At 41.8% G+C, this 1,153,433-nt stretch overlaps 3 protein-coding genes across 5 annotated transcripts; 2 read left to right on the forward strand and 1 right to left on the reverse strand.

Moving 5' to 3' along the window:
* Positions 1-9,999: 9,999 nt before the first annotated feature.
* CHRAC1 (chromatin accessibility complex subunit 1) lies at positions 10,000-14,660 on the reverse strand. Its single transcript, XM_077809755.1, has 3 exons — positions 14,479-14,660; positions 12,263-12,389; positions 10,000-11,083 (listed from the first exon to the last, which is right to left on the reverse strand). Exons 1-3 carry the CDS (start codon positions 14,620-14,622, stop codon positions 10,944-10,946), a joined length of 411 nt encoding a protein of 136 aa, XP_077665881.1. The 5' UTR covers positions 14,623-14,660; the 3' UTR covers positions 10,000-10,943.
* Positions 14,661-52,920: 38,260 nt separating this feature from the next.
* On the forward strand, positions 52,921-869,258 carry TRAPPC9 (trafficking protein particle complex subunit 9). Of its 3 annotated transcripts, none has more exons than XM_077809757.1 (23): positions 52,921-52,957; positions 58,915-59,515; positions 77,136-77,281; positions 79,484-79,612; positions 82,611-82,637; positions 91,905-92,026; positions 93,873-93,998; positions 95,991-96,207; positions 104,916-105,059; positions 130,058-130,184; positions 137,002-137,147; positions 160,343-160,428; positions 192,822-192,948; positions 194,648-194,780; positions 199,066-199,229; positions 216,807-216,959; positions 236,333-236,457; positions 356,323-356,465; positions 376,084-376,194; positions 488,485-488,638; positions 507,660-507,750; positions 861,461-861,684; positions 867,901-869,258. In XM_077809757.1, exons 2-23 carry the CDS (start codon positions 58,932-58,934, stop codon positions 868,078-868,080), a joined length of 3,459 nt encoding a protein of 1,152 aa, XP_077665883.1. In that variant the 5' UTR covers positions 52,921-52,957; positions 58,915-58,931; the 3' UTR covers positions 868,081-869,258. The 3 variants fall into 3 exon arrangements, with proteins under 3 accessions (XP_077665883.1, XP_077665882.1, XP_077665884.1); XM_077809756.1 differs by having other exon boundaries at positions 52,928-53,086; XM_077809758.1 differs by lacking the exons at positions 861,461-861,684; positions 867,901-869,258 and adding an exon at positions 559,646-559,761 and having other exon boundaries at positions 52,928-53,086.
* Positions 869,259-950,686: 81,428 nt separating this feature from the next.
* KCNK9 (potassium two pore domain channel subfamily K member 9) lies at positions 950,687-1,069,974 on the forward strand. Its single transcript, XM_077808825.1, has 2 exons — positions 950,687-950,969; positions 1,069,133-1,069,974. Exons 1-2 carry the CDS (start codon positions 950,687-950,689, stop codon positions 1,069,972-1,069,974), a joined length of 1,125 nt encoding a protein of 374 aa, XP_077664951.1.
* Positions 1,069,975-1,153,433: the final 83,459 nt, after the last annotated feature.

Below are 1,153,433 nucleotides of genomic sequence, written 5' to 3' on the forward strand. Positions count from 1 at the left end.
GAAAAGAAAACGAAGGAAATATTTGCAAGGTTAGCTTAGTAGGGTGGACAGAGAGGCCTGAAAGGAGAGTGTACTTTAAGCTTAAGAGCCCATGGATTCAGTGGAACACACTATGCCAATCCTGTTGAGTCTAAGACTATGCAGCATGTCTGTCTCTCCTCTCTTTCTTCCCGCCTACAGATAGTTCACTCAGGAGCCAAGCTGCCGTTGTGTCATCCTGTATAACTGGGTGCTTGTCGCCTCTTAGAGGCGGTCAGAAGTCTCTGAAAGGGAGCTAGTGCTGCAAAGAGCACCATTAGCTTTGGCAGGGATATGCACCTGAAAAGCCACGCTATTTTTATTGTTTAACAGTGGCTGCTTCCTGGCTTTATCACACCTGAGGCACATTTTGCTCACAGAGCAAAATCTGCGGCACGTAATCATATTCTCAAGTCCAATGTGTCAGAGGCAAGCAGGTTGTAGATATTCATGCAGATGTTTGGGGGGGAGGCAGAGGGCAGAAAAAATAGACTTTCTCTCTTTTGTTGTTTTAGTCCTAGGGTGTATTGGCTACTATTCATTATCAGGGTTAGAGAATGAAACTAACATTAGTCCTATAAGAAATATTCTGCCTGTGTGGTTCATTTAATGGTTGAATGTTCCTAAATCATGCTGGGGTCAGATTAAGAAAATTCATTGTAACTGTCATGTTTTATTGTTTGAGCACTATAATAGACCCTGAATCTGAAGCGTGATTTAATTCAAAGAGTAAAGCTGACCTGGTCATGCACTGAGTGCTGGTGCTTTAAATCTTTTCATAAGAATGAAAATGAAGGTTGCTTATTTTTAACTGAGATTCTTCAGGATGGAGTCTACATATTCACACTCTGGGGATATGCACTGACTTGTGCTGCTGAACGGTGCAGTCTTCTGCTAGTAGTGCCTATTAAAGCATTCACATGCCCTTTCCCACCCCTCTTCTCAACATTTGAGTGTGAGGGTGGGTCTATAAATGGGAGTATCGCAACAGTTGCTGCTCTGGTTTCTTCTGCACTAATGCAGAGCCACGAGTAGTTAGGTTTCAGAGTAGCAGCCGTGGTAGTCTGTAGCTGCAAAAAGAAAAGGAGGACTTGTGGCACCTTAGAGACTAACCAATTTATTTGAGCATAAGCTTTCGTGAGCTACAGCTCACTTCATGGGATGCATACAGAGTAGTTAGGGCTCTGCAGAAAAGGGGAAGGAAGGCAGGGAGTGTGAATATACAGAGTCCATCTCAAATTACTTTGATTACAAGCAGATAACCTTTGTTTCTTCTTCCAGCGTCATCTGCATATTTCCACTCTTTGGACAGTTTAGTCGTCTACATGAAAAAAATAGAGGGCAGGTAATGAGTCCTAATTAAATAAGGACTGCAGAACCCACTCTACCAAACTGGGCATCTAATTTAGCTGTGATAGCTAATACATAGTGCTTAGTAAACATATATATTGAGCTCTATGTGGCTGTGTTACACATTTCAATAAGGGGAACATGCTTTAAACATGCTGTAGAAGCAGCCATCACGCTAATGAGTGTAAGGTATTTTTATAACTTTCTATAGTATGATCCATCAAGATAACATTTGTGTGGTTCTATTTAAATAGAAAGATATAGTCTGTATGCTAAAAGAATATTGTAATTTTGACTCTGCCTTATTTGCATGTGGTCTGAGAAAAAACACTGGTTGCATAATGGATTGAGTGACATGGAAATCATATATTACTTTTGGTATAAATTTTGAGAGGCCAAAGAACTACTTTATCTTGATTAAAAATTTGAATGGATAGGCAGCCATTAAGTCATGAAATTCACTAATCCTCCTGGCTGACATTGCTATAATAAACACAGTTTTAATTAACAGATGGAATAAGGAACAACATGATAAAGGGTTGAAGAATGGAGACCTAAGTTGTGATAATACAAAGTTTGAATTCTATGAGGGAAGAGGCTGTCTCACAGGGGGATAACGATTTAGTAAATCTTTCAGAAATCGCTTAACAATATCATGTAAGACTATAGATTTACCATCTATCGGTATTGTGAAAAGTCACAATTGCAGCTAAATGTATCTTTAGTGAGTGTGACATACCGGGGCACAATCCAGACTGGGGGGGGGGGGCTGTCACCCCTGCCCTGTAACCCAGGGTGCCTTAGAATGCCTTGTTGTAGTAGCTCCCTGCTAGGAAAATCACAAACAGCCTTCCACTATGCAAGCCACACCCTGAGTGTCTGTGTGTAATTGTAACCTGCCAGCTACACCCTGGCTCTCACCAATCTCGGTTATTCTGCAGGGTGACCCCTATGTAGTGGGGGATTTTTGCCTTGAATGTTCTGAATAGAGGTTTGCAGAAAAACCTCAGAAGGGGTTTCAAATTTGTAAAATTATATTTTTTAATTATGTATAAAAAGTGGTGATAGTATCAGGACACTTTAGTGTGCATAAAATAGTAATTAGTTTTAAAATTGAGACTTAAATAAGTAAAAATTAATAATAGTTTAAATTTTAAAAATCCAATATGGTGGACCCAAATGGTGGCTATAGGGGAGGATCACCTAGACCTTTCTGGGAACTCATAGAACCCAAGATGGGGGGGGGCGGGGTGGAGGAGAGGCAGTCACATGTAGGTGCACAAGAGTTAGCCAATCAGCTGCCAGCTGATTGGCTGAGAGAATGTCACCCCATTGAAAGAGAAACCAATCAGAGACTGAGAACATGACACCCCCCCCCCCAACTGAAAGGCGACCAATCAGAGATGAGTAGAGTAGGCTGAAAAGTGTATAGAAAGGTGACAGCCAGCAGGTTGAACTCCTTGTGGTTCAAGATCTTCAAGAAGAACAGAAGCTGTAAGACTCCCACCTGGAAAGAAGAGGGTTCCTAGGCAGCTTTGGGTGGAGTCTTGTGAGGCTTTGGGTGGAGGTTGCTTTGGGGGTTCTGAAGAGCCACTGTCTACAAGAGGCAACAAGACTCAGCAAGCAAGACTAGCTATGTTTGGGGTGGAGGCTTGTGAGGCTTTGGCAGGGGGTTACTTCGGGGTTCCAGAAAGACACTGCCTGCAAGAAGCCTCAACCTGCATCAGCAAGAGAACCCTGAGGTTGCCCTGGAGGCGGTTGCTGTAGCAACCAAGGACCAAGGACCTCAGCTGCCCGCCAGAACCAGCTTTGGCGTTGTGTACCAGCTGAGAGGAACAGCAGTGAGACCGAGCAGAAGGACACTGAGGGTTCAAGAAATACTGAAGGAAAAATAAAGTGTGGAACTCTCCACCTATTATTAAGGAATGTATGGGTGTGTCTGTCAAGAAAGCCAGCTGCAAATATTAATGTAAACAGTTACTGTTAGGTATTAAATGATCAATAAGTGTTAGTGTTACATGTTAAATGTTACTGTTAGTATTCTGTGAATGATTACATTGTTGTACATTATAAAGTCTGTGTCTTTTTTTGCTGTGCTGTTTTATTTTAAACTGTAACTCCATTATATCTTATCATACTTGACTTCTTTTCTTCTTGCGTTTCTGTAACTACTTAATTCCTTTAATAAATGATTATTTCTGTTTTCGAAGAAATGCTGCTTGTGTGTGTCAATGTTATACCAATAAAAACAAAAACCAGCAGGATCTTATTAAAGGGAAAAAGGCAAAATACCACATTTATTGTGAATACAGAAAGAATCATAGTAAGCAGTTAGTTATAGCTACACCATTCCATTCAATCTCATATTTATTCACACATTAATTCATACACACACACACACACAGGTTCTGCAAGGTTGTTATCATAGTTACCAGCCTTAGGGTTGCTCATGCCAAGCCACTGGCCAGGTGGCCTGGACATGAGGCGGGAGCAGGGCCTTGTCAGATGCTCATCTGATGCTCCTGGAAGTTGGTTTGCAGAATCAGACCCCAAAGTTCTCACTTTCTAGAGTCCATTTTTATAGGAATTTCTTCCTATGCCAGTCTATGGGAATTGCTTCATCATGCTGTTGCTGAATCAATCAGCAGATGGCACATTCCTGATGGCTCCGTGCTGCTAGATGTTATCTTGTTCTTTGGTTCCTTGAGGCTGTTGGGTGGATTCCAGTCTGCCCTCTGGGGGTCCTCTGGTTATTTCCACTTGACGCCTTCTTCAGCCGAAGAAGGATTCTTAGGCTGGCACCTCCCTGATCATTCAGTTATTATCCACACCAAGCATCCAAGCATATACATCCTCTATCTCTATTTTAATCACAATTGTTAACAAAGCAAGATGAATACAACAAAAGGGCGGGGAGTCTCTGGGTGCTGTTGCTGTTGTTACAGAGTATTGTTTTGAGTCTCTCTCTGTGTGAGTAGTTGTTATTACAAAGAATTGCTTTGAGAACATACTCTGTCTTAGAATGTACTAACGCAATTAGGAGCTTGCAAGTTTAACACATAGAGGGCGAGAAACAGTACCAAAAACCAAGAGACCTCTTAATTAGTAATACCCTGGAATTTAAACTATGGGGAATCAAACTCATTTGTGATTTTAATACAGAACTTCTTTAATATGATCCAACATCAATCCTTGAGTGTAGGGTGGTATCTGTGTCCTTTCAGGGGTCAGCAAGACTAGCTTACTCTAGGGAGCCCTCTGCAGCTCAGAGACAAGAACCCTGGGAAAACCCTTCAGGGCCGACTACAACCTTGTTTACCCTTTGTCAGACAAATATGTAGGTAATTTAAATGGCATCTAAAATCTTAGGGTAACACCAACACACCCCTAATTCTGGAACTCCCCCCAGAAATGTATGTCCGGTACTGCCTAGCCCTCTCCTGCACATTACAAGAATATTAAAGGAATCATATGACAGATTATTCTCAAGACGCTTCAATTTAAACATATTGGATTAGATAAAACAGTAAATCAAGTTTATTAACTGCAAAGAGAGAGATTTTCAGAGAGTATAAGTAATGAGGCATAAAAGTCAGAAATAGTTACCAGAAAAATAAAGATAAAACATGTCATTGTATTATTTAGGGTGGTCTACAATACAAACTTAGTTTGATGGAAGCCGCCTTATGACTACACTACTGGGTCCCTTCCAAACTTGCCTGTAACATCGACTTAATTACTCCACCTCTGTGAGAGGCGTTGCACTTAATTTGAAGGTGATGGGTGGACAGCGAGGCAGTGTAGACGCAGCATTGTGTAAGTCGACTGAATTGGCCTCCAGGAGGTGTCCCACAATGCTCCGCTGCGACTGCGCTGGAGATGGTTTTCAACTCTGCCGCACAGCAGCGAGATATACAGGAAACAGCCCTTTCCCTCTTAAAGTCCTGGGAACTTTTGACTTTTCATTTCCTGCTTGAGCAGCACAGACAGTTTGCCAGACCAGCTGATCACAGCGCCTCAATGCCCCAAACGGGCTCCAGGCTGGAATACACAGGAAGTGGTGGAGCGTCTTGGTCTGTGGGGAGAAGAGTCTGCACTGGCACAGCTCTCATCCAGCCGAAGAAACGTAGACATCTACGAAAAGATCATTAGGGCATGGGGGACAAGGGCTACCCCAGGGACACACAGCAGTGCCACATGAAACTTCGGCAAGCATACCAGAAGACAAGGGAGGCGAACACTTGCTCTGGTTCTGCAGCACAGCTATGCTGCTTCTACAATCCAACTGCATGCGATTCTAACTGGTAACCCAACCACTACCACTAAACACAGCAGGGATCCCTCACAGGAGTCCGAGTCCCAGGCCACCTCAGGCAACAGTGAGGAGGACATTGACCTCAATATCTGCAAGCCTAAGATGACTGCTACCAGCAGCGTTACGAGAAGGGGGTGGTGGGTTTCCTGTGTTCTCTCATGGTTGCAACCCATGAGCCGCTTCAGACAAAAGCCACAATTTGGGAGGCTTCATGGTCCCTGGTCTCAAAGCAATGGCCATGTTGCTAGGCGGGAGGGGGCATTGGTCACCTGACCACCTATGCTCCCGACACAGGTTTCCCACAAGTTGCAGCACATTGCCTTTGCCTCCAGCACACCCTCCACACTGGTGGAGAGGCTTTTGCAGATTAGAAAGCAGAAAATCAGAACATGCGATGACATGTTCAGTGAGATAATGAATGCCTCTGTGACAGCAGATACAGCGCTCAGAGCCTGGAGTTCATACGTTGAAAAATTGGACATGGAGAGCATCTGAGGAGCATGAATGTGCCATGCAGGATGAGATGCTGCAGATTATGAAGGACCTGAGGTGTCTGGTTGCGCTTCAAGAAAAACAGCTTGATCTTAGACGCCCTCTGCAGCCCCTGCACAATGGCCTGCAAACATCAAACTGTTCCCAAAGGCTCCAGGAGGCAGCGGGTGGGAGTGCATTATCCCAGCCACTCAACACCCAGGGAGGGTAGTAAGAACAAAAGGCAGCCATTCAAAAATCTTTTGATGGACAATCTTTCCACGCTTTCACAAACAGCCTGACCTGGTTTCTCCCCTCCCAATTTTATCACACCATTTGCCCAAAGTTAAATTATTTCCTATTCTTTCAATTTCTTTATGTTTGGGCAATAAAAGTCAATGTTTCAAGAATGAAATACTCTTTATTTATTCCAAGCATGGACATCTGGTTGGGGGGGGCTGGGGGGGGGAAGGAGCAGCAGCACAGGGAAACTGATGCAACGGCAGGGATGGTATCTGAGGCACAACGCAGATAAGCAGTTGTCATAAATATAAAGGGAAGGGTAATCACCTTTAAAATCCCTCCTGGCCAGAGGAAAAACCCTCTCACCTGTAAAGGGTTCAGAAGCTAAAGGTAACCTCGCTGGCACCTGACCAAAATGACCAATGAGGCGACAAGCTACTTTCAAAAGCTGGGAGGAAGAAGGAGAAAAACAAAGGGTCTGTTTGTGTGGTGCTTTTGCCGGGGACAGAACAGGAATGGCGTCTTAGAACTTAGTAAGTAATCTAGCTAGGTATGTGTTAGATTATGATTTCTTTAAATGGCTGAGAAAATAGCTTTGCTGAATAGAATGAATATTCCTGTCTGTGTGTCTTTTTGTAACTTAAGGTTTTGCCTAGAGGGATTCTCTATGTTTTGAATCTAATTACCCTGTAAGGTATTCACCATCCTGATTTTACAGAGGTGATTCTTTTTTACTTCTATTAAAAGTCTTCTTCTAAGAAAACTGAATGCTTTTTCATTGTTCTTAAGATCCAAGGGTTTGGGTCTGTGGTCACCTATGCAAATTGGTGAGGATTTTTACTAAACCTTCCCCAGGAAGTGGGATGCAAGGGTTGGGAGGATTTTGGGGGGAAAGATGTTTCCAAATGACGCTTTTCTAATAAAAATAAACCCAGATAAATGTTTGGTGGTGGCAGTGGAAGGCCAAGGCCAAAGGGTAAAATAGTTTGTACCTTGGGGAAGTTTTAACCTAAGCTGGTAAAAGTAAGCTTAGGAGGTTTTCATGCAGGTCCCCACATCTGTACCCTAGAGTTCAGAGTGGGGAAGGAACCTTGACAGCAGTGCATATTAGTGTGGCTCATTACTGAAACGGGTTTTCAAAGACTCCCAGAGATGCAGAGCTCCTCATTGGGCTCTTCTTATTGCCCTGGTATCTGGCTGCACAAAACTAACTGCCAACCTATTCACCTCTGCAACTCAACCCTGCAGAAACTTCTCTCCCTGTGCCTCACAGATATTATGGAGCACACAGCGATAACAGTGGGGATGTTGCTTTCATTGAGGTCTAACCAAATAAGCAAACTGCACCAGCAACCATCCTAAGGCACATTCCACCACCATGTTGCACTTGCTCAGCCTATTGTTGAACCGAGCCTTACTGCTGTCCAGGTGGCTGGTGTATGGATTCATGAGCCATTGGAGCAAGGGGTAGGCTGGGTCTCACAGAATCACTATTTGCATTTCAACATCATCAATGGTTATTTTGCAACCTGGAAAGAAAGTCCCCGCTTGCAGCTTTCTGAACAGACCTGTGTTCCTAAAGATGCGTGTGTCATGCACCTTTCCTGACTGTCTCACGTTGATGTCAGTGAAACACCCCATGTGATCCACCAGTGCTTGCAACATCATTGAAAAGTATACCTCAACATTTATGTATTCTTTGGCAAGGTGGTCTGGTGCCAAGATAGGATTATGCATACCATCTATCATCCCACTGCAGTTAGGGAAACCCATTGTGGCATTGTTTCCATCTACTATGTCCTGCACATTGCCCAAGGTCACTACCCTTCTAAGCAGGAATTGATTAATGGTGCTGCACACTTGGCTCACAACTGCTGCCACGGTGGCTTTATCAACTCCAAATTGATTCCCCAGACCAGTAGCAGTCTGGCAATGCAAGCTTCCACAGAGCGATCGCCACTTGCTTCTCCCCTGTCGGAGCAGGTCTCATTTTAGTGTTGCTGCACTTCAGGGCTGGGGGAAGCTCTGCACAAAGTTTCTGGAAAGTGGCCTTTCACATGCAAAAGTTCTGCAGCCACTGCTTGTCATCCCATACAATGCAATCCCAGCAGTCAGTGCTGTTTCCCAGGACCGGAAATGGCGCTACACCATGTTCAGCGGCTGCACAACTGCCAGCAGCAATTGTTTCATTCTATGGCTTGCAGCAGGGCTGCTTGAATGATATTGCAACGATCCACCGGTGGCCCCTGTTTTGGGTCTGGAAATACTACAGGCTAAGGCATGAGGGGTTTGTAATGTTCACAACAAGCATGCAGTTGAGGGGGGTCCATGTTTCTTGGGCTATGGTGTACACGCTGCTAAGCCAGGCTTTGCCTTTGATATCTGGGGAACGATGCAGGGAGGAAACTGCATTATGGGAGATCAAAGCTATCTTCCCATTCCCCCCAACAAGGTTCTGGTCCTACAAGGCATCGCAAGCCTGTCCCAAAAACCCCTCGGGGTTAATTCCATTGTGGGATAGCTACCCACAGTGCACTGCTCTATGCATCATGCAAGTGCTTCTAGTGAGGATGCACTCCACCAACACAATGAGTGGGGTGTAGATACTTTGGACCAACTTAATTACTGAGGCATCCAGCTGTCAACTTAACTATGAAGTGTAGATATGCCCTTACTGTATTTGTACTATTGATCTGTTACAAAACATACTTTCTTTATCGTAAGACCTGGTGTTAATTACTTTTTGGAGATGAGTAAAGAAAGTTTTCATGGCTGTTGTATTGCTACATTTTAATTATATTTCCAGTAAAAGGAGAAAATCACAGATTAAACTAAAGCATCACTGTGGAAAGTAGAAAGGGGCACCTGGGGCAAGAATGTTGGGGACCTAAATATCTGACCTGAAAAACTGATGACAGTTAACAGAAAGGTGCTGAATTAAGCAGCATTCATCCACCCATTCTTCTACATGCTCTTTTGAGTTTTTTTAAAAACAGGTTGGAACTAACCCTCTGCTTGCACATTTTCCTTCATTCCTCTGAACTGAGGCTAGGCAGGCCTCTAACATGTGCTGGCTCCCCCTCCCTCAGTCTCCTCCATCTCTCTCCTCTGTTACCCTTTCATCTCTGCAGGTGGAGCCGTCACCAATCAGGATTCTCCATTTGTTGCCTATGGGGGGGTCATGAGTGGCCTAACACCCTAATCTCTTTTCCTGAATAGAGATCTAAATCAATCTGATCTATTACTTGTGCAGTAGCTTGTGTAAACTGAAGAGACATCACTCACACTGCTCTCAGAGCAGTTGTGAAGTAGCCTTCCAGTCTCTCAGATATATGTTACAGCTAATGTTCATGCAGAGACATTGTGACTAACACAGGCTCAATTTCCCCTGAACATACTAAAGTCAGCCCCCAGGGCAAATTGGGATTAGGGATCTGTCACATTTCTAGTGGGTGGCAGATCACCGCTCATCCCCTATTTACTAGATAGGATGATCCACACTTATAAATATATAGTGGGCACATCTGACCCAACAATACAGTAACCCTGTACAAAGCATAAGTTAAAAGCCTTTATAAAAAGAATACTGTCAAGGGTCTGCATTAATTTCCACATTTTTAAAAATTTATTGTAAAAAACATTTTTTAAAAAATACACAGGACATTTTCCATTTTTATAGTAGTAAAAATATGCCAGCTCTACCACTCAAATGGTAAAAGAACTGTTCATTTTCTTGCCATAGAGCAATCTATATTTAATAAACTTCAAACAACAAGTGTCGGTAGGTAGAGTACTATAGACAAACTACAAACGTAGAATCCTCTGGGTGAAAAAAAAATCTAGATATACATATTTACATCATGAGCTAACGCTTCTACTTCTTAACACCAATGCAGCTGCAGAGCACCACCAGGGATTGCAAAAGGTCTATCCCTGTATCCAGATTCCTTGCAGACTTGGTTATTTAGACTGTATTACAACAGTAGCCACATTATAGTTTGTGGGGTTGGTCCATGGGTATCGCTCCAACAGAATGCTAGAAAACAGGCGGAGATTCTGTCTCAGGTGCTTGGTTCATTGGCTGCCACAGAGTAAGAACTGTATATAAAGTATGCACCACAGCCCTACTGGTTAAGCAGAAGCATTAGCTACAAGAGGAGTCCCATCTAGCCAGATGGAGCCAGGGCCTTTGGAATTGATGCTGAAAGTTGCCTACAAGCCTGCTTCTATTTGGATAATGATTGTCTGAAGATATTATTTTAAAATATTTTGAGCCGATTCTGTCTCAAGATCTGCATGTATAGTTCCCCTGGCTTTCCATTTCCAAGGGCAGAATTCCTTCCTTCAAGCAGGCTAATATCCAGTTGTTTCAATTTAAAGTAAACAAGACAGCAATTCTCAAACAGATGGGAATACAGCAGCTGGATTCCCAAGTTACAACCCCTTTCCCCCTCCCTGCAAAAAACTCAGTGTGGGTTAGCTTGGAAAAAATCAGGGGGCCAATTCAATACATTATACTGCAGGAAAGACTAGCTATTTGACACCCTTAAGATTCAGCATCTTCCTCCTCACTCTCTTCCTCTTGGTCGTCATCGTCATCATCATCTTCCTCCACCTCTCCATCCCTCTTCTCTCTTTCAAGCATTTTCAGGTATTTGCTAGCAAGGATCTTCTTTGGTAAGATATCTGAAAGGCACAATTCCTTCTTTTGTAATAATTTTTGACAGTTACAAAAGAGATTTAGAATAATTTGTTACTGTACCATCAAGATCATAGCAACTAACAGCCTCACAGTCTATGGGCTGCAATTTTTTAGGCTATGGAATAGTCAGGTTATTCTAATCTAACTGGTATCCGTGGAATAGGAATGTAGCCATTGTGATATTAGAGAGATTGTCAGATTAAGGGTATTAGTAATCCATGAGGGAATTTAAGTGATTATGCCGATATAATAATTTCTTAAGTCTTACTCACTTATGCTGCTTTGCTTTTTACTTGCACTGATCAAGTACATCTTAAGTGTATTACTTAATTATATCTACTCTATTTATACTCCTTAGAAGCTATTTCCCTCTACTCAGTGTAGGCTGCCTGTTCAGGGTAATGCTATCACGATGAGCCCAAGAACAGTAAGGAAATATTGCTAAAAAGGTGCCACAAGTGGGGCTGATGCGCTAGTAAAATCATATTAACAAGGAGATCTCACTCCTTAGACCAAAGAATTTATTTGAAGAGGGGCAAGCATTATTCTAAATGCCCGATCAATGTACAGGATTTAAAACAACAGGGATTGTGGCATAAACCAATGTCTGAAAGGACATTTGTAAATTTAAAATTAATCAATATAGAGTTCTGGGCACATATGATGTTTCATAAAATCCTTCTTCTGCTTCCCCAAACACTATAAAGATTTAAGGGAGTGTTGTCTATTGGGTAAAGCAGAAGATGGAAGTCACTTACCTCCCTGATTTTATTCCTAGCTCTTAAAAACTGACTTTAAAGTCACTTTAATCAATCTGAACCTGAGCTTTCCCATTTTTAAATTAGGGACACTATCCACCACCCAGGGATACTATTAAAAGGTGTTGGAAAGAAGTAGCTTGAAGTTATTGGAATGTCAAGTATGACTTACAATAATTGGAGGTGCAATTATTTTGTCCCATGACTTTGTGTACTTTGCATCAATGAAAAAAAGCAGCTCATTCATTCACACAGAATGCTTGTCAATTATTTGGACCATGAGTAAATTAAATGCAACAGAGGTTAACAGCCAAAAAGAGAATTTAATAATAGTGACTGCTACAGTAAGAGCTGCATCTTACTTTCCAGTTGCCCGTATCGATTTGCCACAACTGCTATACCTACCAGCAAGGAACTGAAACGTTTCAGATTCCTCCGCTGTATGGGATAAGTCACTGTAGGTTAGGGCTCTCTTCTCTTTCCCACGGCCATGTTTGTAGGAGTAAGTGGCTAAATACTGGACAAAGAGCTCCTATAAAAAACAACCGACAAAAAGAAATCTGTCAAATTAATTCCTGTGTGTACAGCCGACTGCAATGCTTCTTCAAGCCCTTGTTTAGGGCCCAGTCCTGCCATTAATTGCATGCAGCCACTGCCCTGCACCTACACAGAGTTCCACCAATTTCGATATGGCTCTGTGAGAGCAGATGTGTACCTCTGTGAGTAGCCAACTGCAAAACTGGGGTCTTAGACTAACCCTTAATTTGTGCCACTCTATCAAGTTAATCACTGCAGCAGGCTTTACGGGAACAGAAGACAGCAAGAAATTATTTCTGCAGGTATGTGATTAAATACTGCAAAAATAGCTTGCTGCTTTCTGCTACTTATAATGATAAATTTCGGAGTAGCAGCCATGTTAGTCTGTATTCGCAAAAAGAAAAGGAGTACTTGTGGCACCTTAAAGACTAACCAATTTATTTGAGCATAAGCTTTCGTGAGCTACAGCTCACTTCACTGGATGCATACTGTGGAAAGTGTAGAAGATCTTTTTATACACACAAAGCATGAAAAAATACCTCCCCCGAGCCCACTCTCCTGCTGGTAATGGCTTATCTAAAGTGACCACTCTCCTTACAATGTGTATGATAATCAAGTTGGGCCATTTCCAGCACAAATCCAGGTTTCACCCCCCCCACACAAACCCACTCTCCTGCTGGTAATAGCCGTCACCTTTAGCCCCCAACTAAAACCCCTCCAACACATTATTAAGGATCTACAACCTATCCTGAAAGATGACCCAACACTCTCACAAATCTTGGGAGACAGGCCAGTCCTTGCCTACAGACAGCCCCCCAACCTGAAGCAAATACTCACCAGCAACCACATACCACACAACAGAACCACTAACCCAGGAACCTATCCTTGCAACAAAGCCCGTTGCCAACTGTGCCCACATATCTATTCAGGGGACACCATCACAGGGCCTAATAACATCAGCCACGCTATCAGAGGCTCGTTCACCTGCACATCCACCAATGTGATATATGCCGTCATGTGTCAGCAATGCCCCTCTGCCATTTACATTGGTCAAACTGGACAGTCTCTACGTAAAAGAATAAATGGACACAAATCAGATGTCAAGAATTATAACATTCATAAGCCAGTCGGAGAACACTTCAATCTCTCTGGTCACGCGATTACAGACATGAAAGTTGCGATATTACAACAGAAAAACTCCAAATCCAGACTCCAGCGAGAGACTGCTGAATTGGAATTCATTTGCAAATTGGATACAATTAACTTAGGCTTGAATAGAGACTGGGAGTGGCTAAGTCATTATGCAAGGTAACCTATTTCCCCTTGTTTTCCAGCCCCCCCACCCCTCCAGACGTTCTTGTTAAACCCTGGATTTGTGCTGGAAATGGCCCACCTTGATTATCATACACATTGTAAGGAGAGTGGTCACTTTAGACAAGCTATTACCAGCAGGAGAGGGGGGGGGAGGAAGAGGTATTTTTTCATGCTTTGTGTGTATAAAAAGATCTTCTACACTTTCCACAGTATGCATCCGATGAAGTGAGCTGTAGCTCACGAAAGCTTATGCTCAAATAAATTAGTTAGTCTCTAAGGTGCCACAAGTCCTCCTTTTCTTTCTGCGTGTTTAATGGAAGCAGGCCAGGGGATGGCAGAGGCCCCCCTACAGGCGGATTTTTGCCACGTGACAGGCTGCAACATACCAAAAAAAAAAAAAAAAAACACAAAACCCTGAAGAGTCAGGCCAATTCACCTTTCTTTGGAGAACCGGTGTGAACTACTTCCTTTACGCCCTCCTCCTGCCCCCACCCTCCAGGGGCTGGCAAGCGGGCGAGGGCAGCTGCTTCCAAAGCCTTGTCTAAAGCAGGGTAGCCCCCCCCCGCGCGTGGCTCGTGCCCCGGGGGCAGGGAGGGACACAGAGCACGAATCGCGCCCGGACTCGGGCCCAGCCCATCGGCTCAGGCCCTTGGCGTCCCGGCAACAGCCGCAGCCCCACGGTGCGGGGAGCCGCTCGGCCCTGGGCTGCTTCCCCACCCCCCCCGCACCAGGCGCCGGGGCAGGGACGGCGGCAGGCCCGGGCCGGGTACCGTGGCCTTGGCGGTGAGGAACAGCGCGTCCTGGTTGATGCTGGAGACCTCCGGCGAGCTCTTCATGATCACCCGGATCCGGGAGAGGGGCAGCGACACCAGACGGTTCTCGCCGCCGCCACCGCTCAGCCGCGCCGCCGCCATTTTCCTACCCCGCCAGCCGCCGCTCCAAGCCCTGGCATCAAACCCGTCGTTAAAAGGCGCCCGGCCGGGGAGCAGAGCCCTTTGGGAGTGGTAGTTTTGTGCCGCAAGGCAGCTCGGGCACGCTGGGAGGAGGGCAGGCGGAGGACTACAACTCCCATGATGCACCTCTCCTCAGCTCGCCTCGCCCACCCTGCTCTCCTTGCGGCCGGGTGACAGAGGGCGGGCTACGACTCCCGTCATGCATCTGCCCACCTCCTTCGCCCGGCGCCTGGGGGAGGCTCCGCCCGGCTGTGTTGACTCTGAGGCAGTAGCGTGCCCACAGCGTGCTTTGAATGCGCTCTAGTGGCAGGTTTCAGAGCAGCAGCCCTGTTCGTCTGTGTTCGCAAAAAGAAAAGGAGGACTTGTGGCGCCTTAGAGACTCACCAATTTAGTGGGGCGTAAGCTTTCGTGAGCTACAGCTCGCTTCCTCGGATGCGTTCCGTGGTAGTCCTAATTGCAGAGCAGATTAGAGCAGGACCTTTGTGCTTTCAGAGTGAATGTACAACAGGACGGATTGTGAGGAAGAAAACTCAAGAGCTCCGTCTTTCATTATTATATATTGCCTGTGTGCATATAATGTTTGTCTTATCTGTCTACCTACCTAGACAATCAGGTGAAATCCTGGTCCCATGCAAATCCGTGTGTGCTAAATGAGAGCCACAATTTTCCCTATAGTATTTGAGCACCTGTAAGTGCGCACATTGTTATAGGCTGGCTTGCATTACAGCTCAGAATCACATTAGCTAAACTAATGTAACATTAGTTACATGTAATGATGGATACTTTGCATTTCTGTAGCGCCTTCAGTCAGAAGTTCTCAAAGTATTCTACAAACAACAGGCTTTAGCACCCATGTGATGTAGGTAAGACACTGAAGGTGAGCCCTTAACTAACCTATCACTGCTCATATCTAGGGTGAAACATGGATCTTTCAACAGTATATAATAATGTTAAAATTATATAATACATAGGTTAAGGAAAGAGTGTCTGTACATCTGGGTGAAGTGCTTCGACTATCCAAAAGTACAAAATCTGGTTTAAAAGTCAGAAGATACTTTTAGTACATAATCTGCAATAACCCAAATTTAGGTGAATACATTTAATGGTACAGTTTAGATATGAGATTCTGAATACTCAGGTACATCACTCATGAAAAGTTATACAGACAGTTGGTTGTAGTGAGCAAATATAGGAATAAATGTAGATTGTCCCTCAGCAATTGAGCATTTAGGATAGGTTGTCCCTTAGATGATATAATCCACCAGAGAAGTATTTCTGTTACTTTCTGATTTTGTTTCTCATTGGCACTCCAGCTCATCTCTCCTGGTATTGCCGATGTTCAGTGATGTGTTCTAGATAGATGTCCCTCAACCACCTGATGGCGTCTGACACCATGAAGTGTTGCATCAGCCAAGCGTAGCATTCACCGATTCCGCATTCTCAACACTCGCTCCTTATCGGGGTCCCAGGCTCCCAGGGCTCCGACGATCAGAGTGTGAGTTAGAACCTGGTAACCCCTAGCTCTCAAGGTGTCGGCCTGAGGGGTGTATTTCTCCACCTTTCAACCTCGGGCTTTGTGGAAAGCCGGGGTCCTATTCTCAAAGGGCACTGTGACAACTAACATGATGATCTTTTGGTCCTCATTGATGATGATGATGTCCGGTCACAGTTGGCTGTCCGTTCTGGGGATGGCAGAGTTCATGGTCACCTTTCTCACAGGTGGCAGTATGGCTCTGACTAGTCAGTCTTGGATGGTGTTGTGGCACAGCTGCTAGGCTCTGGAATGGGGCTTGTAGCTACAAAGGACATGGGGTAGTGTCTCATTAGCATAGCCAAGCTTCCTGCATTGCTTGTCCCAATTCCCGTGGCGGACAGCTCCGTTCAGCGGGACACAGTTGATGAACCTAGGACTGGAATGGAAGACAGACATATCCAATTGAAAATGCAGTTAGAAGTTTACTGGTAAACTAGGGATAATCTCTTGCAAAAGTGTCGCGGAATTGAACCCAAATAATTATCTAATCTGAAAGAAGGCATCTGCAGCACTACCCTACACCCTAACGCCGTGGGGGGGCACTGCTTAAGTCCTGCCTCACTAGTATCATCTACAGTAGCATTATATTTGGAGGTCTCCTATGCAATTAGTAACCATGTGCAAACTAAAGCTCATGGGTTACAAATTCCATTTAGATTGTAACCTTTTTAGGACAGGGATTTGTTTTTTTACTTGGTATAAAATATTATGTTTGCTGTAAAACATCATTCATCATGGTCCTATATGTTAGTATTTAACCCTGTGTCTAACTATTCTTTGATCTTACCTTGTAATGACCTCTTGTGGTAGTAGTTAGTATTACTATCTCAGTGAAATAATTTATACTGTCAATCAACTGGAGCTAAGATCAAGTGTAGTACTTAGTATGTGAATCACTGGTTTTTCTGGGTGAAATCAGAACTACTCAACTATCATTAACCCTCCTGCTCAATGGAAGGTGTACTAGGCTGGATTTGGTTAATACTCCTGGCATGTGGCAGGGGTATTAATTTTTTTGCAGCTCTCACCCATGTTTGGTGAGTGGTGACTGAAGCCAGGAAATAAGGGTTAGTCTCTTAGCAGCATTCATGTGTCACACTTTATCATAGAATCATAGACTTTAAAGTCAGAAGGGACCATTATGATCGTCTAGTCTGACCTCCTGCACAATGCAGGCCACAGAATCCCACCCACCCACTCCTGTAACAAACCCATAACCTATGTCTGAGTTGTTGAAGTCCTCAAATCGTGGTTGAAAGACTTCAAGGTGCAGAGAATCCTCCAGCAAGTGACCCGTGCCCCATGCTGCAGAGGAAGGTGAAAAACCCCCAGGGCCTCTGCCAATCTGCCATGGAGGAAAATTCCTTCCCGACCTCAAACGTGGTGATCAGCTGAACCCTGAGCATGTGGGCAAGACTCACCAGCCAGACACCCAGGAAAGAATTCTCTATAGTAACTCAGATCCCACCCCATCTAACATCCCATCACAGACCATTGGGCATATGTACCGCTAATAGTCAAAGATCAATTCATTGCCAAAATTAAGCTATCCCATCATACCATCCGCTCCATAAACTTATCAAGCTTATTCTTGAAGTCAGATATGTCCTTTGCCCCCCCACTGCTCCCCTTGGAAGGCTGTTCCAGAACTTCACTCCTCTGATGGTTAGAAACCTTCATCTAATTTCAAGTCTAAACTTCCTGGTGGCCAATTTATAACCATTTGTTCTTGTGTCCGCATTGGTACTGAGCTTAAATAATTCCTCTCCCTCCATGGTATTTATCTCTCTGATGTATTTATAGAGAACAATCATATCTCCCCTCAACCTTCTTTTGGTTAGGTTATACAAGCCAAGCTCTTTGTGTCTCCTTTCATAAGACAGGTTTTCCATTCCTCGGATCATCCTAGTAGCCCTTCTCTGTACCTGTTCCAGTTTGAATTCATCCTTCTTAAACATGGGAGACCAGAACTGTACACAATATTCCAGATCAGGTTTCACCAGTGCCTTGTATACCAGTACTAGCACCTCCTTATCTCTACTGGAAATACCTCACCTGATGCATCCCAAGACCACATTAGCTTTTTTCACGGCCATATCACATTTGGCAGCTCACAGTCATCCTGTGATCAACCAATACTCCGAGGTCTTTCTCCTCCCCTGTTACTTCCAAGTGATGTGTCCCCAGCTTATAACCAAAATTCTTGTTATTAATCCCTAAATGTATGACCTTGCACTTTTCACTATTAAATTTCATCCTATTACTATTACGCCAGTTTACAAGGTCATCCAGATCTTCCTGTATGATATCCCGGTCCTTCTCTGTATTGGCAATACCTCCCAGCTTTGTGTCATCCGCAAACTTTATTAGCACATTCCCACTTTTTGTGCCAAGGTCAGTAATAAAAAGATTAAATAAGATTGGTCCCAAAACTGATCCCTGAGAAACTCCACTAGTAACCTCCTTCCAGCCTGACAGTTCACCTTTCAGTGTGACCCATTGTAGTCTCCCCTTTAACCAGTTCCTTATCCACCTTTCAATTTCCATGTTGATCCCCATCTTTTCCAATTTAGCTAATAATTCTCCATGTGGAACCATATCAAATGCCTTACTGAAATCGACATAAATTAGATCAACTGCGTTTCCTCTGTCTAAAAAATCTGTTACCTTCTCAAAGAAGGAGATCAGGTTGGTTTGGCATGATCTACCCTTTGTAAAATCATGTTGTATTTTGTCCCAATTACCATTGACCTCAATGTCCTTAACCACTTTCTCCTTCAAAATTTTTTCCAAGACCTTGCATACTACAGATGTCACAGTAACAGGCTTGTAGTTTCCCAGATCACTTTTTTTTCCTTTCTTAAAAATAGGAACTATGTTAGCAATTCTCCAGTCATATGGTACGACCCCTGAGTTTACAGATTCATTACAAATTCTTGCTAATGGGCTTGCAATTTCATGTGCCAGTTCCTGTAATATTCTTGGATGAAGAGTATCTGGGCCCCCCAATTTAGTCCCATTAAACTGTTCGAGTTTGTCTTCTACCTCAGATATGGTAATATCTACAAAAAGAAAAGGAGTACTTGGACTCCTTTTCTTTTTGCGAATACAGACTAACACGGCTGTTACTCTGAAACCTGGTAATATCTACCTCCATATCCTCATTCCCATTTGTCATCCTACCATTATCCCTAAGCTCCTCATTAGCCTCATTAAAGACTGAGGCAAAGTATTTATTTAGATATTGGGTCATGCATAGATTATTCTTAACCTCCACTCCATCCTCAGTATTTAGCGGTCCCACTTCTTCTTTCTTTGTTTTCTTCTTATTTATATGGCTATAGAACCTTTTACTATTGGTTTTAATTCCCTTTGCAAGGTCCAACTCGACATGGCTTTTGGCCTTTCTCACTTTATCCCTACATGTTCTGACCTCAATAAGGTAGCTTTCCTTGCTGATCCCTCCCATCTTCCACTTCTTGTAGGCTTTCTGCTTTTTCTTAATCAGCTCTCTGAGATGCTTGCTCATCCAGCTTGGTCTACAACTCCTGCCTATGATTTTTCCCCCTTTCTTTCTTATACACCTCTACCCCAATATAACAGAAATTCGGATATAATGCGGTAAAGCAACAATGGTTTTCTATCTCGTCTACAACATTGGTTCTTAAATTGGGGGTCGCAATCTGGTTATGTGGGGGGTCGCGAGCCCCGAGCCCAGTGCGCGGCTGCAAGTTGCAAGCCCCAACCCCTGCGCCGGGCTGTGAGCCCCGACCGTGACGCATGACTGCGAGCCCCGACCCTGTTTGGAGCTGTGAGACTATGAGGCCCGACCCCAGCGCGCGGCTGTGAGTCCAGACCCCGATCCCTGTGCCGGGCTGTGAGCCCCGACCCCGATCCCTGTGCCGGGCTGTGAGCCCCGACCCCGACAGGGATGCGTGGTTGCAAGCCCTGACCCCGGTGCGTGGCTGTGAGCCCCGACTCCAGTGCGCAGCTGCGAGCCCTGAACCCTGCGCCTGGGTGTGAGCCCCAAACCTGACAGGGACGCGTGGCTGCAAGCCGTGACCCCGGTGCCGGGCTGTGAGCCCCGACCTCTGTGCCGGGCTGCGAGCCCCAACCCCGGGCTGTGAGCCCCGACCCTGACAGGGACGCGTAGCTGCAAGCCCTGACCCCGGTGCCAGGCTGTGAGCCCCGACCCTGGGCTGTGAGCCCTGACTCCAACAGGGACACGTGGCTGCAAGCCCTGACCCCGGTGCCCGGCTGTGAGTCCCGACCCCAGTGCTGGGCTGTGAGCCCCAACCCCTGCGCCAGGCTATGAGCCCCCACCCCGGCGCACAGCTGCAAGCCCCAACCCCGGGCTGTGAGCCCCGACCCCGACAAGGACCCATGGCTGCAAGCCCTGACCCCAGTGCGCAGCTGTGAGCCCCGACCCCAGTGCCGGGCTGTGAGCCCCAACCCCTGCGTCGGGCCGTGAACCCCAACCCTGTCGCGTGGCTGCGAGCCCCGACCCCGGGCTGTGACCCCCAACCCCGATAAGGACGTGTGGCTGCAAGCCCTGACCCCAGTGCATGGCTGTGAGCCCCAACCCCAATGACGGTCTGTGAGCCCCAACGCCCTAACCCAGCCTGTGAGCCCCAACCCCGACAGGGATGCATGGCTGCAAGCCCTGACCCCGGTGCGCAGCTGTGAGCTCCGGCCCCAGTGCTGGGCTGTGAGCCCCGACCCCGACAGGGACGCGTGGCTGCGAGCCATGACCCAGGTGTGCAGCTGCGAGCCCTGACCCCAGTGCTGGCTGTGAGCCTCGACCCCTGCCCTAGGCTGTGAGCCCCGACCCTGACAGGGACGCTTGGCTGCAAGCCCCGACCCTGGCGTGCAGCTGCGAGCCCCGACCCTGGGCTTGATGGGAAGGACAACTTCAGATGCGCCCTTTCTAAAACAACACCAAGAATAAAACTTCTTGTGTCAAATACTGTATTAATAACGGAAATGCTCAAGGCCAAAGCAAGTTTGATATAACGCGGTTTCACCTATAACGCAGTAAGATTTTTTGGCTCCCGACGACCCTGTTGTATCGGGGTAGAGGTGTATGTTATAAGAAGAAAAGGAGTACTTGTTGCACCTTAGAGACTAACCAATTTATTTGAGCATGAGCTTTCGTGAGCTACAGCTCACTTCATCAGATGCATACCGTGGAAACTGCAGCAGACTTTATATATACACAGAGAATATGAAACAATACCTCCTCCCACCCCACTGTCCTGCTGGTAATAGCTTATCTAAAGTAATCTTCAGGTTAGGCCATTTCCAGCACAAATCCAAAGAAGAAAATTTAATCTTTGAAATCCCCCAGTGTAGGAGGTAACTTGACAGGGAACTGGAGGAAACAGTCGCAGAATTTTCAGTATTTTCTGGAAGCAATTTGTATGGCAGAGAACTTAGGTGAAATCCTGCACTACAATGTATTCCAGAAGGAGACTGATGGTGACTGCAAACTGCAGCTAGACAAAGCCATTCAAAAATTTCAAGAATACATTTTTTGCTCATTAAACAAGCTGCCAGTTGAAACAACTGTTATGTTACAGACCTATATCTTAAAGCTAAATCTTGTGCATTTAAACAGCTAATAGATGGACTAATTAGAGGTTGAATTATTTGTGGTGTAACTGATAATTAGAACAAGTAAGGTTCTTACCAGAAAGTGACTTGACGCTATAAAAAACCATGGATATTTCCAGGGCAAGTGAACACTATGCTTCCTAAATTGCTTGTTAACAAGCAGTGAAAGAACTGAAGAGCATCTAATTAAAGATCCAGGCAAGGCATAAACAAATGGCAGAGACTAAATTTATTTGCAAGGGAATGCAAAGGTGTCATAAAAGTAATAAAACAGCACAAGAGGTACAGTGTCTTGGAAGTAATAAAACAGCTATTTTGTAATGGCATTCTCTAAACACAAACAAGATTCACAAAAGCAAAATCCATTCATGAATGTTCAGTTGGAGGACTACACAAGTTCATGATGAGAAACAGGGTTCTTGTTTCAGAGTGTGAATTATAAGGAGCCCAAGTGGCACAGCTCCACTTGTTTATAAAGACAGATACTTTTCAGTAGAGTTTGGGGTAGTGGAACAGGAAGTCCTACGTCTGCTTGAGTTGAATAGCAGTCTACAAATACAGATAATCAAAAAGGTGTATTCCTTATCTATTGGACAGGAGAGAAAAGCTATTCATATAGGATTTGATGAGTAGTTAATGGATTGGGATACATAAAGAATGTAAGACATTACTGTGACACATTGTACCCCCATAACACCCTGTATCCCATATTCAGCACTTTTATTCAATTATGTTGTATTTTGTGTAAAGTATGCCTTGAGGTATCATTTGAAAACTCATAATCTGCCGAACATCGTTGTACTGTTATAATGTGTGTACCAACATTGTACATGGAATTATAAGATTTTACTGTATGATTGTTACTGAAATGTATTGTAATTCTGGGTACACCCCCTAGCCAATTTCTCAGAGACAAAGGCACACTGGCTCACCAGCAAGGTGTTGGAGCCATTACCTTTTAATCGGACGTTCAATGGAAGGGGGGAAGGTATAAACAAAAGAATTTACAATTAATTTGAAGGACTGACTGCAGAACACATATGCCATGGACCTGCCTAACCCCATGACCAATGTTCCCTCTAATTTTTTAAATGCATGTGTGGAATTAATTTTGTTATGTGCACCAATATGGAGATGATGTGTGGTGGGGCCGGGGGGTTCGGAGTGTGGGAAGGGGCTCCAGGCTGGGGCAGAGGGTTGGGGTTTAGGCCCTACCACTTGAATTCAAGTGGTTTGCTTGTGAAATGCTGAGTCGGCATACCTTGTTTTTGTAGAGCGGGATGTTTTTCAAAAGCAGTCAGCATTGGCTTAACTCTGCTCCCACTGAAGTTATCCCATTGACTCCAGTGAAGGAGGGGTAAGCAAACAACAAGTGCTTCTGGAAATCCCATCAAGAAACTTTAGTCCTTACTTCCTCAAATGCAGTTTTATTAACACAAATGGGAGTAGTTATAATTTTAAAAGAACTTTGTCGTATCTTCCACACTGAAGCTGATTATTTAAAAAATAATAACCCACACAACAACACTGGTGTTTGCCTTTTACGTCTTTAAAGATATCTTTATAGAAGTTTATAATATTTGCTGTTATTTTAAACTAGCTAATCCTCCCAAATTTTTCTTCTTACCAGCAGAGAGCAACAAAAATGATCAGGGGGCTGGGGCACATGACTTATGAGGAGAGGCTGGGGTTATTTAGTCTGCAGAAGAGAAGAGTAAGGGGGATTTGATAGCAGCCTTCAACTACCTGAAGGGGGGTTCGAAAGAGGAAGGAGCTCGGCTGTTCTCAGTGGTGGCAGATGACAGAACAAGAAGCAATGGTCTCAAGTTTCAGTGGGGGAGGTCTAGGTTGGCTATTAGGAAACACTACTTCACTAGGAGGGTGGTGAAGCAATAGAATGGGTTACCTAGGAAGGTGGTGGAATCTCCATCCTTAGAGGTTTTTAAGACCCAGCTTGACAAAGCCCTGGCTGGGATGATTTAATTGAGGATTGGTCCTGCTTTGAGCAGGGGGTTGGACTAGATGACCTCTTGAGGTCTCTTACAACCTCAATCATTTATGATTCTATCTGAAAGCACAGCTGTGTGCTATCACCTGCTCTTCCTAATGAAGCTACATTTTATCAACAGTTCTCTGTTAACAGCTTGCTTGATTGGGCATTGGTATTTTTGATGTCAGGATGTGCTCAGGGACAGAGCATTGCTGGCGTAAAACCAGCAGAGGGAGCTAAATTACTTTTCAGGGTAGCGTAAACATGGCAATAGGATTTTACTACAGATAGTAAAAAATGTTCACGCTTCAAAACCCGCAAAGCCTTTTTCCCTTGAAATTTTGACAAACAAGAATAAAATTGTACAGAAATTCTCAGTTTCTTCCCCCACCTCATGTTTTTTACTGGCTTGTGTTTATACCAGGCTTGCATGCATTCGGTCCGTGTTGGGATATGGAATTTTGCTTAATTATTTAATAGAAATCTTTAAGACAGAGTGCATTCCCAACCAATTTTAAGGTAGCACAGATTTTTGTGCTCATACTATTTGATTATATTGTTTGTTATAGTTGAAAACTTTGCATCTGTCATTTAAATTACACCTACGCTCTGTGCTGGTAAAAAATGGCAATAGTAGTTACAATTAAACTGCAGCTAGTGGTACAAAACCATATAAACCTTACTGTGTACACTCTTTTGCACTCCCAGTTCTTTTCTAGTCAATAGCAGAGATGTCTGCCTTTATAATTAGTGATCTTAAATAGGTTCTAATTTTTTAACCATTGGTAACCCCAGCACCCTTTCCCAGGAGTGTGATAGTCTTAAGAGCCAAGTTTTACCCTGACTTACCTCCTATGAAACTAGTTGAAGTAAACGCATTGCAGCCTGGAACTGCTGTGGCAGGGAAAGGTGCCTCTCCTCACCACAGCAGCTCTGGGGCTGGGGCTGCGAGAGAGGTGCCCTTCCCTACCACAGCCCTGCATGCCCCAACTTGCTCCCCAACCACCACCTACCTTTAGGGCTGCGCACCTGTATGGCTCTTGGTAGCCTGCTGTGCGACCATGCATCTTAGAGGGAACTTAGACTATGATCCAGCAAGGACTTTTCCAGCACAGGGGCTTGGAGTATAAGAAGGGAGAATACACAACACAAATTACCACTCTTCACCTTACATCTCTCTGCTCATAACATCAGTGAATACCTGAAGCACTGAACTAAGGGAAGTGGTCCCAGAGTGAAAGGAAATCCAGCCTGTGAAATAAGAACTCTGAATTGCCTTCAGCAGCTGGTGGGGTGAGAAAACTGCGTGCTTCAAATCTTACTTAGCTTGGTAAAGTTTAGGAATTAGATTGTGTGTTTATCTTTTATTTCTTTTGTAACCAATTCTGATCTTTATGTCTTACCACTTGTAAATTGTTATCCAAAATTGGGCCAGCTGGTAAGCTTAGGGAGGACTAATGACGCACCAGAGTTTGGCAGAAAGCAGCACTTTTATTATATTGATAGCTAAGCTCAAAAGAAGTGGGGGGAGGTCACACTCACACTCGCATACTCACGCTCCCAGGACAGGCACAGCACTGGAGATATTAGGATCCTTCAAGGTAAGCGTCCCACAGCACAGTGATGGACGGTTCGATTAAGGTAAGTCTTCCCGAGGCACGATGGAGTGCAACGCGGCAAACCACTGGCCAGGCGGTCTGGGCGAAGGGCTTTCAGGGGAGTTACAAACTTGTGAGTGCATTTCCGAGCACATGGCCCCTTCCCCTTTTAAGGACCTGCTCCTCATGGCCTGTGACTAGAGATGACTTGGCCGCATCTGGTTGGTCACACTCCACCTCGGGCAGTGTCCATGCAATGTCCATGCATTGGGTGTGTGAGTGCTGCCTAATTAGAGTCCCAGACACCTTGTCTGCTTGGGAGCTCTTCTGATCTTCCAGCTGTTCAACCAGCCCATTCATCCCACAAGCATTCCAGGAGGGGGGGAAGGGGGAAAGCCACTTCAGAGGTATTCAAAGAGGAGAGGAGAGGGAGAGGAGACAAAAGGCGGGGGGGGGGGGGAAGTGTAACAGACCTTTTGAGCATACAGGTTATACATAGCATAGTCATACAGAGCATACAGATCACTGCTGCTCCTACAACATAAATCACTTCAACTCTATTTATTTCTAGTTAATAAACTTGTTTTACTGTTTTATCTAAACCAGTGTGTTTGATTGAAGTGTTTGGGAAATCTGTACTCATGTCAACAGGGCTGATGAATATCCATTACTCTTTGTTGGTGTGACAAACTAATTTATGATCTTCTCTAGTCCAGTGGGCTACTGAATGGTACAAGACACACATTTCTGGGTGGCAAGGCTGGGACTGAGTGGTATGCGGGTGTCACTCTGTTCCTATTCATGGATGACTGGGTGTAGCATTCATGTACTCAGGTGGGAGTGACTTTACATGCTGGTGGCTCTGAGTAATCAACACCTTCAGAGGTCTGTTGTTCACTACCAAAGCAGTGTAAGAGGCACCCTGGGCTGGAGAGTTAAGGGGACATGGCAGTTCAACAATCCAGCTTGCATCCTGGGGCATATCACAATTACATTTAAAAGCAGAAGCAGAACTTGACAGGCTGGTAAAATTAGGTGTTACTGAACAAATACACACAAAAAATGACTGATTTAATAGTGTGGTCACCTTAATAAAACCAAATAAGTTAAGGGTGTGTATAGCTCCAAAAGCTTTAAATAAGTCTATAAAATACAAGTGATACCTCATTAGAACAGCAGGTGAGGTCAGGATTTAAAAATTCAAGCGTTCTTGGATGGAAGCCAAGGGTTTTGGCAGAAGGTGAAAAACTCTACACTTTCAAACAGTCTGAATTGATGTAAATTAAAGCAATTTAAATCACAGATTTTAATCATGATTTAAATCAGTAAGCAGGAAGCCTTGATTTAAATTGTGATGCTGATAACCAAATGCCAGCTCTGCACAAGTTTGTAGGCATTAGCTAAGAACCGACAAACTCAAAGCTGGAAACTAAGGCAGCTCACCTGTTAGTTAGTTTTGTTAAAAATAGGTATTAGTCTTATCAGAGTGTATTTAGTTTTTATCAGCTTGTACATTGCTGCATTAATCTTATTTGTAATGTCTGTATTCCATGCTATAAATAGGGCCCTACCAAATTCATGGTCCATTATGGTCAATTTCACTGCCATAGGATTTGAAAATTCATAAAGTTCACATTTTCAGATGTTTAAATCTGAAATTTCACGCTGTTATAACTGTGGGGGTCCCAAACCAAAAGGGGATTGTGGGGTGGCTGGAGTTGAAACCTGTTGTAGGGGGGGTCATGGGATTACCACCCTCACTTCTGTGCTGCCTTCAGAGCTAGACTCTGAAGGCAGCAACCGCAGGGCTTCCTGCAGCCGCAGGAGGTTCCTGGAGGTGGAGGTGGGTCTGATCTTCCCCGTGCTGCTGGGAATGCCCCAGCCAGGCACTTCTAGCTGCTAGTCCTGACCGGCTCGGGAGGGACAAGACTTGCTCTTCCTCTGCACGGCTGCTCTTGGGTACCTCTGCCAGCTTCACAAGGCTCTGCATCCCTACCCCCCACTCACTTCTTGCCCCCATCACTCCGCAGCTGCAGGGGGAGGGGTCACTGTACAGGGTGTGCCCCCCTTCCAGATGCAATTATTAGCTTGTTTCAATAAAATAAATAAATGTCATGTGAACTTGAGAGGATTTATTGATTGACACTTTACAGCAGCAAGTAACACTTAGGGCTCAACTCCCTGATTGGAGATACCGGCAACTGAGAGTTTTGTAGGGTAAGTGATCTCAATTGGAATGTCAGCATGGAGCATCCAGCAACCATATATTTCTTCATTCCCTGTCTCTGTGCTGAAAACACCTGTCCCTGTTTAGACACTGCTCTCTCTGCATCCATGGAGTTCATTGGCATTGTCAGACAACGCTGAGCTAGCCTTGCAAGATGCAGGATTCTGCCTTCCACTGAGTTCCAAAACTGTCGCACAGGAAAACTACAATCTGCTTCTTTCGCAATATTTTGGTAAGCAGGTATCTTCAGCCTACAATTCTTATCAAAGCCAGGAATTGCATTAAGCGAGGTTAAATCCACCATCAACAGACATTTGTGTAGGGTCAAAAACATGCACTGCTTTTAGGAACATTGCTGCAAGTTTTTGAAACGTTTGAGCCGTTTTTGCTACATTGCTTGACTCTTCCCCATAGAAGTAGTATTGTCTGAGCTTCTTTGCCACGCAAGAAAACACCTGCTGAGCATTGGCATTTAACTCAGCATTGTCAGAATGATTTTTGACTGTCCTTCCATCCAGAACAGTACATCCATTACTTTGTTGTACACTTGGTGGATTGTGACATGTTGAGATTCAAACCAAGTGATTAAGTCCTTGAGTCCTGTGGCATTCTTGGTAACAAACTGAACTTCCTCATTCATCTGAGCATGGTTTAGAAGAGTTGACAGTTCTGTTAAAACCTGCATTTTCAGTGTCACTGTCTGCTCTTCTGAGACAAACTCAGAGTAGTACTTCAGCTGGGCTGCATGGTATTGTAGAGCCCCAAACCATGCTCTGGGGAAAGTGCAATTTTTTGTTTCCCAATTTAATCATTTTAGTAGTGTTTGCAATGTGCTGCCTGTTTCGAAGTTTGCGGCTAGGGCAGTGTTTAAAGATCTTTTTAATGTAGCTGACCAGTTTATCAACTTTACCAAACTCACATCTCCACAGTTCACTGACAAGAGAAATTATATGTGCATTACATGTAATATGGACAGCATTTGGCATTAGACCTTAAAGAACCAATTTGAAATATTTTGTCATGTAAGTTGCATTGTCACTAAAGAAAGCAGATACTTTGTCAAAGTTCGCACTGTATTTTGAAACAGTTTTAATTATCCCTTGAGAAACTGTACTGTAGTTAACAGCATCCAAATAAATGCAGTCAGCGAGCATTGTTGTTAGCTTTCCTGTCTGTACATCTTCGGCCTTGCCAGAAATAAAATCAAACAGAACATGCAGTACCTAGTTGTCTTGCTCATCTGTGGACTCATCCAAACTAATTGCAAAAGACTCATATGAGTTAATTTCAGGGTGGATTTGATTTAAATCAATTTGATTTAAATCATGATTTAAATCACTAATCGGGAAGACTTGATTTAATCATGGATTTCTACATAAAAGTGCATTCTTGTTGGTTGTTATAACCTTAATATATATTCTTCACAGCTCAGAGATAGATGTAGGTTTCATTTTTAGAAGGTACACACTATATATTTTTAAGCGATTTATTTTGAAAACTTTTCAGATTAGTTTTACAGCTCTATCAGAAAGTGAATGATTGTTTGGTTATTTCATTTGCCAAAGGTAATTGAACTAGATATTTATGAAGTCATTGGGAGGTGAACTATCTCCAATTCAACAGGTTAATATTTGGAGGATTTTCTTGCCATGCTGTATTAGGAGGAGAACATCACCAGACAGACATTTAAATTGTTTTATTTAACTAAAAGAACATTATGTATTCTGGATTTTTTTATTCAACAGCAAACATATAATATTTTAACAAAACAAACATATGAATTTTTGAATTTAGTTAAACATTCAAATTTTTTAAAACCAGGTTTGTTTTTGTTAAAATTGTTTTTAACTAAAATAGTTAAATTAAATATTTTTAAAAAAACCCCAAAATTAAATCTACTATGTCAACCAAGTCAACATGAGAAACTTAAAATACTGGCTTCTGAAACTAACTCAGTCATCTTCACCTTCATTTTCCTGATTGTTCATAATCTGGAAAAGAAAAACAAACTTTCCTGCTTTTTCAGGTCCCAAACGATTTCTCAATTTGGAATAAATTAGTCCAACGGAAGAAAATATTCTTTCTTCAGCAGCAGAAGAGGCTACTGCTGTTAAAAGTGAGATTATCACTTCAACAGTCTCTGAATCCAAATGCTTAAGTGACTTCCACCAGTTCACTGGTGTGACTTTCTTTAAAACATCCTCAGCAAACATACATTTCTTGAATGGTTCACCCTTAGCTCTGAAGTTTATTAATTATGGAAGGATGATTGCTGGATGTCCATGTCATAGCGAGCTCCTCCTCTTCAGCAGTTAAGGTTTGACCTCAGGGAGGGATAGCTCAGTGGTTTGAGCATTGGCCTGCTAAACCCATGGTTGTGAGCTCAATCATTGAGGGGACTATTTAGGCATCTGGGGCAAAAATTGGGGATTAGTCCTGTATTGAGCAGGGGCTTGGACTAGATGATCTCCTGAGGTCCCTTCCAAGCCTGATATTCTATGACCCTGGTACCAAGTATTTAGAAAATGAGCTGGAGATAGTGCTTGTCCCATTTGTTTTTTTAATGCTTGTAATTTAACTCTGTCATTGCATATTTCTCTTTTTAAGATCTCACTCAGTTCCTTCCAAATTTCAACAGCATCAGCAATAAAACAGCTATTTCCCTGCATTTTATTCAAGGCTACAGAAGTAGGCTTCAGGGTACTCAGCATGTGTTCAACATTTCTCTTAAGCCCAATGTTGAGAACTTTGGCTGTGAGAGTGCCATCTATTTTTTCATGATTTTGTTCACAAACTGTCATCAGATTAGGCCAGTTCTTGATATAGTGCTCAAAACAGTCCACTACTGAGTTCCATTGCATGTTTTGTGGGAGAGTTAGCTTGGTTCCTCCCACTTTTTTCAGAGCAGCTTCTGCAAAGTGGTTGTTACGGAAGTATTTTGTAATTTCAACAACATTAGCCTTTATTTCTGGAACACTGAAGTCTTTGGCTCGGAGGTGCATCAAATGAGCACTGCAATCGTATGTTGTTAGCTTGGGACTCTCTTCACTCTCTTCTAAATTTCTTCTCATCTCATGGATACATTTGCAGCATTGTCTGTGATCAAGCTGTGCACTAGACATTAGAATTTTTTTTCACAGTTTGTTAAAGCTTTCACTGCTACTTCTTGCAAGTATTCTGCTGTGTGTGCATTTCCTCATGTATCAAAGGAAGACATTCCCTTCTTCTATTGTCACACAAGCACATACAACAGGACCATTGTGGACATTGCTCCCCCATCAAGACTCAGGTTAACAATTTCACCCTCTAGCCCTTTTGCACAATGCTCAATTTCTCTTTCATACACTTTATCCAGCAATTTGCCTGCGACATCTGCTCTGTTGGGTGGACTGTATCCTGGTCTTAATGACTAAACCATGTTAATGAAGTGTGGGCTCTCAATCTTACGGAAAGGAGAGTTTGTTTCATAAACAAACTGGGAAATTTTTTCATCAGTTACCTTTTTTGTAATCTGCTGGTTCTTATCACAAATTTATCTATGGTTGTTTCTGGATGATAGAGATTTTTTTTCTTTTTGCTACAGGTGATATATTGTGACTATGTGACATACATGATGTGACTAAAACACTATCATTGGCAGATAATTCTGAAACTATTGAAAATGATGGTGATCTTGAAGGTGGATAGTCTTCGGAATCCTGTATGTTGAGGATGGATTCTCCTAAACAAAATAAGTCAATGCAGTTATTTAATTATTATTACCATACAGCTCATTTAGTATTACTGATTGCCTTCACAGACACTCAGTACTACTTTAAAGGTGAAATTGTAAAAGGAAGATCTGCCTATTTCAGCTGTTTATTTTTTATCACAACTGCATCTAAAATGATAGTACCATAGAGTAACAACTATATTTTTTGCTCAAACATGAGAATTCAAGACTAGTCCAGAAGGAAGACAGGCAGTCCTTAAGAAAGAAGTATGAAATAAAAAAGTTTACCAACCTGAAGATCCTGCATGTTCAGACATGTTCCTTTAACCATTTTCAACACAGCTTCCTCCTGAGAAGAACACTTCTCATGATGTTGTTTCATTCAGGCAACCAGGCCTTGCATTTCTTTGTTGCACTGTTTGCATTTTGCATGCATGCCTGTCTTACCCACAGGTTGAGGAACTTCATTAAAATATTCCCAAACTGGGTCTCTTTTACACCCTGCTGCCATGATAGATTTTCCCTTCTAGTGAGAGAATGGTATGGTAGATCTCAAATCAATGAATGCTACACTCAGAAAGACCTCAAGACTTCTGGAATATGCTGCTCAAACCGTTTCACTTTTGTTTCTACTGCCTGTCCCTTCCTTCTCACATTTATCTCCAGACTTCTCCTCCTTGTCCAGATCTATTCCACCACCAACAATCTTCTGAACTTTTTGAAACTTTGCACTTTTAGAGAGAGGTAAGGGATTCACTCTGTGTACACAAATTGCAGAGGGACAGTAGGGTTGAGGCTGTTATTTCTCACCTCTCTATATTATTTATTTATTTTAAAACATTTTTGCTGTTAACAAGCATATCATCTCTGGAGACACAAATCCACAGTTTGAGAACTCCAAAACTAAGCATTTCTGATGGTATCTTCTAGACTGAGCACTGAGTCTCATTGTGTAGATAGAAAGATTAACCTAAATAAACTATACAGAAGCCCCTGGAACCCCATAAGATTGGGTCCCTAATCCATGAACTATTGGAACTCATTTACAAAACTTTTCTTAAACATTACATGACTATATTGTCTCAGACTGTAAAATTAGAATTTATAATCCGTATTCCATGATGAGATATCTTTGCACTATAATGTATCTTAATTAAAACTATCTTTAGATAGGTTTTTTCCTCAAAAAGCATGTAATCAAAAACATCCGATTTAAATAAAAAAATCAATTTTTTAAATTTTTTTTGAAAAAATCATTGATTTTTATCCACCCTGGTTAATTTGAGATTTCATCACCTCAAAATGTGTAGCAAAAACCTTTGGAAGGTAGTCTTGTCGTAGCTTATTCGGACTTGGTAAGCAACCGACATTTTGCACATTCCATTGCACAGCTCATCGAGCTTTGCGTGATCAAGTTTTTCCAACGGCATATTAGCATTTGCAAATGCATCCACAATTCCATTCTAGCTGAATGACGGGTCTCAAGAGCTCTCTGTCGTCTTCTTAAAAAGAGAAGACATTGTTTTTTGCTTTTTTAACTTTTCATTTACCAACAGTGCACTATCTGCAGCCGTCTTTCTGCTTTGATGGGTTTCCAAGTCTAAGTGGCACTGAACCATTGTCCGACGTGTGTGAGCCAATGAAACATTGCAGTTTGTACAAAATGCTTTGTCACCATCAGCATGTAAAGTTTGGCTTCCAAATTCTTTCACATGATCCACTGCTGTAACCATTTTTGAGGTTTTTAATTTACTTTGGACACTCATTTTACAATAATTGTATGTGTCTTCTGGTAGGCAGTCAATTGAGATCACAGCACAACAAAACCTCCCCAATGTCCATATCTACCAAGTGCTCTGAGTGTGATTTGCCACGTAAAGTGTCAATCAAAAATTTTTGTCAAGTGTGTCACCTTTCTTTTCATTTTTAATTTAAATAAATTAATAATTGCATGTGGGAGGGTGAGGAGCAGTTCCCTGTACAATGTCCCCTCCCCAGGCAGCTGCAAAGGGAAGGGGACAGGAAGTGAGTGGGGAAGAAGGGTTGCACTGCTATTTGCAGCCGGGAAAGAACTCCAAGCAAGAGTAGCCCTGCAGCGAAAGAGCAATTCCTGTCCTGCCCCAGGCCCGCCTGGATTAGCAGGTAGGATCCCCCTGTTGGGGTGCTCCCAGCGACACAGGAAAAATCAGACACAACTCCATAAGTCTTCTCCAGCTGCAGGAACCTCTGGGCATCCTGCAGCAGGGGGAGGCACCCAGGGGTGGGTCTGGTCTCCCCCACCCCCCCGAGCAGCTGTGCAGGAGATGGAGAAGTCCTGTCCCGCCCCAGCCCAGCTGGAGCAAGGAGCCTCCTTGACTGGGGCACTCCTAGGAACAAGGGGACATTGGATTTCACGGGGAAGGGCTTATTTCACGGTCCGGGTTGCATTTTTCACGGCTGTGAAATTGGTAGGGCCCTAGCTATAAGGAATTATATAAGCTTTGCTTGAAAACTTTGAAACCGTTTGCTCTGAACTTGTGAACCCAGGCACAGGAATTGTTCCCCCACCATTGCCCATTAAGGAGGCCTCTCAAGATTAAACAGGCTATTAAGGAGCATCCTATGTATCCAGGAGGCGTGGCCTCCCTCACAGGCACGGAGGGAATGCCACAAGCCACCTGGTGGGCAGAGCCAAGAGGACCATGCCCCATATGCCGGAAGCAGAGGGGCAGGACAGGAAGAAGAAATATAAAAGGCTGACCCAGGACCTCTGTTGGGAGGAGCTGCTGAGGGAGACAGACGCGTCTTCCCTGCTGCTGGAGCAGGACACTGAGGAGAACTGTGGCTGCCCCGAGAGCCTGTACAAGCTTCTAGAGAGCCCTGCCACTCCCGACACTGAGGAGCTGTTACTCTTACCCTTGGAGGTATATCCTGGGGAGACTGAGGATGACCCCTGCACGCAGGTACACCCTACGCTAAAAGTAGGAAGCCAGTGTTTTCCCTAGGAACTGAAATTTGGGGGCTGTTGGAATATTCGGGGGGGGGGTGAGGGCCAATGAGGGTTGAGACCGTGAGGGCGAAGGTGAGCTGTATGGCACCATAGTAAAAACTGAAAAATGTTTCACGACCATTTCACTTAATCATGAGTTAAAATCACCACAAACATTAAAATTGGCTACTCAAGCCTACTATGAAGCACTACATCTACATCCTTCTTGATTTCTTGTTGTAATTTTGCCCTCTTTGGTGCTTTCTTATGTTTCCGTTACTTCCAGTCCTTCATGATATGCTCATGATCAGGCAGAAGATGACTTCTTTCAGAACACAAAATTCTATTCAATGAGGAAAAAGAATGCTCAACTGTAGCTGTTGTGATTGGGAGTATCAAGATATGAATTCCTACTTCTTTCATCCCAAGAAACATAGCACAAAGATTGGGTCGAACTACTAGTAATGATAAAGAAGTTGAAGTTAAATCTTAATTTGTTTGTCATATGATATTCCACTCTGTGTTCAAAATTTTCTATTCTGTCCTCATCACATAGCAGCCCCATTGCTGGTAGTGCCTCAATCCCCTCAACTGTACGTGTTTTATAAGACAGGCATCTGTAAAAGCTATGAAGAGGTTGAGTAGAATCCAGAAATCACTATTGTAGATTTGTAAGAATCGAGTCTGTGTACTTTTCAGCGGTCTTAACAAACACTTCTTGTCCTCTTCACTTAAGGAGTCAATATAAGTACCTTCATTAGTCAGCTTCTGGACTGAAGTCTTTGCTTCTTCCAGTACGTTTTCAATGGATATCTCTGATTGATCCAAGGGTAGCTTCTATTGCTCGACAAAGATCTACTACTGTTGTAGCAGATGCCTGGATGACATTGTTTAATGACCCAAGTGATTTCAACAGTAGACTTACAAGAGAGAGAATGGTGATAGTCTTCTCTGAACTCAGTAATAAAAGTAGTCCACCAGCCTCACTACTTAGATCTTTCCTATCTTAGTGGATACTTTCCAAAGCCAGTAATAATGATTGCAGTAATTTTAAGACAACAGCCAAGAATCGCTCATGGAGAAGGCCAGCAGGTTTTCCCTGGTTGGACTAATTTGAACTTCAATCCCAATATATCTTCTATTTGTTTCCAAGACGTTCAGTCCTTTTGGACTTTTGCTGAAAAAAAAATATGAAAAAGCCATTACATTTATGGCTTTTAAATGTCTTTTGAAGGTTCTGCAGCTTACACTAACGCTAGCTTGAGTAGATGGCCTCTGCAGTGTGTATAGGAGAGATTAGGGTTACACTTTTCTCTGAGCAAAGCTTGTACTCCATTATGTCTTCCAGAGAAGTTTGTAGCTTCATCAAATATACAAGCAGCCATCTATTTGGGGTTCAATTTACAAGCATTTAACTCTTCTAAGATGTCACAGATGCAGCTGATGTGTCTTCTATAACCTGAACATCTAGAATGCATCTACTGGCCTACCATGGACATCAAGATAACATATGAAATGACTTAATACTTGATGCCTGTTTGCATTGGTGCATTCATCAGCCATGTATGCACATTTTTTGAATATGGTGAGAGAGTTCTTCATTTTTTCAACTGCTGAGTCTTTCACTGTTGCAACCCATGCTTCTAGAGAGTCAGCTGAATTTTTTCAGAAAGATAGCAAGCATTTGCCAGTCTTGTTCGAAACCAGTGCCCAACTTCAGGATTAACAAATGACAATGCATTTAACATTGGCCTCCAGTTTGTAGTGTGTGGTATCTCTTGTTTAAATAGAAAGTATGATGCAACAGCCGTGTGGATTCACATAAACTGAGTTGTGTCTCCAGCATTCTTAACAGCCTCATTAAGTACTTCTAAAATTGGCTTTGACAGTGACTGGCTTATAAGGCTTTCTGCATGTTGTGCAGTCCAGAGGAGTTTTGCAGCCTTTTCATATAGGTTGTCAGTACTGGCTTAATTAATAAAATGTTCCCAGACCATTTAAAACTCAGAGCAATGGAGCTGACGCAATATAATACATAGAGTACTTATAAAAACATACAGACACACAAGTGAATTTTTCCCAGACTGAGAATATAGAGGCAGTTTTGCTTAACTGCATGTTGCCAAGTTTTGTACATGTGCCAAGCTGGTGCTAAGTGTGTTCTGCAAAGCAGATTGTATACAGAACCTTTATACTTCAGCATCTTTATTAACAAGCTTCTTGGTAACCTTGGCCCTGATCCTGCAAGGTGCTTAGCACCTCCTGCTAGATAGTTAGTGTCCTTGGTTCCCATTGAAACCAATGGTCTAACAATGTTCTGCAGGATCAGTCCTATTATCAGCAGTATGATTCATAAGAGTTGTAGTAAACTGTAGAAAATAAGCTGTGTTTACATGAAAACCTATGTGAAATTTGTTTAATAGGCAACTGAATGGTTGTATAAGGTTTTCTTTAGGTTATCAAAACTTATTGTAGTTTATAGACATCTCATTTTAGCAGAGGATGTGGAACTTGATTACTTTTGTGATCTAAAACACAGTAATATTTTAACCTGTGAATGCAGTTTATGAACTATGGGTAAAGCCCCTGCCCCCACACACATTCTGAATGTATAAGAAATGGATTGAGTGGTAGATCCCCCCTCAAACTGGGAAGGGCTGTGTGGTGGCAGCATAACTTTTCATTGGCTGCAATTCCAGCCAATGAGATGGACTATTGTAGCTTATGTAACCCTTCTGCCAGTCAGAGATGGCAACAACAAGGGCCAGGTTCAGTATCTAGGGGTTCCTTTTCAACAATACAACACAAAACTGGCTTGAGCCCACACCCAGTGACCTGGGACAATTACACACCACTCCCTGGGTGCCTCTAAGAGGCAATGCTTCCCTTCTCGCAAGCACAGAGTCTCAGAGGAGTCAAAAATTTTTGATAAAAGGAGGGAAGTAACTTGTGGCATTAATTTTGGGGAAACACTGCAAACAGGGTTTATAAACATAAACCATGAGCAAAAGACCCACCCCCCAAGTAAGTTGGGCAGTGTCCTTTTCCCCTCAGGTTCTTAAGTACAGCAATCCAAAGTCCCTTTAATGTGCATGTCCCTTCTCTGTGCCCCACTCACAGTTGCTGTCTTTGGACAGTACAGACCCAGAATTCAGAGATGCATCTGTAGAGTTCACTTCCCACCCTGGGTAAGGAAGCACCTTACTCACTCCACTGCTGAGGCAGTCATTTGCTGCCCCTCTTTGTGGGGCTCTGCTCTGATCCTCTCCATCAGCCACCCTGCTGGCCGCTCACCAAGATGTCTTCAGGGCCCACCATTTAACACAGTTCTCAGTGTATTTCAGCTTTTAGTGGGAGAGCCTCGCTATGGGTGCACACTGGGCAGTCTCTTGCATCAGAGATGCTGTCCCAAAGCAGGTCTAATACTTAAACCTAGATATCAGTGATTTCAGCAGCATGTAACAAGGCTCTCAATTGAATCTAAATTAGCTGTTATTACACAGTGGTGAAAGGAAGGGTCAAATGATGTCTGATACCCTCAAGCAGAACGCACACCACCAGGTCCTGGGTTTTTGGAACCCATGTTCCCTGCCTAGCAAGTGCTTGTGACGTTATTGACATGAACTTTGACCGTATAGCCCATTGTTGCAACCAAGGTTCTATAGTGGCACCAAATCTTGTACAAAGGAGGTCACGTAAGGTGTCCATGAAAAGGTTATCATTTGCTGGTTATGATTATGCTATCTGTATGCATGTATCATTTTTGTGTTTAAAGTTATAAGTATTGGCTCTATACGGTCTGTATTTCAAACTTGTGCTATGCTTAAGAACATAAGACCATAAGAATGACCATACTGGGTCAGACCAAAGGTCCATCCAGCCCAGTATCTTGTCTACCAACAGTGGCCAATGCCAGGTTCCCCAGAGGGAGTGAACCTAATAGGTAATGATCTAGTGATCTCTCTCCTTCCATTCATCTGCACCCTCTGACAAACAGAGGCTAGGGACACCATTCCTTACCCATCCTGGCTAATAGCCATTGATGGACTTAACCTCCATGAATTTATCCAGTTCTCTTTTAAACCCTGTTATAGTCCTAGCCTTCACAACCTCCTCAGGCAAGGAGTTCCACAGGTTGACTGTGCGCTGAGTGAAGAAGAACTTCCTTTTATTTGTTTTAAACCCATTAATTTCATTTGGTGGCCCCTAGTTCTTATATTATGGGAACAAGTAAATAACTTTTCCTTATTCACTTTCTCCACACCACTCATGATGGTATATACCTCTCATCATATCCCCCCTGAGTCTCCTCTTTTCCAAGATGAAAAGTCCTAGTCTCTTTAATCTCTCCTCATATGGGACCCATTCCAAACCTCTAATCATTTTAGTTGCCCTTTTCTGAACCTTTTCTAATGCCAGTAGATCTTTTTTGAGATGAGAAGACCACATCTGTATGCAGTATTCAAGATGTGGGCGTCCCATGGATTTATATAAGGGCAATAAGATATTCTCCGTCTTATTCTCTATCCCTTTTTTAATGATTCCTAACATCCCATTTGCTTTTTTGATTGCCGCTGCACACTGCGTGGACGTCTTCAGAGAACTATCCACGATGACGCCAAGATGTTTCTCCTGATTAGTTGTAGCTAAATTAGCCCCCATCATATTGTATGTGTAGTTGGGGTTATTTTTTCCAATGCGAATTACTTTACATGTATCCACATTAAATTTCATTTGCCATTTTGTTGCCCAATGACTTAGTTTTGTGAGATCTTTTCGAAGTTCTTCACAGTCTGCTTTGGTCTTAACTATCTTGAGCAATTTAGTATCATCTGTAAACTTTGCCACCTCACTGTTTACCCCTTTCTCCAGATCATTTATGAATAAGTTGAATAGGATTGGTCTTAGGACTGACCCTTGGGGAACACCACTAGTTACCCCTCTCCATTCTGAAAATTTACCATTTATTCCTACCCTTTGTTCCTTGTCTTTTAACCAGTTTTCAGTCCATGAAAGGATCTTCCCTCTTATCCCACCACCAGGGGCGGTGAGTTATATCTCCACGTGGTGCCTTAGCACCAGCAATATTCAGAGCCCAGGGGCCCAGCTCCACCAATATTTGGGGCCGGGTGTCCCCCCTGACCCCACCTGCCCCCGTGCCTCCCCTGAGTGTCCCCCAGCCCCATCTTGCTGCCCCTGGCCCCTGCCGCGTGCCTCCCCAGGCCCTGGAGCAGAGTGTCCCTGCCTCTGCATCTTCCGTGCAGCTCCATGCTGCCTCCTTGCAGCAACTTCTGCCGCAGGGTCCTAGTGACCCATATCTCGATGGCCAGGGCAGACTGACTTTGAGTCCGCCCTTCCACCTCAGACTCTTCCCTTTTCCGACGGGACCCTCCACCAGCACAGGGCCCCCCCCCACCCACAGTCACAGCTCCTGCCCCATTCTGGGCAAGAAGGCAGCCCCATCCCTCACCCCCAGTGAGGCTACAGTCAGGGGCAATAGCAGGGGAGGAGGTGCACGCAGCACCCCCCGGCACCCACCACAGGGGAGATGAGGGAGATTCCTGGACCTGAGAGGGGGCCTAGGAGCACATGCAGTGACAGTGGTGGGGGTGAGTGTGCTGCTGGAGGGGGGTGGAAAGGGGGGCTCCTCCCCCAGAGCTAGTTGCTGCCAGCAGGGAAAGGGCTGGGGGGAGTCCTCCTCTCTGACCTCTGTCCCGGAGCAACCTGCCTGCACCCCAAACTCATCCCCAGCCCTGCCCCACCCCTCAGCCCACACCCCCAGCCAGAGCCCTCACCCCTCCTGCACCCCAACCCTCTGCCCTAGCCCTGAGCCTCTCCAACACCACAAACTCCTCATCTCCAGCCCCAGACAGAGCCCTCATCCCCCGCACCCTAACCCTCTGCTACAGCCCTGAGCCTCTCTAACTCCTGAAGCCCTCCAGCCCCAGACAGAGCCCTCACCCCCCACACTCCTATTCTCACCCTGAGCCCCTCCCACACCCCAAACCCCTTATTCCCAGCCTCAGACAGAGCCCTCACCCCCTACACCCCTACTCTTGCCCTCAGTCCCTCCCATACCCCAAACCCCTCATCTGCAGCCACACCCCACCGCCCTCACCCCTGCACCCCCTCCCTCTGCACCCCCTCCCATCCTCAAACTCCCTCCCAGAACCTGCACCCCCTCCCTCCGCACCCTTTTCCATTCCCAAACTCCCTCCCAGAGCCTGCACCCTGCACCCCAATCCCCTGCCCCAGCCTAGGGCCTGCACCCCAGACATCCTCCCGCACCCAAACTCCCTCCCAGAGCCTTGGGTAGGTGGGGGGGCAGAGTTTGGGGGGGCAGAGTTTGGGCACCACCAAAATTTCTACAAACCTGCCACCCCTGTCTATGACAACTTAATTTACGTAAGAGGCCTTTGGTGAGGGACCTTGTCAAAGGCTTTCTGGAAATCTAAGTACACTATGTCCACTGGATCCCCCTTGTCCACAAGTTTGTTGACCTCCTCAAAGAACTCTAATAGATTAGTAAGGCATGATCTCCCTTTACAGAAACCATGTTGACTTTTGCACAACAATTTATGTTCTTCTATGTGTCTGACAATTTTATTCTTTACTGTTGTTTCAACTAATTTGCCTGGTACTCATGTTAGACTTACCGGTCTGTAATTGCCAGGATCACCTCTAGAGCCCTTCTTAAATATTGGTGTTACATTCGCTATCTTCCAGTCGTTGGGTACACTAGGTGATTTAAAGGACAAGTTACAAACCATAGTTAATACTTCTGCAATTTCACATTTGAGTTCTTTCAGAACTCTTGGGTGAATGCCATCTGGTCCCGGTGACTTGTTACTGTTAAATTTCTAAATTAATTCCAAAACCTCCTCTAGTGATACTTCAATCTGTGACAATTCCTCAGATTTGTCACCTACAAAAGACAGCTCAGGTTTGGAAATCTCCCTAACATCCTCAGTCGTGAAGACCGAAGCAAATAATTCATTTAGTTTCTCTATGATGACTTTATCGTCTTTAAGTGCTCCTTTTGTATCTCGATCGACCAGGGGCCCCACTGGTTGTTTAGCAGGCTTTCTGCTTCTGATTACTTAAAAAAATTTGTTATCACCTTTTGAGTTTTTGGCTAGCTGTTCTTCAAACTCCTTTTTGGCTTTTCTTATTACATTTTTACATTTAATTTGACAGTGTTTATGCTCCTTTCTATTTACTTCACTAGGATTTGACTTCCACTTTTTAAAAGATGCCTTTTAAAAAGGTGCTTCTGGGTGACACCCCATACAATTTGGCTTCGGCACTGCCTAGCCTGCTTGATGGCCCATTAAGGACCATCGGCTATACAACCTACCCATTGAGAGAAGGCAGATACACCTTGTGACTCAGCAACGCATGCAGGGACATGCCTATGGACAGAATTCTAAGGTTTTTCCATGCAATGTGCCGGGTAGCTTGTTTTTGGAACAAAGGAAGCACAGGCCACACGGCAAGAGGATATAAAAGGCCCTGGAAACCCCTCCATTTTGTCTTCAGTCCTGCTTCTTACCTCTGGAGGAACTTTGCTACAAACTGAAGCTCTGAAAAAAGGACTGAATGACCCAGCCAAGCTGTGGATGTACTCCAGAGACTTGATTTGAGCCTGCAGTTTATTCCATCACTGCTACAAGCCTGAACCAAGAACTTTGCCATTACTGTGTGTAATTGATTCCATTTAACCAATTCTAGCTCTCATCTATATTTATTTCTTTTTATGAATAAACCTTTAGATTTTAGATTCTAAAGGATTGGCAACAGCGTGATTTGTGGGTAAGATCTGACTTGAAATATTGATCTGGGTTTGGAGCTCGGTCCTTTAGGATCAGGAGAACCTTTTTTCTTTTACTGGGGTATCGGTTTTCATAACCAGTCATCTCCATAAGGAGTAGTGCTGGTGGTGATACTGAGAAACTGGAGTATTAAAGGGCATTGCTTATGTGACTTATAGTTAGCCAGTGTGGTAAAACCAAAGTCTTCTCTGCTTGTCTGTTTTGGTGTGCCTTAGACATGGAGGAACCCCAGCCTTACACTACAACTACCCTACTCTAAGCAATTTGTCATGAATTGATACTCTCAGTTGTGTCCCACCAGAGGCAGCATCGTTACAGTGCTATTTAGTTGAGAGCGAGTTCCTCCATAGGGCTCTGCCAAGTACAGTTCTGCTGCCCTTGATTCACACGAGGATAAGAACGCTTTATTACTCTTGTGCCAATAACAAGGAGACTGGGGATCCAACACCAGCCAAAAGTGATCATTTGGGCAAGCAATTCCATCATGCTGAGCCTATAGGCAGGGTGGGTGTGCCCATGCAAATGAATCAGCTCCTGAAGTCCTCTTCTACAGCTCATCACTAGATGTCAGTGTAGAGCTCATTCAGACTGCTTACTCTTATATGAGGTTTCTAGGACACCAAATATTAATGTGGATTTGCTAGCCCTCTGTTTGGTTCCTGCCAAGCAACCATATCTGCTCCAGCCTGTTCAGTGCAGTGTTGTTGTTGCTGTATTGGCTCACCTTGTCTCTCTAATAACCAGCCTGTTAAGGTCTGACACAAAGTCCCTTTCCAGAATGCAGAGCGTACAGAAACCCCTTTGCGCTCCTAGCCACTTTGAGGGCTTAAATGGTGCAGAGTGCCCTGTAATGCATAGTTCTCTGCATTTACCTCCTATAACTTTAAAGAGCTAGGTAAATTTTTTTATCCTAAGTTATGGAAAATAAAAAACAAAAAATGTCTTGGATAAATAGGAGATGAAAAATTATGTTAATCATAAAATAGAGAACAGGATATTTAACAGAAGATTGCTGAGTGTACTTTAATATTCTGTTTTCCTGATGTTTTAGAAATCGAGCCCGGGTTATGTTGGTGAAGCTGCTTAAATTATGGATTTTGGTAATCACTTTTCACTGCCAATGTTTTTGTAACTTTCTTTCACATATTTTGTTGTATTACTCAGCTTATTGAATACATAATACAACTTGCAGAGATTCTTGAATATTTACCCACAGAGTACATGTATCAATGTGGTTTGTTGGATAGTTTAAAACAAAGCAAATCAGAGGTAACCTGCTGTTTGTGTGTTGATTACATATATCAATTTATTAATTTTTATTATCCCTAAAGACTAAATCCCTAAATATTTTTGTAAATTCAGCATTTCTGAAGATTAAGTACTTTTGTCTCAAATTAACTTTAAATTTTCAAGGATACATACAACATTTTGAATTTGTCCATAATCCCACCTACCGCTCCACGCCTGGGGGTCTGCTGCCAGCCCGACTAGATCCATTATATGTAAGAAGAGTCTGGATGAGCTCTACCCTGACATTTAGTGGTGAGCTGTGGAAAAATACTTCAGAAGCTGATCTCATTTGCATGGAAACACCCACCCTGTCTAGGTGCCCAGCATGATGGGATTGCTTACCCAAATGATCACTTGTGGCTGGTGTTGGATCCTGAGTCTCCTTGTTATTGGGGCAGGAGTAATAAAGGGTTGTTATACTTGTTGTGTGAACCGAGGGCAGCAGAACTGTACCTGGAATACCTCAATGGACGGACTCACCCTCAACTAAAACAGCACTCATTAGGCAGGGAATATGGGTTCCAAAGCCCAGTGTGTTGAGAGGGTGAGGACAGGTGCTTGTAATGGATGATGTGGTCCTTGTTTAAGGGCCTAAACACCATTTGAGTCTTTCTCTCTCCATGATATAATAAAAAAGCTAATTTAGACTCAATTGAGAGTCTTGTTACATGCTCGAGAGCTAAAATCACTGACATCTAGATCTAAGTATTAGACCTACTTTAGGACAGTGTCTCTATTGCAAAAGACTGCCCAATATGTGCCAGCAGTGAGGCTCCCCCACTAACAGGTGAAATCACTGAGAGCTGTGTTAAGTGTGTGGGGGTGAGTGGCCAGATGGGCAGCTGGCAGAGAGGTGTGGCAAGTGGCCAGCAGGTTGTCTGGTGGAGAGGCGTGGCAAGCAGCCAGCAGGGAGGCTGGTGGAGAGGCATGGCCAGCAGGGCAGCTGGTGGAGAGATGCAGAAAGTGGCCAGCAGAGAAGCTGGTGGAGAGGGCCAGAGCCTAGCCCCGCAGAGGCATGGCAACTGGCCATTGGGGTGATGAGCGAGTCCCCGAGCAGTGTAGCATGTAAGGTACCTCCTTACACCCCCTACCCGCCTCCCACGCAGGGTAGGAGGTGAACTCTGTGGTTGAACCTCTGAACTCTGGGGCTGCATTGGCCAAGGACAGCAACTGTGACTGGGGTACGGAGAAGGGATGGGCACGTTAAAGGGACTTTTGGGCTGCTGGACTTAAGACCCTGAGGGGAAAAGGACACTGCCCAACTTACTTGGGGGTGGGTCTTTTGCTCATGGTTTGTGTTTATGAACCCTAGTTGTGGTGTTTTCCCAAATTAATGCTGAGTTAATTCCCTCCTTTTATTAAAAATTTTTGCTCCGCTCAGACTCTGTGCTTGCAAGAGGGGAAGTATTGCCTCTTAGAGGCACCCAGGGGGTGGTGTGTAATTGTCCCAGGTCACTGGTTGGGGGCTCGAGCTGGTTTTGTGTTGTAGTGTTGAAAAGGAACCCCTAGATACTGAACCCGGCCCTTGTTGCTGCTGTCTCCACCTGGCAGAAGGGTTACATATATATTGTCAGTTCAGATATATTACTTATTGGTGAAGTTTATGGGACCCTATCTTGCAGCGTTTTTAGAGAAACTAAGAAGCACAAATGACCAGAGTCTTCATCTTGTAATGGAAGGAAACTGATCTTGTGATCTCTGGTTAATCTTCTTTTGGAAGGTGAAAATACTCCAAAGGTCCTACTGATATGGCCTTGTTTTCCTGACCCAAATACAGCAAGGAGTTAATACTATGGATGTGAAGAAGAATTACTGCAATTATACATCTAACCCTGTGCTCCCTTCCCCAGCTGTGGTCCCAGCCTCTGCTCCCCTACCCCTGTCCATGTCCCCCCCTCCCAGACACACGGCCCTACTCTCAGCCTGAGCCCAGGGGGATGGACAGGGGTAAAGGGGCTGGCTTTCAGCACCTCCACTATTGAAAATGTTCCCGTGCCACTGGTTCACAATGAATCTACAGCACATATATATTACCTTTGTCAAGTGTCTTTATTAACAACAAAAATAGACAGTCTTATGTATAAAACCCACTTTTTTGTTTAACTTTTTACATAATATCCCTGAGCTGTCCAAAAACATAAAAAGTCCAATTAGAATTTCAACTCTACTGCTGATTTTTGTTAAGAAAAATTAACATGTTTACATGCTCTGGTATCAGTCTTGTGCACAGCTGATTAATACTAAGCCCAGCATTGGAAAACACACGTTCTGCAGGCACAGATGTTTCTGGAATGCAAAGGTAACTCTGCCGGTTTTCCAAGCCTTGGAAAACGCTATGCATTGACCTTCCACCACTCAAATGGACTGCATTCCAATGAAGGACGAGGCTCCCTGAAGTAATTTTCCAGTTCATTTTCTACTGCATTCTCCTCATTCTCCTTTTTGGTGTAATCTTCACCTAAAAGCATCACTACAGTATCGCACTCTTCTCAGTTTAATGGATTTTTTTTGGCGCTGGCTCTATCTGCTCATCCGGTTCAGTATTGCTTGGTTCAGCCCTAGTACGTGGAGGTTCTTCTATTTCTAACATGGACGCAAGTTGCAGAAGGTTTGATTTAGTGGCGATCTGGACAACAGGCAAAAGAAACCGCATGTGTTTATGGCATGGATCTAACAAGGAGGCAATAAGTGCAGGTTTGGCAGTTATGGCAGGATCGTTGGGTTTCATGCAATGCTCCAGAGAGCAATGAACAGCAGGCTTGAAATCAGCAACTTTTCCATTTTTGACAGGAGCTTCGCTTTTGAGGTGAGTTTGGAGAAGATGGTTGCAAATTGGATAAATATTTGAAATTGACACTGACTGTTCAGCAGACATGGCAGTTGTATGCATTTTAAAGTGGAAAGTAGTGGTAAGATATCCTCTATTAATTGCCAATGCTCATATTGCAGCTGAAGTGTTCGGGCATGAGATTGTTTTGTTACAGAGCTATCTGAAAGCACTGCTGTCATAGCCCACCTTTCTTCACTGAGTTTTTTGAACATGTCATATACTGAATTCCAGCGAGTTTTACATGACTGGATCACACAGTGTTGCTTAACCTAACGCTGTGTTTGTTTTCTTTTGAGTGCTTTTGCAGCCACAGTGCTGTAGTGGAAGTGTGCAACTAGTCTACTTGCGGCTGCAACAGCACGATCCACACTATTTGAAGAAAACCCATAATTTATGGCTAGCTGAAAAGTATGGGCAAAACAATTGACAGATTTTCAGGTAACATACCTTCATGTGTTGGCAAGCTCAATGTTGCTTGCATTATCGTGTATGCACACCAAGATACGGTCTGCCAGACCCCATCTTTCCACTGTAGCTTAATTTTTCAGCAAGGTTTTCCACGGTATGTCATTCTGCCATACTTTCAGTTTGTACAACTGCGGATAGAAGTTCCCAATTTTCAATATAATGGCAAGTGACAGTCATGAAGCTTTCTGTAGTTAATGCTATCCAGCATTCAGTGGTGAAAGCTACTTTAACGGTGTTTTCCAATTTTTCCCAAACAGACTTCACACAGTCTTCATAGCACTTCTCTAGTTGAGAGGTTATTTTCTGTCTCACAGGCACGCAGTATTAAGGTTCTACAAAACTCTTCAACTCATGTTGAAGAGCATCTTCGCAAGCAGGCTGGCTAACCTATTGAGGAGGGCTTTAAACTAGGTTCACCGGAGGAAAGGAGACCAAAGCCCTGAGGTAAGTGGGGAAGTGGGATACTGGGAGGAAGCACGAGCAGGAGCGCGTGAGAGGGGACGGCTCCTGCCTCATACTGAGAAAGAGGGGCGATTAGCGGGTTATCTCAAGTGCCTATACACAAATGCACGAAGCCTGGGAAACAAGCAGGGAGAACTGGAAGTCCTGGCAAAGTCAAGGAATTATGATGTGATTGGAATAACAGAGACTTGGTGGGATAACTCACATGACTGGAGTACTGTCATGGATGGATATAAGCTGTTCAGCAAGGACAGGCAGGGCAGAAAAGGTGGGGGAGTTGCACTGTATATAAGAGAGCAATATGACTGCTCAGAGCTCAAGTATGAAACTGCAGAAAAACCTGAGAGTCTCTGGATTAAGTTTAGAAGTGTGAGCAACAAAGGTGATGTCGTGGTGGGAGTCTGCTATAGACCACCGGACCGGGGGATGAGGTGGACGAGGCTTTCTTCCGGCAACTCGCAGAAGTTACTAGATCGCAGGCCCTGGTTCTCATGGGAGACTTCAATCACCCTGGTATCTGCTGGGAGAGCAATACAGCGGTGCACAGACAATCCAGGAAGTTTTTGGAAAATGTAGGGGACAATTTCCTGGTGCAAGTGCTGGAGGAACCAGCTAGGGGCAGAGCTCTTCTTGACCTGCTGCTCACAAACCGGGAAGAATTAGTAGGGGAAGCAAAAGTGGATGGGAACCTGGGAGGCAGTGACCATGAGATGGTCGAGTTCAGGATCCTGACACAAGGAAGAAAGGAAAGCAGCAGAATACGGACCCTGGACTTCAGAAAAGCAGACTTTGACTCCCTCAGGGAACTGATGGGCAAGATCCCCTGGGAGAATAACATGATGGGGAAAGGAGTCCAGGAGAGCTGGCTGTATTTTAAAGAATCCTTATTGAGGTTACAGGGACAAACCATCCTGCTGTGTAGAAAGAATAGTAAATATGGCAGGCGACCAGCTTGGCTTTTGTCTCTGCTTGGCCACAAAGCAGAGAAAAAACAAGCTGCTTTCAGTTTCAGCTGCTTTCTGGACTTCCTTTCCAAAGGAAAAAAAAATTTCCTTTTTAAAATCTGTATTTCTAGTTCAAAAAATCTCAACTGGATCTCAAAATGATTTCAGGTTAATCCCACCACTATGCCACCATGTCAAGGTTCCTCCCCCACTCTGAACTCTAGGGTACAGATGTGGGGACCTGCATGAAAAACCTCCTAAGCTTATCTTTCGAAGTTTTCTAAGAAGGCCTCAGTATCATCACCTGCCTTGTAGGTGGGGAACTTTCTGGGATGGGAAGTGGTACCTGGAGAAGGATTGCTAGGGTTTGTTGGTATATTCTGCTGGGCCTTTATCCTCTCCACCTCCTCCACATGCTTCCTCTCTTTTTCCTTCTCCTCCTCCACATGCTTCCTCTCTTTTTCCTTCTCCTCCTCCACATGCTTCCTTGCCTCCATTTCCCTCTTGTGGGCAGCCTCCTATACCTCCTTCTCCAGCCGCATGAGTTCTATCTGTCTTTCATGTTCCCTTTGTTTTTCCTCATCCTGAAATTTGGCTAATTCCAGCTGTAGTCGAGCTGCAGAGTTGGTCATTCTAACCTCTCTCTTTTTAACTAACTTTACACCCGAGGTTTAGAAATAAACAAACAAAACTTGGCTGTAAAATTTTGCTGTGCTGGAATAGAATATCTATTCTCTGATAGTGATTGTCAGCCTACAGAAAAAGACAATTCCCTTGTCTCTGCTCTGGGCCCAAATTAAAGCAAAAAACCTCCAACTACTTGGAAACCTGCTTACCCAGCCCAAAGAAAAAACAAATGGGTAGAACACACACCCCCTATTTACTTTTAGGAAGAAAAGAAAAAAAACCTCTGGGTTGGAAGACTGTGAATTTCCCTGCAGGAGTTAAGTACCCTGCCTCCAGGCAAAGAAAATCTGCAATTCACAAAGGTGTACCATATTAATTCTCTAAAGCCCTTTTATTCCAGAGAATTAAAGGTTTGTCAGTTTACAGCCCACGGAGGAGACGACGCTGAGTGGCCCGAAGGTGTCTACTACGAAGGGAAATGTGCTGGTGGTGTGGAAGAGGTGAACCTCTTCATGACCCTTGGGCGTATGCAGCGACAGCAGATCCAGGAGCTGTGCACTAGCTACGCACCAATGTTCTCAGCCACCCCAGGACTGACTGAACGGGCATACCACTCCATTGACACAGGTAATGCTCACCCAATTAGGGTCCAACCTTACCGGGTGTCTCCTCAAGCTAAAACGGCTATAGAACGGGAGATCCAGGATATGTTACAGATGGGTGTAATTCGCCCCTCTGAAAGTGCATGGGCATCTCCAGTGGTTCTAGTTCCCAAACCAGATGGGGAAATACGTTTTTGCATGGACTACCGTAAGCTAAATGCTCTAACTCGCCCAGACAACTATCCAATGCCATGCACAGATGAACTATTAGAGAAACTGGGACGGGCCCAGTTCATCTCTACCTTGGACTTAACCAAGGGGTACTGGCAGGTACCGCTAGATGAATCTGCCAAGGAAAGGTCAGCCTTCACCACACATCTCGGGCTGTATGAATTTAATGTACTCCCTTTCGGGCTGCGAAATGCACCCGCCACTTTCCAAAGACTTGTAGATGGTCTCCTAGCTGGATTAGGAGAATATGCAGTCGCCTACCTTGACGATGTGGCCATATTTTCGGATTCCTGGGCAGACCACCTGGAACATCTACACAAAGTCCTTGAGCGCATAAGGGAGGCAGGACTAACTGTTAAGGCTAAGAAGTGTCAAATAGGCCTAAACAGAGTGACTTACCTTGGACACCAGGTGGGTCAAGGAACTATCAGCCCCCTACAGGCCAAAGTGGATGCTATCCAAAAGTGGCCTGTCCCAAAGTCAAAGAAACAGGTTTAATCCTTCTTAGGCTTGGCCGGTTATTACAGATGATTTGTACCGCACTACAGCCAAATCGCTGCCTCACTGACAGACCTAACCAAAAAGAAACAGCCAAATGCTGTTCAGTGGACCGAAAAGTGTCAGAAGGCCTTTAACAAGCTTAAAGCGACACTCATGTCTGACCCTGTACTAAGGGCCCCAGACTTTGACAAACCGTTCCTAGTAACCACAGATGCGTCTGAGCATGGTGTGGGAGCAGTTTTAATGCAGAAAGGACCTGATCAAGAATTCCACCCTGTAGTGTTTCTCAGCAAAAAACTGTCTGAGAGGGAAAGCAACTGGTCAGTCACTGAAAAAGAATGTTACGCCATTGTCTATGCTCTGGAAAAGCTACGCCCATATGTTTGGGGACGGCGTTTCCACCTGCAAACCGACCATGCTGCACTGAAGTGGCTTCACACCGTCAAGGAAACTAACAAAAAACTTCTTCGGTGGAGTTTAGCTCTCCAAGATTTTGATTTCGACATCCAACACATCTCAGGAGCTTCTAACAAAGTGGCTGATGCACTCTCCCGTGAAAGTTTCCCAGAATCAACTGGTTAAAATCGTCCTTGAGATGTGGAAAATATTGTTAGTCTTTATGTACTTGGTAGTATATTTAGAGATGCATGTGTCTTATTAACTCTGTTTTCCTAGAGCTCCAGGAAGAAATCCCAGCCAGTGTTTCACCCTAGCTGAGATTTGGGGGGCGTGTCATAAATATAAAGGGAAGGGTAAACCCCTTTGAAATCCCTCCTGGCCAGGGGAAAGCTCCTCTCACCTGTAAAGGGTTAAGAAGCTAAAGGTAACCTCGCTGGCACCTGACCAAAATGACCAATGAGGAGACAAGATACTTTCAAAAGCTGGGAGGAGGGAGAGAAACAAAGGGTCTGTGTGTCTGTCTATATGCTGGTCTTTGTCGGGGATAGACCAGGAATGGAGTCTTAGAACTTTTAGTAAGTAATCTACCTAGGTATGTGTTAGATTATGATTTCTTTAAATGGCTGAGAAAAGAATTGTGCTGAATAGAATAACTATTTCTGTCTGTGTATCTTTTTTGTAACTTAAGGTTTTGCCTAGAGGGGTTCTCTATGTTTTTGAATCTAATTACCCTGTAAGATATCTACCATCCTGATTTTACAGGGGGGATTTCTTTATTTCTATTTACTTCTATTTTTATTAAAAGCCTTCTTGTAAAAAAACTGAATGCTTTTTCATTGTTCTCAGATCCAAGGGTTTGGGTCTGTGGTCACCTATGCAAATTGGTGAGGCTTTTTATCCAACATTTCCCAGGAAAGGGGGGGGGTGCAAGTGTTGGGAGGATTGTTCATTGTTCTTAAGATCCAAGGGTCTGGGTCTGTAGTCACCTAGGCAAATTGGTGAGGCTTTTTACCAAACCTTGTCCAGGAAGTGGGGTGCAGGGTTTTGGGAAGTATTTTGGGGGGAAAGACGCGTCCAAACAGCTCTTCCCCAGTAACCAGTATTAGTTTGGTGGTGGTAGCGGCCAGTCCAAGGACAACGGGTGGAATATTTTGTACCTTGGGGAAGTTTTGACCTAAGCTGGTAAAGATAAGCTTAGGAGGTTTTTCATGCAGGTCCCCACATCTGTACCCTAGAGTTCAGAGTGGGGGAGGAACCTTGACAAGGAGGGTGGTGAAACACTGGAATGCGTTACCTAGGGAGGTGGTGGAATCTCCTTCTTTAGAAGTTTTTTAAGGTCAGGGTTGACAAAGCCCTGGCTGGGATGATTTAATTGGGGATCAGTCCTGCTTTGAGCAGGGGGTTGGACTAGATGACCTCCTGAGGGCCCTTCCAACCCTGATATTCTATGACTCTATGTATGAAAATCTGTACCCTCAACGACACTTACAGGCAGCATATCTGTCGTGATCATGGCTTAGTTTTTCCTCACGTTGTGTGTTGCATTTTCTTGACCTGCCAGAAACAAACGCGGTTAGCATTGTTTGATTTTTGCCTTCTTTTTCACATGAAACAGAGCGATGTTTCGTCATCAAATGGTCCAGCATTGCTCTGGTGCTGTTTGCATACCTCAGCTCTGTATGACACACTGTACATTTAATGGTGTCTTCTGCTATTTTTGTTAAGTAATTCCAGGCATAACTCCTTTTTGATCGCTCCGTCTTCACTAGACAGAACAGTAGTCACCAAAAATCGTGATAACTTACTTGACGCTACCACAGTGTGATGGGGGGGGGGGGCGGGCAGGGGACCGGACACAGACAGGGGTAAGGACGCGGGCCGGGGCCAGGAGCACAGTCGCAGAGCTTTTCCAGTGGCCCCAAGCGAGCTCTCAGCCTCCCCCCTGCCCTGGCTGAGAGCAGCGAGCATGGGCACGGTCTTGTCCCGAAGACAAGGGGCTGGAGACTCGTTTCCCCATGGTAACGCCCTCGAAAGCTCTCTGAAGCAGGGACTTTGCTTTGTGTCTGTACAACACCAGGCACGGGGGGGGGGGGGGTGTCCGGGTCTGTTTACGGGGGCTCAGGACACAAACGACAGCCACCCCTGGAACAACGCCTCAGCCTCAGCCGCTGGCTCCAGCCAAACCACCAGGTAACCCAGCAGCCTCGGCGTCCCCCCGCCCGCCTCTCTCAGCCCCTAGGAGGGCTCTCACACCTCCTCCCCTCCCCCCGCCTTGCCGGTAGCCTCGTTCTCAGGAGCAACGGCAAGGGGAAGACCGCAAAAGAGTCGGGGCCGGCAGGCGCATGCGCCGTTTTGCCGCTCTCCTGGGCCGGGCGAGGCTCTGGGCTGCCGTTGGCGTCAGTTCCGCTCCTCCCCCATTTCTGTGAGCCGGGCTGGAGGAGGAGGCGGAGTCGGTTCCTGCTGGGGCTGTGAGTGTCCGCGACCCGCGTCGTGTTACCCGCCCCCTCCCTCTCGCCTAAGAAGCAGCCGCCCTCTCCCTTCCCATCCCGGGCGGGGGGATTTGAATTGACGCCCGGTCCCGCGGCGGAGCCTGCGCTGTGAGTGTGGACGGGACTGGTCGAGGGTGTGTGCGCCCGGGTGGGCTTCTGCTGGGGGTCCCAAGCGGTAGCTGCCCTCCGTTCATACCTAGGGAGTCCTGTCCCCCGAGATGCCCCCCAGCTGGGGCCTCCACCCTTTTCCTTGGGCTCCCCCTCCTCGGCGCCCTGTCCCCCGGGATTCCCCCTAACCGGGTCCCTGCCCTTTTCCTTGGGCCCCCTTTCCTTGGTGCACAGTCCCCTGGATCCCCCCCCAACTGGGTTCTTTGCCCTTTTTCTGTTGCCCCCCCTTCCTTGGTGCCCTGTCCCATGCTCCCTTCTGCCCTTTCCCTGGTGCTCTCCCTTTCTCAGCACCCTGTCCCCCGCCAGCTGTGATCCCTGCCCTTTCCCTGGTGCCCCCCACCCTTGGTGCCCTGTTCCCTGGGGTCGCTCCTAACCAGAACCCCTGCCCTTTCTTGGGTGCCCTCCTTCTCTCAACTTAAGCAGCCTGCCTTTTCCCTGGTGCCCTCCTCCCCAGGTGCCTGGGCCCTGCCATTTCCTGCACTATACCCCTCTTCCCATTGCTCCTTCTTGCCCTGCCCTCAGTTGCTTCCTGTTGGACTTCCATCATCCCCCTCTCCTCCCACCATAGTTTCCCTGGACAGCAGTGGTTCTGGTCCCCTGGGGTTTATCTGCTAGAGCGTTGTACAGTGGGAACAGCCTTTTCAGACAGCTGTAGTCCCTCCTGAATCTGAGCCACTGTGAAAAAGTGAAATTGGCTGGTCTATTTTGTTGCCCAAGCTGAAGGCAAATGTGGCAAGTAAAGAGCATAAACGGTGAAAACTAAACTACAGATGTAAACATTTCCCTGCCTGAATAACTCAAGGAAACCCCGCCCAGCTTGGCAGTTGTTTCAAACTTAGTTTGAGTACTGGTTTGTAGAATAAATAAACAAATCATCTTTTCCTACACCACTTGTACTTTTGAGCTGCATGTCGGTATCGGTTATTAGCTTGCCCTGGCCCCCCTTCTAAAAATTCACAGGTGGATGACAACTTCTGCTTGGTTTGAATTTAAAGCTCAGCAAGAATGGGGGGTGTCAGTGTTAGTTCAGCTGAGAGAGAAGTTGAAGTGTTTATGTAAAAAGGAAAAAGTAATAAGCTGTCTTGCCCACCTAACAAAATGTATAAACTATCATAAAGGTCAAATGGCTCCTGCGTCTAAATCACTGCTGTTCTGCACCTTGTGGAACCATTTATCACTGTGCAAAGTAGGTGTAAAATTCTGTCTTTCTGATTTGGAAATGTTTTACACCCACTTTGCACAGTGATAAATGGTTCCACAAGAAGAAAAGGAGTACTTGTAGCACCTTAGAGACTAACCAATTTATTTGAGCATAAGCTTTCGTGAGCCAGAGCTCACTTCATCGGATGCATACTGTGGAAACTGCAGAAGACATTATATACACAGAGACCATGAAACAATACCTACTCCCACCCCACTCTCCTGCTGGTAATAGCCCATCCAAAATGACCACTCTCTTTACAATGTGTATGATAATCAAGGTGGGCCATTTCCAGCACAAATCCAGGTTTTCTCACCCCCCCCCTTTTTTTTTCTCACCCCCCACCTTGATTATCATACACATTGTAAAGAGAGTGGTCACTTTGGATGGGCTATTACCAGCAGGAGAGTGAGTTTGTGTGTGAGGTCTCCCAACGCTCCTGGTAATCCACCTCTATGAGGGGATTAGCTCCGAGCACTGGGAGTGTGGCTCCCAGCGCTCAGAGCCTGTCTACGCTAGTGCTTTAAAGTGCTCAGGCTTGCTGCACTCGGGGGTGGTTTTTCACACCCCTGAGCCAGCAAGTTAGAGAACTATAAAATGTAAGTGTAGACAAGCCCTTAGTTGTCAAGCAAGGAATACTATACCAGGGTCTTTGGCATGGTCTACACTAGGAAATTAGATTTATATAACTATGTCTCTCAGGGGTATGAAAAAGCCACACCCCTGAACGATGAGGTTAAATCAACCTAACCACCACTGTAGACGGTGCTAGGTCCGTGGGAAAATTTTTCCGTCAACCTAATTACTGCCTCTCGGGAAGGTGGATTATCTACATGGATGGTAGAAGCCCTCCCCGTCGACTCACTGAAGTGCTACAGTGGCAGAGGTGTAGTGTTTTAAGTGCAGACAAGCCCTTAAAACTCTGCTCTGAATGGGGTATACTGTGATAAGGGACAGTATTAGTGCTGTCCAGTAACAGTTAACATAAACTGACCTCATAATGATATTTAACAGGGAGCCAGTATAACTTTCTCAAAATAGAATCACAGGGTTGGAAGGGACCTCAGGAGGTCATCTAGTCTAACCCCCTGCTCAAAGCAGGACCAATCCCCCATAGTTGCCTTAGATCCCTAAATGGCCCCCTCAGGGATTGAACTCACAACCCTGGGTTTAGCAGGCCAGTACTCAAACCACTGAGCTTTCCCTCCCCTCTAATAATTTGCTTGAGTACATAAACTTAACATTTGGGTGTTTTATTAGGTAATAATACAAAGATTTTTTTTTTTTCTCGAGTGTATGTTGTGGTTGCAGCCCCAGGTCCTACCTGGATTTGGAATAAGAAAGAATAGCCATATTAGGTCAGACCAATGGTCCATCTAGCCCAGTATGTTGTCTTCAACAGTCAACAGTACTGGAACTTCATGGAGAGTGTACAGAACAGGGCAAATTTGGAGAGCTCCATCCCTATCTTTCCCTGCTGGCTTCTGGCAGTTAGAAGTTTAGGGTTGCTGTGAGCATCTGGTTGTATTTCTGACCACCTTGGCTAATAGCCATTGATGGACCTATCCTCCATGAACTTACCTAGTTCTTTTCTGAACCCAGTTAAACTTCTGGCCATCACATCACCCCATGGCAATGAGTTCCACAGGTTAATTGTGCATAGTATGAAAAAGTACTTCCTTTTGTTTGAATTAAATCTGCTGCCTATTAATTTAATGGGGGTGACCCCTGCTTTTTGTATTATAGGAAAGGGTAAATGACACTTCTCTATTCACTTTTTCAACACCATTCATGATTTTTATAGACCTTTAGGTCATATCATATATAATGATTGAAAATAATTGCTGTGGGCGCTACTTCATTCTCTGACATAATTTGTGAGCATGAGTCTCCCCTCCACTTGCCCCCTTTCCAAGTTTTTAGGGCATGAACTTGTGAGGTGCTTCAGATCATCATCCCCTCTTGTGGGTGCTTAGTATTTGTCAGGAGATGCTGAGCACCTTTCATGATCAAGAATTGAGTTTAGTAGTGACCAAGTTAAATTCCCTTCCCCCCTGCAAAACAAAGAAACAAACCCAGAGTGTTGCAGAATAAAGTTAGAAGGCAGTAATTTTCCACTTTTTCACCCGAATGAATTTTTAGGATAACATAACTGTAGTCTCTAAAGGCATAGCTCTCTAAACAATGTTATTGTTTATAAGATCTGTTGACTGGAAATTTTGTAATCTGTATGATAAATTTCAGGATTAGGCTTCAAAGTGAGAGTGGCAGAGTGTCTCTGAGTCAGTGTGAAGCGATGGAAATGGCTACAAATATGGTTGAGAGCTCTTTTGGTTTAGAATATCACCAGGTTCAATCATCATTGGGATTCGTGGGCTTTTATTGTCCAATTTTTAAGTTCTCAGTCATTTTGAGAACTTGTGCACTGTACAGCTGCAGTGAGGTATGCATAGATTCTAGGCCAAGTGTCATAGACAATTGTAATATCAGACCTAACTCCATCAATCATCACCCTTACTGTACAGCAAACTTTCATGCAACGACCTCATTGGTTGTCTGAGGGAGACTGCACATATGGTGGATTACTTGGCCTAACTGCTACCCTTGTGTCACAGCATGGGCTTTCAGTAGTTGAATAAAATATCAAAGCTAAAACGTAATGTTTGAGTTCTAGAATAGTCTTTGTCATGTACTTGGGTTCTCCTGCACACTGTTACAGTAGTGCACAACTTTTTAATTGTTCTATACATACATGATCGGTGCCTCTTTTTGCTTTTCTTTGGCACTTGTAAGCTCTTTAGGCCAGGCCTGTGTCTTTGTATGTGTTTCAATAGTACTTAGCCCAAGGGAGCTCTAATCCTGGTGGGGGAAAGTAATATGAATATAAAATCAGTATTTCTCTTTAATTATTGCAGTGTTTCAACATGTCTTAAGGATACAGTTACACAAATTAGATATTAACAACGTTATGTAGGATTTGCTTTGTAAATAAATTTAAGGGGCATTTTAGCCCTCATAGCTCCGAAAAGGAAGGTCTTTTATTTAAACTTTATGAATTCTTGAATGGTTATTTTCTTCCTTCTCTGGTTTTCATCACCTTCTATCTTGCCTCTTAATTTCTACATTGCCTTGCTTTATTTGTGAGCTCTCCAAGTCTCGTTTTTTATATTACGTTTTTTAAAACAGTGTAATGGCTGCACCAGCATGTCAAAGATTACCCCTTTTGTGTGTTCAGTTTATCTTTGGCAATAGACAGCATAAGTTTGCTGCAGAATTAGTAGAAAGAGGAAAGTAAAGCAGAGTATGGTCCCTCCTATAGTGGTGGTTTGATTTGTAGTGATGTGGAGATAAAACAGCAGTATCTGGAATGACTTTGAGAGAGTTTGTAACATACATATGTGATCTGGAAGTGTTCAGCATTAAAGTTTGTATTGGAGTCAGCCAGCACTCAGATAACAGAAAATGTGTGTGGCATAAAATAGGGACAGAAAGAAATAAAATTATGTCAGATGTCGAGTATTATTAGGGTTAGAGTTTGCATTATTAAACTATTTTGCAGGGATTAGTATCTTTACCATTTCAAATTACGTTGGAATGAAACTTGTAAAGGAGGTGCTCAGTCAGGATACCAACTTTTTTTTATTGCCCTAGGTTAATTTATCTTGCTTTTACCTACATTGAAATGTCTAAACTCTAATTATATCTTGTATAATAAACGGTAAGATTTTTTCTTTGGAAAGAAGGTTGACAGTACTGGATATGATTCTTTTTCAAACCCCTGGAGCCATTTGTAATACATGACAGATCCTTTACCCTTTTTTCCTTTACCTTTGTCCCTTTCTCTACAGTTCTTTCATTTATTTCCTTAGAAATATAAAACACTAATGGCAGGATGGGGGAATGCAAAACGTGTTTAGGTAGCACCATTCTTTTGCAGCAGATACAGTATTTTAGGAAAATCTGCTTTTAGAAATATTTCTGTATGTATTTTTGTCATTCTTGAAGTTGAGTTAAAAATTTGTTTAATATTGTCCATAGCTGACCTCTACTAACTTCTTTCCAGTCTTTGCTCCCTCAAACGACTAGCACGGTAGCTTATGGAATGGAAAACGGTTTTGAATAATGCATGTAATTGTTGCCAGTGGCAGTACTTCCATAGATAACACTTATTAATTTAGGCCCAGAGCCTGCAATCATTAATGCAAATGCCTTGTTTTATGTGAGTAATCTCTGTGTAGTCAATGGAACTACTCATATGCTTAATGTCAAGCATGTGCATAAGAGTTTGCAAGATTAGGCTCTAAATTAAACATAACCCATTAAGGGATAACAAACCAGGCAAGTGAGGTATAGGAAGGACAAGGATAGCAATGATAGGTTGTACTTTAACCTCGTCTTATTTATGGATTTTTATTTCTGAATGGGGGTTTTAGCTCTGCTTTCGGTGACAAAGGGTTTTAGGGTTGAGACCGCAGGGTGCAGACTCGTTAGGTGTCTGCACCCTGACTTTTTTTTCCAAGTGCCATCCACTCCTCTGACAATAATTAATATTTTTTCTTTTTATTAGACTATAATTGATGCATAATGAGCGTTCCTGACTACATGCAGTGTGCTGAGGACCATCAAACTCTCCTGGTTGTGGTCCAGCCAGTTGGGATTGTCCCTGAAGAAAACTTTTTTAGGATCTACAAACGAATTTCAACCGTGAGTCAGATTAATGTTCGTGACTCCCAGCGTGTGCTATATATCCGCTATAGACATCACTACCCTCCGGAAAACAATGAATGGGGGGATTTTCAGACACATCGGAAGGTTGTGGGGCTCATAATCATAACAGACTGTTCCTCTGCAAAGGATTGGCCCCAAACTTTTGAAAAATTCCACCTTCAGAAGGAAATATATGGTTCTACACTCTATGATTCCCGATTGTTTGTCTTTGGGCTTCAAGGAGAGGTTGCAGAGCAGCCCCGCACAGATGTGGCATTTTACCCTAGTTACGATGAGTGTGAAACTGTGGAGAAGAGAATAGAAGATTTTATTGAATCTCTCTTCATTGTACTGGAATCCAAACGTCTAGACAGGGCCACTGATAAATCTGGTGACAAGATCCCACTTCTGTGTGTCCCTTTTGAAAAAAAGGACTTTGTAGGTCTGGATACTGATAGTAGGTAAGTAGCTTATTTACAACCTAACAGGGCTTGAAAAATTGACCTGATGCTAACTCAAGGACTAAGCCTATTCGTCCGCGTAAAGAAATGCCTGTGGCACCAGTAACACCGCTTCCTCAAGGCTGTATCTTCTGTAATGTAAGGGAACTTACTTTATTTACTAGTGGACTATATTTAATTTTCTTACCTTGTTAATTAACTTTCTATTCATATTTTAAAATTTAATTTGTAGGGCTCGTCAAATAGTTTATTAAAAAAGTAATTGAATAGGTTTGACAGATTCTACCTCTAGTTATTTTTGCTGAATGGAATTTGACTAGCTATAGAACTGGATGAATATTATAAATTAATGTATTAAATTGATCAATAAACTGGAGTAAAATTAATTTTACATATTTTGCTGTGTACTATCTTACTAACCCTATTTACTACATTCCTTGCTTTTGTCTTATATCTTCCTGTCCTTACTGTCTTCCCTCCACTTCTTTTGCATTCCTATAATAAAACTATGGTCTATCTTTGTGAATTGTCTTCAGTATTCGTTTCCTCCTTCTCTTTCCCTCCTCTCATTTCTTTCTCTTTCTTACTTTGTGTTCTGTTCCCTATTCTCATATTTTCTCACTATTCCTTTCTTCTTCCACCCCAACCCTGAAACCTTTCTCTATACTTTACGTTTTGAACATCCCATCAATATTTCCCAGCCATCTCTATCCATGCCTTCCAGCCATAGGGTTTGAAAGTTTTACCAGACACCTGTTAGCTAGAGAAATAAACCAGCTAGCTAGAGACAGGTGTGAAAGAGCTTGGGTGTTTCACTGCGCAGGGGCAAAACCCAAATGAGATGCTAACCCCCACTCCTTCCAGCTGCTGGGGAAGGAGAGAGTGCTGAAACTCTTAACAGGGTACTTTAACTGTTTAGGGACTCTGTCGGTTACATCAACATTGTGCAGTTAGGGGTCTGATTAAATTTGTAGGCCACCACTAAATCTACTCTGGTGTACATGCTACAGGTTGCTACCTAGGGTGTGTGTGTCTCTGCTGCTTAGTTACTCTGCATCTCCCTCAACTTTCTGGCTGGTCCTAGAAGGGTTTAACTGTCTCATACTGAATGTGATTTGTCATGGTCAATATTGTCATGTAACTCAATTCTTCATACTGTGTACAGGTAGTAAAATTCTGTAAAGTAGACAAACCCGGGTAGGCGATGCATTACTCAGCTGTAGACTGTTGATCTAGCCAGTGGTTCCCAAACTGGGGTTTGTAAAATGTTAGTGAGTTCTCGGGGGGAGGGGAGAGAATTCCCTAATGGCAGACAGAGCTGCCCCTAGGGACCCCGTGCAGAATGTGGCCAGCAGCACGGAGCCCCTGGACTTCCAAGAGCTAAGCAGATCAAAGCAAGCATATCTATCACACTGAGAAGATTTAAACTTCAAGACTCCTTATAAGAAATGGAAAGGGAGGTGGATTTTTTTTGTTGTTTTTTAAAATTTAAATCAGCAGCTAGTATTGTTCTTCATAATAATTTTAAAAACAAGTTTAAGCTTTGTTGTAATGTGTGTTCTTTGCCTGGACTGCTCAAGACCTGAATGCTTGTGTAGGAGAAATTCTTTGCGTTGGCTTCTTAAATACCTTCATGCTGTTTCACATCTGATACTCCTCGATGAAACACAAGCTACGAAAGTGAGCTCTTGGAAGAGTGTTGCTGTTTTCATAATGTAATAACAATACTGTAATGATAAATAATAGTGTGTAATAAGCCTGTCATAAAAACTAATTTTATATTTCTAAGTTCACTGCTTTTATAATTTATACTCGGGTAAAGGAGAAAATACCTGGAAATATTCATTTTTAGGAGGAGGTTCGTGAGACTTGACATTTTAGTGAGAGGGGTTCACAGGTTGTTAAAGTTTGGGAACCACTGGTCTAGGCTGAACATAGTGACAAGGTCAGGGCAATAGAATTCCTATTTTTGAATAAAATAAAACTTCTTTAGGAGTATTGTCTAAACTTTCAACAGTATCTGTGGTGTTAATCACTTTAGAATAAAGTGACATGAGATGAAAACACCAAGGAGTCTGGTGGTACCTCGAAGACTAGCAGATTTATTTGGTCATAAGCTTTCGTGGGTAAAAAAGCTTATGCCCAAATAAATCTGTTAGTCTTTAAGGTGCCATCGGACTCCTTGGTGTTTTTGTGGATACAGACTAACACTACCCCGCTGATACTTGACGTTAAATGAGCCCCTTTACACTGTGTGTAATGTAACAGAATACTTGTTTCCAAAAGTTAAAGGTGTTATGCCAAAATGGTTATTTACTAGAGGTGATTATAGTGCAGTCCCAGGGCCAAATGTGACCCATGAAATTCTAAAACGGTAGGGAACTCAAACAGCAATCAGTGCACGTTCCTTTCATCATAGGAAAGTGTAGATCCAAGCAGACATGCATTGTTGCATTTAGTTTTCATTTGTTACATATGCTTAAAACCGAAATAGTTGTTCTTGGCAAGTTGCCAATGGGACCTTCCATCCCAGCTCTGGTGTAGTACATGCTTTGGACACATTGGCTTACAGTTTTAGTGGTATCTTAGGTGCTCATATCGCCATGCTGAACCTGATGTAATACAGTAACTCTGCACTTAAAAGTCGTCCTGGTTAACATTGTTTCATTTATTAGGTTTCTGATTTATTAGAGAACGTACTCGTTTAAAGTCACGCAGTTTTCCATTATAAGGTTGTTTGGCTCGCTCTGCCGGGCGTACCAGTCGGGGAGCTCGGTCGGGGCGTGGGGGGCATTCCAGCCGGGGAGTGGGCAAGCCCCCGACCCGGCTCCCCAGCAGGAGCCCCGGGTGGGTGGAATGGGGCAAGACCCCACTCCCGCTCCCCAGTTGGAACACCGGGCGCAGTGGGGCAATTCCCCCCCACCCCCAAACCCCGCTGTCCGGCAGGAACACTGGGTGGGCGGAGCGGGGCAAGCTGCCGCTCCCCCACCCCACTACGCCCCTGCCTCAACCAAGCTTCTCAGTCATCATTAGTGAGTACAGTATTAAATTGTTTACAATTATTTAAAAATTATACTGTATATGTATATTATGTCTTTTGTGTGGCGAAAAAGATTTCCCTGGAATCTAATCCCCCCATTTACATTAATTCTTTTGGGGAAATTGGATTCGCTTAACATTGTTTTGCTTAAAGTAGCATTTTTCAGGAACGTAACTACAACGTTAAGCGAGGAGTTACTGTAGAGAGTAGCTTTTAAATTGGTTCAAGCAATGGGTGCCTTTTAACTACAGTGTTTCTGCAGTTAGCATCACCATGTCGTTAAGAAGACAGTAAGTATTCCAACTTCTATCATAAATCTTCAATTTAAAAATTATACCAGAAAGACTTGATAAACCATAATTTCCAAATTTTTTTTGTTCAGCGTTATTTTGTGCTGGCGTTTTTGATTCTGTTGTAAAACATCTGGATTATATTTAAATTGCACATGAAAGGTGTTTAAAAGCTTCCATTCAAATTAGCATTTTGGGTAATATTTTAGCAAAATAAGATATACTGAATAGCTGGAACCTGTGGTCACTTTCTTAGCAAAATTTTTCAGTTTCTTAGTAGAGCTGAGAAAGTTATAGTCCCAGAAAAGTTCAGTTATACCCCTTCGCATTGGAACCCTCCCACGCCCAGCCTCATTAATTCTTGTTTATATTTAAGTAAGATAAAGGCATTTTGTGTCTTTTTATTCTTTCACTGCTTGTGAAAGTGAAAGACTGACAGCCCTGGCTTGATCCAGAAATGACGTAATAAGTATACCTTTTGTGGGCTTCTTTGCACAGATCTTCCAGAGCACTTTGAACCTACCTTGTAATATTGCAGCTCTTGTAGGCTACTGTACAGAAACTCCGGACTATCACCTATGTATGAACTGGACTGAAACCATAACATTAATTTACACTTTTGAGTCAGAGTATTTGAACATAAATCTTCAAAGGTGAAATGCTAGTCCAGTTTCTTCTCACTATTTAGCTCACAATAAAACGTGTCTATAATGTAGCATGTTATGTTGTATAGTGCCTATAATTCACTAGCCAAATGGGAATCATTGTTTAAAGCTGTACATTGCAACTTTATCTTTTTTTTTTTAAACTATAGGGAAAGATTTTTTTTCTTTTCTCATTTTTGAGGGTATGCACGTGTGATGGTAGAGATTATGAGTTTAAATGATGAAAGACCAGACTAACTTTATTTGGATGGTGGAACAAACCATGAGACACTCTTCAGTACTTCCAGCTACTACAAACTGATGAAAGGTGGAAGGCATAGATGGCCTCTTTACAGTGGTTGGGGTTTCTCTTCCCCCAAGTTAGAACTCCTTTTCTCCACTCTCATCTCTTTCTGTGGAGACAATGAGGTGTTCTAGCTTCATATAGTTTATATACTGTTAACTGCTGCTAGGGCCTGAATATTGCCCTGGCTTGATGCAAATGACTGCATTAGAATATCACCAAATATTGCACAGAGGGATTTGATACCTCAGTGCACCTCTGATCGTTTGGTTACAGATTGTTGTTTAATCTGTGGGAAGTATATCTTTCCCTGCAACTCTCAAATTTGCAATTACAGTTGATAAGCCCTCACAGACGCCAACTTATCTGAAGGCTAGAGATATACCCCATATCAAATGAGCCGGGTTAGTATGTCCATGTAGAAAATATCTCAACTGAAATTAGTGAGTTACACATCACCAGGATGAAACACGCCAGGGTAATTTTTGGTCATACCATAATACCTATGTACGTTCAACTGAGAGAATATTTTAAACCCCTCAATTCAATTAGAAAAGGAGTACTTGTGGCACCTTAGAGACTAACCAATTTATTTGAGCATGAGCTTTCGTGAGCTACAGCTCACTTCATCGGATGCATACTGTGGAAACTGCAGAAGACATTATATACACAGAGACCATGAAACAATACCTCCTCCCACCCCACTCTCCTGCTGGTAATAGCTTATCTAAAGTGATCATCAAGTTGGGCCATTTCCAGCACAAATCCAGGTTTTCTCACCCTCCGCCCTCCCCCCCCAACTCACTCTCCTGCTGGTAATAGCCCATCCAAAGTGACCACTCTCTTTAAAATGTGTATGATAATCAATTAATATCCTTTCAGGCTAGCGCACTTCCCGTCAAAGACTGTGCGTTATAAGCTTGGACCACATTAACCTGCTGACTAGAAATAGATGGCTAGGATCAGTGCAGTCATGTTTCACTCACATTCATTATCAAGAAGTAATATTCGCTACTGAGGTGGATGATTATTGTAACCGAACTGGCTGCCTAAATGCAGCTCTTACAAACTAGGGCAAGAGTCATTTCATGCTTTGTAGTCCAGAGACACTAGATGCTGTTGAGAGGAAGGCAGAGTTGAGATCTGTTTCTTCTAGCAGCTTACTTGTGTACCTGGTAGATGATACTGTTTCCCAGGTTCTATACTGAGAGTGGTGATATCAAGGGAACATTACAAGTAGGCTTGGCAGAATTGGATTTTTTTTTTAAAAATAATTTCAGTGGATAAAATATGTTCTAAAATAAAGGGCTAAAAACTATCAATTTAAAATCTTCATAGTTGGGAAATTGTGGGGGAGTCAAATTATTTGACAGACATTGAGATTCAGAAAATTAGCTTTATAGTTGTTAAAATACAAATTGTCAACATCATGTCAAAATATACAAAGTAAATATCCTTAAGTCATACTCTGATATTTCTCAAGCAGCCTTTTTCTTAGTTTGCCTATTTATAAATTTAGATGATCATTGATGGAAATATTTTTTCATAGGTTTGTGTGTATGGTAAAATCGATGTTTAGTGACATTTACTGATAAAAATCTAATCCTTCTAAGCCTAATTACAGTATTTGTGTTGGAGAATTAGCTTAAATGGTAAAATGCTTGCTTAGCAGATGAGAAGTAGGAAGCGGTGTGTAGTACTCTGATTGTTTTCAAGTCCTTGTATGAGACCATTTCTGTTGAAGTCATTCCCTCCTTGACCATTTCAGCCACCGCTGTTTGATAACTTTTTCTAGGTTTCCCTGGTTTTCAATTTAAAAAAAACAAACAAACTAGTGTTTCTAGTCTGTTGGGCCCAGATTATTTTAATGTTTGTTATTCACATCAACTCAGTGCGGGCACTATTACATTGTTGACTTTGAACTAATAAGACATCTACTTAACATGGGTCTTGCTCTCTCATCACCCAATATCCTATATAGATGTATTGCTTTTCTAATGTTAACATATAGTAGGTGGGATTTGTTCACTGCTCTTTGTCAAACTGTGTGAAATCTGAGTACATGTATATGTGCCTATTTAATTTTTTTCTGTTCTTGTATATTTCTAATTTTTGTTTTGTTCCTTTCTTTCTTTTTCTTTTTTTTCCTCTCATACTGCCCTGTGAGTTTGTTGTTGGGTCTGAAAAGGTAGGCTGTGATAGATTATATTTAAAATTAGTTAGCTTTCATGTGCTGCCTTTCCATTCTGTCTTCATTACATAGTTGAGTGTTGCTTTTGTATGTTTTTCCAGTACAACTAAGAATTACCGCTGGACCGTTATTATCATGAGTTCACTTCTTTTAGCATATGGCAATTCTATTTGATGGCAGTGCTGGAATTTTTTTTTGTAGAATACACACAATTTGCTGAGATGGCTGCTGACCTCTGGAAACTGCTTTATTTTGTAAACTTCAAAGCCATGAAGCTACTGCCTGTGTTTGTTTTCAAAATTCAAAAGTTCTGTCAGTGATGAAAATTAAATGCTGTAGCTGGATTTTTAAAGGCTCAATAATGTTATGAACAGTGATATTTGTTGTTATGCATGCTAACCGGAATTGGGAATTGATTGAATTTGGTGGGAATTTTTTTTTTTGGCAGCATTTTGCATGAAAACTTTGCCAATTCATTTTGCATGGTTTTTGAATCTTCAGGTTTGTTTTCTGATGTTCTGAATAATCAGAAACTCCTCCAAACTTTTGCTAAATGGTTTGTGGTGAAATTTACTTCTAGTTTGAAATTTAATGATTCAACACTTTTGCCCATTCTGAATTTTGCACATAATTATGGCAGTCATCTTGGGCAATTTTAGCTGGAGAAATAGTGAAATAGGGGAGGAACAGAGCAATGCGTATAAAGTCAAATGCATGGCTGCAATATATATGCACCAGATGTACATGAGATCAGGTGGGGATGGAAGTGGCCAGGACTCTGCCTTCTGGTTTTATCACCAGAAGTGGCACAGAAGTATGTATTGTGTCCTGCACATGCAAGTTGATGAGGTGCTTGACGTTAAACCAGAAATGTGGACACCCAGAATAAGGTAAGCAAGTTTGATGAAGGCACTACAGTGGCTGTTAGTGTTAACTGTTTTAGTGTGTAGCAGACAAGCATTCTGTTTTCCACTGGCACTCCACAGTGCTCCCAAAACAATACTGATTCTTACTTCTTAAGAGGATTTTGTTTCTTAAAAACATAAGAGCTACTGCATAAAGATGGAACTATATTTGAAAGCACATTGTAAGCCAGCCTTGCAGTAGTCAACCACATGTAACTCTAGTGCGTGGGGAACCTTCAAAGATTCAGGTTTGGAATGGTTATGTGAAGCTGTGGGGTATCGCATAAGACCATGTAGTCCTGTAAGTGACAACACCCTTTATGATTTGGGATAGGATTAGTGGACTTGCTACCAGTGGCCAGTATTTTTGGTGGATGGGGTGCTTTTCCTCTGGTGTTTTCAGCAGTCACTGTCCATCAAAAATCTTGGATTGCATTATGGGGGAAAAGGAGGAGCAAGCAAGTACAGTGGCTCTCTACTCGTGCCACTCCCTCTGAGAGAACGTAGAAAATGACTTCTGACCCCTGTCGCTATGTGGGAATTGGCTTAGACCACAGGGAACCAGAACACTGGTGACTCATGATTAACCAACCAATGCATCTCTTCTTCCCCCCACCCCGAAAGAAAAAAAAGAAAAGGTATAACCTCCTTATTATATTGTAAGATTTTGCACTAATTTCTTCATTTCAGGCCACATAGCATCACTAGCTGGGACAAATAATTTATTTCATGATTTATTTACACTGGAGGAAATCACCAAAAAAGTGATTTTTATTTTTTAGCAATAAATATAGTATTATACATTTGATTACAGACTAGCATTTTTTCAGTCTAGTTTTGAATTAATGTTTTTACTGACCCTTTTTGTAGCTGGGTGACTTTAAAAATAAAACCAAACAAAAACCTCAAGCATCTGGTGAATTAAGTTTTATCTGTGTGTTGAGGGTGGATTTTGTTTACATGAATGTTCACCTTTTCACTTGGCAGAGACATTTGTGTAGTATTCAAGCACAAGTTGGAAAAACTGCACGTTGTTGTAACCACTATAAAAATTGTTCACTTGGATAACTTAGTTCTTCATAAACAACAATGAATTATAGTTATTTAAAAATGGGTGTTTTTAATGGAGATGTCAGTTATTTTATATGAGCAGCATTTATTGATACCTGGGCTTTGCTGCAGGAAATGAATGTATTTACGTGTTGAATATATAAAACCACATGTCCCCAATGTAAATAATTTCCTAACGCAGTATATCTTGGGGAGGGAGTGTGAACCAGTTGATAAGGCGCTGCACTGGGACTCTGCAGACCTGGTTCTACTCCTGCTGCTGTCAATGACTGGCTGGGTGACTTTGGGCAACTAACGTCACCTCTCTGCTTCAATTTCTCACTCTGTAAATTGGGGGTAATGATACTTCTTTTGTAAAGAACTTTGAGATATATTCATGAGAAGTGATATTTAAGAGCTAAATATCAATCTGGAAAATATTAGTTATTGTGACTGTCTTCTGATCTTTGGGGTCTAGTACATTTATTTAAAATACATTTTTTGGCAGCATTTATTATTTTAAAGGCAGAACTAATATAGCTGTACACTGAGTGAATCACTTGCTCTTTATTTAATTTCATGTATAATCTTTGAAATCAAAGAACAAATGAGCAAATGGTAATGTCCAATGGAGCAAAATTTTATTATTTTTTTGCATCAGACTTATAAAACAAGTGAAAATGAGTCTGCTTAGCATAGTCCAGACAGCAGTAACTAGAAGCAACTTACTTTACGTTTTCTTTTTTCATAAAACTATGCATTGCAATTAGCTGCATTTTTTATTTCTACTTTGTGTCTTAAAATTCATACATCTTTATTTTTAAACCATTCCTGCTAAAGTATTGATTACTAGCACTTTGCTTTAAACTGAGAATTTGCATCTTTTGTGAAGTGTAGCTTTAATATAATTCTCTGTTAAAAGATATTTTGTCTATCCTTCAAATTCAGTAAAAGTTTGGATTCCTGGCTGTAACACCAACATTTGAAAAGCAACTATTGTCGAATTATTGGTCATGACAGCTTGATATATTGGTTAATATGGGAGAGAAGTACTCGGATGAAAATGAATTAAAAAGTAAACTTTCTAATTAAGAGAAACTACAGATCATAATTTGAAAGAAAAAGTAATGCCAAGTGTCCTTCATTCTAAGGAATGTGTTATTGAGGTAGAGATAGGTTGGAGATATTACAAACAAAACTAAAATAGCAATGATTAGATAGTCTTACGTTTTTATTCCAAAAATATGGGTACTAGCAAAATTCTTCTAATCTCTCCTCTCCTCTGCTCTCAGTCCCAATTATAATTTGTTTATATCACAGCAGACAATACTAAATATTAGAATGAGACATATTTTCACAGAATCTGAAAAATTCTGAACCTGTGCTGAAATCTGGTTAAAACTTGACATAGTCTTGCACCTCATAGTGAGAGGCAGCCTTAGCTTTCACTCAAAAATTTCTTCCTGTTTCCTTTTGTTTCAGCCATCTTTATAAAGTATACATTTAATGGAAATTTAAAAAGGGTAATGCAAGTGCTGCAGTTTCCTTGACAGCTGTGGGACAAAATGGGTAAGGTCCTTGGATTCAGTCCCACTACTTGTCCCTCTTATCACCCCAGTCATGGATCCGATGTGATGTGTATGAGGGGCTTTTAAGAAGATTGGACAGTGGGGAGAGGTCATTTCCAGTCTTTCTGGATGGGCAGTAGCAATAGAAGGCATATTTTCTTATCTCACTGTGTGATGTCCTCTGCTGCTACTTCTGCGACAGTAATATTAGCTTTGGTTGGTTACCTGTCTGGTTCTCCCATAGACATCTCTGCCACTTTCTTCCATATTACCCCTTAAAGTCCATTTCTTCCCAGATACTTGCTAAAAATGGCAAAATTCTGATGGTTAGGTTAAGGGGCTGTCCTTTATGTGCAATTGTCAAGGTTCCTTCCCCACTCTGAACTCTAGGGTACTGATATGGGGACCTGCATGAAAGACCCCCTAAGCTTATTCTTACCAGCTTTAGGTTTAACACTGCCACCACCAAAGTGTTACACAAAGAACAGGGGAAATGCCCACTTGGAAATGTCTCTCCTTCCCCCCTCCCCCCCAAATATCCGTCCAAGCACTACACCCCCTTTCCTGGGGAAGGCTTGATAAAATTCCTCACCAATTTGCATAGGTGAACACAGACCCAAACCCTTGGATCTTAAGAACAATGAAAAGCAATCGGGTTCTAGAAAGAAGAATTTTAATTAAAGAAAAAGTAAAAGAATCACCTCTGTAAAATCAGGATGGTAAATACCTTACAGGGTAATCAGATTCAAAACACGGAGAATCCCTCTAGGCAAAACCTTAAGTTACAAAAAGATACAAAAACAGGAATATACATTCCATTCAGCACAACTTATTTTATCAGCCATTTAAACGAAACAGAATCTAACGCATATCTAACTAGATGGCTTACTGACTTTTTACAGGAGTTCTGACCTGCATTCCTGCTCTGGTCCCGGCAAAAGCATCACACAGACAGAGAACCCTTTGTCCCGTGTCCGCCCCCCTACCCCCAGCGAGGTTATCTTAGCTTAGGTGCTAGCGAGGTTATCTTAGCTTCTTAACCCTTTACAGGTGAAAGGGTTTTTCTTCTGACCAGGAGGACTTTAAAGGTGTTTACCCTTTATATTTATGACAGCAATGTATATATATTTTTTTAAAGTATAGCAATATACATATTTTGATCCCCTCTCCCCCAACACTCAAGTTTTCCTTAGGGCAAAAAAAAAAAGTTATTTCCATTTGTTTATCATTGTCCTAGCCACTTAGCTTGCATATCTTGTCCCACTACCCCTTCTCATTTATTTATCACTTTAGATTGCATGCTCATTGTGGCAAGAAGACTGTTTGTGTAGTGCCTAGCGAAGTGGCACCCTGTACCTGATTAGGGGTTTCTGGGCGCTACTGCACTAGAAAAAATGATTACATTTCACTGTTTTAGCTGCTGCACCCAGCTACTGTTGCAGGGTTTGAGGCCTCTACCTACAGAAAAGGTCAGCATTAGAAAAATGTAATGTGAATACATTTTACTTTAATAAAATAATAAAAAAAAAAGTCAGTTCATGGGTTTAGATGTTAAGTTCTGTTTTTTAAAATGTTGTCATGAATTGAATTTAGTCACAACAAATGCAATTGCTGCTGTTAGAGGCATCAATCTCTGCTATTATCATGTTTCCACAGAATTTTACTTTGAGTGTTCCCATTTTTTCGTAAGGAGGTGTACCAGTTCATATGAAGTGCTCTGTAAATTTTCCTGAGGTCCCTATTACACTCTTTCAAATTCTTTAGGGCAGTGGTTCTCAAACTTTTTTTTTTTCCTGCGGACCACTTGAAAATTGCTGAGGGTCTTGGTGGACAACTTAATGATCTTTCCAAATGTTGTTTGTACTGTTAGGTAACTATTGTATAGCACTTTGCATAAAAGCGCTATATAAAAAAACCTTAATTTATTTTTCTACAAATAAAAGTGCACAACTCATATTTTTAATATCCGTAGTCTTACCTTTCTAATGTGATTGATGTGTCCTCTTGCTGGGGCTGGGGAGGAGTGAAGGGGGTCTCCCCTGCAGCTGCAGACCTGGAGCTGGGGAAGGTTGCCTTTTTCTCTGGCTGCCGCAGCCCTGCACATCCCAAATTTCCCCCCCCCAACTCCTCTTCTCACCCCACTGCCTCCTGTTGCCTCTTATCTCAAGGCCACTACCTCACCTTACATGTGAATCTCCTCCAGAGTCAAGGCACCTAATTAGTGAAGCCACACCTGTGTGGCTCCACTGATTAGGTGGGTGGCCCTTCATTCTCTCATGTGCGGCTGTCCAAGCATGCACCTTAGAGGGAACTATCCCCAGAGCACCTGAATGGAGCTTGTGGACCACAGTTTGAGAATCTCTGCTTTAGGGTTAGTCCATATATACTCTGTAAATCTTAGCTGAAATTTATAGGATTCCTTCTAACTTAAATTGGATTCTGAAATGAAAACTTTGTTACTGTTTAATTTTTAGATGGTAAGGTTGGATTATTTATATGAAAGGAGATCAGTTTGAATAGTTTCACTTAACTGAACTTGAGGTTGATGGTTATTTCTTTTAGTTGTTAAGTAAAAGAGTGGTCTTCAGGGAAGAGAAGGCCAGACGTACAAATCAGATGTCTTTTGGGAAACATTTATATGGATCATCAAAGATTTCATAGTGCTGTATAAACATTAATTATTTCAACATGCCTATATGGTAGGTAAATGGTGTTATCCCTGTTTAATAGTTCAAAATACTCAGCCTCTCTACCTCAGTAACTTGCCCAAATTCTCACAGCATGTCAGTGGCAGATCTGGTATTATTATTCAGGAGTTCCATTTTTGTACTCATCCGTGCTGCCTCTCAGTGATCCAGAAAGTAGTGAATCTAACTAGAGAATAAGCAACCCTGGATTTACTACTTACTCATTGATAGGAAGGGACTGAGAATATGAATAGTGGTTAAAAGATGCTTGAATTAAAAATAATAAAGAATAACAGCCTTGGATTTTAAGAAAACAAATGTATGCATATTAAGAAAGTTAATGGAGGAGGTGGCAATATAGAATAGGAAAATATATTAAATCCATCAGTGTGGAAGAAAATTGGAGCACTATGAAGGATATGACAAAGATTAACGGGTCTGAAAAATGGAAAGTATCAGGAACAGCTGATGAGCTTTCAAGAAAGGCTGTTCACAGATCAGAAAGTGTAAAATAAATCTCTGCTGGCACTGAACATGGAGAAGTGGGAGGCATCCAAAAAAAAGCTGCTCTGCAGGGTAGATAAAAATCAATGACTTTTTTAAATTAAAAAAAAATCAATTTTTTTAATAAAATGCTTTTTGAGGAAAAACTTATTTAAGATGTATCTTAATTAAAACTATTATAGCTCAAAGATATTTCATTGTGGATTATTAATTCTAATTCTACAGTATGAGAATAGATTTATCTAATGTTTAAGAAAAGTTTTGTAAATGAGTCCCAACAGTTCATGGATTAGGGATCAAATTTTATGGGGTTCCAGGGGCTTCTGTATAGATTATGTAGGTTAATCTTTCTATCCACCCAACGGAACTCAGTGCTCAGTCTAGAAGATACCATCAGAGATGCTTAGCTTTGCAGTTCTCAGACTGTGGATTATCTCCCCAGAGATAACATGCTTGTTAACAGCAAAAATGTTTTTAAATAAATATATAGAGGTGAGAAATAACAGACTTCAACCCTGTTTTCCCTCTGCAAATTTGTGTACACAAAGTCAATCCCTTACCTCTCTAAAAATGCAAAGTTTTAAAAAGTTCAGTGAATAGAAGATTGTTGAGGGCGAAATAGATCTGGACAAAGAGAAGAAGTCTGGAAATGTGAGGAGGGAGGGACAGGCAATAGAAACAAAAGTGAAACTGTTTGAGCAGCATATTCCAGAAGTCTTGAAGTCTTTCCGAGTGTAACCTTCACTGATTTGAGATCTACCATACCATTCTCTCACTAGAAGGGAAAACCTATCATGGCAGCAGGCCGTAAAAGAGTCCCAGTTTGTGAATAAGAACCAGTCAAGAAATATGTTTGCTGATGTTCTAAACAAAGTCACATGAATGAACTGGTGGAAGTCACTTAAGCACTTGGATTCAGAGACTGTTGAAGTGATGATCTCACTTTTAACAGCAGTAGCTTCTTCTGCCAGTGTAGAAAGTTATTTTCTTCCTTTGGACTAATTCATTCCAAACTGAGAAATCGTTTAGGACCTGAAAAAGCAGGAAAGCTTGTTTTTCTTTTCCTGATTATGAACAAACAGGAAAATGAAGGTGAAGACAACTGAGTTTAGCTGCAGAAGCCAATATTTTAAGTTTCTCATGTTGACCTGGCTGACATAGTCGATTGAATTTGTGTTTTTTTAAAAAAAAGTTAACTATTTTAGTTAAAAACAGTTTTAACAAAAACCTGATTTTAAAAAACTTGAACGTTTAACTAAATTCAAAAATTCATATGCTTGTTTTGTTAAAATATGTGTTTGCTGCTGAAGAAAAAAATCCAGAATATATAACGTTGTTTTAGTTAAATAAAACAATTTAAATGTCTGTCTGGTGGTGATCTCCTCCTAATACAGCATGGGATATAGCTATAAAACTCGTCTGAAAAGTTTTCAAAATAAGTCACTTAAAAATGTACAGTGTATACCTTCTAAAAATGAAACCTCCACCTATCTGAGTTGTGAAGAAGATGTATTTAAGATTATAACAGCCAACAAGAATGCACTTTTATGTAGAAATCCATGATTAAATCAAGTCTTCCTGACTAGTGATTTTAAATTATGATTTAAATCTATTTGATTTAAACCAAATCCACCTTGCTGCTCAGTAAGACATGGTCATGGAAGAAGAGTAAAGGACTTAAATAACTTGAAGAAATTTAACCTTGGAGAGAAGATACTAGAAACACTGAGAATTGTGTCTGAATAATATATTCATATTGGAAGAATCTCTAATGTTAGAGCACTAGGATTTGTGTGTACTTACAAATTTAATGTAGATGAGTGACAGTTTTATTCAATCTTTCAAATGAAAAAAAGCTTAATTATTGGTGGTGCAAATATTTTCAGTCTATAGAATACCTAGGTGTGTGCTTGAAGGCAGAGCAGAATGTGTGGAGATTTGCTGAGGGGCTCTGAGGGTATGTCTACGCAGCAACTAGACACCTGTGGCTGGTCAGTGCCAATCAACTCAGGCTCACGGTTCTTGGGCTCTAAGGCTGTTTGTTTGAAGTGTAGACTTCAGGGCTTGGGCTGGAGCCCAAGCTCTGGGAAACCTCACACCTCGTAGGGTCCTAGAGCCTGGGCTCCAGCCCAAGCCTGCAAGTCTACACTGCAGTAAAACGGTCCCGCAGCCCAAGCCTTGTGAGTCAGAGTCTGCTGGCACAGGCTGGCCACAGGTTTTTATTGCAGTGTAGACGTACCTTGAGAGGAGAAGTCTCTTCTTGGAAAGTGAATGATTTGTCTCCTGTCTTGAAGCATGAGGAGTCTCATGGGGGAAGTATATATTTGTTACTTTGCATCTGTTCCATTCACCAACTTCTTTCTGAGAAGTTCTGGTTAAGGAAGGCTAGCATCAATACCAAGAATCCATTATCCAGATTAGTTACTTTTCTTGTAGCTGACTGTATTGAAGCATATATTTAGTTTAAAATTTTCAGCAAGGTGCCTTGTTCCTTGTAGCTTCCTTATTTGTGGCGGTTGGGGAGAGAGATGGGACTGAATGCCTTGTGTTGTTCGAAAGCTATTTTTCTAGCTGATCTTTTACTTAGTGGTATAGGTGGTCTTTGAAGAAAATCCCATTCAGCTCTTGGCTGAAATGATGGTGGCAGTATCGGTCCTGGAGGCTGAAAGTGTGAGTGAAAGTGGGAAGAAGCTTAGATCTGCAACAAATCCATAGATAATCCGTCCCCTCACAGAAAAAAATAAGTTGTGTGCTATTTTAACAGGCTATTAGTTCTACAGAGCAAATATTTAATTACTAGAACATGAAAAGAATGATCTGTCTATTTCTATCAGCATTTTTCTCTTTCGTAATTTACAAGTAAAATTATTCTCTCTGAAAGGAAGGCTTTCTATATACAGTAGTGCTATATATTCAGAATATATGTTGTCTATATATCTCAATATTTCTTGAGGATGTTTGGTCTTTATTTTTCATTTTGCCCAGTACACTGGTTATAGTTGATGTTGGGCTGTTTGCTCAGTGTTAGAGGGTGGATTGCCATTGTGATGGGTTCGGTCACAGAGACCCCCTTGGGACTGTCACCTGTTGTGCTGAGACTACCTCTGAGCCCGTTTTCTCTGCCAATTTGGGCCTCCAGACTCCTGCCTTGTTGAGCAAGATATGCCAGTCTGCTCCAACATAGACCCAGGGTCTGAACCACGCCCCCAAAAGCTGCAGACTTAACTTAAAACAGCTTGGCAAGTGCTCCTGTCTCTAGCACCCAGATACCCAGCTCCCAATGGGATCCAAACCCCCAAATAACTCTGTTTTACTCTGTATAAAGCGTATACAGGGTAAACTCATAAATTGTCCGCCTTCTATAAAACTGATAGAGAGGTATGCACAGCTGTTTGCTTCCCCAAGTATTAATTACTTACTCTGGGTTAATTAATAAGCAAAAGTGATTTTATTAAGTATAAAAAGTAGTATTTAAGTGGTTCCAAGTAATAATGGACAGAACAAAGTAAGTTTATCAAGCAAAATAAAAAGAAACACGCAAGTCTAAGCCTAATAAAGTAGGAAACGGAATACAGGTAAATCTCACCCTCAAGATGTCCCAATAAGCTTCTTTCACAGACTAGACTCCTTCTTAATCTGGGCCCAATCCTTTTCAGACCAACATTGTGGTTTATGGCTGTGTCCAGCAATCACTCACACCCCCTTAGTTATAATTCTTTGTCCCAGTTTCTTTCGCATCTCTTTGGGGTGGAGAGGCCATCTCTTGAGCCAGCTGAAGACAAAATGGAGAGGCTTCCAGGGCATTTTATAGTCTCTTGTGGGCAGAAACCTCTTCGTTCTTCTGTGCAAAGTCACAGCACCTAGATGGAGTTTGTAGCCACCTGGGCAATTCACATGTCCATGAATGATTCAGCTTTTTGCAGGCAGATGCCATTGTTTACATAGTAGTTTGAACGTTCACAGGAAAGCGCAGATGTGGATTGGCATCTCCCAAAGTCCATTGTCAGTTAAGTGTTTCTTGATAGGATTATTCTCAGTAAGTGCCCATTCTCAAGAAGCTGACCAAATGCGTCACTGAGGGTACTTAGAATCAAACACATTGAGATACAAGTACATAGCCAATATTCATAACTTCAAATACAAAAATGATAAACATACAGACAGCATAATCATAACCAGCAAATTACTATAGTCACCTTACTTTCTTTAGACACCTTACTTGACCTCCTTTGTACAAGATTTGGTGCTACTATAGGACCTTGGTTGCAACAGTAATTTACACGATCACAGTTCATGTCAATAACATCACAGCCATGTTTAATGTCTCAGTGATACGTAAATAGAGATGGAAGAATAAAAACAAGTAACTCAGTGCCTTCTCAGCTCATGGGATGGAGGTATTGTGTGAGTAACTATACACTATCTTTTATATTGCAGACATTATAAGAAACGTTGTCAAGGTCGGATGCGGAAACATGTTGGTGATCTGTGTCTACAAGCTGGGATGTTACAAGATTCCTTGGTACATTATCATATGGCTGTGGAATTTCTGCGGTCTGTAAATGACTTTTTGTGGCTTGGAGGTAGGCTTAATTGATGCTGATAAAACTCAAATGCTTTAAGATTCTGGTATGAAGCAAATGATGGTAGCTTTTTGTAGCCTTCCTGCTGCAATATAAAAAGGCAGCAATTAAATGCTCTTAAAAGACACTTAAAAAATCCAATAAAATGTGACTTGAAAATCAAGCCAAAATAATTAGGATGTGACTAAGAATGCAAGGAAAATACTGTTTGTTATAGAAAGTGAGAATTTAGCATATTTGAAATATAAAATATGTGCTTCTGTAGCATAACTAAATTATGCATGACTTGTTTAATAGCTGTTTTTAAAAAGGTGATCTTAGTCCTCAGGTAAATAGGTGTGGGGAAAAATGTTTCAAATCGTGCCTGTATGAGGCATAGTAAAGACTGGATGAAAAAATGTATGCCCCTGTGGCTCCAAATCCACATATATTTAACTTACATTGACCATACCTTCACCATACTTTCACCTCATGCAAATCAGTTTTGGCCCCTAGGCTTCACCTCTTTGAAGGCCTTTTTTTTTGTTGTGGTGCTGTTGCCTTTTCTCCTAGGTGCACAAGTGGTCATTGGACTCTTAGCTGCTGATTCTCATTCCTCTGTAGAATCACAGAAGTGTAGGGACCTCAATCCATCATCTAGTCCAGTTCCCTGCTCTCAAGGCAGGACTATGTAGTAACAAGACCATTCCTGACAGGTGTTTGTCTAACCTGTTCTTAAAAACCTCCAATGATGGAGATTCCATAACCTCCCTAGGCAATTTGTTCCCGTGTTTAACTACCCTGACAGTTAAGAAGTTTTTCCTAATGTCCAACCTCCATTGCTGCAATTTAAGCCCATTGTTTCTTGTCTTATCCTCAAAGATTAACCAGAACAATTTTTCACCCTCCTCCTTGTAACAACCTTTTATGTACTTGAAAACTTTTATCATGTACCCCCTCAGTCTTCTCTTCTCCAGACTAAACAAATCCAGTTTTTTTCAATCTTCCCTCCTAGGTCATGCTTTCTGGACCTTTACATCATCCATGTAGAGAAATCACTAGCAGCTCCTGCTGCTCTGCTCTTTGCTTCTCCTTCAGCTCCTCTAAGATACGTATACACTTTGAGCTGGAGGTGTAAATTCTGGTGCAATGCGACGTATCCACGCTAGATCTGATCAAGCGGTTGAGCTAAAAATAGCGTAGCTGCAACGGTACAAGTGGCAAAAGGGGCTAGCTACTTCAAGTATTTAGCTATCCAAGATTCTAAGTATGTACTTAGGGTGGCTATCTGTTCACACTGCCATACCTACAATCTATTTTTAGTGCACTAGCTTGATTGGAGCTAGCATGCGGTATATATCCTTAAGCTGGAATTTGCACCTCCAGCTAAGTGTAGACATACCCCCACAGACACGTCTTTTGGGTTATTTTACTTCATGGCTCCCCTCTTGCAAAAGATCTGTCAGCTTCAGCCACTCTACTTCCTGTCTTTTTCCTTCGTCTTTTGAGAAAGGAACAATGGTACTTAGAATGTTCTGTTCTGGCACGGGAAGGAGCCAGGCAACATTTTTACTCCTGAAGTAAAATGGGTGCAGTGGTATATGTGCAGCCGTACACCTGTTACACTTGGTGCGTATCATTGACCATGGCAAGGAGGAGCAGGGCTGGCCACCCCACTGCCCAGACAGGTGTGGCCCCTTCTTTATGACAGAGGTTGCTGAAAGCATCATGATGGAGAGATCCATGGGGTCAAAATTGAGAGAGTTGCGTTGTAGCCCCTGTGCATTGACTTTCAGCACTACTGTGGTCCCTCCATCGTGATGAGGGGCTGGAGAGCCAAGCCTGGCTGAACACACTAAGCAGTGGGATTGATAGCACTGATCCCCCTTGCCGCTGCTGTGGGGCTGGCTTCTGTACCAGGGCTCCCCTCTGGGGCCCTGCCTGGCTTTGGTCCATTTCCAGCCGACCATGTTCCTTCTCAGGGATGGGGAATGAGATTGCACCTGGGCTGGACACGCTTGAAGGCAGAGGGACGGAGTGTGGTGTGACCTCGGTAGGCGCAGCGGGGATGGTTTTGCAGGGATTGACAATGGGAAAAATTTCTGTGGGTGCCCCTGGCAGAGTGAGGTTTTTGAGGCTCTGTTTATAGGATTATAAATTATAATACTTCATGTCATGTAATGAATTGATTCTGTTAATTAAATATTTATCTTTAATCTCCAGCTGCTCTTGAAGGTTTATGCTCCGCATCAGTTATCTATCACTACCCTGGTGGCACAGGAGGGAAAGCTGGGGCTCGTAGGGCACAAGGTACTTCTCTTCCTGCTGAGGCAGGCAACAGACACAGACCAGGTAAACGGGGCTTCTGTTCTGACTTTTTTTCCCAGATGTTTAGTAATGGCAACCTGTAATCTATAGTCTTTTACCCCATGTGTAATAAGAATTTCACACAAGAGTAAAACTGGTATTAAACTGAACTACATTTTTTTTGTTAGAAGATTTATTTTTTATTATAAAAATCCTATGGTTTTGTAATGATATTAAGAAATGAGCTTACTCAGAGATAGAGAGAGAATTTGTTCAAAATTTCTCTGGTTGTGTGTTAAGACCAGGATTCTACTTAAGATTTGGAAAAAATCATTCAGCATGGAAAAACACAGGCAATTTTCAGAAATTATATAAATGGTGCGAGAGGGATATATGTGTTGATAAGGATAAGAAGGGTATGTTCTGTATCCAAAGGCTTTTGGTGTTCTTTATTCAAAGACTTGTTTGGAAGACCCTATCACTTTGTTTAAAACCTTGCATATATACTCTGCCAATAATGCATGTTACTTGTATGAATTATAATATCAATTTTAAACAAAGCCCATTTAGTAGGTCTTTTATTAAAATGTTGGTTGTAAAATTAAACACCAGTCAGGAAACTGACAACTTGCCATTGTAAGACTTTTGTATGTTATTTGTAAATATTTTAATTGTATAGCTTTTTATGAAATGGCTTACCTTCCTTGGAGAGAGTGCCTGCTTGCTGTTTAGAGTTAAAAAAATAAAACAAAACAAAATCCCCATTCCCTTGTTAACATAAGAACGGCCATACTGGGTCAGACTGGGTCCATCAAGCCTAGTATCCTGTCCTCTGATAGTGGCTAATGGCAGGTGCCCCAAAGGGAATGAACAGACAGGTTTATCATCAAGTGATCCTTGCTCAGTCACCCAATCCGAGCTTCTGGCAAACAGAGGCTAGGGACACCATTCCTGCCCATCCTGTCTAATAGCTGATCATAAATTTGTTTTTAAATTGTGATCAGAACTAATTCCATCTTGTAAAAATAGCTTTACTTAATCGACATATCAAAAACTAGCAAACCTTTATTTTGCAGTTTCAAAGAATGAATTACAAATTATATGTATTGACATTTCAACTTTACAGTAAAAGAGCATGTTTCAAAAAATTACACCAGGTATTCGTCATTTAAGTAAATAAAGTTTTGTCCAGCTGGTCCCATAACCTGTTAAAATGAGTCTTACAAGTTGGACAAGATGATATCTCACTCACAAAGCACACAGTTGTGGCTCTCTTCGCTTCTCAACAAAGACTTAATAATAGATGTTGCAGTGAGGTCTCGTTACTAAAACTTATTTTTACAAAAGTATATTATCATAATTAAGTGATAGTTGTCAGAATAACTGAACAAAATACATTTTGTGATGTATTACTACTTCATTTGTTGTTTTGTAATTTAATAATTTGCAGTGTCTTCCAGTCACTTCTGCAAGTTGTATATTTAATACACTGTTAAATATAAAACTTCTTAAATTTCTTGTTTAAAAGCTTTTCAATAAGCTACTCTCTGCATCAAGTAAAAAACTTTTATTCATAGAGACAACTAGTATTTTAATTCAGTCTGTTCTCTTCACTCCATACCTTTCAGGAACACACATCTTAATCTAGAGCGGTTATTTTACAGTCCACAAGATATCGTTCACTAGCTCCAGTTATTATTGCTGTCATTTTGGGGCCTAAATAGTTGGATTCTAATTTTTGTCGGAACAGGTACTACATCCTGATCCCAAACCATCTCTCCAAAAATATATATAAAGGTCTGATTACAACACAAACTTTGTACCCATTTTTGTATCTATCTCCTGTAAGGTTTTCTGACCGTTGTTTCCTCTTTAAAACATACTGTTTGTGCAACTCCTTTCTGTCTGAAGTTTCTTACTTTTTCAGTTGCATTTCTGTTTGATTTCTTGCATTTTTAAAGGTGACTAGTAAAATAGCCTTATAGAATTAGAGATAGAAAATTAATTCCAGTTTTCTCGTAGCTTTTAAATCTCTAGTTTACCTGTCTGGTCTAGAGGCTGAGAATCAGTTTAAGGAAGTACAAGCTATTGGATAAAGAACACCAATAATTTGGGGCTATTAAGCCCTCATTTGACATTTCAATTACCTTCTCCAAGGTCGAGAGCAACAGGATGCTGTATCTATTTAAAAAAAAAATTATAGTCTATTCTCTCAAATGCTATCTCCTTTTACCATATATTTGACATAAATGGTTTGAGTTGTTTTGTGTAAGGCCTACCCAACATCTCATATTAGAATCTCATGGAGTACTTGAGAGGTAGGGAGCGTTTCTTTCTGCTACCCAACCTTGACTGAAGTCTACCACCAACATGCATTCACAGTTTCTGAAGAGCCATGCTCTGTGATGGTAGAGTCCATTAAAAAATCTCAGAAAAATGGGATGATCTTTTTAAAGAAAGTAAGAAGACATGAAAAAAGTATAAGGGTCCTAATGGTAGTAATTGTGTGTTAAATACTCTACAATTATTTAAAAGTGTGCTCCTAGAAGAGCATTACATCTGATAATTTAATAGCCCAATTAGGAAAATATCATGCTGGCAGAGTAAAACAGGATTATTTATATTCAAGCACTTACAGGGAGACTGTTTTATGGAAGCTTGCTAACCAAAAAAAAAAAAAAAAAGGTGGGGGGACTAAAAATTAAGATCTACTAGGAGATGACTCTAAAACATCAAGAAAAATTCAAGAAAAATATTAATTGCTTTTGGTTTGGTCTTAAAACTAATAACTGTTTTCTGAAATTTTTTTTAAAAAGAACATTTAATATAGGTACAGGATATGGTAAATATGTTGTAATGAAACGACAATTGATGTGCTATGACTTCATTCAAGTTTTAAACAGGAATGTCTGCTGGATTTTAATAATTTTCCTGTAATTCTGCTCATGACTGATGATAGTTGTAAAATATATTGCAATAGCGTACTTTATGTTGGCTATATTTTTAAGGCTGAAAAAAATCATTTTTTTTTCTCTCCTCCTAGGGGCACAAGAAGTTCTCATTGACCCAGGTACTTTGTCTTTTTGCTTGTTTTCTGACAGTAAGCTTTTTTTTTGGTTTGTTATTACTTGTTTTGCATCTGTGTGGATGGTTACAGCTAAATTTTCAAAATTGTTTGACTTTGTGCCTCAGTTTTTGGTATCAGTTTGATAAAGCGTGGGCCTGATTTGACTCTTAGTTTTGTGGATGCTCAGGACTTCTGAAAATCAGGCCCAAGATATATCAAGTCACTTATCCAAAACTTGATAGGCATTTTTAAAAATATGAACCTGTGACTTTGTCATGATCATATGGATTTTGGAGAACACTGTCTAAATAACATCAGAATGGCTAGAAATCTGGCCTAACTTTCTCTTTCCATGTACTTACAAGAACTCCTTGATTTTTTTTTTTTTTTTTTTTTTTTCCCCAGTTACATTTTTAGTAATGCTGTGAGGTAGCGGTTTAGTGCCGTTTTCTAGAGCAGTAATGTTGACTTTACTCTGTTCTCAAGACAGTGTCTTCCTAGCATTCTTAGTCCTGTGGGTTTTTTTCTGTTTCAATAATTACTTTGCTCAAATTCTGAAGCAGCATTCGGTTTACCACCAAAAGGCTGTTGATGACAAAAGAGGATTTACAAATTGTAGCTTGTTTGTTAAACCAAAATTATGTGATTTGGGATTCATTTATTTGGTCTATTCACAAGGTGTCACTTGAGACATCTGAGTATCAGACAATAAAAACCAAATAGAATGCATCAAGACATAAATACAGTGCTCACCTGGACACTATCAAGGCATCTGGCACTATGACAAACCCAATAGCTGTGGTGCAAGCCACCCAACCCATTTCAGTGGGATCTATTCCCATTTAGCAATTGTCAAGGTTCCTCCCCCACTCTGAACTCTAGGGTACAGATGTGGGGGCCTGCATGAAAAACCTCCTAAGCTTATCTTTACCAGCTTAGGTCAAAAACTTCCCCAAGGTACAAAATATTCCACCCTTTGTCCTTGGATTGGCCGCTACCACCACCAAACTAATACTGGTTACTGGGGAAGAGCTGTTTGGACGCGTCTTTCCCCCCAAAATACTTCCCAAAACCTTGCACCCCACTTCCTGGACAAGGTTTGGTAAAAAGCCTCACCAATTTGCCTAGGTGACTACAGACCCAGACCCTTGGATCTTAAGAACAATGAACAATCCTCCCAACACTTGCACCCCCCCCTTTCCTGGGAAATGTTGGATAAAAAGCCTCACCAATTTGCATAGGTGACCACAGACCCAAACCCTTGGATCTGAGAACAATGAAAAAGCATTCAGTTTTCTTACAAGAAGACTTTTAATAAAAATAGAAGTAAATAGAAATAAAGAAACCCCCCCCGTAACATCAGGATGGTAGATATCTTACAGGGTAATTAGATTCAAAAACATAGAGAGCCCCTCTAGGCAAAACCTTAAGTTACAAAAAAGATACATACACAGAAATAGTTATTCTATTCAGCACAGTTCTTTTCTCAGCCATTTAAAGAAATCATAATCTAACATGTACCTAGCTAGATTACTTACTAAAAGTTCGAAGACTCCATTCCTGGTCTATCCCCGACAAAGACAGAATATAGACAGACCCACAGACCCTTTGTTTCTCTCCCTCCTCCCAGCTTTTGAAAGTATCTTGTCTCCTCATTGGTCATTTTGGTCAGGTGCCAGCGAGGTTACCTTTAGCTTTTTAACCCTTTACAGGTGAGAGGAGCTTTCCCCTGGCCAGGAGGGATTTCAAAGGGGTTTACCCTTTCCTTTATATTTATGACAGCAATATGAATAGAAGAAGAAAAAATGAACAGGTACAAGAGTGGGTATGCGGTAAACATGGTTCAGAATAGGCCAGCTGAAGAAATGAGACTTGCAGCACAACCTAAAGGCAGCTTGTTACATAAGCACTAATGAAAAATACTTCTACCCTGGTGCTCTGTAGCAGGAGTGGTTGAGCACTTTGCAACAAAAAGTTCACTTTCTTCTTTTAAATATATTTAATTATAATTTCATAATTTTCCTTGCCCCCAGTTAATGTAATATGAAACATCTTACCAATGTATTTCAGTTTTTCATACGCAAATACATTTTTTCTGGGAACAATTGTTTTAAAACGAAGATATCCAAAATAAGCTGAAAAAGGGCTGTTTTATATAGAAATGACAGTTGGAATGTTCCTTTGTTTTAAAACTAGTACAGATTATAAAGACTGTCTGTTACTTTCTTTAAAAATAAACACATGATACAGTGAAACTGCCAAATGGGTCACCTTAAATTGAAAGGACCATTTCAAATAGTTTGTCACTGTTTAAAGTTTTATTTTTAAGTGAAAATCACTCTTCTCTATTTTCTCGACAGCTGTTCATAGCTCAGTTGCTTAGAATTAAATGAAAAATTGTCCAGTAGTTTTCATATGAACAGTATCTTATTTGTTCCCATATGAGGTTAATGCTGCTCTGTAGATGTCTAAACAGTATTCACTTTTTGGTTTAGGGATTCTTCAGTAGCTTTTATTACTAAATAAGCTTTCTCACAAAGGGAATTGATGTAAGAATGTAAGATCCCAATTTTCTCCTTCAATTCTGCAGTTGGAGGGGAGCCTGTGCCCATGGATTAAGCTTGGAGGCATAAAAGGGGAGAGTGCCACCACTGCTTTTTTTCCTCATGGCTTGTTGAAGCCGGGTTGTTTGCAGTAACTTAAGCTGTAGAACTTCTTATGGAGGATTCTACATGTTCAATTCCACCTCTGTTACTCTGTTTTGTGAAAGTGTAAATTTGACTGGAATGAAGGAAAGCAGTGTGTGATCTCTTTTGAGAGAAGAACATAAGAATGGCTATACTGGATCAGAACAAAGGTCCATCTAGCCCCGTATCTTGTCTTCCAACAGTGGCCAATGCCAGGTGCTTCAGAGGGAATGAACAGAACAGGTAATCGAGTGATCCATCCCCTGTTGCCCATTCCCAGTTTCTGGCAAAAAGAGGCTAGGGACACCATCCCTGCCCATACTGGCTAATAGCCTTTGATAGACCTGTCCTCCATGAATTATCTCGTTCTTTTTTGAACTCTGTTAGACTTGGGCTTCACAACATCTTCTGGCAAAGAGATCCACAGGTTGACTGTGCATTGTGTGAAGAAATACTTCCTTTTCTTTTGTTTTAAACTTGCTTCCTGTTAATTTCATTTGATGACCCCTAGTTCATGTGTTACGAGAAGGAGTAAATAACACTTCCTTATTTACTTTCTCCACACCAGTCATAATTTTATAGACCTCTATCATATCCCCCCCCTTAGTAGTCTCTTTTCCAAGCTGAAAAGTCCAAGTCTTATTAATCTCTCCTCATATGGAAGCTGTTTCATACGCCTAATTATTTTTGTTGCCCTTTTCTGTATTTAAACCGAATAAAGGCAGGTAGAATCTCATTCTTGAAATGAATGACTTTGCCAGATGACTTAGGTAAAGTGGGTGCATTGTCAGGAACGTAAGATATGCTGCAATGGATCAGACCAATTGTTGGTCTCGTATCCTGTCACTTCTAGTGATCAATGCTTTATTTATGATTTAGGGGAAAGCAAAAATTCTCTATAATGCATCTAAATAGTTATATGTAGTGTTTACCCTTGTAGAACAAGATTTTATTATTCTTTCTTTATATACATATATAAAAATAGAGACAGAGAGAGGCAAGATAAAATTTAATATTACTTAAAACTCTAGTCCTTTAAAAATGTATCTAATTTTAGATTACTGGAAGAAAATGTGAAATTTTTCTTACAGTTCTGAATTTATTTCTTAATTTTGAAGTAGGACATATAATCCCATCAAGATTGCCTTCTGTGTCTCAGGTTTTTTTTGAAAGTGAGCTCCTGAATCTCCTTCAGTTCATCAACTTGAAGAAATTTCAGAGATCCTAGAGATTGTCAGCCATTCTGTTATAAACACTACTGTATTCTGGCAGTATTTTGTGTTGGTTCATTCTTTATATTACTAATCCTTTTCTGTTTTGATATCTCTATTGGCTTTAAGACTTTATTATCTTCATAACTTCATTCATAACCATCTGCGGCTGCATTTAGTAAAAGGGCTTTATTTTTTATTTCAGGTAATTTGGAATCTGTATTTCCCTATTTTCTTATCAAAGCAGTCTTTTATTCAGAACATTATTCTCAGCTCATTCGTAACAGCACAAATTAAACCATTGAATACAAATTGTAGAATCACAGTTATAACACAAGGAGAGAAGAATCTGACCGAAAAGCTGAAGAGGGAGCAGAGCTTTTAAAAAAGTATTATTTTTGTGCTCCCCATGTGGTTTCTTTTAAATTTTGTGTCAGTTCAGGCTAGCCTGACAGTGACTTGAAATCTACTGCTCACTTTTTTTTCCTCAGTTACTACCATAAAAGTCTGGATAAAGACTGTTTTAGCTTTAACAGCTCTATTTTTACAATATTGATTTTCCCCAAGTATATAGAATCATAGAAATATAGGAACCTTAATAGGTCATCTAGTCCAGTCCCCTGGATTGATGCAGGACTAAGTATTATCTTCTAGACCATCCCTGACAGCTGTTTGTCTAACCAGTTCTTAAAAACCTCCAGTGACAGAGATTCTACAGGTAATTTGTTCCTCTGGTTAACTACCCGACAGTTAAGTTTTTCCTACTATCTAACCTAAATCTCCCTTGCTGAAATTTAAGCCCACTGCTTCTTGTCCTAGCCTCAGAAGTTAAGAAAAACAATTTTTCTTTCTCCTTCTTGTAACAACCTTTTACAAACTTGATAACTGTTATGTCCCCTCTGTCTTCTCTTTTCCCGACTAAACAAACCCAAATTTTTCAATCTTTCCTCATAGACCGTGTTTTCTAGACCGTTAATCATTTTTGTTGGTCTCCTCTGGACTTTCTCCAATTTGTCCTGAAGTGTGGTGCCCAGAACTGTACTCCAGTTGAGACCTTATCAGTGCAGAGTAGAGTGGAAGAATTACTTCTTGTGTCTTGCTTACAACACTCCTGCTAATACATCCCAGAATATTTGCTTTTTTGCAACAGTACTGTATTGTTGAATCATATTTAGTTTGTGATCCACTATAACCCTCAGATCCTTTTCTGCAGTACTCCTTCCTAGGCAGTCATTTCTCATTTTGTATTTGTTTGATTGACAGTTGATTATTCCTTCCTAGGTTGTAATACTTTTGCATTTGTACTTATTGAATTTCATCCTTTAAAGCACTTGCAACCTCTCACAGCTTGGTACTGTCTGAAAACTTTATAAGTATACTCTGTATATCCTTATCCAAATCATTCATGAAGGTATTGAACAGAAACAGACCCAGGACAGATCCTTGTGGGACCCCATTCGATATGCACTTCCAGCTTGATTTTTGAGCCATTAATGACTACTCTCGCAATATGGTTTTCCAGCCGACTGTGCACCCACCTTATAATAGGTTCGTCTAGGCTATACTTCTCTAGTTGGTGTATCAAAAGCCTTACTTAAGTTGAGATATGACAGCTACTGCTCCTTATCTCTACTGGAAATAACTTGCCTAATGCATCCCAAGACTGCATTAGCTTTTTTCACGGCCACATCACATTGGCGGCTTGTAGTCATCCTGTGATCAGCCAATACTCCAAGGTCCTTCTCCTCCTGATACCTGATATCACCACTGTCTGATACTAAGATTCAAAAATTTAAGACCTCTACTGACTGGAGGACTAAACCAGTTAGTCAGAGGTAGATATGGTGGGCCTCCACCAGTGATGTCCCTGGTGAGAAGCCCATTGCCCCACCTCTGATTGTTGGCAAGGGATAGGGTGCTAGGAATTCTATTAATGGTGCCCTTGGGTTTTATTTTTTTGGAAGGGAGGAAGGAGTCTTTTCTCACACTCCAGGACCTTGAGACTATTCTCCATGTTGTTAGTGCTGCAGAGTGTTGCTGGTGCTGCAGAATTGTTAGTGTTATTCTTGAAGCCTCCAGTGTTAGCTGCACTGTCAGAGGGGGCAGCATGTTGATTCAGCAAACCTCAGTATTATTTGTAAAGCAAGTCTACAGGCTCATTTGGTGGTAAAGATGCTTGGCCAAATTTACTGTCAGCAAAGCACAGTACTAGTGCCCTGTCCAATTGGTCACAGGGACACTAACAGAGGTTTTCCTATGACAGGGTAAAGGCTCAGTCGGCATAACAGGATGCTGTCCCCTCGGCTGATACAAAGGTGCCCCCTTTATACATTGATACAAACAAGTTAAGTGTTAACTAACAAAATCAGGCATGTACCGCCTTTATACCTTGTACCTTTTAGTTAGAACAAAACATCCTCATCCATTATCCTGTCATCACATTCTTATCTTATGAGGGGTCAATGTTTTCCTGTACAATCTCTTGGGAATTTGTTTACACGGTTGCTTGAGAACTGTAGGCGTTTCTGTACCATTCTCTCTGGTAAGGAACGTGCTTACTTAGTTAGCCAATACCTGGTGTGTTACTATACTGCCTAGGCCTACTCTGGTTCATACTCTTGGTTATGTCTAGGGCTCCAGCAAGACTGACTTACACTCTACTCCTCCATCTTCTTGAGATTTGCAAAAATGGGGAGGGGAAGAAAAAGGTTTATCTTCTCATCTCTCTCCCAGCATCTGTTCTGGGGAGGATCTGCTGTTTGAATAACTTTGGTATCTATTTTCTGGTACTTTCCTCAGTAGTGTTATGAAACCGACATGGTCCAAGGCTGCCTTGCTTTTTTTGTCCACCGGTATCTGAAGTGTTTTTAGTGAAAATGACCAGTCATCTTAATTTTACTCTGCTGCTGTGTGGGAAAACTTTTAGCAGCAGAGAAATATTGGAATTGTCTGCCTACAGATTCAGAAAGATGAAACTGTATCACTTATCTTTCAAATGTGAGTGAAATTTAATCTTTGCAACAGTAAGATAATTCTGCTAAAATTGATAGTTTAGGTCTTCTCCGCTCACTAGGGAAAAAGTCTTTCTCTCAACTAATGAGTGGATTTTTCGAACACTGATCATCTATATCAAAATAGTTCTCTCATGAAATATCCCTTCAGTATAATTTTGCACAATATTTTGATATTTTATTGGTAGAATAAGTTGGAGTATAGGCCTGTGAATATTAATATCTTATCAAAATGAATCATACTCTGAAAACTTGATGTACAATTTTAACTAATTCATCAGTTCTCACATGTTTATCTATGATTGTGCACTGGTTACTAATGGGGGATGCAAAGTAATCATTAGTCCTGTCATTATTTGTAATGGATGGTTTTTCTGTCACCTCAAACTTTTGATTTCCATCTTTGGTCAAGTATGCAATAATATCCAGAGTGAAACATACATAGATCCAGTATTGACTCTTAATGGTGAAGGAGTTGTTACATGGAGGCCAGTAATTCATAAATGAAACATACATGGTGTGTAGAATGTGTAGCAATAAAATTATTATTTTACCTGGAAATGAAATACCATCGTTATATTAGATCTTCAGAATTCTGAACAACTTATTAAAAACTTAACACAATTTGTTTGATGTTCAGGATGGTTTCACATTGAGACTGTATACTGGATTTTGTGTGAGGGTCTGTTCCCCATTCCAGCTTGTTAACAGTTTCTTCTGGTTTTAGGCTGTTACATAAACACAGTAATTGGAATATTTGACTTGAAAAATACTCGAATGTTTTTATATTATGCCAATAAACATCATTGGAACCAAAATTTAGTCCACTGCTAAATTTTAAGAGCGCTTACGCCTGGATCACTATTGATTATTCAATGTTTATATTGTATGTATGATATATCTTGCAAATTTATATAAATAAGTTATAATTCTGTTTTCTAAACTGACAATTGTGAAGACATCCTGTTAAAAAGGACTTTACAGAAATTGTTGTTTCAGCTTTTAGATTTTCAAAATAGTAAATCTGTACCGCTTCTTATCACTGACTTCTGTATAAAATGATGTTTCTAATTGACTTGGAGCTGTAAAACATTTATAAAACTCTCCAGAGCTATATGTTCCTATTTAATAAATACATATAGTATCATATATACTAGTATCATGTTGCATGAAAAAAACAAAATGTTGTAAATACGTGCTAAATGGATTTGTACAGTAAAATTCTGTTGTATTTAAAGATATAACTTAATTTAAAATTGCTCAATATTCCAGTTATTATAATGATAGTTTCATTATTAAGGTCCATAGTTTACTCTAAATAATAGGAAGAGCTTCTTTGAATTCTTAGCAAGGGCAATGGTTATTGTTTGTTAGTATTATTTGTATTGCGGGAGCCTCCAAAGGACCCAGTCAGGTTTTGGGCCCTATTGTGCTAGACTCTTAAACCCATGGGATATATGGTCCCTTTCCTTCAAGAGCTTGCAGCTTAAAAAGACAAAACACAAATGGACAAGGATAAACATACAAGCAAAGGAATTAGGGTGGTATGGGCACAATATCTCATTGCTTAAATTTCCCCTTCTTTGACACAAACCCTTTATTTTAATTTTTGGGAAAGAGATGAAGCGAAGGGGAATAACAGGTGTTAGTGATTAAACAGGCTTGGAGGGAGGCCAGAGAGTTGGAGGGGGCTGGTTGCAATATGTGCTTGGTTAGGGAGCCCTCAGGATGTGAGCTTGCTTCCTGTATCCTTGGTATGACAGGCTCAGATTTGATGTCCTTTAGGAGGTGCTGCAAGGCTTATTTGTTTTCCTGTGGTTTTCTGAGGTTGGGTATATGAAAGAGAGAAGTTCATTTTAAAGGATTTCCAAGTGTTTTGATAGTGATTCCATCTGGTAGATTTTATGAAATTTGTTATGTAAAATTGTTTTGTACTAAACTTTTAAAAATATAAAATTTTAAAATAAAACATAAACCATACAAATGGAAAGCTTCTCAAAGTTAAATTGTATCATTTTGAATGGGCTATGGTTATTTAATTCTTGAAGTAACCCCCCCCACCTTTTTAACAAAGTCTGAACATCCAGGTAGGTATAGGAGACCATAAATTCATATATTGAATGTTCTTTCATAACCAGATAGCTATATCTCCTGTTTGCATTTTTTATGAGTGAATTAATTTTTTAGTTCATTTTAGTAAGGCATAATATTCTCCAGTCATTTGTCACTCAGCCAGGATATGACTTCTTTATTTATTCATTATGTACACTTCACTGAAACCTATTTTGTATTTTAGCATATTAGATATGTTTAGTTTTAACTAGAAGCTTCCTGATCATTCCTTACTCTGTTCTACTGTAGGTGCCCTCACTTCAAATGGTATAAATGCAGATACCAGTGCTGAAATAGGACGTGCCAAGAACTGTCTTGGCCCTGAAGACATCATAGATAAATATAAAGAGGCCATTTCTTACTACAGCAAGGTAATCTTATGTGCATTATGAAAAATTACCATACATGCATCAATTCCAGTGTACTGTCAATGCATTTTTAGTTGGTATTAAAGATCACCTGCCTTAAAGTACATATAAATGTTGGCACATTCTTTTAATTTGTGTAAGGGTACAATAATGTTGTAAGAAACATGAGTAACTTACAACAGTACAGCACACAGATGGAATACAGAGTCTGCTTTCTGATAGAGGATCTGGCCATTTCAGAATTCTGGTTAAGCCTTCACACTATAAGGGACCAACCTCAAACTATGGGCATGGCTACACTAGAAACTTCAAAGCGCTGCTGTGGGAGTGCTTTGAAGTGCAAGTGTGATCACGCGCGAATGCTGGGAGAGAGCTGGTAATCTGCCTCCACGAGGGGATTAGCTCAGAGCGCTGGGAGCCTCAGACTTGCTGCGCTCAAAGGGGTGATCTTTCACACCTCTGAGCCAGCAAGTTAGAGCGCTATAAAATATAAGTGTAGACAAGCCCTATGGTGTTCTGTTGAGTTGTACTATGTACTGTACCACTTGTGCCTTTAGACTGTAAGGTCTGTAGATTACGTTCATACACCCCTCTAAAAATAAATACTAATTAAAGTGCTTTTATTAATGCTAGTTATTTTGGGGAAATTTTCTGTTAATTGGTGGGCACAGTTACACTTTTGAATATTCATGCATATAGTTCTATCACTGACCTTGTCAAGGTTCCTTCCCCACTCTGAACTCTAGGGTACGGATGTGGGGATCTGCATGAAAAACCCCATAAGCTTATTTTTACCAGCTTAGGTTAAAACTTCCCCAAGGTACAAACTATTTTACCTTTTGTCCCTGGACCTTATTGCTGCCACCACCAAGCGTCTAACAAATATAACAGGGAAAGAGCCCACTTGGAAATGTCTTTCCCCCCAAAATCCCCCCAAGCCCTACACCCTCTTTCTTGGGGAAGGCTTGATTAAAAAATCCTCACCAATTTGCATAGGTGAACACAGACCCAAATCTTTGGATCTTAAGAACAATGAAAAAGCAATCAGGTTCTTAGAAGAAGAATTTTAATTAAAGAAAAAGTAAAAGAATTATCTCTGTAAAATCAGGATGGTAAATACTTACAGGATAATCAGATTCAAAACACAGAGAATCCCTCTAGGCAAAACCTTAAGTTACAAAAAGATACAAAAACAGGAATATACATTCCATTCAGCACAGCTTATTTTATCAGCCATTTTAAACAAACAGAATCTAATGCATATCTAACTAGATGGCGTACTGACTTTTTTTACAGGAGTTCTGACCTACATTCCTGCTCTGGTCCCGGCAAAAACAACACAGACACTGAGAGAACCCTTTGTCTCCTCCTCCTCCTCCCCCCGTTTTGAAAGTATCTTGTCTCCTCATTGGTCATTTTGGTCAGGTGCCAGCGAGGTTGTCTTAGCTTCTTAACCCTTTACAGGTGAAAGGGTTTTTCCTCTGACCAGGAGGGATTTAAAGGTGTTTACCCTTCCTTTTATATTTATGACAGACATGTTACTGTGTAAGCTGACTGGTGCAATATCTGAGAGGTATCTTGAGTTTATTGAAGGGGTTGCAAGTAATGGTACCTTTCCTGGAATCAAATATTTAGAACATTAGTCTCAGGAGCGTGTGAAGGAGGAGGCGGGGAAGACCTGAAGAAATAGGAAAGGCAAATATTCTTTTGATTGATCATTAAATGGAGACTAAAAGGAAATTTTAAATCCATCAGCCATACTGGACTCTCTTTCCAGATTTCTGTGTCTAGGCTGCGTCCTCAGAGAATATCCTCTGCACTTCAGTTATTTTTGTTTCCTCTTTTAAAGTATAAAAATGCTGGTGTGATTGAGCTGGAAGCCTGTGTGAAGGCAGTGAGAGTCCTGGCAATACAGAAAAGAAGCATGGAAGCTTCAGAGTTTCTTCAGAATGCAGTTTATATCAACCTTCGTCAGGTGAGTGTATAAACTGTTGTGTGTGGTGTGTTTTTTTAATTTTATTAAACTGAGAATGAAAAAATCATTAAGGGGTGAAAAATCCTTGAATTTAGTAACCTTGTTTTGCTATTCTGTCATAAAACTAATGCTTTATGCCTCTTTAGTGCCTTACATCCCATGATTTCAAAACATGTTAGAAACACTAACTCCTCCATCTAAAATGTGGATGCTTGGTGTATGAGATTGAAGACTATTAGTGATACTCTTCAAGTGAAGAATAAATGTGTCTTAGAAATGCCCAGGTGACAAAGGTCTTATTGGAAAGCTATGCTAGAGAAAATTGGCCACATTATCATTCGTATCATACCTATTATTCCTCAGCTGTGTCTGTTATATGAGGTATGGACATTATATGTACAATACAGTATATTTTACTATTTAAAAAAAAATAAAACCACTGAAAACCAGACGTAAGGCCCAGCATAAAAATATATCACATTACATGAATAAGTCTTTCATATGGTGAGGGTCTTACAGTGATCCTCAATTGGACAAATTGTCCGCTCAGACAATGTGATCCTTGAAAGAGAAATTATTCTATGAATATATCCTGGAACTTGTGGAATACTTCACGCTTGGCACTTCCAGCCTGCAGTTATGTGTAGAAAACACATCCTTAACAGGTTGGTACAATGGCAATGATCACTTCATTCAACTGTCGCTTGCAGAAGGGATGCAGAGTCCTTCCCTGCAGGACAGCTGACTAGGTGAATCTCTATTACTGTACTAGTGGAGGGAGTATGTTCAGAGGTCAAAGCACGGAGTCATTTTTGCTTGTCAAGTGGGCAGAGGCCAATTTGTTGTCAGAATGCTCCACATTCTGAGTCCTGTCAACTACTAAACAAGTGGCTGAATAGAAAAAGTTCTTCTGGAGATGATTTCCAGATTGTGTGCCCTGAAGACAAAGGACTGTCTTCCTCTGTGTTTAGAAAATGTATAACAAAGAACTAAAAGTATGTACTGGACTAAAGGTTTCTATTAGTGCAGAGCTCTTTAATCTAGCGAGGAAGGCATAAAAAGATCCAGTGACTGAAAGTTGAAACTAGAAATGTAGACTAAAATAAGGCAATTTTTTTAAACAGTGAGGTTTAAACAGAAGTTTGCACCACTTGCCATGGTAAGTTCTATCTCCATCACTTGAAGTCTTTTTAGATAAAGATGGATGTCTTACTAAAAGATATGCTCTAGTTCAACGAGAAGTTGTGGCATAAATCACTAGGTGAAATTCTTTGGCTTTGTGTTATATAAATCTTTTGCATTTTTTCACAAAGCTAGGAGCATCAATCTTGATTTCCTAGCCAAATTCTAATTTGGGCAACTACATTCTCTCTAGCTAAAATTCCCCTTTTATTTCAACCAGATCAGGGTATTTTTCATTGTCATTAACTTCTTAGAGTTCCTTTGAAATGACAAAACGCTACATAAAAATTTCACTTATAGTCTATTACTCCTGAAGTGCAACTTAAAATGTCATCTTTTAATATAAGTACTACGTCAGAGCTAGGTATTATTTTCATCCATCGGTCTCAAAGCTTTACAAAGGAGATGAGTATCATTATCTCCATTTTACAGATGGGGAAACTGAGGCATAGAGGGACAAATGACTTGCAGAGCCAGGAATAAAGCCCATGTCTCCTGAGTCCCAGTCCAGTGGTCTAAACTATAGGTCACATAAAGTGCAGCTAATATAAAAACTAGAAAATGCAAGTCCGTAAAGTCTCAGTACAAAATTCAGAAAACAGGCATTAGAGCAGATGTAGAAACCTGCTAACGGGGCCAGGACCAGAGATTATTTGCTTGTTTGCTTATAATATGCACGATTGTTGGGGTCTATAATGCTGGCTCCTTCATTGTCTTTGATATATTTTCTAGGTATTTTTGTGTTACATTTTTAACATTTTAGCATAGTAAAAAGTTCTTTGCTCTTTTTTCTCCTTTTTTACATTTCAGCTTTCTGAAGAAGAAAAAATCCAGCGTTACAGCATTCTCTCTGAATTGTATGAACGCATTGGATTTCACCGAAAGTCTGCGTTCTTCAAGCGTGTAGCAGCAATGCAATGTGTGGCACCTAGCATATCAGAGCCGGGTTGGCGGGCCTGCTACAAACTGCTTTTGGAGACACTTCCTGGTTACAGTCTGTCTCTGGATCCAAAGGACTTCAGCAAAGGTAAGTTTCTGTGGCTCAGACTGCTGTTTTTTGCATTACTGTAACTAAGTTGCATTGAAAACAACTCCTGCACCCACTTCAATCTGATGCCAGAAATTCTAGAAAGAAACATCTTTATCTTTGCTAAGACTGCTGCTGTTTGTTCAATAAATATGAAATTCTGATCATATCTAGGAATGTCAGTAGCCTGTCAAACTATTCCTAAATCTCTTAAATAAAATGTATTAGAAATGAGGAATTAACTGAAGAAATCTTGGAGTCACTTGCAATATTATTTGCAAACTCATGGATGACAGGAGAGGTCCTGGAAGACTGGAGAAGGGCTAATGTAATCTTTAAAAAGAGGAAAAAGGAGGAGCCAGGGAACTATAGACCAGTCAGCCTGTTCTTGATACCTGGGAAGCTACTAGAACAATGTATAAAATGTTCAGTTTGCAAATACCTGGAGGACGAAGGAGTGATCACTAGCAATCAGCATGGATTTACTGAGAACAAATGCCAAACCAGCTTGATTTCCTTCTTTAACAAGGTAACTGGTTTAGTGTATGGGTGAATGTAGTGGACATAATAATATACCAGGATTTTAGCAAGACTTTCGACAGTCCCACATGACATTCTCATAAGTAAGTTAGAGAAATGTGGGCTCGGTAGAACTACCATAAGTGGATACATAAACAAAGAGTAACTATTAATGGAATGATATTAGATGGGAAGGAGGTCTCCAGTGGGGTTCCACAGGGGTTTGTTCTGGTTTCTGTTATTTAACACCTTTTATTAATGACCTGAATGTAGAAATAGAGAGCATACTGATCAAATTTGCAGATGACACAAAGCTAGGGAGGGTTTCAAACACTGTAGGATAAAGCTAAAATTCAAAGTGATCTTGATAAATTAGAGCACTTAGCTACGTACAAGAAAATGAAAGTCAACAAAGAGAAATGTCAGGTGCTACGCTTTGGGAAGAAAAACAAAATGCACAAATACAGAACTGGGGAAAACTAGTTTGGCAAATAGCACTGCTGAGAAGGATCTGTGAACCGTGGTGGGTCTCAGCCTCAACATGAGTCAACAATGAGATACTGTTGCAAGATGAGATTTTATGATGAGATTACTGGTTCTGTGGATGAAGGGAAAGCAGTGGATGTATTGTTTCTTGACTTTAGCAAAGCTTTTGACATGGTCTCCCACAGTATTCTTGTCAGCAAGTTAAGGAAGTATGGGCTGGATGAATGCACTATAAGGTGGGTAGAAAGCTGGCTAGATTGTCGGGCTCAACGGGTAGTGATCAATGGCTCCACGTCTAGTTGGCAGCCGGTATCAAGTGGAGTGCCCCAAGGGTCGGTCCTGGGGCCGGTTTTGTTCAATATCTTCATAAATGATCTGGAGGATGGTGTGGATTGCACTCTCAGCAAATTTGCGGATGATACTAAACTGGGAGGAGTGGTAGATACGCTGGAGGGGAGGGATAGGATACAGAAGGACCTAGACAAATTGGAGGATTGGGCCAAAAGAAATCTGATGAGGTTCAATAAGGATAAGTGCAGGGTCCTGCACTTAGGATGGAAGAATCCAATGCACTGCTACAGACTAGGGACCGAATGGCTAGGCAGCAGTTCTGCGGAAAAGGACCTAGGGGTGACAGTGGACGAGAAGCTGGATATGAGTCAACAGTGTGCCCTTGTTGCCAAGAAGGCCAATGGCATTTTGGGATGTATAAGTAGGGGCATAGTGAGCAGATCGAGGGACGTGATCGTTCCCCTCTATTCGACATTGGTGAGGCCTCATCTGGAGTACTGTGTCCAGTTTTGGGCCCCACACTACAAGAAGGATGTGGATAAATTGGAGAGAGTCCAGCAAAGGGCAACAAAAATGATTAGGGGTCTAGAACACATGACTTATGAGGAGAGGCTGAGGGAGCTGGGATTGTTTAGTCTGCAAAAGAGAAGAATGAGGGGGGATTTGATAGCTGCTTTCAACTACCTGAAAGGGGGTTCCAAAGAGGATGGCTCTAGACTGTTCTCAATGGTAGCAGATGACAGAAAGAGGAGTAATGGTCTCAAGTTGCAGTGGGGGAGGTTTAGATTGGATATTAGGAAAAACTTTTTCACTAAGAGGGTGGTGAAACACTGGAATGCGTTACCTAGGGAGGTGGTAGAATCTCCTTCCTTAGAGGTTTTTAAGGTCAGGCTTGACAAAGCCCTGGCTGGGATGATTTAACTGGGAATTGGTCCTGCTTTGAGCAGGGGGTTGGACTAGATGACCTTCAGGGGTCCCTTCCAACCCTGATATTCTATGATTCTATGATTCTAAGAAAAGCAAATGCAGTTTTGGGTTGCATTAACAGAGGCATAGCGCACAAGACATGGGAGAAGATAATACTGCTCTATTCTGTGCTGGTTAGGCCTCAGCTAGGGTCCTGTGTCTAATTTTGTTCACTCATATATAGAAAGGATGTAGAGAAACTAGAAAGGCTCCAGAGGAGAATGACAAAGATGATCAAAGGCTGAAGAACTGGGTATGTTTAGTTTGGAAAAGAAGCAATTGAGTGGGACATGATAGTAGTCTTCAAATACTTGAAAGGCTGCCATCAAAAAGATGGAGAAAAATTGTTCTGTCTTGCCACAGAGGACAGAACAAGAGACAATGCTTTCAAACTACATCATAACAGATTTAGATTAAATCTCAGATTATTTTATTTCTGAAATGTCTAAAAAAACCAAGTAAATATATTGACGAATGTATGATCTACATTTAGATCAGTAACACAAAAAGCGAGGGACGTACTTCTTATTTTATGAGTGCTTTTAATTACGGTTGTTTCTATCCTGGAAATGAACAATTGTGAATATTTCATGTGATGTTGATTCATTTAAATAAAGAATCATAGAACTGGAAGGGATCTCGAGAGGTCATCTGGTCCTGTCACCTGCACTCGTGGCAGGATTAAGTATTATCTAGACCATTCCTGACAGGTGTTTGTCTAACCTGCTCTTAAAAATCTCCAATGAGGGAGATTCCACAACCTCCCTAAGCAATTTATTCTAGTGTTTAACAACCCTGACTGTTAAGAATTTTTTCCTAGTGTCCAACCTAAACCGCCCTTGCTGCAATTTAAGCCCATTGCTTCTTGTCCTAGCCTCAGAAGTTAAGAAAAACAATTTTTCTTCCTCCTTCTTGTAACCACCTCTTACAAACTTGATAACTGTTAGTCCACTCTGTCTTCTCTTTTCCCGACTAAACAAACCCAATTTTTTCAGTTTTCCTTTATAGGTCATGTTTTCTAGACTCTTTAAGCATTTTTGTCACTCTTCTCTGGACTCTCTCCAATTTGTCCACATCATTCCTGAAATGTCGTCCCCAAAACTGAACACAATACTCTAGTCGAGGCCTAATCAGCACGGAATAGAGCAGAAGAATTACTTCTCATGTCTTGCTTACAACACTCCTGCTAATACGTCCCAGAAGGATGTTTGCACTTTTTTTGCAACAGCGTTATACTGTCAACTCATATTTAGCTTGTGGTCCACTATGACCCCCAGATTCCTTTCCTCAGTACTCCTTCCTGGGCAATCATTTCCCATTTCGTATGTGTGCAACTGATTGTTCCTTCCTAAGTGAAGTACTTTGCATTTGTCCTTATTGAATTTCATCCTATTTACTTCAGACCATTTCTCCAGTTTGTTCAGATAATTTTGAATTTTAATCCTGTCCTCCAAAGTAATTGCAACCCCTTCCAGCTTGGTATTATCTGCAAACTTTATAAGTGTACTCTCTATGCATTATCTAAACCATTGATGAAGATATTGAACAGAACTAGACCCAGAACTGATCTCTGCGGGACCCCACTCATTATGCCCTTCCAGCTTGTCCGTGAACCATTGATAACTACTCTCTGGGAAGGGTTTTTCAACCAGTTTTGCAACCACCTTATAGTAGTTCCTTCTAGGTTGCAGTTCCCTAGTCTGTTTATGAGAAGGTCATGCGAGACATATCAAAAGCTTTACTAAAGTCAAGATATAGCACATCTGTTGCTTTCCCCCCAATCCACAAGGCTTGTTACCCTGTCAAAGAAAGTTATCAGTTTGGTTTTGACACAATTTGTTGTTGACAAATCTATGCTGATTGTTACTTATCACCTTATTATTCTTACAGGTGTAAGTTTTACATTAGCCTCGTCCATTTAGCACAATATCCTGTCTTCCGACAGTGGCCAATGCCAGTTGATTCAGAGAGAAATGAACAGAACAGGCAATCATCAAGTGATCCATCCTCTGTCCACTGCCAGCTTCTGGCAAGCAGAGGTTAGGAATGCTCAGAGCATGGTGTTGCATCCCTGCCCATGCTGGCCAATGGCTGTTGATGGACCTATCCTCCATTAACTTACCAAGTTCTTTTTTTGAACGTTGTTTATAGTTTTGGCCTTCACAACAGCCGCTGGCAAAGAGGTCCACAGATTGACTGTGCATTGGGTGAAGTACTTCCTTTTTTTTTTTTTTTTTTTTAAACCTGCTGTCTATTAATTTCATTGGGTGACCCCTAGTACTTGTGTTATGTGAAAGAGTAAATAACATTTCCTCATTCACTTTCTCCACACCAATCAAGATTTTCTAGGCCTCTATCATATCCCTTGGGCCTAGATCCTTCTGTTCAGTGATGTATAGGTCTGACTGGTTTCTGATGAGGATGTTAGTTGCCTTAAAGCATCAAGGTGCTTCATATGCTCTGTATTTACTCTGAGGACAAGAAAAGAGAGGTAGAACAAATGTCAGGCATTTAGCAGGCAATTGAAGCAATAGACACATCTAAGTGGATGTCAATGGCCGTTGTGATGTAGCCATGACTCACAGCACATGCTTTGGGATTACCCAGGGAAGTCCAGAACACCCTGGAGGGCTTGCCCTTTGATGAAGCCCACTGTGTCCGTAAAAGACAGATGAATCCTAACTTATTTGTGAAGGATTTCAGGGCCAACCTTGGCTCCTTCCCCAAAAAGGAAGTATTGCAGCCAGCCTTCCAAATATAGACTGGGAACTCAACAGTTTATTAAAAGTGGTCTGTATGTGGCCTTCGTAAGAAGAGTACAGAAGTCTCGTTTCCCTGCACCTCCCACATCTACATCAAGAAGATATTTTTGACAGGCGTTTGAGAGCTACAACTATTTAATGATACAACTACCTGATCTGCATGTATCCTTTGGGGGGTCATTTAGTACACTATTTCCACAACTGGAGTGCCGACATAATGGGCAAGTGGGTATTAGATATGGTCCAATCCAGCTAAGTGATTGAGTTTCCCTCCTCCAAAACCCTCATTCCTGTCCCTCTTCAAGGGTCATTCTCTTGAGGGGATCCTCCAGCAAGGAGTAGTAGAGCAGTGGGTATTTCCTCAACACCAAGGAAAAGGCTGTTACTCTATGTGCTTCCTAGTCCTGCAGAAGAAGGGAGGGTGGAGACCTATCCTCAATCTCTGCAATCTCAACCGCTTCATTCGCAGACTGAAATTTCGCATGGTCACTCTAGTATCAATAATCCCATCCCTGGAAAAAGACATTTGGTTTACAGCTGTTGATATGAAGGACACGTACTTTCACTTGGATATTCACCACGCCCACAGACATTTTCTCAGATTCATAGTGTTTCCTGACCATTTCCAATACAGGGTGCTCCCATTCAGCTTTGTCACTGCCCCCAAGGTCTTTACCAGGGTCTTTCTGATAATAGCAGCTCATTGCAGATGCAATGGTTTCACCATCTTCCTCATCTCAATGATTTGGCTTCTCATTGCCAGGATGTGTCAAGAATCCTATGAGTTGACCTGAATAATGCTTCAACTACTTTCTTCCCTAAATGTCAATATGGAACTTGGGAAAGTTTATTCTCACTCTGATGCAAACTGTAGACTTCTTAATGACCACCCTAGATTCAGTCACAGAGAGAGCTTATCTACCAAGGAATAGGCTTCTGATTTGTGAGCTACCTGATCGATCAGGTTATGCACAACTCCCAAACTCCAGTCAGAACTTGTCTTTTTCCCTCCCTGAGGCACATGGCTTCATGTGCTTACGTTACCCTGTGTGCCAGACTCCACCTACGTTGCCTTTATGCATGATGCCAATGTATTCACCAACCAAACACAGCATGAATACCTTCCAGAGTAACGTTTTCTCTAATGCGGTGGAAAGATCCCCATCGGGTATACGTGGGCATCCCCTTCCCACACTCCTTGCCAGACAAGATGATCATTACAGACTCCTCTTTTATGCTGTGGAATCCACATGGACAGCCATGTGGCTCAGGGCACTTTGACTCCCTTAGAGGCCAGGTTTCACAAACTTTTTGGAACTTCAGGCAGAAGCTTGCTTGGTTTTTCTGCAATTTATTCAATCCAGCCATGTCCTTGTAATATCAAACAATATGACAGCCTTCTTTTACATTAACTATCAAACAAGGAGGCCGGAGATCCATCCTCTGTGTGTAGAAGCGATTGCCATTAGGAGTTCGTGCATCAAGAATCGAACCACCTGGTCAGCAGGTCACTTTCAGGCAGTGTTGGTAGCACCCTCAGCAGGCATTTCACCATTGATCATGAGTGGAAATTGTGCAATTCAGTAATGAATAACATCTTTGGTCAATGGGGAATTCCCCAATTGGAACCTATTTACCTCCAAAATGAACAAGAAATGCTACATATACTGTTCCACAAGAGCTCTACGACTATACTCTCAGGGCGATATTCTCCTTCTCCCCTGGAGAGAGCAGCAGAGCTGTGCCTTTCTTTCCTTACTTCTTCTATTTCAGGTCTTTTGGAAAATTTGTTAGGACAAGGCATGTCATTCTTATTGCCCTCAGTTGGCCCAGACAGTTTTGGTTCCTGAATCTCTTACAAATGTCAGCTTGTTCTCCAATAAGCATCCAGTCCTTTCCTGATTTTTTGAAGGGCAGGATCAACCATCCAAACCCTGAAGCACTTCATCTCATGTTTTGGTATTTGATGGGTATCAACACTGGAACATTCCTGCTCTGAAGCTTTATAAACCATCTTTAATAGCAGAAAAATAATACTATTCAGCCGAGTGGAAGCATTTTTCCATTTGTGCACAGCAGCAGCACATCTCCTGAGTCAGCAGATATTCCCTTCATTTTGGACAGTCATCTTTCTCTCAGAATTTCTGGGCTTTCCCTCAGTTCTATATAAGTCTACCTGGCAGCAATCATGTGATATCCACCATCAGATGGTTATTCAATTTTCACTCATGCATTGACTAATGGATATTTGAAGGACCTTATCAGAATCTTCCCACTAGTAAGGAAACCTGCTCCTCACTGGGACGTAAAACTTGTACTTTCGTCACTCATTAAGCCTCCCTTTGAACCATAGCTATATGTTCCATGTCTCATTTTTCACTTAAAGTTGCATTTCTTGTGGGCCATCACCTCAGCCAGGAGAGTAGGTGAGCTGGTACCCATGATGACAGATCTGGAATACTCTGTATTCCATAAGGACATATGTTATGACTACATCTGAACTTCACCCCAAAAGTAGTTTTGGAGTTTCATTAAACCAACCAATCCACTTGTGGTTTTTTTCCAAAACTGCATACATCTAGGAGGAGGGGAGACTTCATTCTCTCAATGTTGTCACATTCCTACCTTCAACCTGCAAAGGAGAAAATCAGTAAATTTTTTTGCTATGGCAGAATGAGTGCGAGGTCAAGTTATATCTTCCAAGAGGATCTCTAAATGGACCTCAGGTTGTATCCTGCTCCACTACAAGTTGTTGAATCTTCCTCTCTTTCATTGGATGAGGTCTCATTTTACAAGAGCACAAGAAACTTCAGTGGCATCACTTCTGGAAGTGCCTTTACTTGACATTTGCAGGGCAAGTACCTGAAGTTCCAGCCACGTGTTTGCGAGATGGTATGTTCTAGTGCAGAACTCCTCCGCTGACACATCCTTTGGGACAGTGATCCTCCAAATGGCTCTGCTGTCTGCATCCTTGCACCTTCCTTCTACTTGAGTACTGCTCATCATTCACCCATAGTGGAATACACATAGGGACCAGCACTTGCAGAAGAAGAGGAAGTTACTTAGGTTGTGGTAACTGGAGAGTCTTTGAGATATGTGGTCACTATCTGTATTCCACTATGCATTCTCCTTCCCCTCTGCTTTGAATCTTTATTAGATTTGTGGCAGAGAAGGAACTGGAGAGGCATTTAGTCTGCCCTTTATGCCCTCAGTTGGAAACACAAGGGAGGGCAAGGGTGCGTGTGCAGACAGACGGAAACTACTTGCAAGAATTCTCCAACTCTAGTCACATGAGCGGATGTGCACACCAACAGTGCGATACAGATAGGGACTACACATCTTGAAGAAAGTCCAGTTATTACAAGACAAGTAACTTCCTCTTCCATTACACAATACATTTATCTTTGCAATTTGGAAGAGGGTATGAAATGAAATTTTAATTTTTTAAATATTTGACATGTAAGTTTGTTCTGGTACAAACTAAAAAACAAAACCACACTCCTCCATTATACCTAGCACTTTTTTAAAGTTAAAATCTGGGGTGTTTTTTAATCTTCAGCTTTTATATAAACACCAATAAATTGCTTATTTAGGGTCCGTAGAAGAACCAAATTTAATAATATTTTAAAGCTACTTTTAGGTTTTATTAAAAATGTAACAAGTGATTTCCTGTTTATTTTATAGGAACTCATAAAGGATGGGCTGCAGTGCAAATGCGTTTGCTTCATGAGTTAGTGTATGCTTCAAGAAGAATGGGAAACCCTGCTCTTTCTGTCCGACACTTGTCCTTCCTTCTCCAAACCATGCTGGATTTTCTCTCTGATCAAGGTAGGATTTTTTAAAAGGTAAATTACATTTTTCTGTATGATAGTGAAGATGTGATGTGATATTAATGCTTTGAAATGTATTTAACAAGTTCTAGAGGGGATTGAGTGAAAACTTTGTCCCAGGAGCACAGAAGAAAGGTGAGATGCAATGGATGTGTTAATTAGGCCGTAACTTTATATGCTTAACATATCTGGGAATACTCAGCAATAAATTGAACATTACAGGTCACCATTTCTTCCTGAATTGTTTTCACCTATTTGGGAGGGCTGCTGAGAGCCCTTCCCACCCTGGTCCCAGTCCATTATTGAGACCCTGCTCCCCTCTCCTTGTATTAGGGTTCAGGGATGGGCTAAAAAATGGGTGTGATCACCACATTATACCTGGTGACAGGAGATTCAATCCCCTTTTCCCAGCTTCCTTATGGGATGCCTTCAGCTAAATCCATTTCCAACTCCTGTTAATCAGAGAACTGTCTCCCTTCTTTAACAATTACTGTACTGGACACAGAGAGGCATCAGCAATTAGTTTTGCTTCATCCCCTCAACCTCCATTTGAGTTCCTGGATAGTTAATAGTTCCCTTCCTAATGTCAGCTAAAAATATCTGCTCTCTGGTTGAAGAGGTGTATCCCATTGTCCCTGGATAACTCTGGTACCAGGTTTTATTTTATTTTATTCTTTTATTTTTATTTTGCTGTGTAATCCACCAAATTCACCAATCCTCTGAATTTCAGATGTTTCACACATCTTCTGGCCTTGTCAACCCAGGGAGGCCTGGCATCAACCCAGCATTCCCTCTACTGCAGCATTTCAGTCACTCCCAGGAAAAGGTCCTAGATCTCATTTAAATCTCTCTGTGCCCTGATGATTTAATAAACCCAATAACAAAATCTAAATAGTTTTTACCCAGGTGTACTATAATACTTTCTCATGGCTTTTTTTCTGGCTGCTAGAGTATAAAAAGGGCATTAGCTGGTCCCAGAACATGCACCTTTTGCTACGCCAACTCAGATTCACCTAGTCCCTGAGACCCAGCTGTGAATCTCTGGGAAACTGGTTGCTTGGATGTTTTGGCTCAATGCCAGTAGGCTCAAACGTTGACTATGACTAAGGCTACATTTATGTCACGGAGGTCATGGAAGTCATGGAATCCGTGACTTTCAGAGACCTCTGTGACATTCTCTGCTTCAGCTCCAGGGACTGCGGGACTCTGGAGCTGGCAGCCAGCGGGGCCCTGGCAGGGTTCCAGGTACGGGTGACAGTCTCCTGAGGGGGCCCTCCTCAGGGTTCCAGTGACGGGCGACAGCCTCATGGGGAGGGGGACCTCTCAGGTGAGTGGCTCGGGGTGTCCCATTTTCTCTTTGAGAAATATGGTCACCCTGCAGTTCCCAGCTGCCGTTGGTGGAGGGGGGGCCCTGCTGCAGCTTCCAGCTACCAAGGTGGTGGGGGAAACCATGAAGCTGCAGCAGCAAAAGTCAGACAAGTCACTGCTTCCGTGAATTTTTGTTTATTGCCTGTGACATGTCCATGACTTTTACTAAAAATACCCATGACAAAATCTTAGCCTTAACTGTGACCTGTTAACTTGCTCCCTGTAGAGCACCCCTCTGTTCAAAGTGACTCAGGGATGCCTCACTGCTGATATCCAGCAATGAGCTTCCAAGGGGAACTGGCCACCCTACCTGTTGGCCAGATGCACAATATTTTGCTGGCATGGCCAGTCACCAACTCCTGTGACCTGTTCACGTGATCCTGAAGGAAGGGATAAACATGAAGAGTTTAGCACATACCCCTCATAGAATATCAGGGTTGGAAGAGACCTCAGGAGGTCATCTAGTCCAATCCCCTGCTCAAAGCAGGACCAATCCCCAACTAAATCATCCCAGCCCTAAACTATCCTTCCCAACAGGGGCTTCCTTTTATGTAATTGGATGCCACCACTGATAAGAATAACTGTCGGGCTTCTATTCTGAGCTGTTCTGTGGATGTAACTAATGCAATCTTGAATTAATGGGATGCCATATCACCAGGGGAATCCAAACAATACATGCTCTTGGACATTGCCATGAACTGAAGTTTCCTTTCATGAGGTAACTCCCTTCCCTGTGAAGAAAGTGGCACCTACACTAAGCAAGTCTGTCCTACTTTGACTGGGCAAATCCCAGCCTCCCCCATGCTTTTGTAGTGTTATGACTCACCTTGATGTCCCTTAGGTGATTTTTGAGACTCTGAGAGTCCGTGTCAGATAAGTTAGATCTCTCTTGCAGATCCCTGAATTCCAAAGCCCTATCTAAATCCTTTCTTGCTGAACCCTTATTAGCCCTAACAGAGAACTAAATTCTTCCACATCCCCAATATATAGAATGTTCAAAGTGCTAGTTGCTTTGCATTAAGACAGAATTGTAAATTAAGAACCAACCTTCCAGAGATCTAGAAGCACCTGAATGGCCACTGCACTGGCACTAACTCTCAAATTCTGCCGATCCCATATTCTGAGTGACTTGAAGTGGCTGTTATCAACAAGGACCGCTGCCTGAATTGCCTCTCTCATGCCTGACTTAAATTCTTGCAAGTAGTCACTTCCACTAGGAGGGGAAAGACCTCTCATAGGGTTTACGTTCCATCCCTTTCCTGATCCAGTAAGCACCCCTTAACAATGTTCAGCTGGACTCTGGTATCTCATGTCCCCCTTCAAGACAATACTGTTGCACTGACTAAGGAATTGTCCAACCCAATGAAAAACCTTCATGTCTTAATTTTCCATCAGTGTATATATGGTCTGGTTTTGATTAGGGAGGCAGCTGACTGCCAAGTGTAAAATACCCATTCCAAGGCCACTGCCTGGGGTGTGAAATTGAAGGTGTCCATGCTTTGTAGTTCATGAAAAGTAATCTTCCTGGATGCCCTGGTCCTCCTAGCCCATTTCTGCAATCCTACCAGTTTATTAATAGTGAATAGAGATACCTGCCTGTATCTAACTAAGGGCTACACTCGCAACTCTCTAGTAGAGAAATTGTAGGTAGCCCTCCGGTCCTGCTTACTTGTTGGAAGCACTTATACTAGCTGCCACACTGGATTGCCCCACAATCACACCTTCTTGCTCTGCAGTGGGAAGAGAGCCAGCCACCCTGCCCCTACAGGAATCACTTTGCTGATTAGTGATTGATGAGAGGGTTCCTTCTGGTTGGCTGGTGTGTAAATATAATTCCCCTCCATTCACCGGTGTCCATGGTGACTCAGTGCACCCACTTGGTCTGTCCTCCCTCTCTTCTCTTCCTCATATCTCAAATGCAGTAGGGCCCCTTAAAGGAGCCCCATTCCCTTTATTTCGGGACAGCCAGGCAAAGACGCACCATATTCAGTTACGGTGAGCACATTTGAGGGGGAAAAACAAGAACAAGTTATTTTGTTTTCCTCTAAAATAAAATAAAATTTTTAAAAAGAAATTAAGGAATACAGGTGAAGAACAATAGTTGATTGCAAACTGTCATTAACTCTTAACATATTAGAAGGATAAAATTTTGCACAAGCAAAAGATAACTGAAATTAATGTAATCAAATTGATGTACCATTTCTTAGCTTCTGTTTTGTAGTCTACGCTTCATAGTGTAACATTGTAATGTGTAACATTACAATGAAATATCTTAAAACATTTTCCATCTGCAAATAGGATCGACTGCCTTATGCTGCAGTGTTTTCTTTCTCTGTACAAATTATGCATACATACAAACATAAAGGGATTGATATATGAGGGAGGATTAAAAAGTAAATTTGTGTGTTGATCAAACCATTACTAAGGATTTTTATAGCTGTATGCAAGTCTTAATAGAGGGAGAATGTCTTTTAGATGACATGACTGAAACTGAGTAATAGATGCAGTTAAGAAAACATATATTCCTAGACTGAATATATTGGGAACATCTGTTGACAAGCAGAATCTAATAGTTTGTTGAATAGCCTTCTAAGGCAATGGGGCAATGATGCCATCATTAAGTTTGACACATCAAACCTTAAGCAGCTGCACATAATAGATCACAACTCAACAAGGTTTAACTAAGAACTTATACTTGCTGGAAGTATTGGAGGTTGGATGCACTTCTCTGAATTTCCTTCCTTTTTTCTTTTGGTATTTCAAATTACATTTCAGTGGAGTTTGTTTGCTGGGTTGGTCCCAGGATATTAGAGATGCCAGATGGGTGAGGAAGTATCTTTTTTATTGAATCAACTTTTGTTGATGAAAGAGACAAACTTTCAAGCTACCTAGAGCTGCTCTTTTTAGGTTTTGTCTCTTTCATCAACAAAAGTTGGTCCAGTAAAAGATTCTACCTCACCCACTTTCTCTCTGATTGGTACCTTTGTCATTAAACAGTGGTTAAAACACCAGTGATTGCCAGTGTGTTGTCAGCACATTTGATGTCAGTTGTAGAATTAATCTGATTTAACATTGGTAGGATTTTTTGGAGTGGAAAAAGGAAAATATAAACAAGGCCCAATAGGAAAACAAAAGGGGGCAACTACTGTTACTCTCCTTTTGCTAGGTATATGTTTTTTTAAAAATAACACACTTTTTTTCAAAGACAAGTTCTTGGCTCCCCATAAATTAAAACGTTTTTTTCTTATTGCTATTGTTGCTTCTCTGTTTGAGATGTAGGAGAACTAGGGGAATTGAACGAAATAATTTGACATCAAGAATTGTTTTAAGAATGACTCTTTGGCAGCTCTCCAGCAAAGAGAGCAGCTGCTTTGTTCCAAATGGAGTCACTCTGTTTAGTGGTTCGAAAAAGTCATATAGAAAGGATAGCAAATAAAGACAATATTTATGTGCCCAACGGACAAATGAATTCTCTTGAACTCTTAGGTAACGCTTGATATGCTGTTTCAATGATAAATTTATTTAAACAAAGTAAAGAAATATAGCCTAGTCCACTTACATATGCAATTAAAAAAACAAATAACATCTGTAAATCTTTTTTTTTCATGTCACCTTTCATCCTTTGACAAGTAATTGGATATGGACTGAACAGAGCAGTTAACTCCCAGCATGTCTACCAACAGTGATTTCTCTTTGGTTCATTTTGTCTTATAGCAAATTACTTTATATCTGAAGTACCAAACAGAAAGAGGAAAAAATGAACATAAAAAGGGGAGCTGGGAAACATTAAAATCCATAAAAAAGTTCATAATAAAAATATTTTGGGAACATTTTGATATTTTTAAAACAAAAGGGATTGTCTCATCTATGTATTGCTTCATGATACTATTTTAGTGCCAGATTTTTAATAGAATTTAGGCGTATAACTCCTGTTGATTTCAATGGGAAGTAGGTGGTTAAATACCTTTAAAATTTGGCTCTCAGACATGAATCAATTCATCCTTACAACATCTCTGTTTTAAGAACAAAAGAAAGCACATAAACTATCATTCCAGTTTTACAGATGGGGAACAAAGGCACCAACAGATGAAGTGACCTGTCCAATATCCAACAGGAAGTTTGTGGCAGAGCTATGAACTGAACACAGATAACCACAGTCACATTTCTGTGCTTTAGCTACAAGACCAACATTCCTTTCTAGGGATAGATGTCAAGGGGAAACAAGTTCCATATCCTGGGACCTGCTACAGCAAATACATGATTGTCTGCCAACCTAATTTGCAGTGGTGGAATCCCTACAGGCTTGTTTAATATTTAATGTGTGGTTCTATCAATTTAAAAAGCATCTCTGCTATTCACCATAAATTTAGCATATATTCGTGATTGGTTATAGCTAATGAATACTACTGCAAAGTGATATGTTCTGCAGTAACTGTTTAATTTAAACAAAATTAAAAGTTCCTCTGGCATAGCAAATTACTTAGCTTTTTTTTTAGTTCTTTCTGTCAAAGAACCAGAAAAATGTTTTCTGCGGTGTTGGTATATGCATTTTAATAATGAAGTAGCTGGCTAGGTCTGAGAAGAATGAGAGAATCAGGAATATGAATGTGTAGTGCATAGTGTTCTCCTAGGAAAACCTTTTACTGTAAAGATGGATTAAGATGCTGCTTTGCATAGTTGATGCACGAAACTAAACTGCAAAATGGTAAGCTCTTGATTCTTTTCATTTATTTGAAACAAAGCTGGAGCAGTTGATTATATCAGAGTACCAAACTAAGGCACTAATATTCAGCTTTTTATAATTTGAATGTACAGCATTATACCACTTATTAGTGCATTTGTTACTTTAGGAGCTGCTTATTGTTTCCTTTATGCTATAAGCTGTTTTCAGAACTTCTACCTGGTGTTTTTTGTCACTCATAACTTTCTAAAAAATTCACTTCTTAGGGTGAAATTTTCAGGGCCTGGTGACTGACTAAAGGTTAATTGTTTTGGAAAGTTTGAACCAAAATGATATAGCTGTTTTTGAGCATATGAATAAGAACTTTCTGCGTGCTAGAATTCTTGAAATATTTTTTTTCTTACAGTAGACAAAGCTGGGGATAGAAATTTGGAGGTTGGTAATGCTCACTGAAAAATGCTTTTGGATGTTCTGATTTAAATTGATTTCGATTTGGAAGAGTTAGGAGACTTTGAAAATAAGACTGCACAGTACATTTTTAATAATTGCACTTTTAGAACAATTTTGCAAGGAAGGTAATCTGTTGCACATAGTCGCTTCTTATTTAGCTGTACAGTGAACAAGGAATTATTCAGGAACATCTGCTACTGAATAGCAACCATGTGTGAGCGCGCTCACATTCCAGAATAAGAGTGCCTTGTTCCTGTTTCGTTTAACACGTTTTCATGGGTTAAGCAAAACAGAAATAATCAGGAACAACTGTTGCTGAATAACTCCATGTGTAGACAAGTCCTTAATTACGGAGCCATACTATGACTCTGAGGCCCATTGGTGCCAACAGGTAATGGGATCGTTGTTCTCTACAAGCAGCCCCTGTCTTAGATCTGACAAACTCACTACACCTAATACACCACTTTCTTGATGTTTATCCAGGAACGGTAGCATGTGAGGTCTACTGAAAACTTGTAACTTACCACTACTCATAATAATTGTCAGATGTGTGTATGGGTAATATTTATGGAATAATGTAACTATATAGAAAAGTATGCCTTATGGTTTTGGACTAAAAGTTTGTCACCAAGGAATCATATGCCTTGGTGATGGCCTATTGAAGTGGGAGTGATTTAATGCAAAGTTAAATTGTCTACCTTAGCTCCACCCCAGAACAGTCCATGGAAAACTGTCAAAGATAACTTCAACCAATTGAAATCGCTTTGAGGTAAAAAGGAAGATTGTGACACACATGCGGTCGCCCTGTCTGCAAATAAAGACAAAAGACTGATTCAGTATATTACAGAGTGGAGAAAGACACTCTACATCCATTCACTGAGGAGACATCTTATTGAGTTGGGGTGTTTCATGAAAGTTTAGATCCTGGTTCCTGTCAAGCCATACAGTTCTGCAACAGACTGAACTTTGAGGGAAAAACCTACTTTATTTGACAGGAAAAGTAACTATTAGTGTAGGGCAGGGGTGGACAAACTACGGCTTGTAGGCCACATCCAGCCCACCAGCCGTTTTAATCCGGCCCTTGAGCTTCTGCTTGGCAGCGGGGTATGGGGCTTGCTCTGCTCCAACCAGGGAGCAGGATCATGGGCCACTCTGCCCGGCTCCCAGAAGCAGCGGCATGTTCCCCCCCGCCCCCGCTCCTGTGAACAGGGGCAGCAGGGGTCTCCACTCCACACGCTGCCCCCACAGCTCCCATTGGCCATGCGTAGGAGCTGGAGGGGGGACATGCCGGTGCTTCTGGGAGCTGCTTGAGGTAAGCGTCTCCCTGAGCCTGCACCCCTGAGCCATCCCCCCCGCCCCCGAATCCCTTGGTCCCAGCCTGGAGCACTCTTCTGCACCCAAACCCCTCATCTTCAGCCCCACCCCAGAGCCTGCACCCCCAGTTGAAGCCCGCACCTCCCCGTACCCCTGCCAAGGCCCAGAGCCCCCTCCTGCACCCCAACCCCAATTTCATGAGCATTCATGGCCCGCCATACAATTTTTATACCCCGATGTGGTCCTCGGGCTAAAAAGTTTGACCACCCCTGGTATAGTGCCTAGTTTATGTGGAGTTGTTTTGTGTTGTAACTATTTGTTTCCATCACTCTTATTTCTATTGGAATCTCCTAGTCTTTCTTAAATAAATTTTTTTTAATAAGTGCTGTTCATTGTACAAGAGTGGTGATAAAGTAAAAGTGGCAAACTGGAGTACACTGCTCCTTTGGAAGCAGAGGATCTGGGATATTTGTGAATAGCCAGTGTGGACATCACAGGAGAACCCTTAAAGGGGAATCTGGGACTGGGGTGCACCTCTTCTTAAACTGCAAGATAAGGACAAGGCTGGCATAGCCTAGAGGAGCATGTCTGAGTGGATGAAAGTCTGGTGGTGTTAGGGAGCTAACACCCAGCTGCCACAGGCAAGACACGCTCTTTTGTTGGAGGTGAGGGGGTAACTTAGTGACCCTCAGTTCTGGGTACCACAAGAACTGTGTCACATGCCTTACTTAGGTCTGGTCTACACTACATGGTGAGTTCGACACAAACAGTTTATATCAACCTAGCTGTGGACACTTCCCTTAAATTTGGCTCCTGCTGACATAAGTGCCTCTCTGTGCTGAAACACCACCTCCCCACTGGTGTAGAGTTACGGTTGATAAAATTAGGTGAACACAGTGTCAGTGTAGACACTGCATTGCTTATGTTGACTGGTACTGGCCTTCAGGAGCTGTCCCACACTGCTCCACGTTCACAGTACAATCAATACAAGCACTTCTGACAAGGATGTGCACTGCTGACACAAGGAAACCAGTGCACGTGCGCACACAAGCGAGTTAATACCTGCAGTGGCTGTATGCTCAGTGAGGTAGGTTGAGATTTTGTAGAGTAGACTTGACCTTGTTTTTTCCTTTAGTAATAAATATGCATAGTTGTATGAATCGTGTTTGTTTTTCATCATGGTGTCTCCTTAGGCATGGTAAGAACCTAATGTGACTTAAAATAGTGTCACATCCCTAGATTTGCTTGGGCAGACTATTAAGATTTGATCTATAAATTTTTGTTTTTCTAGATTATAGGTTTTTAGTAATTTTGGGGATAAAATTACTTGGCACTTTATACCTTAAAAACACCCTTTTGTTCCCCACAGGCTGGAGAAGGAAGAGTCATGGTTTGGCCAACTCTCATATTCATTAAGTGTTGGGATTGACCTGTGGAAATGCCCACTCTTGAAAGAGGAGCCCCAGCTGCAGCAATTCTGCAGTGATGGGAAGGGAAAATAATCCTTTCAGGTTTTCCTTAGTTACACAGAGCGGGGAAAGAAAAGAAGCACGGTTCTGTATAAAAGCAGCATTAATTTTTTTAATTTTCACTTTAAAAAAAGTTGCTAGCTGTTCTTTAATCACTGCCCCATGGTGAATAAAATGAAAGGGTGTTTAAATACAGCAGGCTAATGCTTGTGAACGGTGGTGTTAGTAAAATATTTACGGTTTCTATACAGGGTCTTGGTCTAATGTGGGTAGGGAGAATGATTGAGGATTTCTTCTTCAAATACAAATTTTAAATTGCTCGGTCTTGGATTGTTTTGAATTTACTTAATGTTTTTGATTCCAAGGCTTCAGTCTTGTTGTGGACACACTTTTTTTGCTTGGTTGGATTTATTTTAACAGATAATATTGAATTGGCTGGGCTGCATAATGAATTCATGTACAACTTAGTATTGTAATTCTGCACAGTAGAAATAACTTTGCGGCTCTGACATAAAAAAGTTAAGGGGCTTATTTGTGGGGAAAAAATGAGCTAGTTGGATTTCTCTGCTAATCTCTGTAGGGAGGATTGGGGGGAGGGATAGCTCAGTGTTTTGAGCATTGGCCTGCTAAACCCAGGGTTGTGAGTTCAATCCTTGGGGGGTGGGAGGGCATTTAGGGATCTGGGGCAAAAATTGGGGATTGGCCCTACTTTGAGCAGGGGGTTGGACTAGATAACCTCCTGAGGTCCTTTTGAATCCTGGTATTCTATGATTTAAACCTAAAATACTAGGGAGTGAGGATTAAGTGCATAAGTACTCCAGTGTGCTATTCTTGGGTTTATGGTGTTTTAAACTAAGTTGTTCAAGTAACTAATGTGTTAATGCTGTTTGGGGGAAAAAAGCTGTGAATGAAAACTTCAGGGACTTGGTAAAATTTCATTAAAATGCACTTTAAATATGGTAAAACTTGTTTTAAAAGAGCAGCACCATGTTTTTGAAAAGTGAACAAGCCATGTTTGCTTTTGTAACAGAGTACATAGGCATTAGTTTTGTGAAAAATTTAATTCAAATTCTTTAAAATTGAAAAATTTACAATTTGGCTTGTAAATTAATATTTAAATTTTAAAAGTTGGAGTGCTTGTTAGAGAGCAATCCAAATATAAAGAGAGTGTGTATTGTAAGTGGTATTTTTCATAATGAGGTAACGGGTGACCTTATTACTTACAAGTGGGAGAGTAAAGGGTACTCCCTATAGAGTACAAATAAAATTCAAATTCTCAACGAGTTGTCTCAGTTCAGGGCAACTGTACCTGTATTTCCCCGCTTCGTGGTCCAGAAAGGGTACCCACCTTAGGCGCTCTGTTCCTCAGCAGTCACCTCTTTTGCATAGAAAAGCATATCTCTCTCCTTCCTGATCAGAGGTTTTCTAGGCTGCCTGATTCCCTCCTTACATTTTGAGAACCCCAACAGTCTCACTGCAAAGGCAGGCCTGCCATGCTTTCTCTCCAGAGGCTATAAACTGCATAATTGTGCACAGTTATAAGGTACCACCCAGCTTTTCCTAAGCAAGCACATTTATTGTTTAGGTGAAAGCATTACAGATGTTGCCTTGTCATCTTCCATTTTTTTCTCCCATTACAACTCCCCTTACCACTACCTATGTGTAAATCTCATGTAAAAAGTATGTACTTACGTTAGATTGTTCTTTAGAACAAATACTGTCCAGATTCTGACATTTCTGTTAGAGCTACATTACAAATGCTACCTTCTATCTACTGTCCTTTGCTTGAACAGTGGAATCCCTAGCTTTTTTCATGTATTGATAATTTACTATATTGAAGATATCTTTTAAAGGAAGACAGAGTTGCCTTTCCGTATTGGTCAAATAATCCTAAAAGCATGGTTCTAGATTGAGAAATATATATTATCTGTGTTTGCAGGATTATTGTTTTATAAATTATTTGTTCTCATACTTCCATGAGTAGGAAAAGAAAATAATAGTGTGTATATTTGAGCAATTGGGTGCTTGATGTAAGATATATTAAGCAGTAGTTTTTACCTTCACTCATAAAGCTTCATTTTAACAGTATTGTCAAAGAAATCTGTCCCCCACTCTTCTTCTTTTTTTATTTTATTAGGAGAAAGGGTCTTTATTGTGGCAAACTTTAAGTATGACCTATTTCTGATTCCAAACAGTATTAAACTTACCACTTTTTATTCCTTATACTTAACAAATTTTATTTCAATTTTTTTTCTTTTTTTTTTTCCTGAGGACAAACATTTTGGAATACGTTGGTTTAGGAGATGATAATTAACAGAGCAATTTAGGCCTTGTGTACACTGAGTTTTGCTGGTATAGCTATGCTGGCAAAATCCTCCAAGTGTAGACTTAGCTTTTTCTGGCAAAAATGTGCTTTTGCTGGTATAGGTTATACTGATTTGGTGGGCAAAATAGGATATACTAGCAAAAGTACTTTTATGCCAGTATAACTGGAGTTAGTACACGAGAACTTTTGCTGACATAAATATCTCAAAAATCACAACGCAAACCAACATTGCTGTGTTGGCAAAAACTTGTAGTGTAGACTTGGCCTTAGTTATGTCAAACTCCAGAATAAAAAGCAAGAAATGTTCTTTTTATTGAAAGCCATCATTAATAAAATTGAGTTTATATTTTGAATCTATTGAAAGCCTAATTACTTCATGCAGGATTATCTAACTATAAGTTTTTAAGACCAGGGCATCATAATATCTATCAAAGTATAATTTGAGCCTTTTGGAAGCAGTTATATTGAATATTTGGAAGCAGAAACTTGATATCCAAATACTTGCTGCTTCTACTAAATAGTAGAAGAAAGTGGTGAGTCTAGGTAATCCTGCCTTAGTGCAGGGGAATGGATTAGTTGTTCTCTGTGTCCTTTCCAGCCCTGTATTTCTGTGATTCCAAGTCCTGCAGACAGAGCAGTGCACTGTGATAAAAGAAAAACCTGATTTTTAGTACTGTCATTGTTTTTTTCATGATTAAAATAAGTGTCCGGATATTAAATATTAGTGGGTTGGTAGTGACAACTGTGTTAAGGTTATCTAATGCTTCCCATTATAACACCTTTATTTTTAATATTTTGCAATAGGATATAATGAACCCAACTGGGTTAAGAGCTTAGTTGTGCCAGACACTGTACAACCATATAAGGTGACACAATATCTGCCCTGAAGAGCTTACAATCTTAAAAGACCATTAGAGAACTCTGTTTGCTAGTAATTTTTTTTTAAATAACTTTCTAGAGGAGCAAAAGTACACTGTGAGCCACATAGGAGCTTGCTGGAAATTCAAGTGTGGTTGTAAACCCCTAAATTAATTCAGGGAATTTTAATGCTAAACTATTGTGATTCTATGGGTTATCGTTGTTGGTACCTAAGAGAGTGCTACTGCATAGGTGGTTTAATTGTGAGCTTTCTTTAGTTGTAGTATTACATGAAAGAAGATTCTGCTACTGAAAACATACTGCAGAAAATTTAGGCCTTTGTTTTAATATAGCTCAGTATTGGAAAATATTGTCTAGTTACAATGTGTAATTTGAGCTAATGACAGAAGGTTAAAGTTATATTAGGGCAGTCAGGAGAACACATTTAGCAGTGTGAATATATCTATTGCTTTGTTATCCACTGATTTTGTAGTTCTGGCAAAATTAGTTTACAAACAGATGCTATATATACCATGCTCATCACTGTACTGTTTGAATGCCTTCCAGTAGTGCATTAAGCAACATGACTACACATGTTCTCTCATCCTCTCCCTAGATGGAGAAGCATGTGTAGTGGAGTGTCTTGTTTGGCAGTGTTATGTTTTTGGTTGTGCGCCTTTAAAAAAAACAGAGTGGCCATAGTGGGTCAGACCAATGGTCCATCTAGCCCAGTATCCTATTTTCTGACAGTGGCTGGTGCCAGATGCTTCAGAGGAAATTAACAGAACAGTGTACTGTCAAGGTTCCTTCCCCACTCTGAACTCTAGGGTACAGATGTGGGGACCTGCATGAAAAACCCCCTAAGCTTATTTTTACCAGCTTGGGTTAAAACTTCCCCAAGGTACAAACTATTTTACCTTTTGCCCTTGGACTTTATTGCTGCCACCACCAAGTGTCTAACAAATATATAACAGGGAAAGAGCCCGCTTCGAAACATCTTTCCCCCCCAAATCGTCCCAAACCCTACACCCCCTTTCCTGGGGAAGGCTTGATAAAAAATCCTCATCAATTTCCATAGGTGAACACAGACCCAAACCCTTGGATCTTATGAACAATGAAAAAGCAATCGGGTTCTTAAAAGAAGAATTTTAATTGAAGAAAAAGTAAAAGAATCACCTCTGTAAAATCAGGATGGTAAATACCTTACAGGGTAATTAGATTCAAAACACAGAGAAGATACTGGGGCAAGTCAATGTAAGCCACGTCAACTCCAACTATATTAGTCACGTAGTTAGAGTAGTGTAATTTAGGTTGACTTACCCTGGTAGTGAAGCCAAGCCCTAAGCTAGGAAAGCCTAGGAAACAAGAGACTGCGTGGAGTGGGAACTGATAAGACTTTTTGTTTTGGGAATTTTGAAATCTGTTTTTGACAAACTCTGATGCTAGCCTAGTGAAGAGTGAATTAAAAGGGTTTGGGGCTGATAAGGGGACTGGAAACTGAGTGAGTTCTTAAAGGGGAACTGTAGGCGGGTTATGGCCACAGTACTATGTACCCACTCTATTGTCAAACTTTTCAACTATTCCATTATTCTTCCAATTTCAATATCAATAGTATTTTTATAAGGCTCCTGTCATAAATATAAAGGGAAGGGTAAACCCCTTTAAAATCCCTCCTGGCCAGAGAAAAAAATCCTCTCACCTGTAAAGGGTTAAGAAGCTAAAGGTAACCTCACTGGCACCTGACCAAAATGACCAATGAGGAAACAAGATAATTTCAAAAGCTGGGAGGAGGGAGAGAAACAAAGGGTCTGGTCTGTCTGTCTGTCTATATGCTGTTTTGCTGGGGATAGACCAGGAATGGAGTCTTAGAACTTTTAGTAAGTAACCTAGCTAGGTATGCGTTAGATTATGATTTCTTTAAATGGCTGAGAAAAGAATTGTGCTGAATAGAATAACTATTTCTGTCTGTGTATCTTTTTATAACTTAAGGTTTTGCCTAGAGGGGTTCTCTATGTTTTGAATCTAATTACCCTGTAAGGTATCTACCATCCTGATGTTACAGGGGGGATTTCTTTACTTCTATTTACTTCTATTTTTATTAAAAGTCTTCTTGTAAGAAAACTGAATGCTTTTTCATTGTTCTCAGATCCAAGGGTTTGGGTCTGTGGTCACCTATGCAAATTGGTGAGGCTTTTTATCCAACATTCCCCAGGAAAGGGGGGGTGCAAGTGTTGGGAGGATTGTTCATTGTTCTTAAGATCCAAGGGTCTGGGTCTGTAGTCACCTAGGCAAACTGGTGAGGCTTTTTACAAAACCTTGTCCAGGAAGTGGGGTGCAGGGTTTTGGGAAGTATTTTGGGGAGAAAGATGTTTCCAAACAGCTCTTCCCCAGTAACCAGTATTAGTTTGGTGGTGGTGGCGGCCAATCCAAGGACAACGGGTGGAATATTTTGTACCTTGGGGAAGTTTTGACCTAAGCTGGTAAAGATAAGCTTAGGAGGTTTTTCATGCAGGTCCCCACATCTGTACCCTAGCGTTCAGAGTGGGGAAGGAACCGTGACAGCTTCTCACGTCCTTATTGTTGAACTTTTTTTCCTGTTGATGATTTTTAAAATATTCATCATGAATATTCTTTATTTTTTATTTTTATCATTATTAACATAGTAAACTTTTTTGTAAACCTATATTTGTTACCTTCTAAAGACCCATTTGTGTTTGATCAGTCTTTCCATTATCTGTGTATTTAGTTTGTTCTAAATCTGAAAATGGTTACCACACAGCATACAGTCTACTTGATCTCGATATAAGGCTGTTTGTCATTTTTTCTACTGAAAGAATTCCCTTTTTCTCTCTGCTATTAATGTTGAGAGCTGTTCTTTTCCAGAAACAAACTATTAATCACCTGACAGTTTTGAGTCCATTTAATCTCATCCCTGTCTTCATATTGTTGAACTTATTTTTTTTATATTGTTCATGATCATCTGTTTTTTGAAGTGAATCTTATTATTCTTAACCCATTTGGTTAGCATAGATTAATTCTTCTATTTTGTTTCTGCCTTAGAATTTTCAGGGAAAAACTGAATCTGACTGTATTATTTGGTATGTCTTCCTTTGTCATATTTGTTTACAGTAGAGGTTTTTTAAACGTCTGTTCTTTGAACAGTCCCTCTTGAAGCCACATTTACCAATTTTTCCTTCCATTCCTCCTTTTCAGCAAGATTGTTACATCTACCTGTGTGAGAAGCTTCAGGGGGCTAAAGACACCAAGCTGAGCTCTCTTAACCTCTTCACATTTCCTCCTCCGAGCTCTACTAACCCTTTTTAAGTTAGCCCCCCTCTTCCAGGCAAGTCTAGTCAGACCTTCTGTCTGAGCCTCCGACTCCCTGTTCCCTGTGACTGCCCTTTCACAATTCCCAGAGCTCCGCTTTCCAATTGTCATCTTGAGCAATCACCCCAGAAGCTCCACCCTTCTCTATGACATCACTCCTGGTGATATCACCAGTCTCAGCATTTTCTTCAGAGCGTATTTTGTGGGAAGAAAATCAAAAAGAAGATACACTGCTGGGTGCACCGAGACATAGAGGCTTAGACTCCTGCGCAGAAGTGCTACCCAGACTACTCATTCAGAACTTCGGGGTGTTTAAAATTGAAGGTTTGTCAGTTGCCTCTTGTGAGGAGAGGAAACAGGATCACAGAGGTAGTTGGAGAGCTAGATTGTGATCATAATGGGAAGCACTGCTGGTCTGTTATAAATTTGGCCATCCCTATTGGAGTAAGAAGTAGGTTATTGAACACATTTATTATCTTATGGTTTTTTTTCAGGTTAAAAGATTAATGTTTTGTCAAACCCAGACATTGCAGGCGTAGTCAGTCAATGGGTCTTGAAGACAAATCCAGGCCCCTCAAAAAAGAGGTTTTTTTTTTAAAAAAAAAAGCAGCTCAGGTAGCTTGATATTGACAGGCAAACGTCCTGAGAGGGATAAAAAGGCTCTACTAATGACCCAGAGACATTGGTGTTTGAGTAAGGTATGTGCCCAAAAAAGGGTAGCTCATGACACTGTCTCTATAGGGAGACCTGGGATAGGTCCAGCTGCTACTTCTGTGGGGCTGACTCTCACGGCACGTCTACACTGGCAAAGTTACAGCACCGGCAGTTACAGCAGAATGGAAATGGCTGTTGTGTGTTCACACTGACAGCTGCCTGTGCAATAGCGTGTTCACACTTGGGGCACTTGTAGCTCTGTTTGGAGTGGTGCACTCTGGGCAGCTATCCCACAGAGCACCACTCTCTTTTGCCACTAAGACTTGTGGGAAGGTAGGGGGTGGGGGTTGCGGGACATCCTGGGTCCTGTCCCAATGCCCCGTGATGTATTGTTTTGCATCCCAGAAATCCCTGTGCTTCCATCCGCATTTGATGCCATCTTTCGACAGTTTGTGTACTGCGTGCCTTGCCTCTTTCGGGCAGCAGGAATGGATCCTGAACTGCTTGCTCTGACCAACACGTCACGAGTGGCAGTAGAGTTATTCCTTAAACCACAAAGGCAAGAGAAGTGCGATGTTGACCTCACCACACGTAGTAGCTACGACACAAGATTGCTTGTGGCATTCATGGAGATGCTGACCAGAGTGGAATACCGCTTTTGGGCTCAGGAAACAAGCACTGAGTGGTCGGATCTGGCTGGTGAAGCTTGCCCATATGCTCAGGGTTCAGCTGATCGCCATATTGGGGTCGAGAAGGAATTTTCCTCTAGGGCAGATTGGAAGAGGCCCTGGAGGTTTTTCACCTTCCTCTATAGCATGGGGCCCGGGTCACTTGCTGGAGGATTCTCTGCTCCTTGAAGTCTTTAAACCACAATTTGAGGACTTCAGTAGCTCAGACATAGGTGAGAAGTTTATCGCAGGAATGGGTGGATGAGATTCTGTGGCCTGCATTGTGCAGGAGGTCAGACTAGATGATCATAATCGTCCCTTCTGACCTTTAATATCTATGAATCTATCCTGATGCATGTCTGGGATGATGAGCAGTGGCTGCAGAACATTTACATGAGGAAAACCACATTCATGGGACTGTGTGATGAGCTCACCCCAGCCCTGCGGTGCAAGGACACGAGAATGAGAGCTGCCCTGTTGCTGGAGAAGCACGTGGTGATTGCACTGTGGAAGCTGGCTACTCCAGACTGCTACTGACCAGTCGCTAACCAGTTCGGAGTGGGAAAGTTGACCGTTGGAGTCACGTTGATGGAAGTGTGCAGGACCATTTATCGCATCCTGCTCCGAAAGACCGTGATTCTGGGCAATGTGTGTGACATTGTGGATGGCTTCCTTAACTGTGGAGGGATGATAAATGGCACGCACATTCCAATTCTGGCACCAGACCACCGAGCTACCGACTACATTAATCGCAAGGGGTATTTCTCAGTGGGTTCTCCAGGCACTTGTGGATCACTGTAGGCATTTCAGACATTAACACAGGCTGGTCTGGAAAGGTGCATGACTCACACATTTTTCAGAGCACTGGGCTGTTCAAGAAGCTGCAAGCAGGGACTTTCTTCCTGGACCAGAAGATCACCGTGGGGGAAGTCGAAATGCCCATGGTGATCCTCTGAGACCCTGCCTACCCCTTAATGCTGTGGCTTATGAAGCCATACACGGGGCAACTTGACAGCAGCAAGAAGCAGTTCAACAGGGGGTAGGGATAGCTCAGTGGTTTGAGCATTGGCTGCTAAACCCAGGGTTGTGAGTTCAATCCTTGAGGGGACCATTTAGGGATCAGGACAAAAATTGGGGATTGGTCCTGCTTTGAGCAGAGGGTTGGACTAGATGACCTCCTGAGGTCCCTTCCAACCCTGATTTCTATGATTCTAAAAGGCTGAGCAAGTGCAGAACGGCTGTTGAGTGTGCATTTGGCTATTTAAAGGCCTGCTGGCGATGCCTGTATGGGAAGCTGGACTTTGCCAATGACAGTATTCCTATGCTTATAGCCGTGTGCTGTATGTGCCATAATATTTGTGAAGGGAAGGGTGAAAGCTTCACTTAGGACTGGACCACAGAGGCTCAGCGCCTGGAGGCTGAGTTTGAACAGCCAGAGACCAGGGCTATTAGAGGGGCACAGCACGGGGCCATAAGGATCAGGGATGCCTTGAGGTAACAATTTGAAGCTGAAAGCCACTAATATTTGTTGCTATGCTCGGGATTGCAGTGCTTGTAATGCTAGGAGGTGATTGGTGCACATGATGCAAGAAGGGGGCTTAACGTTATTGGATGTTGCTTTGCAGTGCTTTTTGCTTTCACTTAATAGAATAAAGATTGCTTTCAAACCAACACAATTCCTTTAGTAAAACACAACAGTCGGAGGAGAGAGTCAAACGAAAACATTCATCAGCAGGGTGGGGGATGGAGGAAAGGAAGGTCTCCAGAGGAGGGGTCCCAGGACAGCTACAGATTTGTATATGTCCAGGGATCATACCCAACCTTCACCTTTGGAGTACAGTGCAGTGGGTGCTGTACTTCAGCAGGTCCAAACTGCAGAGGGATGGGTGTTGAGTGCAGTGGGTAGTGGGAGTCCACAGTGCTGGACTGTGAGGAGGGAGGAGTGGAATGCAATGCTGTGGGTAGAGAGGGGAGCCAGGAGGTTGATAAATGTGTTGGCGGTGTGTGTGTGGGGGTGCATGGGAAAGAGTTTTGCGACAGCAGCTGCAGGGGAGGGCAGGCACAGAGCTGCTTGGTTTGAAGAGCTAGTATCACCTGGAGCATGTCCACTTGGCACTCCATAACATTCAAGAGCTGCTCTGTGGCTTCTTTCTGGTGTGTCGTGTTCTCCTTTCAGTCCCTCTTCTCGCTGTCCTGCCACTCCTTCAGTTCCTGTTTCTTGGTGGCAGAGTGCATCATAGCCTCATGGAGAAAGTCCTCCTTAGTTCTTCTTGGCCGCTTTCTAATTCTGCAGTTTCTCCACCAATAACAAAGAGGGAGGCTGGGCTCCCAAAGTCATCTCTGTGAAGTTTTAAATGCAACATTGTACAGAAGCAGTATTTGTTTGCAACACAGACAACACTGGTTCAGTGCTTTAAAACACAGCCAGTATTCATACACCTGGCACTAACTGGCTGACCCCAGGCAAGCACACATGAGCCACAAGACCCACAAAATGGTGAGTAGCTGCAGGGGCAGGGTAAATCAGTCTTCCCAGACCCTGCTGTACACTGGGCACATGGTTCTTGGGGAGAGCCAGCACTGTAGGAGCGGCTTGATAATCATTCCTGTCCCCATACTTTCCACAGGATGTGATCATTATGGAAGATATCTCGCTGCTGAGGGTGAGCAGGAAGTCAAGGGAGGGTCGTCTTCAAGACTGCTGCTTCTGCCCTGGCCCCATGCGGCTCGCCTGTGTGCAGCAATGGTGCCCCCTGTGATGGCAAAGTGGCGTGGGAAAGTTACCGTTAATGGGGCAAGAAAAAAAGCAGCTCTGTCAAGGAACCTATGGCAGCAGATTGCCCAGTATCTCCACGAGAGTTTCCTGGAGCTCTCTGAGGGAGAGTCCCGTGAAGTGAGGGAGTCTATCAAGAGCCTGTTCCGCTGCTCAGACTAAGCATGCCGTGGGAGAGAAGCCTGCTTTCTGCAACCCTCCTGCCCCCAGCAACTTGCTTCAGCAATTCCCAAAATCAGATCTACTTATCAGGGGCCTCTTCTCCTGTTTGCGCTTTGCCAAGATCCGACTGCTGTGACTGGCTAGGTTCCTCTGGGGTAGAAAAGAGCTCCTGACTGCATGCATCTCTGGCCTCCAAGTCATCCTCTGTCTCTGGTTCCCACTCCCCCTCTTCATCCGAGATTTCCTACTCCTGGCTTGGAGTTGACTCCTGGCACGTGAGCCAACGAAGTATCCAGAGGGGGTCTTTGCAGTGGAGGTGGGGTCGCCACCAAGTATTGTGTCCAGCTCTTTGTGGGCACAGCACCGGAGTGGCTGTTTGCCTCCCGTGTCTTGTGGTAGGCATTCCGTAGCTCCTTCATTTTTACCCTACACTGCAATGTGTCCTGGTCATGGCCGCTTTCTATAATGCATTGTGAAATCTGTCCTTAGGTGGTATAATTCCTATGGCTGGAGCGCAGCTGGGACTGCACAGCCTGCTCTCCCCAAACGCTGATGAGGTCCAGCAGCTTGGCATTGCTCCAAGTGGGCGATCGCCTGGTGAATGGAGCAGGCACGGCCACCTGGAAAGATGCGCCGAGACCACTGCACGCATCACTGAGCAAACAGGAAGGGGACTTTCAAATTTGCAAAGGAATGTACAGGGTGGGGATGATGATTGGTCACCTGAGGGCAGGGCAGTAGAGTTCAAACCAATGACCAGAGAGGTGAGAACAGGCATTTTGGGACACCACCTGGAGGCCAATTACGGTGCTGTAATCGTCCTGGTGTCGACACTGGCACTGGACCGCAGCGCTGTCGCCCCGGCACAGAAAGCTCTACACTCTCATGGCGGTGTTTTTACAACGCTACAACTGCATGGTTTCTGCACACTAAGTGGCTTGGCAGTGTGTATACCTCGGGAATTACAGCGCAGAAAGCTGCTTTACTGTGCAGAAACTTGCCAGGGTAGACAAGGCCTCAGAGTATCCTGATTGGCACTTCTTTTCTTCCTTTTCTCCCCGCATGAGTTCCATTGCCCTTTTCGCAAAGGGAAAGGGTAAGTCAGACATCATGGGACTTGTTTTTTGGCTCTCCTTTTGCAGTCTCTGATCCAATCCCATCATGCCTTGGAGGTCAAAAGGCTTCCTGCTGCCACTTATTCCTTTTTTTTTTTAAAACTTCTCAGAACCTCTGACTGAGATAGGAACCCAGGAGGTTACATAAGCAACACAAAAGCAGTTGTTTCCCAGTATAATCAATGATCTGAATGATTCTTCAGCATTACAGATGGTTTTATATAGTCACTGTGTTCTTTTGTAGAACAAAGAGGCCAGCTAAATGTTTGTTTGCCAGAGTATTGTTAGGGTTGCTAGGCATCCAGTTTTTGACCGGAATGCCCGGTCAAAAAGGGACCCTAGCGGTGCTGGCCATTATACTAAATTGAAAATGCACCGTTAAGTGAAGGGGTTGACTGCCCACACTTATCTGAGTTCCCTTTCTCTTCGTCAGGCTCATCCATGCTTGCTTGATGGGACTGGCTAGACTGCCGCGGAGTCTCAAACAGATCCTGATTCACATCAGAGGTGGAGTCCTCTGCTGTGTCTTCTCCTCCTCCTCCTTGCTGTTCATGGCAGGGTCTCTGTCTCAGGCTCCTCTATTCCGGACAGGAGTGCATCTAGTGCATGGAGCCGAAGCGGTTGTTTGGGCAGTTGCACGCAACAAGAGTGAGCTACTAGTTGTACTGATTTCAGGATAGGGGAGTGTTATAAACTTTTCAAGACAGAATGGTCCTTGTATAGTGTCAAGCCCAGTGGGGTCTTTCCTACCTGATTTATATCTCCGAGGGGTTACTGCAGCTCAAAGAATATTTTGACTAGTCAGTAATTTGGGGTTTGATTAGAGCTCCTCACTTTCTAAATGGATTTGGGGGAAAGGCATAGCAAGGTGAAGATGTATGCAAAACTCATTTCAAGTTGTATAAATAGGACTAATTCTAATTTTTTTTTTTTTAGGTGCTAGGCTTCAAAACAATGAAAAACAATTTTGTTTTGCTGTGGACTAAAACTTAATGAGCAGTTAATTTTCTTTGCGAAACTTAGGAGAACATTTTATGTAGAACTGATCTCAATATATTGTGTAATTCTTTTCTTATAAATTACTTGAGATATGTTAAGGAAATGAATATGTTTATGTAAAATATTATGTGTAGTTTGCGCCATATCTGATGATGGGTTCCTGTTTGCTTGACATCACAAAAAATTTCTGTGGAATTTAATAGTGGATGATTTAGCTATAGAAGAATCAGGAGGGACAAATACGTGGTTAAGTGTAAAAGGTCCTGTTTTATGCACATAATAGAAAGTAAATACAGTAACTCCTCACTTAAAGTCGTCCCGGTTAACGTTGTTTCATTGTTACGTTGCAGATCAATTAGGGGTGCTCGTTCAAAGTTATGCAATGCTCCCTTATGTCATTTGGCAGCCTCCTGCTTTGTCCACTGGTTGCAGGAAGAGCAGCTTGTTGCAGCTAGCTGGTGGGGGCTTGGAACCAGGGTGGTCCTGCAGCCCCCCTATCAGTTCCCCGCTCCCCCAAGTTCCCTGTGCAACAGCCACCCAGCAGGCTATCAATTGCCAGCAATTCAGCTGTCCCTCCCCCCACTGCCATGTGCTGCTCCTGCCCTCTGCCTTGGAGCTGCTCCCCGAGCCTCCTGCTTGATGTGCAGGGGGGAGGGGGAGGAAGAGGGGGGCTAATGTCAGGGTGTCCCCCTGCTCCTGCACCCCGCTTACCCTATCTTCCATAGAGCAGGGGACACACATGAGAGGGCTCAGAATGGTGGGAGCTTCCTGGCAGCAGCTGCGGTCTCAGCTTGCTGATCTACTTAACAAGGCAGTGTACTTAAGAGTGGGGTCAGTGTACTTAAAGGGGTAACATGCATCACACTCTCGCGCACACACACGGTGTGTGTCTCTCTTTGCCATGCTGTCTCCCTTCCCTCCATTAGTGCTTCCTTGTAGAGTGTGAGGCTACATTAACAATGAGTTAACCCTTGAGAGCTCGGCCAATTGCTAGTTCATAATTTAGCAATAAAGCATTCCCTGGGAAATATCCCACCCTCTGACTTCATCACCTCAACCAAGCTTCACAATCATCCTTGCGTACCAGTATTAAACTGTTTGTTTATAACTTATACACTGTGTGTGTGTGTGTTGGTTGAAGAAAATTTCCCTGGAACCTAAGCCCCCCATTTACATTAATTCTTATGGGGAAATTGGATTTGCTTAACATCGTTTCACTTAGTCGCATTTTTCAGGAACGTAACTACAATGTTAAGTGAGGTGTTACTGTATAGAAACTGTTTCTGCAGTAAATAGAAGATATTTTTTCAGAATTCTGTGTGATGCGTCTGACTATCTTTATACAGAGTTTGAAAACTAAGCAAAGTCTGACACCCTTTCCTTCTCTGCCCTTTCCTCTTTCTATTCATATTCCCAGATACATTTAGGAAAAAAGTTCATTTTCTTATGTGTTAAGTGATTGGTACATTATCTTCAGTGTTCATAGTTCAGCATCTAGGTAATTTGTATTCCTTTTTTTGCCTTCCAACCTCTGAATGCATTCATGAGAGGGCAGCATTTTTTCTACCATTTTTCTTTTCCCTTCCTTTTACCTCTGTCTCTCCCTCTTCTGTTTTAGAAACAAAATGATAATGCAGGATCCAAATTACTAATAGAACACGTGTGGAGTTTGATAAAAAAAATAATAATAAAAAAAAACGCCAGTACATTATACAATAAAATAGTGGAAAATCATATCCCTTTCCTACCATGTTCACTAATACCTGATTTCAAGCCTCTTTCTATGTTTTTAATGCAAGAGCTGCTACATAGGGAATACAGCTTTCTGTACTGTTTCAGTGTTGTTGATGGCATCTGCTGTTACAGGAGAAACACAGAATCCTGCATTTAGATAATTAATCGTGAGCCAAATGGTTGTTTGCAAACACTCAAAAATTTGTTTTGAAATGGCTGTAATTACATAAGTGTCAAAATAACTGAACAGGTATAGTTAGCTACCTTTCAAAGTGTTTGTGACCCATCATTCTTATAATATGCTTTATATAAAAATAAGTAATCCAAATTGTATAACTTAGGTTTGTTTCAATTAAAATTGACTTGATATTCAAGTTACCTGCTTTCATGCCTTTTTAATTAAACAACAGAAGCAAAACTTGTCCTCATTGTCTGTTTTCAAATTAGGACCATATGTAATTTTTAAAATAAATTTTTTCTATAGTTTTAACACAAAATACCATTGAAATCAATTATTTTTTCTTTTTCTATGTGGATATTGTAATTGACTGATTATCTATAGTGATAGTTGACTCTGAGTATCATTATGTGAGCAAATTAGATAAACTGTTCTTGAGTCCTTTGTGTGTATATAGAATCAGTAGGTAAGTTGTAATAATTGTTCTGGCTATTTTGAAAAAGGAGAACCTACAGAGAAAACTACATGTAAATTGAAGTTTGAAAAACTATTAAATATGTGCAGCAAAAAGTCTGTAATTTCTCTAATAAGCAATTAATTAGTCTACTGATCATTTTTATGAAGCATTACTACTGGTACGATTTTTACTTTGTAAACTTTTGTTTAAGTAGGACTTAGTCAGAATGCAGTTGCTGTTGTGTGTTAACATGACACATTTTAGCCTATGCAGTGGGCCCAATGTATATGCATGGGCTTTAAAAGAGCAAAGGAAATTAAATAAAAATGATGGCATTACAGTACGGTCATGCGTCTGACATAAATACCAAAGCAAGTAAAATATAAGTTAAGGCAACTTCATTGTTAACTGAACCTGTTTTCCCTTGGTGTTGCAACTCAGTTGAGATCTTATTCTCTTTTAGAAAAGAAAGATGTAACACAAAGCTTAGAAAACTACACATCAAAATGTCCTGGCACGATGGAGTTCATCACACTTCCAGAAGGTTTGAGGTTACCCCCTGTGCCATTCACTAAGCTGCCTATTGTAAGGTAAGACTATATAAAATGTTGCATTGCAAATGTCTGTATTTAACATTTAAAACTTGTCTTGTAGTATTGAAAATTAGACTAGATAGGCATCAGATCTTATCAACCTGCATAATTGGTTGTCCAGAATGACATTGAAACGTGTTAAATTTGGATTTCTGAGATAAAATTACAGAAGCAAAAACTCTGTTCCTTTAGAATGGTTGAGCCAAATGAGACTCTTTGAGTGGAGCAGAATTTTCTCTTGTCTTTAAATTATATCAGAATCTTCTGAAAATCAAAGTTAAAAGTAACCATTGACCCAAGAAAAGTTATGTATTTTAAGATGGGATTTTCAGAGGTTTAAGGGAGTTAGACACCTAACTCCTATTGACTTACAGTAGGTTGCCTAACTCCGTTAAGCCTCCTGAGATGTCTTAGCCTACATTATTTACATATGTGTTACGTAACTCCAAAGTCCTTTCATTAAGTAATTTGCCATCTAATTTGACATATGAAGGTACTGGAGTGGGAGCAAATGTCATCGGAGAGCAATAATGGAAAAGAAGGCAAAGGAAGATCTTTTTTGGAAAAAACAAAGAACTTTAGCAGGGAAGGCAAATGCCCACCAGAAAAATATAGTAGATACCACTGTGAACAATGCTCAAAGTAGACTCCAGTTCAGCGTGGAGTGTCACTGTGAATTTCAATATGCAGGACTTTTGGTACCAAGAAAAGAGAGTAGTAATGTTTGTGGAGTGAAAATTAATGAGATGGAGAATAAAAACAAACAGACTTTGTAATCTAGATAGTTGGTTTATACAACCCAGGGGTCAGCAACCTTTCTGAAGTGGTATGCTGAGTCTTCATTTATTCAATCTAATTTAAGGTTTCGCGTACCAGTAATACATTTTACTGTTTTTAGAAGGTCTCTTTCTATAAGTCTTTAATATATAACTAAACTATTGTTGTATGTAAAGTAAATAAGGTTTTTAAAATGTTTAAGAAGCTTCATTTAAAATTAAATTAAAATGCAGAGCCCCCCCGGACTGGTGGCCAGGACCCGGGCAGCGTGAGTGCCATTGAAAATCAGCTCGCGCGCCGCCTTGGGCACGCGTGCCATAGGTTGCCTACCCCTGATGTAACCATTTCACTACTGTTACCATCATCTTTCGATCCTATTATTTGTTACTTACTAATTGAAGATAAGATTCAACAAATAAGTCTTCTAGGGCAAGGGACCATGTTCAACTGTGTTTGTAAAGCATCTAGTGCAGTTGGTCCCCATTCTGGTTGTAGCCTTCTAGCTCTACCATAATGTAAATATCTAGTTTTCCAGCATAATGTGAAAAATAATTACTTACTTTGAATAAATTGTTCGTCAGCATAAACTTGATAGCCTGGTGTTCTAGAATGTAACTATTTCTTTCTTTCTTAAGATGGCTTCAGAAATCCCTGTTTATAAAACATATCACTTTTATGAAATCATAATCCTTTAATTAACTAAGCTTCAAGTATACCACTTTTAAGAATGTAAATTAACCTAGGAAATATATTTGCAAAACCCTTTCTAATACTTGAAATAAGTGATTAACTAAATTAACTTATTTATCAATGAGCCCCAAGGGGAACTTATTCATTTAGGTAAAACACACAGTTATTTTGAGCAAGGGTTGTTGGTATAGGAAAAAACACAGCAAGCCTTTTTCCTCATTAAATTGCCTCTGCAGATCTCCATTCTCAGAAGGGCGTACTGTGGCTCACAAGTAATGGAAACACTGAATTATAACCATTATGAAGGACCCAAACTTGGACTGGAGATCTGAATGTTCTAAGCATCAGTAAATTAACACTTTCATTTAGCTGTCCCCAGTTCTTCTCTTCTTGCCTGTCAAAATGGTCATGGAATCACAGTCCTTAGTTGTTATCCTGTTTCTTCGCAAATTATAGTTGTGGAGTAAGGAATTCAGGATAACATTTAGATTTTTTTACTATTGATTAGCATTTGGTTAGCTTTAGAACAAAATTAGCAATCTTGACGAACATTTAGATTTTTAAAGAAGTGCACCTTGCAGTAGCTTATTGACCAACATGTACAGTGCTTGAAGAGCCTGTGGTGACAGGCTTTTGCTTCAGAGTTGCTTGCTTTGTGTTAAATTTATTGCCTGGACTAGGAGGGAATGTGAAACTTATCCACATAGGGGAAGCTTTAGTTACTTGACCTCTTAAAGAAGCACCAGTGAATTTAGTTCCGAAATGTCAAATCCTAAATGGAAGGCCCAGATCTTTGCTTTTATCTTATCCTTTAAAGACATTGTCAAAGTTGATGAGTCTTATTTGGTGTACCAAGAGTCCACTGTTCCTCTCCTTTCTATACTGGGGATTGAGTCAAAGCATTTAAACCCAGGGATTATGGGAAACAATGATCTAAGCAGGGAAAGAGGACAAGGTCTTTCTCCCCTCAGTAACTACTCCTACAGACTGGTTCTTCAAGTGATTGCACATGTCCATTCTACGGTAGGGGTAGTGTGTGCCTTGTGTACAACAGTCAGAAATTTCTCCCGTAACAGTACACTTTCAAGGTACAGTGAGCACTCTCTGCTGCCTTGTGCTACTACATGGAGGTAGAAAGGGTGGAACCGCCGCCGGTCCCTCTCAGCTCCTTCCTACTTCCATTGTCAGTTGTTGGAGCTGCTATTCTGTGCAAGTCTTACCCTCTTTAGTGTATGTAGTACCTGTTGTGTTGGTTTTTAGTCTAGTTTATTGTATTTGTACATAGTTTAGATATAAGAGTATGTTCAGATTAATATTTTGTAGAGTGGGGTCACCGGTTCCCGTTTGGGTACCAGTACAGGTATTGGATCCATGCCCCATTCTCTTGGCTTCAAGTCGTGTCACTCATGTAACAAGTCTCTGTCAGTCAGTGACCCACACCCCAGCCACCTTAGGTGTCTGGGGGAGGCGCATGTGAGTGACAAATGTCTCATTTGTTGGGGTATTCAAGCCCTGATCAAAGAAGGACAGGCCAGCCAAATTCAAGTGTCTGCTTATGGAGTCTGCACTTGGCCTGCCCTTGGCGCCTTCCTTCTCCTAGCTGGCACCGAGCATGTTCTGAATCTGTTAGGAGTGCTCCCCTAATCTGACTGGGTCAAGAAGCAAATTGTCATTGCTGGTACTCAAGAAGAGACCACGTAAGTCTTCTAACGATTTGATACTGGGGTCTTTGAAATCTGAGGTGAAAGCACTGATTGAAGGCCAGGACATTGAGGTGCACTCGAAGAGGCATTCCCAGGTGCAGTCCTTAAGCCAGGAAGGATTGCTGACTTCAGAGTGCAGGAATGTGTCTGTTTAGACTGATCCCTGAAGTGCTGATGCAGCTTTCAGTACTGCAGAACTGTTACCAAATTTGCCCGTTACTTTGGGGAATGCTCATTTATTAGGGTTACTCTTCGGGGTGGCATGTTTCTGTAATTCTATCAATGTACTTCTTGTGTCACGTGTGTTTTCATCTGGAGCTCTACTTCTCCCTTATGCAAGTCCCCTCCCAATGGAACTATACTGCAGGACCTAGATTCCCCAGGGCTGGGTTCCTCCAGCCCCAGAATCAGATGAACACACACACGCACACTAACAGAGCAAGTCTGAGTGGATCGGGTGACTCAACACTCTGAAGCTGACCCCCTTATATGTCCCTGTACTTAATGGGCTGGGTCAAGCAGCACTTTCAAGCTGCCACCCTTATATGCCCCTGGGCTCAATAGGCTGGGCCAAGCAGTACTTTCAGCTGCCACCCCTATATGCCACAGGTTCAGCACGTCCCTGTTCCCACTTTCATATTACAATTGTACTGGTAGTAACCCACTTGATGAGCAAACCCCACAGTATTTTTGGGCGCTACAGGGATCTTTAGCTTAGGTAAAAGAAGCGTTGCTGCAGAGTAAATGGGGAAGCTAAAAACACAAGAGTGAAGTTCAGAGAGGGAGAGAGAAGCAACCAGCTTAACCATAAAAGTTATTTATTGAATAATACTAATAACTACACAAGGAGGGCTAAACAAACATAAGTTACATTATTAAAGGTTAATACCTGAGGTAGAAAGGAAAACAGAGAGGGGGGAGGGATCTCACCCACTCCCTGTGGCTTGAACTGTCGGGGTTCCCAGGTGATGATGGTAGCTCAGGGTCTTGAGTGCTGGAGACGGGCAGAGCCCCCAGCACGATCAGTCAGGAGATGGAGTCCCAGTGGAACTGAGGCAGAGTTTGGGTCCATGCATCAGAACACTTGGGCATAGGTAGGGGTTTTTGTAGAGAAACAACAATGGTTCAAGGGAGAACACTAGATTTGTTTATGGGTAAACTGATGACTCAAGGGTTTTCTCTAGGCAATCGGAGATGATCACTCTTGGCTATGGGTGGTGTTTTCTTCCAGGGAGCTTACAGTGCAATTAGGCTGCTTCAGTATTTTGGATATCAATCAAGAATTCATTACTAGAATTGGTCTAATAACTGTTGAGCTGGGTGTGTGCAGGCCTAGGTTCATTAACATCTGGGGCAGAGATCCCCCCCCTCCCCCCTGGAGCTGGGGCTGGGAGCGGGACCACAGCTCTGGAAGGGGGAGGGGATATGAGGACAGAGATAAGGGGACTGAGGTTGGGGCCACAGCTGGGGATGGGGGTGGGGCCGGGAGCGGAGCTTCAGCCAGGGGCTGGAGTCAGCAGCTGGGGCCCTGGGCACCCCACAGTTGAGGAACTTCTGTTTTAGGGTAGCTCTTCCTATTAATGAGGCTATTCTGGAGCCAGTCAAGGCTTTATGGCAGGCCCTGATTTCCATGCTTCCCACTGCAAAAAGGGTGGAAGCATTCAAACATTTTCATAACCATCCTCCTCTGGGCTCCATGGTAGTCTCTGCTGCTAATGAAAGAGAGACAGGGACACCAGGGATCTACACCAAAAGGGAAAAAAGCAAAGCCACAACTTGTCCTGAAGGTGGCTTTGCATGCCAGGTGGTGTTTGAGATTTAGCCTGAACCAGTGGAGGTGGTGGTGGTATCTGAATCCATGTCTCTGGCCTGGTAGGATGAAGGTGGTCCAGGGGTTCCAGGGGATGGTGAGAGATGGTGGGCATGATGATAATGCTCGCTACAGTAGTTGTTGGCAGACATGCTGCTTCTGCCAATTTTTCCTCAAAGTATTTTCTTTTAAAGAACTCCAAAAGAGTGTGTTGGGAGAAAGTCTGTCGTCTCATTATTTTGTCCGCCAATAGGCCTAGTTCCTGACCCACAATTTTGATCGACTGATTTGATTCCATGCTTTTCATGTTTACCAAGCATGATCTTAATGCAGTCCTTAAGTTATATCAGGAGGCCTTTTTGTCTGAACTAATTCAATCTTTCTGTGTTGCTTTTTAGAGACTAGGTGGGTGAGGTAATGTTTTTTTTATTGGTCTCTCTTCTATTGGTGAAAGAGACAAGCTTTCAAGTTAGAGAGCTTTTCTTCAGTTCTGGAAAAGCTATTCACTGGGCTGGTCAACACTGGGAATTTACATGGGCATATCTGTGTCTCTTGGGGAGTGAAAAATCCACACCCCCGAGAGATGTAGCTATGCTGACCTGACCCCCGGTGTGGACAATGCTAGGTTGATAGAGGGATTCTTCTGTTGACCCAGCTACCTCTTCTCAGGGAGGTGGATTACCTACGCCAATGGGAGAATCTCAGTGTCTACACTGAAGCACTACGGTGGTGCATGAGTAGACATACCAGAATGTAACAACTAAATACAAGATGCAACAGATTGTTTAGAGTAAGTAGTTAACACACATTCTAAGAGACGATTCAAGGTGAACTGGCCCATTAACACCTCTCCAGCAATAGGATAAAAAAGGGCATTAGTGGGTTACAGATTGTTGTAATAAACCATAAAGCCAGTGTCTCCTTCAATTCCATAATTGTTAGTGTCTAGGAAAATTATGAATTTAAGCTCCCAAGCTTGTTTTTAAAGTTATTGTGCAGGTTTCCTTTGAGGATGAGGACTGAGAGGTCAGATAGTGAACACTGTTGGGTCCATTGGTGATATGGTGTGTTTGTTTTTGATCTTTTTTCCTGTGAGACTTAATCTGAGAGTATAGTGATAGTCTTGTTTCACCCACGTAGTTATTTGGGCATTTAGTGCACTGGATGAGGTATACCACATGTTGTAATAGGCATGTGTATGACGCGTGGGCCTTGAAAGGTGTGTTTGGGGAGGGGGGTATTGATCATCTTTTCCCATCAACATTTGTTATAGGTTATTGTGACATCTTATGAACTTTCACTCACCTTTTACTGTTGAGCACATAATCAGGGTAAATTTGTAGTCCCTAGTTGTCACAATAGCAGTTCTATCCAAGTTCTAGGTGGGCCCAAAAACTGTGTGCTAACTGCAAGCAAAGCTGCTCGTTGTTCAGTGCTTATTGCTGAAAACTTTAGACTCCCCCTTCAGAGGCTTGGCTTGTGGCGCTTAGAGTCCATCATCAGTGCTTAGCTATCTAAATTTCATGCATTTTAAATCACTGGACTTACTAATCTTTGTCTGGTTCACTTTCTTAAAGAAATGATGATCCTCTACATCTTTTCTTTGATACCTTTTCCTCATTATACTTTTCTAATTTTATACTTGTTTGCAATTTTGCCTCTGAAATGCTATTTGGTTTTCTTTCAGACCCTTGGTTTACTTTATTTCTTTTTTCCCCCCATTATAGACACCATATTCATTATAAAAATGTAAGGAGTAATCAGTATTTGCAAACAATTTCCTTAAAGTAAAAATAACCAGTTTAAAAATGCTGTTTAAATTTTTATTTAACAGATCTGTGAAACTCTTGAATCTCCCCATCAGTCTTCGGCCACAGAAAATGAAAAGTTTGTTGGGTCAGAACATGTCAACCAAAAGTCCCTTCATATACTCTCCAATTATTCCACACAATCGTGGAGAAGAGCGAAGTAAGAAAATAGGTAAGAATATGGTCCAAGCTTTCTTGTAACTGCTGCTTCATGCCTTGACTCCATATACAGATCAGGAATTTAAGGAATTACTCAAAAAAGCACAATACTTTGGGATAAAGTTTTCAGTGGAGAAGAAATGTTAACTGATTTCAACTTATTTTCTTATCCGTAGGTGATTTTTCAAGCAAATCAATAAGCACTCAACCTAATAATCTTGTTAGGGGAAATGAATTAGATAAAAAAGCTGTTTTTAGATCTTGAATTATGTCACAAATACTCTTATGTAGTGTAGTTGTAGCTGTGTCAGTCCCAGGATATTAGAGAGACAGGTGGGTGAGGTAATATCTTTTATTGGACCAGCTTCTGTTGGTGAGAGAGACAAGCTTTTGAGTTTATACAGAGAATGTCAGGTCTCTTCTACATATTTGGAGTTGTATGTAGTGGTCAGAGGGTATAGGTGGTGAGACCTCTGGGGATGTGTGACATTACTCAGGATACAATTTGGACTGATGGACAGGTTTGTCCCCTCAATTCTACAACCTGGGGTGCCTTTTACACTGTGTTGCTATGAGAGCAACCACTCCTTGTCTGCTCACCCACAGCCTCCTGCATGTAAATCACTCCCAGCTATATAGTATGAGTGCTATAGCCAGGCACTTTGAATTACACTGCAGGGCAACATCTGCAAATTCCAAATCCCGGACTTTCTACCAGAAACGTGTGTGACTTGTACTGCCCAGCACCCTTCTAAACAATGCAAACTCATATCAAGTATGTATCTCATTAATAGAAAATGATATGCACAAATCCTGTTATCTCAAATGGAGTTTCCCAAATGCTTCAGTCCAAATACATTGGTTTTGCTAAAACAATAAGATTTACTAACTACAAAAAGATAGATTTGGAGTGATTACAAGTAATGAGGCATAAGTCAGAATTGGAAATAAGAAAAAAAAAAAAGGAGAGAAATAAAAGATAAAACACAGCTAATACCTAACTTAACAAGCTAAGTGAATTCAAAGTAAAGGTCTCTCTCACCACAAGTTCCAACAGTCTTACTGACTGAATCCTTCAGTCAGGATCTCCCCCCAGTCCAATGTTGCTTCCTTTCTTGTTCGAGTGTTGATGATGTTGGCAGAGAGAAAGGGAAAGATGATTTGAGGCATTTACTCTCTGCTCTTACAGCCATTTCTCTTGCACAAGAACCATCTCCAGCTGATGTTCAGGCTGTGTGGACAAGAATCTTAAGCTACTTGTTTGTCAAAATATAGGCTTTTTTTGCCCACACGCTGTCCTGCCGAAGAGTGGCCACTTAATCAGATGATGGTCCATTTAATCTCGTCGTGAAGGGAAATCAGTGGATGTATTGTATCTTGACTTTAGCAAAGCTTTTGACACTTTCTCCCACAGTATTCTTGTCAGCAAGTTAAAGAAGTATGGGCTGGATGAATGCACTATAAGGTGGGTAGAAAGTTGGCTAGATTGTCGGGCTCAACGGGTAGTGATCAATGGCTCCATGTCTAGTTGGCAGCCGGTGTCAAGTGGAGTGCCCCAGGGGTCGGTCCTGGGGCCAGTTTTGTTCAATATCTTCATAAATGATCTGGAGGATGGTGTGGATTGCACTCTCAGCAAATTTGCGGATGATACTAAACTGGGAGGAGTGGTAGATACGCTGGAGGGCAGGGATAGGATACAGAGGGACCTAGACAAATTGGAGGATTGGGCCAAAAGAAATCTGATGAGGTTCAAGAAGGATAAGTGCAGGGTCCTGCACTTAGGATGGAAGAACCCAATACACAGCTACAGACTAGGGACCGAATGGCTAGGCAGCAGTTCTGCGGAAAAGGACCTAGGGGTGACAGTGGACGAGAAGCTGGCTATGAGTCAACAGTGTGCCCTTGTTGCCAAAAAGGCCAATGGCATTTTGGGATGTATAAGTAGGGGCATAGCGAGCAGATTGAGGGACGTGATCGTCCCCCTCTATTCGACATTGGTGAGGCCTCATCTGGAGTACTGTGTCCAGTTTTGGGCCCCACACTACAAGAAGGATGTGGATAAATTGGAGAGAGTCCAGCGAAGGGCAACAAAAATGATTAGGGGTCTGGAACACATGACTTATGAGGAGAGGCTGAGGGAACTGGGATTGTTTAGTCTGCAGAAGAGAAGAATGAGGGGGGATTTGATAGCTGCTTTCAGCTACCTGAGAGGTAGTTCCAGAGAGGATGGTTCTAGACTATTCTCAGTGGTGGAAGAGGACAGGACAAGGAGTAATGGTCTCAAGTTGCAGTGGGGGAGGTTTAGGTTGGATATTAGGAAAAACTTTTTCACTAGGAGGGTGGTGAAACACTGGAATGAGTTGCCTAGGGAGGTGGTGGAATCTCCTTCCCTTGAGGATTTTAAGGTCAGGCTTGACGGAGCCCTGGCTGGGATGATTTAATTGGGGATGGGTCCTGCTTTTGAGCAGGGGGTTGGACTAGATGACCTCCTGAGGTCCCTTCCAACCCTGATATTCTATGATTCTATGATCTGAGGCGTTGGCTAGCCTTTTGTCTCTGGGAAATTGGTTTGCGACTGATTTCCAGAACATGTTGGGACATGTTCCAGAAATATCTCATAGTAGAGTCCCAAAATTTTACATACAATGTTGTCACACATATTTTACCAGGAGAATGATGATCAGCAAATCACGAGTTTTCAAATGAAATTGCACAAGGCATACTTTGTACAAATTTACCATAATCCTCTAAAAGGGGTGAACACAGATGTACAGATTGTCATAGGATGTTTTGTTTCTTGCATTTGCTTAGGGAGTAGGTGTAGCTGTTGTTTTTGCTTCCTTTTTTTTTCATGTTGTGGAGTTTCCTTTTCCGATGGCAAAATTCGACATCTTCCATCGTTGTATATAGTGTTGTTGAAGCTCTGTTGGTCCCAAATATTAGCAACATAAGGTGGGTGAGGTAATACCTTTTATTGGATCAACTTCTGTTGGTGAGAGAGACAAGTTTTTGAGTTTACACAGAGTGGTTCTTCATTTAAGCTGTGTAAGCTTGAAAGCGTGACCCTCTCACCAACAGAAGTTGGTCCAAAAAAAATTACCTCATCCGCCTTGTGTCTCTAATATCCTGGGACCAACATGGCTACAACACTGCATACTCCTATGTTTCAAAGAATATCTATTGTAAAGAACCAGTTAAGACTGAGAGTTCAGAGTACACATGCTGAATGGCTGCTGGATTTTAGGGCTCCCACCATTGCTGCTACCTATGAAGCTGCAATAGTTAACTTTAGCAACACAATCGTAGTGTGGAGACAGCCTCTAATGACCCAAAAGAAGTCCTCTGCGGAGGATCAGAATGGATATTCCTAATTTTTTTAAGGTAAAAAAGAAACGTAAAATAATTTATGACGACAAACTTTCAGACCACCTTTATATTCAAATGAGAGAACAAGCCCAATTAAAAACAAAACCAAACATATACTTTGCAGGTCTTATTAAGAGGAATGTGAAAAAGCCCAACATGTAAACTTGTTTCCTTCCTTTGATATGCTTGCTATTCTAAAAGGTGTGAATAAAACCACTTTTAAATAGTGTTACTAATATACCTTAATTTCTTTTGCTAGTTTTTTTTGGTTTAGGATACAGCCTCTGCAAGAGTTTGGGAACTGTCAACTAATAGTATAGATTGTCACTAAAGATGTAGTTTTTTAAACCAGATTGTACTTTGCCTTGTTTGTCTCTTCTTCCCAGTGACGTCAGATTTCCAATTACATTTTAGCAAATTAAAATGTTTATCTCATAATTCTGAAAAAGATGCTATACTTCATGTACAGAGGGGTCATTTTAACTCATAAGAGAGCAGATTCTGTCAGTACCTTGACTGCATTTGCGTGCAAACTAAGTTTCTCTTATAAAACCACCTGAGGCTCAGGGCTCAGGAAATGGGAAAAAATGAATGTGAATGGAAATAATGTTTGGCAGCACTGTTGTTTCGTAAGCCTGGCAGTACGTCTAATAGGAGAGAGAGAGAGCTTGTAAAATTTCTAAGAGCAAAGGTAAGGAAGTTATCCATGTGACAGGTTTGACTGTTAATTTTTATTTATTTATTTATTTATTTATTTTAACAGTTAGCTGCCTTTAAATCAGATCCTCTGCTTTTAAGATGGTATTACTAAGGAAAATAGTTTCTTCTAAAATTAGAAAATGCAGAGTCCTAATTTAAAATAGCGTTATGGATTGAGTTGAATCTCATTGAATTTGATGGGTCTAAATATAAATGGAATGAGATAGCGGAAACAGTAGGAGCAGCACCCAAAACACGAGCACATGGTAAGGCCAGAGTAGAAGCTGAACCATGTGGCACAAGGTGTTTCTCTGGGGATTAATATATAGCAAATACAAAGGCTAGTACATTGATGGGTAGGGGGTGTGAGAGAGAGAATCAGGAAAAAGACCAGAGACGGTGAGAGAGAAGTGGCAGGAAGCAAAAGGCAAATGTTTAGTTTACACTACACAGTTTTGTTGGCATAGGTGTGTCTGTTTGGCATGTGGAAAAAAAAACAACACCCTCTACCTGACTGCAAAACCTGGTGTAGATGCAACTGTGCTGACAAAAGAGTGCTTGTTGGCTTAGCTAATGTTGTTCCTGGAAGTGGATAGCTGGGCTGGCAGGAGACTACCTGTTGGATTGTGCTGCATCTCCACTTAGGGTCTCTACTGGCACTGCTATACTGGCAAAGGCTCTGTAGTGTAGACAAGCCTAAGGCCATAAAAGTACTCGTGGTATGACCCGGAGAAACGAGTGTGCCTTTCGTTAACTGCCTAGAAAAGGGACTTGATACTATGATCAAAGATATCGTCTCCTGCTGTCAAATTGCTGCCGTGTTCAGGGAAATAGGACATTATGTTCATTCTTTGTAAGTAAACAGGGTTGCATAAGAGAAATATCTGACACTCAATTTCTGCTCTTAACCAAAACAATCCACAGGACTGCAAATTTGAGTAACTGCTTAGGTAAGTAAGAAAGAGGTAACAACAAATTTGCATGGGCTGCAGCGAGTCTGTCATTTAGAAACTTGGGCAACCATATTTGACAGAAATATATATAAATTCCTTTAAAATGTTCTTGTTTTATGTTGGAGTGACTTCTACAGAAAATCAACAGAATGATACAAGATTAAACAAATGGTGGCTAGTTTACAGAAACTTGCTTTCAGTTTAGAAATGTGTTGTGGAAAATTTTATCATATCTTTTTGTATAAAAAGAAGTTGGAGTCAGACCTAAAATAATGCATACAGAATTTACGCTAGAAGGAGGAATTTAGATGGTATTAATATAAACTTCATAGAATATCATAGAGTATCTATCAGGGTTGGAAGGGACCTAAGGAGGTCATCTAGTCCAACCCCCGGCTCAAAGCAGGACCAATCTCCAACTAAATCATCCCAGCCAGGGCTTTGTCAAGCCTGACCTTAAAATCCTCAAGGGAAGGAGATTGCACCACCTCCCTAGGTAATGCATTCCAGTGCTTTACCACCCTCCTAGTGAAAATGTTTTTCCTAATATCCAATCTGAACCTCCTGCACTGCAACTTGACACCATTACTCCTCGCTCTGTCATTTGCTGCCACTGAACAGTCTAGATCCATCCTCTTTGGAACCGCCTTTCAGGTAGTTGAAAGCAGCTATCAAATCCCCCCTCATTCTTCTCTTCTGCAGACTAAACAATCCCAGTTCCCTCAGCCTCTCCTCGTAAGTCATGTGTTCCAGTCCCCTCATCATTTTTGTTGCCCTCCGCTGGACTCTTTTTCCACATCTTTCTTGTAGTGTGGGGCCCAAAACTGGACACAGTACTCTTGATGAGCCCTCATCAATGTCGAATAGAGGGGAACGATCACGTCCCTCAATCTGCTGGCAATGCCCCAATTTATACATCCCAAAATGCCATTGGCCTTCTTGGCAACAAAGGCACACTGTTGACTCATATCCAGCTTCTCGTCCATTGTAACCCCTAGGTCCTTTTCTGCAGAACAGCTGCCTAGCCATTCGGTCCCTAGTCTGTAGCGGAGCATGGGATTCTTCCGTCCTAAGTGCAGGACTCTGCACTTGTCCTTCTTGAACCTCATCATATTTATTTTGGCCCAATCCTCTAATTTGTCTGGGTCCCTCTATATCCTATCCCTCCCCTCCAGCATATCTACCACTTCTCCCAGTTTAGTGTCATCTGCGTATTGACCACTCCTCCCAGTTTAGTGCGAACCAGCTGAGAGCTGAACAGCAGAGAGGCTAACAGAGGGAGTTTGCCTGGGATCTGTCTGAGAGGAGGTATGCTAAGTGCTGCTGCTGCTACATATATGCCTTCTTCAAGAGACATGTGAATAACGTTTGTACATGCATCTCTTGAAGCAAAATTATAAAAGCCTCTTTCTTTTAATTGAAAAATTTACTATAGGGAACAGACCTGAATTAGCTTAATGGGGCACTCCAAACAAGGTACTCTTCACTGTTTGTAATGCACCTAGCATGTTGTGGATGCTATCAGAAGTAAATTTCAGTAATGATGATTATATTCGATAGGTTGTAATAAAAATGATTGTGTGATATTTGGACACGAAGATCTGATAAACAGCAGTGACGTAGGCAAGGGTGATGACAGAAATGTTATGTACTGTAGCAATCAGGGGATCAGTTGCAGAGAAACCATGACATTTCTGTAAATGTTCAAAGACACTTCTGATATTGGAGTGATAAAGGTATGAAGTGAACTCTGGGAGTGGTAGAAAATAGTAAGCTATTTTAGAAATGGGTGAGAGAATGAGGGAAGTAGGGAGGAGGCACATCAACATATGGTTCAAGGAGTAGGAGGCAGAAGTCTTCAACAAAAGAAGGCCAAGTCTTCTGACATAGCCTGAAGATGAAAATGCACTTGCATTATAATCTGTTTTTATGCACATACTTTTTTTTGTACGTACTATTCATTTGGCAGAGACTTTCCAATTTGTCAGCTCTGGGAGGAATTTTCAAAAGTGTCTAATTTAGGAGAACAAATCCCATAGACTTTTAATGAGATATTTACTTTTAACTCTCCCTAGGCACTTCTGAAAATCCCTTAAATGTTATGGGCCTTATTGTTAAAGATCCTGAGTACTTGCAGCACTTGTTGTAGCCCCCATTAGAGTCATTTTCAGAACCTCTGACAGTCACTCCCTAGTTTTTTAATGATCAGACTGTGACTTACTGAAATATTTCTGATGCTTAATTTTTGCTCTTGGATAACTCATTCTTATTCTGAGTCATGGCATAGAATAATGGAACAAGTTCTGCATGTGCACTGTACAGGAACACTATGGTGAAGTCAACAGGAGTTTTTGTCATGGAAGGATTGCAGGGTAAAGCAAGTACTGCTGACCCCCAATAAGGTTTAAACCCCAATTTGGTTTAGAAATAATGAAAATCTGAGTTGGAAAATCATATGCTACAAGTGCCCATTGTACTTTGGAAGATGAAATATTGCTACAGATGCAGCTGATCCTAACCCCTCTCCACAGTGCATTTTTGTTGACCATTTGTTAGCTCTTCTCGAATGAACTGGGGTTCAGCATAATTCCTGCTAGAAAAGTACTGACCTAGTGTCCTGTATCAGTGTAGGCAGGTACTTACGAGGCAGAGAGTATAATTTATAATTCTGGTCAAAATCTGTGTTCCAGAATGGAAGTAGAATTTCATCACAGGCAGTAAACTCTTATTTATTGGCCTATCAACTGTTAGTTTGAAAAGAAGTAACTTAAAAAACAGAAGTACAGTTGTTTTTTAATAGTCTTCCCGTTTGTAGAAGAAAGAAATAACAGTTTGCATTTTGTAAAATTTACACATTGCTATACCTGAATTAAATTCAAGAAAGAGATTCTGATTCCTGAAAGGGAATAAGGTGTGGTTCACATCATCATGTTCTAAATGATTATTTGTATCGCATCCAAAGTATGTTGATTCAGAGATGATGAGCTATTAGACCTCTTCGGGCTGGTCTATACAGGCCCGCTAAATTGGTGCTGCTGCAATTGCTTCATCGATTTAGTGGGTCTGCTGAAGACAAGATAAACTGATGGGAGAGCACTCTTCTGTCGACTTCAGTACTCTGCCTCCCCAAGAGCTGGTAGCTTAGTCGGCGGGAGAGCGTATCCTGCCAACATAGTGCAGTGTAGACATTGCGTTAGGTCGATGTAAGTTACCTCAGGGGAATGTTTTTTTTTTCTCACCCCTGAGCGACATAACCTACAATGACTTAAGTGGCAGTGTAGACCAGGCCTTAGAAACACTTGTTATCAAGTGTACTAGGTATTTTAAAATCAAATACTTACAGTGGTTAGGCACTTTGTGCTGTTTATCATTTTAAACAGGATTGTTCCACTGTTAAAATCTATTTCTCCTCCCTTGGCTGATGTATTGTATCTAACTTGCATCTTGTTTTATACTAAGATTGTAAACTCTTTGAGGCAGGTGCTTATAGTGCCTGGAACAATAGGGTCTTGTTGCCTGAATGGGACCTCTAGGTGCTAATACAGTATAAATAACAATCCCAAAATAAATTCTGTACCTTGAAGATATAATTATAGGCAGAGCTAGCATCCCTTCATTGAGATGTGCAATATATAAAATCGTATAGACAAACGCCCAACAGGGTCAAATGGTGACTCAAAACAGATGTGGATGGAATCTACTTATAACCTTGTCCCAACCTTGGGGTTGGAAAAAGGAGGAGATGATGATTTAAAAACTGTTGTTCATTCGAACAATAGATTTTTCTTCATTCCATGCCATAATTCACACAGAATCATAGAATCGTAGAAATGTAGAGCTGGAAGGGACCTTAGGAAGTCCTCTAGTCCAGCCGTGTGCACTGAGCCAGGATCAAGTAACCCAGACAATCCCTGATAGTATTAGTCCAACCTGTTCTTAAAAAATATCCAATGATGGGGATTCCATAACCTCCCATTGGAAGCGTATTCCAATGCTTAACTACTCCTTATAGTTAAAAAATTTTTCCTAATGTCTAACATAAATCTCCCTTGCTGCACATTAAGCTTTCAGTTGATATGGAGAAAAAATGGATCACAATCCTGTTTATAATCGCCCTTAATGTATTTGGAGACTGTTATCAGGTCCCCTCTTAGTTGTCTTTTCTCAGGACTAAACATGCCCCGTTTTTAAACCTTTCCTCATTGGTCAGGTTTTCTAAATTTTGTATAATTTTTGTTGCTCTCCTTTTGGACTTTCTCCAGTTTGTCCACACATTTTCTAAAGTGTGACACCCAGAATTGGACACAGTCCTCTGGTTGAGACAGCACCAGTGACTAGTAGAGTGGGACGATTAACTCTCATATTTTACATTTGGCTCTCCTGTTAGTATACCCCAGAATATTAGCCTTTTTTGCAACTGCTTCACATTGTTCACTTATTTAATTTGTGATCCACTATATTAAGTTCCAGATCCTTTTCAGTGCTATTACCATCTAGCCAGTTATTTCCCATTTTGTAGTTGTGCATTTGATTTTTCCTTCCCAAGTGAAGTAGTTTGCACTTGTCTTTTATTGAATTTCATCTTTTTGAATTCAGACCAATTCTCCCATTTCAGGTCCATTTGAATTCTAAACCTGGCTTTCAAAGTTCTTGCAATCCCTCCCAGCTTGGTGGCATCTGCAGATTTTATATGCATACTGTCCATGCCATTATCCAAGTTATTAATGAAAATATTGAATAGTGGCTGACCCCTTGAGGACCCCATTAGATATGCCCTCCCAGTTAGACAGCAAATCATTGATAACTACTCTTGCAGTTGGTCTTTCAACCAATTGTGCATCCTCTTTGCAGTAAATTCATCTAGACTACATTTCCCTAGTTTTCTTATGAGAATATCATGTGGGACTGTGTCAAAAGCCTTATTAAATCAAGAGATATCATGTCTACTGCTTTCCCCACAATCTACTAGACCAGTGATTCCGTTCAGCAAAGGGATTAGGTTGCTTTGGCATGGTGTGTTCTTGACAAATCCATGCTGGCTTTTCCTTAACTGTTATTCTCTAGATGCCCACAAATTGACTCTTTAATTATTTGTTCCAGTATATTTCCAGGTGTTGAAATTAGGCATACTGGGTCTACAATTCCGCAACTTACCATTGTTCTCTTTTTTAAGATAAGTGCTGTGTTTGCCCTCTACAGTCCTCTGGGATTTCTTCTGTCTTTCATGAGTTCTCAAAGATAATTGCTAATGGTTCCAATATTGCTTCAGCTAGTTCCTTAAGTACTGTAGGATGAATTTTGTCAGGCCCTGCTAACTAGAATACATCTAACTTATCTAAATTTTCTTTAACCTGTACTTTCCCTATTTTGGCTTGCATTCCTTCTTCCTTGTTAATATTGTGTTGTGTATCTGGTCACATTACTCCTGAGGGAAATTCTGCACATCTGCGGACGTGCAGAATTCATCTGTCTCACATAATTCTGTATTTTCCCTCATAAAAAAAAAACATTTTGCCTAAAAAGTGTTGCAGTTCTGCCTTTTGCCCACCAGAGGCTGCTGTGGTGCCAGAACATCCAGCTGTGTTCATGTTGGGTGTTCTAGTGCCACAGCGGTTTTTGGTGGGCAAAAGGCAGAACTGTAGCACTTTTTAGGCAAAAGGTATTTTTATGTGGGAAAATACAAAATTCTGTGTCCAGTGCTGCAGAATTCTTCCCCCAGGAGTAGAGTTCATCATAGCACCCTGCCCACAGAGCCAGGTTAGGACAGAGTGGGGCACACAGGGCTACTGGGGTCACAGCCTGGGGTTCAGAATGGCTAGTGGCGGGGACAGACTGGAGCATGGGCTCAGGACCTAATGGGGTGACAGCACTGAGCCTGGGGAAGGGGAGGAGGTCCTGTAGAGACCCATGGGGATGAGGGGTCCAGGGACGGGGCAGACGTGTCTGACTGAGTGGGAGAGGCTTGGGGTCAGCCAGGGTCTGCATGGGGGAGGCTTCTCAACACCCTAATAATCCCATCCCCGCCCCAAAGAAAAATCTTCCACCCACACCCAACGCTCTCCAGGTTCACTCCTAGACTCCTCCTTCCGTCTCCCTCAGCTCCTCCATTACCCCGACTCCCCCAAGCCTTTGCACTGCTTCTGACAGGTACAGGAAATACAGTTCTCTATTGTAATTTAAATGAATTACACAAAGTTCTGTATTAATGTGCCTAGTAAGGAATCTATTTGTTAAAAAATAATTACAAGAATCTTTTTTTTTTTTGTTCTTTGTTTTTTTTGGTCTGTATTGTTAGACATACTTGCTGACAAATATTTTGAAATAAATTACCAAAATAATTTTAACTGGCATGATTATACTGTTGTTTTGACAAATAAAATATGCAGCACTTTGCAGAATTTTCAAATATTGTGTGCAGCATTTTTAATTTTTTGGTGCAGAATTCCCCCAGGAATAGTCACCACTAACCTTTTTGTGAAAAGTGTAGCAAAATAGGCATTAAACACCTCCACTTTCTTGATCTCATTAGTTATCAGCTCTCCTTCCCCACTAATTAGACGACCTATACTTTTTCATCTTTCTCTTGCTCCTCATGTATTTAAAGAACCTGTTCTTATTCCCTTTTATGTCCCTTGCTAGGTGTAACTCATTTTGTCCCCTAGCCTTTCTGATTTTGTCCCTACATGCTTGTGCTATTTTTTTGTACTCTTCTGTAGCATTTTTTCCATGTTTCTACTTTTTGAAGGATTCCTTTTTTATTTTTAATTTATTAAAGAGCTCCTGATGGAGCCATGTTGGCCTTTCACTATTCTTATCTTTCTTTCCCATTGGGATAGTTTGGTGTAGTACTCTTAATACTGTCTTTTTGAAAAACTGTCAATTCTCCTGAACTCCCCTTTTCCCTTCGATTTTCTTCTCATGGTACTTTACCTACCGGTACTTTTTCGAGTGCTTGCTCATGTCCATTCCCGTGCAGGTGTGTGTGTGTGCGACGTATGTGCTCAGTTGCTAGAAGGTCTTCCCCTCAGTGGTATCCATTGGGTCAGATTCGGTGCCCCCTGGAGTTGCCCTCAAGGTGCTGTATATAGGAGCCTGCCGACCCGTCGCCTCCTCAGTTCCTTCTTTCCACGAGTGACAATCGCTAATTGCTAATAGTTCCAATATTGCTTCAGCTAGTTCCAAGCAACTCTCCCCAGTGGACTTTTTTGTATTCACCTGTAAATAGTTGAAAGCTTTTGTTAGAGTTACAGTAAGTGGATAACTAGTAGTAGAGAGTAGGACCCCGCTTAACGGCGTTCTTCCCGCCCCTGTGCTGGGCCATGCCTCTGTCTCTGGGGTTTAAACTGTGCGCGGCTTGCCGTAAGCCTATGCCCATCAGTGATCCCTATGCAGCTTTCCTCAGGTATTTGGGTGAATCTCACCTGGGTGATGGTTGCAGTATTTGTAAAGGCTTCAAGCCCTAGACCCAAAAAGAAATGGACCAGAGATTTAAGTTTCTCCTAATGGAGGCGGCCCTTTGGAGCTGGGTCATCTCTACTCGGCACCAAGCACTTCGGCCTCTGCGCTGGCTTCTGTGAGGGACAGGCAGGCAGTTCAGGCAGCATGGGACCTGCTGTTCCTCCTTGTTCTGCCATCACTGACCAGACGTGAACTGGCACTGCAGACGAGGGTGGCTACGGGCACCAGGTTCCATCTAAAGAAAAGCTGATCATGATGCAGCAGCCCTAGTCATCTCTGTCCTGGCACCGCTCACCGGTACCATCCGGCACTGCCCCCCATGGTCCCTGGGGAGTGAATCCTCAGTTTTTTGTAATCAGAGCCGGAATCCTATACCTCCAGTAGGAGCAGCAAATGTCTGTGCAATGGCCCATCTGGACTCCGTGGGTTTTTCATCAGGACCAAGGTCCCCAATCACACAGGCCATACTCCATGGCGTCTGAGATTATGGCCCTGCTGCTGTCCCCATCCCTGGTAGTACAGGGAAAGAACCAAGGTACTGAGCCCGGTAGCGTGGCACAAGAGCCAGCACCTTGGGACCTTTTGGGAGCTGACCAACAGGAGCAAGGCCTGGTACCGGTTCTGGGATCCTCTTCCTCCTCACTGGAGGTGGCGGGTACCTTGATTGCACCCATACAGGATGATCACTGGGCACACCAGGACCTATTGAGGTGGGTGACACAGAACCTGGGAATCTAGGCAGAGGAAGTTTTTGAAATATCCCATGCCCTGGTGGACATTTTGGCACTGTTGGGGCTCCTCCCGGGTAGCCCTGCCCCTGAACAGTGCCATCATAGAATCTGTCAGTGCACTGTGGCAGACCCCGGCCTCCCTGCAGCCTATGGCAAAGAGGGTGGAATGCAAATATTTTGTTCCCCCAAGGAGGCTTGAGTGCCTTTATACCCTTCCTTCCCTGGGTCGCTGTTGGTCTCCGCAGAGACCGAGCGTGAGAGGCAGGGGCAATAGGGACCCAGTCCTAAGCCTCCAGCTTCGTATTGCTAACCAGCAGGTGCTCTTCAGCAGATACAGCTTTAACTCCCAGGGTGTATTGATGAAGTTTAAGGAGTTGCTGCCCCAGGACTCCAAGGCCAAGTTCTCCGTTTTGGCTGAGGGAGGCAGGGTGGTAGCAAATGTGTCCCTGCAAGCAGCTCTGGATGTGGCCACACGGTCAGCTGCACAGACCATAGTTTTGGCTGTGGGGATGAGAAGGTCCTCTTGGCTAGGCTTCGAGCCTGCCTTGTGAGTGCAGCAAATGATCCAGGACCTACCGTTTGAGGGCATGTCCTTGTTTTCCAAGCAATTGGACGCAAAGTTACATAGTTCGAAGGACTCCAGGGCCACGCTAAAGTCTCAGAGGCCGGTCCAGATCTGAGGTGGAGGCACACATTCAACTAACACTATCAACCTTTCAGGGCCTAGGCCTGTTGTTGAACACTCGGGTCTGCATACCCCCATCCCATTGAGAAAACACTTCAACCTGCAGCCATTGCCTCGCTTCTACCAGTCACAGCCAAGGCAGGACTATGATAGAAAGCAGGGTAGGGGCTATGAGAGGTGGCCCCCAGCCCTTGTTGGCCCACACATCAGGGTTGTCCACGCAAAGGTCAGGTGCCAAGCAGGCTTTTTGAAGGCATCCATGAAGATGGCGTACCGTCAGGATCTTTCCTCCCCTATCTTTGTGGACTGACTATCTCACTTTTTTTCAGACGAGAGTCCATATTACTTCAGACCGCTGGGTATTTCGCACGATAAGACTGGGATACACTTGAATTCAGTTCCTACTCTCCTTTCCACCCTCCCTCCCCGTCCCTCTTCAGGGACCCTTCCCACGAGCAACTTCTAATTCAAGAAGTGCAAATGTTTCTGCAGCTGGGAGTGGTAGAGGAGGTTTGTCTGGAGTTAAGGGGCTGTCATAAATATAAAGGGAAGGGTAAACCCCTTTAAAATCCCTCCTGGCCAGAGGAAAACGCCTCTCACCCATAAAGGGTTAAGAAGCTAAAGGTAACCTTGCTGGCACCTGACCAAAATGACCAATGAGGAGACAAGATACTTTCAAAAGCTGGGAGGAGGGAGAGAAACAAAAGGTCTGTGTCTGTTGGTATGCTGCTTTGCTGTGGATAGAACAGGAATGGAGTCTTAGCTCTTTTAGTAAGTAATCTAGCTAGGTATGCGTTAGATTATGATTTCTTTAAATGGCTGAGAAAAGAATTGAGCTGAATAGAATGACAATTTCTGTCTGTGTCTTTTTTGTAACTTAAGGTTTTGCCTAGAGGGATTCTCTATGTTTTGAATCTAATTACCCTGTAAGGTATCTACCATCCTGATTTTACAGGGGTGATTCCTTTACTTCTATTTACTTCTATTTCTATTAAAAGTCTTCTTGTAAGAAAACTGAATGCTTTTTCATTGTTCTCAGCTCCAAGGGTTTGGGTCTGCGGTCACCTATGCAAATTGGTGAGGATTTTTACCAAACCTTTCCCAGGAAGTTGGGTGCAAGGGTTGGGAGGATTTTTGGGGGGGAAAGACGTGTCCAAACTACGTTTCCCAGTAAACCCAGTTAGTTTGGTGGTGACAGTGGTTATTCCAAGGACAAAGGATAAAATTAATTTGTACCTTGGGGAAGTTTTAACCTAAGCTGGTAAAAGTAAGCTTAGGAGGTTTTCATGCAGGTCCCCACATCTGTACCCTAGAGTTCAGAGTGGGGGAGGAACCTTGATAGGAGCAAAGGGCAAGGAGTTTTACTCCAGGTATTTCTTAATTCTCAAGGCCAGGGGAGGTCTCAGATTCATCCTAGACCTGCAAAACTTCAACAAATTCATAAGGAAGCTGAAGTTCCGCACGGTCACTTGGATCTAGGTGACTGGTATGCTGCTCTTGGCTTGAAAGAAGAGTACTTTCACGTCTCGATTCTTCAAGACCACAGGAGATTCCTCCGGTTCATGGTGGGACAAATACACTCTCCGTTCACAGTGCTGCCCTTTGGTCTATCAGCAGCCCCTCAGGTCTTTATGAAGTGCATGACAGTGGTCGCGGCATTCCTGAGAAAGCAAAGGGTGCAGGTGTATCCATCCCTACCTCGATGCCTGGCTGGTCAGAGGCCAGTCCAGGTCTGAGGTGGAGGCACACGTTCAACAACACTATCAACCTTTCAGAGGCTAGGCCTTTTGTTGAACACTCAGAAGTCAAACCTCGCCCAAAGAACAGAATTCATAGGAATGGTCCTTGACTCCATCCAAACCAAAGCCTTCCTTCCGGAAGCCAGATTCCAATCGCTGGGAGCAATCATACAGAACCTCAGAAAGGAACTTAGCACCATGGTAAGCATCTCTCTGAAGCATCTGGGGCAGATGGCTTCCTGCATTTATGTGGTAAAGTACATGAGGTTGCGACTCAGAGCACTCCAAGTCTGGCTAGCATCAGCATACCATCGTGTCCAAGACGGCTTGGCTGTGGTGGTCACACTTCCCCATCATGTGATGGCCTCCCTCCTGTTGGACCTGGGGTCACTCTGTGCAGGTGTTCCATTCACCAAACCCCAACCATGGATGTCTCTGGTCACTGACACCTCCCAACTGGGCTGTGGAGCTCATCTAGGAGTTCTCAGGGGGTCCTCTGGTCTCAGGAGGAGCTCTCACTTCATCAATTGTGAGAGAGCTTGGAGTAGTACATCTCGCGAGGTCAGGCTGCAATGCCTGACAAGAAGGCAAGTGCATGTCACTGCTTACAGACAACATGACGGCGATGTTCTATATAAACAGACAGGGTGGAGCATGCTCACCTCACCTATACCAGGAAGCCCTCCACCTCTGGGAATTCTGCTTAACCTGCTTGATTCATCTTGAGGAGCCCTTCCTTTCAGGGGCTCAGAATGCGCTAGCGGATCATCTCAGCAGATTCTTCACCAACCACACATGGTCCATTCGCCTGGACGTTGTGATGGATGTTTTTCAGAGGTGCTGGACTCCCAAGGTACTCCTGTTTGAACAAAATACAAGAGGTAGTGCCCACAGTTCTGTTCCTTTCAGAATCTCAGTCTGGGCTCGATCTTGAATGTGTTCCTTATCCCCTGGAAGGACCATCTTTTCTACGCATTTCCATGTATTCCACTCATACACAGGGCTCTACTGAAGGTCAAAAGAGATGAGGCGTGCTTGATCATGATAGCGCTGGCCTGGCCGCACGAGCATTGTTTTATCACCCTCCTGAATCTCTCCTTAGAAACACCAATCACCCTGTCTCTGTTTCCAGATCTAATCTCTCAGGATCACAGGCATCTGCAGCATCCAAACATCGAGTCCCTCCATCTCACAGCCTGGAAGCTCCATGGCTGAACCCCTTGGAGCTGGCATGCTCGGACTTGGTTCAGCAGGTCCTGTTACAGAGCAGAAAACTGTCCTGCAGGGCTGTGTATCTGGCAAAATGGAAGAGATTCTCAATCTGGCGAGGCCAGAAAAGGGATCTTGCCCTCTCAGGCAGGCAACAGTTCCATGTATTCTGGACTACTTGCTACACACCTAAAACAGCAAGGGTTGTCAGTATCTTCAATTAGAGTGCACCTGGTGACTATCTCGGCCTTTCACCTGAGGGTGAATGGCAGGTCAGTCTTCACTAATGAGCTCTGTAGCCGTTTTCTTAAGGGACTGGATAGGCTATACCCACAGGTGAAGCAGCGTATCCAGTCTTGGGACCTTAACTTGGCACTATTGAGACGCGTGGGGGCCCCCTTTGAGCCTTTGGCAACATGCTCCTTACTCTACTTGTCCTGGAATGTGGCTTCCTGGTGGCCATCACCTCAGCCAGCAGGGTCTCGGAAATCAGGGCCCTTACTTTGGAACCATCATACATGGTTTTCTTCAAGGACAAAGTCCAGCTACATCCTCACCCGGCCTTCCTTCCTAAGGTGGTGTTGCCGTTTCACAATAACCAGGACATTTTCCTCTTGTGTTTTTCCCCAAAGCCACATGCTAATGGTCAGGAGCAGAGACTTCACTTGCTAGATGTCAGGTGAGTGATCCAGTCTAAGGGGATATTGAGGCTGGTTGTGACCTTTGAAAGCTCAAACCACCTTCAGTATATGCACTGTAAAGTATACCCGCTTTTCAAATTGCTTCTACATTATTGGTCTTAATTCTTTTTAATTCAAAGCATACGAGGAACAAAGCCATTAGTAAAGTCAGGTTTTCTAACTAACTTGGGGAGGGGATGGGTCACTGATGGTCATTTTTCAATTGAGAAATATGCTTGAAAAGGCACCATACATACATTTAAAGAGTGCTGGGAGGATGACCACCCTCTGTTGTGCCTTGTGGGCTCCACCACTGCTTCTTATCATGTCTTAAGTATCTTGTAAGAAACTCAAGATATTCAAGGTACTTCTTTCAAGCAATGACAAAAGCCAGTACTTTGAAGAAATATATTTAATTTACCTAACTATAGGTCGAAAAAATAATCAACAATTTATTCTCTCTGGATAGTTCTTGTGATATTCTAAACAACTGGTAGCTTATTGAAGTTGTTACAAATAATCCTGGTTCATTATCTTGTATTACTTTGCAGATGGGTCCTAGTGTATAATTGAATAAATCATCATTACAGCGAAGGAAGTCAAATATTAGTGAAAACCCAAAGGGAAATGGAGCCCTTGAGAAGAGTATTAAGAAACTGCTTACAGCTCTTTAGCTCTCATAAGCTGATAAGCTTTTTTGGAATTGATTATATTTTAAATATTACATTGGATTATTATAGTCCTATTAAATAGCTTTAGTATCATGGTTATGAGAAATAAAACCAAAGATATTTGTGACCCAGTTAAAGTGATCAGTGTTATAAAATACTGACTTAGCATCTACAGAAGTAAGAGTGTACAATATATCCCCAGTAGGAACCACCTAATAACGTTTCATAGTTTTATTTGACTAGTATACCATTCATACTGGCTGTTAGTAAGTGGCAGGGGCTAGATGAATCCCACAACTTCTCCCTGCAAAGCTAGTATTTTTGAGAATATGTGGCTTCAGCTACCGCAGGGGTCCCCAACGTAGTGCCTGCTGGGGCATTTTTGTGCGCCCGCAGGATGCCGCACCGCCGAAATGCCCCCGAGAAGCGTTGCCGTTTCAGCAGCGACGCTTCTTCCCGCTGCCGCTTTTCGGCGGTGATGTGTCAGGCGCCCACCACAGTCTTTTGGGAATAACAATATGCTATTCCCACAAGAAAGTTTGGGGACCACTACCCCTTCTCCTTCCAATGGGCTAAATATCTCCTGAAAGTTTTGTCATGTGGAGTGGCCCTTTAAAAAGGCTCCAGGAAGGATGATTTTGTCAGCTGGGCCTGCCAGGATCACTAAGAGGTAGGAAACGGAGGTTGCCAAGACCCCTCTGTTCCTAATCTTCCATGGAGCCAGGAATTTGGGGTGTCACGTGGCTCCACCACCCCATCTGCTTCTAGCAGCACCAGCGGGTTTCCCTTTACCATCTCAGGAATCCTAAGGATGTCTGCAATTTTGGACCTCAGTGCACTGTTGTGGAGCTTGGCAATTGACTCTTCCGTGGGGGATGAGTGAGAAAATGGGAAAATGAATAGAGGGTTAGGTATGGGCAAGCCCTGGCAGTACCATTACAGTCCTGAACTAGTTTCAGAGTAGCAGCCATGTTAGTCTGTATTTGCAAAAGAAAAGAAAAGGAGTACTTGTGGCACCTTAGAGACTAGTGACCTTAGAGCACGTACACCATAAGTGTTCATTGATGTTTCTGTCCTGTTGCAGCTCACACTTGCAAGGACCCACCCCTGCACTGAGCAGCAGGGAAGGACTCTCTTGTTTGAGAGAGCAATAAGGACAGTTTATATTTTTCTATCGTAAAAAAGAAAAAAAGAAAACCTAATAATGCTGCACAGGGAAGTGTTTGGATATATGTTGTATATAGAAGGGAGAGATAAATATAAAAATAATTGGAAGTGAGCCAGGGATTTGTTTTTTCAGGGAAGGATGAAGGTTGGAAAGGAGGTGAATGTTAAGGCAGCACAGGAGTTTAAGGTATTTTAAAAACTTTCAGAGTTGGTTTAGAACCATTAAACTATACATATGATTGACCTAATGTTTTCAAATTAAGGGATGTGGAGCACTTCACAAGTACTTTATGGCAAGTTGACTAGTCGTACGATGTTGACTTTCCTCCTTCCTAGTTGCTAAATTTCATTTATACAATTAAAATATATGAAATCCTTTTCTAATATCCTGAGTAGAAATGGTCTGTGCAATTGTGAATGAATGAAGATATGGTCTATGAAAGAATTTCTCTATTGTAATGTCTACACTATTGTCATAAAAATAAAGGGAAGGGTAAACCCCTTTGAAATCCCTCCTGGCCAGGGGAAAGCTCCTCTCACCTGTAAAGGGTTAAGAAGCTAAAGGTAACCTCGCTGGCACCTGACCAAAATGACCAATGAGGAGACAAGATACTTTCAAAAGCTGGGAGGAGGGAGAGAAACAAAGGGTCTGTGTGAGTCTGTATGCTGGTCTTGGCCAGGGATAGACCAGGAATGGAGTCTTAGAACTTTTAGTAAGTAATCTAGCTACGTATGTGTTAGATTATGATTTCTTTAAATGGCTGAGAAAAGAATTGTGCTGAATAGAATAACTATTTCTGTCTGTGTATCTTTTTTGTAACTTAAGGTTTTGCCTAGAGGGGTTCTCTATGTTTTTTAATCTAATTACCCTGTAAGATATCTACCATCCTGATTTTACAGGGGGGATTTCTTTATTTCTATTTACTTCTATTTTCTATTAAAAGTCTTCTTGTAAAAAACTGAATGCTTTTTCATTGTTCTCAGATCCAAGGGTTTGGGTCTGTGGTCACCTATGCAAATTGGTGAGGCTTTTTATCCAACATTTCCCAGGAAAGGGGGGTGCAAGTGTTGGGAGGATTGTTCATTGTTCTTAAGATCCAAGGGTCTGGGTCTGTAGTCACCTAGGCAAATTGGTGAGGCTTTTTACCAAACCTTGTCCAGGAAGTGGGGTGCAGGGTTTTGGGAAGTATTTTGGGGGGAAGGACGCGTCCAAACAGCTCTTCCCCAGTAACCAGTATTAGTTTGGTGGTGGTAGCGGCTAGTCCAAGGACAACGGGGGGAATATTTTGTACCTTGGGGAAGTTTTGACCTAAGCTAGTAAAGATAAGCTTAGGAGGTTTTTCATGCAGGTCCCCACATCTGTACCCTAGAGTTCAGAGTGGGGGAGGAACCTTGACAACTATGAAAAAATTTGAAAATGCTAGATTCTATCACCTCACTTCTTTGTTAATGTTAGTTATCCTCTCTCCCCCATTTCCTCTGATTTTCTGTTACTTGTTTAGCCTTGTCTTAAATTAGACTGTGAGCAATTTGGGGCATGGACTACCTCTACTATGTTTGTACAGCATCAAGCTCAGTAAGGCTATGATCTAGTTGGGATCTCTGGGTCCTGCCACAATTCAAATAATAAATAGTGGTACTAAACAGAAAAATTGAAATTTCTTTGAGTTAATAAATTTGTACAATTGTTATTATCTTTTCCTTTCCGGATCCCAAGTCCACAGCTGTTTCCTCATATACTTTTTGCTAATAATAAGACCAAATAGATAACTGATCTGCATAGTATAGCTTACAGTAGGTTTCTTGTTTTCAGTAAGTTGTTTGTTAGTCTCTAAGGTGCCACAAGTACTCCTCGTTCTTTTTGTTTTCAGTAGTTACTTACAGAATTGAAATCCATCATTTGAGTGTCTTTGCTTTGAGAGAGACTTGGAATAATCAAATATTGACATCTCGGCATGTTGTTGTGCTGGTAACTCACCCTTCCAGATTCTGTGAGGGTTGTAGTGTATTTATTCATTTGATTTATAAATAGTGTAAAAATTACTGTTTGGCTGTAAGGAATTCATCTTTAGTCTACGCTCTGTGTATGAGTAATGGCCTCTTGATGTAATTGGAAAGTGTCTACTTCATTTTGGGCACTAACAAAAAATCACAAGTTACGGTGTATAAATAATATTCTTCATTTAATCAGCAATTTGTCTGATAGTTTTCATTTGCAGGTTTCAAGCTTTTTAAGAGGTTATATTTGTCTCACAGTGCATGTCCTTAATTCCTGCTAGCATTAATTGGAGTTAAACATTTTCATTAAAAACCTATCCCTTAAGCCTTCTGTAATATTGCTAAGAAAATGTAATCAGACAGTAGTAAATGGTTGTGAATGTGTAATTTTAGTACAGCCAATTTCAGCATGTGAATTAGTTTCATATTAAACAACAAGTCTTGATTTATGCAGTCCACTTACTAATATTATCTTGACAAGGGGGTGCTAACAAGGTATGTTAAAATATGGAGAAAGCCAGAGCACTGAAATACTTTAAAAGCTGCAACCAGAATCTCTGCATTCCAACTACTACTATAGTGAGACCTCTGTGATTAAGCATCTCCCAATTACTAGTAATGGTATTCCTTGATCTTTCCCCTTAATCCTCATGCTTGTTTATACTTCTAAAATTGAATTTAGTTTGTAATGTTGGTATGTCTCCACTTATGTCTCTGTACTTGGTATGGTACATACTTAGTTCTGAGACTTTCTTGCCACCCTCAATAAAGCTCCCAAGTTACCTACTCTTTCCTGAAGAGAATTAAAAGGGAGTGCATGAGGTTCTCAACTAATGGTTAATCAGGTCTCCTGTTAGTGATTGATTTATCAGTGTCACTGTTCCTCTTATCTTTTTAAATAAATGAAGCTGCCAAATCATACTCAGCTCATATACATGAAAACTTGTGTTCCTATTACTGCCACTCTTTTTCCTCATTCTTTCCCTGTGTTGGGTTCACTCCTTACCATACTGTTGCATTCTGGTACTTGATTCCATGAGGTGCTGAGCACTCTGGCCCAGATCCAGAAAAGCACCTCAGCATGTAAGTAGCCACCACAGAAGTCAATGGGACCTCTCAAGTGTTTAAAGCTAAGCATGTGTTTAAGTGCGTTTTTGGATTGTTACCAGAGTACTTGGTACCTCATAGGATTAAGCTTTTTGGGACAAGAACTGCCATTTATTTTATTTGTACCGTCTCCCAGCTTAAGGTAACCAATCCACCTCTAGCCTTTGCACTTCCAGTCCCCTAACACAATGGTTTTCAACCAGGAGTATATGTACCTCTGGGGGTACGTAGAGGTCTTCCAGGGGGTACATCAACTCATCTAGATATTTGCCTAGTTTTACAACACGCTACATAAAAAGCACTAGCAAAGTCAGTGCAAACTAAAATTTCATATAGACGATGACATGTTTATACTGCTCTATATACTATATGTTGAAATGTAAGTACAATATTTATATTCCAGTTGATTTATTTTAGAATTATATAGTAAAAATGGGAAAAGAAGCAATTTTTCAGTAACAGTGTGCTGTGACGCTTCTGTATTTTTGTCTAATTTTGTAAGCAAGTAGTTCTTAAGTGAGGTGAAACGTGGGGGTACGTAAGACACATCAGACTCCTGAAAGGGGTACAGTATGGAAAGGTGCTCACTTCAGCAGGAAACTGGGTTGTGGAGGTTATCTGGGAATTTGCATTTGACCGTAGGGATAGCTCTGAGTACTAGCATCTCTGTAGCAATATGTCAGCAGCAGTTAGGAGTGCTGTTATGGTACACTTCTGGTTTTAAATGTGTAATTATTTTTTACAGACTTCCAGTGGGTCCAAGGAGATGTATGTGAAGTTCAGCTGATGGTGTACAATCCTATGCCTTTTGAACTCAGAGTAGAAAACATGGTATGTATTTTTCCAAATTGTTCTTTTATCATTATTTTGTGACACAATATTTTTTCAATTCTGCACCGTTCAATTTTCCAGTATTGTTTTTATGTAAAGCAAACTGTTAAAGCTGTATTCAACCGATAAAGATAAATTCTCAGTCATATAACATCATTGCGTCATTTAGCCCTTCTCACCTTCTGTACTAGACAACTGATACTAGAAATAAGGCATACATTTTTAACAGTGAGTAATTAACCATTGGAACAATTTACTAAGAGTCATGGTGGATTCTCATTCACTGACAATTTTTAAATCAAGATTTTGTTTTTTTAAAGATGTGCTCTAGGTATTATTTTGGGGAAGTTCTTTGGCTTGTGCCGTACAGCAGGTTGGACTACATGATCACAATGGCCTTGGAATCTATGAATTATTGCGACAGTGAAATGAAATTCTTTGCCATTCAGAGTGCATGGATGCTTTACAATTACTGATGTACAGATCCCTGAACACTGAGGACTGGCATATAATGGCTGCATGGTTATTTAAATATCTTATGGTTATTCTTGTTTGCTGGGCAATAACCATATCCTTGACTGAATAACCAGACCCTGAACCCATAGGCTAAGCATCTTCTTAGCCCAGGGAATGATTGTGTCAGAATTATCAGGGTACATCTTCAGGTTGCTATGCTGCTGTGTACTGAACCTCTTTTCATCTCTGTCCTGGTTTCAGACTGGCCTAAGAATTCCCCATCCATCAGGTTGCCTCAACTTTTGACATCCTCCCTAGCTTGATAAAAGATTAACCCCCGCCACACACATCTAAAGCACAAAGATTGAGAGTGGGAGGAACATATGGGAAGAAGCCATAGATGGTGAAGAGGAGGAGGGACTACAGTAACTCCTCACTTAACGTCCTAGTTATGTTCTTGAAAAATGCAGTGTTACTCCAATCCAGTTTCCCTATAAGAATTAATGTAAATAGAGGGGTTTAGGTTCCAGGGAGATTTTTTTTCTCCAGACAAAAGAAGTTATATACATATATAGTATACGTTTTAAATTTTAAACAAACGAATACTGTACTGACCAATGATGATTATGAAGCTTGGTTGAGGCAGTGGCGGAGCGGGGTCGGGGTGCAGGAGCTTGTCCCGTTCTGCCCGCTTGCCCGGCACTCTCGGGCAGGAGCACTGGGCAGGGGGAGCCAAACAGCGTTATAAGGGAACATTGCAGGACTTTAAAGGAGTATGTTCTCTAATAGATCAGCGACCTATTAACGAGACCATGTTAACTGGGACGATGTTAAGTGGGGAGTTACTGTATTTAAAAAATTCATCTGAGATCTCAAGGACTCCACTTGACAAACTGATATTACCTACTGATCAATTTTATACTTCTATAATCCTACAACTTAAGTCTGTTTAACATACGATTATATATGACATGACATATGTTAGTTAATCGTAATCACAAAATAAACGAGCAATAAACTAAAATCTTTGGCTACACATCATAAAAATTCATTATTTGTTGAAGTCCTTTTGGGTTTCATTTTTATTGTCATCCCTGAGGAAAGCAGACATTCAAATCATATAAGTTCATGACTTCAGTTATTTTTAATTCCCTAGTCAGTGTTCTAAAAAAATATATATAGTGCTTCATTGAGGGATGCTGTTGTGAATTTCTGTGGTCTTATCAGTACAAAATAAATTTTTGATTCATTTGCTCAAATGTGCTCTGGTATTGTACGTGCATTTTTGTGAACAAAAAGTTTGCATATTATGACAAGAATCAAATATAAATTCCTTGGTCTTGCCATTTGATCAACTAAAAGTTTATGGTTTAATATAAATTTTATGCTTTTCGGCTTAATAATGTATATTGATTTTTTTGGTGGTCATCTACAGTTCACCTGACTCCTTACCATCCATTTTAGTCTGATTTGACACCTGATTCTCCTTCTCATAACAGTCACATTCTCTCACCTTCATCCTGGCCAACTGCAGTATTGATGTGCTGTCTGTTGCTTAGCCTCCCTCCTTCTTTGACCTTAAACTCTCAATCAACACATCGACTTATCAAAAGGGCCACTCATTCAACCTTGTTTTCACTAAATGCTACTTGTTCTATGACTTTTCATTTGCCTTTCCCTCTTTGTGACAATCACTTTATCTCCTTCAGTACTGCCCACCTGTTTCCCTTCCATTATTCTTCAATCCATCAGTGTGCATGATTTCTCCTCTTCTCCTTTCCCACACTCTCTCCTCTGCCGTCTTCACATATTCTTTTGAATCCTTCTGTTCCTCATTTCCCAACAGCCTAGAACTTGGGATCCTACCGGGCTTTGTCTTTTGCCTGCTCTTTTTGCTCCTACACCCTTTCCCTTATCCCTGCCACCTTTAATCTGATAATACATAAATGTACCTCCACTCCTGATCTGATTCCATCCATCCAATCTTGCATCTTTGTCTGTTTCTCTAACATATCCTCGAGGATGTTTTTGCTTTCAGCTTAATATGTCTGAAAGTCTAGAAGCTAGATAAATTCAGACTAGAAATAAGGCATGGGTTTTTAACAGGGAGGGTAATTAAACATTAGGACTACATACCTAGGAATATAGTGGATTCTCAATCACTTAAGTTTGCATATATTTGTAAAAGAGATGCTATAGCTCAAACGGAAGCTATATGGGCTTGAAACAGAAATTAACTGGTAAGGTTCTATGGCTTGTGTTATTCAGGAGGTCAGACCAGGTGGTCATAATGGTTCTTCTGGCTTAAGAAATCTATGAAATTTGAACTGCTTAGAACTCCCAAGACCTCTTTGCTTCCCACCTTTTCTGTTCCTGCTGACAGCAATGCTATCTTCTGTCACTCAGCCACACAATCTGGGCCCCTCTCCTCTTTCCCCACACTTCCAGGTCATGTCTAAATCTTGTTCTGTATCACCTCTAAGTTCTGGTCTTTTCCTTGTCTCCACATTGTGCAAATTCTAATTTAGTGAGAGGTTTTGTCAATAGGAAGGTGAATTGCGATACTTGTCACTAGAATGCAGAGGTGGATTAGGTAAAACAAGTTTGTATTGTGAGCCAGAAGGCAGGGGAAATCATAGGCTTGATCAGAGAAGGTGATGTCAGAACACTTATCGGGTACCTAGGGCCAGCCATAGCAAGACAAGTTCTTACAAAAGATAGTACGGACAAACATACACAAACTGAAACAGGAACAAACTAAAAAAAGCAAACCAGCCTTCATGATATCCACTCAGATTATGTTGAAGAGTAAAAATTGTTTCATTAACCTGGGTACTGGGGCCAATTTAGGAATGAATGTCAGTGTCCTGGATGCACAATTGAAATTCTAGGTGTATACTTTGCTTAGTCTCAAGAAACTCAGATTCTGTCAAAACTTGTCCAGCGATGATAAGCATCCTAGTTCCTACCCCTGCTGCAGTTGCCAAACCCTCCTCTGCCTCAATGTTGCAAAATGCTACCACAGGCCTTTGTAAATCTTATTTGGCACAGCGTTCTGCAAAATCTGGTGTTTTAAAAGATGTTTCTGTTGTTGAACTCTGTTGAGGCCTAATATTAGAATAGTTTGGAGAAACACTCGGGAAGCTAAGTTTCCGAAGAGTGTAGCATCTTTATTGTTTTCTTTGATATTTATTGGTTTCAGAGTAACAGCCGTGTTAGTCTGTATTCGCAAAAAGAAAAGGAGTACTTGTGGCACCTTAGAGACTAACCAATTTATTTGAGCATAAGCTTTCGTGAGCTACAGCTCACTTCATTGGATGCATACTGTGGAAACTGCAGAAGACATTTATATGCACAGAGACCATGAAACAATACCTCCTCCCACCCCACTCTCCTGCTGGTAATAGCTTATCTAAAGTGATCACTCTTATTACAATGTGTATGATAATCAAGTTGGGCCATTTCCAGCACAAATCCAGGTTTTCTCACTCTCCCCCCCCGCCCCTTTTTCCAAAAACCACACACACAAACTCACTCTCCTGCTGGTAATAGTTCATCCAAAGTGACCACTCTCCCTACAATGTGCATGATAATCAAGGTGGGCCATTTCCAGCACAAATCCAAGTTTAACCAGAACGTGGGGGGTGGGGGGTGTGTGTTGGAAAAAACAAGGGGAAATAGGCTACCTTGCATAATGACTTAGCCACTCCCAGTCTCTATTTAAGCCTAAATTAATAGTATCCAATTTGCAAATGAATTCCAATTCAGCAGTTTCTCGCTGGAGTCTGGATTTGAAGTTTTTTAAACTTGGATTTGTGCTGGAAATGGCCCACCTTGATTATCATGCACATTGTAGGGAGAGTGGTCGCTTTGGATGGGCTATTACCAGCAGGAGAGTGAGTTTGTGTGTGGGGGGCGGAGGGTGAGAGAACCTGGATTTGTGCTGGAAATGGCCCACCTTGATTTTCATACACATTGTAAGGAGAGTGGTCACTTTGGATAAGCTATTACCAGCAGGAGAGTGGGGTGGAAGAAGGTATTGTTTCATGGTCTCTGTGTATATAATGTCTTCTGCAGTTTCCACAGTATGCATCCGATGAAGTGAGCTGTAGCTCACGAAAGCTTATGCTCAAATAAATTGGTTAGTCTCTAAGGTGCCACAAGTACGCCTTTTCTTTTTGATATTTATTAGTTTTCACATTGAAGACAAATGCATGTTTATATGAGAGGCTCGGAAAATTCTGGAATCTTACTGGATAAATGTAATTTTCTTCTCTTCATGGTGATAGTTACAAGATTAATGGATTGAAAATACTCTTGTTTACTTGAGCTGATCAGTCAGACATACAGAACTTGTCCTGGAAAGTGCTTAGTTCTAAGAAGACTAACAAATACAAAGAAACATTTGATATAAACTATTTTTAATGATTGAATGTTGGAAAACAGTACATGTATGGCTAGAAAATAGTTTGAGAAATATATATTAATATAATTTAAGTAACTTTAAAAATGGCTAATTCAGACCATTCAGCAGCATACATTTTAGAATCAGTCCTCATATTTCACTCTCTTGTAACTGGCATAGAATGTGGTTTATTTATTTAATGGACAAGAATTTAATGGTTATGAATCTACTGTAAATTTGGAAATCACATTTCCATCCAAAAGCTTTTTATGCACTATTGTTAAAAATAACCTCTACAGTTATTGTGGCTTTTCTTTTTGTCGACTTTGTGTTAACAGCACGTTGTGGTCAGTTTCACAGTTTGATGATGATCGGTTGCATCTATTTCACACACTGCTCTTGGGGGAGTACACATCTATGCATTTTTTTCCCCCAGCCTCTGTGAGAGGGTTTTTAACAGTAACAGCTACATTGATGAGGTGTAGTAGGCCAATATGTACAAAAAGAACAAAGGGAAAAGATAGGTGTAGGTCTTACTATGTTTGGTGCTTTCAAAATTTTGACTGCTCAAAATAGCCTTTATAAACTCAGCAGGGGATCAAAAACCCTTAGTGTGGTTTCTTTTTTTTTAAATAAAGAAGAGCGCTCAGGAAAAATTCAGGGTATATTACTGAAAGTGTGTTGAATCAGCAAACAATTTTTTATCAACTAAAAACATCGTTTCCAGTGTCCCTCTAAAGGAAGAGATGTAGAATGAGGAGACATACAGGGTATTTGCAAACAAGACAGTCTAGTTTGCCCTGTATTACTTTTTTAAAAAAATAACACATCTACATCAGGGTAGGCAAACTTTTTGGCCCACACGTCTGGGTATGGAAATTGTATAGAGGGCCATGAATGCTCACAACATTGGGGGTTGAGGTGTGGGCTCCGGCTGGGGGTGTGGGCTCTGGAGTGTGGCCAGAAGTAAGGAGTTCAGGGTGCGGGCTGGGGCTGCGGGCTGGGGCAGGGGGTGGGATGAGGCCTCTGGCTGAAGGGGTGGGGGTGGGGGTGCAGGAGGGTGCTCCGGTCTGGGACTGGGGAGTTTGGAGGGTGGGAGGGAGCAGGGGGTTGGGGCATGGGAGGGGAGCAGGGCTGCAGGCTTTGGCGGCGCTTACGTCACGCAGCTCCCAGAAGCAGCAGCATGTCCCCTCTCTGGCTTCTACATGTAGGGGCAGCCAGTGGGCTCTGCACACTGCCCTGTCCGCAGGCTCCGCCACTGTAGCTCCCATTGGCTCTGGTTCCCGGCCAATGGGAGCTGTGGGGGCAGCGCTTGGGAAGGGGGCAGCATGCGGAGCCCACTGGCTGCCCCTGTGTGTAGGAGCTGGATGAGGGAAATGCTGCTGCTTCTTCCGGGAGCTGCATGGAGTGGGGCAAGCCCCTGACTCCACTCCCCAGCTGGAGCACCGGAGCAGGACAAGTCCCGGACTCCACTTCCCTGCTGGAGCTTGAGGACCGGATTAAAACGTTCGGAGGGCCGGATGCCGGATGGCTCCATATCTAGTTGGCAGCCGGTATCTAGCAGAGTGCCCCAAGGGTCAGTCCTGGGGCCGGTTTTGTTCAATATCTTCATAAATGATCTGGAGGATGGTGTGGATTGCACCCTCAGCAAATTTGCGGATGACACTAAACTGGGAGGAGTGGTAGATATGCTGGAGGGTAGGGATAGGATACAGAGGGACCTAGACAAATTGGAGGATTGGGCCAAAAGAAATCTGATGAGATTCAAGAAGGACAAGTGCAGAGTCCTGCACTTAGGACGGAAGAATCCAATGCACCGCTACAGACTAGGGACCGAATGGCTAGGCAGCAGTTCTGCAGAGAAGGACCTAGGGGTGACAGTGGACGAGAAGCTGGCTATGAGTCAACAGTGTGCCCTTGTTGCCAAGATGGCGAATGGCATTTTGGGCTATATAAGTAGGGGAATTGCCAGCAGATTGAGGGACGTGATCGTTTCCCTCTATTTGACATTGGTGAGGCCTCATCTGGAGTACTGTGTCCAGTTTTGGGCCCCACACTACAAGAAGGATGTGGAAAAATTGGAAAGAGTCCAGCGGAGGGCAACAAAAATGATGAGGGGACTGGAACACATGAGTTATGAGGAGAGGCTGAGGGAATTGGGATTGTTTAGTCTGTGGAAGAGACGAATGAGGGGGGATTTGATAGCCGCTTTTAACTACCTGAAAGGTGGATCCAAAGAGGATGGATCTAGACTATTCTCGGTGATAGCAGATGACAGGACAAGGAATAATGGTCTCAAGTTGCAGTGGGGGAGGTTTAGGTTGGATATTAGGAAAAACTTTTTCACTAGGAGGGTGGTGAAACACTGGAATGCGTTACCTAGAGAGGTGGTGGAATCCCCTTCCTTAGAAGTTTTTAAGGTCAGGCTTGACAAAGCCCTGGCTGGGATGATTTGGTTGGGATTGGTCCTGCTCTGGGCAGGGGCTTGGACTAGATGGCCTCCAGAGGTCCCTTCCAACTCAGTTATTCTATGATTCTGTGCGGCCCCCGGGCCATAGTTTGCCCACCCCTGATCTACATAATGCTTCTCGTATAAAAACAAACAAAAATCACATCCCAACCTGTTCTGTTTCTTGCCAAAACCTTTTTTTTGGGAAGAGTTAGGCTGTGGAAAAAAGTGGACGCATACGTTATTTGCTATCAGTATTACAATCAAATGGTACTTAATATAGTGGTAATACCTTATCTAGAGCAGGCCTGGAATACATGAGTTATTTATGGAAGGGCGTAAAGTTTTCTGAGTACTTAGACATTATAAGAATGAGAACTTATTCAGTATTATTCAGTTCAGTATTATTACTGCTGTAAAAAGCACAGCACAAGATTTTCCAAGGGGAAAAACATCTCCCAACTACCGCTTCCCTTCCCCCCACAGTATCATTTACTTGTAAAACATTTACAGTGTTTTCAAGTAAATGATATTGACCCTGATTCAGGCTTCTTTATTTGTCAATGTTAATCTAAAGATTTCTAAGCACTAGAGGGCAATGTTGGACAAATATTGAGTTCTACTAATGGCAAGTAGCAAAATATCAAACTTGTCATTTATACATGCTAGATATGTCGTATTGTGATGCTTATCTGTGTTGATTTAGATTTAACGTTAAGCATCTTGGCTTCAGCCTTAGTGTTGGAACTCTTATGCACAGTAAGGTTTATTTTAGTTGTTTTCTTTGACTGAGAAATCTTTTACCCTTTTCCTATGGTCTTTGTACTTAAACACTCCAAAGTTGCACCAATTAATGACACGTAATGGTGGCAGTGCCTGATGTATGATGATACACTTGAAGCTGCTTATCTGTTACACTGTGACAGTCTCTTCCTCATGCTTATTTTGCTTCTCCCTTCGTAACTAATGGTAATTCTGTGGAAAGGTTATTAGATTCAGATAATGTTTAAGAATTAAGAGTCTTAGAATGAGGCTGCACAACCACTGCATTATAACAGAAATATGTTGCAACGATTGCTAGTTTGATTTTTATCAACACAGTGTAATTTTGGATACCATGTGACAAATTGAGATAGAGACAACGTGGGTGAGGTAATATCTTTTATTGGACCGACTTCTGTTGGTGAAAGAGACATGCTTTAGAACTTACAGAGTTCTTCAGGTCATTTTGAGATAAGCTTTCTATAAAAACAAAAAAAACCCCTAAAACTAAGCTCTTTCCTGTACTGCTCTATAGTTAAACAGTCTGTTGTTCCTCTTACGGCAAATAATTTAGTATTCCCATTTAATTTTAGCAATTTTTCACCTGTCACATTTTATTTAGGTTGTTGCCGGCACCCAGTGCCGAAAGGCAAAACAACAGCAGGGGTTTGTTACCCGGTGTGCTTCACTCAATAATCACAATGGGGTGGAGAAGCAGAAAAGTTTATTTGCAGCTGCAAACAAGGTACAGGGAGAATAGAATCTCAAATCCTGCACACCAGAGCAGGTCATTACACACACTTTTATATTCCTTAATGCTACTGCACTATACATCAGCCAATTAAAACTTTGCACAAATACTCTGCCTTCCTTATATGGGTTACAACAATGTTTATTTCCTGCAACCTCTAACAAGCATTCCTAGCAACTTAAATAACCAGCACATTCTGTCTGGCCTTGTAGTTGTTTCTCTCCTATTATCTTTAACTTGGAGTCAGCAAACCTTACACTATAAGGCATTATCTGCGGCTGCAACATTGTTTTAAGAGCAAAAGAGCTTACTCAAACCAGCCAGGCCTGAATTCTATTAAGGGGGGTTAAGAAGAAGCCCTTAGGCCTTCAGCAGGAAGACCTCCTCGACTCTTATGGCCTCCCATCTCCTCGACTTAACTAGTGGCCATGCCCTGGGGTCTCCAACAAGGTGGTTATTAGGGCTGTCAAGCGATTAAAAAAATTAATCATGTCATTAATCACGTGATAAAAAAATTAATCATGCTGTTAATAATAGAATACCATTTATTTAAATATTTTTGGATGTTTTCTACATTTTCAAATATATTGATTTAGTTTACAACACAGAATACAGAGTGTACAGTGCTCACTTTATATTTTTGATTACAAGTATTTGCACTGTAAAAAAAAATACTATTTTCCAATTCACCTAATACCGTACTGTAGTGCAATCTCTTTACCATGAAAGTTGAACTTACAAATGTAGAATTATGTCCAAAAAGTGCCTGCATTCAAAAACAAAACAATGTAAAACTTTAGAGCCTACAAGTCCACTCTGTCCTCCTACTTGTTCAGCCGTCACTCAGACAGAAAAGTTTGTTTACGTTTGTAGAAGATAATGCTGCCTGCTTCTTGTTTACAATGTCACCTGAAAGTGAGAACAGGCGTTGGCATGGCACTGTTGTAGCCGGCGTCGCAAGATATTTACATGCCAGATGTGCTAAAGATTCATATTTCCCTTAATGCTTCAACCACCATTCCAGAGGACATGCGTCCATGCTGCTGATGGGTTCTGCTCAATAACGATCCAAAGCAGTGTGGACCGACGCATGTTCATTTTCATCGTCAGAGTCAGATGCCACCAGCAGAAGGTTGATTTTTCTTCTTTGGTGGTTCGGGTTCTGTAGTTCCCGCATCTGAGTGTCGCTCTTTTAAGACTTCTGAAAGCATGCTCCACACCTCATCCTTCTCAGATTTTGGAATGCACTTCAGATTCTTAAATCTTCAGTCGAGTGCTGTATCTATCTTTAGAAATTTCACATTGGTGTCGTCTTTGCATTTTGTCAAATTTGCAGTGAAAGGGTTTTAAAAACGAACAGCATGTGCTGGGTCATCACCCAAGACTGCTATAACATGAAATATATGGCAGAATGTGGGTAAAACAGAGCAGGAGACGTACAATTCTCCCCCAAGGAGTTCAGTCACAAATTTAATTCATGCATTATTTTTTTAACGAGCGTCATCATCATGGAAATACGTCCTCTGGAATGATGGCCAAAGCATGAAGAGGCATATGAATCTTTAGTGCATCTGGCACGTAAATGCCTTGCAACGTCAGCTACAGCAGTGCCGTGTGAACACCTGTTCTCACTTTCAGGTGACATTGTAATTAAGAAGTGGGCAACATTATCTCCCGTAAATGTAAACAAACTTGTTTCCCTTAGTGATTGGCTGAACAAGAAGTAGGATTGAGTGGAGTTGTAGCTCTAAAGTTTTACATTGTTTTGTTTTTGAGTGCAGTTATATAACAAAAAACCCCTACATTTGTAAATTGCACTTTCATGATAGAGGTTGGACTACAGTACTTGTTTGTATGAGGTTAATTGAAAAATACTATTTCTTTTTTATCGTTTTTACAGTATAAATATTTGTAATAAAAATAACATAAAGTGAGCACTTTACACTATGTATTCTGTGTTATAATTGAAATCGATATATTTGAAAATGTAGAAAAACATCCAAAAATATTTAATAAATTTCAATTGGTATTCTGTTTAACAGTGGGATTAATTGCAATCAATTTTTTTGAGTTAATCACGTGAGTTAACTGTTATTTATCGAGAGCTCTAGTGGTTATATTTTAGAGGTCATAATAACTTTAATTTTAAACTTGGCTCTTCTTTTTAGTGTTTTACAAAGGTGGTAAAACTGGGAGCAGGATTCAAAGGCTTTGTAAACGTAGGGGCTGTGAAAGTGTCAGGAATATAAAATGAGATGCACGCATGCAGAGTTATGCACCACAATTTGTTCTTATAGTTAGCATTTAAAGACTGTAAGGATGACCATGAGATAGATGCCTCAAAGAGACTGAAAATAAGTTAGCCTTTTGTTTTTAGGAGAATCTTCTGGAATTCCCCCCTTACTTGCTCCCTCATGGTGGCTCAGTGTCACAATTAACCTGTTTTCTGATGGATAGCTGCTATCCGAACACAGCTCATTACAGCCCATGCTGACCATTGGCCAGAAAAGATTAAGTAAATGATACAAGTTACGGCTTCTGCTATGCTCTCAACTAGTGGTTCCAAAACTTTTACTAATGCAACAAACCAACTGTATTTTGTCTTTTTTGAGGATCCACCATTATATATATGCTTCGTATGTGTGCATGCATACACATTATTATTATTTGAATCATAGAATATTAGGGTTGGAAGAGACCTCAGGAGGTCATCTAGTCCAATCCCCTGCTCAATGCAGGACCAACACCAACTAAATCATCCCAGCCAGGGCCTTGTCAAGCTGGGCCTTAAAAACTTCTAAGGATGGAGATTCCACCACCTCCCTAGGTAACCCATTCCAGTGCTTCACCATCCTCCTAGTGAAATAGTGTTTCTTAATATCCAACCTAGACCTCCCCCACTGAAACTTGAGACCATTGCTTCTTTTTCTGTTGTCTGCCATCACTGAGAACAGCCTAGCTCCCTCCTCTTTGGAACCTTTCAGGCATCGAAGGCTGCTGTCCTCTCACTCTTCTCTTCTGCAGACTAAATAACCCCAGTTCCCTCAGCCTCTCCTCATAAGTCATGTGCCCCAGCCCCCTAATCATTTTCATTGCCCTCCGCTGGACTCTCTTCAATTTGTCCACATCCCTTCTGTAGTGGGGGGACCAAAACTGAACACAATACTCCAGGTGTGGCCTCACCAGTGCCGAATAGAGGGGAATAATCACTTCCCTCGATCTGCTGGCAATGCTCCCACTAATACAGCCCAATATGCCATTGGTCGTCTTGGCAACCAGGGCACACTGCTGACTTATATCCAGTTGCTCATACATTGTAATCCCCAGGTCCTTTTCTGCAGAACTGACGCTTAGCCAGTCGGTCCCCAGCCTGTTGCGGTGCATGGGATTCTTCCTTCCTAAGTGCAGGACTCTGCACTTGTCCTTGTTGAACCTCATCAGATTTCTTTTGGCCCAATGCTCCAATTCGTCTAGGTCACCCTGGACCTGGACCCTAGCCCTACCCTCCATTGTATCTACCTCTACCTCCCTCCAGCTTAGTGTCATCTGCAAACTTGCTTAACTCCAGCACCTTCTTAGCCCTCCAGCCCTCTGTTCCTTCCTCCCCACCCTTAGTTTGAAACTGGGCGATGTGGTCATTTTATATATACATTTATAAACCATTATTCCGTTATCACATCATTCGGGGCGGATGCAAGTTTTGTTAGGGGCGGTCCTGCAGTCCTTGTCTAGTAGACTCCGAGCCCCGCCTCATGTGGTGGGCACTGCTTGTGAATCACCTAAGTGGAACAGACTGCTACATCCCCTCAAAGAAGGAAGTTATTTGCTGTAACTGTGGTTCTTTGACGTGTGAATATATTCCACGATCCATCCTCCATCCCCTCTGCACTGGAGTGTAATCTCTGGGTTTTCAGTGCGAAGTAACTGAGGGAGGCCAGGGTGATGCTGCCGCATATAGCCCGGGGAGGGGCTATGGCCACGAGGCATGAGCACTGCCCTTCTGTGGGTACTGGTAGGCAAAATTCTCTGGCTCTGGTGTGTGCCTAAGTGACATACATGTCTGCATCACCTCTCGAAGAGGCATAGTTACAGTAAATAACAGTTTTTCATTTATCAGATATACTTAAAACAGGACTTCTACATCAGGGAAAACTTGAAAGAAAAGAAATGCTTATGTAAAAGACTGTTTGTGTTTCCTTTGCTGATTTTGTAGAGTTTTTGGTTAAAAAAATTATTTCTCATAATCCAGCTTTTCTTTCTAGCTGAGACTGTAATGAAATTATTCTGTCTTTTATAAGACCAGTTTTTTCTCATGGAAATCGTGATGTCACACATTCATAATTATGGTTTCCCTGCAGGGTCATGTAGTAGAAGCAGATGGTTTCTGAAGGGGACTAGCATTGTTCTATACACACTATCCACTCTATGCATCTGGGTTATGAAGTGGGTTATACCCCATGAAAACTTATACCTAAATAAATTTGTTAGTCTCTAAGGTGCCACAAGGACTCCTCGTTGTTTTTACTATCTGTAAAGTGAGTTAAAGTAGCAAAAAGGTTGTTCTAAATGAAATTTGAGTTTTAATTTCCCTAAAGCATTTAGAGTTGTTTAAGGAAATAATAAGACTGCTTTATTCTCTTTGGAACAAAATGATCTATTTGTATGGATTTTATGTACTGCGGTACTTACCCAGAGAGGACCATTTCCTGTGAATTCCCCTCCCCAAGAACTTCCAACCATGTGTATTATAATTGAATCATACTATGAAATTATATAAGTAAGGGTATTAATGAAAATATCACTCACCAGTGGACATGGGGAGAAAATAAAATGTTTCAAAACTCAGTGGAAAACAAATCTTAAAACAAACATTTTTGAAAGGATTATAGAGTCCCAAATTTAAGGATTGAGGCTTTTGGAACCAATATTGTGAGTAAATTTACTTAATCTGAATGATTTGCTGACAATATTCAGCTAAGTAGTAAAGAGGAGTGGATTGCCCCTTCAAGCACGACCCTTCCAGAACATGTCTATGGCAAAAATGTAGATGAGTAGATGTAATAAGGTTTTTTCAATGGCTGCACTTGGAGCTGCTGTGGAAGGATGTTAGAAGACTGATAGGAAGGAACTGCTTTTCCTAGCTTTGGAAGCTTTGCAGGAGGAATATTGGAGAATCTTGACCTGATGTCAGATCACTGGGACTAATTTGCACAAGATGACAACCAAGACATCTGCTAAACTGGATAAAATTGGGGGATGGGGAAGATAAATTGACTTTATTACAAAATGTATAGCAGTTGAAGAACAGATGGCTGTGGTCCAAATTAGGTTGAGCCAAGTTTTATGTTTTGCCTGAGGAGATTTTGGGCAGATAGAATAATTGGGCTGTGGAAAGTAAGGTCTGAAAAATAAAGCTCCTAAATTTAATGGCAGAACTAGAGCTGTATGGAGAGCTTTCCACCATCCAAACCCCGGAGAACACATGGAGATCTGTCAGAGCTTTATTGACCAGATAGCAATCAATAAGATAATCAGAGAAGAGTTTCCACGGAATACCAGGGGAATTGCAAAGCACCAGATGCTGAAGTGCGAAACAGAGCTGCTGTGGCTGAGTGCTGCTACATCACAAGACATGGAGCCACAGAGATTCATTTAGCAGCTGAGACACATTCTGCTATGCTGGAGTTGGCTTCTCGGACTAAGTCTGTATAGTATCTGGGAATGAGCCTGGGTTCATAGATTTATGGTAGTGGGGCTTGTTGTAGCGTGCTAAAAACAGCTGTTCAGATATTGTGGCTCAGGCTGGAGCTCATGTTCGAGCACAACCCCTGCCTAGCTTGAGAACCTGAGCTGCACGTCTACACAGCTATTTTTAGTGGATTACTATGAGCCCCACCACCACAAGCCTGTGGACCAGGACTGGGTTACTTGCTCTCAGATGCAGTGTAGATATTCCCTGGAGGAACTGAACCACCCAGCACCCAAAGGAGCTCTGAAAGTGTCTGTTAAAGTGGAGAGTGAGAACCGCAAGTGCTGTGAAAAGTTAATCTTTTGTTAACTGAGAAAATTCACCAGGTATTGAAGACCCACAGGCTTAGTATCACTCAGTGGAAGTTCATTCAGGTTTTCAGATAAGTCTGAATAATTTTTAAAATTTTTCAAAGTTAGGGAATGTCACTAGACTGGGGTAGTGCATGTTACATTTCAGCTAGAGTGATTTTTTTACAGAAGAATTACAACATCCTTTAAAAGCAAAACATAGAAGAAATAAATGGTGAGAGATCTTTAACTTGCTACAGCATTAGCAGATTCCATAATAACAGAAGTTGCATTGACTAAAAATTATTAGTCTGTTTTATTTCACCAGACTACGCTATTTAAACAATTTGACTATGATATTTGCCACTCTACATTTAAATTACACTTTAGGTCGTGACAGACTTTTCCATTATTTGTCACTATGCAAATTTTATTTTATTTTTTATGTGGTCCTTTGCTTTTGAGGCTTGTCTTCATGCATAAGTGATTTATATTTGGAAATTTACTACAACAGATAATCATTGCAAGCATGTTGTGACTATTATAAACAGTGTATTCTAACTAGGCATAATTAACCTATGCCACTACAGTTTAATATTCATCAGAATTTCCATGAAAACTTGTTGCATATTGATTCACTCTAAGGTGAAATTTTAATTGAACTTAATTACAGGATTTTTCTTTTTTTGGTCCTATCTCTCCCACAAAGGTTTTAATGTTTTAAGTAAAGAGAAAAGGAGTACTTGTGGCACCTTAGGGACTAACCAATTTATTTGAGCATAAGCTTTCGTGAGCTACAGCTCACTTCATCGGATGCATACTGTGGAAAATACAGAAGTCGTTCTTATACATACAAACCATGAAAAAATGGGTGTTTACCACTACAAAAGGTTTTCTCTCCCCCCACCTTTTGTAAAGAAAACCTTTTGTAGTGGTAAACACCCATTTTTTCATGATTTGTATGTATAAGAACGTCTTCTGTATTTTCCACAGTATGCATCCGATGAAGTGAGCTGTAGCTCACGAAAGCTTATGCTCAAATAAATGGGTTAGTCTCTAAGGTGCCACAAGTACTCCTTTTCTTTTTGCGAATACAGACTAACACGGGTGCTACTCTGGAATGTTTTAAGTAGTCTATTACATTTATCCTTATATGGATTTGATTTATTTGTTTTGTAGGTATTCAGCTTTTAGAATATATCTCTAAACATTGTTTTCCAGTTTTCATATTTTGTGTGTGTAACTGGGTATTTTGTTTTATAGTTATGTAACTGTAGTTAGAATATAGTTATATATTCCTATAACTGTAAAACAAAACAAAAACCCAGTTACTAATATAGGAAAGAGTGGCTCTCAGTTGAGATTCATAACAAATAAATGGTAGTATACTGTACTATTCGTTAATCTGAAACACTGTTTTTTGAATGTCTGCATTAGCTGCGGAGGGCATGTATTTCATGCTGGAAGACAAAGGGATTTGGATAATGCAGAGATTCAGATGAAAAAGGGAGAGACCCCGGCCAGGACGGCGAGGCGGGAGAGGATGACAAACCCCCAGCTGTGCCAGAGGCCCCCTGCTGCTGAATGGCTCTTTTGGCTGCGCAGGGAGTCCTCTGCAGTCCTGCCATCATGGGAATGAATGAACAGGGCCAGGGCAGTGGAGCTGTGCTGATAGGGATTAGGTTTCAGCAGCCTTGCGCCAGTGTAGAGAACCCCTGCAGCTCTGGTCGTGGGAGCAAGTGAATGGGGCAGAGCAGAGACCCAGACCAAGACTTGGAGGAGGAGCCCTGGCAACAGGGGAGGTCACCCCGCTGATGAATGGCTCCTGCTCTCTCCATTATCTAAACTCCCAGTTATGCAAATAAAATCTGTGTCCCCTATGCTGTTCAGATAATCAGTTGTATACTGTATTTAATACTTCTAATTGAAATGTGAAATGTATTGGACAGCAAACGAGTGCACAGTTCTCTACAAGTACAACGGATGTAGTTTTAACTTTGGCAGGACTGTTGCACGTTTAGGGTTGTTACCTTAAGCTTGCCCCGTCTGAGGCTATGTTTAGGCTACAAACTGTGATCAGCAGAAGTTAATTTGATGTACAGCTGCCCAAATTCGAATATTGCTCAGAGGCAAGTGTGCTTGGCTGCTTTTGCTGTTGCTGTGTTCGCTCACCAGGAATGCTTGTGTTGCTGCAAAGTGCGGTGCACCACGGGTGGGTGTCTCAGTGTGCCACACATCAGTTCTGGATTGCTAGTGGTCAGTAGGAAATCATTTTGGAGTTGGAAAAAGTAAAGTGGGAACGTTTGTTATGCAAGCGTGTAGGGCCATTAATAGTCTCCTGGTGCATGGGACTTTGACTCTCAGTAACGTGCAGGATGTAGTGGATGGTTTTACAGCAATGGGGTTCCTGAACTGCAGTGGAGCAACAGAGGCACACACGTTCCTGTTTTGGCACCAGCCCGCCTTGCCACAGAGTACATCAACAGAAAAGGCTATTTCTCTATAGTTATGCAAGCATTGGGGCTAACCGGGGACACTTCACCAATGTCAATGTGGGCTGGTCGGAGCAGCTTATGTATGTAAACACAATGCTCCACATAGCCCCTCCATCCCCACCTAACTCAACAGGAGAATGAAAATCAGATGCCAACTCTACTTCTGTTCATGGTACCTGTACCTTTTCTCATATGAGTAAACAATGATAAATTGATACTTTTGTCTTGTTAACTTGGGAATGGACTGGGTATAATCTTTAAATTTAAACATTGTAAGGAAAAATGCATGCACACACTTGCCTGAGTTCACTTTCCCTTCATCAGGCTCATCCGCATTCATCTGGTGGGACTGACTAGACTGTGGCGGAGTCTCAAACGTGTACTGGCTTGCAGTATGTCTGGAGTCCCCTGCCCTGTCGTCTTGCTCTTCCTTCTCACTTTCACAGTGGGGGGGGTCTCTGTCTTGGTCTCTGCCAAGTATTGCATGTAGTTCGTTGTAAAAGTGCTAGGTCTGCAGGGCAGCACCAGATCTGTGGTGGGCCTTGTGGTTCCCTGGTGAATTTTGCTTTCACACAGCACTTCTGCTGATCCCTGTCATACCCGTTACCCTGCATCCCCCGTGCAATATTCTTGTCGTTGTCCACGTATCTGCGACTGGTCTGTGGCAATGCTTGCACAACGTCATCTTTGCACAGGGCTAGGAGATCCAGTACTACTTGTCTACTGCAGGTAGGAGCGCACCTAGTAGATGGAGCTAGTATGGTCGGTTGGACAGTTGCACGCAACTAGAGTATGCCGCTCGGTGTGCATTCCAAGGTGTGCAATTAAGAAAGGGAATTTCAAAAACATGTGAGGTAGTAGTATAAAGTTCTGACCAAAGCGGCCACTGTCTCTGGGAATGGGGCATTGTGGTACAGCTGCTAGAGGACTGTTAGGATCTGCATAGGTTACGCGGTGTCTACACTTGAACTGTGTTGACCTCAGTAGGTTGACTATGACGCTGCACTGTTCAGGGAGGTGGTTTTACTGTGTCACTATAATGGGATGCTTGTGTCAGCTGGAGACAAACTTGAGTGTGAACACATGCACACATAAAGTCATCCTAATTTTGTAGTGTAGACCAGGCCCCAAGTTAGTAATGATAGTATTTTATCTACTGTGATATCAGGCATTCTCCAGGGGCTTTATTTGGCAGGAAGACCTGAACAATTGTATATTACAATTGATAACATGGACATCCTCTAGTTAACTAAGGAACGCCTTCCTTTCAGCTTCAGTGCGTCAGAGATATAGTCTCAGTATTTGTTTTCTGTAAAACGAGATAATTTCTTGCAAGGTGTAAAACTTCAGTCTGGGAGTGAGACCCAAGGACCCCTTGATGCCAGCTGGCAGAAAGCATAGGGGGTGCATAACGTTGTATAGGGATCCCCTCAATTTGGTATCTGCATAATAGTTCACCAAAGGGTGACATGAAGTCTCTGCCCAAAACCAGTGCTCTGTGTTGTCATAATCATAAAATATATGTATGGATAACACTTAAGGAGTTACATATCTATATGAAAAATTATGCTCTTAAGGTGTTGGAGTTAAGGCAGGTCACAGGAGGTGATATACCTCCAAAAATGTTTTTTATAGGCAGACAATAACTGTCACCTCTCTCCCTGTGTGCCCATTTGTGTATTGCATGCCTCATGCTGCATGCCTATTCGCATATTAAGCCAGCTGTGAATTGAGAGATAGTGAAATCTGCAGGATGAAACAAACAGGGGAGTGTCCTGTTTATGAATAAAGACACAGGATTGCTTTGAGATATCTTGGAGTGGAGATAGAGACACTGAATCCTTTACCTATGGGAGGCAAAATGGCAGTGTGCAGGTCTCATGGAAAAAAGGGTCACAGCCAGCCTGACTGTAAAGCACTGCAAGGATTTTGGGAGCCCAATATCCTAGATATGAAAGTACCTTGTTAATTAAGCCTGGACTGTAGAATGCTTATGATTCTTTCATATGTAACCATTTGTTTCCAATATTTTTACATGCTACTACTTGTATCTCTATGCTTTGATAAATAGACTTCTATTTGATTTCGCTATAAATGAATCTAAATGTTGTGAGTTAAGTGGGGCAATGACCCAAGGTGAAACTGGTAAACTGGATGTACTGCTTCTTTGGAAGCAATGGATTGGTGAATATTGTGAATGTCGAGTGGATCAGGGGTTGGACACTTCCAGGGGTGGCAGGTTTGTTGAAATTTTGGTGGTGCTCAGGACCACCCCCCCAAACTCTGCCCCCCCCACCTGTCTAAGGCTCCAGGAGGGAGTTTGGGTGGGGGGAAGGAGGTCTGGGGTGCAGGCCCTAGTCAGGGGATTGGGGTGCAGGACAGATGAGAGATTGGGCTCTGGGAGGGAGTTTGGGTGTGGGAGGGGGTCTGGGGTGCAGGCTCTGAGAGGGAGTTTGGGTATAGGCTCTGGGTTTGGGCAAGGGGTGGGGGTGCAGGCTCTGGGAGGGAGTGCGGAGGGCTGGGGTGCAGGCTCCAGGCTAGGGCAGGGGGTGGGTGTGCAGGAGGGGGTGAGGGGTGCAGGTTCTGGGGCAGAGTTTGGGTGCTGGCTTTGGGCTGGGGCTGAGGGTGCAGGCTCTGGGAGGGAGTTTGGGGACAAGAGGGAGTGCGGAGGGAAGGGGTGCAGGCTCTGGAATGGAGTTTGGGTGTAGGCTCTGGGCTTGGGCAAGGGGTAGGGGTATAGGAGGGGGTGAGGGGTGCAGGCTCTGGGAGGGAGTTTTGGTGCAGGACGGGATGTGTGGGAAGAGGGTGAGGGTGCATGTTCTGGGATGGAGTTTGGGTGCTGTGTGCAGGTTCTGGGCTGGGACAGGAGCTGGGGGTGCAGGGGGATGAGGGGTGCAGGCGCTGGGATTGAGTTTGGGTTCAGGCTGGGGGTGGGGGTGCAGGCTCCGGGAGGGAGTTTGGGGATGGGAGGCTGGGCGGAAGGAGGGGGTGCAGGCTCTGGAAAGGAGTTTGGGGGCAGAGGGAGAGGCTTCAGGCTCTGGGAGGGAGTTTGGGGGCCGAGGGGGGGGGGGGGGCGGTGCACGCTCTGGGATGCTATGGGGGGGTGCAGTGCTTACCTGGGGCTCCTAAGCAGGTTAGTCCTGGAGTCTCCATGTGCTGCTACCCCCAGGCACTGCCCCCGCAGCTTCCCATTGGCTGCAGGAGCATATGAGGCAGGACACAGACTCACCCCCCCCAGGGAGGGGCCGGCAGCCATGTGGAGCGAGCAGGGAGGAAGCAGCTCAGCTCCGCTGCACTGCTGGTGGTAAGTGGGGGCACTGGGCTGTTTTAAATGGCCCGGGGGATGAGCGGAAGGTGGGGCCGAAGGAGAGACCCGTCCCCAAACATTGCTGAAGCTGGGCCCCGGGCCAGGAATATTCCTGGTGCCCAGGCACCACAGGCCCATAGGACTCGCTGCCCATGGACACTTTAGGGAATTGCTCGGAGGGCTCGAGGGTTGGAGTGTGCATTTCTAAATTGTAGTGTCACAGTGGTGCCTGTGAGGCTTAGAGGGGAGTGCTTGTGTTGTCTGTGGCCGGTGGAGCTGGGAAGCTGACACACATTAGTCACAGACAAGGCTTCTTCATGCTAAGTGCAGCCGGTGGCAAGGTGCCTCATAACTCTGGGTACCCCTAGGAAGCTTCACAGAGTGTGGTTGAAGGTAGTCCAATTGCTTGCTATTCAGAACAGTTCACTTATTCAAAATTTCATGATCAGTATTGGCAGAGGATCTCTTTGATTGCCTCACAGTATGGTACAGGATCATATATTTTATACTTGTTTGCATATTATACCAATTAAAACCTATTTAATTAAGTAATAAACATATAAATCTCCCTACGAGATATTTATGTAAATCTATATGTAATCTGCATTAGTAGCTTCACATACAGATAGATAAATAGTTGATACCATGGACCAGATTCAGCAAATCCTGACCTCAGTATGAGTAGTGTTTGTTGAAGACTTGCAGGAGTGGTGTCTAATGCTGAACTCCCTTTCCCTTTCTGTTTTCTTAATGAGGTAACAGATATGCAACTTTTTTAACATTTGTGTGTCTCGTATGACTCATCATTTATCTCATGTTGTAGGTATGCATGCATGCCACCTCAAAGTAGTAAATTACACTAATTGACAAACAGAAGGTAAGGTCACTGCCTCTAAGCATTTATAATCTATGAATTATCAGTGTATGTTAGAGTTGGCGTTGAATCCTCATAAAATAAAATAAAAACTAGAGCTTAAAATAAGATAGAAGTAAATTAAATATTCTTGCAGAGCACTTAGTGAGGTGAGAGGTGAAGGAATAACAACTGGAAAGAGAATATGGGCAAATGTCTCATGATATGGAGATGGATATTGCTGAGCTGAAGTTAATGTGGTTACATTTTGCACCAAAAAGTGGCTTATGGAATGCCCGATATACAGTGAAAGGATAGGAACGTAGGAATGTCCGCTCTGGATTAGACCTGACAATGGCCTGTGTCATATGCTTCAGAGGAATGTGTAAGAACCTTGCAATTAGCAGATGTAGATTAATCTCCTCCCTACGTTAGGACTCATCCTGATCTCTGCTGGTTACTTTGGTTTAAGCCCTGAAGCACAAGATTTAATATTCCGTCCACAAAGTTTATTATAATTAATAATAGCAACTTCCAGATGTTCTTGGAATCCATGTCCAATCCCTTTTTGAATCTTCTTAAGTTCTTGGTCTTAATGACCTTTTGTGCCAGTGAGTACCACACTTTAATTATATGTGTGAAAAATGTTTCCTTTGGTCAATTTTGAATTTCCTACCTTCTAACTTCATTGAATGTACCCTGATTCTTACATTAGGAGACAAGGAGAACAGACGTTCCCCGTCTATCTTGTCTAGATTGTTGATTATTTTATCTACTTTTATAAAATCCCCTCTTATTCATCTCCTTTCTAAAGTAAAGAGTCTTACTCTGTTGCACCGAATAGCTTTTCTCCTCATTCATTAAGAATGGTTAATGCTCCCCACTTATGGAATTCAGAAGTGGGCCAGAATTCTTGCTGAAGGCTCCAGGTTTAAGCTCTGCCTTTCAGCTCAGGCCATTGTGAAATTTTCTCTGCTTGACCGTGGAACAAGTTGGTGGTACAGTTTTTCTTAACCAGTTTTTTTTAACTCCTTTATTTCCATGCAGTTGCAACTTAGTCTTCTTCTTTCTCTTTCTGTGGGTTGAATGAATAGCAGCATGGTGGTTTCAACTGTCTGGATCAGCTGCTGCAGCACCTCCCTGGTGGAGTAGTCTACCCCCTTTAAGTCATGGCAGAGCTGTCACACAAACACCAGGCTAAATCCAAGGGGTGTTTCCTACTGGAGGCATTACATTTACAGGCTTCCTTTTCCCAGCCAGCCATAACACTGCCAGGTTATGGGTCTTAGAGTTTGACTCTTCACCTGGCCTCAAGTATTTATGACTCTAATGCAGAAAAGCCTTGTCAGGAGCTTCTGAATTTTTGGGGAAAGAGTTTAAGGATGAGGAGGAAGCTATCTGGCCTAGCTCTGAGGTAAGTCCTGCAACAGACCTGTGCTGGAGGAGAAGAATCCCCTGAAATAATCTGAAGTTCCCCTCAGATACTGAAGTGTGTCCTCATCTCCAGAGGCAAAGAAGCACAGCTCCTGTATAGCTCCCCTTCCTCCCACTGTGAATCAGGGGATTCTCATGATACTCACAGGTATATCCTGCAAACCCCAGAGACTCCAGGGCCCCAAAAGGCAAGACCAACTGTCCCCTTCACAAGGTAGTGATTAAGTATTTGTAATGAGCAAGTGGTTTGCAAATCAGGGATTAAACCCCTTCTCCTTTGCCTTCTCCCCCCCGAGGGAATATTTGCTAGGGTTTGCCTCCTACACAGAGGCACTTGCAGTGCTCAGTATCACCCGTGCTGCTTCTCCCCCTCCCTGCAGCATATCTGGGCATGCAGAGAAACATGTCCCTCCTGTGCAGATCTGTCCCAGGTGGAATTCCTATTAACTGCAGCTGTTCTGGGTTTCAGCTCAAGGACCTTCCAGGGAAAGGGGCTCAGATTTGAGGCAACAGCAGTATGGGAATTGGGCCCTCTGATCATCAATTTTTCCCCAGCTCTGCCAGAGAAAGGGAACACTCTGAAAGGTGGGAAATGGGTTTTCTCTCTCCATCTCTCCCATGCTTCACAGGCTGGCTCCACTTTAAAGCCTTAAGAACACAACAGGCCATCTGTGACCAGAACAGAAGCACATGAGCAGCACCATCATGGGATTGCAGATTCTGATTTACTGAGTAAAGCCCTGAGTGGTACTAGCTTGCTCCTATAGTACTTGGGTGCTAGCCAGCCTGGGGGAGCAAGCAGGCAGTCTTTCAGGCTTCCACAATCAGTGTGTGTGTACCTGTACCCCATCTCTGATGCGTGGTCTCCATGCCAGAATGAACAGTGTACTATCTCCCCCCCATACCACAGCTAGAGGAAGAAGTTGTCAAGATTCCTCCCCCACTCTGAACTCTAGGGTACAGATGTGGGGACCTGCATGAAAAACCTCCTAAGCTTATCTTTACCAGCTTAGGTCAAAACTTCCCCAAGGTACAAAATATTCCACCCGTTGTCCTTGGACTGGCCGCTACCACCACCAAACTAATACTGGTTACTGGGGAAGAGCTGTTTGGATGCGTCCTTCCCCCCAAAATACTTCCCAAAACCTTGCACCCCACTTCCTGGACAAGGTTTGGTAAAAAGCCTCACCAATTTGCATAGGTGACCACAGACCCAAACCCTTGGATCTGAGAACAATGAAAAAGCATTCAGTTTTTTACAAGAAGACTTTTAATAAAAAATAGAAGTAAATAGAAATAAAGAAATCCCCCCTGTAAAATCAGGATGGTAGATATCTTACAGGGTAATTAGATTCAAAAACATAGAGAACCCCTCTAGGCAAAACCTTAAGTTACAAAAAAGATACACAGACAGAAATAGTTATTCTATTCAGCACAATTCTTTTCTCAGCCATTTAAAGAAATCATAATCTAACACATACGTAGCTAGATTACTTACTAAAAGTTCTAAGACTCCATTCCTGGTCTATCCCCGGCAAAGACCCAGCATACAGACAGACACAGACCCTTTGTTTCTCTCCCTCCTCCCAGCTTTTGAAAGTATCTTGTCTCCTCATTGGTCATTTTGGTCAGGTGCCAGCGAGGTTACCTTTAGCTTCTTAACCCTTTACAGGTGAGAGGAGCTTTCCCCTGGCCAGGAGGGATTTCAAAGGGGTTTACCCTTCCCTTTATATTTATGACAGAAGTACTACACGTGCATACCCCATCATAGCCACTGAAAAAAGGAGAAAAACAAGCGAACAAACCCTGCAGGACTTTTCCAGGAGAGGATGTCAGTGACTTGCAAGGAACTTATTAATAATAATATATCTTCCTATTGAAGCATTATTAGGTTCTTGGTTTCCTGTTGATGCCTCCTTTTGAGGGCATATCAAAATCCAAATGGGGCCATCTGTTTAAACCAAATGTTAAACTGAAAGGTTTATGTAAAAACAAAGATTTCTTAAATTTTGAACTCAAGGTTGCTGCAAGCAGTAGCTCCACCAAAGAGAGGAATATTGTACATTCATAAATGGGCTTCTTTACAAAGACCCCATAAACCAAAAGAAGGCTGGCACACAGCACTACAGTTTCAAAGCCTCAGCTATAGCCATTCAGACCAGAGGTTTTTTTATAGTTAGTAAGGAAGGCCTACTTTGTGGCGAATGAGTGATTTGTCATCTAGGAGTATGATCCTTGTTTGGAGTGAGACATCTCAGGTTCTGTCTTGATATGACTGGTGATGAGGAATGGTTTCTAGCTTAGTGGCTACAAGTAACCCATGTTACACTCGTAAACAGCCATTGTTCATCATAAAGAGAGCTCATGCATCCAAACTTACAGCTGAGGTGATATTGTGGAAAAATTAGAGATATTAGTAGCTGAGAGGCAGAGAGGCCTCAATCCTCTTTATCAAAGCCAGCATAGCAATTTGTTTGCCACAGATACCAAGGATATCCTAGAAGAGATTATTACCCGGGCAGAGGATAAAAACTGGAGCAGAAACTTCCAAGGAAAGGTAGATAAATTTTAGGGCTTTCAAGTGATTAAAAAAGTTAATTGCGTGATCAAACAATAATAGAATACCATTTATTTAAATATTTTTGGATATTTTCTATGTTTTCAAATATACTCATAGAATCATAGAATATCAGGGTTGGAAGGGACCTCAGGAGGTCATCTAGTCCAACCCCCTGCTTAAAGCAGGACTAATCCCAAATTTTTTCCCCAGATCCCTAAATGGTCCCCTCAAGGATTGAACTCACAACTCTGGGTTTAGCAGGCCAATGCTCAAACCACTGAGCTATCCCTACCCCAAAGGGGAGGGGCTTGGAGAATCCAGACATCAATCCTGCTACCTCTCGCATACTAAGTGAGCGCTCTACCATTTGAGCTAATTCCCCAATATTGATTTCATTCACAACACAGAATACAAAGTGTACAGTGCTCACTTCATATTTATTTTTGATTACAAGTGTTTGCATGGTAAAAAGACAAAAGAAATAGTATTTTTCAATTCACCTAATACAAGTACTGTAATGCAATCTGTTACGAATATAGATTTATGTACAAAAATACTGCATTCAAAAATAAAACAATGTAACATTTTAGAGCTTGCAAGTCCACTCAGTCCTACTTCTTGTTCAGCCAATTGCTCAAACAAGTTTGTTTACATTTGCAGGAGAAAATGCTGCCTGCTTCTTGTTTACATTATCTGAAAGTGAGAACAGGTGTTCTTATGGCACTGTTGTAGCCAGCGTCGCAAGATATTTACATGCCAGATGTGCATGCTTCAGCCACCATTCCAGGGGGCATGCGTCCATGTTGATGACGCTCGAAAACCATCCAATGCAGTGCAGACTGATGCATGTTCATTTTCATTATCTGAGTCATGCCATCAGCAAAAGGCTGATTTTCTTTTTTGGTGGTTCGGGTTCTGTAGTTTCTGCATCAGAGTATTGATCCTTTAAGACTTCTGAAAGCATGCTCCCTACCTCCTCCCTCTCAGTTTTTGGAAGGCACTTCAGATTCTTAAATCTTGGGTTGAGTGCTGTAGTTATCTTTAGAAATCTTACATTGGTATCTTCTTTGCATTTTGTGAAATCTGCTGTGAAAGTGTTCTTAAAACGAACAACATGCTCTGGGTCATCATCTGAGACTGCTAAAACATGAAATATATGGCAGAATGTGGGTAAAACAGAGCAGGGGACATACAGTTCTCCCCCAAAGAGTTCAATCATAAATTTAATTCACACACAATTTTTTTAACGAGCGTCATCAGCATGGAAGCATGTCCTCTGGAATGGTGGCCGAAGCATGAAGGGGTATACGCATGTTTAGCATATCTGGCATGTAAATACCTTGCAATGCTGGCTACAAAAGTGCCATGGAAATGCCTGTTGGTGACATTGTAAATAAGAAGACATTTGTAATTTGCACTTTCAGGACAAAAAGACTGCATTACAGTACTTGTATGAAGTGAATTGAAAACTATTATTTCTTCTGTTTATCATTTTTACAAATCTTTGTAATCTGTAATCAAAATATACACTTTGATTTCAGTTACAGCACAGAATATGATATATATGAAAATGTAGAAACATCCAAAATATTTCAATTGATAGTCTCTTGTTTAACAGTGTGACTAAAACTGCAATTAATTGTGATTAATTTTTTGAGTTAATTACATGAGTTAATTGCGATTAATCGACAGCCCTAATAAATTTTACTCTTAACAAAATCCTGACCATGACACAGACAAAAAGAGCAGTTGCACATGAGAGCGCACAATTCCTGTAGAAGACTTTTCCTTCTGATCAGCCCTTTGTAACCAATGTCTTAAGTGGCTGGTAATAGTCACAGAAAGGCACAGGTCCCATGTTATGCACCCGTGCTCATCCATAGATAACAGGCTAATCAGTACCCTGTCCAGAGAAACAGACCCGCTCATAACTAGACAGCTGCTGGAAAGGATTCATAGCTACCAGTTCTTCAAAATGAAAAGCTTTTGATCCCAATGCAGAGAATTGCTCACCCAGAGGTCAAAACAGATATGGCTATAGTTAATATTTGCAAAGATCCAAAACTTCATTGCATCAGTCATTTCTTGAGGGATCATCAGTAGTCACTTATTCCCAATGTCTGGATTGCTAGTGCCATGCACCAGCTTCATCGCCTGAGTGGGTTTCTCAAAATACACCTGCTGAAATTCCTTTGAGGGACATAGAATCGTGCGTTTGATGCAATGTGAAATTAGATGTCATTCTCAGATCACATCCGAATGCCTATTTGTGGGCAGGTAAGTACAAACAACATGCTAAACACCAACCCAGTTTTCACTATAGATCCTTGCATACTCAAGTGCCAAATTTAATCTCAATGACAAATTAGAGAAATCTGTGACTGGCTTCCTAATCGCAAGTTTTGGAATTAGTTCCCGTACCCATTCAAGAACCACACTGCTTTTGTCATGAGGAAAAGATGATTCTTACATCCACTAACCCTTTTGTTCAAGTTAAGTTCCTCTTTCTACAATTTGTAGGAAATAGTTCTACCATGGTTTTGTTCGAAGCTTTTTGTGGCATAAATGGGCATTTCTAGAGCTCCAAAGAAAGATTCCAAGCAAATGGAGTACATACATTTGGTATGTCTTGTTCATCATTTTTTCAAAAATGCCAAGACCTTAAGCCCTCAAAGTCATTGTAGGCAAGAAGTGAAAATCCTGCAATAGTTGGAATGATAGTAATATCTGGGAAACGATTCACGAAAGTCCCTAGGGGCATTGGGGGAGAAGGGCATGAGCCTTATCACTGGAAGATTTCCAAAGTTTCCATTCCTCTGCAATGGCATCCTTTGGTAGAAAGATGTTACTGGGTGGTAGGTTCCCTGTTATTGCTTAGTTTATAAAGCTCTTGCTTTATATGGGGGACACTTCCATTCCTGCCTATGTTTCTACGATAATAAACTCTGCTTATCCCTCCCTCTCCCACACATAGTGGTGCGATTCACTGCTCATTCAGATTAGTAATGAATGAGAAGAGAAGCTGTGCAACAGAATGAGAAACTTCTTACCTGATAATATTCCTTCTGTTAGCAGCTTCTCTCAGAATTCAACCCAACCCGGTAGTCTGTTAAATGGCCATAATATAAATTGAATTTTTTCTCTAAAGCAGAGGTGGGCAAACTATGGCCCGTGGGCCACATCTGGCCCGCGGGACCATCCTGCCTAGCTTCTGAGCTCCCGGCCGGGGAGGATAGCCCTCAGTCCCTCCCCTGCTGTCCCTCCTCCCTCGCAGTTTTAGCTCACCACGCAGGTAGCGCGGCTTGCGCCCGCCCACCTCCCAGGCTTTCCAATAAGCCTGTCCTGCCCATCTGAGTGGCCTGGTAAGGGGGGGGTTGGATAAGCGGCAGGAGGTCCCGGGGGGCAGTCAGGGGACAGGGGACAGTTGGATGGGGCAGAGGTTCGGGGGATGGGGGCGGTCAGAAGACAGGGAGCAGGGGTGGTTGGTTAAGAGGTGAGATCCTGGGGCGTCGGGGGGGGGGTCCCAGCAAGGAGGGAGACAGAGAGCGGGGGGGGAGGGTTGGATAGGAGGTGGGGTCCTGGCAGGGCAGTTAAGGATGTGGGTTCAGGGAGGGGGTGGTCAGGTTACAAGGATTGGGGGGAAGGGTTGGATGGGGCGGGGAGCAGGGGGGATTGGATAGGGAGTGGGATCATGGGGGGGGGCAGTTAGGGGCAGGGGGTCCCGGGAGCAGAGGGGGTTGGATGGGTTGGAGGTTCTGAGGGGGGCAGTCAGGGGGTGGGAAGTCGGAGGGGACGGGGCCCTGGCTGTTTGTGGAGGCGCATTCTTCCCTACCCGGTCCTCTATACAGTTTTGCAACCCTGATGTGGTCCTTGGGCCAAAAAGTTTGCCCACCCCTGCTCTAAAGGGGACTTTGATATATGTTGTTTTATGTTAATTTAATACATCATATCGAGTATTCTTAATGCATAATAATTGGTTGCTGGAGTGTTTCTACAGCTGTGGAAGAACTCTTTTGGTGGCCTGAGCTGGAGGACAGAGCTTAGCCCTGGAGCCTCCAGCAACAACATTGGACCACCTCCAAATTCCAAGGGTCAGGTATCTCACTTTAAAAATAAAATCACCAAAAAGCTTAGTAGAAAGTTATAAATTAATGGAAAGAGTTAGATAACTAAACGGAACAGCTTCTGTGCTTGTAATCGACATAATTGCAATATAAGTATGCAATAGAAGTAACTCTAGGAGAGGTATTTGTATGTTTCTATTTCTCCAAGACTACTTTTGCCCCCCTGAAGGAGAGCAGAAAGGAGAAAAAGTCAGCTTTAAAACAGCCCTCTCCTCATTCCAGTCCTTCTAAAACCCCATATTTTCTGTTTCCTAGGAACGAGTTGATTTTATACAAGGACTGATTTTTTTTTAAGAGTTTTCTTTAATGCAGTCCTCAATAATGAGCGCATCAACAGTGATCTTATTACTGGAACCCTTGTGCTTCCATGTTGCATTACATCTAAAATTAGATTTGTATTAGCTGGTTAGGACAGGGATTATATATTTTGTTCTTTTTTAAAGGTACTAATACTCTGTTACTTACACATAGTAGCTGAGAATGACGTGAGCAAGAGCCTACAGTGAGATAAAGAGATAAAAAATTACTTTGAAGTACTTCCCTACATAAATATATCCAATAGAATAGTAACTCTTAGGTTTGCAGCTAGAAATTACATTGGAAAGTGAGAAATGTAAATGTGGGTACTCTGACCTCGGCAATTAAAATGTGACACCTTCAGGAGCTAGTGAGGCATGACAAGACATTCTTCTTACTTGTAACTTTAATTTTTGTGTATTATATCTGAGTCGAAACCTGCATATGAAATGAGAAGAAAAAGGGGTAAGCTGTAACTCTCATGCAGTATCGTCTATCTTAGGTACTTATATGACCCCCCTCACTGTAGTATCTGAGTGCCTCATAATCTTTAATGTATTTATTGTGGAATTCTTGCTAAACCAAATACTATTATCCCCATTTTACAGGTGGGGAAGAGGGGCACAGAAAAGCTAAATGACTTGCTCAAGTTCACAGGAAGTCTGTTGGCAGAGCTCAACACTGCTTCTGAGCCACTAACCTCAAGTGAAGTCCCCAGCTAGGATTCAATGCAACGGTAGAGAGGTTTTTCTTCAGAGGATGATAACTTTAACAGGAGTAAGAATACCTCTGATGACAGTACGTGACATTTCCTCTGCACATAGGCTACAAAGGGGTGATTCCTAAATTGATAAATTTAAAATATTTTAATCCTGATGACCTCAGACCCTCAGCAGAAGATTGAAGTAGAGGACCTAAAAATACTGGAGGATTGAGAAATAAACCAGATTATATGGTAAAGAGCTGCCTGTTCAGAAACCTTAGCGGATGGACAAAAGTATTTCCATGAGTTATGATTAGTTTTAAGTTTTCCTGTGTTTATTTCTTACTTGACGTTGTAACCAAGGTTTTCTGTGAGTGGCTCTTCAGGGGACCATAGCTCTGAAGAATGGGAATCAGGTGGACAGGAAAATTTGCCATACCTGGCTTTGGTCACCATTAGCAGGTGGCACAACCCACATGGCACTGTTTGGTGCTGTTGTCTAATTCTGATGTGCTCAGTGTTTTAGGAACTGGAGGAGAGTTTTGGAAGTGCTTGTATTTCTTAATTTTTTTTTTGTATCTGACATTGAGTGTTGAAGATAATCTATTCAAAAAAGACTTTAATTAGAGTCAATGCAATGAATTTGTGAGATCCGAGGTAAAGCAAATGCAAGTATTCTGTTGTTGTCCAGGTAACACAGCTATGCCCCAGACTTCACGTTCAAGCTGTTCAGACTTTGAGAATAGTGGAACAAGGAATTTTCAAAACACAAAGTTTATAGAAAAAGAGCAGTGGTGGTTGCTGTGAATTTATTGAAAGTTTGACAAGATTGCTATTTACATTAATTCCTGTTGTCTTTACTTTTTATTTAAATTCAGCCTCTTACCTCTCTACTGTCTCTGTGGAACTGATTTCAATGCTACTGAGGTTTAATTTAAGTTTATTTATTGTATAATTAATGATGTTAGGATGCCTAGTGCCTTGAATAGGCATCATCATTATTTTAAATCTAAATAAATAAAATAGTTTAGTCATTTATCAGTGTGCCTGTATTCTACACAAATGTGGAGCTATCACTTCTAATATGTTGAAATATTTACATAAAAACATTAGATCCGTAAACTGAGATTTTTTTTTTAAAAAAAATAATTCGATAGGGAAAGTAATGCCACATTATTGAAAACTATATCACTTCACACTTTAAATTTTCTTCCTTTTTTTGGAGCCATTACACATTGTGCCCCATCTGTGCTTCAGGAAACTGAAGGTTTGCTTAGCATACAGTGAATGTCTGTGTTCTTTTAACTCCCTGCGTATATGTTTTTCTCTCTGCCCAGTAATTTAATTGAGGATAGACATTGGCTGGTGTTGACAGCTTGATTTTTCTGTTCATATTGAAGTATAGATTTAATAGTAATGTCACAGTTACAATTCAGTATAAGTGTAAAACATTGCAAACTATATTATAGAGCCATTTTATTCATTATACCCTGGCATTTATTTTACCTTTAATCCATAAAGTATACCAAATCAGAAAGTATATGGGTATCTGTAACAGTACTAAAAATAAAAACGTGCATATCTTGAAGTGATTCGAGATGAAATATTCAGTTCACTGATTACTAAAAAGTATTACAATTATTTGCAATTTTAAAATGTCTTCAGCAATCCCAGGAATTGTTTATAGTAATTTTTAAAGATTAAAATAATGTAGTACTTTTTAATATATGCTGAAGAAATTTGTGACTTTTTTCCAAGGGTCTCCTGACAACTGGAGTAGAATTTGAATCTCTCCCTGCAGCTCTTTCTCTACCTGCTGAATCTGGCCTCTACCCAGTGACGCTTGTTGGTGTTCCTCAGACTACTGGGCAGATCACTATCAATGGTAAGGATTATATCTTTTACAGTTCTCATCAGGAAAATAGGCACAAGTATCTTAAGGCATTGTGGTTTTTTTTGATGTAGTAGTTAAATTAATATTTATTTTTATATTTCCACAAAGTCAGTATTTAAAAAGAACTTACAAAATAATCCTTTATCAAGAAGGTAGTTCTACGTAGAATGAGAAAATAACCCATGATTCTAAGAAATACATCACTTTTTTGTTTAGATGTGTGTGTTCATTGCTGTTACTACATTAAAATGGTAAATCTGAGGGGAAGGGAAAGCTAAATATCTGAATAGTCTACTGTATTAGCAAACAATGGTGTTAAAATGCTGGTCTGTCTACACCTGTACTCCTAGCATTGCTAGAATATAAGGTCCCAGAATATCAGTTTATGACTATATTTTTTAAAAATGCATGAAAATCGTGGACTGTTACTTCCACAAAAGACAAAAGTACAGGCGTAAATGCATAACATTTATCTATACAATGTGATACGTTATACTTATATAGAGTCTTTCTTAGGAGGATTTGAAAATGCTTTACAAAGTTTGTCTCTTACCACCTGTGTAAGATATTTTCATAGGAGAGGTTGTGATTTGGCCAAGTTAATTTCCTTTCAGAATCTGGTCACTAACATGGTGTACAAAAATCGATGATTAAATCAATAAAAATTTAAATTAAAACATTTTTTAAGTTTTAAAAGTAAACCTACTTAACATTAAATTTGAAATTATGAAAACCTAATTGAAGGCTTAATCCTATTATCTATTAAAATCATTTAAAGTAAATAAAAATATGCTGTATATGTTTGCTGCTGAAATTTAAAATAAAGTCAAACCACTGAATTGATAAAGGTCACTGGCTAAGGACCTGGAACCAGAGTTTGTTGAAGTACTTTTGAAGGCAGTAGCCTCTTCTGCAGACGCAGAGAGACTGTTCTTCTTTTCAGTTTGTTCAATTAGTTCAGTTCAATGACTAAATAAAACCTAGATGTGAGAAGATGAGATCTACTAGTTCTAAAATCTTGAAGCACTGGTGTGACCAGAAAGTATCTGTTCAATTTACTAACTTGGAAAAAATCAGTTAGTTTTAAATGCGAAACATGTTTTGATATACACTTATATACCTAGCATATTTTCAGGTAGACTTTTTAAAAAAAAAATCAAATGCTGTTTTTGTGAATTTTTAATACAATTCTAATTTTCATCCAAATAGAGCTTGACATGAGTCAGATCTAAAAAATTAATCATTTAGTAAATAAGGAATTAATCAGTCACCATTTTCTAACATTTTAAAAAAAAAAAGTAAAAAAGGAATCTGTATAAATCATAGGACTGGAAGGTACCTCGAGAGATCATCTAGTGTAGTCCCTCGCACTAATGGCAGGACGAAGTATTATCTAAACCATTTCTGACAGGTCTGTGTCTAATCTGCTCTTAAAAGTCTCTAATGATAGAGATTCCGCAACCTCTCTAGGCAATTTAGGAAAATAATTAAAGCACAAATACAAAACAAGATTAAAATTAGTGATTTTAAATCAAGGTTTCCTGCTTACTGATTTCAATCCTCAATAAAATTGGTCATTTACAGCACTTTGATTTAAATAAATCCACTGTCATCACTAAACTTTTGTAATTAATTCCTTCATGAAGCAAATAGTTTCAGGACAAATTGGCTCTTTTCTACCTTGAAATAGGTTATCATACTTCAGTCTTTGGAGTCTTCAGTGATTGTCTTCTGGATAATCTGCCAGGATTAAAGACGAATGGCTGTGCAGTAGAAGTCATTCCAGCTTTGCCAAGGCTGCAGATCAGTACCTCTCTACCAAGGTAAGAAGTTGAATGAGGTACAGATTTCATTTTTGATAAACTAGAAAATGTTGCATTGGTTATAATGCTGTTTCTGGCTATACAAATTGCTTATTATAACATGGGTATTTAATCACTGTATTTATACAGTACAGTCTAATTTAGTGAAGTAAGATATGTACATTAAAATCAGAGTGGCTTGAAATTGGGTTTGTGCCCTTATTTGCTCTTTGTGTAGTATAAAACTGAAAAAATTGTCTGAACATTTTTCACTTTTTTTAAAACCCTAGAAATATTAGGAATGTCAAGTCTGGTTTTCCTTGATTTTATTGGTTGACTTAATGTGGTCTCGGAGAGTATTTACTGATCTCATACTTGAATCGAATGTTGAGTCTTTAACAAGTTTCTACTAAGTTTTCATTAGGCACTGTTGTTAAATAGGTAACTGTATACAACATTTCGAGTTTGGGCCAGGGTGTTCCTATGATTCCTTTCTGTTTCATTAACTTCAGAGTAGGAGTGTCATTTCATTCTGACTGTCTACTCAAGCAAAGTCTTCAGTATTAAGTTGTATATATTGTTTTTGACCAAGCTGTATGTTGGGCTCACTGTGAGCCCTCATTAAAATGTTATGTTAAAGGTTGCTTCCAGTTAATGGATTTTATTGTAAATGGTTTTATTTTGTGTGTGTGTCCAGCAAAATTATGAATTTAATCTCCGAGGCTCATTTTTAAGGTGTTCTGAAGGTTTCCTTTGAGGATGAGGACTGAGGTCAGGTTTGGAAAGATGATTTTGTGAAAATTGTTCGTCCATAGGTGATTTTGTGTTTAATCATTTTTCTGTATGAGTTTATCTGAGAGTGTAGTGATTGTCTGGTTTCACCCACATAGTTGTGCCATTTAGTGCAGTGGATGAGGTACACCACAAGTGATAGGCATGTGTAGGATCTTGAAAGGTTTGTTGTAGGTGGTGGTATTGATCATCGTAGCAGTGGAGGAGATCAGTCTTCAGGTTTTGTATCTGTTCAGGCAGGGTCTGGTGCCACTTTGAGTTGGTCTGTCCTGGTCTGTGGGGAATTAGTTTCTGATGATGAGCTTGGAGAGGTTGGGAGTTGTTTGAACCCCGGAAGACGGGGTTCAGGAAAGATTGCTTTTGGGAAGTGGTCCCCATCAAGTATGGGTTGCAATTATTTAATGATACCCTGGATCATTAAACAATTTAATGCTATACACTAAAAATTGTCTTAAAAAGATGCTGGATATATGGCCTGTTACTATAATCTAACCCACTAATTTCCCCTACACACACACTCCTTTTTTTTTTTGTGACTGCAGGGCTGTTAACGGGCCACATCACCTTGAGTGGTCTCTTAGAATATGTGTTAACTACGTATGCTGAACAATCTGTTCAACCTTGTATTTAGCTGTGATACTGTGAGTACCTTTCCCATATCTGAAGAAGAGCTCCTTGTTTGTCTCTTTTACCAAAAGAGGACAGTCCTATAAAAGATATTACCTCACCTGTCTTGTCTCTGAAACATACATAGGGTACTTGAGTGTCAAATATAGATACGTATTCTGAAATACCTTAAAAACCTACTGTGAATACATGATTTTCTGTGAAGACAGCCTTTACATAATGATTTAACAAACAAGGGTGTTAAAAGTATATGTGAATTTTAAATTACAGAACTCATAGATTTACCAACTATTAATCTCAATTCCTTTTGCCCTCACACCCTTGTTCTCCTCTGTCTCCTTTCCATCAATATGAAGAATTTTCAGTTTCCTCAAAAAACCGAAACCCCGTCTCTCTCTCTTGTCCTGTAGTCCTTCTCCCATCAATTCTAAAGCTCCTTTAATAGTCAATTTACATTCACTGTTTGAACTCCTCTCATCAGAATCCCTCCAGGATCCACTCCAATCTGTCTTGTGTTCCTCTACACTCCTCTGAAGTTGCATTTACCAAGTTCTCCAATGACCTCTTCCTAGTTTAATTTGAAAGTATTTACCCTATCCTCCTTGATCGTTGCACTACCTCAATACCATACAACATCTGTTAATTTCAATAATTGACTGATATGATGCATTTGCTGTTGCAGAAATTCTTGGAGAATCATTTGGAGAAATCTTATCTCTGAAAATTCATTTTCAGAGAAAGATATTTTTCCTAGAGTATATTAAAACCTTGGTGAATAAATCATCCACTTTATTTTCCATTTACCATATGAAACACACTTAAACCATTATTTCAGAAATCTTCAGTCATTTAACTTGTTAGTAATAGTCACTTAAGCAAACAGCTTCTTTCTGAGTGAACTCCTGGTGACTGTACAGTTAGTCACTACTGCTCTCCTCTTCTTCTTCATGTATAACGTAGTTGAAGTCTACGTACTTAGATCTACTTACCCCGGTGTCTTCGCTGTGGTAAGTCGACAGCTGATGCTCTCCCGTCGACTCTGCCTGTGCCTCTTGCCCTGGTGGAGTATCGGAGTCGATGGGAGGGCGCTTGGCGTTAGATTTATCACATCTAGACTAGACGAGATAAATCGAGCCCCCGCTGGATCGATTCCTGCCCGTCGATCCAGCGGGTAATGTAGACAAGCCCTAAGACTGAACCTTAGGCCCCTTCTCGTGTGGCTAGAGTCAGTTTAGTCCCCGAGCAGACATCACTTGGACTCAGTACTTACCATCCCTCCCCTTGTCTTCGTTTTTCTGGCCTGGTGGAAGGAGCCAAAGTCAGTAATGATGCGGGGGGGGGAGGGAAATGTCCTTCGTGTCCCCATAGCAGTCAGTGTCTTTAGTCTTGGATACATCCGACATAGGGTGGGGAGCCCACCTCAACAACCTTAGGACTCAGGGCCTCTGGTCTCGAGAAGAACTCTTCCTGTACGTAAACGTTAGGGAGCTCAGGGCAGTGTGCCTGGCTTGTCAAGTGTTCCTTCCCAAAGTTTCAGGCAAGGTAGTTCAAGTTGTGACAGATAATACAGTGGCCCTGTTTTATATCAACAAGCAAGGAGGGCCCTGATCCTCCGCCCTGTATCAGGAGGTGGTTGATCTATGGGGCTTCTGTGCAAGACACTCAGCTCATCTCGAGGCGTCCCACCTCCCAGGAGCCTGGAACATGTTGGCAGATCACCTCAGAAGGTCTTTATCTCACCAAGAGTGGTCCCTTCACCCAGAGGTCATCAATGTTATCTTTCAGAGGTGGGGGCCTGTTACCCAACATAATTATATCTTTTGACTAGAGTTTTCATAAATTTGAAATATTGCAATATATTCCAGTTTAACCCACTTTACATAACTGACACTAGCTTTAGTAAATCTATGGTAATGAGTGTGGGAGGTGGCCCAGGGTGGGGCAGAGGATGGGGTGCAGGAGTGAGGGCTCTGTCTGGGGGTGAGGGCTTTAGGGTGGAGCTGGAGATGAGGGGGTTCAGGAGGGGGCTCCATGGGAAGGGCCTCTCTCTCCCTCTGCACAGAGTTCTGGGGGAAGGGTCCATCTTTCCTGGCTGGCAGCAGTGAGCTCTGGACCTGGGGGAGAGGCCTGCAGCAGCCCTCCAAGCCGCAACTTGCTCCCCTCCCCAGTTCCTGCCCACCCCCTACCTCTGTCCTCTCCAGGTCCCTGCTGCGCGGCCCTTTAGAGCTGCTGCACGGCAACAATTGTTACACTTTGAATCAGCAAGGTCACCCAGTGCCTGACATTCTGTGACCCAGTATTGGGTCGTGACCCATACTTTGAAAAACACTGTTCTAGGGAGCATTCATCCTGGTGTCTATCCCGAGTCCCTTTCTCAGTTGAAATATTTTTTTAAAACTTTGTGTGTTCCACGCCACTCTTAGTTGACATTCAGTAACCAAAGTACTAGATAAACCTCATTTGAAAAATTAGGTAACATCCAACCTTTAAAATTCAGTTTTTTAGGTTTCATCTTGCTTTCCCCCACCCTTGCACAGTTCAGTTTTGTTATATAAGCAGCAATTTGTTTAGCGAACTCCTGCAGCTAGAAGTGAATGCTTTTATACCCTTTCAAAACTCTGATTATGAGCTTATTAGTTCTTGCTCCTAATAGTTCCTGAATAGAGTAGCCACTAAAAATTAAGCTGGAATTGAAGAGCTGGAGAAGGAGTATAAGATGAAGCTAGCTGCAATTTTTTTTTTTTAAAGGTTCAGTATTTTGTAAACCACCAAGGACAGGTTGACTGGATTCTCTGATTTCTGTTATGTTTTGTATTGTGGTTAGGTTCTTAAGATGTGATTAATGTTTAACACAGTATTTAATTTGCATATCTATCTTTATTTATAGGTCTGCTCACACATTGCAGCCTTCCTCAGGGGATGAAATTTCCACCAGCGTATCTGTCCAGCTTTACAATGGAGAGACCCAGCAACTTGTCATTAAATTAGAAAATATTGGAACAGAACCTCTGGAGAAACTAGAGGTCACAGCAAAAACAGTCAACTCAAAAGGTATGTATGCTGGTGTCTGATTAGAAAAATCCCTTGCTTCAAGAGAAGCATGTACAAAGTGGTTGTGACAGACTCTGTCTTAGTGGAGTGATGTTTCAGAATTCAAGTAATCCTCTCCCCTAATAAAGATTCAGCGGGATCTTTTAGTTGGACATCAATGTCCTCTTTGGACATCAGATCCAGTAAACATCAATACGTTCTTGATTTTCAAAAACCATGTGAAAGTAGATTTGAAGTTAATGCCACTTTGACAGCTTTTAGTCTGAATCAATGAATCTTAACTTTAAAGTAGACAGAAGCAGAAATCTCATCTCTAAAACCATCATTTCTTATTATAATATATAATAGGAGCCAATGATTGTCTAGCCATAGATACTACATTGACTATGAAGAAATCAGATAAATGAGATGGCATTTTGTAGAGAAATGGAATATGCATAAGCAAGGTGGTTTATTAAAGAATAATCTTGTTTTAACCCTAAAGTTTCCTTACTTGAAAGACTTAATAGGGGGGAAAAAATGCCCAGCTGCCATCCTAGTCATAGTTTCTGCAGCAGGAAAAAATGTGGAAAAGAACAACTGATAGAATATGAGAATGAACAAAATAAACTATTTTGTGAATTAAAAGGATAATTGAAAATGAAGAAAGAATAGGATACATGCATAAATTTTCCTGTCTCCATGTATTTTTTTCTAAGATTCTGTACTCTAACTCGCCTGTGAAGGCATCATTATGAAGATTATATTAACAGAATAAATGTAGAATCAGATGAAAGCAAGTTAGTGTTTTCTTGCAATGGAAATTACATACACAACTATATTTTTTGTTCATTCTTAATTGCATAGTGAGAAAATAAAATTTGATGATTTTTCTTTACTGAGTATCCAAGATTGCCATTTCTACATTGGGATTGCCTCTTCTCTGCAGCTTCAGAAAACAGGACCTGCCGATCATCTGTGAGGGGCTCTCTGCCTGTACGGAGAGTCCCCAGGGAGATTGCATAGATTGAATTAAAAAGCTGAAAAGTATCTTGTCATTACTATAATTGGTACTATAAAAATATTTACAGGCCCCATCTGGGATTGACATCCACATTGTTATGCAGTGTACACACACATAATAAAAAGATTAACTCTACCCAAAGAGCTTACAATCTTGATACTGCAAGAGTTGTGATAGGCACATGATAGTAGTTCTAATTCTATACCTGTGTCTTAAAAATTTGTGTAACGTAACAGATTAATGTCTTTTGAATTAGAAATTTGGGTTGCCATAAACAGGGTGGGTTGGAAACATGCGCCTGGATACTAAGGCAAGAAAAATCATCAGATGTCAATTTCATTTTCTTACATATCCAGACTTGCCATTCCTACAGTGGAATATTTATAGCATACTAAGCATAAGCATTTAAACCATAAGAAAGAGCTTCTGATAACCATAAGAAAGAGCTTCTGATACTCATTTCCAGTGTGTAGTATTCCAAGTATCTACTGGGGCTGTTTCACTGACATCAGTGCTGGGTGTTCAGGGAAGGTGCATGATGCAGGCATCTTTCGGAAGACTGGACTGTATAGAAAGCTGCACGCTAGGACTTTCTTTCCAGACCAGAAGATTCCAATGGATGATGTGAAAATTCCCATAGTGATCCTGGGAGAACCCACCCAAATCTCTGCCCCATCCAACCACCCCGTCCCCTGACTGACCCCCGGGACTTTCTGTCCCTTATCCAATCCCTCCCCCTCCCCCCGCCCCCTTACCAGGCCACTCAGAGCGGGCAAGACAGGCTTATTGGGAAGTCTGGGAGGTGGGCGGGCGTAAGCTGCACTACCCGCGTGGCGCTGAGGCTGCGGGGGAGGAGGGACAGCAGGGGAGGGGCTGGGGACTAGTCTCCCCAGCCGGGAGCTCAGGTGTTGGGCAGGACAGTGCCACGGGCCGTAGTTTGCCCACCTGTGTGCTAAGAGCTGGACCAACAGTTAAGAGGAGTTTATTGGAGATTTCCCCCAGAAAACTCCAGTCCTCTTGTAGTGTAATCAATGGTCTTAATGTCTTTTTTTTTAAAGAAAGGAAAAATCGCTTGTAAGAAGACCAGCCAGAATGCTTACTAGATGAGATATTAAAAGCCTCCTCTGCCTTAAGATATTTTTAGAAGCAATGAGATTTGGATCATTATCATAAATCTTATATCCAGGTTTATTATGGATTAATGGGATAGATTTCAAACAGGTAGATGAGCACATTTTACAAAATATTCTCTCCTCCTCTCCCTACCCGCTGGAAGAAAAAAGGCATGATCTCCTCTTTCTCTTATTTACTACCTCCTTTTGATTTTGAGAAGGGAAAAATTAACTTAAGGTAATTATGAGTACCCTTCAGTCCAGAGACTATTGAAATAGATCAGGTTTTGTATATATGCAGGCCATGTACTTTCTGAAGTTCCCATACCAGAAGGACTTCGACTTTCTATCGGGTGGGTTGGTAAGCAGTGTTTGGAGCATCAACCTGTTCAGTGTGCCAGCTGTGGAGAGCAGCAGTTACATCCTTTGTCATACCTTTTCAAAACATTATTTTCTCAGTGTGAGTCCAGATCAGACTGGATCCTTCAGTCCCTTTTCAATTAACAGCCCTGATTAGCCCTCCCCCGAACATTGTAACTGCTAGCTAGTCTCTCTCAGTGGCGATTTGTGGACACAATGTCATAAAGGAGAGAAAGGTTACTTACCAAAATAAGTCCTGCTTACTAAATATGTTGGCTCTATAGATAAATACCAGTCTTCACTTCCACTTTAGAGACTTAAGGAGGGATGCACCAGGAGACAGAGTAATGGAGGGACAGTTAGGGATTGGAGACTTCTTATGCCCTTGGTTCTGGAGTACTGGAACGGACATGTACATGCTCCCTTAATGTCAGCTTTGAAATGGTTTGTAGCACAGTTTACCAATATACAGGTCTTAGCACAGATCTTCAGAGAGAATAGATTTGGAGCACAAATGTTAAATTAATTTTTGCATTTTTGTTAGTGCAACATTGTTTGACTTAATTTATTTGCACAATATCAGAAAATTGAATCAAGCTAGGAAGTTGTTATATGGGATGCAATGTTAGTGGCGAGAGTTTTACTATATACGCTCTTCAGTCTTTAAGGGTATTTCTACACAGCATTATTTAGTGAAGCTGCACAGCTGGGTTGACAAACTTGGAGGTAGCGGGGCTCCCATTAACGTTGTAAAAATAGCTGTATAGGCTGTTCTATGAAGTTGTATCTCAGGCTTGAGCTTGGGCTCTGAAGCCCATCCCCCTTCCTAGATTTTCAGATGGAAGCTATTTTTAACCAAAGATCTTGCATGAAGCTATTGATTCTCTAACCTTGTAAGGTATGTAGCATTTTTCAGACTGATTCTTACTAATGCTAGTTTTTAATTTTAAACGTTACTTGTAAATTTAAATTCTTGTTCATAGATGAGTGTAATTCTGATTCTTAACAGCTTTTCAAATAAACTTAAGATAAGGGAGGGAAAGTTGGCTAGATTGTCGGGCTCAACTGGTAGTGATCAATGTCTCTGTCTAGTTGGCAGTGCCCCAAGTGTATCAAGTGGAGTGCCCCAAGGGTCGGTCCTGGGGCCGGTTTTGTTCAATATCTTCATAAATGATCTGGAGGATGGTGTGGATTGCACCCTTAGCAAGTTTGCAGATGACACTAAACTGGGAGGAGAGGTAGATACGCTGGAGGGTAGGGATAGGATACAGAGGGCCCTAGACAAATGAGGATTGGGCCAAAAGAATCTGATGAGGTTCAAGAAGGACAAGTGCAGAGTCCTGAATTTAGTATGGAAGAATCCCATGCACCGCTACAGACTAGGGACCAAATGGCTTGGCAACAGTTCTGCAGAAAAGGACCTAGGGTTTACAGTGGACAAGAAGGTGGCTATGAGTCAACAGTGTGCCCTTGTTGCCAAGAAGGCCAATGGCATTTTGGGCTGTATAAGTAGGGGCATTGCCAGCAGATTGAGGGACATGATCGTTCCCCTCTATTTGACATTGGTGAGGCCTTTTCTGGAGTACTGTGTCCAGTTTTGGGCCCCACACTACAAGAAGGATGTGGAAAAATTGGAAAGAGTCCAGCGGAGGGCAACAAAAATGATTAGGGGACTGGAACACATGACTTATGAGGAGAGGCTGAGGGAACTGGGATTGTTTAGTCTGCAGAAGAGACGAATGAGGGGGGATTTGATAGCTGCTTTCAGCTACCTGAAAGGGGATTCCAAAGAGGATGGATCTAGACTGTTCTCAGTGGTAGCTGATGACAGAACAAGGAGTAATGGTCTCAAGTTGCAGTGGGGGAGGTTTAGGTTGGATATTAGGAAAAACTTTTTCACTAGGAGGGTGGTGAAACACTGGAATGCGTTACCTAGGGAGGTGGTGGAATCTCCTTCCTTAGATATTTTTAAGGTCAGGCTTGACAAAGCCTTGGCTGGGATGATTTAGTTGGGGATTGGTCCTGCTTTGAGCAGGGGGTTGGACTAGATGACCTCCTGAGGTCCCTTCCAATCCTGATATTCTATGAAATGCAATATAAACTGTAATTACTGAATTGTGGAAAGGTTGCACCTGCCAGTTTTTCCTTGTAAACCCAGATTTGCAGGGTTAAGTATTGTTCATTTGAAATTGAGGATTTTATATTTAAACATAAGCTTAGAAACTGTCTGTGGATTGACATTTTATACACTGCCCGCTAAACCATTTTAATGTCTTGAACTTCAAAAATGTAATTATCAATACAGTTAGAGAGAGAATGAAGTTCTTCAGGAGAGATCTTTTTGCAATGGGAATTTATTCTGTTTTTATAAACTATAGCTCACTTAGCAGACATTTTCCCAAATACCACTCCTTTCCAGTTCCACATATGAAATTCAGGTCTTGCCCACTGCTATACTGCTCCACCTACCAGAGAGTGAGGCAAAGAAATTTGTCATGGCTAGTCTCTGCAATGGTGGTATTCTAGTGGGGCTTCTTCCCTGTGGAGACCATTTTGTGTCAAGACACCTGCCAGAACATTTTCAAAAGTGATGGTGATTTTGGATGACCAACTTGAGACTCTGTAACTGTGCCTGGTTTTTTTGGAGGCTGGGTGCTCAGCACTTTCTGAAATATCAGAACCCGTGAAAGTGTCTAAAGTCAGGAACCTGAAATCATTTGCTATGCTTAAAATTCTAGGCTCTTGTCTCCTCATTATTAATATGCTGAAACTGTTATTTTGGTCCTGCACATCTCTGAGAATCCTGCTCCAAGGGCTCGCATGTCGTGATCTGATGTGACAACTGCATACATCAACCGATAGGCCAGCCAGAGCTTGTTGCTCAGGGCAGAAAACTTCAGTATATGTTTCAGTGATGTATCAAATTCTCTTTAAATCATTTCTTACCTGTAAAGAAAGGCTAATGGATTTGTAGGTTGGCTGAGCAGATGGCAGCTAATTTGCATAAATATTTTCAGCATTTTGTTGCCTTCCAAGTTCTCTAAGTATTAGCTATATCACTGTGCCCCAGAGAGTGAAGCTTACTTATCGTAAATGGGCCTTCAATTCAACAGCTATATACATATTTGCTTTCTTGTGGGACTGAGGTAATCAAAATGTGTACACTGCCCCATTTCACCCCTTAATTTAGAGATTTCTTGGGAAAGACAGGCAAAAAAAGGAAGCAGGTGATATAGAAGCCACATTACATCAGGCAATCTTAGTTGTTCAGGACCTCTGCTGTATGACAATTCATATATTCCTATTAACAGTTAATGCTAAGAGAAATGGAAGAGATGTGAAACCAAATCAATCTCTAACTATTAGGGATCAGGAATGACACCTTCATTGGGGCAGATTACTGTGGAGACTTCTGTACTATTCTTTGAAGTATGTAGTTCTGGCAACTGTCAAAGATATGACATCAGAGTAGGTCAACCACAGGTGTGATGCAGTATGACAGTTCTTATGACATATTGAGCTTGTTTCACTAGTGACTCCCACTTAATCTGGATCTTTTGCTATGGTGCCTGTTATCGCTCATTAGCCCTACCAAACTTCATTGGATGGTTTATACTCTTGTATGCCTTAGGCATCTGAGAGACATCGTCACAAAAAGCTCTGAGTTCTTGTGTAGTGGTATGGACTATTCCACCTCAAAAGCTTACTCTTGGTTACAATGGATCTTCAGTAAACTTGTTCAGGGAAATTTTCTTGTGAGTAAATATTGTTTCCAGCATGTTTTTAAATTATTTTTGGTTTGATTCAATAAATTAACACGTTTAAAAGTTGGTATTTTGTCTGCAGTCTGGCAAATTGGATTTCATGAGTTGGGCATACATCCTAATGCCTTAGGTTGTCACTTTTTCTTTGAAGTCAAGATTTAAAGAAATGATGGGCTTAATTTTGCAAATTCCCTCATTTTATTGAATTGATATCTTAGGTGCAAAAGCCAGAAACTACTTTTCCGTAACATGTAGAACAATAATTTTTCTGTATATACTTTCATCCATCTTTTATGGAGGAAAAAGAATATTGTGTGAGAGTGTTATTTTTACCTCTAAGTCTGTTGCTGTTAATGACATTAGGTTAAGAAAGGCTATAAAATATCTCGTTTTGAATTTCTGTGGGACATTAAATTAATTGCAGTCAATTTCCCTTGCAAGTCTTAATAGTCCCATATATAAAACAAATATTATTTTGTTTGTTTAACTCTCGTAGATGGAGGACTAACATATGAAAAGTATCAGACAGGTAGCTGTCTTAGTCTGTATCTGCAAAAACAACGAGGAATCCGTGTGGCATCTTAGAGACTAACAAATTTATTTGGTCATAAACTTTTGTGGGCTATAACCCACTTCATCAGATGCATGGAGTGGAAAATACAGTAGGCAGGTATAAATATATAGCACATGAAAAGTTGGGAGTTGCCTTACCAAGTGGGGGGGTGAGAGCTAAAAAGGCCAATTCAATCAGGGTGGATGTGGCCCATTCCCAACAGTTGACAAGCAGGAGTGAGTATCAACAGAGGGAAAATTACTTTGTTGTGACCCAGCCACTCCCAGTCTTTATTCAGGCCTAATTTGATGGTGTCAAGTTTGCAAATTAATTCCAGTTCTGCAATTGCTCGTTGAAGTCTGTTTTTGAAGTTTTTTTGTTGAAGAATGGCCACTCTTAAGTCTGTTATTGAGTGTCCAGGGAGATTGAAGTGCTCTCCTACTGGTTTTTGAACGGTGCCGTTCTTGATGTCTGATTTGTGTCCATTTATTCTTGTGCACAGAGACTGTCCAGTTTGGCCAGCGTACATGGCAGAGGAGCATTGCTGGCACATGATGGCAAATATCACATTGGTAGATGTGCAGGGGAACGAGCCCCTGATGGGTGATGTGGTTAGGTCCTATGATGGTGTCCCTTGAATAGATATGCGGACAGAGTTGGCAATGGGGTTTGTTGCAGGGATTGGTTCCTGGGTTAGTGTTTTTGTTGTGTGGTGTGTGGTTGCTGGTGAGTATTTGCTTCAGGTTGGGGGGCTGTCTGTAGGGAAGGACTGGCCTGTCTCCCAAGATTTGTGAGAGTGTTGGGTCATCCTTTAGGATAGGTTGTAGATCCTTGATGATGCGCTGGAGAGATTTTAGTTGGAGGCTGTAGGTGACCGCTGATGGCGTTCTGTTACTTCCTTTTTTTTGGACCTGTCCTGTAATAAGTGACTTCTGGGTACCCTTCTGGCTCTGTCACTCTTTCTTCACTCAGCAGGTGGGTATTGTAGTTGTAAGAACGCTTGATAGAGATCCTGTAGATGTGTGCCTCTGTCTGAGGGATTGGAGCAAATGCAGTTGTATCTTAAGGCTTGGCTGTAGCCCATAGATCATGTGATGTGGTCTGAATGAAAGCTGGAGGCATGTAGGTAAGTTTAGCGGTTAGTAGGTTTCTGGTATAGGGTGGTGTTTATGTGACCATTGCTTATTTGCACTGTAATGTCCAGGAAGTGGATCTCTTGTGTGGACTGGTCCAGGCTGAGGTTGATGATGGGGTGGAAATTGTTGAAATCCTGGTGGAATTCCTCAGATTTTTCTTCTCATGGGTCCAGATGATGAAGATGTCATCAATGTAGCGCAACTAGAGTAGGGGCACTATGGGACGAGAGCTGAGGAAGCGTTGTTCTAAGTAAGCCATAAAAATGTTGGCATACTGTGGGGCCATGCGGTATAGCAGTGCTGCTGACTTGAAGGTATAAATCGTCCCCAAATATGAAATAGTTGTGGGTGAGGACAAAGTCACAAAGTTCAGTAACTAGGTCTGCTGTGACGTTATTGGGGATACCTGAAAAGTAGTGGTGTTGTAGCCATGTTGGTCCCAGGATGTTAGAGACACAAGGTGGGTGAGATAATATCTTTTATTGGACTTACACAGAGCTCTTCTTTAGGTCTGGGAAAAGTGCTCAGAATGTCAGCTAATTACAAGGTGGAACATACTGTTTAGCATAAGTAGTTACCATGTATTTCAAGGGACCAATCCAGGTGAAGTAGCCTGTTAATACCTCTCCAGTCACAGGGGGAGGTGGAAAAAAAAGGCTGTGGGGGGGGGTGTTAAGTGGGTTATATATTGTTGTAATAACCCATAAATCCACTCTCTCTTGTTTTGCAGTTTCCTTTAAAAGTGGAGAGGTCACATATAAAAGTGTTCACACACAGGTGAAAAGGGTGTTTTTGTCTCTTACATTTTTCTGTGTGAGTTCACTTGAGAGCATAATGATTGGTTTCACCAACAAAGTTGTTGTTGGGGCATTTAGTGCACTTGATGAGGTACAGCAATGGGACATTCCCCTGGTGTTACCTGGACCGGTGACCGAGGACTCCAATCCTCGACTCTGGGAGCCAGCCTCACCCTGCTCTGCTGTGAGAACCCCGACTCCCGGGATGTTCATGCACAGCCTCTGGCATGTAAGCTGCTCCCAGCTACTGCTGCTTGGATTGTGCAACAGAATGATACTAGCCAGCATCCGAGACACAACCCTAGGAATCAGGCTTGTTATCCCAAGGGGGGGGCTCTCTGCAAAGATAGATTTTAAGTGATAATAAGTCAAAGCACAACAAGTCAGCTTTGGTCAAATGAAATAAAAACAAAATGCATTCTAAGCTGATCTTTACACTTTCAGTGTCCTTACAAACTTAGATGCTTCTTACCACAGGCTGGCTAGTTGCCCTTCAGCCAGGCTCTCCCCTTTGATCAGTGCTTCAGTCGCTTGGTGGTGATGTCTGTAGATGGAGGTGGAAGAGAGAGCAAGAGCGTGGCAAACGTCTCTCCCTTTTATCATATTCTTCTTCCGTCCTGGCTTTGCTCCCACCCACCACTTAAGGGTCAGGTGAGCATTACTTCATCGTAGTCCCTGACTGACCAAGGGAAGAGGGGTGACTCACTCGAGAGTCCAACAGATCTTTTGTTGCTGCCTAGGCCAGTGTCCTTTGTTTCTGTGAAGCTGGGCTGGGTATGTCCTATACGTGCCCTGATGAGGTGTGACCTGCCCTCTGTTTCTGGAGAGTTTTGCCTGGGCTTGTTTGAAGCCATGAGGACACATTTTCAACCTCATAGCTATATACGTGAAATTACAATCTATAATAATATTATAACAACAATGCTCAGTGCATCATGAGCCTTCCGAAGACACCCGACATGGCAAACTTTGCATTGGATACTACACAATCATATTATAAGGATGAACATGGGGGTGCTGGGTGTTCCCCTGAGATAAAGAGTGTCACAACCACATGTTGTGATATGCATGTATAGGACCCATGGATCTTGAAAGGTTGTTGTGGGGCGGGCAGTGGGGTATTGATCATTGTAGTAGTGGAGATATGTTTACAAGTTTTGCATCTGTTGTTCTGGCAGGGTCTGGTGTCACTTGGAGTTGGTGTGTCCTGGTCTATGGGGAGCTTCTGGCTTGGAGAGGTTGGGGCCAGAAGAGGTGGTTCAGGAAAGATGTCTTTCAGCATGTGGTCCCCATTAAGTATGGGTTGTAATTTTTTGATGATACCTCATGTGGGTTCGTTCTCCCAGGCTGGCTTTGTGAGGGTTATGGAGTTGTAGTTGGTTCTGCTTTTTTTGTGGTTTGTTTTTGTTGGATGGCTGTCCTCAGGTGGCTGAACCCATGGATCATCACACCTACTTTCACAGATCCAGTAATCACCCCAAACACACAAAGAAATCTGTTATCTACAGCCAGGCACTCTACCACAGAATAAGTGCCGAGGAGAAAGTCCAGGATATACACCTTAAAACACTTAAAATAGCCTTCACCAAACAATGACACTCTACCAGTGTAGTAGGTCACATCATGTAACAGGCCACCTAAATATTCTGAGAGAAACTGCTTCAATACAGAAATAAAACACTTTAATAAACACACTGCTAGTGGTCACCTACCACTCCATACTGGAATCCATATGGATCTGACCTCTCAGTCCTCATCCTCAAAGAAAACCTGCACAACACCTTCAAAAAACAAGCCTGAGAGCTTAATTTAATAACTTTTCTAGATACTAATATACATGGACTGAATAGAGATACTGGATTTATGGGTCATTACAAAAATCTATAACTCACTTAACACCCTCACCCCATCTACCTCCCCCCCCCGCCCCTTTCCCCCTATGACTGGAGAGGTGTTAACGGGCCACTTCACCTTGCATAGTCCCTGGACATATGTGTTAACTACTTATGCTTAACAATCTGTTGCACCTTGTATTTAGCTGTGACAGTCTTGAGTACATTTCCCAGACCTGAAGATGAGCTCTGTGTAAGCTTGAAAGCTTGTCTCTCTCGCCAACAGAAGTTGGTCCAATATTACCTCATCCACCTTGCTCGACTAATATGAAAAGCAGTCCTACACTGTAGCCATTATCAAGCAAAACACATTTAGGTGTGAAAAATTAAAAAAGTCATTCTTATTATATTCTCATCCCTAGATGTAATACATTTCACATTGGAATTAGATTTCTTCAAACAAACCATCTGCTTCTAAAACACACACACAATAATTCCTGTCAATTATATTCTACAGTAGCTATGAGATGTCAGCATTAATAAATTGACAGTGAAATACAAGAAGATGCAAATTAATTTTCAGCTGAGAACAAGTATTAAACAGAATATTGTCCGTGTAGCTGTTCCACTCTTTCAGAACAGAGATTGGAACCCTCTGGCTGTTGTAACTGCACACTTGTTTCCTCAAGTTCATGAGGAGCCATTGCCTTAACCCCACTTCTGTTTCTTGTGACTACTGTGGAAAGAGAACTTGGAACCCTCTTTTTCTTTTTGGTCAATTTTTTTCTTGGTAGATAAGCGCTTAATATTAGTGGTGGTTTCATTTTACTGTTGAAGTTTTATGGTAATGTTAGTCCTGTCCCACTATGTGGTCTAGACACACACACAAACAAAATCTGAGATAAGACTGAATAAATGAGTAAGGACAGGAGTGTGGATTTGTACTGACAGTCTACTCAAAGCTAGAATTGCTAGGTAAGTAGCCTTTCTTCTTCTAGTGGTGGTCCCTTTATGTATTGTAAACTCTGGTGCACCTGCATGCAATGTGCCGGAGCTGGAAGATTTTTTTGTAGCAGTCTGTTGACCCGTGTGTGTCGCATGTTTTGCCTTGTGTCTCAGGCGAGGTTATATTAGGTTGTGTGGATCGACGCCTCTTCAGTTCCCTCTTACCGCCTCCTGGCCAGAGTCTGAATCCCTGTTCCTTCATGATAATAGCTTGACTGCAAGACCATTTTCATCCATTTGTATATAGTTCTTCTTTGTTTTTTTTCTTCTTCAGTTAGCTGTAAATAGTTGTTAGTATAGTGTACTTAGTTAATCTTCGTTGGACAAGAGACAGTGCTTCTGCACCCTCCTGGAGGAGGGTTGCCTGGTGGCCAGGATGAAGGTCCATGCAGCCATGGATACTGCGGATACATACTCCCATTGCCTCGCCACATGTGTGGTCATGCGCAGCAACTTTGGCTACAATCCAGCAGCTTCCCACAGGAGGTCAAAACCACAAAACAGGACCTCCCTTTTGATAAGGAGAAGCACATCTCCACCAAGGCAGATGAGTCCCTTCACTCCCTGAACTACTCGAGGGAGAAACTCTGGTCCCTTGGGATCCATACCCCATCACAAACAGCAGCGACATCCCTTCTATCCCTGGCAGTATGCATAATATCCACCCTACTATCACTGGCAACAAGAATTCCTGCGGAAGCGACATTGTCCACAGTGCCCCCAGGCTGCGTCCCCTGCCATGACCATCTCCTGCATCTTGATCCACCAACAGCCCAAGGCTCACTTTTGACTCACAAGTCGAGTGCTATGAACCCTCCCTGTCACCACTCTGGTCCCCCCAGTTGTCTTTGGGGGCCGTCCTGCCCTCTTCGCCCACAATTGTGGCAATATCTCCATGGATGGTTGGGTGCACCACAGATACTCTATTGAATTCCTTGTTTTCTTCCCCACACGGGGCACCCCTCAGACGCTTACTGGGGATCCTTCCTATCACTGCCTCCTACAAGAAGTGGCGTCCTTGTGGCAATGGGCATCATGGAGCATCCAGATATCTTCAAGTCCTGCGGGAGCTCATCTTGTCCATTTGCAGATAATGCTCTACATCTTAATGAGAAGCTATCTTAGAAGCAATTTCTTGTTAATCCAGCTGAGTGTTCAGAGATCATATTTGTCACGTTATTCCTTTTCACTCATTTTACAGAAAAAATCCTTTTATCTTGCTGTTGTCTCCACTTATTGGAAAGAGGAGGCAGAAACTGTCCATCACCCTTGTTACACCTCCTTCATATGAGTCTGAAACTTTGGCTGTTGTCCCTAAAGAACAGTAGAAAACCAGGATTGTGATATCGTCAGAAATGAATTCATAAAAGGAGTAGGAGATACCTTTGATCAAACAAAATTACTAGGAGGGAATTTTCCCTGGTAATACCTCACTCCTTTCCTCCTTCCAATCCATGGTACTGTGCTGATGTGGGAAGTGGTAAGACAGGAGGTTGGACATATTTGCTATCTGCAAAAGAGTACTTATCTACAAAAGAGAGGTGCCCAAGAGGAATGAGTTGTAGCTTATCAGGCAGAAATGAATTGGGGAGGAATTTTTTATTTTTCAGTTTATTGATCAGAGTTGTATCTGGGTGAATGTCCAAATTTTTAAGAACAATACAAAATTAATTACTTTGAAAGGGAGATCCTTAAATCTAAAATTTATCTATTAAAGCTCCTTCCCTCATCCTCGTACAGAAACTTGAGAGAAGCTGGGCTTTACCCAGTACTCTGAAGGTCACCAGACTGTCCTTGTCTGTTAAATATAGTGGGCTGGTGTGCTGTAAAGCAAAGATCCGTTATTTTCTCTGGTCCCTGTACTGTGCAAAGTAGTGTTAAATGTTTGATGAACTGACCCCTTGTGAGGAATCATTTACAGCAGTGATCTCCAACTTTTTTTTATGCCCAAGATCACTTTTTGAATCTAAGGGCAACCCAGGATCTACCCTGTGCCCCTTCCCCGAGGCCCCACCCTGCTCACTCCATTGCTCGCTGTCCCCCACCCTTACTTATTTTCTCTGGGTAGAGGGTTGGGGTTCAGGCTCTGGGCTGGGGCCAAGGTGTTCGCAGTGTGGGAGGAGGCTCTGGGCTGAGTCTGGGGCAGGGGGTTGGGGTGCATGAGAGGTGCAAGCTCAAGGAGGGAGTTTGGGTGAAGGAGGGGGCTCCGGGCTGGGGCAGAGTATTGAGGTGCAGGAGGGGATACAGGGTGCTGGCTCTGGGAGGGGGGTCAGGGCTGAGGCAGGGTTTGGAGTGCAGGAGGGGGTATGGGGTGGTAGCTCTGGGAGGGGTCTGGGGCTTGGGGTGCAGGAGGGGGTTTGAGGTGTTGGCTCTGGGAGGGAGCTCAGGGTGGGGTTTCAGGTTCAAGAGAAGGTTTGGGGTGCAGAAGGGGGTATGGGGTGCTGGTTCCAGGAGGGGGCTGAGGATTGGGGTGTGGCCTCCTGCTGGGCAGCACTTACCTCTGGCGGCTCCCGGTTGGAGGCAGGTGTGGCGAGGCTAAGGCAGGCTTCCTGTCCACCCTGGCCTCACACTGCTCCCGGAAGGGGCCAACGCGCACCTGCAGCCTGAGCGCTGCCCCCCTCTGTAAGCATCGCCCCCATAGCTCTCCCGGCCAGTGGGAGCTGTGGGGTTTGCAGGCAGGAGCAGTGTATGGCGGGAGACCCCTGTCCGGCTGCGGGGCCTCGCTGGCTGCTTCCGGGACCGGCGTGGGGCCAGGGTAGGCGGGGAGCCTGCCTTAGCAGCAGCCACGCTACATTTCCAGAGATTGCAATCGACTGGGATATCCTCTAGGATCGACTAGTCAACTGCAATCAACTGGTTGGTGACTACTGATTTACAGTGTACAGTAGCTACGGTATGTGCTATTATGAATAAGTAACCTTTTTCTTATGAAGATGCTTCCAGTCAACTATCACTGTTTGTTTTATGTAGTTATATGCTTTTTTGTGGTGCTCATCACTGTAGTTTCTGTGAGCATCTTGTAAACATTAATGAATATATAGATGGGGAACTGAGGCATTGAAAGATTAACGGTATGTCTACATTAGTGCACAAGAAGCCAGGGTATAGTACACTAGCCTGCTGTGCAATAAGTTTCCATATGGACCCTGCTACCAAACAATAGTGCAGTTTAACGTACTGCTTGTTATTTGAAATGGCAGTGTCAAAAATGCACCATAAACTTTTAGTGCATGGTAGCCAGGTCCACATGGAGGTTTACTGCCTGGCAGACTAGTGTCTATACATTGTCTGCTGCTATGGATTCACACCCTGGGTTGCTGCACACGGTTTCAGTATCGATAAGCCCTAAATAGTTTGTCCAAGGTCACACGAGGAGTCAGTGGCAGAATTAGGAGTTGAGCTGAGATCTGCGTCGCAGTTCAGTTTCTGAATAGTACATCAAAAGAGAGAAAGTTGTTCACTAGACGTCAGTCTGCATATTACTGTAACATTTTTAATACTTAACATTTTCTTCCAGCAATTATTAATGTATAAATTTTTTTATTATATTTAGCTAGTTATATAAAGTCACTAATTGTTTTGATAATGGGTACTTAATGTCCTTTGGTGTAGTATTGACACTTTTTATTAACGCAAAGTTACAGTAAAACGTTAACATATTATATCATACATTACTTACTATTTATGCAGGATCAGGTTAATATTCAAAGAACCTGTCTTGCTGGATAAGCAGCTCTCCTCCTTTAGAAATTTGGCCACCCTTTTTAGTGTACTATAAATACTTATCCTCTCTTTGGAGCTTCTATTGTGTATGTACTTGGTATGACATCTTTTCCATTGCAAAGACCGTCCATATTTTACTAGCCCACAATTTCATAAGAGAAGTCACATTTTTCCACTACAAAATAAATAAATTGTCTTTCTGTTTAAAATGTACATCCTTTACTGGAGCATTAAGTAAACAGATTGGGGGATCTCTGGGAAGCTCGTATTTTTTTATAAGATGAATCTGTTTAATTATCTCCTCCCCAAACTGTCTAATTCCGGGACACAACCACCATATGTCTGAGTATGTTCTTCTTTCCCCACAACTCCTCAAACAAGGTGCCTCCCCAGGAGCAAAACTGTGGGGATCTTAACTGGAGTCAAATGCCATCTATACAGTAATTTATAAAATTTTTCTTTGAGTTACATAAATTGAAGATGTACATTGTCTTTCCCATATGGAGACCCATTCATCCAGATCAATTTCGTTGTCTCAGGGCTTATACACACTAGTGCTTACTTCGGTATAACTTAAGTCGCTCAAGGATGTGAAAAAGCCATCCCCCCGAGTGATGTAAGTGACACCGACCTAAGCACTGGTGTGGAAGAAGCTCTCCTGCTGACTTAGCTACTGCTGCTTCAGGAGGTGGAGTAATTATGCCAACTGGAGAGCTCTCTAGAATGTATAGCATAGAGCATCTGCACTACAGCTGTTCAGCTACGTCGGTACCCTTTGTTTTTGATGTTTCCATATGAATTTTAATAGCACATCCTGTCATGTCAAGGATACCAATAGGGATGAACTGAAATAAAAATCATCACTGTAGTATTTTGGCGAACTTCAGAGCTCACTTGGCATAGCACATAATTGGCATAATATGTCATATTTAGTTCCTCTGTTGTGTAGTTGGCCAACTGAATTGTAGTTTGTTTATTTTAAAAATCCATTTACTTGGTATTGTTTATTGCTAATTATCCAAACTTGAACATAATTAATTGCTAGTGAGATCGTAAAATAAATTCATATAAATTATCTCAATACCACATTTATAGTAAACATAATGAAATATATTCATTTTTTTTCCTATCATTTTCTATGTCAGTTTAATGCTTATGAAAGAGAGGAACTAATAGCGCTCAGAGCTGTGCATGGTGTTTGCCAGTGCTATGCACAACCCCCCACAAATATCTTCCAGTGTAAATTAATCCTGACTTGTGTCCCTAATATTCTAGTCCTGAAGTACTCTAAATTGGTGATTGTTAATCAGGGTTCCGGGACCCCCCCCCAGGGGAGGGGGGAAGGGAAGCCGTGAGCAGGTGTCAGGGGTCTACCAAAATAAACCATAGAGCAGGGCCAGCATTAGACTCACTGGGGCCCAGGGCAGAAACCTGAATTCTGAGCCCCGGTACGCATGGCTGAAGCCAGCCCTGAGCTCTTTAGCTTTGCGTAGCCCCCAGCAGTGTGGGGCCTGGGGAATCACTTTGCTTACTACTCACTAGCCCTGTCTTTTAATCTACTGAAAAACAGTTGTTGTGGCATGGGTGAGCTGTGATATTTTTATAATAGGTTGTGCGGGGAAGGGAACACAGAAGGAAAAAGGTTAAGAACCCCTGCTTTAAATATTGGTCAGCTGCAGCAAGTGGCATGAACATCTTTCTCTGTATTTTGATTTCTAATTGTGAAGCAGAACCTCCAGTTACAACAAACAAACAACCCAACCAAAACCCAAATAAAAAGCCCCCTTCCCCCACCCCCAAACTGCAGACACTTTGAAATAGTGACTGATTTAGCTTTGGGATTTGTTTTGTCATATTTTCATGATAAGATGAGGTGCTGAGTGTGTCCTATTTCCTTGATGGGGCGACTGTGATTCAGTACTGTATGGAGATTACTTTAGTTCACTTTTAGGCTGCACTTCAGAGAGGGAAAAACATATTTTATGCTGCTTGTAATTTGATGTCAATCATCCAATTATTTTTATTGCTGTTCTTTTCAATAAAGTTTATATTTTGCTTTCCTGGGTAAACATGTTTTTCTTTCACAGGGTGTCATCAGCCCTGCTCAGTCCTGTCAGCATTAATTTATTTTTTCATGCTTTAATACCAAATATTTTCACACATTTAAACAGAAAATGAAAAGAAATAAACTACACATGGTATATAGCATATATGATACTAGTTGGTTTTAAATTTAAAACTTACTGCTTACTGTGCATATGCTTATATATAATATATACATTTTTAATATAGAAAAGCTGTATGGTGAGTTCCTGAGTTGGAAACTAGAAGACACACTCTCCCAGTTTCCCCTAAAACCTGGGAAGATTGCAACCTTTAATGTAAACATTAAAGTGAAGCTAGACTTCTCCTGTCAAGAAAACCTCCTGCAAGACCTCAGTGATGGTAAGTTACAAATAGGCTTGGCATAATGTGATTTATATTTTGTTTTCCATTTGATTGCTAATATCAGTTTATTTTTAAGCATTATTTTAAATTTTTATCTATTTTAAATTCTCATAGTTGTGGAAAATTATGGGAGGGATTAGACACTATGGGGGTCAGACAATACTTATTTAATGATAGCAGACCTTGAGATTCAAGAAGTTACAACTTTATAACTGGTTTCAGAGTAGCAGCAGTGTTAATCTGTATCCGCAAAAAGAAAAGGAGTACTTCTAGCACTTTAGAGACTAACAAATTTATTTGAGCGTAAGCTTTCATGAGCTACAGCTCACTTAATCGGATGCATGCAGTGGAAAATACAGTGGGGAGATTTATATACACAGAGAACATGAAACAATGGGTGTTACCATACACACTGTAACAAGAGTGATCAGGTAAGATGAGCTGTTACCAGCAGGAGAGCGGAGGGGGGTGGGGGGAAGGAACCTTTTGTAGTGATAATCAAGGTGGGCCATTTCTAGCAGTTGACAAGAACGTCTGAGGAAGGGGGGGGGGAGTGGGGGAATAAACATGGGGAAATAGTTTTACTTTGTGTAACAACACATCCGCTCCCAATCTCTATTCAAGCCTAAGTTAATTGTATCCAGTTTGCAAATTAATTCCAGTTCACCAGTCTCTTGTTGGAGTCTGTTTTTGAAGGTTTTTTTTTTTGAAGAATTGCCACTTTTAGATCTGTAATCCAGTGACCATGGATTTGGATTTTTTGACCATTGGATGGTGTTCCAAGGAGGAGGAGTGCTAGGCAGAGATGGGCTCCACCTAATGAAGAGAGGGAAGAGCATCTTTGGAAGCAGGCTGGCTAACCTAGTGAGGAGGGCTTTAAACTAGGTTCACTGGGGGAAGGAGAACAAAGCCCTGAGGTAAGTGGGGATTGTGGGATACCGGGAGGAAGCACGAGCAGGAGAACGCAGAAGGGGAGGGCTCCTGCCTCATACTAAGAAAGCAGGACAAACAGCACGTTATCTCAAGTGCCTATACACAAATGCAAGAAGCCTGGGAAACAAGCAGGGAGAACTGGAAATCCTGGCACAGTCAAGGAATTATGATGTGATTGGAATAACAGAGACTTTGTGGGATAACTCACATGACTGGAGCACTGTCATGGATGGATATAAACTGTTCAGGAAGGACAGGCAGGGCAGAAAAGGTGGGGGAGTTGCATTGTATGTAAGAGAGCAGTATGACTGCTCAGAGCTCCGGTATGAAACTGCAGAAAAACCTGAGTTTCTCTGGATTAAGTTTAGAAGTGTGAGCAAGAAGGGTGATGTCATGGTGGGAGTCTGCTATAGATCACCGGATCGGGGATGAGGTGGACGAGGCTTTCTTTTGGCAACTCACGGAAGTTACTAGATTGCAGGCCCTGGTTCTCATGGGAGACTTCAGTCACCCTGATACCTGCTGGGAGAGCAATACAGCGGTGCATAGACAATCCAGGAAGTTTTTGGAAAGTGTAGGGGACAATTTCCTGGTGCAAGTGCTGGAGGAACCAACTAGTGGCAGAGCTCTTCTTGACCTGCTGCTCACAAACCGGGAAGAATTAGTAGGGGAAACAAAAGTGGATGGGAACCTGGGAGGCAGTGACCATGAGATGGTCGAGTTCAGGATCCTGACACAGGGAAGGAAGGAGAGCAGCAGAATACGGACCCTGGACTTCAGAAAAGCAGACTTTGACTCCCTCAGGGAACTGATGGGCAGGATCCCCTGGGAGAATAACATGAGGGGGAAAGGAGTCCAGGAGAGTTGGCTGTGTTTTAAAGAATCCTTATTGAGTTTACAGGGACAAACCATCCCGCTGTGTAGAAAGAATAGTAAATATGGCAGGCAACCAGCTTGGCTTAACCGTGAAATCCTTGCTGATCTTAAACACAAAAAAGAAGCTTACAAGAAGTGGAAGATTGGACAAATGACCAGGGAAGAGTATAAAAATATTGCTCGGGCATGCAGGAGTGAAATCAGGAAGGCCAAATCACACTTGGAGTTGCAGCTAGCAAGAGATGTTAAGAGTAACAAGAAGGGTTTCTTGAGGTATTTTAGCAACAAGAAGAAAGTCAAGGAAAGTGTGGGCCCCTTACTGAATGAGGGAGGCAAGCTAGTGACAGAAGATGTGGAAAAAGCTAATGTACTCAATGCTTTTTTTGCCTCTGTCTTCACGAACAAGGTCAGCTCCCAGACTGCTGCACTGGGCAGCACAGCATGGGGAGGAGGTGAGCAGCCCTCTGTGGAGAAAGAAGTGGTTCGGGACTGTTTAGAAAAGCTGGACGAGCACAAGTCCATGGGGCTGGATGCGCTGCATCCGAGAGTGCTAAAGAAGTTGGTGGATGTGATTGCAGAGCCATTGGCCATTATCTTTGAAAAGTCAAGGAGATCGGGGGAGGTCCTGGACAACTGGAAAAAGGCTAATGTAGTGCCCATCTTTTAAAAAGGGAAGAAGGAGCATCCTGGGAACTACAGGCCGGTCAGCCTCACCTCAGTCCCTGGAAAAATCATGGATCAGGTCCTCAAAGAATCAATTCTGAAGCACTTAGAGGAGAGGAAAGTGATCAGGAACAGTCAGCATGGATTCACCAAGGGCAAGTCATGCCTGACTAATCTAATTGCCTTCTATGATGAGATAACTGGCTCTGTGGATGAGGGGAAAGCAGTGGACATGTTGTTCCTTGAGTTTAGCAAAGCTTTTGACACGGTCTCCCACAGCATTCTTGCCAGCAAGTTAAAGTAGTACGGACTGGATGAATGGACGGTAAGGTGGATAGAAGGCTGGCTAGATCGTCGGGCTCAACGGGTAGTGATCAATGGCTCCCTGTCTAGTTGGCAGCCGGTATCAAGTGGAGTGCCCCAAGGGTCGGTCCTGGGGCCGGTTTTGTTCAATATCTTCATAAATGATCTGGAGGATGGTGTGGATTGCACCCTTAGCAAGTTTGCAGATGACACTAAACTGGGAGGAGTGGTAGATACGCTGGAGGGTAGGGATAGGATACAGAGGGCCCTAGACAAATGAGAGGATTGGGCCAAAAGAAATCTGATGAGGTTCAAGAAGGACAAGTGCAGAGTCCTGAATTTAGTATGGAAGAATCCCATGCACCGCTACAGATTAGGGACCGAATGGCTAGATAGCAGTTCTGCAGAAAAGGACCTCGGGGTGACAGTGGACGAGAAGGTGGCTATGAGTCAACAGTGTGCCCTTGTTGCCAAGAAGGCCAATGGCATTTTGGGCTATATAAGTAAGAGTATTGCCAGCAGATCGAGGGATGTGATCGTTCCCCTCTATTCGACATTGGGGAGGCCTCATCTGGAGTACTGTGTCCAGTTTTGGGCCCCACACTACAAGAAGGATGAGGAAACATTGGAAAGCATCCAGCGGAGGACAACAAAAATGATTAGGGGACTGGAACATATGACTTATGAAGAGAGGCTGAGGGAACTGGGATTGTTTAGTCTGTGGAAGAGACGAATGAGGGGGGATTTGATAGCTGCTTTCAATTACCTGAAGGGGGGTTCCAAAGGGATGGATCTAGACTGTTCTCAGTGGTAGCAGATGACAGGACAAGGAGTAATGGTCTCAAGTTTCAGTGGGGGAAGTTCAGGTTGGATATTAGGAAAAACTTTTTCACTAGGAGGGTGGTGAAACACTGGAATGCATCACCTAGGGAGGCGTTGGAATCTCCTTTCTCAGAAGTTTTTAAGATCAGGCTCAACAAAGCACTGGCTGGGATGATTTAGTTGGGGATTGGTCCTGCTTTGAGCAGGGGGATGGACTAGATGACCTCCTGAGGTTCCTTCCAACTCTGATATGCTATGACCACAGAGATTGAAGTGTTCTCCGACTGGTTTTTGAATGTTATAATTCTTGATGTCTGATTTGTGTCCATTTATTCTTTTACGTAGAGACTGTCCAGTTTGGCCAGTGTACATGGCAGAGGGGCATTGCTGGCACATGATGGCATATATCACATTGGTAGATGTGCAGGTGAACGAGCCTCTGATAGTGTGGCTGATGTGATTAGGCCCTATGATGGTGTCCCCTGAATAGATATATGGACACAGTTGGCAACGGGCTTTGTTGCAAGGATAGGTTCCTGGGTTAATGGTTCTGTTGTGTGGTGTGTGGTTGCTGGTGAGTATTTGCTTCAGGTTGGGGGGGGCTGTCTGTAAGCAAGGACTGGCCTGTCTCCCAAGATCTGTGAGAGTGAGAGGTCGTCCTTCAGGATAGGTTGCAGATCCTTGATGATGCGTTGGAGAGGTTTTTGTTGGGGGCTGAAGGTGATGGCTAGTGGCGTTCTGTTATTATCTTTGTTGGGCCTGTCCTGTAGTAGGTAACTTCTGGGTACTGTTCTGGCTCTGTCAGTCTGTTTCTTCACTTCCGCAGGTGGGTGTTGTAGTTGTAAGAATGCTTGATAGAGATCTTGTAGGTGTTTGTCTCTGTCTGAGGGGTTGGAGCAAATGCGTAGAGCTTGGCTGTAGGCAATGGATCGTATGGTGTGGTCTGGATGAAAGCTGGAGGCATGTAGGTAGGAATAGCGGTCAGTAGGTTTCCGGTATAGGGTGGTGGTTGTCTGACCATTGCTTATTAGCACTGTAGTGTCCAGGAAGTGGATCTCTTGTGTGGACTGGTCCAGGCTGAGGTTGATGCTGGGATGGAAATTGTTGAAATCATGGTGGAATTCCTCAAGGGCTTCTTTTCCACGGGTCCAGATGATGAAGATGTCATAAATGTAGCACAAGTATAGTAGGGGCATTAGGGGACAAGATCTGAGGAAGCGTTTTTCTAAGTCAGTCATAAAAATGTTGGCTTACTGTGGGGCCACCCTCACTCTCAGAGATCTTGGGAGACAGGCTAGTCCTTGCTTCCAGACAGCCCCCCCAACCTGAAGCAAATGCTCACCAGCAACCACACACCACACTACAGACCCACTAACCCAGGAACCTATCCTTGCAAGAAAGCTTGTTGCCAACTGTGTTCATATATCTATTCAGGGGACACCATCATAGGGCCTAATCACATCAGCCACACTATCAGAGGCTCGTTCACCTGCACATCTACCAATGTGATATATGCCATCATGTGCCAGCAATGCCCCTCTGCCACGTACACTGGCCAAACTAGACAGTCTCTATGTAAAAGAATAAATGGACACAAATCAGATGTCAAGAATTATAACATTCAAAAACCAGTCGGAGAACACTTTAATCTCTCTGGTCACTCGATTTCAGACCGAAAGGTTGCAATATTAGAACAAAAAGACTTAAAAACCAGACTCCAACGAGATACTGCTGAATTGGGATTAATTTGCAAACTGGATACAGTTATCTTTGGCTTGAACAAAGACTGGGAGTGGATGTGTCGTTACACAAAGTAAACCTATTTCCCCATGTTTATTTCCCCCCCTTCCCCACTATTCCTCAGACGTTCTTGTCAACTGCTGGAAATGGCCCACCTTGATTATCACTACAAAAGATTTTTTCCGCCCCCCGGTCTCCTGCTGGTAATAGCTCACCTTACCTGATCACTCTTGTTACAGTGTGTATGGTAACACCCATTGTTTCATGTTCTCTGTGTATATGTCTCCCCACTGTATTTTCCACTGCATGCCTCCGATGAAGTGAGCTGTAGCTTACAAAAGCTTACACCCAAATTTGTTTAACTTTATAACTGTTAAAACTCAAAGTGTCTATATTGCCTGTCAAAATATACAAAGTAAATATCCTTGAATCAAGCTCTAAGTTCTAAAGCAGTATTTTTCTTTCTTTGCATTTCTATAAATTTCATTTATTATAGATGGACATATTTTTCTTGTTTTGTGTGTGTACAGTGAAATTGACCTTTACCGTCATTTACTGATGAAAATCTAATTCTTCCAAGCCTAGTTACAAACTCCTCTTCTGCTTGGAGTAAAGTGTTTTATTTTGGCAAACGTTTCTGCGTGACCTCCATATGATGATCTTTGTTTCAAAACCAGAGAGTGGAACTGATATCTGTTTTCAAATTTGTATCATGTAGCCTTTAGGGATACATCTTCAACATATGTGGGATTTAATGTGGAGCCCCTGTGGCTACTGACATGAGGAGCATGGCCCAAACTCTTCTTGTCATGCTCAGAATTTACCCTTGCGTCATAAAATCATTGAAATGTAGGACTGGAAGGGACCTCGATAGGTCACCTCGTTCAGTCCTCTGTATGGAGACAGGACTAAGTATTATCTGGACCAGGGGCCTCAAATTACAATGACCATGAGGGCCACATGAGGACTAGTACATTAGCCCGAGGGCTGCATCACTGACCACTCCCCTACCCCCCCCCCCACTCCACCCCTTTGGAGAGGCCACGCCCCTGCCCCACCTCTTCCAACCGCTTCCCTGCCCCCATTCCAACTCCGCTCCCTTCCTGCTCCCAGGGGGTGCAGGAGGGATGCGGGGTGTGTCAGGGGGCTCAGGGCAGGGGCTCGGGGTGCGGCAGGCGGCTCAGGGCAGGGAGTTGGGGTGCAGGAGGTGTGGCAGGGGGCTTAGGGCAGGAGGTTGGAGTGCAGGAGGGGTGTGGAGTGCAGCAGGGGGCTCAGGGCAGGGGGTTGGGGTGCAGGAGGAGTTCAGGGGCGGGTCCAGCCCGGCGCGCACTGGGGGCAGGGCAGGCTGGCTGGCTGCCTGCCTGCCCGCCTGCCCGCTCTGCCCCAGCGCCACTCTGAGAAGCGGCCAGGTCCTGGGGGATGGGGGGGCACGGGTCTGTGTGTTGCCCTGGCTGCTCCTCTAGGTACTTCCCCTGCAGCTCCCATTGGCTGGGAACGGGGAACCACGGCCAATGGGAGCTTCGGAGGAGGTACCTGGAGGAGCGGTCAGGGCAACACACAGACCCCTGGGCCCCTGCAGGTTCTGGCTGCTTCCCGGAGTGGCGCGGGGGCAAGGCAGGCAGGCAGGGAGCCTGCTCTGCCCCCGGTATGCACCGGACCGGAGCCCCTCTAGGTAAATGCTGGGTGTGGGGGTTCGGGGGTGCTTCCGGGAGCTGGTGGGCCACAGAAAATAACCCCGCGGGCTGCGTGTTTGAGACCCCTGATCTCGACCATCCCTGACAGGTGTCTGTCTAACGTGATCTTAAAAACTCCATTGACTGTGATTCCACAACCTCCCGTGGCAATTTGTTCCAGTTCTTAACTACTCTTACAGTTAAGTTGTTTTGCTGATGTCCAACCTAAATCTCCTTTGCTAGAATTAAAACCCATTACTTCCTGTCCTGTCCTCAGTGGGTAAGAAGAACATTTATCTCTCTCCTCATTAAAATGACCTTTTTTGTACTTGAATACTGTTATGTACCCCCTCAGTCTTCTCTTCTGAAGACTAAGCAAACCCAATTTTTCCAATCTTTGCTCATAGGTCATGCTTTCTAGAACGTTAATCATTTTTGTTGCTCTCCTTTGGACTGATGCCAGTTTGTCCACATCTTTCTTGAAGTATGGTGTCCAGAACTGGACACAATTCTCCATTTGAGGCTTTATCAGTGCTGAGTAGAGTAAAAGAATAACTGCTTATGTCTTGCTTAAAAAACTTCTGCTAGTACATCCCAAAAGTGTTTGCTTTTTTTGCAACAGTATTACATTGTTGACCCATTATAACCCCAGATCCTTTTTGCAGTACTCAATCCCAGGCAGTTATTTCCCATTTTGTATTTGTGGAATTGATTATTTCTTTCCAAAGGTAGTACTTTGCATTTGTCCTTATTGAATTTCATCCTATTCAAATTCCAAAGTGCTTGCAACCTCTCCTCGCTTGGTATTGTCAACAAACTTTATACGTATGCTCTATTTGATATTATCCAAATAATTTATGAAGATATTGAATAGAATTGGAACCAGGACAGATACCTGCAGAAGATCACTTGGTATGCCTTTCAGGCTTGATTTTGAGCCGCTCATGATTACTCTGAGTACATTTTTTCCAACCGATTGTGCACCCACTGTTCGTAGTTTTGTCTAGGCTGTATTTCTCCAGTTTTTTTGAGAAGGCCATATGAGACAGTATTGAAAGCCTTACTAAATTTGACATATATCCCATCTACTGCTTCTCCCCATCCACAAGGCTTGTTACCCCATCAAAGAATGCTAGATTTGACAACAACAAATCGTGTTTAAAATAATCCACGTTGACTGTTATCCCCTTATTTTCTTCCAGATGCTTACAAATTGGTTGTTTGATTATTTGTTCCATTATCTTTCTGGGTAATGATGTTAAGCTGACAGGTCTATAATTCCCTATATCCTTATTTCCCTTTTTATAGGTAGGTACTATATTTGTCTTTGTCCAGTCCTCTGGGATCTCTCCCTGCTCCACAAGTTATCCAAGACAATAATTAATGGCTCAGAGATCTCTTCAGCCAGTTCCTAAAGTATTTTGGATATATTTCATCAAGCCCTGCTGAGGACATCTAACTTGTCTAAGGAATTCTTAACTTTTTTTAACCTATTTTAGCCTCAGATTGTACTTCATTTACATTGGTCACTGTTAGTCATCTGGTTACTGAAACAAAAAGGCATTTAGCATTCCGGCCATTGCTGTGTGTTAATTATATTTCTCTCCTTATTGAGTAATGGGCATTCCCTGTCCTTGATCTTCCTCCTGCTTCTAATGTATTTGTACAATGTTTTCTTGTTATCCTTTATGTCCTATCTAGTCAAATCTAATTTTTTACCTTGGCTTTTCTAATTATGCCCCTACATATTTTTTTTTCCTTCAACTCTTGTAATTTGACCTAGTTACCATTTTTTGCATGCGTCTCTTTAGAATTTCAGGTCATTGAAGATTTCCTGGTTAAGCGAGGGTGGCCTCTTACTATTGTATATTTCCTGTACGTTGGGCTGCTTTGTTCTTATGCCTTTAATAATGTCTATTTTAAAGACTGCCAGATCTCCTGAGCTCTTTTTCCCTTAGACTTGCTTCCATGAGATCTTACCTACCAGTTTTCAGAGTTTGCTAAAGTTTTCATCTTGAAGTCCATTGTCTTTATTCTGCTGTTTCCCCTCCTACTAATCCTTAGAATTAATAACTCATATTATTTCATGTTTACTTTCACCGAAGCTGCCTTTCACCTGGAAATTCTCAGCCAGTTCCATTTTGTTTGTCTGAATCAAATCTAGAATAGCCTCTCCCCTAGCCACTTTATCATCTCTCATAAAAAGTTGTCTCAAATGAATTCCAAGAACTTGTAGGATAATCTGAGCCCTGCTGTGTATTTCCAACAGATAAGGAGCACTTGTGGCACCTTAGAGACTAACGAATTTATTTGAGCATGAGCTTTCGTGAGCTACAGCTCACTTCATCGGATGCATATCATGGAAACTGCAGAAGACATTATATACACACACAGACCATGAAACAATGCCTCCTCCCACCCCACTGTCCTGCTGGTAATAGTTTATCTTAAGTGATCATCAAGTTGGGCCATTTCCAGCACAAATCCAGGTTTTCTCACCCTCCGCCCCCCCCCCCCAAACTCACTCTCCTGCTGGTAATAGCCCATCCAAAGTGACCACTCTCTTCACAATGTGTATGATAATCAAGGTGGGCCATTTCCTGCACAAATCCAGGTTCTCTCACTCCCTCACCCCCCTCCAAAAACCACACACAGAAACTCACTCTCCTGCTGGTAATAGCTTATCCAAAGTGACCACTCTCCCTACAATGTGCATGATAATCAAGGTGGGCCATTTCCAGCACAAATCCAGGTTTTCTCACCCCCCCACCCCCATACACACACAAACTCACTCTCCTGCTGGTAATAGCTCATCTAAAGTGACCACTCTCCCTACAATGTGCATGGTAATCAAGGTGGGCCATTTCCAGCACAAATCCAGGCTTTCTCACCCCCCTCACCCCGGAAACACACACACACACACAAACTCACTCTCCTGCTGGCAATAGCTCATCCAAACTGACCACTCTCCAAGTTTAAATCCAAGTTTAACCAGAACGTCTGGGGGGTTGGGGGGTTAGGAAAAAACAAGGGGAAATAGGCTACCTTGCATAATGACTTAGCCACTCCCAGTCTCTATTTAAGCCTAAATTAATAGTATCCATTTTGCAAATGAATTCCAATTCAGCAGTTTCTCGCTGGAGTCTGGATTTGAAGTTTTTTTGTTGTAAGATAGCGACCTTCATGTCTGTGATTGCGTGACCAGAGAGATTGAAGTGTTCTCCGACTGGTTTATGAATGTTATAATTCTTGACATCTGATTTGTATCCATTTATTCTTTTACATAGAGACTGTCCAGTTTGACCAATGTAAATGGCAGAGGGGCATTGCTGGCACATGATGGCATATATCACGTTGGTGGATGTGCAGGTGAACGAGCCTCTGATAGTGTGGCTGATGTTACTAGGCTCTGTGATGGTGTCCCCTGAATAGATATGTGGACAGAGTTGGCAATGGGCTTTGTTGCAAGGATAGGTTCCTGGGTTAGTGGTTCTGTTGTGTGGTATGTGGTTGCTGGTGAGTATTTGCTTCAGGTTGCGGGGCTGTCTGTAGGGAAGGCCTGGCCTGTCTCCCAAGATTTGTGAGAGTGTTGGGTCATCCTTCAGGATAGGTTGTAGATCCTTAATAATGCGTTGGAGGGGTTTTAGTTGGGGGCTGAAGGTGACGGCTAGTGGCGTTCTGTTATTTTCTTTGTTAGGCCTGTCCTGTAGTAGGTGACTTCTGGGAACTCTTCTGGCTCTATCAATCTGTTTCTTCACTTCCGCAGGTGGGTATTGTAGTTGTAAGAAAGCTTGACAGAGATCCTGTAGGTGTTTGTCTCTGTCTGAGGGGTTGGAGCAAATGCGGTTGTATCGCAGAGCTTGGCTGTAGACGATGGATCGTGTGGTCAGGGTGAAAGCTGGAGGCATGTAGGTAGGAATAGCGGTCAGTAGGTTTCCGGTATGGGGTGGTGTTTATGTGACCATCGTTTATTAGCACTGTAGTGTCCAGGAAGTGGATCTCTTGTGTGGATTGGACCAGGCTGAGGTTGATGGTGGGATGGAAATTGTTGAAATCATGGTGGAATTCCTCAAGGGCTTCTTTTCCACGGGTCCAGATGATGAAGATGTCATCAATATAGCGCAAGTAGAGTAGGGGCGTTATGGGACGAGGAAGTGTTGTTCTAAATCAGCCATAAAAATGTTGGCATACTGTGGGGCCATGCGGGTACCCATAGCAGTGCCGCTGATCTGAAGGTATACATTGTCCCCAAATGTGAAATAGTTATGGGTGAGGACAAAGTCACAAAGTTCAGCCACCAGGTTAGCCGTGACATTATCGGGGATAGTGTTCTTGATGGCTTGTAGTTCATCTTTGTGTGGAATTTTGGTGTAGAGGGCTTCTACATCCATAGTGGCCAGGATGGTGTTATCAGGAAGACCACCGATGGATTGAAGTTTCCTCAGGAAGTCAGTGGTGTCTTGAAGGTAGCTGGGAGTGCTGGTAGCGTAGGGCCTGAGGAGGGAGTCTACATAGCCAGACAATCCTGCTGTCAGGGTGCCAATGCCTGAGATGATGGGGCGCCCAGGATTTCCAGGTTTATGGATCTTGGGTAGTAGATAGAATATCCCAGGTTGGGGTTCCAGGGGTGTGTCTGTGCGGATTTGATCTTGTGCTTTTTCAGGAAGTTTCTTGAGCAAATGCTGTAGTTGCTTTTGGTAACTCTCAGTGGGATCAGAGGGTAATGGCTTGTAGAAAGTGGTGCTGGAGAGCTGCTGAGCAGCCTCTTGTTCATATTCCGACCTATTCATGATAACGACAGTACCTCCTTTGTCAGCCTTTTTGATTATGATGTCAGAGTTGTTTTTGAGGCTGTGGATGGCATTGTGTTCCATACGGCTGAGGTTATGGGGCAAGTGATGCTGCTTTTCCACAATTTCAGCCTGTGCACGTCAGCGGAAGCACTCTATGTAGAAGTCCAGTCTGCTGGTTCGACCTTCCGGAGGAGTCCACCTAGAATCCTTCTTTTTGTAGTGTTGGTAGGGAGGCCTCTGTGGATTAGTATGTTGTTCAGAGGTATTTTGGAAATATTCCTTGAGTCGGAGACGTTGAAAATAGGATTCTAGGTCACCACAGAACTGTATCATGTTTGTGGGGGTGGAGGGGCAGAAGGAGAGGCCCCGAGATAGGACAGCTGCTTCTGCTGGGCTGAGGGTATAGTTGGATAGGTTAACAATATTGCTGGGTGGGTTGAGGGAACCATTGCTGTGGCCTCTTGTAGCATGTAGTAGTTTAGAAAGTTTAGTGTCCTTTTTCTTTTGTAGAGAAGCAAAGTGTGTGTTGTAAATGGCTTGTCTAGTTTTAGTAAAATCCAGCCACGAGGAAGTTTGTGTGGAAGGTTGGTTTTTGGAGGAGGGTGAGGGGGTGAGACACCCTGGATTTGTGCAGGAAATGGCCCACCTTGATTATCATACACATTGTGAAGAGAGTGGTCACTTTGGATGGGCTATTACCAGCAGGAGAGTGAGTTTGGGGGGGGGGGGGGGGGGCGGAGGGTGAGAAAACCTGGATTTGTGCTGGAAATGGCCCAACTTGATGATCACTTTAGATAAACTATTACCAGCAGGACAGTGGGGTGGGAGGAGGTATTGTTTCATGGTCTCTGTGTGTATATAATGTCTTCTGCAGTTTCCACGGTATGCATTCGAAGAAATGAGCTGTAGCTCACGAAAGCTCATGCTCAAATAAATTGGTTAGTCTCTAAGGTGCCACAAGTACTCCTTTTCTTTTTGCGAATACAGACTAACACGGCTGTTACTCTGAAACCTTTCCAACAGATGTCGCTGTAGCTGAAGTCCTCTATCACCACCAAGTCCTGTGTTTTGTATGATTTTGTTAATTTAATTTTTCCTAGCTTGGAGTTCTTTAGGAGTTTTCTTTTGTTTTTTTGGTAATATATTTGGTTTTCTTTACTATATTCTTATAGTATCAAATTTAAAAACAAGCCTCGCCATCCTCCTCCTACCCCCCCTCCACCAGCTAAATATAGCTAGCAATTTTCCTTTTAGTGAAGTGCAGTTGTAGTCTTTTTTTATTTTGTCTCACATGATCATATTCATTCAGATGAGTTGAACCACAGAATTAAATATTGTGGCACTTTCAATATTTCAGTAGTAGTTCATTGAGATTTCTCAGGAAGTGAGATACTGAAATACATTCTACAATTCCCATTATTTACATCAGAGCATTTTTTGAGGTGATTTTAAAACTATATTTGCTGTGCAATGAAATATACAGCAGTGATTTTGTTTACCAGAACTTTTAGAAATATCCAGTAGACACTTTTAACAAACATTCCCTTATTAAAGGGAAAGCATAATAAAATAGAGTAATTGTTCATACACTAATGTGTATTTTAAATTATTGATTTTTTTTCAACTGCCTCATTTATTCTGTTAAATTTTTTTTTATGAAACTGGTTTAGGTGCAAATTGATAATGTTTTGAGTTAGATTTGTTCATATTAAGCAGGGAGCTCTTATATCTTAATAAATGAAGATAACATGCATAAAGTGACTACCTCTCTTCCCATGATATCATTATAGTCTGCATTGTGTGCACTATGGCTTTTTAAAATATGACACTCTATGCATGAGAAAAACAGAAGCATGATAATATTATGATCATAATTTAGCTAAAGGAAGCAGGAGTGAGTTCTGGTATGAATTCATTTAAGCAGAAATGATGATTGATAAAGGCTTCATTTCTTATTTTAATAAACTTCCTTAGTGCTAAATACACTGTTTTTAATTTTACCATTTATATTACCAAAAAACCTCAGCTCAATACAAGTAATTAAGGTTTTGTTGAAATAAATGTTACCTGAAGAACTCCTACTCCTAATTCTTGGTTAGTACTGTTCTGCTGTTTCTTGGAAGAAAAATTTCTTGGGGAATGGGAGGGAAGGAGGAAAGGAAGGAACTGCTGAGCCTACCCCATGCATATAAAAAGCATGGTTTAGGCTCCCCAAAATCTTGAGACTGAAATCCAAATTGGTTTCTAGCCTTTAGAGTGCACTTGGAGTATACTTTCAAGTTTTTCTCTACAATCATAATGGCTAGAACTTACTTTTAAAAAGATGATAAAGCTGAGTTTCTCACAAAATGACCTGTCTTCTGGAACTGTGACTTTGAGAAACACACTAGAGATCGCAAGACTCTCGATAAAGACACAGAACTTGGGCAACTCTGCGGCACGCCATTCAAAGGATGAGTGTAGATGATCTTAAAAAGAAAAGGAGTACTTGTGTCACCTTAGAGACTAACAGATTTATTTGAGCATAAGCTTTTGTGAGCTACAGCTCACTTCATCAGAGCTTATGCTCAAATAAATCTGTTAGTCTCTAAGGTGCCACAAGTACTCCTTTTCTTTTTGCAAATACAGACTAACATGGCTGCTACTCTGAAACCTGTAGTAGATCTGGAACTTAGCTGCTAGGCTCTTTCTCAGTCCAGCACCAGATGGCACCTCTCCATCCCTTCAAGTCCACTTACACCATCACTATGTGACTCCTGAACTCCAGTTCTTTCACCTGTCCCTCAACAAATAACCTCCCTCCACACTTGGAGTTTATAGCAGGTCATTTTATAAACATTTGAAAATACTTGTAAATGGTGTTTTGTAGATATTCATTGTCAAGGTTCCTCCCCCACTCTGAACTCTAGGGTACAGGTGTGGGGACCTGCATGAAAAATCTCCTAAGCTTATCTTTACCAGCTTAGGTCAAAACTTCCCCAAGGTACAAAATATTCCACCCGTCGTCCTTGGATTGGCCGCTACCACCACCAAACTAATACTGGTTACTGGGGAAGAGCTGTTTGGACGTGTCTTTCCCCCCAAAATACTTCCCAAAACCTTGCACCCCACTTCCTGGACAAGGTTTGGTAAAAAGCCTCACCAATTTGCCTAGGTGACTACAGACCCAGACCCTTGGATCTTAAGAACAATGAACAATCCTCCCAACACTTGCACCCCCCCTTTCCTGGGAAATGTTGGATAAAAAGCCTCACCAATTTGCATAGGTGATCACAGACCCAAACCCTTGGATCTGAGAACAATGAAAAAGCATTCAGTTTTCTTACAAGAAGACTTTTAATAAAAATAGAAGTAAATAGAAATAAAGAAATCCCCCCTGTAAAATCAGGATGGTAGATATCTTACAGGGTAATTAGATTCAAAAACATAGAGAACCCCTCTAGGCAAAACCTTAAGTTACAAAAAAGATACACAGACAGAAATAGTTATTCTATTCAGCACAATTCTTTTCTCAGCCATTTAAAGAAATCATAATCTAACGCATACCTAGCTAGGTTACTTACTAAAAGTTCTAAGACTCCATTCCTGGTCTATCCCCAGCAGAAAACCAGCATATAGACAGACCCACAGACCCTTTGTTTCTCTCCCTCCTCCCAGCTTTTGAAAGTATCTTGTCTCCTCATTGGTCATTTTGGTCAGGTGCCAGCGAGGTTACCTTTAGCTTCTTAACCCTTTACAGGTGAGAGGAGCTTTCCCCTGGCCAGGAGGGATTTCAAAGGGGTTTACCCTTCCCTTTATATTTATGACACTCATAAAAAGCTGTTTTAAGACATGGCCCAGAAGAAGAAAGAAGGAAGCAAAAACCAAATATTGCAGTTTGTCTCTTTAATGTGTGCACACCTCTGTGCATAGTATTTCGACACTCCATTCTAATGTACAAGGTGTGAGAACTGGGACTTTCTATAGTGTTGTCCAGAAGGCCCAGTAAGCATCGCATTAGGTAAACTGTGCGTCAGCCATTTCTGTAATGAAGTGCTCTTTTAAGCAGTGTTTATAGTCCTTGTACCAGTTCTTTCTGATTCTGTGGTGCTGCTGGGCAGGGCTTGACAATAACTTTCTCTCCCCCACCCCAGTCCTTCCATCAGCAGGTATGTGGGTTATAAAACTGTTTTAATTAGACAGTTTAATCCCTTCTCTTTTATATTGTGGGGAGGCTGCATGGCTTCGTGAGTAGAGCACTGGACTGGGATTCAGGAACCCAGGGTTCTGTTCCTGGCTCCACCACTGGCCTGCTGGGTGATGACTCTGGGCAGGTAATTTCTCCTTCCGGTGTATCAATGTAACCATCTGTAAAACGAGGCTAATGTAGGTAAGTGTAGTGTGAAGCTCTTTGAGATCTACTGACGGAAGGCGCTATGTAAGAGCTTGGTAGTATTATTTATCATGTCAAATTTGATGGTTTCTATTACATGTTTTGTAACTTGCCACAGGACCTACCAGATAGTTGGCTATATCAACAGAGCACAAGGTCAAGCGGTTATGATTCTATTTTAACTTTAAAATTCCCCTCACTAACTTTAAAATTGCTTTTTTTTTTTTTTTACACAAAACTTCCCAGAAAAATCTATTGTGAGATGAGAATGCAGCATACAAAACTTTTGATATTGGCATCCAACAGAAACAGGGTAATGGATTTAGATGGACTATTGATTTGAACTATATGGCAATATTATACTTGCCTGTACAAGCAGCATTTTTACCTTGTTAATTTTGGTGAAACAGTAGTGCTTGTTAGGAGATTAGGATTAATTGAAGCCCTGGAGTAAGCATTCACAACTCCTTCTCTTCTGTAATGAGAGGGTGGAGATAGACTCAATGTTTCTATAGAACTTTGATATCTTTGGATGATAGGCACTGTATACATTCAGAACATTATTATTAGCTTAACTACTGGTTTAACATGAACTAGGTAGAGCTACACTTCCAGATGCTACTATAATTTTAGTGTAGCTTTTAAAACTAATAGTGACAAGTAGTTAACATTTTTAAAGAGTATGTGAGACACTGGAGTAGGAAAAGTAATGCATTATAGAGAGTTGGAAAAGTCATTTGGCTTTCATTGGTTCAGTAGCTACAATAAATGCATTTTTTCCTTCTAAGTTAATATTAATATTAATGATCCAAGGGTTTCTATCTTTTAAGCAAAGAAAAGTCAAGTCCTTAGCGGTGTCTTTGACTATTTTTTCATTTACTGCTGAAACTGCTTCTGTTTGCGTTGTTTGTAATAGGGAGAACACAATAAGGAGAGATTATAGATTGTTTATGTTGCAATAATCCATTAATAAGTGTAATTTATTACAAGATTTTTTTATTAAAACATCAGTCCAAATTGCTGTTGTAATTCCTTTTTTGTGTGTGTTGGTGATTAATCTCCTGCTAGAGAAGATCTTTATGTAATGCTGTTATGGATTGTATGATTTTTTCCGCAGAGGAAGACTGCAATGATTACTTGTTAGACAACTCAATATTTACTAAATATATACTGGAATTAATTTTTTGAAATAGTTTTTAACTGTACCTCCTAAAACTATTAAATTATTGCTCATTGTAGCTGCCATAGTACCTAAATCTCTCACCATGAGCTCCAGTGTGGACATGCACAGATCAGAGAATTCAGCTTCCATTTCCATGCGTGCAAAATAGATCTTTTCAAGAAATAAATCTGGTCAGACAAACCCGATTTCAATTTTTTTGATGGAATTACAATTTTGGTTGATAAAGGTACCTGAACAGATAATTAAAAAGTAGCATTACATAATATTATTAAAGTGTATGTTAAATGGTTTAAGAACTGGCTAGCTGACAGATCTCAACAATAATTGTCAATCGGGAGTCATCATTGAATAGAGGTGTTTTTAGTGGGGTTTTGTAGGGATCAATACTATGTCCACGGCTATTTGAATGTTTTCATGAGTGATCTGGAGATAAATATAAAATCACTGCTGATAACGTTCGTGGATGATACGATGGGCAAAGTGGTAAATAATCATGAGAACAGGGCAATCATACTTAATGATCTAGATCACTTGGTAAGCTGGGTCCAGTCAAATAAGATGTTTTAATACAGCCAAATGCATAGTTGTGCATCTAAAATCAAGGAATAGGTCATGCTTATAGAATGGAAGAATGTATTCTGGAAAGCAGTGACTCTCAAAAGGATTTAAGGGTCATAGTGGACAAGCAAAATAACATGAGCTTGCAGTGTGAAGCTGTCGCAAAAAAAAGCTAACACAATCCGTGACGGTATAAACAGGGGAGTAGTGAGTAGCAGTAATGAGGGATTTTTCCTCTGTGTATGGCATTGGCAAGACCAGCACTGGAATACTGTGTCCAGTTCTGGTGTCCTCATTTTAAAAAGGAAGTTGAAAAATTGGAGAGGGTGCCCGAATATGATTCACAGGTTGGAGAAAATGCCTTTATATTGAGAGACTTTAAGAACTCAGTGTATGTAGTTTGATAAAGAAAATTGAGAGGGGACTTGATTATGATGTGTAAGTAGTTCCACAGGGGAAAAATGGAGGGTGCTAAAGGGCTCTTTAATCTAGCAGAGAGTCATAAAAAGAACCAGTGGATGGAGCTTTGTACTTCCTTCTTTGTACAGGGCCTCAGAAAATAGGCCATATTTATTTATGTATAGCATTTTCATTTTCACTTTCACCTAGCTAACTTGAGGTTTAAATGGAGAAAGTGTGACAGTTACAAATAAGGTACATGAATTTATTAGTAGCAAAATTTCTGTTGACGTTTCTTTTGATTACTGTACATACATATACACTAGTATACACTGGCTACTAGTAAAATATAAAGTTGAGAATGTGATTGAAAATGTGTACTTCTCATTCAGTTTTGAGATGAGTACTACAATACACAACTTAAGTTTCCATTTTGCATTTGCATTACTTTATAAATGATCATATGTTGCAATTCCCATATTTTTCATGCATCCCATTGTCAGTAATCTGTAGAAAACATCAAGCCATTATTTCATGCTCCCTATTAAAATAGACATGAAAAGGGATTCCTCAGGCATAATATTAGAAGTTATGCTACAGGAGTTAACCAGTTGATTGCCTTTTTTCGTTATAATCGCAAGGGAAGAAATCCCATCTTTTGCATCTCTCATTTAATTTAATAAGCACTAGTGTAACCTTAAATTTGGGGGACACTTTTTATACCTTCTTTTGTGCCTTTTCATGTTATCCTCCTTTCTTGTGGATTTCATTAAATTCTAATGTAACAATTTAGCTAAATAGAGAATTTCATCCAAAGCCCACTGAAGTCAATGGCAGGTTTTCTGTCAGCATTGGATCAGGACCAAAATCATGACTGCATCTTTTCTTTAACTCTTTCTGCAATAGAGAGAGAGGTTATGTTTTGTTACCTGATTTTTTTTTTCCTTTTCATTTGATAATGTATTGGGAGTATTTTAGTTCAAGGCAGTCTGGAATATTACTTAAAACTTGAAAACAGAACAAAATAAGAAATTCTGATCCTTTTATTTTTCTAGATGGAATAAGTATTAGTGGACTTCCGCTTTCCAGTCCTTTTCGACAGATTGTCAAACCACGAGTAGAGAGCAAACCTATCAACCCGACTGAAAGCAGCAAAGTTGGTGACTTCAGTCATGTAAAGGTAAGGTAGTGGTATTGAAGTAGGTGAAGAGTTCAGCCTTCAGTTCACTGCATTCTACTGTGTTTTGTAGTAAAGATATGGAAGAGGAGTTTTTACAGGCAAATATTTTCTTTACATAGTTGTTAAGATGTATTATTTGAACGATAGTCTTAGACGGGGTGAAAGTAAGTCTAGGGACTTACCGGTACAGGGCTGGGCTGGGGCCGGCTCTGGCCCCCGGAAGGGGCGGGCCCTCGGGGAAAAAGGGGTGGGGCTGGGGGGGTCAGAGCCAGCCCCGGCCCGCCCTGTACTGGCAAGTGCCTCCTTCCCCCTCCCCAAGGTATCAGTGGCAGCCGGGGGCTGTGGCAGCGGTTTAAAGGGCCCTGGGCAGTAGCGGCGGCTGGAGCCCTGGGCCCTTCAAATCGTCCCCGGAGGTTGTTCATTTCCTCCCCTTATTAGCCTTTTTTAGTTGAGACCTGTGATGTGGAGAGGATGTAAAGAGCTTGTATTAATTGGTTCATTTTGATAAAATGTACTTGAGTCAGGAGAGTGCAATTGCTTCAGAAACAGGGTCTTGTTTTACAGACACCTATGAAGGTGTGAAGCCTGCTATTGGTGATATGTAAATAATAAGAAGATGGAATAAGATGGAATAATCAGGAGACAGCTTAGTGAATGTCAGTATTAAAATTAGGAAAACTTAGTGATATGAGTCAATGTTTAAGTGGGTAGAAACGACACTGTTTGTGCTTACTTTAAGGGGTTCTGCCCTGGAATAAGCAACTGTAATGGGTAGAGATAGTCTATACGCTTTGTCGAAGCCTTAAACTACTGGACTGATGCCTTCAGGCAGTGAAATAATAGTTGAACAGTATTCTTACTCATCAGGTTTTGCAGAAGATATTGCTTCCAATTTTAAAAAAATTGTCATTGAGACATCAAAAGTAGGACAATTTCTATATCCAATCCTTTATTCTTTATATTCGTTCTTCTGCATTTCAAAGTAAATTTAGGATGTCACTCTGGACAAGTGGTGGGCAGACTATGGCCTAGGGGTTGCGTCCAGCCCTTCAGACGTTTTAATCCGGCCCTTGAGCTCCTGCCAGAGAGTGGGGTCGGGGGCTTGCTCCACACGGGTCCCGGAAGCAGTGACATGTTCCCCCTCCGGCTCCAATGCATAGGGACAGCCAGGGGGCTCTGCACGCTGCCCCCGCCACACACACTGCCCCCCAACACCGCCCCCGCAGCTCCCATTGGCCAGAAAACAGGGCCAATGTGAGCTGCAGGGGCGGTGCCTGCAGATGGGGCAGTGCGCAGAACCACCTGGTCGTGCCTCCACATAGAAGCTGGAGTGGGGACATGCCTCTGCTTCCGGGAGCTGCTTGAGGTAAGTGCCGCCCAGAGCCTGCACTCTTGCCCCCCTCCCGCACCCCAACCCCCTGCCCTAGCCTGGAGTCCCCTCCTGTACCCTGAACTCCTAATTTCTGGCCCCACCCCAGAGCCTGTACCCCCAGCCGGAGCCCTCACTCCCTCCTGCACCCCAACCCGCAATTTTGTGAGCACTCATGGCCCACCATACAATTTCCATACCAAGATGTAGCCCTCGGACCAAAAAGTTTGCCCACCCCTGGTCTGGACCATCACTCTAAAGTTATTTTCCGTTTTTCTGGCTCAGTATGTGTCCTCCTATGTATTTTCCCTGTTGTAAAATTACACGGACAAAACTAAATTAAAATGTGAAACCTGATAGATTTCTTATCGTCATGATTCTCACTTAGGTATTGCTTTTAGCATTGTAGATTTACTCAGTTTGAATGAATTAGCATTATTTTTTAAGTTTAAATTTGCTTTTGAAACTCAGTCTTTTGGTGAAGATTGAATGTAATGTTAGTTCAGTATCTGATGCATCTTCTACCTGGGATACATCCTGCACTAGACCATAACATCAGAAATTAGCACAGTTAATTATTTTATATACTTGAAAATATTTTGCTCAGCATGCCTATAATTTTATAAACAAATCTCAGACTCTACAGTTCTCTCTCAAAACCTTACTTTGTATCTGAATTTACTCTCTTCGTATGGCAGAGCTATTTACAAGTCTGTTCAATCAATCAGATGAAGATGTTTGAAAAGATGATTCTTTTGGACCATTAATATCACTAATGTACTTTGATTTATTTCTGCATGTTAACAGAGAAATGGTAGTTAGTGTAGTTAAGTATTGTTAGTGACAATGTGGGGGATTATAAAATATTCCTGCCATCTTTCAATTTATTTTATGAGATTGCAAGTCTGATTTTGAGCAGTAAGTGATTTTCCAAATGCTCATCCCTGCAAATTACCAACATGATAGCGCAAACATTTGGGAGTTAAACCAGTCAGATGTTCTGCAATTGTGTAATTAACATAGAGCTGTATGGGAACCCAGAAAGTCCATCCCATGAGAAGCAAAATTTCCCACAGACAGGAAATGTTCGAAAAATTCCATTTTGGAAGTATTGAAATGGCAATTTCTTAACATTTCTGCTAGCTTCCCAGCTGCCTACTTTCCTTCAGAGCCAGGTAGCCCAGTGAATTGGCCAGTAGGGAAGTCCTGGCTCTGCAGAAGCCCATCAGGTAAGCAGCTGAGGATCTGAGTATTGCTGGAGGCTGTGGCATATTGGACTACAGGCTTCCTAGCAGCCTGGGAAGACTGGTATGTGGGCAGGCAACATGGCTGAAAACCAGACAGGCTTCCTTCAAAAGATTTGTTGAAAATGACATGTTCCCATGGACTATTTCAGTGGCAACAAATTGGCATCATATATTGAGATTTAGGACTTAACATGCATTTTTAGAGATTTTTGTAGGGTAGATTTAGTCCTCAACACACTCCAGTTTTTAGCATGTACAATTTGAGTAGTTATGTAAAAATCTACATTTGTAAGTTGCACTTTCACAATACAGATTACACTACAGAATTTGTATGAGGTAAACAAAAGAAACAGTATTTCTCGATTAATCTTTTTTACAGTGGAAATATTTGTAATAAAAATAATATAAAGTGATCACTGTATACTTTGTATTCTGTTTCAGAGTAACAGCCGTGTTAGTCTGTATTCGCAAAAAGAAAAGGAGTACTTGTGGCACCTTAGAGACTAACCAATTTATTTGAGCATGAGCTTTCGTGAGCTACAGCTCACTTCATCAGATGCATACCGTGGAAACTGCAGCAGACTTTATATATACACAGAGAATATGAAACAATACCTCCTCCCACCCCACTGTCCTGCTGGTAATAGCTTATCTAAAGTGATCATCAGGTTAGGCCATTTCCAGCACAAATCCAGGTTTTCTCACCCTCCACCCCCCCACACAAATTCACTCTCCTGCTGGTGATAGCCCATCCAAAGTGACAACTCTTTACACAATTGTTTCATATTCTCTGTGTATATATAAAGTCTGCTGCAGTTTCCACGGTATGCATCTGATGAAGTGAGCTGTAGTTCACGAAAGCTCATGCTCAAATAAATTGGTTAGTCTCTAAGGTGCCACAAGTACTCCTTTTCTTTTTGTATTCTGTGTTGTAATGGAAATCAATATATTTTAAAATGTACTAAAACATCCAAAATATTTATAATAAATTTAAATTGGTAGTCTGTTATTGTTTAACAGTGTGATTAAAACTGATTAATGGTGACTTTTAAAAATCTAGTTAATTTTTGTGTTAATCATTTGAGTTAAGTACAGTTAATTGACAGCCCTAATTAAAATGATTGTGCATACTTAGAGCCTTTGGCTGGTACAAGATAAAGCAATCCCCAAATGCTGACATACTTACTTACATACGGTCTTGTAGAAGCATATAACAGCAAAGATAGAAGAAAAAGTAAGTGGAGATTACCACAAAGCTTGATTGTACTCAGGCTTTCACCATTCCGTTATCCCTGGTGTCCTAACTAGACCTTGTTCTGACCATCTTTTATAACCTTTTTCCTTGCATCCAGGATCATATTTGATTTAGGTCTTAGTGCCCTGCCCATGTTTTCCACTGAATGCATCCAATGAAGTGAGCTGTAGCTCACGAAAGCCTATGCTCAAATAAATTTTGTGTGTGTGTCACAAGTACTGCTTTTCTTTCTGCCCATGTTTGTTATTCTGAGGGATGTAATTAAGGTTCCATTTGCTAGTATAAGCTATTTATATCCTATGTTTCCCAATCGTTTAGATACTTAAATGTGGTTACACAAACTCCCAGATCCACTATAAATCTTGTATTCGGGTTTGTGCGGTATACTCGTTTATCACAAGCTACATATTCCAAACTATTTCTAAATCTTATAGCCTTAGGTTATGTAGTTATGCTAACTCCATTGCTAATTAGACTATTAAAACTATTAACAGGCTCATTAGGCCTCAATTTACTGCAAAGCCTTCCTTAGTAGTTTTACATCTCTTGCATTACAGCTTTAATAGCTTCTATTTTAGATGATATTTTAATATGCCTTAGCACGTGCTATGTAATTTAGTTTTGCACCCTCAGATGAAGTCAGGGATTACAGTTAACAAGAACCGCTCCATAGCAAGATGATGAACAAGACACTCCACTCACTGAAAGATTCTCATACCATCCTCTGCCTGTTGGGTTTATATATATATCCCACCTTCCTGGAGAAAATTCTTGAGACTGCAGCTATGAGCTACCAAGACTGCAACAAGGCAGGCGCTTGGCTCTATTAGCATTTTACTTCCAGAGTAATTTGCCTTTTAAAAAGAAATTTTGATGAGTAGCTCAAGAACTGTCCATTAGTTGTTTTAGTACCCCAGTTTGGCAGTTGCCTAGCCTATTATTTTCCACAGTGGCAGACCTTAACCATAGCCAGATGGATTTTGGATGTTACTTCCACTAGATGTACCACTGAGTTCCAGTCCACCCCACCTTCCAAATCCCCTTTGCCATCCCTCTTCAGGGACCCCTTCACAGGAGGATTCTTCAACGGGAAGTGGATCCCTTGATCCAATTCGGAGTTACAGAGCCTGTACCTCTTGAATACAGAGGAAGGAGTTTTTACTCCAGGTACTTACTATTATGAAGAAGACAAGGCAGAATTCCCTGGCTGAGAGGCGCAGCAAACATTTCAGTGAGGACCCGGAGTGGGAGCTGCACTCTTCAGTATCCAACAAATCGTCCATCAGTAGGGCTACCTGCCCTGGGACCTCTGTGCTATCCAAGAAAGAAATGCTGAACTGATTGCTCTCACGATGGTCGTGTTCTGGACTCTGGAGTGGAGTAGCCGCCTTACTCTCAGGGTCAGAACTGTTAATGTTTGTCTTCCCTCCTATTCCCCTCATATCTTAAGTTTTCTGGAAAATGCAGGGCAACAGACCATCATTTTGGGTTCACCATGACCCTGTAAATGACCCCTTGCAGGTACATTTATAATTTTTCCCCACACTGTTCTCTCAGAATTGGGGCAAAACCTGCCATCCCAACGCAACTCCCCTCTGGCTCACAGCCTGGGTTTTAGTTGGGCAACATACTTAGAGCGAACGTGCTTACAAGAAGTGCAGTCCATCGTGATTAATAGTTGAAACCTTCTACATGCAAGTATTAAACTGCTCAGACTTGCTCACAAGAAGTGAAATCCATCTTGATTAATAGTGGAAACCTTCTACATGTAAGTATTACGCTATTGTGTGGAAAAGTTTTGCCAGAAAGATCACCTTTTTCTGGAAGAGCCAGAACTTCGCTGTATCTGTAACTACATCCTGTCCCTAAAGACACTCAAACTTTCAGTCTTTCTCCTATAGAAAGCTACTCAGTTTTCACTCACCTCATGAGAGTCCAACTCTTTAAAGCCATTATTAAAACTGTCCCTCTGGTATCTTGACCTCTATGCCTCCCTGGGTTCTGAATTTAGTACTAGCAGCACTTTGGTAGCTGCCCTTTGAGCCCTTGGCTTCATGTGCCTTCCAGTACTAGATACCATTAACTTGGGTTTGAATAGAGACTGGGAGTGGCTGGGTCATTACACACATTGAATCTATTTCCCCATGTTAAGTATCCTCACTTTCTAAATGGGCCATTTTGATTATCACTACAAAAGTTTTTTTTTCTCCTGCTGATAATAGCTCATCTTAATTAATTAGTCTTACAGTTGGTATGGCTACTTCTACCTTTTCATGTTCTCTGTGTGTGTGTGTGTATATATATAATCTTCTTATTATATGTTCCATTCTATGCATCTGATGAAGTGGGCTGTAGCCCATGAAAGCTTATGCTCAAATAAATTCGTTAGTCTCTAAAGTGCCACAAGTACTCCTGGTGTTTTTATCAATGAAGGTGGCTCTTTTTTATAGAGATTACGTCAACTAGGAGGGCAAGTGAGGTTGGTGCCATTGTGGGAGATACACTGTATACCATCTTTCACTGAGATAAGGTGTCCCTCCGAGTACATCCTCTTTGTTTCTAAGATGCAATCAGACTTCCCTCTGAATCAAACGATTCATCTGCCCTTGTTTTATCTGAAGCCCCACAATGCTAGGGATGACAAGAGATTATATTATCTAGATGTTCAAAGGGTCCTAACTTTTTACTTTGATTGGACCAAAGCTATTAAGTAAATCTCCTAAACTCTTTAATTTGCCAGAAGAATGACAGGTGAAACCATCTCAGAGATTCTCAAGATGGATCTTTGGCTGCATCCTCTTCTGCTACTAGCTCTCAAACTCCTCCTCTATATGATATTAAAGCTTACTCAACTAGGGCCCAGGCTGCCTCATTTGCATCACTGTCAAACATCCTTTGGTTCAGCAGTACAGCAGATTGTTGTCCGAGTTACTTCCTCGGACCATCCTCCGAAATAAGGGTTGCTTGGAAATTACCAATGGTTAGTACGCATGGGGACCCGCGCTCAGAGAAGAAAGGAAGATTACTTACCTTTATAGTAAATGGAGTTCTTCATTTTATGTGAGGTCCCTATGGGTATTCACTACCAACATTCCTTCTCCTCCTCTTTGGATCCTTCTGATTCGTGATAATTTAGGAACTGAAGGGATGGGTGGTCTTTGTTGCTACTTTATGCCCTGGGTTTTCAGTATGAGGAGGCATAGACCAAAGGACTCTCCTACTGAAGAATTTCTCATCGTGGGCACCCGGAGTTTGTGCACATCCACAGTTAACACCCAAAGGGACCACATGTCTAAGAGTTTGTTTCTATGAGGTAAGTAACCTACCTTCCTTAGACATCTAACAAAAAGGAATGCAGGCTGTTCTTACAAAATGGGAGACAGTATCGTAGAAAGCAGTGGATCTGAAAAGGATTTAAGGATTATAGTGGACGAGTATCTGAAAATGAGCTTCCTGTGTAAAGCTGTGGCAAAAAGGGCCAATGTGATCCTTGGATATACAAATAGTAAAGTAGTGAGAAAGAGTGTGTAGATTTTTACCTCTGTGTACGGCATTGGTGAGACCAATACTGGACTACGATGTCCAGTTCTGTAGTCCTCATTTTAAAAAGAAGTTAAAAATTGGAGAGTGGCTCTAAAATGATTGACAGGTTAGAGAAAATGCCTGATATTGAGAGACATAAAGAGCTCAGTCAGTTTAGTTTATTAAAAAAAAAAAAAGACTAATAGGGGACTTGATTACAATGTATGAGTATTTCCATGCAGAACAAATACAGGGTGCTAAAGGGTTCTTTAATCTATTGGAGAAAGACATAACAAGAACCAATATGTGGAAACTGAAGTCAGAGAAAATCTGATTAGAAATTATGCACACATTTTTAATAGTGAGGGCAATGAATCCTTGAACAAACTACCAAGGGAAGTGGTAAATTTTCCATCTCTCATTGTCTTCAGATCAAGACTTGATGTCTTTAATATGCTTTATTTAAACACAAATCACACTTTAGTCAAATGCAAGTTATTGATGTACAGGAAGTCAGATTAGGTAATCTAATGGTCCCTTCTGGCCTTAAACTGTATGAATCTATTAAATCTAAGAGCCTATTGTAGGGACTGAATCTACCCAAGGAGAAATCTTCCTATTAGAGGATCTGCCCTACTGGCTTACTTGTTGCTTCAGGACAACCAAGGAGGAGTGAACTGCCCTCCAGGTATTGTCCCATAGCTCACACTATGTGGGAAGGCCAGAGTGCTATTTAGACCAATTTGATGTATATATTAGGGTTAACCATGCAGTATTCATGCTAATAATAATGGTTTGATAATCGCTAATACAAGAAAGAAGTGGGACTTTCTAAGTTTGCAAACAATTAGGAACAACCTGTCAAAATAATAAATATCTTTTGAGTACTCCATGAAAATGTAGTATGCAACTCTAATTATGGTTTGGAAATATTTATGCTTGTCAGAAATGATAATTCATAGAAATGTAGTTATTTGTTAGCCCTGTATAACGTAGATAAATGAGTCTTCAAAATAAGTTGAGTTTCTGCAAATGAAAATTAATCTACAGCAGTATTTCAAAAACTGCGTACTTCCATTACCACCTTTGAAATGTACTAATTTGGACATTTCTGAATATGGGTGCTTAAAAACACAAACTGCTTCAATCCTAAAAATTATAAATGAAAGAGAAAGTACTGGAACAGTAAATATTACCAATATTTTACATGCAGTTCCCTGCAGTCTACAATAATGTTTCTCTTCAAATTTCAATGTTCTAATAAACCAGTCACTGACTTCTTGAAGTGACTGGGTTTTTAATAATATCATAAATTTAGTATTCTACAAAAATGCTTAATGACATCATTATAAAATTTGAAGCTGAAAAGAAAAGAAAAGAAAATGACATCATTATAAAATTTGAAGCTGAAAAGAAAATTACTATTTCTGTTACTTGCTATTCAGTAATTGTAACAACTCAAGTTTTAGTCATCATAAACTATTGAAAATCTCTACCTGGGGTATAATGCAATATCCACAGAGGGAAGCTGGAACAAGACATGGCAGTGTGCCTCAAAAGGCCAGTTTGTGTGTTGAAACCTATTCTGTTTTAACTGGGGGAGGTGTGTATTGAATTTCCTATTCCATGGTCCAGAGTATCTAGTGTAGTCTAGTTTGTTACATGGGTGTAGTACTCATTGTAATATATAGAAATTTATTAGTATCCCTTTAAATAGGTTGTGAGCTCTCTAGTTCAGTGGCTTTCAACTTTTCCAGACTACTGTACCCCTTTCAGGAATCTTATTTGTCTTGTGTACCCCCAAGTTTCATGTAACTTAAAAACTATTTACTTACAAAATCAGCTATAAATAAAAAAAGGGTCACAGCACACTATAACTGAAAAAATGCTTATTTTCTCATTTTTTACTATATAATTATAAAAATCAACTGGAATATATCGTTCTTACATTTCAGTGTATAGTATATAGGGCAGTATAGACAAGTCACTGTGGAAATGTTTGTATTGACTTTGCTAGTGCTTTTTATGTAGCCTGTTATAAAACTACATGAATAACTACATGAGTTGATGTATCCTTTGGAAGACCTTTGTGTACCCTGAGGATACACATACCCCTGGTTGAGAACCACTGCTCTAGTGGCCCTCACTGTCTTCTGTTTTAGAACCCACAAAAATCCTGTCAGAGTTGCAGGGTATAAATGGGCCTTGCATATATGTAGCTGGCTCTTGCAATGTTATATTGATTTAGTAAACACAATTACTTGGGCCCCAGTGTGAATGTGGTTCTCTCATGTATATTGTGTAAAGAGCAAAAGACATAACACACGGGATTTGTAAGAGAATCCTTGTGTGATGCATGACCAGAAAGCGTTAAGCGTCCTGCAGGCTGAATGACCCGAAGCCAACCTTTAAAGTCATGTTAGAAAGGTATGTGAATGGTAATTAGGGCCATTCAAGGTAGATAGGTTAGAACTTCGCAGTGCAAACCTATATTGTTAGAAGTGATACTAATTGTGTGTATCTTAGATGCTAGCAATGTAAATAGACTGTTCCAGTCTGTCACTATAACTTCTAATTCAGAGATCAAAAGGGAATATTAACATTTAGATGAATCTTGGGTGAAATAAAGTCATTGTCTATATGTCTCCTTAAAGTTTGTGATAGACTGCTTAATGGATAAATTGCCATATGTTAATTTGTGTAACTAATTACTGGTGGTGCTTAGAAAACAGAAGGTTACATCAAAAGCCTATTGTTTACCCAGGACTGTATAGTCATGTGGATGCTAGAAAATTGGGTAAAAGACCCTTGGGTTCCAATCCTTTTTATTTCAGGTCTGCTTGAGGTTTCATGCAGGGGAAGCCTAAGCCACAAGGACTGAGATCCCAGTTTTGACTGGACCGCCCTGAAATATAAACATTGGACTATAACCTTTGGACTATTTCTAATTAGTTCCATAATTCCTTGGAACTACAAAGATCACCATCTCTGCTATGAATCTGAATCTCAAGATTGACTCATGTCTTTATGTATATTGGTCTTTTAACCATACTTTTACTTTTTTAATAAATTTTAATTCAGTTGTTAAGAACTGGCTGTAAGCGTGTATTTGGGTAAAATCTGGAATAATCATTAACCTGGGAGGTAATGTATCCGATCGTTTGGGATTGGTAGAACTTTTTTATATGATGAAATAAGGTTTTCAGTAATCTTCATCATTCTTGACTTGGGTATCTGGGTGGAGGTCTGAGGCTGGGTTACTTTAAGGGAACTGTGTTGGCTTCTGGGCAACCAACGAGGTAAAAAAGAAGCTGTTTTGTGCTGGCTTGGTAAATCTAAGTATTGGAATATCCACCAGCTTTGGGGATTGTCTGCTCCATTCTTTGCAGTTCACCTTAACTGAGTGAGCTTGGCTGGCTCCCCTGGGTCCCCGGTCACACCTTGGCTTTTAGAATGTTAGGAAAGTGTCATTGTTATCTCTCCATAAATGTTTCTATATCTGATTAATTCTCAGTTTCTTTTAATAATCCATTTTGTAAAACACCTTTTCCCTTCCTTTGGTAGGGCTCATGTGTTAAGGTACTACAGTAGTTGATATTTTTCTTGAGTCCTTGATATTGACTGTTTATGCCAGACATAAGTGAGAAAGTTGACTCTCTATGTAGCAATAATTGAAGGTTAGTGTGATGTATTGTCCCTTTAAATGGTTAGACATTCTGTGCTCACTCTGGCATAGCCTCATTTTTGTGTTAGTTTCAGTTTTGCTGCCAGAACAATAAAGCTACCACTACAGCAGACAGCTGTGTTTCTATCCGCTCCCTCAGTCTCTATCCTCTCCTCTGCTGGGTCCAAATATAACATACTGGTGATGCAAATCTTCTGTCCCACCAATGTCTAGTGCTCCCATTTCGTCAACAGGAAGAAAAATTAAGCAAATAATAAAAGGAGGGGAAAAGTTCACCTATTGGCACAAGGTGAAAGACTGCTGTTTTTGCTTGCATGAGTCAGCTAGCAAGAGAGGGAAGGTAGGCAAATAAAGATAGAACAAAGAAGAAGGGTTCTGTTGTTACTGCCAGAGGTATTCAAACAGAGCAGTGAGGGGAAAGCAAGCAACCATCTTGACTGACCGCATGCAAGCGGGTAGAGAGAGAAACAGTTTTAGCTAGCACTGAGCGTTCCCAGATAAAGCCAAAGGAGTGAGTCTGCAGCATAAGCATACAGTCACCAGAGGGAGATTAAGCACAGATAGTGCACAGTAAGTATAAATAAATACATTGCAGACACAAGCTGCAAGACAGGGAAATAAAAATTTCTTGTGGCAGAGAAGAGATGTCTGTGAGGGTTTGACGTTCAATAGGAGAGAAGTGAAATTGCCCCAAAAGTTGCCATGTTGGTGAGTTGGACAAAAATCATGAATCGTGTGGTGTACCGTGAATGTTTTGAGCAATTTGTAGCTTGCAACAATATTCCAGGCGGATGGAGAGTTTCAACCTTACTGACAGTGATGTGTCAAAAGGCACATGGACTGCTATTGTCTCCACCTGTGCCTGAAACTGCCACGTATGCTGCAGTTACTGCAGCAACACAGGGATATTCTTCTCTTACCCCATCAATGATAGCAGAACAATATTGGTTCCATCGGGGAAGTGGAGAGTTGGTAGAAGAGTTCATTCTTGCTCTGAGGAGATTGTCAGATTATTGCCAGTTTGGACAAATATTAAGTGACGCCCTGTGCGACCAGTGTGTCTCTGGATTGTGCAATGACCAGATCCAGAAGACATTACTTACTGTATCAGCATTTACATTCGAGAAGGCTGTTGAAGTAGCTATTGCCATGGAAACTGCAGTGAAAGATTTTCTGGAATTTAGTGTGAGCTGAGAAATGCACCTCCTGAATCAGTGAGACAGAGGGCTATGGGAATGTAAGAAATTTCTGTGAGGCCATTTTGCACAAACTACACTTGCAGAGACAGGGTACTGGGAATGCCAAGTCATTTGCAAAATGTGCCAGAAAAAAGGACACATTACTGTGACCTATCAAACAGTTCAGCAATCAGCAACACAGAATAGCTATTGATCAAAGAAGACACCTATGAAGACTGAAACTAAGACAGGATGGAAGTTGGGAATTTATAATGAAGACAAGATCTCTAGTGATACTGACCAAGATCTAACACTGTATATGTTGTTGGAGGCTAGAGTTTGCATCTGGGTTACACCCTTGATTGAAGGAGTTGCTACAAGAATGGAGCTTGTTACTGGAGCTGCCATTTCATTGATTTCTGCATCTACCTGTCACCAGACTTTGTCAAAGTTCTTCAAAAGCATGGAAGTTTCTTCGAGATGATGTATACGGCAGAAAAGTTAGTTCCAAAAGGTATACTCCAGGTAAAAGTAGATGGACGATCAGTTGTTTTACCCTTGTATATGATTGAAGGAATGTATCCACAATTATTTTGCAGAACTGGGCTTGAGAAACTCTGAATTGGACTGATATGAAGGAGATCATGGAAACAGCTCGAAATCTTTAAGAAATGCTGGACAGACACCACAAAGTTTTTGAAAAAGAACTTGGACAGATGAGCAATGTGTCAGTTTAAGATCACTTTTGAGTCTGATAGCCAATGAAAATATTGGAAGCACAAAATTGTGCCTTATATTCTGAAGCTTCTGATGGTGGCTGATTTGGACTATATATTGTGAATATTGGAATCTTATCCACGGTTTTACACGGTGAATGGGGTACACCCATTGTACCAATGATCTAGAATGGTGGCTGTCTGAATTTGTAGACCCTTTATTCAGTTTTATATGCAGATGAGTATCCACTACCTCATATTGAAGATTTGTTTGCTATATTTAATGGAGGACAGTTTTTCAGTACATTGGATTTGGTCAATGCATACCTAGAAATGGAGATTCATCGGGCATCTTACAAGTGTGTCTCAATCAACACACACGTTTATTTTATTATAAAAGATTGCCTTTTGGTATCACATTGGCACTTGCCCTGTTCCAGAAAGCCATGGGTGAGCTCCTGAAGGGACTGAACAGAGTTCATTGCTATTTGGAGAACATCCTTGTCACAAGAAAGGATTAAGAGGATCATCTTTGGAATACGGATGCTGTCTTGCAACGTTAGGAAGACCATTGATTTGAGGATACATCAAGATAGATGAATTTTTCAAAACTTCAGTTGAATACCTTGGATGTGTAATTCATGCCTGGGGCATATGGAAATCACCAGAGAAAGAGAAGGCAGTTTTTGAAGCACCAGCACCAGAGAACTTGTCACATTCTTAGGACTGCTTGACTACTAAGGTTATTGTCAGCTTTACATGAACTCTTACAAGCAAAGAAAAATAGAACTGGACTAAAGAAAGTGAGTGTGCATTTAAGGAATGGTGGCCAGGGATTGACAGACATAGAGAGGATGGTGGAGTGCTGTACTACGCGTCAGCAAATTCAGCGAGAATCTGCCCAGTTCATCTATACTGTTGGTCATGGCCTCAGACTTCTTGGACACACATTCACGTGGACTTTACCAGATCTTGAGAAGATTATATGATTACTGAACAACTTCCTACAACTGTCTAATATGAGATACACATTAAGGGCCCAATTATTTCTTTCCCAACCTCCCAGCACTCACTGGTGGCAGAAGTGGAGAGGTGTATTAGCAAAGTTTTGACCACTACTTTAGCCCAGGCCTCAGGCCCCATACCAGACCTCTGATACAAGGGCTTAGGTTTCAGGACCTCTTCCTACTACAGCTACTTACTGTAAGAATGAAATAATTGGGCCCTTAATGCGTATCTCATATCAGATAGTTGTAGAAAAGCTGGAAATGTAAAGAAAAATAATTTAAAAAATGTGGCATTTTACAGCACTAATCTGTTCATCTCAGCAACCTGAAAAGTAAAATTCTGAAGCAGGACTGAGATGAAATTTCAGTAATTTAATTTTTTTTTCTAATGCTACAGGTTTTTTCTCTTCAGTTTCAAGATCCTTTTGGTGCCTAATATGATACAAAGATGATCTTACATTTTAAGCCAGCCTATGCCAGTTATTAAATTAATAGTCTGCAGTTGCTCCATTTAAGCCCTCGAGGTTCATAACTGCATCTTCAGTATTGATCAATTTCAGGCTTTCAATTTTTAATCCTATTGAATCTGTTGTAGCACAGCTCTATACTGAAGTAGTTCTTTAGACATTTTTGATGTTTTGCTGTGTTTGAATTTCTCTCCTCCGTTCCTTTCTTGCGCCTCATTCTCTTCTCAAACAACAGTTCCTATGTTACAATTCGAGACAGCTGCTAACTGACAATTTTGGGAAAAGCTTTTTTTGCTAAGAATGCCTTAGCAAAGCTTCTCCTTGTACTAGTGGCACATTTGGTAAACAAGATATTGAAGCAAAGCAGATCCTCCGTAAAAGCAGTAAAGACGGGCTGAATTAAAAAATGATTCACATTGTGTAGAAATAAGCAAATTAACAAAGGATTGCTTAGGGCAATATGAGCCCTCCTAGGAAAAAGTGGTCTGTTAGGGAGGTGGTCGGGGTGTGATCCCTGAATGACCACGCCTGGAAGCATTACCTCTTTGAAAGAGGTAATGCTTCCACTGGTACTTCAGCAGAAAAAAAACCTGGGAAGTAGCTCTTGCGATACCTTTTAAAATGTATAGCTAAGCTTCCCTTGCAGTGTTTTTAGCTGGGCTGGAGGTGAGATCTCCTCACCTACTCAGGCATACTACTTCTGGCATACCAGCTAGTTACCCATCTTCTTGGCTAGTGTCTGCAACCAAATGATGGTTTCCACCTGCTTGAATGTATGAGCTGGTAGGAGTGCATCTTTTGTAGTGCATCCTGGCACGGTCAGCTGTAATTTGGCCCTTGCTAGTCAAAACACATAGCTGTCCAAAACAAAAAATAGTTATTTAGAAAGTGCTTTTGAAATATATTTCAATCTGTGTTAATTTTGCTGCTGAGACACTGAGAACAGAAAATAATGTATAGTCTCACAAAAAGAGTTCATTTGGTCACTGTCTTAGGATTCCATAGATTCTCTCAGTGTAATCAGTTGATAAGACTTAATATATGCAAATAGACAAGCAAGCATATTTTCAGATTTAGCCTCCAGAAAAGCCATATATAAGATGCAGCGCTTTCTCAGGATGACAGCTTTGAGTTATGTGAACTTGCTCATTCTTTATCTTTTTTCTTTACTATGCATATCCCTTATTATGTAGTTCTATATTTATGAATAAACAGTTAACCAAGAGCTTGTATCATTACTTTTCCAATCGTTTTCTTGGCAGAATATTCTTAATTTCTCAGTTACAGAGACAGGTCACAGTTATGCATAAAGGTGAGCTGTGCCTGCTGGGCAGTTTGTCAGAGTAGTTAAAGTGCATCTTAAAAGATAAGTAGGATCTTCAGATCTCCTGTCTTCTGTTTATTTAGCTGAAAGTGGCATTCTGACTTCCTTACCCAAGAGTATGAAAGACAAATGAAGTTTAGTAATTTATCACTGTGGGGACTTCAGAAGAGTAGGTCAAGTGCTGTGGTTCTCAGCTGAAGAAATCTGAAACATAGAATGTGACATCTGTAATGGATGCTAAACAGTTTCTGAAAGGTCACACTGGAATCTCATTTTACCTAGTTTATTTCATCTAGGAACATCATTGGGTAATCACCACAGCAGGCTCCACATTTGCTGTTTATGAGACAAAACAGGTTTTAAATGTCATACTTTCCTTTGCCATTTTTAGTAAAACAAGATGAATTAAAATTCTGATTTGATATATTGATGGGATAACTTTGGTTTTCTTTAAGATTTTTCCCCACTGCTGTTGATGTAAGGTTGTAAAAATAGTCTCTCTTTGTTAGACATTTGAGATGTGCTGTAACTTGGCCATCAACATAAACTGAATCTTTAAGTCAAGTATCTGTAATTGTGAATAGTGAAAGTTGAATCTCCAACAGGAGACTGAATTTGGCTAAACAGCTCAAATTTCCAAGAAATACAAAACTAGGTCTTCTGCTTTCAGGCGTCTGAAAGGACATACAGAAAGAGAGACAAAATACATATGATGTAAAAATAGTTAACTTTTACTAACCTCAAAATGATTTGTTTCCCCTTTAAAACAGCTATTCATGTCAGTTTTTTATGTCTGAAATGTCTTTCTAGATTGCATAGACAGCATTAGTACCCTGGATAGAATCCTATAACCATAATAATTCCCAGCAAAGATGTTCACAACAGAAAAATGTTTACCAGAAAGGAGACTTAAGTATTATAATAATTTTGCACTGTATGTAGTAGTTTCCAGCTGATGAGCTCAAGCACTTTTGAAAAGAAAATAAGAATTTTTCAGATGGAGAGACTGAGGCACAAAGGTTTTCACTTGTCTGAGATCACATTAGGAGACTAGGATTGCCAGGTGTCCGGTTTATGACCAGAATGCCTGGTCAAAAAGAGACCCTGGTGGCATTGGTCATCCCTGCTGACTGGACCATTAAAAGTCTGGTTGGTGTGGGGCTGAAAGGCTCCTACCTCGATCCATGTGCCTCCTCAGAAGCGGTGACAAGTCCCTCAGCTCCTAGGTGGAGGGACGGCCTTGAGGGTCCGTCTACTGCCCCCGCCCTGAACGCCAGCTCCACATCTTCCATTGGCTGGGAATTGCGGCCAATGGGAGCTGCAGGGGTGGTGCCTGTGGGCAGAGGCAGTGCGCAGAGCCACCAGGGTGCGCCTCTGCCTGTGAGAAGAGGGACATGTCGCCACTTATGGGGAGCTCCCTGAGGTGAGTGTTGCCCGGAGCCTGTACTCCAAAGCCCCTCCTGCAAGCTAATCCCTGCCCCAGCCCTGAGCCCCCTCCTACACCCAAACTCCCTCTTGGACCGTGCACCCCGAAAACCCTCCTGCGCTCCAACCCCCTGCCCCAGCTTGGAACTCTTTCCCACACTCCAAATCCCTCGGCTCCTGCCTGGAGCCCCCTCCTGCACCCCAGAACCCTCACTCCTGTACCCCAACCTCCTGCCCCAGCCTGGATCTCCCTCCCGTACCCTGAAGCCCCTAATTTCTGACTTCACACTGGAGTCTGCACCCCCAGCCTAGAGCCCATACCCTCTCCTACACCCCACCCTTCTGCCTCAGCCTGAAGCCCCTTCCCACATGCTGAACCCGTCGGCCCCAGCCCGGAGCCCCCTCCTGGACCCCCTAGCCCAGAGACTGTATCCCTAGCTGATGCCCAAGCCCCAACCCCCTGCCTGAGCCTGGTGAAAATGAGCGAGTGAGAGAGAGTGGAGGAGCGCGAGCGACAGAGGGAGGGGGGATGGAGTGAGTGTGGGTGGAGCCTTGGAGAAGGGGTGAGGCAGGGGGTGGGGCCTCTGGGTAGGAGATGGGACAAGGGTGTTTGGTTTTGTGCAATTAGAATGTTGGCAACCCTAAATGAGACCAATGGTAGTGATAAGAGTGGAAAACAAATGAGGGACTGAAAAACTCTAACCGTTTTTCAGTAAGCATCTCCCAGGGGAAGGTGAAGCTTTGGGTTAACAACCATAGTTGTTTGTTTCATTTTAAATAGGCATAAACATTTTTACGAAGAGAACAATCCATCTGGTTGAATATATCTACCCTTTAGGGTTTATCTTAATTCACCTTCCCATTTTAAGTCAGATTTACTATCCCTCCCCTCTCTGGGCGGGTGAGGGGGCAGAGCGGGGTTTGCATATGTGGTGTGATGCCAGCAGAGTAGTTTTTTTTTTTTTTTTGCCCAAGTTTGATATAGTTGGGACAAACTGTTTTTGAGAGATGGGACTATAAGTGTGTGACAGGATGAAACTTCCAGGGAAGGGTTAAGGGCTGCCTACCTGCCTGTCACAGGACTCGGCAAGGGATTGAAGGAAGTAAGGAACTCACTTGATGAGTTTTTGTGCTTGAGCAATTGTGCTCTGAGGCAAGGGCCTGAAGTAGGCAAAAAAAAGGCCCCGCAAAACATTCCACCCCCCCAAATAAAAAGGCCCTACAAAAAGAAGACACTCCAACTGAACACACTTTTGCCCCTGAGGAGAGGATGAGAGAACACACAAATGACATATGTGTTGTCACATTTCTTAATGTACCACTGAAAGGCTGTTAGATAGTCCAGTGATGTGTGCGCTATAAAAACCTATATAGAATAGAGTAGGTGTGGCACTTGTTCTTTCCTGGGCTGATGAACTAGCCCATCAGTTTGTAGATGGTGGAGAACATGGGCAGGTGCTACAGCTTGAAAATAAAAATGGATCCAAATGTTGTACTGCAATAGCTGGGGTAGCAGTAGCATTTTCTACTGCAAGTACTAGCTTTAATGGATGAGACTCCCAGGTTTGTGCAACACCCTGGTTATCCCTGTAGGATTTTTTTTCTAAGATACGGCTGGAGGCTTTCTGGAGACATTTGAATGGGTGGCAGCTGTTCCCCAATGTCCCTGAGAGGTGTGGGCCATTAAGGTCTACTGTATACGGGAGGCCCAGCTGTATATTGTGCTATGAATGGGACCTTGACAAAGGACTGTGCAGTTCAGAAAGTAGCCATCTTGGACTGGTTCGGTAAGGAAGGATATTACTACTGATTTAGATGGCAACAATTTGCTGTAGACTCTTGTCCTTGAGCGATGGTTTAGTAGCTACAGGATTTCTGCTTTCCCTGGTTAAAGCTGGAGGTGGTGGGATTGGACCCATTTTGTGATATCCTACCAGCCCAGGCCAAGGGGTTAGTCTGCCCACCACTAGGTAAACCAGTCAGAGAACTTCCTGGAGGCAGAAGTGGACTTTTGAGAGACCTTTGAAACAGACCCGCTGTGTCTGGGACTATGAGAGGGTAGCCCAGGGAAGGGTTCTACTGGGCTGCAAGGCCTGCTTATGGTCCCCAGGGAGGCTGAGGTCAGAGATGGACCTCAATATCATGTGTGGGGCTATAGTCAAGGGACATGCAGTGAGGGGTTCCTAGCTATGGAAATGCGGCTCCATGCTACTGTAGGGAAGTCCCCTAATTTATTTATTCTGTGGGCAGGAAGGCCTTGGTGGTAATCCTGATTTTAGTCAAAGCCCACAGGGATGATGCAATGTTCAGTCAGCTGTACAGACAATTGGCTAGGGTGAATGGGATTCTGGTTGACCTACACAGGAGTCTCAGTACCCTCCCTTTGAACTTGAGGAGGGACATCCTGGTAAGAGTTGTCCAGTTTACTCAGGATCATGCTAAATCTTTCTACTTGTTCACAAACCGTGTAGGAGAAAGGTATTGAAATCTAGTCCATTATGTGCCATGGTCAAACCATTTAGTGATAGAGAAGACCCAGGGGAGGGTTCTGGCTGGGTTCTTTTGGCCAGAAGTCTACCAAGAGATCAAGCAGAGATAGAGAACTTGGGCAGGCTGCCCAACATTCCCCAAAACAATCCTCTAACAAAAATGTGAAACTTAAGAGTTTATCTGTCTGTGGGATAGGATTCTTAAGCTGCTGCCCTCAGCTGAGAGTAAACTGTTAGTGAAGTAAAAAGAAAAGGAGTACTTGTGGCACCTTAGGGACTAACCAATTTATTTAAGCATAAGCTTTCGTGAGCTACAGCTCACATCATCGGATGCATACTGTGGAAAGTGTAGAAGATCTTTTTATACACACAAAGCATGAAAAAATACCTCCCCCCACCCCACTCTCCTGCTGGTAATAGCTTATCTAAAGTGATCACTCTCCTTACAATGTGTATGATAATCAAGTTGGGCCATTTCCAGCACAAATCCAGGTTTTCTCCCCCCCCACCGCGGACCCACACACACACACAAACCCACTCTCTTGTTGGTAATAGCTTATCTAAAGTGACCACTCTCCTTACAATGTGTATGATAATCAAGGTGGGCCATTTCCAGCACAAATCCAGGGTTTAACAAGAACGTCTGGGGGGGGGGGGAGGGGGGAGGAAAAAACAAGGGGAAATAGGTTACCTTGCATAATGACTTAGTCACTCCCAGTCTCTATTCAAGCCTAAGTTAATTGTATCCAGTTTGCAAATGAATTCCAGTTCAGCAGTCTCTCGCTGGAGTCTGGATTTGAAGTTTTTTTGTTGTAATATCGCAACTTTCATGTCTGTAATCGCGTGACCAGAGAGATTGAAGTGTTCTCCTACTGGTTTATGAATGTTATAAATCTTGACATCTGATTTGTGTCCATTTATTCTTTTACGTAGAGACTGTCCAGTTTGCCCAATGTAAATGGCAGAGGGGCATTGCTGGCACATGACTGCATATATCACATTGGTGGATGTGCAGGTGAACGAGCCTCTGATAGCATGGCTGATGTTATTAGGCCCTGTGATGGTGTCCCCTGAATAGATATGTGGGCACAGTTGGCAACGGGCTTTGTTGCAAGGATAGGTTCCTGGGTTAGTGGTTCTGTTGTGTGGTATGTGGTTGCTGGTGAGTATTTGCTTCAGGTTGCGGGGCTGTCTGTAGGCAAGGACTGGCCTGTCTCCCAAGATTTGTGAGAGTGTTGGGTCATCCTTCAGGATAGGTTGTAGATCCTTAATAATGCGTTGGAGGGGTTTTAGTTGGGGGCTGAAGGTGACGGCTAGTGGCGTTCTGTTATTTTCTTTGTTAGGCCTGTCCTGTAGTAGGTGACTTCTGGGAACTCTTCTGGCTCTATCAGTCTGTTTCTTCACTTCCGCAGGTGGGTATTGTAGTTGTAAGAAAGCTTGACAGAGATCTTGTCGGTGTTTGTCTCTGTCTGAGGGGTTGGAGCAAATGCGGTTGTATCGCAGAGCTTGGCTGTAGACGATGGATTGTGTGGTGTGGTCAGGGTGAAAGCTGGAGGCATGTAGGTAGGAATAGCGGTCAGTAGGTTTCCGGTATGGGGTGGTGTTTATGTGACCATCGTTTATTAGCATTGTAGTGTCCAGGAAGTGGATCTCTTGTGTGGACTGGATTAGGCTGAGGTTGATGGTGGGATGGAAATTGTTGAAATCATGGTGGAATTCCTCAAGGGCTTCTTTTCCATGGGTCCAGATGATGAAGATGTCATCAATATAGCGCAAGTGGAGTAGGGGAGTTACGGACACAAATCAGATGTCAAGAATTATAACATTCATAAACCAGTCGGAGAACACTTCAATCTCTCTGGTCATGTGATTACAGACATGAAAGTTGCGATATTACAACAAAAAAACTTCAAATCCAGACTCCAGCGAGAGACTGCTGAATTGGAATTCATTTGCAAATTGGATACAATTAACTTAGGCTTGAATGGAGACTGGGAGTGGCTAAGTCGTTATGCAAGGTAACCTATTTCCCCTTGTTTTTTCCTACCCTCCATCCCCCTTCAGACGTTCTTGTTAAACCCTGGATTTGTGCTGGAAATGGCCCACCTTGATTATCATACACATTGTAAGGGGAGTGATCACTTTGGATAAGCTATTACCAGCAGGAGAGTGGGGTGGGGGAAGGTATTTTGTCATGCTTTGTGTGTATAAAAAGATCTTCTACACTTTCCACAGTATGCATCCGAAGAAGTGAGGTGTAGCTCACGAAAGCTTATGCTCAAATAAATTGGTTAGTCTCTAAGGTGCCACAAGTACTCCTTTTCTTTTTGCGAATACAGACTAACACGGCTGTTACTCTGAAACCTGTTCGTGAAGTGACAATGTTCCTTTGAAGTCTTGCTTTGTGTAGGAATTGTGAATTATGACATCTGCTTACCAAAGAAGTGGCAAAGTTGCAGATATAACCTGTGAACCTACTGAAACCACAGAAAGATAAGGAGGCATTGTTTGTCCACTTGGAGGCACAAGAGATGGACTTAGAGCCATAGTTACCAGACCCAGATCTTGACTCGGAGGTGCCTCTGAGAGAGAACCTCTCCAGTGCACAAAAAGAGCAAGCCTTGGAACTGATCAAGGACTTAAGATATCATCAGTAACATCCCAGGATGACTTACTCAGTGGAGCAAGGTATCCACCTTAAGCTCAAGAACTCTATTCAGAAGGGCCATTTCCAAATCCCTATGTGGATGGATAAGGTGAACAGGGAATTGGTGAGTATGCTGCAGTTAGGGGGAAAAGAGGAGTCCCAGAGCAAGTGGAGCAGCCCGATTTTGCTGGTCCCACAGCTGGATAAGAGTACCTGCATCTTTATTTCCTTCAGGAAGGAGAAAGCGCTGTCAAATTTGGATACCTATCTTAAGGGTGAACTTAGTAAATTGTATACAAGACTTTGTATAGATATTCTATTGGCACATGTTGGGATTTGAACATAGACCTCTGAGGCGTCATTTAGAAAGTATACCTAAGAATTGTACGTTCACTTTGATTTTATTGCAGTATTTTTTCTGTATGGTTTTGGTATTGTTTACATACTATGAGAAAATAAACTGTAAATTGTAGTGCTGTCAAAGATCCTAATTTTCCAGTACATTGTAAGACACACAAAATCACCTAGCATGCTGTGTTGGATTTAATCTCTTCATTCCCTACTAACTCCATAAGTACTCACAAGTATATCTCTGATTACAGCCCTGTAGCCATAGGGTTACTCTGAGCAGGCACACAGTAATTTAAAAATGCACATCATTTTGCAAAAGTGAAAGGTATGCATGTGTGATTTTCAAATAACAGAATAAGAGCTTCTAATTTGTTGGGTGGAATGCAATGTGAAGTCAAGTACATGGTGATGTAACCTTTTGTGTATTGCTAATGTTTTTAGCATGAGAGCTGATTATAAACAGAGTCCAACCAAAAGACTTTTATGTTCAAGGTTAGTCATTTGAAAAGCAAAGTTCCTATGTCCAGCAATGCTTTCCTCAAGGGATTCTGTGAAACCTAAGTAAATACCAGAGGTTTTTCCTGGTGTTCTCACAAAAGCAGCCACAGTACATAGTTTCTTTAAAAGATGGGTTTCTGCAACAAAAGCATGGTGGTTAGCCTGCTGCAGGATGTTCACTTGAACCTAGAGTCTAAGCAACAAATCCCAGACAAACTTTCCACGCACTGGCAAGAGGAAATATACTACAGGTCTGACATGGCTTTTCCCGTGTAACACTTCACCATCATTCCTTTTGCTCTGGTCTTGTTTCATAGGCAATAGAGTGCTGGCTGGAGATTAAGCAGAATGAGAGACCCAAACAGTTATTCATACAGGAACCTAATAAATGAATATCTTTATATTCTCTTTAATGCAGTGGTTCCCAAACTTGTTCTGCTGCTTGTGCAGGGAAAGCCCCTGGCTAGCCGGCCGGTTTGTTTACCGGCCGCGTCCACAGGTTTGGCCGATCACGGCTTCCACTGGCCACAGTTCGCTGCTCCAGGCCAATGGAAGCTGCTGGAAGTGGCGTGGGCCAAGGGACGTACTGGCCGCTGCTTCCAGCAGCTCCCATTGGCCTGGAGCAGCGAACTGCAACCAGTGGGAGCCACGATCGGCTGAACCTGCAGACGCGGCCAGTAAACAAACCGTCAGCCCGCCAGGGGCTTTCCCTGCACAAGCGGCGGAACAAGTTCGGGAACCACTTCTTTAATACAATGAAATCTCTTCCTCCCCCCACCCCTCCAAGCTACCTGTGTTATTCTGGAAGGTGTTAATGGCAGCTATCAATCACACATCTGGTTAAAGTTGATAGGTACATTCAGCACCCTTCATTCAGGCTAACTGGAGGAGCAATTAAATGCCCATTTGTGTAGTGATAGCTATAACAATAGATGCCACTGCCCAAGGCATTAGCCACTGTGGTATGTCCTGAGCAGAACCTAAGCCGTGTGGGCAGAGGGGTTTCCCTGGTGACCGATTGCGTAGGCAGAGGCTGAGGTATTGAGTGGTTGCAGCTGTGTGTCTCTGAGAGCTAGAAAGCAACCAGGGAGCCAGTAGACAACAAGAGAAGTGGTTGTGAGTATGGCCCTGAGAGGGAGCAGAGACAGAGCTCCTTGGGGCACAATACTTGCTGGAGAAGCAGGCTAGGAAATTGTGAGCAAGTAAACTGCCTCCTGCTGTTTGCTCCTTACTGTGTTCAGGAAAACAGGACTTTGAGAGAGCTCCACAGAGAAGCCTTGCCACCCAGTGGAATCCACAGTTAGGTGGATCAGGTGCCTAGGTTTGCTATACAAAGCATGGAGGGAGTTGGGTTTAAAGAATGGGGACAATAACAATCGCCATGTCGTGCAGGGAGCCACCTAAGCTAATCAGTAAGAAGTTCTGAGAAGAGGGGTGTGGTCTAAACTCTGCCCTTCCAGGAGACTTTACGTGTCTAAGTCCGGGCCATAGGGAGGAGCCTATCTCTGCTGCGGATTCTCAGCCATGGCCAGTCTCCTTGAGTTAGGCACCTAATCTGTTTTTAATGATATTTCTGTCCTGGCCATACTAGCCTTACTGGTGACTCTTGTCATGTGTCTGAGAGCAGATCTTCCTGTCACATGTCCAGGAAGAGGGGATCTTACTCTCCTGCAGCAATTAACCTCCAAAACCACTACAGGCCAGTCAGCCTCACCTCAGTCCCTGGAAAAATCATGGAGCAGGTCCTCAAGGAATCAATTCTGAAGCACTTAAAGGAGAGGAAAGTGATCAGGAACAGTCAGCATGGATTCACCAAGGGCAAGTCATGCCTGACTAATCTAATTGCCTTCTATGATGAGATAACTGGCTCTGTGGATGAGGGGAAAGCAGTGGACATGTTGTTCCTTGACTTTAGGAAAGCTTTTGACACAGTCTCCCACAGTATTCTTGCCAGCAAGTTAAAGAAGTATAAGCTAAAGAAGACACTAGGGTAAATATTTTGAGAACCACTGTTCTAACTCAACTGAGCTGTGCCAATATTTGGAGTCCTTACATTTTTCTGACTCCAGTACATCTGGTTTCAGGACAGGATACGATTAAGAAATTGTGCCCTTATTGCTTAATACTAAGATCAAGGGGAATCTTGTGGCTAAGGCACTGGAATGGAACTCAAGAGGTCTAGTTTCCATTCCCATATCTACCACAGATTTCCTGTGTGATCTTGGGAAATTAACTCATACATTCTGTCCCCCAAGTTGTCTAGCTATGGAATGGGAGCAATTTCTCTCTCTTATGTATCTCCATTCTATGGAAAACATAGAGCCTTCCATTTTTGCCAGTATCTGCTGCAGTGTTAACTTCTTCTCATGTTATTCTGGTAGCTTTCAATTCTGCTATTCTATTAGAATGGGGGCAATACTACTGCCTTTCTAGTGATACAGAAAGAAACCTCACTGGTTCAGGAGCCAAATGAGGGATCAGCATTACCCAAAAGAGCCACAGTACTGTGAATTCATTGTTTCATTTACCATTTTATATACATTATTCTCACAGCAAAAGTATTGTTTTATCAACTATAATTGGTTAACAACATAGTAAAAGCATTCTGATTGGTTAATAACTTGGATCACAGTGTTTTAACGTGCTGCAAAGAGCTGCAGGAGACACATTAAAGAGCCACTTACAGTTCATGAGCCTCAGTCACTAGTTCAGATTGTACGATACTGTGTGAATGTATAGTACCGAGCAAAATGAGGACTTGAACTTGGTTGTAAACTCTAGGCACTACTATAATACCAATAAAATAAAAATTACTTACACAATGCCCAAACATGACTTGTCACCTTACAAAACATATCAAAAAAACATAACCTGCCCCAACATGGAGCCTACATTCTTATAGACATGACACAGCAAACAAAAACAGTTGTGTCAAAATCACTATACATGCTGCAGTCACTTGAGGCGTTTTGGATGACTAGTTGTGGAGCATTATTACTTCTAATGGGGATATTTGTATTATTGATACGTTGTGTATTAGGCTCTGGGAGGTAGTCTTTATTTCAAGGACATGTATTCGGTTTACTTTTCATTTTGCTACAGTTGCCTAGGACTTCATAGATAAATTTAATAAATGGAAAGATATAAAAACTAGCTACTGGTATGAAAAGCAACTACCTGAATGGTCTGCTAGCCCTGAAGACTGACTTTATACAACGAAATGCATTTTAATAGTTTTTCATATCAGTAATCTTTTCCTCTTGCTCAACCCTATTTCAACTAAATCAGTAAGTATCCTTTAAGAGTCCCAGCTTGAAAACTAACTGCACACTATATGTACTTTAATTTCAAAAATACAGTTGCAGGGAATGTGTTATCTATGATTTAACAACTATGGATAGTTAAAGCATATTCAGATTAGCTAGCATACTAATATTCATGTTAAATTAATTATCAAGCTGCAGATCTCTAACTCCAAGGAATATGAAAAGATTCTAGACATATGTAACCTGTCTGAGTGGAAAAGATTAACTTATTATGCAGTATTTTCCTACTCTCTTCTGCCACTAAATCACAAGATTCTTTGTCAAATTGAAAATCAATGTCAGAAAAATCATTTAATTATAATTTACACCATCAGAAAATTAGTTTGAAATCAGGTTTCAGAGTAACAGCTGTGTTAGTCTGTATTTGCAAAAAGAAAAGGAGTACTTGTGGCGCCTTAGAGACTAACCCATTTATTTGAGCATAAGCTTTTGTGAGCTAAAGCTCACTGCATCCGATGAAGTGAGCTGTAGCTCACGAAAGCTTGTGCTCAAATAAATTGGTTAGTCTCTAAGGTGCCACAAGTACTCCTTTAGTTTGAAATCAGTTTCACTATCAATTTATCAAACAAAATTTGCGGTTTTCCTCATATCATAATCTTCATTATTTTCTCAGCATACAAAAGAACAGTGAAAAAAAAACCACTTTCAGCTCCCTCTACAATGTTTTCCATTTTATATCTCTTCCTCCCCCTTGTGCTCTGTTCATTTCAGTAAATGTACAGCCCATTTTGCAAGAAAATGGCTCCACAGTAAGTACTACCATACACAAGTTGCTTCACATAGTAGTGTACAGCAGATAAGTGCAACATCAAAACTTGAATCTCATTTCAGATAACAAATTTGAACAAATTGTTAAATCTTTTTGGTGTTTTAAAATCTCACTGTTTTTGTCTCTTTTAGTAACATTGGCACAGATAGCATTCTGTTGATATCAAGTGCTAAATATGAGGAAGCTATATGAATGTAACCAGTACACACAAGACATGGAATAGCAGTTACAGGAGAGGACAGTCAGAAGAAGTGGTTTCTATGAGTTAAAAAACCATGCTGGTTAAGAGAAAAGGAGTACTTGTGGCACCTTAGAAACTAACCAATTTATTTGAGCATAAGCTTTCGTGAGCTACAGCTCACTTAATCAATGATGTGAGCTGTAGCTCACGAAAGCTTATGCTCAGATAAATTTGTTAGTCTCTAAGGTGCCACAAGTACTCCTTTTCTTTTTGCAAATACAGACTAACATGGCTGTTACTCTGAAAGCTGGTTAAGAGAGGATTAAAAATAAACTATACATAATAAATGGAAAAATGGATAAATTGATAGCAATGAGTACAAATCAGCAGTTAGGAGAAGGAAGTGAAAGGTATCAGCAAAAATCTCTGGACAGTAGGATTAAGCACAGTAAGAAAAATTCTTTAAAAGTACCAGGAATAAATGAAATCCTAATAAAGGTATAGGTCCGACACTATATAAGGATAGTAAAACTGTTCATCATGATGCACAAAAGACAGAAATTCTAACTAAATACTTCTCTTCTGTATTTGAAAAGAAGCAAGATATGTTCATATAATACTGTGGTAAATACAGAGATACTGTTGGTTGGAAAAGGAGATGGAGCATGACTGTACAGTTGATAAGATTAGTTTTGTGAGGTGGACATTAATGGAAGGAATGAAAGGCTGAAATGTCCCAACTGCAGCAAGTAATCAAGGATCAGCAGAACTGAAACCCACACAAGGTCCAGGCCTTTTTGGGTCGCTGACACAGAGAACCTAGTACACGTCTTCCTGCTCTGCATCAGGTTCTCCTGGATTTGTCGAAAGAGTATATGTACTTAACCAGCCAACATCCAGGCTGTCAAGTGCAGGGACTTCCAGTCTGGATGGACTATCTATCCGTACATCTGTGAGATCTGGTCTGGGAAGTCTGTGAGCTGGACCAGTGGGAAAATGGACATGTGTAGCAGGCCTGCCAGTCGAAACTGCCTCAGCCAGTATAGAGCTATGAAAATGATCATGGCTTTGTCCTTTTTGATTTTGAAAATCACTTTTGAGGATCAGAAGAATAAGTGGAATGGCCTAATAGAAGCCTGGATTCTATTGCAAAAGGAAGGCACCAAGGAAATAGCCCAGGCTCAGGCCTTCTCTGGAACAGAAATTTTGTTATTGTCCTTAGTGGCAAGCCGATCCATCACAGGGACATCCTCTTCCCCTCCAGTAAAGAAATATCAGAAATGTCTGCTCAGGAAGATTGTCCAAATATTGCTAACTCCCAGGCATTGAAGAGCCATCATGGTTATGGTGGCAGTATGTCTAGTCTAATGGCCTTCAGGAAGAGGGGCAATGAGCAGGAACCTCCTTATTCATTAATGTAATGCATCACAAGGATGTTGTCCATAAGGATCTGCAATGTGGAATTTCAGATGACAAGTAAGAACCCCTATCCGGCTACCCTGATGTCTCTGAGTTCCAACATGCTTCTCTGAATCCTGTGACTCCCGGAACCCTTGCCTTTGTAGGTGATCTTCCCAGCCTATCCTTGACACATTGGTGATTAAAGTCTTTGTCAGGGAGGGAAGGAGTTAAGAACAGAACCCACTCCATGAGCTTTTCTGTGAAGATGTGACATGGTGTGGCAAAGACCTTCCTGTTGACCTAATGTTTCACTAGGGATTGGATGGGTCCTGGATTCACTCAGGGACCTGAACCAGAGCTGTTGGGGACCTCAGAGGAAGTAATGCCTTACATCGGGGTGGCCAGTCTGTGGCTCCGAAGCCATGTGCAGCTCTTCAGAAGTTAACATGCGGCTCCTTGTCTAGGCACCGACTCCGGGGCTGGAGCTACAGGCACCAACTTTCCAGTGTGCCGGGGGGTGCTCACTGCTCAACCCCTGGCTCTGCCACAGGCCCTGCCCCCACTCCATTCCTTCCTGCCCCCTCCCCTGACCCTGCTATGCCCTCATTCCTCCCCTCTTTCCCCAGAACCACCTGCATGCCACAAAACAGCTGATCGGGAGGTGCGGGGAGGGAGAGGGAGGTTCAGCTTGATGGGGCTGCCGCTGGGTGAGAGGCGCTGGGAGCAGGGTCGGGGAGCTGCTGCCTTATTACTGTGGCTCTTTGGAAATGTACACTGGTAAATTCTGGCTCCTTCTCAGGCTCAAGTTGGCCACCCCTGCCTTACATGATGCTGCTTGACAAACACACCAAGGTTAGTCTACTGTTGTAATTGGGTTTTATCTTGTCTTGAGTAACAGTGATTGTAACAAGAACTCCTCATCAGGCAGGTACCTCTCTGACCCAGAGGTGATGCTATGAACCTTATCTGGGATTAGGTAATAGCCATTTTTCATAGTTCACTAATAGGTCCAGCCGGGCAAACAGGGAACAAGCACAATTCAGGCCTGTCACCATCGGCTGGGATCTGTCTTGGTCAGACAGTTGTCCAGGTAAAAGCAGAAATGGATTTTCTCAGATGTACTGCAACCACTACTAGACACTTTGTAAAAATTCTTGGTGCCTTCTAGCGACAGCGATTTGGCCCCAGTGCAAACCTCAAGTACTGATGTGATCATTGGGCCTACTAATTTATCCTAATTGCAAGCTCAATTGTAAAAAGTGAGCAAAAGTTCATAAAATGTCACAATAATCAGTAACAATCAATGATAACAGAAAAAGTACGACAAAGTATGACAAAGACTAAAATTATTCCAAACAAAAAGGCCTACTGATATAATTCAAGGCCTGTGTTAAGATTGTGCTTGGCAAACAAGAACTGTGTGAAACTGCAAATCAGTGAACCAAAACTAGTGTGTCAGAAATTAGGACTCTTGGTGGATAAAAGGAGAGGATGGTCTACTCTAGCCAACACTCCCTTTTGGGGTCCTTAAAGAAAAAGACTTAAGAAAAATTGGCTATAGAAGTGAGGTTCACCATCACGGCTGCCACCCCCATCATCTCCTGAGACCCCAGACCTTTATTGGCCTTACCAAACTGGTCTAGAGAATGACTGACTAGATAACACTGCAACCTCCACCAGGCTCCAGCTAAATCCCAACCACTACCTAGAAGCTAAGACTTTGTATCTCCTGCTCCCTCTGTCTTTTTGCTTCCCTATCTTATTTCTTCTCTCTCTCTACTTTGCCTTCCATCTGATAAGAGTCCAGCTTAGTTGTCCAAGACTATTACTTTACATCATAGTTGTGCCCAGAAGAAGGCAGCTAAAACCAATACCCTAAACATCATAACATTGGTACAAGTTTGCCAGGTCTTGCAGCGGCTGATAAGACCATGTGCTGCGCCTGTGTTTTTCCAGCAGTGAGGATACAATAGAGTCAACACCAGAGACAGAAGCTGTATTTTCTATATTTGCTATTTTCTTTTTTCTTCTCTTGTGCACATATATATTTTGTTGTCTTTTTTAGGAAATGGGATCAGACTAACAGCTCCAGCCCATCTCAACTAATTTCTTTTCTTTTCCTCAGAAAGGATAGTTATTAACATCTAAGAGATTATCAAACATTTTTTTCCTTCTGAAGACTCTCTCCACATAAAGAAAAAGGGAACCATGTAAATTAATATGATAGTACTTCCTGTGGGCTGGGTGGTTTGTGATGTGGAAGAATTCATATTGAAATTCAAGAACAAATGAACCAGTCCTGAGACTGCAGAGATAGAAATATGGAAGCAGCATTACCATCCTGAATCTGAGGAAACGTCTATGTGTCCAGACTCCTCAGATCTAGGATAGGATGAAGACCTCTCCCTCCTTTCTTCTATGGGATAAGAAAACATCGAGAGCACACTCCCCTTCCCTTGTACTCCCTCTTCTATGGCTCCTAGATGAAGCAAAAAGTCCACTTTTTGTAACAGGCTCTTGTAAGGAGGGTCCATGAAGGGGCGTGTGAAAAGAGGTGTAAGGTGTGGAAATGAATAGGATAATCATGGGCAATGGTGTCTAACACCTATTTGTGGGAGACCCCTTGCCCCCCTCTTCCTCCTTAGCCCCACTGCGCTGCTTGACTTTTAGTACCCAAAATCTCCTGGTTTGGCTTAAGTAGCCTCTGGGAGATAGAGGGAGGGGGAGGAGTTGATCACTGAGGCCTGCGGACCCCCAGGGGTCCGCAGACCCCAGTTTGAGAAACACTGGTCTAGACCAGGGGTCTCAAACACGCGGGCCACATGCGGCTCACAGAGTTATTTGCTGCGGCCCACCAAGCTCCCCATGGCCCCCCACCCCTCCGACTGCCCCCAAGTTATTTCCTGTGGCCACCAAGCTACCCTCCCTCCCCCCAGCGCACTGTGTCCCCCCTCCTCTGCCTATCTCCAGGCGCTTCCTGCTGCCAAACAGCTGTTTTGCGGCTCTTAGTGTTTGTCCAGGAGGGAGCGGGGAGAAGAGGCGGGGAAGGGGTGGGAAGGGGCGGGGCATCATGGAAGGGGTGGAGTGGGGGTGGGGCCAGGGGCAGCACGGGGGTGTGTGTGTCAGTGATGTGGCCCTCGGGCCAATGTACTAGTCCTCATGTGGCCCTCGTGGTGATTTGAGTTTGAGATCCCTGGTCTAAACCGTTTTTAAACACAGAGTTAAATGTATGGAGGAAGATGATTCTTTGGGTGGTATCTTCAAACCCATCAGAGACCTGTCAGGTGTTTCTGGAATCTTCATTCATTGCTCGGTCAAGTCATCGAGATTATATTTTATTTTTTTTTAGTTGAGGAGTTAAAACATGCAACATTCTTTAAATGCAAACCATAATTTGTTTCATGGTTCTTGTTTCAATACAATGATGATAGAATTTATTTTAACTGATCATGACTTTAGTGATTATTAGGGTCTTTGAATCAAATTTTGCTTTCCAGAGCTATTCTCATTGGTGCTCTGTTTGCTCCCTGCTCATACTGATTGGAAGTTCTTTTGAGCACTACTTTGTTGGGGGCAAATTATTGACAGTAAAGGTAGATAAAACTGGCAATTTAGAACTTCCATACTTATAAAATGCCTAATAGATTTACCCTCCTAGGAATTGGATTGTGCTTGTCCACACCCTGGGTGTGGAAAGCTCTCCATTCCATAGTCTTAAAACAGAATATTGGTTTTTGCCAGTTTGAAGAAGGTAGAAGTGTTGGTTAGTGAGAAGTTGCTGAGGAGCCACCTGATGAATCCCAAAAGTAATCTTCTCCATGCATTTATTACAGTGTCTTCCTTCTAAGGATCTCCAAATGCATAATTATAATTAATAATGTGGCAGGATGATCATTACTAAAGATGTTATAGAAGTGTGGACTATTGTAGAGTCTTTGACTGAAAGTGGGATAATTTACAACCTAATTCTACTTCTTGATAAACAGAAAAGATGAGTGATATGTAAAGGAAGTTAATAGGATTAGGGAATTACACTTCTTTTTCATCACAGAATGCTGCCCGCACTCAGTGCATTGTTTAGCTAAATATATTTCAGTGCACAGAGAAACAGTTCTTTTAAAGAAACTAACCTAAAAATTGGGCATTTTAGAGATTTATTTCTGTCTTTAGTCACCCTTGCTGTAAGCAGTATATTCTTTCTATGACTAGTTGAACAGTATCAAGAATTCACTTTTATGGGCAAGACTGAGACATTTCATAACATTCATTTTAGTGTTATAGATCATGAAAAGGGACTGCATCTTTAGTTTTGTTTTTTTATATGAGGAGAAAAGGTATGTATATTCCACACTGAGAATTAGGTGCACTAAAAAGATGCTGCTTTGTTTAGCACACCACAAATAGAGTTGAGATCTAGTTGCTGCTGTCAAAAGATTTGTGCTGTCTGGAGGATGAGTTCCACTGTGTCTCACTGCCCCAGTTTCCCTCTGCTTTGGAAAAGTCACATCATAAGGCTTTGCTGTTGATGTGTTGATGGTTTTGTCAAGAAAATAAACTAAGGCAAAGTTACTTGTTCACAGAAAAACTTGGAAAGACCAGGCAAAAATGTTTTGTTTAGTGTCTGTACAATCTGAAACAATGGAAAATATATGCTCTATTTATGAGAGCAGGTCTTTTTTTTTAAAGGAGATGGCAGGTACCTTCATAAATGCTTGTAAAAATCTGTATTAAAATAAAAAGCAGTATTCAGTGGTTGCAAGTTATTCCTTATGAATGTATTTACTAATCAGAAATATATATATATATATATATATATATTAAAAAAAAAACCTTGGGATTATGTTAGTGCCAATGATGTTACAAGCATATATGGCCTAGCATGTATTTATGCTCACAACATCCCCATGAGTTCAGGAAGTACTATTTCCACTATTTTTCAGGCGGGGAACAGAGACACAAAATGACTTGCTCATTGTCATCATGCAGGAAGTCTGTGGCAGACCAGTGAATTAAACATGGGTCTTGCAATTTTTAGGCTAGTGTCCTCAGCTGACATGGACTCAAGTGCCAGTAACATGCAGATGAGACACAGTTTTCCTGGTCTTTCATCACATGTAACCACACTACTTCACCAAGATGGCCCAGTGATTGAATGAGATCAACTCATGGATGAAGAATGGTTGGTTGAAGCTGAACTTGAATGAGACAGAGATTATGTTGGTGATCAGAAGAAAGCATCTGAAAGAGTTTGCAGCCATGATGCAATCTCCACTGAATGCAGGCACACACCAACAATCAGTCAGTTGCGTGCATAGTTTAGGAATACTCTTGGATTCCTTGCTGACACTAAGTTCACCCAAGTGTGTAATGCTTTCTGCTATCTCTGGTTGGCTAGGAGTTTCCATCCCTTCCTAGCGGACTATGACCTGGCCCCGATTATACAAGCTTTCATCACCTGTCAGCTGGATTATGGCAATGTCATACAAGAATACCTGATCATGAAACCTTCAGCACTTGGGTAACTTCAACTAGCACAGAATGCAACAGTGTGTCTCCTCAGAAATGTCGGCTACCATGAGCACATCATACCTGCCCTCCACTCTTTATACTGGCTTCCCTTAGAATACTAAATCAATTTCTAAGTCTTGGTCCTTATGTTCAAGATACTCAATGACCTGGACCCAGGATATCTATAATATCACCTGAAGAGCTCGGATGGAGAATGTGATTGATACCTCCACTCCTCTGGCACAATGGAACTTTCTACAGTAAGAGTAAAATTTGTGCAGGAGACAGGGCTTTTTTGTGGTACAGTCTGAGAGTGGAATGAATTCCCGCTGGAACTAAGCCTTAGTGTTACAAACCTTACCATCTTTCACTCCAAGTGCAAGATATGTTTCTTTGAGGTGCCTTTTCTAACATAAACATAAAGCAATATATATATTTTAAAAGCAAAACAAACCTACCAATACCAAGCACTCCATTGCACACACTTTTCTACCTTGGGAGAGGAGGAGACCCCAAACAATATGTGACAGATGTTAGTCATGTTGCTTAAGTCGCTTCTGGAAGACAGATACTGCAGTGATGAGTGAGTTATAAGAACTTACTAAGACTAAAATGGAATAACCATTGGCACATCCTTTCACTTTAAATGGAAGACAAAAAATGTTGGGTGAGAAGGAAGGGAAGAAACACTGTAGTGTGAAGATCTTTCTATCTCAGGTTGTCTGCAGTAAATCCTGTCTGAATTTTGCTCAAAACCTTCTAGCGATACCTTATTCAGAACCTTAATAGAGATGATGAGATTACTGGTTCTGTGGATGAAGGGAAAGCAGTGGATGTATTGTTTCTTGACTTTAGCAAAGCTTTTGACACGGTCTCCCACAGTATTCTTGTCAGCAAGTTAAGGAAGTATGGGCTGGATGAATGCACTATAAGGTGGGTAGAAAGCTGGCTAGATTGTCGGGCTCAACGGGTAGTGATCAATGGCTCCATGTCTAGTTGGCAGCCGGTCTCAAGTGGAGTGCCCCAAGGGTCGGTCCTGGGGCCGGTTTTGTTCAATATCTTCATAAATGATCTGGAGGATGGTGTGGATTGCACTCTCAGCAAATTTGCGGATGATACTAAACTGGGAGGAGTGGTAGATACGCTGGAGGGGAGGGATAGGATACAGAAGGACCTAGACAAATGAGAGGATTGGGCCAAAAGAAATCTGATGAGGTTCAATAAGGATAAGTGCAGGGTCCTGCACTTAGGACGGAAGAACCCAATGCACAGCTACAGACTAGGGACCGAATGGCTAGGCAGCAGTTCTGCGGAAAAGGACCTAGGGGTGACAGTGGACGAGAAGCTGGATATGAGTCAGCAGTGTGCCCTTGTTGCCAAGAAGGCCAATGGCATTTTGGGATGTATAAGTAGGGGCATAGCGAGCAGATCGAGGGACGTGATCGTCCCCCTCTATTCGACATTGGTGAGGCCTCATCTGGAGTACTGTGTCCAGTTTTGGGCCCCACACTACAAGAAGGATGTGGATAAATTGGAGAGAGTCCAGCGAAGGGCAACAAAAATAATTAGGGGTCTGGAACACATGACTTATGAGGAGAGGCTGAGGGGGCTGGGATTGTTTAGCCTGCAGAAGAGAAGAATGAGGGGGGATTTGATAGCTGCTTTCAACTACCTGAAAGGGGGTTCCAAAGAGGATGGCTCTAGACTGTTCTCAATGGTAGCAGATGACAGAACGAGGAGTAATGGTCTCAAGTTGCAGTGGGGGAGGTTTAGATTGGATATTAGGAAAACTTTTTCACTAAGAGGGTGGTGAAACACTGGAATGCGTTACCTAGGGAGGTGGTAGAATCTCCTTCCTTAGAGGTTTTTAAGGTCAGGCTTGACAAAGCCCTGGCTGGGATGATTTAACTGGGAATTGGTCCTGCTTCGAGCAGGGGGTTGGACTAGATGACCTTCTGGGGTCCCTTCCAACCCTGATATTCTATGATTCTATGATTAAAAAAAGAAATAATGATGATCATAAACAATACTTAATACTGCTAAGTCAAGTAATACTGAGGAGACTCAGTAGGAGGCTACATTAATTTTTTTAATGTATGAACAAAAATTATTTCTGTGATCAGTAGTTTTCGTAAATGGGATTACCCTTCAGTTTAGTAACATTTCCAGGGTTTTTAATGAAATAATGATGATAGCTGTAGCACAATTCAAAAAGTAAAGTGTAACATCGTTGCTGTCTTTGCACAGCAGACTTTAAAACCTTAGCCCAAGGAAAGAACAAATAGAACAAAAGAAATATTATTCCAATTACTTCCTTCTCTAGGCCATGATGTAATTTCAACAACAAACTCATTCCATCGTAAGAGGTACTTTATTTGGAATCTGTAATAATTACCAAAAGGGAAGAATATTCTTGAAAATATTGAGTGAGAACAGAGTGCAATAGTAAAAGAAAACAAGAAAATATCACAGAAATGATGAGACTTGCAATCACATTATGCCTGAAACTTATATTTTGCTCCAAAACCCTACTGAGGTTTATATTGCAGCAAAATTCATAGCACTCAACAGTTAAGTTCAGTACTACAGTATATTAAGTTTTCTCTGCACTTCCGGCCTGTGGCTAGAGGAGGAACAGCTGAAATGGAAGTCTCTCAATGTTTCATTTTATTTAGCAATAATCATGTGCCCTGAAATTATACTGGGGATCTCATATGGGACACTGAATTACGCAAAGATATTGGTCATGCCCAGAAAACCGAATTACATAATCCAGCTGGAATCCGTATGATTATGGGTAGTCATCAAATGGCACTATGACAGACTTGGAAGTCCCTTTTTAACCATTAGTATAGACAGTTAAATATTGGAATAAATGCTGTATTGTCAGTCCTGTTAGGAGCTATTGCATTAAAAAAAAATTTCTGTGCATAACTGTGACTGTATCATTTCTTAGGTTCTAGAGCAACTGCTTACAAGGTACCCATGCATACAAGCAAATACACACATTCACATAGAAATAGCATTATAGAAATAGGAACAGTCAGTCTGATATTTATTAAAGTTCAATTTTTAAAATTATCTGAACCGTAAGAATATGGTAAAAACAAACAATTCTTATGTAGTCGTCTGCTTTTGCTTCCAAGAGGGTACATGCAACTAGTAATTTGAGCATGATCATTGTCGCTATTCCTCTGGCCAGAGTCAAATTTAGCATTGACAAAAGACTAGTTGTATCCCAGGATTTATCCATTTATAAGACATTTGGGTCTGCAGAGAAGATCAATCTAGGGGAGTGGGAATAAAGTTGAGTTCTTTTCATATATCGTTTGGAGAGTGGGAAATCCTCCTTTGGACCTTTGTTATGTCAAACCGTACCTCAACCTTGAATTAAAAACAGTATTGTAGCAGACATTTCAAGGAAACAAAAGTTGGATGTGTTCTCATTCAGATAGGAGTTCCAGCTAGCGTTTGTTTTATCTCAGTATTTTTCATTAAAAACATGTTTAAAAAATACTGGCAGGTAAGATATCACTAATTATACTGTCCCATTTTGGTCAGAAAGTTTGTTTGCAAAGGCTGTGAATTTGAGCAAATAGCAATAAAAGAGGGCGAACACTTTTCACAAAGTGATCACTCCTATCTGTCCTCTCAGTCCTCATCCTCAAAAGGAAACCTGAACAATACCTTCAAAAGGTGAGCCTGGGAACTTAAATTCATAATTATGCTAGATGCTAAAAATCATGCACTTAACAGGTTTTATGGCTCATTACAACAATTCGTAATCGACTACATTGACTGCTAACCCATAATTGCTCACTTCATTTTAAGTGGTCTTTTATAGCTTGTATGAACCTGTTATGCATAACAATCTGTCCCGACTTGTATTTAGTAAAGGGACAGATTAAACGTAAGAGGTTCACACATGCTGGTTACCCTCCCCAGACCTGAAGAAGAGCCTCCATGAAGCTCAAAAGCTTGTACACTCTGCCAACAAAAGTTAGTCCAATAAAATATTTTCATCTACCTTGTGTCTCTCATCTCCTCAGACCAACATGACTACATCACTGCAAACAAATCACAAAACGCATTTACAGTACTAAGCATACTGGGTCCAGCAGAAATCTGAGTACCAGTGACATCTGTAAGCTTGGTTTGGTAGGAGCAAGTCCTAGAAAGTACTAGAAATAGTAATGTTATGGCTTACATAAGTCTGAAGAAAGGTGAGGTCCAGGATCTTATTATATGCTATGCATGCTTGTGTGACAAATTTAGAAAAAATGTAATCATTTTGGAAGGATTAACATTTTAAATGGTTGACCGTGAACTAACTATGAGTAGAAGTAGCAGCTCTATTTGCCTTATGAGGGAAAAATCATTGGTGCAGAGTGGACATTGGTTCATACATTTGCTGAAAGGAGCTGTCAAAATTCATCCCAAAATTGAACCTGAATTTTCTCACCTGAATCTTGATTTGGCTCGTACTATATTATTATTATTATTATTCACCACTGAGATTTCACCACCAGAGATTTCTCTGTCTTAAGATATTTCTGGCAGTAAATGAAATGAGGGAGATAATGGCTGTTTCAACTGTAAGTTGTTAAATATTTTTTCAGAAAACAAATTAGAACTTTATCATAATCCTTTCCCAAAGTGTCATTTTCATCATAGCTAGGAAATCCTTCTTAAATGTACTGGGGAAGGAAATTCGGTTGAGGAACTTCATTTTCCATCTGATCTGATAGAAGACTGCAATGGTGCTCTTAGACTCTGGAAATGAAACAGATGGAGCCTCACCAATAAGTTTCCTGGTTTCCTATTTTAAGTGGCATATAGGACAAAGAAATACTGATTGTTGTGTGTATACTTCGCTGATACAAAATACAAAACTTTTGCTTAATAATCAATTGTTGGGGTGTGGCAGTATTATTACTTTGCTCTGATCAGCAACGGATAAGGGTTGGGCTTCAGATCTAAAAAGTGAGAGAATTCTCCGTGTTGGTTGAAAGCATTCTGACATGTGACTAAGAAAACACCATGTAGGGTGTGTGTAATGTATATTTCTGATTTCTAGATACAGAAAACTGTTATCAGGTACAATTTTCCGATGTTAATATTAAAACTTAGCTTATGCAGATGCTGGTACAGGACATAACAATACAACTTTCATTTTCTTTCAATTATGTGTTTGCTTACAAAAACTTATATAAAAATGAAACTAAGCATGACTAATTTAGACAGTGCAATGTGCATGTTCATCATATTAATATTTCTCTCTTGTAAAATGGTTTTTGATTCTGCCCTTGCTTCATATGGTTTAAATTCTAGGGACTGCACTATGTTTCATAGCAGCCTTTTCAAGTTTTTATGGTTGTGGTATTATTTGTAGTGTTACAGAGGAGAAAGGAGGTCAGAAAATGTCACGTTGTTGGTCTCGTGTGTTTCACAGGTGTTCATTTTCAGCTACATGGAAGAAAAAATTGGAATTCACTCTGTATATGTGACAGAGTGTTTCTGAGGACAAGTGTTCGGATGCAGTATTGTCAAGCTATTTTTAGCCAACTGCTGTCCCTACAGTGCTGTTTAAAGATTCAATTCAGACTGCTAATAGGTATATTTATAACCATTCTGTCAACTGCCACAGCATGGATGCTGTTACAGATGATAATTCTATTCTTGGAAGCAGTACCATGGTTACCGTTACCCTGGTTGCTCAAGTAGAAGCTATACATCTGTATACACTGTGTAAAATTTTAATACACTAATCTCATTTTTACACTGTGAGAAAGATCATGGTGGACACACAAAGCAAGGCATGATACTAACAGAAATAGTAAATACAGAAGATTACATTTATATTAGAATTGGCTGGTACATTTTTGTTGGTTAAGCAAATACCCTTTTTTTCATTTCTGTGCCCTATTGGCACAGGTGAAGCTTGGAGTCTGTGAGTGTGAGAGAAACGATTATAAAATGTAATTTTTTCCTGCATTTATTTCTTGAATTTAATTTAAAACTGTATAAGTTAAGTGCCTTTTTTTAACTGCTTCATAACAAATGGCCCATATGTATTCACTTGTGTACAGGCTAGAAGACTGTAATTATTACTGCTATTATATGTTTGTACATAGCACTATAGGAGTGCAAGAAGCGTTACAGAGAGAATAAAGGCACTAGATCCTCCCCAAAGAGTTCATAATCTTATTGTACTGAAGAAATTCATATATCAACATATCCAGAAATGCTGGGCTAATTTAAATTATGCTAGATTTAGGAGCTTGGAGACAGAGAAGGCTTTGTAATTTAAACCCATCAGCAATGTGAATAGCTGGATCCTAATCTTTGAGGAACGGGCAGTAAGATGTGAATGTCATATACTGTACAATATGATCATATAGAGCTGTTGCATGAGCCTTTTTTCCCCTGTAAGAAGCAATCTAAGACCATAATAAACCCTTACCTTACTGATCAATGCTCAAGAACTTTCAGACAACTTTCCTGCAGCATCTAGAAATGAATCATAGTCCCTGAGAACAATAAACCCTTGGCATGCTGTCGGGTTGTACTAGTTTTACTTTCTTCCTGGTATAGATTTGGAAAAAATACCTTCTCTGGGTGATGAATTCTAATTCAACTGCTAATTCCTATTGTACCTTGCCTTTAAATTCAGTAGACAAAATAAAAAATCTGTTTTGGCTTTTCCACATAGCTACTCTGATCATAGAAAGATCAGTATATTGTCCAATACATCTTATTTGCCATTGAATGTGTCAGTGTTCCTCTGCAGATTATATATCAACTATGGATCATGGCTTTCTGAGAAATAAAGTGAATGTTGTTGTAATAAAAATATTTTGGTAATAAAATGTGAGAAGATGGATATTTGAGCCTTCTGCAAAAGACTGCCTTTAGTATTTGATATTGATTTGTTAAGCTGCATGATTCTGAAGCACACGGGAGAACCAACATAACAAGTGAGAACACAAGGAAAAGTTCCCAAGTAATCCAGCACCTCAGAGTGTTTTCATTATAATTTTGTTAGCTGAAAAAACTAGTTTTCATTTATTCTGTGTAGTTAGTGAGAATAAAGTGATAACATCTCAAATTTTAAGATTTTCAGTATTTTTTAATCATCTACTCATAAGCAGTCCATAGCGTGGATGAATGCATAAAATAGGATATTGTGCTGTCTCACTGGTTAGCAATAGCATTCTGCTTTGGGTGGATCATAGATCTGTATTCTACCAAAAAATGGGGATTGAGTGTGAACAATTGTAGATTTAGCTTTTCAGAGGCTGGCCTCCATTTTTACGTCCAGAGTTCCACACTGATCCCAAAATTATTTGCCCCAGTACTGAATATCACTTGGAAAGCTAAGTGACGGGTTGTGCCCGGTTATGAAGCAGTTGTCCAAGCAACAAAAATTGTGAGTCCACATGAGTTCTCTCAAAACTGCAAGTAGAAAAGTAGAGCCCCAATTAAAGCTGGACTCAAAATTTGGCCCATGATATCCAGAATGTATATTCTTCAGAATTTGTGTATATGTTTTAGCATTTGTAAGATGCTCAAATGCTAGGGAAATGAGCATGATGTAAAAATCTAGATTAGATAGATCATATAATGCATAGGGGAAGGAGTATCCCATTTCTGGACTTGTCATTAGTTGGGGGGAAGAAGCAGCAACAGAGACATCAAGTTAGTAATATAAATAGAGTGGAATTTCACCGCCATGGGAAGAGAAGCAGTTAAGTACAATGCAGGCCACAAAATCTCACCCACCCACTCCTGCAATAAACTCTCACCTATGTCTGAGCTACTGAAGTCCTCAAATCGTGGTTTAAAGACTTCAAGGAGCAGAGAATCCTCCAGCAAGTGACCCATGCTACAGAGGAAGGCGAAAAACCTCCAGGGCCTCTTCCAATCTGCCCTGGAGGAAAATTCCTTCCCAACCCCAAATATGGCGATCAGCTAAACCCTGAGCGTATGGGCATGATTCACCAGCCAGATACCCAGGAAAGAATTTTCCGTAGTAACTCAGATCCCACCCCATCTAACATCCCATCACAGGCCATTGGGCCTATTTACCATGAATATTTAAAGATCAGTTAATTGCCAAAATCATGTTATCCCATCATACCATCTCCTCCATAAACTTATTGAGTTTAATCTTAAAGCCAGATAGGTCTTTTGCCCCCACTGCTTCCCTTGGAAGGCTATTCCAAAAGTTCACTCCTCTGATGGTTAGAAACCTTCATCTAATTTCAAGTCTAAACTTCCCAATGACCAGTTTATATCCATTTGTTCTTGTGTCCACATTGATACTGAGCTTAAATAATTCCTCTACCTCCATGGTATTTATCCCTCTGATATATTTATAGAGAGCAACCATATCTCCCCTCAACCTTCTTTTGGTTAGGCTAAACAAGCCAAGCTCTTTGAGTCTCCTTTCATAAGACAGGTTTTCCATTCCTCGGATCATCCTAGTAGCCCTTCTCTGTATCTATTCCAGTTTGAATTTATGCTTCTTAAACATGGGAGACCAGAACTGCACCCAGTATTCCAGATGAGGTCTCACCAGTGCCTTGTATAACGGTGCTAAAACTTCCTTTTCTCTAGTGGAAATACCTCACCTGATGCATCCCAAGACTGCATTAGCTTTTTTCACGGCCATATCACATTGGCGGCTCATAGTCATCCTATGATCAACCAATACTCCAAGGTCCTTCTCTTCCATTACTTCTAATTGATGCATCCCCAGCTTATAACTAAAATTCTTATTAATTCCCAAAGGCATGACCTTACACTTGTCACTCTTAAATTTCATCCTATTACTATTACTCCAGTTTACAAGGTCATCCAGATCCTCCTGTATGATATCCCGGTCTCTCTCTAAATTGGCAATACCTCCCAGCTTTCTATCATCCGCAAACTTTATTAGTGCACACCCACTTTTTGTGCCGAGGTCAGTAATAAAAAGATTAAATAAGATTGGTCCCAAAACTGATCCCTGAGGAACTCCACTGGTAACCTCCCTCCAGCCTGACAGTTCACCTTTCAGTATGACCCGCTGTAGTCTCCCTGTAAACCATTTCCTTATCCACCTTTCAATTTTCATGTTGATCCCTATCTTTTCCAATTTAACTAAATGATTCCCCATGTGGCACGGGTATCAAATGCCTCTCAAACAGGTATAGGTGGATACAATACCAAATTGACATACTAGGTCATTGTAGCTGGAATGTATCACAGAACTGGTGGTTTTTGTTTGAGGAGCTTTTTCAAAGATGAGATGCAGGTAGATGACACGTTTTCTTAAATTATGTTCATGGGGTAGAAAGAAAAAGGGTATGAAGTCAGGAAGGATGCTGTCAAAACACAGACTTGAATTCATTGGAGACAATAGGAGATTTAAGGTAAGATGGTGGGACTATAGACAGGTGTTGAGTTGTGAAATACTTTAAAAATGAAAAAAATAGACTTTTATACAGAGAAGGAGAGAGACTGAGTGGTGTAGAAGGGAGGCTGGAGAGTGGAGATAACTAGATTGCAATCTTGTAGAGAATTGGGAAGAGAGGTTGAATTCTGCTGAGATTGTACAGAAGGAAGTGGCAAGAATTGATGTGAAGGCTTGAACCATCCAGTGAGTAGGAGGGAAAGTCTCATCAAAGATAAGGCTGTAAACTTGGGGAACTGGAAATATGATGGTGTTGGAGACAATGATAAATGAAGTGGTAAGTGGGGAGCGAGAGTTCAGAAGGAAGAGTTTGATTTTGGACTTTTGCTGTTGGGGGTAATGACATTCAGGAGATCATTTTGGAGAAACAGGCAGAGAAAAAAATTTAAAAGTCTGATAAAATAAGATGTATTTCCAATTAAAAATATAGATTTATCAGTTTTTTTTCTATAGGTCCTCCATCTTCAAAAATAATCAAAACTCTTCCAGGACATTGCATTAAAATGTTTCTTAGGGGGTAGATAATTTTTTGAAGAATAATTTTGGTTTAGTCTCTTCAAACCCTAATCATTAGATTCCACTAAATCGTAATTTAGAAGCTAAATTATTCCATATCTGTAATCTCAGCAAAAGAGAGTACTTAAAGATAACTGTGCTACCCACAGAAACTAAAATTAAACTGCTAGAGCAATTACATAGACAAACTGGGAATCTGGATATGCTTCAGCAGTTACTTGAGATTATAAATGAATATGCACTAATGTCCTGTCCACTGGACTAGTTCAGAATGCCATATTGCTCCAGAAAGCCAAGTTCAGTAAGAAGAGAGAGAAAGCTTGGTGAGCTTCTATCCTACCATTTGTATTGACAGGAGGTGGAGTAGCCATTCCCAAAATTAGACTAGTGTTATAATAATAAACTGACTTAAAACACCCACTTCTTCAAGGGTTTTTCCATATATTCCACTGTTAGTGCTCGTGCACCCAGTCACTCAGGTTCAGATACTTTTTGGCCAGAAATTTCTGTCGGGGCCCTAGGTGTAACAAGTTCAAAGGATTAGGGCCTTATATCTTCATCTTCCTTATTTTATATACATATTTTTAACAATTATTGAATTGCCACAGTGTGCATATGCTTACTGAGAATAACTATTACTCAGTTCAGAATGAGCCTACAATAGATTGGGGATTTGGTGGGTTTATTTTGGTTGCATCTGACTTTAAATATAGGTCAACTCCTTTTCCAAAACTGGATTAATTTGAACGTGTTTGTGAGTATAGAGTTAAAATGGGAATAGCATTGATGTAAAAGCTACGTCACTTCACCTGGGTGAATTATGAATTCCTGTCCTAACTAGCGTTGAAGTCACTGGTGTGTATTGTCGCCAGGTCTCTTCCACTGAACAATGATACTGGCAGGTTAACTTAGGGTTTCATGGCTGCTTGGCCAGCCATGGTAATGTACCCATTGGTTTTTATCTTGGATATGGAAGGGGTGTGTGAAGGCTTCACCTTCATCATGCTCTGTGCTTGTTTACGAGGGACATTACTGCATGGCAAGCTAGGGTGTGAATATATAATGCACTGTCTGGCATCTTGGTCATATCCCATGTGGCCTTCGCTAGAGCACATTTAAAGTCCCAAAATGCTCGATGACCACTACTACTCATACACTGTAGTAAATCAAAACATGCTTCAGGACTTTTAGTGTTCTGTAGCAGTGTCCACAGGGACATTACTGCACGGCAAGTTAGTGCACTGTAGATTCACGCCATAACTTGCTATGCAGTAATGTCTCATGTAGACAAACCCTCAGTCTTTTACTATTTCCAGGATGAGGTGAGGTCATACCTTTGTTCTTATCATGGTGCAATTTGTTGCACTTCCAAAGGACAGTGGGCCTCCATTATTGTTGGAGATTCATTGGTTCCTTTTGTTAGGGCAAATTGCCAGCATCATCTCTCAAAGAAGTGATGGTTAGGTTCATGCTCACAAAAGCTTCTGCCAATTATCTTCCTACTCCTAACTTATGGGGAAGAAAGAAGAGATAAGGGAGAAGCAGCCTGAGTAGTTGTTGTGGAATTCTCAGCCTCTATCCCTTTCAATTTACTTTTTGGCAAGGACATAATACAGAACCTATCCTAGTTTTATTGGTCGATCTTATGTTGATAATGGACAAATGTCAAGTGAGAAGAGTGCCTTCAGTGTCATTGGCCATAAATTATTAACACATTTTCACATCCTCATAGTGGTAGATGGAGTTATGTTTGAGTTACAGCATTCTTTTCTCTCTCAGAAGGCAGAGAGTAGTTTGGGGCAGTTCTTCTCCACCATGGGTGGTTCTTTGGAATTTTTCAGGAGTCGCTCCTGCCAATCTTGCTTTTATAGGAGTCTGCAAGAGAAGATTGACAGATTGGGTTACAGTTCTATCAATATATTGCTGATATTTGGTTTTACATCTTTTTCATGGAACCCAGATGGTATAGTGGGTAGTCTGCTTGGTGTCTGGCTGAGAGGTAATTGGTTGAAGCTCACCAGGGATGGAGCAGATGATTCTAGTTGAGGAAAACCACAAGAAAAGACTGAGGATTTATCTGTTTCTTTTAGGGTGTCTGATACCTCTTGTTATTAAGGTAAAACAATCTGGGGTTTGTGTTGGATACTCTGCTTTTCTAGGATGTCCAGTTAGTGGTGTCCGAGAGCACTTGTTTCCATAAATTATTTAGAGTCATAAGGACTACAGTGTTTTCGGTCCTGTGTATTTTAGTGACCACCATTCCTTTGGTGGTCCATCCACGTGATTGAGATCATCTGGGATTCTCAAGCTGACAGTCCCTAGACTTGTGCATTGAAGAACAAGAATTGACTTTTCACTTGGCATGTCAGTCTGATTATTTCAAATTTCAGGATATGTTGTGAGGCTATAATTTCCCCCTATACGTAGATTTATCTTGAGGGAATTGGGTTTGGGCCATCCTGAGCACCCTTTTTGGCCAAATGTAGCACTGTGGTTGAGGCCTGTCGGAGTTGCCGGCAAGAAGGAACTGAGAGCGCTCAGGCCCGGTTGTGCCTGATATACTGCTGCATGAGAGTGCCACAGCTGGCCCTATGGATACCACTAAGGCAGAAATTGCCGACAACTGTGCACATGGGCGTGCATACGCACACAAAATGGAATGGACATGAGGAACATATCTCAAAGAACAACTTTGAATCTCATGGTGATCGGGGGAGGTCCTTGACTATTAGAAAAAGGCAAATGTAGTGCCCATCTTTAAACAAGGGAAGAAGAAGAAGAAGAAGAATCTGGGGAATTACAGACTGGAAAGCCTCACCTCAATCCTCAGAAAAATTATGGAGCAGGTCCTTAAGGAATCCATTCTGAATCACTTGGAGGAGAGGAAAGTGATCAGGAATAGTCAGCATGGATTCACCAAGGGCAAGTCATGTGTGACCAACGTGATTGCCTTCTATGATGAGATAACTGGCTCTGTGGATATGGGGAAGGTGGTGGACGTGATATACCTTGACTTTAGCAAAGCTTTTGATATAGTCTCCCACAGTATTCTTGCCAGCAAGTTAAAGAAGTATGGATTCAATGAATAGACTATAAGGTGGATAGGAAGCTGGCTAGATCATCAGGGTAGTGATCAACAGCTCGATGTCTAGTTGGCAGCAGGTATCAAGGGGAGTGCCCCCAAGGGTTTTGTTCAACATCTTTATTAATGATCTGGATGATGGGATGAATTGCACCCTCAGCAAGTTTGCAGATCACACTAAACTGGGAGGAGAGGTAGATACGCTGGAGGATAGGGATAGGGTCCAGAGTGACCTAGACAAATTGGAGGATTGGGCCAAAATGAAGTTCAACAAGGACAAGTGCAGAGTCCTGCACTTAGGATGGAAGAATCCCATGCACCGCTACAGGCTGGGGACTGACTGGCTAAGTGGCAGTTCTGCAGAAAAGGACCTGGGGATTACAGTGGATGAGAAGCTGGATATGAGTCAACAGTGTGCCCTTGTTGCCAAGAAGGCTAATGGCATTTTGGGCTGTATAAGTAGGGGCATTGCCAGCAGATGGAGGGAATTGATTGTTCCCCTCTATTTGGCGCTGGTGAGGCCCCATCTGGAGTATTGCATCTGGTTGTGGGTCCCCCCACTATAGAAAGGATGTGGACAAATTGGAAAGAGTCCAGCGGAGGGCAACAAAAATTATTAGGGGGTCGGGCACATGACTTGTGAGGAGAGGCTGAGGGAAATGGGTTTATTTATTTTGCAGAAGAGAAGAATGAGGGGGGATTTGATAGCATTCTTCAGCTACCTGAAGGGGGGTTCCAGAGAGGATGGAGCTAGACTGTTCTCAGTGGTGGCATATGACACAACAAGGAGCAATGGTCTCAAGTTGCAGTGGGGGAGATCTAGGTTGGATATTAGGAAACAGTATTTCACTAGGAGAGTATTGAAGCGCTAGAATGGGCCGAGGGAGGTGATGGAATCTCCATTCTTAGTGGTTTTTAAGGCCCGGCTTGACAAAACCTTGGTTGGGATGATTTAGTTGGTGTTGGTCCGGCTTTGAGCAGGGGATTGGACTAGATGACCTCCTGAGGTCTCGTCCAACCCTAATAATCTATGATTCTAAGTAGCTTTTGTGATTTGTGGGTGTGGAACTGGATCTGAAGACCAGTCATAGTATCCACTTTCACCAGCTTTGCTTTTGGATGGTGTTCATTTTTTAATATTATCTTCCTATTTAAAAAGCAATTTTTAACCTCTCTTGGAAAAACAAAACATGGGCATCTGAAATAATTTTGCAAAATCCAAAGCTTCTGAAAAATATTTTAAGAGCATCACCAAACCCAAAATTAAGTTTGGTTGTTATGAAAAACAAAGGGTACACAATACATAAAATAAATTATGCAGAGCCTTGGTCACTAACAAAGGACTCAATTCTGAATAGTTGAGCCTTTTTTTTGCTGTGAGTTGTTTAAAGCTATATTATAATGAAGTCTACTAGGAATGATGCAAGATGATTTTGAAGATAATCTGAAAATACATCAGAACCTATATTGGATAAAATGTAGTTTCTTGCAGTAATGAAAATAAATGAAATAAAAAATATTCCTTGTTTTTGTTTTTGTTTTTAAATCCACTGCTCAGGGATATTGCCTACTGGTTAATGCATGTCCTGTGTTGTAATTTGCCATAGGGATTTAGTGACATTCATCTAAGATTACTTATTCTTTCTCAATGTGTGGGTGCAAGTTGGTGTTACGCATCCTAAGGGACAAGATGAGTCAGATATTTGGTTTTATAGTAGCAGCCGTGTTAGTCTGTTTCCACAAAAAGAACAGGAGTACTTGTGGCACCTTAGAGATGAACACATTTATTAGAGCATAAGCTTTCGTGGGTTCCAGCTCACTTCATCGGATGCATAGAATGGAACATATAGTAAAAAGATTTATACAAACAGAGAAGGTGGAAGTTGCCATACAAACTGTAAGAGGCTAATTAAGATGAAGTATCATTAGCAGGAGAAAAAAACTTTTGTAGTGATAATCAAGATGGCCCATTTAGACAGTTGACAAGAAGGTATGAGGATACTTAACCTGGGGAAATAGATTCAATGTGTGTAATGACCCAGCCACTCCCAGTCTCTATTCAAACCCAAGTTAATGGTATCTAGTTTGCATATTAATTCAAACTCAGCAGTTTCTTGTTGGAGTCTGTTTAATGAAGCCTTTCTGTTGCAAAATTGCCACCCTTAAATCTTTTACTGAGTGGCCAGAGAGGTTGAAGCGTTCTCCTACCGGTTTTTGAATGTTATGATTCCTGATGTCAGATTTGTGTCCATTTATTCTTTTGCATAGAGACTGTCCGGTTTGGCCAATGTACATGGCAGAGGGGCATTGCTGGCACATAATGGCATATATCACATCGGTAGATGTCCAGGTCAACGAGCCCCTGATGGTGTGGCTAATGTGATTAGGTCCTATGATGGTATCACTTGAATGTGACAGAGTTGGCATCGGGCTTTGTTGCAAGGATAGGTTCCTGGGTTAGTGTTTCTGGTGTGTGGTTGCTGGTGAGTATTTGCTTCAGGTTGGGGGGGCTGTCTGTAAGTGAGGACTGGTCTGTCTCCCAAGATCTGTGAGAGTAAGGGATCAATTTTCATGATAGGTTGTAAATCTTTGATGATGCGCTGGAGAGGTTTTAGTTGGGGGCTGAAGGTGATGGCTAGTGGTGTTCTGTTATTTTCTTTGTTGGGCCTGTCCTGTAGTAGGTGACTTCTGGGTACTCTTCTGGCTCTGTCAGTCTGTTTCTTCACTTCCGCAGGTGGGTATTGTAGTTTTAAGAATGCTTGATAGAGATCTTGTAGGTGTTAGTCTCTGTCTGAGGGGTTGGAGCAAATGCAGTTGTATCTTAGAGCTTGGCTGTAGACAATGGATCGTGTGGTGTGTCCTGGATGGAAGCTGGAGGCATGTAGGTAAGTATAGCTGTCAGCAGACTTCCGGCATAGGGTGGTGTTTATGTGACTATCGCAGTGCCGCTGACTTGAAGGTATACATTGTCCCCAAATGTGAAATAGTTGTGGGTGAGGACAAAGTTCAGCCACCAGGTTTGCCATGACATTATCGGGGATAGTGTTCCTGTTAGCTTGTAGTCCATTTTTGTGTGGAATGTTGGTGTAGAAGGCTTCTATATCCATAGTGGCCAGGATGGTGTTTTCTGGAAGACCACCGATGGATTGTAGTTTCCTCAGGAAGTCAGTGATGTCTCGAAGATAGCTGGGAGTGCTGGTAGCATAGGGCCTGAGGAGAGAGTCCACATAGCCAGACAATCCTGCTGTTAGGGTGCCAATGCATGAGATGATGGGGCGTCCAGGATTTCCAGGTTTATGGATCTTGGGTAGCAAATAGAATACCCCTGGTCAGGGTTCTAGGTATGTGTCTGCACAGATCTGTTCCTGTGCTTTTTCAGGGAGTTTCTTGAGCAGATGGTGTAGTTTCTTTTGGTAATCCTCTGTGGGATTAGAGGATAATGGCCTGTAGAATGTGGTGTTGGAGAGCTACCTAGCAGTCTCGTGTTCATATTCCGACCTATTCATGATGATGACAGCACCTCCTTTGTCAGCCTTTTTGATTATGATGTCAGAGTTGTTCCTGAGGCTGTTGATGGTGTTGTGTTCAGCACGGCTGAGGTTATGGGGCAAGTGATGCTGCTGTTCCACAATTTCAGCCCGTGCACGTTGATGGAAACAATCTGTGTAGAAGTCCAGTCTGTTGTTTCGACCTTCAGGAGGAGTCCACGCAGAAGCCTTCTTTTTGTAGTGTTGCTAGGAAGGATTCTATGGATTAGTATGATGTTCAGAGGTGTGTTGGAAATATTCTTTGAGTCAGAGACATCGAAAGTAGGATTCTGGGTCACAACAGAACTTTTTTCTTGCGCATTAATAGACTGAAACAGGACCAGAGTGAGCTAGTGGAGATTACTTATTCACTTGCACTTATTGGCCTGTCATTTCATTCAAAATGTTGGTTTGCATACTGTCTGTTAGGAATTGTGATGATAGTAGTGCAGTGATTGAGCTTGATGAGGGAGAGAAGGTTTTTATTTTAAATGTCATAGTGGTCAGTGACTGATAAACGGATTAAATATATTTTAATTAGTTTATGATTCACAAGATAGTCAAGAGAAGAGGGCGGAGTGCTTCAGTGTAAAAAAAACCTAGTGGAATGCAACATGCAGGATGAGATTTTAAAACACAACCAGGAAATTCTCATAACAGCCTTTATTCTACCCCTTTCTATGAATGCTGTAGCACAGGATGGAAAAAAATCCTATTTTCATTCATTCAAACAATAATGTTTCAAACTTGACCAAAACAATTTTTTTTTTTTAGACTAAGTCCCAGGTAGGATTTTTTTTCTGGGTGAAGGGAATAATTTTGCGAAAATTATAATTGTTTCAAAATGGAGGGTTTGTACTGAAACCCTTTTATCTACAGTTGTAAAAAGATAATCCGATTCTGTAATTACAGTTCACAGCTTGTTTCTTTTACTGTTTTCATGCTGTGAAGGGAAAATTAATTGATGTTCATATTATATACTACCTCAGGTAGGGTTGCCAGGCATCTGGTTTTTGACCGGAACGCCCAATTCAAAAGGGACCCTGGTGGCTCCGGTCAGCACTGCTGACCGGGCCATTAAAAGTCCTGTCAGTAGCTCAGCAGGACTAAGGCAGGCTCCCTCCCTGCCCTGGCTCCACACAGCTCCCAGAAGTGGCCTGCATGTCCCTGTGGCCCCTAGGTGCAGGAGCGGCAAGAGAGGCTCTGCGCGCTGCCCCTGCCCCTAGTGCTGGCTTTGCAACTCCCGTTGGCCAGGAACAGCGGCAAATGGGAGCTGTGGGGGAGACACTTGCAGGTGAGGGCAGTACGTGAAGCCCCCTGGTCGCCCCTGTGCCTAGGGGCCTCAGGGACATACCAGCTGCTTCCAGGAGCCACCTGCAGTAAGCACCACCTGGAGCCCGCACCCCTGCCCCAAACCTAAGCCCCTTGCCACATTCAAACCCCTCTTTTCTGGCCTCACCCCAGAGTCCACATCCTCAGCTGGAGCCCTCATCCCCTCCTGCACCCCAACCCTCTGCCCCCAATCAGAAAGTTGGCAGCCCTAACCTCAGAAATCCTACATGCCTTCCTTTTGGCTTTGAGTTCTCATACATTCAACAATTGATAAAGATATTAGTACTGGCACATTTAGGCTTTCAGTGTCTTCGGTTATCACTCACAATCATTACTGAAGAACTGTGCTAAAACAACAAACATCATAGTGAAATATAGTCCGTAATTCTTTTTTATTGTAGTAGCTAATGTGATGAGATCCTCAGCTAGTGGTTTTCCCAAAGGCCTAAAATATGTGAGCTTTACCATTCCACTATTTTAAATACAGTTCCTCTTAAATTAAATACTCGACTTTCCCAGACCTCTACTTTTTTTACTCAAACAAACTATTTTGAAACTGTATTATTGTTTAAAAAAAAAAGTGTCCCAATTCTTGTGATTTCAAATGTTCAGGCTGTGGATTACTGTTCCTGAGTCAGCATTATTGCAAGATGATTTTCATCATAATTTTGTCTGAGTGCTCTCTTACCTCCCTACAAAGATTAATTGCTCTACATCTGACAGACACATTCCTGTTCTTGGTGCAACTGACACCCAGAATGTCAAAAAGTCTGAAAATATCGTAAAATTGCTAGCTAATAATGATATGTCTACATTTGGAGCTAGGGATATAATTATCAGTTTCAGGAGACATACCCATCCTATCTCTCATCAAGCTAGCGCACTCAAAATAGAGTGAAGTTGTTTCTGTATGAGTGGCTGGAGAGGCTAGCCACTGCGTGTATATGCCTGTTAAGAGAATATAGGTTTCTGAACAGGCACCATCTCAAGGAAGCTAGCCCCTCCTGCTGCTTGCGCTTCTGTGGCCACATTCTATTTTTAACATGCTAGCTTGATGAAAATTAGCGTCATAGTGTCTCAAGATGGGAATCATTCCTCCAGCTTGAAGTGTAGACATGGACTCAAAGGATTGGGAAGTGAGCGTACTATTATAGATGTATCAGTTCAGATTATTTTTTAACAAGAGAATCTTGTAATGACTATTCTGGTTTTTTTGTTCCGTTAAAAGAAAAACTCTTTGAAAAGGTTCTTACCGAGAGAAAATTAGCTTTTAAAGATTGGGTTTATTTAGTCTGGAGAAGAGAAGACTGAGGTGGGACATAAGTTTTCAAGTACATAAAAGATTGTTACAAGGAGGAGGGAGAAAAATTGTTCTCCTTAACTTCTGAGGATAGGAGAAGAAACAAGGGGCTTAAATTGCAGCAAGGGAGGTTTAGGTTGGACATTAAGAAAAGATTCCTAACTATTAGGGTAGTTAAGCACTGGAACAAATTGCCTAGGCAAGCTGTAGAATCTCCTTACTGGAGATTTTTAAGAGCAGGTTAGACAAACACCTGTCACGGATGGTCTCAATAATGCTTAGTCCTGCCATGAGTGCAGGGAACTAGACTTGATATATGAAGGTCCTTTCCAGTCGTACGATTCTATGATTCCTCTTCTGTAATTTGAATTTGTTTCATCTAGCAAGAAAATACCCAGTGCTCATTAAAATAGTATTTACGTTTTTAGTTTAGTTGTAAACGATGCTATTCAATATCCAACCTTTATTCCTCCTTCCCCTACATAAAGTACGTTAGGAATGATAGGAGATGATTTTATAGTGATACCAATCTTACTGACCCAGAATTCATAGATGTTTATTTCTGAATTTCTGGGAATAGGCACAGATTATAATCAATTGTCCCTAATTTGACCCCGTCATAAGCAATATATTTTTTAAAAAGTACAGATTACTCATCGGCGGCATTTCGGCGGTGAGGTGTTCGGTGCCCACCACAGAAAGGTTGGGGACCACTGATATAGATAGATATGAATAAAAGTATAATTTTTGATCTTTCACTATCTCCAATTCCAGATGAATCCAAATAGAACACTAGTTTCGCTGTTGTTTTGGGGATGGAGGGAAGGGAGGGAAATTGGTTTATTGATGGAGAGACAGCTCTGTAAAATAAGTAATTTTATTCCTGAAAAGAGAAGACTGAATAGTTTGTGAACTCTAACTAAGTCATACTCTTGGTGGTGGTTAGTCAATTTGCCTCAGCAAATATCGTATTAAACTCACTTTGTGCTTGGTGATTTACTGCAAATGTCAACATTCTTTCATAATCACTATCAAAGTTATACATATTTTTGAAGTTATGAGCTGTTTTTTCTATAAACGTATCTATTCTGAACAAAGTAAAGTATATGCCTATCTTGTAGCATTATTTATGAAACTTTAGTATGTTTCCAAAATTTTTTGCTGTAAATCAATGGGTTAGAAAAGTTCTGTTCTTTCCTAGTACATAGATTGGGGATGAAAATTGGGCACTAATTTGTAATACCTCAATCGTGTTTACACAACTGCATATTAGATTATTCTAAATGTATTAGAGGAAAGCCTCATACACTGTGATGGTTGTGTTTTTGGCACATTTTGTAGAAGGGAGGAAAGACATTGCTGAATTATAAATAAGTCCTTCCATCCTGCTCACTTAACAAAAAAAGATTCAGGCGGTTAACTCTGCAGTAAAGACATTTCTGAAAGGAAATTCACAAATACAATCCACTAACTCACTTATGTTCAACTATTAATAACCAGTCCTTACGTTTAAAGGCCCAGGAAGGTAAATTAAGGTTTTCTTTGCGTCAGGTTTAAATATACAATAAACCTGGTCAAAATACAGCTATTTTTCCCTTCCTGTACTGTACTATACCAAAATAATCTTTAGTTAAAAGTTCAGGGCCACATGAACTAGGGTGCACACACATCTTTCCTTGTCTTCCTTGTCTTCTCACATAATTAACTGGATAACAGAAGAGAGGAAAGATGTGTAGTGATACTTCTGGTATATATGTTTTTTGTGTTTATCAGAGTGATACTGTTAACTACACAATGATCTGGTACTGTGGGGATGGAAAATTCATTAAATTATTCAGGAAGTAGCTATGCATGTGAAAGTAGGATAACTTCTTGGTATAGTTGTGTTGCCAGAGATAGTGAATATTGGGTCTTATTGCCTGTCTTCCCCCTCTCCACCCATTGGACCTAAAAAAGAGACTTTCTTAAATAGAAGAATTGCCTCTTCTGCGGGTTTTCTTTTAGCAGTAATACATAGAAATTTTTGTGGAGCAAATAGCTCTTTAAACCACGTTATACAATACGTCCATATCATTTTCAAGAATGTCAATGTGTAGTGGCAGTCAAAAAAGCTAACAATGTTAGGAACCATTAGGAAAGGGGTAGCTAATGAAATACAAAACATCATAATACCACTATATAATTCCATGGTATGCCCACACCTTGAAAGCTGCATACAGTTCTGGTCTCCCCATCTCAAAAAAGATATATTCGAATTGGAAAAGGTACAGCGAAGGGCAACAAAAACGATTAGGGGGATGTAACAGCTTCCATATGAGGGGAAATTAAAAAGATGGGAAGTGTTCAGCTTGGAAAAGTGACAAATAAGGGGGATATGATAGAAGTGTATGACATCGTGAATGGTGTGGAGAAAGTGAATAAGGAAGTGATATTTACCCCTTCACATAACACAAGAACCAGGAGTCACCCAATGAAATGAATAGGCAGCAGGTTTAAAAAAAACGAAAGGAAGTACTACTTCATACAATGCATAGTCTACCTGCAGAACTCATTGCCAGGGGATGTTGTGAAAGCCAAAAGTATCACTGGGCTCAGTATAGAATTAGATAAGTTTATTAAGATAGGACCATCAATGGCTATTAGTGAAGATGGTCAGGGATGCAACCCCGTTCTCTGGGTGTCCTAAGCCTCTGTGTGCCAGAGGCTGGGAGTTGTCATCAGAGTACGGATCACTTGAGAATTGCCATGTTCTGTTCATTCCCTTTGAAGCATGTAGCATTGGCCACTGATAGAAGACAGGCTACTGGGCTAGGTGGACCATTGATATTGCCCCAGTGTGGCCTCTTTTATGTTCTTAGTATAGAAAAATACATTCTAAAATATATTCTTCATTCATTTTCACTTATTTTGTAACTTGATCTTATAAGCCTGGGCTGCAGATCAGAACTGTTTGAAGCTGACTTCTAAGATGTCTTAACTTTTTTACCACAGTTTTTTCTGTCATCTTTAATCACATATATTTTGCTAGTTCAAGCCAGTCTTTTAACTATTAATTATTTCACGTATTTTTAAAGAGTTTTCGTTCAAAGGATCACCTTGATTCTGTACTGCTACTGTGTTGAAGAATGCCTTTCTTATTAATGTGTTAGCACTGTATGAACATCAGTAGTGGAATTTCAATATATTTTCCATTACCTGTTTAAAGCAGTGCAGTATGTGGTTTAGAGTTAAGTCTCAGGACTGGATTCCCTGGTATAATTTTTCTGTGTGGCATGCAACATCAAACGCAGTATTCATTATCATTATTAGTCAGTGTATAGCTGGTTCCTTGTACCTGTTTATAAAAGTCCCTCTGCTGCTCTGTGTGAAGTTTCACTGCAAGTGGAATGGATGCCCACTGAAATAAATTGAAATAATCTGGTATGTTCCATGTTGGCCGGCACTTTCTCATTGCCCTCCAGATTACAGAAATCCTGTGTGTGAATATTCTTTGAAGATGTCTGAAGTCGAAATGGGTTGAAATAGTGCTATTTAATCATTGTTAGTATTTTGGGACAAGAGTGCCTGAAGTAAGGTGGCAAATATAATTTTTTAAAGTAAATCAAATGCATGTAAATGTGCAATAAATTGTTTCAGAAGGATGCTTGTTGTTAAAGTACGTTTTAAATGTATTACCCAACTCCTGTAAATAGCCTTACATTAAGTTATTAAATACATTAAAAATGAATAAATAGATTTAGACATTGGGTTCTTCTGGATACATAATGTTTGTTTTTGTAGAAAAAAAAAAAAAAAAAAAACAACCCAAAACCCTGCTGAGTGGATAATTACTCTAGTTTTTTTGGGTAAAAATGAATACAATGGATGTTTTATAACATTTCACAAAAGCTTTGTCTTCAGAGGAACATCAAATTAAAAATCGATGTTTAAACAATAGTAATGCTTTACAATGCAAAGGCGGGGAAATTCAAACATATAATTTAATGGGCAAAGTGATGTTGAAGTTTCAGTCTTTTAATCAATTTGAATTTCTTGGGTCCAACTTGTCTGCTAGAATCTTAATGTTAATCAAATTTTAAAATATATTAAGATATGTAAGCAGTGTCTTGAGAACACTTACTCAGTGTACTACTCTAATCTTTAATCTTTTTAAATCAACACTTAGTGAAATTAAAATTTCACTTGACAGTCCAATTCTCTGTTACAACTTGCACAGCCGACTAACTGAATTGTTTATAAAAAAGGAAAAAATAGTCATTCCCTCTATTTTCCCCTCTAACAGAAAACATTTTATATTTAAGTTAAGGTTATATCATATGTCAAGGAACTTTTATAAGAAAAAGACTCTCCCTCCAAAAAAATAAAAAAAATTAAAAGGATAAAAATGAACAGGTAGGGGAAGGTAGATAAATACTCAGCTAGATTTACAAATCTTAACTAAGAGTACAAATAAAAAAATCACGTTGCTCATTCTAGAAACAGTCTTAACTCTGCTACTTGTTTATCTGAAAAGGGTATGTTTGTATATCCCAGTAATTAAAATTTTGATTCGGTATCTTTGTTTTGGTTAATTTTTAATATCCAGGATCTTTATCTAATTCAGACTGAATAGCATACTGTATTGAAAAAGTATAAAGACAAAAAACTATTTTGAAATAGATTTTTCTATAGAGGAAATAAAGTTAAGGCTTATATTGAACTTGTTTATAGTGATTGTTGTGATAACTGGGCCTACAAATTTACCTTAATTGTGAGTTACGCTCATATTTTACAGTTGAGGTTCTTAAAATGTCACAATAACTGTCATAAATATAAAGGGAAGGGTAAACCCCTTTAAAATCCCTCCTGGCCAGAGGAAAAATCCTCTCACCTGTAAAGGGTTAAGAAGCTAAAGGTAACCTCGCTGGCACCTAACCAAAATGACCAATGAGGAGACAAGATTCTTTCAAAAGCTGGGAGGAGGGAGAGAAACAAGGGGTCTGTGTCTGTCTGTATGCTGCTTTTGCCGGGGATAGAACAGGAATGGAGTCTTAGAACTTTAGTAAGTAATCTAGCTAGGTATGTGTTAGATTATGATTTCTTTAAATGGCTGAGAAAAGAACTGTGCTGAATAGAATGACTATTCCTGTCTGTCTGTCCTTTTTGTAAGTTAAGGTTTTGCCTAGAGGGATTCTCTATGTTTTGAATCTAATTACCCTGTAAGGTATTCACCATCCTGATTTTACAGAGGTAATTCCTTTACTTCTATTAAAAGTCTTCTTGTAAGAAAACTGAATGTTTTTTCATTGTTCTAAGATCCAAGGGTTTGGGTCTGTGGTCACCTATGCAAATTGGTGAGGATTTTTACCAAGCCTTTCCCAGGAAGTGGGGTGCAAGGGTTGGGAGGATTTTGGGGGGAAAGACGTGTCCAAACTACGTTTCCCAGTAAACCCAGTTAGAGTTTGGTGGTGGCAGTGGAGATCCAGGGACAAAGGATAAAATTAATTTGTACCTTGGGGAAGTTTTAACCTAAGCTGGTGATAGTAAGCTTAGGAGGTTTTCATGCAGGTCCCCACATCTGTACCCTAGAGTTCAGAGTGGGGGAGGAGCCTTGACAATAACCTATGACAAATTTTGATGTGAGAAGTTACGAAAGGGAGACAGATTGAATGAGTTCCAACAAAAAGACCACCTGATATAACTCAGGGAGTATGTTAAGATCATGCCTGATAAACCAGAAAACTGGGGAAGCAGAAATCAGTGAACCATAACTGGTGTGTAGGAATTTAGGCCTAACTGGTAGACAAAATAATGAGAGGATGGGCTATTCCACACACCACTCCCTTTCTGGGTCCTTAAACAGAGACTTCGGGGAGAAAAAATGGCTACTGGAGTGAGCTGCATCATCATGGCTGGGACCCTGAATCTCATTCTGATCCTGAGAGATGTCCTGACCAGACTGGGCCAGAGAGAGGGACCCAGATGACATCATAACCTCTCTGGGCTCCAGCTGAATCCTAAACGCCACCTGGGGTGAAACAGGATTACACTTTAGCAACAACAGCTTCCTAACTTCTCTTTCCCCCCAAAATTAAACTTTTTACCATACAATATGAGAGAGTCAGACAAGGGGGTTTTTCCTTCTGAAAAGGAAGGGAAAGGGAACAAGGGATGTTGTTAAAATGAAAGCTTTATTTAATACTTTACTTAACTGTTTTTCCTTTTCTTTATTTTTAATTACAGGTTGAAAGGATTTTTAATGTTGTATTTGTCGTGGGACTAAGCAGGCGGAGGTCTCTGTATACCAGGCGCCAAACCTTGTTTAACATTGTTTAATGTCAGACAGTGACTGGGTTATGTTAACATCTTTGGGGCCCTATATTCCATCTAAATTATTACTCCATAACTTCTTTGATAGTTGAATTTAATTGTGGTGAAGGCAAATGGAAGTCACAGTGTCAATGCATGGGAGCATTACTGGAGAATATTTTTGTCGTCATAGTCATATGACTACGTTATCTGCTTTTTCCCAAATATGGGACAGAAATATTTATTGAACATGTCTGCCTTTTTTTCATTATTATAGACTATACCACTATTTCTTTCTTAAATTAGAATCTTCATAATCAGCTCTTAGACTGACTCTTCAAAAACAGAAAAACAAGAAAGAAAAAAGAGAAGCAACAGCTAACAGCAGAATGGAAAAAAAAATCCAGGTTCTGCATTTAAAATAAAGAATTGGCCTCGGTGAATTAGTTTTTTTTGTCATATTAGGCTATACTGTAAATCAGAATTGTCTGAAATTTAAAACCTTTTAAAATTCAGTATATTTGCCTTTTTTGCTTCTACCCATAGTACTATAATTCTAGTGAGAACATGAATATAAAATTTTTTTTAGTAACATAATTTTAGTAGAGCAGCTGGTACAGAGGCAAGAAGTATACATTAATAGCAGAAACAATTTAGAAGGAAAAAGGTGATGTTCTCTTTTCTTTAATGAGTGCTTCAAAATGTTCTTTGTAATACTCAAAGCCCTCTTTTCTCCCCCTCCCCCCTTCCCTCCAACCACCTAGAAATAACTTATATAAGGCCTACTTGGAAATTCTTTCCTTGGGTGTTGAATATGCAAGAGCAGTGCAGAAGTGCTTTTTTTTTTTTTTTTTTTACCCTCAATGGTTGGTTTGTCAAGAATCATCGTATCACTAATTCTGTATGGGGAGAGGGTGATTGAGTAGGGGAGAGGGGAGAGTGTAGTCATGGGTAAACACAGGTAAACAGAGTATACCCACTTCTCATTTGGGGAATATGGAGTTTAGTTCAGGTTCGTTTAACCACTTTTTTTTGTAACCACTGCACTATTGAGACAGCTCCTCTAAAATGGCAGCTCCAGAATCTCAAAGGATGAGAAAGAAAAGGTATGAAACACCATAGCTCTAAGTATTCTCCTGCTTTCAATCAAAACTAGAGAGGGCCTTAATGCCAAGAGTACTCAGTTCTGATGGATGTTAGTGTGAGAGAATCTTTGGTACCAGGTACAGTAAAACCCCATTTATCTAATTCTCCATTTTCCGGCTCCATATTAACTGAACCACTAGGGCACCTGGGTCCAGAAGTGGATGATCTCTTCTGTGGCCGCTAGGTGGTGCTGCACCCTTGCACTTTCCCATTCTCCAGATTATCCGAATTTTTGATTGTCCGATCTGGCCTCGGTCCCAATTAAATTGGATAAACAGGGTTCTGCTGTATTTGGTTCCCGTGCAATTATCTTTCTTACCACCAGGCACCCTTTCTGATTGTTCTGTTTTGTTAAATTTCTTATACTGTGGAATCCAAGCAGCTGCCACAAGTGCATTAAGCATCATGACTAGCATTTGTCATATCTGTTTGTCTTTCTTTCCTGTGGGGAGAAATTATATATAATTTCTATTTGCTATGCTATGTATATTTATTATTGAAGGCAAGATAAATATAGTGCACGTGTTTAATTTCTACCACTTATATTTCCACCCATTTGTTCTCAGAAAAGCATGAGAACACACTTTTGCTTTTTGGGAGTGGTTGTTGATTTTTTTTGTAAATAACTCAGTTGGCAGAGGTCAATGATTAATCCAATATTGTTCTGCATATTGTTTTGTTTTACTGATGTCTAAATCTGTTCACCTCCTTAGGGTAGGAAAATCTGTCAGAAGTGCATGCCATAGAGACTCAGTTCAGTGAAGGTGATTTTTGGCATTTTGATCTAATCTTTATTCCACCAGTTGAGGGTGAGGGTGGTTTCTTTATTCATTATACCTCTCATACTGTTATATATGTAAACAAACAACAGGCAAAACTTTACTTTCTTCAAAGGGCTTATATTTTGGTCATTACTTTACTTTTTCTGCAAATCTGCAATTAGAATCTTTTTGGGAAGTCTGAGTATTGAATTCTGAAATCAAATTTTAGGGTGAAGTTAGTGTTTGAAATGCAGCTAATTTACTTTCCTATGGATATTACTTGTTTGTGATAGAACACCATGTTGTCATATTACATAAAATATGTAATATTTGTGGAAAATGTAAATAAGTATGTATGATGGGTTTAAATGGTGCATAGGGTCTTTTTGTGGGTCCTCTGTGCTGTGGTGAATTGTCTAAACTGAACAGAACATTAGCATACTTGTTTAAAATGGACATAGTAATAAAACATTTAAAATGCTTATTGTAATAAATATCTTAGTACAGGGCAGTCAGTTTTACTGTCCTGTTGCTGACTTTTAATATAATTTGTCAGAAATATCAAGAAAAAGGACCAAGAAATATATTTGAATTTTTTTCATTGTACTGATATTTTTCTTCTTCTCTTTTCGTACTATTTTTGTGATCACATACGGTGAATGAATTCATTTTCCAACTCAGGAATCATTATGGTATTTTCAGTTTCTTGTCAGAAAGGATTTAATAATTTGTTTGTTTGCTGTGTAATAGAATTTCATGAGTCGGCTTTGACAGCCCAAAACAGGGACAGAATCAATTGTTTTCTTTTTAAAAAACAGAACTAAAAAACCAAAATCATATATATTTTAGAGAAATTTGGTTTGTGGCAAATTTGGTTTGTGACATTATCCAGGCTGTTCTAATCCCACAGCAATTATACATATTTTCATTTTAGATTGCCAGCGTTTCCTGTTTTGAGGGTTTCAGTAGGGTTTCAGTAGGATTTAAGAAGAACAGGAGTACTTGTGGCACCTTGGGGATTAAGAAATTTATGAGAGCATAAGCTTTCGTGGGCTACAGCCCACTTCATCAGATGCAAGAATGGATAGTAGGATTTAAGCAATGGGGAGACTTTGTGCTGGTCCTCCACTCAGGAGCATATTTTACCTATCAGTGAATAAGGATCAGTTGTTGGATTATTTACCCCAGATTCTGTTTGCTATATTCCCCTGACATTTAGTATTGTGGCAACTAAGCACACAGTATTTAGTAACTGCATGAGAAATTATCAGTGTAGGTGCAGGTACCACTACAAACAATTTAATGTGAAGTTATTTATAACTTGTTAGTACATAATATTAGAGATTGGCAAATACTTGCATAGGAATTAAATCTTCACTTTATCCATTTGAAAGAGGAATAGAGTTGCTTTGGAACAGATTCTATATTTCTAAAGTTTAAAATCAGTAAATAAAATGTATTTAATGACTTCATAACGAAGTCCTGTGAGGAAAATTAGGTTCCAAATGCAGTAAGGTCAGACATAGTATATTAAATTGGATTGTAATATCACGTATTAACAATGGAAAAGGATTTTGGAAAAATCCTTGAAAACTTATAGCTCTGTATGTAATTGATATACAATGAAAATTCCACGAAATGTTAAGATGCATCAAGAGTAGAATATAATATACAAAATAAAAATATTTTCTGCACTAAAAACAAGATGGAGTCCATTTAGAATACTATATTAAGTTATGGTTACCTTTTTATAATAAGCATAATCCTAGTCTGATATTTAAAAGGTGGTTAGAACACTCATCTGGCAGAAGGGAGACCTGAGTTCAAGTCCCCACTCCAATAATTATTTAAGTATTTATAAAAAGTGGAACCACTTCAACAGGTGAGATTAAGAACAGTTTACCCCAGAACAGCTTGTAGCTTCATGGTAGTATGCTCACCTGCAAGGGAGGAGACCTGATCTGAAGTTCCTGTTCCAGAATGCGGATTCAAACTTGGGTCTCCCATGTCCCAGGGAAGTACCACGAGCACTGGACCTTAAGGGGATAAACAACGTACAGTTTTCAGATTTTTCTACTTTGCTGACAAATTATGAACATTTTCAGAACCAAATCAAATATTTCCCCCCATGTTTGCAAGCCAAACTCTTTCCATGTTCTTCTTTTCTATAATTTTCATTACCCCCGTTCCCCAGAACTTATGTTCACAGTTCTAAAATGTATGTGGGTTAGCTCCTTTGCATCATTCATTTTTTTTATTTCCCCAAATTGCTCCTTATCATTTTCTGTCAGAAATGTGATGTGTATTGTGCCCATTCTCAAAAAGACTTCAGTGGTGGAATAGTCAATCTAACTTCTTGATTTGGAAAGGGTAAGGACAAAGCAGACGATGATGCATTTATCATGGTTCACCACCCATATTGAACAAGCATTTGATGTTGTTTCTGACAGGCTATTTGCATTTAAACTGTCAGCAGTTATCCAAGATGACACATGGGCTGGGACAGGAAAACAAATCAACCGAAAAAGACAGAAAATAGGGGGCCCTACTACAGGTTAGGGGTGTGGAGCCAATCTGGAGTAGATATTGGAAGATACATCACTAACAACTTGCATCTATATATTTATTAGATAGCTATGAAATACTGTGTGCTTGTTTTTCTTTAATATTTTTAACTTATGAAATGAGTAATAATGAAGATCCTTAAAGATTTAGATCTTTTTCATGAACTACACAAATACTATTAGGTAATGTTGAGATTCTACAGCAATAAATAAATACATAACAATAAATAAAAATAAGTTTGTACAACAATCTTGACTCTCAAATACCGTATGAAAAGTAACTTCTAAATTCCTTTAAAAAGATCTATACAGTCACATGATACATTGAATAGTGTTGTGGACTTTTTAATTTCTTAATTGAGTTAAAAGAAAAAGATTGAGAGAGAAGTTTCCTGTGACCACAATTGCTTTTAAATAATGATAGTCAGGTCTTGAGATTCATGCATCAATGATTTGAATGTAGTAGGGAAGTTGGGAATTCATACACTGTGCTGGTGTTTGACTGACTGAATACAATTTTCTAAAAGTTTGATTTAACAGAGGAGCAGTATGTCTGTTTACATTCATGGTAGCTAAAAATGACAGAAGGTTAATTAAATGAAACCTTAGAATTTGCAGAATATCCCAGAAAGTAGGAAAAGTTGTGGAAAGACACTAAATTCAGATAGAACATTCATTGTGATATCGCAGAATGGGTGGTCCTTCACTGGATTCTGCTAAGAAAGCAAAACAATCTGAGCAGATGCCTATTGAACAACCCCATATTTCCATCACTTACAATGTTTGTGTATTTTTCCATGTTGGGTTTTGGACATTATACTGAACTTTTAAGATTCAAAAATTAGCCATTTAAAGTTGCCTGTGCTTATGGATGTATGTATAAAGCTTAGCAGTCATTTCTTACAGTGAGAAAAAAATGATAAGGAGCAGTTTGGGGAAATAAAAAAAATTAAAAGATGCAAAGGGAAGGGTAAGGTAAGTCAAAAATAGTTGAACAGGTGTAGCAACACTTTTTGGTTTACAAAATTACAAAAAACCAAAATACATTTTTAAAAATGCTTGCTGGTATTGCCATTGTGAGCTTTGGCTGAAAAGCAACTTGCTTATATTTCTCAGAATTAAGGCTTTTTTTCCCAGGACCATAACCTCATTCAAGTCATTATCATGCAGCACTGAACACGTTTTAACAACATTTCACTTTGAACAAAAAAAGAGTTTGATAGTGTAAACATTTACTTGACTTTTCGAAACAATGTCTGTCACGCTGAGTGCTCCTTCCAAAAGAAGTGCTTGTTTCTTATAATACAGAATAAACTTCTACTTGATATAGCAATGGGTCTTGAACAAACATTTTGTTGTTAAAGTAAAGAAATTTGATGAAATGTAAAACTGGGATATTTCAGGTATGAATACTGATTTTTATAAGAGAGTAAGTTTCTTTAATACTGAATTTTTAAAAATAGCACATTGAAAATCAATCAACATCCTATTCAGATTTCATTCTATTTTGTGATCTTCCTGTTTTCCTGTATGTGGTGCTGTTAACTTGCAATAGGCTAAAGTTAGCTTTTTGTTACAAATAATATTTCTATACAGTAAAATATTTGACACCCAACTGTGTTAATACTGAATGAAATAGTCCAGTGAAATCTTTCCGTATGTGCATATGTTTAAAAAGAAAACTCTTGATTCTCCTGAGGGAATTGGGGCTTCTGTAAATGTAGTGCACTCTACAGCTTTCACACATCTCATTAATGTTTTTGACTGATAAGAGTTTGGGTGAGGGGGTGAGGTTGGGATCTTTTAAAGGGGGAAAACATTTAGAAATTTGGTATTTAATGTATAGAGCCAGATTGAGCTTCATGGCAAAGTCCTCTCCACATTGTGAAGACTTTGACATTTAAAACACAAAAAATCCTGAAAGAAACTTCATAGCTACGAAGAAAATACAATACATTTATGCAAGAAGGAGGTGATAAAAATGCTTCTAAATAATCCCAGTGCAAAATGGTTATCTTCGATCAGATCTATATTTTACGAGAAAAGGAAGATGTCACTAACACACTCATTTATTCTTACATTGAGAGACAACATATCAAGTCTTCCATCTGTAAATAGATGAATTAGTGCAGACCCCTATGTCAGTGTGGATTGAAGGGGTTACCCTAAACTCACATAATTGCAGGATGAGAGCTTGGGTTATGACAACATAATACATCTTTTATCATCTTAGGCACACTGTTCTTTTTGTGTCCTTCTTTGTTTAAATTTTTAAAAATGAATTGATATGTTAATTTATGCCACATATGACTGTATCTTATGCAGCCTCAATTGTAGTGGAAGTGATCGTGGCTACTCTGATTAGGGGGTGAAATGGAAAGACTTATGGAGAGAATGACTTTTACTCATGGAGTCTTCCTTTATAGTAGAAAGTATCTAGTGAGGTAAATAGAAAGGCGCATAAACACTGCCAAATTAAATGTAAAAATGTAATAAGAAAAGCCAAAAAGGAGTTTGAAGAATAGCTAGCCAAAAACTCAAAAGGTAATAACAAAATGTTTAAGTACATCAAAAGCAGGAAGCCTGCTAAACAACCAGTGAGGCCCCTGGATCAAGATACAGAAGGAGCACTTAAAGACGATAAAGTCTCACAGAGAAACTAAATGAATTCTTTGCTTCAGTCTTCACGGCTGAGGGTGATAGGGAGATTCCCAAAGCTGAGCCGTCTTTTGTAGATGACAAATCTAAGGAATTGTCACAGATTGAAGTGTCACTAGAGGAGGTATTGGAATTAATTGAGAAACTTAACAGTAACAAGTCACCGGGACCAGATGGCACTCACCCAAGAGTTCTGAAAGAACTCAAATGTGAAATTGCGGAACTATTAAGTATGGTTTGTAACCTGTCCCTTAAATCAGCTACTGTACCCAATGACTGGAAGATACCTAATGTAACACCAATATTTAAGAAGTGCTCTAGAGGTGATCCTGGCAATTACAGACCGATAAGTCTAAAGCCAATAATGGGCAAATTAGTTGCAACAACAGTAAATAATAAAATTGTCAGACAACATAGAAGAACGTAAATTTTTGCGGAAAAGTCAACATGGTTTCTATAAAGGGAGATCATGTCTTACTAATCTATTAGAGTTCTTTGGGTGGGGGGGGTCAACAAACATGTGGACAAGGGGGTTCCAGTGGACATAGTGTACTTAGATTTCCAGAAAGCCTTTGACAAGGTCGCTCACCAAAGACTCTTAGGTAAATTAAATTGTCATGGGATAAGAGGAAAGATCCTTTCATGGACTGAGAACTGGTTAAAAGACAAGGAACAAAGGGTAGGAATAAATGGTAAATTTTCAGAATAGAGAGGGGTAACTAGTGGTGTTCCCCAAGGATCAGTCCTAAGACCAATCCTATTGAACTTATTCATAAATGATCTGGAGAAAGGGGTAAACAGTGAGGTGGCAAAGTTTGCAGATGATACTAAATTGCTCAAATAGTTAAGACCAAAGCAGACTGTGAAGAACTTCGAAAAGATCTCACAAAACTAAGTGATTGGGCAACAAAATGGCAAATGAAATTTAATGTGGATACATGTAAAGTAATTCACATTGGAAAAAATAACCCCAACTACACATACAATATGATGGGGGCTAAATTAGCTACAACTAATCAGGAGAAACATCTTGGAGTCATCGTGGATAGTTCTCTGAAGACGTCCACGCAGTGTGCAGCGGCAGTCAAAAAAGCAAATGGAATGTTAGGAATCATTAAAAAAGGGATAGAGAATAAGACGGAGAATATCTTATTGCCCTTATATAAATCCATGGGATGCCCACATCTTGAATCAGATGTGGTCCTCTCATCTCAAAAAAGATCTACTGGCATTAGAAAAGGTTCAGAAAAGGGCAACTAAAATGATGAGGGGTTTGGAATGGGTCCCATATGAGGAGAGATTAAAGAGACTAGAACTTTTCATCTTGGAAAAGAGGAGACTAAGGGGGGATAGGATAAGAGGTATATACCATCATGAGTGGTGTGGAGAAAGCGAATAAGGAAAAGTTATTTACTTGTTCCCATAATATAAGAACTAGGGGCCACCAAATGAAATTAATGGGTAGCAGGTTTAAAACAAATAAAAGGAAGTTCTTCTTCACTCAGTGCACGGTCAACCTGTGGAACTCCTTGCCTGAGGAGGTTGTGAAGGCTAGGACTATAACAGGATTTAAAAGAGAACGGGATAAATTCATGGTGGTTAAGTCCATCGATGGCTATTAGCCAGGATGGGTGAGGAATGGTGTCCCAAGCCTCTGTTTGTCAGAGGGTGGAGATGGATGGCAGGAGAGAGATCACTAGATCATTACCTGTTAGGTTCACTCCCTCTGGGACACCTGGCATTGGCCACTGTTGGTAGACAAGATACTGGGCTGGATGGACCTTTGGTCTGACCCAGTATGGCCATTCTTAAAGCATGTACTTGTGTAACTAAAATTGATCTGATTGCCAAAGGCACTGACTCTGAGTGTGCTCCAGGGCTCGAGCACCACCCAAAAAAAAAAGGGAGGGGTGCTCAGCACACATTGGGTCAGATTAATATTTTGTGGCCCCCAGCGCTCAGACCATGGTCCTGCCCCTGCTCGGCCTCTTCCCACCCACACGTTGCTCCGAGGTCTGCCCCTGCTTGGCCTCCCCGCCGCTTGGGTGGGGAGGGGGGAGAGGAGTGGAGCACTGGGCTAGTTGTAATAGTGTAATCCACTTTTATAGATGCACTTTTACTCGCTTAAACTAATTTAACATAATGGTGGACCTATGACTCACTGCGTGACCTATAATCATCTGTAAATGTGGAGCTAATTATTCCAAGACTTTGAGGAGACAGAGAGCATTCTCGGTAGCAGGAGATTTACTTACCAAGTCCCCAAATTATTGAACGATGAAGTCTTGGGATCTTAGACCTGTCAGATCATTCTCTGCAAGTGTGTGTGTGTCTCTCTCTCTCTCTCTTTCAAAGCTGTGAGCTGCAGTGGAGCAGCAATGTTCATGAATGCCGCCTTTGAAAATGTTAACCAAATTTAAAGCATGTAAAGTGCATCTGGTGTACCACAGTGATGGTTGCATTGCAAATGTATGTAAGTCATAATGATTGTGCAAAGGACTTGCACTTTTGGACTAAATCTTACCCAGGTTAGTTGTGAATTAATACTCACTGGTCACTCGGGTTACTAGTGAGCAGGTATTCATACCAGTAAATACATTATTAGAGTTGCTGAAATGGGGGCTTGTTCATATTCTCAACTGAAAGTCCAAGGAATAAATCAACATACAGATTCATAGATTGAGATCAGCTAGTCTGACCTCCTATGTAACCAAGGTCACAGAACTTGCCCAAAAGAATTCCGAGAACAGATCTTTTAGAAAAACATGCAGTTTTGATTTAAAAGTTGCCCTAGAGCAGTGGTTCCCAAATTTGTTCCGCCGCTTGTACAGGGAAAGCCCCTTGCGGGCCAGACCAGTTTGTTTTCCTGTTGCGTCTGCAGGTTCGGCCGATTGCGGCTCACAGTGGCCGCGGTTCGCTGTTCCAGGCCAATAGGAGCTGCTGGAAGTGGCGGCCAGTACATCCCTTGGCCCACACCGTTTCCAGCAGCTCCCATTGGCCTGGAGCAGCGAACCGCAAGTGGTGGAACAAGTTTGGGAACCACTGCCCTAGAACAATCCACCACAATCCTTGGTAAATTGTTTAAATGGTTAATTACCCTTAGTTAACAACCTGCACCTAATTTCTAGTCTGAATTTGTCTAGCTTCAACTTCTAACTGTTGGATCATTTCATACCTTTTACTCCTGCATGGAGCAAATTCTAGCCACAACATAAACTTGTTAACAATGAGTGGGTGGCATTTTAAATACATATGAATATATAATCATTTATTTACTCATCCCTTGTGTTCTTTTTAATTTCAATACCCACATGAAAACTGTGAGTGCAGTGTAATACGTTTCAAAAACATTTATTGTTCTGTTTCAGAGTAGCAGCCGTGTTAGTCTGTATTAGCAAAAAGAAAAGGAGGACTTGTGGCACCTTAGAGACTAACCAATTTATTTGAGCATAAGCTTTTGTGAGCTACAGCCTACTTCATCAGATGCAAGAATGGATAGTAGGATTTAAGCAATGGGGAGACTTTGTGCTGGTCCTCCACTCAGGAGCATATTTTACTTATCAGTGAATAAGGATCAGTTGTTGGATTATTTACCCCAGATTCTGTTTGCTATATTCCCCTGACATTTAGTATTGTGGCAACTAAGCACACAGTATTTAGTAACTGCATGAGAAATTATCAGTGTAGGTGCACGAAAGCTTATGCTCAAATAAATTGGTTAGTCTCTAAGGTGCCACAAGTACTCCTTTTCTTTTTATTTATTGTTTTGTTTGTTTTGTTTTGTATCTTTTTTTAGGTGAAAACAACCACATGAAGTTGGACTCGCATGCTTTATTTGCTGGTTTTGCATCAGAACTGCTATCTATAATGAGATATGGTGACAGTAATCAACACTTTCCAGTGAATAATAAGAGAAGCAGATATATCAGGGTGGATTTGATTTAAATCATGATTTAAATCACTAGTCAGGAAGACTCTATTTAAACATGGATTTCTACATAAAAGTGCATTCTTGTTGGTTGTTAATAACCTTAATACATATTCTTCACAACTCTGAGATAGATGTAGGTTTCATTTTTAGAAGATACACACTATACATTTTTTAAGTGATTTAATTTGAAAACTTTTCAGATTAGTTTTACAGCTATATCAGAAAATGAATGATTGTTTGGTTATTTCATTTGCCAAAGGTAATTGAACTAGATATTTATGAAGTCATTAGGAGGTGAACTATCTCCAATTCAACAGGTTAATCATTAATATTTGGAGGATTTTCTTGCCATGCTGTATTAGGAGGAAAACATCACCAGACAGACATTTAAATTGTTTTATATAACTAAAGCAACATTATTATGTATTCTGGATTTTTTTTATTCAACAGCAAACATATAATATTTTAACAAAACAAGCACATGAATTTTTGAATTTAGTTAAACATTCAAATTTTTTAAGATCAGGTTTGTTTTTGTTAAAATTGTTTTAACTAAAATAGTTCAAGAAATATTTAAAAAAAACAAACAAACCCCAAAATTAAATTGACTATGTCAGCCAGGTCAACATGAGAAACTTAAAATATTGGCGTCTGCAGCTAACTCAGTCGTCTTCACCTTCATTTTCCTGATTGTTCATAATCTGGAAAAGAAAAACAAACTTTCCTGCTTTTTCAGGCCCCAAACCATTTCTCAATTTGGAATGAATTAGTCCAAAGGAAGAAAATATTCTTTCTACACTGCTGTTACAAGTGAGATTATCACTTCAACAGTCTCTGAATCCAAGTGCTTAATTGACTTCCACTAGTTTACTGGTGTGACTTTTTAAAAAATATCATCAGCAAACGTAGTTCTTGAATGGTTCACCCTTAGCTTGGAAGTTTATTATAGTAGGCATTATGGAGGGATGATTGCTGGATGTCCATGTCATAGTGAGCTCCTGTTCTTTAGCAGTTAAGGTTTGACCCTGGTACTGAGTACTGAGAATATTTGCAAGAAAATGAGCTGGAAATAGTCCTTGTCCCATTGATTTTTTTAATGTTTCTAATTTAACTCTGTCATTACATATTTCTCTTCTTAAGATCTCACTCAGTTCCTTCCACATTTCAACAGCATCAGCAATAAAACAGCAATTTCCCTGCATTTTGTTCAACCCTTCAGGAATAGGTTCAGGGTACTCAGCATGCGTTCAACATTTCTCTGAAGCCCAATGTTGAGAACGTTGGCTGTGACAGTGCCATCTATTTTTCACAATTTTCATAGAATATCAGGGTTGGAAGGGACCTCAGGAAGTCATCTAGTCCAACCCCCTGCTCAAAAGCAGGACCAATCCCCAATTAAATCATCCCAGCCAGGGCTTTTCTTCAGAGTGTCATCAGATTAGGCCCGTTCTTGATATAGAGGTCAAAACAGTCCACTGCTGAGTTCTGTCGCATGTTTTGTGGGAGAGTTAGCTTGGTTCCTCGCACTTTTTTTTTCAGAGCAGCTTCTGCAAAGTGGTTGTTACAGAAGTATGTTGCAATTTCAACAACATTAGCCATTATTTCTGGAACACTGAAGTCTTTGGCTCGGAGGTTCATCAAATGAGCACTGCAACCATGTTATTAGCCTGGGTGTCTCTTCATTCTCTTCTAAATAATTTCTTCTGATCGTGGATACATTTGCAGTATTGTCTGTGACCAAGCTGCGTACTAGACATTTGAATTTTTTTCACAGTTTGTTATAGCTTTTACTTCTACTTCTTGTAAGTATTCTGCTGTGTATACATTTTCTGATGTATCAATTGTTTCTGTAAGGAAAACATTCCCTTCTTCTGTTGTCACACAAGCCCATACAACCAGATCATTGTGGACATTGCTCCACCCATCAAGACTCAGGTTAACAATTTTACCCTGTAGACCTCTTGTACACTGCTCAATTTCTCTTTCATACATTTTATTCAGCTATTAGCTGCGACATCTGCTCTGTTGGGTGGACTGTATCCTGGTCTTAATGACTGAACCATGTTAATGAAATGTGGGTTCTCAAACATACGGAAAGGAGAGTTTGTTGCATAAACAAACCAGGCAATTTTTTCATCAGTTACCTTTTTTGTAATCTGCTGGTTCTTATCACAAACTTATCTGTGATTGTTTCTGGATGATGGAGATTTTTTTTTTCTTTTTGCTACAGGTGATATATTGTGACAATGTGACATACATGATGTGACTGAAACACTATCATTGGCAGATAACTCTGAAACTACAGAAAATGATGGTGATCTTGAAGGTGGATAGTCTTTAGAATCCTGTATGTTGAGGATGGATTCTCCTAAACAAAATAAATCAGTGCAGTTATTTTAATTATTAATTACCATACTGCTCATTTAGTATTACTGATTGCCTTCACAGACACTCAGTACTACTTTAAAGGTGAAATTGAAAAAAGGAAGATCTGCCTATTTCAGGTATTTATTTTTTTTATCACATCTGCATCTAAAATGATAGTACCATAGAGTAACAACTATATTTTTTGCTCAAACATGAGAATTCAAGAATAGTCCAGAAGGAAGACAGGCAGTCCTTAAGAAAGAAGTATGAAATAGAAAAGTTTACCAACCTGAAGATCCTGCATGTTCAGATATGTTCCTTCATCATCTTCAACGCAGCTTTCTCCTGAGAAGGAACATTTCTCATGATGTTGTTTCATTCAGGCAACCAGGCCTTGCATTTCTTTGTTGCACTGTTTGCATTTTGCACGCATGCCTGTCTTACCCACAAGTAGAGGAACTTAATTAAAATATTCCCAAACTGGGTCTCTTTTACACCCTGTTGCCATGATAGGTTTTCTCTTCTGGTGAGTAAATGGTATGGTAGATCTCAAATCAATGAGGGCCACACTCAGAACGACCTCAAGACTTCTGGAATATGCTGCTCAAACCGTTTCACTTTTGTTTCTACTGCCTGTCCCTCCCTTCTCAAATTTATCTCCAGATTTCTCCTCCTTGTCCAGACTATTTCACCCCCCAACAATCTTCTATTCATTGAACTTTTTGAAACTTTGCACTTTTAGAGAGAGGTAAGGGATTGACTGAGTACACAAATTTGCAGAGGGACAATAGGGTTGTGGTCTGTTATTGCTCACCTTGAAATATTTATTTAAAAACATTTTTGCTGTAAACAAGCATGTGTCAAGGTTCCTCCCCCACTCTGAACCCTAGGGTACAGATGTGGGGACCTGCATGAAAAACCTCCTAAGCTTATCTTTACCAGCTTAGGTCAAAACTTCCCCAAGGTACAAAATATTCCACCCGTTGTCCTTGGACTGGCCGCTACCACCACCAAACTAATACTGGTTACTGGGGAAGAGCTGTTTGGACGCGTCCTTCCCCCCAAAATACTTCCCAAAACCTTGCACCCCACTTCCTGGACAAGGTTTGGTAAAAAGCCTCACCAATTTGCCTAGGTGACTACAGACCCAGACCCTTGGATCTTAAGAACAATGAACAATCCTCCCAACACTTGCACCCCCCCTTTCCTGGGAAATGTTGGATAAAAAACCTCACCAATTTGCATAGGTGACCACAGACCCAAACCCTTGGATCTGAGAACAATGAAAAAGCATTCAGTTTCTTACAAGAAGACTTTTAATAAAAATAGAAGTAAATAGAAATAAAGAAATCCCCCCTGTAAAATGAGGATGGTAGATATCTTAAAGGTTAATTAGATTCAAAAACATAGAGAACCCCTCTAGGCAAAACCTTAAGTTACAAAAAAGATACACAGACAGAAATAGTTATTCTATTCAGCACAATTCTTTTCTCAGCCATTTAAAGAAATCATAATCTAACACATACCTAGCTATATTACTTATTAAAAGTTCTAAGACTCCATTCCTGGTCTATCCCCTGCAGAAACCAGCATATAGACAGACCCACAGACCCTTTGTTTCTCTCCCTCCTCCCAGCTTTTGAAAGTATTTTGTCTCCTCATTGGTCATTTTGGTCAGGTGCCAGCGAGGTTACCTTTAGCTTCTTAACCCTTTACAGGTGAGAGGAGCTTTCCCCTGGCCAGGAGGGATTTCAAAGGGGTTTACCCTTCCCTTTATATTTATGACAGCATGTTATCTCTGGAGACACAAATCCACAGTTTGAGAACTGGAAAACTAAGCATCTCTGATGGTATCTTCTAGACTGAGCACTGAGTCTCATTGGGTAGATAGAAAGATTCTCCTATATAATCTATACAGAAGCCCCTGAAACCTCATATTATTGGGTCTCTAATCCATGAACTAGTGGAACTTTTACAAAACTTTTCTTAAACATTACATGAATGTATTGTCTCATACTATAGAATTAGAATTTAAAATCCCTATTCTATGATGGGATATCTTTGAGCTATACTGTATCTTAATTAAAACTATCTTTAGGTAGGTTTTTTTCCTTAAAAAGTATTTTATGGAAAAAAATCAATTTTTTTTAGTCACTGGTTTTTATCAACCCTGATATGTATAGTATGTGCTGTAAATCACTAGTACCGTGTGTTGGTATTTACGGATGGTGAACATGCAGGGAAGTTAAATGGAACGAACCAGTAGTCACTTAGTCTTATTTCCTCCCTGACTTTCAGCAGGTATACTCACAACCAGGTCTCAGACCCTCTGGTGAAATATCAGTTATAAATACTTTCTTTTAAAATGGTTTCAAAATAGAAGCAGTGTGCAGACTTGTAGAATAAAATACCAAGTCCAGAACTCTCACTTTGCTAACTGAGACTCCTAACAATGTTTTTGTAGAGTTAAATTTTGGATATTCTTGACTACCATATGTAAACAAACCTGTTAAAAAAATTTAGACCTTTTTCATTACATGGCCAAATCTACCTAAGTTTCATTGATTTGATTCTGAAATACACCTGCGTATTTTTTGCTCCAAATTTCAAAAACATCCAATCTGAAGCAGACACCAAGCAAAAGAAGTATTAACCCAAAAGGTTAGTTTATCTAGCGTTATAAGCAACTGAAAACAAGGGGTTATAATGGAAAGTGTTAGGCAACCTTAATAATAGGCCTTGCTGTTGTGTGGGGTATAATCAGCTTTTAATGCCTTTGGAATGTCCATTGTGTGCTTAAATGTTTGTGATTAATTATTACTAATTTATTATAAATAGTGCATTAATTATTACTAATTAATTATTAATAATAACATGTATTAATTAGTCCAGTGAAATGTATTCCATTATCTACCCTGTTCATTTCAGCATAATATGAAAGGGTTGTTACATTGCTCAGAATATATTGTGGCTACTGGTACCATTGCTGCTTAACTTTTCTGAAGCTTGTGGCTTCCGCTTTCCAAAGCCCATACAACCCTGGGAGAAACAGGAATATAACACAGCTTGGACTCCTAGAGCTAGTAACTACTAGACTGTGCTTTCCTTTACTACCAGAAGGATGTGGAAAAATTGGAAAGCGTCCAGCGGAGGGCAACAAAAATGATTAGGGGACTGGAACACATGACTTATGAGGAGAGGATGAGGGAACTGGGATTGTTTAGTCTGCAGAAGAGAAGAATGAGGGGGGATTTGATGGCTGCTTTCAACTACCTGAAAGGGGGTTCCAAAGAGGATGGATCTAGACTGTTCTCAGTGGTAACAGATGAGAGAACAAGGAGTAATGGTCTCAAGTTGCAGTGGGGGAGGTTTAGGTTGGATATTAGGAAAAACTTTTTCACTAGGAGGGTGGTGAAACACTGGAATGCGTTACCGAGGGAGGTGGTGGAATCTCCTTCCTTAGAAGTTTTTAAGGTCAGGCTTGACAAAGCCCTGGCTGGGATGATTTAGTTGGGGATTGGCCCTGCTTTGAGCAGGGGGTTGGACTAGATGACATCCTGAGGTCACTTCCAACCCTGATATTCTATGATTCTATGTTGTTACAGAACGAGCTGGTGTATACACAAAGTTCAAAGTTCCGTTCAGAAGGATTTTACTCCTTTCTACGCTCTCTGCATGGAGTGAGTGAGAGTTTGATTATGCCATCCATCTTTATATACAATCTATGTTGCTGTAAAATGGAAATGAAATTTAACGGAATAAAATGGTATGCAGGGTGACAGACGTGTTCTGAAATCAACCCTGACTCAGTTTAAAACGGGGGGGAGGGGCAAACTTTTTGGCCTGAGGGCCGCATTGGGTTTTGGAAATTATATGGAGGGCAGGTTAGGGATGGGGGGGGGCGTGGCTCGCCTCCCCCCCACTTCTGGCCCCCTGCTGGCCTCCCCCCCGGACTCCTGCCCCATCCAAGCCCCCTGTTCCCTGATGGCCCCCCTGGGACCCTTTCCCCATCCACCCCCCCCCGCTCCCTGTCCCCTGACCACCCCTGGAACCCCCACCCCTGACTGCCCCCCTGCCGCCCCATCGAAACCCCCCTCTCATTCCTGTCTGCCCCCCTGGGACCTCTTCCAACCATCCCTTCTCCCTGACCGCACCCGGAACCCCTGCCCTTGACTTCCCCCCGCTGCCCCATCCAACCTCTGCCTCCAACCCCTACCCCCATTCAACCCCCCTGTTCCCTGCCCTCTGACTGCCCCGACCCCTATCCACAGCCCCACCCCCTGCCCACCACCCTGAACTCCCCTGCCTGCTATCTATCCCCCCCTTCTCTGCCCCCTTACCGCGCTGTCTGGAGCACCAGTGGCTGGCGGCGCAGCTGCACCAGGACAGGCAGCCGCGTAGCACAGAGCACCGGGTCAGGCTGGGCTCTGCAGCTGTGCTGCCCCAGGAACTTGCCGCCCCACCGCTCAGAGCATTGCGTCGCTGCCTGCCTTATTCCGTAGAATTTTTTGTTTTTATCGCTCTAGTTATATTTTATTATCAATTTTTGTTTTATTTTATAGCTTGTTCCCTGCATTTTTATTTTAGGGGTCATTTCAATTCTTATTCAGCCCCTAACCTCCTTTCTCCAACTCGCCATCCCCACAGGGCAGTTTCTCAGTTAAGTACAGTGACCACTCAGATAATGCTATGTTGTTTTGATTTGCCCTCCTCATTTGAAGATGTCCTCCCTTTGCCCTCCTACTTCTGCTTGTGCTGTGTTGCTTCCGTTTCTCCTCCCAGAGCGACAGGTACTTATGGACCATCCTTTGGGGAGGAAACTGGTGGTCATCTGTCCGAATCTTCTGGGTGCTGAGGATGGAGGGAGGGACAGTTGGAATGTATGCTCTTTGAGGCAGGGACTGTCTTTTTTTGTTTGTGCAGCGTCTGGCATAGTGGGATCCTTGTCTATTACTAGGGTTGCTAGGCACTATGCCAATACAATAGCTAATATTAATAACACAGCAATGCCTCTTCTCCTGTTATCTACTTACTATGGAGCTATGATAGAGAGAGATTGAAAATCAGCCAATAACATGGAATCTTTAAATGTTCTCAAAGACATAGGGATTCTGTAGGAAAATGAGATCCTTCTTATTGTAATTGTTAGGCCAATACCCAGAATGCTTTCAAGTCTTTTAGCAGCAGTAGTGTATAGGTAGGTGCATGAAATTTCTTCCTGGTTTGAATTTTTTAGCAAATGTGTAATTGGAGAGAGACAGGAAACACAAATGTGAATTACCTAATACAGTAACAAAGATTAACTAATCAATCTTGCATTGATACAGTGAGGCTCATATGTAATTCAGGCAGTTAATATTAACTGACTTAATTTATCAGACAAAGTTGGATAGTTATGCCAAATGATGCCTCATAATGAATGAGGATAGAACAAGTGTCCTGAAGACTGCTGTTTGTGGTAAACTAATTAGACTTTGCTGACACTAGAAAATGACTGGATTGGTCTGTTTTGGCTCCAGATAGGTAGAAAGCAGGTGATCTTTTATCTGAAGCACCTCTATCGTTTGGACATGCTGTTTACATAGATTCATAGATAGTAAGGTCAGAAGGGACCATTATGATCATCTAGTCTGACCTCCTGCACAACACAGGCCACAGAATTTCACCCACCCACTCCTGCGAAAAACCTCTCACCTATGTCTGAGCTATTGAAGTCCTCAAATCGTAGTTTAAAGACTTCAAGGAGCAGAGAATCCTCCAGCAAGTGACCCGTGCCCCATGCTACAGAGGAAGGCGAAAAACCTCCAGGGCCTCTTCCAATCGGCCCTGGAGGAAAATTCCTTCCCGACCCCAAATATGGCGATCAGCTAAACCCTGAGGGTATGGGCAAGGTTCACCAGCCAGATACTACAGAAAATTCTTGCCTGGGTAACTCAGATCCTACCCCATCTAATATCCCATCCAAGGCCATTGGGCCTATTTACCATGAATATTTAATTATCAAAACCATGTTATCCCGTCATACCATCACCTCTATAAACTTATCGAGTTTAATTTTAAAGCCAGATAGATCTTTTGCCCCCACTACTTCCCTTGGAAGGCTATTCCAAAAGTTCACTCCTCTGATGGTTAGAAACCTTTGTCTAATTTCAAGTCTAAACTTCCCGATGAGCACTTTATAGCCATTTGTTCTTGTGTCCACATTGGTACTGAGCTTAAATAATTCCTCTCCCTCCATGGTACTTATCCCTCTGATATATTTATAGAGAGCAATCATATCTCCCCTCAACCTTCTTTTAGTTAGGCTAAACAAGCCAAGCTCTTTGAGTCTCCTTTCATAAGACAGGTTTTCCATTCCTTGGATCATCCTAGTAGCCCTTCTCTGTACCTGTTCCAGTTTGAATTCATCCTTCTTAAACATCGAGACCAGAACTGCACCCAGTATTCCGGATGAGGTCTCACCAGTGCCTTGTATAACGGTACTAAAACCTCCTTATCCCTACTGCAAATACCTCTCCTGATACATTCCAAGACTGCATTAGCTTTTTTCACAGCCATATCACATTGGCAGCTCATAGTCATCCTGTGATCAAGCAATACTCCAAGGTCCTTCTCCTCCTCCATTACTTCTAATTGATGCGTCCCCAGCTTATAACTAAAATTCTTGTTATTAATCTCTAAATGCATAACCTTACACTTCTAACTATTAACTTTCAGCCTATTACTATTACGCCAGTTTACAAGGTTATCCAGATCCTCCTGTATGATATCCCTGTCCTTCTCTAAATTGGCAATACCTCCCAGCTTTGTATCATCCGCAAACTTTATTAGCACACTCCCACTTTTTGTGCCGAGGTCAGTAATAAAAAGATTGGTCCCAAAACTGATCCCTGAGGAACTCCACTGGTAACCTCCCTCCAGCCTGACAGTTCACCTTTTGGTAGGACCCGCTGTTGTCTCCCCTTTAACCAATTCCTTGTCCGCCTTTCAATTTTCATATTGATCCCCATCTTTTCCAATTTAACTAATAATTCCCCATGTGGCACTGTACCAAACGCCTTACTGAAATCTAGGTAAATTAGATCCACTGCGTTTCCTTTCTCTAAAAAATCTGTTACTTTCTCAAAGAAGGAGATCAGGTTGGTTTGGCACGATCTACCTTTTGTAAAACCATGTTGTATTTTGTCCCATTTACCATTGACCTCAATGTTCTTAACTACCTTCTCCTTCAAAATTTTTTCTAAGACCTTGCATACTACAGATGTCAAACTAACAGGCCTATAGCTACCCGGATCACTTTTTTTCCTTTCTTAAAAATAGGAACTATGTTAGCAATTCTCCAATGATACGGTACAACCCCTAAGTTTACAGATTCATTAAAAATTCTTGCTAATGGGCTTGCAATTTCATGTGCCAATTCTACATTTTGGATTATATGATAAAATAGATATAATGGAAGTATCCATTTGATTGCCAGGTGAAAGTTCAGACTACATCCAGTACAATTGCACAGGTAAAAACAATTTTAGCATGATCACTGAAAATTTCACTGAGACATCCATACACCTGTATTTCCCATCATCTTTCCCACACTTTAAATTGTTTACAGTGATGTGGTTTCTTTTTTACAACGAGAGGATGTTTCTTCTTGTAGAGAAGTTAGAGAATGGGACTGGGAATGTTGAGTACTGGGGTCTGTTTCCAGCCTCTGGCTCTGATTCAGGGCTTGTCTACGCAACATGGTTAAGTCAACTTCAGTTATGTTGATGTACAGCCACTGCTGTAATTAAACTGCTGTTGCATGTCCATACTATGCTCCTTGTGTTGACGGAGCGCATCCACAGTAGCAGCTCTTGCATTGACCCAGAGAGCAGCGCGTAGTAGGTAGCTATTCCACTGTGCAACTGACTGCAGGATGTTTTGGGAAGTGTTTGTGATGCCTCGTGGCGGGGGGGGGGGGTAGGTTCAGCATCACATGATGCAGGTTTCTCAATCCCATCATTCCATGGGAATCCTTCTAGGTTTCCAGCTGCCTTTCAACTGCCCTAGTAACTTGCGAGCCAGCCATCTGTCAGAAAGCATGGATACAGCACTACTCTTCAGTATCGTGCTGTGCATTATGAATGCAAGGTTATAAGGATCAGAGGGGTAGCCGTGTTAGTCTGGATCTGTAAAAGCGGCAAAGAGGCCTGTGGCACCTTATAGACTAACAGATGTATTGGAGCATAAGCTTTCATGGGTGAATACCCACTTGTCAGATGCGTATAGTTGAAATTTCCAGAGGCAGGTATAAATATGCAAGCAAGAATCAGGCTAGGGATAAGGAGGTCAGTTCAATCAGGGAGGATGAGGCCCTCTTGTAGCAGTTGAGGTGTGAATACCAAGGGAGGAGAAACTGCTTTTGTAGTTGGCTAGCCATTCACAGTCTTTGTTTAATCCTGAGCTGATGGTGTCAAATTTGCAAATGAACTGGAGCTCAGCAATTTCTCTTTGAAGTCTGGTTATAAGGGGAGCTCAACAGGGGGCTATTCGGTTGAGGGAGGCCTTAAAGAAGCATTTTAAGAATGAGCCACAGTAACGTGTATTGCTTTAGTGTGCTGGTATTGTTTGCTTGCACCGTGCTATGAACTTTGTAATGATTGCTGTGTGTGCCCGACTATAACAATGTACATGCACCTATTGCTATTGTCTGTGAATGTTAGCAGCAGCCACATGTGATGGAGAATAATAAAGATTAAATTCAGTTTCCATACGTAGATTTTTATTCCACACCCATGCAGACATAGCCATGCAATGCTGAGGTAAACATCATACATATAAGGGAAAGTATCTTTAATGGAAGGGAAAAGGGAATTCACAAGCACAAACAGCAACCAGGCTCTCACAGCTGGGTGTATGTGTCTCTATCTTTGTGTTGAATCTCCTGTGGGGTGAATGTTTTGGGTACTGCTGTGGCCCCATAAGATATGGGATGGGGAGGGGAGAGTGTAGGGAGGTGCTAGAATACTGTATCTTTTCTAATTAAGCTTTGCATGATTGAATTCAACCAAATTAAAACAAACCTCAAACATATGAATATGTTTCAGATAGAGATTATTTAAATTTTTATCTAATGATTTGTTGTAGAGTGTTTTAACTCGCATGCAGCACACTGCAGTATGACCTGTATAGAGAACTCCCTTGTGATTCTCTCCCCCGGCTCCCCACAGTGATTTCTCTTAATATGAGGACTTATGCACGTGTGAAACGAGGAAAGGATTTGATCCCCCTTGCTTGTGATTTCTCTGCAGCTACTAGCAGTAAGAATTCTGTTGTAAATACATTCAGTAGTACTACTCCAATACGGAATTTAGGCAACATTCAAAAGAGCATATCACAGCAAAAATAACTACAGGAGCAGTGGAAGGATAGATTCTTTAAATTGGAGGCACTGGTCCAGTTGTTTTCTGAAATCTGATGGCATTTGAGACACCCCCTTTCCTTCCTTTGACAGAGGTGAGAGTCCAAAGGGATACCATTGTGCATGTGTGATCATCGTGGAGGTAGAGACCCAAGTCATATTGTCCAGATAACAAAAGTTTATTCCAAATCTGAATATGTGCAGTGCAATGGAAATACATTATCTGTGCACATGACACTGACTCACTTTTAATAATGCTGTACAAAGCCACGTAACGTTGAAATTAATTTTAACGTACCGTGTTTAGTAAAGTAAAAGTCTTGAAAACTGGGTTTTGTTTTAACACAAAAGTCTTCCTCAAGAGAAGTAAATCTTTTCTTTAATGACAAGTTTCAGAGTAGCAGCCGTGTTAGTCTGTATTCGCAAAAAGAAAAGGAGGACTTGTGGCACCTTAGAAAGCTTATGCTCAGATAAATTGGTTAGTCTCTAAGGTGCCACAAGTCCTCCTTTTCTTTTTTCTTTAATGATCATCTACAGTAGGCATACCAAAATTGTACCAATTTCTCACCGTCCAATAGTAATTTAACCCTGCGCAGTTTACATCTATACGAAAAAGTGAATGCCAGCGATACCTGTCTTTACTTGTCCCGGGAAGGCTTTAATTCTGTTTCTTTTCATTCTTTCTTAAATCCATGCCCTCTTTTCCTACAGCCTGATGCTAGGCACCCTGAGCCCCACCCTGAGTGCTCCCCCCACTCATATTCCACCACTCTGACCTCAGGCTACTCCTTATAGAAGCAGCATGTCTGTGGCTCTGCACCAGAGCGACTATCTGCCTCCCTTGCATTCTGGTATACCTGACACAGCTCTTTGATTTGTACAAGCCCTTCTCCTCCATGCCTTGAGCAATCTGGCCACAGATGTCAAAGTTCCTGTGGCTATAGCAGTGCTGTGACTGCCCAACCTCCTCTCCTCACGGACCCAGGAGATTCACCACCTCACCTATCCTCCAGGGAGGAGCGCATTTGCTGCATGGGGCAGGCATGCTCAGCTGGGCACCTGCTATGTGAGCTCTCCAAAGCAAACAGAAAAAGCAAGTTCACAACTTCCCTGGGCTGTAAAAAGGGGAGCAGTGTTTACCTGTGTATTTGGCTGCAGGCAGTGGAGTTCAAAACTGTGACCAGAGTGGTTTCGGTGGACATTGTGGGACACCTCCTGGAGGCCACATAAGTCCATGTAAGCAATGCAGTGTCATTGACACTGTGTCAACCTAACTACGTCGACCTAAGCACTATGTGTCTTGTGGAGGTGGAGTAATTAAGTCGACTTAACAGGCGAGATACTGAGAGGAAGGGACACTGACGCTATTAGGTTGATGTAAGCTGCATCGACCTAACTCTGTAGTGTAGACCAGGCTTTAGGTTTGGGTTTGTCACTTCAATCTCTTTTTGCCTGTTTCCGCATCTGTAAAATATGGTGATAGTTATCTATGAAGCTTAATTAAAGAATGCTTGTAAAGTGCTTTGAGGTCCTTGAATGAAAGGTTGCTGTACAAGTACATAGTAGTAATAAAACCACAATATTTACTGAGTTTCTCTCACAAGATAGTGCTGTACTGAAAGAGGCTAACATGATCTCTGTGAGCATCCCCCAAAAGGTGAAAATTCTGAAGCAAAAACTAAGTGCATTTTAAATATTAAGTTAAAGCAGGAGGAGAGGTTTTCATAAGAGTCTATAATTTGTCATTCCTTTTGCAACTAGCCAGATATCCTACTTCCAGCAGAAATCATAACTTGATGATTTCCAAGGAGGCAGCCTCACATTCAATAATGATTCTGCCATCAATCTTAAAACAACAAAAACATGCAGCCAGGTGGGAAAGGGAGAGTGTTTTTCACAGATGAAGTAGGAGAAGGTAAGAGGAAAGCCCTAAGCAACTGACACCTGCAGAATTCTGAGCATTAATGGGAGTATAGAGTTGTACAGCAATCACTTTAAGATTTGCATGGTAGGACAAACATACTTTTCCATTATCTTACTCAGAACACTGTATCGCACTGACAACATAAAGCTATTTTCCTATTCAAATTCAACCTGGTATTTTAGGCTTTGTCTACACTCGTTTTTTGTTCGTAAAACTTTTGTCGTTCAGGGGTGTGAAAAAAACAGCCCTCAAACGACAAAAGTTTTACCGACGAAAAGCGTTGGTCTGAACAGTGCTTTGTCAGCGGGAGAATTCTTCTACCAACAAAGCTGCTGCCGCTCGTTGGGGGTGGACGTTTTTTTGTCAGCAGGAGAGCTCTCTCCCACCAACAAAGAGCAGCTACACTGTGCATCTTTTAGCGGCATGGCTGTAGCAGCACAGCTATGTCGCTGAAAGGTGTGTAGTGTAGACACAGCCATAGTATCCTGCAAACTTGTATGACAGGGCAAATGACTGGCCTATCAAAATTAGGAGTCACCTTTTACAAGATTCAGGTTGACAGCAGTCCTGTGGGTAAGGAATACTAAGTTGGCTCATGTAAAATATAAAATTTATGCATTCCACAGAAGTTGAGATACCAATCTTGTCTTTATTAAAACTTCTGACCTCCACTCCTTTGTCCTTTCTCTCTCCCCTCCCTTGCTCTTTTAAGAATACCATAAGTTCAAATAAGAATCACAGAATGAAATCATGTCTGTCTGGACATCCTCATTTTTTATATAGCCTCATTTGAGCACTTTCTCTTACCTCATCACCGTAGGTGTATTGAGCATGATATAATTCATTGAGGCAGAAGAGGCATAGAATAAAGCAAATAGAAAAATAGTATTTTTATTTTCTATCCTTTTCATACTTTTCCCAGGACAAGCACTATGGGGTGCACAAGGTAGTCATTGAAACAAATGACTCATCCTTCACTTGCAGGCTGCTTTGTACTTGTGATGGCAAAGGCTTTCAAATTCTCACACCTGAAGCGGCACGGACTTCTAATTGATTAATCCATGTAAAAGGGGATAGAAGCAAAAGGCAGTAGTGCAGATCAAACTATAAATTAAGCACAAACTCTACATCTGAAACCCAAGAATAATTTCCTTGGATAATCAGAGGATTTGGTTGGATTGTTGTAAACTGTTGTCCACATTATTGATTTTGTAAGAAATATAATGGTAAGGTGAGACTCATCAGTGGCAGTTTTTAGTGATTTAAAGTCATTATCACCTGTGATCATCCCTGGCTGTTTCCAAGATGGAACAGATAGTTTAGCATAAGTAGGTTTCAGAGTAACAGCCGTGTTAGTCTGTCTTTGCAATAAGAAAAGGAGTACTTGTGGCACCTTAGAGACTAACCAATTTATTTGAGCATGAGCTTTCGTGAGCTACAGCTCACTTCATCGGATGCATACCGTGGAAACTGCAGCAGATATTATATACACACAGAGATCATGAAACAATACCTCCTCCCACCCCACTGTCCTGCTGGTAATAGCTTATCTAAAGTGATCATCAAGTTGGGCCATTTCCAGCACAAATCCAGGTTTTCTCACCCTCCACCCCCCTACACACAAACTCACTCTCCTGCTGGTAATAGCCCATCCAAAGTGACAACTCTCTTCACAATGTGTATGATAATCAAGGTGGGCCATTTCCAGCACAAATCCAGGTTCTCTCACCCCCCCCCCCCCACCCCCATACACACACAAACTCACCCTCCTGCTGGTAATAGCTCATCCAAAGTGACCACTCTCCCTACAATGTGCATGGTAATCAAGGTGGGCCATGTCCAGCACAAATCCAGGCTCTCTCACCCCCCCCCCCCGGGGACACACACACACACACACACACACACACAAACTCACTCTCCTGCTGGCAATAGCTCATCCAAACTGACCACTCTCCAAGTTTAAATCCAAGTTTAACCAGAACGTCTGGGGGGGTGGGGGGGTAGGAAAAAACAAGGGGAAATAGGCTACCTTGCCTAATGACTTAGCCACTCCCAGTCTCTATTTAAGCCTAAATTAATAGTGTCCAATTTGCAAATGAATTCCAATTCAGCAGTTTCTCGCTGGAGTCTGGATTTGAAGTTTTTTTGTTTTAAGATAGCGACCTTCATGTCTGTGATTGCGTGACCAGAGAGATTGAAGTGTTCGCCGACTGGTTTATGAATGTTATAATTCTTGACATCTGATTTGTGTCCATTTATTCTTTTACGTAGAGACTGTCCAGTTTGACCAATGTAAATGGCAGAGGGGCATTGCTGGCACATGATGGCATATATCACATTGGTGGATGTGCAGGTGAACGAGCCTCTGATAGTGTGGCTGATGTTATTAGGCCCTGTGATGGTGTCCCCTGAATAGATATGTGGGCACAGTTGGCAACGGGCTTTGTTGCAAGGATAAGTTCCTGGGTTAGTGGTTCTGTTGTGTGGTATGTGGTTGTTGGTGAGTATTTGCTTCAGGTTGCGGGGCTGTCTGTAGGCAAGGACTGGCCTGTCTCCCAAGATTTGTGAGAGTGTTGGGTCATCCTTCAGGATAGGTTGTAGATCCTTAATAATGCGTTGGAGGGGTTTTAGTTGGGGGCTGAAGGTGACGGCTAGTGGCGTTCTGTTATTTTCTTTGTTAGGCCTGTCCTGTAGTAGGTAACTTCTGGGAACTCTTCTGGCTCTATCAATCTGTTTCTTCACTTCCGCAGGTGGGTATTGTAGTTGTAAGAAAGCTTGACAGAGATCTTGTAGGTGTTTGTCTCTGTCTGAGGGGTTGGAGCAAATGCGGTTGTATCGCAGAGCTTGGCTGTAGACGATGGATCGTGTGGTGTGGTCAGGGTGAAAGCCGGAGGCATGTAGGTAGGAATAGCGGTCAGTAGGTTTCCGGTATAGATGGTGTTTATGTGACCATTGTTTATTAGCACTGTAGTGTCCAGGAAGTGGATCTCTTGTGTGGACTGGACCAGGCTGAGGTTGATGGTGGGATGGAAGTTGTTGAAATCATGGTGGAATTCCTCAAGGGCTTCTTTTCCATGGGTCCAGATGATGAAGATGTCATCAATATAGCGCAAGTAGAGTAGGGGCTTTAGGGGACGAGAGCTGAGGAAGCGTTGTTCTAAATCAGCCATAAAAATGTTGGCATACTGTGGGGCCATGCAGGTACCCATAGCAGTGCCGCTGATCTGAAGGTATACATTGTCCCCAAATGTAAAATAGTTATGGGTAAGGACAAAGTCACAAAGTTCAGCCACCAGGTTTGCCGTGACATTATCGGGGATAGTGTTCTTGACAGCTTGTAGTCCATCTTTGTGTGGAATGTTGGTGTAGAGGGCTTCTACATCCATAGTGGCCAGGATGGTGTTATCAGGAAGATCACCGATGGATTGAAGTTTCCTCAGGAAGTCAGTGGTGTCTCGAAGGTAGCTGGGAGTGCTGGTAGCGTAGGGCCTGAGGAGGGAGTCTACATAGCCAGACAATCCTGCTGTCAGGGTGCCAATGCCTGAGATGATGGGGCGCCCAGGATTTCCAGGTTTATGGATCTTGGGTAATAGATAGAATATCCCAGGTCGGGGTTCAGCAATGGTTCCCTCAACCCACCTAGCAATATTGTTAACCTATCCATCTATACTCTCAGCCCAGCAGAAGCAGCTGTCCTATCTCGGGGCCTCTCCTTCTGCCCCTCCACCCCCACGAACATGATACAGTTCTGTGGTGACCTGGAATCCTATTTCTGACGTCTCCGACTCAAGGAATATTTCCAAAATACCTCTGAACAACATACTAATCCACAGAGGCCTCCCTACCAACACTACAAAAAGATGGATTCTAGGTGGACTCCTCCTGAAGGTCGAAACAGCAGACTGGACTTCTACATAGAGTGCTTCCGCCGACGTACACGGGCTGAAATTGTGGAAAAGCAGCATCACTTGCCCCATAACCTCAGCCATGCAGAACGCAATGCCATCCACAGCCTCAGAAACAACTCTGACATCATAATCAAAAAGGCTGACAAAGGAGGTGCTGTTGTCATCATGAATAGGTCGGAATATGAACAAGAGGCTGCTCGGCAGCTCTCCAACACCACTTTCTACAAGCCATTACCCTCTGATCCCACTGAGAGTTACCAAAAGTAACTACAGCATTTGCTCAAGAAACTTCCTGAAAAAGCACAAGATCAAATCCGCACAGACACACCCCTGGAACCCCGACCTGGGATATTCTATCTATTACCCAAGATCCATAAACCTGGAAATCCTGGGCGCCCCATCATCTCAAGAGATCCACTTCCTGGACACTACAGTGCTAATAAACAATGGTCACATAAACACCATCTATACCGGAAACCTACTGACCGCTATTCCTACCTACATGCCTCCAGCTTTCACCCTGACCACACCACACGATCCATCGTCTACAGCCAAGCTCTGCGATACAACCGCATTTGCTCCAACCCCTCAGACAGAGACAAACACCTACAAGATCTCTGTCAAGCTTTCTTACAACTACAATACCCACCTGCGGAAGTGAAGAAACAGATTGATAGAGCCAGAAGAGTTCCCAGAAGTTACCTACTACAGGACAGGCCTAACAAAGAAAATAACAGAACGCCACTAGCCGTCACCTTCAGCCCCCAACTAAAACCCCTCCAACGCATTATTAAGGATCTACAACCTATCCTGAAGGATGACCCAACACTCTCACAAATCTTGGGAGACAGGCCAGTCCTTGCCTACAGACAGCCCCGCAACCTGAAGCAAATACTCACCAACAACCACATACCACACAACAGAACCACTAACCCAGGAACTTATCCTTGCAACAAAGCCCGTTGCCAACTGTGCCCACATATCTATTCAGGGGACACCATCACAGGGCCTAATAACATCAGCCACACTATCAGAGGCTCGTTCACCTGCACATCCACCAATGTGATATATGCCATCATGTGCCAGCAATGCCCCTCTGCCATTTACATTGGTCAAACTGGACAGTCTCTACGTAAAAGAATAAATGGACACAAATCAGATGTCAAGAATTATAACATTCATAAACCAGTCGGCGAACACTTCAATCTCTCTGGTCACGCAATCACAGACATGAAGGTCGCTATCTTAAAACAAAAAACTTCAAATCCAGACTCCAGCGAGAAACTGCTGAATTGGAATTCATTTGCAAATTGGACACTATTAATTTAGGCTTAAATAGAGACTGGGAGTGGCTAAGTCATTATGCAAGGTAGCCTATTTCCCCTTGTTTTTTCCTACCCCCCCACCCCTCAGACGTTCTGGTTAAACTTGGATTTAAACTTGGAGAGTGGTCAGTTTGGATGAGCTATTGCCAGCAGGAGAGTGAGTTTGTGTGTGTGTGTGTGTCCCCGGGGGCGGGGGGGGTGAGAGAGCCTGGATTTGTGCTGGACATGGCCCACCTTGATTACCATGCACATTGTAGGGAGAGTGGTCACTTTGGATGAGCTATTACCAGCAGGAGGGTGAGTTTGTGTGTGTATGGGGGTGGGGGGGGGGGTGAGAGAACCTGGATTTGTGCTGGAAATGGCCCACCTTGATTATCATACACATTGTGAAGAGAGTTGTCACTTTGGATGGGCTATTACCAGCAGGAGAGTGAGTTTGTGTGTAGGGGGGTGGAGGGTGAGAAAACCTGGATTTGTGCTGGAAATGGCCCAACTTGATGATCACTTTAGATAAGCTATTACCAGCAGGACAGTGGGGTGGGAGGAGGTATTGTTTCATGATCTCTGTGTGTATATAATATCTGCTGCAGTTTCCACGGTATGCATCCGATGAAGTGAGCTGTAGCTCACGAAAGCTCATGCTCAAATAAATTGGTTAGTCTCTAAGGTGCCACAAGTACTCCTTTTCCTTTAGCATAAGTAGTTAGCACATATTCTAATGGACCATTCAAAGTGAAGTGGCCTGCTAAAAACCCTGTAGTCATAGGATAAAAAGTGGTGTTATTGGGTTACAGGTTGTGGTAATAAGCCACAAACCCAGTGTCTTTATTAAGACCATGATTTTTAGTATCTAGCAAAGTTATGACTTTAATGTCCCAGGCTTGTCTTTTGAAAGTGGTGTTCAGGTTTCCTTTGAGGATGAGGACTTACAGGTCAGATATAAAGCAATCACCCTTAGTACAAACAGACTTGGACCCTGTGGGTATATGTGTGAGGCAGCTACCCAGTGCCATTGCTTGCCGCAGCCTTTGCTACAATGGCTATACTACTATTTTTAGCATGCTATCTCAATGAAAGTTAGCATGAGTATGGCTACAGGAGTTGGGAATCCCACCCTTTACTTCAAGTGTAGATGTAGCCTTAGGTTCCACCAAATTCAAACATGCAAAAAGACAGCAGCATTCCACCAACAGGACAATGCCTTAAGAAGCTGGTGAATCATGGTCAAGGTTAGCATACAATGACAATCAACACACTGTTCCCCAAACAGCCTCTTCCTCCTCATTGCCCAGAGAGTCTGACACCCTGAGTCAGATAGAGAGGATTGGAAACTCAGGCATCAATGGAGAAAAATGAAGATTGAAACAGACTTTTTCCAGCTATATTACACACCAAAAGATTCTTCTTATTAGCCTCCATGGAAGCTGCCAAATCCTACTGGAAGGAGCTATCCAGGTTGGTAAAATGCTTCATCAATCCTCAGTGACCAAAGCCCTCAAAAGAAGCTATCACCAAACAACAAGCATTCTACTTCAGTGAAAAGATCATGCATGCTCAGGAGCTTTCATTACTAACCTGGATCTGCTCTCCTTATACAAGCCAACAAACAGCACTGAGGGCTGACATCCTTTCTCATCCTCTTGGATCTTTCTGCAACATTTGTCACTGTAAGCCATGAGATACTGCTGTCTTGTTTGAGGGAAGTAGCATGGTGAAGGGAAATGTGTTAAACTAGCTTTAAGCCCTTCCTGGAGGGATAAACCCAAAGAGTAGTGATAGGAAACTGTGCCTTTGCCATTACCCCTCACTTGAAGTCTTACAAGGATCAGTTCTTTCCCATCCTATTCAGCATCTACATGCAGCCACTAGGTGAACTGGCCAGATGACATGGATTCAAATGCAAGCCAGGTACAGATGACACACACTGCTCTACCTGTTTTTCACCACATATGACCATACCACTTCCAACAAGATGGCCCAGCACTAGGATTAAATCAACTCATGGATGAAAAACAGCTAATTGAAGCTGAACCTGAGCAAAACTTAGGTGAAGCTGGTGTGCAGAAGAAAACATTTAGAAGAGTTTGCAGCCATGGTGCATTATCCTTTGGGTTGAAGGGGCAAGCCATTCCATAGTTTGAGTGCTTATGGATTCCTTGCTGAAGTTAAGCAAGCCACAAATAATGCTTTCTGTCATCTAGGGTTGACTTAGGAGAGATTGGTTTCAGAGTGATAGCCCTGTTAGTCTGTAACAGAAAAAACAATGAGGAGTCCTAGTGGCACCTTAGAGACTAAGAAATTATTTGGGCATAAACTTTCATGGGCTGGAACCCACTTCATCAGATGCATGGAGTGGAAAATATAGGAGCAGGTAGAAGGGGTTGAAAGGATGGGGTTGCCTGACCTCACACTTGGCAAGGCAACCCCCATCCTTTCATGTATTTATACCTGCTCCTGTATTTTCCACTCCATGCATCCGATGAAGTGGGTTCTAGCCCACGAAAGCTTATGCCCAAATAAATGTGTTAGTCTCTAAGGTGCCACAAGGACTCCTTGTTGTTTTGGAGAGACTGTCACACCCAGGTGGACAATATCCTGGCCTTAGTTATACATGCCTTTGTCACCTCCCAGCTGAAGTAGCAGTCCAATCTTCAAGTGTTGGGCTTGAAACCATCAACACTTAGAAAACCAAGTCAAATTTCTCTGGCTTGCCTTTCCTAATATAAACACAGAGCAGTGTTTGATTTTTTTTAAAAAAAAACTTACCCAAACAAAACATTACACTGGACACACAATTCTCCCCCTAGACAGAGGATGAGAGCAAAGATAATTCTCTCTACAGAGAATTTGGAAGGAGCTCCATTATAAGAAACAAAATAGAATAGAATAGTCCATATCTAAGTGCTTCTGTCTAGTCAGCAAGCAGAAAAGGCTGGTCTATGAATCCTAGCCACCTCACTTCAGTCCTATATTAATGATTAACCTGTCTTTAGTTTGGTTGATGTGGAAATGTTGCTGATAGGAAATATTTTGCAGGTCTGAGACATTAGTACAAAACACAATCCTTTGGTTTTCCATAAAGCTTCACTCAGAAAGGACAGTACGTTTTCAGTGTGCCAGGTGAATTAAATAAAGGGTTTCTAAACCTTCATCTCACTGAGCTCAGCTTCCGTTCTTTTGTGCACTAATTTATCCCATGTCATGTCTTTTAGCACATATACGTTACAATACAATTTTTATTATGAGATCACACATTGCTTCCCAAATAATATGATGATGTATGTTTTCTGTGATCTTTTTTGATATATCACCCTCACCATATGATCCACTAGCCTAAGTAGCCCTCTGCTTGGTTTATATGGATTCCAGGTCCCTGGTTTTAGCTGGCTGAGCTAAGCTCATGATACCATCTACGTGATGCAAAGGTCCCCAGGCTTATCCAAATGTAATTCAGTGCTGTGGTTCCAGCACTTCTGAAGTGGCACTGAGGCCCCTGGACCTCTCCATATAGGCCTAATTTGCCACCAAGGTTCCCCATCCCTCCAGTTCAGCCTAATTTAGTACTAGTAATCTCGGCACTCTCAGCATGCAACAGAGGTTCCTGGATCCTTCAGAATCCTACTATTCTGACCTCATCTGTATTAGGTGTCAGGGCATTCATGTATATATGTAGGCTTTGATCCACAGACAGGGTCCTTAACAGTGTACTGGGTGACACTTTTATCTGTGCTACATATGTGACCACCATATGACTGATTACCAAGATACAACCCCTTTGTCGCTACTTACACCTGAACCACTTATGTCTCAGATCATTCGATGTAAAAGGAGATGGTAATGCATACTCATCTACGGATTCCTTGCTCATCTCCCTCGCCATCTACAGTAATATTTCTAGGTGGTGGACTGGGATGCTTACCTTTTTCTTCCGTCTTTTCAAGGTTTGTGAACTCTATGGGAGATGCAAGCTCCACATCAGTGTTGTGGAATTGAGAGCTCTTTGTCTATCTTCTATGTCTTTCCTCTTTTGATCGAGACCAAAGATGCTCACCTGCTGGGTAACAGGGAAAAAACCTATGTCTGGGCAGATTATTTGAACAGAATTTTCGTACGATAACACTGTCAAGGTTCCTCCCCCACTCTGAACTCTAGGGTACAGATGTGGGGACCTGCATGAAAACCTCCTAAGCTTACTTTTACCAGCTTAGATTAAAACTTCCCCAAGGTACAAATTAATTTTATCCTTTGTCCTTGGAATATGCACTGCCACCACCAAACTCTAACTGGGTTTACTGGGAAACGCAGTTTGGACACGTCTTTCCCCCCCAAAATCCTCCCAACCCTTGCACCCCACTTCCTGGGAAAGGTTTGGTAAAAAGCCTCACCAATTTGCATAGGTGACCACAGACCCAAACCCTTGGATCTGAGAACAATGAAAAAGCCTTCAGTTTTCTTACAAGAAGACTTTTAATAGAAATAGAAGTAAATAGAAGCAAAGGAATCACCCCTGTAAAATCAGGATGGCAGATACCTTACAGGGTAATTAGATTCAAAACATAGAGAATCCCTCTAGGCAAAACCTTAAGTTACAAAAAAGACACACAGACAGAAATAGTCATTCTATTCAGCACAATTCTTTTCTCAGCCATTTAAAGAAATCATAATCTAACGCATACTTAGCTAGATTACTTACTAAAAGTTCTAAGAATCCATTCCTGTTCTATCCCCGGCAAAAGCAGCATACACCAGACACACAGACCCTTTGTTTCTCTCCCTCCTCCCAGCTTTTGAAAATATCTTGTCTCCTCATTGGTCATTTTGGTCAGGTGCCAGCGAGGTTACCTTTAGCTTCTTAACCCTTTACAAGTGAGAGGATTTTTCCTCTGGCCAGGAGGAATTTTACAGGGGTTTACCCTTCCCTTTATATTTATGACAAGCACAAATGTATGTCTTAAGTCTCCGTCAAGCATTATGTTTTATCCAAGGGGAATAAGTCCTGACTAAGTCTCTTTGTCACCAAGGGGGAACAGCCACTGTATCCAATTCTGGTTCAGTGTCAAACAAGACCCAGTGTTATTGGTAGATTGCCCTTTTCTTGTGTATAGATCACATGAAGAAGAAAGAGAGGTAGGTTTCAGAGTAACAGCCGTGTTAGCCTGTATTCGTAAAAAGAAAAGGAGTACTTGTGGCACCTTAGAGACTAACCAATTTATTTGAGCATGAGCTTTCGTGAGCTACAGCTCACTTCATCGGAAGAGAGAGGTAGGTTACTTACCATTAACTTTTGTTGTTCAAGAGTGTCACCTTTGCATATTCACACTTCTGTCCCAACTTCCATACTTTCACCATCTTGGGTCAAGGATTCTGGAATTAGGGACAGGACTGAGGGGTAAATGGGACCAGTCTCACTTTTATACCTTAATAATCCTCCATGATAGGGGTGTGTGGAGAAAGATTGAAGATTCTGCTGCTCAATGCCAGGAGGTACCAGTCCCACAAGGAGGAATATATAGAGGTGACACTCTTGCAGAACAGTAGTTACTGGTAAGTAACTTCTCTTTTTAGTGCCTCCTATGAATCTTAGTCCAGTCTGAGATTCTGTGATGGCTGAGGTCCTATATCAAGTGCTTCCATGGTTACAGGGATAAGCCTTGAGGCCCTTATGAAACTGGGTTTGTCTTCTTGGCATTGTGCTGCATTACTGTCGTGCCAACAGACTGTATATAATTTGTTTTCAATTATTTAAACAGGCTACTACAAATACACTGCCAGAAAAATTACTTTACTTTTCTTTTCCGTAACTTTATTATTTTTTCAAGAACAGTTCAACTGGTGGAGAAGTAATTCTATGGGTACAGTGTTAGTACCCTCTTTTTCTCCTCCTGACCCTTATGTTTTGGAGACACCAACTTGTGTTCAATAATTTAGGAATATATAATTCCAATAGCTAATTAGTAAGTAAACTCTTATATTGAAATGAACTCTGTCCCATAAGTAACTGCCGTGTATTCTATTTCATCTGTCAACCTGTATATTTGTCTATAACAGTGACCCTTTGTTCACCCCATTAGTTAATGTGCGAGCAGTACAGCATGACAGCTATCCCTTTTAAATTGAATATTATTCTGCTTGCATTTCGACACTGGTATAAACAACGTTATTTTTAGCCAGTTCAGATTAAAAATATGCCTTCTAAACTTGGGGTGGATTCCTTGCTGAGTGGACTGATTTAGGGGGGGAAAAAGCACTGCATTATTCAATTCCCCAGCTGTATCTGCAGAAGCTATATTTATCTTCAGCTACTTGTCACTGCCATTGTATTATTTTACAAAGGGATGCTGCAATTTCATTGCTCAGTGGCTTGGTGAGACATAAATATAGATGGATGAGCTAGATAAATGTTTGGTGTTGTACTCCACATGTTTCTACTGAAATTTAAAATGCACACAATGCACAGACTTGAGAAAGGCTGGGATAGAACTTGAACATTGTACAGAGATATATCTGACTGTTTCATAGACTATTTGGATCCATATTGTAGTTGCCTTATAATTTCACCTAATTCACAGAGGCACCAAGTTTCATAAGAGGTCAAGTTGTTTTAAATAGACTAACTGTGAGAGCCATGTTTAGCAGTGAAAACTGAAAATTCAGTTGGGGTTTGGTTTCTGCTTTTCATACGTTAAAGTTGTTTTGTTGGTTCCAAATTAGATAAATTGGCAAATAAATTATTACCAAGCTGGGCAATTATTATTATTGCAGGTTCCCTTAAATATGCATTCTGTAACTAACATGCAGACTTAATTGTGCTGTAGAGATTAATTGCAGCTATGATTATTTTCCCATCAGTGGGTTGTTCTTTCTTTCTTTCTTTCTTTCTTTCTTTCTTTCTTTCTTTCTTTCTTTCTTTCTTTCTTTCTTTCTTTCTTTCTTTCTTTCTTTCTCTCTCTTTCTCTCTCTTTCTTTCTCTTTCTCTCTCTTTCTCTCTCTTTCTCTCTCTTTCTTTCTCTTTCTCTCTCTTTCTTTCTCTTTCTTTCTCTTTCTCTCTCTTTCTTTCTCTTTCTTTCTCTTTCTCTCTCTTTCTTTCTCTTTCTTTCTTTCTTTCCATATATACTATAAAATGTATAAATGGAAATTATAAAAAAGGATTACCTGCATATTATTTACAGAATGTATGCATTAGGGAACCTGCAGTATATCACTGTAATAATATCTAGCTTTTTATATACTGTTTTCATTGGTAAATCTCAAAGCACTCTACAAAGGAGGTATCACTCCCATTTTATAGACTAATTTGATGACAAAGTAGCGTGTAGAGAAAGGAGAATCCCCTGCTACTTAAGCCCCACAATTACTTTCTCTTACTTGCTCAAAAGTGAGCACTATGGGCTATCTCTCAGTATAGATTTATCGGAAGGGAGCTTGAGGAACCTGTAGTCAGGTGGTCAGAGCCCCTTCTTAGTAGGAGATTCTGTCTAGCCAAGGGGTCCTTGCAATTCTTGCTGGTGGCCGCACTGACACTTTTTCCTAAAATTAATAAAGTAATATGCACATATATACATCCAAATCATTATAATTTATTTATGTAAGGTTTTGGGGTTTTTTTTGCATACCCAGTAATAAAAATAATGTACAGTTATCTCTATTCTTTACTGGACCTGTGTGCAGATGTGGTTGCCCCATCTCAAGAAAGATATACTGGACTTGGAAAAGGTTCAGAAAAGGGCAACAAAAATGATTAGGAGTATGGAACGGCTGCCATATGAGGAGAGATTAATAAGATTGGGACTTCTCAGCTTGGAAAAGAGACGAGTAAGGGAGGGATATGATAGAGATCCATAAAATCATGACTGGTGTGGAGAAAATAAATAAGGGAGTGTTATTTACTTCTTCTCATAACACAAGAACTAGAGACCACCAAATGAAATTAATAGGCAGCAGGTTTAAAAAAAAAAGAAAATATTTTTTCACACAATGCACAGTCAGTCTGTGGAACGCCTTGCCAGAGGATGTTGTGAAGGCCAAGACTGTAACAGAGTTCAAAAAAGAAAAAGATAAATTCATGGAGGATAGGTCCATCAATGGCTATTAGCCAGTATGGCAGGGATGGTGTCCCTAGCCTCTCTTTGCCAGAAGCTGGGAATGGGTGACAGGGGATCACTTGATTACCTGTTCTATTCATTCTCTCTGGGGCACCTGGCCTTGGCCCCTCTTGGAAGACAGGGTACTGGGCTAGATGTACCTTTGGTCTGACCCAGTATGCCCATTTTTATGTTCTTATGACTTAACAGAATAGAAGCACAGGTAAGGTGCTTTGCATGTTCTTGACTTTTTTATGATGGTTTCTTTTGCTTTTTTGGTAAAAGTGGTTGTCTGTACAACAATTCTGAAATAAATTTAAAAATGCTTTGACATAATAGAAGTCCAAATAATAATGCAAATCCTATCTGCAAATTGTTCCAATTTTTTTTATTTCAGAAACAGACCAAAAAAAGCCATCCAATCCAGTAATAATAACAACAACAAACATAATCCTCTTATTTTGTATGTTAGCAGTACAGTGTGATAATAAAAGTTCTGGGTTTTACCACATCCATTGTGTGGATCAGATTATTTGCAAAATCTCAGCACCTCTTTGAAAGGAAAGTCTGCAGGATCTCGGGTCTCCTGTGAAATTAGAAGAGAAGCTTCAAGGTTGGCATCAGTGAGGCGGTTTCGGTACTTGTTTTTCAGGAAATGAAGTGCACTAAATGCCCTCTCACACACAGTAATAGAAAACAGGGACAAGAAAAGAAAAGCAACTTTAGCTAGGGTCTTGTAAGGGTCCTCAAATAGGTATGTGTTACTCCAGAACTCCTGTGTTGTAACAGCAGGCTGACAGAAGTATGTTTTCATTCTTGAATCATTACACATTTTCAGCATGAGGAACTCGAGATTCCTTAAATCCAAAGAATCAAAGGTAGCTAATTTGTCTTGCAAGGCAGTTAGTTTGTTTGCAGCCAATAAAGCTGAACCAGAATTGTTGAATGGGTCAATCACAAAGGTGTGCTAAGGGAAAAAGTGTCCCTCACTGAAACGATTTTTAAGCTCCCCCGAGAGGATACTCAAGTATTTGGTTACAGCTGAGCCAACTTTTTGCTGCACTTTCTCATCTTGACAGCTGAGAAACTGACTCTTCCTCTTGTAGGTGCTGGACTATGTCAGTGATTGTCATTCTAAATGTATTAATTATTTCAATGCTATCAAATATTGTTAGCTGAGGTTTCTGAAGCTCCAGGTTCAAGGAAGAAAGCTTTGGTAAAAACTCTTTCATAAAGAGCAGGCAACCATTTATTTCTGGATCTTGTAGTTTTTGGGACAGTTCCGGTGAAACTTTATTCAGAACCTCAACAAGCCCTTTCCAGAGCTCAAACAGCCTCTATACACTGTCATTAAAACTAAGTCAGCGGACTGGATTGTAATTCAGCAGCACCTTGCGTGTCTCACAGCCCATTTCACAGCTGCGAATCTCGCTTTATTGACATTGCTGATGTTGACATTACTGATGCAATTTTTTCACTAAGGATTCAATCTCATTCATACTTTTCATTGAAGGTTTGCTGGCAAGTACTTCTTGGTGGCTAAAACAGTGAAACAATAAAAGTTCGAGTGCGCTGTTCTTGGAAGTAGTTCAGCACCCCTACTCGTGCACTTTGCATAGCTGCTGCCCCATCCGCTGTCAAACCTCAGAGATTGTCAAAGCTAACGCGGCACTCCTGCATTCTCGCCTGAACACATTCAAAAATATGTTTGCCAGTAGGCCTATCTCTGAGGTTGACACAGCCTTGTTGCTAAAAGTCAGTGTGTGTAAACGCTCTTTGTTGGTAGTTTGTCGGCACAAAATACTCCCAGCCCTGCGAGTGGCGTTAGCTTTGTCGGCAGGAGAGTGCTCCTGCTGACAAAGCTGCGTTCACACTGTCACTTGAGTTGGCAAAACTTTTGTCTTTCGCGGGGAGGAGCGGGGGAAGAGAGGGGTTAAGTACCCGTGAAAGACAAAAGTTTTGTTGACTGCTTCACAGTGTAGACATAAAATGAGGCTCACCTGACATAAAACACAGTCAGAAAAACAATGGCGATCACAGTCCAAAAAGCAAGCATATACGATTATTTTGAGATTCCTAATGACATGAAGGCTGTCATCCAAGCACAGACTGTAGAAAGGGCTTGCTGCGACTTTTCCAGCTATTTCATATTGTAGAAAATTTGCCAGATCTCTTGTGGTCCTCTGTAATGTATCATTGCTGAGTGGTATCTCTCCGAAAAGCTTACTTTCTGGTTCTACAGCCAGAACAATTTTTTTTCAGGAGTTCTCCATCGCTGAATGGTTTCCTTGCGTGCCCCAAATGTAGTGGAACTTTAAAAGTAGCCACTCGAATCTGATCCGCTTTATGCAAAAAATCTTTGAGCTGCCACTGTTGTCTTTCAAACTCGATTTTTGCATCATGTAACAGCTTGCCCCCTGAAACTCATTGTGGTAATTCTGTTCAAGTACCCCTGCATTAGTTCTATGGTGATGTTGCATTGCGTACGTTTTGATTTGATGTAATTTTTCTCTTACAAAGAGCATACACTGCAACTTGCTGAGAAACACAATCAGATGGCTTCACAAACACAAGAAACTGCATTTCCCACGGGTCTTGAAATGTTCGTTTTTCTTCCTTCCATGTTCCGCTTTTCGTAGCGGGAGGTTGCTCCTCTGGGACCATCTCTGTATCACGTTCAGGGGCACCATCCGGCACTGATTTTTTTGAAATACTTTGATATCCATTTGTGTCTTTAATTCTTTTGCCTTCTGCCACAAACAATCTCAGCCTACTCAAACACCACACAGTGATCTTGCCAACGATGAGGTTAACCAATAGCTGCTTATGGAGCTATAGTAGTGGGAGATGTAAAAACACAGTGTGGATATGTTTTATGATTTGAAAGGAAACCACATCTACGTAATTTAGCTCTGCCTGCACTGTAGCAATATTTAGAAGGGAATGAGTCTGCATTATAATTTATGGTGTTTACAAGGCAACTTTAAAACTTTACATCTCACAGATTGTTGGGGTACTCTGGTCTGGTGCATAGGAGTATTTTGACTTATATATTTGGGGGAGCAGGGCGGTGTGGATTTAACCAGGACTGAACAGGGCCTTATGGGTGGGTAATGTAGACAACCACCCTAGTGCTATGGTGGGGGGAGCACGAGTAACAAGAGGCAAGGAGTGGGGCAGGCCTGGGGTGTGAGGATGCAGAAGGGAGCTTGGGACAATGTGCGGGAGGCAGCAGGGCCCATGAGTGATGGGGTGGTGGGTGGGGAGCCTGGAAGGAAACAGGAACTAGAGGCGATGGAGGCAGTGATTAATTTGTAATGAAAGAGGTGTCGGGGCTCAAGCTAGGTGGCTGCTGGCAGGTACCCAGCTGAGAAGGCAGGGTAGCATTGGAGTTCTAACTATGCTGTGGAAAGTGACATTTGTATCTTTTAAAATATCACTTTTAACAGCAAGTCCTGGCAAATTGAGACCTGGGTGGAGGATGAGGTGCCAGGGCGATGGGGGGTTGGGGGGGACAACCACCATGTGGTTGGGGCTGATGGTCAGCGCCCTGGGTCAGCACCTGCAGGATTCCATGTTTGGTGCCCACTGCCACACGGCTGGGGGTCAGCACCTGGAGCACCTGCTGGAGCCTCCTGTCCTGTGACCGGGGCATTTTTTTGCTGCGTAGACATACCCTCTGACAGAAATGGAGGGGTGAGGAAAAACACAAGAGAACACCAAACAATTAATACTGTGGAGAATCATTCTGTTTTGTCCCTTGAGGGAGGGACTATATAAATGAATAGATCTTTTCTACCTCTTAATCTCCTGAGCTGAGAGAGAGCCAAGCAGAGTAAAGGAACCTGGCAGGGATATCAGAGACCTGGGGGAGAAAGAGAAGGCCGAGAGAACATTAAATAGGAATGGTATCCTAGTCTGTATAAAGCTATCAAAGAAAGGGATCAAAAAAGAAATGTGGAAATGATGGGAGAACAGGAACTATAGTGAAAAGCAGAAAGGTAAAGGCTTGACATTAGTGAAATATATTATCTTTTTCTGGAAAGTGTCCCATAGCTCTGTTAATGAGGAGGTGCAAAAAGTTGTGGTGGTGGTGGTGGTGATGGTGGATTTGGGTAAAATTGATGCTTACGCTGGGCATAAAAATTGGTTACAGGTAGACATATTTTGAAGATAATTTTTAAATGTCAAGCCCTGATCCCAAGACAGATTATACTCATTTGTGAGATTGTTTTCCCATAATCATTTTAAGAAATTGTATTTTGAAAGAAAAGCTCATACTTTTTTTTTAAACTTAAATATTTCAGAGCTCCTTTCCATGCTTCTCCACCAGAGCAAATATGATGGCTGCCATTAGTGCCATAGTCAACATTTAGTAAAAGGTTGTCACTTACTTAACAGTTACGGTACTCTTGAGGTACCACACTTATTGCCTGTTTTTAGTTGAATATTGAAGTTGAATAGCATGTATGAGTTTTCTTTACAATGCATGAGTTGCTAGTCTGATTATGGAAAAAAATCTGGCTAATAAATATGATTTGCTAAGATTAAAGCTCTAGTTATACAAATCAAAGAGCAAAATCTTGTCTGGGTTTTCATTAACTTGTGGAAGTTCTGAGCACACACTGAGGGGAGCTTCTGCCTATTATAAAATGAATCTCATTTCTACAGATGTGGTATATATTATGCTTGAGTATATTTTCAGTACAGTGAATTTATTTTTTTCTACATGGCCATATTAAGCGTAGTGGACATTGCGTAGCTAGATCCTATACATGTCAATGCAATTTTAGCTTGGTGCAGGTAACCATTACTGTAAAACAGTCTAAAATATCTTGAGCATTAATGTAATTGTATGGAGCACAGCATTCTGTTTTTACATTGGTAAAGTGATATTTGCACAGGTATTTTGTCCCTATGTCATTTTCCCACTGTATTTTCTTTTGCAACTGACCAGTGCTGATGTGCATCCCCTTCAAGAATTCTGCATGTGGGGGGTCTCAGAATACCTCCTCTTCTGTGCCAGGAAATGGGCTGGCAGTATTCTTTTCATCCTTTGGTGCTGAAAGAGCAGGTCCTTCTGTCCTCACAAGTTGGGCTGGCACTCCCCACTGCAGTCCAGGGTTGGAGTCCCACTGCTGACTCTTGTGTGTTGGGCCTGGCTCCTCATCCTTTACTGAACTCTGGGGGTTGAGGACTCAGTTTATGGTCTTCCTCCTGCCATTGCCTTTTTATTTTATGACATTACCTCCAGTTTGTCCTGATTATTTAATTCTAGTTGTTAGAGATTAACCCTGGCCTGAAGGTTTGAATCCAGATTCAAATTTTCCCCAAATGTTGTAAATATTTGGAGTTAGCGTTTTGATTTGGCCCGATATAGGGAAGGAGGCAGCTTTAAAGTTTAGATCCAAATTTCCCCAAAGTTATGGAGTGTTTGTGTGGAGGTGTGTGTGGGTATAAGGTGTGAAGGCCATTTAAGTTTTAGCCTATCTGTTTGCTATGCTGGCTTGGGGATTCTTGTAAGTGAATGGTTTCAGAGTAACAGCCGTGTTAGTCTGTATTCGCAAAAAGAAAAGGAGTACTTGTGGCACCTTAGAGACTAACCAATTTATTTGAGCATGAGCTTTCGGCACCTTAGAGACTAACCAATTTATTTGAGCATGAGCTTTTGTGAGCTACAGCTCACGAAAGCTCATGCTCAAATAAATTGGTTAGTCTCTAAGGTGCCACAAGTACTCCTTTTCTTTTTGTAAGTGAATGTCACTGTGAAACTGAATAAATTGTCATCAAGTATGAGGTTTAATATTATAAGTAATAGTAAGTTAATAAATTTACAACCACTACTAGAGTGAAGTAGAGGTTTGTTTAGTTCTGGCTTGGTGGTGGTACTTCATAGTATCTTTACGTGCTCTTATGTTCCTGCTTGTGTACTTTTTTTCTCTTCCTCTTCCTGTGTCAATAGTAGCACTTTTCCCCATACACTTATAGCATGCGTTTGAGCTCCAAGATTCTTTCTTATTTAGTCCCACTGTGGTATCTTGTTTTATAGTAGACGTTATTTTTGGCAATACGTACATCCTGAGAGAGAGCGTGCATATCCGGCAATTTCAAGATTTTGCTCATAGACTGCCAAAGTTGCCGGGTGGTACTGGGTTCCATTTCTCCTTTTGATTACTGTTGATTGTAGAGACTTTACATATAAATAATTAAAATACCAATACTTTCTTACTTCACGAGTATAACCTAGCGAAGTAAATGTAACATGCGCACACAGAGTATTAGTATTATTCATTAGATAATAGTTGGTTGGATCACTCTTTCTGCTGTTCTTTCCTGAGCATTACACTCTAGTTTGGGTTAGTTCTGCTACAAAATTAATCCATCTGCCCAACTTCCAAACCTAGAGGATCCACAGGATGCCAATCCCTTTGCAAGCCAAAATCCAGGCAGGTTTCTTTCCTCCACACTGCCCGGCGGCACGTACCAATGGAGCCATGTTACGAGGGACTCACGGGGCTGCAGCTGCCCAGGAACATCCCTTAAAGATGTATCCCCATTGTGTAACGTTCTCAGTGGAAGAGCTGTTAGAGTCCCAGGCTGGGGAAAATCTGCTTGGCACAGAAGTGGATGATGTGCATTTCCTAGTCCTCACCCAAAATCATTCTTTGCCCTTTCTTCTCACAGAAATCTCAACTCTATGGAGAGCTCTGTAGGGTCCTGGCAAGGGGAGAATAACACAATGGAGGTGTCTGGCACTTCTTTCTCAGGAGGGTCTCCTGGTTGTATGTAGGGAAAGATCAAATGTTACTAATGGTAATAGCAGGTTCCTGGAAATATGGATTGCTGAATTCTCTTCCTGAGTCTGCTATTAACTTGTGGTGTGTTCTTGGAAGAGTCTCTGCACTAATATCTGCCTTAGTCTATCTATCGGTAAAATGGATTTAAAAGCACTTATGTATTTCGGAAGGATGTTAAAGGTTTGTTTATTCTTTATAAAGTAATGGCTTATTAAATGTAAAGTAACCTCAGATGGGAAGGTTCTGTATAAGTATAAAATATATGGACATTCAATATTGATTAGCTTTTCGATTGGAAATGTTGGGTCTCTTAATGGAAACCTTCGTTTGTTTTAATAGGTTATTTCCTTTGATTGCTTCAAGCCAGCCTCATATTTGACAGTGCATTAGTGTCTTTTATTTAGTAGAGCTTTAATTAAACATTGCAGATTTTATAAGGATGGAAAAATAAATTTAATTAAGACCAGAACCTGTTGATCTAAACCTGTTGTTTAATATGTTTCTCTTTGCCATTTTCCATAAGCAACAGTTAAAGTGCTACTTAATGCAGGTATACAGCATTTTTCATTACTAAGTGGGAGTAAGTGGAAATTTTATTAATTATTTGCCTTACCAGTGTATCATTCTAAATACAGTTCAGCTGATTACTAATAGATCTAAATATCACACTCAATGTGACATGGTTTTGTACAGAACACATTTGATGGTGCTGAGCAATTAAAAATGTTCTGAATTACTAAAGAAAAGCTTCAGACTTTTCAGTTTTGATTTTTCTTATCACTGACTCTAATTATATTATTAGGAGGTGTTTAGTAGCAAGTGATATTTTTTTATAAACCCCAGTTCCATATGTTCTTTGCTTACAGAAATGTTTGAAGTTTGGTCGCAGCCTGAGACTGTGTTACCTTAAATTTTTCTTACAACACGTCTAAAAATACTTGCTCAAACTTTATACGTATGCAGAGGTGAGCCTTAAAATTCAACATTTTCAGGTAGACTGGTCCTTTCAGAGAATTATTGTAGGCTTTTTGCTAGTTTGCCTGAAATTGTTTTTTAAGCATTTAAAAACTGTATTGGACTTAGTTCTACTTTAAACAAAATAGAGCCCCCACTAATTAACTAGCATACAAAAATTGTTGAACCACAAGACACATGCTTAGCTTCCCAACACAATGACACTGCCTTTCATCTCTCTCTTTTCAACACTCTTTTATATGTTCTCTTGCATTGTCAATGGTTAAGGTAGGGTCCTGATCTAGTCCCTCTGCAATGACCCTAGCAGACAATAGGATCTATATAAACAATAATACCCTGTAAACTAATGTGGAAACACACCTTTAGCTGGGGTGTACATTTCCTACTTACTCCTGAATATAGTATATAAAACAAGGCAGACCCTTTGTTACTGTATTACAAGTCACCTGATTCAAAGTGATTGATTGAAATGCTAGTAAAACAAATATGAAAAGACATGCTCTTGAACATTCTAGCCATCTGTTTTCCTTGTCTAACATAATTGTTTTAAGGAGTGTTAGAAATAAGGCTAAGTCAGGGTAAGCACTTTTGATAATTCCACCTGTTATTGTTAACTAGAAGTCTTCATTGCCAAATATTAAAAGTAATTTGATAAATTCTATGGCTTGAGTGGCAGTTTGTTCTTTTGATAATTATACTTTGATTTCTCTGCAACATATTATAACCTGAGATACGTAATGACAAGGATTTCCAAAAACAGGCAGAGAGAAAATAATTGTGTTAAAGAATAAAGTTCCACTGTCTATGGAAGCTGTCTTGGTGAACAAAATGTTTCAAGAGAATTACTATGATAAATACGATTTTCTTTGGTGTTCTGTGGTTTATCACTAAAACATTTCTGCCCAGTGTAATGAAGTCTTGATACATAGAGTGTCCATTAATTTTTGCAAATGGCCGTCTTACCACTTGTGCAAGTCGTCAGATGGCAATTTCACACTAGGGCATTGTTTTGCTTTATTTATTTTTTGGATTGGTTAGTTAGGAGGAAAGGCCTTGGAGGGAGCACTCAATAGTGATTGAATTTCACAGATTTACTGATATTTTCAGAGTAAATTCACCCACACAGCTGTGTGGTTCCTTGGTGTAAAATATAGGTGAACCAGACATTTATCTTATTGCAGATTTCTAACTGGTTCTATTTGATTCCATGGAAAATGAACAGCTGCTAGTATTATTTAAGACCTGAAATCGAAATTTTCATGTTCTGAGTATGGATCTCCTATATTTTAGATAAGCTGAGGTTTTTTTTGTCTTCGTTGAGCTATCTCCCACTTCTACCATCTCTGGTTTTACATGCTCATTGTTTAATTTGGGATTAATCTGGAAATCATCTAAAATCCAATGCTTGATATTAAGGGCTTTGTACAACTGTCAAAGGAAAGAAATTTGATTTAATAAATACCTTCTGACCTGCAGGTCTTCCAGTAAATGTGTCTTTTTGGGGACATGACAGAATGCAAATGAGTAGATATGCTAGAAGTGTAGAAATATAGGATTGTATAGAAAATTTTATTCTATGGCCTCCAAGGAGGATCCCCATTCTTTGTGTTGTCCTCTCTTTAATGAATCACTTATATTCTTCTTTGAATAGGGTCCCTATGGGTGCTTCACCATAGGTGTGTCTGCATCCCTGTGCTGCTGATTGGAGAACTTTGGTAGCAGTCTGTTCAGCCTGCTAATGCGCTGCTCCCTGTCTGTCATGAGGGTAGCCAGGGTGCGCAGGCAACCCTCCTCAGTTCCTTCTCAACCACTTTGGCTTGAGACGGAGTTAGAGCTGTAACTCATAGATGGTTAACTCTTAGAATTGCTAATTTTAGCTTCTCTTGAAGTCTTTTTCCTTTCTTTACTTTGTTTACATTTTATTTTGTCTATTGCCTAAAAAATATAGGAAAAGAAGAAAAGAAATGGATTTTGTCTTCCGTCGACCCCCTGTGGCTTCAAAAAGTGCCTCAGTTGCAAGGAATGTATCCCAGTTACTGATGGACACTTCCAATGCATTCGCTGCTTGGCAGAGAAACACATTTCATAGAAGTGTGGCTTGTATCAACAACTGAAGCCCAGATCCAGGAAGGACAGAGAACTGAGCCTCAAACTCCTAGTCATGGAATCAGCCCTTCAGCCACTGAAGTCCTGGCGGGAGCTCTCACTGCAATTCTCCACTTCAAAGTGAGGTGCGCTCAGAGAAATGCCTGCGAGCCACTCATGTAAGGCCTCTAAGAAAAGTCCCCATAGTGAGCCCCAGTTGAGCTGGAAACTATCACTGGTTTGGTCAGTATCATCAATAGTCTCCACCGGTATCAACGCCCTCCGCAGTGCCAGATTTCTGGTGTGCAACGGATCTTTCGATGACTGATGCACCGGACTTTCCTCTGTTCAGTACCGGGACCCTGGTACCGAGTTCCCCCAGAGCCTTTGTACCACATACTGCTCTTTTCAGAAACTGAGCAAGAGGACATCTCTTCCCAACTCTCATTGCACCTGCCATGTGGAGCCCAGTTTCAGTATGGACACGGGCATGCGACCCCTCTGATTAACAGCCTCCTCAGTTCAGGCAATCGTGGAACCAACCACCTTTCCATCACAGTAGCAGTACAGGGACCCTGGCAGGCCCAAAGGCAATAGGTCTCCGTCACCTCTGGTGTGGCCTACCAGCAGCCAAGGAAGTACCCTCCTTCGGCTGCTGCCTCAAGGGCTTCTCAACTTCCCAAGCAGGCAAGGGAAGAACCAGAGGCCGAAGGTGAGGAGGAAGTCACTCCTCCAGTCCACTTCTCATCATTTTCACCATGGTGGATTACTTTAAACTATTCCAGGACTTGGCACAGAGGATGGCAGAGCCACTCCAAATACCGTAACAAGAGGTTTGTGAGTCGCACTACAAGCTGGTGGACATTCTACATTCCTCCACCTCCTCCAGAGTGGCCCTCCCTATTAATGAGGCTCTGCTGGACCCCACCAAGGTGATATGGCATACACTTGCGTCTGTTCCACCAACTTGTAATGGGAGACGAGAAATATTATGTGCCAGCAAAGGATATGGAATTCCTGTTCTGATACCCACCTGCCAAATCAATCATTGTGGATGCAGTTTACTATGAAGGCCACCAACACCACTTTAAGTCCACGCCTTATGACCGGGACTGGAAGTGCCTGGACCTGTTTGGCAAGAAGGCCTGTTTCTTGACCACCTTCCAATTCAGAGTGGTGACAGATATGACTATTAGAACTATGTGAAGCTTAGTTCTTTTATTGAACAGCTTCCCGATTCTCACAAGGAACAATGTAAAGCCTTGGTTAACAAGAGCCAATGATGGCAAAAATGTGTCTCCAGTCTGCACTTGATGCAGCTGACATGTTGGCATGTTTTATTTTGACTGCCATTGTGATGTGACAGGCCTCGTGGCTTTATCTCTCTGGCTTCCCCAAGGAGGTCTAAACGATGGTAGAGAACCTTCCCTTTGAGTGGACGAAATTATTTGCTGAAAAGACTGACACATCACTCCACACATTTAAAAGATTCAAGGGCTATTCTTCTGTCCCACAGGATCTATACATTTCGGTACCAAAAAATTCACAGCCCTCAGCCACCATTCAAGCCTCGCTCACAATATCCATCTCAATATGCAGAGAGCTCATATAAACCCCAGAGGAAGAAGCCCAGGTTCCACAGATAAGACATCAGGATCTCAGCAAACTTCCACTCACCCCTCTACCTGAAAGACAGTTTTGACTGGTTGGTTGAGGTGCCTGTAGAACACTCTCCTTATTTCACGCTGGAAAACCCCACCCATCTCTTCAGAAATGATCTCTCCCTGTTCTTCAGCACCTGGGAATGGATAACCTCCGACAAATGAGTGCTCAAGATCATCTGAGATGACTACTCCATCCGTTTCTCCTCCCTCTTCCCTCCCAAACACTCTTCCCTGTCCCTCTTCAGGGATCCTTCTCATAAGAGTCTGCTACGTCAGGAGATAAACCACAATTTCAGCGTAGGATCCATAGAGCCAGTGCCCACACATCTCATCACCAAAGGCTTCTACTCTTGTTACTTCCTGTAACCAAAGAAAAAAGGGGGTTGGAGATCCATACTGGAGCACTAAACAAGTTTATCAAAGCTCAGAAGTTCAAGATGATCACATTATCAACGATCAATCCAGAGTTGGACAAAGGAGACTGATTCTCGGCCCTCGACCTCCAAGATGCATATTTTCACATCGTGATCATACTGAGCCACAGACGTTATCTCGGGTTCATGCAAGGTCAAGACCAATAGAGAGTACTCCATTTTGGCCTCTCATTGGCTCCCAGAGTATTCTCCAAGGTCCTCACAGTAGTGGTGGCCCACTTACAGTCTCAAGGCATTATGATTTATCCTTATCTGGACGACTGCCTTCTTAGAGCGTGGGCCTTCGCAGAGGCCCAGTGAGTCACTCAAACTACACTGGACCTGTTTCAGAATCTGGGCCTATAGATCAACAAACAAAAATTGACATTAACACTGGTACAGAGGCTAGAATTCATAGAAGCTGACTCCATTCAGGCAAAGGGGCTCCTCCTACATCACAAATTTCTCAGTCTCTTCTTGTTGATAGAGACAGTACAATCCAGCCCCAAATTTCAGCCAGACATTATCTCCAGCTCCTAGGGAATATGGCCATGGGCACATCGGTGGTTGCTCAAGCCAGACTACGGATGAGATGCCTCCAAGCATGGTGTGGTTTGGTTTAGAGGTCGAACAGAGACAATATAAGCAAACTACTATCAATGTGCACCAGGGTCAAGCAATCCTGGGACTGGTGGAAGGATTCAATAAATATCTGTACGGGAATTTGGTTTGTTCAGTTTTCCTCGTCTCTGCTTCTGACCACCGATGCATCCCTCGTAGGATGGGGTACACATCTCAATGGTGGCATAATACGAGGCAAATAGTCTTCAGCAGAGCCAACCTGCCCAAACTCAGAGCAGTCAGAAAGATACACACATAAGGGTCATGGATAGACAATATTGCCTGGATTTATTACATAAACCATCAGGGAGGCGCCAGGTCTCATTCCCTGTATGTAGAAGCACTAAAACTATGGAACTGTTGTATCTCCAAGAATACCTTTAATATCAGCGGCCTTCTTATAAGTAATACACAACATGATGGCGAACAGTCTCAGCTGCAAATTCCCACGCGAGCACATGGGAGATAGATTTGGTAATACTCCACAACATATTCCGACAATGGGGGGACACCAATAATAGACCTATTTGCTAATTACTAGAACAAGAAAAGTCCTTAGTACTGCTCCAGAGCAGGGATCGGATGACACTCCATGGGAGAGGCTTTCCTCCTTCCATGGGACAAGGGCCTTCTTTAAGCCTTTCCCCTATTGCCTCTATTACCAAAGGTCCTGCTGGAAGTTGAAAGAGCAAACGTCTTACTGATTGCTCCCACCTGGCCCAGACAAACATGGTACCTTACCTATCACAGCTTGCACTATGACCACCAATGACTATTCCAATCACTCCTTACTTTCTATCACAGAACGAGAGACACGCTCTCAATCCCAACCGATGGATTCTGCAGCTCAGAGCCTGGCTCCTTCATAGTTCCAGCACAAAGAGACATCTTACTCTGAGGAGGTCTAGGAGGTGTTGTTGCACAGTAGGAAAGGAGCTACTTGCCATACCTATCTAGAGACATGGAAGAGATTCCAGATTTGGTGGAATCCCTAATACATCCACCTCACGTGTCATTCTAGACTACCTATTGACTCTCAAAAAGTCGTGACTCTCTACCAGTTTGCTGAAGGTTCATCTAGCAGCAATTGGAACCTTCCATCAGCAGGTAGAAGGATATTCAATCTTCTCTCATCCAACTACAAAGAGCTTTCTCAAAGGCATAGTGAAAACTCTTCATACAACCCAGACCTCCCACTCTTCAATGGGATCTCAACGTAGTATTAAAAGGTCTGACTAGGCCACCATTTGAACCCAGGGCCACTTGTTCATTAACTCACCTTTCCATGAAGATAGCGTTCCTCATTGCCATCACCTCTGCAAAAAGGATTGGGGAAATAGCAGCTTTGATGGTGCATCCCCCTTTCACTATGTTCTTTCCTGACAAAGTCACACTTAGACCACATCCAAAGTTCACTTGCAAGGTGACTTCCGCATTCTACATAAATCAGCTTATTCAGCTTCCAGCCTTTTATCTCAAATCTCATCAGGATAATAGGGAAGTCATCCTCCATACACTCAACATGATGAGAGCCTTGGCTTTCTATTTGGACAGGAAAAGAGCCTTCAGAAAATCCCTGAGTCTCTTTCTCCCCATTGCGGATTGGTCAAAAGGTGCAGCGAGTTCAGCTCAGAGACTCTCTGTGTGTCTCAGGCTGTATTAATCTCAGTTACCAATCGCATAACATAACACCCCCATCTTAAGTACACACGCATTCTACGAGGCCAGTCTCCTCATCTGTCACCTTCTTCAAGAGTATCTGTATCTTAGAAATCTTTAGAGCATCTACCTGGGCATCTGTACACACCTTTTCAGAACACTATGCCATCCTGGGGGATTTGGCTGCAAATGCCAAATTCAGTGTCACAGTACTATCAAATTCCCAGACTCCAGTGGTGGGCACTTCTTGGGAGTCACCTACAATGGAGCACCCATAGGGACACTACTCCAAGAAAAAAAAGAAGTTACCTTGTGCAGTAACGATGGTTCTTCAAGATGTGTATTCCTATGGGTGCCCCACGACCCCCCTCTTCCCTCCCTTCCCCACTTCGGAGTTCTAATAGTTGACTGCAGTAGAGAAGGAACTAAGGAGTGATTACCTGCATGCGCTGGCTAGCCTCGTGGCAGGTGAGGGGAAGTACATGTGGGGGCTGGACGGACTGCTCCCAAAGTTCTCCGATTAGCAGTACAGAGACGCAGACACACCCACAGTGGAGCACCCATAGAAAAACACATCTTGAAGAACCATTGTCACTGCACCAGGTGAGTTAACTTCTTGTGTTACCTAATCTTCCCTGTAGTACATGTGAGGCACTTGTATTTTTAACATGGTTGCCACAGGACAGTGATACAAATGTATGAGATTTTTAAATGTCATCCTAAAGCATTTCTCTCCTCTTTCCCTTTGGTGAAAAAGTACAGAATAGTTCCCACTCCCAGGTAATTTCTCACTTAAATCTGAGTGTGCATGTTGCATTTTATAAAGCTCACAGGACTAAGTTCAAAACCTGGTTCTGACACTAACTTCCTCTGTGACGTGAGAAAATTGCATATGTGCCCTATTTCAAATTCTGATGTCAGGTGCATCAATGTAAATCCTGAGTAACTTCACCATCTGTACACGGGGGATACTATAACTTATCTCACGACTCAGATGGGTATTATGAAGCTTAGTTAATGTTTGCAAAGTTCTTCATGGATTAAAAAAACTATACAAATACCTCTTACTGTTGTTAATTTGAAGAGCTTCAGGTATCTGAATTTATTTTAATCAATACATTTCAAATAATTAAATAAAATAATTAAAATTGTGACCTAAGGTGCAGAATCTGGGTAAGTAGCTTTTTTGATCTGCAAGAAAAACCAAATAGAAGCTATACATATGTTATAAGGTATTTCTTCTTGATCGCTCCTTTCTGTGAATTCACAGAAAACTAAATTAAAAGATTCTAAATTGATTTACACATAATCTGGTGGTAGCTGGTGTACATGTCCCATTGAAAAAAGAAGCCCCTACACTATTAAACTGGTATAGCAAGATCAGTCCCATGCAAGATAATGGAGTGGCTCATATGGGTCTTGAGTAATATGGAATTAAAGGAAGGTAATATAATTAATGCCAGTCAGCGTGGGTTTATGGAAAGTCTGTCAAACTACTGATATCTTTTTTGATGAGATTACCAGTTTGAATGATAATGTTGATGTAATATAATTAGACTTCTGTTAGGTGTTTGACTTAGTATTACATATTACACAACATTTTGATTAAAAATATTGAATGATATAAAATTAATGTGGTGTTGTAGTCATATCTGTCCCAGTATATTAGAGACACAAGATTGGTGAGGTAATATCTTTTATTGATCAGCTTCCATTGGTGTTCTCTCTCACCAACAGAAGTTGGTCCAATAAAAAATATTACCTCATCCTCCTGTCTCTCTAATAAAATTAACATAGCATGCATTAAATGGATTAAAGGCTGACTAACTGATGGGTCTCCAAATGTAATTATAAATGAGGAACCATCATTGAACAGTGGGTGTGTTTCCAGTGGAGTTCTGCAGGGATCGGTTCTTGGCCATATGCTATTTAACATTTTTATTAATGACTAGGAAGAAAACATCTGATAAAGTTTACAGATGACCGACAAATTGGGGGAGTGATAAATAAGGAAGAGGATAGGTCAGGTCAATGATAGAGAGATCTGGATTGCTTGGTAAACTGTGTGCAAGTAAATAATATGTGTTTTAATATGGCTAAATGTAAATGTATCCGTGTAAGAATAAAGAATATAGGCCAAACTTACAGGATGGTGGACTGTATCATTGGAAGCAGTGACTCTGTTAAAGACTTCGGGGTCATTGTGGAGAATCAGCTGAACATGTGCTCACCCATGTAACTCTGTGGCCAAAAGGCTAATCGGATGAATAAACAGGGTGTCTCAAGAAGGAGTAAAGAGGTTATTTTACTTCTGTATTTGTCACTACTGTGATGCTGTTGGATTACTCTGTCCAGTTCTGGTGTTGACAATTCAAGAAGGATTTTGATAAATTAGAGATGGTTCATGGAAGAGCCAGAAGAATTATTAAAGCATTGGAAAACATGCCTTAGAGTGATAAGACCCAAGGGGCTCAGTCTATTTAGCTTAACAAAGAGAAGGTTAGGGGGTGACTTGATTACAGTATTTAAGTACCTACATGAGGAATAAATCTTTAATAATGGGCTCTACAACTCAAGTTCATTTCTTTCCCACTTGTGTATCATCATAAGTAGTAAAGATTCTGCAGGCAAAATTATCGTCTCAAGTGACACCTGTGCAACCTCATTGCTTACTGTAGGCTTGGAATGATTTAATTTATAGACACTTGGGAAGTGATTCTTTTGATGCTCAAGATTAACAGAATCTGCATCTCAGTGTCATTTAGTTGTTGTTTCCGCAGGGCTAACTGTTGTAAATAGCTGACAGTGCTTATTATGCTCTTGCAGTAGTAAGACCATACTTAACTTTGCATCGGAATTTTCTGTTTTACAGGGTCCGTGTCTCACATTTTAAATCTGAAACATACTATAGGGAACTTGTACCAAATTTCAGCCACTAATTAATGTGCATGCGGAATAAATTCATATGAGTTTGAGTGTTTCTATGTTGTTGGGTTTAAAGGAAATTTGGGAAAACTGGAACACTGGAAAAGCCTGACTTCTTTTCACACAGCACTGTACATTTAAAGGCTCCTGCTCTTCCCTGAGCAGTAACATTGTGACATCAAAAATAATCATCCACTCGTCTCTCATGCCCTCCATTTTGTTTGCATACTTGGGAGAGCACTGATTGCTTACCTGGTAGTCATGGCAACGGCTGCCTTTGAAAACTGGTTTACCTCAGACTATCATAAAGTTATAATGAAGGGTCACAGGAAGAAATGTAATGAGTTTTAAGGAGCTCCTGCTGTGCTCCTTGGGGTTTGTGCTGTGTAAGTTACACTGTTTCTTTTCAAAGGGTAATTGTTACTTTTCTCAAAAAGGGTTACATGAAAATAAGATATAAAATTAAAGCTCGTTGTATTGTATATTTTTATATACTTACAAATCTATGGCTTTCTGAATATTTACCTTTTTCAAAAAGTAGGAAATTATAAATCTGAGTCCCTACTCAGTTTTCCATTACACAATTAAAAAAGAAGTAATTTAAAAGTTGCAAGATAAAAAAAAAACCATGTTTTGTTTTAATACAGTTTAGTTCAATTATTTCCAGTAAGTTGGTCAACATGGCACTAAGTGGTGAAACATAGAGCTTCACAGATAACAGTAGCAATTAAATATACAGTGAAGAAAAGGGTTCAGTTACGTGATTGCGTATTATTTTTTACACAGGATGCCTTGTTTATTCCATGCACAGAATGGATCGATAGGGATGTATAGGGAAGGAGTCTGTTACCTCATTTGTTGCAGAAGTTGGAAGTTTTGTAGTGAATTAGGTAGTCGACTGCGGGAAGAGAAAGGCTGGTCTTATGGCTAAGGAAGTTGACTGTCACTCACCTGGAGACTTGGATTCTATCTTTGCCTCTGAACTAGAGTTCTTATGTGAAACTGAGCAAGTTACACCAAACGTTTCACAGTTACTTCTGCATGTAATTAAAGTCTGTATCATCATGCATTTGCACAAGGGGCTGAGTTAGGGGTGCATGGGCAATGTTCATGCTGGAATTTTCTAATTTGAGAGTAATTTGATTATGATGTCAGAGTTGTTCCTGAGGCTATGGATGGCATTGTGTTCTGCACAGCTGAGGTTATGGGGCAAGTGATATTGTGGAAATTGTGGAAAAGCAACATCACTTGCCCCATAACCTCAGCTGTGCAGAACACAATGCCATCCACAGCCTCAGGAACATCTCTGACATCATAATCAAAAAGGCTGACAAAGAAGGTGCTGTCGTTGTCATGAATAGGTCGGAATATGAACGAGAGACTGCTAGGCAGACCTCTAACACCACATTCTACAGGCCATTACCCTCTGATACCACTGAGAGTTACCAAAAGAAACATCTTTTGCTCAAGAAACTCCCTGAAAAAGCACAAGAAACTCCCTGAAAAAGCACAAGAACAAATCTGTACAGACACACCCCTAGAACCCCGACCAGGGGTATTCTATCAGCTACCCAAGATCCATAAACCTGGAAATCCTGGACGCCCCATCATTTCAGGCATTGACACCCTGACAGCAGGATTGACTGGCTCTGTAGACTCTCTCCTCAGGCCTGCGTGACCAGCACTCCTAGCTATCTTCAAGACACCACTGACTTCCTAAGGAAACTACAATCCATCGGTGATCTTCCAGAAAACACCATTCTGGCCACTATGGATGTAGAAGCCCTCTACGCCAACATTCCACACAAAGATAGACTACAAGCTGTCAGGAACATTATCCCCAATAATGTTACGGCAAACCTGGTAGCTGAACTTTGTGACTTTGTCCTCACTCACAACTATTTCACATTTGGGGACAAAGTATACCTTGAAATCAGCGGCACTGCTATGGGTACCCGCATGGCCCCACAGTATGCCAACATTTTTATGGCTGACTTAGAACAACGCTTCCTCAGCTCTCGTCCCCTAATGCCCCTATTCTAATTGTGCTACACTGATGACATCTTCATCATCTGGATACATAGAAAAGAAGCCCTTGAGGAATTCACCCATGATTTCAACAATTTCCATCCCACCATCAACCTCAGCCTGGTCCAGTCCACACAAGAGATCCACTTCTTGGACACTAGAATGCTAATAAGCGATGGTTACATAAACACCACCCTATCCTGGAAACTTACTGACTGCTATGCCTACCTACATGCCTCCAGCTTTCACCCTGACCACACCACACGATCCATTATCTACAGCCAAGCTCTAAGATACAACCACATTTGCTCCAACCCTTCAGACAGAGACAAACACCTACAAGATCTCTATCAAGCGTCCTTACAACTACAGTACCCACCTGCGGAAGTGAAGAAATAGAATGACAGAGCCAGAAGAGTTCCCAGAAGTCACCTACTACAGGACAGGCCCAACAAAGAAAGTAAAGAACACCATTAGCTGTCACCTTCAGCTCCCAACTAAAACCTCTCCAGCGCATTATCAAGGATCTACAACCTATCCTGAAGGACGATCCCTCACTCTCACAGATCTTGGAAGACAGGCCAGTCCTTGCTTACAGACAGTTCCCCAACCTGAAGCAAATACTCACCGGCAACCACACACCAAAAACACTAACCCGGGAACCTATCCTTGCAACAAAGCCTGTTTCCAACTCTGTCCACATATCTGTTCAAGGGACACCATCATAGGACCTAATCACATCAACCACACTATCAGAAGCTTATTCACCTACACATCTACCAATATGATATATGCCATCATGTGCCAGCAATGCTCCTCTGCCATGTACATTGGCCAAACCGAACAGTCTCTATGCAAAAGAATAAATGGACACAAATCAGACATCAAGAACTGTAACGTTCAAAAACCAGTCAGAGAACACTTCAACGTCCCTGGACACTCAATTACAGATGTGAAAGTGGTAATTCTTCAACAAAAAATCTTCAAAAACAGACTTCAATGAGAAACTGCAGAACTGGAATTAATTTGCAAACTGGACATGATTAACTTAGGCTTGAATAAAGACTGGGAGTGGATGAGTCATTACACAAACTAAAAACTATTTCCCCATGCTAATTTTCCCCCTACTGTTACTCACACCTTGTCAACTGTTTGAAATGTGCCATCCTGATTATCGCTACAAAAGTTTTTTTTCTCCTGCTGATAATAGCCCACCTTAATCGATTAGTCTCTTTAGAGCTGGTTTGGTAACCCACATTTTTTTCATGTTCTGTGTGTGTGTGTATCTTCCTACTCTATTTTCCACTACATGCATCTAATGAAGTGGGCTTTAGCCCACTAAAGCTTGTGCTCAAATAAATTTGTTAGTCTCTAAGGTGCCACAAGTACTCCTGTTCTTTTTGCTGATACAGACTAACACGTCTTCCACTCTGAAACCTGTCATTAATATTATAGCAATAAAATAAAGCATAGAGATCCATGCTTTTCATTGTAGAATTCCTAATTAAATGTTGAGGTTCTGTCTCAAGTTACGACTTAGTCTTAAGCAGTGTCAGCTCTTTGGACTTGATGATTCCAGCTCTGTTGTTTGTTAATTAAGCCATCTGGAAAAGCAGAATGAAATTTTTTTTTTCAGTGGGTCTGCATTTTTTTTTATTTTTGTATTTTCTATTGATCAACTCCGGAAGTGACATAAGCTTAGCTTCATTAACGTCCAGTGAGAAATTATTGTAAAAGCAGTAGAAGTAACTGCACAGAGTGCCCAGTGGCTACTTCTGTTGATATTGTAAGTGCTGCTTTAGGGCTATATTAGGAAGCAAAGTTAATCTGCACTGTTCTGGATGAATTGTGAATGGGATAATATGGTACTTAGATACACACTTATTGCAGAACAGTGAATTGCTAACTAACATAAATCCTCAGGGAATTTTTTTATTAACATTAAAAAAACATTTTTAGTCCATTCCCTCAATATGACCTGAAATAGAACAGTGTTAGAGCACTTCACAACATGAAGTTCCTTCATAACTAGGAAATTTCGAGTTACTTCTGGTCTCTGATTGTTCTCAAGTGGTTTCTGAGTAAGCAGTAGCACCAAATATTTGCAGATTTTGTAAAATGCTTTGTGGAGCTTGAAGTGGAACCCTCTGAAAAGTGATGGCATCTAGTTGGTGTGATATTGCTTTCTTTTTCTTTTTTGCGTTGGTGGTTGAAGTTATACCACATGCCAGTGCTTCTAAAACTTTTTGGGCAACAGCTGGTTTTCCACTCTGACTTCTGTTGCAACAGCCAGTGCAACTTGGATTTGGATCCACCAACGCTCCATTGTGAGTAGGAGGGCACACAGTGAAATGGAAATGGTGTGATGGGAACCAGCAGAGGCAGCTCATTAAGGAAAAAGTGTGGAGTCTAGAGTAGCACTCATGAAATTCTGAATTAGCACCAATAAAAGCAATATATTGGTGATTGGAAACGACTACCATAGATACACCCACCATTGTAATATCTGTTAATCAGTAAGATGCTACTGTAAAATGGACTTTAAGAAAGAAAGAGATTTTTGTGTGTAATGTATGAATGACAACTTCGTTTCAAAAGCTACCAGAATTTTTGTGACACGTTATAAATCAATTTTTATTTGATTTTAAATTTTCTATTTAGAAATTTCATCACTACTGCACATTTTCCATGACCTAATTTGATTGAGCAGTTATGATGCACAGAAATGAGCCATAGTTAATGACTTATTTACCATTATTTTTCCAGACACTGGAGGCCATTTTGAATTTCAAATACTCTGGGGGACCAGGACATGCTGATGGCTATTACAGGAACCTATCTCTGGGCCTTCATGTGGAAGTGGAGCCATCTGTCTTCTTTACACACATCAGTACCCTTCCTGCAACAAGGTAAGGCTTCCAGTCATCCTTGCAACCCAAGATATCCACAGCAGCACGCAGACAAAAGCTGCTGAATGTAATTAATAAGATGTATGGAGAGATGTGTGGAACTGCTGGATATTTTATAAGATATCAGCTGTAACCTACCTCTCACTTTGTGGTAAAACAGTCCATGTGAATGTCTATAGTTCTTATATTTTCACTTTGCTATAGCTTGAAAATAAAACATTTCCTTTTATAATGGGCACCTTCTTCCGTGTCTCTTCACTGAAATTGTGAAGGTTTTAGTGTTGTTTGCTGTTCTAGACTGTGTTCTGCATGCTACTGGATACCAATGAAAACAGTAAGTTTGGGTCATTCTCTCCTAAGTTGATTTTTACCTGTTTCTTATTGGTGATAAATTAAAGTTTTGTATTTATAGTGACTTTCATCCCAAGCATAGTATATGGAATATAGTCAGAGGTCAACATTTTCAAACTTTGGTGCCTAAAGTTAATCAACAATACTGAATGGAAAGTACTTCCAGTAATTGTATTTGCTGCTATTATAATTAGTTGATAAAGGCTAAAACCTCAATTCTATATAGTCAGTTTCATTATCTTCTTTTTATTTGAGGTATTTTTTTGAGCCAACAGCTATTTTATGAAAATTAATTCTGTATGTTAAAGTTCTTCTTCTGGTGATTGCTACATGATGGTATAAAAGGCAGCGCAGCCTGAGACCACGCTCAGTTCCTTCTTACCACCCACAATCGATAGAGTAGATTGCCTTGCTTCTGCAAGTTTCTTTTTACAGGGAAATTATCTTCCTTTCTGTAAATAGGTAAGTTAGTGGCCTTTGCTAGTGTTAAGATTAGTGTAGCTCTTCTTGGTTGTTTTTCTTGGAGCCGGGGTTTCCTCTTATTCACAGGGCCAGAGTATGCTTCTGTCTCTGGGTTTTATGCCTTGTGCTGGCTTGCAAGAAATCTGTGCTGATGAGTGACTTGTATTCCACCTTCCTTAAATGCATTGGTGAGGGTCACATTCTAGACCACTGCCAGATTTGCAAGAACTTTAAACCCTCGACAAACAAGGACAGAGAGGTGAAACTGCGTCACATCCTCATGCACGCTGCCTTTTGTCCATCTTCTGACCCTTCTCGCTCAGGGCTGGCACCAAGTATTTCAATATTGGTGAGGAGCAGGCCTCCAGCCATTGCTTCTGAAACTCATCACCAATCCCCTTCTCCGGTGATGAGAAAGAAGCACAAAAGATCAGACCCAAAACAGTAAACAACAGTAAGCAATCTGGTGGACAAGGTAGAGTGTCCTCTGGAAAGAGAGATTCCCCAGCAGTGACCTATTTTCATCAAGGGGTCATCTGCTCCGGCACCAGTGCCTGTGGTATCGATACTGCAGTGTCGGCTCCTTTGGTGCATCAAGAACAGCACCAGGAAAATCTCTTGATATCACTGGTGCCAGAGACCCTATGCAGAAGCACGGGACCTACTCTGCCTCTCGATACTGGATTCTCTGATTGTCCAGGAGACAAGCTAGAAGGTACCAGTGGAAGTTAGGCCCTAGCTACACACAATCTCAGAGACCAGATCAGTACTTGGTGTCAAGTATCAGGGGGTAGCTGTGTTAGTCTGTATCCACAAAAACAACAAGGAGTCCGGTGGCTCCTTAAAGACTAACAGATTTATTTGAGCATAAGCTTTCGTGGGTAAAAGCCCCACTTCTTCAGATGCATGGAGTGGTAATTTTCACACAGAATATGAAGTGTATACTGCTCACTTGATTTATTTTTGATTACAACTATTTGTGCTGTAAAAAGCAAAAGAAATAGTATTTTTCAATTCATAGAATCATAGAATATCAGGGTTGGAAGGGACCTCAGGAGGTCATCTAGTCCAACCCCCTGCTCAAAAGCAGGACCAATCCTCAATTAAATCATCCCAGCCAGGGCTTTGTCAAGCCTGACCTTAAAAACTTCTAAGGAAGGAGATTCCACCACCTCCCTAGGCAACGCATTCCAGTGATTCGCCACCCTCCTAGTGAAAAAGTTTTTCCTAATATCCAACCTAAACCTCCCCCACTGCAACTTGAGACCATTACTCCTTGTCCTGTCCTCTTCTACCACTGAGAATAGTGTAGAACCATCCTCTCTGGAACCACCTCTCAGGTAGTTGAAAGCAGCTATCAAATCCCCCCTCATTCTTCTCTTCTGCAGACTAAACAATCCCAGTTCCCTCAGCCTCTCCTCATAAGTCATGTGTTCCAGACCCCTAATCATTTTTGTTGCCCTTCGCTGGAATCTTTCCAATTTATCCAGATCCTTCTTGTAGTGTGGGGCCCAAAACTGGACACAGTACTCCAGATGAGGCCTCACCAATGTCGAATAGAGGGAAACAATCACGTCCCTGGATCTGCTCGCTATGCCCCTACTTATACATCCCAAAATGCCATTGGCCTTCTTGGCAACAAGGGCACACTGTTGACTCATATCCAGCTTCTCGTCCACTGTCACCCCTAGGTCCTTTTCCGCAGAGCTGCTGCCTAGCCATTCGGTCCCTAGTCTGCAGCTGTGCATTGGGTTCTTCCGTCCTAAGTGCAGGACCCTGCACTTATCCTTATTGAACCTTATCAGATTTCTTTTGGCCCAATCCTCCAATTTGTCTAGGTCCCTCTGTATCCTATCCCTACCCTCCAGCATATCTACCACTCCTCCCAGTTTAGTATCATCCGCAAATTTGCTGAGAGTGCAATCCACACCATCCTCCAGATCATTTATGAAGATATTGAACAAAACCGACCCCTGGGGCACTCCACTTGACACCGGCTGCCAACTAGACATGGAGCCATTGATCAGTACCCGTTGAGCCCGACAATCTAGCCAACTTTCTACCCACCTTATAGTGCATTCATCCAGCCCGTACTTCTTTAACTTGCTGACAAGAATACTGTGGGAGACCGTGTTAAAAGCTTTGCTAAAGTCAAGAAACAATACATCCACTGCTTTCCCTTCATCCACAGAACCAGTAATCTCATCATAGAAGGTGATTAGATTAGTCAGTCATGATCTTCCCTTGGTGAATCCATGCTGACTGTTCCTGATCACTTTCCTCTCATGTAAGTGCTTCAGGATTGATTCTTTGAGGACCTGCTCCATGATTTTTCCGGGGACTGAAGTGAGGCTGACAGGCCTGTAGTTCCCAGGATCCTCCTTCTTCCCTTTTTTAAAGATTGGCACTACATTAGCCTTTTTCCAGTCATCTGGGACTTCCCCCGGTCGCCACGAGTTTTCAAAGATAATGGCCAATGGCTCTACAATCACAGCCGCCAGTTTCTTTAGCACTCTCGGATGCAACTCGTCCGGCCCCATGGACTTGTGCACGTCCAGCTTTTCTAAATAGTCCCTAACCACCTCTTTCTCCACAGAGGGCTGGCCATCTATTCCCCATGTTGTGATGCCCAGCACAGCAGTCTGGGAGCGGATCTTGTTCGTGAAGACACAGGCAAAAAAAGCATGGAGTACATTAGCTTTTTCCACATCCTCTGTCACTAGGTTGCCTCCCTCATTCATTAAGGGGCCCACGCTTTCCTTGGCTTTCTTCTTGTTGCCAACATACCTCAAGAAACCCTTCTTGTTACTCTTAAACATAAAAAAGAAGCTTACAAGAAGTGGAAGGTTGGACATATGACCAGGGAAGAGTATAAAAATATTGCTCGGGCATGTAGCAATGAAATCAGGAGGGCCAAATCACACCTGGAGCTGCAGCTAGCGAGAGATGTTAAGACCCGCTAGGATTTCACCGTTAAGCCGAGCTGGTCACCTGCCATATTTACTATTCTTTCGACACATCGGGATGGTTTGTCCCTGTAAGCTCAACAGGGATTCCTTGAAATACAGCCAGCTCTCCTGGACTCCTTTCCCCTTCATGTTAGACCCCCAGGGGATCCTACCCATCCGTTCCCTGAGGGAGTCGAAGTCTGCTTTCCTGAAGTCCAGGGTCCGGATCCTGCTGCTTACCTTTCTTCCCTGTGTCAGGATTCTGAACTCAACCAACTCATAGTCACTGCCTCCCAGATTCCCATCCCATGGTCAAAGAATCCAAAGCCTTCTCTCCGACACCACCTGCGTAGCCATTCGTTGACTTCCACGATTCAACGGTCCCTACCCAGTCCTTTTCCTTCCACGGGGAGGATGGACGAGAACACCACTTGCGCCTCAAACTCCTTTATCCTTCTTCCCAGAGCCACGTAGTCCGCAGTGATCCGCTCAAGGTCATTCTTGGCAGTATCATTGGTGCCCACGTGGAGAAGCAGGAAGGGGTAGCGATCCGAGGGCTTGATGAGTCTCGGCAGTCTCTCCGTCACATCGCGAATCTTAGCCCCCAGCAAGCAGCAGACTTCTCGGTTTTCCCTGTCAGGGCTGCAGATAGATGACTCAGTCCCCCGGAGTAGAGAGTCCCCGACCACCACCACCCGCATCCTTCTCTTGCGAGTGGTGGTTGTGGAACCCCCCATCTCAGGACAGTGCATCTCATGCCTTCCAACCAGCGGAGTCTCCTTCTGCTTTCTCCCCCCAGACATATCATCTGGTCCACTCTCCGCAATGGTACCTGTGGAGAGAACATGAAAGCGGTTAGTTACCTGTGTCCGCGTTGCTGGAACCCGGACATTCCCCCTTCTTCTTCTGGAGGTCACACGTTGCCAAGCTTCTTCACTGGCCTCTTGGCTCCACTGTGCAACCTGCTCTAAATCTTTAGAGCTTTGTGCCCGTAGAAGCATATCCTGACTTTTGTCCAGAAAATCCTCCGTTTCCCGTATGCAACGCAGGGTCGTTATCTGTTGCTCCAGACCTTCAGTCTTCTCTTCCAATATGGAGACCAGCTTGCACTTTGAACTGACAAAGTCGCTTCTGTCCTGTGGAAGAAAGACAAACATGGCACCTCCAGTGCAGGTCACAACAGCTGAACCCCCCCCTTCAATATCACCTTCCTACTATGAGCTTCCTTATAATTCACCTCATACAAGTGGTAATTAGGGCTGTCAATTGCAGTTAACTCATGTGATTAACTCAAAAAATTGTGATTAATTGCACTATTAATGAAATTTAATACATATTTTTGGATGTTTTTCTACATTTTCAAATATATTGTTTTCACTTACAACACAGAATACAAAGTGTACAGTACTCACTTTATATTATTTTTAATACAAATATTTGCACTGTAAAAATAAAATAAATCATATTTTTCAAGTCACCTCATACAAGTACTGTAGTGTAATCTCTTTATCATGAAAGTGCAACTTACAAGTCCACTCAGTCCTATTTCTTGTTCAGCCAATTGCTAAGAGAAAAAAAGATGTTTATGTTTACGGGTGATAATGCTGCCCACTTCTTATTTACAATGTCACCTGAAAATGAAAACAGGTGTTCTCATGGCACTGCTGTAGCTGGCGTCACAAGATATTTATGTGCCAGATGCACTAAAGATTCATATGCCTCTTCATGCTTCTGCCATCGTTCCAAAGGACATGCTTCCATGCTGATGATGCTCATTAAAAAATACCTTAATTAAATTTGTGACTGAACTCCTTGGAGGAGAACTGTATGTCCCCTGCTGTGTTTTACCCACATTCTGCCGTATATTTCATGTTAAAGCAGTCTAGGAGGATGACCCAGCACATGTTGTTCATTTTAAGAACACTTTCACTGCAAATTTGACAAAATGCAAAGAAGACACCAATGTGAAACTTCTAAAGATAGCTACAGCGTTTGACCCAAGGTTTAAGAATCTGAAGTACCTTCCAAAATCTGAGAGGGGATGAGAAGTGGAGCATGTTTTCAGAAGTCTTAAAAGAGCAACATTCTGATGCAGAAACTATAGAACCCAAACCACCAAAAAAGAAAAATCAACCTTCTGCTGGTGGCATCTGACTCAGATGATGAAAATGAACATGCATTGTTCTGCACTGCTTTGGATTGCTATCGGTCAGAACCTGTCATCAGCATGGATGTACGTCCTCTGAGCGATTGGCTGAACAAGAAGTAGAACTGAGTGGACTTGTAGGCTCTAACATTTGACATTGTTTTATTTTTGAATGCAGGATTTTTTTGTACATAATTCTACATTTGTAAGTTGCACTTTCATGATAAAGAGATTGAACTAAAGTACTTATATGAGGTGACTTGAAAAATACTATTTCTTTTGTTTATCATTTTTACAGTGCAAATATTTGTAATAAAAGTAAAGTGAGCACTGTACACTTCGTATTCCGTGTTGTAATTGAAATCAATATATTTGAAAATGTAGAAAACATCCAAAGATACTTAAATAAATGGTATTCTCTTATTGTTTAACAGCGCGATTAATCGTGATTAATGTTTTAAATCGCTTGACAGCCCTAGTAATAATGCTATCTCTTTATCATGAAAGTTGAACTTACAAATATAGAATTACATACAAAAAATAACTTCATTCAAAAATAAAATACTGTAAATCTTCAGAGGCTACAAGTCCACTCAGTCCTACTACTTGTTCAGCCATCGCTCAAACAAGTTTGTTTACATTTGCAGAATATAATGCTACCTTCTTCTTGTTTACAGTGTCACCTGAAAGTGAGAATAGGCATTTTCATGGCAATATTTTAGCCCACATCGCAAGATATTTATGTGCCAGATGCGCTAAAGAGTCGTATGTGACGTCATGCTTCAACCATCATTCCAAAGGACATGTGTCCATGCTGATGACAGGTTCTGGTTGATAACGATCCAGAGCAGTGTAGACTGATGCATGTTCACTTTCATCATCTGAGTCAGATGCCACCAGCAGAAGGTTTCAGAGTAACAGCCGTGTTAGTCTGTATTCACAAAAAGAAAAGGAGTACTTGTGGCACCTTAGAGACTAACCAATTTATTTGAGCATAAGCTTTCGAGAGCTACAGCTCACTTTATCGGATGCATACTGTGGAAAGTGTAGAAGATCTTTTTATACACACAAAGCATGAAAAAATACCTCCCCCCACCCCACTCTCCTGCTCGTAATAGCTTATCTAAACTGATCGCACTCCTTACAATGTGTATGATAATCAAATTGGGCCATTTCCAGCACAAATCCAGGTTTTCTCCCCCCCCCCCCACCCACTCTCCTGTTGGTAATAGCTTATCTAAAGTGATCACTCTCCTTACAATGTGTATGATAATCAAGGTGGGCCATTTCCAGCACAAATCCAGGGTTTAACAAGAACGTCTGGGGGCGGGGGTTAGGAAAAAACAAGGGAAAATAGGTTACCTTGCATAATCACTTAGCCACTCCCAGTCTCTATTCAAGCCTAAGTTAATTGTATCCAATTTGCAAATGAATTCCAATTCAACAGTCTCTCTCTGGCGTCTGGTTTTAAAGTTTTTTTTTGTTGTAATATCGCAACTTTCATGTCTGTAATCGCGTGACCAGAGAGACTGAAGTGTTCTCCGACTGGTTTATGAATGTTATAATTCTTGACATCTGATTTGTGTCCATTTATTCTTTTACGTAGAGACTGTCCAGTTTGCCCAATGTACATGGCAGAGGGGCATTGCTGGCACATGATGGCATATATCACATTGGTGGATGTGCAGGTGAACGAGCCTTTGATAGTGTGGCTGATGTTATTAGGCTCTGTGATGGTGTCCCCTGAATAGATATGTGGACAGAGTTGGCAACGGGCTTTGTTGCAAGGATAGGTTCCTGGGTTAGTGGTTCTGTTGTGTGGTGTGTGGTTGCTGGTGAGTATTTGCTTCAGGTTGGGGGGCTGTCTGTAGGCAAGGACTGGCCTGTCTCCCAAGATTTGTGAGAGTGTTGGGTCATCCTTCAGGATAGGTTGTAGATCCTTAATAATGCGTTGGAGGGGTTTTAGTTGGGGGCTGAAGGTGATGGCTAGTGGCGTTCTGTTATTTTCTTTGTTAGGCCTGTCCTGTAGTAGGTGACTTCTGGGAACTCTTCTGGCTCTATCAATCTGTTTCTTCACTTCCGTAGGTGGGTATTGTAGTTGTAAGAATGCTTGATAGAGATCTTGTAGGTGTTTGTCTCTGTCTGAGGGGTTGGAGCAAATGTGGTTGTATCGCAGAGCTTGGCTGTAGACAATGGATCGTGTGGTGTGGTCAGGGTGAAAGCTGGAGGCATGTAGGTAGGAATAGCGGTCAGTAGGTATCCGGTATAGGGTGGTGTTCATGTGACCATTGTTTATTAGCACTGTAGTGTCCAAGAAGTGGATCTCTTCTGTGGACTGGACCAGGTATTTTTTCATGCTTTGTGTGTATAAAAAGATCTTCTACACTTTCCACAGTATGCATCCGATGAAGTGAGCTGTAGCTCACGAAAGCTTATGCTCAGATAAATTGGTTAGTCTCTAAGGTGCCACAAGTACTCCTTTTCTTTCAGCAGAAGGTTGATTTTCTTTTTTGGTGGTTCGGATTCTGTAGTTTCCGCATCAGAGTGTTGCGCTCTTAAGACTTCTGGAAGCATGCTCCACACCTCATCCCTCTCAGATTTTGGAAGGCACTTCAGATTCTTAAACCTTGGGTCAAATGCTATAGCTATCTTTAGAAATTTCACATTGGTATCTTCTTTACATTTTGTCAAATTTGCAGTGAAAGTGTTCTTAAAATGAACAACATGTGCTGGGTCATCCTCCGAGACTGCTTTAATATGAAATATATGGCAGAATGCGGGTAAAACACAGCAGGAGACATACAGTTCTCCCCCAAGGAGTTCAGTCAAAAATTTAATTAACACATTATTTTTTTTAATGAGCATCATCATCATGGAAGCATGTCCTCTGGAATGGTGGCTGAAGCACGAAGGGGCATACGAATGTTTAGCATATCTGGCACATAAATACCTTGCAATATGAGCTACAAAAGTGCCATGTGAACACATGTTCTTACTTTCAGGTGACATTGTAAAGAAGAAGTGGGCAGGATTATCTCCCGTAAATGTAAACAAACTTGTTTGTCTTAGCAATTGGCTGAACAAGAAGTAGGACTGATTGGATTTGTAGGCTCTAAAGTTTTACATTTTTTTTGTTTTTGAGTGAAGTTATGTAACAGAAAAAAATCTACATTTGTAAGTTTCACTTTCACGATAAAGCAATTGCACTATGCTACTTGTATTAGGTGAATTGAAAAATACTATTTCTTTTGTTTATATTATTATTTTTATTACAAATATTTGCACTGTAAAGTGATCACTGTGCACTTTGTATTCTGTGTTGTAAATGAAATCAATATATTTGAAAATGTAGAAAAACATCCAAAACGATTTAATACATTTCAATTGGTATGCTATTGCTTAACAGTGCGATTAAAACTGCAATTAATTTTTTAATCATGATTATTTTTTTAAATTAATCGCATGAGTTAACTGCGATTAAACAACCACCCTACTTTAAAGATATCTTTTCTTCACAGTTACCTAGTTCTAGAACAGTCGTTTAAAATTAACAGTTAATACAACCTAAAAGATAATTTCCTGTAGTTGTAATCTCCTATGATTTAAAATCTAATCTTTATCTTTGTCAGTCATACAACATACCTCTATGCATTTGATAATATTAACTTACTTGACCGATGTGGTAACTTCATTAATACTTTGTAAACTTCAATAAAGATTGCAGGTTTAAAGTTTATAATTTACTTTTAGAATTTTCTTACTTGTGTTTATTTTCTAGAATACATCCCTCTCATACTATGAGATGCAAACATGTTCAGGAGTGAAATAAACCACAGATTTAACTTTTTGTGATTAAGGTTTAATTTTGTACATACATCTTTTATACATTTGCATTGTCAAATCATGCAATTTTATTGCTAGGCTGATTTACTGAATACTGTGTTGTTTAAAAATGTGTAACACAATGGGGATAATTTTATTCTCTTTTTTTCAGTTACACTAAGTAAGTTCATACCTGGTGCTAACTGAAAAATATGGTAAATATCAAATTGTGTGGATATATACTTTGGGGATTGTGTAAATGCTTCTAATCCAATTGTGGGGGTGTTTACTTTGGGGACTCTGTAAATGTTTAACTAAATGTCTACATTGTTTTACAAAAATTCCACAGAACCAAGAAAAATTCTACAAATCTCTCCAAGGGGATCCACAACTTATTTAGTCTGGCTCATTGTATGGTAAAAAGATCTGTTGTTGTCTATCCTATAAGAAAAGGAGTACTTGTGTCACCTTAGAGACTAACCAATTTATCTGAGCATAAGCTTTCGTGAGCTACAGCTCACTTCATCGGATGCATACATCCGATGAAGTGAGCTGTAGCTCACGAAAGCTTATGCTCAAATAAATTGGTTAGTCTCTAAGGTGACACAAGTACTCCTTTTCTTTTTGCGAATACAGACTAACACGGCTGTTACTCTGAAACCTGTCTATCCTATGTAACCATAAGGCTTTTAAGTTTTATAAACAACCTCCCCTCACCACTCCTTAAAAATAAATAACACTATGACTGGATTATGTATTTTTAATATGGAAACATATTTCAGTTCTTCTTTTATACGTATTTTATTCTTTTTGGGGGGGGAGGGGGTTGTTTCCGCTTGTTCTTTCGTTCAAGAATCTCAGAAAGCGTTTTCCACATGTTATTTATGCCTACCCTGCCCGAGGTTTGTAGATGAGTAAATTAAAGTTCTTTGAAATGACTTACCCATTGTCATGAAGTGAGTCTGAGGCAAAGCTAGGAACCCAGCCAACTACAAGTCACCTGCTCTAAATCCTAGGTACCATGCCACTTTCCCAACACTCATTAGGATCTAAAGTTAGTTCTATTCTGATCTCGAGGTGATTACTGTGTTTAACAATGTAATATTGAGAAACTCACACTTTCATTATTTTTTGTGTTAGGTAATGACCATTTTCCTTAACCTAAAATAAGACTTTCTTATTCCTTAAGTGTCGTTCTGTTGCCAGTGTCTTCTTACTGCACATGGCAAATATTTTACCCTAAAAAATAAAACAAACACTTCTTTTTTAATAGTGCTAACTTGATTTGAATTTAATGCTTCTATGGAGTCCAATTATGTACTTATGCATACTTTCTCTGCATAGTAGCAAGTCCTGGATAGTTGCAGTTCAGCAAAGGACTTCAATATATGCTTAACTATATTCATTGGCTTTAGTCCATCCGTATTCAACATACGCATCAGCATGTAAAGTTAATGGAAGCTAAGTGTGTAATCAAGTGATTGCTGAATAGGGATGGACTTCAGCACATGCTGAAGTAACTAAGCTGATGCATAAGTGCTTTGCTGAAAAAGGGCTAAAAATAATATACATATTTAAATCTATCTTTGTAGGCAGCTTTTTTTCTGCAGCCCCTGCCGAAAGGTTCTTATTGTCCCTTTATTTTTACATACATGTGTTGACTGCATGTTCATAAATGCACTTTATTATTTTCATGTGCTCATCATCTCTGTCTGTATTTATTCTGTGCTAATGGTTTTGGTGATCAACAAAGTTGTTGTTTAGCTTTTGTGCTTCATAATACTGATTTTCCAGCACCAAGCCAAGTCATTTATCATACTATATTACATTTTAAAGTGAAAAATAGTAGAAATTTATCATTTTCAGAACACATGTGAATAAATGTTTCTCATTAAGTAAAACGTCCTTTGTTCCTTGATTTATTGATCTTGTCTCTGCTGACTCCAAATAGTTAGATGCTGTGAATTAGAAGTCAAAGTTTGCACTTATGCTTTCTCTCCTTATTTAACTTTTTTAATTAATTTGCATGGAACTTGTATCAGATTTTGTTGCTTAGGTATTATGTGAGATGTTAAACTGCTTTTTAGTTTTTATGAGATAGGCTATGCTTTTATAGCTTCAGATTTTCAGTTGGCAATTCACAATATAAAATATTGGTCTAGTTTTTCTGGGTTCCAAAAATATGCCATCAAAGTGTTCCTGGGGAATTTGAATGCAGTTGGGAAATGCATCTTCTTATTAAAGCTACTAATGTGACCTATACATTGAAACACAGTATTTTTTTATTTACTAAGAGATGATGTTCCCCACTTACTTATCAGTTACCTTTAGTTGTTGATGAGAGATTTGTTGACACAAAATTGCTCAAGATAGTTATGTCCCAGGCAGATTGTGAAGAGCTACAAGAGGATCTCTCAAAACTGGGTGACTGGTCAATAAAATGGCAGATGAATTTAATGTTGATAAATGGAAAGTAATGCACATTGCTAAATAAGGAAGTGTTATTTACTCCTCATAACACGAGAACTAGAGGTCACCAAATGAAATGAATAGACAGCGGGTTTAAAATAAACAAAAGGAAGTATTTTTTTTCACACAATGCACAGTCAACCTGTGGAACTCCTTGCCAGCAGATATTGTGAAGGCCAAGACTATAACAGGGTTCAAAAAAGAACTAGATAAGTTCATGGAGGATAAGTTCATCAATGGCTATTAGTCAGGATGGGCAGGGATGGTGTCCCTAGTCTCTGTTTGCCAGAAGCTGGGAATGGGCAACAGGGTATGAGTCACTTGATGATTACCTGTTTTGTTCATTCCCTCTGGGGCACCTGGCATTGGCCTCTGTCAGAAGACAGGGTACTGGGCTAGATGGATCTTTGGTCTGACCCAATATAGCCATTCTTATGTTCTTATGAGAGAACAATGCTACCCAAGTGATCAATTGGAAAAATACCATACAGACTTTTTCCTCAGTTATGTTTCAAATAGACTTAAATTTGGGAAATGATCTTTCCTGTATGATGTCTTAGATACCAAGGTGATTGCTGCCTTAGGAATACTTAAGATAGTGATGCAAGGTAAGTGAGAGATCTTTTATTGGACCAAATTCTCTCTCATCAACAGTTGGTCTAATAAAAGATATTACCTCACCCATCTTGTCTCTCTAGTATCCTGGGACCGACAGGACTACAACAACACTGTGTAAAATGGTGATAACGTTTCCACCAGATTTAATTTGAGGGTGCAAATAGTAAGCTCACATTTTAGATGGCTATCTACTCTTACTCTCTTTCATATGTATGTGCTAACACATCCTGTACATTACACTGAAAAAGCTAATTAAAATTCACCAATTTACATCTACTATTCTTCTTTCACAAACTTGATTCCATATTAATCTTAGAAATGTAGTGCTGGAAGCTTCCTCAGGAGGTCATCTAATCCAGCCCCTCCTGCCTGGAGGCAGGACTAAATATATCTGGACTGTCCCTGAAAGGTGTTTGTGTAACCCAGGGTTTTTCAAACTTTGTCATAGTGAGCCTCCATAAGTTAAGAAAAAAATTATGCCTCCCCGTAGTTTATTAGGACAACACAAAGAACTGAAAATCCTGTATTTTGCAAGAATGAGTAACAAAGTAAAAGGGTTTTGATCAGTATAGTTATAAGAGTGTGAAGGTCAAAAGTACTAATTTTGTTTCATGAAGCACCTTTCATGTTATCTCACAGTTCTGCTCATCAAGGGTACAGATTGTAGTAGCTAAAATAAAACTGGTGAGCGTGACTGAAAAAGTGACACAGGGCTTAATGAATGGCATCAGCCCATAAAAAAGCAAGAGACGAGTACATTAGTGTGAGAGTACCTGGACCAACTAACTGAAACAGGGAACGGACCCTATTATAGAATTGATTGACTTACAGGAAGAGCGCCCAACACAGGAACACATAGGCAACACGTCTGGAGCCCAAAGGCCTTGGGAAACAGAGCACTCAGCAGGAGCTCTTAACTTTTGCCTTCCTGTCTTGCTAGATACTGTCGTGGCCCTATCACTATACTATCTGATACACTAAAAAGGTCAATGTGACTGGCAGGTGAGGTGGTTGCCAGTGGACCTCTTGTGCTGGCGGGGAGGACTAGATCCCATGACAGGTGCTCCCATTGAATGGCACAACAGGACAGTGGTGTCTCCCAGTGCGCCCAGCCCTGCTGGACCACATGCTGTTCTAACTGCATCCCTATGTTGCATCCTTGATGGGATGATTGCTCTGATGTGCTTGTACGCTGTCCTGTCAATAAAGATATTGCAGCTGTAACTTATGTCACAGCAGATGTTCGAAAGGATTGTTAATGGCATCTGTGGCTTCTTTCCTCCTTGTATCTCATTTCATTGGCTCAGCTTTTCCGTGTGACCATGCTGTGTTCAGGGCAGTGAGTCACATGGGCTTCATCGTCTCTGCTCCTAGCAGAGTAGCCAGTTTCCACTCAAAGAAGGAAAATAGGTTGGTTTGGCATGATTTGTTCTTGACAAATCTGTGTTGCTTATTGCTTATCACACTGTTATCCTCTAGGTGCATACAAATTGTTTGTTTAATAATTTGTCCACGTATCACAGTTAATCTCATTTACCTCTGGGAGCTGGCCCTTTTAGCCTTTATCTGCACTGGCCACTGGGAGAACAAGTGATTGACTTGACTGAACCCCTCCACACCCCTTAGTATCTGGTGGTGTTGTGTGTTTGAATTTAGTAACAATAATAACAATGTGAGAAGTCAAAGTAACAAGCTCAAATGGAATTATATAATCAAAGATTATCAGTCAAAGGTTTATACAGCACTATACAGAATACATAAAGAAAGTATACCTCACAACTTTTTGTGAAGAGTAAAAAGCTGACCCCATTTCCTTCATCTGTAACTGGTGGAATGCTAGCAGTGTTCATTCTCACTCTGACTCCCAAAACCTCTTTCCTTCTATAGGGTGTGAGACCCCATAATATTTCCCTTTTGGAGGGAAAAATTACTTTCCCACAATGTATACTGTTTTTGATATCTCAGTTTACCTCATTACTTAAGGAATTTCTTTTGTGGTATCTCAGTTTACTTTATAAACCAGTGGTCCTCAAACTTTTGTACTGATGACCCCTTTCAGATAGCAAGCCTCTGAGTGCGACCCCCTTTATAAATTAAAAACACTTTAAAATATATTTAACACCATTATAAATGCTGAAGATGAAGCGGGGTTTGGGGTAGAGGCTGACAGCTCGTGACCCCCCAGGTGGTAATCTTGCGACCCCCTTAGGGGTCCCTACCCGGAGTTTGAGAACCCCTGTGATAAACTATAAAGTAATTTTTAATACAGTCATTATTACTGACAGCTGTGGCAACAGGCAGTTTTTAATGAGCTAAAACAACTTTCAGTGGGTCATTATTTCATTCATTTCAGAAAATATGTGCAATAACTACTATGTATCAATTGCAGAACATAAGTGGATCATAGGCATCTATTGTTAATTACCCACTGTTGTTTGTTATAACATATTTCTGTAGGGTCCCTTCATTAGTTTTGAGGAATATCTTCCTGATGATCTGGACTTTCACAGACTGAGAGACTCTGAGAATAAAGGTACAGCCCAATATTTAGGCCATGTGTACATTACTGGCTAAATCAACACTGCTGTCATTGATGCAGCTGTGTTGATTTAGCCAGTCTGGTGAAGATAAGTTGATGGGAGTGCGCTTTCCTGTCGACATCTGTACTCCATCTGCCCAAGAGGCAGAAGTGGACACCGCTGTGAGTCAACCTAAGTTACATAGAGTTCAGTTACAAAATTTACATAAATGAAGTTGCCTTAGAGCGTTAGTGTAGTTGAGCCCGTAGTTACCTCCATTCCTGAGCACTGATCAGACACTAAATTCAGTTTAAGAACAGAACTTTTCAGCTTCCTAGGTACAGGGGATTAAATTTATAGATAACCAAAGTCTCTTTTATGTTGTATAATTTACAAAATCATAAAAGGTTAATACTTACCAAAAGGAGCCTTTTGCGGCCACTGCTCAGCTGGTGCCCTCCTTTCGTTCCCTGCTTGGAAGGTTAGGACAAGGTGCCATTCCAGCTGTTCTTGCAATGTGGCCTGGAGATAGATGTACTGTTCAAAATGAAAAGTCTACAATTCTGGAAGTGAAACATCAAGGGATAATAATTGAAACTCCAGTCTACTAACTAGTCAGGCCTTCCACTGTGTAGTATCTTATCTTGGCTAACTATAAAGTTTCACCAAATTTATACTTTTGCATCCTATTAAAATGTTGCTGAATCAATCTGAATATGTTAAACAACCTTGATTGATAGTAAGTTTGCTGGATGGGACTTCTGGTCTTTGTAAAACGTGACAATTCAAAATTCTAATTGTTTTGTGCTCCATTGTATTTACACAATTGCCCAGTATTTCACTGCAACAAACCGTGGCACAGCCTCATTTGCAAATAAAGATTTGGGGTGAAAAATCTGAATTATAAGTTTTAAAAAATAAAAGAGAGGGAATAAACTGATGTTTATTTTCCATCAGCATCATTTCAGCCTCTTCTTTACAGTGTTTTTGGCTAAACAATGGAAAAGTTCAGTAGTTTTTGAGTAATTTTTGATTTTGTCCTTGAGTGGCTCCAGTTCTTTAATTATTTCAAGCTAGGTTTTCACTGAAACGGACAATGGAATTCATTAGCAGCTTTCACATTTTCTACAGTTAGAATGAGAAATAACCACCTAGAGAATTCAACACTGTGAAGACTGAAAAATGTGATGAGCTAACTAGTTATATATATTGAATCATAGAATCATAGAATATCAGGGTTGGAAGGGACCTCAGGAGGTCATCTAGTCCAACCCCCTGCTCAAAGCAGGACCAATCCCCAATTAAATCATCCCAGCCAGGGCTTTGTCAAGCCTGACCTTAAAAACTTCTAAGGAAGGAGATTCTACCACCTCCCTAGGTAACGCATTCCAGTGTTTCACCACCCTCCTAGTGAAAAAGTTTTTCCTAATATCCAACCTAAACCTCCCCCATTGCAACTTGAGACCATTACTCCTTGTCCTGTCCTCTTCTACCACTGAGAATAGTCTAGAACCATCCTCTCTGGAACCACCTCTCAGGTAGTTGAAAGCAGCTATCAAATCCCCCCTCATTCTTCTCTTCTGAAGACTAAACAACCCCAGTTCCCTTAGCCTCTCCTCATAAGTCATGTGTTCCAGACCCCTAATCATTTTTGTTGCCCTTCACTGGACTCTCTCCAATTTATCCACATCCTTCTTGTAGTGTGGGGCCCAAAACTGGACACAGTACTCCAGATGAGGCCTCACCAATGTCGAATAGAGGGGGACGATCACGTCCCCCGATCTGCTGGCTATGCCCCTACTTATACATCCCAAAATGCCATTGGCCTTCTTGGCAACAAGGGCACACTGCTGACTGATATCCAGCTTCTCGTCCACTGTCACCCCTAGGTCCTTTTCCGCAGAACTGCTGCCTAGCCATTCGGTCCCTAGTCTGTAGCGGTGCATTGGGTTCTTCCGTCCTAAGTGCAGGACCCTGCACTTATCCTTATTGAACCTCATCAGATTTCTTTTGGCCCAATCCTCCAATTTGTCTAGGTCCCTCTGTATCCTATCCCTGCCCTCAAGCGTATCTACCACTCCTCCCAGTTTAGTATCATCCGCAAATTTGCTGAGAGTGCAATCCATACCATCCTCCAGATCATTTATGAAGATATTGAACAAAACCGGCCCCAGGACCGACCCCTGGGGTACTCCACTTGACACCGGCTGCCAACTAGACATGGAGCCATTGATCAGTACCCGTTGAGCCCGACAATCTAGCCAACTTTCTACCCACCTTATAGTGCATTCATCCAGCCCATACTTCTTTAACTTGCTGACAAGAATACTGTGGGAGACCGTGTTAAAAGCTTTGCTAAAGTCAAGAAACAATACATCCACTGCTTTCCCTTCATCCACAGAACCAGTAATCTCATCATAGAAGGCGATTAGATTAGTCAGGCATGACCTTCCCTTGGTGAATCCATGCTGACTGTTCCTGATCACTTTCCTCTCATGTAAGTGCTTCAGGATTGATTCTTTGAGGACCTGCTCCATGATTTTTCTGGGGACTGAAGTGAGGCTGACAGGCCTGTAGTTCCCAGGATCCTCCTCCTTCCCTTTTTTAAAGAGTGGCACTACATTAGGCTTTTTCCAGTCATCTGGGACTTCCCCCGTTCGCCACGAGTTTTCAAAGATAATGGCCAATGGCTCTGCAATCACAGCCGCCAATTCCTTTAGCACTCTTGGATGCAACGCGTCCCGCCCCATGGACTTGTGCACGTCCAGCTTTTCTAAATAGTCCCTAACCACCTCTTTCTCCACAGAGGGCTGGCCATCTATTCCCCATGTTGTGATGCCCAGCGCAGCAGTCTGGGAGCGGACCTTGTTCGTGAAGACAGAGGCAAAAAAAGCATTGAGTACATTAGAATTGAGGGAACCACAGCTGTCCATCAGTCCAGATTGACCCTTGGTAATGTCAAAGCTCCATCCATTCCCCTCCGTCCTTAGGGTTCTGAACAGTTATATAACAATTTTTTCTCTCATTAGTCATAGTAGACATAACAAGAATCTTAGGGCTGGTCTACATTTAAAAAGCTGCACCAGTGCCACTGTAGCACTTTAGTGAAGACACCACTATGCCAGCGTGGGGAGAGCTGCTTGTGTCAGTTTAGTTTAATTTACCTCTTCAAGAGGTGGTAGCTATGGTGACGGGAGAAGCTCTCCTGCCAACATAACGCTGTCTACACTGGAGGTTATGTCGATATAACTACATCGCTCAGGGATGTGGACATTCCACACCCCTGAGCGATGTAGTTATACCTATATAAGGTTGTAGTGTGGACCTAGTGTTTTCATTACTTCCCTTCTACTTTCTCAAACAGTTGAGGTTTTCATTTACAGATTGAAATTGAAGCCTAATGTTTCTACTATGAACATTATTCATATTATGTTCATGTAAATACTTCATTTAAAAATAAAAATAACTAAAGCTTCGACAAACAGTGCACTTCTGGAGCCCTAATTATTAGACACAGAGACAATTTGGAGGGGGTTTAGAGAGAAGAGCAACAAAATTAGTTTACAGCCTGCAGGGACTGATTTTTCAGTGAAGATCAAAAGTGAAATTTGGAAGCTCCATTTCTTAAGACTTCTAAGAACTCAACTGAACAAAATTCTAGTAAACCTACAATAATGAACAATGCTGCAAAAGATGTTCTAGATAAATGGTTCCCAGTTTGGTCTCTGAATCAGTTGTTCGTGAAGTGCGTGCTAATGGTTTGTAGAAAATTGGGTGGGTTTATAACATGCTGTTGGCTTTCCTCCTTGTTTCCAGCTGATTCTGCTGTCTGTCTTCATTTTCTCTGAAACAGCACTAATCTTAGTAGTTTGGGTCTTAAAAGGACTTTGTCAACAAACTCGTGTGTATTAAAACTGTCTTAAATGAGCATTCAAAGAATTGACAAAAAAATCCATTGTTTAATGGAGGCAGTCTGCTAATAAAGGTGGTGCTGGATTGTACTTGGTACTTTTGAGGATATTTAGGAGTGATTCCACTAGATTGGTGACAGACATTTGCAGATCATAAGTATCATTACATTCTGCTCTTGTTCAACTATGCATACTCTTTTTAAATTTCAACAAGGTTTAGTCATAGTTAGTTTTAGAGGAAAAATTAAGATACTATAATTGGAATAGATGAGGGTAAATATAACTTTAAAGATTCAATCATATATGTAATTCAAATACTTCATTATGTGTTACTAAAGCTACAGTGTTAATTTATTTTTCCTTTCCAAACAGCACCCGACAATGCCATCTACTCCTTGATGTCTTCAATTCAACTGAACATGAGCTGACCGTTAGTGCTAAAAACAACGAAGACCTAGTTCTGCATGCAGGGGAATGTCAACGGTAAGTGCTTTTGGCATTAAAGAGATACTGCTATAGCTTTATTTTCTCAACTTTTGTGAACTATTCATTTTTTTAAGATCGTTGTACAGTTCAGAGACTGTAATCTATTTTTGTTTCTCTGAAGATACATCTTTGAGTGCTAAGAATTTCTCGGTGTAATTTATTTTGCCTGCAGTTTTCATCCAGTAAAATTAATTGCAGAGTACAAGGTGATTGTTACTTGTGGAGCGAAAGAGTGGGTTCAGCATTGTACAAATGACATGGACTGTTGGATTGACTGGCTATGTTTTCTTAAAACTTTCATAATATAATGGCTCTTGATGCACTTTAAACACAGCGTATTTTGATGTTGAAACCTCCGTTTTTATTTATTGAAATAGATTGAATTCACGGATATATAATTTTTGCACAGAATAGACCTTTCTTGATTCAGTTTACTTCTACCATAACAACCATTCTGGGAAAAGGAGAAATGGACAAAAGAAAATGGAAACAGAGAAAGAGAAAACAAGAGCAATTACAGTAGGGTAGCTCTGCAGTCTGTTCCCTTCATTCATCTCTGTCATAAATATAAAGGGAAGGGTAAACCCCTGTAAAATCCCTCCTGGCCAGAGGAAAAATCCTCTCAACTGTAAAGGGTTAAGAAGCTAAAGGTAACCTCGCTGGCACCTGACCAAAATGACCGATGAGGAGACAAGATACTTTCAAAAGCTGGGAGGAGGGAGAAAAACAAAGGGTCTGTGTCTGTCTATGTGCTGCTTTTGCCGGGGATAGACCAGGAATGGAGTCTTCTTTTTGCGAATACAGACTAACACGGCTGTTACTCTGAAACTTTTAGTAAGTAATCTAGCTAGGTATGTGTTAGATTATGATTTCTTTAAATGGCTGAGAAAAGAATTGTGCTGAATAGAATGACTATTTCTGTCTGTGTGTCCTTTTTGTAAGTTAAGGTTTTGCCTAGAGGGATTCTCTATGTTTTGAATCTAATTACCCTGTAAGGTATCTACCATCCTGATTTTACAGAGATGATTCCTTTACTTCTATTTACTTCTATTTCTATTAAAAGTCTTCTTGTAAGGAAACTGAATGCTTTTTCATTGTTCTCAGATCCAAGGGTTTGGGTCTGTGGTCACCTATGCAAATTGGTGAGGATTTTTACCAAACCTTTCCCAGGAAGTGGCATGTAAGGGTTGGGAGGATTTGGAGGGGAAAGACGTGTCCAAACTACGTTTCCCAGTAAACCCAGTTAGAGTTTGGTGGTGGCAGTGGTTATTCCAAGGACAAAGGATAAAATTAATTTGTACCTTGGGGAAGTTTTAACCTAAGCTGGTAAAAGTAAGCTTAGGAGGTTTTCATGCAGGTCCTCACATCTGTACCCTAGAGTTTAGAGTGAGGGAGGAACCTTGACAATCTCTTTGGGCACTTATCTAGGCAGGAGGTCTTAGAGGTATTCCCATCCGCTTTCCTAACCTGTCCACTTAACAGTTGTTAGACTATTTGTTCCCAAGGGCAGGTACCATCCTTCTTTAAAATCTGGAAAGTGCATGGCACATAATGGACACAGTCCTAAACAATTAATAAATGGTGTTGAGACCATTACCCTATCAATCAAATCCTTCCTAAGACCCCACTTCTTCTGTGAGGCTTATAAGAAGTGAATTTATTTTATCATTTGGGGAAAATCAATGTTGTGATGCCGAAATATTAACAAGAGGTTTCCTCAAAAGTTTATGCCTCACATACAACTAAACATTATATTCTCTGAGTAAAATATCCAGACTTCCAAACTGTCCTTCTACCAAAATAGCCATCAATTACATATTTGTTCCCCCCCTTCCTCCTCCCAGGTTGTGGAGAAAGGTGAGTTGGTGTGTGTCAAGGTTCCTTCCCCACTCTGAACTCTAGGGTACAGATGTGGCGACCTGCATGAAAACCTCCTAAGCTGACTTTTACCAGCTTAGGTTAAAACTTCCCCAAGGTACAAATTATTTTACCCTTTGCCCTTGGATTTCCACTGCCACCACCAAACTTTATCTGGGTTCCTGAAAAAACAGAGTTTGGACACGTCTTTCCCCCTCCCAACCCTTGCACCCCACTTCCTGGGGAAGGTTTGGTAAAAATCCTCACCAATTTGCATAGGTGACCACAGACCCAAACCCTTGGATCTTAGAACAATGAAAAAGCATTCAGTTTCCTTACAAGAAGACTTTTAATAGAAGTAAAAAAAAAGAATCACCTCTGTAAAATCAGGATGGTGTATACCTTACAGGGTAATTAGATTCAAAACATAGAGAATCCCTCTAGGCAAAACCTTAAGTTACAAAAAAGACACACAGACAGGAATATTCATTCTGTTCAGCACAGCTATTTTCTCAGCCATTTAAGGAAATCATAATCTAACACAACCCTAGCTAGATTACTTACTAAGTTCTAAGACTCCATTCCTGTTCTGTCCCCGGCCAAAGCATCACACAGACAGACCCAGACCCTTTGTTTTTCTCCCTCCTCCCAGCTTTTGAAAGTATCTTGTCTCCTCATTGGTCATTTTGGTCAGGTGCCAGCGAGGTTACCTTTAGCTTCTTAACCCTTTACAGTTGAGAGGATTTTTCCTCTGGCCAGGAGGGATTTTACAGGGGTTTACCTTTCCCTTTATATTTATGACAGTGTGAGTTGGAGAAATGAGTCTTGTGACAAAGTTCCTCCTCTGCCTTGGTGGGTCCTGCGCTTATTGGCAGTTTTGCTCGCCTCAGAGGTTCCTGGCAGCCCTCATTTGGCCATTTTCGTGGCTCAAATTTGCTGTTCACTCAGTTAGCCTCATCACTGTCCAGCATGGGGAAAAGGAAGAAGAACAATCCCCATAGTCTCTGCTGATCCACCTAGTGGATTGGGGGAACAGGCCAGAGATCTTCTCCTCTGATGGAACCAACCGTCGAGGTCAACTCCTCCGGTATCAAGTAGGGAGTTGGGGGGGTGAAGGATGGGGGGAACCTGGGCCCGCCCTCTACTCCGCGTTCCAGCCCAGGACCCTGTGGATTGCAGCTGTCTACAGTGGCTCCTGTAACAGCTGTGTGACAGCTACAACTCCCTGGGCTGCTTTCCCATGGTCTCCTCCCACCACCTTCTTTATTCTCACCACAGGACCTCCCTCCTTATGTCTGGTAATGCTTGTACTTCTCAGTCTTCCAGTAGTATGCCTTCTCACTCTCAGCTTTTTGCTCCCAGCTCCTCACACACACACCACAAACTGAAGTGAGCTCCTTTTAAAACCCAGGTGCCCTGATTAGCCTGCCTGTCTTAATTGATTCTGGCAGCTTCTTGATTGGCTTCAGGTGTTCTAATCAGCCTGTCTGCTTTAATGGTTTCTAGAAAGTTCCTGATTGTTCTGGAATCTTCCCTGTTACCTTACCCAGGAAAAAGGGACCTACTTAACCTGGGGCTAATATATCTGCCTTCTGTTACTCTCCTGTAGCCATCTGGCCTGACCCTGTCACAGTCTACACCGAGTATTTCGGGAATTTAGGCAGAAAAAGGTTTCCTCGGTTGATGGTAGCGGAATCTGGCTCTTTCTGAAAGATGGTTCTTCGCCATCTTCTCCATACTCTGAAACAAAAATTGAAGATGAGAATCAGGTTGATAACAGACAAGTGTCAACATCAAGTGATTTTTTTTTAAGTTAAGATATGCACTTCCTTAAGAGTTCTCAGTATTCTGCCCTACTTAAAGGTGGGATTGACAGTCTGCCTCCAAAGGACCCAGTACTTCCCTTTAAGCTTTCATCAGCCAAGAAGACCTAATGTCCAAACAGGGTGTGGAATAGAATTTTCTGATCACATCCAGAACCTCAGTGAACACCACAATTCTAAATCCAGATAACTTTTGGCTTTCAACTTCTCAATATCCTGTTTTTCTGTCATTGATGTGGGCAACTTAGTCTTAATTCAAGTAATTTTCTCTGCAAAATAACCACAAATTTGCTCTCAGCAAGGGGTAGTCAAAATCAGCCCCTGTGAGAAGGCAAATTTCATTAAACAGTTTCTCTACCATATGGAATGGTGGCTCTTCTCAAGAGGTTGCAGATGCTTTGCCTCTCACACAACTATACCTCAAGACCGTAGGAAACGTTTGTCCCAATAAATCATCTTTGGCCCAGGATTTCTGCCATTAGCTCTTTAGCTGTCCTGCACCTCACAAATCATTTTTAAACCAAGATTACTTGTGAGGATGAAACTATCAAAGGGGAAACACTCCAATACCATTGATAGTGGCAGATTATCAGAATAAGTTCCTCACTCCTCTAGGAGAATAGTAATACATTTTCAAACTATTGGAGCCTATGATTTTCCATGAGAGGAGTACATTATTCAGCCCTTTAATTCTAACGCAAACACTAGATCCAAAGCTGAATCTGCAGCTACCTGGGACAGCCCTGTAACCCTCATGTTGGCCACAAAATCCTGAACTGAATATGAAGATTCATCTTCTTACGTCAGTGTTGAAATTATTGGGTGTTGTCAGCCTGAGTGACTCCAGAGCCACAGCATTCAGGAAATCCATTGTCTCAAATTGAAGCTGCACTTTTGACATTTGTTCGTTATAGAATTCACCTCTTCCATGATCCCTGCATTAAATAAGACAATAATATGCAGTCTTGTCTTCCTTATGTTTAATTAAAAAGATAAAAAGAAAAAACTTAAACACTCACCAAGATATGCCATGCCTAACCATAGTAAATGTGTGATTGTGCTGCTGTGTCCCTTGTCCTTCGTTTTCACATCCCTTCCATATTGTTTCTGAACCTCAGTCGTATTTTAAAAAATCCTGTAAGCTCTTTGGAGTAAGGACTAAATCTTTCTACATCTTTTGTGAGGAGCCAGCACAGATTTGGGTGGCATAAAATAATAAATTGTAGTAATAGAATCATAGAACTGGAAGGAACTTTGAGAGGTCATCTAGTCCAATCCCCTGCACTCATGGCAGGACTAAGTATTATCCAGACCATCCCTGACAGGTGTTTGTCTAACCTGTTCTTAGAAATCTCCAGAGATGGAGATTCTACAACCTCCCTACGCAATTTATTCCAGTGCTTAACCACCCTGACAGTTAAGGAGTTTTTCCTAAACCGCCCTTGCTGCAATTTAAGCTCAGTGCTTCTTGTCCTGTCCTCAGAGGTTAAGAACAACATTTTTCCCCCTCCTCCTTCTAACAATCTGTTATGTACTTGAAAACTGTTATCATGGCCCCTCTGTCTTCTCTTCTCCAGACTAAACAAACTCAATTTTTTCAATTTTCCCTGATAGGTCATGTTTTCTAGACCTTTACTCCTTTTTGTTGCTCTTCTCTGTACTTTTGCCAATTTGTCCACATCTTTCCTGAAATATGGTGCCCAGAACTGGTCACAGTACTCCAGCTGAGGTCTAATCAGCATGGAGTAGAGTGGAAGAATTACTTCTTGTGTCTTGCTTACAACACTCCTGCTAATACATCCCAAAATGATGTCTTCCTCTGCCCTGCCCCCCCCCCTTTTGTTTTTTTGTTGCAACAGTGTTACTTTGTTGACTCCTATTTGGCTTGTGATCCACTATGACCTCCAGATCCCTTTGCGCAGTACTCCTTCTTAGGCAGTCATTTCCCATTTTGTATATGTGCAACTGATTGTTCCTTCCTAAGTGGAGTACTTTGCATTTGTCCTTATTGAATTTCATCCTATTTACTTCAGACCATTTCTGAATGGTCCAGATAATTTTTAATTTTAATTATACCCTCCAAAGCACTTGCAACCTCTGCCAACTTGGTGTCGTCCACAAACTTTACAAGTGTATGCTCTATGCTATTATCTAAATCATTGATGAAGATATTGAAGAGAACTGGACCCAGAACTGATCCTTGTGCCCCCCCCACCCTTGGTATGCCCTTCCTTCTTGACTGTGAATACTATAATACTATAAACACCTTTTAAAAATAGGTCTATAGCACAGTGACCCTTTATTGGGTCGATAAATTTGAATAAGTGGCTCCTTTTATTTTTTTATTTAAGTTTAATAACTTTAATTTAAATAGTCTGAAATGCCAATGTCATAAGAGATGTAAACATTTCCAAGTCCTTTAGTCCTCCAGTAGGGTCATTTATCAAGGAAAAACTTCACAGCTTGTTCCATGTTTAAATTTTCATATTATATGCTCCTATCACAATAATGTGATTTTAGTCCCATCATAAAATATTTGAATGTTTCAGAGTAGCAGCCGTGTTAGTCTGTATTCGCAAAAAGAAAAAGAGTACTTGTGGCACCTTAGAGACTAACCAATTTATTTGAGCAAAAGCTTTCGTGAGCTACAAAGCTTATGCTCAAATAAATTGGTTAGTCTCTAAGGTGCCACAGGTACTCCTTTTCTTTTTATTTGAATGTTGTAATCTGGGTTATAAATTGCACATTACTATCCGTATTTTGTATTAATTCATCTTCTGTTTCACAGGATAAGTACTTTTAATTGTAAGCATTACTGCATAGCTCCTACTTTGTTTCCATAGTTCTATAGATAGTATAATTGAACATATAGGCAAACTTAAATTGCGTTTAAGAAGGCCCTGAGAAGATTACCAAACCGCTTCAGTGAGAAGACTGATTTTACTACCCAGAGGACAGTATGAAAAATGCAGAAATTAGCCTTTTTCAATCTTCCTGGCTGTCCAGGGAAAGGGTGCACTGGGCTTCCCAACAGAGCCTTGGCACTGGATTCTCACTTGTCCCTTTTTTTCTGTCTTATGGACTACCCTTTATTAATATCTGATTAGGTGTTTGACATATTCACCTCTAGTCAATTTTTAATTCCTTGTTCTTTCTCCATCGCCAGTATCTCCATTATTTCCTTTGTCACCCATCATTAATATTTCCCTCATTTCTCTTCTGTTTTATCCCTATGCATTCCCCTCACTCTCCAGCCCCTCCTTCAGGGCTTGTCTACATAGAGACTTATTGCTTGGCCAACCAGGGTATAAAATCTACATTGTACTAGCCTGCCACGCTAACTGGCCATGTGGACCATGTTACAATGCACTACTACTGCTTGAAATAGGCTGTGGAAAGCATAAGCACTCCTGTATCATTCCACTCAACATAGCAAAGCTTTATTTATCTGGTGTTTTAAGAAAAGTGTTCAGTTCTCTCCCTTCCCAGCCACCGCTGTAATAAATTAAAACACTGACTGCAACAATTGTCTTTTTCTGCAAAATAATGCAACCCCGGGGGCTCCTTAGTGCTACAGTACTACTCTACTATGGCTAATCATTCTCTGAGTAACTAATGAAGGTTACAGGACAGCCACTGTAGTTTGAAAAAACATATATTTGTATATGGAATGTTCAGTGGTTACCATTAAATAAATATTTAAGAGTTACATAACAATAGCATCTGTGAGAGCATGTTCCTTTTTTCTTATATGTAGAATAAGGAAATATGAGGAATATACTTGTCTTATCAATTTCTATTCCTTATCCCCTTTGTCTTGGAGAAATGACCAGCAGTTCAGGGGTGACCGGTTAGCATGCTTCTTCTATCTGAGGAACACAGAAAGAAACATAAATTCTGGCAAATCAAGTGTAAAAGTATAATTCGTACTCCTGGGAGTATTCTGCGCCAAAAAATTAAAATTTGCAGAATTTTAAAATATTGTGTGCAGAATTTATTTGTCACAATAACACTACATAATCACGCCAGTTTCAATTATTTTGATAATTTATTTCAAAATACCTGTCAGCAAATATGTCTGTAACTATACAGAAACACATACAAAAATTCCTCCGGGAGTAGAGTTAAAGAAACCCCTATGACAACCCAGTTCCTGTTTCTCTGCCCCCTTCCTCCCCCCCAAGCCCAGCTGGAGGGCCAGACACCCACAATCCCTCCCCCCGAGACCCCAATCGTGGGGCCCTTCTTGCCCAGGCACCCGCCCACTCCTCCTGCAGAGCCCAGGGATCCAGAGGGAGAAACAGCCTGATGCTTGGTCCCAGACTAGCACAGTGTTTCCTGTGCACCACCCTCTCCTTCCTTCAGGGCATGCTGAGAAACTGCAGCTGTCAGGAACCCTCTATCTTCCTCCCCCTCCCCCAAGCAGTGTCTTCTATGTGGAAGTTGGGCTCTGCCGGGTCCAATGGTCCTTAGTGGCTGCTAGCAGCACTGCAGCCCATTTCTGTGAGGGAAAGGAAATTCTGCACGCACAGTGGCACAGAATTCCTCCAGGAGTGAATTAGGTAGGCCAAAAAGAATTAGAAGAGCAACTAGTAAAAGAAAAAATAATTGCTGTTCATTTTTGTGTAAGTACATGAGAAGCAGAAAACCTGCCAAACAACAGTGCAGCCACTGGATGATCAAGATGCTAAAGGAGTACTCAAAGGAGATGAGGCCATTGCAGAAAATCTAAATGAATTCTTTCCATTGGCCTTCGTTGCAGGGGATGTGAGAGAGATTCCCACACCTGAGCCCTTCTTTTTAGATGACAAAATCTGAGGAGTGGTCCCAGATTGAGGTCTCACTAGAGGAGGTTTTGGAACAAAGTGACAAATTAAACAGTGATAAGTAATCAGGACCAGATGGTATTCACCAAAGAGTTCTGAAGGAACTCAAATATGAAATTGCAGAACTACTAACTATGGTATATAACACTTAAAGCAGCATCTGTACTACATGACTGGTTGGTAGATAATGTAACACTGATTTTTAAAAGAGATTCCAGAGGCGATCCTGGCAATTATAGGCCAGTAAGCCTAACTTAATTACTAGGCAAATTGGTTGAAACTATACTAAAGAACACAATTATCAGTCTCATAGATGAATGAAATATGTTGGGGAAGAGCCAACAGAGCTTTTATAAAGGGAAATTATACCTTAAAAATCTATTAGAATTCTTTGACAGTGACAACAAGCATGTGGACAAGGGTGATCTAGTGGATATAATGTACTTGAACTTTCAGAAAGCCTTTGACAAGGTCCTGCAGCAAAGGCTCGTAAGCAAAGTAAGCAGTTATGGGATAAGAGGAAAGGTCCTCCCATGGATCAGTTAAAACTGGTTAAAAAATAGGAAACAGGGGGTTGGAATAAATGGTCAGTTTTCACAGTGGAGAGAAGTAAATGTCAGGGTCCCCTAAGGATCGGTACTGGGACCAGTGCTCTTCAACGTATTCATAAATGATCTGGAAAGGGGGGTAAACAGTGAGGTGTCAAAGTTTGCAGACCATGCAAAATTGCTCAAGCTAGTTAAGTCCAAAGCAGTGTGCGAAGAGTTACCAAGGGGATCTCACAATACTGGGTGACTGAGCAAGAGAATGGCAGATTAAATTCAATGTTAAGTGCAAAGTATTGCACATTGGAAAACATAATTCCAACTATACATACAAAATAATGCGATCTAAATTAGCTGTTACAGTTCAAGAAAGAGATCTTGGTGTCATCGTAGATAGTTCTCTGGAAACATAAACTCAGTGTGCAACAGCAGTTAAAAAAGCTAACATTAGGAAAGGGATCGATAAAACAGAAAATATCATAATGCCGGTTTATAAATCCATGGCATGCCCACTCTTTGTATACTGCATACAGTTCTGGTCGCCTCATCTCAAAAAATGGTAGGGGGGTGTGTGTGTGTGTGTGTATGAAAAAAAAAATTGGAAGAGGTACAGAGAAGAGCAACAAAAGTGATTAGGGGTATGGAAAGCTTCCCTGTGAGGAGAGATTAAAAAGACAAGGACTGTTCATCTTGGAAAAGTGATAATAAGGGGGATACGATAGAAGTTTATAAAATCATGAACAGTGTGAAGGAAGTGTTGTTTACCCCTTCACATAACACATGAACGAGGGTTCACGCAATGAAATTAATAGGCAGCAGGTTTAAAACAAACATTAGGAAGTACTTCTTCACACAATACATGGTGATCCTGTGGAACTTGTTGCCAGGGGATGTTGTGAAGGCCAAAAGTGTAACTGGGTTCAAAAAAGAATTAGATAAGTTTATGGAGGATAGGTCCATCAGTGGCTAGTAGCCAAGATGGTCAGGGGCACAACTCCATGATCTGGGTTTCCCTAAACCTCTGACTACTCGAAGCTTGGATTGGATGACAGGGTGGGTCACTCAATAAACCACCCTGTTCATCTGAAGCTTCTGGCACTGGCCATTCTCAAAAGACAGGACTCTGGGCTAGGTAGTCCGTTGGTCTGATCCACTGTGGCCATTCTTATGTTCTTATTGTTCATCTTTGTGGCAGCGGAGCTGGCAGGGATATGCTTTTTATCCTTTGCCCAAATCCCCAAGATATCTTCTTGGGAGTGCACTTCATACTTCCCTTTTCAGTAGCTATGGGATTCAAAATGTTCCTATGGATCCTGCTATTATGATGGCCACTTTCTTCATTTGGAGGCCAGGTACACTTGGAATATACTGTTTTACTGGAGAGTTCGGTGCTCTCTGACCCCTTTATAAAATATTAGTTGGAGGGTAGGGGCCAGGATTGCTGGCCACCAAACCATCCAGTGGATGAAAGTAGTGGGATCCTTGGGAGAGGAGTGTGTCTTGGCTTACAATTTCAGTTGATTATGTTTTGGATTCATTGGAAAGATACTCTCAAGTGCTGCAAAAGAACACAAAATATATTTTTCAGCTCATCAAACTTTAATAGCTGAGTTTCTTCTGGCTCTAATATATACATTGAAAGTTATTGTTTACGTCACTGGTAGCTTGTGTGAGGGGTTGTAATTGATGCTGGTGAACTTCTGGGTAGATTGAGTGATGTGTATAGTAGCCTCAGTTAATTAAAATATGTTCGTTGTACTAGAATGATGTGTGTCTATTTTGCGAACCTACTCAGTTGAATACACCTCTCATGATAGCGAGAGATATGGGCTTTATTTTATATATATGGTTTTGGGCAAATTTGTCTTAAATCACTTTTCTATGTGACCGGAGTCTCCCATTTGCCAAGTTTTTCGAGAAAATCACTTGTACATTAGATTCTAACTTTACCATTTAAAGTGTGTGACACTGTATCTGCAGGAAAATTCCACACTTGGCTATAACCTTAGTAGTATCATTTTGTAGTCTTTCTGCCTCCCCTAATGCTGTTTAGCTGTTACATTAGTTTTCTTTAATGTAGGAGATGCTGCTGCTCAACTCTACAGGAGACTATTGAAGGACTCTTTTGTAAGAGTGTTGAAATGTGATGAATGTAATCAGTAGTAACAACTTATTTGTCATAGTCGTTTGGTGGTTACTACAAAATTAAAACAGCAGAATGTATCAGACAGAGCTCTTGAAAGGAGCTGTATTATGTATGTTAACAAAAATAATGTATTGCCAGCAGCAGTGATTTTAATTTATTGAAAAACTTAGTTATGGTAATTATTGTGTTTCTTACTTGATTATCAAGCCATTAAAATTAAATTTCATGACAACCCTCGTTTACGTGTAAATCACTTTGTAATTTATGGTAATAGATGTTATCTCATTACATGCCTCAAGATATCTAGTTTTGTACAGCATATCATGCATTGCCTTTGAATTTAAATTCTGTGCACAGCATGTCTGGCACTGAAGAATCTCAAACAACATAATCAGTGGAAAGATATTTATCATGGTGATGATCTCAGTAGCTCAACTCTGTCATCTGTCTTTGTGGTGCACCATAACTGAGTTAGGAAAGTCTTTCATGCATATGAGATAAACAAAGATTCTACAGTCAAGAGCTTCAGGTGTCATAAAAGGTGCAGAGGCTAAGAATGGTTTGGTCGATTAAATGACTGGCAATAAGGAGATCCATACACTGTTGCTGACCAAGTGACATCTTCCTATGAAAGAATGTCTTGCCAAGTGTAAAGGATGTGAAAATCTGAATCTACTTAATCTGTTAGAGGTTTCAGCTTTATATGAATTGTCTGTTTCTCTCCTAAAGAAGTTGTCATCATACAAAGAACTACTCTTACTTTCAGAATACAAGGGTCCTTGAGTGAAAGCTGAGATGAAGTTAGAATAAAATTTATAAAATGTTATAAGGTGGCCCCATCTGGAATGCCCTCCAGCAGCAGGCTGCAGCAAGACAGAATGCCTGCCTCAATTTCCCTTCTCCTCCTGCCCATGAAAGGAACATAGTCTCCCATTGTCTAATGTAGAGCCCAGCTCTGGGCATAATTTATTCACGCACGCCAGTGCAATATTCCTCTCTCCCCCTTCCAACCTTTTAGAAAACCATTTTCCAATTTACACAATAAACATACAGCAGGTGTCTCCCAAATCCCTTTCCAGGGATGATATCAGCAAGTCAGCCAGCTGAAACTCAATAGCAGGACTGTGTTCTCAGTGGCTTTGGCTCCTGTTTCAGGACCCCACTCTCTAGATGTCACTGCCTGAGGGTGGCTGGTCTTCCTGCTGCCCTTCATTCATGTCTTTGCCCTGAGGGCTTCCCCTCTTGCAGGGTTCCATCCTGCAGGTCTCCCAGCCTGTCACTTCTGTCCCTGCTCAGGGGATGCACCCTATCACAACTATCATCTTGCTCCTGGGCTTGGATTCCCCATACCAACCTAGATCTTCCACTTTTCCTAGGGGCCACTGTCTGAGTCTTCCACTTGTCGGGATCCCCAACTTTGATCTGTTTTCATCAACAGTTTTCCTCTAAGCTCGTCACTGGGCAGCTCACAGTTACTGCTTGCCTCAAACTTAGCTCTCTCCAAGCAACTCCTGCCAGCTCTTCCTGCTGCTTCTCTCTCCTCTGGGTCTCTGGCAGCTCTCAGCTGCCACTTCCTGACTCTCTCACAGTGACTTGCCAGTTCTCCGACGGTCCCAGTTTGCTCCCCAGTGTGACCCAAGTGTCCTCTTTTAAGTTCAGTTGGAATGAGCTAATGAATCACAAGTGCACTGGCCTCTTCCCTCATAAAGGGTCAGTGTTACTGTATGACAGATATATAAGGACTTACCTGGTTTATAAAGAGAGAAGAAAAGACACAATGAGAAAAGGGTGGAGTTTGGTTACAGTACATAGCATTAGAAACACTTGTCTAAATGTGATGCTTCTAGAGGGAAGCAGTTTTCCTGTGCATTTACAAAAAGTCAGCAAGAATGTGCTAAACATTCTTATAGGTGGGGCGGGTAGCAACACCTGTAATTAATGCCCAACAATTGCCATGATAAGATATTTTTTCAGTTGCTTTTAATTTTGCCAAATTTAACCATTTGGGCTGAAATTTTCTATGCTCGGTGTCTATTTTAGGGTGAATTCTTCTGGAAAATTTCAGCCACAATGGTTCAGCTGTTTCAGAGAATGTTGTCATGGGAAAAGGCATTGTTTTCCCATTTAAAAAATTTCTGGCCACCTTTTCTTTTCTAGCATCCCTATGCTTTGGAGAAAGGGTTTGAAATTTAGGAAGGGGGTGCCTCTGTGACAGGTGGCTTTTGCTGTGTTCATCAATATCTGCCAAAATTTGGCTTGATTATAATAGTTGAAATATCGCAGATTGCACATGCTCAGTAGAGACTTCTTACAGTTGAACGGCTAAAATCCTTGAAGATTCCATCCATGCAGACCATGCTCCTTCGCTTCACAGCTCCTGTGTGTGATTTAACTGCTCATGCACCATCTCCCCACTGACCAACTGAGCATGCTGCTGCCCAAGGTGCAGCTCCTAGCTGCTGAGAGCCAGTATGATCAGGAAGCCTGTCTTTTCTGTGCTCTGAATGACACCCCCCCCTGTTGGCACCCAGGCACTGTGAAGGAGGAAGCCATGCGACTTGAATGCACAGAGGACCAGAACATGACTGTGAGAAAGAAATAGGTTGGAGCAAGGAGTTTGGTGAGACTGGGATAGGGGACTGGGAGTTGTTGGGCTAGGATTGGGACTAAAAGTAAGCGGGTAGAGGGCAAAGTGCAACTTCTTGGGCTAAGAGACTGGGAGGAGACAGGGACTGCGAGGCAGGTGTAGGGGGAGACTGAGAGCCACTGAGGAAAATGGGTGAAGGAAGAGATGGGATGGTGGGAGTGAGTGCAGGGGATGGTCTGACACGTAGCTGGTGCAAGGACTCAATATGTAGAGAGATTAGGACAGGATGCTAGGTCAGGAGTGGTGACTGATATTGGATGAGGAACCTGGGGAGTGAGTCTGAAACTAGCAGCCAGTGTGCAGGGGAGAACTACATAATACTGTGAGGGAAGTGAGAGATGAATCAGACCAGGAGCTGAGAGGGGCAGTTGGGATTGGGTGGGCAATGAGACTGGGACTTGGAGGAGATGTGGAGCAGAGGAATGACTGGGACTCTGACTGGGGAATCGGATTGGGAGACACAGGGCAGCTGGGCAAGGGGACTGGGGCTAGGATGTGAAACCTGAGATGTGGGGACTGGGACTACGTAGTCAGAGAAAATGGGATTAGGCTGAGAAGCCAGGGATGGGTAAGAGATGAACAGCTTGGAAGGGATGGGGCAGAATGGTCAGACTATGGGGGAATAAGCAAAAGTGACCACTAGAAACACTTCCCTCCAGAGCCTGGAATGGAACCCATGATCTCTGAATCTCACAATTCTTCTGCTTTCAGCTAATATTTGTGAAATCCAGTGGTAAAGTATATCTCATTTCCCTCCACCTCATTCCAAGTGCTAGTCCATACTGTAACTGAGGCTTGACTGCCAAGATGTTACTTAGTTGGCACTATAATGTAACATAGGCATATTTCCTGTATTTACACTCTCCAGACACACCATAAAGATACCAAAGTGTCAACGGTAGCCTTTTTAAAAAACACAAAAAACAGGTGGTTTGTCAGGATCGGATTCTGAGAGCGAGAGAGAGAGACAGGAAGTTTGGATGGGGAAGGGGGTAAGTCAGCCAAGGTCAGAGAAGCTGAAGTGGGAGAGAAGGTTCCATGGTTCAGCACACAAGCAATACATTACAATAGATGAACACAGGACAATTCCAGGAGACCCTGATCCCAGCCCAAAGAATGCTCTGCAGAGCAGAGGAAACAGAGGCACAGGAATGCATAGATGTTCGTTTTTGTTTAGATCTTTGTATTTCTTGTTCCATTAAAGAAAGAGAGCAATAACGTTGCAGAACCCTGTGCAAAGTGTCTGTATGTGTTTTGTGCTACACCTTATCATATGCCCCTCAAAGACGTAAACCAGAAGGCTCACACCTTTGGGTGGAGTTCTGGGAGAGTGGGTGCAGTTAAGCTCTGGGGAGAGTCTGAGGAGTCAATACTGGTTCCAAGGTGTGAGGCATTGGGCTGCATAGTCTAAACTCTCAGGAAAGGGTGATAGAGAGAGGAATTGCACCACAAGAGTGTGCTTAGGGATCCCAAGCCAGGAGGGTGTTCAACATATTCATATATGATCTGGAAAAACGGGAGAACAGTGAGGTGGCAAAGTTGTTTACAGATTGTACAACATTACTAAAGATAGGTGCAAAGCAGACTGCGAAGAGTTACAAAGGGGTCTCACAAAACCGGATGACTGGGCAAGAAAATGGCAGATGAAATTCAATGTCGATAAGTGCATTGTAATACATAATCCCAACTGTACATACAAAAGGATGAGGTCTAAATTAGCTGCTGTTGTTTGTACTGCAGAGTGTTGTTCAGGCTGATAAGTTAATGCTGCTCGTGCTGCTGTTCCTGGAGCTCCAGTGTTAGTTCCCCTTGCAGTGAGTGCAGCTTGCAATTCAGGAGATCTCCATTATGTCCATAAAGGAAGACCACAGTCTCGGTTCAGTTGCAAAGGGGCTGGGCCAGGTTTATTCTCAATAAAGCCTGGTCCTAGTGCCCCATAGGAGGTACAGGTACACTAACGTGTATGCCCGTGCAATCAGCACATCAGGATGCTGTCCCCTAAGCTAGCACAAGATGTCCCTCCTATGACTTCTGCTTTTATATATTGATATAAGCAAATTATGTATTACATTCCATATGCTTTTCTTCATTATACTGTACCTTGTACCTGCTAGTTTGAAGAAAACATCCTCATCCCTTATCCTGTCATTCCTTCCTTATTTTACAAGGGGTCTGTGTCCCTGTTCCATGTCCTAGGAATGTGTTTATGCAGCTACTTGAGAACTCTGGTTGTTCCTGTACCATCCTATCCGGTCAGGAATGTGGTTACTTAGTGTTAGCTAATACCTAATGTGTTGCTATTCTGCCAACACTAGGCCTACTCTGGTTCACAGCCTTTGGTGCATACTGTTAGTTATGCCTAGGAGCTCCAGAAAGGCCTATACATGTTACCATTCAAAAAGAGATCTTGAGGTCATCTTGGATAGTTCTCTGAAAAAAATCTGCTGAGTGTGCAGTGGAAGTCAAAAAAGCTAACAATTTTAGGAACCATTGTTAAAGGGATATATAATAATAATGAAAATATAAATCCATGGTATGCCCATACCTTGAATAATCCATGCAGTTCTGGTTCCCCCATCTCAAAAAAGATATATTAGAATTGGAAAAAGTACAAAGAATGGCAAGAAAAATGATAAGGACTGTGGAACAGATTCCATGTGAGAAGAGATTAAAAGTATGGGAGCGGTCTTGGAAAAGAGATTACTAAGGGAGTATATGATACAGGACTATAAAATCCTGAATGGTGTGGAGAAAATGAACAAGAAACTGTTTACCCATTCACATAACATGTGAACCAGGGTTCATCCAATGAAATTAGTAGGCAGTAGGTTTTAAGCAATCATAAGGAAGGTTGTCTTCACACAGTGCACAGTGTACGTGTGGAGCTCATTGTCAGGGGGCATTGTGTCGGCTGAAAGTATAACTGGGTTCAAACAAGAATTAGATAAGTTCATGGAAGATTGGTCCATCACTGGCTATTAGCCAAGATGGTCAAGGATGCAGCACCATGCTCGGGGTGTCCCTAAACCTCTGACTGCTAGAAGCTAGGACTAGAGAACAGGGGATGGATAACTCAAAGGGGATGATCACTCAATAAAGTGCCCTGTTCTGTTCATTCCCTCTGAAGCATCTGGCACTGGACTCTGTCAGAGGACAGGACACTGGACTAAATGGACCATTGATTTGACCCAGTATGGTCATTTTTATGTTCTTATGAGGCATTGATGGGACTCTGTTTAGAATCCGGAGGCTTAAAACACCTAGGATCCAGCAACTTTTAAAAAAATCTTTCAAAACAAGCTTAGAAATTCATTTTCACTTTTTATTCTGAACAATAACACCACACTGTAGTCAGAGCAAAGAAACAGATGGCCATTCACATACAATTTTCATATGTATCTTACAGAGACGTTTGATTTTTCATTTTTAGTTAAAGGTATAAAAGTCTAAAGTTCCCCTTCACCATAAAGGGCACAAAACAAAAGTAAGTTCTCCATCTTTGGTAGGAGCACTTGTAGTATTACTTTGCCACATCTTTGATTAGAGCTCTTATATCATTTCTTTTCAGGGGCACTGATCATATGTATTGCAGTGTCTGTTCCAATCTGCTTCTAGTTTCATTCAGGAAAGAAGGCAGCACAGTGACTTGAAGTTGCAGAGCTAGCCTTAGCAATTTTAAGTGGGCATGAGAAACATTTTTGCCCTCCCTGTGCCCAGAATGGTAACTATATCTTGTCCCTCCCACTGTGCACATAGACGGCCTAAGATTTTTGGAAGGAGTTGCGGAGATGATCATTTGGGTACACCAAAAGTTAACTGACTCTTAAATAACAAGAGTGTGTATGGGAGAGGATCTTTCGAGGATTATTGAGGCAAACTGCTTAAATGTATATGGCTAGCAAGAACATCCAAAGTTACAATTGCAAGAATTTTTTTAAAAAAAGAAAAAATAAGTATAAATATTTTGGAAGGCATATAAAACTTCATGCTTCAGTGCATAAACAATCCTCTAATTCAGTATTTCTCAACTTTTTTGATACTAGGGACCAGCTTGCTTCCTTCTTAAACTGCGTTGGGGAGATCTCAGGGACTGACACCAGTCCACAGACTGGTCGTTGAGAAATACTGCGCTAATTAATGGGGGTTGGGAAAATACTTTCACTCGGGACAATTTTTCCCATAGATGTCTACTGCAGGGTTTCTTTTGCCTTCTTCAGAAGCACCTGTTGCTGGCCACGGTCAGGAGTAAGATGCTGCACTAGATGTTATGACAATTCCTCTGTTCTCCTTATCCTTCCCACACAGATTCTAAGCTCAGAAGACACCACTGTGATCATCTAATCCAATGGTTCTCAAACTGGAGGTTGGGACCCCTCAGGGGGTCATGAGATTATTACATGGGGGGGGTCGTGAGCTGTCATCCTCCACCCCAAACCCCGCTTTGCCTTCAGCATTTATAATAGTGCTAAATATTTTTAGAAGTGTTTTTAATTTATAAGGGGAGGTCGCACTCAGAGGCTTGCTGTGTGAAAGGGGTCACCAATACAAAAGTTTGAGAATGACTGATCTAATCCAACGTGTGTAACACAGGGCATAGGACTTTCCTGAACTAATTTCTGTTTGAATTAGAACATGTCTTTTAGAAAATATCTGTTCTTGATGTAAAAATTGCCAGTGATGGAGAATCCACAACAACACTCGGTAAGTTGGGTCAATGGTTGATTAGCCTCATTATTAAAAACTTATGCCTTATTTCCTGTCTGAATTTGTCTGACTTTAACTTCCAGCCATTGAATCTTGTTATACCTTTGTCTGATAGACTGAAGATCCCATTATCAAATATTTGTTCCCCATGTAAGTGCTTATACACTGTGATTAAATTATTTTTTAACTTTCTATTATGCTAAATAGATTGAGCTCTTTGAGTCTGTCACTATATGGCATGTTTTCTAATCCTTCAATCAATCTTGTGGCTCTTCTGTGAACCCTATCCAGTTTATTAACATCTTTCTGAATAGTGGACACCAGAACTGGACACAGTATTCCAGTAGCAATTGCACCAGTACCAAATTCAGAGGTAATATACCCTCCCTACTTCTACTCTATATTCCCCTGTTTATGCATCCAAGATTGGATGCATAAACGGGAATATAGCTTTTGGCCACAGCGTCACTTTGGGAGCTTATGTTCAGTTGATTGTCCCCTATGAGCCTCGAATCTTTTTCACAGTCACTGCATCCTGAGAGACTTTTAAGTAATGTCTTGTAAATATGGTCTATAATTCTTTGTTCCTAGATGTATAGGTTTACATTTGGCCTTATTAAAATGCATATTGTTTTCTTAAGCGCAATTTACCAAGCAACCAAGATTGCTCTGTATCATTGACCTGTCCTCTTAATTATTTACTACTCCCCAATCTTTGTATCATTGTAAATTTTATCAGTAATGATTTTGTTTTCTTTCTGGTCATTAATAAAAATGTTAAATAGTGTACGGCGAAGAACTGATTGGCATTAATTCTATTATCCTCTATTAATTCTTTATTAATTGACTCCTGCATCAGCTGTTCTATTACTTTGCCCATGATTGATGTCAGGCTGACAAGCCTATAATTAACCAGGTCATCATGTTTACCCTTTTTAAATATTGGCACAAGATTAGCTTTCTTCCAGTCCTCTGGAACTTCCCCAATGTTCCAGGATTTATTGAAAATCAGCAGTAAGGATCCAGTGAGTTCTTTGGTCAGCTCATTTAAAACTCTCAGATGCAAGTTATCTGGAATGGCTGATTTAAAAATCTCTAGCTTCAGTAGCTACTCATTAACATCCACCTAAGGTACTGTTGGCTTGGAAAAGTCTCATCATCATCATCATCATCATCATCATGTGATATGACTACATAATGGTTTTCCCCAAATATAGAACAGAGATATTTACTGAATCTGTCTGCCTGTTCTTCATTATTATTGACTATTCTACTATTTCCATCCAGTAATAGCCCAGTACCTTTATTAGAATCTCTTTGTTCCTGATTTGCTCACAAACCGGGAAGAATTAGTAGGGGAAGCAAAAGTGGATGGGAATCTGGGAGGCAGTGACCATGAGTTGGTTGAGTTCAGAATCCTGACACAGGGAAGAAAGGTAAGCAGCTGGATACGGACCCTGGACTTCAGGAAAGCAAACTTCAACTCCCTCAGGGAATGGATGGGTAGGATCCCCTGGGGGACTAACATGAAGGGGAAAGGAGTCCAGGAGAGCTGGTTGTATTTCAAGGAATCCCTGTTGAGGTTACAGGGACAAACCATCCCGATGTGTCGAAAGAATAGTAAATATGGCAGGCGACCAGCTCGGCTTAACGGTGAAATCCAAGCGGATCTTAAACATAAAAAAGAAGCTTACAAGAAGTGGAAGGTTGGACATATGACCAGGGAAGAGTATAAAAATATTGCTCGGGCATGTAGGAATGAAATCAGGAGGGCCAAATCACACCTGGAGCTGGAGCTGGCGAGAGATGTTAAGAGTAACAAGAAGGGTTTCTTCAGGTATGTTGGCAACTAGAAGAAAGACAAGGAAAGTGTGGGCCCCTTAATGAATGAGGGAGGCAACCTAGTGACAGAGGATGGGAAAAAGCTAATGTACTCAATACTTTTTTTGCCTCTGTCTTCACTAACAAGGTCTTCTTGGACTGCTGCGCTGGGCATCACAACATGGGGAATAGATGGCCAGCCCTCTGTGGAGAAAGAGGTGGTTAGGGACTATTTAGAAAAGCTGGACGTGCACAAGTCCATGGGGCCGGACGAGTTGCATCCGAGAGTGCTAAAGGAACTGGCGGCTGTGATTGCAGAGCCATTGGCCATTATCTTTGAAAACTCGTGGCGAACGGGGGAAGTCCCGGATGACTGGAAAAAGGCTAATGTAGTGCCAATCTTTAAAAAAGGGAAGAAGGAGGATCCTGGGAACTACAGGCCAGTCAGCCTCACCTCAGTCCCCGGAAAAATCATGGAGCAGGTCCTCAAAGAATCAATCCTGAAGCAGTTACATGAGAGGAAAGTGATCAGGAACAGTCAGCATGGATTCACCAAGGGAAGGTCATGCCTGACTAATCTAATCGCCTTCTATGATAAGATCACTGGTTCTGTGGATGAAGGGAAAGCAGTGGATGTATTGTTTCTTGACTTTAGCAAAGCTTTTGACACGGTCTCCCACAGTATTCTTGTCAGCAAGTTAAAGAAGTATGGGCTGGATGAATGCACTATAAGGTGGGTAGAAAGTTGGCTAGATTGTCGGGTTCAACGGGTAATGATCAATGGCTCCATGTCTAGTTGGCAGCCGGTGTCAAGTGGAGTGCCCCAGGGGTCGGTCCTGGGGCCGGTTTTGTTCAATATCTTCATAAATGATCTGGAGGATGGTATGGATTGCACTCTCAGCAAATTTGCGGATGATACTAAACTGGGAGGAATGGTAGATACGCTGGAGGGCAGGGATAGGATACAGAGGGACCTAGACAAATTGGAGGATTGGGCCAAAAGAAATCTGATGAGGTTCAATAAGGATAAGTGCAGGGTCCTGCACTTAGGACGGAAGAACCCAATGCACAGCTACAGACTAGGGACCGAATGGCTAGGCAGCAGTTCTGCGGAAAAGGACCTAGGGGTGACAGTGGACGAGAAGCTGGATATGAGTCAGCAGTGTGCCCTTATTGCCAAGAAGGCCAATGGCATTTTGGGATGTATAAGTAGGGGCATAGCGAGCAGATCGAGGGACGTGATCGTTCCCCTCTATTCGACATTGGTGAGGCCTCATCTGGAGTACTGTGTCCAGTTTTGGGCCCCACACTACAAGAAGGATGTGGATAAATTGGAGAGAGTCCAGTGAAGGGCAACAAAAATGATTAGGGGTCTGGAACACATGACTTATGAGGAGAGGCTGAGGGAACTGGGATTGTTTAGTCTTCAGAAGAGAAGAATGAGGGGGGATTTGATAGCTGCTTTCAACTACCTGAGAGGTGGTTCCAGAGAGGATGGTTCTAGACTATTCTCAGTGGTAGAAGAGGACAGGACAAGGAGTAATGGTCTCAAGTTGCAGTGGGGGAGGTTTAGGTTGGATATTAGGAAAAACTTTTTCACTAGGGGGGTGGTGAAACACTGGAATGCATTACCTAGGGAGGTGGTAGAATCTCCTTCCTTAGAAGTTTTTAAGGTCAGGCTTGACAAAGCCCTGGCTGGGATGATTTAATTGGGGATTGGTCCTGCTTCGAGCAGGGGGTTGGAGTAGACGACCTCCTGAGGTCCCTTCCAACCCTGATATTCTATGATTCTATGATATAACGTAAAATATTCCTTGTTATTTTCCTTAACTCTGCTGGCTGTAGAATTCTCCCTCTGTCCTTTTGTTTCCCTTATCAATTTTCTGCAGTTCCTAGGTTCTGACTTATATTCATTACTGTCCCCTTTCTTCCAGTGTTACATGCATATATATTTAAATGATTGCTACCTTTACATCTTATTTAAACCAGATTGGCTTTTTAACCAGTGTGGCCTTCTTTCTCAGTTGTGGGTTTGTGGCTTTTTTGGCATCTAATTAATTGTTTCTAAACTGTTCCCAAGGATCATTCACATTTTTCCAATTAATTTTTCTCCCAAATGATGTAACTCATAATTGTTTTTGGTTTTGTGAAACTGGCCCTTTTAAAGTACCAAGTGTGTATATATAACTTGTTTGGGCTTTAATCTGTCTGCACAAAACGAATGTGATTTTCATACTTGTACCTAAGCCACTACTAATTTTTTTAGTTTTATGATTAGTTCCTGATTATCTGCCCAGATCAGATCTAATATAGAATTCCTCTGTGTTTGATTCAAAACTTTGAGTTAGGAAATTGTCATCTATAATATTTTGAAATTCCAAGGATATTTTAGTACTAGCAGCATGAGACCACTGGCATGTGTTACTCAAACTGAAGTCCCCCATGATCACATAGTTTTTTTCCCCTATATATTATGGATAGCTGCTTAAGGAGCCAGTAATCCTGTTCCCTGGTATGATTTGATGGTCTGTAACAGTCACCGATTGTACCCCATCTTGTGCTTTTCTGTTAGGACATTTATCTGTTCTCTGTCAAAACTGGAACTCAGATGTTTTTCCTTCAACCCCAGGTTAGTTTACATTGGTTTTGTAAATGATTAGAAACACATTTTTATGTTCAATAAAATCTGAGATTCATCATCACATTTATAGTTGCCCTAAATCATAGAGTACACGATGGCTGCAGGCTGTTCAGGGCTCAAAGATCAATATGACAGAGTATTTACATTTTGACATTATCAGACTCCATAGTTAGTGATGATAAAAAGCTTTCTATGAAAAAGGCCCATACGGTCCCTTCTTCCCTCTCAGAACACTTGGGAAAGATGGTTTACTACTTTTTATTGAGTGCTGTCAGTGATGTTGATGCTGGACAAACATGGAGGAAAACAGGTCCTTGTCCCAAGAAGCTAACAGTCTAAATTGACAAATACAATAAAGTACAAACAAAAGTACAAACAAAAATGATACACTGGGCAAAGTTCCAGTCCTTTTAGATGTTTGCTGTTTTATTTCTTTTTCTCTGTTGGACGTTAGGGGTGAGAGAGAGAAAGGGAAGTACAGAGGTAAATGAAGCAATTTTTTTCTGTAGTTGGGTCATACCACAACTGTCATTCCTTGAAAAAAGCCATTGTTTAAACTAAACTGCAGACTCTTTAAATTCACACACACATGTCAGAGTAAGGCATTCTGTGTTCTGAATCGTGGCATTGATAAATTATAAACATAGAGGAGGAAGTCAAGACCCCATATTACCAGCTCTCCACTGAGGATGTTCTGCTTATTAAGAGGCTTGATATTCTTGAGGAAGACAAAGATTCATGATTGCTTGTTTAAAAAAAAGTAGGGAAGGGAGGATGGACAAGGGTAGGTACTAAGAATCTGCTACTGTACTGCAGCTGTGGATCTTTGTTAGTAGAAATAAAAGTGTCTTACAATCTCTCCTTCTTTGTATGAATTACTCCACCTCTGTGCCAGACTCATCCAGTCTTCCCAAAGCCAGACATCTTCTGTTCCCTTCTCCACATCCATCAGCATAATTTAACTTGGTTTAGCTCCCCTCCTATCTGTAGCGTTCTCCTATGTGCTCTAAGAATCCCTATCCTCCCCTCCCCCTCTCTGAACTGTGATATCCACTCCGGCCTACTCTTCTATCAATGGCAGTTTCAGCATAGTGCTCCTGACTCCCAGCCTCCCATCTAAGGTAAGTATTGAGCCGCATTCCATAAAAGCTCCCATGCTGTTCTGTCTCCATATTCCTCTTCAGAGGTACACTGCCTCTTCTTTTGTCTTCCTTCCCACTCTTTTCTGCAATCCCAGTTACTGATTAGGTGGCAATTGCGGAAGCTTCAAACACACAATCTCCTTTCCTAGCTATATTTTTATTAGGTGAAAACCTGGGGTCAAGGACCCTCTTGCACTTTATTAACAGATATTAAAAAAAATACCCACTTTTTTAGCACTGTGCCAACTGGTTCTAAAACAAAATATTTTACTATGGAGTCTGATTTTTTTATATATGTCACCTAATTAAATCTGAGACCCTTCAGTAGTGGGGGATTGATTGCTCAGGCGGTGAGTAACTGTATATAGAGCCTTTCACTCCCAGGTCATAAGTTCTAATTGTGAAATGAATTTGGTGGTATCAGTCCAATTGCCAGTTGACAAATGTTTTTATTAAAAAAAAAAATAAAAAAAACCCCACCACCCCACAACTGGGCACTGTTGTTGACACTGTCAGCAAGACATCAAAGCTGAATGGGCGTAGGTGTCATTCCAGATCAGGATTGAACATGGGGAAGCTTGCATTGTTGCTTACTGTGTTGTAATTGTTCTATGGATAAACAGATGACTTCAACTTCTAGAGCTATCTGTACTTAGGGATGCTCACACTATATGGCTGGTGTGGAAGCACGGTTGCTATTTAATGGAAAGAAAAATGATGGTCTTGAGTTGATGCTGTTCATGCCTGGTTTAATGCCCAGAGGGTTTATTAAGGCTGACGCTTCCACACCATGCCCAGTTGGCTCCATTCCTAAATACTAATCTCCTGTGAAAAGATGTTATATTGTAGATTTCCTGCAGACAAAATATCCAAATCATATTATTAAACAGAGTAATTATAAAAGTAATTTAAATAGCTTTATATTAATATCTGTATGACTTTCTTCCAAGGAGGACAGTCATTTAAGATCACTGGTTCAACACTTTTAGTCCATTCTTTAATATTGAAATGCATTTTCCTCTCTCTCCATTAATTGAACAGGATAGTAGCTATTACGGTACTGTCTAGTTCAGGTCTTCTGATCTGAAGGATAATAGTGAACGATACTGCATACACACCACTACTGTAGAAAGCCTGCTTTATTACAGAATTCCCATTGTCTTATTCCCATATGTTTCTTTAGAAATATGTTTGAAATGTTGTCTTCATTCACTTATGTCTTCTGATGTCACTATAGTAACACTAGGGTTCTAGAGTAGCAGCCATGTTAGTCTGTATTCGCAAAAAGAAAAGGAGTACTCGTGGCACCTGAGAGACTAACAAATTTATTTGAGCATAAGCTTTCGTGAGCTACAGCTCACTTCATTGGATGCATTCAATGGAAAATACAGTGGGGAGATTTATATACATAGAGAACATGAAACAATGGGTGTTAGCATACACACTGTAACCAGAGTGATCACTTAAGTTGAGCTATTACCAGCAGGAGAGTAGGGGGAAAAAACATTTTGTAGTGATAATCAAGGTGGGCCATTTCCAGCAGTTGACAAGAACGTGTGTTCTGCACGGCTGAGGTTATGGGGCAAGTGATGCTGCTTTTCCACAATTTCAGCCTGTGCACGTCAGCAGAAGCACTCTATGTAGAAGTCTAGTCTGTTGTTTCAACCTTCAGGAGGAGTCCACCCAGAATCCTTCTTTTTGTAGTCTTGGTAGGAAGGTCTCTGTGGGTTAGTATGTTCAGAGGTGTGTTGGAAATATTCCTTGAGTCGGAGGCGTCGAAAATAGGATTCTAGGTCACCACAGAACTGTATCATGTTCGTGGGGGTGGAGGGGCAGAAGGAGACGCCCCAAGATAGGACAGATTCTTCTGCTGGGCTAAGAGTATAGCTGGATAGATTAACAATATTGCTGGGTGGGTTAAGGGAACCACTGTTGTGGCCCCTTGTGACATGTAGTAGTTTAGATAGTTCAGTGTCTTTTTTCTTTTGTAGAGAAGCAAAGTGTGTGTTGTAAATGGCTTGTCTAGTTTTTGTAAAGTCAAGCCATGAGGAAATTTGTGTGGAAGGTTGTTTTTTTATGAGAGTGTCAAGGTTCCTTCCCCACTTTGAACTCTAGGTTACAGATGTGGGGACCTGCATGAAAACCTCCTAAACTTACTTTTACTAGCTTAGGTTAAAACTTCCCTAAGGTACAAACTATTTTACCCTTTGCCCTTGGACTTCCACTGCCACCACTGAACTTTATCTGGGTTCCTGAGAAAACGTAGTTTGGAAACGTCTTTCCCCCCAAAATCCTCCCAACCCTTGCACCCCACTTCCTGGGGAAGGTTTGGTAAAAATCCTCACCAATTTGCATAGGTGACCACAGACCCAAACCCTTGGATCTTAGAACAATGAAAAAGCATTCAGTTTCCTTACAAGAAAACTTTTAATGGAAGTAAAAAAGAATCACTTCTGTAAAATCAGGATGGTAAATACCTTACAGGGTAATCAGATTCAAAACATAGGGAATCCCTCTAGGCAAAACCTTAAGTTACAAAAAAGACACACAGACAGGAATATTCATTCTATTCAGCACAGCTGTTTTCTCAGCCATTTAAAGAAATCATAATCTAATGCATCTCTAGCTAGATTACTTACTAAGTTCTAAGACTCCATTCCTGTTCTGTCCCCGGCCAAAGCATCACACAGACAGACCCAGACCCTTTGTTTTTCTCCCTCCTCCCAGCTTTTGAAAGTATCTTGTCTCCTCATTGGTCATTTTGGTCAGGTGCCAGCGAGATTACCTTTAGCTTCTTAACCCTTTACAGGTGAAAGGATTTTTCCTCTGGCCAGGAGGGATTTTAAAGGTGATTACCCTTCCCTTTATGTTTATGACAGAGAGTATCCAGTTTTGAGAGCTCATTCTTAATCTTTCCCTGTTTGCTGTAGAGGATGTTGATCAGGTGGTTCCGCAGTTTCTTTGAGAGCACGTGGCACAAGCTGTCAGCATAGTCAGTGTGGTATGTAGATTGTAATGGATTTTTTTACCTTCAGTCCTTTTGGTATGATGTCCATCTGTTTGCATTTGGAAAGGAAGATGATGTCAGTCTGTATCTGTATGAGTTTTTTAATGAAATTGATAGATTTCCACTCCATACGGCTAAATTCAGTGGCTTGCATAATGACAGGTTTCAGAGTAGCAGCCGTGTTAGTCTGTATTCGCAAAAAGAAAAGGAGTAGTTGTGGCACCTTAGAGACTAACAAATTTATTTGAGCATCAGCTTTCGTGAGCTACAGCTCACTTCATCGGATGCATTCAGTGGAAAATACAGTGGGGAGATTTATATACATAGAGAACATGAAACAATGGGTGTTACCATACACACTGTAACCAGAGTGATCACTTAAGGTGAGCTATTACCAGCAGGAGAGCGGAGGAGGAAAACCTTTTGTAGTGATAATCAAGGTGGGCCATTTCCAGCAGTTGACAAGAACGTCTGAAGGTTCCTTCCCCACTCTGAACCCTAGCGTACAGATGTGGGGACCTGCATGAAAAACCCCCTAAGCTTATTTTTACCGGCTTAGGTTAAAACTTCCCCAAGGTACAAGCTATTTTACCTTTTGCCCTTGGACTTTATTGTTGCCACCACCAAGTGTCTAACAAATATATAACAGGGAAAGAGCCCACTTGGAAATGTCTTTCTCCCCAAAATCCTCCCCAAATCCTACACCCCCTTTCCTGGGGAAGGGAGTTGCTAGCCCTTCCTCTCTGCATCTGCTCTGTCAATAGCCCTCACACACAACCCACTGCTTGAATGGTGTGGTAACCCCTGCATAAGTGAATAGCCTTTGGGGCACTGTTGTCAAGTTTGATCAATAACTACTACTTCTCACATCCCTCCACCACAATGAGAGGTTTTTCCAGTGCTGGGTACATGATATAGCCCAGTCTGTAGCCCTGGTGAGATCTTCCACAGTGCCTTCCTGGTGCTGCAGATTGACAGATTACTCAATGATTTGTGTTTCACCAAAGTGAGGTGCCTGGGTTGTTGGAATAGCCCCATTTCTGCATATAGACTTTTGACCAGCCAAATCCTGTTCAGAGGCAACTTAAAGATCTCAAGGTCGATCAATTCTTTTCTGCACCTGTGGGAAGGCCTTGGGCAATGTTGATGTGTATTTTCATGTCCTTGTTGAATATTTCAAACTGTGGGTACTACATTTCTAGTTGTATGGCTGTCGGTGATTTTTTTTAGTGGTTCCATTGCAGCTAAGAAGCATTTCTGCGATTTTAGGCTGCTAACTGCTGTGGTGTAGCTACCTGATGAATATCTGGTATCTTTGACATGTCATAATCATTCCAGTTTGCTTATGACTGCCCTCCTAATATCAGGTGAAGTGATTTCAGAAAGCACATAAAGGTTGTTCATGTTTGTTGGTTTTATGGATCCTGTGATATAGCAGCATCGATAATTGAAATCACAGAACAACTAATACAGTTTTCACCTTTTTTCACGGGTAAGTGCAATAAAAATGGAGTCTAGACTGACTTCAGCTTTTTATGGAGCTATGAACACGGCTACAAATGAAGTACATTGGAATGGTTCGGTCCTTTGGTCCTCAGGATTATTGTTACTTTAAGTCTCTGTGTAACTGCAGCATCATGGGATGCTAGTCCCCATGTGAGCTCCCATCTTGTCCATTGAGCAGGAGAAGCAGTATTTCCTCAAGTACTGAGAGAAAGCAAGAGGATGTAGAATGCAGGAAGGAATCAACCTCTCATTTCTTGAACCATAATATTCTGATTTTAGCCTGGTGCCCTGTGTCTTTAAGGTCTCCAGACCATTTATTACTGTATCTTTAAAATCAATCCCTTTCTCACCACATGCCATAAGTTGAAGAAGGCCCTGAACTCTGTAGTAACTGAGCTCTAAGATTACCCAGTTAGCCTCATTAAAGCTTCCCTCATGAATTCCTAATCAATCCTTTATGGACATTTGTAAGAAAGAGCAGCAGTTAATGAAACAGTCCCAAGTGATGGACATTTTTATGAGACTCTTCCAATGATGAAATTGTTTTTGGAGGTGGAGGAAAGGTTCTACCAGGTGTTGTGAAAATGAAGTATTTAATCAATGATTGTTCACAAAAGAAGGTGACTTGTGGTAATGAATTCTGCAGATTAATAATGTGCTGTATAAAAAGTGTTTCTTTTTAATTTCTTTAAATGTGATACATGTTAATTCTATTGTGCTCTGAGTATTGTATTATGAGAGAAGGTATATAAGGTGCCTGATGAACTATCTCTGTACCATACATTATTCTTTATACTTACATCGTGTCTTATTTTTCTGCTCGCTACACCAAACCGTCCCAATATGTGTGTATCTTTCTCCAGAGGAAGAGTTTTCTCTTGTCTCTATCAGCTGGGATCTCTCAGGACCCCTTGTTTTTCTCCTATATCTCTTTTGAGATAGAATGCACCATATATGAGACAATAATATTGACTTTATGATGACATAATATTTTCATTATTTTTTTCCATTTTTTATGCATTCTAACATTTTTGTTTGCCTTCTTGACTGTCACTTCACATCGAACAGATGTTTTCTTTGAATGTTCCATAATTACACCCAGGTTATTTTCCTGAGTGGTTACAATTAATTAAGAACCTAACAATGTATATCCAGTTGATCTAGCCCTGGACTGCAAGTCAAAATATAATGGCTTGTAAAATATGTTGCTGCTGGTATAAGATGGGAGACAGAATCTGACACTTAAACTTTTTTTTTGTTTATAAGGAAAAACATACAGAAAGGGATATCTGTTTAATAAAGGTATATTTATGTACTCTTTCTAAGTGGTTATAATTACAATTTAGCAATTATCACCTGTAGTTAAAATACTGATTGAAAGTATGAATCTGGACATCACCAGCATAGATGTGTGTTGTACCTGTGGTATATTGTCTCAGGGCGCTTGATGTGTTTCATTTTAGGGTACTTACAGGTTCATTGCTCCTTGGAGCTCACTTCCTTAAGACTGCACAGAAAAGAGACAAGTTAAGTAATCTCATTCCCTTCCTGATGGAATCTCTGTTGTAATTTCTGATTCTTCTTTGTGGCATTCAAGACATTAGATTTACTCAAATTGTCTTCACTGGATCCTGCAGAACCATTTGCTCTTTTGGTATTACAAAGTCTGGAATTGATGATGATGAAAAAAAGAGCCATAACAGATTGAGAGGATATATGGAAAAATGCAAAGGGCATTATTGTTAGTGCTTTTAAGTAAGTTTTAATTAAAAGAAAAGACGAGAGACTCAGGGAAAGAGAATTTCAAAAACAAAAATGAAGTGAAGAAAACGTGGCAAACTCTCTCACCCCTGGAGCTGATTTCTCTAGCTCAGGTTCCATAAACAAACAAATTAGAACTAACAAGATGTATTCCATTTTTTTGTCATCTTAGACTGTAAATGTTTGAAACAGGGACTCTTTCTAAATGTATCTTTATTAAGCAGATATCCATTTTCTGTATGTTTTTCCTTCTAAACAAAAAAAACCCCTGATATGCTTTTGAGTTTTTCCATAACGCAAACAAAAAGTAATAAATGGCAAGGCAATGTGAGAGAAAAGAGTGAAATCTTGAGTCAATTGAAGTAAATGAGAGTTTTGCCTTGACTTTAAATCCAAATAATTTTTCACTGGAACATTCAAAGATTTTTCTTCGTAATGTCTATTTTTATGGCAAATATCAATGTTCTCTCTCCACTGTTTCAACTACAAGGCTTTTTTTAAAAAAATATTCTTATGGCTTTCCTTTTTTGAAGTATTTGTGAAATTGCATTTTTTAAAATTCTTTTCTTACTTGAAAACAGTCAAACGACTTGTGCTTTAAAAAAAGTCATAATCTTTGTTTAAAGAAAATGTTAGCCCCAAAGGTGAATTTTTCAGAAAACTACGATTACCTGAAAACAGGTGTTCAGAATGGAAACACTCACATGACCGTAAAACTATAATAAAATGGAAACATTCATGCTATTTCTACAATAAAAGTTATAAATAACAGAAATATGCTAATTTCAGATTAAATTAGTCGGACTATTATACTAGTATATAGTATGCTGTATAATATGTACGTAACTTTTTTATAAAAGGTTGAGCAAGTTAGCATTTGAAAATCTACTTCTGTACATTAGCCTTGATAGGATTTACATGATTTCATTTCAACATGCCTATGTCCATTGCTAACAATATTCATAAGGCTCTGTACTTTGTTTTATGTGCAGATGGACAGGAAAGGTGCTACTGGCTCCAAAGTAATTTTCTGTTGGACTCATTTTCACTGATTCTGATCTCTGTAAGCAGTTGTCTTCTATTTTCTCAACTTTCCCATATAATTAGAAAGATTCTTTTTTTATTATTATTATTATATGTAATTGTCACAGAATGCATCACTCACCGCTGGTCTGGAGCCGCCTCCTGGTAACTCTGAGAATTATCTTGAGACCAATGCCCCCATCTGCAGTCTGCACCCTGTCACTCCTTCTTTGCAGTCCCTCTTGCAGAGTTAGGAACTGCAGTGTCCTCTTTGTGGCTTGTCATCCGTGTCACTGTCTGTGTTCCCCCCTTCCGGGGTAGTTTAGCTCCTAGTCCAGCCACTTCCACAGAGGTGATTGCAGTCAATAGTCCTGAAACTTCTCCATTGATGTATTGGGGGGACCCAGGCCTGCCTGCTACTCCGTGTTCCGGCCCAGTGACCCTATATATTGCAGCCTCCTGCTGCACTTCAGATTCCTCTCTCTGCTGCTGTGTCTCAAAGGGCCACTTCCCCATGGCCCTAGCACCTTCTTCACGGCCTGCAACTACCCAGTCTCAGTAGCCAGCCAGGAGCACCTCTTGCTCCCCTGGTTCCTGCCAGAAGTAGCTCTGTCCAAGGTGCCTCTAGGTGTCTCAGCCTGCTAGAGAGACAGTCCTACCTCCTTGAGCTCCAGCTTGCTCTGCCCTGAGGCTCTTTTTATATGGGCCTGCTGGGCCCTGATTGACCACTCCTCACAGCTCCTCTCCTATTGGCTGTTTTTTGTGCAGCCTCTCTAGGGCTCTATTAATCCCTAACCTGCCAGTGTGGGGTGGATGCCCCATCACAGAAACTTTATCAAATATACAATCAAGCTAAAAAGCTATTTAAGCTGGCATTAAGTGATAGGGAAAAGCAACACAATTAAAAGTTAAAACTGAAACTATGGGCTCGTACTCTTTCTTTAGCTCACTTAATTTTAGCATAAAGAATATAATTTTCTTGTGTGCTTTAAATTCTCTGTCTTTGAATATGAAGCATTCTAGCATTCTTTATTTTTGAGTTTATATGAATAGAACTGTTAGACAAATAGGTCTTTGTCTAATTGCTGAAATTGTTCTCTCTAATTCTCCTACCTTGATTTGCCAGGTAAGGATCTTGCTTAAATTATTTTCTAAAATCCAGATTACTTTTGTGTTACACATTAATGCCCCATTACCATTTTTAAATAGTACCTATTTTTGTTAAGCAGTAGTTGATGTCTTATTCATGTTCCACTATTTAAGATACTTTCATTAAGTGCAAGAACTTTGACTTGGAATTTACTAAGATGAAAAACTCTTCAGGTGCAGGCCTGTATTTTTTTTTTTTATATGTTGTACAACACTTTGCACAGTAGGGCCTTGATACATGATTTGGAGAGATTAGACAGTGCCACCAGACCGATAATAATAGTAAAGAAGTGGGAAACAAGAAAAATAAATAGACAGCACAAATATTAGAATTTAAAGCTTCTTTCAATTATGAGAGTATTTTTTATTATTATTCAGGACCAAAATCTTTGTTTAGTTCTGTTTCTGAGGGCTTGTCTTCACTACAGAGCTAAATCAACGCTGCTGCAATCAATGCTGGGGCATCGATTTATCTGGTCTAGTGAAGACGCACTCAATCGATGGGAGAGCGCACTCTCATCGATTTCTGTACTCCACCTCAATGAGAGGCGGAAGCAATGTCAGCAGAAGAGCGTCTCCCGTCGTCATAGCATAGTGTGGACCCTGGGGTAAGTAGATCTAAGCTACGCTGACTTGAGTTATGCTACTCACGTAACTCGAACGGTGTAGCTTAGATTGACTGGCAGCAGCAGTGTAGACCTGGCCTGACTTACACAAGTGGAGTATGAAACAACTCCACAGTCACCTTCTGATTCCAGAATTTCAGTAATTGTAAAATAACTACTTGCAGACACACCGCTCTGTCTGATTTGCACCTAAGGTTGTGTGAGCTCTCTGACATTGAAACGGATTTTGCACAGACTCTGAACTGACAGCTGTGTGAAAGAAATCTCATTTTGGAAAAAACCTATTGGGTCATTGCTCCCTTGAGGGAAACCTGTAATTCTTAAATTATTGCAGCAGGTACAGTTTGCCAGGTCATCTGTTTTCTTCCTGAATGACTTATTCTTTTTCCTGCATAACACTGTGTTTTTTGTTTGTTTTTCATTTAGCTACACATTGAAATATATGTCAACATTGCAGAATAAGTGTCAGAACACTATTGATGCAGTTGGTATTCACTGTAATAGAATCATCCCCTTGGTGTTAATATGTCTATTCTTCTCAGTGTAAAATACTAATACATGTATATCCATACTATCCCCAGCAGAAGGCTGCATCTAATTTTCTAGAAATGGAGAAGTTTGAAACAGTCCACAAGAATTATACAGTCTCAGCAAATGATATACCATCTTGGTCCTGAGCTTTGATGAAGCCAGGACATTGCCTACTGGGACCCCTACTTACTGCAGGTTATATTTCCACAGTGAAAATGAGGACAGCTACAGGCCACATTGTAGAATTCCATGGGCTAAATTCGGCCTATGGATGGTACTTTGCAAAGTCTGCACAAACTCAGTTTGATAAAGCACCATGTATGTGATTCCAGTGCCAAGGAATTAATCATGCTGAATTTACAAATCAAGTAATTATGTAAGAAATTATATTCTTATCCTATATCCCATTCGAATTCTAGCATCTGGTAATAGGGGTGAGTCACACGTGCCAACAATGTGTGGAAGAGCATAGCCACCCAGTTACAAGGAACCATATGCACAACCCTGTTACATCCCCTTTGTATCATAAGCTGCCAATCGTTTTGACTGTGAACTATGTTCTCTGTTAAATTGACTTTGATTTTAGGAAAAGAAAGATGACTGTATTTCATAACTCAGCGGTTCTCAACTGGGGGGTCTGCGACCAAAACCCAGAGAGCCGGAGCCCCAGCACCCCCAGCCGTGGGGCTGAAACCCCAAACCCCAGTGCCCCCTCACCCCCCACTGCTAAAATCCTGAGCCCTTGTGTCCCTTGTCGCAGGGCTGAAACCCTGAGCCCCAGTGTGCCTGCCCCCCAGGTGCCAGAGCGGTGCAGTGCCGGGGCAGCTCCACACACCCCTTTTTCTTCTCTCCCTGCCCCCAAGGCTCCACCCCCTGGCCAGGTCGGAGGTGTGAAGCCAGAGTGGGGCAGTGCAGGCAACCACGGCATTCCCCTGTGTGCTGCTGGCGCCCAGAATTGCGGCTGCTGCTCAGCTCAGGCAGCTGGTCAGAGCCGCCCAGGCAGGGGGACCCTGCTCTGTGGCCGGCAGAGCCCTTGAGGAGCAGTAACCACAGGAGAACCCTCCTGGCACACAGCCCCTAGCTATCCCGTCCCTGCACCCTGAGCTACCCCCCTGCCCTCACACAGCCACTACCTACCCACTCCCTGCACCCTGAGCTACCCCCCTGCCTGCACACAGCCCCTAGCTACCCTCTCCCTATACCCTGAGCACTTTTCAAACTTTGTGAGCTGAACCCCCACCACACATAACCCAGACAGGCTGGGTGGCCTGCTGAGGTGAGTTAGGGCGTGGAGGTGGCACTCCCCTTCTGGATCCTGTTGTGCAGAGCTGGCCCAAGTACCGCCAGCCCCTGCCCCCTAAAATAGAAGTCAAACTATGCCTATGCCCAAGGGCCCGGCCCCGGCCCGGAGCCCCAAGTCCTCCCCCTTCTCCCCTCCCCCCGGGCCCTGGAGTTTTTATAGCATGTTGAGGGGGGCCTCAGAAAGAAAAAGGTTGACAACCCCTGTCATAACTGATTTTTAAACACAAGCAAAACTGCTCTGTTCGGGTTGACTAGGGTGATCAAATGGAATCTACTGATATTACATATAATAATGTATACAAGGCCATATGTGCATGTGACAGTTTGCAAACAAGTTCTGCAGTCTGGCCTATAGCCACCAACCTCTTCTCTTTTTTTAAGGAAGATTAGTACTCACTGTGTGCAACTCTTTATCTTGACCTGAGCAAAAGGCAACTTGGATCAAGATGAAGCCGTATGTGCTGTGAAAGAGAGAGTTTTTGTGGACTGTGTCTTTGTGGCAATGATGAGGCCAGGAACAATGTACTACAGTTTGTGCAAACCAGGCACATCCCTGGGCTCTTAGCAAGTTGCCAAGGCAGCTCTCCATTGGGCGCAGTTTGAGAATACTAAGGTATACTTAACAGTCAATTGCTTATGCTTTGCATTTAGGGGCAGCACACTGAGGAGAAGGTACAGTAATACACATCTTCTCATTTTTCAGTGGAGCTGTGAAACATCACACAGTGAATTATTTAGAGTCCTGACGTAGGTTCTCTCATTCCACAGGTGCAATACTGAATTCATGCAATTTTGTCATTAGAGAAAAGTGCTCTTGGTGGCAGTGATGGTTCAGATTTGTCTTTTGTAACTGCAAGAATGAAAAAGAAAAATGAGAGGTGTATCAAATTTTTAAAATTTTTGATTCACAATGAAGGTTGGCTTATGTATATTTGGAAAAATATTACAAGTTGGTGGTAAAAATATTACATATTAGTAATTTATGTTCTGTGTTTATGCTGAAACACTTGTGTATAAGAGAAGGGAGTTCATTACTGAAAACTTATAAAAATAATCATCTTAGTTTCATAATAACATTGCTCAAAATGAAAATCCTTATTGACTTTTACCTTTTTGTTCTGGTACTATACATGTCTGCATACATTCCTAAAACACTGCCTCTCTTACCTGCTTCTCTGTTCTCGTGTTTTGAGCTAAATCCTATTTTGCAGAAAGTATGGAAAATGTGGTGTTGTGTGGTAGGTCTGATCTGTATACACTTTAAAGCTTAGTTTAAGCTTTTAGCAATGGAACTACAAAGTTCTGAGGAAAGAAGGTGGTGAGCTAACACAGAATAAAAACAACATGCATTTTAAAGATACTCATATAGCAGCTTCTTTTCCAGCTGCTACTTGAAATAGAAGGGCAGGGGAAGAAAACACTGTTTCTTTAAATAGACCGTCAGGTTACCACAGCATCTGGCTTCTTCTGTGACAGATATTGCATTTCTCATTAATAGTACCTTGCAAGTGTCTGCTGTTGCCATAGTAACTATCTCTGAGCCTTACACCTAAAATTTATTCTGACAAAGGTTATTGTGGCAACTGCTACTAATTGGGATTTTGTTCATTTTGTTCTGTGGTTGGCTGGAATAATATAGGTTGTAAATTGTATGAGCTAAAATTCCCATGCTATCCTTTTTGTAATACTTAAGAATTTTTTTATATACTAAAAAGACATTGTCCCTGTCCTGAGGAGCTGAAAGACGTGCCATAATGAGAAGTGTGAGGAACAAAACAGCATCACTAGGATTGTGGTTACTCAGTGAAGGCTAGTGCACAGCATGTTAGAGCAAAACATTCTTTTAAAAATAAATATCTTGATGACTTCATCAGCTAGTTCCTTCTAGGTGTCATGGGAAAAATGAATTTTCGGTAGGGATTGGAGGGACCATTGTTGAACAATTCTAAGGGTGTTGCGTGCCCTCAAATCCCATTGGTGTTAATGAGTGCTGAGGGCATTCACCTTTCAGGATCGGCCCCTAGATAAGTGGGAAGATGGTAGCTTTATATACCAGCTCAGGAAGCTCATTACATGGGTAGGGGGCAGCATGAAAGTAAAGCTTTAAGTGAAGTTAAAAATAGAGAGGGGCTAAGTTTATCATCCTTTTCACAGTGGAAGGACTTTATGGTGAAGTGATATATCTTGACTTTAGCAAAGCTTTTGATATGGTCTCCCACAATATTCTTGCCAGCAAGTTAAAAAAGTGTGGCTTGGATGAATGGACTATAAGGTGGATAGGAAGCTGGCTAGATTGTCGGGCTCAATGGGTAGTGATCAATGGCTCCATGTCTAGTTGGCAGCCAGTATCAAGCGGAGTGCCCCAGGGGTCGGTCCTGGGGCCAGTTTTGTTTAACATCTTTATTAATGATCTGGATGATGGGATGGACTGAACCCTCAGCAAGTTCGCAGATGACACTAAGCTGGGGAGAGAGGTAGATATGCTGGAGGGTAGGGATGGGGTCCAGAGTGACCTAGATAAATTGGAGGATTGGGCCAAAAGAAATCTGATGAGGTTCAACAAGGACAAGTGCAGAGTCCTGCACTTAGGAAGGAAGAATCCCATGCACTGCTATAGGCTGGGGACCGACTGGCTAAGCAGCAGTTCTGCAGAAATTGACCTGGGGATTACAGTGGACGAGAAGCTGGATATGAGTCAGCAGTGTGCCCTTGTTGCCAAGAAGGCTAATGGCATACTGGGCTGCATTAGTAGGAGCATTGCCAGAAGATCTAGGGAAGTGATTATTCCCTTCTATTCAGCACTGGTGAGGCCACATCTGGAGTATTGCGTCCAGTTTTGGACCCCCCCACTACACAAAGGATGTAGACAAATTGAAGAGAGTCCAGCGGAGGGCAACGAAAATGATCAGAGTGCTGGGACACATGACTTCTGAGGAGAGGCTGAGGGAACTGAGCTTGTTTAGTCTGCAGAAGAGAAAAGTGAGGGGGGATTTGATAGCAGCCTTCAACTACATGAAGGGGGGTTCCAAAGAGGATGGAGCTCAGCTGTTCTCAATGGTGGCAGATGACAGAACAAGAAGCAATGGTTTCAAGTTGCAGTAGGGGAGATCTAGGTTGGATATTGGAAAACACTATTTCACTAGGAGGATGGTGAAGCACTGGAATGGGTTACCTAGGGAGGTGGTGGAACCTCCATCCTTAGAGGTTTTTAAGGCCTGGCTTGACAAAGCCCTGGCTGGGATGATTTAGTTGGTCCTGCTTTGAGCTGGGGGTTGGACGAGATGACCTCCTGAGGTCTCTTCCAACCCTAATCCTCTATGATTCTAAGTGTAGTTATGCTGTCCAACATTAAATATACCTAGAAGTTTGGTAAAATGAGACTTAATCTTAAGGAAGGTAACCTCATAAACAAGAGAGCCAAAATAAGAGCAATACAAACTATACCAATAGGGGGAACAGAGGGAAGTGATTTAAATATTCAATTAATAGGAAGGGCATAGATAGTGCTCAGCATTTATTTTACTCTAAATCAATTTATGCAGTTGTTGCATATCTTAGTTAATGACTCAAATTTGTCGAAATAGGCTTAACTGGAATTATTTAATCTCGGGTTATCAATCAGAGATTAGTATAGCACTATGTTGAATACAAAAAGTAATAGATACATTACCATTCTTTGTCAGATTAAGAACTGGATATGTGACTCTCTTGCATCTGGAAGGGATATGCAGTTTTCATCCCCCAATTTAGTTCTCATATTAGTAGCATTATATAGGGTTTCAGACAAAGGAAACCTCGTTGCCAAGATCATTCTCCCAGAAACGCATTTTGTGATGTTGTTTCTATACGTTCTCAGTTTGTGATTTATATGTGAAGGAATGATTATTTACAGCTGGGAGACTAACAATTCTTCAAGATAGTATCTCTCAGTGAGTCCTTCTTAGCCCACAATCATTCTTCGTGTTGATCCCCAAACAGGAAAATCTGTTATAATAGTCATCCCTTATTAGTTTCCTAAGTAGCCCCAGTCCTATCGAGATGCAGCGGAGGCCCTTCTGGAACTCATGGGGAGTTCCCCCAGATTTGAGGGCCATTTCTCCTTATTATTCAGCATCAAGGAGATTACTATTCCACCTGACCAAACAGAAACTTTAATACTTCTGCATAACATCTCCTCATTGTCTCCTGATGAGGCTGCTGTCTTAGAGTTGTCATCTTCAGTCATCAGTGACAACAGGGCAAGTGTTTCTGAAGAGGGACGAAAAATCAAGGCAAGGTTGGGTTAATTCAGCTCCCAAAGGATTAAAAACTAATGAACTTTATTTATTTGGGAGAAAGGTTTATTCTTCTTCCAGTTTACAATTTAGAATTGTTATATGCAATATTGTAGTTGAGTTACTCCCAGAAACAAGGTTGGTGAAGTAATATCTTATATTGGATGAACTTCAGTTGGTGAGACAGAGAAGCTCTGTGTAAGCTTGAAACCTTATCTCTCTTACCAACAGAAGTTGATCCAATAAAAGAGATTACCTCACCCGCCTTGTCTCTCTAATTTAGAATTGTGACTCACCAGGCGCTGCTTGCCAGCTATGACTATTCAAACTGGGATGTAGTGTCTAAATTTCAGTACAAATTATCAGATGATGTGAAAGAAATTTAAAGCCTTTATAAATGAGAATCAGTTGGTTGCTTGCTCCTCCCTACAGGATGGCAAAAACCATTATGCCTTGTGCTTCATGACTGGAAGCATCATGCATACCAGCACACAACAGAGACTTGCCCTTTTAAGTCCCAAAATTATTTTTAGGCAAAACAGATGAAGCTCTGCACGCTAAAATATTCCAGGTGACCCTGAAATTGTTGGGTATTTTATATCTCTGCTATTAAAAGGAACAGTTTCAGCCTCAGGTCCAGGAGAAGTATCTGTACTACCCAGTGGGATAACCCATCAGCTCAAAAAAGTGTCACAGGTATCAAAAGAAGGGACCAAAATCCCCACCTGCTTCACTTCTTCTACCTCAAGATTATTTTCAGCTTCCAAGCAGTCTTTTTGATTCCTTGGTGCAGCGCAGCAAACCATTCCTAGAGATCTCCCTTTGGCAGCATGTTGTCCCACTTCCTTCATGCTTGTACCCACATTACATCAGACCGTTGGGGTCTGAGGACAGTGGAACTGGTATATAGTCTGCAATTCTTCAAGTGCTTGCACATGTCTATCCCACTGTAAGTATGTGTGTGCGCCTCATGCACAGTTGTTGGATACCACAGAGAAAAAGTTCTCTATCGGGGCAGCGCAAGCGCCGTCTGTCACCACATGCCACTGTGTGTTGGTATAAGAGTTAAGAGTGTGAAGCCACTTCTGACCTCCCTCAGTTCCTGTTTACTGCATGTGATGGTTGTCAGAGCAATCTCAGACTTGTCGTAAGTGCTTCCCTTGCTTCTTTATATATCTGTATATATGCACTGTTATGGTTAGGAATTAGTGAGTGAAGTTTAAGTTTGTTTTAGTTTGTTTTAATGATAGATTTTAGTCTTAGGTCTTTTTGGACCAGTTTTTCATCTTTCATTACCGGCACTGGTACTGGAACGATGCCATGCCCACCAGGTCTTCAGTCCTGCTGGACTTGCGTTAAGCCTGTGCCAGTCAGTGACCCCACACCTGGCCTGCTTGAAATGTTGGGGAGAATCCCCCCGCAAGTGACATTTCACAGTTGTAAGGGATTTAAGCTCCACTCAAAGAAAGAGTGGTGAGGCTCAAAAAAAAAATCACAACTAATCGTGCGATTAAAAAAATTAATAGTGATTAATCGCACTGTTAAAACAATAAAAGAACATCATTTATTTAAATACTTTTGGAAGTTTTCTCCATTTTCAAATATATTGATTTCAATTACAACACAGAATACAAGGTGTACAGTGCTCACTTTATATTTATTTTCATTACAAATATTTGCACTGTGAAAAACAAAAGAAATAGTATTTTTTCAATTCACCTAATACAAGTACTGTAGTGCAATCTCTTTATCACAAAAGTTGAACTTACAAATGTAGAATTATATACAAAATACTTGCATTCTAAAACAAAACAAAACCATGTAAAACTTTAGAGCCTACAAATCCTATCAGTCCTACTTCTTGTTCAGCCAATTGTGCAGACAAACATGTTTTATATTTGCAGAATATAATACTACCTATTTCTTGTTTACAATGTCACCTGAAAGTGAGAACAGGCATTTGTATGGCACTGTTGTAGCCGGTGTTGCAAGATATTTACATTCCAGAAGCTCTAAAGATTCATATGTCCCTTGATACTTCATTCCAGAGGACATGCATCCATGCTGATGACAGGTTCTGCTTGATACGATTCAAAGCTGTTTAGACGGACACATGTTCACTTTCATCATCTGAGTCAGATGCCACCAGCAGAAGGTTGATTTTCTTTTTTGGTGGTTTGGGTACTGTAGTTTCTGCATCAGAATGTTGCTCTTTTAAGATTTCTGTAAGCATGCTCCACACCTCGTTCCTCTTAGATTTTGGAAGGCACTTCAGATTCTTAAATCTTGGGTTGAGTGTTATACTTATCTTTAGAAATCTCACATTGGTACCTTCTTTGCATTTTGTCAAATTTGCAGTGAAAGTATTCTTAAAACAAACATGTGCTGGGTCATCACCTGAGACTGCTATAACATGAAATATATGACAGAATGTGGGTAAAACTCATCAGGAGACATGCAATTTTCCTCCAAGCAGTTCAGTCACAAATTTAATTAAGGCATTTTTTAATGAGCATCATCAGCATGGAAGCATGTTCTCTGGAATGACGGCCGAAGCATGAAGAGGCATATGAATCTTTAGCACATCTGGCACGTAAATATCTTGCGACACCAGCTACAACAGTGGCATGCGAATGCCTGTTCTCACTTTCAGGTAGCATTGTAATTAAGAAGTGGGCAGCATTAGGTCCTGTAAATGTAAACAAACTTTTTTGTCTTAGTGATTGGCTGAACAAGAAGTAAGACTGAATGGACTTGTAGGCTGCACAGTTTTACATTGTTTTGGTTTTGAGTGCAGTTATGTAACAAAAAAAATCTACATTTGTAAGTTTCACTTTCGTGATAGAGATTGCACTACAGTATCTGTATGAAGTGACTTGAAATATTACTTTTTATCATTTTCACAGTGCAAATATTTGTAATAAAAATAATGTAAAGTGAGCACTGTACACTTCGTATTCTGTGTTGTAATTGAAATCAATATATTTAAAAATGTAGAAAAACATCTAAAAATATTTAATAAATTTCAATTGGTATTCTATTGTTTAACAGTGTGATTGTCAAGGTTCCTCCCCCACTCTGAACTCTAGGGTACAGATGTGGGGACCTGCATGAAAACCTCCTAAGCTTACTTTCACCAGCTTAGGTTAAAACTTCTCCAAGGTACAAATTAATTTTATCCTTTGTCCCTGGATCTCCACTGCCACCACCAAACTCTAACTGGGTTTACTGGGAAATGTAGTTTGGACACGTCTTTCCCCCCAAAATCCTCCCAACCCTTGCACCCCAAGTCCTGGGAAAGGTTTGGTAAAAATCCTCACCAATTTGCATAGGTGACCACAGATCCAAACCCTTGGATCTGAGAACAAGGAAAAAGCATTCAGTTTTCTTACAAGAAGACTTTTAATAGAAGTAGAAGTAAATAGAAATAACGGAATCACCTCTGTAAAATCAGGATGGTAGATACCTTACAGGGTAATTAGATTCAAAACATAGAGAATCCCTCTAGGCAAAACCTTAAGTTACAAAAAAGACACACAGACAGGAATAGTCATTCTATTCAGCACAATTCTTTTCTCAGCCATTTAAAGAAATCATAATCTAACACATACCTAGCTAGATTACTTACTAAAGTTCTAAGACTCCATTCCTGTTCTATCCCCGGCAAAAGCAGCATATAGACAGACAGAGATCCTTTGTTTCTCTCCCTCCTCCCAGCTTTTGAAAGTATCTTGTCTCCTCATTGGTCATTTTGGTCAGGTGCCAGCGAGGTTACCTTTAGCTTCTTAACCCTTTACAGGTGAGAGGATTTTTTCCTCTGGCCAGGAGGGATTTTAAAGGGGTTTACCCTTCCCTTTATATTTATGACAATGATTAATTGCAATTAACTTTTTTAATCGCAGTTGATTTTTTTGAGTTAATCCTGTGAGTTAACTGTGATTAATTGACACCCCTAATTTAAAGACAAGTTACCAGAAGACTGTGGGCAGGAATTTGCGGTAACTGTGAATGAGGGCAAGCTAGTTGCCAGAACTGCTCTCCAGGACAATTCAGATGGCTCAGACATGACGGCTTGAACCATGGCATCAGACATTTCTATGAGAAGCTGTTCATGGTTGCAGTCACCTGGGGTTTCCACAGAAGTCCAGCAGACCATACAGGACAACCTCCCTATTGAAGGTCCCTCTTTGTTTTCAGATATAACAAACAACTGGGGTCCATAGCCTAAAAGATTCTATGGTGACATTAAAATCTCTTGGAATCTATACTCCAGCAGCAGAGAAAACAATTCGGTCCTCCTCTGCCATACAGACATCAGAGTTTTGCTCCCCAGTCTCAAGATCTGATGAAGAGAAAGGGCAGTGATGATAGGACACATCATCTGCCACCCTCTTCTTCAATATTAGTGGGCTCATCCAATCCAGACGTCTTGTCCAAACACACATTCTGATACAGTGATCGAGGGTAATGGATCAGTTCCTGTAGTTCCATCTCTTTCCCACCTTTTGTTTACAAATCTTATTCCACTTCCTAAGTGCTTGGGCCTGAGTTGCATCAGATTGGTGGGTCTTAAGCACAGTGGAACTGGGATGTGCCCTCCAGTTCATTTCTTCTTCTACTTCCCACTCCCCTTTCTTGTCCTCCCTTGGGGACTACTCTCATGAGATCATCCTTCAGTTCAAGGTCCAGTTGCTTCTTCTGGCAGGGGCCATTGAGGATGTCCTGCTAGGACTCCGGGGGAAGGCTTCTGTTCCCACTAATTACTTATCCTCAAAGCAAGAGGAGGTATGACTAGCCTATTCAGCTTTCCTCCCAAATGAAGTAGGAAGGAAAGTTGTTAATTCTAACAGACAACTGTTGCAACTGTATTTTATGAAAATAGACATGGAGGAGTGCGATCGACCCAGCTATCCTACGGGGCAATTTGCCTCTGAGACTATTGTGTAACAATTCAGTTAATCTCCCGGCTGCTTACCTTCCAGGGAAGCACAACACACTGGCAGATCAACTGAGCAGGAACTTCTCTGAAGACCATGAGTGATCTTCATGCCCAGACATTGCCAGATTGATCTTTCAGCTCTGTGTGATCTATGTGGATCTGTTTGCAATAAAGTCCAGCCGAAAATGCCATTGGTTTTGTTCCCAGAGAGATCCCAGTCCAGGCTTATTTACATATGCTTTTCTGCTACCCTGAAGGACCTTTCTTCTTTGCCTTCCTTCTGATTCCTCTGCTGCCCAGATTCCTGTTCAAAGTTAAACAGACCATGCTCATATCATCCTTCTAGCACTGATGTTGTACTCGCTGCTACTAACCTTATCAGTCAAGCCTCGACTGTCTCTCCCACTGGATCCAGACGCGTTTTCTCAGGACCACATCTGTCATAAATATAAAGGGAAGGGTAAACACCTTTAAAAATCCCTCCTGTCTAGAGGAAAAACCCTTTCACCTGTAAAGGGTTAAGAAGCTAAAGGTAACCTCGCTGGCACCTGCCCAAAATGACCAATGAGGAGACAAGATACTTTCAAAAGCTGGGGAGAGGGAGAAACAAAGCCTCTCTCTCTGTCTGTGTGTTGCTTTTACCGGGGACAGAACAGGAATGGAGTCTTAGAACTTAGTAAGTAATCTAGCTAGAGATGCGTTAGATTCTGTTTGTTTAAATGGCTGAGAAAATAAGCTATGCTGAATGGAATGGATATTCCTGTTTTTGTGTCTTTTTGTAACTTAAGGTTTTGCCTAGAGGGATTCTCTTTTTTGAATCTAATTACTCTGTAAGGTATTTACCATCTTGATATTACAGTGGTGATTCTTTTTATTTTTTCTTCTATTAAAATTCTTCTTTTAAGAAACTGAATGCTTTTTCATTGTTCTTAAGATCCAAGGGTTTGGGTCTGTGGTCACCTATGCAAATTGGTGAGGATTTTTATCAAACCTTCCCCAGGAAAGGGGGTGTAAGATTTGGGAGGACTTTGGGAGGAAAGACATTTCCAAATGGACTTGTTCCCAGTAACCAGTGTTAGATGTTTGGTGGTGGCAGCAAAAGTCCAAGGGCAAAAGGTAAAATAGTTTGTATCTTGGGGAAGTTTTAACCTAAGCTGGTAAAAGTAAGCTTAGGAGGTTTTCATGCAGGTCCCCACATCTGTACCCTAGAGTTCAGAGTGGGGAAGGAACCTTGACAACATCCCAGTCTGCAATCCTAGGCCTGATGGCATGAGTGCTGCATGGTTAATGCCTTTGAGAGACCTTGTTCTAAAGATGTTCAGAAAGTGCTTCTGTGACCATGTCTTCTGGGGTCAGAACTAAGAATGTCAAATTCAGGACAAACTGCTGCAAAATAAGGCAGATACACCCCAAAGCTGGTGCCTAATCCTCCATAGGGTATACCAAGCCAGCAACAAAATAAATTTCTGTTTCACCGCACTGGCTAACAAGAAGTCATAAAAGCAGTTTCCTTCAGTATTCCAGTCTTTGTATTACCCCCCCAAAGCACTGGATTTAAAGATGAGTGGTTCTTTACAACTAGTCTCATCAAATACGAGGTTCTTGTGATCCCAGAGGAGCAGCCACACACACAGGTCAATAAATAACTCAGATCTTACTCAAAAAGCACGCTGATGCCGATCTTTTAGTATCTAAAATCGGAAGATTTATTCATAAAAAGAAAGAAAGAAAGGTGAGCGTTAAAATTGGTTAAAGGAATCAAATACGTACAATAAATGCAAATTCTTGGTTAAGGCTCGTTGCAGTGATGGAATAAACTGCTGGTTTAATTCAAGTCTCTGGTTGCTTCCAAATCATTGGAAGGACCTCAGTCCATTGGCTAGAATGCTCCCATTAGTATAATCCATAGTCCAGGGGTTTGGATAGAAAAGAGGCAAAATGGAGGAGTTTCCAGGGCCTTCTATATCTTCTGCCATGTGGAGGAAATCCCATTGTTCATATTTTGGAAAAGTACAGTAACAAGATTGGGTTTGGAGTCACATGGAAAAGTCACATTTCCATGCATTTTGCCTAGTCATTGCAGGAAATCATTACCTATACCCCAGGCAGCAGGTTTGCAGGACAGTCCATTCATTGTATCTGGGCGTGTCTCATGGTCCATTGTTAGTTAAATGTTTCCTGATGAGCCACTTAATTTGAATAGTCCTTCCAAGATGTGCAGGTTAACTACCTTGTGGGCGTTACCCCGGGAGCAAACATTTAAAATACAGATATAGAGCCAATACTCATAACTTCAAATACAAAAATGATACATGCATACAGTTAGCATAATCATAATCCGCCAATCATAACCTTGTCATAGACACCTCGCTTGACAACCTTTGTACAAGATTTGTTGCAAATATATAATAGTGCTTACAACAATGATCTGTATGGTCATATTTAAATCAAATAACGTCGCAGCTTTTGAAAAATAGAAAATAAGGACAAGAAGCAATGGTCTTAAATTGCAGCAAGGGCAGTTTAGATGGGACATTAGGAAAATCTTCCTGTCAGGGTGGTTAAGTACTGGAATAAATTGCTTAGGGAGGTTGTGGAATCGGTCATTGGAGATTTTTAAGGGCAGGTTAGACAAACACTTGTCAGGAATGGTCTAGGTAAAACTTCAGTCCCCTGCACTCAAGGCAGGACTGACTAGGAGATCTCTCAATGTCCTTTCCAGTCCTGCGATTCTATGAAAACCCTCAGCTAGGGGGCACTTATCTGGCTAAATTGAAGTGCTTCTCCATTTTGTCCCATCAGAAAGGCATATTCCCAGTGCATACACCCCTGAACTTTGAACTGGACTATTTTCTATACTTAAAACACCAAAGTTTAGCAATTAGCTCTATAAAAAAGTCCATTCTTTGGTGGAGAGTGGATCGCTTTCCTTTAACCCCATCATTACCAGATTCCTGAAGGGGTTGGTCAAATTATATTCACATGTGCAAGATCCTATCCCTCGTTGGGATCTGAACTTGGTCCAAGCAAAGTTGATGGGACTGCTATTTGAACCCCTTGCAACTTGCTGTCTGCTCCACCTCTGTATGAGGGTAGCATTTCACCTTAGCCAGAAAGGTGGGTGAGTTGAGAACTCTAGTGTCAGAGCTTCCTTATAAAATTTGCTGTAAGAATAAAATTTAACTCCATCCTCACTCAAAATTTTTCACGAAGGTAGTCTCTAATCTTCATGTTAACCAAGCAGTCTATTTGCCTATGTTGTTCCTGAAACCCCATGCACATAGAGATGAGGACAGACTTCAGTCGTCGTTTGTGAGCAAAGGGCTTTAGATTTCTATCTGGACTGTACTAACTCTTTTAGATTCTCCATGCAGCTTTTTGTTGCAGTTGAGGACTGAGCTAAGGGCCAATCAGTTCTCACTGAGAGAATCTCATCCTGGATCTCTTCATGCTTTGTTTATGCTACCAATTGAACAAATATAAGAACATAAGAATAGCCATACTGGGTCACACCAAAGATCCATCTAGCCCAGTATCCTGTCTTCTGACAGTCGCCAATGCCAGGTGCCCCAGAGATAATGAACAGAACAGGTAATCATCAAGTGATCCTTTCCCTGTCGCTCATTCCCACCTTCTGGCAAACAGAGGCTAGGGACGCCATCCCTGCCCATCCTGGCTAACAGTCATTGATAGACCTATCCTCCATGAATTTATCTAGTTCTTTTTTGATCCCTGTTATAGTCTTGGCCTTCACAACATCCCCTGACAAACAGTTCCACGGGTTGACTAATGCATTGTATGAAGAAATACTTCCTATTGTTTGTTTTAAACCTTCTGCCTATTAATTTCATTTCGTGACCCCTGGTTATTGTGTTATGAGAAGGTGTAAATAACACTTTCTCATTTACTTTCTCCACACCAGTCATGATTTTATAGACCTCTATCATATTCCCCCTTAGTCGTCGTCTTTTCCAAGATGAATAGTCCCAGCCTTATTCATCTCATGCGGAAGCTGTTCCATACCTCTACTCATTTTTGTTGCACTTTTCTGAACCTTTTCTAATTCCAATTGGCTATATATATATATATGGTATAACCCTGCTTGCTAGAGTATTGGCACATTCTATTAGAGTTCAGGCAACTTGGTCATCTGTCCACACTTCTGCTTGTTATACCATTTCCCATCAGTCCAGGGATGGTGCCAATTTCAGACAGGTTGTCCTACAATCATTGTTCAGGTAGACTCTGAGCTTACTTCCATGTTTGTCTGGTGGTGAGTCACATACAATGGAAGAGACATGTCATATTCTGTCATAGTTACAGGACTGTATCAAATTGTGATCTCTGTTTTATATTGGCCCCCATTTTGTGTACTAACTGCCATTCTGTATTCTCTGTTGAAAAGCCAGCCTGACCTTGAGAAGGCCAGTCCATTCCAGACATGGACCTTCCAGGAAGGGACATGGGACCACCCAGATAGGAATATAAATTAGGGGGCCATGACCTTTGAATGAATGAAAAGGCACTCAGTACTCATGCAGATAATATAATGCAATGTCCACTCACCTGAGAAATCTGACTCATGACTGAGTCAACATAACAGGTTTGTGAAAACTTGGAGGTGTTCAGCTGATGATAAACTCTCTAGCCATAGTGTATTCATTCTAAATAATAGATTAATAGATTGCCAGAGAATATCTCCTCCACACTAAGATAAAAATTTTACACGAACAGCTAGTTTAGGCCCAGATTTTTTTGTTCTTTTATAAAAGGATATATTTTATTTGTTTTTAAATTAAATTAAAACAGTTTAATTTGGAGTTGAATATTTCATCAGAAGAGTTTAGAAACAATGTTTCAGTGTTGGTTCTGGTACAGGAGAATCAGAGAATGAAACTCATTACATACTTCCTATAAACAAAGTGAAATGGCAGATACAATGGTTTTTTTGCAAACTGAATGAAATGCATGAGGAAACAGAATAATAGTAAAAAGTACATTGAAAAAATTATTTGTTTTAATTTATCTGTTGCTTTTAACAACTAAGGGAATTTTCTTTAAATATGTGACCATATCCTTTAAAAAAAGTATTAGATCAACATAATAGTGATGAAACATTCAGTATGCGTAAAGCTAGTGAGCAGTCTGTCATACAAATAACTCAGAGTTCACTTTGAGATGTGAAGTACTTCTCATTTTAAATAGAATGTTATGTTCAGAAGTCGTCTTAAATATCTGACCTACATGTGTCCTCCTGATTATCCCTGGAAGTATAAAAAGGTTTCTGAATTGGGAAAACCCATCTTTACTTGAAACCACTAGCTGTTCATAAGAATCGGAGATATTAAGCTTGCTCTTATGCTGTCCAGCATATTTCTAAGTTAGAGTTTAGGTATATTTTGGACGTGTTTCTTTGTCTCCCATTGTAAAAGGTGACTTCCATTTCTATATGCTTATCAGCTTAACAATTATTATTTAAAAAGTTTGTAATTTTGCATAGTAGGCTCAGAATATCAGTAAATTTGGTGTACACTTGCAAGAGTATGCAGTTTGTGGAGAAATGGAAAGACTTTGGTCAGATTGCGGGGCAAAAAGACTCATTAACAATAGTAGCATTGCTTGCCACTCAAATTCTCTTTTAGCTTTCAAAGGAAACCTTGAGAACAGAAAATTCCGGGTGAGTTTTACTGTGTCTCTGAATAAATCTGTCAGGAATTAATCAGCCAGTGAGGCCTCACTAATCATAACTGGTCTCACTTATTCTAGCTGTCAAGTCAAGTGTCAAATTTAAATTTGACCAGTGATGGAACTGAGTTTGATTCCCACTACTTTAACACAAATATAGGATGCCACTGCATGGCTAGAGGTTAATCAGAAGCAGATACATACTATTTTGTACGTTTGCTATAAGCCTAACTCTCCGAAACATCTCCAAAAAACTTTGCAACTTCCCCCCCATGTAATAAAAAATACAGTATTGTTTCAGGTTGCTTTAAGAAATTTTGTGTCCGGGGCTGTACACATTATGCAAGATGTACTTCTGGTTAGTAGCATCTGAACCAATCCAGACACTAGCTCTTGCATCTACCTGTATTGAGCCTGAGGACTTGTATAGAAACTGCATAAAAATCAAACGGCTTTCTTCACCCTCATCATTAAATTTTCTTCCCATTTTTGTAGTCAAGATTTCTAGCCCTTACTGATTAGAGAACCGTCCCATGACTGTTGGTTCTCTCACCTGAAGGGCTTTGAATGTTAAGACAAGAAACTTGAATGTGATTTGGTGGAAGAGAGGGAGCTAGTGGAAGGAATCGGGATCACTGGTTCTTGTGATCCTTGATGAAAAGAGGGTCCTTAGGATTTGCCCAAGTATGTGTGAAGTGCCCATGAAATGAGAAGGGAGTCCTATTACATTCTAGCAATTTATTGCAAGAGTAATATGGAATATTTAGTTAAATATTTTGTTTAGTCATATCCATATATATGCTATTTTATATTTTTATGCCATATATCTTCAACCAGACAAAACGAGTTGCCTTAAAGACAGAGAGAATTCTAAAGACACTTCACCTTTTTAGAAGGATAGAGCGTGTACTTGCTGGATTGTGGTTACCTCTCTGTAGACTAAATTGCGAATATCTTTTAAAGAAACTATCATTAAGTATAAAAACATGATTAAAAACACTGGTAATGCTAAACTTTCTAAATGTATAATGCATATATTTAATATTCAGTACATTAACTTTCTTCCCAGTGGTAATGAACTCAGTTATTTTATCTGCATCTTTTATCACTTTGCCTTGCTACAACATGCTAAATATTTGCCTCATCAATTCCATTGATGAGAAGCAATTCAGTTTAATTTTCAAATGGTAATTAGTATGCTACCTTTCCATCCAAGGTACAAAATTACTCTTAATATTGGACTGTTGTGAATTCAGTCCGTGCTTTACTTGTTAGCAGCTATAGCTACTACCTTCTTTCTTTCCCCTCCCCACTGCAGCTAATTGTTGGCTCAGCTAGTGTTTGGTTTGAACTTCTTTTCCACTCCATTTCACTAGACATATACCGGCTGTTTGTACCCTCCTTCACTGTAGTCTACCATTTGTACAACATTATCAGCATGTTGTGCTCCATAGCTTAGGTATTGTGAAACCCTGATAAGAGTACATCTGTTCAGATTGTGTAATGGATTGGATAATAGAAATTAAGAAATAGAAAAGACCTGTTTAGTTCATTTTGTCAATTGCCTGTGAGCCAGTGCAGGATTGTTCCCTGTGCCATTGCTTTGTCTGATTTATTTTTTAATGGGTTGTTTTGATATTCCTTTTTACTATGATACAGCTGTATGTGCCCACACTTAAAACATAAGAAAAGTACACTATTCATTGAGTAATGTATGTATTAAATAGTAGTACGGTATGATATGTATACTGAATTATTCCAGTGGAATTTTTCTCCCCCACTGTGTTCCTTTTCAGTCTCTCCTATGTAGGCTGCAAACCTCATACATAACATTCTAGTTTTCCTTTGGTTCAAAATTCAGCAAAAAAAGTTTGCTCTTCTTAGGAGTTAAAGTTAAGGCTCTTAATTAAATGTAGTGTAACATTAATAGGAGCTCCAGATGTTCAGCATCTTTGAAAATAAGGGCACTTATCTTTAGGAGTCTAACTATAGAGTTAGGATTTAACTTTAGCTAGGTTTGAATATGTTGGCCTGTGTCTATATGATTGTGTTCATGCTTGGTTTATGTGAATTTTGCTGAATCATAGATTCATAGATTCATAGATATTTAGGTCAGAAGGGACCATTATGATCATCTAGTCTGACCTCCTGCACAACGCAGGCCACAGAATTTCACCCACCACTCCTACAAAAAAAACCTCACACCTATATCTGTGCTATTGAAGTCCTCAAATTGTAGTTTAAAGACCTCAAGGAGCAGAGAATCCTCCAGCAAGTGACCCGTGCCCCATGCTACAGAGGAAGGCGAAAAACCTCCAGGGCCTCTTCCAATCTGCCCTGGAGGAAAATTCCTTCCCGACCCCAAATATGGCGATCAGCTAAACCCTGAGCATATGGGCAAGATTCATCAGCCAGATACTACAGAAAATTCTTTCCCAGGTAACTTGGATCTTACCCCATCTAAAACCCATCACAGGCCATTGGGCCTATTTACCATGAATATTTAATTACCAAAACCATGTTATCCCATCATACCATCTCCTCCATAAACTTATCGAGTTTAATCTTAAAGCAAGATAGATCTTTTGCCCCCACTACTTCCCTCGGAAGGCTATTCCAAAACTTCACTCCTCTGATGGTTAGAAACCTTCGTCTAATTTCTAATCTAAATTTCCTAGTGGCCAGTTTATATCCATTTGTTCTTGTGTCCACATTGGTACTGAGTTTAAATAATTCCTCTCCCTCTCTGGTATTTATCCCTCTGATATATTTATAGAAAGCAATCATATCTCCCCTCAGCCTTCTTTTAGTTAGGCTAAACAAGCCAAGCTCCCTGAGTCTCCTTTCATAAGACAAGTTTTCCATTCCTCGGATCATCCTAGTAGCCCTTCTCTGTACCTGTTCCAGTTTGAATTCATCCTTCTTAAACATGGGAGACCAGAACTGCACACAGTACTCCAGGTGAGGTCTCACCAGTGCCTTATATAACGGTACTAAAACCTCCTTATCCCTACTGGAAATACCTCTCCTGATGCATCCCAAGACGACATTAGCTTTTTTCACAGCCATATCACATTGGCAGCTCATAGTCATCCTATGATCAACCAATACTCCAAGGTCCTTTTCCTCCTCCGTTACTTCTAGTTGATGCGTCCCTAGCTTATAACTAAAATTCTTGTTATTAATCCCTAAATGCATGACCTTACACTTCTCACTATTAAATTTCATCCTATTCCTATTACTCCAGTTTACAAGGTCATCCAGATCCTCCTGTAGGGTATCCCTGTCCTTCTCTAAATTAGCAATACCTCCCAGCTTTGTATCATCTGCAAACTTTAGTAGCACACTCCCACTTTTTGTGCCCAGGTCAGTAATAAAAAGATTAAATAAGATTGGTCCCAAAACCGATCCCTGAGGAACTCCACTGGTAACCTCCCTCCAACTTGACAGTTCACCTTTCAGTAGGACCCGTTGTAGTCTCCCCTTTAACCAATTCCCTATCCACCTTTCAATATTCCTATTGATGCCCATCTTATCCAATTTAACTAATAATTCCCCATGTGGCACCGTATCAAACGCCTTACTAAAATCTAAGTAAATTAGATCCACTGCGTTTCCTTTATCTAAAAAATCTGTTACTTTCTCAAAGAAGGAGATCAGGTTGGTTTGGCACGACCTACCTTTTGTAAAACCATGTTGTATTTTGTCCCATTTACCATTGACTTCAATGTCCTTAACTACCTTCTCCTTCAAAATTTTTTCCAAGACCTTGCATACTACAGATGTCAAACTAACAGGCCTATAATTACTTGGATCACTTTTTTTCCCTTTCTTAAAAATAGGAACTATGTTAGCAATCCTCCAATCATACGGTACAACCCCTGAGTTTACAGATTCATTAAAAATTCTTGCTAATGGTCTTGCAATTTCTTGTGCCAATTCTTTTAATATTCTTGGATGAAGATTATCTGGGCCCCCCGATTTAGTCCCATTAAGCTGTTTGAGTTTCGCTTCTACCTCAGATATGGTGATGTCTACCTCCATAGCCTCATTCCCATTTATCATGCTACCATTATCCCTAAGATCCTCTTTAGTCTTATTAAAGACTGAGGCAAAGTATTTGTTTAGATATTGGGCCATGCCTAGATTATCCTTGACCTCCACTCCATCCTCAGTTTTTAGCGGTCCCACTTCTTCTTTCTTTGTTTTCTTCCTATTTATATGACTATAGAACCTTTTACTATTGGTTTTAATTCCCTTTGCAAGGTCCAACTCTACTTGACTTTTAGCCTGTCTCACTTTATCCCTACATATTCTGACCTCAATAAGGTAGCTTGCCTTACTGATCCCTCCCTTCTTCCACTCCCTATATGCTTTCTGCTTTTTCTTAATTACCTCTCTAAGATGCTTGCTCATCCAGCTTGGTCTACAACTCCTGCCTATGAATTTTTTCCCCTTTCTTGGGATGCAGGCTTCCGATAGCTTCTGCAGCTTTAATTTAAAATAATCCCAGGCCTCCTCTACCTTTAAACCCATAAATTCTTCAGTCCAATCCACTTCCCTAACTAATTTCCTTAATTTTTGAAAGTCAGCCCTTTTGAAATCAAAAACCTTAGTTGCAGATTTATTTTTGTTAATCCTTCCATTCAGTTTGAACTGAATTAGCTCATGATCACTTGAGCCAAGATTATCCCCTACAACCATTTCCTCTATGAGGTCCTCATTACTCACCAAGACCAAATCTAAAATAGCATCCCCTCTAGTCGGTTCAGCAACTACTTGCTGAAGGAATCCATCAGCTATCGCATCTAGGAAAATCCGAGCCCTATTATTATTACTAGCACTCGTCCTCCAGTCTATATCTGGGAAGTTAAAGTCTCCCATGATCACACAGTTTCCATTAGTATTTACTTTATTAAAAACATTAAAAAGGGCTCTATCCATATCCAAATTAGATCCCGGCGGTCTATAGCACACCCCAAGCACTATCCCAGGGGAGGCTCTAATAGTTTTCTTCCCCAATTTAATTTTTGCCCAGACAGACTCAGTCATATCCATTTCATCGCTTCTTATTTCTTTACATTCTATCTCATCATTGATATACAGTGCTACTCCACCACCTTTACCTTTATTTCGGTCTTTCCTAAACAGCACATACCCTTCAATACCTGTAGCCCAGTCATGACTACTATTCCACCAGGTCTCTGTTATACCTATAATATCTGGTTTCACTTCCTGCACCAGTAACTCTAGTTCCTCCATTTTGTTACCTAGGCTCCTTGCATTAGTGTACAAACATCTTAATTTTTGCTGTTTAGCCTCACTCACATTCTGTACCCTATTAGGCACGGTTATTTTACTACCAGTATAACCTATTAGACTTGTATCTACACTGCCCTTCCTCCTACCTACAGCTGTATCCACTCTTACTTCATTTTCTTTCCACTCTATGCTTAATTCTGGCGTGGAGATTACCTGGACATCTCCCAACCATCTCCCCCCAATTCCTAGTTTAAAGCTCTCTTAATCAGTTGTGCCAGCCTCCATCCTAGAAGTCTATTTCCTTCCCTACTCAGATGAAGTCCATCCCGAGAGAACTGTCCTCTATCCATGAATGCCTCCCAAAGCAGGCATTGGATTCTTTGGTTTCACAATTCAGTGAAACATTGTTGGTATCTGAGCCTCAAAATGTAGCTCTAGTTAAAATGATCGTTTTACAAAATTTGGCCTCAATCCTGCAAAGATCCTGTTTAACTTTATGCACTGTGAATGATCCATTGAATTAAATGGGGATACAGAGCTTAAATATAAGCATGTGTGTAAGCCTGCATAGTCAGGATCTTTAATTGTAGTTAGTTATAGTCAGGTCTAACAGTCTCCTGGTCTTTTAAGTAAATCCTCTATTTCAGAGGTGGCCAACCTGTGGTTCTGGAGCCACATGCGGCTCTTCAGAAGTTAATATGCGGCTCCTTGTATAGGCACCGACTCCGGGGCTGGAACTACAGGCGTCAACTTTCCAATGTGCCGGGGGGGTGCTCACTGCTCAACCCCTGGCTCTGCCACAGGCCCTGCCCCCACTCTACCCCTTTCCACCCCTTCCCCTGCAGTGTCCTCGCTCCTCCCCCTTCCCCCACGAGCCTCCTGCATGCCACAAAACAGCTGAGGGGGAAGGAGGGGGAGGCGCTGATCAGCGGGGCTGCCAGTGGGCAGGAGGCGCTGGGAGCGGCGAGAGGGAGCTGATGGGGGGCTGCTGACATATTACTAAGGCTCTTTGGCAATGTGCATTGATAAATTCTGGCTCCTTCTCAGGCTCAGTTTGGCCACCCCTGCTCTATTTACTTGACTATAACCAGTGCCTGTGTAACAACATCATGGGAAAGGACTTTCACTATGTTCATAGACTGATCTCGCTCTTGTTTCCACTTCCCTTGTGGTCAAAGAGTCGGGCTCTTTATCTCTGAAGATGCACAACAGTGATTCCAAAGTCAATAATTCCAATGATCTTAAAGAAAATAAAGCATTTGTGCAGAGAATAATGCCAAAGTAAAATGAAAGCTAATAATAAAATCGTAACCAGGCTGAAACTGTGATTAGCATAGCATGTGAGAAAGTACTGTGACGGGGCAAGGCCAGATGGCTATAGAAAAGTAGTGGGAGATAGATATATTAGCTCCAGGCTAAAAAATTCACTGGTACCAGGATAAGTGCAATGGCAGCTGCTCCAGGTCAGTTAAGACACCTGGGGCCAATTAAGAACTTTCCAGAAGGCAGGGAGAAGGCTAGGTTGATTGGGACACCTGAAGCCAATCAGGGGCTGGCTGAAACTAGTTAAAAGCCTCCCAGTTAGTCAGGTGGGGGTGCATGTCAGGAGCTGTGGGAGGAAGTTGCGCTGTTGGAGAAGCTGTGTAGTACACACCGTATCAGGCGCAAGGAAGGAGGCCCTGAGGTAAGGGTGAAGTGGAGCTTGAGGAAGTAAGGGCTGCTGTGGGGGAAGTAGCCCGGGGAATTGTACATGTCATGTTTCTAAAAGGTCGGCTACCTTAGCTGATACTATTAGGGTCCCTGGGCTGGAGCCCGGAGTAGAGGGTGGGCCTGGGCTCCCCCCCCCCACCTTTGCCTCCTGATTAATTACTGAGACTGGGAGACAACAGAGACTGTGCAAGGAAGGATAATTTCTCCTCACCTCCCTCGCTGGCTTATGATGAAAATGGCTCAGTAGACTGTGACCCTTGTCTCTAGAGAGAGAAGGGTTTACATGCAGGGTCACAGTGAGCCTCTGAGGCTAGCGAAATCCTTCAGGAAACGCGGGACCCACGGAGGCAAGGACAGAGCTTTGTCACAGTACTTAATTACTTAATTTTTTTTAAGCGACACAGTCCCCTTACCATAGTATGAAGTCCTGTGCCTAACATCAGTAAGCTGTTTCTCTTTAAGGGGCAACTCCTGTGAGAAGTGTCTCATTCAAGGCATTGAGAGCCTTCAGTTCCCATCTCTTGAATCCCAGCATTTCTCTCCAGTGACCCAATCCTGGAAGGTGCTTAGTGGCTAATGGGACAGGTTTGATCATCCTCAGCACCTCCCAGGATTTGACTCCAGGATTAGTGTCTTAGTTAGCCCCTTTGTACCTTGACTCCTTTATGGACTCTACGCTTTTCTCACTGGTGCATTGTGTGCAGATGTATCTTTTAGGTTGGATATTAGGAAAAACTTTTTCACTAGGAGGGTGGTGAAACACTGGAATGCGTTACCTAGGGAGGTGGTGGAATCCCCTTCCTTAGAGGTTTTTAAGGTCAGGCTTGACAAAGCCCTGGCTGGGATGATTTAGTTGGGGATTGATCCTGCTTTGAGCAGGGGGTTGGACTAGATGACCTCCTGAGGTCCCTTCCAGCCCTGATATTCTATGATTCTGTGATATCAGCGGTGTATGTGTCACTGTGTTATTGGTAATACACAACCACAATTGTATGTCTGAAGTTGGAACCTGTTTAATTTCATCATCCTTTCTGTGTTATGTCACTTTCCTAATCAGCATTTGGGATATATTGGAATATCATAGTTATTTGCTCAGTTCAAAAAGTTATTTTGATCCTCTGTTAGTGGTTGGGAAATCCATTAATAAGACATTAATTCTAGCTGCTGTTAATACAGTTGTAATTTTCAAAAGGCAACCACCTTTCTGGGTGATGTCTGATCTCCGAAAGCAAAGGTTAATGGAATATTAATTTGCTTCTCACTCTAGGAGGCATCTTTGTTTTTCACTTACTGAATTGTCAAAGAGCAGAATATTTCTCTGACATTTTATACCTAATACAGTTCACATAAGACATCCAGCAAGAGACTGCTGCGGTACTAGGAATAGAAGTACTTTATGGTTTTAGGTTTGTTTTTCCCCATTCCAATTAAAACAGTTTTGTCTTGAGTTTTAAAAATATATGTGCAATGTTCACAATCCAAATATTGCAGAAATCTGTTACTGCATGAAAATTGAATAGGAAAACTCTGTATCTCTCTCAAACAAATATGGGGACTACTATTTTTCAAATATTAAATTGTATCTTAAAGATCTTTGAGACAGGACCATGTCTTTGCACAATAAAGATGTAATAGAGCCTTGATTGTGATTGGGGTCTCTGAGTGCTATTGTAAAATAAATAATAAAAATGAATAAAATGCAAAAGTAAACAGTATAAATGATTAACATAAATTTGATGCTAAAATCTCTTTTAATAATGTAAGATAGCGTTGGTATTAAAATTAACACTTTTTTGTTTAAAAACATTTAAATACTGATAGATCTTCTTTAAGAGATCACTCTTCCTGATTTGGAAGCTGTTGACTATATTTCAGATGTTTCAAAGAGATAAATAGACACTATATGACTGATCAATGTTTGTATCAATTTTTAAAATGCATTTTCAAATATTTAATTATTGTAACATTAGAAAATTAGCATCACTTTCCTCACATTGTGACTCACTTGGAATTGGTATGCTGTAATACTGGGGGAAATTTTATTTGAAATCTTTAATTTAGCAAAAGCTGGATCTGAGGGTTAATCAGAAGACCTGATAATTGTGAAGTACGGATAGCTCTCAATATTCGGGTGGGAATGAGGTTGAGGCTGGAGCAGGGGCTTGGACTTGGGGGTATTCTCATCTTTGTATTAGAATGAAACTGTTACTTATATGGTATATATTACATTTTAATATTTACTTCTTATTCACATATTGCCTTTGCCTGTTCCCACATGTGAGAGATCCATCCCCAGTGCTAGTGAGCTTTGGCATTCTCAATAAAGTAGCGCTCACTGAACCCATATGAGTGCCCTGTCACAACACTGAATGTTTGGAACCAAGATTAGAAAATTACCATGCAGTTGGAGTCTTTTCAGTTTCTTTTCAAGGTTAGCTGGAGACTTAGGTACCTCTGCTCTTTTAAATTGCTAGGAGATTAAGTCTCCATGCCCTCTCCTTCAACACTGTTTGTTTTCCCTTTACACCACCTTTAGCCAGCATTCCTGATGGCTTTTTTTGGCCCTGAGGAATAGGAGTTAGTAGGTGACTGTGACTAGTCTTTTCCTAAAGGTCAGTATCTTTTGGTGACAACACCTCCACCTCATTTATATCACCACAATCTTCTAGAGCTGTCAGGACCCATTACAGAATCACTGGAGTTTGAGACCATTATAGTCTAGAGATATTGCCTCTTTTATGTCTTAGCATCTTTGTTGTTGTGGAGGCTAAGAAAAATGTAAAATTACTTTTCTGATTAATAGAAGGTTACTGGACATAGCCCAGAATAGTCTAGCTAATATCTGCATCAATTCCTATGGTCTTTCAGGACCTGAGGAAATTGAGATGCAGAAATGCAGTCATTTGCTGGTGGTCACACACCACATCAGAAGCAGAACTGGGCATAGAAATCTGGTCTTTTGATTCCCAGTCCAGTGCCCTATCCACTGGACCACACTGTCTGATTTGTTTTTTGATGTGTTCCACCTTCACGTTGTAACTGAGGTATTCTTGACAGCTGATAGATAAATTCTGATACCTACTCATTAAAGGCATCTGAGGAAAGAAGTCTAGTAAAAATAATTCTTGAGGAAGGTCACAATAGTAATTTCCTTTATCAACTTGTTGATCACCCTCCTGAACTATGAAATATGTAGACTATGACCAACATAAGTGTTTTGAAAGCACCTTTTTTCTTATAATTCTTTATGAAAGTTGGAGTGTTAATGTGACATAGTCAATGTAGTATTATGTCTAATCTGTACACTGTTAATGATTTTCCTTGCACACATAGGAGATGTAACATCTAAGCCAGAAGTCCCCAGAGTGTGCCCCTAGGGGGGCATGGAGAGCCATTCGGGGGGTTGTGCAGCTGGGGCTTGGGCCAACCCCCATGGGGAGGCAGGGAGGAAGCACCATCCAGCTCTGCTCCTAGCCCCAGCTGCTGGCCCCACGCCCGGGACCCCAGCTGCCAGCCTTGGCCCCTGGCCAGGGCTCTACTCCATTTCTGGCCCTGCCCCCAGCTGTGGCCTCAGCCTTGGCCCCCTTGCCCCGTCCGCATCTCCCTCCCCCCAGAGCCACAGCCCTACTCCCGGCCCCAGCTCTGGATGGGGAAGAGGGTGTGGACCAGAGATAAGGGGGGGTGACCCTAAAAAGTTTGGGGACCACTTATCTAAGCAGTAGACTATCATGTATCTCTTGTGGGGAAATATGGACTTGCAGATCTCTTTGCCAGTAATGCATACATTTTTACTACATTTAAAGTAAACTAGACTAAATTATTCTGCAAAAATTGGAAAGTATACCACTGAGGAGTTATGGAGAGAATAAAAACATTTCAATCTCTCTTGAGGGTCTATATCAGTGTATTTTATTAGATTTTTTTGGTAAAGCAGAGCTGGAAAAATTGAAAAAAGGAATATTTGATCCTATGAAATCCTTAGTATTTTGATTTCCTGAAATGATTATCTTATAGATAGTCAAATCATTTCCTTGACAGAGGAGATGAAGCCAAGAGCTGTGGAAGTAGTTCAAAATTCATAAATTGTAGTAGTTCTTTTGTGCCATAGCTGTCTTGAGATACTGTCTTGGTATGTATATGTGTTCTTTAAAAATATTTCTTGTAAGTGAGATGTTTGAATGTATACATTTGGGAGTGTGTGGGAGGAAATAGTATTTCTGGAATGTGTTCATTATGAGCGTAAACTTGCTCTTCTAATTAATCACTATCACAAACTGACAGAAGGGTGTGTGTGTGTGAGACAGATAATGTGTGATTCTGTAGTTTCATTTTTACCCGATTCTGCACTTTACTCCAATATAAAACAAGATGCTACCTTTTATTTTATGTGAAATAATGTTTGAAAATCCTGTTGGACATAGCAGTCAGAGAAAGGAAAAGATACATTTGTTTTGGGGTAATTGCCCCACTTCTGTGGAGGGTAGATACACTGGGGAAGGGATAAAAGGCAAATACAATCCGAGGATGTATCAAATGAACTATTTCCAGTACAGAAAGAAAAGTGTTAATACCACTGTGAAAGGCTTCGCTGATAAGATCATATCTATAATAGTGTGTACTGTTTTGGTCATCCATGTTCAAGAAAGATTAATTCAAACAGGAACAGGTGCAGAGATCGGCTACTAGAATGATCAGGAGAATGGAGAACCTATCCTACAAGAGGTGACTAAAAGAGGCTGGCTTGTTTAGCCTCGCAAAATGAAGGTTGAGAGAGAATATGGCTTTTGGGTATAAATCACCTGATAAATCTTTAGCTTAAAAGGCTCTTCTCCTTCCCTGGGAAAATATTGGCACAAGAATGAATAGGTATAAACTGTCATGAATAAATTTAGACAGGATATTAGAAGAAGATTTCTGATCATCAGAACAGGTTCTGGTACAGCTTTTCAGTACGTGTAGTGGGGGCAAACAACCTAACGATTTTTAATACGGAGCTTGGTATTGTTATAAACAAGATTATATGGAAAGGGTGCCTGTAATAGTAGGGGACTGAACTTGGTGACCCAGGAGGTCCTTTCTAGTCCTATGTTTAAACCTCTTCCTAATCAGGAATGAAAAAGTGGGTTTTCAATTAAACAAAGATTTTCACACAGTTTATTTTTTCATTTAAAATTTCTGATTTTTCATTGGAAAATATGAAAATCAAAATATTTTTGTAACCAAACGTGTTTTGTTTTTTTTTAAAAAAGGTTGAAAAGTCAAAATTTTCTGCTCCCCCCCCCCCAAAAATCCATTTTCTGACCAGCTGTTGCAGTTAGCTCACCCCAGATAACTATTGATGGCATATTTGGCATTGAAGTAGATTCTCAGTAGATTCTCTCAAGACCTATTCGTACACTCTTGCATGGATGGGTATGTGGAAAGCCTACAGATTAGTCTTGCAGATTGCATCTAGGCTGCTGGTTGTATCTGTTTTAGTTCCCGGGTCTACTAACAAGATGTGTAGTAGAGTAGTGTAAAAGCAAACTACTACACTTTTGAGGTTATAAATACCAAATTATATCCATTTCAATTTCTCACTTACTTCAAGAACTGTCACAATACAATAATTAAGAGTACAGCTTTGCTGAATCCTCTAGAAACAACAAACTATCAGTATGTAGGAGAGCTCATTGTTTGAAATTCACCTTTTTTCCCCCATCTCTGGTTTGGTTGTTGAAAATGGAACTATTCATATTCAAATAGAGGATATAATAGTTTTTTCACTAATATGATAAGGAAGTCTAAATATTCAACTAAAAATCCAAAAGGTTATTCTTACAGAACAGTGCATATTATGATAGTACTATTACTTGTTCTGTTTTTAAATTTGAAAAAAATGTAGAATTGTACTTTTTTACATATATTTCTTTGTCATCTTTTTGATGTTTTTTTCTGCTTAGCTTATTCTTAAGAATACAGTTTGCTAGTTTTCCTGTCACACCAGATATCAATCTATTAAAACCAAAATTACCGTCAATGTGGAAAACATACAGCTCCCACTACTAAAGAAAAAACAACTGTATAAAATAAGAGAAAATCTTAATATTATTTCACCTATTTCTTGTATTATTTCAGAAACAACATTAAAAGAACATTAGGGTTTCCACAGAAAATGAGGGACATAACAAACACAGTCAAGATTCCCCTGACACATGCGACTAGAATCTTAAATCACGTTTGTAACATGAAGAGGACCCAAAACTGCCATAAGGCATAAACTGAATATTGTTCTTTGAATAATGCCCCTATGGATGCTCCACTGTAGATGTGCCTGCGTCCATCTCACTCGCATATGTGCTTCTCTTTGCTTGCCATGAGGCTAGCCAGCGTGGGCGGGCATTCCCTCCTCAGTTCCTTCTCAACCAACTGGGCTAGAGATGGAGCTAAGAGCTGTCTGTTCGTGGATCATGAACTCCCTTTAGTTTTGTTAATTTTAGCTTCCTTTGAAGTCTTTTTTCTTTTGTTACTTTGTTTTTTGTTGGCCGTGCCAGAAAAAGAAAAAAGAAGAAAATGTTTGCCACTGGATCCCACTGGACAAGGGTATGCCTGGCTCTCCAGGCTTCAAAAAGTGCATTAGATGCAAGGAATCTATCCCAATGACAGACAGACATTTGCAGTGCGTTTGCTGCCTGGGAGAGAAGCACAATCCACAGAAGTGTGGTTGGTGCCAGCAGCTAAAACCCAGGTCCAGAAAGGACAGAGTTAAGGCTCAAATTCTTGCTCATGGAGTCGGCCCTTCAGCCCCTGGAGTCCTGGCTTGAACTCTCTCTGTGACCTTCTACTTCGAAGGCAGGTGATCTTAAGAAGATGAGCCACTCATTCAAGACCAGTAAGAAAAGCTCTGTGAGACCCTGTAGCGAGTCCTGACTGAGCTGGAAATTATCTCTGGCTCCATCGGTACCGACTGCACCGATGCCACCTAAAGCTGGTACCGAGGACACGTGCATTTATTGAGCCAACAGAGCAAGTCACTCTGCCCAAAGACCTGATGGGCACAGGCAAAGAAGTACTGGTACCGTGGGGGCATGAAAGACATAGAATCATAGAATATCAGGGTTGGAAGGGACCTCCAGAGGTCATCTAGTCCAACCCCCTGCTCAAAGCAGGACCAATCCCCAATTTTTGCCCCAAATGGCCCCCTCAAGGATTGAACTCACAACCCTGGGTTTAGCAGGCCAATGCTCAAACCACTGAGCTATCCCTCCCCCCATGGAAGATCCATTCCAGGGAAGGCTACTTCGGCACAGACATCAGCACCGGCACTGACCCCAGTGCATGTGGCACCAATGGACCATACAACCAAGTCCGCATCTTTGATTCCATCGGTACAAGCCTTTCAGCACCGACAACTGCCCCAGTACCAACGCCATCTGCACCACTGGATTTTCAGTGCGCGACAGATCTCTCTGTGTCTTGACACACCGGACTCGCCCCTATTCAGTACCTGGGCCCCAGTACTGAGTTGTCTCAATGCACTGGACTTGATTACATCTCCCTGCCATTCACTGCCTTTCTCATCATCTGAGTCAGAAAGTGAGCGAGAGGACTTGGGTTCCCACCACTCTTCTTACCCGCTGTATGGGACCCAATTTTACCATGGGCACCATGCATACCGTCTATCCGACCCTCAACTTCCATGGTTTGGCCAGCTGTGGTACTAACCGCTAGCCCCTACCCTCAATGGCCTTACTGGGACCCTTGGCAGGCCCAGAGGCAACAAGCCTCAAAAGTCCCTAATGTGAGATACCAACAGACAAAGAGACACCTTCCTTCAGCTGTGGCTTCAAAAGCTTCAGAACTCCCTGAGCAACTGGGGGAGGAAGTTGAGGCAGAGGAGGAAGACACTCCTCAAGTTCATTTCTCGTTGTCCTCACCAGATGAGGTGGTGATGCCCCCTCCGCTATCCATGGCTGTTTACTTTAAATCATTTCAGGACCTAGCTCAGAGGGTGGCAGAAGCCCTGCAAATACAGTTGCAATAAGTGGCTGAGCTTTACCACAAATTGATGGACATTTTACATTCTTCCACCTATGCTATAGATGCCATCCTGGTTAATAAGGCACTCCTAGACCCCACCAAAGTTATATGGCAGACCCCCTTTTCCATCCCGCCAACATGCAAGTGGGCGGACAAAAAGTATTATGTGCTGGTGAAGGGCATGGAATTGCCATTTTCCCTTCCATCTCCCAATTCCACCATTGTGGAATTCTAGGGGTTTTCAGCACCAGTTTAAATCCACGCAGAATGACCATGGTGGGAACCATCTAGATTTGTTTGGCAGGAACGCATTTTCATCAGCCACCCTCCAATTATGGGTAGCAAATTACCAGGCCTTGCTGGCAAAATATGACTACCAGAATTATATAAAACTGGGTTACTTTATTGAACAGCTTCCAGACTCTCATGAAGACCAATTTAAGGCCATAATCAACGAGGGCCAGCTAGTGGCTAAAATGTCCCTCCAATCCACATTAGACGTGGCCGACATGGCGGCATGCTCAATTTCCACGGTCATGTTATGAGTTGCGTGTTGTGGCTGCATTTGTCTGGCTTCCCTAAAGAAGTCCAAACAACGGTGGGAAGACCTCCCTTTTTTAGGTGATGAAGTTATTTGCAGAAAAGACCAACGCATCTCTTCACACGTTGAAGAATTCACAGGCGATTCTCTGGTCCTTAGGGATATACACACTGGCCTACAAGAGAAAATTCAACCCTCAGGTACCATTTCAGCCCAAGTCATCACAATACCTGTCTCAGTATGCGTCTCAAAGAGTTTACAAGGAGTAGAGGAAGAAACTGAGGTTCTTCAGGTGGAAGCAGTTGTGATCCCAACCGATTTATCCCAGCCTTCCACCTTGAAGCGGCAGTTTTGATGGGCTGGTCGAGGCACCTGTAGAACACTCTCCTTGCCACCTTATGGTAGAAAATTTTGCCCATTCTTTCGGAGACTGCCTTTCCCCATTCCACAACACCTGGCAACAGATAACCTCTGTCAAGTGGGTGCCGATCATCCAGAATGGATATGCCATTCATTTTTTCCTCTCTCCCTCTTCCCAAACACCCTTCCCCATCCCTCTTCAGGGACCCTTCTGATGAGAGTCTACTACTTCAAGAGGTGAACCATCTTGTCAGCATACGAGCTATAGAACCGGTGCTTGTACATCTCAGAGGCAAAGGCTTCTACTCTTGCTACTGGGAGGTTGGAGACCCATACTAGATCTCAGAGAGCTCAACAGATATGTCAAAGCTCAGAAATTCAAGATGGTCACCCTATGAATGATCATCCGGCATTAGAGGAAGGAGCTTGGTTCTTGGCCCTTGACCTTCAAGACACATACTTCCATATTTCCATCATACTGAGTCACAGGCGTTACCTCAGATTCCCGCTGGACTAGGACCACTACCAGTACAGAGTACTGTCTTTCAGCCTCTCACTGGCCCCTAGGGTATTCTCCAAGCTCCTCTCAGTAGTAGCAACCCACTTACACTCTCAAGACATCATGATTTATCCTTACCTGGATGATTGCCTTCTCAGGACACAGTCCTTCGCAGAGGCCTGAATCACTCAGTCCACATGGAACCTGTTTCTGAATCTGGGCCTACAGATCAAAGAACAGAAATCAACCTTAACACTGATCCAGAGGCTATTATTCATAGGAGATGACCTCAACTCCATTCAGGTGAAGGCGCTCTTCCCACATCAGATTTCTCAGTCTCTCCTCGTTGATCGTACATTCCAGCCCACAAATTTCAGGCAGACACTGCCTCCAGCTTCTGGGGAACCTGGCCGTGGGCACATCGGTTATTGCTCATGCTAGATTATGCATGAGAAGCCTCCAGGCATGGTTCAGTTCAATGTACAGGCCTAACAGAGACAACATGAACAAACTTATAATTTATATGCCCACCAGGGTCAAAGAATTCTTGGACTGATGGAAGGACCCGGTAAATGTCTGTATGAGAATCACAATTGCTCAGTCTTCTCCATCTCTGCTCCTGACCACTGATGCATCAATTGTCTCACAATATGGGGCAAGTGGTCTCCAGGAAGAGACATGCCTCCACATCAATCTGCTGGAACTCAGAGCAGTCAGAAACGCATTTGCTCACTTCCTCCCATGGATCAAGGACATGAACACAAGGGTCATTGAGACATGCCAAACCCGCAAAAAAAAAAAAAAAATGCAGAAATTGGGCTTGTTTTTGGCTTTATTGGCTTGAGATGTTTGTTGGCTAGGTTTTGGCTTGTATCTTGTTGCTTCTTTTTTTTTGATCAGCTCCAGTCAAGCAGGGGCAAGGGGCGAGCAAGTGCAAGGAGGGGAGAGAGTCAGGGGTGCACAGCGGGCCCAACACAGTCTCAGACTGCATGCCGGGAGGATCTAGTCACATAGAGTGTTGAGGTTCTTAAGGATTGGCTTGTTTTAGCTTTGTTTAGAAATGGGATGAGCTTGATTTTTGGCTTATTGTGAAAGTCAGGGTGCTTATTTAGCGTGTGAAAGTTGGCAACTGTGGTCTTGACAGCCAAGATGGTCTGCATGTATTACATAAACTGTAAGGGAGGTGCCAAGTCTCATTCCCTGTGTGTCGAGGCACTAAAACCTATGGAACTGGTGCATCTCCCACAATTTTCTGATATCAGTGGCCTACCTACCTGGAATACAGAACATGACGGCCGACAGTCTCTGCCACAAATTTCCACACGACCACGAATGTGAGATACTTGGTGATACAACACAATATATTCCAACAATGGGGGACACCAGTAATAGACCTGTTTGCTACCTACCAGAATGAGAAACGCCCACACTACTGCTCCAGGATGGGGATCGGACAACACTCCACGGGAGATGCTGTCCTCCTTCCTTGGAAGAAGGGCCTTCTTTATGCCTTTCCCCTATTCCCTCTATTCCCGAAGGTCCTGTTGAAAATAAGAGAGAAACCAAACATCATACTGATTGCTCCCCCCTGGCCCAGGCACACGTGATACCCTTTCCTGTCACAGCTGGCGTTGTGTCCACCAATGACTCTCCCGATCACTCCTTACCTCCTATTGCAGAATGAGAGATACACTCTCCATCCCAATTTGTGGATTTTGCCACTCAAAGCATGGCTTCTTCATTGTTCCAGCACAGAGACATCTTGCTCTGAGGAGGTACAGGAGGTGCTCTTACAGAGTAGAAAGGAACTACTCGTGGTACCTACCTTCATAAATGAATGAGGTTCCAGATCTGGTGCCAACCCACTGGTGTCACCCCTACTTCAGCTACCCAACCAGTTGTCCTAGACCACCTGTTGATTAAAGAAATCAGGACTTTATTAGTTCACTGAAGGTTCATCTGGTAGCAATTGCAACCTTCCACCAGCAAGTAGAAAGATACTCAATCTTCTCCCAACTGACTACAAAGTGTTTTTTCAAGGTCATAACAAACCACTTCCCACAACCCAGGCTTCCCACCCCTAAAGGGATCTCAACATAGTGTTAAAAGGACTAACTAGACCACCGTTTGAACCCATGCCACTTGTTTACTACCTCACCTTTCCATGAAGATGACATTCCTCATTGTCATCACTTCTGCCAGAAGGATTGGGGAGATAGCAGCTATGAGGCTCACCCCCCTTTCATGTGTTCTTCCCTGACAACGTCACACTTAAACCACATCCAAAGTTTACTCCCAAGGTGACTTCTGCATTTCACATGAACCAGCTTCCAGCCTTTTATCCCAAACTGCATGGGGATAACAGAGAAACCATCCCCCATACACTCGATGTGAGAAGAGCCTTGGCCTCCTATTTGGACAGGACAAGGTCTTTAAGGAAATCTCCAAGATTTTCCCCTCCACTGCAGATAAGTCGAAAGGTACAGTGATCTCAGCTCAGAGACTCTCCAGATGGGTCTCCGTGTGTATTAAATTCTGTTACCAATTGCGTAATACAGCACCCCCATCTTTAGTATGCACACATTCTACGAGGTCGGTCTCCTCATCTGTCGCCTTCTCCAAGGGTATCCCTATATAAGAAATCTGCAAAGCAGTTACCTGGACATCTGTGCATATCTTTTCAGAGCGTTATGCCATCCTGGGGGATTTGGCGGCAAATACCAAATTCAGTGCCACAATACTATCAGGCATATTGGACTTGACTCCGAAGTTCCAGGCCCCAGTGGTGGGTACTGCTTGGTAATCACCTACAATGGAGCACCAATAGGGACACTAGTTGAAGAAGTAGGAGTTACTCACCTTGTGCAGTAACAGTGGTTCTTCGAGATGTGTGTCTCTGAGTGCTCTATGACCCACCCTACTCCTCTCTACTTCAGCGTTCTAGTAGCTTACTCCGTAATAGAGCAGGAACTGAGGAGGGAATGCTCGTGCAAGCTCGCTAGCCTCGTGACGGGTGAGAAGCAGTGCATGTGCAGGTGGGACGGACTGCTACCAAAGTTCTCTGATCAACAGCGCAGGGGCGCTGACACATCTCCAGTAGAGGACCCATAGAGGGACACATCTCAAAGAACCATAGTTACCACACACGGTGAGTAACTTCTTCCCCCAGCTTACCGGAATTCTGAGCTAGCGTAGAGCTGCCATAGTGGCAAGGGGGAAATGTTGGAGGTGGGGCTGGAGTGCAATATAATTTTGGCTAGTAGAGCGGCTTACTGAGGGCCATTATCCTCTGGTGAAAGTTAGAGCAACTGACGCTGCACTAACCTGTGTCAGGTTGGTTTGACTCCATGGCAGCTACCAGGTTCTGAGGGGCAGAAAGATACTATAAAGCAGTCTATGCTGCTCCTTAATCTTAAATTCACCAAACTGGCACACCTGGGGGTCCAGCCCATGTAGTGTACACTTCTGGAATGTAAGAGGTATTAGTTTTTTTTCTGTGTGAATCTAATCTTTTTTGGCTTCCTTGAGGTCAAGGTTGATAGTAGAAACTTTGATTTACAATGTGAACATCATTAAAATGCTAAAAAGGAAAACAAAGAACCTAGTGTGTACTTTCTCATGCCAAGGGCTGATAAAAACCCTTTCACAAACCCAGATTGTTTGGCTGTAAGAAGCATGCTTTCTCCTTTATTTAATGTCAGAATGAAGGATTGATGGGAAAGCACTTACATACTTCACGTGTAAGGACCAGATAATTACAAATGGCAAGGGACTCTCTAATGAGAGATCACAAGTTACACATGCCTTTGTCACCTTCAGGTAGCTTAACACACACTACTTATCACTGCTCTTCTTAGTGATGAATACTTCTGCCGTGATGAGGACAAGGTGGTCATGTTAGACATTTACTCTTACATTTTGCTTGCTTTGGGTACAATTCATGGTGTTGGTAATGATCTTTAAACCCTTAAATAGTCTTGAATCTGGGATTTGAGATACCCCAATCTCACCTCATAGCTTCCACAACTGAAGGCCCCTATCGTTGAGCTTTGTTTGTCAGAGCCTGAGTCTAATCTTCCAAATGTGATGCAAGAGGCATTTACTTTATTTAGTATTTGATTATATTTATTTTATCTTGTTTTGTTCATTATCATTTTCTGAGTTTTCCTTCTAATTACCGTGGCAATGGGTGCTATAGAAATTAGCAAGGCAAATAAGACTGCAATGTTGTTGTTGTTACTGTATTGTTACAGTAGTACTTAAAAATCCCAGTCAGGATCAGTACCTCTTAATTTTGCTATGCCTTTTGCAAACGCAAATTAAATGAGTGGTTCCTAGCCCAAATGATCTTAATATCAAATTTAAAAAAATGCAAAAAGTGGATGTAGAAAACAATCAGAAGGAATAACTGAGGCTGAATGAGGGAAAAAGTTATAAAGACATATTTACTTAAACCATCTGTATGCATTGTTAGATAATTTTGAGAATATCAGGTATAAATAAATATCGGTTCCTGCTGGCCATCTAACTATTATTAGATTAACACAGGCACTATAATAGGAGTGAATCTCAAGGAGGAAAGGTTTGTGGGTTTACAGACTAGTTTGAGAAGGATATTCTATGAATAAGGGGCAACTTGGAAAACAAAGTTGTTTTATGAAGAAACAGACAATGGGAATAGAAGCTGGCACTGTTGACAGAGGTGGGGTGCTAGCGTTGAGGTGTGATACAAGATTATATAGACTGAGTTGGCTACGTTGGAAAGGGCCTTAAAAGTACTGACAAGAACCTTGTATTTTATGTGGTGGTGATGTGACCTGGTTAAAATGAGAGCTTAGGAAGATGAACACCAATTTGAATGTCCCTGAGGAAAATTATATGGGTATTAGAACACAACCTGAATGTCTGGGTATAGAAGGATGATCCAATTAAAGATTACAGACAGATTATCAGCAATATGAACAATGGTTGTGTTATGAGCAGTGGCATAGAAAAGAGGGAGTGGGAAGATATTAGGAGGGAAGACAAAGAGCTCAGTTTTGACCCAGTTAAGTTTAAGATAGCAACAAGACATCCAGGAGGAGATATGAGAATGGCAAACTGAGATATTGGAAACAGCTCAGGAATAGAGAAATATTTGAAACCTTGGGAGCAGATGAGATCACCTAGAGAGGGTGAGAGAGTGGTCCCAGGAAAGGGTCTTATGGAACTGCAATGGCAAGTGGGAGAAAGTAGGGAGGACCCAATGAATGTAATGCTGAAGGAATGACCAGAGTTGTAGGATAAGAACCTGCAGACTGCGGTGTCATGAAGGACAAGATTTCAAGGAGAAGGAATGAGACAGCATCCAGTGGCTAGGGCAGTGGATTCTAATTAGGTGACATTTGTTCTATTTCTGGTTCTCCCACTGAACTGCTCTGAGATCTTGCATAAGTCAATTTCCTTCTGTGTACCTCTATTTCCCTTCCACTCTTTGTATGTCTTGTCTATTTAGTTGTAAGCTCTTCAGGTCAGGAACAGCACCTAGTGTAAGGGTGACCTGATCTCAATTGGGGTCCCTTGGCACTACTGTAATACAAATAATAAGTAGCAAAAAATATTGATCATCAATGTCAAAAATAGTCACAAGGCTGCGAGGATGTAGATGGAGTAGAGACCTTGAGATTTGTTCAGGAAGGGGTTGTTGGAGACCTTGGTGAGACAGTGTAGTAGAGGGGGAGGAAACCAGACTGGTGAACGTGAGGAATGGAGGTGTAGCTTGGATCAGCAATGGTATATGACACATTTAAATAATTTAGAGGTGAAGAGAGAAAAGGGGAATGAAAATTAGTAGTGTTCTTTTTTTATAATGGGGAGAAAATAGTATACTTTCATATAAACAGAGTAACCTGATGAAATTGAGAATTTATGGAGAAAAGTAAGGGAAAGAATTGAGCGAGAGGGCAAGGAAGGCCATTGAAGGAGAGGTGGTGTTGCTAGGACAGTTGGAAGCATTAAAGGAGGAAAATAGGTGACAGAGAAGGGAGTAAGCGATGAGAGGAGGATCAAAAGTAGTTTGAGATTAGAACCATTTGGTAAATAAGCAGGAGCTCCGAGAAAGTCAAGGGAAGATGGTGCTTGTCATTAGCTTGGGGATTTCTCCTAGTTAAGGTTCCTCCACTGAGTTGGTTGAATATGCATGTCAAAGCAAAATTGCTTCATACTGAATGTTGTGTTAGTATACCAATAGAAACAATTATTGGGAAGTCCCAGGGAGAGAACCATGCTCATAACTTCTCCAACCCCTTCCTCTTGACAGTAATTTTTTTTCTCCCATCCATTGTGAAAACTAAAGAATAGTCCATCCTGCTGCCCAGTCTCCCATTGTCTCTGATTTCTGTTGTTTGCCTACTTAGATTGTAAATTGGTCAGTGTAAAGGCTGTGCCATTTTTTAGGTTTAATACATTACCAATAAAAGTCTGCACATAAATAATATAAACCATCTTTCTTGTCTAACAAATAAAGGTTGGATTTGCATGCTCTGAGAGAGGAGAGTTTTTTTGAAAGTTAAAATATTTTGATTTCACCACCATCCCCCGTTTTGAGTCACATCTCTTAGGGCAAAGGGGGAGATTTGTTCCCACTTAAAGCATTGAGTGAGAAGAACGTGATGGTTTTTATTATGCTTTCAACAAATTTGCATGTTAGTCAGCAGGATAAAAACTTAGTCTTGTGGGATGAGGAATCAGTGTCATATTGGTTAGTGAAGATCAAAAGAGAATTGTTAAGGAATTCATGATGACTCAGAATGCACCTTATTATTATGGAGATTTGGGTTACAGGTTTCTGTCCTCTCGTTGCATGCTACTGAAATGAAACTGTAACAGCTAGTCAGAAGTAAAGTGCATAGAATATGACTTGACAGAAATATTCAAGTTATCTGAGCTATTATATTTTACATTTGGGTTATGTGGCCTCTGCTTAACATCATTCATAGATTTTAATTGTTTCCTGAATTTTTCAGAATGGCAATGTGGACTTTGGAAAGGTGTGTGTGTTCATTGTTTTTGTAATTTCTTCTTTTTCTTTCTTACTTCTCTAGCTTCTTACCTGGATAAAACAGTTATGCCTGTAAGGAGTTTATAACCGTGAATGGGATGACATGAAAAGATAAAAGCATCTGTATTAGGTCTCGGTATAAGTGTTTCTGTCTTCCCTAACATAACTTGAATCTTTATGCTCACTTGAGATATTCTTTTGTGCCTCTTCCCTCTAAAAGTCCTTCTTCAGGCCCCCATATAGTTTACTCCAACACTTTGCGAAGTCCCTTACATCTGCTCCTAAGTTGGTGAGAGGGAGTTAATGGTAACACAAGATAGCATGGGTGTGAACAAGTGGTTTAGCCATCTGAATAAACAGGAAGTATTGAATTTTGGAGATCTTGTGTAAGAAGCAATAGGGCTTTGATACTTTTTGGATGTAAAGGAGTAATGGGAGTGGTCAGCTTTTCAAGCTTTCATAACTGGGGGAAAGAAGGTGTTAGCAATGGAGACAAGGGGGCATATGGAGAAAAATGTCATCTATTAATTGTGGGAAACAAAATTTTGAGTTGAGATAGATTAGTTAGAGGAGGATGACTTTATTTGGAACAAGAAGTTTAGTAGGGTGTTTTAGAAAACTGTGAATAGAAGCAATTCTTTAAAACTTTAAACTGTTTAAAATATTTAATGTATTGTGTAGACCTGAAATTTGTGATTATGTTTTGAAACAAGATCTTTTAAAATATTTCCTGCATTTACAAAATAAGACTGGAGTTAAAAGGGTAACATCAACTGAAAAATCACAATTCTGCCTGAATTTATTTTCTTTGTTTCAGGTATAACCTAAAATGAATAAAACTAGATTAGAGGAAAAATATATTTTAGTATTTTTGGTTTGGTTACTTTGTGCATTTGCCAGCATTTACATGGTTATCTTTTTCCCGGTTACTCTTGAATAGTCACTCATTTCCCCTTGTTTCTTGTGTTGTTCTTTCAGATCAACAAGGGAGAGGGAGAGATTTTAAAATTAGGAAAATGTGATTGTAAAACTACAAACATTGGCAGGGAGAATCTGAGACAAATGTCCTATATGAACCCGGGCTGCAATGGGTAAAAAAAATGTTCAGTTTGTTACCCAGGGTCTTCTGCACCCAAAGCTTTTGGTAACTTTACTCTGTGCAAGGCAGTGTCAGGAAATAAATCAATGGGGACACAGCGTGTCTGTCTGATAGATGGTTGGCACAAGCAGTACAACACAACAGTGCTTTCACTTAAAGCTTCTACTTTATTTAGTCTTAAGCATGTACAAATGCAATAGGCTGTAGAGAACCCCAAATCAATAGTTACCACAAAGGTCCAGAGTGGTCTCAAGCAGGTCAACAACAGATTTCCAGTGGCCGGCCTTCTATCTGCTACTGGGAATCTTGAGATGTATCCACGAAGAATCCACCCAGCTTAGATCTTTTCCCCTTTTTATGCTTGTAAATGTTACATAGCTTGTCAATCACCAATAACCACTGAGCAAACAGTTTGTTAAGCAAGAAGTTTCAAGCCGTCATTTATACAGATGTGTTTTTGCAGAATCTGCAGTCTCGTGGGCCCAGACAAACAAACACACCAGAAATCAAATATAGATAGACTTCCTGTCTTTCAAAACTGCATACTTCAGCAGTTTAAAAGAAAGCCCAACAGGATGGTGCAGGGTCATACTCAATTCTTGTGGTTACTCCCCCTCCCATCCTGGTCTGCCTAGTTATGCTAAGGCTGCTACAAAGGCCTGACAGCTGCTTTTGACAATAAGCATAATAATCGATATTCCAGTTACTGGCAGTGGCCTAGGCACTTTTCTGGGCTGTTAAAATCTCCCCTTAAAAGTTTACCTTTTAAAGTAAAATCTAACTTTTGTTAGGTGATATTGATTTCCTCGCCATTGTAACTCTGTCTTTGAAAAATCTATATAAAGAATTTTTAAATCAGCTATTATATTAATGTCTGATTTTTGTAACACACTTATGTAAAAATCACAGGTCTAGAAGGAGGCATTCTCTCTTTCCCTCTCTGTAGTTTGAACTATTTTATTTTTTTAAAAAGATTTCTTTGTAAATATGTATTTGCTATGGGAAGGGTTTATGGAAAAGATGGGTCTTACATTTCATTCTGTACATGGGTAGGCTTAGGGTTAGGCTGAACTCCCGATCAGACCCAGTATTACTTAAATTATTATATAGTTGGGAACCCTGATTTGCACAGTTGCAACACTCACAATATAGAAACTCTTTTATATTTACAAATATAGTTTATTAATACATTTAGCACAGTCACAAACACGCCAAGTTAGTAAGATAGATAGAGATATGACAGAATGTACATCTACACACCCATATACTCTCACCATCCCTTGTAGAACAACCTGAAATGTTATCCATCATCTTCCTCATCACCTTCCCCATTACCAGTGGCCATCATTCTGGCACCTCCCAAGGACTACATCTCTCTTTCCCCTGCCCCTAGGTTGGGATGCCACTTTTATAATATGTTACACTGATGCTGTTATGTTCGATGCATATTCAGTAGGGAATTTTCCCCTTCTCCTTATTTGTATTTCCTCACCTCACTAATGTTGGAGTGTCTTTTTCCTATAGGTTAGTATATCAATGATCTCAACTTCTTATATGCATCAATTCCTTACCCGGGGCCTTTTGTGCTTAGATATCACACTTGTTATTTCTGTCCTAACTGGTTATTTGTATTCTTTCCAAGTTCTAAGTTGTGGTGTGCCTGTTAAGTTTAAAAAGGTATGAAATTAGGAAAGCCCCTATGCCAACCTGCTTTAACGCATCCTCTATGTTAAAGTTTGCAGTCATATGGACCTTAGGCTTTAGCTCCATTTATCTAGGTGAAAGGTCCCAGACATATATGTATGCTAACTTCGCCTTAGCTCACCATACAGAACGTGGCCTGCAGGTCCCTTGTGTTACAGCCAAAATATACCCTAATATAAACCTATTATAATAAAACAAATAATCAAACCTATAAGAAAATAAGAAACTTATAAAAAAATATATATATATAATTTCGGCAAGCAAGCAGGCTAGTCTTAAATGTATCTCATGTACCTTTTATGTACGTCAGCTCGTTGCCAGGATTCTTCTGTGGTTGAATTATTTACCTGTGATCAGAACTTCCCCTTAAACTCTCTTTTCATCTCCCCAAATACTTGGGGTTTTTCCATTGGGCCATTTATCTGTTCAAAGATCATAGGTCTCAAACCTTGTGTTAACTAGCTGAAGCTAATGTCTTTCAGGGTACAGGCCTGTAGGTTTCTTGCATTACTTCTGAATATATGCAAAGCAGAATATAATGCAAAGCAGTAAATATAATGAAGGCAAGCTAGCCCACTAGGCTACAGTAGCAGTGAATATAATAAAGCAAACTAGCCATCTGGGCTACAATGCACACTATTCTTAATCACCCTCCCTCATGGAATTGGATATCATCCTTGATCCACAATGATACGTAAACTTAATACAGTAAGGTCTCCCAAAGATATTGCATGAAATTGCCATATCTGTCACACTATAGTTACTGAAAAGTAACAGTTCTTTCTGCAGAATCTGTGTATGTCACACGGGACACATAAATACATCTAATGTGGTGGATTCAACCTATGGGCTGAATGTTTGACACGTTTTTCTTGAGACGTTGCTTTAAATTGGTTCAATTAATTACATTTGCATGGGAGAGTTTTATCACTGTTTCAAGTGCTGTTTTTTGTAATAGCACTACATAAAATTATGCTGTCAAAATTCTTTACCTGCCTAAATAAATAAATAAAACCCCAGGAAGGAAAACAGAATCAACAAAGTTTAGGTAATTTTGTATTTAAGTATTGGAATGATTAAGTGTTGAAGATTTTTCTATAGTAAAATTTTGAAAATTAATGGATAGATAATTTGTTTGACTTTCCACTGTGAAAGTAGAAATAGGGAACAGCAGACTTGTTACAGGTTGCTGGTACTTCCCCTTTCATTGTGTTAATACATTTTAAAACACACAATAATGATACTGATTTATACAAGTGATTGTTCAAGTACTTTGGTTTTGCAAAGGAGAAAGGATAAAATGCAAGTTGATGAAAATGACTTGATAAAAAAGCTCTCTTCAACTGCAGATGATAAAATCTGTTTGTGTTTATATAGTCGTTGTTTTGAACATTTTGTTCTTGGCATATCAAACCTATAGCTGAAAATTTAATTATTCTTGGGTTTGCTTTATTTTTCTTTTGGTTATTAATAGAGTTTTAAATGTAATATATTAGAATAAATGGACAAAATGACCATTCAGGTAAATTCTGGTACAAAAATAGATGTCTTCAGCTGTTGATAATCTAGTGCATTTTGCTTGTGTCTGCCTCCCTTTCTCCTGATGGTTCCATTGTTTTGTATACCTGCACTGTGGTCCTCAGCAATGAGTTTGTTGTCCTCGATTAGTACTGAGCATTCAGTGATTGTCAGGTAATAACTGTCATCCCGATGAGTATTTTATGATCCCACTTCGCTAAGAATTATTTATGAATCTGAGTTAAGAATTTTCAAGGATGAGAAAATCTTAGTCTCCTCAGCTTCCACTTGTGTGAACTGCTGCTGCTTGCGCTTTTCCTGTTGCTTACCTAATGCTTACCGGTGAACTGTTTAACCTTTTACATTCCTAATTCCCAATTGTCAAAGTTCCTTTCCCACTCTGAACTGTAGGGTACAGATGTGGGGACCTGCATGAAAACCCCCTAAGCTTATTTTTACCAGCTTAGGTTAAAAACCTCCCAAAGGTACAAACTTTGCCTTGTCCTTGGACCGTATGCTGCCACCACCAAGCGTTTTAAACAAAGAACAGGGAAAGAGCCCACTTGGAGACGTCTTCCCCCAAAATATGCCCCCAAGTCCTACACCCCCTTTCCTGGGGAAGGCTTGATAAGAATCCTCACCAATTTGTACAGGTGAACACAGACCCAAACCCTTGGATCTTAAGAACAATGAAAAATGAATCAAGTTCTTAAAAAAAGAATTTTAATTAAAGAAGAGGTAAAAGAATCACCTCTGTAAAATCAGGATGGTAAATACTTTACAGGGTAATCTGATTCAAAACATAGAGAATCCCTCGAGGCAAAACCTTAAGTTATAAAAAGACACAAAAACAGGAATATACATTCCCTCCAGCACAGCTTATATTACCAGCCATTAAACAAAAGGAAATCTAGCTCATTTCTAGCTAGATTACTCACTAACTTAACAGGAGTTGTAAGGCTGCATTCCTGATCTGTTCCTGGCAAAAGCATCACACAGACAAACTCTTTGTGTGTCTCCCCCCCCCTCCCGATTTGAAAGTATCTTGTCCCCTCATTGGTCACTTTGGGTCAGGTGCCAGCGAGGTTATCTTAGCTTCTTAACCCTTTACAGGTGAAAGTGTTTTGGCCAGGAGGGATTTTATAGCACTGTGGACAGAAAGGTGGTTACCCTTCCCTTTATATTTATGACATGCCCCCCAAATCACAGATAGGGTGAAACACTGGCTATGATTTCTTCCTGGAGCTCTAGGAGAAAACAGAGTTAATAAGACACATGCACCTCTAAATATACTACTAACTGTATGAAGACTAACAATATTTTCCACATCTCAAGGACGATTTTAACCAGTTGATTCTGGGAAACTTTCATGGGAGAGTGCATTAGTCACTTTCTTAGAAGCTCCTGAGATGTGTTGTATGTCGAAATCAAAATCTTGGAGAGCTAAACTCCACCGAATAATATCAGTATTTATATTATATTACTTATATTTCAATTTAGAATAGCATCATCTTTCCAAGGTAACAACATTGTGCTCTTTCCAATGTTTTTGTTAGAAATCCTGAAAGACATTTGTCTTCATCAGAGTGCAGAAAAATCTTCACTGTTGTTTGAGCTCTAGTTGTACCAGCATTAATGACTACTGTCTACGGGTTGCTGAACATTTTGCTTTCTTCTCAGGAACAGTATTACCACTTTTATCTTTTTTTTTGTTCGGATTCCTATTCACCTCTCCAGTGATGCTTGATGAGCTCTCTACCAATAAAGAAAGTAAATGGAAGCATAAATCTCTTGAAAGTCGTGTTTTTGAGTTCGGGTAGGTGGTACACTAATCCAGGTTCCTTGTTTTTTGCCCCCTATACTAGAAAGCACAGGTATCTGCTACATACCAGTAAATTATGCTAAACATTTCTCTGCAAAATATATTTAATCTTTGCACTGTTACATTTGTATTTGCATCCTCACCACTGTGTAGTACTGCTGATCTTTAGTAACAATAATTTGACTTGGAAATTATTTTCTAATGCATATAGAAGTTTGAGGGATGGCAAAGTTTAATAGTACAGAATTAAATGTATGGCTCAGACACCAGAAGTCTTCTGTTTGTTGATATACAGAAAAGGGACTATTTTTTTTTGTGTACAGACATTCTGAATTTATAATCTGTTTTATGCCCCTGAAAAGGATACCTATACCTTTTAAACTTATGTCAGACGAGTCTAGTATACATAAGCATAGAAACTTTGGGCCAGATTCTGCCTTTTACATCTTGTATTGTCTCATTGACAGGCTTATGTGGAGTGTAGATTATGGCTGAATTTTGTAAAATTTAATTTAATAGAAGGTTCTTAAAGCATTTCATATGCCAGAATAATTGCTCCCAATAACTTAAATCATCCATTTAGTTTAGCAGGAAAGTATCTGTCCTTAAAATGATAACTAGTTTTCATGCTCTTAATATGGTTTCACTAGTTGCACCTAAACTTGACAAGGTTCATCAGTAACTTCAGAACTTGGAAATAGAGATGATTACTGATTAAGCGCTATATGCAGTACATACCGTAACTTTAGATAAAACATGTAAGAATCCCAGGATGTTAAAATGGCAGGTCTATTTTTAAAAGTGAGCATTGCTATTTAGTGAAATGCTGAGTATGGGGAATGCAGTAAGGGTTAATCAGAAGCATTTATCACCTTTGATAGGTTGCAGTATTTCTTATGGCTTTGTTTCAGCATTTAGCGCCTTTCTTCAGTAATCAAATACGTTGTGTACCTCTTTGTAGGGCAAACCTTAATTTCTATAAAAGCACAGAAAGTACAAAAGTACAGCCGGAGGGGCTCTAGGCTCCCTCAACCATAGGTTCAAATCCTAGCATATTTGACTTAGCTCTTCATATTTTCCATGATAGATAAATTGATCACCGTGCAGTTATGTGTGTGGAGAGACCTTACAACCCGAAGTTCTGTGTGAAATTAAAGATTCCATGTAATTTTTGTAAGAGCAGAGGTCTGCACCTAATTCTTGCTCAAATTTCCTCTTCACCACACAGTTGTGCAGTGTTCTGCCTGACTGGATATGTACCTCCACCCCAATGGGTGATTGTATTCCATAAAATATTTTGTGAAGAATTTTAAGATCCTTTGGGATGAAATGTTGTGTATAAATGTAATATCGGCATTGTCGGATTCTTTCCTTTCTGCATTGTACAGAATGGAAAGAAGAATGTATTTTCCTTAATCATAATGTCTTTTGGATACCTGATAGAAATAGGAAAGTAGATCTGTCATTTTCTAGAATTCAGATATTTTGTTCTGCTTGAAAAATGCCTTTTTAGTAACTTAGTGAACCATTTTGAAATACTTCATTTTATCACATGCTGCCAACCATCACTGTTCAAATCATGAAACAAATCAGGCATAGAAAACTCATGTAAACCACTGTGCTGAACAACAAGTGTTCAAAACTACCAATATTCTTATTTCTATATCTCAGAAGATGGGGGGAAGAGGGGAGAATAATATGAAATAATGTCTAAATAAAGATTGTGTTCTTGGCACCTGGCCAAGGATCTCAAACACAGTGATTAAGTGCCTAATTCTGTTACCATTGAAATCAATTGTAAAACTCCTACTGACTTCAGTGGGAATAAGATTGGACCCTAAAAAGGTACTTTCATTAAGGAAAGAAACGCAAACATTTTGCAAGGAGTTGTTTACTTAATCATTTCTCTCAGCCCGAGGAGAGAGGCAATGGTAAAGAAACACTGAAGTTTTCAGTACTAAACTTTGTATTTAACTTTACTATCTATTGGCCAAGAAATTAACCTGTTGCAGGTTTGTCATAGTTTTCTTCATAAAAACACTTAGATCCAGTTTTGTGTTGATTGAGTCTGTGATAGATATGCCATAAATTCGCAACCCAAAAGACATTCCAGATGAAGTAGTGTACAGTCTTTGTGCTGTAATTATCAGCTTAGTATGAAAAAGTACAGCATTGAGCAAATACCATCATTCTGATACATTCAGAGAAATCTCATATCTTTCTTAATGTGGTATCCATATGTACGGCACTGAAAAGAGACCTTATCAGATAAATACAAATGGACATCTATAAGGCTTAAAATATTTGGAGTCTTTTTGTCTAAATACAAAATGTATCTTTAGTAAACAAAGTTTAATTTCAGGTAATAAATACAGACCAAGACTATATGTTCAGGATCTGAACTACATTTCAAGCTATTCAGATATTTCAGCTTGAACACAACTTAGCATAAATTAATGACTAGCAAACTTGTAGGAGTCAGCTATGAACTACTGACAATACTTTTACTTTGGCCTAGTCCACCTCTGTAGAGAGCTGCAGAGTTCTTCCTTGTTTGGAGTCTCTTTCTTCTGTTCCATGGGCATCTGGTCTACAATTTCAAAAATCATCTGTAGGCCTTTTGTGGACATATAAAGTGCATGGTGATTTTTGGCCCTTTGAAGTTTGAGAAGCCAAGTGGCATATATGTTAGAGGCACTGGGCATGGCTTTCTAGTTAAGGCTGACTTCTCTTTTGCAATTAAAGATCGGATTAAAAAGAGATGAAGCTGCAAATCCAGCTTCGCTGACCAGTGTGCTCTGGCTTAGTTTCATCAGTGAATCTGTTAATAAAAGTAAAAATCAAATGAATGAAGATTGATATTAAATATATTCAAATAATTAGAAATATGGTACAGTAGTATTCTCTTTGGATGTCTTGTTTAGGATTCATGTAGGAAATTTTTAATAATTTTAAAAACAAGGGACATTCCAAGACACAAAACCATGTTACAATGGACTTAATTTTGAAAGTATATGTTTCAGTTATTTAAACTCAGTAAAAAACCAAAACAACCTCCCTCCCCAACATTCCAGGAATGTTGTAATGATTCCAAAAGCAAGCATTACAAACTCAAGAACTTCATAGTTAAGGTTACACTTAAAAAAAAAAATCCAAACATGTTAAAGAAGGGAAATGCATATTTAAGACATCCAAACAAATTTAACTCTGTCTTGTAGTGATACCATAAAATCACCATATAATTATTAGTAAAGAATTTTTGGGTTTGTAGTTCCAGATTAGATTAAACTAATTTTTAAAGACACGTTATGAGTTTTGTTTTTTGTTTTCCTCTTCTCATGGAATCATGCTTTTGTCTTGGAATTTTTCATGTAAGATGGAAATTTTTACTTGCTTATTCTATGCCAGAGAATCTTATTCTATCTCATGTTAAGATATTAAAGTGTATTTCTACTGTGAAAAGTGACACTGTAAAAAATAGTACCTCATAAGGGGCAGATCTGTTCACTCTGTGTACTTAGTGTCTAAGACACTTATTTTACTATTAAAATAAGTAAGTTTTTCTCCCTTTTCACTCCTATTAATATTGCAGTCGAACGGGTTCAGCACCCACCTCTTGCGAGCGGGTCTATGTTATTTCACTACTGGTGATCCCTTTTGGTGGTTTTCAGGTGGTTTTTTCAGTGACTAGCCTTCTGGCCGAGTCTCACACAGTCTGCATGTTAACCAGAATAGACCCTTTCTGGGGTGTACAGTCCATCAGGGCCTATCTCAGTACGCCTCTGGTGGTGTCTCTCTAGCCTTCCCTGGGTCTTGGTCTTTAAGTAGTCCTGCCCTGCTATGGAGCTGTATCCCCAGGGCTTCCTCCCTGGAGACACTGTCTTCCTGCAGCTCTTCCCAGGCTCAGTCCCTGCAGCCAGCCAGGAGCTCCCCTAATGCACCCCGGTCCCTGCCCACACTGAGCTGTCCGTGGCCCTGCTGCTCTATGAGGCAGCCAGACCTGCACTCATTTCTTCTCCAGCTCCAAGCAGTGACTAATTGCTGCTCTGTTCTGCAGCTCCTTTTATATGGCCCTTCTGGCCCCGATCGGCTGCTTCCTGTGCAGCAATTCTAGCCTGTTTAGAGGACCTCTCCACTGCTCCTTTCCTGGGATGGGTGTGGCAGTAACCTGAGGCCTCCAGAAGGGGGCCTTTGGCCTAGTCCACCACATCACATGCAAAGACAATAAAGCATAAAGAGAAAAATAAAGACACACGGTTGAATTCCAGTCCAGCTCATGCACCATCAATAAAAATGTTAACGAAATTCCATTTACATGGTAAATTCTGCCTTTGCTTACACAGTGAAGTTGCACAGGTGTAACAGGGCTGGATTTGGCCTGCAAAATGCTCATTATTTCCGATGATGATGAATGAGTCAGAAAGATTGACTTTCAGATCCAAGGCTGAGTTTGCTGGTTTGAAAATTAGAAAAAATAAAGTATTTCACTTAATAAACTGAGCAAATCTGATTTGGAGTCACTGACACAATAAACAGAACCAAAAGGTAACTTTTCAATGTACAATTGCATTTTGAGTCGGAGGATTTCACATAAAACAGGCTATTGCTACAAGTAATGAGGACTGGTGGAGAAATTGTAAAATTAGGGAAAGGTTTAGCTCTAATTCTGATATACAGTATTTATTTTTTAAAAAAATCATTGCCAGTAGAACAAAAGTGGGGTTGGTGTTGGTCTTTTTAGCTAAATATACTGGAAATTTATGTCCATAGTACAAGAGGTGAAATCTTTTGCACTTTTTGGCTGGTAAATACAAAGTTGCATCTCATAAATTGGTCACACAGCAGAGTAATACACATTTTTAAATCGTCTGATGACAATATAAAGTCATGAAGTTATCAGATTTGTCACTCTCAGAAAAGGAATTGAATAATAATTAGATATTTCTCACTGTGGGTGGGGTGGGGATGAAAGAAATGAAGCATCACCTGATATTCTGATGGTGTTTCATAATTATTACTGTCTTGACTTTTTTCTTTGCTGCAAAAATATACATAAATAGCTCACTATATTGTGTTGGTTGTTTGCTTGTTTGGTATGTAGCACTAATATAAATGTATTTCCTTCAGAGATTTAAGCAGTTCTCATTGTTTTGAATGAGAGAAAGCAAATAAATCCCATTACATGGGCCCATCCCTTAGAATCACTGTATTGTCACATTCCCCTTTCTCCTTCCTCCCCTGAATCAGGTTATAAAAGCCCTAATGTGTCTTTAAAAATTAGTTTAATCTCTTCTAGAACTACAAACACTAAAATTCTGTATCACATATTACAAACAAAAACTATGTTAAAATAACAGTATTTCGGTTGCAAAGTGAAACGCTCAAAAACTGGGAAATGCTAGAATTAAGGTTGCCTTTTCATCTATCACTCTCTCCTCTCACGCTGTCTCTGGCCTCTCTGACCTGATCTCTTTACCCAGACAGTCTCAGTTGTCCCCTCACACCTTGGCTCCTTGTGAGATCTGTCTCCCTTCCCCCACAACATTTCTGCACCTCACTGTTTCCCAGTCCCAATCTCGTTGTCTAGCCTTTTCCAGTCTTCCCCTCCCCGCACAACTCTGTCTCCATTTCCTTCTCCCTCCCATGAGTTTCCAGTCCCAGTTCTCCCCTCCAGGCTTCTTGTCCCTAACTGCTCCCGCCTCCCCATAGTTCCTGCTCTTGTAGCCTCTGCATTCGAATCAGGCAGCTTTCTTTTCTCCATGCCTCCTGGGTCCAGCTGAGGAGTATCGAGAGCACAGGAGAGCCAATCCCCTTGCTCTTAGTTCCTGTGCCTGGCTCTGGAATGGTGTACAGCAGCCCAGAGTGGAAGAGGGAAAGTCCTGCTTAGCTCAGGGCTAGAGCATGCTCAGCATGGGTGGAATCTTCAGAAATTTTAGCTGAAGTCAGGCAAGTTTCTACTGAACATGTGTGAACTGGAATTTTTCAAAGGCTTATTCTTTCCAAAAGTGGGTGGATTTTCACAGTGACAGGAAAAGTTACATTCCTGACGCAAAGGCTACCTGCTGCTAATTTTCAGGTCCTTGCTCCAAAGCATTGAGACACTAAAGCTTCTAAAAGAAAAGGCCGCCAGAATTTAACAGGGGCAAAACAACATATTCTTTCCTACCCTTGTTCTTGGAAACAGGTGAACTATTTTTGCTGAAATAAAAGTAAATTCAGCCTGAAGAAGATATCCCCCACATGTTAAATTTCAGCACAGTTTGACAAAATTATAAGCAATTGAAAATGGGTCATATAATAGGAAGTGTCAGGTTAATAAGCAGTGTTGTTATCATCGCTGTTTATAATAAGGACCAGTGAGAGGGGGAGAGAGATTATTCCCCTGTTTTCATGGGAATGCAAACAGTTATTAACAAATGTGAAAATTATTAAAAGTACCTAAGTTCCACTTACAAAAGTGACTTCGTCAGTTTGGAGCCTAAGTTCCACTGACTTTTGTTGAGATGTGATCTTGTAAGTGCTTAAATCACCCCCCGTGTCCCTCCAGCTGCACAGCAGCAGTATAGTACTCATGTCAAGCATACTTGCTGTACTAGGCATCTGGCACACTCCAAGTTCTTCACCAGTAGCTCACTTTAATTCAGTCCGCTGGTGAATAGTTGTGCCAGACTAGGTATCTGTTGTTAAAGGATATGCGTTTACAAAGGATGTTAACAATATCAGTACCTCCCTATAGTTCTTGTTTGTGGTATTTTTATGTTGTTAAAGAGCGTTTTTTTTCTGAAAAGAGGCCAATTATCTTTAATTTTGAGGAAGAGCTGTTTGTCTTTCATCTGATGTTATCTGAAAGTCCAGGCAGATCTGACTCCTGTATTTTCAAAGACATAGTGACATTAGACAGTTGGTTGTGTCTGCAGTACTTGTCCTGAATACATATTCATCAAAACAAGCTCTGGTTTTTGTCTTTTAAATCACCTCTTTCAATTTTCAGTACTGCCTTCAACTACATAACACTAATTCTTTTCCCGGTCCATCTGGTAGTCAAGAACTGGCATATGTGAATAATTTAAAAATGATTAAACTACTATACTTTGTTGCAAAACTTAGAAGTCAGTGTTTCTTTTTGTGATATTTCTAAGCAATCATTTCTGACTTTTCAGAGACAACTTAGATCACATGACTTACTCCGTCTGTTCTGCGTTTCCATGCTGTTCAGTTAATTAAGAATGCATCAAACTGTTTTCCTTGGGCCTTTCTCATTGTTGTTTGGTCAGTGTGTTTATATACACAATAAAATGTGCATAAAATGTGTAAGGTATTTCTGACTAGTGTCAATGAAGTAATAATGATTTAAATTGTGGTTTTTCAACATAATATTTCTCGGTACTTGAGAAGCATATGCCAAAGTTTGGAATTGCCAGTATGAACAAGATTGAGAATAACTAACTGTTGGTCATCACATAATGGAAGGCATATGTTAAAATCAAATGTGATGGGTAAAACCTACCGAAGACTACACAGTCTATGCAGTTTAAACAGATGAAACAGAAACAAAGGATGTGAAATAAAGGGATGCAACATCAATGGAAGAATATTTGAGTGGTTCAATATGGAAAATGGAGTAAGTTGTTGGGAGATACTTCGAATATAAGAATGTCGATAGTGGGTCAGACCAATGGTCTTTCTAGCCCAATATCTTGTCTTCCGATAATGGCTAATGCAAGGTGCTTCAGAGGGAATGAACAGAACAGGCAATCATCGAGTGATCCATCCTGTCATCCACTCCCAGCACCTGGCAATCAGAGGCTAGGGCCACCCAGAGCATAGGTTTGCATCCCTGAACATCTTGGCTAATAGTCATTGATGGACCTGTCTTCCATGAACTTATCTAATTCCTTTAGAACCCCATTATAGTTTTGGCCTTCACAGTATTCCTTGGCAATGAATTTCCACAGGTTGACTGTATGCTGTGTGAAGAAGTATTTTCTTATGTTTGTTTTAAACCTGCTGCCTATTAATTTCATCAGGTGACCTTTGGTTCTTGTGTTATGGGAAGGGGTAAATACCACTTTCTTGTTCACTTTCTCCACACCAGTCATGATTTTATAGACCTCTATCATATCCTCCTTAGTTGTCTCTTTTCTAAGATGAACAGTCGCAGCCTTTTTAATAGGAGTACTTGTGGCACCTTAGAGACTAACCAATTTATTTGACATGAGCTTTCGTGAGCTACAGCTCACTTCATTGGATGCATACCGTGGAAACTGCAGTAGACATTATATACACACAGAGACCATGAAACAATACACCCTCCCACCCCACTGTCCTGCTGGCAGGAGAGTGAGTTTGTGTGTGTGGTTTTTGGAGGGGGGTGAGGGAGTGAGAGAACCTGGATTTGTGCTGGAAATGACCCACCTTGATTATCATACCCATTGTGAAGAGAGTGGTCACTTTGGATGGGCTATTACCAGCAGGAGAGTGAGTTTGAGGGGGGGGGGCACAGGGTGAGAAAACCTGGATTTGTACTGGAAATGGCCCAACTTGATGATCACTTTAGATGAGCTATTACCAGCAGGACAGTGGGGTGGGAGGGGGTATTGTTTCATGGTCTCTGTGTGTATATAATGTCTACTGCAGTTTCCACGGTATGCATCCGAAGAAGTGAGCTGTAGCTCACGAAAGCTCATGCTCAAATAAATTGGTTAGTCTCTAAGGTGCCACAAGTACTCCTTTTCTTTTTGCAAAGACAGACTAACACGGCTGTTACTCTGAAACCAGTCTTTTTAATCTCTCCTCATATGGAAACTGTTCCCTATCTCTAATAATTTTTGTTACCCTTCTCTGCACCTTTTCCAATTCTGATATATCTTTTTTGAGATGAGGTGACCAGAACTGCATGCGGTATTCATGGTGTAGGCATACTGTGGATTTATATAGTGGCATTATGATATTTTCTTTTTTATCGATCCCTTTCCAAATAGTTCTTAATGTTGTTAGCTTTTTTTCCTCTGCTTCTTCATAGTGGATGTTTTCAGGGAACTGTCCACAATTATTCAAAAATCTTTCTTCAGTGGTAACAGCTAATTTACATCCTGTCATCTTGTATGCATATTTGGGATTATGTTTTCCAATGTGCATTACTTTGCACTTATTAATGTTGAATTTCATCTGCAGTTTTGTCGCCTAGTGTCAAGGTTTCTTTCCCACTCTGAACTCTAGGGTACAGATCATAGAATCATAGAATCATAGAATATCAGGGTTGGAAGGGACCCCTGAAGGTCATCTAGTCCAACCCCCTGCTCGAAGCAGGACCAATTCCCAGTTAAATCATCCCAGCCAGGGCTTTGTCAAGCCTGACCTTAAAAACTTCCAAGGAAGGAGATTCCACCACCTCCCTAGGCAACGCATTCCAGTGTTTCACCACCCTCTTAGTGAAAAAGTTTTTCCTAATATCCAATCTAAACCTCCCCCACTGCAACTTGAGACCATTACTCCTCGTTCTGTCATCTGCTACCATTGAGAACAGTCTAGAGCCATCCTCTTTGGAACCCCCTTTCAGGTAGTTGAAAGCAGCTATCAAATCCCCCCTCATTCTTCTCTTCTGCAGGCTAAACAATCCCAGCTCCCTCAGCCTCTCCTCATAAGTCATGTGTTCTAGACCCCTAATCATTTTTGTTGCCCTTCGCTGGACTCTCTCCAATTTATCCACATCCTTCTTGTAGTGTGGGGCCCAAAACTGGACACAGTACTCCAGATGAGGCCTCACCAATGTCGAATAGAGGGGAACGATTACATCCCTCGATCTGCTCGCTATGCCCCTACTTATACATTCCAAAATGCCATTGGCCTTCTTGGCAACAAGGGCACACTGCTGACTCATATCCAGCTTCTCGTCCACTGTCACCCCTAGGTCCTTTTCCGCAGAACTGCTGCCTAGCCATTCGGTCCCTAGTCTGTAGCGGTGCATTGGATTCTTCCGTCCTAAGTGCAGGACCCTGCACTTATCCTTATTGAACCTCATCAGATTTCTTTTGGCCCAATCCTCCAATTTGTCTAGGTCCTTCTGTATCCTATCCCTCCCCTCCAGCGTATCTACCACTCCTCCCAGTTTAGTATCGTCCGCAAATTTGCTGAGAGTGCAATCCACACCATCCTCCAGATCATTTATGAAGATATTGAACAAAAACCGATGTGGGGACCTGCATGGAAACCTCCTAAGCTTACCTTTACCAGCTTAGGTTAAAACTTCCCCAAGGTACAAACTATCTTACCTTTTGCCCTTGGACTTTCGCTGCCACCACCAAACATCTAACACCGGTTACTGGGAACGAGTCCGTTTGGAAACGTCTTTCCCCCCAAAATCCTCCCAAATCTTTCACCCCCTTTCCTGGGGAAGGTTTGATAAAAATCCTCATCAATTTGCATAGGTGACCACAGACCAAAACCCTTGGATCTTAAGAACAATGAAAAAGCAATCAGGTTCTTAAAAGAAGAATTTTAATTAAAGAAAAAGTAAAAAGAATCATCTCTGTAAAATCAGGATGGTAAATACCTTACAGGGTAGTTAGATTCAAAACGGAGAATCCCCCCAGGCAAAACCTTAAGTTACAAAAAGACACAAAAACAGGAATATCCATTCCATTCAGCACAGCTTATTTTCTCAGCCATTTAAAGAAATCAGAATCTAATGCATATCAAGCTAGATTACTTACTAAGTTCTAAGACTCCATTCCTGCTCTGTCCCTGGCAAAAACATGACAGAGACAGAGAGAGAGGCTTTGTTTCTCCTTCCCCCCAGCTTTTGAAAGTATCTTGTGTCCTCATTGGTCATTTTGGTCAGGTGCCAGCGAGGTTATCCTAGCTTCTTAACCCTTTACAGGTGAAAGGGTTTTTCCTCTGGCCAGGAGGGATTTTAAAGGTGTTTACCCTTCCCTCTATATTTATGATACCTAGTCACCCAGTTTTGTGAGATCCTTTTGTACCTCTTCACAGTCAGCTGTGGATTTAAGTATCTTGAGTAATTTTGTACCATGTGCAAATTTTGCCACCTCACTATTCAGCCCCTTTTCTAGATCTGAGATGTTGAACAGCACAGGTCCCAGTATAGGTACTTGGGGGACCCCTCTATTTACCTTTCTCCATTGTGAATATTGTGGCCACTTATTATTACCCCTTGTTTCCTATCCTTTAAACAGTTATTGGTCCATTTAAAAAAAAAAAAAGAAAAAAAGAAACCTTCCTTTCTATCCCATGATGTGAAGGAAGAGAATGAGATTGTCTGATGTACTTAAGGAGGAAGGTCCAGGTGTTGCAAATGGGAAGAGATGAGTGGTTAGCAAGGTGGTTATTGTTAAATTAAGCTTGACGGACTACAGAAATTAAAAGTGTGTCAAGCTCCAACAAGCTAATTATGACTATTCCCAATTGTGTTTGGGTGGTGGTGGGAATTGGGAAATGATTTATTTATTGATGTAAACACACCCCTATTTCTACTGTTAGGTCTGAATGTATAGGCCTGATCCTGCAACACTTCACCAAAGTGTCTGCCATTGAGGACACTGACATGCATACCTTTTTTATAGAGGTCTGGCTATACCTGTCATGGTTTCATACGAACATAGCTACTCCTTAATGGCTTTGCATTTTAATAATTTTCCTTTCATAAACTGAGAGGTGCTGTTTAAAAGCCAGTGTCATGACATCTGGTAATGTATATTCAATTCATCCTTTTGGTTTGCAGTGAGAGAAAATATACTTTTTGATTGCACTGAAACCGCCAGTCCCTTGATTTTGGAACATATATAACCTGTCATGCCTTTGAAAATTCACTTTGGCCTTTTTCACAATGACTCTAATTCTGTCTCCTCAAAAAATTTCATTTAATTACATGCATAACACAACTTTCTTTAATTGGGCTCGCCTACATTGTTTCTGCCTAGTAGATGATGATTTAGCAATTTCCAATTTGTGTATCCCCTAGGTAAACTAACTCATGTTAAATGGGAATAAAAGCCTCTCCACTACTTTCTCCTTGATTTACTGCTTGGTGCTTTCTCTCTCTTTATGCATTACTCTGGAAAGATAAGAATATAAATTAGACTGAAAAGAAAACAAATGACAAAAGACCATGTGGTGAAAGACTGGGAAATGGTGAGAGAACTGTAAGCAGTGGAAAGGGAAATTATTTGTTGATAAGTCTTTGAGAAAGAAAGCAGGCCATATATGTTTTTGGTTTTGTACATTTTTGATTTTGTTACATTACTTAGAGTGAGAATTTTGTATTTTAAGGTTTGAAATGGTAATAAATCAGAGCAGGAGTAGGAAACACCAAAATTAAGAAGTGGTAAGTATCAGATAAAACAAAGTCAAAGAAACTGGATGAGACGTGATCTTATTATTTATTATGCTTTTGGAACATTTTGTATTTGACATATAATATCATTTCATGGCTGAGATACTTTTCAGTTGTAGGCACCAGTCTCTGGAGTGCAAGGAAAGAATGCTTTGGTTTTAATACTGCTTATATTTTGTCATACTCAAGAAATTAAGTAAGTAATACTAAAATGTTTGCGTTGCAGTATTCCTGTTTGTTTAGTATCTAATACATAAATCCAACTATAGATCAATAGACCGACAATATTACCTAATAAGTTAGATGATTTGGGCCAGACTATATGAACTTTTTGTAGAGTTGTTACCTCCGTGTCCTTACACATTTTATTTATCTTTGTGTGTGTGTGTGTCACATTCTTTGCATTGTAGATGTAAAACAAACATCCAACAAATCAGGTACATCTTTGGTCCTGTGGATGTTTGATACCAATATGTAGCACTTACATCACACTTCTCTATTTTCCAAGCTCTTTAACAGATATTGACTGAGCAAACTTCACAATGCTCTTGTGAGAGACATAAGTATGTTGTTGGCATGATTTGGTGTCCCTCACTTTGTATATGGTTGTCTTATAGGGCTTTAAGGTAGGCACTGTTAGCCCCATTTTACAAATAGAAGCAGAGAGATTGTGAATTGTATAATGGCACAGAGAAAGACAGAGTCACAGCACAGATTCAGTCTCTGGAGTTCTGCTCCCACTGCAGCCCTTTCTCTTAAAAATATTGTATAGTCTCATTTTGCCTGAGATTAAATGACACACAGATTAAAGCCTTATGGTTCCTCCACAAAAGAACTGAGTTTGGCACTCACAAAGATAATTCACTTCATTTTCAATACTACTCCTACAAGCAAAAGCAGGGTACATATGGTAAAATAGCTCTAGTAGGACAAGGAAAAAATATTGGTGTAATTATTAATTTTGAGTGGGTATGGACTCATGAATATAGTGTTCCTAAATATTGATATAAATCATATTTGTAAACACATCAAGCCCTTAGAGCCCCAAGAATATTTTCTCATTACTCGCAGCGTGGCGTCAAACATAGACCATACATATGTGCTTTGTGGCAAAGTTCCTCCTCTACCTTGGTGGGTCTTGCGCTTATTGGAGGATTTGCTCACCTTGGAGCTTCACCGCAGCCCTCAGTTTGGCTGTTTTCATGAACCCACTGTCCAGGTCAACTCCTCCTGTGTCTGACCAGGAGCTGGGAGGTTTGGGGGGAACCCGGGCCCGCCCTCTACTCCGGGTTCCAGCCCAGGGCCATGTGGAATGCAGCTGTCTGGAGTGCCTCCTGGAACAGCTGTGCGACAGCTACAACTCCCTGAGCTACTTCCCCATGGCCTCCTCCCAACACCTTCTTTATCCTCACCATAGGACTTTCCTCCTGGTGTCTGATAATGCTTGTACTCCTCAGTCCTCCAACAGTATGTGTTCTCACTCTCAGCTCCTAGCACCTCTTGCTCCCAGCTCCTTACATGCACACCACAAACTGAAGTGAGCTCCTTTTTAAACCCAGGTGCCCTGATTAGCCTGCCTTAATTGATTCTAGCAGCTTCTTGATTGGCTGCAGGTGTTCTAATCAGCCTGTCTGTCTTAATTGTCTCCAGAAGGTTCCTGATTGTTCTGGAACCTTCCCTGTTACCTTACCCAGGGAAAAGGGACCTACTTAACCTGGGGCTAATATTTCTGCCTTCTATTACTCTCCTGTAGCCATCTGGCCCGACCCTGTCACAGCTTTCACTGCATACACAATGAGATGTATTTCCTGGGGAAAGAGATTGAAAGTCTCCCAAAATTAAGTTTCAAATGCACATTTTTCAATTTAAATACTGAAGCCTGTAACTGCAGTTCTGTAACATGTTGCACCTGCTGCACAGCTCCTGAATTTGCCCATTTTTCCAAGAGAAGTTCTGCCAGTAGAAATTCCCTCCTCCTACCCACATTAGCCTCAGAGATGGGTAGGTGGATGTATCTTTGTCTGGACCAACAGGAGAGAGAAAACCCTTTGAAGAATATACCTGCCCCCATTTTAGGCAACTAGACTCCTTGTGGCTTAGAGGGGGAGGGCCTATGTGGTTTATTCTGATTTGCTGGACAAAGGTATAAGCCTTCCCCCCCCCGTCCTGAGGTGTCATTCTGCCTTGGGAAGGAAAGCTCACTCCACTCCCACCTTGGGATTAGAATAGGGTCCTTGTTTTGGGCCTTCCTCTAGTCATCATACTATTCATCAGTTTGGGGCTGGAAAGGAGTCTTTCCCTAAATGCCACTTTGGCCTGGGCAGTGAAGGTTATCTCGACTTCCAGCAGCCCAGGGATCCAGTTGGGAGGGTGAGGTGTAAAATTCATTTTGTTGCAACTTGGCAAGTACCCAGTACAGGGGGCTCTGTAGGGGTCTGGTTCCGTGATAAAGAGGAATTGGAAGTGGATAAGGATAAGAATTTCCAAAAGAAGCATCTCCTGGGGTTGGGGTTCCTAATGCCTGGTGCAGTGAGGAGACAATCCTCCTTCCCCACCCCATTAACTTTTGGACAAGGAGAGGTTGTTGGTGTCTCAGTAATTGTACTGGACCAGGTTAATGGGGAAGACTGATGGTAGCTCTCCGTCAGGTGGAATGGATTACAAAGGAGGGATGAACTGTGGCCTAGTTAAACCATATTTCTGGTGTCTTGTCCTGTGCTGTGAGGGAGAATGCTTTTCTTTTTTGGATCACAATAACTGTTGAGCTTTTGAGTCTCAGACTGTAAGCATTTCACAATTTACTGTGACATTGCATCCTTGTTCACCAAAGCTCCCTGCTGGAAAAAAGGGAAGATCTTCACAGCACATGGATGACGTATGGGAATTGGAAGGAATATGGAAGTAATTCAAGGAAGTAATTCATATGCTTAGGTTGAATCCTGTAGAAATTGTTTGAGGTGTGGTCTAGGGATTTACACACTGGAAAATAACAGAAACAAATTAGCTATTGTGGAGTTGACAGGGGTAATTTTAAACTGTTGGACACCAATTAATTTTGTTTTCAAAATTACTAAAAATATTTAGTTTAGAGAAACAAGAAATGCTAGGTCAGCTCTTACTAGTTGTTTCTCTTACTGTGAATTCAGGGATGTGACTATCACTATTTTAGTCACAGGGGTTCTTATATATACCTTAGGGGATATAATGATCAAAGCCAAACAAAATACCACATTTATTAACCATGACTATTTTATTACTAAGAAAGGAAAAGAAAAAAATTAAACTTAACAACATAAATGACCAAACATAAATGATAAACTGGCTATGTCCATTGCAGTGTCTTTCATACGCCTTTCTGTGGAGAGCTTTAACAGAATTTACACCCTTGAGACTTAACCACCTCTGAGAAGTTCATTGTTTGGTAAATTAAGTTCTCTGAAAACATTCACTCAATGTGCAGGGGCAGTCAAAAAAGTGAACAGAATGTTGGGAATCATTAAGAAAGAGATAGATAATAAGACAGAATTTCATATTGCCTCTATATAAATGCATGGTATGCCCACATCTTCAATACTGCATGCATATACGGTCGACCCATCTCAAAAAAGATATATTGGAATTGGAAAAGTTTCAGAAAAGGGCAACAAAAATGAATAGGGGTATGGAGCATCCCAGGAGAGATTAATAAGACTAGGACTTTTCATCTTGGAAAAAAGATGACTAAGAGGGGGTTCAATTGAGGTCTATAAAATCATGACTGGTATGGAGAAAGTAAATAAGGAAGTGTTATTCACTCCTTCTCATAACACAAGACATATGGGGGTCACCAAATGAAATTAATAGGCAGAAGGTTTAAAACAAACAAAAGGAAATATTTTTTCACACAATGCACAGTCCAACCTGTGGAACTCCTTGTCAGAGGATGTTGTGAAGGCCAAGACTATAACAGGGTTAAAAAAAGAACTAGATGAGTTCCTGGAAGATAGGTCCATCAATGACTATTAGCTAGGATGGGCAGGAATGGTGTGCCTAGCCTGTTTGCCAGAAGCTGGGAATGAGCTACAGGGAATGGATCACTTGATTACCTGTTCTGTTCTTTCCCTCTGGGGCACCTGGCGTTGGCCACTGTCAGAAGACAAGATACTGGGCCAGATGGATCTTTGATCTGACCCTGTATGGCCGTTCTTATGTTTCCGACTTCTGAGGCTTGGCAGGTTGAGAGGCATGAGAGCAGTGCTTCATTGAGCTGTGCCAGAAAGCTGGTATGTACTGCTCATCCCAAGGAGTGATTGTTGAACTGCTTACAACGTTATTATTTTTAATTTCTTCGCCTCAAATTTAGCAAAGATAATAGTCTTCACTGAGGAAGCATTTATATCTGAGTTAAGGCTAACAAAAATAAGAAGGGAAATTGTTTCAACAGTGGGAGCAGAAATCCCATTTTCACTCACTGGTATCTTTTTAACAACCACTTTTTGGGTTGAAATGATCCAGGTTGTTTTTTTTTGGTAACAGTGAATTTTTTGGTGAGTTTGAGCTGAAGTCCTTCAGCCATTTTTGAACTATGGGAGAGCAAATCAAAAACAATCACATTTTTATTTTTTGTTTTAAACAGGACTACAGCAAAATTGATTTGAAATTTGTTTTAGATGCTGCTGTGATGATCCTGGTATAAATGCTCAGAAAGGTAGGTAGGCAGATAAATAAAAACAAGGGAGAACAATGCCAAACACCTACTATAGTCTGTTGCTTTCACTATGTTAGTTCACTGAAGTAAATTATTATTGAATATAACCCTTAAAATTCAATATTATTTTTCATAAGAATGGTTGAATTTCTAATTTACAGGCATAATAAAGTCTGAGGCTGATGGGTCTTCAGTTTCCATTGCTCTTTTCCTTGAGAGAGCCAAAATGTGGGAATGGATACTGGATCGCTTAAAAGGATGACAACTGGCAAAATATTTAGACATGCTAAATTTTAAGTGGGAAGTTAAAGCAGTTTTCTGTTGGCTTCAAAAGAAATAGATATTTGGCACAAATTCTTGGGAAGTCTGGGGTTGTGCCCAGCTTCCATATCTGTGTAGATCTCAGAAGTATAGTAAAAAGACAAATTAAGGAACTAGTACAACACAGCAGTATACTGGGGAAAATATTTAAAAGTAAATCAATATATAATTAATCAACGACAAAGTGAATGTAATCTTAACTCTGCATACTGCTGAATCAGGAATAAGGGCTGCCATAGGCTGAGTGATATTAAAAATAAAGTAGCACCTTATTTTATTAAACACTATCTTCTGTAGAGAACGTACTTAGAGGCTATAAAATAAATGTTCATCAGCAGAAATTTAAGTTATTACAGATTATTAGGGAAATTTAAGACAATGTGGACTTTCAAGTTGCTCCAATGGTTTACTGTAGATTTTGCTCTGCTGAAGTGTATCTTAATTATATCGGTTTTTAAAAACGCATTTTTGAATTGGTGATATTGTGAGTCCAGTCATAAATAATGCTGTCTATGTACACTGTTTTGGGGAAAACAAGATTTTGTGTCTCATGCAAAAGTCTGCATGAGAATGCGAACCTCTGTATGTGTATGTCAATATAAAAATGTGTGACTATTTCTTAGTAGTAGACTGTGGTGACTTATATTTCAATAATTCATGGCAGATTACTAATTTGCAATGGAACCGGTATACTCATAACTTTTTACATATTATTTATTGAGGCCCAAGCTTTGGTAGTCAGACTTAGTTTCCTTGGGACTCTACTCACAGTAGTAAATCCTGTGTGTGGGAGTAAGTAATTGCAAAATCGGGTCCTGTAGATCAAACCAGTAGGTCACAGGAGACCACTAGGAGGCTAGGGAGATCTGTGCTGAGGCCCTACCCGTCTGTACAAGTCCTGCACCTTGGGGTCTCCTCCCCTTACTCTTTCACAGCGTAGTTCTGGTAGAGTTGCACCGATAGAGCTACTGCAGCTGGCATCAAAGGCCCTCCTTTCTCCCACTGCGCCCTCCCCCAAGGATTTCTACAGTAGAGAGACATGAAAAGTTAATACAGTCTCCACCTACCTGCCCACCCACTCTCATCTCCTTGCAGTTTCTCAGGTTCTTGGATATGTAAAACTCCTTCTGATGAGACTGGAGAAAGTGGGGACAGTGCTGTGGAGACAGCGGATTCCTTTCCCCCCTTTCATATGTGAGGAATATATTACATGAAGAATATGGGGACATGACTGAGCTGGATCACATTTCTTTAGCACTTTACCGCTACGCCACACTGTTTCATTAATCCTCACAACATCCATGTGAGATAGTTAACTTTACTATTTCCCTGTTTTACAGTGATAAGACAGAAGACGCAGATTAAAGGGTGTACTCTCAAAGAATTTACTAATACTAGCTGCCAATTTAAGACACGTAGTAACTGACTTGCAAGAGTGCTGATTTACAGGGGTGTTGAAAACAATACTCCCATGGAAGGAAATGAGAGATGTAAGTGCTTGACACCTGTGAATATTAAACCTCGAGTGTTTCAAGTTAAGGCATTCAAAAACAAAGGCACCTGATTTTAGTAGGCACTTATAAGTTTTGGCCTAAATGAATAGCTGATGGCCACCTGCTGAGTCAGTGGCAGAATCAGGATCAGAACTCATGAGTGCCTGACTCTTATCCCTATACTCAGTTTGCTAGATCACTGTTTCTCTCAAATGACTAAGGTAAAAATGTGCTATAGAAATACAATGAATGTTAATATATGAGCAAGTTGTGAATAAAAGCCCATATTTCCAACTGTACTTCTGATTAAATGAATCTGTGAAGTTTCACTCTACTCTGGAATGTGGTACATAACTGATGGAAGTGAGCCTGACTCTTGGTTTGTAGCACAGATCAAGTTCTATCTGTTTGCCTGGGTGGGAAATGAAGATGGATTAGGAGCGTGCTGGCATTGATGATGGAATAAGAGGAGGATTGCTCACGTTAGGGGATATTTTTTCTCCTTCATCTGTAAACAAGTAAATTAATTTGTATTTATAAATGGCTTATTCTTTTTTGAGTGATTGTTTATATATATCCCACTCCTGATGTGCATGCACCCCAAGATTGGAGTATTTTGATCAGCAGTGCCCGTTTGTCCCAGCCCTGTGCTTTCTTGCTGCCTTTCCACCACCCCTCCACAGGGCATAAAAGGGCATAGAGTGGTCAACTGCCTCTCAAGTCTTTCTTACTGACTTGAGGCTGACAGGTCAAACCATTAGTAGCGTCCATTCTTTAGAGCAGCCTTAACCTTTAATATAGGACAAGATCAGAAATGAGGATATTTGTAGACTAATCCAGCAACAGCCTCAATCAGCAATGGTTTGCTTTTGCTGGCTTTCTTGCTAAGGGCATATTATTAGGATGGAATACCAATGAAATACAAAGCGTGTTTACCAAGTTATGTTGCTAGATGGCCAGTGATCACATGATCACCAAAACCTTCAGTGGTATGATATAATCACCACTGATGGACATAAATTAAATATCCCACAGGCTGCCTTAAGGATCTAGCTAGAAATCAATGTAGGTGCTGCTCGATTTGCAATTAGTCCATGTGCGGTTGGGTTTTGCCATATTAGATAGATCAATGAGACCAGCCTCAAATACTGGTGTTCTGCAGATTAAGCTGTCTCAGAAAAGTCCTTCTCTAGTTCTGGTGCCTATAAGGTTGGTCCCATCCCTGTGTGGTAAAGGCTCAGGTGATGAAATCATTGGGTGGGGATAAGTCCCATCATCATTCCCCTGAAGAGCATAAAAGGAGGTCACCTCCTTAGGCACCCCCCAAAAAGAGAATTAAATCTCTTCAGAGACTGGATGAAAAAGGTATGCAAGGTACAAATGTAAGATCTCTGACCCCATTAAAAAGACTTTATCATTATTGATAGCCTTGGTACTGTACAATGTGACACTGGTCTGGATGCCTTCAATATTGACTCGGCCAGCACCAACTTCTACAACACTGAAAGACTTAATAATCTTTGACTTTCCTGATTCCCCATGACTTGAACAGACACAGAGAATTCCATTATCACTACTGAGCAGTTCCTTACTCAGGGACACTCTCCTACCTGGAACACCTTTAAAACCAGTTGTCTCTGTCTGAGAAGAATATTCTTTCTCATCCTCTTTAGTGGATAGTAGTGGGGTTCTCCATCTTACTTTCCAGCATATTTTTCTACAGGTCCATATACTAGGACCCCGCCTTATTTTAGTAGCCATAGAGAACACAGAGGGACTCATGCATCCTGGTGTCCACCACCTTGGCCTAGAGCACATTTTTCATATGGAGAGCAATCATGGTCATATTGGGCTTCTTAATATCTGAGAAGACTGGTGTCAGCTATGCAGTCTAAAGTCTACCAGGATATAGAGAGAGCAGCAACCTCATACCTTTCCAGCACAGCAGCAACTCCACTCATCTGAGAATGAGCAAACTCATCACACTGATCTTTCTACATCAACATTATCAAGGCTGTAACTCCAGCAGCAGCAGTACCTCCTGAGGATTATAAAACATTTTAAGAGCTTCTAAAAAGACTGGTTGAAATGCTGAAAATTCCAGTAGAGGTGGTGAGCAAAAAATCTTACAAATTACTGGAAATTCTACACACCTCATTGCCAGACAGAGTGGCAATGCCAGTTAACGAAGGCCTTCTAGAGTTGCCTTAACTGCAGTGGGAACTTCTATCGCAATCCCTGTGACATAAAAGTAGACAAAATATAACAAGTCCAGGCCTTGGGATTTGAGTATTTTTGTGTATAGCCAACACCTTTTTCTCTTGTCATTGTGGTGTTGTGTCCAAGAATGTACTAAACAACACAGTTATAAGTATACTCTGAAACAAAAGGACCAAAGGGATTAGACTTACTGGAAGAAAATATATTGTTCTGCAAGTTTACAAATGAGAATTTTGAATGATCAAGCTTTGTTTTCAAAAATATAACTACCAATGTTGGCAAAGGGTTGCCAGATTTTTTTGATAGGATCCCACAAGTGTTGAGAGAGGAGCTGCAGTTGTTAATCAGTGAAGGACAACTAATCCTGAGAAGAGGTCTTTAAGCCACTATATATGTATCGGACACTGTCAAGGTTCCTTCCCCACTCTGAACTCTAGGGTACAGATGTGGGGACCTGCATGAAAACCTCCTAAGCTTACTTTTACCAGCTGAGGTTAAAACTTCCCCAAGGTACAAACTATTTTACCCTTTGCCTTTGGACTTCCACTGCCACCAACAAACGTTTGTCTGGGTTTATTGAGAAAAAGGTGTTTGGAAACGTCTTTCCCCCCAAAATCCTCCCAACCCTTGCACCCCACTTCCTGGGGAAGGTTTGATAAAAATCCTCACCAATTTGCATAGGTGTCCATAGACCCAAACCATTGGATCTTAGAACAATGAAAAAAGCATTCAGTTCGTGAAAAGAAACATTTTAATAGAAGAAACAGTAAAAAGAATCACCTCTGTAAAATCCGATTCTTAAAAGAAGAATTTTAATTAAAGAAAAAGTAAAAAGAATCACTTCTGTAAAATCAGGATGGTAAATACCTTACAGGGTAATTAGATTCAAAACATAGAGAATCCCTCTAGGCAAAACCTTAAGTTACAAAAAAGACACACAGACAGCAATATTCATTCTATTCAGCACAACTTAATTTCTCAGCCATTTAAAGAAATCGTAATCTAACGCATATCTAGCTAGATTACTTACTAAGTTCTAAGACTCCATTTCTGTTCTGTCCCCGGCAAAAGCAGCATACAGACAGACACAGACCCCTTGTTTCTCTCCCTCCTCCCAGCTTTTGAAAGTATTTTGTGTCCTCATTGGTCATTTTGGTCAGGTGTCAGTGAGGTTATCCTAGCTTCTTAACCCTTTACAGGTGAAAAGGTTTTTTCCTCTGGCCAGGAGGGATTTAAAGGTGGTTAGCCTTCCCTTTATATTTAGGACAGACACCGTGGCATGTTCAGTGGTGACTGTCATAACAATGAGATGTTGGCTTCAATCATCTGGTATTTCATGAGAGGTACAAAATGCTGTAGAGGACTTACTCTGCGAAAGAATCAAACTTTTTTGTTCAAAAAAACAGATGACACCTTGCACATCTCAAAAGATTTTTGTTAAACTTTAAGATCATTGGTAGTCTGTTCCCTGCAGCTAAAGAGAAGACAATACTAACAACCTCAAGCAAGGCAACCTTCTAAGCCTTTTGCATACTCATACCAAAGGCCTACAGAACATCTAGGAAAGAAGTAACATTTTCATAAGAGACGTCCATCTGCTTCTTCTGCATCCACTTCTTCATGATTGTTTCTGACCAACAAAAAACAAATTTTGATGGTGCTGTTGAGAGCTTCTGAGAACCAGTCTTTATGGATCTTTTCACTTTGCTTACTCCTTTTGGAAAGCGACTAGCTTTGGTGTGGGGGGGGGACACAAACTTTTAGTAGACAGGTTGGTCCCCAGTCTTATCTGAACTGGGTATTTTGTTCAGTTCTAGATTATCACTGTTCCTTATCCCTGTGGACCTCTCTCATGAGAGGATGCTACAATAAAAATTCAATCACTCTTGCTTCTTGGAGTCATAGATTAGATTCCTCTACAATATACGGGAAAGGATTTTTATTCTCATTTCCATGGTCTACAGGACTGATGTATACATACCCACCAATTCCCTTAATACCAAGAATTTTAAGAAAGATGAAACAGGGCTGCAAAGATAATTGCTTCAGTTTGGCCCTGGCAATTTTGGTTTCCAGACCTCTTAAGACTATCAATTTGACCCCCAATATTTGTATCTCTAATTCTGAATATGATTTCTCAAGATGAAGTTAGGATCCTTCCTCCAGGCTATCTATCATCCTTGCATTTTACAGTGACCATATGGAAATGGAAAGGACTTGCTCTAGGGTCGTCCAAAATATTTTGACCTCAGAAAAGATTCAGCGAGATTTGGTTATAATGCTAAATAGAAGAGATTTTTCCTCTGGGCTGAAGATCACCATATTTCACCATTTTGAGCAGACGTCATTTTATTTCAGATTACCTACTCTCCCTGAAGTCAACAGCTTTCACAGAACTAACTGAAATGGTTCACCTGACTGCTACATCTGCTTTCCATCCACATATTGAGAATTATACTGAATTTTCACACCCCATGGTGGCTAGGTGTTCAATGGATTTAACACAGGTGTCCCCTCCAATTAAACTATGTCTGTGCTGTGAGCTAGGGGTGTGATTCCCCCACTCATGAGCACGTTTGCACTGACTCAGGATAGCACAAATATAAATAACAGTCTAGCAATGGAAGCATGGATAGCAGTAGTGGAGTCATGGATTACCTATGCTGAGTACAAACCTGCCTGAAACCCCTGGGTACGTACCCGGCATTTATAACGCATGCTTCCAATGCTGCTACCCATGCTGCTATGGCTACACTGCTATTTATACTAATGCTAGCTTGATGAGGGCTAGTACAAGTATGTATCGTGAGCAGGGAAATCACACTCCTGCATAGTGTAGATATAGCCTTAGAGAACCTCATCCCTCGTGGTATTTGTATATAGTAGCAGTGAGTCACATGGTTCCATCCTGTGAACGATTAGCAACATGTTCACGTCAACATCCTTCCATGAGAACCTCATTTCTAGTTGCCATTGCATCAGTGCAGAGAATGGGAGAGCATCAACCCTTGATAGCAGGCCCACCAGATGCTGATTTTCATAGAGAGAAAATCTCTAAGGACTCAACCTAGTTTATGCCAAAAGTTGTATCAGTTTTTCATAATAATCAGACTGTTAATTTAGCTATTTTCATTTAAAAATCTCATGCTCATAGCATGTAAAAGAAATTACACTCTTTACATGTATTACGATCCTTATCCATTAATTAACATAGAGCTAAACTATTTAGAATCTCATCTAGACTACTCATAGTCTAAAATACTGAGAGGGTAAAAGGGAAGACTATTTCTTCCTTAAGAATAGCTAAATCGATCTCTGATTGTATCAGATATTATCTGGTTGCTAAACAAGATCTTCCTGTTCAGATCAAGGCTGACTCTACTAGAGCTCATGCTGCTTGGACAACTTCTTTTAGGAATGTTCTAATTCTTGAAATACATATAGAAGCCGATTGGCACTCAATTCGTATGCTTACAGAGCATTATGCCATAGGGGAGGCTGCCAAAGCAGATGTTAGCTTTGGCAAAGTAGTTATTTAATCATTATTCTATTGGGACTCCAATATCCCACCTCCATTGAGGTCTCTGCTTGGGACACATCAGGAGTGTAATACACATAGATAATTACTTGAAGAAAAAGAGGTTACTTACCTTGCAATAACTGGTGTTCTTCGAGATGTGTTGTTTATATGCATTCCACAGTTTGCCTTCTATCATACCATATTGAAGGCTATACTCATTGGATGTTTATTTAATGAAGGAGCTGATATTCATTTGCCCCACTCCACCCTTTTATGCCCTCAGGAGGAAGGGGCACAAGGACAGGTAGGATACAAGTGTGAACCAGTGGGCATTGCTGATCAAAACATTCCGATCTCTGGCACTGGGGGCACATTCATGCCAGGAGTACAATACATATAGACAACGTATCTCAAAGACCATCAACTGCTGTACGATAAGTAACTTCTTTGTTTTGTACATATACCCTGCGTTGTGACAGAGAACAATTTGGAAGCATAAAAAGATAAATTAAAAAATCGGAAATTACATGTGCAGTTTCTGAAAATGGTCATGAAATGGCTAGCATTCCAATAAGAGAGTTATGAGGTGCTACATATAACGAATGGGTAAGATAATTGTCTAGGTTTTAGAAAAATAAATCCTGATCTGTCAGTAATCCAAATATGGCTTTGACATTGTTGAATAGAGATCAGATATTCATTTATATATGTATGCATCTTCACTTAATATAATGCTAACGCTTTTCCAAATTTCCTAATTAAGTGAATGAGCTTCGATTATTAGCTGCTCATTCGCCACACTGGAGAATGTTTGTCTGTAGAGTCTGGTGTCCTGATACGTAAATTAAATAGCAAAATCCATATTTCCGTAAATAGCTAACACTTTTCCAGTGTGGCTTTTGTTATGAAGGGATAAGACATTTAAATGGTCAAGTGAAAAAAGGTAGAGGTTGGAGCTAATTTGTTATCCCTCTTCATTTGCTATTTAGGGCTCCTGTGTCTGGGTTGAGGAACCTTTAGACACAACAATCACAGTATCCATAATGTAATCTGCGTCAAATTGAGCATTTCAATAGCTAACACTCTCTTAATGTGGCAGCATTTTTAGATATTACATTATATACAGTGGAACTATTCTTTCTTAGCTTGAATTTTTATTATTTGAAATGATTTGGATCAGATATGTAGATGCCAGTGAATTTGAGACTTCAGCATTATGGGTTAACTTATCTTCCATTTCAATTATTTTAAATAAATACTTAAGCTATAAGTGCAGTTTTGTGAATTTAATTGACCTTTCAAAGATGAATGGAAAAATTATCTTTCCCTCTGCATAGTTCAGATGTTAACGCAGTCCTTTTTTCTTCATGAAATCAATTGTGGGCTAGGAGGGAGATTATTCCTGTGGGCTGGCTCAGTCATTTAGTTTTACCGTTGAGCTCTCCTATAAAATATGAACTATGGATTTTTTAATAATTAAAAAATAGAAATCAACATGATGTACATAAATTTAGAATAGTAGTCTTACTAAATATCAATGATTAAATGTAAGGGGGGCCAATTTCTGGGAGTCTTTCTTATATAAAGAGTTTTATATAAAATGTAAAATTAATTAGAAGGATGTCAGCTTTTCTGTAAGGCACTTTCTGTCAGGCATTTTTTTTATTGCCTTTGTTTTCAACCATTGCAAAATTTCTGTGCCAGTTAGAAAGGTAGTTTCTAATTTCTATTGACTCTATTTTCACTATTTTTATGGAAAATGACAGATACCATAGGAATGTATAGTGCACACTGGGTCTTACAATACTAATATTTTCATTTTACTTCAAATATTTATTTTTTCAGTAAAAATCTGCCTGTACTGTGCATTTGGTTCTTGTGGCAGACAGTAATATATCAATAAAGTGGCAATGCATATATCGGAAAGTGAAATGTCTTATCACTTTTGTGCGAGTTGGTTTACTGACATTTAACTAACTACTCTCTACAGTTTTGGAAGGTTTGTTATATTTTCCTTAAGTAACACTGACAAGTGCCATGGCACCGCACCATGCAGATATATCCATGTTGCACATGAGCTGATTTTCATTTCCTAGTCATTCATTTAATTTATATTTGACTAATTTACATCCCTGTAATACTACTTTATCATCTGAGCAGCTGTCAAAATAATGTGGACTTATTTCATGACTAAAACCAGTAGCTTCAAAACATGAATGTTTCATTATTCATGAAAACTGTTGTCAATTCATTCTTCTCTCCCTCACCAGCAAGGTTATCCTTAGAGAACTAAAAAGGGGAAAAAAAATCTGTTTCCCATGTGCAGTGTTGGCAGTGGATATTGTTTTACATAATGCAGTATCTTTATGCAAATATCTCATGAGTTATTAAAACCTTCTCCTCTCAGAAAATTGAATTGCTCATTCAAGGTAAAGTAGGTTAAAATGAAATTCTAGTTCCTTTTTTCAAAGCAGGTGTACATTTTTTTAAGTCCTGGGATTTGGGGGTCTTGTTGGCTTCACATTTCAGATTTCCCCTGAACTGTGGTTACTGTTAAGGCCATGATTTCCTGTATAGCATAACTAGGCTTGGGAAGGATTAAATTTTTGTTGTTAAATGTTGGTAAACATCAATATCGCCATACACACACAAACCAATGAAAACGTATTTCCATTGATGAAAGTTGAAATTTAAAGATTGGCAAAGTAAACAAAATGCTGCTTGTGAACTTAAGAGTTTGATTTAAGGATATTTACTTTGTATATTTTGATATATAATGTTAATATTTGTTTTAACTGTTATAAAACTTTATTTTTTTGAATCAGTGTGTCTACTGTCATTAGATAATTGACTGACCCACCCCATAATTTCCACAGCTGAGAAAATGTATATGGATACTAATAGAAAAAATTATTAAAAATTAAGATCAATATTATCAGTCAATTAAAAAAATAGAATTCTGCCAAGCCTAAGCATAACCTTGCAATCTGGGCCTTTCATGCAATAGCTTTTGACAAAAAATGAATAACTGCTCTACAGCCATTTGTTTCCTCTTCTTGTTTGTACTTAGGTACTAGTACGCCTTACAAAATGCTAACAGATTTTGAAAACAAAGAGGGACAGTAGTGCAGTGACTCTCACTGCAGATAGAAATGATAAATTAAGTAAGGATTCCAAATCTAGAATTAGAGAAAAACCCTAGATATAGCAGAATGTGTCTTAGGCCATGTCTACACTATGAAAGTACTCTGATTTTACAGAAGTCAATTTTTGGGAACAGATTGTATAAAGTTGAGTGCATGCGTCCACACTAAGCACATTAATTCGGCGGTGTGTGTCCACAGTACCGTGGCAAGCGTCGACATTCCGAGCGGTGCGCTGTGGGTAGCTATCCCATAGTTCTTGCAGTCCCCGCTGCCCATTGGAATTCTGGACTGAGCTCCCAATGCTTGATGGGGCCAAAAATTTGTCGTGGGTGGTTATGGGTAAATGTCGTCAGTCAACCCTCCCTCCCTCCGTGAAAGCAACAGCAAACAATCATTTTGCGCCCTTTTCCCTGGATTGCCCGAGCAGACGCCATACCACGGCAAGCATAGAGCCTGTTCAGCTCACCGCAGCAGTTATGACCATTGTAAATACCTTGCGCATTATCGTGCAGTTTATGCAGAACCAGTACCTGAAAAACCAGGCGAGGAGGCAACGGCAGCGTGGTGATGAAGACATGAACACAGATTTCTCTAAAACCGTGTTTCCCCGCAATTTGGAGATCATGGTATTACTGGGGCAGGCTCATGCCGTGGAACGCCGATTCTGGGCCCGGGAAACAAGCACAGAGTGGTGGGACCGCATAGTGTTGCAGGTTTGGGATGATTCCCAGTGGCTGCGAAACTTTCGCATGCGTAAGGGCACTTTCATGGAACTTGTGACTTGCTTTCCCCTGCCCTGAAGTGCAAGAATACCAGATGAGAGCAGCCCTCACAGTTCACAAGTGAATGGCAATAGCCCTGTGGAAGCTTGCAACGCCAGACAGCTACCGGTCAGTCGGTAATCAATTTGGAGTGGATAAATCTACTGTGAGGGTTGCTGTGATGCAAGTAGCCAACACAATCACTGAGCTGCTGCTACCAAAGGTAGTGACTCTGGGAAATGTGCAGTTCATAGTGGATGGCTTTGCTGCAATGGGATTCCCTAACTGTGATGGAGTTATAGACGGAACACATATCCCTATCTTGGGACCGGACCACCAGGGAAGCCAGTACATAAACCGCAAGGGGTACTTTTCAATGGTACTGCAAGCACGGGTGGATCACAAGGGACGTTTCACCAACATCAACGTGGGATAGAAGTCATAGAGTCATAGAATATCAGGTTTGGAAGGGACCTCAGGAGGTCATCTAGTCCAACCCCCTGCTCAAAGCAGGACCAATCCCCAATTTTTGCCCCAGATCCCTAAATGTCCCCCTCAAGGATTGAACTCACAACCCTGGGTTTAGCAGGCCAATGCTCGAACCAATGAGCTATCCCTCCCCTCGGGATGGCCGGGAAGGTTTCATGATGCTCGCGTCTTCAGGAACTCTGGGTTGTTTAAATGGCTGCAGGAAGGGATTTACTTCCCAGACCAGAAAATAACTATTGGGGATGTTGAAATGCCTATAGTTATCCTTGGGGACCCAGCCTACCCCTTAATGCCCTGGCTCATGAAGCCATGCACAGGCACCCTGGACAGCAGTAAGGAGCTGTTCAACTATAGACTGAGTAAGTGCAGAATGGTGGTAGAGTGTGCATTTGGATGTTTAAAGGGTCGCTGACGCAGTTTACTGACTTGCTCAGACCTCAGTGAAACCAATATTCCCATTGTTATTGGTGCTTGCTGTGTGCTCCACAATCTCTGTGAGAGTAAGGGGGAGACGTTTATGGTGGGGTGGGAGGTTGAGGCAAATCGCCTGTCCGCTGAATACGCGCAGCCAGACACCAGGGCGGTTAGAAGAACACAGCAGGAAGCGCTGCGCATCAGAGAAGCTTTGAAAACCAGTTTCATGACTGTTGTTGTTGTCCAAAGTAGTGTCTTTTAATTCTTTATTAATTAATTTTCCATAGCAGTCCATTTCAGAAAGTGCTTCTTATTCATGATGCTTTGACAGGAAACCCGTTTTATTGGATCCAGGAAAACCCATTTCACACGACATTTAGAAAGGTGTAAATCCTTGTTTTTTATCTAATTTTTGTTTATAGTTTAATATCTGATTGTTTAGCACACACTATACTATAATATTTTGTTTTCATGGCTCACCATGTGTTTGTTAAAGTAATTATTTTACTAATTATTTGTTTGTTTTACTATTACCATAAGATGTTACAAATGTTACTAGTAGTGCCTGAGATGCGTTGAGAGATGCTGAAGCTATGGACTTCATAAGTTTTGCTTACAAATGTATTAATGTACAAAATCTGCATGGCTGCATGGAAATTGGGTACTTTTGCAGTTATCTCATGTGCATGAGTAAATGTGTAGGTTTTGCATTTACAAAATGTGTAGGTTTATGTTAGGAAATTTGTGAGTGTGTGTGTGTGTGTGAGAAGCTACTTTTGGCATAGTTATATTAAACAGCATGTCTGCACCCTGGAGTCTTTTATTCATGTTATAAAGTGACTTGTTGAGGTGCTGGGGTCCTCATTTGTTCATCTATGTGCAGAGGCATGTCAGTGTTCAGTGGCAGTTTCATCAGGGGTGGGGAACCTTTTTCTATCAGGGACCACTGACCCACATAAAAAATCAGTTGTGGGCCACACACAGCCCTGGGGGGGGGGAAGGGTGGAAGCTTGGGGCTTCCCCTAGGATCCAGAGTGGGGCTAGAAATGAGGGGTTCAAGGTGCAGGAGGGGGCTCTGGGCTGGGGCAGGCGGTTGGGCTGTGGACGCTGGCTGGGGATACAGGCTATGGCTTGGGGCTGGTGCCAGGGGTTTGGGATGCATGAGGGGGCTCTGGGCTGGGTCCAAGAGGTTTGGAGTGCAGGAGCAAGCTCGGGGCTGGGGTGGGGGTTGAGATGTGGGAGGTGGTTTGGGTTCTGGGAGGGAGTTAGGGTACAGGATGGGGATCAGGGCTGAGGTAGAGGGTTGGGGTGCAGGCTCTGGGAGGAGGCTTGGGTTTGGGATGCGGGAGGGGGTTCTGACCTGGGGCAGATGTTTGGGGGTACAGGTGGGGATGCGGGGTCTGGGAGGGAGTTAGGGTATAGGAGGGGGTTCTGGCCTGGGGCAGGGGGTTTGGGGTGTGGGCTCTGGCCAGGCGGCACTTACCTGATGTGGTTCCTGGTCAGTGGCACAGCGGGGCTAAGGCAAGCTCCTTGCCTGTCAGGGCTCCGCACTGTTCCCAGAAGCGGCCGCCATGTCCGGCCCCTTAGGTGGAGGGGTCAGGGGGCTCTGCGCAGTGTGTACTGCCTGTGCCTGCAGGTGACACCCCCGTAGCTCCCATTGGCCGGGAACCACGGCCAATGGGAGCTGCAGAGCTGGCGCTGGGGGCAGGGGCAGCGCATGGAGCTTCCCTGATTGCCCCTGCTCTTAGGGGCTGCAGGGACATGCTGGTTGCTTCTGGGAGCTGCATGGAGCCTACTGAACTTTTAATGGCCTGGCAACAATAGCTTCCCCCCACAGTGGGGTGAGGCAGTGCTCATGGCTCCAGCCCTGCAGGGGGGCACCGAGGCTTGGGGCTTCTGGCCCGTGGCGCAGAGAATTGCCACAGGCTAGATGAAATGAAGCAGTGGCCATAGGTTCCCCACCACTGTTTTAAGTTATGAGTTTCATAAGTAAAATTTTTGAAGGAAACAAAAGTTAGAAATTTCCTTTGCACAATTTGTAAACATGTCAAAATTAATTTCAGGGACAAATGTTTACATTCCTACAATTTTTTTTTCTTGTTTTGGTTTTCTTTTACATTTACTTTGATGCTACATGTGGTTGAGTTGCTAAAATGTAATTTATATTGTTTTCTTACTAGCGTACTCATATTTTAAGCAGGTTGGATTTGTTTAAATCAATTTTAATTATGATTTAAATAAGCTACAAGAAACCTTGATTTAAATAATTTTTTTAAACTTTTTTTTTTGCATGTGCACATTTTAGTTATTTTCCTAAGAAAGATTGAGTCTCATGGTTGAAAACCATTAAAGCATGTTGATTTGCTACTAAATATAGCCTTTACATTAAATTTGGTGCTTCCTTTTGCTAACCGGGAGGATACACTATGTCTATACATTTTTATTTAAGCAGTTATATGGCTTAACTTTCATTTATTCATGGTCTTAATTTTTAAATTTTTAGTATGTTAGAAAATGAATAACACATTTCTTATTTACTAAAATTTTTTTTTTTACTGGTGATTTGTGTCAAGCTCTATTTGGATGGAAATTCAGTGAAAAAACACAAAACAGCATTTTAATTTTTTAAATTAAATAATACAACCTTAATATGTTGAATACCTAGAAGAAAACATTTATCACAACATATGTTTCATTTAAAGCTAACTGATTTATTAAACAAGCAAGTATTATCTATAGTTAGTGGATTGAACTGTTTGTGTGGTTGCCATGTATTTCAAGATTTTAGAATTAGTAGTTCTCATCCTCTCTCATTTTTGATTCAGAGACTGAAAGAGGAAAACAAGATTTCCTGGGTTTTCAACTCAAACTTGGTTTCTTAACTTTGAATTAAGTCATTGAACTGAACTGAAATAAGTTAAAAAACTGAAATGAAGAAAATATTATCTCTGCTGAACTAAGTTTTAGGGGTGTAACTGTTTGTCCAAATATTTTTATTGCATCCTATGTATCTTCATCACTTTGGAAAAGTAAGTCCTGCTGGTAGGTTTTCTGGTGGCAGGTTTGTTGAGCTTTTGAGGAGCCCCAGTGAAGTGATCAGGTTTCAGGGATGAAGGAATACCCAGTATTTTCTTAAGTTACCAATATGGATCTTTGATCATAACTTGCTTTCAGTATTCTGTACCATAAATCATAATATTAATGCATCATTGTGATCCAGATTATTCTGACTGAAGCAATATATAATACCTTTTTGTTTGGTTTGGTAAAGGTCTGTGAAATGATCTGCGGGAGACATTCCCACAAAATTGCTGTATTGACGATTCTTTTCTTTTCTTCCTTTTTTTTCATCTCAGTATGGCTATCCAGGTTGACAAGTTTAATTTTGAGAGTTTGCCAGATTCCCCTGGTGAAAGGATACAGTTTGCAAACCCAAAGCAACTGGAAGAAGAGAGACAGCAGGCAAAAGGGCTGGAGATCAACAGCAAGTTAGACGTTTGCTGGAAAATTATATCCTTTAATACATGCTTGATTTATATCTATATCAGCCTTATGACCCATTTTATTTTATAATTTATATCACCATTTAATGAGGTTACTGAAAGGGAAAACAACTAGAACTTAACATAATTATAGACTTCTTAAAATTAATTACACTACATTTTATTTAGATTTTTCACGATGTTCAGGTCTTAATATAATGGTTGTCTTAATCTGAGTCATATGGGCATGCTGCAAATCCTGTCTATTTTCCCAACTTTTGGGGAAAGCAGAAGAGCAGTGAAGGTTGGTGTTATATAAAATTAGATTAGTTCTCTCCAAAAGCAAAGTCTGCAAAGTGGTAATGAAATCATGATTTAGCCTTAAAAATGCTGAGAATATTTTTTAAAGTTATGCTTAGAATATTAGAAATGTAGGACTGGAAAGGACCTTGAGAATTCATCAAATCCAGGCCCAGGCACTCAGGCAGGACCAAGTAAATCTAGACCATCCCTGATAGCTGTTCATCCAACCTGCTTTTAAAATCCTCTAATGATAGGGAGTGCTCCCTGGAAGCCTTTTTCCAGAACTTAATTACAGTTTTTTTCCTAAAATCTAACCTAAATCTCCCTACTGCAGATTAGGCCCATTACTTTTTTGTCCTACCTTCAGTAGACATGGCGAACAATTATTCACTGTTCTCTTTATAACAACCCTTAACATATTTGAAGGCTGATTTCAGGTACTTCCCCTCAGTCGTCTTTTCTCAAGGTTAAATTAGCCCAGTTTTTCTAACCTTTCCTCATTAGTCAGGTTTTCTAAACCTTTTATCATTTTTGTGGCTCTCCTCTGGAGTCTCTAAAATTTTTCCACATCTTTCCAAAAGCGTGGCCCTAGAACTGGACACTTCCACTATAACGTACAGATCCTTTTCAGCAATACTACCGCCGAACCAGTTTTCCCCATTTTGCAGTTGTGCATTTGATTTTTCCTTCCTAAATGAAGTATTTTGCACTTGACTTTATTGCACATCTCTCCCTCCCCAACCCTTCTTGGAGTGGTCTGTTTCATTATAGACTTATTTTGTTCTGGGGCTTTGGCCCTTTAAGGTTCCCTAATAATATGCAAAAAGAAAAGGAGTACTTGTGGCACCTTAGAGACTAACAAATTTATTTGAGCATAAGCTTTCGTGAGATACAGATGATTATAATAATAATACAATAATAATAATACATTACACATATATAGTGCCTTCCATCCAGAGATTTCAGATGCTTTGTTATCACTAATTATTGAAAATGCACAGAACTGCTGTGACATGGGTTCGCAATATTATATATTTCTAATGATGAGTAAGCTGAACCACAGTAAATTGAAAATGACTTGCCATAAGAAGTCAGAGGCATAGCTAGAAATAGATACCAAGAGTCTTTATGTGACGTTCCATGTCTTGCTCATTCGACAACATTTCAAAAACAATCCTTGCTATGAAAAATTTCTGTTCAACCAAATCTCCCATATCATATTGCTAATAGATTCAACCTTCTGGCAGCTATTAAAATATTTAAACACTTCCTGATAACATGGATGAGAGTCTTGCACTGGAATTGGGTGACATGCTGTAATAATCCTAGTGCCCTCATCTTTTTGGTTGTTATTGAGCAGCAGTATTAAAGTACATATTGCATACTGCATTCTTTGTTTAATTGCAAAAATATATCAAATAATTTTCTGATCGGCAGTTGTTTGACCTGTCTAGGTGAGGGACAAGTGAGGGACTAATGTCCCATTTACACTTCCCTCCTGTAGTGATGTGAGACTCACCTCTACGTCGCCTCCTGCTGGTCGTCCAGGCAATTATCTCACCAGCCTCCAGAGCGCCTGTTGCTGGCACCTCCGTGCGCCTTTCCCTGGGGTGCTGCCCCCTGGCAGTACCCCCACAGTCTCTGGGTGTCCCCTCCCAGGGGAACCCCCAACCCCCTATCCCCACCTCGCCTCGTATATGGCTACTGCAGGTCACCATCTAGCCCCCGCTCACTGGGGCAGACTGCAGTATATAAGCCATTTATCATTGGCAAAAGGGGGGTTTCGACCTGCTGCCTTTGCCTATCCTGGACTGCAGCCTCTGCAACCCCAGTACCTGTCCTGGCCTTTATCAAGACCTGCAGCCTGGGGGTTCTCCAGGCTGGAGCTCCCCAGCTCCTCTAGCCTTTCCTCAGCCCTGCTCCACTCTAGGTACCTTTCTCGGCTCCCAGGCAGCCAGGCCCTTCTCCCTCAAGAGCTAGAGGGAGAGTCCTCTCAGCTCCTGGCTTCACTGGCTTTTTATAGGCCCAGCTGCGGTCTGAATGGGGCATTGCCGCAGCTGTGGCTGTTTCCCCAATCAGCCAAGGCTTGCTGCTTTCCCCAGCAGCAGCCGTCTCACAGCCTCAGCCCCCTCCCAGGGCTGGTTTCAAGCCCTTCAGGGCACGAGCGAGTGACCACCCCGCTACACTTCCCCACCAGAACTAAAAAAAACAAAGACACAGTTGTCTGAATATTCACCTCTGAAAGAGGTGATGTGACCTGCATCTGAATCAGGCACTGATAGTGATAGACGGGACTCTGAATTCATGTGGAGCACCCCTCCAGCAGATTTTTACTCAAAGCACAAGTTGGGTGACAGACATCACACTTCATCTTCTCAGTCAAATTCAAAGCATTCCAAATGTTCCTCTACGGCTCAGTCTCCTTCAAGAAAATCTTCCTCTAAATCTCTGGTATAGGTTTGAAGTCTCACAAATCTAAATACTCAGTGGCCCTGTCTGAGATGGCACTGTTGGGGCCATGAAGATTGGTGTTGTCACCTCTGCCAGCTCCTCCTTCCACTCCTCAGCTGATTCCGTGTGCTTCAGCACTAATACGCTTCTACTCTGCATGCCTTCTTGTTGGCAAAAGATCTTTTTTGTCTTTCCCCACCTGACTCTCCTTTGATGCAGCCCTGTGCATTGTTTACTCCATTGACACACCCAGCACTGTCGACCCACTCTGTTACACTAGCACCAGTGACACACGGGCACTGACAACACACACTCTGGTTATGTCTTCAGTGTTGTCACTGACTTCATCACCTTTCTGACTACCCTAGCCATTGCCTGTTCTTGAGCTTTGTTGATCTCCAATGCGAAGACCACCTAGGACCCCACTGAGAACTGCTCCTCCCTATTCTGAAGAAGTTTGTTTCTTCTTCAGACTCTGAAAGGGAAGAGCCTGTTTCTCCTTCCAGGTCTTCCAATACTTGATGTAAAGATCAGGATTGGGTTCCCTACAGGGAGACTCCAACTTAGGGTGCCCCATGGATGACTCCATCTATGCCATACCCTCCATAGCCTTATTGGTCTTGGGCAGACCACAGAGAGTCTAGAACTGTGTTTCTTTCACTTTCTAGGAGGAAGTCTCCTTCTTCTTTATTGCAGGAGTTATCTTCTCAGCATCCTGCTACTATTCCTCAATTTGCTGTGCTGGACCCAATGGAGGACAGAGAATTATTGGAGGAGTCATTAGACATTCCTCTCCACATTTCTTCAACATATGAAGTGGTTATTCTGGAGTCAACACCTCTCCCAGAGAAGACTTCAAAGTTTTCCAGGATCTCATGGGGAGGGTGGCTACCTCTTTAGGGGTCCAGGCGAAGATTGTATAGAGTCCACACATCCTTCTGGATATTTTACACACTCATACTCCAGGAAGGGTTGCCCTTCCTGTGAGTGAAGACTTACTAGACCTAGCAAAGGTTTCAGAGTAGCAGCCAAGTTAGTCTGTATCCACAAAAAGAAAAGGAGGACTTGTGGCACCTTAGAGACTAACAGATTTATTTGAGCATAAGCTTTCGTGAGTTACAGCTCACTTCATCGAATGCATTCAGTGGAAAATACAGTGGGGAGATTTATATACACAGAGAACATGAAACAATGGGTGTTACCATACAGACTGTAACGAGTGATCAGGTAAGGTGAGCTATTACCAGCAGGAGAGCGGGGGGGTGGGAAAAAACCTTTTGTAGTGATAATCAAGGTGGGCCATTTCCAGCAGTTGACAAGAACATCTGAGGAACAGTGGGGGGAGGAAGGGGTGCAATAAACATGGGGAAATAGTTTTACTTTGTGTAATTACCCAACCATTCACAGTCTTTATTCAAGCCTAAGTTAATTGTATCCAGTTTGCAAATTAATTCCAATTCAGCAGTCTCTCGTTGGAGTCTGCTTTTGAAGTTTTTTTGTTGAAGAATTGCCACTTCTAGGTCTGTAATCGAGTGACCAAAGAGATTGAAGTGTTCTCCGACTGGTTTTTGAATGTTATAATTCTTGACATCTGATTTGTGTCCATTTATTCTTTTACATAGAGACTGTCCAGTTTGGCCAATGTACATGGCAGAGGGGCATTGCTGGCACATGATGGCAAATATCACATTGGTAGATGTGCAGATGAATGAGCCTCTGATAGTGTGGCTGATGTGATTAGGCCCTATAATGGTGTCTCCTGAATAGATATGTGGACACAGTTGGCAACGGGCTTTGTTGCAAGGATAGGTTCCTGGGTTAGTGGTTCTGTTGTGTGGTGTGTGGTTGCTGGTGAGTATTTGCTCCAGGTTGGGGGGCTGTCTGTAAGCAAGGATTGGCCTATCTCCCAAGATCTGTGAGAGTGATGGGTCATCCTTCAGGATAGGTTTTAGATCCTTGATGATGCGTTGGAGAGGTTTTAGTTGGGGGCTGAAGGTGATGGCTAGTGGCGTTCTGTTATTTTCTTTGTTGGGCCTGTCCTGTAGTAACTAACTTCTGGGTACTCTTCTGGCTCTGTCAGTCTGTTTCTTCTCTTCAGCAGGTGGGTATTGTAGTTGTAAGAATGCTTGATAGAGATCTTATAGGTGTTTGTCTGAGGGGTTGGAGCAAATGCAGTTGTATCGTAGAGCTTGGCTGTAGACAATGGCTCGTGTGGTGTGGTCAGGGTGAAAGCTGGAAGCATGTCGGTAGGTATCGCGGTCAGTAGGTTTCCGGTATAGGGTGGTGTTTATGTGACCATCACTTCTTAGCACCTAGTGTCCGGGAAGTGGATGTCTTGTGTTGACTGGTCCAGGCTGAGGTTGATGGTGGGATGGAAATTGTTGCAAAGGTTCTCTGGCAGACCGTGTCTTATATACCTTGTAAGGATAAGAAAGTGGACTCATGATATCAAGACTTTGGTGATTTCTTTAACCTCCCAGTTCCTTATTCTTTACTGATCACAGCCACTAATCCCAATCTAAAGCCACTCCAAAGGGTAAGGAATGTAATAGATTAGATTTATACGATTTGTAAGAATTTTTGCACTTCCACATTTGAAATAAGGGTTGCCAGTTATCAGTTTTATCTAAAAATAATTTTATTATTTCTCTATCATTTCCAAGTTTGCTGACAAGTTGCCAGAGCAGTATAGGGGCCAGTTTCTATCTTTGGTTTCTGAGGGTCAGTCTGCAGCTTGTACATGTCTTCAGGCAGCCATAGATGCTGTTGACACTGCCTTACCACTGCAGTCTTTGTGAAACATTAGTCCTGGTTGCAAGTTTCTGGCATTCCAAAGAAGTTGCAGCGTACAATAGAAGATTTATCTTTTGAGAAGTCTAAGTTGTTTTCTGCCAAAACAGTCGATGCTGTGTGTGCACTGAAAAACTCTAATGCAACACTTCACTCACTAGGAGTTTACACTCCAGCTATGAAAACTGTTTAGCCCATAAGCTTATTCCATACCCTCTTTCTATCAGAGGCCTCAGTATGTTTCTAAGAGAAGGTTAACACTCCTCCATGTCACCAGCCATCTTTGGCTGTGACAGGCCGTTCTGACCTCGAACACAACTGCAGCCTCAAAGCATTTATTTTTACTTCTCAGTCGATGACAGCGCTCTGATTATATCTCCTCCCTTTGGATCATGTCTTTCCCTTTATTATGCTTTGGAAAACATCACATAGGCCAAGTGGGTACTTAGCACAGTAAAAGAGGGATATGTTATCCAAGGCATCTCCTTCCCGTTCCCCATCCCTTTTCAGGGACCCTTCTCATGAGAATTATGCTGTCTTCTAGAATGAAGAGCTACAGAAGAAAATCCTTACCAGCATAGAGGAAAAGGCTTCTATTCCCAGTACTTACTGGTCCCAAAGAAATCTGGTGGCCTCTGTCCCATTCTAGCTCTATAAAAGCTGAACTACTTTATCAAGAAAATCAAGTTCAGAATGGTTATCCTCTCTTCTTTTATCCCTTCCCTAGAGATTGGTATGCTGACCTCGATTTATGAGACTCATGCTTACACTTGGCAATGAATCTTTGCCACATGATTTATCTTCAGTTTATGGTGCGCACCATCCAGTACCACTACATGGTACTTCCGTTCAGTTTATCAGTCCCAGTGGTCTGCACCACATGCATAGCTGTAGTAGCAGCCCACCTCGGTTGCTTGGACTTTCAGATTTTTCCTTATCTGGACGACAGTCTAGTTTATGCACCATCAAGCAACCAGGTCCAACACATCATCCTAGTCATCAGACTTCCTCCCATCTAGGCCTGAAATTAAATTTGGACAAGTCATCATTACAACTGACTCCGCACATAACTTTCATAGGAGCAGAGGTTGCGGGGGGTGGAAAGGGGTCGGGGCAGTCAGGAGACAGGGAGCAAGGGGGGGTTGGATAGGGGGTGGGGTCCTGGGGGAGTGGTCAAATGCCCGACAGAAGTTTAAAAATAGTACATCAACACTATTACGTTTTTAGCCAAACTTGTAATATCATTTAAAATATATGTATCAAGTTAATTTGACAAGCCATTGACATTAATCATATTACCCTCTTTTAATGCTTTATTAATCAAGTCCTGTATAAGCTGTTAAATTATTATGCCCATGCTCAGTGTTAGGAAGACAGGCCTATAGTTACTCAGGTCATCCTGTTTACCTTTTAAATACATTGGCACAATAGCTTTCGTCCAGTCTTCTGGAACTTCTCTAGTGTTCCGAGAGCTACTGAAAATCAGCATTAATGGTCCAGCAATCTACTTGGCTAGCTCTTTTAAAAAACTTGGATGCAGAGCTGCTGATTTAATAAATGTTTAGCTTTAGTCACTGCTGTTTAACATCCTCCTGAGTTACTGTTTGAATGGAAAGTGCGTTATCATCATTATCATATGATCTGACTACATCATCTGGCTTTTTCCCAAATACAGAACAGAAATATTTATTGAACACTTCTGCCTCTTCTGCATTATCATGGACAGTTCTACCATTTCCATCTAATAATGGAGCAATACTACTGTTAGGAATCCTTTTGCACCTAAATACTTGAAACGCTCCTTGTTATTGTTCTTATCACTGCTGGACATATTTTTCTCCTGGTGCATTTTTGCTTCAGTTATCAATTTTCTACAGTTCCTAGCTTCTGTTTTGTATTCATTACTAATCAACTTGCCCTTTTTTCCATTTGTTACATATGTTACATACATTTTTTTATAACTGCTTTCACTTTTATAATATCTTTCTCCTCAGTCTAGACCAGGGGTGGGCAAACTTTTTGGCCCGAGGGCCACGTCGGGGTTGCAAAACTGTACGGAGGGTGGGCTAGGGAAGGCTGTGCCTCCCCAAACAGTCTGCCCCTGCACCCTGACTGCCCCCCTCAGAACCTCCAGCCCATCCAACCCCCCCCGTCCCCTGACAGCCCCCTCCCGAGACCCCCTGACCTTAACCACTCCTCCAGGACCCCACCCCCTATCCGACCCCCCCCCTTGCTCCCTGTCCCCTGACTGCCCCGACCCCTATCCACCCCCCCAATCCCTGACTGGCCCCTTGGGACTCCAACACCTATCCAACCGCTCCCTGTCCCCTGACTGCCCCCCAGGACTCCCACACCTATCCAATTCCCCCATCTCCTGACCGCCCCCCCCATAACCTCCACCACATCCAACCGCCCCCTGCTCCCTGTCCTCTGACTGCTCCCCGCGACCCCCTGCCCCTTATCCAACCCGCCTCCCTGCTCCCTTACCATGCCACTCAAAGCAACATATCTGGCCGCCATGCCGCTCGGCCGGAGCGCGCAGCCCTGCCGCCCGGAGCACTGCCCGCACGGCGGCGTGGCTGCGGGGGAGGGGCCGGGGTAACCTCCCCAGTTGGGAGCTTAGGGGCTGGGCAGGAAGGTCCCGCGGGCCGCAGTTTGCCCGCATCTGGTCTAGACCCTTAGCAGTGGCCAAGAGGTGAAGATTATTTCTTTGAGATCTGTTTTCTAAGCTGTCCTGTTTTTCTTCCAGTTTGTGTAGTCTAAGCTTTCAGGAGGCAGTTTCTTCTTTAATTTCACTGGTTTTATTGGCAGTCCTTTGTAGCTCATTTTCCAAGTGAGACATTTGGGATTTTACATCACATACAACCTTAGAGAGGCCACAAATATGTTTGGAGATTGAATCCAGTCTGTGAGGAATTCTTTCAGTGGCTGGGCTATGTTCTGCTGTGCCCTTGTGGTCTTCCCCTTCAGTTGCTTAGGTGATTCAGGCTTAGGTCTTTTGTTGCCTCTCATTGTTTCATTGGAATTCATATTCAACAGTTTGAAGTTCATCCAGGGGACTAATTCAAATGTTTGACAGAAACTTAATTTCAGATTTGTTAGGACAGTATTTATTAGAGATGAATTAATAAGTGGGGAGTGAGGAGATGCGGGACTAGGCAGCCATCTTCCGTGTGGGTACCATGTGACACCCCGATGATGACATTTTAAAGTCATTTATTTTTGGGGTTAAGGTTGTTAAAAGTTTTACTGATAAGTATGTCAATTACATATCCTTTCACTTATATGGGACATTTAAAACAAGACTAGGCAAAAACTAGGCAAATAGAAAATGCTTTAAATTATAATCTAGCATTGATAGGGCTATGGTTTAGACAGCCTAATATATCTCTTCCATCTAATTTCTATGATTCATTCCACCTTGATGTGTATTTTGATCAGTTTTAGAAATAGTTTACATTTGCATGCAGATCGTTCATCTCTTGAGGTAGCTTTGTGATTTTTAGAATGCTAAATAAATATTTATTTATACTCATGTTGTACTTTGTAATAAATCTCCTTTACTGCCTCATTTTTTCTCAAAAAACAAGTGAGTTTTCATTGGTCCATCTGGCTGATTGAGATCAGCAAATTGAGTTTATCTTGTTTTTCAGAACCTAAACAAGTGCCTTTAGCAAGATCAAAACAACACCATAATCAGCATTCCAAAAGTTCAAAATGCAAATGAGAAAACAGATTTATGGTAAACAGTGTTCATTAATCATTTAAAACAGTTTTTCATTAGTATAATTTCTATTTATGAAAATTTGCTAATTTATTTATGCTGAAGTAGGACTGGGATGCATTCATCCACCTGTATTTATTCATACAGAAACTGACAAGTGTGACATAAAAAACATCTTCACCATGCCTGAGGTGAAACACTGCACAGCAGATAGAAAACAATTAAGGGATTTAAAACGGAAAACAATTTGATAAATCTGTACCAAATTCCTTTTTAGCATCACATTTCAAACAAAATATATTCAGTAGGTTGTGCTTTAGTTATATGGTGTCTTCAGAACAGTGATTAGTGCCTTCCCCTCTCCACTGGAAGGATGCTCTGTCTTTACTCACTCAGCTACAGTATGATTTATTAAAGATCTGATCAGGAAATTCCCATCAGTGCTTAAACCTACCTCTCAATGAGACATTAACATTGTCCTGTCCAAGCTCACTAGTCCACCTTTCAAACACATGTGACTTGTACCATGGCCCATGTATCCATGAAAGTAGCGTTCTGAGTTGCTATCACCTCAGCTAGGAGGGTCAGTGTGCTTGGCACCATCATGGAGGACCCACCTTATACAATGTTTCACAAAGAAAAGGTTTCTCTTCAACTACACCCCAAGAGATTTCACTCCCTCAGCGTCCTATGTTCTACCTGCAAAGAGCAAACCCTTTAAAAAATTGAGACATTCTAACACCATAGTAGAGAGGTTGCATGGACAAGCCATATCCTCCGAGGGCATTTCCAAATTGGTCTCAGGCTGCATCTTAGAGCACTACAAGTTAGCAAACATTCCTCCCTCTGGGCTCCCTATCGCGTCCCTATCAGAAGGTCCACAACAGGACATCTGCAGAGCAGCCACTTGGAATTCAATCCACACATTTTTGATGCACTATTGCCTAGTTTATGTCCCGGCCCACAGATGCACCAACGGGGTTGGCAGTATTGCAAATATGTTTGCTACCAGCTTCCTCGCACCTCCTCCAGTCTGAACGCTGTTTGCCAATCACCCATGTGTGGGATACATATAGGGACCACCACCAGAAGTAGTGGAGGTTACTTACTATAACTGAAGGTTCTTTGATACATTTCGTCCCTGTCTGTATTTCACTACCTGCCTTCCATCCCTCTGCTTCGGACCCAGTTGGATTTACAGTAAGAAGAGGAACTAGAAAGGCATTGACCTGTAGTGCCTATTATACCCTCTGTCAGGAGCAAAAGGAGATGCACTGTACATATGTGGGACAACAGGCATTGCTTGGAAGAGCTTCTGGACTTTGGCACAATAGTGTGCATGCTTTCCCATGTGTGGAATTCAAATAGAGACCATACATCTCGAAGAACATCCAGTTACAGTAAGTAACCTCCACTTTTTTTTAAAATAAATTTCTGGCTCATTCTATCTTATTTTAAAAGCAACTAAATAGTCATTTAAAATGCACAATCTGCAACATAAAATCTGTAAATCGCATTAAAGATCCTGGGGATAACCCTTTCAGTATAGAACAAAAGGAAATTCATTTTCCCTTTTAATGGGTGAGAAAAGCCATAGAATCTGAATGCATCTTTCATGTAAATTTCATGTATCTTGATTTTTTCTAAAGTTAGCATTGTTTGTTTTAAATGATCAAATATGTTGTTCTTTCCATTGCGGTAGCATCCAGAGGCACCAGGCTGTCATAAAGTTTCATTTTGTAAGGTGGTGTGCAGACACACAGGATGAGACACCCTACTCCCAAAGAATTGATAATGTAAGGAAATCATAAATTATACTTCTTATTCCTACAGTAACTGTGCTAAAATAGATAATCGGTCCTCACACCATGAAACTAAACGTGAACATTTTACTTATTTTGTTTGCAAGCTCTTTGGGGCAGGGTCTTTGTTATATGTTGGTCTAGTGCCTAACACAGTGGGTCTGGGGCCTGGGTGTTATTGCAATGCAAATATGTGATAGTAACTGAAACACAATCTCATGGTTCTATCCTCCAGGCTAACACCCACCACCCCTTGTCTTTTCTAATATTTGTGATAGCCCTCTAATTAAACTATGACTTTTATTTAATGTATTTAAGAATTAATGTATAATTTTAAACGGAAAAATATATATTTAAAAATGGTGAGACAAGGTGGGTGAGGTAATACCTTTTATTGGACCAACTTCTATTGATGTGCAAGACAATCTTTCAAGCTTACATAAAGCTCTTCTTCAGGTCTGGGAAACATACTCACAGAGTGTCACAGCACACAAAGAGCCAGCTTCCTTCAGGACACAACCAACCTTCTTCACAAACTCTGCAGTGATGTGGGAGGGATGTTGTTGGTGTTTGGAGTTTGTGGGGGAGGTCAGTTTGTGGAGGAGGTCAGAGTACATTTCTCAGATCTGAAGGAGAACTCTGTGTAAGCTCGGAAGCTTGTCTCTCTCATCAACAGAAGCTGGTCCAATAAAAGATATTACCTCACCCACCTTGTCTCTCTAATATCCTGGGACCGACACTAAGATGGTGTCATCTTAGTCTACAAATCCACTCCCTGGGTGTATTTAGGAGTTGTATCAGCTAGCTGTATTGACTGAGTTTTTATGCTGGTTGCTGTTGGGACTTCTACAGAACCAGCAGAGAGATAAGACAGTGATTGGGATCCTATTCCTTCTTGTATATCAATAGAAAAGTTTACTGAGGGATGCACTATTTTACATTTGGGGACAATGTATACCTTCAAATCAGCGGCACTGCTATGGGTACCTGCATGGCCCCACAGCATGCCAACATTTTTATGGCTAACTTAGAACAACGCTTCCTCAGCTCTCGTCCCCTAACGCCTCTACTCTACTTGCGCTATATTGATGACATCTTCGTCATCTGGACCCATGGAAAAGAAGCCCTTGAGGAATTCCACCATGATTTCAACAATTTCCATCCCACCATCAACCTCAGCCTGGTCCAGTCCACACAAGAGATCCACTTCCTGGACACTACAGTGCTAATAAACGATGGTCACACAAACACCACCCTATACCGGAAACCTACTGACCGCTATTCCTACCTACATGCCTCCAGCTTTCACCCTGACCACACCACGCGATCTATTGTCTACAGCCAAGCTCTACGATACAACCGCATTTGCTCCAACCCCTCAGACAGAGACAAACACCTACAAGATCTCTATGAAGCATTCTTACAACTACAATACCCACCTGCGGAAGTGAAGAAACAGATTGATAGAGCCAGAAGAGTTCCCAGAAGTCACCTACTACAGGACAGGCCTAACAAAGAAAATAACAGAACGCCACTAGCCGTCACCTTCAGCCCCCAACTAAAACCCCTCCAACGCATTATTAAGGATCTACAACCTATCCTGAAGGATGACCCAACACTCTCACAAATCTTGGGAGACAGGCCAGTCCTTCCCTACAGACAGCCCCCCAACCTGAAGCAAATACTCACCAGCAACCACATACCACACAACAGAACCACTAAACCCAGGAACCTATCCTTGCAACAAAGCCCGTTGCCAACTGTGCCCACATATCTATTCAGGGGACACCATCATAGGGCCTAATAACATCAGCCACGCTATCAGAGGCTCGTTCACCTGCACATCCACCAATGTGATATATGCCATCATGTGCCAGCAGTGCCCCTCTGCCATGTACATTGGACAAACTGGACAGTCTCTATGTAAAAGAATAAATGGACACAAATCAGATGTCAAGAATTATAACATTCATAAACCAGTCGGAGAACACTTCAATCTCTCTGGTCACGCGATTACAGACATGAAAGTTGTGATATTACAACAGAAAAGCTTCAAAACCAGACTCTAGAGAGAGACTGTTGAATTGGAATTCATTTGCAAATTGGATACAATTAACTTAGGTTACCTTGCATAATGACTTAGCCACTCCCAGTCTCTATTCAAGCCTATTTCCCCTTGTTTTTTCCTCCCCACCCCCCGCCCCAGACGTTCTTGTTAAACCCTGGATTTGTGCTGGAAATGGCCCACCTTGATTATCATACACATTGTAAGGAGAGTGATCACTTTAGATAAGCTATTACCAGCAGGAGAGTGGGGTGGCGGGAGAGAAAACCTTTTGTAGTGGTAAACACCCATTTTTTCATGGTTTATGTGTATAAAAAGATCTTCTGTACTTTCCACAGTATGCATCCGATGAAGTGAGCTGTAGCTCATGAAAGCTTATGCTCAAATAAATTGGTTAGTCTCTAAGGTGCAACAAGTACTTGTTTTCTTTTTCCTTCATATGTATCTTGACCGTCATATTCCAGCTTGACTGTAGCTCTGGCAATTATTATAAGCATTTGTTACTTATTAATTGCACACATTTCATGTGAAAATCTTTGAGACAATAAGCATGGCAGCTCACAATGCCCCTGTTACACAGATGTTTTTTAGCGTAGGATGGCACATTAAAGGAAGACAACTTGTGACTAGCTGGTAGGGGTAGCAGTATTTATTTGCATTATTCTTTATGTGAATCCTGGCTGTTGATGACTTTCAGGGCTTCCAAGTATTGGCTCAAGGATAGCTGAAGCCTTGGACATCAAGACAAGGATGATTCAAGATAACACGCCCAAGCTGCTAGATATCCTCAGCTCCACTCAGCAAAAGGACTGTGACACACACAGGCCTTGCTTCTCCTGAGTTCAAAGCTAGTAGAAAAGTGCTACCAAGTCCTCCTACATAAGGAGTTTGAACATTTTTACATGCACCCAACCCTGGGGCTGTTTGTAGTTTCTGCAGTCCAAGAAAAGGCCAGGCCCACCAAGGGGATTCCAAAAGAGAAGCATCCCAAGAAACTAGACCTCTGGCCAACATGCTTGGCTTGTCAGATGCACACCAATTCCACATCGCAAACCTGTTGTGTGCTATGTACTGTCTCTGAGTTTGAGAAAGAGTGACCTTCTTATCAGAGCTTCTGCGGGAATGCAGGGAGGAGCTAAGAGATACAATCAAAGAAGGGCAGTTGGTAGCCAAAACAGTGCTATAAATTGCAGTGGATGAGTCTGAAGTCGCTGCTTAATCCATGGCCACAGCTGTTACAAGGCACCAAGCCTCCTGCTTACAGGCATTTGGGATTCTGAAAGAAGTCTAGGCAACAATAGAGAATCTACCCTTCAAGGGCATGGACTTCTTCAGTAGCTGGAAGGATGAAGTGCTTCATTTCCTGTAGAATTTGAGGGAGACACTGAGGTTCTCGGTATTAACATTTTAACTTACCAGTGCCAGCTCCCTGAATGAGGGAGAACACACTCTGATTCCCATGGTTGCCAACTGGAATGCCCTCTCAGATAGTGACCCTTGTGCTCTTGGAGGCACTCATCATCCTCCTTCTCTATGAAACATCAGGGAGGCATCAGGTTTGATGGAGGAAGAATGGGATGTCAAGAACAACACCAACACCACCCTGGAACTGATCTTCAGAAATCACCCTCCTTTCCATCGAGAATGGTTGAGAATTATAGCCAATAAATGGTGTGCTGAGTATTGTCACCCATGTCTACTCTATCCAATTCCTTTCCTGTTCCCTACCGATCCCCCTTTCCTGTCCCTGTTCTGAGACCCTTCTCATGAGATCCTATGACAAAAAGAAGTCACCTCTGTGAGTCTAGAAGCTGTGGAAGAGAGTCTGCAGGAGTAAAGGAGAAGAGTCTTCTATTCCCTGTATTTCTTCACCCAAAGAATAAAGTGTGTGTTTGGGGGGGGGAGGGGGGGGAAGAGTTTCCTCCTAATCTAGATCTTAGGATAATGAATGATCTCAGGTTCAGTATGATAATATTTGCCTTCATCATTTATCACTTCAGGCTAAGGACTGTTTTTTGCCTCTGAACTTACAGGATGCATACTTCTGCATTGCCATTCACCCCTCCCACAGGAAGTACCTGGGATTTATAGTCAAGCCATTCAACTGCATCAAGAACCTTTACAAAATGCCTTGCCATAGTGGTGGCAAGCCTAAGGAAAATGGGTGTTCACAACTATCTGTATCTGGATAACTGGGTGATAAGAGGCAGATCATATCAGGAAACTCTTGACAAGCCTCATCAGTGTACTCTCTCTGTTTGCCCATCTGGTCTTCCTGGTGAACTATGAGAAATTATCACTCATTCCATCACAGATGATAGAGTCCATATGGGCCAAGATAAATTTCATGAGTGTCAGGGCCATAGGACAGATTCCTCTCACATCACTTGTTACAGGATACGTTAACCTCATACTGGACTACGATGGTAAGGACTTGTCTCACATTGTGTTAGGCCACATGTGTCCATGTACTTCTTTGATGCCGCTTGATGAACTTCATCTTAGGATGGCTCAGGTCAGTCTATTTCCAGATGAACCGCCAGATGACCAAGGCAGTCTTATCCCTCTCACATTCTTGTGGGGCTGACCTGAGGGCAGAGTCCTGGCCATGCCCAAAAAGGGCTACCATTCTAGACCCTGTCAGCATCCAAGGCATTAGTCACAGATTCATCTGGGTGGGCACACTTGCACCACCTACAGGTACAAGAGCATGGATCCCAGAAGTTCTGAAACTACATATAAATGTCTTAAGCCTGGCCACATCAGATTGATGTGGAAGGTGTTCCTCTGTATTCTATGCCATCCAGTAGTGCACTATATAAACTAGCAAGGGGGTGCCTGCTCTATCCCTCTTTGCAGACAGGTCATCAAGCTAGAGAATATATCCTACATACGTGGTATAACCCTGATAGCCATAAACCTATCAGGAATCAGCAATGACTTGGCAGACTACCTAAGCAGATAGTCTGTTACTAACCACAAGTGGTCATTGCAGTAATCCATCACCAAGTCAATATTACACCAATGGGGGAAACTGGTGATAGACTTGTTTGCCACAAAGGGCAACAAGGCACAGAGGAGGCATTAGCCTGGGATCCTTGCTGGATTTTTTCAGTCTGCAGTGGAATCAGGGCCTCCTTTATGCCTTGCCATCCGTTCCACTAATTCTGAGGGTAATTATAAAAGCAGACAAGACCAGGCCATCCTCCTCCTTATCCTCATAGCTCTTTTGGCTGAGGCAGTTCTGGCTGACAGACCTGTTTATAAATGTCCATGTGACCACTGCTCACACTCTCTGGCACAACCCAAACCTGTTGTTGCAGGATCAGGGTTAAGTACTCCATCCAGGCCCAAAGTCTCTGGACCTGATTGCCTTGGGTGTTGGCTGGTTGAGCCATGAAAAGGAACTGCTCCTGGCATGTTCAGAAAATCCGTGTGGAGTAGAAAACTGTCCACAAACTGTCCATTATTCCTCAAAATGGAAAAGTTTCTTGATATGGGGAGACCAATATGACCTAGACACAGTACAGGCCCAGGTATTGAGGATTCTAGATTATTTGCTGCAATTGAAACACTCCAGACTTTCACTTAGTTTAATCAGGGTCCATCTGACAGCAATATCAGCATTTCATCTACTGCTAAGTCGTTCTCAGTCTTCTCTCATCTACTCCCAACATGAGACCTCAGCGTTATCCTTCTAAAGCTTATGGAGCACCCCTTCGAGCCCCTCTCAAGGAGTACCATCTTACTCTCAAAATGGTCTTTGTTGTGACCATAAGCTCAGCCAGAAGCCTGAGTGAGCATCAAACGCTTCTAGTGGAACCTCTGTATACCTCATTTAAAAAAAGACAAGGGTTTACTAAAATCTTATTAAAAATTCATCCTCAAGGTGGTTTCTGAGTTCCAGTTCAATCAATCAACTTAACTGTTGTCCTCCCAAAGCCACATTCCACACAATGGGAGAAGCAGCTCCACACCCTAGATGTATCCAGAGCTCTTCAATATTACGTTGACAGGACCAATCTTACAGATTGTCCCCATGTCTATTTCTAGCTATAACTGGCCACTCCAAGGGTCAGGCCATTTCATAACAAAGACTTTCGATATGATTAACACATTGTATCTCATGGTGCTACCATGGATGTACTCTCTCACTGACTATTAAACTCACTCCACCAGAGCCGAAAAGGAATCCTCAGCCTGATTCAGCAAGGCTACTACATGGAGCAACCCACTCACATTTATCAAGCATTATGTGCTGGACTTTGCTACTAGATTAAATGCCAAATTTGGGAGAATGGTATTCCAATCTGTAGATTCCAATGCAGCTAAGATTCCTGAAGAGGATGTTGCTTACCAGTAACCTACAGTGGGCTCTTCACTGATACTTGAAGAAAGTATGGTTACTTACCCTACAGTAACTGTGATGTTTAAGATGATGATGTCTGTGTGAATCTGACAGTCTGCCCTCTGTCCCTGTTTTTGTAGACCTCAGCTACGACAGGGTGCAAGGAAACTGAGGAAGGGACAATGTCACTCTGCCCTTTTTATGCCCTCACATTGGAGTATGCGCTGCCCCCAGTGGATACCGCTATTCCAAAGATTTTGAGCTTCTGCCTATGAGACACGTGCACGGCTACAATGAGATTCACACTGACTACATCTTGTAGAACCACAATTATCGTAGGGTAAGACAAGTAATCTTTTGTTCTGTGCCCTTGCAGAAGCTGTTTTTGGACATGCAATTTATTTGATACATCTTTACTTGAACACTATTTAATATGCTGCAAAATGCAAGAGGATTTATATCTGCACCCTTGCTTCTCTAGAGTGCTTTGAATTCAAAGGCAGCCATTGCTTTTGTTTTTGTAAACTAATTTGTGACACTGTAGTTGCGTCAACCTATATACAGTGAAAATGAAATGGTGTGAATGCAAGGTATTTTTTACTTGAATTGACTGTTACATTAGCACTTATGAAATATGTATTTTTCAAGCCCCTACAGCCTGGTTTCCCAATACAAGGAACTTGCTATGCAACTTTATTTCCTGGATTATGAGCTCTCTTAAATGAGCCCCTTTTGTAATAATGCATATAATTAAAGGAAGATATATAACGTGGCACACCTAAACAAGCATGAACCCAGTGCTTGTAAGTAAATTCATTGATTTTATTTAATAGTGGTTTGTGGTTTACATTTTGTATTCAAGGAAAATAATCCTACATTTCCCTTTTATTTCAAAGGCAACGGTAAGTAGAATTGTTTGATAGGAGGAACTCCCATTTTCTCCCTTTTTTTTCAAAACTGTTACATTATAGTTTATTTCTATTTACAACAGAGGTTTTATTTTTCTGCTTATCCCATATTTTATACATGTTAGATCTGTACTCCTTCATATTTTGTCTTTCCTGAGTGTACTGTGGGAATGAAGAGAAGGCATAGGAAGTTACTGCTCCTCCCCCACCTAGCACTTGAACGGGAACCAGCACTGTAAGGAGTAGATGGGTGATATGTCCAGAGCGATTCCACAGTGCAAAGAGGGTGTGATCAGATTGCTTTGGTGTGAGGCCAGACCTTGCCATCAGGTATGTAGACTGTCAGAGGTGTGGGCCTTGCATGTGATGATTAAAGGTCCAGATTATATTTTGTCCTTGCCACTTAGGTCTGACTTTCACTTTCACACATGCTTCACCATGGTAAGGTCAGAATCTGGCACTTAATGTTTCCACTCTGAAGATATAAACTACTATAATTAATTGTCCATTATCCAACTTCACAGATTAATAAGTAGATATGAAGTTTTGAATCTTTAATAAATCCTTAAGGTACAGTTTTGGTTTTCAGTAATCATAAATGTTTGTGCTACAGGCTCCCTTTCTCTCTAGATCAAAGTTTTCCTTAACTCTCATTTACCCCTCTTTGAAGCGTGAAGGAGAAGCAAGTGTAGAAGGAGTTCTTAATCAAGTGGTCCTAGAGCATCTACAGTTGGCTCCTCTCCAATGGGGTGAGTAATGTCAAAAAGCATTCACGATCATTTAGGATGAGTATTGATTTCTAATCTTCTGTAATATGTATCTTACAGAGATTTATTACATAAAATCATCAAGTAATGTTTTGATAAGATGTACTATGTACAACATTGTTTACATTTTCATTTATTGATTGAAAATCTATGATGCAGAAGAGGTTAGTAGGAAAGAGTTTTTTTTCCATGAATGCTTTGCTCAGCTGGAGAAAATCTTATAATTTATATATCTATTGTCTTTAAAATGTATTAATGTTAAATATGGTGATAATAGTTTTGTGATACAGCTAATCAGGAATTTGTTCTTGCAAACAAATGTCCTAATGTTTTGTACAGGATGCAACTGTTCTTTACTTTTTCCTTACATATTACAGTATGTGGTGTAAAATAAGTTCTGTGTTTATGACTGATCTGTGATAAACTTCTTTTCAAGTATATTTATTACTGTATTCTAGAGATTTATATTACATTAACTTTTACTGGAAGGGTGATTGTTTGGCTAGCAAGGAAGAGCATTTTCTCATAATTATGCCTTACCTGTGTGAGCAGAGTCAATTTCACATGTAACAGTTATGTAAATGTGACTCCTGTATAAGAGTGTCAGCAGTGTTCATTTAAGAGCCTGTGGTGGTTGATTTTTACAGCACTTTAGAAGGGATTTAGAAGCATTTGTCCCAGTGATTTTCATTGGGGCTTGTGCTTCTAACTCCCATAGGAATATGTGAAAATCTCCCCCTGTGTTTCTGTATGATCCATCTTATTTAAAATGAAATCTTTTGGCTCTTCTCATATTCTTTCTTGCTTTCCCAATTTGGGTTTTTCTTCAACTTGCAAATTCCATTACTCCCTTTAATATAGCAAGAGTTTTGATTCATAAGAACTAAGTAGTCTTTTGCATCCCTATTTAACATGGCAACTCTGTAGGTCAGGATCAGATGTTTGGTGGAGATACATGACTTGTTCTGATTCACAATACAATTCTTTTCTGCACAATAATCTTTGACTTCTTATATGGAACCTAATGGAAGGATGACAGACTTTGTCTTGTGTCAAGGATTTGAACTGTCATCTCTGTTTCTAAGGTTTGTGATATTTCCTGCCTTATAGTCAAGTGGGTTGAAATATCTCCTGGCCTATGGCGTGATATTCTTCCTTATTAAAACAAAGGATTCTAAGGGTCCTATGGCTCCAAAGGAATATACAATATTGTGGAAAAATGGCGTGAATGTTATTACATTGCTGAGACAGTAAGATCAAAGGTAAGAAAATGAAAAGTTATGGAGCCAAGTTATGCCAGCAGAATATATGGTCTTTCCTTAAACCATACCTTGAGTTCTTGTTCATGTCTAATATTTTCCTTTTCTGCATGTATTGTTAACTGTAATGACTCAATTTTTATGTACGGTGTCAAAAAGTTATGTTAATGTGGGAACTGTGAATTATTTCCCTGGCTTTGTGTTTGTGTAAAATTCCTACCAGAATGTTACATTAAAAATGTATGGTATTTATTTCCCCTTTTTACCAAAAACAAAGAAGAAGAAAGATTCCACTTGCTTTTTTTAAAATTTCTATTGAAATATACAATCATTAAATCATGCATTGAGTTGAGGTTCCACATGTTTGGGGGCCAAGTATTCCAGAGTGAAATAATTGACGTGGAAGTCACTGGGGACCCTTAGGAAGAGCCCCACCGCAATGCGTGCCACTTCTGACACAATTGGAAGTGATCTGCACAAGTTATGGATGAGGGCTGGTCTCCACTACTGGGAGATCAATGCTGCTGCAATCGATGCAGCAGGGATCGATTTAGCAGGTCTAGTGAAGATCCACTAAATTGACAGCAGAGCGCTCTCTGCTGGACCCAAGTACTCAAGCTTTCCAAGCAGAGTAAGGGAAGTCAACCGGAGAGTGTCGACACAGTGCTGTGAAGACAGCGGGGTAAGTCGACCTAAGCTATGTCGACTCCAGCTATGTTATTCGCGTAGCTGGAGTAGCGTAACTTAGGTCAAATTACCCTGATAGTGAAGACAAACTCAGAGACACAGTGTTATTGGAGGATCTGGGGAAGAAGTGTGTGTGTGTGTGTGTATGTATGTATGTATGTATATATAAAATATGATATCCTCGTGCCATTCATAGTTTAAATTGATAGGGAAAAGCACATAATACATGCATAGTGCTCTGTATTGCCTTGCTGATAACATGGGTGCCCCAGGAATACCTTCACGTTAAACATGAAGCTTGAAATTCAAACGGTTTTATCATCAGTGCAAAAATCTGTTGAAGTTGTGAAAAACACCATTTGTACATGCTCTGGTAACTCTTAAATGGCAGGATAGATTTTCTTCAAACTTCCTAAACAAATTAACTTCTAGCTGAGAATAATCATGAAAAGTGTCATCCCAAGAAGTAACTTGGGTGTGAGACAGGACTTTGGCTTCTTAATTGTAAGTATAATCACCTCATACACATGTAATAATTACTATCTATACTGCAGCCCTAATTTCACTCTAAGCTTTGATTCTATAATATCCGCACATGTAGATTTAATTTATTTAAAATGAACACAAAAGGTTTACACTGTTCAATTCCTTTTCATATTGTAGCCTGATCTAGGGTGCACATAATTTATCAATGTAATGCCTTTTTAAAATTTAATTTTAAATTTAATATTAATTAGTATGGGTTTTTGGCTCTCCAGTCTGTTTGATCAGAAGATCAGGCTCCACAAAATTTACAAAGGACCATCGGGGGTATGACAGGAAGCTCACACTGAGACAGATATAGCCTTATAGACTTTTTATTAAAATCAATAATAGTAAGTAAATGGTAAAATACTCAGAGTTACAAAGTTACAATTGTATTACTGCTTTTCAAAAGATGCATATGATAAGTTAGTATTATATGCAACAAAGCTTTGGTTAATATACTCACACACTTCCTTGATAACCTGGTGGTAAGAGACACGGGACCAGCCTTCCAGTTCAGGTTTCTCAGTTCTTGAGTGACAGATGCAGTGAATGCTAAAAAGTGAATGCTAAAAGCTATCAGAACTAACTTAGGGTTTACTTGACTAACTTAAACTTAAAATAAAAACCTAATAAACAAACTAAGAATAAAAACGTAGGGAAACCAAGCTTAGCCTCGTTCCCTTGAAACTTAAAGTTTAAGAAGAACAAGTATAGCCTACTAATAGTAGTAGTCATAGTAGATAGATAGAATAAAGTAAAATAAAATAGAAAGAGTGAGTGAAATGAAGTAAGATAGAATAAGTGAGAAAATGGAGCACTCTAGCGAGGTGGGTCACCTCATTTATAGGGCAAAGTGCCGGAAATCGTGACTCCTATGCCCAAATTTCATTCCTCACCCACAAAATGTTAGGGTATGCTTACCCCATAGGCTAGTATGTTTGTGCATATTGATAACAGGTATATACGCACATAAGTTTCCTTATGTTGTACCTGTTAAGTCTGTGGGTACAACATTGAAAAAACCCCTATGCCAGTCTCCATTGTCTGTTGGTCTAGATAAAAGGTCATAGACATAGGTGTGGGTACTTATCTATTTAGGTAACAAGTTATAGGTCAATTTTGCTTTCTGGGCAAAAGGTCTTAATATAGATATGCTAACTTTGACTTAGCTTAACATACAGGATATGGCCTGTAGGTCTCTTGCATTATAGCCAAACTTATTTTTAATATAAATCTATAAACCTATTACAATACATCAAATACTTACATTATAAGAAAAGATATATATATATGCGCAAACAAGCAGGTTAGTCCCATAGGCTACAATATGGGACAAATGGGTAGCCAGGTATTGAACATTGATGATCAGAATTTAATCAATCCCAATTCCTGACGCAACTAATGTGAATTGTGAATTTTTTTTTTAGAAGACAGAGTAATAGTATTTGTTTTTAAATGTCTTCTTATGTGTGTCAACTGTATAGTATGGCGTAATTTATGAAGTGAAAGCAGCCAGTGATACAATTTTCTAAGGCTGAAGTAATATTTAAAAGCAGGTTTAACATTTTTAATGGGCATTTCTGATAAAAGACACATTTAACATAAGCCAATATAACAGATTTAAGTCTATATGAAAAGGGCATCAGTCAGACTTTTAAAAGCTGTGTACTTCAGATCACTGCCGGACATTATTAGAATTTTGGTTTCAAATGAACTACATACAGTCTTCTGGAAATTAGGAATGCAAAATGTAGACCCAATTAAGCAGCTGTTAGGATTATTTTGCTTGTGTGTTTGTTTGACAGCATTTCTTTTGGGATAACATTTTTTTCATGAGGCCATAGATTAGTGTCAGCAGTTTGAGAAGTTTTTTCTCTTAAACATTGAACTTTGAATAATCAGGAACTGGTTTTGCTTTGAGTTTTGTTATTTTGATGCTGTTATGTACAAATTGCTTACATGTTATGCTGAGACTACTTGTATAGTATGATACATCACTTATTTGTACAATGCTTGTGTGTATTGACTGAAGCTTTTGTGACAATGATTTATAGCTAATGCTGTATGGCAGTAAGTTATATTTTACTGACACTCAGGCTCTGTGCTATCTTCAGGAAAAGCTGACTGCTATAGTGAAGATTTACTGTAATTCATGTGAGCTGTAGCTCATGAAAGCTTATGCTCAAATAAATTTGTTAGTCTCTAAGGTGCCACAAGTACTCATTTTCTTTTTGTGAATACAGACTGACACGGCTGCTACTCTGAAACCTGTAATTCATCTGTTTTCATTAAAATTTCTGTGAGTACTTAACAATGCAGGTGATCTTTATAGCTTTATAAAAGCTGTTTTTCTAACCTCAGTATTCCTTGTAAATGACTATTTGGCATATAGTAATGTATGTTATACATTTAAAAAAATCTGATAAACATATTTTAATAGTTTGTCTTGTACATTTCAAAACTCTGTCTTGCTTTGGTAAGGTAATTTGGCAGAATACAATCAATAGTCTGTTAGATTAAATAAAATATAAAGAATCATATAATTCATTGTTAATGGTACTAAAATGTTTATCTGGGTTAGGAGTCAGGTCTGTTTTCAATGGCAGTAGGGACAGGGGAGAAAAGACCCCATTCAGTAGACTCCTTTGTAATAGATGTGGCATGAAATCCTAATATCATTAAGTGATTTGGGAAGAAATGGAAAATGGAAAGAGAGAAGCTGATCAATGTAAAAATATTTAAAATTGGAAAGCTTATAAAGAAGGAAGATATATCAAAGGTTAATGTGAGAGTTTTTAATGTGTTGTTAAAAATCGATTTTAAGATTTAGACCATCTTTTTAGAATGGAGTTGTCTATTATTAAGTGTAATAAATCACGTGTAATTGAAAAAGGTAATCTTGCTTAACACTAGCAAGTTCAACACTTTCTAAAATTTATGGCATATTTTCTTTGTACTACTGGGCATCAAACCAAATGTGGGAATAGTCTTTTTTTAAGTGCATATATGTTACCATTATCAAATCAAAGAAACATAATCTTACAAATGCCTAATAAGCAAAAAGAGATTATGCTAAGGAGAATATTAATGGAAGTTTTATGGTTGGATTTCTGAGAGACCAATTGTAATTGCTTGAATTGCAACATTTTTCTTTTCTGATGTCTCTGTATATTTCATGCTGTTAAATTATACAAGAGAACAAAATTCTCTGGAGACGAAACCTTTATCAGTCTGTTAGTACTGTTCTGTGTTTTATAGTGATATTATCATAGTTACAAATGTAATGAGCTAACTGTTGATGCTTAACAATTAATGCATGATACTGTTACAATATTTTAATACATACACCATAAGTTAAAATAATCTTTTTATGTAGATCAGTGTTCCAAATCATATTTTTTATCATAAAAGCAAGGTACAGAGCTAGGACTTGTGTTCTCACTATTTTAAACTGGGAGCAAGGAACTCCTATGTTCTAATATCAGCTCTATCTCTGACTCCTTTTGGGTGAATTGTTTAAGCCATTGATTCTCAATTATTTTTATACCAGGACCCTGTGCTACAAGAGAAGAAGTTTTGAAATCCCCTTTATAAGTTTTGGGGCTTTTCTCCCACAAAGGAAAAAGGGTGTTCACAACCGATCCCATTCCTGGGATTGCAGCCCTCTGGTTGAGATACCATATTTATTTGTACCTCGGGTTCCACACATGTAAAATGGAGATGATGCTGATAAACTTCAGAAGCCTGGTGAGAATGAATTAATTAAACTTACATAGTGCTTTGGAGTTGTAACAAGCTATAAAAGTTCTAAAAAGGATTTCTGATAAATAGGACTGTCAAGCGATTAAAAAAATTAATCGCAATTAATCGTGATCATGTTTGTCTTAGCAATTGGCTGAACAAGAAGTAGGACTGAGTGGACTTGTAGGCTCTAAAGTTATACATTGTTTTGTTTTTGAGTGCAGTTATGTAACCAAAATCTAAATTTGTAAGTTTCACTTTCATGATAAAGAGATTGCACTACAGTACTTGCATGAGGTGATTGGAAAAATACTATTTCTTTCGTTTATCACTTTTACAGTGCAAATATTTGGAATAAAAAAATAATAATATAAAGTGAGCCCTGTATAGTTTGTATTCTGGGTTGTAATTGAAATCAATATATTTGAAAATGTAAAAAAAATCCAAAATATTTAATAAATTTCAATTGGCATTTAGCACTGCAATTAAAACTGTGATTAATCATGATTAATTTTTTTGAGTTAATCGCGTGAGTTAATTGTGATTAATCGACAGCTCCACTTATAAAGCAAACCCTTGACTTCCTTCAAAGCCCTTGAGACACTGAGTGAACAACTCAAATTGAATAATAATTATACACAGTATGAAGCAAAATAAACTCGAAAGGCCAAGCATGCTGGACTTGTGTAAGAATTGCACGTTAATCCTGCTTCACCTGGGTACAGTCCACAGCTAGCTTTTCATTAAGGGGAATTGTTTTTATATATGGGTGTCACTCTCTGAAGTTCTGAGTACATCAACTTCAGTGAAAGTGGATAGGCGTTGAAGGTGCTCCTCACCTTGCAGGATTGGACATTGTGTGATTACAAAAGCTTTCTCTCTGGGCTTGAAATATAACTAAGTTTCTGTTTTGAGGGTTCATTTAATGTGATTTTTGGAATTAATTTTAGGAAATTTTGAGTTTGATGTAACTTCCAGAAATCCTGGGTATTGGGTGGGTGGTGGTTGCAGCTTTCTCTTTGTATATACTGTAATGAGTAGTGTATATTGCATACATTGCTCGTTACAGTAATATGTTCTGTAAAGAGTAATCCCTTTATAATGTTTCAAACAGTACTATATGAAAGAGCATTAGGGAACTTTTAGTGTGCACCTGAAGAGTAAACAAAGACCAATTAATGTGCAACATGTTAGTGCACTTCAGAAATCACACGCCCAAAGTGCACACTGCTGCTCTATGTAGACAAGCCCTTAGATACTAGTAGCAGCTTCCAGAGTTTTTCTGGTGTTTATTGGATAAACATAGATTTCAACTTGTTGTTGTTGTTGTTATAATATCAGGGAGGGGGGCGATGGGAGAGAGGGAAGTTTATTGGTTAAAACCAAAAATCAGAAATCCTAAATATAAATGTGGAAATTCTAGTGTTAGACTTTCCTCAACTCTAACAAAATGCCATATCTATTTTAGGTGAGTTCCTCAGTAAATCTTTAATTAGCTTGTATATTTTCCATGGGATGCCTGAAAATGATGCCAGAGTAGTATGAACTCTCTCCCCGCACACTGTACATGTACTTCAAGACAGTTTAAATTAAACACTGATATCTCAAAGCATTGTTCAGTACAGTAAATTGCATTTGCCACAGTGAGAGTTAAGAAAAAAAATAGAATTGCTTATATAGAAGATACAGCATTGAAGAGTCTCCAGCTCACAATTAAGAAAAGTAGTGCTAAATAGCTGTATTCTTGATTGCCAGTTTATAAGTACAGAATACTAAAACTTTTACAGAGAAATCAAAATAAACCAGCTGTCCACTTGCCTCATGCAGGTTTATTATATTGAGAGGAGACTGAAAATTGAAGGCTAAATTTAAATTGCTCATAATGGGTAAATGGCATAAATATAAGAGGTGGATTTAACAGCTTCTCAAACAGCTTAATAAGCACATCAGCCATTTTAGGGCAGCTATCCTCTGGGTTGTATCCTCAAAATACCTTGGACAATATTTAGCAATATGTTGTTGCATTTTAAATGAGACAACTGCTATTGCAGGGGCCGTGACCAAAGGTCCTTCCTCTCATGGAGCTGAAAAACAATGAATGAAACCGTTCATTTTATTTTGTAGCTTCTAGTCAGTCCTCTAATCGTAATTAAGTCTTTCAGCAATACATTTGATTAATTCTGATGGAGTACAGCAGCGTCAATTCCGAGTACCCTAGTACACATGCTATGAATGTTGGATTTTGCTCCTTCATAAGTCCAAGAATTTTTTTTTGATTACTTCTATTTTAGAATTAAAACAGCATTGGTGATATGGTCAGTAGAAAAGGAAATCTAGAATATCATTGAGAGAAATTCAAGAACAACTCATCTACACAGAAAAAGATCAATGTCTGATAGAAAGATTAAGAGGCTGCAGTTGGGAAACAACCTTGATTTTGTATGAATTCTGTTGCGTATCCTGAGCTTGCTACCCTGCCCCCACCCACCTCCTCCTTTTAACAATCTACATGAGATGCAAGAAAAGTGGAAAAAGCTTTTAAGTATCCTAACAGCCTGAGAGGTGATGGGATAGTCTGGCAACAGCAAACAAGCAAGAAGCAGGGTGTTTTAGCTCCTGAGAAGTATCAAGAGACTAGGATAGTGCACTGAGAAAGGAACTAACTTGACAAAACTAAGACATTTGGCACATTTTAAAAATGTTTCTCAGGTGTCAACAAATGCCTCTGTATGACATACTTTGGATCAGCTGATTGTTCTAATTCTTATTGAAGTTTTACTTCCTAATGTTTTTATGATGATGAGCAAATGATGAATTTGAATTTCAGCTAATATTTGTTCCATATTAACTCAATTAAATAAATCAACTTTTTAAAATAAATGTCATGCAAAATCTTAGGCTTAGAATTTACTAATGTCAGTTTACGTATTTAATAAAATATTGCGTAGAACAAGGTAATTCATATGAGAGAAATGAGCGGCATTGTAGGGAGGAAAGAAAGGTGAACAATTAAATGACTAAAGTAGAAATGCTAAACATTTTTTATGAATTGTTAAGGGTTCATAAAACAGAGTTGCTGAACTGGATATACTAGTTTTATAGAACAAATGTGATGATAGGAATAACCAGGAAAATGGATTGGAGTTTAAAATATTATATCAACACATACTTTATTGAGAGGATCTGAATTGGAATCCTCCCTATGCTTTCAGGTGTCGCTTAGCTCATTCACAAGGCTCTGCTCTTCCTGTTTGTCATGTGGTTTGCTGGAATAGCTGCCTTCTTGTGTTTCTATAACTTAAAATTTTTACAAGGATAGGCTGTTGACTTATCTTTCAACCCCCAATCTGGAGGGCCCGTGGGTTGCTTTTCACTTGGATCTCTTCAACTTGGGTGGCTCTATCAGGAATTAAAACTCCTGCTGGTATAGTTCTCAGCATCATTGGAACATGCAAGCCTTCCCACCATGTCAAGGTGCAGCCACTATAGAAAGTTTATTGGGAGGATGAGCAAAATAAAAGTTGGTTTTTGTGGCGCAGTTTGTGATGGATAATACTGAGTATGTAGAGAAAAGTGATATGAATATTTTGGCTGACACAGCGGAGGCTGTGTGGATAGAAATTAAGAACAATAAAACTGGGTATATGATTCCTGGAAGATACTTAGCTCATGGGCAGCTTGGAAAAGTAGATCAGAAAATGTATTTATAGATATGAGAGTCCAGTCAGAAACTTTGATTACAGGAGATTTTAATTACTTAGCAATTAGATGGTTAGTTAGTTAATTAGATGGTTAATAAATAGCTATGCAAAAACTCAGAAGTGAACGATATTCATAACTGTACTGCAGGAATGCTTTGAATAGCCTATACCAACATGATATTTTGAGCCAATTTTAGGCAGTGAACCAAAGTGAGATCCTCTGTTCTGGACTGAAATTGATGAGCTTTTCCTCTCACACCCCCATTTCGAAGTGTTGTTTTTCTCTAGGGGTGGTTTTGTTTTTTTTTTTTTTTGTACTGACTTGTGCTCTTGGGCATGATCTTACATCCATTGAAGTCAAGGCAAATCTTTCCCTTAACTTCACTAGGCTTTTCATTATGTTGTTGCTGCAGTACTACAAATGATGATTCCTTGTTCAGGCTGAGTTGTCCTTTGCATGTATATCCTTCCAAAATTACAAATATATGGAAACGGGGGTGGAGGGGGGAATAAGGCTGCAGTGGCCAGGTTTTTTAGTTATTTGGTGGAAGGAACTACTTTCACACCTTTCTGTTTAGTTTTTCGGCTGTGTTCCACTTTACAATTTGAACTGGCAATAATTATAATGTTCCTACTTGGGGAGATTGGGCAACCCAGACCCATACCCAAATGCAGTTTGAAAGTTTTAGACTTTTATCAGTTTATATTGAGATTGTTTCCTTTCTTTTACACAGGTCAAACTTTTTTAATAGGTATCACAAATAATCCACTTTACTCTATCAAATGCTTTTCCGGCAGCTAATGACAGAAGAGTAAATAATGGCTCAGGCTAATTTTCTAGTTCCTTAATTTGGGTAGTAATCTCTGAAAATGATAAACTTTTGAGTAATATTTGTAGGATATAATTAAGTTTTTTGAAACTGAGGACAAAGCATCTTGGAGTTTCTTGGGTTGGTTATTGTGACAGGGAAGATAGTGACACTGAGCCAAAATTTAGCTAGGACACAGAAGTCATATCACCTGTTAATTTGATGGGAATTGTGCCTTTCAAATTGGGCATGGTCCATGATCACCACAAATTCTTTGGAAATCAGATAGTTCTTGACAAAGATTCTTAGGGTGAGTTGGTTCAATTTTAAACTTTAGGCATCTGCTTTCCACAGAATTCTGCTGCCTTGAGAAAAATAACAGAAACATGCAACTGGTTTAAAAACAAGAAATCCATCTGGATCTGTCTTGTGATAACTAAATTAATGGTACCCCAACATTGGAAGCCTGAAAAACTATCAAAAATAAGAAACTGAAACATAACAGAAGCAGCCTTTGTATGAGTAATTCAATGTACACATTCATAACATCAAATATACGTATACAAGTATTTGCTAACCATTATATAGGAACACTGACAGCTAATTATGTATTTTTCTGTTCAGTGTTTTCTGTCTTTTCTTCTAGTTGTTGGTTCCTTTCCCTGTTTCTTTATCTCTGCCTTTTTAAATCCTTTGATAAAACTGGAATGTAGCAAAATATTTTCTGTAAGTTTTGTTTTATTATTGCCTCCTATTCAGACTGTCTTGTTTTTCTTTTTATTGAACTATCAATAAAATAAATATATTTTTATTTAAAATAAATATATTTTTAAAGGAAAAATGTAACTGTTTGTGGGGTATAGGAACATTAAAACAGTTTAAACTTTTGGTTTTATTTTACAAGGGAACCAACCAAACAAATAAGCTTGAGCTGAAATTTTGTGTTTTCACCCACATCAAATATTTACTGCTGGGTTGTAAACTCTGAATTCTTTTTAGCAGCTCTCTTATATATCAAATTGTCAGGTTGGCCATAACATATACGTGTACCTAGAGAAACACCCTGTGATGTTGCAGGAAGAGGAAGAAGATTTTTGTAGCATCCTCAGATAATAAGAGTAGCAGAGTGACACAAGTGTGTGTCGGTCACCCCATTGGCCCAGTGGGGAGTTTCTACGTCCTGTCACACCACTTGTGGGGCTCTCTGTTGGATCAGGCAATTTCGATTAAGGGGAATCAGGGCTCCTGGCAGGGCACGGTAAACATTTCTTCTATGCCTCCTGAGCCTCCTGGCAGGGACAAACAATCACAAATGGGCTTTGACCCACTATAATGTAAAGTCAACAAACAGCCAGCAGCCTCTGGGGCAGACAGAGCCAATGTTCAGTCTCTACTCTCCTAAGCCGACTGGCTAGGGTAAACAATAGCAGTTAGGGGGCACTGACCCTCTGGGCAGGGCAAAGCAAGCAGTCAGTCTGTAGCCCCTGGGCAGGGGAAAAGCAAAGCAAACAGTTTGTGGCCCCTGAGCCACCTGGCTCGGGTAGGCAATCACAGTTAGGGGGCTCTGACTCTTAAAGCAGGGCGGAGCAAACAAGCAGTCTACTGCCCCTGGGCAGGGCAGGGCAAACAATCTGCCTATGGCTGTAGCCCCAATAATCACACCTAGTGGCAAAAGTGCAGGGGTGGGGTGGGCCATGGGAACCTGGGCCCACCCTACTCCACCGGGTTCTGACCCAGGGCTCCTATGAAGCCGTGAAATTCTCAGTTTCAATGGTTCAAGCATTAGCTTCTGATACATTCCCTGGATCACTTCCTACCGCAAGACTCATCTTGGGCATCTTCTCGGCTGGCAGTGTTTTAGCATCCCAGTCAGTCTCTGGGAACGGCTCGTTGTCCACAGCATAGTCCAGGTCCATGGTTCCCATCACTTGGAGAGTGGCAGGAGCTTGTAGCACACATCCTTCCTTCTTGCCAGCCAGCCCTGATTGAACGGGGCTGCTTCCTTTTATTTGTTCCTTTCACCTGCAGCATGAACGATGCAGCGTGGTCTCCTGGGCCCACAGTGATTGGCCAGGCACCATTGGCCCAGGGCAGGATTGGCATACCCTGTCACACAGAGCAAATGTATTTTATAATGTGGCTTTGTAAAGCAGAAGTGTTATCAGTAGATGATGTATTAGACTCTTTTTGTAAAGTTCACATGAAGGTAAGTATTACAGTATCAGGATCAAGTCCAGACTTACGAGACGTAATAAAGGAAGACAGTTATTGAAAATGATTGCAATTATACAGTGAAAGCAAGAAAGCTTTCCAAATTAGGGTGGTGCACTTTTTTAAATTTTATTTTACGCTTCTGTAAAACATTATGATGATTGCTTTCTTAGTTACTCAGATGAACTCTCTGCATCATTATTTGCTTTTGAAAACTCCATAATTTGGAATGATTGAGCAAAAATTAGTTCCATGAAGAAACAATACAGTAAAATGTTGTTTTGCACAGCATCTTGTATGCATATTCAGAAGCTGCAGGTAAGGGCTGTTGTGTACCAACTACTTCAGGCAGCTGACTGACATTCCTGAGTCTAGATATGAACTCAGTCTTACTTCTGTCTGTAATACGAAAATTTTGTGATTTTAAATGTGCTTAATGTGCCTGTTACAAATATTTAAAACCTGTTTGCCATCATGTCACAGTTGCAGGGCTAGCTGCACCTTTGTCCTCTTCCAGGTCTCTCTGAGTTCACCCCCTGAGGTGTCAAGACTTATGTTTTTATCTCGTCTGGGGTGGAATTCTGCAATTCTCCCTCTCTTAGACTAGGTCATTGGCTACAGCACCTTGTGTATAAAGTGTGCTTACTCAGTAAGTCTGACTGGGTTTGGCATTTGCAGTTCTTCCTTTTCGGGGACCCTGACCAGTGGTGTTACAGTGACTGGACAGCTTTCAAAGCAAAATACTGTTTAATTTTAACAGTAGAAACAAAGCACTTGGAGAAAAAGGATTTTAAAACAACAATCTACACACATGTCTACCTTATCTAAAGCCCTACCATTCTGTGATGGTAGCCTAGGCAGACATAGCATCTTCAGACATCCTGGTGAGTGCCTGTGTCAGTCTGTTTTCCACAAACAAACTTAAACAACTGCCCTTCTCTTCAGAGAGAGTCCTTTTTAAAAACTGTTAGAGTGCTTTTGACCTCTGGTTCCCATGCCTTCTCCAGTCCAGGCATTGTCTTGTAACAACTTTCAAATGTTTCCCGAGGTGAGGGCTGGCTTATCTTGGACCATTCTTTCCCCTTCCTGACTGTTTTTTCCTTTTATAGCCTGCTATTAAACTAAGCAATGTATTCATACAGTAAACATCTGAATAACCAGGTCAGCATACAGTATTCATAAACTATTACAGAGCAGCTCCACATCTGTCACACGCTCATTAAAGAATAGTGTTGGAATCCTGCCAGTGGGTATTCTCTTGGACAGTTCTGCTTACATGGGGTTTTGGGGTAGTATGGATGGGCTTAACTGTGTTTAAACTACATTTGGAAACTGTTTTGATTTATGCTTAGCGTGGATGGGGTTTTTCGTTGCAGAGATCTATTATGTTTCCAGGGGTAAAGTACAGATCTTGGTATGTAGCTCATGACAGGTGATACATACAGCGGCTTGTAACAACATTTTTTGAAGATTTGTGATACATAATTGTTGATGTTTATAGGCCATTGAAATGAAGAGGGAGAGAGAAGCACACGTGTTGCAGCAGTATAGGCAACATTGAATTTGAAAGTTGTCACGCCTGTAATGAGGAAAAAATAGGAACTTAATAAAACATTAAAAGAGAGACAACTTAGATTTTTCTTAAAATTACAGAGAACAGTGAACATTAAAGTAATGAGATCTGGAATTTTGTACTGTCTCTTGCCTAATAGAAGTAAATTTTTCCAGCTGCTCATTCTAAATATACAGTGTTTATCATGGTAGATACATTTTCCGCTATTAATGTACATACTAATCTCACTGTTAAAACTTGAGAGTAAAGGTACACTGTAAATAATCTTTAACTCTATGGTAATATTTACAAAATCTTAGTTTTTAATCACTGACGGCATTACTGCCACAGCTGCTCCATCAGTGGGCAGTCTGGATGATCACGGATAATCTTACATCCCAAGAGGGAGAAAAGTGTCTGCAGATACAAAAAAATGGATAAGTATTAGCTCCTTGTGAAAGCTTGGCAATAAAAAGCCGTGCTCAGTAATTTTTTAGAAAAGATGTTTGTGTAGGGATATTTGTACTTTTTTCATGACATATGAGTGTTTTCCTTCCTACAGCTATGTGAATTAGTGTCTAATTTCTGGGGCTGCTCTTAAGTGTCACCTGTGTGGCATTAACTCCTGTGACAGTACTAGATCTTCCTCTGCCATCTTAATACACGAGCCTGTTGAGAATGACCCATGCAAGGATCTTTCCCACTATAGATGGCAGTGAGATTCCATGATGGTTGTAACAGATAGATATGCTTCCCTTCATTTTGTATAGATGGACTATGAAACATCCTTATGCTCCTGGGACACAGTACCATGTTTCCATATAGTCTTGAAAATGTTCTTGAGTCTCCTGACCAGGTGGGCACCTCCACATTTGTACACTTCAGGTAGAAAGCCATCAGGATCTGGAGATTTGCCCATGGACAGCTGCTTAATGGCCTTAGTACCATTGTCTAGAGAAGGGTTCATGGACAGCTCTTCCAGCACAGGACACTGCCGGAGGGAGTTGATGGCCTCATCAGACATAGTGGATTGACAGTTCAGGACACTATCAAAGTGCACTGCCCAGCAAGAGAGAATGTCACCTTTGTCTGTGATCAGCAAGTTACCATCTGTACCACTGGATTTTGTGCCTTTGTAGAAGGCCTTCATGTCATGCTTGTCAGCTGCTTCCTTCAGTTCTGCAGTTGACTTTAGTAAGGCTTTTGATACTGTGTCACATGACTTTCTCATAAATAAACTAGGGAAATACAACCTAGATGCAGCTACTATAAGGTTGGAAAATCATTCCCAGAGAGTAGTTATCAATGGTTCACAGTCATGCTGGAAGGGCATAATGGGTGGGGTCCCACAGGGATCGGTTCTGGGCCTGGTTCTATTCAATATCTTGATCAACAATTTAGATAAATGGCATAGAGAGTACACTTACAAAGTTTGCGGATGATACCAAGCTGGGAGGGGTTGCAAATGCTTTGAAGGATAGGATTAAAATTCAAAATGATCTGGACAAACTAGAGAAATGGTCTGAAGTAAATAGGATGAAATTCAATAAGGACAAATGCAAAGAACTCCACTTAGGAAGGAACAATCCGTTGCTCACATACAAAATGGGAAATGACTGCCTAGGAAGGAGTACTATGGAAAGGGATCTGGGGTCATAGTGGATCACAAACTAAATATGAGTTGTCAGTGTATCACTGTTGCAAAAAAAGCAAACATCATTCTGGGATGTATTAACAGGAGTGTTGTAAGCAAGACACGAGAAGTAATTCTTCTGCTCTACTCCGTGCTGATTAGGCCTCAAGTGGCGTATTGTGTCCAGTTCTGGGTGCCACATTTCAGGACAGATGGTGACAAATTGGAGAAAGTCCAGAGAAGAGCAACAAAAAGGAGTAAAGGTCTAGAAAACTTGACCTATGAGGGAAGATTGAAAATATTGGCTTTGTTTAGTTGGGAGAAGAGAAGACTGAGAGGGGACATAAGTTTTCAAGTACATAAAAGGTTGTTACAAGGAGGAGGGAGAAAAATTGTTGTTCTTAACGTCTGAGGATAGGACAGGAAGCAATGGGCTTAAATTGCAGCCAGGGCGGTTAAGGTTGGACAGAGGGAAAAAATTCCTAACTGTCAGAGTGGTTAAGCACTGGAATAAATTTTCTCGGGAGGTGGTGAAATCTCCATCATTGGGGATTTTTAAGAATAGGTTGGACAAACACCTGTCAAGGATGGTCTAGATCCGGGGTTGGCAAACTTTTTGGCCCGAGGGCCACATCGTGGTGCCAAACTGTATGGAGGGCCGGGTAGGGAAGGCTGTGCCTCTCCAAACAGCCTGGCCCCCGCCTCCATCCGCTCCCTCCCACTTCCCGCCCCCTCACTGCCCCCCTCAGTACCCCTGACCTATCCAAACCCTCCTGCTCCTTGTCCCCTGACCAACCCTGCAGGAGAGCGGGGACAACAAGGGAGGGGCGGGGGGCTAGCCTCCCCGGCTGGGAATCAAGGGCAGGGCAGGATGGTCTTGCGGGCTGGATGTGGCCCGTGGGCCATAGTTTGCGCACCTCTGGTCTAGGTCATACTTAGTCCTGCCTTGAGTGCAGGGTACTGGACCAGATGAGCTCTCGACGTCCCTTCCAGTTCTGTGGTTCTATGATCCTATGAGAGTAGGATGTCAGAACTCTTCTTGACAGCAGTAAGCTGAACTCCTTGTTTAAGTAGGAATATCTGTGCTATCCCCAGCAAATGCCTCTGCCATCAGTCCCATTTATTTATTAACCCACTGTGGAGACTGGGTTGCACAAGACGCCAGTCTTCTGAGAGAACATTCCTTTGATAAGGTGGTAAACTAAATTTTGCCCATAGCTAATCTATGTGGAAATGTGCTTTTATTATTGTTATCCTGTGTTACGAGATTGATTTAATTCAGTAACGAGAAGTCAAATAGCTAGGCTTAATCCGCTTTACTAGTCAAAGATTAATTCAGCATAATAATAATAATGTACCTTATTTATCTACTACTAGCTACTTTCTTGTTTTGGTTACATAACACTTTCAATTTCAATTACAGCTATGACAACAAACAACTCGCATGCTGTGATCAATAAATTTTGCTTCTGAGAGCTGAATGCATCTGTTAGCAATAAAACAATTTACATTCCTGGTTGACAGTTCTTTTTGTGAGAGCTGATTTCCCAATATATCTGTTCACAAGAGTCAGCTTCACAAGCCTAAATAAAGTTTTTTCTTTATCTGGTAACTGCTGCAGCATCTAGAAATTTATGTAACTAAAACTTTGCAAACAGTGTTTTTCCATTTACTCTTTGGCCTGGCTGCAAAGCAGCATGGGCTTTGGCTTAGTTCAATCAGTATTCAACTTCCCTCACTCCGTTTGTTCCATCCATCTGAGTTTTGTCAATAACCAAGATTGCAAGCTCCTCAGGGGCAAGAACACTCTCACAGATCAAGAATCCTAAACTATGGTGATATGAGAGTTAACTCAACCAGTCATCAAACTTATTATGCAGCTAATTTGCATGTGACCGTTTCATTGGTTGCATGAAGAAAATTGCACAGATGGTGGTTTACTTGGTCCAGTTACCACAATTCTTCAAAACCATTCACACAACACAAAAGGCATACATAATAACCACAAACAATAGCTTCTCACCATAGCACAAACCCCTCAATTCACCATTTGCATAAATCAACACAAAATCCCCCAGCATAACCCTCGAGGCACAAACCAGCGCAGCAATCCACACAACAACACAGTAATATCAAGCACGCACAACCCCACACCACACCATACACCTCTCATTCTCTACATGAACACTTCATCGAGGTCTGCCAGCACAACACACACACTTGACTACCCTCACTCATGCTTACCATAAAACCATAAACTTGAGTGGAAAATCCTTGGGTTATCACTAGTGTTGACACAAGTGTTTACTAATTTGGCCTTCGGATTTTGTCATACTGTAGTTTGTTCTTCTAATTGGAATCCCACTTCCATTCATTGGGAGATAAATGTTTCTAAGCTGCACATATTCCAGAACTCTCAAGTTATTTTCTCTCTCACCAAATTTTCAAGCTAGCCTGGTGACTTCACGTATATGGAGCACACTAATTTCAATACCTGGCTCTTTGGGGTATGTTTGGAAATCAGTGGTAAGAGTTGCCTGGTTTCAGCACTGCAGGTGTGAGGTTTGAGTATTTGACTAATTAGCCTACCTATGAGAAGAAACTCTGAAATCAGTTGTCTGAGTAGCAAAGTCCATATAGTTTAAAACACAATTTAATTGGGTTAGTGTTCTTGCAGAAGAGGTAGTATAAAATCTAGAAAAGGGACTGTATACAAGAAAGGTCTCTATAGACTTCTTGTATTGTACAGCAGTACAAAAGAGGTAGAAGTTCTTCGAGTGATGGTCCCCAGCTGTATTGCACTGGAGGTGCACATGCACCGGAGACTGGAAAAGTTTTCATTGGCAGTGTCCATTGGTCCACGGCTGTGACCTCTACCTCCTTGTGCTCTGAACCAAGGTGTGAACTCACTGCCTCTTCAGCTCCTTTCTACCATCCTTGGCTTGAGATAGAACCCCACCAGTGTCCTCAGCTTTGTTAGCATTCCTGCTTTGAATTAAATTTTCTTCTATAAAGAGTTTTTATATTTTTCTAGATTGTTAGCTAATTTGAGTGATTATTTAGATAGACAGTGTTAGTAAGGGACTTGACTCCCCCACCAGATACCCCACCACGTGGGATATTTATTATACCTAAGAACCCCAGCTTCAAGTCCTGTGTGGCCTGCCCTCAGGTCTTATTGGTTAGTGATTTCCATTGCGTTTGTTTGTATTTCTTTGGGGGGGCTATCCTACATCCCCTCCAATTGTAATGTCTGTTGTTCCTTTCGCATTTAAACCCAGATATCTTGAGAGTTCTAGCTCAGAAAACTCTTGATCAAATGCTCAGTGAGACTGCGATCTGACCCCTGTACGTTGGCTGGAGGTACCAAGAACTGTCCCTCCAAGCATGGTACTCCTGGGCTCCAGATCATCAGAGGGCAGAGTTAAGGACCCTAGCAGGAGGAGCAGACAGGACGAGCACAAGTACTTTCACAAAAAGTGAGAAAAATCCCCTCCCAAGTCCACATCCAAGAAGAGGTCATCTTCCCCTACACCCTCCATGTCTGGTGAGAGACTCCATGTTCCAGTATTGGTGTGTTGGAGCTCATAGGGAACACAGGTCTGAGTTGTCAGTACTGAGAGCTAACAGTGCTCCAAAATCACTGATGGGTGTGACTGGCTCCAGCGCCATCAAGGAAAAGAAGGAGAGATTGACCCCTACATTGACAGTACTGAGCCGTTTCACTGCCCAACCAAAATCAGCATCATCAACTGTGCCAAGAGGCAGAAGCCCCTCACGCTCTCCATCCCTCATGGCTGGCAATACTATCCTCAACAGCCTGGCTGTGTATTCTGACCCGGTGTTGATGATACCTTGGAAATGGTGATCACTAGAGAGGTGCCCACACCTTTGATGCCCCATTCGTTGCTACCGCTGACCAGCCGAGGTGTCACAAGACACCCAGTACCAGCAGTCCACTTGTGAAATCTGAGGACTTGTACTTTTCTGGCACACTTGAGACTGAGACAGTGGCTCCACAGATCATATTGAGATGTGATATTAGCCCCTATAGAAGTCTTTTTAGGGCACCTGTCAAGGTTCCTCCCCCACTCTGAACTCTAGGGTACAGATGTGGGGACCTGCATGAAAACCTCCTAAGCTTACTTTTACCAGCTTAGGTCAAAACTTTCCCAAGGTACAAATTAATTTTATCCTTTGTCCTTGGAATAACCACTGCCACCACCAAACTCTAACTGAGTTTACTGGGAAACGTAGTTTGGACACGTCTTTCCCCCCAAAATCCTCCCAACCCTTGCACCCCACTTCCTGGGAAAGGTTTGGTAACCCATCATCACCCAACATCATTTAGGTGTGCCTCCTGGACACACCTAAATGGGGAATCTTGATGATGGAGGATTCAGACATTACAGTTTGAGATTGATTCCGTTTTCTAGGGAATCTTCGCTGGTATCAGTTGTAATATCAAATAGAAGGTTTTTAAAAACACTGTGAAGAGAGGAGAGACTCTTCCCTTTTTTGTTTTGTTTATACACTAAATCATACAGTTTTGATAGAAAAATTAAATCTGGTACATCTAAAATCAAATTATGAGCTACACAGATGCAGGTTTTGTGTCATTTGCGACTGCTTTATGTTGTACTCACTAATCCTTTTAATGAAGAGCTTTTAGCATGGAACAGATTCTATTTATAGTAAAACCATTAGAGCATAAAGCTCCTCATTGCCATTCTGCAGCATTTAGCTCTAGTGTTTGTCAGTGGGAAAGAGGTATTTTTAGCTGCAGCATTCAGAAGGGAGGCTCAAAGGTCAAGAATTCTGATGGGGATATGTTCTGCTACATCAGTGCTCTCACACATCTGTTGTTTACTCTCATTAGCTCTTCAGTAGTAAGAACATTTCTTTATTGTGACACTGAAGGTAAAGCATCAAAAGGATTCCAAGCATGAAACAAATGATCAGGAAAAGATGGTGTAGCCAATTGTGTTAAATGTTCTACTTCACCTTGAGTGTGTGATTTTCTTTTCCCAAAGACTTCATTCAGTCTGAGTAATCAAGATTCTGCTCTAGGAACTTTAATTTTTATTTTATTCTATTCTCCAAGAAATAGCAGTCAGCTGAAGTAGTAAAGAGTTTTAGGTATATATTCTTTTGATTGACATCTAAGCTATTTATTTTCTTAACAGTGCATTGCAACAGTATGGAAGAAATAACATCAATGTATAGTTCAATAAGAATTGTGGTTTATTATTATGTACAATTTACAATGCAGAATAGCTCATAGTCACCAATCAGGATCAGAGGCCCATGGGCTGGGCATGCTACCGACACAAAGTAAGACAATGCCACCCCCAAATTACAAGCAAGCCAAACAGAGACCGGACATTCATAGTTTGTAAGGCCAGAAGGGACCACTGTGATCACCTAGTGTGACTTCCTGCATGACACAGGCCATAGAACTTCTCATAACAGGAGAGTGTTGCGAACATGAGGTGGGAGAAGGGAGGGAAGAGGAAGACAAGGGTGATAATACTAGGAATACGTGGTTGCATATATTACCTAACTGTGTAGCTTGGAGGCTTTATAGTTTCTTCTGGTTTTGTTTTTATGTAAGATCTGGGGGAAATGTATTAATAATCGCCCCACTGAAAAGGGGTGGGAATCCATAAAAAAGACTGGGAGTAGAAAAAAGCTTTTAAGAAAGATGGCCTGTAAAAATAACATGAAAATCAGGTAACATCAGCCTGGGATTTTATGCAATTTTAAGGGACATAAGGGTTGCCAGCACACTCTGTTATTAAGACCAGAAAGCACTGATGTAGCACTTTTAGTACAAAGCACTTTACATTGTTAGACAAATCATGCATGGAAAGCTCTAGATCTATAGGTACACTGCTTTTTCAATTCATAGTGATGTGAATTTAATTATAGTTGCCTTTTAAAAATTCTCTCTCATACCCACACTGCTATATATTATTCTTTGCTCTGTTATATGGATGCCATTATCGCATAACTTGTAAAATAGGATACTTTGTGTCAGCAAATTGTTATATTCTTTTATAATAGCCTAAGTCTTTTTCTATGCTCAAGACAACATTTAATACCATCTTCCTCCACCCCTGTCAATAGTTAATTTATGGAAGTCCATATAGTAATGGTGGTGGTGGTTGTTCTGCTGTTGTTATTGTGTTGTTATGTTTATTACAGTAGTGTCAGGTAACAGTCGTGAGTGGGGCCCCATTGTCCTAAACATTGCACAAATATAGAGTAATGGACAGTCCCTGCCATAAAGAGCTTACAATCTAAATAGACAAGACAAAGGGTAGGGGAAAGGAATATAACAAAGAAACAGAGTGAACAGAGTGTTGGGCTGCAAAACAACATTTTGGTGTCACAATTATTTTCTTATTTAATTCTTTGGGTTGGGTATAGTTAAATTGTGATTAGCTACACGAAAAGACAAAGCCAGGGAGAGGGGACTTTGAAGGAGAAGGGAGAAAAGGAAAGAAAAGAAAAGAAAAGAAGGAAGGTGGGGAACGGACGACAGGTGGAGGGAGCCTGAGATGGAGACTGTGCAGGTGGGGTTGGAGTAAACAGCCAATCAGGACATGGGAGAGAATTTTCAGAGCAAGAATTGTGGAAAGCAGTCTTATGACATCACCAGTGTTCGCCAGTTCGCACTAATGCACTTCCCAAAGGTGCTTCTGTGCTGGCTCCTGCTGCCTTTGGAGTATTTTTGGCCTCTGTGTCAGGCTCCTTCCAAGAATTTGGTTTTTTATCCAGCTCTTACACAGTCATGGATCTGAGAGGCACTTGCAGGGAAGGATTGTCCTATCTGGGTCCCATCTTTCTCCCTCTTCCTCGCCAAATACTGGAGTATTTATTCAAGCTGTTTCTGAAGTAGTCATCTGCACATAGGGTTACACAGCCCCTCCCAAAAAGACAAAGTTGTAATGACAATAATAGTGCTTGTATAGAACTGAGGAATTCCTCCTTCACGTGTGCTCAGATCATTTTATCATGTTCTTACCATTAATATATTTTAAAGAAAGAAAAGCTTTGTAGATTTTAAAACGTTCCTTATGGATATGGGAAAAATTGGGACATCCTTAGGTTTCTTGCAAAAGAAACATTTTTCCCCCCCGGATTCTTAGTCTGTAGAAGGAGTCAACATAGGTGCAGAAGGTAAAAGCGTAACCAAGGTCATACACTGCCACACAGTGACTGTGACTAGGCATGTGTAAAACAAGAAGTTCTTTTACTGTAGCTTTTGGGGGTTGGAATTGGAATCAGGGCGTTCGTGGAGAGGATCCCTCTTTGAGGGGAAGGTTTTGTACTAGGCCCCAAGCTAGTAAAATAATGCTTAAAATCAGTTGTTAATATTCTGTGTTTGAATGCAAGTACTTCTGGTCACCTAACTGCTCAAGTATTCAGATATTCCAAATACACCCTCCCCCTTCTTTTCTTGTATTAATGGCACCATTTGTTTTGATGCTGGTTATGTGAATTTCTGTGCAATTTTACTGTCTCTGTTAGTTTAAAGTTAGCAAAACAGAAAGCATTTAGTCCTTATTTGGGTTTGAAACAGGTTTAATTACCGTAATGATGGTATCTTTGTTTAACTTGCAACCATTGTGACAACTCTTTTTTGTAATTAGTTTCCATGCAGGTAGCTGTTACTGTACTGTTGTACTTTGCCATATTGGGTGAATTTTAAGAATAGTTGTAAGAAATGCTCCTCTGAAATTTTCTTTTACAGACTGTGTAATTGGTGGTGAGAAGTAAAAGACAGCTCTGCCTCCAAGATTCGTAGTTTAACTCTCAAGGTGACTGAAGCATTGATATAAATTTGAAGCTTTAGTGAGATACAGGCTCCTAGTGTCTGTGATCATAGAATCATAGAATATCAGGGTTGGAAGGGACCTCAGGAGGTCATCTAGTCCAACCCCTTGCTCAAAGCAGGACCAATCCCCAACTAAATCATCCCAGCCAGGACTTTGTCAAGCCTGACCTTAAAAACCTATAAGGAAGGAGATTCCAGGTAACGCATTGCAGTGTTTCACCACCCTCCTAGTGATAAAGTTTTTCCTAATATCCAACCATAACCTCCCCCACTGCAACTTGAGACCATTACTCCTCCTTCTGTCATCCACTACCACTGAGAACAGTTTAGATCCATCCTTTTTGGAATCCCCTTTCAGATAGTTGAAAGCAGCTATCAAATCCCCCCTCACTCTTCTCTTCTGCAGACTAAACAATACCAGTTCCCTTAGCCTCTCCTCATAAGTCATGTGTTCCAGTCCCCTAATAATTTTTGTTGCCCTCCGCTGGACGTTTTCCAATTTTTCTACATCCTTCTTGTAGTGTGGGGCCCAAAACTGGACACAGTACTCCATATGGGGCCTCACCAATGTCGAATAGAGGGGAACGATCACGTCCCTCGATCTGCTGGCAATGCCCCTACTTATACATCCCAAAATGCCATTGGCCTTCTTGGCAACAACAGCACACTGTTGACTCATATCCAGCTTCTCGTCCACTGTAACCCATAGGTCCTTTTCTGCAGGACTGCTGCCTAGCCATTCGGTTCCTAGTCTGTAGCGGTGCATGGGATTCTTCCGTCCTAAGTGCAGGGCTCTGCACTTGTCCTTGTTGAACCTCATCAGATTTCTTTTGGCCCAATCCTCTAATTTGTCTAGGTCCCTCTGTATCATATCCCTACCCTCCAGTGTATCTACCTCTCCTCCCAGTTTAGTGTCATCTGCAAACTTGCTGAGGGTGCAATCCACACCGTCCTCCAGAACATTAATGAAGATATTGAACAAAACCGGCCCCAGGACCGACCCTTGGGGCACTCCACTTGATACTGGCTGCCAACTAGACATGGAGCCATTGATTACTACCTGTTGAGCCCGACAATCTAGCCAGCTTTCTATACACCTTATCGTCCATTCATCCAGCCCACACTTCTCTAACTTACTGGCAAGAATACTGTGGGAGACCACGTCAAAATCTTTGCTAAAGTCAAGGAACAACACGTCCACTGCTTTCCCCTCATCCACAGAGCCAGTTATTTCGTCATAGAAGGCAATTAGATTAGTCAGGCATGACTTGCCCTTGGTGAATCCATGCTGACTGTTCCTGATCACTTTCCTCTCCTCTAAGTGCTTCAGAATTGATTCCTTGAGGACCTGCTCCATGATGTTTCCAGGGACTGAGGTGAGGCTGACTGGCCTGTACTTCCCAGGATCCTCCTCTTCCCCTGTTTAAAAGATGGGCATTACGGTAGCCGTTTTCCAGTTGTCCGGGACCTCCCCCGGTCGCCATGAGTTTTCAAAGATAATGGCCAATGGCTCTGCAATCACATCTGCCAACTCCTTTAGCACTCTCGGATGCAGCGCATCTGGCCCCATGGACTTGTGCTCGTCCAGCTTTTCTAAACAGTCCCGAACCACTTCTTCCTCCACAGAGGGCTGGTCACCTCCTCCCCATGCTGTGCTGCCCAGTGCAGCAGTCTGGGAGCTGACCTTGTTTGTGAGACAGAGGCAAAAAAAGCATTGAGTACATTAGCTTTTTCCACATCTTCTGTCACTAGGTTGCCTCCCTCATTCAGTAAGGGGCCCACACTTTCCTTGACTTTCTTCTTGTTGCTAACATACCTGAAGAAACCCTTCTTGTTACTCTTAACATCTCTTGCTAGCTGCACCTCTAGGTGTGATTTGACCTTCCTGATTTCACTAGCAATACTTTTACACTCTTCCCTGGTCATAATGTCCAATCTTCCACTTCTTGTAAGCTTCTTTTTTGTGTTTAAGGTCAGCAAGGATTTCACTGTTAAACCAAGCTGGTCGCCTGCCATATTTATGATTCTTTCTACACATCAGGGTGGTTTGTCCCTGTAACCTCAATAAGGATTCTTTAAAATACAGCCAGCTCTCCTGGACTTCTTTCCCCCTCATGTTGTTCTCCTAGGGGATCCTGCCCATCAGGTTCCTGAGGTTATCAAAGTCTGCTTTTCTGAAGTCCAGGGTCCGTATTCTACAGCTCTCCTTTCTTCCCTGTGTCAGGATCCTGAACTCAACCATCTCATGGTCACTGCCTCCCAGGTTCCCATCCACTTTTGCTTCTCCTACTAATTCTTCCTGGTTTGTGAGCAGCACGTCAAGAAGAGCTCTGCCCCTAGTTGGTTCCTCCAGTACTTGCACCAGGAAATTGTCCCCTACACTTTCCAAAAACTTCTTGGATTGTCTGTGCACTGCTGTATTGCTCTCCCAGTAGATATCAGGGTGATTGAAGTCTCCCATGAGAACCAGGGCCTGCAATCTAGTAACTTCTGTTAGTTGCCGGAAGAAAGCCTCGTCCATCTCATCCCGCTGATCCGGTGATCTATATCAGACTCCCACCACGACATCACCCTTGTTGCTCACACTTCTAAACTTAATCCAGAGACGCTCAGGTTTTTCTGCAGTTTCATACCGGAGCTCTGAGCAGTCATACTGCTCTCTTACATACAATGCAACTCCCCCACCTTTTCTGCCCTGCCTGTCCTTCCTGAACAGTTTATATCCATCCATGACAGTGCTCCAGTCATGTGAGTTATCCCACCAAGTCTCTGTTACTCCAATCACGTCATAATTCCTTGACTGTGCTAGGACTTCCAGTTCTCCCTGCTTGTTTCCCAGGCTTCTTGCATTTGTGTATAGACACTTGAGATAACGTGCTGTTTGTCCTGCTTTCTTAGTATGAGGCAGGAGCCCTCCCCTTTCCCATTCTCCTGCTCATGCTTCCTCCCGGTATCCCACGTCCCCATTTACCTAAGGGCTTTGGTCTCCTTCCCCTGGTGAACTTAGTTTAAAGCCCTCCTTACTAGGTTAGCCAGCCTGCTTCCGAAGATGCTCACCCGTCTCTTCGTTAGGTGAAGCCTGTCCACCTTTTGTTAAATTCTGCAAAGATAAGGTAAAAGCAGGTACATAGAGCTTTTGCCTTTTGTTCAGAAATGATACATCTTAGCTCCCCATCATGTAGTTCTTCTTTGAATGATAGTCCCTGTGGATGCTCCACTTCAGGTATGCATGCATCTTTGGTTGGTTGAAAGCAAACTAGATCATGCCACAAACATTGGTGGGGCATTGCCTACAATTTCTAGACCAGATGGCCTCATCTATGTTCACGACATCTCATGCAAAAATACATCTCCACTGTTTTCATGGCTCTGTGCAGTTTACATTCCCAACAAACATTGATTAGTTATCGCAGCCTCGATTCCACAGAGAGTTCTGCAATCACTCACTTGGGGGAAGGACACCCCCCTTCTCTCCTGCACACACAGTTTGAATGGGGATGCAATTTACCTTACTTATGATTGTGTCCTGTGCATCACTCATCAGATGGGGAACATATTTTAGCTTCCACAAAAGAAGAACTTTCATAAATGTTTTTTTGGTGAAGAAGAAAGCACTGGCCTGTAATTTGTTTTCTGAAGATATAGAATGCAGATTTTGTAAAATGTTACACAACCTGGCTATAAACTCTGCCCTCAAATGCACGTCTGACTTTCATTCAGAGATTCAAGGCCGAGGGAGACCATTATTATCATCTACTGTAACCTTCTGCATAACGGGGGCCAGAGAATGTTATCTAGTGATTCTTTCATTCAGCCCAATAACTTGTGCCTGAAGTCAAATATATCCTTTAGAAAGAGATCCATTCTTGATTTAAAGATTGCAAGTGACGGAGAATCCACCACATCCCTTCTGTAAACTGTTCCAATGATTAATTACCCTTCCTGTTAAAAATGGATGTCTTATTTCCAGTTTGAATGTATCTATCTTTAACTTCTGCCCACCATATGCACACATCCTAGGGCAGCATTTCTCTCTGAAGCCAACTAAATTTGCAAAGCAAAGATTGTAATTTTTTCCCAACCCTTATGTAAAGTTTGCTGGTGAATGATTTAGGGTATAAGGCTAGTCATCCTAGCACCAGTAATAGAATCAAATCAGAATTTCTTATTTCTGGGTCATATACAGAACACCATGCAGCAAGGTAAACAACAGAGGGTAAAGATGTCATGTTTAATGTAGAAATTTTGATTTTTCCTGATCTGCTTGGTGATTATGTGACTACACTAATTGTTTTACAATGTTTAAATGTGGGCCAACATTTTCAAACTTGGGTGCCCAGATAAGTAGCCTTATTTTCAAAGGTATTCACCAACCACAGCTTCCAGTGTTTTCAGTTGAAGCTATGGGTATCTCAGCACCTATGAAAATAAGACCATTTATTTAGGCATCTGATTCTGAACATGCTGGCCTAACGTTAACAGCCATCATTAAAAGAATACTACAACTTTTTGTAAGTTTTATTTTAAAACATTTGACTACATAAAGGTAACAATTGTGTTACACCAGGATTTCTTCCCATACTTTAATTTTTGAACTCAGTGCATTCTCTTTCCTGAAAGCCCCATACCTTTCATAGAAAAATAACTGTTTAAAGCTGTTTTTTTTCTATAAAGTACGTATCTCATCATTCAGACTAACAATAATACACCCATCCTCTACTTGCTTAGTGGGGAGTTGAACTTACCATCAAGTTTCGTTTCAAATCAAAATTTCAGTTCTGTACCAGAATTAGATAGAAATATTAAGGTATCCTTTAAATAAGGTAGTCAGATCTATGACATTCGCAACATAATGAAACTTGATCAGGTTCATCAGGACATTATATAATGTATATTTATACTGAAATTGAGATTTTGTGGATCTCTTATGATCCATGGATTTACAGTGACCATCTGTTGGATATAACTGGCATAGGCTGTCATAAATGTAAAGGGAAGGGTAAACCCCTTTAAAATCTCTCCTGGCCAGAAGAAAAATCCTCTCACCTGTAAAGGGTTAAGAAGCTAACGGTAACCTCGCTGGCACCTGACCAAAATGACCAATGAGGAGACAAGATACTTTCAAAAGCTGGGAGGAGGGAGAGAAACAAAGGGTCTGTGTCTCTTGGTATGCTGCTTTTGCCGGGGATGGACCAGGAATGGAGTCTTAGAACTTTTAGTAAGTAATCTAGCTAAGTATGTGTTAGATTATGATTTCTTTAAATGGCTGAGAAAAGAATTGTGCTGAATAGAATGACTATTTCTGTCTGTGTGTCTTTTTTGTAACTTAAGGTTTTGCCTAGAGGGATTCTCTATGTTTTGAATCTAATTACCCTGAAAGGTACCTACCATCCTGATTTTACAGGGGTGATTCCTTTACTCCTATTTACTTCTATTTCTATTAAAAGTCTTCTTGTAAGAAAACTGAATGCTTTTTCATTGTTCTCAGATCCAAGGGTTTGGGTCTGTGGTCACCTATGCAAATTGGTGAGGATTTTTACCAAACCTTTCCCAGGAAGTGGGGTGCAAGGGTTGGGAGGATTTTGGGGGGAAAGACGTGTCCAAATTACGTTTCCCAGTAAACCCAGTTAGAGTTTGGAGGTGGCAGTGGTTATTCCAAGGACAAAAGATAAAATTAATTTGTACCTTGGGGAAGTTTTAACCTAAGCTGGTAATAGTAAGCTTAGGAGGTTTTCATGCAGGTCCCCACATCTGTACCCTAGAGTTCAGAGTGGGGGAGGAACCTTGACATAGGCAAAGGCTGATTTTTTTGTTCGCTTTTTCAATGGATAATACTAAAATTATTATATTGTTTGTATTATAGCAGGATCCTAAATGACTACTTCAGTTAAGTTTGTATAAGAGTTTACATTCCAACCTCCTGTTTTCAGTAGCCCACAACTCTGAAAGCTGAAATTATTCAGGCTTATTTTTTTCTGAAAGATGACGCTTTTTAAGCTTGAGAAAAAAATGTGTTTTAGTATGAGAAATGTAAAATTGTATACTTTTAAACCTATTTTAAAAAAATCACTCCCTTTTTTAAAAACAGCAGCTCTACAATCAAAAATGCTGAGGGAATATTTAAGTTTGGTATGGAAATAGTCTGGTCTGCGCCCTGTTACCAGCGAGCCACGCCTCGAGCCTCTCTGCCCTTGTCCAGAGACCAGAAGGGGCTGTGAAGCTTCTGCCTATCACGGTCAGAAGCATGTCAGCTGGGAGAGGGTGACCGTTGGCAGGACGTCCCCCATAATGGGGAGCGTTGCCGAAGAGGTGGAGACCGTGGTGGTCCAAACGCGGGTTTACCCTGTGACCAGGACTCACAGGGGCTGGAGTGGACGGCACCGGGAGGGACATAATTTCTTGCGCTGCTTGCAGGGCCTCTGGTGTGGATGGCACCCAGAGCTGATGAGGACCTGCACCGCTATTCGGGGGAGCGAGCTGGGCTACACCGTGGGCTGGGCTGCACCGCTCAACCTGATTCCTGTACTTAAATGTGATCTAACTACTTAGATCACTACATAGCAGCCTGATTGTCAAAGCCCCCCAAAACTCCCATCTTCCAGAATTCTGTGGTATACTGTACCCTTTGTTGTCACTTACTTGCCATCTCAAAAGGAGAATGCAGAATTTATGACCTAGGGTTATCTCTTTAGGCCTACACTATTTCAGCTAAATACCAGCTTTTAGCATAAATGCTCTCTGAAGGCCTTAAATTAAAACAATAGGCCCTTAGCTATATACTAAGCTTAATAATCTATCTACTTATGTCCACCTATTTGCCCCCGATGCATGTTCCAAACTAATAAGCAATACATACCTGCCAATCTTACACATGTTATTTTACCTCTAGCAAACATAAAATCACCCATGAGACAGAGTCCTAGGTCATACAATCAGGTCGGGGTCAACTTTTTTATCACAAAATGTAATTAGCTCCTGCCCATTTGATCAGGCTGCTGTGCACAGCAAAGCCTGAGGATTTTGGAGAGGGCTGCTGAATCTTGGCATGATTGGAGTTTCGATTCAAAAGAGACACTGAAAACTGGATTAAAATGGTTGTTCTGGATCAGGATTGGGCTGCATTAGCAGAGATCTGTGGAGAATTTTACAACCCATGCCAGGACTGCTTCTGAAGATTCTCAGTCTAAGCCATTTTAATTGCAGGACAAACTGCAGGTTTTTCAGTTGGTATGGAACAATCTCTTTTGAATCCTATTTCTCTAATCTAGCTAATCAGTCTCTCTATCATATGTATAGTGTTAGTCAACACAGTAGCTCCAATTGAAGGTTATAATGCTGTACCGATTGTCATCAGCTGTGTCTTGATTAGCTTTTTTTCTGGAAAAAAAATGCAGTGGTGGGAGCACTAGTACAAACAGGGCTCAAGGTGGCTGCTAACATTTTAATTGCCTCGTCACTGCTCAGAGGAGGTCTGTGTGACGTAGTAGTAAAAAAACACTAGCGGACACTGGAGGCTTGTCTATGCTAATGCTGAACCTCCAATAACAATGGGAGGATTTTTTTTTAAAAAAAAAGGCTAACATCTAAACCTTTCTAGCAGTTTAACTTATGATGAAGTCATGGGACAGTGTCATTGGTACTTCTTGATACTCTGTGTTTGTATGGTCTTCTAGTTGATAGGCACCTTAAATTTTTATTCACTCTCTCCTTTCCCGTTAAAAAACTGAGAGACAGTTAAAGGAACACCACAAAATGTCATTTGTCAGTTGATAAAATATTTCCATGCGATTTTACACTTGAAGTCCACTATATTTCATGGTTTTGCTATCAGTGAAGGAGTGTTATATCTACTGTAGTGACATCTGATGATATCACAGCTCTAAAATATGTCTTTGCCCTGGCAGACATCGTCCTTATATTGAGCAATAGCCACCCCTGACGAAAATATGGCTTTCTGCTAGAAAACAGTGCAGTTTTGGCTATACTCCTTAGATAAATATACATGGTGTGTAAAAATAACTTTTAATTTTAAAACACTGATATGGAAATAATTTTTAAAATGTGTTCGATAGATTGATTAAAATATTAAAACCATAGTCATCCTTTTATTGATCCAGCTTACCACCTCTTTAAATAGACTGTCACATTTTGACTGATCCAAAGATGGACACACACACACCATCCTGATAGCTGTTTACCATCATCCTTCTAAAAAAAAGGCTGCAGTAGTCTTAAATCCCAGGGCCTGAGTCTGTTGTTTTTATTCACCACAATTAGGAGTTTTTTGAGTGGTGTACTTTCTGGGTGAAGCCTCTTGGATGGCCATGTGGGTGAACCTCTCACAAGAAATAATACCTGTCTCTTATATAGCACTTTTCGTCAGTAGATCTTAAAGCACGTTACAAAGAAAGAGATATTTTATTATCCCCATTATATAGATGGGGAGCTGAGGCACAGGAACGCAAAATGACTTGCCCAAGATCACTCAGCAGGCTAGTGGCAGTGCTGAGTATAGTCTTGGAGACCATATCAACAGTTGGGATTAACTGCAGTATATGATGACAGCATCTCATATTTCAATGTTGGGTACTAGAGGCAAAGGATTCTTAGAAGGGGATTCTTGGCACTGGATCTTACTTTTTCTCTCCACCAGACTTTTTGGGGCTAAGTGTAAACTCCATCTTTTTTCTCAAGTTACTTGCCAACAGGTAGCTTGGCCTTCATAGAAGTCTCTTTAAGACTGGGTAGAGGATTGTCTTTCATTCCTACCTGCTGATATATATTGTATATCTGCCCTCAGAGACTTCTGCAGTAGATTCATCTTTATGTATAATTAAGAAAGCACAGGCATGCATTTTTCATATTTTTCCTATCAGTCTGTCTCAAGGTACATTTACAATAAGTAAGAGTAAAAAATGGACATTGGCTACCCCGTGTTACCTAAGAGAAACATAAAAACTCCTCCAAATAAACCCCAAATTACTTCTCAAAATCCACTCAGAATGCCTTGATAAACAGGGCTTGCAGTGTGATCTGATGGTTAATGTGATATAAGTAGCTTCTGTACTAGGAGAGTGATTCTAGGGTTGTGGGCCCAGGACTGGGAACAGCTCTGTCCACATCTCCAAGACGTAGAGGTCTAGGAACTGTAAGCTTAATAGCATCTGCTGATCTCAGCTGCTGATTAAACTCAAGGAAAGAGACCATCATAAAATGAGCAAGGAACCAAGACATAAAAGGATTATGGATTAAAAATATCACCATGAATTTCACCCAGAAACAAAGAGAAATTAATGTAGTCACTGGAGCACAGGTGTAGTATTCTTCATGCTAGAAGCATCACTATATAAGTAAAAAGAAAAGGAGTACTTGTGGCACCTTAGAGACTAACAAATTTATTTGAGCATAAGCTTTCGTGAGCTACAGCTCACTTCACTGAATGCATCCAATGAAGTGAGCTGTAGCTCACGAAAGCTTATGCGCAAATAAATTTGTTAGTCTCTAAGGTACCACAATTACTCCTTTTCTTTTTGCGGATACCTATATAAGTAGGTAGTCATGTTCTCCACTAACTCAAGTTTCCAAGTGGTGTTTGAGGGTCATCCCTACTAGAGAACACTGCAGAAGTCTAATCTGGAGGTGATAAAGTCACAGATAACTGTGTCAAAGTATGTTAGAGAGAAATGGTCTCGGTCATCTAGCCAAGCATGGTTTGGGAAACAACTCTTTCATTCTGTTACTGCTGCTATCTGGACATCCAAAAGAAACCAGCAATCCAGCAGCATTTTTTGCAAATGTCGCTAACAGAAAGTGGGCAGTTCTCCTTAACTGAAAGGGCAGAGATTGCCTTCACTATTTCCTCTGGTTATTTCCCAGCCAATCTGTTTCATTCAGTTTGTGCTGATGTGTCATTGCATCATCCCTTCACTCTCCTTGTTTGTTCTGTCCTTGTGAGGTGATAAATAACTATAATTGACAAGATTACAGCTCTATTGGAGTTGAGGAATTGTGGAAATGCCTGACGTTTCTGGCTCCCAAATGCAGGATTCAAGACAGATAGAAGGATAGTATGGTAAGCATGCAGGATAATTATTTGTGACTCTGTGGTGATAGTTTTTCTCTCTGATCAACACCTGGGTCTTCATTTTGGAAGGGTAATAAGTTTGGCATTTGGGATTTTTTTTTTATGTCAGAAATACCTTATGCTATTTTCCGTTATATCCGGTGTTATTACTTTGAACCTGTCAGTGCCCTTTAAAGACTACTGGATACGGATTGATATTGTACAATTTTGTTAATGTTCGGTTCATAAGTGTGCCATATATCCTGTCTCACTAGTATGAGAACATAATTGCCTTCATTATATTATTCACTTACCCCCAAATTATGAACTCTACTTTGCATTTATGGTTCCGTTCATCTGAAAATCTCAGTGTTTTTCAGCATCATTGAACTAAGACTTGCAACATCTCTGTGAGTAAGCATTATATTCATGTAACATATGGGTAAACTGAGTAACAGAAGGATAATTATCTTGCCCAAGACCACAGAGTGACTTAGTGACGGAGCCAATAACTAATTCAAGTGTCCTGAATCCCAACGCAGTCCTGAGGTCTAACCAATCATGTTGGACATTAGCTCAAAATGCAGTAAAATCAATTAATGAATCAAATTATCATAGAATATCAGGGTTGGAAGGGACCTCAGGAGGTCATCTAGTCCAACCCCCTGCTCAAAGCAGGACCAATCCCCAACTAAATCATCCCAGCCAGGGCTTTGTCAAGCCTGACCTTAAAAACCTCTAAGGACGGGGTTCCCACCACCTCCCTAGGTAACGCATTCCAGCGCTTCACCACCCTCCTAGTGAAAAAGTTTTTCCTAATATCCAACCCAAACCTCCCCCACTGCAACTTGAGACCATTACTCCTTGTTCTGTCATCAGCTACCACTGAGAACAGTCTAGAGCCATCCTCTTTGGAACCCCCTTTCAGGTAGTTGAAAGCAGCTATCAAATCCCCCCTCATTCCTCTCTTCTGCAGACTAAATAATCCCAGTTCCCTCCGCCTCTCCTCATAAATCATGTGCACCAACCCCCTAACCATTTTTGTTGCCCTCCACTGGACGTTTTCCAATTTTTCCACATCCTTCTTGTAGTGTGGGGCCCAAAACTGGACACAGTACTCCAGATGAGGCCTCACCAATGCCAAATAGAGGGGAATGATCACATCCCTCGATCTGCTGGCAATGATCCTACTTATACAGGCCAAAATGCCGTTAGCCCTCTTGGCAAAAAGGGCATACTGTTGACTCATATCCAGCTTCTTGTCCACTGTAACCCGTAGGTCCTTTTCTGCAGGACTGCTGCCTAGCCATTCGGTCCCTAGTCTGTAGCAGTGCATGGGATTCTTCCGTCCTAAGTGCAGGACTCTGCACTTGTCCTTGTTGAACCTCATCAGATTTCTTTTGGCCCAATCACCTAATTTGTCTAGGTCCCTCTGTATCCTATCCTTACCCTCCAGCGTATCTACCTCTCCGCCCAGTTTAGTGTCATCTGCAAACTTGCTGAGGGTGCAATCCACGCTGTCCTGCAGATCATTAATGAAGATATTGAACAAAACTGGCCCTGGACCAACCCTTGGGGCACTCCACTTGATACCGGCTGCCAGCTAGACATGGAGCCATTGATCACTACCCACTGAGCCCGATGATCTAGCCAGCTTTCTGTCCACCTTATAGTCCATTCATCCAGCCCATACTTCTTTAACTTGCTGGCAAGAATACTTATCTGTTAATGATCTTAGAAGATTTTCGTTAGGATTGGTCTCAACTATCTCCTTATTTTCAGGGTTTGATAGTTGGTGTATTTTGGGCCAACATCTTGACAAAAATGTAAACCATTTTGGAATTCAAATCGAAAAAGTGAGACTAGCATTTTGGTCTTGGCAAAATTTTGGTTTCTGATTGCTAAGCAAAATAAATGTTTTGCAGCTCTGAATTATTTCCAACACTTATTAGTCTAATATTTTCAAATTCAAAATTCTTGACCCTTTCAGCTTCTTATGGTGAATCATTCACAATCTGCAGGTGCACAGGACAAGGTAACAAGGATTTTATTTTTCTCTAAAGTTGCGTTTGTATATGTATGTAAAGGAAGTAGAATCATTACCAAGGGGATGAACAAATAATGACTTAATAATCAAAAATCTAATTGAGAAAGAAGCATTAATTATTTATAGCAGATGATTTATCATAAAACTAATTTTGTTAGTGTTCCAGATGAAATGAAGGCAGCTGTTTCTGTAATGTTCCACAGGGTTGGGAATACATAACTGGGGTCAAATTTGACATCTAAATTAGGATAATTTTTTGGTGGGTAGTGACAGTATAGCTACTATTTGATTATAACGTATGGTTTGGAAGGGCAGGTGACAGCTGAATTTTCATTACATTTACTGCTTCTCATTTTCTCAAATATTGACGTGCCATAGAACAATCAAACAAGCATTGGTGCTGCATATTTTGGAAGAAGGATTGAGACAGGTTTAAAGAAAAAGATAAATAATAAATAAAAAACTAGTCATGTGTTCCAAAAATTTTATTTTCCTTTAATATGTTGAAATTGTGACATCACTTAAAAGTAGGACTTTTCTTTTTCTAAGCACTTTATCAACACGTTAGGTAAATATTATCATCATCATCATTTTTAAGACGGCGAAACAGAGACAAAGAGAAGGTAGAAGAGAAGAAGAATCTTATGACTAAAGTTCAAAGGTTAGGTCTCAGAAGATCTGGATTCTTTTTCTAGCCCTGATACAAATTTATTACAATAGCTTGGAAAAGTTGCTCTGTCTCTGTGCCTCACTTTTCTTGTCTGAAAAATGGGCTAATACTTAACTAGTCCAACAGAGTGCCATGAGGCTTCATTGATGAAAGTTTCCAAAGCACTCTGAGATCTTTAGGAAGGAATAAAGTGCAAGATGATGAAATATATAACCATTTATTATTTGACTTGCCTACAGTCAAACAGTGAGTTAGTGACAGAGTTTAGATTTAATTGCAGGCATTCCTGTTTTGTCTCCTGCTCAACTCACGTCCTCTCAAAGACCTTAAATACACTTCAGTTTTCACACTGATGCACTCCACCACTACTACAACCTTGCTGGTGTTTTAACCACCACATTGTCAAATTTGCATCTAATCTTGCATTGCAGTCATGGATGGAGCTACATCAGTAGTATTGCAATGGTGTGAAATTTCAAGAAAATGCTGGAGTAAACACAGTCCAAGTGCACTAGGGTATAATTCACTGAGATTATTTGGATGTCAGGTGATGTGAAGGGTCAATGGTGTGCTTATAAAAAGAAGAAAAAAACAAATTAGGGAAGTTAACAAGCTCTGCTAGAATATAAAATCTGTATCTGCTAGTCTCAGTTAAATTCTCAAGGAGACAAAAAGACTAAAATAAAAAATTCTGTTTATCAGGTAATCAGATGGTTATTTTCTTTTGACTCCATATACTCTCTTTAAAAAGAATGAATGCTTAGACTATGATCCTTGGTTGACCTATGGTAGCTTGTTGCAGTTTCAGCACTTTTTGTCATTCTAGTTAAAGTATATGCTATTGTCATCTTTTGAAATGGAGACCAAGCAGCAAGGAATTGCAAATCATATTGTTGAGGTACTTAAAAAAAGTATCCACACAGGTATTTGTTTAAATTTTTCCACATTATTAGTGGCCCTTTTATTTCTCTGAAAGTTATTCAAAGTGTTGATACAGGGGTTATTTTTGTTTCCTAATTTCCCTTAAATCTTGGGACATGCACTATAGTTAGAGAATTGTAAACAAGAATTGTTGATTTAAGGGGTTTCAGATTGGTAGCCGTGTTAGTCTGTATCAGCAAAAACAACGAGGAGTCCTTGTGGCACCCTAGAAACTAACAAATTTAAGGGGGTAATCAAAGAGCAAGTTGTGGCCCACAGAGTTATACTGAGATGCCTGTTTCCTAAAGTTTGAATTTCTTTCCCAGCATGCAATGCTCCATCTTGAGCTGAGTGACCTGAATCAAGATGGAAGAGTGCACACTGACATTTTGGTTTCATGGGCCACATCTTTATTCTAGATGAAGATGGCTGCTGTTGGCATGGCCCTCCGACTCATTGCAGATGTGGTCCTTGTTGAACTAAATATGTACTACTCTTTGCTCCCCTGCCTGTATACATATCTTTGTTTTGATAACGAAACCAGCTTAATGAAACTGGCTTCTTCCTATTTTTATTGCTAACAAACACAAGTTTTTTTATAGCGTGTTACTTGGTGTCTGTTGTGAAATGTTAGAAAACTGAGTGTCATACATTTAAGGACATTTAAGTAAGATGCATTGCCTTCCATTACAGTCTTCTGTTCAGCAAAGAATCTGACCCCATGGGGGGAAAAAACATCTAGGACTGCTTAATGGTCACTACTGTAGAATGTTGTATATACTGTTACTGCATTTTAATTTTTTTTGCCTTTAGAACTGTTAAAGTCATCTCTCATCTAATAAGAAAATTTTCTAGTGGTTTTTAATGCATGTATTCCCCATGGTTATCCAAGGAATATGTCCTACCAAAAATATCTGTCTTAGAGATTTTAATCTTTTTTTCTCTCATTCTTCTCTAGAGAAAAGAGTCTTCTGCAAACTTATTAGGTAATTTTAGTAAAATAAAGCTTTGGTAACAAATAGCTTGCTATTAAAGAACACTAAAACTGCTCAGCTTCTGTCTGGGGTAGTGGCAGAAGTCTCATGATAATGAGAAGATGCACAGCTAGTTTTAGTTGGGATAGTGAGGTGGGGTCTGTTTTATGGTTATCTATAGAATATTTGTCTGTGAAGTCAGTAAGACTTCAGAACTTTCCTGAGATGGCTTTATGTACTGAAGCCTGAAGTAAAACTGATAGTAGCTAGACTGATCAATGCATCTTCATCTTCTTTCAAGAGCTCAGTGTATGTAAGAAATAAAAAAAACCACCATTGCGAACAGTGGTTTAGTTTTACCAGCATTAGCAATGTTAGGAGCACTAATGTAGACTGATGTGTAGCGTGCTGACTGCTCACACAATTTTCATTTAGTAAGCCTTCAAGAAAACTTACGTTCATCCATCTGGCTCAGCAGTGGGCAACCTGTGGCGCATCAGGGTAAAGTGCTGGTGGACCACCAGACAGTTTGTTTACATTTGCACAGCCACCCGCAGCTCCCAGTGTCCACGGTTTGCCGTTCCCGGCGATACTTTTTGCAAGGTAGCTGACAACCATTGAAGATGAAGGGAAATCTGATTGTTTTATTTTTATATTCTCATAAATAGAACAATCATTACTAGTTTGCTTATTTTCTTTTCTGCTCTTGATTGAAAGTGGGGAGACAAGGTGGGTGAGATAATGAATCTTCTATTGGACCAACTTCTGTTGGTGAGAGACACATTCATTCAAGCTTACACAGAGCTCTTCTTCAGGTCACTGTCTCTCTTGTCCTCCTACCTTGTCTCTCTAATATTCTGGGACCAATAGGGCTACAAAAACAACTGCCAGTGGATGCACCTTAAATCTAGAAGATTTTTTCCTCACCATTAGTTGAGTCCCTACATTATTCTGTAGGGGGAAGAGACTGTCACAGTCTTTTCAGTGCAGGCACCACAGGCTGTTACATTCTGCTGCTAAGTATTTGTGTTGCATAATGTTTACAGACCCCCCACAAAATGTTAACAAAATGAGCTTACATAAACACCCTATATGCAGCAAAGATCATTAAATATGAGTGGTTTCCAGTAAGCTCCTGTTTCTTGGATTATGTGACTTAGTTCATCTGAAGTATCACTTCCTGCCTCTTCGTGACTTTATGCTGAACTTTATACTGCATTCCCTGGTGATTTTCCAATTTAAAAGTAGAAAGGGGCCATAATCACTTTATTGCTGTGGTTTGTGTTGTTAAAACTTTCTCTCAAAGCTCTGCGCAAAGAGAAACTGAACTGCCATCAGTGGCTTTCCTCAGACAAAGAGATCAAACAAATAGAATCACTCCCAACATTAGAAAGATTCACAAGAGTTCTAGTGTTCTACTGCAATTCATTATTAAAAATCCCCCTCTCCCTTTATTTTACTTTGGGTGGCAATAATATCAGCATTTTTATTAATGAACCTTTAGGTGTTTTTATGTCTTTCATTTCATTTTCCAAGTTACCTGAGGGGAAAACATTGCAGTGCTTCTTAGTGACAGAAAGTGTTGGTAAACAAGCCAATGTTATGTCTATTTTAAGAATGTTGGACCTGGTCTACACTGGGGGGGCATCGATCTAAGATACGCAACTTCAGCTACGAGAATAGCATAGCTGAAGTCGACGTATCTTAGATCAAATTAGAATCACTTCACGTCCTCGTGGCGCAGGATCGACGGCCACCGCTCCCCCGTCTGCTCCGCTTCCGCACCTCACCCTGGTGGAGTTCCGGAGTCAACAGCAGAGCAATCGGGAATCAATTTATTGCGTCTACACTAGATGTGATAAATCAATCCCCAATAGATCAATCGCTACCTGCCAATCTGGTGGGTAGTGTAGGTGTGGCCTCAAGGTATTGTGAGTGAAGCTTTAGAAATGAGAAATATTGAATGGTAGAAAGGGAAGTCTTGTTGTGGGGCTTATGTGGTGTTTAAAATAAGGGAAGGCAAGGTGAATTAGACGTTCCCAAGTGTAATATCTATAGTACATACATAGAGAATAAAAACAGATACAAATTATGGTTGTACAGTAATAATTATATATAATCCCATCAGGAGGACATCTGATCTTGTAAAGCATGGGATCAAAACTAGGGTGGTTTAATCTCAAGAACCCCAAGATAGTACCATCACTAAAAAATTAAATGAAACAACAACAAATCCTTTGCATTCCAGTAGATGTGGAAAGCAAGCTCTCAAAAGTGTTGGGAAATTCCAAAAGTTAAGGTTGAATCTTCAATTTTATGTCTGCTTTCCTGTGCATATAAAAAAGCATCTGTTTATGTCAATATATATATAATTAATATATAATACAGTCTGGCTTAAAGAACTTTATATACACTCCTGCTGTGTGCTGCTGCTTCACAAAGTTATGATGACCAGCAAAGGCACTGGAACTAGCTTTATGCAGAGTTAGGAAAGAGGGATGCTATTTGTTTGCAGGGCTTTCTTTGCAACCCTAAGGACCAGAAACCTCATGATTGTTTGGATTTTAATGGAAACTTAAAAACTGCAGAAACTCATAATGGATATTGGTCTCTTAACTCGCAAGGTGTAGGAAAGCAAAGGGCTCTTTTAAGCCTTATCCATGATCACAGGAAAATTATTCTCAGGGAGAATCAGAGATTTTATTTCAGCTGCCAGGAAATAGTTAAAAATTACCAGTTTTCATTCATAGGCTAAGTTTTATTTTAAATTTTGGAGAGTCAGCTTTAACCTTAAGGCTCGTGTTAGGTTTTATTTTGTGCTTGTACAGGGGTTGGAAAACAGTGGTGTACCAGTTAAAATTACATATTTTTTCTAGGCTAGAACCTTTCAACTTCATTTTAACTTACTGTTATGTCTGCAAAATGAGCAGTTCAAAACAAATCTATCTACCGCATTACACAGCACATCCAGTCTGGATGGTCTGAAAAAGAGCTTTGTGTAAGCTCGAAAGCTTGTCTCTCTCACCAACAGAAGTTCGTCCAAGAAAATATATTACCTCATCCACCTTGTCTGTCTAATATCCTGAGACCAATAAGGCTGCAACAGCACTCCATATAAATTTATTTGAAAGAGAAAAAGTTAACTTATTGATATAGTACTGATTCCATCCTATGGGTATTGTTTGGAATGGTGAGAAAACTTGTACTCTTTACGCAATGGTACAGATGTAATTCTATTTACAAAAACAAATATGTATTTTATCACTTTCAGACCCCCCCCCCACACACTGCAATGTCTCCTTAATAATTTCACAATCTTTTATTTTTTGTAATTTCCTTTTCATAGTCTCGGAAGAAATAAGGGAGATGTTAAAATCTGCTTAAAAAAATATAAAATTGGGAGAGAAGTTTGCACAAACCCTTCACCATTACCAAATTTACTTTAAAATAAACATACTTACATTCCCACGCACTGTCCATTTTCCTAAAGAATTTGTTTAACCTATTTAAAATTATAGACATCGCAGTTTGAATTATAGACAAAATAAGGATATATTGACAAGTTAGCACTTAGACTATGCAAGGATTTTAATTAGTTTTAATCAGTCCACACAAGAGATCCACTTCCTGGACACTATGGTGCAAATAAGCAATGGTCACATAAACACCACCCTATACCGGAAACCTACTGACCGCGATACCTACCAACATGCCTCCAGCTTTCATCCAGACCACGCCACATGATCCATTGTCTACAGCCAAGCTCTACGATACAACCGCATTTGCTCCAACCCCTCAGACATAGACAAACACCTACAAGATGTCTATCAAGCGTTCTTACAACTACAATACCCTCCTGCTGAAGTGAAGAGACAGATCGACAGAGCCAGAAGAGTACCCAGAAGTTACCTACTACAGGACAGGCCCAACAAAGAAAATAACAGAACGCCACTAGCCATCACCTTCAGCCCCCAACTAAAACCTCTCCAATGCATCATCAAGGATCCACAACCTATCCTGAAGGATGACCCATCACTCTCACAGATCTTGGGAGACTGGCCAGTTCTTGCTTACAGACAGCCCCCCAACCTGAAGTAAATACTCACCAGCAACCACACACCACACAACAGAACCACTAACCCAGGAACCTATCCTTGCAACAAAGCCCGTTGCCAACTGTGTCCACATATGTATTCAGGAGACACCATTATAGGGCCTAATCACATCAGCCACACTATCAGAGGCTCGTTCACCTGCGTAAAAGAATAAGTGGACACAAATCAGACGTCAAGAATTATAACATTCAAAAACCTGTTGGAGAACACTTCAATCTCTTTGGTCACTCAATTACAGACCTAAAAGTGGCAATTCTTCAACAAAAAAACTTCAGAAACAGACTCCAACGAGTTGACTGCTGAATTGGAATTAATTTGCAAACTGGATACAATTAACTTAGGCTTGATTAAAGACTGGTAGTGGATGGGTCATTACACAAAGTAAAACTATTTCCCCTTGTTTATTCCCCCCCGCACCACTGTTCTTGTCAACTGCTGGAAATGGCCCACCTTGATTATCACTACAAAAGGTCCCCCTCCCCCCTGCTCTCCTGCTGGTAATAGCTCACCTTAACTGATCACTCTCGTTAGAGTGTGTATGGTAACACCTATTGTTTCATGTTCTCTGTGTATATAAAATATCCCCACTATATTTTCCACTGAATGCATCCAATGAAGTGAGCTGTAGCTCACGAAAGCTGATGCTCAAATAAATTGGTTAGTCTCTAAGGTGCCACAAGTCCTCCTTTTCTTTTTGCGGATACAGACTAACACAACTGCTACTCTGAAACCAATTAGTTTTGTATTTCACAACTTGAAATTAGATATTCCAGTTAAATATTATTGAGCCAGATTTTAGAATAGTATTCATTATTCAGATTAATTTAGACTTCCCACAATTTTTTACTGAATGAACGTGTATTGAGAAGGTTATTATACTAGAACAGTTCAATACTGTTCATTTTTCCAATATAGAGGTGGCCATAGAAGAATAAGAAAGTTTAGCAAAGTAATTTTAAAGGCACTCATTGAACATTAAATCTAATCAGTTATTTTAAAAAAAAAAAATGAGTTAAGGTAAATTAGGTACTATATGTGGCTCAAATCCGCAGCTAATTTTTGTGGTTTTACGGTCATACTCACCTATTTTTAGAAATGTTTTTTTCTTCCCTATTGCTGTGTGAAACACCTTACACAAACAATAGGAAACCCTAAGGCCCCATCCTGACAGAGGATTCACACAGATGGACTCCTGCTTCCCAGCTGAAAGTGGCAGTCCACCTTCATGACTTACTAAATTGCAGTTGGTTACTCATTGTTAGTATATCAGGCACATACAGTGGACATTTGTGGGAGGCAAAATGCAGGCATTATAGATCAGGGATGCATATTTCATGACGGGAAGGTTTCTAGTAAATCATCCCTGCACTGTATTATTGTGATGATTTAGGCCCTGTTCCTGCAAACACCTAAGCATGTGAGTATCTTCATGCATTGGAGTATTCCCATCGAAGTCCATGGACTACTATTCACATGTGTAAGTTTATTCTTACACATGCATAACTTTTTACATGATTGGGGCATTACCAAGGTTTCTGTGCTTTACGCTGCATACCAGCTTGACAACCAGACTCTCCTTAGTTCTAATTCTGGCTCTGCCACCCACTCCCTTTGAGCAAGTCACTAAATTCCTTTATATCTGTTTGTGTCTCAAAGGCCCTGATCCTGCAGATATTTAATCATATGCTTAACTGAGTAGTCCCATTGACTTGGAATTACACACGCTTGTAAAGTTGAGCACATGAATAAAACTGTTTGTAGGACTGGGGCTTGATGTGGAAATAATGATACTTCCACATTTCACCAAGGTGTGGTGAAGATTAATGTCTGTGCGGCATTTTGAAGATAGAAAGGGTTTTGTGTGTATTATGATTTCAGTAAGAAGTCCTGTTTATGAGAGAGGTCAAGAGGATTAGAAAGATCAGTTCTTTCTCCGGTCTTGTTCAATGTTGCATGCAACATTTGAGAGAACTGGTAAGGCATTGTGGATTCAAATGCCAACAGTATGCAGATGACATACAGCTCTATGTATCTTTCACAATGTATGACACCACCATTCTCATTAAACTGGTCCAGGGCTTAGATGAGATATCCTCATGGATGAAGAACATCTGGTTGAAACTGAACCCAAGCAAACTGAAGGTTATGCTGGTGGGCAAGGAAAGCACTTTGAAGAGTGCAGTCTCATTTGGCTGAAATTGTACAACCACAGCTGCTCAGTTCAATCTACAATTTAGGAGTGTTCCTGAATTCCTTTTTGACTTATCACTAAGCTGTAATATAGCAGCATCTCCGAGTAACTCATTCTATCAGCTATGGTTGGCCAAGAGATTGCATCATATCCTAGCAGATGGATGATCTGGCCTTAGTTATACATACTTACAACTGCACTACAGCAATGCTACCTGCGTGTGAAGCCATCAGCCCTTGGGAAATTCCAGCTAGCACAGAATGGCAGCTTCTTTCTTCAGCTACCACAAGAACATCAAATCTGTCCTCTGTTTTCTGCCCTCATTTACCATGGAATATCAAGTCAAGTTAAAAGTCTCTGTCCTAAGCTTTAAGGTTCTTAATGGTTTGGGCCCAGAGTGCCTAAAAGATTGCCTGAAGCAGTGGCATAATGGATCCTCTGCAAGGGTAAAGCGCACTTGTACAGGACACAGAACTTTCTCTGGGACTGGTCCAAGAGTTTGGAACAAACTCCCAAAGGAATTACGAGCCATTAGAAAATTTACTATCTCTTGTTCCAAGTAAAAGTACACTTCCATGTTCTTGCTTTTGCTAATATAATCACATAGCAGTTTCCACGGTATGCATCCGATGAAGTAAGCTGTAGCTCATGAAAGCTCATGCTCAAATAAATTGGTTAGTCTCTAAGGTGCCACAAGTACTCCTTTTCTTTTTGCGAAGACAGACTAACACGGCTGTTACTCTGAAACCTGTCACATAGCACAGTGTACGTATAATACGTTCTCAGTCAAAGAATTTATGAGAAGATGGAGTTAAGGTGAAGACTATGTATCAGTAATTTAAGGGTAAGGAATTTTGCAGAGATGTTGTAATTATCCCAAAACCAAGCATTACAAATCCAGGAAATTGAGAGTTAAGGTAATACTTAAAATAAATCCACACATATTAAGGAAAGAAACGTAGTTAAGGCACCCAAACAACTGTAACTCTGCGCTGTAGTGATGTAACTCCATAACCATACCACTAGGATTATGGCACTTTGGTGTTTCTGGTCCCAGACTAGATTAAATTTGTAAAGACACTCAATTTTTTCATACTTTATCCCTTTGTGTCATCACTACAATCCAGATAAAGGTTGTTCTTCCCTATGATACCTTTGGTAAATGAACAGCTTTCCCCTTTGGTTCCTTGAGAAGGCTCTTAGTCAAGATCACTGTTCCCCAAAGTACTGTCTTGTCTTTGGAGCTGATGGTGGTAAGTGTGGTAAGGTGCCACAAGTACTCCTTTTCTTTTTGTTAAAACTAGTTCATCCAGCTTTTGTGAAGCAGCTTGCCCACAGTCACTCAAAAGTCAATAGCAGAGCAATAGAATATTGTCTTCTACCTCCCAGTTCTATGCTTTAATTACAAGCCTATCCTTCCTCCCATTTTATTGGAGAAAATGCTTTAGGATGCTGATAGTTGCCACAGGAAAATTGATCTGTATGACATCACCATCATTTTCCCTAACTCAGATTAATTTTTGACAGTGAATTTTCTTTTTCTGCTACCCTGGGTGATGAGTGGAGGAGCACATAGCCTGAATGAGTAGTGGGTTGTTATGGAAACTAGAAAAAATACACTGAGCAATTAATTCCTCTTTCTCAGAGATGTGCCTTTGGGTGCCGTTATCCTGATTAATGTTTTGGAGGTATGATGACGTGCAATTTTCTTCTTTTTAGCGGTCAGTCACTACATTCATATTCTAGTAGTTTGAAGACTAAAATCAAATCAGGACTGTAACATACCATATTGCTTTTTTATTTTAGTATCTCTGAATATACCAACATCCCTTTCTGACATACAAAAAGATAAGACAATATATTTTTCTGTAGAATACCTGCCAACATAATTAATGTCCACTGTTCCACATATCGAAAGGTAGATTTTTTTGCATGTTGAGAGGTGGAAATGTATATATTTAACCTGAAACTCTGACTGGAAATAAGGCATAAATTGTAATGGTTAGAGTAAGTAACCATTGGAATAATTTACCAGTGATCATGGTGAATTCTCCATCACTGACTTTTTAAGTCGATTGGATTTTTTTTAAAAAATATTCTCCAGGAATTATTTTGGGGAAGTTCTCTGGCCTGTGTTCTGCAGGAGGTCAGACTAGATGATCACAATGGTCCCTTCTGGCCTTGGAATCTATGAATCTATTACATAAGGAGTTACTAGAAAACTTTTTTCTCATATTGATATGTACACTTGATTTAGATAGAAACTTGTCTATCGTAGTGTAGGATGGAGGAATTAATACAGTTGGTATACTCTACAGCAGGGGAGGGCAAACGTTTTGGCCTGAGGGCCACATCGGGTTTCCGAAATTGTATGGAGGTGTGGCATGGCCCAGCCCCCACTTCTCACCCCCTGACCGCCCCCTCCCCCCCGGGACTCCTGGCCCATCCACCCCCACCCCCGCTCCCTGTCCCCTGACTGCCTCTGGAACCCCACCCCTGACTGCTTCCCGCTGCCCCATTCATCCCCTCCTCTCATTCCTGACTGTCCCCCTGGGGCTCCTGCCCCATCCAACCACCCCTTCTCCCTGTCCCGACTGCCCCCCCTGCTTCCCCATCCAACCCCCTCTCTCCTTCCTGACTGCTCCCCCGGGACCCCTTCCCCCATTCAACCACCCTGTTCCCCGCCCTCTGACTGCCCCGCCCCCTATCCACCCCCCCATCCCCTGAGTACCACCCCGAACTCCCCTGCCCCCTTAACGCACTGCCAGGAGCACCGGTGGCTGGCAGCACTACAGCCACACCGCCGAGAGCACCAGGACAGGCAGCTGTGTTGCCTGGCTGGAGCCAGCCACGCCACCGTGCAGCACAGAGCACTGGGTCAGGCTGCAGCTGTGCTGCCCAGAGCATTGCGACAGCAGCACAGTGAGCTAAGGCCACAGGGGAGGGGAAACAGCAGGGGCGGGGCTAGGGGCTAGCCTCCTGGGGCAGGAGCTCAGGGGCCAGGCAGGAGGGTTCTGCGGGCCGTAGTTTGCCCATCTCAGCTCTACAGGGAATAAAGAATGCCTGGATTGATTTTAGTTTCTTTACTCACCTAAGTGGCTAAAATGGGAATGCAGTACAATTGCCTGGAAAAAACTAAAGTCAAAATGTTCGTACCTTGGCACCTAAAATCTGGGTGCTAAATCCATATTTAGGCACATCCCATGACTCCTATTAAAGACATAGGCTTCCTTGGCACTCAAGTACATAAGAGCTGCAGGATAGACTGAAAGCTTGCAATCTTATAGGACATCAACACGCCACCTTTTGAGATTCTTATGACAGCAATCTCTGACCATTGCCACATTTTTCTTTTCTTTTCTTTTCTTTTCTTTTCTTTTCTTTTCTTTTCTTTTCTTTTCTTTTCTTTTCTTTTCTTTTCTTTTCTTTTCTTTTTTCTTTTCTTTTCCAATTTTTTGTAAAGAGAAAAATGGCTATATTAATAAATTATTATCGCTCTGGCTTGAGTGCACCAAAGTGGACAACACTTAAAGTTTTGAGATTGAGGGAAGAGGTTGTTGTCAAAGGGGATCCAGTGTGAAAACTAATCTGACTGTAAATCTGAATTCCATTGTATGAAGTCTTTTTCTCAGATTACAACTATTGGTTACTGAGAACTAGCCTACTTTACTTTATTTCACCAGTAGTAATTGCTTCACATTTTGTTGTGCAGTTTTCTTGTGCAGACTTTGTTTGTTTGTTTCTACAAAGACAAGTTTATCCCAGCGAGAAATTATACACATATGTGGACGGAGCTGTCTCTAATGAACAGGATGGAAAATAGTAATAAAATTAGATTTATTTACTCTATTTGTGTTTGATTTTCTGGGTGGGTTGGTTGGTTGTGGGGGTTTGTGTTTTTTTTTCTTTTCATTTTATTTTGTGGTTGGCACATGCAGTGTCAAACTGAATGACAGAAAATACTAAAGTTAGACAAATAGCCAGTATTCCAAATATGACTGTAGGATCAAAGTTGTTTGCAAATATCTCCAAGTTCCTTTCAGAACCTAAAAAATTACCAGTTGAGTTGTGGGAAAACTGTGATTCCTGCTTTTTAGGGAAAGATATTTTTATAGTGCTTTTAAGAGGGTTTTATTTTTATAAGCAGTCAAGAAAAATCTAATCATAACAAAAATGAAGCCTGTTCCTATAGTGAAACCAGTTGTCACTATTAACTTCTAAAGGATGTACATACGATGCTTAGATAAACCCAGAGTCACCAAAATGTAAAAATAAATAGTAAGATTGTGGGTTCTTCTCAGGACAGAAAGAAGAGATGAATCATTCAGGTACTGTCACAGAGAACCTTGAAATGAATTATGTTTATAAAGATGTCAGAATAACCATGAATTAACAAGTAGTAAAGAAATGATGGAAAAACAGTCAGTTCTTTTACGCCCAAAGACATTTTAAAGCAGTTCAGTTGTGTGCACGTTCAAATGACCTGGTTTCATATATTTATCTATTTGGAAAAGAGGATAAATAGGTAGTTCTACATTGCTTTTCTCATTGCCTGCAATGATAACTAGTGGTCTTAATTCTGCAGCATCTGCTTGCATTCTTATCTATTTGTAGTAGATTATTTACAGATTATAGTAATGTCTCTTAAAGTACATAATTCTGGATTCTCTTCTCATTTACGTTTTTACACTCTTTTGTGCTGATGTTAAATTAATCGCCTTCAGTGGAGTTATTCTTAATTTAGGGAAGTTTAAGTGAGGAAAGAATCAAAGGAAAGGTTTAAAAAAACTTGTTGAATTGTGTTTGAATTATGGAAGTCTCAAAAATACAAAATTATTTTAAAACAAGATTTTTTTCTCACTTTGTTTTACATTATGAAATTTAAAGTTTATCCTATGCGTGGCCCCTAATAAGGGCTTAATTTAATTAAATTTTTGAAAAGACTTTATACATGATTGAAATTAGCATATTGTGAGATGATATCCAGTACTTTATTTTATAAATCCATGTTTTCAAATGCACATATACATCTATATTTGCATTTTACAATATAAAAAGTATTGTGAATGTCCCGTACATTGAGATGGCTGAAGAAACATTATCTTTTGACTTTTGTGCCTTTCAATGCTCAACAATAAAATTGCTTATCATGTTTTTTTGTTACATATTATTTATATTCATGATAATGGACTAGAGTGACACTGTAATTGTTTATTAGATTAATTCTTGGTTATTTTTAGTTCAAGTAATTTCAAGTTCAATCAGATTATGATGCTGAACATCAGACACCCTGGGTGAAATCTTGACCCTACTGAAGTTAATGGGAGTTTTGCCATTATTTGTAAGTCATGAAATGTTTCCAAGCTCTTTCAAAGTTATTTTTTATAGCGTGTTAGATTTATGGTGTATAACTATACAAAGTATTTAATCTGTTTCCATCACGATAAAATTTTGCTGATCTAAATTGAAACAAATATGGCACTATGGCATCTGGCATGAATTTGGGATCATAGCTAATTACTGACATGTAATAAAAGGGGCTTTTAAATCAACATTTCACAAATGTTGTTTTTGTATCTTCTGCTATTTCTTTAAGTCTCTTAGACCTGGTCTCCACATAAAATTTAGATCAATATAGCTGCATCACTCTGGGATATGAAAAATTCATGCTCCTGAGAGCCATACTATGCCAACCAACCTCTTGGTGTAGATGTGGCTAGGTCGACAGCACAATGCCTCTGTCAATCAAACTATCACCACTTGGGGAAGTGGATTACCTAGAGTGATGGAAAACCCCTTCCATCAATGCAGGAAGCATCTACACTCGGGAGCTGCAGTGGCATAGCTGCAACACCATATCTGTGCTGCTGTAGAACCTGTAGTTTAGACAAGCCTTTATAGGGCCTCATATTTTGGTTTTGGGGTCATTATTTTTCAGACTTGAACGTGCCTTATTTATTAATTTTGAGAGGTGATCCATTAAAGAGTGCATTTCTTGAGAAGTTTGATGCATTATGCCATGTGTTCAGGCAGTCCTGTCCCCTTGCTGTTTGGAGTAATCATGTTACATCGTGCAAAATAATACATAAAAAACCATATAGACAGATGCACTTTCAGGTCTGGTAATTGGTTGTCATTTGGATTGTCAGTTTCCAGTATGTAGAAATAGAGAAAATGAATAGGAAATGTTATAGTGCTGGAAACTACTATGCTCATTTTTAAATTATATTTTACATAGTTGACATATGTGTAACTTGAATGATAACTTGACAACATTGACAAATAGGGCAATCATGTGTTCATTACTTTCTGTTCAAGTGTGAAGAGCAACAGCCCTTGAAGTATAGCTATGGTGTGAACAGTCTACTTTACTTTTATCGTGTGCTGAGTAATAGAAGCTTGGGTTGAGAGCCAGCTACTTGGTTTAATTCAGCAGACTGTTTATTGTAAATGGACATAAACCTCCTCCCATTATCTCACCTCTTATTGATGATATCATTGATCTCTGTAAGTGTAAACTTTGCTTCGCTATAAACCTGTGTTTTATGTTATACGTTACTAATTGTGACTAGTGCAAAGCCAACAAACAGTTTTGGACTTCCTCAGACAGGCTGTGAAAAAAATGATATGGGAATTAAAAAAAAAAAATCCCAACTAAATAAAGAAGATTTACCTGTTTTCACTGGCCTCAGATTTAAAATATCATAATTGTCAAAAAAGTGACCACATCACAAGTTCATTTTTTGTAGGTATTTATGAATTGTTGGTGCATACAGTACTGAAATAATTGTGTTCAGTTCTTTGGCAGGTTCTATTTGTGTAAACATAACTTTACAAAAGAGTATTTCTATGGCATATAGTTATATCTGGCTTGATTTTATTGTACCTTTTGAATTACTGACCAAAGTCCAAAATCCTTTTTTAATCCTTAGGCCTAGAAATTTCCAAAATATTTGTGAGCCAATTTTAAATTTCTGCACTGAAGAGGTTGTTGTATTGCTGTAAGAGCGTCTTACTTGAAGGGAGGAAAAATACTCTTTACCACTGGAAAATGGGGCATGTAGTGCATTGAAAGGGTTCTCATTAAATACACTGTGCTTCGGAGCTGCACTACTACAAGATTAAAGGTACGGAAAAAGCTCACTTTGTTTTTTCGTATTGATTTTGTTTGGGCTTATAAAATACAGAAGTACATTATTGTGTTTTTAGCCAAGTGACAGACCTACCTTTAAATACTCTTGTATGTACCAGAGAAATAACTATGCGTGAAATTCTGGTTGCGCTGAAGTCAGAGGCAAAACTCCCATTGACTTCAGTGGGGCCAGGATTTCACCCTCAGCTTCAGGACTGTTACTGCATGAAAGATACATGGAGAGCTCCATGCAACATAAAACACACATGAAACACATGTGAAACATACATGGAGAGCTCCATGTGGTCTTGGAGGGAAAGGGTTTTATTGTCAGTATTTCCTAATCCCAAAAGTAAAGTGGGGAAGGGGAGTTCAGACTAAATCATTACCAGTTCACTGTTCTACCTTTCAGCCAGTAAACAGCTCCCAGGTCTTTACAAAGGTCATAGCAGTAGTAGTTGTATTCCTCCGAAGACCAGGAGTGCAGATTTACCCCTGCCTAGATGATAAGGCTTGTCAAAGGCCAGTCCAAACTGCAAGTGCAGTATAATGTTGCCCTGATCCAGTCAACGTTCTGAGACAGAAGTTAGAGTTTATAGGGGCTGTACTGCACTAATCTCTAGCCCCAGGGCCTTTCTTCTGCACTCCAGGTTCTAGTCAATTCAATCACTTGTTATAGATTTGAAGGCGCTCCTGCTCACAACAGCACAAAACTCTGTAAGGCTTGCACCTATGTAGTTCAGCATGCCAGACTGCGCCTCACAACTGTGCTGGCATTAGCCAACTCACCAAGCCACCATCAGTTCACCTTGGTAATAAGAATGTCCTCCCGTGTCCTCACCTCCCTAGATTGGTGGACAAATCCATGTGTATATGTAGGCATTCCATTTGCCTTCCCACAATCAACTCTCCTGCTAGTGACAGATACTTCTGTTATGGCATGGGGAGCCCACTATGGTTTTCTACAGTTGCAGGGTCTGTGACTCAGACCTGATCTCCAAGATCCTACTCCACCCAAGCCTACTAATCTCTTCACTTAACTGCATGGAGCCTCCATAGCTAGACACTGGTGAGCAAGCTTACTTGAAAGACTTTCAATAAGTCCTGCTAAAGAGGGGTATGTCTTCTACAAGAGCTACTTACCTCGCTAAATGGAGGCATTTCTTCACCTGGTCTTGCCAGTATGCCAGTTCTTCAGTTCAACATATTCTGGACTTCTTCTTATACCTGAAACGCCAAGGTACGGTGATTTAGTTCCATCAAAGTACATCTGGCTTGTATTTCAGTGTTCCATCCTGAAGTAGATAAATCACTTCATTTTCTCCAACGATATGGCCATAAGGTTTTTAAAGGGCTTAGTCAAGTTATACCCTGAGTGCAACACCTTGTTCCTCCATGAGATCTAAACTTAGTACTGTCAAGACTTTTGGGTCCCCCATTTGAATTATTGGCTATCTGCTTTCTGCTGCGTCTGTCAATAAAGATGGCATTTTTGGTGTCTATTATCTCAGCCAGAAGTGTAATGGAGCTGCAGGCATTAGTGTCAGGACCTCCATATATGATCTTCTTTAAGCACAAGGTTTACCTGCGTCATCATCCAAACTTTGTCCCAAAGGTGGATTCCTCTTTCCGCATTAACTTAGGCAATTTTTTTTGGTCTGTTTTCTAACCAAAGCCGCATCTGACCAGGGAGGAAGAGTGATTGCATATCTTGGATGGCAGAAGAGCCTTGGCATTTTATCTGGACAGAACTAGACACTTTCGTAAGTCCTCCCAGTTGTTCTTAGCAGTGGTTGGCAGAGGAAGAGGTCAACCAGTCTACACTCAAGAGAATTTCCTCCTGGATCTCATCTTGCATATGTATGTGCGATGACATGGCTAATGTCACTCTGCCTGAAGGAGTCACAGCTCATTTGACAAGGTCGCAATCATCCTCAGCAGCCTTTCTGGCACAAGTTCCAATTGCAGGCATTTGTAGATCAGCAACCTGGTCCTCATGTTTGCTTCCCACTATGCTGTGGCTCAAGATTCCAGAGATGATGCTAGAGTTGGACGAATTGTTCTCCAATCTTTATTGAAATAGATTCCAATCCTGCCTCCTGTCTTAGAGCTTGTGAGTATCCAAGAGTGGAATGCATATGTGTAATCACTTGAAGAATAAAAAATGGCTACAGGTGTAAACCTGTTCCATAACTACTGTTGTTCCAGCTATTTTGCACATGTTCATTCCACAACCTGCTGTCCTACCCCTCTTCATCAGTGTTACAGCAAGAAGGAACTGAGGGGGCTGCAGAGGCTCTGCCCTTTATATCTGCATGCAGTGGCAAATGGCAGCACGGGAAGCTGGACCTGCCCAATGAGTACAGCTGAGGGAAAAAGTTTCTGACAACTTCTGCACTGGGTGCACCAACACCAACTGTGGAATTGACATGTGCAACACATCTTGTACAGCAATCATTATGGAACAGATTAATACCATTTTTTCTATACTTAGTTCTGAAATTTCCCCTAGGATGGTATACAAAAATATACTTGTGCCATTTTGTTTTGTAAAATTAAAATTACACTGCTTGGAACTTGTATCAATACTAGTGATAGCAGAGCAGTCGTCCCTAGAGAGAGAAGAAAGGTCTGAGTACTAGACTGGGTTCTAACCCTGGCTTTGGCATTCTCTCTCTCCATGGCTTTGGACATGTCAAACTCTGTACATAAAATTCCCTGTCTGTTAAATGGGTAGAGTACTACTTATCTTACGAGGGAGTTCTAAGAACATAATTAAAAACATTAACCAGTTCCTATCCAAAGTATTTGTTATTGCTCAAAGTAAAATAATTATTAGTGAACTATACTCATCCCAATGAGCATTCCTAAGTATAGAAAGGACTCATCCAATATTTTTTCTTAAATATGTAGTCATACAGTGAGTAGTCATTTGCTGTTTTCACTCTAACATTTGTTCTTAAAAGTTAAAAAAACAAACTTTCAACATTTCATTGTCAATGACAGATTTTTGTACAGGGCTAATAAAGCTAACTTGAACTGAATTATATTTATACCCTAATTCCATTAATGTTTTTACTAAATTGTTTCATCCCACCAACTTGCCTAAAATCTAAATAAGTATCCTGATAGGAGCAAAGATAGATGGATTAAAAGTTGAATGATGTTGCCATGAGGCTCCAATGCTGGTTAAGAGATCTAGAGACATAGAACAGGAGTGTCTTGTCTACATTAATTCAGTCCTCCAGAAGCTACATGTCAGCTCCTTCACTTCAGAGATTTGCAAACAGATAGGATGGTAGGGGATGGGTGAGAGTGCCCCTGGCTTCAAACTAAAATCAAGGTCAACTTAAAAACAAAACAAAGCATGAATGTAAAAATAGTAATTGTGAAAGGGCACACTGTTGACTCATATCCAGATTCTCGTCTACTGTAACCCCAGGTCCTTTTCTGCAGAACTGCTGCCTAGCCATTCGGTCCCTAGTCTGTAGCGGTGCATGGGATTCTTCCATCCTAAGTGCAGGACTCTACACTTTTCCTTGTTGAACCTCATCAGATTTCTTTTGGTCCAATGCTCTAATTTGTCTAACGCCCTCTGTATCCTATCCCTACCCTCCAGCATATCTACTAGTCCTCCCAGTTCAGTGTCACCTGCAGACTTGCTGAGGGTGCAATCCACACCATCCTCCAGATCATTTATGAAGATATTGAACAAAACCGGCCCCAGGACCGACCCTTGGGGCACTCCACTTGATACCGGCTGCCAACTAGACAGGGAGCCATTGATCACTACCCGTTGAGCCCGACAATCTAGGCAGCTTTCTATCCACCTTATAGTCCATTCATCCAGCCCATACTTCTTTAACTTGCTGACAAGAATACTGAGGGAGACCGTGTCAAAAGCTTTTCTAAAGTCAAGGAATAACGCATCCACTGCTTTCCCCTCATCCACAGAGCCAGTTATCTTGTCATAGAAGGCAATTAGATTAGTCAGGCATGACTTGCCCTTGGTGAATCCATGCTGACTGTTCCTGATCACTTTCCTCTACTCTAAGTGCTTCAGAATTGATTCCTTGAGGACCTGCTCCATGATTTTTCCAGGGACTGAGGTGAGGCTAACTGGCCTGTAAGTCCCCGGATCCTCCTCCTTCCCTTTTTAAAAGATGGGCACTACATTAGCCTTTTTCCAGTTGTCCAGGACCTCCCCCGATCACCATGAGTTTTCAAAGATAATGGCCAATGGCTCTGCAATCACATCCGCCAACTCCTTCAGCACTCTCGGATGCAGCACATCCGGCCCCATGGACTTGTGCTCGTCCAGCTTTTCTAAATAGTCCCGAATCACTTCTTTCTTTACAGAGGGCTGGTTACCTCCTCCCCATGCTGTGCTGCCCAGTGCAGTAGTCTGGGAGCGGACCTTGTTCGTGAAGACAGAGGCAAAAAAAGCATTGAGTACATTAGCTTTTTCCACATCCTCTGTCACTAGGTTGCCTCCCTCATTCAGTAAGGGGCCCACACTTTCCTTGACTTTCTTCTTGTTGCTAATATACCTGAAGAAACCCTTCTTCTTATTCTTAACATCTTTTGCTAGCTGCAACTCCAAGGGTGATTTGGCCTTCCTGATTTCACTCCTGCATGCCTGAGCAATATTTTTATACTCTTCCCTGGTCATTTGTTCAATCTTCCACTTCTCGTCAGCTTCTTTTTTGTGTTTAAATCAGCAAGGATTTCACTGTTAAAAGACAAGCTGGTCGCCTGCCATATTTACTATTCTTTCTACACATCGGGATGGTTTGTCCCTGTAACCTCAGTAAGGATTCTTTAAAATACAGCCAGCTCTCTTGGACTCCTTTCCCCCCCCATGTTATTCTCCCAGGGGACCCTGCCCATCAGTTATTACAACAGTATTTATCATAATGTTGATGTTGTGTCAGTGTCGCCTTCCTAACCCCTGGAATTGTGTGTATGTGTGTATATCCAGTAAAAATCATATTGATATGGGCCTGTATTCTGTCTGTGACAAAGCTCTGTGAATAGCTCCTTGTGTGTTCTATTCCAACTAAGAGTGGACCTGTTGCAAAATACCTGTGCATTGGGACTATTGCTACTAGGGATTCTGTGAACATTTATCATAGTTTTTTTAGCTAGATACAACCAATTTAATTATGTCTGAGATTTCATCTAACTCTCTTCTCACTAGTTTTATTTGTCAAAAACTTTTCCAATAGGAAGGAGATTATTTTTTCCTGTTCAAGTATATAGTACTGAATTTTTTTTTGTAGAAAAATCCAGTCAGTCCTACTTTCCAAAGTTGCAAGGAAGCTGATAATTTGACAGGACTATTTTTTTAGCAAAAAATGAAAATGTATTTAAATTTTCTAGGTTACCAGCCGCACTCAGAAAGTAGTGCATTTCTTGAGTACAATTTATAGTACATTTCTAGTGAGTCCTTTTCTCTCTCTCTCTCCCCCTCTCCCTCTCTCAAAACACCAGTCTGGACTCATGGGTGGTATTCTGATCATCTGGAAATTACAGATATCAGAAACAATATCATGTAAAGAAATTTAGCTTTAGTTGTGCCTACTGCCTATTAGGCAAGTTTCTTACAGTATCAAGAGCTAGCAGTGAAGTGACCAGCTAGCAGTACCTGGACCAGCTCTAGTTGGTTTAATATTAGCTATGCAACTGGATGAAAGGAAGAAAAAAGAAAAAGGCCTTTTTGGTTGAACTCTGAAACTTACATTAGAAGAGAGCGGTTTTCATTGGGAGACTTTAATTTATAGGATTGGGTTTGCTCTTCATTACAATGAAATTAACCATTGTCTCCTCCCTTCTGCCTGACATCTAGATCTCCACAACATGCAAAAGACAGACAGCCATTCAGTCAAGTCCTTCCTGGTTTGGCCTCTACTGAGTCCATATTTAGTGCCCTGGTGCATCTATAGAAAAAACGAATATGGGAGGCAGTGCTTAGTCCTTCTGACCAGTATTCTATGTGGCTGAACCTTCAGAGGGTCAGCATGGAAAGAAATAACCATGAAATCTGAATTCTGGCCATGAAGTGGGAGAACAAATCATAATACTTATCTTGTGAACTCTCACTTAGAGAAAGTGAAACTTCCAGCACCACAGCTGCCTTGGAGGCTGTCAGGGTTCCTTCCCCACTCTGAACTCTTGGGTACAGATGTGGGGATCTGCATGAAAGACCCCCTAAGCTTATTCTTACCAGCTTAGGTTAAAACTTCCCCAAGGCACAGATTTCTTTCTTGCCTTGGGAACCATCTTAGATTAAAAACCTGATACGCTGCCACCACCAAGCAATTTAAACAAAGAACAGGGAAAGAGACCACTTGGAGACGTCTTCCCCCAAAATATTCTCCCAAGCCCTACACCCCCTTTCCTGGGGAAGGCTTGATAATAATATCCACACCAACTGGTACAGGTGAACACAGACCCAAACCTTTGGATCTTAAGAACAATGAAAAATCAATCAGGTTCTTAAAAGAAGAATTTTATTTAAAGAAAAGGTAAAAGAATCACCTCTGTAAAATCAGGATGGTAAATACTTTACAGGGTAATCCAATTCAAAACATAGAAAATCCCTCTAGGCAAAACCTTAAGTTACAAAAAGACACAAAAACAGGAATACACATTCCCTCCAGCACAGTGAATTTCACAAGCCAAAACACAAAGAAAACCTAATGCATTTCCTAGCTAGATTACTTACTAACATTACAGGAGTTGGAAGGCTTGCATCCTTGATCTGTTCCCGGCAAAGAGATCACAGAGACAGACAAAACCCTTTGTCTCCCCTCCAGTTTTGAAAGTATCTTGTCTCCTCATTGGTCATTTTGGGTCAGGTGCCAGTGAGGTTACCTTAGTTTCTTAACCATTTACAAGTGAAAGGATTTTGCCTCTGGCCAGGAGGGATTTTATAGCACTATATACAGAAAGGTGGTTACCCTTCCCTTTATATTTATGACAGAGGCAGAGGAACCTGACTCTTCTGGAAGGTTCAGAATAGAAGACCTAACTGTTCTACATAACACTATCAAAAAAATTCTCTGTCTATATCAGTGGTTCTCAGTCTTTTTCATTTGCCAATAAGAAAAAACAAATAGAAGTGCAGACCCCTTTGGACATATACTGTCTGTACATATAGTTGAATTCTGTTTACTCAGTTTTCAGTCTGTCTTTTGTGGACACCTTAGACATAGTCCGTGGACCCCCAGTGGTCTGCGGACCACAGATTGAGAACCACTAATCTATAACAGTTGATTTAGAAAGATCCACAAGAGAAATTACAATTTGTGTGAGAGAAAAGGCAGTCAAAACACTTTCTCATTCACCCAGCACTTGAAGTACTGAGTTGATCAACGTTTACCTACCTTAGTGAAGAAAGAAATGTGTGAATCATTCTCCAAAGGTTGATCCTTTTGTCTCATTTCACTCTCCTCCTGGACATCACTGTTGTTAGAAATGATTGCACCTCCAAAAGATGCTTAGATGAAAAAGACAAAGTAATACTTAATACGAAGGAAGGAAGTCCTTTGAAGTTTCCGCTATTCAGTTCCTAGTTTCTCTTTAATACTGTTATCTAACAATTTTTTTAGAATGGATGGGAGAACTTCACTTTATTTTTACCAGGGTTTCATTTTTAAAGGGTTCAGGAAATCCTAGATATTTCAAAATGGGAGATGGCTGCTTGTTTCCTATACTTCTCTGCTTCTCATTCTCATAGGACTGGTCAACACCACGCAGACAGGTTGACAAAGGGCAGCTTACGTTGACCTAATTATATCAGTGTATACACTACAGCCTTGACCCGCTGATGTAAGTGCCCTGCTACACTGACGATATAACTCCACCTCCACAAGAGGTGTAGGGCTTATGTCTGTGTAGTTAGGGCAACGCAGTGTCTGTGTAGACAGTTCATTACTTACATCTTCTGTTGGCTGTCTTGTCTGTCTTGAAATTGATAAGAGAGCTGAGCAGCTAGAGCCTGGTTTCCCCCAGCTCTCCACTCCCAGCTGGGCTGCTGCCCAGATGCTCCCCACTCAGGGAGCCGAGAAGCCAGGACAGCTGTCCCCTCCCCCACATTTCTAGCTGGGAGTGGGGAGCAGAGAGCACTGGGGGGAAGGAGGGACAGCCGCATGGTGCTTAGAGTCCTGGCTCTCAGCTCCCCCGCACACACTTCCCCTCTTCAGTCGGTGGAAGTGCTCCGGGTGAGGATGTGCACAAGCCACAGAAGGAGAGTAGTGTGGACAGGTAGGTCAACTTAGGGCTGTAGTGTAGACATGCGCTTAGACTTTCTTTTTAAAAGCATGACTATGCCTACAGTGAAAAGGTCTCTATGGCTCTGCTTCTCCAGGTGACAGAAAAGCTGAATAAGATGTAACCAGTTCAAGGAATTTCTCTTTGGGGAGCATCTAGATTCCACCCTGATGGGTAGTTATTGTTGAGAATAAAAGGACTTTATCTTCTTCATCTAGGAAACATAAACTTATTTCCTTTTATATTTCCTTTTTCCAGGTATACCATGTCTCATGTTTCTCATTCACTAGGCATGGGAAGACTGATTGAGTTGAGGACATAGTTAGAGATTTAATTTGTAGTCGATGAGAGACAATAAATATGGTGTCATGTTTTACAAGGTCATTTTTAAGAGCAAACCTCACGTTTGAAAGACTTGGTCTACACTTAAAAATTATATCAGCATAGTAGCTGCCTTGGTCAGGGGTGTGAAAAAACTGTCACCTGTTAATAATAAAGCTATGCCAACAAAATCCCCTTTCTATATGCAGCTATGTCAACTGAAGAATGCTTCTGTAAATGTAGCTGATATCATTCGGGGAGATGGTATTCCTGTGCTGACAGAAAAACATTTTCTATTGGTGTAGACTGCATCTACGCTAGGGACCTGTGCCAGCATATGTTCTGTAGTGTAGATGTAGCTTTATTTAGCTACCATAAAGGACTTAACTCCCAGATCCACAGGGGCACATAGAGATATAACTCTTGCATGCTAAAGTCCCGGTTTGAGGCACTGCTACAATCCACAAACCCCCGCTCAGCTGTCACCTAACCCTGTGGGTGCCTAACCACGCTCAGTGCTTAAATATCTGTTGTAAAAGTTCCTTAGGTGCCTAACTTTCTGCCTCTGGACATTTGCACTGTTGCCTCACTTTAGGCACCTGGAGGCCTATCTCGCGCTTAAGCCCCAGTGCGATCCACAAACCAGGAGAAGATAGACAAAGGAGCGCGAGTCTTACGTGTTGTGCCCAATCTGTCAGGCATGCTCAGAGGCTGCCTGCTGGATCGGGTCCCATTCAAAATCTGTCTGGAGGAGGAGGAATTTGCACTACTGACCTCTTTATAACTTTTAGCCCAGTGGTTAGAATACTCACTTAGGATGTGGGAAACCCAACCACAGGGCTAAAAGTTTTAAGGTTGGCACCTCCTTCTCCTCTGTTTGCTGTGGAGCAAGGCAGGCATCTAACTCATTCTCTCAAGAAATGACTTAGGCACCTAATCTGCCTGACTCCAAGAGAGGAGTTCATAGTCGTGTATTGGAAGCAGAGATAGGTGCCTTCCTTCAGCCAGGACTTAGGCACCAGTATTTGTGAGAGAGATGGGGTTTAGGACACACTTTTCTCTTTCATATCTCTCACTGGGTAGCTTAGATATCTGTCTGCTGGCTTTTGTGGATCCCATTCGTATAGACTCATAGATTCCAAGGGCAAAATGGACCATTGTGATAATCTAGGGTGACGTCCAGTATAACACAGGCCATAGAACCTCCCCAAAATGATTCCGAGAGTATATCTTTTAGAGAAAAAAAAACATTCACTCTTCATTTAAAAATTGTCAGTGATGGAGAATCTACCGAGATCATTGGTAAATTGTTCCAGTGGTTATTTCCCCTCACTGTTAAAAAATTATGCCTTATTTCTAGTCTAAATTTCTCTAGCTTCAAATTTCAGCCATTGCTTTTTGATATACTTTTCTCTGCTGGATTGAAGAGCGCATTATTCAATATTTATTTCCCATGTTGGTACTTATATTTGTAATCAAGCCATCCCTCAATTTCTCTTTGTCAAGCTAAGTAGATTCAGATCCATGAGTCTGTCCCAATAAGGTGTATCTCAGGTACCTATCTCTCACCTTGCATTGTGCAGGGATTCCCAGGGTATGTCTACATTGAAATTGGACACGCATGGCTGGCCTGTGCCAGCTGACTCAGGCTTGCAAGGCTTGGGCTGTGGGCCAGTTTAACTGCAGTGTAGACGTTCGGGCTCAATCTGCAGACTGAGTTCTGGGACCCTCACACCTTGAAGAATTCTAGAGCCCGGGCTCAAGCCCAAGCCCAGAAGTTAGCCCGAGACCCTGAGTCCGAGTCAGTTGGCATGAGCCAGCCACAGGTTTTTAATCGTAATGTAGATACACACTCTGGGTACAAGAGGGGCTAAAAATAACAGTGTAGATGTTCCCGCTCAGGTTGGAACCCAGACTCTGAAAATAGGGGAACAGGGGTGGGTCTTAGAACCCAGACTCCAGCCTGAGCAGGAATGTCTACACAATATAAGCCCATATGTGAGCCTGAATCAATTGACCCAGGCTCTGAGACTTGCTTCCACAGTTGTGGGGATGTGTGTGTTTTTGTTTTTGTTTTGTTTTGTTTTCAGTGTAGGCATACTGTTGGATTTCAGAGTAACAGCCGTGTTAGTCTGTATCCACAAAAAGAAAAGGAGTACTTGTGGCACCTTAGAGACTAACAAATTTATTTGAGCATAAGCTTTCATGAGCTACAGCTCACTTCATCGGATGCATACTGTGGACTTAGAGATTAACAAATTTATGTGTGCTGTAGCTCACGAAAGCTTATGCTCAGATAAATTTGTTAGTCTCTAAGGTGCCACAAGTTCTCCTTTTTTTTTGGACATACTGTTGGTGTCTACTTTGGCTTTGTGGCTTGCAGTGTTGTTTCAGTGATTTTCCAGGTGCCTATAAATTAGACTTTGCAATGCTGAGGATGGTAAAGCCTAAGTCCCTTTGTGGATCCCAACATAAGTGAACGCAGGGATAATCATCCATAAATCGATCAAGAGTAAGGACAGTGTTCAAAGTTTATGAAAGCAAACACCATTTAACACCTACATTTGTGTGAGTGGGCTGCAGACTACATTGGGTGTCCCTTTTATCCATTGTCTAGCGTCCCTGAAATGCATTTGGTGGAATTTGTTCTTTGGTATATCTACCAATGAAGCCATACATGCTATTTATCAAAGTGATGGCAATGTGGATTCAAATGTACTCAGAGTTGAAAAAACTATCAGAAGTGAATGTGCCATTATATGTTCACAGTCTGGAAAATTTCTATTCTGGTACTTGTTTGGATCAAGTCTTTCTTGTTGGATGACTGATGTATCTTTAGTTTTATCTTCATTGTTGTCATAAAAGCCCAATATGTAGATTTTTGTGTCTGGGCTAGTACATTTTCATGACAATTTTGCTTGGCTGCTATAGTGTACTTTATGTGAACATCCATGCTTACCACATACTTGATATAAACCATGGTTGTATGTACAAGCATATAAATTTGTCAAGCTATATCAAGTCTTGCTGGTAAGTGAATTAAATTAGATGTTTTAATTTTAAATTTGAGACTATAAAGGCTTGCCTAGCCTGTTAAAGACAGAAATGTACAAGTTTGCTAATGGATTGTAGAAAGCAAATGGCACTTGAATTCATTTCATTTCATTTTGACAACTGTTATTGATGTGAAGTGTAATTAAAACAACCTGTTGCTTGTAAGACTGTCAGTTATTTGGCATGCCATTTTCAGCCTTTAATTTACAAGGACAAAATAATTGACCTTTGCATTCTTACAACACTGACTTGGAATTAGTGACTGCAGTTTTATTTTATTTAAACTTCTTTTTTTAAAAAAAATAGAATGCTGGTTGGTTTCCAGTCAGTAAAGAGTCTCTTAGAAATTTGTGTTACCATCAGAGCCTAGTGATTGCATAAAATAGAGAGAAAAATACTGCAAACAATAAGTAAAGACAAATTTAATAGCAAATGAAGCAGAAAATGTACAGTAATTTCAGATCTGCTGTGTTCAAGCTTCTAAAGTACATTGCTAGAATTGTGCGACAATTGAGCCCCAAGATAAGAACTGTAAAGTAGCATGATTTTCAGTATTATTATTAGAATGTAATTGCTTCATGCAGTAAGATTTGATAACTACTAAGGTTAAACAACTTGATTCGTAGTGTCTGCAGAATACAAGTTTAGGTCCCTTGAATAGTGCCATTGCATAATCGTTCATACTGTGTACTCAGTGCGGTATTGTCAGGGACATGCCGAAAGCACCATATTGAGTTCTATTTCTTGTCACTAATGGGATCAAATTCTTGTTGATTTAGCAAGACTTACTGCTCATTAGGTGCATATCCCCAACCAGTTTTTCGTGGAAAGATCGCATCAAATCTGTGATTGAGGTGGGAGGAAAGGGTGTGTGGAAGGGGTACAGGAGAGTATAAATACCACATCTTGCTGAAGGTAACTTTTTGTATATATTTGCCCTTATTTGGAACTATGGCCCACTCTGCTGCTTTTACTCAGGTAATACTCTCTGCCCCTGCGCATAATGTTGTCTTTGGTGTGATCTTTTGTAGGACGGGATGGGATGGGGGGAGGGATGCTGTGATTGGGGGTTGGGAGGGTGGGGGTTGGGACGGGGAGTGATGCAGTGATGGAGGGGTTGGGGGTGCGGGGGTTTGGGAGGGGCGGGATTCAATGAGTGGGGTGGTGGTGCAGCCACATTCCTAGCACTCAGAGATGGGGATACATACCTCCAACTCCTGGGTGCTGGCGATGGGGCGACAGACTGCGGTTCGCAGCGGGGCACGCGCCACAGCTCGAGCTCAGGAGCGTGAGAAGAGGGCGGGGCAGCAGCGGGAGAGGTGGGTGCCACGTGACCCCTCAACAGCCACCTGCTGAGCCCTCACGAGTCGCGCTAGTTCCTCCCCTGCCCTGCCCCGGCCAATGGGAGCTGTGCCTGAGGGCGGGGGGTGGGGCAGCATGTGGACCCCCCAACCCCGGCAGCTCCCAAGACCAGGAGCTGGACATGCCGGCTGCTTCCTGACCCGGGAGCCGCAAACCGGACAGTCAACAGCAGTGCTGGCTGGAGCCACCAGGATCCCTTTTCGACCGGGTGTTCCGGTCCAAAATCGGACACTGGTCACCCTACTTCTTAGCATAGCTTACTTCCATGCAAGCTAAGCTGTGCTGGCCAGCGGGTTGGGGGGAGACATAGAACTAAAACTCTGTATAGTCAGTCCCACCTTCCCTCCCACCTGCACAAGAAGGGAGATAACTTGCCAGCAGCTGCTCTCCCTACTATGCAGAGTCTGGTGGTTTCCTGTTACACTTCTCAGTCTCCTCCACAGGTGTGAAATCAGCTCCTCCTTGAGCCCAAAGTGTTTGTATAATACCTAGCACAGGGTGTCTGGGCACTACTGTAACGTAAGTAATGGCGGTTATCCGGAGTACAATCTGGAATGATCTTGGGGTTCATTAAATAACAAACCAGTGAATGAAAAACTTCAATAAAACAAATTGGAGAGCGTCTGGTGGACTGCTGCACATGCAGTGTTCCCAACACCTGCCTCTAGGGCATATCCCCAAATTCCTGTGTTCATCATACTCTTCCTTATGAGGGAGCGTCTCTAAATTATCATCTTATACAAACATATCTTTACGCATTTTACTAGTTAAACTAGCTAACTTTCAAAGAAAATCTGCTGCCTATGAAATCTCTTTGCTGAAGCTACCCATCTACTTACCAATCTTAAAATCATTATTGCTTGTGGTTTCCAACTCCACAGACAGACATGTGTTCAGTGAAAATAAAGCTGAAAAAGTAATTAAAAGGCTTACCCTTCAGTTCTCTTAATTAAACAGTAAATAGTGTTCTTAATCAGGGAAAGAGGTGCTGAGATCTCCCCAAAGATTTTCTTTACTATAAAAAGATCCTTCTATTTTCATTTGACTTCTCTTTAAAAATGAGCCACCTACCTTATTTATTCATCCCCAGCTGAAATTTACTGATCTAGTTTTCAGTCTGAGCTGTTCAAAATTAGCAGCTGTGCTGTGGAAGCCTTAAGGGTGCAATATTTTAATTTTGTAAAAGGGAGACCTCAGGGTCCCTACATTACTTATAGAACTACTCAGCCAGAAAAAGCTCTCATAGTGTCAATACTTCTTATTTTTAATATTTAATTAGTCCACATGTAAAAGCAGATTACTTTTGACAACATCTACAGTAGATGAAACATGCTTTCATTTTTTCCAGCAAACTAACCTCATTCAGACATGCAAGTTAAAATAATACTCTCGGTTTGTGTTATCTTCCTTCACCTTTTAAGTTAGGGATGTACAAGTAAAGTATTATACTAGTGAAGCATCCAAAGAGAATAAGCAAATTTTGTATGTGTGTCATATTTATCTATTATTTGTTGCTTCCTAGTAACTAACCCATTCATTATCCATCACAATTCCAAACTTTGGAGGACTGACTCTTTCAGAGTTCTGGCAATGAGAATATATGGAGCCTTTCACATTTAGTTTACCCATTTGTACCTGGAGTGGGAGTGCTAGAAGTCTGTTATCATTTGATAGGTGTTTGGTGGCCAACATGAAATTAATTGGTGGTCACAATACCTGGTCCACAGATGAAATACAACCACATTTGGTGGTAATTTACATCCATGTTGTCAGCTTCAACAGATGCAAATGAGTGAAAGGGCATTGAGAATGAACTGTATTCTCTTACCCCTTGCAAAAGAAAGGATGAGGCACAATTCTGGAGTGATGCATAAGTTTTCACTGCTGCTCTTTGTGCTTTACGTGTTTGGTATATAAGCAGAGAGCCAAGGTCTGTTGGCCTGTTATTCTGCCGTTCTTCACAAGCATGAAATGCACACCATTTTAAAAATTAAAACTATTCCAGTTTACTCCCTTTTGAATGTTGGGCATTTAATTTTTAACTGCCTTTTTTAAATTGACTGTCCGCATCTAATGTAACATCTACCATCATATGATAGTGTGATGTTCCTGGTACCAGGGATGAAATCCTGTCCCCACTGAAGTTCTTAGGAATTTTGCTATTCACTTCAGGAGGGCCAGCATTTCACCCTAGATATCAGAAATTAACAGGTAGCATAGAACTTTTATTTCATGGCTGTAAATGATGTTTCTGAAATTTAGAGTCTGGAATATCTTTGGTAATCTCTGTGCTATATTGCCATTTTAAATTATTAATACGTTAACTGAATAGATACACTAAGCCTAATGTATGAAAAATATACTCTTTATTCTTATAATGTTGACATTTCTATAAGCTCCATTGACAGTACCGTATTTTCCTTTTTTAAAAAAATCCCTTCTGCATTGTGGGGGGAAAAACAAAAACAAACAAACCGCCATGACTTTAGGCCATTTTCCTCCAAATTACATGTGAAGTACAAATACAGAATCTGAGGCTACTCAGGTGCCAACATTTTGATTATTTTGAAAACTAGACTTTCTTTTTAAAGAAAATGCCTTTGAATAATAAAACAAGATTTGGCAGGTGTCGCCCAGAGAAGCAAATTTTGAGTCTGAGGATTAGAAAATTTGTGTTTTGCATTTAAAGGTTTTGAGAGAGTAAATGATGTTGACACCTAGGTCAAACGTATTTTTGTATATTCTAAATTTTAAATTAATCAAACACCACTTCTTTCAACACCTAGGTTTTCTGAGAGGTCTTCTAGCCAAGAGTTGACTCAGCCTTACCCTTGCTCACTGTATGCGATGTGATGAAACTATAGCTGGCGGTGGTTTGACTGACTTACTGTCTGCTGGATTTCAGAAAAGAGAAACAATCTATTTGGAGAAGAAGCTTTTAGAGATGTCAGTGGAGTGGAGTAGGGAGAGATTCATTCTTTTTTATTGTTTTTAAAGATTGCACTTTGATGACATGTACTGTTTCTACTGGATCAAATTGCATAGGAATAGATACAGTGCATCAGAAAGAAAAAGAGAAATGTTATAACTAGGGTAGTGTCTGTGTAAGGCAAGAGGCTAATTGGTATTATTCAGAAGGTCTCAGTGATAGAGAGCACTGTTCAGTTATGTTTGGTATCATTTCCTTACACTTCCTTTCTTCTGTTGATTCAGGAACTACAGCCAGTGAAACAAGCAAGGGACTGTTCCCATTAAATAATTGATCAAAACCTCCACAAACTTCCCTAGAATGAAGCATAATTGTTCAAAGACCCTTCAGTAGTAATCTGCATTTTATATTTTGAATATTTTATGTAGGGTTGTTTGTCTTGTCAGACCTTAAATATTAAAATGAAACAGACTTCTGTCTGATGGTATACTGGTATCATAATAATGCAAATACTTCTATTTTTGCAATGAATGTCAAAGAAAAAATAACCTGTTTTGCACTTTGAGTCTAAATACAGCACCAGTAGATTAAGAAGAACTATATGGTGTGGTATGGAATTTTTGTCAGAGAGAAATAGGCCTTGAAATAAAATTTAGTAGTCACATGCCACCTATATTTATATATAGTTAAGTACTCCTATATATGTACATAGTTAAGTACTCCCACCACGTTAATTGTGGTTTATGAAAATATAAACCATGATGACCCAAAAGGAAATAAAATAGAACAGGCAATCGTGATATATAGTTTAGAAAGAAAGAAAGAAAAGAGGTAGAATGAAGTTGTAAATGCGAACAAATAAATATAGCACTCATTGATAATTTGTGCACTGAAGTGTAGTTAGTAGTGAAGACAATCAGACAAGGAAGAATAGACCAAATTGAAATTTTTCAACCAGAAAATTTTAGGCAAAAATGCAGATTTGGCAACACCAAAATGTTTTATGAACGTTCAGAGGTTTCTCTGAATTGTTTATCAAAAGAGAAACAAACAAAATTATCTGAATAAGTTTAAACCATCAGTTCTGGCCTGAAACTCTATGAATCTCCACGTTCTCCTTAATAGTATTCCAAAAATAGAAGCCAGTATTACAACTGCATTTACAGTAATGCGTTGTCAGAAACAGCAGTAAACTTTATCTGCTGCACTGGAGATCTGCTGCACTTAAGCACTCATTAAATCTATTTGTAGGGTCAGATTTTTAGGAATTTTCCCATTTTAAACATGTGGCTGCTTTGTTATAGTGGGTCACCCTTAACAAGGGTTTACAGTTGAGAAAAGCCCTCTACAAATGAATTAATTGTGAAGAATTCCTAGCAAATTGCTTTGACAGTGTATTAGGTATCTATGCACTTTTGATTAATAGCCATAATATTTTTCCCCCATTTTCTCTCTCGAAAAGTAAAGGGCAAAATAAAAGAGCTAGTCCCATCCACCACGTGGGCTGGTGCAGTGGGAGTGGGTTCGTGATGCCATCTCTTCCCCACTCTTTTTAGTCTATTACCTGGGGCTCTGTGATAAGGAGCATGTAAAAGGCACGCTCAGCTGTGGGAAACCTCCTTGTGTCCTCCCGTTACCACACACCAGCACAAATGTCATGAATAATCTGACTCAAAAGTGTTTCTTTGTATTAATCTACACAAGAAAAATATATTGTGACATGGCAAATCTCTGTACAGTACTTGTTAGAGGGAGGGACTACATAGTCTAAGATTATAGAATCATGGAAATGTTGGGCTACAAGAGACCTCAACAGATCATCTAGTCTATCCTCCCTCACTGATGCTGGGTTAAGTATACTTAGACCTAGATGCTTATTGCGGGCCACAAGATTGTCATTATAGTTAGTTTTACAGTTTAATTTTAATTTACTAACAGAGAGGGAGAGACTACCCTTCCCTTATCTGTGGTCCTTAAATGATTGTCCTGCTGTCTTTCTTTCCCAGTGGTCATTTCATTATGTAATTATCAAAATTGCATTGCAGAATGGCATCTAAAATAGTGTAAGCTTTTAAAAGGGCTATTATTAAAGCAAACTCTCTGAAACTCTGGGATGAACAATATAAAATCATGTAGCCTATCCTTCAGGTTGGCAGCTTCATTCATAACAAAATATACAGTTGTAATAAGGAGGAAGGTGTGCAGTTTGAAATTCTATCTTGCCATGTCTTTTTCGTACCCAAAATTCAGTGAAATATATATATATAAATTTAAGACCTGTCATCAGCATTCGTAGCAAACATATTAGTATAGAATGTTTTTCAACTGTATGTTATTTGACATTTATTATATTACTGTGGAACTGGGACTTTTGACCTCTGTTGCTCTCACCAATTTGGAATCTTATTGGAGTTGTGTTGGGATAAATCAGATTTAAAAAGCATCCCCCTTTCAGGGAGGTGGTGTATCGAAGTTGACGGGAGAGCGCTCTCCCATCAACTAATCGTGTCTTCTCCAGACCGCTAAATCGATGCCCACTGCATCAATTGCAGCAGTGCCGATTTAACCTGTAGCGAACACAAGCCCCAAGTCAACTAAATAATCGCAAATTTGAGGGGCAGTTATTAAAAGGGGGGAGCAATCACCATCTGACTACTTTATCTCTGTGTTGTACACCTTTCCCTACTCTTTGTCTGGCTTTTTCATAACTATTAGAAATTAGTCTGATGTAATCTTTTCAGAGAGTTAGGTTTTACGACTAAACGAGGGATAATTTGCAGATCAACTCAAAACCTCAGAAGGGGAAGTCCAGCCTCAAGGGACTTTGTAAGATTGGCAATTATCTAATAAATGCTTGAATGGCTTATAGTATTTCAGGCAAACCACTACTGAACTTTTTAAAGATCTAGATGCCGATATTCTAACAGTTATGTTTCAAAACTATAGAACTTTGGGATGAATATCCAGTAATTAAAATGTTGTTAAAGGAGAAAACTGGAGAGATAAAGTGACAACCCAATTATAACTGATGTTTCAAGTAGTCAGTGTTCTTAAATGTCTCATAGTCTGGTTATTTTCTTGGAAACTACATTTCCTAGAATTGCTGTGATGTTAATGCAAAATCTCAGGTTTTATACATCAGTAATTTAAGTATATGATTTTGATTGCTGTAATTTGAGGTTGATTCTAGTAGGTTTGAGTTGGTAAATTCAGAGATTGATCAATAGTGCTTCTTTATAACGATGAAAAACCAATCAGATTGGTTGGTAAAAATTACTTTGGTGTAAAATGCTGTAGATATTAAATTGGAAGAGAAAACTGTTTATCCAGTCTTTGCTGTTGTGTCATCACCTTAATATTGCATGGAAAAATGATCCCCTTAACATAGACTCATTTTGTTAACGTCAGAAAAGTTGAATGGAAGATGAGTCATGACCTATAGCTTTAGCTTTTAAATATACAATTGGGGAGGAAAAAATTTGAAATTCCACAAGAGAAGGAAAATATATAGTCATGTCTGTAAGATTTGAAACTTAGTAAATTTGAATGGGCGGGGGGGGGGGGGTGGAGTAAAGGATTTCAGAGCACCTTGATTTTACCTGGAGTGAGTGTTTGAACTAGAAAGAACTTCCTAATCACAATTCAGTAAGTGAAAGTCACAGACACCTTTAGGAAAAACAAAAATAAAAGGAGGGAGGGACCATAGGTGGCCATTCTGTAATCCAGTTGCCACATTTCATCACAGTTGCCTGATACGCTACTCTCACCAGTGTTATAGGTGTTGGACCTTCCCACAAAACCCTCTTGATATCTGGCCCAATCTTTAGATGCTGAGTTCAACTAACAAGTTAACAGTACTCACAGCATCTGCCTGACCTGTTGTCTATATTACCCTAAAGTCATTCCTATCTAAGAGCTTTTCATGATCTGTGACATGAATATGGAGGTCTCACTCTGTTCACTGTTGACTCCACATCTCAAAAATCGCCACCACAATATCCAATCTCAGCAGAGAGGGCTAGGATTTGAAAGGAAGTGTAGCTGACCTCTCTTTGTTTTTAGAGGTAGAGGATCAAGGACAATTGTCAAGGGAGCATGAGGGAAGCTTGCATTGCCACTGTTCTATGGCTTAACTGAAGACAATAATCTCAAGAGCAGTCAATGGCAGTTTGCTTTTATGACCAATAAATTCATACTTTAAAAAATTCAGAATTTTTGAATGATTTGTCACTGCAAACATTAGCATATTAAAACTATCAAAGCTGAATCTTTTGACAAATAAATAGCATGGCAAATAGACTAGTGCCTATTGATCATCTGATGTCTCTCATATTTAGACATACAAGTGTAATTTCCTTTGGGTAGTTTGGTACATTGTCCCTCTTCAACCATCAGTATGAAATAAGGTTGACATATTTCTATTTGAAGATGCCACTTTCAAAATTGAAAATGTATCAGTGTTAATAAATTTTATGTCACTTGCTGCAGTTTGTTTTGTTGTTAAACTGTAGGAGCTTCACAATATGCTCATAGTATAATGTATCGCCATTGTAAATGTTAGTAACAGTGTAGTAGTATTCCAGCAATGGGCTGTTAATGGCCATTGCATTAACTATTTAAATGTAAGTTTGGTATGCAATTACAGCATCACATTTACATTGCATTATTTAATTTTTCCAGTTTGAAAGATTTTACCAGTTGGAGAGGGATTCATTCATATACTTAAAACTGGGAATGCTGGCAGACTTGCTAATATCTCTCAAACAAGTACAACTTTGAACTGTATCTTCACAGTACTTTATTAAAAAATAATTTAAGTAATTCACCATACCATATCTGAGAGATTTCTTTTCTTTTTCAATATTTTCAAAATGGAATTAAAAAATGTGAAATAAGAGTAAGGGTCTAATGAAGACACAGAAGTGAGAAAGTACGGAACTGAAACAGTGAGATGCTGTAGTGTTCTGGGGTACTGCTGCAAACTATTTAACATCATGCGCAGTATTACTTTAACTAAGCATATAGCTATGTTCAGGGACATATATATACCTACACGGAGCTGAATCGTGCTGCAATTGTAAAGTTTAGCCTAGTGTGTTAGCCTGAGATTCAGCCTTCTTCTGAATGTCCTGTTTTGAGGCTCAGGGGGTTTAAGTGGAACCTTCAGCAGTTCTGTTAATTAGCATTAGAGATTTAATTTATGTCCCCTCGAAAATAGCTTTAAAAAGCCCTATTGATTAAATGTTTTCTGGGACAAAACTTCACTGTTTGTAATTATTTAATAGACAAATTTCCATGTGGTGTGTGTGTCTGTTTGTTTTTGTTTTTGAGATTAACGGATTCCACAGATTCAAACATAGATTGTTCTTCAGTGTGCAAGTGCCTATTGTGGAGTGTAGAGGCCACTATTGCAGCTGAAGTCAAAGGGATTTTTCTCTAACATAAAAAGGTGTGGAGTACACTTTTATTTCAATGAAACTCTCTATAAATGACTCCTGCATGATGTTATACAAGGATATGTGAATAAATCTGATGAAATCACTAATATGATGTGGTTCTATGAATTGACAAATGTCATCTACTTTTTTTTCTATTGATCAAGGTCGATTGCGAACTTTTCTATAAACTGAGTTTATAGGCACTTGCATAGACACTACTCTCATTGTAACGTTTCTCTAATGGTAATTCTCGATTTCATTGTGTAAATCTACCTCACTACTTGTCATATCACCTCAGGTTATGATCTTGTCAGATCTAATAATCTGATCAGTGTTAGATCGAGTCAGCACTTGGTCTGGTGACTACCAAAGGAAAAAGAAAAGGAGTACTTGTGGCACCTTAGTTTCTAAGGTGCCACAAGTACTCCTTTTATTTTTACGGATACAGACTAACACGGCTACTACTCTGAAACCTACCAAAGGAAAGCATGGTTTTTTTCCAGCGCCACTATCTGCATGAGGATAGCGAGGTTATTCTGTATTGAAAGTCCTGACCACCTGGTTTTGGGGTGCTTTCAAAAGGGACTCCATATTAGAGTGTGGGGTGAAAGTCACATCAGTGCACCCTCTTAAGAGACAGAGCTCTGTCAAGAGGGCTTCAGTGAGGAGCCCACAAATGTTAAGGCCAACTTCAGCACCGAGTTGGAAGAGAGCAAATTACGTGACATTCTCACTATATATCTGGCTTATTAGACACATGTTAAAAGGAAGAAATAAATGTTTTAGAGATACATATAGTGAAATTATAAATGATGCCTTTCTGGCAAGGTGATGATTGTCACTTTGTAATTGAAGATTGAGATATTTATGGTTTATAAATCCATTAATCGCTCTATAGATTCCAATTTGTGAATTATTTGTTATGTTACAGGCCGAGCAGATCAGTTGCGGTAGATGTGACTGGTTGAAGATGTAGCTGACACTTTGTTTCATGGTCACACAAGCAGTTACTGTCCAGCAATTTCGTGCTATCATTTACTGTAAGTCACCAGTTAGTTCAGTTGCCAGCTCTGATTTTCCAGGGTGGTGTGCAATATTACAAATCTGTAAGTGGGTTTTTTGTGAATGATTTTTAAATGTTTCCTTCGTATTGGCTTTATTACACAGCTATATAATTGTAACTCTTTGCAATTAGCATATGCGATAAGCTCATGCATAGGCAATAGTGGCAGTGACAAACTGGAGTGAGTTCTCCCGAGCTACTTGTTAAAATTCCATCATAACTTTCAAGGTAGTTTGGGGTGGTTTCCATGCTTCTGATGAAGTCCACCATCTCTCTGGATCCTGCAAAGTCATCATCTCTGTGGGTGGCTTTGATGCACGGGAATCCTAAAAATTCTTCTGAAAAGCAACTTATACCTTTAGAAAGACTCAAATTGCCCCAAGCATCAAGTATTAAAAAAAAAAAAAAAAGTGAGAGGAGGAAAATACTAGGCCTTCACCCCACCACATTTCAAATCACACAAGCTGAACACTGTGCTGTACTGTCCATATGTAATGCTGATAGACCCCAGTCGTCAGCAGGCAGGATCAAACCAGGGACTGCTGGAGCTTAGTGCATGAGCCTCTACCACATGAGCTAAAAGCCAACCGCCTGTTAGCTAAGGCTGTAGAGCAGACTCATTAAGTGGTCTTGGTGCCACTAGATGGGCCGGAACACCACACGCAGGAGGTGTGTGGGTTACACATACACACCAATATTTTATAGCAACAAATTATAAATATTTGTAATGTGTGGCACGTTTATTTGCCGGTCTGTGGCTTCTTGGTTACATAAGAATATTGTTGGTATAAAAGACAACCAGTAGATTAGATAGCCCCTCCTCTCTGCAAGTGCCTGCAGCCCAGGGAAATGATATATCACAGCTAAAGGAAAATGGGATTTTTTGAGACTTCCTTCTTCAAAATATTAGCAACATATTGCTGACTATGGATGTTGTAATACAAGAGTCAGCATTTTGGGACAAGAACAGTTGTAAATTTTGACCTAAACTCATGCTGTACATAGCTACAAATTTCATTTTGTCACAAATCACTTGGACTCTAACTCAAAAAAAATTATGCCTCAATGATTCTACACTTAAACTTGGTATTTTAGTGCATGTGCTGAACCAGACTGGATTGCACTTGTGCATTCTCTCTAATGAATTTTGAAAATGCCATGTACAAATTCTGTAAAGATTCTTAAGTCCTATTACTGAATTTTGTCTTTACTAAAGAGTTGTGAGTGTACGGTTTATTTCTATGTGAGGCATGAAGGGATCCTAACAGCTCTGTGGTACATTATGTACCTGTTTAATTCCATGATTGTGACTTCTGTGCCCTTGGGAGTTCCTAAAACTCCACAGCTGGAGATTTGGATTAAAAAAAGTAGTGAATTTTTGTGTGTTGGAATAATTTGCAACCTGTAAAAGAGGAAATTCCTTGTGAATTTTATCAGGGTAAATATGCACTGTTACCAGACATAGCTGTTAGTGTCTGTGCTTGCAAGAAGCTGCTAAATTCGCCAAGAAGCATTACCAATTAAAGTAGTTAATTAACAAGAAGCTATGTTAAAATTACTTTGGGGTTGGGAGAGGGAATTGTAATTAGAAAAAGAAATCACAGCTGCTGTTTAGAGAGCTGTTAAGAAAGTTTGCAGGTCTAACTGACGGAAGGAACACTGCATTGCGGATATGCTTCTTTCATTCCTTCTCTTCTCAGTTTTCTAGGAAAGATCTACTGAAGTCTTATGTGTCACAATTTCCAAACAATATTGGTTACCCTAGTCTAATTTTTCCTATGTCAACATTACATAGGTTGTTCATAGTCATCCTGTGACTAATACACCCAGGTCTTTCTTCTCCTCTTTCATTCTAAAAAATGATGTTACGTGTTGAAGTAAACCAGGAATGTATGTGTGGATGTGTTATTGTGATAGCTGATGAGAAATTCTGAAGTAATTGTATCGGATAAAAACTGGCATAGCTATCCAGAATGATAAGCAACTTCAGTTGTACAGTACCTGGTTTCCAGGCAGGTTCTCCAAGTCCGTAGGGGCTGCCATGTTTTAACTTGATTTCAAGATGGCAGCTTGCTTCCGATGTCACAAGCAGACTTCTGTGAAACTGCAAGGATGCCCTAAATACCCAACTTACTTGTTGGGGCCTTCTTTCAAAATGGCATGAATTGGGTAACAGCTCCAAGGTTCAGACCAAAATGCCCAATTTAGCAGTCTCTCTCTGAATGGAAACTATGAGTACATCCCTGAGTTGGTTTATGCTTATAATGGAGTTAGTTTCTCCAAGAGGGGACACCTTGCCTACAGCATCACTTTGCAGTATTGCTCTGAATTGAATCCTCTCAATTCTTTTTTTTTTTTGTATTATTTGCTTTCAGTGCCTTTGTAATTTTCCTCCTTAAAACCCTGAAAATAGAATTTCTTTGCTTATTCTCACTGTGGCAGTCTAAATCTGCTGGTGTGATCTTGCTGCTGTTTTTGTGGACTATTCTGTACTGGCGGAGAGTTTGCCTTTGGAACTTGTGGCGCTCTGCTAGAGCTTGAGCTTCATGAGTTTCAGGGTACAATGTAAGATGCATTTATTTCACTTAACTTTTGATTGATTTTGTTGCTGCTCACTGCTGGTACTGTACTGAAGCTGTGTTTTTATTATTGCAAGCCCCTAGATGCTCTAGTGCTAGGCAATCTAGAAACGTATTAAATAAATGATATTGATTTGCTCCTTTTCCCACTTGGCAAACATTTTATTTTGCTATGTTTCTAATGCTATCTGAGGCACCATTTACTGCCTTTATTTTCCTCCTTACTTATGCCTTGGCATCATACAGGGGAGGGGGACGTATCAGTGTCTAAATAGAACTACCTAGATAGGAGATGTTCACAAGAATATGTATTGGGGCTTCTTATTAGTTGGTTAACTGCCACTGAATGGCAGCAGAGGGAACTCGCATTATATTGTTATATGTTCATCAATAATACTTTTTTGTACAATAATTTTTCTCAGAAGAACAAGTATTGGATTTTCTTCATCCCAGTAAATATAACTTATCAGATAAGTATCTTATCCTACTCTGACCCCTGAGGAATCAACTGGATGAACTTGGTTGGTCTCTCCCACCTTCAGTTTCTGTGATAGGAACCATAGGTATTTAGACATTCTCCACTTGATTTATAGAGTTATATAATTTGGGCCCTAACTGGTTGCCAGGGGCCCGTTCAGATTTGTTTTAATTTGACAAATGCAAGTATGTTTCTTTTCTCCTTCAGTGGGGAGAAGGGAATATTTTCGGAAAAGGGACGATCCTTCCTTTATCTTAATAAAGATGCCCTGCTGGCCCTTGAATTGGTTCCAGAAACTTACTTGCATTTTTATTTTGAGTTAGAAACCTGTCTGGGGATTTACTCCCATCGTAGCACAGAGCAGAATGCTATGCTGAAGAAAGTGAGATACCATGGCAGCTGCAGGTTTTTCGGAATACAGTAGAGGTATAAACTATGGTTTCCAAGAAGTTTATAATCGTTGCTGTGAGAACAGAATGCTTTCTTAAAATATAGTAAGTGTCAATCTGTTTCTAGTGAGACTTTCTCCCCCAGTGAGCCACTTTTTCCAGTGAAATAATAAAAAGCTAATATTGAGATCAAAACAATGCTTCCTTGTCAATAGATCAGTATACTTTTACAACTCGTGAATAGTTTTGTGGTGGGTTCCGTCCTCCCCAGCCCTTACAAGTTTATTATAGTTCCAGAAGATTTATATTTTTGTCACTGAGTCTACACTGTTTCTTTAATAAGGGACAACTTTAGCTCAAATCTTGCATAACAGTTACAACACTTAATTTTCTTGGTCATTTTTGTGTGGGTCTCAGGTCATGCTTATGTAGGGCCTTAACTAGAGCCAGTTGACATTTTTTCATAGAAAAGTTTTTCAGCTAACATGAATTTTTTTATCTCAGAATTATGGGAAAATGCCTACTGCTCAGTTTTTTTTTTTTAAACCTTTTTCACTTAAAAACATGGGGGGAAGAGTGGGAAAAAAGTTAAAAGGTGAGAGAAAGTTACATGTTGACATTTAAATGACTTTTTCTCATTTTTAAACTTTCTCTTTTCAAACGATGAGAAAAGAACACTCACAGTAACACTGTGAATTTTTTCCAATGGAGAAAAATTTCAGTCTTTTCACCACAAAAAATTTGCGCCCGCCCCCGCAAAAGAAATAAAAAACCCCACCCCTTTTTATTTTTTGTTTGCACCAAAAAAAGGCCACTTTTGACAATCTCTAGTCTTAGTTTTTTCCTCTCATGTAGGAAACCCTAGGTCTGGGAGTGCTTTGAAGCCCCTGGAGGGAAGAATGGGTGCCGCACATTGCTCAACAAAAACTCTCTTTCTTCTAACAGCAATAGTCTTTGAAGGGAGTTTCGTCTAGTCTCCTTCACTTTGAAGGATGGGGGTTGATATATGCAGTCTCTGGATATGGGCTGAAGAGCTCAGTAGGGTCCTAACAGTGTGGAAAGTCAAGAATGCTACATGGAAAACTGGCCTTTCTAATGGCAAGTCTACATGGGAAGTGAGTAAAGCTAAAGTGAACACAGGCCACTGTGGCTTAGTAAATTCACCTTGAGCATTTAAGTATTTTAATAGGCACTTAGTGCACAATATTTCTTACAGATACATACTCTAAATATAGGTTTCAGTGTACCAGCCGTGTTAGTCTGTATTCACAAAAAGAAAAGGAGTACTCTAAGTATAATATTCAGGTCATTTGGACTGCAAAGCACCAATTGTCACAAAAATAATGTTTGCAACATGGTGTCAGTGAAAATCAATTTATACTCTTCTTGATGTCATAATATACGTCTCATCCCCTTTGACTAATGGTAAACAGAAGTCCTACTTACTTAGTTTCCATTAGTTTATTTAAAAATGTAATGACAGTAACTTATGAGCATTAACCTCTGGAGATAATGTTTGGGCAATTTATTTCATATTTATTTATTCATGTAGCATAGTAGATATTCATGACAATTTTCAGACAAATATAAGCAATGGGCCATGATCTAAATTAGGCATAACAGAGCAAGGGAGGAGAGTATGGCAATCAATGCAGAGTGATGGAGAGGAGACTGGACAGATGAGGGTTACAATAGTGAAAGACCATAACAAAGTCACACCTCTGAAGGCCCTTTTAATGCTGCTACTCCCATGTGTTAACCTCAGCTTCTTCACTAGATCAGCACCTGGTAACTCAGTAAATCCCATTGGGTGCCCAATACTTTATTTTAGTTTGCCTGATTACGTAATAGTTTTCTCATCCAATTGATTTCTCACCTGATTCCTTCATTCCTGATTCAACTGATTTACTTAATAGCTTTATTAACTACAATTGCCAGTAATTTGTCTTACTAGTCATTTTTCTTTTAATACATTGCATCATTTTTGCTACCCATATGCTTTTAAATTGCCCATTTGTATGGATTATTTGCAATAAATATGTTGTGGCTCATTTGATTCTCTGCATAATTAGTTAATTGCTGCTCATTTGATTCCCTTAATAACTAATTTGCTGTCACACAATTAACAAACTCTTTGATTCCTTATTAATTATTTACTGTCTTTTGAATATCTGAATTAATTGACTGTTTAAATTTGCTGTCTTGCTGATTTGACACCAAATTAATTATGCTTTAATTAATCAACTGCTTACTCATCACTTACCTGTATACCATCCATACTTACCATTCTAGCTGTCTTGATGGTTACTTTGTTTAGTTATATTACAGTGAGGGGGACAGAATCAGGAAGGAGGGAAACAAGGTGGAAGTCAACAGTGGAAAATTAACAAAAAATGAGTTTTAGAAGGGATTTGAAAAAGTGTGAGTTTACCTGGAAGGGCCAGGAAGGAGGCACAGGGGAACTAGCACTATAAATGTACTAGATCTTTGCTGAAATGGAAAGAGTTACTGAAGTATCATGGGGAGCCTTTGATTCAGAAACAGTCATTTTTGCCTACTTTGTGGTTCTTTAGACTATTTCGCCCTCATTCTTTATTATCAAGGATTTTTCTGTGAAAATAAGTTGTCTCTTACTCATTGCAAGCAAAAGAGAATTCTTTTCAGCAAATCCAAAATTAAAAAAACCCCAGTATCATGTCCTGTTGTTTTAAGAGCAGAGAGATTTTGGTCCTATAAATTACACTTTACGCAAAAATGTATGGTATCACTTAATTTATCTTAATATCTGCCATATACTAGCTTAATCCTTGGTGTTATGAGTTTTGTTCTATTCTGAATTCTTCCATACTATACTTAGATTAGGGCAGAGTGTCCTATTGTTAAATAATTACCCTGGTTGCTACTTAATAAGTTAGTAAAGGTAAACTTTCCTCCACTGCTGACACTCATTGTCCTAAGTATTCTTTGATCACCAGTCAGTTGATTTTTGTTTGTGGCTCTTTTCTCTGTCTATTGGGTGGTCAGTTTCTTTCTTGGAGGAAGCATGGGGAGGCAGAACCCTTTTCATTTAATTACTGCCTTTGACTCCAGCTTCTTATCTTTCTAAAGATATCTTCTCCTGCCTACCTAGTCTCTGCATTATGTTCTACATTGTGTTCTGTCCTCATAGCTGAAGAAATTTTGAGAAAAATAGTGTATGCATTATTATATATTACAAATACATTTCTGAACAAAAATGTGTATTAGACTGTAAAAGTACTAAGTACTAAGCACTTGCTTAAGTATCTTGATGAATTTAGGCCTTAGTAATGTTCTCCTGAGAGATTTTGCTGTTGCAGAAAGAGATCTTTCAAGCAGAAGTGTGGCCTTCTAAATTGAAAAGCAGCTTTTTAAAAACTGTAACAGGTGGAGCAGAATTTTGTATTTTTATTATCAAGAAAAATGTATATCAAACTACAAGTATCTTCTGTAGTTATCAAACAAGGTGAGAGGTCTAGGTCAAAGCATGCCTCTCAAGCACTTGTCCTGGCTTACTTCTGTTTAACACCAATTATATGCCTGTGTAAATCCATAGATTTCAGTAAAGTTTCCAGTAGAGCTAAGGAGGTGTTAGTACCATTATACAAGGCACTGGTGATACCTCATCTGGAATACTGTGTGCAGTTCCGGCCTCCCATGTTTAAGAAGGATGAATTCAAACTGGAACAGGTATGGAGAAGAGCTACTAGGATGATCCGAGAATGGAAAACCTGTCTTATGAAAGGAGACTCAAAGAGCTTGGCTTGTTTAGCCCAACCAAAAGAAGGCTGAGGGGAGATATGATTGCTCTCTATAAATATATCAGAGGGATAAATACCAGGGAGGAAGAGGAATTATTTAAGCTCAGTACCAATATGGACACAAGAACAAATGGACACAAACTGGCCAGCAGGAAGTTTAGACTTGAAATTAAATGAAGGTGTCTAACCATCAGAGGAGTGAAATTCTGGAACAGCCTTCCAAGGGAAGCAGTGGGGGCAAAATACCTATCTGGCTTCAAGATTAAACTCGATAAGTTTATGGAGGAGATGGTATGATGGGATAATATGATTTTGGCAATGAATTGATCTTTAAATATTCATGATAAATAGGCCCAATGGCCGGTGATGGGATGGGATCTGAGTTACTATAGAGAATTCTTTCCTGGGTATCTGGTTGGTGAATCTTGCCCACATGCTCAGGGTTCAGTTAATCACCATATTTGGGGTCGGGAAAGAATTTTCCTCTAGGGCAAATTGGAAGAGGCTGTCAAGGTTCCTTCCCCACTCTGAACTCTAGGGTACAGATGTGGGGACCTGCATGAAAACCTCCTAAGCTTACTTTTACCAGCTTAGGTTAAAACTTCCCCAAGGTACAAACTGTCTTACCTTTTGCCCTTGGACTTTTGCTGCCACCACCAAAAGTCTAACCGGTATTATATTATTAGGAAAGAGTCCATTTGGAAACGTCTTTTCCCCCAAAATCCTCCCAAATCTTAGACCCCTTTCCTGTGGAAGGTTTGATAAAAATCCTGACCAATTTGCATAGGTGACCACAGACCCAAACCCTTGGATCTTAAGAACAATGAAAAAGCATTCAGTTTCTTAAAAGAAGAATTTTAATAGAAGAAAGAGTAAAAAGAATCACCTCTGTAAAGTCAGAATGGTAAATACCTTACAGGGTAATTAGATTCAAAACATAGAGAATCCCTCTAGGCAAAACCTTAAGTTACAAAAAGACACAAAAACGGGAATATCCATTCCATTCAGCACAGCTTATTCTCTCAGCCATTTAAAGAAATCAGAATCTAACGCGTATCTAGCTAGATTACTTACTAAGTTCTAAGTCTCCATTCCTGTTCTGTCCCCAGCAAAAGCATCACAGAGAGAGAGAGAGAGAGAGAGAGCTTTGTTGCTTCCTCCCCCCAGCTTTTGAAGTATCTTGTCTCCTCATTGGTCATTTTGGTTACGTGCCAGTGAGGTTACCTTTAGCTTCTTAGCTCTTTACAGGTGAAAGGGTTTTTCCTCTAGCCAGGAGGGATTTTAAAGGTGTTTACCCTTCCCTTTATATTTATGACAGAGGCCCTGGGGGTTTTTCACCTTCCTCTGCAGCATGGGGCACGGGTCACTTGCTGGAGGATTCTCTGCACCTTGAAGTCTTTAAACCATGATTTGAGGACTTCAATAGCTCAGACATAGGTGAGAGGTTTATTGGAGGAGTGGGTGGGTGAGATTCTGTGGCCTGCATTGTGCAGGAGGTCAGACTCGATGATCATAATGGTCCATTCTGACCTAATGTCTGAGTCTATGAATATAAAAGAATGTCTCAAAGGTCCAGTCAACATAAAGTATTGAAAATTTAAGAAGACATACCATGAACACAATATCTTCCGTTCGTATTCTTTTGCTTCTCATTTCCCACAGCTTCTAGATCCTTATTATGCTGCAAAGATCGCTCTCTGACACACACACACACCTCTTTTAATGTATCTTTGCAATTTTTTTAAACATGTGGAAAAAGAACTGGGAAATATCTTGTGTTACAACTGCTGGTGAATCACATTTTTTCAAATATTTGTGTTAATCATAATATTAGGGTACACCACTGTTGTTCCTTAAAGTATCAGGTGCAGCTAATTTTACTTTCATGATCCTATAGGGAAAATACTTTAAAGTAGTTCTTCTCATTTAGGTAATTGTTCTTTTCCACAAGTATTTTTCAATAGAACAGTGTAATTGGAAAAAAAATCAGCTCTTGGTATCACTGAATACCTGCATGTACCATATCTCTGCTCCAAAGGAGAGCATTACTATAAGGGATGGTGAGTAAGCTGTGATTTATTTGTGAAATTCCTAGAGGGCAAAGCTACATAATGCTCTTGAAGCTGCACATTGAGGTGTAATACCATATCTTAATATATTTGGCAAATTAAAATTTCAAGCCACAAAAAAAAAATATAGGGAAGAGAAAGCAAATATTTTCCTTGGGAAATTATGGAACATTTAGAGGCAAGTAACAAATAGGTCAGCCTTCTTTTCTAATACATCACTGTGAGCAAGTGGTTTCCATTATTTCTGCCATGAATATTTTATTGTGGAAGATATTTTAAACATGATTTTACTTAAATGTTCAAATACAGTACTATGAGTGTGTGGTGGTTGTACCATGAAAAATGTGACAGTGTAAGAAATGGCATAATGGATTTTCATATTTGCATCTTGGTGATTTCCAGATTAAATTGGCTCAGCTGATAACTAAAAAGAAATTCTTGCTAATTGTCAGTTCTCAAGCTCCCCTGGAGATCTCGATGTCAAGTCTTGTTCTTTCTGGCTCCTATCACTAAAGTTCTGCAATCAATAACTTAACAGTTCTTTGCATGACAAAGGAGCCAGAAGAAGTTCAGCATAGTTTCCCAGAGCGGTTTTAGCTATTTAGGGCTAATAGGCATACAAAGGCAGCAAAATAAGAAGATATGACTCAGAATTCCTGTTGAATAAGAAGATAACATTTTTACACATAAAACTTGAAAGGCCTCATCTGAACAAAAGTTATATTGTCTTCAAAGGACAATATTTTGTTACTACATAGCAATGTAGGAGTGTTTCCCAAATGTTTGGACCTAGCCAGCCTCTTCTAGAACAAGACATATTTTGTGACTTCTAACCCCAAACATGAGCAGTCAAGTATGGAGTTTTGGAATTAGTTGCTCTCAGACATCATCAGCCACGTCATTGATACTGTGTGTTGTTTGACGAAGGGCTACCTGCAGGCCAATTTTGATACCGTCTATTGCACAGAGAAGGAAATATAGTTTTGTACAATGCTATGTGGCTTACACTGCTATGCAATTGGTAGAAGGATCGAATGGGCCAAACGGGAGGAGGGGTGGCACTCTATGTCAAAAATGGAATTACCTCTTTTTGGGTCACTGACCATTTGGAAAAAAATGATCTTGAATGCTTATGGATCAATGTGCTAACAGATAAAAGCACAAGCTGGAGTATTAGTTGGTGTCTGCTACAGACCATCAAATCAATGTAGAGAAGAAACTGACTGTCTCCTTACGCAACTATCTATAATGTGTAGGGGGGGAAAACTACGTGATTATGGGGTTCTTCAGTTTGAGTGACATATGCTGGTAGTCTCATGCTACCAGTACTACTCCAACATCCTTTGAATTTCTAAACAGTACAGGTGACAATTTCCTAACTCAAAAAGTGTTGCATCCAACATGGGTGAATTCTGTATTAGATGTTGCCCTGACAGATAAAGAGGAACTAATCACAGAACTAAAAAATAATGGTAGCTTAGGTACAACTGATCAGGACTCGATCACATTTATAATGTGCAAGTAGAATAAAGTCCAGACCAGTAATATGTATATAATTGGTGCTTTACTAGGGCCAGTTTCAAAAGGTGAAAACAATTGTGAACAAAATCAGCTTGGATGAAGAATTTAATCAGAAGAATGTGAATAATAAATGGAAATCATTTAAGAACACGTTATTCATTGCCAAAGTAGCCACTATCAAGGAAGAAGGTTGTACTGTTTTAAAAAAAGTCTGTACTGATTTACAGAAGAAGTGAAAGCAGCTATACAATTTTTAAAAAATAACAAATGGAAGAAAGGGGAAGTTGATAGTGATGAATATAAATCAAAAGATAGGAACTGTAGAAAATTGATAAGGGAAGCAGAGGGCCACAAGACAAAATCTGTGGCCAGTGGAATTGAGGACAATAAGGAGCTTTTTAACTATATTAGGGAAAAAAATCCTATTGTATTGGTCTGTTACTAGATGGAAGTGGTAGGATCATCAATGATAATGTAGAAAAGGCAGAAGTGTTCAATAAATATTTTTCTTCTGCATTTGGAGAAAAAAACAGATGATTCGGTTTCCTCACATGGTGGTGGTGGCACTCTTTCCATTCCTCTAATATCTGTGGACGATGTTCTAGAGAAGCTACTAAAGTTAAACATTTTTAGATGAGCAGTTTCAGATAACTTGCATCCCAGAGATTTAACAGAGCTGGCTGAGAGCTCACTGGACTGCTAATGTTGATTTTCAATAAGTTTTGGAGCATTGGGGAAGTTCCAGAGGCTAGAAGGAAGCTGATGGTTCAATTTTTAAAAAGAGGAAATGGGATTGATCCAGGGATTGATCCTGTCAGCCTGACATCAATCCCAGGCAAAATAATTGACTGGCTGATATGGGACTCGATTAATACGAATTAAAGGAGGGCAATATAATTAATGTAAATCAACATAGGTTTATGAAAAATAGATTCTGTCAAACTAACTTGGTATTTTTTAATGAGATTACAAGTTGGGTTGATAAAGGCAATAGTGTTGACACAATATACTTAGACTTCTGTAAGGCATTTGACTTGGTACCACATGACATTTTGATTAAAATCTAGAATGATATAAAATTAACATGGCACATATTAAGTGGATTGAAAACTGGCTAACTGGTAGGTCTCAAACTGTAATTGTGAGCAGGAAATCATGTTTGATCAGGTGTGTTTTCAGTGGGGTCCCACAGGGATCAGTTCTTTGCTCTACACAATTTACCATTTTTATCATATTTATTGGAAGAAGACAGAAAATCACCACAGATAAAGTTTGCAAATGACACAAAAATTGGGGGAGTGGTAAATAAAGAAGAAGAAAGGTCACTGTTACAAAGCAGTCTGGATAACTTTGTAAACTGGGCACAAGCAAACAATATGCATTTTAATATGGCTAAATATAAATGTATAAATCTAGGAGCAAGGAACGTAGGCCATATTTACAGAAGGAGGGACTCGATCCTGGAAAGCAGTGACTCTCAAAGATTTGGGAATCACTGTGAATAATCAGCTAAACATGAGCTCCTGAGGCTATGGCCCACAAAACTAATGTGATCATGGGAAGCATGAACAGAGGAATCTCGAGGAGAAGAGATTTGGTGATGGTGCAACTACTGCTGGAATACTGTGTCTAGTTCTGGTGTACACAATTCAAGAAGGACGTTGATAAATTGGAGAGGGTTCAGTGAGGAGCGGTGAGAATAACTGAAGGATTAGAAAACATGCCTTATAGTGTTAGACTCAAGGAGCTCAGTCTATTTAGTTTACCAGAGAGACGGCTAAAGGGTGACTTGATTACAGTCTTTAAGTATCTACATGGGCAACAAATATTTAATAATGGGCTCTTCAATCTAGCAGAGAAAGGTATAATGTGCTCCAGTGTCTGGAAGTTGAAGCTAGATAAATTCAGACTGGAAATAAGGCATAAGTTTTTAACAGTGAGAGTTATTTACCAAGATTCATAGAATCATAGAATATCAGGGTTGGAAGGGACCTCAGGAGGTCATCTAGTCCAACCCCCTGCTCAAAGCAGGACCAATCCCCAATTAAATCATTCATGGTGATTCATGGTGAATTCTCCGTCATTGACAACTTTTAAATCTAACCAGGATGGGCAGGAATGGTGCCCCAGCCTCTGTTTGTCAGAAGCTGGGAATGAGCAATAGGGGATGGATCACTTGATGTTTACCTGTTCTGTTCATTCCCTCTGGGGCACCTGGCACTGGATACTGTTGGAAGACAGGATACTGGGCTACGTGGACCTTTGGTCTGACCCAGTAGGGCCATTCTTATGTTCTAAGAGTGGTTGTTTTTCTAAGGGAATTTATTTTATTTTATTTCAGGGAAGTTCTATGGCCTGTGCTATACAGGTGGTCAGACTATCTGATCGCAGTGATCCCTTCTGGCCTCGTAATCTATGAAATGTTAAATAACGTGCCCAAAAGGTGTTCCTTGTGACATTGCCAGTTTAGGGAATCAAATTTTGATTTTTCAAGGCTTCAGGTTTTCTCAGGAAGAAACATCCTCAGGCTTATCTTTAAGCTCCAGATGTTTGGTTTCAGAATGTTGCAATAACTGCAAAGGTTGCATCATCCGAGCAGCCAGCATGTAAGAACATACTGTGCTGTAATTTGGAAGCAACCAGTGTTACACGATATATGTCATCTCATTTCTTCTTTCTGAGTTTCCATTTAACAACTTACTACTTTCTGTTTCACAAAATGATCCATCCCTTGGCAAGAACTCAACTCCAGCAAAGGCTGAATGACGTGTAATGCGTCATCTGAGACACAGCAATGCCCTCATCTTAGCTGTATTCTCTGACAACTGGCTGGTGTTCCAGTTCGGTGACGGATTTTGTAACAGCCTGCAAGAATGAATTTTTGCATCATGTATATAACAAGTACTTACTGTAACTTGTACTGTTTTGAATAAGGTAATTACCAACTACACTCACAATGTTGTAGGATTAGTACTGTTACAAAAGCAGAGACTCTAGCAGTCTGCTGAACGTTCTCACATCCTGCACTGTTTGACAATGAAATGATTTTCAGGTTACAAATATAGTGGCTTTAATGGGACCTCTCCTTCTTTTCACGGTCACACTGGACAGCACCATCCTTACACATTCCGTGGGCATCATCTTCGACTCAGCCCTCTCTACCGCTCCTCACATGCAGCCTGTACCTAAATTTTGCTGGTTCTTCCTGCATAATAGCTCTAAAATCTAGCGTTTGCTATCCACCCACACAGCTAAAACTTGAGGCCTTACTCATCTTGGCCCAGGCCTTCATCAACTTGCACCTCAACTATGGCAACATCCTGGCCCTACTCTTATCCATTTAAACACTGTTGCAAATATTATTTTCCAAAGTCATTGCTTTGACCATGTCACTTCTTTTTCTACGTTCCCTCCACTGGGTCCCCCCTTTTTCCATGACATCAAATAGAAATTACTTGTCTTCACTTTCAAGCCTTTAATGGCCTATCCCCAACTATTTGTCAACTTGCTTACATTATCATGATGTCAGCTCCCTTTTCTGCTCTGCCAATGGTGAGAGCCTTCATTGTCCACTTTAAAAAATTTCAAACAAGCACCTTTGTGCTTTCTTTCTCCCATGCTCTCCTATACACTTTGGAGAGCTCTCTATAAACTTCTGCAAAGTCATCTCACGATCCTCATTCATATCCCTCTCTTGTCCATGATGTCTAAGAAAAACTTGGCAACACTTAGGCAGCTGTTTTGCTGAGACTACTGTCTATCAGGTTAACTGGTATTGTCTAATAATTTGCTCATCCTTCCCTTGTCGGTCCTTACCCATTTGTTTTTTCTTGTCTTATACTGGATTGTAAGTTTTTTGGGGCAGGTCTTTCTGTTATGTTTTTGCATACAGAACAGTGCTTAGCAGAGTGGGGCTTTGGTCCATGACTAAGCCTCCTAGATGTACTGCAATACAGATAATAAGAATATGTCTGATTTAAACTAAACTGTACAGTGTGATATTATCAGTTTATTGGAGTGTAGGAACCAATCCTCTACTGGTGTCCAAGGGATGGTCTTTTCTGTTTGACTTCTCTAATTCTATGGCTCAAGATTATTATAATAATTGAGGTTTACTGTCTTTAATATTGAAGGTGATGGTGGAGAGTTTTTTCTGTTACTTAAAAAAAAAAAAAGGCTTTGTATCAATTGACTTCCTATTTACTTAGTTCCCAAGTTAGCTTCCAAGATCTCACATATCATGACGTATGGCACAGCAACTCTATCCCATGCAGTTGAATTTTTCTGTGATTTATTATGGTACCTTATAAAGTTATAGGAAATAACTCAAAATTGATGCTTGTCATTACAATACAGATGTCCCTTTAATCTGACACATTTTGCTAGGAATTTTTGGGTGGTTGTTTATTACCTTAATCCTCCCAAGGAAACCCTTCCATTTTGACTTCTTCCAAGGCAATTTGCTATTCAGACTCTGAGCTGTCCAGTCAACATCTGATTTATAAACTATTTGACCTTAAAAAGAAAAGGAGTACTTGTGGCACCTTAGAGACTAACCAATTTATTTGAGCATGAGCTTTCGTGAGCTACAGCTCACTTCATCAGATGCATACCGTGGAAACTGCAGCAGACTTTATATATACACAGAGAATATGAAACAATACCTCCTCCCACCCCACTGTCCTGCTGGTAATAGCTTATCTAAAGTAATCTTCAGGTTAGGCCATTTCCAGCACAAATCCAGGTTTTCTCACCCTCCACCCCCCCACACAAATTCACTCTCCTGCTGGTGATAGCCCATCCAAAGTGACAACTCTTTACACAATGTGCATGATAATGAAGTTAGGCCATTTCCTGCACAAATCCAGGTTCTCTCACTCCCTCACCCCCCTCCAAAAACCCACCCCCATACACACACAAACTCACTCTCCTGCTGGTAATAGCTCATCCAAAACTGACCACTCTCCAAGTTTAAATCCAAGTTAAACCAGAACATCGGGGGGGGGGGGGTAGGAAAAAACAAGAGGAAATAGGCTACCTTGCATAATGACTTAGCCACTCCCAGTCTCTATTTAAGCCTAAATTAATAGTATCCAATTTGCAAATGAATTCCAATTCAGCAGTTTCTCGCTGGAGTCTGGATTTGAAGTTTTTTTGTTTTAAGATAGCGACCTTCATGTCTGTGATTGCGTGACCAGAGAGATTGAAGTGTTCTCCGACTGGTTTATGAATGTTATAATTCTTGACATCTGATTTGTGTCCATTTATTCTTTTACGTAGAGACTGTCCAGTTTGACCAATGTACATGGCAGAGGGGCATTGCTGGCACATGATGGCATAAATCACATTGGTGGATGTGCAGGTGAACGAGCCTCTGATAGTGTGGCTGATGTTACCTTAGTTACAGCAGCATCCAGTAGCTTCCTTTTCCATTTAAGTTGGTATCACATTTTAGTAATATCTGCTTTGGCAATGTGTAGTGGCAATCCCTTGACTACTTTACTATTGCCTAGTGACTTATTTTTATCACCTTGCAATGATGCAGAATAAGAATGGGTCTTTTCCTTATTTTGCAAAGTTAATTTACTATGTAAGAAGAAGTTGTAACTATACCATATAGATTTGAACATTTTAAATATAACCTGAGGTAGGCCAAGAGCTTCAGTTTCTGGCAAAGAGTGGGGTGGGGAATGTACAATAGAAAGTTTTTGTTTTAACCCCCTGTTTAGTGACTGCATTTGGAGTTAACTGGAGGATTATTTCAGATTACCTAAGGATAAGCAAAAAAGAGGAAATAAGTTGAAGCCAATTAATTTTTAAGTTTGATATTTTTGGAACTCTGCAGCCTCTAGGATTTTGATGCTTTTCAAAAGGCTTTAGGCTGTAAAAGCTCTTTCAAATGATAGCTTAGTTTAGTTGGGGATTGGTCCTGCTTTGAGCAGGGGGTTGGACTAGATGACCTCCTGAGGTCCCTTCCAACCCTGATATTCTATGATTCTATGATTAGGGCTTACTGGAAATGAAAAAAACAATCCTCTGGGGGTTTGCATGCAATTTCTGAGTGTGACAATCACGGATTAGAAAGGTCACTTAAATGTGGATCATGTAATGGTCATAATTTTTTGAATTTATATATTCAGCAGTTATACACAGAATAGATATCATTTAATTACAGTGAGCTAATTAGTAATATATTTTGGAGGTTTTAACAATGAGAAAAGAATGTTGCAAAGGGTTGAGAAGGAGAGCACAGAATGTGTCTGATTAACTTGGGGTTTACTTTCCAGAAATTGGTAACCAACGATCCCTGCAGAAACTGACAAAGAGGATACCTTTGATAATGGTTATTACAACTGGTGTAGCCTATTGCTGATTCTAAATGGGACTTGAACAGCCTGTTGTAAGGATTACAACTGTTAACTTCAGGGAAGGAATTGAACTTAAAATAAATATGTATGTGAAAGTATTGTATATATAATGGTATGTGAAGCTGCTGCATGTGATTAATTATGTTCTTTTACTAAACCAGAGAACAAAACTGATTTACTGTTGCCGTGGAAATTTAAAGGGTAAATTCTCAGTTAAGTTTCTGTTTTACTCCTTAAATTAATGTGAGGTTAATGCCTAAGATTTTATAAGTGTTTATTCACATCTTTAATTCTAAAGAATAACTAATTGTTTTAAAAAGAGCTCAATCTGGGGATTCTTCCTTTATACAGTAAATTAAATCCATCTTGCTCTCCATTTCTCCTCTTACTGATTTGAAGCTTTGCTCCAGAACAGAGCCAGCTTTTCTGGTTATACAAAGCTTATAGCCACAGAGAAAATGTAAAAGGAGAATAAGGAGACAGAGAGAGAGAAAGAACTTCTAGCTCTTTTACTTGAAAAGAACCTTCAAATTATAATCTGTGCAAACCAATCCCTTGGGCTGAAAGTTTATCACTTGATTTTCCAAAAGATCAGTGGGTTATTCACAGTCCCTTCACAGCACCTAGATCCAGAGTTTGGGGTCCAGAAAAAGCGTGTCCATACAACCTTCATTTTTTTTTCCTTTTGAAGACTCTAGATCAGCTTCACAGTTGGAGGACGTAGTGCCATGTGAGCTTCCTTTGACAGCACTGGAGCCATTCCAAGATCCAACCAGCTAGCTGCCTGCAGCTTAACCAGCTTCTCTGCTGAGCAGTCAGTGTGACCTTTGACCAAAAGAAGAGGCAGCTCAGTAGCAGGGGTAGTATGATGCAGTGGACTGAGACCAGATAATCCCAGCTGTGACTGTACCTTCCTCAGTCGTCTTTGTCTAGTTATGGAGGATGCAAATTTCAAATCTGGTGCCCAAAATTAGGCACCAAATTCAAAATTTTCAGATTTAGGTGCTTAAATTTATACACCTATATTTGGAAAAGTTGGCCTTAACCTTTCTGTTTTCATATCTGAAAAGTGGAGGAAATAACATTTACCTGCCTTACAGAGGGGTTTTGGTAATTAAGTAGTTTGTAAATTGCTAGATAAATCCTAAAATGAACCAGAATACACACAGATTCCAGAATCCAACTATATTTGACTTCTGAAAATATTGGCAACTATCCACAGGCTCCAAGACAGGCATTGGGGCTCCAGTTCTTCTATAGCAAAGGTTGCGGGGAAGGGAGGGTTTGCGGGTAGGACGTAAAGATCTGAGAACACTCATTTTACATAAATTATTATTGGTAAAATGGTAGCATCCACAGCATGCTAGTCACTGGCCAAACATAATGAGAAAAAGCCCCTAGCCCAAAGAGCTCACCATCTAAGATGACAAGCAACAGATGATCTTGATGAAGGGTGGGGAGAAGGAAAAAATATACAACAACGAATATTTTTTAAGATAAATATCAGCTTTCCCTGACTTGCCTAATCTCTTGTAGAGATCACAGTAGAAATGGGTGTCAAGGAGAAATTTAAATGGGAGAAGTTGACAAACACTGATTCAAGCCTGCCAGTGTTGGTGTAAGGCAGAAAGTTCCTCTAAACTAGAGCAAGTGGTAACAGCCCTCCAGCGTAGTCTGCCAGCTGACACTGGCTGGACTATAGCAGCACTCCAGATACACACCCTTTGCCTGGCCTAAGGGAATTGGGTCTAGAAGCTGGAGACAGTGGGTGTGCCATACGGGGAATCCGCCTCACCAGCCAGAGCTCTGGTATGCCTGTCCTCCACTGGCTAAAGATCCCTTATGAACTGTATGCAGGAGTGAATTTCTAAAGTGTTGTAGTATTATTTGTAAAATATAGCTAAAAATCTAACGTTGCAACAAAAGAAGCAAACAGAAACCATGGCATTGTTTTGAAAATTGTCACTAACTAATTACAAGAAGCTAGATGCTGGTATATTGACCTGGTTTTAATAGTCATCATTATTGCATTTTAAATGTTACAGAACAGTAAATTGATTGATCGATTATTTTTATACATGGATCAATTTAACATTTCTTTCACATTTGGAAGGAACTGATCTTTTGACCTCCAGACACTTTGGAACTTGCATGTTTAGTAAATTAATATCTGCTTTTCCAAAGCAATAAGCTATCTTGTTTGTACTCCAGATCTCTTGCTTTTTCTGGAGAGACATTTTTATAATGGCATTATTACTGTTAATTTATATAGGTGCTTTGCAAACAGTATGAAAACAGGGTCTCTTCCCTGAAGTGCTTACAGATCCATCGCTTCAGATGCTCAGACATCACAGTGATGGGCATGATCTAAGAACCAGAAGAGAATTCAGAGCCATCCTCTTGCCTGGATAGCAACATAGTAATATATTGCCTTTTTTGTTAGCAACCAGTTATTGTACTCAGCTCTGATAGCTACCTTACTTTTTGGTGCAGTGTCTGACAAAAATATCTTTCCATTAGTGCTAGATTTTAAATGTTATCCTCTTTGCATGCTGAGAGTTGGCACAGCTTGTAGATTTCAAGTACCTGTTGGATGGGAAACCAAAAAGTACTAAGCTTACAATGAGATCTTAAGTATTTCAGCTGGGTTTTATCAGCACTGACGTATCTTCTCTCTGATTTGACACTGGAGAGAGATCTTTCTCTCTAACACATTCGACCCACAGACACTCCCTCTTTTCCCCTCTCCCCTTCCACCGCTTTGGACAAAGGAGAGCTACTCCTGTTTGTGTTCTCTCATTCACTGTACTGAAGCAGTACTACATTCCCATTGATTAAGTAGGGAATAATTCAGTGGTGATCCCCTGTTAAACATTCTGCACTACAAGAGCCTGAATTTGCTGCTGACATGAGGAAACTCTGATGTTTTTCTGTTGGAAATTACCCAAACTCTCTTTCCTCTCGGGCAGCTATGATTATTCAGACAGCTTTTACAAAAGAATAAAATGTTAAGGGAATAATTTAACAACCCTTGCAACTTGGCTGATATATCTCATGCATCTGATTTAGCAAAAATGAAATGTAAAGTTTAAAATCCTACCTTTTAAATACTATTTAGCTCTTGTATAGCATTTCCAAGCGATTTACAGATTTTGACTAATTGAAACTCACAATATCTCTGTGAGGTCAGTAGGTATTTCCACATTTTACAGATGGATAAACTGAGGCACATTTGCCCTAGGCCAAAGAATGAATTAGTGTGGACACCTAGATTATATATAATTTATGAACTACTGCCTCCCATTCCTGAGTTCAGGTCAGCTTCCATACAGAAAATAGAGAAAAAATTGCTATGCTGATTTATATGATGCTCCAGGTAAGTATGATACACAGGTATCCCCAACTAAACCCACTACCCTCCAAAACTATATGGTAAGAGGAAGATAGCTGCAGAGGAGAGTTTAGTATAATTCTCCACTGTAGGGAGTGCCATCACCCCCAGAAAGCCATTCTTGAAATCTTATCAGCATTAGACACTTAATCAGCAGTACCACTATTCTGGGTTGTACTTTCGGAAATGGGAAACATAACAGCAACTGGGGCATATGGCAACCAGCATGGTGATGATTCCGCATGCCAGACTTCATATGCAGTGCCTACAGCTGTGGTTCAGCTTGGTTTACAGACTGAAGAGGAGCAATTTGGACAAACCCCTGTCCGTGCCCACCAGGATCAAGAACTCACTGGACTGGTGGAAAAACCCAGCCAATGCCTGCAAAGGGATCCCCTTTTTTCAGGCACCGCCGTCATTGCTCCTTACCACTGATGCAAACCTCATAGGATAGGGCATGCATTTAAACGGTCTCAAAAAACAAGGCAAATGGTCAGCTGCGGAGATATCCTACATATCAATCTCCTCGAGATGAGAGCAGTCAGGAATGCCTGTGCCCATTTCCTCCCACCAATAACAGGATCACAGATAATGATCCTCATGGACAATATAGCCTGCATGTATTATATCAACCATCAGGGAGGAACCAGATTGCCCTCTCTATGCACAGAGGCAATGTAATTATGGAATTTCTATGTAATTATGGAATTGCCCTCTCTATGCACAGAGGCAATGGAATTATGGAATCTCTGACAACATCACCTTGTCTGCGACTTACCTCCTGGACACACAAAATGCAGTAGCGGACAAGATCAGTCTCACATTCCCACATGACCACAAGTGGGAGATGCATCTGTTAGTACTTCATGACTTGTTCATACAGTGGGGAACACCATCCACAGACCTGTTCACCGCTTACAGGAACAAGAACTGTCCACGATACTGTTCCAGGGCGAGGATCAGACAGCACTCTCTGGACAGTGCTCTCCTCCTCCCATGGGACATGGGCCTTCTTTATGCCTTCCCTTCATTTCCCCTTCTGCTGAAGATCTTGCTAAAGATAAAGAGGGACAGAGCTCACATAATTCTGATTGCTCCCACATGGCCGAGACAGACCTGGTACCCTTACTTGACGCAGCTCGTGATGTGCCCACCGATCCATCTCCCTTCTGGCCACTCCAAACCTTCTCACTCAGGACAAGTGGTGTACCATACATCCCAACTTGGGGGTCCTCCTCCTCAACGCATGGCTCCTATGTGGTTCCAGCACCTAGAGAGCTCACACTCAAAAGAAGTACAAGAGGTTCTTCTGCACAGTAAAAAGTCTTCCACATGGCACACTTACCTGCAGAAATGGTCCATATTTCAGATTTGGTGCACGTCCCTTCAAAGCTCTCCAGTGTCGGCAACTTTGCCACATATTCTGACCCTTAAAAAATAAGGTTAGCCCTGAGCTCTAAGGGTCCACCTAGAAGCTATTACAGCATTTCACCAACCCAGAGACAGGTCCTCAGCGCTATTGCACCCGACCACTAAAAGGTTCCTTAAGGGAATAACAAATCTCTTCCCTCAAGCTTGACTTCCTACTGCCTTGTGGGACCAAAGCTTAGTGCTGAAAGGGCTGACTAGGCCCCCCTTCGAACCTATGGCCACCTGTTCGATAGCATACCTATAGATGAAAACAGTGTTTCTGATTGCAGTTACCTTGGCTAAAAGAATAGTGGAAATAGCAGCTCTGATGGCGCATTCCCTATGCTCAGTGTTCTTCCCTATTAAGGTTACACTTATGCCACATCCAAGATTCATCCTTAAACTGATCTCCTCATTTTACGTAAATCAGTCTATTCACCTTCCCATCTTCTACCCCACTCCTCACCGAGACAGTAGGGAGGCCATTCTGCATAACCTAGACGTTAGGAGAGCCCTTGCATTCTACCTCGAAAGGCCTTCAAGAGCTCCCTTCCTCTCTATGGCAGAAAGGTCTATGGACTCAGTAATATCAGCCCAAAGACTCTCCAAGTGGGTCTCAAAATGCATCAGACAGTGTTACGAAATTCTTAACATGAACTCTCTGCATCAATCTGTACACATTCCACTCGGTCAATCTCTTCATCTGTCACCTTCTTTAAGAATGTCCTCCTCTCAGATATCTGCAGAGTGGCGATGTGGGCATCAGTCCACACATTCACAGAACATTATTCAATCATTGGGGATGCTGTCTCTGGCTTTGGCTCCACAGTACTTTAACCTGTGCTAAGCCAAATCCAAAGTCCCAGCTCTACAAGGGGGTACTGCTCGGGAGTCACCTACAGTGGAGCACCCATAGGGACACTTTTTGAGGAAGAAATTACCCCCCTTATGCAGTAACAATGGTTCTCTGAGATGTGTGTCCCTATGGGTGCTCCACTACCCACCCTCCTCCCCTCTACTTTGGAGTTCTTGCTATGAGACTGCAGTAGAGAAGGAACTGAGGATGGTTAGTCCACATGTGCTGGCTAACCTCATGGTGCAGCATTAAGAGAGATAATGCATGTGTGGGCACAACAGACATTGCTACCAAAGTTCTCCAATCAGCAGCACATGGACACAGGCACACCTACAGTGGAGCACCCATAGGAAGAACACACACATCTTGAAGAACCATCGCTACTGCACAAGGTGAGTAACTTCTTCTTATGTTGTTCGTGCAAAACTCCTTCCTTTGGCAGAGAGTAGATGAGTGGAAGGAATATGACATGCTTTTTTCTTTTCCAAACTCTAGAATATTCTCAGAATTCCCCCAGTACTTGCTGTGTCTACTTACAGAGCAACAAAAGGCCAAGAAGCAACTTGGAGGACATACCAATAAATATTCTTCTCTTTGCTTCTGTGGAAACAGTGCACCCTTTTAACATTAGTACTATTCAGGATCCGAAATGTAGGTCCCTTAGGATTTGCTTTTTGTTATTTGTGTATATAATTTATATTTCCATCATTGTGTATATAAAGAATTCTCCTAGAAGTTATTGGTATGTTGTGTTGCTTAGCATATAGATACCAGCTATATACTTGAGCTAAGGGGATAAATATACTAGTGTTGCATTTACTGATAATGATAGCAATTATCTATCAAAGATCAAACAAACAGAAAACACTTAGAAAATACAGTTTTGCACCATATTTCTAAGATTATTTGTATTGACTATGGAACAGATGCTTATCCCTAACTGTGCTTGTTGGCTGGAGATTTATGCTACATTTTAACTATTGAAGAGCCAATTTAAATTAATAAGTAGAGCAGAAGACTGCTGACTCTTAAGCTCTGTTCCAAGTTGTAGCCTGGACTTGCTTTATGATCTTGTACCAAACCACTTAACTAATCCTTCTTTTAGTACCTGATGTACAAAAGTGGGCTACTACCTACCTTTCAGAAGTGTTATGAGGTTTACTTCATGAATGCTTGTAAAGTGCTTTGGGATCCTTTGGTTAAGGGGGACCTGATATGTACAAAAGATAGTAGTAATAATTGTCTAGGAAATCTTTTTAAAGACACAATAAGAAAAAGTGGAACCAACATGTTAATACATAATGAATTATATTCTTGAACAAATCATGAAATTGTTGAGAGAGGAGGGGCCTTTGATCATCTGTAAATCAGGATTAAATAGAACACTAATAGATAAAAAAGAGTTCTCTTCGCTCTATATACAATATCTTTTTGCGCAAGACATTACAGTTCACCTTTCTGAGGTTAGATTATGTCTTTTGCAAAATAGTAATTGTGGTTACTTTGAGTTTCAGATAGAGAGAAAAATGACTCAGTGAGCACAATTTCCATGGCAGAATGTGCAAGCAATTTTGCAGAGATTTAAAATTGTACAATTCACTTCTCAAAGTAGTGTTACACAGTTCAGCATGGGGTCTGTTTACTCCAGTGGCATATTGGTGTTTTTTAACACCTCAAAAGCACTAGCACATGAGAAAAGTGTTATATTTTGTACTAAAATGATATCATTCCGGGGAGCCTGTGAAGGAGTGTACTACCTCTTTAAGGACCAGTCTGGAACCCTCAAAGAGAACAGCCTGGGTGCAATTAAGGAGACTCCTCGTTCTGCCCTATTAGCCTGTTTGAACTGGAAGAGGAAGCTGAGCAAGGGGGGAGGAGAAGACTAGAAGCGGGACAGTCTTCAAGAGGGATTGATCTCTCTCGAGCTCTGGAAGGTTAGCTTCACCAGACTTTAACTTTGGGAGCTCTGAACCAAAGGGTTCTGAGGCAAGCAACTTTAAACTGTTATTCCAAGTGCTCTTTCCCTGGACTTCATTAAAAGGAGGCATACTTATTTTGATTAATTTGTTTTGGTTTCTCGTTACCTTCATTGGTACAAGAGGATTTATTGATGCTGAGGTGGAGGAAGGGGGAGAACAAAGGTGGGGTCTCATCTGCAGAGCCACACCTTGCCACAAGGGTCATCCAGGGTGTCCCACCACTTTATAGGCCCTAACAGAAGGAAATTTTATTTTACTAATTATGTTTGAATTAAATGGAAGAGTAGATTAATTTAATTATTTATTTTTCTTTTGACGTAGACAATAAAGTGTCCGTACTTAGGATCTGAGCTTGCTGACCATTTAAAAATTACAAATACAAATTTCAATCAGATTACCCCTTCAGCCAAGCAGCAGCTCCATATGAAAATAGGAACACTCCAAGACACTGTCTAGTACTTCAGGCTCCCCTAACTCTCTTCAAAGGCCAGTCAAAATGAATTGGGCCTTGTTTTAATGGGGTAGTTACTCCTGAGTTTGACTATAAAAGAGATTAACCAAAATCATTCAACAATAAGATGTGTTGTATTTTCTTGTTTTAAAATGCATAAGAAAAATAAGGCCCTGAAAGGTTAAGTGAATTGTATAAGGCCACAAAGCAAGTTAATGACAGATCCAACAACAGGACCTAGGACTGTGGTTTTCACCAATCTGATTACATGCTAGGCAGGGAATACTTATCTCAGGCTATTTTATTGCATTGCATCTTTGACCTGAATCCAAACATAGTCAAGAAAAATCAATATCTTCTTTAGGCTGTTGGAGGTTGCTTTGGGGGTGAAGGAGGATAGCTTGAGTTATTTAATGAAGTTGATTGCATGAGGTGAACAGTGCCATAGAGTTTACACCCACACACAAGAGGGAATCTAGTGATTTAGGGAGCTATGTATTGTCTCATTCATTGATTCTGTGTTGGATCCACAGCTTCTTGAACTTCCGTGATGCCAGATTAGTCTAACTGAAGCATTTGAGCTCTCCCATGCATTTCCTACTCAACCCCTTAAACTAATTGTAGCCAGTAGGACAGTATGGGAAAGCAATAACAATTATTCTGGCAGAAAGGTGGAACCTTCTTGCCAAATTGGAGCTGACACTGGCGTTGCCAGGATGAAAATGCTAATAACGAATGTTTTGTCAGTTTGGTTAAAAAGACCCAGTCTGTTCTCTGACTAGGGGTATTAAACTTGTTACTGTACATGTTGTGTCTCCATAAAATAATGGGTGCATCCCAGCCTGCTGTTCAAAGTAGCAAACACTCCCCCTCAAACACTCAAATGACCCAGCTAAGGCATGAAAGGCTACGTAAGAGAATCTATAAGGTTGTGCTTGACAGCAATGAAAGAAAACTTTACAATGTGTTTTGGCTCATGAATTTAAACACCAGTGGAATTATGAAAGCTTACAGTGTTACCAGGATGATGATTGCCAGTTGCCAATTACAGTTCTTTTTAGATCTGCTTACTGTGTACTTAGAAGTCTCTTTGAAAACAGAAATTAACTTGACAGTCTATCTTAATACTGTTAAACTACTACATGTATTATAATAATGAATACCTAACCTTGTTTTATAAAAGAGAATCAAATTGGTTAAAGCCCTCAGAGTCTCATAATTTACCAAATTTAAAGTTATAGTAAAACTAGAGCTTGAGTCTAGTGTACATACACAGTTTCATTTCTTTATGCTCCACTGAGCCAGTTAATTCTCTCCACAAACCAAAATGTGGGACGTGTTAAAATTTTAATGAGCAGAACCCCAGGGTATTCACATCTCTGCAGCCTGAGATATTTGGAGTGGGGAGGGGCAGGAAACTCTTTTGGTTCTATCAAATAAAAGAATGTGTAGGCTGTCCCAAATACATCCTGAAGCTAATGATGTCTGAAATTAAGGAAACCCATGGGCTGCGTCAGAGACTGGGAATAGGATACACAATGAACGGGTGCTGGTGTAAGGAGGGTACGCACATTGTAGGATGCTTTAGAGGAGGGAAGGTGCCATGTGATGGCATGCATTCCGGTGAAGCAACTTCCCTACCTGTGACAGACAGGGGAAGCTGACAGTTTCCTCATCTGAACAGTTTTCTAGAAAAGGATCTCCTGTACATATGGAAGTATGCACTAAATTCTTGTGCTTCCATCTTCTGCTCAGAGGTGGGGAGATGAGGATGTCCAGCAAAGTAGCTGACTGTATTCAGGGGAAACTGACAGGTTAGAGTATATTTATGGGCCCTTTGCACTTCCAGAGTAAGGATTACACTGTTCTGGAGAAATTCTCAGTTGCTTGCTGAGGTTACCTTTCTGGCGTGTTTGCACAATTACTTCGGTACCATGAGGCTGTAGCATGGGGGAGAATCTTGACCATTATTTCTTCCTATGATGGGGGCTAACTTAGCTACGACAAATCAGGAAAGAGATCTTGGAGTCATTGTGGATAGTTCTCTGAAAATGTCCATGCAGTGTGCAGTGGCAGTCAAAAAAGTGAACATCATGTTCGGAATCATTAAAAAAGGGATAGAGAATAAGACAGAGAATATCTTATTGCCCTTATGTAAATCCATGGTACGCCCACATCTTGAATACTGTGTACAGATGTGGTCTCCTCATCTCAAAAAAGATCTACTGGCATTAGAAAAGGTTCAGAGAAGGGCAACTAAAATGATTAGGGGTTTGGAACGGGTCCCAGATGAGGAGAAATTAAAGAGACTAGGACTTTTCAGCTTGGAAAAGAGGAGAAAAAGGGGGGATATGATAGATGTATATAAAATCATGAGTGGTGTGGAGAAAGTGAATAAGGAAAAGTTATTTACTTGTTCCCATAATATAAGAACTGGGGGCCACCAAATGAAACTAATGGGTAGCAGGTTTAAAACAAATAAAAGGAAGGTCGTCTTCACTCAGCGCACGGTCAACCTGTGGAACTCCTTGCCTGAGGAGATTGTGAAGGCTAGGACTATAACAGGGTTTAAAAGAGAACTGGATAAATTCATGGAGGTTAAGTCCATTAATGGCTATTAGCCAGGGTGGGTAAGGAATGGTGTCCGTAGCCTCGGTTTGTCAGAGGGTGGAGTTGGATGACAGGAGAGAGATCACTGTATCATTACCTGTTAGGTTCACTCCCTCTGGGGCACCTGGTATTGGCCACTGTCAGCAGACAGAATACTGGGCTGGATGGACCTGTGGTATGACCCACAATGGCCGTTCTTATGTTCCTCTATCAAGACACAAGTCTTTTTAATTCACCTTTAAAAACCCTAGTTCAGTGCAGTCCTCCTAGACTGGGAGCAGGAGATTGAGTATAACATTCAGACAAAAAGAAAAGGAGTACTTGTGGCACCTTAGAGACTAACCAATTTATTTGAGCATAAGCTTTCATGAGCTACAGCTCACTTCATCGGATGCATACTGTGGAAAGTGTAGAAGATCTTTTTATACACACAAAGCATGTAAAAATACCTCCCCCCACCCCACTCTCCTGCTGGTAATAGCTTATCTAAAGTGACCACTCTCCTTACAATGTGTATGATAATCAAGTTGGGCCATTTCCAGCACAAATCCAGGGTTTAACAAGAACATCTGGGGGGGTAGGAAAAAACAAGGGGAAATAGGTTACCTTGCATAATGACTTAGCCACTCCCAGTCTCTATTCAAGCCTAAGTTAATTGTATCCAATTTGCAAATGAATTCCAATTCAGCAGTCTCTCGCTGAAGTCTGGATTTGAAGTTTTTTTGTTGTAATATCTCAACTTTCATGTCTGTAATCGCGTGACCAGAGAGATTGAAATGTTCTCCGACTGGTTTATGAATGTTATAATTCTTGACATCTGATTTGTGTCCATTTATTCTTTTACGTAGAGACTGTCCAGTTTGACCAATGTACATGGCAGAGGGGCATTGCTGACACATGACGGCATATATCACATTGGTGGATGTGCAGGTGAACGAGCCTCTGATAGTGTGGCTGATGTTATTAGGCCCTGTGATGGTGTCCCCTGAATAGATATGTGGGCACAGTTGGCAACGGGCTTTGTTGCAAGGATAGGTTCCTGGGTTAGTGGTTCTGTTGTGTGGTATGTGGTTGCTGGTGAGTATTTGCTTCAGGTTGGGGGGCTGTCTGTAGGCAAGGACTGGCCTGTCTCCCAAGATTTGTGAGAGTGTTGGGTCATCCTTCAGGATAGGTTGTAGATCCTTAATAATGCGTTGGAGGGGTTTTAGTTGGGGGCTGAAGGTGATGGCTAGTGGCGTTCTGTTATTTTCTTTGTTAGGCCTGTCCTGTAGTAGGTGACTTCTGGGAACTCTTCTGGCTCTATCAATCTGTTTCTTCACTTCCGCAGGTGGGTATTGTAGTTGTAAGAATGCTTGATAGAGATCTTGTAGGTATTTGTCTCTGTCTGAGGGGTTGGAGCAAATGCGGTTGTATCGCAGAGCTTGGTTGTAGACGATGGATCGTGTGGTGTGGTCAGCGTGAAAGCTGTAGGCATGTAGGTAGGAATAGCGGTCAGTAGGTTTCCGGTATAGGGTGGTGTTTATGTGACCATCGTTTATTAGCACTGTAGTGTCCAGGAAGTGGATCTCTTGTGTCGACTGGACCAGGCTGAGGTTGATGGTGGGATGGAAATTATTGAAATCATCGTGGAATTCTTCAAGGGCTTCTTTTCCATGGGTCCAGATGATGAAGATGTCACCAATATAGCGCAAGTAGAGTAAGGGCGTTAGGGGACGAGAGCTGAGGAAGCGTTGTTCTAAGTCAGCCATAAAAATGTTGGCATACTGTGGGGCCAAGCGGGTACCCATAGCAGTGCCACTGATCTGAAGGTATACATTGTCCCCAAATGTAAAATAGTTATGGGTAAGGACAAAGTCACAAAGTTCAGCCACCAGGTTAGCCGTGACATTATCGGGGATAGTGTTCTTGACAGCTTGTAGTCCATCTTTGTGTGGAATGTTGGTGTAGAGGGCTTCTACATCCATAGTGGCCAGAATGGTGTTATCAGGAAGATCACCGATGGATTGTAGTTTCCTTAGGAAGTCAGTGGTGTCTCAAAGGTAGCTGGGAGTGCTGGTAGCGTAGGGCCTGAGGAGGGAGTCTACATAGCCAGACAATCCTGCTGTCAGGGTGCCAATGCCTGACATGATGGGGCGCCCAGGATTTCCAGGTTTATGGATCTTGGGTAGCAGATAGAATATCCCTGCTCGGGGTTCTAGTGGTGTGTCTGTGCGGATTTGATCTTGTGCTTTTTCAGGGAGTTTCTTGAGCAAATGGTGTAGTTTCTTTTGGTAACTCTCAGTGGGATCAGAGGGTAATGGCTTGTAGAAAGTGGTGTTGGAGAGCTGCCGAGCAGCCTCTTGTTCATATTCCGACCTATTCATGATGACAACAGCACCTCCTTTGTCAGCCTTTTTGATTATGATGTCAGAGTTGTTTCTGAGGCTGTGGATGGCATTGTGTTCCGCACGGCTGAGGTTATGGGGCAAATGATGCTGCTTTTCCACAATTTCAGCTCGTGCACATCGGCGGAAGCACTCTATGTAAAAGTCCAGTCTGCTGTTTCAACCTTCCGGAGGAGTCCACCTAGAATCCTTCTTTTTGTAGTGTTGGTAGGGAGGTCTCTCTGGATTAGTATGTTGTTCAGAGGTGTCCCCTAACGCCCCTACTCTACTTGCGCTATATTGATGACATCTTCATCATCTGGACCCATGGAAAAGAAGCTCTTGAGGAATTCCACCATGATTTCAACAATTTCCATCCCACCATCAACCTCAGCCTGGTCCAGTCCACACAAGAGATCCACTTTGTGGACACTACAGTGCTAATAAATGATGGTCACATAAACACCACCCTATACCAGAAACCTACTGACCGCTATTCCTACCTACATGCCTACAGCTTTCACCCAGACCACACCACACGATCCATCGTCTACAGCCAAGCTCTGCGATATACCGCATTTGCTCCAGCCCCTCAGACAGAGACAAACACCTACAAGATCTCTATCAAGCATTCTTACAACTACAATACCCACCTGCGGAAGTGAAGAAACAGATTGATAGAGCCAGAAGAGTTCCCAGAAGTCACCTACTACAGGACAGGCCTAACAAAGAAAATAACAGAACGCCACTAGCCGTCACCTTCAGCCCCCAACTAAAACCCCTCCAACGCATTATTAAGGATCTACAACCTATCCTGAAGGATGACCCAACACTCTCACAAATCTTGGGAGACAGGCCAGTCCTTGCCTACAGACAGCCCCCCAACCTGAAGCAAATACTCACCAGCAACCACATACCACACAACAGAACCACTAACCCAGGAACCTATCCTTGCAACAAAGCCTGTTGCCAACTGTGCCCACATATCTATTCAGGGGACACCATCACAGGGCCTAATAACATCAGCCACACTATCAGAGGCTCGTTCACCTGCACATCCACCAATGTGATATATGCCGTCATGTGTCAGCAATGCCCCTCTGCCATGTACATTGGTCAAACTGGACAGTCTCTACGTAAAAGAATAAATGGACACAAATCAGATGTCAAGAATTATAACATTCATAAACCAGTCGGAGAACACTTCAATCTCTCTGGTCACGCGATTACAGACATGAAAGTTGCGATATTACAACGGAAAAACTTCAAATCCAGACTCCAGCGAGAAACTGTTGAATTGGAATTCATTTGCAAATTGGATACAATTAACTTAGGCTTGAATAGAGACTGGGAGTGGCTAAGTCATTATGCAAGGTAACCTTTTTCCCCTTGTTTTTTCCTACCCCCCCAGATGTTCTTGTTAAACCCTGGATTTGTGCTGGAAATGGCCCACCTTGATTATCATACACATTGTAAGGAGAGTGGTCACTTTAGATAAGCTATTACCAGCAGGAGAGTGGGGTGGGGGGAGGTATTTTTTCATGCTTTGTGTGTATAAAAAGATCTTCTACACTTTCCACAGTATGCATCCGATGAAGTGAGCTGTAGCTCATGAAAGCTTATGCTCAAATAAATTGGTTAGTCTCTAAGGTGCCACAAGTACTCCTTTTCTTTTTGCGAATACAGACTAACACGGCTGTTACTCTGAAACATTCAAACAGTGGTCTAGCATCTGGCACATAGCTTCTTTTTAATACTTTAACTCCTTTGATGCTTCATTCTTAAAAATGAAAATTCTATAAAATAAATTAAATAAAGATTAGGATGCTCTAAATTAACTATATATATTAATGATTCAGTTGGATGGTTCTAATAAGCAAGGGAAGTATATGGCACAAAAGCCTTTGCTGTAAACACTTTGTCTTCTGTTGAATACCTGTTTTAAATAGAAGCATCGCTACAGTTAATTATTCAGCTTTTTGTAGTTCAACAGAGTAGTAATTTCTTCTCTATCTTAAAAAGAAATAGTGGTTGGTGTTTTTACAGGTAGAACAAGGCAATTAATTGTCTCTCTACCCTCTGGTGTTCTCTAATCAGTTTGTCTCCTTCTCCAGCTGGGATCCTCTTAGCACTGGTAGGCTGAGATTTTGAAGCTGGACTCATTGCTTATATATGTCTGAAGGGCCTCCATCACAAAGTCATTAACTGAGAGCTACAAACTGGAATTGATCTGTTGTAGACTTAGCATAATTTTCACGCTTGGGCTGACTTGAATGCTATTGTCCGACAGGCTTCTGAAAATGTCAAGTGCCAGAAGGGAGGCATCAGTGAAATTGAAATTATTCCTCCCCCAGGAGCAACTGAATTTTAAAGTCCTCAAGCATTGTAAATAAAAAAAGAAAAATTGGTAATGAGAAGGGGAATTAATAGGATAGTCTTTCATATGGTTTATATAGCTTTCGTAAGTAGTTGCATTATTGTGTTTAAAAGTACTGCTCTACAGCCGTTTCACATTAGGAAGATAAGATTAAAAATTTGAAGGGGCAACTCTGGAAATTAGGAGCTGAAAGAACTAATGGGTTTTAAATAAATAAAAGCTGCTATTGGAGAAAAATTATTTCAAAGCTATAACGGTGGGCCTTCCATAAAGCATTCAGGGAACTTGAATGTTTCCCTTGATATAGATGCGACATTTCAATTTATTAGACAATTCCTTATTTTAATTGCTGTCATTATGGAAAATAGTAGACTTAAACCATGCCAGGATAATACATTATACAGCAAAATAGAACCTGCTTAACCTCCCTGACAGTTAGGAAGTTTTTCCAAACTAAACCGCTGCTGCTGCAATTTAAGCCCATTGCTTCTTGTCCAGTCCTCACAAGTTAAGAACAACAGTTTTCTCCCTCCTCCTTGTAACAACCTTTTATGTACTTGAAAATTATGTCTTCCCTTAGTCTTCTCTTCTCCAGGCTAAACAAACCAATTTTTTTCAATCTTCCCTCATAGGTCATGTTTTCTGGACCTATAATCGTTTTTGTTGCTCTTCTCTGGACTTTCTCGAGTTTGTCCACATCTTTCCTGAAACATGGCACCCAGAACTGGACACAATACTCCAGTTGAGGCCTAATCAGCGTGGAGTAGAGCGGAAGAATTACTTCTCGTGTCTTGCTTACAACACTGGTGCTAATACATCCCAGAATGATGTTTGCTTTTTTTGCAACAGTGTTACACTGTTGACTCCTTTTTATTTAGCTTATAATACACTGTGACCCCCAAATCCCTTTCTGCTGTATTCCATCCTAAGCGGTCATTTCCCATTTAGTATGTGTGCAACTGATTGTTCCTTCCCAAGTGGAGTACTTTGCATTTGTCCTTATTGAAATTCGACCTATTTACTGCAGACCGTTTCTCCAGTTTGTCCAGATCATTTTGAATTTTAATCCTATCCTTCAAAGCACTTGCCACCTGCAACTTTGCAACTTGCAAAGATGAGGTTGAGTTACAAATTTGTTTTTAAAAATGGGTTACCTAATATTTTCATTAGGTGGTCTTGTTGCTATTTGCTGTAGGGATTCTTTACTTACAATTCCCATCTTTTCATAGTGTTGTTGAATTACCCACCTTCCACTTTTTTCTTGGAAGCAACTGAGGAATATTCTTAGCAAAGAAATTGATTGTTACACTCCTGTGTTAGAGGATTTTTGTGTTGCATTTTATGAAAATGTTACTGCTCCTGAAACTTTGATGTGAAACTGCCAAAGCTTTGCAGTCATTTTTCTGTTTTTTGCTCTGTTTGCACCTTTTTTGACTATACAGAAATAACTACTGTATTGTTAAAAAGAAGTTCATAATCATAAAAAGGAGTGCTGCAGGAATGAAAAGGACTGTGTGGAAAAAACATATACTTTGGTGTTAGAAACCAGGCTCATAGGCTGAATTATTTCTTTTCCTTTGCTTGTTTCTAGCTATTTACTTACAATAGTCAATACAAAAGAAAACACTGTGTTGACTCTACCAGATATTTTCAGAAATAGAGGAGTATTTTTTGTGTACTCCTTTGATTTTTGCCCACTTAAAAAAAATCAGGGATAAACTCTTCTACCCATTCTTTAGTTTAATTTATCTATGTATTTCAAATATATATTACAATGTAATTGCCACTGCTACGTAGTGGTAATTACAGCTTACGATCTGTGAAAGTGTGATGAGGTGTACTGGCCTTTGTGGCTCCCTACAGGAGGCCCCGCAGGCCTGATGTGTCCCACCCCATTAAATAGTGAAATGACAGAAAAGGAGCAGTGAAGATGGGTCCTCCTGGTCTGCCTAGAGAGGCCTCACAGAAGCAGCCAATCAGAGAATAACGGGCTGAAGTAAAAGGTGCTGCAGGGCCTTACTTAACAGGTCAGTTCCTGGCTGGGGCCAGAGGAGTAAAAAAAAAGTGTGTTCCTCTCTGGTCAAAGGAGCAGAGCAAGTAGCCAGAGTTTATGGCAGGCTGAACTTGCACTGAGATTGCAGAGGCAGAAGGACCTGGGGACGTTGGCCCTGAGGTAGGGGACTAGACATAAAAAAGGCCTGGTAGGAATAGGACCTAGGAACTGGCAGCGAAAGTTTGAAATAAGTAGTACATGGCTGTTGTGTATTGGGTGCTTGTTTGGAACCTGGAGTAGTAGGTGGGCTTGAGTTCCCCTACTGGACACAAGTATATTGGCATAAAGCCCAAGAAAGGAACGGGCCTTATTTGGGAACCCAAATTTAAGGGGTCCAGGTGTGAAGACCCTAATGAGGACAAATAGACTGTTTAGTTATTGAACTCTTTAATACCCCTCCAAGGGTTCATTTGGACTTTGTGATGTGAGCAGAGGGCCAAGCCACTGATGACCCTCCAAGGTCAGCCAGCAGCCTGCAGGGGATGCCAGAGGCGAGAAAAACCATGCAGTAGAGCACCCAGGCACTAGGAGGCACTCAAGAGATGAGTGCTCCATGAGGGTATAGATAATATATCAAAAATAGAAAGGAAGGGTTAATAGGCATGACATTGTTAACCCACTGTATACTAGGTTCTGTGTTACACTTTCACATGTGGTGGAAGATTGAACATTAAGGGCCTGATCACTGCATTCAGTGGCAAGACTCCCTTTGACTTCAGATCTACTATAGACTAAGGGGTTGATCCAAAGCCCATGGAGTGCATGTCCCAGTTTAGGGCTGTTAGTATAATTGTCACCCATGTATGTAGTTGGACGATAGAAAATACTGGTTCTTTGGAATGAGTGTCTTCCTCAGGGTAGTCTGAATAAGTGAATCATGTTGGATAAAATTGGTTGTGTTGCCCTCATAAGTAGTAAGCTAACTTAAAAAGCTTAAGAAAATTAATTAGCTCAAATTTCCAGCTGTCAAACATAGATTTCACATTAGATATTCCCAAATTTAGGATATGTTTTTATACTACCAGTTATAACATTGGTTCTTTTCTGGGAAGCCTGTGCATATTCGCACCTGGACCAGAGTGATCGGGAACCTTCTGGATCGCCCATTGTGGTTCACATGACTGCTGTTTCACCACACCACACATTCAGGGCCAGAGGTTACATAAGAGGGATGAGAGCCTTAGCCACGTCATTTTCTTTCTTCCAGCCAAAAGCTGCAGTGTCTAACATTACTCCCAAAGTATGGGTATCACCTGTTCTGGAAATTGCTACTCCCATCTGTGTGCTCCCCCGTCCCCAAATAGTGCTTTAGAAAGAACCTCATTATAAGCTTGGAAGATTCTGCCCTGAGGTCCTGCAGGCCCTCAAAAAAATAAATGATTTGAGGAAAAATTGCCAAGCAGGAGAATCCACCTCATAGGAAATCCCCTAGAAGAATTCACTTGGCAGTACTTGAGGCAGGAACGCTGGGCATGATTTAAAATATTTAACACTTTACAGGGAAATCTAGAGTACCTTATATCACCTTGATAATGTGTACACATTAACACCACACACATTGTAACTAATATGTAGGCTTTTTATTTTATGTGGTTTTATCTTCAAGACCATAATATCCTCACTGTGGTAGTGTCCAGTGTTCTCTACAATATTTCAAATAACTCTAAGAGGGTGTATTTTAGAGTAACAGTGTTGTCATAAATATAAAGGGAAGGGTAAACCCCTTTGAAATCCCTCCTGGCCAGGGGAAAGCTCCTCTCACCTGTAAAGGGTTAAGAAGCTAAAGGTAACCTCGCTGGAACCTGACCAAAATGACCAATGAGGAGACAAGATACTTTCAAAAGCTGGGAGGAGGGAGAGAAACAAAGGGTCTGGGTCTGTCTGTAGTCGTCTTGGCCGGGGATAGACCAGGAATGGAGTCTTAGAACTTTTAGTAAGTAATCTAGCTAGGTATGTTTTAGATTATGATTTCTTTAAATGGCTGAGAAAAGAATTGTGCTGAATAGAATAACTATTTCTGTCTGTGTATCTTTTTTGTAACTTAAGGTTTTGCCTAGAGGGGTTCTCTATGTTTTTGAATCTAATTACCCTGTAAGATATCTACCATCCTGATTTTACAGGGGGGATTTCTTTATTTCTATTTACTTCTATTTTTTTATTAAAAGTCTTCTTGTAAAAAACTGAATGCTTTTTCATTGTTCTCAGATCCAAGGGTTTGGGTCTGTGGTCACCTATGCAAATTGGTGAGGCTTTTTATCCGACATTTCCCAGGAAAGGGGGGGTGCAAGTGTTGGGAGGATTGTTCATTGTTCTTAAGATCCAAGGGTCTGGGTCTGTAGTCACCTAGGCAAATTGGTGAGGCTTTTTACCAAACCTTGTCCAGGAAGTGGGGTGCAGGGTTTTGGGAAGTATTTTGGGGGGAAAGACGCGTCCAAACAGCTCTTCCCCAGTAACCAGTATTAGTTTGGTGGTGGTAGCGGCCAGTCCAAGGACAACGGGGGGAATATTTTGTACCTTGGGGAAGTTTTGACCTAAGCTGGTAAAGATAAGCTTAGGAGGTTTTTCATGCAGGTCCCCACATCTGTACCCTAGAGTTCAGAGTGGGGGAGGAACCTTGACAAGTGTGTTGGGGCAGTATGCCAAACCCCTGCCTATTCCACGAACACAGAACACTCTGAGACCTCCTTGCTTGTAAACACCACCGTGTAATTTATTTACAGTGCTTTAGTCCCTCCATCAATGCTTATCAGTGCCTCCACATCTTTACGCTATATCTCAACTTTCTAACCCCTTCTCCAAAAGAGTGGGGAGTGATAAGGTATATCTACTCAGAGAACTCCCTTTGTCTGGTTCTGCTAACCTTCTGTTTCTTTCCTTCTCTTCCCCTCTGAGCAAGCCTTTCTGTGCCCTTTTAAAACAGCTTTCCTTTTAGAGTGCTAATTGGTTCATTGACTCACTCTCCCCAATCAGTCCTCTGTCCATTTAGGCCTTCTCCAAGGGAACCAAATTGAGTACTAATAGGATATGTGTACACAGCACCTAGACACCCTCAGCTGGCCCATGCCAACCAACTCAGGCTCACCAACTCTGGCTGTGGGGCTGTTTCTTTGCTGTGTACACTTCCATGTTCAGGCTGAAAGGTAGGGGAGGGTCCCAGAGCTTGGGCTCCAGCTCAAGCCCCGGAAGCCTACACAGTAATGAAACAGTCCCACAGCCCAGGCCCCATGAGCCTGAGTCAGCTGGCATGGGCCAGCTGAGGGTGTCTAGGTGCTGTGTAGACATACCCATAGTGACCAGAGTGCTGACTCAAGTGCTAGTCCTCAGCTCTCTGTCACAAACTGTAACAAAACAAGTTAAAAGAGAGAGAGGTCCACATCCAGATTAGTCCAAACTACATTTAAGAGAGCTTTTCAGACTGTGTATACAGGCATTCAAGCTAGAGGGAACAACTCCTGTAGCAGGGCCCATCAAGCTCTGGCATTCATCCCTTCTTTCCTTATTAAAATACTCCTGTATTCTAGACCAGGAAGTTCTATCTATGAGTCCACAGAAACTATTCTTGTTCTCTGGGTCAGCCAAGTCTGGTGTGCAAGCCCCACAGACTATTTCTGACTCTAGACCAGGGGGCATGTGTGCCCCAGAAGATGATTATTGTGCGCTGGATTCGTTACTTCTAGTTTGCAGTTTTCCAAAGACAACGCTTGTCCCCTGTGTTAGCAGGTATTCAGATTCCGAAAGATGCCTTTTCTGCTGTGGTTGAGCATTTGAGCGCCTGAAGTAGTTTTTTGTACCATGGGCTGAGAAGGTCAGGGATCAGAGTCAAGCTGGGAAAGTTGTTTAAGAAATAGCCTGGAAGGCACAGTTTATCTAAGCTATGGCAGGTTTTATTTTTCTTTTTTTTGCCAATTAATATGTTGCCATTGTCCTAAAGAAAACATTTGTAAATAGATGGCAAGGATTTTTTTCCCTCCAATTCCTTATCCTCCTCAGAAGGGCAATGTTAGATGAAAACGGCAGTTTCTGAGATGGAGGCAGTACTTGGAAAACTAGCAAACATCCCAGCTGCTGTTACCTGCTCACCTTTTTCCTTCCATTTTCACTGCTTCTGGGACAGAGTCCTTCCTCTCTCCAAACAGAATCCTCATTTCTCTTCACTTACAGATCTAATCTGTACCCTGAGGTCATCGCTTGTTTGTTCTGTGGTTCCTGCTCACTTAGGAATACTTCTAGTGCACCTCTGAAGTCTTTGCTTCCTTTCTTTTCCCTTTCCTGTTAATTTTTAAGGTGATTGTCAGGCTGGTGCCAGGTGCTGAATTGAGACTGAGGGCTTTCATCCATAGCACAGTATAGTATGAGAAGTAGCAGTGAAAGCATTCGCATACCAGCATGCCAGTCTTCTCTGTTCTGACTTGGAACGACCTTTTCTGTGAGTAACAGAACGGTCAATCTTCATCCAGTCTCAATACTACGTGGTCTTTCTTCTGAGCTTGCCTTTGTGGGTTTGGCTTTACTGCTCTCACTAGCAACAGGAGCATAAGTCAAAGTCTCCTGGGGTGTATGAATAGTGTTCTGAACAGTGTTCCAAACAGACAGGCAGAAAATAAACAGGTTCATGAACTTTGGGTACCTCAGTGGCACTGCAGACCATTTGGCAGTGTACAAGAAGCACAGCTGAAAAGAAATTTACTATTGCTAATTCAAGTGCTGCAGTCAGGAATAAAATAGGATGGAGGCAGAAAACCCAAATATCAGTGACAATTTCCCTTACAATTGATGCATCTGGAATCAAAGCACTTAAGAAGCATCTCATGAAAGCTAATTAGACAGCATTGATCAGCTGGTAAAGAATGGGTTTTTGGGTAACATAAGTTTAAACAAGAATAAACTACTAACAAAATGTGCTGTTAAAGTTAGACACGTTACCAAATCTTTGTCGAATCAAACTTATATTTGACACTCACAAGGAGAAACTACCAACATTTAAAGCTAGGAGGATGATCTTTCATTTAAAAGTATCACTGTTTTCACAGAAGGCTATTCAAAATCCCAATCACCATCTGAAATGAGATGGGACAGCACTGTACTTTGAATAGGTTGAGTAAAACCTTGCTAACAAAAAACTGGAAGTACTCTATCAGATACCAAGAGCACTTATATAAAGTAACCTGTGCCACTTAATAATAATAATAATTAATAATTAATAAAGCAAAACCCACCCACCAAACCTGGTAAGAAGATGATACATTGTCAGAGAATACATTCTCCAAAATGCTTTCTTGTATGGGTCAGCATTTCATTGATGAGTGCAAATTTGCCAAATAAATAAAATTGTCTCTGCACCATGGATGCAAATCTCCACAAATGATCTTCCATACATAATGTGCCCCTCGCTAAGTCGGAAAATGTTAAAACTGAACGTGTTAGCAATTCTGTGAAACAGACTTCTCTGTCAGTCAAATTAAAGATTTAATTATCTTTAAAAGAACACAAAGACTGCATCATATGCATTATGAAAACACACAAGGAAAGTGAAACTCATGTCAGGGACAGAAATGACTGTTACACTGAAATGGAGAAACTTTTATCCTTTGATTCCTACAACAAAGTTCTGAAAACTCCATATCTGTGTACAAAATTTTATGTACAAAGGCTAACAGATAAAGAAGCATTGGATGTATGGTATTTCTAGCTAATGGTAACCTTAATCCATACAATCAATACTGGGATTATTTTACTTATACAGTAGAAACCTCTTAATTGGGACAATCCTGTGAAAAACCTGATTAGCCCCTTACATACATCATAAAAGTGATATTTTTTCATTCTAGTTGTAGCACTTCACTAGAGAAAAGGTGCCATACTTAATTTCAGGACTAAAGTGTCTAAGCAGCTATCTCAGCAACAGAAGAGTCCATTGTTCAGTAGTCTGAAATGACTTGAAGCTAAATAAAACTCTACTAAGTAAAATGTATTAAATTGTCATTAATTGCATTTATCCTTATTTTTGGTTCTAATTTTTCTTTGACAATCATCACACTTATTTAATACCTGGTGAAACACAACTTGGTTACTTGGCACTAGGCAAATGCAGTTCTCTTTGGAAAAAAAAATTGCTAATTGTGTTCATTTTAAACAGTAGTTACTGTTCACCAAAATTATGCTAAATTATTCCTTGGAAGATGCAGCTCAATAAACCAGCCGTCCTGATTGTATCCTACTTAAGTGGAGTTTAACTGTGTCAGTAATTCAGCTTTATTATATAATGAAGAATACCAGTGAAATTCTAACTCTGTCTGACTCACTCTTTACTGAATAGTGTAATATTTGCAGATTTTATTCAAAGAATACATTTAATGGCAGTACTTCAGTACTGTACTTTCAGCCTCACATCAGATCAGTTTCACAACCCCAGTGTTAAATAAACAAACACTGGACAGGAGAACTATCTGTCTCATTGGTAAAAAATTTTTGCACTCCCTAGTGATAGGAGGAAGGTTATGCCTTCTCGCAGTGCCCTATCCCCATGCCCCAGTTCATCCATTCAAGATGAGGCATAATTGAGCTCTAAGTGTGACATCAATACATACAGTATTCAGCAAATGCAAAATTGAGTGGCAGCATGGAAACTTTAATGCTGAATTCCTCATTGGATGTGCTGTTATTTTTTGCTGTTATTTAACATTAATATTACAATAGTGCACAGAGACTAGTCAGAGCCCCATTGTGCTAGGTGCTGTACACTCATAGTAAATGACAGTCCCTGCCCCAAAGAGCTTTACAGTCTGAAATATATGTCATTACAAGTAGATGAGACAAACAAGTGTGTTGGGCAGTGGGACACTGAATAACAAAAATTAAGGTGTTTAGCCAAATTATTCCATGTTTAGGTGTATTTACTTTTTGCTAACAGTTGCACTTTAAGTCTCAAAAGCGAGCTGGACAGTTTGTAACTGAATTCCTGTCTTCACAGAGAGAGGACATAAGCTGCTATATGATAGTGATGTACATTAATTTCTTGGCTGGCGTAATGGAGCATGCCGTTTTCATGTCATGTTACTCTAGGCATAGGAAATTGTGCCAGTCAGAAATGATAACTTGCATTCTGTTCTGCCCAGGTGGAATCTTGAAGACTTGGCTCCACCAAGCCAGAATTTGGCCAGGAGATCCTCATGCATATAAAACTTGAAAGATCAGATGATACCAAGTTATGAGGAAAGCAGTGGAGCAAACTTACTTAGAAAGAGAGAGGCCTACTGATCATACTTTAGAGTACTTAATTCATTCTTTACTCCTGATTGTGTAAGAATTCTCATCTACTGATATACATGTTGTATTGTGTCTTGTCCTTGTAACTCTTTTTATTTACATTCTTAATATTTTAATCGTTTCATGGTCATGCCTCTGGCACATTCTGGGGCTCCATCATTTAGCATGGTCTGATTTTTTTTCCTCTCCCCCCAATGATGTGACAGAAATAGAAATATGTACATGGTATAATATATGTCCTTGGGCTTTGCAGATGGCATTTGGGTGGACATATGCTGCGTGTCTTAAGCTGTTCAACATCACGCTTTAAAAAACACTGAGCTCCTCCCTCAAAATTGTGTGTTTCTGGCAGTTTTCAAGGTCTTGTGAAAGACCTTATGTTTTATCATCAGCAGCAGGAGTGTGAATTTCACCGTAAATGTCTTTGGGATCTAACGTGCAGTGTCATCTGCAATAAAAAGATGTTCCATCCCATATCGCTAGACGATATGGACCTTAGTCTAATCAATTATTTTTCTTTATACACAGAAAATTTTCTCTCAGCAGCAGAAAATCACAGATCTATTTTGAATTGTTTGATTAATTAGAGGGGGGACCAGAAATTGGATCTCTTGGGTTCTATTTTTTGGTTTGTCACTGATTTGAAGTATGACCTTGAGCAAATCATTTAGACTAACCTTCACTGGGGTTATTGTAGCGAAGGTTATTGAGCGAGTTATTACTGCTCACTGTGAGTAAGGGTAGCAGAATGTCACCCTTAACCTTTCAGAATCTCAGTTTACCCAACCACAAAACACACACAATAGTATCTCTCTTGGTCCTTTGAGATCTTTGGATGAAAAGCACTATATAACTGCAAAGTATTAATGTTACACGAACCAGAATACACACCATCGTCAGTTACAAGTAACTACTGAAGCTGTTCAAAAATTTGCAGAGTACATTCACTGTAAAATGCGATACTTGTCACATAAAGACATATGCTCTTGAAGAGATGCTTGGTAACTTCCTTAAGTTGGCTGCAGAAAATTGTAAGCTGCCACATAAAGTAATGTTTGATAAATTTTGGTGCATTTCTCTGTTACAGTCTTTGTGTGTGGTGTGATGGGGCAAGGCCAGATGGCTATAGAAAAGTAGTGGGAGATAGATATATTAGCTTCAGGCTAAACAAATCCCTCGTACCAGGATAAGTGAAATGGCAGCTGCTCCAGGTCAATTAAGACACCTGGGGCCAATGAAGAACTTTCCAGAAGGCAGGGAGAAGGCTAGGTTGATTGGGACACCTGAAGCCAATCAGGGGCTGGCTGAAACTAGTTAAAAGCCTCCCAGTTAGTCAGGTGGGTGTGCATGTCAGGAGCTGTGGGAGGAAGTTGCACTGTTGGAGAAGCTGTGTAGTACACACCATATCAGGCACAAGGAAGGAGACCCTGAGGTAAGGGTAAAGTGGAGCTTGAAGAAGTGAGGGCTGCTGTGGGGGAAGTAGCCCAGGGGACTGTACATGTCATGTTTCTAAAAGGTCAGCTACCATAGCTGATACTATTAGGGTCCCTGGGCTGGAGCCCGGAGTAGAGGGTGGGCCTGGGCTCCCTCCCCCCACCTTTGCCCCCTGATTAATCACTGAGACTGGGAGACAACAGAGACTGTGCAAGGAAGGATAACTTCTCCTCACCTCCCTTGCTGGCTTATGATGAAAATGGCTCAGTAGACTGTGACCCTTGTCTCTAGAGAGAGAAGGGTTACGTGCAGGGTCACAGTGAGGCTAGCGAAATCCGCCAGGAAACGCGGGGCCCACGAAGGCAAGGACAGAGCTTTGTCACAGTGGTTACATTTATTTATTTTTTCAGTAAATATAATTATGAAGTTGCTTTTTTTCTTTCATTAGCCACCTTACTTGCAACTCAGCACCACTGGGAGATGACAATTTTAGTCTTTAAAAGGGGTGCAAGGTCATTCAGAAAGCATGTTTTGGACTTCATTGGGCTCATTTGGCCCATTCTACTACTTTTACTTTCCAATCACATTGTTGATGTGAGAAATTGGGAATGCAGATTTTTTTTCCGCTGTGCATCCTCTGCGCTTCTAACCCCAAAATTAAAATTGTTTTATGGATCCTTCGGCTTCCATAGCGCAGATTTCAGAGAAACAACACTAGAAGTGAAACAGATTTACTCATTCTATGGATATGTTTTTAAATCCAGTTTGAATGTTATTTCTCCAATCCTAGACACCAGGGTACACTATAGGTAATGCAATTTCCAGCCAGCAGGTGGAGACAGGAAATACAAGAGACTTGATCCACTTGAACACGCTAGTTCTTCAATCTCTTTCACTTTGTGAGCCAGCAGTTTTAAAATCAATTTTAAACACCCCTGTACTGCACACTTCACAGAGTAATATTTTCAGACCTGCTAAAATATTCCAGTTGGAGACTGGAGCTGGAGAGAGTGCCCAGTGCCCTAAACAAGAGTACAGCATTCTGTCAGCAGCATTCAGCTGGAAGAGTGCCACTAGAACACTGTCAGCTGAGAAGGAGATGAAAGGACAACAGAGTGGTGAAAACAAAAGAAAAAATGGTTTAAGAAGGGGAAAAATGACTGTCTTCTGGGTCAAAAAGAGCAATTTCTTCCAAACCCTATTTCATTCACAATAGCAGAGACTGGATAGAGAACTCTAGGTAGTGTTTCAGGAGAGGGGTGTAGGTGCACTTGGTAAGGTTAGTTAATTTAGAAGAGAGCGCCGCAAGCTAGGGAGGGAAACAGGAGATGGTTTGTGAAGATTCTGTCCCAGCAGAGGCGCTACAAGCTGCTGGAGTCATAGCTAACATGGGGAGGGCTCTAGAACTCAGTAAATAAGCGAGTATTAGAGATGGGTGAAATTTTTGGGACAAATAAGTTCATTCTCTGAAAAATGATGTTTGGGTTGACCTGAAACTATTCACGAATTTGACAAAATTCTAGAATTTGCAAAATAGTTTTGGACAATTTTTTTGGTACGCTTAGCTGCTGAAGAGGAAGAGCAGGAGGGAAGAGGAGGAGGAGGTAGTGGTGGTGGTGGCAGCATCAAGCCTATCGCCTACTAGCTAATTGAATGATTATTCACTGTCACTGTGAAAGTCAGTGAAGTGCCACTATGAAAGACAATGAATTATCATTGGGCCAGGGAAGAGGGTGAAAATGACTCTATAGTCTGATTGTTAGGGTGCTCACCTCAGGTGTGCAAGACCCATGTTCAAGTCTCTGCTCCAATGATTAGTTAAATATTTATGAAAATCTGAAACAGGAGAGATTGAGAAACACCTGTGTGCTTAGGGTGATCTTCTGCAGTGTAGTCAACCCAGTTCAAATCCTTTCTCTACATCAGGCAGAGGGGGGAATTTAACCTGGGTCTCCCATAAGTGCCCTAACCACTGGGCTAAAGATTATAAACTAGGCTGCCTCCTCCACTGCTCGACCCAAAATAGATTTTTTGATTTGCTGAAATTTTTCACAATTCACAATTTTTCACAATTTTGGATTCAATTTGAGCTGAACCCGTCATTGGTATTACTATTATTTGGAACTGCCAGCATACCAAGGTAGCAGTTATTTTCCCAGCTGTAGTGCGCAGTAGTAGTAGTTACTATCAGAGGAGCATGCAGTATGAGAATTAGTGGGGATGGAGAACCCACTGTTCAATTATTTTCACCAAAAGGCATGAATTTGAAGAGGGTGAATGTGAGCAGCTGTTGGTACTTAGAGGCGACAACTTGAGTAGCTGCTGTTGTGTAGCCAAGCACTGATGATATAACATTATGTGTAGAAAGGCCGGGGCAAGTGTTTGTGTGTGAAGGGGGAGAAGTCGGCTGAGCAATGAAGCGAACATATTGAGTAAATGTAATCAATGTTCACATCTCCACTTGGACTTCATCTAGACATCTGAAAATGTTCTGGCTGCTTCTTGCTTAGATAATAGAAATCCCTGAACTTGATCTGTTTCTCTCTTATTCCCCTACTCTTGTCACAGTATTGGTGTTCAGCGCAGTTGTATTAAGACACATATTTTCACCATTTCTAGAAGCAGAGTGAGGAATGGTATTATCGCAGATTATACATTTTTATTTCACATGCAGGGAGAAATTCAAATTTCTTTTGCCTACAAAGTGTGTTAAATGATTTTCCCTCCCCCAAATGGGAAGGCAACAATCCAATTATGTTCAAATGTATCAGGGAGTGAGACTTTTTTGTTTGGTAGTCAACATAGAAATAATTCGGTTAAACTATTCTGATTAGTACCAGATGGGTTTTCATAAAATATGTCCTGAGCATTAAATGTGAACAAAAATGCATAAAAAAGTATGTTTGCTTTCAACCCTGCTGGAGTGAGGTGGAGAGGCCCCCGGACATCTTCATCGAGTTTTAGAGGAAGCTATTTTACATAAAGAGGTGTAATGCATATCAGAGGAGAGAACTGACCCCTAAACATTTATATCAAATTTCTGCAGCCAGATCTCTTCAAAAATATCCAGAAATGTTGTTTGTATTATGAGTTAAGAGGAAAAATATACAGAAGATTCCACAAATATATTGAGCAACAACAAGTGTTTTCTTTTGTTGAATGCAAGTATTAGAAATTTCCATCAGCAGTATGATTTTTGAAAGGTCATCAAGACGCATGTTTATGCAGAATTGTGAGCGCTTAACTCGTGCACACAGCTACTACAATTGCACATGCAAATTAGGTATTTTCACATGACAGTGACCAGTCACATGGAACTTACCATTTGCATGTGTAAAAGATGAAATTTGAACACTCAATGGATATTTACACATTTTGTCTTTTGAAATCAAAACCTAAGTCCCATGGGTTTTGCAGCTGTAACTATAATTTGGTGTCTTTGGAATTGGGTTTTAAATCTAAGCCCAGTCCCTGAAGCCTCAGGTTTGAATCTTAGCAGGATTGACTCAGGCCTTTAGCCTTCTGAAGAAGAGAAATGTAATTCCAATGAAGTTCATTCTTTCTCTCTCATTCATCCATGCTCTTTATAGTGAGCTCTTAAAAACAGAAAATCTGTGTGATTTCAGTGGCCAGTGATGCTTTTATAAGAGCTGGGTTTGGTCTTGGTGCCCTTGAGAAAATTTTTCCTACCTGCACTAAACTTCTACCCAGTGATGTCTGGCTGCTTTTCAGTGACAGTGTCCATATACAATTTGAGAAATGCACTGAGATATTTTCATATGAAAGGAGTTCTGTGAAGGAAGTAAAAATTATTAGACTGAAGGAGAGCACATCTAAACTGTACTTACTGTGTACCCATAGTTCTGTCATGGGCTTAGAGATTAATCTATCTCAGGTCAAAAGTATTTCACCTTCAGGACATGGCTGAACTCCTGATGAGGAATCCAGTCTCACCTGGATTGCAGTAGCACCTGGGATTTCAACCACACACCAGTCTCTTGAGTTGGAACTTGGAAAATAATATGCTCTTGTTGGAGGGAAAACATTTCCATGAGCTGACAACTTAGTGATTATTTAACAAAGTGTTTCCAAAATTAACAATTCTTTTTTAATTTTAATATTTAGGGTAACTGAGGTGTCTGTTACAGTATGAAATGAGCTTCATAAACTAATACAGTTGGGGAAAATCCTAAAAGTACAAGTATTTCTGCTAGGAAGAAAGGACAAAAAAATACATCAACTGAAGTAAGAGGGAAATTGTCTTGATAATATGATTGCAGGGGGAAAAAATCATGTTTAATCTCTTGAAGTTGCGTTTAAATTGGTATCTATTTATAGGTTCTGATATTATAACTCTAGAGCATTTTCCCTGGGGTGATATGTGACACTTTGACTTCCTGCAAGAAATTCACACTCTCTCTTACTGCAAAGCACACTGACATTTTCTGTATTTCCCCATGTAGAAGCCACACAGTATTGTAACTCATGTAGGGGCACCAGATATTACAGGCCTAATGCTTTAATCCAGTTTTATAGGACATCTCTCATTTTGATTTCTTTTCTAGATGAGATTAATAAGTCTCATCTTGAACCTAAAGCAGAAGTGAATAAATCCATTAGTTGCCATAGGTAATCAGTTGAAGTCAGTTAGTTTAATGTGATAATGCCATCAAGTTTATATTCACTTTTACCTGCAATATCCCTTTTGGACCTGTGTGAGTCTCATACAGGAAAGAGAGCAAATATATTTTTATGTCTTTTTATTTAAGAATTTTACATGATTGCATATTTAGTGAGGATGAAAGATGCACGTCCAACATCTCTGAAGACTGAAGTCCTCTATCGATAACACAGTTTACCATGGGCTATGGCGGTAGAAACTTCTCCAACACTGGCCTCCCACTGTACCTCAAATCCAATTTAAGGAGGAACAGTTCTAGGAGTGAGCGAATAGCTTGTTCTGCATACCTATTCTGCCTTTGACCTCTGCTTAGTATTATCGTATAGTTATCATTTTTGTTACTTGCATTGAGAATGACTGCACCACACTTTTAAGCAGGCAGGTATTTGGTTGGCTGGCCAAATGAGGGGAACAGTGCTTTATGGCTGGGAGGGTGGGAGATGAAAATTGCTGCAAAAGGGGGGTCAGCGTGGTCGCTGACTCATCCCCTGGGAATGCAGGGTTTAAAAGGGGCAGCTTTGTGCCAGAAGCCTTCCTTTTACATGGAGCAGGCTGAGGCAGCACCTACCCTCCCTCCCCTTTAGGTGGTAAAATACCAGGTATGGTCAAGACCTGCTGTGGTCATTATGCTAGCCACCCCTTTTTTAGAGGAGCTGGGAAGGAATTTTTCCCTTACCACCAGATTGGTTTAGGTACAGTTGAGGTTTTTTTCACCTTCCCCGAAGTGGGTTCAGGAAGGGCTCTATTCATGCATGGCATGAAGGGTGTTAAGCTATATGTCACAACTCATTATTTAAGTGTAGGGCGGATGTCCAGTGCAGGTACTCCATAGGAAAGGTATACAGTGACTGGATAAATGTCTTGGAAAGGACTTAAAAAGAGGTGTTCGTTAAACGAACAAAGGGGGGTGGTTGGGAACTCCTATGATTGGTATGGCAGGGAGCCAACTCCCCATTCTTATAGCCCACCTTACCCCTCCTACGAGGGATGTGGTTAGTAAGGTCCTGGCAATGGTTTTGCTGAAGGGACGTGGATTGAAAAAGAGGGGGAGTTGGTAAAAGCCCCCTGGGTAATTATGGAATAAACATGGGGTTACCTGCACTGTACACTTTTATCTGCCAGGTAGTCCCAGATATCTTCTAATAAAGTTGCGGCCTGATTAAACCCATGTCAGATGTCTCCTGTCCTTTTTTCAGCATGGCCAGACAATTCTTCACTTGTTTTCATTGTACATCTTGAAAGTTTTAGTTACCCTGTAGATTGTCAAAGATCCTGCCTGATCTCAGAAGCACTCGCTGTCACACTTGTTCTTTCTCGGCTTGCTCAAACGAACAGAACTTAACATTCTGTTCAAGGTGCAGCCCTGTCATTGTCACAGCACAATATGCAGCCGAGGCAGGACTCCAAAAATATTGAGATTAAGGTGGTTCGAGTGCCTCATTATAGGTAACTTTGACTGCTGTAATGTCCTCCTCCCTGGTCTCCCAGACACACATTTTCCTGTCTTCTTCGATTGCTTATTCCTTCCACATCAGGGGTCTATATGTTCCATATGCTGGAAATCAGAATGCTTTAGCTAGTAGTGTCCATTGGTTGCACCTGCTACCTTCATAGCCTCAAGCCCCTCCTCCCTTGAGGGTATAAAAAGGGGCGGAGTGACCACCTGACCCTCAGTTCCTTTCACCGTTCTTGGCTGTGAGACAGAGTCAGTTGGCAGGGTCCTATCTTGTCCACTCACATATTAGTTTATCTGTAAATAGTTGAGTTAATGGTAGGTAGGATATAGTGTGTTGATTTGATAGACTTTTAGCTTAATAGTGGATTTTTCGTTTTGTTTTGTGTTTTTTCCTAATAGGGAAACTTCCTCATGGCCATTCAGAAGTCTCCAGGTTTTAGATTTGTTTGTCACGTGAGGGTGTTAGGACTGTTAATGACACTCACTCTAATTGTCTTTACTGCCTGGATGAAGGACATATTAGGGAAAAATGTTGAGTATAAGACCCTTACCAAAACGGCTGCTAGATCCAGAGAAAGACTAAAACCTTTTCTGTTGCTTTAGACCCTGAAGGGAGGCAGGATCCTCCCAGTCTGGGACAGCTGTCAATGAAAAGTGCCATTACTGTGGCCTCAGGAATCCCTGTTACCTCAGTCTCTTCTTCTCAGGCAGATGGCAGTAAACAGTTCTCAGAAGGAACATAGGGATTGGTCCTGTACTAAAACAGTTCTCAAAAGAAAGGAGAGGTATTCCCTTTCTTGCTCTTCAGAGATCTGCTCCTAAAATTACCTCAGATCCCTCCAGCTCTCACAAAGAGAAAGTACCTAAGTTTTTCCGGCCATTGGTCTGCAATTCTTCAGCACTGTGCAGAGAACTTGTCTCAGTGGCGGCAGTGGTCTCCTTGGTTCTGCCTCCTTCAGTTCTGGGGCCAGCTCACTCAGGACTGTGCATTCAGGAGATGAGCTTGCAGATTCAGCCTCCTCCTACATCGGCAGCTTCGGTGTCAGTGTTTCAGAAGCTGTTGCCTTTGGTGCCAGCTATATTTAGGTCTCAGGTCTCCGAACCAGGTTTCTCTTCAGCATAGCAACAAGGAGTGCTGATGTACACAGCATCCTGGTTCTGACTGTGACTGCCTTCCCTGAGTCTTTGTTGCTGTCCACTTCAGGACCATTGGGATATTGCTTAGGACTCCTGTAGGATCAGCCATTTCACAGAGTGATGAAGCAGTGCTGTCTTCATCTTCTGATAGTGCGGATACCTCACCTTCATAATTCCCCGAAGCTACCATTCTGTGATCCATATATGTTAGGGCGGCAGACTAGGGTTAAAGGCAAACGAAAGCTGGTTAAGCCAGTTTCCCCTACCAGGTATCCAGTCCTCTGGCTACATTTTTTTTATCCATATGGTCAAAGCTCTTGGCTTTATTGGTCCCATGGCCCTATCCACACTCCACCCGTCAGCATTTTGTTCCAGAGACAATCACCTTCACCTTCAGACCTGTCTGTACTTCAGCATCAGCACCTGTACCAGCAGGTCAGGGCCCCTGCTTGCTCCCTGCCCCCGTCTCTCACTGAGAATGTTCCACAGCATCAGGCTGTTGATATCATCCCAACACGTATATTCCTTTCATTGTCAAATGAAGCTGCTATACCACCTCCGACTTCCCCTCCTGATGATTACAAAGTGTACCGTGAGTTATTCCAGCAAATTTCAGAGATACTTGAAATCTCGATTCAGACTGCCCAAGATACAGGAAGTAAATTGTTGGACATTTTACAAACATTCCTACCTGAGAGACTCACTGTGCCTATAAATGAGGGCATTTTTGAACTGGTGCAGTTACTGTGGTCGACACCAGCATCACTACAACTTCTAAAAAGGTATCAGATCCCTCTGTTGGGTTTGAATGTTTCTGCCCCCATCCTGTTCCAGTGTCTCTGGTCATTACTCTTCTCAAGAAAAGCCAAGCAACAACCCTTTGTAAGTACCCATAAGGACAAAGAACCAAAGAGGTTGTATCTTCGGTGCAGGAAAAATTATTTGCCCGCAGACTTTCAATTTCGTGTAGCAAATTACCAAGCTCTTCTTTCTCGTTTTGATTATTCCAGTTAGAATAAGGCTGAGAAGTTTCTGGAAAACCAACTCCTACTTCTGTGACAGCTAATACAAAACCATTCCCCTTGTCCGAGTAATAATCAGTTTGATACTTACTTTGAGAACTACCAACCAATCTTAGAGTATCTTTACCATTTCCCTAACCAAGTTTTAGGGATCATTTGCATTATTTCCAGAAAACTAGAAGGATATTGCCGTCAACTGAGGGGTGCTGGAAAGAATTCAAAACTGTTATTCTTTCCAGTTCAGGGATGTCCCTACATCCCCACACTGGCCTTCCCCTTCCATCTCCAGGGACCCCACCCACAAGAATCTACTTAGAAATTCAATCACTTCTGTCTATAGGTACTCTAGAAAAGGTCCCTTTTCAATACTGGGGGGAAGGGGTTCTATTCCCAATAAATTAGGAAGATGGTGTCCAATATTAGACATGAGAAATCTAAATTGTTCTGTACATCGGTTAAGTTTTAGATGATAACTCTCTCTTCCATATTCCCCTCTCAGTTGGTTTGCAGCTCTTGATCTACAAAACACATATTAACATGCATCTAGCACATTGGCAATTACCTGTGTTTTATAACATGCAACATGCATTATCGAGACAGGGTGCTGCCTGTCAGCTTGTGGAAGGCCCCATGGATGTTACAATGTGCCTGGTGGTAACTGCAGTGTATTTAAGGTGAAGGAACATCTTAGTTACTGGTTGGTGCAGGGTTCCACCCCCTCACCCAACAAGTATCAGTGTTTAGTACATCATACACTTCTTCACAAGCCTGGGACTCTGAATAAACAAGGACAAGTCTCACTTAACTCCAACTCACAGAATAGAATATACTGGAGCCCTCATAGATTCCACAGTGTTGAAGGCGTTTCTGCCTCATGCCAAGTTCAGCAACATGTCGGAATTGATCAGTCAGCTACAGATCAATCCTCCGGCAACCATCAGAACATTTGCCTCTTTAGCCATATGGCCTCATGCAGTCTAACTCCATTTGCAAGGATGTATCTATGTTGCCTTCAGGGATGGCTAAAAAACCTTTACCAGCCCAATGTTCACAGTATGGACATGATACTGCAGATACCTTAGTTAGTCTTGGATTCCCACAGTTGGTGGAAGGATCATTAGCAAGCTTACAAGGATGTTCTTTTCTCCCCATTACTTCCTCTGAAGTAGATTGTCAGAGATGCCCCAGTGTTGGGATGGGGAGCTTATTTTGGAGATCTCATATTTCAAGGACAATGGTCTCATCATGAAACCCAGCTTCATATAAGAGTTCTGATGCTCGGGGTTATATGGCTTCCATGCAGCTCCTTTCTCTCTGACATTGCAGGTCAGCACTTTAAAATTCAGCAAGGGCTGCCATATATGATTTTTCCATAAAGACAAGGTTATTCCCAGACCACACCTTAAATTCCTTCATAAGGTACTGTACATCAGTCTGTGCATTCTGTTTTTCCGGAAACCATGCTCAACCAAGGGTGAAGCTGTACTGCACACGTTAGATATCCTATACGTCTTAGCCTTTTATTTGGATAGGACAAAATCATTTAGTCATTCCCATGGCTGTTTGTTTCTTTTGCTGAAAGATTGAAGGGTCAGGGAATTTCAACCCAATTATGTTATGAAATGGCCAATTTACAGTTCTGTGGGAACATTAGGGTGCATTCAACTAGGGCACAGGCAGCCTCCACAGTCTTGTTTAGGGGTGTTCCTATAGTTGCTATTTATAGGGCTGTTACTGGGAATAACGTACACCTTCACAAAACGTTATGGTGGAAGTGTCATGGGCAGATGCTGAATTCAGCAGGTCTGTATTAAAATCCCTATTTAATTTGACTTATCATAGAATCATAGAAATATAGGGTTGGAAGGGACCTCAAGAAGTCATCCGTGCAGCCCCCTGCGCTGTGGCAGGACCAAGTAAACCTAGACCATCCCTGACAGGTATTTGTCCAACTTGTTTTTAAAAGCTTCCAATGATGGGGATTCCCTGACCTCCCTTGGAGAAGCCTATTTCAAAGCTTAACTACCATTACAGCTAGAAGGATTTTCCTAATATATATCCTAAATCACCCTTGCTGCAGATTAAGCCCATTATTTCTTGTCCTACCTTCAGTGGACGTGGAGAACATTTGATCACAGTTCTTTTTATAGCAGCCCTTAACATATTGGAAGACTGTTATCAAGTTTCCCCCCACAGTCTTCTTTTCTCAAGACTAAACATGTCCAGTTTTTTTAACCTTTTCTCATAGGTCCGGGTTTTGAAACTTTTCATCATTTTTTTTGTTCTCCTCTGGATTCTTTCCAATTTGTCCACATCTTTCCTATATTGTGGTACCCAGAATGGGACTAGTAATCCAACTGAGGCTTCCCTAGTGCCAAGTAGAGCGGGACAATTGTCTTACATACAACTCTTCTGTTAATACACCCCAGAATCATATTAGCCTTTTTTGCAGTTGCATCACATTGTTGAGTCATATTTGGATTTGTGGTCTACTATAACCCCCAGTTCCTTTTCAGCACTGCGACCACCCAGCCAGTTATTCTGCATTTTGTAGTTGTGCATTTGATTTTTCCTTCTTAAGTAAAGCACTTTGCACTTGTCTTTAATGATTTCCATCTTGCTGAATTTAGACCAATTCTCCAATTTGTCATGGTTATTTTGAATTTAAACCTGTCCTCCAAAGTGCTTGCAACCCCTACTCACTTGGTGTCATCTGCACATTTTATTAGCATACTGTCCACTCCATTATTCAAATCATTAATTAAAATATTGACCCCTGTGGGGGGCCCCACTACACATGCTCTCCCAATTTGACAGCAAATGATTGATAACTACTCTTTTCAACCAGTTGTGCACTCACCTTATAGTAATTTCATCTAGCCATATTTCTTGAGTTTGCTCATGAGAATGTCGTGTGGAACTGTGACAAAAGCTTTACTAAAATCAAGGTATATGGCATCTACTTCTTGCCTCCCCCTTCCCCCCCATCCACTTGGTCAGTAACCCTATCAATGCAGGAAATTAAGTTGGTTTGGCATGGTTTGTTCTTGACAAATCCACCTAACTCTATTATCCTCCAGGTGCTTGCAAATTGATTGATTGATAATTTGCACCAATATCTTTCCAGATATCAAAGTTAGTCTGACTGCTCTATAATGCACTAGATCTTTCTAGACTTGAGGTACTCCTCTGTCTTTACGGTATACTACTTGGGAGTCAGCAGACATGGAGCCCCCCCGCCCACACACACACAGTCAAAGTAGACAGGAAGTTACTTATCTGTTTAGTAACTGGAGTTCTTCAAGAGGTGTTGGCTGTGTTCCATGACCCACCCTCCTTTCCCCACTACTGCTGAGTCTCTAATACATTGGACTGTGTAGCGTTGAAGGAACTGGGGGTCAGTTGGTCACTGTACCCCCTTTTTTTATTCCCTAAAGGGGAATGGCTTGAGGCTATGCAAGGAGCAGGTCCAACCAATGGACACTGCTGGCTAATGCAGTCCAATCTCCAGTGCTTGGAGCATGTGTGCACCAGATGTGGAATACATGGAGACAACACATCTCAAAGAACTCCAGTTACTGAACAGGTAAGTAACTTCCTTTTCCAGTAACATACAAAATACAGCCACTAAATTGATCTTCCTCATCCACTGACTTGAATGCATCACTCCCTTTCCAGTATCTCCTTTGGGCCCCAATCCATTGTCACATCATATTTTACAGTTATTTTTGTCTTTCTTCAGAGTTCTACTTAGCTCTGCCCTACCTTCTTTATCTTCCTTTGTCAAGCTTTGCATCACTTGTACTCTGACTGCTCTGCTAACGTCATCAGTGTCTTGCACAACTGCATTCTTTCCTTCTTCTACGTAGCCTGTTGGGCACGGTTACATCTTCCTTTGGCTCATCCTATCCCCATGTAAGTCCCTCTTAAAGACTGAGTTGACTAATATATGGTTGTTCCCCTTTCCCAAATCTCTCCCTATTTGTATGTGTTCTAGATTGTGATGTCCGTGGAGTTTCTCTACCTCGTGGGTGCCACCATAACCAAATATTAAATAATAATTTTATTTTCCATATCTGCTAATTCCAGCAGTTGGACAGAGAGTCCACAGTTTCACACTTCAAACTGTTTCCAGATAAGCACGAACATTATTAATTTCATTAATTAAAAGCATTAATTTCATAGAATATTAAGCCCCCAAAGTGTGTAACACAGTTCTCTCCTCATTGAAAGTGATAGCCCCAACCTCTTCTTAAGTTGGTATCCTGAAGACAGAAAGGTCCATTTCTGAGAAGTGACAGTCACCGGGAGCAGGAAAGATCCTTTCTTCATAAAGACACATTATTTTAATCTGAAAACTTTCAGGCCTCATCATCTTCATTCATGTTCATATATTATTCAGCCTGGAATAGATGCACTTTGGGCTTGCCATATCACTACCTCTTTTTTTTCCCTTCTGCATCAAAGGCTCTAGTCAAATGAGAAATGTTTATAAATAGAATGAGAGTGATATCATGGCCAGAGTGGGACTTTGCAATATTCCTGAGACTTTGTTCAGCTGGTGCTTTGGATTTTGGCTCAGGAAAAGTAATCTTAACAAGATTCAAATTCTCCCCCACCTCCGTCTGTCCCAGTAAATAAGTTAATGCTTCAGAGTTCTCATGTGCTCAACTGTCCTACTTTTCAGGGACTTAATGGAATGAATCCTTCATTTTCATTCAGTAGACACATTGCTTTTCCAGCTTATATAGGTTACACAAGTAAGTAAACAAAATCTGAGTGATTGCTCAGAACAGAGATGGTTGAAGAGGCAGTGCTATGCGAGTGTCCCCTAGTCATAGGTTTTTTTAGCAAAAAATAGAAAAAGAAATTTACCTTTTAACTGCTATTATTAATCAGATCACCCTTGTATCTGGTAAAGAATTTGATCATTATTTGGAATGGCAAGATTGGTTTTATTTTGTAGGAAACCGAAGCATAGTAAATTGTAACAGTAGGATATCAGGTTAGAGAGTACTGACTTCTATGAGGAGATAGAGAGACAGAAACAGTAGCTAAATACGTCTGGAATGTTAGCAGTTCTGAACACTGCTAATTATAAAACTGTGCTAAAAATTTAGGTCTTTAAATGGGATTTAAACTTGGACACAGCCTGAGAATTCCTTGTATACAAAAGCATAACATAGTGTTCCATGAACTGGAACAGTGGGGGTGGGGGGAAAAGAACCTATCATGCACTAGAATGAGAACCATCATCTATGTGGAACTACAAGGGAATGCAGCTTAGTGGGGGGGAAAAATGCAAAACGTGTAAAAGTCCCGACCAGAGAGCTTACATTCTAAAGATGTTTGTGCACATGATAAATTAGGATGTGATATATAACTGAGCTGGAGAGTTGTTATATGAAACCTAGATGCTCAGGCCCGCGTGATGAATGCCACATTCGTGTTAGAATTCAGTAACTGGTCTAATGGTTTACCTGTAAATTTGCTAAGATAGCTGTTATTTTCCCTTCATTCCTTCCTTCTTTCAGTACTTGATGGAGACCTCAAAAGAACACTTATGTGCTGCAAGCATATGTGTTGGTGATTTGGTAGATGGCACTTTTGCCTCTATAAAGGATGAACCAATGCCCCAGCACGGTGCTAGTGGAATGTGTTATCTGACTACTTGTTGTTGGAAAAAAATGACTTCTTTTTTGAGAGCAGCTCAATCATAGAATCATAGAATATCAGGGTTGGAAGGGATCTCAGGAGGTCATCTAGTCCAACCCCCTGCTCAAAAGCAGGACCAATCCCCAATTAAATCATCCCAGCCAGGGCTTTGTCAAGCCTGACCTTAAAAACTTCTAAGGAAGGAGATTCCACCACCTCCCTAGGCAACGCATTCCAGTGTTTCACCACCCTCTTAGTGAAAAAGTTTTTCCTAATATCCAACCTAAACCTCCCCCACTGTAACTTGAGACCATTACTCCTTGTCCTGTCCTCTTCTACCACTGAGAATAGTCTAGAACCATCCTCTCTGGAACCACCTCTCAGGTAGTTGAAAGCAGCTATCAAATCCCCCCTCATTCTTCTCTTCTGCAGACTAAACAATCCCAGTTCCCTCAGCCTCTCCTCATAAGTCATGTGTTCCAGACCCCTAATCATTTTTGTTGCCCTTCGCTGGACTCTTTCCAATTTATCCAGATCCTTCTTGTAGTGTGGGGCCCAAAACTGGACACAGTACTCCAGATGAGGCCTCACCAATGTCGAATAGAGGGGGACGATCACGTCCCTCAATCTGCTCACTATGCCCCTACTTATACAGCCCAAAATGCCATTGGCCTTCTTGGCAACAAGGGCACACTGCTGACTCATATCCAGCTTCTCGTCCACTGTCACCCCTAGGTCCTTTTCCGCAGAACTGCTGCCTAGCCATTCGGTCCCTAGTCTGTAGCTGTGCATTGGGTTCTTCCGTCCTAAGTGCAGGACCCTGCACTTATCCTTATTGAACCTCATCAGATTTCTTTTGGCCCAATCCTCCAATTTGTCAATATTGTGCCCTGTCCAGTTTCAATCTGGGCAACTACTTTCTGTCCATTTGAATGTTCTCCTTAGTTTCAGTTGACTCTTTGCTTCCTGACCTTAAACATTGCAGGGTATGGGTATGCTCTGTTGATAGTTATTGTCTTTTGCCTAAGGTTGGGGGAAGTGATATCTGTGTCCATATATTTATTTATTGTATATGTATGTAGGTATCTACATGTGCCTAATTTGAAAATCTAGCCCATAATGTCTTTTGTATTTCTGAACAAATGTAGACTCTAAAAAGATAGCATGTTACCACAAAGAAAGTGCAAGTGTCCAAACAGCTCACCTTAGGTTATTCAGTTCATTTGATTTTGCTTTCAATCCATTATCCCAAGTCTTTCTCACTAAATGTTTTCACGCAATGTGTAAGTGCTAGCTACCTTTTAAGAAAGTCTTCCTCATCACCAATTTATGACCTGGGTTATGGCAGTCACCCACTAATCCTATGCATCATATTTTTTAGTATTTTCATCTTAGTATCCTGTTCCTAGGTTCACTGGAAGGCATGTTCTGTGTCAGGTAAACTTTCTTTGACTAATTATTAAACACATTTATGTATGTCTTCACTGGCACAAGAACCGTCTATCTGAAAAATCATCCCTCTTAGCTGTATCATGTTAGATCAAAAATCTCTAGTTTGATCAAGAGGAAGTAAAATTTGAAAGTTAAGTTTCACAGACTGCTCTAATAGCCCCTTTATAGCAACTGTCAGGGTTCCTTCCCCACTCTGAACTCTGGGGTACAGATGTGGGGACCTGCATGAAAGACCCCCTAAGCTTCTTTTTACTAGCTTAGGTTAAAAACTTTCCCAAGGCACAAACTTTGCCTTGTCTTTGAATAATATGCTGCCACCACCAAGTGATTTAGACAAAGAACAGGAAAAGGACCACTTCGAGTTCCTATTTCCCCAAAATATCCCCCCCAAGCCCTTACACCCCCTTTCCTGGGGAGGTTTGAGAATGAACAAGATGAGCACAAACCAGCCTTGGATTTTTAAGACCCAAAAAATCCAATCAGATTCTTAAAAATCAGAACTTTATTAGAAGAACAACAACAAAAAAAAGATAAGAGAACAACTCTGTAAGATCAGAATGGAAGATAATCTTACAGGCAGTCAGATTCAAAACATAGAGAATCCCTCTAGGCAAAACCTTGAGTTACAAAAAGACACAAAAACAGGAATACACATTTCCTCCAGCAGAGCGAATTTACAAGCCAAAACAAATAAAACCTAACGCATTTTCTAGCTAGATTACTTACTAAATTTACAGGAGTTGGAGGGCTTGCATCCTTGATCTGTTCCCGGCAAAGGTATCACACAGACAGACAAAAGCCTTTTTCCCCCCCTCCAGATTTGAAAGTATCTTGTCCCCTCATTGGTCATTTTGGGTCAGGTGCCAGCGAGGTTACCTTAGCTTCTTAACCCTTTACAGGTGAAAGGATTTTATAGCACTGTATACAGAAAGGTGGTTACCCTTCCCTTTATATTTATGACAGCAAAGCATTTCTGCTCAGCCTCTCTTTCTAGAGAATGCTGCTGTCTGTTTCTCTTGCATGTGCCCACCCATGTGGATGACCACACCTTGCTGGCCTCCTCATAGGTTATATATGCAGTTTTCTTGACAACCAGCCACTTCCCTTCTCCTGTACTGAGGGAACTGTTCTTACTGCAGTAGCTAACAAACTGAAATGTCCCTTCCCAAGGAATTCTGTATATTGTGTAATTATTTTAGTTGTCCGTGCAGCTAGTTTTGCTGGACCATGAGCAGAGTACAGCACTTTATGAGAGAACTTTGCAATACAAGGAGAGTGCGTAAGCCTCCTGAACTGACTTGATCCACAAAAGATAAGGATTACAATTTCAAATTTAACCTCTGGAGAACCTGCAACCAATGAGCAGAGAATGGTAAAGGTGTAATATTTGCAAACATTCTTTTGTCCCTATGCAGCAATATTCTGAAGATGCTAAAGCCAAGGCAAAAGCGTAACAGGGCAACCCAGCTAATGGAGCATTCCAGTTATCAAGTTTTGAAGTGATAAAGGCACAAATAAAATGGTCTTAATTTTGCATATTGAGATCAACTGTAGTTTTAGCGATTTTAGAGGAGTTGAACCTCAGGACCTGAACAGCATTACAAAAGTAAACTGTAAAGAAAAGGTTGATATAAAAAGCAAACATCTCGATTAATCTCTGAAGGTTAGTCAGTTTCATGACCACCAGGATAATACAATGTACGCTGTTTGTAAAGTGCCTTTAAGATGGAAAAGGAACTATATGGACCAGATTCTGAGATGTTTTGAGAAGACCCAGTTCCTGTTGAAGTTATTGGGCTGAGTTTAATATTTTTGAGGGTTCTGGGTAGGCAGTGATTTCAAGCTTTCTCCAGCCTAAATTTAAAATGGGAGATGTGGGTTTGGAGAGAAGGGTGTTCCACTACTTTTTTCCTAACCATCATCTAGGTTGGGGTTCATGGCCTTAGTAGTGGAATTGCTGCATTTCCATACTTTCAAAAGTTTAGTTTTCTTTTATGTTAAATTTTACTCTGAATGTCCTTACTTTCTAATTTTTTATTATTATCATAGGTGCTGGAACTAGGGATGCGGGGGGTACTGCTGCAGCCCCTGGCTTGAAGTGGTTTACATCATATACAGGATTTACAGTTTAACTGAGTGGTTCTCAGCATCCCAACTAAAAATGGTTCCAGCGCCCCTGATTGTTGTTACAGGGCTTTTAATGGTGTTTCACCCTTAAGTTACTGAAATGTGCTTTCAGACTTGACGTCATCTTAATTTTTTAATTTAATTTTAATATTTTGCCTGCAAATTAGTAACATTACAGTGCGGCAGTAGCTGCACCATAGTTTAGGTTGTGTTACAGAATTCAGCTTTAACAGGCATTTTAAACCTTTATTTTGTAAACACCTTATTGAAATGGCAAAAATGAAACCACAGAATATAAACTGAGAGCACCATTTGAATTTCTCATGGTGATTTGATGAAAAATGAATTTATCCAGATAGAATCATGCGTCTTAAAATCCCCCCTGTGGGCAGTTTCTCACTGGAGTGTGTCATTTTCTTTGTACCCTTTTTTGCAACAAATCTGAAACATTCTCAGACCTGTCCTTAGTCCACATTATTGTTCCTTCTGAACCAATTCCTAGAATATCAGTTACCCTTTGATAGTGTTTATCTACAGAGTATTTGAAAAATGTGTGCACCAAACTAAACCCATGGAATTGTAATTTGATGAAAAATCTGGTGCGGCACAAACACCGCCAATCACTTGCAGGGGCAAAAGCCCAGAGAGAGAGAGAGGGAGAGTCCTTCATCACACACACGGGAGTCTATGGCAAAGATCCATGAGCTAGGAAGGAGGAGACCACCAAGCCATTCAAATCTCACCTCTTCAAAATGCTGTTTACATTTCCTTTTAATTTGACTGCCCTTGTTCTGGCTACCGCAATGAACACTGACCTAGAAGACAATTAGAGGATATTGGCTGGACACTCTCCAACCTATCTCCCCACTCCTTTTTAAAATAAGTTAGCAGAGAAAGTTTATGTAAAATCACTGCCTGCCCAGAACCCAGATCTCTACCATGGCAAACGCCCTTCTTATCCAGTTGTCACTTCAGAGTGACTAAACAGTGATCTCTGCAGTACTAAGGAAAAATGACTTCCGAGTTGTGTGGAATGTATGACCATCTCTGCTGCTCTATTGGTATAAAAGAATGTGAGGTCACTGTTAAGGTTTTGCATTAGGTGCAAGTTTGGTGGAGTTAAGGTATGTTCTATTTTGGGGATGTGCTGCAGATGGAAGTGAAAGCTAGGAAGTGCTGGAATGTGTTGTTGACATCATTGCAGGCAATATGAAAGTGGAAAGGAATGCTGAAGTCTTTCCCTTTAACAACTTATTTCCATTCCTTTAAGGTTTTGGGTAGGTGTGTGCGAATGGGGGGATGTTGCCACAATGTTAATTGTTTGCTGATATTCTGTAGATGCATTGAGTTGCTATCAGAGCTGAATGTCAGCTGGTTGTCATTTTGATTTTGATCTTGTGGTTCTTCATGCAGTCTTTTAAAGTGGGTCCAGTTGGGTTTTCATTTTGTGTTGTGCATGAGACTGACTGCTACCTTATATTCCATTATTTGACCTTAGAAATAAACAGGGCTATAGTGTAAGGGTATTTCTACATTGCAATTGGGAGGTATAATGGCAACACGTGTAGACATAGCCATGCTAACTTTGATCGAGCTAGTTCACTAGAAATAGCAGCGAAGCCATGGCAGCACAGGCTAGTCAGCCAAGTAGATACCCAGGTTCCTAGGCAGGTTTGTACTTGGGTGGCTAGCCCCTGCCGCCCCCTGGGCTGCTGCGGCTTCACTGATATTTTTAGCAAGTTTGGTCAAAGCTAGCTCAAGTATGCCTACTCATGCTGTACTCATACCTCCCAGTGGGAGAGTAGACGTACCCCAAAAGAAAAATCATGGTGTGCATTCTTTGATCCTATGAACAAAATAGAAAAATCTAAAATTATGCCCCACAATAAAAGCCTTGATCCTGTAAGGTCCTGAATATTCTGGCGCCAACCCAGCAAAGCAATTAAGTCCGGCTTTAACTATACACATGTGAGTAGTCCCACTGAAGCCAATGGGCCTATTTATGTCTTTAAGTACTTTGTTGGATTGGGGCCAGAATTCTCTGGACCTTGCAGGATTAAGATTGAGCTCAAGCTCCTCAGACATGCTCATACACATGAATATATGCCCAATCACTTAGCATCTACATAGGAGTTTTCCTTTTCAAAGTACTTTGCAAATATTAACTATGAAAGCCTCATTACCCCACCCTTCTTATTTTAAAGTTGGGGAAAGGGAGGCAAAGAGAGATTGTTACTTATTTAGAGTTGCACAGCTAGTGAGAACTGGGATTGAACCTAAGGAGTTACTGGCTCACTGTGTCCCATGTTTCAGACCATACCTTACTCCTTTTTGAATATTTAATAAATACCCACCCTTGTGCACTTCCTTCTTAAAGCCACACTTCCACTAATTTATGCACCCTACCATACGTGATATTGTTGGAGAGCCTATAAAAGAGAGAGATCAGTGTTTTCAGACTTCTGAGGGAAGAGATTTTTTTCCTGTAACATTTTGATATGTTGTATAATGTCTCTTGCTTGGTTGTAGTTTCACAATAAACCATATTTAGTTTGAGGTTGATTGAACACCTCAGATTTGTTTCAGCAACTAATCAGTCTCAGTAGCCCTTTGATGCTTTTTGCACTACAAAGCATTAGAGATTATCTTCTTAAAATGGGCAGCTGAATACAGAAATCCCATAACTATGCTTGTCACTTTGTAGTAGTTATGCCACTTTGGAAATGCAGGGACCATCACTGTTTCTGATGTTTTTACAGGCTAGAAGCATATCCTTGTGCACTTACCCAGTAGGCCTTGAGAACAATCAAAGGGATTAGATGTGATCAGAAGCTCTCAAATGGATTCTGTCTTATTTCATACACAACTCTTCAGGTTATTCTTCATTAGATAAGAACTACCTTTGTGATCCAAATTCAGTCTCACAGGCCTGCTGTTTACTTCATTTTCACAGGCCTGCTGTTTACTTCATTTTCATTTTAAAACAATGAATTTAAAATTAGAAATGCAGAGTGAGCAGAAAAGAAGTTAAGATTTTGGAAAATTCTTTTTAGCACCAGTTTATTGCATCAGTTTTATTACATCATACAGGATAATACTTTTTTGCATCTGGGTTAGGTATCAGTACCACGTTTTGAACTCTTGGGAGGTTTTTGACATTTTACCAGACTCCTGTCATTTTTCCAACTCACTGCCAAGCCTTGGAAACCATTCTGCTTGAAAAGCCAATTCCAGAAATCAGCACTATTATTGCATCTATAACCATCTAAATTAGTGATACAATAACAACCCAACCTCACATAAGCACAGAAAGCTCTAACTGTTCATGTATGATGCTGTGAGACATACAAGAATATAGACATATTGAGTTGTGTCTATCTAGATGTTGAAGCTCATAGACTTCTTGTCCTTGGGCGACTCTAGATATCCATGTTGACAATCACTCTAATAAATTGGCTCTGATTTTCATGGGTTTAGTAGTAGCCTTGTTTTTGGAACATGTACTATTCTTTGGAAATATTGTCTTTGTGGTGGGATTATGGCTGCTATATATTGCTTCGTGGGAAGTGTTTTGGATGTGCTAGTGTTTGGTGATTTAATTTAAGTAAATGCACCTAGAGGCCTTTTTAAATTAGCACGTCTTTATAGATACAAATATAAAGAACAATAGAATCAGCTTGCAGGTCTATAGATTTGTTGTTTCTTTTCCTTGCCCCTTGTTAGTACTGGTATTGGAAACACAAAGCACAAATATAGCTATTATATTTTTGGATTTATAACCTACTATAATTACTTTTTATTTTATGGTGAAATAAAGCAGTTTTTCAAAAGTTGCTACCTTAGTTCTACTTCCATCACTTGACTCCAAGGTGGTTGATTCTAAACACACACCTGGGCACTGGAGAATTCTGCATGCTGTGTACAAACATATTACAGCAGGTAAGAAGATATAGATAGTTTTTGCTTCCAATGTTCCTTGTTTTTCAGATAGCTGGAAGAGAACACTGTACTGCTCAGGGGCAGCTCTATGTATCTAGTCTGTGTAAAGATTTGTATGTAGAATAATCTGATTCCATATTTGGATGCTATGCCATTGCAACTAGGGAACTGTATAACATCATTGAGCAGTGATTCATTCCTTTTATCTGATATTTGGAAGAGGGTTGTTTGTTCTTTTAGTGTGTAAATTTACAGCTTTTACTAGGAAGGGGAGACATCTTATTCAGTCAGGAAGTTCCTCTTGAAAGATTTTTGGTAAGTGACAGAATTAAACCCACAGGCTGATCATGTGTGCTGCCAAAAACTAAACCAAACCAAACCAAAAAACCTCAAGCTATTGCATTGTTGGACGAGTGATATAGCATCCTATAGCAGTTAGCTGTGGAATTAATATTTTCTGGTTACTAAATTTGTTATTTTTAAGCTATGAGCTTGATACATCAAGTAATTAGTTGGAATATTTGCTTTGGTATTGTTCCTTATGTTATCTACGTTCTTCTTCACTCACAAAAAACAAGTTGCTGTTTTTCTGAGTGGTTTACTAAAGAACATACTCAGTTGTCAGTGGTATTGTGTTAATTTTTAAGGTATTTTAAACAGATTACATCCATTTTATTTTCAAAGCACCTTACAAACTCTAGTTAATCTCCAAATATCCTACTAAGAGGTATGGTGTGTGGTTTTGTTTTGTGTTTTCTTTTTTTATGTCCAGCAGTCCAACGATGGTCCTATGTGCAGGCTGAGTCCTTACTCCACGCTCAGCAGAGTACACAGACCCTGAGTTTCCTTTCATTGGTAACTCAAAAACAGTAACACCAGGGTTCCTTCACCGACAGGCACTTCCAACCCTTTTATATACTGGATGGATAGATAGATACACCTGCTAGCATGACCTAGCAGTAATTACTCTGGCTTCTGTAATGCAGGTTTAGGGTGACACAGCAATAGACCTCTGAATGCATCCGATGAAGTGAGCTGTAGCTCACGAAAGCTTATGCTCAAATACATTTGTTAGTCTGTAAGGTGCCACGAGTAGTCCTTTTCTTTTTGCAAAAGACCTCTGCATCTCCATACAGAATCTTAGAGTCTGCTACCCTGTTGTATATCTTTCTTTCCAGAGCCATGCACAGAGGTGCACTTAATTCGTTTCTTTCATCTTGAAAGATTTTGCCAGTTTGAGAAATATTTCTTGTATATAAAATGGGGGAAAACCTTTGGAATCAGAAAAATCTCTGACAGTGGAAGAAACTTTTGAATTCTGATTACTGCATCATGCTGATATGTGGTATAAATATCTAGATAAGTACTGCATCGGCAGGAATCATGCCTCCTACTTCATTCTATAGTATTCTTGGTTCCTTTTCTGCATAGGTCTTGTTAACGTTTTTTGAAAAAGCCTTGGTACTTTTACCTGTTGTGTGTATCCCACACAATGTCACACAAACAAAAGTAGGAAAAGAAAAACTTTTTTTATTTTATTTACCTGTTAATTTCTTTTGTTATTTTGAATGTCTGACAATGTTTCTGTCACAGCCTTTGTAGATTACAGAGTAGCAGCCGTGTTAGTCTGTATCCGCAAAAAGAACAGGATTACTTGTGGCACCTTAGAGACTAACACATTTATTTGCGCATAAGCTTTCGTGGGCTAAAACCCACTTCAACGGATGCATGTAGTGGAAAATAGAGTAGGAAGATATATATATATATATACACACACACAGAGAACATGAAAGAATGGGTGTTATCATACACACTATAATGAGAGTGATCAGTTAAGGTGAGCTATTACCAGTAGGGGCCTTGGTAGAGCTTACCCTGCTGGATATTCACCAGGCTGCTGTGTTTAGGCCTCATGTGCCGGGCCTGTGTGTGTTAAGCTTGCTGAATTTTGAATAGACTCAAGGTCTGTCTCTTTCCTTAGTCTTTGGCACACTTCCTTCCCTTCATGGAAATGAGACCTGTCAAGGTTCCTTCACCACTCTGAACTCTAGGGTACAGATGTGGGGACCTGCATGAAAGACCCCCAAAGCTTATTCTTACCAGCTTAGATTAAACACTGCCACCACCAAAGTGTTACACAAAGAACAGGGGAAGTGCCCACTTGGAAACATCTCCCCCCAAAAAGATTGCCCCAAGCACTACACCCCCTTTCCTGGGGAAGACTTGATAAAAATCCTCACCAATCTGCATAGGTGAACACAGACCCAAACCCTTGGATCTTAAGAACAATGAAAAGCAATCAGGTTCTTAAAAGAAGAATTTTAATTAAAGAAAAAGTAAAAGAATCACCTCTGTAAAATCAGGATGGTAAATACCTTACAGGGTAATCATATTCAAAACATAGAGAATCTCTCTAGGCAAAACTTTAAGTTACAAAAAGATACAAAAACAGGAATATACATTCCATTCAGCACAACTTATTTTATCAGCCATTTAAACAAAACAGGTTTCAGAGTAACAGCTGTGTTAGTCTGTATTCACAAAAAGAAGAGGAGTACTTGTGGCACCTTAGAGACTCAAATAAATTGGTTAGTCTCTAAGGTGCCACAAGTACTCCTTAAACAAAACAGAATCTAACGCATGTCTAACTAGATTGCTTACTGACTTTTTACAGGAGTTCTGACCTGCATTCCTGCTCTGGTCCCGGCAAAAGCATCACACAGACAGCGAGAACCTTTGTTTCTCCCCCCACCCCCTAGCTTTGAAAGTATCTTGTCTCCTCATTGGTCATTTTGGTCAGGTGCCAGCGAGGTTGTCTTAGCTTCTTAACCCTTTACAGGTGAAAGGGTTTTTCCTCTGGCCAGGAGGGATTTAAAGGTGTTTTCCCTTCCCTTTATGTTTATGAGACGACCTCACAGCCCAGTGCTTCAGGCCCCCAGGACCAGTGCTGGCCACCACCTGCCTTGAACTCTCTGGAAGCTTAAGCACACCCTTTCCCTGAATTCCACCACATGGATACTTTAGCTTTCACCTCTTTAGGGGCATGTGATAGCAGTAACAAACAAGCTCAGGCTTTGAAAAGCTCTATTTCAGCTAGCACAAGAAATATACAGATCTAGAAAAAACAATTAAACACCTGTACACCATTCCCTGCCTCAATTTCCTCACGACTCCTGAATGTACTTTGGGCATAGGTCAGAGTCCTTCTGAATTGTTGGACACTCAAAACAGGAAAAAAGAACGAAACAGTTAAGCAAGCTAAATATTTTTATCTCTGTTTTACAACTGGGAAAAGTGAGACAGAGATAAAGTGACGCGTCTCTCTAAAACCACTTGTATTTTATAATATTTGATATAAAAACTTAAGCTGTAGAAACGTCTTAACAGATCTAGAGAGTCAGTGATGCACCACCCCCCTTTTCCATTCTGTTTTCTTATCACTTCTGTGACAGTTCCTGTTATCACTGTTTTTGCAAGTCATTCTTTCAGGAGGTAGCATATGCTACATGTGATTTAGAGTAGCAACTAACATTGGGTGTTATGGAGTGATGTGACTGGAACAACCACACACATTTAACACATCCTCTCTGATCTTACTTAGGTTATGGAAATCCAAGAATATCCCTCAGGACAAATCTCCATATTGCTGCAATGCTACCAGACCAGATTTACAGTATCTTCTGTCTTCAAAGTTATTTAGGTTGATAAGATCTGGAATCAAAGATGGATAGCCCTCATGATTAAGGATGATTGTCCAGTTCACCTCTTCATTTAGAAATGAAACAGAGCATATTGTAGCTATGACCTTTAAGCTCATTCCTTCTCTGACAAATGTCCGTGGTGCAAAAAACAATAGAATGAGACAGTTTCTAAATCAGGCTTGTCTTCTGTCCATGAGGTAGCACACTCAGTAAATTATCTGTACATATGGTTGGCCGGTAAGCTTCATAGGCAGCTCATAGCTAAACTTTTACTCTAAAAACTCATTCTCTACTACTGTCCCATGCCTGTGAGCTTTGTTGTCACAGTGGAAATTTGCCCCTCCCCTGCCATGATATAACTGAAATCTGGTATGCTGCCAGTTTTAACTATAGTAGAACCTCAGAGTTATGAACATCAGAGTTAGGAACCAACCAGTCAACCACACATCTCTTTTGGAACTGGAAGTACACAATCAGGCAGCAACAGAGACACCCCCCCCCCCAAAAGGGCAAATACAGTACAGTACTGTATTAAACATAAACTACTAACAAATAAAGGGAAAGCAGCATTTTTCTTCAGTGTAGTAAAGTTTCAAAGCTGTATTAAGTCAATGTTCAGTTGTAAACTTTTGAAAGGATAACCATAACATTTTGTTCAGAATTACGAACATTTCAGAGTTATGAATAACCTCCATTTGCAAGATGTTCGTAACTCTGAAGTTCTACTTTATCTCATTTACCTCTCAAGTTGCATGTAGATACTGAACCATGGTTTTGATTCACTACATTTATAAGCATGGTAGCTAATGAGCTAGTTTTATTTTTTGTAATTAAATGGTTGTACATTGTTAGATGTGATTGTTCGGTCTTGTCAAGGTTCCTCCCCCACTCTGAACTCTAGGGTACAGATGTGGGGACCTGCATGAAAAACCTCCTAAGCTTATCTTTACCAGCTTAGGTCAAAACTTCCCCAAGGTACAAAATATTCCACCCTTTGTCCTTGGATTGGCTGCTACCACCACCAAACTAATACTGGTTACTGGGGAAGAGCTGTTTGGACGCGTCTTTCCCCCCAAAATACTTCCCAAAACCTTGCACCCCATTTCCTGGACAAGGTTTGGTAAAAAGCCTCACCAATTTGCCTAGGTGACTACAGACCCAGACCCTTGGATCTTAAGAACAATGAACAATCCTCCCAACACTTGCACCCCCGCTTTCCTGGGAAACGTTGGATAAAAAGCCTCACCAATTTGCATAGGTGACCACAGACCCAAACCCTTGGATCTGAGAACAATGAAAAAGCATTCAGTTTTCTTACAAGAAGACTTTTAATAAAAATAGAAGTAAATAGAAATAAAGAAATCCCCGCTGTAAAATCAGGATGGTGGATACCTTTCAGGGTAATTAGATTCAAAACATAGAGAACCCCTCTAGGCAAAACCTTAAGTTACAAAAAAGATACACAGACAGAAATAGTTATTCTATTCAGCACAGTTCTTTTCTCAGCCATTTAAAGAAATCATAATCTAACACGTACCTAGCTAGAGTACTTACTAAAAGTTCTAAGACTCCATTCCTGGTCTATCCCCGACAAAGACAGAATATAGACAGACCCACAGACCCTTTGTTTCTCTCCCTCCTCCCAGCTTTTGAAAGTATCTTGTCTCCTCATTGGTCATTTTGGTCAGGTGCCAGCGAGGTTACGTTTAGCTTCTTAACCCTTTACAGGTGAGAGAGCTTTCCCCTGGCCAGGAGGGATTTCAAAGGAGTTTACCCTTCCCTTTATATTTATGAGACGCCCCCCAAATCTCAGCTAGGGTGAAACACTGGCTGGGATTTCTTCCTGGAGCTCTAGGAAAAACAGAGTTAATAAGACACATGCATCTCTAAATATACTACCAAGTACATAAAGACTAACAATATTTTCTACATCTCAAGGACGATTTTAACCAGTTGATTCTGGGAAACTTTCACGGGAGAGTGCATCAGCCACTTTGTTGGAAGCTCCTGAGATGTGTTGGATGTCAAAATCTTGGAGAGCTAAACTCCACCGAAGAAGTTTTTTGTTAGTTTCTTTGACGGTGTGAAGCCACTTCAGTGCAGCATGGTCGGTTTGCAGGTGGAAACGCCGTCCCCAAACATATGGGCGTAGCTTTTCCAGAGCGTAGACAATGGCGTAACATTCTTTTTCAGTGACTGACCAGTTGCTTTCCCTATCAGACAGTTTTTTGCTGAGAAACACTACAGGGTGGAATTCTTGATCAGGTCCTTTCTGCATTAAAACTGCTCCCACACCACGCTCGGATGCATCTGTGGTTACTAGGAACGGTTTGTCAAAGTCTGGGGCCCTTAGTACAGGGTCAGACATGAGTGTCGCTTTAAGCTTGTTAAAGGCCTTCTGACACTTTTCGGTCCACTGAACAGCATTTGGCTGTTTCTTTTTGGTTAGGTCTGTCAGTGGGGTGGCGATTTGGCTGTAGTGCGGTACAAATCGTCTGTAATAACCGGCCAAGCCTAAGAAGGATTGAACCTGTTTCTTTGACTTTGGGACAGGCCACTTTTGGATAGCATCCACTTTGGCCTGTAGGGGGCTGATAGTTCCTTGACCCACCTGGTGTCCAAGGTAAGTCACTCTGTTTTGGCCTATTTGACACTTCTTAGCCTTAACAGTTAGTCCTGCCTCCCTTATGCGCTCAAGGACTTTTGTAGATGTTCCAGGTGGTCTGCCCAGGAATCCGAAAATATGGCCACATCGTCAAGGTAGGCGACTGCATATTCTCCTAATCCCGCTAGGAGACCATCTACAAGTCTTTGGAAAGTGGCGGGTGCATTTCGCAACCCGAAAGGGAGTACATTAAATTCATACAGCCCGAGATGTGTGGTGAAGGCTGACCTTTCCTTGGCAGATTCATCTAGCGGTACCTGCCAGTACCCCTTGGTTAAGTCCAAGGTAGAGATGAACTGGGCCCGTCCCAGTTTCTCTAATAGTTCATCTGTGCATGGCATTGGATAGTTGTCTGGGCGAGTTAGAGCATTTAGCTTACGGTAGTCCATGCAAAAACGTATTTCCCCATCTGGTTTGGGAACTAGAACCACTGGAGATGCCCATGCACTTTCAGAGGGGCGGATTACACCCATCTGTAACATATCCTGGATCTCCCATTCTATAGCAGTTTTAGCTTGAGGAGACACCCGGTAAGGTTGGACTCTAATTGGGTGAGCATTACCTGTGTCAATGGAGTGGTATGCCCGTTCAGTCAGTCCTGGGGTGGCTGAGAACGTTGGCGCGTAGCTAGTGCACAGCTCCTGGATCTGCTGTCGCTGCATACGCCCAAGGGTCATGGAGAGGTTCACCTCTTCCCCACCACCAGCACATTTCCCTTCACAGTAGACACCTTCAGGCCACTCAGCGTCGTCTCCTCCCTGGGCTGTAAACTGACAATTCTCTGGAATAAAAGGGCTTTAGAGAATTAATATGGTACACCTTAGGCTTTCGGTTGGAAGTGGGGAATGCGATGAGATAATTAACAGCTCCCAGGCGCTCCTGGACTGTGAATGGCCCTTCCCACGATGCTTCCATTTTATGGGCCTGGAGCGCCTTTAAGACCATGACCTGGTCTCCTACTTTGAAGGAACGCTCTCTGGCATGTTTATTATACCAGGCTTTTTGCTCTTTTTGAGCATCCTGTAAGTTTTCTCTAGCAAGGGCTAAAGAGGTTCGGAGGGTGTTTTGTAGGTTGGTTACAAAGTCCAGAATGTTAGTTCCTGGAGAAGGTGTAAATCCCTCCCATTGCTGCTTCACCAACTGCAATGGCCCCTTAACCTCATGGCCATATACAAGTTCAAATGGGGAAAACCCTAAACTGGGATGTGGTACAGCTCTGTAGGCAAAGAGCAACTGCTGCAACACTAGGTCCTAATCATTGGAGTGCTCATTTACGAATTTACGTATCATGGCCCCAAACTTCCATTAAACTTCTCCACCATGCCATTTGTTTGATGGTGGTAAGGAGTGGCAACCAATTGATTTACCCCATGAGCTTCCCAAAGGTTTTTCATAGTTCCTGCCAGGAAATTAGTCCCTGCATCTGTGAGGATGTCGGAGGGCCAACCTACCCTGGCAAAAATGTCTGCTAGTGCCTGGCACACACTTTTAGCCTTGGTGTTGCTTAGAGCTACTGCTTCCGGCCATCGGGTGGCCAAATCCATGAAAGTCAGTATGTACTGCTTTCCTTTGGGTGTCTTTTTCGGAAAAGGACCCAGAATATCCACAGCTACTAGCTGAAATGGAACTTCAATGATGGGGAGTGGCTGGAGAGGGGCTTTGACCTGGTCTTGGGGTTTTCCCACTCTTTGGCACACCTCACAAGACTGGACATAGGTAGGAACATCCTTGCCCATTCCCCCCCAGTGGAATGACCCCCCCCAAACGGTCTTTGGTCCTGTTCACCCCAGCATGGCCACTAAGGTGATCATGGGCTAAGCTCAAGAGCTTGGCCCGGTATTTAGTTGGAACTACCAATTGTCTCTGAGGATGCCAGTCTTCCTGGTGTCCCCCAGAAAGAGTTTCCTTGTATAAAAATCCTCTTTCTACAAGAAACCTGGATCGATTAGAAGAGCTGAGAGGCGGTGGGTTGCTCCGTGCCGCCGACCAAGCTCTCTGGAGGCTTTCATCTGCTTCCTGTTCGGTCTGGAACTGTTCCTTTGATGTTGGAGACATCAGTTCCTCATGGGATTGTGGACCTAGGATTGGTCCCTCTGGAAGCGATATAGGGGATGGAGCTGTTTCTGTTGACTGTGAACCGCTCTCCGCTGGTGTCCTATGTTGGGATTCAGGCTCTGGCTGAGCCTCTTGTGTAGGGTTATCAGCTGCTGCCAGTTCAGGTTCGGTGGGGCCCTCTGGTGTTGAGGTTGCAAGTACTGGATTCATTGCTGACACTGGGTCTGGTGTTGGTTGTTCAGCTGGTTCCGGTTCTGGGACTGGTTCCGTCTGGGTCTCCGGGACTGGATCCACTACTGCTGTTGCAGACATTGGCCTGGGGTCCGGGTCCATCACCTCTGACCGGGTCCTGATAGAAGTTTCCGGAACAGAGCTAGGCCTCACGGCTTGTTTAGCCTGGCTGCGGGTGACCGTTCCCACCCTCTTGGCCTGCTTCACATGATTGGCCAAGTCTTCCCCCAACAGCATGGGGATGGGATAATCATCATATACTGCAAAAGTCCACATTCCTGACCAGCCCTTGTACTGGACAGGCAACTTGGCTGTAGGCAAATTGAAAGAGTTGGACTTGAAGGGTTGAATCGTCACTTGGATCTCTGGGTTGATTAAATTGGGGTCCACTAAGGAAGCATGGATAGCTGACACTTGTGCTCCGGTGTCCCTCCACGCGGTGACCTTCTTCCCGCCCACACTCACAGTTTCCCTCCGCTCCAAGGGTATCTGGGAGGTATCTGGGCCTGCGGACCTCTGGTGTGATTCCTGTGCAATGAACTGTAATCTGTTGGGGTTCTTGGGACAGTTGGCCTTTACATGCCCCAGCTCGTTACATTTAAAACATCATCCAGCTGACGGGTCACTGGGGCAAGGTGGGTTGCTGGAGAATGGGGTGGTGGGACGATAAGGGGTCTGGAGGGTTCTTTGGGAGGTAGGTGGGGCCTTGGGCGGCCCCGGTAATAGGGTGTGGTCTGGGGTGGTCCCTTCTGGTCTCCGCTCCAACTGCGACCAGTTTTCTTCTTCTCTGCCACCTCCACCCATCTGGCTCCAATCTCTCCTGCCTCGATTACAGTTTTGGGCTTCCCGTCTAGGATGTATCTTTCTATTTCCTCAGGAACACCCTCTAAGAATTGTTCCATTTGCATTAGGAAGGGCAAATTTACTGGAGATTCAACACTTGCTCCTGATATCCAGGCATCCCAATGTTTCATAATGTGGCAGGCATGTCGGGTAAATGACATGTCTGGTTTCCACCTTAGGGCTCTGAACCTCTGACGAGACTGCTCGGGTGTTATCCCCATTCTGACTCTCGCCTTGGATTTAAACAGTTCATACTTGTTCATGTGTTCTTTAGGCATTTCAGCTGCCACCTCAGCTAAGGGTCCACTGAGCTGCGGCCTCAGCTCTACCATGTATTGGTCAGTAGAGATGTACCCAAGGCAGGCCCTTTCGAAGTTTTCTAGGAAGGCCTCAGTATCATCGCCTGCCTTGTAGGTGGGGAACTTTCTGGGATGGGAAGTGGTACTTGGAGAAGGATTACTAGGGTTTGTTGGGATATTCTGCTGAGCCTTTATCTTCTCCATCTCCTCCACATACTTCCTCTCTTTTTCCTTCTCCTCCAGTTCTTTGTCCCTTGCTTCCATAGCTCTCCTGTGAGCAGCCGCTTGGTGTTGTTCTGCCTCTCTCGCTTGTTCCTTCTTCAGCCGCATGAGTTCTATCTGTCTTTCATGTTCCCTTTGTCTTTCTGCAGCCTGAAATCTCGCTAATTCCAGCTTGTGTCGAGCCGTGGATTTTGTCATTCTAACCTCTCTGTTTTAACTAACTTTACACCCAAGGTTTAGAAATAAGCAAAACTTGGCTGTAAAATTTTGCTGTGCTGGAATAGAATACCTATTCTCTGACAGTGATTGTCAGCCTACAGAAAAAGACAATTCCCTTGTCTCTGCTCTGGGCCCAAATCAAAGCAAAAAACCTCCAACTACTTGGAAACCTGCTTACCAGCAGCCCAACGGAAAAAAAAATTTCCTTTTCAAACCTGTGCTCCTTGTAAAACAAAAAAATCAAAATCCTAAAAAAAAACAACCCTTGCCACTTTTGTCTCCAGGCAAATGGGTAGAACACCCCCCCTCCCTATTTACTTTTAGGGGAAAAAAAAAAACCCTCTGGGTTGGAAGACTGTGAATTTCCCTGCAGGAGTTAAGTACCCTGCCTCCAGGCAAAGAAAACCTGCAATTCACAAAGATAATCCCCTTTTGTCTCAGCTCTGGCTCCAAAGCAGAGAGAAAACAAGCTGCTTTTCCAGCAGCTCCAAAGGAAAAAAAAATTCCTTTTTAAAATCTGTATTTGTAGTTCAAAACATCTCAACTGGATCTCAAAATGATTTCAGGTTAATCCCACCACTATGCCACCATGTCAAGGTTCCTCCCCCACTCTGAACTCTAGGGTACAGATGTGGGGACCTGCATGAAAAACCTCCTAAGCTTATCTTTACCAGCTTAGGTCAAAACTTCCCCAAAGTACAAAATATTCCACCCTTTGTCCTTGGATTGGCCGCTACCACCACCAAACTAATACTGGTTACTGGGGAAGAGCTGTTTGGACATGTCTTTCTCCCCAAAATACTTCCCAAAACCTTGCACCCCACTTCCTGGACAAGGTTTGGTAAAAAGCCTCACCAATTTGCCTAGGTGACTACAGACCCAGACCCTTGGATCTTAAGAACAATGAACAATCCTCCCAACACTTGCACCCCCCCTTTCCTGGGAAACGTTGGATAAAAAGCCTCACCAATTTGCATAGGTGACTACAGACCCAAACCCTTGGATCTGAGAACAATGAAAAAGCATTCAGTTTTCTTACAAGAAGACTTTTAATAAAAATAGAAGTAAATAGAAATAAAGAAATCCCCCCTGTAAAATCAGGATGGTAGATACCTTACAGGGTAATTAGATTCAAAAACATAGAGAACCCCTCTAGGCAAAACCTTAAGTTACAAAAAAGATACACAGACAGAAATAGTTATTCTATTCAGCACAGTTCTTTTCTCAGCCATTTAAAGAAATCATAATCTAACACGTACCTAGCTAGAGTACTTACTAAAAGTTCTAAGACTCCATTCCTGGTCTATCCCCGGCAGAAAACCAGCATATAGACAGACCCACAGACCCTTTGTTTCTCTCCCTCTTCCCAGCTTTTGAAAGTATCTTGTCTCCTCATTGGTCATTTTGGTCAGGTGCCAGCGAGGTTACGTTTAGCTTCTTAACCCTTTACAGGTGAGAGGAGCTTTCCCCTGGCCAGGAGGGATTTCAAAGGGGTTTACCCTTCCTTTTATATTTATGACAGGTCTACATGGGGAAGATGGGATGAATGGATCTTTTTGGCTTGAACAGCTTGCACATAGTTTCTCTAGTAACCTCTAGCAATAGCCAATGTCTTGGGGACCCTCAGATTATGGTCTGTTGGTCATAGATTATGCAGCACATATTAAAATGCAATGTATGATTCTTCTTTGAGAGATGTGGGTGCTCCATTCCGGGTGATGGTGTGTCCCTGCGCCTTTGCTCAAAGAGTTTTGCAGCAGTGCCCGCCGTGTGCGCCCTTGGCGCTTCATCTAGCACATGCACAATCCAGACTCGTCAGTTCCTTCTCAACCATGTGTGGCCTGAGGCGGAGCTCAGCAGTCCCATTGGAAACCTTCATTTCTACTGGATAAGTTTCGATTATATACGGTAAGTTTGTTATTAGAGTTACGTACCCTACCAGAAAAAAGCTATTTCTTCATCCCTTAGTACAATTAGTATTAGAAAAATGCCTGGTTCACCAGGATTTAAAAGATGCACAACGTGCAGAGCAGTGATGCCTGTGCCAGATGGACACACTCAATGTCTTCATTGCCTAGGGGAAGCTCACATTCTTCAGAAATGTGCCCATTGTAACAAACTGAAAGCTAGGGCACCCAGAGATAGAGGCTGGGACTGAAACTCATCTTGGTGGTGAAGTCATTAAGATCAGCCTCCATCCCAGGGCAGGAACTCTCTTCCCTGCATAGGTCACTGGTCTCTTCACTGCCAAGGTCCCCGAAGACCAAAAAAATCCTCAAAAAGCCAGCCATCCTCTTCGCCTCATAGAGAACAGACCAACAAAATGGTCGCCGACCAAATCACTCTGATCGGTGCTGGCCGCATTGCAGCTCAGCACCTATGACACAGATTATGCAGCACATATTAAAATATAATTTATGATTACCGTCATGTCTAATAGAAAACTGCAGCCTGTGGAGACTAGAGGTAGCAAAAGTGCTACATCTTGATCTGAACACTCACATGAATGTTGCACATTGGGACCTATTGTCTCTCTGAGCTGCACCTTCAAACTAGAGAGAAGAGCAGTTTCAAGATGCTCCATTTCAAGTAGATTCTAGGTAGCCCTTGAGTTCCTGACAAGTTTCCAGTGCAGCCCTGGCTGGACTAAGTTTGGTGTCCTTGATGTAACTGCTGCACATATCAGAGATTACCGCTTTTTTTCCACAGTTTTTGGAGCAAATTTCTGGATTTATCTTTTTGCTTGAGACACAAATGCAAAACTCTATTTGTTGCCAACTGCCTAAAAGCAAGTAAAAATTATTTTAGGAGGAAAGAAATCAAGCAAGGAAGCATAGCTAGTCTTTATTTAAATGACTGTGTTTCATGGCAATTTTCTCTTGAAATAACCTTCTGGTTTCTGAAATCGTGGAGCATTATTTATTTCAATAGCCAAAATCTTTCTCGCTCAAACCTCCTCGTACTACATGCATTATTATAGCAATAATAAAAAGCCAACCCCAGATAACTGAGTAATAATATTAATAGGGACTGCATGTCAATGAGGTGACAAACCACTATAATGCTTCAGAAAATGCAGATCATTATCCAAGCAACTTAGCAACATCTTTGCGGTTTGAACTGAATAACATACCAGTAGTCTTTCACTGTATAGATCAAGGGTCATGCAAAATGTCCTAGTAGTAGCACTTGGCATGAGGCAATGTAAGGAAGTGGAAAGGGCTCAAGACTTTGAAAAAATCCACACACATTCTCTTCTCATTACTGCATGAATGCACGTGTTGACTCTGGTTCTTCCTTGAGAAATGAGACTATAGTTAAGGCACGGTTGGAGGGTCTGCCCCAAGCCAAAACGATGGCATGCACTACCTTGTGAGGGTGCCATATTGTTCCAGAGGATAAGCTCAGAAGGAGTCATGTTGTTGAACGTTCAGTATTTATTTCTTGTCATCTGCCTCAAAGAAACATACTTAAGAAGAATTTTTTAAGTAAAAAAAAATTGCCTTTAATCATTTCAGAATGCCCAACGTTGTGCAGTAGTGTTTCTTTTAAATGTATGGTTTACTGCGTTCCAAGCAAACACCCTCGCTTAGTTGATCTATTTTCTACAAACTTGTAGTAAAAGGATTCATTCCTAATACTTTTTCCTCTTAGGGTACCCTCACAGGTCTTCTCATATGGTAGTATTAGAAGCTTCATTAAAACCTGGATTTAATTTGAGACCCATTCAGACCAGAGAAGTTTATGTAGAAATGCAGCTATAATTTGGCTCCAGGTCTTTTCAGATTGCTAGTGGTGTCAGAATTCATTGCTATCTGAGGGCTGTTCGGTGGCTTATGCAAAATGTGTTGATTGTTCTCAGTCTGGTTCTACAAGATAGGTGTCATTATCATAAAGCCATCCCCATGACTGGCACTTTATTGGCTGTCTCAGGCTCTGTCAGCCTCTATCTCCTATCTAAGTTTTAATAGTGCATTAATTGCTGTGGTATTTAACATTGAATCAGGTTTTCCTGAAGAGCTCGGCTCCTCTATAAACAAAAAAGTAAGAGGTCTTTTGATTCTAATAGTCTTCTACTCTCAACTGAAGATCATCATTTATTCCAGTAGATTTGTTTGCTTTGCACATCTCTCAGACGTTTTGTAGGTAAATTTTCTCTATTTGAGTTTGGCTTGTCAGTTTACAAGAAGTTGTCATTCTATCATTGGTGAAACCTTTCCTTCTGTAAGCTCAATATCCATGCGATATGTAAAAAAGGCACTGCAAAGCCCTGACAAGCACTTTCCATTTAACAATAAAAGGCTCCAGGCTAGAGCTTGATGTTTGAAATATACCTAAACTGACTTATGGCTGTAGAACCTAGTTCGAAACTGTCCTTTGGGGATGTCTACACAGCAGTTAAACACTCGAGGCTGGCCTGGGTCAGCTGACTTGTGTTCACAGGGCTTGGGCCGCAAGGCTGTAAATATTTGAACTCAGGCTGGAGCCTGGGCTCAGGGACCCTTCTCCTCTCTTGGGGTCCCAGAACTCAGGCTCCAGCCCGAACATCTAAACCACAGTTGTACAGCCCTGCTATCTGAGCACCACAAGCCCAAGTCAGCAGACCCAGGCTAGCCAAGGATTCTTAGTTGCTGTGTGGACATATGTTTGGAGTTCAGTGGGGCATGACTGGGTAAAAGATGAGAGATTTAATTACATTGTGTCCCCAACATTTGTCAGAAGCTGTATTGCTGTTTATAACCTGATTTTTTTTAAAACCACCTTTATTTAAGTAGCATAACGGGGAATGCAGAGCTATAGGCCACTAGCATTAGGCTAACATTTATTATTATGATTAGAATGTCCATGCCTAACAGCCCATATTCAGGTCATGGCCTCCTCATATAAGGGGCGCTGTATAGACACATAGTAAGGGACAGTCTTTGCCCTGAAGAGTTTACACACTAAATAGACAAGGCAAACAAAATGTTGGAAAAAAGAAGTATTATCATCCCCATTTGGAGATGAGGGCCTAAGGCACAGAGAAATTATGTCCCCGATACTGTGATTCTCTATACACATGCACTCTGCTTCATTTTTGCACAGTGCTTTACAGGATTAGGCATAAGCAACTTGCCTAAATTCTCACAGGAAATTTGTGACCGAGATGGAAATTGAACCTCAAACTTCTGTCCAGTGCAGTGCCTTAACCATAAGACCTTCCTTTCAATTAGAAATCATTTTTTGTTTACAGGTTATTTTGACCATGAAAATATGTGCAAAATGATCTCCCATTTAAGTTCCATCTGTTTTTTTTAATTGCCTTAACACAACCTGAAATCAAGAGGAAGTATAGTTTAGTGGTTAAAGCAGTGGGCTGGAAAATGGCACTCCCTGAGTTATGTTACTGGTGCTTTCATGCATACAAATAGGATAAACATATTCAGTAAATCATAAACCTTTCCAATGATATCTCACATGCCTTATCTTGCATAAAACATATCATAGTTATGCTATAATCATATTAGAACAATATTTCTATGAAGAATATGGGGTGCAGTGTCACGGGCACATGGACGGGGGGACCAACAGATTCACATACACCAAGACCAGAAAGGATCAGCGCTACCACCTAGGCCAGCCCCCCACCCTCCCCTTGACCCACACATAGGCTGTAGAATTTCTTCCTGAAGCTGAATGAGAGCATATCTTTAAAAAGATATATAATCTTGTTCTAAAGACTCCAAGCAATGATGAGTCCACCATCTCCCCTGGTAAGCTGTTCCAATGTTTAATTATCACAGATAGGAAAGTGCATCTTACCTCAAGATTGAATTTGTCTAATTCCATCTTCCAGGTTTGGATCTTGTGCCTTTGTCCTCAAGATTGAAAGGCTCCACGCTATTAGATATATTTTCCATGTGTAAGTACCTCTACACAGTGATCACAAGAACTCTCAACCTTCTCTTCAGTAAACTGAATAAATTAAGATCCTTAACCTCATATCATAAGACTTGTTTTCCAGTCCATGGATTATTTTTGTGGCTCTCTTTTGAACTTTTTCCATTATTTCCACATCTTTCATGAAGTGTGGACAAACACCAGAACTGGACATAGTATTCTAATATTGGAGTTAAACCAATGTTGTACATAGAGTCATAGAAGATTAGGGTTGGAAGAGACCTCAGGAGGTCATCTAGTCCAACCCTCTGCTCAAAGTTAAATCATCCCAGCCCCCAACAAAATCATCCCAGCCAGGGCTGTGTCAAGCTGGGCCTTAAAAACCTCCAAGGATGGAGATTCTACCACCTCCCTAGGTAACCCATTCCAGTGCTTCACCACCCTCCTAGTGAAATAGTTTTTCCTAATAGCCAGCCTAGACCTCCCCCACTGCAACTTGAGACCAATGCTCCTTGTTCTGTAATCAGAGGCAATATCACTTCTCTACTTCTACATGACATTCCTCTTTGTGTACATCCAAGAATCGTATTAGCTTTTTTTCATAGCACTGCATTGAGAGCTAATATTGATGCAATTATCTCTGATGACTCCTAAATCTGTCTCCAAGTCACTGCTTTCTAAGGGCGTCTCCCATCCTTTAATAGGCAGCAGGTTAAAAACAAAAAAAGGAAGTGTTTTTTTTCACACAATGCACAGTCAACCTGTGGAACTCCTTGCCAGAGGATGTTGTGAAGGCCAAGACGATAAGAGAGTTCAAAAAAGAACTAGATAAATTCATGGAGGATAGGTCCATCAATGGCCACTAGCCAGGGATGGTGTCCCTAGCCTCTGTTTGCCAGAAGCTGGGAATGGGTGATAGGGGATGGATTACTTGATGATTACCTGTTCTGTTCATTCCCTCTGGGGCACCTGGCATTGGCCACTGTTGGAAGACAGGATACTGGGCTAGATGGACCTTCGGTCTGACCCAGTATGGTCGTTCTTATGTTCTTGCGAATAACCTGCATTTGGTTATATGAAAACACATTTTATTAGATTGTGACCATTTAACAAAGTGATTCAGATCTCTCTCTAACAGTAACTGGTCCTCCTCAGTCTCTACTACCTAGCCAATCTTTGTGTTATCTGTAAAATTTACCAGCAAAGATTTTATGTCATCATCTAGATAAGTGTTTCGAAACAACTGGTCTGTGGACCAGTCCCAGTCCCTGAGAAGGCAGCAAGCTGGTCCCTGGTATCAAAAAGGTTGAGAAACACTGATCTAGGTATTTGATTTAAAAAAAAAATAGAGTTGGACCAAGAACTGATCTCTGAGGGAGATCTATATTTTGAGATCTATCAGTGAGCCAGTTTTTAATTACCCTTATGTGTGCCCTGATAATTCCATGCAATGCAGTTGTTTTAATAAAAAAAGGTATGTGTACTAAGTCAACCTTCCAAGTATACTATAGCAATACAAGTGCCTTTATCAACCAGACCTGTAATTCTGTCAGGAAAAGCAACAGGTTTGTTTGACAAAACCTACCTTCCATGAAACCATGCTGACTGTCAATAATTATATTTTTAGTCTCTAATTCTTTGTTGGCAGAATCCCGAATTAAGTGCTCCATCAGTCTGTAGTTACCTGAGTCATCCCAAAGATGATCTCTTTCTAAATATTGGAAATACATTGGCAGTCCTCCTTTCCTTTGAAGTTTCCCCAGATTTGGCCAAAATTAACATTAGTGATTCAGAGAGCTCCTCAGCTCATTCATTCAAGATTCTTGGGTCTAGGCTTGTTGATTTGCTCTGAAGTTTCGTAAATATTTTTTGTACATCACTGTCAGATCAAGGGAAAAAAGGTATTTTATATAAGTACAATATATAATTAACTACAGTTTTAATAAATGTGTATTATTTAACTATTTTACATGAACAATGTGCAGAAATATTTTAAATACAATGAAAGGGGAGAAAGAAATTGTAAGCTCTTTGGGTTAGTGAACATCTTTGCATTTTGAGTATGCAGTACCTAGAACCATGGGACCCTCCTCATAAACTGGGGCCTCTAGGTGCTACCACAATACAAAAAATTAATAGTAATCATAATGATAAATTCCATTGGCTTCAGAAGTTCAGCCTTATTAAACCAACATTTCAAGGCTCTGTATAACAAAACAAATTTGTTATCTGCTGGCAAATATGCTGCATTTTGTGCCTAAAGAGAGAAATTAAATCCATGAATTAGTGATGAGACTCAGTTTTACATCATCATTTTTTGTCCTGATAAGGTGGTATTATTAGCATTTTACACAGATGCATCAGACAGCACCTGGTGTTCCATCTTAACGAAGTGAGTCTTCAATGTTCCACAGCAGCATGCAGTTCAGCCAGGCAATGAAAAAAAATTAGTCCATTATTGGGGAAACATTATACAGACAAAATACATTTCCTCCATACAGGGGGAAAAATAGCCAGCATGCATGATGAAGACTTTCTTAATAAGATTTCTGTTTTCAAATAGTTTCAAATAGTTGCATGGACTAAGATCCAAGTTATATTTTTATCTGTTTGACAGTGATGCAATTGTATTTTCTTTTCCAAACTTCCCCATAACTTGGCCAAATATGGCTTGGATTTAAGAGGACTTTTTTAAAGTAGCATTTCAGTGATCAGTTGGTATAATCTGAATTGTATGAGTTCTCATTGAAAACCATAACACTTTATTTATTTATTTATTTATTTATGAATTATCCTGTCACTTAAGCATATTTGTTTACTGCAGAGGACACCTGCACAAGGAAACATTTAAGGTAGCATTTGAAAAATGAATTTAAAGAGCATTTTAGTTTAATTTTCTGGGTCAGTTTGTTTAAATACACATTTGTTCAAGGGAGACTTCAGGCAGCAGGGTATATTTGAGCATCAATGCAATAGAATACAGCAGTTGTGCTAATGGATAGAAAACAGATAATGTGGGCAGCATATTATTTATTTTTATTAGGAATGATTGATTTTTGGCTTGTGTCTTAGTCTGGGATTGACTGCAGTGTATCTCTTCATTTTCTTCCTGGCTTCACTGTTGAATTACTCTCCTTCCGTACCTCCTTACTCCCCTGCCCCCCTCCGTCCTTCGCCTCCTCCCTATGAGATCAGCTCCAATCTCTGCACTGTGTGACAGTCAGCCATAATGACAGGCTGGCCTATTTTTGGAAATCTGTCCCCACTCTTTCCCCACTAGAAAAGAAAGACAAGTTGTCTTTAAAAATTAATCCATCTGGAACAGGAGGAGAAAGCTTCATGGAGAGAGAGCGAGAGCCAGCAGGCACTTGCTACGTGTTTGCCTGGCCTGCAATATTCCTAATTATTTTTTCATCTTGTGTCACTAGATCAGGGAGCTTTGCTCTTTGCATGATGGTGTCATTGATTACGTATTCTAAAGATCTCCAAAAGGGCCTCTCTGTTTAGCACAGAAAGAAAATCAGACTACATTGCAGCGTGAGCTGCATGGATGCCATCCAGTCGTGTCTTATTTTTCACACATTCTGATCTTCTTTAGCAAAAACAGAACTACTACTGCTTGTCTCCAAGGAACAAAAACAGACGTTCAGAACTTGGCAGTCAGGACGGAAAGAATCTTTTCCCCATTTATTTAGCACTTGCCATAGCCTACAAGTACTACAGTATATTTGATAAATCATAGTCAGCACAGGAGTAACACTGATAGTGCTGTTCTCTGAACAGAAATAAATGTTGTGGCCTTAGCAACAACATATTTTATTCGTATATGGGCTCCTCATGACCAGACCGCTTTGCCTCTGCACTTTACATACGAGGCTCAAATAAAATAATTATAGTTTTGGGGTTTTTTCATGGTGGGTAATTAAAAAAATTATGGAAAAATTAGTACAACAGAATAATGCTATTGGAAGGTGATATGGACCATTACCAGGAATGAGGAGATTGTCAAGTGAGAACTAAAGGTCCTTTGAATTCTGGTCCACGTTACCTGAACCACTGAAGATCAGGAGGGTTTGGCTAAATAGTTCAACTTCTGGCTCATCTCTAGCATTAACTCTGTTTTCTTTTCTCACTAGTTACCTTTTTTTATTCCAATAACAATATCTTGTCCATCTATCAAATCTACCTACTTAATCTTTGCCATTATTTTTTATTTTATTTCTGTATACATAACCTGAACAGTTCTCTACCTACCTACACGTTGATATGGCCCTCAACAGTATCTAAGCACCTTTCATGGGAAATCAGTGCTGACTCATCTTCAGACTGCTGTTTTTCCCTTCTGATTTCCCTTTATTATATTAGAATCCAAGATGTATAAAATAAGGATAAAAGAGAAATGTTCATAAATAGTACAAAAAGAGTAAAATCTACTCAGGTTAGTCTAGATTGGCTCCATGCTCTAGTGAAGTTCTGTGAAAGTTGTGTCCTGTCAATCTAGTGAGTCTTGGGACATCACATTTAACACTTATCAGCTAACAGTGACATGGATGGATGTCAAAAGACCTGCAAAATGCCTTAAATCTGTAGGTAAAAATGTGATGTTACTTCTTTTAAATCAGACTTTTGGGGTATTCAGCTCACACTGGTAAAATTGCTTGACTATATTATTTTATCTTTGCTTGTCACCTTTAATGATAGTAATAATACTGTACACACATTTCTCATCATTTATATCTGTTCCAGCTGGAAATTTTGTAGCAAGTTTAATTGCAAACGAGGCACAGTTTGTTAATTTTACTCCTGGGGGAATTTCGCACCACTGTGTGTGTGCAAAATTCATGTCCCCTGCAGATTTCTTCGCTTCCCCAAAAGAAAAATGACTTCCTGACAGGGAAGCAAAGGGAAGCTGAAAGAACAGTCTCACACCACTCCCTACCTGTGCAGGTACATTATTTCAGGCACCCAGAACAGCCAGCGGAGAGGTAAATCACTGCAGAGCTGGGGACATCCCAGTGAGTGGCTCCTACCCAGAGCCAGGATCAGCTGGGCTGGAGGCAGGAGAGAACGGGACTTCCTCTTCCCCTTCAAGGAGTGGCTGGGGCTGTCAGACCATCCCCAGGAACCTCCCCCCGTTGCAGGATGCTCAGCATCCTCCCCTGCTTCCTGCCCCCATCACTCCTCAGCTGCATGGGGAGGGGTCACTGTACAGGGAGCTGCTCCCCCATCCATCCAACCCCCAAGTATTCAGACCCTCCCATTCCCAGATATCTCCTCCAAGCCTCACCCTGTACACCCAGAACGCCGCTCATCCTCCATACCCAAACCCCACCCCACTGAACCTCAACTGCTGCATCTGGAGGCCCCTGCACCCAGACTCTCTGCCTCCAGACCCCCTCCCCTGCATCCAGACCACCCCCCACTGCACCCGGGGACTGCAACCAATGGGAGCAGTGGGGGCAGCACTTGAGGGTTCAAGAGCAGCACATGGAGCCTCCCTGGCTGCCCATGTGTCTAGGGGCTTCAAGGACCGGGCGACAGCTTCTTTGGAGCCATGGTAAGCGCCACCGGGACCCCGCACCTCAAACCCCCACATACTACTCCCTGCACCTCAAACTCCCACACGCTACACATATTCTGCACCAAAAATTTAAAAATTCTACACACAATATTTTAAAATTCTGCAAAATTCAGCACATTTTATTTGTTAAATCAATGTGGCGGCTCCAACGTGGCATAGAGGAGCACAGGCCACTGGCTGCACAGAGGTGGGAGATCACTGTGTAGCTTCACCCCATTCCCCCCAGGACATGGACTCAGCACCTCCTGGAAACACCCCAGGACCCTGCCCCTCCATGCAAGGTGTACCAGGTGTGGGCAGGCAGGCTCAGCAAAGTAGGATCCACGTGTGGAGGGGCTTAGTGTGGGGGACTCCAGGTGTGGGTTGAGAGGGCTCTGTGTGGGGCTATCTGGGTGCAGGTGGCTTTGTGGGGGATCTGAGTGTGGGGGGGATCTGGCTGCACAGGGGCTAGTTGGGGGGTTCTGGGTGCAACAGTAATGGGACTCTGCAGGGGGGTCCAGGTGAAGGTGGGGCTCAGCGTGGGGAGGGTCCAGATGCTGTTGGAGTGGGGCTCACTGGGGTGGGGATCCAGGAGCAGCTGGTTGGGGCTCGGTAGGTTGGGGATCCAGATGTGGATGGCTCATTGGGGTGGTCCAGGTGCAAGGGGAGTAGGGCTCATCGGGGGGGTTCTGCGTGCAGGGGGGTGTGAGGCTCAGCGGGAGGGTCTGAGTGACTTGGATGTATGGGGGTTGGGCAGATGTGTAAGCAGCTCCCTGAACAGTGATCCCTCCCTCTGCAGCTGAGGAGTGATGGGTGCAGGAAGCGGTCGGGGGGGGTGGGGAAGGAGTTTGCACAGCTTCTTACAGCCAGGGGAGAAATCTGGGGGTGGGTCTGACACAGCCCTGGATGTTGTGCAGGGGAAGAGGAAGTCCCGTCCTCCCCAGCCCAGCTGGGACTAGCAGCTGAGCCCGGCGCAGGGTAGGAGCCACCAGCCAGGTCTTCCCCAGTCCTGCCCTCTGCCACACAGTGATCTACCTCTCTGCCAGCTGCCCTGTGCACCCGAAAGATACTGCTGGGGAGGGTTGCAAGACCACTCTTGTGGTTTCCCTTTGTTTCCCCATCAGAAAGTCATTTTTCTGTGGGGAACGGAAGAAATTTGCAGGGACATAAATTCTGCGCATGCACAGTGGTGCAGAATTCCCCCAAGAGTTATACACACCCCAACCTCCTGCCCCAGCCCGGAGTCCCCTCCAGCACCCAAACTCCCTCCTAGAGCCCGCACTGCACACACACACCCCCAACCCCCTGCCCCAGGCCGGAGCCCTCTCCTGCACCCCAAATCCTTCATCCCCTGGAGCCCTCTCCCGCACTCTGAACCACTCATTTCAGGCCCCACCCGGAGCCCATATCCCCAGCCCAGAGCCTTCTACCACACTCCAAACCCCTCATCCCAAGCCCATACCCCAGCTGGAGCCCTCACCCCCCTCCTGCACCCCAACCCCCTTCCCCAGCCCACTGAAAGTGAGTGAGGGTGGGGGAGAGCGAGTGACAGAGGGAATGGAGCTAGCAGAAGCGGGGTCTCAGAGAAGGGGCAGAGGTACTCAGGTTTTTGCGATTAGAAAGTTGGCAACCCTAAGATCATCAGATGAACCACAAGACCATATGGACAAGGCCCTTTGAATCTTGTGATAGTGGCTGCTATGAACACACTTGAGGTATTCAAAATCATCCATCTGTTGCTGTAAAGTGAATCATCATTGTAGCCTCACTCAAGTGCAATATCCTTCTAAAAGGAAACTAACTTCAGTTGTTTTCAGAATAAAAATGTTTGCTACATATTTAGTCCTATATGTGACTATAGGGATAAAACAATCCAATTTGTTGTAGCTAGTTATTCTCCAAAAAGAGAAGTGATGTATGTATATATTTATATAATGCCAATTGACAACCATGAAACTTAAGTCTACTGTCCACATTGCTGGTCCACACTACTCCACCCTTCACATGGGAAGACTAGCTTATCTAGGAATATGGTTGATTCTGCAGACATTGACATTTTAAATCAAGACTGTCTTCTTAAAATATGTTGTACCTCAACCAAAAGTTATGAGCTTAATGCAGGAATTACTGGGTGAAATTCTCTGGGCTGTATTATGCATGAGGTCTGTCAAGGTTCCTCCCCCACTCTGAACTCTAGGGTACAGATGTGGGGACCTGCATGAAAAACCTCCTAAGCTTATCTTTACCAGCTTAGGTCAAAACTTCCCCAAGGTACAAAATATTCCACCCGTTGTCCTTGGACTGGCCGCTACCACCACCAAACTAATACTGGTTACTGGGGAAGAGCTGTTTGGACGCGTCCTTCCCCCCAAAATACTTCCCAAAACCTTGCACCCCACTTCCTGGACAAGGTTTGGTAAAAAGCCTCACCAATTTGCCTAGGTGACTACAGACCCAGACCCTTGGATCTTAAGAACAATGAACAATCCTCCCAACACTTGCACCCCCCCTTTCCTGGGAAATGTTGGATAAAAAGCCTCACCAATTTGCATAGGTGACCACAGACCCAAACCCTTGGATCTGAGAACAATGAAAAAGCATTCAGTTTCTTACAAGAAGACCTTTAATAAAAATAGAAGTAAATAGAAATAAAGAAATCCCCCCTGTAAAATCAGGATGGTAGATATCTTACAGGGTAATTAGATTCAAAAACATAGAGAACCCCTCTAGGCAAAACCTTAAGTTACAAAAAAGATACACAGACAGAAATAGTTATTCTATTCAGCACAATTCTTTTCTCAGCCATTTAAAGAAATCATAATCTAACACATACCTAGCTAGATTACTTACTAAAAGTTCTAAGACTCCATTCCTGGTCTATCCCTGACAAAGACCAGCATATAGACAGACCCACAGACCCTTTGTTTCTCTCCCTCCTCCCAGCTTTTGAAAGTATCTTGTCTCCTCATTGGTCATTTTGGTCAGGTGCCAGTGAGGTTACCTTTAGCTTCTTAACCCTTTACAGGTGAGAGAGCTTTCCCCTGGCCAGGACGGATTTCAAAGGGGTTTACCCTTCCCTTTATATTTATGACAAGGTCCAACTAGATCATTTATAGATTCATTGATTTTAAGGCTAGAAGGGACCATTAGATCATCTGGTCTGACCTGCATATCACAGTGCAATTACTTATATAGTGAGCCCAATAACTTGTTTGACTAAAACATATCTTCCAGAAAGACATCCAGTTTTGATTTAAAGACTTCAGGAATGTTTCCCCTTGGTAGTTTGTTTCCATGGTTAAATTACAAATTTTTAACAGTCAGGGTGATTTTTTCTGATCTGAATTTGTTTAGCTTTAACTTCCATAACTTTCTTATGCCTTTCAGACCTAGTATTTTCTCCCTATGGAGGTACTTACACACTTCAATCAAGACACCTCCAAATCTTCTTTTTGATAAATTAAACAGATTGAGCTGTTCATAATTGTCCCACTCTGGCCTCAAAAATCTGTGCATCTATGAATCTTTAAAGGAGTGAAAAGGCAGCATGGTCCTTCAATTTCTTGCTGCTTTGCTGAGATTTCTAACTTGCCAGTTAATGCAGACTATGCTGCTCTTTTCTCTGATGTGCTCACCCATCCACTTGGAATTGAACTAACTACAAATTCTTTTCACACAGATGACTGAATGGCTATCACTTTCAATGACTAACTAGTGACTTGTGCTACATTTGAACCAGAAAACTAAGCAGAGAGCCTCTGTGGCAGAATACTAATCCCCAGGGCCCACCCAGTCTCTCCTGTTTTTATACTAAAATAGATACAACAAAATCTGACATACTGGTAATTTAAAATCTCTACATTTTCCTGTTGATCATCACTTGCCTACCTTCCTGTGGGTTTCTTGTATGTACATTTTATCATTACATGTTAACAAAACTACACTCTTCTAAAATATGTATGTGTCTACAGTTAGGCATCTAATTTCATATTTAGGTGCATGAAGTGACCTTGAAGTTAATAGGAGCTTCAGGTGCTCAGCACCTCTGAAATTTAAGGCACTTACAGAAGTTAGGTGCTTAAATATGGATTTAGGTGCCTAACTTTAGATACCCAAGTTTGAAAATATTATCCTTAGCTTATTAAAAGCCTTCCTGTGTTAGAAATACAGGATTTATACTTTACTACTCTTACATTGTTTTCAGTTTCCTACTAAGGATTACTTATACTGTGTGTTTCTGTGGTTAAAAATTCTTTAAAAATTACTGGAAATTATTGACACAAAGCACAGAGTAACATTTTGACAAGAAATAAGGGTGACATTTCATAGCAATGATCAAACAAGAAGATTATTTTGCTAAATGTTATTACAATAAGATCTTTTTCATAGATTTGCACCAGCCTGTCTCAAAGATGCTGAGTCTGATTCTCCCCTGCCTTTCACCTTGTGTGGCCATTTACAGCTCTGTTGGTGCAGATATGTGTAAAATATACTATCATTCTGATATGGTAATATTTTACTCTCACTTTGCATAGGGATAAATGAATATACAAGGTGCATGGCAGTGGAGAATCAGGTCCCATGTCTCTCCCCTGACTCCCTTGTTCATCTAGCAGTGCCATCCTTTGCATCCCTTCACAAAATCTCACCATACTTGATGCAAGAGTCTTTAACATTTTGCTTCATAAACCCTCCAACGTAGCTGAAAACATTCCTTTCTCTTATACACAGTATAACTTTCAATTCTCCCTTTGCAATAATTTCTCTCTAACTTTCTTTAACTTTGTTTTGTATATGCCATTTGGGGATAGCATACTTATGAAAGACTATAAAGTATTGCATTTAATTATTCTTTCCATGATTAATTTCATTTTATAGAACCTCTGAATTGACAGATATATTCCCTAGAACGACACATGGTGTGGAAAAACAAAGGTAGAATATACATGCAAAAGGGTCCTTTTTCAATCAGTGCAGTACAATGCATAGCTCTTGTTTCTGTGACCAGAAATGGTATTTCTGTTTTTGTGCTGAAAATTCACCATGTACCCTTTTATTTTGCCCTCTTTTTATTCACTGTATTTTTCAGTGGAAATAGTGCAGTGCTTTTAATATTGTTTTATAAATTCTACTGTCTAAGACTGACCTTCCAAAGGTTAGTTGCGTAAATGATCACAATTCTGTGAATCATATGGTTCACAAAATCCTAAAATGTGCAAGTTAAAATGCTTCCATATGGCTTCCTAAGCATTAGTACTTGTTAATCAGTGGAGGACAGGGGGCTAACTAGAATTTTTTTGCATATGGAGTTTCATCTGTTTTACTGCTGCCCCCTATATATGTGACTCTGGCATTCATATGCCTTACTTTGGCACTTACTAGATTGTAAAACTGCTTCTTTATTGATTCATAGTCATTATACTTGCTTCCCTTTGTTTGCCATCTTACAAGCTGGTTAATGTTCAGAGGCTATTTTAATATTGTTAGAATGCAGGATAAATCAATAATGGAACAAGAACATAAATATTAAGGTTAGTAGACTACAGCTGTGTGTGTCTACTACTTTTCAGAATCTACCATATGCAACAGAGTACTACAATATTGCTAAGCTACCTCTTGTGTTTCAGTGAGTAAGCCTAATATTTTATTGACATTTTCATGCTAATGCACATCCTTTTGCTAAATAGTGTATTTTATTGAAGTATAGGCCCCAATTCTGCAATAAAAACTCTACAGGTGGATTCCTGCCCCGATGTGAAGCCCCATTGACATTAGGGGTTTTTGCATAGGTAGGACTGTGTTATAGGACTGTCCACAAAAGGCACACTGGGTCTGAAAAGGCAAAAAAATATTTAAAAGTAGGTTTCACCTTTATTATTTTATTTTATTTTTTGCTATTGTATGTGAAAACTGTTTCCCTTTTAATGATGATCACGGCAAAATTATGTAAAGCATAAATCTGAAGAAAATATTTTTAAGCATTTCTCTGATTTCTTGAGAGGCTACATCTTGCCTTGCCGTACTCCCACAACACCTACCTTGCATGTTTTGTAGATATACGATAAGGAAATGTATGTTTTCATTAGCTGTGTGGGAACAAAGCTGTACCAACAACATGTGTACTAGCCTTTCAATTTCCATGTTTTTAAGTTGAATCCCTTTCCTTACCCTTTGAATGTATTTTGTCAATTTAGTTTGTAAGCTCCTTGAGGCAGGGACCTATTGTTATAAGTCTGCTAAGTGTTTGGGAAGTTTTTGGATGCTGAAGATGATGTACCAGGGCTGGTTCAAGCAACACTACGTAGCCTGGCACTGCTAGTGTAATGCTTGCTGATCATCTTCCTATGTGCTGTGGAGTTCCTGCTCCTTGTACTCTCAGATTATAACTGCCCTCCTAGGAAAAACAGAATGTCTTCCAAATTGTCACAGTTCTGGGTGAGGCATTCTCACAATTTTCCTTTCTTCTTCTAGTTAAAAATAGACCCCCATTTTCTTTCTTCCTTAACCCCACAGTCACCAAAACACATGCTGACAGGTTTCAGAGTAACAGCCGTGTTAGTCTGTATTCGTGAAAAGAAAAGGAGTACTTGTGGCACGTTAGAGACTAACCAATTTATTTGAGCATGAGCTTTCGTGAGCTACAGCTCACTTCATCGGATGCATACCGTGGAAACTGCAGCAGATATTATATACACACAGAGATCATGAAACAATACCTCCTCCCACCCCACTGTCCTGCTGGTAATAGCTTATCTAAAGTGATCATCAGGTTGGGCCATTTCCAGCACAAATCCAGGTTTTCTCACCCTCCACCCCCCTACACACAAACTCACTCTCCTGCTGGTAATAGCCCATCCAAAGTGACCACTCTCTTCACAATGTGCATGATAATCAAGGTGGGCCATTTCCTGCACAAATCCAGGTTCTCTCACCCCCTCACCCCCCTCCAAAAACCACACACACAAACTCACTCTCCTGCTGGTAATAGCTCATCCAAAGTGACCACTCTCCCTACAATGTGCATGATAATCAAGGTGGGCCATTTCCAGCACAAATCCAGGTTTTCTCACCCCCCCCACCCCCATACACACACAAACTCACTCTCCTGCTGGTAATAGCTCATCCAAAATGACCACTCTCCCTACAATGTGCATGGTAATCAAGGTGGGCCATGTCCAGCACAAATCCAGGCTCTCTCTCTGTGGTTGTTGGTGAGTATTTGCTTCAGGTTGCGGGGCTGTCTGTAGGCAAGGACTGGCCTGTCTCCCAATACCACATACCACACAACAGAACCACTAACCCAGGAACTTATCCTTGCAACAAAGCCCGTTGCCAGCTGTGCCCACATATCTATTCAGGGGACACCATCACAGGGCCTAATAACATCAGCCATGCTATCAGAGGCTCGTTCACCTGCACATCCACCAATGTGATATATGCCATCATGTGCCAGCAATGCCCCTCTGCCATGTACATTGGTCAAACTGGACAGTCTCTACGTAAAAGAATAAATGGACACAAATCAGATGTCAAGAATTATAACATTCATAAACCAGTCGGAGAACACTTCAATCTCTCTGGTCACGCAATCACAGACATGAAGGTCGCTATCTTAAAACAAAATAACTTCAAATCCAGACTCCAGCGAGAAACTGCTGAATTGGAATTCATTTGCAAATTGGATACTATTAATTTAGGCTTAAATAGAGACTGGGAGTGGCTAAGTCATTATGCAAGGTAGCCTATTTCCCCTTGTTTTTCCTACCCCCCCCCCCCGACGTTCTGGTTAAACTTGGATTTAAACTTGGAGAGTGGTCAGTTTGGATGAGCTATTGCCAGCAGGAGAGTGAGTTTGTGTGTGTGTGTGTGTGTGTGTGTCCCCGGGGGGGGGGAAGGGGGGGTGAGAGAGCCTGGATTTGTGCTGGACATGGCCCACCTTGATTACCATGCACATTGTAGGGAGAGTGGTCATTTTGGATGAGCTATTACCAGCAGGAGAGTGAGTTTGTGTGTAGGGGGGTGGAGGGTGAGAAAACCTGGATTTGTGCTGGAAATGGCCCAACTTGATGGTCACTTTAGATAAGCTATTACCAGCAGGACAGTGGGGTGGGAGGAGGTATTGTTTCATATTCTCTGTGTGTGTATAAAGTCTGCTGCAGTTTCCACGGTATGCATCCGATGAAGTGAGCTGTAGCTCACGAAAGCTCATGCTCAAATAAATTGGTTAGTCTCTAAGGTGCCACAAGTACTCCTTTTCTTTTTGCGAAAACACATGCTGTATCTGCAAGTCTGGCCCTACTGAATTTCATTGCCTTGTTCTCATCTTTTACTAGCACAGTGCTGTTGTGTTTGGTTTTACAGCCCTACGAGATGTTAACTAAGATAAATAGTTGGCTTTCACTGAGCTTAAACAGATCCTAGGAAACATCTATTAATTTTTTGTTTTGTAAAATTCTATTTTAAATTAAAGATAAAATTTGAGCCTAGGCTCAGTTGTTATTTTTATTTATTACCGAGAAACCCTAGTGATGGACCAAGACCCCACTGTGGTAGGTGCTGTGCAAACACAGAACAGAAAGACAGGCCCTATCTTAAGGAGTTTGATAATGTTAACATCCCTTCATAGCCCTTGGATTCTTCAACTACTTTGGTTAGAATCAGCATGCTTTGTGACTTTAGGTTACGTGCCATATGGCTGTTCCAAATCCCAGTAGCAATAGGAAGTTTTAGTGACTGGTAGACATTCAGTTTTAATGGCGATACAGATATTTATGTACTAAGGGAGTGTGATTTGACTAAGTATTTCTGGGAAGAAAATTAATCTAATTGTGAAAATTGAAGTACTTCATAAGAGCAATAACATTAAATGACAACTGAATAATTTCAGCTAAAATGCAGTTCTATCCTGAAAAGTGACTTTGAGCCAGTTTTATAATCTTACTCAGCACATCTGCTTTTCATGTAGTTATGACTTCCGAGTTACAAAAATGTTTTTACTGCTTTTGACTTCTGACAGTCCTGAAGTGCCAATTTAGCTAAGAGGGAGGGAGTTAGAAGATATTCCTTTTTGTTATCACAAATGAGAGTTTTTTACACTTATGCAAAAAAACATTGATTTAAATATAGTCTCATGGGGTCATTAAGACCATACTTTTCTCTCCTGTTCCATTCAGTTTCTTATACCATGCCCATTATGTGGTATCTGAGTGCTTTTTACTAGCATATCAAGCAATATGACTAACTTTGTTCTTGCCACCTTCTCCCCAGAGGGAAAATTATGTGTTATTTTTGTTTAAAATAAATATTTATGAATGCTGTGCTGTATATTTTTTTACTAGCAAAGGCAAGCTTTCAGAAGTTCACCTTATGTTCAGAAGGGAAAGTGGTGGTTTGTGGTAGTTCTTAGATCCAGCTGGCGTTTGTTTCACAATCTTGGACCAATCCCTGAGAAAGCTGTCTCTCCTTCATGAATGATCTTTACCCTTGGGCTAGATAGTTCCATTGTGCCACGGTTGTTGATCAGTCTTCATCTCAGAGCTTTAGGTGATATTTTATGTATCCCTGGCCAAGACTATTAAGCACATTGAAGACAATGGGATTTCATAGGTGTAAATGAGGGCACAATTTGGCTACAGGATGTTTATTACCAGAGATGTGCAAGAAGAAAATAAGAGCTTGACTTTCAGAGCCCAGGTTGAGCAAGTAGGACTGACAGTTGGCGGAGAGTGGGAGGTTGTGACTTGAAAATCAAGTGCGTCAGATATGTGATGATTGAGAGATAATTTACGATGAAATCCCACAATACCATTTTATAGGGTCATTTTTCAGAGAAGAACCACACTTTAAATTTTCACTCTGAAGTCTCCACTGTCCTTCATGTCATGTGCTTTTACTGGAAATGCAAATAAAACAAAACCTTTTCAGCTAATGTAGGGCCCCAATGCTGCAAACACCTTGATATGAACTTAGCTTTAAGCACATGAGCAGTCCCAATGAGGTGTGTAAGTTTGCATGAGAAGAGCCTTATAAAATGCACTAATGGAACTAGGTCAAGGAGGATGGGGGAGAAGAAAGCATATATAAGTTATTATGAGCTCTATTTGTTTGCGTGTATTTACCATAAGGAACCATTACTGTGCTTTGAAATGTAATTTATGCTTGTGCTGCTGGCTGCATAGGTAAGTGAATAAAATACAGTATCTACAACATAATAAATTATTCTGTTAATGCAAAAGAACACAGCATAAGGATAGTGTTGTAGGTACCTAGGCTGTAAAATATAATACAGAATAACATAAATAATCTTTACTAATAACAGCGTAATATTGGTCCTGCTTTGAAAATAACAAACATTTGATACATTCAGTAAATTGGTTTAATTAAAAATCAAGATGATATATGAAGATGAGTAACTCTTTTCTTCACTAACTTGTAGGAACAAAAGAAACTAAATTATCAGAAAGAATGGACCTAGTATTGTGTATCAGAAGAGTGACAGATTCTTCCTTAGAAGAACAGGGACCATTCATATTAAATTCTGCCCATTCCCACCCTACTCCCCCAAGTGAAAAAGAAATGAGGTTCAAAGGAAATTGACTGTGTGGAGCTGCTGGTTTGGGGGGTAAAAATGATATTAGGATAATAGTAAGTGCAGTTGTCAAAGAAGAAAACTGTTGCTTCAGAAGTATCAGAGAAGATTAACGGGGCAATATAAAATCCTACATCCTTATTTCAGATTGCAGTGCATTTTCCAAGTACAATTTAGATGCACAGTGTTTACGTGTGATTGGTTTCCCTGGCTTAAGTTCAGAATATTGATGTCATTCTCACGTAAAGAAATTTAAGAAAGTAAATGAGACTCGTATTCTAATTTCCCCCCAAGTTCTGAAAAAAGAGGCAACGCCAGCATATGCACTGCAGTGTCTTATATTTATAGGTCAATTTAGCAGCTTTTGCTGTTGAAGTTTGTCACTGCTCCTGATTTATGTGATTATTTGTACAGTGCCCCTGTAGCAGTCAGCACTGATAAGTTTAAAAATAAAAAATGTTTAGCTCCGAGCTAAACTAATGCTAATGCTGGCAACAGCTTAAGCCAGCTACACAGCTTCATTTCAACATTGTAGATTTTTGTGCTTTTTTTACTTTTATATCAGGGGAAAATGTGAAATGTTATTTATATACAAGCAAGGTTTGTTGAATATTATTCTAATGAGTAGATTTCAGGTCTTTGCTTTATAAGCAGGAGACAAGATATCTTATTCTGAATGTTTCCTGAAGTCCCAACTTTTGGAAGAGTCACCTGTTCTTAATATTTCCTGCCTTACCTGTGCTTCAACTTAGGTCCTGAATATATTAGAACTCCCAGCTTGTATAACTACACAGATATAGTTTCACCACTGCAGCCCCTTGATGTTAGATGCCCTGCACTAGTATATAGTGAGGCTAAACTGATGCTGGGTTGGTTTTTGCTTTTAAAGCACACTGCCATTTGAAAAGGAAAACACAACTTCTTGTGGTTCTTTTCTGGAGCCCTTACAGGATTTGAATTAAGTAGCATGTTTTGTTTACACTGTTTTACTCTTTTTTACTGTTTATACTGCATGTTTTATAGGAATGCACACTTTTATTATTTAACTATTACTTTTTATTTATTATACCATTACATAATTCATATTCATTGAATTATTATTATTAATATTTTGCACCTGTTTTAGCTGTTGCTTTATTACTGAAAAGGGGATTTAGGGTCTTTTTCTATTATTTTGGTTCTGGCCACCCTTTTAGTGTCTATTTTTATTTACTAATTTATGGTTAATATTTATAACCTAATTTTTTTTTAATTAAACTTTGTAACAGCATTAAGACGGTCGAAGGGTTAACTAACAAAGTTAAGACCGTCAGGAGACGTTGGCTGCTGCCCAAAGAGTGTGTGTTAGCCTTACAATCTTTAATGAAAGATCTGGATGGATTTAGTGGGGTTTTTTTAACAGCCAATTTATTTTACACATCAGCTTTTATATATATATATATATATATATATATATATATATATATATGTGTGTGTGTGTTTTAAACAAAACTGCAGTCCTTTTTCTGTGTTGTAAGCAGTTTATTTCAAGAGACCAAATAAATATTTTAAACTTGCTTGGCTTAGCTTTACTAGTTGAGCTTTTGAAATTTTTTTCCTTTCCTAAAATGGTTTTATACTCTTGAAGTTTTCTTTTTGTAAACTGTAAATTAGGAGTAGATGATACATTGAAACTGTGTACATTTTTAAACTGCATATTATTTTTATATTTAATTTTTAAATACTTTTTTTATAGATGAGATAACTAAGATACAGAAGAAAAATAAGGACAGGAAAACATCAGTAAAAAAATAATTGCTAAAATACAGCAATTATTAGAGCCCAGGCCAAAAAAGTTATCTGAAACTGTAGTAAGCTTAATGTTACACTTAATTTTTTGTCTGGCTATATCGACAAAAGGACAGGAAACATTTGACATGGGTTTAATTAGGCCGCAACTTTATTATTTGATATCTGGGACTATCCAACAGATAAAAGTGTACAGTGCAGGTAAACCCATGCTTATTCCGTAATTACCCAGGGGGCTTCCACTAGCTTCCCCTCTTTTTCCACCCAGGTCTCTCCAGCAAATCCATTGCTGGGACCTTACCATCCCCCGCCCCCCTTATTGGGGGGGGGGGTAAGGTGGGCTATAAGAATGAGGGGGTTGGCTCCCTGCCGTACCAATCATGGGAGTCCCCAACCGCCCCCTGTTCGTTCCTTTAATGACCTCTCTTTTTAAGTCCTTTTCCAAGCCATTTATCCAGTCACTGTATACCTTCCCTATGGAGTACCTGCACTGGATATCCGCCCTACACTTAAATAATGAGTTGCGACAAACAGCCTACCGCCCATCATGCCATGCATGAACAGAGCCCTTCCTGAACCCTCTGCAGGGAAGGCGAAAAAGCCTCAACTGCACCTAGGCCAATATGGTGGTGAGGGGAAAAATTCCTTCCCAGTCCCCCTAAAAAAAGGGGGTGACTAGCGTAATGCCCACAGCAGGTCTAGACCAAGCCTGGTATTTTACCACCTAAAGGGGAAAGAGGGTGGGTCCTGCCTCAGCCTGCTCCATGTAAAAGGGAGGCTTCAGGCAAAGAGCTGCCCCTTTTAAACTCTGCATTTCTGCGGGATGAGTCAGCGACCACGCTGACCATTTTGCAGCAGTTTTCACCCCTCTTTTACTCCAGCCATAAAGCACAGTTCCCTTCATTCGGCCAGCCAGCCAAATACCCTCCCACTTAAAGGTGCGGTGCAGTCATTCTGATGCAGCGTTTTAGCTGCTGTTTCATTTATTTTTTCCTTCAGTTTAGCACTACAATTTATTATGGGTTTGCTTGTTTTTTTGTGCCCAGGTTACATCCCTACTAAAACATTTGGAACCAGTAAAGCCTTATAGAAATCTCTATTTTCTTTAATGATTTAAAGTAAATTGTCCATAGTCAAACAATTTAAATCAGATTGTCTTTGTACTTGCAGTAGCCAGCATAGTTGATTATTTAGAGACATTTATTGCCCATTTCCTTCAGAATGGCCGTAAAGGCTTCTCAGGAGAAAAATAAAAAAGCATAGTGGTAGTAATTGTCAGCCACCCGACTTCCTCTTTGCATAATTTCTTGGATTACTAAGGATTTAACCAGGCACGACTGCACATTACTATAACTGGGTTTTATTATTAAACCAAACATTCTGTTTTTCTTTTAACACTTTAAGATTTAACACTTTATTACTTGCACTACTGCTGACGATGTAGTCCCCTCTGAGCTCTGCAGTCTTAATTTGTGCAAAGGCTCCTTTTAACTGCACACACTTTAAAAATATAACTTATTTCAGTGTTTCATTGTTTAAGACACTTCCTAAGACTTTATTAGCTGCTGTATTCTGGGACCATAACTCTTCTATCTTATTTCTTAGAATAACTCATTTCTCAGCTGACTTTTCCTTGGTGGCTTTAAGCATGTCTTTTATGAGTTTTTTTACACTTATTTCTTAACTTAGTACACTTCGCCTGCAAAGCTGTACTCACTAAATACAGTCCTTGAAGGATAGCTGCTTTTTACTTTGGTTTTATGCAAATAGGTAACATATGGTTTTCTCCCTGACCTTTCAGGATTTTTTTTCTATTTAGTTTTTTTTTTTCTTTCTACAACTTAGATTTGCTCTCTCTGCTTTTTGCATTCATTCCTCAAGGTGGCACATTTTGTTTGTAAAGTTTTAGTCACCCGAAATAATCTTTGTGAAACTTCTACCTTGATTTGGGCTTTCCTTGTCTTAGGGGGGAGGGGAAAAAACCCTAGATACTATTCTTTTTGTGGCTGCCAATGGGTCTTTTTTTTTAACATTTCAGTGACATTTAATAGACCTCTCCTGTACTTTGCCAAGCATTCTTCTTTTCTTTTTTTAAAATCTAATACCACTCTCTGGAGTTCCTTTTTTCACGCAGTCCCAGTCCTCCCCTAATACTTCTCTGGGGAGCTCATAGATTTAACCCATGTCTCCAGCATGGTAGTAACTTCCTTATATTTAACCTTTCCATTGCTAATGCTAAACCACTGGGTTGCAGTCCTTGACAGTAAAGCTACATGAGTAATAAATTGTGTGTTACCTGCTCCAGACAAATTGAATCCCAGTCATGGCGTCATGTTGGGTTTCCCCCAAGACCTCTTCCACTCGGTCCCTGAAGAACTCAGTTTGGCTCCAGTCTCATCCCTCAGGTTCCTTTATTTGGCATACAGCAAAGGTACGCTGAGTTGATCAGACTGATGTGAAAGGCATGGCTATTGGGCATTATACAGAAACCCCCTTTCTTTTTTACATTTACACATCACATTACATCATATGTTTTAGGATTGGCTTGGTTATTTGCAGGAACCAATCCATGTACAGCTTGCTCTTTCCATCACTGTCTATGTTCAACTTTACTCTTTACCTCACCTTTATGCTTCCGATTTCTCTTGTCCATTGTTATCTTATCTTATTCTTAGGAAATGGTTCCGTGGGTGTTCCCCCTTTATCTTAGCTAGCTCAGACATTGTGTCTTTGTGCTAAGATAAGTAAATGGGTCAGTAAGTTAAAACATTCCATTTTCAGCCTGCTGATCTAGTTACCTTCCTACTCCTGCCTTCCAAAAAAAATGAGACCTCCCCCGTGTTTAATTACTCAGGTCAATCCAGGCCTACAACATGCACCAGTGCATGAGACTACATTAGGAATTTACTCTGGTACACCCACATCAGTGTAAATATCCCTAATATAAACAATGACTCAGTCATTAGAAATGCATCGTGGCCAACCTTCTTGGATTGTCATCCTGTTAGGCACTGGCAGGCCAGATAAGTAAGTGGATGGGAGAATACCAAGGAACAACAAGGTCCAATAGGAAATGGTGCTGATGATTCAGTAATGATCCAGAATGGTGTATTTAAGGTGTATTTAGAATGATTTAGAATGGTGTATTTAATGGTCTAGTTAAGGTGTATTTAGAAGTTGTGCTGTTTTTTAGATGAGACATGAAACAGACATTGTGGTATGAAGGATCTTCTGGAACTTTTCAGATGAGTGGAGGATGTTGTCTTGGCCAGGTTCCACTTCTCATTCCTTGTACTGCAGTTCCCTGTGCATTTTCAACTGGATATAAATACTCCTCATTTCTGTGCCCTAAACCCTATTTTGTTGTTGCTCTTTATATTTGTACAGCTGCTAATGTATGTTGCAGCCCAGATATTTAAAACATGATTATTATTTGGATAACTTTTGCATATATTTAGTACTATTTAATGCTCATAAGTTAGATTCAAATTCAGTTAAAATATTTGGGTTTGTGCAGATGTTAGTGCCTTGGAAAATGGATCAGACTTTTTATCGAATTCATCCTATTTCCATTGCTTTGAGCTGGGAAGGATTTTTCCCCAGCCTTTAAAATATAACTGCCTTGCTCTCTGCTCCAGTTAACATAAGAGTTACCAGAAAACTTCTGATTATAAATTCACCTAGCTCCTGACGTATCCCTCACACAAAAGCTAACACAATTGCAAAGTGATCACACTAGATGTGACTGTTGTGCAGGGGGAGGATAGGCTGGAGGTCTGCAGTAGACTTTCTTATTGCATAGGTTAATAAATCCTGGGTTCATCGGGCTGTAGAAGGAGTTTGTCATGGAGCGTCCCTGTTGGCCATTCATAGAGCAGCTTTGAGAATAATCCAAATGTCAAGCTTTGTGTGGCTTTCCCATGACTTGGAAGGGGGAATAATGGTGAAGAAGTGAAAATTTTAAACCGCTTTTCGTTCATAGAATCATAGAATATCAGGGTTGGAAGGGACCTCAGGAGGTCATCTAGTCCAACCCCCTGCTCAAAGCAGGACCAATCCCCAACTAAATCATCCCAGCCAGGGCTTTGTCAAGCCTGACCTTAAAAATATCTAAGGAAGGAGACTCCACCACCTCCCTAAGTAATGCATTCCAGTGCTTCACCACCCTCCTGGTGAAATTTTTTTTCCTAATATCCAACCTAAACCTCCCCCACTGCAACTTGAGACCATTACTCCTTGTTCTGTCATCAGCTACCACTGAGAACAGTCTAGATCCATTGGCTTAATAAACTAGATTTATGTATAGGTCTCCTGGATATGCTAGCTAAATCTAGAGCCTTTAGCAGCATTTAGACTTCCATAGGACCTGGATAAGCAGACTGACTGTGACATCTAGTATCCAGGCCATAGAGCATAATTAAGTTCTTACAGAAAAAATTGTCACTATTAGCTGACTCATTTTATGCCTAGAGGTAACCCTTAAAATTATGCATATTTGCACTGGGTAAATGGTGCCTATCAAAATACTTCTGTCCGAGGGATGTGCTTCTTTTTTTTTATGAGAACAAGATTACTGTTTGAAAGCATTATCAGAGAGCCTTGTTTTGCCATAGGCAGTGCAATAAACTTTCACATCTTAACTGTTGCAGCAGAGGTACAGATATAGGGTGAAATAGATTGCTTTTCAACACACAGCACCAAGGCTTGGAGTCAATTTCAGATAGGCTGGAAAAACTTGCCTGGTGTAACATATCTGTTATGCAGTCGTGTTTCTTGTCATGTCCAAATGTATTTGTGACTCACGTAAAATATGTCCTGTAATATTAAGCAGCAAGTATGAGATTTTGTTACTACTTGCCATTGTCTTCTGTCATATGGTAAACTTCCAAAAATGCAAGTTAGTAGAAGCAAAAGAAAACCCTCCATGTTTTTCATATTCATGAGACGTGATACGGGTGGTTCCAGCTGGCTTGCTGTTCTGGGAGACTGATCATTCCCAGTGATGTCTAGCATGGGTAGTGGTGCCAGAGGGAGTGATTAGAAGAAGTCATGATTTGGGTTAGGACTATGATTAACTTGCAAGTCGACTGACTTTATTCCAAGTCAGATTGAATCAGTGCCACAGCATGAAACTAGGGGTCTAAGTGTTGCCCTCTTTCAGATGAAATGCAAAACCCAAGTCCTGATCACTTTTTGTCATCAAAGATTCCATTCACAAATAGGGGTGTTAGCCCTTGTGCCTTGGTAAAACTCCAGTTTGTCTACTTGTAAAGGGTCTAACTTCTGGTTTAGATCTCCCCAGTATGGCTGGTTAGCAGTGCTATGGAAGCAGCATCTTCAGCAACTGTGGGTAGGGGGCTTGTCCCATTGTTCCAGGATCACCTGCTCTGCACTGCATTCAGAAAAGTATTTACACGATTTAGATGGAGCCATTGGAGCTACATACAGCCTTCCGTGGCCAGAAGAAGGGTCACTATGATTTGGGACCTCTAGTTTCAAGGGGAGAAAAGGTGGGGAAGGACAGAGAAATCTTAAAGAAGAAGACCTCCACCCCCAGCAATTTACAAATGTAACTACTTCTAGAGGAAAAAAAAAGGCAGCAGCAGCAGCATACCATTTTTCTAAAGTACAGAATTCTAGGCATAAGGAGCTGAAGCAGGTGACATGATTAAAATAAGTGTCAAATTCCTTGTTGGCATTATAAACACTCATTTGTATGGGTTGTCTTACTCACCTGCAGACATTATTAATACTTATATAGCACCTAGGAACCTCAGACATATTTGGGTGCTCTGTTGTGCTAGAAACAAATACAAGTACATTGATCCCTGCCCTGACAGCTGTCTAGGAAGCTGGTTAATATGAAACGTGGAGGAGAGACAGACAGATATTCATGGGGTTTCCCAAGAACGATAGGAGTCACCCTTTGCCCACAGCTGCTGAACATGCTGCTTCTGTAGCACTAGCCAGCCACTTTGCGAAGATCTGACCTCGCTAATTAACTGAACTTCCATATGCAAATTTAATACATGTCTATTTTGTAATTAAATAAATCTCAATTTTCTCCAACTGTCCTTCTGCCTAGTTATTTAAATGAATTTTATTTATATGCTGGTCTTTTTTTTTGTGGTTAACTAATGGGATTGGTTAGTTTATAATGATTCTCTTGTGATGAATTAATATGGATGGTCCTAACCTGCAATTTTCTCGAATACCCTCCCCCCCCCGTTTTTTGTTTTTTTTTGCAAGCCAAAAAGATTAGGGTGGGTAAAATGGATGTACCATTGACAAATTTAAACCTGGAACAGTAGCAGTTGACCTTTTAATTATTAATATAGGCATGCTTCCAACATTTACATGAGACAATATTAAAAACCCCTACTAATGTCAAGATATACCACATCTACCACTTCTCTCCTATCCACAAGGCTTGTTACCCTGTAAAAAAAAGCTATTAGGTTGATTTGACATGATTTATTTTTGGCAAATCTATGTTGAGTGTTACTTATCACCTTATCTTCTAGGTGTTTGCAAACTGATTGCTTAATTATTTGCTTCATTATCTTTCTGGGTACTGGAGTTAAACTGACTGGTCTGTAATTCCCTGGGTTGTCTTTATTCACCTTTTTATAGATTGTCACTATATTTGCCCTTTTCCAGTCCTCTGGAATGTCTCCCGTCTTCCATGACTTTTTGAAGATAACCGCTAAAGGCTCAGATATCTCCTTAGTTGGCTTCTTGAGTATTCTGGGGTGTATTTCATCAGGCCCTGGCAACTTGAAGACTTGTAACTTGTCTAAGTAATTTTAACTTGTTTTTTCTATAGTGTCTCACACTTCTTTTCTTATATAACACATCTCACTGATATAAATTAATATTTGTCAGCATTGTGGAAGAAATGCCTTATTAGAAATAATTTGACTGGGGAAAGGTCATGGTGCACTAGCACTGAGAAATCATTCCTGTCATAAGGGACATTATACAAGAAAGTAGAAAAACAGGAATGGGTGAACGAACTAAAGGCAGCGAAGTTGTTTGAAGAGGGAGAATGAGGCCATCATAAGAAGCAAGATACATGATGTGTAGGCCAAGGTGGAGCTGTGCAGGGCCCTGAATTTGAGCGTAAGAAGTTTAAATGTTGGGCAAAGGAGACTAGTGGAGGGATTCCACAAGGGGAGTGATATGTCCAGAAAACAATGGGCAAAGAAGATAATTTTAGCAGGTGCAGATTGGATGAACTGGAGAGCAGCAAGGTGGGAATCAGATACCAGACAGGAGGTTGCTTCAATAATCAAATCAGTAGATGACCTGGGCATGGATGGATGTTTTAGCTATTTGGACAGAAAGGGAAGTTTCTTCTTTTTGAATATGTTGTGGAAGAAGGAAGCGGTAAGACATAGGGCTTGATTTTTAAAGGTATTTAATGCATAGTCAGATTTGCAAAAGCACAATAGTCTTGTCCACAGAAAAGGAGAAATGAGGATGCAGAAGGGAAAATATGCAGCTCAATTTGGTCCATGATTAGCTTGATCTGGCAGTGTGCCTACCAGGCAATGGCTAGAGAATTAGATGTGCAGGAGTGGATTGATGGAGACAGATCAGGCATCCAGAGGTAGATTTGTGACTCAGTGTAGTAATGACAGTCATGTGTGTGAATGAATGAGGTCACCCGAGGATAAGGGGTAGAGGAGAGAGGACTAAGGACACAGCCATATGGGACTTGCAGAAAGGAGGAGGAGGAAGAGAACCAAAAGAGATGCTGAAAGAACAATTGAAGAGGCGGGGAAACATTCCTAAAACTTTTAATGAAAAGGTTAACCAAAAAAGAAGTCATCTTGCAGCAAAGAGAATCTTTTAGTTGCATCTAATATTCTCTCCTCCACCTGACTTTGCTTTTGCAATAAGACAACTCTGTTGTTTTTTGAGCTGGAGGAAAATGACATATGGTGGTGGTTAATAATTGAATGTATTACAGTGCGTCTTGTAAAATAATCGGCCCTGGTAGTACTGTACATACTGCTCAGTTGCCTCTGAGAATGAAGACCTATGCAAATTTTTAAAATGTAACTGTGCTATTCTTGCTTAGACTGCTGTGAACATACGTAAGTGAAATTAGTGATGTTAAATGATGGAACTGACTGTGGAAGAGCCAGTTTATACAATAGACTACTTAAACTGTCTCTCACCCTTCCTTCTGTTTTTCTTTTCACTTCATTTTGCCATATGACACTCATTTTAAAGATTATGTTGCTGACTACTGTTGATCGTACTTTTGTTGGCTTGATCACTAATAGGCCAGAAGTTATGTGAACAAGCAAATTTGGATCTAAACTCGTTTTTATTCAGTTCTACTTTTCCTACAGAGGTGGAAACATGTTACAGTTTGCTGTATAGAATCCCTGTCTTTTATTATTATTGCACAATTTTTCATTACCTTGTATCTCAGAATATGTAGGTGCTTTACAAATATAAATAAGTTAATTATAATGTTAATTATGTATTACACTAATGCTCACAACCCCCAAACAGGCCTTTTCTCTGAGATGCTGTGCAAACCAGTAGTGAAACTCCCCTCATCTGTAGATCTTACCATTAAATTTAAGCAGCAACTGAACAACTGATTATAGAACAATTGGAAGGAGAGGTTAAAAACTGTATGTGTGAATGGTTGCCTAGACTGACCACGTGCAGAATCACAATTTGGTTTGTTTGTTTTTTTTGTGGGGGAGGTGGTTAATTGAACTTCATAGTGCTCCTGTGAGTTCGGTGATTAGTCTTTTATCTATTTTACAGCTGGAATACATTGACACAGACAGTTTAGGTGACGTGCCCAAGGTCATATGTTGAGTAGTGGCAGAGCCAAGAAAAAATTCAGAACAGACCTCTACCCTGAAGTTCTGTTCAGTTTTATCTACCTCCCCAATGGCCAGTGGCTGTCCCAGCCCTCCTGGCTGCTGAGCTTTTCAGAGGGAAATTCCAAACTTTATATAAAATTTCTGACTAACAAGTTGGCTATAATGTGTCCAGTCTAAATCCCAGCTGTGTCCTAGGGCTGCGTTTGCTTTCTGGGAAGATTGTTCTCAGCACTGCCTCCCCTCTGAGGTGCTTGCTGCAAGTGGTGTCTCTGCTGAGGCTTCAGGGAGAGAGCTATACCATGAAAAGCAAAGGGAAAGGTTTCTAGCTCCTATTTCAGCTCCTTATTGTGTCTCACCTCGGCCCATCTCTCTTAGGCAAGAAAAGAGGCAGGCAGGACTGAACTACCCAGCTTCAGAAGCAAGCAACTCTCCCTCCACTCCAGCCCTCCATCTACCTGAAGGGCATGATGCCAGGTGGGCAGTTCACCAAATGGAAGATTATACTTAAGTCCCTTGAACACATACCAGGAGTGCCACTCAGCTGCCTCTCTCCATCCCCCTTCCACTCCCCCAGTGTGGATGGAGGGCACTGGACACATGATAGACGTTGCCAGTGCCTGAGAGTGCCCATCACCCTACCGCTGCTGTATCCTCTATAACAGGCCTCCTCAGTGATCCCTACTGATTTTCCATGAGAAACACAGAACCACCTGGCCCGTGAGGATCCAATACAGTAGAAAAGGGTAGAGCTTCTGAGAAGTCCCTTCCAGAACTTTCCCTGAGAGACCCAGATGGGGCTATGTTGGAGAGGGAAGACAATTAGCCCAGCCTTTTTGAGGGCAGAGAGTCATTTAAAATATTTTTGGAACAATCTCTTAGCCTAATTTTTCTCATCCCTCTGAAGCAGGATCATAATCAAACACAAATTAATGAACTCTCTGCAGAGGGACTGGATAAATTTCTATGGCCTATGTCATACTTGAGGTCAGACTAGATGATCTGATGATTCCTTACGGCCTTCAAAGCTATGAATTTATGAGTCATAGGAAGAAACTCCCAAAGGGGACATAAAGATTAGTACTCCCACTTCACCTCATGTTAAGTCAAGTTGATGGGCTGATAATTGACCTCTTTGCATCTGGAAACAGCAGTAAAGGGCCTAGAGGCCTTCTCCATACGTCAGAACCTGGGACTTGAGGTGATATATGCTCTCTCGCAAAGAGGGGCAATGTTTCTGCTACATGCCATCCCACCTTTCGCTCTACTCCATGGGACCATACAAAAGACAGGAAGGAGAAAGCGCGAGTGATGCTATTTCTCTGTCTGTCTGAAATGGCTATGACACCCAGGGCTGATTAACCTGCCAGTGGATCTTTTGATGTGTCTACCACATAGAGGAAATTTGCTATATAATTTAGAGAACATTAACTGATTTTCAGTTAAACACATTCAGTGGATGCCAATAGACTGAGTTAAAGTTTTACAGTGGAACCTGTTTTTGGAATCCCAGAACACCAAGAGAAACTACATACTGTTTGTATGGGCAGATGGTGAGATACTTGCAATTGTATTAGATCACTACTGTTGGTTGTAGTGTCTTCACATCAAAGATGAAATTCAGATTTGGTGAGAAGGAAGAATGGAACACATACTATTTTACTGGAGTTACTTTCATGCTGAACACTGTGGCATGTTGGGTTTGAAGGATACCTACAAGTTTATTGAATCGGACCCAATCCAGGAAGGCTGGCAATCTTTTTCTCACTGTAGCTTGCCGAGAGAACATTATAACATTGATTTGTTTGCAGAAGATGTGAAAGAAAGTGAAAAAGGGCTGCTAAGTTGTTGATGTTAGTTGAAGCTTAATTCAAGGCTTTTATGTTACTCCAGACTTAAACCGGAGTGACTTTCCCTAAAATGCTCTATTTTAAATTGTAACCTAGAAATTTGATGGTGCTGTGAGAGAAGGAAAGGGACATCTTACAGGTAAGGCATCATAATGTACGTCACTGCTGACAGCACAATAAGTCTTATTCCAGAACTTTGCAAGAGTCAACTGTATTTCTAAAAATTGAATATCATATTTCATTAAAAAAACCTTTGCCTTCAGACCCTTTGCGGTGACTGCTTTTTATTGTTACAATTCTGCCTTTCTCAATATAGTGAAGACACTCAACGGTTTTTATGTGGTACAAGGGCATTTAACTAAATTAAAATAAAGAAAGAAGGAAAAAGGAAGATCCATGCTGGATATCAGAAACATGTTTGGGTGAGACATTGTAGACTGCATTTTCTCCCAAGAGAAGAGATAGAAGTTCCATCATTGCAGACATAGAAAGCTACTTGGAAAAGCAGTGGAAAATGTACTGTGGATTGAGCTTGTTGTGTTCCATGTTTCTGCAACTACAGAGTCTGCTCCCTATCAGAAAATAGAACATTTTAAAAAAACACATCTATTGTTTTAGTTCACTTGTAAGGCTAGTTTTTGGGGTTTTTTTTAATCTTTCCTCTTATTCAAAATGGCTGCTGTGACTCATTTGATCATGTGTTAAGTCATGTAAAATGGCACACAACAAATCTGGTCATGCAACATTATAGACACAGGTAGCAGCTAAAAAAGATTCTCTATTCAGGCACCCAGAAAGCGGCAAGTTCATATCTGAGTGGCAGGGGCCTGTTGGTGAAAGCATTTCTTGTGGGCTAAAAACGAGAGAGAAGACATACGTGAGCCCGGGGCGGAATTTTATGTTTTAAATAGCCCTTGTTAATTTTTAAGTTCTCTCTGTTATTGGGTTTTGGTAACTATGGAAAAGGACAGCAGAATTTCAGTTCCCTTCCACAGAATTCAGTATGCCTTATGTGAAATTCTAGTGGCTTTCACTATAGGAGGACTCTTGCATTAACCGAACAGGGAGATGTAGTGGATGCTTTATTAAGTTTTTTCCATCTCTAATTTATATTATTTTTTTCCAGAGTTTGCATGGGTCTCTGTTTTACTGTGCATAGAATTGCTGTCTTTATGTCATTGAAAGGATCTGGCACACCTTGGAATTTTTATCAGTTACTGAGAAGCTGTTTACTATAAGAGATTCTTCCAGCAACCTAAAATAGCACTGTTTTTCCTCATTCCTTCCTGTGCATCCTGGTGAGGACCTAGTAGGCCCATCTTTAGACATAGATATAAATGCATTGATATTTAACATTTAAAATCTGTTATCTCAAGAAAAGCTTTTAAGATCTTCTCTATTCCCAATGTCTATTTCTTATTTGTAGTCATAAAGTTCTGTTTGTGGCATCTAATACTTTTCACAGCAAACAATTGCAGTGGCACAGATTTCTGACGTTGACGGAGAGGAATAACTTCAGGAATAAAGAGATCCCTAAAATCTAATATCTGGTTTTCATTCCTGTCTGGCTAGTAAAAACAAGGGTTGGAGAATAATTTAGAAAATGTGCACCCTTGAACATGCCAGAGTTTTAAATCAGGTGTTATCTTGTCTTTAGTTGCTTACAAGTTAATTAAGCAACAAAATATGACAGGCAGTACATTTCCATGCTATCGTTGTGCTCCTCAGGTGATGACATGATGTCAAAATTCATTAAAAACTTTTTATAAGTACAGTATCAACACCATATGGAATATTTCTGTCGTGGCACATGGATCTAAGCTAATCTAACTCCTGTTAACAACACTGTGTACACAGAACAGCATGCAATTCCAAGACTGTAGATTTTCGTGGAGAGAATCGGGACATAGCACTCAATTAACCTATTAACTAATTATTACCTAGTTAATCATTTATTTTTACTGGCAATTAGTTATTAGAGTGACAGTTGGAAAGTCCTATTTATGTCTGCAGTTCTAAAGCTATTTTACAAATATATGTTGCTTTTGATATTTTAGCAACTAATTCTGATATAAAGTACAAGCCGTTTTAACTTCCAATCACGCAATTATCATCTAAGGGAAACAGAATATTTCTACACCAGGAAATCATCAAATAATCCTTCATATATTGTCTGTATAGAGGTGTAAATGTTAGAGATTATAAATTACTGTAGTTTGAGAACAAGCTATAAAAAGACTGAAAAGAGTCTGAAGAAGGGGATACTACACAGTTAGTTTTTCCAATCGGTGTAAAGAGTTGTCCTCCTTAATTGAACTTCATTCATCTTTGATATATAATAAAAAGCTTCTTCAAAGCTAATTTCTTAAGTGGAAACAATTAGGGCAATTTGCCATTCACTTTTTAACAGATCCCTGTAATTTCAGTTATGTTTTGGTTTTATGTTCAGGAATTCAGGGTATGATATATGCCTAACTCTGGTTTAGAATAGTTTTTCTCCAGGAGAAAAAAAATGGTATGTGTTGAATCCAGCTTATGAATGAGCCCTGTCTAATCAGAGCAGAACAATGATTAGTGATGGGTCTGAGCCAAAACGCTACTCTGAATTTCACAATTCTGTAATGGATCTAACCAGAACAATGGATCCACACACTCCTGAACTTAAGGATTCAAAATCCAAACCGGCCAATTGTGATGTCTTGTTATAAAAGCATCTAAATGGATAGACTTTTCCAAAACGAGGAGTGAGATAAATTTAAGATGAGAACTTTGATCCAATTCTGGCTTCAGATCGTGGATTTGGGGGGTTAGAGCCATCTCAAATTTTGACACAATACAAACGGGTCCTTTTCTTTCCTAATACCTCCAAATATTTATTTTGCATACTCCAATACAATCACATACTAACCCTACAAAACAAAATGTATGCTATCATCAGTTGGGTTGTTGATTATTTTCAGGGTATTCCTGTTGGCACGCAGAGTTATGAACAGTTACTTGTGACATTGACAACTAGTGTTAATTGATTTAAATAATTTCCATTAAACAGTCAAACTGAGTAAGAATCATATTAGCGAGACAAGTGGGTGAGGTAATATCTTTTATTGGACCAACTTCTGTTGGTGACAGAGACAATCTTTCTAGCTACACAGAGCTCTTCTTCAGGTCTGGGAAAGGGACTAAGAGTATCACAGCTAAATACAAGATTATCACAGCAACACATCATTGCATGGCTTAGAATTTAAGCTGCTATGCTAAAGTTTGCTATTATTACAGGACAAGCTTAATGCCTAAGGTTGGATTTTTCAAAGGTGCCGAAGGAAGTTAGTTCCCAGTTTCAATGAGAATTGGGTTCCTTTAGTCACCCTTTGAGAATTCCACCCTAAATTTTTTTGTTCATTTTGTGTGCACTTTAATTCAAGGCCCTGTTTACTTCTGTGCATATCTGAAATGAGCTAAGAGAAGGAGGCAGGATGACCTTTAAATTTTCCTAAGGTATTCATGCCTGGTCAGAACCAGTAGAACCTTGATAAACCATTGAGATTTTTCAAAATCTAGTGTAAATGCACAAAGTCCTTTTAAAATCCCCTTTAACTTTCACAAATTACAGCCACTTTTTGACCAAACCACTAAAAATCAGATCTGTGTCATAAGGCCTATGCCCCTACCAAATTTCAGCTTTCTGCCTCAAATTCCTGATGTGTCACACCTATATACAAAACATCTCTCTTTTTTATAATAATAGTGGTTGTTCCCATATCCTGTCTTGTAAAATTAAGTAGAGTGCTGGTTTTAAATAACCAGCATAGAATAATGCTTGAGTTTCTTTGCTACATTATATTTTAGATGGTTAGGCTGCAGCAGTCAGATTGTGGTTTTTAGTAGAATATTTTATATTTGACATGACATTACTTCTAAATTATTAACCATACCAAAGAAACAGAAATCAAGGGCAACTGATATACTTAATGTAATGCATTATTAAATACTCCTTTGTGATGTAAAAGGAAGGCCTCTAAATTTTGTCTGTCTCTCTATAATAAATATGGAGAGATGGACATATACATAAAATATATTGGATAATGGGAGAAATGATGTGGAATATCGATATCATAATAGGCTGAAACCTGCAGCTTTCCCAGCCTAGAGACAATTTAAGACTGTCTAAAACATAACTCTCACTCAATTCAGTGCTGAAGAAACTGCACCTCAGATTTTAACCTTTGCTATTCAACCTGTGTAGGTTCTTATGTGCCCCGTTCATCATAATATCTAAGTATGTGTTGAGATGTCTCTATCACATCCCAATTCTATTGCCTTCCAGCAAAACCTAGGAAGTCAAGAGCTAATATTTCAGATAGGGCTGTCAAGTGATTAAAAAAAGTAATCACGATTAATCACACTGTTAAACAACAATAGAATACCATTTATTTTAAATATTTTTGGATGTTTACTACATTTTCAAATATATTAATTTCAGTTACAACACAAAATACAAAGTGTACAGTGCTCACTTTAGAATTAATTTTATTACAAATATTTGCACTGTAAAAAACAAACAAAAATTATTTTTCAATTCACCTCGTACGAGTACTGTAGTGCAATCTCTTTACCATGGAAGTTGAACTTTCAAATGTAGAATTATGTACAAATAAAACCTGCATTCAAAATTAAAACAATGTAAAACTTTATAGCAGGGATCGGCAACCTTTGGCAAATGGCCCGCGAGGGCCAGCCCACTGGCAGGCCGGGCCGATTTGTTTACCTGCCACATCCTCAGGTTCGGCCAATCGTGGCTCCCACTGGCTGCGGTTCGCTGCTCCAGGCCAATGGGGGCTGTGGGAAGCAGTAGCCAGCACATTCCTCGGCTCATGCTGCTTCCTGCAGCCCCCATTGGCCTGGAGCGGCGAGCCGCAGCCAGTGGGAGCCACAATCAGCCGAACCTGCAGACGTGGCAGGTAAACAAACTGGCCCGGCCCGCCAGGGGGCTTACCCTGGTGGGCTGCGTGCCTAAGGTTGCCGATCCCTGCTTTATAGCCTCCATCACTAGGGTGAAAAAGATTATTCCATGGTCCTACGCTCTTTTCCCACTTTGAAAATACCTTAAAGTTAGTGACAATATCAGTGATGAAATAAAAGCGGTCTCTTAGGGGCAACTTCACCTCTCCTCACCTATGACCAAAAAGACATTTAGTACATAATACTACCTGAAGTACTTAGCTATGTTATACTCTAATTCAGGGGTGGCCAACCTGAGCCTGAGAAGAAGCCAGAATTTAACAATGTATATTGCCAAAGAGCCACAGTAATACGTCAGCAGCCCCCCCATCAGCTCCCTCACCCCACCCACCAGCAGCCCCGCCAATCAGCACCTCCCCCTCCCTCCCCGCACCTCCTGATCAGCTGTTTCGTGGCGTGCAGGAGGCTCTGGGGTGGGAGTGGGGAGGAGCGGGGCACTGCAGACTAAGGGGAGGGGGCGGGAAGGGGTGGAGTGGGGGCAAGGCCTGTGGCAGCACACTGGAAAGTTGATGCCTGTAGCTCCAGCCCTGGAGTCAGTGCCAAGACAAGGAGCCACATATTAACTTCTGAAGAGCCGCATGTGCCTCCGGAGCCCCAGGTTGGCCACCCCTGCTTTAATTATTTCCTATCCTAAATTTGCCACATACCACTGTGTTACTAACTCAAATACCTAATCTTATTAAATATTGACTTTTTTAAGGTGACAACTATACTATCACCTTAAAATGCCATTGCTGGAACTAGAGGAGCTTGGTTTACTATGAGTGCATGTTGGAACTTGGAGTTCCAGCATAACCACAGTGACAGAGCATGGCAAATGGTGGGTAACTGCAGCAAGGGGAAAATAACCTCTTTGTAGAGGTTCATATTAAAGGGCTGGGATTTAATCCATTTTTTATTTATCTTGCTTTGTTTAGCAGTTCTTACAGTTCTTTAAACCCTAATTAATTCTGGTAGTTGTTATCCTTTTATGAAGCGTTCCCATGTAGAGTACATTCTAGTTAACCTGAAGTACAGGAGGAGTGATTAGCAGAGTAGCAGGAACCAATGGTGTCCCAGGGTCAGGCACATTACTAGATATATTGGCATTTTAAAAAAAAAAAACCTCTCTGTATTCTTGGGTTTGTGCTTCTGTTAGAACATATTGAACAGGGTGTATTTTATTGGATTACCTCAGCACAGGTGATAATTAAATGAATGTTTACTAAAATAGGACAGTTATATGACATCTAATTATTTAACAGTGTAAACTGTCAAGATCTTTTATTCAAAGACTCTAAAAGATGGATTTTGAATCCGACCCAATGCAGTTCTTTGGAATCAAATTTCACATCAGCTCTGGCTCTGTCAGTTGTTATTGTATGGGTTATCTGTAAAACACTGTTGCATCAGTGGCATTTATAATTTGAAATATAGGATTTGTTTATTTATAGGTGTATAAGTTCTCTCTTTATGTCACTGAAGTACTCCAAATTCAGGTGCGTAACCTTTGTGGTCAGTAGGTCTGCACGGTGAAAGGTGAAAGGCACTTATGGAGGCACTCTAATAATTCCATAGTTAAGGTTCTGATGAGATTTTTAATAAAAGTCCTAAATAAAAGTCTTAGCTAATAAATAGTTAAGGTTGAAAGTGAGTCCAGTTTACACTCCAAAAACAAATTACACTTTCTTTACAAAAATTCTACCCCACACACACACACACACACACACACACACACACACACACACACACACACACACACACACACACACACACACACACACATTCTGAAGACACAACCTAACATACAGTTATGTCTGGAAAGAAACAGTTAACGGATCCAGTCAATTTCCATTACCTTACAATCATCCTTCATCACTTACTGTCGTCAGACCTGATGTACACCACCCAAATAGCCTTAAACCTGCCTCAAACACCAAAACATCTAGGTCCATACTCTCAAATGGCATAAACCAAATTAGCTCAATTGACTCCAATAGACCATTTTATGATCTGGATTTAGATGCTTTGATCCTGGCCAGGAAACTGAGATCATGAGGCTGGGTGCTGCAGGGAGCAAAAGATACTGATTATCCTCACTCACACTTGGAAAAACAAACGGACTAAATACATATTTGTGTCATTAATGTGTGTGTGTTCAAAATATTTTTCTTTTGTAGGCTTTTCTACTTCAGGAGCATAGTTATTGTTTTGTTTCCGCTTGATTTTAATCATCTGTAAAAGTTATCACTGGTTCTTGTTTACAAATATAGAGCCATATGTGAAAAAGAAGTGTCATTTCTCAGAGCATTGATCTTATTTTGTTCACATTTTTAAAAGGCACTCTGTCGTTTCTGAAAGGGATTAGTATTATTTATTTTTTTCGCAGTGCTTGGCTTCAAAAATAAGTGCAAACTCCTTCTGGGAAAAGACTGACTTAAGTTCATAGTGTAAGGTGTTTTAAAGCTTGCAGAGGTTCACGTTTGGGCCCTATTCTGATGTCTTTACTCAGGCTCTTTCTCAGGCAAAACTAAATAGGAGTTTTGCCTGAGGAAAAATTAAGTAATTACTTCACACTGGAACCCATAAGAGATGTACAAGGTAATTTCCAGCAGACAGAGGAATCCTGACTCCCTGTAGCCTCCTCTAACTACTTCCAAGCACTTCCTACTGGCTCACCCAGAGGGAGGGGCTCCCTTCTTGTCTGGCCTTGTAAATTTGATGTATGTGGATAAGTGAGGATCCCGATTTGTGCCTTGGCTGTGGAGAGAAGGACCCTCCTCCCCTAGAAGGGAGCTCACTAGCTTCTTTCCTTTGGTTGGGAGGGGGAAGGAAGAAAGGGGACAAGCAATGGTGCTGAGGGATGGTTTAGACACATGTCAGGACGTTGAGTCAGTGTTGTTCAGAATGAAAGGACATGATCATTGGAGTGGGGAAGGATTTTGCAGATAGCTCATCACCTCATATCTTATAGACAGTTATTGGAGAGCTTTGGAAAGTTATAGTACTATTTTTCTGTCCCTCTGCTGTGTCAGGTTTCCTTAATTATCAGGACCCATGGAACAGACAGAAGGATCCCATGGTATTTTTACAGAAAAGGAAGGTCTTGCACCTTCCACCATCAGAGACAGTACACTGGACTAGGTAGACCTTGGATCTCATCCAGTATGACATAGTAATTGTTTCTGAAATCATCATAGAATTTCTTACACAAGGCCACTGGCGCACATGTGCAGCTGCTGCCTATCTAATTCAAAGATGTTCTTGTACTTATGTTTGTTTAATGCCAGAAGTTTTTTTAGGATATGTATATACTCAAGCCGAGGTGTGATCACATCTCAGGTAGACAGACCCATGCTAGAATTGCTAAAAATAACAGGGTAGGTATGGCAGCATGGGCTGCAGCACCGTCTAGAAATGCGAGTATGTACTTAAGGTCCCTGGCATGCTTCTAATGTCTGTCCCAAACCCCTTGCCGCAGCATCTACACTGCTAATTTTAGCAATGAGAGGGGAAAGCTAGCACGGGTATGTCTACCCAAGCTGCAGTCACACCTTAGATTGCAGTGTAGACGTATCCTTAGGGGCTATAATGCACTTATGCCTGAGAAAATTTTATTTTGAAAGACACAGACAGTTTAGAGAATGTTCAACAAAATAGGGCTTGAAACTGTGAAACCCATGCACTATTCTTTCCTTTAATTTAGCAAAAACCAAAACGGCTGAACAAATCTAAAATCTTTATATGCAAAGTTTTAGGCTGGAACAATTTTTGCAAGAGTTTTATAAACCTCTGAAATGAAAAATGGTTGAAAGTGGACATTTTGACCGGTCTTTAATGATAGTGTTAGGTGGCAGGATTATAATTTATATTACGTAAATACATAATATAGAGAGACAAATATGGTTACTATTTCATCTTTAGACTCAAGCCTATCCCTACTCAGTTTCCCTGAAATAAGAAACTTAGAAAAGAAAAAAGAAAAGGAGTCCTTGTGGCACCTTAGAGACTAAATTGGTTAGTCTCTAAGGTGCTACAAGGACTCCTTTTCTTTTTGCGAATACAGACTAACACGGCTGTTACTCTGAAACCTTAGAAAAGAAAGTCAGTAGTTCTGAGCATTGCCTAAGAATCTGGAAAATACAGTACAGTTGAAGTAAAAAATGGCAGTTCAAACTCAGCATTTGTGTGAGATTTTTCAGGAGTCAGGGTCATTAAACAGTCTGATTCTTCTTTAAGTGTTTGTGACATCTGAAAGACTTGCTTTAACTTTAAACTTAAAGCCTGTAGGTGACTTTGAACTAAGGTAACATTGTGTTCAAGGTTTTTTTTTTCTTAAATACAGTTTCTTAATTTACAGGATTAATTTGGTCTGTAATTATCATTGGACTAAAACGATCTGCTATATTACTTTTCTTTCCACACATAGTGTTCTTCAGCGAGCTTATTTTGTTGTCAGAATGATGATTTAATTTATTACTGCAATCTGTACAGTAACATCAATAAACCTAATGAGGACCTATAAGGAGAGCAATTTATTAGCTTTCTCAAACAGACTTCTTGTGTCTTTCAGACAGTTGAGGTATCTGCACCATAATGAACATAAAATCTCATGCTGCCTTCACATGCATGCCCCTGCACTATACAATAGAAGTGTTTGTGACAATGCATTTGCTGGTATACAGAGGAGTAGCTTGTCATCATCTTGTTTTTGCAGTCAATTTCCCTGAATAATGCAGTTCAACACAATGGAACCAAAACAGTAATCGACAGAGTTATGAGTGTCTTTGATACTGCACTGAGTGGGTATCACTGAAGTGAGAGAGCCACATTAGGCAGTTCTATAAAAAGCATGAATGCTGCTGTTTGGTGGGAAAATGCATGCACAAAACTTTTAAGTTTCATACCGTTGAATTTACAAAGGCAAAAATTCTTTTACATCTCCCTCTTTCTTTGGGGCCTATTGTACCCTGGTCTAGAAGAGGGACCTTGAAATAAAATAATTTCAAAGGACATAGAAATGTTAGTTAGTAGTTGATGAGGCAGCATGTGGTATTTTGGCGACTCCGTCCACTTTGAAAACACAAATTGGGACGCATACACACAAAATGGCTACCTTAAGATATAGGACTGGATTGCACTCTGTCTAGTAAATGCACTCCAGCTCTAACTGGGTTTCACTTTGTCTAATCTCTGAATAGCTAATTAGTTGGTATCAAAGTCACACAAATAGAACCTCCTATGATGTCTTTTAAAACTTTCTGTGAACTAGAGTTCTGATCAGTATGGTCTGGCTTCATGCTGTCAGTAGGGCAATTACTAGCATAGGGTTTGTTTAGATTTGTTTTTTCTAATTTTAAGAAGCTTCTTTTTCATTTCACTAAAAAGAGTCCTTCTCTCCTATATTCTGACCTCTATTTCCTTATTCTAAAAGAGAAGAAATGATCATCTTGATTTAATATTTTCCTTTGATGAGGAATGTACAGAGCATCCTCAGAGTAATAATAAAACCACCTAGTTCTTATATAGTGCTTTTTGCCTGTAGATCTCAAAACACCTCTTAAAGGAGGCAAGAAACATTAACCCCATTTTATAGATAGGGAAGCTGAGGACTATATCGGTGAAGTAGTAGCAGAGCCAGGAGTAGAATCCATGTCTCCTAAGATGAGTCCAGAGCTCAGTCCACTAGCAACACTCCCTTACTATAATTAAATAAGTTGAGTTAGTGGGTGAATCAGGGTATTTACCTGTACAGCCTCTGATATTTTATCATCTTTGGTGCACTATCTGTATGGTCACATAACATAACTGTGTCACGGTAGTTCAGAGGACATCAGTTCCAAACATCTTCTAATATTGGGTGAGGGAAAGGAAAATGGGATATTTTTATTATATTGGCTTTCATCCTATGTGCTTTTTTTTGCAATTGGAAGCCACATCTTGGAAAAATATCATATTGCACTGAACTCTAGAGTGGATGGAACCTAGGAAATAAAATACCTAAAATGTTCAATCATAGTTTTTGCATGATGGGAACACACTAACTCCATTGTGTTCTTGGGATCATGAGTGGCAGATGCACACAAAAGGCACTCAGATCTTGCCAGGAATGGCACTCATCCCAAGATACGAAGAACACGGACATGTACACAGAGCAGTACCACAGTAGCCATTGGATTTGCCTTGGTGCTCTTCTCTACTGTTGATTCTTGCAACAATGGATATTGAGGTACAGTAAAACCTCAAATTTACGAACACCAACCTTACCGGTGACCAGTTATATGAACCATTTTTTCCTCATGGAAAAAAAATCACGGCGTGAAAATGATGTCAATGAAGAACAAGTTTGCATCCTTTCACATTCCAGTCCTTCAGTGCACTGGAAACTACCTTGCAGTGGTTTGAAGGACAAGAAGAAAGCAATGCAGTGCCATTTATTGCAACTTATGTACTGCACCTTCTGTAATTTTGAGATGTTCAATTGTATTAACTTTTCCATTTTATGAATCCCTCAGTTCTCACTTAGTTCATAAAATAGGGGTTCTCTTATTTTGTACTGTTCTGCCAACATGTTCAGGTCTGGTTCTGGTTTGGAATCTGCTTGCAAAGGGTTTTTTATAGTTATCCAACTTTATAATAATAGCATAATATTTAGCATTTACATAGCATTGCTCATCCATAGCATCCATCAAAACGCTTTATGAAGTTGGATGTCACTATCCCCATTTTTCAGATAAGAAATCAGAAGCACAAAGAGGTAAAGTGACTTGTCCAAATTCTACTCCTGGAGGAATTCTGTTCCTCAAAATTATTAACATTTGACTGCATTTACTCATGTGAAAAGATATAATCATGCACCTCGGGCTTCACACTGATATTTAGTCCTGGGTGTTGTTTAAGAAATTACTGAAGTACTATTTCTAAAATGGTTTTGGAATGTTAATTAGTGTCCATTAGTTCTGAACTGAGGCCATCAAATTAATTTTACTTGTATCCTGAATCTTAGCTTCCTGAATTGAAAGAGCTATTACATTATATGTAACCCATTGTGCCTCCATGACTTCTCTATAATACATTTATAATACTTATATGTTCAGCAGAAGCTTTTCTGCTTATTCAGGTTGAGACCCCTGAAATACTGGCTTGGAGGCAAAGGGATCTGCCTTGTCTGTTTCTTTTCTTTTATTTCTGGCTTGTGATGAAGTTCCAGCTCTTAAACTGAAATAACAGCTATTTACATCCAGAGTTACAGCTTCCTTATTTTATACATGGAACTTTTATAGGACCTTCTGATGGTACAGTTATTTTTACACTGCATTAAGAGGACATATAGAGAGAATATTTCCTTGAATTGTTTGAAAGAAAGTAGGCCTTTTGAAAATGCTGGTGCTGTCTGCCTCATTCTAACCTTATATACTGTCAATGATAGGTAGGTATGATGATTGCTGTCTAATAAAAGGTATACTTATAGAATTACATGTATGCAGTGTTTGAAACCGTGATGATCATGAAACATTACCCAAGAAGAGCATGAACCACTCTAGCCAAAAGCACTTTCCTTAATTTCAAAATGCAACCCATTACGTAAGTGACGCTAATTTCAGGTTTCAGCCATTACTGCAGCTTTCATAGAATGTGCAAGTTTGGAAAACAGAGCTTTTGTGAGGCAATAGGCTTTACCGGTAAGTTGCTAGGAAACTGGGAATCAGAACTCCTTAGGTTCAATTCCCTAACTTGCCATTGGCTCTGAGTAGCCTTGGGCAATTCACATGGGCCTATTTATCAATAAAAGATCTCATTTTGTATATGTCAGCCTTGGTGCACATGTTTTTCGAACCCTATCTCCTGCATGTAGAATTGATAAGAATGTCTCACCTGTGCACATAAACCCCATTTGTGTCTGTATATTCTGTCACCTGCTCATGAGTAATAGACCCAATGCATGCAGATAATGTGCATGCAAATATTTGTATGCAAAGTTAGACACACACACGAAAGCCCCATTTAAAACCCTTTGAAAATCTTCCCTTTGATCATTAAAGTGTCTGTTTCTCTCCAGTTTTCCCATTTGCAAAATAGGGGTATATAATAATTGCCTCAAGTACACAGTGCTTCTTGCAGCCTATTTAATTAATGAATGTAAAATGAATTGAGAACCTCTGATTAAAGATGCTATAGATTTTCAAACCATTATTTGTTATAGGGGAAACTTTCCTCAGATAAACACCTTTGGGATGATATAATTGTCATGAAAATCAATAAGGTGTCTGCATGGTTCCTCTTTAACATTTTTAATTCATTTTCCAGGAAAGAATTATCCTAGTTATGTCTTTTTGTTTTTGTTTTTTTACTATCCAGCTGTACATCCTAAGCTCAGCTTCAAGGAAGCTAATAAAGAAATACAGCAAGAAAATGTATTCCCATGTTTAGTATCTGGAAATATAATATAATTAGGATTTCTCTCTAAGGGAGGAAAGATAAAATGTTGGATTGGGCATATAAAAGGAAGTGATCTTAATTTATGATATTTTAAGTTATGGAAAAATAACAATTTTCTTGTAAAACAAAACCTTTGTTTTTCAGATTCTCTACAGAGGATCAGAGTTAGTCAGTAGGTAGAGCATGAGATTGAGAGTCGGCCACTTACTTCCTTTGTGGCCTTTAAATTACTGCAGTCCTGTGCTTTCGTTTCCTCAGCTGCAAAACAGGAATAATACTTGCCCACTTTAGAAAGTGTGTTAAATAATCTTTCAGATGTGTTTGCCAATACCTGTACCTAGTTATCCAGCTTACTTGCATCTGGTGTTAGTGGAACATTAAAACAATTGCATATAGCGTTTTTCCTCTCTTAAGTGATAAAAAATCCAACAGCAGAGATACAACTATGGGGCCAAATTCTGCTCAGAGATGCATCATTGTTATGAACCCATAATGTGCTTAGCACTGTACAAGACATCTTAATTGTTGCCCCAAAGAGTTTACAAAGCAAATGACAAAATAAAGTCAATATGTACAGCTCTGATTTTATTTGTGGTCCCTTTTCCACAACTTTTGAAGTTGGTTAATGAATACATTTAGCAGTTTTACAATGTTTTATATCTTATTCAAGCATAAACTTCCCAAAAGTGTATGGATTTTCATTTATCTACCTCCTCCCCAACTGATTAGTCATCTAAAGTTGATACTGAAGGTATGTGCTAATAAATAACACAGTGTTCATTTATTCCTTTCCAACATCTATTGTAAATTAACGTAATAAATCTTTGCAAAAGGTTGAGGTTTTTTAAAAAACAATTCTAAACAAAACTCTAATACAAATATATTTATTTGACTCTGGTGTCAATGTTGTTAAGGGGAGAATTAATAGGTGAATGGGTTTCTTCAGTTCCCTATTATTATTTATGATTTGTAGTGCCTAGGAGCCATACTCATGGTCCAGGGCCCCACTATGGTAGGCACTGAACAAGTTCAGAGCAAAAAGACGACTGCCCCAAAGAGCTTATAATTTAAGTAAAAGACAAGAGACAACAGATGGATACAGACAGATGGGGGAGTACGAGGAAACATGACAGGCTGTCGTCTTAACACAGCAACAGCAAGACCATTGCCAAGTTTTTTGTAAGCTTCAAGGCAAAGAAGGGTTTTAACAAGGATTTTCAAGGAGGATATAAGAGGAAAAACATAAATTTGGCTATTCAGCAGCATTATATTTTGGAAAAGGTATATTTAGTATATGACTGCATAAATCATTAGTATTGTGGGTAGCTGCAATGAATTATTTTGAAATTTTGTAAAGGAGTTTATAGCTTTTTAAAAATGTATGAATTTACATATTATCTCTAACCATGTTGATTTAGTTGGGGATTGATCCTGCTTTGAGCAGGGGGTTGGACTAGATGACCTCCTGAGGTCCCTTCCAACCCTGATATTCTATGATTCTGTGTCATATAATAGTATATATCTAAGCAGTCTCCAGAGTAATTTATTCTCTACTTACAAATTATGATCCACATCTGAAGAAATATATTTCAGGAGACTTCCAAAAAAGAAATAAAGGACTGCAGTTCCACAAAGACCTGAAAATCAAGCCTACTAGTATTTGCAGAACAGCATGTGAATTATCTAAACTAGAGTATAACAACTGAATTGGCTCATGTGACAATAAATAGGGTGAAGGAGGTCACTGGAAGCATCTAAGTGAAATGATCAATTCATAATGAAGTTTTGCAATTAGGTTGCATTGTTCTGTGTCCATTCTGCCTCCAGGAATTTGTGTTTTGACTTCTGCTGATAATCCTTGAAATGACCAATTTTGAAATGACCTCCCAAGCAAAAAAGAAGCGGTGAACATGTTTCAACGCCGTTTAAACCTTTGGAAGTTTTTGGTGAATATATTGCTAAGCCTGTGGGTCCTGCTGACTGGGGAATGTTTGATTGATTAAAAGTTCTCTGTGTCTACCCACCCTGTCCCTAACTCCATGAGCTCTTTATATGGTACTGGAAAGTATTAGAAAAGGACTGGATAATCAATCTATATGAAAGAACTGGTGACTTTCTCATATTGTACACAATACAGCAGCTCAAGGATCATTTTAAATATTGCAGCTACAAAAAAGAAAGGAGGATTATATAGGAATGCCTTAGAGAGAAGGAGCAATTTAGATACCTAGCATAGCTACTTAAAATGATAATTTGAATCACAAGAACCACTTGAAATAGATTGTACCCAGTTATCTCTCCATCTTATATGTAAGCAGAAAATGAGGTAGTGTCTATTAATCCACTTGTTAAAACTACATGATCTCTTGGAAATCATTGTTTTCTATTTCTGGACTTTAAACTGTTAAATTAGGGTACTTGACAATGAAGGAGAATACAATCTAATGTAATCAGATTTTTGTTCACTCAGCCTCTGGCTTATCCATGTTCTCAAGTTTTTATGTCATGTACTCATGTTGGCTGCCTAAGGCATAATATAAAAGCTCAAATGTTCTCTGAGCTGGCCATAACTACTGCATCAGTTGTTCCTTTCCTGAAAAATAATTAAATGTAGCCAGTTTTCCTTGTCTACAAAGACTCAGCCTATGGTACCTTCTCCTTTATTAGTATTGACTAGAAAACTCTTACTATTTCCCCCTCTCTGCCACCCATTTCACTTCATTGGCAGCTACCTCTCTGCATAATTATGTGGCATAGATCAGCATTTTATAAAAGGAGCATGTGACAGCCACTTGCATCAAGTCTCTGTAGACTGGATCTCCATAGTTAAGATGAGAGCAGGTGCAGTATGGATGATTCCATGCAGTATGGACAATTCCATGCAAATTATTTGGAGCCGTTGGCCTCCTCACACTATACAAACAAGTAATGAAAAGGTAGCCCCTGCTCCAAAGAACTGTTGCTTGATTTTAGGAGGTTAATATTATTAATTTGGATATGGGTTATAGGCTCGCCAATTAATCTGATCAGAAGATAATAAGGTTCTTGTCCCAGAATCAGGCTACACAGCATTTCCAAGGACCCTCGGGGGTATGACAAGGACGTTCACACTGAGACAAATATAGCCTTAAAGACTTTTATTGAGATAAATGGAATAGTACTCAAATAGTAAAATAATCAGAGTTACAAATGCAATACTATTATTCTAAAAATTCATATGATATTATATACTATAAAGCTTTTGATTAATATTCTCACACCCTTCCTTGATAACTTGGTGGTAAGAGACAAAGGACCAGCCTCACCTCTGGCATGCCAAGAGGGTTCAGGTCCAGGTTCCTCAATTCTTGAGAGGGAGGTGTAGAGCTTAGGAGAAGCTAAAGAGCTTAGAGTTTTGCTTAACTAACTGACTTAAAACTTACCATTAAAAACTAACAGACTAATAGATTAATAAGCAAAGAAGCCTTGAAACTTGAAGCTCAAAGCTTAGAAACCCTGAAGCTTAGAAGCTTCCTTGGCAAGGTGGGTCACCTCTCTTATATAGCTTGAGTACTTGATCCCTCCTTCTATGCGCAAACTTAGTTTCCTCATCTACAAAATGTCAGGGTACACTTACTCCATAGGCTAGTATGTTTGTACATATTGATGACATATACATACAACTGAATGACATTAGCTCATTCTCACGTTTATTATTTCTGTCCTACCCCGTTATTTTGGTTCTTTCCTTGTGGTTTACCTGTTAAGTTTACAAAGGGTATGAACTTAGGAAGCCACCTATGCCAACCTGCTTCAATGCATCCTTTATCTATCTAGGTTAAAGGTTGCAGCCATATATGGACCTTATGCTTTAGCTCATCACAACCTATGTAGGTGAAAGGTCCTGAACATATGTATGCTAACTTTGCTCCCTGGGTGAAAGGTCCCAGACATATGAATGCTAACTTTGCCTTAGCTCAACATACAAAATGTGGCCTGTAGGTCCCTTATATTACTGCCAAAATACTTTAATATAAATATATTATAATAAAACAAATAATCAAACCCATAAGAAAATAAGAAATCCATATGAAAATATATGTATAGGCAAGCAAGCAAGCTAGCCCTATAGCAGGGGTCAGCAACCTTTCAGAAGTGGTGTGCCGAGTCTTCATTTACTCACTCTAATTTAAGGTTTTGCATACCAGTAATACATTTTAATTTTTTTTAGAAGGTCTCTCTCTATAAGTCTATAATATATAACTAAACTATTTTTGTATGTAAAGGAAATAAGGTTTTGAAAATGTTTAAGAAGCTTCATTTAAAATGAAATGAAAATGCAGAGCCCCCCAGACTGGTGGCCAAGACCCTGGCAGTGTGAGTGCCGTTGAAAATCAGCTCGCGTGCCGCAGGTTGCTTACCCCTGCCCTATAGGCTACAGAACACACAATCTGCATTACTGACAAGACATAGCAGGTGGATGAAACAAATATGTAGATAATGGGGAACTCCTTGTATTCATTTTAGACTTTAATAATAATAAATAATAGTTATTGCCACTTATGTAGCACTTTGCCTGTTCAGTGCACTTCCTGACATAAACTAACCCCCCAGAACACCCTTTTGATTGCAATTTGATTACTGCTATCTCCATTCCATACATTGGAAAGTTAGACTAACTGTCTTGTCTAAAAGCACACGGTGAGTCAATGGCAGAGCTTGGACTCAGAACTACCTAACTCCCAACCCCATATTTACTGCACTCGACCAGGTACATTTGGCAAAGTTCCATAAAGAGCGTACTAAACCTTGCTCTTAAAGCAAAAAACAAAACAAAAACCCAAAGAAACCCTGTCCTGTCTAGGGTTAGCATATTGCTATGATTAGTGATAATCCAAGTTCCTTTTATCTCATCCTTTCAAATATTACAGATGAGCAAATATTTTCACTGACTATACAACTTTTATCTTTTATCTTCTATTAGAGACGTTCAAGGAATTGGGGGATGGAAGCTTACTAAGAATATCTAGCAATATACTGCTACCTTTGCCACTGAATACAAGACAAAGAAGAAAACAAAAATAACAAATTGTACATGATTGGGTTTTTTCATTGCTGCTTTGGCAAAAGAGGAAAAATAGCATGATCACCAGTGGCTTTTCCAAGGCCCTTTCTTCTTTTAGTTGCAAAATAATGCAAAAATTTGCCATGTAGTTATTCAATACTTTAAAAGATCTGAGAGTTTTGAATATATAAGTTCAATTTTAGGAATGCCTTTTTTGAAATGGCAGGGTACCTAATACAAAAATTTCCAAGCTTATAAGAATGTTTTTCTGCTCTGTGCTAGATGGATAAGTCCAAATTACTGCAGTGCAAGGCCAGATCTATGCTGCAAAGTTTTGTTGGCATAGCAATGTCAGTCAGGGATGTAAAAAAACCCACATCCCCTAGCTGACATAGCGATATCAGCAAAACCCCCAGTGCAGACATAGCTATGCCAACAGAAAAGTGCTTCTGATGACATAGCTAATGTCGTTGAGAGAGGTGGTGTTGCTATATAGACAGAAAAAAACTCCTTCTGTCTGTACACCTCCATCTATGCTAGAGGACTTTGCTGGTATAGCTGTACGAGCAAAATATGTCTAGAGTAGATGAGCCCAAAATAATAGGCATTGACCTCAAGTAAAGAATTTTTGTTGTTAAACAAGATATACATTACCCCAACTTTCATAATTTTCATTTCCTTTGTTAGCTTGCATTTGTAACTTATTTTTTATTTAAACTTCTCCCTTATGGATTTCATAATTACTATTTATGTGAGCTAGGGAAAAAATAATTTTGTTTTAATTCATTTTCTAATTGCAGTTTTCTCCAAAGGGTAGAATTACATTTCTCACTGTACTTACAGAAAGTATCTTAGTTTAACATAAATATTAGTCTACTTAAAGGTATGTATAATTTTTAATCACAAGAAAATCCTCTCTAATTTAGCAGACATTTCAGCTCTATGCATAGGGAAATAGTCACAAGCAGCAGAAATGAGGGCCATGCTCTTTATTTCTTGTGCATGGCATTGAATAATTTATTCTTTAAGGTATTTGTAAATTGTCCTGTGAAATAGAGCAGCTAGTTTTCAAAAACATCTTGGCATCAAAGTTATCTCATCTTGGAGATAACTAGGAAGGATATACTTGTTCAGTGTCTAAGCCAATGTTTAGCCTAGTGATACTCAGACCTCAGTGGTTCAGGAGCCAAATTCGCAATCAGCATTACTCAAAAGAGCCACAGTGGTGTGAATTCATTATTTCATTTACTGTAGTACTGTATATTCATACTAAATCAGCATGACAGGGAAATATTTAGTTTATTTATGTGTATGTGCATATATATATATATATTATTCTCACAGCAAAATGACTGACCAACTATTATTATTTTATCAATTACAGTTGGTTCATAACATAGTAAAAGCATCCTGATTGCTAATAACTTAGTGGCTTAATAATTAAATCACAGTGTTTTAATAGCATGTGCTACAAAGAGCCACAGGAGATACATTAAAGAGCCACTTGAAGCTTTGGAGCCTCAGTCTGAGTATTACTGGTTTAACCTGACAAAGGCTATCTACTGCCACACATGTGACAGGAAAAGATTAAACAGTTGAGCTCCATGGTAACTGCTTATAATGTAGGAATCTTCAGAGCAGACATGTAATACCATAATCATCAAGGTTTTTTTCAGTTGTCCAGATCTACTTTTGTTCGTGTCACTTCACAACTGAAAATGTAGTTTTGAATTAAAAGATAAACTTTGATAGAATTAGGTCAAAGATTTAAAGTAGACTGTAGAACTCGATAACCAGGTGTCTCTTGTAAAAGAGATGCTATTCTCTGCGGACTAACCTTGTTAAATAAAGTATTGATTGGTTGTTAATGCGGATCTATATTGCTGCTCAGTTACAAAGGCCCTGCAGGTCTAATGTTTCTGCCTAACTTCTCTCTGGGAAAGATGTTCCCGTTTTTACTGGTTTCTCTCCAGGAAAGACGGTGGACCTGAATAGAAATGCCCATATTAGTAGTTAAGAGCAAACAAAATTAAACAAATCTTAATAGAGCAGAACTCGTTTTGCTTCTAACTTTGTCAGATGAATTAAATGATCAGAATGATAAAGTCCATTGCCTGAAGAGAACTGCTTTTAACTTGTAGGATCCTGGGGTTTTATGACTGTTAATTGGCTTAGGATTTAGGAGAAATGAGCTATTTACATATTTTATGATTTCAGAGCGCCAATAGGAATTTATTTGTCATTCTTTTATTCGCAATCTTGCTAATGTATTCTTAATAAGATCAAAAGCTAATTTAAATAACTCTGTTCTATGACTAGTCAGTCATCGTTACAGTTTAATCTTGCCATCTGGGTTTTTTGCTCCTGGTCAACGGGGATCATGTTGAATGGAGGGGTACATCCATTTCTCTTTAATCTGGTAACAAGATACTAACTGGTTGGTCCTCAGAGGCATACCTCAGGGATGCTATTTTCCTGAACCGTGGTTTCAGAAAGTTGCACTGGAATTTTAGTGGCCTCTTAGCACAAAACTCATTGAGAGCAGATGTATGTCAATTTAGTAATCTGGCCAGTTATCAAGATTTTAGAAGTGACTGAAGACATATTCACTAGAATAGCGTTAAAAAGAAGCATTTTACAAAACATCTTACACATTCCATAAACCTATATTAAAGAGTGATTCACTTACCAGCCATGGATAGAGTAAGAAAACAATCTGAGGTGAACAAAGGTCTACATAGTGGGGAATTTATGTCAGGAAACAATGCCAGTGTTATGTGTTTTTAGAGATGCAGCAGGAGTTGCCCAGGAAGATGCTGGTTTCTTTAGTTTCCACCACCACTACGAGGCTCTTATTGGTTTCTGCCCTTTCATCGTCTTCATTTATGAAAAAGAAAAATATAACTCAGCACTCTGGCCCCAAAGTAGTGCCATGATCAAGAGTACCTCATGTGTGAGTATATAGTTTTCCTAAGATGGGCTTTACCAAGGAACAACAAAGTCATACCAGTAAGTTACTGTAAATAAGCTTGCAGGAATTTTAATGGATTTAATGCACCATTGTTTAGTATCATAGAAATGCACTGTATTTGTTACTGGGAATTTCAGTTAAGAGAGTAAGCCATTTATCAAGATGCCAGTCAAGTGGATTATACTGGATTGTAGTCTAAAATTGCACCAGCTATTCAGTGTAAAGTTTCAGAGGGGTAGCCATGTTAGTCTGTATCCACAACAGCAACGAGGAGTCCGGTGGCACCTTAAAGACTAACAGATTTATTTGGGCATAAGCTTTCGTGGGTAAAAAACCACTTCTTCAGATGTCCAAATAAATCTGTTAGTCTTTAAGGTGCCACCGGACTCCTGGTTGTTTTTATTCAATGTAAAGTGCAGGCAGACTCCTACGCAGCTTCTTAAAATGTCGAATGACAATTGATTACTGTCACTCTGGAATGATGGACTTGGTTTCAAAGTAGCGAATGTTATCATCTGCTTCCCAGCATTCATACTTGTGGTTTATTTGAGCAGGATACACTCCATTTGTTTGTGGTCCTTCCACCAATTTTCAATCTGTATCAGAGTTTATATAAAACCAGTTTCAATTAATTTTTTATTTCAAATCTAATGAGACACTGTAGTAAGTGCTTCCCTAAAGTTCAGGTGCAGACTATTAGATCTACTATATCCCCTATTTTTTATAACTTGAGCAAAAAAATTTCTGCATAAAATGTGAAATGTCTGAGACAGAAAACTAGTATTTTAGAAGTGAAGTATGACTGAAATTGCTCACATATTCACATACACTTGTATGAAATGTTAATTTGTAAGTGGACTGCTAATTTTAAAAGCCACTAATTTTCAGAAGTTCCTTATGATGGCTGTTGTATTTGCATTCTGCAATACAGAAGGCACTTCACAGCTAGAGAAAATAGATACCTCTATTATCCATGACAACAATAGAAAGTATCCACAAAACTGTTTTTGTAGCCATCCCATTTTTAAGATTGAGAGGCTTACTTTTAATTTTTGTTTCCTGATTTTTTGAGTCTATTAGTTTATTGTAGTGTTATGCAAAGTACAGTATCCCCTCCATAAGTAAAAAAAATCCCACTTTTATATTGTCTGTTAGCCCAAAACTCAGAAGTAATATTTAGGCAATAAACTTGCACAAACTGCAGCTCTACTTTCTCTTCTAACTCAGACAAGCCTGTCTTGCTCTTTGCTGGTGGACTCTCCTTTGGTTTTAGGTGGCTGGTGACATTAGTTTTGGTGGGGCTATTAAAATAGGAACATAAGCATTGCTATATTGGGTCAGCCCTATGATCCATTTAGTCCTGCCTCCAGCAGCGGTCAGTACCACATGTTTCAGGATAAGATGTAAATACCACTGTGTCAGGGTTCCCTCCCCACTCTGAATTCTGGGGTACAGATGTGGGGACCCGCATGAACAACCCCCTAAGCTTATTTCTACCAGCTTAGGTTAAAAATTCCCCAAGGTACAAATCCCTTTTGTCCTTGGATGGTATGCCGCCACCACCAAGTGATTTAAACAAACATTCAGGGAGGGCCACCTGGAGCCCTATCTCCCCCAAAAATATCCCCCCAAGCCCTTACACCCCTTTTCCTGGGAAGGCTTGAGAATAATATCCTAACCAATCGGTTACATAGTGAGCACAGATCAACACCCCCCCACCCACCGGGGTCTTAGGACACTGAAAATCAATCAGGGTCTTAAAAGAAGAATTTTATTTAAAGAAAAGCTAAAAGAATCACCTCTGTAAAATCAGGATGGAAGATAACTTTACAGGGTAACAAAAGATTCACAAACACAGAGGAACTCCCTCTAGGCTTAGTTCAAAGTTACAGAAAACAGGAATAAACCTCCTTCTAGCAAAGGGAAAATTCACAAGCAAAAACAAAAGATAATCTAACATGCCTTGCCTGGCTTTACTTACTATTTTTGTAATATTAGAGACTGGTTCAGGATTGGTTTATAGGAGAAGGAGTTTTCTGACCTGATGCTTCTCTGCTTCCCAAGAGAACACACACACAAAACCTCCCTCCCCTCCCCAATTTGAAAGTATCTTCTTTCCCCATTGGTCCTTTTGGTCAGGTGCCAACCAGGTTATTTGAGCTTCTTAACTTCTTACAGGTAAGGAGGAATTCTAGGCTACCCTTAGTTGTATGGTTGACACCCTGTCCGAGGTACAGAAATATCTGCAGTTTCTTTCAGACCCCCTCAGAGGCTGATTTATGCCCTGAAGAACAAAAATGTATATCCCTTCCAAAACTGTTTTATCCTTCCTAATATAACTCTAGATGGTCTAATGTTTTTTAGAAATGTTCAGTCCTTCTCTGAATTTTACTTAACTCTTGACTTCAATATTTCCCTGTGGCAGTTTGTTCCACTGACTACTTGGGTATTATGTTAAAAAAAGAAATAAAGTGTTCTCTTTGATCAATTTAAATTTGCTGCCTTTCAGTTTCATTGTATCTAAAATATTAGATGGCAGACAGTCAAATCAATTTCAAATCCTTACATGCCTTTTGTGTTTAAAGATTTTATTTGGAATTTGTAGATTACAATGCATTAGAACTTCAGACTTACAAACACTTTGGGAATGGAGGTTGTTTGTAACTCTGAAATGTTCGTAACTTTGAACAAAACATTATGGTGGTTCTTTCAAAAGTTTGCAACTGAACATTGACTTAATACAGCTTTGAAACAAACCATGCAGAAGAAAAATGCTGCTTTCCCTTTATTTTCTTAGTAGTTCGTTTAACACAGTACTGTACTCAGGGGTGAAAGTAAGTCGAGTGACTTACAGTATGCTGGGGCCAGCTCTAGCCCCCGGAAGGGGCAGGGCCTAGGGCGGAAGGGGCGGGGTTGAGGGGGTTAGAGCCAGCCCCAGCCCAACCCGGGGCTCCCCTCTTCTACCGCCCCGGCCCTTTAAATAGCTGCCAGAGCCCTGTGGAAGTGGCAGGGCTCCAGCGGCTATTTAAAAGACCGGGGCTGCAGAGGCAGCTGGAGCCCCGGCCCTTTAAATAGCCCTTGGAGGCCCCCCCTCCCAGGGCTCTGGGGGCTGTTTAAAGGGCCCGGGGCTCCCCTGCTTCTACTGCCCCAGCCCTTTAAATAGCCCCCGGAGCCCTGGAGTAGCGGCAGCAGGGCTCCGGCAGCTGTTTAAAGGACCGCTATAGTAGAAGCAGGGGAGCCCCGAGCCCTTTAAATAGCCGCTGGAGCCCTGCAGCCCCTACCCCAGGGCTCCAGCAGCGGGGCTCTGGAGGCAATTTAAAGGGCCTGGGGCACCAGCCACTGCACTGGCCACTGTCGGAAGACAGGATACTGGGCTGGATGGACCTTTGGTCTGACCCAGTTCTTATGTTGTTTGGTTGGTTGGTTGGCTTTTTTTCTTTTTTTGTCTCTGTTCCTGCCTGACTGTGTACTTCCAGTTCCAAATGAGGTGTGTGGTTGACTGGTCAGTTTGTAACCCTTGTGTTTGTAACTCTGAGGTTCTACTGTTCATTAGAAAAAACAGACATCTTGAAATCTACTGGTACCTAGAAACCATTCTGGTTCAATGAGCTTCATCTTCTCTGGGCCCCAAGACAATGTACGGTACGACTAGACTGTGATAAAAGACCCATGCCACGGGTGCAGCTGGCCCAAGTCAGCTGGCTTGGGCTGTGGGGCTATAAAAGTGCAGTGTAGAGGTCTACACTACAATTTTTAGCCCTACAGCCCACACTCCTTAGGAAGTAGACAAAGGAAAAACCTGTGAGTAGGAGAAAAACATCTAGAAGGAGGGACAGGAAGATTGGTAGGGACAGCTGTACTATTTTATCAGAAGTAGCAAAGTTTTAATTTCTCCCATGAATTAACAGACTGGTGTAACTTTCAAATGTCTGAGATCTTCAAAGTCCCAAGTGAACTTAAAGGGGGAAAGGGAAGGCAAAAGCCAGTGGAGAAGAGAACAAAGGAAAAAGAAGGAAGTTGGGTACAAGGACTACTCCTATGCTTCCCCCTCTCTTCTTGTGGTTCCTTCTCTGGGTCACGAACCCTCCACTTTACACTGTCGGCTCAGTGCCACTTACAAGCTTTCGAGATTTGCTTAGTTTTCTGCTGCTTAAACCTTTGGGGACAGCTAGAGACCACAATGCCAACATAACAGAGGCAGCTACATTTCACTGATGCATCAAGCAATTCCTATATGCCTAGCTTGGAACCCTTGAGGAGGAAAGGTGTGATATAAAGGGCTTTTTTATTTGAGTATTTTGCCTTGCCTTTTAGACCATCATGGTTTTACAATCTTGTCACTGGCAAGGGCAAAAGTTAAAAGATAAAACATTTCTTTTTGCACCTTTATGCATTTAGCAGGCAGAAATGTATACTATGCATGCAGTGTTTGTTTGGCAGTAACTATAGCTTTAGTCCAAGCCTCCTATTTTAGTTATCTTTCTAAATGTACTGGAGAAATACTGCAGCATATGCTGTGTGGTCTATGTGTTAATGTTTCAGTCATTAAGCTTGTTAATGAATAAAGCTCTGTCCTCTGTCAGCAGCAGTTAAGGATGTGGATAGAAATATGTGCACCTTCCGTGAGAATAATTGTGTGCACGCTGCATGCATCCACAGAATCACACAAGTTTGTTTCATACTCTTTGGGGAGGTGCATTAGGTAGTAGTCAGACTGGGTTATCCATATGAACCAGTATCATAGTTGAACACATCTCTTGTTGTCATGAGGCTAACATGCTAAAATATGAAATAAGTTGCTAGCCCACATGCCATCCCATTTCTTAGAGACACTATATATTTAAAATAGACGCACAAATTTAAACAAAAATGTTAACGTGTTAGATTATTAAAATTACCATTAGTTGTTAATAATTATACATGATTGAGACTGTACAATAAAGTCCTTACCCAGAGGAGAATCATAGAATATCAGGGTTAGAAGGGACCTCAGGAGGTCATCTAGGTCCAACCCCCTGCTCAAAGCAGGACCAACGCCAACTAAATCATCCCAGCCAGGGCTTTGTCAAGCCTGACCTTAAAAACCTGAAAGGAAGGAGATTCCACCTCCTCCCTAGGTTACCGATTCCACTGCTTCACCACCCTCCTGGTGAAAAAGTTTTTCCTAATATCCAACCTAAACCGCCCCCACTGCAACTTGAGACCATTAGTCCTTGTTCTGTCATCTGCTACCACTGAGAACAGGCTAGATCCATCCTCTTTGGAACCCCCTTTCAGATAGCTGAAAGCAGCTATGAAATCCTCCCTCATTCTTCTTTTCCGCACACTAAACAATCCCAGTTCCCTCAGTCTGTCCTCATAAGTCATGTGTTCCAGTCCCCTAATCATTTTTGTTGCCCTCCGCTGGACGTTTTCCAATTTTTCCACATCCTTGTTGTAGTGTGGGGCCCAAAACTGGACACAGTACTCGAGATGAGGCCTCACCAATGTCGAATAGAGAGGAATGATCACGTCCCTTGATCTGCTGGCAACGCACCTTCTTATACATCCCAACATGCCATTAGCCTTCTTGGCAGCAAGGGCACACAATGTTGACTCATATCCAGCTTCTCGTCCACTGTAACCCCTAGGTCCTTTTCTGCAGAACTGCTACCTAGCCATTCGGTTCCTAGTCTGTAGCGGTGCATGGGATTCTTCTGTCCTAAGTGCAGGTCTCTGCACTTGTCCTTGTTGAACCTCATCAGATTTCTTTTGGTCCAATCCTCTAATTTGTCTAGGCCCCTCTGTATCCTATCCCTACCCTCCAGCATATCTACCACTCCTCCCAGTTTAGTGTCATCTGCAAACTTGTTGAGGTTGTAGTCCACGCCGTCCTCCAGATTGTTAATGAAGATATTGAACAAGACCAACCCTTGGGGCACTCCGCTTGATACCGGCTGCCAACTAGACATGGAGCCATTGATCACTACCCGTTGAGCCCGACAATCTAGCCAGCTTTCTATCCACCTTGGAGTCCATTCATCCAGCCCATACTACTTTAACTTGCTGGCAAGAATACTGTGGGAGATTGTATCAAAAGCTTTGCTAAGGTCAAGGAATAACATGTCCACTGCTTTCCCCTCATCCAGAGAGCCAGTTATCTCATCATAGAAGGCAACTAGATTAGTCAGGCATGACTTGCCCTTGGTGAATCCATGCTGAATGCAGTCTAAACGTTGAAGTTGAAAACATGAAATGATTTTTTAAAGATAATTTTCACTATTTATGCTCTGTTTAGTTTTTGCATTTCTCTCAGTTTTGGACAATGGAAACACACTGTTTTTATTCAATTTATTTGAAATTAGTTTTAGGTTCTTTTGTTTGGGCTGCTGCATAGAATCTTTATAAGATAGAAATAGAAATAGCTACTCAGTCATCCAGTATATCTCCCTCTCAGTGTAGGATTGTTCTCTGTGGGTATATCTACGCTGCATTGTAAACCCATGCTCAGACTCAGGTTTGAGGCCAAAACCACCTACCATGCATGCACACATCTTTCTGACATGGATCAGCAAGCACTTAGGACCTGGGTTCTAGGACCCACCTATGGGAGATGCGGGTCCAAGTCTGAGTCCGATTATGACTAAGCCCAAACCCTGTCATTTTGCAGTGTGGACACAGCTTAAGTGACAGACCCAATTCAGAAGGTCAGTGTAGGCTGGTGGTCCTAGTCACTTGTTAAGGATAAATGGATAGCCATGCCCAGATTAGATTTCTGTCCCTTTCTTCAGGGATTAGTTTTTTGTCTTCCCAAACAAAGCAAGAAAAGTATATAAAAAGCAACACCAATAACAGTCTGGTTAAGGTTTTGGACTGGGGCCTCTGGCCTCTAGTAGCTACCGGGTGGGGCCCTTTCTGACCCTGGGGCTCTCTACAGGGCCTGCTTGACTGCCTGCAGCCTCCTGCTCTGTTTAACAGAGGATGGTCTCTCTTGGCTTCCCCCTTCTTCATGGCTACGCTCTCCTTTATATTTGAGCTGAGAGTGTGGGCCAGTCATGAGCTGCTGATGAGCTGTGTCAGCTGATTCCCAGCACCTGTCTGCTGGGCTCCTCTCTGGGTTCCATGTTAGCCCCACCGCCAGGCTATTAAGGGTCAGATCGCCCTATTACTGTCTGCAAAGTGCAGTATGTATGCATTAGCACAACTGTGAGACCTGGGTCCTCAAATTTTAAACCCAGGTTTACAATACAATGTGGATGCTCAAGCATGGGCTTGGAAGCATCAAGTCCACAAGTTCAGGTCCCACAGATCTGGGTTTACAATGCAGTGTGTACACATACTCAATATTACTTTTTCTAGTGTTTATTTCCAGTATATTTGAAAGTCCTTAGCAATCAAAATTTTATCACTTCTGTAATTTGATTCCACAGGCTAAAATATATCATCAGTGGGAAACATTTCCTGGCACCAGAAACAGCATTCTAAACTTTTCCTCTTTTGCATCTCTTTTACTCCAAGTTGTATATCCTAATAATTCCCACAACCTTGGCAACATTTAAAGGATAAAAATAGGGATTGTGAAGGAGGAAAATACATACCCACCTTTTAAATCGTTTGAGAGATATTTGACTAGAAAATAGTTTTGGAAGGCTGAAGTGGAAAATGATAAATATTTTACTTCAAAAATAGAAAATGTTCCTCTCAAATCTGCACATTTTCTATTGGAGGATCTTTGCTTAATAACTGTTCCTATTTGGTGTTTTTTTTTAATGGACACATTTACATGGCTCTTAAATTTAGTATAAACTTATTTGTAAAAAAGCTAAACTTTGGGCTAAATTTGACTTGATATGTTCCATAAGTTACAGGGAAGGTTTCTTTTTAGTCCTTTCATGAGAGAATTAAAACGATATTAGACAAAGAATTGTGTACTCATGGTTCTTCCAAGCCAAGTACTAAAGTGCTTTGCCGGTTCTGTGTCTAGAGATGAATTGTGCCATAAAATATGTTACAAAGGCACGCTATAAACCATTTTTTCAGCCATCAGCATAGCTCTCTTTAGATGCACTCCCAGGGATGAAGCATGAAACCAAGAAGCTAACATAGCACTACAGAGCACTGTTTTACTGAGTACTTTATACCACAATTCATCTGTGTCGGCTAGAGAAACAGCATTAGCATTTTGTAGGCAAGAATCATGTTTAAAAAAACTATCACCTTACCATTTGACTTCTAGTATGGACAGGGCCCTAACAAAGGAGATTCTGCGTATCTTAAGAAATGACCCTGGTTTGTAGGCTGAGCAAGAGTCATTTGAATAAATTGAATTTTCACTTATTACTTATATCCAATTATGTTGCCTTCTGTATCTGATGTCATCTCTTTTTTTCTTCTTCGAGTGATGGTTCCTAGCTATAGTCCACTCAAGGTGTGCATGTGCTCCATGCACTTCAGACTGGAAGATTTTTCATTAACAGTGCCTGTTGGTCAGCCCCTAAAACCTTCACTCATCTTCAGTATATATGACCTCCCCAAAGCTCTCATGAAAATGAGGCCATTCTGTAAATTACAGAAATATGTTAAAATTTATGTTTGGCTGTCCCTTGATGCAAGGATGATGTCTGCCAAAGGGGTTCATTGGTGGGTTTTTAGATGGTTGAGGATCCCAATTCGTGCCCTTCAGATTTTCCCATAGAAGTGACAAGTATAATCTTGGAGGAGACATAGTTGCTGGCTGGAGTGTTGCGCCCTTTCCTCTGTCGTTGCTTCTCTGTCTTGTGAGCACTTCTGTTCTCCTCTAAGCGAGCTGTGGCTTGGTGTATGGTGTGGCACCACCGTGTTCTGTTCTACGCCGAGTCCTCCCAGCTTATTGGGTTGATGCCTCCCTTTTTAAGGTGTACTTTCAGTATGTCTTTGAAGTGCTTCCACTGCCCTCCATCAGCCCTTCTTCCCCGACTTAACTGAGGGCATGGCTACACTTGCAGATGTAGAGCGCTTTGAGTTAAACCAGCCTTCAAAGAGTGCAGGAGGGAAAGCGCTGCAATCTGTCCACACTGACAGCTTCAAGCGCACTGGCTTGGCCACATTTGCAGCACTTGCAGCGGCATTGGGAGCGGTGCATTATGAGCAGCTATCCCAGCATGCAAGTGGCTGCAACGTGCTTTTCAAATGGGGTGGGGTGGAATGTGACAGGGAGTGTATTGTGTGTATGTGGGGGAGAGAGAGTGGGTTTTTGGGGGGCTGAGAGCATGTCAGCATGCCGTCTTGTAAGTACAGATAGCAGCAGACCCCCCCATCCCCCCTACCTCTCTCTCTCACACACAGCATTCCACACTAATGGTTGCTTTGTCTCAGAGCAGTTAAGCAGCCGACTGTCAGAAACGGACCTTTCAAAGGGCATTTCCGCATTCCTACAACCGATTCCAAACAATGACAAGAGTGGCCACTTGACTGAAGGGGATTATGGGACGTTTCTGGAGGCTGATCAGAGCGCAGTAAAGCAACACCTTGTTCACACTGGCGCCACAACGCTCCAGCGGGGGGCGCAGCAAACGTCATTCCACTCGCTGAGGTGGAGTACGAGCAGCGCTGTAGCCGCAGAGTCAGAGCACTCTACATGCCTTGCCAGTGTGGACAGGTAGTGAGCTAGTGCGCACGGGGCAACTTTATTACGCTGTAACTTGCAAGTGTAGGCAAGCCCTGAGAGAAGAGTACTTGCTTTGGGAGGCAAGTGTCAGGCTTATATACACAGTGGCCAGCCCAGCGGAGTTGGTGTTTCATGACCTGTGCATTTATAACAGGAGTGGGAACAATCTCTGTAGTTAAGGGTGTATAATAAGTATTTCTATTCTAAGTGCTTGACTGAAAACTTTATAACTTTCTGAGACTTCCCTGTGAGTTTGAAATTTTTCAGTCCTGTTTTCTGCCTGATGGTTAAATTTTTTAAAAAGTTTGACTAAAAATTGTTCGGCTGCTTTTGAAGTATGAGAAGAGTTGGGGGAAAAGATGTTTTCCACATCATAAAAGCAAATTGTTGCAACACAGTGTTGGTGAACATTTGTTGAGATAGGTATCCCTCCTAAATTTACAGCTGAACTAGTTCTGTAGTGATCTGCCTCATCCCTTGGCTTACACCTAAAGAAGGCTATAGTGAATATATGTATGGTGCTATGTTACCTTTTTATTTTCATGTTTCATCCCCTGGAGTGCACCTAAAGCGAAGTATGGTGATGGCTGAAAAAAATGTACATTTCTCATGTGCTTGCAAAATTATTAAATTACGATAAAGGTAAGTAAAGTTATTGGGCCAAAATCAATAGAAATCAATGGAGTTCTGACAGTTTACACCAGCCAAGTATTTGGCCCATAATACAAAAAATTTAAAGCCCTGGACCTAAACTGCACTCATATGGACATACCTCAGTTGCCTTCAGTGGGGTTCCATCTGCAGGATAGCAGCCTTACGGTAAGTTTTTCAAAAGTATTTAAGTAACTTAGAAGCCTAAATCTCATTTTCAAACCTGGGGTCTACACTAAGAAATCAGGTCAGTATAACTATGTCGCTCAGGGGTGTGAAAAATCAACACCCCCGAGCGATGCAATTAAACTGACCTAATCCCCAGTGTAGCCGCACTAGGTCAATAGGAGAATTCTCCTGTCAGCCTGGCTACTGCCTCTCAGGGAGGTGGAGTACCTACACCAACGGGAAGGATAGTGTCTTCTGTGCTACAGCAGTGCAGCTGTGCCACTCTAGTGGTTTATGTGTAAGTATATCCTTAGGATCCTATGCCCTAGTAACTTTCAAAGAGATATAGGCTGTTAAGGGGCATGATTTTCAAAGGTTTTTAGGTACCTAAAGATGCAAAGTATTCATTCAATTTTTGAAAGCGTCTAAGCAGGTTAAGTACCTAACTGGCTTAGGCACTTTTGAAAAACCAACTAGGCATCTAAATGCCTTTGAAAATCAGACCCTAAGTAACTTTTGAAAATGTATCGCAGGCTCCTTAGTCATGTAGGCACTTTTGAAAACTTTATCCTTAGTCATTTAAGACAGACAGGGTCATTATGATAATGGAATCAATGAAAGTATACAAGAATGGAAACCATTACTAGATCCTGCATACATGTACCTAACGCAGCAGAAAAATGTGTGATATATTGTATTTGAGAAATCGTAATCCATATACACAAGAGAGCAGAGTGAAGATTGTGACTGCAAACTCAACATTGTCAATTCCTCACTTTTGAATGCTTAACATTAAAACTGAACACATTCTGAAGATAGCTTTCTAATGGAATTTATAATCTTGAATGACAATGTCTTAGGGGTGTGTGTGTGTGTATATATATATCAGCTTTCATCCAGATGGAATTCAAAGTGCTTTACAAATTATTTCTTTAAACTACTTATATATTGTAGAAATCTTTACACCCACCACTTTTGGTGTGAAGCATGTAAGATGTTAAAAAGAAATGACACAGAACAGTCTTGAATAGAGTATGAAAATGAGGAGAATATCCAGTTGAAACTGCACAGAGAATTTATGGAGGCAGAATATGGTTATATGAACAGTAGGCAGCAAATGAGAGTTTTGAAGGGTGTAACTGTGCTTAGAGATAAAGGGACTTGGTGAGTGGTGTGTTCAGTCTGTTGGTTGTTAGTTTTTATTCCTGGGGCTCATATGGCTACAGTTTGAATAGACCATGTGTATCAATGTGTAAACTAACAGTAGGGAGTACTAGTGGAGATCTGTTATGGAACATTGAATCAAACTAAAGAAAAGGATGGGTTACTCCTTGAGAGCCTGTCTGTAATGTATAAAGAAAAATTGTGTTGTTATGGGAGACTTCAATTTAGAAGACTCTGTTTTGAACCTCATTATGATTTTGGTGGTCTCTTCTGGCCTTAAATTCTATGACTCTGTAATGGATAAATATGAACTAATCACTGGACAGGAAGTTGGTGGTTGCCTAGGACATGATTACATTCAATATGGGGAAACAGAGAGCCATCCCAACCAGTAAAATACACACACTCCCCTGATGCTTCAAAATGGCTAATGTCTCAATGTTAAGGAAAATTATAAGCAAAATTGATTGCGGGGAAAAATATAGACAAAAAATATGAATAAAAATTGGAAGCTCTTTAAGAAGAGTTTGTTAGATGTCCGAAAAGCCATGATTCCACAATCAAGAAAGAAGACAACTTTGGCTAAAATCACATCTAGGTTTAGTGGGGAAGAGAAGGCAGCAATTAGAAATAAAGAAGCTATATATAACAAATAGGAAAAAGGGGAAATATATAGCAATCAATATTGATGATAATGATGCAAACAAGGCATAAGAATTCAATACATATTTTTGATCTGTATCACATGAGGAAGAGAAGAACCTTCAAGTCAGTCAGTAACGAAGGAGGATGTTAAACAACATCTGCTAGAGATGAATGTTTTTAAATCAGCAAGTGTTAGATAATTACACCCGAGAAGAGTCCTAACAGAGCCAGCTGAGGAGATCTCTGGCCTGATGATGATCAATTTTAATAAATCTTGGAATACCGAGAGAATTCCAGAAGAGTGCTAATGGTGTTGTGCCAATCTTCAGAAAGGCCAGTGGGATAACCCGGGTAACTCTAAGCTTGTTAGCCTGACATCAGTCCCCGGCAAAGTAATGGAAAAGCTGTAACAGGACTCAATTAATAAAGAATAAAAGGATAGGAATCCCATTAATGCTGGTCACGACATTGTTTTATGGAAAGTAGGTTTTATGAAACAAACCTGATTTCATTTTTTGATGAGATACAACTTTGCTGGATAAAGATAACTGCATAGATATATTTCAGAGTAGCAGCCATGTTAGTCTGTATCCACAAAAAGAAAAGGAGGACTTGTGGCACCTTAGAGACTAACAAATTTATTTGAGCATAAGCTTTCGTGAGCCACAGCTCACTTCATCAGATGCATGCAGTGGAAAATACAATGCAGAGATTTATACACACGTGATCTATACAGAGAACGTGAAACAATGGTTGTTACCATACACACTGTAACAAGAGTGATCAGGTACGGTGAGCTATTACCAGCAGGAGACCAGGGGGGAAAAATCCTTTTGTAGTGATAATCAAGGTGGACTATTTCCCACAGTTGACAAGAACCTGTGGGGAACAGTGGCGGTTGGGGGGGAAATAAACATGGGGAAATAGTTTTACTTTGTGTAATGACACATCCACTCCCAGTCTTTATTCAAGCCTAAGTTAATTGTATCCAGTTTGCAAATTAATTCCAATTCAGCAGTCTCTCGTTGGAGTCTGTTTTTGAAGTTTTTTTGTTGAAGAATTGCCGCTTTTACGTCTGTAATCGAATGACCAAAGAGATTGAAGTGTTCTCTGACTGGTTTTTGAATGTTATAATTCTTGACGTCTGATTTGTGTCCATTTATTCTTGTATGTAGAGACTGTCCAGTTTGGCCAACGTACATGAAGGAGGGGCATTGCTGGCACACAACAAAAATATCTATTCAGGGGACACCATCATAGGGTCTAATCACATCAGCCACACAGTCAGCGGCTCGTTGATCTGCGCATCTACCAATGTGATATATGCCATCATGTGCCAGCAATGCCCCTCTGCCACTGTTCCTCACACATTCTTGTCAACTGCGGGAAATGGCTCACGTTGATTATCACTACAAAAGGTTTTTTTCCCCCGCTCTCCTGCTGGTAATAGCTCACCTTACCTGATCACTCTTGTTACAGTGTGTATGGTAATACCCATTGTTTCATGTTCTCTGTGTATATAAATCTCCCCACTGTATTTTCCACTGCATGCATCCGATGAAGTAAGCTGTAGCTCACGAAAGCTTATGCTCAAATAAATTTGTTAGTCTCGAAGGTGCCACAAGTACTCCTTTTCTTTTTGCGTAGGTATATTGGACTTTTGTGAGGTATTTGGTTTAGCTCTGTGTGACAATCTTATTACAAAGCTAGCGCTACACATAACCAATAAAGCACATCTTAAATGAACTAAAAACTGGCTAACTGACAGATCTCAAAAAGTAGTTGTCAATGAGGAATCATCATCAGATAGGGGTGTTTCTAGTAGAGTTTTGCAGGCATCACTGCTAGGTCCGATGCTGTTGTATAGAGAAATCTGGATCATTTGATAAGCTTCTCTTATTGAAATAAAAAGCATTTTAATGCAGCTAAATGAAAAAGTTATACTGCTAGGAACAAGGAATGCAGGTCAAATGTACAGAATGGGAGACTTTATCCTGAAAAGCAGAGACTTTATCTAACGTATCTAAATATTTTTTTTAGCTTGTTCTTTCCCTATTTTGATATGCATTTCTTCCCCCCTTGTTGTTAACGTTAATTGCAATAGGTATTCAGTTACAAGTTACCTTGTTAGTCAAGACTGAAGCAAAATTGTCATTAATGTCTTTTCTTGATGTCATGTGTTATTAGATCTCTTTTCCTGCTAAGTAGAGGACCTACACTTTTCTTCATCTTTCTCTTGCTCCTATTGTATTTATAGAAACTCCTCTTAATTGCTTTTTATGTCCCTTACTTGCTATAACTGATTTTCTGCCTTAGCCTTTCTGATTTTGTCCCTACAAGTTTGTGCTACTTTTTTGTATTAATCCATATCAATTTGTCCGTTTTCACTTTGTGTAGGATTCCTTTTTGATGTTCAGGTAGAGCCATATTGGCCTCTTATTGTTCTACCTATCTTTCCTTCATATCAAGGTATTTTGCTGGTATGCCTTTAATATTGTCTCCTTGAGAAACCGCCAGCTATCCTGAACTCCTTTTTCCCTTAGATTTTCTTCCTGTGGGACCTTACCTACCAGTTCTCTGAGTTTGTTAAAGTCTGCTTTTTTTGAAGTCCATTGTCCTTATTCTGCTACTCTTAGTCCTTTCTTTCCTCGGAATCATGAAATCTATTATTTCATGATCCCTTTCATCCAGATTCCCTTTCAACATTCAGATTCACAACCAGTTCCTTACTGTTAATCCTAACGTGGCTGTCCCCCTGCTTACTTCCTCCACCTTCTGAAACAAAAAGTAGTTTCCAGTACTTTCTAAAAATTATTGGACATTTTGTGTTTTGCCATATAATTTTCTAATAGATCTGCATAGTTCAAGTCCCCCATTATTACCGGGTCTTGTATTTTGGATATTTCTGTTACTTGTTCTAGAAATGGCTCATCTACCTTCTCCTCCTGATTTGGTAGTCCACAGTAGACCACTACCATGACATTACTCCTGGTTTTTTCCCTTTATCTTCACTCACACTTTCAACTGGTCTGCCTTGCTCCCCCTTCTCTGTCTCAGAAAAAGCATATATATATTTTTAATGCTTTAGCCAAATACAAGTTATACTTTAGTCCCATCTGGCCTTAAACTCTGATGTATGAATAAAAATTTGACCCAGATAGTGGTGTAAACTCCCCTACTGTGGCATAAAGTGTGATGGACTCTTTAATGGCCCCAAGTAGTTAGGATGCAATATTCATATGAAATTCACTTGAAAATAGGTATCATAGTGGCATTCATTGGTTTGCAGCCAGCTGATGTCCTATGGGTATGAATGAAAGCTAAGAAATCTGGCTCTTTTTTGTAAAGGAAGTTTCCACAAAATTGAGTTGAGCCTGATCCTCTTTGTGATTATGTTTTATAGTTTGCCAATTATGTCTTTTGTCAGAAGAGCTTAAGACGTTACCAGACTATTCTGCTCAATGTATTGCTTTGTAGGGCATTGATGAGTACATGGAGTGGGGATGGTGGGGACCTATAAGAGAAGATTATGCACATTAATGTGGGTGGTGAGTACTAGAAGACAACAAGAGTTCATTTGGAAATCTGCCTGGTGGATATATAAGGGAATGAATCATTTTCAGTACTTCACTGAAGCAGAATGTCTGCAAAAGTAAATGCAGGGTAAGACTCTGTTTTACATTTCAGAAGAACCTATTTGCCTAATACATTCCACAGTCGTGTAGTTTTTGCTTGGTTATGAGACCCATGAGAAACTGAATTTGTGGTGAAAATTTATTAAATAATCACCAAGATATTTTTTTATTAAATAAACCTCTCTTGTGTAGAGAGCCTGAGTCCAGGTTGTTGGGGGTTCTTTATGTTTAAAATTAAGGATGTCCAGAGACCTTTTGAGAATTAGATCCATTTGCTACAGTGGTAGTTATGCAATGCTCTCAAATATCAAATGGAACACAGATTTTGAAATGTGTCATAATGGTACCATGCTCAGATATTTAGGAAAAGTACTTTCTTTAGTCCAGCAACCATGGCTTTGTGCAGATTCTAAGGTTTGTTACCATTCAAGAAATGGGTGTAAGCTATCCAGCTCACATCTTTTTTAGACTGAATGACTGGGCCAAATTAAGCAGGTGCAACACCACTGAAGTCAGTGGAATTACACCGAAGTTGAATTTGGCCCTTGATGTGTGAGCTCTGGGAATAAACACTATTTGGAATGCTATTGTGTGCACAGAGTAGTTTTTCTACTGCATGTAGGCAACAGAAGAATGATGGAAAACTTTCCATATTTCTAGCCTCGTGAGAGAGTGTGTGTGAGTGAGAGAGAGAGCGAGAGAATATGCAGGGAGCAAGGTAAATAGTATAAAAATGTAATTATACCATATTCAAATATTTCTGCCTAGTTACTTCCAGGCAAACCCTTTTTACTTGTTTCTAATCTACTGTTCCGTTTAACAGGATCCATAAAAATCACTGCTAACACCTCACTAAACAGATCCAGCTGATAGTTTGATCTTAAATTTCCTCTTCAGTGTTCATCTAACTCAGGCCAGGTCTACACTAGAAACTTTTTTTTCTCACTATAATAATATTGGTTAGGGTGTTGCTTTTTATGACATTTTTATATCAGCAAAAATTCTAGTGTAGACTCAATTATACTGGCAAAGAGCTTTTGTTTTTGAAAAAAAAGTGCATTGTGTCTACACTGGGGAGGGGTTTGCTGGTATAGCTACACTGGTGGACCTTTTTAGTATAGACTAGACCTAAGTATCTAATATTGGTCTTGCCATTCAGGCAGGTAGAGAAAACTCTGATTTTTCCCCCCCTTCTCTGGAAGTGTGTATTGTGTCCTAATGTCCATTGCCACTGACCTCTGTACGCTCTATATTCAAGTGCACTTAAAAGCAGTAAATACATTGCTTAGTGACTATTGAATATCAGATGATGGCACTGTGAATTTGGTAGCCCACAGCAGATTCTGTGAGAGTTTAATATGTGGACAGCTGCATGATATCCCTGTCACAAACAGAAATACTTCAGACTCTTCTGGCATGTCTCTGTGCTCTTGGACTTGTTGTGGTAACTGGCCCTGAAGTGCTTAAGAGCCAGAGTTTCAGGGCCATAAAATACAGTGGATCTTACAGTATAAAAAATCATGTTACTCTGGCATGAATACTCACATAGCTTGGGGATTTAATCTGTACAATGACATTTCCACACAATCTCTTCCCAATGCATGAAAGGACACTGTCAGGAGAGAACTTTTTCCCCATGGCCAAGACTTGCAATTTATGCTGCTTTCTTGTTCATCCCTATGCCTTGTTTGATCAAGGCCTTTCTAATCACGTTGAATTCTCTGCATAGTTGTACGTGATAGGCTTTGTGATGTGAACAACTGAGCTGAGACTATTCAGCCTATGTCACCTGTGTAGAGTACAACCTCCAGGGGACCACAGAAAAGAAATAGTGACTTGGTTCAAGACTATATTTAATTAAATGTCATAACAATGGATGCAATGATATGAGGGGAAGCAGAAATGGAAAAGGTGCTCAGCTCAAGTTAGTACAGCAGCTTCCAATTATAGCAGTTAACCGCTAGAGAGCTATTCGGTTTCCATCGACAGGGATCCTTGAAATTGACAAAATGCTTAGAGGTGACAAAATTCTTCTTGATTTGAATTGTTCTACAGGGTGATATTTCGCCACAAAAAAAGGTAAAAACTTATTTGTCTGGCTGATATCCCATGCTGTTGCCATTGCAGAGAAACTCCTGATATGCCAATGTACTGTACCTTGCAAAAATATAAGTGAATGACTTACTGTTTTATTCGTTCTACATCATCTCTAACACATGCAGTTGTCAAGGAGGGGCATCTTTTGTTTATTTGGTTTGGTAGGGAAGGAAATTGTTTGCCAAATACACATTACCTGAATTTATTGCATCTCAGCATTTTGGATCCTTTGCATTTAGATCTCATAAAAGAAATGCAACCTTGTTCAAGTTCATTGGCACAGTAATGGTAAATACAGGTTTGCTTTACACTTGGAAGCAGAGGAAAACTGCTTAGCTTAAAAAGAGAATTGGCAGTGTTACAAGAATGGCCGTAAGTGAGAGTTTTCAACTTTATTTAGATCAGACTCCAGTATAGTCTAACAAATAAAAACTACTGGTCTGAAAAGGCAGAAACACACAGCCTAAGGGACCATATGTTAATTAAACCTACCAAGTGGACCAAAGTGAAGTCTGTGATTCTCGAAAGCAGCATCTACTCTACCCTCAGCATGTATGCAAAAATTCTCTCTACTGCTAATAGGACAGTGCCAAGAAGAGCATATTGATTGCAATCTTTGTACTACATGGTGTGCATCATGTATACAAAGGATATTTGGAGCTCCTGAATGAAGTTTAACAATTAGGGGCAAATCAGTGCCTTCAGAGTTCTTGTACTAAATTAATTAAACTGCTGCTAAAATAACATGGAGCTAATCAACATATTAGAAATAGCAGAAACAGAATTTCATTGCTGCTATATTCAATATGTTTATACTCCAATAAGTACATAGAAACAAAAAACGTCACCCGTCCCACTCCAAATGTCCAGCCGAACTATGAAAAATAAGTGGTTCATTCATACATATATTTAAAATGGGAGGCTAAGGGGTCTGGTTAAGATTTGTAAAAAGAAAAATTTCCCTGCAGTCCAATTAGAACAAAAACCATTGCAAATGGGTGATTTAAATTGGAAGCAGGTGTTCATAAAAAGAGAATACCCCAATCCAGCCACTTTATACCATGTAAAAGAGGTGGAGCAGCATAAAGGGTCCCTGAAAGCCTCAGATCTGCCTGGAGAAAGTTCCTTAGTGCAGGAACTGAGTAATACAGCCGTAAAGCTGTCCTCTAGTCACCCCCTTGCAAGTCCTGTAGTAGGGGTGGTGCTGGGGGGTGGTAAGAGGGGCATGTCAGGGACAGGGCTGTGTGACACCAGCATTGCTGATCATGTGGGCAGCACTGTGTCCCATGGACAGATGGGGGTAGATTGCTGTATTTTACACAGGTCCCCAGAGCTGTCTGTGTAACCCCAGCAGCTGCAGAACAGTCCAGACTTGGGAGGACTCTGAGAGGTACAATACAAAATCTTATCCAGGGTGTGGAAGGCATGTTTAGTCAACAGAGGCCAGTGAAATAATGACACATTTAATCTGTGCTTGTCCTCCTTATGTTCTATCTAATCAGATGCATATGCTCAATCTATACCATGTGGAAAGACAAATCCAATCTCAGGTTGCCATGCCTCTTTCTCTCTCAGGTGAAAATTGTCACATACTGAAGTTGGCATTATGTCTGACAGGGAGAGGACCTTGTACTAGATAATTAATTTGAAATAAGCATGTAGCAGGAGTCCTGCCTCTCTCTTTCCCCTCCTCATCCCAATGGATATAAAATAATGGTAGCCCAGATTGCCCCCTCCTGAGGAAAAATCCCTGCTAGGGATGAAAATGTCACAAGGCATTCTCATACAGGGCATGCTCCCAAAGAAACACCAGGAGAGTTGACTAGTAATCCAAGGATTCTGAGGATTCATGATGACATTTAGCTATCTGGGGAGAAGTTCTCTTTATGAGAGTGCCTCCTATTCCCACTGGGGATGAAATTCAGTGGGAGTTGAGTGATCAGCACCTCTCAAGGTTCAGACCCAAAGATTGCATACTCATCCCTACGTAGTCCAAAATGGGGGTCAGAATACCTTCTTATCCTATTAACTAAAAAGTGTGTTCATCTCTTGCATTATGCAGAATGTTCCTTAGTAGTGTAGAATGTTGGGTAGTGCTGTTATATGGTTCTTCTTTCAAATAAGTGCTTTAGAAGCCCCTTTCCTGTCTGTGTTTAGTTTGGCATGAATCCAGTATGCTTGTGACAGTGTATTTTGGGCTGCTGTTGTACATATAGCATGAGTAATGCATCGAGAAGTTGTTTTTAGTGTCTCTGGAGACCCAGGAGTTGTGAACTGCTCTGTGCTATGTTTTTGCTAGTTAGAGATACCATCAAACAAGTGGACATGCATCAGTTCCTTCTCTAGGCGTTACAGGTGGTCCAAATGAAATGCAAGCTAAAACCTATTATTGGTGATCTTTTGTATCTCATTAATTAAATTACTAGGTTTTGTAAACATTTGTGTGCTGACAGTTTCCTGCATTACTCTTGAAGGTAGAATCATAGAATAGCAGGGTTGGAAGGGACCTCTGGAAGTCATCTAGTCCAACACCCTGCTCAAAGCAGGACCAATCCCCAACTAAATCATCCCAGCCAGGGCTTTGTCAAGCCTGACCTTAAAAATATCTAAGGAAGAAGATTCCACCACCTCCCTAGGTAACACATTCCAGTGTTTCACCACCCTCCTAGTGAAAAAGTTTTTCCTAATATCCAACCGTAACCTCCCCCACTGCAACTTGAGACCATTACTCCTTGTGCTGTCCTCTTCTACCACTGAGAATAGTCTAGAACCATCCTCTCTGGAACCACCTCTCAGGTAGTTGAAAGCAGCTATCAAATCCCCCCTCATTCTTCTCTTCTGCAGACTAAACAATCCCAGTTCCCTCAGTCTCTCCTCATAAGTCATGTGTTCCAGTCCCCTAATCATTTTTGTTGCCCTCCGCTGGACTCTTTCCAATTTTTCCACATCCTTGTTGTAGTGTGGGGCACAAAACTGGACACAGTACTCCTGATGAGGCCTCACCAATGTTGAATAGAGGGGAACAATCATGTCCCTCGATCTGCTGGCAATGCCCCTACTTATACATCCCAAAATGCCATTGGCCTTCTTGGCAACACGGGCACACTGTTGACTCATATCCAGCTTCTCGTCCACTGTAACCCCTGGGTGCTTTTCTGCAGAACTGCTGCCGAGCCATTCGGTCCCTAGTCTGTAGCGGTGCATGGGATTCTTCTGACCTAAGTGCAGGTCTCTGCACTTGTCCTTGTTGAACCTCATCAGATTTCTTTTGGCCCAATCCTCTCATTTGTCTAGGGCCCTCTGTATCCTATCCCTACCCTCCAGCATATCTACCTCTCCTCCCAGTTTAGTGTCATCTGCAAACTTGCTGAGGGTGCAATCCACATCATCCTCCAGATCATTTATGACAGGTTTCAGAGTAACAGCCGTGTTAGTCTGTCTTTGCAAAAAGAAAAGGAGTACTTGTGGCACCTTAGAGACTAACCAATTTATTTGAGCATGAGTTTTCGTGAGCTACAGCTCACTTCATCGGATGCATACCGTGGAAACTGCAGTAGACATTATATACACACAGAGACCATGAAACAATACCCCCTCCCACCCCACTGTCCTGCTGGTAATAGCTTTTACCAGCAGCTATTACCAGCAGGACAGTGGGGTGGGAGGGGGTATTATTTCATGGTCTCTGTGTGTATATGATGTCTACTGCAGTTTCCACGGTATGCATCCGATGAAGTGAGCTGTGGCTCACGAAAGCTCAATCTCAAATAAATTGGTTAGTCTCTAAGGTGCCACAAGTACTCCTTTTCTTTTTGCAGATCATTTATGAAGATCTTGAACAAAACCGGCCCCAGGACCGACCCTTGGGGCACTCCACTTGATACCGGCTGCCAACTAGACATGGAGCCATTGATCACTACCCGTTGAGCCCTACAATCTAGCCAACTTTCTATCCACCTTATAGTCCATTCATCCAGCCCATACTTCTTTAACTTGCTGACAAGAATACTGTGGGAGACGGTGTCAAAAGCTTTGCTAAAGTCAAGGAACAACACGTCCACCGCTTTCCCCTCATGCACAGAGCCAGTTATGTCGTCACAGAAGGCAATTAGATTAGTCAGGCATGACTTGCCCTTGGTGAATCCATGCTGACTGTTCCTGATCACTTTCCTCTCCTCTAAGTGCTTCCGAGTTGATTCCTTGAGGACCTGCTCCATGATTTTTCCAGGGACTGAGGTGAGGCTGACTGGCCTGTAGTTCCAAGGATCCTCCTTCTTCCCTTTTTTAAAGATGGGCACTACATTAGCCTTTTTCTAGTCATCCGGGACTTCCCCGATCGCCATAAGTTTTCAAAGATAATTGCCAATGGCTCTGCAGTCATATCCGCCAACTCCTTTAGCACTCTCGGATGCAGCGCATCCGGCCCCATGGACTTGTGCTTGTCCAGCTTTTCTAAATAGTCCTGAACTACTTCTTTCTCCAGAGAGGGCTGGTCACCTCCTCCCCATGCTGTGCTGCCCAGTGCAGCAGTCTGGGAGCTGACCTTGTTCGTGAAGACAGAGGCAAAAAAAAGCAATTAGTACATTAGCTTTTTCCACATCCTCTGTCACCAGCTTGCCTCCCTCATTCAGTAAGGGGCCCACACTTTCCTTGACTTTCTTCTTGTTGCTAACATGCCGGAAGAAACCCTTCTTCTTACTCTTAATATCTCTTGCTAGCTGCAACTCCAGGTGTGATTTGGCCTTCCTGATTTCACTCCTGCATGCCCGAGGAATATTTTTATACTCTTCCCTGGTCATTTGTCCAATCTTCCACTTCTTGTCAGCTTTTTTTTTGTGCTTAAGATCGGCAAGTATTTCACTGTTAAGCCAAGCTGGTCGCCTGCCATATTTACTATTCTTTCTACACATTGGGATGGTTTGTTCCTGTAACCTCAATAAGGATTCTTTAAAATACAGCCAGCTCTCCTGGACTCCTTTCCCCCTCATGTTATTCTCCCAGGGGATCCTGCCCATCAGTTCCCTGAGGGAGTCAAAGTCTGCTTTTCTGAAGTCCAGGGTCCGTATTCTGCTGGTAGTTATGTTAACATTAATGGACTTCATTCATACAAACTGTTTCTCCAAAACAATTTCTGGAATTAAATAATCTTATTGGGGTTAAAATAAATATAACAGGAGAAGGACAGAGAAATTAAGACGTAGAGACAAGACATACGTTTTCATATCTTAGTGATAGAAAAAAACCTGCAAGGTCTCATAATCCATCTCCCTGTCAGTGCAGTTGTGATGGCCACCATCTCAGCCAAGACATCCAGATTTGAACCAGAGACTCCGGAATTGAGAGCACGAGTCTCTGGAGCTTAAGTTATGGAACTGGGGGCTATAACAGACTCACATCCTCTGTGGATCAAGCATAGTAAAGGGACACATAGCATACAATGACCAGTGAGTTACACAAGGTTGTTCCATACAATATATTTGCAAGTGTTGAAATACCCCAAAGATGGGGCTTCTACCATTTCTCTTGGTAGCATATTCCACAGTCTTCTAGATCTTCGTCAAGTAGATTTTCAACCTGATATACAATATAAGTATTTTTGAGATTTTTGGCAGAGATTTTAAATATTAACTGGGGGCCTGAATGCTGTGAAAAGATTTGGGACGGTAGTTCCAGAGAGCAGAGGCGGAGAGCCTTATCCCAGCACAGCAGGGCTTTGCAAAGGGACAGATAAGACAAATGCCTCTGAGAAGTGGGGGAAAGAATCGGATAAAGGCCAAGTCCCTGACAAATTATTTTGTTGTTGTAAATTTGTATTCCCTAAAACCAGTCAATTTGCACCCAGGCTGAGATTTTATATGACAAGGTGCTGCCAGGATTGTATTTTCAAGACCTAGTCACTATAAATCCCTGAGAAATTGAAGCACTGATTCATGAATGGCCTGGATTTATTGCTCTATTTAAATTTGTTTTTGCTTACATCTATCCTTTAAACACCCTTGTTAAGAAACAGATCGGGCACAAGGTAGGCAATCAATACAACATGGCAAATATTTGGATAAAGTAGAGCATATTAACTGAATTATTGTATGGAGATGCAGAGATGGACGAGATGCAGCAGACTGGAAAAATTTAGAGAATTTTAAATTGCTTAAATTGAAACAAAGAAACACACTGAATAATTTTTTTAAATCTCCTTTGTCAACTACAGAAACTCTTATTACTGTATATTGATCCGTTGCTATATGTTAGCTTGCTAAGTGGCAGAAAGACCTCCTTATCAGAAGCTATGAAAGTACTTAAACCATTTCCTCAGTTTGCAAGGCTTAGCTTTAGGATTCTTATAATTGATTGTATTCTAAGGTGATTCAGTATTGTTCACATTCATGAAGGCATGAGGTCTCTCCATTTGCACAAGGACCTATTTCTTATCTAGCTAGTGACTGAGTAAGTGGCCCTACCGTTAAAACTAAGGAAGCAACATGTGTGACTGAACAGTAACACACTATTTAGAGGTAAACTGGTGGTTTCTATACTGTGGTGCTCAGGACTCATTTTATAGATAATTGTGTTTGTTTTTAATCTAATTTTGGTATTTTACAAAGCAGAAAAGTTTCCAATGTATCAAGCTGCATCAGTACAGACAAAAATAGAATAATCTCTTTGGTTAGATCAAATATATTAGTTTCAGTTTAATATCTGATAATGCCTGCTGTGACCTAAAAGATTGAGGCGAATAAGATGCTTTTGTCTCTGAGACTGAATTGTTGTGTGGCCTTGGGCAACTCCTTTAACCTTTATTAAAGAAACAAATCTCATTTGGCCATCTGTCACATGGGGATAATGGTTATAACCTACCCTCCAGGAGTACTGTGAGTACTTGAACATATAAAATGCTATAGAAGTGCTGCCTTTTTTAAACTGTTTCTATTACTACTGTTGTTGTTATGGAATTGTTCTGTGTGCTTTCAGAGGATGAAGTAGATAATTTAATAGGACTTTGCCATCTCTAAATCCAGTGATTCTAGAACAGCCTGAAGTGCAACAGCTTATGTCACAAATGTAATAGTAATAATGATTTGTACTCGTGTGGTATCATGTCTTTTAGCGGGGGATCTTAAGAAATCAGGAAACAATTTTTAAAGATAGCTGTAAAGCAACTTTTATCTCATCGGTATTAGCCTGAGCTTGCAAACGCTTCAGGATGTGAGTAACTTTATGCATGTGAATATTCCCGTTAAAGTCAGTGGGATTACTTGTGTAGAAGATCTGTGTTTGCCAGGTCAGGGCCCTAGAATATATTCTGTGCCCTTTGGGGAGACTTAGATGATTCAATTTCATCTGTCATTTATAGGGGTTTCTGTACTGGTAATCACCAAAATATCTCTGTGCTTCACAGGTAAATTAGACTTAAACAGTAAGGCTCCTAATGCAGTTAATGGAGTTTTCTGCACTTCCTGCTCCCTGTATAGGTACTTGGGTTAAATATATATAATCACATAAAAGTATATTTTAAATAACATTCTAGATAAGGGAAAGCTTTCTAACCGCTCTTCCTTTTCCTTCTCCTCCCTAGACCCCTCCCCATCTTTTCCCATTTATGTATGTTTTCTCCTATTTTACAGCTGTAAACTTCCCCTCCCCCCCACGTTGTGTTATGTCTATGTCCTGCTTTGAGCAGGGGTTGGACTAGATGACCTCCTGAGGTCTCTTCCAACTCTAATCTTCTATGATTCTGTGTTGTATTGTTTGGTTTTGTACCATCTGCCTTTGCAGCTTTGTGTTGTAAAATTGCATAATTGCATGACTTTTGGAGATCCTATGAAGTGTACAATATTCAGAAACATATACAAGCTATAAATCATTTATCTCGTTGCATTTTTTATTCTTTGTTTTTATATAAAAATAAAAATGTTACACTATGCCCTTAAGGTGGTCAGACTCTAGATTAATCTGGTCTCCTCGGAGAGCTCATTCTACAGCTGAACCTCCTTGACCAAAAACATATTATCTCCTGCTCTGATGTGCTTCGTTCTGGACTTTGTGAACTACATTGTCCCTAAAGAGCATGGCAGTCTTATTAATTGTCAGAGACTGTGAACTTTAGATTGTGATTATATCTGTACTAATGTGAATGGTTAAAACAGAATAATCGGTTTAAATGTAGCATAAATACAGTGTAGACTGAGTTGAAAATAGAATGCCATATAAACACAAGTGCTTCTGACCTTGTGCCTCCCATAATACTCATTGTGTGTCTACAATATGACACCATTACCGCTCATCCTGTTGTTTCTCTACATATTTATATCGAGATGGGAGTTAAGCACCTACCTGCCATTTGTGCTTTCAGAAATCTCTTCCCCTGTGCTTGTCACTGTGGTATCTGAGCATCAGCATGCAGTTGCGATTCATGTATATCATGACTCTTTTAATGTAGCACAGGCAGCCTAGGTGTATGACTGGTCCATTCATCCACTAAATCCTGTCGTAGTACCTGTTATAATGATTTTAACTGTGAGGAAAAGTAAGTGACCTCTCCTAAAAAAGTACACTAAAACAAACAAACAGGCCTTGATTTGACAGATGTAGCCTGGTTCCTTTTTTCAGAACATGCGAATGAGGTGTTACTCTGGTGTGGATGCTGAGGCAATATACAAAAAGCATTATGATGGATCAAGATATCCTACTGTTCCATTTTATTATGTGCAAGCCTCGGTAAGTAGATGAGGAGACCTGTAGTATTCAGTTGTGCTGTCACATATAGTCTGGTTCCATATTGCGGATGATAAATAATAGACAGGCTGGTTTTGATCTTACTGTTGATTAGATAATCTAATTCTGTGATGTGCTATTGGTAGGACCTCCTTCATATATCCCTACAGAAAAGGACCTGGGGATTACAGTGGACGAGAAACTGGATATGAGTCAGCAGTGTGCCCTTGTTGCCAAGAAGGCCAATTGCATATTGGGCTGTATTAGTAGGAGCAATGCCAGCAGACTGAGGGAAGTGATTATTCCCCTCTGGTGAGGCCACACCTGGAGTATTGCATCCAGTTTTGGTTCCCCCACTACAGAAGGGATGTGAACAAATTGGAGAGAGTCCAGCGGAGGGCAACAAAAATGATTAGGGGGCTGTAAATGACTTACAAGGAGAGGCTGAGGGAACTGGGGTTATTTAGTCTGCAGAAGAGAAGAATGAGGGGGGATTTGATAGCAGCCTTCGACTACCTGAAAGGAGGTTCCAAAGAGGATGGAGCTAGGCTGTTCTCAGTGGTGGCAGATGACAGAACAAGAAGCAATGGTTTCAAGTTGCAGTGGGGGAGGTCTAGGTTGGATATTAAGAAACACTATTTCACTAGGAGGGTGGTGAAGCACTGGAATGCATTACCTAGGGAGGTGGCAGAATCTCCATCCTTAGAGGTTTTTAAGGCTCGGCTTGACAAAGCCCTGGCTGGGATGATTTAGTTGGTGTTGGTTCTGCGTGGAGCAGGGGGTTGGACTAGATGACCTCCTGAGGTCAGTTCCAATCCCAATGTTCTATGATTCCACATCCAAGGAACAGGAAAAGCCATGTTTTTTGGATCCCATTCCAAGAAAGCATTTTGCTTAAGCTATTGTTCAGTCTGCCCTAGTTTAGCATTTGTGATGATGAGTTAAAATGGGCTTCTTCAGGGTGTTAAAATGAAAGCTTTTCAGATAATTTCCTGGAGTCTAAGTAGTGAGATGATTATAATGTCAGAAGCATTATTAGCCAGGCTACACTGTCATTATTATCTTATTTCATTTTATTTCATTTTATTTTACTTAGCTTCCATTAATTTCTTACGTCCTTAAGGAAACAGAGGCATGTTTAACCTTCTGATCTCTTGTTACAAGAAACATAGAACTTCCACAAAATAAGCTATTCCAAAGGCGATTGCTTGACTTAACTCTGCTGTTGTTTAAAAAAAAATCTACTGTGATTATACAAGTTCCTCCTTATTTTTAAATTTACTCTTGATTAGCTCTACTTCAGTTATGTTTTTTTGTTATCCATGGCTGACTCCCCAAGATGCTAATTATTACTGTAAAACACAGATACCGCTGAGCTAATGAATTCTGAAAACATTGGGTAAAGGAAAAGGGTGTCAGGCATGCACAGTTAGAAAATGAACCACTGAAAACTATTGACAAATTTCAGAGTAGTAGCCGTGTTAGTCTGTATTCGCAAAAAGAAAAGGAGTACTAGTGGCACCTCAGAGGCTAACCAATTTATTTGAGCATAAGCTTTCGTGAGTTACAGCTCACTTCATCGGATGTAATTTCAGCTATTTTTGGAGCTGGATAATCTATTATTCTTCCCTTTTTTGAAGACAAGCTCTCCTTCTTGAGTTGCTTACGTCTGCCAAAATTGGATCTCAAAAACAAGCGGGTTTTTTTTTCATTTGTTTGCATTACATTTGATATGTTGCATTGCATCGTCTAGTTTTAGGAGGTGAAAGTGTGGTGGGATGTAATGAAATGCAGGACTAATGTTTTATATAACATAATGGGGTGGCCAAATTTACTGATCCTCTGAGCCGCATATGATAATCTTCAGAAGTTCGAGAGCCGGGAGCACCTGCCAGGGCTTGGGGCTTCAGTCCTGCTCCTGCTGAAGCCCCAAGCCTTGGCAGGCACCTCTCACAGGGCTGAAGCCCCAAGACCCCCTTCCCTGCTGGGTAGAAGCCTCTACCCCACCACCCTGCCACAGGGAAGAAGCTCCGAGCTCCCCCTCCAATCTGGTACATGGAGAATGGGGGTGGGAGGTGAGGGGCTCTTTAACTGTAAAAGAGCCACAGTTTGGCCACCCCGTAAGATAATATATTTTTCATCACGTTTTGGAAGTACTGACTCTGGTAATATCCTGATCTCATTGAAGTCAGTGGCAAAACTTCCATCAACTTAACTAGAGCCAGGATTTCATCCTTTAGTGTATTGTCTCGTTACCTCGTTGTCAGCACTTAAATTAAAAGAATGAAAATACAGAATGGGCAGTGATTAGAAACAAAATGAACTGGACAGTAGTTACAGAAAATCAAAGATATTTGCCAGTCCTCCTTGCTTGGGAATCTGAGTGAGAAGGGGAAAAACTCCCCGTTGCAGCTGTGATCTCACAAGTGGGAAAACAAGGCTGAGAGTCTATTCAGATTTTGCCATTAAATTGCTTTTTCACCTTGGGCAAGTCCCTTAATCACTCAAGTATCTGAATTTCTCATCTGTACAAAATGTGGGTAGTAACATTTACCCATCTTTGCAAAACACCGAGATCAGTGTATAAAAGGAAACATTTAAGTGCAAATCTCAATGTTTGTCCTCAACCTTTTATAAAACAAACTGAAATCTTCTACAGAAGTTGCCTACATTGCCCAAGATTTCTTCAGTGGTGTTTGCAGAATTTAACAATTGGGGTGGCAAGGGTTTGCCTTTGGGAGCATCAGGTGCTGTCTTAGTAACTGCTGCCAACTGCAGGAATTTCATTTATGGCACTGAAGAGGCTATGCTGTGCCACATTTTATCAACGAATTGCTCTAGAGAAGGTGCTCATAATGCTGCAAACAGGTGGTGTGGATTCTGACTGTTGCCTCTGGAGAGATGCCACGGAAATGTGATGGCATAGCTGGAATGGCATTTTTGGGCACTCTCGAGTTTTAGAGAATTATTTCAGTGAAGAATATTACTTCTGTAACAGGGAAAAACTTCCTCAAATTCAGGAGTTGGAGCTGTGAGCCATATTTGCCTGCTACATTTGGCCCGTAGGTTTATGAGTTTTGATTGAGAATGTAAAATCATGTTAGTACAGCTTACGATACTTATCATATAGCATTTTGTCTAATGGTTAGAGTAGAGTGCTGGGAATCAGTACTCATGGGTTCTGTTCCCTAATGCCATTATCTTACTGTGCGACCGTGGGCAATTCACTTCACTTTTCTGCCTCTGTTACCCCCATCAGCAAAATGGAAAAAACTCACCTGTGTAAAATACTTTGAAATCTTTTCAGTAGTGGCAGGGTATAATAACAATATCAGTAGTTGTAATTTGCGGTTGAGACTAGAGGACCCTTATTCCAATTAGTAGAGCAAAAGGCAAAGCCTTTTTAAAAATTGCAATTTAATCTTGAAAATGGTCAATCCGTGCTATGGGCTGGCAGCAATGTCTTGTGACATTTCTGTTTTTATGTAACCAAAGCCAAGCTGAGCTGATTAAAAAGACTCAATTACACTGAGCAGATCCTTCTGTGTTTTTTTTTTTTTTTTTACGGGAAATTGTTACATGGGCCTTTGCAGATGTTCTGCTCCCAGCCTATCACATCAGAAGGCAATGAGAACTGCAATTATAATATCACCTTGTGGAGTTTCCAGGAATTAAAAACAAACCAAAGCACTAAAACTAACTATTTGTCTAGACTGCTATTTCCACACAGAGAACCCGAAGACACAGAGAGGTCTGCATTCTTAAAAATGTAGGCAATGATAGATTCCGTGTTGGGGGAGAATTGCTACTTGTTTAATGTCATTCATATTATAAAATCCTTTTCCTGTGAAGTACCCTTTTTTAAAAAAAATAACCTGATTTTGCTGCTGTTGTCAAATGACAATTTTAAAACACCGCAACAAACTGCTAGTTCCTGTGTAGTTAATTACTTCCCATCAACTTGTATTGTGAACATGTCTGAAAAAATTAACACAGTGGTGCCTCTTAAGTTCTTTTGCTTTTCCAAAACAGAATAGCCTTCCCTATCACCATTTCCCAAAGGACAGAAATTTCATCATCCCCAGGACACATGGGGTTCAATCCTAAAGCACACACTCAGGTTTCACTTTACTCATTCATGTCAATAGGAATTTGCCTAAATAAGGAGCATGTAAAAGCTCGGAATTTCAGGATTTGGTCCATGATCTTGGAGATCATTTGATTTCACTGACTGTTTCTAATGGAAGCATATATTCTATTTCTCAGTTTCTTTTGGTTTATCATGATTAATGATGCATTTTAGTTCTTCAGTGAATAATATCCTGGCTTAATTAAAGGGTATTTTACAAAAGATTTAAATCAGTACAAGTGTAAGAAGAACCTAAGGCATTAAAAAGCACTGGTTCCTATCTAAAAACTGTCAGAGCTTTGATAGAGATCCATTTAAATAGCAGAAGTACACAAAACAATCCATGATGAGGGCTTTCTGAGCGATAAGTAAAAATGCATGAGACCACATGGTGAACGTTTAGAGACTCTGACATGAATGGGGATCCTTGTGACTCCAGCATTAACTCCTTAGTAACCTGCTCCCATTGAGGTCAATAACAAACCTCCCAATGATTTCATTAGTGCAGGATTAAACCTGTAATTTGCTGGAAATGATTCTTCTGTGAACTCTATCTTTAAAGGAAATAAGTTTATTTTAAAAGAAATGAACAACAAGAGAAAATACAATAATCTGTCTTGCTCTGTCAGTCTCATATATATCTTTTTTTTTCAATTTTACATTTTAGCATAATTCAATAACTTCCCCAAATATGTAAGTAAATATTTTATGTGGGGTTAGTGAAATTTCTTCAGATATGAACTGTACCATGCTTTTTGGATACATCCAGTCTACTAGTCACATCATTAGCCAGAAGACGCCCTCTGGGAACTTGTTCCTTGGTTATTAAGTATACTAAGGCAGTGTAATGTTGCATTTTATTTAAACTGAAACAGCCATTCTTTATTCCCTGGGTCCTCAAGCATGATGAAACACATCAATTGTAGGTGATGTCAGAGGGAAATAAAAATGCTTTCTGGGGTCTTAGATTTGTATAGCCATTGATTTGACAGATAAGGTGTCTTGATCAGTTTCTATTTACTTAGATGTCCAGGTCTGTATAGAAAAGTTTAGCTTGGATATAGGCTTTGATCTTTTGGACTCCGATCCTCCATTCTTTCTATTCCCCTTATGGCTGGCTGCGCAGCAGAATTCAGCCCAGGACTTGTGGAACAAGGTAGAGTTGTTAGGCCCTATCTGCCAGTACCTCATTCCCTTCTGGAAAGGACACAGTGCTGTATACTCACATGACTACTAAGGTACAAGGATTTCTTGAGACTTGAATGTTGCAGGCGGAAGAATTTTGTTTTTCATGCAATGGGGAAAGTTGGCCAATTTATTCTTGGCTGTGAAAGTACTTTGTAGGGCACTAATTTTTTTTAGTCACTTCCAATGCTAACTAAGCTAGAACAACTCACTACCCTTCTGCCTCCACTTGAAAAACAAAAAGAAAAAAAAAAGAAGAAAATTTAGAAAAACATAATATGGACCTAGTCCTGCAGTCTTCATCTGTGCAAAAATCCCTGCTGACCTTAATGGCTGGAGGAATTTGTTTTCAGTGGAAATCAATGAAGTGCTTAGCCATTTTGTCTGCTATGTGTAAATAACTTGATTTTCATGGAAAAGAAAATGATGGCTTGATAATCACTTTAACTGGGCTACAGGACCCTCCCTGAAAGAGTTAACTACTAGCTCTCTAATTGTAAAATATGATTAAGTGAAAAGGGCCAATCTTGCTTTATTGACCCAGATTTCTACCTCTGAATACACTGATTTAAAGTAGTTTAAAAACTACAATGCCTGTAGCTTAGCACAGACAGTATTAAAGACACTTAATCCCCAGTGCTTAGTATAAATACTATTGTATGAACTGTGTGTTAGAATTGAATTCATTATCCGCATACATAGGTATTTTTCTTTAACTTGGAAATAAGATTTTTCATCCTTAAAGTGGATTCCAGGATAAAATGTTTCATTACATTGCTAATTAGTTTAAGGTTACATGTTATTGCAAATTGCAGAGTCCAGAACTACAGGCATTAGAAGAAGGAAGCATTGTTTGCCAGCCATCATAAAGTTACATTAGCAAGCATTTTTCAATATGACCTTTTCATGCTGCAGGTCAGAGGCAAAACATTGAGATTAGGCAATCAGTCAGTATTTCTGTGTGATTCTAAATTGTTTCTTGTTGTGTGTGGGGAACATCTGCTCGTAAATAGAGAACGTGATTTGTTGATAGTTGTCGATATTTGTCTTGGCATTTAGATACCATAGTGAGCGGTGTCTTAGAAATGCCACGATAGGAAGAAATAATCCATAATACAGATGTGCAAGCCCGGGCAGGTTTGGTTGTGCCTATCGCTTATGGGAATATGGAATATTTTTTACAAGATTTTCCTCACTCTTTTGGGGATCTTAAATTAAAATATAATCTTCCTCCTCCCTCCCCCACCCCCAAATATTTATTGCATTGTACATAGGCCTGAAGGGACATAAATATTTTTAAAAACACAATAGAAACATTACAAAAAATTTAAATGCATGCCCAAAACTAGTAACGCTGCAGAAACAGATGCACCAAACCTCTGAAAGCTTACAAACAGCATTGCAAGAATATATTCCAAAAACTAGCAATGAGGAAACCTCCAAAGGTTCCAGAGTTCAGAGGTGAACTCCTGGCCTCACTAAAAGTCAATGGGAATTTTGCCGTCAATTTAAATGGGGCCAGAATTTCATCCCAGATGTCTATTTTAGCCAGTAGAGGTCCCTAAAAGGCAGGCCCTGAACCTTCTGTCCTCAATACCCCATCTTTTCATCAGGCCCTGTGACCCGTTATTTTCTCTATGCAGGACTGCCTCCTCCCTTCCTCCTCTTTTCTTCTGTGGGGCATCTGGGAGGGAGGAGGGGAGGTGCAGAGGGAGAGTTTGTATCCCTCCATTGTTCTTAGGGAGCATCTGGTAAATCCACATCCCCTTCTATAGATTTTAAAGTTGGGCAGCAAGCCTGCTCATTCCTGTAGTATTTGAAGGAATGATTTTGCCCCCTCTGTGTCTGGCAAAGTGAGAAGGGACATCTTCACTCCTCTTTCTCCTGGGAAGAAGAGTGGATATTTCTGTTTCTTACTCCATCCATACTCCTGCTGTCTCCTCCATGAGCCTGAACTGCCTGGCTCAAGTCAGAGAAATTGATTTCCTTCCAGATATGGCAAGATGTAGTTTTTAGACTGAGATTCTTACTCATCAAACTGCTTTTGGAATTGTTCAACCCAAGTTTTGATATGTTCCATAGCTTTTATTTTGTTTGTTGCATTGTAATTGTAGGGTTTCCTCTTATGATCCCTCCTTTCACATATTTCCTTCCCACTAATCTTCTGAATACTTTTCTTCGCTGCTTTGTAGATTTGGGGGGTATCTCTCCCCCATAATGGGCTGGGTTTTGGTTTAGTCAAAGTGTTTGATAGTTTTTAGAAAATGTAAGAAAACTGCTACTTGATTGAAAGATTTTTCTTTTAATTGTTTACTAGAAGGTTATTTTGCTTTGTTGATTTTTGGTTTCTGTTTTCATGTTCTTAGAGTAGGAGCATGAAAATTGTATCTACAGTTTCTAGTTTAGTATATTAGCACTTAAATTGTAAATAGCATCGTCACCTCTAGTGTAAATGGAACACCTTGACAAGTAACTACTATAAATTAGGAACTGAAGCTTGTCCATCACAAAATCTCTTTCATGAGGACCCTGAATATTCAAATCAAATGCTGCAAGCTCCTTGTTAGTAAGAAGCATGCCCATTATATTAAATGAAAAGCATAACATACAAGAGGGGGCTGTGTCCAGAGGAAATGGCCAGATATCACACATACAAATGAATATTCACTGACAGAGCGGTCCACCAAGAATGTACCATTATCTTTCCTACAAGACAGAATAATAATGGTGATGTCAGTCACTGCAGTGAACTTTTCTTACATGCCAGTAACTCACCAGAGCTGACAAGAAATGTTCAACAGGGTCTGAATTACATTGAGTGCAATATCACCAACGGCTGATTGGCATAAAATAAGAGGATCCTGAGCCAAGGAAAGAAGAAAAATGTTAACAGAATTTGCTGGACAGGATAAAGTGGACTTTACTTGGGCATGGTTAGTACCTCTCTACCTGGGCTGTGTGTTTTCTAGTAACTGTGGAAGATTAACAAAAGGGAGCTCCAGCCTTGCATTCTCTCTATCTCTCTTCCTTTCTTTATATAAGTAAAAAAATGTTTTGGTTTTCGATACCAGAATTATGGCACTGTATTATGACAATACAGGAGTTTGTTTATTGAGTGCTAGTAGTGTGCTTGGCACTATACAAAGACAATGCATGGCCTCTACAGCGAGGACATATTATCTTACAACAATGTAGAAGTTTGGGTTCTTTTCTCTCTCCCTCCCCATCTCATTGTGCTCCAGTCAATGAATCAAAATCCTTATCTAGTATCTGGTACCTGGGGGAAGACCTTCTGGCTGAGGCTCAATCTGGCTGAAATTTGAACCAATGCTGAAGGTTAAGGAAAGCAATTGGAAGATGTGGCAAGGATTTTGTCTTCCCCTTTAATTGCTGGTGTGTGGCTAACATTTGTTACTCTGCTTTGTAGTTTGGTTCTTAGATTCCCAGCTGCTGTTTGATGATCATGCAGCAGCCGTGACAGAGATGATTTTTGTCCACACCTGATAGAGGTTGAAGCGACTGTGTTTGGATGCACTAGTAGGTTCTGTTCCTTTATCACCTTGAGATTAGGCTACTGCCATGCAGTCCTCATGAGGCCACACCCTAGATCCATCCAGAAACTGAAACTGTTTCAGTCTGTTGCAGCCCACTTGTAAAGTGATATATCTTGCCGTGAACACATACCAGCTGTCTATGATCTGCCCTGGCTGCCTGTTGGATTCCAGATAGAGTTTATGGCATTCTTTTTGACCTATAAAGTACCAAAATGGCTGTGAACCGTTCCCGCAGATGCATGCAGCCTAGGAGCTCAGTTTAGATTTCTTTGCCACACAAAGATTGGTACTGTTTAAGTCCAGATGTCTGTCAGGAAGAGGATCAAGAAAGAGGTCTCCAATGTAGCTACAGCCTACGTATGCCACTGTTAAGGGTTTTAAAAAGTAGCAGTGCTAACTGGATCATAAGAGTAAATTAGTATCTGAAATAATGTAAAATGACAGTTGTAAAATAACAGAGGTAGTTAAATATGAACACCTTGAAATTTAATATATGTAGATGTATAAATTAGTGCAATAAATGCTTTAAATCAATTAGATATTTGTCTCTGACTATGGCTAGCTGAATGTTCAGACAGGTAGACTATTAGAAAATTAGGCAAAGCATTTCTCATACCTTCTTCAGGGAATATATCATTTCAGAGTACATGTATGCATACAAAAACAAATTTAAGAAACAGCCCCAAATGACTGATATGGACACTGCTGCTATCTTTCAGAAAGTGATTCAAGCAAATTACTGGTTTGATGTCTTGGCATTTTAGAAAACTTAATCTGAGTGTCCTATCTTTTGTTCTCTCAGCTAAGGCACAGTAATACTAAATATTGTCAGGTTACGTTTGCTTATGGTTTGCATTAAATGTCAGGTGTCCGTGTTCCACATCTTAGGTTGAGTTAAAGGCCTCTCGTCATAGTTAGTTCATGACAGTGTAGAAGACACTATGAATTGTAATAATAGACATATGGCTGAAATCTCAAGTGTTCAAGTCTGATCGCATTTCTGTTGTGTTGTCTAGATCATACTCGTGTACTGTGGAAATTAGGCTTCTGCTTCCTAAGACTGGTTCTTCGGTGCGGCTGGTGTCTCAGCTTACATCTCAAGTACTTGCTGCTTCAGTCATTGTATACCTTCAGGGATCATAATGAACAAACTTTAGTCCCAATTCAGGAAAGCCTTTGAGTGCATGCCTGAGTCTATCTCTGTTCAGGCCAGCACTTGAAACATGTTGAATTTAAGTATGTGGATTTCACATCCTCAGGCCCTGGATTTCAGTGGGACTTAACTAAGTGCTTGAAATCAAGCATGTGTTTTTGCTGTCCTGAATAGGAATGTTTGTTGAATCTAGCTGTCTTACACACTTATATGAACCCAACCACCATAGTATCTTGGCATCTCAAAATAATTGCCTCACAACACCACTGTAAGGTAGGGAAATACTTGTGACCCTGGGAGCCCATTGATGCCAACTGGCAGAGGGCCCCACCATTCTGAAACTCACACCAGGCCCGACACACACATTGCCTGAACATACTGTTGTCATAATATATATCTCAAAGGTGTCATGTACGGTATCAAGTAAACTGGTTGCACTCTGGTCCCGAAAATCATTGTGCGATGTATGTATGGGTCGTGCACTAAGTTTTACAGGAGTGTGCTGGAAATATGTTCTTAAACTGTGTTTAGGAGACAGTGCATAAGCCCCAACCTGTCCTTGGCAAAGGAATGTGTATTTAATTGTCTGACTGACTTAGTCATGGGCAGAGGACAATGGAAGTGCATTTACATATAAGGTAAACAAGCCATCAAATTAACAAGTGATAGAGAAGACAGTTTAATGATCACACCAGGGAACAGAATCTGCATCCCAGGAAACCTTCCTGGTTCTTGAAACAGGGAAATGAGACTTTGGGCCATACAAGAGCAACAAAGAAACATCTGAATTGTCCTTCACTTCGGGGACAAGAGGATACAGCATCCTTTGAGCTTATGAAAGCTGAATCCTCTTGGCCTGAAAGCCAAGAGTTGCTGGAGACTTAATGTAAATGTGAAACTTGCTTAGACAAAGATTGTAACTTGTTGAAATTACATGTTGGTCACTAGAAAGCATGGTTTGGTTTGGTTTATAATCATACCTGTTTCTTTTATTCTTGCTTAGTATCACTTATATTTTTCCTTTTGTTGATAAATTTAGTCTTGTTTTATTACAAAACCATCTCAGTGCTGTGTATTAAACTGGAAGGTGAGCCCTCAGCTAGCCAGGCTGGCATGTGTTCTACCTCTTTGGAGGCTGCGAACTTAATAACTTCAGTGTGTCCAGTGAGCGGGACTGGACACTACAGGGAAATGTGTCTCGGGAACTCAGGAGTTGGGGTTCATTGATTGTTACCTGCAAGGCAAGGTCTGGACTGACAGAGTCCTGAATGATGGCAGGGCAGACAAGTTGGTGCGTCCGGCTGCTGACAGAGCACAGCAGCAGCAAAGCTCTCACTTGCTGTGGCGGGTAATACAGGAGCTCATGGTTCCAGGTACCTGAGTGAGGTGTCACAGTACTGTTATCCCCATTTTATGGAGGAGGAACTGAGTTCTCAAAGGTATAGTGCAGTTTTGTATTGACCCAACTGCAGCCCAGCGTCTCAAGGCTACAATCAAGCGCTGGGTATGTAAGAGAAGGTGAGATTGGGGTGAGATCGCAGGCAGCATCAGCCCAAAGAGATAAAAGAAGGCTGAGAACAAAACCAGATGGATGTCTCTAATGTGCTACAAGGTAGAGGAGGAAAGATGATAGTACAAAGGGGCTGAAAACAGCTGAAAATAGCAGAAAGGAGAGAGTCTTCCAAGGGACATGCTCCCCTTCACAAGAGTGCAAGAAAAGATGCTGTGTGTTACACTGCACTGTGTGACTTGTTTTTGCTTGGATCTTTGGGCTGTGTTGGGTTGTTCAATCTACTTTTCAGAATGCCAAGTGATGGGCTTCCCACTATGTTGCTAGGGAAACTATCCTGTAACTTACTCCTTTATATTGAGCATACACTTTTCCATAATAGAATCATAGAATATCAGGGTTGGAAGGGACCTCAGGAGGTCATCTAGTCCAACCCCCTGCTCAAAGCAGGACCCATTCCCAACTAAATCATCCCAGCCAGGGCTTTGTCAAGCCTGATCTTAAAAACTTCAAAGGAAGGAGATTCCACCACCTCCCTAGGTAACGCATTCCAGTGTTTCACCACCCTCCGAGTGAAAAAGTTTTTCCTAATATCTAACCTAAACCTCCCCCACTACAACTTGAGACCATTACTCCTCGTTCTGTCATCTGCTACCACTGAGAACAGTCTAGATCCATCCTTTTTGGAACCCCCTTTCAGGTAGTTGAAAGCAGCTATCAAATCCCCCCTCATTCTTCTCTTCCACAGACTAAACAATCCCAGTTCCCTCCTCATGTCATCGTCAGTCATGTGTTCATAGAATCATAGAATATCAGAGTTGGAAGGGACCTCTGGAGGTCATCTAGTCCAACCCCTTGCCCAGAGCAGGACCAATCCCCAACGATGTGTTGGGGAACAATGTGTTCCAGTCCCCTAATCATTTTTGTCGCCCTTCGCTGGACGTTTTCCAATTTTTCCACATCCTTCTTGTAGTGTGGGGCCCAAAACTGGACACAGTACTCCAGATGAGGCCTCACCAGTGTTGAATAAAGGGGAACAATCATGTCCCTCGATCTGCTGGCAGTGCCCCTACTTATACATCCCAAAATGCCATTGGCCTTCTTGGCAACAAGGGCACACTGTTGACTCATATCCAGCTTCTCGTCCACTGTAACCCCTACGTCCTTTTCTGCAGAACTGCTGCCTAGCCATTCAGTCCCTAATCTGTAGCGGTGCATGGGATTCTTCTGTCCTAAGTGCAGAACTCTGCACTTGTCCTTGTTGAACCTCATCAGATTTCTTTTGGCCCAATCCTCTAATTTGTCTAGGTCCCTCTGTATCCTATCCCTACCCTCCACTGTATCTACTTCTCCTCCCAGTGACACTGAGAGACAAGTCACTTACCCCAGGACACACAGGAAGGCTATGGCAGAGCAAGGAATTGAACCCAGGTCTCCCAAGTCACAGGCTGGCACCCTAGCCACCTTTCATCTAGAATTTTGGCCTTTAGCTGGGAGCGTTTATAAATCTTCTTTGTCTCTGATAATGTATTCACGGGTGAGATTAGGATACGGAATACCTTTCTGTAAGCTATTATAACAACACAATGATTTCCAGTCTCCAGGTGTAAAGCTATAGAAAAGCCTCTTAAGGTTCTTAAGGCTCCCTGCTTAACAAGATTTCCGGTGTTCTCTTTAATCACAGATGTACTTTGTTTCTGAGCTCACAGTATCTTAACTTTTCAGTAAGACTTCCTAAGTGAATGCCTAATTGTTACTATTTCCAGCTGTCTGTTGTAACATATTTTCTCCTCTCTCTTAATTGATACCAATGTCAGGGCATTGTTCGTACCAATGTCAAGGCATTATTGATACTTCTCACTGCCTCTTCCAGTTCCACTTTGTCTGTTTGCTCTTTTCTAAGTGAATATGTTTTCCTGACTTTTCCTGTCCCCATTTCAGTGATTTATATCTTTTCCTACTGAATGCATTCTCCTGCTTGTGTTGCGTTAGTAGGAGTTATTCTAGGCCTTTTTCACAGATGGTCAGATAAGATGGCTTCTTCATCTTATTCAGTTTGCTCATTTGAACCAAAACATTTAGAAGTCAACCAGGGGCAAATACTCTTACTTCCCAGATTTCTCCTTGGACTTTTCAGTGCCTTTTCTGAAGGTAAGGATTGAAAATTAAATTTCCTGTTAAGGTTTAAAGGCAAAATTTAATTCTCAAAATATTAAGTTCTTGTTCCGTGAAAGCAGTGGAGATGTTGACGGGAAAAATGACAACAATCTAGGCGAGAAAAGGTAGGTGAAATAATATCTTTTATTGGACCAACTTTTGTTGGTGAGAGAGACGAGCAATTGAGCCACACAGAGCTCTCTTCAGGACCTGAAGTGTGACTCAAAAGCTTGTCTCTCTCACCAACAAAAGTTGGTCCAATTGAAGATATTACCTCACCCACCTTTTCTCTCTAATATCCTGGGATTGACATGGCTACAACTCAACTGCATAAAGCAATCTAAGCCTAATTTAGATGATATAATACATGATATCATAACTTACTCCATTGATATTTATATTTTTAAAGTAATATGTATCTATGATAAGATCTTAGACACCAGTAACAATTCACACTTAATGAACTCTAATTTCATTAACTATATTGTTGTCGTACTCTCTGGCAGAACGTCTGGTGTACTTTTACTGCAATATCACATCTTTCTAAATTCCATGTCTTTAACAAACACTCTGGTTTTTAACAAACACTCTATCAAGCATTCTTACAACTACAATACCCACCTGCGGAAGTGAAGAAACAGATTGATAGAGCCAGAAGAGTTCCCAGAAGTCACCTACTACAGGACAGGCCTAACAAAGAAAATAACAGAACGCCACTAGCCGTCATCTTCAGCCCCCAACTAAAACCCCTCCAACGCATTATTAAGAATCTACAACCTATCCTGAAGGATGACCCAACACTCTCACAAATCTTGGGAGACAGGCCAGTCCTTGCCTACAGACAGCCCCCCAACCTGAAGCGAATACTCACCAGCAACCACATACCACACAACAGAACCACTAACCCAGGAACCTATCCTTGTAACAAAGCCTGTTGCCAACTGTGCCCACATATCTATTCAGGGGACACCATCACAGGGCCTAATAACATCAGCCACACTATCAAAGGCTCGTTCACCTGCACATCCCCAATGTGATATATGCCATCATGTGCCAGCCATGCCCCTCTGCCATGTACATTGGTCAAACTGGACAGTCTCTTCGTAAAAGAGTAAATGGACACAAATCAGATGTCAAGAATTATAACATTCATAAACCAGTCGGAGAACACTTCAATCTCTCTGGTCACACGATTACAGACATGAAAGTCGCTATTTTACAACAAAAAAACTTCAAATCCAGACTCCAGCGAGAAACTGCTGAATTGGAATTCATTTGCAAATTGGATACAATTAACTTAGGCTTGAATAGAGACTGGGAGTGGCTTAGTCATTATGCAAGGTAGCCTATTTCCCCTTGTTTTTTCCTACCCCTTCCCCCCACCCCCGACATTCTTGTTAAACCCTGGATTTGTGCTGGAAATGGCCCACCTTGATTATCATACACAATTAAGGAGAGTGGTCACTTTGGATAAGCTATTACCAGCAGGAGAGTGAGTTTGTGTGTGTGTGGGGGGGGGTGAGAAAACCTGGATTTGTGTTGGAAATGACCCACCTTGATTATCATACACATTGTAAGGAGAGTGTTCACTTTAGATAAGCTATTACCAGCAGGAGAGTGGGGTGGGAGGAGGTATTGTTTCATGGTCTCTGTGTATATAATGTCTTCTGCAGTTTCTACAGTATGCATCCGATGAAGTGAGCTGTAGCTCACGAAAGCTTATGCTCAAATAAATTGGTTAGTCTCTAAGGTGCCACAAGTACTCCTTTTCTTTTTGCGAATACAGACTAACACGGCTGCTACTCTGAAACTCTGGATCTGACAGATCATAACTGTCATAACTCCATTGACTGTAGTGGAGTTATGCAAGATTTACAGCAGCGTGGGAGGAGAATCTGGCACTCTAACTCTCCAAATGCCTGGTTAGTAGATTCCAAGGCTAGAAGGGACCATTGTAATCATCTAGTCTGACCTCCAGTAGAACACAGGGCATAGAATTTCCCCAAAAGAATTCCTAGAGCAGATCTTTTAGAAAAACATCCAATCTTGATCTAAAAATTGCCTGTGGTGGAGAATCTACAACCTTTGTTAGATTGTTCCAGTGGTTAATTAGTTTCACTTTCAAAATTGTAGACTTATTTCTAGCCTGAATTTGTCTAACTTCATCTTCCAGCCATTAGATCATGTTGTACCTTTCATGGCTAGATTGAAGAGCACATTATTAGATATTTGTTCCCCATGCAGATACTTAAAACCTCTAATCAAGTCACCCTCTAGTCACCTAGACTTCTCTTTATTAAACTAAATAGATTGAGCTCTTTGAGCCTATCATGATAGGCCTTATTTTCTAATCCTTTAATCATTCTTGTGGCTCTTCTCTGACCCCTCTCCAATTTAGCAACATCCTTCTTGAATTGTGGACACCAGAACTAGACACAGTATTCCACTAGTGTTCACACCAGTGCCAAGTACAGGGGTAAAATAACCTCTCTTCTCCTATTAGAGATGCACCTGTGTATGCATTTCAGGATCATATTAGCCCTTTTGAGCATCACTGTGGGAGCTCAAGTTCAGCTCATTATCCACTCCCATGCCCAAATCTTTTTCAGAGTCACTGCTTCCCAAGTCCCCCATCCTGAAGACATGAATGGGCAATAGGGGATGGATCACTTGATGATTATCTGCTCTGTTCGTTCCCTCTGAAGCACCTGGCATTGACCACTGCCGGAAGACAGGACACTGGGATAGATGGACCTTTGATCTGACCCAGTATAGCCATTCTTGTGTTCTTATCCTGTAATTATGCCCTACATTCTTTGGATGGGGCTAGAAACAGCATGTAGTGGATCTTAAAGTCACTGAATGGTTTTTAGGGGGACAAAAAGCCATAAAAACACTTTATTTGCATAACTTCTTGAACCAAATGGAAAATACAAAATTAATGGGAATTCTTTTAGCTGTGTTGATCCTAGAAAAATACAGATCTAAGCTGAAAAGACTCAACAGCAAAAGGACATTCACAAGACCAGCAGCGAGGCTCCAATATATCAGTAGTCACAAAAATTTCCATCTATGGCTCTTTGAGCAATATTTTTTCAGTGCAACTTTAATTTTTTTTCTTTCTTTTGCACTCCAACCACTGTCACCTGGATCCCCCTGCAGAGTCCCATTACCATTGCACCCAGAACCCCCCAACAAGCCCCTTTGCATCCAATCCCTTCTGCACCTGGGTCCCCCACTGAGCTGCCCACACCCAAATTGCCCCACACAGAACCCTCTCAACCGACACCTGGAACCCCCCACACATTAAGCCCCTCCACACTTGGATCCTGCTGGGCTGAGCCTCCCTGCGCACAGCTGGTGCACTTGGCACAGTGGGGCAGGGTCCTGGAGTGTTTCTGGGGCAAGCCCGGTCCTTGCACTATGTCAGGGTTGGGTGCAGAGTGATCTCCCACTTCTGTGCAGCCAGTGGGCTGTGTTCCCCAATGCCATGCTGGAGTTTCCACATTTATATGACAAATAAAATTTGCAGAATTTTGCAGAATTTTAAAATATTGTGTGCAGAATTTCTTTTTTTATTTTTGGCTCAGAATGCACTCAGGAGTAGTATCTGGCAAGACTTAAGGGAAATCACAGTGTGTCTGTTGTTTGAGTTCATGGATAACACTGAAAAGAATTAATATCTGAATTTCAATCTCAACATTGGGAATTCTCAAACACAGTAAGACACACAAACCCTGTTTCTTCTGAGAGAGTTTCAGAAGGGGAACCCATTTCATATTCATTGTAAAATCAAAGCATAAATTTATTCCAGGCATTTACAAGTATCTGCACTGATGCCAGGCACCTGAGCAGTGCTACTTAGTCAGTAGGTAGAGCTGTAGCTCACGAAAGCTCATGCTCAAATAAATTGGTTAGTCTCTAAGGTGCCACAAGTACTCCTTTTCTTTTTGCCATCATTGTATTCACAAACATCTCCCTGCACCAGCCATCAGCTCTAACTGTGCACTCATCTCAGCCTGCCCTCCCTTGCTTTCTTTAACTCCCATTTGTTTTTCTCTACTGCCTGCTTTCTTCTTCACTGCTGAGTATTTTATATTCTTTGTCTGTTTATTTTGGATAAATCTAGATGAGCTGTTTGCTTTTCCATTCTCACACTTTATTATATTACTGAACAGCCATTGTCCCCAGTTTGTCAGCTTTTGTCTCTGATGTGCAAACACTGCTGAATTGAAATAGCCTTTTGGGGAAACTAGTCTGCCAAATGAGTAAATACATGAATGAATCAGTTTTATAAAAGCCCTGTTGTCTGAAAAGATGAAAAAGTGCTTATTTCCTGCTAACATCTGATCGGATCTACCCCCTTATTATACACTGGATATGAGGAAAATATGTTTTTGGTGCCTCTTTATAAAGCAATATAGTTTAGCTGGGAAATGGTCTCTTCTGTTCTGTAAGCATCTCCGTTTCTCTTTTCAAAGGGCTACTTTGACCCAGTTTAATTTTCGGTACTTGGACCAGTGTCACTAATCTCAGCACTGCTCCAAAAGCACCCTTTTTTTAATTGATTCTATATCCATGACATTTCAAAAATCTGTTCCTCCTATTATTATTTTATAGTTAAAATGTTTGTCCTTGCCTTCTGTATCTATCAGTCTATCACAGATACCTATATGGGCCTCATTACCATAGTATCTCAGCGCCCCGTAGTCATGAATGTATTTATCTTCACAACACCCATGTGAGGTAGGGAAGTACTATGTATCCCTGTTTTATAGGTGGATAACTGAGGCACAGAGGAACTAAGAGCAAGATTGGTGAAGGTATCTAGGTGCCTAAAGATGCAGATAGGTATTTAATTGGAATTTCCAGTGTCTAGGTGCCTTACAGGCAGTCCTCAGACTACGGCACAATTGGTTCCTGAAAATTGCATCACAAGTCGAAACGTCGGAACTTAGAACTGTAATCCATTGCGGGACCAAGCATCATAAAGTCAAAAGCAATTGTCATAAGTTGAATCAGGGTGTCAATTCCGAAATGTCATAAGTGCCATTTGTCATAAGTCGAATGTCATAAAGTCGAGGACTGCCTGTATTCACACTGATTTCAGTGATTTGGGAATTAGGCATCTAAGTGCTTTTGAAAATCCTATTAGGTGCCTATCTGCATATTCAGGCGGATAAATAACTTTTAAAAATCTGGCCCTCAGTGATTTACCCAAGGTCACACAGGAAGTCTGCCAAAGCAGGAATTGAACTTAAGTCCCTGTCTAGCACCCTGGACCTTCTTTCCCTTGTGGTCATTACCAACCTTCTTCATTCCAGTTGTAGAATTATAGAAATATAGAGCTAGTAGTGACCTCAAGAAGTCATCAAGTCAAGCCCCTGTGTGTGGCAGGACCAAGTTAACATAGGTCATCCCTCACAGATGTTTGTCCAACCTGTTTTTAAAAACCTGCAATGATGGGGATTGGAAGCCTTTTCCAGAGCTTAACTATTCTTGTAGTTAGAAAGTTTTTTTCAAATGTCAAACCTAAATCTCCCCTGCTGCAGATTAAACCAATTACTACTTTCCCTATCTTTGGTGGACATGGAAAACAATTGATCATAGTCCTCTGTATAACAGCCCTCAACATATTTGAAGACTATTATCAGGTCCTTTCCCCCCACCTCCTCGCCACCAGTCTTCTTTTCGAAAGACTAAACATGCCAAGTTTTTTAACCTTTTTTTCATAGGTCAGGTTTTCTGACCTTTTGATCATTTTTGTTGCTGCTCTCTGGACTCTCTTCTGTTTTTCCATATCTTTCCTAAAGTGTGGTACGCAGAATTGGCCACAGAACTCCAGCTGAGGCCTCACTAGTTCCGAATACAGCGGGACAATTACCTCCTGTCTCTTCTATCCAGTTAATACATGCCAGAGCGCTAATAGCCTTTATCACAACTGCATCACATTGCTGACTCCTATTCAATTTGTGATACGCTATAATGCCCCAGAATCTTTTCAGCAGTACTACCACCTAGCCAGTTATTCCCCATTTTGTGCATTTGATTTTTCCTTTCTAAGTAAGTACTTTGCACTAGTCTTTACTGAATTTTATCTTTGAATTCAGACCAATTTTCCAATTTGTCAATACCAGCTGTAGTACTGTGTCCAATTCTGGGCACCACCATTTAGGAAGGATGTGGACAAATTTGAAAGAGTCAAGAGGAGAGCAAAAAATGGTGAGGTTCAGAAAACCGGAGGTGTGAGGAAAGGTTTGAAAAACATGGGAATGTTTAGTCTTGAGAAAAGAAGACGGAGGGGTGGCCTGATAACTCTTCCAATATGTTAAGGATTGTTATAAAGAGGACACTGATCAATTGTTTTCCATGTCCACCAGCGGCAGGACAAGAAGTAATGGTCTTAAACTGCCACAAGCGAGATTTAGGTTAGATACTAAGAAAAACTTTCTAATTATAAGGGTAGTTAAGCTACACAATAGGCTTCTAAGGGAGGTCGTGGAGTCCCCACCATTGCAAGCTTTTAAAATCAAGTTGGGCAAACATCTGTCTAGGTTTACTTGGTCTTGCCACAGCAGATGGCACCGGATTTGATGACTTTTCAAGGTTTCTTCCAGCACTATGATTCTATAATTTTGAATTCTATCGTAAGAATGTAAGACTGGCCATACTGGGTCGGACCAGTGGTCCATCTAGCCCAGTATCCTGTCTTCTGTCAGTGGCCAAAGCCAGATGCTTCAGAGAAAATGAACAGAATAGGGCATTTATCAAGTGATCCATCCCCTGTCATCCAATCCCAGTTTCTGGCAGTCAGAGGTTTAGGGACACCCAGATCATGGGGTTGCATCCCTGACCATCTTGACTAATAGCCACTGATGGACCTATTGTCCATGAATGTATTTAATTCTTTTTGAACCCAGTTTTACTTTTGGCCTTCACAATGAGTTCCACAGGTTGACTGCATTGTGTGAAGAAGAACTTCCTTATGTTTGTTTTAAACCTGCTGCCCATTAATTTCATTGGGTGACCCCTGCTTCTTGTGTTAGGTGAAGGGATAAATAACATTTGGTTCCAGAGGAGCTTTGTTAGAGTCAAACCCTCTCTGTGGAATTTTTAAATTTCAATGAATTGGTAAATTTCAGTGAAAAACTGTCTCTTCTGAATTTCTCCAACAAGCTCTAACTGAATGATCCTTGCTGGTGGCAATATGGAGAGATAGCTGGTGGCATAATCTAATGTAGTACTGTAGAGAAGTCTGAATTATATGCTTCCCAAAGCCTTTCATGCTCCCTGCATTGTGTTTAAGTCCATCATCTCTCTGAAATGAGAGGCAGCAAACCTATTCTCAAATAATATTTCTGCATAATGTTTTGGTTTTTTTCCTGGGACTTTCTTTTTAAGGCTGAATATTTTTTTTCCAGGCAGCTTCACATTCTCAGTAAGGTGTTACTAAGCAGTAACATACATTGTCACTTAATTAGTTATATATTGTAACCTTAAGGCACTTAAACAGGATTAGCCAAATAGTATTAATGTGTGTAATGAGCTGCTTTTGGATCTTTCAAAGTAGTGTTTAAATTTGTTATACTTAATAGGCCTTACCCTACATATTAATATTTTTCTTTTAGAGAAGCTGATCAGGATCCTTTTATAACTGCAACTAATTGATGCACCATTTTTGTCATTACTATTTTTTCTTCCTATATGTAAAATAGTTGCTTAGCCATATAAATTACCAAGCTACATTTTAATTGTTAGAATAGTTAGTCAGTAGCATGATTTTATGCAGATATTGAATTCTATAGTGAATATCATAATTATACTCCTTGTTGAATAAAACGGAAAGCAAATCTTGTCTCTTCTTGACTGCATCAAACACTCGCACAAAGGCACCCTCTCAAATGAGTTAGTCTGTCCTTTTAAACCAAGAACATTTCACAAAATGGTATTTTTAAAATGATGCTAATGATAGTTTAAAAAAGAAACCCACCCACAATGTACTCTACTGCCCTAAAGATATTCTTACAGTGAAAATTCAGGGTAATTCACATCTATATTCTATTACAACAGAAAAGCCTGATTAAATTGAAACCTGCAGGGAATAAAGTTGTTACTGCTTAGCCTTGGCTTTGTAAAAATTCTCAGTCTAATCTGAATGCACCTTTCTGGGAGAGAAGGTAAGGGACAGTAGAAAGTGTACAAGTATGGTAATAGTAGAGACTATTGGCTCAAAGAAGTTTATGCAGGCACCAGAGCAAGGGCATTGAGAGAAGCACAGTATAGAATCCACCTCATACATTAGCCTGTTGTTGAAGCAGTGACATAAAAATCATAAGTGTTCCAATAGATGGGAACCCCATATGATGGGTGCAAGAGACTTGAATGGGGCGTCTTCCCCAGCCTAGTGTGGAAAAGAGAAGCAACTTCTGAGACTGGAGCAACAACCGGGTGTTCGAAATAGCAGTAGATCAAAGTGCACTATGGAACTTCTAGTACACAATATCTGGGTCCACATGGCCAGTTAGTGTGCAGCAGGCTAGAGGGTTGTACATTCGAAGCCCAGAGGTTTGCTGGATATTAGTGTTAAAATCATAGCTTGACTTTCCAGTATGCGGTGAGTAACACAGCCTGTCATTTCCACACCGTCAGTTTCATAATGGTAATGACTACTACTACTAATACTGATATAGAAGCTTGTATGCAAAGCATTTTTCAACCTTAATTAACCTGTGAGGTAGGTCAATATTACGTTTTCATCAGTTTTATAGGTGGGAAACTAAAACAGAGAGAGATTGGAGGTCAGACTAGATGATCCTAATGGGCCTCTTTAGTCTTATAGTTTATTAATTACATCACAGAGAAGAGGCCTATGTGAGTCAATGAGGTTTCCCCTAAAGTCTAACCATAAGCATACTCTGTGCCACCCAGAGTTCCTTTGTCAGTTTCAACAAATCTTTGGTCTCCTGTAATTAAAAAGGAAGGTAATATGTTCCAGTGGGTAGTTCATGGGACTGGGTGGCAGGAGATCTGTCTTCCCCATTCTTGCAGTGACTTGCTCCATAACCTTGGGAAGGTGATTTAGTTTCTCAGTACCTTAGTTTCCCAGCTGTAAAATGAATAGAATGATACTTTCCTACATACCATTGTAGAATGATTTGAGATCTTTGAATAAAAAGCACTATATCATTAGCAAGTATTATTTATTATAATAAAATTACTTAATTTGAATCCATATTTTTGTAGGGCCCTGTCCAGTATAAATAAGGATTTCCACCTGTTTTGTATTATCGTTTTATTGTGTTTGTTGATATAATCAAGTGATCTAGTTATATATTAAATAAAAATAGTGTTCTATCAAAGTGCATCCAGTGTTGTTGTAACATCAGACACTCTTACTATATCAAATTATATTTATAGGCATTTCTAGAGGTAAATATAGTTTCTCCTAAATATTAAATGAAAAGAAAGAGAGAAAAATACAGATATCTAATTCCGTTTGCGTGTGCATAAAAGTCTTATAAGTGACACAGCAAGGTAAAAACAGGTGCTCTGAGGATCACACTCATTGTTAACTATTCATAGTGTAAATGTAGTAGTGTCTTCTGAGGAAGATCATACTAAAAAACTGTTTTAAAGTTTCTCGTTGTCAACCAGTGCAGTTAAATATAATATTTATTATCTGAAAATACAGGCACATATTGTGACTCCCCCTCCCAGTCCCCTTCTCCTTGTTTAAAGAGGGAGGAGGGTGTTGGTTTTTGTACAAGTGCTCTGTTTGAATCTGTGTTAATCTGGGCCAGCTGTGTAGGCTTTTAAAACAGGCACTATCCAACCCTCTACCTCCCCCACACACACTCAGAGAAACTGTTCATTCTTCACAGGGTAATGCCAAGGGCCTCCCCTCTTTTTAAATGATACCAAAATATTATTAAAATCTCTTAGAGTAACACAGGCAGCTGATAATTTGGTTACATCATGTTTCTAAATTCAGTTATTTATTATTTATTTGGAAGTATGAGGGGCTACCACCATTAGCTTTGACTTATTAAATGAATTGTATATAAAGTAATTCATGCAATTCTGTTTAGAATAGGCGTCAGTATTTCCTAAATAGCTACTAGAGGCTTGGAGCTGACTGTAGTGTTTAATTTTGTAAAACCCTCTAGGGTACAAGAGAAAGAATAATCACATTACAAGTGAGAAATGCTGGGTAATTTTTTTTTAACAAAAACTGCATCCATTATAAATTTAGCTCCTAATTGGTAGCATTTCTAAGTGCTGGGAAGGAAAAGAAACAGGAGGAAACCTAATCATTCATAACCTCAGGAGTCTGCACCTCCAGTTTTGTCATGGCCTACTCTGCCAGTTCTTATACGGGCTTTAGAGGGGATAGAGTTTTTTCTTTCAAAGGAAAAGATGTTCAGATGTATGTGTGTGGTGAGGTGAGGGTGTCCGGCTGAGGGGGAAAATAACAGCTTTAAAATGCAGCATTCTGTTCCTACTAATTTGACAGTCTGAACCAATTGATTTCCCTTTGCTGTGACTTTCTCCAGTTTGTCACCTGCCTCAGCCCCAGGCAGACATCTTCAGCTTCTCACAGAGCGGTCAAGAAGCTGGTTGGGCAGCACATGCCACAGGTGTGGCTTTGTGGTGCCACAGTAGAGATGTCCTGCTCACTCCCTCCTGAGAATAACTGGAACAGGCCCAGACTCTAAGTCTCCCTCCCCTTCCAGAGCAGGCCATCGGGCTTCTAGCAGCAAGGCCCATGGCAGCAACCGCAGACGAAGAGGTTTTGGATTTATGTGACAAGTCCTTCCGCCTCTGCCCATTTCTTTACCTGGAAACCAACATAAAGAGCTGTGCTCCCACTCCACCTCCCTCACAGGGCATGCAGCACATCCTCTAAGATGTCCCAAATAAGCTCTCTGTTGGTCTTGTTCTTCTCAGCGGTCCTGCTTCCCCTCCAGGGTTCGTGACACTTCAAAGACTCTGCCCAACACCTTGGGCTCTGTATGTATCTCAGGCAGCGTTGCCAGTCCAGCTCCTCCTGTTCCCACAGTAAGAATCAGTATAAATCAGTGCTGAGAAGATGCTCCCTTCTGAGACTAAGGATATTGATTTTCAAACTGGCTGCATGTGTAAGCCTCTACTTCAGACCACTCTGCACATTTATTCTTCTGTGTGATCAACTTCCATCCTCTGAAAGTATCCTAGCTGTCTAGCCCCAGGAAGCCGGGAGTTGTTATCATGGAGAGATGGTGTCCTTGGACATTACACTGGTGACCAGCAGTGGGTCTCTCTCACTGCAGGTGTCAACGTGAAGGAATGAAGTAATCACTGAACAATCTCCCAGCCCATAGTTGGTAGACTGCAGGGTATGAAAATGACCTACAATAAATTAGCCAGTTTAGGCATGTATTGCTTTTATTCCATCAAAACAAAACAAGAAAAAAACACTAACTCCACCCTTCTGTGCACTAGCCCTGGCTGAATTACTACATTAGCTAACTGTTATAACCCAACCTCCTTTCCCAGCCTACTGTCCCATTACCCATCATTAGATCATATTTTATGTTATCTCCTCATTGGAGCAAGGATTATGTCCTTTTGTCTCTTTTGGGAGGTCCTACAAAATAGTTGTATTGATAAATATATATTTACATGGACATCTCTGCACTAGCAACTAGGTGGAATCACCATCTTATTCCATATACGTTAGTAAACAGCCGTTGGAATTTACAGTTTGGGTTGCTTTTTGAATTTTAGAAGGAGATCTAGTCCTAAAGGTTCTGGAGACCTGAGCTGGTCTCAACTTCATGCAAAATGGAAAGTGCCATGTTCTTAAGTCTCAGATGACTAAGAGCTCTTTTCAGCTGATTCGTTGCTCTGTTGAAGCTATGAGATAAAAAGCACAGGGTTTCCTATAGTTGGAAACTCCATCTGAAGAATGGAAGATACCGCAGTGTGGAGTCTTGCCCTACCTATGGGGGAAAAACAGCTATTGAGACAGAGGAGAAGCACCCAGGGAACCCTGGTGAAGAGCAGAGCCCTGAAACAATTATTCAAAGAAGCCCCAAAGATATGATAGAACCCTCCTAGAAACTGAGTGGCATCCAGTCGCCTGGGAGTACAGAGCAGTCAGAAGTTTCAGATATCTGCAGCTGATACTTGGGAGAGACAGAAATCTGTTGGATATTAGTGGGGATAATATTAAAATGTAAAGATCACAACTTGACTTTCAGATCTGTGTTGAGTAGGAAAATTGAACTGGCATTTCAACGCTGTCAGTTTTAAAACAGTATTAATACTTACATATTAACAGTAATAATACTTACATAGAACCTCGCATCCAAGGACCTCAAAGCACTTTACAGGCTTAATTATTAACCTGTGAGGTAGCTCGGTGTTCTGTTTTCCAGATGGGAAACTAAGGCAGTATCTGCACAGAGAAATTGACACTCTGTGTGGACACTGTTCAAGAATAAAAATCACTTTATTACAATAATTACTGTGCTTTGTGGGCTGAGTAATTATTCTGGAATTAAATGTCTCTTATTCTGGAATAGTGTCCACATGGGGAACTATTACAGTATATCTGTATATAGTCAATTTCTTCGTGTAGACAAGGCCTAAATCACGGAGAGGTTTGAGGTCAGATTAGATGATCATAATGGTCCCTTCTGGCCTTAAAATGTATGAATTAAGTTACAGAGAAGAAGCCATGTGAGTTGACACAGTTTCCCCTCAAGCAACATCTATTTTGTGCTGATTCTTAATTAAAAAAAATACACTTAAGGGGAAAAACAGCTTCAGAGGGCACTTACGCTGAAAGGGCAGCCTCAGGCACCATATCAGAACGAATGAGCATTGAAATGTGCACATTCTTCAAAGGAAAGTCATCGGACTAACTGCTGCCTCTGCTCCCATCAGCCATGAAAGGCCAATTCTCCTTCATTCAAATCAGCCACTGCTTGGGATCAGGGTAGCATTTTTTCTTGCACTCCTGTCACCAGTCGTCAGACTTGTACTTTAGTTTTACAAATGTATAGTAATTCTTCCCTTCACATACAGCGAAAGTCATTATCATCACCACGTTTAAATATTCAGCATTATAACCATCTGACAGATGGCGAGCAGAGAAAGTGATCTTTTTCTGACCTGTCCGCATTTACTACCACAATGCTTTGTCTTCAACTCTTCATTTTGCTAAAGATCCTCTTCAAGACATAGTAGCTGCTAATATATTTTTAGAAAACAGCCAGATTACCCAGTCAGTAAAAGCTAGAAAAAGAAGCCGTGGATGAGATACGAACTTGTCAGCATTGTCAAAGGTCACTCATTTCACCTTTGCAGCTTTGCATAAGACAGAAAAAGTCTAAAAGGAATATATACATGTTTCATATCATGTGGCTAATCGAACTCGGCTTTACTATTCCATCTGCCCTGTCATAGATGGAGCGCCTCTCCCAGAAATAAACTAGAAAGACTCCTCAGATTCCCCAAAACATCTCCCATATCTGATGAAGCCAGCGCTCTGTAAAATAATCTCCTCCCCAAAAAGATATCCTTCCCCCTGATCCTCACTTGCTCCCACTCAGCTGCCATTGAGGTCTTTCCTTGCAGTGACTGCTTTTCTGCTCCACTCCCTTCTCATGCTCCCTCTCAAGTATGGATGCACCCATTTGCAATAGGGCTAGCCCCACTCTCATTGAACTGACTCCAGTCTGCCCTTCTGCCCTTCTAGGAGCCTGTCATTCCTCAGGCACACTGCTGTTTTCTTATGCTGGAAGAGATGGGCCTGTCTCAGAGGCAGATTACCGTTTTATTGGGCCCTAGGCCAGAGCAAGTGGGGGCCCCTCCCCATACCTTCGGCCTGCAGTCCCCTCATTTCCCCCACACACACCTGGCGCTCCTACCAGGGAGCAGGGTCAGGGCATGGGGGCTTTCCCTGCTCCCTGGCAGGAGTGCCGGGCAGGCGGAGTGGGTCGGGGTGTGGGAGTGCCCATTTTTCTGGAGGTCCCCAATTGGCTGGGGCCCCTAGGCATGGGCCCCATTGGTCCAGTGGCTAATCCACCACTGGCCTGTCTTCACTATCCATTTCATTATCTAAGCCACTTTTAGAATTGAAAATAATGGTGTTTGATATGATTAACGTGGTGACTATTCTATTTTTAATATATGTTTTAACTGCATTTTAGTACAGAGGAAAGGTATTGTACTCATAGGTCAAGAAAGTTAAGTCTTCTATCCATAGAATAAATAAAGTGAACTCTTCTATCCATGGACAGTATGGGCAGGGGAGATGCAAGCTCTGCCAATGTGCTTTCTTCCCGACCGAAGGTATCACCTCTAGTGAGAGAGTAGTTTAACTTCCAAGCAACATTCCCAGCATCAGTAATGTTATTAATTATTGCTCCTTTCTGATATTCTTCTGTTTGGAAGGACATTGTTTTTACTGTAATAAAGAGTGAAAGAACATTCACAGAGCGAGCAGCCCTATTATGGAGTGAGAAAGCTGTAAAAAACAGGTAGCAATCAGCAGTGTTCTGCACATAGAACATAATTTGTTGATGAAAGCACTATATTAGGGATAATTATGAGCTGTCCTGCAATGCGAAATGCGAGTAAAGCTTACTCAGGTTGTCCCATTCTAATGATCATGTTTGTCTAGCATTATTATTATATTGTGGCAGTGAGTATAATTTGTGGCCACATTGTAGTAGGCTCTGTACCCACACGTAACAAAAAAGATGTCCCTGTCCCACAGAGCTTAAAATCTTATATAAGATGAAAGATAACACCTGGATACAACATACAGAAGGTGGTGGTGATAAGGTTACAGTGAGACAGCTATGATAATGTAATGCACTCTGACTACTGTTTATCAGCTGCCTAGCATTGATATTTGGGTGCCAAATGACTTCTGTGGGACTACTCCCATGAATAGGGATTATGCCCATGAGTAAAAGTTTGCAGGATTGTGTTACTTTAATTCAGGGAAAGTTGTAAATTGTAGCTGAAATACAAATTAATTTTAGATAAAGAATATAACTGTCCATTAGATGGCAGATGGTGGTATTATGCAGTGTTAGAAGAATCTCTTACCTGTCTGTGAGCAATGTAATGGGATATTGAGAAAGCAAAACTTGTTAAGATTAGAGGGGACAAAATGTTATGACCTAGTTGCCTATCCAGGAAGAAAGCAGTCTGCCTGAAACACAGCACATCAGTAGAGACTTTAAGCCATCTTCCTTACAATGTAGGGATCTATGCATGTAGGGATTCACAGGAGGTACGATGCATGGTAGTTTCTTTTTCTTCCTTTTCACTTTTCAAATACTGGATTGTAGTGTGCTGTAACAGAGGATGAGAGTTACAGTGGAAGGTCACTAGAGATGCTTATGCACATCTTGTTAATTCATCTCCAGTTTGTTTTCTTTCAATTAATGCAATAAAATTGAGGCTGAAGGTGAGGAACAATAGAATTCTTCTTTATTTATGGTTGCCCAAATCGGTTCCAGTTAACTGACAGGTTTCCTATTTGTGGTTAAGGAATGATCTCTTTTAGGAAAGAGTAGGTCATTAATGTGTTTGGTGACAACTTTTTTTAAGATTCAGATTTCTCCTGTAGGGCAAGCCTCATAAATTGCCGAGGAGTATTTGTGTAGAAGGCACATATGTTTGATGGGAAGGAAAGCTAGGCTAAATTGGACATTCTGATTATTAAGAAAAAATATAGAGGAGTTATTTATTTTATAACAATCTTGCAGTGACCAGAAACTAGCTGTAACTAGACAAAAATCACTTGAGATTGAAAACAAATTCTGTAGCTCAAGTGCAGAGTTGATTTTTTATTAATATTGTCATATTGAAAGATTATCCTGTGTGGGGAAAGTTTTGTTTTCAGTAGGAATCTACTGTGTGTTTTGGATACCTAATCTCATAAATCACTCTTCTGGCTTTCTACTTCCCTTCTTCCTCCCTAACACCAGCAATAAGTTTCATTAACTGAGGCTTGTTATATGAATTCCTGTGGGCGCTCCCCATTCTCTAAATTGCATTTTACTATGTTTTTCTCTGCCTTAAAATGAAGACAAAATAAACTCTCTAAATAGAACTTTAAAAAATGAGCTGTTGAATTGTCCAGTCTAAACACAGTGTACCATATTAATCTTTTCAGAGGCAGTGCCTAATGCCTTTTGACTCATTTCTGTTTGTACTCTAGCAGCAGCTACGCAGTGCACCCCTTCTTTGACTGTTTGTGGTCCATTTTCAGTAGTGAGATAAGCGTACGGATACCGTGTGAAATGGTGGATTACAAGTCAGGACTCCTGAGTTTCGTTCTTGGTTCTGCCATTTACTGCCTATATGACCTTGGGCAAGTAACTTAACTCTCTCTACCTCCTTTTAGCCATCTTTAAAATGTGCTTAACAAATGGTAAAGGTACTTCAATATAAACATAGTTCTTTGAACTTCTGAATTGGAAATACTGTTGGCTTTTAAAGGAATAGTTTTATCATTATTCCCTGACAGAAACAATGTTTGTTTGTTTGTTTGTTTGTTATTGTGTTAACATTTTTAAAGTGAATGTAAAAGTGCAAGGTTGGTAGCTCTGGAACCTGAAAAACTCTATTATGCACAGAACAGGTATGGTAGGATTATTCAGAATTCCCTTACTTTGTAAAATCTTATCAATTTCATTGTGTCAGGTGAAACTAAACAGGGTACTGTATATTTAAAGCTTGGGGTCAAAGTCTGCTCTCATTTACATTTTTTCCCCACTCTCATTGACATTGCATGGAGTAGCACTCACGTAGCAGAATTTAACCCGTAGGTTTTGCGGAAGCTCAGAAAAAGAATTTGCCTAAATGCCCATTTGAATGTTAAGCGAGGTCCTTCCAAAGTCTGTTTAGTTTCTTTCACGTCATTGCTTACCTAATGCAGGGTAAATATCTCCTCATACTTCATGGCTTCAAAACTGCCAGGAACCTTGCTGGTGTTTGAGCAGCACATTAATGGCTTAAATACAGTATGTTTCTTGAGCTTCAGGTTTAGAACAATGTTGGCATGTTATTTTTTGTTAAGAAAACATAAATTTCCTTACATGTCAAGTCACACTTTTAATACCCTAGAATCGTAACCTGAGTCTATAATGTTGACAGTCACTTACATAATCAGAGAGGTACTGACAGCTATAGCTTAGAGATTTTAGATAACATCTATCCTATAAAAAAGGGTATAGTTTCTGTGACAGCTTCAGAATAAGGAAATAATTCCAGTGAAAAAGCAGCATTTAGCACCTTTTCAGTTGTGATCTCATTTTTATCAGTGTGTGATAGGATAGTCACAAAACAACCTATTGACAGCACAATGATTTTTGGTCATGGAAAAGTTCCATAGATCAGGAGGGGCATTTTTCCATCTACGTGTTACTAGGACATACTTGCAGAAGTGGTCCTAAAGAATAAACAGATTGAAAGATGACACGACAAAAGGAACTATTGGAGTGCCATTTCTGCCACTCTTTTGACTATTTCTGAGTACTAATTAAAGCGGAGAGGTGTGCAAACAAGTCCTGCAAATCTACTCTTTACCGAGAGGCATATATTTCATGAAGAGACTCAGACGTTCACAAAAAAAAGCTATCTCGAAGCTCAAATAGTACCACCAGTGTTCCAGGAAACACAAACTTTTCTGATGTGGAAGCCAGCATAGTTTTTAAACCGTGAAGCAGAGGTAATTAAGCACTTGTGGTAAAACATTATGCTGTAGTCTCTGTGGTTATGCCTACAGTGCAGGTGAAGGAGTGATTGCAGATGGCTATGCCTACCCATCTTAGCTTTAATATAGCTAGCAGGAGTAACAGCAGTGTAGACATGGTGGCACAGACTTTAGCCCACACTATCCTCCTGGGTACGACCCAGGGTCCCTGGCGGGTTTGTACTCAGGCAGCAAGCCTGTACTGAAGCCCGTGCCACCATGTCTGCCCTACTGTTGTTACTTGTGCTAGCTAGATTAAAGCTCATATGAGTATACCTACACGTGCTACAATCACAGCATCTTTTTATATAATTTTGACAGATAATATCAATATTTATTTTTAAGCATTTTTTTTCTATTTTAAATGTTTGCGCTTGCAGGAAATTGTGGGGAGGGGTTCAGACAATGGGGGAGCCGACAATTATTTAATGACAATCGATCTTGAGATTAAAAAAGTTGAAGCTTTGTAACTGTAAAGACATGGGGGTAAGGTAATATCTTCTATTGAACCAACGACTGTTGGTGAGTGTGACAAGCCTTCGAGCCACACAGAGCTCTTCTGTGGCACAAAAGCTTGTCTCTCCCATGAGCAGAAGTTGGTCCAATAAAAGATAGTACCTCTCCCACCTTCTCTCTCTAATATCCTGGGACTGACACGGCTACGACTGCACTGCAAGTCACAAATTGTCAACGTCGTATATCAAAATATACAAAGTAAATAGCCTTAAATCAAACTCTAGCAGCAGCTACGCAGTGCACCACTTCTTTGCCTGTTTGTGGTCCATTTTCAGTAGGGAGATCAAACTCTAATAAGTTTTCAAGCAGAATTTTCCTTACTGTGCCTATCTGTACATTTTGATTACTGTCGATGGAAATATTTTTATGTTAGTTTATACGAGGAAATGGATGTTTATTGACATTTACCAGTAAAAATCTAATATTTCCAAGCCTATCAAATGAAACTTACTCTGTGCAGAGATACTTGTACAAGGCTCTGTATAGCACTTTAAATCACTTTACATCAAAAGCCCTTTCGGAGTAAAGGAAAGGCCATGTGCAATCTGAAAAATCTGGAAGACCACTTCTTACTTGTGGGTAAAAGATACTGACTAGTTTTACTTCACAGGTTTTGTGCAGACAAGCATTAAAGCAGCTTGGCTTTAGTTAATGTGTGTTTGTGCTTCCCTGAGATTTGCTTTCAATTTGCGTTTGAGTTGTGCTTAACCCAAAATCTCCACTTGAAGCTCAGACAAAACAGCTGAGTTTCTCTTGATTTCACATTCAAACCATGCAACAGTGGTGATGTCACAGAGTTTTAAAATAACAAAAAGCCAGCTTAGTGTGCTTCAGAATGATTCAACATTAATTCAGACAATCTGAGAACCTTTCAACAATTTGACCCGAGCTACAACTTTGTAATGAACCCTTAGAAAAGGCAAGTTTCGTGTGATTTTGTTGACAATTCTTTTCATATCTCTAGTTATCAGGTTGTACAAATTATTTGTTGCAAATAACTTATCTGATTAATTTTAGGGGCTTTTTCAATAAATTATTCTCAAATACATCTGTCATTACTCACCCAAATCAATATATGGCTAATAATATTAATTCAACTATTTAGTTGGCTGTTTTTTTTCTGTAAAAACAATGAGGAGTCCTTGTGGCACCTTAGAGACTAACGCATTTATTTGGGCATAAGCTTTCGTGGGCTAGAACCCACTTCATTAGATAAATTAGTGGCAAATAATTGATTTTTTTTTTTTCATTATTTGACCAGCTCCTCTGGCGAGCTACAGTAGCTCTACCAGTCTCTTGTCTTTTTTAAGGGAACCCATCCTTTAACTATTGGTACTTTTCACAATCCCAACAAGATGCTTCGGCGCTAAGGCTAGAAGTGCCAGTGTCCAAATAAATGGAAACATGAAACAGAGTCTAAAGCTTTGTTTGACAGGTGTACTCATATAATGCACTTTAAGAAACAGGATGCTTTTCAGTAAAAATTTCCTTGAGAATCCAAGACTATTCATAGCAAATTGTTCACTGAATGTCTCAGAGCATGACCAAGAGAAAGAGATTAATTTTTAATAGAACTGGTACATCAGCTGAGCCCTTTCTAGGCTGTTTGAAGAGGAATATGGTTGCATAGTGCCTGTCAGAAACTGTATCACCAGGCTTAAAATAGTCTTTTTAAGGTTTAATGCCTTTAGAGTGCCATTCATGCCAGTGCAGAGAAACCACCGTGGCAGGGAAACAGAGGTAGGAAGGCATAGGGGCCTCTACACAAAAGGCTCTTGCCTGTTGAGTATTGCTGGGCGTAGGGGCTCATTCCCCATGAGAAAAATTTACTTCAAAGCTTCCTGTTCCGAAGTATCCATTTCATTAGTGCAAATGTGGTAAACCCATCCCAACCCTTGGATGGTTTGTGGGGAAATTATTTTTTTAATTCACTTTTAAAAAAAAAACAAAACCACTTTTAACTTGATAGCTTCCATTTCTACAGTATATGAGCAGAAGCAACAGTGTATGGCACTCTGCTAGGACCCAGCAGATCAGAAATGAGTATGAGGTGCCTCTAGGGTATTCAAAGTCTCTATTAAACGCGCAAAAGTCAACTTGATTTTTTGACTACTTGTTCTCAAGTCGTTTTTGATAAGAACACCATTTAAATGTTAGAGCCCAAGCCCGACATTTTTCTTTTAAAATTCCCTTTAAAAACTTAAAGGTTTTTCTGTTCCGCGGTTGACGTTTATAAGTCTTTTCGGAAAATGGCTGACTGCACAAGGGAAATGGAACTAACTATATGCATTGATGTCAAATGTGAAAAGTATAGAGAGCTTTTTCCTCTTTCAGAGACAGTAATTTTTGGTGTCACTTGTAACAATAGTCGGTACAAAATTTTCAGACAAATGTGATTTTCAAGTTGGTGGCATTGATCTAAAGGTGAGAAATTGAAAATGCGACTGTTAAGTGGGAAACTAAGTGATGGTCCTCGCTGTAGGAAGAGTGAGAAAGAGAACAATAGTGTATCCACTGAAAAAATGATTTTACCGATTTTACCATATTGCAGGTGTCTAAGATCGGCATGTTTTTCATACTTTGAAAACATCCACACTGATAATCCAGTTTTAGTATCTGATGATGGAGTCTCTCATATTAGATTCTGAAATCCTAATTAAATGTAAAATTTCCTTTTAAAGACTTTGAAGTATTGGTCATTAGTTCTTTTAAACTAATATTTAATATAATAGTGTTTTCCCCCTTGACAAAGATGTACAATACTCAGTGTTCTCCCTAGTTAGATTTTCTTTTACTGTGTAAGAACTGATTTCCTGAAGCATTGTTGGAAAGCGCTCTATAAATATGCTTGGCCTTTGGAAATGAAAATAAGAGATCCTTTTCTGAAGTTTATATATCCTCGAAGTATTTACTGAAGCAGAAGTGCCTCCGTTTTGGAGTGTTTTGCTCATTGAGAGTTTCCATTCCCCCCATTTCACAAGATATTAAAAAAACCCTCCTCAAGGGCAGCCAGCAAAATGTAACAGCTGAAAGGCCACTCAAAGGGCAAGCAGATTGCCTTTGGAGAATTAATTCTGCAGGAAATCCAGAGAAGAAATTTTGCTTCCTAAAATTTCATCTCAGTTATAAAATTATTTTTTTTATTATTTTTATTTTTACACAGAGTCTTGTCAAGTTTTTCCATGCAATGCTAACTATTACTCTTATTTTCAGGATTCACTTCTTAATATTATGGGTACATTGTAGGGGCCAGGAGCACTTCAGATTAAAATTATGCCTACTGAATCTGATTTTGGGAAATGCTTCAAAGGCACAAGAATTTGCAAGCCCAATAGCAAAGATTTTTAATGAATCTGTAAACTCGGGGTCATACCCTATGACTGGAGAATTGCTAAGATAGTTCCTATTTTTAATAAAGGGGGGAAATGATCTGGGAAACTACAGGCCTATTAGTTTGACTTCAATTGTATGCAAGGTCTTGGAACAAATTTTGAAAGAGAAAATAGTTAAGGACATAGAGGTTAATGATAATTGGGATAAAGTACAACATGCTTTTACAAAAGGTAGTTTTGCCAGATCAACCTGATCTCCTTCTTAGGGAAGATAACTGATTGTTTAGGCAAAGGAAATGCAGTACATCTATTCTACCTGGATTTCAGTAAGGCATTTGTTACAGTTCCACATGGGAAGTTGTTAGTTAAATTGGAGAAGATGGAGATTAATATGAGAGTTGAAAAGTGGATATGAACTGGTTAAAGGGTAGACTACAACAGGTCATAGTGAAAGGTGAACTGTCAGGCTGGAGGGGGGTTACTAGTGTAGTTCCTCAGGGATTTCTCTTGGGACCAATCAGATTTAATATTTTTATTACTGACTTTTGCACAAAAAGTTGAGTGTGCACTAATAAAATTTGTGGGTGACACAAAGTTGGGAGCTGCTGCCAGTATGGAGTCAGACTGGAATATCATACAAGAAGATCTGAATGATCTTGTAAACTGGAATAAATAGAAATGGGATGAAATTTAATGTGCAAAATCATGCATTTAGGAACTAACATCAAGAATTTTTGCTATAGACTGGGGATGTATCAGTTGGAAGTGACAGAGGAGAAGAAAGAACTGGGTTGATCACATGATGGTTGATCACATGATGACTATGAGCCACCAATGTGATACAGTCTTGAAAAAGACTAACACAGTCCTAGCATGCATCAGGCGAGGTATTTCTAGTACAGATTGGGAGTGTTAGTACCATTATTCAAGGCACTGGTGAGATCTCATCTGGAATATTGTGGGCAATTCTGGTCTCCCATGTTTAAGAAAGCTGAATTTAAACCGGAACAGGTGCAGAGAAGGGCTGCTAGGATGATCTGAGGATTGGAAAACCTGCCTTAGGAGAGGAAACTCAAAGAGTTTGGCTTGTTTAGTCTAACCAAAAGAAGGCTGGGGGCAGTTATGAGGGCTCTCTATAAGCACATCAGAGGGATAAATACCAGAGAGGGAGAGGAGTTAAGATTTAAGTTACTTGCCAATGTGCATACAAGAACAAGTGGCTAGAAACTGGCCATCAATAAGTTTAGGGTTGAAATTAAGTGAAGATTTCTAACCATCAGAGGAGTTAAATTCTAGAACAGCATTTCAAGGGGAGCAATGGGGGTAAAAAACCTAACTGGCTTCAAGACAGCTTGATAAGTTTATGGAGGGGATGTTATGATGAGACTGCCTACAATGGTATGTAGCCGATCTGTGACTGCAATGGCCAGTGATGGAACATTAGATGGGGAAGGCTCTGAGTTACTACAGAGAATTATTTCTGAGGTGTCTGGCTGGTGGGTCTTGCCCACATGCTCAGGGTCTAACTGATCACCATATTGAGGGTTGGGAAGATTGGCGGAGACTCTGAGTGACTCTGAGGGGTTTCGCCTTCCTGTGCAGTATGGGGCACTGGTCACTTGCAGGTTTAAACTAGTGTAAATGGTGAATTCTCTGTAACTTAGTCATTAAACCAGTGGTGGGCAACCTGTGCTGCATGCAGCTCGTCAAGGTGATCCGCTGGAGGGCCGTGAAACAGTTTGTTTACATTGACCATCCACGGGCATGGCTACCCGCAGCTCCCAATGGCTGCGGTTTGCCGTTCCTGGTCAATGGGAGCTGCAGGAAGTGGTGGCCAGCACATCCCTGTGGCCCACGCCGCTTCCCGCAGCTCCCATTGTCTGGGAACGGCGAACTGTGGGCAGCCGTGCCTGCAGATGCTCAGTGTAAACAAACTATCTCGTGGCCCACCAGCGGATTACCCTGACGGGCCGGCCTCAGGTTGCCCACCAATGCTTTAAACCATTATTTGAGGGCTTTGACAACTCAGCCAGAAGTTAGGGAACTGTTACAGGAATGGGTGGGTGAGGTTCTGTGACCTGCAATGTGCAGGTGGTCAGACTAGACAATCATCATGCTCTCTTCTGACCAAGAAGTCTATGAGACCTATTTTAGCTCTTGTAAAAATTAATAGGCTTCTGTTTTTTAAAATGTCATTACTTTTTATAGCTTTGATGTAAACTGTCCTGTCTGATCATGTTAGTAAGTGGATGCATCCTCCTAACTCTGAAATAGAGGTCTGTCAAAGGTACCTACATGTGTAACTGAAGCCAGTTGGCATTTCTAAGATTAATAATGACAGGCTTACTTCTGCAAATCCTGTCCCTTTATTAACTAACAGTCATTCCTTACGGGTTTGTAATCATTCAGTTTAGAAGAAACCCATCACATTTCTTGGCTATTAATATATTGAAGAAAGAACAGATGAGCAAGAATGCTCAAAGTATTGCTGAGTTTTCCTCTGTACCTGTTTTTTAATTTATTTAACTATCCAGGACAACGTAAGGGAAATGTTGTTGTTTTTTAGTGTCAGTTGTGTAGGACGGTATGGCTCTGTCTTTCTTTAGTCTCAAAGTTTTAAAAATAATTGGATACACTATTGTTCTCTTCCTTGTTCTCTTTCTTCCTGAGTTCATCGCTCATGTTGATATTGCATAGCCCTACCAAGAAGATGCATTATTGAGGTGTCATCCTGCAGATGAGACGATAAAGTGTTTCTTGTACTGAGCGGTAGTTTAAGTTCCCATAGCATCTTTTAAAAAGTGCAGGGGATAAACTCCAGTGACTTGGCTAATTCAGTGTCTAATTAAAAAACCCCAATTAAATGGTGTAGCAGGTTAGTCTATGTAGCCACTGCATCTTTCTCTGATTTACCAATCACAATCAGTAAAGCAGTGTGTGATACTTTGAGTACGCACAATATAAAACCAGAATCTTTTCTCGTCTTTTTATTTCATTTGTATACTTCAATTTTTCTGCTAATTTGTACTAGTTAATAGAAATAACCATTCTGGGCATGCGATTGAAAAGTGGGGTTTTACATACGTTTGCAGTCTGCCTCTGTTTAGGTAGCCTTTTAATAGGGATCCCTACAGGGAAGGCCAACTCTACATATGACACTTTGTAGTTGGTCAAGAATGGATATGGGCTTCAGCTGCAACGTTTGGATCCAGATCTGAGCCTGTTTAGGTCTACAATTTTGCTTTGTCCCATCTGTAATCAAATTGAGAGATTTTCTTTGATCCTGGTGTAGAAGTCAGGATATCCTATCAGAAAATGAAAGCAGGGAGGTAAGGGGGAATATTGTGAAGAAATGCAGCTGTTAATTCAATCACCTACTATTAATTTTCTGCTTCTATGATGAATAATAATACAAGGTTAAAAAAGATGTGTTTTAATTTTTCCTTCTGAATTTATATTTGTCAGTATTTGAAATCGTTTATATTTTTAAGTCCTGTTTCTAAAACATGGTATTACAAGTTAATTTGCATTGCTGAAGTAATGCAGACTGTCCAAGCTTTACTTTAACAATATTTTAAAAAGTAGAAGAAATAGCTCTGGTTATCTGAGAAAAATCTGTGATGTACCTAAGTCCAATAGGGCTGTGGTTTGGAACCAGACTATTTCAGTATTTGAGTATACCCAAATAAACACAATATTCTTACCACCCACAGGCCCTGATCTGTATCTGTTGGGCACTATAGAAACTTAAATGTGGATATGGCTGCTGCTCCATTTTCCCCACAATATCTCTTATTTTTTGTCATTATATAAAGGATTATTGGAAATGTTGGGTCTCAAATTGCCTGGATGCTGGGATTGTATACAGGGTTTAGTAGTTTTATTTAAAATATTTGTGTTTATATTTTTGCATGGATCAGTGTAGCTTCCAAGAACTATTTATGGGGCCAAAATAACATGAGGGTTGTTCTTTTCATGGTATCTCAATAACTACGTGGTGAGAAGGTCAGCTCTCATTTTATTTTGCCCACCTGAAGTAACTTCCTGAAGCATTCAAAAAGATTTGGAGAAGTTTGGACAGAAATATATAAATAACTGCCCTTTCCTGAACAGTCTAGGCAGTCATAGATCCATATTTTCTAGTAATTTAGCAATGACAATTTCCATATTGTTTTTGGTGTAACCAGCGTGGATTTTAAAGGAATTCATATGTTGTATCGCTTGATCTCATTTAAGAAAGACAGTGTTCTGACTTACCGAACTTAAATTTTTTAAAATCTCTGTAGAGGTCATTATGACACTAATCTGTTTAGTTATGGAGAGACAGGATTTAATATTTTAGACACGCACAGAAAGTTTAATGTTTTCCTCTGATCCTAGATGCTTGTATATACTTTCACAGTACGTCTTTTCTCTTTGTGCTCTAGTTCTGATGTCAAAGTAGACCTTTTCCCTTTGATAGTCAAAGAACTGTCAACTCAGCAATAATATTTGTCCTGTAAAGACTGGATTTCTGAAAGTTAAAAGTACAATGTAATAAGTGATGTTCTTTTAAAGCCTGAGATACTAGCAGAGGCATTTTTCCGAGTAGCAGCCATGTTAGTCTGTATCCACAAAAAGAAAAGGAGTACTTGTGGCACCTTAGAGACTAACCAATTTATTTGAGCGAGCTGTAGCTCACGAAAGCTTATGCTCAAATAAATTGGTTAGTCTCTAAGGTGCCACAAGTCCTCCTTTTCTTTTAGCAGAGGCATTGTTTGCACAACTTTACCTTGTGCTGAAATTGCAATCTGTAGTACCATAAATAAAATGACGATACACTTTTTCATTTGTGCTACATTTGGGATCAGGAATGGTTTATTTCTTCTTTCTAATAAAAACCTTCTCCCACTTATAACTCTTAGAATCTGTCACCTTTTTCTGGAAAATGAAAGAACAGGATTGGCTGGCAGGGGGCAGGTATTTGAAAACTAGGAATGCCTCTCCGATGTAATTGGGTATTAAAACACTAATGCTGTAGGATGAGCTTATACTGTATAACAGGATATGCAGCTGGGGTGACAGTTAGTAGAGTAGATCCACAATTACTATTATGAAGAGCAATAAACCTATAATTTTCTGTGCACTGTGTTGAAAATGCACCCCTGTATATTTTCTTATTTCAGTTTTCCAAAGACATAGCCCAGAACAGATCCCTGACACAAAATATGAGAGTGCCTTTCAGAGAACTGTTTTCTGTACAGATTCAAAGGTTTTACATATTCAAGTTTGAAACTCCAGTTTTAGAGCAGATGTTAAACCACTTCCTTTACTTCGCCCCCTCCCCCACCCCCCCAGGTATAGAAATTATCTTATTCTGAATGAAACCAGAGTAAGTGTGTAGTATTGCTTGTAGGCTTTTCTATGGCACTCATCATTACAGTATCCGAACACCTTGCAGACATTAATAAATTAATCATCTGTGAGGTAGGGAAGTATTTTTATGCCTATTGTACAGATGAGGAGCTGAGGCATAGAGTCTTAAGTTTTAAAAGTTCCAAACAATGAGATTTATATTTCTTCCCATGTTCGAGTATTCCACAGGCTAATACAGCATCAAGAAGATTTTCCTAATGACCTACATTTTCTCTTTCTTAATATCATGCAATTATCCCTAATATTATTCCCAGCTTCTCTCCATCACTGATACTTGTACCCTTCAAACAGTTGCAAATGGTATCACACTCCTCCCATGATTGTTGCATAGTCAACATACTTGGCTCTTAATCTTTTCACATAGGTCAATTTCATTTCTTTCTGTGTCACTATTTGAATGCCACACTGAACTCAGGCCCAGGAAGCTATGCAGAAATCTTCTTTTGATGTGTATTCTGTGACACTGTACTTCACCTCCTTATGCCTCAGTATACTCCTCCAGAACAGCCTTTCTGTGGGTTGTCTTTGCTACAAAACATTGTTCTTTTCATCATGAATGCCATTTGCCATAATCAGTTATCAAGCTTGAATATTACTTGTTGAATGCATAATTTCCTTTGGAAATGCATCCCAAACAACTGTGTTTGCCGGGTGTTTCCTTCATTTGGTCACAATGATGCTTCAATAATCTGTGAAGCTCTTTGTAATGTTTTATATGTTTTTGTTTCATAATGGAGTAAGTTATGTCTGCAACCATTCAGGAGAGTAAGGCCCACCCCCCACCCTCTGAAGGGCCGCACAGGACCAACAAGATCTGGGGTCAAAGATCTTGGGAGGGCAGGGGGTGCTGATTGTCCAATATTCTCCCTGCAAGAGGTGGGGAGTAAGCAAAGTCATGGCTCTACCTCTTACCTCTCATCCATGCCAGTAGAGTTACCTGGTTACAAGGTGGGGGCAGTATGCTGTATCTGTTAATGGGCTAATGCAGTGTACTCATTGGTCCATTTTGCAGATCAGAGTAACTGAACCTCAGAAGGGCCTTTCCTTTCTACAGCTGCTCGGGGCTGGGACTTCAGTGCGCAATCCAGCTCTCAGATTATCTTTTGCCCCTTCACAAAAGTTTTCATGGCTTTCCTGAAACCGTACAAATTTCTTTAAAATTAAGTGATACAGGGATTCCTTTAAAGTCTTTTGTGATCTGAGTGAATCAATTAGTAATTCCATAGCAGTCATCCATTAACAATTGCAGTATAGCAATAATTATGCAAAATTGTCACAGCATCATTCAAACTCCTAGGAAGGAGCCTTGGCTTCCTCACTGTCTGATTCCAGTTGGGAAACGTTCAGTGTGGCAGATGGGATTCTATTTCAGACACTATGCCTGAGCGGATTTTGTCCATCAGTAGAACATTCTCTTCTCAAAGGCCCTGCAAGCTGAGATCTGCTCAGCACAGGATGGGATATCCCGGAGCCCTTTATGGTTCCCTCATCCTGAGGGTTGTTCAAGCAAGATTTAGTGTGGTCAGGGGCTGTTCTCACTTATTCCACTGGCATATAGGGTATCTGGGAAGCCCTGTGTCACAGAAGGACAGACTGCCATCGCAGAAGTCTGCCACATTTGCTCATTCCCCTAATAATTCTCTATACAGGGGGGAGGGAGTGGCTGGGAGTGGCACCTAAGCTAGTGTTATGCCATGAGGACTTCTCCCTCACCTGGGTAATTCCCTACTGTTTATTTCTCAGCTGATTCTGGTCCCCTTGCTCCACCTGAACTGAGACTGCCTCTCAAATAACAGAACAAACACCAACAAGAGAGAGGTGATATCTGGTCTCCAACGAGCAATATTGTTTCCTTCTTTTTCATAGAGCCTGATGATGTGACCAGCTAGCTTCAAGTCCAACTTGTGCCCTTGCATCCCTGTTCAAATCTTAACCAAGTGGCCTACCTCATCCTATAACAGCCCAACCAAAGCCAAGACCACAATTACAAATCTGGATACGTAAGACACTTGTGAAATGCCCAAACTCTGTAGCATTCTGCTTTGGATATGATCATATGATTTCTTTTCATGCATGAAATATTAGAAGAGTAATAACCAATACACCCGATATTTTACCTTCAAAAGGGGAAGTTCAAGTACTAGGAAACCACTGTCAACCTCGTTTAAGGTTTTGTGTCTGAACTTTATTTTTTCTAGCATTTTATGAAACTGTGCTATAAAATATTGCATATACAGTTCACAAAAGGATCTCATCTGTATTTTTGATATTTAAATTGATAGTGAATTGCACTCTGATATGATTGGCCATTTCTCGTATATTTCAGTTAAATATTGTAGGATAAAAAGAAAAGCTACTAACATTAAAAAGTTTCAGAGTAACAGCTGTGTTAGTCTGTATTCGCAAAAAGAAAAGGAGTACTTGTGGCACCTTAGAGACTAACCAATTTATTTGAGCATAAGCTTTCGTGAGCTACAGCTCGCTTCATTGGATGCAATTGCGGTGTAGCTCACGAAAGCTTTTGCTCAAATAAATTGGTTAGTCTCTAAGGTGCCACAAGTACTCCTTTTCTTTTAACATTAAAAAGTAGCGTTGCAAATAATGTAGATTAAATGTAATACTGGAAATCATGGTGAAACCCAGCTGTTTTCTTCCCTTGCAATATATGACAATTAGAGATTTACACCTGCTAACAAATGACTTGATCCTGCAAAGTGCTGAGCACCTTCTGCTCTCTACTCCCTTGGGAGCTGAGGGCACTCAGCATTACAGGAGATTGAGATAAAGTGAATCTCAGCACACAGAGAGGTTAGTATTTTTGGGTAACAAAAGAGGGCTGTTTCTATATGTGATATGGTCAGAAATTATACTCTTTAGAAATTGTCTGTTACTGCAGCTCTCTGCTCCCTGTGATTATTCACAGTTAGATCAGTTTAATAAATTGACAGATACAAATTTTCATTACTGTCAGCACTACAGAACCAATGTAGCTGCAAAAGATCAAGCTGTGTTCCTATTGTGTTTCATGTATCAACAAAATTGCCATCTAAGTTTTGATTCTGGGCTCTTTATTGTGGGTGTCGGTTGGCGAGGCTCTATCACAAATGGTGAAAAGGTCACAGAGTGATTTTCTGGCACCAGGCAGACGTTTCAGGTTTGGCAGTAAGAAAAATCTTGTTTTGTTTGTAAACTGAGCAAATTGGGCATGAGACTCATTGGGAGAATAAATATGAAACCCCATAATGTCATTTACACAGTGTCCTCAGCTAACCCCTCTTGGAGACCATGAGGTCTATGCTAATGGCCACTTTCAATATGCAGCTCTCTTCCCTCTCCACATTAAGCATCATCTTTAAAATATTCCCAAAGGTTTTATTGTTTCTATTTCCTCTTTAGCTAAAGGCCACCTCTCTAGGCAACTGGGGTTTGCTGGTTGGTTTTACTGTAGATTGAGGCTTATTGCTAGAGGGAGTCTGAGGGTTTTCTTCATTTAAAAAAAAGATTAAAAAAAATCGGGGGAGGTGGAAGCCAGCGATACGATCCTGCCTGAAAAAAAGTCAGCACAGACGAAAATCAGTGTGCCATTGTTGCACAAGTCAGGCCCTGCGTTGAATTTAACTAGATGAATGATTTTTAAGGCTAAATGTGCATGTGCAGCTGGCATTGAGCTTACCAGTCACTGGGCACCAGCATCCAAGGGAAAAATTTGGCCCTTCATTTTGAATGTAAAATGAAGTGCAAAATAATGCAGCTGAAGGGAATGTTCTACATATGATGACTACAGAAATATATACAGCTAGTTTTAACATAATTCAGTTAATCTTCAATACAGATGAGACAGCTGCTGTCCCTTTTGTCCCTTATCCATGCCTTTCTTTCTTTCTTTTTCTTTCTTTCTTTCTTTCTTTCTTTCTAAACCCTGCACATTATTTTAAGATACAATTTGTATGAAAGAAATTATGCAGAATAAAGTTGTGTACTGTATGTAGTCTAACCTTTGTGGGGGAGTTTTTATCCTTATTTGCACATGAATAGCATATTATAAAAGAGCTGATTAAAATGAGGTAACATGGCAGGAGAATAAGAATATTGGCAGTTAGTGAATGGATACATTATCTGTCCTATTTTATAGGACTTTACTATAACCTTGCCTGTAATCCTGCAGAGTAGTTCTCAATAAGTAATGTGTCCTCTACCCCTCCCTGAAATCTACTTCCAACAATTGACTTGTAGATTATCAATGCAAGTAAAGTTCTTTCTGTTCTCTCTGGATCAGAGGCTGGCTGTAAAGGCTGCATTCCTTGTTAGAAACCAACTCTAAAAAAAATCCGGAGCTCATATTTCACTAACAAAACCCAAGATGTACTTTGTAATGTAATTTTTGTTATCCTAAAATTATGCAGGAGAGCTCAAGGAAAAGATTAAAAGAATTCAGCAGGTGACATTAATGAGCTTTTATTTTATTTTTTCCTACAAGAGGTTTTGCCCTGATTTGGCTAAGGTGTTTAATTATTTAAGCAAATATCTGCCTTAGTGTGTGAACCTATTAGTTTAGAAAGTAACATGATTTATTTATGTATTTTAGATTTGGAATTCACAGATTACAGGTAGTTACATGGGTTTGATGCTCCTATTGGATTTCTCATGCACTACCTTCAGAATGGAAGAGAGGAAATGCAAAACAGTTCAAAATCTCTACTTGTAAAGAGAATGTAAAGCATTTAGAGTCTCTTTGCATGAGCCACAGCCCAACTCTTGCACCAGGACATGAACTAAAATAACTGAGTTGTTTAAGGCTTCCCACCCATCCTTCTGCAATTCACAGATATATACATTTTAAGACCTGAAGGGATGATTGTGATAAACTAGTCCAGTGGTTTTCAGCCTGTGGACTGCAGACTGTCTAAGATTTCCAAAGAAGTCCATACCTCCAAAATTTATTGTGATTGTATCTTTTAGAAATATATTCAACCTTTATTTAAGGACTACGAGTGATGTAGAATTTATCACATCACTCAGTAATCTGTTCCGAATATTAATTGTCATCACTACTAAAAGATTGCACCTTATTGTTAGTTTTAATTTTGTTAGCCTCAGGCCTCAGCTTCCAGCCACTGCATGTCATTATCTCTTTCTCTTCTAGAATAAAGAGCCCTCTAGTATCTATTGTCTTCTCCCTGTGTAGGTACATATCACTCGTGACCAAGTTGCTCCTCAACTTTCTTTGTTATCGAGGCCCCAACTCCCCCTGTCCATCAGGACAACAACCAGCAGAGAAAAGAGCAGTAGCTCTTTAAAAACTCAGTGGTACTGGGCTTTGAGAAAGTTGCTGCCCTGCCCCATTAGGGTGATCATAACTATTTGCCAAATGGGAAGTTAAAAGTTTTAACTGATATTTGTAGTCCCAGTATAAGTACACTTAGGTGATGATCATCCTATTCTTTACTTGATCAATGTCCATTGTTTTATGAGGTATTCTTCTGCTCTGAGTGGCAGAGGGCCCAGGTGAGAATTGTTGTAGCCATTCCCATGGGAATGAAAGACTCAAAAGCGTCAAGGGTTGGTGTTTTTTACCTGCGAAGACTGAAGAAGTTTGGGAGTTAGAGAGTGGATTTTATGTGGCAATTAGGGTGGGAGGCTATATTGCTTATATAGCCCTCGTAGTTTGCTTTGGAAGTCCTTATTCAGATGCTGAAGCTGCATTGCTTTAATGAACACTTCAGAGTAAGCAAGAGGGGGGGAAATAACACTGCCCTGTTCTGTGGATGTGGAGACTCCGTGGAGGGCTTGGTTGCTGGGTTGGGCCTTAGGCTGTGGGAAGATGAGTCAGGAATAGATTGTCTGAGGTATAAGTCTGATTCAAGATGCTTGCGTCTCATTCCACTGGCTTCATCTGCTTTCTCGCAATAGGACAGGTTGTTTGGGTCTTTCCTTTGGGTGATGCTAACTAATGCATTAATTAATTAATTAGCAAAGTAATCACCTGTGACAGATATGGCAATTTCCTGCAATATCCTAGGAAGACCTTATTATATTAATTTTTATGTATTAAGGTGGGCCGGGATTGGGCCAGTGTTTTGAAGCTATGCCCTGGTTTACAGAGTTATAGATTCCAACGCCACAAAAGGCTACTGTGATCATTTAGTCTGACCTCATGTATAGCCATAGAACTTCCCCAAAATAATTACTAGAGCGTATCTTTTAGAAAAACATCCAATCTTAATTTTAAAATTGTCAGTAGTGGATAGGGCCTACCAAATTCACGGCTGTGAAAAATGTGTCATGGACCATGAAATCTGGTCTTTGGTGTACTTTTACCCTATACTATATAGGTTCCATGGGGGAGACCAGCATTTCTCAAACTGGGGGTCCCAACCCAAAAGGGGGTTGTGGGGGATTGCAAAGTTATTGTAGGGGGATTGTGGCATTGCCACCCTTACTTCTGCACTGCTGCCTTCTGAGCTGGGCGGCTGGAGAGTGGCGGAAGCTGGCCGAGGGCCCAGCTCTGCAAGCAACAGCACAGAAGTAAGGGTGGCAATACCATACCAGGCCATCCTTACTTCTGCGCTGCTGCGGGCGGCAGCACTGCCTTTAGAGCTGGGCTCCTGGCCGGCAGCCGCCACTTTCCAGCTGCCCAATTATGAAGGCAGTGCAGCCCAGATGTATTGGTAGCAGTACCGCAACCCCCCTACAATAATCTTGTGACTCCCCGTAACCCCCTTTTAGGTCAGGACCCCCCTACAGTTACAACACCGTGAAATTTCAGATTTAAGTATCTGAAATCATGAAATTTACTTTTTTAAAAATCCTATGACTGTGAAATTGACCAAAATGGACCGTGAATTTGGTAGGGCCCTATTAATGGAGAATCCAGCATCACCTTTGGTAAATTGTTCCCATGGTTAACTATTGTGTCAAAAATTTATTCCTTATTTCCCATCTGATTTTGTCTCATTTCAATTTTCAGCCATTGGATCATGTTATGCCTTTCTCTTCTAGACTTAAAAGCCAATTATTAAATATTTGTTCCCCATATAGATACCTATAGACTGTAATCAAGTCACCCGTTAATGTTCTTTTTGTTAAGATTAATAGATTGAGCTCTTTTAGTCTACCACGATAAGATATGTTTTCTAATCCTTCAGTCATTCTCTTTGCTCTTCTCTTAACTTTCTCCAATTTATCAACATCCTTCTTGAATTTTGGGCACCAGAGCTGGATACAATATTCCAGTAGCGGTTGCATCAGTGCCAAATACAGAGGTAAAATAGCCTCTCCCATTTGAGATTCTGTTTATGCATACCAGGATCACATTAGCTTTTTTGGCCACAGCTTCATATTGGGAGCACCTGTTCAGCTGATTATCCATCATCCTCCCCAAATCTTTTTCAGAGTCACTGCTTCCCAGGATAGAGTGTCTCATTCTTTAAGTATGGCCCACATTCATTATTCATAGGTGGATACATTTATATTTAGCGGTATTAAAACTCATATTGTTTGCTTGTACCCAGATTGCAAGGAATTTAAATCGCTCTGTACTAGTGACTTGTCATCTTCATTGTTTACCACTCCCCCAGTTTCTGTGTCATCTGTACATCTTATCAGTGATTATTTTGTTTTTTTCCCCAAATCATTGATAAAAATGATAAATGGCATAGGGCCAAGAACTGATCCCTGCAGGACCACATTGAAAACACACCTGCTTACTGACAATTCCCCTGTTAGTTACATTTTGAGACCTATCAGTTTGCCTGTTTTTAATTCATTTAATGTGTGCAGTGTTAATTTTATATTGTTCTAGTTTTTTAATCAAAATGTTGTATGGTACCAAGTCAAACACCTTACAGAAGTCTAAGTATATTACATCAAGACTATTATCTTTATCAACTAAACTTGTAATTTCCTAAAAAAATATATCAGGTTAGTTTGATAGGATGTATTTTCCATAAACTTATATTGATGTGCAGTAATTACATTATTCTCTTTTCATTCTTTATTAATCAAGTCCTGTATCAGCTGTTTCATTATCTTGCCTAGAATTGATGTCAAGCTGACAGGCCTATAATTACCCAGGTCATCCCATTTACTCATTTTAAAAATTGGCACAACATTTGCTTTCTTCCAGTCTTTTGGAATTTCCCCAGTGCTCTGAGACTTATTGAAAAGCAACACTGATGGTCCAGCAAGCTCCTCAACCAGATCTTTTAAAACTCTTGGATACAGGTTAATTGGACCCACAGATTTAAAAATATCTAGCTTTAGTAGCTTCTGTTTAACATCTTCCAGAGATTCTAGTGAAATAGAAAGAGTGTTATAGTCACCATATGATGAGACTATCATCTGTTTTTTTCCCCAAATATAGAACAGAAATATGTATTGAGTACTTCTGCCTTTTCTGCATTATTGTTGATAAGTCTACCGTTTCCATCTAGTAATGGACCAGTACTACTGGTCAGAGTTTTTTGTGTTTTTAATATATTTTTAAAAGACTCCTGTTTACTGTCCTTAACTGCTGGGTATGGAGTTCTCTCTGTGTCCCTTTTCTTCCCTTATCAATTTTCTACATTTCCTAACTTCCAATTTGTATTCAGTACTATCAAATTCTCCTTTCTAGCATTTGCTATATATTATTTTTTATATCTGCCTTAACTTCCCCTATAAATCAGGTTGTTTTTTAGTCAGCATAGCCTTCTTCCTCAATTACGGGATTGTGGTTTCTTGGGTATCTAGTAAGGAGTTCTTAAATGATTACCAATTATCATTCACATTTTTCTGATTAAATTCTTCCTCACACCTGATTTGGTTCGTAATTGTTTTAAGCTTTGTGAAATTGGTTCTATTGAAGCCAACTATCTATATTGCTGATCTGGATTTTATTCTGCTTACACATTATAAGTGTGATCAAGTTGTAATCACTTGCACCTGAGCTACCATTAATTTTTGCTTCAGTGATCAATTCCTTTTTATCTTGTAGGAAAGATGTAATGAATACTTTTTGAATTAGGAAATTGTATTCTATAATGTTTAGAAATTTCAAGAATCTTTTAGTACTGGCATGAGATCTCCAGCATATGTCACTCAAATTGTGAAATCCCCCATGATCATGCCATTTTTCTCCTCCATATTATAGATAAGTGCATAAGGAGGCAGTCATCCCATTCCATAGTGTGGTTTGATGGTGTGTAGCAAACACCAACTAGTACCCCATCTTGTGCTTTATCTATTAGGACATTGATCCATGAGCATTTAAGATCATTTTTTTCCTACTTATCAGTGACTCAGAAACAGGTAATGCCATTTTTAACAGAGTACCATTCCCCCTCCCCTTTTGCCCACCTCATCCTTCCTAAATGGGTTATAATAATTGATTTTAATAGTCTGATGGTTATGAATCATCCCACCAGGTTTCATTAATACCAACTAGATCGAATTTGTACCCATTCCAATTCCTCTTGTTTATTACCCAGGCTCATAACATTGGTGTATAGGCAATTCAAGAATTTCTTCTGTTCATGTCCTTCAGTTCCCCTGCTTCTGAGGTGCAGGACATCCAAACTGTACAGCCCCCTCTCTGCACAGAAGGTGGACCAATGTTCCACAAAACCAAATCAGTTACGTAACCAGCAGTTCACTTCCAGAATATTCTGCCTTCTGTTTTCCTTCACTCTTTGGACAGGAAGGATATCATACAAGATTCCTTGGACATTGTTCTTCTTCAGCATGCTTCCCAGTTCCTTGAAGTCATCCACTATCTGTGAGATATCCAGCAGTGCAGGGTTCATTAGTGCCAATATGAACTATCACCAGTGGATCCTTTCCCATCAACTTGAAATGCCTATCCAATCTCAGAGTGACATATCATGTCTTGGCTCTGGGAAGGCAGCACACTCTCCTGTAAGCTGCTGTCCCTTGCAGAATTTTCTCTCAATTCTTCTGAGTACTGAATTTACAACAAGGATTGTCTGTCTTCTTTGGACCGTTAGAACATTCTTTGTGGGCATGCTTCATTTTCTTACAGGTTGGGCCAAGCTGCCATTCACACATATATCCCATACATCTCTCCATTCCCTTTGGCTTACAGGATCTTGAAAGGTATCTTCCAAAGTTTCCATGTTGCGGACCTGGTATTGATTTGAAACTTGTAACTGTGTGGAACTCTTCTTGGCCCTCTTCTCTCTGGTGGCCACAGCCTACCCGAATGCCACCAGGACCTCCTGCATTTGGTGGTTACAAACTGCCAGGCCTCCTCTCTGACTTCCTTTCTCTCCATTTTCTTGGTGGCCAGCTCCATTCTTCCTTGAAGCTACTGGTGTTTCCTGAACCTGACTGTTTAGGAACTCCTCATATTCTCTGATTCTGGTTCTGGATATAAGATGGATATAACTATGGGGAAAAACCAATTGTGGGTCTTGAAGGACTAAAACCCAGTGGAGCCCTAGGTCAGAGTTGGGAGTGACCTCTAATGAGCTTTTTCGCATGCATGCGTGATGCTGTCTCGGGGCACCCTGAACCATAAGTCGCTGTGTTACCACTCTGCTTCAACAAGTGGCAGCTTTGCTGGAGTTTGAGCTGTTTGTCAGCTCCCTGCCACACTAGTCTGTCTGCCTCACCGGCAATCTCCTGGAGACTCTGCCAGACTTGACTTTGCCTAGCAGGTAACATTCAGTGAAATCCAGCTCCCATCACCCCCTGGAAGAGTTTTTCTCTGTAGTGTCCAACCCCTATCACTAGACACTCACAGAAATTGCAAAATTCACTGTCTCCAAAAGGACAGTATACATACCAGTCTATTAGCACAACTGAGGACATGCTCTTTACCTTAATATGCAGCACTGAGATAGTTTATAGTAAAACTAAGCATGTTCAGTAATAAAGAACAGAGATTTAAGTGATACTAAGAAGAGAAAATAGAAAAAGAAAACGGTTGCCAATAAAACAAAATAAAATACACTTTCTAAAATTTAACAGATTACAATCCTGGTCTCAGGCAAGTTCTCACCTACAGTCAGTTCTCTGCGTCCTCAACCCACATGGCTGGGGAGATCCACCTTTCACAGATTACAAGAGCTCTGGCCCCCTTTGTCCCTTAAGTGATGGATACCAGAGGAATCCCCTTTCTTCCTTTGGCAGTCCAGAAAACCTTTGAAATGTGTTCTTTCTAAAGTAAGCCGAGACAGAGTCCTCTCCCCTGCTGTTTGTTCTTTGGGGTGCAGGCTCCAAACCCCTTCTTTACTCGCTGGTGAATTTTTTTTTTCGGTTAGCTTGAGCACTTTGTTTACCTTAGAGGCAATTGTACTTTCAGTGTCCTTTGGTTGTAATCAAGCCATGCTGTTTTCTCATCTGCCTGTTAGCTTGGTGTATGCAGACAGGTAAACCCACATTCCTTTGTCTAGGGCAAGCTTGTTTATCAACTGCCTCCAAAACTTATTTTAAAAACATGAATGTATCATCACACAGTGATATGTATGAGCAGTATGTCACCAGTGTTCACAAAATACCTTACAAGACACTGTTTGGATAAATATTTGGACAACAGTTTTTTGAGCGTAGTGAGTATGTCAGAGCTTCTGGGATTTACTGTTATATAACAATGTTCCCTTAGCCAATTGGCATATAAAGGGGCTCTGAAGGTCATGGTGTGTAGGAACTTTTATTGTTTTTTGTGTGTTTTCTCTGTAATGCTTTTACCTTAAGAATAAATGTGCTTGCTTAGGAGGAGCTATCTGGTAACTTATAACAGCAGGCAATACACTAGTTATCGCCCCCGGAGAGAAAGCACAACAAAGACTATCAACCTTTTTAGGCATTCTGACTTGTGGGGGACATCACAGTGTAAGACAAGGAACTGTGCAGCCTTAAAATCCCTTGTCAGGAGGGAGTGAGATGAGAGTCTCCATCCAAGAGAGGTGACAGCTGGGAGCCAGAAGTCTAAAGTGGGTGCCCTTGGTGGACCATAGATGGAGAATACAGGTGCAGTTACCCTGAAACTGTGACACCACCATTCCTGAGTTAATTTAGGGCAAGGTTCCAGTTTTGCTATTATAACTGAATCCTAGGTGGACTAAACCTGAATCCTGGTTGGACAATAAAACACGTTTTGCACTGTTATCTAACATCAGTTGGTTCCATGTGCAGGGAAGAGGGGCAGGGGGTCAAGGACGTGTCTTGGGCAAGTTGTTTGTATCTGGCCGTAGATGCAAACAGTCTTTCGATTCTTGGTCCTTTCTCACTGTATCTGAGCAGTACTGTAAAGTGACTTTATAAATTTTGAGTGCAGGTTGCTTTCAGAATACAGTAATTTTATTATGTGTTGCTCCTCCGGTTTTCTGTCATTTTCTGATGTATTTAAATGCTGCTAAGTTTTTTTCCAGACAAGATGGCAATTAGATCTGATCAACTGTTATGTCTCGATAATGAAAGCAAAATTGGAATATTATGCAACACCTTAAAAAAGAGTGGGGGATTTTGACAGTTTTTATTTTATTTGACTTTGTCTACTCTATTATTTAACAAACCATATCTTTATTGCTTAAAGAAATCATTGCAATATTTCACAAGGAGCTAATTTTTCTTCAATTTCTGTTCACTTGTACAGTGTGCCTTGGATAGCTTTGTGCTCTGCTTCTCATGCTAATTCCTTTTACTGCAGCCGCTAGAGAATGTTAATGAAACTTGGCATTTCAAGCTTCTTTGCTCTCTGCATTATAAAATGCATTCGTAAAACCTGGCTGATCGTACAAACATAGGATTTGTAGTTCCAGAACAGACCAATGGTCAGTCTAGTCACTCATCCCCTGAACCTGCAAACGTCTACTCTCACGATTAATCCATACCCATGATTCACCCATTTAAGTCAATGGGCGCAATGTGTACATCAGTAAGGCTTTGCAGGATCAGGCTCCTAGTTTGATATCCTGTTCTAACAGTGGCTAATAGTGGTTGCTTTACAGAGAAGTGGGCAAATGCAGTTGTGCAATAATCAACCACATCATGCCAGTAGCAGAATAGTATGCAGTTATGTTAAAATATGTGGCCATCTTCCATGCCACAGATGGTGATCCGTTTACCCTCTGGATCAGGGATCTCCAAACTTTGAGACTAGGGCCATATTAGATTTTTGAAGGGGCTTCGCGGGCCGAAGCGACTGTGAAAGAAATTAAATATATGCAAAATCATTAAAAAAAACAACACTACTCTACTGTGTCACTGTTCCATTAAATTCTAAATCAGGTATAAACGTTAATCGGTGCAGGTACTGTAAGTTGGCTCCCCTTTTTGGGTCTGCTCTGCCCCAAGCCTGCTCCCTTCTCCCTGTGCCTGCTCTGCTGAAGAAAATGACAAAGAATTGAAAGTTTGGCTGTACTTTGGTAAGAGAAGCTCCAGGTTTCCATTGTTGGTTGGAACTGTTTGGTTCTATTAGTGCTGTAGTTAAAATTTAACCATTATGAAATTGTTAATTTCTATCTTCTTCACTCCATTTATTGGAGATGTAATTAAGCATCTGGCTTGTATTTTTGCTTTAAGGCAGGGGTCCGTGCCTGCTCAGCTGCAGCAGCAACTCTCCCCTAAGTTGGCTCCCCTTTTGGGGGGACACTGGCTCCCAGAGGCACTCATCCCTCTGCACAGCTCAGCTGAGCTACCCCCCACCCCTCCCATCCGCGTGAGCTGCTGCCGGCAGCCCCTCTCCCTGCCTGCTCGGCATGCCTACTCAGCTGCAGCCTGCCTGTTTGCTTCTCCCTGTACCTGCTTGGCTGCAGCAACGACTCTCCCCAAAGTTGGCTCCCCTTTTGGGGGGGACAGTGGCTCCCAGAGGCACTCACCCCTCTGCACAGCTCAGCTGTGCTGCTGCCCCGCGTGAGCTGCTGCTGGTGGCCCCTCGCACTGTCTGCTCCGCGTGCCTACTCAGCTGTTCGCTTCTCCCCTCTTGGTTGGAGGGCCAGACAAATGGAAGCCCCGGGCTGGATCCAGCCCGCGGGCCATAGTTTGGAGACCCCCGCTCTGGATCACAAGGTTATGCAGTCATTTTTAACCTATGTGAACCTGACTTTTACTCATATAAAAATCAAATGCTACTTGAAATGAGCAAAACCTACTTTTTTCAGTGATATGGCAGTGAGTTCCCCAGCTTAATTGTAGTTGGAATAGAAAAGTGCTTTCTTTCATCTCTATCAATAATTTGTCTTTTAGTTTTACTGAATGGCTTCTTATTTGTATATTTTAGGAGACAGGAAATATGAGAGCCTACCTATCTTGTGATTCTCTCTCTGTGTTCCCTCCCCCACCCCCATTCATTGGTCAAAAATGTCTTTGTTTCCTTCTCTGTGTAGAATTTCATGGAACAAATTTTTGACCCCCTTCAGATGCATTCAAGCCACACAAGGTTCCTGTGGCCAATTCTGTGCTTGCAATTGTTTTAGCTAAGGCAAATGGAAATAGAGATTTTGTATTCTGTCCACCTAAAAAACATCCCTGGTCATGCAGGATGGGGAGATTCGTCTGGAAATATAAAGTTATAAATGAACCATATAGTAAAAGCCATCCTATATTTTTCCTGTACAAACACTGTACGTGCCTCATGTTATGTGTGAGGGATAGATAATAGAGGAATGGAGGTGTTTTTTATTTTGTATAGGTCCTAGGACTTCAGTCCTCAATTATCTCCAAGGAGGCATCATTGCTCTCAAAAAAGCTCAATAAACTTTTCTTTAAACACCTGTAGTGTATGATGAAACACATTCTTGAACAGAAAGTGGAAATCATTAAGTATATACCATATACTGTAAAAAGAAAAGGAGTACTTGTGGCACCTTAGAGACTAACAAATTTATCTGAGCATAAGCTTTCGTGAGCTACAGCTCACTTCATCGGGTGCATTCAGTGGAAAATACAGTGGGGAGATTTATATACATAGAGAACATGAAACAATGGGTGTTACCATACACACTGTAACCAGAGTGATCACTTAAGGTGAGCTATTACCAGCAGGAGAGCAGGGGTGGGGGGGGAACTGTTTGTAGTGATAATCAAGGTGGGCCATTTCTAGCAGTTGACAAGAACGTCTGAGGAACAGTGGGCGGGGGGGGGGAATAAACATGGGGAAATAGTTTTACTTTGTGTAATGACCCATCCATTCCCAGTCTCTATTCAAGCCTAAGTTAATTGTATCCAGTTTGTAAATTAATTTCAATTCAGCAGTCTCTCATTGGAGTCTGTTTTTGAAGTTATTTTGTTGAAGAATTACAACTTTCAGGTGTGTAATCGTGTGACCAAAGAGATTGAAGTGTTCTCCAACTGGTTTTTGAATGTTATAATTCTTGACGTCTGATTTGTGTCCATTTATTCTTTTACGTAGAGACTGTCCAGGCCTCCTCTGCCATGTACACTGGTCAAACTGGACAGTCTCTACGTAAAAGAACACTTCAATCTCGAACCTGCTGTGGAGAAGGTGAACCCGCCCCTCCACTCTGCTTTGGCCAGTCTGTTGGTGAGGTAGAAATTCCTTCTCAGCCCTAAGAGAAAGGAGTGGCTAGCACGATGCCCACCGCAGATACTGACCTGGTATTTCATCACTTTCAAGGGTGAGAGGGTGGGTGCTGCTCTGCTTGGTCCAGGTGAAAGAGGGCTTCTCCCCACTCAGTTTGTACTTCTGTAATCTCCCCTCTGTTCCAGTCACCCTGGGGTACGAGTCAGTATCCCCATGCTGGCCCACTCTGTGTCTGCAGCACATCTGTGCCTCTCTGCCCTTAAAGAGGTATCCCCGTCCCCTGGCAAGCCACGCAACGTCTCCCTTGCTTAAGGTGCGGTGTGGTCATTCTGCCTTCACATCCCTTGCAATCCGCTTTAGTTTACTGGGTGTGCACAGAGTATAAGTGAGGGCAGAATTAGGCCCTTCCTGTCAAAGGCACTCCAGGTGTTTTTGCAACAGTGTTACAAAGATGCCAGACTTGCCTAAATGTGGACCAAAGCTTTTTTCAATAGAGGGCAGGTGAGACACTGTCCAAATAGTCTGTATGCTAATATTTTTTCAAGAAGATAAATGCCTTTCCTCATCTCATTTGTCTGTGAATGTAGATCCTGACCCTATGTATGGTATTGCAAAACAAAACAGAATTCTGTAGTGTTTCTGGTGGATGTCAAAAGGCTCTGCTAGTAAAAGTATTCTTTTCATGTGATTTTTAAAGATCTAAATTGTCACAGTGGTAATCACTCCAAGAGATTCAGAAGTCCCATATTATAGTTGTTTTGATGGTTAGTAGTACCTGATCTGGGGGGATTCCTTTTGTTAAGATAAGAGAAGTAAAATATTTTCTCCAAAAATTCAGTAGACACATTTTACATATATTTGTATGCAAAAGGTGTAATGTCTATGAAGTGTTATCTTTGGTTATTATTTTATTTGTACAGTGTTCACAACTGTATTTCCCAATCAAAGCTATCCACTGCCATGTTCAGAGGACTTCTGCAATTATTGCCACTTACAGTACAAATAGGAATGAGGATTCTGAGCTGTTGCTGTAGTGGCCAGTGGTGCAGTACGCATAACTGCAACATGAAATATGAGCTATCAATTTCCTGCCCACTTCAAAGAAATGAAAAATATCCTTCCTAACTGAAAGCTAGCCAGTTCACTCAGACCACAGTCTTCCTTAATAGTGTCCCTCTGCAGTTCGCACCGCCATACTCAGCCCATTGTTTATTTTATGTGTGCGTTAATTTTAAAACATAGGAGGAACAAACTAATAATGAAATAATTTGCATTTATACCCCATCTTCACAATATTAATGAATGAAACTGCAAAACATGGAGTAGCACAAATAGCTGGTTTACAGATGAAGGAACTGATTCGCAGAAAGATTAAACAGCAGATTCTGGTATTCTTACTCATGCTGAGCAGCACATTAATCCATGTCCAGTCCCATTATGAATAAAGGAACTAAATGATTTGCCCAAGGTCTATATGGCAGAAATGGGGGTCTGGACTCCAAATTCTGTGTCTTTATCACAAAACAATCCTCCTTTCACAGAACAAAGTATTTGTTGAAACTCAAACAAAACTAAACAAAAAAGATTCAGAATGTAGCCGTGGGCATTTAAAATAACATATATTGGTAGTCATGTTTAGAAGCTTTTCTTCATTTTGTTTTCATAGGAAGTTTGACATCTGTGTTACTGTCAAATTTTCCACATCATATAATGTAGGCATGAAGTAGAATTGATTTACGTGGTGTGACCTTTGTGATGACATTCTCATGGCCATATCTGATATGAGATCTCAGGACATCATAGTTTCCCTGTCATTGACTTCTCTGTAGTTGATCCTAGGTGCCTATTTTAAGAAAAGTGGCCTTTATAAGACAGCATTAGTTCTCTGTGGCTAGCTGAAAGAGAGGTACAGTGTTGATATCAAACATATATTTTGTAGTTTTGTTTTATAGTAATATATGTGAGCAGGATCATCTGACATCATGTTAGAAATGTGTACCTTATTTTTTATCATAGGTTGGGGATGGTTCCACTAAGGTAAATTTTAGAAATGAACCCTGCGTATTACAGCATGTAACATCTTCCTGCATTTCTGAAAATGAAGCAGTATACTCCAGATTGTGCTGGAGGCTGTCAATTGATCTTAATACATATGTGGCCAAGAAGTGATTGCTTCAGACCTTGCAGTTAGCAAGCTTGATTTAAGGGGCAGCATTTCCCTGGTATAAACAATAAATGACAAAGATGGACTCTTGTACAAAATTTCTTCCCCTCTGAGGGAGAGCTGGGATATCATTAAATAGAGCTCATTCTGTGTTTAATTTGTAATTTATCTCCAGTATTCTACCATATACCAATGGGCAAATTACTGCAGTGGAATGTGGTGGCATTTTCAGACACTCAGGAGAAGCTGCAGTGTGAGGCGCACACACGAGGGGGAGGGATAACTCAGTGGTTTGAGCATTGGCCTGCTAAACTCAGGGTTGTGAGTTCAATCCTTGAGGGGGCCATTTAGGGATCTGGGGCAAAAACTGGGGATTGGTCCTGCTTTGAGCAGGAGGTTGGACTAGATGACCTCCTGAGGTCCCTTCCAACCCTGATATTCTATGATTGTATGAAGCACGGACAGGCTTGAATTAACTTTATTAATGACAAGCAGGAAGAGCAGTACAGGCTAACCCTCATCTCTGGGACAGCTTTGTTACTTATTTCAGTACAATGCACTGTGTATTGGTTCCTGCCAGTAAACCCATACATAAAGGGTTTTCTGCTTCAATTCTGGGTCTTTCAGACTTGAGGACAGCCCTTCTGCAGTTGTTTTGTGAGCCCTCTCCAGTATAGAGGAGAGCTCTAGGACACAGTCCATATTTTTTTATTTCTACAGCCCCAGATGTGGCCCCCAATTGCACTCCTTTGTGCAAAATATTCCTGTTGCTACCAGGAATTAATTTGTGGAAAGACCTTGACAGATGTTTTCCCTTTTTTGGAGGATACATTTCTGTGTGGAGGGAGAATTGGGCCCCAAGTATTCCCTTCAAACAACTTATTTTTAGTATTTGGTTGTGAAATAATAAAAAGGCAAATCTCTAGCCTAGTTCTTAAAAGTGTAGAAATATTTCCACATTCCCTGTAGTTGCTGCTATCACTTAGCATATCAGTGCAGATTTCTGAGCTCTGTTCTGAACCAAGCTATTTGCTCTCCTCTTTGGGTTGCCTTTAGAGCAACTCCTGGCTAATCCTTATCAACTGAGAGAGATTATGAGATGTGACCTACACACTTAACTTAAAGCAAATCATACTCTACACAGGCCTCAGGTCATTTTTAGAAACTTGGCTTCTATATTAGGTTCCTGGAATTCTATATTTGCTTCATCTGAAGTATGACAAAATCCTTTCATTAATTTTAAAAACAAACCTCTTTGGAATAAAATTTGGTTTAATAATGGAAGTGCATTAAAAATTTATATGATCAAGGGAAATTTATGTCTGTCAGGGAACTTGAATTTAAATGCCATCTACGTGAAACAGACTATCTGGAGGTAATAAATGCGTGGTGTGGTTTGAATCCTATTAATGTATCTAATGCCATTCTGCTTAGAATGTTTGTTACATCTGAAGTAACAGCACCACCCTTGAGTCCTAAGGTGAGTTAAAACATTAACAATGTGTTTATTAAGGGGGATTAATTTATTTTCATGAATAGGAGAAGAAAATCTTCTCCATGCTGGAGATAACTAATTCTGACTGATATCAGAGAATTTCTACCCATCTAAAATTCCATTAAGGATATTATATGGTAATACAATAAACTAATTACGAACAAATTTAGAAGCATTCCATCATCAAAAATATTGCCATTGGCTATATCAGTGATCCTGAGGATAGGACATAGTTCCCTAAAACCTGCTGTGTGGGTTTCTTTTATTGAAAGGGTTTGATATTGAAGGATTTGTTATGGGTGTCACAATATAATTTTTTTGTGAAACAATCTTTTTTCCCCTAATTTTGTTTCTTTCTCTGTTACACTCTTATTAAGCAGAGGAGTAAATTCATCCTCATATGGGGCAATCACAAGGCAAACTTGAGCATAATTCCAAATTTTAATAGTCTTGCTTGGCTTGAAGTAAAGAAAAATGTAAAGCAGGCTTCTCTCAATGCTAAATTAAGAACCATATAATTTAAAATGAGGGATAAGTGAATTGGTCTGCGTGAAAGAACAGCTTCAACCTTCATCAAAATCTCTACCCAAACCTTTGTCGACATTTGAAAAACTCTGGATAACTTTTTCTCCTTGATGATCTTCATTTTTAGGCATTTGCTCACTGACAGATTTTGGCCAGAAATAGAAATGCAGGTGATGAAATACCATAGAATAGGCTGTTGTCTTTGTATTTCTGTCCCAGCTGGAAGCGGGAAGCACTGTGAATATCAATAAAGAGCCTATTTTCTGTTCAGTCCACTTTGCAGCCCATTCCTACCTCAAGCAACTATCTGATCTTTGAGCAAATTTTGTGGGGGAAATAACTTCTGAATGATTTTAAATAGTATTGAGGCAATCTACAAATGTTTGTATGCTTATCTGCAAAATATAAAAAGAGAGGTGTAATCAACTGTATTGGTCTAAACACAGGACAGAAAATCAAGAGATGCTGAGTACTATTTCCAGCTCTGGCAATGACTCCTATCTTTGGCCCTTGGAAATTCATTTTCTGCCTTAGTTTCTCCATGTGTGAAAATGGGTATAATAATGTTTTCCTATCTCACAGAGGTGTTATAGCATTTTTAATTAATTTGTGTCAACAAAGTGCTTTGGAAATGGAAAATGTTCTTTAATTGTGAAATTTATTTATTTATTTATTATGGGAGGCTTGCAGGAAAGGTCCTTTTATGGATTGGTAACTGGTTAAAAGATAGGAAACAAATGGTAGGAATAAACGGCAAGTTTTCAGAATGGACAGAGTTAAATAGGGGTGTCCCTCATGGCTTGGTACATAAATGATCTGGGAAAAGGGGTAAACAGTGAGATGGAAAATTTGCAGATGATACAAAACTACTCAAGATAGTTAAGTTCCAGGCAGACTGTGAAGAGCTACAAAAGGATCTCTCAAAATTGGGTGACCGGGCAACAACTTGGCAGATAAAATTCAGTGTTGATAAATGCAAAGTAATGCACATTGGAAACCATAATCCCAACTATACATATAAAATGATGAGGCCTAAATTAGCTGTTACCACTCAAGAAAGAGATCTTGGAGTCACTGTGGAGAGTTCTCTGAAAACACCCACTCAATGTGCAGCGGCAGTCAAAAAAAGCGAACAGAATGTTTGGAATAATTAAGAAAGGGATAGATAATAAGACAGAAAATATCATATTGCCTCTATATAATTCCATGGTACACCCATATCTTGAATACTACGTGCAGATGTGGTTGCCCCATCTCAAAAAGATATATTGGAAAAGGTTCAGAAAAGGGGAACAAAAATTATTAGGGGTATGGAACGGCTACCATATGAGGAGAGATTAACAAGACTGGGACTTTTCAGCTTGGAAAAGAGTTAACTAAGGGAGGATATGATAGAGGTCTATAAAATCATAACTGGTGTGGAGAAAGTAAATAAGGAAGTATTATTTGCTCCTTCTCATAACACAAGAAATGTGGGGGTCACCAAATGAAATTAATAGACAGTCAACCTGTGGAACGCCTTGCCAGAGGAGGTTGTGAAGGCCAAGACTATAACAGGGCTCAAAAAAGAACTAGATAAGTTCATTGAGGATAGGTCCATCAATGACTATTAGCCAGGATGGACACGGATGGTGTCCCTAGCCTCTGTTTGCCAGAAGCTGGGAATGGGCGATGGGATGGATCACTTGATGTTTGCCTGTTTTCATTCTCTCTGGGGCACCCGGCATTGGCCTCTGTCAGAAGACAGGATACTGGGCTAGATGGACCTTTGATCTGACCCAGTAAGGCCGTTCTTAAACTCCCTGACTTCTGAGAGAAGTTGGATTCAAATCAGATCTGAACGTTGTGTCTCATGCTCAGTTTTATTTCCTTCTAGTTTGTCTCTTATATTTTATATTTGCAGTAAAGTCCATTGAATTTTTGTGATCCATTTAATGAATTTAACCTCTAAATGCTTAATTTATTGGAGACTGATAACCACCAAATTAAACATTATCCAGCAATGATTTTCTGAAATAATATAAAAGAAATGAAAATAATTCATACATGTGGAAAAATCATCAAGCCTGCTTTTTAATCTGAGTCTTATTCAGACTAAATGTAAATAGAATTTGAATAATTATCCTTCATCTTTTCACTAAATTCATCAAGATACAGTCTGAAAAAGCATTAATACTCCTGTTTCCTCTTAATGACACAACATTGGCATGTATGTGTAAATTAGCCAAGATCTGGACTGGGTTGTGCAACACATTAATTTTAAACTGCATAAAAGGAAACTCGGCTGCAGTTTTATGACACATGCAATCCGGAGGTTAAGGGATTGTATTAAATAGCCTCACAAGCGTAGCATCTCTGTTAAATGGTTCTCTCTCTAAATATATCACGCGCTTGTCAGTGTATATTTGAATTTTATGTACAGGTTTTCTCTGTCTTCTAATGTACAGACCAGATTAAACAGCTGTAAAATTCTATAACAGGCAATAGAAATTAGTAACAGTGGTACTATATATATGGCAAAATATTGCAAAAACCTTATTTGACAAGCCGAAACAAGTTCCTAAAGGAGATTTGTATTTTTATACACAAATCTCTCTCAATGATAAATTCATGCGTTGTCCAGCTATATTGAAAGGAGGACAGCAGACACTTCATTTGGTTTTAATCAGGCTGCGACTTTTTTTATTAAATGCTTACCCGGCAGATAAAAGTGTACAGTGCAGGTAACCTCATGTTCATTCAATAATTCCCCGAGGGATTCTGCCAGCTCCCCTTCTTTTTTTCATCCACATCCTTCAGCCTACCCATTGCTGGAACATTACCATCCACCATCTCTTGTAAGAGGGTTAAGGTGGGCTATAAGAAAGAGGAGGGTGGGTGGATCTCTGCCGTACCATTCATAGGAGCACAGCACCCTTCCCCCATTCAGTTCGTTTAACCAACACTTCCTTTTTAAGTCCTTTTCCAAGCCATTTATCCAGTCACTGTATACCTTCCCTCTGGAGTACCTGCACTGGATATCCGCGCCACACTTACATAATGAGTTGTGAGTTTGCCTAACCCCTTCATGCCAAACATCAACAAAGCCCACCCCGAGCCTCCTGTGGAGAAGGTGGAAAAAAACCCACTCCACCTAGACCAATCTGGTGGTGAGGGACAAATTCCTTCCCAGCCCCCCTGAAAAGGAGTGGCTAGTGCAAGGCCCACAGCAGGTCTTGACCAAGCCAGCCATTTCACCATCTAAAGGGAGGGTGAGTATAGCCTTAGCCTGTTCTGTGTAAAAGGGGCCATACTGCCAGAGGCCTTTCCTTTTAAACCCTGCTGCCCTTCCGGTTCCCAGGGGAAGAGTCAGTGACCACGTTGACCCCTCCTCCCCTTTTGCAGCAGTTTCTGACCTCTTTTCCCTACCCCTTCTGCAGTAAAGCACTGTTCCCTTCATTTGGCCAGCCGGACAAAATCTGCCCCGCTTAAAGGTGTGGTGCAGTCATTTGTCATCAATATGCTTGGTTATGGTAATGTGCTCTTTGCAGTATCGGTAATTTAAAAAAAAAAAACTCTCATGAATTTGGTCCTGATGCAATGTGCCGGATTGACAGCCCTGGAGACTAAATTGCTCTCTCCACAAAATTGCTACTACAGGGCAATAGTGATGCAAGCTTTCCCAAACCATCCTTCCAAAGATGTTCCAGCACTGACTGGAAGGAATGCCTCTAGGGGTCAGAGAACACTGTCCATTCAGTCTTTGGCCTCAAAAGTACCAGTTGTGCTTCTGAATTTCTAATATTGATACTTGTCCATTAACAACAGGACTGAGATTTGAGGTGAAAAATACTCTGGGTTGGTGTTAGGGGGCTTATTCCTTCACCCTCTTACTTCCCTGGTCCTTCTCGCATGAACAGAGAGCAACAATACCCGAAGTCCAAAGATGCAAACAATTCGATGTTTATTGGGGTGAACTTCCAGCAAGTATGATTCCAGTTTTCTTCCTTAGTATCCTCCTTCCCAGCTCTGACACCACAGAGCCTTACACCTGTGTCCCTGTTCCCATTCCTACCCTTAGCCAAACATGATTCCAACTTCCTTACTCCCATTCCCTGTTCCCATTTCCCCCTTTAGCAAAACATGATTCCAATTTTCTTACCCCCATTCCCTGTTCCCATCTCCCACACCCACCCCCTCCCACACCCACCCATTTCCTCATTGACAACAGATTATATCGTAAAACTTGAGTTCTGCTTAGCTATATCTTAACCAATCATTTTCCTGAAATTTAACTAACCAATCCTAACATATTGTAACATGATTATGTAACCATTATATCCCACCACCTTAATTAGTTTACACCCAGCAAAATTAATTATACAGCAGACAGGAACAATCACAGAACCAGACAGAGATTATACAGACAAACAATAGCAAAGTGGGAACTATAATGACAAGACAATACAGAAGTGAGGATTTCTTTCACATCCCAGCTATTGATAAGTGAGTTCTTGCCAGACAGGATGCTATCAAACTAAGTTTCCTTTTACATTTTCTAAGCATTTCCCTTTCTCTGGAGGTGATAGGAATTATCAGGACAGGATTGTATTCCTAACAGCCGAATAGCACCTTATTTCAGTGTGACTAGTTTGGAATGTGAGGATGTGACCGTTCGCTTCCCAGCTTATGGCTGCCTCTGCTGCTTAGCCAAAGGCCTTAGCGTAAGAACAGGGCCTCAGACTGTCACAGTAAGAGAAGGCCCTTACACCAGCAGACAGTGATTTTGATTCTTCTTTTATACCTCTAGAACTAGCCAAGTGATAAGAATACACCTAAATTCTTAAAGTACAGGCCTTTGCAGACAGGCCTGAATATCTTTATCCTAACAGTTGGGACTATCTTGGTGTACCTAGTCATTGCTGTGCACGCTACATGACAGACCCAAGTACATTCAGTTTCCAGGTCTAAAGAAGAAATCACTTACTGTCAAAAACCTTCATTTTATTTTTGCAGTAGTTTTTTTTTTTGTTTAATTAACCTTTTTTCCTTAAATCCCTTGGGGAAATACTGTATGAAATAGTTGGAAATACATTTGAAGTTGTTGTATACTTCATAAAAGTGCATGATAAGTAGACTAAATTTGAAAAACTTACTGCTTTGCATTGTTCAAAATCTTTTCAAACTCTAATTTTTCGTATGATGTTGACTGTGGTACCGACTTGTCAACATGTTTTTACCGTCTCTCTTTCCGCCTCCACTCAGTGTCATCCTATCAGTCGATCCCTTGCTGAGAGAGCAGTCTATTCTCAGAGTTACTCAGGCAAACATGGATGAATACAAGATGGAACTTCATGGCCTGGTTCTGTTCTGTTACATCACCAATGCCATAGAGTCAATGAAGTTATACCCGTGTAATAGTGGTGTGAGATCAAAATAAGGCCCTGGGTATAAAATCCATCCTACCCCATTAATCCAGTGAAACTGTTCCCATAGATCAGTGGTTTTCAATCTGGGGTCTGCAGACTCTGTCTAAGGGAAAATGTTGTCATTACCATAGAACAGTAGTTTTCAGCCTGTGGTCTATGGGCTCCCACGAGTCTATGTCTAAGATTTCCAAAGGTTTCTGCATCTCCATTTGAAATTTTTCAGGGGTCCACAAATGAAAAAGCCATAGATAGATACTTGGGGTGACACCCTGTCCCCATTAAAGTCAGTGCAAAACTCCCATTGCCTTCAGTGGGGCCAGGATTTCACCATTGGGGCATTAGCTTTTGGAAACCATATCTGCACAACATCATGCCAATAAAGTAGAGATAGCCCTAAGCTGCATATCCTCAGAACCGTTTACAAACTTCCTGCAGATTTGGGCATATTATGATCTGAGGTTTTGGTTCAAGACCATTTCTAAAATAGTTATTTTAAATTAAATTGACAAGAGATCCACCAAAGAACTGAGGGGCGGCACCGTCCTTGGCCAGGCATCCTTCCAACATGCCAAAGCGCAAGTGTGAGAAGCAGCTTGTCAACATGTCAACAAACCGGCACTACTGGAAGCTGGGAAAAAAAACTTCTGTAGGCTTTGAGATTAATTTTTTTAGCATGATTTATTTCTCTCTTACTTCTGCTTCTGGTGTTGACAAAGGTATATATGAATTTATAATGGAGTGATAGCTGAGGAAACAGCTGACTGAGAGGTTAGGAAAACAAGGATTATTTTTTCTTTTGTGTAAATACAACATTGTGTTGTTATTAAACCAACTGATTCCACTAGCCCCTTTGCCTTACAGGAGGTTTATAGCAGCTGATCATCCTTATGTATTTTTTATACTGTTTACTACTTAGGGAAAATAACACCATGTTGTTGTTGTTTGTGCCAGTAAGCCATAAATTAGATGTCAGATAAACCAGTTACAATAGTATTTCCATATGTTGATATTTATCTCCACTATCTATGTGCAATCCAGTGGATTATAGAAACCCCACTTACACTTGTGAACACCTACATATTTCTCAACTGTTTTTCACACCTGCATTAGCTAAAAATGGATTTGGCATTAAAAATGTACTTTCAAAATAGTGATAACTATAACTTGCAAGAGAGCTAAAAAAAGACATCCCAATGAATTACTTTACTGCTGTGCTTGTAGGAGTTACTGAATAACTGTCTATCTTAGGTACTTATAGGGGTCTCATCATACACTGACTATCTAACTATAAGTTATTTTTAATGGTATTTGTTTCATGAAGCAGTTATAATGGGAAAGAAGTGAATGGATTTGATAAGAAAAGTGGCTGAAGTGTGTGGGGATGGGACATTCCCCATTTGCAGTGCCCACCTTTCTGTTCTTCCCATCAATCTTGGTACCCGTTAAACTGCGAAGACTCACACTGGTGGAATCCTGTAAGTGTGGTGTCTCTCTCAAAAGACATATTGTTTTGTACATTGTTGTACATATTGTTTTGGGTGATTTGCCTGGAAGATGACTCCATATGGAATGGGTGAACTGGGGAGACAATTGCACTTAAATAGCAGGTTTGAAGATACCTATTAAGATGATTCTCCAAAGATTCTCCAAATCTTTGTGATGTTAGACAATGCCTCTTTTGACAAACCCACTTGACTCCTACTGAGAAATACTTGGAGAGACAAGGTGGTAGAAGAAAGGATATTTCAGATTTCTCTCATATATGCTGGGTCTGTTATAAATAAAGTAGAGAAGGCATTTATCAGTAAGACCCTGCTTGAGTGATGCCACAGGTCCTATATATATCCACACTAGCCATTTCCATACAATGTATTATCTTCATAATCTCCCTTTAATTACATTTTTTAAAATATTTCCATTTTGTAGTAGTACCGGTAAGCCAGAGAGGTTCATGCTTGCTAAACAAACTGGATTGCAACCTGACACTGTCACTGCTGCAATATTCCCTTCGAGAAAACTCTCACTGCTAACTCTTAGCTAGCACAGAGAATACTCAGGCAGTTTCTAAACCTTTGCACATCCAACACAGAAAAGTCTTATCCTGGAATATCTTCTTCTAAAGTGTTTGAATTCAGAAGTTAATCAGAGGCAGGGGTATTATTAGCGGAAGGAAGTAAATAAAATACATGCTGGAAAGAGAATATAAGATTAAAACAATAGCTCTGCTGTAGGGCCTCCCTTAGGCTATGGGGAAAAATAGAACAAGGTTAGCAACATTCTTTTCTTTTTCTTACAGCCTACGGAAGCCTTCCTGTGCAGCATATTTTCAATCTCCTTTTCTGTTTCTAAAGCGTATTTTACAAAGTCAATTTTATGTGTTGTACCATAAACACTGCAGCATTTTCAAGAGAGATTTTGTGCCTGACAAAATTAGATGCATCGTTCTGGGTACTGTAGTGCTAAACGTGAGAGGGAAAGAGAGAGAGTCAAAAATCTACTCTGATTTTATGCTTTAGATAAGGGACCTTACTCTGCTCCCAAGGACTGAATGACCATGAGGAGGATTGGGAGCATTGTCTAATGATTATCACAGCAGACTGGGAATCAGGATTCCTGGGTTCTATTTCCCACTGTGCTGCTGACTCAGTTTGTGATCTTTTGTGAGTCACTCTGTGTGACAGTTGTTCCATCTGTAAAAAATGGGTATAAATATTTATCTGCCTCGTAGAGGTGTTCTAAGGCTTAATTAATGTTTGTAAAGCATTCTGAGATCCTTGGTTAGGTTTCTGGTGTGCTGAGGTCACGAACTATCATGCTGACCAATACTGCCTCATTTCCCCATCTGGATCCATCTGTTGTCTTATGTTTAGATTGTAAACTCTTGGGCCAGGGACTGTCTTTTTGTTCTGTGTTTGTAGGCCCCTTAGCACAATGGGGTCCTCCTCCAGGGCTAGGGCTACTAGGTACTGCATTAATACAAATAAATCATCATAATCATCTATGGATAAAAGGTGCTATATGTGTGCAAATTATTGTTATTAATAAAAGCATTAACACCTTACCATGAGCATGTCTACACGCTCATCAAATTCCCATGTGGACCTACAACTATTAGGATCAATTCTCTTCTCTTCTGTTTTACTTAGGTTCTTATACTTCATCCATTACTGTAGAATCTGAGCACCTTCCAGTAGCACAAGAAGTGACATCACTAGAGTCTGACATTTGTTTCAGAGTAACAGCTGTGTTAGTCTGTATTTGCAAAAAGAAAAGGAGTACTTGTGGCACCTTAGAGACTAACCAATTTATTTTATTTATTTATTAAATAAATTGGTTAGTCTCTAAGGTGCCACAAGTACTCCTTTTCTTTTTGACATTTGTTTCTCTCTTCCACTCTCCGGTGCAAGAATTTTTATGTTAAAATTCATCTCTTGTTTTTTTTTTCAAAATTATCCTGGTATGGTACTGGGTGCCTCAATCTTTGCACATGACTCCAGGAGTGTGGGTATTGTGACACGGTCAGACCAGAATATATAGGAGCTATAGGAGAGTAATAGAAGGCAGATATATTAGCCCCAGGTTAAGTAGGTCCCTTTTCTCAGGAACCTTCTGGAGACAATTAAGACAGGCTGATTAGAACACCTGCAGCCAATCAAGAAGCTGCTAGAATCAATTAAGGCAGGCTAATCAGGGCACCTGGGTTTTAAAAAGGAGTTCACTTCAGTTTGTGGTGTGCATGTGAGGAGCTGGGAGCAAGAGGCACTAGGAGCTGAGAGTGAGAACGCGGACTGTTAGAGGACTGAAGTGTACAAGCATTATCAGACATCAGGAGGAAGGTGTTGGGAGAAGGCCAGGGGGAAGTAGCCCAGGGAGTTGTAGCTGTCGCACAGCTGTTCCAGGAGACACTCTAGACAGCTGCATTCCACAGGGCCCTGGGCTGGAACCCGGAGTAAACGGTGGGACCGCGTTCCTCCCAACTCCTGGTCAGACATAGGAGGAGTCAACCTGGACTGTGAATTCAGAAAAACAGCCAAGCTGAGGGCTGCCGTGAAGCTCCAAGGGGAGCAAATCCACCAATAAGCGCAAGACCCACCAAGGTAGAGCACGAACTTTGTCACAGTATGTAGAACCACCGTGACCCTGATCCTGCCCCCATTGAAATCTATAACAAAATTCTCATTGATTTAAATGGTACAGGATTGGATATATATAGAATGGAAGCCATATTTAATCTGACTGCCTGTTTGTGTAGCTGTGTTTGAATAAGTGAAGAAATTACATTTATGAGGTCTGATCCTGCAAACACTCATGTGAGTAGTTTTTATTTGTATGGGACCACTTGTGTGAGTAAAGATTATTCTTGAGTGTAAAGGTTTTCAGAAATAGACCCTAAAATTCTTGCAAGTCTTGGGATTGTACACCAAATTCACATATCAGGCCCCACAATTACATCTGCTTTGGCTACCCTGAAGACTAGTAAGTGGGAAATAGACAAATGAATTAATAGTAAACTCATCTAAAAGACAGGTTAGAGATGTGCTAAAAATAGGACTTAGGCAAATGGAGAATGTGGTTTGAATAAGAGAATGTGCCCATCATGCTGAAAGGCAATTGGCTTACACAATCTTTTACACTGTGAGGCTTGTCTGTTCTGCTAATCAATATTTTCTGAATTGCTTCAAAGAAAATACAATCCAATAATTTTGTAAAGCATCTTCCATACAAGCTGTATTCAAAAATTATTTCCAGGATTAAATAATATAATATTGGAGATAAATAAGAATAGAGGGAGGGAGAAAATACTATCTGAATACAAGGAAAAAAGGATGTGTTTTCCTTTCAAATTTAAATTATTATTTCAAAGAAAGCATAGAGTCAAATATAGTAAAAATCTTAAATTTTGAAACAAACTGTCATAAATATAAAGGGAAGGGTAAACACCTTTAAATCCCTCCTGGCCAGAAGAAAAACCCTTTCACCTGTAAAGAGTGAAGAAACTAAGATAACCTCCCTGGCACCTGACCAAAATGACCAATGAGGAGACAAGATACTTTCAAAGCTGGAGTGGGGGAGAAACAGAGGTCGTCTCTGTCTGTGTGATGCTTTTGCCGGGAACAGAAAAGGAATGGAGTCTTAGAACTTAGTAAGTAATCTAGCTAGATATGCGTTAGATTCTGTTTTGTTTAAATGGCTGATAAAATAAGCTGTGCTGAATGGAATGGATATTCTTGTTTTTGTGTCTTTTTGTAACTTAAGGTTTTGCCTAGAGGGATTCCCTATGTTTTGAATCTGATTACCCTGTAAGATATTTACCATCCTGATCTTACAGAGGTGATTCTTTTTACTTTTTCTTCAATTACAATTCTTCTTTTAAGAACCTGATTGCTTTTTCATTGTTCTTAAAATCCAAGGGTTTGGGTCTGTGTTCACCTATGCAAATTGGTGAGGATTTTTATGAAGCCTTCCCCAGGAAAGGGGGTGTAGGGTTTTGGAGGATTTTTGTGGGGGAAAGACGTTTCCAAGCGTGCTCTTTCCCTGTTATATATTTGTTCGACGCTTGGTGGTGGCAGCAATAAAGTCCAAGGGAAAAAGGTAAAATAGTTTGTACTTTGGGGAAGTTTTAACCTAAGCTGGTAAAAATAAGCTTAGGGGGTTTTCATGCAGGTCCCCACATCTGTACCCTAGAGTTCAGAGTGGGGAAGGAACCTTGACACAAACTTTATTATAGAATCTCTATGGATGGAAATGTCATGTTTGAATAATGAGCACAGAAGCCAAATCCTAGAAAGGAGCATAAACTGTGCAAGTGTAAAAGTATAATTAGGCAGGTCAAAAAAGAATATGAAGAGCAATTAGAAAAAGAAACAAACACTAACAGCAACATTTTTTTAAGTACATCAGAAGCAGGAAGCCTGTCAAGCAGTGACTGGGGCCACTGGACAATCAGGGTGCTAAAGGAGCACTCCAGGAAGACAAAGCCATTGTGGAGAAGCCAAATTTATTATTTGTATCAGTCATCGCTGTAGAGGATGATGAGGGAGATTCCCACACCTGGGCAATTTTTTTTTAGGTGACAAATCTAAGGAACGGTCCCAGATTGAGGTGGCAATAGAGGAGGTTAAGAACATAAGAATGGCCAAACTTGGTCAGACCAAAGGTTCATCTAGCCCAGGATCCTGTCTTCCAACAGTGGCCAATGCCAGGTGCTTCAGAGAGAATGAACAGAATAGGAAATCATTGAGTGATCCATCCCCTGTCGCCCATTCCAAGCTTCTGGCAAACAGAGGCTAGGGCCATCATCGCTTTCCGATCCTGGCTAATAGCCATCGATGGACCTATCCTTCATGAACTTATCTAGTTCTTTTTTGAACCCTGTTATAGTCTTGGCCTTCACAACATCCTCTGGCAAAGAGTTCCACAGGTTGACTGTGTGTTGTGTAAAGAAATACTTCCTTTTGTTTCTTTTAAACCTATTGCCTATTAATTTCATTTGGTGACCCCTAGTTCTTGTGCTATGAGAAGCAGTAAATAACACTTCCTTATTTACTTTCTCCATACCAGTCATGATTTTGTTTTGGAACAAATAGATGAATTAAACAATAATAAGTTACCAGGATTAGATGGTACTCACTTGAGTTCTAAAGGAACTCAGATATGAAATTGCAGAACTACTCACGGTGGTGTATAACCTATTGTTTAAATCAGCCTCAGTACCAGATGACTGGAGGATAGCTAATATGATGCTCTTTTTTAAGGAAGGCTCCAGGGATAATCCTGGCAATTACAGGCTAGTAAGCCTAACTTCAGTACAACATAGATTGGTTGAAACTATAATAAAGAACAGAATTACCAAACACATAGATGAACACAGTATGTTGGGGAAGAGTCAGAACAACTTTTGTAAAAGGAAATCATGTCTCCCCAATCTATTAGAATTCTTTGAGGGAGTCAGTCAGCACAGGGGCAAGGGTGATCTAGTTGATACAGTGGACTTGGACTGTTGGAAAGCCTTTGACAAGATCCCACACAAAAGGCTCTTAAGCAAAGTAAGAAGTCATGAGGTAAGAGTGAAAGTCGTCTCAGGGATCTGTAACTGCTTAACAAATAGGAATCAGAAGGTAGGAATAAATGGTCAGTTTTCATAAAGGGGAGAGGTAAATAGTGGAGTCCCCCACAGCTCTGTATTGGGACCAGTACTGTTCCACATATTCATAAATGATCTGGAAAAAGGGGTAATCAGTGAGCTGGTGAAGTTTATAGACTATATAAAATTACTTGAGATACTTAAGTCCAAAGCTGGCTGTGAAGAGTTACAAAGGGATCTCACAAAAGTGGATGACTGGGCAGCAAAATGACAGATGAAGTTCAGTGTTGAGAAATACAAAGTAATAAATAGTGGAAAATATAATCCCAACTACACATACAAAAAGATGGGGGTCTAAATTAGCTGTTATCACACAAGAAAGAGATCTTGGAGTCATTGTGGATAGTTCTCTGAAAACATCCATTCAATGTGCAGCAGCAGGCAAAAAAGCTAACAATGTTAGGAACCATTAGGAAAGGGATAGTTAATAAGGCAGAAAATATCATAATGCCTCTTTATAAATCCATGGTACCACTCACACCTTGAATGCTGCGTGCAGTTGTGGTCACCCCATATTAAAAAAATGGTTAGAATTGAAGGTACAGAGGAGGACAACAAAAATGATAAGGGGTATGGAACTGTTTCCATGTGAGGAGAGATTAAAAAGACTGGAACTGTTCATTTTAGAAAGAGACAACTAAGGAGGATATGATAGTGGTCTATAAAATCATGACTGGTGTGGAGAAAGTGAATAGGAAACTGTTATTTATCCCTTCACATAAGACAAGAACCTGGTTTCCCCTTGTGAAATGTATTGGTAGTAGATTTAAGACAAATGTAAGGAAGTACCTCTTCACACAGTACCCAGTCACCTTGTGAAATGTGTTGCCAGGGAATATTTTGAAGGCCAAAATATGACTGGGTTCAAATAAGAATTAGATAAGTTCATGGAGGATAGATGTGTTGCCGGCACAGAGTGCCTGAGGCAAGCAACAGTTGGGTTCGTTGCCCGGTATGCGTCGTCCCAATGACCACAATGGGGTGGAGAAGCAGAGAGTTTTATTTGAAGCTTCAGATATGGCGCAGGGAGACTGAACTGTCTCAAATCCTGCAGCCCCGAATGCAGATTACATTATACAATTTATACCTTTTTCCTACTTAACTACACAAGCGTATACAACCAATTACTTGTTGCCCCATACAATACCGTAGCCAATCAGCTAAAGCAGCCAGTTATGTTTTTCCTCATTAGCATTGCTCGAGCCTTGCCTTATTTGGTTATACTTGTTACTAGTTTTTGCTAAACATTTCTTCCTTATCTATACGTTTCCCCGGCCGAAGCTGGTTTTGGCTAGCGAGCCGTGTGCAAACCTGTCTGTTTGTGTGCTAGCTTCCTCATAGTTTTGCAGGGTTACAGAAAGTTCAAGGAATGGAGGGGCTTCAGTTTGCCTGGGCCTAGAGCAAGAGGGCTTCATCGACACTCGTGGTCTTCCACCCTCCTGAGTTACGTAGAGTAGTGTCACCAACAGATGTCACCAGTGTCACCAACAGATGCGTCAATGGTTATTAGCCAAAATGTACTATGCACACAACCCCGTGCTCTGGGTGTACCTAGCCTCTGACTGCCAGAAGTTGAGAGTGGACAACAACGGATGGATCACTCAATAATTGCCCTGTTCTGTTCATTCCCTCTGAAGCACCTGGCATTGGCCAGTGTCAAAAGACAGGATACTGGTCTAGATGAACCATTAGGTATGGTTGTTCTTATATTTATTATTTGTATTTCTAATACAAATACACTAATAATAATAAACAGACTTTAGTAGTCCAGATATGAAGGCATTATATTCTTTTTTGCTGTTAGATTTTTTGCAGGATCTGATCTGCTGTGCTTGGAGTTGTATACAATAATGCTTGCTACCTTTGATGAGGAAGAGAGAAAAACTCTTGGAAAGGAGAAAGATGAGAGAGAGGCAAATGATGGAAGAAAAATGGATGCTTCAGGTCAAGAGTGACTCTGTGGAAGGAGCCACCTCTGTACTGTCCTGTTTTTTTCTTGTCTCTGACAGGGCCAGCGATGTGTCTGATGCCTGATCCAAAGCCCATTGAAGTCAATGGGAGTCTTTCCAATATCTTCAATGGGTTTTAGATAAAGCCTATGGGAAGTCTGTGGCCAGCTAGGTTCCTGCTTCCGTGAGTGCATTAACATGGTACTGGGACTACTGTGGTCACCTGCCAACAGACCAGACCTGACCTCACCATTCTGCCTGGAAATTAAAAACATCTATTGCATTCATTTAAGCAGAAAAAAGAATCCCCTTTTACGGGAGGAAGGGATTTGAGTGGTTTACTGAGCTGGGTGGGAGGATGGGAACAGGGAGACATGGAGAACACCACGTCTCATCTTCACCAAGTGTTTCAATGCATGTAGGATTGGTTGTGGGGCCATGCCTAGTACTTTTGCTCTCTGATCCACCCATTTTTCAGCTACACACAAAAAGCCTGCCTGATTCTGTTGTACAGTAGTGTAATTCCATTGATCTGAAAGGAATGAATTTACCCCGCTGTAAATGAGAGGAGATTTTGTGCTCTTCCAGGACAATGCAGTTTGCAAAACTCTGAACAAGGCACATGAGAGCTGGGAATAAAGTGTTCATGGTTGAGGGGATCTGGCAATGGAACAAACAAACAAAGGAAATCAGGTGAAGCCAGAGTCTAATGGTCTTTAGGAACACTGCAAAACCTTCCTCTTCGAAAAAGCCTTTTTACCATAAGAATGACATTAACGCTGACAGCCTTTCTGCACAACAACAAAAAAAGGGGAATAAATAAATCTAAAGCAAAAATATTTTCCCAAACAGGAAGCAGTGTCAGAAACTCTGTGCTGTCCACTAGGGACTTCGTTTATGCTATTGATTTTATGTGGAAGGTGCTCAGATACTATAGTGATTGGCAGCAATATGAAATTCTAAGATAGACAGAATCAGACCCCAACATGTTGATTGATGTAAAAGAATATAGAACACAAAGGAGCAGCTTTTTATTTGAGAGGTATAATTTTGCACCTGGTACTGCAGCATCTCTGCTCCTTGGGTTAATGACAATGTAAGCTGGATTGCTAAACCCTTCAAAGCAAGCTGGAATGATCCTCTTTCTATCAATCAATTCAAAAAGGAACCCAGAGTGCCAAAGCAAAAAAAAAAAAAAAAAAAAAAGGCGGCTGGAGAAACGCCACCCCAAGAATGGCTGAAATGCCGCCCTTCACAGGGGCCACCCCAGGCACGTGCTTCCTTAGCTGGTGCCTGGAGCCAGCCCTTTGTATACTTTCCTTTTGTTTTGAAGTGTGGAAAAGCACTTCTCAATCTGTAATATATCACCTCATATTGTAAACAACAAGGGCTTTCAGCCGCACTCCCAAATAGCTTCACAATATTGTAGGTGAATCCTTCCCACTGAAATCAGTGAACACTGTGTCAGTATTTAAGGTGCAGAATGCTTGTTCCACTGAGCAGATTTCTGTGCTTTGATTTCTAGGAGAACTTGACACTTTAACTCAGCTTTCTTATCTCCATTAATACGTCATGAGAAGTACCATGTCATAGCATGATTTTCCATCTGCTCTGCTGCTGGTCAGTATCCTCAGCTGGGTTTCATTTGGGCATAAACATAGCATCAGAGCCAGACCTGAAACATGGGAATTGCAATATTAGCTAAGAGGCCAGTGGTCCATCTAGTCTGGAACCATACCAGTACCAAATCTTTCAGTAGAAAAAGCATGGTGGACAATAATGTAGTAATCTGTCCATACAGGAAGGTTAATGGCAGGTTTATGGCTTCACACATGAATGCAGCTTGGCTTGGTTCCTGGCTTATGTCAGAACTGCATTGCCTGTTTGCACCATACTGTTCAGAAATGCTGAGTTTTATCTCTTCTCTTCCCTCACATTAACAAACCAACATGGAGAAGTGGGGACTGATGTACTAGATTTCTAATCGTGTGTTGAGCACATATGGAGGAGTCGGTAGAAATGGAATGCATTCATTTAGAGCAGTCTAAATCTTTGTAAGCTGTTAAAGGAAAACATCCACCTTGAATTGATTAATTATTGGCAATAAAAGAAACCACAACCTTGACCCCCAAATTACAGGGAACAAATAATATATGCAAGTTTACGCTTTGCTGAAGCTTTGTTGAAACTGTAGGTATACTAAATTTATACTTAAGAATGCCTGGTGGATAAATAACAGACACTCAAGCCATCTATTCTTTTTAGCTGCAATTAGTGGTACATTACAATCTGTTTTCTTAAAGAACTGGATGCCTTCCAAAAGAGAATTAGGCCTTAGGCTATCAATACAATTGGTAGAGATGAAGTGTTGCTGTGCCCTTGCAATATGGAGCAGGGAACATCAGTTAGGAAAGGGAATAAAACTGTGGAAATTGTATGGCAGCTTTCTGAATCTCAGCTAAGTATGACAGAAGGAAAGCAGCAATTCACAGAATCATGATCGCCAGAGAATCATAGGCCCTTTTATTACAGTAATATTTGTGGAATTCTGAACAACTCATTGCTTGACTTCAGCAGGAAGGGAATACAAAATGCATGACTTATTCATGCCTTTCTATTACCAGTCTGTATTAAATACTTTTTATTTGTTAAATGCCCTGACTCCAGTAGCTGCTAGGTTGTATATGATTAAACAAAAATTAAAGCAAGCTAGGCACAGTGCCTAGAGACATCAAACTTTCAAACAAATGGCAGAAGAAAATGTTTTTTGAAAAGCTGATATGGTTATAAAGGATAAGCCAAATGGTCAAAGATAACTTGTACTAACATGAGAAGAAAGCCTCAGGGAGAGAGTTTGATAGATGAGGTCTCCGGATCAAGAAACTCCTGCCTCTGAATGACTCCATCCAGATGGTATTTTAGGATGTTGGAAAACTCGGCCAAACAATTGGCCAGGAGCAGGATAGTAGGATAGGTGATTACTAATATGCCTCAGAGCTGAATTATTATTAATGCTTTTATAGACTGTCAGCAAAATCTTGAAATGAATTTTTGATCGGTTTATCCGTAACTGATGTAGATCACAGAGCATGCACATTAGCTATTCTTTGCCCCTATGCCAAGGAAGCAATGCTTGAGTACCATGTTCCGTATTGGTTGGAACCTCAGGATCAATTTCAGGGTCAACTGGATGTTTATATTATATAATTCTGCTTAGTGTAATTAAAACTTAGTGAATTTACCATGTAGCTACAGCATCCTTTGCCAAACAGCATTACTTCTCTTCCCTCCTCCCCCATCAGTACCCACTCCCACAATCCCAGCTGCTTATTTATAACCTTTGGCTCCCTCCTAAAACCCTCCCCACTTTTATCCTTTGCTCATTCTCTGGGTAATATCTTGCTGACCTTAAAAAAAAGATTGACATGATCTCCTTTCTGTCCTCCCCTCCTCATCCAACATAGTCTCCTCACCTCTGTTACTAACTCTGAGGTATATCGCTTGCTTTCTACCTCAAACCCCAGCCCCTGCCTGCTAGATCCTATCCCTTACCAGTATTAAATTCTTCACTCTCACCACTTCCTTTGTCCTCCTCAGTCTCTCCAACATCCCAGTTAAGTATCCTAACCACTGGGCTGAAAATTATGAGGCAGGTCCTCCTCCTTTTCCCTCTTCCTCCTGCTGTTTTGTGGGAAGTTGCCTGAGGGCCCCAGTCCATCAGGCGTGGTCAGAGGGCACCTGCTAGGTTGAGCCCCTCACATGACTTCGGTAGTTGAACACCTGTTTTCCCCTAGTTTGTGACTCATTCTAGCGCTTAGGCAGGAGAGAAGCAGCCAGATCCTTAGACTGAGGCCACAGGCCATGTGCTCAGAGGCAGAAACATAAACATCAAAGGAACTTCTTACTGCAAAAACTTAGGCACCAAGTGAGTTTAGTCACCTACAAGATTCAGTAGAAGTTTTGTGCATTGCAGTGGTCCCAAAATAGGAATTTGCCTAAACCAGGGACTTTGATGCCTAACTCCTTTTGTCCATCCATTGAGATCTACCAATGAAAAGAGCTGTATAAGAGCTAGGTATTATTATTATTATTAGTCTTAGTGACACATGTAGGGTTCACATCATAGTTTATGGGAGACAGATACCTGCATCCAAGGAGAGAATTCAGCCATATATCTCAAACATTCATTAACTGATTGATGATGACTTGTGATATTGCTGTCTGCCTTTCTAGTACACTTTGCCCAGTCTAAATTGCAATGCTCTGCTTTGCAGATTGTGCAAATGGACAAGGAAGATCTTTTGTTCTCTTCCCTTCCACTCTTCTTATAATTTTTAAATTAAAAAACATGTTAATCTGGAAGATAGAACTATTACAGCTCACCTGATCAGACTCCAAAGAAAGTGAGGTGTATCTAGACACATAGTATTGCTATCAGTTTTGTGAGGCTTTTGGACATTGCAAGGAGCCTTACAATTAGCTTCAAGGATAGTGGCTCTAGTAGGGATACACTATGTTTGCAAATAAATAAAAATAAAAAACAGAAAAAAGTCCTTTTCCCCCTTTTTAATTCTCCAAGGTATATTTGTATTACATTGAAGGCAGGTGTAATTTAATTTCTTCAGAGACAATTTAGCTTTGAGCTGTTTATATCTATAACTGCACTGGATAGCACAGACTCAGTCCCTCTGAAAATACTGTAAAGAGATTGCCATCACAGCTGTTATCTGTGGGTTGTGTCTTTTAAAACATTTATTGAGGGTAGCCCTGCTGCAGAGACAACTAGTTTAGCATGAAAATCCATTTTATTTTCTGAATTACTATTTACATTCGGATACAGCTGTATACAAAGATGTTCTGTATGTAGGTGTGCAAAAATTGCTCTTATTGTACATGTATTCAAGAAGCATTAGGTACAAGACTGAGGAATAATTCTCAATATAACCTGACAATTATATGGGAGGAGAGGTAGATACGTTGGAGGGTAGAGATAGGATACAGAGGGACCTAGACAAATTGGAGGATTGGGCCAAAAGAAATCTGATGAGGTTCAACAAGGACAAGTGCAGAGTCCTGCACTTAGGACGGAAGAATCCAATGCACCGCTACAGACTATGGACCGAATGGCTAGGCAGCAGTTCTGCAGAAAAGGACCTAGGGGTTACAGTGGACGAGAAGCTGGATATGAGTCAACAGTGTGCCCTTGTTGCCAAGAAGAGCAATGGCATTTTGGGATGTATAAGTAGGGGCATTGCCAGCAGATGGAGGGACGTGATCGTTCCCCTCTATTCAACACTGATGAGGCCTCATCTGGAGTACTGTGTCCAGTTTTGGGCCCCACACTACAAGAAGGATGTGGAAAAATTGGAAAGAGTCCAGCGGAGGGCAAAGGCCCAGAGAGGAAGAAGGAGGAACCCTGAGGAGCTCCCAGTAGAGCCTGTGTGCTCATTTGCTGGCAGTGCGGGCGGCCAGGACATAAAAAGGAAGACTCCATATGGGAGTGTGACAGGGTGCTGGCTAAGGAACTCTGAGCCAGGCCTCTGTCATGCCAGCTCCAATCAAGAAAGGGGAATTGGAGCTGGCTGAGTAAGCCCAGGCCTCAGTGGCAAACGGGGAACAGCTGCTGGCCTCCTTAGCCTTATTTCTGGCATTCCCTACCTCTTGAGTGCTTGTCTTTACCACCTTAATGATCTTTTAACATAGTTTTATTGTTTGTGATTTACTGTACATAGTGCTGTTAATGTACAGTAAATATGGTGTTTGTCATAACTCAAAATAAAACAGACTCAGAGAACTTACAAAAACACTAGACAGTAGAGGTGTGTGAGAGTGTAGACACATCTTCACATCACTTCACTTTAATTAATTGAACAATAACTCTGTGTGGTAGGTATTTATCCCCGTTTCATATATGGGAACACCGAGGAAGAGAGGCTTTAAGTGACTCTGCCAAAGGCCATAGAAGCAGTCAGCAACAGAGCAAGTACTAGGACTCAGGAGTTCTTGATTCTCAGATTTATGAGCAGGGCACTAATGCATGCCTCTCTATTTGACCTATTTTGACCTGGTGAATGTGGTTTAATAACCAAAACTCAGTAGGAATCTACATATTCAACTATGAGGTTTCTAATGTATACCATCATAGTGGTATCTAGTCATTACTTATAGGAGTATATTAGTTTCACATACAAGATACACGGATAGATATATTTTTCAGGCAAATATTGGTTCCAATTCCGGGATTTCAACCTGACAGCACAGTTTAAATTTTTGCCCACAGAGTTGTGACTAAATAATGTGATTTAGGAGATCTCTAGCAGTGAGTTTGTGGGGTCCATCAAACCCAACAGCAGCAGAAAAAGAATGATAAAAATATATGCCACTTGAATACTTAATGATAGACACATGTATGTCCAAACACTTTACAACTACCATATCTAATATCTTAAGGCTGTGAATCAACATGACGAGAGAGAGAGATTCCTCTGACCAGCTTCTATTCTGCATGGAGATAGATTTATGACATATCTGACAAATAACAGCTGATTAGAGTGTGACCAGATTACAATATCTTCTGGCCTTTTTTTAGATCGCTTCCAAGCTGTTCCATATTCCACCACTGATAATGATCTACCAGATAGTTTCAGTTATTAGCAACTTTACATTAAAGCTGAAAGTTTCATTTTTGGAGAGATTAAGATACTTTGGAGATTGTCAAATCTCATTTCTTTGCAGATGTGATTTGAAATAATCGCTTTTATCCTGAACATTGTATCTTTACTTAAGGTATAATATAGACACAGTATCAGGGCAGAAATATAATAGAAACGCAATCTAGTCAAAGAACTAACTTCCACTGTGAAACGGCAGTCATTTGTTTTGGAATCTATGTCTTGGAACATACTGCATACTATTCCTCCATTTTGATGGGCCTATCTAGAAAAACTGAAACAACTTCCAATGCAACAACAATTGTACACATTTCTCAGTGATGGAATGTTTCAGGAGTTCTAATCTATGAGTAACTTATTGTTTGTATCCTGACAAGTGATACACCTTGTTTGTTAAAATGTAAAGTACTATCAGGTGAGACCTCTAGCAGAATGGACATCAATTTCAATTTGAAGCTCATTTAAACTCTTAATGGTTTAGACTCCATGTGCATTCACTCCTTGGCCTGTCTGCTGAGATGGCTAATAGGGAAACAACAGTTGTGACATGGATACCTGTCCACTAAGATCTGAACAGAAATCACCAGCTAGTAGCCAGATGATAATTATTTTCAGTCACACATGTCTGAGCTGGATACTAACAGATGATGTAAAGGTGAAAGGCTCCACATGCTGATATTAATCCATTGGGTCATCCAGCCAACTCAAGCAAATGTATTTGAAATCTTCTTTCATTACAATTCCTCTCAAGAGTCCCCAGTTTTTAGTTATTTACAAAACTCTGTTTTGTCAGTTTCTATTACTTTTATTTAGTTGAGTTACAAAAGCTACCTACCTACCTGCGGGTAAATTTGCTATGAAGTGCATTAGTTACACTAACCCATACATCTCCTCAAAAATGTGCCAAATAGTGGACAAATACCTTATCATAGAATCATAGAATATCAGGGTTGGAAGGGACCTCAGGAGGTCATCTAGTCCAACCCCCTGCTCAAAGCAGGACCAATCCCCAATTAAATCATCCCAGCCAGGGCTCTGTCAAGCCTGACCTTAAAAACTTCTAAGGAAGGAGATTCTACCACCTCTTTAGGTAACGCATTCCAGTGTTTCACCACCCTCCTGGTGAAAAAGTTTTCCTAATATCCAACCTAAACCTCCCCCACTGCAACTTGAGACCATTACTCCTTGTCCTGTCCTCTTCTACCACTGAGAATAGTCTAGAACCATCCTCTCTGGAACCACCTCTCAGGTAGTTGAAAGCAGCTATCAAATCCCCCCTCATTCTTCTCTTCTGCAGACTAAACAATCCCAGTTCTCTCAGCCTCTCCTCATAAATCATGTGTTCCAGACCCCTAATCATTTTTGTTGCCCTTCGCTGGACTCTCTCCAATTTATCCACATCCTTCTTGTAGTGTGGGGCCCAAAACTGGACACAGTACTCCAGATGAGGCCTCACCAATGTCGAATAGAGGGGAACGATTACATCCCTCGATCTGCTCGCTATGCCCCTACTTATACATTCCAAAATGCCATTGGCCTTCTTGGCAACAAGGGCACACTGCTGACTCATATCCAGCTTCTCATCCACTGTCACCCCTAGGTCCTTTTCCGCAGAACTGCTGCCTAGCCATTCGGTCCCTAGTCTGTAGCGGTGCATTGGGTTCTTCCGTCCTAAGTGCAGGACCCTGCACTTATCCTTATTGAACCTCATCAGATTTCTTTTGGCCCAATCCTCCAATTTGTCTTGGCCCAATCCTCCATTTTATATGTATAGTTGGGATTATGTTTTCCTATGTGCATTACTTTGCATTTATCAACATTAAATTTCATCTGGCATTTTGTTGCCCAGTCACCCAGTTATGAGAGATCCTTTTGTAGCTCTTTGCAGTCTTCCTGGGATTTAACTATCTCGAGTAGTTTTGTATCATCCACAGATTTTGCCACCTCACTGTTTACCCCTTTTTCCAGATCATTTATGAATATGTTGAATAGAACTGGGCCCAGTACAGACCCCTGGGAGACACCACTATTTACCTCTCTCCATTCTGAAAGCTGATCATTTATTCCTACCCTTTGTTTCCTATCTTTTAACCAGTTACAGATCCATGAGAATCTTATCTCAGGACAGCTTACTTTGCTTAAGAGCCTTTGGTGAGGGATCTTGTCAAAGGCTTTCTGAAAATCTAAGTACACTATATCCACTGGATCCCCGTTGTCCACATGCTTGTTGGTCCCCTCAAAGAATTCTAGTAGATTGGTGAGGTGAAACATGATTTCCCTTTACAAAAACCATGCTAGTTCTTCCCCCAACAAATTGTGTTCATCTATGTGTCTGACAATTTTGTTCTTTACTGTAGTTTCATCAAGTTTTTCCGGTACTGAAGTCAGGCTTACCAACCTATAAGTGCTGGGATCACCTCTGGAGCCCTTTTTAAGAATTGGCATCACATTAGCTATCCTCCAGTCATTTGGTACAGAAGCTGATTTAAATCATAGGACTGGAAGGGACCTCGAGCGGTCATCTACTCCAGTCCCTTGCACTCATGGCAGGACTAAATATTATCTAGACCATCCCTGACAGTTGTTTGTCTAACTTGCTCTTAAAGATCTCCAATGATGGAGATTCCACAACCTCCCTGAGCAATTTATTTCAGTGCTTAACCACCCTGACAGTTAGGAAGTTTTTCCAAACTAAACTGCTGTTGCTACTATTTAAGCCCATTACTTCTTGTCCTAGCCTAACAGGTAAAGAACGATGGTTTTTCTCCCTCCTCCGTGTAACAGCCTTTCATGTATTTGACAATTGTTGTTATGTCTCCCCTCAGTCTTCTCTTCTCCAGACTAAACAAACTATTTTTTTTCAATCTTCCCTCATAGGTCATGTTTTCTAGCCCTTTAATCATTTTTGTTGCTCTTCTCTGGGCTTTCTCCAATTTGAACACATCTTTCCTGCAACGTGGCGCCCAGAACTGGACACAATACTCCAGTTGAGGCCTAATCAGCATGGAGCAGAGTGAAAGAATTACTTCTCATGTATTGCTTACAACACTCCTGCTAATACATCCCAGAATGATGTTTTGCTTTTTTTGCAATAGTGTTACACTGTTAACTCCTATTTCACTTATAATACACTGTGACCCCCCCCCATCCCTTTCTACTGTACTCCTTCCTAAGCAGTCATTTCCCATTTTGTATATGTGCAACTGATTATTCCTTCCTAAGTGAAGTACTTTGCATTTGTCCTTATTGAAATTCAACCTTTTACTACAGACCATTTCTCCATTTTGTCCAGATCATTTTAAATTTTAAACCTATCCTCCAAAACACTTGCAACCTCTCCCAGTATGGTATCATCTGCAAACTTTATAAGTGTACTCTCTATGCCATTATCTAAATCATTGATGAAGATATTGAAAAGAACCGGATCCAGAACTGAACTTTGTGGGACCCCACTCGTTATGCCCTTCCAGCATGACTGTGAACCACTGATAACTATTCTCAGGGAACGGTTTTCCAACCAGTTTTGCACCCACCTTATAGTAGCTCCATCTAGGTTGCAGTTCCCTAGTTTGTTTATGAGAAGGTCATGCGAGACAGTATCAAAAGCTTTACTACAGTCAAGATATACCACATCTACCTCTTCCCCCCCATCCACAAGGCTTGTCACACTGTCAAAGAAAGCTATCAGTTTGGTTTGACGCGATTTGTTCTTGACAAATCCATGTTCACTGTTACTTATCACCTTATTGTCTTCTAGATATTTGCAAATTGATTGGTTAATTATTTGCTCCATTATCTTGTCAGGTACTGAATTTAAGCTGACTGGTCTGTAATTCCCTGGGTTGTCCTTATTTCCCTTTTTATAGATTGGCACTATATTTGCCCTTTTCCACTCTTCTGGAATCTCTCCCATCTTCCATGACATTTCAAAGATAATCAGTAATGGCTCAGATATCTCCTCAGTCAGCACCTTGAGTATTCTAGGATGCATTTCATCAGGTCCTGGTGACCTGAAGACATCTAACTTGTCTAAGTAATTTTTAACTTATGCTTTTCCTACTTTAACTTATTCTGATCCTACGTCATTTTCACTGTTATTCACTATGTTAGACAACCAATCACCACCAGCCTTCTTGGTGAAAACCAGAACAAATAAGTCATTAAGCACCTCTGCCATTTCAACATTTTTTGTTATTATTTTTCCCACCTCATTGAGTAACAGGCCTTGGTCTTCCTCTTGCTTCTAATGTATTTGTAGAATGTGTGCTTGTTACCCTTTATGTCCCTAGCTAGTTTGATCTCGTTTTGTGCCTTGGCCTTTCTAATTTTGTCCCTACATACTTGTGTTGTTTGTTTATATTCATCCTTTTAATTTGACCTAGTTTCCACTTTCTGTAGGACTCTTTTTTAAAACTAATTTTTAGAATACTTAATTTTTCTATGTAATTTACTATCTGTTTTAAAAATGAATTACAATATTCCTTATGTTGGTATGCAATTCAAATAATTAATTTGCACTGCAGAAAAAAAGAGATTTAATTTTGTTCTGCCCAAGTCTTGCTACATATAAATCTGTGTGGGAAAAATAATGATAATCACATATTCACACATCTTTGCAAAATCAATGTAATTAAAAGTAATTTATACTTCTGTAGTACAATCTATTTAAGGATCTTAAAGCATTTTACAAAGATTAATTAAAGACTCATACCATCCTTGTTACATAAACAAATACTGTACTGATCATATTCATTGTTTTATAAAGTGTTTTCTATATTTAGGTCAATACAGAATTGAGCATTAATAATTATACAGCTTAGTAAACTGAGGCAAAAAGGTTACATGATTTTACTAAAGCCACACAACAAGTCATTGGTCAGTCTGCAAATAGAATCAGTGAGTAGTGATTCCCTGTTCTCTCTGCTCTACCCACAGGACCACACTCCTTTGGGAAATTGAAAATATTGTCAGTGCTTTAAATTATGTTGAAAAAATTAATTCATAACAATAATAAATGTAGGCTTGCTAATGAATTATCATGTAGTGTCACTTGATTCCAGATACGTGACAGTAGGTCAGCCACAAAGCATAGCACTGCAGCTAGGGTCTTTGCCTATAGTAGATTATAATAGACATTTGCTTGTAAGCATAACTTGTGCTTTATTATGATGAATCTAGTACTCATTTATTCCAGGTTGGCTAAACTGATTCTTTAAATATTAATAGCTTGCAGTGCAGTTTGCTGCTACTTCCTCTTCTTCCACAATTGTACCTTTTTTTCCTGTAATCAGACACTTCCCTTGCCTGTGTCAAAGGCTGTTTTATTAGCTCCTGGCTGAGTTCTGTTTCCTATCATTTTCTGTTGCTCCTTCATCTGAAGGAAGACGGGTCATGTCATAATTACTTTCTGCAGTAATTGCCATAGAGATGTTGACTGATTCCTAATTAGATCAAGCAGTGTTTACCGTGACGTTTCAGAGAGGCTGTCCACAGATGCTCATCTCCTTCAGATCTCAGTAATTATGAGTTGTGCAGCTTGTAGTTTGTGCAACTAAAGTTTTGCACATCAGTTCTTTAAACACAGTGCAAGAAGTGTAGAAGTTGTGGTGTTTAATGAGAAATGGCAGAGTCCCTAGAGCAATTAAAGTGAGTTTTCTTTTAAAGTTGAGGAAAATGAGGAAAGCTTAAAATTCTATTCTGTTCTATTCTAGTCAGGTTCTTATGCTACATCCTATACTAGGTATCTGAGCTGAAAGACCTAAATATCTGTATAATTTGGCTAAGCAACAGCAAAACCTCGGGGTATAAATCTGTACATATTTGAAAGCTTTAATCAGTGGTTGGCAAAATGACTCAAGGATTATACAACTGTTTCTCAAATCCAGAACAATTTTGGTTCCAATATACTTGTCAAAAATCTTTGAATGGGGCCTTGAGAAGCGTATGTGTTGGTGTTTGTGGGGGAGTGGAAGATAAGGGATAAATAGGACATCGAATTTTCATTTTGGGGAGCTATATTTATAAACCGTATACCAGCCTATTGTACTTCTGCTGTACGTACATCTTTCCTTCAGTTTTATTCAGTTAATAAATTGGAATTAATTTGCAAACTGGACACCATTAAATTAGGCTTGAATAAAGACTGGGAGTGGATGGGTCATTACACAAAGTAAAACTATTTCCCCATGTTTATTTTTCCCCCCTAATGTTCCTCATACGTTCTTGTAAACTGCTGGAAATGGCCCACCTTGATTATCACTACTAAAGGGTGGGGTTTTTTTGTTTTCTTTTGTTTTTTCTCTCTCCTGCTAGTAATAGCTCACCTTACCTGATCACTCTTGTTACAGTGTGTATGGTAACACCCATTGTTTCATGTTCTCTGTGTATATAAAATCCCCCTACTGTATTTTCCACTGCATGCATCCGATGAGGTGAGCTGTAGCTCACGAAAGCTTATGCTCAAATAAATTTGTTGGTCTCTAAGGTGCCACAAGTACTCCTTTTCTTTTTGCGGATGCAGACTAACATGGCTGCTACTCTGAAACCTGTCATTAAAAAGGCAGCTTGTCACCATCCTGGGGGTTACAAATGCAGTGAATAAGAGAAGGGGGATGCTGCTGGAGTGCAGCTCCTCCTCTTCTGCTAAAAATAGGGAGAGAGTCTCCTCTCTTCCATGCCTGGTACTGCTAAAAGTAAAGGGAGAGTACTCCCTCCTTCTTGCCTGGTATGTTAAGAGATCCCCCCTTCTGTCTCAATTTTCCTCAACCGCTTTATGAGTGGGGATGCTTTCTCTGGCCTGGGCTGGGAGCTATAGCCAGTGGGTTTGTGATACAGCCTGCCCTGTGAGTGCTGCTGTGCATTTTAAGCACCACTGAAATGTAGCTGCCTCTGGGAGGAATAAGGCAGATATTTAATAGTGTTACACACTATGCTACACAGCAGATCGTGACAGGAAGTGAAGTATACCTTATCCAATTGAAAGTTTAGGTAGATGGTCCCATGCAGCCCATCATACTGTAATTTGGCTAGAGAGCTACAACCTTATGAAAAGTACAATGGGCTCTTTCATGACTGGAAGTGGTCAGCACTTTTACATCTCATCTAAAATTGTCACCTCCAACAGTCTGTGACCCCTCCATTCACACACCCCCATACCATATTTGGGCATTCGTTAAGTACTTCCTCAAAGGGGAAAGTGACATCTACAGAATCACCAGTGCTACTCCTTGCAGCATCTGGGTTTTTCTGAGAGGCCTCCCATTCAAATACTGACCAGGCCCAACACTGTTTGATTTGTGATTTCTGATGAGTTTATAACCCAAAGTGGTATTGCTCCAGAGCTAACCAATAGTTTCTTTCCTAGAAGAAAGGTCTGAAAAAAATCACAGCTATGAATCATAGTTTATAATGGAACTACAAAATGAACTGTGGCATTTATAGCTGATCATTGGTAGGTAATAACTACTAGCTGGAAAAGGGATCAGACAGGAAAAGAAAGAAGAATTAGTTGTACAGTATTGTGTATTTTTAAATAATAGTAATTATACCAGATAAAACTTTTCTGCTGAGATAATATACAGCGAAGACTGGTCATGTAACTCTGGAATGGACTGTAAATACCCAGATTGTAGAAGTCTTTAAATCTCTGAGCTGATGAGCTGTTCAGTGGAAGTGCCTGCTTGTGTGGTCTAAACATGATTGTGTGACTCCTAATCCACAGATAAGTACAACATGAATTATTATTTTTTTAATGAGGTACTCAGCTAAGATGATGAAAAGGTTAATTGTTTGTCTGTCTGTATGTCATGCAACATATCACTTATCACAGACAGAAATCATTCCCCAGGATATGTAGGATGGATTTTTTTGGTATACTAACAGGGAACTTTTATTCTGTCTCAGGACATGAGTTATATAAGAATATTAAACAATTCAGAACCTAGCTCAACATCACCCAGCAGAAGACCAGATAAAGATTTTCAGCATCCTAAAAAATATAATTTTAAAGGAGACTTTCAACTTGATTATTCGTCCTCCATAGATGTGTTGCCAGTCCTCAGAGTTCTCCCCAGTGAGATTCTTCTGAGATTCTGTATTATCACCTGGATACATGGAGACTCTCTTAAGCACCTTGTGGTCAAGACAAAGTCTCCCCTAGTGCCTAGTCCGTTGTACACATTTCAACTGTATGTATCAAGGGCTAAGAGTACCTCTCCAGGAAGTGCTTCTACAGTGAATGGTAATAACTTATGTTGCCCTTTTAGGATGTCCCCAAGTGCCAGGATATTGTGCAGCTTGATAATTGAAGTAATTCCCACAAATCTATTAAACCTATACCAATTCACCTCAGATTCATCCAAGAGCTGGTTAAAAATTGTTGACCCCCTCATCAGGACTCATGACATCAGAATTAGTACATTCATCTTACAAAAAGTGGTGGATGTTAGAACCAGTGCCCTAGAAAAAGAGGCAGTAAAAATAATTTGGAATTTTGGCATGTATTTCTAGCAATACCCTTGAGGACAAATGAACCTGAAGCACTTATATCCTTTTTTCAGATGTTCTCTCTATTGCTGTAAGTAAAAGAGACTTCCTATAACAATAAGATCTGAAAAACCTTTTTGCCATCCCTATGTCAGATCTTTTTCCCTTGCATTCCTCAACTAAGGATTGTCATAATTAAGATAGTAGCCAATGCAATCTTCTTTAAAAGAACAGAAAAATAATATTCTAATGCCTGGCCTCTTCCGGTATACTTTTGTTTAAATTTAATCAAGGGGTGGAAAAATTTAAGACATAACAGAAGGATGCTTTCTTCAAGATATATGTATTTTCACTCAGAGTTGGAAATGCTCCCCAGGTACAGTAGTTGTATTTTCTACGTTTTGGGTGGTTGGGAGGAAAGTTAAGTTTCCTAGCCATCACTAATGGGAAAAGAGGAGGATAAGCTCCAAACCTTAACTATGAACATATATTACATCCAATCTTGTAAGAGCAAGCCAACATGAAGATTTGAACCACGTCTTTCTTCCACAGATAATTAAATAATTTTCCAAGTGCATTTTGGTAGACCTTTAAAGCATCCTAAATCACTTAACAGCATCAGAGAGTATCATAACGCTGATATGAGAAAGTTAGTATTGAAATTAAACAAAGTAAATTAGAAAGGCTAGAAACTTTATATTTATCTTTCACCCGTCAACCATGATGCCACCCAATTTCTCTTACTTTCTGTCTTGCAAGAGAGGTTGCTACAAAGTCAAGAAAGGCCTACTCTCTCCTAGATTAACCTTTTATTTGTAGGTTTCAGAGTAACAGCCGTGTTAGTCTGTATTCACAAAAAGAAAAGGAGTACTTGTGGCACCTTAGAGACTAACCAATTTATTTGAGCATGAGCTTTCGTGAGCTATAGCTCTAAGGTGCCACAAGTACTCCTTTTCTTTTATTTGTACTGAATCCAGAATTAAGGAAATTTTATTGCAAGGACATTTCTCCCTGAATTATGATTTTTTATTTCAGTCTACTCAAACCTAGGGGAGCTCACTCCTGTACTCAGCTATCTGATATATAAATGTCTCGTATTTTTGAAGCAGTTTCTTGGTACTCATGCTTAATATTTAAGAATCATTACAATTTACAGATCCCTGCTTTTTGTTTACCCAGAAGTCACAGAGAAGGAAAATGTGGATATGTTGGGGAAGAGTCAACACAGCTTTTGTAAAGGGAAATCATGCCCTCACCAATCAATTAGAATTCTTTGAGGGAGTCAATAAGTATGGGAGCAAGGGTGATCCAGTCAATATAGTGTACTTTCAGAAAGCCTTTAACAAGGTCTCTCACCAAAAGCTGTTAAGGCTGTTAATGTGCAACAGCAGTGAAAAAACTAACAGAATGTTGGGAATCATTAGGAAAGGGATAGATAACAAGACAGAAAATATCATGTTGCCTCTATGTAAATCCATGGTATGACCACACCTTGAATACTGTGTGAGACCCGGTCACCCCACCCAAAAAAAGATATATTGGAATTGGAAAAAGGTACAGAGGGAGGCAACAAAAATGATGAGGGCTATGGAACAGCTTCTGTACCAGGAGAGATTAATAAGACTGGGACTTTTCAGCTTGGATAGGTCCATAAATAGCTATTAGCCAGGATGGGCAGGGATGCAACACTATACCTCTGTTTGCCAGAAGCTGGGAATGGGTGACAGGGAATGGATCATTTGGCGGTTGTCTGTTCTGTTCATTCCCTCTGAAGCACCCGGCATTGGTCGCTGTTGAAGACAGGATATTGGGCTAGATGGACCATTAGTTTGACCCAGTATGACCATTCTTATGTTATGTTCTTATGTTAAGCAAACTAAGCAGTCCTGGGATAAGAGGGAAGGTCCTGTCACAGATCAGTATATGGCTAAAAGATAGGAAACAAAGGGTAGGAATAAATGGTGAGTTTTCAAAATGGAGAAAGGAAAATAGCAGGGTCCCCCAAGGATCTGTACTGGAACTTGTGCTGTTCAACATATTCATAAATGATCTGTTAAAGGTGGTGAACAATGAGGAGGCAAAATTTGTAGATGATAGTAAATTACTCAAGTTAGTTAAGTCAAAGCTGACTGTGAAGAGAGTACAAAGGGATCTCACAAAACTGGGTGACTGGGCAACAGGATGGCAGATGAAATTCAATGTTAAGTACAAAATAATGCACACTGGAAAACATAATCCCAACTACACATACGAAATGATGGGGTTTAAATTAACTGTTACCACTCAAGAAAGAGATCTTGGAGTCATTGTGGATAGTTCCCTGAAAAATCCACTCAGTGTCTAGCAGCAGTCAAAAAAACTGACAGAGTTAAGAACCATTAGGAAAGGGATAGATAAAAAGACAGAAAATATCATAAGCCTCTTTATAACTCCGTGGTATGCCCGTATCTTGAATATTAGTTGCTGTTCTGGTTGCGTTATCTCAAAAAAGATGATAGGAGAATTGGACAAGGTACAGAGAAGGGCAACAACAATTATTAAGTATCTGGAATAGCTTCCATACAAGGAGAGATTAGAAAGACCAGGAGTGTTCATCTTAGAAAAGGGACAATTAAGGAGGGATATGATAGAGGTCTATAAGTTCATGAATGGTGTGGAGAAAGTGAATAGGGAAGTGTTGTTTACTCCTTCACATAACACAAGAACTTTTTCATTTTTCTTCTGATGAAATTAATAGGCAGCAGGTTTAAAACAGATTTAAGGAAGTACTTCTTCGCACAGCGCAGTAACTTCCCATGGAGCTCATTGCCATGGGATGTTGTGAAGGCCAAAAGTATAACTGGATTCAAAAAAGAATTAGATAAGTTCATGGAGGGTAGGTCACCAAGATGGGCAGGGATGCAACCCCAGGCTCTGGGTGTCCCTAAATCTCCAACAGCCAGAAGCTGGAACTGGATAACAGAGGATAGATCACTCAAAATTTCACTGTACTGTTCATTCCCTCTGAAGCATCTGGCACTGGCCACTGTCAGAGACAGGACGCTGGGCTAGATGGACAATTGATCTGACCCAGTATGGCCATCCTTATGGATTGACATTTTTTTCAACATTTTATTTAAAAATTTGCATTACAAGGAAAAAAAAAGACTAGTGCCTGAAGAAAAAGGTAAGCATACAATACGACAGAAGAATCTTTATGCATAAAACAATTCTGTGTTCTCGTTCAGTTTTCACTTATCTTCCCTTTGAACTCAGTTAAACAGATTTATTAAGTTAGAGCCAAATGAACTGCTTTGGAAGTGGGAAGATTCAGAAAACAGAAATAATTGCTCTGATTTTCTAGATAATAAAAGGTTTCCAAAGGTCTGTAGTACTAACCCCTTGCACCACAAGACTCATCTTTACACAAGCCCTTCCAGCAAAAATGGCTACTGCAGAATGTGGCAAAATTTTCTCCAGCAAAGTCAAAGGGGACAAAGTCTTGGTAAGAAATGGCAGATTCACTGAAGAAATGAATAGTACAACGCTTTCAGTAAAAAGAGTGCTTTTTTTCTTTGTGCACACTGATAACACTGTTTTAGAAATACATAGTTGGGTAGATACTTCCATAGCACTTTTCATCCAAGTGTCTCAAAGTGTTTACAAGCATCAATTAATTTAAGCATCACATGTGAGTGAGGTGGTTAGTCCCAATTTAAAGAAGAGAAGACTGAGACATGGAGGGAGTAAGCAGTTTGTCCAGGGTCACATGGTAAGTGTGTTGTATGGTCATGAGAAGCACCCAGATCTCCCAGTCATCTGCCTTAACTACTAATACATCCTTCCTCTAATGGTTCTATACTGAATCATTCACATACTCCATACTTAAAAATATTCTGGAAGTAGGAGCTTTGAGTGCCCAGTTGCAGCCCTCTCGGCTAAGATAAAAAACAATGTTGCCATCTCTTTCAGAATTTTGAAATATACGTATCAGACTATAAAATCCCATAAAATAACTGAGAGTTTACAAGTCAAAGATTTTGAAGGCCTTATTGCAGTTGCATTTGGGCCATCTGTCTCCTGCTCCTCTGGAATGGTGTTTGTTGTAAGAATAACTCCTGTCCTAGACCTGGCTGTTGTTAGAAATCGAGATTCATTAGTTCTGTGTCTGGCAGTTACACTCCTGGTAAACAAAAATATTAAATATTCTTCCAGCTCCCAAATCCCATGTGTTCTTGGGGAAAGTGCAGCTCAAATGAGGTTGGATTGCAGCAGAAGTACAATTGTACCTGACTGCAGACAAAGAAAGCCACATTACCCTTTCCGCTCAGAATGTGGAACCTTACATGATTCTGGCCAAAATTAGGAACTACCATGACAGGTACTTGAGAGAAGCCCTGTTCAGCATCCTCAAACTGGAGATATGTTACCATAATACATGACCTGTTTGAGGGAGAGAAGGGAAAATGACTTAGGGTGATGAGTAATAAAAATTCACACAGAGATAGACACAAATATGTTAGTCTTGTGTAGAATACAAATAGTACAAAAGCCAGGAAATGCAAAATTAAGGAAGGCGTATAAGCTTATTCTTGGCTTTTTGGCTTCGATCATGTGTAGCATCAGTTTATTGTGAAACATCCTGTACTGGGGGATGGACTCAGTGATCTAATATGTCTTTTTTCATTTCTATCTGCTATAATCCTATTTATCTCAGAATGATCTGGCTTTCATTGGTTTGTGTGACAATTTTAATTTTAACTAAGTGTATTTTTCTAATGCCTCCTTATGCCAGAGGGAAGTGAAGCTACATATATTAAAGGGATGTAAACACCAAGCAAGGAGAGGGATTATTTTGAGTATAGAACTACGGGCTATAACTAAGAGTGGTGGGAAATAACGTAGAAAAGAACATTTAAACTGAGTATCAAGAAACCTTTGACAATTAGATATCTTAGACTGTGGAATCATTTCCTAAAGGAAGTGGTGAAAGACTCATCATTTGAGACATTTAAAACAGGACCGGAGAAGACATTAGAAATATTACTATATATGAAGCAATCTTGCATTTGTAGCTCCATATAGCAGTTCTAGTTTGTAACTGTCTGATCTATCTAGGTGTTATCCATCTCTTCTCCTCTCTCTGCCCAGATCTATCAGTGGAACTGAAAAAAACGTACAGAGTAGAAAAGAAATTACAGTAAAAGTTAGGATTATCTAACAAGAAGCCTAATGGCATTCTGGGCTGTATAAGTAGGAGCATTGCCAGCAGATCGAGGCACGTGATCATTCCCCTCTATTCGGCATTGGTGAGGCCTCATCTGGAGTATCATGTCCAGTTTTGGGCCCCACACTACAAGAAGGATGTGGAAAAATGGGAAAGAGTCCAGCGGAGGGCAACAAAAATGATTAGGGGGCTGGAGCACATGATTTATGGGGAGAGGCTGAGGGAACTGGGATTATTTCATCTGCAGAAGAGAAGAATGAGGGGGGATTTGATGGCTGCTTTCAACTACCTGAAAGGGGGTTCCAAAGGGGATGGATATCAGTGGTACCAGATGACAGAACAAGGAGTAATGGTCTCAAGTTGCAGTGTGGGAGGTTTAGGTTGGATATTAGGAAAAACTTTTTCACTAGGAGACTGGTGAAGCACTGGAATGAGAATCTCCTTCCTTAGACGTTTTTAAGATCAGGCTTGACAAAGCCCTGGCTGGGATGATTTAGTTGGGGATTGGTCGTGCTTTGAGCAGGGGATTGGACTACATGACCTCTGAGGTCCCTTCCAACTGTGATATTCTATGAACACTTAAGAATCAAGACTCTGAATTTCTCCTGTCTCCACGTGATGGAAAGGAGGACCACAGCCACTCTCTGGCTGGCACTCAAGTAACTGGTGAAAACTAAAAACTTTCTTATTTACAGTAATACTATTTTTCAGAAGGAAAAGATAAAAGATTCTGCATTCATTCTAAGTTCTACCTTTAGCTTTGTTATATAATGGCTAAGATGTCAATACGTTATAATTAAAAGTGTGATGCAATGGAACTTTGATACTTAACTTGAGAGACAGGTCCTTAATATGTAACTTAGTGCTCATTAGCAGCCTTTATTAGTATGCTTTAATATGCTTTACGGTGGCACCCAGAGACACCAGTCAGGATTTGGAGCTCATGGTGCTAGACACTGTACAAACACAAACTAAAAGATGGTCCATGCCCCAAAGAACTTACAGTCTAGTTAAGACAAGATGCAACCAACTGGGTATAACAAACAATGGGTACAAATTGGGGAGGGAAAACCAGCAGGGACATGTCTATATATTGGCCAAATAAAATAAAGAGCAGAAATATCTAATGGTCATCTTCCTAGCCATTATCTTTTAGTGGCTTCCCGTAGGCATCAAGGCAGGCATGGGTGAGGAGGAGGTATATGAAGGCAAACAAGTTTCTTTATGCACTTGTTTGGAAAGAATGGAAGAAAGGGTAGAGATTTTTATGGAAGAAGCAGATAAAATGGTGATAGAGGCTGGTATTGCTGGAAGGACAGGGTTTGACAAGATAAGACACAGGGGCAGACAAGATTGGACAGGCAGAGTTTTGAATGGCCTTAAAGGTAAAGATCAGATGTTTGTAGTTGATGCAGTGGAGAACAGAAGCCAGTGGAAGGATTCATAGCGACAATGACATGGTTGGAAGGATGGGCTAGGAAATGATTTTAGCAGAAGCATTTTGAACGGATCGGAGGGAAGCAAGGTGCAAATTATCTTACAAAACCAAACTTTCTGAGAATTCAGCTAAGCTCTATTGGTCTTTTCCTCAGCACGTGTTCACTGGCTACTGACTTCACTGGCCACTGGTGTCCATATGTTAAATACTGTATGTAATATCTGCTTTAAATAGGAAACCTTTTTGCAGCATTAATTTAAGTGCTGCCAACTAAATGGAACTGTGATAGCATTGTCCTGTGGATAATGGAGTCAGACAATCCAGTCAGACAAATAAACAAATGTTTAGCCTTTGGAGAGAAGAGGAATTCTGAAATTTGTATTTTGCAGTCTGTGAGAGAGAGCTCTTTCAGAGCTATTAGGACTCAGTTCTCTTCTCCACTATTACCTTGTTTGCAACAATTCTCTTTCTCCTAGGGGGCTTAGTGACTTGAAAAGCAACCATCATTATAATCCCAACTCTGCTCATTATTGCAAGCAGCCTGCAGCCAAACTTTAGCTATTTTATTAATTAACAGCAGTGTTGCTCTCCCTTGGAAATCTCAGTAGAAAGGCCATCTATGTCATTGCCCAGCAGAAACTGTTCAGCAGTCAGAGTCAGAAATGGCAGGTGGTTGTCCAGAGCTGTAAATAAAGTCTGTACCATGTTCTTCCTTTTTTCCCCAGGATTTGTGGAGGAGGAGAAGGAAACAACATTTTATTTGGTTTGAGGGCTGTGCGTATTCTAAAGCCTGGCCCAGAGATCAGTAGTAAAGGGCTCTGTTAATAAGTGATGTCAGAAGATTACTATCCCCACCCCCCAAAAGCACATACTCTTGTATTTAAGTATTTATGATTCTGTTGATAGAACTTTCAGTGTTATGGAATGTATGATGTTGCCAAGTGTAGTAACATTACCAGGCAAATGCAGTTTGCTCAGAGTAAGGATTTGTTTAAATATTTCAGTGCAAAGCATGGAACTGAGTCTTGCAGTGATCTCAGATGTGTTTTCCAAAGTGAATGTCATACTGGCATTCAAATGTTTTGTTTTATTGTTGGATTTATTGTGATTGCATGGGTGCTCAATGCTCTAGAAAATTTGCCGTATGGAAGATTCTTGCACTGGCAGGGGGAAGGGCTAGGTAAACTACTATCGGCTTTTTCCCATCTGTAACGTTTGTGTCTCTGTGTCAATTAGAAATAATCCAAAATATATTAAGCAATAATATTTTTATGTATAGAAAAGCTGTTACTGGCCTGGGATCGAATTTTCTACATGCTGGTTGCAGTCAGGAGTAATAACTATCATGAGTTATATCAGGGAGCTAATACGAAATAAAAATACAGACCTTTCAAATGGCCAGTGAACACAAAAAAACTCACACAGCTCCCCACCTCACGTGCATCAGGCTTGCCTTTTGATGGTAAATCCCTGTCGGTTACAATGCCAGATGTGTTGTACATTTCATCTGAAAGATGTTCCATCCATATGCTTTGGCGGACTGTAAGCAGGACTGATGTAAGGATCCCTTATCAAAATTTCCCTCCATGAATTCCTGGCCAGGTTTCCTGCAGTTTTACTCTGGGGACAGATAACTAGAGCTTCCAGTTAATTAATATGGGTCTGTTAGCATAGTACAGGGTGGGGGAAAAGTGCACTGGATAACCTGTTAGGATTTGTTCTAACTTATGTGAACAACTGAATTTTTAAATCACATTTTCCTGTTAGTGGGACATGTTTTTTTTAATGCATTGATGTGGTTTTGAATGTTAAGGAGGGCAGTCTAGGAGAGAATAGTTTTGAAACTCTGGGGGGAGGGAGGGCGAAAGAATGTCATCTTAAGTACGGACACATCTGCAACTGGGCTATACCGTCAGTCGCTCTTTGTTATGGGAGAATACTCAGTTCCACTACTAACATTCCCTTTTCAGGAAGCTCACTTTCCACAATATTGTCTGTACTAGGTGTCTGAGGCAATATACTGTAGCCGATAGTGACTTCTTTTCCTGGACAAATCCTTAAATTAAGTAGCAATGGGCCAAACTTGCCTGACTTCCAGTAATTAACAGTTATATTGGTTTTTACTGTACGTTTTAGAGGGAAGCCTCCAGGCCACCAGAGGAAGAGATGATATTCTTATAAATCAGGGCTCAACGATAAGTGTCAGAGGAAGTGGACCTTTGCTCTTACAAAACAGTTTTCCACCAAGCAACCATGCAGCAGAATTTAAAATTAGAGTCTAACTAGGAATGACAATTGGCAAAGGTGGGGGGGGGGGTTTATGGCTACAGGTTGGCAAGGCTGTTATCTGGAACTGACCCTTCTGGTCAAAGGATACACTCCACTGCTTTTAGTATAGGTTTTCAGTTTTTGTTTTTATTGTTTTGTTGCTTGTAGGCTCCACCAGGAAACGTGAAAATAGCATTTACTTCAGCACAAGGTTTCATCTTTTCCATTTGATGAACACTGTGGGTGAGATTCATCTGAGGCCTTGGTCAACCAAGAATGGGAACTGTAACCTCCCTGCTGCCAGGAGGCAGGCAGTACAAAGCTAACACTGCTAAAAAAGTGCATGTCGCTGGACAGGAATGGAAGGGGCAACTATTCTGCCTATCCCCACACTGGCCAGCAGGGCCCCTATGCAGCACCTGTTTGGAATTAAAGCTGTCCTCTCGTTGGGGTGAATCACAAATGGAGTATAAGAAGCGCTCTGGTGCAGGGTGGGAGGAATGTACAGTAATTTATAAAATTATATGAAAGAGTGTGATCATTTTGGGCAAGGAATTGTAGTTTCTTTTCTGTTTGTACAGTACCTAGCACACTGTGGCTGCTACCAGTAGCAAATGAATAAGTATAATATATGCAGAAGAGAGAGTAAAGAAGTGGTAATGCAGTGAAAGCTGAGATCGAGAAGGGAAGAAGAGAGAGCAGAAAAGGATGAGAAGTGCTTTTACGTTTCTAAATATTCATTTCTATCATTTTTCAAAAAATTTGAATTTGCATTTTGGGGAACTTGATTTGGAGCATGAACTTTCCCAGATTTTCAGACCCCATTGTATGGTTTGGCTATATCTGCTATTTCTTGTAAAACACTTTCAAAATCAGGTTCGTGATGAAGATGAACAAAACACTTTCACCTGTGATTTTCATTTTTTTTACGATTCAGAATGTTCCATGAACCATCTTGGAGCTTGACTTTCATGAAATCTGGTCATAATGTCAGCCCCTGTTTCACAAACTAAATTTATGACCAAGTTACTGAATGAGAGTCTAGAATTCTAGAAACAAAGTGTTATATTTAATAACTTACACTTACATAGCATTTTTCTATCCTAATTTCTCACCACAAGAAAAAGTTAATCTTTCTCTTTCACATGCTGTGCACACACACCATGAGACAGGGTATTAATGTACTCTTTTTACAGAGGGATAAACCGAGACAGAGAAAATTGATTTGCCTAAGATCACAGAAGAATTATAGCTAAGAACAGAACCTAGGTCTCCTGACTCCCTGTCTTGTGCCTTAACCTCTGCTTTTATCCCCAGATGAGGTATGTGAAGTGAAGCAGGCAGATAGAAGAATGGAAAGTTAGTGACATAAAACTGATTCTGAACCCAGTTGACAGTGTCACCTTTGTGAAGAGAATGACAAAGAATCTTCTTCACTACACAGTTGGCAAAATCTTGACTAGCAGAAGTGTTCTGAATAGTGAACAGGCTAATAGCTGGCTTATCGCTGCCATCTGTGATAAAGGGTGACCCAGTTACACGCAAATAGAGTTTGAAAGCACTAAGGGAAATCTGGCCCATTAAATGCAGAATTAACAGTGTGCCTCTTGCCTGGTGAAAACAAGTGGGAGAGCCCCTTATCCCACTCTTCATCAAGGGGCATCAGTTCCTTGCCCAGAGGGCAATCTGCTGGCCACCTTGTTGCTCATGATATTTCAGCTGATTCTTAAAGAAGCATCACTCAGTGCCAGTGATTGTAACAACTTACCTCCCTGTGTCCATCATTCACTTCTCGAGCCAGGTTATTGAGAAGGTCGTGATGAATATACTAGACCCTTCCCAATGAGGTTTTGGTGTAAATTATGGCATAGACGCACCACTAGTACTTCACCTGGTTATGGCCATGGATGGGGGGAAAACATTTATGCTTATATGTCACATTCTGCCAATGATCTTTGACGCTGCTAATCATAAGGTGGTGCTGACTCACCTGTAAGACTTACCAGGAGTGGATGTAGCCATCTGAAATTGGTTCTAGTCATTCCTCTCTCCTCACCAGAGGCACCTGCCCTTAACATCCAGGTGGTTCATAGTGACAGATCTCATAGACTTTAAGGCCAGAAGGGATCATAGTTATCATCTAGTCTGACCTCCTGCACATTGCAGACCACAGAACCTTACCTACCCACTCCTGTAGTAGGCCCATAACCTCTGGCTGAGTTACGGAAGTTCTCAAATCTTGATTTAAAGACCTCTAGTTACATGGAACCCACCATTTACTCTAATTCAAACCAGCAATTGACCTGTGCCCCACACTGCAGAGGAAGGCAAAAAACAAAACAATAACAGGGTGTTTGCTAATCTGACATGGGGGAAAATTCCTTTCTGACTGCAAATATAGTGATCAGTTAGACCCTGATCATTTCGGCAAAACCCACCAGCCAGGCACCTGTGAAAGAATTCTCTGTAATAACTCAGCCTTCCGCATCTAGTTTCTCATCTCTGGCCATTGGAGATATTTGCTAATAGCAGTCACAGATTGGCCATTTGCTATTGTAGGCAACCTCATCATACCATCCATGTCATAAATTTATCAGTCTCAGTCTTGAAACACGTTAGGATTTTTGCCCCCACTCCTCCCCTGGGAAAGCTGTTCCAGAACTTCACTCCTCTGATGGTTAGTAACCTTTGTCTCATTTCAAGCCTAAAACTATTGATGGCCAGTTTATATCTATTTGTTTTTGTGCCAACACTGGCCCTTAACTTAAATAACTCTTCCCTCTCCCTGATGTTTATCCCTTGAATGTATTTATAGAGAGCAATCATATCTCTCCTCAGCCTTCGTTTTGTTAGGCTAAATAAGCCAAGCTGCTTAAGTCTCCTCTGGTAAGATAGGTTCTCCATTCCTCTGATCATCCTACTAGCCCTTCTCTGCTCCTGTTTCAGTTTGACTTAATCTTTCCTAAACATGGGGAACGAGAATTGAAAACAGTAGTCCAGATGCGGTGTCACCCATGCCTTTGTATAATGGTACTAACACTTCACTACCTCTACTAAAAATAGTTCATCTGATTGCCTAGGATTGCATTAGCCCTTTACACAGCCGCATCACATTGGCGACTCATAGTCATTTTGTACTTGATCAATACACCGAGGTCTTTCTCCTCCTCCTGTTGCTTTCCTCCTCTGGTAAGTCCCCAGTTTAGAGCAAAAAATTTTGTTGTGCATGTCCTTGTACTTTGCACTATCAAATTTAATCGCATTTCTATTACTCCAGTTTTCAAGGTCATCCAAATCTTCTTATATGATCATAAGAATATCAGGTTTGGAAGGCGCCTCAGGAGGTCATCTAGTCCGGCCTCTTCTCAAAGCAGGACCAATCCCCAACTAAATCATCCTGATATTCCTGTCCTCCTCCATATTGACATTAACTCCCAACTTTGTGTCATCTGCAAATTTTATTAGCACACTCCTACTTTTTGTGCCAAACCATTAATGAAAATGTTAAATAAGAATGGTCCCAAGACTGATCCCTGAGGAACTCCACTAGTAAACCTTCCTCCAGCCAGCCAGTTCACCTTTCAGCATGAACCATTGAAGTCTCCCTTTAACCAGTTTCTTACCCATCTTTTGATTCTCATATTAATCCCCATCTTATCCAATAAGTGAAACTGTATCAAATCCTTTACTGAAATCCAGATAGATTAGAGCTACTGCATTTGCTTTGTCTAGAAAAATCAGTTATCTTCTCAAAGAAAGTGATCAGACAGCTCAGGCACGATCTACCCTTTGTAACACTATGTTGTATTTTATCCCCATTACCATTTACCTCTATATCCTTAATTACTCTCTCTTTCAAAATGTGTTCTAAGCATACAATTGAGGTCAAACTAAAGGACCTTTCTTAAAGGTCACTTTGTTCCTCTTTCTTAAATATAGATCCTATATTTGTAGTTTTCTTGGATCTTTACTGGTGCTAGACATACACATATATACTAGAAGTGGCAATAAATGTCTTTTTCCATCTTTATTTAGCATGGAGGCTTATGCCTATTCTCATGGTTCGCTGGAATAGCAGTTGCAACCCTGAATACTGGCTCCACTGGTTCTGCATAAACCCATATCAACAGCCCTTCTCCGGTATAACCATCTGCGTAGACTGTTTTGATGCCAGCACAAAGACCGTTCTTGAGGAGCATTAGGGTTATAGCATGTGGACCTCGGTGTAGATCCTATGCAAGGCCTGAGTGTTTTAGGTGGCTTTATTCTCTCCCTATCCAATAGAGCAAGGTTCTTGTCTATGATATGACTTAGGAATTGTTTTTTTCTTGCTGCCATCTAGACATTTGAAATCAGTTCCAAAACTTTGGGGTTTTTAGCTAAAACTCCCATACCGTCTGCATTTATTGTATCCGTGAGCTGAGACAGAGGCCCTGTTTTGCTATGTAGACTGCAATGTCTGTTTAGCAACTTTATGTAGGCTTGAAAAATATTTCACTTTTATTGTGATTTGTTACATTCTGAAAACCTACCACTTCTGAGCTGTTTGTCACATTATTATGCTCTTCTGTGATCTTGAAAATTATGTTTGCAATTCAGGTACTTTCCTTTGCCACTAACCATGACAAAGCCAGTGATGGAAATGGGTTAGAGAGAACTTATTTTGCTATATAGAGCTTTAGAAAAGACATTGGCCTCATTTCATTCTGGGTCAGTCAGCACAGTAAAGTGTGAATATAGATTACCAGTAGCATTCTCACAGAGTCTCTATCATCCCACAATTGACTGCATGCTTAGTTCTTTTAATTCAGTCTCTTGTTTGTATTACAAGTGGGCGAAGGGCAGGCTTTTCCACAAATTAATCTTGGAAAAGACAAACCATACAATAGAATGGTTAACTGCCAAGGCGCCCTGCACTCTGTGAAATCAGAAATGCTCTTGGGAACTTTTTCCAATATGTTACTGTTCATTTTATATGCTTTCTAACCAGGTCACAGACTTGCCTTCACTGTCTAATTTCAACAGTAGTTATGTAAGAACATAACCTGAACTTGTATTAGAGGCCATTAGGTAGCAGAACAAAACACCATTAAACTGAAAACATTTTTCACTTTGGGAAGGACCAGACCGCCAACAAAATGACTTTTTACAATGTGAAACTGCAGGTTGAACTCCCTTTTTAGTTTACATGTGATCCCAGATTTGCAGTCCTGGAGACGAAAATCCTCTCTCATCCTAAGGGCAGGTCCCACTTGAATGGCAGCAGTGCCATTTTCAACACTGCCTACCAGCGTGCCTGCTGAGGAAGAACCATTTCTGGGGCTGAGAGGGTGACTAAGGGCATGTCTACACTTCCCCACCGTTTGGGCTACGGTGGTATAAACTGCTCCATGCAGATCCAGCAGGCATGAACTTAAAAGTCCCTAGTTTGCACAAATGTGGCTCTGTTTGAAGAGGACTACATCAATGCAAACGACAGACCTTTAAGGTCATGCCTGCTGCATCCGTACAGTGGAGTTACAGCTCCGCACTGAGGTACATGCTGCACTTCACACCCCTGTAATCTGAACTGTGAGGCAATGTAGACATGCCCTTAGTCTCCATAGCGTTCGATTCTTGGTCTCTCTGCTAAGACTACACAGAAGTGTACTAATTCTGGTGGAAGAAAGGAAGTGTTTGAAACTTGGTGAGCCAGGCATGCCCCGCCAGGAGAAGACAAGCCTCTCAGAGTGAAAAGAGGGAAAAACAATCATCTCACCTAAAACTAACTATACTAAACAATAACCTACAACTATAAACTACCTAACTGCAATGAAAACAGAAGGCTGAGGACACTCTAGACAGACTCACTAGGGTTCTATCTCAGGCTAAGGTGGTGGTTTGCCCGTGCATCCCTATATAACCTCAGTGTCTGCTACAAGGAGGCATAGGGCTCATGCGTGAGCCAGACGGACACTGCTAGCTTGAAATCTCTGATCAAGGGCTCAAGCGGTGCATGGACACCTGCAGAGGAGCACCCATAGGGACACTACTCGAGTAAGAATTTATGTTCCTTATTAAAACTCATTCCTCTTGGGCTGTCCTCCAGCCACAGTTCTGAAGCCTGTTAAGTGCCTCATTGCAGATCCTCAGATGGTACAAATCACTGATGTTCAATTGACTTTTACAGAGCTGCACCAGTTTACACCCGCTGAGAATTTGGAGAATTAGGTGTGGAGAGAGTGCATGTTTTTCAGATGAAGTAAAAATAAGTGTGTATGCCCTGTTTAATCAGTAACAAAGTGTAGGTTATTTGACAAAGTGACACGCTAGTCCAGAAAGATGTTATGAGTTGATCATTAAATCTTTCCAGAGTTTGATTTCTGAAGCATTTTAATCTCAGTTTTCTGTAACTTTCTGCATTTTAGAAACTCTGTTCTCCATTTCTTACGAGCTTCATTTCCACATATATTTGACAGAAGTGAACAATTTAAACTTCTGAAAGACCACTTTTTATATCAGACCTAAGACAACATTTCTAATCTTTTTGTTGCTAACTGTTGCATTTTGTCTATTTCATCTGCTGTGGATTGGCAAGGGTTAATAGTCTCTGTGTTCTTTGATTATGCATCTGTGTGTCTCTAGCAGGTACAACAGACACAATATTGTGTTTCTGCAGATAAGCTGATATCCTTGTCCTGTCCGCCCACCAAGTTCTGCACAAATAGTTCTTAGAAAAGAGACCTAATGAACCACCACACCACACTGATTTGCACATAATTGTATCTGCCATTTAAAAGCCAATGATAAAAGGACAGAATTTGATACTTGTTCTTTCCTCATTTTGTTCCACTGGTTTCTCTGGAAGAAACCGAGTTTTAAATTTTAGCTGGAAATGATTTTGCCACCCAGCTGGCCAATTAAAAATAGAGAAGTATGCTGGAATGATTTGCAACACTAGGTGGGTGAAGCTGAAGGCATGTACAGCAGCCTCTGAGTTCAGAGAGGATTTAATTCTCTACTCTCCATAGCTAGGCTGAATTTTTTTATCCTGATGTATTTAATTTGTCAACTTATTTAAACCCAAACTTTTCATTCTTTCTATATTTCACCAAGCTCAGATCTGAGCCCTTGAGTGCTGGGAAGAAAGGCTTTAACTCTCTTATCAAAGAGTTCTCTTTCTTTTAATAGCACTGTGTGTATTGCAATTTATTTTTTGTTAAGGCTAGATTTCTTTTTAACCTTTCCTCCTCCTTGGTGTGTGTCTTATAAATCCCCAGCTTTTACCTTTAGTTCTGCATTGGGCTTGATACTGTAAGGAGCTGCTGGTAACAAAAGCTAGCAGATTGAAATGACCCATTATGAACCAACTTGGAGATTTGAAAAGTTTACAATTAAGAATGAATGCGGGGGGGGGGGGGGTTTGCAGCCAATTTGGGAGTGGAACACATTGCCCTACAATATAATAAGCATAGATCTCCTTCAGGAGTCAGGTTCACATCTCACTCTCACTGGGTATTTTAAACATTTGTGTCTCTATATAAAGTATTGCTAATGTGTGGTCTGAGATTGAGAAACTCGAGGTTTAGATACAGCCTGGAAATGTGAGTCATAAGAGGGGGACAAGGGAAGAGGAAGCCAAGATTACAGTCTTGAGAGACACGGAGGATGGCGATGCTGTCCCCACGGTAGAGAAAGTGGGGGAGAGGAAAGGGCTCCAGGGAAAAGTTCAGTAGCTCAGTTTTGGGAATGGCAAGTTCCAGTTGATGGCTTGACATCAGCAAGATGATGATAGAAAGACAGGCCAAAATGTTAATTTTGGTAGAAGGAGAAAGGTCCGGAATAGCAAAGATAGATTTGTCATAGAGATTTTCTGTTAACAGTGGGTTCAGTTGTTCTTCACTGGCTCTTACCAGCCATGAGGACATGGATCCATTTCACAAATGGAGACCCCAATCTTTTTCAGGCATTCTAATGCTTCATTTATCAGAGGGTAGCGGTGTTAGTCTGTATCCACAAAAACAACAAGGAGTCTGGTGGCACCTTAAAGACTAACAGATTTATTTGAGCATAAGCTTTCTTGGGTAAAACACCACTTCTTCAGATGCATGGAGTGAAAATTACAGGTACAGGCATTATATAATGACACATGAAAGGAAGGGAGTTACCTCACAAGTGGAGAACCAGTGTTGACAGGGCCAATTCAATCAGCGTGGATGTAGTCCACTCCCAACAATAGGTGAGGAGGTGTCAATTCCAGGAGAGGCAAAGCTGCTTTTGTATGAGCCAGCCACTCCCAGTGCCTATTCAAGCCCAAATTAATGGTGTTAAATTTGCAAATGAATTTTAGTTCTGCTGTTTCTCTTTGAAGTCTGTTTCTGAAGTTTTTTTTGTTCAAGTATAGCTACTTTTAAATCTGTTATAGAATGTCCAGGAAGATTGAATTCAGAGTAACAGCCGTGTTAGTCTGTATTCGCAAAAAGAAAAGGAGTACTTGTGGCACCTTAGAGACTAACCAATTTATTTGAGCATGAGCTTTTGTGAGCTACAGCTCACTTCATCGGATGCATACCGTGGAAACTGCAGCAGATTTTATATACACACAGAGAATATGAAACAATACCTCCTCCCACCCCACTGTCCTGCTGGTAATAGCTTATCTAAAGTGATCATCAAGTTGGGCCATTTCCAGCACAAATCCAGGTTTTCTCACCCTCCACCCCCCCACACAAATTCACTCTCCTGCTGGTGATAGCCCATCCAAAGTGACAACTCTCTACACAATGTGCATGATAATCAAGTTGGGCCATTTCCTGCACAAATCCAGGTTCTCTCACCCCCCTCCCAAAAACCACACACACAAACTCACTATCCTTTTCTTTTTTAGGAAGATTGAAGTGTTCTCCTACTGGCTTTTGTATGTTAGCATTCCTGATGTCTGATTTGTGTCCATTTATTCTTTTATATAGGGACTGTCCAGTTTGGCCAGTGTACGTGGCAGAGGGGCATTGCTGGCACATGATGGCATATATCACATTGGTAGACGTGCAGGTGTCTAATGCGACCAAACTCAATCAGGTGGCTGGGCAGTTTCTTGCTTTATTCGATTGGATTTAGAATTTTCTGTTCTAACAGGTTTTTACTTTTTATTCAGTTGTACTGTTCTGTAACATAAGGTTAAAGCTGTTCTCAGCAGTCACTGCTTGGCTATAGTATTTGGTTAAATAATGCAGGTTGACTAGCTGGTTTACTCTTCAGAAGAAGTACGCCAGCCATTCTGGTAGAGATGAGGATTCTTTTAGCTGTGTGGCTATGGTGTAGTCCTGCAAGAAATCATAGTGCTGTTGGTAAGTGGATTTGAAATGGGTTTGAAGGAAGGTCAGGTTTTAAAAGCAAAGGATGATACAGTTTTGTCAGATCCAAGAAATAGTAATGCCTCAGAAATTATGGTCTGATAACTTTCCAGACATGTCTGCCTGGATTTACTAGGTGATGTTTTGGTGCAAAAGCAGTAACAAAAACATGAAAGAATTTAACTGAACCCACTAAGTGAGACCTCGAACAATTTAGAATTAGGAGATGGCACATTTTATGTCTAGGTCTGTCTGTGAAATGCAAGGAAACTGCATTAAGAATGCCTAGACATTTGTTTAAAATACACACAGTAAATACCATAAATGGCCTCTCTCTTCTTGAGTAGTTCTGGGTTATAGATCTTTGCCATGTGTAATCTGGTAACCACATGCCCCACCTTACCTTTTTTAAAGTGCTGAGATAGGACGATTTGTCCCTGAATAAAACCCTTTAATATCTCCAGTTAATTCCAGCTCGTTGAGTTTCAATCATGGCTGGGCTAAACTAGCCCCATGAGGCTTGGTGTCTTAGTGCTCATATTTACACAGTCGTTGAGAGGCAGCAAATCATCTACCTGCCTGTTAATAGGGAGTTATGTATTACCTTTAACAGGGCTCTGGAAAAAGGCTGCTGTGTTAGGGTAAAATTTTCTTGCAACCTTGACGTCTGATCTAATATTTCCTGGCTGCCCTGTAACACACACACAAAATGTATCTTCAGGAACATCTACTGACCCTTTGTTAACATATTCACTATCACTATAATGCTTTCTTAAAACATTCTTACCATGTGTTTCTGTATGTCTATGCACAGATATCTCTGTTCTTTCCGTCCTTCTACATGTATTCTTGAAGTCCTTCCCACTTTGGACAATTCCAGATTACACAGGGACTTTCCATCGCAAAGGATCCCAAAATAACAAATTAAATGAAAAATAGTGACTTGTGGCATACAATGCAACATCTATGTAAAGAGCAAATAGCAATAGTACACTGCAGTTGAAATCTGGTAATGAAGATTACTGTATCCACTTGAAATTACTATATCTAGGGAGAGTTTAGGTAGGTAATGTAATGTTTACAATGTAATGACCAGAGGAAGAATTTAGACCTGAACACTGGGAGTAACGTCCTTTCTTTTTGCACATACAAAAAGCTCAGCTGTATGTCTCATCTGTAAGACAGCCCCTCCTGCTGTATAGTATCCGCTATGTTGCTGGTGTTGAGTACTGACTCAGAGGAAATGCATCACTATCACTGTTTCCTGAAGCACCTAAGGGTTTCTTGGAGGTCTCCAATCAAAATACTACCCTGACCAATTCTTCTTAGAGATCAGACAGGCTTTCAGCATAACGTGGTATGACTGCAGACCGTTTTGTTCTGCATTTGGTTACAAAAGGCATGCCACCCACACTTATCACAGGAGAATGTTATGGTTCTCCTCTCTAGGGCCAGTCAGCGTCGCACCTCGCCACCATCATTGTGGAGATACACAAAGAGGGCGAAAGCCATGTACAGTAAAAGCTGTGTTATCCAGCACTTTACCAACTGGAATGCTCTAGAAACTGGCATTTTTGATAGCTCCCAGTGCAAATGTTCAATCTAATAACCAGGACCAATGCCGTAGCTAATTGGAATAGATGCCGAAGCTATTTGGGACTAGGGATGTAAAAGGTTAAATGGTTAACCAGCGCTGGTCGTGCCATGCCAGCAGGACACCAGCCCCGGCTGCGGTGGGCGAGCCAGTGGGACCCTGGCTCCTGCCGCACCTGAGCAGCCCTGGAGTCCTGGCCCCAGCCCCAGCCACGCTGGGCCAGCAGGACAGCAATGCTGCCGCCCCATGCCAGCCTGCCGCCAGAGCGACATTGGTTAACTGGTTAAACTGGCCCTCATGGGGCTAGTTTAGCCCAGCAATGATTGAAACTCAATGAGCTGGAATTAATTGGAGATAATAAAGGGTTTTATTCAGGGACAAATCGTCCGATCTCAGCACTTTAAAAAAGGTAAGGTGGGGCATGTGGTTACCAGATTACACATGACTAAGGTCTATAACCCACAACTACTCAAGAAGAGAGAGGCCATTTATGGTATTTACTGTGTGTATTTTAAACAAATATCTAGGCATTCTTAATGAAGTTTCCTTGCATTTCACAGAGAGGCTTAGACATAAAATGTTCCATCTATCATTTAAGTGGTTAACTTTTTAAACTGATATTTACATGCCTATTCAGGATCCCGGAATTTCCGAGAGCAGTTGAAAGGAGAACTTCAAGTTCTCCGTGATGAGCCGAATGCTGTTCTTTCTGTTTGTATCCACCATTGTGATTGGTCCGTTTATTACTCGGTGTATTTTCCCGTGTTTATCGTAAAATATTAACACTACCTTACCATTATGGCATCCAAAATACCAGCAAAAAGCAAAGGAGAGCAGCGTAATAGAGTTGCGTTGACATTAAAACAGAAAATAGATATTTGTTCATGTCTTGAAAAGGGCGAGAATAGAAATGTTTATTCATTTTATTGTATTCTAATTCTTTGAATATTGGTAATCCATTGGTAAGTATAACTCTTAGTTGACAGGAATTTCTGACTAATTGCCCCCCCCCTTCCTCCAACATGCCAGATGAAGCTTTTACTGTATATGATTACATAGCCTTTGGAGAGAAATCATAGTGTTTTCTTTTAAATAATCTACAGTTTAAGTAATATTTTAAGCCATATTCTACCGCATTATGGGCTTATTCCTAGAATATTTCTTGTACAAAAGAAATCTTTTATGCTAGTGCAATACAGAATAATAATATACAGCACAATCCAATGCATCACAGTGTGAGTTTACTTTGTCTAGTACTTAGCACCTGTTGGTTTTTTTTTTTTTGCAAAACAGTGCAAGGAATCAATGAAAAGAAGTAGCTCTGCCATAAGCAAGCTACAGTAATAATGTTTTCAAAGGCCTTAAAGCATATGTGAATCATAAGACAAGAAATTTTCAAAACATGGGCATATTATCTGTTAGCTTGACCTGTGTAGCAGTTGATCAAAAGATCTTGACTGCAAACCTGCTTGCGATGAGCAGATACAAGTGATTGGCCTACATTCAGATATCAGGATTATTTAAACAAACTGGGACTGTGCCACAGAAACTAGTCAAAAGAAGTTTAGACTCAATTAGAAAAAAAAAAAGTGCTTTAAAATTAAAGGGATCTGCTTTTGAGCCTTTAGATTACGACCTGACACAAGCAGTAAAACTCAACCGATTTTCACTTCGATAGCAAATACCTTGCTCATCTAGATGAAATTTCTGGCAAACCATCAAACGACAAGTCATCCTGGCTGCCAGAGAAGAAGGGAGTGTGATCAGCTTGCCAGAAATTTCATCTAGATGAGAAAGGTACATTACAGAATGCATAAACATCACCACCACCAAACCCTACCACCCAATACCTAAAGATTAAACAGAAGGAATAAACTAGTTTCTTAAAAGAAATCTGTGGTTCATATGTAGTCAGATTTATCTAAATTTCCAGTTAAAAGTTGGAGCCAACTAGCACCCAGAACACAGGTTTTGTTAGTGCATTTCTTTCCAGAGAGCATGACCCTGGTGTTTAGCTTTACTTGAAGAAGTTTTTACTACATCCAAATGTTTATAATAGTCAGAGATCGAACAACACTGAAACTGAACGCTGATCACGTAGCTGTTATGGGTAAACTTGGGAATTAAATTGAACATTAGCATTATAGTGATGAGGGGGAAGAAAGCTTACTCCGTCCAAGTGAACGAGTTTGAAAAATAAAACAATCCTTTTGAAACAGAGTCCACGGGGACATAAAGGCTGCCTTCATCCATTGTCAGCATAGAGCAAATAACAGATACAAACTGAGAATGCATCTGGGATAACTGTAATCAGACCAGTCAAGATCGATCTTTAGAATACCAGCCACTGTGGATGACTGATTAAATAGAAAAATACTGACAAGTATCAAAGATTACTCACTGCTTACTTTGCTGCAACAATGGTTTTAATGGTGTATTTCTTTTTAATTGCTTGTGGAAGAAATAAAATGACTAATTCAATTTTAAAATGTTTTGTGTATGAGAAAGATTGCCAGAAATCAGGCAGCTAGGAAGGATTATGAAATTGGGTTGGCTGTTTCAGTAGTTCATCTTAGCGTTTTATCATTTATTTACTATATCTAATCCCCTGTTCTCCACATTGTATGTTTGCAGAAGTGTGACTGTTACATTACTTGAAGGACTCTGGCTCAGTTGTTGGTATTTCCAGAAAGTTAGATTGGTTTTGTCTATGCTTTAGAATCATCCCATCTCAAAAGATCTGATCTAAAGACGTACTGAGCACCTTTGTAGTTGCTCTGACTTCAGTGGGAGCTGAGAACATTCAGCACCTTACAGCATAAGGCTTAGAATGGTCGACTCTAAGGATAAAATCCTAGCACAGTTTTAAAGTATTACTATGTAAATAGCTATGCGTGTTTATACACGGTATAGTTATTGGCTCCAATGGAGTAATGTTATGGATGAATTTAGCTCAGTATTTTTTCTGCATTACAGTGAATAACCAAACGATGTTGCTCCAAGTTAAAATGGTTGGGCTTGGTATGAGAAACTGATCTCAAAGACATACAGTAGAATTTATGTAAATACATGTGATGCTTTCATGTTATTAAATAACCATTTGGCCAGTGCTTGATGAGCACAACCAGGAACATAGAAGCAATACGTTTTTATGAATATCTTTTGTTTGGATTTATCCAGCTGTGAAAATACTGTAGGCCTCATAATGGACAAACAAACATAACCAACCCTATTTCCCAATGTGTAAATAATCTGCACCATCCTTTTGGAAAATGAAGGGGAAATGCTCTGCACAAGAAAGAATAAAGGAGGACTAGGGAGACAGAAACAATACTTGAGTTTGGTTGTTGAATAAGGTATTTAACGGAGTTCAAAAGAGCTTGGTATGTTGGAAGAATACTGCGCAGAACCTGAACACTCCTCTATCAAAACTGCTTACTCAAAATGAAATACAAGGCTGCCAGAAACTGTTTCTGACTTGATGCATAAAAGAAGGGACAAGGTACTTGCTAAATCAAAAACTGCCAGACAAGAGAATCAGCTTGAATCAAACGGCGGGTTTGTTTGTGGTGGGATGATTTCTCTCCATCCTGAGATTTCGCCGTTTGTTTTTTTTAAAAAAATATATATAACCGGGTCAAACTGGGTTGTTCAATGTATTTGCAAATGGTAACGTTTGCTGATTTTTGCTCTCTGTGCTCCTGAGCGTTCCCTGTAAAAACCTGAACGAATGTTACCACTCAGGAAAAGAGAAAGTTGAAGCAGTTCCAAACAGCATTTCTGGCCCTTAGATTGCTCTGCTAGCAAAACTGAAAGCCAAACTGGCGTGGCTAAGGCTTTTAATCATCACTTTATACTGTGTGTACACAAAATAACTGAATCATTCTGTAACACTATGTCACTGCAGTAATTCCTGCTTGGGCTCTCTTTCTTTAGCTTTTCTCCAACCAAGTATCTGATGCATCTTATCTAGAGATTTCAGTGTTATCGCTGTTCCTCATCAAACTGGTTATGTCTACACTATGGACCTTACACCACACAGCTGCACCACTGTAAGGTCTTCTATGTAGCCAGTCTCCCACCGGCATAATTAAACCACCCCCTATGAGCTGCGGTAGATATGTCGGCGGAAGAGCATCCACACGGGCCTTTTTGTCTGTTAAACCCTAGTGCAGACAAAGCCTTAGTGTTGCTCTCTCAAATATGCAGATTAGCAAAACTAACCTCCCTTGCACAGTTATAACAACATTTTTAAAAAGCCTATCTTAAGAACCCCCTGCAACTATCACACTGCAGCTGGTTACGGTCTGTGTTTGTGGGCTTGAGGATCAGTTTGTATCTGTCAAGTGAGTGAGTTTATTTACTCCTCTAGCCATCTGCTGCTTTAAATTTTGTTAACTTTCTCATTTGAATAAATTAAGCTCTGTCTAAGATTTATTAAAAGTCCCAGACCAGATTCTCAGCCAGTGTAAACTGTTCAAGAGAGAGAGAGAGAGAATTGAAGTCAGTGCAGCTACACCAATGGATGATATGGCCCCTGGTCTTTAATGGCAAATATCTGATTGAAAACTCTCTTTCCCTCAATATGAGGAATAGTACAAATCACCCACACAGTACAGTATGTATCTCAAAATCAATATAAACTTTGGAAGATGAGTGTAAACATTGCCAGACTATGTATTTTCATTGAGGATAAACATTCAGGGTCCCATTGGTATGCTGTTTCCAAGCTAAACTTTCACATTGGTGCATAGGGAGTTCTGTGCACAAATCCAATTAACCATGACAGTATATGTACGTAGAACTTTCAGCACACAAGTTTGGAATTATAGCTCTGAGTTGCCAAAGCTCCTACAGAAACTATATTGGAACTGGGAAAATAGCAGGAGTATGTAAAGTATTCTACTTATTTTATATTAATATATTTAGATATTGATTTTGAGACAGAAGTTAATAGTAATTGGAATTTATTTACAAGTGCAAGTTTTCACCATGTGATTATGACAGTCTCACCTTGCAGACGCTAAATAACATTTTTCGCTGATACAGTATCTTTCATCTTAGAATCTTAAAGCACTTTAGAAACATTCGTTTGCCTCTGTAAAGCACATTAAAACAATGGAAGAAAGATGTTATATGAATTCTGAAATATGTTTTACTATTATTCCTAATTAAATCTCTCAGCTTCCCTGTGGTATATATTAACCTAGTGTGTAAGGTAGGTAACAAAAGGATGAACTCACACAGAGGTTAAATTCCTTGCCTAAATCAGGGAATCAGTAGGGGGGCCAGGGCTCCTGATTCTATCTATTCACCTAATTTCTTATATTGTGCTAATTCAGTACCTTCCATCCTGGGTTCTAACCACTAGCCAATGGTTCCTGTCTCAGTAGCATATGTAATAATAATAAATATATTGCACTTATATAGAGCAATCCAGCATCAGTTTGGTGATGCAGGACAGACAAGATGCCCTCTAGGGCTTTCCCTTCTTTAATTTCTAGCATTGCAATGCAATGCATTGCGGTAAAGCACATGAAGGTATTTTCTGCACCAGGCATGTGCAAGTAAATGAAATATAAGGGGTACATGAAAAGTAAAGAGAGAAAAGAACAAGGACTTATTCCGTTGCTTTATTTTAATATCTAGGAATAAAGCATGAAACTCTCCTCCGGTAGCAGACATCCGAACCTTCATGTTTCTTCCCTGACAGCTTGACTTTCCCCTGCACCTATTATATTTTGTATCAATGCTTGCATTAGACTCGTCTTCTAATTTTCTGAAACACTGATTATCTTTTATCTGAATTCTAGCACTGTCATAAATATAAAGGGAAGGGTAAACACCTTTAAAATCCCTCTTGGCCAGAGGAAAAACCCTTTACCCTGTAAAGAGTTAAGAAGCTAGGATAACCTCGCTGGCACCTGACCAAAGTGACCAATGAGGACACAAGATACTTTCAAAGCTGGAGGGGGGAGAAACAAAGGTTCTCTCTGTTTGTGTGATGCTTTTGCCGGGAACAGAAAGGAATAGAGTCTTAGAACTTAGTAAGTAATCTAGGTAGATATGTGTTAGTTGCCATTTGTTTAAATGGCTAAGAAAATAAGCTGTGCTAAATGGAATGGATATTCCTGGTTTTGTGTCTTTTTGTAACTTAAGGTTTTGCCTAGAGGGATTCCCAATGTTTTGAATCTAATTACCCTGTAAGCTATTTACCATCCTGATTTTACAGAGGTGATTCTTTTACTTTTTCTTCAATTAAAATTCTTCTTTTAAGAACCTGATTGCTTTTTCATTGTTCTTAAGATCCAAGGGTTTGGGTCTGTGTACACATATGCAAATTGGTGAGGATTTTTATCAAACCTTCCCCAGGAAAGGGGGTGTAGGGTTTGGGGAGGATTTTGGGGGAAAGATGTTTCCAAGCGGGCTCTTTCCCGGTTATATATCTGTTAGACACTTGGTGGTGGCAGCAATAAGGTCCAGGGACAAAAGTAAAATAGTTTGTACCTTGGGGAAGTTTTAACCTAAGCTGGTAAAAATAAGCTTAGGAGGTTTTCATGCCGGTCCCCACATCTGTACCCTAGAGTTCAGAGTGGGGAAGGAACCTTGACATGGTGGCAGAGCGGTGGGATTAACTTGAAATCATTTTGAGATTAATTTGAGATTTTTTGAACCAGAAGCACAGATTTTAAAAGGAATTTTTTTTCCTTTGAGCTGCTGGAAAGCAGGTTTTAAGCTGAAAGCAGAGGTTTTTTTTCTCTGCTTGGGGGCCAGAGCAGAGACAAAAGGGGATTGTCTTTTGTGAGCTGGAGTTTTCTCTACCTAAAGGCAGGGTAGTTAACCTCCTGCAGGGAAATTCAGAAGTCTTCAAGAGACCTGAAGTTGTTTTTTACCAAAGAGCAACTGGGGGGGGGGGTTCTGTCTATTTGCCTGGAGACAAAGGTGTTAGTTTTGGGGGGTTTTTTTAAGGATTTTGATTTTTTGAACAAGAAGCACAGATCTTAAAAAGGAAGGTTTTTTTTCCTTTGGGCTGCTGAAAAGCAGGTTTTCGGCTGAAAGCAGTTAGAGTTTGTTTTTTTCTCTGCTTTGGGGCCAGAGCAGAGACGAAAGGGAATAGTCTTTTGTGAGCTAGAGTTTTCTATACCTAAAGGCAGGGTCGTTAACCTCCTGCAGGGAAATTCATAAGTCTTCACAGACCTGAAGAAGTTTTTTTTTTTTCCTAATAGCAACTAAAGGGGTTTTCTGCCTATTTACCTGGAGACAAAGGTGTTAGGTTTTTTTTTAAGGATTTTTCTGTAGGCTGACAATCACTGTCAAAGAACATAGGTATCTGGACAGCACAGCAAAATTTTACAAGCCAAGTTTTTTTTGTTGTTTTCTTTCTAACTCTCGGGTGTAAAGTTAGTTAAAAACAGAGAGGTTAGGATGACAGACTGCACTGTTCTACAGAAGCTGGAATTAGCCAGATTTGAGGCTGAGGAAAGACAAAACGAACATGAAAGACGGGTAGAACTCAGACAGATGGAGATGGATGCACAAGCGGTCAAAGAAAAAGTAAAAGAATCACCTTTGTAAAATCAGGATGGTAAATACTTTACAGGGTAATTAGATTCAAAACATAGAGAATCCCTCTAGGCAAAACCTTAACTTACAAAAAGACACAAAAACAGGAATATCCATTCCATTCAGCACAGCTTATTTTCTCAGCCATTTAAACAAACAGAATCTAATGCACTTCTAGCTAGATTACTTACTAAGTTCTAAGACTCCATTCCTTTCTGTTCCCGGCAAATGCATCACACACACAGACAGAGACTTTGTTTCTCCCCCCTCCAGCTTTTGAAAGTATCTTGTCTCCTCATTGGTCATTTTGGTCAGGTGCCAGCAAGGTTATCCTAGCTTCTTAACCCTTTACAGGGTAAAGGGTTTTTCCCCTGGCCAAGAGGAATTTTAAAGGTGTTTACCCTTCCCTTTATATTTATGACAAGCACGATTTAGATACTGCCACTGTCTGCTGTTTCATATGACTCAGAGCAAGCATATATTGAAGCCAGTAATGATTCACTTGCAAAGCAGTGGTGTGAGCAATCACAGCTTTTATATGCCATCTGTGTTAGTAAGCTGAATCCACAGAAAATGGACCCTATACACATGGCTTTTCCTCTGTCCATGGATTAAAATATGTAAGTGGATCCATATGGTATAGTAGGTGCTTTCTGAGTCAGGAAGGGGGTGAAACTGCATGTCAGATCAAGAGGCTTTCTCTGATGAAACATAACTGTTTCTAAACACTGCTTACTGTAGTATTCTACACCACAGATGCACGTGTTTTGTCATTTGGCATGTTATTGAGATAGTTGGCTTTATAACTTACAAATGTACAGCCTACTGCTATGAGGACAGGAAATAATTAGTCCATCTACCGACAGGCAGACACACAACACTCCTCTCTTCTTTGTGTCTCTTTCTAAATCAATGTTTAGTGAACTGATTTACAAGAATACCAAAGAAAACTGATTTGTTGGAGATGGGTATAATTTCCTCACCTTCTTGTGGATTTAATTTTTTAATTTAAAGATGTTGTGGAGCAATAGTCTGAACTGTTATTACACGATGGGGACAGCAAGCAAAAGTTTCATCCATAATTCCTGAAGTAGAGCATGGAGTTGAAAACCTAATGGCAAATAGATGAGTAGCTTTAAAATAAAGACTTATGCACATAGCTCGTTGAATATTTCTGAAGGTTCATGTGAGTCAGAGGCAGTCTTTGGGGCCAGTAAAGCTCACGGCGGCAAGGCCCCATGGTATGAAGCAACCAAAGTAAAGGGTAGTTTTTTAAGAATGAAAGCACTTCCTCCAAGAGAGAGCCATGAAAAGAAATAGAGCAGTTGGTCTCCACTTCTGCAGCAGGTGGCTGGAGAACCTTAAGTGTGTATATACACACACACACACACACACACATTTTTGTGTGAGAAATCAGTCAGTTAAACTTGGAATATATCCCCAACGACCGTCTTGCTAGCCTACCCTGAAGTCCTGAGACAGTCCTATAGAACTGGGGGTCTCAAACTGGAGGGGGTGTGTGTGGAATATATTCTGTGGGTGTGCGAGAAGCTTTAGAGGGGAAAAAACTTACTGCGTGCATTCAGAGCTGGGCATCCGGAGAGCAGCAGCTGCAGGCCAGACACCCGGCTCTGAAGACAGCACCACTGCCAACTGCAGCAGAGAAGTAAACGCGGCATGGAATGGCACCGCCTTCAGAGCCGGGCCGGGGGAGCGCGGTGACTGCTGGCCGGGTGCCAAGCTCTGAAGGCAGAGCCAGCAGCAGCAGCAGAGAAGTAAGGGTGATAATGCCATACCACGTCACCCTTACTTCTGCGCTGCCATTGGTGGCAGAAATTACTACAGACACAACCCCGGGGGGGGGCGTGATCAATAAGTTTGAGAACCACGACTGCAGAAAGTAGTGCGATCGTCGTGCTGTGCAAAACCCATTACTTTTGGGTGCGGTGGTACAAAAATAGTTTCTCAAGCCCTCCCCAAAATGCTCAGGTTGATTGTGAAACGTGTTCCTTCTAATCCCATAAACTGTACATCCTATTTGAAATGGAAATGTTTTGCTTAAATAGGCCTCATTTTCAACTGTACCACTGGAATGTTTCTAAAAAATGACATATATAACACCAGCAGTCTGGGATCCTGGTGTCCGCGTCATGTCTGCTCTGACTGTTGTACCTCTTGTGTTGTGTACCTGCTTCTTGTGCTGTGACGTGGCAGCTGTGGTTGAAGGGAAGTTTAGAGATCACCGCCTTTGACTGATCAGCCTGTCGTTTGCTGAATGGATCTGTCAAAAAATGTTAATTTCTGAACTTGTGTCTTCGTTCTTGCTAGCTGTTTTCTTCGTTGGTGCATCAATGTTTGTTCAGTTTGCCAGGCTCAATGGGCATTACAGAAGCCTAGATCATATTCTGGTTCTGAGCCAACAATGCAAAAAATCAAAAACTCGCTCCTGTGAGAAATATTCTCTCTCCGAGCCGAGCATGTCTGAACGTTCCTGGAGAATAGGAAATAATATCTGTAAGAAAATAGGGCACGTTCTGATTAATACAGCTCAAACCTTCTTTGGAGAAAAGTAACCATGCAAATCCCACAATGGCAGTAATATGGGAGGAGGTTGGAGTAATGGAACTGAACAGCCCAATGAATGTGAGGTATCCTGAATGTATGTATCCACTCCGAATGGTCTCTCTCACATGTGCTCAAAGCTTTTCCCTGTCTCTGAACAAGAGCCTGTTGTGAAATAGAAATACTATAGTATCTACAGTGCATCAGAGATAAATTTAGTCTGTGAAGTACACTGATAATGCACAACTGGAAACCCTTTCAGAGTGGGGAATTATAGTAGCAATTTCATATTGTATAGGCAATGAATCATTCACTGCTGTACAACCAAATAGGCAGTGTTACTGGGCACACTTACTTTGATTGCAGTTTGGCCCAGCAGAATCAGTTTAGAGACATTATATTTACTGCTGTCTCTGTGAGAAAAAAGAAATAAATGAAAACTGTAAAGTAAAAAATAAGAATCTCAGAATGAAATAAAGTGCAATAAGTAGACAAGCTTTATTACCCCTGTACCATTTTGAAATCCCATTTTTTCTTATTGCTGGATATTAGTGTACTGTATGTGATAGAGATGTATCAAATTGCAAAGCCCAGCAGAGACTGCCCTGCTTTAAAAGGTCACCTTATTAACAGGGAGATTTATTTCTGGCTATGACACATGGACATGTGGGCATCCAGAACAGAATCTATCACCAGTTACAGTTTGTATTTAAGAACTGTGTATAGCACCCCTGCCCACTCCCCTAGCTGACTACCTGGTTCTTTTTGCTCAATAGTTATGCATAAAGAGCAGGTGGAATTCAGCTCACATAGGGCCAGATTATGGTTTGCACTGCATGAGGGTGCAAGGAGCTGCCGCCTCCTCCACCTCTGCATAAGGCTAGTCTCTCCAAACTCAGGGATGGCTCCAAATAGCACCACTGACTGTGCTAACATCCCCAGAGGAGGCAGGGTGAGTATAAGTCTGTAGCTTTAGCACACCAGCCAGTAGAATGGGGTTGGCAGCTATTCACCCGGAAAGTGTCTGTTGTTCTTTGTATATGGAAAAATGTAACAAATGTTTTTACCTCTTATAGAGATGGACAGTTAGCCGCTGACAGGTAATAGGTCACAATGTTCAACTGGTCAATGAAAGTAATTCATGGGTTTCTTACTGGATGTCTCCTTCATTGTCATTAAAGACTTCATGGCATTTTTTGCAAGAGACAAGATGTAAACCCTAGGATCCTCGCTAAATTTTAATTTTCATAATTACATTATACCTGCTGGAATGCCTTCTGAGATAGCTACACAGTGTATGTCTTTACTCCATAGCCTAAACTGCTGTGTATTGTTGCTGTGCATCTTTCAGGATTCTCATGGAGACCAATTTTAGTGCTGTTCCTACAGCAAAAGTCCTAAATAATGTGAAATTCATTTCTTGTATTGCAGATGTCTTGGTGGATGGAAAGGTCTGTGACTGTGATATTGTAGTAGACTGCAAAGTTGGGGACCCCATCGCATTGGAGGTGAAGCTGACCAACTGGAGCAAACACAGTGTGGGCCCGTTTGCTCTAACGGTGATCCCATACCAGGATTACCAAAATGGAGTACACAACTACGAGCTCCATGATGCCATCACCTTTGTTGGATCCAACACCTTTTATATTGATTCAGTGAGTCCTTCTTTTTCATAGTCCACTCATCTGCATGACACATGCATTAAAATTGATACTCCAAAACAGGATGCCAACGTATGCAGCTTTATATTAGTGAATTCTACTGGAGGTGAGGGATTGACAGCCCTGGAGACTGAACTCTTTTATTTATTCATTCAAAAGGTAAAGAATAGGCGGCAGCCATGCAAACTTCTCCATACTGGCCTAACAGTTTCTTAACCATGACCTAAAGGGGTCCACCCCAAAGGGGAATTCAGCTTCGTGCCTATTGAATCCTTGATCTTTCACTGATATTGCCAACAAGGGCTGTGAGTTTCATAAGTAGCTTGTGATTTTGGGAACTTCAGTATTTGGGTGCACACTTTAAAGAGGCCTGATTTTCCAAAAGTACTGATGGTGTCCCAGCTGGTGCCAATAGAGGGTGTTGGGTTCTGTGACGTAGAAAATCATTTCCATGTAATGGTCTAGGGGATCACTAATTCCTTTGACACAGGCCACTCGAGTGTTAATAGCTTTTGGTCACTACCAAGCTGGCAAAATCTGAGTTAGTGCCGTTGATAAAAGGTTTGATACAATATTGCCAGTCCCCTGAGCCATTCAACCCCACCAGCGTTTAGAGTTTAAAGAACTTTTTCTGCAAGGTAATGGCAATATCCTCCAGGCTGAACAAAGAAACTGCAAACAACTTTTAGTCAGGCTATGAGGAAACGCTACAGCCTGAAATAGAGAAAATGAGATAAACATTAAAGTCCAATAAGATGAGCATGTGCATTCAGTTGTCACTTAACACATTTATAAAGGCTGATCTCATCATTTTGATTTTTCAGTTTTTAAAAAAATCAGTGTTAAAACCATGCAAAAATGTTGAGTGTCCCTACAAAGAAGAGGTGAGCTTTCTCTCAAGTTCACTTCTAGAGATTTCAAGTCAGAGAGATTTTTGTTCCTGAGGCAAAACACTGAGGATTATTTAAAGATACAAAAAATCAAAGAGGAGTGAAAAACAGAGGACAAACACTGAAAGATGTTTCAGGAATGTTCTGATTCTGGTAGCATATTAAATAAACATGAAGAGAGAGTGAGTATATGGTCAGGTCTTTACTTAGGTCAGGTCTTAAGTTATCCAGTAAAATATGACTGTCAAAACTGAACATTTAAGTGAATCTGAGCTGGAGCGAAATTAAAGGTTAACCACTGGAGACTCAATGTGCATATGTTTTCAACTATACAACATATGCAGAAAATAGGTTTTTTTAAAGCTAGTGTGTACAGAATTTATCATCAGCCTGAATTTTAATGGATGCTAACGGTATTGTTTGCTGAATAATTTCAGTTTAAATGTGCCAACAGAAATCATCAAGAGAGGGATTTCTTGACCTGGGGCTATCATTCTGACAATGTTGGTTTTGAATCAGAATTCCAGTACTTAGGTACCCAGTTGTGGAAGAGTCTTGCACATGAGGTTAGCAAGGGAGAAGGCAGAAGTCTGTGTAATATATTCTGCCTTGTGATTGGGTCTCCCACGAGGAGAGAAGCCAAGGGGTTATCTCCCCTGTGAATACCTGGGGTGCAATTTCAGCATTCCCCCTGCTGTTGTATTGTAAACACTATTGTACAATCCCTTATTAAGGTAATGGGGGGTTGTTTTTTTGTTAATTTGTCCAAATTCTAACTCAAAAAAGGCCAAGGGGAAAAATGTGAACTTTCTGAGACAAAAAGTATTCTATTGTGTGGTATGTGGTATCAGGGCTTTTCCTACAGTAAATCCCAAAGATAACATATTGTCATACTCCCTCAGGGCTCCGAATACTGATCACAGAAGGAAATTTCCTCAGACAGTATATCTGATGTTATCAGAGTTTCTGTCATCCTCCCATATTGACTCATTAATCAATGGCAAAAAGTAAATTTCAGAAACTGGTACCTCGTTTTTGTATTTTGGGTATTGATACTGTGGAAGGAATGAGTGCTACCCAGAATTATGATCAAGGTCCAAGCCAAACCTCAATAAGACCTTAGGTCAGAGATTGAAAGAGTTCAGTGAATCTGTATTATCTTTTTATAAACTGACTGGATACATCAGACTAGATTCTCAACTGGTGTAAAGCAGCCAGTTTTTACCTGCAGAGTGTTGCCCATTATTACATTGACACAGAAATGGGTTGGTCATCAATGCTGAACTGAGTTCACCTTTCTGGACCAAACTGCTATCCTCTACCTTAACTTCTTACCAAGCCAGACTCCTAAAAGTTCACTCCTGGAAAATCTTTTTAGTTTTCAGACTACACTTGAATTTGTTTCTGGACATATCTGGAGCAGAGTGGGGTTAGACAGACACACAGACAAACGCACACATTTCATTGCATACTCTTTGTTATGCAGCACACAAAAAGTGTTTGAATTATTACTTTAAAAGACAAAACTTGTGATTTTTCATTTCACTCCATAAAGAATGGAGAATGGTCAGTTTCCCTTGGAGTTGAAAGTCCATGTTCACTTTTTCATTCTCTATAATGAAGTTGTGTTTGGGTCCTTCAGTTTCAAACAATGCAGAGATTTATCTGTATTAAAAAACAAACTTTTTATTGGGTTTTTTAATCATTAAAATATTGCTATGGATTTTAAGTTATGCAAAATGTTTCTTTTTGACACTTAACTTTTAGTCTGGGTTAAAACTACTTGACACTGTCCCTTTAAACCACAAAAGAAAGATGAGTTTATTAGTAATCAACAAGATTCTGATACATATTACCAGATGTAGGAATTTGAGATGTGAGATAACAGCCTAATTGATTAAAATACTTTTGCATTGATTGAGATTTCTTTTGGATGTATCTTGGCCACCTTAAACCTAACCACTTTAGTAATACTCCTCCAGCTCTTACCAATGTTTTATCTGATTAGTTGCTCAGACCAAGCTGATACTTGACAAATTAAAAGCAAAAAAAAATCTAACTGCCCTGGAAATTTCTGTAACTATCAGCAATCCATGTTTCCCTGTGTTCTCTGTGATTACCAGTATTGTTTTCAGAGTGTGTGTGTTTGAATGTGTTTTTAGTAGATGGGTTAGGGCGGAGGTAGTCAATAAGCAGACTGAGGGCAAATCCAGACCACCAGACACTTTTGACTGGACTCCAGAATCTTTTTATTTACTTCTTATTATCATTATTATTATTTTCTCTGGAGCCTGGACCGTGACTATACCTTGACCAAGAATTTGGACCTTGACAAAAAATTAATTGACTACCCCTGGGCTAGGGGATTGGTAATGGGGAAAAAACATTTCATTGTGGTTGATAGTTATTTTGAATCAGCCAAGGAATAACGATGAACAACTCTTTGACAGCTCCTTGGAGTCCCGTGTGAAACAAGTGAGGAGCAACAGTGCAGTTTTACTTTAAATGTATACTCTTTGGGGCAGAGCCCATCTTTCATCTATCTGCACAGTGCATACCACAATGGAGGCTGAGTTCCCGACTGGGGCCTCTCAATATGACAGTAGTACAAATAAATACTATTAATAAGTTCATAGCCATCAAATATCTACTTCACAAAACCCACCAGTATAAATGTTGCCCTTAATAGCAAGGTGCCATGGACTGAATAGGACTGGAGACTGTATTTACACTCTGACCCCTAGATGACAGCAGGCAGCAAGGGCAAGTTGGCACTGTAGCTTGCCTGTGTTAGCTCAAATGTGTGGTTAAACAGAGTGTTGTGTTCTCACGCGCTGTCTATATTGCACCTTTCACAAACACTGTCAAAGTTCCTTCCCCACTCTGAACTCTAGAGTACAGATGTGGGGACCTGCATGCACGACCCCCTAAGCTTATACTTACCAGCTTAGGTTAAAAACTTCCCCAAGGTACAAACTTTGCCTTGGCCTTTAACAGTATGCTGCCACCACCAAGCGTTTTAAACAAAGAACAGGGAAAGAAACCACTTGGAGACATCTTCCCCCAAAATATCCCCCCAAGCCCTACACCCTCTTTCCTGGGGAAGGCTTGATAATAATCCTCACCAATTGGTACAGGTGAACACAGACCCAAACCCTTGGATCTTATGAACAATGAAAAATCAATCAGGTTCTTAGAAGAAGAATTTTATTTAAAGAAAAGGTAAAAGAATCACCTCTGTAAAATCAGGATGGTAAACACTTTACAGGGTAATCAGATTCAAAACATAGAGAATCCCTCTAGGCAAAACCTTAAGTTACAAAAAGACACAAAAACAGGAATATACATTCCCTCCAGCACAGCTTATTTTACAAGCCATTAAACAAAAGAAAATCTAATGCATTTTCTAGCTAGATTACTTACTAACTTTACAGGAGTTGTAAGGCTGCATTCCTGATCTGTTCCTGGCAAAAGCATCACACAGACAGTCCAAACCCTTTGTCTGTCCCCCCCGCCACCCCACTCCAGATTTGAAAGAATCTTGTCCCCTCATTGGCCATTTTGGGTCAGTTGCCAGCGGGGTTACCTTAGCTTCTTAACCCTTTGCAGGTGAAAGGATTTTGCCTCTGGCCAGGAGGGATTTTATAGCACTGTATACAGAAAGGTGTTTACCCTTCTCTTGATATTTATGACAAACACTAAGTTCACTTTAAAAGAAAAGTAACAACAATGAAAAAAATTTTTTTTTTTACTTGAGCATTTGTTCAGGTCCCTGTTTCCTGGGTATTGTATTGGGAGTGGTAAGGATCACCATGCTTGGTGTTGCATCCTTTCCTTAACACTGCCTCTGCAGATCCCTCCCTAAATCATATGCCCTGTCACATGACTCCTACCGAATGGCTTTGCATAAGAGGATGGCTCTAGACTGTTCTCAATGGTAGCAGATGACAGAACGAGGAGTAATGGCCTCAAATTGCAGTGGGGGAGGTTTAGATTGGATATTAGGAAAAACTTTTTCACTAAGAGGGTGGTGAAACACTGGAATGCGTTGCCTAGGGAGGTGGTGGAATCTCCTTCCTTGGAAGTTTTTAAGGTCAGGCTTGACAAAGCCCTGGCTGGGATGATTTAACTGGGAATTGGTCCTGCTTCGAGCAGGGGGTTGGACTAGATGACCTTCAGGGGTCCCTTCCAACCCTGATATTCTATGATTCTATGATTCTAAGTCTGATCCTGCAAGATGCTGATAATCTTCCACCCCGAATTGACTTCAGCATGTCTTGGCAGCACTCTGCTTGCTGCAGAACAACATTCATTGGCAAGTAACCTTTCTTTCTGGACCTCACCATTCAGTTTCCTTTGACTTTTTGAAACAGAGGTGAAATTTGTGGAGAAGTTTCAGTGACATCTGTTCAGTGTTTATGGCTCCAATTGAGCAAAGCATTTGACTAATACCAGCCCAGTTCAGCAAAGCACGTAGTGAATTTTAGGTATGTAAGGGGCCCCGCTTGCAGTCACTGTCACTATTCATGAGCTTAAATTTAAGCCTGGGCTTAAATGCTTTGCCGAGGAGGGATGGGATTAGTCACATCATTAGTTAAGCGCATATTTAAGTGCTTTGTTGAGTTACTGTTTTTGTGTGTGTGTGTATATATAATTTGAATTGCTGTGTGATGAAAGGCTCTATATAAATGGTGAAATAATACTTCAATATACTATACTTAATTGGGTTGTGCTAATTTAGGATGGCTGTCTTACTGGGATGTCTCCCACTAAACTCGTTTAGCCCAATGATGGTGAAGTGTGCTCCTTATTTGGACAATATTACCATAAATGCTACTTCATGGGGATGAATTTAGCTATTGTCAAGTGGTTAAATGGTGTTTAGCGAGGTGTTTAATAGGTGTGAAATTCTAAGAACCTGTCTTTTAATACACAAGTTGCTAAATAAGGGTCAAGAGTTAGATGTTCCGGGGTGTTCAGGAAGCCTCTGATGGCTCCTGCCAAAGACAGCTACGTTCTGGTAGATTCAAGCGATCTGTGTTCTAGTCAGACCTCTGCCAGAGACATGCTGCAGGGCTTGGGGAAAACTCATTTAACTTCATTCTCATTACATCAGTGTCACCATCAGTAAAAAGGGGATAGCACATTTACTTCCTTAGGGTGGAGGTGAAGGGGGTTTGTGAGGTTTAGTTCACAAATATTTCTAGAGCACGTTGGGGTCCTTAGATGGTAAAGTTATAGAATGGCAAAGTATTACTATAATTTATTATTATTTACCACATTTGTTTTATTCAGCTAACTTCCACCCTTTCTTTTTCAGGTGAAACCAACCAAAAATTCTGTGTGCTTTGGAGCCCTGCTCTTTCTCTATACAGGCGATTTTTACCTGAACATCAAGTTTCACGAAGACAACTCCAGCAGGGAGCTTCCTCTTTCTTGGTTCTGCCTGCCCAGTGTTCACATTCGTGCTATGGAGCCTGTGATCCAAACTAAACTGTAAATCTACCATATGATATTGGATTAGCCACAGTGCACAGAAACACTTGACATGTCCTCTGCTTGACCCCACTTTGTTTCTTTCCAACCCCAGACCACAGGCTTTCTTTAGAGGCACAGCTGAACACTTTTAGAATTGGCTGAAGTCATTTGAGCAGCTGCCTTTGCTTATGTGGAAAGGAGTGATGGAATATAATGTACTGGATTCCCCACCACCACCCCCCCCCCCAAAAAAAAGCCTTGGTAGCCACTAACGGAAAAATTCAGCTCTTCCTGATAGCCATGCCTCCCCATTGATATCAGTGGATTTGCAGGGGTGTATGTGAAAGCTGAATTTAGCCATGAGCTTGAAGGCCTTAGCTCCAACCTGAACGATACCTAAGGATATATCTTCAGCACTTCAACAAGAGTTGTGTTTCTCCACTAAATTCCCACCACCACGATACTGAACACACCGTTTGGGACCTGTTTTCTCAGTCAGTTTCTTCCTGTGCTTGTTCCTAAACCCTTTGTTTGCCAGGTATATTGGTGTCTTTCTAACTCTGAATAAATGTCAGCCATGCAATAGCAGAGCAGCTGTCTTTGTCTTTTCCACCAGATTCTAAGGAACGCCGTAGCAGTAATTCCTTTTAATTGGTTACTTATTGCAGGAAATAGCAGTACCGGTATCTCCAGTTCTTGTTGTTAGAACAGGCATGGCCCCCATAGGAGCTCTCCGCCCCATCTTGGTCACAGTGCAGTTACTTCCCTTTGTGCATCCATAAACGAGACAAGAAGGAAGGCAAGATAGATAGAAATGTTCTGTTCCTGCCAGAAAGGAGAGAAGCCAAATATTTGCCTGCCTGTGGGTTAACCTATGAGGTCAGAGTGCCACAGGCCTATTTCATGGCAGTTGGGAGCCATTTCAAGCATTTGCAGACCCCTTAAAATGCCACCAAGTTGAATCTGCTGATAGTCTTTAAAGCTTCTCACAAGAAATTGTTTCCAAACGTCTACTAATCAGGATTAGACAGGCCAGGCTAGACTATGATAGTTTCTTCTTTTCTTTGTCAAATGAATAAAATAAAATGTTATGGAATAACTGCTGTAAGTTACTTCACTGTGGCTATCGCTGCCAAATGTACTGTAAATTTGCTTTATTGTGTTGTCTTTTACATAGAAGCTTTGAATAAAGAGACCGAGACTTACCCTAGATGAAGCACTGAAGGTGTCTGATCTGTATGTGAATTTTTCTTTGCCGTGTGAGTCATGTTTATGTCTAAACATGCAAATAACCAAATGCGTATTTTATTCAGCTATGATAGCTATACAGCCCACTCCTACTGGCAAAATTCTCATTGTCTTCAGTGGAAACACAATCCTGCCCAGGCTCAATTGAATGATGAATACTGCAGTTTTTGAATGGCAATAATGCGAAAATATTCCCACTTGAACAGTAGTGTCTAAGCATGAGGGAACTTTTGCTTCAGGCTATAGTATCTACATTTCCAGTACATTCAAGAAGCAGTGATGCCTTTTGCTCTAAAATTTGTTGGTCACAACACAGTCAACGTTCGCTTTTGAGTTGGAGGAAACATCTATCTAGAGCTTTAGAATTTCAGAGGGAAAGGTCTCTGAAGTTCAAATGACTGTCTAAAAGGCTTATTTGGAACTACAAATTCTTCTGTCAGCTGCAAAGGGGTGCAGTGCCCTGTGACAGCAGAAATAGTTCCACAGCTTTGTCCTGCTCTTCTTAGGGCAGGAAAGCCTGACAGGGAAGAGCCTCTGAGTGACTCGAGCTTGGCACCCTCTTTATGTTGGCAGAGCTCCATCGAACAGAGCTGTGCAGTGAGGCCAAATTTACTGCATACTATCGCATGCCTATATGGGCGTTAAGGGAAGAACTGAGGAGAGCGGGAATTCGGTTTCTCCAGAAAGGCTTTGCTTTTCTTGCATGCGCCATGCTGCATAATGTGATACAATAATATTACTGTACCACCACACTCTAAATTGAGATTAATTCAGTAATCCCCAAAAGATATTCTTTGTGCTACAGTTGCTGCTAGGAATAAAGCTAAGGCTTTATGAGGACCACATTTATGAGACAAAAATATTGATGGATTGCCGAGCTCTGAGACCATTAATGGAAGATTTTCTCTTTGAGTAGAGGATGTTGTACTGTGAAACCTGTTCTGCTGTGCAATCCTCTGTTATAATGACCAGGGAAACGGCACCCTTTTACCATTAAGGGGCTAAGCCAAAGACCATTGAAGTAATTGGAAACACTCCTGTCGAATTCAATGGGCTTTGACTCAAGCTCTAACAGCTGTCATTGTAATAAAAGAAAGCTGCATGTTTCTCAACCTTGGCTTCCAAAATGGCATTTTAATTCTGCAGTATGTGCTCACTAACATAAGCTTTTATATATATATATATATATATATATATGATAATATCCTGCCACTTGTTAACTTTGGCACTTCTAATATCTTTCCCAACTTTCTTACACATTTACCTGTCAGGGTAAGAGAGCTGAAATGTCACACTGTAGTGTAGATTCTTAATGCTGAGGCTTACCTGTGACGAAAGTTAAGTGGTGGTGTTGTTTTGTGGGAATGTATTCAGAACGAGAATGCCGGAGCTCATTTTTTGAGTTTAAAATAGAAAATTACACCCGTCAGAATTGGTACATCCAGTGGTTCGAGTAAAGGACTGTGCTTATCTGATCTGCTGTCCTTTGCTGGAAATGCAAGCTGATTTTACTTCTCCTTGAAACATCCAGCTATTAATTCAAACGTAATGAGCCAAACAGTGCTTTGTTACACAACTGTAAATCTGATATGACCACACTTAGTGATTTATCTTTGTCTTCTGAGGTAAATTTAGTGCTAATCAAAGGTGCCAGATTCACAGTGCTGTTCCTGTTTGTCTTTCCATAAAGCAGGTACCGCATGAACGGTAGCAGTCCAAGCTTCTTAACACTGCCTTGCCAATGCACCTTAACCCTAAATTGGAGGGAAGACCTTTAGAGGTGAGAGGTTCCTTCCGTCTCCATACCCATTCCATCCTCAGCCTGTCAACCGAGACTGCTGAGTTGGCTGTTAAATAGTAGGGCCAGCCTGATGGTGATTTTTGTGGTGGGGACGGATAGCTCTTCATTAGACAATATACTGAAACCATCAGCTCATTTCAGATAGGCTGCCAGGCAGCTGTCGGATGTCAATAACTTTGTCACTATGGCCCTGGTTCAGCAAGGTACTTAAGGACGTGCCTAACTCTAACCATGTGAGTAGTCCCGTGGCCTTCAGTGGGAACACTCGGTTATTTAAAGTTAGGCGCCTTGTTGAACCAGCACCTAAATGTGTGGGCTGTATTTGAAACAGTGATCTTGGGGATAAAAGGGCACATGTCCCATTACTGAGCTCATGGGCCAGCCACTTCCCCTGATACCATTGGCTCCACGTGAGAGGCAAACTTGCAGCCAAAACAGGGCTGCTCACTCTTTTGACGCCTGGGTCCAGTGGCTTGCGCCCGCCCACCCCCAGAGTCTTAACAGGTGCTGCGGTGAGTCAATAGAGCCTGCCGTGTGTCAGCCCTCAGGCATTCAGCAACAACCTACCCCTGAGCAGAGCCTGGGCACGCGTGTGTCCACAACCCCAGCAGAGCTGCAGATCAGTCTGATCAACAGCACCACACCACCAGGAAACCTCGTGGTGCACCAGAATCCAGCGACTCCCAGCCTGCTCCTGCTCTGGCTCCTGCTCCTTGCCTAAACCCTGCCCCAGTATCATCCTTGTCTTGCTCTAGCCTCGCTCCAGCCTCGTCACTGACCCGCTCTAGCCTTGCCTTTGCCTCCTGATCTTCCCTCCCCCTCACCCCCAACTCTCAGGCTGACTATCCAGATTCAACCTTTGGCCTGTATCTGGACTCCAGCTTCAGTATCAACTTGGCTTGTCTGTGGACTCTGACCACCCTGCTTTGGACTCTGGCTACAGTTCTGATTCTGGTTTGGCTATGGATTCTGAGGTCCATTTTGACGCCAGTCTGTCCCCAGACCTCGATTCCAGAGCTACTCTTGGCTCAGGCCCAACTCTATAACTAGCTGTAACACACACTTCAACCACTAGACCTGATTATCCGAGGCAGAACCTGACACTGTTTGCGGTGGTGCCAGTAACATGAGACTTATCAAAGTGATGGCCTTGCCATTTTTTATATTCTGAGGGTTAATTTTTTCATTCTTCAGGTGAAGGTGTCTTGTACCCCCTTCATGTACACATATCAACCATAGTCATGAAGGTTTATGGGTGTAAAGCACATTAATAAATTTGGCTGGGAAATCAACTTATACCAAAAGGCTATGACCACAATGACATTAGCTCCATGCTAGGAGGGATGCTGCCCCTACCTTGCCTAGCTGGGATTCCTCTTCTTGCAGTCATTCTGCTTCCTAGGGAAGCCTAAGAGCAGCTGGGTTGGTATTCATCTTTTGTCGGCTCTCCATGGTCCCATTCCCTGCAACACCCCAATCCCCAGGGCTGAAGTGAAAGACACAAAACAAAAACATAAAATTGTATTAAAATGGTTTACACTTTATAAAGTATTTATACCTGGAAACAAGACAAAGCATTAATAAATGATAGCTGTTATAAGCATGTTATAAACATAAGTAATGTGTGCTACAGATGGTTATAAACACATTAATAGAGTGTTACTGATTGCAAGTAACAACTCTAGAGACCAACAGGTCAATAACAATATAAAACACTTGATTTAAACAGCTATTAAGCATTTATGAATGGACCCTAAATATAAAGTGTGACCTTAAAAGTGTGAAACGTGGGACTTTATAAAATGTTTGTTTCTCCTGAAAAACCACAGAAAGACAAAAATCCCTTGTTAAATAGCAGATGCATCATACCCCTCTGTCCCGATAGACTTACTGTACTGGGGACTACCACATCACCATCTCCCAGATGCTAGAGATGTGAAAAAAGAAATGCTGAAAGACACTTTAGTTAAAGGTTACACAGGAATTGTGCCCCGTCCTCCCAAACAAACCCTCCTAGCTCACTGTGACGTTTCAGCATCCACTCATTGCTCCCCCAGGGATTGCTATGTCCCACTGCAGTAGGAGGGGAAGGAGCAGATGAAGGAAAGTGAATGGGCTGTATGGAGGGGTCCAGACGGATACCAGCTCAACAAACTCTGCCTTACATGGCTCTTGATTCTGGATGCTAGAGGGAAACATGAGAAAAGTCTAGTGCTGCTAAAAGCCAAGAACAGAACAACAGCAAAATTAAACTTACACGAATTATTGAGTCAATGAATGAAAATAATAACCTCCAGCCTCCATGAGCACTGACTTCCAGTGGTGATGATCCCCATCCTACTAGATCCTGGGTTTCTTGGGGCGTGGGTGATCAGGTAGAGGGTGTGGGGAGCTGCTGACTCCTGCCAGCGTCAGTGTGAAGGACATAGCAGTCACACCTCTGCCCACCATAATGCACACACAGCTCCCCATGCAGAACATAGCCATTCAAGGCAGGCAATGGAGCATACCAAAGAGAGCCCAGATGCGTTATTGTAACAAGTGATGGGAGTAAATGCTGTATAGCTATGATTACCATCCCCTTTTCTACACCTCAGCTTAACTCCTTGCTGAAGCGCTCGCCAGAATTCTAGCTTTTCAGGACTTTTGGAGAGAAATACACAGAGTCTTTGTGTTGGCACTTACTCCTGCACAAACCGCACGTACAAAGATACCAGACCAGAATAATAATGTAATCCACACACCACATAAGGCCGCATGTTATGCTGGGGGTTGAGTGAAACCTCACTGAAGCCGCTGGATGTAACTGGATACCAGTAAAAAGGAATTTAGCTCATTTATGGAATAAATAGGCGCCACCACCTAAAACACAGGTCACACGCGAGCCTGGTCAGCAAGGTGTGCTCTGTTTCATTGGGGGGTAAGTGCAGGCATTGGGTAGTGTTTGACAGAGCTCTGTGTGTGAGAGAGAGAAGCAGCAGAAACACACAAAGAAGCCCCAGTGACACACTTATAGCGTGATTGTTTGATACTGTCTCGCATGCCCTTCTCATAAACAAAGGCAACCTAGCTGGAGCTACTATAAGGTGAGTGCGTAACGGGTCAGAAAATCATTCCCAGAAAACAGTTATCAATGGTTCACAGTCAAGTTGGAAGGACATATTGAGTGGGGTCCTGCAGGGATCAGTTCTGGGTCTGGTTCTGTTCGATATCTTCATCAATGATTTAGATAATAGCATAGAGAGTACACTTCTAAAGTTTGCCGATGATACCAAGCTGGGAGGGGTTGCAAGCTGTCAAGGTCCCTTCCCCACTCTGAACTCTAGGGTACAGATGTGGGGACCTGCATGAAAAACCCCCTAAGCTTATTTTTACCAGCTTAGGTTAAAACTTCCCCAAGGTACAAACTATTTTATCTTTTTCCCTTGGACTTTATTGCTGCCACCACCAAGTGTCTAACAAATATATAACAGGGAAAGAGCCTGCTTGGAAACGTCTTTCCCCCCAATATCCCCCCAAGTCCTACACCCCCTTTCCTGGGGAAGGCTTGATAAAAATCCTCACCAATTTGCATAGGTGAACACAGACCCAAACCCTTGGATCTTAAGAACAATGAAAAAGCAATCAGGTTCTTAAAAGAAGAATTTTAATTGAAGAAAAAGTAAAAGAATCACCTCTGTAAAATCAGGATGGTAAATACCTTACAAGGTAATCAGATTCAAAACATAGAGAAGCCCTCTAGGCAAAACCTTAAGTTACAAAAAGACACAAAAACAGGAATATACATTCCTTCCAGCACAACTTATCAGCCATTTAAACAAAACAGAATCTAACGCATATCTAACTAGATTGCTTATTAATTCTTTACAGGAGTTCTGACCTGCATTCCTGCTCTGGTCCTGGCAAAAGCAACACACAGACAGAGAGAACCCTTTGTTCCCCCCCCCCAGCTTTGAAAGTATCTTGTCTCATTGGTCATTTTGGTCAGGTGCCAGCAAGGTTGTCTTAGCTTCTTAACCCTTTACAGGTGAAAGGGTTTTTCCTTTGGCCAGGAGGAATTTAAAGGTGTTTACCCTTCCCTTTATATTTATGACACAAGCGCTTTGGAGGATAGGATTCAAATTCAAAATGATCTGGACAACTGGAGAAAGCATCTGAAGTAAATAGGATGAAATTCATCAAGGACAAATGCAAAGTACAGTACTCCACTCAGGAAGGAACAATCAGTTGCATGCATACAAAATGGGAAATGACTGCCTAGGAAGGAGTACTGTGAAAGGGATCTGGGGGTCATAGTAGATCACAATCTAAATATGAGTGAACAGTGTAACCCTGTTGCAAAAAAAGCAAACATTCTGGAATGTATTAGCAGGAGTGTTGTAAGCAAGGCACGAGAAGTAATTCTTCCACTCTACTCCATGCTGATTATGCCTCAACTGGAGTATTGTGTCCAGTTCTGGGCATCACATTTCAGGAAAGATGTGGACAAATTGGAGAAAGTCCAAAGAAGAGCAACAAAAATGATTAAAGGTCTAGACAACATGACCTACAAGGGAATATTGAAAAAAATGGATTGGTCTAGTCTGGAGACGAGAAGACTGAGAGGGGACACAACAGTTTTCAAGTACATAAAAGGTTGTTACAAGGGGGAGGGAGAAAAATTGTTCTCCTTAACCTCTGAGGGTAGGACAAGAAGTAATGAGCTTAAATTGCAGCAAGGGAGGTTTTGGTTGGACATTAGGAAAAACTTATTAACTATCAGAGTGGTTAAGCACTGGAATAAATTGCCTAGGAATGTTGTGGAATCCCCATCATTGGAGATTTTTAAGAGCAGGTTAGACAAACACCTGTCAGGGATGGTCTAGATAATACTTAGTCCTGCCAAGAGCGCAAGGGACAGGCCTAGATGAGCTCTCAAGGTCCCTTCCAGTCCTGTGATTCTATGAAAATGAGAAAAGCTGAGAGAGAGTGCGCGCTTTTGCACAGAGTGCTATCTGGAAAGAGGCTTGGAACTGTGAGCAAAGAAGCTTGTCCTGTTGTTTGATTCCTGCTATGTTCAGGAAACAGGATTTTTGTGTATATTCTTTTGTAAATAAGATTGTGTCAAAGAAACATCTAGTTCAGTCAGCAATTTCTCGTCCTAATGGAAACAATCCACTAGACTCCAAGTATTGGGTAATTGACCGGGTCAAAAGGGATAACAAGTATTTGATTTAATTCCAAAGATGGCGAGCGAAGCAGTGGGGAGGTGGCAAGGATTTTTGCTGAAAGCATCTGTGGCTCTGCAAATGTGCAGAGAGCAGAGCAGGCCAACTCAGTTAAAAGGCTCCAGACTTATCCAGAAAAAGGGTGTGGTAATTACTAGAGCTTCAGTGAAGGACAGACAGCCTTGCCTCCAACCCAGACATCCACTGCCTGAGAACTGAGCCAATCAAATCTTGGGACAGCGGGGAGGTTATAAATAAAAGAGTCAAAGACAGCTTTCTGTATGCAATGGCTGATCAACATAGAACCAAGAACTGTGTGCACTGTCAGGACTGGTTCTTAATATCTGTACCACTTTGGATACAGACTATAGAGTTCCTATTTTACCAGAAAATGAGGAGACCAGTCAACCATTAATCAAAGGACTAGAATGCTGTTCCGAATCCCAGACTTTATTTTGCTAACAAGTGTTTGGAAAAGGCTGAGTGACACTGTAGGTCTGAAGAAAAAAATCACACGTGCCTCATTTTATAGCCACAAGGGAGGTTTTGGACATATAGAGACAGAGAAATCATCTGTAATAGACAAACACAGGGAAAAGAGAGGGTTTGTGTGTCCATGTGCACGTAAGGGGACATAGTGGTAGATTTACCACCAGCTTGTTTTGGTTTAAACTTTTTTCAAATACTGTTTAAATGGTCTCTGTTAAGTTTAAATGTTTGTTTACCAAAAGATGGGGGGGGGGGCTGACTTTGAAGCTGCCTGGCGATTGTTACTAACGCTTACCTAATATGAGTAGCCAGGTGTGGAATGACCTTGCTGGAACCGGACTTAATGCAGTGATTATACAGAGGCCACATTATGGGGAAATGCAACCCTCCTGGTAGCAGCTAAACTACGGATGTGGAAAGTCTGGGCAAAAGAGGTGTGTTTGGTCTATCAGTGCTTTGTGCGAATGAGCTGCGAGCTGACCCAGCATTGAAAAAATAAATATGTTATTGCATTGCCCACTGTTCTATTTCCTCTCACTTTCTCGCTTGTTTCCAGTGCCTTTCCCTGCGCTGTAGATAACGCTGCATTGTTTTGGCAGCTGGTATCTAGTGATGTATCTGTGTGCATATCTAGTACATTAATGGAAATATGTCACCCATCACCATTATTGTTTTTTAACTTGCCTCTGCTTATTGAACTATTGACATCAGCTGGCTGCTTTGATGGCAACAAGAAGTGCAGCAGTTTGCAGAGCTGTCAGGTGCAGACCAAACAGATGTCAGTGTTCAAACTGAAAAACGAGATTAGCCTGGTCCCGCGCTGTGGCTGTTTGTTAGATCTGTACTCTCTGTGGAGAATTTACAGCACAAACCTCCTTTCCCTTCTTCTGATTTTAGTTTAATGGCATAAAATTTTATCCTACATCAGATTTTTTTGTAATCTCTTTTTCGGTGTAAGCTTCTTTACTTTATGTGGGTTATTTTTTTATAGTTAGTCTGTGGTATTTTGTCCTCTCCCCTCTAATCCTCTGCCTCAGAGTTCATAGGGGTAAGGGGAAAGTACCGGAGATGGGGACTAAATCCCAGGGCACGAGCACTGCTTCCTAGTGCATTGGCACACTCACTCAAAGTAGCTTTGGGCCGACTCGCTCCCCTACCTTCAGCATTTCATACATTCAGCAGAGATGAATGCAGGCCACCTGTGATCTCAACAAGACCTATAGAGCTGTCGCAGCCATTTTGAATGAGTTCACAAATCCAGTGGTCACCTTCTCTCCTTTCATTCCCTGATTTTCCAATACTCCCACCAGTTTCTGACAACAATAAAGAGACCGTGTGCTGGATTTTGGTGGCTTTGGCGTATGTATTGAGCAGGAAAACCTACAACTTTATTACCTGTGCAGAACCGCTGTTGTTCAGTGACAAGATCATCTTAAGACATTCCAGTGCTGCATGTAAATTATTAACTACAAAATGCTGCTGCCTTATGCAGGCAGAAATTAGGAGTTGCTAAACGCCATGTCTCTGGGCGCCAGCCACATTGACCGCACTTTCAATACTACAGAGCAAAGCCTTGCCTCCTTGAAAAGCTGGAGAGACATTTCATTGTTGCCAAAAAAGTTTGCTTGAGCACCACAAAATTAGTATGGTAAACTGGCATTTTACTGGCGTTTACATGTATCATGCCAGCCACACTGTCACACGTTGCAACATCACAGCACAAACTGCTCCCTCGCCAACTCAGGTCAGTGCCTCGGAATCGTTTTGTGGTTTTTCTGTGACGCTCTTACCAGTGTTTCTCTTTTCTCTCCTGTCTTGCAGCTCTTGGGAAGGAGGATCTCAGTGGCTCCTTTTCCTGGGGGAATAGGGGTGGATCCTAGCAGTTCTCATCCTAAGGTCTCTTTACTCAGCAGTCCCATTATGACACTCTGCCCAAAAGAGCTCATGTGGTCATGAGATGCATAAACAAGAGACTCTTGAGTAAAAGTAGAGAGGTTATTTCATCTCTGTATTTGGCACTTCTATGACTACTGCTGGAACACTGTCCAGTTCTGGTGCCCACAAGTCAAGAAGGATGTTGATAAATTGAAGCAGGTTCAGAGACAAGCCACGAGACTGAGTAAAGGTTTAGAAAACCTGTCTTATAGTGACAGACTCAAAAAGCTCAATCTATTTAGCTTAACAAAGAGAAGGTCAAGGGATGCCTTGATCACAGTCTATAAGTACCTACAAGAGGAACAAATGTTTGATGATGGGCTCTTCAGTCTAGCAGAGAGAGGTACAACCCAAGCCAATGGCTGGAAGTTGCAACTAGGCAAATTCAGGCTGGAAACAAGGCATACATTTTTAACCATGAGCGTAATTAACCATTTGAACAACTTACCAAGGTTTGTTGTAGATTCTCCATCACGGACAATTTTTAATCAAGATTGGATATTTTTCTCCATCACAGACAAATTTTTAATCAAGATCTGCTTTGAGAATTATTTGGGGGCTGTTCTATGGCCTGAGACATACAGGAGGTCAGACTAGTTGATCGTGATGGGCCCTCTGGCCTTAGAATCTATGAATGACTTACAGTGTGTGTGCCAGGAATCATTCCCATAGCCAGCAGGGAATACTACAGCTACAGAGGTCTGATGCCACAGCAATGGGGAATTGATCATGGAAATCAGTCAAGGCACTAAGAAATCTCCTGAGTCCCTAACTTAGGGCCCCCCAATTCTACACTTGAGCCTCAAGTGGGCATATCACCCCTATAACAAAGTGCCAATTTAACATTCCAGACCCAATCTTCACTTGAGCTAAGCTTGGCACAGCTGAAGACAGGAGGAAGGAAAATGGCTCTAAAACCACTTTTCTCCTCCCCTGATCTTGAGCCAGCCCCGGACAAAGACAGCCTTTACCTGCCCCTGCCCCTCACTCCCCCAAAAAACTTAGAACAGCCTTTAGGCTGCTCTAAATTATGTTGGGTGCTGTGGTTCCATAAGGACTGTTGTGGCAGCTAAGAAGCAGGTGAGGTATGATGTGCCCTGTCCCAAAAATGCCCTCTGCATAGAAGTTGGGGGGGAGGGGGGAGGCGTGCGAGTAGATGGTGTAAAGTCAGTTAAACTTTCTCTAGGATTCCCTTCTGTCAGAAGGATCATTTGCCGCTATTTTGCCTTAGCAGCACAAAGCATCTGGGCCAGGTGCCAAGGATCTGGCCCCCTAACTTAGGTTGCTTCCAGAGTACTGACTAATGAACTAATATACAGGATACACAGACCAAAAAAAAACCCCCATATACAAGAAGTTCAGCAGACGTGCTAAAGAATGAATGGTTGATTCAATCAAACTGAAGTGGTTGCTTTATGAAAATACATATTTCATGGGCTGCCTGAGTCTGACGATGCATCAGCTATGTCTTGAACGGTCTCCACATTGCGAGTAAGCTCACCATAATATATGCTAGAGATTGAAGCCACTGCAGCATTCTTGGCGGCTCCATACACGATTCCATTTTTATCTTGTTTGATATCATCCCGAATGTGTGCAAGGCAGCACATTCGCTGCTGCAAACTGTATTGTTGTTCTTTTTAACAAAAGAAAGCACTTCTCTCATTTTAGGTAAACCCTGCATTTGCATTAAAAATACCCAGGGGTTATGGAGACGTGAAAACACTTTATCCTAGGGAAAATGTTCTTATAAGCCCTCACTTGTCTTGCTCTAAAAAGACGCTAGTGTGATACAATAACACCATTAGCCTTTCCGAAATACCAGGGGCAGTACACACATACCTGCAGATGCTGCTCAGGGGTACAATAACAACGAGAACACACAATTTGAATGGATTTGGAGACAAAAAGAGATCAGCTTAATGAGGCTGTTCAATGTGCAAGGGCTCCTAGAATAGTTATCACAGATCCATTTTCATTAATGTGTGTTAATTTAAAAGCTCAGCGTTCACATCAATCCTGCTTGAAAAACATCCCAACGACGTGCAGTGTCATTGCTTGCGATAGGATTCCCATGTTGCAGAAAACCGAGATAACCCTCGCTCCTACCATCCGGGAGCAGGAAGGGAAGAGACATAATTGTGTTGAAGCAAAGGCCACCAGAGTTTAGTGACTAGCACTAGCAGCCTGGTTGACAGAATTCAAATCTTTCTTCATAAGCAGGTGCGATCTGTGGCCCACTTGGTATGTGAGTCTCTTATGTATCACCTACCCTCTGACTCCTTAGAACAGGTATTCTGGTAGATACAGCTGCTTGAGGGCAACATTCCATCCAACAGAGGGCAGCACATAGTACAGACCTCCCTACTTCAGGGATATTCCCTCACAGCCGCATTCAGTGAGCTCAGCTGGCCGTTCTGCACACGGTATAACGCCGCAGTGTAAGGTATACAGTGAGAGGTTGTCTTCTCTAGTGGTTAGCGCACTTGCTCGGGGGGGGGGGTGGTCACGAGACCTGGATTCTAAGCCTAATGTCATTGATGCTCTTTGCCTGTCATGTCTATTTAGGTTGGAAGCTCTTACATTGGGCCTCTCATTCACTATGTCTTTGTATAACACCTTGCACAATGTGGGCCAAATCTTGGTCGGAGCCTCTAACTTTTAATGCAGACAAAAATCAATGTGCTGGACACGTGCCTCTGTATTCTTTGACATATAACTAATATATTATAGGCTTTTCCTAATATCATTCACAGACAAAGCAATAAACCATATGCACGCATAAAAAAGGCTGAATGCACAAGCATTGACAAAACCTAAATTATATCTGACACCTATGTAACTCACCTAAAATTAATAAACTATTCAACCAGCCCAATATATTAGCTGTGCAAATCAATAAACATGTCATAGAAAGCAGAGCTTTCAGCTCGAAGCTGTGCGCTTATGAAACAAGAGTGGCTACTGGTTACGGAGGCGGGGGGAACAACACAAAAAGCATCTGGGGCTGTGATCCGTTTGCACTGGAAATAAATTAAACCAGATAGTAAAGAAGAGAAGATTTAACTATACAACAAAGAGTTTGTTGCATTTATAAATAGCCTGCAAAGTTCTGCACCTAGGTGTTGTGTGAACAATTGGGCTTTATGAAATTCTTCATACATATTTAGGCACTTCAAAGGACACATACCAAGAAGGGTGTAAGACACTACAATGCAATGATGGATTGTTCCCTATATATCTAATCAGAAAAGCCTTTATTTGAAGAACTAGGGCCGGGAGGGGGGGAAAAAGAAGTTCCATTTAGGAAAGGTTTATTAAAGGGAAATAATCCATCAAGTAGATGGTACACACTTTCCTGTCGGCGCTTCAGACAGGCACAGTTCTCTTTGTAAAATGCTGAGCAGTATTCAGCGGGGGCTCTGTAGTAACTATATGTTCATTAGGAACAACAGGAGCTTCAAAAACAAATGGTGTTAGCAGCAGCACTATGTTGTCGCCCCTCCCAATAACGTCTGTAAATCACCCAGTTGCTGTTGTGTATGTGCCAGATCGAGGGAACGCTAACTGCACGCAACAAACCAGACAGCTTCAGAGCATCAAGGGGGAAGCATAAAACTAGCTCGCATCATTGCTAAGGGGCCCTTTGCGTGGAGTCCTGTTGTGACAATTGGCTCTACAAATTTACTGAAATCTTGAGCCCACCTGTAAATAGTATGTAAATGTTCACGAAAAGGCCATAATAGCAAGTGTCGATGGGAAAAGGTACAAAAGGGAGACAAAAGAACCAAATTAGGCTCAACAGAAAGGCCAAGTTGATATGATTCAAGGACTATGTTGAAATTATGCTGGTTAAAAACAGGAGCTGTGGAGCCGCAAGTTAATGAGCCAAAATTGGTATGTCGGATATTAGGGATGATTGGTGGACGCAATAGCGTGGCGATGGGCTATGCCACACATCAGCTCTCTTTTGGGGGGCCTTAAAGAGAGACTTTGTGGGGAAACGAAAGAACAGACAGAGGCTACCGGCGCAAGCCTGGCTGCCATCCCCACCCTTTGTTGGGACCCTGGACCTTCATCATCCTGATTCTGAGGGGTGCCCTGACCAGACCAGGCCAGCGAGAGGGACCCAGATGGCATGGCCACCCCTACCAGCTCCATCTGAATCCCAACCACCACCTGGGATGACCGTTACTACCAGCACTGAGACCATCTAAGAGACTGTTACTTTCCCTTTAAGACTGGCCTTTGACAACAACAGCAGCAATGGCATCTCCAGCCCAGCTCAAGTAACTTCTTCTTGTTTTCCACAAAGGATGATTATGACCATCTTTAATCCCATCTAAGAGACTGTCAAACAAGAGGGGGGTTTTCCTTCTAAAAACTAGCTACAGCTCAAGAGAACAAGAGCTGTTGTGAAAAACAAAAGCCTTATTTAATACTTGACTTTGCAAATGATTTCACTGTGTTTCCTTCTTTTCTGTATCTTTAAAAGGATTTTTAATGGTGTGTTTGCCATGCTGCTAAGCAGGCGGAGGTCACTGTGTACCAAGCCCCAGATGTTGTTTAACACTGTTTAATGTTGGACAGCGACTGGGTTATGTTAGTCCATATAGTCCACCTAAATTAATGCAACTGTCAAAAAGGGATACTTTTGGCCTCCCATTCTGTTTGCTTTGTATATGGAGACACAGGCTGCAGTGTTAACAGTAGCCTGATGACGCTCTGCTCTGAATTTGGGTTGGTCAGATGAGATACAGTGCTGCTGAGCACCGCACCGAGCATCAGAGTGAGCCTGCCTTGTGGATGAGAGCAAGCCAACTAATGCACAGTTATGGTGATGCTGAGAGGTTGGGGGAAGCAACAGGAAGACTGGACAATGCTTAGAATCAGGGCCCAAATCCAGGCCTCCGCTCTGAACTGTGGCTCCATATCTGGGCTCTGGGGGGAAGGGAAAGTGCAAAAAGTAATATTTATATACACCCCCCACCCCGCCATAGGTGCTTTGTAGAAATGTAGGAAGGCAGGTGGCCTACCCCAAAGAGCTTATAAATTAAATAAGGCCTAACACAACAAGTGAAGAGAACCAGAAAATGGCGTGGGTAGGTGGAGTGAAGACTAAGGGTTATGTGGTAAATCTAGCTATGGCCCTGTTACGCATTTGTTTTACATTTACTGTACCTTTAAATCCATAAGGAATCCCCTCTCTACAGTCATAGGCAGCCATTTTACAGCATAGACAGTTAGATGGGGGGGAGTGCAATGTGTGCTGTCTTGTGGAAACTTTTGTTTTGTTCTTTCTTATTTTGTTAGCCTGTGAATCCAAAGGCCATCTGGACTGAAGAAACCTGTTTGCACTTTGTGTGTGGAAAAGCAACACACGTACATAATGTCACTTCAGCTGTAAGTTACTGGACTTTCTTGTTACTCTTATGAAAAAGAGTAAAGTCATAACCCAAAACAAGACAGCTGACAAGAGACTTAGTGCAGGATTTGGCCATTAATGTAGTACACTTGGCTAAGGGTAGATCTGAACCTCACTTTCTCTCTTCTTTTCTGCACGCCCTCCATCCCTTTTGTCTGATTTGGGAAGAATATGATCAGAGCAGATGTAAAGGGCTCTGGAATGGGAAGAAAAATAATTGAATGTTCTAGAGTTTTCTAGATGGTTCATTCTAGAAAAGGCAAAGGGTTTTAGCTCTGGGCATCTAAGGTTTCCTCACATAAAAAGGCAATTGAATGGCGCTTTGAGAGCTGCAGGTGGAAGGACAAGAGCTCTGGCAGTGGTAAGTATCATGATTTTCTTTTGGATGGTGTGATGGGTTGTTTACCCCACACCTGCCCGGAAAGGTTTAATGAAGTTTAAGAAGGGGGCTAATTAACTCAACGGGCCACAGAGAGAATCAGGTGACTAAATAATCCCTGTACTGAGGAAGGGAGGCCAGCTGGGAAGGAACAAGTGGGGCTGGATTTATAAAGACAGGACATTTGCAGCAGAAAGGAGGGATGTTGGGAAAGGCTGAAGTTGTTTCCTGGGAGGAGGGAAGTGTGTTTGAAGGCTACAGAGCCATGCAGCCTGCAGTTGCTCCCTGGGAAGAGGGAGTGGTGAAGCTGGCAGATCCAGAGAAGGAAGGGAGAGCTGGGTTGTTAGGAAAGCGCTCAGGAAAATACAGCAGGGTCGGGGATGGAACAAACCTTGACTGCTGGCTGGAACCTGGAGTAGAGGGCAGGCCTGGGTTCCCCAACCAGCCACTGGGGAAATGGCACCAGCGAGGCAGTGACTAGGAAGACTGCCTGAGCCTGTTTCTGGGAACGAGATTTTCCAGCCCTGGAAGGGGAAAGCATTTGGTGACCTGGCCGGAGTGGAGCGAGAATGGGGCCGCAGACCCAGACAGAGAGGCAGAAGATGGCGTGCAACTGCAGGAAGGGGCATTGACCTTGTGAGCTATTCCCCAGAATGACCAGGAGGAGGTGCTATCTGACCGGTGAATGGAGCACCCCGTCACAGATGGGTTCACCTTTCTCTCCTATACAGCTGTCACACATTCCGGTAATCTCAGTGCCATGGGATCTGCCTCCATGATGTAAATAACTGATGAAAATCAAGGTGAAATCTCAGTGGGTCTCTGTGGGATGGAAAATCTATGACGCGAGGTGCCCCTCCTAATGAGGAAGAGCAGAGAGCTATGGTTCCTGGAAATGCAATAAACATCATTCATTGAAAAGAAATGAACCAATGATTAGTCTCTACAGTGCACTGATTTACAGGGCATATCCCTAGAAGTGTAAAAGCATCAGTAGTAAATAGCCTGGTAGACAAGGCAATTACTTCATGCTAAAGACACCTCTGGAGAAAGGACTTAGCAGAAAAAGAGAGATCAGAAGCTCAGGGGGTCTTCTGGGTCCACATGATATTAAACAAAACAAAGCAAAAAAATCACACTTGCAACTGGAGCAGATGGAGGTTGCCCTTAGGTGCATTGACCCCCATGGGGAAAATAGTATTTAGGGCTATCTCCTTCCCAGTGCCCATATTTCTCCCTCCTTCTGTCTTACCAGTCTAACAACTCTCCCAATCTCCTACTTCTGTCATTTGATCCTCTAAAAAAGTTGGCCTAATTTCCACTAAGTAAGGGGTGAACTAAAACAGTGCTGCAAAGGAAGTGCAAAAGACCCTGGAGCCAAACTGAGGAAAACATGACTGAGCAGAAGTGGGGGCACCTGCAGAGCAGAGGCCAGGTGGGCATGAGCTCTGGACTTAGTCTGTGTCTCTTGTGTTTGTACGGCGCCTGCTCTAATGGGGCCCTGAACCTGAAGGAAGCCTGTGGATGCCACTGTAATAGAAACATGGAATAACAGAAGCCACTGTCTCTTGACTTCTAATCCTAGTTTTCCTGTGTGGCCTTCGGTGAATTGTTTGATCTCTCTGGGCCTCAGTTTCCTCATCTGCAAAATGGGAATGCAAAGGGCTCTATTGGTTTTTGTTTACAGCATGTGCTGGTTCTAGCTACGAGCTCATGTACAACTCAACCTTAGAACCCTGCATTTCAGCATAAGCCACTTCACCATCCCCCTCCCGGGCCTGGGGACACGGTTAGCTATGGGAGTTGCAGGACTGGTGGGGAGCGCCAGTTCCCCAGCCAGCTGTGAGAACTCAGGGCTAGGGGACTTCAGGATTGCTCTAGCCCTGTGTTCTCAGTGAGGGAAGAGAAAAGTTCAGCTACTGTGGGCTCTCTCTCAGTAAATGCAGCTGCTCCGATTGGCTGCCCTTCCCTAGAATTCAGGGGAGTGCAGCCAATCAGACAGGGATACTCTAGAAATACTTGGCATGTCAGTCAGTCAGTAGGAGGGTCTGAAAACTGGTAGAGCTGGCAAATCTGCAGAAATGCCTTGGAAGCCGGGACAGTCTTTGGAGTACAGGCCAATGTGTCATACAGCATCTGAGTAACCCTGAGCTATGCATATGTGAAAGTAGAATGAATTATATTGAAATTATAATTCATTAAAGAAATGCTGCTTGAAAGGTTTTTTGAAATATAGTTGTCAGGAAGAGAAATATTAAGGAGTGTGAGACAACGGGTCCTCAAACTAATTAACTTAGAGCTCCTACTGAGCTAGGAGATTGGTAAACGTTAGTATGCAAATAAGATATGTATGTATATTTGTCAGTTTCTGCTTCCTTTTGTCTCCTATGTTAAATTGGCTTTGGTTTATCTGAATAAATAAGTTAGCTCGAGCTTTTGCAGGAGGCTCACATATATCTGGGTGCATTGGCAAAGCGCTTTGCTAATAAACAGAGTGGTCAGACAAATTCAGTGAGTCTTGAATCTGACTTTGACACATATGAGCATTTCATCAGAGCAAGGTGTTTTCATCATTGTGGTTGATCATTTGATAAATAATTTCTGAGCCCTTGTCATGCCTGAGTTTCTCCACTGGCACACTGAGGATAATACAGGACATACTGCCTTGCTAGGGTGATTAATGTTTGTACATCAGTCTGGAAGCATAAAGCACTACATAAAAGTGCTACGTGTTGTGTGTGACTGACTCTAGTCCTAATGCTGTCCTGGCTACATCCCCTGAGCTGTGGCACCCAAGATAACTGTCTAGTTAGCCTATATCCTCTGCTGCCTCTGCATTCTCTCACTGCACCTTGGAAACCAAAGTTCTATTCTTGCCAGCTAATCACTTTCAGACGAACGGGGGAGTGCATGGCAGCTCGGAGTTTTGCAATCTAAGAAAAGAAACGAGGACCTATTTTTAAAGATTATTTTTCTCCCCCATGTGCTGCGACAAATCGGAGTTTGGGCTCATGTGAGAACATTTGTACAGTAGTCGCAATCTGCCAGGCGCAGTTCTCAAAAATGTATTGGAGAATAGTAAATGATGGCGAGCGGAATACAAGGAAATACAAAAGAGGAGTGGGGGGGCTGGGATTTGCAGCTCAATGTGGAAATAAATATTGGGCAATTTCAGAACATATTGATCAACAAATAGTCTGCAAAAAGCCACTGCCCGCCCCCCTGCACCTATTTTTAAATCCATCGATTTAACAGCCCACAATGGGGCATGGTTAATGAGATGTTTTTCAGGAAATATGACTGCAAAAAACAGTCTCTCCTCCTTGATATATTTTACAGTTAGAGAAACCAATAAGCGAAGTAATGGCAATGATATACCTATAACACAATTTGAAGAGTGCATTTTTATCATTAGAGTCTGGGGGAATTGCCTTAGCGCTATAAAATCCTTTAGGCCTTTGGTAAGAATAATAATTTTTAAATGCTGTTATTAGCAGCTCTGTCAATTCTTTTGTGAGGTTAACACATTAGATGTTAGAAAAAGTCCTATTTGATCCTGTTGAAGGCTATTGTTTTCAGGAGGAAATATAGCACCTTCTAGTTTAGATCAAAAAGAGTCCTTGGGCCTCTGTGCCCAAGCAGGGCGATGTTGGGTGACTAATGTTGAGTGTGAGCTGTTTATCCCTTAAATTGTGTTCATGAACTGATTATGTTGTTGAACACATCTTTGGTGATTTGATTGTGAACCTGCAAGGACTTGAATAGAAGCAGATTCAAAAGAAAACCTGCCGCAGAGGAGCTGAAAGGCAAATGTAGCCTCTAGGTAAGGATGTTCTTGGTGCTCTGGTATTACCAAACAATAGCTCCTGATTAAAATGCCATTTTTGCAGCGCTCAGGGCTGCTGTGCAGTCACATCTATCGTAAAAGGAGTGGGTTAAGCTGACTGAGATATATAAGGGAATACTGATTTAGTCTGCAGATCTTCGTATAGCTAAAAGAAATGACGCCGCACTTCAGGTTTACAAAAATTTTGAAAGATAGAGCAGGGAGAAAACAGCAGTTACTAGCCTGTTCTGTAACTGTTGTTTGTCGAGGTGTGTTGCACGTCCCTTCCACTTTGGTGTGTCAGCGTGCCCAGCACATGGCTATTGGAAACTTTTCTCCTCAGCTGTACCTGTTGGGTGGCTTGAATGCCCCCTCCTGCCACATGCTACTTTGTGCAGGTATAAAGGGAAGAGATGACCCCCCCCCACCCCAGTTCTTCTTGCCGGAATGTCTTGCTGGGTAGGCGGGTGGGTTGTGGAATTGGCATATGCAACACATCTTGAAGAACAACAACAGTTATGGAACAGGTTAGTAACTGTTTTCTCTTCTTCGAGTGATTGCACATGTGCACTCCACTCTTGGTGACTCTAAAGCCATAAGAACAGGAGATGGGATTGGCGTCTATTTCGATGCAGATTGGAGAACAACTCTTCTAAATCTACCACTGTCCCTGGAGTCTTCAGCCACAGCGTAATGGAGGGCAAATGTGTGGACTGAGGATCAGGTTACTTCACTACAAATGTCTGCAATTGGAACTTGAGCCAGAAAGGCTGCCGAGGCCAACTGTGACCTCATCAAATGAGCTGTGACTCTGTCAGGCGGAGTGACATTAGCCAAATCGTAGCACATGCATGTGCAGGATGTGATCCAGGAAGACATTTTCTGGACGGAGACTGATTGACATATTCTATCCACCACTAGTATGAACAGCTGGGAGGATGAAAGTGTCTGGTTCTATCCTAGTAAAAGGGTATGGCACTCCTGACATCCACGGTATGGAAACGCTGTTCCTCGCTCCCCATATGTGGCTTTGAATATAAAATGGGCAAATAAATTGGCTGGTTGACGTGGAAAGAAGAAACCGCCTTTGGGATGAACTTTGGATGAAGATGCAGGTAAGCCTTGTCCTTCAGAAAGATCATATACAGAGGCCCCTACATTAATGACCATATCAACCCTACATTTCTGACCAAGGTAATGGCTACCAAAAATTCCACCTTCATTGATGGATGCAGCAGACAGCAGGTAACCAACTTCCCAAATGGAGAACCCATAAGTCTTGACAAAATGAAGTTTAGATCCCGTGGTAGAACTGGGTCTTGCACCTGACTAAGTCTCTTAAAAACCTTATGGACCTGTCACTTGAGAAAACAGAGCGATTGTCTGCTTTCAGGTGGAATGCTGAAATAGTTGCCAGATGTACCTTGATGGAACTAACCACCATACCTTGATGTTTCAAGTATAACAGGTAGTCCAGAACATGTTGAACTGAAGAACTGGTTAGTGATACTCCAAACTGACAAGACCAGATGGAAAAAAATGCTTCCATTTAGAGAGGTAAGTAGCTCTTGTAGAAGACTTTCTACTATTTAGCAGGACCTCTTGAATGTCTTTCAAGCAAGCCTGCTCTCGAATGTCTAGCCATGGAGCATCTATGCAGTTAAGTGAAGGGATTGTAGGCTCGGATGGAGTAGGTGACTGATCCTGGAGATTAGGTCTGAGTCAGGTGGAAGTGAAATTGGAGGTTTCACTGACAGTGCCAGGAGAGTGGGGAACCAGTGCTGATGGGCTGGCCTGGTCCTGTCTTATCTTTAGAAATATCCTGTCAATGAGCAGGATTGGTGGGAAAGCATGGAGAAGCTTGTCTGACCACATCAGTAAAAAGGCCTCTGTTATGGGACCTGGGCTGTGATCCCACAGGGAGCAGAGCTGCTGACTCTTTCTGTTGGTCTTTGTCACAAACAAGTCCACTGGGGAAATCCCCACTGCTGGAAGATCTGTTTGGGTGAAGAGACCACTTGTGGTGACTTGTAAACAATCTTCTCAGGTGATCTGCTAGATCATTCTGTATGCCTGGCCAGTAAGATGCTTCTAGATCTATCCAGTTGGCCATACAGAGCTCCCAGAGTAGAGTCACTTCTTGACAGAGTGAAGAAGAGTGGGCTTTCCCCCACTGTCTTGTCTGTGAGGACTAACAGGCTGCTTCCCCTGATCCATAATAGAAATACTTGGCATGTCAGTCTGACAGCTTTCAGTTCTCTGACATTGATGTGTAAAGTTAAGGATCATAGACCCTCTGGAGAACCCAGATGGGCTCCCTATCCCAGAGCAGAAGCATCTGTCGCTAGCATGAGTGTCAACTACAGGCAAGCAAATGGGACATCTGCACATACACTGGATGGGTTTGTCCACCAATCTAGGGAAGTGAGGACGTAGGAGAGCAGTCTTACCACCGAGTCTAACTGATGGTGCTTGGTGAGTAGACTGATGCCAGCTAGCTCTGCAGAGTTCTGTGGTGCAGTCTGGCATATTGAACCATGTAGGTGAAAGAGGCCATGTGACCTAGAAGCCTCAAACAGTTTTGTGCTGCTGTGAGCAGGTGAGCCTTCAAACTTGTAACAATTGGTCAGATTGCCTGGAACCTGGAAAAGAGAGATTTGATTAACAGTCCCAGAGCATTTAACATTGGCTGGATCAGGGCAACACTGTTCTGCACTTACAGTTTGGATTGGCCGTTGACAAGCCAGTCACCAAGGTAGTGGCAAATCTGTACTCCCGAGGAATGCAGCTACTACTGCCATGATCTTTGTAAAGACCCTGGGAGCTGCTGACAAGTCAAAAGGTAATAGAGTGAACTGGTCAAGATTTTGATTTACCAGAAATCAGAGGTACTTCCTGTGAGACTGATTGATTGCCACTTGGAAATAGACAACTTTTAAGTCAAGGGAAACATACTAGTCCCCAGCATCCAGGGAAGGGATAATAGAAGCTAGGGTGACCATGGAAAACTTTATCTTTTTTAAGAATTTGCTGAGATGACACTGGTCTAAAATTGGTCTGAACATCCCCATTTGCATTTGGAATTAGGAAACACTGGGAATAAAACCCCTTCTCTCTGAGACCACATGGAACCTCCTCTATGGCTCCCAAGAGAAGGAGCGATTGTACTTCATGAATAAAGAGTTTCTTGTGAGAGTGGTCTCTGAAGAGGGACCGGGAGGGGTAGAAGCAAACTGGAGAGCATATCCCACTTCCACAGTGCTCAAGACCCACTGGTCTGAAGTAATTCAGGACCAAGCACTGTGGGAGTGGAATAGATAGTTTACTAGTGAGGGAGTTCAGGTCTGGAGAGATGAAGACTGGTATGGCATCAAATTGCCTTCTTTGCATTTCCCAGGTGCCTTGAAGGGCCTGGAGCTAGAGCCAAAGCAGCGGGATGGGGAGACCTATGCCTAACCCATAGACCTGTTTTTGGCAGGTCCTGCTGAGAAGGAGATGTGGAATATCAGTGTGTCTCCTGTGGCCGATAGTGCTTCCTAAGCATGGCACGTGGGTATAAAGGTCTCTAGAGCCACCTTGAAATCCATAGGTTGAGTCCATGGAGCTTGCTGTCCATTTGGTTCAAAACTAGAGAAGGACCATTGAATGGCAAGTCCTGGATAGTACTCCAGACTTACTGGGGAAGACCAGAAGTCTGCAACCAGGATGATCTACACATGGTCACTGAGGAGGCACATGATTCTAGCTGCTGAGTCAGGTGTGTCCAGCCCCGCTTGCCGTAAAGTTCTCATGACTAATCTGCTCTCATTGACCAGGGAAGAGAACTCCTGCCTAGCATTCTGCGAAAACAGCTCTCTGAACTTTTCCATAGGGTCCCACAAATTGAAATTGTATCATCCCATTAGTGATATGCAGCTGCAGATCCCTGTTGAATAAATCTTTCTGCCAAATAAGTCTAGCCTCTTATAGTCTTTTGATTTTGGGACGGAAGCCTGGTGCCCTGTCACTCTCATTAGCCACTATGATGACTAATGAGCCTGGAGGTGAGTGAATATAAACTCATATATGTACATGTATTCAAAACCTTCAGAGAGTACATAGTGCTTTCTTTCTGCCCTTTTACAGGTGGGAGGAAAAGAAGATGGAGTCTGCCATAAAGCCTTTATCAGATCTAGTACTGCCTCATTAATTGGCAGAGGTATGCTGGAGAGACACACTGATGAAAAAAGGTCCACTAGGCAATGTGAGGACTACCTGACCTCTTCCACCTGTACACCTAAGTCTGCAGTTACTCTCTTTAACAACTCCTGATAAACTTTAAAATCATCAGGAGTGGGTGAATTTGTCCTGGATGAAACAGTGTCATCTGGAGAGGACGAAGAGGAATCCAAGACTGGAGCAGGTAGAATCTCTTCTACCAGCTTTTGCTGCTGTTTTGATGCTCGGTACCAGGCCTGGTACTGGACTCTGGGGACGGAGTTGCTCTGTGCATAGACTCTGCCCTCTAGATGAGGATACTAAGTACGCACGGTGTGGGGAAGATCTGAAAGCTGGGGAAAACCCCAAGGGTTCCAAAACACCCACTGGTATGGGGCAGGGCATTCCCACATTCCCAGGGCAGGTCCCATTGAAGGGTCATGGGGGTAGGTTGGGGAAGACGCTCTTTGAGCAGACTGGTAGGCCCTGCTTCAGTGTTGTTAGATGCAAGATCCTACCTGTGACTCCAGCAATGAAGATTTGCTGTCCTCTGACCATGGAGGGGCTGATCTGTCAGTGCTGGGAACCAGTGCCAAGAGCCTGGCAATGGGTGGAGCAACGCCATCATAGATGGTACTGAGCGCCGGCTGTCGAGGAAGCAGGAAAATTCGGTACTGGAGGTTGAATCACTGGCGTGTTTGTTTTATTTGCTCAGTAATCTGCTTTAATCTGTTTGCTATCCCTTATAATCATTTACAATCTACCTTTGTAGTTAATAAACTTATTTTTTGTTTATTCTCAAACCAGTTTGTGTAATTTATACCTGGTGGGGCAAAAAGCTGCGCACATCTTCCTCCACATTGAGGGAGGGGATGGATTTCATGAGCTGTATAGATTTCTGTGCAGCACAAGACCAGACAATTTTGGGTTTAAACTCCGGAGGGGGTGTGCACTTGAGTGCTGGGCAATCCCCAAGCTGTCTTCCCACATGGAGCTGATCTCAGTGTCCGTGTCCTTTTGCAGCTGGGTGTGGCCCTACCTGTGTGTGTACTAGAGGAAGCTTGAGGGCCTGGCACAGCAGGACACAGAGAGGGGGAACCCAGGCTGGTGGAACAGGTGGGCTCAGTGGGACCCCAGTACATCAGGTGGCACCCCAGAAAGGGGGGAAGCAACCCATCACACACTCCTCCTCCAAATTTGTGCCTAAGTTTCCGATGCTCTCTATTCCACTCCTCCTCACCCCTCTTACCAAATTTTAAAAGCTCTGTATTTCCTCCTCAGTACGGGTGAGGGAGAACAGTGCCAGGAATCTGCTAAGGCTGGAGGCGTGCCTCTCACTGAAGTTTAGTTTAACACAACAAAAACTAACTATCCTAATTATACTGAAGACTAGACTAACTATATATATAAATATAGGTTGTGAATATATATATACACACAACCTATATTTACAAAGGCTGAGAGAGAGAGAACAGTTCTGGTATTGAGCAGAGGCCAACGATCATCGCAGGTGGTAAGAAGGAACTGAGGGGGAGCTGGGAGGGTGTGTGGTTCTGCCCTTGTTACATGTGCGCTGTGATGTGTGGCAGCAGGGTGAGTTTGAGCCATCCAAGGGGTACTGCTGAAGGAAAAAGTATCCCATAGCTGCGCACTGACACCAAGAGTGAAATGCACAGGTGAAATCACTTGAAGAAGAATAGCAGGTAATTTGGTGTGATGCTCAAAATTTAAAGGGAAAGGTAGTGGGGGGGGGTTTTCACCTCAGCTACCCACTTTGAATAATTACCAGCCACTTCTGGTCTTTGAATCCCATAGCATTAGAAGAACAAGAGCTCGTTGACAGCACTAATACTACGACTTAGCAAAATAATAACAATAATACTTACCACTTACACAGCTCTCTTCATCAGTATGGCGCAAGGCACGTCAGCGTGATTATCCTTAGTCTCTAGGTGGGGAGACTGAAGCCCAGACAAGTTATGTGACATGCTTATGTTCACACTGGGAATCCATGGCACAACCAGTAATGTAGCTCAGAACTCCTGACCTTGGATCCAGTGCTTTATCCACTGCTTTCCCATGCTAACATGTTTTGTTGATCTGGTGTCCAGAATCAGGGCCTGCAGCAGAGTCTATCTCTGGGCAACCACACAAGCACAGCCAACCTGCAGTAGGCTGCCTGGCTGGCTACACTGCCTGAGTGGCTGGAAGCCCAGCAGCAGTTCAGTTTTTGCTCAGAGCAAGCACCCACGGCTGTGATGGCTCCTGTGCCTGCTTGTTCTCAGCTTTGCTCCAGTCTTGCTCCAGCCCTGCTCTTGCCTCGACCCCAGCCTTACCCCTGTCCTGCTCTCGACAGCTATCCCTCAGTACCAGGATGATGTCTGCCAGGGGAAAGGTCATAGATGAGACTTAAGATGGCTAAGGAGTTCAATCCATGCTCACTCCAAGTAACATAGCCCTTACCCTCATCTCTGATTTCTGACTTCGGATCTGACCTTTGGCCTCTGATCATTGGATCTGATTCCTGACTTGGACTCTGATCCTTAGCTCTGGCACCTGGCCTTGGGCTCTGATTCCTGACTACCACTACTGCTATCGGCATGGCCACCCACACCCCGGTCACTGACAGCAGGGAAAGTCATCAGAGAAAACTAGTTAGGCTTTTTCGCAAGCCAAGACCTGGGAGAGTCGATAAAGCAAGAAACTTCTCCTCAGAATAACTTCCATTTGCTTGAAGGGCTGAGATTAGAGGATAACAGAATAGTTGCCATCTCGAGAAGGTGTTACATGTGTGTGTCTAGAAACTGGGTCTTGGACCAGTCAGGAGATGGTTTTGAATCAACTGTTGAAATGGCACAGGATGTATTTCTGAAAATCTGCTGGCGTTAAGCTGACAATTACATGAAACCGAAACGGAGGTAATTTTTGTGTGTGAATGCGAGATCATTCTTGTGAGAATGGAATCTTGTCCTAAATACCTCAGAGAGGGCAAATGAGATTCAGGTGGTAATAAGTGTCTATTGGATTTCTGCTTGGTTACTAACGGTTTGAGATTAACTGTCAGAAAAGAACTGGAACCCAGGAAGTGACACCTGGAAGTCAAAGGGCTGCTTCATCCATAAGGTGCAGGTCCCTTTCAGAGGTAACAACTCACGAGGAGGAAAGAAATAAAAGACTGGGCAAAGCAATTAGCAGCTGTTCTCTCTCTTAGCTGATTTTCTTTAAAATCAGTGGCACTGTCAAAGGTGCATTGAAGCTAGTAGGCTGCTAGCATTAAGGTATCCCACTAACAGAAAAGGGTGTATGCTGCTCCATGGGCTTTGCCTGGTCTCAGATTAGATAAACTGAGCTCCATTCTCATACTCTGCACTGAGCCTGGTGGCCAGAGAAAGGCAGTGGGTAGTTTATCAGTTCTTGCAAATGCTTAGTGCTCCAACTCTTGGGCTGACCCAGAAGATTAAGGAAGCATGCAAATTAACCCTCAATTGTGACCAGGCATCCACAATTCTAATAAAGTTTGTTTTGCAGTTAACTTTTGACACTCCATTATTTTGCATTTTCAGGACAGTCTTGGCTCTTCGTTTGTGCCGAGGAGCAGGAATGTCAAAATGCTCTGAGAAATGCTCTCCTAGTGGTATTTCCTCTTTCACTCCCTAGTCATTTGTCATCGAATTTATCACTGAGCAAATATCTCACCATCTCCTTGCTCAGCTGGCTCTCTTCAGACCTCTGGTCACATTCCTTTACAAGCCCTTTCCCCTCCTGTTCCCTTTGGAACCCCCAATTCCATCCATTTTCTCTCATATAAACCTAGGTATCCCCACTGGGTGCTCTCTGAACAGCCTCTTTCTCTCACAAGGCAGCCTCTCTCTTGCACACGTTCCACACCCTACTTATCATCCAAGGGTCACCTGGTTCGCCCGCTTGGTTTTCACAGCACTGCCTTCTTCTAGTTCTCTCCCAACTTCTCTGGCTATTCCTTTGGCATCTCCTTTGATAGACTGTCCTCCTCTCCTCTCCCATTTTTCATGGGTGCCCCATAGGGCTGGCTGCATCCTTTTCTCACTCTATGCCCACTCAGTGACCTCATCTGCTAACGTGGAGTCAGCTATGGTCTCTATCTTGGCAGTTCACAAATCCAACCCTCCACTCTTGACCTGTCCCTCTCAGTTCATTGATGCAATCCTAGACCCATTTCCCTGACATCAAATCCTAGATGCAGACATCAACTTCAAATTAACATGTCAGGAACAGAATTCCTTATCTCTGTCTGCTACCCCATTTGCCCCTCCACTCCCTGTCAGGGTTGAATACACCACCATCCTCTACCTCACTCAGGCCCAAAACCTGGGCAGCTCCTTCAACTCCTCCCACTCCCTCATCCTTACAACTAGGCCAGCCCAATTTTTGTTCTGTCTTCATATAGAATATTTCTAAGGACAGAGCTTTTGTCTCTGCTCACACTACTAACTTTTCATTCAGGCCAACATTATCTCTTGTCTTGAATATTGTAACCTCCCCCTCTCTGGCTTCCATGACATTATCTCCTCCCATCCACATAAAGCACAGGACACCTTCCTTGTGCATCACATCACCATTGGTTACCCCTTCCTCTATCAAATTCAAGAACCTTCCCTAGCTTGGCAACCCTTGTCCTTATCTCTTGCCCCTCCACTCCATTAATTCCAGACCTGGCATCTCATTTGTCTACAGTTATCTCTGTGCTTTCTTTATACTATCCTCTATGTCTGCAAAGCTCTTCATGAGCTCATCTTCAGACCACTATCCTTTCTGTAATTAAGGTCCTTCTGAAGACTCTCTTGTTCTGGTGCCTACAAAAATTAGCTATGTTCTATTTGTTTATGTTTATGTAGACTACCTCTCTACCTCAACTACCTGAAAGGGGGTTCCAAAGAGGATGGCTCTAGACTGTTCTCAATGGTAGCAGATGACAGAACGAGGAGTAATGGCTTCAAGTTGCAGTGGGGGAGGTTTAGATTGGATATTAGGAAAAACTTTTTCACTAAGAGGGTGGTGAAACACTGGAATGCGTTGCCTAGGGAGGTGGTGGAATCTCCTTCCTTGGAAGTTTTTAAGGTCAGGCTTGACAAAGCCCTGGCTGGGATGATTTAACTGGGAATTGGTCCTGCTTCGAGCAGGGGGTTGGACTAGATGACCTTCAGGGGTCCCTTCCAACCCTGATATTCTATGATTCTATGATTCTATGTTCTTTAATGTGTTTATCTCCACCAAATAGCCAGGTAATCATATTGATGTTGCCCTCTTCTGCCCCTCCCAGCAGCCTTTTTGCCCTCTTGAATTGTCTGAAATTAGTTTGCAAGGTCTTTGGGGCCAAGATCATGTCTTTGTATTTGCATTGTGAGGGGCCTGGTGCATTTTTGGATATCATTAAAATAATAAACAATAATTAGGATTACTTCTGGCCTAACCAGAAGCATGATGTACTGGAAATATAATGAGAGCCTCCTCTCAGGAAATTATCAGCCCCATGTCCACATTAGAAATGTTTTGAGAAGTTTCAGTCAAATATCCAAGACAATATCTTCAGCTAGTGTAAATTGGTACAGTTCCACTAGTTAATAGTACTTCACAGATTCATGCCATCTGAGGATTTGGACCCCCAAACTATTTTATCTGAGGTTCAATCAGGGGTAAATTTTGTTTTTACTATACATTTCAATATTCCAGATCCTAGAGTAAGTAACATTACATTGAAAAAGAGCTAAACAACAGAACAATAATAAACCATAGAGCTCCACAGTAACAATGACTTGCAGCAGGAAATAATCTATCATATAATCTGCTACAGTAGGAGATTCCAACCAGCTACCGAGTTTCATACTTGATCAAGGGATTTTTAGATCATCATATACCTCAGCATGGGATGGTTGGGTTGCACGGCTGACAATGTGCAGATACTGAACGGACTCCCACTCGATGGAAACATGACAGACATATTTCAGTGGCTCAGTTCTTTGAGATCACCATGCAGCACAGTGTTGAAGAGACATGTGTATATCAGCTACTGTCAGGGATTTAGAAGTCTGCTGGGATCAGTGAAATAAATCCAGAGCCATAATTGAGAATCACATAATGACCTAATGGTACAGCCATCTAAATATCAACAGATTTCAGACTATGTTAATTGTGTGAGGGCTAAGAAACCAGAGAGTATCATTTTATTCTTCTTCACAGGGAGATGAGCCGCTCTGATAGTCTTGATCTTTCCTTTTACTTTTCTTGTTTTTTTTTTTTCAAAGTCAGAAGACTCTTTTCAAAACTATTTCCTCCACAATCTTAAGTGGCTGCAGAATGGAGCTGAAGAGAGAAGGCAGATGTAATTCTCAACAAATCCTTTCAAATAAAGAATCACTATTAACAGAGGCCTCTGCAAGGTTACAAGGCAGCTCAGAGTCTTACTTATGGTATTGCATGAGATAATAGGGTGGGTGTCAGCAGGGGCAGCTCCTACCTCATTACTCCTACATAATGCTCAACAACTTCAAACAACCAGACATCTGAGATGGCAAAAATGGTGTTTTAGGGCCATATTCTGACTCATCTTGTGCTGTGTGATAAAAGGTTTATCAGAGATTTTTCTGTGAAACACCATCACATACACAAAGTTAAAAACAGCAAAGATTTACACAGGCTAGAAGAATATCTGGTTAGATTCCCAACCGCATCCGAGGCATGTGCATAGATCACATGAGGGATCAAGGGCGTCAGAAAGCTCCCCTTTGTGCTCTCTCAATCCTGGGGCTGCTTTGTGGATGGTTGGTTCCTGAATATAATTTAGAGCAGCCTAGTGTAATCTCTAACTTACTCTAGCTGCAAAAGGTCCCAAGTGACTGATACAGCAACTGCTGATAAGCTGGGGAGCCTTGTAGGACCCATTATGCTGGCTCCATGCCACTGGGTGATCTTCTTACACTGATCCTCCAGTGACCTGCTACCCCAGCTTTAATGTCATTTTACAGCAGAATTGCAGAGCAAAGTGGCCACAACATAGAATCTGGGCCACAATTTTCAGAGACCTTCTTGTGCAAAGGTGGAAGAAACCTTTTTTCTTCACCCTTATATATTTTGATGCTGTTGTAAAATCACCTGAGGACAAGACCTTGTGAACATGAGATGTGTTTCCTGGAAATGCAGGATGAGAAACCACCGAGAATGCATTTAAACTGCTCACTGGCAGGCCTGTGCTGTGCTCACAAAGAAAGAACTATGATCGTTCAACTGTGCAGGGCAGGTTGGGTCAGACAATACGATAGTGTCACCAAACCTTTCTAGGAAGTTGAAGTGTTGCAGAGTTAAATGTTTAATATTTGTGTTCTGTGAGACTTCACTTTGGTAGCCCAACTTGTTACTAAACACACAATTAAATTAAGAAATCAAGGCTTTTGTTCATTTATTCAATGGGAAAATTACTGTCTGTCACCTTCAGGGAGAACATTACACTGTCTCCTTGCTGCAAGAAGGATATGCCAATGTTTCTGAATGACAGCCTGGTATTTAGCTATGTGAGAAATGTGAAGCCGGTTGTCCCTACCCCCAGAGGTGTCGCTAGGCACCCAGAGGTCTAGTTTGGGCACTTGGGGCCTGATCCAAAGCCTACTGTAATGAATAGAAAGACTCCCATTGATTTCAGTGGTCTCCAGGTCAATCCCAGGAGAGAAAATGACCCAAAGGCAATGTCCCAGAAGTTTATCCTTTGTGTGTTATTCCTTCCCTTTAATGTCTCATCAAGATTCCTCCACACAAAGAAACTGGATGGCTCAGGAAAGTGAAAATGGCCTTTCACTTCTAGGGCATGAATTCAAAATGTAAAATGTGATTGGAAATGGATACAATTACCCTGTTAGCCTATAGGTGGCCCCATTAGAACAAGGTTGAAGAACATGGGCAGAGCTGAGTGGAGATGTTTATGTACTTCCTTGTTATACCGGCTCTGTGAATTGATAGTGGACTTTGATCTCTAGGGCTGTGAGTCTGGCTGCTTATAAAAGGTCTGAGATTTTCATTGCCTCATTAGATTTCATGCTGCAAGCAATAAACTCTGAAGCCTGCAGCAGAGGCTATACTAATCTGAAAGCTATTTTTTCGGCGGTGTTATGCAGATACTATTCTGATTTAAACTGGACCTACAGCTGTACAGATTGTTTTGATGAAAGACAAATTTTTAATGGTGCTAGCTGATCTCCTTGATTTATCCCCCTTCCAAATACTCCAAACCATTAGGTGCTGCCATGTTTTTATGTCATTCTTGAAAGCAGAGTTAAGTTAATAATCCATAATGAATCATTAATGGATTTTGGTGCATTTTTTTTGTGCTTAGAGGCAATGAAGTTCTAGAATGTGTTTGTTGTTCATAACTGTCCTCATATTTCCCCCCATAGACCTGACTAAAAGTCTATTGAAGTCAATAGAAAGATTCCCATTGACTTCATTGGGCTTTGGATTAGGCCTTAATTTCGTAAATATTTTCAAAGGCACTAATGGGAGTTAGGTGCTCAGCTACCATTAACTTCCTCTTTTGTCCATTCTCTCTCTCTCTCCATACTTTTTCTGTTTCTTCTTTCATTTTCTATCTCCTTTCTACGTATTTTTGCCATCTTGCTGTCCATATTTTTATTCCTATTTCCACCTCCAATCACTTCCTTCCAGTTCCCACCTCTCTTTTTCTGCCTCTCTTGGAAGCCCTTAGTAATCGGCCTCTCTCCATTTTTTCTCCCACTTCATTTTCTCTCCAGTCCCCTCTCTCTTGTCACTCACCCCATCTTCTCTGTGCCACTCTTCCAGATCCCTCCCACTTCTCGTGGTGAGTACATCTATGCTTGACTTTGTTCCCAGTGGTGTTTTAATCAGCTCACATGATTGCAAATTCTAGAGAAGATGCTGCAGAACTGTTCCAGAACAATACATGTCTGTTTCTAGTTGTGTCTAATGAGACTGAATGCTACGGGTAGAAACGACTAGCAACAAATGTTTGTGCCCTGTCCATGCTAAACGTTGCAATCATGGCAGTTAGAGGAACTAAAAACTCAAGGGTAGACATAAGCAATGGGCTTAAATTGAAGCAAGGGCAGTTTAAGTTGGACATTAGGAAAAACTTTCTGATTGTCAGGCTGGTTAAGCACTGGAATAAATTGCCTAGGGAGGTTGTGGAGTCTCCATCGTTGTAGATTTTTAAAAGCAGGTTAGATAAACACCTGTCAGGGATGGCCTAGATAATACTTAGTCCTGCCATGAGTGCAGGGAACTGGACTACATGACTTCTATATGTCCCCGCCAGTTCTATGATTCTATGATTATTATTATTTATATTGCAATAGCACCTAGAGACCCTGCCCAAGATCAGAGCCCTGTTGTGCTAGGGCCTGTACATACACATAGAGAGACTGTCCCTGCCCTGAAGAGCTCACAATCTAAATAGACAAACAAAGTGAGGGAGAAGAAAGAGAATCACAGAGAGATGAAATGACTTTCTCAAGGTCACCCAATGGGTTGGTAGCAGAACCAGGAATCTCTACCCTGCCTTACCTCTCTTCCATTTCTCCACCTCACCCCAACTCCATTCTCCTGGTTTCTTTCTCTTCTTTCTCTCCTCACAAACCCAGTATATAGTGGGCAACAGATGAAATGTCCTTCCAAGGACAATTCTCCTGATAGCACACCAAGGTGAAGTCCACTGAAAATTTGACCCTAATGATAGAAATTATGAAGACAATTAAGCATAGAGAAAACCACGTCAGTCTGTGTCTCTTGCAAAAATGGAAGGAGAGGCAGCATCTGCCTCTTTGCTTGTCTGGGACTTTCAGGGTTAAATGTGCTTCTACTCAATGCAGGATCTGATGAAAAGCCAGCTTTCTGTGTGACTTAAATATGGGCTTTCAAAATAATATCAGAGTCAAAATGTGACTAAGCACATCTAAGGGCTGTCATGCTTGACACCGAAGACAGCTGGTCATGTTCTTTAAGTCCATTTTAATAAGATTAGTGTATTGCTCATTATACAGATATCTAGGAAATGCCTTACGTTATAATACTTTTACAAAGTAACTAGCTGCTCTGGGATGTCCTTATCCATCCTACACCAAGGCTCTTGACGATCTCTGCTCCACACAGGAGCAAATAGAAATTATTCAGGGATGGCATGGAAAGTGTATTTGGGAGTGTGATTCAGGGTGCGGGTTCATTCCCACAGTAGCATGATTTACAGGCAGTCCCCAGTTCAGCACAGCATTTAATCACATGCTGAAGCCCATCCCTATTTAGTAAAGAATTATGCACATGATCACTTTTAGGCATGCGGTTAAATGAAGCAAGTGCTTAAACACTTTGCTGCGCATGGAAGAACTGCTGAACTGGGGCCTTACTCCACGGCATTGCAACCACTGCAGACTGGCCACTAGTGAGTTTTCTGTGGGATCCCGTGTTGTGTGATGCATTCACTCTCATCTACCAGTCAGGATAGTAACTGAGTGCTCATGCTAATGGCAGCTGTGAGCATTGTTGTTGTTGATATGTGCAGGTTGTCAATGAACTGGAATTCATGGTGGCCACAGTGGGCTACAAAACTTACCACTGGAAAAACTAATACTGATTTCCATAAATCCCAGGCACATCCATCCACCCACCCACCCGCCCACCTCCCTCCACGATGGTGTATCCAGATTAATGGAATAATATTTTGCATCTATATGTGATGGTGGCCATCTTGGTTGACATACTTGGGGACCTACAGAGCTAAAAGCAGGAGTCAACAGCTTGAGCTAAAGATCCGGCTATTGTATGTGGGATTACAATAGACTTCTATCCTCTGTGGATTGGGCACAAAGGGGAACATGTCACATGTGTAGCAGTGGGTTACATACACACTGTAGCCCTTCATGGGGTCACAAAGCACATTTCAAACATAGAGCAGGCCCTATTGTGACTTTAAGGCACATCCCCAAATTGGGGGTCTTCCAGAGGTAGCTCTGGCAGATATTGTGCTCCAAGTAAGCACGATATGTTCTGGAACACAAGGGAGGTGTGGCAGCGGCTCCACCATTTGCAAGGGTGCACTGTGTGGACTTGATTTCCAGGACATTTTAGTCCCCAGAACACATTCCTAATACAACCGGAGGGTCAGATTATGGCGGTTAAACCACGGTGCATGTTCTTGGGGCTGGAGGTGCAAAGGAGCTGCGCAGGCTGAGTCTGAAATGGCAGCTGTGCTACCTTTTGAAAGGGTGCAGCGTGGGCTCCCCTCTGTTGCCAAGCCAATGGAGCTGGCCCATGCGTGGGGAGCAGGGACATGGTCCCCACCTCACCCCATTTCCTTGGAGGAGGCTCAAAGTTTTAGCGTGAGAGAGGCCCTCCATTTCTCGTCTAGCTCCCACCCAGTGGTGGAAGGCGAGGGGGCACATTGTTTGGTGTGCCTTTTCATGCAAGGTGGGGCACACTCTAGACCTAAATGCTTAATAAGATCTTTCTTTCAGACATGTCCTCGGTTACAGTCCCTTGTTCAGAAGTCTCATTCCCAGTCTAGGTGGGGAGAGTACCAGAGGCATAGCAATAGGAGAATAGAACTGGAAGCAGGAGATGAGAACCTGAACTGAAATTCATTCCAAAGAGATAAGCAACTCGGAACATGTGCAAACAACTTGTCTTGAGCCGCCAGGACGATCAGATGAAAGACCATAAAAACAACTAAGGGAAACTTAATTTATGCTTCCTGGACAAAGCCACCCAGAAGAGATGCTGTATCAGGTGTTCATATGCCCATGTTCTACTTGTATTTTCTTTGTGAACAGTTCAGATATGTACCAGCTGCCTGACTGCTTTAGAAAGCGATGACTACATGTTGGGTGAAGGCCAGGACGGCTCAGGCATTGAGCAGTAAGGTTTCCTTCCACCATCAGGGCCCTAGATACTGCGACCTGTCCCATGCAGGCAGTCTCAGTTTGGGGGCTACGGTACCAGCTCAAATCTGCTGCAGGTCAATAGTGACTGAAAATGATGATCAGCAGCAAACTGTTAATTGGCCCATATTTAGCTTGGTGGTGGCTTCAGCCTCTGGAAGAAAGTATCCGTGTTACCAAAATAAATAATATACATCACAATTGGTGCTATCCTGACAGGGCCGGCTCCAGGCACCAGCGAAGGAAGCAGGTGCCTGGGGCGGCCAATAGAAAGGGGCAGCACTCCCTGTGTTATTGGGGAGGCACGTCCGGGTCTTCGGCGGCAAGTCCTCATTCCCTGTCTTCCTCTTCGGCGGCAATTCGGCGGCAGTTCAATCTGGTTTTTCTTTTTTCTTTTTCTTCGCCGCTTGGGGTGGCAAAAAAGCTGGAGCTGGCCCTGTATCCAGACAGCAGCTCAGTAGAGAAGCCGAGGACTGAATGGGCCCTGGAGATGAAGCTCCCTTCCTCCAGGCCGAAGAGAAATCCTGTAAACAAGGGCAGAGGGAGTTTGGTGCAGTGTGTGCTGCTTCTGCTTCTTCCAGTTCTGTGGTTTGGTTTCAAGATCATCTACCCAGCATCTTCCACAAACACCAAAAAACCCTTCAAATTTTACAATAAACAATCTTTTCAAAAGGATTACGCTACTCGGGGGCAGAAACTAATTCGTTCAGATGCATTTTCAAACATGGAGAATGTCATCTCTGTCCATCTCTGATTCTGATCCTTCACCCCTCTGCTCAAACAGAACCCGAAGAGATGCTCTCTTGTGGGTTAGGAATGTTTGGATACTTTCCCCACCCCTCATTGTCCTTCAATTTCCCCTTCATCTCTTCACTTCTGTGTTCTGGCCAAAGCCAGGAAAGGAAATGCCAATAAAACCCCCCAATGCTGGCATATTTCCATCTATCCCAGAGACAGTACTGGAAATCTTGTGAGAGGTCATCTTCTCAAAGGCCAAGTGATCCAGCTAGACTTAGCAACTGCTGGGTGCTTTGCTCATTTGCTATTTACCCACCTCTGTTCATTAGAGTTTCAAAAAGGCACTTGCTTTTGAGCTCTCCACATTATTTCCACTGACAAGATAGTAACTTAGGGCCATTTCACACCATCTTTTTTTCTAAAAAATCATGCTTAAAAATCATTGGCATGATATGGCCTTGTTGATTTCTGATGATATATTCTCCCGTGTAAAACCTGCAGTTAAGTTCTAGGATTGCAACAGAAGTTATTGGCTTTCTCACAGTTTTTTTTTTTTGTAGCTGCACTGGGATGCCTTGGTAGCTGGGATTTAATTTTTAATACTTTATAAAATCTGCTGTTTTCTTTCTGGTCATTCCGACAGGTTCCTTCTAATTACTACATGTATGCCGGCCTTGCAAATGGGCTAGAACATCTCATGGGCATTAGAGCGTAAAAGGCAACACTTTTTACAGTAACAAGCTAAAGCACTTGCTCGTGTTGCATTTAACTAGAAGCCAGCCTCCCACTCCTATGGCAGAAAATCAATTCCACAATAGCAATTCCTTTTTGGCGAGAGACTGATAACATTGGCCAGAACCCAGAATAATGCAAGCTGGATGTGTAATGTGCTGCCAATGTACCTTACTCCTCCTGACCTTCAGCATCTCTGGCATTCCTACCCGGGGTCTTTCTTTGAGAAGAGATTGATAATTATGCTCAGTTGTGAACTGGCACTCCACTCCACAGCCACTGTAAAGATTAGCGTAAAGACACCAAAGCCTCTGCCATGATCTAAGCTGGATTTGAATATAGGTATACGGACTTGAAAAGGTTGTTGTATAGCCTCACTGTACCACCTAAATCCCCCATACACTGGCTCATTCTCAAGAAGAGGCCAAGTATAAAAACAAAAAATGTCATAAGAACATAAGAACGGTCATACTGGGTCAGACCAAAGGTCCATCCAGCCCAGTATCCTGTCTGCCAACAGTGGCCAATGCCAGGTGCCCCAGAGGGAATGCACAGTGTAGTAAGATGAGGCCCTGAAACATAAACCCTTGGTATCAGAGGCCCGGTATGAGACCTAAGGCCTGAGCTAAAGTAATGGTCAAGACTTTGCTAACGTAAAGCAAAGTTAAGCTGTGAGCCAGAGGCAGGCCCTGCTCACAGAAGCTGGCAAGGAGAAGGCTGATGTTGCATAAACATATATCTAAAGTGTATTGAATACCAGAACTGTATACAAATGGTACAAGAACATTCCTATACCGTCCACATAGATAACAAGGATAGGGGCAAAAGGCTAGTATGATGGATAGAGTTGTTTTGTTCGAACCAACATGTACAAGGTGAGACGTGGCACCTCACTACGTAGAAGGGTGGTGCATAGTTACGTAAAGGGGTTGCACCTCAATACGTCAAGAGCGCTGTGCAACTTGTTTGTATCTGTGTATAAGAACGCATCCCTGGAGTGGTGTCTTTGTCCGGCCTAGTCCCAGAAAGTGGCAGTGGAAAGTCCCGCCACTGACTGAGCTGAGTCCATTGCCAGGGAGCACAAATTCGTAGTGTGCCTTTTAGAGTCTATGGGGAACTATCACTGTGCTTTGTTTGAGCAATAAACCTGGCCGACGTGCCTTCGTATCTTACTAGAGTCTGTGGTCATTGGGGGTTCTCTCGGGGTCTGCTGTGTTAGCTATCTGCGCAGAGCTGGGACAGCACACAGAGGGAACACGCATGCAGCCAACTGTTATCGTCACTGAACATGAGCAGAGCACCACACCGGTAGCTTCTGACAACATTGGTGACCCCGACTGCTGATCTGGTGAATAAGCGAGCTGTCCGCTGTAGGAATCGCGATCTAACATGGCAGAAAACCCTGAGCTAGGGAACCCCCTTATCTCCTCCCTTCATATTCCCACTGAGTTTGATAACTCCTGGACCCACTGGATTGCCAGTAAGGGGGGTCCATATGGATTTAGAAAAGAAAGTGGGGAAACGTGGACTGGCATATGGTAGAAACCGAGGCTCTTAAGAATAATAATAAAAGTAAAAAAGCTAGGATTTTACAATTAAGTCTATGGCAGTAAGATGGCTTAAACAGCATGCTACAAAATTGGCGGGGCAAGTAACAGTAACAAAGAATGAGTTAAAAGAATCAAAAGAAGCTACACAGCCCTGGAATGCTCCCACCCCCCTTGCAAGGTGGCAAGCAGCCCAGAGACAACCAGCACAGGAACAGAATAAAACACTGGAAACCGCTGCAAGGAACCCACAAAAAAGAGATGTGCCGTCCTCTGTTATAAATACTGCTGGTGAACAGCAGGCTTCAGGTAGCTCCCCTGTGCCTGAAAAATGGGGACGAGAAGTGGAAAAAGGTGGCCCTAGTAAAACTGAAAGATGAAACGGGGTCCACTACAGTGCAACCACTAGCTTCTGATAAAAGCCAGGTTCTGGTAAAACCTAAACCGGGACCTAGACTGGTGCCTGTCAGAACGGGACAAGTAAGTGCACAGATGGGAAAAGTAGCACACAATACTTTCACTGAATTGGTAAATCAAATGAAGGAAAAAATGGAACAGTTCACAGAGCACATTAGGAGACAGGAGCTGCAACTCGATCACAGGGGAGTGAATAAAAAGGGATTTCAAAGTCAAAAACTAAAATTGAGCAGGTTAACACCTAGAACTGATGCATTAACACATGGAGTTGCCTAAAAACAGTTAACTGCAGCAAAAAAGGGCACTCCTGCCATCCATTTGGCATGCACGCAAAAGCAACAGACACTGGGGGAACAAATTCAGGTTTTACAAGAGGAGATAATGATCCCCGCTCTCATCTCAGAGCCAGGAGAAAAACCAAGGGCGCACTTCCCAACTGTGCAGGTTCCGAATTGCTTTAACCCATGGAACCACACTCCGCGCTCCTATCTGAAAAGACAACCTTCTTTCTCAAATATTTTTACCTACCAGTTAAGTTTTTCCTTTCTATGCCTTCTTAGTTTGCTGAATTTGCTGCTGCTTCCTGTACTTTCAAATACCTTGACAGAGTTAATCTTCCTTGGCTCAGGTCTCCCTACCTTCCTAGGTTGCTCCCTAGGGTGACCCCCTTTTCCCTGCCTCTCCTCACTTTGGCTCTCTCTCTGTGTGTTAAAAGTTATAGTTTTTACAGAAACCTCCAAAAGATAAAGCAAGTGAAAACAGACCAAAACAAGAAACAAAAAGAAAACAAGGTAAAAACTTTAAATCAATCCAGTAAATTAATTATTTTAAGCCTTCAGGAAGGCAACAGGTGGAATTATTCCTAACTTTCTTGAAGATATGGTTGCCAAGCAACAGAAATGTACATGCTGCATCTAATCCTAACCACTCACTAATATTTGAAGCATGGGCCTTTCCTATTTCCATATCGCAGAGTTTTAAAATAATGTTAAATATAAAGTAATGCAAAATTCCTTGTTACCAAATTAATACAATACATTTGGCAAATATTAAAAAAAAATCAATTTTTGTTAAAAGTTTTAAAATAAGGTAATAACTTGTTTATTCAAATATTTAATCCTTTTTATTTTTGTTTCCTTATTTTGTATAGTTATGTATAGAATTCTGGCGCCATTTGTTTTTAATTGTAAGTTTGTCCTGTATGTCATGTGTGTTGTCCTATGTTGTGTGTTGTGTGTGTCATGTGACTTTTTATTATTTTTATTTTGTTGCAACAAAAATCAATTTTATACCCTTTTAAAAATATATATATAAATGGTACCACACTATTTAATATTATAATTGGGGATCGGTCCTGCTTTGAGCAGGGGGTTGGACTAGATGACCTCCTGAAGTCCCTTCCAACCCTGATATTCTATGATTCTATGAATATTATTAATACAATCTTTTTTTCAAAGTTCAACAAGGTCTCAGTTATAAATATATATACATACATTTCTGCCTCAACAAATAATGCAATTGCAAACAAAAATAATTCTCTTCTATTAAACGCAGTTTTGTTTTGTTTTGTTTTTTAAGTTTTTTATTTGTTATTCAAAGAAAAAATGTAAGGGGAAACCTCAACATTAAGGTAAAGATAATATTAACAAAATGTCAATTACTTGTTTGGGTTTCTATAAACTTGTTTGCACTTTTAAATATAATTAGAGGAATGTGATAGCAGAAATATTTTAAAATAACAATTTATGCATAAAGCTAACCAAACAATGTCAACAGGTTTCCACCTTTGGCTTCCAAACACAACAAAGCATCATGCCCTCAAAGTATTTGTGTGGACCTGTATTTAAATTTATTTTGGTTTAATTTTATAGTTGGTTTAATTTTATACGCTCTTCTTTTGATATGTTATGTTAATGGGAAGCCGTGGTTGTTAAAGTTTGTGCTTCTAAACAGTTAACAAGAATGAAATTGGTATCACAAGCAAATTAACTCTGAAAAGCTTGGTAAAAATTATGTTATTGACTCTTTTGCTAACACAGAATGTTCAGGGGGAAAAAAGCATTTATTTTAGCAGTTAAGCATTACATTTAGTATAAAATATTAGTAAGGCAACTCAAATGAAAATGAATCTCGACACAACAATTGCAAAAGGATAGCTTGTGTTATCAAAGTCTCGGTCCCTATTACATTGTAAACAAACAAAGTTAAACTTTGTATTAAATTTGGGTTACGGAAAACAAAAACAAAAAAGGAAAACAAACAAAAACTTTACTATGTGAACTAACAAAAGTTGTTTTAAGTTGCATCCCACAGACCAAAGACACGAGAAAATATCACAGCCTGAAGACACCAGAAAATATCAGTATACAGTGAAGAAATCCCCAAGCATCAAAAAAAGAAAAATGAAGTGCTTTATAAATAAGAGACTGGTCAAATACGCCTCCCTCTACCATATATGGACAATTAAGTTAACAATCAGCTAAAAACCATCAGCTGGACCAGGATAAACTGTCATTTGATTTCAACTTGGTTACTGTGTAAAAACAACCGTATTGTCGCTGTATTATCACTGTACTGTTTTATTATTGCTGTATTGTATTATTGCTGTACAACATTTACAATGTGCCCAACCGTGCTCAACTGTTTAACCAACACGCAGGTAAACAGTAACAAATGAACGGCAGCAAACAACATGAAGGCAGTTAAAACAAATTGGTAAAGAAATTAAGTTACACAGTAACTACAAATTGGGTAAACAAATTCCCTGTTAGTACCAGTCATAATTTGGGTTGCTGATGCTGCCTCCTAACTAAGGCACCTGTTATTCAAAACAGTCTTGCTCAGTGTCTGGGTACCAGTACTGCATCCTGACACCGCACTATTTGATAAATTGGTTACTGCCCATTCAGGTGGTTATCTGGAAGACAGCAGCCATCAGCAACAACCGGATCTACATCAACTATTGGTGTATCACAGTGCAGTTCAACCAATGGATCAGAGAAACTAGCCAATTCTGTTTCCTGCCCAGCGAAGCTTACCAGAGCGTGACAACCAGCAGTAAGGGTAATCTGTAACATGGATGGACAGTATTGTGTATTAACTAATTACAATATATTTACATATAATGGCCTCACTGGTAGTATCACGACTCCAAATTTCTGTTTTACTTCTCATATACATAGCATCGTGGGACACGTGATCACAATCCCTAGCCCAGTATTTCAAAACACTCAGCCTACTGCTAATAATGATACAGATGGTAACTGTAATTGCCCTAATAAAAGTGGGTTGCTATATGCAGTACCACAAGGGCCAAACTACAACACCAGATTGGAAAAGAATTGTTATGCTTGGATATAAAGTGCTGTTATATGTACACATATATACTATACATATATGCCCATATATGCTACAAATATATATGCCATATCCATATTATTCATATATATTAATTATTTGGGAGTGCCTCTGAGGCTCAATCATAATACTACATTCCTCAGTCATGGTCCTGGGCCTAACATTCCCAGTCCCACCATAAGGGACTACAAAATAATAATTGGATAAAATCTGTCTACCAGTTGTACGAGGGAATGTGCAGACTAAGGGACGGATGGGGCATGAGTGTATGGATGGAAAAATAAGGTAACCACATCACAGTGTTTAGCCCACTGGAGTTATCTTTCGTCCATGCATTATGCTTTTCCGGGACGATGGGTAAACATCCTCCCCGTAAAAAGACAAAAAGTGGGGGACTGTAGTAAGATGAGGCCCTGAAACATAAACCCTTGGTATCAGAGGCCCGGTATGAGACCTAAGGCCCGAGGTAAAGTAACGGTCAAGACTTTGCTAACATAAAGCAAAGTTAAGCTGTGAGCCAGAGGCAGGCCCTGCTCACAGAAGCTGGCAAGAAGGCTGATGTTGCATAAACATATATCTAAAGTGTATTGGATACCAGAACTGTATACAAATGGTACAAGAACATTCCTATACTGTCCACATAGATAACAAGGACAGGGCAAAAGGCTACTATGATGGATAGAGTTGTTTTGTTCGAACCAACATGTACAAGGTGAGACGTGGCACCTCACTACGTAGAAGGGTGGTGCATAGTTACGTAAAGGGGTTGCACCTCAATATGTCAAGAGCGTTGTATAACTTGTTTGTACCTGTGTATAAGAACGCATCCCTGGGGTGGTGTCTTTGTCCAGCCTAGGGGGCAGTGGAAAGTCCCGCCACTGACTGAGCTGAGTCCATTGCCAGGGAGCACAAATTCGTAGTGTGCCCTGTAGAGCCTATGGGGAACTATCACTGTGCTTTGTTTGAGCAATAAACCTGGCCGACGTGCCTTCGTACCTTACTAGAGTCTGTGGTCATTGGGGGTTCTCTCGGGGTCTGCTGTGTTAGCGATCTGCGCAGAGCTGGGACAGTACACAAGGGGAACACGCACGCAGCTGACTATTATCATCACCGAACACGAGCAGAGCACCACACCGGTAGCTTTTGACAACAAACAGAACAGGTAATCATCAAGTGATCCATCCCTTGTCGCCCAGCTTCTGGCAAACAGAGGCTAGGGACACCATCCCTGCCCATTGTGGCTAATAGCCATTGATGGATCTAGGGCTTGATTCTGCTTTCACCCCTGCATAAATAAGGGATGATGCCAATGAAGTTACACCAGTGTGAAACTGGGGTAATGAACAGCATAATCAGGCTCCCAAGTCATTTCATGTATCTAGACCTACATTGTCCTGAGTTTGCTAACAACATATATTAGACATGGAGGATCTAGGACTTATCACTGTTTGTTGTGATCATTTTGCTTTGCAGATGAACACATAATTTGCAAAGCTAGTTCCCACCGATGTTGATGTATTTGTCCTCTTCCTTATGCTGCTCAGTGGGGACCAATTCTATGGATCTGGCTGAGATCTTTTTGATGTATTTGAAAGCAGCTAGAGTGCTCACTCCTTTCTGAGTACCACTTGTCTGCAGGTACAGTAAATTACATCATAGCTTACGGTTTGCAGCTAAAGCCAATTATATCCTGATTAGCCCAGAGAGGCATTAAAATAACCAGAGAAACTCATTTTGTCCTTGTGAGATGGAAGTTTTGCTTCCTGCCAAAGAGAGTGGTTTGAGTCAATCGTCTAAGCATGGCTCTGGGAGCGAGGAACTGGTGCATTCTAATCCTGACTTGAACTCTGCTTCACTGTGTGACGGTGGGCAAATCTCTGAAATTCCCTGCCTCATTTTCCCTATCTTTGAAATGGGATTAATAATGCTTACTAACCTACCTTCTAGCAGTGGTTTTCAAACTGGGGTATGCGTACCCGTGGGGAGTATGTGAGCTCTTGTCAGGGGGTGTGTGAGAAAAATCCTGTAATGGCAGACAACGCATTATACTTAGTAAGACTTGGCAATCTAATCATAGATATAGCAAGACCCTGTCTCAGATCGGGCTACACAGTACGCTACATTATTTGGAAAGGGACACGCAGCCTATAAAGTTTGAAAACCACTGAAGGTTTCCTGCTAACATGTAAAGTGCTTCTGTATAAAAATGCTAGTTTGATTCCATTTTATGACATCTGATGCTTGCTTCACGATTTGGTGCCTCTCCATGTATTGCTCCTTTAGACATAATGATCCAAAGGAAGAGCTGCCCAAACCCATTCTTGTAACAAAATTCCACTGCAAAAGGCTTCTTTTGAAGGAATAAAGCCTGAGAGAATTCTTATACGATGAGGTATCTCTGCACTCTGTTCTGCTATAACTATGCCAGTTCTGTAGTCTGCAGGGCTGCCTCCTGCTACATGTAATTTCGTATACTGACAACATATTAGGGTATGCCTTTAGTAGCACACGGTGTCTTGGATCTATCTTTTAGTGGATGAAACAGCCCAGTCCAGCTGTCAATAGGATTCTGGTTGAAGAGAGGGTTTTGTTATTGCATAAAGATCCATTATGAGCATCTAGTCTGAGCTTCTGCATAACACAGGCCATGAAGTGAGCTGTAGCTCACGAAAGCTCATGCTCAAATAAATTGGTTAGTCTCTAAGGTGCCACAAGTCCTCCTGTTCTTTCTACAGGCCATAGAATTTCACCCGGGGATGACTTGCCTCAATATATGTTTTATTTCATTTTTCTGCAAAGATTCAGCAACGTTAGACCTACAGGTGTTAAATGAAAGAAAAGCACGAGTTAAATTAAACTGCAAAGCAACAGGGCCCCAGCTGCACTGCCACTAATGTGCCTTTTTAGAGTCCATGCCTAGAGGCTTTGTGTGTGATGATAAATATATTTGTTTTGGTCGTTAGAGGGGCCCTTAAATTATTAAAACACAGAATAGAAAAATGGCTTTTCATTTTCTAGCCCCATTAACTTGTTTCACTGGCCGTGAAAGAACAAACAAACAAACACGAAAAGTTCAGAACTCAAAAAATCAAGGCTTGAAACAGACTGGATGCTGGTGCTGCAACTTGCAGCCGGTCAGTGCCTCCGCTTTTTCTATTTGACTATGCCCAGTTAGCAAAGTAGCTTGTTTATTAAGAACCACACTGTTGATTTCTGCAGGAGTCTTGTATACAGTGAAAGGGAAAAGGTGCATTTTCAATAGTCTCCTTTATTGATTTTGTGTTTGTGGGTGTTTAAGAAAAAATTACCATTACAGTAGCTGTGACTTGACAGGAAAGAAAAATGAACAAAGGAAAGAGCTGCCTTGTTTTTTAAAATTGATGATGGGCCTTTGGCATGGACTTGGTGGTCGTGGTCTTATAATTTAGGGCCAACTTTTCAAATTGGAGATCCATGGGAGCTGTTGATGCTCAGCACCTCTGAAAATCAGGTCACTTGTATTGCTGCTGAAAAGCTAGACCATGTTCCCAGGACACAGCCCATGGTCAAAGGTGGCCTGTTGATGCATTGTCCCAGGATCATTCCAAGTCAGGAATTACGGCTAGGGGAAGCAGCTCTGTGTGTGTGTGTACATGTGTACTTACCTGCCAATTTTCGTTTTTAAGAAACTAAACTTCCCCCTCTTCCAACCCATCCCCCCCAATCTCCGGTTAGACACCCTGAGCAGTGGCGGTGAGCAGAGGGTAGCGGGATGAACCAGCTGCTGCACCTTTTCATCTTGCTCAGGAGGGGACGATGCCGTGGCATTTGGGAGGAATGGGTGACGGAGGTGGGGGGAGTTTGGGTTATCCTGGGCAGAGTGCTGTGATTACAGGCAGTTCTGGGACTCATCGTGTGCTAGACTCTGAGCAGTGAATGCCTAGTGGGGAGTGGTCGGGCAGGGAGCTCCAGGACTCTACGCGCGCAGGGAGGTTACCACCCTCTTCCCTCCAGAATGCACCATTTTCATTCTACCTGTTAGGATATAGATATTCAGGCCTGTCTGCAAAGGCCTGTACTTTAAGAATTTAGGGGTATTCTTATCACTTGGCTAGTTCCAGAGGTATAAAAGAAAGAATCAAAATCACTGTCTGCCAGTGTAAGGGCCTTCTCTTACTGTGACAGTCTGAGGCCCTGTGCTTAGGCTCAGGCCTTTGGCTAAGCAGCAGAGGCAGCCATAAGCTGGGAAGCGACCAGTCACATCCTCACATCCCAAACTAGTCACACTGAAATAAGGTGCTACTGGGCTGTTAGGCAGTATCAGGACAGGATTGTATTCCTGTCACCTCCAGAGAAAGGGAAGTGCCTAGAAAATGTAAAAGGAAACTTAGTTTGATAGCATCCTGTCTGGCAAGAACTCACTTATCAATAGCTGGGATGTGAAATCCCCACTTCTGTATTGTTTTGTCATTATAGTTCCCACTTTGCTATTGTTTGTCTGTATAATCTCTGTCTGGTTCTGTGATTGTTCCTGTCTGCTGTATAATTAATTTTGCTGGGTGTAAACTAATTAAGGTGGTGCGATATAATTGGTTAGCTAATCATGTTACAATATGTTAGGATTGGTTAGTTAAATTTCAGTAGAATGATTGGTTAAGGTATAGCTAAGAATATTACTATATAAATTAGGGGCAAACAGGAAGTAAGTTGGGATTCGAAAATAAGGAAAAAGGAACTTGTATTTAAGCTTGCTGGAAGTTCACCCCAATAAACATCGAATTGTTTGCACCTTCGGACTTCGGGTATTGTTGCTCGCTGTTCATGCGAGAAGGACCAGGGAAGTGGGAGAGTGAAGGAATAAGCTCTCTAACACTACCCTCTCAAATTTATAAGCCTAAGGGGAGGGGGCAGCACAGGGAGGATGTTCTCCCCTCCTCCCAGCAGGGAGCCAGAACTGCCCCTGTTGTCTTTACAGCAATGGAAGATACGGTCAGCGGCACAGAGAAGTACTCCCGGCCCATCACCGTAGAGGTGGGATTGGAAACTCTGCCTGCTCCCGCAGTGCATGGAGCAGCTCTGATTGGTCACCCTTCTCAGGAGTTAGGGGAATGGTGAAAGGCGGCCAATCAGGCAGGGAGTTTCCTGCAGATGAGTACAGGAGTCTGAAAAATCCTTGGGGTGTGTGGGAGCAAGAGACTTGGTCTCCTGTCATGTGCCCTTTACTCTCCCCAGGGTGCAGCTTGTCATTCCCTCAGTCTCCTCTTGCCTGCATTTGTAGTGCTGAAGGTCCCAGATTCTAGTGTTGCTATGACCATAGTGTCTGTCTGCATATGCCCACGACTACAGCCTAGAGTGAGACTGGAAACGGCAACCTCTGGCGGTGGCAGGTGGGAACAGCTTTCCAAGGTCATCAGCTCAGACTGCCAAGAAGTGTCCTGGGGGCTGCTGCTGAGACCTGCTCATCCAGAAATTTCTGGGCTGTAGAGCTGCTGAGTTGAAATCATTGCAACACCTATGTGACAATCCCTGGTGTTCATGGAGAGCATGCTTGCTGCTACAACCTTTAATAGGCTATAGTACTCTCCCCCTGCAGGCTCTTCCAGCTTTGTGGCTGGTGTGTGTAGGGTAAGAGGGAGGGAAGAGAGGGCCTTGTTCTCACTTTCTTTCCAGTACTCCCCATCCCTTTTGGGCTGGCTAGCACCCAGGGGGAGTGTTGGGAAGAAGGTTCTGCACTTGTGCCTGTCTGTTGAATGGAAATACAAGGTGCCGTGAGGCTCCTTGTACTTCCTGCCCTTGTGATCCTATACACAACCTGGCCCTGACAAAATATGGAAGAAGGAACTTAAGCCCACTAATAGGCTTCCTCCAAAGTGTGTGGCTCAATACTTCTGCTGCTTGCTAGTACCAGGCATCACATTTCAAGAAGACTAAACAGATTTCACCAATAGCTTACAGTAATGTAGTCATTATAACGCTGCGTCTCCTTATCGCTGATGAACATGGCTTGGTGGAATTTATGCTGAGCATGATGTCCCACAAGGAATGGGCAGGGTCCATGCTTCCTTGTGGATCCCTCCACATTCTAGGTGCACTTCCCCAGCAGCACCAGAGACTTAGAAGCACAAGGAGGAGTCGAGACTGAAGTGGATTGCAGCAAATAATGAAAGATTCCAACTTATTGATCATCCCAAGTGAAGAACGTGTCTCCAGCATCTACTGTTCTCTACTGAAGGTGTTGTTTGCCCTCAGCCTTCACAGGTATTCATGATGATTATTTACTTGCTATTTAAACAGCACACAATTAGGTTAGATACTTGAGAGAGAGAGAATAAATAGATATGATATCTAGGCCCTACCCTGGAAGGCCTTGCAACCCAATTTGAATGTGATCCAGTAAGTGAGAGTAGCAAATAGAGGGAATCAAAGAACCATAGTGTTACAAGGGACCGCAAGGGTCATCTAGTTTAACCCCCTGCCAAGATGCAGGATTTTTTGTGTCTAAGGAAGGGCAAGGGCTACAGTGGTAAGATCCTGTGGTGACATTGTTTCAGCATGTATGTGTCTTGGTGATTCTTTTCCATCTGTAATTTCCATCTGAACATATCTGAAGATAGAGACAAAACCATGTGATGGTAAAGGGGGTACGGTTGAGTAACATCCTGTGCAGTACAGGATCTCTGCTGCGGAAAAATGGTCTATCTGGGAAGATGTCTATCGTATGATCTCCTAGGCCATTATGACAGATGGAGAGAGGTGATGATCTCTTTCTGTACAACGCTTGGAAGATTGCAGGGGAAGAGGTGAAAGCCCCGACACTGAAAACTACACCAGAAAAGGCACTAGAAAATATACTATACTGATCAATCCTGAGTTGCAGGAGATTGGGTTTAGGTGGCCTAATAGGCCTTTTCCATTTCTAACCTCTACAACTGTAAGTCTGGTTCCCTTCCGAAGTCGCCTTTAAAATGTTTTGAAGAAGAAAAATTACAGATTAACTAAGGTATATTCTTTCCTTTTCTGGAATCTAGGTGTAAAGCCTGTAGCTCTAGAACATTGGTTTCCAACCTCTTTGGGCTCAGGACCCATTTCTAAACTTTGAGAGATGCCCCTAGAGCCAATATCCCTCTGCCCCATCATGCTCTATCAGGGGAGAGTAGGTGCTAGGATTTCAGATGCTCCAGACAGATGTGAACAGCTGGAAACCCCCCCGTCCCAACAACTGGGGGGAGAGGTGGTGAGCCAGGGCACCCCACAAATAACATACAGTTCCCAGACAAGGTTCATGGGGGGCAGAGGGTAGGAGGTATTGATGGTGGGATTTGGAGGCAAAGTAAGGAGATCAGGATGCCTGGGATTTAGTGAGGAGGGAGTTAGGGGGGCAAAGGCATGTGGGGGTATAGTGAGGGACTGGGGAAGGATATGGGGCAGAAGGGTTTCTGGAAGGGGCAGCAAGCAGATAGCTCCCCAAAAATACACATCCTCCTCACACAGCCCATGGTGGCAGAGGGTAAAGAGGTGGCAGGTATTTGAGGTCCTGGGGGTAAAGTGGGGAGGCTGAGGGAAGCAGTTGAGGGACAAAATAGGCTAAGGATGCAGTGAGGGAAGATCTGGGGGGGAAGCGGGGGTTGGGTGCCAGGATGGGTGGTCTGACAGAAGGGGAGTTTCCTGGCAGTTGGGGAGGTATACATTGGCGGGAAGGCTATTCTGGGGAGAGTGGACAGCAAGACGGGGGGTATGGAAGACGAGATGTCATCTGTCTGCAGGATAGGGAGTATATTGCGTGGCTGCTACCTACTGGAGAACATGTTATCTGCAAACCAAACCAGGAGGCTGCTTTTCCCCACACCTGTGAGAAGAAGGGGCAGATTCAGGGGAGCATCCAGGACCCCAGAATCCCTGCCTGCCCTACTGTACCCCAGACTGACCTGCTGCATCCAATGCAAGCAGACCTCGAATGCTCTCTCCCAGCTCCTCTTCCACAGGGCTGTCTGGGCATGAATCCCTGCTCCAGGCATTGCGACCTCCGGGGTTGCAGCACCACTCAGGTTTGGCCTGGCTCCCCTGATGGGGATCTGGCCCTGCCAAATTTGGGAGAATGGCATTGAAAGCTGGCACATGGAGTCACAATAGCCCTTACTCAAATTTGGCCTGGCTGGCCCTCCGTCGTCACGAGAGAGGTGCAGTTGGGTCGTACCTGAGTGACACTGTGACCTTGTGCACAAGGTTGCAATGTCCAGGGCAGGGAGCCAAGCCCAGCCAGCCCCACAACTCTTTGACACATTCTGGTGACCCTTTTTTAGGTCGGGACCTGCAGGGGTTAGGAAACTCTGCTCTAGAGGGTAGGGAGCTCACTACCATGTGTTGATGAACAGGGGAAAGAATACACAGATCCTCCATAGGGGAAGGAGCTCTCTGTTACCATCTAGCGGTCAGCAGGGGAGAGTGCTGCTACAGAAAGAGTTCATTCGCATAAGCTTTCTACCCAGAATTCCTCCAAGTGACTCTTTGGGGAGTCATCAGAACTGTACAGAAACTCAGAATTGGTGGCGTAGTGAGGCTGAAGTGAGTGGGGGGGGTCTACTTTGCAGCTATCAGGGATGCACTTCTTGCCAGCTCAAGGGTCCTAAATGCCACTGATTCCCCTTCCACTGGAGGCTTTGTGAAGATGCAGCACAGAGATGAGGGGCAGAGGCAGCTTTGCAGGGAGCTGGTTCTTTGTTGAAGCTGCAGATAGCAGCAACGGAGCTGAGTGAATGCTGGTGAGGGCTCCCCTACACACCACCAATATGGCTGAAGTTCCTTGGGCGGATGGTGGAGCCTCAGCATTTCCCCCTGTGGCTGGAGACAGACCTGCACGAGAGCACTCCAGTCTCTGGGACTATGCTACTCACTGACACCAAACTGTGTGTGGAGTGGGGTAGGGGGCTATAGAAGGGAAGGGTGCGGGGACGTGATATCTCAAAGGGATGTTTGCTGATCATATATTCACATGGGGGGCTGAAGTAAAGGACTACTGCTGACGTTTACTGTGCGGGTAACCGTTTTACTTATTATTCCGATGGCTATACTGTGGATTTATTGTTGCTGTGTTTGCCCTAAGACAATGCCGTGTTCCTTTATCACCTACTAGAGTTTTCCTTGTGTTATACACAGGCTCTGTGCTTGCGAGTGGTGAAGTATTGCCTGGTCAGGTTTTTCCCAAGTTCCTGAGTAGAGTCTCAAACTGATGGTATTTGTTAATTTTAAGAGGAACCTGTAGACATTTGAACCCAGGCCTTGTTACTGCCGACCACACATGGCAGAAGGGTTTTTCTGTAAATAAAAACGGACTTGTGGAATAGATTACTGAACTGATCAGCAGGGCTTTGGGTCTGTATATTGTGGAACAGAAAGCAGCCACAGAATGGAAAAGGAGGACCTAGCTCACAAGAAGAGTCACTCACATCAACATAAGCGTAAGGTTAGTTTTCAACCTGTTCCTAGTGGGTCCAGTTAGAAGGATAAACATTCCTTTCATCCGTGCAGCTAAGAGAGTCAGCTCATAAATTCACATTTGCACTGGCAACTTCAATATGTGCCAGCGATGACGGTACCTGAAAGAGAAATTAAGGCATCATATGAAGGTGTGTAAAACATACAGAAATGGTGTTTATTTTTCATGTCTAAACTGGCGAGGCATTTCAAGACAAGTATAATAGGCCTTGGTATATTTAAGTGTTTTGTTATTTATAGACATGACTTGGATGGTATTGAAATCAAGAGTTCCAGGTGACAGTATATTGGGAGGAAAGGTAAATAATGAAGAACAATGCAGTTAGACACAAAAGGTCTTAGATCGTTTAAGTAATTGGGCAAAAAAGATGACAAAATCAGTTCAGTGCAGATAAATGTAGAATAATGAGTTTTGAAGCAAAGAATATAAAGAAGGAATATGCTAACTAGGAAAATGCTTCAGCATACTGACTAGCAAAGAGACCTGGGGAGTTACTGGAGAGAAATCTCCCAGAAGCTCAGGGTATAACTCCTCCTGAATGAACGGAATTGCAGACGAATAAAAAAAGGGTCAAGAATTTGAATTTTTCATAGATATTAGGCCCTCTTAGGTTATCAAATCCAGCCCCTTGCATCACTTGTAACTGAATTCTTTCTGTAAAGAGCCCTATTATGTTGAATTATGAGAATTGTCAAGGTGGTTTATAAGGCAGATCTAGCTAAACTGTGAACATTTTTGCTAAGCACTACAAAAAGCAGGAAAAGTTGAGCTAGATTCTGACCTCACTGACACAGATGTCAGTCAAGTGACCTGGGTAACAAAGATCAGAATCTGTCCCACTTTTGGTAAGAAAAAGAGTCCTGGAAACTGGAATTAAAACTCAGGCCTTGTCTACAAATACACGGGTATTTTAACCACAGGTGCAGCTAATCTGGAACAAACCCCTAATGTAAATGTGATTTGTGCCAGTGCAGCTCACTTTTCAAACTGGAGTAAGCTGCATTGATCCAAACCACACAATACTGGTGTAAACTGTGTCTACACTGGGAATTTGCATCAGTGCAGCTATGGTGGCTAAACTCCCAGTGTAGATAAGGTTTACAGTGCTGCATGAGTCCCATTGACTTCAGTATTTCTACACATGGAGAGCAAGTTGAGCAGGAATTGCCCTTGTAGAAAGTTCCCAAAAGTGGGCTCAGAGCAAAACTCCCAAAGTAATTAAGTCAATGTGTGATTGTCCTGTTAACTCAGCCTTCCTGAAGTTTACCTCTGGCTAAACAGCATCAAGGAAAAGGGTAAATTCTATTCCCTAATAGCCAATTTATGTCAATGAGGTGTAAATTCTACCACCTCATTCACCTCAATCAGTTCTTATTTCAAAGTCTAGCTGGGGACCATTTAAAATGCAAACATTGCTAAGCACAGGCAATTTAAGAAACAAACATTCAACTGGAGTTTGAGATGTGATCTGAAAAATTGTCTTTTTCTTCCCCCCTCTTTTTCCCATCAGGTTGAGAAGTATTTTTCAGGGGGTAAAGTTAAAGTGGGGTGAGGCTGAGGGACGAAGGGTTATATGGCAGTAGGCTGAGGTGAGCACAAGAGTGGTGTAGTGGTCAGGGCAGTAACTAGGGACTTGAAAGAGAAGGGTTCAAGTCTCTCTTCTGCTAAAGACTTTTTTAACCTGGTGAAAGTCACTTGTGTCTTTGTTACCCATCTGTAAAATGGGGATAATAGCCCTTCTCTACATCACAGGGGTGTTGTGATTATAAATATAGTAAAACTTTGAGGTGTTCAGATGGGAGCCATATATAGGGTTGTCACGTTTCTAATTGCTGGTAACTGGACCCTTGAGGCCCCACCCCTTCCCTGCCTCTTCCCTCAAAGCCCCACCCCCATCTCTCACTCCGCACCCCACACATGCCCTGTTGCTTGCTGGAACATCTCCATCTCCCTCCTCCCACCCCACCTTCCTATGCTCTGGGGCTGGGATGGGAGCTGCTGCAGCCTGACAAGGAGCATGTCTACGGGTAGGAGGCAGCCCCGGCTGAGCAGTGGCTGGCGCTGGTTAGTGACCTGGCGCCTCCCCGCACCCTGCGATAACCGGACTTTTGGTGTCTGGTCAGTACATCTGACCAGACACTGCCAAGTTCCCGTTTCGACTGGACCTTCTGATCAAAAACTGAGCACCTGGCAACCCTAAATGGCACCCGGACACAGAAGCCAAAAACTGGACTGTCCAGGTAAAACTCAGAAGGGTGGCAACTGTAGCTATATAGGTTCCCGAGATAGATGGCTTGCCGCTTCATTTGCAGACATTCTAATGTCTGGGCTCTTCAGGAGGTGTACCGTTTTTGTAAAGTGTGTAATTTTGTGGTGTTTGCTGCTCTCAGCTGGCACACTTACATTTTTTCCTCTTTGGTGCATGAGCACCTGTTTAGTATTGTTGATTGCCCTTATTTCACTTTTAAGCTGGGATCTCTTGTCTAATCAAGCTGCTAACAAGCCTCTGTGGTTGTTCTTTTCCTTTTGATACTTTGATTGGATTTCCCTTGAAGATTTTTATTTCACCGTGGGGTTTCAAAATATAAATTAAATGTTTCCCTCAGTCTTTGATATAACGTACATCCCAAATATTCAGTTCTTTTGATATACCATAGATCCTAGTATTCAGTTAATGATTATCAAATATTCAATTACTTCCTAACCCGTTTAGTATTTAAAAAACTCAGAGACTTTCTTGATACCTTGTGGTTATAAATACTTTAGCTAAGTCTACCCTAGAGAGCTTACAGTGGCACAGCTGTATGGACGCAGCTGCATCGCTGTAAGAGTGTTCTCCCATCGACATAATTAAACCACCCCCAATGAGTGGCGGTAGCTATGTTGGCGGGAGATGCAGACAGAGCATGTTCTCACTACAACATATGTTGGTGAAATATATGTTGCTCGGCGGTGTATTTTTAACACCCCTGAGCGACATAAGTTTTGTCAATGTACGTGGTAGTGTAGACGTGGCCTTAGCAACAGAACTTCACTTCAAGTTCTGACATTGTTACACCACCGGGCTCTGTTTGGAATTTTTAAAATAACTTTAGCTCTTTATCGTTTCAAACCTCTATAAAGCTATACAATAAAATGATACTCTGCTTAGTAGTAGTAATATTAAACAGTTCCTTAAACCCACCAGCTGTATTGTAGAGGTTAGGGGTTCATAACAGCTGGTCAGACTAGATGATCATGATGGTCCCTTCTGACCTTAAAGTCTTTGAGTCTATGTTGGCATCATTTCGTCTGTGAGAGACGGTGGGAATTGCAGCCTATGATGTAGCTGGTTTGCAATGTCTCATGTGACTGAATACTCCAATCCAAGATTTGTAAGATCTTTGGCAGTCGTTGCAAATGTATGTATCTTGACTGGGAGCTGTTTGCTTCCTACAGGCTCTTTTCTCTTCAAGCTGTAGGAGCCAGCTCCTGTCATGGACTTTGATACCCTGATGGAGATGATGGTGCCACTTGTTACAATCACTTGCCAAGACTTCCCATTGGTCAGGAGCAATTCCAAATTCCTTCATATCATGTGTCTTTATAACGAAGCTAGCATGTATCTTTATAGTGAAGCTTGGGACATCCTGTTCTTGTTCCCTCTGATAGCTCCCTGCATAGCATGTCCTTAGGTACGTGTCCGTCTTCCAGCCTACTCAGAGGGCCCAGCCAGCACAGTCGTCTTTGCTTGAGCAGGGCTGTTACACTTGGTAAATTTGCCCTTTGAAGAACCTCTGCATTGGTGACTTTATCTTGCCATTTGGTGTTGAGTATGCAGCGTAAACAGTGTAAGTGGAAACTGTTTAACCTTTTCTCCTGATAAGCATAAGTTGCCCATGTTTCCCCACCGTACATGAGAGTGCTGAGGACGCAAGCTTGGTACACTAGCATTTGGCCTTGATGGTAAGCTTTGAGTTGTTCCATGCTCTTTTAGTGAGTCTGCTAAAGGTGGTGGCAGCCTTTCCAAAGTGAACATTTAGTTCTTCATCCAGTGAGAGGTTGATGGTCACTGTAGAACCTAAATAGCTGAACTTTTGGACTACTTCTACTGGTTTGCATTTAAGGTAATTGAAGGATCTTGTGGAACCACCTGTCCCAATAGAACAGTTTTCTTGATGCTGATGGTGAGAGCAAATGCTGGACAGGCACTTGAAAGGCAGTCCATGAGTTCTTGTAGTAGATCTTCACTGTGAGCTATGAGGGCAGCATCATCAGCAAATAGAAGTTCCCTGATTAGCACTAACTGAGGTGCAGCAAGCAAGCAGACGCTGTGCAAATCATTACTGGAGCAAGCTTTGTGAAGAGATACAGACAGCCTCAGACACAGGAAACCTCAAAGTCATGTATGACGGCCTGGAGGAAGCTCTAGGTCCCACTGTCAACAAGGTTGCCCCTCTCAAATTGCACAGCAATGGAATCATTTCAGATAAAAACAAGCAGTTGTTTCTTTGGGCTGAACACTATTCAGAGTTATATGCACAAGAAAGAAACATCACCAGTGAATAACTGAACCAAATACCAACTCCACAGGTCATGCCAGAGCAAGATGTGGAGCCCACTGTAGAAGAGCTAAGCAAGACCATTGATTTGCTATCAAGTGGCAGGACTCCTGGAAAAGATGGCATCCCAGCAGAAATCCTCAAGGGCAGGAAAGACAGCCTATTACCATATCTTCAGCAGCTGTTACTCAAATGCTGGAAAGAGGGTGAGGTACCACAAGAGATGCGTGATGCAAACATCATCACTTTGTATAAAAATAAAGGCAAAAAGGGCAACTGCAACAACTGCAGGGGTATCTCGCTACTAAGTGTAGCAGGAAAAGCTTTCGCAAAAGTCATCTTAGTGTGCCTAAAACAGCTGGCTAATCATGTGTACCCTGAATCACAGTGTGGATTCAGGGCTGGAAGATCAACTATAGACATGATATTTTCTCTGCAACAACTCCAAGAAAAGTGTGAAGAGCAAAACCGACCATTGTACATCACCTTTGTGGACCTAACCAAAGCATTTGACACAGTCAGCAGAGAAGGTCTATTTTTAATACTACAAAATATAGGATGCCCAACAACCCTGGTAAGTCTTATACGTTCATTCCACAACAACATGAAAGCAACTATCCACTTGGGACAGCTCTGAGATGAAAAGCGGAGTGAAGCAAGGATGCGTTCTTGCCCCTACACTCTTTGGAATCTTCTTCCCGGTACTCTTGAACTCTTGTGTTTAAGGACATGAAAGATGGAGTGTATCTCCACACAAGATCAGATGGGAAACTCTTCAGCCTGTCCCGACTTAAGTCAAAGACCAAAGTAAAAAAGGTTTGAGTCTATGAGTAATGTTTAATAAAATAATAACCTGACCTCTCTTTTGAGAGGAGGAATCTCTTATTTTAGCCAACCTCAGAAAGAAGAAGCTTTCTGGTAGGCCAGTGGTTTGGAATCTAATTTCTCAACCTGAAAACTGATCTTTATGTGAAGCATATGTAGCACCCTCTCTGCATGGCTCATTAGCAAGCTTTAAAGCCAAAGATCTTCACCACTGCAGTGCAGACCTCCTCTGTTTGAACTCATGGCATAGCCCCATTGGCTGGTAACATTAGTAAACTATAACTCTCTATGTGAACTAGCCATTAATTGGAAACGCAACACATTTTAACAAGAAGGCGACTCATGGAAATGGACTTCTTGTATAGCAAACAGAAGCTAAGCCTGTATAATTACCAATACATAACATTATTCATAAAATCCATAATTTATGGGTGGTGTTTTCACATCCAAGACTATATCCTGCCAATTCAGGGCTTGGACCAATATAATTTTGAGGGGGAATGTCCACATTTGTAGGGTGAGGGAGGAATAATTTCTGTGGCAGGTTGATTTAAAAAGAAAAAGATGCCCGAGAGTTCTGAATGGTATGCAGTGTTGGAATGAGTCTCAGATAGATGGAATCAGGAGCAGAGGACAATTGAGGAAGACAAAGATGTGTGAGGCATTCTCTTATGTGGCACTGCATCATGAATTACATGGGAGTTTTGTTATTGACTTCAACGGGAGCAGAATTGGGCTTTTGACTGTTCCAGCAGCAGGACATCGCTACTGGCTGGAACCCCTGATTGAGGGGCTCTGGCTGAGAGATCATGAGGTTTCAGTGATTACCATGGGAACCAGAAATGATCCCATAAGGATAGAGAAATTATAAGAGGTTTTAATTGAGAGATGATGAGGTTTAAAATGGTTACTATGGAAACCAGAAGTGGCATCCAAAAAAGAGTGTATGTGTTTATCTCCCATTCTGATTGGCAGATAATTGTTTAAATGTTTCAGTGATGAGGTGTTTGTGGCAGAAACATCACATATGCTGTCTGATACATCCTGTGATGCTGGTTCAATTATTATTTATTAAAGCACTCAGAATGTGTCTTGGAGCCGTAGAGACAGCAAGGGTCACCTAGTCTAATCTTCTGCCAAGATGCAGGAACTTAGACACAAATTTCAGTGGATGACCCAGAGCATAGTTTTGTCATTGGACCTGGTGCTGAAAGGTGCTGAGTGCCTCCTGGGATGTGCAGAGCACGCTCATCGGCCACTGACATGCATGTTTTGCTTGGCATGATTGGCAAGAAGGAGTTGAGGAAATGGCCTTTTGTATTAGGTGGGATTTCCAGGCATAAAGGACAGCATGGAAAAATTCCTAAAAATAATGGTGGGAGAGGATTCAAAAATACCTACATGGGGAACAACTGTTTGATAATGGGCTCTACAGTAGAACACAATCCAATGGCTGAAATTGAAATAGACAGATTCAGGCTGAAAATAAGGAGTAAATTTAACTGTGAGTGTAATTAGCCCGTCCACTGTAGGGGGTAAAATGAGCTTCTTTCTAATGGCTCCAGGTCCTTTTATATCCGTGATATTAACAGCAGCACATATAGATTTAGTAAGTGTGGCTTATTCCTTCCTCTGTATCACGAGTATACCTTAAGTGAGGGTGAGTTATTTTAGTGAAACATTACTGATGTGGGAGTGTTGGAATGCTTGTAAAACACAATTTACCAAGAGTTTTCCATTACTGGCAATTTTTAAATCAATGCTGGATGTTTTCCTAAAAGTCTAGAAATTATTTTGGGGAAGTTTTATGCTCCACAGAATGTCAGACTGGGTGTTCCCAGTGGTCTCTTCTGGCGTTGGAATCTATGAATTTATAAAAGGGCTCAGTGAAGCAAAAGAAGCCAGGGAAAAGGGGGATAGATCTCTCTTGTGGTTATGGCTCTGGATTGAGACTCAGGCATTCAGTTCTCAGCTCTGCCACAGACCTCCTGCATGACCTTGGGCAAATCATTTAGTCTCTTTGCATGTCCATTCCCCATGTGAAAAATGGGGATAATGATTCTCCTTTCTCCCACGTTTTGCCTTTAAGGCGTTAATAATCAAGATTTTTGGTGGGGATGCAGGGACCGTCTCTTACTAGGTGTCCTGTAGTGTGTACTATGTACAGTAATTAGCACCTGGGCTATTGGTGATAGGGGGGTAGTTTGCCATGGGGCCCCCATTTGAGAAGGCCCCCACACCTAGTAGCATTTCAGCCTGGTGTACAGGGTCACAGCACCACTCAGGTTTGACCGGTGACCTTCTGTCATGATGGAGGGGAGGGTGAGCGGGCCAAAACTGAGTGAGTCACTGTAATCTGAGTTGCAGCACTGCTCAGGTTTGGTCTGATCATCCCTCAGTCATGATGGAGGGGAGGCCAGGTCACATTTGAGGGAGTGACATTGTTGACCTAGTGCACCAGCTTGCCATGCCATTCAGGTTTGGCCCAGCTGCCTCTCTGTCATGTTGGAGGGCCAAACCTGAGCAACGCTGCGACACTATGGCCAGGTCACAATGCCTGGAGTGGGGAGCCAGGCCCAGCTCTGTGGGACAGGAGCCACCGCTGTGCAAGGCAGGTTTCCTCTCCAACCCTCCCCCCAGCTCTCCTTGCCTCAGCGGTAACTTTTTGGAAGGATAGGAAGACTCCATTTCTGATTTTCTCCCAGGCCCCACAAAATCACTTTGTGGCCCTGCCTAGCACAATGGGACTCTGGTCTTGACTGGGGCTGTGAGTTGTTACTGTAATACCAATAACAGTAATATAGTAGGAAGGAGCATGAGAATAGACGAGGAGTTGTGCAGGTCTCCGTCTGAGAAAGAGAACTTTGAACGTGGACGGGATGAGGAAGCCAATGAAGCGATTCAGAGAGGAGACTGATGATGCCATGCTGGATGGGGATGCGGTTCAATAGGATGAGGTCGGCATGGTTTATTGTTCCACAACACTGCATGTTTCTAAAGGCATTTAATATTCTAATTCTGACTACGGTTAACCCCGAAACTCCCAAAGCAAATACCACCCATCAGAAAACTATGTGGCATTGTGAAAACATGATCCAAGATTTTCCAAAATGTCTAATGACTTTGAATGCCTCAGTTTTTGAGACACCTTTCAGAGGTCTAATTTGTAGATGGTAGGCACCTGTGAGTAAATCCATTTGCTCAACAGTGCCCTTAAGCATGTGCCTATTTTGAAGCACTTGGGTAATTGGAATCGAAGGCACAACTTTAAGTTTTGGTTGCATTGGGTCCTTACTGGGGAACTATTATGGAACTACAGTTTCTCATTGGACCTTGCTGAGATCAAAGTAGTGGTCCCCTATATTTCCCAACCTACAATTTCAGATTTTTTAAAGCAAGATTAATATAGCAGTGTGTTGGGGAGGGTGCGGATGGAGGTTTTTATGACATGAAGGTCTTCATGTTGCCATGGCCTTCACACAGCGAGTTAGAACTCTGATACTGCATGTGAAAAAAGAGGCCCTGTCTACACACAGCTTGCACTGGCTTAGTTAAACCCTCTTATTTGGGTTTAAGAGTGGTTGAGTTCAGTTAATGTAAGCCTCTTCCTAACTGATTTAGGATAAACAGAAATAAACATGTTTTTTAAACCCAAATAGAAGTGTCTACATAGCCTTCTGCACCCAGTTTCAGTAATTCGATGTAAAAAAAATCACACCTTAAATTAAATCAGTGTGGCTCTGTTTTGTAAACATGCCCTAAGATTACATGATAATTAAGTCAAAGTGCATGTTTCTGAAGGTTGCCTTTTGCGGTTTGATCATAGAGTTCATTAGGTGATGTCATAAACATACAGCTAAGAGTAGCATAAAATCCCTCCTTTACCTGTAAAGGGTTAAGAAGCTCAGATAACCTGGTTGGCACCTGACCAAAAGGACCAATAAGGGGATAAGATACTTTCAAATCTGTGGGGGAAGGTTTTTGTTTTGGGCTTTTATTGCTCTCTCGAGAGACAAAAGAAGAGACCAAGCAAGTAATCCAGCTCCTACTGAAAGGATATATCTAATATTACAGAAATAGTAAGTAATAGCAAGGAATGTGTTAGATTATCTTTTGTTTTAGCTTGTGAATTCTCCCTGTGCTAAGTGGGAGGTTTATCCCTGGGTTTTTTTGTAACTTTAAAGTTTTGCCTAGAGGGGAATCCTAGGTGTTTTGAATCTAATTACCCTGTGAAGTTACCTTCCATCCTGATTTTACAGAGGTGCTTCTTTTACTTTTTTTTCTTTATAATAAAGTTCTGTTTTTTAAGAATCTGGTTTACCTATTTGGTTGGTATATTATTCTCAAGCCTCCCCAGGAAAGGGGGTGAAGGAGCTTAGGGGGATACTTTAGGGAACAGGAACTCCAAGTGCTCCTTTTCCTGAATCTTTGTCTAACTCACTTGGTGGTGGCAGCAGTACCCATCCAAGGACAAGGAAGGATTTGTGCCTTGGGGAAGTTTTTAACCTAAGCTGGTAGAAATAAGCTAAGGGGGTCTTTCATGAGGGTCCCCACATCTGTACCCTAGAGCTCAGAGTGGGGAGGGAATCCTGACAGGTGATTAGCAAGCCTTGTTAATATGCTGGACTTCTTTCCTCCTAGCAGCATGAATAGATCAGGTAAGGTAACAGTGATGGACTGGAGCAGTCAGTCAGAGCTGGGTGAATAATTCATAATGAATAATTTATCTGAAGAGTGACACCTCTTTTTCTGTTCAAATTGTCCGTGAACAGATAGTGATTTTTCTCAAATTTGTCTTTTGAAGTTAGGAGCTGAACAATGTTTTCAGCTAATTCTTCTTTATCTATCTGGTGCTCATTTGTGAAAAGTTCCTTTCATGCATTTGCGTGGTTTAACTGGACACTTAAGTTACATAGCTCTTTTCTAGTCCATGTTTGTTTACAAGAACTCTCAGAATGAAGTTTCTGCTGAGAGAATACAAATTCGAAATCTGCTTTGTGTAATATCCAGTTAAATGTTGGTGCTTTTACAACCCTTGGTTACTGTGTACTACCTACACCTGATCTGCAGAGTATATGCACCAGTAAAGAGCCTGGCTCCAACTCAAGCTGTAGAGTTTCATGCTTTCAGATTTAGCAATCCCCACCTCAATCCCAGGTGTCAGCTACAATGGCGGGTATTGCACTTTGGCCAATATTCCTGTCAATAAACATGTTTTGCTAGTATGTGAGTGAAAAGTGAATGCAAAAGGGACCCCAGCACCGCTGAAGTGAATTCTTTTAGAAGTGCAGACAAATATTCACAGAAATTGTTTTTGCAGTATTTTTGCAGCTCTACTCAGAATGTAAAAACTTGAAAACATCTGGGATTCTGATTCTGAGAATTTACCTTGGGAGTATTAGAACACAATGTCCTATAGATGTGGGGAAATGCAAAATACTGGAAGGAAAAATTGATTGTATAATCTTCTGCAGAAAAAGTGAGGCATTTATTTATAGAATAACTAATTAGGATATAATTCTTGCTTATGATGATAGAATCCATTAGTCAAGAAGCACAGATGTCATTATGGTGAGCCAAAGAAAAACAAAAATATAAATTAAAAGAAATAAACAGGAGAAGCATTTAACAAAAATGATATTCTACAATTATATAATGCTTCTCATCCGTAAATATAGCAAAGCTCATCTCTCTCTAACCTTGCCTCCTCCCGCAAATACACATAGAGATAAACAGTCTGTGGCTATACACATGTAGGACTTGCTTCGTCTGTCACAAATACAGCCACATTTAATATCACACAGACATTCTGCACAACAGTTTAGGACAGGAAGTGAAGAATATTGTATCCAGTTGAAATTGTAGTGCATACTGTCTTGTGAGAAGCAAATCCCAACACACCCAATGGAACTGTTCTAGTACTCTTGTTTACAGAACTGTCAGAGTCTGCTCCATACTGAGCATCAGCTGGCATACCACAATCACTGGGACAAATTCAGCCTTGGTGTGATGGGGTCTACAAACCCCATACTGAGCGTAGACAGAGGCAGGAGGAGATCCTCTCCTGTTTACAAGCAAGCAGCTTGATCACCCCCCCCACCCCATGCAGCTGCCAGAGCTGCCAATCATGGAGGCAGGCACCCACAGCTGCACTCAACAGAGGAAACAAAGCCTGCTATAAATGAGGGAGTAAAGAGAAGGAAAGGGAGGCTGAAAGTCCTGGATTAGCACAGGAGTAATAGCCCTGCACCACGCTATCTCCAAGAAAACAGCCAGGCAACTGAAGCAGAGTGCAGGCCCTAAAATTGAAGGGTTGATAGACTTAATTGGAGGTGAGGTCCAGGAAATGCCCTGACTGAGAACAACCAGTGTGGGGTGGTAGGTGACAACTAGGGTTGTGCGGTTGACAGTTTTTGTTTTCCTGTACTGAAGCAGCTCTCTTGGAAAGGGCCACCTAAATATCCCATGATGCAATCTACTTCTCTGGTGGAGTGTCCTTATTTAGTGAAAGTGGTTTCAAGTGTGTTTAGCTGTGTATCCTGGACTTTCTCGTCAGAGCAAATTCTGTGGTATCTGAGTGCCTGACTGTAGATAATGGATTGATGATTTTTTTTTTTTTGGTGTATCTGGGGTGGCTGCTGGATCTGTGGAAGTAAATGTGGTGATTGGCAGGTTTCTTGTGTATTGTCATTTGTAGGGTTCCATTGTTTAAGCTAATTGTGGGTGCAGGAAGTTGATGCTTGTGTGGGAGTGTTCCAGAGAGAGTATGATGATGGGTGGTGATTGTTGAATCCTGTGGTGGAAATCTGTGAGGTAATTTAGGTCTTCTGTCTAGAGAATGAAAAGTTAGTTGATGTATCTCAGTTATATCATTAGTTTCATGCTGCATTTTTCCAGAAATTCTTCCTTGATGTGGCCTGTGAAGAGACTGGCATGCTGGGAAGCCATCCTAGTGTCCATGCGTGTTCCTATGGTTTGCTCAAAGTGTTGTTAAATGTGAAGATATTGTGGGTGAGAATGAACTGGTAGAGTTTGGTGATGGTTTTGGGTGAATTTCCAAGCGTTGTGCATTGTCTTGTATGTATTTGAGGCAGACAGTGATGCCGTCAAGGTGAGAGACGTTGGTGTATAGGGAAGTGATATCCATGATGGCAAGGATGGTGTTCTGGGGGAGGTTGTTAATGTTGTGGACTTTCTGGAGAAAGTTGGTAGTGTCTTAGAAAAAGCTGGCCCTGTGTGTGGTGAGTAGTTTAAGGATGGTTTCTATGAGAGCTGATCTTCCTTCAGTCAGAGTGCTGTGGCTGGATATGATGGGTTTGCCTGGGTTCCCTTGTTTGTGTATCTTGGGAAACATGTAGCTACATAAGGGATGAGGTTGTAGAGATTTTCTTGGAGTTGTTTGGAGAAAGATTTGAGGATATCTTTAAATTCCTGTGTGAATTATGGTGTGGGGTTTTCTTTGAGTTCTTTATAGTAATTGGTGTCAGAGATTTGTCTGTTGGCCTTGTTGACACAGTCATCATGATTAAGGACTATTATTATCCCCCCCACCCCACACACACTTTTTTTCCCCTGCAGGTTTAATCATTATTTGGTGGTTTTATTTCAAGGACTGTATAACCATACTCTAGGTGGTAGAGAGATTGTGGTAGCTGTAATGTTTGTTGATTTCACCATTGATTTCCACCTCCCCACCCCCCGAAGCAATCAATGTAATGATCCAGTGCGTGGTTTCATCTGCTGAGGGGTGTACAGTCAGATGACTCCTTTTTCTTGGGTATGTCTATACTGCACTTAAAAACCCATGTCTGGCCCATGCCAGCTGACTCAGGCTTGCGGGGCTCAGGCTAAGGGGCTGTTTAATTGTGATGTAGCTGTTTGGGCTTGGTCCGGAGTCAGAGCTCTAGGACCCTGTGAGGTGGGAGGGTCCCAGAGCATGGGCTGCAGCCAGAGCCTGAACATCTATACTGCAATAAATAACCCCTTAGCCTGCGCCCCACAAGCCTGAGTCAGCTGGCACAGGCCAGCTATGTGTGTTTAACTGCAGTGTACCCCTTATGACTGTTGGTGGGGATATAGTGTCTGTCATCTTTTTTGTGAAGAATTCCTTGAGGTGGAGTCAGCATAAGTATTCTTCTAGTTCTCCATTTGTTGGTATGGTATCAGGTTTTGTGGTGGAGCAGAAATGCAATCCCTTCGAGATTACTGATACTTCAGTTCTGGTTAGGGGTAATCTTGATAGGTTGGTGACCTTGGGTGTTGTATAGCATCCATGTGGTGGGCTATGGTGTCTTGGTTTCTCCCAGAGGTGATGTTCCCTGTTGGTTGTGAAGTTGTTGTAGCTGGTTCCATTTTTTGTTGCTGGATGGCTATCATCAGGGTTTTTTAAATAGTTGTTTTGGGTTTCCTTCATGATCTCTCGGTAAGCTGCCTGTGGTTTTTTTTTTTCTCTTGCAGCGTGTGAGAGCATGTGGTGATTTCTTGTTTGAGGTGGTCTCTTCTGGAGAACGTAAGGTTCAGGAGATGGTTTCTCAGTTTTTCAGAGGTCTTCTAAAGAGATCGTCAGCACATTTGTAGTTATATATAATGGCCAGAAGGTTATAGATGGTAAGTCTTCTGGGGATGATGTTTTGTTTCTTGCATTTGCTCAGGAAGTAGATGTCACTGTCTGTCGTCTTTCTTTATGTTGTGACGTTAAACAGCAACATTTCATATCTTCCATAGTTGTTTGCAGTATTGTTGTATGAACTATAGTGAGTTACCTAATTTCTGTGAGTGAAATCTTGGCCTCATTTAAATCAATGGGAGTTTTGCCATTGGGATCAATGCCACCCGGTATCTCAGTGTTCACATCTGAAAACTGGGTATAACAATGTTCACTTGCCTCAGAGGGATGTTAGTAATTAATTCATGTTTGTAAAGTACTTGGATGGATATGGTACTACTATAAGACTTCCTGAGTTTCTGGATTTGTTATTTAGTGAAAGTGGTTTTAAGTGTGTTTGGGTGTTGTCATAAATATAAAGGGAAGGGTAAACCACTTTGAAATCCCTCCTGGCCAGGGGAAAGCTCCTCTCACCTGTAAAGGGTTAAGAAGCTAAAGGTAACCTCGCTGGCACCTGACCAAAATGACCAATGAGGAGACAAGATACTTTCAAAAGCTGGGAGGAGGGAGAGAAACAAAGGGTCTGTGTGTCTGTCTGTATGCTGGTCTTTGTCGGGGATAGACCAGGAATGGAGTCTTAGAACTTTTAGTAAGTAATCTAGCTAGGTATGTGTTAGATTATGATTTCTTTAAATGGCTGAGAAAAGAATTGTGCTGAATAGAATAACTATTTCTGTCTGTGTATCTTTTTTGTAACTTAAGGTTTTGCCTAGGGGGGTTCTCTATGTTTTTTAATCTAATTACCCTGTAAGGTATCTACCATCCTGATTTTACAGGGGGGATTTCTTTATTTCTATTTACTTCTATTTTTTATTAAAAGTCTTCTTGTAAAAAACTGAATGCTTTTTCATTGTTCTCAGATCCAAGGGTTTGGGTCTGTGATCACCTATGCAAATTGGTGAGGCTTTTTATCCAACATTTCCCAGGAAAGGGGGGGTGCAAGTGTTGGGAGGATTATTCATTGTTCTTAAGATCCAAGGGTCTGGGTCTGTAGTCACCTAGGCAAATTGGTGAGGCTTTTTACCAAACCTTGTCCAGGAAGTGGGGTGCAAGGTTTTGGGAAGTATTTTGGGGGGAAGGACGCGTCCAAACAGCTCTTCCCCAGTAACCAGTATTAGTTTGGTGGTGGTAGCGGCCAGTCGAAGGACAACGGGGGGAATATTTTGTACCTTGGGGAAGTTTTTGACCTAAGCTGGTAAAGATAAGCTTAGGAGGTTTTTCATGCAGGTCCCCACATCTGTACCCTAGAGTTCAGAGTGGGGGAGGAACCTTGACAGGTGTGTATCCTGGACTTTCTCGTCAAAGCAAATTCTGTGGTATCTGAGTGCCTGACTGTAGATAATGGATTGATTTTTTTTTTGGTGTATCTGGCATGGCTGCTGGATCTGTGGAAGTAAATGTGGTGATTGGCAGGTTTCTTGTGTATTGTCATTTGTAGGGTTCCATTGGGGCCCTATGTACAGTGTGTAAAACTGGAATTTTCAAAACCAGTTTTGTAAATGATTTGTCATCTCAGCAGGGGTAAAAGTCAGCCCTCCTCCCATGTAAAGCCGGAGTAGCCGCTGCACTCCATGCAGCTAAAGTGCACAGAGGGCTGGGAATTAAATCCACTTACAAAGCCAGACTGGGGCCTGGAGCAGCAGCTGCTATACAGGTGGCAGTCTGTAGGTTGGTAAAGTGTACACAGATCCTCTGTGCCAAGCATGTCGGGCATTAGGGCCAGTGCATCATGCAGTCCCCTACCCTACTATATCCCCAACAACTGTCTTCCTTACCAAGATATTTGGGAAATGTGTGGGTTCTCCTTCTGCCACACACAGGGCTGCAAAGGCCTTCATAAAAACTGGGTAAGTGATAGGCCTCAAAATACAATTGTAAATGGGGAATCATCATTGAGTGGGTGTGTTTCCAGAAGAGACCTGTGGGGGTCAGTTCTTGGCCCCATGCTATTTAACATTTTTTAATCAATGACCTGGAAGAAAGCATAAAATCATCACTGATAAAGTTTGCAGATGGTACAACAATTGGGGGAGTGGTGAATAATGAAGGGGACAAGTCACTGATTCAGAACTATCTAGATCGCTTGGTAAACTGGGCACAAGCAAACAATATGCATTTCAATATGGCTAAATGGAACCAAGAATGTAGGCCATACATACAGCACGAGGAACTCTATCCTGGGAAAGAGTGACTCTGAAAAAAATTCGGGTTTCGTGGTGGCTAATCAGCTGAACATGAGCGCCCAGTGTGATGCTGTGGCCAAAAGAGCTAATGCTATCCGGGGATGCATAAACAAGGGAATCTTGATTTGGAGTAGAAAGGTTATTTTACCTCTGTATTTGGCAGTAGAGCGATTGCTGCTGGAATACTGTGTCCAGTTCTGATGCCCTCAATTCAAGAAGGGTGTTGTTAAATTAAGAGGGTTCAAAGAAGATCCACAAGAATGATTAAAGGATTAGAAAACATGCCTTATAATGATAAACTCAATCTATTTGTCTTAACAAAGAGAAGATTAAAGAGCATCTTGATTACAGGCTATATATATCTATATGGCGAACAAATATTTAATAATGGGCTCTTTGATCTAGCAGAGAAAGGTGTAACATGATCCAATGGCTGGAAGTTGCAGCTAGACAAATTCAGACTGGAAACAAGGCAGAAATTTTTAACAATGAGAGAAATTAAGCATTTGAATAATTTACCAAGGGTTGTGGTGCATTCTTCATCACTGACCATTTTAAAATCAAGAAGGGATGTTTTTCTAAAAGACGTGCTCTAGGAATTATCTTGGGGGAAGTTCTGTGGTCTGTGTTATACAGGAGGTCAGACTAAGCAGTCACAGTGGTCCTTCCTGGCCTTGGAATTTATGAAATCTATGAAACAGTGTCATCTCTGCTGCGGGCAAATATTTTCAGCCCCACTGCAAGCCTTGGGTTGTATGGACAGTATGGGTCCTCTGTGAATATTGCCCTACATCCAAGACTTTGAGTGATATGAAGAGTCTCCTTCAGTGGAAGTCGCTGTTCCACAAATGCTGCTCACCAGGAACTCCAGATTGCTGCTGGTGTGTAGGACTGAGAGGATTTGGCTATTGTGGGAAACCAGGGTTGGGGAAAGTTTCTTCATTAGGTAAGCTCCAATTTTGTTAATCGTTAATTTAATAATGGTTACTTAAAAACAAAAGCATTCCCTTACATTAAAAGTTCCTTCTTTCTTACTAATCAAGCAGTAACCAGTTCCCTAAGATCTAATTTAAATAATCTGATAGTCTAGGTGATTGCTTTGATTTTGTATTAAATAGATTCTGTGTTTTATTCTCATGTATTTAGATACAGTGAACAGAATAGGCCAGATCTTAAGTTAGTGTAAATCACCTTGTTCCTTTGAAGTCAATGCATTTACCCCAGTTTACATCAGCTGAAGATCTGGCCCAGTGTGGCTTTGATTATATTACTGCACAATGCAATTTTCCTTTGAAGGCCCAGTTGTGCAGTCCTTCCCATGGAACACTCTCATGGACCATTAAAAGAGTTTTGCCTACATAGGAACTGCAGAGAGGAAGGATTACCCAGTGGTTATCGCACTTGGGGGCACAGGAGACCTGGGTTCAGTTCCCTGCTCTGCTACAGACTTCCCATGTGACCTTGGGCAAGTCACTTACAGATGAGGAACTGAGGCACAGACAGTAAGTGGGGATAATAGCACTTCCCTACCTCACAGGGGTATTGGGAAGAGAAATCCACCAATGATTGTGAGGCACTCAGTTACTGTAGTATGGTGGCCATATAAATACCTTAGATAGTACCAGCCTCATAGAGGGATGAACTTTGTTGCATTTTACGGTGAGGAGAGCCATGTTTTTGGTCCTGTTTTCAAGTTTGTTTTTTTGCTCCCTGTGAGAAAGCAAAGGACAGTGAAATAAATATCCCAGTTACAATTCCATGGGGAGAGTCCTCTCAAAATAGAGAACTGAAAATTGGAAATTGCTGTTTTAGGATCAGCTGTCATTTTCTCTGTCAAGCCATTGAAAAGTTTTTGAAAAATAAAAGTGTTTTGAGGCTCTTTTTTTCTCTCGCTCTCTCCTCATTCCCTTCCCCTTCCTTTGAAACGTCATGACAACCTTAGCACATAATAGTGATCTTTTGCAGAATTAAATTCACCTTCCCATTTCTCTTCCCCATAGGCTGGGTTATGAGTCTGGCTTGGAGGTCATGTCTCACTCAGAAACTACCGAAGTCATGCTAGGAACAGTGTAGAGACACCGGGATAATAAAATCATTGGGCTGAATCCTGAGGCTCTTGTTTAATTCATTCTTAGTCCTTACGCAAACTCCCAATGAAGCCAGTTATTTAGACCAAGGCCAGACTTATGATTTGCTAGGCCCACAAGAAGAGCAATTTTCCAAGCAGCCAGTACCGCATGGTGGATCAGGCTACAAGTCCCTCATTTGACTGATGGAGAAACGGAGGCACAGAAAGGGGAAGCGACTTCCCCAAGGTCACACAGCCACCTAGTGGCAGACTCAGGGACAGAAACCAGGCCTGACACCCTGTGCAGTGCCTTATACAGTCACTTATATTAGCCTGAGTTTTAGTGGATATCGTGAAAGAAGTGAGTTTTAGTGGGAACTTGAATGAGGCTTGGGGAGTGGCTTGGCAAACCCACATGAGGAGGGTATTCCATGAATAAGGTGAGGCATGAAAGAAAACATGGAAGCAGGAGAAGAGAACAAAAAGAGTGGAGCATTGAGGCTGGAATAACTGGTGGAGTGGTGGGGGTAAGGAGTATGGCAGGGGGGATGTGGTAAGAGATGGTAAGCCTCAACTGTTAGTATTTCATCCTTCTATATTACTTATTAATAGCCCATTTATAAGTTGGAAGAAGTCAAGATTTCAATGTACAAAGTAGTCAGTGCAAAGGTATTTGTACCATATGTTTAGAACAGAGGAGATGCAGAGATTCCAAATGGATTTCAGCCACTGTTTTATCTTGTAAACCTGACATTCCTTCTGGAAGGGAATGTGCAGTAGAAAATGGAGCACTGTTTATTTCATGACATTTATATGGAAAACACTCAATCATATTCTTTTCTTTTTCATACAGTTCAGACAGAGAGTAACTTGTCTTATGAACCTATCAAGCAGTTTCTTACATCGAGCTCAACTTTCTGCCTATTTCTTTAACAGAGCTTTTCAATCTGGCCTAAAATTATTATCCTTGCCAAGACATGATCTTCTGAAGGGGGCGGGAAAGAGGTGGGACCACCAGAGCCTGACTCAGCAGACCAATAAATTACTTTTACATCTTCCCCTTAGATGTTTGCTCTATAACCCTTGTGGCTTAGTAGTTAATGCACTCCACAAGAGTTAGCAGAAGTGTACAGATTTCAGAACTATGGCCAGCTCCAGCTATCTCCAGCTAGTCGGTGAGGTTTTTCTGCGAAATCACTACTGAGGGACAGGTCTTGCTTTCAGGGCTAAGTGTCCCTTGCTTTAAAGTGGCAGTGTGGAAGAATGCAGGGAATAAGGATCTTCCTTTGTGCAGATGCTAATGCCACCATGTTTCTGAGCACGCAGGAATGACACGAGAAGCTCCACTTGTAGAGCAGGTGGGAAAGGAGAAGTGGGGAGTAGGTGAAGCCATGGCTCCATTTCCTCCCACTCCACCAGTTTGACACTCAGGTGCAGGGGAATTAGGCTTCGCTCTGTAAAGGGATTTTCCCCACCCTATGCAAGATGGAAGCCCTAGGAGGAATTGTGCTTCAAAAGTGTGTCTCTGGGACCCAGTGCCCGCTGAGACATGCCCTGGGAACATAGTACCACCCCTCATTCACGGCTGGGCCTAAGGCAAATTTAGACTAGCTAACTTCACTGAACTGGCCACTGCTGAATCCAGAGCAGAATTCAACTCTAAGGATCCTATTTGGCACTCTATTCAGCCAAACTTCCATTGGCTGTTCTGGGGATTTGCCTAGCTGAGACGTGCTGAATAGAGCCTGATGGGCATGTCTACACTGCAGTTAAAACCCCACAACTGGCCCATACCCGCTGACTCAGGCTTGCAGGGCTTGGGCTAAGGGGCTGTTTAATTATGATATAGACATTGGAGCTTGGGCTGTGGCCAAAGCTCTGGGACCATAGAATCATGGAATATCAGGGTTGAAAGGGACCTCAGGAGGTAATCTAGTCCAACCCCCTGCTCAAAGCAGGACCAATCCCCAATTTTTGCCCCAGATCCCTAAATGGCCCCCTCAAGGATTGAACTCACAACCCTGGGTTTAGCAGGCCAATGCTCAAACCACTGAGCTATCCCTCCCCCCTGCAGGGTCTAGAGTCCGGTCTCTAACTGAGCCTAAATGTCTACATTGCAATTAAACAGTCCCTTATCCCAAGCCCCATGTGCCTGAGTTATCTGACATGGGCCAGTCGCAGGTTTCTAATTGCAGTGTAGACATACCCTAGTGCATTCCTCTAAAGAGGCCGTCCTATCATGATCACATTAAGCTGCTGTTCTTGAAGCTTAATAGGGAGGTGGAGCCCAGAACATCTCAAATGCTGTTTAATGTCTGAGACATTTGGTCGTATGGGCTTGCACTAAACAATAGCCAGGGAGAGGCACTGCTCGATATTGGTTAGAACACAGGGAACAGGGTTCATGAATCTGGCACTAACTCATTTGCTGACTTTTGGCAAGTCACGTAACTCTGCTCTGTTTGTCAGTATACCCATCTGCAAAATGGGCATAGTAATCCGTACCTCATGGGGACATTGAGGCTTAATTAATGGTTTGAAAGAGCTCTCAGATCCTGGCATGAAAGGTGCTTTGTAAATAAAAATCATTCTAATTTATCTCTTTTGTTCAAACTCCTTGCTCTGGTTTTCTTCTTCCATCACTTTTACACCAGTGTAACTCCATTGAATTCAATGGAGTTAGTCCTGATTTGCACTGGTATAACTGAAATGAGAATCAGGCCCCTTTTCTCCAGCTGAGCAGCGAGCACACTAAAAACACAGAGAAATTCTCAATACCACAGCCACCTACACTCCCCTCCAAAAGTAACCTAGTTAAAAGCCTTATTTTTGTCTCCAGGAATGAGAGAACGTGCACCTCATGTTTACTCGGCACCAAGCCCCTTTTAGCTGCTTGTGTGTTTACAAGCTGTCTTAAGCATTTGCAGATTGACTATTCTGATCCAAAGGGATTCTGAGAATTGTCTGGTTATTAAGCCACGTAGAAGCCTATTTGATTTTCCATTTGTTCTGGTGTCAGCAGTGTGAGGAATGTTCCATCCAGTGCTTGACTTTGGCCTTGGTTTGTCCCTCTTGGTTTCTCAGCCAAACTTTCATTAGGATACATGGCCCGTTTGCTCTTAGAAAGTAAAACAATAATCTTCCGTTCAAGGAAACAGCATAGCCTTTTGTGAATATCCAGGCTGAGATTTATTTTAGAATGTGGCTCTAGGAGACATCTGCACAGCAAAACGTAATTGAATTTGTTTAGATGTAGGACTCTGCTATGTTCTTACTTCCATTATAACACAATAATAATAACAATAATACTTAGCACTTAGTGCTTTTTACATTTTCTAAGTGCTTTGTAAACATTAACTAATTAATCCTCCCAACACCCTTGTGAGGTGAGAGAGCTCTGATATTTATAGCGTTTGAATAAAGATGAGGTGCTATGCTGCTTGCCCATGCAGTTGATAGCAAGCTAATCGAGCAGGGTTGGCTTGGTGGTGTTATTATTAGGGGAGGGTCCATCCTGATTAAGTGACCATATTAATTACAACAGTGCTGTGTTTTTTTTTAAAAGGTTTAAAAATGAATGACTAAAAATACAATAATTTTATTCTCTCCTAAACTCAAGTCATGGTATTTCCTCCTCTGTCCTCTGAATAATCATTGGCACTTCTTCCATCCTTCCCTTGCTCAAACTCAGGATCGTCTTCAAGTCTTGTCCACCTCCTCTTTCTATCCAGTTCGCTATCCCTCTTTATAAGTGGTTACATGCATATGTGTATTTAGTATACGTGCACCAGGGTCCTAGATGGTAAGCTCTTTAGGGTAGAAGCCTTGTTTTTCTATAAGTTTGTGCATCAACTAGAACAACAGGGCCTGTGGGCGCCACCACCATACAAATGACTAGTAATGATAAAAACGGAGTCTTGGCTATACACATCCAGATTGAGTGGAATGCATTAAATACATCCTCCTCGGAAGAGAGCAAGGATGGCCCAGCAGTGGCTGGGGTCCTAGTTTACCCAGGTTTCATTCCCTGCTCCCCCACAGACGTCTTGTGTGCCTTGGGTAAGTACTTTTCCTTCTCTGTACAATGAGGTTTATAGTACCAGGGTGTTGTGAGGACAAGTGCTGTAAAGATTGCGAGATGCTCTCCTACTACAGTGATCGGGGCCATGTAAATACCTCAGGTGGGGAATGGGAATTGGATGCACTCTGAGAAACATTTTCCTAAGAGGGGAGAAAAATATCTGAATGGCTTAGGAAGTGGCCCAACGCTTTTTAATGTAAAAGGGTGGTCTATAAATCCAGGGTGCCTCCAACTATTTATTTTCTGGAGACAAAAGATGGCCCCTTCTGCTCTGTTGAGTGACGTAGAAAAGGCAAAGCACATCAGTTTTCTCCAATATTGTTTTTAATGTCCCCCATGGTGGCTCTTGAAGAGACCTTTGGCTTGACTGCTGAACTCCCCCTTCCTGCCACATACAAGCTCTGCAGAATAAAAATTACACACGAATATAAAAATAGAACAGAGGAGACTATTTAGGTTGCACCAGATGCTCGAATTTCCGCTACCTAAGTTGATTTCACTTTAGTATGTTCCCAGGAAAAAGAAAGCTGAATGGCAAAAATTAGAAATGGAGGCTGATCCTGCACCCCTTACTCCCATGAGTAAATCTTCCTCAGATGAGCCGTCCCATGGAAGTCAATGAAACTAGGCATGCAAGTTTTCCCTTGTCTTAAGTCTTTTGTAGGGTGACTGCCACGTTAGTATCTAGCAATAGGGGTAAGTATTAGAGCAGAAGTCTCAATTCTGCCTTCAGCTGTACAGGTGTGACTTTGATAAGGAAAAACACTGAAGAATGGGTGACCTGGCCCTGCACACCTAACTTAAGTGAAGCTCCCCTCTAGTCCAGTGGAACGTCCAAAGGAAAAAAGAGGAAAGAAAACTTCCTTGGCAAGGTCAGTGTGGTCTAGTAAGTGGAGCACTAGACTGGGACTCAGGAGACCTGGATCCTATTCCTTGCTCTGCCACTGGTCTTCTGGGTGACCATAGGTGAGTCATTTAATCCCTCTATACCTCAGTTTTTCCATGGGTGATATAGGGATGATGATACTAACCTCCTCTGCAAAGTACTTGAGATCCACTAGATGAGCTAGGCATTACTGTTGTTAGGGTCCTCTCCTCCATCATTACCCTGAACTACTGCAGTACGAACACAGAAATGTTCATATATTAAACAGGAGTAGGATTCCCCTTGCCGGTGACACAATAAGTATGTAATCAATAAACTTTTCACTGAGTTCATAAAAGCACAAGTGTGATGAAAACAGATGCCAAGAACAGAGATTGTGATCCCAGTGGTAGAATTGTGCTCTCTGGTCCCATAGTTAAATTGTAAAGCTTTCTGAAACAGGAACTGCCCTATGTCTGGCCAGTGAGTAGCACAATGGGGTCCTGGTGCTTGAGTAGGGCTCCTAGACATTCCAGTAATACAAATAAATAATAATAATCAGTAAAAATCAGGCCCTGATAGTTTTATGTGAAAGCAATTTCACAGTCAAGGGCTTATCCAAAGCCCACTGAGTCAGTGGAAAGCTTCCCATTGAATTAGTTTTGGATCAGGCCTTACATTTTAAACTGAATCTAATTCATTTAAAATCGCAAAGCTCTTCTCAGCGCTCCAGCTCCATGGTGAAGCACAGTCTTCATTCACAGTCTGCTCGTTCCCGGAACCATTTTGAAAATTACAGGAAAGAACTTTTATTAGGGAACTCTGCAGAGCCGTCCTCAGTCACTGTCAGCTGGGTGCTTTTCTCAAGCATAGCAATTCTCGCTTATCAAGCACGGGAATCGTTCTGAATTTGTAAACCTTGATCAGAAACTCGCCTCACGTAAACTGGGTGGCAATAACCACTCCTTCCGTCTGATCACCTTCCGTGAAAATAAGTGACTGTCACCACTCAAAATAATGCCTAGAGTAATTTTCTATCACCCATGTTTTGCTGAAATGTCTCTCCCTCTGTCTCAGTATCCTGGCTTCTGAAGGACAAAAGATCTATGGTAAACAGTCCTGGCTTATTATTTAAATTGGATGTGTCATATAGTGCATAAAGGGCCCCATAAGAATCAGAGCCCTATTGTGCTAGCCGGTGTACGAACACAGAGAAACAGACAGTCCCTTTCCTGTTTTTCCTCTTCTTCCCCTCCCCCTGCCACGTTCCCCATCTAGATTATCACTAAGACATTAGCCCTGGGTGAGGGGCAGCCTGTAGCTACACCGCCTCAGGAACACCCCAGGGAAGGAACTGTATCTCTGAGGACATGTCCTGACTGAGATCGCCTGGGGTCCCAGAGCCATGACCCTTCAGTGCAGGCTGGGTCCGTGAGTAATTCCCAAGCTTCCGGGCAGCTTTGCCCAGCCTGTGCTCACGCTTTTGCTGCCCCAGCTTTGCTGCTCTGGGCTGCGAGCAAGCTCGATTAGAGCTGTGTGTGGCCCTCTAACATCATGGCGATGGAGCCATATAAGTACCTAGGGAGATGGATAGAGAAATTGTTCCTGCTGCCACAGCCCCACTGCAATGTGAGCAGCTTTGAATGCGCTTAGATATTTTTCCAGAAAACAATACACCAGTTCCTTAGCCCGGTGTCTCCTAGGCAAAAAGCAGGCATTAGCCTGCCTAATTGTACACACTGTACTGTACCACAGAGCTCTCTCCCCACCCCCAATCAGTTCCAGGCTGTTCACAGGACACGTTTCAGCCCAGTACTAAACATCACTTTCCAGCTAAAGGTTAATTACTCAGGGGGACATTTTCATCCAAGCTGCTGCCCGCAGGTTGCAATCCCTGCCTGAGCTCTATTTTTAGCCCAGCTCCTTCCTTGTTATTGATCCTAGTCACCCTCTGTTAATTAGATACACACAACACATACAGCATTTGCAACTCATTTTTCAATTCAGTTCAGCACCTCCCTCCCCTAAGATGTAATTTAGAGCCCTCCTTGATTCATGCTATTGATCTTCCCAGCAACTTTGCTGTAGGATTCTCTGTGTTGCAAGCTATTTATAGATCTCCCCCCCCCTTCCCCTGGAGAATCAGAAATGGGCAACCTTAATCAGACTGCTCAGTTTCAAAAAAACCAACTCTTTCTTCAGTCTCTGTCGTTAGACACTATAGCTCACATCTGTGAGCCCTTCCCGACATATATGTCGTTGTTATGGATGTGGAAGTGTGTAAGCTGCCATGACAAAGATTTTACCTTAATGAAATATTACTCTGCCCATCAATTAATCCCACAGCATATTCAGTTACGAGACTAATTGGCCAAGGTTTTCAAAAGTGACTGTGATTTTTTTAAAAAAAATAACCCAGCAACGAGGAGTCCTTGTGGCACCTTACAGACTAACAAACCCACCGATGAAATGGGTTCTAGCCCACGAAAGCTTGTGCCCAAATAAATGTGCTTGTCTGTAAGGTGCCACAAGGAGTCCTCATTTTTGCTGCTGATACAGACTAACACGGCTACCACTGAAATCTGTGATTTTTGGTGTCTCACTTTTTGAGATCCCAGCTTGAGACACCTTACAAGGGCCTGATTTTCAGAGGATGGGTGCTTAACACATTGTCTCAGATGTGAGCATCCAAAATCACTAGTCACTTTTGAAAATCTTGGTCATCATCCATTGAGCCACACAATGTCCTAGTTACTGTGGAAGCACTGAGGAAGACAAGGTTTTGGGAACATAGGCTGGGACTCTGAAAGGATCCTGCAGGAGTTTGGTGTCCAGCTCCCATTGGATTTCAATGAGAATTGGGCACCTAACTCCCTTACACTCTTCTGAAAATCCCAGCCTTACATCCTAAGGCCCAAATTCCAGAGTCTCCATTGAAATCAAGGGGAGTTTGACTTGAGTGAACACCTCAGGCTCTGGCCCTAAATCAGACATACTAAAATAAACCTGCCTCAGCCATGTAAGAATAGCAGGATTTTCAGAATGCCCCAAGCTTTTGGAAATCTCATACTGACTTGCCTGTATCCAGAAACCTGGAACACTGTGAAGCCTCATTCGTGAATATCTGCGATGAGCATCATCACCATGCCTTTAAGTAAATGAAAATCAACATTAAAACCATATAGCACACTGCAGTGGTAGAGCTTCTTCTCTTTATCCCCTGACCAACTCTGTCTTTGTGTATGGGACCTTGTCAGCCTTGAATAAATAGGGTGGTGGTTATTTATTTGGATTAGGGTAGCACCTAGAGGACCCGATCTGGATCAAAACTCCATTGTACGAGGGGCCATGCAAACACAGTGTGAGAGAGTCCCTGTCCTGAAGAGTTTCCCTAAATAAATTAGGCACTCCACTCCCTGTGATCAACTCATTCCCTTGCCTGCCTTTGAAAATCCCAACCGACCTGGGGAGAGCGGGAGCAGTGAAGCAGTGTGATATGGGGCTTTAAGGCAGGAAGAGTTTGGGTTCCCCAGGGGGCAGACAGGGAGTCTGCAGCAAGGCCAAGCACTGCCTGCACCCCAGCCCAGGGCTTTCTTCATAAGCCCACCCTGCCTCTCTGGCTAGCAGCTGGACTGAGTGATGGCCCCAGAACCCATCTGCGCTGCAAAAAATGGCCTTCAAGTAGATGGGATGATTTAGTGGGGGGTTGGACTAGATGACCTCCTGAGGTCCCTTCCAACCCTGATACTCTGATTCTACGGTGACATGTGCCCTCCCCGTTGGGCAGAGGGCAGCAGCCAAGTGGCATCTGCCTCCCTGCTGGGTGCCCCTTGGAAAGGGAGGTGCCAGTGGGAGAGAGAGGCTGGGTCCAATCAGCTCCACATGAGGGCAAGTGCTGAGCCACCCCGCAAGATCCCGGCTCCTCCCAGCGCCTGGCAAAGGGCCGTGGGCAGCCACGCCCGGTCATGATTCATAATTGCGCTAATCGCAGGGCGGCCCCGGGGTCTATAACGGGGTTTGCTTTATTTAACCACCACCAACAGCCGGCTCCTCTGAGCCCCTGTATTTACCGAAGGGGCTTATTTCACCCAGCGCGCCGCCCGTAATATGGCCCAAGCGCCCCGCGAGGTCTGATTTGGGGTGTACCCTGTGATTCCGCCGGCTGCCCCCCGCAATTACCACCACGCGGGGGGGCGGGGGGGGACACACCTAGCGGGTAACTTCTGCTTTATTCAGTGCCCGGTTCACCTGCTGCAGGTGACCGGTCCCGCCTCCCTAGGTAGAGCGATCAGCCCCGCCTTCCACGGGGGCCCCTGGGGTGAGGAATTGAGGGTGACACACCTGAGCAAAGGAGCGGAGCGGGGCTGGGGGAGAGACGCCGAGCCCATCCGGCGAGAGCTAGCCCAGAGAAGCAGGGCTGCAGGCGGGGGGGGATGTGGTCTCAACGCCGCTTAGCAACAGCTGAGCGGAGCAGAGAACTTTGCGGCGCGCGTTTGAAACTGGTTTCACTCCTGGCCCCAGCGCATGGCAAAGATCTAAAGCGTCGTCTCCATCCAGCGCAGTCTGGAAGGGAAGCAAGAGCTGGGTCTCCCCCCACTCCTCCCTTTCTGCTGCTTCTGCCCCCCCCCCGGGAAGATGGCCAGGGTGAAAGAAGGAAGGGAGCGCGCCTGGAAAACCTGCCCCACGTGGTGCGTGGCTCCCAGCAAAACCCCGCTAGGCTGAGCATAGTAGGAGGAGGCTGGGAGTGGCCACAGCGGGGGAGGGGACCCGGGGCGGGGAGGGGACAGAGCCAGCGGGAGCGAGTCGCATGCGATGGTGCAAGGCAGGAGAGAGCCAAGGGGAGCAACACATCGCTCCAGCCTCTTGCAGGCAGGGTGGGCGCAGAGCGGCTGGGGAGGGGGAGCATAAAAAGTGCCTCGGGAAGGAGCGGGTTAATAGGGGGAAAACCCACCCCAGCAGCTCACAAAAGCCTCCGCAGGTTGGTGAGCCTGGGAACTGTTCCCCCTGCCTGCCTGGAGCGAGAGACATGCTTCGGAGCAGTGGCTTGATTTTCCCTGAGATGCTGTCAAGTGCTTGGGAGGAGGCGGAGAATTGCTCTTTTTAAAAGGGCATCGGTCCAAGAAACCCAGCGGGGCAGGAGCGGGAGCAAGTGGCCGTTTTGGGGTCTGGCTGGGAGGGGGCGACACCCCTCGCTCCGCTTGTATTTTCGGGTGACGGTTTCGGTGTCTTCTCCTGCCCTCAGCAGAAAGGATGGAATGAGCGTCCCTGGGATCTGATGCTTCACCTCCATGGGCCAGACAGGTTGATGGGCTTGTGTCTGCTCCGAGCCTGTCCCCGCCGCCACCCCGGCCAGGTGGGCTGCTGATTTCCTCCACCCTGGGCAACGCCTCGGCTTTTTGTGCCCCTCTCCGTGGCCCAGGGGACCCTCCTGCCCGGCGGTGCGTTACTCTGATGGTTTGAACCCAGGAAGGAAGCTGCACCCCCGAGTTTGTTCCTCCCCCCCTCCCCCCCCAGCAAGGAAAGCCAGCTTTCTGGGTATGCTGCCGAAAACTCACAGGCTAACGTCTGACACGGTCTCCTTCGTAGTCGGGCTGGACTTCCAGATCTTCTTCGCGAGCATCGGCTGTCTCCAGCCACCTGACTTCAGCCTGGCTCTTTCCGCGGGGAGCGGCTGAGGGCCGAGGCCGCAAAGCGCCCGGTTTGAGTCCTTTAGCTAGGCACAATTCATTTTTTAAGAGAAGTTGGTCCCCGCGATGAAACCCAGCGGAGCCCTGTGAGTGCCCGGGGCGTGCTCTGGGGCTGGAGTATCGCTCCGATCCGGTCTGGGCAGAGGACCGGCACCCGCCGCCTGGGGCTGGCCTCTCCAGCCCTGGCGCCGGGGTGCCTTGCGCCAGCCTGCCCTTGAGGGCTCCTCTCACGCCTCCTCCCCGCACGCAGCCGCTGGAGTGGGACGGTCCCGGGCAAGCCTCTGCCCCACCTCCCGGGCACAGCTGGCGTGATCGGCGCTGCGGACCCTCCAGCCTTTCCTCCAGAAGCGATTCCCCTTCCTCCCGGGCGGCAGCTCCGCTGGGGATGCTGCTCCCTAACCCCCTCCCTCCCCCTCCCTTCTCCCCTCCCCCTCGCCAGCCTGAGTACAGAAACTTGTAGTAGTAGAAGAAGAAACCCAGCCTCCCCTCGCACCGCGTCTGCCTTGCTGCTGGGTGGCTCCCCCGGCCCTTCCCCGCCTGGCACCCCCGCCCCCCGCCTCCCGTGCTGCTCAGCCTCTCCTCGCCAGCACTCGAGGACTGGTCCTCCCCTCCTCTTTCCCCAGGACGGTGGGGCTCGTCTCTCCCCCCCCCCCCCAGCCCACTCCTGGAGGCAGCGGGGAGGGAGGCGCTGGTTTGCAGGCGCTAAGGGGGTGCTGTGGATGGCCCTGCGCACTGGGACGGCTTGGTTTGGGCAGGTCCTGCGCAGAGTTTCCCGGCTGCCGGGCACCTGGTCCAGGCGCTCCAGCAGCCTCCTGTGCCTGTCTTCCTCCCAGGAGCCCGAGCAGGGAGGCGGGGAGCTGCCGCCCCGGAGCCTTGGGAGCCGCCGCCGCCCCCTGCGGCTGCCCCCCTGCTGCCTGCAGCTCCCCCCCGCCGGCTGCGGCTGCTGCACCCTGTCGGATCCCCGGACGGCCAGGGGGGGACATGGTCCCCTCACTCGCCCCTTGCTGGCGGCCATGAAGAGGCAGAACGTGCGGACCCTGTCCCTGATCATCTGCACGTTCACCTACCTGCTGGTCGGGGCCGCCGTCTTTGATGCCCTGGAGTCCGACAACGAGTTGCGGGAGGAGGAGAAGCTCAAAGCCGAGGAGATCCGGCTCAAAGGGAAGTACAACATCACCAGCGAGGACTACCGGCAGCTGGAGCTGGTCATCATGCAGTCCGAGCCCCACCGGGCCGGGGTCCAGTGGAAATTCGCGGGCTCCTTCTACTTTGCCATCACGGTCATCACGACTATCGGTGAGTGCCCGGACTGCCCGGTCCCGCACGCTCCCTGGCCTGGCCGAGTGATGCCAGGGGCTCCCAGGGCTGGGGCTACTGGGTGCAAAGGGTTAAACAGGACAGAAGTCGCTCAGGACCCCTTCCCCCGCCTATCCCTGTGGTGGGTAGCTAGTGTTGTTTCCAGGGGCTTTGAGGTGTCCCCACCCGTCACCCCAAGACGCAGCCTTTGTCCTGTTGCACCTGGAAAGTGTGTCTGAAGTTGGGTGAGGGGGTAGAAAGGGGGCTGGCGTTGACTGCCAAGCTAGAGTCATGCTCTCTCTTGGGAAGGGGAGGAGAAGGATAATAAATGCTAAAACTCTGCTCGGGAACTTCAAGGCAGGTGGCTGGGATGTGCAACCCATTCTGCTCTGCAACTCCTGGCTTGGCGACTTACTGTACCCTGGGCACTCCTTCACTTGCAAGCTTCAGAGACTTAGGGGGACACTCACGCAAATCGCTCTTTGAGGATGAGGGCAGTGAAGCCTGCATCAGCTAATCATAAGTCTTCATTTAGTCATGGGAAAAGTTATCTCTCTCTATTTGCAAACTGCGTTGGTAGGGGTGGGTGCTGTGCTAGGAGACGCTGAATACAGTTGTAGTTTCTATCCGTGGCTGTCTTGTTCACGACCCTTATTTTCCTGAAATTTTATTTTGCAATTGCAGTGACTGGTGCTTGGACAGGCCACAGTAGTGTGTCACACCCAAGCCTGCATTTTTTTTTTGGGTGGGGGGGGGTAAACAATTAAACAAACATAAAGGCGATCCCTCGCCCTTATTCATTACTCCACTTCAACGTGAAGTTTCCAGAGACTGTCAAGTGACAATATGTTGACAAAGCTAAGGGCTATTTTGCAGTTCTGTATTTCACTCCAGTAAAACTGCATGTTCCAAACAAAGTTTTGTTTCCTGAAATAAAACAAGTAGGTAGACGGCAATCTACAGACAAAACTATGTCTAAAACCGTTGCTTTGGTCTGTATGGTGTTTACATCGTTACTTGTTTTATACTAAATAGGCTGCATTTAATGAGGCAGCTAATATGTCCTCACAGGACATGTTCTTCTTTAACATCTGTGGAGATCCGAGAAGGTCACTTCAGCTCAGTGAATGGTTGATAGTGCATTATATTGAACAGGACATGAAAGACCAGCTTACTGTTGTTAATAAAGACAGACACTATCTTTTGACTGTTTAGGGCTTGTTACAACAAATTTGCACATTACCACCTGAAGATACTGTCAGTTTTCAGCAGAATATCCAATCCACTCTCCTTTGAGCTGTCAGGAAAAAGTGTTTACTTACATCTGTATTTTGACTTTCTTACCTGGGGCAGTGAATCATTTTCCTTGAAAGATCATCTGACAGCGTGAAGCCTAGTTCTCTTTATGGAGGTGATGAGATTTTTTGATTAGTTTTTTTTCCCATTGCCAGACATCTTTTTATGAATAGAAAACACAAATATTTCATATGAGGCCATACAACAGACCATTATTGTGTACACTCTATAAAGCTAGAACTAGATTCCTGTTTTGTTCAGTGGGCTTTCTTCTCCCCAATTTTGCATCTTTTAGTTATTTGTGCCTTATTAAAACATTGAAGTATCTTGTCCATATGGATTATTATATGACTTACTGTATATTGTATGCCTGCTGTAAACAACAGTTAAATATTTTCACAGTCACTAAGCTATGCTGGTGATGGGTATGAAGGGTTGTAAATGTGTGCTTTTTTTTTTTTTTTTTTTTTTTTGCCTGGAAACAAACCAAAACTTGCTTTTGTTTCCAAAGTTGAGGAAAGTTGGATCGATGTTTTCCTTTCAGGTACAATAGAAATGACTTAATGAAAAATACAGAAGAGTCCAATTTCTTTTGCTAAAATGAAGGCTGAAGTTTATTAAGTCAACAATGTCAGTTACAGGATGCTTAGGTGTTTTCTAAAATGAAGAGTTTAGATACATTTAAGAAAATCAATAGCCTTGGACATGTACCCATTCTTGTCAGTGGGCTGAGGCACTTTGGGAGGTCAGCATTCTTTTAACATTACAATATCTATAGCAGTAGTTAAGTGCTGGAAGAAACAATGCAGTGGAAAGACACAATGTGGAGATATCTTAACAAGTATTTATAAGTGTATTCTCTGGCAGGATAAGTAATCACTATTCCAAAAGTTTATTAATAAATTAGTTACTATATCTGTCTTACTAAAGGCACTTTTCTTCTACTGTCTTTCACATAATCCATTCAAAACATAAGCTGCCCAGTGATGTTATCTTTTATAACAATTGTCTGTAAAAAATTAGAGTGGATGAAATAGTGTGGATAAATTACTGGTTCATCCAAAAAGATTAATTTTCCAGTAAAAAGCTTCTCATTTTAAATTTTTGTCTACTTAAGAAGTTCTTGGGCCTGGAAAGGAAATACCAAAGTATTTTCCCTCTATTGTATTGTTTCTTAGGTTGTGCAGGAATATTAACTGTTCAGGTTAATCTTCTGTTGCTATTCCTGTTTTCATTCTAGACTTGCACACGTTGCTTGCATGCACATCTCATTCTTCCTTCAAAACCTTCCAGGTAGAATTCAAGAAACACATACAGTGTTAATGAAGAGGGCCCAGTCATTAAATGCCCCTGTAAAATTAGTTTTGATGATCACAATTACTATCTCAGCCTGGTAGAGACAATTTATGTAGAAAAAGGACCCAAATGAAAGCAGGATTGACTTGTATTTTTGAGCTTCATTTTGAATGTCTACTGTACAAATATGGTGCTGAATTGGACAGCTCCCTGCAGCAAATGTCCTGCAGTATCCACATTTTGCCAAATTTTGACTCCACAATAAAAAGAAACCCAGCTCATGATTTCATCTTAAGTATAGATCATTAAAGATCTATTTTAACTGAAGTATAAATAATTAAAAACCTTCCAAGTCAGGTGCAGTAGTAAGATTTAGCCAACTTTTTAATTTTGTATTCTCTAGATCATTTTATTTTTATTGGCTTGCAGTCGTAGTTATGGTCTGCGTAGCTTCTCAATCCCATTTCTAAATAAAGGAATCTGAGAGGATCAAGTAAATGGAAAGAGGATTTTTATTCTGTACCCAGGAGATATTGTAAACTGAATTTGGGAAGATTATTTTACTTCTGTTTTCTAATATCTCTAGCAAGGAATTAGCAGGAGCAAACATCACAATTTTCTGTAACCCTATTCTTAAAATCCAGTGGCAGAATAGAAACATCCTTTTTATTGATGTTTTCATCATGTTAGAATTATGAGAAAGTTTTCACATGGTCAAAGGAAGTAATCAGACACTCATGGCTCTTAACACTTACTGATTTTATTCAGGATTCTTCTCACTTCAGTATGCGTTAATATCAACTCCCGTTCACTTCCAGCTATCAGGCCAAGAGGATATGAGAGAGAGAGAGAGAGAGAGAGAGAGTGAATGAATCTGGTATTCCTTCCAGCTGTTTATCTCTGAAATGGTACACTGTAGTTTATACCATTGAGTAAATCAAGAGTCTGTGTATTACGAATAACAATGCCAACTTTTGAAAAGAAATTCTGGTAACTTGTGACTCCATCTTCCAGGTTTACAGTGGTGAGTAAACTGTTTTACTTAGGCAGGTGGTGACACTGTCAAAATATGTTATTAGTATAGCTACGACTCCATCATTTATGCTTTTAAGGGTGATAGTCATATTTGATTTAACACTACAGAGTTCTAGTAAACACTGAATATTTCTGAAGGCTTGTGTGGATTGTAAAGAACTGAAAGCTGTTTGTTGCCCTAAAATGAACTAAAGCTATGAACAGATTGAGGATGTTCTTTTTTTTTTTTTTTTTTTTTGGAAAAAAGAAGTGATTGCATAAAGTAATGAGAGCTGAATGCAGACATGGCATGTGATGTGCAGTGGGAGTCTCAAAAGAGCTGGTTTTCTAGCTTCATGACTTTCTGACTCTTTGAACTCAGTCCATAGCCTACTGTGAGAAGAGATTGAAACACTCTGATCAACAGAGATGTGGTGTTTTTGGAGAATGATGTACAGTATCTGCAATACCCAGTATATGATGTTCCCACTGATAGGGATTCTTTGCAAACAACAGATAGCTGCTTCACAGAGAGTTTGGCCCCAGATTTAAGAAAGTAGCTAAACACATGCTTAAATGCATTTCCGTTCAGGACAGCATTTAAGTTACTTACCCTCTCTATGCCTCAACTTACACATATGTAAAATGGGCATAATACCTATCGCAGAAGGATGGGTAAGATTTGTTTGCTTAATTTCTGTAAAGTGCATTGCGATCCTTGTATGGAAAGGTCTTGGAAGTGAGAGAACAAAGAAATCCATACTTTGGTCAGCCAACGGCTGCATCAGCAACTTGCCATCAGCATGAAGGCCATATCGAATTTAAATAAAACAGAGCAGATTAGAGCCACTCTCCTCTTTAATACACTCAGATCAAGAAGGAGGGCCACATGTACTTGTGGTACAAATGGGCATAGTTCCAATGAAGTCAATGAAACTCTGCTAATTCATGCCAGAAAGATCTGGCCCAAAGTATTAGATGCTAAGACTTGTAGTCTCTGTCGATTGCACCTTCATAATAAAGAGGAGGTCAGCCACCTTTCAGAACTCTGTGGATATGATCACATTGTACACAAGCATGCTAAGTCAGCCACAGTGTAGTACTCCAGGTATCTGTACAACTGTAGAATAGGTTCAGTGAATCTTAAAAGGCCTATCTATACTATATTTCCAACTGCATGAAACCATTTAAAAATAGTTCTCTGCTAATGTGGCTGGTTCACAACTTGGTTAACATGTTTTTAGAGACAATTCTTCAGTCTCTTAAAGGAAAAATGTTTTTTTCATAGTTATATCCTGTCCACACTCCTGCTACAGTCACGTTAGCAGGACCCATTTTAAAACGGTTTCCGAAGAAGGCTGAAATGTAATTTAGATTGATCTTAAACCACGTTTGCCCAGGATAACATACCCAAGTTATATATACAATAATAGGCTGCAGTTGGGTTTCTGAAACACCCAAAAGTCCCTTAGCCATTCTTTGGTGATAGTTGTCCCCAGATCTCTTTGATACAAATCTGACAAATGGGTGACTGATATAATTATTATTATTTAGCATTTGGTGTCCTTTCTCTTGCTTCTCCTTGCCTTTCTGTTCCTTTTAATTTTTCTTCACTTCTTTCTTCGTTTTTCTATTTTTCGCAAACTCTGATGCTCCTTGGGCTCAGGGTCAGTTCTAGGGGCAGGCAAGCAGGGCAGCCACCCTGGGTGCCATCTTCCAAGGGGCTTTATACCTCTGCAAGTTTTTTTTCCTCTTTCTTTTAATCCACTGATCTGTTGGCTGTGGTTGGGGCTTCTTCTTTTTTTTGGCTTGGTCACTGGGGATGGGGAGGGGTGAAAATGTTTTCCGCCCTGTCTGGCAAAATGGCTGGGGACGACATTTTTTTTCCCATGTAGAAAGAAAGCCCACAATCTTTTAAGTGACACTTTCTGTTTTTCTCTCTTGTATAGTCATTGAATATACTCCTCGGTTATTTTTCTATTCTCACATCAAGTGTATGAATTCCTTGTGCACCTTTCCTAGGAATGGCTTATAAGTGTCTGTGTTTGTACACCCGTACTTCACTTTCTGCAATAACTAAGCAATGCCAAAACAAAATCACAGTATAAATCAGAGTGTGCACCTTTTGTGATGGAAATCAATTAAACAAATGAACAAACTATCAAGCTGGTGTAAAGGAAGGAAAAAGAAGGGGGAGAAGAGAAGGAGCAGAGGCATTGATGGGTAAGATAAAAGAAGCGGGGAGGAAGAAAAATACGGGAGGAGAAAAAGAAGCTCAAGAGACAGCTCATGGTTGATTTAACCATGGACCTGCTCTTGATCCCATTGAAATTAAAAGCAAAACTTCATTGATTTCAGTGGGATCAGAATCAGGCTCCTGTGCATACAGGACTTGAGCCAAAGGAAAGTTATCCAATGGAAAGACAGCCCTTGACCAAGCCCATTGTTTTTATTTCATCTGATCCTTGCTTCATGCAAGGAACTAAGTGTCTTTAACTCCTGTCAAAGGCAGAAGGAGTTGAGGACGCTGGCTCCCTAGAGGAGGAGCTCACACCCTTGTGGTGGGGTCCATTGTTTGGTAAACATTGATGGATGTGGTCAATGCTTTATTGTAACATGAATAACAAACATCATATATTACCTTGCATGTTCAAAGTGCTATACAAACATTCAGTAATTAACCCTCACAGCACTTCTGTGGGACTGGTAAATTCTGTAAAAAATCTCCTCAATTGAGAGATAGGAAGCTTAAGTGACTTTCTTAAAGTCACACACTGCTTCAGTAGCAGAGCCAGGAGGGGAACTGGAGATGAGCTGGCTCCCAAACCTGTTCTTATGCCTCCAAACCACGGCTGGAGGTGAAAGTGTGAAACTGTCTCCTAAATCCACCTGATTTAGGCTTAATCAATTTTTGCCTTTATTTGTACAATTTCAGACAGAATTATTGTCAGACAAATTTATTGATGCCAGCAAATAACAGACAAGATGGAATAGGTAAATGGGCCCAAGTTACCACATTCTCGGCATGGGAAGTTCTTTTACATTCCATGGTGGCCATTGCCTTCTCTGATCCCTTGGTCTGGTCCTTCAGTCCCATTCCTTCACTTTCTGCATCCGTGTTTTTTCCAATCTGGGCCTTGTTCACTTAGGTGTTTTATACATTTCTACATTACAGATTACTTAATCTTTATCCAATCAACTTTTAGCACATCACCCCTTGGTTTTTTTAAGTATCCCGTACACGATGTATGTGCAGCCTTCATTGACCCAACTTCTGCATTTTTCCTGCTGGTTTTTCACTTTTTGGGTCACGTCGTTCTAAGTCACTCTGTTCCTGAGCCTTTCCAGACAAAGTGTGTTTTATATTTATCATTACATGTTTGTGTAGGTCTTACTTACATCTTCTGGCATGACATATTACTTATCTCGCCAACAATAACGTCATTTTAAACAAATCACTCATGCCAGGCAACGCTTTGGCCGAAGTGTTACCTTATCTATACTCGTTCCTTATACATAATTACAGTTTATTAATATCTAGCTAACAAAGCCCTTAATCTTACCATTTAACAGTTCTTCATTTTTATATCTCAATAGCATAGTCAGTATGTGTTATCCTATTTTATCCCTTAATCTATTGTGGGGTGGGGGCTTGGAAAACATGATGAATCTTTAATGTCAACATTTTTTGTCACAGTTAAATATATGTTTTCAAAGGCCTTTTTCATTCAAAGTCCAGTTTTGTTTGTGAATCATTCAAAAAAAACCCCAAACCCTTCATTAGAAATTTTCCTGGGTTGCATTTTGAGGGATGTCTCAATTTTAGGGCCTTGATATTTAGTTGTTTTTCATGGTACCACAACACCACACAGGCTTTCCTAGTTTATATGCAGGTAAATAGTACCTCCCCTGAATGTGGATATACCAAAGGCATACATTCGTTGTGGGTTCGTGGTATTATAAACAAGCTTCTCTAACTTGGGTCTCATGGTTCTGGATAGCAGCAGAATCTGTGCGTGGAAATACAGCCATATTATATAGAGCTGGGCATGTACTATTCTGTTTTATTATTATTTTGGGGAGGGATCTTCAAAAGAAGGCTTAAAGAGCTAGGTGACTTTTATTGAAAATCCCCGCCTTTGTTATGGTTGTGGCTGGATGAATTCTCCATCTTCCCCCTAATACAAGTTAGCCATCAAAGACATCTGCTGGTGATGCAGAGCTAATCAGTTATAGTCTTCTCTGCTTCTGACTTGATCTAACAGGTTGAACAGCAGATGTTCATTGTATGTAGTAGATCATCGGTGGCACCCTATGCTTATATTACCTGGATCCTAGGAGTCTGGAAATTTAGGGCCTCACTTAAAGCCCCCTGAAGCCAGTGAAAGACTCCTATTTAGTTCAGTGGGCTTTGGATCAGGTCCTTATTCAACATGCATTCCATGATCCAAGGAGTCACATTCAGTAGCAGTCAAACTCCTAGAGAATTCTCTGTAGTGTAAAGCAAATAACAGACATTAAAAGAAGGGAACACAAGCAATTTATTGACCTGTTGTTATGACTTCTTGCTGTACAAGTGCCGTTTTCAGATGCACTTCCCCCACCCCACCCCCCCAAAAAAACAACAAAGAAACATATGTGGTTTGCTGAGGTTGAGCTTATGTTGTCTTTGGAGTTTACAGCTAGGATTAGCGTGAACCTTTTTCCAAGGAGTGGGGGATTAAGCTACATCGTCAACTTTCGACAGAGAGAAACCTGCAAGAAGAGCTTTGATGCTTATTTTTGCAGTTGCTTTAAAAAAATATGATGCGTTCTTTCCCCATTGCCTGACTGTTAACATCCTCATCTGATCAGCTGAGAGAGTGGATTTTTTTTTTTTAAAAGCTTGATCTGCACTTTCTGCTTCCGGAAAGAAAACACCCCTCCAAGTTGCTTGGCATTTTTTTTTTTTGCAGAATTACATAAACATTTTTTTAATGTCGGGCAGATTGCCACAGCAGGCTTATGCAACACTCAGTTGGTTCAGGGGTGATAGGCTCTCTCTCGATTTTTTTTAAATGCTTGTGTTATTGAGATGATGAGGGCATTACAATGGATGACAACTCCCCGTGAAGGGGCATGTACGTATTCGTTACTTGTTAGGGTGATTAAGAGGGAAATAATTTTATATTGTCCTGTGACTTGATTCCTGGGTCATCCTGAAGCAGCACAACCGAGAAGAGCATCTTGCAGAGGAGAACGCTCACAGTGGGGTTATAGGGATATGACAGGCAGCAGATGGTCTCTTAGGCTCTGCCATCATTGAAAATGATAGCTCTTTTTGCTAAATGTGGCAGCCTCTTTGGAAAGGCGTGTTTTTCCTGAGAATGATAATACACAGAGTGACGAATTAAACCCCAGCAGCTAATTGTATAGTACAAGAGGTCAGATCACGGCAAATGGTGCTGGTCCCTCAACCTGTGGAAATTCTTAAAGCTCATATTGAAGGGAAATTGGAGACAAAAATTCTATTCTCGAGGCAATTGGTGGTGCCAGCAGTTTTCTGTATGTCTCCATTATTCTACTACGAAGACATTTGAGGTCCAGGTGGCGGCATGCTTTATCCCCCACAACCTACCTTGCCTTTTAGCTGCATCTAGCAGCAATGTCCTAGTCCAACGTTTAAGTCATCACAGGCTGTTGCCATGGAAGTTGTGACACAAAGGCAATATTTTAACAAATCTATGGCCACAGAGGAACTTTGCAGTTGTCACTTTGCTGTATGTTATGATGGAAATTTGCCAGGGCAGCAGGGATAGATTTTGTCTCATCTGCTTCAACAGCACAGCCCTTTACCACCTGAGCTAAAGGAGAATCCCCATTAGCTGTTAACCGTATGGGGTCTGTGGTACACAGGGGAGCAGGCCTGATTTCATCTAGAGCAAGACAATGGTGCATGTAGTAATAATAATTGCAACAATTCATGAAAGCTCCAGTTTGGAATTTAAATGAAGTCTGTTGCAGAAACTAGGGACATTGTAGCAGAATTTAACTCTAGTGTTGTGGAATACAACAGGCCATGAATATAAAGCTACTGTATCTGAAATATTATAAGACCTTCCATGAAGTAGTGGTAGTTGACCTTCTCAGCTTTGGAAGTTTGCATCAGGGAAGAACCTTGAAGTCTCAATATTTCTCTGACGTTGCTCTGAACTGTCCAAACATCTTGTGAATATGCTTCCTTGTGAGATTTCTGGTACTTCCTGCTTCTGCTTGTGTAGGAATGTCCTTTCAGTGGTATTTGGGCTCTAAAAATAAGGGACATAAATGTTAATCAACTATGTCTGAACCAAAAGAAGCTCAGTTTGGTTTTGGTTTGAGTTAGGGCCAAGGTTTTGCAGAGGAGAGATTCTTACTGTATTTGAAAGGGGTTGCCCATCTCTCACATCCAACGCTCTTCTTGAAAATACATGAACCACTGTGCACCTTGTTACAGATGGTACCAAAGGCGGATTTTCTCTGGGAGGTTTTTAGCTTCTGCACCTTTGAACAATTATTGTTAAAATGAGATAAAACTCATTTCAGGCAACAAATAGTTGAAACAATAAGTTCTCCTTCCTTCTGCCTTGTGCAAGGGACACATTTTGGCTTTGAATTAATGTCCAGGAACTGCTTACAGGCATTTGAGGGTAGAATTTGACCAAAATACTTCTGAAGATGTGTTCACTGATGTCTTAGGGAATCTGAGTTGTACACATGTGCACACATACATACAAACATACACACACAGCCTCCCTTCCCATGTTGCTTTCTGTTGTAAGAGATATCACAAAAAAGGAGGGAGATGGTAACTTTATCAGGGAATATCTGTCCAATATCAGTTTCTGAATTTCCATGTAGTGCCTCTGATCTGCACACATGTGAGCATCTGGCCTTTGAAAGCAAAGGGCTTAAGTACATGAATTGCTCTTAAGACAGACCATGACTGGTAATAAAAGGGCTATTATTTAAAGGGTACTTTCCAGAACAACTAGGGCTTCACTACAAATGCATTTGCTTTAATGACCACACTATGCCAGTCAGAGGAAACAGCATTAGCTGATACCTACTTACGTAGGCCAACAGAGGCAAATTAGCTATATTACGAGCCAGCTCCTGAATGCACTGCACAACTCGGGGGATATTTTAATGCTTGAGAAGCAATAGCTAGAGATGATGCCGAATGGCTACTTTCTTGTTTTCTTCAAACACCCACCCCAATGTGGCTTTTCATTTAAGATGCACAGTTCCTCTACTTTCTAGTAGCTAACCCTCTGTGGGCCATATTGATCCCTGGTCTAACTCCTCCAGAGGTTAATTTGACCCTACTGTTGTAATATCCTCCTTGCAAATACACCAGAGCCCGTTTATAACCCATAAAACAACTTCACTCACTCTCAGTGGAGGCTCACAGTGCTCCAAATTGGCTTTGAGCAGCTCCTGTTCTACTTAGGAAGACATTGGTGTTTTGATGAAGTATTTGCTTCTAACCATGAGTATTTGTTCGTATATGAGTATTAATATGAGTAGTATTTCCGCCTTTTATGATGAGTTCTTAGGCTCACCCACCTTATCTTAACGATGAGTTTCTATGGTAGGTCTTTCTAGAACACCACTCTCTTCCAGTTATGCATTTGCTCGCCTACAATAGAGTTGGGGTGTTTACCACCTGTGAGCATGTGTTCAGTCAACCTCATGCATTAGAGCAGTCACAGTTGACTGGGAAGTAGCAGGTACTGGTCGGCACAGCTGCCATCTGCGGGCTAGAGTTTGGGTGTCCCCGTGTGTCTGGGTAAAAGAGAGGGGCAGGGATGGAGCCCTTCCTCCCCTGAGTAAGTAAGGTGTACATTTTTAATGATGAGCATCAGTAACCATTGGAACAATTTGCCAAGGGTCATGGTGGATTCTCCATCACTGACAGATTTAAATCCAGATTGGATGTTTGTCTAAAAGATCTGCTCTAGGAATTCTTCTGGGGAAGTTCTATGGCCTGTGTTATCCAGGAGGTCAGATTAGAGGATCACAATGGTCCCTTGGGGCCTTGGAATTTACGAATCCTCGCCAGCACAGAGGGCGATAAAGGCCAGGGCTTGTGGTCCATTAGCAGAAAGCCTGGGGATAACTCAGCCAGACTGCACTCCTCTCCCCCCAAAGTAGAGACGGCCTGGTAGGTTATGCCACCCTGCTTCTCATCCACTAGAAGCTGGAGGCTGGCTTTTTGAGGAGTGCTGACTTTCACGGGATGTAGCTGTTGGCCCTCCTAATCCTGCAGTGGTAGTGCGCCTGGAAGCATACTGCCTGCTTTAGTCCTACGTGTGCAGTACTTCAGTACCTGCCGCTTAGGTGCTTCATTTCTCCATTTCCCTCCTGCAACGTGCAACAGCCAGAATTCAGCCCTTGGTCTGGTAAAACACTGCTGCTGTCCAGAAGGATACTGAATTACTATTCAGAAGTAACCAGTTCCTCTAAGAGCCCTTGCCCAGGAAGGAATCAGGGTGTTTTTAAAGTATGTCTCAAAAATGTGGTTATGTAGATTTTTTTCTCCCCCTGAGTGAGTTTGTTATGTAGATGGAGGGGTACCATTGTGCTAACAAGTCATGTGCTTGTTTGGAATTGCTACTGATCAGTTAAGGGAATGGGACTCAGGGCACTATATGCTAAATATGTATTTCATCTTTGGATACATGTGCAGTGGCTTCTTTTGGCGCTAATACAATACCGGTGCAAAATTGCTCAGCACATTGGATGCATGCTGGGGTCTGTGCTCTTTTGAAAATCTGGCCTTTGATGCCACCGTGGGAGCTGCTGAGTGCTGGGGCATTTTAGACACATCAATATGGGATGGTCAGGGATGAAGCAAGGCACCCGCATCTTTAAGAACACAGGTGTGTTCAGAAAGCTGCAAGCGGGGACTTTCTTTCCAGAATGCAAAATAACCATTGGTGATGTTGAAATGCCAATATGTTCTTATGTCTGATATACTAGGCCAGATTCTGATCTTGATTACCTTATTGTAAATCCAGCCCAACTCCACTAATCTCTGGTGGAGGAACTCTGGATTTACACTGCGGTAAATGAGTTCAGAATCTGGCCTACTGACCCTAAATTTTAAAGACAACCCCCCTGAATTTTACAGTGCCGGCACTGTCTCCTGCAGCAAATGGGAGGTTAGTCAGTTCTTTGTATTATAAAAGTTTTGTGTTTCTGAGCTGTTGTTCTGCTTGGAGGGCTCCTCTTCAATCCTTGTGGAACCCTGAGGAAACCCCATTTCCCCTCCCATATATATTTCACTCCTCTCCTCTCTCACACTCCATGCCTTTCATCTCAGCCATTGCTACTCTAGCCATGGGAGACTTCCTGAAAAATTTGTCCAAGCCAACCTTCTATCAACCAGAGGGATTTGCTGTGGATGGAAGCAAGGCACTCCCTTCCCTTTCCTCCCCTTTCCATGGGGCATCAACACCCTTGTCAGTCCAGGGAGCAAGAGAGTCCTGTTGGCCCTTCAATGCTGATTAACACTGTGCTAATTAACACAGAGAGTCTGCTACAAAACTTCTCCATGGAAGTTATGTTAGAGTTAAAAGAAAATAGCAGTCCATTGGCGCTGAACCGTATAGGGTATGTAAGTAATATGGATCAAACTTGTGGGCCCATCCATGGTCTCCTTGGAATGGTAAGTCTTGTTTACATGCACAGTGTTGCGTTGATCACTAATACGGGATGTTATCAGTGGATTTTCCTGCACCACATATTGACAGGGACTTTGAAGAGGTGGGTGTCTTTCCACTCTGGAGGACTGAGCATGAATTCTCTGTTAGGATTAGGTGCATCAACAATTAGAATCATTCACTCAGTCGGTTTCCTGAGACTGAAAGCAGTGGGCTGTGGTGGTTTTCAGTCCTTTTAGTTTTCTGTGGGTGTATGTTCCAAGGCATGATAGGGGAGGCCAGAGGAGCATTTCTTAGTGTTTTTAAAACAACATACATATTCTTTTATATATGAGCTTTTTAATATGACTTGCTCCATTTTTCTTACAAGTTGCGGTAGGATCTTTGGTAGGCCCACAGCCTTTAATCTTCAAGGGGAGAGAGAGGGCTTTGGTCTCCTCTTGCCTGCCCTTCACCTCCCAGCTGCTGCAGTCCTTGATATAAGTTCTGCTGGTCAGAGTGCCTGAGGCATGAATAAAAACCTCGGCAACTAGACTCCACCTCCATAGAGCCTGTGTTCAGAAAGAGATGCTAAAAGGGAAGGCTCTGCATGCATGGTGCTTCTGCTTCCCATCTCACTTACGTGAGTGTAAATCAATTGACCTCAGGGGAGTGACTCCAGATTTACCCGAGTGGGAGAACAGTATATAGCCCAGTGCGTCAGAGGGGCAGCTCTTTGTGGGTAACTTCCATGATTGTGCACAAGGAAACACTGGGAGGGAGAGAGACTTCATTGGTCTTGAGGCTCTTTGATCTTTCCTCTGCTCCTAATGGAGTGTCCGTTTTTAATATCACCTCACTTTGATTCCATCTGTTGACTTACAGGAAAGAGTCTGAAGGGCAGACCTTCGTCTGAACAGTACCCCAAGTGTGGGTTCCCTCCAGAGTCTCTCCCCAACTGCAAACAGATTTCCCCCATCTCCACATAGAATTGCCTCCTCCAGCTGCCAAGCACACTCAAAGGCTGCTGTGATGGACACAGCCAGTTGCCTAACCTGGATCCCAACAAGCTGAGGGCCATATCCTGAGATCCTTGGTTAGGCAAACTCCCACTAACTTCATTTGGTGGCAAAGCTCATGGAGTAAGAGGGACATTGGGCTGAGCAGGAAGAATGGTCTAGTAGTAGCTGGGGCACAGGTCTGAGATGCAGGAACTTGGGGTTCAGTTCTTGGCTCAGCCACAGGCTTCCTGTGTGACCTTGGGCAAATCACTTAATTTCTCTCTCGGTTGCCTCCGTGTGGCTGACACTTCAGAGATGTATTCTGAGATGCTTAGATACTGCGGTAATGGGAGAAAGATAAGTTTCTAGACAGAGCGTCAGGGTGCTGAGGGAGCAGTGTAGCAGATGTAGCTGTGTAACTTACGATTTTGTTTTCTACGTATTGCACCGTTGATGTCTGACAGCTGTCTGTGCAAGGCCAGCGGCCGTTATCTGAGGCAGAGCTGTTGCGGCATGTTCCTAGAGGAGAGGGACATTGTGTGCTCTGTTTTGAGGATGTTAAGAGCTCCACACAAGAAGCCATTTGCCTTGCACAACAACGAGTTTTATCGGTCCTTCAAAACCTATGAACAAAGCTGGGTGTTCTTGAGTACCACCCGCTAGCATTATATCCATATCTAATTACAGACAGACAGATATCTCTCTGTTGTAAATCACTCCTGTAACAGAGGAGACTTATCTTCCATTCTTCCTTATGTTGTTGTTTCCCTTAAACTAATATAAAAGTCATTCAAGGCTGGAGCAATGGCCTTAGGACCGGGGAATGAAAAGTCTGCTTAAAGACATCTTTGCCACCACCCTGGACTGGTGTTAGGTGTTTCTTGGCAGGACCAGAAAATCTGGCCCTGTGTATTTTGGTTACAGAAAAGTTTCATGACAGAAAGATGAAATAAAACCAAAAGTAAATACAGCGAAGTGCTTTGAGCAAGTAACAGCGTGAAGTAGTAAACAAGCCAATGCAGTCTTGCATCTGTTAGTTGTACTGAGAAGCAATTTCTGGATTTTGATATTGATAAAGAGCTTTTTTTCCTTGTTTTTCTTTTGAAAGTGTTATGGACTCCAGTAAACTCTAAACGTAGTGGGATTTTCCAGCTGTCACTTGTAGTGATTAGTTGGTTACGTGGATCTGTTGTCATTATTATATGCGGTATTGCCCAAAGAGCCCCATCTGAATCAGGCCCCATTATGCTAGGGGCAAGTCTCTACATAAAGCAAGACTCAGGGTAGCATTTTCAAAAGCTTGACTTAGGAACCCAAATCCCATTTGAAAAACAAGTGACTTTGGCCCCAGATCCTCAGATATTTAGGCGGCTAACTCCCATTCCACTGACTTTCAATAAGGCTTAAGCTCCTAAGTGCAAAAGTCACATTTGAAAACTGGACTTAGACTCCTAAATCATGTAGGAACTTTGGAAAGTGTTATCCTAAGACGCTGCCTTGAAGGACTTAAATCTCTTTTGAAATGAGACAAGAGTGTGTGTTAAAAAGGATGGGAAAGGGAAGCGAGCACAAGGGGAACGATAATAAGTTCATGTCATTACATAGGCTACTTTGTTCCAAATCATTTGAAAGGTGTTTTTTTTCCTTAAATATGTAAATATATGAAATCAGCTCTCCCTCACTGCCACTGATCCTCACCATCATTGGCTGGCAGGCAGATATCTTGTGTGTGTCGCAGTAGGGGTGGGCGTTGAGGAGGGATTTGAAGAAGAGGGCAGACTTTGTTGCCGGCCAGTTTCACTGACATCAGTGGAATAATAGCAGCAGAGTTTTTAGCTGGGAAACGGGAGTGTAGCCATATAGATTAAGTCACAAAGGTCTCTGGTGCATAAGGAGCTGTGGGAAAGAACGTGTGGAGACATTTGTGGGAGAACCAGACAAACAGGCATTCACAGCTGGCACATCATTGACAAAGCAGGTGGAGAAATGGGTTACATAATGAGAGACAAGACAGAGGCAGAACCACATAAGATGTTGAAGGTGATGACAAGGAGCTTGGATATGACATGGGGGAAATGAGGGAGCCAGGTGAGGGATTTTAAATGGGGAGAGAAAGATGATATTGTTAGGGTGACAGGTAAGGAAGATGGATTTTCACTGCTCTGTTTTTACTTTTGGAAAAATATTTCCTACTGGTGTTCATATGTTAGGGTGACCAGATAGCAAGTGTGTAAAATTGGGACGGGGAGTGGGGGAGGGTACTAGGTGCCTATATAAGACAAAGCCCTGAATACTGGGACTGTCCCTGTAAAATTGGGACATCTGGACACCTTATCATATGTCTGCCTTTGCTTGTACCCGTTCGTGTGGCTGGAATGATCAGAATGGAAGTAATTTCTTTGATTTTCTTTGATGTTTGATGGTAAGTGAGAATTTCACACCTGAGAGCCATTGCCTGCAGGTGTAGAATATCACCACTTCTGGGAGTGTCAGTTAGAACCAATTATAACTTGACCGACCTGTATTAAAAAGCCTGTAGGACTAGTCCTTGCACAATGGAGATTTGTCTTCTTTGCATGTTTCTGATGTGCCAAGTTCTCTGCTTTAGGGATCTGGATGCAGTGCTCATTCAGAGAGTCTTAGAGGGCCGCAATTATTTTTCAAACACCCAGAGATGTGTGTGTACCTGTAGACTTACAGGACCAGTGCACAGTTCCCTGCAAAGAGATAACAGACTAAATACAACATGACCCAACAGGTGAGGGTCATAAACAGACAAGTTGGGGGGGGCGTGGGGAAGGGAATGGAAAGGACACACATGACTAAGAGAGGGGGATGTAGTTATTCTGTAAGGCAAATGCACATGCTGATGGTCATTTATTGACCTGTTTGTTCCCTCTACCTCTCGTCTCGTTGGCAAGATGGTGGAGGTGAGTTTTTAGGAGGTGCTGAATGTGGACTGGTGAACAGACTTGTGCTGGGGGAGGGTATGTTGTAAGTGTAAGGGGCAGAGACATAGGTGAGCCAAAGACTCTCTCTGCACTAGGAAGATTAAAACCATCATCCTCCAGGAGCGGAGGCAACAGGGGAAGATGCAGTGTGGACAGGGCTCAGGCATTTATGCCCAAGTATTCTACACTAGACTTGATTTTCCTATTAAACGTCCCCAGTTGCTGCTGTAACCCACACACCTCCTGGGTGTGGTGTTCTGTCCCATCTAGGGGCACCAAGACCACTTAGAGAGAGTTAATGAGTCTTCTCTGCAGCCTTAGTGAAGAGGCTTTTAGCTCATGTGGTAGAGGCTCATGCACTAAGCTCCAGAGGCCCCAGGCTTGATCTTGCCCACTGACAACCGGGGTCCATCGGTGGGCAGCTGCACGGGTGTTCACAGATTATTGGAGCTTTACGTGACTTGGGGGTTAAAACTCTGGGGGCTGATAGACAATATTGCTTCTACCATCATTACTAGTGATGGAGCTATATTGGTGATCCCAACAGCAGGAAATGTCAGGAAGACAATCCTCTCTCAGAACAGGGTTAGATGACGTGGTCATAAAAGCATCGGAGTTATATCTCACGAGCATCCTCTCCTGCAGTCCTTGGAGGAGCTGGGGGTGAATACAGGGGGTGAATTATGGGTCCTAATTTTCCTAGACAAGGCCAAATGCTGCTCGTTGGCCTGAGCTAGAGTTGTGGGCACTGAGCAATTCGGGTGTTTGAAGTTGGGCACCCAAAAATGGAAGCACCGAAATGCAGAAGCCACTTTTAAAACCATATGGCCTAAATGTATTAGTGCTTCAGAGTCTTTGTTTGTAAAGTGGGGATACTGATACTTAAATCCTCTGCCGTGGGCTTTGAGATCTCTACGTTAAAAAGCACTCTAAGCTAGAGTAATAAAAACAACCACAGAGTGAAATTAAGAGAACAGAATCCCTTCCCCACCCCCCATTGAAAGGAGCCACCCAAATCCCTCCTCATGACAGGATTGCACTGAAAAAGAATTTCCAGGTTAGTAATAGCCCGGCCCCAAACAGTACGGGGCTCAGTTGCTGACATTCCTGAGTCAGTGCTAAGGCAGCCTTGCTGCTTGCTTCAGGGATTGTGTATGTGGAGCGTGTTTCGGTAGTGCTCTGAGTTAACAATTTCCCTTCCTCCACACTGCCAGTCACTGGATTTTCTTCATTTTAGTGATTAATTGCTCTAAATACTCCTGCACCTGGTCTGCAAGAGTACAATTTCTGAGATGTTTCATTTGAACTTGCAATGCAAATGCAAGAGAATTTGGGGGAGTATGCACACCCACATGTCACAAGGTCGAGATGGTTGTCAAAAGGACACACAGTAAAAGAACAGTTAGTTCTTAAACGAGGGTATAATCTAATAAACCGAAAGGAGAAAATTATATATTGGAATATTTAGTCTCCCCCGTCCCCCTCAACATGTTCAAGCCATGACTAAAGTGGCTATTAAGTGTATATATAGGCATCTGTGCTTCTAAAAAAGTGAATGTGTGTGATTGTTTGGGAATCTCTGTGGAATGAGTTGGAGGCTGTCACTCCAGTTCCTAGTGACCTGGTCTCCATATTAAAATCCATCGTATTAGCAAAAAAACCCTGTTCTGGCTGGCACGAATCTGTGCATCTCATCCTCAAATAGTGCCCGCTGTCTTGGCAACTTCAGTAAAGGGCTGTGGTTTGAAGGAGGATGGAAAATGGGTTACTTTCTCATCCTTCACATTGGTGCATGCAGGTCGGGGTTAAATAAGACACGTTGGTTGGGATAGGGTAGGTTGGGATTGCTATACTGTGATCCCGAGTTACAACTGAGGAAAAATGCCAGGGCACCTCCACGCATGACCCTGACCCTGTCTAGCTATATACAAAAGCAGAGGGTGATCACAAGTTCTCTGGGAGTTGGGACCCCCAGGTTGACAGTCCCCTACATCCCATGGTCTAGCTGTTCTGAGGACGCCAGCTGCCAACACCAACAATCTGGTACCATTTACATGCCCTACATTCACTTTCAAATGTTATCACAAATGTTATTGGGTGTGAACCTAGTCGATTTTGCTAACCATTGATGTATTTGGCTGTGTAACGGTCGGAGGGTGTGCCTCCAATGGCCCTTCCTGCTGAAAGCAGCTCTCTTCTTTCTGAACACTTTTACCCCTGCTTGACTTAAGAACTCAAATGAAATGTTAATTGCTTTACCAGCAACATTGTTGAAAAGCAAAAATACCAGGCTGACAAGCAAGGAACCATGCGGTCTGGTGCTGATAAGAGAGAACAGACTATGTAAGTCCATGAAAAGTCAATGGCTCCCAATGATGCTAGGGCAAATTCAAAAGCTGAAGGAAAATCACTCAGTAATCAAGTACCTTTTTTGTTGCCTTTGTTTGGAGATAGCAGGGGTGACTGGCATCTCAGGCTGTGTTAACTTCTGCATTGTCTTGCAACAGGCTGCTGGCTGGCTTAATGCGGCCTTTCGGCTTCCCTTTTATTGCAAGTGGCTAGGTAGAATGAAAATGCAAATGACAGGAAAGGGATCGGCCCTTTGGGGGATGGATGAGTTACAGGGTGTCAAGAGCAGGATATACTATGTGTGTGTATGTTCTCCTCCCAGGTGTGGACGCTGCCACCACATCTCCCTGTAAGCAGGATCAGAGCCACTGTCCGTTCATGCCCATGGGATTTAACCATAAAATATGCTGATATTGTCAAATATCACTCCCAGACCCTAGATTCAGATTTGAGGGAGATGAAGGTGGAGCCCAAGGCCCTGGGACTCCTTCCCAAGGATGCTGGGAGGAATTCAGACATTGCCATGTTCAAGAGCCATCCTTTTGCCAACTGATTGCCTGTCTTTCACCAGGGAACAAAAGAAAACACATGGCCTTGTGAGTCCCCCTGGGCCAGGACTCAGGAGTTGTGAGTTCAATTCTCAGTTCTGCTGCAGCTTTCCAGACACCGCGTAAATTACATAATCTCACTTTGTCTCAGTTCCCCATCTGTCAAATGGGCATAATAGCATTTCCCTTCTTCTACTCGTTGTCTGTCTCTACAGATGGTAAAGTCTTCAGGACAGGGATTATCTCAGACATATGTACAGTGCATAGCCTCTAGGTACATGGTTAGGGCCTGTAGATGGTACTGTATAACAATGATAACAGTAAGTGGGAACCTAAATGCCCATTTAATCAAATTAACTAATTCATTTTTCTATTGTCATCAAACTCCAGGTGCAAGAGCAATCCAGTCTTTTTAAAAAAATATGATTATTCTCTCCTATGAGGGTTTAATTTGCAGATGAAAATGGGGCAGGGTGGAACATTCAGAATAACCCCAACCGTTAGAAAAGCCTATTAACGTAACGTAGAACTCTTTGAATTGCTGCTGTATTGTATTATCCCGCATCATACGGCACACTTTGTATGGTAATGGACTAGCTAGGCAGTATACATGCAACTGCTCTATATGGATGTAATTGGAACTGCTCAGCTGTGTGTCATAGACCTGTAATGCTAATGATGAGTCTCTTTTGTAGTGCATTTGTAGCAGGGGGATCTGGGTTCCATCCCCACTGTTGCTATGAAGTTCCAAGAGCAATACAGTGACAAGCATGCCCTCGGGTGTGGCCACAGATTTGTTACAATGTGTACAACACCCATCACAAAATGTCTATGACACGGTGTGAGTTAATTGGCAACACTTAAATCATAAGTAACCAATAATTAATAATTACAACTGTACTGGCCTGATGGTTTAGACTCAAACAGCCTATCTTCCAAATAAAATCGTATGAACAAAGAGGATAAGAAAATGAATCCAGAGCAGACAAACCAGCGAAAAAGGGTTTCTGAGCCGAGTAGAACCTCTTCCTATTGTAAACGGGGAGAAATGCTGTGATCTACTGTACGGGCACAGAAGGCCTCAGACACAAGAGGAAAACTGCATTGCCACTACGCAGAGGGCCAGAGAGCAAAGAATCCATGCTGGGTGGGGGGTGGTCTTCACACACCCACATACCGCCAAGTGCTAGATCTTGGCAGTACTTATCTACTCTAAGCATACTGGGTACATAGTCATTGAATCCATGCATAGCGTGGATCAGCTGAGTCAACAATACCACTAATTGAGGAGAAGTGGGTATAGCCCTCATCCCCTGCAACTTCCCCATTCAGGAAAGTAGTGGCTGTAATTTTTCTTACTCTATGCAAAGTACTGTATGTCATTCAATCATTAGACTCTTTCCCTTTGCACCACGTTGCTGGGTTGACTCCATCTCTACCCATTTCCCTTGGTTATTCTCTTCTTTCACCTGAGCGCTGACCCATACACTTTTATAGACCTTGCCACTCTAAGTACCATCTGGTAGGTGGGTAAGGTATTTGGGAGGAGGGTGGGTGACGTATAGCAAAGTGTGTTATTTCGAAGAACAGCCCATATTGAATATGTTGTGAGTAGCAATGGGTAACGTTCAAAAGCTCAGGTCGGGATCCAAGAGTTCAGATGCTTATCCGAACTATTCAAAGGTCAGCAAAACTGGGCCTCGGTTTGTGATGTTTGTAACACCTTTGAAAGGTTATGGCCTGATCATCTGGTTTCAGTGGGAATTGAGGACACGTTCTAGGAATCCTGCTGGAGAGGTTGGCAGGTGAATTTTCTATGGGACACATAGGAACCAGAATCCCTTCTCTCCAGCACACTCATTTGAGTGAGGTCTTAATACAATCAGTTATGTTTCTAACTCGCTTCAGGACTCTTGCATACATCACTCCAAACACAGCCAAAATCTCATAGGAACAGTAGGTATTTTGCCCTCTCTGCTAAATGGGAGAGGTGTGTGAAGATGAAAAGTGAATGTAAAGGTCAAATCAGTTTTGTGTCAAGCTGCAGGAGGGTGATTCCTGTTCAAGCCACTCAGGTTTGCATTAGTTGTGAGTGGTAGGCTGAAAAGTGATGGCTGCCAGCACCACAGAAGTGCCATTATTGCAGCATAGTCCCCGCAGGGTAGTCGTCACATTTCTCAAATATGTTTACCATTCTGTGTTACTCATAGCCCTATGGCTGCTTTAGGAGGTAACGTTCCTTGGCCACCCTCACAGCCATGAAAGAAGCCTTTGAGAGCCACATGATGCTTTAAAAGCATTGAATGCAGCCACAGGGATTCTGGGCATCTGAAATGGCAGCAGCCACGTGGTGCCCGATGGGCAGGCAAGTTCCCCCACAGAACATGTCACTGACTGAGGACTCAGAAACTTTATGATGCATGTCTTCAGAGCCCAGCGTTATGATGTGGCTGGTTCTAAGAAGTATGAGGAGAAGTGGGTATAGCATTTTCCAACGTCCTGTGAGAAGGGATAATGTAACCAAGGTGCTTTTTTTTTTCTTTCTATCCCTGACATGAATTATAAAATAGTAAGCGACAACAGTCTGACTCAGCCAACAGACGGAGCCTAACAGTTTTTTCTCTCTGATGAGTTGTGATACGGAGTCATTTCCTCCTCGTTAGCTTTCAAGCCCAAGGACTTCAATAAGGCCGCCGGTGAGGTAAAGAGGAGGGCACTTGGTAAAATCTAGTCCTTATCTGACTGACCGATGGACACATAAGTAGCTTCTTATTTCTGATTGGAATTTAACTTTAGCGACAAGGAAGGGAATGGAAAATACCTATTTCCAAAGCATGCTTACACTCAGTGAAGTACCTGTATAAAAGGCAGAATGGGATTCCATGCTTATGCCCCTTCTGTGACTTTTATAACGAATTTGCTCAGTTTACAAGTCAATAATTTTTTGCCGACTGCCAACCTAATAAACTCAGTCTGAAGATCAAGCTGTGTTCTCTCCATCTCTGCCCTCATCACAGGTAATATTCCGCAGTGAGCTCGCAGGAAACAGCTTTATTGGTGGTATGTGAGGTGGAATAGAATCCAGCTCATTCTTCGCAGTAGAGACCCTATCATGCTAATGGTAGTAAAAAAATTTCTTCCTCTGAAATAAATAGCAGATCTGACTTGGAAACATCCCAGGAGCTGCTATACTGAGAAATAAGGGGGCATTTTTTACCATAGTCTCATCTGATTCTAACCAGACAGTTTCATGTTTTATTTCTGGTTCACATACTCGTGAATTTCACTGCTTGTTTCTACATGGGGGTCAAGCAGAGTGTGTCTGTTGCCTCTTGTGGGGTAAGGAAGTGGAGAGAACAACTTTGATTACATGTTTCCCCCTCACTATTCCTAGCAATCAAGATCCAGTAGAATGACCAGGTGGAACATGGGTTTGTACATTAAAAGACTTATAGGATACATAGGTTGAGATTCTGTGCTGTGCTTCCAAGAGTTGCAGCACAGACGCTAAAGCCCAGGGGAGGGGAGCCAGGGAAGCCACCTTTTGCATCTGTGGGATTCTGGGATTTTCTGGGCATTGGTGCAGCCTCTGGTGTAAAATAGAACATTTTCCCAAGGGTTGCCTATGGGCTGGACGAGCTCTGAACCGTAAATGTCCTAAAGGCGGCCACCCCTTCTGGAATAGTCCTATAGACTTTAGAAGGAACGATACCCTTCCCATAAGATCTTTTTAACCTCCCTATATAATAAAGAACTATGGAATTATAAAGGTTGGTTAAAAAATTCTATCTAAAGTATATCATTCCCTATTAAAGTCTGCAAGATTATTCCACACAGCGTTGAAAACTAGACTGCACATTAAATTCTATAGGTTTTAGAATAATTTCTATAGACTACTATTAGAATTTCTTTAGGTTCCCATAGGTTCCATCCTAATTAAATAATACAGGATTTTTCCATAAGAGATAACTTTCCCTGGCAAACCATTCCACAGCCTAATGGATGCAGTTCCTAATTTTCAACCTACATTTTCTCTTTCATAATTTTTTTCCATTCCTCCTAGCTTTATTCCCGTTTACTACTTGAAATAAAATGTTTTCATCCCTCAGATATTTATGGACTGTCAGCAAGTCTTCACTGTAATTTCTGTTTAGCCAAACTGTATCTATTTGTCTGTTTTAAATTCTCTTCATTAGTTAGTACCGTCCAGTTGCATAATACTTTCTTATCCCTGTCTTTAGATTTCCTTATCTTCTATAATTTGTCAATATCTCTCTGGGATTGGGAATTCCCAAAAGCCAGTCAGAAAACAGCATTCTCCCTGTTATCGTTCCATCAGAATATTCATTTGAATTATATATACCTCATCAGTTATTTTTAGAGCTGGGCAAAACATTTTGTGAATTTATGTCAAATTTGCAAAATTATTTTGGTTGGAAAAATAATTCCAAAGAAATTCAAACTAGTTGGTTGCAACATTTTTAATATGAAATGTTTCAATTTCTCAATTCCAAATGATGTGGTATTTTGAGATTTACTTCTATTTTATTTTAACAAAAAGATTAAATAAACTCAAACATAAAATGAAATGGTTCATTGTTGGTCAAGGAAAATATTTTGTTCAACTCAAAATCATTTTTTTTAAACTTTTTCATTTTGATAAAAGAAACCCCTCCCCCAGCCCTTCCCCAATAAACAAAACTTACAAACCTTTGTGGGTTGACCCAGAACAAATTTCTTCCCTAATTTTTTGGTTTAGCCAATGAAGTGAAAAATCAGTTACTTGCATAGCTCCAGTGATTTTATTTTTTAATTCTACCCTCTTTAAGGAGACTGTAAATACAAGAGGTGTACAAATGTGACAGCCACTATCTTGGCTGATACCTGGGATGTCTAGAGCTCAAAGCATAAGTCTGCAGTTTGAGCTAAAGGGATAGTTTCTGTAACAGACACAGTATCTGTGGAGAAGGCACAGAGAGGAAGGCAGAACACAGATTGACCAGTGGGTTACATATTTCCTGTGTACAGAGGAAGCGTGTCATGAGATTACAATGCCCATAGCACCATCTTGACTAACAGCAAGAATTCAATGAGGGATCTCCCAGAGCTAAAAGCAAAAGTCCCCTAGCTCTTAAGGTAAAGACAGTGGGGACTATCTGTAGCAGGTTCCACCACAGACTCACATCCCCTGTGGGCATAAGGGGAATGTGTAACATATACTGACCAGTGGGTTACACAAACAACCAGTGAAAGATCCTCCTCTGAAGCAACATGACAACTCCTGGTCCTTTTTTGCAGGAGAATTCTAACATCGTAATATTGAATTAGAAATGTTGGCATATCATCGATGTAATGCACCATTCACTCTCCTCAAGAATGAGGACAGCCACTGGGGAATCTTCAGATTCACTGGAAATTATTGAAGTTAAATTTTTTTATAGTACATATACTTAAGGTAGAGTGATACCTCTTCCTCTTTGTCCTGTACACTCACATCCTGATGTAGTTTGCATCCCAAAGGGTCCTCTAAGAAATGTTTCACTAAAGATGTAATTTTACTAATAAATATAGTAAGGATGAATGTTGTTGGGAAGGGCAGTTAGATGGTCAGAGCAGAATATACTGTTAATAGTAATAGAGCATTCAGAATTCATGAAGCTAAAGTTCCTACAGATACAAAGGCACATGTGGAAAATCGATGCCTGGGAATAGGCAGAAAATATTTTATTTTATTTATTTATTATTGTAGGACTTAGATGGCTTAATCAGGACCCCATTTTGCTAAGCACGCTACAAACATAAATTGTTTCCTGCCCCACAGAAACATTGTCATTGAGAGTAACATTTTAGCACCTTTTTAATTTCCACCCCACTGTTTTTTTTGGTTAGCCCCCTTGTCTTTCTGTGCTTATTCACTTGAACTATCCACCAAAGTGGGCCATAAAATATTATTTTAGGGCTGACATTGCTCCCTCTGAATTTGCCAAGGGGAGATGATGCTTAGTTTTAAAAATAACAATAAAGGGGGGAGAAGTTTCTTTTTATAATTTAACAGTATCCTCATTTCAAAATAAAGCACAAAACGTAAAGGCCACTTGGGGGAAGAACTGTGATTTCAGAGCTCCCCCTAGAGGCTTCAAGGAGAGCTGGCAGAACTGAGCTGACGTACACGTACACCTGGTCAGAAAATGGAAAAACAAAGAGAGTCTCTTATCATGGTTCTAATGTGTACTTTAGCTTTTAATGGAGAACATTGGATGCGGGCTACTGCAGGGAATCAAACAAGCTGGAGCAATGTTTCAAAGTGTTCTTTTTCCTAAGAAAGATTTAGATAGTAAAGCATCTCTGCTCCTCTGCAGAAACGCTTTTCTTTTCTGCCTGGTGGATGCATTTTATTTCTAGAATTGTGCACATCCCCTCCACCATCTGCTAGACTAACATGAGCATTATTAGGAGTGGATAAATCATTAATCACTATTTATGAACTCCATGCTAACAAAAACCCCAACCAATTTCTTTAACATATTGATTTTTGGCATTCGCTTTCTAGAGACTATTTCAGGTTAAAACGGCTACATAATGTTTGGAATGCCCGAGCATATCATGTCTAGCTTGTCCCTCTAGGTACGCTGTGGTCCAGCCTTAGATAGCATTGGTTCATAGCTCCTGTAAGGAAAGCGGCTTCTCCTAAAATAGAGCGCCTTCGGACTTGTCCTTGATACACTTAGGAACATAGGCCTAGAAGAGACCTCCTGGGTCACTGAGTCCAGCTGCCTGTTATCTCAAGCAACCCCCCTAATATATAATACTTCTTCATAAACTTATCAAACTCCATCTTAAAACTAGTTAGGTTCTTTGCCCCCACTACTCCTATTGGAAGGATGTTGTTGCCCCATTTGGCCATGCTTGCTTTAGGGATTTTCCATCCAGTTAGTCTTTCATTTGGTTTCACTCTACCATATGGCTCTGTTTCCAGCTATGTCATCTTGACCCCCACTGCTTCTTGGGAGTTGTTCTTGATGCATTTGTTTGCCCCAACCACATGGGCACTTGGGACATTATGCCATGATTCACTTCCCAACATGGCAGCAAAGTCAGTGCTTTGGGGTTCAGAAAAGCCGTGCCAACATAGGACAGCGCTGGGGGAGGCTGTAAAAGTTGCAGTGGCTACTCAAGTTTTGCCTTTGTGTGTTTGTCAGGGATGCTGATTCAAGGAGTGGTTGGAAACTCTGGGAAACTTACGGAGGTCATGCTTCATACCATGCTGATAACACGTCATAGCATTAGCTGTGCAATAGAGATGATACTCTCAAACTCACTGTGTTGTGAGGTGTTGTGCATTAATGTTTGCAAAGTGCTTTGAGATCCTCTGCTGACAGTGCTGTGAAGGGCAAGGTTTTCATTTGATGTGTTTATTGTTGATTATTTGTAGGGACAATTACATGGAGCTGGTACAAGAAATTACAGTTTGTGGGGGAATTTGCATTTTGCTTGTATGTGACACCTGGACCTGTGGTGAAGTCAATAGGTTATTGTTAAAATGATGTCTTGGTGCCCCATTGGACTGCTTTCTGAGATGGAAAAGGAGAGACATGGATCTTGGTATTGTCCGTGAGGTTTCGGACCAGCTCCAAATAAGCAGTAAACTGGACAGTGAGATGCATTTGTGGAATTATGGGATGCTTGTTATTTATTGGTTGTGAGTTCAGATTTGGGGAATGTGGCTTTTTAGATTGCCATTCTCAGTCTGTAGATGTTTAATATGACATTAAGCCTAGACACGCTCTTTTTTCTCTTTAGATTTGTTGTGTACTCAGCTGAGATTTGCGCAGACTGATTTATTTTTCTATTGGATTTCTTTTTGGCACAGGCACTCAGTTATTACAACGGGTTATATACTTACTGGACATTATTCTCAGGTATTTTCTTCATCAATCAGTTTACTCTGCAGACTCTCAGGTTCCCTACCTGCAATAATGCAGATTTAAAAGCTGTGGGTGATTGATAGCTTTGTGGTTAAGGCTGGGACTCAGGAGATCTGGGTAAAATTTCTGGCTCTGCTGCACATTTTGTGTGTGGCTTTGGGCAAATCACTTACTCTCTTTGTGCCTCAGTTTCTCATCTGTGAAATGGGGATGATAATATTTCTTTCCACACCCTTTGTCCGTCTTGTCTATATAGATTGTAAGTTCTGTGGAGCAGCAGCAGTCTCTTACTCTGTGGGCTAGTCTACACTAAAGCTGTAAGTCGACCTAAGTTACGTAACTGAAGTCAACATAATTTAGGTGTTTATACACTCTATGTTGACCAGAGATGCTCTCCTGCAGACTTACCTTCAGGCTCCTGGGGAGGTGAAGTACAAGCATCAACTGGAGAGCACTCTGCCATCGACTTAGTTGTCTTCACTAGACCTGCTAAATTGACACCGCTGCATCGATCACAGCAGTGCCAATTTGTCTGGAAGTCTAGACAAGCCCTTAGATTGTACTATGTTTAGCAGAACAGACCTCTAGGCACTATTGTAATACAAGCAATAATAATAAAAAATGACAACAAATAAAGATAAGACAGTATTATTGAACTGGACAATATACAGTTTTAAAACATCTCTGTGTTGATAAATAACAGCCTTTATTTAGAAAATGGCTTCTTTTTCTGTTCCTGGTTTGAATGTTAAATTTATAGCATTAGCTACGTTTGACATCAATGGGAGTTCCCTGTGGATTCAAGCCCCAGGGTCATATAGGCTGTTGTTCAGCAAAACACTTAAGCATATACCTAAGTCCCATTGAAGTCAGGTTGAGTTCTGCACATGCTCAAAATTAAGCACATGCTTGAGTGCTTTATGGAACTGGAGCCTTGTTAACCCCAAATCTAGCCAGTCTGGGATATTTTACTGAAGACCTTCCTTCCTCTTTGTAACCACGAGATTCCGTGGAGAGGGAATCTGAGTTAATGTATTTTTTTTCAAAATTATATTAATAATTTCAATATTTTAGATGAATTGTTTTAAAAAAAATGATGAGCATGGTCCTTGAATTTTTAAAGCAGACGTACAAGAAATAAATAGACATTTGTGTCCACGTCCACAAAATGCCTTGGGTAACAAGGATCTATTGGATAATAAGGCTAATTATACTAGTTCATTTCATTTCAGTTTATGAGATGGTAACACATAATAAAAAACTTAGCCCAGATTGCATTATTTATCAATTTAACCAGTATCCAGTTAAACACCTATATAGTTAAAACTGATTAATATCACAATGAGTAAATACAAACATATTACCCTCTGGATAGCAGAATTTAATAAAATAAGGAGCTAAGCCAAAACTGCTCTTATACTTGCCATATTATTCATCAGAAAAGGCTACTATTGATGTACAAACTTATTATTTTTCAGTTAAAAAGTTTTAATATAAAAATTCAGTAGAAAACTTAGTCCAAACTGTTCTTTTCTTAATAGCAATCAAATATGCATTCAGTCTGGCCAAATTATTCAACAAAAAAGCCTTCAGAATTAGCCCCTTATTGATGTTATGGTAAGTAAATGAATTATGTTACTTTCCAGATAATTAGGCCTCAATTAAAAAAAAACAACTTAAGAAAAACAATATAACTCAAAAGTCTGATGGAATAGACTCAGATAACTGATCTTTTTATCTAAATCATTCAACTTTTCATCAGCAGACTCATTTCTCCTCTCTTTCCCCTTGATTTGACTATTCAAAAATGCCACCTCTTTGTCATAAACATAAAAGAGAACATTTTAACGTCTTTAACAAGATGATATTCAGCAGGGAAATGAACTGAAATAGAAAATCCTAGTCAAGATAAGCATAAGAATTCATTTTCCTTCTAGCTTGGGTAGGACTAGACATGTGCGGGGGAAAAGATGGATTTGTTTATCTTATTTGTTTTATAACAACAGTTATATTCCACTCACCAAGCCATGGGCATCAATCTGTCCTGATCTAAAGAAAACTCACTTTGTCAATGATGCCAGTCTTTACTACCCCTCCATTCACTTGTCGCACAGCCACCATCTTTGTGCTTTTTCCTATGTTGCCCATTATACGTGAGAAAAACTCTCAGTTAAAATCCATATGTCCAGCATAGATTCCTTCGACATCATTTTTTCAGACTCACCTCTGCTGTGATGATTATATGCTATAATCTAACATGTGCGGAGCGGGAGGAAGGATGGTCTCATTATGGGAAAGGATGAGCACTAGCTGAGGACTTTGGAGACTTGGGTTCAAGTTCCTGATACATCACAGACTGCCTTTGTGACCTTGGCCAAGTCACTTAGCTTCTCTGTGCCTGAATTCCCAGTCTGTAAAATAGCAATATTAGCCCTTCCTTGCCTTGCGGTGGTGTTGTGAGGATAAAATACATTAAAAAGATTATGAGGCACTCAGATGCTAGGGTAATGGTGGCCATATAAGTATCTAAGTTGAGAGTACTCCTTATTATACAGAATTGTGCTGATTTTACTGTTACCTCATACTCTCCATTTGTCTGTGCCATCCACCTGTTGTATCTTGTCATAACCCTGGATTGGGAATTCTCTAAGGCAGGGGACTGCCTTTTTGGTAACATTTATGCAGAACCTAGCACAATGGAGCCCTGCTTCTTCAACAGGCCTCTAGCTGCTACTGTCACAGAAATAGTTACTAATTATACTCAAAATCATACAGTACGAGTTCACGTCAGAGGTTAGAACCCGATGGAATTGCTGACCTTGGAATTTTGTTGGGAGCCTGGGGGATCCAAATCATCCCTAGATACAGAATTGAAAAGTAAAGAGATACAGCTGCTTTTATGAGTTTTGTTCTATAGACTTTGGAAATGCCGAAGGCCAACCACTCTTCAGCTTGGAATAGTGAATATAACTTCAACTTTTTGATGGATCTGGGAGTTATCCTTTGACTAATTTGTATCTCTTCAGTTTGCAGCTCAATTAGATTTTCTTCTCCTTTTGTTAAAGAATCGCTCCAATTTTTACTCCTTCCTGCCCCAACCCATGCATTCCAGGTGAGAAATCCTGGGCATAATTCTCCATTGACTTGATCCTTGTGTATTTATTTACACCTATGCAAAGTGAGAGTAAAATGAAGCCCCGTCAGAATGGTAGCATTTTACATCCACTTTGCACTCACTGGCCCAGATTCTGTCCTGTACGCTAACTGCTTTGTGTTGCTCTAGCATGCATTCGACTGGAGGAAAGCACAATGGAGTCCCATGAGGATTGCCCTTGTGTAGAGCTTGTGTAGCAGCTCCTAGAACACTGCCCATTTGATTTCTAGTGAAGAGGGCATGGCTGAGGAAAGGAGACAGGGCCAGTGTCCCTATGCTGCAATGAGCTTTGGCAGTTGGGACAAACCCTTGTGGTTGTGGGCTGCTGGGCATAATTTAGAGCAGCCCTGAGGCAGCTTTAAGTTGCACTGGAGGATAGAACCAGCATCAGGAGGGCCAGTATTGCGGGGGGAATCATAAAGGTGTTTTCTGCTCCTCCAAGGAGGCTGAGCTGAGCATACCTCTGGTGTATCCTAGAACCTTGCCCACTACACTCAGGTGTAAAAGATTCCACAATGTGCAAAACAAGTGGGGAACCAAGCCCATTGTTTGTAAAAATCTTATTTTGAATGGACCTGACCATTTGGCTGAATTGCTGATAAATTAAACTCTTGGGAAGCCGCTGGTGATCCTGTAGCATTAGATCATTGGGGATAAAGGCTGATGTATCAGATGAAAGCACTTGAGTTCTGTGGTGGTCACTGGGAGAAAAAAGCTCCTCTTCTTGATATACCCGGCTCTTTAGGTGACACTGGAGTGGCCGTTGTGGTGCTGTCCTTGTTTTCTCCTTCTCTCTAGACATGTTGCCAAATGAGAGAGACAGAAGAAAGCACTTGAGAATGCACACACATTCTATCCCACTGAAGGTGAGAAAAAAAGCCAGTTGTAATAAAGTGAAAATACAAAGTGCTACCAGAAGCTAAATTTTAAGCTCGAGTGATTATAACAAGAGTGGAGCATGATGTAGCAGATTGATTCAGGGTGGAGGCCCTGCCATTTAATTTCATCCTGTCTCTGCTTTGACTTGCTGTGTAACTTTGTGCACATGGCTTCGACTCTCTGACTCAGTTTCCCTGTCTGTAAAAATGCCCCCTTACCTACCTACCTACCAGGAGGTTTGTGGGGCTTAATTAGTTACTATTTATTTCTACAGTGTGGTGGAAGTGAAAAGCCCTGTGCAAGGGCTAATTATTAACACAAGGGATAAAATGAGACCCTCCATTATAATTCTTTTTTTTGCTGGATGAATTAGGCAAGTGGCAAATGAGCTGATGTTCTAAACAGTTCATTCCAAGGTCTCGCTTAGCTGGGTTTATCAGCTACTGAATTATTATCCCAGCAAATTGTTACATATTACACAATAAAGCTATCGAATATGCATCAGCAAAGCCTCTATCAGCAAAACGACACGGGTGTAATGCTTTAAGTTACAGCCGAGCCCAATTACTATGTGAGAACTCCTCTCTTGCTCAGTAGCTGCCGACCATTTCAATGATATGTTAATAGGGTTTACACTATAAGTGGCTTTACCATTTTTATCATGCTCGTTTTCTCTGGCAGTGGCTCATTGCTGGTTGGAGCATTAGGAAGGTGTCATCGTGGCAATGTTTCACTCCTGTTATCGAAGGGACTAGGCTGAATTGTGCACTCATTTGCGCCTGTGCAAACCTGATGAAAGCAGGTAGGTTTGCGGAGGTTTAAATGAGGATAGGACTTGTTTCCCTCTTTAGATTTTAGGGTAGAAGTGAGCCCAGCTCCACAGAAGTCACCGGTCCTAGGGTCTAAAGTCAAACAAACATAAGTGTTCCACAAAGCGTCCCAAGGTATGAAACAATGTGACCCTCTTCCCCCATTCCCCCCATGATGTATCACAGGGAAAGAGATGGTATTTTCATAGATTCATAGCAGTTAGATTGAGGGAGCGGGCTAGATCCTGCAGCTCTTAGACAATATGCCCATTCAAAACAATGGATGGTTTGCCTGAGTAAGAACTGCAGCATCAGGGCCAGGAAAAATTGGGTCAAAATCTGCAATTACCATGCGTGAGGTGTCAATCCGCAGAGAGGCTGGCCCTTTCAGTCATCTGCTCCATCTCTGCGGCCTGTTCTGACCAATGCATTTCCTGGTGCTTTTTCAAGCCAGTGTTAGATGACCTAAGTAATGCGACTTCCTCTATTTCTGCCTTCTGAATAGCAGTACAAGAGATGGGCCAGGTCCACATGCCTATGCACTCTGTGAAAATGTGGATTAGGATCCATGTTTAACTCAAGAATTGACAGAGAAGAGCTTTCATACTCTGAGTTATAGCTACTCCAACAGGCAAATCCTGCAGTTTCCTTGCTTCTGTCCAAGTTTCAGTGAGTCTCCCTAAGGCAGACTGGAGGCTGAGTTCATCCCTGCGTTGGTGCAGCACATAGCCCAGGGACTGAGGGAATACAGTTTGCACATCCCTCACCCTGGCACAGATTACTGCAACCTGAAAGCAAGCACTGGACCACACTGGACTGTCCCCTGTGCTGGAGAAGGGACTTCTGGCCTCTTTGCAAGGGCATGACTGAGCAAAGTGGCTGCAGTGCAGGGTCAGATTCCCTCTGGGGGATTCCGTATATGGAAAAAAACCCTTTGGGGCCATGAGGGATTTACTGCAGCCTTTATCTGACATTACTCACTAGCTAGAGATTGTGATTTGCTGGTTCTGAGTCAATAATCTTAGAGAAACCTGGCTTTTAGTAAACATGCAAGAAGACAAATAGCAGCTGGAACAGGTGGGAGATGGGACTGAGAAAATAGTTTCTCTGTATACCCTAGTGAGACAGGGTTATCTTGTGTATTAATAACACACATTGGTATTAAGAGTAAGGATGCTCTTGTGTAACAAACTGGGACAGGGATGGGGAGATTTGTCATAGGGCACCATGACTTCTGCTCCCAAATAATAAATCCTGAAAGCCTAGAATGCCTTGATTCTCATGCCTACATCTCAGCCTCCTCCTAAACAGCAAGGGCCCGATTCTTTTACATCCTGCTAATTCTTCCATCACTGTGGGGGTTGGTCTGAAAATCCCTAAGGGGGTAATCATGAGGGGTGCTAAGCACTAGAACCACGTCAGTAGGAGCTCTGTGTAGCCAGAACCTCTCAGAATTGGGCCCTACAATAATGTCCCTCAGCCCTGTGCTGTCATTGCTGGGCTGTTCCGTGAATTCCTGCTGCTGCCTTGGAGACCCCTATGGGATCATAGGCTTTAGGGTATGAGGTAACAGAGTAGCTGCCCCTGCTGGGATCCTGTGGAAGAGGACAGGGGTTTTTGAAACCTGTGGCGCTCATGAGATGTATGTGGAACTTTTGAGATCCTCCAGGGGCAAGGAACATCTGCACAGAGACCTCGCTGCCCAGTTCTCGTTTGCTTCCTATTGCCCCAAGAGGGGGAATATGCAAACTCTGCAGTAACTTGCTCAGATAGGCCCTGTGGCTTTGTGAAGAGGAGAATCCACCTGAATTTGGACCACTGTGTAGAACAGTATATTTGTTTTTAATAAGGGAAGAAATATTGTAAGTCTCTTGAGAATATCTGTTCTTGTGAAACTTCCAGCCCAGTTTTACAAACCCCGAGTGTCAGATGGTTCAGATAGGGATTGAAAGTGCTGGGTATTTATGTGAACTAAACCTTTGAACCTGGGGAGATTTGCCTCTTGCTGCTTTTTGTATTAGTTGCTGCAGCCAGATGACTGTGAGGAAGCTCTGTGCACAATCCCGAAATCACTTTGCATGTTTTTTGAGAAGAACTCAAAGCGATCTCCTGGTGATAGAGCAGTTCATTAAGGCACTCCTGCCCTGCTTGTATCTTAATGCATTTTTCTTCATTTGTTTTTTCAGAGATTCCTTTTTCTTTCCAACACATCTGAAAGTAAATATTTTCATTCAGATGCAACTGAGTTGAGACCCACATTGAGACCCACAGTCTTGATCTGTGTGAGGTTACTGGGCTGTGCAGAATGAGACATAAATTATAAGGTAATGTATGTAAGGAGAAATGTAGGAAATATTCTGTGGAGAAAAATGAGGGTAGGTAGCTTTGGGGTTCCTATCAAAAAGGTGGGGGGCGCATCATGTAGTAGGTAAGCAAAAAAATCAAATCACTTTATGGAATTTAATAAGTCAAAGGGGTATTCGTCAATGTGGTGAGTGGGAGTAGCTGCTTGTCCTTTGTGGGGCATGCTATTGAAATCCACAAAATCTCCATCCTGAGTTGACATCACCTTCCACTTACACTTGTTCAAAGGGGGTGTAAGTGATGAGGCCAGGTGGTAAACGAGTGGAGATTTCTGCTTTGGTGGCATTTTACACCCACTTTGTAGGAGGGTTGGTGAATACAAGGCACAGGGCAGTGGAGAGTCTAGCCTCGTGTTTTTCCTGTGTCTGGAGTTTTCTTATACACAATTCTTTCCCCCTTCTCTGGCATGAGAAAATTAAATGCATCTGGGACAGAGATGGCAGAGTTCTCATCAAAATGTTACTGTCCCTGAGAGCCAAATCCAGCTCTGGAGTAAGTGGGTACAACTACTACTGAAATCAATGGGACGAGATGGGTGAGGTAATATCTTTTACTGGACCCGCTTCTGCGCACACAGCATAGATACTTGCTCAGCTGTTGTGGTGATAGCAGTCATATAAGCAGATAGGTACTTGCAGTGACTCTTGTGGCAGAGGAAGGACAGAGCTTGGTTGTGATGACTCCAAAGAGGATTCTTTGTTCAGGATGTTGAACCCAGACAGAGTCTGTAGTTCTTCCTGGCTCTCTAGCTCCAGCCTGATTCACCTCTGGTGTGGCCTACTGTCACCAATAAGGATCTGCCCAGATTCTGGCCACTGGAGGGAAATGGAGTGCTGATTACATTACACCAGCAAGAAGCAACTTGTTACTACATGAGCTAGGAGGATTCCAGGTTAAGGGGCTGTTTCTGCAGTCCTTATTCATACAGATGGCCATGGGAGTTTTCTCAGCATGAGAACTGCAGGATTAGGCCCTGAGTCATAAAAGAGCAAAACTGAGTTTCATCTAAGGAAGCAGAAATCTTCCAGGAAGGTATTTGCTTGTAGCATGGCTCAGGGCAGGCTCTTTTTCTGGGCAGCTTATTAGAAAAAGGAACAAAGGATTTCAGAAGAGGTAGAAAAAGGAGCCAAGGCTACTCAGGAGACTCTTACCTGGACTTCATAGATTCCAAAGCCAGAATGGTACAGTATGATCACTGAGACTGAAGTCCTGTATAACACAGGCCTTAGAACTTCCCCACAATACCTCCTAGAGCAGATCTTTTCGGAGAACATCCCATCTAGATTTAATAAGTGTCAGTGATGGAGAATCTACCATGACCCTTGATAAATTGTTCCAGTGCCTAGTTACTCTCACCATTAAAATTTCACCCCCTAATCTTCTCTTTGTTAAGAGAAGTAGATTCCTGTTACCCTCTTTCATACTGCTCCCTGTTAGGTAACAACTCAGAGCACCTTTTCTCCTGCGAGGACCAGATTGGCTGTTGCCTACTGGAGGGTGATTTCCAGAAGAAAAGCTCCGTGTGGATGAGAATAAACTTTTTAAAGGCTGGTTCATTCCTCTGGCATTATCAGCATCCTCAAAAGACCTATTAAATACTGCTGCACTGTAGAGTAAGTCTCATAAACTTTGAAATTAGAAACCATCTGCAACTGTTCAATCTGCCCATCGCTGTGCGTTTCGGTTGCCTCTGTGTGTGTGTTTCACACCATTTCCCTTCCTTGTTATAGGTAGACTCTTTTTAGAGGGCCCTCTTGGCATTTTTATCACTCCATCAGCATGCTCCATTCCCTCAGCTAACAGGCCTTCACGAAAAATACCCCCCAAAACCCAGCACCCCCAAGCAGCTGAGGTAACAGGAATAGCTACCAAATGGGAGGACTCTGTTTGACCCCAGGCCAGGCTGGGTCTGGGAGCACAGTGTAGGCACTGGCTCACTGCAATCTCACACTCATTTTCCACCATTGTGACTCTGACTTCAATGGCATTACTCCTGTGTGAAGGCAGAATCAGACCCAACATGTTCAGCCTCACACGTGGGTCCTGAAATGGCACGGTCAGGTTCCACCCAGGAACTATATCTTGCTCTCCTTGGGTGGAAGAAAGGTCACCAGGGACAAAGGGTGGAAATCTTGATTGGAACCATCAAGAACACCTGTGATTTCGCCCCCCGCCCCCCAGCCTAGAGAGCTCAAACAACAACATAATAGTATTTTGATGTCTGTTCAATTCTGTTTTTAAATCGTCCACCCGGTAATACACATCCTGTAAGACAGAAAGCGCTTGAGTGACTAGTTTTGAACTAAATGCCAGACAATAAAAACAAAGTTCTCCATTGCGTGAGGTGCCTGAATGATTATTAAGAGAAGCGTCTATGCAAGTCACCATCCTGCGGCAAATCCCAGACCCCAAAAAACAAAATTTTAATTAGCCAGTAAATCCAACAGCAAAATCTGCTCCTGCCCCCACACTCCCTATGACACCTACACCCTCAGGGTTCCCCATAAACCCTGGGAAACAGATGATCTTTATAGCATGCCCTGAAAATCAATCGGTCAGTGACAATGCCCTGCTGCCTGCTTTTTTTCTCCTGTAGTGAAGAGGATAAAGCTTGAATATGACTTCTAAATGCAGCCGGGGCACTACAGCACAGGGAGACTTGCAGTCTTTTTGGTAGGCAGGTCCAAGGCTGCATAGGTTAAAATTAATGACTTATCTCCACCAGCTAGTGTCCATCACGGGACGCTGGTGTTGTGCGCTGCTGCTGAGATACACTGCTTCATAAACAGGTTGCTACGTTCTGCACCAGCTTTGGTTGCCAAATGGGTTTAAGGTGTAGAGCGCATTGAGTAGCGTAGCCTGGAAGTGACACATGTATGTATAACAGCAGCAATGTCCTTATGCCGGAGGGAAGATTGGGGAGGCATGTCAACAGGCTGCAATCAATTTTCTACGGGTTAAACCCCTTCACTCAAAGTTGCATCCAGAACAGCAGCATTCACATGGCTCACCTCATGTCCCATTGAAATGTTGGGCTATGTGGTAGGTGACCAGGCAGGTCACTGAGCAGGAACTGATAAAGGGATTAAAGCCTGCTAGTGTCTTAGTGCTGAGGTATGAACTCATGACATGGTCCGACAGAGGAAAATAAAAGTAAATGATGGGTCTGATGGAAGCGGGGGGGAGGAACAATAAAGAGATCACTCCCTTCTGGATTAAGAGGTTAATGCAAGCCAAAGCACTGGAGCATGGCCGATGAAGGTGCAGCCTGGCAATGAAAAATTCACAGGCTAACATCTCAAGCCTCTGCCAGACTGCAAAGTGTTGACCATCATTACCCTGTGCCCATTATGTCATTGCCAGGCTGTAGATGCTGAGCCTTTGCAGAAGAATAAGATTAGAAACTGATGGTCAGTTCGCATCTGCTATGGCACTATTCCCTGAACTGCTGGTTTATATCTATTCTCACTCAAGGTGGAATAATAAGGCACCCTGAAGAGTTGGAAGGGGTGTGTGATAGCTATGGGCCTATTCCTGGGCCTACTGAAGTCAGTGGAAGTTGTCCTCCATGAGAACAGGATTGGACCCAATCATACACCGAATCCTGACAGGTCCTGAGCACTTGCAATTCCAGCACAATTAGTTGACTTCACAGTGCATAGCAGTTTGCTCAGCATCCCTCAGGATCTGATCTAATACTACGGGATTTGGACTAACAAGACACTCTTTTTTTTAACTATACAAATGCTGAATATGCTTCTCATCTTTACCTGGAGGAAGGGAAAAACCTCAAAACCCAAAGAACTATGTTAAATAAATGGATGCCCAAAGTTTTCACAAGTTGTTGCAGAGAATATAAATTGGAAACCTGGTAAACGTTCCAGACACGGAGTAACACACAGAACTGATCAGGGAGACATGCTAGCTTAATCCCACAAACAGTCACCTTCCCAAAGGATGTGGGAGGGGCAATATGGTTTGAGGATTGAAGCATGAGGCTAGGAATGAAGACTTCTAGGTTTTACTCCTCATTCTGCCTCTGACTTACTATGTAACTTCAGACAAGAACCTAATCGGTCTCCATCTTTAATCCTTGGCAGCCTCACTGGCATGTTGGAAATCTTGATTGCTTAATGTTTCTAAAGCGCTTGGAGATCCTCCAGTGTAAAGCAAGTGCTGAGTGTGATTTCAGGATCATCTTGCAGGTGTCCGAACCCCAGTGGAGAAAGGATGTCATCTTTGATTAGTAGTTCAGCTCTTACTTTAAAACAAACCTTATTTAGACTTGGTTATACCAAAGCACAAAAACAGAGAGAGGGAGAGAGATGCATTCATGTGCACATACAGTAAGTTTGCCTGACTAAGGACGATTAAATAATGATTAAAATCTGAGGAAGGCCGTCAGAAGTTGGTGCATAGTGAATACCTTTTTCATAGAACCAATTGACTAAATATAGATGTTCCCTATATCAGAGGCTATTATTTGTATGTCCCACTATATAAACAAGAATAATTTCAGCCACTTTTAAAATGAAGCCATCTCTGGAATGTGACGCACTAGTTGTTTAACAGATCACAAGACTCTGCATCAGTCTGAGACTGAAAAATACCACAACCAATTGACACTGCAGAAGAACATAGGCAGGTAGTTGTAACTGCTCTCACAGTCAGAACACCATGGCTAACAGACTAACTTGTGAAAACTGCCATGGGATGTTTGTCTCTTCCAAAAGATGGCTTTCCCAGCAGCACGCTATACATCTCAACATGATGCTGGTGCATTGCCTCAGTAGTGATTCAAAGGGAGGGTGCCATCTACTTAATCAGCAACACCATTTCTGCAGCCCGTGGGATCTATTCTCTGCTGCCTTGCAGCTTGTTACTCATTTACCCCTGTGTAAAGCGCTATCACGGGTGTGCGTGGAGAATGCTCATTCGGCAGCACTGAACGCTCACTTTGCTGAGGGGTAAACGACTGCAAAAGACACACGGCAGTAATTTCACACAACTGGGTGGCTTGGGAGCTCCAAGATTATACTTCTGGAAGTCAAAGGAAAACTTTGGTTTGTACACAGAAGTCTTGATAAACCAAGGCTTGAAAGGCACATTGATTTAGTGGTGCAGGGAGCAGCAGACAGACAAGTGCAAACAGTGGTCTTTTCTGCTGTTTCACTCACTCTCTCATTTTCCTCCCTCCCTTACCTCCCCCCCCTTAAAGCTTTTATGCTTTGCCATACACAGCTAGACTGTATGAGTCAGGACCATACCTCTGTTTAGATGCCCCCAACTTTTTTTTTCTCTTCGGTATACTAGCCACGCAATTTACGTTGACCATAAATTGGTAGCAGAAACATACTTTCCATTATTAGTGACTTTCTGTATAAAGATGAATATAAAAGGCAGCATTCCCAGGACTCTCACCTAAATCCCAGATGCTGTGATGTAGCAATGCTGGCAGCATTCTCTTCTCAGGTTGAAGCTGGGGACCTCATTCATGCTGAGTTGCTCAGGCCTCTGATAAACCTTTGTGGGCTTCCAGCTGCTGTATCATTTCAGAGTCATTTCCTGCCTGAGTTAATAAACAATTGATTCAGTCTCTTTTTCCTAGTTACAAGCTAGTGGAGATGACTCTAGACCTTGAAGGTGAAAAGGAGGCAATCACGGAGGATAAAGAGACTGCGGAGGAGTTAAATGACTTCTTTGCATCAATCTTCATTTCAAAGCAGTGTTCAGACTGATTTGGGAGGATTTAGGGTGTGTGTGTACATGGGGATTTCCCTTCCTCTGATGGAGTTTAATCCACCTCTGTGGGTGCTGCTGTACTATCCCTGAAAGGAACGACCTGTGTCCATGAACCAGGATACTTCTGAAGATAATTATTCCCCCTGGGGAATATATCTGGCCAAAGCAAGGGGCATTTAAAGAGAACCAGTTTCCGAGGGTTGAGGGTGCAGGGTACCACTTCAGGGGGTGTTCTCCTCTTCCATGCTGCAAAATGCTTGTGTCCCGCACAGCCACCCTGGAAGCTTAGTTGTTACACAGAGCAAGGTGAGGCACTGTCAGACAGAAGCATAAGACAATAAGGTAAAGGAACAAGTTAAGAAATTAAGGCCCTGATCGTGCCAGGAACACTCATGACAGAACCACGTAAATCCCCACAGAATTCAATTGCCTTCTGTTTGAGCACATGGCTCTGTTTGTATGGCTCAGCTTGCAGAATTGGGGTTAAATCAAGACAGGGTGAAATTCCCCTAGGGAGTTCTGAAGGCGTGAAGGAACAAAGTATTATACTGTGGTTGAAAACCTGTGTAATTTACCATTAAAAGCAGCCACCTCCCTGGAGTTACAGCTGAATAAATAGAAAATCATCTGGCTAAAAGATATTTTTGCAACTCAGTTGCCGAGTTCAATTCAGTTAGCTTTGCAGGGCCGTATCATTCGCTTCTCGGGAGTATTTGGACAACCACCAGCTATCTGTGAAAACATCTTCCAATCCTAAAAGTTCAATCATGTTCATCTGAAAATTCATACTAAAAGAGCTTTGTTTTATTTGTTACTTTCCTGTTTAAAATTCTTAAACCAATCAGGGAGCAGATACAAAACACTGTGCGACTTACAGGACCAATCAGAGAATATGAATAATAAAGAGTCAAAGAAAATTGTTTGCTAGTAACTTGAGAACAGGCCCACAAAGATACACAGGCACCTATTTGTCTCTTTAGGTGCCTAAATCCACCATTTAGGTTCCACTGACACTCTCAAAACCACTGCTTATCTACCCACGAACCCTGTATGTTAGTAAGTTTCCGGCGGTTGGCATTTGCAAAACTGCCTAAATTTGGGCACTCCCCACAGAGCTAACAAGCTGCTCTGAGCCCTAGCTTAAGCTGAAGCCCTGAAGTGGGATTCTCAAGTTAGGCATTACCCCACTGATCTTGCCAGCAGGGTCCAATGCGACATTTGTGCTCTAAGCACACCTAAAATCTGATATTTGTAAGACCCTGTAGCAGGAGGGCTGGATGCCAGGCAACACTAGCGGAGGGGCAGCAGCTGTACAAAAGACAGAGGGTGGTAGTTATGTTTCTCTGATGGGTAGAGCCTGCATCTGGGATGCGGGAGATCCAGGTTCAAATCCCTCCTCTGCCTAATTTGGAGCAAGGGCTGGATCTGAAGTTTCGTACTTGTCAATGCCCTGGCGGTTCTGCAGTGGAGCAGTTTTGTTGAAGCTGTTCCACTTTGTATAAATTAATGGGGTCAGAGAAAAAGAGGCTGACTCTATAGCCCAGTGGCTAGGTCACTCAGCTGGGATGTGGGAGACCCAGGTCCGTATCAGGCAAAGCAGAGATTTAAAGTTGTTTCTTCACATCTTAGATGAATACCTTCATCACCAGGCTAGTCATAGAAATGTAGGGCTGGAAAGGACCTTGAGAAGGCATCAAGTCCAGCCCCTCCGTGCTGTGGCAGGACCAAGCAAACCTAGCCCCGTGTTTCTCAATGACCGATTCGTGGACTGGTGCTGGTTCCTAAGATCTCACTGGCACAATTTAGGAAGGCAGCAAACCAGTCCCTAGTATCAAAAAGGTTGAGAAACGCTGACCTAGACCACCCCCGACAGGTGTTTGTCCAACTTATTTTTAAAAGCTTCCAAAAATGGGGCTTCCTGACCTTCCTTGGAAGCCTATTCCAGAGCTTAACTACCCTTATAGTTAGAAAGATTTTCCTAATATCTAACCTAAATCTCCCTTGCTGCAGATTAAGCCCATTACTTCTTGTCCTACCTTCTGTGGACATGGAGAACAATTGATCATTGTCCTCTTTATAACAGTCCTTAACATACTGAAGACTGTTATCAGGTTCCCCCCTCAGTCATCTTATTGTGTTCTCTCTCTGTTTTTTTTGCACAAAACATCGAAAGGCCTCAGTTTTGTCTTGTTAGGGCCAAACAGCTGAGTATCCCAAGCAGAAGGAGGTGCCTATCATGGGCCTGTCAGTCAGGTGCCGAAGGTCCAGATCAGTGGGCATTAGGTGAGTAAATACCTTTGAGGATCTGGGCCTAAGCCCTCCCTTTTCTTCCCCGTTTCACTCTTGGGTTGAGTAGCCGGCTTCCTGCTCAGTTTGCTGGTTTCTGAGGATCCATCCTTTCCTTAGGCCCCTAACTCTCCCCAGGCCTTGTCTGGGGTGCCTAACCTGGAGCAGAGGATTCCACAAGGCGGGATTAGGCCTTGCAATGCTGAGCAGAGCAGTGCCTAAGGACCCTTGTGCGTCTGGCCCTCACTGTCTGATTAATTGTTTGGCCGCGCTGTTGGGTGAATGTTTACAAACTCTGCATACCTTTAAAGAAAATCAGGATTGGTTTCCAGGCAATTTGCTAACCAAAAGGGGGCTGAATGCATAACAAATACTACTTATGATGAGTAATTTGACCAGGTAGGATTGGATTATGGCCAACATATCTATCTATTTAATAGGAGCTAAGGGTAATCCTGGGAATTACAGGCCTTTCAGTCTTATTTCAGTTGCAGGAAGAACCAGCTGAGAAAGGAATGGTAGACACAGTAATAAAGCACCTTGCTAAGTATAAATTTCAAGTGACAAACCATCACGACTTTTTAAGGGTAAATCTCTTTATGCCTGAGTTTCCCATCTCTAAAATTTAAATAATGCTACTTCCTGGCTCCCACCCCTTGTTTTTCTCATCTAGTTCAACTGTAAAATCTTTGGATTTTCTCTTATTGTATGTATAGCGTTTAGCACAGTGGGCCCCTGATCTCAGTTAATCAGAATAAATTGTGCCTCTTCAACATTAATAATCCGGTAGATGCTGTCACGGGATACACCACTCACCCCTGGACTGGTGCCTCCTCCTGGTACTCTGGGGATTAGCTGAAGGCCAACATCCCCCTCCACCCCCCATCCGCGGTTTACATACCATCACTGTGTCCTCCTGCAGCCTCAGGAACCACAGCATCCTCTTTGTGGCTTGGCCCTCTGGCCATGTCACTGTCAGAGTTCCCTCTTTCCAGGGAGATTTAACTCCTCAATAGTCCTAGGCAGTCCTCTCGCTCAAGGCCTTGCTGCCACTTGCCCAGTGGCTGGTAGGGGAACCGGGACCCACACTGTTCTCTGGGTTCCATCACAGGGACCCTCAGCTCAGCAGTCTGGACCTTCCCTCTCTGGCCTCATTGTTCTATCCCTGGGTTGCTTCCTACTACTGGTTCCCCTTGTCTTCCTGGGCCTACAAGTTCCCAAAACCTCTTCCTAGGGAGTGACCGCAGCCTGCAGTCCCCACTCACTCTTTCCTTTCTCCTGGGAGCATCTGCATTTTCCTGGGAGCATCTGCATTTTCCCAGTAGCCTCTTCTGCTTTCAGCTCCTGGGCTTTATAGGCCCTGCCTGTTCCTGCCCAGCTGAGTCTCCTTAATCAGCTGCCTATTGGGTTATTTGGTCCATCTGACCTGCATTAAACCCTGCTGGGTGAGTGTGGGGTAGTCAGCCCATCACAGATGCCTTTCAAGGCATTAACAACACAGCAGATAAAGGCAAACTGGTAAATACAATATATTTAGACTTTTGACTAAGTCCCTCAGAAGCAGGTATTAGTGAAATACGGTAACCATAGGGTGTGAGGGAACGCACAGCTATCAATTAAAAAGCGGTTAAGAGGTAGGAAACAAAGAATAGGGCTAAGCGTTCAATTTGCAGGATGGAAAGGACATTAATAGTAATGTACCCCCGAGGTCAAGTTAGTAAAGACTAGTGTGGAAATACGAGGAATGCCATAAGTACCTAATTAACCTCAGAAATTGCCAACATGATGGCAGATGAATTTCAACATGGCCAAATCTAAGATAATATGAGCTGAAAGGAACAACTTAAATGCCTTGTACACACTGATCAGCTTTGAATTAATTCTAACTTCTCGGGGAGGGGGGGAATAAAAAGACCTGTAGGCATCATTGTCAACAGCTCAATGAAGATATCTACTCAATGCGCAGTGGGAGGGTTGAAGAAGTGAATGAGACATTAGCTGAATTAAGAAAGGGGTGGAGGAGGCTATGGAAAATGTTAGAATTGATGGTGCATTCTCACCCATATGCAGCGTTCAGTTTTGCTCTCCCTTTTGTTAGAAAGGAGATACGGTAACACAAGATCCAAAGAAAGGCAATGCAAGTGATTTAGCAGCATGTGGTTCTCTAATGTAGGGAGAGATGAAAATGACTAGGGTTAATTGGTTTGGAAAGGAGAAGAATAAGTGGTGATAGGAGAGATGAATTTAATATAATGAATGGGAAAGATTAGGCTAATCTGCCTCTCTGATTTCTTTTTTTTACCCTGTTTCATAAAATAGAGAATGAAGAGAAATTCAATGAATGTCAAAGGCAATACATTTAAAATGGGTAACAGGAAACATTTCTCATGCCACACATAGTGAGTCTGTAGAACTTAGGGCTTGTCTACATTACTGGCTGGATCGACGGGCAGCAATCAATCCAGCGAGGATTGATTTATCACGTCTAGTCTAGATGCGATAAATCAACCACCAAGCACTCTCCCTTTGACTCCGGTACGCGACCAGAGCGAGAGGCGCAGGTGGAGTCGACAGGGGAGCGTCAGCTTTCGACTCACCGCAGTAAAGACACCATGGTGAGTAGATCTAAGTACGCTGACTTCAGGTACGTTATTCACAGTGTAGATCTAAGTACGCTGACTTCAGGTACGTTATTCACAGTGTAGATCTAAGTACGCTGACTTCAGGTACGTTATTCACAGTGTAGACCAGACCTTAGTGATGCAGAGTGTTACTGAGGCAAATAGTTTAAGAAGACTTTTTTAAAAAGATTTAAACATTAATTGGGTTAGCCTCTCCTGTCATATGTATCAAGGTAAAAATTACAAGGGCTCATAATGTAGTAAAGTGGTCATCACTGGATGAACTGGGTTATTATGGGTTGGAGCCTTGCTTCACCCCTCCCTTACATCTTGATCTAGTCAGTGGGAGTTCCTGCATCCCCAGTTGTATTGTGATGCCATTTGAATAAAGCAGCAAGTTCCCAGCCTGCAGTTTGGTGAGGAGAGCTGTAGTTGCACTGAGCAGTCCCTTTACAAAAATTAATGTTCATGGCATGAATCAGTCAGGAGTTGTGGGCAGCAAGGACTGTCTCCCCATGGTAATAATGCTGAATAAAACTTTCCTCTTTTAGAACTCAAAGCACTTTACCAAGGAGGGTAAATGTCCTTGTCTCTATTTGACCACTGGGGATCCTACGGCACCAACTGGTTAAGTGACTAGTCCAGGGCACATAGTGAGTCAATGGCAGAGCTAGGTTCTGAATCCAGCTCAGTAGCTCCTCAGTGTTGCCACACTAATGGCTAGCTAGAGAGAAGATGCAATAATATTCTAATTGGTCTTATGTGCTTCTGGACCCCTCACAAGAGGAGGAACTCATAGAATTTCCTTCCAGCTTTTCCAAGGAGTGGCAGGGTTTGCCTCCTCTGCAGATGAAGCTAGAGGCCTTAACCCCAGCAGATTTTCCCACAGTCCGCTGGAGGTACAGGGCCATCTGCACAGAGATCCTGTCTTTCTGCACTGGGTGTATGCTCTGAGCTGCTCTTCCTGGTTCTCCGACAATGTGACTCTGTGCCTGCAAGGATTCCACAGCCCACCCCTCAAGCTCTTTCAGATCTCACCTCAGGCTATTGTAACTCCTGTGCTGATGCCCTGGTGGGAGGATAATATCTGCTCTCCCTCCCACCCAATGTCTGTCACTCCTCATCACAGACATATGCTTGGACCCAATGAGAATTGTTTGCAGATCCAGAGATGAGTTTGGGTGCCAGAGGTGGCTGATGCACACACACATTGTGTATCTAGGGACAAAGTTAGTTAGTTCCACCCATGCATCTAAAGGCACGCACTGGTCACAGTACCCCACCCATGACGATAAGAATAGGCTGTATATTGTGCTTGCCCTGTGTGCTGTAGCGACTAGAACCATGCAAAAAGTTGGTTACCACCCCCAAATCCATGTGTACCTCCAGATTTCAGGGTTCATGAAAAACTTAAGACCTAGCTTAGGTTCACCTTGTGTCACTGGCAGATCAGGTGTCAGTTCATGCCAAGGCCCCAACTGGACACTGACGAATGCATCACTGGAAACCAGCCTGACTGACCTGTGTGAAAGTATTATTAAAATAGGCATTAGATTTATAAAAAAATGTGTTTAGACTTTATGAAATGCTGGTAGGATGCTGCATGATTAATCTCACTTAACTTCTGTACCCCATGTTATAAGGTAGTATGTAAGTAAGTGTTTGCTCTGAAACCGTAAACCCCCTCAGTCAGGAGAGAAGTATTCCCAAGTGTGAAATACTAGTTTACCACAAGAGGTGTCATCTCCTTTCCAACAAAAGAAGGCCCATAGATACCAGACAAACCATTGTGGAACATCAGAGGACAAAAACTTTGTTGATTGCTCCCCCCACACCCATGAAGAGGGGACGTGCACAAACGCTCGTCCCATCAGGTTGAACTGTGGGAGAAGGGAATAAAAATCCCTGACAAGAAGGAACTGTACCTCTTTATGCTGCTTGGACTTTGGGGAGCAAAGATTTCTAAGCATAAGCAAGAGATCCCCACCGGCTTGGCCTGGGTTAGCACTAAAGGATACATAGAGCTTGCATATAGCTTCTATCAGTTTTAGGAACCTGGGACTGTAACTCATTTGTGTGTGTATGTTCACCTGCTTTCACACTGTAAATAACTCTCATTTCCTTTTCTTCGTTAATAAATCTTTAGTTAATTTATTGTAGGATTGGGTACAATATTTTTTTGGAGGATCTAAGGTGCAATTGACCTAGAGTGCAATCGACTGACTCTTTGGGACTGGGAGTAACCTGAATATTGTTATGATTTTTGGTGTAAGGGACCATCTATCGCAAGGGCAGCATTGCCTGGGTGGCAAGATAGGTCAGAGTACCCAAGGAGACTGTCTGCGACTCTATGTTAAGGCTGTTATAGTGCTTGAGGAGTTCACACTTGATACTTAGTTGGTGAAATCTAAGTATAGAACTCACAACCAGTTTGGGGTTTGTGCCCTGGTTCTTCACAGTCTGCCCTGAGGTTCACACTCACACTCGTGAACCACTCTAGACAGCTTGACACACCTAAAAGTTCACTAAAGTTTGCAAACCTGGGCCCATTTTGGGAGACTCAAGGACCAATTTCGAATGGCCAGGTGGGTCAGGGTCGGGTGTACAAAAGTCTCCGCCTCACGTGGTTTGACATGAATCCAGGTGAGGCCCAGCAGCACCGTTTCAGTCTGAATTTTTGAGTTCCTTTGCACCCGAAACTCAAAGCAAAACTCATGGAGCACTATTCCTCCTGGGAGCAACTCCATCAATGTCAGAGCACTAACAGCAGGGATGAATTTTGGCCAAGAGGCACAAAACCAAGTTAACCCAAAGAAGTTTGCAAAACCCCTGTGAACTGAAACTCTCACACTTGTGGTGACACTAATTCAGGGCCAGATCAAGGCTTTATGACATGGGAGGCAGGTTGTGGGCTGGTGGAAGAGCTACCTGCAGCATGAACCCTTGGAGGAATTCTGTCATAGAATCATAGAATATCAGGGTTGGAAGGGACCTCAGAAGGTCATCTAGTCCAACCCCCTGCTCGAAGCAGGACCAGTCCCCAACTAAATCATCCCAGCCAGGGCTTTGTCAAGCCTGACCTTAAAAATATCTAAGGAAGGAGATTTCACCACCTCCCTAGGTAACGCATTCCAGTGCTTCACCACCCTTCTGGTGAAAAAGCTTTTCCTAATATCCAACCTAAACCTCCCCCACTGCAACGTGAGACCATTACTCCTTGTTCTGTCATCTGGTACCATTGAGAACAGTCTAAATCCATCCTCTTTGGAACCCCCTTTCAAGGTAGTTGAAAATAGCTATCAAAGCCCCTTCATTCTTCTCTTCCACAGACTAAACAATCCCAGTTCCCTCAGCCTCTTCTCGTAAGTCATGTGTTCCAGTCCCCTAATCATTTTTGTTGTCCTCCGCTGGATGCTTTCCAGTGTTTCCACATCCTTCTTGTAGTGTGGGACCCAAAACTGGACACAGTACTCCGGATGAGGCCTCACCAATGTTGAACAGAGGGGAACGATCACGTCCCTCGATCTGCTGGCAATGCCCCTACTTATACATCCCAAAATGCCATTGGCCTTCTTGGCAACAAGGGCACACTGTTGACTCATATCCAGCTTCTCGTCCACTGTAACCCCTAGGTCCTTTTCTGCAGAACTGCTGCCTCGCCATTCGGTCCCTAATCTGTAGCAGTGCATGGGATTCTTCCGTCCTAAATTCAGGACTCCTCACTTGTCCTTGTTGAACCTCATCAGATTTCTTTTGGTCCAATCCTCTAATTTGTCTAGGTCCCTCTGTATCCTATCCCTCCAGCATATCTACTTCTCCTCCCAGTTTAGTGTCATTTACAAACTTGCTGAGGGTGCAGTCCACGCCATCCTCCAGATCATTAATGAAGACATTGAACAAAACTGGCCCCAGGACCAACCCTTGGATCACTCTGCTTGATACCGGCTGCCAGCTAGACATGGAGCCATTGATCACTACCTGTTGAGCCCGACGATCTAGCCAGCTTTCTGTCCACCTTAAAGTCCATTCATCCAGCCCATACTTCTTTAACTTGCTGGCAAGAATACTGTGGGAGACTTGCTAAAGTCAAGGAATAACACATCCACTGCTTTCCCCTCATCCACAGAGCCAGTTATCTCATCACAGAAAGCAATTAGATGCTCAACCAGCATTCCTGGAGGCAACTATAAGGGAATGCAGGTTTGTGGGGGAGAGCACCACCTTTGATTTGAGCAGTGCACCTTCTCCCTATGATAACTTTGCTCCACCGGCCAATATCAAGAGGGAAGTTGCTCTCCCCCTGCCCCTTCTCATGCCTTTAAGGAAGTCAGTGCTACCACTGTGAGTTTGGAACACCAGCTGTGGCTGGCCACTGTTCAGGAGCACAAAGGTGTGGGGGGGAGAGAGGCGGAAGGGTCCTTATGCCCCCTCCCCTCTTGTACACCTGCAGAGAGCAAGCTATAGTCTGACCCTAAGTATGCATCTCGCACATTGAGAAGGTGAGGTACAATTATTAGCACATTCCGTTCTAGCAAAATCTTCATTAGAAAGTACTGAGGCTTCTGCAGTACTCCAAGGCTGAAGGGAGCAATGCAGCTGTAGGCATCGTCATTGCCACTTGAACAATGCTCTCTGGATGTGCATGGATTTATCTTACCAACACCCCAGCGAGGTAGGGAAGTATTATAGCCCTGCTGTAATGCACAGAAAGAGTAAAGTGACCTGCCGAAAGTTGCACAGAGTCAGTGACAGTGACAGGAATTGAGCCCAGATATCCAGAGTCCCAGTCCAGTGCCTTGATCACATGACTAGCCTTCCTTCTGTCATTCCTCACCCCTTCCCCTCCCTACTGTTTGTTAATGTTAGCTTGCACGTGCTTTCTGGGCACAGGCCATGTCTTTCTGTTTGATCTCTGAAGCACTGAGCTTACTTTGGGACTCTGCAAAAATGGATAATAAAAATCAATGCCTGATCGCAGACAATTCATGCACAACATTAATCAATTACGTTATATTCTATAAATAATGTTCCCAGTCCTACCCATTAGCAGTCGGTTGGACTATCCAGTTCCCCTAAAATGAGATTTTAAAAGGGATCAGTCCCTAACGTAGTAGTTCTTATTTCAGCTGAAAAATATGTAACTTACAAAAGGAGGTGTTGGATCTGAGATATTTACTGCTTTTCAGCATTAATCCCATTGTTCTCAGATGTACTGCATGGCTGTGGATCCATAGCTCAGATGCTTCCTTAGGCAGACACTGACATGCTGGGTTTTGATGGTCTCTTTGGCAATCCATGGATAATAGGTCACTGAGAGATTTTTTTTTTTAAACTGCACCTTTCAGTCTGTGCTGCTGTGCCTTCGAGGGTGTGCTGAGGCTGTATTGAGACTTACTGGAGACCAGTGAACTTACACCCACCATAGAGCAGCTTAGGCCTTGTCTACACTATGTGGGAAAGTCAATCTAAGCTACGCAATTTGAGTTATGTTAGTAGCATAATTCAAATGGGTGTAGCTTAGATCTATTTCCCAGAGCGTCTGCACTCCCCTTACTCTTCTCGTTCTGGTGGAGTACGGGAGTTGACGGGAGAGTGATTTGCGGTTGATTTAGTGGGTCTTCATTAGACTCACTAAATGGACCATCGCTGCATTGATCGCCACACCGTTGATCCCCTGGTAAGTGTAGACAAGCCTTTAGAAGCACCTTGGGCAGTGTCTCATGTTGGCACTGACCATGGAATGGCTCTGAAGGACAGCTTTCAATGACAGAGGGTTTATTGTACATGTGGAGCAAATGAGAAAGCTAAAGCAATTAACACAAAACTATGTTTAACATAAGTTGTTGTTATTAATCAGGGATGAGGCCTCCTTGGGATAGGCACTGTGCATAAACATAGAAGAAAACACATGGCCAAACGCTCTGCTGGCAGCAGTCCATTAAGTCAATGGAGCGATGCCAACAAAATTTTGGCCCACTGTTCCTGCTCCGAACAGTTTATAATCTAAGAAGACAAAGCAACAAACACAAGGTTGGAGAGAAGGAAACAATCAAGAACCTATTTTGTGCGTGTGTTGCCTTTGCTCTCTGTTTGTAATCTGATGTGTCAGATAAATATTGATCTTCCCTTATTGCCTTTCAGCTGCCTGTTCCAGCTGCCCCTCATTCTAACATTAATCATAGTTTGTTTTCTTGTAGGGATCAAGGCAGGAGTGAGACTCAAGAAGGGTTTAGCACAGGGGTGGCCAACCTGAGCCTGAGAAGGAGCCAGAATTTACCAATGTACATTGCCAAAGAGCCACAATAATATGTCAGCAGCCCCACATCAGCTGCTCCCCTCCCCACTCCCAGTGCCTCCCACCCACCAGCAGCCCCACTGATCAGCGCCTCCCCCTCCCTCCCTGAACCTCCTAATCAGCTGTTTCATGGCGTGCGGGAGGCTCTGGGGGGAGGGGGAAGGAGCGAGGGCATGGCAGGCTCAGGGAAGGGGGTGGGAAGGGGTGGAGTGGGGGCAGGGCCTGTGGCAGAGCCAGGGGTTGAACAGTGAGCACCCTCTGGCACATTGGAAAGTTGGCACCTGTAGCTCCAGCCCGGGTGTCGGTGCCAAGACAAGGAGCCGCATATTAACTTCTGAAAAGCCGCAGGGAAAGGGTCTGATAAATAGCTCCTCAACTCTGGCCACTGATTTTAATGGGGCACAGGTCAAATGGGCTCCGTGAAAGAGATCGATATCTTAATGCTGTTCCTAGTGGACAAAGATCCACAACATAATAAATCCCTCGGCAGTCTTAATATTATGGGGATTGGCACCTTAGGAACGTGAATTATAGTACTAAGAATCTCTGCAGACAGGCCAGAAGTTGAATGAACATGGGACCTTTCTGCTCCCACCTGTAAGTGGGTCCCCCAGGTCAGAGTAGAGGCATGTGGGTGGAATGCTGTGTAGGAAACTTGAACTGTTGCTACCTGGGCATGTTCTGTCAATAGAGAGAAGACTTTATTATTCAAGGATGCTAATCGAGTCCAGCTAGTTAGCACTAAATGCCGTTTTATCATTAATGTATGCTGTTGGTCCTGGGTATTGCACTGATCTCTTGGCAGTGATCAATTGCACAGATAGCTAAGCAGGAGAGCAGTAGGATAGATATGATTCTCCTCTCACACCAGTGTAACTTCACTGCCATCATTGGGGATGCTCCTGATTTACTCTGCTGGGAGGGGAATCAGGCGAGCAGTCAAAACACTTCATTTCCTGCCTTTGAAATTTTTTTAATTATCAAATTGATTTTACTGGCTGTAAAAGATGCTCCATCAGCTGCATGGAAGACTGCATTTCCTTCTCCTTTGTTTGTTTTAATATTTAATATCTTCAAAGTACTGTAGAAATATTAACTAAGCCTCACAATGAAGCCCAGAGGCAGGTTAGTAAGCATTGTTGTTATTCCCATATTTTAGATGGGTAAACTGAGGCATACAGTGTCCGAGTCACAGAGTCAGGATTAGAACTCAGGCAATTTAAGCTTTTACACTCATGCTCAATCCACTACACCAGACTACCTCCCTTAACAACCTCCCTTGGTGTTACTGTAATGTCATATTTTCCTCTTTTCATTTCATAAGTAAATTTCTGCATCAAAGAACAGATTTATTTCCCTTAGTCCTTCCTGACCAATCCACTCTTGGTTTTACTTCTCCATACCATGCTTGGTGAGGGTGTGTGTGTGTGTGTATTTAAAACAATTGGGTTGCACTTCACCCTATGGAAACAAAAGTGCCTATTTAAGGGCAATATTGTCCTCTTGCAGCTGAATAATCAATCTCAACCTAAAGAGCATATAATGGAATTAGTGGAGGGAGAACCTCAAAATGTTTAGAGGTTTCATTTTGTTAAGAAACCAAAATCTGCATACGGATGTCAGAAAGGGGCACAAAATTTATCTTGACATTTCTGGTCTTTCCTTGTGAAGATTGAGAGGGAAGTACTGCACAAGCAGCTGACCTTGATTCTGAACTTCGGATAGTTCTTTCATATGGGGACTGTTCACATATAACAACATATCAGGGCTTACCATGAAGATAAAGACAGAGAATCATGCCTTCATTTTCATGGATGATACATTCCTATATATTGTAATATATCAGCTAGGATCTTTTAGTGAACAAATCTCACTCAGAAGGAAGCTCTGTGACCAGTCCATATCGGGTACAGAAGTACATGGTCGGGAAAGAACAAGTTAAAATTATTTAGACAAGTTAGATGTCTTCAAGTCACCAGGGCCTGATGAAACACTTCTTAGAATATTCAAGGAGCTGATTGAGGAGATATCTGAGCCATTAGCGATTATCATTGAAAAGTCATGGAAAATGGGAGAGATTCCAGAGGACTGGAAAAGGGCAAATATAGTGCCCATCTTTAAAAAGGAAATAAGGACAACCTGGGGAATTACAGATCAGTCAGATTAACTTCAGTAACTGGAAAGATAATGGAGCAAATAGTTAAGTAATCAATCTGCAAACGTCTAGACAATAATAAGGTGATAAGTAACAGTCAACATGGATATGTCAAGAACAAATCATGTCAAACCAACCTAATAGCTTTCTTTGACAGGGTAGCAAGCCTTGTGGACCCGGGGGGTGGGGGTGGGGAAGAAGTGGTAGATGTGGTACATCTTGACTTTAGTAAGGCTTTTGATACTGTCTTGCATGACCTTCTCATAAACAAACTAGGACAATACGACCCAGATGGAGCTACTATAAGATGGGTGCATAACTGATTGGAAAACCATTCCCAGAAACTAGTTATCAGTGGTTCACAGTCAATCTGGAAGAGCATATCAAATGGGATTCTGCAAGGATCAGTTCTGAGTCTGGGTCTGTTCAATATCTTGATAATGGCACAGAATACACTTATAAAGCCTGCATATGATACCATGTTGGGAGGGGTTGCAAGTGCTTTGAAGGATAGGATTCACATTCAAAATGATCTGGACAAACTGGAGAAATGGTCTGAAGTAAATAAGATGAAATTCAATAAGGACAAATGCAAAGTACTCCACTTAGGAAGGAACAATCAGTTGCACACATATAACATGGGAAATGACTGCCTAGGAAGGAGTACTGAAGACAGGGATCTGGGGGTCATAGTGGATTGCAAGCTAAATATGAGTGAACATTGTAACACTGTTGCAAAAAAAGAAAACATCATTCTGGGATGTATTAGCTGGAGTGTTGTAAGCAAGACACAAGAAGTAATTCTTCCGCTCTACTCAGCACTGATATGGCCTCAACTGGAGTATTGTGTCCAGTTCTGGGTTCCACATCTCAGGAAAGATGTGGACAAATTGGAGAAAGTCTAGAGCAGAGCAACAGGAATGATTAAAAACAAAAATGAGGGAAGATTGAAAAAAATGGGTTTGTTTAGTCTGGAGAAGAGACGTCTGAGGGGGGACATAATAACAATTTTCAAGTACACAAAAAGTTGTTACAATGAGGTGGGAGAAACATTGTTCTCGTTAACCTCTGAGAATAGAACAAGAAGCAATGGGCTTACGTTGCAGCAAGGATGGTTTAGGTTGGCCATTAGGAAAAATTTCCTAATTGTCAGGGTGGTTAAGCACTGGAATAAATTGCCTAGGGAGGTTGTGGAATCTCCATCATTGGAGATTTTTAAGAGCAGGTTAGACAAACACCTGTCAGGGATGGTTTAGGTCAGTGGTTCCCAAACTTGTTCTGCCGCTTGTGCAGGGAAAGCCTCTGGCGTGCTGGGCCGGTTTGTTTACCTGCTGCGTCCACAGGTTTGGCCGATCGCGGCTCCCAGTGGCCGCAGTTCGCTGCTCTGGGCCAATGGGAGCTGCTGGAAGCGGCGGCCAGTACGTCCCTCGGCCCGTGCCGCTCTCAGCAGCTCCCATTGGCCTGGAGCAGCGAACTGCGGCCACTGGGAGCTGCGATTGGCCGAACCTGCAGATATGGCAGGTAAACAAACTGGCCCGGCCCTCCAGGGGCTTTCCCTTCACAAGTGGCAGAACAAGTTTGGGAACCACTGGTCTAGATAATGCTTAGTCTTTCCATGAGCTCAGGGAACTGGACTAGATGACCTCTCGAGGTCCCTTCCAGTCCTACAATTCTATGATTCTGTGATATGCATATTGTCCTTCCTGATGCTCATTGTCAGTTTTTATATTGACCTGTGTTTTTTATGTACATGCCATAGAGGACTTGATTGGTGGGTTTTGGATAATAAGACATAGGAGAGTAGCTGCTAGCTAAAAATATCTATAGCACAGGTCAAATTAAAGAAGGGATCTATGCAGGTAATGTAAACTTTAATCTGTGGTTACCGTTACTCTTGTCATCCTCTTTCCTTTAGTTATGAAGTACAGATGACCCAGCTGAGTTTGCAGTCCTTTGTCTTTAAGTGCCACAAATGCTCTTTGTTTTCCCTGGTACTGCTCTGTTCTGTGTGGAGAGCAAGTGAGTCAATGAAAGGACACTGCTAAGGAGCTGACACTGCTGAGACTGTCCTTCTCAATTCCCTCACCGCTCTTTTTGCCTTGCTTGGTGTTGAAATCACAGGGCCTTCATTCAGGTCTTAGACCTGTGTCTTAATTACCATGTGCCTAACTATACAGGATTCAGAGGGAGCCATAAAACCACTAAAAATCACCTAAAATAGCTTTTATATATAAAAAATAGCAACTGTTTTGAAATCAAGTTTTTCAGTAACTTCCAGAGCTAGAAGGAAGTGTTCTGTATCACAGTGGAAATCTGGCACTCTCTCCTTTCTGAAAATCTAAATACACTATATCCACTGGATCCCCCTTGTCCACATGCTTTTGACCCCCTCAAAGAATTCTAGTAAACAAAGTAGATTGGTGAGGCATGATTTCTCTTTACAAAAAACATGTTGACTATTCCCCAACAAATTATGTTCATCTACGTGTCTGACAATTTTGTTCTTTACTATAATTTCAACCTGTCAGGCTTACTGGCCTGTAATTGCTGAGGTCACCGCTGGAGCCCTTTTTAAAAATTGGCATCACATTAGCTATCCTCCAGTCATTTGGTACAGAAGCTGATTTAAATGATAGGTTACAGACTGCAGTTAGTAGTCCTGCAATTTCACATTTGAGTTCCTTCAGAACTCTTGGGTGAATACCATCTGGTTCTGGTGAATTATTACTGTTTAGTTTATTTAGTTTATTTCCCAGCTTGAAAAAAAGACAGAGGAGGATGATGTGATTTTGCTGTCAGTTCTGGAAGGTGAATTGTTGCAGGTCATGGGGCTGATGGAAATGTGCATTTTGGGGTGAAACGAGGGCCAGAGCCAATGCACTGACTTCAGTGAAAATGGAAACAAGCTTTCTACTCTCAGAATGCTCATTTGCCCTGTTTTATGGAAAGATGAGCTTTGTTACTAAAGCCTCGTGGAGAGAAAGGACTGAGACGTCGGCCTTGTTTCAAATGATTTTGCAAAGGAAAAATGACAGGATAACTGTGTACAAATGTCCAAAGAGTGTAAACTTTAAAGGCCTGATTCTGTAAGCATCCTGCACATGGCTGCCCCCTGACACTCCAGGGGAGTTCTACACACAGAACTCATGGAGGAGAGAAATTAGTTCAGGTTTTTCAAGGAGATGAAGTGGAGAATAAATCAGCGAAAGGAGAATGCAAACTAAATAGATGGAAAAAATTCACTTCCTAATGTAGAGTGGCAGAAGCCTCATATCTTTAGTTAGTTCAAACTGGACTGAACAAACCATTGGGGAATACATTTCAGGGAACGACCCTATCCTGGCATCTCACTGGGGATAGACAGGACAAATGTACGAGTGTGATTGTATGAAAGGGTTGCTTGTGAGAGTGGGAGAGAGAATACAGCCCTGGGGAGGGGGGGGGTTCCTTCCAGTTTATGCCTTATGTTCCTAAAAGCTCATGCTTCAGGGCCTCAGCTGGTCCCCTGCAGAGGTCAGGAGGGGATTCCTCCCCCAACACCACTGTATTCTGTTTTGTGGCATGGGGGTTGGTCTCCTTCCTCCGTCGCATCAGAAATGGCCATGGTGAGAGATGGGACACTGCTGAATAGAGAGGGCCAGCACTTTGAGGTGACACCCAGCATTCTCGCTCACACACGCTTATCTGGCTGGTTCTTGCTTGCATGGTTAGAGTCTAACTGATCACCATTGGTGGGGTCGGGAAGGAATTTCCCTCAGGTCAGAATGGCAGTGACCTTGAGGGTTTTCCACCTTCCACTGCAGCATGGGATGGGGGTCACTTGCTGAGATTATCTGCGTATATCTTAATCAATTCCCTGCCATTGAGGGAATTGGTCCCTCCTATTCTCTGCATGTGGCACATAATAGTTTAGTCTCTTGTGGGCTGTAATACTTTGGTCTAATTTTGATTGCTGGGTTTAGTGTGCAGGAGATGGGTGGTGTTGGGGGCCTGTAATATACAGCAGGTTGGACTAGATGGTCTGGTGGTCCCTTCTGGGCTTAAACTCTGTGATTCTATGAAGATGGCTTAATAGTTTATTCTGTCTCTCTCTCTATCATCTGTCACACAGAGCTTCCTATAATTATGAAAGGGAGAAGAAAAGAAGCTGCCATGAAATCCACTAGGGACATTGCTGTACATATCTGATGTACCTGAGCAATGCTCAGTTACTATGGTGATGGGCAATATAGAAAACACGTAATGTAGAGAAAGAGTTTTATGGTGGGTTTCAATTTGAGGTGTCCTGGATTGAGAAGTGAAGATGGGATAAGTAAAGATTATTACTTTTGAATAACAGTAATTATTATTATTATTATTATTGTTATTATATATTTACCTAACTATAAATACGAGTGATTGCAAAGTCTTAATACTTCGACAGCACTTTCCCTGAAAGGATCTGAAAGCCCTTAACAAAAACCTCACAACTAGTCCCTCTGTAAAGTAGCTATTAAGAATAATAATTATGCTATTAATTTTGAGATGAATAAACTGAGAGATCAAGATGCTAAAAGTTAAATATTCATACATAAGGGCCTAAAGGTAGGCACCATGTTTAGGCTGTGTCACATGGTAGAGTGGACCTTTAAGGGTATTGTGCTTTGCCCCCACTGGTGATATATCAATAGGGTTGCCAGTTTTGGTTGGATGTAATTCCTGGAGGGTTCATCACATGACATAACCTTTAACTAAAGATTAATCTTTAATTCCTGGAGATTTACTAACCTTACTAATCAGCTGCCTCCCACCTGATGCAATGAGGCCAGAATTGGGTGATAGCATGTCATAAAAACCAGCAAGTAGCTGAGCTAGAGAACTGTGGGGAGTAGATAGACTCCTGTGGGATTCCTTGGGCCAGGAGAGAGAACCTGGTTTATATATATGACTCAGGCAGATGGCCTGCAGAGTGGAATCCCATAGGGAGCAGGCTAGAAAGGAGTAGGGATCAGAGAGGCTCACCTGGCTCCCAGATAGATCCTGTAGGATTTGTAGATTGGCTCTTGCAGAAGTCTGGGGTCATGACTGATATGTTCAACTTATGCTATTTTGAAGAAATAAAACTGAAGTCCCGAAGACACGGGGACATATATCCTGTGCCTGGAAAGAGTTCTTAGCCACCTGGCTTACAGGCATCTGAATAAGTGGCCTGAATTTCAGAGTTCCTGAGTGTCCAAAGCTCCCATTGAAGTTGAGAATCAAATTTAGATGCTTAAGTATGGAGTTAGAAGCTGACTGTTTGGCACTTGAGCTTGAAAATTTTGGCATAAATGATTTGCCCTGGATTACTCAGCAAGTGAACGGCAGAGTCAGGAATGCAATCCATGTGTCCTAACTCCTAGATCTCTGCTCTGTCCAGTGGACAAAACCTACGTCAGCCAACCTTGCTTCAGGTTGTTTCCTCTGCCTTTCCTTCCATGCTGTAACAAATACCAAGGTTGACTGACTGCTAGAAATGGAGAATTTGATGAGTCATTGTCTTGTAGAGCGGCATGATGTGTGTAGAACACTGCACTAATCTGCCTACCCATCTCTGTGTAAGATTTATTTATGGCATTCTCTAGTGTAATACTATAATATCCTTTCCCATCTCAAATTTCCCGTCTGGTGCCTGCTTACTACAACTTTTTTTTTTTTTTTTTGGTAAGTAAGATGATTGTGTATTGAGGCTGAAGGGTGCAGAATATTATGAGGATTTTTGTCATCAGATTAAGACTTTAGACAAAATGAAAGTCTCTGGTTAATTATTGAAAGCTCCATGTACTAACATTGGCTCTCGTGTCCGCCTCTCCACCCAATGCCCCTGAAAGACTCAGCTAGGATTTGGGGGGGTTACTCAAGGTAAAAGTGGAAAACATGTTGATGTGAACAGATGCGGTGGCCACTGGCTCCGCAGCACTCAGTGGGAGTTCCGAGGCAGTGTATTTGTCTCAGTGAAACATTTTTCATACATGGTAAGCCATAGAATCGTAGGACTGGAAGGGACCTTGAGAGGTCATCTAGTCCAGTCCCCTGCAGTCATGGCAGGACTCATGGCCATGCTTCATTAATGTACTTATCCACCATGGAGCTATTTACTGTCTATGTCCATTCTAAGAATGAGGTCCCAGCCCTGCCCTTGCCTTGCCACTCTTTCTGTAAAGCACTCTCTCCAGGCCTGATAGACTCAGGGTCATTATGTGTGCGATGGAACAAGAGCACCCACAGAGAAAGACTGTAGCAGGAATACAGGAGTCTCCCTGCAGGGTCATACTGCTCCATCGAGACCTGTTCTCTGCCCCCAGCAGTGGCCAGGATGTGATGCTTCATAGCAGGATTGCCCAAGGTTTATCCTGAGGCTTCATTATGGTCCAGAGACTTTAAATGCGGTTCACAACTGTTCTGTTCCTCAAGTGCAGCATGAGAAACCTGATCAGCTGGTAGTTTTGATTGGTGGTAAGCTCAGCCAACACCCCATTTCTGTTCCTCTTTCATGTGTGCAAAGAATGTTGTCTTGCAGTTATTTTTGCTACAATAATGTATGTACATCTAAATGAAAATTTGGTGGCATGTGGCCAGTGTCGTCTTTGGTATCCCTGCTTCAGAGGGATATGAGCCTTCCCCACTTCCTAGCCATTGTACAGTGTACTTGTGAGGAGGAAGTTTATCCTGCTGGTGATCACTTCATGCCCTGAAATGTGAGATTTGACTTATGCTCATGATTCTAAGAAAAGGAAGGAGTAAGACTAGCAGAATGAGGACAATGGACTTCAAACAAACAAACCAATAAACAAGACAAAAACCAAAACAAAACAGACTTTAACAAACTCAGAGAACTGCCATGGGAAGAAAATCTAAGGGAAAAGGAGTTCAGGAGAACTGACAGCTTCTCAAAGAGGCAGCATTAAGGGGGCACAACAGCAAAGTATCCTAGTGAGAAGGAAAGATAGGAAGACTAGCAAGAATCAATATAGTGGCATCAGCAGTTCTTGAATGACCTGAAAAATCAAAGTGAAATCCTACAGAAAGTGGAAATATGGACAAATTGCTAAAAATGAGTACAAAAGTATAGCACAAGGATGTCGGGACTAAATGAGAAAGGCTAAGGCACAAAATGAGTTACACCTAGCAACAGATATAAAAGACAATAAGAAGAGATTCTATGAATATATTAAAAGCAAGAGAAAGATGAAGGAAAGTGTAGGTCCTCGACTCAGTGGGGAAGAAGAACTAATAATGGATGGTTTCAGAGTAACAGCCGTGTTAGTCTGTATTCGCAAAAAGAAAAGGAGTACTTGTGGCACCTTAGAGACTAACCAATTTATTTGAGCATAAGCTTTCGTGAGCTACAGCTCACTTCATCGGATGCATCCGATGAAGTGAGCTGTAGCTCACGAAAGGTTATGCTCAAATAAATTGGTTAGTCTCTAAGGTGCCACAAGTACTCCTTTTCTTTTTAATAATGGATGACACCAAGCAGGTTGAGGTGTTTAATGACAATTTTGCTTCAGTCTTCACTAAAAAGGTTAATTATGACTAGATGCTTAACATGGTTAACATTAACAGCCAGGGAGAAGGAATGCAAACCAGACTAGGGAAAGAACAGGTTAGAAAATATTTAAGTAAGTTAGATGTATTCAAGTTGGCAAGGCTGGATGAAATTCACCCTAGGGTACTTAAGGAACTAACTGAAGCAATCTCTGAACCTTTAGCGATTATCTTCAAGCACTCCCGGAGGGCAGGTGAAGTCCCTGGGGATTGGAGAAGTACCTAACTTAAAGGAGCAAATAGAATCTGGGGAATTGTAGACCAGTCTGCCTAACTTCAATTCATGGAAACATATTGGAACAATTCCTCGAAAGATACTGAAACAAATGATCAAACAATTAGTAATTAACTAGAGGATAATGGGTTGATAAGTAATAGACCCTTCCATGCAGCAATCCGTGTCTCCCATCTGGGAGTGTATGAGCCACTTGCACATAAAATTGCAACCAGGGACAGCTGCCAGTGAGACTGGTGCCCGCCCCAGTGGGCAGTGCTGTGGGCAGTAGAGGCACGCCTAAGGAACTGCCCTTGTGGGGCGTTGGCTCCTGTGAGCAGCAGCCCGACATGTTTGCTGCCTTTGCTGATGCGGTTCCCGGTAGAGCCCTGCAGCTCTGCGGATATCTGGTTTATATCCACGGAAATCCGTACCCCCAGATATACATTTTGGGCTTTAGTTACTGGCCTAGTGGATAAGGGAACAGCTGTGTACATAGTATTTCTTGATTTGAGTAAGGCTTTTGACACAGTCTAATATGACATTCTCATAAGCAAACTAGGGAAATGTGGTCTAGATCAGCAATACTCTAAATTTAGCAACCTGAGGACCCCCATTTTAATTTTTTTGGGGACCCCCAACCCCCCCACTCAGCCCAGGTCCTGTCCCCACTCCACCCTTCCCTGAAGGTCCCACCCCACCCCTTCCCACCCCCCGCTCACTCCACCCTGTTAGGGGGCTTATTCCTTCACCTACTTACTTCCCTGGTCCTTCTCGCATGAACAGAGAGCAACAATCCCCCAAGCCCAAAGGTTTATTCAATGTTTATTGGGGTGAACTTCCAGCAAGCATGATTCCAGTTTTCTTCCTTAGTGTCCCCCTTCCCAGCTCTGACACCACAGAGCTTTACCTGTGTCCCTGTTCCCATTTCCCCCCTTTGCAAAACATGATTCCAATTCCCCACCCCCATTCCCTGTTCCCATCTCCCCCCCACACACACACACTTCCTGATTGACTGCAGACTATATAGTAAAACTTGAGTTCTGCTTAGCTATACCTTAACCAATCATTTTACTGAAATTTAACTAACCAATCCTAACATATTGTAACATGATTATGGAACCAATTATATCCCACCACCTTAATTAGTTTACACCCAGCAAAATTAATTATACAGCAGACAGGAACAATCACAGAACCAGACAGAGATTATACAGACAAACAATAGGGAAATGGGGACTACAGTCCTAGAACAAACACAGAAATGAGGATTTCACATCCCAGCTATTGATAAGTGAGTTCTTGCCAGACAGGATGCTATCAAACTAAGTTTCCTTTTACATCTCCTAGGCACTTCCCTTTCTCTGGAGGCAATAGGCATTATCAGGACAGGATTGTATTCCTAACAGCCCAGTAGCACCTTCTTTCAATGTGACTAGTTTGGAATGTGAGGATGTGACCGGTTGCTTCCCAGCTTATGGCTGCCTCTGCTGCTTAGCCAAAGACCTTAGCCTAAGAACAGGGCCTCAGACTGTCACAGGTTTCAGAGTAACAGCCGTGTTAGTCTGTATTCGCAAAAAGAAAAGGAGGACTTGTGGCACCTTAGAGACTAACCAATTTATTTGAGCATAAGCTTTCGTGAGCTACAGCTCACTTCATCAGATGCATTCAGTGGAAAATACAGTGGGAAGATTTATATACATAGAGAACAATGAGTGTTACCATACACACTGTAACAAGAGAGTGATCACTTAAGGTGAGCTATTACCAGCAGGAGAGCGGGGGGAGAACCTTTTGGAGTGATAATCAAGGTGGGCCATTTCCAGCAGTTGACAAGAACATCTGAGGAACGTGGGGGGTGTAGGAGGGGGAATAAACATCGGGAAATAGTTTTACTTTTTGTAATGACCTATCCACTCCCAGTCTCTATTCAAGCCTAAGTTAATTGTATCCAGTTTGCAAATTAATTCCAATTCAGCAGTCTCTCCTTGGAGTCTGTTTTTGAAGTTTTTTTGTTGAAGAATTGCCACTTTTAGGTCTGTAATCGAATGACCAAAGAGATTGAAGTGTTCTCCGACTGGTTTTTGAATGTTATAATTCTTGACATCTGATTTGTGTCCATTTATTCTTTTACGTAGAGACTGTCCTGTTTGACCAATGTACATGGCAGACTGTCACAGTAAGAGAAGGCTCTTACACCGGCAGACTGTGATTTTGATTCTTTCTTTCATACCTCTATAACTAGCCAAGTGATAAGAATACACCTAAATTCTTAGAGTATAGGCCATTACAGACAGGCCTGAATATCTATATCCTAACACCCCCCCTCCCATCAATCGCTTTCCTCCACCCTCACTCACTTTCACCAGGCTGGGGCAGGCGGTTGGGGTGCAGGAAGGGGTGTGGGGTGCGGGGTGCAGGCTCTGGGAGGGAGTTTGGATGTGGAAGGGAGTGTGGGGTGCGGGCTCTGGGAGTGAGTTTGGGTGCAGGAGGGGGTGTGGGCTCTGGGAGTGAGTTTGGGTGCAGGAGGGGGTGTGGGATCTGGGCTAATGCAGAAGGTTGAGGTGCAGGAGAGGGTGAAGGGTGCAAGCTCTGGCCAGGCAGCGCTTACCTCAGGCAGTTTTCGAAAGTGACTGGCACATCTCTCTGGCAGCTGCTCCTAGGCAGGGAGGCCAGGGGGTCTCTGTGCACTGCCCCTGCTTCCACATTTCCCATTGGCTGCAATTCCCAGCCAATGGGAGCTGCGGATTCAGTGCTCTGGCAGGGGCAGTGTGTGGAGACCCTCTGGTCCCCCCAGGAGCTGCAGAGATGTGCCTGTCGCTTCTGGGAGCAGCGCAAAGCCAGGGCAGGTAGGGAGCCTGCCTTAGCCCTGCTGTGCCACCGGACTTTTAGTGCCTCAAATCTCCCGGTTTGGCTTCAGTAGCCTCCAGGAGATAGAGGGAGGGGGAGGAGTTGATCAGTGGGGCCTGTGGACCCCCTGGAGTATCCTCGGGGATCCCCAGTGTCCACTACCCCAGTTTGAGAAATGCTGATCTAGATGAAATTACTATAATGTTGTGTCCCCGTGCATCAATGGGTCACAGATGAGAATACCAGATTCAGGACAAACTGATGAAAAATAGAGCAAACACCCCAGACTGGTGGTTATTCTCTCATAAAATAGACCAAGGCAGTAACAAAAGTAAACTTCTGTCTCACCACACCAGTTAACAAGAAGTCCAAACTGCAGTGTCCTTAGGCATTCCAGCACTCATTTCACCATCCAGACTCAAGACTTTATGATGAGTAGTTATTTAAAAACAATTTCATCCAACAAAGGGTCCTTCTAATCCCAAGATATAAGCCACATAGCCAGGTCAATATATAACTCATATCTTACCCAATAATTATGCTGTTGCCAATCCTTTAGTATCTAATATCTAAAGGTTTATTTATAAGAGAAAAGAAAGAGGAGAGAATGGTCAAAGAAATCATATACATACAGTCATTGCAAAGTTCTTGGACCAGGGTTGTAGCAGTGATGTTACAGACTGATGGCTTGTAAAGTCTCTGAGTGCCAACTCCGCAGCTTTTATTGGCTGGGAAAGATTGGAAGTTCCTCAGTCCATTGATTGGAATGCCCCTTTTAATACAAGTCCATAGTCCAGAAATCAGAGCAAGAAAGAGGCAAAATGGAGATGCTTCCAGGGTTTTTTATACCTTCTTCCATGTAGAGGGATTGGTCACAGTCATAGTGTGTGGAAAATTACAGGCACAAGATGGAGTCCAGGGCCACATGAGCTAGTCACATGCCCTTGCACGCTTTGATGACTCATAGGAGTAGCCATTACCCATATTATGGCTAAAATGTTCACAGGAAGACTCACTGGCTGGGGAGAAGCTTCTTCTATATCCATTGTGACAGCTAAGTGTTCTTTAATGGGCCATCATCTTGAATAGTCCATTCATCATGTGCTGGCTAGACTGGATGTAAACACATTTGAAATACTGGTACATCGTTAATATTCATAACTTTAGATACAAAAATGATACATGCATACAAACAGGATAATCATATTTGATAGACTGTAACTTTTCCATTGATACCTTATGTGACACTGCACTCCATATTCTTCATAGTGATATTATTATGATATGATTATAGCATAATTATGATGAATTTTATGCAAGATGGGTCATGTGAGCTGTCATTGAAAAGGTTATGATTTGCTGAATATGATTATCCTATTTGTATGCATGTATCATTTTTGTATCTGAAGTAATAAATACTGACTATGTAGCTGTACTTCAAATTTAGTTACACCTGTGTAATGCCTGCTAGACAAGATGCTTTCAGTCTAAATAGTTGGTTGTAAAGGGCCCATTCAGGGTAATAGGCCATTAGAAAGAACAACAGGCCTTAGGAGAAGCTTATCTCTCACCTGGTGAGCCTTCCTGAGAATGCTACAGACAGCCTGTGAGTGATGGCTTCTATGACTCTACAAGGACATGTGACAAGGACATATGATATTGGACTCCATCTTGGGATGTCAATATTTTTCCACAAACTGGTCTGGGAACCAAGCTTTGGAACAAAGGGTTCCGGCCATATGCAAAAGGTGTATAAGGCAGGAAGTGACATCATCTGAGGTTCTTCACTCCCCACACAAGAGGACTCCTGGAAACATCTGAGGAACAAAGATTGAACTGGGGGAAGTGCTGGACCTAGGCTAAAGGAATTTCTAGCCTGTGTATGAAGGACCTGAGGATTCCAAGGTGTGAAGCAAATGCAGATTGCCCCTTAGAAATCTGTAGCCTGCTTGTATCATTTCTCAAGGTGTGAATCTGCTAATTCATATCCAATCTATTTAGTATATTAAGCTTAGTTTGTGTTTTTTTGTTTATTTGCTAGGTAATCTGCTTTGATTTGTTTGCTATCACTTATAATCACTTAAAATCTATCTTTTGTAGTTAATAAACTTGTTTTTGTTTTAATCTAAACCAATGAGCTTTGACTGGAGTGCTTGAGGAAAATCTCTGCTTGGTCACCACACGTGTGTATTGTCCTCTTCACATTGGGGGAGAGGCAGACCAGGTATTAAACGCATATACTGGCCAGATTTGACTAGGGCAGGATGGTATTGCTCTGCGTCCCAGGCTGAGAAGCTGGTGGTTAGAGAGCCTGCGTGTAACTGCAGTTGGGTGTGTCCCGGGGTGAAAGTAAGTATAGGGACTTACCGGTACGGGGCTGGGCTGGGGCAGCTCTGGCCCGCGGAAGGGGTGGGGCCTCAGGTGGAAGGGGTAGGGCTGGGGGTCAGAGCCAGCCCCGGCCCACCCTGTACTGGTAAGTGCCTCCCCCTTCCCCTCCTCCTTCCCCTCCCACCCCACCAGGGTAGCAGCAGCAGCCGGGGGCTCTGGCAGCAGTTAAAAGGGCCCGGGGCGGTAGCAGCGGCTTTAAATAGCTGCTGGAACCCCACCACCGCTTCCCCAGGGTTCTGGCAGTAGGGCTCCGGGGATGGGGCTCTGGCCGCCGCTACTGCCCCGGGCCCTTTAAATAACCATCAGAGTCCCACCGCGCCTCCCCAGGGCTCTGGCAGGCTCCAGGGATGATTTAAAGGGCCCAGGGTGGTAACAGCAACTGGAGCCCCGTCCCTGGAGCCCTGCTGCTGGAGCCCTGGGGAAGCGGCAGTGGGGCTCCGGGGACAATTTAAAGGGCACAGGGCTCGGCTGCCGCTACCACCCCAGCCCTGCTGCCGCTACCCCAGGGCTCCGGCAGCAATTTAAAGGGCCGGGGGCTCCAGCCACTGCTGGGGAAGGCAATCCGCCCCTGGACAGTGCACCGGCTCTTGCCGGTACGCCATACCAGGGCATACTGGCTTACTTTCACCTCTGGTGTGTCCCTACCTGTGTAAATGCTGGTGAAAGTGCAGGCTTAAGGGCTTTGCAGCTTGTCACAGCAGCACAATGTGAGAGGGAGCCCAGGCTGGTAGGTCAGAGGGCTCGGTGGTACTCCAGTTCCAGGTGGCACCTTAGGGGGAATCCAGCACATCCTACATGACATACTTTGTACAAGATTTGTTGCAATTGTCTAACAGTGGCAATCTTTTATAAGTGGACATATTTCAATCATACAGCATCACAGGTGGGTTCACAACTGATTGAAAAACTGTACTCTAAGAGTAGTTATCAATGGTTTGCTGTCAAAGTATGAGGTAGTATCTAATGGGATTACACAGGAGTCTGCACTGGGTTTGGTACAATTCAATATTCATAGAATCATAGAATCATAGAATATCAGGGTTGGAAGGGACCTCAGGAGGTCATCTAGTCCAACCCCCTGCTCAAAAGCAGGACCCATACCCAATTAAATCATCCCAGCCAGGGCTTTGTCAAGCCTGACCTTAAAAACGTCTAAGGAAGGAGATTCCACCACCTCCCTAGGCAACGCATTCCAGTGTTTCACCACCCTCCTAGTGAAAAAGTTTTTCCTAATATCCAACCTGAACCTCCCCCACTGCAACTTGAGACCATTACTCCTTGTCCTGTCCTCTTCCACCACTGAGAATAGTCTAGAACCATCCTCTCTGGAACTACCTCTCAGGTAGTTGAAAGCAGCTATCAAATCCCCCCTCATTCTTCTCTTCTGCAGACTAAACAATCCCAGTTCCCTCAGCCTCTCCTCATAAGTCATGTGTTCCAGACCCCTAATCATTTTTGTTGCCCTTCGCTGGACTCTCTCCAGTTTATCCACATCCTTCTTGTAGTGTGGGGCCCAAAACTGGACACAGTACTCCAGATGAGGCGTCACCAATGTCGAATAGAGGGGGACGATCACGTCCCTCGATCTGCTCGCTATGCCCCTACTTATACATCCCAAAATGCCATTGGCCTTCTTGGCAACAAGGGCACACTGCTGGCTCATATCCAGCTTCTCGTCCACTGTCACCCCTAGGTCCTTTTCCGCAGAACTGCTGCCTAGCCATTCGGTCCCTAGTCTGTAGCTGTGCATTGGGTTCTTCCGTCCTAAGTGCAGGACCCTGCACTTATCCTTATTGAACCTCATCAGATTTCTTTTGGCCCAATCCTCCAATTTGTCTAGGTCCCTCTGTATCCTATCGCTGCCCTCCAGTGTATCTACCACTCCTCCCAGTTTAGTATCATCCGCAAATTTGCTGAGAGTGCAATCCACACCATCCTCCAGATCATTTATGAAGATATTGAACAAAACTGGCCCCAGGACCGACCCCTGGGGCACTCCACTTGACACCGGCTGCCAACTAGACATGGAGCCATTGATCATTACCCGTTGAGCCCGACAATCTAGCCAACTTTCTACCCACCTTATGGTGCATTCATCCAGCCCATACTTCCTTAACTTGCTGACAAGAATACTGTGGGAGACCGTGTCAAAAGCTTTGCTAAAGTCAAGAAACAATACATCCACTGCTTTCCCTTCATCCACAGAACCAGTAATCTCATCATAGAAGGCGATTAGATTAGTCAGGCATGACCTTCCCTTGGTGAATCCATGCTGACTGTTCCTGATCACTTTCCTCTCATGTAAGTGCTTCAGGATTGATTCTTTGAGGACCTGCTCCATGATTTTTCCGGGGACTGAAGTGAGGCTGACTGGCCTGTAGTTCCCAGGATCCTCCTTCTTCCCTTTTTTAAAGATGGGCACTACATTAGCCTTTTTCCAGTCATCCGGGACTTCCCCCGTTCGCCACAAGTTTTCAAAGATAATGGCCAATGGCTCTGCAATCACAGCCGCCAGTTCCTTTAGCACTCTCGGATGCAACTCATCTGGCCCCATGGACTTGTGCACGTCCAGTTTTTCTAAATAGTCCCTAACCACCTCTTTCTCCACAGAGGGCTGGCCATCTATTCCCCATGTTGTGATGCCCAGCACAGCAGTCTGGGAGCTGACCTTGTTTGTGAAGACAGAGGCAAAAAAATCATTGAGTACATTAGCTTTTTCCACACCCTCCGTCACTAGGTTGCCTCCCTCATTCATTAAGGGGCCCACAGTTTCCTTGGCTTTCTTCTTGTTGCCAACATACCTGAAGAAACCCTTCTTGTTACTCTTAACATCTCTCGCTAGCTGCAGCTCCAGGTGCGATTTGGCCCTCCTAATTTCATTCCTACATGCCCGAGCAATATTTTTATACTCTTCCCTGGTCATATTTTCATTAAAGACTTGGGTAATGGCGTGGAGAGTATGCTTATAAAATTTGTGGAATTTCATCATGTTGATTTCAGACCAATTCTCCAATTTGTCAAGGTCCAAAGTGCTTGCAATCTTGGTGTCTTTCACAAACTTTATAAGCATACTTTCCACTGCATTACCCAAGTCATTAATGAAAATACTGAATTCTTTAACAGCCTTTAACATATTTGAAGACTGTTATCAGGCTGGTGTTCAGTTGTTCTTCATGTCTACGTCTTCTTTCATATGGCTTGGGTAGGTAGCAATGATTACAAATTTATATCTAGTTTTGATAGCCTGCACCTTGCCACAGCAGTGAGCTGGTGAATGTCCTTCAGGCTCCCAGTGAAAGAATGAAGGGGACACTCAGATATGATGCACTGCATCATTTGTGCCTGGTCACCACAATCACATACAGGAGTTTGCCTCCTTTACCATTTAAAGAGAGTTTGTCCACATCTCCCATGAGATGTCCTGATGCGATTCAATCTGCACCAGTCTTTCTGACCCAAATCAAAACCTGATGGTTCCTTGGTAGGATCAATGATGAGCTGTTTGTTTTGAGCGGTCAAAATGCTCCACGTGGCTCTCCATTGAACTTCTGCATTGAAGTTGAGTGTAAGGGTCTTGATGCAGTTCCACAGAGGATTGGCCACTGGATGTCGCATTACCGACTTCCCAGTGCAAGTATAAGCCAAGATTAAAATCCATGTCCGCTGGACTTAGGAAAGGAAGTAATCAGCTTAATGTGCAGCAAGGGAGATTTAAGTTAGATATTGGAAAAGCTTCCTAACTATAAGGATAGCTAAACCTTGGAGTAGGCTTCTGGAACGTGTGGAATCCCCATCTGTGACAGACCGATGATGTCTTGTAATATGCAGTGTTGTAGCTGTGTTGGTCCCAGGATATTAAAGCAAAAACGTGGATGAGGTAATGTTTTTTATTGGACCAACTTCTGTTGATGAGAGAGACAAGCTTTTGAGCTTACACAGAGCTCTTTGTCACGCCTGGGAAATGTACTCAGAGGGTATGTCTACACTGCAATTAAACACCCACAGCTGGGCCTGTGTCAGCTGACCCAGCTTTGTGGTACTCAGGCTACAGCGTTGTTTAATTGCAGTGTAGATATTTGGGCTCAGGCTAGAGCCCAGGCTCTGGCACCCTGCGAGGACAAAGGGTCCCAGAACCTGGGCTTCAGCCCAAGTCCAAATGCCTGCATCTCAGTTAAACAGCCCCATAGCTCCAGTTCAGCTAGCCCAAGTCATCTGACATGGGCCAGCCAGGGGTGTTTAATTGCAACGGAGACATACCCAGAGTGTCACAGCTAAATACAAGGTACAACAAGTTGTTTCACATAAATAATGAGCACATATTTCAAGGGATCATTCAAGGTGAAGTGGCCAGTTAATGCCTTTCCAGCCATAGGATGGCTCCTCAATATGCCAGCCTCTCCATAGGACACCTTGAGGAAGAATATCTGAAAAAATGCACCATGAAACCTGAGATACATGTGAGATACATCGATGACATTTTCATCCTCTGGACAGATGACCTAAACTCCCTCCAAGATTTCCAGCACAACCTCCACCCATCATAGAATCATAGAATATCAGGATTGGAAGGGACCTCAGGAGGTCATCTAGTCCAACCCCCTGCTCAAAGCAGGACCAATCCCCAATTTTTGCCCCAGATCCGTAAATGGCCCCCTCCAGGATTGAACTCCATTAAACTCTCTTTAGAACACTCCCACACCAGTATTAACTTTCTGGACACTATGATCAGCATCATCGATGGAACTCTACGGACAGCTACATACAAGAAACCCATTGATCACAACACCTACTTACACAGATTCAGTAACCACCCCCGACATACCAAGAAATCTGTTATCTACCGCCAGGCACTCAGATACCACAGAATATGCTCTGAGGAGAAAGTCCGGGATATACACCTTAACACATTTAAAACTGCCTTCAGCAAACAAGGACACTACACCAGAGTAGTAGATTGCATCATGGAACAGGCCACTCATATACCCCAAAAGAACTGCTTCAAAATGAAAATAAACCCCAATCTGACCGCACACCCCTAGTTGTCACCTACCACCCTACAGTGGAACCCATGCAGGGTATCATTAAATAGTTATACCCCATACTCAATGGAGACCAGATCCTAAAAGAGTTACTTCCTGAACCCTCTCTTCTGGCCTTAAAAGAATCCCCCAGCCTCTCTGAGATCATCATCAGAAGCAAGCTATCCACAGATCAGGCCACACCAATTCAAAGCACCACCAGACCCTGCCAGAGCAACAGGTGCAAAACCTACAGATATATCTCCACTGCTAGGATGATCAACAATCCCCACAACATATCTTTCAAGATCCCTGGGTCTTACACATGCCAATCACAAAATATGGGGTACCTTGTTCAGTGTACTAAATACCCCAATAACAATGATGTGGGTAAACATGACAATCACTACACTCCCAAATGAACTCACACAGAAAAATGATGAAAGACAGAAACACCATATCACCTGTGGGTGAACACTTTTCACAAAGTGATCACTCCACATCTGACCTCTCAGTCCTCATCCTCAAAGGAAACCTGCACAATACCTTCAAAAGATGGGCATGGGAGCGTAAATTGATAACTTTGCTAGATAATAAAAATCATGGAATAGAGACTCCGGCTTTATGGCTTATTACAACAGTCTATAACCCAATAACCTCTCCCCCACCCAGCTTTTTTCCCCCCTCTCCTCCTATGCCTGGAGAAGTGTTAACTGGATAGTTCACCTTGAATGGTCTCTTGAACTATGTGTTAACTCTTATGCTAAACAATCTGTTCTAACTTGTATTTAGCTGTGACATTCTGAGTACCTTTCCAAGACATGAAGAAGAGCGCAGTGTAAGCTCAAAAGCTTGTCTCTGTCACCAACAGAAGTTAGTCCAATAAAAGAGATACCTCACTCACCTTGTCTCTCTCATATCCTGTAATACACTGAACTAACCTTATGGAATTAAGATACACTTTACTGAGTTAAGTTAAACCTTATTGAAGTAGGGTTGACAACTTTGGGACACGTATTAAAAATGCAATCATATCTGTTTTGTAGTGGCATTGTACGTATCTTCTGTGGTACGGAGGGCAGATGCTAATGTATTCCCTCTATTATCAGCCCTCTGAAGCCACCCTTCTGGGGAGAAAAGCATATATTAGTTAAAACTGGATTCTCTGAGACTAAGAGACAAAGAAAAGTCTTTTGGATAAAACCCTGGGGTTTACCCTGTCTCAGGGCCTTCTTCATGTTCCAGCAAATGGACAGGAGCAACCTGTCTGTGCTGGAAATGAGAGTGAAAGCAAGGGAACTGTCCAGCCTGGGAAGACCCCGGTCAGAGTGGAGAGAGATGCATGCCTCCACCCCAGCGAGGGAACAGCTGGGGAGCTGAAAGCCAAGAGTGGATGCCCTTACTAGACCTTTGAAGGGAAATACAGATGCAGTACCTCTGTACTGTGACACCATCATAAGAGGTTGATAAGAACAGGTTAGACACACACTTGTAAGGAATGGTCTAGATCTGGTTGGTTATGCCTCAGTGTGTGTATGTGTGGAAGGGGTGGGGCTGGACTAGAGGACCGCTCGAGGACACTTCCGGCCCTACCTTTCTATGATTCTACGAGGTATGTCGTCTTAGCCTAGATGCAGTGGCTACAGATTCTAACCAGCACAACAGTTAACTTGGCAGATTCGCAGTGAAAGGGTTAATATAATAACGACAGTGGTATATAGAAATAGCTTGAATGAGAATATCCAGGTCAGGCTGTTTCAGTTTGCTGATATAGCTCAAGCTGTAGACATAGTGAGTAGCTATTGGTAATGATGGCGAATGCAGGCCCAGCAGATTGGCCTGTGGAAAATGCCGTTTAATGTGGGCTAATGTCAAACGATGCAGTGGGCATAGCGAAGCACAGTAAAGTGCATACGTTAAACTGGATAGTCATGCATGCAGCCTGCCCACCGACAAAAAGGATTTATGGGTTATTTATTGCAAATTATATGACAAGAGAACTACTCCAGCTCATTGGGGTCTAGGGAAATCAAATATTATTCTCCCATCACAGAGGGTGCTAAAATGTGTGCTGCAGACTCCAGTCACATCTCTCGATGTTTACAAACAGCAGCTCGTTGTTCAGTTGTCCAGGCTGGATTTTGAAAATTGGAGCTGACATTTCACGAGCAGCAATGTTGTTTCTCGTGCTCTGGTTCAGGGCAGAGCATGAGTTCTGCAAGGGTCAGGAAGGAAGGAATCCTTGCTGGGTATACTGCATGTGGCTGGTTGCACTGTAGTTGTGGGGGGGAGGGGGGAGGAAGGGGGGCATGTTTGTGTAAGGCATGCCTTTCTCTGAAACATTAGATCACAATGTGATCAGATCAGAATCAGGATTCCCAATCTGATAGACCAAAGGCCTGATGCAGTGTATTACATTCTACGGCCAAATTGTCAGTTGGTGCAAATTGGTGTAGCTCCATTGATTTCAACTGAATTATGCCAGATTACACCAGCTGAGGGGCTGGCTCATGTTTCTCTGTAATGTATTGCAAATCCACCCATAGCCATTATTTGAACTCTGCCTCTGCTTGAGTATTGAGTTCAGACCGAGCCACAATGTCAGTTAGAAGTCCAAGAACGTGGGCCAGTAAAGTGTCAGCATGGCCCATTCAGAGCCTCATTTGGCGTGCAACCAATGCCATTATTCCTCCACCTCCTCCTGTAACAGCAATCACCCTGAATGCTTTGTGGGATCTTCACAAAGAATACATGACTCTGGTGATTGATTTGGTCTATCATAGTATCTCTTTACTGCTTTCGATACCATGAGGCTATCTAGTCATTGCCCAATTGCCTTGCAACTTGCCAGTTACCCAAGGATCACACTTGATTTACACAAACTAAATCAGAGTGTGGCTGCCCTGATCTTTATCCAGAACTACAAATCCCAGCATACCATGCTTCAGCTTGATCCCAGCAATCAATATATTATCACCTTGCAGATCAGGCCTGTAGGCACTGTTGTAACACAAATTATAACAACAACATCATGTAGTCTGGGGCCTTGGGTCTCCACTGACAACAGCTTCTTATTAAAGATGACAAAAGTGCTGTGTACTGCACTGTGAGTTTCATTGAGCCTTTAGTCATCTTTGCGGTACTCCAAACTATATAGGTTAGTGTCACGTACCTGGGTGTGGGTGAATAGGACAAGTCCAAGTGATTTTGATTGTGCTTTTTAATGGTATGATGCAATTAAACCCCAAACCAGCCACATGATTATTGCCCAGGCCTTAGTAATTAGACTTCACCTGGGACCCTGTGCTTGGTTTGGTTGCTTTTTCAGTGGCAAGGCATTTGCTTTCCCCTAAAGAGGCTTGCAGCTAGCACAGGACAACAAGACTCATTAATACCACTTATAAACAAGTTTGTTCTATAAGCAAAGATTAAGTATCTGAGTCTGTTCCCACTGGAGACCCTGAGCTGACCAACCCACGAGCACTCTGCATCATGAAGTGATTCGATAAATCTGAAGAAGATTAACAGTCCTTATCCAGAGCGGCTTTTCGAGCAAAGCAAATGAGTAGACAACTTCTGAAAAATCAGGCAATATAAATGCAGGTAAACCATACAGGGCTACATTGCTTTATGCAAGTGACAATCGTATGGAAGAAAACAGGGCTGACAAATTTAGGAGACAATGAGGTAGCTGTAGCTGAGGGGAAGAAAGGCCTTAAGGGTAATGTGCTGGTGTAGGACTCAGAGGTGGGTTATGCTCATGGCTCTGCTAAAGACTCAGGCCCTCCAGCATTTGGGATGGAGAAATCAGCTTACTTTCCTCCTGTCCCCAAGTACTGCTGCCTCCACCCCTCAGGTATTCTTGCTTCTCTGGTGCTTCTGCCCAATGGGTGCTAATGCAACCCCTGCCACTTGTTATCAGGCTGCTGTTCTGTGGGGAGGGGAAGATTTGGTGGCTCCATAGGACTTTTGAGCTACTGTTGTATGGAGAAGGCTGTGAGTGGTGATGGGGTTTAGTAACTGAAAGGTAGCCATCTGCCAGCCATACTCCCTATCTCAGCCTTGGAGTGCTCCTAGAGTGGGGGCAGGGTGGGACAGACTGGAGGATGGCAGGTATCCCAGCCCCCCCCTTTCCCTGTAGTTCTCTCTCCTTCCCTCCCAGAGGTCTCTGGCCAACCATGGAAAGTGGGAGAGGCAGCTGTTTTTTAGCGTGGCACATAGCTCAGGTGGCCTGAGAGAACAGGGTCCATTTTGTGATGTCCCTGGCATCTGGGACAATTCTGTAGTGGGACAGTTGGTACAGAGACCCACATTAGAGAATCACCATTTACCAATAGTTACCTTGCCACTGTCTCAGAGATGGTATTCTCTGCACAGGGAAACACAGGTGTGCCCTCGGTACCCAGTCCAGTTGGTAAAGGATAGCATTTTCAAGGCTGGAGGGTGGGCAGACACTACCATGGGCAAAGCACTCACCCTCTCTGTCTTTTGGCTGTACATTGGGGATGCTGACAGCTATCACACAGGAAGGGCATGAGGCTGAATTCATTAATCCTTGTGAGGTGTGCAAAGTGTTACAGAAGTGTGACATACCAGGAAGAAAGCGAACGTGCGGGAGAGAAGGAGTTGGGGAGGATGGGAGGAGAAAGGGAACAGAGTAATGATGAAGCAGATGGAAATCAAGGCTGTGCTAGAGGGAAGCTCCTCTTTCCCTGCCAGCTGGTACCACGTCCCCTCCCCAGCCCAATTACTGAAAGCATGGCAGGCCAAAAAAAGCAACAGTCAAAACAACCTCATGTCATCTGAGTGTTCCTTAGTCCAGCTGCATGTGCCAGCACATGGCACAGAGATGAGGCATCTCTCTCTTCAGCAGCATGGGAAGAAAGGGTTTGATTCTACTTAGGTCTGGTGCCTTCTTCTCCAATGAGAAAGGAAATGTCAGACCCGCACAGACCCAGCGAGAGGGAGAGTGCGTGGGGAGCAGGGGCAGGGCTCAGTGCCCATTGACTGTCAGGGCATTGCATGGCTTGGAGCTAAACAGAGCTGTGGCAATGTCATCAAAACTCTCACTTTGGAACAAAAGAAAGAGAGAGAAACACTGTCTCCCATTTGTCTGTCAGCCAGAGCTCTGAGAATGGGAAGTGACAGCTGGTGGCATACAGACTACATTCCCGTTAAGTTTGTGTGAACTCTCAACTCAGCACGACAGCCCATGCCATATCAGCACAAACCAGCACCCCTTTCCAAATCATCAGGGCAGTTGTTCCTTCCCCAACCTCCCCTCCTCTGTACGCATCCCTGATGCCCAGGAGAAGCATTGCTGAATCAACTACAAAATGCAGAGGAATTAATACTTACTCTGGCAAGGAGAAGGGTCTCTGGAAATCAATTACCTTAAATGCAACTGCCGGTCTGGTAGATGTCTTTTATTTGCATGCTCCTGGACACCTAGAGATTATAGGAATTTACATTGCATGATGTTGTTTTTTGGGGGGTGCTCTTTCATAATAATAAATATGCCCCCCTTTAATGACTACAGCAATGAGCATGGCCTCAAAACCTAGTCAGAGGGAGAGCTTTCCTCCTCACTCCTTGCGACCATGGTTAAATGTCACAGCATCACTGTGAGGCAGGAAGGCATTGTTAAATCCATTTCACAGATAGGGAAGCTGAGGCACAAAGTGGTTAAGTGACTCGCCCTATCTCACACAGCAACTCAGTAGGAGAATGAGGAGTAAAGCCCAAGAGTCAAAATTTCCAGTTCTCCATATTGCCTGTTCCTTCAGAATGGCAATGGACTCCACCCCTTTAGGGCCTGGACTGTTGCAATCTGTCTTATTACCTCTTGGGTGTTTCTTTAGAATGCATGTAGGAAATTGGAGTACATTTGTAGATAGCACCGGGTCCTTGTGCCTGTCTTCTTCCTTTCCCATCGTATGCACATCCTCCAATCTTTAGAGCTTGAGAATGCCTAAGAAACTGAAAAGCTGTAAAACGGATGACTATTCCACTATATTAGCATCTTGTATGTGAATCTATCTGGACTCTTAGTGTGACCTCTAGACTGGAGCACTGGTGCCTGGGGGTGCTAGAGAATAAGTGGCTGGCTTACTGCCAGGAAGTAAAAAAAACAACACTTCTGAAAGCTCTGGCCCGGGAGGATGAAGCAGTCACCTGGAAGTTGAGCACTCCGGCAGCAGCAGCTTAATCAGGGAAAGAAAGAGGAAGAAATAAGGAGGGTTGTTGCATCCTTCTGGGACAAGGAAGTTGCTCTCTTCACAGCTCTGGTGGAAGCATGCTTTCAGTTCCGGACATATTGTTACCAGAGAGTGATCGATGCACTGGAAGAAGTTCAGAGAAGAGTAACAGAAATTATTGAGAGGAAGGGGACAGTGTTTTCTGAGAAAGACTGCAAGGGTTAAATCTAGGGAGGTTGCCAGAGTGATGACTAAAGGGAGACCTGCTAACTGTCTACATATAATGAAAGTTTACAAACGAACCAGGGAGAGGAACGATTTAGTTTAATAAAAGGAGGTAACATTTAGGAGTTCTGGGGTGAGGTTATGAAAGTGAAAACGTAAGTTGAATATAAAGAAATATGGCCTTGCACTCAGCTGTATTAGCCTGTAGAGTAATATCCCAAGGGAAATAGTGCCCATTGCTTGACTTTGCACTTCTAAAACTAGACTGCACAAAAACATTGATAAATACATAATAGGAGACAGTCGCGCACTGCGCCCTAGAGAAGGGACTAATGTTCTAACAGCTCATCTCCAGCTCATCTGAAGCTATGATTTGGTGGCCCCACAACTATTTCTTCTATTTATTAATGATGCTAGTGGTGCTCGCATGAAACTCTAAGCAATTCTAATGCAATCTGTCCCTTAGTTTTCCCATGATATACGATCAGACTCCTTTTAAATAAATAGCACGACAACAATGTGTGGGGTTCACTGAGCTGGTCAGGCCAGCAGAGACTCTGCTACATACCAGGGAGCTCCTTGCCCTCCGGCACTGGGATGCTCTGAGGGTCACAGATGGGTGCTATTGTCCACGGTCACAGCGAGTTAGCAGCAGAACTAGGGGCAATCTCGTTGCTCCCTGTCCCATGTCCTCTCCACCGGCCCAAACTGCATCCCCTATGTTCAGGTAACTTTTCCGCTGTTTCTGGTTTCTGTCCAGAGCTGGAACCTAAAGTACCAATATCCTGTGGGAAAGGCATCTCTGGTGGCTTATCCCTCTGAGACTAGGAGTGGAATTGCAGGGAATCTCATAAGAGAGACAATTCCTGTGTGAGTTCCAGCTCAGCTTTTCAGGCTTGAAGTACAGACAGTTTGCAAAGGCATCTGAACCCATGGATGCCTCTTTTAACCCAAACTGTGCGCCAGAATGCTGGAATCTTGTCCTGAATCCAGGACACCAGCTTCCTTGATTTCTCTGTCGGACTCACCCTTGTTTGATGCAAAGGGTTGCTATGTTCTGAGTTTATGGGGCATACACAAGTATTTAGTTATTCTTTTATTTTTCATCCATCCAGTGATGAACAGAAGGCAGCCAGCTGCAGGAGAAGGGTGGGGGAGGGGAAAATATAAAAGCAAAGCGGGGATTATGAATAGCTTCCTTATATGGCTAGAAATGTAGCAGAATTCTTCTGGCAAACGAGTAACTAAGAGTAACATCTGTCACAGTTAAGAAGCTGGCCTAGTAGAAAACTGGTCTGGAGCTCAGAGCAAATGTCCACTGAGTTGTAACCCTTTTGAAGGCTACAAATCTTGTAGCAGTTCTGCCATTCCCTCCTGATGGAGAGGATGTCTAATTGCATTAATGAGTTGCCTTCTTTTCATTCCTTTTTAAAAAAATAGTAGATTTCCTGTACTTCTAGCTGTTTTCACCCCACTGAAGCCACAATCATTTCACCAGGCTGTTTAAAGGTACAAGGTTTAATTTTGCTCTTTCTTACATCAGTGTAAAGAAATTCACCCCAGATTTACCCAGTGTATTTGGGAGGAGAATTTGGTTTACTCAGCACTATAGAGCTGATTGAGGAGCACACGTGTAAACCCACACCAGGAGAGTGTGGGTTTCTGTCTCTCTCTATTGGCTGGTCCATGAAGGTGGTTAATGACTGCGCTAGTACTTCACCTAATGAGGCTTAATCCTTTATCTTAAGTGGTAGAGGCTATGACTTCGGTGTTGAAGACGTGGGGTTCCTAGCCCACTGACAAGCGAAGTGGGGGGTTCATAAACATGCATTCTCACAAATGGGTGTGTTGAGATTGTTTTTGTGAAACTGTTGTTATTGTTCTAGTGCATGGTAGTACCAAGGCATCTACTAGTTTTCTCTGTTGGCACAATCTTTCCATCCACAAAGAGCTATCACCTTCCTTACACAATAGGGCATTGATTCCTCCACTGTGCACTTAAAGAAGACTCTAAAATCTTACAGGAAGAAAACAGCAGTGTGTCCTCTCATTATCGGGGGATGTTGGGTTCAGTTAATGAATTCTGTGCTTATGAAGGAAGTTGGATTCACATCTCTCCAGAGTGAAGTACAAGTAACCTACTGGGCAATTTTCCTTAACCCTGTTGCAGACGGTCTGTGCTCATATGTACCTTGATCTCTGAGGATGTTACTTCATGAACTGGTTTTTGTGATGCTGGCAAGAAAACAGGACATGAGACCACCAGTTCATATCACAGAGCAGCCAGCAATGACTTGTGGATTGCTCATGGGAGCTGGCGTTGAGCTGGCAGTCATGAAGTGGAAGGCTCCCCCTGGGATAACTGGTCCCCTGAGCCATTTTCTCCTTTGGCATACTGCTAAAAATAGAATGGGTGCCACATATGCATTACATGGTGCATTACCAAAGCACACAGACCTTCAGAAGCAGCCGCTGCTCCCTTCCTTTCAGTCCGTGTCTGCTGGTCATGGACGCTGACGAGGAAGATGTGACGGTGAGTGGGAAGATGGTATTGTCTGAAGTGCTAGTGCAGAGATTGGCAACCTTCGGCTTGCAGCCCGCCAGGGAAAGCCCACTGGCGGGCCGGGCCAGTTTGTTTATCTGCCGCGTCCGCAGGTTCGGCCGATCACAGCTTCCACTGGCCGCGGTTCACTGTCCCAGGCCAATGGGGGCTGCAGGAAGAGGTGCGGGCTGAGGGATGTGCTGGCTGCTGTTTCCCGCAGCATTGGTGGCTGCCATCTTGCCTGACATAGCACGGATTTAAACAGGGACCTCCAGAGCTGTAAACGTGAGCTAAACAGCCAGGCTCCCTAGCTGGGGGCTGTAGCAGACTCACCCCCTCTGTGGACTGGGCACAGAGGTGGATGCTGACCAGTGAGTTACCCAAACAAAATCCAGTAGTTAAAATGTAAAACAGCGCTCTGGCTCAAGATGTAGCGGTTCATACTTTCCCACCTGATGGTCCCTGGTGTTGGCTAAAACAGCATTTGTCGTGTTCTGTAAATGCTGCTTAAGTGCCCTTTATTCACAGATAATAGGTGACCATTTAATTTTGTGTTACAAATGTGAGAGAGACAAGGTGGGAGAGGTAATATCTTTTATTGGACCAACTTCTGTAGGTGGAAGGGACAAGCTTTAGAGCTTCACACAGTTCTTCTTCAGGTCTGGAGAAGGTAACCAGATGGTCCAAGCTAAACACAAGGTGGGACAGATTGTTAAGTATAAGGGGTTCACTCTGTGAAGCTCGCATAAAGACAGGTTTCAGAGTAGCGGCCATGTTAGTCTGTATCCGCAAAAAGAAAAGGAGTACTTGTGGCACCTTAGAGACTAACAAATTTATTTGAGCATAAGCTTTCGTGAGCTATAGCTCACTTCACCGGATGCCTTTCAGTGGCATCCGATGAAGTGAGCTGTAGCTCACAAAAGCTTATGCTCATATAAATTTCTTAGCCTCTAAGGGGCATCCGATGAAGTGAGCTGTAGCTCATGAAAGCTTATGCTCAAATAAATTTGTTAGTCTCTAAGGTGCCACAAGTCCTCCTTTTCTTTCTGTGAAGCTCGAAACCGTGACCCTGCCACCAACAGAAGCTGGTCTAGTAAAAGCTATTACCTCACCTACCTTCTCTCTCTCCTATCTGGGGACCAACACGGTTACCACAACACTGTTAAAATTGTGGCATGCACAGAAAGTACCTTGTAATGCAAATGACCAACATAGTTCTTTCTGCCTATTAAGGAAATGGGAGGTTTCAAGGGAGTTTATTTTGTACCTGCTAAATGTAATGACCAGAGGAGGTCATTGCTGTGTAATTTTAGTGAGCCCATTTCCACTTACAGGGGTGTGGTCAGGAAAGTGAGGAGGCACAGGGGGCACATTGCTGTACACCAGCTATTCTGGGCTGCCTGCTGCAAAGGCCCACAGAGGGCCATTGCACCAGAGCATAAACGGGCCAGCCCTTTGCTTCAACTCTGGCTGTGTCCAGAACTGGGGGGCTCGAGGGGAGAAGCTGCAAAGGCACCTTGGGCTCCTCTTCACATTCTTCAGGCAGGTCCAGGAATGTAGCAACAGAGGACTTTGACCTTTGACTCTGGAGTTTGCTTCCCCCCCATGGTGTGCCAGAGACCTGCTTGGGTTGTAGAAAATCCCGGCAGCTGTTTAGAATGCAAAATCTGCAAAGTAAGCTTGTTAATGTAAAGTGAACACCAGTGGGGAATGACAGAGTAGAGATGGAAGGGACCTCTTTGATCACCCTGTTTGTCTCCCTGTCATCAAGTCCTATTGCTAATCCTACTGGGTTTGTGGGGATCTTGTTTTGCTTTTAGGGGGTCATTTTCAGCAGTGGGTGCCCAAGTGACATGTGCACAGCGATGAGGTGTGTGCATATGTGCTTCACTCCTTTTGTGTGTGCATATATGCAGCTTCATACCTGCTTTTATCAATTGGCATGTAACAGGGCGGCAACCTAGGGACCTATATTTTAAAATAATCTTTGCATGGATTAGATTCCTCCCCTCTGGGAGATCTGAGCCTGTACATCGGCGGAACTGGTGCAGTTTTGCTTCATGAAGGCAGGTTGTGGAGTGTCCCTGCAGAGATTCTGAATTTCTGCAGGGCTCCATCCGTGAAAACTAAAAAAGGGATTTTGGAGGCAGGCCAGGAATGGCGAGAGACACAACAGTGGATCTGTATACAGGAAGGGTACAGCAGCCATTGAAGTGGATGTAACTGTAATACCTCCAGCGTACTCTGACTTGAGGAAAAGATTCCATCCTTTCAAGCCCCTGCTGTAAGTTAATGCCAGGGAGGTTTGGGGCCCCTTAACAGCCATCAGCTTTGCATCGCTAAAGCAGTTGTTTGAAGCTTGCTCTTTCATTCCCATAAAGTGCCGACTACTGTGGTCCAGTTTTATTTCGTTGCTCATAAGTTGGTGAAAGTGGCGGAGTGTGTGGTGGGGAGATAGACGCCTGCAATTAGACTGTCATCTGCAAAGCAAGAGAAGTAATGTATATAGCTCAGGAGCTCATAGATTTTCTTTTGTTATTAAAAGTGCTTTTTGCTGTTTTTGTAAAGTGGGATCCTTAGCCAATAATCAAATAAGAGAAGCCAGAGATCATTAGAAAAACAATAAAGGTTCAGAATAATGACTCTTAGGGCCTCATTTGCTCCCCAGTTAATTAAACAGACAACACAGATGCTACTGCTGTTGATAATATCATTCAATTATTGTGCTGCTAAGTATTATGGTCCCTAGGAAATCATTACCCAGGGCTGACTGAGAAGCAGAACTGCAAAGGGCTACTTAAGGGCCAATACACCAGGTCTGTGTTGAAAGAGGGGGCTGAATGCAGCTTTTATCGGGGATGCTGGCTGCTGTGGCCCAGCAAGCGCAAGGGTGTTTGAGTTGGTGGAAGAGCGGTCATGAAAGATGCCCTTGCAGCAAAGTGTTTTTGTGCAGCAAAAAGCAGATGCTCTGGAGTCAATGGGAGACACCTTTTATGAGGGAGGAGCTGGGGGGAAGGCACTTAACTGGCTGAAACAAGCTGATGTATGTTTAAAAAGCTGCTCTGAGCTTGGTCATAGAACAAAAGAGAATCGGAAAGGGAAATGAATGTACCTCAACACCCCAGTTCGTACTAAACTGCCTTTCAGAGGGGACACAGGATATCAGCAAAGCCTCATTTAGTGATGCAAGTAATGGATTCACTGGGCTAAAATCTCCACTCTCCTAGTTTGAGGATGAGTGTACAATGCAGTCTGTCAGTAAGAGGCCTCATCTCAGCACTTAGGGCTTTATCAAACCAAACTTTCCCTTTCAGGAAATGAAACAACAGTGAACTATGGAAGTGAAAGAGCCCGGCACAGAATGCACCCCAAAGTGCTCCCTATTTCCTGTGCTTGTCTTTATGCTGAGAGCATAAACGTGCTAGGCCTCCATTCTCCCAGTGTCTCAGGGGGGCGATGTCTGAGATTGTGGAAGGGGAAGGATTTGGCCAACAGGAGAATCCTTTCCCAGGGAGAAGGGGAATCAGTTGGTTTGGGTGCTGAGCCCAGCCCATCTCTCATCCTGCTCGTCTCTGGCCTCGTACTCCTGCTGCTCAGAACACAGCTAGGTGCTGCCACTCAATCAATACCAAGGGTCAAGTTCACTCCTGATGTAATTCCAGGCATGAATGTAACCCCAGGTGGGAGGGAGGGAGTGGGAATATCCCTCTGTGGTGGTGTTTAAGTCTGCAACCCTTTCTATGATGAGGTTCAACAAGGACAAGTGCAGAGCCCTGCACTTAGGACGGAAGAATCGCACGCACTGCTACAGACTAGAGACCGAGCGGCTGGGCAGCAGTTCTGCAGAAAAGGACCTAGGGATGAGAAGCTGGATATGAGTCAGCAGTGTGCCTTTGTTGCCAAGAAGGCTAACGGCATTTTGGGCTGTATAAGTAGGAGCATTGCCAGCAGATCGAGGGATGTGATCATTCCCCTCTATTCAGTATTGATGAGGCCTCATCAGGAGTACTGTGTCCAGTTTTGGGCCCCACACTACAAGAAGGATGTGGAAAAATTGGTAAGAGTCCAGCGGAGGGCTACAAAATGATTAGGGAGCGGAAGCACATGATTTATGAGGAGAGGCTGCGGGAACTGGGATTATTTAGTCTGTGGAAGAGAAGAATGAGGGAGGATTTGATAGCTGCTTTCAACTACCTGAAAGGGGGTTCCAAAGAGGATGGCTCTAGACTGTTCTCAGTGGTAGCAGATGACAGAACAAGGAGTAATGGTCTCAAGTTGCAGTGGAGGAGGTTTAGGTTAGATATTAGGAAAAACTTTTTCATTAGGAGGGTGGTAAACCACTGGAATGCATTACCTAGGGAGGTGGTGGAATCTTCTTCCTTTGAGGTTTTTAAAGTCAGGCTTGACAAAGCCCTGGCTGGCATGATTTAGTTGGAGATTGGTCCTGCTTTGAGCAGGGGGTTGGACTAGATGACCTCCTGAGGTCCCTTCCAAGCCTGATATTTTACGATTCTATGATTCTATGCTGTAACTCCTGCAAGTGCAGTGTAGATTGGGCAGGGGATTTGGAAATATGTATGCCCTCTCCAACAGGAGGTGAGTTCTGGCATCTTCCCTCCATAATGCCCCAGTGGGATCTGTGCTGTGGTATCTTCCCCTGCCTTGGCTGAAGTGTGTTTCTTCACACAAACACTTTTAACTGTTTCACTTGAAGGAAAGGAGAACGCGATCCAAGGCCTGAAGGAAGGACAGGGCAGGTTAAAGAAAACAGGGCAGAGTTTAAAGTATGAACCAGTCCTGAAGCTCTCACTCACTTGAGTTTTGCCTCCTTATGACTGTGCTCTACTCTTCAGTTCAGATCTGCACTACAGCTTTCTGGCGCCTGCCACGATGTTTGTCTTTGCACCTGGAATGCCACCTGTATTATCACTATTATCTGCTATTTGTGTTATGACCCTGCCTGGAGACCCCAACTCTGGAAGTTGTAGAAGCCATGCACAGTGGTGGCACTGGAGACAGCAGCTAATGACAGTCGGGGGGGTTAATGGGCTGTGTGTATGGTACTTTCAGCTGATCTTTATTACCCAGGAAATGCCCTGGGTCAAAATCATAATTGCTTTAGTAATATAAAGAAATGTATTTGAAAAATGCCTGGCAGTGGTACTGCTTAGAAATGCTGCCCTTTCCCTTTGCTCTGCCGCATTCACATTGTCTGTGTAACGTGCTGCACTTGCCTGGGTATTTTGCTTCTGCATCGGACTGTGAATTTTCAAATCGCTCACCATCTGTACTGAAGCACCTACCATGTCGGGGATTGTATTATAAAACCACTTTAGAACGTGGTTTGGTTTTGCCTGTGTATATGAAATTCTACACTGGCTTCCCGTAGATCAAGATTATAGTTCCCATGTCTATGCCCCTCTATGGCAGGGTCTCAGTTAGAGCTGGTTGAAAAATGGCCCTTATTTTTTTGTGGGGATTTTTCACAAAACTTTCATTTTTTTTTTCTGGAAAACCAAAACTCAGAAATGGTCAGGTTTTGAAAACTGTTTTCTAGAAGAAAAAAAAGTTGGTTTTCATTAAAAATGTTTGCTTTTTTGAAAACCAATAAATCTACATTTTTACCAAAAGACTGCAAATTTTTATTTGCTTTCTATTTCTTCAGTGAGAAACTGGAAAATTTGTTTTGGTAGAAAAAGTCCTTGGACAGTGAGACAGACAGACAGATACGCACATATGCACACACAGAGAGTCAACCAGCTCGAGTCCCAATGTAACTTAGAAAATGCCTGTCTACTTATCTGACCTCCATTATCTTAATATCTGAGCTCCTCACAATCTTTCATGTATTTATCCTCACAATTTCCCTATGAGGCAAGGCAGGGCAGGGCAATTATCCCAATTTTACAGATGGGGCAACTGAGGTACAGACAGACGAAGGGTTATGCCCAAGCTGACTCAGAAAGTCAGCGGTGGATCTTGAAACAAAGTTGCTGGACTCCCAGACTACTGCCCTAGTCACATTCTCTTTGTTCTCTCTGAGACCATCATCCCCCTTAACATCTGCATCTCACTGGAGTTCTGAAGCTGTCCACCTCTAGGTTCAATCTCATGGGAGAAGGAGAGCAAGGGACCTCAGTGGCTAGCCTAAAGGAACTGTCTTCCAGAAGAGGGGGGCATGAGTTTGGCCCTTGAGAGCCCAATGGGAAATGGAATTCCTCAGCTTGTCTTTATCACAACATCAGAAAGGAAAGGAACATAGAGAAACAAGAGGGCAGGGGCTTGGGATGAAGAAGGAGGAAACAGCTGTAGGGAAGTGGATGGAATTTCCAGTATTCTATGGAAATGAAGGGCCTGTAGGAGAGCTCATAGTATGAGAACTTTAGGTAAATCAGAGCAAGAATGTGCATGTGCTCAGAATTCTGTTTTGTCCTTACATAGCATCTGTCAGCCAAAGTTCTTTTCAAATGTTCCCAATTCCCCTCTGAACCAGGGAAGTATTATCCCCATTTTATAGAGAGGGAAACTGAGGCATGGATAAGCTAAGTGATTTGCTGCAGGTCACACAGGGAATTGGTGGCAGTGCTGGGAATGAACCCAGGAATCTTGGGGCTGATTCTGCTCTCACTTACACAATGTAAATCAGGAATACGATCACTGCAGTCAATGGAGTTAGCTGTGAGAAGAGATCCAAACTTCTTGATTTCAGTCCTTTGCTCCATTATTACAGGAGATTTATTGTGAATGAAATCACTCTCCAAGAGCTTTTCTGGTGTAAACAAAGTGGCTCCTCATCCCCACACAAGCACTCTCTTTTGGCACAGACCTGCTAAAAGGCAGCTTATGCTGTCTGTGCTCCGGGTTTCCTTATGAGTCAGCAGAAATAGAGATTATTCTCATAATGACCATGCTGTTACATTTGTTTATTTACTTGAACAGTCTGTAACAGTGTGTGTGTGTGTGTGTGTGTGAGAGAGAGAGAGAGAGAGAGAGAGCGCACATGAATAGTGCTGCTCTATCCTGGGAGAGAGTGATCACAATTGGATCCCTGCTAGAAAAGGGCCCTTTCGCTGGGGAAATGGACAGTTCTCCCAGGTGTCTCCTGGTTCCCAGTTCTGCTCATTCAGAATCTGAGCATGCCATGCCGCAGCAAGGGAGCCAGCCCGGGCTCCCAAAGTCCCAAGTAGGAAATGCTGCAGCAAGCACATCAGAGACACACTTGCTCCTCATCTTAATTTCCCCAGACATTAGCCACAACTCCACTTCTTACTGAAACAATTCCCTGCTCTCTCCCCTCTCTCCTTGTCAAGTCTCTTGCCTTTCTCTCCTCTCGCTCATCTCTTTTCTTCTCCTTGTCACTTTCTCTTCTCTCTCTCCTCTTTCTTTTCTCTCCTTGTCCCTTCTCATCTTTTCCTCTTCTTGGCTCTGTACATCCTCATCTTTTTCTCACACCCTTCTCTTTTGCTTTTCTCATTACCCCTTTCTCTACTCTATTTCTCTCTTCTCCTTTATGTCTGTCCTCCTCTTGTCTCTCCCCGGTGTTGGCTCTCTTGTTTCCTTGCCTCTCACAGGAAGCTGAATCTCTCCCATAAACTTGTGAACCTATTTGTATGAGGCTATGCTGTCCAGTGTGCTCCTTTTCCTCCTTTAAGGTCACACTGCAAAGCAAAAGTGGGGATCATATTTTAAAGCCAGTTAAGATGCACTTAGTCTATAAAATATGGAGCAGTCTTACACACAGTGAATCTATCTTAGCTAAAGTCCCAGAATGGCTGTTGGAGTTAAACAATCAAGGGCAGTGAAGCTCAGACCTTGTGTGCACACTGGATTACTTTAAGCCCATGCAAATGCTGTTATTTGTTATCTCTGTTCCCTGGATTTAACAGGCCATTTGCTTGTCTTGCCAAAAGCTGCTGGTTTTTACACCACGCTATATGCACAGTGTTATCCACCTGGGAGAGGAGAAGAGACAAGGATGGCAACGAGTGGGGATGTGATAGAGGAGGAATGGTGAAGGGAGGGAAGTGAGTAGAGATAGGGAGAGTGTCTAGGGGAGAGCAAGGCGACACAAGGAGGGGAACATCCGGGGGTGAGGGGAGAAGGAGGATGGGGTTTGTGGAAGTTAACTAGTAAGGAGAAGGGCTTGGACTGGGAAGCTGAGTAGGGATGGCACCGTAGGGACTATCACAGTTGCAGGGCTAGTTGCATCTCTTTCCCCCTTTTAGTTTCTGAGTTCACCCCCTCAGGTGTCAGGCCTTTACCTCTCCGGAGGTAGAATTCTGCAATGCTCCCCTCAGGCCCTGAGCTACATCTCTGCAGCTCAACCATGCAGACCCAGAGTCTGACTGGATTTAGCACCTGTGGTTCTTCCCTTCAGGAGTCTGTGACCTGTGGGGAATACAGCCTTTCTTATAAATCAAAGTACTCTTTGTTTTCATAGAATATCAGGGTTGGAAGGGACCTCAGGAGGTCATCTAGTCCAACCCCCTGCTCAAAGCAGGACCAATCTCCAATTAAATCATCCCAGCCAGGGCTTTGTCAAGCCTGACCTTAAAAACTTCTAAGGAAGGAGATTCCATCACCTCCCTAGGTAACGCATTCCAGTGTTTCACCACCCTCCTAGTGAAAAAGTTTTCCTAATATCCAACCTAAATCTCCCCCACTGCAACTTGAGACCATTACTCCTTGTTCTGTCATCTGCTACCACTGAGAACAGTCTAGAGCCATCCTCTTTGGAACCCCCTTTCAGGTAGTTGAAAGCAGCTATCAAATCCCCCCTCATTCTTCTCTTCCGTAGACTAAACATCCCCAGTTCCCTCAGCCTCTCCTCATAAGTCATGTGTTCCAGTCCCCTAATCATTTTTGTTGCCCTCCGCTGGACTCTTACCAATTTTTCCACATCCTTCTTGTAGTGTGGGGCCCAAAACTGGACACAGTACTCCAGATGAGGCCTTACCAGTGTTGAATAGAGGGGAACGATCACGTCCCTCGATCTGCTGGCAATTCCCCTACTTATACATCCCAAAATGCCATTGGCCTTCTTGGCAACAAGGGCGCACTGTTGACTCATATCCAGATTCTCGTCCATTGTAACCCCTAGGTCCTTTTCTAAAATCATTTAGAGGGATTTAGAAGGAAAGGGTTTAAAAACAAGGAAGCATTTATGTATACGTCTAGCTCACCTAAGGCCATCCTGTGATAGTGGCCTGGCAGGCCTAGCTCCATCAGGTACTCGGGGGCGGGGGGTCCTGTCTGGATCCCCATAATTTCTGCTCCTGGCCTTTTGGTCTTCTGTTTCCTGGCCCTGGGCCCTAATATTTCAGGCATTATCTCTCAACAACCTCCTAGTGTTTGCTGAGAAGTGGCTTATCTTGATCCATTTATCTTCCCTTTCTGCTTCTTTTCCTTACAGCCCCTCATGAAACTAAACCAGTACATTCACCCAGGAAGCATATCAATAATCAGGTCAACACACAGTATTCATAAATTACTCGAGAGCAGCACCATTTCTGCCACAGGTAGGGAGATGGGTTAGAGGGGCTGGGAAGGACAGTATCAAAGAAACCGAGTAGGGATGATGCCGTGTGGAGTATTTTGTACTGTCTACAGCAGGGGTGTGAATGTAGTGAGTGCTGGCCACTGCTGGAGGCAGGAGGCTGGCCTAGATGGCCCACTGGTTTCATCTAGTCATGTGACTCCTCCATGTGAGTGGGGAAGAAGAATGGGAGAGTACTGGGTGGGTGGCCATAAGCAATATGAGGTAAGAAGAGGATGGGCGTGGGGATGTCAGCAGTAGGGTAGGGTAGGCGATGGCGCAGGAGGTGAACGGAATAGGCAGGGTGACAGCCTGGGAGGGCAGGGATGAGGGTGCCATGGTATTTCTGAGCTCCCTCACATTTCCCTTTCAGTAGAGATGCAGCTACTCACTTTTCCCTCCCCCCCTGAAATTACATTTAATCTCCAGGACAGGTCAGCCCTCTTTTTTGTGAGTGGCTCCTTTGCAGCCTGGTAGGAATGCTGCCTGGCCATTACCTCAGCACTTTCTCTTTGAGCTCAGAGTCAATTTGGCAACAACAACAAAATAAAAAGCCCAGAAACTGGCAACTCACCAAAATTAAAAAAATAAAAATAAAAATGAAGCAATGACTTGTTGGCCAATTAAGCTAAAAGCATTTCAGAAGCTAATCCAGCTCACCCTATCAATAATTCAAGGATCCAGAATCCTTCTAACTGTCTGAACACCTTCCACGATGGTAAACCACTAATAGGACAAATGAAATGTCTTTTTATGGTTGTATCTCCATGCCACATTCACTCAGGCAAAATCCTGCAGCTCTGTTCATTTAAGGAGTTGGATTATTATTTCTCTTGGTGGAGATGAATCGAGGGCCAACATCTGTTTGTAAAAAGTAGTATGTTAAAGCTGCCAGCTCATTTTACTCAGCTCTAATCCTGTGGTTGGTGTCGAAGCAGAGCTACGTGAAGCAAGACACCCACATGAAACTTGCTTGGTTTCTAGTTTCATTGCAATTGTGACACTTGGACCAGGTTCCCCAAAAAATGGAATTTAAACCTAGGAGCTTCAGCATTATGGTCCATAGCCCCTTGCCATAAGACTACAGACTTCAGTGGGCTTTGGCTCAGACCCTAAAAGCATAGGTCTCTACCTCTTGAGTTAAAGGAGTAACATCATCACTGATTATTCATTAACTAGTATGGTTGTAGGCTCCTATCTTGTATGATAGCATTCTCTGAAATGCTTCTAGTTCCAGAGCAGGTTAGGAAAACAGGCAGAACTTCACGGTCTCAATGTGTGGATGAGCTCATGGTGTATGGAGGAGGGTTTTAGGTTTAGTTGGAACTGGAGAACTTTTTGGAAAAGGAGGAGCCTCTACAGGAAGGCTGAGTTCCACCTAAGCCAGAACGGAACCAGACTGCTGGCATGTAGGGTTAAAAGATTGTAGAGGAACTTTTTAAACTATGGATTGGGAGAAAGCTGGCAGGTGTGGAGGAGCACACAAATTCCTTAGGAATGAATTTATTAAAGGGGGAACTCTATATCCAAGTAGAGGGGATTGGAAAGAAGTTGGTAAGGTCCAGGTCGGAGCTAGTGAGGAACAGTCAATGTAAAAGAGTCCCATTTCAATGTAACACATGAAGGCAAGCACCTGAATATTGACAAAATATATAAGGGCTTATATAGACATGGTAGAAGTCTAAATACAAAGATGAGTGAACTAGAGTGCTTGGCATTAAATGAGGGCATTGGTATAATAGTCCTCATGGAATGAGGATAGTCAATGGGACATGGTAATATCAGGGTACAAAATATATAGGAATGACAGAGTAGGTTGTGCTGGTGGGGAAGTGGCACTGTATGTGAAAGAAAGCATAGAGTCAAATAAAGAAAAATCTTAAATGGATCAAACCATAGAATCTTTATGGGTAGAAATTCCAGGCTTGAACAATAAGAGTCTAGCAGGAGGAACATACTACTGACCACCTAACCAGGATGGTGACAATGATTGTGAAAGGGAGATTAGAGAGGCTACAAAGGCAGAAAATGGAGTAATAATGGGGGATTTCAACTATATTAACCGGGTATATGTTACCTCATGAATGGATGCAGAGATTAAATTTCTACAAACATTAAATGACTGCTTCTTGGAGCAGCAAGTCCTGGAACCCACAAGAGGAGAAGCAATTCTTGAGTTAGTCTGAAGGGGAACACAGGATCTGGTCCAAGAGGTGAATATAGCTGGACCGCTCAATAATAGCGAACAAACTGTAATTAAATGTAAACATCCTTGTAGGGGGGGAAATACCAAAAACCCACCACAGGAGCATTTAACTTCAAACGGAGAAACTACGCAAAAGTGAGGAAGCTAGTTAAACGGAAATTAAAAGGAACAGTCACAAGGGTGAAATGCCTGCAAACTGCATGGAGACTATTTAGAAAACACCATAATAGGGGCTCAAACTAGATGTATACCCTAAATTAAAAACCAGTAAAAGGACAAAAAAACTGCTACCGTGGTTAAACAGTAGAGTTAAAGAGGCAGTTAGAGACAAAAAGGCATCCTTTAAAAATGAGAAGAAAAATTCTTCTACGGGAAATAGAAAGGAGCATAAACTCTGTCAAGTCAAGTGTAAAAGTATAATAAGGCAGGCCAGGAAAGAACATGAAGAGCAATTAAGTAAGGATGCAAAAACTAGCAGCAACTGTTTTCAAAGTACATCAGAAGGAGGAAGGATGCTACACGGTCAGTGGGGCCACTGGATGACCATTATGCTAATTGTGCATTTAAGGAAGATCAGCCTGTTGCAGAGAAGCTAAATGAATTCTCTGTATCAGTCTTCACTGTAGAGCATATGTGGGAAATCCCCACGCCTGAGCCATTCTTTTAGGTGACAATTCTGAGGAACTGTCCCAGATTGAGGTGTCCGTAGAGGAGGGTTTGGAACACATTGATAAATTAAACAGTAATAATTCACCTGGACCAGATGGTATTCACCCAAGAGTTCTGAGGGAACTCAAATATAAAATTACAGAACTTCAAACTGTGGTATGTAACCTAGTGCTTAAATCAGCCTCTGTAGCAGATGACTGCAGGGTAACTAATGTAACGAGTATTTTTTAAAAAGGCTGCAGAGACAATCCTGACAATTACAGGCTGGTAAGCCTAACTTCAGTAGTAGGCAACTTGGTTGAAGCTAAGAACAGAATTATCAGACACATAGACAAACACAATATGTTGAGGAAGAGTCAACATGGTTTTTGTAAAGGGAAATCATGCCTCACCAATCTATTAAAATGCTCCGAGGGTGACAACAAGCACATGGACAAGGGTGATCCAGTGGCTATAGTGTACTTGCACTTTCAGAAAGCCTTTGACAAGTTCCCTCACCAAAGGCTATTGAGCAAAATAAGTAGTAATAGGGTAAGGGGGAAGATCCTCTCATGGATAAGTAACTGGTTAAAAGATAGAAAATAAAGGGTAGGATTAAAAGGTCTGTTTTCATAATGGAGAGAGGTAAATAGCAGGGTCCCCCAATGATCTGTATCAGGATCTGTGCTGTTTAACATATTCATAAATGGTTTAGAAAAAGGGGTGAACAGTGATTTGGCAAAATTTGCAGATAATACAAAATTATTGAAGTTAGTTAAGTCCAAAGCTGACTGTGAAGGTTACAAAGGGGTCTCACAAAAGTGGGTGACTGGGCAACAAAATGACACATGAAATTCAGTGTTGATAAGTAGAAAGTAATGCACATTGGAAAGAATTATCCCAACTATAAATACAAAATAATGGTCTAAATTAGCTTTTACCACTCAAGAAAGAGATCTTGGAGTCATCATGGATGGTTCTCTGAAAACATCCACTCAGTGTGTGGTGGCAGACAAAAAAGCTAACAAAATGTTAGGAACCTTTAGTAAAGAGATACAAAATCAGACAGAAAAATTCATAATGCTGCTATATAAAATCCATAGTATGCCCACACCGTGAATACTGCATGCAGTTCTTGTTGCCTCATCTCAAAAAAGATGTATTAAAGTTGGAAATGTGCAGAGAAGGGCAATGAAAACGATTAGGGATATGGAATGGCTTCCGTCAGAGGAGTGATTAAGAAGATTGTGACTGTTCAGTTTAGAAAAGAGACAGCTAAGGTATGGTCTATAAAATTATGAATGGTGTGAAGAAAGTGAACAGGGAAGTGCTATTTATCCCTTCACAGAACCCAGAGTCACCTGGTGAAATTAATAGGCAGCAGGTTTAAAACAAACATAAGGATGTACTGAATGCAATCCATCTGTGGAACTGGTTGTCATGGGATGTAGTGTAGGCCAAAAGTATAACTGGGTTAAAAAAGAATTAGATAAGTTCATGGAGCATAGGTCCATCAATGACCCTTAGTCAAAATGGTCAGGGGCACAACCCCATGTCTGGGTGTCCCTAAACCTGCAACGGCCAGAAACTGGGACTGGATGACAGGGGATGGATCACTCAGTAATTGCCTGTTCTATTTATTCCCTCTGAAGCATCTGGCACTGGCCACTGTCAGAGACAGGATACAGGCTTGATGGACCATTGGTGTGTCCCAGTATGGCCGTTCTTGTGTTCTTAGGTGGACTAGCCACTATAGGGGGACTTGACACGCTGTGCCAGTGTGTCACATTTGCAAACCAGGGCCCATTTTTAAGTAAACCAAGGCTCAACATCCATTGACCCACCCTTGAGTCATAACTTTGTGTTGAGATCATGCGGAATGAGTGGTTTTGGATGGTTTGTGTTGTGAAACTATGTCAAACTCAGCTTTCTGACTGAGCTTCACTTTGTTCGAACTTCACACCTAAACCATGCCTCAGAAGGTTAGCGTGAACCGCTCTGGATTGAGGCTGCAGACACTGTACACACGAACCTCGTGGGGCAAAAGGGCTGAGTCTTGCACAGCTCTCATCAAAGGCTGCTAGGGAATGAAAATGAAACTTGGTAGCTGCCGTCTGTCTGTGTTTGTGTACAGGCGCCTGTCACAGGGGCGAAAAGCTTCCTGGACAAGGGCCTCTTTGAAACCAAACGCCTTCGCAATCACACTAACCCAGGCACGCGAGCTCTCATGCATGGGCTTTTCCAAAATACAGGCTGTGAGGCCAGATCTCCAGCCCGTGCAAATCAAAGTAGTTCCTCTGACTTTCAGTGGAGGTCTGATGACTTATACCAGCCAAGGATCCGGCTCAGGGATTCAGAAATAGGTCCTTTTGCGACGCTTGTGAGCATGACTGTAATTAAGAAAATCTGTGGTCTGTGTGCATGTTCCAGAATCCCTGCCAGGGTTAACGTTTCGGCTCACAGGACAGGCCACTCCCTGAGTAACCCTCAAAGCTGCCGACCTGGTAGTGACTTCAAATTGCATTCCATCTTCTGTGATTACATGTGCTTCTCGGTGGCTAACGAGGCAGGGAGGGGGCAACTGTGCCTGAAGTTTTCTGTATTGCCTCTGAAATAACACACTCAAGTGCCTGAACTAACCAAGACACAGTTGCCTCGCAGCCCATTCTAACAGCTTCATGATGCTCATCTCCTCTTAGCTATGCTGTAGTTTGCTTGCGCAAATGTCGTTTAATTGTGTACCTGTAAACGCTGCCGGTCTGTCTCCCTCTGCCAGGGATGGCTAATTTTATCATCTATGATGCCAGAATTAATCCCCTCTGCGAAGATGAGGAATATGTTTTATAGACAAGTGTTATGATCATAGAGCAACTGTTGTATGAAGTGGTTATTGGCTATAAAGTCCCCCAAACTGCTGTGTGCTGCCTGGCGACGTAAATGCTGTCAGTAGCCAACAGAGGGGAATGAAAGAGTGAGACCCTGGTGTGAGGGGAAAAAAAAAGAGGGATGGAGAAAAGAGAACAGGAGAATGAGCGAGAGACAGGAACAGGCAGCAGGGAGGAATGAGAGAGAGAGTGTGTGTGAAGAGAATAGGGAATGGGAATGAAAGAGAAGGGACTAAGAGAGGGAATGGGACAAGAGAAAGAGAGCAAGAAAGGAATCGAGGCGAGGAGCAGGGATGCAGGACAGAGGAGATCTGTGTTTGAGGGCAGTGCCTCCAAAGAGGATTTTTCCCTTTGATGAGGGGTATTTGCAGCTTCTCTGTCTGCTAGGCTACCTGCGGCCCACCTACTTGATTAACCTCTAGCACTAGATGTTCTGCTGCTTGTCGGGGTTCTGCCTCCGAGACAGAGTCTTCCAAATTGAATACTACTGGCACCTTTCAAAGGTAAAGGAAACGTCTCCCACCTTATTACTCTGCTGCTGCTCAGACAGGAAGTCACTGTGCAGTGCTTGGAAATAGCTGCCTTTTCTGCGCAAGCGCAGAAGTTCAAGTGCAATGCCAGCAGCTCCATCCAGCAGGCCTGGACTCCTCAAAGGAAATGGAGAGCCAAAATAAATAGGGAGCAGTGCAAATTGCATCGAGCCTAGAAATGGAGCTTTTACTTCAAAGCCTTGAAAAAAAACCTGCTATGGACACAGTTAGGGAACATTGTGTCAAGGAACCTTTCTCGCCACTAACCCCATTAAGAGGCTTTTCTCAGGGCCAAATTTTGAGAGTTGCTGAGCACCTCCTGTTGCAATGAGGATTTGGCCTAAGGCAGTGGTTCTCAACCAGGGGTATGTAGAGGTCTTCCAGGGGGTACATGAGCGCATCTAGGTCAGTGTTTTTCAACCTGGGGATTGTGAGTCCCGTGGGGGTCACAGGATGGGATTAGGGGGTCACAAGTGCAGGGCTGGCATTGTGGGTGACAAGCAGGACAATTGCCTGGGGCCCCATGCAACAGGGGGACACAGAAAGCTAATTTACATGCTTCATCCCTGGGCAGCAGGGTTTGGGCCTCACCTGTGGGTGGCGGGACTCGGGCTTCAGACTCCTGAAAGGGGTACGGTAGTCTGGAAAGGTTGAGAACCCCTGGCCTAAGGAGTGTGTGGTATATCTTGGGGGCAGTGTTTGGGGAGTGGGGTTGAGTAGGATGTACACTTGCAGCATTAAAAAAGAAAAGATAAACATTTTGGCACCTGATGGGCAGACTGTAGAGCAAACACACGGAGTGTTGCTCCTTCCATAGAAACACCAGCTTCATAGGTTGGGTGCCCTGCACACTCCCACAACTCAAACTTAACCTGCGTAGGCGTCTGTTCTGCTAGTCGAGCTGAAAGGGAGCCTCACTCTGGCCAAGCTGGTTGGATTCAGGCTCAGCTCGTGTCAACTAGAAGCCACATATTCATATTTTACAGTCCTTCTGCCTGCCAGCGATGAGATCATTTGGTACTGTCCTGTGGAAAGAGCTCAGGGGACGACATCATAGGTTTGGAATGTCAATCACTGAGCAAAACCTAAGTAACTTCACTGAATTTAGTGGGATCACTCTGGGTTTACAGAGGGTGAAACTTAGAGGAGAATGTGTCTTATAGAAATCAAAGATGGAAAAGACCTATTGTCACCCAATCTCCCTGTAAATGCAGATGTGGTCCCTACAGTGCATCATCTAGTGTTTCACCCAAGTTAAGTTTAAATGTCCCGAATGATGGGCTTCCTCCATTGTCCTTGAAATTATTACTTGGAATATTCCCTATCAGACAGTCTTTCCTGAAAGTCAGTCTAAATGTTTACTTTAATTGTTTCATCCCATCATTCCCAGACACATCCTCCTGTCCCACTCTCCAGCTTTGGCATTCTCTCGCTGTAAAGGGAGGATGAAAATGCCCAGCTTCACAGGCATTTTATGAAGAATCGGGGCCATACTTTTTTTTTGCATTTGTACAGCTCCGAGCGCAATGACTGGGGCTGCCAGGTACTAAAGCAATACAAATAATAAATAATTGTGATAATCAATGCTTTTGAGCAGCTCAGATATGACAGTGATGGATACCAGAAGGAAATATTTTGTCCATTTGATTTTTTGTTCTACCTGGAACCCAGGAACTCTGAAGTGAAAGAAAATGAAAAATATGAGGTTAAACAGATTAAGAGAATAGTTTTAAAACCTAAAGAGAAAGGAATAGGTTAGAGTTTTGAGCTAAACTTTGGAAGGTGGTTTCTTATTTTATCCCAGCCAGTTTGTCTATTCCTATTCCCTGGGAATGGAAAACAAAAGTGATGGATTATTCTGCTTATGCCTAGTCAGGTAGATTAAATGGTGTGTCTCACTCTGGTGCCTCCTGCGAGCTTACAGTAGGTTGTGTGTATCGCAGGCTGGCATGGAAAAGGCTTGATGTTTTGTAAACCCTAAAGAAGAAAGGGGCATTGTGCCAGCAATGCCCCTCTGCCATGTATATTGGCCAAACTGGACAGTCTCTACGTAAAAGAATAAATGGACACAAATCAGACGTCAAGAATTATAACATTCAAAAACCAGTCAGAGAACACTTCAATCTCTGTGGTCACTCGATTACAGACCTAAAAGTGGCAATTCTTCAACAAAAAAACTTCAAAAACAGACTCCAAGGAGAGACTGCTGAATTGGAATTAATTTGCAAACTGGACACCATTAAATTAGGCTTGAATAAAGACTGGGAGTGGATGTGTCATTACACAAAGTAAAACTATTTCCCCATGTTTATTTCCTCCATCCCCCACTGCTCCTTGGACGTTCCTGTTAACTGCTGCAAATGGCCCACCTTGATTATCACAACAAAAGGTTCCCCCCCACCCTGCTGGTAATAGCTCACCTTACCTGATCATTCTTGTTACAGTGTGTATGGTAACGCCCATTGTTTCATATTCTCTGTTTATATAAATCTCCCCACTGTATTTTCCACTGCATGCATCCGATGAAATGAGCTGTAGCTCATGAAAGCTTATGCTCAAATAAATTTGTTAGTCTCTAAGGTGCCACAAGTACTCCTTTTTGCGGATATAGACTAACATGGCTGCTACTCTGTTAGATATTTCCATGTAGGTAAACTCTGATCAATGTGCTGGAACCCTGATCGGGTAAGCCTAATCCAAACCTTACCACTGCCTCCTTGGATCCAGTTATATATAAATAGAACAGGTCAACCTTTCCCCATTAACTTTTTTTCAAAACAAAAATGCCTTTTTGATCAAAATTAACATTTTCGTGAAAAATGTTCATTGTGGTCAAAATATTTTTATATGAAAATTTTTGAAATAAAACATTGCAACTTTTTTTAAAAAATTGGGAACACTTTTATTGTGGTTTTCCAATTTTTTTTCTTTGCATTTTCTGTTTTTTGGGAGAGAAATGGGAGGGAGGAACCAACAAAAACCTTAAATTAAAAGCCACATTTTTTGTTTTTGCTTTTTTAAAAAGCAGCTTAAAAAATTTGAAAATCTTCTTTGAAAAAAACCCAAAAAATGGAAAGAAGGTTTTTGAACACAACATATGAAATTAGTGTGCCCTGGGACACACAATTGACTGTATAAAATCGCTCCCTAAAAAATCAACTTCTATAAATTCGACCTTATTGTTTATTTCATTCATGGTTTTTCATGAAATATACTTTTTTTGACCCAGCTCCTTATGTAAATCTGATTGACTCACCATTGGGTCGTTATGCAGGGTGACCATGAGCTAGGCTTTGCATGTCAGAGCGCTGCTGATGCTTGAGGCCAGGTACAGCTTCTGGGGAAACAGTGACTGGTCTCACTGGGCAAGTACTCAGTTGCCCAGCAGTCCAATCTAGATTTGCCAGCAAGAGTGAGACAACTTTGGGAGATTTTCCTTCAGAGGAATGTAAAGTAAATTCTCTGACTGTTGACATAAGGGAAGCAGTCAGTGATCTGGAGAAACTAGAACCCGGGACAGTGGTGTTTAGTACCATTCCAGTAGCTGCAGGAAGCCTTTCAAAGCCTAGAGCTGTTTGACCACTGGCTAGCTCTTGATCATGACAGGGTGGCGACACAGAAGTAAAAAGTTAAAAAAGTGGCTTCCTCCAAACTGGGAAATTCAACTCCTTGTAAATATTGGAACTGGCTGAGAACATAAGAATGGCCATACTGGGTCAGACCAAAGGTCTGACTAGGCCAGTATCCTGTCTTCTGACAGTGGCCAATGCCAGGTGCCCCAGAGGGAATGAACAGAACAAGTAATCATCAATTGATCCATCCCCTGTTGCCCAGACCCAGCTTCTGGAAAACAGAGGCTAGGGCCACTGTCCCTGCCCATCCAGGCTAACAGCCATTGATGGACCTATCCTCCATGAATTTATCTACTTCTTTTTTGAACCCTGTTACAGTCTTGGCCTTCACAACATCCTCTGGCAAAGTGTTCCACAGTTTGATTGTGTGTTGTGTGAAGAAATACTTTCTTTTGTTTGTTTTAAACCTGGTGTCTATTAATTTCATTTGGTGAACCCTAGTTCTTGTGTTATGAGAAGGAATAAATAACACTTCCTTATTCACTTTCTCCACGCCAGTCATGATTTTATAGACCTCTATCATATCCCCCCTCTTAGTCAGTTCTTTTCCAAGCTGAAAAGTCCGAATCTTATTAATCTCTCCTCATAAGGAAGCTGTTCCACACTCCTAATAATTTTTGTTGCCCTTTTCTGAACCTTTTTCAGTTCTAATAACAGATGAATCTATTATCCCCATTTTACGAAGACATTCTAGCCCTTTTGCTTTATGTTCCTCCTCACCAGCGTGCTTAGAAGTGAACTCACTATTTCCATTCCTTTAATTTAGTTCTTGTCTACTCTAGGACGTTTTGCTGCTTTAACTATATTGCTGTAGTAAAAGTGGCAAAACCCACTAATGTGGATACAGCTATACTGGTATAAAAGTGTTTATATTGGTATTGCTTATTTCCATTTGGGATGTGATATAAGATATACCAGTATAATGGTGTCCACACAAGACTTCTACCAATATAATAACTATATCGGTAAATATCACGCCCCAATAGTTATGCCAATATGGCTTTTCTAGTGTAGACCAGCCCAAGCCCAGTGAAGGGAAGTCACAGAGCCTTTCCTTTAGCCTTCGTCTTGAATGTGGAAAGCCATAGCATCTCTCTGAAAGCTGAGGCGACACCACACTCAAAATCCACGCATGGATAGGCTTGTTCTCAGAGTTTGCAAAAGCTTGATTTTTTTTTTTACACTGGGTGTGCAATTTATGGCAGATACAGCAGAAAATAAAACAAATTAAGCCTGTAAATGCACTGGAAACTACCTAAGAAGGCAATTTTTATGCTTTTATAAATCTTAGTTTCATAGAAAAGAAGGAGCCTAATAGAGATAAAATATCACTACCTTACAGAGATCATAGGCGACCTCTGACTGCCTGTGACAGCCTCTCATGCTACTGTAGATTACCAGCCTGCTTCTCTCAAAGGGGGTTAACTGGATGTACTCAGTTTTACTAGGCTATATAAGGCAGCTAGTGATGCCACACTGCTTCCCATGGAAGACTGTCAAGACTCATAGACTTTAAGGCCAGAAGAGACCATCATGATCATCTAGTCTGACCTCCTGCACATTGCAGACCACAGAACCTCAACCACTACTCCTGTAGTAGGTCCATAACCTCTGGCTAAATTACTGAAGTCCTCAAATTTTGAGTTAAAGACTTCAAGTTACAGAGAATCCACCATTTACTCTAGTTCATACCAGCAAGTGACCTGTGCCCCTCACTGCAGAGGAGGGTGAAAACCCTCAGGGTCTCTGCCAGTCTGACCCAGGGGAAAATTCCTGACTGACCCCAAATTTGGTGATCAGTCAGCCCTGCGCACGTAGGCAAAACCCACCAGCTAGACACTGAAAAAGAATTCTCTGTAGTAACTCAGAGCCCCTCCCCGCCATCTGGTGTCCTATCTCTGTCTATTGGAGATATTTACTAATGGCAGTCACGGATGGACCATATGTCATTGTAGGCAGTCTCATCATACCATACCTTCCATTAAATTATCAAGCTCAGACTTGGAACAAGTTAGATTATTTCCCCCCCACTTCTCCCCTTGGAAGAATGTTCCAGAACTTCACTCCTCTGATGGTTAGAAACTTTCATCTCACTTCAAGCTAAACTTCTTGGTGGCCAGGTTATATTCATTTGTTCTTGTGTTAGCATTGGCCCATAACTTAAATAACTCCTCTCCCTCCCTGGTATTTATCTCTCTGGTGTATAGAGAGCAATCATATCTCTCCTCAACCTTCGTTTTGTAAGACTCTGTGGTCTACAGGAGAACCAGTAGGCTAATGTCATCACAGGTATTGATGAAATGTTTAATGGAGACAGAAGTGATTTTTATTTGACATTTAAAATATTCTGTTTCTTGATTTGCTTTTGTCAACACATATTTAATTAGAGTCTTTAAGGTTCAACACCTGTGACCCTTTTGGTGAAAGCTTTCCAGACAGCTTCCACTCCACATTTCTCAGACCAGCTCAGGATAGGAAGAAGCCCAATTCATTTGTAACTTTGCAGGGATCATTAGCCCACAAGCCCCTGTATTCCTTCACAAAAGTACTTACCCTCTTACTGAGACATACCAATCAAATGGGCCTGCTGACTCATGCAAGACATGAGATGCTCAGGCCCCTGCCCTTGTGAAGGGTTCCCAGCACATCACAACTGAATTCTGACCAAGTTGAACTCTGTGATCCAGGGGCCTCTTGGTGCCAACTGACAGAGGGCACGGGGGTTGCACAGAGATTTACAGTGATCCTCTGAGTTGAATATATGCATAATAATTCCCTAAAGGGTGGCATATGAGGTCTCTAATGAGAGCCAGTAGCTCACGGACATCATAATGGTTGTGAAATGTGTGTACAGATAATATTTAAGGAGTTACGTGTCTATACTGAAAGTTCTGATGTTAAGACATGTAACCAGGAGGTGATGTGTCTCAGACAGGTTCATTTAGTTGGGGATTGGTCCTGCTTTGAGGAGGGGTTTGGACTAGATGACCTCCTGAGGTCCCTTCCAACCCTGATATTCTATGATTCTATGATTTCAAACATGAGGTAACACATGGTTATCCCTCTGTCTGGTCATGTGTGTGCTGGGCATCAGATGGCTCACAGTGTATGCTCAGCACTGGATTTCCAATTCTGCACGGTAGCCTTGTGCCCGGGGCACCGGCGTTCTAGGGGCACCTTACCTCTCTAAAACTGTGTGCAACATGAAGATCAGCAGTAGGTGGTGGTGGAGGGGCACTGAAGATGCTGTGCTGAGGGGCGCGAAGGTGTAAATCCAGCCCGGTGGATGCTTGTTTGCGTACTGAGCCAAATGCTCATCGCGTGTTTGCGAAAGCTTTAAAAGAGGAAATTTACAGGAAGAAATAAACAGCAGGAGAGTATCAGATTTATGAGGCGGCAAGCTGACAGGGTGACTTGTCTCATGAACGGAAAAGCAGAGCAAAGCCTGGCTGTAAAACACGGGAAGGACTTTGGGTGAGCATTGCTGTATAAGAGAGGAAAGTATCTAGTTAAGCAAGCCTAGGCTCTAGACTGTGTGTTATGATATTATTTCATGTGTAACCATCTGTTTCCAATACTTCTATTTGCTATCACTTGAATTTCTACTCTTTGTTAAATAAACTTAAACTTGTTTTCATTATAAACATATCTCAGTGATATGTGTTCAATGGAACAGAGATCTGAGGTGAAACAGGCAAGCTGGACATTCTCTTCTGCAATCATGCTTTATTATTGTCCTATATATATCTGACTAGGGTAAAACAAATCCTAGTCTGCATCACAGATGTGTGGGGAGAGGAAGATTCTTGGAAAGCAGTGATGACAAATAAGACCTAGCGGTGATAATGAATGGCAATTTCAATATGAGTTTGTAATGCAATGGGATAGTTAAAAAGACGTGGCCCTTTGGAGCTACATAGGCAAAGTCATCATGTGACAGACTGTGTACATTTCTCGGAAAGATTCTGAAGGATTATAGGGAATTAAGAAAAGAGTAATAAGAATGACCAAGGAAAGGATTTGCATGTGGGAAAAGATTTAAAAACTAAATATGCATAGGTAATCTAAAGCTGTAAAATGCCTGTTGATTTCAGTACAGGATTGTGCTGTGAATTCCTCAATATATAAAGCTTATTGATTATGGTGAGAGACAATAACTATCTACAAGTATTTCAAGGGAGTTAAACAGCAAGGAAGGAGAGAAATTGTGTCTGGGGTATGGGGGTATAGACGTAATAATTACGGGAAAAAGAACAGAAGAAAACATAGGCTGCATAGCAGAAAGACTTCCTAATTGTAGGATCCACTGGACAGTGGACTAATCTCCTAAGGTAAATGGCAGAAGCCCTGTTATTTCAAACATTTAAACAAGACTGGAAAAGCCCTGGAGAATATACTGTACGGAACAGCCTGCACTTGCCCCTGGGAATGGACAACATGATGTAATAGATCTTTTCTTACTTGTCTCTATGATTCGCTTCAGTTTGAGATCTTGTTCTAGGCATGATTTGTCTTGGGAGTGTCTGTGATGTGACCCATGGGTCGAACCTGTGACATCTTCAGAGAAGGAAGAGTTGGAGCAAGTGGAGAGAAGGGATATAGGGGCTAAGTATGAATTCAGCTTCCTAAAAGTGCTTTGAGCTAATTAACAACAATTAGAACAGAGTCAGATGGAGGGAATGTGAGCTGAGTGGGGAAAAACTGGACTCAGAAATGCTACAGACCTGATTATCCACTGCATTTTGGACAGTCTTTTACATCAGTGCAAAGCGGATGTCAAATGCTGCCAAATCTGAATCCTGGTATTTTGCACCCACATTGGTAAATGATGGCACAAGGTTCAAGGCAGTGGAGAATCTGGCCCTACCATTGTCAATGATTAAATAGTCCATATTGTGATGCACGCAAGTCTTCTGAACCCAGAGACTCAGAGGCAGCTGCTTTCTTCCCTTTGCCATTGAATCCAGTGACTCCCCATCCCGGTGACTGGAGGATTTTTATTCTTTATAAGAATCCAGCAAGCCAGCTGGGCAGCTCTTCCAAGTTCCCCCTGGTGTATACTGAGTCCAAAATGAGCTTATCCTGGGAAGGCATCTGGCTGCTGATTTGCTGCATTGTTTGTTTCTTTAGTAAGTTGCCCAGGCTCAGCTGTAGTCCAGGCAAACTGTCAACAACCGACCAGCGGGAAATCCAAAGCAAAATCATGGTCGGTTTAGGAAAGAGTCAGGAAGGGTGGTCTGGTTAGAAGCATCAAATTGGCCCAAATCTCTGCCCCATCCCTGAAATGCCAGTGCCCTTTCACGGTTGGATAAAGGACTCCCTCCCTCTTCCCAGCCCCTTAGTGCTTGGAAGCTGCAGACCACACAGTGGTCGGTACTGTGGTGCCAGGGTGGTGGGATCCCTAGAGTGGATGGAGGGGCTGTTGCTATTGTTTATTTCTTTTTCTGAAGTGAATTGAAGTCAGGGGAAAGTTTCCTGGTGGACAGTCTGGGGAAGACTGGTATCCTCTCTCCCAAGAGCAGGGTCAGCACAGGCCCTCATGGTGCCTCATGCTTGTGCTCAGTTCTGCGCTGGGGAGCGTAGTGTGGAGGCCACAGCTCAGCTGCAACACCCTTTACGTTCAGGGCACGTCTGCAGAGAAGGTCAGCAAGATATTAGTTGCGATGGCTGTTCTGTCATACGGACACTTGCCCTCTGGGAATGGTCTGAAGCCACCAAAGAGTTGCTCTGCAGAAGTGACGACACAAGGCAGAGGAGAATCAGGCCCAGGGTGCAGCAGCAAGAAAGAAAAAAGGAGGTTATGAGGATTAGTTAATGTTCATTCCATGCTTTGAAGTGATGTGTTCATTATTATTGTGACTTGACAGAATACACTGCTTCTGTCAGCTGAGATGCGTGTCCCACCCTGGCACCTCTGTGGAGCAGAGCTATCAGAGCACTTACTCCTGCAGGTGTAGTTCCATCCATCCATCCATCCCTGGGAAAGCGGCATTAATATTTCCTAAACTTTGCTTAGGATGTTGCACCAGCACCCCTTGGAGCCAGCCCTGTGGGGTTCCAGCACATATTGGATGTTAGCCATAGAGAGGGAAAATGAGGGACGAAACAGAATTGGCTTTGGAGTAGGCATTCAGCCTCCAAAAGAGTATGGTTAGTCATGAAACATCCCAGCCAATCCTGGCTGCAGCACTGAACTCTCGACAGTCTGAGTTCTATACGCAGCATCATGCCATTGGGGAGATGCAGCTGCCACGTCGCCTGTGAGGTAAAACAAAGAAGCTGCTTCCAGTTATGTCTGCTCTCATATGTGAGAGGAGTTAGATGAGACAGCACACACAACGGGAGGAATGGAGGTGAAATAGCAGGGGAAGAAAGAGAGAGAGGCAGGCTCTGTGCCCTTAGTTTCCATAGGCTTCCTCTGAACTAACCTTGTCACTTGAAACATTTCAGATTAGACAAGACATTGGACAAAACACCAGTGGAGGTACATAAGGGAGTCCTTCTGCTTTGTCTGGGAGCTGGACTACGTTACCTAACATGTCCGTGATTTCTAGGACTCTAAGAACAGTGTGTGAAAGAACAGATACATTGGACATTTTACTTATTAGGTTTTTTATTAAAGGGTAAAGAGAACTGTTGGCAGTCCCAGTTATTTCTTACCTTGTCAGTAGAAAAGAAAATATATAAGATAATGAGATACAGCAGAATTGAGGCAATAGAGATTATGGGTTACAGCCTACAGGGGCCAGCCTACTTACTATTACAAAATAGGTATCAATAATTTGCTGTACCAGTCAAAAATTATCATTGGAAAAAAAATTTAAACAGCCTTTTTTGAAAACAAAAATTTTCACAATGTTCCAGTTATATGATGAAATTCCCCCACCCCCATATACATGTGTTGGTTTTCAAAAATTGCATTTTTCAGGTTTTTTTTTTAATTGAAAAGCAAGATATTTTTATTTTTAAACCTTTTTTGGAAGTTGCTCACTATTTTCTGTCCATTTCTAATGTTTTGTTTTTAACTAATTCATCTCACTGGCTCCATCTTTCCTCAAAATATTTTGGTTATTTACCTACAAGGCCACATTGTCTGACCTGCATCTATCTATGCACACCCTGAATGCATGGCAGAGAGTAGGGTAAATGCTACCTCTAAAACACTATTCTCAAAGGCCCCTGGGTGAAGTAGGGGTGGCCTGTAGGTGGGGGCTGAGTGTGCTGCTTGCATTGACCACCTAGAAAAGTACTGGGGAGTCTACTCAAAGGCAGTCCCATCTCAGGAAATATACCAGGACCTCTGAATTTTGCATACAATACTCCATCTTGATAGCAGTGGACCTGTAGCCCTGTGTTAAAAAAGAGTTTGGCTTCACTTAGCTTCAATTTACACACATTAAGTGTTGCCCTCAAGCCACTGGTAAATCATCAGTGTGGCCAGCCTGGCCCAAGACCAAATGATGGTGCCCCAGGCAAGGAGTGTCTTTGGCGCCCCCTCTCCATTTGTTAAACGTTTGAATACCTTATTTCTGTTGCATTTGTAGTCCATTTCATGACTTTGATGCACAATTTACATGCATGATTTACTCCTGTCATATAACACAATACATTTGCATGCTAGGATCTGTAAATCTGTATTTATCCATGCTAACAACAAAAACAGCACTTTGAGCTTGGTGGCCCCCAAGCCTGGCACCACAGGTGGTCACCTGGGTTGCCTGCCCCTAAATCTGGCCCTGAATGTGGCCCTTGGTGGGGCAATACCCAAAGATTGTCTAAGAAATCTATCTTCCCACCAAAGGCAGGCACAGCAGTTGAGACCAGGAGGGGCTGTTGATTCACGGAGTTCTGCTCAGCACTGTGCAACAGGCTTTCTTGGTTGATGGCCTGCCACTGTTATTCCCCACAGCTATCCAGAAGAGCCTGTGTTTGGCTAGCTTTACTGAACAACAGAAGCATTGTTTATTTTCTCAAGTGTCTGTTTAAGTGGGTGTTCTTTGCTGCTGGTTTCTCTCACCTAACAAGAAGTCTATTAATATGTGTGGGTAACAGTTGTGGCAGTGGTGTTCATGCCACCATTTATCGTGCGTGGCACACGTACGTTACATGGATTGAAAATGTTGGTGCGTAGGGCATCTTGTTGCTACACAGAGATATGTGAAAGGAAACAATTACAATAAGTAAACAGGCCTTGCTAAAACAGAAGGCACAAGTTTCATAAGCCAGGGAAGATCTAGGTAGAGAAGACTCTGAACAATTAATTTAGGCCATAACATGATCTAAAAGTGCTTGGGGAAACAAGATTTTGAAGAAACCAGCCCGTGACTTGAAGAGGACAGGGATGTGCTGACACAGCATCCGTGATCTATCTTTTGAGGGAATGTTTCATCCCTGCTGCTTTGCTGTCAGCTGTTCTGTTTGCTGGCAGGCGTTTGATTCAGTCTCTCCGATTTGCTTTCAGACATTCCTGCTCCTGGGTAATTTTGCAGGCTGAGGCAGTTATCTGTCTCATGACTCACGATGTACAGAGATCTGGCTTGGCCTCCCACCTTCACGAATAATGGCTCAGGCTGGCACCTGACATATAACTTAGCCGATCAGAGGAAAAGCAGCCCATTCCTCCTGCCTGTTATGTCCCTGCCTATATCTTGGAGGGATCCACAGACCCAGCCAAGTCTCTGCTGAGGCTCATTTAAACTTGTTTTATGTGAGCAACTTAAAAAACTTGATTCAAGTTCAACAAGAAAGATTCCCAGTGAGAACAAAGCCACACAAGTCACCTGCCAAGCCCTGTGGACCCTGATATAACATGAACTGTTCGGTGTAATTTCCAAACAGTGTATATGGACTTATATTATGAATCAGAGTGGATTGTAGGAAGCATCCTGGGAGGAAGGATGGTTATTGGGGAAGGTGGGGTGTACAGTAGCAGAGGAAAGATAAGGAGTGGTTATAAACTGAGCCACCCTCATACATGGTATCTTCATCGGGGATACCTCTAAGATTTTGACACTCACCCCCCTGAGATGAAGGTTGCAGTGGACTTTCCCCAAAATCTGCAGGGTTCCTATCTGTGACAATGACATCTTCACAGCAGTGTGTGACATCGCTACGTGTCACCATGTCACCCGTACAGAGAGAGAGCCATCGTGTTGTGGTATGATATGACTTTAGCCGCTGCATTTTATACATGGACAATGCATGCGTTTGGGAGACCAGAGGGGAGGACGTAGCAGTAGTTGAGGCAAGATATACTGAGGGCTTGAACCTGGCTGTAGGAAGGGAATGAAAAGGGTGGATCCTGGAGATGTTCAGGAAGAAAAAGCAGCAGGATTTGAATATTGTTATTTTGTATTTATTTGTATTCCTGTGGTGCCTAGGAGCCTTAGTCATGGTCCAGGGCTCCATTGTGCTAGGTGCTGTACAAATACAGAACAAAAAGATGGCTTGGATATATGGGACAAGGGAGAGGGAGGAGTCAAAAATAACTTCCAGACTGTGTGCTTGAATGCCAGAGAGGATGGCTATATTAACAAGGCATCTTTCATCCAGGCGAACCAGGCTCAGAGCACAGATTGGATGGAGAGCTGCTGCTTTTCTGACAGGAATCTGATTTGTTTACTTTTCTTTCTCTGGGTTGCTTAATAGTTTAGTTGGCTTGGATATCACTCCAGTCATCACTGATACATAGCCACATCTGGGGTGGAATGCAGCAGCTATGCTATGCAACAGACAGGAAGACTAATAACACCATCAGAAACTCGGAGGGGAAATTTAATTCAGCAGACTATAATCAAACAGGAAGGCAGCCAGGAATTGGGATTAGCACTCCAGTCTTGCAGAAAATTTTGCCCGGGATGTTTAATAACCACGGGTGGTCAGAAGATGGGAAAGGTGGACGCTCCAGGAGCACAGCGCCACCCGGCACCATGTTGGGTCACTGGCTTATGTTGGCATCTAGGGAAACTTGTCCTCACACAACTCTGCTTCCTCCAGCGAACAGATTTTCCTTGGATGTCTCCCACCCAATAACGATCGTGCCCCATTCTTTTAAAAAGTGCACTAACGAAAGCACAACCTGAGGCGTTACGGCAGTGGATGATAACACTGCCGAATAAGTGGATTTCTCCACTGAAAGGCTGCCTGGGAAAAAGAATGGTGAACCCAGTGATGAGCTGCCAAAATCTTAACAACTGGTTCCCTCCTCACCCCACCAGGGGGGTCATTGCCCACCCCTACCCCCTGGGACTCCTGCCCCATCCAACCCCCCGCGTTCCTTGATGCCCCCCCGCACGATCCCTGCCCCATCCACCCCTCTCCCCTGTCCCCTGACTGCCCCCAGAGCCGGGCAGCAGGGTCTCGTGGGCCACCGTAGTGGGCCACCTGCCCCTAGGAGCCAGAGGGACCTGCCGGGGGGCAAGGTGGGGAGTCCGGTGGTGCTTACCTGGGGCAGCTCCCAGGACGCATCCGGCAGGTCCCTCTGGCTCCTAGGGGCAGGGCAGCATAGCTGGGAGGGAGCAGGGGGAGCGGCCGCTCCCCCCACTGATCACATCAAAAGTGACGCATTAGGCGCTGACTCCGTGGGTGCTTCGGTGCTGGAGCACCCACGGGGAATATTTGGTGGGTGCAGAGCCCCCACAGGCAGCTCCCCGCCCAGTGCCTGGCCCCAGCTCACCTCCGCTCCGCCTCCTCCCCTGAACACGCCGCCCCGCTCTGCTTCTCCGCGCCCCCCCCCCCCCGCCCCGGCTTCCCGCAAATCAGCTGTTCGGTGGGAAGCCGGGGAAGGCAGAGAAGCAGGCGGCGGCTTTCCACTCAGGCCGAGGGTGGCGGAGGTGAGCTGGGGTGGGGAGCGGTTCCCCTGTGAGCCCCCCACTCCCGCCAGGTTACCTGCTGCGGCGCGGGCGGCCCTCCTTGCGCCCCCCCCCGCCCGAGCTCACCTCCGCCTCCCTGGGCCTGAGCGGGAAGCCGCCGTCTGCTTCTCAGCCTGCCCCAGCTTCCCATGTGAACAGCTCATTCACAGGAAGCCGGGGCCGGGGGCGGAAAAGCAGAGCAGGGCGGCGCGTTCAGGGCAGGAGGCAGAGGCGGAGCGGAGGTGAGCTGGGGCCGGGGGTGGGGTGGGGAGCTGCCGGTGGGGGTCTGCACCCATCAAATTTTCCCCTTGGGTGCTCCAGCCCTGGACCACCTGTGGAGTGGGTGCCTAAGGTGCCACTTTTGGCCAGTTAAATTTAGAAGCCCTTTTAGAACCGGTTGTCCCTCGTGGAACAACTGGTTCTAAAAGGTCTTCTAAATTTAACAACCGGTTCTAGCGAACCGGTGGGAACCGACTCCAGCTCACCACTGGGTGAACCCCTTTGATTTGTTATCCAGGGATTAACGTTGTTTAATAATTAGGATCAGCTTGTGGGAAAGTGAAGTTGTGGGTCTGCAATTCGCCTCTCTCCACTGCTGCTGGGAAGCCCTTTTGGGCCGTAACAGTTTGCAGTGCTGGTTTTGGGCGGGGCCTGTTACTTATCATTTTTTAAATCATTGGCAGCCCCCAGGACTGAAGTCTATCCAGAACAAATGAGTTCCACGGACGGTAGCTGTGCACACATCTAAGGGGGTCATCTCTGAAGAAAAGAAGAGACTTCAATTGCCGTGGTCCATTCAGTATTCGGCCTGTCTGCTGAGACTGCCAGTTGCGATAGGGCTTTCCTTTCTGCTATTTATGGGGAAGCGAGCAAAGCCCACCAGCTCCCTTCACACCTGCCACTGAGCAGATGGGAATGGCTTTTGGTCACCGCAAGCCTAGTAGCGGAGCCAACTCCAGAGCCCCATTGCCAAACCCTGACGTAGGCCCGTTTTCATCTTTATAATGCAAAGGATGCGGCTTCCTCTCCCTCCCATTTGAAGCGGAGGCGCTGAAGTCAGAAAAGTGCCAGTAATTCTCTGTGGCACTTTCTCTGGCGTAGTTACGCCTCTGAAGTGAACCTGTGACATCAGCTTGGCTTTTTTATCTGAATTATACCTCCCTGTCTGAGTTGCAGATGCCATCGTTCCCCTTTCATTTTCTGCCTTGCGGAGCTGCAGCCAGAATGAGTAAGAAAGGGTTGAGTCACGGGGCTGGCACAGTTCATTTTTTGCATGTGCTGTTGTCAAAGAAGAGATGGCCCGGTGAGAGATGCCATGTGTCCGTCACCGCAGTGAATGATATGAGAAGGAAAGAGGAAACAAAACCTGCTCCCCACAGGAAACAATTCTGCCCCCTGACTAACACCGAGAACTGTGCTACTTCGGGACTCAAGATGGTCTGAAAACTGCTGTAAATGTGAATGAACCTAGCAGCTCTGCAGCTTCACCATGGGTTTGACACTGATTACAAATACCAAAGAGCTTGTTGTTTGTACATTTCAGTTTTAATATGATGATTTGTTAAGCACTGACCATGTGCTTGGTCTGATAGGAGGGCCTAGGATGCAGCCACGCCTGGCCAAAGAACTGAGAGCACAGGACACAGAGTACAGACGCAGACTCTGCCCTGGACTGCTAATGGTCTAAATGAGGTGGCCACAGTGTAGACATGCTGCACTGGGAATGTTTAGGATTTGTTTCCCTTTTAATTTATTATACCAATTATCACTGTCTTGCTTATTCCAGGTGATAAGATGCATAATCAGTTACATTTCCTTGTTTGCTTAGTGCTGGTGCTTTAATACTCCCAGCTGTCCTGAGAGTGTCTTTCTCCTCACAGGAACTCAGTGTGATTCAATGGAATTCACCTTGTTGGATGAGTGGGACTTTAAGATGCCAGTACGTGTCTGTACAACTCTTTTAGAAGCTTGAAAGGAAGCTAACCAAGTATTTCTCCCTGACTGGACAGTGCCAGCCTCCAACTAAGTGGGTTTCCTTTTTCCTTACATTTATAAGGGCGCAAGCAAGCAATGGAACAGCCAACTTAATGGAACAAAGCAGGTTGTCTCAAGCCTCCCAAGTTATACTCTGCTATGACCGGAACAAACAAGAGTGTTTAGATCTTGCTGATTTTCCAGAATTGTCCTTAGGCACGAGTGCAGTTGAGTACCAGAAGCATCCCCCAGAGCCAGCAAAGAAGAAAGCAACTCAGTAACCAATTTGGGATGAGGCTGTGGTGACCCGAGTCTCTGCCTCTCATGACTAAACCTCTCAACCATTTTGCATGACTGTTTTGAGGAACTGGACACCCTTCATATCACCTCAGCCATAGCTGGGAAGGAAATTGCAATTGACATAGATCGGCCCAAAACAGGGATAACACTTTGAGAAATGACACGTTCCTCATGCCTGACTGTCCTTCTTCAAACCAGGACTAACTGAAGAATTCCATCAGTGAAGCCTAAGCAAACATCTGGGCGTAACAGGGAAAGAATGGGTACAGAAGCCACTTTGTTCCCACCATTCAAGGTGAAATACAAGTCATTTGTACACCCCCTGTTGCATCTGGTAATGTCTCCTTAAACGTTAGGGATCACTTTCCCAGTCCACCAACTCAGAGATGTCTGCCTGCTGTTAACCAGACCCTTGCATTCTGCCATTCCAGATACTGCTGTGATGGGAGCCTTCCAGATACCTAGATAGATATGGCCCTGCTCCAAGTTAAGGCTCCACAGGTTGGGCTTCTCTACTGTTTGATCCTATTGCTCAGCTGAGCAGAGCAAAACCTCTTTGCTCTATCCACTGCTCACCTCCCAGGCACATCAAACTTGCTCACATTCAGAATAAGCAGAAACTCTAACCTGGCAGAAGGAGCTGTCTTCTCTGCAGTGCTCCACTCCCTGGTGTAGACATGGTGTGTCACCTTTATGGACCTCTTTTCCTTTCTTGTGGATGCCCAAGTTCCCTGGTTTTCTTCATTCCCTTAGCTTCTTAAATGGATGTCTTCTCAATATCATGGTCCTAGTGTCCTCTGCATAACCTTCACCCCCTTCTCAGGGTGGTGAAAATGAGCTAAGCTGAAAACCCCATACCATGTGTATTCAGATGCCTTTATTTCTGTAACCAGGCTCATTTCAGCCCAGTGTCTCTCATCTCCCAACTTGTAAGTACTTCTCTTCATATTTGAATAAAGTGCAGTGGCATTTGTGCTGGGAAAGTTAACAAGAGTCTCTAGACACCCTGTTTAGGCAGTCAGCTTCTGCTACTGAAGTGGTTGCTTGTGTCCACCGAGGCTTGTTGTAAGTAAAACCCATCTAGTTGGAGCCTGACCTTATCCACTGGAGAAACACTATTTACAGGTAAGAAAAACTAAAACTGTTTATCCTCCACTTTCTTCTGGCAAACTTTGATCCCTCTCGCTTCTGACATTGGGCCTCTGAGGGAGTTTGAAATTAAAAGGGACAGTGTCCCATTTTAAATTTTAGACCTACATTATTAAAGTGTAAAGAACTTAGCTGATTTACAGTGTTTATGGCTTGATTCTGCACCGCTGAAGCACACGAGAGTTTTGCCTTTGCTTCATAAAGTTCAGAGCATTTCACTGTTAATCTCTAAGGCCAGTGCCACAGAGCTACGCATGCTCCAAGGCCTTGTCTGCACTAAAGAAATGTGCTTTGCCTAGCACTCATGTACCTGTTTTAAAGGTCTGATTCCATCTCAATAAAAAAGGCCTTGTCTGTCCTATGTGTTCGTCTTCACACTGTGATATATCAGATTGTATAAACCTACATTGACGCAGTGAGTATGGTCTAAAGGCTAAAGTTATATAGTAAGCATTCTTTTTCTAGCTGTGTAACCTTGTGAGACGTCACCATCGATCTGTGCTTCACTTTTCCTACCTGTAAAATGGGGCTACTAATGCTTATCTATCTCACAGGAGCATTGTAAGACAGAATTAATTACAGGGTCTGTAAAGTACTTTGAGAAACTCGGATGGAAGATGCTCTGTAAGTGCATAATATTAATTTATTATAATCTTTCCAAAGGATCTCAGGATCCTTAAGGAGTGGGATTGGACAATTTCAAAGGAAAAATTTTTTCATCCCTAACCATTTTCTTTAGAGCCCAAAGTGAAAGCTGTTTCTACCAACTGCCATCTCTGTCACCATCTGGAAAATCACATTTTCTGAAGCTTTCCTCCTCTTTATCAGCTGTAACTAAAGCTATAAAATGGGAAGATGTCCTTGCTTTAATTAACACCCCTGTAGTTCAAAAGCTGATCTTAGTAATGAGAGGCAATTATAGCCTTTATTGAGGGATAGTCAGGTGGAACAAATCCAGCATCCATCTATGGGAGGCATTTATTCCCCCAGGAAATTTGGAAGCTGCTCATTGTAAAGAGCTGAAAACAAGGTCTGGTACAACAGGTGAATCAATTTGTTCTTTTTGTAATCTTAAAAATAACTTGTTTCTATTATTTTTTTTTGCAGACTTGTTTTTATATCACCATCCAGCTGCCAGCAAGTAGCAGTTGAGTTAAGAAAGGTTGTTACTGGCTCTTTGAGGATGTAGTTTCTGTTTTTTGTTTCTTTTTCTAGACCAGTGTTTCTTTCTACTTTGCATGGCATTCAGTACTGAGTTCTGCTGAAAGTGCATTAATAGATCATTGTATCGGTAGCCAAGTGCAGGACAATTTACTACCGTTACCTGCAGCAGTGTAGCTAACTGACTGCTAGTTGCAATTCATACTGTGCACATTGCAAATGGGTAATTTTTGGGCCAAGAGGCTGGCTGAAAATAGAGTAGGGCTGCAATATTGACTGGGGAAATGTCAAAAGAAATTCACTCCTATGTGGAGGGCCAAGAAACGATCTACATTCCACTTTAAATCCTATTTGGAGGACTTAAGTGAAAAATAGGTGGTGAGTAAGACCTTGTGCAATCTCTCTGCCTGGGAGTGAATTCCACACTGAGATTAAATTCAGTGTGGATAAGTATCTAAAAGTTGAGACCTTCATCCCACCCTCCTGTGTGTGTCTTGCACTGGCAAAGAGATGCATTAGATGGCTCACTAGGTCATGACCATCTATAGACCTGATTCTCCACTCCAGCTTTACACCTGTGTATCTCCATTGATTCTACAAGAGTCATATTCCGCAACATAATGGAGTGGGGAATAGGACACTTAGATTCTGTGAAACCTCTTAGGACTGCAAAACTGGACAAGAATTCCTGCAAGAGCTTTCTCTCTTGAGGTATTTTTAGAGCCCTGCAAATCTGCGGATATCTGCTTTATATCCATGGATATCCACGCACTTTGTTTGCAGATTGCAGATCGGGTGCCGATACAAATTTTGTATCCGCGCAGGGATCTAGGTATTTTCACACTCCCACTCCTAGCAGGTAGTACAGATTTGTGCAACAATGTGGGGTGAAAAAGTTAGGTCACATTGGTTTGGGTGAAGGTTTGGGTAGGTTCTCACTCAATGCAAACCAGTTCTTATATCCCTACTAATATAACATGAAACATACCACATACCCGGTCCTGGACTACCTGAGTCACCTGATATAGTTAATAGTTCCAACCATTTCTAGTAATTGTAGAAGTAGCTGAGTCAATTGTGCATTCCTCTGTAATTAAAAATAGTGTAAGCCTTAACCCTCCCATCAAAACCCTACAATCTTCCAGCAATGAGTGTCTGTCACAGGGTCCCTAGCAGAAGCTTGTTAAAATTCCACCACCAAACTGGAGAGAGGTTTGGGAATGTTTCTCTACCTCTGAAGGTTCTCTGGATACTGCTGAATCACTCCTGCCAGAGAATACGTACCTCTGAGGTCATCAAAATCCCCTGCCTTTGCAATGGACCACATTCCAATGCCAGGTATCAGGTGTGTTTTGGTTTTTTTAAGTGCCCCAGTGAAGACATCCATTTACAGTTATGGAGGTTGAATGTTATGCTATACACCATAGTAAACCCTTCAGGAAGGAAGTGAAACTTCTCCAGCAAATGAACTCTGTATATAATTTTGTTTGCCATTAAACAGTGTTGCCACCCTTCTTGCTCGCTTATAAGGACAAGGCTTTTATTTAAATTGGAACACAACGAAATAGATTCTCCACTCCCTCATCCCGTCTTTTCCTCAGGCACATGCACATCTTGGGTTTTAGCTGGCTTTGGGAGCCCCCTGTTACAATAGGGGCAGTTCATCATGGCAGTGTTCTCAGGAACTCCCAAGCTGAGCTTTTCCTCTGCTGCGGCAGCAGAGAAGTCCTTATTAACGTAGGAGCCACTTGTGCCTTCCAAAGACTTTGAAAGAGGTGGCTTTGACTTCTCCATTGAGGAGAGTATTCTGCCTGGGGAAGACTTGAGGGTTGACAGGGTGCTTGAGTTATTTTTGTTGGTGATTTGCTCTGCTGGTATGATGAGGAAATTTAAGGAATTACCCCTCCTTGCTGACTCTCCTGTCTTTTCCTTTCCTTCTCTAGGTTATGGACATGCTGCCCCAGGGACAGATGCCGGGAAAGCCTTTTGTATGTTCTATGCTGTCCTGGGGATCCCACTGACACTGGTCATGTTCCAGAGCCTGGGCGAGCGCATGAACACCTTTGTCAAGTACCTCCTGAAACGGATCAAAAAATGCTGCGGGATGAGGAGCACTGATGTCTCCATGGAAAACATGGTCACTGTGGGTTTCTTCTCCTGCATGGGAACCCTCTGCATTGGAGCAGCAGCTTTTTCCCAGTATGAGGAGTGGAGCTTTTTCCATGCTTATTATTACTGCTTTATAACATTGACTACGATAGGGTTTGGCGACTATGTGGCCCTGCAGACCAAAGGGGCCCTCCAAAAGAAGCCACTCTATGTGGCTTTTAGCTTTATGTACATTCTAGTGGGGTTGACAGTCATTGGGGCATTTCTAAATCTGGTTGTTCTCAGGTTCTTAACCATGAACAGTGAGGACGAGAGACGGGATGCCGAGGAGCGGGCATCCCTGGCAGGGAACCGCAACAGCATGATTATCCACATCCAAGAGGACAGCCAGCATGTTCGGCCACGGTACAAGGCCGAAGTAACAGACCTTCAGTCGGTTTGTTCCTGCATGTGTTACAGGTCCCATGAGTACACCAGCCGGATGGTGTCGCACCAAAATTCGTTCAGCTCCAAGCTGAATCCTCAGTACTTTCACTCCATCTCTTACAAGATAGAAGAGATCTCACCAAGCACATTGAAAAACAGCCTTTTCCCATCTCCTGTTAGCTCCATCTCACCTGGGTTGCACAGCTTTACAGATAACCACAGGCTGATGAAAAGGCGAAAGTCCATTTAAAGTGTTTTGTCTTCTTTTGCTTTACTTGTTTCCCCCAATTACCTTTTTTGTTTCTTGAATGAGACGGAGCGAGGCCAAAGGGAATAGAAAAAGCCAGTCCTCCTCTGAGACTCAGCTCTTGAGCATGAAGCATGGATTATTACTGTTCCAGAAAAGTATGCCTTACATTACCCCCTCGGTGGATTTCAGAGGATTCGAGGTGACATGAAATGGGTACCAAATCCAAAGTTGCACACAAGCTGGGAGCCTTCATGTGCCATTGGCACTCCTGACCTAATAAACTATTTTCCTCTCAAGCAGGTCGCTGTGTGCGTGTGCGCGTGTGTGTTGAGTGCGTGTGTGTGCAATTCCACAACTAGTGCCATGTGACAAAAATGCATCAGGTATTAATTTTTTTCCCCTTGAAGCAATTGTGTTCCAGCCTGCTTTTAACTTTTAGACTGCTTTCAAAAGAATAGGGGACGGGGGAGCCAATTTGTTTTGTTTTTGCCAACTCAAGCATGTGTCATAAGCAGTCAATATACCAGGTGTATCATGATAAATTTTTGAATGCTAGATTTTAGATTGTATTAACATAAAAAAAAGAGACAGGAAAAGATGGATCATTTTAGCTTGCCAGTTCAAAATTAAAAATAAAATAAAATAAAAATAAAGCATGCACTTTGTAAAACTGGTATGCATTATAAAAAAACACAAGAAAAACTAGCAATGGAATTAATAATCAAAAGCAAATAATATCATTGATTTAACTAAATTTACTTTCACCATTTGCTACTGTTCCAACAATTTGTTGTGCAAGTAGAATTTTTTAAGAGAAATTGGGGAAATTGTTGGAACTATAGAGTTTCTTTTTGTTACTTTGCTCTAATTTATAAAATTTATTATTATTATGAAGGCGATTATTTTATTTTATTTTTTTGTGCAGCAACTACCTGCATGAATAGGAATTATATTTTTTGAAATGCTTGGATGAGGATGGGTATAAATAGGCGGATGTATATTTTTTTCCTATATAATAGTGACAAGGCATTCCTTGTTTTAAATAAATAAAAAAATAATGATGATTGTCTCTAAATGCTTTTGATTTGTAAATAGTGGAAAGCCTTTGTTGGTCTCAGGAAGAATTCAAGGAACAGTATCTTGATGGTTTTTGGCCTACTGGGAACTTGCGGTAGTAGATATGGTCTTGCTTTTTGGCTAGTCTGAAAGGCATAAGTATGTGCCTGCGTGTGGCAAGAACAATTGCACTCCGGTGTTTTGAAGGGTTAAACTGGGAACAGATTGCATTAGCCAGATGGAGTGAAGGCTGATGATATCACTAAGTGAAATTGTTCCTTTGGGATCATTTGCCACCCAGCTAATGATCTGAACCAAACTGACTTTACAGAACCATATTCTAGGTCCTGGTCCAACTCCCACTGATGCTAGTGGAAGTTTGTAATAATGAATGCAAGCAGGATATGGTCCACTGGGAGTTTTGTCTTCATGTTCAATGGAGGCAGGATCGGGGCCCATATCAGGGTACAGTGGTGCATCTGAATTAATAACCCTACCTTTTAAAATGCCTTCAGGGTTAATGTACAAAAAAGCATTATCTATCTGGCACAAATCATCTCTCTTGCTGATTACACTCGTATATACTTTCTGTATACAAGCAATAATCCCCCATATATAGTTCTAAGTGTACCTGGATAATACGTTTTCTCAAATTCATGCAAACCTCCATTTCAGATCTGACCTCAACAGCTGGGTGCACATATGGGATGTTGACTGCCTTCCTAGGGTTTATTTGTCAGGGGCATTAATGGGCAGAAGTTAGTAATGACCTCTACTTTCAACTCTCTTCTTCTAGCTTTTATCATTCAGCAAAGTCAAAGTCTGTAATTTCAGTGTGTTATAACACACAAATATCCACAACTTTGAAAGCTTTCTATGACTTCCTCTTCTGGGAATTTCTGCTAAATCATGCTGGTATTGCACATTAAAACGTCCAATAATATGTGTGAAACACTAAACTAGAGTTCTGAGTGACCATGAACTGAAATGAACATTTTAGCCTAATTTATGGGAAATGCGTTTTTATCTAGTGTTAATGGGTACTGTGGGTACATAATTAACACGCCTATTAGTGACATGCTTTAAGCACCCAATAGACTCTAAGACTTATGATGATGATGATAGAAGCTTTGAAACAGGTAGATATTTGGAAAGCAGTCTTAACATTCTGTGATCCACCTCTATGATAACCAATTAGACAGCTGTTTCAAGACGTGTGATCTATTGGTCTTCTGAGACTCACTGTTACATATGTTTTTGTTTGTGATGCTATTCTAAGAGCCTCCCAGAAGTGAAAATGATTGTGGTCCTCTTTTGCTACTAAGGAATAAGCTGTATGTATACAATGTGCATATCTGGCAAATATAGTAGGAATCCAAGAAAATCAACAAAAAGTTTGGTTTCACAAAGCTTTGAACATTCAAATTCTGCTTGCCTTTGAGGGGAGAATTTGGCTTGGAGAACTTTTTTCAAAAACTTGAAAAAGTTATACAAATGTTGGATTTTTTTTATTAAGGGAAAAAAAAATCTCTTTTCTCACCAAATGGAACTAAATTGTCAAAAATTCTTCAAGGTTTTGAATTATAGATGTTCAGTGTTGTAATGTGTTCTAACCGAGACGTTATAGATTCTCCCATCTGAAGCTAGACAAATTCAGATGAGAAATAAAGTACACATTTTTAACAGTGAGAGGAATTAACCATTGGAATAGCTTACCTAGAGAAGTGGTGCATTCTTCATCATTTGAAGTCTTTATATGAAGACTGTCTGTCTTTTTAAAAGATATGCTACAGCTCAACCAGAAGTTATGGTTTGGTTCAGGAATTACTGGGTCAAATTCCTATGGCCTGTGTTATGAAAGAGGACAGACTAGATAATTATAACACTCCTTTTTAACCTTTAAAGATCTTCTAAACTTTCCACAGTATGCACCCGATGAAGTGAGCTGTAGCTCACGAAAGCTTATGCTCAAATAAATTGGTTAGTCTCTAAGGTGCCACAAGTACTCCTTTTCTTTTTAACCTTAGATCTCTGAATGTAAAGAGAGAGTGTGTGTGTCTTGTGGGACGCCATTTAGACAGAAGGTGTCTATGTGCCTTAGGATATGTTTTTCTGCCTGAAAGATCAGTAAATCTGTCCAAACTCTTTCTGGTATTCTTATCTTAAATACGATCTTCATGTCTCCTTGTTTGCATTTTGAAACCAGTCCCTTATATAAAATCTTTCTAAGACCCCTTTTGTATGAGCTCTTATAGTATAGGTAGCTGAATTCTCTTGTCTGTATGTTCATCCCCTTCTTGAACTAGATGAAAATGTAGGCGTGTATTTTGCGATACACTCTCTGATATTGGGTGACAAAAAATGCTTTGGGTAGAGAAAGCAGGGGACAATGGAAGGGGGCAGTCCCAGAATCAAGCAGTAAATGTGAAGCCTTGGGGATATAGCTGCTCCTATGCCTCTTCCTGTGGGGGAAAGGGAGATATGGCTGGGGCATAAAAATGTCTAGGTGATTTCCTGGTTGCTGCTGGTAGCTGGCACCACTTAGGGCAGTCCACACACCGCTAAGTCTGCCTAGAGACCAGGCCAGTGTATATTGGTGTAGACTAAAGGGACGTATGAAGGTAGTTTAAAGCCACCTTGGCACTATGCTTCCTTGAACTGTGGCAAATGCTCTTGAATTGCAGCTCAAACTCTGGGTCTTTTTGTGAACATATTTCAGCCCATGGGTTACAGTCACACACTGTTGCACATCTATTTTTAATTCTTCACGATTAGTTATTTATGGAGATGGAGAGGTAATAATTGATGACCTGAAGAAGGCTGAGGTGTTTAATGCCTATTCTGCTTCAGTCTTTGCTAAAAAAGGTTAATGATGGCCAGATACTCAGCACAATGAATATTGACAACAAGGAGAAAGGAATGCAAGCCAAAATAGGGAACAACAGGTTACAAAATATTTAAATAAGTTGGATGTATTAAATCCAGCAGGGCCTGATGGAACTCATTTTAGGGTACTTAAGGAACTAGCTGAAGCAATCTCGGAACCATAGCAATTATCTTTGAGAACGCATGGAGGAGAGTGAGGTCCCAGAGGATTGGAGAAGGGCAAATATAGTAGCTGTCTTTAAAAAGGTAAACAAGGAGGACCTGGAGAATTATAGACCAGTCAGCCTAACTTCAATACCTGGAAAGGTACTGGAACAAATTATTAAACAATCAGTTTATAAGCATCTAGAGGATAATAAGATTATAAGGAATGGCCAGCCTGGATTTGTCAAGAACAAATCAGGCCAAACCACCAATTTTCTTCTGTGATAGGGTTACTGGTCTGGTGGATGGGGGAAAGCACTAGAAGTGATATATCTTGATTTTAGTAAGGCATTTGATTCAGTCCACATGACATTCTCATAAGCAAACTAGGGAAATGTGGTCCAGATAAAATTACTGTATGGTAGGTTTGCAAATGGTTGAAGGACCATACTCAAAGAATAGTTATCAATGGTTTGTAATGGGCTTAATCTGCAGCAAGGGAGATTTAGGTTAGGTATGAGGAAAACTTTTCTAACTATAAGGGAATAGGCTTGCAAAGAAGGTTGTGGAATCCCAATTATTGGAGGTTTTTATGAACAGTTGGACAAACACCTCTCAGGGATGGTCTAGGTTTACTTGGTCTTGTCTCAGCAGAGGAGGCTGGACTGGATGTTTTATTTAAGTCTCTTCCAGCCCTAGATTTCTATGATTCTATGGTACATGGTTGATTGCCCAAATGACATGGTGTTGTTTCTGCTCCTTGATTGGTTGACTGAACATTTTGTAAAGTGGATGGGGAAGAATCAAAGTGATGGCTGCCCAAACACTTCCAGCATAAAACATCTTGGACCATTTGCTTTGTGACCATTCTCACATAGAAAAACTCACTTGTACGAACATCTGCAGACAAACAATAATAACAATAAAACCATAACAATGAAATCTAATTAAAATACCCTTTGTAATGCTTTTTTGCCATATTTGTTCAGCTTTGTGTGTGGAATTTAGAACTGGAATGAACAAAGCACTAGAGGAAACATTATATGGAACACAATCATACACAAAAAAGCCAAATCCTGCTTACCTGACCACCAGGAGAATTCCCATTGACTTCAGTGGGGAATTAATCATAACAGTCACCCTGTAAAGGGGGATGGACAGTTCTGACGTGTCTTTTCCATCTGTGGCTCTCTGGATTCTATATAAACTCTTGCTTGTTTCTGTGTCGCTCTATTTTTCATTGTACAGAATCTTTTGTTTGAGCTACATTTCTTGAGTTAAATCTTCTTTTTCTTTTTTTTTTTTTGCTTCCTAGATTTTTGTTTTACTTTGAAAGAAACAAAACCAATAGTTTTATCCTCCCACCCTTGAAATCGCTGCATGGAAAGCTCTGATTGGGTACAGGCGTGCAGTAGTGGAGTTAATTATAACGAGAATTCATAATGCTCAAAGTAACTAAACAGTGTCTTTACAATACATAGAGACTTGCAGGATCATTTTGCAATGTATTCTCATTTTCAGGTGCCTCTTGTCCCCCACTCCTCCACATTATTAAGCATTAGAAATAATAATAAATCAGATTAGTCTATTTATGTCACACCAATGTGCTCTTTATCAAAACAACACCATTTTAGCTCCCCACAGTTGACTTTGATTTTTTTCTCTTTGATGATAATATGTAATATGAGAGGATAATAGAGTTGTTATATAATCAGTTTGATCAGTGCAGGCCTGAAATAGCTTTGACTGAGTATGCTGTGATATGGAAATGAGAGAGGAAACTTAATAGAACAGTGAAGGCGTAACCCTCCGCTTAGTCTTTATTACTATGTAAGAATTGCACTGGCTGATCTAACCGGGGTGCTTCACTAGAACCTTGTTTGTGAGGTTTGCAGAGATGCCCACAGTAGAGAGTTCTTAAGGAGACACCTATGGAAGGCAGCTTTGGATGTTACGTCCAGATTCTGAAATTGCCTTTAGGTTATTAACAAATGGAAAAGATGAATATTAAACCAAAGTGAAGGACTTTCTTCTGCATGGACTCCTCTGTAACAGGTCATTTAGAACTGAATACATTCAAATAAAAGGAAAGTGACCAAGTTAATTTACTATATTGTAGGTCATCTTGTTAGTTATCCTAGTACTTTGATTGAAAGAACACTGAGATAGTAACCAACAATCCTAAAAATTAAGTCTCAGCCCGGTAATTTATCTTTTCTCTGAAAGATTTGAAAGGTTTTGTTCCTGGCAGTATAAAAAAGGCATCGTTAGATGCTAAAAGCTAGAAAGTGTAATCAGTGGAACTAGAGCTGGAGAAGGGAAATGATTTGGTATGTGGAAGCTGGAGAGAGGAATGATGATGGAATAGCCAATAATAGAGGTTTATGGCCTGATTTTACTTTCTGTAATATTCCTGTTAATATCGGGGTCTAATTAAAACATACATTTAACGCCTTTACTGGGGAAGCTGGAACAGAGAGATGTGCTGGAATGTCTCCATTACTAATGTTATGGCCTTTTTAATGCATATTTTAATGAGAGGCTATTATTAACTGGAATATTACCCAAATTACAATCAGAACCACAGTGTTACTAATTTTGCAACTGAAGGTGCATAATATTTCCAGAATCAGAAAAGAAAGGTTTCCCGTTATTACGTGCCTGCCATCCAACTTTAATATCCAACTTCATTTTAGAAAACGCAGCTAGATAAACTGTATGGAAAGCATTAACCAACATCAAGATACATGGAGGGCAAAACAGATAGCATGACACTGGACACAGAGAGATTGATTACAGTTGGCATGCATGCTGGGACTCTGTTCCTATTTAATCAGAAGTTAGAGGCTGAATTAGAGCCCCCACAAACTGATCTTACTCCTTGCTGGACTGTAACCAGGATGGCAGAGGAATTTGCATCTGAATAAGTACCAACGAGGCAAAAATAAACAAAGATCTCAAGCATGCGACTTGAGCACAAATATAATTTCCATGTGGAATCCTAATGCAATGGTTCTGAGGACAGCAGTTTTGTGTTTTGCCCCACATAAGGCCCAGTTCTGTGAGATGTCCTCTATGCAGCACTTTCTAGAGCTAACCCCCATCCCTGGTATAATCTTTTTAACTTGACCAGGAAGGAATAAAGCCCAGAGTTGGTCTGTTTCTGTTAGAACCAGATGAACCTGGTTAACATTATCTTCCTCTCCACAATGACAGCCTCCTCACCCCAAATTGGGGATTGAATTCTGGGACAGAGGCCAGCCTGGAGGCTCAGGGTCTCCTTTAGGAACTGCACTGCTGTAGAGGGTCCAAGATGGTAGACAAGGAGCGTCATGGAAGATAAGGATCTCCGCATGGGATGGCCTGGACCATTTCAGATCTATTGAGATGCTTGGGTTTTGATGGCCAAACTCTTTGTCTACTTTGTGGGATGCAGACCCTACCCTACAATGAGCCATTTCAGTGGTAGCTCCTGAGGGGGGAATTTGCTGAGCTTCCTGTCCCCTATTGCGTTTTTTCCTGCATATAGAAGAATCTTATCTATAGAAAGTAGGGATTGAACAGATACTGAATCATCTATTCCATCCCTTTACCAGCATTGTTCTTTGCAGTATATTATACTACTGTAAACTGTTCTGATCCTATATCCCTAACTGAGGCTGTAGCTCAGTAAAGAACCTAAGTACATGAATTCAATGGGGCTTGAGTGCTTTGCTGAACTGGGGCCTGAAGCACTGTGACATCCCATTGAGGTCAGTGGGAGTTTTTCCTCAGCATGGTTTATCCCTGAAGGCCCTAATTGCCCTGGAAACATTGCTCTGTTGTTCCTTTCCAAAGATGTAAATACACATTTGTTTCTCCAAAATTGCTGAGAAAGCTAATGAAAGCTGTATAATTATATAGACTTCTGAGTTACTCATGTGTACAAGTCTGCACTTCTTTGGAGAAGTTGCGGCGTGAAATTTGAATTCAGCAAATTGAATACCTGATTCTGATTACACTTATACAGGTAACTCCACTCGTTTCAGCTAAATTACTCCTAAGTGGCAAAGGAGTTAGAGAGGCCAGAATCTGGCCCTGAAAATGTATAAGGTTTGGATTTGGACATGCTATATTTGGTGCTGATGCTGCTAAGTAGACATTTGGGAAAGCAGGAGTAATTTCACTTAAGTAAATGGAGTTATACTGGTGTAAAAAAGAGAGGAATCTGACCCAATATCCCTAATTTTAATCTCACAATTGTTTTACACTAGAGTAACCCAGATGATTTGAATACAATTCCGTTAATCCTGATTAACACCAGTTTTAGCAAGCTCAGAATGTGGCTCAATCTCTATACACCATCGCATAATAATATATACAACTAATGCTTCACGTTACACAGTCCTTCCTGACCATTATAATGGTGGCAACAGCACTGTAGAAAGTCCTAAAGAAAACTAAACCGCCCAATTGTACAACGTGTGCTGCAGTGTTTTTGCTTTATAATCCTGGAATCCTGGCAACAAATCTGTCTGGCTAATTTTAGGATGGCAATATTATCCCTGAAGCCTGCAGTCTCCAGTCATCTCTCCTTCTGCAAATGTGACAGATGAATATTGTAATTAACAAAAATCCCAGTGTGTTTCATTTTTACTTAATTTTCTTGTCAGCCTTCTTCCACCTTGCATCCTGGCCATGTATGGAGCACCGCCACGCATCAACACCCACAGCAGATTAAAAAAAAAATGAATGGTATCATTGTGTTGGTAATTAATATTCGCAGTTCCAAGCTGTGTTGTCTGGGCTCGCTTTGAGAAATGCAGAACAAACAGCAGCGCGATAGAATTTATCATCGCTTGCTAATTCACAAGTGGATCTAAGCAAGCATAATAATTGAAACCGTGCTCCTTAATGCATCTTTTTCATGCGCCAGTTCTGATGCTGCTGGTCTGGCTTTGATAAATTGTTTATCCGGCATGTGGCAAAGCTTGCAGTCATTCCTCCACCCAGACCATTGTATCTGGGGCTGGGGTGGGGAGGAACAACAAAGGGCCCATTTTACAGACAGTGTCCCTCTTTGGCTTTCTCTGTGCACAACATCCCTGTCTACCTCTGCACTAATTCATTAGCTTGCCATTTAACAGAAGCATATTAACAACCAGGATCATTGCATGCTGTACTTTCCCCCATTACGTATTAATGAAGAGTATTATATTACAGAAAAGCACACTGGGGAAGGAAATGTTCCACTCTAATTGTTACTGGCAAAAGAAATATATAGATTGATTAAAAACCAAAACAAGGGAATCAAACAGGAAATGCAATTTGCACAAACCTGTCTGTGTGCCGCCTACTTACACTTTGATTAGATGCGATTTGTAGGCCCAGAGGACAAGATATTTTAGTCTGTTCCTTTGGTAGAGGAGCTTGTGGAGGGAGGGGAGTGAAAGCAGCAAACAGGTGGGTAGGAAGCGGATAGAACCTTGGCTCTACTCCTCCCCCCGAAATGCAGGAGTTGGCATGGGGAGTGTGGGCATCTGCAGTGCAGGCAACCCTGGGAACAAGCAGGGTGGAAATTGTGTCTCAGAAGAGACACTCCCTGCCCAGCCCTTGGAATGGTGCGGCTACACAGTGCTTCATTCACAGGGTTTGTGGCAAAGCCACAATCTACCCCAAGACTAGAATATCCGTATTCCTCAAAAAGGGACAGATGCTGCTGGATGTGACCTCATGTGTTATGCCACTGGAGGGAGTAGGACTACTTATCCATTAAAGGGCTCCTCATCCTGAGTTTGGGGGAGGGGAGCTGCCCAGAATTCGGTACACAATGATCTTCATTTTTCGTACATTTGGATTTTTCAACTGTACAACAATAATCAAAATTGACCTTTAGAGAAATGACATGAATGAAACTCAATATTGCTGGCCATCCTGACCACTTCTGCATTCAGCTCTATTGTACTCGTTATCGTTGAGAGGCTAATTAATCTGATACTGGCATTTAATTAGGGTAGCTGTAATAAAATGGGTGAGTGTGTTGCGCCTCCCAGAGACTGATGTCCCAACTAGGCTAAATATTCTTCCAGGGCCTGCTTGAGAATAAGGAGGACATGATTGGAGATGGGGGTTGAACCCAGGCTGCCCTATTTACAGGAATCATCCCATCGACTTCAATCCCACTGCTCATGGGAGTAAAGTGAACAGGGTTTGGCCCCTGTCCTGTATCATGAACAGGAAAGAGAAACCACAGTGTAGTACTAGAAGGACAGCGTGGGCTAGGGGACAGAGCAAGGGGCAATGTGTGAGGACTAATCCTGGCTCTGCCACTGACTTACCGTGTGACCTTGGCTTTGTCAATAAACCTCTTCGTGGGCCTACCCCCCTTTGGGATAGATCGTGCCTATAAGGCACAGCCCGGTGTAAGGCGGGTGTGAAGCTGCACCTCAGTGTGAGCACAGGAAGGCATTTCCTGGACTCCCAGGCATGCATGAGGAATACTCCTCCCCACTCTGCAAGTCAGTGTGGCCAGGGCACCCTTCTCCCCCCATAGTCCCTTCCTGCCTTGGTGCGAAGAGTGCAGAGCATCAGGGAGTGGAATTCTGCTTGGCCTTTACATGGACCATGGTGGCTAGGGAAGACTTCTAGTGCCCTCTCTTCACACTGTGCAACTGCCTAATGGCCAGGGGGAGTCTTCCCCAAGGAAGTCCATTTTTTTGGGATCAGGGCCTGCATGTGTTTCACTCTTTATAAGATATGTGCACCACCAGTTCACAGTGTTTTGGTGAGGACTCATTAGTTAATGTTTGTTCAGTGCTTTGAAGACTATAAGTGCTAAGCCTTCTCATACACACTGGTTGAAGAATGATTTTCAAATAACCAGGGAACAAAGTCTTACCAGAAGAGGAGTCAAACTGGTACCCACGATTTGGTTTTTTTACATGATTCTTCCAATTTTAGTTGTGATTTCAACAATCACATCAAGAAAATCACTGGGAGCTAATGTGACATCTTCAGGCACTGTGTCATGTTTAAGGGACTGGAAAAAAAAAAGTAACCAAACAGAGTTCTAAAAAGTAGAATTCAAACCAGCATGTGTACTGGTCAAGGACAGGGCCTTCATTCCAGCTCTCTGGTTTTGCCTGTGTGTACATTTCTTTTGAACTGTCCAATAGATTTCCTAAGCGAAGCACTCAGATACGAAAGTGATGAGGGTGGCATGAGAACCTATACAGAATGTAGCAGAATTGTTGCCACATCACAGGTTCCCAAGGACCACACATCAAAATGCAGATGGATTAATGCTAGATTCTCATATTCTTAGCATGTAAGTGACCCTAATGTGGGGTCCCACAGTACGGTGCTACTCGTTGCAAATAAAGGGATCAGAATCTGGCCCAAACTGGCTCTTTAGCCCTTGGGAACCTATCATGTTGTCTTGCAATTGGCTGACTATGCACAGGAATTAATAAATCGTACCTCTGCAAGATTCTCTTGTCAAGACATAGTCAAAGGTCCCATTATTTTTTACTGCACACTCTTCTCGTATTCCTATTAGGAATGACTATTCTAGTGAAGTGGTTCCCACCTTTGGGCCACCACTGGTCCACTGAGAACTTGGTGATGTTCCAAGCAGAGCTGTCTGATCACACGGGTCTCCTCCTTTCCTGCTGGTAAATCGACTTACAGATACATTACTGACTGAATGTTACTGTTCCATATAAACAATTGCTGTGGTTGCCAGGTTGACGTTAGTTGGTTGTCAGTGGGAGTGGAGATGGTCTACACAATCATGAATGGGAGAGGTGAGCCAAGAGACAGACTGTTATTCAGAGGTGATCAATGCTATGAAACAGTTTGAGAACCCCTGCTCCCGTAGATGGCTTTACTGGAAATCCACTGCCTGTGCACAGGCTCCACCCTGCAGACCTTAAACTTGGTTAGTCCCATTGACGTTAATGGGGTTTTTAGGTGCATGAGGACTGCTGGATTGGACCGTATAAGAGAAAGATAATCATGATATAGAACGTATCCTCTCTAGCACCACACTCCTCTTTACCAAATACCCAACAAACTCAAATAATTAGAGGCTTGCTGGTTCTTCAGAAAACAAACACGATTTGTTTTTGCTTTTTAGAATGTTCATAATTTGCTATTTAACCAATAATCCAGATGCTTCTCTTTGCGAGTGCGGGGTTAACTGTGGAAATGAACAATACAAGCTTATTCTTGTATAATCTTTTTCTTCTTGCCTCTTCCAGATGCTTTTTAAGATTCTTTTGTCTGGTTATTGTTATCAAGGAATATTTGATGAAAATTTTTGATCTTAGTGATATGAGTGCAAAGAAACTAATAATTTGGAGCCAAAATGGGAGATAATGAGAAATCAAATTGTCAGATTGTTTCCAGCAGGCCAAAAGAATGTGGATACTGTCTCTTTAAGGTGCAATTTCTTACTTCAACAAACTGTTTATCTATGAGAAACAGGGATAAAAGTGTTCAGTTTGTGACCCAAGGAGAAATTTTTGGATTTCTTCCAAACACACATACATGAAGAAATTGAATTGTGGACTCTACTTGGGAAACTGAGCTTTTGTGCTCAAACAGGAGCGCTTGTGTGTTTGTGTGTGTATTGCCGCTGTGTCTCTTTTGGATCTCTAGACACTTTTTGGGTACATTTTAGTACTTTTTTGGGAGGTGCATAGGAGGACTTAGTGATGGTATTTGGGCGGCATTCTAAAGGCTCTTGACAGTTTGAGATAGCATTTAAGCTAAGTTTCTCCACTGGTTGGTAAACTTCATGTGCAGTGCACAGAGAATCAAGAGTAAAGGGTGGAAACTAAGAAACAGGACCACTCTTCTCAGCTGGCTGTGTCTTGTACTGAACATTTACCTCCAGGAAGCTGTCTTGTCTGAGTCAATGATCAGACCTAATCTCAGATTTTTAATTTCACAATGGTTGTTGAGCTGGCCCTAGCGATGGAGATAGAGGAGGTCACAAGCATCAAGTAATGAGTTAAGCCAGCGACAGCCTGATTACAGAGAACCAAATTAAAGCATTTTAATCTTTTGTGGGTTTTTTTTCTTTCTCTGTCCTCCTCCCTGACCAGAGAGGATGCCTTCACTCATGGCCTTAGAATGCCGTACTGGAGTTAGCAGAGTGAAACAACAGTCAAATTAAACTGAGATTTATTGCAGCTTATGTCAAGAATGAAAACTGTATCACACAAATGTTTACAAGTCCAAGTAGACAGCGAACCCATGTACATTATGTAATTTATGCAAGGGATTGCATCTTTCTTTTGTAATGAATGCACTAAGCAACCCTGTATATATTTTACAATGTCTTTACAAAAAAAAAAAAGACTCATTTACTGTAGTATTGTAAATTAAATGCACTTTTCTAATTTTTTCATTAAAAATCCTATGGCACGTTTTCAAATGTATATTGTTTCTTTTATATTGAATGTGGAAATGTTAACTTCCTGTAAAATTGCACTGCAGACGTAAAGTCTGCTGATGAGTCCTATTTTGTTAAAGAAAAGTCCATCAGCAACCAGTAGATGTTCAGTGTATGTATATATGTGTATATATACATATATATCTAGTACTACGTATCAATATATATATATTATTTATATATGTTCAGATTTATATAATGAATGTTTTGATATATCTATGGATTGATAGATATATATGTGTGTGTGTGTGTATATATGTACACACACACACAGACATATACACACACACACGAATCACAATGTACAAAATGAGATTTAGTTAGTGAATTTAAGGGGAAAATCAACAGAGATGTCCTATACAGAAGATATTTTGCATAGTAATAAAGGCTTTTTTTGGACAAAAGTATGTGCAGAGTGAAATATGAACCTTTATCAAATGTTTGCTCGTGCTGTGACCAGGTGAATCAGATGTAGCCAGATTGAAAGGAAAGTTAATGGGAGAAGTGTAAAAGTCTAGCCAGACTGGAATTAGTTATGGGCAACTGAGCCTTTCACCTCTAGGCTGCCAGCATATAGATCAAGTGTGAAATTTTGGCACCATGCAAATCAGTGGCAAAACTTCCACTGATGTCACTGAAGCCAGGATTTCACCCTCCAAATTATTGACTGTGCAGTGGTCTGCGTGAAGTGGGTTTTGGGGTCTCAGTGCAATTCCTAGTGGGAAGTGTCCACACCAGGCACCCTTGTTGGCAGTCTCAGCAGTGAGGAGAGGACTGAATGGGCATTTTGAATAAACCACCCTTTAGCGGTGGTCCCTTCCAGGTGAGGTTTGGGGTATGCCAACTGGTCAGAGTCTCTCCTGCCCTCCTCTTCTGCCACATCCATCATGGTGGGATCCGAGCACTGTCACTTCTTGGGCTGCAGCAGTTCTGTGGCGACTGGAGAGTTTCATTTCCAGAATTCAGAGTAACAGCCGTGTTAGTCTGTACTCGCAAAAAGAAAAGGAGTTCTACAAGAACTCCTTTTCTATTTCCAGAATTGTTACACTAACAGTAGGAAAAATAAATCATAGAAATGAACACAGCCTTCTTTCTCATAGACACCACAACCCTAGAATCATAGAAGATGAGGGTTGGAAGAGACCTCAGGAGGTCATCTAGTCCAACCCCCTGCTCAAAGCAGGACCAACCCCAACTAAATCAGCCAGCCACAGCGGTACAGCAACCAGGAACAAAGACATTACCTTTGGCTCCAGTCATACAAATCTCTACTTGGTCAGATAAAGAAATAGCTCCATAATGAGGGTGATTATCAGTAGAACAACTTGCCTGGGGCTATAGCGGATTTGCCATCACTGCATTCTCTGAATCAAGCCTAGCTATCTTTGTAAAAGGCATGCATGAGGTCAAACCGAAGCTGTGGGCTTGATGCAGAAATTACTGTGCGAGGTTCTGTGGCAGAAGGTCAGACTAGAGGATCATAATGGTTCCTTTTGGCCTTAAAGGTGATGAATCGATTAAACTCACTTACAAACAAACACATGGATCTGGCAGTCTCCATCCAGTGGGCTACCAGCTGTTCAATATATATCCGCCATTCTGTCCTTGGCCTATTGCTAAACAATGGTGGTGATGGAATGGGCCTCATCTTTGGGAGGCGAGACTGGCATCTTTGTGGCACAGAAAGGAGGAGGACCTCTTTAACAGTGGCAATAAACACCACCCACACAATCTTGTTTTAAGATGTGATTTTTGTGCCGTATCACAGTGTCGTCATTCACAGCTAGGGCCAAGAATTTTGTTCTCTTTGGGGTGATTGTCACTGGTAGGTTTGGGGGCATATTTTAGCACCTCTGTTTATCCAGGCTGAACAGAGAAGCCAAAATCAGCAGAGGAAATGGTTGTTGAACCTTATTCACTGCCATGTGCAGGCAAACACTTTTTAGTGTAATTATTCAAATTCAGGAATAAAGAGTACTGGCTAGAGGGCCAGGTTTTTACAGATCTTTAGGTGCCTGAAGATGCAGCTAAGTTCTTACTGTGATTTTCAAAAGCACCTAGGTGCCTGGCTCCCATGGGAATAAGGCACTCTTGAAAATCAAGGGAGTTAGGCACCTAAATACCTGTGAGGATCTGGCCTTAGTGGGATTTTCAAAACTGCTTAGGTGCCTAATTCCCATTGAAATCAATGGGAGTGAGACAGCCAGGCCAGTAACACCTCTCTGCCTCTTTAGACACTGTGATGGGGTGGACTAGGTCCAAAGGCCCCCTACTGGAGGCCTCAGGGTTCTGCCACACCCATCCCAGGAAAGGAGCAGTGGAGAGGTCCTCCAAGCAGCATAGAGTGGCTGCAGGGGAAGCAGCCAATCAGGGCCCAGGAGGGCTATATGAAAGGAGTTGCAGAACAGAGCAGTAGTTAGTTGCTGCATGGAGCAGGATGGACTGTGGACAGCTAAATCTACTCGCAGGGACCTGGGGAGTGAGAGGCTCCTGGCTGGTAAGGACTGAATCTGGGGATACAGCCCCATACCAGGGCTGGACTACTTCAGGAGTAAAGCCCAAGGAGATCTAGAGAGAGACACCAGCAGAGGGGTACTGAGATAGGCCCCTATGGACTTTATATCCCAGAAAGAATTTATGCTGGCTAATGTGCAGACAGTGTGACTTGGCCGGAGGGCTGAGTCACTGAAAACCCACCTGAGAACCACGAGAGGGGTCTCTAGGTCTAAAGAACACAAACATGCCCAATCAGAAGGGGGTACTTGTGAGATGTGGGTGCCAACCCTGTTATAGGCACCCAAATACCTTTTAAAAATCTGGCCCTGAGCCATTAAAACTTGACCTTTCCTGGCATCTCCATGGACAAATCTGCTGGCCCTATCTTTGAAAGACTCAGTGGAGGAATGCAACCATTCTGCACCACAATGAAGACATCTGCTCAGGGTGCAGTGGCAGTCACAATCCAAACAAACATTACCAGGTATGAAAAATAGAACCCAGAATACGATCATGCCATATGCACCTCACCTGGAATAGAGTGTTCAGTTCTGGTCACTCCCTTGGGAAAGGCTTTCATTCAGCGGAGACAAATAAGCAGGGATATGCTAGACGTGCACAATAATGAATGGGCCAGAGAAGGGAAATAAGGTGCTCCCATTTACCTTTTTTCAATATACAAGAATGGGGTGACATTCAATTTAACTGAAAGACTACATTTAAAACTGATACATGGAAACATTTAAAAAAAAAACCCATTACCCACAATAACCAGTGGAACTTGCTGGAACAAGATGGCACTGAGGCCAAGAGTTTAACAGAAGTCAATGAGGGATTAGACACTTTTATGGATTAAGAAAACCACCACAGTTACATTAAAAAGGATTAAAAAATACATAAGGGATATAAAAGTCATGATTCAGGGCATAATCCAAATACTAAGTGCCTGGGGATAGGAAGAAATGTCCCCTTTACTCAAGATAATCCATTGGAACAAGGGTTTCCAAACTTTTTATGCAGGTGACCCACCAACAGCATTTTGTCTTTTTGTGACCAACACTATCTGCACCCTCTGCCCTGATACCGCAACCCTAATCCCAGTCTGCTGTGGAAAGACTGGGAGTGGGGGTATTTGGAGAGTGAGCCCACCTCACACACCTCATAGTCATAGAAGATTAGGGTTGAAAGAGACCTCAGGAGGTCATCGAGTCCAACCCCAACTAAATCATCCCAGCCAGGGCTTTGTCAAGCTGGGCCTTAAAAATCTCTAAGGAAGGAGATTCCACCACCTCCCTAGGTAACCCATTCGAGTGCTTCATTACCCTCCTAGTGAAATAGTTTTTCCTAATATCCAACCTAGACCTCCCCCCCCCCCCACTGCAACATGAGACCATTGCTCCTTGTTCTGTCATCATTCTGCAGTGGCTGCTCCTGTCCTGTGGGGGTGGGCCTGGCTATCCACCCTGGGCATAGTGACCTGGTGCACAGTATTGCAGCGCCACTCCAGTTTGGCAGAGGGCCCTCACTCCCACACCTGGTCATGATGGAGGGGCAGCTGTACCAAATTTGAGTCAGTGACGTTGTGACCTAGTACAAACTTTCAGCTAGGCCAGACCTGATGGCGTTGGTGATCGCACCCTCTCTCCAATCATGATGGAAAGGTAGCTGGGCCAGACCTGAGGGGTGATGTAACCCCATGTGCCAGTTCACAATGCTTGGAGTGGGGAGCCAGCCCATGGGACAGGAGCCACTGCTGTGGGGTGAGTGCTTGATCTCCAACCCATCCCCCACCCTCCCTTCCCCAAATGCCTTCCCTCTGCACTGGTCTGGGAGAGCTGTGTGCTTGCCTAGGCCGTGGCCAGTGATGGGTTAATCCAACCCTGGTTGTGATGACCCATCTAGAACCAACCCACCGTTTGGGACACACTGCAGTTTAGGATTTCTTGCATTTTCCTCTGAAGCATCTGTGAGTGACTGATGTTGGAACTATGATGCTGGTCCCCTGGTCAGATCTGTGAAGTCAGTTTCTATGTTTGTATAAATGTTTAACAGGCAAACACGGGGTTACAGTCACATGCCTTCAAAACTGCATGACACTGTAAATTGTGCAAAAGGCAGGCAAGAAAGGCTCTGGAAGGTATGTTTCAGATAGGTCATTCAGAAGGCTGGACATGGAATCACGATCGGCCATCTTGTAAGAGGGTGTAGCTGTGTCAAAGGCAAAAGATTAGCAGCTGCTCATACCTGGGCTGGACTTGGCTCCAGCATTTTATTACAAGACCATTTTGGTTGCTGAAGGGAAAAAAATGCAGTGTTCTCTCAGCAGGAGCCAACTGATTGTGATCCATGTATAGAGCATTAGCATGTCCTATTCTTGCAGCCTCTTGGCTGACAGAGATTGGGATAAATTGCCTTTTTTTTTCCTCTGTGGGTTCCCACTCTTGTTTGAATGCAGTGATCTGCTTGTTTTCTGCTAGGACAGAAACTGAGGGGCAAATCCAGCCTTGGTACAACTCACACTGATTTTGTGGTTGAATTTCCCCCTGCGGGACGCACCCACTGAATGAAAAATCAGCATAAATTGTACACCCTTGCTCTTTTCCCCCCTTGCTTAGAAGTTGCTCATACCTGCCATGTAAATTACACCATTCTCTTTGCGTCCAGGGCTGGATTCTCCTCTCACTTGCACTGGTTTTATTCCCATGAAACTCCACTGACCTCACTGGAATCAGCCTGATTGACACCAGGGTGGGATCAGAATCAAGCCCATGGCATCGTTTACTTGTAAGGTTAATAAGCTTCACTTTTTTGTCTTCCCTGGAGGCACACGGAACAGGTTCTTTCTCGTGTACTGTAAACTCACCTGCCCGTGTGTTACAGCCAATGAGATCTGGTCACAGAGGAGGAACCCTTTCACAGCTTCACAGTATGTAGAGGTGGTGGACGGGGAAGCTAATGGCCTCTGGTTCGTTAACATGAGCACAAGTGTCTGTGGGAGGTAATTGTAATGATAGTAATAACGCAGGAAACATCCAAATCATCGATCTCCATCTCAGTGTGAATCGCAGAGTGCTAAATTACTTAAATTAATCACATACAGCTGCTATAGCCAATGATTAGCACACTCTCCTAGGGGAGAGAGCAAATCGCACTGCATTTACAGTCCCGTGTGTGTTCTCAGGCTTGTATGGGCTCTTTCTGTGGACTATTTCCAGGGCTAATACCACCTACCAGGCCACGTGACTTCCCAGGATTCAGTCGGTCAATTCTTGCATGAAAAATTGCAGAGCAGACCCAGGCTACTGCAGGGAGGGAGACGGGGCATTCAGCAAATGGCAGGCTTTGCAGGACTGGCGGGTGGCCAGGACTGACAGGCAGGTTGACCTGTAGAGGAAACCCTACTCTCAGTTACATGGGTGTAAGCTCCCACGGAAGCCAATGGTGGTTGCACCTGTGTAACTGAGAGCAGATTTTTGACCCTAACTTGACTGTTTCAGTCCAGGTCAGATGGGTAGCTGTGACAAAGTGATTACCATTTCACGGCTGTTCCATCCCTATATGAATGGAATTAGTGGACAGGTGTCCCCATAAAAAAAATACCTTTACATGTGGTGTCCTTGTTGACAGTCTCACAAAAGAGATCAAGGACTGAACAGGCTGTTGGGAGAAAACTATCCTCTCATCCTGATCAGCGGTCCCCCAGGGCAGGGCTGTGGCAAACCAGCAAGAAGCTGCACTGTGTTTGCCTCTGCTCAGCCCGATCTGTAGAGCAATGGAGGACTTCAGCCTCTGGAAACACCAGGCCAGCAGGGTTCATGAGCCCCAACAGTCTCACCCAAGCAAATGGAGGAGGCATTCCCTCCTCTGAGCTCGTATAGTATAGTGCTGGTCCTGGTAGCATTTGTACGGAGCACTATGTGAGGGAGGAGGGGATAAAGCCCTTGGATGGGGGCTGGGGATACTCACCCTGTGTTGTTTAAAATCTATCTACCACTTGGTGCAAGCCAATCATCCCTTGAGGTCAGAACATGTAGGGATAAAGTGAGAAAGGCGAAAAGTCAAGTAGAGTTGGACCTTGCAAAGGGAATTAAAACCAATAGTAAAAGGTTCTATAGCCATATAAATAAGAAGAAAAAGAAGTGGGACCGCTAAACACTGAGGATGGAGTGGAGGTTAAGGATAATCTAGGCATGGCCCAAAACCTAAACAAATACTTTGCCTCAGTCTTTAATGAGGAGCTTAGGGATAATGGTAGCATGGCAAATGGGAATGAGGATATGGAGGTAGATATTACCATATCCGACGTAGAAGTGAAACTCGAACAGCGTAATGGGACTAAATCAGGGGCCTGGATAATCTTCATCCAAGAATATTAAAGGAACTGGCACACAAAATTGCAAGCCTATTAGCAAGAATTTTTAATGAATCTGTAAATTCAGGGGTTGTACCGTATGACTGGAGAATTGCTAACATAGCTCCTATTTTTAAGAAAGGAAAAAACGTGATTTGGGTAACTACAGGCCTGTTAGTTTGACATCTGTAGTATGCAAAGTCTTGGAAAAAATTTTGAAGGAGAAAGTAGTAAAGAACATTGAGGTCAATGGTAAATGGGACAAAATACAACATGGTTTTACAAAAGGTAGATCGTGCCAAACCAACCTGATCTCCTTCTTTGAGAAAGTAACAGATTTTTTAGACAAAGGAAACGCAGTGGATTTAATTTACCTCAATTTCAGTAAGGTGTTTGATACCGTGCCACATGGGGAATTATTAGTTAAATTGGAAAAGATGGGGATCAGTATGAAAATTGAATGGTGGATAAGGAATTGGTTAAAGGGAGACTACAACAGGTCATACTGGAAGGTGAACTGTCAGGCTGGAAGGAGGTTACCTGTGGAGTTCCTCAGGGATCGGTTTTGGGACCAATCTTACTTAATCTTTTTATTACTGACCTCGGCACAAAAGTGGAAATCTGCTAATAAAGTTTGCGGATGACACAAAGCTGGGAGGTGTAGCCAATTCAGAGAAGAACCAGGATATCATACAGGAGGAACTGGACCTTGTAAACTGGAGTAATAGTAATAGGATGAAATTGAATAGTGAGAAGTGTAAGGTCATGCATTTAGGGATTAGTAACAAGAACTTTAGTTATAAGCTGGGGATGCATCAATTAGAAGTAACGGAGGAGAAGGACCTTGGAGTATTGGTTGACCACAGGATGACTATGAGCTGCCAATGTGATATGGCCGTAAAAAAAACTAATGCGGTCTTGGGATGCATCAGGCAAAGTATTTCCAGCAGAGATAAGGAGGTGTTAGTACCATTATAAAAGGCACTGGTGAGACCTCATCTGGAATATTGTGTGCAGTTCTGGTCTCCCATGTTTAAGAAGGATGAATTCAAACTGGAACAGGTACGGAGAAGGGCTACTAGGATGACCCAAGGAATGGAAAACCTGTCAGATGAAAGGAGATTCAAAGAGCTTGGCTTGTTTAGCCTAACCAAAAGAAAAGGCTGAGGGGAGATATATTTATAGAGAGCAATCATATCAGAGGGATAAAAACCATGGAGGGAAAGGAATTATTTAAGCTCAATACCAACGTGGACACAAGAACAAATGGATATAAACTGGCCATCGGGAAGTTTAGACTTGAAATTAGATGAAGGTTTCTAACCATCAGAGGAGTGAAGTTCTGGAATAGCCTTCCAAGGGAGGCAGTGGGGGCAAAAGACCTATCTGGCTTCAAGATTAAGCTTGATAAGTTTATGGAGGAGATGGTATGATGGGATAACAAGATTTTGGCAATTAATTGATCTTTGACTGTTTATTGTAAAGAGGCCCAATGGCCTATGATGGGATGGGATCATAGAATCATAGACTATCAGGGTTGGAAGGGACCTCAGGAGGTCATCTAGTCCAACCCCCTGCTCAAAGCAGGATCTGAGTTACTACAGAGAATTCTTTCCTAGGTATCTGGCTGGTGAATCTTGCCCACATGCTCAGGGTTTACCTGATCGCCATATTTGGGGTCAGGAAGGAATTTTCCTCCAGGCAGATTGGAAGAGGCCCTGGGGTTTTTTGTCTTTCTCTGCAGCATGGGGCACAGGTCACTTGCTGGAGGATTCTCTGCTCCTTGAAATCTTTAAACCACGATTTGAGGACTTCAATAATAGCTCAGACATAGATGAGAGGTTTATTTCAGGAGTGGATGGGTGAGATTCTGTGGCCTGCGTTGTGCAGGAAGTCAGACTAGATCATAATGGTCCCTTCTGACCTAAATGTCTATGGTCTCTGGGCAACAACACAGTTGCCTTTATTCCCCATCATTGCCATTAAGTAGCTATCTGGCCTGGTCTCCTCTCAAATTCAGTCTTTTTCGGAAGTCAACTTACCCCATATTCAGACAAAGTCCATCACATGGTGAAGCCTGCCCAGCCTCCTTAATGAATGCATTGGGGAACTACCCAGAGACCCTGTAAATTCTCTGTCTCAGTCCCATGGCTGTAAAAGGCAGCAGTTGTGGGACTGGGGTGGGGGGAGTTTCCTGTTTCCACTGCAGCCTTATTATTTATTATATTTATTATGATAGTGCCTAGAGGCCAACCAAGAATCGGGCTCCATCGTGCTAGGTGCTTTACAGACACAGAGACAGTCCCTGCCCCAAAGAGTTTACAGTCTAATAAGATGAGGGGTTAATACCTTCAGCCCCATACTAGAATTTAAGGGACAGATGAGCCTACTGCCTGCTGCCCACAAAATGGGAGAGAGTGGTGAGCAGCCCAACTGGCTGCTGCTTGGGTATCTAAGAAGGTAGTAGCCTCTCCGAGTTGATGAAGGGGAGGTTACCCCAAGAAGACAGTTCCAGGTAAGGAGATGACATAGGGAGGAGCACAAGACCAGGAAAATTGAAAGGAGGAGGCTTATATTTGAATTAGGATAATACCTAGGGGATTCCCTGAATTTAGGAATATTTGCCTATTGGTACATGAGGTTAGAGGCTTATATTGCCATGGCTGGTGAAGTTGCTCCCACAGATGTCCAGCTCGTACAGTGCTCTGTGATTCAGGTGGTCCATGGATGTAGGATATCATTAGTATTATCATTTTCCAAGGAGCAGTGAGTCTGCGAGCCAGGAAATGCTTTGGTGTCAGCTTGAAAGCTTGTCTGTCACCAACAAAAGCTGGACCAATAGAAGATATTCCCAAACCCACTTTGTCTCTTATTCCCAAATGGATATTTACATTGATGCCAATAGGAGATCTACTGGTGAAAAGTGCTGTATAAGTGCTAGAGAGACAATGTGGGGGAGGTAACAGCTTTCAATGGACAAACCTCTGTTGGTGAGAGACACAGACTTTCAAACAGAACTAGGTCCAATAAAAGATACTACCTTGCCCACCTTGTCTGTGTAATATCCAGGGACTGACATGGCTACAACAACACTGCATATAAGAGCTAGCTATTATTAATATTAGTATTAAAGTGCCACTGACTTCAGTGACTCAGGGTATGTCTACACTACCCACCGGATCGCTGGGCAGTGATCGATCCAGCAGGGATCGATTTATCGTGTCTAGTCACGAAAAATCGACCTCCAAGCACTCTCCCATTGACTCCTGTACTCCAGCTCTGCGAGAGGCACAGGCGGAGTCAACGGGGGAGCGGCAGCAGTCGACTCACTGCGGTTAAGACACCATGGTGAGTAGGTCTAAGTACGTCGACTACAGCTACGTTATTCACGTAGCTGAAGTTGTGTAACTTAGATCGATTTCCCCCACCCCCAACCCCAGTGTAGAGCAGGGCTCAGAAGCAGCCTGTCGTAAGACTGTTCCTCCCCCCCGCCTTCAGCCCCAGGGGACTTTCTCCAAGCACACTGACAGTCCATTGGAGAGTGTCGTGCTTGCTCATATAGGCACATATACCACTGGGATTCAAACCCTTGGCCTGCAGCATTGTGGCCTCCCAAGGCAGGCTCTACTCTGACTCTTGTAAATGCAGGCAGACATTAATCACTCAAGACTGTGATGTGACAGATGGGGGAGCACACGGGACACTACGCACTTTAATTCTCACAGCATAAGCTATTGCTGGGGCTGGAAGAACATGATTATTAGTGTAGCTGTCTCATTCCTAGAGAAACAGAATATCAAATACAGTCTGTTTGCAACAGCCCCCCCTCCCCCTGCTCCCCCACCCCAACACAGCAAAAGCCTAGGCTGTGATAGACATATGCCCAACAGTGCTCATGGGCCATCAGGGCCAGGCTGTCAAGGGCAAGTGGCAATACATTTTGAGCCAAGCGGAAAATATTTAGGTCTGGATTGTCTTTGGTTCCACAAGAGGTGGGAAGCCTGATCCAGTGGGATGGAGGGAGCGGCAGCTCCACAACGCTGACTTCCTACAACCCCTGGCCTCAAGGGAATCCCTCCACTCCGTATGTTTGAGGACCAACATGTGTTGAAGGTGTGAAGAGAGCAGGGGCAGAGAGGCAACTTCTCTCTACAGCATCATCACCTGCTTCCCCCAACTCCAAGGAAGCCCCTCTAGGCAGGTCAGACTGCTGAGTCAAAGAGGTGGGCCGAGAGGAGCTGATGCTTCCCACGGTATCATTGCCTCGAGCCTCGCAGAGGATCCCAGCTGAAGAGAATGCTGGTTTTGGTGATGAGAGTAGCAGACAAACAGCTCGCTAGCAGACAAGGATCCATGCCATAAAAGTGCCATCCTAAGAGAGGCTAAAAGGTTCCCTGTAAGGGCAGTGTCAGCACAGAGGCCCATGTATAGAACAGCTTTCTGATATGCAGAGGGGCACACCGGTGGGGAAGCATGTGTTACCTGTTACATGAACAGAGGACTTTAGCCTCCAGTACTGTCCACTGGGCACCTTCCAACAGCGCTAAATTCCACCAATAAAGAGAGAACATGAACACAGGGGAGAAGAGTGCCCACGTGTCTGGGTGAAGACCCCCAAACGCAACGGTATCTTTTACACAACAACTCTGATGTTACATGGCTGTATAGGCAGCACTGTATATGAATTATACATTCCCGCGTAGCCTTCCGACACCTAATTCCAGCGCCCTGCTCATGTCCCATTGACAGCTACCGGCCTTTTGGCTCACTCTTTTCTTCGGCATGTATCGCCCACTGCTGCGCTTAGCTATTGGATGGCCCTTCATCTGATCTCTGTAATTGCTCAGCTAGAAGAGGCATGCACTCACATACCATATACCAAGAACACTACTCCCAGGCATGTTGCCTGTGGCTGAAGCTTAGAGTTCTGGGGATGGGGGTGGAAGGAACTAGTGACTCGTATATGCTGGCTACCATAGATCTCTCTCTATGTGCATGTCATCATATATCCTGTATCCACACTATATATTAGTCTGCATTAAGCACAAATATTGTAAGAGTGATCTGGCCTATACCGTAATCCTGTTCACTTATGCTGAGAATCCCATAACTCCTTGGATTTGCTGAAGTAAGCATTTGGCACAAGCAGGTAGGAAACTTGCAAAATCAAGGTACATTTGCTCTATGTCTTAGTACAAGCTAGGGAAGTACCTTCACAAACCAGTACCTGGAATGCTAATATCCGAAACAATGATAAGGAAGGAATAGAACAACAAAGTAAGGAACTAAAGAAGTATGGATTGGATGAATGGACTATAATGTGGACAGAAAGCTAGCTAGATCATCGGGCTCAACAAGTAGTGATCAACGGCTTGATGTCTAGTTGGCAGCTGGTATCAAGCGGAGTGCCCCAGGGGTTGGTCCTGAGGCCAGTTTTGTTCAACATCTTAATTAAAGATCGGCTGATGGGATGCATTGCGCTCTCAGTAAGTTCGCAGATGACACTAAACTGGGGGAAGATGTAGATATGCTGGAGGGTAGGGATAGGGTCCAGAGTGACCTAGACAAATTGGAGGATTGGGCCAAAAGAAATCTGATGAGGTTCAACAAAGACAAGTGCAGAGTCCTTCACTTACGATGGAAGAATCCCATGCACCACTACAGGCTGGGGACCGACTGGCTAAAAGAACCTGGGGATTACAGTGGACAAGAAGCTGGATATGAGTCAACAGTGTGCCCTTGTTGCCAAGAAGGCTAACGGCATATTTGGCTGCATTAGTAGGACCATTGCCAGCAGATCGGGGGAAGTGATTATTCCCCTCTATTTGGCACTGGTGAGGCCACATCTGGAGTATTGTGTCCAGGTCTAGACCCCCCACTACAGAAAGGAGAGGGCAACGAAAATGATTAGAGGGCTGGGAAACATGATTTATGAGGAGAGGCTGAGGGAACTGGGCTTATTTAGTCTGCAGAAAAGAAGAGTGAGGGGGGATTTGATAGAAGCCTTCAACTACCTAAAGGGGGGTTCCAAAGAGGATGGAGCTAGGCCAGGGTTGGGCAAACTGTGGCCCGGATCCAGTCTCTTAGGGCTTTGGATCCAGCCCATGGGATTGCCCCCCATGGTGCCATAGGCCCTGCGCTGCTCTCAGAAGTGGCTGGCACCACATCCCTGGGGCTCCGGGGAGGCAGGGTGGGCAGAGGGCTCTGTGCGTTGCCCTTGCCTCCAGGCATCGCTCCCTGCAGCTCCCATTGGCAGGGAAGGGGGAACTGCAGCCAACGGGAGCTTTGGGGGAGGTAAATGGAGGCGTGGCAAGGGCAGCGCTTGGAGCCCTGTGCCCCCCACCAGGCGGTGCAGGGACGTGGTGCCGGCTGCTTCCCGGAGTGGCGCTGCTGGACTCCAGGGCAGGTATGCAGGGAGCCTGCCCTGGCCCTGGTGCACGCTGTTGCCACCCCGGAGCCGCTTTAGGTAAGCGGCACTGGGCTGGAGCCCAAACCCCTCCTGCACCCCACCCCCAAACTCCCTGCCTGCACCTTGCATCCCTCCCGCACCCCAACCCCCTTCCCTGAGCCCCCTCATATACCCGCACCCCTCTTCTGACCCAATCCCTTGCCCTGAAACCATTCCTGCACACCACACTCCCTACCGCACCCTGCACTCCAACCCCCTGTCCCGGCCCTGCATACATTTTCCCCATCCAGATGTGGCCCTCGGCCCAAAAAGTTTGCCCACCCCTGAGCTAGGCTGTTCTCAGTGGTGGCAGATGACAGAACAAGGAGCAATGGTCTCAAGTTGCAGTGGGGGAGGTCTAGGTTGGATATTAGGAAAACCTATTTCACTAGGAGGGTGGTGAAGCACTAGAATGGGTTACCTCGGGAGGTTGTGGAATCTCCTTCCTTTGAGGTTTTTAAGGCTCGGCTTGACAAAGCCCTGGCTGGGATGATTTAGTTGGTGTTGGTCCTGCTTTGAGCAGGGGGTTGGACTAGATGACCTGCAGAAGTCCCTTCCAACCCTCATCTCTGATTCTATGAACTGAGACAAACTGATGGGTTGGATTTTAATGAGTGTAAAGGGATGTGTAACTTGTAAAATCATCATATAAGTAATACCAGCTGAAATGTGTACCTTGGGGAGCGCACCTTCTGCATAAGGTGAATGCAACCTCGCTTCACAAGATACACCGATGATTGACACCCTCTGATAGACGAGCAGCCAGACAGCAATACACATCCTTTGGATGAAATGTACACTCTAGCCAACAGCAGACTGACTGTGCCAGTCTGAGATTGTGATGCTATAGGGCCTCAGCAAGCTAGTATATTGTTACCCCCTTTGACCCAAGCGGTTAGCCAATATCCAGGGGCTTGGGGGTTGTTTCTCTCAGGAGGAGAAATTGAGGATGAATCCAGGGTTTCTTTTTGAAGCAATCCTGCTTATAGAAAAAGAAAGTCCTGTTTCCCTTAACAGTGGGAACTGAACAGGAGGTGGCTTCTTTGCTTACAGTTCCAAACCTCTTTCCAGCCAGCATTCTTCCTCAAAGCCTCCTCTTGGCTTTTTGCTAAGAGTCAGGCTGCAAGTGATCCTTTTTGCTGTCTCATGGGGTTTCTGACTGCTTCTGCCCACAGACGCAAACCTCCATCAAACACTACCCAACAATGCCCCTCTGCCCGCCTACCTCGGTTTCTGACTGGCCTTGCCGGGGGCCTGTGGTTTGGCTGGCGGCTCCTATTGTTTCAGCTATCTTACTCCCAAAACCTTAACAGCTTTTTACGTTTATCATGAATGAAGGATGCCTGTCACACCCACCAGCTTCACTGAGGTCTGGTCTACACTACAGACCCATATCGGTATAACTAGACCACACAGCGGGGTGAAAAATCCACCCCCCTGAGTGATGTAGTTATACAAACCTAACCCCTCATGTAGACAGCACTATGTTGGCAGGAAAGCTTCAGCCGCCGACATACCTACTGCCCCTCAGGAAGAGGTGTTAACTAAGTGGATGGGAGTGTTCTCTCCTGACAGTTTAGAGCATCTTCAATAAAGCACGACAGCAGCGCAAGTTGCATTAGTGCAGCTGCACCAATACCCTGGTTTAAGTGTAGACGTGCCCTGAAATTTCACCCAACCTCCGTCATAACAGTGCCAGGGGCCTTTTGCAATGTGTTCATAGAAGAAGAGTGTACTGCTCCACGACCCTCTGTCAGAGGGGAAGCCCAACGCAGACAGTGACACCAGGAGGGCTAACTGAACCTGAACTGAATCTGAAAGAGGGTAAAATATCTTAAAACCACATGAATCAATTCTACAGCTGAACAGAGAAGGGAACCAGTAGCTCAAACAGGCATAACCCAACTTGTAAACAATGTGGTGAATAATGCCCTCTTATGGAAGTCAAAAGAAAACAAGAAACACTCCCCTGGAGGGGGCTAGATTGCTGGCAGCATAAGCCAAATATGCCCATATAGTCCTCTCCCTTGAGATCACTAATTCAAGACAAGGTGAGTTAGAGGAATAAACGAAGAAAAACGGTGTCGCTTGGCAGCCTCTGCTGACTCCCCTGGGAATCTGGCCAGGAGACTGGGATTTACCTGTGTTTTGGCAAAGAGTGCCATGGATCTTTGAGGACCACAGCTGGTCAGGACCAAAGTAATCTCATCTGAAAACTGACTAACGGCACAATGCTATAAAGTCCAGGCTGAGGCACTGGTTTAATAATGACTTGGGAGGAAGAATGCGACCCACTGTATCATTAACACCATGTTTGGCAGCATCCTGCAGTGGGCCAAATTCCCCCCTCCCCCCACCACATACACACAATAATTTCTAAGGAAGTTTGTGCGAATTAGTGGTATCCTGCATAGGGAAGAGAAGGAAGAAAGCTAGGCCCGAGTTCACAAAAAAGCATCGTCTCGCTCTCAGTCTCAGCTGTAAGGGAAGGATCAGAACTCTCACAGTGTCCCTGCAGAAATTAACCTCAGCCAGCAAAGCCAGTCCAATGAGATGGATGCAAGGCTCAGCGAATTGTTCTAAAAAAAGACGGGAGGTGGAAGGTGGCTTCTTTTCAAGGTTAATAGTCGGTAAACTTTTGTGGCATGTGGGGAATTAGGAGAGAGCTTGCAGAAAGCAGTGACGTATGAAAAGTACTGTGGGGAGAGAGAATGTGAGGGAGAGAACGAGAAACAGAGACCCCCTCCTCATCCCTGGCTATAGATTTTCAGCGAACCAATACTAGTAATATTTATCCACACAGAGGCTGAACATAAAGGTCACACACTTGTCAATGGAATACAGAATAAAGGACTGTCACAGGATGGCTGGCCCCTTGCAAGGAAGCAGGTTTAGCTCCCCTGTGCTAGAACAGGTGCTCCCAGTTGGGCCAATTCACAGGATCAGGCAGCACCTGGGGCTATGAAGGGCCCGGCTGTCAGTAAGGAAGGGGGATGCTTAGGGAGCAGGAACAGCAGGAAGTTCCCTGGGGGAGGTTGCCAGAGTCCCCTGCTGGGAGGGGAGGCAGTGGGAAACAGGTCTTCAGGGAGATAGCGTCAGGAGACAGTGCTTAATTAACAGAGTGCGGGAGAACCCGGCAATGAGCCCTGAAGCAGGAGGGACTGAGAGAAGCCAAGGGGAAAATCCCCTGGGAGCTGTAGCCCAGGGTAGGCTGAGCAACAGTGCAGGTATTTTGCTTATGTCTGAGAAATAAAACTGCTTGGGTAAGAGACTCTGGGTGCGGCAGTGGGCTGGGGACTAGCTAACTCCTCACACAGACAGGGCAGCAGTGCTATGAGCAGATGAGGGAGATGCTTTTAGATCTTATCCGCATGACACCTAAGGGCTGACATATGATTAACCTCAGCAAATAAAATGTAATTAAAGCAACAATTCCTGACTGCTTGTGAAAGAGAGAAAGGACACTCAGACCTCAGGGAGAAAGAACAGGAGCGCCCTGAAGGGCGATGTTTATTAAGATGCCATAAATCTGCAAATCATCTCCATGAAAAGACTGAAGAGTTCAGGAGGTTGCTAATGGGGTCCAGAGCCTTTCATCTCTAGGGCACTGGTTCAGAGTTGAGTCATGTGCATATTAGCTGAAAGTTGTTAGCCTCTGATGACTGCTTAGCGGCCTGTATGAAATGAGCTGAATGTCTCAATCCGGTACCCTGTGGGTGCGTGTCCACACCACAGTTAGCTTCTCTGTCGGCAAGGTCATTTCAGGAAAGATGTGGACAAATTAGAGAAAGTCTAGAGGACAGCAATAAGAATTATTAAAGGTCTAGAAAACAGGACCTATGAGGGAAGATTGAAAAAACTGGATTTGTTTAGTCTGGAGAAGAGAAGACTGAGAGGGGACATGATAACAGTTTTCAAGTACATAAAAAGTTGTTACAAGAAGGAGGGTGAAAAATGTTCTCCTTAATCTGAGGACAGGACAAGAAGCAATGGGCTTAAATGGAAGCAAGGGCCATTTATGTTGGACATTAGGAAACACTTCCTAACTGTCAGGGTAGTTAAGCCCCGGAACAAATTGCCAAGGAAGGTTGTGGAATCTCTACCATCGGACATTTTTAAGAACAGGTTAGACAAGCACCTGTCAGGAATGGTCTAGTTTTTGTGTAGTCCTGCCTTGATTGCAGGGTCCTGGACTAAATGATCTATTTAGGTCTCTTCTAGTCCTACACTTCTATGATTCTAAGATTTTCAAAGTTACAAAGCAAAACTTACATATTTTCTTATAGCATGGAATACAGACATTACAAAACGATTAATGCATGTAGCAACTTACTAACATTCTATAGAGTCGAAAGACTAAATATATTCCTATGCGATATAATTTTATATTCTTATAAAATATCCTATTTTGAGCAACACTGACATATATGTGAATTGATCTGTTCTCCAGCTACAAGTTTGTCAGTTCTTAGCTAATGCCTGAGGCCCTGGCATGAGCTCGCACCTGGCCTGCCAGCATCACAGCTGGGATGTTCTTTCCTCTGGCTAAATAAATGCCAAGCTGTTCATTGTTGGAGGTGACAATAACCTGGTGTTGAAGTTCTATTTCCATGACTCTATTTCAGTGATGTCGTTTTATTACCAAGAGCTGAAACTTTTGATTGGATAGATTTCAGAGTAGCAGCCGTGTTAGTCTGTATCCGCAAAAAGAACAGGAGTACTTGTGGAACCTTAGAGACTAACAAATTTATTTGAGCTTAAGCTTTTGTGAGCTACAGCTCACTTAAGTTGGATGCATGCAGTGGAAAATACAGTGGGGAGATTTATATACAAAGAACATGAAACAATGGGTGTAACGAGAGTAACAAGTGCATTAATGGTCTGTTGCATTCTGATTGATCTACTGTGGGTTTCAGCCAATCAGATACCAGCTCAACCTTGAAAACACCGTAATTTAAGGGAAAAATCCTGTCCCCTTCTCTGTGGTTGCAGAGGACCCTCTTGCCACTGAATTGGTGCAGCTCCAGTACAGAGGTGAGGGCATCCTGCATGATGTCTCATAAAGACCAATTCTCCAGTGACTCCCTATGCTGCCCAGGAATTTGACATTCCTGCATGTACCCCAGAACTTGACAGTACTGCAGTCAGCCATTTTGTATGTACAGTCACTGCCGACTGAAAACCAAACATCACATAGCTAGGAATAATCTTATGCCTTTGTAAGACAAGGTCAGACAGCTGCATATTTGCAGTTTGTTCATTAGAATGGGAGGATGGGATAGAAAGTTATGGAGGAAAGTGCGTGAATAGCGACCTGGGTTTTAGGTGCCCCTGGCTTATTGTTGTTATGGCTAGAAATATTAGAACTGTTTTGAGGTAATGAGTAGTTTGCTGAAATTAGGAGAATTGGTGAGCCAGTAGAGGTTATTATGCTGATCCACATATGGGTCACTATAGATTGTGTGTTTTGTTAGAGTAAGTTATAAAAGATTAGGCAAAAGTAAATACCTCGGAGCCATCCGAGGGAGCTTTTCTTCGGGGAAGGAGCTGACATCTAAACTTACCATCAGCTGGACAGAAAGAGGGCCCCCGGAAGTCTGGCTGGTGATTACACAAAACCATCTCAGACTGTGAGTAACGATATTTGGGATGTCCTAATCTTATTGCTTATCTCTGTGTGTGCTTAAACCTAATAAACTGTAGTTTTAGATAAGAACACACTTACTTGTATTAATCATTTATCAGATGGAAATTGCTGTGTTCCCATTGATTTATTCCTGGCACCACCTGGAGTGAAACATTTATGTTACCACTGTTCGCAAAAAGAAAAGGAGTACTTGTGGCACCTTTAGAGACTAACCAATTTATTTGAGCATGAGCTTTCGTGAGCTACAGCTCACTTCATCGGATGCATACCGTGTGCATCCGATGAAGTGAGCTGTAGCTCACGAAAGCTCATGCTCAAATAAATTGGTTAGTCTGTAAGGTGCCACAAGTACTCCTTTTCTTTTTGCGAATACAGACTAACACGGCTGTTACTCTGTTACCACTGTTGTGGGTTCTGAAAACCCCAGATAACACCTCCACATCTGTGCACAGTGAGAGCTTAGATGTGGGGTGAATGTGACAGAACACACCCCTTTATTCACAGCCTACGCACTATTGTAATAATCTTTGCACAAGGTATGCCCTGTAAGGTATTAATTGAAAACTCTCATTTTGCTGGCCAGTATTGTGCTGATAAAATATGTGTGGCAACACTGTATATGAAGTTATAAGATTTCCATGTATGGTGTTATTAACACATATTCCAAACCCCACAGCACTGCTCAGGCAGAAGTCAGGTCTGTCCTAAACAAAGGAGGGAATGTGTGCTTCCTTTAATTTGCATTTAAGCAGTAAACAGAGTCATCAAGCAGGCAAGGAAAACAAAGGAAGTTCAAACAGGCAAAAAAACCTAGCAGGGAACATCCTTCCACATAGACTCTTTGTCTCCTGGGTCTCAGCTGGAAATGTTTTTGAAGAAGTGCCTGAAACTACAAAAAGGAGGGACAAACACCCCAAGCAGCCCCACTGTCTTCTCCTGCCCATCACATTCACCACGGAGAAAAGGAAAGGAAACGGCTGTTGGACTCTGAGGGGAGGGTTTCTGACCTAAAAGCTTGGTCAGTAATCTGCAGGAGCATGTAGTGAGAAAGTTTGCTTTGCAACTCAGATAGTTTCTTAAGTAGATACTAGTAAGTGTTTTACCTTTATTTTTCTTGCAGTCATTTCTGACTATTATGCCTCATTACCTGTACTTATTTAAAATCTCTCTCTTTGTAGTTAATAAACTTGTTTTATTGTTTTATCTAATCCAGTGTGTTTAAACTGAAGTGTCTGGGTAACTATTTAAGGTAATAAACTGGCACATTATTCCCTTAAAGGAATAACAGACTTAATATATTTGTACTGTCCACGAGAGTGCTGGGCAGTACAGGACATACATTTCTGGAGGAAGATCCAGGACTGGGGGAGGGGAGCGTTAGGATCACTCTGCAGTATAACTAAGGCTGGTGAGAGCCAGGGTGTAGCTGGCAATCTGCAGTTACACATAGATGCTCAGGGTGTGGCTTGCATGCTGGAAGGCCGTTTGTGAGCAGCCCAGGTGGGAGCTACTACAGCAAGGCACGCAAGGTTGCAAGGCTGGGGTGACACAGCCGTGTCCCCCCTCACTAGTCTGGATTGTGCCCCGATATGTCACAGTGGGATCACTGTAGGTCACTTACTTCTGCATAGGGTGTGTAGAAACACTGCCGAGACTAGCAGTGGAATAGCAGCTACTGAAGCTCTGTGGGTCTGACAGAGGAAATCCTGGGCCCATCCTGCCCCAGAGGAAACGCCCCCTGAGATAAGGACTTTAATGAATAAGATGCACTTTGAGGGGCTGAAGCTTATTTATGTCAAGCTGTGTGGGTGCCGCTAAGGGATTCCACATGTACAGCGCCTAGTACAATGGGGCCCCGATCTGCACTGAGTGCTACCACAATACAAATGATAACTAATACCCTTAATACAATAAAAATAGACATGCTTATTTCGGTCTGATGGGGCTTTATGTTTTTTAATGTTCCCTGAGCACTTCAGTGATTTCTGTGGTCCAGGGTCTGTAGGCTCTTCTACATAGATGGTATCAGAAGTAAATACATCCTTCGCCAATGGCAACATATCCACGGGAGAAAGGAGGTGGATCAGGCTCCCTCACTGGAATGTAGAGAATTAGTCCTTGCAGAATAATATAACAATCTCCCCGGGCACTCTTGGGGCCATACAACTTCTTGTTCCTCAGAGGTAGGCTGACTATTAGAGGAAATCTTCCTAGCAGCCAGAGTAATTCTCTTGAGGAGCAGTCTCCCCAGGGAACTAAGTGCTTGAGATGTTAGAAACCAGACCACATAAGGCCTTCCACGGCAATGCTGGGAAAGAGGAGACGGGGAGAGCAGTGAGTGCTGAGTGAGGATGAGATGGGAGGAGGAGGAGAGACTGGGGACTGGCAGGGTGAGAGCACAGGGACTGTCTTTTTGTTTGTACAGTGCTTAGCAGAACAGAGTCCTGGGCTCTGAGGTGCTACCACAGTACAAGATATAATAATAATAACTAATAATAGGGATGTTGCGGGGAGCGCAGAAATACCAGAGTCTGAGAACACTAGTGGGGCTTGGCACACAGGCTGGAGAGAGGCACTGGAGGGGCCCAAAGAGGCAGTGGAAGAGAGCTGGAGGAAGATACCTGGGAAGTGCACAGCTGGCCAGACGAGAGCTAGCAGCACCAGACTGAATGCTGGGATACACATGGGAGGGAGGAGGGACACTCGATGCTGCTGGGAAGTCATTTTCCCTGAGAACATTTTTCGTGGGCAGTTAGTTAAGGTTCTTGGAGATCTTCAGCCAGGGTCCTCCTAGGATTCTAAACCCAGCTGCTTTTGAGGTTCACTCATCAAAATGGTCTTTTACCCCTGCCAAACTGTCATGGATGAGGGGGAAACCCCACATAGAACCTCCAAGCAGCTTTTAAAGTAAGTCCCATGCAGGGACAGGATCCTAAGGTCCATCCGGTGCTCTGAGCTCATGATGCGATAATATGCCGCAGCACCAGCGAGCGATCGCTTGGCATAATGTGTGAATTATGGCATAGCATTGAAACAGTGCTCTCTTTTGCTTGGAGATTACTGCTCACTGCCGCCGCATACATTATTTAAACTGTAATTCTGAGCTACTCGGAAAGTGCAAGGGATGTGGTTACAGTAGAAAATTATTAGGCATAATTCTTTATAGAGCTTTGCTCTCTTAAAAACATCCCCAATTTGATTTCTGATATTTATAATCAGGACACAAGCTGCTGCTAAGCAGTAAAATGCCTGGAACAAACTCATTTGAAAATTCTGAGCCAAAGGAATAAATCCCACCCTTCGAAGCACAGTGTGCACCCATCAGAGAGCTTGTTTTTTTTAACCACAGCACTGTATCACTGGCAAAATGTGAGGGGGAATCCCGTGGAGAACTGATTCATGTTCTGTTTAGCTCTTCAGATCTGGACCTGTATTGCTGAAATATGGGCCTGATTCTCCACTGCCCTGCACCGTGGGCAGTCACTGACACCAGTACAAAGGGGGCGTGCACACACTTCCATTCTGAGCTGGTAGCACTTTACATGCACTTTGCAAGGGGGAAGTGTAAGCACAAGATGCAGGGCAATGGAGAATGAGACTTGATTTAACAGAGGCCCTTTTGCAGTAGCTTGGGTGCTGCAAAGGGGCTGTAAAGCACGTATCAACTTCTCTGGGGCCTGTAGGCCAGTTCTCAGACAGGCAGGGGTGAGAAGAGGGCAGTCGGTAGGAGTAGAGGGAGAAATAGCTGGGACAGTCCTACACCTGGATCATTCTGTGCACTAGAGGCCCTAGTCTGTGCCTTGGGCTGCAGACGTCCCTGGCAGATCAATAAGCATAGAAAAAAACACCTCCCCTCGGGCTTTGCACCAGCCCAAGGATGACTCTCCCACATAGTACCTGGAACGCTCTCCAGCTGGGAGCTTTAAACATAATGCTACTTAATACAGGAAATTGCCTGTTGGATTACACTTAACAGGAAGCCAGGTGAGTGAAAAGTAAAGCCTGGGGTGGATTGCTAGCAGCACACCCCAGGCTCCTTGCCTTTCCTTACAAAAGGATGTAACTCCTTTGTGCGTTCCTGTGCAATAGACAGTGCGTGCAGCTCCTCCCTTGCTGGTCAACAGTGCGCCCTTGTTGCCAAGAAGGCCAATGGCATTTTGGGATGTATAAGTAGGGGCATAGCGAGCAGATCGAGGGACGTGATCGTTCCCCTCTATTCGACATTGGTGAGGCCTCATCTGGAGTACTGTGTCCAGTTTTGGGCCCCACACTACAAGAAGGATGTGGATAAATTGGAGAGAGTCCAGCGAAGGGCAACAAAAATGATTAGGGGTCTGGAACACATGACTTATAAGGAGAGGCTGAGGGAACTGGGACTGTTTAGTCTGCAGAAGAGAAGAATGAGGGGGGATTTGATAGCTGCTTTCAACTGCCTGAGAGGTGGTTCCAAAGAGGATGGTTCTAGACTGTTCTCAGTGGTAGAAGATGACAGGACAAGGAGTAATGGTGTCAAGTTGTAGTGGGGGAGGTTTAGGTTGGATATTAAGAAAAACTTTTTCACTAGGAGAGTGGTGAAACACTAGAATGCGTTGCCTAGGGAGGTGGTAGAATCTCCTTCCTTAGAAGTTTTTAAGGTCAGGCTTGACAAAACCCTGGCTGGGATGATTTAATTGGGGATCGGCCCTGCTTTGAGCAGGGGGTTGGACTAGATGACCTCCTGAGGTCCCTTCCAACCCTGATATTCTATGATTCTATGGTCTGCTTTTTTAACACCTCCAGATTTCCTTCTCCTGTTCACCTGCTTTCCCATTTATTTTACCTGTCATTTTCAGAGCTTCTCAAAACCCAACAGAGCCCTAGCGTGGCAAACAAAGGGAAATTCAGTCATTGGTCAGAAGCTCCATTATTGGGTTTGGGGGGGATTGAGACTAGAGGATTTTCAGATCAAGCCTGGGAGGCCGTCTGTGTAAGCCTATGGTGTTCTGGGAATAGTAAGAAGTGTGCACACACTGATCAGTATAGACCAGTGGTGGGCAGCCTGTGGCCCGCAGGCTGCACGTGGCCTAGCAGGGTAATCCGCTGGCGGGCTGTGAGACAGTGTTTACATTGACCGTACGCAGGCACGGCCGCCCACAGCTCCCGTTGGCCAGGAATGGTGAACCGTGGCCACTGGGAGCTGCTGGCAGCTGTGCCTGCGGATGGTCAATATAAACAAACTGTCTCATGGCCTGCCAGTGGGCCTGCGGGCCGCAGGTTGCCCACCACTGGTATAGACTGTACTCCCATTCACTTATTAAAAACTGCCTCCTACCATTCCAAGCGCTGCCCTCAGAGATGCTCACGTAACCCACACATCTCCTGGGTGTGAAGCTCTGTTCCCTCTAGTGGCACTGATTGACCCGCCCCCCTTCAGAGGTGGGAGCTGAATCCACCTGAATGTATCCCTGAGTCCTGGGCATTCCCTGACTTCAGACAATCAACTGTGAGTGGAATGCAGCAGATGGGAAGAGCAGTGGGGTGTTAAAGGGATTTATGTCGATCCGACTTTCATACTGCAAGGTGGGGAAAATGAGGCAAAGGATACTGCCCAAGATACTGTGCGGTGGGTGTTTGCTTAGGGTTTAAACCATTTTTAAACCATTATTGCAGTATTTGCTCACATTAATGCTGAGTTCCATCCTCCTTTTAATAAAAGTTTTCATTTGTTATAGTCACTGCCTGCGAATGGGGAAGTATTGTCTCTTAGAGGTGCCCAAGGGTCATGTTTAGTTTTCCCAGATTTCTGAGTGGGGCGTGAGCTGGTTCTGTTTTATAATGTTAAGAGGAGCCAGTAGCTAATTAACCCTTCCCTTGTTGCTGCTGACACCCCCTGGCAGAAGGGTTACATGAAAAAAGCTCAATACAGACGAAGCAACAATATCCAGGTGTATGTTTGAGTCCCAGCTCTGTTCCCTGCTAAGAACAGCAAGAAGAACAGGACAGTAGCTGATTTAATATTGTCTTGGTAGCAATTCTTAAGACATTTGGGGACAATTGTTAAATAACCGTCTGCAGATTTCACACTAGTAGGTAAAGCCTGGTCTCAGTTGGCCTACTCAAAGCTCTTGGTACAGTCCTGGTTTATAGCTCTCTACATGCTGTATTACCCTTTCAAATATAAGACCACTAGCCCTTGGACTAAATCAGATGCACCAGTGCTAATGGACCGTAATGCACCCAGGAACGGGTCCCTTTGGGCTCTCCCTGACTCTGGATTTTTGAATTCTTGGGGTTGACCAGTGAGGACCAGAAATTAGTTCTCTACAGATTTCCATTTTAGTGTGCTAATCTCCATGCTAATCTCCCATGCCATCTGGGGTTTATATGAAAGAGACCAATCTAGCCGTACCACCTGACCTGAGTGAAATGCACACCATAAATAAATAGCACAAACAATGAAAGCAAATTAGTTTAATAATCCAATATGTAGTTAGCAGAGATGAGCACCTCAAATCCAAGCCCTTCAGATTTCTGGTTCTGAGGGGAGAGATTTGAATACAGAGATCTATTCCATATTGAACCTTATCATTGTAGTGTCTTTGCGTTCTGTATACGGTACCTTTACATTTGGTAAACATTTCCCCTATGTGCACAGTCCAGCAACTATTTTGTTCTCCGAGCTCAGTAGAGGCTGTCCAAGGAGCCACACACGCTGAGCTTTCTCTTTACTTTTGTACTTCCTTATTTTGTTACTCTTGCATTTCATCAGAACAGGCTTTATTTCAAATCCTCTGTTTTTGTGTTGTGATGTGACTAAACACACTCTGAGAGGCAAACCTGAATTTATGCATTTGCAGCATGCATAGCATTTTGATCTAGTGAATAGGGAACTGGTGTGGGAGTCAGTGAATAAGACTGCGTGACTTTGGGCAAGTTAATTCATCTCTCTGTGCTTTGGTTTCCTCTGCTACCTTTTGTCCATGTTTTATCTAGTGTAACAGGCTGGCTAGGAGGAGTCAATCTTCGCTTTGCCTGTGATGCAGGAGCTATCTCCCAGCTGATCCTGATTTTGGTGGCTTAATTGCAATTTTTGGACAGACCTGAGAAAGGGCAGGAAGGTCTACAGAGAGAGAGCTCAGTGGTGAAGGGGAAAGCTCCAGGAGAGAGGAAGGAGGTTGGGAGTGCTGCTCCAGTGAAGGGCTTGTTAGGACTGAGGTGGAAGGAGAACTAGAGAAAGCCACGGATAAAGCCTTTGAGCTGACCAGCAAGTGGGACGCCAGCAACCACTTTCTCGCCGGGGGCGGCTTCACCCATTTTGCCGAGTGGTGGTGGTTCATCCACCATGCCCGGCTCAACTGCATCCTGCTCAATGGAGCCGTCCACCAGGGGAACCGAGACAAGTGTTGCAGGAAGTGCAGCTACTCCAGCGAGACCCTGCCCCACGTCTAGTGCAGCTGCAAGCCCCACTCCAGAGCCTGGCAGCTGTGCCACAACGCAATCCAGAACCGCCTGGTGAAAGCCATCGCACCGTGCCTGGGGGAGGTTGTCATGAACTGCGCCATCCCCGGTACTGACAGCCAGCTACGACTTGACATGGTCGTCACTGACAAGGCCCAGAAAAAGATCATCCTCGTTGACATCACGGTCTCTTTTGAGAACAGGACCCCGGCCTTTCGCGAAGCCCAAACTCGTAAGCTGGAAAAGTACGCCCCCCTGGCCGACACCTGAGAGCGAAGGGCTACGAGGTACAGATGAACGCCCTGATCGTCGGAGCCCTGGGCGCCTGGGACCCCTGCAATGAGTGTGTGCTGTGGCCCTGTGGGATTGGTTGACGCTATGCACGGCTCACGCGGTGCCTCAAGGTCTCAGACACCACTGGATGGTCCAGGGACATCTAAATCGAACCGGCCACCAACAGTAGCAGGCGGGGTAAGCCGGAGCAAGATCGTGCATCAACTACGAGGAAGGGACCAAGAAACTTTTTCCATTGGACCATATGAACTGGAACCATAAACTCACTGAACATTAAATCTCACCAAATGAGGGTAAATCCATCCTCATCATCGTATCCACTCATTATACTCCAAACCTGACCATAGCCATTATAAGAACAACATAACCTCATATCTCAATGTCTGTACTTTGACCTATTAACCTTTTACCCCCAATTGGGGATATTGCAGATTATGTATTCCTTATGCCATCCAATCCTAAACCGAACTTCGCACCCCTGGAAAATCTGTAAGTTATTCCCTGATCACCAGAAACGTCTATGCTTAAACTCTGTACCATTTTCTTTTTATTTTAACATCATCTTAATAAAAGCCCTGAAATAAGGGCAAGACTCCAGGTGAGGCAGCCCTGGGAGTTGGCATTCAACTGAGGAATGGAGCACAGGGGAAATTTAAGAGTGATGAAATTTCAAGCCTGAGGAAGGCAGAAGTGGTTTAAGTTTATATTTTCAGTGGGGATTTGTGGGGGACTCCACCGAGGAGCCTTATGAGCCTCTGTCCTGAAAGAAGAGTGAACCTTGAGGGGGTTTGAGACCTGGGAAGGTAGAGAGATCCTGGAGCTTTGGGAAAAGGGGTGGAAGGACCCCCAATCTCAGAGTCAGGGGCTGAAGACCTGACACAAGGTCAAAGAGCTATTTGTGGGTGGGACTTTCTGTTCTCCCAGAAGCGATCTGAGGGGGAACTTTAAGTGACCTGGCCAGAAGGCTGAGTCATGAGAAGAAACAGTTTGCTGCAGGTCTGGAGTAGCAGTCATCTGGGGGTGCCAGGGAAGGAGCCTGCTATGCCCAGCCACAAGGGGACATGTTGGTCCATGAGTTGCTGTTCTACAGTGAGATTGTATTTGCACAATGGGACTCAGATCCAGGTCTCTACTTGCTGCTGTGTAGCTGAAATAATAATAATACAGAGCAACAGTGAGCACTATCTTTTATAAGTAGCATCACTGAAATTTAGATGCACACTAGAGTAAGTGAGATCAGAATCTGATCCAAGGTCCAGTGATGAGATAAAATAACCACACCCACAAAAGCACAGATTTCTCCTGGTTCTGAAATTTCCTAAATGTTAAAATGAGGTTTGGATGAAAATAATTATTGCTGAAAAAGTTCAACAGGTTTTTTAAAAAGGAGTAGGTTGGCAATATGATCTCCCTGCAGATAACCGTCCAGGACTTATCTCTGGGACAGAGAAGATAACACATAATTCGCAGAAAACAAAGGGTGCAGGGGAGAAACTTGTGAAAAGCTTTCATTGAAGAAAATTGAATTTAGGGGCTGAATTTGTCCTATAAATCTGGGAGTAAAAATAGCCAAGTCTGGCTGATAGCGGCCTGAAAAATGAGTTCAGTAAGAGTGGTCACAGCTTTGATGGATAGGGGAGTGGCTTCTTCTCAGGTCAGGCCAGTAATGGGAAGGCAACGGGATAATCGTCAAATAATTCTTTTTACTACCTATCCGTTACACATAAATGGCTGCTGTACAAAACCAGTTAACTGGTGACAGTAAATCTAAGTTCGGCTTGTACACATGAAAAGAGGATCTCGTTACGCTCCTTCCTTCTTCATTCAGTTTTATTTTGTTTTTCTATCTCTGTTGGGATATCACTTGTGGGGTATTTTTGTAGCCAGCTTCCCTTAGGTCAGTGCATATGGACAGGCCTGGTTACAGATGGGTTCATGGTTCCCTCTGAAATTGCGCAGGGTGGTATTGGGTGGCCTAGGGGATTGTTAATGGAATACACTTACTTGTCACTTTCAGGTCATTGGGTTAAATGCAGCTACCTAGGTTGTCCGTGACCGAGTGTCACTTAGTCTGATGATATCTTCGTAGCTTATGTGAAATGAGTTTGCAGTGTCAGTCTAGTTTAATGCAGGCACGTCTGTCAACGTCACAAATTCTGCCCGAACTGGCAATTCTACTGATGGTCTCAGCAGAGCGGGAAAGGACTATATGAGAAGAGGGGACTTCTTTTGGATGAGAGGTAAAATTCAAGTCATCCTGACCACTCAGGATCTTTACAGATCCCATGGCACTTCTTGCATACGAGGAATACTAGCCCTGATCTGACTTTGAATATTTAACTTGGGATATTAACATTTTACCTATGTAGAATTTGCCTGCAGCTGCATTTGGATACAGTGTTCTTCACTTTCTTTCCTAAACTCTAATATAGTTCTGGTGCGCACGTCAGAGAAGGTTACATTTTGATGGTGGGGGAAAGAATGCCTATCATGGCATAGTATCATAGAATATCAGGGTTGGAAGGGACCTCAGGAGGTCATCTAGTCCAACCCACTGCTCAAAGCAGGACCAATCCCCAATTAAATCATCCCAGCCAGGGCTTTGTCAAGCCTGACCTTAAAAACTTCTAGGGAAGGAGATTCTACCACCTCCCTAGGTAACGCATTCCAGTGTTTCACCACCCTCCTAGTGAAAAAGGTTTTCCTAATATCCAACCTAAACCTCCCCCACTGCAACTTGAGACCATTACTCCTTATCCTGTCCTCTTCTACCGCTGAGAATAGTCTAGAACCATCCTCTCTGGAACCACCTCTCAGGCAGTTGAAAGCAGCTATCAAATCCCCCCTCATTCTTCTCTTCTGCAGACTAAACAATCCCAGTTCCCTCAGCCTCTCCTCATAAGTCATGTGTTCCAGACCCCTAATCATTTTTGTTGCCCTTCGCTGGACTCTCTCCAATTTATCCACATCCTTCTTGTAGTGTGGGGCCCAAAACTGGACACAGTACTCCAGATGAGGCCTCATCAATGTCGAATAGAGGGGAACGATCACATCCCTCGATCTGCTGGCTATGCCCCTACTTATACATCCCAAAATGCCATTGGCCTTCTTGGCAACAAGGGCACACTGCTGACTCATATCCAGCTTCTCGTCCACTGTCACCCCTAGGTCCTTTTCCGCAGAACTGCTGCCTAGCCATTCGGTCCTTAGTCTGTAGCTGTGCATTGGGTTCTTCCGTCCTAAGTGCAGGACCCTGCACTTATCCTTATTGAACCTCATCAGATTTCTTTTGGCCCAATCCTTCAATTTGTCTAGGTCCCTCTGTATCCTATCCCTGCCCTCCAGCGTATCTACCGCTCCTCCCAGTTTAGTATCATCCGCAAATTTGCTGAGAGTGCAAACCACACCATCCTCCAGATCATTTATGAAGATATTGAACAAAACCGGCCCCAGGACCGACCCCTGGGGCACTCCACTTGACACCAGCTGCCAACTAGACATGGAGCCATTGATCACTACCCGTTGAGCCCGACAATCTAGCCAACTTTCTACCCACCTTATAGTGCATTCATCCAGCCCATACTTCTTTAACTTGCTGACAAGAATACTGTGGGAGACCGTGTCAAAAGCTTTGCTAAAGTCAAGAAACAATACATCCACTGCTTTCCCTTCATCCACAGAACCAGTAATCTCATCATAGAAGGCGATTAGATTAGTCAGGCATGACCTTCCCTTGGTGAATCCATGCTGACTGTTCCTGATCACTTTCCTCTCATGTAAGTGCTTCAGGATTGATTCTTTGAGGACCTGCTCCATGATTTTTCCGGGGACTGAGGTGAGGCTGACTGGCCTGTAGTTCCCAGGATCCTCCTTCTTCCCTTTTTTTAAAGATTGGCACTACATTAGCCTTTTTCCAGTCATCCAGGATTTTCCTCGTTCGCTATGAGTTTTCAAAGATAATGGCCAATGGCTCTGCAATCACAGCTGCCAATTCCTTTAGCACTCTCGGGTGCAACTCGTCTGGCCCCATGGACTTGTGCACGCCCAGCTTTTCTAAATAGTCCCTAACCACCTCTTTCTCCACAGAGGGCTGGCCATCTATTCCCCATGTTGTGATGCCCAGCGCAGCAGTAAATCTCTTTGAAACGCTTCTGAACTATGTCCTTAGTCCTGCTCCCATTGACGTCAATGGTAACACACCCTCTGAGTCCAGTGAGTCAGGTTGGGGCCCTGTAATGATGTATATTGGCACTTTAAGGCCACATGGGGATGTCTTTGAGATCAGGCTACTCCAAACCAGTTCTGCAGAGGACCCAGGGAATGACCGAGAGAAATAGCTACTGAGAGGGAGAGAAGAAGTGATTAACAGTTGGTTTCTGGAAATCCACCCGTATGCTGTTCTCCTTAGTGCCCAGGACCACCAGCCTTGTAGAACCGGGTGGGGCAGGGCTCTTAGCCAATCAGGGCAAATTCTGGAAAGGAGGCCAGCATATAATCTGTCTCTTCCCTCATAGCAGAGGAGATGCTTGATGGAAGAGGCCTGCTGGTATTTGAGTGAGGCTGAATTACTTGGACTCTACCTCCAGATTGCAGAGGAGAGTGTGCGTGAACTCCACCCCGGGGTGGGGTCGGTGCGTGCCAGGGGAGAGAGACAGTTTGGTTGCTGAACATTTCATTTAACGTTCTGTGTATTTGAGAGGCTTTGTTGCCAGCCTGTGTAGGAGCTGTCTGGGGGTAATTTAAAGGGCCTGTTGGGAGAGGCTGGTTCAGGGTTGTTGCCTGCTATAGGCCCTATCTGTGTTATAAAAATCCTTTGGTAAGATTATAATGCCTAACTGCCTCTCACCGGGTGATGGGTTGATCTCCTGGCTTCAGTGCTGTGATGAGTCTCTTTAGTTCTTGAGCACTGACAAGATACTTGGCGCTGTTCAGAGAAGAGTTACTGTGGTGGTCGGTGTTATATAAATACAGTCGTTAGATGAGAGAGAGGGTGCATGGTCCATGCCAATAGGTGCTTCCCATCTAAGAAGGGAAACCTAGAATTAAACAGGAAGAGCTAATGCTGGCATGGCACAGTAAGTTTGGCTCTTGTTTCTTTAAATATTGTATTCTCTTCATGGTAGAGATTGTCTTGCTCTGCTCATACAGCACTCCGTATAATGGAGACCTGACGTGAGTAGGCCCTTTGGCTGCTACCTTAATCCAGAAGCAATAACTGTCAAAAGGCAATATACATCCTCCCCCGACCTCTCTGCCCCATGTGCACCCCTCTCCACCTGCCCACCCCTACCTGCGCATACAAACAATCTGTGGAAAGATAGGTAGTGCTTGATTGGTAGCTATATCCTTCATCCGAAAATCCTATACCTATGCACAATGTGCCTTAGCAAAGCAAAATGCTTTGTGGTCTTTATTGCAAAGCATCGTGCTGTTCAGGGGCGCCGTAGCCAGCTTGTGATTTTAATTAGTTATGTGACTTTGTTTCTCCACACCAGAGACTTAAAGGAAAACATGGTTCCAGTTTCCCAAGTGCCATGTCACACTGCACATCTGTCAAAGAGGCTGTGGGAGTTTTCCAGGAATGGTTTGTCTTGTTTTCCAGATAGGCAGAGTCTTTTTGTTCCCTTCCCTGACTTAATAATTAATATTTAGCGCTCTATAAACATTAGCTAACTAAGCCTCCTCATAGCACCCCTGAAAATAAGGATTAGTGTCTCCATGATGGAGACAGGGCACATGGGCCATCCTGGGACACCCTGTCCCCTCATGGTAAAGGACAGAGGAAACCCAGGAAACTCTGTCAGGTGACCCTCTGGGACTGTTGCTTCCTACAGCAGACAGAGGTCTTGGGAAATCATGGAGCAGGCAGAGGGTGTTGTGTCCACATCTCATGGTACCCAGGATGTGTAGAGAAAAGAAGCAATGACTCAGTAGTGATGGTGGTGCCCAGCTTTTCCCTTCTTGCTGGGGCAGGGAGCAAACCCAGCCGCTTCAGGTGCAAGTGGGGGTTAATGCTGGTAGGAACAGAATTAATTCCACTGTGATATCAGCATGGATAATGACAGTGTTCTGCACAGATGGCAGCTGCTTCCTGATCTCTCCCCTCCTCAGAGTGCCCCTTCTGAAGGCTGCACACCATAGACTAAGGGTCTGCCTCTGCCTCCCAGAGAGGGATGAATCACGAGCGGAGGCCCTGCTCTTCTGTACCACTCCTCCATGCTGCCACAGACTCTTACTCCCCTTACAGGTGACAGGAAATATAGGATTCAGAGAGCTTGAGTGAATTGTCCAGGGACATGGAGGAAACTGGGTGGCAGAGTCAGGATCAAGGAGGACAGATCTCTTCCAGGCTCAAATGCAGGGAAAGCTCATTCAAATCAAAATCCTCTGAGAACACTTAGCCCCTGAGTCCAGAAATGCCTGGTCTGTGTGTCCTGCTAGTCTAGAATAACCTGATCAAGATGCTGTCTGATGTAGTGGTGAATTCTGGAAGTCTCCCTGTCTTAGGAGACATCAGCATCCACTGGGGTAATACAATAGCCTGAACTCTACATGTTATGTTTCTCATAAACAATCTCTGGACTTGTGAAAACACTGTTGGCCATATTTTTGGACTGGATTTAGGCGTAATTAATGGAAGAACCACCTTCCAATTCTTGTCAGATGCTCTCTCCTGCAGGTGAAAATGAAAACTTCTCTTTGCAGAGTTGGACTGGTGACTGTCTCTCACAAGAGAAATGATGATTGGTCTACCTGCATGTAGAGCTAAATGCATAACTCTAGTTTTAAAACATAATTTCCCTCAATAATATTGTGCGCTCATCCCCCTCCTCCAACAACACCCACTCCCTGACACAGTCATAAAGGAGCAAATCAACAAATATAAAAATCCTGTACATGCTGGAAAGAGAAGCATATGGGTATTACTGTACTCCTGCAGGCCCTGAGCCAGGGTTTGGGTCCCATCATGGCAGGAGCTGTACGCATAGCTGCCCTGAAGAGCTTACAATCTTAAAATAAACAGACATAGGTGGAAGAAAGGAATTATCGCTATTTCCATTTTACAGATAGGGAACCGAGGCACAGAGAGGTTAAGTCAGTAGTTCTCAGCCTTTCCAGACTACTGTACCCCTTTCAAGAGGTGGATTTGTCTTGTGTACCCCAAGTTCCACCTAACTTGAAAATTACCTGCTTACAAAATCGGACATAAAAATACAAAAGTATCTCAGCCACACTATTACTGGAAATTTGCTTACATTCTCATTTTTACCATATAATTATAAAATAAATTGCAACCCCCCAGACTAAGATATAATATATAGAGCAGTATAAACAAGTCATTGTCTCTATGCAATTTTAGTTTGTACTGACTTGGCTAATGCTTTTCATGTAGCCTGTTGTAAAACTAGGCAAATATCAAGATTAGTCAATGTATCCCCTGGAAGACCTCTGCGTACCCTCAGGGTATGATGTGTACTCCTGGTTGAGAACCACTGGGTTAAGTTACTTGCCCAAGGTCTCACACAAAGTCTGTGGCAGAGCTGGGATTTGAACCCAGCTCATTTGATCTGTTGCCTGCAATAGGAGGGGACTGGACTTGATGACCTGGGAGGTCCTTGTGTTCTTATGACATCCAAGAGATACACTATGTGGTATAGGTCGTCAGTCAGCCTCAAGATGTGAGGTTGTCACTAACATGTCCTTGTGCGTATGCAGCCTTTGTCTGAGATGCGTAAGCATCGTGGCTGATGTCTCCTGAATAGTCTGGGTGTTGCCATTCAGACAAAGGGCACAAATAGAAGAGAGAGAGGATGAGCAGCGAAGGGATGCCTGAGTGGGGAGAGTGCCACTCCTTTGGATAGGGCTTTCACTTGCTCCTGGAATAACACAGCCTTGGTTTAACTCAGGGGGAAATGACACTTTCTCTCCTCCCATCCCCAGCGACAAGCTCATTAGGAGTTTCTTGGTGTCATCGCTTCTCCTTGCGCCGCTACCCTTGGTTGACTGCAAGGATGATGCAGCAGCAGCTTGTGGCTGACTCACCCTGTCGATGTATCTGTGATGAACCACACGCAGGAGGGGCACAGAATAGATTTCTGTTTCCCTATCTTAAATTCCTGCTTCTCTGTGAAGCCAGCGAGACGCTCCTAGCAGTGGTGAGTCAGTGTCCTGTTCAGGGGAACCTTTGGGCCCACTCACTACAGATAGTTGTTTGTGATATCCACAGATTTCTAGCACCCTGCTTTTTTTGATTGGAGACATACAGTACCCAAAAGATGATAAAAAAGCGAGAGGGATGGTTCCTGGCACAGAGGTGACTGCAGTAGCCTTTCACCCATTGCAAGGAAGCGGGAGATATTTTCGGGATCTGAATGAGAGCAGCACAGAAAGGCAGATGATCAGATCTGAGCCACAAGCAACCGAGAACAGCTGCCTGTCGCACAAACATCCCTGTCTGTCTGTGGCATCGTCTTGGGAGTCTGATAAATCTCTTCTTTGTCTCAGCCTGAATTAAAAAGCATAACTCCCCTTTGTCACTAGTGTCCTTTACGCTCATGCTTGTTCTTCGACCCTGGCTCCTCCCCAGAGCTAATGCACGGTGGAGTTTCTTTGAATCTTTATCTTGCCGTCTGACACAGTCTTACCCTGAACATTGTGTGACTGCAAATTATAATCCGATTTGAAAGCGATACTTATCAAAAGCAGTGTAAGCTACTTATATTATAAATCCCCCGGTTCAATAAAAATAGTCTAGGCATCAGACACACACAAAAATTGTCTGTCCAGAATTTAATGTTATAATCTGCCAAGGGCTCTTGTTTGGTGCTAGGGATCAAATTCTTGTGTGTAATGCAGGAGTCGGCACCATTTAGATGAGCTAGATTTTGAGTCATTAGACTACTGATAGCTCTGTTTCCCAAGCTGCTTCACCTTCTGTTCCTTATGCCAAGAGTTTTATTTCCCTGGGTCACAGAGCATCACATCACCTCATCAGCAAACAGTTTGTGACATCCGCATTGAGGAGTTCAAAGCCTGACCCAGCTAATGTTGCCTCTCTTCTTGTCTTCTCAAGGGCAGCCACAGCCACTATGTGCAACATCTGGCAGGAAGGGAAAAACCAATGGGAATGATAAGCCTGAAGATCTCTTCTTCAAAAAAAATAGGAATGAAAATCTAGTGCTCATGAAAAGGTGGGGTTCTTTTGCCATGGAATTGTTCGATGCCGAGCCCTATGAGATCCTTGGCCATGACTGGGGTTTGTAGGTTCTACAGTAATACAAATAATCAATAACCATCACATTGGCTAGAGTCCGGTATAACACAGGTGGGCAGGATGTATGCCCTCCTCCATAGTGCTGCCATGGCATTGCTTTTCCAGTGTGCAACGCTCTTGATATTTTAGCTCTGGCTTGCCTCTGATAAGTGATGTGAAAAGATCTGTTATACAAAAAATACAATGTCATCTAGGGACCAGGACCAGTCCATGAAAGTCATTCCCCATTTGGCTTAAACAATCCTGGAAGTTAGAAGTGAGAGGCTAGGACAGTGGTTCCTAACTCTTTTATACCAGGACACCCTCTTCCAAATCAGGATCACCTTGACTCTACCCTCCCCATCTAGCCAGAACCCTCTTACCAGTAGCAAGGACAGGATGGTTGTGACTCCCTATCACCTGCTTGTGAATCCTGTAGAGAGACTCTAGGTTCCTACACTAAGTCATTGTGCCACCAATCTGAAGCTTCCAAAGAGCTTTGGAGCCTGAAGAATCTATTCAGGTTTGGGAAGGCTGAACCATCAGCTGCCTTTTACCATGCAGGACCTGAAGAGCACCACATATGGATGGCAGGAATGGAAGAGGGAATCCCTCATCCAACGGGTTCTCCTCTGCTAGTGCTGCTACAGGCGGCAGATAATCACAAGACATTCCTAAAAAAAATAGTGCAATTTAGGAATTGCCATGCTGATGTTCAGACTCATGATCCATACAGTCCAGTCTGCTGTGTCTGATGGTGGTCCGTGCCACATGCGTCTGAGGCAGGCGCACAAAATCCCAAAGTAGGAAGATAGGGAGTAATCTGCCTCCTTGAGGGTCTTGGCTTAGACCCTGAAACATGAGGTTTTAGATCTCTTCCAAAACTCTTCTTTTAGCATTAGCTATTATAAGTCTGGTTATTTGTTCATATAATTATCCACCCCATTTTTGAATCACGCAGATGTCTTGTCCCCAGCGGTATCTGGTGGCAGTGAATTCCACAGTTTTATTATCCAACTGACTGGGAAAGTGTTTCCTCTTCCGTTTTGAATTTGCCGCCTTTCAATTTGATTGAATGTCCCCTTGCTCCCGTGTTAGGAGACAGGGAGAACAATAGTAGTTTCAACTCTTCCTGTAAGCCAGGGCTGAAGATATTAAGGCAGACCCAGGTGAACTCAAAGGATGTCTTCATAGAATCATAGAATATCAGGGTTGGAAGGGACCCCTGAAGGTCATCTAGTCCAATCCCCTGCTTGAAGCAGGACCAATTCCCAGTTAAATCATCCCAGCCAGGGCTTTGTCAAGCCTGACCTTAAAAACCTCTAAGGAAGGAGATTCTACCACCTCCCTAGGTAACGCATTCCAGTGTTTCACCACCCTCTTAGTGAAAAAGTTTTTCCTAATATCCAATCTAAACCTCCCCCACTGCAACTTGAGACCATTACTCCTCGTTCTGTCATCTGCTACCATTGAGAACAGTCTAGAGCCATCCTCTTTGGAACCCCCTTTCAGGTAGTTGAAAGCAGCTATCAAATCCCCCCTCATTTCTTCTCTTCTGCAGGCTAAACAATCCCAGCTCTCTCAGCCTCTCCTCATAAGTCATGTGTTCTAGACCCCTAATCATTTTTGTTGCCCTTTGCTGGACTCTCTCCAATTTATCCACATCCTTCTTGTAGTGTGGGGCCCAAAACTGGACACAGTACTCCAGATGAGGCCTCACCAATGTCGAATAGAGGGGAACGATCACGTCCCTCGATCTGCTCGCTATGCCCCTAATTATACATCCCAAAATGCCATTGGCCTTCTTGGCAACAAGGGCACACTGCTGACTCATATCCAGCTTCTCGTCCACTGTCACCCCTAGGTCCTTTTCCCCAGAACTGCTGCCTAGCCATTCGGTCCCTAGTCTGTAGCGGTGCATTGGATTCTTCCATCCTAAGTGCAGGACCCTGCACTTATCCTTATTGAACCTCATCAGATTTCTTTTGGCCCAATCCTCCAATTTGTCTTGGTCCTTCTGTATCCTATCCCTCCCCTCCAGCGTATCTACCACTCCTCCCAGTTTAGTATCATCCGCAAATTTGCTGAGAGTGCAATCCACACCATCCTCCAGATCATTTATGAAGATATTGAACAAAACCGGCCCCAGGACCGACCCTTGGGGCACTCCACTTGATACCGGCTGCCAACTAGACATGGAGCCATTGATCACTACCCGTTGAGCCCGACAATCTAGCCAGCTTTCTACCCACCTTATAGTGCATTCATCTAGCCCATACTTCCTTAACTTGCTGACAAGAATACTGTGGGAGACCGTGTCAAAAGCTTTGCTAAAGTCAAGAAACAATACATCCACTGCTTTCCCTTCATCCACAGTCTTGCAGTTCCAAAAGAGGGCACTGTATGCAAGACTGCACCTGCCTTTACACACTTCATTGGGTTTAACGTTATGAATAACTAAATTCTAATTGCTGCAGCTTTCATGGAAGAAAGGCTTGTAATGCTGCCTGGCTCTTACATGGGAAATCTGGACAGCAGGCAGACCCCTTCCTGTGGAAAATGAGCTTCAATGACCCCTGCCTGTGGAAAATGGTGGCAATTTGCAATATTGTCGCTTGCAGTAGTCTCCTTAAAAAACTGCCTAGACCCTTTGCCCCATCTTGAGTGTGCCCTCCCCTGGCCAAATTCACCATGTTTAGGGCATTCGCTGAGCTGTGTGCTAGCCAAGGGACAGTGAGAAACTGATTTGTATTTTAAAAGAGATGTATTTTACTATCATGATTCGATGCTGTGAATGCACTAACAATCATGCTTCTATTTGTTTCTTGTGCTTCAGCAGAAGTGGCCTTCAGGGGAACCCCCTACACACCAGTGGAGCGCCTTTGCCAGATAAGGAAGTCACTGAGGACAAGCAAGGAGGACATGTTTAGAGAGGTGCTCCAATCCTCAGATGGAGAAAAACAAGAACACAGGGCGTGGAGAGAGACTGTAAATGAAAATCAGACTAGACAGGCAGGACAGGAAGGAGAGTCAGGAGCATATTTTAAAGGGCCAGGGGTTGATGATAAAAGTGATGGAGGAGCAAACAAAGATGTTGAAGTGCCTTATCACGCTGCAGGCAGAATACATATGTGCTCCCCCTCCCCTGCAGCTGATACTGAACTGCTTGGTATGCTCTCCCCAAACTCCTCCCATGGATTCCTTGCATCTTCCCAGCTCATCTCAGTACTCCATTCACTCCACTACAGCTTCCAAAATGATAGCTGGAGTTACACACAGCTATGAGAGCCTACATCAAGACACTGCCCTGCACTCTTATCTCCCTTTCCACCAAACGTTTTATGTGTGTGGTTAATTGGTATTTAATAAAAACATACTCTCTGAAAGATAATCAATCTTTGTCTCCCACATACAGTGGTTGCTGCTGGAATTAATACACAGTGGCAGTTGGAACTATTGAGGACTACAAATCACGGTTGGGACGCTATCATCAAAATTTTCATGCACAGTGGCAAGTTAACAAAGCATGGCAGAGTGATGTATAGAAAGACACATTACTGGAGCTCATTGTCAAAATGGTACCTCAAAGCCTCCCTGATTTGAATACCACCTCCCCCCCACCTCCCGTTGTGCCCCTCTAATGGCCCTGGTATCTGGCTGCTCAAAATCAGCAGCCAGGTGATCCACCTCCACACTCCACCCCGGGGGGAAATTCTCACCCTTAGCCTCACAAATATTATGCAGCACACAGCAGGCCTCTATGACCATGGGAATATTTTCCTCATTTAAGTCTAACCTGCCACAAAGGCAGCATCAGTGCACTTTTAATCTGCCAAACACACATTCAATGGTCATTCTGCACCTGCTCAGCCTATTGTTGAAGTGCTCCTTGCTGCCGAGGGTAAGCAGAGGCACCTCCTGCATTCTTGTGGCTTCAGACTGGGTACCTATGCTGCTCGGCTGTATGCCACTTTGGTTCCTGCACAAATGATTGCTGATTGGTGTGGGAAAGTGCCCTACAAGGGGGGAAGGAACAAAGCAGTTCTGCCAAGGAACCTTCAGCAGAGGATTGGTGAATACCTCCAGGAAAGTTTCCTAGAGATCTCTCTGGAGGATTCCCATGAAATCTCAGTGTGTATTAACACACTATTCTGCCCAACTGCATAGTTGCACAGGGGAATGTGAAGCACATGCAGACACAGCTAGTTTTGTACATTTCTAACTCTTAACCCACTTCTAGCATATAACAAAGTGAAGGACAGCTCTACCTCTCATAATTGAGCAGCATTAACTCAGAAAGATCGCTTAACAGAGCTCCCTTCTCCTGCATCATGCACACCAGAGACGGAGTGCTGGGACTGGCTTGAACCCTTCTGGGTCGAAAAAAGGTCCTGGCTCGGCATGGTACCAGACGACCCTGTTGCCAGTCCCATCTCATCCACCACTCCATCCTTGGGGTTGAGTCTGTTGTTGGCTATCTTCAGCCTTCCCACCCCCAAGTATTCACAGGGCTCTTGGTGGTGGAGGTGGGGTCGCCGCTGATTATTGCATCTAGCTCCTTATAGAAGTGGCAGGTCTTCAGCACCAGAGCAATGGTTTTGACTCCCTTGACTTCTGGTACACATGCCTCAGCTCCTTTATCTTCACATGGTACTGATGCGTGTCCCATTCATAGTCCTTATCCAACATGCCACAAGAAATCAGACTGTAGGTATCAAAGATCCTATGGCTGGAGTGGACCTGGGACTGTACAGCCTCCTCTCCCCACAAAGCCAGCAGATCCACAACTCAGTTGTGCTCCAAGCAGGAGAGCATTTGCTGCATGGAGCCGCCATGGTCAGCTGGAAAGATGCGATGTGAGCTCTTGACAATGAGCAAAAAGGAAGTGGAGTTTCAAAAATCCGCAGACCTTTCAAAAGGGAGATGGGCAGATGCCTGTGTACCTGGATGCAGGGCAGTGGATTTCGACCTGCTGACCAGAGCAGTCAGGATGGGCATTGTGGGACTCTTCCTGGAGGGCATTTACAGCAACATAACCAAGCACGGTGTCTACGCTGATACTTCGTTGATACAATGTTGCCGCAAAAAGCTCTACACCTCTCATCAAGGTGGTTTTATTTTGTCAGCAAAGCAGGAGAGTTTTGTCGGTGGAAGGAGTATTGTAATGTATACCCCCACTGTTTTTGTCAACAAAAGTTGACTTTTGTCGACAAAACGCTGTCATGTAGACAAGGCCTTAGACAAAGGAACAAAGAGAGAAAGGAAAGCAAGATGGTTCCTACAGCAGCATAGAGCCCTGGCTTTAGCCAGTATGGACTATGTCTTAACCTTTGCTGCCCTATGCTAAGCTAAGGACTTCCTGGTGTTGTATTCCAGTTGACTAATAAACCCTACTCTGTTTTGAAAAGGCTGCATGGAGTTGCTGCAGTTACTTGCTGATATGCATTGGTCCCTGAAGAGGATAAAAGTCTCTGAACAGGAATCTATCTCAATGGGACTCGCTGGCGAGAAACAGGAGTGCTGGAGCTCAAGTTTCAGTCAAGGAGGTGCTGGGGCCATGTGGCCTATCCTTGTGGAAAAGTTTGACCCGTGTGGGGTCTGGCACACTGCAGGAGTTCAAGGGGGAACAGGCTGAGGGGAAAGTGTTGTGGGGGAGAGGAACATTAGTGTCTGGGACAATAGGCTCAAGGGGTGACTGGGACACAGTGGGGAACTTTTCCATCTTTCCTTTGAGCTCCACTTCTCAGGCTGTTCTTCTCTGAGCCCCTGGGCTGTCCTTTCTTACCTTCCTGCCAGCCTGGGCATGAGCAGCTGGCTGCTGCCAATGCCGCCTCCGCCGCTTAGTGAGTTCATACTGTCTGCAGGGAGGTGGGGATTGTACGTGGTGCGCAGCAGAGACGTACTCTCTGACCTGAGTGTCCAAGCTATAGCTGTCCTTAGTGGCTTGGAGTCTCTGCAGGGGAAGCCCTGCTTGGTCCCTGCAGCCCTGCTTGCTCCTGCGGGGAAGTTGTAGCTGGAGCTGGAACAAGCTCACAAGTAGAGATGCGTGAAATTCAGAATTTCTGTCCTAAGGAATATGCCAACATTTCAACACTTGCTTTTGTCCCATCTCCCATCATGCACCCAGAGTCATGTGTAGTCTTTTAGGAAGTCTGTTTCCTATGAGAGAATGGGGGCCTGAACTACAACTCCCATAAGGCAATGTACTAATAAGCCATGTAGTCTAATGTTTTACTGGACTGATTCAAAACAAAATATTTCAGGTCAGGTTAATAAAGCCAGATACTTTGATTTGGGTTATGTCTACCTGACATGAATTACTTCTTTTGCGGTTTTTTTCCTTCCCTGATGGAAAATCAAATATTGCTGGCAAAATCAAAAATTTCCCATGGGCAAACTTTAGTTTTGCAGAATCTTGATATTCCCTGGGAAAATCATTTTAACAGAAAACTCCCAACCAGCTCTACTCACAAGGGAATCTCATGGTTGATTCTAGATAGCTACTTGCTATCTCTTACTTTTATTTCAATTTAAAACCATGATCAACATTTCAGGCTCTAACTGGACAATGCTGAGGCCCATAGGCCCAGACATCCAGCTCAGCCTCTGTTTTATATTCCTCTCTAGGTGTGGCATAGAAAGCCCACATGAAAGGATTAATTATAAAAAGCTGAAGTTTCTCACCTGAGAAGGAATTGAGCAGGATGGGACTTCTGTCTGAATTCCTGAAACTAACTTAACCAACCAGCCTGCTGTCAGATGGCCTACTTTTATTCCTTAACATGTTCCCCCTACATGCCCTATGTCCTCATCGCCAGTGGTAAAAACTTCCATTTCCTAGCACTGCAGGGTTGTGAGATATTGGACTTCAAACTAATTGGTGCATGATTGAGTCTTGCTCAGCCTAGGCTCATTGAAATTTTAAGTGGGCAATTCCACGCTTTTGAAAGAAACATTTTTATAGCAGGCTGTTTTTTTTTTTTTTTTTGGGTGGGGCATTTGTTTGAAGCTGCAAGTTTGGAAATTTAGAAATGATCTTGGTGGAGATTAGTTAGTGGTCAGAGTGGAGGTGAGGTGACTTACCACCAGGCTATCATCACCAAATATGTGGGATAAGGAGATCTTGTGTGTATGTCTAGAGGTGGTGGGTTTTCTTCAGACCGTTACAATGTCATTGACATTTTGGAAGACCCCATTACTCACAAGCAGCCCTTACCCTCGTACTTTGTATATGCCATCCATCTTGCAAAGACCTATTCTAAAATTGAATGAGAAAGTTAGAAAATATTTCATGGGTACTGCACTTATGTGAATCCTGGTTACCTTAATTACCAGCTATATCAGGTGATAGGAGAGAAAAATTAGTAATAATTAGAAGGTTTTAAAAAATATTGGTAAGATCCTCCTTTGAGTTATAATGCTGTGATATTACAGACCAGTATCTTGCATTTTACCAGACTAGAAGACTGAGTGCAGAGAGTAGGAATCACTGCTCTCAACAGGATACATCATCTATTTATAGCCTTACCGGTTCAGAAAATACTGGACTTTAACATTAGTCTAAGGCTAAATATTGTCAGTTCTAGATCTTGGGCCCATAGAATACTGTGTCCCTGCTTTGACCCATTCCATGTTGGGGGGTGGGGGGAGAAGAGGTTTTTTTTTGAGGCAGGTTCTTTTAATTTTTAAAGGGTGGGGCTGCTTGAATACATAAGTATGGGATGTTATCCTGGTAAACACGGATTAGTACATTGTTGCTAACTCGCACAACTTGATCACAAGTCAAGTGATTTTTGATTTTCTGGAAAGCCCCAACTGCTGGACTCAATAGCAGATCCATGAGACTCTTAGCTTGCATTAAAAAAAAAGTAAGTTGTTGGCCTTTGTGGTGGCAGAGAAAAGCTTGGAGAGGTGAAGTAAGTGCACCCTACAGGCTCAGAAACCAGAAGGTAAATAAAACAATCCAAAAACTGTTCTTTTGAAAGACACCTAAGATTTTCTGGAACCCCTGATTTCTGGATTCTTGTGGTCAACAAGGTCCCACACCAAAGGCTCTCAAGCAAAATAAGCAGTCATGGGACAAAGGGTAGGGTCCTTTCATAGATCACTAATTGGTTAAAAGACAGAAGACAAAGGGTAGGAATAAATGATCAGTTTGCACAGTGGAGAGAGGTAAATAACTAGGTCCCCAAGGAACTGCACTGGGACCTCTGCTGTTCAACATATTCATAAATGATAAATGATCTGGAAAAGCTGGTTAACAGGTAGGTGGCAAAATTTGCAGATGATGCAAAATTACTCTAGATAGTTAAGTCCAAAGCTCAGTGTGAAAAGTTATAAAGGGATCTCACTAAACTGGATGACTGAGCAACAAAATTGCAGATGAAATTCAATGTTGATAAGTGCAAAGTAATGCACATTGGAAAACATAGCATCAGTTATACATACAAAATGATGGGGTTTAAGTTAGCTATTACCGCTCAAGAGATCTTGGAGTCATCATGGGTAGTTCTCTGAAAACATCTGCTCAATGTGTAGTGGCAGTCAAAAAAGCTAACAATGTTAGGAACCACTAGGAAAGGGATAGATAATAGGACAGAAAATATCATGATGCCACTATATAAATCCATTGTACGCCCACACCTTGAATACTCTGTGCAGTTCTGGTCACCTCATCTCAAAAAAGATATATTAGAATTAGAAAAGGTACAGAAAAGGTCAACAAAAATCATTAAGGGGTATGGAACAGCTTCTGTATGAGGAGAGATTAAAAAGATCGGTACTGTTCATCTTAGAAAACAGATGACTAAGGGGAGATATAATAGAGGTCTATAAAATCATGACTGGTGTGGAGAAAGTGAAGAGGGAAGTGTTATTCCTCCTTCGCATAACAACTGAACTAGGCTTCACCCAATGAAATTAATAGGTAGCAGGTTTAAAATAAACATAAGGAAGTATTTCTTCCCACAATGCATAGTTAACCTGTGGAATTCATTGCCAGGAAATGTTGTGAAGGCCCAAAGTATTACTGGGTTTAAAAAAGAATTAGATAAGTTAATGAAGGATAGCCATTGATGAACCTATTAGCCATGATGGTCAGGGACGCAAGCCTGTGCTCCGGGTGTCCCTACACCTCTGACTGCCAGAAGCTGAGCTTGGACAACAGGGGATGGATCACTCAATAATTGGCCTTTTCTGTTCACTCCCACTGAAGCAGCTGACGGCACTGGTTACTGGTGCAAGTCAGGATGCTGGGATAGATGGTTGTTCTTATATTCTTATGACAATACTGATAGTGGACTAAATGCAAGCCTACCCTATTAGTTATTAATACCACCACAATGTGTATCCATCTAGGCTTTGGTTTCTACCTCCTTCAGGCAGTAAAAGACATCAGACTTTAAAAGGGCATTACAAATAAAGACACACAGCTCGATAGTACAGTGTGTGTGTGTTCGTTCATTTGTTCGTTCCATGGAAGAGCCAAAGAATTCCAGGTACTGAAGTAATGATTTGCCCTCAGATGGATGTACAATATTATCCTAAAAGTTGTATTCATTGAGAGAGTTTTCAGATAATATATCCTGAAATTCTCGGAAGGTTTTATTTTTTCATGCACAAAAAGTAAACTGACACTGTTTTTAGACTAAGAACAGCTGAATAATACAGAACAAAAGGCAAAATCCCCAAAGGAGCACAGACAGTGTGTGACAATTGTGACAGGGTTGGGCCAGATGGCTACAGGAGAGTAATAGAAGGCAGATATATATTAGCCCCAGGTTAAGTAGGTCCCTTTTCCCTGGGTAACGTAACAGGGAAGGTTCCAGAACAATCAGGAACCTTCTGGAGACAATTAAGACAGACAGGCTGATTAGAACACCTGCAGCCAATCAAGAAGATGCTAGAATCAATTAAGGCAGGCTAATCAGGGCACCTGGGTTTAAAAAGGAGCTCACCTCAGTTTGTGGTGCGCTTGTAAGGAGCTGGGAGCAAGAGGCGCTAGGAGCTGAGAGTGAGAATGCGGACTGTTGGAGGACTGAGGTATACAAGCATGATCAGACACCAGGAGGAAGGTCCTATGGTGAGGATAAAGAAGGTGTTGGGAGGAGGCCATGGGGAAGTAGCCCAGGGAGTTGTAGCTGTCGCACAGCTGTTCCAGGAGTTACTCTAGACAGCTGCACTCCACAGGGACCTGGGCTGGAACCTGGAGTAGAGGGCGGGCCCGGGTTCCCCCCAAACCTCCCAACTCCTGGTCAGACACAGGAGGAGTTGACCTGGACTGTGGGTTCACGAAAATGGCCAAACTGAGGGCTGCTGTGAAGCTCCAAGGCGAGCAAATCCGCCAATAAGCGCAAGACCCACCAAGGTAGAGGAGGAACTTTGTCACACAATCCTCTGATAATCTGTACTGAACTCTAAGAACAAAATGGCTGCTTAATGTGCCCACCAGGGTGAATGCTTACAAACTTAAAGATGCAGTGCAAAGAAAATAGAAGGCATCACTGGTTCCTAGTCACACAGCCCAGTTATACTGTTCAACCCTTGAATAATCTTTATTTGGGAAATGTTCCTGTCTGTAAACCTCCAGTCACTGCAGCTGAAGTAAAAAGAAAAGGAGTACTTGTGGCACCTTAGGGACTAACCAATTTATTTGAGCATAAGCTTTCGTGAGCTTATGCTCAAATAACTTGGTTAGTCTCTAAGGTGCCACAAGTACTCCTTTTCTTTTTGCAAATACAGACTAACACAGCTGCTACTCTGCAGCTGACGTGTTTAGCAGCTGATAGATCAACTTTTGCTCTAGTAGTTGGCTTGTGATTTTTAAATAGTCATGGCATGTTTAGTCATATTGATTCTTGCATTTAGTTAATTGCTATAAAGACATAACTGCATTGGTCTTCATGATAATATATTGACTTATATTGCAATTTTTGCCTGTAGCAGAGCGGACCTCAGATGTGTGCAAGTCACATCTCTGAATCACACAGTGGTGCTCGCTGATGTTAGTAATATTACGTTTTTATTCTGCTCTGATAACAAGTCTGTCTAAATTAGTTCAGCCCCACGTGGAGAGGGGAGCTTGGGCGAGCGGCTCAGGCCAGCCCGAAGGGCTGTGGCAGGGAGGGCTAGCCCCATGCAGTGTCCTATCTTCCCTTGGGGAAATATGGTCACCCTAATTATCTAGACCATCTCTGGCCGTTGTTTGTCTAACCTGCTCTTAAAAATCTCCAGTGATGGAGATTCCACAACCTCCCTAGGCAATTTATTCCAGTGTTTAACCACCCTGACAAGATGTTTTTCCTAGTGTCCAACCTAAACTGCTCTTACTGCAATTGAAGCCCATTGCTTCTTGTCCTATCCTCAGAGTTTGAGGAGAACAATTTTTCTCCCTCCTCCTTGTAACAATCTTTTATGTACTTGAAAACTGTTATGTCCATTCTCAGTCTTTCTCTTCTCCAGACTAAACTAAACCCAGTTTTTTCAATCTTCCCTCATAGGTCATGTTTTCTAGACCTTGAATCATTTTTGTTGCTCTTCTCTGGACTTTCTCCAATTTGTCCACATCTTTCCTGAACTGTGGTGCCCAGAACTGGACACAATACTCCAGCTGAGGCATAATCAGCGTAGAGTAGAGCTGAAGAATTACTTCTCATGTCTTGCCTACAACACTCCTGCTACTACATCCCAGAATGATGTTTGCTTTTTTTGCAATAGTGTTACATTGTTGACTCATATTTAGCTTGTGATCCACTATGACCCCCACCCAGATCTCCTTCTGCAGTCATTTCCCACTTGTATGTGTGCAACTGATTGTTCCTTCCTAAGTGGAGTATTTTGCATTTGTCCTTATTGAATTTCATCCTGTTTACTTCAAACCATTTCTCCAATTTGTTCAGATCATTTTGAATTTTAAACCTATCCTCCAAAATCACTTGCAAACCATCCCAGCTTGTATTGTCCACAAACTTTATATGTGTACTCTTTATGCCATTATCTAAATCACTGATGAAGATATTGAACAGAACTGAACTCAGAACTGATCCCTGCGGGACCTCACTTGATATGCCCTTCCAGCTTGACTGTGAACCATTGATAACTACTCTCTGGGAATGGTTTTCCAACCAATTATGTACCTACTTATAGTAGCTCCATCTAGGTTGTATTTCCCTAGTTTGTTTATGAGAAGCTCATGCGTGACAGTATCAAAAGCCTTACTAAAGTCAAGATATACCACATCAAACACTTTCATCTATCCACAAGGCTTGTTACCCTGTCAAAGAAAGCTATTAGGTTGTTTTGACACGATTTGTTCTTGACAAATCCATCCTGACTGTTACTTATCACTTTATTATCTTCTAGGTGTTTGCAAATTGATTGCTTAATTATTTGCTCATTGTCTTTCTGGGTACTCAAGTTAAGCTGACTGGTCTGTAATTCCCCAGATTGTCATTATTTCCTTTTTTATAAATGGGCACTATATTTGCTCATTCCAGTCCTCTGGAATCTTTGCTGTCTTCCATGAGTTTTTGAAGATAATCACTAATGGATCAGATACCTCCACAGTTAGCTCTTTGAGTATTCTAGGATGTGTTTCATCAGGTCCTGTTGACTTGAAGACATCTAACTTGTCTATCTAATTTTAACTTGTTCTTTCCCTATGTTAGGCCTTGTCTACACTACGAAATTAGGTCGAATTTATAGAAGTTGGTTTTGTAGAAAGCGTTTTTATACAGTCAATTGTGTGTGTCCCCACACAAATGCTCTAAGTGCATGTAGTCGGCGGAGTGTGTCCACAGTACCGAGGCAACCATCAACTTCCGGAGCGTTGCACTGTGGGTAGCTATCCCACAGTTTCCGCAGTCTCTGCCGCTGGATAGAAATCGCAATGCCCCATGGGGCTAAAACATTGTCGCGGGTGGTTCTGGGTACATATCATCAGGCCCCCGTTCCCTCCCTCCCTCTGTGAAAGCAACGGCAGACAATCATTTCACGCCTTTTTTCCTGGGTTACCCATTCAGACCCCATACCATGGCAAGAATGGAGCCCACTCAGCTAACTGTCACTGTATGTCTCCTGGGTGCTGGCAGACACGGTACTGCATTGCTACACAGCAGCGGTTAATTGCCTTTTGGCAGCAGACAGTGCAGTATGACTTGTAGCCATCGTCGACGTAGTCCAGGGTGCTTTTTTAACTGACCTCAATAAGGTCAGGGGCGCCTGGGCAAACATGGGAGTGACTCAGCCAGCTCATTTCCCTTTTAAGTTTCATCTCATGGCGATTCAGTCCTACCGGCAGTGCACTGTCTTTTAATCAGCAGCCAGGAGAAGATGATGGCCAGTAGTCATACTGCACCGTCTTCTGCCGAGCACCCAGGAGATGACAATGGCTAGCGGTTGTACTGCACAGTCTGCTGCCAGCAAGATGTATAAAGATAGATGAAGTGGCTCAAAACAAGAAATAGACCAGATTTGTTTTGTATTCGTTTTCTCCTCCCTTCCTCCGTGAAATCAACAGCCTGCTAAACCCAGTTTTAAGTTCTATCCTTGAGGTTTTGAATTCTATCCTTGAGGGGGCCATTCTGTTTCTTGCAAAGCCACCCCCTTTGTTGATTTTAATTCCCTGTAAGCCAACCGTGTAAGCCATGTTGTCAGTCACCCCTCCCTCCGTCAGAGCAACGGCAATCAATCATTTCATGCCCTTTTCCCTGGATTGCCCGAGCAGGAGCAGACACCATAGCACAGCAAGCATGGAGCCCGTTCCGCTCACCGCAGCAGTTATGACCATTGTAAACACCTCGCGCATTATCACACAGTGTATGCAGAACCAGCACCTGAAAAACCAGGCGAGGAGGTGACGGCAGCGCGGTGATGAGGACATGAACACACTTTTCTCTAAAATCGCGTTCCCCCACAATTTGGAGATCATGGTGTTAATAGGGCAGGCTCATGCTGTGGAACACTGATTGTGGGCCTGGAAAATAAGCACAGAGTGGTGGGACCGCATAGCATTCCAGGTCTGGGATGATTCCCAGTGGCTCCAGAACTTTCGCATGCATAAGGGCACTTTCATGGAACTTTGTGACGTGCTTTCCCCTGCCCTGAAGCACAAGAATACCAAGATGAGAGCAGCCCTCACAGTTCACAAGCGAGTGGCAATAGCCCTGTGGAAGCTTGCAATGCCAGACAGCTACCGGTCAGTCGGTAATCAATTTGGAATGGGCTAATCTACTGTGGGGGTTGCTGTGATGCAAGTAGCCAACACAATCATTGAGCTGCTGATATCAAAGGTAGTGACTCTGGGAAATGTGCAGGTCATACTAGATGGCTTTGCTGCAATGGGATTCCCTAACTGTGGTGGGGCTATAGACGGAACGCATATCCCTATCTTGGGACCGGACCACCAGGGAATTCAGTACGTAAACCGCAAGGGATACTTTTCAATGGTGCCGTAAGCACTGGTGGATCACAAGGGACATTTCACCAACATCAACGTGGGATGGCCGGGAAAGGTTCATGACATTCGCGTCTTCAGGAACTCTGGTTTGTTTAAATGGCTGCAGGAAGGGATTTACTTCCCAGACCAGAAAATAACTATTGGGGATGTTGAAATGCCTATAGTTATCCTTGGGGACCCAGCCCTTCCCTTAATGCCCTGGCTCATGAAGCCATACACAGGTACCCTGGACAGTAGTAAGGAGCTGTTCAACTATAGGCTGAGCAAGTGCAGAATGATGCTAGAGTGTGCATTTGGATGTTTAAAGGGTCGCTGGCGCAGTTTACTGACTCGCTCAGACCTCAGTGAAACCAATATTCCCAATGTTATTGCTGCTTGCTGTGTGCTCCACAATCTCTGTGAGAGTAAGGGGGAGACGTTTATGGCGGGGTGGGAGGTTGAACCAAATCGCCTGGCCGCTGAATACGCGCAGCCAGACACCAGGGCGGTTAGAAGAGCACAGCAGGAAGCGGTGCGCATAAGAGAAGCTTTGAAAACCAGTTTCATGACTGGCCAGGGTACTGTGAGACACTTCTGTTTGTTTCTCCTTGATGAAAACCCACCCCCTTGGTTGCCTCTAAATTCTCTGTAAGCCACCCACCCTCCCCCCTTTGATCACAGTTTACTTGCAAAGGAAATAAAGTCACTATCATTTAAAAAACATGTATTCTTTATTAATTGATTATAAAAATAGGGAGATAACTCACAAGGTAGCCCAGGTGGGGTGTGGGAGGAGGGTAGGAGGGAAGGAAAAGGCCACTTTAAAACTTGTTGAATGTCAGCCTTCTGTTGCTTGGGCTGTCCACTGGGCTGGAGCGTTTGGGTGCCCGGAGCCTCCCACCCCGCTTTCTTGGGTGTCTGGGTGAGGAGGCTATGGAACTTGGGGAGGATGGATGGCAGTTAAGCAGGGGCTGCAGCGGCAGTCTGTGATCCTGCTGCCGTTCATGAACCTCCACCAGACTCCGGAGTATGTCCATTTGATCCCGCAGTAGCCCCAGCATTGCCTCCTGCCTCCTCTGATCTTCCTGCCACCACCTTTCCTCACGTTCATCGGCCACCATCATGTACTCTGCTATTGTGTCCCTCCACACATTCTCCTGAGCTCTGTCAGTGCCGGACGACTGCATGAGCTCAGAGAACATGTCATCGCGTGTGCGTTTTTTCGCCATCTTATCTGAAGTAGCCTTTGGGATGGAGGGGGAAGGCTTGAAACATTTGCAGCTGCTGGAGGAAAAAAAGGGAGTCAAGTATTTAAAAAGATACATTTTACAGAACAATGGCTATACTCTTTCATGGTGAACAGTGCTAGTCACATTACATAGCACATGTGATTTTGGTACAAGGTCACATTTTGCATCTTATATTGAGTGCCTGTGGCTTTGGTGTTAGCGATCACACACGCAGTGCCGGGCAACAGAATTCGGCTTGCAGGCGGCCATGGTAAGCCAAAGTCTTTCGGCTTCTGCAACCTTCATAACAGCAGCCCCCTCCTTTCCCATACCAAGCAAAGCACGTTGAGTTGGCCATTTAGTGCTGCAGTTTTCCTGTGAACATGCAGCAGCAGAAACCAAACTAACCCCCTCCCCCAATCCAATTCTCTGGGATGATCGCTTTTCCCATCCCCCCACCGCCTGGCTGGTATCAGGGAAGATCCCTGCTAGCCAAACGCGAACAGCTCAGCGCCAATGCCCCCGTCCCCCAACGTGGCTAACTGCGGGGAGGATTTCTTTTCAGCCACAGGCAAACAGCCCAGTAGGAACGGGCACCTCTGAATGTCCCCTTAATCAAATTCCCCTATTTCAACCAGGTTACCATGAACGATAACACTCTCCTGAGGATAACACAGAGAGATAAAGAACGGATGTTGCTTGAATGCCAGCAAACACTGGGACCACACGCTGTCAGGCTTTGTCATGCAATGATACTAGATTACTTGCTACTAGCGTGGCGTGGTAAAGTGTCTTACCATGGAGGATGGAATAAGGCTGCTCTCCCCAGAAACCTTCTGCAAAGGCTTTTAGTGTACCTCCTGGAGAGCTTCATGGAGATGTCCCTGGAGGATTTCCGCGCAATCCCCAGACACGTTAACAGACTTTTCCAGTAGCAGTACTGGCCACGAATGCATCCCAAATCCTCAGGGCTACTTAATCATTAAAAAATGCTTGCTTGTATAATATGTATTATATTTAAAAAGATACACTCACCAGAGGTCCCTTCTCCGGCTTCGTTGGGTTGGGAGGGTATTTCAGTCAGGGTGATAAAAAGATCCTGGTTGTCGGGGAGAAGGGTGTGCTGTGTGCTCTCCCCAAGCTCATCCTCCACTTCCTCATCTGCAAAATCCTCAACCATGGTGGAGAGTACCCCATCATTGGAGTCCATGGACAGGAGTGGGGTAGTGGTGGCGGCCTCCCCTAGAATTGCATGCAGCTCAGGGTAGAAGCGGCATGTCTGGGGCTCTGTCCCAGAGCGTCCGTTTGATTCTTTGGTTTTCTGGTACGCTTGTCTGAACTCCTTAAGTTTCACGCAGCGCTGTGTTGTGTCCCTGATGTAGCCGCTGCCCCTCATGACCTATGAGATTTTTTGAAATGTTTTGGCATTTCGTCTTTTGGAATGTAGTTCTGATAGCATGGATTCCTTTTCCCATACAGCGATCAGATCCAGTACCTCCCATTCGGTCCATGCTGGAGCTCTTTTTCGATTCTGGGACTGCATGGTCACCTGTGCTGAAGAGCTCGCCTGGCCAAACAGGAAATGAGATTCAAAAGTTCCCAGGGCTTTTCCTGTACACCTGGCCAGTGCAGCTGAGTTCAGAGTGTTGTCCAGAGCGGTCACAATGGTGCACTGTGGGACAGCTCCCGGAGGCCAATACCTTCGAATTGCGTACACACTAACCCTAATTCGAAAAGGTAATGTCGATTTCAGCGCTAATCCCCTCATTGGGGAGGAGTACAGAAATTGGTTTTAAGAGCCCTTTATGTCAAAAAAATGGCTTCGTTGTGTGGACGGGTGCAGGGTTAATTCAGATTTAACGCTGCTAAATCCTACAGAAACTCGTAGTGTAGACCAGGCCTTAGTCTCAGATCCTACCTCATTTTCAACGATTTTCGTTATGTTAGATGTCCACTTGCTACTAACATTTTTGGTAAAAACTGAAACAAAAAGCTAATTTAGAACTTCTGCCATTTCCACATTCTCTGTTATTGTTTCCCCCTCCCTCCTGATTGGATAATGGGCCTACCCTGTCCTTAGTCTTCCTCTTGCTTCTAATAAAAAGAAAAGGAGTACTTGTGGCACCTTAGAGACTAACAAATTTATTTGAGCATAAGCTTTCGTGAGCTACAGCTCACGAAAGCTTATGCTCAAATAAATTTGTTAGTCTCTAAGGTGCCACAAGTACTCCTTTTCTTTTTGCGAATACAGACTAACACGGCTGCTACTCTGAAATCTTGCTTTTAATGTATTTCTCGTTACCTCTTATGTCTCTAGCTAGTTTAATCTCGTTTTGTGCCTTGGCCTTTTTAATTTTGTCCCTACATACTTGTGTTATTTGTTTATATTCATCCTTTTAATTTGACATTTCCACTTTTTAAAGGATTATTTTTTGAGTTTCAGATAATTGAAGATCTCCTGGGTAACCCAGGGTGGTCTCTTGCCAAACTTCCTATCTTTTCTATGCAGTGGGATAGTTTGCTCTTGTGTCCTTAATAATTTCTCTTTGAAAAATATTCTGATTGCTTGTCCTGTCACATATAAGGCAGAGCTGTCCATAGCATTTTCTCTTGCCAGATCTGTGAAGTGTTTTGCCACCTAGATGTTGTAATATTACAGGCTAATATCTTGTTTCCTACTAGATTTTTAGACAGGTCGCATTCTGCTGATATTGCAAAGTATTCCTCGACTCACAGAAGAGCTCAAATAATGTATGTCTTGAATAAAGTTACAGCAAAACTATATTCTGCAGAAATCACAGTGTAAGATATCTACAGTCAATAAAATGTGCAGTCCTGTGTAGATGTGGTGGTCAGGAATGGAATCAGAATCCTATGTTCATCTGAAAGTGGAAGGGGAATTTAGATAGGCATAATCTAACTCCCCAATTAGCAGATGACCACGCCCTGCAACGAGCATTAATTCTGGAATGCTCTTCACAGTTGTAATAACGTCAGTATCGCGTCCTTTTCGCAGCAGCGCTCCAAGAGGTGCAGTGGACTAGTCGGAGCAGGAGAGAGAAATCTGGGACACCTGGGTATCATTTCCAGCTCTGTCGCTGAAGTGCTCTGTAGAAACTCACTTGACTTCTCTGTGCTTTACCTGCCTATGTAATGGATGTAACAATACTTACCTGCCTTACAGGGGTGTGGAGACTTTTGGTTTTTGTAAAGTCCTTTGAATCCTAAGAAAATATGCTGTATAAATAGGGGGTGGGAGGATTCGATTTTTGTCTGTAAATGTTGGTAAAGGTTGATCTAATCATATACATGCACAAACCAACGAAAAGCTATTTCCAACAATAGTAGCAGGGATTAACAGATAGGCACAATAAGAAAATGCAGGTTGAAAACTTGTTAGAGTTTGATTTCAGGATATTTATTTTGACATGTGATGTTGACAATTTGTGTTTTTAACAGTTATAAAGTGCTACTCTTTGAATCTCAACGTCTGTCATTAAATAATTATTGTCTGGTCCCCATAAGTTCCTGCAATTATGAAAATTTAAATTGACCAAAAAAAAGCTTAAGTCCCATAATTTGGCACAACCGTGAAAATTTAAATCAATAACAATTGAAAATAATGCTTAAAATAAATATTGATATTATCCAGTGAAAGTATAAAAAGAATTATTGAATTCTGCCAATAAATGCTATTATTGATAGTATGTATTTTCACTGTTTCCAGTTTGACTCAATTGGAACTACGTATGCAAATATAGGACTGGAACCTTAATCCAAGTGCAGAAAACCAAACTGTAGACAACCCAGAGATCGTAGATCCCAGGTTCTCTTGTGGCCTGAGACATTGGATAGATATTTTTTTTCTCTAGCAGCATTAAACATAGATGAGTAATTCTTATAGACTTTAAAAATAGCCCAGGCAAAGAACTACCATCTGCACAACGAATATTGTTATAACCATCGCATCTTGAAATTGCCTAGCCTCCTTTAAAGTGGTCCTTGTTCCAGCAATTTGAGCTTACTGTAATGATAATTATGGCAACATTGCCACCCCTGCTGGGGCGAGGAGATCAGAATGGGCGAGTATTAAATTACTTCTTGAGGTGACTTGAATCTCGACAAAAATATGTTTTCCATAGCTATTTTAGGTGCTGGCTGAGCATTTCTCTGAACGCGCACTGCCTTTGCTCAGCAGCATGGTGGCTTTTTATCACCGCTCTCTCCCAGCACAAGATTGTTTTCTTTATTAATGATGGAGATGCCTGAGCTTGCCCTCTCAAGAGCTTCATTTGCAACTTGCCAGGAGACCTCTGACCTGGTCTGTTGGTGCAGTAGGCCCTCCTCTTTAGATGGAGAGGGAGGACCAGAGGTAGGAGAGAGGCAGCTTGTGTTTCCCCATCCAAGGGCTAATGAGCCCCCAAGCATATGGAAGGGCTGCCCTGACATGCCCCCATTACAATGATCCCATATTGATAAGATGCAGGAAGGCTGAGAGTGAAGGAATTTGTGGGTTCAATTCCAGGTGCTGGTGGGGGCTTGTGCTGCTGCCTCTGACTCCTCTAGCCTGCCCCTTTCCCGGTCCTGTCTCACTTGTTCTTCTTCCCTCCGGCTTCTCATCCCAGTCCTAATTCCCTCCTCCATCCAGGTTCTTCATCAGAGTCCCAGACTCCTCCTTCTTCCCCTCCCCCTCCTCTGCTTCTGGTCCCCTGGGCTTTCCTGTCATGCTACCGCCTGGGCTCTGTGCTAACGCCACAGCGGCCCCGGACGGCCAGAAGGAACAATTTCAGGGAATGTTCTGCTCAGCCCCTTTGGACATGGTTTGGAGCATGCTACGTGCATACAGAAGCTTAGCACAATTTAGCTGCCAAATGTAATGTACTCCTGCTGAGTGTATGTGAATGGCAATTTTTTCAATGCTTATAACAGCCAAAAGTGTCTGCAAAAGGCCCGTCTCTGCCATGCAAGCCACCCCTTGCAAAATGTCAGGTCCCTGCTTCAAAGCTTCGAGGTGCTGGAGCTTCGCAATTCAAAGGCCGCTAGAATGTTTTAACGTGGGCAAAATGTGTTGCCTCATTCTCGGAAATAGCTAAACCATTTTTGCTGAAATTTTGCACAAGAAGCCTTTGCTTGAGGCAGATGCTCAGTATGGAAACTTTCAGCCCAAACACTTAAAATGTGGTAAAGTTTCATAAGCAACTAAAAACAGGGTCTTAGAAGGGGACATGCCAGACAACCTTTAACTAACGGCGGTGCTCCCAGTTCAGCGTTTAATACACGAATCAGTCCTTAAGAGCAGAAAGCAAAGGCAAATATGGTTGAAATGGCAGTCCAGACCGATCATTTTTAATAGCGAGAGGCAGTGAATTCCTTAATCAAAGCATGTAATTAAAAAAAAAAGTTCTAGCTCCCATTGTCTGCTGCTAACGAAGTCAAGTAACTTAGTACTGATCTTAATGGAAGGTTGGGAGCACGGGACAGTGAAAGATGACTGAGACAGGCCAAATATGCTCAGGCCAAATATGTCAGAACCGTGAACACATTCACTTTCTGCCTGCACAGCTTTGCTTGTTTTCCTCTGGCAAAAACTGCCTTTTTGCTCTAAGCGCAGCTTGTGGGTCACTGAAGATGATTGAGAGCCGGGGAAGGGATGAAGATTGAAGGGCAAATTCTGCTGCTTGTGATTCACTTTTATGTGTGGAAACCGAATTTAACGGTTGTAACCACAGTTACAGGGTTACAATCAGATCTGAGGGGAGTTTGCAAAGGTTTGCTGTTTAGGAGCCTAAAGATGCAGGAAGGCGTCTAGTGGGGTTTTCATAGGCACAGGTTTGGTTCCTAATTCCCATTGACTTCCTGCTGATCCCACCCGCCTTCTGTCTTGCATCTTTTGGCCCTCTAATACTTTGGTAAATCTTGTCCCCTGGCTACACTAACTCTTAACCATGTAGTCACCAGGGGCCAGATCCACAAAGGGACTCCAGTGGTGCCTAAAACCCCAGTTTTAGGCACCACTGTGATCCACAAAAACCCTGCTCAGCCGAATTGTGCTTGGTACCTACATTTTCCCTGTAAAAATTCCCTAAGTAGCTAAGTTTATGCCTCTGGCTTTGCACGCTGCTCACTCACTCTTGGCACCCAGATGTGTACCTCCCACCTATGCTCCATGCACCGAGGGAAGATAGATTGAGACGTGACTGTCTCATCATGGGGCCCAATCTGGTGGGCATTCTCATAGGCCACCTACCTGACTGGGTCTCATGTGGGAGCAGGGATGGTGCCCACCTAGTAATTTTTAGGTCAGTGGTTAGAACACTTACCTGGGATCCCCAGCTTTCATTCCCTCCTCTGCCTGAGAGGGAGACAGGACTTGAACAGGGGTCTCCCACGAGAGTGCTCTAACCACTGAGTGCTCCCACAGTCTGTCCCGTTGAAGCTGTTTCACTTTGAAATACTTAGAGAAATACTTAGCCATTGCAGCAGGGTGCCTGGGTCCTAAATCTCTCACCTCCCATGTGGGTACCAAGCTACTGAGGCGTTTCCAGCCTCTATCTTTCTGGTCCAATGACTCTTTCATTATCTAATCCAAAGAGAAGCAGCCTCCACAGGACCCCACACCACACGATTCCATAGCCCAGTGGTTAGAGCACTCTTCTGTGGGAAGCCTCTGTTCAAATCCTGTCTCCCCCTCAGGTAGAGGGGGGAATTGAACCTGGGTCTCCCACATCCCAGGTGAGTGCTGTAACCAGTTGGCTAAAAGTTTTATGCGGGGGCAAGTGGTGATGGCACCATGGTAATGATGAGGAGAAGGAGGCAAAATGAGGCCTAAGCCACCGGACTCCAAGAGAAGGATTCCTGGCTATGGATTGCAAGCAGAGATAGGGCTAAACCCAGGCTTCAGGAGAGCATCTATCTTTGCGAGGGTCCTGGCTTAGGACATACCAATGAGGGGTATCTTCCAGTGGCTAACTTAGGCGACTCGTCACCTAGGGTGTTGGTTTTTGTGGATTGGAGTCTAAGCTGCCCATCTTTCCCCATGCATTGTATAGGGAGTCCAAGCCCCTAACTCGGAGTTCGTGGATCCAAGTGATGATTCTAGGCACCTAAAAGTTAGATATTGTGATTCTGAGTGTTGCAACACCTAAGTCCCTTTGTGGATCTGGGCCCACGTTCCTGAGCTTGGATATAGTTATAGTACAAATTCAGGCACTGTTACTTGTGGTCACTTCCTCAGCACAGCCCACTTCCCAGAACAGCCCATGTTAACTCCTCCTAGACACTCATTCTCCCAAGCTGCTCATTCCTCCTTTTTTTGTCACGTCACACCTGGATTGCTACAACAGCCTTCTCTGTGTCCCCTCAATGTTTGCTGTCCTCTCCTCTTACAGCCTGCACAAGGAGTCGGAGCCTCAGATACAAATACTCCCAGAGTTTGGCAGACTTTGAATCTGAGTCCAGATATAAACTTTACAACCTGGACCCATCTTTTGTTGTTACCTCTGAGTGCGGTGTGATATTTATTGGGAACCGTGCATTATCTAATTGAACTGTTGATCTTCAGGTGTTTCTCCCCTTCTGCAGCATCCATAAGGTACAATTCAATGAATTGATTCTAAACAATATATTTTATGATTACTTAGAAAAGTTAACAGATCACTTACAAATATTAATTCCAAGCAAACTGGGTTTTGTTTTTTAAAAAAGTAATTTCATAAAGGAAAGTAAATATCCAGAAAAGAACTTAGAAACATTTTGGGTGAATAATTTTACATAGCCTTGTCTTAGATTTAGTTGCTGATTTACCAAACAGTACAGGAAATATTGTGCAGGTACTGCAGTATGGATGAGTGATGTGAATTCCGTAGATTTACACACACACGTGATACATCAGACAAACTCAGATATGCACAATAATGTATGAGACTCTCGTGTGCCTTACACACAGTGAGCTTAAATATCGGTTTTGTGTCTCACCCAGTTCTGTATTAAAAGAAACGGTTTTCTAATTCTGTCTCTGTTGTGACCAGATGACATCCTCCATCCCCATAATAAAAGCAGCCATTCCACTCATTAAGCACCAGGAAGCAATCCTAGACAGCACTTAATTGAGTGCTTCTTAAAGAAAAAGTTGAGTCAGCAGCTCTGAACTGTAAAGATTTATAACTTGGTTTCACCTATTAGTTTACCACCGAGAGATGCGAGGGCCAGTGAGGAGAGATGAAAGGGTAACCTTGAATATTGTAATGAAGACATTGATTATCTCAGTGGTGGTTGGGATTACATATAGTTTCTACGAGTTGTCTTCAAAGCTAGTATTTAAGTTCTTCTTGCATGTGTAGCAGTCATCAGTTCTTGCAGTATTATCTCACATGCTCTCTCACAAGAATATTGCATGGACCAATGATTTATCATGAGCTACACTCTTGATATGAAATCATTTGCATCGACTTTTGAGAGCAGAAGGGACCACTAAAATCCTCTAATCCAACCTGTACCATGACATAGGTTATCCACTGTCATCCAGAAATTCCTGCATTGAACTCAGTAGACTGAGGTTGAGTTATGGCACCCCTCTTGGAAAGAGATCTGGGTCTAAATAGAGATTCCAAGTGATGGGGATCCTGCCACTTTCCTTGGTAATCTAGTCTGGTAATTAATTACCCTCATTCTTGAAAATTGTGCACCTTATTTCCAGTATGCCTTCCTAACTTCTCTTACTGGGTGTTGGTTCTTCTTATGCCCTTCTTTATTAGATTAATGAACCCTGTATCAGATACCCTCTTCCTGTTCAGGGACTTATTGACCATGATCAAGTGGCCTCTTACCCTTCTCTTCAATAAGCTAGATCAAACTCCTGCAGCATTTCATTGTGAGGCATATTTTCCAGACCATAAACCATTCTTCTCACTCTCTACTGAATCATTTTGAATTTCTTCAAAGCATGAACACCAGAACTGGGCATAGTATTCCAGTAATAGTCTCACTAATGTCTTATACGAAATGCAATATTACCTCCTTCCTATTTCTACTCAGTATTCCTCTGTTTATAAATTTTGCCTGGTTGGGTGAGTGTGTAATGAGATGCACTAATGTTATTGGTTTAACAAAGGTATTAAATTGTGCCACTTGCAAAGACATAAATAGGAAGACACATTTTTCCCCTATTCCTCTCTGCAGCTTGCCAGGAACAATTTTGCTGTAAATATGCATGTCAATATGAATCTGTATTTTCTGTTTGAAAATGCTTGCTTTACAGACAAGAACTGGAAATACAGAGGATTGGTGTGTGTGTTTAAATTCCTCACAGCAAGGTTCCTGCCATGGTTGGGACCTGTCAGAAAATTCATCGCACTTGTCTCATGACAAAAATAAAATTAATAAGAAACAATAACACCCTACTTCATGAGAATGAAAGATCAAACAGAACTTGTTTTAAATTCCTTCATTGTTATTTAGTAGAATTCCACTCCTTGTCTGCACACTCTTTCTTGACAGCATAAAAAACTACTTTATGCATTTATGTCCAGTCCCTTTTTACTCTTCATCTCTTTTTCTTATTATAAAGAATTGTCAGGTGTGCTGTCTTCCAGATGCTAAGATACGGGATGTGGACCTGAGGTTGAAAAGGATCCTAAAGGGAGCGGGAAAGAATCCCCTAATTATCCTTCATGTGGGAACAAATGATACTGGTAGATTCTCGCTGGAACATATTAAGGGAGACTATGCTAGGCTAGGGAAGACGCTTAAGGAAATCGAGGCTCAGGTGATCTTTAGTGGGATAGTGCCTGTTCCTAGAGAAGGGCAACAAAGGTGTGACAAGATTATGACTATCAACAGTTGGCTTAGGCAGTGGTGCTATAAGGAGGACTTTGGGATGTATGGCCACTGGGAGGCATTCATGGACAGAGGACAGTTCTCTCGGGATTGACTTCATCTGAGTAGGGAAGGAAATAGACTTCTTGGATGGAGGCTGGCACAACTGATTAAGAGCTTTAAACTAGGAATTTGGGGGAGATGGTTGGGAGATGTCCAGGTAATCTCCATGCCGGATTTTGGAATTGAGAGGGAAGAAAACGAAGTAAGAAAGGATACGGCTGTGGGTAGGAGAATGGACATAAAGAGGAAGGGCTGTGTGGATACCAGTCTAATAGGTCATACCAGCTGTAGAATGACCATGCCTAATCAGGTAAAGAATGTGAGCGAGGCCAAACAGCAAAAATTAAGATGTTTGTACACCAGTGCGAGGAGCCTAGGTAACAAAATGGAGGAACTAGAGCTACTGGTGCAGGAAGTGAAACCGGATATTATAGGGATAACAGAAACATGGTGGAATAGTAGTCATGACTGCACTACAGGTATTGAAGGGTATGTGCTGTTTAGGAAAGACAGAAATAAAGGTAAAGGTGGTGGAGTAGCATTGTATATCAATGATGAGGTAGAATGTAAAGAAATAAGAAGCGATGGAATGGATAAGACAGAGTCCGTCTGGGCAAAAATTACATTGGGGAAGTAAACTACTAGAGCCTCCCCTGGGATATTGCTTGGGGTGTGCTATAGACCACCGGGATCTAATTTGGGTATGGATAGAGCCCTTGTTAATGTTTTTAATGAGGTAAATACTAATGGAAACTGCATGATCATGGGAGACTTTGACTTCCCAGATATAGACTGGAGAATGAGTGCTAGTAATAATAAGAGGGCTCAGATTTTCCTAGATGCGATAGCTGATGGATTCCTTCACCAAGTAGTTGCTGAACCGACAATAGGGGATGCCATTTTAGATTTGGTTTTGGTGAGTAGTGAGGACCTCATAGAAGAAATGGTTGTAGGGGACAACCTTGGTTCAAGTGATCATGAGCTAATTCAGTTCAAACTGAATGGAAGGATAAACAAAAATAAATCTGCGACTAGGGTTTTTGATATCAAAAGGGCTGACTTTCAAATATTAAGGAAATTAGTTAGGGAAGTAGATTGGACTGAAGAACTTATGGATCTAAAGGCAGAGGAGGCCTGGGATTACTTCAAGTCAAAGCTGCAGAAGATATTGGAAGCCTGCATCCCGAGAAAGGGGAAAAAATTCATAGGCAGGAGTTGTAGACCAAGCTCAATGAGCAAGCATCTCAGAGAGGTGATTAAGAAAAAGCAGAAAGCCTACAGGGAGTGGAAGATGGGAGGGATCAGCAAGGAAAGCTACCTTATTGAGGTCAGAACATGTAGGGATAAAGTGAGAAAAGCTAAAAGTCAAATAGAGTTGGACCTTGCAAAGGGAATTAAAACCAATAGTAAAAGGTTCTATAGCCATATAAATAAGAAGAAAACAAAAGAAGAAGTGGGACCGCTAAACACTGAGGATGGAGTGGAGGTTAAGGATAATCTAGGCATGGCCCAATATCTAAACAAATACTTTGCCTCAGTCTATAATGAGGCTAATGAGGATCTTAGGGATAATGGTAGCATGGCAAATGGGAATGAGGATACTGAGGTAGATATTACCATATCTGAGGTAGAAGCAAAACTCGAACAGCTTAATGGGACTAAATCGGGGGACCCAGATAATCTTCATCCAAGAATATTAAAGGAATTGGCACTTGAAATTGCAAGCCCATTAGCAAGAATTTTAATGAATCTGTAAACTCAGGGGTTGTACCGTATGACTGGAGAATTGCTAACATAGTTCCTATTTTTAAGAAAGGAAAAAAAAGTGATCCGGGAAACTACAGGCCTGTTAGTTTGACATCTGTAGTATGCCAGGTCTTGGAAAAAATTTTGAAGGAGAAAGTACTTAAGGACATTGAGGTCAATGGTAAATGGGACAAAATACAACATGGTTTTACAAAAGGTAGATCGTGCCAAACCAACCTGATCTCCTTCTTTGAGAAAGTAACAGATTTTTTAGACAAAGGAAATGCACTGGATCTAATTTACCTAGATTTCAATAAGGTGTTTGATATGGTGCCACATGGGTAATTATTAGTTAAATTGGAAAAGATGGGGATCAATATGAAAATTGAAAGGTGGATAAGGAATTGGTTAAAGGGGAGACTACAGCGGGTCCTACTGAAAGGTGAACTGTCAGGCTGGAGGGAGGTTACCAGTGGAGTTCCTCAGGGATCAGTTTTGGGACCAATCTTATTTAATCTTTTTATTACTGACGTCAGCACAAAAAGTGGACGTGAGCTAATAAAGTTTGCAAATGATACAAAGCTGGGAGGTATTGCCAATTTACAGGTATTGCCAATATCATACAGGAGGATCTGGATGACCTTGTAAACTGGAGTAATAGTAATAGGATGAAAGTTAAGAGTGAGAAGTGTAAGGTCATGCATTTAGGGATTAATAACAAGAATTTTAGTTATAAACTGGGGACGCATCAATTAGAAGTAATGGAGGAGGAGAAGGACCTTGGAGTATTGGTTGACCACAGGATGACTATGAGCCGCCAATGTGATATGGCCGTGAAAAAAGCTAATGCGTTCTTGGGATGCATCAGGCGAAGTATTTCCAGTGGAGATAAGGAGGTTTTAGTACCGTTATACAAGGCACTGGTGAGACCTCACCTGGAATACTGGGTGCAGTTCTGGTCTCCCATGTTTAAGAAGGATGAATTCAAACTGGAACAGGTACGGAGAAGGGCTACTAGGATGATCCGAGGAATGGAAAACCTGTCTTATGAAAGGAGACTCAAGGAGCTTGGCTTGTTTAGCCCAACCAAAAGAAGGCTGAGGGGAGATATGATTGCTCTCTATAAATATATCAGAGGGATAAATACCGGAGAGGGAGAGGAATTATTTAAGCTCAGTACCAATGTGGACACAAGAACTAATGGATATAAACTGGCCATCGGGAAGTTTAGACTTGAAATTAGACGAAGGTTTCTTACCATCAGAGGAGTGAAGTTCTGGTATAGCCTTCCAAGGGAAGCAGTGGGGGCAAAAGACCTATCTGGCTTCAAGATTAAACTCAATCAGTTTATGGAGGAGATGGAATGATGGGATAACATGATTTTGGCAATTAATTGATCTTTAATTATTCATGGTAAATAGGCCCAATGGCCTGTGATGGGATGTTAGATGGGGTGGGATCTGAGTTACTTCAGAGAATTCTTTCCTGGGTATCTGGCTGGTGAATCTTGGCCACATGCTCAGGGTTCAGTTGATCACCATATTTGGGGTCGGGAAGGAATTTTCCTCCAGGGCAGATTGGAAGAGGCCCTGGGGGTTTTTCACCTTCCTCTGTAGCATGGGGCATGGGTCACTTGCTGGAGGATTGTCTGCACCTTGAAATCTTTAAACCATGCTTTGAGGACTTCAATAATAGCTCAGACATAGGTGAGAGGTTTATTGCAGGAGTGGGTGGGTGAGATTCTGTGGACTGCATTGTGCAGGAGGTCAGACTTGATGATCATAATGGTGCATCCGATGAAGTGAGCTATAGCTCATGAAAGCTTATGCTCAAATAAATTTGTTAGTCTCTAAGGTGCCACAAGTACTCCTTTTCTTTTTGCGGATACAGACTAACACGGCTGCTACTCTGAAATCTCCCACTAGAGTCTATGAATAATCCTTTTACCCTGTCAGGGGCCCACCACAGCTGAAGGTAGTTGCCTACAACTTTCATCAGTTTCCTTCTCTAGACCCTTACCAGCAGTGACCAAACAGCTGCAGACGTTCCTCTTCAGGCATTCCAATGAAAGAGTCCATATGCTTTCCTTTGCTGAAAAACAAACAGGCTGTCTTTGTTTCCTGTTTCTTCTCCCAGCTGGAATTGCTCTTGGATCAGTCACATGCTCTGTAGGGGCCACAAGTAACAGAATGCCTTGCCTTCAAGGAGCTGAGACTCTGTGAAGGGGTTCTGGCTGGGCCCTGAAAGGGTCAGTGTGCTGCTAGACAGCATTCTCCTTCCTCCAGGCTGTGTCTTTTGTGATATGCCCCTTCATCTCTACTTCAAGCTAGGAGGCAGCTGCAATTTTGGCATCATTCTAGGACCATGCATCTGGAAATGGGACTTCAGGGCCTGTCTGTGTAGGGACACAGCATAGCTAGAGGGTCCTAGGTACCCCTGTGATTTGGAATTATGCTCTTCACAGGGTTACTCGTGATGCATCCAGCTTGGCAAGCAGTTTACCACATGTTCTAATGGCTGTATTGTCAACTGCTCTGTCATTTTGCTGTGACACTTGTGATGTGAGAGGTAAGGAAACTCAGACAAATACATGCAAGGAGCCAAGAACAACAACAAAAGACAAATAAATCTTCCCACCACGGTAGAGATCTCAGAGCTCATTTATTTAGAGCTCAAACTGGAGCTGAGATTTTCCAATTCGCCGACATCCAAAAGTACATCAAAGCTTGGCTGGAATACAAGATCTACAACAATTTTTTTAAAAAATCCGAATTCATATCTAAGGATATAAAGAAGATGCATAAAAGAGTGGCTGAGGATCAAGCATACCAATCCCAGGATCAGGGATTTGCACGGCACATTGCGAACAGTGTGATAGAGTTGTTTCCTGTGTGTTCCAGTAGCACTAAAAGGCATCAACGATCATTTCCTTGTTCACAGAACTGTTAGAAATGGAAGCGACTGTGGTAGATTTAGTCCATCTCCTGCTTTCTCCCCCACGCCCCGGACTCTATTATGTTTGATTTCTTGGAACTATCTCCAGCTTGTCAAGGTGTGATGTGAGCGGGTCCAGGGATCCCGATTCGACCAGGTCTTTCGGAAGCTCGTGCCCGCTCCCAAGGAGGGCCTTTGAGCTGTTGTGATTGTCACTGTGGTTTCTTTCCTCCCAGTCCTAGGGCTAATTCAGCTCCTTGCTGTTTGTCTGGAGTACTCAGGCGCAGAGTAGGGACCAAATTGTGACTCTGTCAAACTCAGTCTCCGCTTCCCTTTTTGCTTTCTGGCAGAATAAGCTGGAACAGCCCATTTCCTGGCACAACTTACTTCCCATACAACAGCAGATCAACGGTGCTGGCTGGCACACTGGAATTAGGGGAGTCAGGGCTCTGTGAATTCCCTGCTCTTGCGCACCCACTCCTTGTCCACCTGGCAGAAGTGGTTCCTCTCTCACCCCGGTTGTGAGCTGTAATGTGGCCAGCCTGTACTGCTGGCACATAGGCCGGCTCACAGCTGAGCTCAGAATTCCAAATCTCTGTGCTAGGCCAGGGGTTACAACGGACGAGAAGCTGGATATGAGTCAATAGTGTGCCCTTGTTGCCAAGAAGGCCGAAGGCATTTTGGGATGTATAAGTAGGGGCATTGCCAGTAGATCAAGGGATGTGATCGTTCCCCTCTATTATACATTGGTGAGGCCTCATCTGGAGTACTGTGTCCGGTTTTGGGTCCCACACTACAAGAAGGATGTGGAAACATTGGAAAGAGTCCAGCGGAGGGCAACAAAACTGACTAGGGGACTGGAACACATGACTTACGAGAAGAGGCTGAGGGAACTGGGATTGTTTAGTCTGCGGAAGAGAAGACTGAGGGGGGATTTGATAGTTGCTTTCAACTACCTGAAAGTGGGTTACAAAGAGGACGGATCTAGACTGTTCTGAGTGGTACCAGATGACAGAAGGAGGAGTAATGGTCTCAAGTTGCAGTGGGGGAGGTTTAGGTTGGATATTAGGAAAAACTTTTTCATTAGGAGGGCGGTGAAACACTGGAATGCATTACCTAGGGAGGTGGTGGAATCTCCTTCCTTAGAAGTCTTTAAGGTCAGGCTTGACAAAGCTCTGGCTGGGATGATTTAGTTGGGGATTGGTCCTGCTTTGAGCAGGGGGTTGGACTAGATGATCTCCTGAGGTCCCTTCCAACCCTGATATTCTATGATTCATGGCTTGTGCTGCCCTTCTCCCACTCCTAGGTAAGCAGTTTAATCTAAGTGGAACCTGAGCTGTTCCAGACTTCGTTTGTATGATTCTTATGAACCTCCATGCAGACTGCACAAGAAAATGGGAGACAATAGGCACTGGCTTATGGTGGCTGCAGCTGAGTCTGGAAAATAGGAACAGTTGCTGGAAAAGGCAGGACATTGCTGCTCTAGGTGACCTTGCTACTAACCCATCAGTCTCTGAGGCGTATCTACCTACCCACTTTCTTCCCCCGCTATTTGAAGAGCTGAGATGTGACCTGTCCAGTAGCCCAGAGATCAAATGTTTCGAAGTGTTAGTCTCCTGGTAAGAAGTGTGCAGTTCCATCAAAATACACTTCCCTCTAAGCCCTGATTTGGCTTTGCAGACTAGAACATATAATTGCTCATTGAGTTAAAATGTGGGTTTGGGGTTTTTAATGCTCCTTAAACTAAAAGACTCTTGTCCCAGTTTAAATCCATTCTTTTCATTGCAAACAGATGAGATGATCTTCCCACAGTGCCACTTTATGTACTTCTTTGCAGACTTCATTCCTTTAGGCGGCGCATATAAAATTCTAGCAATCATTCCTCATCGTCTACTCTGCTTGGTGGCTGGAAAAGACACTGGGCCTAATTCATCTTTGATGCCCGCTCACTCAGTTCAAATAAAGAATTCTTCCAGGTCAGGTTCAAGACATTGTCAGGAGGAGCGTGAGGGGAAATGTGCATTCTCAGTGCCTGCGGTGTCTTTGTTGCATGGATAAACAGACGCTTAGCGTCCACCAGGGCTGTCAATCCTATGCCTTTCATGAATGCCCTCTGTTGTGCTGTCTTGAGTGGCTCATGACAGTGAGTGCCTACCTCACGGCAGACTGTTAAAACCTGGACAGACACCCCAAATTGGTGGTATGTTATCTAATTAGATTTCACCAACCAGTAAAAAAAATGTGAACTCCTTGATCCTTATAATAATTTTACCATGGAGGCACAGACACTCCTCTTAGACTCTCCTGTGTATCTTAGGAAAGATGGACTTAGTGATAGATGGTCACTTACACCAGAAATCACACAATATTCAGATGGCTGCCAGTCCCAAAAGGCCAGTCACCGTTGCCAGATAAATGTGTATCTTAGATCTCACACCAAAGACAAACCTTTTTGCCAATCCTGTCATAAACTAACTTAAATGTTTATTAACTAGGAAAAAGAAATAAGAGTTATTTTCAGGTTAAAGCAAGCAAGCGTGTACACAAATGAGTTGCAATCTAAATCCTAAGAGTGACAGAGTTGTAGTGATCTTTCAATTCAACACACACTTTGCTTCTCTACAAAAGGAAAAGGACACTAAATTATCTAAACTACTACATGCCACAAGGGGCCACAGCAATGGTTCCCTTAACCCACCCAACAATATTGTTAATCTATCCAGCTATACTCTTAACCCAGCAGAAGAATCTGTCCTATCTCGGGGCCACTCCTTCTGCCCCTCCACCCCCACGAACATGGTACAGTTCTGTGGTGACCTAGAATCCTATTTTCGACGTCTCCGACTCAAGAAATATTTCCAACACACCTCTGAACAACATACTAATCCACAGAGACCTTCCTACCAACACTACAAAAAAAGGATTCTAGGTAGACTCCTCCTGACGGTCGAAACAGCAGACTGGACTTCTACATAGAGTGCTTCCGCTGACATGCATGGGCTGAAATTGTGGAAAAGCAGCATCACTTGCCCCACAACCTCAGCCGTGCAGAACACAATGCCATCCACAGCCTCAGAAACAACTCTGACATCGTAATCAAAAAGGCTGACAAAGGAGGTGCTGTTGTCATCATGAATAGGTCGCAATATGAAAAAGAGGCTGCTCGGCAGCTCTCCAACACCACTTTCTACAAGCCATTACCCTCTGATCCCACTGAGAGTTACCAAAAGCAACTACAGCATTTGCTCAAGAAACTCCCTGAAAAAGCACAAGATCAAATCCGCACAGACACACCCCTGGAACCCCGACCTGGGGTATTCTATCTGCTACCCAAGATCCATAAACCTGGAAATCCTGGGCGCCCCATCATCTCAGGCATTGGCACCCTGACAGCAGGATTGTCTGGCTATGTAGACTCCCTCCTCAGGCCCTACGCTACCAGCACTCCCAGCTACCTTCGAGACACCACTGACTTCCTGAGGAAACTACAATTCATCGGTGATCTTCCCGAAAACACCATCCTGGCCACTATGGATGTAGAAGCCCTCTACACCAACATTCCACACAAAGATTGACTACAAGTCATCAGGAACAGTATCCCTGATAATGTCACGGCAAACCTGGTGGCTGAACTTTTTGACTTTGTCCTCACCCATACCTATTTCACATTTGGGGACAATGTATACCTTCAAATCAGCGGCACTGCTATGGGTACCCGCATGGCCCCACAGTATGCCAACATTTTTATGGTTGACTTAGAACAACACTTCCTCAGCTCTCGTCCCCTAA

Source organism: Eretmochelys imbricata, chromosome 2, assembly GCF_965152235.1.
Source record: "Eretmochelys imbricata isolate rEreImb1 chromosome 2, rEreImb1.hap1, whole genome shotgun sequence".
Lineage (NCBI taxonomy): Eukaryota > Metazoa > Chordata > Testudines > Cheloniidae > Eretmochelys > Eretmochelys imbricata.

Bases quoted from the DNA above. Each gene is read 5' to 3' on its own strand.
- TRAPPC9 (XM_077809757.1), top strand. From the start codon at position 58,932: ATGAGCGTTCCTGACTACATGCAGTGTGCTGAGGACCATCAAACTCTC. The intron at 59,516-77,135 runs GTAAGTAGCTTA...TTTATATTGCAG, and splicing joins GGTCTGGATACTGATAGTAG to ACATTATAAGAAACGTTGTC. The intron at 92,027-93,872 runs GTAATCTTATGT...CCTCTTTTAAAG, and splicing joins CCATTTCTTACTACAGCAAG to TATAAAAATGCTGGTGTGAT.
- KCNK9 (XM_077808825.1), top strand. From the start codon at position 950,687: ATGAAGAGGCAGAACGTGCGGACCCTGTCCCTGATCATCTGCACGTTC. The intron at 950,970-1,069,132 runs GTGAGTGCCCGG...TTCCTTCTCTAG, and splicing joins CACGGTCATCACGACTATCG to GTTATGGACATGCTGCCCCA.
- CHRAC1 (XM_077809755.1), bottom strand. From the start codon at position 14,622: ATGGCGGCGGCGCGGCTGAGCGGTGGCGGCGGCGAGAACCGTCTGGTG. The intron at 12,390-14,478 runs GTACCCGGCCCG...TGTTTTTTATAG, and splicing joins TCCTCACCGCCAAGGCCACG to GAGCTCTTTGTCCAGTATTT. The intron at 11,084-12,262 runs GTAGGTATAGCA...TGTGCCTTTCAG, and splicing joins AACGTTTCAGTTCCTTGCTG to ATATCTTACCAAAGAAGATC.